This window comes from Rattus norvegicus, chromosome 2, assembly GCF_036323735.1.
Source record: "Rattus norvegicus strain BN/NHsdMcwi chromosome 2, GRCr8, whole genome shotgun sequence".
Classification (NCBI taxonomy): Eukaryota; Metazoa; Chordata; class Mammalia; order Rodentia; family Muridae; genus Rattus; species Rattus norvegicus.
Window position 1 is genome coordinate 248,252,168 of NC_086020.1, and position 979,601 is coordinate 249,231,768.

Sequence of the window (979,601 nt, forward strand, 5' to 3'; positions counted from 1 at the left end):
ACATGAAGATATCTTCCTGACAGATTGAAGTTGATGCAGCCAAATCAGAATCTTTGTTCTTTTGTTTCAATCAAATATTTTATCTCAGAAACTTCGTGACTACTACTACTTTCCTATTCAGCAAGAAATTAAGTTGTCAATTCCCTAGCATCACCCCCACCCTAAGGCAGAGTTGTAGCTGAAGCCTCCCTGCCCTCTGTGACCCCATCTTCAGTAGACAGTGCAGACCATCTCTTTGAACCTTCCTCCCCACAGAGACCTTTAGTTTAGGGTTCAACTCCAGCAGGAACTCCCTGGGAACCTGCCTGCCCAGCCAGCCAGAGAAACAAGTAGGCCAGGCAAGCAGGGAGGCCAGCTTTGGGTCATCACTCTCCCCCTTACCTTAACTCAGCAGCAGATCACCAGCTGTGGCCTCTCCTCACTCAGTGTCCCCAAACCCAGGGACTAAGCAGATCCTTCTGGCATACCTGCTTTTCTCCTTTTTATTGACACCCTCAGCCTCCTCCTAAGAGACCTTTCAGCCCTCACTCATTTCTAAATATCAGATTCCCAACACCTAGAAATATATTGTACTAAGAATCCCCAGTGGGAATACCTTGTAATATCCCAGAAGCATTCCCTACCATGCGATACACAGCTTCCACACACTCCTAAGAACCAGTGAGAGAGACAACAACAACAACAACAACAACAACAACAAAGGAACAAAAAACCAATCCAACAAAAACAAGAGTAGATATGAGCATCTAGAATTATAGTCATCTCAAACCTAGATATTTAAGTAGAACAGTAGAAGAATAAAATCAGCCAGCACAATATGTGCTCGCTGGAGTCCAGTAACCCAAGTAAAATAGCCTCTGGGAAATGCTGCACGGCTGAGACTCAACACAAGGACATTAGCATGGACTATATGAAAGTGATAAAGGCTGGTAAAGATAAAATGAACAAATTCATAAAGGAAATCTATGAAAACATGAACAGCTGGAAGGAAATGAAAACATAATTTAATACCCAAAAGTAGAAGTAGAAATAATAAAGAAAACCTAAACTACGGGAAATCTGGAAATGGAAAGTATAGGAACTCAAACAGGAATCTCAGAGGCAAACTTTATCAACGGAATAAAATTAATGAAACAGAGACTCTAAGGCAGTAAACATAAGACAGAGGTAATGGATACACCAGTCAAAGAAAATAAAAAAGGAAGAAAGAAAGAGAAAGAAAGAAAGGAAGGAAGGAAGGAAGGAAGGAAGGAAGGAAGGAAGGAAGGAAGGAAGAAATCCATCAATCAGGAACAAAGTTTCCAGGGAATCTGGGACACTATGAAAAGATCAAATATATAAACAAATAATTTCCAACAAAACCATACAACAAAAATTTCATAACCTAAAGAAGGTACCTATCAAAAGAGACATACAAAAGACCAAATAGAATGTATCAGAAAAATCTCCTTGACACATAGTAATAAAAACACTAGGGGTTGGGGATTTAGCTCAGTGGCAGAGTGCTTGCCTAGCAAACGCAAGGCCCTGGGTTCGGTCCCCAGCTCCGGAAAAAAAACAAAACAAAACACTATATACAAAAAATGTTAAAAGCTGGGAAGAAAAAAGACCAAGTAACATATAAAGGCAGACTAATTAAATAACAACTAATTCTTAGTGAAGACTCTAAATAACATCTGGACAGATGTTTTACAAACTCTAAGAGACCACAGATCTTAGACCATTGTACTATACCCAACAAAATGTTCAATCATACTAGATGGAGAAACAGAGACATTCCATGATAAAAACCAAATTCAAGGTTTTATCGTCCTATAAACCCACTAATATAGAAGGCACTATCTACATACAAATCCACCTATACAGAAGGAAAACTCCAATGTGAAAAAATTAACCAACCATATTCAAGAAAATAATCCCATGGTATATTGGGGGGAGAAATAATCCCAGGCCAGGAAATTAAAAGAGGTGGTGATAGAGGACTTACCACAGAAACAAAATAAAAGGGATCAACAAAAACTGTTCATTGATGACTTTCAACATCAATGGTATACATTCTCCTGATAAAAAGACAAAAACTAACGGAATGATTGTGAAAATAGGATCCATTCTACTATTTCTAAGAAATGTATTCTGTGTCAAAGATAGACATCTCCTCAGGGTGAAAGGAAGAAAAAAGATATTCTAAGAAAATGGACCTAAGAAGGAAGGTGCTGTAGCCATTTTAATATCTGATAAAATAGACTTCAAATCAAAACTAATCAGAGGAGACAGAGAAGGACACTACATACTCATCAAAGGAGAAACCCATCAAGAGTAGATTGCAATTTTTAACAGCTATACAGCAAACCCAAAGAAGCCCAAGCCCATAAAAAATAAAATAAAATAAAACAAAAATACTTCAAGACATTGCCACCAATAGATAGGGCATAAAGACAAAAATTTAAACAGAGTTGACTGACATTATAAACCAAATGGGCCTAAGAGATAGCTATATATTACATCCCAACAAAATAGAATGTTTCTTCTCAGCAGCTCGTGGAATTTCATAGTCACTATATGAAGGAAGTCTTAACTGAAACAAGAACATTGAAATAAAACTTTGCATCTTAATAGACCACCAGGAATTAAAGGTGGACTCGAATAACAACAGAGACAAAAAAAAGCTTAAAAATGCATGGAAACTGAACAAGTCTCTATTCAGTAAAAGAAATAAAATAAAGACTTTCTAGAATCGATTGAAAATGAAAACCTAGCATACCCATACTTCTGGGACATGGTGAAGGCGGCACTAAGTGCCTACATTGAGAAAGAGAGAGAGAGAGAGAGAGAGAGAGAGAGAGAGAGAGAGAGAGAGAGAGAGAGAGAACGCTCTTACACTAGCAACTCAACAGCACACTTGAAAGCTGTAGAACAAAAAGAAGAAAGGACACTCAAAAAGGAGTCAATAAAATAGAAACAAACAGAAAAATGCAAAGAATTACTGAAATAAAGATTTGTTTCTTTGAGAAATAGTGAAAAATTCTTAGCCAAATTAACTAAAATGCAAACAGAGAAGATCCAAGTTAACAAAATTGTAGTTAACAAAAGGCACCAAGGAAATTCAAAGGATTATAAGGGCATACTTTAAAATTCTGTCCTCCACCAAATTAGAACATCTAAAAGAATAGATAATTTTTCCAATACTTACCACCAACCAAAGTTAAGTCAAGATCATACAGGCAATTGAAACAGACCAATAGGGACAAATAGTTTTAGCACAGAATTTTACCAGACTTTCAATAAAGAACTAATACCAATACTCTTTATGTTACAGAAGAAATATTGGCAAATTTATTTTATGGGGCCACAGTTACCCTGATAGCAAAACCCCATAAATATGCAAAACAGGAAAAGAATTACAGGCAATTTTCTCTTATGAACATAGATGCAAAAGAAAATACTCAGTAAAATACCTGTAAACGAAATCCAAGAACATATTCAAAAGATCATCCACCATGATCAAGTAGGCACAAAAAAGAGAAAAAAAAGTGATCAATGAAACCAAACTGAAAACACAAGACAGAAATCTACATACCTAAAATCAACTGATTTTTGAAAAATAATCCAGACATATACACTGAGGGAAAAACTAACTAACTAACTAACTAACTAACTAACTAACTAACTAACTAACAACAACAACAACAACAACAACAACAACAGCAAAAACAAAAACAGCATCTTTAACAAATGATTTGGTCAAATGGATGGTTAAATGTAGAAGAATCCAAATAGGTCATTACATAGTATCTTGCACAAAACTCAAACTTGAATGAACAAATATATCAATATAAAATCAGATACACTGGTTAGATTTAGGGAATAGACTTGAACTCACTGACACAAGAAAATACTTTCTGAACAGAACTCATTCAGCGCAGGCTTTCTGAGAAACAATTAATAAATGGGACCTCGTGAAGCTGAAAATCTGAGAAGCAGTGGTCACTATTATGAGAAGAAAGTACAACCTTGAGTGAATAGATTTACATATTATACATCTGATTAAAGGATAACATCTAATCTCTAATAAACACACACACACACACACACACACACATATATATATATATATATATATATATATATATCAAAAGTTAAGTATTAAGGAAACAAATAACCCAATTTTTAAAATGGGGTCCGGATAAAATTAGAGAATTCTTAAAAGAGGAAATTCAAACAGTTGAGAAACACTCAAGGAAATCTTCAATATCTGTAGTCATCAGGAAATTCAATCTAAAACTTCTTCGATACTTCATTTAACAGTTGTCAGAATGGCCAGGATATAGATACGACAAACAATTAACAGGTCATGCTGGTGAGAATAGGGAGTGGGGTAGCACCCTCTTCATTGCTGGTTGGAGTGCAAACTGCTACGGCCACCCTGGAAACACGTGTGGCTGTTTGTCTGGAAGATGGGAGCTATACCACTCATGGGCATATACCCAAAGGATATCTCATCCTACTACAGTTCCTCATTCATTCATCTTCACTGCTGTCATATTCAGAATAGCCAGAAACTGAAAACATCAACATAGGAATTAAAAAATGTGGCACATTTACAAAGTGGAGTATTACTCCATTGATGAAGAAATAAAATCACAAAATCTGGAGGTCCATTTAGGTTGAAACTGAAAAAAATCATTCAAGGAGAGGTTAGCTAGACCCAGAGAGACAAATAGGAATTCACTTATGTGGATGTCAGCTGTTAAGTCAGTGACTACTGTACTGGCTGTTTATGTCAACTTGACACCATCTAGGGTTATCTGAAGAAAGGGAGGAAGAGTCACCAAGGTAGTTTTAAAGGCATGAAGAGGTCCTGGAGAGAAGGAGAAGAGAAGAGTTCAGGAGAGGCTATTGGTGAAAGTGTAACCCAGTTGTAGCATTTTTGAGATGCAACCCCAGCATTTTGGAGACGGCAATATAGTAGGACGACCATCAAGGACATCAGAAGATATGGAGCGGAGCCTGACAGAGCTTAGGAGACAACCTGTGTCTGCTGCAGAGTGCAGAGCCGGAGAAGAGATCTAAGTCCTTTGGAGGAACCCAGAAGGTCATGAGTAGATCCTAGACATTGGTTACTGAGATATTTACAGTTGGAGTTTTGTTTTACTTTGATATGATTGTGACTGTGCCCTGATTTTTTCCTCTTGAAGCAAAAAATATTAATTATTTTTTTATTTTATAGAAGCCCACAGTTGAGACACTTTGAATGTTAAAAGGCTTTTTTATTTTAAGAGACTGTTTTAAAGAGACTGAATTTTTAAAGACTGTGACTTTTAAGTATTAGAACGTTAATATTGTAATGTTTATAGTACATGTAAGTGATCTTGGGGAAAAACAAAAAAGGAAAGGTTACAGCTTAAGAGTGATGTGTTCCTGTGACAAGTTGACAAGGGGTCAATTGTTCTGGTCTTATGTCAACTTCACACAAGCTAGATATATTTGAAAAATGGGAGCCTTAGTTATGAATGCCTTCATAAGATTTGGCTGCAGGGTATTTTCTTAAGTAGTGATGAATAGAAAAAGGTCCAGCCCATTGTAGATGGCACCAGCCCGGGGATGATTTATTGAGTTCTATAATAAAGCAGGCAAGCAGTGGAGAATCATACTTGTAAGCAGCACCCCTCTATGACCTCTGCATTAGGTCTTGCCTTGTGGTTTCTGTTCTGTTTGAGTTCCTATTCTGACTGACCTCCTTTGATAATGAACAGTGATGTGGAAGTGTAAGACAAACCCTTTCTTCCCTATGTTCCTTTGGTCACAGTACTTATCACATATTTACCCTAGGTATGTTCTGCTTTTTCCCACAGACCCTAATGATTGGCAGAGGCGGGTTCTCCCTCAAGCATTTGGCAGTCAGCGAATAACAATCTTCACAGACCACAATCAAGGTCATGTAACTTCCTCAGTTAAAATAATTTGTAGCAAGACTTAAATGGGTACTTTAAACTTGTTTCATAGCTGACTCTGTAAAGCAAGGGATGGCAAACAGAAGGCGTCCCCTGAGAGCTCCGTGCATCTCTTGCAGTAGTTGATGCTTCTTCTGATCCTTCCAGCTTTCTGTTCTTTTTCAAAAATTGCATATTTTCTTTACTTACATTTCAAATGTTATTCCCTTTCCTGGTTTCCCCTCCAGAAACCCCTATCCCATCCTCCCTCCCTCTGCTTCTATGAGGGAGCTCACTCCCCTACCCACTCCCTCCTGCATTCCAGCTCTGATATTCCCCACACCTGGGCATCACATTGAGCATTCACAAGATCAAGGGCCTCTCCTCTCATTGATGCCTGACAAGGCCATCCTCTGCTACATATGCACCTGGAGCCATGGGTCCCTCCATGTATACTCTTGGTTGGTGGTTTAGTCCCTGGCAGCTCTGGGGAGGGAGGGTATCTTGTTGGTGGATTTTGTTCTTCTTCCTGTGGATTGCAAACCTCTTCAGCTCCTTCAGTCCTTTCTCTAACTCAGGCTCTGCTAGAGTCTGACAAATACGGAGGCAGATGCTCACAGCCAGTCATTGGACTAAGCATGGGGTCTCCAATGGAGGAGTCAGCTTTTTGTTCTTAAGGACTAGATTTGGACACTGGATCTACAGGCTAAGGGTTCCAGGATAACACAACTAGTGCTTTCCTCCTCCTATTTTCCTAGAGTTAGTAGGGAGGAACTCTGTTTCCTGACAACATGAGGAAGGTCCAAGAGAACCACTTACATAGATCCAATTCCACTGTAATCCCCGGTCTCAGCAGTGTGAACAAAGTTTGGGTTCAAAGTCAACTTCAGCAAGGACAGTTTGGGCTACTTGAGACCCTATCTCAAAAATAAACAGAAAAAAGTCAGAAGTGCCACAGTAAGCACAAAACAAAAACAAAAAACATTGTTATTATTAGCAGCATGGGGCAAAGACAAAGGGAAAAAAGGGTGAAAATCTTTCAAGAGTTCTTGATGAATTCACAGCACCTGCAGCAGCGGTGAATGTGATGGCAACTTCTTGTTTGGAGAGGTAATGATGAAATTTTCATTTTAAAACTAAAGAAACACTACTCAGCAGAACGAAGTAGCAGCTTGCTTTCCCTGTCATTTGGAGGCATATAGACCTAGTTCCATTTTAAAGTAATCCATTTAGTTTCTTGATTCTCCTTTCTTTTCCCTTAGCCGACTACTGAAAGTCAAGAGTAGTATGCTCCAGAGAAGTCATAAAGTTCAAGGTTGCCGCACACCGAAAGCTGCAGGATATCAGCTTGTTTGTGTAGCCTCAACAGTGATGCCTGTGTGCAGCTCAATGCATCACCGATGGAATCTGGCGTAGACTAGGATTCGTTCTCTGGTTTCTTCATTACGAGGTAGAAATCCAGGATCTGAACAACTAACTTACTGAAAAGCTTTTGGTGATTGTGGTGGTGCAGTTGTTTTGTTTTATTTTTCCTGGCTGCAGTTATTGTAAGCAAAATATGTTCCCCTTTGGTTGTTCAGCAAAAGCTGCTCCCTGGTTGACTGTTGACTGTTGGTAACTCCTAAATTTTTCAGTCTTCCTTCAAGTCTATATTCAGACAACAGGGGAGTTCTGAGACCTTTTATGATCCAAAACTATTTCTGCAACCAGCCAACAGTCTTATCTCTTGATAAAGACTGAGCTCATAGACTCACCACAGCCCTCTGAGGTCATCTGAAACTATACAGAGCAACGGCCTTTACCACCCTTGCTAGGTCCCTTCATAGGAGCATCTGGATTGATGTTTTAATGACAAGCAGAGCCTAGGACTCTTGATGGGCCATATTAGAATGCTGCCTCTCATGCTTCTTTAGTATAAGTCCTCAAGGAGCCCAAACTAGTTAAGAATGAGGGGGAGAGCAGAGCAGGCAGCAGTAGGTTTAGGAATTTGTGCTTTCAGAGTGTGAAACTGAAGTCCATGTGTAAGCTGAGAGAATTTGCTGTTGCTGATGGGTGAGAAATGAACTCCCAAGAGCATACAGTATGATTCCATTCAAAGGCTCCATCACTCTGGCCTTGGTAGAGGCTGCAATACAACCATTTCCCTCCTCAAGCTCTTTTCTCTAGTGTCTGCTGTGAACAGGGCATCTGCCTCCTGATGGATGACTAAGCAGTCAGAGGGTAGGCAGATTTCCACAAAACGAATCTCAGGCTGGAATTTCCTGACCACGCTTCCTTATCTGATACCTTGACAGTGTACAGCACAGAATCCCCATCCATATCCCAACCACACTGTGCCTTTCAGTTTATATTTATGTCTGCACTTGACTGTCTACTAACATGTTGTCTGTCGCAGCTGGACCTGAGGTTTACACTTACATTGACAATATTGGTCTTTGAGTCTTTTATGCTTGCTATCTCACTCAGCACCAAACACGTAGTGACTACAGATAATTACATATAGAAAGATCAGCCATAGTTGGCTATTATAACCTAGTTATCTTTCAGTCCATTGAGCAAAACATGATATGTCTAAAAATAAGGGAAAGTCACAAACAGTTAAGCCTGGAGTCCCCACAAATGAACACACAACACACATTTAGATAAAGTATAGACACTCCTTGTACACCTACGGATCATCCATTGGAAACTGAGTCTCAGTGGCTAGTCAGGTTACACCATTCTGTCCTTTATACCCTGTGTATCTCTCTGCTCCACTCGCTACTGGACTCCAGACTACCAATTGTACAGAGGGAAGGGAGAAAGTTAAATTTTAAGGAGAATGAAAAGGAACTCAAGAGTTTGTGTTTGTTTTGTTTAAATACCCATGCCTGAGCCTCACTCTTTTCCTCCTGAGGTTGATACATGTTACTGTTTATTAACCAGACACTAAAACTCAGACCATTAAGTCTTTGCAACCCTTTACTGACAAGGCAACACCAGATGCCACGAATACTGCCAGTCCTACCGAAATCGTCTGAGGGACACGCAGTACAAATATTTTAATGGCATTGCTGAGATTGCTCAGAGAGTAATGTACTTACCTCACAAGCACAGATACCTGAGTTTGAGCCCCAGAATCCATGTAAAAGCTGTGCATTGAAGTATGTACTTGAAATCTCAGTGGTATGGGGGTACAGACTGTAGGATGCCCATCAACTTAGCCTGTGCCACAAAACTCCATATCCAGGTGAGAGATTCTGTCTCAGAAAATAAGGAAGATAGACTTCGAGGTATGGCAGCTAAAGTTTGCCTCTGGACTCTAAACATGCCCCCTCCACATGCACGCATGAGCATGTGCACACGCGCTCACAAACACACACACACACACACACACACACATTTTAAGTATTTCATTTGTGTGTGTGTGTGTGTGTGTGTGTGTGTGTGTGTGTGTACTCATGTTTAACAAGTGTCCTGAGTAGAATCCAAAAATGAGTTTTGATGACTAGGAAGGCATTAATTGTTGAAATTTTCAAGGCTCAGACAGACATTTTTCTAGGGATTAACTGACTCAGATTTAGAATCATGAGAGGAAGGCCTTATTTCTGGGTTCATTTTTGAGCGTATGTTGCTTCCTTGATTGCAGTTCAAATACACTTAAGCTTCACACAGATTTATAAAGCAACTAACATTTTTATGCCTAGCACAGATTTCACCCATCATTATTTTTATATGTCTACCAGATGAATTTTTGTCTCAGAAAGTGTCATGCAGTAACTATGGTATATGCTCTTCTCTGCACATCTATAAATTAATATTTCATGCTTTGATTAGGAAGGCTCAAGCTTCTATTTCTCTGCTACCTTTTTTCAGGTAAGTCAGTTGGAGTGACATTTGCAAAAACTGGAAGAGCCTTCGCCTTGATGGTTAAATCTTACGGATTTTGAGAAAAATTAAATCCCCCAAGCTGAAACCAACTGGAGGCAGCAACTTCCCAGGTCTTCTTTCCTCTTCCACAGTAACATTGGTATATTGTGTGTGATACATGATTAATCAAGGTCTCGATGTTGCACTGTGCTGCCTCTAACAAACCCTGCCTCAGTTTCTCTAAAGTTTAGACTTTGTTCAGCTTCCTTTCCTTACCATGATCTTACTGGATTATCCTCCAGTATTTCCTTCTTATTGAAAGGAAAGGTCATTCCAGCAGAGACAAGATATCATGGTTCCCCGTACCTCTAAATATATTTCCATTTCTTAATCCTCCCCTTAATTTTGTTAGGATTCTTCAGAACTAATGATTTTTTCTTTTATCAAATGCCCCCCCCCCTTTTAAGCTTGCAATAAATAGCACCTCACATGGCTTGAATTCTTCCATTTTCCCAAGGGCAGTTATAATACAGAGTCATTAAAGACACCCTCCAAAACACACATTCCTTTTTACAGAGAAATCTACATATTTTGGAGATTTCTCTTATCTCCAGTACTGTTTACTGTAGATAGTGGATTGAACATACCCATTCCCTTCCTGCAGAAACATGAAGCTAATTTGCTTGCCTGCTTTTCTCAGTAAATAATCCCCAAAACAATTATGTGCCTCGAAAGTGCTCTTAGAGAAAAGACCTCTAGCATCCTCAAACTTTATCCAGAGCTTCTTAGAGAGGTTTTAGGGAGAATTCCTACTCTTGTCATTTGATGTAGCATGAGCAAAAGCGATCAGAGCTTCATGTGCAGTAATCAGTCTATCTCAGAGCTCTGTACTGAATGTGGTTAAGACAATAAAGGTAATTCTATAGTCTGACTAGTCAGAAAAGCACCCTACCTGGCTGTGTGCCTGTATGTCTGTGCATTGTGTACTCCACTCACCTGGTTCACCCTGTGTGGTAGAAGACGAGAGTTCACTGGCATGGTCAAAAACAACCATCAGGTCATTTCCAAGTATCAACATCATATTGGGAGCAAGCAGGGCTGGACATAACCTTTCTAGGTTCAATGTAAATGGCCGGTATGAGGCACATTGGCTCTTGCAGCTAATACAGTCTGTTTCATATGTTTTGAGAGCAAACAAGAGAGCAATGACACTGTCTCTAGACTGACAGCTGAAATAGAGGTCATCCGCATTGTGCTCTGTTTTCCAAAACTTCATTTATTTTTATATTTGCATTTGCTGGGTGAGAGTGGAATACTTCTAGCTAAATTAGGAACTGACAATGTAATTACTGGTGATTGATATGCTTTGTTTGTAGAAGTCAAGGCTGGAACACGAAGAGCTCACCTCTACTCTGATTTGCATTTGTCATAATCAAAATAACACATATAGAGAGTGGAGATAAATTAGTATCAGTGGATTAGGGAATAGTCATTGGAAAAATCCTAAGACAGGCAAAATTCTATATAGGAAGTGCTAAACCGCCCCATTCTTCATTGTAGGGTTGGGCCCCATATGCTATACTGTTCATCTGAAATTTCTATGCAGATCTAAATATGACATATTCTCTTTTAATGAGCAATCCTTTAAAATACAATAATATGTGTGTCTGTGCTTAATACTCAGTGTAAAAACAAAGGGAAACTGTCCCATCCTCCATCTTGGCCAAATTATTCAACATGGTCTGTGAAGATACAGTATTCTAGACATCAGTATTTTTAAGTATCTGTATACTTGCAAACATCCTTCACAAGGGCTGCTGTTTTCAAGATTAATCTGCCTCTCCTATCAGAAGTGCAGGTCGACAGGAATGGTATTGCCATGGTAATTGCTGCATTGGTTGGTATTTTCTCTATGTCACTAGCCAGGCAATCGTATCAAAGATTCATAGGTCTGAGGTTCAAATCTACTACTAAAATGTTCATAATTGTTCAAATGTACTTGCTTGCAGACCCCACTGTAAGTGTTAAATTAAATAGGGGTATGTAGAAGTCATTATAATATATACTGTGCAAGGGACACCCTAATTGTTATAGTAAATAATATTTTAAATGGCTTCCCTAACCCCTGACTCTATGGCTTATGACTTCTTTTAAAGGAATTGTATTTTATTAGACACAAAAAATATATTTTAAAAATGCCAAGTTTAATTTTAAAGATCTGTCTATTTTAATTATCTCTATGTGTGCATACACATGAACGTTAGCACCCCCAGAGCCCAGAACAGTCAGAGCCCAGAAGGAGCCCAAAGTTATTGTAGTTCCAGGTAGTTTTAATCCTACCAGCATGGGTTCTTGGAAACAAACTCAGGTCCTATGAAAAAACAGTATATATTCTTAACCACTGAGCCAATCCTATCCCTGACAAGAAATTGAAGTGTATATGAAAAACTAGCCTGGCAAAAAAGACTGGATGTAATCCAACCTTAGGAGGATATATCTGGGAAGCATAGATACTTGAAGTTCTTTGTTATAGGCAACAAATTCTCAAGCCAATATGCCTCAGGATTGAGGAGAACTCAGTGACTTCTTAACTCATACATTCAGAGGGTCAGAGTTCATGACCATCATGGTGGGAAGCATGGCATGGTGTTGGACCAGAATCTGAGAGATCACTTGGTAATTCACAAGCATCAGTCAGAAAGAGCTAACTGGGAATGGCATGGGCTTTTAAAACCTCCAGCTCATGACTGACATCACCCCCGTACAACAAGGCCGTACCTTCTGATCCTTCTGAAAAAGTTCCACCAACTGGGAACCAAGCATTTAAGCCTATGAGTCTATGAAGTCATACCCCTGCAAACCACCACACAAGGCAAGTAGAAAGAATTTACTAACGAATCATAAACTGTCTTTACTATTTTCTGTGTGCCAGGGGGACTTTTCTCTATAGTGAGAAACTTCTCCGGAAGGCGTTCAAGTGCAGATAGCCACCCACACGTGAGGGCTAAATTTAATACAGTTTCTATAATCATAATTGCAAGGTCTCTCTCCATGTCTAAATTGTCCCTTGGCAAGGGGATGAGAATAGGTCCAACTGGGGTCACATAGGAGAATTAAACCAGTACATACAATGGTGCTCAGGGACACAGTGAGTTTTTGTTCCTCATGCATAGCAAAGTGTATTCTAAGGTGGGAAAAAACTCTACCAAATTCAGGGGAAACAGGTAAAACAGGAAAGAGGTCCAGAATTTGATTTTACCATTTTTTTTCAGTTGTGTATAAATTTTCTGGTAATTTTTAGTATACGTTTTGAGTTGATTCTTTAAATTCATTCACATGTTTGTTAATTTGCATATTAATGTTCAAATTTCCTAAATATCTCTAAATATTGAACAGCTGAGCTTCCTAACTTTATTCTTTTTCCTTTGTGTACCACACGAGTATGGCAAGACTTCTTGCTTTTAAATAAGTTCATCTATATCTCTAGATTAAGTCATGAAGATATGACATATCTAAATTTTCCATTTGTGAAGATCAACATTTTACCATTCTTTTAAAAAAAGTTATAACATTTCAGGGTTTTGCTCAATAGCTAGTCTAGATGATTCGTTAGACCGAGCCTACATATTTCCCTTTGGAAGGTACAGATTCAAATCGCATTGAATCTTGAACTTCTACTTATTCATTGCCAGGAAATAGTAAAATAATTATTTTTTCTGGCCTGCAATTCTACAGTGTCTTTGTTGACGTTATTCAGATTTTCTATGTTGACTGTCATACCCTAATCAAATGAAAATTTCATTTTTTTCTTTCCCAATCAGTTATATAATCATAAGTAGCAGCAGAGGTCTTCAAACTCTTCAACATGATTTTTTTTTTTTCATTCGTTTTGTCTTCTTATGAAATGAAGTATCTGAAGCTGGTTGATTTATCGAAACATCATTTATCCTGGTCTTTGGAGGATCCATTTGGGTGTGTTGTGGGATACTGTGTGGGTGTTTGTGGGTGTTGTCTTCAGTCAGAAATCTCTAGCTCATGGCAGGAGGAATTTAAGAGGGAGAAGAGCCAGCTGCTTGCTGCTGTCCCACCCTCCTCTTTTTTACAGGCTACTCCCGAGACATCATGGTCTCCTTCCTGCTTCCCAACAGTAGTCATAACAGTCACTCTCTATTCATCCCCATTCCTTAAAGGACCCCGTGATTTAGTTCCTTTTCTGTTAATATACAATACCACAGTGAATGGCAGCTTAGAGAAGAGTGCATACTAACTGACAGCCCCAGAGCCTAGAGTTCATAATGGTGGGAACAGCTTTGCAGCCGGAGGCACATGATAGTAAGAGGAGGAACCTGAGAGCTCACATCCTTTATAGTGAGGAGGAAGCAGAATGAGTGAGCCACAAGTAGGTGAGGATTTTCACCCTCACAACCCAGGCACCAGTGACTTCTTCCTTTAAGGCCTCAACACTTATATCACCCCACACAGCACCTCCAACTTGAATCAAGTATTCAAGCGCTGGAGACGATGTAGGCCTTTCCCATTCAAACCCCCACACGCATCAACCTGAGACATTCCTGAGAGATGAAGCGTTGGATATATGGAAGTTAACCTGTTCATGGTTTAATGACAGTAATTTATGAATGGATTCCGAGTTAGTCAAAATTTATATTCTGAATCCATTTGCACCAAGTTACTTTCTTTGTATTAAGATTGATTTGAGTATTGTTGATTTTATTTTAGCTGCTTCGCTTACTTACCAGGAGAGTTTGAGTGTTACATGTTGGGGTAAACTTAAATGTGACTTTGATCCATCCAGTACCTGTGTATTTGTGTCGAGAGGTCTGATTGTCTCTTTGAGAGGATTTCTCTACCATTCATGCTGTTCAGTCCTTCTTGCACACCATAGAGGCACAGGCTTGATTTCTTGTGCTGTGCTGTGAACATGTAAGGCGTTCCTTATTTATCCCACAAATTTTGCTTAGTGTAGCTTTCAACTCAATAACTTTTGGTTGGTACTTTTTAAAATTCCCTTACTTGTCTTGAAAAAATTCTGAACTGAGTAATTCCTCTTTTGTTTTAGTGTACATTGTTTTCTTTTAAAAGTGTTTGACTTTTTTCATCTAACAGTTTTCCAGTATTGCTTATGATATGATCACTTTCTGACATCTGATGTTGGTGGGTTTTGAAGTTGATATGTCTCACTTCCATGAGAGAATTAGGCCTTCCAGTCCTTATCATGGAGTTTGTGTGTGTCTCAAGTCTTAAAGGGCTGTGATCACTTCTATTTAAATACCAGAGGGGTCACAAGTCTGATTTTCTCAAGATGTTTTTGTCAATGTCTCAGTAGGGAGTAATATAAGCCTGGGATTTGCCTTAAATCTACTTGTGCCTATGGTTCCCCATAACCAGATTGAGCTAGTCTGTCTCCCCACGGGGCTAGGTTTAATCACTGATAGGGAGGGGTCCAGTTCTAGTGTCTAGCAGCTCGGACAGACTCAGCAAGGAGAGATCAACCCTACTGGCCAGAACATGTCTAACACCAGCATCACGGCAATGGTGCATTATACCCCAAGTCTATATCTTGACAATATGGATGTTGCATCCATGTGCACACTGCTAGGTATACTTGTGCACTGAGCTTGAACCTTGACCCTCAGCTATTCTGTGCCCATATTGCTTTCATGGCATATCCATTGATGGTTTCTGTTGTTGTAACTTTATTAGTGAAGGAGTGGATTAACTAATGTATGTGTGTGTGTGTGTGTGTGTGTGTGTGTGTGTGTGTGTGTCTGTGTGTGTCCGTGCGTGTGTGCGTGCACGCACAAATGCAGACCCCAAGGGCTGTGTGAAAGCCACAAGAGGTCTTATGGAAATTTGTCCTCTCCTCAACCATGCAGGTCTAGGGGATACAGCTCTGGTGGTTTGGTGGTTGGGAGGCCCTTTCCCTGCTGAGCTCCCAACTTGTTTTTAATGTAGAGAACATCTGTTAGACTCTTTCTTGTTTGGGTCAGATTTTAATTAAATTCTGTGTTATTCATCATCTAGGGACTAGGGTTACAGATGATATCTAAGAGTCAACTATAATTCTAAAATGAATAAACAGTTTTGAATTTTGATGTATATATTCTCTCCTTATGTGTGGCTGTTATCACATTTCTCCAAAGAAATAGGATCGATAGGGTGGACAAGAATTGAGGATGATTGATGACAGATAAGTGAGAGACAGGCATACAATAAAGAAGGGATTTATTATAAAGTTGGCACCATTCTTTCAGTGTATGAAAAGTCCATGTTACTATCTGCAAGACAGTGAGCCAGAGAAACCAGCAACAGAAAGCAGTCGACGTCTGAAGCTCTGAGTCCCCACAAGTCAGTGATTTGACCCACATTTTGAGCTCAAAGGTTTGAAAGCCTGGTGGAAGGAGAACAGAGGCGGGGGGATCCCTGGTACAAGTTCCTGAGTCAGAAGATGAGACACACCAGAAGAGGAAAAATCCTTCCCCAATCCTGCTTCTTGCCGCTTGGGGATTTCCACAAATTGCATGGTGAGCTAGTGCTCACCTAAGTTGGCAAGGCTACTTCTCTTCATTCACCCCACTGACTCAGGTGGTAGCCTTTCCTCGAGCAACTGGAGGAACTCACTCAGAATCCATATTTTACCAGCTGCCTGGTATCCTTCAGGACAGACAAGTCAATGAATATATCACCACAACCGATTACTGACAGAATCTTTAATTGTCTGACCCTGAAACTCTGTTAATTTACTGTTGCTTTCATAGAGGAGTCAGTTGCTAAAATACGTATTCCAATGATTCAGTCATTTCTGACTCATGCTGTCCTGTCCTTTTACAGAAAAATAATTATTATATGCCTAGGACAATCTTTACTTTCTTCTTTCAATAAAAGTAAGCAGATATTTTCTTCTAGATAAGAAGTTGAATTTCAAAATGACCTATTCTCATGTGTAAGTCAAACTATGAACTCTATTCCTGGGTTTAAAGATGGTTATGCTTACAAGAAATCAATTCAGTGTCTTGTTTTTATGACTCTAATTTCACTATACATCTCTAGGATGAATGGGATGTTTCTAAAACAACTTTCTTGTTGTTGCTGTTTATTCAAACTACAAGGATTCCTAATTTATAAAAGATAGATATCCTTATTTCAGATTCTAGTTCTGTTCATTAGTAAAATAATTAGTTGAATCTTGAAATGACAGCTAGGCAATGAAGTGTATGTAGAAATGAATACATTAGCCAGAGGACTATTGCTCTCTAAAATATGTTATTTCTTTCTGCTTACTTTATTATTGGTTGTGTTGTTAACTTATCACCAAATATTGGTGAATACCATCCCTAATACTACATTATGAATATGATCATTCTTAACTACATTAGTGACAGGAAACAACACATATTGTGTGTGAAATGTTCACCATGTTCATCTATTGTCAGGTATGTGCTAAAACTTTTCATTCTTTCTAAATATATGTCATTTAACAGCTGGAAAAACCTTTTCAGAGACTATTAGTATGACTGATAAGGAAAAATTACAATTTTATTCTACAATCTAAAGCCTGTTACAAGTTGTTACGTCTAAAGCATCCTAGTAAAATTTTGTGTATATGCTTAAATATCTATATTACCTCATTACCAAAAATAAATAAGAAATATACCACCTACCTACTTAGGATCTATATTAAATTTTCATACATATATATGAATTATATATGTATTCCAAAAATATAAATAAAAAATCTAGAATCTATTTATGATATAAACTAAATTTTCAGGTATCTCTGTAAATTATATATATACATATATATATAAACATATATGTGAATTTTATGATTGGATATAATTAATATTATGCAGAGCAGAACATTATGCTCCTAAAATTAATCTTGCCCTTGTGATAAATGTAGCAGGCTTTTCTTAAGTAAGTTTTTAAGATTCATTTATTTTTTGTGTATTGGTATTTAAGCTGCATTTATGCCTGTGGGAGGATGCCAGGTCCCTTAGAACTGGAATTACAAACAGTTGTGAACTGCGATCTGGGTGCTGGGAATTGAACCTGGGTCTTCTGGAAGATCAACCAGTGCTCTTAACGAGTGAGCCATATCCAGCTCCCAGCCATTTTTAGGTTTTACTAGGAAAAGTAGTTTACTTTTTGGTAACAGGATTTTGACTTAAAAGGTCTAGAATAATTGCATAAAATAAAAAAAATGTATTGATTTGGGAAAAACATTTCAAGGAATTTGTTTTCTAAAAAATTATATATTTAACAGTTCCTTCTTATCTAACCGTAGTATGGGAAATCATGTATAAGCACTATGGTGGAAATAGATTGATTAGAATTCAACAGATTGAACCAAACTGAAGTCTTCAGTCTTTGTAGGGCAGCACTGAAAATGGCAGTCAGGAAGCTGAGAGCAGAACGCAAGTACCACTGCTTGCTTCCATTGGAAGGCCTTGCTACCAATCTCACTCAGCATCTCTGGTACCTAACCCCCTCAAAGCTTACAGCGTGCGTTCATGTGCTCATCACAGAAAAACAGGGTGGGGTCCTCTTTAAATGAATTGCAGTTTTGTTGACTGCCGAGCCCCATGTGCAGAGACAACACAACCGTGGACACAAGGTACATTCCAGTGGGCAAATGGTCTGCCCACTTTTATTTCTAGAAACATAGCCCATCTTTGCAAATTGAAGCAAAATTATAGGGGGGTATAGTATTGGTAATAGATACTGAAGTGTAGAATTGAAGTTTTAAATTGATTTTAAATCTGAACATATAAGTACTTAGTAATCTCCTTGAAATTATAGTACATAAAGCACAACGTACAGACATAGGGTGCAGACAACTTTCATCCTGGGCAATTCCCCTTTCATTGTGTGAGATACCCACTAGAGAAGACTACTTGGACACAAGTTTAACCCAATAGAAGGTCAGAGCAGGCTGGAGGGTAGTAAATTCTTTGTATGTTCAGGATCTCGTAGCTGTGAGCCTTTCTCAGGGTGAGGTTTTAAGAACAAAAACTATATTCTGAGTTGACCCACTTCAATTTTTAAGAACAATTAGCTGGAAATGGAAATACAGAAGCTAAATGCAAAATTAGTAAATTTAGAAACTTTCTCAGAACTATGGCCTTTGATGGTTTAGATCTTTGTTTTAATTTTGGCAGGTGATGCTATATATGTGTTGGAGCATGAATGGTACTTCTGTCAAGGAGTCAACTATGTTAAAGGTCTGAGGGTCTGTTACAACAGGAGAAAAATCCCACTGCCCAGAGCTCTCATCCCTCATATGTTTTTACTTTACCTGACCTCATAGGGATGATCAAATGAACATTAGTGTAAACTAGTGTTGCTTATCCTCTTTGATTATTTAGACTTAGTATCTGGATTTTAATGGGTGGCTTTGAAAGCTTTATTAATTACAAAATACAACAGAAACATTTATGTTCCTTTAGACCACCATACCTCAGGAGAAGTGGAGAAAGGCATTTGACAAAATCAATACCAGAAAAGAAAGCAAGCAGAGTATCTGCTGACTATGTCCCATATTCTAATTGAGTGTCTCTGGCTGAGGCCTGGCTTTGTTCCTGTGCTTGAGTTCTGCAATACCCCCAATATATAATTAACAAAGTCATCAGGATTTATTCTGCCTTGGAAAGCTTCAGTTATAGATAAAGGGACATAAAATATGTATTGTTTTAAAAGGGCTTTGTGTGAGAGTGTATTTTTCTGATCCTGTGGAGCTACTATCAAGACTCTGGGTAGATCTTGCTCTGGTTTTGAGATAGTACATTACCCAGCCCACTAGGCTATGCCTGGAAAGCCGCTGCTGTAGTCTTACAGAATGCACCATAGCTCTTGCTTTCCCTAGAGAGAAAAAGAAATGTACTATTAAAAATAATGCATGCTTTTAACATAAGCTATTAAAACACACTAACTCACTGACAGAACGAGCAGGACTTGGAGAATTAGACTGTGTATAACTCTTACCTCGTGTAATTTCCTGGTCTTTGGTTTCTAACATTGTTATCACTTATTCCCAATACTGTAGTCAGATTTTGCAGGATCCAAGCAAGAGATATGAATCAATCCAAGCTGCTCAGCCTCCCTCTCATCAGAAAAGATAGGAAATATCCTTCACAGTGAGGCAGTCTCAGAATCCTACACTAGAAGCCCTGCTTTTTTCTGCAGGATCTTGAGTTAGTTCTTCTGTCACCTTTTTTGAAGATTTATTTATATTTTATATGAGTACACTGTAGCTGACTTCAGACACACCAGAAGAGGGCTTCTGATCCCATTACAGATGGTTGTGAGCCACCATGTTTTTGCTAGGAATTGAACTCAGGACCTTTGAAAAAGCAGTCAGTGCTCTTAACCACTGAGCCATCTCTCCAGTCCCCCCCAAAAACTAAGGTGTTCCTGAGTGGGCTGAAACCACCAATCTTTTGCGCACTAACCAGTTTATGACAGAGACTCTGGTTCTTCTATCACTTGTAACTAAAATTTTCATCCTTTAATGGCAAGAAAAGGAAGTAAATACAAGAGTTCAATGACATACCTCCACAGAGCTATAGTGGTGCCCAGTACACAGTAAATACACAGCTCTGGTCGGTTCCATCCCAGGTGTCCTCTAAGACTTTTCACTATGTATTTGACTAGAATATTCCTCATACTAATAATTATGATACATGGTGGTCATTGACCACTAGCTAGGTCACAATCAGCCACATGTGTTATGATTTACCACAATAAACCTTCAAGGGAAATACTGAAGTTGCTGGAATTCATGAGTTATTGAATATGGATTCTGTGAACTGAACTCTAATACTCTGTAAAAGCAGCACATACTCTCACGGAGCCATTTTGCCAGTCCCTTAATACAAAACAAACAAAGCAACAGCATAGTGCATACACGCATGCACATGCAAACACACACACACACACACACACACACACACACAGGTGCATTGCACTTTTTAATGGCCCGACAATATGCTGCCCACAAGAAACTCACCTCAGGAAACATGTCTGAGGCATACAATGACAGACAGTGAAGGGATAACAAATGCTGTACCAAACAATGGAACCTAAGCAAGATGGGGCAGCTATTCTAATACTCAGTAAGAAAGAACTCAAGCCAAGTTGACTCAGAAGAGAACATGTCACTTCATTTCAATAAGAGAAGAAATCATCCATGGTATATTCAGATCTATATGTGTCATGAGCCATTGCCTACACGTTTTTCTGTACACCTGCAATCTAAGTTCCCTCAGCAATGAACGCATGAGGATCATGCACTGCACAGGCATGGCACAGTAGCATTCTGAAATACAGAAAAAAAAGAGAAGCTATGTATGAAGGCAGTTATGTTCATCAAATTATAGAGTGGATAAACAAACAAACAAAACAAAACAAAAACCAAAAAGATGGAAAGAGAATGTAGACTTTTAAGTTAGGAATGAGGAACTGGAATGAAAAGATGGGAAGTAGAAGAGTGAAATATGAAGAGTGATGGTAAGAAAACGTGTGTGTGTGTGTGTGTGTGTGTGTGTGTGTGTGTGTGTGTGTGTGTGAAATAAGAGCTGTGTCTTCTCAAATTCTAAATGTTTCTAAATGATATATATGAGACATGATTACATTCATGATTTCAGTGAGTATTTCTAGCCCCTCTGCTCTGTGTGTTTGTTGTTTGGAAGGTGGTACCAGTGCACATGACAACATAGGTCTTAAGAAATGAAGATTACTATGACCAGAAAGTTGTCCTCCTGAAATCCCTACATTGAAGCCTCATCCCAATGTCTGTATTTTTCCACAGAGTCACAAAAGGGCTCCAAACCATTACGAATCCTTAAGCAATGTGTACTGTCCCTATGATAGGTTGTGGAGGGCAGCTATCTTCCAGAAAATGAAGGAAGACACAGGAGAATTTCAGTCTGTAAGATCTATCTCTTCGACTGTCAGCCTCCAAACTATGAACACCTACATTTCTTTACTTCTTCAAGTTTGTTACACTCACGTTAAAAATTAATTCTTTAGCCATGATTGAGGAGCTATATGGGTGACAGAATTTGAATCCCAAATTCTGAGACATGTTGAGGGTTTGGATCATTCCTCCCAGTATAATGTGGGGCTGGATATACATGTGGCAGAACAATTTTGTGTGTTGAAAAGATTGCTCTGAAGTATTAGCTACATGTGGATTATGAGTACAAAGATATGGATGTCTAGTTAGATGCTGAATTTTAAATTTCTTCCTTGCCAAAGGGATGTAAAATGTTTAAAAATTACATGCAAAGATTTATTGTTTTCTTCCTAAAGTAGAAAAGTTAGGATATGGACCACTTGCATAGACAGCTCAATGGCTAAAGGCACTTGCCACCACATTTGATGATGTGTGTTTGATTTTCCAATACCCATGTGGTGGAAGGAGAAAGCTGACTCTGTAAAGTAGTTCTCTGAAGTCCACACGTGCACATGCACAAATTAAAACAAACAAATAAGTAAATGAAAGAATGAATGAATGAATGAATAAATAAATAAATAAATAAATGTGATTTTAAAATCTTAGGGTGTAATATATTATCAATAAACTATTTTGAGATTGGTGTTAGGGATAAGCCTGGTTCCAGAGTGTTTACAAGACACATCCATGGTTTTGATCTCTGGTACACCCTGTGCTTTCAACATTCCTTTGGAGGGGAAAGTAAATTCAAGGTCATCTTCACGTACACAGCTACTTTGGGGTTAGCGTGGTTTACGTGACTCAATTGCAACACAACTGCCCCCAATAATTTCAAACAATGTTTTGAAATATGTTTGTTATTGATAGGTAATTCACATAGTGATGATTTCCTGTTCGTTTTAAACAGGAAGAAATAAGTGGTTGTGTACAAAATGATATTAAAGCAAACAAAATAGTGTTTCTTATTTAGCTCTATGATATTTTATATCACCGATGTGACTAACAAATGTGCATTTATGCATTTGTCCCTTATGCTTACCATATGTAAACACATACTTAATATGAGTTAAGTGTATTAGGATTTGCTGAGTTTGCCTCATAAGCTGTCAGTGCAGGCTATGGTTTTGCAGGGTTTTTTCCCCCACAAATGTGTATCTGCTTTGCCTTAAACCCTCTTGTTTCGGCACCTGGTTTTAATACTTTTAACTGCTTCTACAATTAGATGGTGGCAATGATTCTGTAGCTCCTAAGTTCATTGAGAGAATTTGCTGGTCACCTATGTCAAATCTTTTCAGAGTAAGTACATAGGAGATATTGAATCATAATAACATAAGTATTGATTGTGTTAGGTGTGAATATGGTGCTCCTTGGTCATTTCCCACTCCCCAGCTCTCTGTTCAAGCGTTTGTGGAAAAGACTCATCTGAAAATTTAGTTGTAGCCTTTAAAGGCCAAATGAGGCCACACTGAAAACTAACACAATTATGTACAAATTTTCCAAATAAGTGAGTCATTTGAGATAGCCAAGATTGCTTTTTATAACGTGGGAACAGAAAAGCATTTGGTAAAATGAGATGTTCTCTGCTTTCTCTGGGGAGATTGGGCAGAAGAGCATCAAGAGATTGTGAGGGTGTCAGTGTTCGCTCTCTGGATAGCAGCAAATTGTACTACCCTCAGGAAATATAAGATCATGAAAATCAGTGATAAGTCATAAATCCAATTAAAACCAGCAGGCCAGAATGAGTGTGACTTTATGGTGATGGTTAACAAAAAAAAGCACATCACTTTTTGTTCAAAATCATGATTTATATGTCTTACCCAGAAATCATGGCTTCTCTGCAAATGCTACCGAAAGTTAGAACCTGTGTCTAATATGAAGTTGTTTCAATGAGCATAATGACAGTGTTTGTTGAGCCCAATAACAATGTCTAAATATTACACATTATAAATAGGGTGTGTGAATGAAAATGTTGTTCATAGTCTACCAAATATAAACAGAATAAAGTTGTTTATTTCTTACCAAAGTTAAAATTGTAGGTGGACTGTAAATATTTTCATCTTGAAAATCTTTTCTGACACTTTTATTTTTTTATTTTATAATATATACAAAACGACATTTCACAAACCCACGTATCTGATAAAATCCTTCGTTGGCAGGAGATACATAAATTTGGGCTGCACATAGACGTAAAATATTTTACAGTAATGAAACAATAAATCAATTATCATGATTGCCTCTGTTTAGGAGCACTATCCAGAAGAACTGAAAGCTAGAGTTGCTGTTGCCTGCCCTGGAATGAGCTTTCTCTGCTGGTGAGGCCTGTACTGACCACGATCTGTAGCAGCAAGCCAAGCATTCGGCAATTCAACATAGGGGTGCACCCGATATCCTGGAAGGAGCCCTAGAGATTGTACAGTCTCCTATCTTTGCCTTGCCACAGATGAAAGGGAGCTCAGAGGCATAGTTGTCACTTCAACATGGAGCGACTGTGGGCTGTTGAGAGCAGAGGCTCAGTCCACTTGTCCTCTGGTTCACACTCGGACATGGAGACCATTCATCGTGGGAGTACTGGTGTGTAATACTTTGCTTGTCAGACAGAATTTGTACTTTTTCAATTCTTCCTCCGCTGTAGGCCTTCTTTACCTGGAGCAGCCGTAGGCGCACCCGAGTCATAGTGAGCGAGAGGTATTGCGATGGACACAAAACAAGCAAGAACAACAGAAACAAAGAGTAGCCCTAGTGGATCGCGGTGGAGGTGATTATGGTTGTGGTGGTGGTGCTGAGGATGGCGATGATATCTACTGGACATCGTATGTTTCCTTTGGAGAAAGGTCTGGGTCTGCTCACCCTGAGTCCAGTTTCGTGTAATTATTTTCTTTGCTGCCAGTGAATTGTTAAGTGTTCTTTATAAATTTTGAGTGTCACACCATCACCAAATATGCAACCCGAAACACCTTCCTTATTCTGAAGACTCCTCTTCCCTTTTAGTTTGAAAGCTATTTAGATTTTTCATGCTGTGTACTGTTGATTTTGTCCCAAGGCTTTGATATGGTATCTCAATCACTTTCAAAGTGAGTACCAAGGACATCTCCCTCCAAGTTGTTTACAAGGGAGAAAGATGGGCTCGGGTCCTGTTTAAATATTTCATCTGTTTGAATTTATTTCATTTTTATTCTATTTTTTTTACATACGGTCAAATAAAGACCAACTGCTGCATGTGGAAATCTGATGCTCTGCACACTATCTGTTTAACTTTCGGCTACCATTGTTGAAACTTAGCTTGGTGTATTTGTTTAGCTTTGTTTTCCAGACCCCGTATTGTTACATCATTTAATGTCCACAACTGTGCCATAACTCTCTTTAGGGAAACAGGCTTTTGACTTTAAATCAGAAGGTGTCAGGCTCCTGACTTGGTTTCCATGCCCAGTATTTATCAGTTATGATGTTTTATTCTTGTTGTCAGCTGATTTGGTGTACAATCATGGTGGACTGAGAATTGTGTACCTGAGGGTGTTTCAGAGACGGCCAGCTGATGGGGAAAGACCCATCCTGAACCCAGGGGCCAGGATCCAGAGGCTGGAGACCTGGATGCTGTAGAAGAGGGAAGGGCAAAGATGCTATCCCCAGCATGAACGCCTTCAGCACCAGGCGCTGAGAAGCTCTGCCCCTTCCCAGGTCTGATGACCACCTGCTCTCTTGAGTAAACCTATGAAGGTGATACAGATAGCCATCTTGGGGTGTGTTCGGTTGGGAGCAGATGACCCTGTCTTCAATCTGTATAGAAGCAGATACACAGCCCAATGCTTTATCAAAGTTTCCTTTAGTGTGTATCTAAAAGCGATTGCTTTCAGAACAAGAGGAAACAAGGGAACAAACCTGGGAGGTTATTGTAAATTTTGAAAGGTTTTCATATAGTTTGTTAAACTTTATCCACTTCAAACATGGGTCCTTTCCTCTGGTCTTTACTTCCTTATGAGTATCATAATCCACAGTGAGGAGGTTTCTAGAATTCCTTTTGACTTTTGAACCTATTTAAAATATCCATAGTTTACATGCTCCTCCTTTACAAAATTAGGAGTAATAATTATTCCAAATGAAAGCTGCCAATTCCAGTCAAAATGCCTTAAGCTTACACAGTAAGCAGTCCTCATTCACATGCACAAAAGACAGAGAAATTGCCAAAGAACAAAGAAAGAAGGAGGTAGTTATAGAGACAGTAAATGCGGAAAATAAACACATCTATATTGAGTAAGAACTTTTGACGCATTATGAAAAGGAATAACAAAATGGCATACTTATTTGGAAAAATGACATTTTTTTGCCAAACAATTAAAAACATCAAATTTGATGTTTTTGTTATAATTCATATACCAGATGCTCCTATGGGTGTTTTGGAAGTAAAAAGGATCATTAAGATTATTAAATGAAAGTTATTGCTTTTTGTAGAATCCATGAAAATATGTAATGAAATGTACTTAAATCTCATCTTACAAGCAAAAGAAAAAAAGATTTTAGTGCTTGAGAATTTTTTTTCTCTCATACTTAGAAGATTCCTGTTGAAGCACTTGGTGACTTTTGTGGCATCTCTCTGGGGAATGTAGGGAACTTTGGGACACAACTTGGGCACCATCCCCACCCACCCTAGCAGCTCACAGACCTCTGTGCTGTGACTCACTGCTTAGATGGAATGACTCCACTGGTCAATAATTCCCCTCTTCTTTATTCAATATTTATTTCTCAGGCTGCCTACCCTGTAGGTCTAATGTAAGAAACACAGAGGCACAAAGGCCAGAGGCAGCTCTTCCTGGAAGGCAGTTAATCACTTAAAGCTGAGACTTGTCATTTCAACTCTGACCTAAATCTAAGAGGACTTTCCCCTGCACCTACCTCAGAGCAGCCTTTACCAAAGACCTGCATATGGGGGAAGGACACACTCCAGGCACCAAGAGAGCTGGTCACAGTATATGGCCACAGCACAGTACATGTGGGCCACGGGAAAGTGTTGAATTGGGGCTAATTATTACATCCTCCCCAATTTGTCTAACCAGATCTCTTCAATGAATCAGAGTTAAGTGTAGCCTGACTTATGAGGATCATGTCTGTCTTGGTAAACTTCAAGGCAGTATGGTGTGGGCCACAGCCCTGCCTCATCAATGCGTGTGTATGTGTCTGTGTGTGTGTGTGTGTGTGTGTGTATGTGTGTATATGTGTGTATATGTATGTGTATGTGTGTGTATGTGTGTATATGTATGTGTGTGTATATGTGTGTGTATGTGTGTGTATGTATGTGTGTCTGTGTGTGTGTCTGTGTGTGTGTCTGTGTGTGTGTATGTGTGTGTGTATGTGTGTGTCTGTGTTTGTGTGTCTGTGTGTATATGTGTGTATGTACGTGTCTGTGTGTATCTTTGTGTACGTGTGAGTTGGGGGGGAGGTTAACTACACAGATGTTTATAATTGTGACCTCTGACCGAATGTTCAGTTCTTAACTTGGAATGGTTCTGTGAGGCAAGATACTTAGTGATGTTGGAGAATGATAGTGCAGTCACCCTGTCCTGGTGCTGATAACTTTTATCTGCTGAGGCCACAGAGCTCCTGAGCATTTGCCAAGGCCATCCTAGTTACCTGGTTCCAAACTTCTAAGGGGCTCGGCTGAGAATCTCTAACAATTCCCTAAAGGTGTTGTTGTTGGTGGTTTGTTTTTAATGTTTTACAGTGTATTAAAAATGCCTCAAACTTAAGCCTGTTTGTTTAACTCAAAATGAATCACTGGGCAAGTGATCGAGCAGTTAGCCTGGCTTTCACTTAGATGCTAGGTCCTGCCCTGCCTAAAATTCTCCATGCACAGAGACTAGTGAGCTGGGAGTTGAAGCTGGCTTCACTCACCATCAACAAAAAACAAATAAAGCAGTTACTTTCTGCCCTATGTTTTATAATAGTGATCTCATTTGCACTATTGAATCTTAAAACAAAACTCTAAAGACCTTTTATAACAGTCTCCTTTCCAGGACCATTGAGTGTTTAAAAACATAAGTCATAGGCATGAGGAGAGACCAATGGACAAGTGCTGGTCATCACCACTTGGCTCCACATGGCTGTTCTGAATCAACTCCATATCGGTCATTTGATTTCTTTAGAAATAGCGAGACACATGCTTACAAAGTAAGACACAGCATCTCTGTCAGCTTCTATAACATCTGACCAGGGTTCCATCCCATGAAACCCCATCAGGTCACCAGACATTTGAAGATAGTGTGGCCTTTTATTCTACCTGTTTCATTTTCTTTTTTTTTTTTTTTTTTTGGTTCTTTTTTTTGGAGCTGGGGACCGAACCCAGGGCCTTGCGCTTCCTAGGTAAGCGCTCTACCACTGAGCTAAATCCCCAGCCCCCTGTTTCATTTTCTTACTTGGTTTTGCTCTAGAACCAAGAATTCCAGAATTTATATCTCTACTGGGATGGATTCTGAGACCTCAGAAGCAAATGCTGGAAACCTAAAAAAAAAATCCCCTCAGATATGACCCCTCAGAAGGGTCAAAAGGTAAGCCACAGTCACATGAGGTTAAACTTACTTCCCATTTCCCCGTTTAATCAGAGGACAGTATAAACGTGCTGGGATAGAGCAACTGCCCTGCATGCATTCCTTAACTGTGCCAGACTTACAAAAAAATTCTAATATCCTGAAGAGTTAAATTGGGGTTCTTTCATTTGTTCTTTCATTTCCAACATTGATCACCCTGGTTTCCCCTTCACTTTTACCTGGATTGGTTCTGTAAGAGTTAAGTGTTTTCTGATCATTGACTAGAAGCCCAGATAGAAACTAGAAACAGGAAGGGAAACTCATTGCCTTTAAATAGAAGTGGCTCCAGTTTCGGTTTACAAGCCTGAAGGGTTGTTGTACATATTAAAATTGCTGCAGAGCTCACTCCTTGGCCACAGAACACCCCCCCCCCACACAATCCCATCCAACGCCGCCCCCCTCCCTCCCATCACCGCTGAAGATGTTAGTCTCTGGGGAAAGCAGTTAGGAAAGAACGTCTTTCAGTGGCTTGTACTCGAAGGCACTGGCTCTTCGATCACTGCATACAATATCATTAAACTTTGGCTCAATGCCAGAAGCTGAGCCTTCTGCCTCTTTTCATTGGCGTCTAGTTTATCGATAGCGAAATAATACCGCATGGAACTAGTTGGCCAGGTAGTGGGAAGTCAAGTCTTCTAATACCTCGTTTGTCCTAGATAATTTTAAGCTTTATCCAGAGTGCGCTGCCAAGAATGTTAAATGAAGTACACAAGAGGAGAGCTTTAGGTATCTGGCACCAATATTAGTGGGAGGCTGTCATTTGACAATAATTTCCCTAGCACAGCAGACGGTAAAGAAAAATGTTTTCATTCATCCGCAAATGACTAACATTTTATTGATGTTTCGAAATGCGGCTGAATACTACCGCACTTTCAATTCCCGAGCGGGTTCTGAGAATTAAGCCTGAATACTAATCAGATCAGTAGCTCCTGCAAAAAAACCTCTTGGTTAATTGCTGTGCCTCACAGGGAATCTTCTGCAGGGTAGTGATGTTGTTTAGAGGCTCCTGGATAAGTCGGTTTGGGTGGTCTCGGGCGATGTGAGTTGTTGGCCCTACCCCATCTATCCTTAAGACACTGTGATAAATAAAAATAAAAAACAAAAAGCCACCCTGGGTACCACCAACAACTACGACTCCTGCCTGCCTCATCAAGAACTCAGTCTGGGGAGGAAGCCGGATGCTGACCCCTGCAGAGATCCTTGCTTCAGTGCGCTCTACTGCGGCGCCCTGCAGGCGTTGAGAAAGAAGGAGTTCAAATGAGCATCAGTGAAAGACGAATGTGTTTTGTAAATACCACTACTGGCAGGAGGGGGGGGGGGTGGACCAAGTGGGGAGGGTAAGTTATTTCTAACCACCAGCTTCCCAAACTCTTCACGGGCACTGGAACCGCTGTTCTGGATTCAGATTCTCTCATTGATTTGCAAATCGCCTGGAAGAGCTCTAGGATCTTAATGCTAAAAATGAGTGCCAGAAGGGGGCGGAGTGGGGGGGGGGGGAGAGTGGACTATGGGATGACCCTGTGCTTTGTACCCAGTTTTGCCTTGACCTGGGCGTCGGCTAGCAGACGGCCAGGGCACTGCTTGCAGCTTGAGGGGTTGAGGTTACTGCTCAAAGGAGGCAGGTTCAACCCAGCTGGTAGTCGGTGAAAAAAAAAATAATACACAGGGACTCCTTAAAGCCGAGGAATGCCTTGGCTTCAACCTAATGCGCGAGTCTTCCGCCCAATAGGCTCAAATGGGTTAAACTGCCTCTTACATAACAGAACCGCCTAGCTCCACACAATTAAAACACTGATTGCAGCCTCCTCCAACTCTGCATCCCAGCAAGGCCCGCCCATCCCTCCCATTGCGCCTGCGTGTCGCGCGCTCCCGGGCCCCGCACGCGCCCTGTACACTGTCTCCCTCTCACAAGTGCACACTCTGTGCTGACACCACACGCTCACACACACTCATGCGCAAGTTAGAATCAAGACGCACAGAGAAGGGCAGGCGTTCTCCAGTTCGCACAGGCGGACTCACACACGCACTAGCTTTCGGTCCGCAGGCCTGAATAGTGTTCCCGCAGAGCGGCAGTGCTGCCACAATCCCCGCTCATCTCCAAAAGAGGGTGAAAAGACATAAGCACTGTAAAGAAAAATAAGGAAGGGAGGGGAGGATAGAGAGAGGGGAGAGAGAGAGAGAGAGAGAGAGAGAGAGAGAGAGAGAGAGAGAGAGAGAGAGAGAGAGAGAGAGAGAGAGAGAGAGAGAGAGGCTAGCTGGCAGTTTCTTAACAGCGCTACTAGCTAGTCAGGATTAAAAAAAAAAAAACCCATACAACAAGACAACAACAACAAAAAAGCCAACTCACTCACAGTCTTGGGCGTCATGATGGCGCCGACCCCAACTTGAGCACTTTAAAGTCGGGGGCCCGGGGAGCTGAAAGAACCGGAGGGCCGGCCTGGCCCCCATGCCCTGACTTCCCAGCCCCGCGGCTCGCAAAGCTCTCTAGCTCGTGCTGTCAAGCCGGACTAGACCTCGGCGTATCCTCAGTCGCCCTAGCTTCCCTGTCCCTCTCCTTCCCTCTTTTTGATGTATCTCTTTCGCTTCTCGGCCCCCCTCCCAGCTTGGTCCTCCATCCCCGGGCGGGGTTGCTACGGAAACGGCCGCTTGGCAACGCGCGCGAGCCCGGGGGCCGCCGGCCGCTGCTGCGCCCCGCGCTGCCTGCGCCGCCTCCCGCGCTCTGCTCGCCGCCTCGCAGGACGGTGTGCGGCCGCCAGGGATTAGCTACGCTCCGGACGCGGCCCGGCGCCCCGAAGGAGGTGGAGCGCGGTGCCAGGGGGCGGGAGGGGAGGGAGGGAAGGCAAGCTGCAGAGAAGCAGAAAGGAGGCGAGGCCGGGGAAAGAGGGAAACTACGCCCGACAACTAGGGAGGGGGCGAGAAAGAGAAGAAACCCACCCACCCACTCAGAAAAAGGAAAAGAGGAAAAAAAATCTCGTGTGGCGCGCCGCCTGGTTATCGGGCAGCCTCGCCAGCAGCAGGGGGTGGGAGCCGACGCTGCCGGAGAGCGAGCAGCCTGGCAGGCACGGACATGGTGCTCCTGGCGCAGGGCGCTTGTTGCTCGAACCAGTGGCTGGCGGCGGTGCTTCTGAGCCTGTGCTCTTGCCTCCCGGCTGGGCAGAGCGTGGACTTCCCCTGGGCGGCCGTGGACAACATGCTGGTGAGGAAAGGTGACACGGCGGTGCTCAGGTAGGGACCGCGCGCCCTCTCCACACTTGCCTCAGTCTGTCTTTCCGTCCCTTTCCCTCTCTGCACCTTGCTTTACTGCGAGCGTGAATCCTGCTGTTGCTCACGAGCAAAAACACCACACCTCAGGCTAGCCACGCATGACCCTTCCCGGGCTCCCGGACCCCGGGGCAGGGGACTGGTTGGATTAGGGAGAGAGGGAAAGCTTTCTAGGCTGCCCGGGGTTAGGGAGTATGGGGTTTGAAGGAGGGGCAGGTGCCACTTTGTAGCTGGGTCTCCGCTCTGCTGCCAGCAGTACTCCAGGAGTCTGACAAGTTTACAGGGCTTGTTTCTGCTTCACTCCGTAAGCGACTTTTCTCAACTGCTGGCTCTGTGCTCCATTTATTTTCCCTCTCACTTGAACAGTAAGATCCAAATATTCCATTCAGCTTTCTCCCCCTCTTGTAGCTATTCTCCTTCCTTGTTTTTCTCTTCCTCCTTCCCCTATCCAGTTTGTCCAACTCCCTCTTCAGTCACCCCATTGCCTCCTGTCTCCTGTTTACCCCTATTCTATTCCTTTTCCACTGTTTTGCCCTCACCTTAGGTCCTGTCATTCCTTATTCCCCGTTTCTCCAGATTTCCCTTTCCACTAATTTTTGTTCCTCACCATAGCCCCGGTCTTCCCCTCCCAGACCCTCATCTGTCTTTAGCTTTGCCTCCCATGCACTTTTCTGTCACACCCACACTGAAGGTCCAGTACCATTTTCAAATCCCATAAATCTCGATTTTATGAGCACACTCCCTCTCAGCTCTTCTGTCCTCTCACACACTGGCACTTCCCTCCTGTAAGGAACACTTCACACTCAGATTCTCCCTCAGTGTTTAAAGGGTGAACTCCACACTCACCACACACGTGAACGCCCCCGCCCCACACACTTCCCTTCCTCTTCTCTCTTTAGTTTTCCCTCTTGTTTTCCTCTATTTTCACTGAGCTGAGCGTGTGGACAGAGTGTTTGTCGTGAAAGGACCCACCCCCCAACCTGTTTTCCCAGAAAGCACACTGCTAAGTGTGCCCAGGGAAGATTTCCTTTCCAATTAGATATAAATTGATGACCAGTAATACTTAAGAGCTAAACAGGGTTCCCTGCCCTGCCTTACTCCTTCACTTCCCATAGAACCACCTACCCCTCCCAACCTGGTTTGCTTTGCCAATCTCCCTGAAAGATCTTCGCTCTCTCCACTGGGTGGTAGTTTGCTTATGAGTACAGATTACATGAAGCCAGTATAATACATGCATGTCTAAGGTGGGGAAGAATGCTTATTTATGATTGAAGCAGGCAACGTTTTAAATTTAATGATGTAGGTTTGAGGTATGACTTAAAGCTTTTTAATTGTTCTTGAGGCCAGTTACACAGATCAGTTCTAATACATGTTAATACCTTGTTTTAAGGACATATTATTTTTTGTTAATTGTCTTGAGAACACAAAAGTAATGGATTTTGCTACAGTATGGTAGAATAACTTTTCATTTTTGACAAAGGCGAGGTGTGCTTTGTCACGGAGCAGATGTGAATTAAACTCCCCTTTATTCACATTATTAGTTTCTTGGTAAGTTTGAACATCAGCTTTAGGTGCAAGCTCGAATTGAAGAAACAGAAATCTGTGTGCATTTGAAGTAGCAAATGGCTAGAGTATGACAAGCGGCACCATTTTCAGCCTGAAGGATTTGATCCCTCACTCACATCCTGGTGAAATACCTTGGCAATTCCTTTCCTAATGAGCAGTTTAATAAGTGTTATGGCCAATTGAAGTATCCGGAGCATGTTCCTACTGTGGTATGTTTCTTGCTTGCTTATAGACTTCAGACCTCATCCTTGTATGACACACTTGAGCTTTATAGCATTTTAGGGAACTCTTGACTCTTGAAACTTCTCAGTGATATTAAGCAATTGTCTACATCTTAAGTACCGTTTTTGTCACTGGAAGCAATTTTATCTGCTTTACTCTTTTCATCAATTTCATAATTCTATATAAATTCTCTAATTATTGAACTTTTTGATCACCCAGGTTTTAGGGACGATTTATGATTTATTTATAGGAGATTGCATGTTCATTAAAACATTGAACATTGCTCTCAGTTCTCTGTGACTTCCTTAGCATCTGGTATTGACTTTGCCCATGGGCTGGTACAGGTGGGCTTGGGAAAGAGCAGATGGTGGCCAACTCAGGGGACATGCTCTCATTAGAAGATATATATATATATGCTATTTTGTTACTCGCTAGAAAAACAAAACTCTACCCTACAAACATGTGCCCCATTCTTATCAAAGAGTGTGAACTAAACACTTAAGAAAACACTTAACAGGTCAATATGACAATTTATTGTCACTTTTTTTTAAAATTATTACAGCACATTCCTTAAAGCATCTTATGGAGAGTAGTGAGATAGCTGTGGGCAGATCTCTCGGAGTGCTAAAGCCTGGGAAATGCAAACATGGCAGTTAGTGATGTAGGTGCTCCAGATTGCTAATGAAGGGCAAAGTCAAAGGTCAGCTGATACACTCCTGTCTCCAAAGTGCCAGGGAGTCGGTTTTTTAAAGAAAAGAATAACAAGCAACTAAAACCTTCCCTTGAGTGGAGCTTGTAACACAAAGGAAACCCTGCCATTTTCCACTGTCTGTCACCTTGTGAATGGTCACCACTGTTTAGCTCACCTAGAGGAAGTACAGTGAGTTACAGGTAATCACCAAGGTTTCAGCTCTTACCCTCTGTCTTTTCAGGCTGCCAGAAAAACACACCCCTCTGAGCCACTCAGTAGAACTGTGTGGACATTCTAGGCAAAGCATTTAATGATACATGTATTCAACAGAGTAATTCTTACATAAACTTTTTATTTCAAAAATACATGAATTTATTTCCAGAATACATCCTAGTTTTAAAAACATCATTTCCCCCATTTGTATCAATATAGAATTTGATGTTCACTAAATTCAACTGCATTATTCTATTTCTAACAAAATGTGTTGATTGGTAAATGGGGAGGTGTACTTTTTCTCCAGTCTTCACTTTGCATTTTGTTGTATGTAGCAGATCTGAGTCATTGTGTCATTTGGTGACAAAGCAGAGGACAATCAAAACAAGGACTTCTTTAGGACCCAGGGCTTCTAGCCCTGAGGAGCAGAAGCAAAGAAATTTACATATAAGTCAGATGACTTTTTGGTGATAACTAAAACATAATCAATTTCTTTGTTCTCACTTTACTGTCAAATATTGTTGGGCAAACAGGTTGAAGATGCCTGTGGTCTTTGTAAACAGTTACAAACATTTGTATCTTCCCCACACCTGCACAGTTCTTTGTTTTGGTCATTCTTTTTCCAGACAGGGTTTCTCTGTCTGTCTTGGAAACTGCTGGTCCTGGAACTCACTTTGTAGACCTGGCTAGCCTCAAACTCAAAGAGATCTGCCTGCCTCTGACTCCTGAGTCCTGGGATGAAAGGAGTATGCCACTATGCCCAGCATCTGTGCAATTCTTAAACATTTCATTTTCAAATCTTTTTTATGATGTTTATTCATTCAGCCATTCTGCATGGATTTTGTAAATTTCCAGCCACTTCCCTGATATTAATTCAAGATAACTTACTCTGTGCTTGTTGTGCTTTTAATTAAAGGAAGGAAGGAGGATAGGGAGGGAGAGAAAGAAAGTCTTCCTTACAAGTGATACATTCTGTTGCTTTAGCAAAAGAACACAGTTATGCATTCTATGGACTGGACTTGAGTATCAGTTACTGGGTAACATGCTGTGTGGCTTTTGGGGAGAAGGGCAGGTGATGCACATTCAGGAGAGTACATGTCTTCACAGAGGATGTTTCTGCTGGAACCATAATCTTGCCAATAGATTTAGAAATGGTACCTTGAGTATTCATTCCTGTAGGCCAACACATTTGCTGTTTTCATTCTACATTAAGTAGTCTGGATTGAAATGCATACTGTTGGTTACAACAAATGATTTATGTATGAGGAAGTGGAATCACCAATAAATAGAAGTCAATTAGATATCCTTAGGGAAGACCATTGGGATGTCTCCTTGTAAGCTGAGTCCCTCCTGTACAGCAAAGTACCATATTCTCCCAGTAAACTGTTCATCAGCACGAAGATCTTCAATTTGTAACATTAAGGTATTATTTGAATGCTCATGTGCTGATTTGATAGACTTCATAAAAGCATATCCAAAGCTCTTAAGGAAGGAAGGTGCCATCCTTGATTTTAATTGTTGACTTGAGCTATCTGTGATATGTCATGTGTGGTGATGTGTCATATGATGTGCTGTCATGTGTGGCAATGTGTCATGTGTGGCAATGTGTCATATGTGGCAAGTGTCATGTGTGGAAGTATGTCATGTATGATTCCATGTATGGTGGTATGTCATGTGTTGGAACATATGTGTGGCAACGTGTCATATGTGGTGATGTGTCATGTATGATGTAATGTGTGGCAGTATGTCATGTGTGGTGATGTGTCATGTGTAGTGTCACGTGTGGCAATGTGTCATGTGTAGCAATGTGTCATGTGTGGCAAGGTATCATGTATGGTGTCATATGTGGTGATATGTCATGTGTGGCAATGTGTCATAGTGGTGATGTGTCATGTATGATGTCATGTGTGGTGATGTGTCATGTGTGGTGATATGTCATATGTTGCAGTATGTCATGTGTGGTGATGTGCCATGTATGGTGATGTGTCATGTGTGACGTCATGTGTGGCAATGCTGAGAACTATTCTATTGCCAGGTATGCTACATGGCATATCAGCTAATAACAATTTATTAATTATAGAACCACAGAGTGCTTTTAAATATGTCTAGATAATTGTTTTGGCCAATCTAATTATATCAGAATAATTCAATGATTCAAAATTTCTTTTGGTTGTGTGATTATTTTGCATATAAGCCTACTAATGAACTTACTTTAAATGTATTTTTCATAATTAAGTTGCTCTTTGGAATAAGAATTAATACTTTATTTTTTAAAAGTTTATCAAAAGTAGTGACAGTGTGGTGTGTGTCAGTGGTCTGTGGCCCTGTATCCCCTCTGGTTCTTTGTGGGTGGGAAGAAGAGGGTGCGATTCCCTAGACTTTGTCCCTTTGCATTCCTTATTTACTATCAGTGGGAAGATGAGATTGAGTGACCAGGGTATTTCTCCGTTTTCCCTCCCCTATGACTCGAGGCTGTCAGAAGAAGTATGTCTGCCTCCACCAGAGGCAGCTTCCTTCTGACCACAGCCACCTATTCCTGCAACTGGGTCTAGTCACTAGGATGCACCAATCTCCTTAGTGTCTGGAGAGTTCCCGTTCCTTTATAATAAATTCCTACTTTACACCACCTCTGCTTTAAATACCTAGGAAGCTAAATTTTGTTTCTAAAACCCTGGCTGGCTTACAATAAACTAACGATATTCTGGGCTTTATTTTTTATATTTCACAACAATAGTAATAATACTAATAATAAACTAATACAATGCTAGGGCTAGGGACTGGAACTAGGGCCTCTTCCATGATGAAATCACTCTGTATAACATACCCTCAACTTGTTTCATGTCAATTATGTTTAAATAAATGATTCTTTCACCCATGGTGTGTGTGTGTGTGTGTGTGTGTGTGTGTGTGTGTGTGTGTGTGTGTATTCTTGAGGGCAACATGCTAAGTCTTTTCCTCTCTCATGAAACTTTGGTATTGGATTACATGTGGTTTCATAGATATACCACATGTTATACATCAACCAATGATAACAAGAACTTGCTTCCAACAAACTGGTAAAATCTAGAATTTTTCCAGCAATGATCACTATCAAACAGGATGTTTCTCTTTCTCTGGTTGTTGTTTTGGTGAAATTAACATGACTGACGAAATTAGGTGATAGATTTTAATATTTAAATTATGTGATAGATTTTAATTAAGTGATAGATTTTAATATTTTAAGGAGATGAAGTTTTTATTCTTCTTTGCTGTATTTAGTTTGGAAAATCATGGAGTTTTAAGCCTTTGGGCTGCTGTTCAGCAGACCCTGGGATCTGGATTTTATGAGGGTAACACAGAGAAAGTGTGAATTAATGAGTCAGTGAAGGAGAAAGTGAGGGACAAGCCCATTTACAATAGTTAGAGAGGCCTTTCAGGATTTAGTAACATACTTTCTTTAATGCTTCTGGATTTTTATGGTGATGGAGAGCCAATGTTCCACCCATTGAATCTGCAAATCAACAGAATTCGTTGTCTTTGTTAATGTCTGCAAAAATTCTTTGTAGTTTGTCATATCCTTATTGGAAAAACTCATTTTTATTTTCTTTTTTACTTTCATTTTTTTCTTTGTGTATTTTTATTAAATTCCTTTTCTTCCTTCAACACTTCCTATATTCTTCTCACCTTTCTAACCCCACATAACTTCATGTTTCTTCTCTCTTTGTATTTAAAATAAGAAAATCCAAACAAAGAAAATCAATGAGACAAAAAAAGTTGCAGAAATAAAATAAAACAAAAGCACACCCAAACCCACGCAGTCCTTTCTGTATGGTTAGCTAGTCCTTGGCATGTGTGGGACCTGTCCTGGTGAGTGGGTGATACACCCATTGTCACTCCACAGAAGAAAACCCATTGTCCCTTATCCATCTGGTATCAGTTGCAAATGGCTTCTTGGTGGTGGGACTTTGTGTCTAGCCTCTCTTCTCACAGCTGGGATTGTTCTGGTTTGAATTTGTGCACGCCATGGCTGTGTTGCCATTGTCTGTGAGTTCCTATGTGCATCAGGCCTGTTGTGTCTGGAAGGCGCTGTTTCCTAGGAGTCATCCATCACCTCTTAGAGTATTTCTGCCTCCTCTTCTCAATAGGTCCCTGAACCTTGAGGAATCGGCTTTGATTAAGACATTCATTTAGGATTGAGTACTCCAAAATCTCCCACACTCACCCAACTCACCAGTTGTGGGTCTCTGTGTTAGTATCATCTACTAAAAGAAGATTTTCTGATGAGGGCTGAGTGAGGCTCTGACTTACAGGTAGAGCAGAATGTCATTAGGAATCCTTTTATTTATTCATTCAGCTGAATATTAGTGTTAGGTTTCCCCCTAGGTCCATGACTTACTCAGGGTCAAGTTCTTGGCCTTGTCAGAAGTTTCAGGTATGAGTTCCATCTGAAGGACTGGGTATTGAGTATAAAGAGTGGTTGGTTACTCTCATAACATCTGCAGTACTTTCGTAACAGACTGTCTTGCAGGATGCTCACTCCAGTAGATCTCAAGGTTTGTAGCTGGGTGATATGATTATATTTCTCCTCCAGCGACATACATAGTACCTTTCAGTACCATGAACACAAGTAAGTAAGAGTGATGGAAGCTTCAATAGTGGTGTGGTTTTCCACAAGACCTTTATCATTAGTTATCCCTCCCTACATTCCTTTTTTTTAACCTGGTCTTCCCATCCCCTCTCCGTTTAATCCTCCATTCTGGTTCATGCTTTCTCTCTTTATAATGTAAATTTCACTGTCCCTTTCCTTAGAATATCTGTCATCCTCACTGTTTCTTTATTAGCTACCTAAACTATGTGGTTATTCAGATTGAAACACTCATATCTAAATCTTAAAAGCTAAAACAATTCTGAGTCATAAAAGTGTCCCGGATACTGAGTTGTACTCCAGAGCTGTAACAATAAAGACATCATGGTGTTGGCATAAATCAGACCTGTTGGTCAGTGGAACAGATATGAAGAAACATATACAAATCTACACACACATAAAGATACCTGATTTTTCAATAAAGAAGCCAGAAATACACTGGGAAAAGGACAGCATCATCAACAAATGATGCTGGCCAAACTAGGTGGCAGAATATAGAAGAATGCAAATGTATCCATACTTATACCCTGCACAAATCTCAACTCCAACTGGATCGAGGACATCAACACGAATCTGAATACCTCCTGAATTTTACAGAAGAGAAAATTAGGAAAAGTCTGGAACTCGTTGGCACAGGGAAGGGGTTCTCTGAGCAGGAGACCAAGAGCACAGGCACAAAGAAACAACAAATAACAAATGTGACCTTGTGAAATTGAGCAACATCAGCATGGCAAAGGATGACATTATTGAAACATTATTTAGCAACTACCCATCAGAGAGAGGATTAGTATTTAGGATATATAAAGAACTAAGAAACTGAACATCCACATATGAAGTACCCAATTAAAAAGCAAGGTATAAAACTAAGCAGAGTTTAAGAAAGAAAGAAAGAATGAATGAAAGAAAGAAAGAAAGAAAAAAGAAAAAAGAAAAAAGAAAGAAAGAGAAATTCAAGTGGCAGAGAAGAAACTTCAACATCCTTAACCATTAGGGAAATGCAAATCAAAACTACTTTGAGAATTCATCTTGCACCAGTCAGAATGCCCAAGATCAATAAATCAAGCTCATGCAGGTGAAGATGTAGGATAAAGGGAAGGGGGGAATGCATCCATTGCTGGAAGGAAAGCATACATGTACAACCACTATGGAAACCATGTGTGGTTCATCAGAAAGATGAGAATTAGTCTACTTCAACATCCAGCTATACCACCCTTAAAGCTATACCCAAATGATGCTTTGCCCCACACCAGAGACATTTCATTTATCATGTTCATTGATGATGTATTTATGATAGCCAGAAACTGGGAAAAGACTAGATGTCCATCAACTGAAGAATTGGTAATGAAAGCATGGTTTATTTACAAAATGGAATATTTTCTAGCTGTTAAGAAACATGAAATTTGGGGCTAGAGAGATGGCTCAGTGGCTAAGAGCACCACTGCTTTTTCAGAGGTCCTGAATTCAATTCCCAGCAACCACATGGTGGCTCCCAACAATCTGTAATGGAATCTGATGCCCTTTTCTGGTGTGTATAAAGACAGCATGTATGCATAGTGTACTCACATACATAAAATAAATAAATCTTTAAAATGAAAAAAAACCAACCCAAAACCAAAATAAAAAATGAAATTCACAGCTAAATGGATGAAACTAGAAAAAATGATCCTGAATGAGGTAAGCCAGGCCCAGAAAAACAAATTTTGCAATTTTCTCTTATAAGCTGATTTAGCTTTTAACATTCAGAATCCTTAAAATAATCTATTGTTATCAGTTATTAGAGTTTGTACATGTTTTGGTCATATTCACTTCTATTCTACATCTCTTCTTAAATCCACCCTTCTTCCAGAGACACCCAACTTTGCGTCTTTTGTCCTTTTTCTCAAACCATCAAGAGCAGTTTATGCTGCCAAAATATTCCTATCTTACTATCCTTGTTATCTTCCACCAGGGCATGGTTAGCTTACTAGGGGCTGCACTCTTAGAGAGCACTGACTCCCTTTCCCCTGAATGCTAAGAAGTCCCAATGACTCTCAGGGGTGGCACTGTGTGCTCAATCAGACTTGGTCTGATTAAGGCTTGCACTGCATTCTGTGTAAGCAATATGAGATCATATATGCAGTTGCCTTGCCGTCATTTCTTTTTCTTACATTTTCTCCCCTTTTTCTGCCATGATCTCCGACCCTTTTGGAGGAGGATTATATATGTTCCACATACATACAAAACTGTACATTTTATAACATCTTATTCTTGGTCAGTTGTTGGTTAGCCTATTGCAAATGGAAACTTCTCTGATGAGAGTTGAGATGTGCACTGGTCTGTGAGTGTAATAATTACCGGTTAGGAGTTGGTTTGATACTATGCCCGTTAAGCAAAATAATAGTAGCAGATTCTCCCCTAAGACCTAGGACCTGTCTAGTCACAGGTTCTTGCCTTAGTAATGATCACAGGTATGGGTTTCATGTTGAGGAGTGAGCCTTAAGTCATTCAATAAGAAAGTGACTGGTTTTGTCCAATGTCTTATGCCTCTGTTGCTCCAATGGCAAGTCTTTCTGTGCTAGTCATGACTAGAGAGGCCGGCTTCACAGCCAGTTGACAGATAATTCTTTGTCTCTCCTGTAGCATATAGACCACCTTCCAGAAATAGCTTCAAATTACAAGGAAAAAAATGTGCTAGTGGTCTGTGAAGAAAAGTGAGTGAAATTGCTTGCCATATATTTCAGATTGAATGGCCAGTGTAAGATACATAAGACATTCTACATAATAACAAAATCATTTTATTAAACTTGACCGTCTTATTTTTGTATTGACATATGTATGTGCTGGCAAGAATTAACATGTATTTTCTAAGGTGAGGCAGAAAAAAATCTTAAATTATAAAGTTCTAGCTGCTTACATTTTAAGCTGAGGCTCTAATCTTGAAGAAGACCCATGGTTTCAAGTGACCAAGGAGGCATCACTATCCTCAACACACTGCAGAGATAAGAACTCTCTTGACACACACGCACCACACAGCCAGCCAGAAATCTTCACAGTCGTGCCTTATTTTTTTTAAGTTTACAGTTACTTTATTATTACCAACATCGACAACTATTATGTTATTTTTTAATTCAGCGCCTACTCTTCCTTCTCCGCAAGGCAACAGTGAAATGAAATTAGTGGATGTAGCATGAAATAAAAATAGGAATCCCATGCTACCGCTGGCAAGGCACCTGTGGGCAGACTGGCTGACCTGTTCTCATCTCAGCAGACTCTCTGCCCCCTGGCTATGAAAACTCTCCACCTGGCTCACTAAGTTCCCATGATGGGTCGCTATACCAACCCCACGCTCCCAAATTCCAACGGCTTTTGGGGGTGCACTTCTCGAAAACCCGCTATTTCTCTCTGGAACCCGGTTGAGTCACCGCGTGAAGGAAAGCACCACACAACCTTAGTTTAGGATAAACAGGTAACACAATCACTGGGCACAGCAACTAGCATCCTAATTTGCAAGCCATTCTAAGTTATAAGTCCTTCGGAAGCAGATCCCAACAGATCCGCCACCTGAATGGGGGCCTCTGCTTCCTACATTTTGGTTACCAGGATGTCGCCCATCCAAAAGGAAGTCACTTTCTCCTGCCTCCCTTCTTCCTCTCTCCGACCAGGAAGTCCCGCCTAGTGATTGTTCCCCTGAAACCTTTATTCATTGTTCTGCCACACGTGGACACAACAGAAATAGAGAACATTGGCTATTGCAATAGATGTCTAGTTCTCAGTTATGAAAAGTAGCTGTGCACAAGTCCCTCCCCACTCCCGGGCCCCAAGACCAGCATTTGTACTACCCTAGCTATTTCCCAAAGGCAGTGATAGGCGATGATAGGGCTTTAGTGTGGTCCACAAGCTTTCCATATGATGCCAAGGGGTTATCTATCAGCATTGGGCTTTCCAGTCCACGTCAAGTTGTGCATCCTGACAGAGAACCTTTGATGTTCTCCAGCATCCAGCTGGCAAGGGAATTGGTCTTAATCACTTTCTCTGAAAGCCGGAGAGAGTGAAGAAGGGACTTGGCAGTGTTGGTAACATTAAGTGTTGTGCTTTTGAACGGATGCCAACGCATTGTACTTTCCAAATAGCTAGTAAATTTGCTCAATTTAAGGGAGGGTTTTTTTTTAACCCCTTTCAGTCCAGAACTAAATTGATCTTTATGGAATTTCACTAAGTCTTCAGATATATGTTCCGTTGTTGAGATGTGGGTTTTTATGTTTTTCAACTTTGTATATTGGGTTTTAAGAAAACGTTTAGTTGTAGACACTGCTTTGAACCGTTTATAGATTCTGGTTCACTACAACTTCATGGGAAAGGTCCCTGTCTCAGAAAACCCTTTATATTTGTGCTGCAGTGTTGAATTTAATCATAGTGAAAAGGCTTAAAAGATATTATTTAGAACTCTATAAATAGCTTATTTTCCAAAGAACTGTCATAGTAATTGAAGGCTAGCCTGGTCCTCATGTACATATTATCTCCTTTAACCAATTTTCTCTCTTGGCAGCCGCCTCAGCAAAGTGAAAATAGAAAAACTCTCTTCAATCTGTGTCTTCCTTCTTGTTCCACTGTGAACTCTAATCCAAGAACTGTTAGGACAAGTCAAGTGGTCTTGGTGGAATAGTGTGAGGTCTTGAATTTGCTTCAAAGCACCAGGGCTAAAGAAAGGACCTGGCGTACTGGAGGAGGTAAAATGAATTTGACCTTGAATTGCAACACCTGAGCTGGTGTTGACTTCACATTTGTCTGTCAGGACAGTTTTCTGATTTCTGTAAATGTTTAAGGCTTTCTAGCTCATCTTTCTAAAGCAAGGTCATACATGATGCTTATTGTAAATAAAAGAGCTCCATAAAATAGCCTGTCAGAGAATACTCCTCCTGGGGGATATTAGGAACACAGCTCTTTGATTTCATAGACACAAAATTCTTAACAGGGAAACATATTTGACTTGTGTAGACTCTTGTTAGAAATTAATTTGAATAATTGATCATTTGTTTAAAGTTGGTAGCCACTGCTGCTAAACACAGTTTTTGTTCGATTGCACATATCTGAGGTATGTGTACAGTGTGAAGAAATGGGAGAAATAAATGAAATGGGAAAATGAAAATACAGTTTGTATTGTAATTGACTTAAAATCATACCAATTAAAACTTAGGTCGTTTGGAATGACATAAAAGGAATGAATTCAGCAAATACTGGATATTCTCCTGTCTCCATCCTCCAACTTTGATAAACTGGGGTTTGTGTTACAAATTACATTTACGGGTTCATGTGTTTGGTTAGGCACATGTCTTTCTTTTGAGGTGTACATCTGCTTACATTTATTTTAAACATATTTTGCTTTTGGAATGTGATCAGTCGCTACTTTGCATAGGTATGTATTTACAAAGGGGACAATGTACATTAATATTTTTAAATTTTTGAGATTTATTTATTTGGGTATTTTGCATGCATGTGTGTCTGTGCACTGTGTGCAGTGACCACAGTGTCCAGAAGAGGGCACCAGATTTCTTTGGAAGTGGAGTTATTGATAGTTGTGAACCTGGGAATCAAACCTGGGTCCTCTGCAAGAGGAGTCAGCGCTCTTAACCAATGATGTACTTCTCCACACCTGTGTATGAATATTTAAATAATAGGATGTTTCTTTAACAGATTCCGTTAACCAATTTTGCTTATGCATATTAGCTACTGTTTAGAAAACTTGAACACATCCTCACAAAAGCATCCACTCTTGACAGTGTGGAGAAATACCATGGAGATGCTGGTATCCTTTCTTGACTTATTCTGTGGGAAGCAATTGCTCAAGCCTGGGCTTCACGTTTAGCCTGTGCATCTTCAGAATCTGTGTTCAGCTTTTGAGGGAGAAACAGCCACTCTTGATGTAGGTGCCAGCAAAGTTCTAATTCTGGTAGAAGTCACAACTGCATCATTGTGAAAAGCATCTCATCGGGTGAAACACTGGAGTTTACAACATATGAGAAGGTAAAACAACATCTGGGATCTGAAAACCTGACATGTACCATGTGAATACTAGTTTGCAAAGTTCTATGTCCAGCTGCGGTGGTCAATGAATAACATCATCAAACAGACATGCCTTTTCTAGGAGCCAGTGAAAGAAACATTTAAACTGATGACTGAAACTTGGTATTTCTGATTGTATTACATTGGAGACATGTATCACATACTGTATTTCCATGACAACCTACTCCAGACCACATGGCATCCAAAAGGTGCACAATGTGGTGGTGTTTGCTACCTTGCGCGGCCAAGGTGCTGTGGGTTCAAAGTCCTGTTCTAAAAAATCTCAAATTACTTGAGAACATTATCAGTCTACTCAAGTTCAACCCCAGACCCTTTTTTTTCCTGCATTCGTGAATTCCTCCATTTTATGTTGATTCTCTCATTTGAACATGGTGGTGGATGGGTATGCAGAGCTAAAAAGTTGGAAACCCTCATCAGAATCACAAATCACTGTATCTCATATATATGTGTACATATATACATATGTATGTGTGTATATATATATATGAGAAATGTATATGTGGTATATATTATATAATGTATATAATATATTACATATATGTATACATACATCATATATATCATATATATATGTATGATATATATACACACTCATCCGGGAATCATTTTGCACCCATTTAATGCTTCTTTTGTAGGCCAAATGTTCTTTTAGGCCTTCATTCCCCCATATCCAACATTTCTATGAACTGACCCTAGAATCTGCAGAGAGAATAATCAGTCATTTTATCTCAGGTGTGATGAATTTGCTTTGTGATAACTCATGAGGCTCTCCCTTGCTGGTGAGAAGGACAGAGGTCTTGGAACATGTGACCTCACACAGTCCTATTTCATTTAGGGCTCAATTTGTTCCGTATCTGGGAGGTTATCGCTCCTCATGCCCTGCTGTTAACTCTTCTCCGCAGACTCCACACACATTGGCCTTCAGTCTGTGAACTTCTCTGAATGTCCGTGAAGAGTTTATTTTCATCCTCATTATTTCTTCTGTTGGCACCGGCGCCTTCTGCCAGTGCGACATGCTTCTTCTAAAGCCCCGTGCTTAACCAGTCCACATATGAGTCAGATTTCATAGATTCCACCTCATACTTCCTTGAACTATCAAGCAAATGCACTTGCAGTTCTTGTGTAAGCAGTAGATCACTGAACTAGCAAACACCTCTGTAGTTGGTGAGGTGAGTTTCTAACTTTTCTGAGAAGTCTCTTCATATTTAGGGCCCGTGCTCACATGGTTTCTGACAGACAGTGCTAAGCTCTCTTATCTATGGACTTTTAAACAACAGTGGACGTTTAATTCTGATAGTGTTATTCTGCAGCGCCAGTTCCTGTTCCTGTTTTCATGCTACTACATCCACTTTCTTCCTTTGTTTCAAATCACTGATTCAGTGAATTCATTTTGTTCTTAAAAACAGCTATCTCTTTTGTTTTAAACAAAATCCCCTTTTTTCATTTTTGTTGGGTAATTTATTTGTTTACATTTCAAATGTTATCCCCCTTTCCAGTTTCCCCTTCACAAGCCTCCTATCCCCTCTCCGCTGCCTCTATGAGGGTGCTTTTCCACTCCATACCCACTCCTGCCTCAGAGCTCTAACATTCCCCTACCCTGGGTCATCGAGCCTCCACATGGCCATGGGGATCCCCTTCCAGTGATGCCCGACAAGGCCATCCTCTGCTACACATCCAGCTGGAACCATGGGTCCCCCCATGTATACTCTTTTCTTGATGGTTTGGGAGCTTTGGGGGGTGTCTGGTTGGTTGATATTGTTGTTCTTCCTATGGGGTTGCAAACTCCTTCTGCTCCTTCAGTCCTTGCCCTAAATTCTCCATTGAGGTCCCTGCTCTTAGTCTGATGGTTGGCTGCCTGAATCTGCATCTGTATTGCTCAAGCTCTGGCAGAGTCTCTCAGGGGCCAGCAATACCAGGCTCCTGTTAGTAAGCACTTGGCATCAGCAATCGTGTCTGGGTTTGGTGTCTGCAAACGGGACAGTCTCTGGATGGCCTTTATTTCAGTCTCTCAGATGTTATTTTACTAATAAATACTCCAGAACCAGATATGGGGTGAAAGTCTGCTAGCTCAGAGAGCCAGAGAAAGCACTCAGCTGACCCTCGTCCTCAGCTGACTTCCAAAGAGGAAGCTCTCCTTCTATGCTATCTCAAAAAAAAAAAAAAAAAAAAACCAAAAAACAAAAAAACCCTCTAAAGGACTGCTCCTCCCTCCTTCTCTGTGTGTCTCTCTGTCCTCCTGACTCCCTCTCACTGTTTTTGTTCCATATTCACTCCCTGTGTACTGCTCGCTTGTTTCACCTCTTGACTTACGGTGGACTTAACAATAAAGAGAAACCTCTTGGATTAAAGGTGTGTGCTAGGACTGAGCCACACTATAACTGAAAACAGGTTTTTTCCCCTAGTAAGTAGCACAATTTCTGGGTTTACAGTGTGATCAAATAATCCTCCAACCTCTTTATGCACTGTTGAGACAGGACCCTTAAAAACATTTCTTTGAGTTGCATCTTTAATGTCTTGAAAAATGGTTTTCGTTTCCCTTCCCTCTTACTTCACTGTCAAGTGGGTTAATGATAGTCTCTCACCTATATATTATGAAAATTAAAATCTTAAACATTTACAAATGCCCCAGCATCATACCTGGCTCCAAATAAGCAATACATACATGTTGACCATCGTAATTTTAAGAAATAAGCCCTTAATGGTATTAATGTAACTGACAGCACTCAGAACTCAGATTTGGGTCCTGTCATCCTTCTGTGCTCTGCACAGTGGTAAAGAAGGCCATACATTGATAACCTCTACCCCACAATTAGTCTGTAAGTGGTTTTAGATACAGGTGGTCAATGGCAGTGCAATAGAATTAGATGGCTAGTTCTAGAAGTCACGGGTCTTAAACTGCACTCTTCTGTCCAGTGACAGTTCTACGCCTATGGTTCAGTGGGTTCCCATGGTATACGGCACCATCCGGTTGGTAGTCTGATGACAGCTCTTAAACGCATGGCTTAGCTTTATCTGCAGAGGTTGCAGGCATGCACTACAGGCCTTGACCTACTGCAAACAAACCTAAGCAGACTTGCGATGCATACTCGTGTTCGATAAGGACATTTTAAATGTGTCGTTATCGATTCTCATTGTTTTTATGCAGAGTGCACACGCGCCCACATCTCTGGATAATTCTGGTATTCTGCTGGTCACGCGCCATCCCTTTGAAGGGATGGGGCATACCTTCTTTTTAAATTTCCTTCCAATGTAAAAGAAATTGTGAGTGACAATGTCATTACAGGGACACAGCAACAGGGATCAAAGTTGTCCTTGTCAAAGATGACCTCAAGAACTAGCAGTGCACTGCCTACATATATTACATGTGAGCCTTCTCAGCGTTTGATAAAATTACATCTTTTGTTTTGGTTTGTTTGATTGGTTTTGAAGTTATATCTGTCTGTATAACCCAGGCCAGCCTTACTTTTGATACTCTGGCTTCAGCCTTCCAAGTGTTGGAATTGCTTATTTGTGTGTGTGCCATTATTTCTGGCTAGTTCAGTAATAAATCGCATACACACACACATATATATGTATATGTATATGTATATAATTTTTGAGTAGAGGGTCTTAAAATGTAACCTATAGGACCTGTAGGGAGGGATATGTAAGTTCATATGTGAGAGGACTGATCGAATGCATTTTATAAGGAAGAATTAGCATGAATAATGTGGAATACAGTGGTCTTACGATGTGTAATTTCTATAGCCTAATAAAATTACTTTCAAATTCATAATATTCAAAAGACATCTCATTGTAAGTTTTCCAAAAATTTTGCGAGTTTCTGATTGGCATCTTAATCCTAAGTGTTTTAGCAGTTTGAGAAACAAAAATGTCTCTAGTTTGGGTTCAAAGACAAAGACCACTTTCGCTTGGGGCCTGCAGTACACACTGCTCTTCCCTGAGACAGTCAGCAAACAGTCTTGTGATTGATTGCTTTGAATTTCCTTGAACGTTTGAACCACCTTAACCCCTGACTTCTTGTTGAACAGCAAGCGGTAACATGCTGCAGGATGGAAATTAATTCTTAGTTGTCCAATTAAAACTGGCATTTGCATCTCAAGCACTTCCCTTAGAGGAAAATACAAGGGAGGAAGTTGGATGTGTTCGAAGATTAAGTGGAAATGCACATTATAACCACAAAACTAATTAAAATTAAAGAATGACAAAACTCTCTTCTTAATGAAAGATCCAATTTGTTATCTATTTAAAATTATCTTCATTTGGTATCAGCAAGTATACTGGTGGTCAAACAGGCATGCAGCTCCTCAAAGTCCTGCATAATTTGAACAAATGATTGTGAGAGATTCTAGAGGGAGTAGAGTTGAAAAAAAAACAACATACAAATACATATTAATTTATGGCACTAATATAAATGTTTCATTTACAAGGAAGTGGTGGTGTGTGGGCATACATGTGTACATGTTTGTTGGACCATGATTTCATGAAGAAGTAAAAACTGAATAATCATTTAAAATTGTTCAGCATGGTAGTTTATAATAAACTCTACATTTTGGTGTCATGATTTATTTTTATTTACAGTTTTGATAATTACACACATTACTACCATACTTGCTTCATTCCTCCCTCCAAATACTCCCACTCTTTCCCCACTTCCTCTCACGTTACTCACCTCTTGTTTAATTGGTATTGGTGCACAGATATGTCTCTGTGTTCACATATCAAGGTTCTACCTCTAAGTGCAACAGGCAGTTAATTGTCGCCGAGAGATGGAGATACAGTTTCCTTGTATTATTTAAAATTACATGTTTGTGTGTTTGTGTGTGAGTATAGGCACGTGATTTGAGGTTTCGAGCGAGGTCAAAAGAAGGTGTCAGTTCCTCTGCAGCTGGAGTTGCAGGGCATTGTGGGTACTAGACGTCAATGCTGGGAACCAAACCCTTCTCTTTGGGAGGTGCAGGAAGCACTCTTAACTGCTAAACTATATCCCCAACCCTAACTTTACATTCAATGTACAAACCTTATGAAGAGCAGACATGGATACAATGCTGTTCACTGGCTGAAGGAAAACTGACCTTTTGACAATTCGACAATTTTTTTTGTAAGAGAATTTTGTTAAGAAATAAATTATTGAAATTTAAATGATTATAATTGAGAAAGCATTATAATTGTCAAAGTTTTATGAGTATGAGTAGGACCCAAGTTATAATTAAAATAAATTGGTGTAAGCGTGTTCTGCACACTCGTAATGATACCACAGTGCAATTCAGTAGATTATCCAATTAATGGATGCTATGTAAATTGTGATGACTATTTAGTTAATCTATATATTTTATTCTGAAAAATTAACATATAGTTTAGGATAATGACTGGCGAAAGGAGCACAATCGTTAAAATATTCTTGGTCCCTCTCAACTTTAATTTTCTTCTTGATGGCCTTTCAAATGAAGATGTCAGTACATGATCTGGCATGTGCCTCATTGTGAATTTGAAACCCTAGCAGGTCCTTCATGCTTTTCCACTTTTAAGGTTATATGTTTATGCTGTCTTACTTAAGTATCACGGGAGGCTCACAGTAAAGCGCAACAAGGTTTTCCCAAAGAGGAAATGCACAGTTCGATGGTCAAAGCCCTTCTTGCTTATTAACAACAGAAAGTCTGTGTGTGACAGACTCAAGAACTTCACCCATTGCTCCCATATGTCGCCTCCTTCTTCTCACTGTTCCTCCATCCTCCCTTCAACCACAGTCTTCTGTTTCCACACCATACATATTTATGTGTGTGAGATGTATGTGAGTGTGTGTATACGTGAATGTGTATATATGTGAGTATATATCTACATGTGGGTGTGTGTATGTGTGTGTAAAAGTGTGTGTGAGTGTGTATATATTTGTGTGAAAGTGTGTGAGTGTGAATATGAGTATGTGTGAGTATTGTGCATACGTGACTGTATGTGGATATGCATGTGTGAAAGTGTGTGTATTTGAATGTATGTTTATGAGTGTGTGAAAGTGTGTGTATTTGATTGTATGTTTATGAGTGTGTGAAAGTGTGTGAATATGTGTGAATGTGTGTGATTGTGTGTGAAAGTGTGAGTGTGTTTAAGTGTGGACGTGAGCATGTGGTTGTGTATGTGCAGTTATTCTACATGTGAGTGAAAGTGATGTAACCCTCACACATTTTTCTTCCTAATTTTCCTCTCTTTCTCCATTTAGACCCCAATTCCTTCCCTTATACCACTCAACTTTCATGATGCATGTAGACATAAGTAGGTAGATAGATAGGTGTGTAGAGAGTTGACCTACAAGCGATACATATAACACAGGATCTCTCAGAATTTCAGTTACCTTTGTTATGCTGATTTCCATTTCTGTCCATTTCTTGCAAATAACATAGATTTATTATTCTTTACAGCTAGATAGAACTCCATTTTAGGTACAGGACCATTCTTCAGTTGAAGGATGCTTAGAAATTTTCTATCTGCATGGCACTAATCTTTCTGTATGATATCAATACAGAACAAAGCAAACAAGACAAACAAGAACCAATGATGTCTTGAGAACCACCCTGTTTGATCCACTCTTTTCTGTCTTCTATTAATAATTCCGATGATGCCTATAGCATTCAAGTAACCCTCGATTTAGTGGGCCCTTGACCACCTGCTTCTGTGATTAAAATGCTAAAACTGGCAAAACCCATAGACATTGGAGCATGATGAAAAAGATGTGTCTGCAAAAATAAGGCGTAATGCCTTGAAGGTGTGCAGCGAAAGCATTTGATACAGATATCTGAGTAGACTGGATGTAGTGACCAGAACATTCCAGGGAACAATTACAGTCTAGTTGCCTTCTGAACTTGGAACTTTTAAAACCCCACTTGTCAGTTCATTTTGCAGAATAGAAGTTGAAATCCTTAATATCATTTCCTTAATATCATTAATTTTTTGAGAACTTCATATTTGAGTATTAGATTTGCACCATTCCAATGCCTGCCTGTCTTCCTTCCTTCCTTCCTTCCTTCCTTCCTTCCTTCCTTCCTTCCTACCTTCCTTCCTTCCTTCCTTCCCTCCTTCCTTTTTTCCACTATTGCTGTTTTTTTTACTAACCTACTAATCTAGAATTGTTGATCACACACACACACACACACACACACACACACACACAAACATACACACAACACATTCAGTGTTGCAAATCTGTACTACCTGTGTTTAAAGTTAATGATTCAGGATTGGATCGCCCAGCAAGTCCTGAACCCTCTCCATGGCCATTATGAACCTGTAAAGCATGGAGGAAAGTGTCCACAGTGAAAGAACAACTGTCATGTGGGATTTTCCACAGTGCAAGGAAGACAGTGCAGGATTTCACCCAGTCTTATTTACTAACAGAAGATACTGCAAAGTCTTTTACACCTGGCATGTGAACATGCATTTACACATTTATGTGAAAATTATATATTTATAGTCTGGGCTATCTACTTCTGACTATTTTCAATAACTGTCCTACTAGATCATCTAATCTTTCAAAATGTACATTAAAAGCATATGTTGTGGCGATAACTTTAGATATTGTTATATTCAAATGATTCTCCCTAAATAAATATCACATTCATGAAGAGTAATTAAAATGTCCTTTTATAATTGAGAGCGACAATGAATAAGGGAGACTGCATGCTCTTTGGGGAAGGTGATAGTCAGAGTTTATTAATTGTAATAATTAATATTCTTGAGCACAAAGCATATAGATGAGTTATAGAGGATCACTGGAAATCAAGAAGAGACAAGCATGTTAAAAGTCTTGTCCTCAGAGAGTGCATGTGGTACTGGGTGAACTGACAGGGACAGGAACAAAAGATTTACTGGATACAAGGCTGATAACAAGGATTCAGAGAACACAAGGCTGATAGCAAAGAAGACAGGAGTGATCAGCCTCTTGTTTAGCCTCATACTCGATGCTGCAAAAGAACCCAGTAAGACCCAACACAGGAGAGGCTGAGTCACACATGTGACCCAGCACTGGCAGGAGGGTCAAGATTTCTAGGTCAGCCTGGGTCATGTGATGACCCTGGCTTAGTAACATCAGTGGCTTTACTATGTAGTCCAGCCAGTCTCAGCCAGGGAGGTTACAGCAATGACCCACTGCTTGGCCCTTCCTGCTGCTTAGATCACTACAGAGACAAACATGCCTTGCAAAGGCATGATTTGATGCCTGTTGCATGGTTGGTGACTAGTGAAGTTTTGTTGGGAGAAAAAAATAAATAAATTTCAAAAAAGAAAATGTTTAATTAAATGTAGGACTTTCCCACATTTAATATGATATTGAATATTCATTTTTGCCTAATATAACTGAATTAACACATAGTTTTAGCAAACACATTTTGTGTTGGATTTTTATCTTAGATTATATCTTCAATAGTCTTAAGATAGAGAAATATGATTGTATATTTGAACACTTGTGTATAATTTTTGAATTTAAAACCATGAAATTGAAATTTTTATAATCCAAATTCTAGGATTCTCAGTGTGTGTGCTCTGAAGTTCCTAGTAAATTTTATTGAACATGGATGCAAATGCCTAGAAGGGTATGAATGTATGAATTTCCTTGTTCTAACCTGAGGCTAGCCGATTCTTTTTGTCTTCTCTTTATTTGCAGATTATAAACACTCCTGTTGATTTTTCACATTGGTAATATAAATGAACTGTATCTTTTTACGTAATGTATACTAATATAAATTATATAACCTATATAATTTAAATTATGTAACTTCATCTTATGGTTCTTTCTTAAGTCTGTCAGAAGGTTTATATCAACATGCCCAGACATTTTATGTTTAAACTCTACTTAAACTTTTCATTTTCAAAATAACGTGAGGCATGATTTCTTTCAGGCTGTTTATAATTTTTTTCTTTTTACTTTTTGGAGCAGGCAGGGACTACTCAGTGTTCACAAATGACATTTTTTTAGGGACTTCCCCAGTTCCTTCGCCTTATGGTGGGGTACTCACGCAAGTGTGAAGTTCTATTGAATCTGATCAGAACTCATTCAGCCTAACATCCTTTAACTCTGCCAGTTGCTTTGTACCAGTCCTGGCTGCAGACTCAGGGCCGCTCAGCTTAAAGAGAACCTCACAGAGGTGAAGGGACAGTCATGTATGCTGTGTCTCTGCTATGAAATGCTTCAGATTCGGTCTCTTTGGTACCACACAAATGGGATTCAGTCCAACTGCCTCTCCTCTCCTTCACTGCTGCTGCATGGCTGGGTCATTACCACATATTTAAGTTTAGGCTCACTTTAATAAGTGAACAGAAAGTAAGTATGAAAAATCATCTTTCAGACAAGTCGAAGAGTTGGGTGGAGGACAGCCGCTCATCACATGAACACCCTTTGTGGGATGCAGGTTTTCAGTCTGTGTAGAAGGACAAAGACTGTTAGTTCTTACACATTCTGACCTTAAGCCAAACACAATCAGTTTTCCACAAAGCAGGAGTGAGACAAGGGGGAATCCCTGGGGATCAATGTTGCCTGAATAATTGGCTCATTAAGCAGTACAGGGAAAACAGTAGCCATGTTATTTCAGAACTTACCATTGTAACTATTTTATAAATAATTTCCTTAAAACGGAAACACATGTACCAAGAAAATTTATATGGCTAAAATTAAAATAATTATTTAAAAGGATTGAGAATGAATAAAATAGGTGAAATTATTAAGCTCGGGATAGACAGCATTTCGGGATTCCTGAGACAGACTCACACTGCAGGAACAGAAATGTTGAACTTCATTATTGTCAAAAGGTTTACTAGGCTGCTCATTGATCATACTCTCACAACGTTTGATTAGTGGAAATGTGGGTTTTTCCTTAGAAGGAATGGTTAAGCACAGGAGTATGACTCAGTGGGTTGACTGATTAACCAGCATACAGAAAATACACGGACAAGGTATCATGATGTAGAGGTAGAGGCAGGGGTATCACACAAGTGAGAATGGCTAAGATCAAAAACTCAGGTGACAGCAAAAGCTGGCGAGGATGCAGAGAAAGAGGAACACTCCTCCATTGTTGGTGGGATTGCAGACTGGTACAACCATTCTGGAAATCAGTCTGGAGGTTCCTCAGAAAATTGGACATTGAACTGCCTGAGGATCCAGCTATACCTCTCTTGGGCATATACCCAAAAGATGCCCCAACATATAAAAATGACATGTGCTCCACTATGTTCATAGCAGCCTTATTTATAATAGCCAGAAGCTGGAAAGAACCCAGATGCCCTTCAACAGAGGAATGGATACAGAAAATGTGGTACATCTACACAATGGAATATTACTCAGCTATCCAAAACAATGACTTTATGAAATTCGTAGGCAAATGGTTGGAATTGGAAAATATCATCCTGAGTGAGGTAACCCAATCACAGAAAAACACACATGGTATGCACTCATTGATAAGTGGCTATTAGCCCAAATGCTTGAATTACCCTAGATGCCTAGAACAAATGAAACTCAAGACGGATGATCAAAATGTGAATGCTTCACTCCTTCTTTAAAAGGGGAACAAGAATACCCTTGGCAGGGAAGAGAGAGGCAAAGATTAAAACAGAGACTGAAGGAACACATTCAGAGCCTGCCCCACATGTGGCCCATACATATACAGCCACCCAATTAGACAAGATGGATGAAGCAAAGAAGTGCAGACCGACAGGAGCCGGATGTAGATCGCTCCTGAGAGACACAGCCAGAATACAGCAAACACAGAGGAGAATGCCAGCAGCAAACCGCTGAACTGAGAATAGGACCCCCGTTGAAGGAATCAGAGAAAGAACTGGAAGAGCTTGAAGGGGCTCGAGACCCCATATGTACAACAATGCCAAGCAACCAGAGCTTCCAGGGACTAAGCCACTACCTAAAGACTATACATGGACTGACCCTGGACTCTGACCTCATAGGTAGCAATGAATATCCTAGTAAGAGCACCAGCGGAAGGGGAAGTCCTGGGTCCCGCTAAGACTGAACCCCCAGTGAACTAGATTGTTGGGGGGAGGGCGGCAATGGGGGGAGGGTTGGGAGGGGAACACCCATAAGGAAGGGGAGGGGGGAGGGGGATGTTTGCCCGGAAACCGGGAAAGGGAATAACACTCGAAATGTATATAAGAAATGCTCAAGTTAATTAAAAAAAAGAAAGAAAGAAAGAAACTTGGAGCAAATAAAAGAAATCAGAGCTGAAAAAAAAAGTTCAAAGTCATTCTCAGCTACAAAGCAAGTCTAAGCCAGATTACTGAACATGTGACCCCATGTCAAGAACAATCCAGTCAACCAACTATCAGACAAACACAAAAACAAGGAAGGACTTAACTTATGAAGAAGAAGCACAGAGGCTCCCTTTTCATGGTGGTTTAATACTGAGGAAGACTTTAGATCTTTCTAGATGATCAAAAATAAGTGACTGGGTAGTAAACAGTCTTGATCTTATCATGGATGAAACTAGTTTTGAGAGGCATTGTTTAAATATACATAGAACTATAGTTATGATGGCAGCTTAACAGTTTCCAAACCATGTCTTCAGATGTCACACAGATACATTATGACTTCATTTCAAGCTTTTCCTCCACCCAGAATGCACATTATGGGAGCTTGGCTGAGATAAATTGGATCCCACCCTGCTCCATGGTCATTCTGATAGTCATTACTTGGTAAACACAAACAGACTATATGTCATAGTGTGGCATGATGGGGCCTCAGAGTCTTTTATTTCATCTTGTTGGTTCAGGCCCCATGATACAAAGAAAAGTAAAAAGAAATTAATGGGTTACAGTGAAAAGCTAAACCTCAGAGTCAGCAGAAACATACCCCATGTTGAGGTGACTGTTAGGGACCTTCCAGAACTGCCCCTGAGATAGTGCTTTTTTCATGAAACCCAAAACATGACAACTGAATGTGTGTCTAATGTACACACCAAAGTCTTTATACAGTAGATTATTATTAGTTTTGTATTTAGAGTAGATACTTTAGAATTTGAAAGGGATGTTTGCGTGTGTGTGTGTGTGTGTGTGTGTGTGTGTGTGTGTGTGTGTGTGTGTCTTGGGGTATTTATTTTTAAAAGTTTAAGGTAAATTCCAGAGTTGGAATGTGACTTTTTATTGCAAACAATGACTGATGATGGCTTCAAGGTCTTGATCCCAGCTAACATGACTTTGTAGGCAGCATCGCGTTCATGTAAACCTCCTTCCTTCCTGCTGATCTTTAACTTTAAGCCGTTTGAGAGATATAACCTTGTCTTGATAATCTTAATGCATGTTGGGGAATCTTCAAGTACACAGAACGGCTTCCAAAGCTTCTCAGTCTCCGTTGGGGATTTCCTGCATCTCGACAGTGTTCATAGTCTTTATCCGTGGGATCTCAGAAGCACCATGCCCTCAAGTTTCACATACCAAGCAGAGGTCAGTCATTGCCCAAAGGCTCCTTTCTAGATTGAATGACCACTCCAAGAGCTCCTGGTATGTAAAGCTCAGATCTCAGTTTCTCACCACATGGAGGGATGGGAATTTAGTAAAGTTTAATATTACTGGAGTCTATCTGTTTGTGTCCCACTGGTTCCTCATTTACAATGCTTCAGGAATTGTACTTCAGGCAACAGAGACAGTTCAACTGCTACAGACACTCTCTGCCAAACTAGGGATCTGATGTAGATCCTTGGGACCCACATGGTAGATGGAGAACATGAAAACTGTTCCATGGCATCTACATGTGCATGCATGTGGGTGAACACACAAACACACAAAATAAATAAATACATGTACCCAGAAATATTTTAAAAATTCCAAGTGAATATTTTACTTCAGTTTCAACATGAAAAAGAAACAAAATCTTGACAGGGTGCAAGGAGCACCCCTTGGGATGCAAAGGGAAAGTTGGGGGATGGGGTGAAGAACTCTTGGAGTGGAGACCAGGAAGGCAGGCAATACTTGGAATGTAAAAAAATAAAACATGTCTTTTAAAGAAAGGTTTTTAATAATTCTCAAGAGAAACAATATTTAAATGTGTGACATCTAGATTTTTGTTCTTTGATTCTCAGATATCTGGGCTCTTTGAGGTTGGTTGACTTGGGCAGGACAACTAGAAAGAGATACAAAAGAGACGTGAATCCTCAGGGAGCTGGAAGTGAATGTTTCAGTAGAGTTAACCTTTTAGTCCCCTTCCACTCCATCCCTTCTATTCATTCTTGAAAGGAAACTCTACAATGCATCCAGCAGGATGGAGATAAGCCAATGGGTGAATACCTAGAAGGCAGCAGAAGCATTAATCTTTGTTACAAATACTCCTGTTTCTCATTCTACATCATTTTGTTCTTCAGTCTTCACTCACTCCTGTGAGGGCCCTATGCACAGTTCCCAGCTGAAGAATGCGCAGAAGGGGCTGAGCCACAGAGATCTCACTGGGACATTGGGTCACTGTTCGACTTATCCTGCACACTGCTCTGTCAATCACTCTCTTACACCAATTTAACCTTCATTTTACATTTGATCCTTTAAGGTAAATCCAAACTGTAATGCCCCTTTAATCATGTAAACAAAATTTGATGCATGACAGTGAAAAACTAAAATTTTTTGTGTTTGCTCAGAATATATATTCTAGATTTTTACATAAATTACAGATCATTATTTTCTTCTCCTTCTGTGAGCTATAACAATGAAATAAATGTTGTGAAACATTATGTTTGTTGTGTATGATGTAATGACTCCATAGTTGGAGTCATTACAATTCATAATTTGATTTAAATTCCGAGTTTGTTATTTTCTAACTCATCATCAATTTAAGCAAGATAAACTAGATGAAGAATCCAGCAAGTGAATAATCTTGCTTCAAAGTGGTGAGTTGAGTAGGGGAAAGGATCTGCCAGTCGTTGTGTAGGTACAGTTCTCCATGAAGAGCAGTGGGAGTAGTCTTGTTGGGACCTCAGCTGGACGAACATCATGTCAACATGTGGCATATCTTTATGATAGCATGCTAGTCAAAGAGCACTCAGCAGATACTAATTGCCATCTGGTAAAAAAAAAGTGCAAATGTATTCAGTGTGTGCCATGTGTGCGTAATTGTTAACCTAATCAGCAAACTACCAAGTCTGAGTGGTTCTGGTGATTGATGGGGCAGCTGTAAACACACCCTGTGGCACATCGTTCTATAAACCAAATGAACCAGTGGTGGGGTTCCAATGTCTATTGTTTTCATTGAGTTGTACAGTTCATCTCCCTTCTATACAGTTCATGCAATTTCATGACTTCATATGAAATGCAGCATATGTGTTTCTAGGGGTTTTGCCTTTTTTAAGATAATTTTTGGCCCTGACTTTAGAGGAAATATAATGCATGTTGGCGACTGTTCTGTGGAAGTTTCCGTGCTTAAACTTGAGATGTACTTTTGATAAGTGATGGAAGGCATGCTTAAATAAGCAAATTGTATGTGCTGCACAGAGAACACGTTTGCTCTCACCAAACATAACACCTAATGAGTGAGAGGAGAGCTCATTTTCCAAGATGTCTTTTATGCAAAGTGTGCTTGCCAGCATCAAATCAAATCTCAGTTTTGGATGAAACCAAAGACAGAGGCTGTCTCTGCATCCCATCAACACCTTTGGTTGAGCAGTACATGTTTCTCAGCCTTGTCATTCAGACAGAGTGACATTGATCGTCCCATTTCCTAGCTGTTGTCATGTCAGCAATATTGTTAGTATCCAGGGCATGTTAAGATGTCCTGGTTTCCTTGCTCTTCAAACACCTGTTTATTTATTCTTCTATTCACTATCTATCCAGCACCTATTGTTTTAAGACATTTCAACTTTCCTTTCATGTTGCTAGAAGTAAAGTAACAGGTGTTCATGAATTTGATCCAAATCACCACTAATGTTCTTGCACCAGTTAGATTTCTATTGCTGTAATAAATATCAAAGCAACCTGGGGAGGAAAGAGTTTGTTCATCTAACAGTATACAATCCACAGTCAAGGGAACCCACGAGGGGAACCCAGAAGCAGTAACTGAAGCAGAACCCATGGATGAGTGCTGTTGGCTATCTTGCTCAGCTCTCTTTCTTACAAAGCTGGGACCCCTCTCTCTAAGGGTGTCATCATCCATAATGGGCAAGACTGTTTCCCATGAATTAGCAATTGAGACATGCCCAAAGACCAGCCTGATAGAAGCAACACTTCAGTTGAGTTTTCCTGTTTCCAGGTGACTCTAGGTTTGTGTCACGTTGACAGGCAAAGCTCACTATGATGGTTCTTTGTTATGACTGACATTTACCCTACACAGTGAATAAGGGCTTCATAAGGGCTGCATTATTGGACCAAGGGGGTTTTAACTTTCTTCCTTGTCAGAAGGGTTCTGCTCTCAAACCTGTTTTCCTTAACGAGAAATCTTACAAAGGGCACACTACTGTAATGAGCCTCATGCAGTGTTGGCAAGTGGCATAATGGCAGGTTATTAGAGGACTGTATAGACAAGAAATTAATATGGATACTGGGGTTAAGCTTTCTTTAAGGGACATCAGTTGTTTTATTTCTGCAGAATTGGATTAACAACTCCTCAAAAGTGAGATGTTTGGAGGATTCAAAAATAAGAGATACATCATTAAAGAGGAAAGGATATTTTCTTGACCACAGCACGTCTGTGAAATTTACTAATATTCTATTTGTTAATAAATGGTTTATCATGCTCTGCATAAAAGGTGAAGTAAAATATTATTCTGAAAACTTCAGCAGCTTTCAAGCCTTCTGCTTGGTAAGTGGGATGGAAGCAAGATTTGCCACTCATTTTATCCAGTTTTCAAATTTTGTTTGACTCCTAAACCATTCATTTCCTCTATGTGATGAGGGGAAATTATAAAGATTTTGTTATTAGAAGACAACATGTTTGTAGCATCAACAAATACTGCCTGAAAATGTCACGAATGTACTATGTATCAAATATATTTTAAAGGCAGAATACAGTGCTTGAATCCAGATAACTAAGAGTGTACAGGATACTCTTTGGGGATTTAAATTCATGAGGAGGAACTCTGACAATTCAGGGATGTTCATGTGTCATTTTCTAAGTTACATATAGTTCTACTAATGATGGTGAAGAGATCCACTAGAACATAATACAATTTCATACCCACCAAGTCGCACTCATGAGCTCAGCTTTTCTTAGTCAAGGCAAAGCAGTATTTACAAGAACTAGGAGACACACACACACACACACACACACACACACACACACACACACAAAGAAAAAAGCAAATTGTATCTGCTGCACAAAGGACACACACATACATACACAATGTGCAAGTGTGTGTGTGTGTGTGTTTAAGTGTATGTGTGTATATATATGTATATGTTTCTAAGTCATATGAACTGGTGTTAGCTACCTAAGAGGTGTTCATGTTTTCAGTTTGTTTTGGTGTTACTTTACAGAGTACAGAATTGTTGAAGGGTTTAAGTGAAATGTGGGTTTTGTAAAGACTTCGGGTTAGGGTGGAAGGTATAGCAATTAGAAATTTTATAAAATGTAATCTAGGTCTGTTTGGGACACTTGCCTTGGGAAAGTTGTCTGAGCTGTTTTCTCCAGCCCCCCAAAATAATGAGATTTCTTCAAGGATATACAGTATTTCATATGTCCAATCATTTCTTAAAAACCAGTCAGAGTATTTCTATCTCTCACACCTGAGAATTCATCTACATGGATTTTACGTTTTTCAGATTTTGTTCCATTTTTATGAGGAAAACATAGTGCTTATGTATGAAGTTGTCGAAAATTAAATACAAGTTTAAAATAGTACATAATGAGGTAGTAAAGATTTTTTTTTTCAAATTCACTTGTTGAATTGATCTTGAATGTCACTTTGGTCTTTGATGATGTGTCCCTGATGTGGTTCCAGTTGGCTGAAGATCCCATGTTACTCTCAAGAAGCCAACTCTGTTGTTCTCTGAAATCAACACGACACTGTTTGCAGCTGACGACACACACAGCTCAGTGTTTCCTGAGACCCATTTCTCTCAGTGAACAGTGGGTATGGACTCTGACAGTTTCCCAAGTCTTGTTCCTCCTCTTCACAAGAGGAGTGGCATCCTCTTTCATCTCCTGAAACTTCCTTCAAATCCCCTGCTACCTTAGCTAAATGGAAAAGATCCACTCCTGGCTCTGGTTCAGGAGATGGCAGAAAGATTAATATACTGAGGTAGATGATGAGTGTTGGTTTATCAGGAAGCCCCTCTGCAGGCTCATTGCCACTCTATAAAAATACCCTAATTCCGTAGCTTGATCGCAAATTCATTGTCTGACTTTCCTTCCTGAACATCTGGGCATCTTGCCTAAGGAGATGAAACTATTTCCTAAAAGTCCCTAAATGTCTTAACAAAAATACTCTCAATCCTTCAAGTGTTTCCCAATGGGAGAGAATGAATGCAGATGAAAAATGGAATTGCATTGCTCAATATCTTAAGAGAAGATCACTGCTGTCAGGTTCAGTGCAAATTCTGAGGCTAGAGTGCCAATTAAGTGAATTTAATAAATTGAACTATTCTCACATTTTTCATGTTCTCTATTGCCAGGGCTTCTACTCTGAGAAACTTCAGTACATATGGTTGAAGGTTTGTTTGATGTAGAAACTTCTTTAAGCAACAAGCAAATCAAATGAAAATAAACACCTCTTAGGTAGGTAACACCAACTGATTGCTCTATAGCAACATAAATATTTCCTATTCATGGAAACAGTCCCTTTTCTTGACTTCCACCATTCATACTCAGCCAGATGTGGTAGATGAGAACATGTATTATCTTCTTCCAGATCTGTGGATCAGGCATGGGTAAATTACACATTACTTCCAGGAAATATCACATGAAGACCCCTAAATTGGCATCCATCTCAAAAGGTTAAATCCCCACAGAAGTTTTAAGTTAAAGCCACCCCCACTCACCTTCCCACCTCATCTCATCTTGCTCCCCCTCTGACTCAACTCCCTTCAGCTCACCTTCCTCTCTCTCTGAATCACCTCAGACCCACTCACCCTTCCCTCTATCATTCTTCTTCTTTTGCTGCACAGGAAAACTTTCTTTAAAAAAAAAGAAATCAATTCATTAATTGTAGAGTAAATTTAAAGCCACAAAATTTAACTTTTAGGGAATAGAAATCCACAGCTGTGTTTGAGGTAGGCTAGAGTGGTTCCTATCTGTACATGGTACAGCTGTGTACCTCACTATGCTAACGTTGATGTCCTTTTGAATTTTGAGAGTGACCTGAAACCAAAGTAGTATGATGTATAAATTATTGAATAAACTAAATCTATGCCAGCCAAACCTGTAAGATATTAAGTAGCTAGTTTCTATAAAAAGGAAATCAGAGATTGCTAATCTAAAAGGACTAAAAAAATGGATCTTCTAGGAAAACACACTTTTATAGTTGTATAATTTATTATTGCAGACAAACCACCATGATGTCCATACAATAAAAATGAATTATTGAAAGTTTCCTAAATCAAGTATCTTCTTTTTTTACTAAATTTTTCTAAACTGTATAATTTAGAATGAAGGAAATTTAAGTCGTAGAACTAATCTGATGAAAATAATTTACTGGATAGGTATAATGAACTCAAAGGAGTGTGAATTTTGTCTTTGTGTTCTTTTGAATATATATATATATATATATATATAGTGTATTTTCTGATTGTTTAACATTATACTGGACTAACATACATGGAAAAGGTGGTTGCTTAGTAAGATTCTATAGAGTGCGTACGGCATATTTTGTCTAAAATGAGCCCTCGCTTAAAAACACAATCATAAATTACTCTAGAGTGTGCAGTGCGGCTACATAAAATGCCCCTGTGAGGTATAGTCTGACCTCACAAGGTGTAGTGTGCTCCCAAGTTTCAGCTTTCATACCCATTTGCAGGAGTTCTTATGGGAAATAAGGGTTGGTTCTAATGCCCCATTACTCCATGCACATTCTCTACTTTTGCAGAAGGATCCTCACGTAGGCATAAGACAACTCAGTACTTCAGCCAGGGTACACCACAATGAAGGAATTCATGAGTTCATAAATCTTTTGGTTCTTTCAGTTTATCTGCAGAGTTCCAGCCAACACGCATGAGAGCAGTACAAGGAGGGGGTCATCCTTGGAGATAATGGTTTCTCCATATCTGGGCAGTGGCGATTTCCCAGTGGGAGAGCTCTTCAGACAGTAGATAATGGCCTGTTACGGCTCGCTGCTGGCACAGAAAATCATACTCTTTTTGGTTTCTGTATCATTTGAATGTGTTTCAATGGCTATGATTTTATTTAATTATGTCAAGAGAGCACATGTGATCACTATTAAGTTTCTAATAAAAATGGACAAAGGGAAGGGATTTCATAGACTGATGTAGACCATGCCTATGAAAGCCCTTTAGCGTCTGGTGTCACAGGGTCCTGAGACTTTTCAGCAGCGGCTTGTGCTAAGTGCACTGTATTTCTAAGCAAACAAGAATAGAGAAGGGAAGTCTTCCCTGACTCATCTTACATAGTCCTATTACACTGGATGATTTATTATGTAATGGGAATGTTCTGTATTTCCTTGTCTCTAGTTTAAAATGCAGCTACATTGAGTTATTTCTACAATAATTTATCGTTACTTTTTCAATGTGTATGTACTTGGGAAGCTTTAAGAAATATTTTTTTCTTAGGAGCTAGGCAAAAAATAATTAGGTAGGAATGTAAAGGAGACACATTCATCAGAATTCTTTAGGAAAGCTGAATAAATAGGATAAACACACACACACTTGCACACACACACGCATACACACACATACACACACATACACAATACACAAACACATACACACATACATACACATACATACACACATACACTCATACACACATGCACACACATACACATATACACACATACATATACACATACACTCACACGCATACATATACACATATACAAACACATACACTCATACATACACACATACACACATAACACACATACATGCACACACATACATGCACACACATGCACATACATGCACACATACACACATACATCTATATACATACATACATACACATACATATACACATGCGCACACATGTACACACATACATGTACATATACATACATACATACATACATACATACACACACACACAAACGGGATGACAGAAATCGAGAGCTTTGCTGAGGGATTGTTTTTGTTGTGGCTGACCAGTTGATAGTGTGTTTTATGGCAAGCAGGCTGAACACTCAACAGAGTTTCTCTCTACAATGCTGAGGAAGAGTCTCTCCTGAATACTTCTGTTTTAGCTCCTAAGGCCTTAAACTGGAGGTGACCAAGATGACGTTCCTCGTACTTGTGCCGTGTATGTGCTTTGTTGAGTCCAGTGGTAAAAGGAGGATAATCTGAGAAACCATTGCAGTGGACCAGACTGCTGCTTAGGTGGATGCCTGGGAGGTACTGGCAGTACTGCCAGTGAAACACGTATGGAGTTAACCATAACTTATTAATTAAAGCCAAGTTAACATCGTTGTGGCTGTCACTACAGATCCCAGGCATGGAAGTAAGACCTGTTGTGAGACCTTTGGTGAGGATGACATTGGAGTTCCCTTCCCCAGGCGATGTGTGCTTCTAGCTCTTTTGTCTTTTGTTCTCAGCCTGGAAGGACATCACTGTTTCTTTCTGTAGTTCAAGTTCTTTAAGCTCAATCTAGTTTACATCTCAGTTTTAATGTTGACTTTCAGTTGATACAGTTTATTTACGTCCATCTCCTTTGGAAGTCTCCTAACAACTGCACTCTTTGCCACAGAGATCAGCCTTCAATTCTCTATTCTCAAAAGCCTTACCTATGATTTGGTATGCGATAACCAATTGGTATGCTCATCTGTGAGGAAGCCGTTTTCTCCCACTCTCAGCTCTTAGCACTTGAATAGTTTTCACAGTTTTAGTTCTGTATGGGGTTGAGCACACAGGCTTTCCCCACAACGTGTTACTGTGTTGAGTGGCGTGCTTTCCTCAGGCCATGTTAGCATGTCCATTTTTGCGATTCTTGTTCAGCTCAGGTTTCTGAAGATGTGTTGCTAATACTTTATGGATGTAGCTTCTGACATTCCCAGGAAACATAGTCTCACATCAAGTTCCTGATCCTCTGCTTCTTACCGTCTTTCCAAATGGTCTGCCCTGAAAAAAACATATATGAATATAGAGGTGAAAATATCTATAATATATATGCATATTTATATGACATATATACAAACACAATAAAATTTAACATAATTTCATCTATAATATATTATATATAGTTATACATTATATATGTCATATATAAGTATATGATACATTTAAGTATAATAATTTCATATGATATGTGAATATATTATGAAATATATACTTATTTTGTTATATATAATGGTTACAATATATAATGTTATATTTCATTATTTTATTTATATATAATTATATTTATTATATATAATCTAATATGTTGAATATAATGTTATATAGATATTTTTGTACATTAGTTGATTTGTTGTACTTTACCTGGTTGTACTTATACTTTTAGGAACACACACACACACACACCAAGAACTAATGAATAACCAAGGAAAGATCTATAAGAGAAATAGAAGGGAGTAAAGAAAAGGATAAATGATGTCATTATATTATAATCTCAAAGAATGAAAGAAATAAAATACCATATTATCTACCTGGTGGCCTGGGAAGCACATCATGTTAGCACTTGTTTTTATACTTTCTCTAGCACTTTATAGTCTATGTTTACTCAGTTTCCTAGCCGACCGTCAGGAAATATGTGTTTGTAGTTATGTTAGACTTTTACCCACCAATTAGAGATACCAAAACTGATAACAGGAAAATGTCATTTCTCTGCCCAGATAGGTGACATTGGAAATACCATGAACTTAGTAGGCAAACCAACCAATCAAGCAAGCAAACTCAACAGAAATACACTTATCATGGGTAAGACGAGCAAGACGTTCCATGTCAGGTGCCAGGCATTTGGTTCCTGGCATTGTAGTTCCTACAGGGAGGGAGTCTATTCTGTAGAAGGATGATATGATATACAGGGAGGGGTTCTGCCAGGCCTATTACATGGACAGACCACACTGTGCACTGTGGGGGCCTCTGTTGGAAGGAGACACAGATATCCCTCTGCTAGTTCCCTTTCAGCCTCCCACTTTGTAATATCATGTCCTTGGTCATTTGTTTTCAAAATGAGAAATTTCAGATATGCTAACATTCAGATCTTAGTGGATTATGCTGTATCTGAAAGTTTAAAATTAATTCACAAGGAAGCAACCTAGGATAATTGTACAGAAAATATAGTTTTTAAATGTTCATCCTTTTACCTCCGTAAGCTCACTATCCCTAATAGAATGTGTAGATAAGTCTCCGTTGTTCTCCTCATGAGTATCAAAGGATCAAGGAAATCACCTAGTATCTTGGGGTGAGAGAAAGGAAAGTGTCTTGTAAAATGTCTCCCACATCAAAAGCCTGTTTGTAGCTTATTATAGTCACAAGATGATGGCATCCTTAGTGTTACAGGGAGGGTCTGTAAAGTGCTGTTTCTGGGACATCTCGAGCATGCTCATAACTTGACTTCTGATCCTTTCAATACCCTGTGTATTGAAGTAGCTCCTACCCCTTTTAGAAGCAGGGTTTCTACTGAGGTGGGTACAGTTACAGTGACACTGTTGCTGTGGGTTCTCCAGTGGAAGATGAAATATGAGTGAGGGTAGAGAGGTGGACTAGAGGAACAGACCATGTCTGTGATATATGAGGAAGCCAGGCAGATCTTTCCATGGAAGCTTTACATCTGGATGTCCTAGATCAAAAGACTCAAATTAGATACTCTTATTGATCATTCACTTAGTGGACTCAGAGTTTGGTTCAGTATGGATTTACTGATTGTTTTGTTGATATTGCTGCTGGAGGACTTTTCATGTCTTCTGAGTTAAAATCAGGCACTAGCATACATTTCTTTAGTTGCTTTTTAAAGTGCACATGATGTCCTGAAAACTATGGATGGAAAGATATACCCCTCCCACATACCTTCCCATATAACCTACAGGAGCAGACTCTGGATGGCACTGGAACGCTCCAAAAGAGTTCAAGGCCAGCAATCCAAACTTCAGTGCACCACTCAGAGTTGATGTGGACCACACTAGATGGGAACATTGAACAATGCCTCTCACAGCTGGGCATGTGCATCCTGGTATACCATTTCTCCATTTGTGAGGTCATCTAGGGTGATCTACTTTCTGGAATGGACAGAGACTTTCCTAGATCTCATCCTACCCACAATTCTGTCTGTTGCAAGTAGGTGCATTAGATGCAAGAATATGTGTAAAGATGAAATCTCCTCAACAAGGCTGAGGAGATTACTATAGGAAAGAGTGGGGGTGCCAAGAAATCCATGGACTTCTTTCTGGGAACAAGGCAGAACTAGACACACCTGACTTTGTTATTTTTCTCAATCTCCTTCCTCTGCGGTCTCAACACTGCTGCTCCTGTCTGACTGAAAGCTCTATTATCTCCTCCCAATGCTCTGGACTGCTGGCTTTTAACCCTAATATTCATTTTAATCAGAAGATTAGAGTTTAAAATATATTATTTTGTCTTAAAACAGAGGGTTATTTCTCAAGCATTTCCTATATTTAAAATCCACACTTAATAATTACACTTTTTTGAGATCTATTAAGAAGTATTTTTTCTCAAATGTTAAGAAAAAGTGCCCAAAATATTGGAGGCTGATCTCTTGAAGCCTCTCTGTTTAGTTTTTATAAGCAGTACAGATGGTTTTAAAAAAACTTTGTAAAAAATCATGATTAACCTTGAAACTGTTCAAGAGTTCTGTCATCCCAGATTTGAGCACATGTCCTTCTGATACATGATGGATTTGTAACAATGAATTATGTCATTTAAATCTTTTAAGATTAAATTAGGGTGTTCTAACAAAATAAGCAAAGTATGTCATATTGTTAATAAGCTAACTTTCATATTTTGTTCCACAAAGTCAATCTATGTCTCTACGTATCCATCTACTATCTACCTATCCACCTGTCCATCTCATCTATCATCCACCACATCTGTTATCCGTCTCATCTAACTCTGATTTTCAAAGATTCATGGGAAAGTCATCATGATGTATTAATCCAAAAACACAATCAGAAAATCAACAAGAAAATGACATATTTATTTGGTGACTAGGCAGATTAAAAAGGACATGTCTGTAAATTATAACTTCTGTAGATTTAAGAAAAATTAATATACAGAACTCTAGTGTCCAAGATTCTGGGGATGTATTTTGAACAAGCAAGATAGAAAGCAGTTGAATCAAACACAGGAAAAGTGCCATTTTATGCTCAAATCTATTGGATGTTTCGTAAGAGTCTGCTGATATGTGATCGCCTGAGCTCAGGAGAGTATGGATACTAGCCTTGGGAATTGGGCTACTCCATGCTGTGGAGTAATTTTGAACAAGTGTTCTATTGTCTATCTTTTTAACTTCCTGTCTTTAATATACTTATTTTTAGTATCCGTAGATGTAATAGCACTGATCTGTTTTTATGCCAGGAGAAATAAAGTTATACAGCTCAAGGACTTAGGTTCTCCAGCTAATAAAAACAGTCACCCATGCCAGTGCCGGTCTTATACTGAATGACATATAACTTATTGTGGAACAATGTCTAAGAGTTCTGAAAGCAGAAGGCTGAGAAACCCAAAATAAAATATACATATTGTTTCAGTTCTTTTATTGCAAGTTGCTGAAACACATGACGAAATGAAGCGTTGTTTCCAGTATTATCATTGAGCTTAAGATTGTAGAATTTGAAAATGACCATATGTTTTATATTAAGTGAAATGGACAATGAATATAGACTGAGCAAACGGTCCTTTTAATTTTGTTTTATCTCCTAGCACAAAATTAATAGTCATGAGCTTAGAGTTAAGGACTGTGCTGGCTATTGGAGTTTTTAAATACATAATACAGATTGAAAGATATTAATGATGAATGGAGCTGTGAGTTGTTCCCAACCATATTCCAAAACAATGAGGGAGATGACAAATGGATGTTAAATGTTTTAAAGGAGAAACAATCAATGGAGTTCCCAAGGCAGTCAACGCTCACTAAAGGAGAAAGCACCCAGGAGATGGTAGTGTAAGTGGCAGTGCTCTTTGTAGAGAGTAATGGAGTGGGGGAATTAAAAGCGTGGGGCAGGGCATGGAGGTAATGCAAGTGTTTCAAGGTAGAGAGAATAATTAGAACAGCTATCTGAATGTTGGTTTGTAGAAGAAATAGGAGGTAGGGCTGGAAAGCAGAGAAGGGGGTAGTGAGCTGATAGCTACACAAGCAGAATACATTTCAATCCACTGTTTGGTAAGGCTTGACTCCAACATCAAGGTGGTTGAGCCAAGTACACTTTATAAAGGTGGTGCCTGGTAAACCTGAGCAGAAGACAGGATGCACAGCTGATAATTCCCGCAGATTATTTCAAGTAGACAATCGCCAGGCCAATATAACCCAGCTCTACAGAAGGAAGAGAAACAAGTTCTGTAGCAGGAAATGCAAGTGTTTCAAGGTAGAGAGAATACTTTGAAATCTAGGAGTGACAGAATGATTACAGAGGGAGATAATTGTGTTCTCACTTTCATGTTAAACCCGTGTTCCACATCAAGTAGACATACACCTGGAAATCAATGTCCACTGGGTCTCATTAACAAGATCCAAGAAATCGAGACAGCCCGTGTATCCACCCACCGAGCAATGGATGATGAAAACACACATTTCCACAATAGAACGCTCTTATTCGGCTGTTAAAAATGGAATCTGGGAAGTGCAGGTAAACATATGGAGCTGAAGTTATCATCCAGAGGGAGGTAGCCTGCTCCCTTAGAGGCAAATGCTGCATTATCGTCTGTGATCACGTGGATGCTAGATTTGGATCTGCAGATGAGTTTCAACTGGATTCAGCCATAGAAGTCAGGAAATCAGTGACAACCAGGGAGGCAGAGAGGATCAGATGTAGGTGGCATGCATGGAACAGAGCAAGAACTGTCAAGTGGGTGGGGAATGGAGGTCACGGAGGAGAGAGGGAAAATAAGGATGGAGAACTGGGGAGGAATTATCAAATTAAAAACCTTTGAAAATGCCGTATGGAGACCTATTGTACTAGGTTCCTAAAAAAAATCACATATTTTACATTATATACTATTTCATATATATACACATATAAATAAGTTTAAATAGACTTACTCGATAATGCTTCTCCCAGGAAATAAATCTATCAAATACAAACCCCAATGCCAGGAATGAGTAATCCGTGAAATTGTTTGAAATTGTTGATAAGTATTACCTCACAACCCCCTAAATAATATGGGGGTATTTCTATGTCTCTTATTTATCCTCTAGAATGTGATGTGAAAACTCTGTTGTTGAAGACATCACAGACTTGGGTCGTAGAACACGGAGAAATTAAGGTGGTACTGACACTGAAACTTCATTCATAGTGGCTAGCTCTTATAGAGTTGGACGGTGTTGTGCACACTACTGGGAAAACATATCAGTTTCATGTAGCCGTAAACCTCATGAACTGAAATATGACATGCCTAGGAAGGTATACCTATTGGTACAATAGTGGCACAGATGTTGTGAAAGTAATCGATCACTTTCTGATACAACATCAAGTCCCATTCCATAGGGTAGAACTTACTTGTTGTATTGCGAGGGACCAGAGACAGGAATGTGTGTCCAGGCAGGTCATAGACACTAGGGGAGAACTTGCTGCAACTATTCTACTAAATGGTTAGAGTATTAACCAATTCCCAAGGACTTATCATTATGCTTATAGGTTAATATATCTCTCAACCCTTGTTAAACAAAAGCTTCTTTTTGTAGCAGATGACAAGATAGAAGTCCACTTCTTTTCAATATACAGAGGATAAAAGACTATAAAGCACGTAGCCCTAGACTTAATATCTCTCCCACACAAACTCTTTCCAAGCTCCTGGATCATCACAGAATGGGAAGGGCTGAGGTCATGGAGCAATCTAAAGAACTGGTATTGTTGACATCCAATGGAGCAGTAGGATGCATGAACCCATTGTGGCTGTTACAACGTGAACAAGACCTGTCCAAAGTCACGGAAGACAAAACTCCAGTGTCAAGGGGGAAGGTGTCCACAAAGGAAGAGTATAGGCATTTTTTAAATATATACATTTGTGTTCCTAAGAGACTATGTAACAATAAATCTAAATGACCCAGTCATAGTAGCCTAGATAAATGGAACTTGTGACGTCCCCACTTGCTGATTTATTATGTTACAACTATTAACCCATTTCTTTACACATTTTGTATTATTTATAGTGCTGGTTTGAAGTTAAATCAAATGATCTCAAAACTATACATACTGATTTATCTTTGGCATGTACAGTTTGTATAAATAGAGGTTATCCATTAGAATATATTTGAGTAAGGTTTTAAATTTCAATTTGAATTGGAAATGAAATACTCTTTGTTTTGGGTTAATAGGTGATTTATAGAGAAAGCCAGATTTATCCTTTCAGATTTATCTAAGAATAGCATCCTAATCAGATTTTCCAGTTCACCAAGTTCAGCCCTTGATCCTCAGGAAATTCTGTCTCAATTATTTGTTTTCTGTCTTTTTAACCTGTGTAGTTTGATGTTGACATCACTCTGTGGCAAGGATGTCCCTCCACCTTCATGGTATGCTGTTCTTGTTCTGAATGTATATTTTGTAAGCCATATGAGATTGATGCACGGGTATTCTGGTCTTAGGTCTTTGGTTTTTCTTCACCCAGTGCAGACTGTGTACAGGGTCACCACTTCCTAGACAAGAACACAAGGATTCCATTTTGTTAGACTTGACTTAAAGTCAGTGGTAAAATAGATGGATTAAATATGCACAAATTCAATGTTATCATCTCTTTAAACATCAAAACAATCTTACAGGATAGGTAGAATTCTAATTTCTTACAGAAGGAGAAATACATTTCATCTTACTTGAGAGGGTTACCTTCCAAGATGATAAGTTATCCCTTTAAGTTTAGAACTGTGGGATACAGTGATTTCAAAATGACGTGTGCACATTTAGTCTGCACAGACCATGATTTAAATTAACGTATGCTGATTAACAAACCTCAACAATTAAATATTATCAGAATCACAAAGATGTAGAGCATGGTTTTGAAATATTTTCATAAATATGAGACATATACAGTATTTTATTTTTATTACTTTTTCTTTAAAGTTCATAGGTGAATTAAGATGATCTCTTGTAAATCATGCTTACTGTGAGAGGCATACCTGCCATTTTGTTTGTTTGTTCGTTTGTTTGTTTTGAGGCAAAATATCACTCTGTAGCCCAGGCTAATCAGGATCTCATTGCAAATCCACGTGCCACAGTTTTCCCACTGCTGGGCTTTCAGCCATGAACCATTCCATATATGGAAACATGACTTATAGGAGTCCTATTACATGATGATTTTCAAACTTATTACTAGAAGACAAACTTCCATTTGTATCAAAAATTATATTTTAATTTATAGAACATAATATCTTACCCAGGAAGTAAAATATTAACATACATATCTCATGGTATCCTTGCAGGAAGAGGTAATGCCCCCTTTCTGTCTGTTGTGCAACTTTTGAAAGAGAAAGAGGCAAATTCTTGGCTTCATCGTTAATCAACTAATATGATGAATTTTCCTGTACCTGTTGCTCATCATAGCCCTGAAATTCACACGTGTTCCGTAATTCTGCACTGGGATGAAAGGGTGCCCAGAAAACGTGAACACAGAGCAAAGTGCTCATGTCAGCACGTTTGTGTGGTAGCACAAGTAAACCGCGAGTGGCGGAGATGAGCAGAGCTACCAGCAGAGAGTTAGGGAATGAGGAGTTAAATTAAGAGCAGAGCTGTGAGCATCACTTGGTCCCTGTGAGACAGACCTAGCCTCTCTTGTTCACACATTAGAACTTAAGTTCTGAGTGAAAGAAATAGATGAAGTATCTCCCCTCCCCCTCCCACACCGTTTCCTGTCCTCTTTGGTTTAAAACCCATCAAATTTATTTTGTGCCGCCATCTTGACATCTGGCATCTTAGGCTATACTTCAGGGTTTTAAAAAGCTAAGGTTTTTGCCAATACTGTTCTGGCACCATCTACTTTATTTTTTTATACTGGCCAAACACACAGGGTAATTGGGTATGACTTTGACAGTGTGAATCTCTGGCTTTAAAACAAATGCCACTTTTCAAAAATTTCATCAGATAATTCTTTGAAATTACAAAAAAAAAGTTTAAGCAAAGTTGTAGTACTTAATTCTAACTGCTCCAAAATATGAATTTATGTATCCAACTATCAACTATACCTTTAATTGATTTCTTTTGATCCTTTTTTCTTTTTCAGAGTTGAGGACCGAACCCAGGGCCTTGTGCTTGCTAGGCTAGTGCTCTACCACTGAGCTAAATCCCCAACCCCTTCTTTTGATTCTTAATGGTAACTATGAAAAACAATAAAAACAGCTCTTGTGAACACACTGAAACTAAGTAGTAAATATTGTCTAGTTTGGAAGTAACTAGCCTGAGTTGTTCTTATTTCTGAATAACATTATCATGCTATTCAGTATAAAACATCCCAAAGGCAGACTACAGACATTGGATTTGTTTGTGGTCATCTATAGAAGGCATTTCCAGTAGCACAAACCAAGGGAGTCACACAACTTTAATGTTTATGTTAATAATCACATGATAATAAAAACAAATTATATAATATAGTATCATATTCATGAAACTTAGTAGTATCACTCCAAATAAACATAAACATATGAAAACCATACAGAGAGCAAGCTGAAGGTAGCCAAGAGTGTAATACACACTTCTCAAAAGCAGGCGTCCGCTGGCCAAGCCAGGGAATCCAGGAAGCATTTTCTGTAGGTTTTGTTTGGGGATTTGTAGATTCTTCAGCCATTGATAGTAAAGGACCAATCCAATGAACCAAAAGTTATATTAGTCTGCTTTAGATGGGTTTCAGGTTGTCTTTTTTTTACAGGTACATTTCATTCATTGACAATTCCATATATGTGGAAATTCCATTTTGATCACTGCAAACTCCCTCATTTCCTATTCTCCCTTCCACCCCTGTGACCACACCTCCTCCCTCATTCACACATTTATTGTTTTAAACACTGATTTAGTCTCATGTTTCAAAATAGAATTTGGCATTTAATGAAATAAATGTGTAAGTGAAATTAAATTGTATAATAAAACTACTTTTATTAATAAGAAACTTTTCACTGGGTGCTGATTCATCTATGCCCGCGGTTCTCAACCTCCCTAGTGCTGTGACCTTTTAATATGATTCCTCATGTTCTGATGATTCCCCCACTGTCATATTATAATAGTTGCTACTTCATACTGGTAATTTTGCTACTGAATCATAATGTATTTTGGAGATAGGGGCTTGCCAAACAATCGAGACCTACAGGTTGAAAACTGGTGATCTATAAAAAACAGAAAGTCTTCAAATTTGAGAGAATTAGTTCATCTGAGAATGCATGAATTCCATAGTAAATGGTAAAGGCATATCTTTCTTTAAAAATAGAGCATTTGTAATTGTGAAATTAACTTTGAATCCCATCAGCAATCTTCCCCAGGAGAAAGTAATGCAAACTGTAGAACATGGTTTATCATCCTTCAGCTTTCTTCAACCAGTCATATATGGCTTTAATGCCAGCAGTCCTTTGTTTCTGAAGAACAGAATACCATGAAACACATAAGTTAACTGTAGTCATTCCCTACTTTAACACGTATAATGTGTGAAAATACAAAGAATTTTATGAAAGTTGAGACATTAACTAAGAAAATGTGGATAACAAAGAAAAGCATTCTTTCACTTTCTAAAGTCAGTAATGTATTTTTATGTGAGAAATCCTATATTATAGAGAATATTTTCTGACTACTCTGAGCAAACAGAAGAAGAAAACTGTAATAAAATATTTCAGCCCAGGCTAAGTGTTCTAGCACACAATGTTGCTTGAATCTTAATAGCTTTCTTCATAACATTATTTAATATATTTAGTGTGGTCTGAAATATTACAAAGTGAATACTATCGCTTCACAGAAGACCGAGGCTACTGTGACAGACTGCTTTAGAGTTCTTATCTCAGAGAAAAACAAACACAAAGATTCATTTATTAATGCCTTTTCCCCTCCAGCCTCTTCTACAGCATCTATGGCAGTTTTGAGGCAAGAAATGGTTGACACTGAAATGCCTTTATCTATACATACTTAAAACATATAGAAAACAAATAAGATTATTTTCATGTATGCGCAGGCTACCCACCCCACATCAACATTGTCCTCCTGACTTCATGACCGGCCTTTGAGTCTCTACTCAAGTTTGTTTAAGAAGGCCATGCCTATGTAGATGTATGTTGTCTTAAATTTTCACACCCTGCTAACTGCAAATATTTTCTGCTCACTCTGGTTAATTTGTCTTTTAAACTTGCACTCAACTTTCCCAACATGCAACATTAATCACGTTATTTTTGCATGGGCTGCGATGGAGTTTTACTATGAATAAAATGATTCATGGTCTCAGAATTCACTTTATTTATGCCTCTGAGCATTCCTTGCTGCCATATTCATCCTCAGTAAGTAATTTACTGTTCTCTTTACCAAACCTCTTGCCTTTAGGTCACACTCACTGTTTTCCCTTAACTGTAAAAATGAGCAAATTGTATGTGTGCATTGTATTTCACGTTTAACACAAATGTCTACAAATGCAGTTGCATTTTGTGTATTCTCCATCCATCTTCAAATTCATTCCAGTTTCCCCTTCCAGAACTCTTTAAGAATGTTGTCTTATTTTTATTTTCCCATTCATAAAATATTAATAAGTTCCCATTGTCTGACAGGTTACAAGTTTCTTTAGGTTATGCATACAAAGGACTTCACCTCCATCACAGCTCCTCCAATTTTGTCTTCAAGCAGCAGCTCTCACATAACCTCTAGAATTCCAGCCAAGGCACGTGATGTAAACTTCCCTTGTAAAATGCTCTTAATTGGAATAGAGTGACAAGAACTCCTGTCTGCCTTCCATCCTTTCTCCTTGTCCTTCTCTCTTTCTGCTCTCCAGGCCCTTACATGCTCCCCTATGCTCAAGTTGACAACCTCTTTTTCTTTGATCTTACTTGTTATACACAAAAGTATGTGTGCACATGTGCATGTACACAGACATGCAACACACACACACACACACACACACACACACCACCACCACCACCACCACCACCACCACCACCCTGGTGAGTTCATTAGGTTGTTAGTTTGTGTATGTGGTCAAGACTGACAGCTATGCACTGAACATCAAGAGAGGGGACTCTTCCCTGGGAGAGGCTAGTTCTTCCTCTTGTAACAGTGCCCTTGTCTGACCACCCAACTTCCCCCTCGCACATTAATCTATCTATTGTCACCCCGTCATTGTCCTGGTCTTGTCTATATTAGCATTTCCAGGGGAGACTGTTTCACAGCAGACTCTCTCCCTAGTCCTCTTGCTTATATACTTCCCCTTCTCTCCTAAAATCTTTGCCTTTTGATTTCCATGCAAAAAGGCAGTGGTGCTTGTTCTCTCCATCCTCTCTCCTTTCTCTCTCTCTATTCAACAAATTCTTCCAGGTCAAGGGTAAAGGTGACTTGACAGCAGGCGTCTTTGCACCATAGCTCTGTGACCTGCGAAGTGATATGGTAGCTAGAGGGCTAGTTTGCAGTACACTACTTTAATTCAACCTTATCTTCCCCATCTTCCTGGATACCTCATATTCTTTCAGCATTTTCTCTGGCAAGCATTAAGGGAGGTTGATTATATAAGTGCAATGCTGTCTGACAAAAATTGGAGACTTGCATGCATGGATTCGCAATGGCCTGTCCTGCTTTAGTAGATTATATTCCCTGTGTTTCCTTTGCCTAGACTGACACAGTGCAGAGAATCTTACTTGTCTTTCCACACAGAAAAACAGCACTTGATAAAAATGATAAATGAGACCCTATAATGCAATTGAAACCACTTCCTATTGCATTACAGGAGAGGTTATTATTGTCATCTCCTAGAGCCCATGTTTTCAGACATCGCCTGTCAGGGCCAGATCATAACACAGTTATGGTCATGGTAACACCGCTCAGAATAAGGCTAAAATGATTTTCCTGTCTCCTCTACAAATAATCAAAATGTATTTAACCAAAAGGGTTAGTATGAGCAGCTCTGCGGGGTGTATGGCTGTGTGAGAGGCAGCAAGATAATGCCAGGAGGTCTTGCTCTGCCATGGTCTCAACCTGTCCACAGTTTTATCTACTCATCTGTGAGTGAGAAGTATTTTGATGAGTTACCTGAGAAACTTTCTTAATCCACTGCAAAAACAATACTAAACTCAACATTATTTTTATAAACTCCACCTTGTTTATTTCTTGTACTTTCCATTTTTTTTTTACAAAATGTGAATTTAGCTGATTAAATAAGCATCATTGGCATTCAAAGGTCACTTCTCAAAGGTCACGTCATCAATGTAATATGGCTACTGTTCTCACAGTGTCATCAATGGGGAAGCACACAAATTAGCAACAATTATGAAAGTGTGTATTTCAGAATAGATTAAAAGTCATTCGGCAAGAAAGGTTATTTAGCCTTCTGTCAAGGTAACTGCAGTCATAGCAGCCATGGAGTGGGAGAGATGGCTCAGTGATAAGAGCACTTGCTGTTATTGCAAAGGGCCAGGTTTCATGCCTGTAACTCACATGGCAAACCACAACCATCTGTAGCCCCAATTCAAGGAGAATAGCTGGTGTCCTCTGGCTTCAGTGGCACTGGGCTCTCTCATGAGCCACGTTCATACATGTAGTCAAAAGACTCATATGTGTAAAATAACATAATCTAAAATTTTCAAAACTATCATTTAAGGTAGAAATGCCCCACTTTCAATATGAAGGGTTGAAAGCCAAGCTAAGTCAAGCACTTGGACATGATCACAATTCTTTAGTTATAGAAAAGGCATGATGTCAAGGCAACACTAGTCATGAACTTGTGCTCAATCAAAGTGCTTTGCCATGAGGTCCTGCATGGAAAAGACAATTTTTTTCCACCTGGTTAAGAAGGTAAAAGTCATGAGACAGAAGGAAGAAACAGTGAGGTGAATAAACAATGATAAGAGAAATATCCGTGGGTATGATGGGCAAGTTGGCCTGCAGGAATAAATGTGAAATGGGTATAAATACCATGAAGTACCTCACTTCTGACTATGACTTCTGTGGATTGATTCTCTAACAAACAACACCCATGCATTTATTAGAACTTACCACATTATAACATGTCTAGACAGAGTCCAGACACCTTAAGCCGCATTTAGGCTCCTACCATGACCTTTACGGATGACAGAGAAAAATCTCAGAAATACTGAGGATTGCTAAGGAATAGTAGAATAGCTCAATGATGTGTGTTTATGAATAACTCAGTGTTAACCCATATGACCGTGTTATAGGATAGCTGCACGATTTATTTCACACATTTTATCAGTTGAGATGACTCAACAAGAATGAGCTCAGAGTCAAGTGTTATAAAGAAATCTGAGGCTGAACAGCTACCAGTGGTTACTAGTTACCCCTTTTTGTGCCCCACACAGGAGTCAAGATTTACATTTATAATGAAGACTATCCTAATTTAATTGACAGATTTGACAACTTGTGAAATGCATTTGAAATCTACCCAGATTTGCTTCTATCAACAACTCCCTTTCTAATAACAAGGCTGCAAAAAATAACTTCACCACTCTCACTTGGCCAATCAGCACTACAATTCTTTTTAACTCAGTTATTAGGAATAAGTAATTATTGGTAATCAATTATCATATTGGACTGAATAACATTTTTGATATCCACGTAAGTAAGCCTTCAAGGAGAAGTCTTTCACCCTCAGTATGTACTCTGAACTGCTTGCTTTGGTAGATACTCTTGAGAAGTGATTCATCAGTAACATCCAGCAGTGAGGTCTGCAGAGGACTCTATCCAATGTGGTTGCTCAAGCGTTCAATTCTCTGCAATCAGAGAACCCCACTGTCATAGTGATTATCTGTATGATATATTCTAACACACTGAGAAGCTGTGCAAGATCATGTGGGTTGATTGTTCATTTCGCTGACTTCTTGAAGTACTGAGTGGAGAAATTACACAGTACTCTCTCCATTGTATGGAATCTGCTTTCTAATGACAGCGGAGGGTCCTGGAAGAATGTGGGATTTAGAAGCATAATTTTCTTTACTTGTTTGAACGGCTTTCACTTATTTGGGAAAACATCTTTCAAATGAGATGTCAAGTCTAATTTCCTAAGCCAATTTTAATTCTCCGTGCTTTAGAAATACATTAGAAACTTTGATTATTAGTTCTGCTCATAAATCAACTTTTTAAATGAATAAAATATATATTAATTACCATAAATGCAAAACTCAATGTCTTAAAATTTGGTTTAAGTATATTTTCCTGATTGTTATTATACCTTGGTTAAACTTAAATGCTGTTTATATAATGAAAATCTGAGCTTCTAATCCAGAAGTCATAGTTTGCACCTGCAATCCAGTTAGATTGTCCATTAACATTTAAATAGGTTTTCAAAGAACAAAATTACTATGTATCAATTAAAGCTATTGAATATATGTCTACTATGCATATTTGTGATGGGCCAAACTATTTATACTCATTTATCCTCATCTTCGTTACTTGCTTATCTGTTATTTATTTTTGCTTACATGTATACATCTGTGTGAATAATTGCATGTGCATTGTAGGCATGCATTGCCTACAGAAGCCAGATGTGGACATTCAATTTCCTGGAACTGGTGCTACAGTTGTAAGCTGCCTGATGTGGGTGCTAGGAATTGAACCTGGATTCTCAGCAAGAACAGCCAGTCCCCTCAACCTCTGAGTCATCTTTCCAGTCTCTTAATTATGTATATTATGTAATCCTCTATTAATTACTTTTGCTCAAGGACATATCTATATGTTAAATTTTATGAATGGAAGTAAAACTGGGTTAGGAAAGTTGATTACTCATAAGATAACAATTGATTTGAAGGGAAAGAATGGCTAAATACCGAGAATGCATATTTATACCTAAGAATTGTGAATTCTAACAAGATGCTCAGCCATGTCATATTTTACTTAGATGTTATACACATAAACTAATTTCATTTTCAGACACAGTTTGACCCACCCTCCTGTGACTCAGCTCTGAGGAATTAGTGTCACAGAAATCACAATTTATTATTCATGTGGATGAAAACCCTTCCCTTGAATAAAGCTCTTCTATTTTTCATGTACTAAGGAATGAACTATTGTACACGATTTCTGATTCTTAGTTCATGGATCTAAAAATCGATAATGACTGTCAAAAGGATACTCTGAAATGTACATGGCTTCTGGAGACCAATGAGAGAATTACTAAAATATAGTTTCATTTTAGCAGATGCATTCTAGGAAAGACAGCTTAGTAAAATCAGCATGTTAGTGGCTCATACCTAAATATATTACATATATTGTCTCCTTCTAAAAACATTTAAATAATTAAACATTTTCTTATCATGTAACCATCCTGTCTTGTTAAACAGATAGAAAAATTTTCTTATAATTCCAATAAGAAGCAATTAGTTTCTGAGCTGTTTGACATAGATTCTGGGATGAAAGGATTGTTTAATATCAATAGAGCGTCTATGTGAGTGACCATTCATATAGTGGGATTCCTTACACATCTGTAGCTTACCTGATGTAGGAATGACTGTAAGATTTACGACAAGCAGCCTTCCTTAGATGTTCAGATATTTATATAACTCCCTTGTTGTAGACTATAAATCCCAAAATTAGTTTCTATTTTTCTGTATATTTGAGAATTTTCTAAACCTATATAATAACCTCTGATATTTACACCTACTCGAGGCTCCTCTTAAAATACTCCCTAATATGCCCATTTCCTAACTTCATGTTTATTTTTGTTGATTTTTCTTGTTAACACAGTAAATCCAGTAAGTGCTGCCCACATGTGACTAGGTGTGGGACATCCAGTGGATCAGGGAGGCACGCCAGTAGCCACATTTTTATATAAGAATAATTCTTTTACCTGCAGCAACTATCCAGGAATGGGGCTTGCAGAATATCCACTTTATCTGTATTGGCATCTGGGCTTGTTTGATCTCGCACAGGTAACCAAGCTGCTGTGATATCATGAGTAAAGATATCTATGCCATGTCCGGAAGATAGCATTTCACATATGTCTTATATCTTAGGATATAAGTAATAGTTAACATAATAAACAATAATCAAAATAATTAAAAAGACATTTATGTGATACAATTAAGCTTATATATTCTGTTACATTGTTGTGAACAAATCTCTGTATAGACCAGGTCAGAATATTGAAATATACATAGAATATAACAGTGCATATCTCTCTCTCTCTCTCTCTCTCTCTCTCTCTCTCTCTCTCTCAATGCTATTCTTACTTTAGTAGAATGAACTCACTTGAAAATTTAAAAACAGCTTTCAATGGAGACTCTGCAACAGCTACTTCTGTAGCCTTGGGTAAGGTTTGGGTTAATTTTATAGGCCTGAATATCCTCTTGGACATTCAACATATACCTACCAATAAAGAATAGCAATGGAGCCACAAGTCACAGGGCTTCTTTCAACACTGAATGCAAATAGCGGATAATTTGAAGCACTTGCCTTTCCATATCCAGACCCTCCAGAAATATCTGAAAGAAAGAACTGTACTAACCTCATTTTCAATAGCACCCACCACTTTCCCACCTCCTCTAGTTCTGCCTCAAATAGTATGGCTATACATTAGGAGAAGACCCAAGGCATTTGATAGCTTCCCTAATCAGTTTTCTTACAGGATTGTTTCCACTGGCATAGTCCTCAAGAGGAATGTTATGAAAGAGGGCACCCCTCAGAATTCAGAAAATGTTGAGCCATGTAGTATTTCTATGGAATCCTGAGTCCTTCTGTATAGACAATTTTATAGTTGTTTTGCTATACTTAATCTTACGTCAGTTCTCTGATCTCCATCAAAAATATTTCTTTTGATTAAAGCACCTGTCAGCCTCTGTGATCGTGCCACTTGTTTCTGTAATGAGTTAAGCTGGAGACACATCGCCCTGAGATGGGACTGAGGAGACTGAGGACAGCAGTAGCAGGAACTGGTCCGCAGTGCAGTGGAGCCCATCAGCACCTTGGTGCAGAGGCTTTCCCCAGGGACCCCTGACATAACAACTGTCACAATGTCAGGAGATACTGATCCCCTGGGACTGCTGAAGACTTATTCTCTGATACCTTTAATTTATTTATTGAATGTTTCAACATGGAAATGGATATTTTAACAACCCTGTCACAAATGTAATTGGTAAATAAATAACATTTTCAAGAGGGAGAGAAAGCCAGGTGTAAGGAGATGGTGCAATGCTGTGTCTTTGTTGATGTTCAGCAAGTACACATAACGGGATTTAATGTTGCACTTTTTGTATAACAGATGCTTCCCTAAAAGTTTCACCTTAGCCAGTGGCAGTATTATAAAGTAGGCAGAATCTTTATTTGACCTGTAGCATTAGTCACTCTGAAGGCCACTTAGCCAACATCCTCCAGAAATGAATCACCTCAGAAGGAACTGTCAAGTTCATTGTGTTTTCTGTTATTAAGTTTAGTAATTTGTTTCCAGAAGAATCTATTCCTGACAGTATTTAAAAAATTATCTCCTGTATTGGATATTTTCTATAATTTTATAGGCATTTTTGTGCAAAGCATACATTTTTGGAGCCTATTTGCTTAATTTTAAGGTACTGAATTTTTTTTCAGTCATCTATTCTTGTATAAGAAATTACCTTGAAAGGTGTGAACTTTTCGTGATGGTACCTAGGATGTCTCCTGGTTATAAAACTGGACAAGGCAAAGCAGGGCTGCTTGTCTTTGGATATTTTTAAAGAAAAATTATTGGTTATTTTGTTCATTAACATTTCAAATGTTATTCCCCCCCCTTCCCAGCTTCCCCTCCAAACCCCTCCCATTCCAACCCCTCCTGGCTCCATGATGGTGCTCCCCCACCTACTCACCCACTCACTCCTCAATGCCCTAGCATTCTCCTACACTGGGGTATTGAGCCTCCACAGGACCAAGGGCCACCCCTCCTGTTGATGCCAGATAAGGCCATCCTCTGGTACATATGCAGCTTGAGTTATGGGTCTCCCCATGTCTACTCTGTGGTTGACAGTTTAGTACTTGGGTGCTCTGGGTCATCTGGTTGGTTGATATTGTTGTTCTTCCTTTGAGGATGCAAACCCCTTCAGCTCCTTCAATCCTTCCCTAACTCCTGTATTAAGGTTCCCATGCTCAGTCAGATGGTTGGCTGCAAGCATCCACATCTGTATTGATCAGGATCTGGCAGGGCCTTTCAGGAGAAATCTGCATCAGACTCCTATTAGCAGGTACTTCTTGACATCAGCAAGTGTCTGATTTTGGTGGCTACATATGGGATGGATCTCTAGGTGGGGCAGTCTCTGGATGGCCTTTCCTTCAGTCTCTGCTCCATTTTTAATCACAGATAGTTAACAGAGAATTAGACAACTGACTATGGAGTAAAACTGGACATACTTAATGAAATAATTATTTACTGCCCTGGCAATTTGACACAAACCTTTCCATTTCTGAGAAAAGAGGGCTGTAATTGAGAAAATGCCTTAAAAACATTGGCTTTTGGGTAAGTGTGTTGGGAATTTTATTGATTAATGATTGATGTGGGAGCCCTGTAGTATATGATCCTGGGTTCAATAAGTGGCCATGAAGAGCAAGCCAGTAAGCAGCACTTCTCTGTGACCTCTGCATCAGCCCTTGCTCCAAGGTTTATGCTTTAAGATCCTGCCCTGACTTTGCCTGATGATAGTTTATAAGCCGCAAGATGAAATAAGTTGTTTGCTCCCCATGCTGCTTTGGTTATGGTGTTTTATCACAGCATTAGAAACTCTAAGATACTTAGTCTTAACAACTACAGTTTCGGTAGTCAAGAAGAATGTGTGAGAGATACCTAATTAGTCAATACACATATACAGGACAGTTTTATCACCATAGAATGTACATCTGGAGAGTGATTAAAAAACTGTGTTAGAAAAGGGAAAATATCAGAAACCTGGATTGACAAAGAAAAGTAAGTTAAAATGACCTGTTCATTCATAACTCAGCATTAAAAGGCACATGAAGCTATCTCATCCTACTTTATTAGAGAAATAACAAGGGCAACTATAAATATAAAATCAAACCACCCCAAATATGTAACAGACTGATGTCAACCTCAATTTCAACATTTTGCTGAATTTCACAAAGTATGTATTTTTGAACTCTTTCTCAAGCAGGTCATCCATATCCATTGCTGTAGGGGTAGGGGTTGCTAATTCTTACTCTTTGTTTATGGTGTAATTCTCAGAGTGTCTATACTCTCTGTGTGTACTTGCGCTTGAGCATTTGAAGAAAAGCTTATTCAAACCATCGTGAACTAGTTTGATTTATGGAAGCACTTAGTAGCAAGTGTACCAGAACCTATATGTCATGATCTATGGATGGAATTGCTATTGAACTATCTGGGAAAACTGTCCTATTGCTTGGGTTTGTAGGGATGTGATTAAAGGAATTCTTCCCTTGGGTAGGTAGTTTGATGGGCTACACCAGGGCTGGTTAGTCACAATCCTATACCTACATAGGTCAGACAGAACCCTGTGCTAGCAGCTGTTGCTTTGATGAGCAGGGCTATTGGTGGAGCTCAGTTTCTGAAATGGGATATAATCTATGGCTGCTGAATAGATCCTTGCTCAACAAAAACAGAATTTATGAAGCATGTATGGAATCTGGATCCACATAGCTAAGCCAGTCTTTCATAAGAGTGAATTAACTTAAGTTCAATTTAAAATGTAATTGATAGAGTTCTTCAGGAACAAAGGACAATTGAGAATCATAGACTTGTGTGCTTTTGATGGAAATATAGTCCTTGATTTCTCAAAATTCTGTGATGTTTTAATAACTGTGTTCATAAAGCTACATGGTATTAACTCCTCAATCATTATAATTTACTTTTTAATATTTTTTTATATCACAGGTCTCTTAATAGTGTGAGGTTAGTGTTTAAGATTCATAACATATTTAGATTCAGTTAGTAAATAGTGTGTTGAAAATTGAGGGAAATTTGTGACCAATATTATTATTTGTGTTCATAATACTCTCCCAGTATTTCCCAGTATTTTCTTATCTCATTCTTTACATACCAGTTATCCATTGTTCTATTAGAAGAGAATTTAATAGAATGTTCTATTAAAAGAGAAGCATGTATATACTTTCCATTTTAACAGATGAAGGCATTTGCAGGCAGATTAGTAATGACTGCTGGTAATGACTAAGATGCTGGTTCCTAAGTCAACTTTTTATTCTGTAAAATATTGAGTATTTAACAAAAAACATCTACTTTATTAAATGTGAAGGGGGTGAATATCTTTAATACAATTATTGTTTCTTGTAATTTGATTTTTAATCATGTCAGTGAAACTAAAATTCTTAAACTATTGTTTTTGTGTTAAATGTAAGATTTAAATGCAAGTTGTGTAAAAATATATTGATGATGCCAAGATTGCTCTGTACTGTCTGTGACATCATAGAAATTCTCTAGTTTTCAAATTTTACTTATTCTATGTAAGAGGGAGCAGCTGAGTGGAGTGTGAAAAGTCAGTGTGTGAGTGTGTGTGTGTGTGTGTGTGTGTGTGTGCGTGTGTGTGTGTGTATGCATGTGTTTAAATGATAACTTAAAATAATCAACAGAACCAGGAACCATCTACATTTCAGTCTCATTGTATTGTATAAGATACAAGATTCCTTATAACATAAATTATAACAGATGATTATTGCAAGGAGGACAGGAGAGGAGAGGAGGAGAGGAGAGGAGAGGAGAAAGGGGGGCTTGAATACTGGAAATTGAAAGCCAGGAAAAAAGAAGCAGACAATAGCATGGGATGTTAATAAGTTAGTTACATTTTAAAAAGCAGACAACAGGAGTAGGACAGAGTATAAGAAGAGGTCAGGGTGAATATAATCATCATGCATTGCACAAGTGGATGAAATTACCAGGACAAGTTCTGGGGAGGACTGGGAGGGACTGGAGGAAGGAAATGGAGGAGGCAATTTTGTTTCAGGTAAAAACATTATAAAAAATGTAAAAATATAAAACCTTATTATATAAGATGACCCAATGCCTGACCACACCACAGGGGCATGTGCTCTACTATGTTCATAGCAGCCTAGATGTCCCGTAACAGAAGAATGGATACAGAAAGAATGGTTCATTTACACAATGTAATACTATTCAGATATTAAGAATGAGAACATCATGAGTTTTGCAGGCAAATGGATGGAACTAGAAAGTATCACCCTGAGTAAGGTAACCCAGACCCAAAAGGACATACATGGTATGTTCTCACTAATAAGTTGATATTAGCCAAAAAAGTGCAGTATACCCAGGATACAATCCACAGACCTCTAGATTAATTAGCCAAGGGCCCATGTGAGGATGCTTTAATCCCACTTGGGAGGGAGAAGAAAACAAACAAGGAGAGCAGAGGGAGGGACCTGAGTGTGAGAAGAAAAGGGAGGAGAGAAAGGGAGAATGATCAAGTATTGTGGATGGGGAACAGGAGAGAAGCCTTGAGGACCAGTAGAAAGAATGGAAATGTATAACCTTAGGGTGGTGGGAGGTTGGGGGAACCTCTAGGATGTACCTGTGAGGTGAGGGATTCTCAGGACTCAAAGGGAAGGACTTTAATGAAATGCCCAACAGTGGGGAGAGGGAACTTGTAGAGTTACCTTCAGTAGAAAGACAGGACATCAAATGGAGTGATGGGGTTGTCATCCCACAGTCAAAAACTCTGACCTAGAATTGTTCCTGTCTAAAAGAACTCCAGGGACAAAAACAGAGAAGAGATTGAACGAAAGGAGTTCCAATGACTGGCCCAACTTGGGATTCCTCATAAGGGGAGGCTCCAAGGACCGACACTATTACTGATGCTATGATGTGCTTACAGACAGGAGCCTAGCATGGCTGTCCTCTGAGAGGCCCAATAGCACTGACTGAAACAGACACAGATACTTATACTCAACCAATGGACTGAAATTGGGGACTGCCCCAAAAACCCAATCCAATATATTTGCTCCCAAATATTTTATTTTTTCCTTCAATACTAAGTATTAGTAATGTGGCCTAAATAAATCATATTGCCACGAACCTACTTATAAGAATACTTAGCTTGTTTTAAATTAATTCAATTACTTTCCTAATAACCAACAAATCTCAGGAATAAGAAGTTTTGTTATTTAATTATAAATATTTAAGCTAAAATAAAATATAAGCCAGAGTTAGGACTTTTTGCTCTTAATATTCAGTTTGAAATGTTTAAAGGTGTCCAAAAATCCTTAATATAGGACAACCTAATGCAGAAATTAAAATGTCAGAAACAGGCTTTATGTCTGTTACAGCAAAACAGCCACATGAGTTTGGTGGCCATAAAAAATTATAATTAACCTGATTTCATAGTGCCTAAAAATTATCATTAATCATGTACAGATATAAACAAAAGATGGGATGTTAACTGTGTACAGTTTAGACTACTATTGTTTTATCTAGAAACATTTTATGGAGGATATATCTGAAATATTAAAAGTAAACCATTTGTTTTAAAAATTTCAGTGAAACTTCATTAGGAAATCACTTTGTATACCAATACTAAATATCCAAGTAACTGAATCCTCTCGCCGCTGATATATTGAACTACACTGCACTTAGTTCTTTCTGGTAGACAAATGATTTAAGATTTGTGATGTCCCAGAGGTGTGCTTATAAACGGATATATTCATCTGTGAACTACTTTCATTGAGTACCTTCACACCACCAAACATTAACATTTTGCTAAGGATTTGTTGAAGTACATAATTTATCACCATGTCAAGTCCATGTATATTTTCATTGGGAAGAACAAAAATGACCAAAATATGTCTTCTAAGCATATGGAAAGACTGAGTCAGTCTTGCCAATGTTTTACAGAGGTCAACAGGATAAAAATATATCTGACTGTAGGAGTGCCGAATTCATTTTTGCTTAGTCCTGTCAATTATGCCTCGCTTTTTCAGTATGCTGAATTTCATGGTGCTCCAAAATGTGGTCCTGACCAATGTAAATACAGTCAACAGTGCTACATGTTTGCATGCATGTCCTTGTTCTTTCAGTGTGAGTAGAAAGATGTCACAGGTATTGATTTTTCTCTAGAACCATTTTTGTGCCTATGTCATTGGCCATGGCTTTTCTGACATCTCCTTTCTAGCCCACTTCACCACTCCTCTAGATTGTGACATTTTCTCAGATGGCTTTCCTCAAAGGCTATTCTCTGCCTCCACAGCACAGGTACCTGTATTGGATTCAATACTTGATACACGATGTGGCTTTTTGTCTTTTTATAAATTTCATCTTTTATATTATTAATGCCAAGTCTGTGTTATCATTCACATTGTATTTAACTTCAGGCAATTTGGTATTTTCCATTTCTCTTTTGTGGCACATACCACATCTCAGTATATCCCATGTATTGAGATAGGAAAATCGCTATAAACAATTATGTTCTCTGAATTTAGATGGGGGTTAAACATGTACATAAGGAGTGTTGCAAAATATGAGGACATCCTTAAAAATTGGTAGAGTTTGGATAGCTTTTGTGTCCAGCTGCCTACTACTGAGATTGGCTTCCTGAGAAGTCATCATAGCAAATGTGTACATTTGGACTTGCCCATTTAAGGACAGCATCTACACCTGTATGCCATCTGCCACTCTTAACATAAAAAGGTTGAATAAAAGTTATTTAAAACATATCTCAATGAAGGGAAATTTTGGAATTTGCAGTGTTTGAATAGAACATTGTTAGGTGGAATGGTAATGATTTTCAGTGACAAACTGGCACAGAGAACCCCTATACAAATTATTAACCTTGATTTTTTTCTGTAGACATTTAACTATGATGATTTAGTATATTTAAAGTTGGATGAGTCAAAACTATATAAAAAACCTTGGCAAAAATCCTTGTTTGGTTAGTGGTGGATATCAGAACACATATCTGATAAGACATGCCTTCTAGTATAAACATGTTATTGGAGGCTCCCTTGTTACTGTATGCAACTAAAGTGGTGGATGATTGGACAAAGAATCCCAAAGTTTCATCAGGTCCATTTATTTCTCCTTAATGCAGATGAATCTTTTGACAAACACCTTTCTTAGGAGGTGGTGAGAAACCGAGTTATTTTTGTGAGATGTTGACAATACCAGTACACATCTAGATTGAGCTGTGTGCACAGCTAGACTGAGCTGTGTGCACACCTTGACTGAGCTGTTTGTGCAGAGTTATTTTGTTCACACTCTGTCACCTACCTTTGGATCCCTTTCTCCTAACTGGGTTGCCTTGTCTAGCCTCCATAGAAGAAGTTGCTCCTTATTCTTACTGCAACTTGATATGTCAAGGCTGGTTGATATCCATTGGAGGAGGAATAAATGGGGGAGGGGTGATGTGAGACTTGGAGGAGAAGAGGGAGGGGAAGCTGCAATGAAAGATGTAAATAAAATAATTAATAACAATATGTATTTACACATGGAAGAGATTGTTTGCGTAGCTTATATCTGTCATGACATAGCTTACCAAAGATCAGAGCTGAAATGTTTAAAATATCCACAACTAAACTATAACTAACAATGAACAATTCTTGTTTAACATGTTGCAAAGCAATCATGTATGTTTTTCAAGTGACATTGTTTTGTCTGTCCAATAAGTGTTGTGGTCAACTGAATTCTGCTATAACCCTGTCCTATGTCTAAGATCATTCAGTGTTGAGTTGAACACAAGAGGAGTTCTTGCTTTCTTTTTTATAGGGTTGAAAAGGAGTCTATTACAAGATCTATCAGAATATTGCAAATGTTCTTTGGGCTTTACCAGTTTTATCAGGATATAATTAATACACTAAACACTCACAGATTTTGTCATAGACACACAACTTTATAAAACATACTCAGCAGTTGTGCATATACATTTATGCACATGTATTTAACACTAATAATCAAAGACTATCATGGGAGGGCTAGAGAGGAAAGGGTAGGAACAACTGATGTAATGCTATTTTCATTAAACACTTTTGATTAGAAAAGCTGCACACCTTGAATGAATAACATTCCCTGAATTTTGAAATACATGCAGCTGTGACCCTACCTCCACATTCAAAATAATATATTTATCCATCCTTAAAGTGTAATGATGTTTAAATGGTTAATTGCAGTGCGAAACCTCCTATCAATGAGGTTTGGAGGCTGTTACCTTAAATACACTGGTTCATACTCTCCACCCACTCACTGTTTGCTTAAAATATTAAGATAATTCTTATAAACATATTTAAGATAGTTAAAATCTGAAAATTGAATCACTATCAAAATGCCATGCAAGTATCAAAATACAATTTTTACTAATTTTAAAAAATGTTGAAAAAAATTCTAGCCTCATTATTATGAAGGATCTTCCCTGAATCTGTGGGACATGTGCCTAAAGTTTTAGAATTATGTGTGGTTTACTTGATTAACATGATAACGTATCCAATAGACTAGGCAGTAGAGAGAAATCAAGATCCTGCTAGGGAGCCTGAGAGGGGAACATGACATTGGCAGAAGCAGAAGCAAGAAAGGAAAGAGGAAGATAAACTTTGGGAGTTAAGAGAGTCACAGGCATTTTCAGACTTCAAGGATGGTTTCTTACAATGGTTTATGAGAAAAAATGCCAAGGACTATTTTCCTTATTCACAATTCTTCCAACTCTCCCTGATGAAAATTAAATAGTTAAATGGAATTGCAAGCTGGAAGTGAGAAGGGCACACTGCAGGGTCTCAAATCCCACTGTGTGTGACCCTTCCACACATTTAACTAAAATAAATGTTTAATTGCACAAGTGCATTCTTATTTTCTTCTGTTTTGTATCTTCTTCATGGGATTGATGGGAAGATACAACTTGAAAGAAACATTTAGAAATAACATCTATTAGTGAAGCGTTGTTTTGGTAGGGAACTCATAGCCTCACCTCATTCTATTTTTGCTAATGAGATGTTTAATGATACTTTATGAAGAGCAATAGAATTTGCATCTTAAGCAGCCTTTTAATAAAATTATTTCATATAGTTGAGAAAAAAGGGGGAGGGAAAAATCTAGGTTACAAAAATCTGACTTAAAACATTTAAATGAAGTACATAGTCTTGTTAAAATGCTGCAATATGCATTTCAAAGTTAAATTGAATTTGACTGCTTGATTTCATACCTGTATTAAGGTAGGACAATAATAATATAAGTAATCTCTTAATATATTGGACTACGTGATCATATAAAATAGATTTAAATGTTATAAATTCTTACAGAAGGATCTAAATAAAATTCCTATTTGTATTTGAAGGAAGGTCACTCTCAGAAAATTAAAACAAATTAAATGAAAAATTTCTTTGCTTTTCTTTACGTAATAACAATATTGTATCAAATCTATCATTCCTAAAAACTAGAATTCTCTCTTGGGCTGGAGAGCAGGCACAAGGGTTCATGGCACATGCATGGTTCAGTTCTCAGAACACACAAAGTTGATCATCGTCATCAGCAACTTCTGTTCTAGTTATAGTCCCAGATGCCTATAGAAGGACTAAATGCCCTCTTCTAACTTTGTGGGTCCCAGACATACCTGGGGTGCACATACATACTTGGAGGCAAAGCACTCATAACCATAACATCAAATAAATAAACCTTTTAAAAAGTCCTAAATTGGTCTGGCTGTGTTCAGAACTTATTTGAACTGATCCAGCAGTTCCCACACTCAAATCCCATGGGAGAGAGCTCAACACACAGAATTTCAGACAATCCTGAGACCACAGGACAGTCTGCCACTTCTGCCAACCCCTCCCACATCCCTGGCCCAAGAGGAAACTGCATAGTGTCTCTGGGTACAGGAATATAGGAACAGTTAGCTGCAGGAACCTGCTGGGTCTGGCCTGTGTCCTGAACTGAACTGAACCAGTCATACAGCTTCCTGCACCTAAATCCCCTGGGGAAGAGAGCTGGACCTTCGGAAGTGCACACTCCTGAGAACAGAGAGGAGACTACTCTCTCCCCACGTACCTGACCCGAGAAGAATTTCAATAGTGCCATGTGTGTCCCCTAGGCACAGAGAACTAGGAACAGTCAGGAGCAGGACCATTCTAGTTTCTGTCTGAGCTTAGAGCTGAAAGTCACTCCCCATGAGGGGCTACACACCTGATAGCAGAGCAACTGTGTCCTAAATCCTGCTGAAAGAAAACAGGTCTACAGGAGTACTGTCAACACAGGCCTACAGGAGGGTCAAGCCACTGTGAGAGACAGAAAGACAAGCTAACACAAGAGACAACCTGATGGCTAAAGGCAAGCACAAGAACCTAAGCAACAGAAAATAAGACTACTTGGCATCATCAGAGCCCAGCTCTCCCACCAAAGCAATACTGGATATTCAAACACACTGGAAAAGAAAGATGTAGATATAAAATCACATTTTATGATGATAATGGAGGACTTTAAGAAGGACATAAATAACTCCCTTAAAGAAATACAGGACAACACAAGTAAACAAATAGAGGCCCTTAAAGAGAAAACACAAAAATCTTTTAAAGAATTACAGGAAAACAAAACCAAACAGGTAAAGAATTGAACAAAACCATCCGGATTTAAAAATGGAAACAGAAACAATAAAGAAAGCACAAACAAAGGGAGACAACCCTGGAGATAGAAAACCTAGAGAAGAGATCAGAAGTCACAGATGCAAGCATCACCAACAGAATACAAGAGATAGAAAAGAGAATCTCAGGGGCAGAAGATACCATAGAAAACATCCACACAACTGTCAAAGATAATGTAAAACACAAAAAGCTCCTAGCCCAAAACATCCAGGAACTGCAGTACACAATGAGAAGATCAAACCTAAGGATAATAGGTATAGAATAGAGTGAAGACTCCCAACGTAAAGGGCCAGTAAATATCTTCAACAAATTTATATAAGTAAACTTCCCTCACCTAAAGAAAGAGATGCCCATCAACATACAAGAAGCCTATTGAACTCCAAATAGATTGGACCAGAAAAGAAATTCCTCCTGGCACATAATAGTGAAAACACCAAACGCACAAAACAAAGGAAGAACATTAAAAGCAGTAAGGGGGAAAGGTCAAGTAACATATAAAAGCAGAACTATAAAATAAGACCAGACTTCTCACCAGTGACTATGAAAGCCAGAAGATACTGGGCAGATATTATACAGACCCTAAGAGGACACAAATGGCAGCCCAGGCTACTATACCCAGCAAAACTCTCAATCAAGATATATGCAGAAACCAAGTATTCCATGACAAAACCAAATTTACACAATATCTTTCCTCAAATCCAGCCTTACAAAGGAAAACAGATGGAAAACTCCAACACAAGGAGGGAAACTACACCCTAGTAAAAGCAAGAAAGTAATCACCTTGCAACGAAACCAAAAGAAAAGAGACACACAAACATAATTCCACCTCTACGAACAAAAATAACAGGAAGCAACAATCACTATTCCTTAATAGCTTTTAACATCAATGAACTCAATTCCCCAATAAAAAGATAGAGACTACAGACTGGATACTTAAATAGGACTCAGCATTTTTCTTCATACAGGAAACACACCTCAGAGATAAAGACAGACACTAGCTCAGAATAAAGGGCTGGAAAACAACTTTCCAAGCAAATGGCCCAAAGAAACAAGCTGGAGTTGCCATTCTAATATTGAATAAAATCGACTTTCAACCAAAAGTTATCAAAAAAGATAAGGAAGGATACTTCATATTCATCAAAGGAAAAATCCACCAAGATGAATTCTCAATCCTAAATATCTATGCTCCAAATGCATGAGCACCTATATTCATGAAAGAAACCTTACTAAAGCTCAAATCACACATTGCACCTCACACAATAATAGTAGGAGAGTTCAACACCCCACTCTCATCAATGGCCAGATCATGGAAACAGAAATAAAACGGAAACATTGAGAAACTATCAGAAGTTATGAACCAAATGGACTTAACAGATATTTATAGAACATTTCATCCTAAAACAAAAGGATACACCTTTTTTCTAAGTTCCTCATGGTACCTTCTCCAAAATTGACAACATAATTGGTCACAAAACAGGCCTCAACAGATAAAGGAATATAGACGTTATCCCATGCATCCTATCAGATCATGACAGATGAAGGCTGGTCTTCAATAACAATAAAAATGACAGAAGGCAGGGCTAGGGATTTAGCTCAGTGGTAGAGCGCTTACCTAGGAAGCACAAGGCCCTGGGTTCGGTCCCTAGTTCCGAAAAAAAAAAAAAAGAACCAAAAAAACAAAACAAAACAACTAAAAAATTAATTAAAAAAATGACAGAAGGCCTACATATACATGGAGGTTGAACAATGCTTTATTCAATGATAACCTGGTCAAGGAAGAAATAAAGAAAGAAATTAAAGACTTCTTAGAATTTAATGAAAATGAAGGTACAACATACCCAAACTTATGGGATACAATGAAAGCTGTGCTAAGAGGAAAACTCATAGCTCTGAGTGCCTGCAGAAAGAAACAGGAGAGAGCATATATCAGCAGCTTGACAGCACACCTAAAAGCTCTAGAACAAAAAGAAGCAAACACACCCAGGAGGAGTAGAAGGCAGGAAATAATCAAACTCAGAGCTGAAATCAACCAAGTAGAAACAAAAAGGACCATAGAAAGAATCAACAGAACCAAAAGTTGGTTCTTTGAGAAAATCAACAAGATAGATAAACCCTTAGCCAGACTAACGAGAGGACACAGAGAGTGCGTCCAAATTAACAAAATCAGAAATGAAAAGGGAGACATAACAACAGAATCTGAAGAAATTCAAAAAATCATCAGATCCTACTACAAAAGCCTATATTAAATAAAACTTGAAAATCTGGAGGAAATGGACAATTTTCTAGATAAATACTAGGTACCGAAGTTAAATCAGGAACAGATAAACCATCTAAACAAACCCATAACTCCTAAGGAAATAGAAGGAGTTATTAAAATCTCCCAACCAAAAGGATCCCATGATCAGATAGGTTTAATGCAGAATTCTATCACACCTTCATAGAAGACCTCATACTAATACTGTTAAACTATTCCACAAAATAGAAACAGACGGAGCACTACCCAGTTCCTTCTATGAAGTCACAATTATGCTTATACCTCAATCACACAAAGACCCAACAAAGAAAGAGAACTTCTGACCAATTTCAATTATGAATATTGACTCAAAAATGCTCAATAAAATTCTTGGAAAATGAATGCAAGAACATATCAAAATGATCATCTATCATGATCAAGTAGACTTTATCCCAAGGATGCTGGGATAGTTCCATATACAGAAATACATCAATGTAATCCATGATATACACGAACTCAAAGAAAAAAAAGCACATGATCATATCATTACATGCAAGAAAAGCATTTGACAAAATTCAAGAACCCTTCATGATAAAAGTCCTGGAAAGGTCAGGATTTCAAGGCCCATACCTAAACATAGTAATAGCCATATACAGCCAACCAGTTGCTAACATTAAACTAAATGGAGAGAAACTTGAAGCAATCCCACTAAAATCAGGGACTAGACAAGGCTGCCCACTCTCTCCCTACTTATTGAATATAGTTCTTGAAGTTATAGCCAGAGCAATCAGACAACAAAAGGAGATCAAAGGGATACAACTTGGAAAGGAAGAAGTAAGAATATGACTATTTGCAGATGATATGATAGTATACTTAAGTGACCCCAAAAGTTCCACCAGAGAAATACTAAGCCTGATAAACAACTTTAGCAAAGTGCCTGGGTATAAAATTAACACAAACAAATCATTAGCTTTCCTCTACTCAAAGCATAAGCTGGCTGAGAAAGAAATTAGGGAAATGACACCCTTCACAACTGTCACAAATAATATAAAATACCTGGGTGTGACTCTTACCAAGCAAGTGAAAGATCTGTATGGCAAGAACTTCAAGTCTCTGAAGAAAGAAATTGAAGAAGATCTCAGAAGACATAAAAATCTCCCATGCTCATAGATTGTCAGGATTAATACAGTAAAAGTAGCCATTTTGCCAAAAGCAATCTACAGCTTCAATGCAATCCCCATCAAAATTCCAACTCAATTCTTCATAGATAGAAAGGGCAATTTGCAAATTCATTTGGAATAACAAAAAACCCAGGATACTAAAAACTATCTTCAACAATAAAAGAGCTTCTGGGAGAAATCACCATTCGTGACCTCAAGCAATATTACCGAGCAATTGTGATAAAAACTGTATGGTATTGGCATAGAGATAGGCAGCTATTTTAGTGGAATAGAATTGAAGACAGAGAAATCAACCCACACGCCTATGGTCACTTGATCTGTGGCAAAAGAGCTAAAACAATCCAGTGGAAAAAAAGATAGCATTTTCAACATATTGTGTGGATTCAACTGGAAGTCAGCATGTAGAAGAATGAAAACCGATCTATTTTTATAGCTCTGTACAAAATTTAAGTCCATGTGGATCAAGGACCTCGACATCAAACCAGATACACTCAAACTAATAGAAGAAAAACTAGGGCAGCATCTCGATCACATGGACACTGGGTCAATTTCCTGAACAAAACACCAATGGCTTATGCTTTAAGGTCAAGAACCAACAAATGAGACCTCTTAAAACTGCAAAGCTTCTGTAAGGCAAAGGATACAGTTATTAGGACAAAATGGCAGCCAACAGATTGAGAAAAGATTGTTACCAATCTTCCATCTGATAGAGGGCTTATATCCAAAATATACAAAGATCTCACGAAGTTAGACTCCAGAGAACCAAATAACCCTATTAAAATGGGGTACAGAACTAAACAAAGAATTCTCAGATGAGGACTATTGAATGACTGAGAAGCACCTAAAAATGCTTAACATCGTTAATCATCAGGGAAATGTAAATAAAAAAAAATCCTGAAATTCCACCTCACACCAATCAGAATTGCTAAGATCAAAAACATAGGTTACCACAGATGCAGCAAGGATGTGGAGAAAGAGGAACACTCCTCCATTATTTGTAGGAGTGTAAACTGATACAACCAATCTGGAAATGAGTCTGGAAGTTCTTCAGAAAATTGAACACAGCACTACCTGCTTCCCCTGGGCATATACCCAAATGATGCTCCAACATACAACAAATGCAGATGTTCCACTATGTCCATAGCTATTTATAACAGCCAGAAGCTGGAAAGAACCCAGATGCCCTACAGAAAATGGGGTACATCTACTCAATGGAGTACCATTCAGCTATCAAAAACAATGACTTCATGAAATTCATTAGCAAATGGATTGAACTAGAAAATATCATCCTGAATGAGGTAATCCAATCACAGAAAAACACACATGGTATGCACTCACCGATAAGTGGATATTAGCCCAAAAGCTCGAATTACCCAAGATATAATCCACAGGCCACATGGAGCTCAAGAAGAAAGATGACCAAAATGTGGATGCTTCACTCCTTAAAAGGGGGAATGAAAATATTCATAGGAGGAAATATGGTGGCAGAGTTTGGAGCAGAGACTGAAGGAACGGCCATTCAGAGCCTGTCCCACATGTGAACCATATATATCCAGCCTCCAAGACCAGATAAGATTGATGAAGCTTAGAAGGGCATGCTGACAGGAACTGGATATAGATGTCTCCTGAGAGACACAGCCAGAGCATGTCAAGTAGAGAGGGGAATGCTAGCAGCAAACCACTTTACTGAGAACTCTACTTCCATTGGAGGAATTAGGGAAAGGATGTAAAGAGCTGAAGGGTTTACAACCTGAAAGAACAACAATGCCAATCAACCAGAGCTCCCAGGGACTAATCCACTAGCTGAAGACTATACATAGACTGACCCATGGCTTCAACTACATATGTAGCAGAGGAAGGCCTTGTTGGAAGGATAAGCCCTTGGTCCTGCCAAAGTTGGACATCCAGTGTAGGGGAATTACTGAATTGAGCAAAGTGAACGTCAGCCCCTTTCTTATTCAGTCAGTAGCTACAATGTCATCACAGGTATGAGCAATAGGTCTGCACAAACCTACAGGTATGTTTAATGTGATCACTTTGTACCTGACGTTTAAAATTTCATAAACTAATATTGAAATTTATGTCAGTTTTATAGTTTTTGGAGGTCTTTCAAAATACATATCCATCTTAGTATCATGTTATTGTATTCTGTAAAATATTCTCTGAGCCCTGGTAACTGAATCTCTTCTCTGCAGATTGAGTCGAATGTATTCAGAGTCTATGTAGAATTATGTCTACTTTTAGATAATATAAACGTTCTTTTGATTAACTTTCTTTTGAATTTCAAATTTCAACTTTTGATTTAGTAATATTTTGATTTAGTAATAAAATTACTCAGGTGTTGTTTTTAAAATAGAAGAAATTGGTAGACTTTCTCTAAAGTATAACAAGACAAGAGAATAGAGATTTGCTTGTAGAAGCCATGGCAGCTAATGGTAAAAAGTACATTCTGCTAGGCAGTAGGTATCCTACGAATTTTTAAGATCTGTTTCTGGAGTAAATGTTCCATATATCTGTCTATGTCCTTACTCATGCTTGACCATCTCATTGACAACATAAGACAGAAATATTTGTGATTTTTCGTTTCCTCAACAGACAACTTTCCAAAGGAAGTATGTGTGGATGTGTTATCCAATTTACCAGTATTTACTTTTAGGATCTGTAAAATTCTTGCACCGAATATTATGTAAAACACATCACCATACTATGAGTAGAGTCTCAATCACCATTGCTTATTAATGACCTATACGCAAATTGTTTTGCTGTTCCTTGTAGTTTTATCTCTGAATGTCTTCAAAATCTTAATTCTCCAACTTAGCACATGGTCTTTACAAAATTCATGTCCTAAATAAAAGGAGTTGAGTTTAAAGATAGGGTCGCAGGCCTCTATGTGACAGCACCTTTCTTGAACTTGGTGGTGTTGAATTCCCCATGAATACAATTGAAGCTTTGGCCTCATTCTTTTGACCTTGTCTTAAAACCATCCAATTTCTTCCTCCAGTCTTTGAGAGAGTAAGTGAGGCTGCTCCTCTCTTCTGCTGCTGTTTGCTTCTTTTCCTGTTTTGCTTTTCTTATGCATATGTTTCTTTTGTCAGCTTGCACTTCTCCAGTCTGGCAGTGGTAATTTGGGGCATTCACCACCTCCCCCCTCACCCCGTTGCTTTAGTTTGTGCATGGCTTGGCCCACACAACCTTTCAGAACACTGGTCTCCAGTTCTCCCTGGACCTGCTCCTCTGGAGTCCACGCATGGCAAATTCACCCTTTCTTCTTGTCCTTAAATGCCTCTCCCATCCCAGGCTCCATCCCTGTCCGTCTTCTATGGTGTTTGCTCTAGTCTGCAATCTCTGCCTACACCATAAACCCAGGCGTCCCCAAACTCCCCACTTTAGCCTTCTGCTCTCTTTCAGCAAGAGTAGTCATTTTTTCTTTCTCTTTTGCATTAATATTTAGAAAAGCTACATCTTTGTATAAATATAATTGTTTTATTAAATAGTTACTTGATTCTAGGTGGTGACAGTCCTGTCACCCTAAATGTCCAAATTATGTTTTCTGAGATGTCATTTATAGCCATACTTTCCAGAACGAATAGTGTTGCTGTCAGGATCTTTGTTCCTGATGGCTGGAGGTTCATGTAAAAGTAGACACAGATAATTAAACAGAATTATCATTAGATATAAATCACAAATGTTCTTGCTTTCTATATGAAATATATTTAGTGTTTAATGATGAATTAAGAATGTATATTGAAATTAATGATGTTTTAAAATCTCACAAGAAAATGAATGCATGTGCAAATTTACATAGCTTCAAATAGTATGTATTCAAAGTGGTAATGTTAGCATAACAAAATATTTTTAATGTAGATTTCATAGATGGAGTCATTCGGAATATGCAGATTCACATTTTTTTTTGAATTTTTATTGGGGCTTAATAATTTGAAGTTAATATAAACATAACCAGCTTGTGTGCTCATTATGTTTTGTTAATTGTTGAATTATTATTGAATATCGTTATTGTTATTGAAACGTTTGTGTAATAATGATCTCCCTTTTTAGAAAACCACTTTGAAATAATGGAAATAAGGTATAATTCACTGTAACTTTATTTACTTTGAACTTTTACACATCAGTTACTAACTTCAACTTAATCGTCAACTCACCCTTTATTTGTGACATTTTCTTCCTTAGTTCAGTATTTACGTGCTAAACATATTAGGACATTCAGCCCCAATGTACCTCTGGGTACCCTGTATCTTGGGCATTTAGGCTCAGGCTGAATGACACTGAAGTGTCCTTGGCCCTCCAACTCCCATATACCATATCCTGGGCCCAGTCGGCTTCCAAGCCATGGCAGCCATCTCTTTCTATAAATCTCTTCTTATGCAGATACAGCTGTATTCGCCCCATTAATTCTGTTTTTCTGGAGCGCTCTGACTGATACAGTTCCCATGAGTAAAAGGAAAATCGAGGTGATAAAATATAGTGTGAGTTACTCCACTTTCCGGTGTTATAACAACGGGGATTGGGCTTCTGACTCACACTAGTGAATCACGCCCAGATGCTGAAGAAAGAAACTGTTAAAGCCAGGCAGTGTGTCACTCACCAGCATTCCCAGTGCTCAGGAGGCTGAGGCAAGACAAGTTCGAGATTTAGGAATGGTGGTGGTAATGTGTGGGGAAGTTCTACAAGGAACATGGAACAATGTGTATTAAGGACTGCTCACTGAATATGTTCAAGGTCATGAAGGAGTGGCTAGGCCTACATCTCAGTGGTAGAACTCCTGCCTCACATGCAGAAACTCCTAGGTTTGATACTTAGCATCACACATATAAATTATACTGTACAAACGTAGGCTATAGTGCAGAAAGATGCCAGACCAGGTAAACAGCAGAGCTAAATGCAAGGACCCATTGGCCTCTGTGCACAGTATCTATTTGGGTGTGCACTTGCTGTGAGCAAGGACAGCACATTTCTTTAATACCTGGGTCAGCCATTCATGAAAATAGTCACAAGTGTTGGGGTTATTTGCTTTCTTCTTAAAGATTCCTGTAGATTCTGAAATGCATTTGTTCTAAGACAGAGATAAAGTCATTTATTATTAATGTGTGTTTGGTATTTTAAAAATAGTGTTTTCCATGCACACACACATATACAATAGCCTAACCTTCCTCCCCTACAGAATTAATAAGCCCATCTGGGCTCACATTAGATCTAATTAGACCTCAAGTATAACATTTACAATATCACATCCTATTAGAGTTTGTTATGTATCTCTTTGTCTTCACCAACCCTCAAGCCCCAGAGAGAAGTGTCTCCTTTGTCTCCATATCCCCAGCAACTGGCATCATCTTTGACAAGTAGCAGGGATTCAGCAAGACAGGATCCATATTGTTTTGAAAAGCAATCAGGTAAATGAATGGAAGTAGTTTTTAATTAACAAAAATCACCTGTTACCTATCAGGCTGTAATGCTTAAATTACTAAAGAGTCCCACAGGATTGTGACTGTAAGAGAATCCCAGAACACTAATGAAAATCTAACTCTGGGTCTACCCTGCTGGAAACATTGCTCGCCATGAACTCGTGCTTTTAGCATGGATTTGGGTAAATCTACAGAGGCACTTTGTAGATGAAGGTAAGGGAAAGCCCTTTATTCTCTTGGCTCCTAGAGTTTTACTGTGTGTCAACCTAATTCATTTCCTCTGTTCCTGGAAATCCAAGTGGGTTGTGGTTACAGAGGGCAGGATCAGATTCTGCTCTATGAGTTGGGTCAGAATGAGAATCAGAGGGTTAAAGGAGCCTGCTGGTCTTTGCTTACGAAGCTAGATTGAACATTTTGCCCTACAGGTTATTTCTCTATTACAAATAAATTTCACTTAAATATACTCAAGCAGACTTCCTAAATGCTCAGATGTGAACCTTTCGCTGCCATTGACACCACTTTGTATTTGGTTACTGTTTTCTACGTTACCTTGTCAGGTCATGTCCTCTCACTTTCAGCATTGTGTACCCTTCCAGATCCATTAGTCCTTCCAACTCGTTTTTCCACAACAAGTTTTAGAAGGGAACCTGGAGACAATTTTTGTGTTGATCGCAAATCAGAATTGGAAACTGTCACCCACTAACATGTTTAATTATGTAACAATTATTCTCAGTGGAAAATTAAACATAGCTGCTTGATTGTTCTGTACAATAGCTTTGAAGTGAAAAAGAGAGTCAGTATCCGGTTGTATGTATAAATTATAGCTCATTAACATGGTCTCGATTATTTTATATTGCTTTTTCGTTGTCCTTGTAACCTAAGCTATAATAATACTGGAAGGAAGTCAACATGTAATTAGTGCAACTATATGAAAACAGATTACCTTGCTTCACATGCTGTGGACTCCAAGGGATTTACAGAGCTGGGGAAAATGGCATGCACCAACAGTTTTCCTTTTACAGCCCAGCATTCTTCAGTTTTAAATCATATCACTATGCAAGGAACCAAAAACTACAAAGGTTCTACTGGAAAATGCTCAGACATCTTCAAGGGTGGCGTGGATTAGTATTTATTGGTTTATGGCTGTCCTTGCTAATGAGTCTTTTGTTTTAAGAAATCTCTTTTTTTTTCCATTTAATTTGGTGTGTGCATGCAGCTAGGGAAAACAAGGAAATGATTGGTAGGAAAATTACTGGGAGCCAGAGTCAGAGGATACTGAGAGACCATGGTCTCAACTTTGCAGGGATATAGTAACTGAGAGAGACTGAAACAGCAATCACAGAGCCTTTGTGGGTCTGCACTCGATCCTCTGCATGTATGTCATGGCTTTGTGTTTTGGGGTGAACTCTTAACAGTGGGATTGGAGGTTGTCTTGGACTTTTGCCTGCTTTGGTCACCTTTGCCTCCTACTGAGTTGCCTTCCCCAGCCTTGATGTGAGGTTTGTGCCTAGTCTTATTGTATCTTGTGCAATGTTCAATGGATGTCCCTGGGAGGACTGCTGTTTTCTGAGGGAAACTGGGACTGGGGAAGTGGATCTAGAGGAAAGGGGAATCGGGGGCAAACTGAGATGAGTGAAGGGAGGAGAATCTGCAATTGGGAAGTATTGTATGAAAGAATAATTTTTCTTTTAAAAAATAAGAGTTTAGGTCTTTACAAAGAACCAATTAGCATTTGTGAGCATAGTCAAGATGTTCATTATATAGTCATATATTAAATTCAAGGAATCGTAAAGCTTGCTGTGTAGCTGTGCTCAGTACACTATAAATGTACTGAGCTAAATCTGGAAATTTAGCCATTTTTCTGTAGTTTCTCTACATAAATATTTGTCAGATCATACCATGGGCATAGTTGGCCAGCAAACTCCATGAGGATGACCATCCTACTTCATTTCTTACACATTCCTATGATAATTAGGTGATTTAAAAAATGCATTCAGTCAACATTTGTGCATAAAATGAGGCAACCATTCAGTGAAAATTCTGTAGATTTAATCATTTCAAAGAAATCTTTCTACTCTTCCCTTGTTGGAAAAATATTTGAAGCATTGACACATTACAATCCCTGTGACTGTATACTCATGGTTAGTCAAGCAAGAGACAAACAAATACAAAACCTAACACTGATTCCTAAGAGATATGTGGGTTGGCTTTCTTTTTCTGAGAGCTTGGTAATTAACCCTTTTCTTGGGTCACAAACATTGTTAAATGGGAGATATCTACATGGTCATATAACTTCCCCTTAGAGGGTTATAGCTCACTGGGAGAGTTCCTGGCTGGCAAAGTAAGGCCCTGGGTTTAATCTCCAGGACCAACATGGTAAGAACTCACAATTTTCCCTCAAATATCTCACTAATAGCTCAATTGAAATGGAACATTAAAAACTTATTCTCTGGAAGTCCCAAGGGAAAATATCAAAAAAGCCATAACCCAACATTAATGAAGCAAATGTTGATTGTGGGAGGGATTGGCAGATACAGACATAGATACTTAGTGGAACTTAGCTAAGGGCAAGATGTCAAATAAAGACATGGTACTCTATCAAAACTATATTAGCAATTATCTATTGTTTCCATGAAATGGACTTCAGGAGCAGCTGTAGCTACTCGTTTCATTCAAAGAAAGAAGAGCTTACATTGGGAAATCTTGTATCAAATAAATCTTCTGTCTAATCCTGCATTGGTATGCAGAGACAAATTTTACTATTGGTTTGCATCTTGCAGTTAAAGGCGTCTTAGAGTATATGGATGAAATACTCTAGAAAATTCATGTACTTCTCAAACAAAACGTACTCCTGAAATTATTCTTTCTTGACTTTGAGGTGAAAGTTCTATAACTCACAGTCACACTTACTAGATCTTACAGTGCTGTCAAAATCCTCCTCCACCTTTAGAACCTAAGTATTTAGAACACATTTTAATTGTGTAGTTTATGTTACATTTTTACCTAAGCAAGAGGTGATGTGATGCTTAATCTTCCTTGAAACTGGTTGGATCAAGAAGTCAGCACCAGACTCAGGGTGCTGCCCCTGAGTAGATAGAGTAGATAGAGTTTCATCTAAATGGTTGATCATTACGGATGCGTTTTAAGACTCAGATTTTTAACTTACAATAATCTGTTTTTTTTCCAGGAAGTGATAACTTGCTAGCTATTGAGTTGGGTAACTGATTAAAAACAGTCTTGCAAAGTTCAATATGTACCATATATTGCATTGAATTCTAAAAGCAAAGTGCTGGATGCCTGGAGTTTGTTTATTAGTTCAGTTTTGAACATTTCCACTTGGTGACTGACTATCAAACAGAATGAATAAAGGTACTATAAGAAGTTCCTGGTAGGAAAATGTTATTAACAAAAGTAGAATCATATATACTAGTAATTGGTTTCTATTTTTAACACTAGCATGATTAAATTGATTTGAATGTTTATCTGCTTGTATTTGTATTAGCTTACCACTTTAGGGGAAAGACCAAGAAAACACTGGCTCTCAATAGTGTAGTTCTCTCTGTTTTCCTTCATCTATATATGGCCCAGAAATATCACCCTGATTTCCAGTCCTTTTAGCTGCATAGAGTAAGCAATGGTATAGAATGTTCCACTGAAATGGAAATTTGATGCTAGCTAAGTTTGTTGATTAGTTATTTCCAATTACATGTAAAGATGTTCTTGTGTGCCTGCTGCTTTTATACAGCACACAGGAACTGAGAAACAGTCATTAAAATTTTAATTTCATTCCCAATTTTTAAAATGTCTCCCGGTAGGACAATGTTTTATTGTCTCAATTTGCCAGAAATCCTTTTCTTGTAGTTACATGCCTGCCATTTCCTCTCTCACACTGATCTCTCCTAAATACAGAATTATCTTCATCATGTTCACAAATGTGCATATTCAGGATTTTAGCACGTGTTAAGATAAAACTAAGGCTCATATCTTAAACATAGCATTATTAAAAATCCCCTGTGGCTCAGCATTTACTGCCTGGGGACCTTTGTTCTTCATAGGCTGTGCTGTTCCTTCCAGTATTCAACTAAAGTGTTTGATGGGCAGATGAGGAGGGGCTGAGTGAGACAGGGACAGGGGGAAAGCACTAATTTACCTAGAGCTAATATCTGAAATGCAACTGCTGTCAGAATCCTTTAAATTAAATCACAGCCACACAACGGCAAGAAGAACAGCAACTCATGTTGGGTTTTAGGACAGAGGGGTGTAGCACCATGTAATTTAATGCTATGTATGAGATGTGATATCACACAGTGTCAGTGGAAGCTGTCAATCATCCTTCCTTCTATTTATGTTTCCCTGATTTCACAGTCAGTTTTGGTGAGACATTAGATTTGGGAATCGTGGTGCAGAGTAAGAAGAAAGTATATGGAGGAAGATGAGGCCCAATGAAAACATACATCCACCCCTTTAGAACCCGTCCATTTTAGCCCCACAGGTTAACTCCCGGTTTTACTCTGGACAACTTTTCTTTAAGAAAATAAGTAACTGAAAGAAAAACAGATGATTTTATCTTAGATGGATAATTTTACTAAACTATAATTACTTTTATGCATTATGATAAAAGTATAAGTCTATCTCCTAACTAGTCTTCCTTCTACCTCATGATTTGTTTGTGACTGTGAAGGTTTGTGAAGTCAGTCATAGTTGTTCTTGATTCCATTTGCCATGCCATGTCCAAAATATAGCATAGAGTTCTTTCCCAGGGTCCCAGCTCACAGAGGAGTCTCACCTCCTTTTCTGTAAGGTTTTCTGAATCACTGGCCCATCAGGCATGAGGTAAATGTCTGGTTTGTGCCTGATGACTCGACAGTCATTCATTCTCAGCATTCTAAGTCTGACTAACTTTTATGTGCTACTGAAGGATCATTGCTCATCCAAGGGGGACAGCAGCTTTAGTCTAAGAGTGTAGAAAGTAGGCATCGAGGAGTCAGTTTGTCCACATTCTATTTAACTTACTATCAGGAGTCTGCTCCACCATGTGCCCAGGTATATAATTCTTCCTGTGGATCAGCCTGACCGTCCACTCAGAAACTAGTCAGTTACCTGGAAAGCTAAGGTTCTACTGTTACCCCCTTGGAAACATCTTGCCTCATAGTCAATATCATAGGATTTCAATCTGCAGCTGGGTGAGGTTATTGATATTGCCTTCCCTACCTCTTCCACTGCCCCATACCCTTCAACACTGTGAGAAGTAGCTGTGTTCTCTAGTTTTAGGTCAACTTGATACAAGCTGCAGTCATCTGGGAGGAGGGAATCTCAATTGAGAAAATGTCTCCATTCAGATCAGGCTGCAGGCAAGCCTGTTGGGCATTTTCTTAATTAGTGATTGATTATGGAGGTTCAGCCTGTTGTGGGTAGTACCATCCCAGGGCTGGTGGTTCTGGGTTTTATAGGAAGCTGACTAAGCAAGTCATGGAGAGCAAGCCATTCAGAAGCACCCCTCCTTGGCCTCTGCATCAGCTCCTGACTCCCAGTTTCTGCCCTGCTTGAGTTTGTGTCCTGACTTCCTTCAGGAGCAAACAGTGATGTGGATGTGTAAGTGAACAAAGCACTTTCCTTCCCAAGTTGCTTTGGTCACGTTGCTTCACCCCAGCAATAGTAACACTAAGATGCTAGCTGCCGCGGAGGAAGTTTCCAGCCTTATTACACCTCGGTGCATCTGTGTGCTACAGCCCACATGTTTCCCAGTTTTCAGGAATCTATTGTCTAGTTCTAGTGAGTGACCTAGAGCATTGACAATGCCTGTGGGTTTTTTGGGGTGGGTAAGCCCCCATTGTTTCCCTCAGCACCTCATAGGGAGAAATCTCACACCCAGAGCTGACTTTCACTACAGAACTCTGGCTTGAATTTTGAGAGTGTCAGATAAGGTATCTTACTGTCCACTATAACTAAGTAAGAATTGTTTTCTTGTTAAAAATTTCATGATGAGATAATTATTAGAATAAGATGATACCACTAACAACAGCAAAATAGCCTCTTTATTGTTTAATTGGATAACATTTTATGCACATTTTCACAAAGATATACTATCCCCTTTTATCTTTTATCATTGAGTAGGTACATATTCATATAATGCATGTAGATTCACACACACACACACACACACACACACACACACACACACTCACGCACATATTTGATTTTTATCTTTATTTACCTATTCATAATATCTTCTCTTTCTGAAGACGAGGCCATGGAATGAGCCAGCTCACACCATTCTTGTCCTTTTACCAAAGACGTGAGCTACTGACAAATGCACATTTGATCATGACTGTGCTTTTAATTGTGTGCAAATAATTCTACAAATTCAATCTATGAATTTAGTTTTCTTGCATGGACTCACAAACTCTATATTCTCATTCTTATAATACTATTTCTTCTTTGTATTGTTTCCTTTATTTTGTGTGGGAATGCTTCTCATTAGATGAGAGTCATTAATGCTTTCTTAGACTAGTATCATAATTAGTTAGACTTCACTTGGCTTTTATATTCTCTGTATCTAAATTCACACTATGACTATATGTATCCCTGCAGTTGTTATATATGGTTGAATTCCAAGGAATTAGAATATATTATAGAAAATTTTCAGAATTAGTATTTGACTTAGGTTGTGCAAGAATGTAATGAAATATAAAGTATTTTATAACCTATGCACGTTTTTTTCCTTTTTTCGGAGCTGGGGACCAAACCCAGGGCCTTGCATTTGCTAGGCAAGTGCTCTACCACTGAGCAAAATCCCCAACCCCTCATGCACATTTTAAAAATGTTTAAACATGTATACATATTTTCTATTATCGAAATATACCATGTAATCTGAAAAAATATATAAAATTGGGATATATAAATTGAGCTGTAAAGAAGATCAAATAATATTTTAGTCTTTAAAATACATTTTTACTTTTTTATAAAATTCACATTGACCATTAATCTCAGTCTGTGACTGTTTAAGGAGAGACAGTGTTCCTGTTACCATGGATACCTATAATGATCTTACTGATAGCTTTGTGGCATCAGCCACAAATTCCATCGAGTATCATTGTCCGTTTATTTTCCATTTTGAATCACAAGATACTGAGGGCTATTATAAATGCTGCATCTGATTCACATTTGCCTTCTCCACTCAACCAATTAGTCCACACCTTTCTGTAGGGTCTAGCCTGTTGAGTCTAATGTTTCCAGCCACACACCTTCTCCAACCCGCCAGATCTATCCTGAGTTTCACAGTCAGTGTTTGATCCTGGTCACCATAACCTGCACTGTAGCCAACCCCTATGCTTCCTTCAGGACCTACCTTACCTGCTCCCAACATATAGGTCCTTCCCAGGCCACATATAATCTCCCCATCCAGACAGATCTTTGCCTACCATCCAAACTTTGAGAAAACATACATCCTCCATACCAATCCATCCCTCTCTGACCAAGTAACTTTTTTTCCATGCAGCCATTTCAAACCTCTAGGCCCAATCTACCCACACATCCCCTCTTCTGTGCCAACTTGGTGTCCATATCAGACTGAGAAATGATAAAAGAAGCCCACATACCCAGATCTCATCCTAAAGATACGAAGAATGGAAAATTCAAGCCAGTGTCTCCTCTCCGAAGCTCTCTGTCTGGTAGGAATATTTTCCAGTGAGGATTACCTAGGTGAACACCAGGACACAGAATTTTACAAGACAGACACATGGTCAAAGAGTTCAAGGAGTTTAAAGAAAATGCAAAGAAAGAGCACACTGAAATCGGGATAGAGCTCAGGGCAGGGGTAGGGTGGGATGAATAGCTGAGTGACGCCCATAAGAATGCAAAATTAAGGCTGATGGACAAACCTTTTCATTATATGCATAGATGAGGGAGAGGATTCCCAGGTCAGAGGTATACACCAGATCTTCAAGGAGATCAGAGAAGAAAATGTCCCCAAACATAGGAAAGACACCCACATAGACACACAAGGCACACAGAACATGTAATAGACAACACCAGAAGAGAAAATTCCCACAGTGTGTCATAGTTACATAGTTACATAAACACTAGTATACAGGGTGAAGAAAGTGTGCTGAGAGCTGTAACAAAACACCAATTCTGTATCCGCAGTGTGGAAGTCAAGGTGCTGTACAAAGTAGGACTTTTGACCGAGTGGGAACCATCCCATCATGCAAGGTGGAGTCTCCACGCATTTGTGAAAAGCTCAGTCTGAGGAGACCTGTAGGTCAGGAGAAGGACCCGGGGAAACTCCACACTGCTCTTACCTGGCAGTGCCCCATCTTTTGTAACAGCAGTAATAGGTGCAATGTCTGAAGCTTAATTAGTATTTTAGTTTCCTAAGAGAAATATTATTCTCCTTACCGAATCGCTGCTAGGAAATGTCTCTTGGAGACGTATGTGTATGCCCTCCTAGACTGTAATTTACATTTTTTAAAATTTGCAATTAGCACTATCATTACCTTTTATTTGGGGGAGGTATACCGAATCAGTTCTCTTAAAATTTTAAGAAGGAAAAAGAATCCATATTTTGTAATGCTCTGTTTAAGCTTTATGATACCGAGATATGTCTCACTGTCTGCCAAAACCACTCTTTCACAGTGGATTAATTGTTCTTTGTTTCTGAGTACATTTTTGCCACCACTGGTGGGAGTCTCTTTCGTGACTTTTACAATCTTGGTTCAGAAAATTAAAGAAACTTGTATGCTGCCGCAGCCATTCAGGGCTAATACATCTTGTTGCGCGTGACTGAGGACAAGTGCCCTCCAGATTAAATTTTTCTGCTCAGCACCCAGCATTTTCATAAAATATAGTCCTCACACTGCTCCACAAATATCCCAAGCATGTGGTTTAATTTAAACCAACATGCTTGAGTCACCCATTTAAATAAAATATTTGTAGTGCTCCAAAACCATTTTATAAATGCACCTTCTCAAAATAAAACAAGCAAACTCTATAATTTCGAGTGTCATAAAGTCATATCTGCACTGACTGATAAGCAGAGCAATCTTCACGGAGGATTTCCCAAGAAACCACAGGGCTGGATAGTGGCTCCTGAAAATTGGCAGAGGAGGAGAGCCTCTGGCCTGTGTCACCAGTTACTGTGGGGGTTGCCTGGGGCCTCCTCATGCCCCATCTCCTATGACCAAGGCAGTCTGAGATGCGAGATATGAAAAAGGTGAAAAGGTCCTTTCTCCGGTGTTATTCTTTTTAAAGGTGGCCTTTGCCTCTTATTGTGAAAGAAAATTCTTTATAAAATGATCTTCTGAATGTGAGTCAGGGTGTAATCAGAAGAAAAGAGGATGCTAGAACCCCCTTTAGAGATGTTTCTTGTATAGTGTTTGTATGCAGGTATCATGGTTCTTTCTTACTGGAAGAGGCAGGGAGGGAGTTCCTGCTCCCTGTGATGACCAAAACCAACCACGGAGAACAGCTGCACTCCCAGCTCCTTTTTCTTCTTCCCCTCCTAGCCCTTCCCCTCTCTTTCTTATCTTTTCTTCTGGTTTTCATGTTCTGGTCTCAACAGAATAGTTGAAAGACAGAAATTTTATTTTAAGATCTCATTATTGAACTTTCAGCCACAGAGAAAAATTTTGTGAGCTAAAAAGGAACATATGGCCTTAGACAAGGCTCAGAGGGTGAAGACTCCAGGCTCGTAAGTCTGAAGCATTGTCCATACAGCCCATGTGGTAGAAGGAGAGACCCAGCCCCTGAGTGTTGTCCTCTGACCTCTACTCACCCTGTGGTATGTGTATGTGCACTTGGACACACACATACAAACAAACACATAATAAAGTGTAATAAAAACTTGTGAAGACTTAAAAACAGCTTACATAAAAGTTTAAAGCAAATGAACCTATATGTTGATGGTGTATGTGCTTGTTACTAAAACCGTCTGAAGTGGATGCAGGAATGCTGTCACCACAAGTTGTGAGAGACATATCGCGCGTCAGGTATGGGGAGCCTGCGTGTGTGTCGATGATTTGAGAAGACCACTGCAAACACTCTGTAGGCAGAATGGTTTACGGAGTCATCGCATCAAACCTCTACTCTTACTTTACAAGCCATTTCTCTTAAAATGACGAGAAAGCTATACCGTTAATCAATCCAGTTTTAAACACGGAAATATAAAAGCCAAGAAGCAGATTAATGTAATGAGATAGACAAGGTGTAGAATCATTTATTCAGACATGGTTATGTCTGAAAATGGAAGTCACATGTCTTATTTGCATGTAGGTTATTTGGTTGCTGTGCCTGTTTTCTTTATCAGTAAAATATTCTAGATAATTACTAGACTGAGTCAAAAGGAAATGTTTTCTTAATGCTAGAATATAGTGGAAGAAACCTGTGGGGATTAGCAAAGCTGGAAAGTGTGGAGGGAGTGAACATGTAGTACACATTTCAACTGTGGACCCTGAAGTCTCAGGTAGGGCTGTTACATCAGGTGACTGAATGTTGCTTCCTTTCTGTCCCTCCTCTCCCATGGGCCACAGCATTTGCTTATGAGCCTCTGTCACTTTTCTCTGCTGAATGGAAGATTCATCAAATGGAGGAATGCCAGTTAGGTGGCACAAAGCCTGCTTTTCTGTATGTGATCGCCTATAGAGTCACCAACCCAGCCAGTGATCAGTCACTGAGTAGTTGTTACTGGCCTTTGTCGGGGAGGTGTGTAGTCAGACCTGCAGAAAGAATGTGATCCTTCTATGGAGTAGTTCATTATCACCGGAAGGAGAGACCATCCCCGGTGATGAATTCAAGGTCGAAGAGATTCATATATTTAAAGAGAATTTACATTAATAGATTTTCATAGTGCAATGAAAGTACAGCTTCTCATCTGAAGAGAGACTCTTGGGGTTTACTAGAATTAAGCTGTTCTCTGGAAAGCAGTGGAAAATGAATGTAGCAATGTGTTGTGTCAGCAGAATATCATGTTTCCTTGTTAAAAAGTAGGCAAAGATGTTCATAACGTCTTTGAACAGTTTGAACCCAGGAAAACACAGGGACGCGTAACTTAGTTCAAATACATAAGTGATCTGATATTTTAAGAGGCATTTATAAAGTTCCTGAATTAGTGTTCAACAAATCAGTGTTGGAAACCGAACATGTTTAAACTGTGGGCAAAGGATTCAGAGTCTAATGAATATGTACTAATGAATATGTCTCTTGTGCTTAAGAGCAGATGTTGGTGCAAGAAATGTGGGTGAGTTTCAGGTTTTGTTGTGCCAGCCTATTCCGAGATCCTTTAAATCACTTAAAATTGAAGTACTCATCCTGATTGACAGTTGATCTTTGCTTAAATAAGATTACAACATCTCCTCAAAGATTGTTTAGAATAGTACAGGCAGAAAGATAAAGTCCTGTTTCGGGTGCTGACCATGAGCCATTTCTTGAGTCTTCTGTGGATTTTTTGCAAATAAAACACAGTTTACAAATAGAAGAGTTATAGTAATTATAAAAGACACTTCATTAGTGAGAGGCTATAAGTCTTATCTTGGATATTCAACAGAAATCAATTCTATTGATTCAGAAATATGAAAGAAAAATCATTTTAAAGCAAGATGCACTAAAAGCAAAAATGATTGTGATTTATTTTACACCAGCTAATGAACTATAGCCAAAAAATAAACAATGTCTGCTGTCCTGTAAGGGATAGTGACTGCAGATTACAGTGGTACAGAGATTGAGAAGCAGCAACATGGATGGGAACAATAAAACGGAAATACGGGAGAGACATGCATGTGCATACACACACATGCAGACACACACACCACACATGCAGACACATGCACACGCACGCACTCACCACACATGCATACATACACATACACACACATGCAGAGACCTATACACACACCCATCACACACATGCACACACACACACATGCACACACACACACATGCACACACACACGCGCACACAGAGAGAGAGAGAGAGAGAGAGAGAGAGAGAGAGAGAGAGAGAAAGAGAGAGAGAGGAACGAGAGAACCAGCCTCACTACTTCTACAGATTTAAAGTTTTCAACTTTTTAAAGTAGTTTGGCTTTGAACCTTGTCTGACTATTTTGAGGTACAGGTACAGGTGGGAATTGGGGAAGTAGGTGCTCCCTATGCCCCTGTGCTCCCAGTCACAACATTTAACCCCACAACATTTAATACTCCGGGGGCTTTGTGAGTTTAGAACACTTTACATGTGTGTGGTGCGCTAAGCTGTGCCTTTTGCATTTATTAAACTGGCCACAGCGGAGCAATCCAAACAGCACTGCACAAAGAACGCATGTGACAAGTACTGTAACATTTAATAGGCCACAACCAGATACGCTTGAGTCTGATTTGTGGCACTGTCTTTCCTTAACTCATCCTCAAATGAGGAATTAGAGATGATGCTTAACCTAACAGAACAGCAATCTGCTAAGAGGGTTCATAGAAAACTCTCGGTTTCCATCCAGCATAGGCCTCTGCTGTTTCTCCTTTTAACAGGGCTGGAGAAACAGCCTGTGGTTCAGAGAGGTTGCTGCTCCTTCACAGAACTTCTGTTTGGTTCCCTAAACCTACAGGAATTAATACTACCCATGATTCAAGCTCCAGAGAATCCCCCTTCTGGCCTCTGAAGGGGTCTGCATGCATAGGGCACACATACAGACAAGATAGAGCATAGAGAAAAATAAAAATAAAAATGTACTCAGCTTGGGATAGCAGATTGCATGGTAGTTTTAAAAGTAATATTTGTAAGTTGTAATTTGTTAATTCTATGCTTTGTGTTGCTGCCTTTTTTTCCCCTTTTTTTTAGTTTTGTTTGGTTCTGGGCATTAAGAAAAGAGAGTGAAAGATATTCAAAGTCTTACATTTTGAACTGAGTGTATATTAGTTTAAATCATTAAGTGATTGGATTTTTTTAAGTAGCCTAAAGGCCTGAGGCCAGATCCTTGTTTCAGTTGATCAAGCCAAAAGACTTTAACTTTTGACAAATGAATATTTATACAGATCTTTCAAGTACTATCCCGGATTCCTTCCACCATTCCAGTAATTTTTTTCTAGAAAGAGTCTCAGAGAAATGTTAAAATAAGTAAACATTCTTTGGGCGAAAAAAAGCTGCAGACACAGCCAATGAACCTTCAAGGGTTAAGGAATCTTCGCGCAGCTGTGCTCTAGCAGGGAGGTGAAGAGAAGCCCCGAGAAAAGAACCCCAAACCCTGGCACTGTGTGTGGAGCAGCACATCACGTGCTCTCTCGCATCCAAACTCATAAGCAGCCCGTCCTTTCCTCCCCTGTAGCTGCCTCTGCTGTCTTAGCATAACCCTTGCCCTAGTTGACAGTTTATCAAGTGCCCAAGATGAGCTCACATTAAACGATATAAGCCCTTCAGGTGAGGATCTGAATGCTTAAGATGTAGAGACAACAGAAAATTGGCCTAGATTTTTTTCCTCTTCTATTGAGCACATCTGGCAAATGATCAAGAAAAAGAACACTGCGAGTGTCACTGCCCTCTAGTGGTGAGTGAAGCTCCTGCAGCTGTAGTGGTGCTCTCTCCGGGGTAAATACCTTGCTGTATTCTCAGAGGTGGCTCTAACAGTTTGTTATTTCTGAGTTGAAAATGTATGTCAGATGCTTAAGTCAGAACACAACACAGTTCCGTGAGCAATCCATTAAGCAATAGGAAGCCTCAGATACAGGATTTAAGATTAGGTCTACTTAGCGTACGTTTACGTTTAAATAAATGAGATAAATGAAGCCTACTACCGTGTTGAGACCCATTGTATTGTGAAATTTCTTCAATGTGTGCTCACTCCATTAGGACTTACATGGAGACTTTCAGGAGTGTGCTGTGTTTTGTCCCACCCTCTCAATCCCATTTTCAGTGGTTTAGAACACACAGCACCTCAGGCTAGGAGTCACGAACTATCCAAAGTGGGCAAGTAAGGAGAAAAACCACTTCTACTGAACAGAGAAAGGACAACGATGTGGGAAGGAGACTTTGGTTGCACAGGAAAGATGTGCGAACTTCAGAAAATGACTTTTAATGTGCACAGTTAACTCCTAGAAGCCGATGGTGGCTAATGTTGGAGAATGATCCAGGAAGCTGTCAAAGGGACATGTTGGTTTTCTTTTAGGCTTGAAGGGACCAACAGGCTTGAAGGCTGGTTGATCTTGTCAGGGAGTTGCCCCCATGTATAAATGAGAGAAGCTGCCTTTTGGGGAGAGACCTCTGTTCACAGTTTGAAGGCACATCTGCCACCCCCTTTCTTAGAGAGCCACGGAGACTAATAGCGAATTCCATCTGATTATGCTGAAAGTTACAATTAATGCTTAGTATATACTTCATAAAATGCCCTAATGTGTGATATTTAAAACTTCATCTAAAATGAGATCTTGAGAGCCGTAACATATCCAAGTCCAAAGTTGAACAATTATGATTCCTCCTACACCAGTGAAAATGTATGTAGCATTTTATTTGACCAATGATGTAAGCTTTTATGCATTTTTCTCTTTCTGTTTATAATTTCTTTGCTTTAGTATTCAGGAAGACAGCATAAATGCCGCTCTTTGTTACCTACAAATAAAACTGAACATTCGATTGAGATGCATGTAGATAGATCTTAGGGAGTAATTCCCCCAGATACATTCTGCCCTAATAAAATACCAGTTATATCTTCATATTATTCATCTTGTCTCTCCCCCATGTTGTTGGCCTGGATTAGGAAATATCGTTTTAATGTTAGAAAACACTATTTAATGCATGGAAACATTCCAACGAGTTCCATTTCCATCTGTGCAGTTTCCTCTTCCCTGACTTAGCGCTCTGCCGTTCACCTGGGGAAGGCAGCCTGTTGTTTCTCAATTTTCAGAGACACGCATGTAATTGCTACATTTATGATGTCAGTATTGGCTGGGGAAGTGCAGCTCCCATGTTTTGCAGACATGCTTGTGAAGTATGTGCAGAGACACTGATAGTACTTCCTCTCAGTGACGGAATGTTGTTTCTATACACCCCTAGTAAAGAAAAACCAAACGGAGGATTTAAAGAATTGACAATGTTGGCAAACTGACGAGGAATCAATCAACAACAATTCCGAGGAGAAGCATGAGTTCAGTAACTGGATATGAGGATCAAATTGGTTTGAGGATGAACCAAACATTTAAGGATGTCTGTCATCGTGTCCTTGATAAAACCAATAAAAGAGACATTAGCCATGCATAAAACCCAGGCAAAGAAGGCAAAACTCAGCCAGAAGCGTTGAGACTATGGTCAGGATTGTCCCATTTCTCCATCATTCTTAGTGGACTGTGAGAGGCTTATGAGCTTGACATTCAGTATCCAACCATGTAGTCTCTCTTGTAGCTTGTTTTTCATAGCCAGTTTTTCCCTTTTAAAGATTCACAATGCTTTTTTCCCCAAATGCTATCTTCTGTTCTTTGTGGCAGCTGCTTTGGGCACTGCCTCATTGACTCTGCACTTTGCTGTATCTTACTCATGTCTTATCTCCCGAGCTGAGTGTCCTTCCACTGCCCCCTTCCACCCTGCTGTTCAGTATCTGAGCATCCTGGATGTTGCCAGTGGGGTTTCTGTTCCAATGAGCACACGGAACTCAGATGCCCTCTGTTACAGTCCTGCGAGTGCAGCCCATGGCATGAGGAACTTTGACATCTTCTAGGTGCTTGCTTATCTGCTGTGCTGGGTGGTTTTTATTATCCAACACTGGAAGGAAGTTCAACAAAATGGATGTATACTTCTCTGTCAAGACAATTAAGACATGTTGAAAGCAAAAGAAGTGACACTAGTTTAGCTTAAGATGTGTTGTCTACACAATGGCTCAATTACTGCTGGTCCGACGGCTGAGAGTCGGGGGAACCCTAGAACATTCTCTAATGTTACACATCTTTGTCTATGTTGTGTTGGGAATGATACCTCCTTACTTCCTCCTCCCTCTTCCTTCTACATTTCAGAAAATACTTCTAGAATTTGAACTCGAATCTCAAACCTCTTCTCATTTGTACTTTTTCTTCTGCCATTATAAACAATTTATGTTCTTCTCTACCTTGTTGATATATTGATCATAGAACCTAGAGAAATGCATTGAGGGCAATGGGTCCTCACCAAGAGTGAATCTTCATATGTTAAATTAAAGGTGTTTCTAACCTCATATTCTTTACATCTGCTATTAGCCAGACACAAACAAACAGATGCTTGAATCATTTATAGCTTTTTTTGTTTAGATCTTCCAAGATACAGTCATCATCCTGGGAGTAGATGTAGCATCTTCCTAGGTAAAACTTAGAGAAAGGAGAAGGCAAGGACAGACCGCAGACAGTGTGCAAGCCTCTGGAGCTGTGGGCAAAATGCCAAAACCATCTCACAATGAGGGATTTCTGTGTTCAACTCTTGGGCTCAGAGTTTCTGTCAATTGACCTAGGAGACATGCATGCTTCTCTGTGGTGAGACATCACCACATCACAGAGGCTGGAGCCTGAGGCAGAAGCTCCTGTGACAGAGGAAAGGGGGAATGAGGGTCAAGGGGAGGAGCTGGAAAGAAATACATCCTGGAAGCGTATGCTTATAGGGACCCAGTTCCCCAGGTGAGGCGCTATGATGGCCACTCACAATTGCCAACTTGACTTTATCTGGATTAAACCACAGTCCAGAAGTAATCACACCTGTAACCTGGATTGAGGCTCGAAGACACAAGATTTGATCCAGATCGTGAGGAACACATTCAGTGTGGGCCAGACCTTATGCTGGAGGAATTGAACACATAAGGACTGTGGAAGAATGAAGGCTTCTTTACCTGCCAGCACATCTATTGGATCCCACTTCCTCAGGATCACAGCTTATACAGAAGACCAGCTGAAACACCCAGCCTCGTGGGACTAAGAAACAGCTAGATTCTTGGTATTTATTCTTGACCATTGTTGGGTTAGTTGGACCACTGCCTATAAGTCATTCCAATAAATTCCCTTTATATAAAGATTCATTCCATAAATTCTGTGACTCTTGAGAGCCCTGACTAACCCTGACAAGCATTGTGCTTCAGGTTTCCAGAATCTCCCAAAATAATGTCACCAACAGAAGTCCAAATCTGTACCTCATATCCAGACTTTGGCTAGAAGAGTATGTGCACACATGTGGAGTGTAGAGGACAACCCTGGTTATTGATCTTTCTGAGCTTTCAGTCTTCCTGAGGTAGGGATTCTCACTGACATGGATCTCACCAGGCTAAGGAGCCCTGGAACCTCCTTGTCTCGTCCTCTCCACACTAGGATTGTAAACACAACACTGGTCCCAGAATCTCTGGAGACTTCTAGAAGTTGAACTGAGTCCACTTGCCTCCACGGTAAGCATTTTATCAGTGACTCCATCCTCTCCTACTGCTTTAAGGTGCTCAGTTCCCAGCGTTCCACGTGCCCAGCGCCACTGTGAGCATTTCACATGGACTAGAGGATTTCCTCAAAATACTCTCTGTGCAGTAATTACTTCCAGAACACAACTCTTCTTCAAATATACAAAAAAAAATCCAGAGAGATGTTATCTTTAGGCCGCATACATGTAGACCACATTTTTAAGTCCATAGTAATCAGCTCATCTCTGGCCAAGAATTGCAGCTTCATTTTGCGTTACTCCTAGCCCATAGGTGTGAAGTTGATTGCAGATCCTTGCACACTTTACAGAAAACTGAGCTGGCCTTGTGACCTTAGTGATCTCAAAGTTGATAGTCATCAAATCAGAACACTGAAGTCTATTTAAGGACTTGTCTTGAAACTAGCATATGTCCAACTTTATTTGTAGGTCAAAGCAAGGGAGTGTAGTAAAAGTGCTGTGCCGGAGGGCAAGTCCACCATGGGATGCTTTTCAACTGAAGGACTCATGGAGAACAGCAACTCAGCATGCAAATATACTAAGGGATGAGCCATTCGTTTTTTTTTTTTTTCTTTTAAGATTTATTTATTTTATATATTTGAGTACACTGTTGCTGTCTTCCGATCCCATTACAGATGTTTGTGAGCCCTGTGTTTGCTGGGAATTGAACTCAGGACCTCTGAAAGTGCAGTCTTGCTCTTAACCACTGAGCCTTCACTCCAACCCACAAGTCACTTCTTATTCTGAAAAAGGAAACTCAGGATAAGAGAATTTAAGGCCTCCCATAGTCTTCAAGAAATCTTGTGCCTGGCTGACAGCATTGCAGGACATGACTTGAGCTCAAACCCGTTGTGCAAGTGGCATATGGCCCTGGGAAAAGGAATAATCAAACATTATTATTGCAGCCTAGGAAAAACTGAGAAAATGGGAATATTTACACACAATGCTGGGACCTTCAGGAAATTATCCAAAACATTTTCACTACAGTCTTCCATGCATCTGAAAATTTTTACCATAGATTGCATCTGGCAAGAAAGTAAGAAATGGAGCCAAAGGTCTAATGAGCAGGTAATACCTGAACCTTAGAGTTCTTTTAGCCTTGGGGAAAAGAGGGGAGCTATAATTCTGAGAGACACGGTCTATGCTGTAAGAGGCTTCAAGCTGCTGCCGCCCCTCTTCAGCCCGGTGGTTCATATAAACTGTCAAACGGAATCAGTGGAGGACAGGGAAGGGCCCTGACAGATGCCTCTGAGAAGAGCTAATTGGGACTCGGTCACCCAATGGGTGCCTGAGACACAGAGGAGAAGCAAGTTAACAGAGTAACACCGCATTAGGAGCGACTCATGAAAGTCACAGAAGACAACTAGGTAACAATGATAGCTGTGGTATTTTTAGTAAAATTATTTTGAGGGTAAAATTAAGTGAGGATAAAACAAAAGGAGAGGCGATGGCCATCTTTTCACCCACATAGATAAATGGTCTCCTGGAGTCCCTTCTCTCTAAACAACAAAAAGCAAACTGAGAAAAAAGGCAATCTAATATCCTCCATTCCCAGCTTCATTGTGTAATTCTTTGCATAGAAGCTTTAAACTAATCTTCCTCTTTTGAAGAAATATTAGCTAGTAGTATCATTAATTTGTAATATTCTGAGAGTCTGGCAAGTGGAATTCTCGAAGCTCATAATTAGGACTTGGAGAGGAATGCAGCCTAATGTCTGTGTGTCAGGGGGCTCTCACTCTCGGTGTTACACTGTAAAAATAACCCAGGAGGACACTGGAGTTTTCAGAAAGCCTGACCCTCTGTCCCAACAAAACAGCCACACAAATAGATTTAAATACTTTGTTTTGTTTTTCTAGGAAGTCGGGATATCAATGCGCTAGGAAGAGACAGAGGTAAACATTGAATTAAAAAGGGCTTTGAAGAACTATGAATTATATCTACTCCAGATAAACACTAAAATAATGAAATTAAACATGAAATGAATAGACACAGTGATGCTCAATGCGGCGTTAGAATAGTTAAATACAGGAATATGAAATGAAAATACAGTCCTAGGATAGATTAAAGTGTAATGTCTGTACTGCATGGCAGAGACGAGCATCTTGGATTGGTTCTACGGTTCAGAGGGAAACATTGGGTTCCTGCAAAGGTGTGGACACTGGCATGATTGTGGGCATAGGCTCAGGGGTGGTTGTGGGCATGGGCGCAGGCGCGAGTGACGGGGTAGGTTTGGGTGTGGGCGCAGCACAGGCGCGGGCATGGAGGCGGTGTGGGTGTAGGCATGGGTGTGGTTCTATCCCCGCTTGTATCACTTCCCCAGTGAGTGGACCTGACTTCTCAGTGGCTATGTGGTGGCATGAGAGAAGCTCCTCACCAGTTCCTTGCATCCAGTTTTTTGTTTGGAAATTAGTAAGAAGGGGAGCCATCCCCAGACAGCCAACATGGATACCACATATGAAAGCGCATTAGCCAAGACCACATGAGCACCGTACATACCGCACAAACAATAGAAGCTCAATGAACAGTAGTGACTCTATTGCATCTTTAGGAGGCGCCTCATTGTTCCGTGTTTCTGTCTCCATTAACATCAGGTCCTGCTCTGAAGCCCTGCCAGTTCGCTTGCTGCTGTGGCCTGTCAGTGGTCTCCCCGACAGGGAAGATAAGATCCCTCTCCTCTCAGGGTCTCTTCCTGGATACCAGTGCAAGCTCCGCCATCATTCTGGCTCCCTCTCATATTATTAGCTACACAAAGCCTTGATTATTTCTCTTTCAGAATGAGAGGGTCTTTTCTTCTTTTTTTGTTCTAAACCAGCGTTTTCATCTGTCTATCTTGCAAAGGAAAGTGCTGCTAACATTGGCATCTCATGATGACTCTGCCCATTAGCATGCTGCCTCCCTGGGCTGACATCCCTCAGATCCAGTCTTACATGGTGCCTTTTCTCTGGACACTCATAGCACTGCACTTTCGGTGAGCAGAGGGCTGCTCCCTTGGATTTCCCGCATGGACTGTGGTAAATTCATTCCCTTTGGCACTGGATGTAGGGTGTACATTCTGAGGATTGCCATAGTGCTCAGAGCAGGCTGGGTTGTTCTACAAATCCTTTAAACAAACAAATAAAAACCACTATGTAGGTGTAATATTGTGGCTGGAAAATATAATGTTTGTGATACCTTAAGAGATGATACAACTGGGAATAAAATTACAGAAAGTTCCACGTAGCATCAGTATAAGTGGGAAACAGTGGTTAAAAATGACAGTTGGCTTATGGATGATTTTATAGTTATTTTTAAATTAATTTGTAGTGAAATGTTTGATATGAATTCACTACTAGTGAAGTTCATGTGCTTTCTTAAATAATCTTTTACAAGGATTGATTTAGTTTTGGGTGATGTTGAACGGCAATGTTTTAATGCTCACAAATTTCCCTAGAGCATGCAAAAGTCTTCATTCCTTTGCCTTTTTAAAATTATATATTCAAGATAATGCCCCAATGCCATACTTCTCTGAGATACTTCAATTACAAGAGCACAAAGAAATCCATTGCTTTTTGTATAAGATTTGGAGTTCTATAAAGAGGAAAACAAAGACTTCGTTGTTCACACGTACTATCACAGGTAAGTGATAGTCTAAAACTGCATCTACAAGTCCAATTGGACTATTGATCTTATCTCTATCCAAATCAGAGGGACAGCAGATGGTCCCAGCATTATCTGGAGTAAGAAGCCCTCAGGAAGCTCAAGGTAGGAATTAGTTGTTATCATGGTGAGCTTCAGATAATGATCGACACCTGGTCATCTTAGCCTGCATTATCTACATCTGGAGAGTACTAGAAGGATGCACACCTGTAACCCAGTGAATGGGCAATACTTGAACACTTGACTCCCAGTACTCACATCCCCAGTGGGGGTGCTGCTGTAATACTTTTAAGAGCTAGAGCAATGGTGGAGGAAGTGAGTTTGGGTGTGGGCCTTGGGATTAAATAAGCTCTCTTCATTTCCTGCCTGCTCTCTGGTGCCTTGCATTGGGTGGGCAGAGAGCTTCCTTGCCTTCTCTGCTATAATGCGATGTGTATTCCTTAAACTGTAAGTCATAATAAACCTTCCTTTCTTCAAGTTACTTGCATTTGGTACTTGTAACACTCTGTTACAGCTGAAGCAGGTTTATGACTCAGACATGATTTCAGTTTGTGACTTCTGCACAGCACTTGGTAACTGATAATATACACCTGGCAGTTACCTCACTCAGGATGATATTTTCTAGTTCATTCCATTTGCCTATGAATTTCATGAAGTCATCGTTTCTGATAGCTGAGTAGTACTCCATTGTGTAGATGTACAACATTTTTTGAATCCAATCCTCTGTTGAAGGGCATCTGGGTTCTTTCCAGCTTCTGGCTATCATAAATAAGGCTGCTATGAACATAGTGGAGCACGTGTCTTTGTTATATGTTGGGGTATCTTTTGGGTATATACCCAGGAGAGGTATAGCTGGGTCCTCAGGTAGTGGAATATCTAATTTTCTGAGAAACCTCCAGACTGATTTCCAGAATGGTTGTAGAAGGATGACCAGAAGGATGACCAAAATGTGGATGCTCCCACTCCCTCTTGAAAGGGGTGAAAATATCCATAGGAGGAGATATGGAAGCAAAGTTTAGAGCAGTGACTCAAGGAATGGCCATTCAGAGCCTGCCTCCCATGTGGCTCATATATATACAGCCACCAAAACTAGATAAGATGGATGAAGCTAGAAAATGCATGCTGAAAGGGACCAGATATAGATCTCTCCAGAGAGACACATCCAGAACATGTCCAATACAGAGGTCAATGCTAGCAGCAAACCACTGAACTGAGAACAGGACCCCCTTTTTTGGGGAATTAGAGGAAGTATTGATAGAGTTGTAGGAGCTTGCAACCCCATAACAACAATGCCAACCAACCAGAGCTTCCAGGGACTAAACCACTACCCAAAGGCTATACATGGACTGACCCAGGGCTCCAACTGCATATGTAGCAGCGAATAGACTTGTTGGGGCACCAGTGGAAGGGGAAGCCCTTGGTCCTGCCAAAGTTGGATCCCCAGTGCAGGGGGATGGGGGGGTAGTGAGGGAGATGTATGGGGGGGAATACTCATATGGGGGAGGGGAGGGGATGGAGGCTTATGGACAGGAAACTGGGAAGTGGAATAACATTTGAAATGTAAGTAAAGAAATATATCTAATAAAAATTATTAAAAAATATTAAAAAATATATATGCCTGGCAGATGAAATGACTAAATCCTAGCTTTAAGCACCTTTCCTTAACGATGAATGCTCTCTTGTCTTCTGTTTTCCTTTATTCCTTCTCCCTTTCCCACATTGCCTGTCTAAGACCACAGAAACACAACAAAACAGAGGCTCCAGGCATAAAAACTCTTTCTTCAGTTTTGTAAGCTATTACAAAACAGAAATCTCTTGCTTTTGTATTCATCAACATAAGGCTGCAAGCTAATCGAAGGCAATGAGTGAGACAGGTGATTGAAAATGCTTGCGGTATTAGATCTTTGTTGAAACCTAGAACCACACACCTGACTAACTGGATGACTCAGGAAATGCCTGTGTTTGCACCTGTCACAGAGTTAAAATTATTCAGCACAACTCTGGAGACAGCAAAAGGTCACCTACAGCTGGGATGAGGGATGGACTCCATGGCTCACAGAGAACTCAGGGCCTCTGGAGGCATCCCAGTCATACGGGGGCAGTGACACATGGCATTGTCTAGTTGCCCCAGTAGGACTATTGTGCAGTAGGGACAGTAAAGTGAGGGGAGACTTGAGTCTGAAGGACAGTGAGGATCAGATATCATCTGTCATAGAGGTTCCCTCCATGGGGTGTCAGCAGTAAAAGAAGCTCTGTGGGTGTGGCAAGGAATTTGTGGGTAACTTCCGTTCCAGCCACTCAAATTTCTCTGAGTTTAAAACTTCTCTATGTGAATAAATTTAAAACTTTAAATTCTTTTTTCCCCAAAACTGAACTATGATGCCCAAGTTAGAAGATCGTTTAAAACAATTAGAGCATGAGGAAATAGTTCGATAATTTGAGGCATTCTAGAAAACTCCGGCATTATTAGTATTTCCACTATGTGATTGTTTCCACCTATGTTTTATTACTTAGCTGAGTGGAAGCGGCAATAAATAAAAGAAATGTAATTAAGATGTGAGCTGGATATGGACTTATTGGCATAGAGGTGGTCCTAGAAATGAGAGGCATCGTCAATTTCTCCAAGTATTTATTTCTTAAAAATAAAGGTAAAATAATGTAAGGAAATCATTTCTAGTTTCCCATGAGATATCAAATATTGTATTAAATAAAATTCTCTTGAAATAAATGTAATCCCTTTACCACACCAATAGGGTAGATTACCTAGTTAAAGGGCACACTAAATAGTATAAATGTAAGTGAACACATTACATCACAGCTAAATCATCTGGTGATGCTGTGTTATTTAGGACTCTCAAGTCAGGAAGACTCCTACAGGTTGAAGACAGAGAAGGTGAGGGCTGTGTGTGAACAAACTCCATAGTTTCCAAAAAGTTCTGTTTTTGAAGATGGGAGGAGACTCTACAAGCTGGAATAGGGGAGGAAACAGATTTCTCTGAAGAATAAGAAAGAAGAAACAGATAAGTGAACTTGACTGGAGCCCAAGGTGTATTTCAGGCTTCTGAGTTCGGCAGCCATGATAAATTAGTGCTACTATCTTCTGGCCCATGGCTTCAACAGCAGCAGGAACCTGAAAGGACAAACTCAACCTGAAGGTCGGGGCGTGAGGCTGACCAAAGAGGTGGAGCCTTGCTGGAAAGACGAAAAGGTATGGGATTATTTTCAGACTGAATGATTTGAGAATTCCAGAATGAACACTAAAGCCACATTTGATCAAGTTGCATTTTCTGTGGGCCATGGTCCCAACGCATATCTCAGAGCTATCAGCAGTGTGCTTTGGAAGTGTCCTATGAAGTTTCAGGCAGTTTTTCCCTAGATTCCATGTTGCTTCCTCGAATATAGGAAAGTAAAACATTATTGAACTAGTATGCCAAGCAATTGTGACATTTGATTATAATGATGAAACCGTTTAAATGCCTGATCTCAAGGAAGACCCAGTGTGGGCATCACACTGGACATCTAGTGTGCAGGCACACGTGGGATGTTTTTATTAAAAATCAATCATATAGGGTCAACAGAAAAATGACAGAATCATTTCCCTCCATTGCCCAGTCCTGATGAGTATTTCACAGTCTGAAAGTTTTTAAGTGTAGCCACTAGTAATTTTTTTCCTATTCAGTATCCCTTTGAGACAGTTGTTCTTTCAAATTCATAATCTGAAAAATTGAGTCTTAAATTGTCTTCTTAGTATATCCTATATTTAGAAGCAGATCCAGGTTGTAATAATTTGGCCCAAGATGTTGAATTGTTGAAACAGTATTTTAATATTTGTTTCATCAACTTGCTACTTTCTCATGAAACCTCAAAAACTAATATTAAATAATTTTTAGAAGTATCTGAAATTTCTCTTAATAGAGAGTAAGAAACTGACTTGAACAAAGTTTGGTAAGATATATATGTTGACAGTTTCAATATAGTTTAAATTCTTTATCTAGAGAAAATGTAAGAGAAAAGAGTATAATAACATTCAGTCTAAATCAAAATGCACGCACATTTAAAGCTGGATGGTATGTTGATTTATACCTGTAAGCCTACCATTTGGATGCTGAGGCTGGAGGGTTGCCATGGTTGGCCATAAATCTTGGCTAGAGAGTAAGACCATGTCTCAAAAACTACAGTTGATGGTGATGTGTGCACTAGTTATCAGTTGAATATGCATCTACTCCACATGCTTATGACAAAATCACTGGAGGATTCCACAGTACTTCAAGTGTCAACCAGGAGGTGGTGATGCTGTTGTCCAATATGTACTTTCATCCACATGTAAACCAGGAACCTGTGCCAGTGGCCAACAGGTACTTTCAGATTTACACAAACAGCACAATTATGAGGAGATTTGTCCCAAGAACTGGACTTTTTTTTTTACATGATGGCTTTATAAACAAATTCTTGTACCTCATATAACAGCAGGAAGCATCCAGGCTGCTCTGCACTCAGCCCTGAGTTCTGATCCTACTAACAAGGTATACCCTCCATGAAAATATGTTTCTATGTGAGACTGCTTCAAAAGAATAACAATAAGCTATATAAAGCAAAGCACAGCTAATCTCTCTGTAAACATTTCTCAAGTAGGACCTAATAAATAATTTGGGCAGAGACTTATTTTTGCTGTTTTAGCACACAGGATAATTTCATCAGGTTGTTTATTTAATGAAGAAACTCTCAAAGAATCAGTTACTCCTCTTTCTTTCTTCCCAACTAATCTGATAACAATGTAAAAACCTTCAAGCTGGTGAGATGAATGTGTCTTAGCTGTGATTTGAAATATATACATCAGTGACATGAGGTACATATTTTGATCTTAAACTGTGGACGAAATGGGATAGAAAATAGCATAAATAAAATAACATTGATCTGGAGTTATTAGTTATCTTGTTAAATAATTAAAATCATCCCAGCTGATAACAGCAGTCGCTGAGCTGAAAGATTTATGACTTCCCTAATTCCTTTCAACTTTGGAAGTTCATCCCATCAACTGAATAAATAATACCAATTATTCACTTGGTGCTAGACACTGACTTTATTGCATAGCACAGCATAGGAGAAAGACACAGGACATGTAACTACTGATCTATCAAAATACAGTCCATCAGAAGTGTTTGCACTAAAATGATACTTAGGTGAAAACGTAGATTCACATAACCAAAAATATGCAACAGAGATATAGTAAAGCATCTATCTATTTGATAAGAAAAGTAGCCAATGCACCTAAAATGTGAGACCTAGGCACTTGGGGAGAACAAAGGCATTTCGTCTGTCTGAGCCAGATGTGGAGTACCATGGGGGCTTCTACCTATGAAGGCCAAGGCTGTGTGACTGGACAGGAGGTTCAGAAAACATTAAACAAATAGGCCATTTCTGAATCTTAAGTGTCGTCTATGTGAGTTATTTTATTGCTAATCATAAACAAACAGGTGGAATCCACCAGTCCGGAACACTGGTGTGAGTGGGTCCTGTAGTTACTAATTGCAGAAGATTGGGCTGAGGCACGAGCCCCTACTCTCTTCCACTGAACAGTTGTGGAAGTGTTTAATTTGTCTTCCGCTGGCCTCTAATTTGTCAGTGAACCTTTAACTGACATTTGCTAAAGTTCACTAAATTTGGAAGCACTTCTCCAGGACTGAGAAGCTTCAGGCATAATTTTATGTTAAGAAGAGTGGGGAGAGGGAGCTATCTGGATTTGTCCATTCAGTGGAGAGTTGGCCTCATGCTGAGCCTTGCAGGAGGCAATGCTGTATTTGCATAAGGGTTACCATTGGAGAATTTATATTTCATTAACCTGTTGAATCTTGGAAAAGGTCAGAGGCAGAAATAATATTAAAAACCATAAAGGATTCAGTGGAGATAATATGCTTAATTCCTAAATTATGAAATTATATAGTAAGTTCAGGCCTGAAGCAAGATAGCATAGCGTAGATGAGATCAATTTAAAACCAGAATGAAAATTACTTGAAGCAGTATATGTATGACCAAATTAGTATACAATGCAATAAGTTGTTAATTAGGCTTTTAAAAATAAACCTATGGTTTTACTGACTACAATGTACTGACAGACACACCTTGATGGCTTTCAGGGAAATAGTCTTTTAACATGGTACAAAGATGTGAATGAGACTAAAACACCCGTTACATCCATCATCTTCCTAAGATAGATGAGAATTGTACAGTTCATATCCCCTCTCATAATGAGCTTGGTATATGCAAGACAGTCTAACTCCTTACCACTCTTTACTAATTCCCTCGTTTGTTTGACTTAGGGAAGTAAGGTTAACAGCTTTTCTTACGATGTGTCTTTTAAATTTATTGTTATGTCCTCTCAGTTCCCTTCTTCATCTCCTGTAACTTTCAGTTTCATCCTAATTTCTCCCCTATTTGCATTTGATAATGTTCCTAAAAATCTAAAAACTTTACCAGATCAACAGGTCTTCTAAATCTTCTAACGTTCTTGGCTTTGTATTGCTCTCCCTATGGGCACTGTTCAGACTAGTCAGTGTTCTGAATAGATCTGAGGTCTAGACAGATGTGATCCCTCCCATCGTCTGACATATGTTGTCAATTATTCTACCCAAGTCTGTTTGAGCTTCAGAAACTGACAGCCAGTGTCTATTCTATCTTACATGCTTTGTGGGTGCATCAACACTGTTTGTTCAAACAGAAAAAAAAGGAGAAAGAAATCAAAGAAGCTAACGCTCCTTTTATTTCTCCATTCTGCTTCCAAGCAGTAGACTTGTTTATCTCTAGCTCAGAAGTTGGGGTAACACATTAATTAGGCTTCATTTGTAACCTCGGAAGGTTGATGCATTAGAGATGAACTGGTATAAACCAACACAGAGCTACAGAGCTTCCAGGGCAGTATCCCATCTCCACACAACTACACGGAAGCCTTGGCATTTCATTAGGAATATTAAATTAGTTCCTGTCAAAGTTTATTTAAATTTTACATTATCCAGAAAGCTAAATTAAAATCAGCTGTTGCTTTGAGAAATTACAAAAAAAGAGGAAAAGATGCAAAGATTTCAGATTAAAGGGAGGTTTTACACAGAAACAAGAAACAGACACATTAAAAACACTTGAATTTGTACTGTTTGCTTCACAGATTTGAAGGTATTGAGGGGGATTTCTAATATATACTAAACCAACATATGTATCATATTGAAGTTCACTGTTATAAGGGTCACTGGGACAGAGAAGTCTGGAGGAAGGAAGGAAACTTATAGATCTTAGGAGCAGAAGGGATATAGGGCAGAAGGGATATGGGTGGAAATATGCCATGCAAGACACGTGTGCAATGGAAATACATGTACAACTAACCAGTGCAGGTAACATGAGCTCATCATCAAAGCATAGCTATCTCATTAAGGTCTTGAACACTTCCATGCAGAAAACACAAAGAGGGTAGAAATGTCACATCGTATGTCTAGTAATAAATCTAAAATGCTCCCACAGTGATTTTTCACTGACCTCCCAGGATAGCTTCACATCTCTGTCTACCATGAGCTCTTCCTCACCATCTCTACATTGATTCTGTTCTCTTTACGTCTGTGACCTCAGCTGTTTCACATAATGCATAGATGAAATTAAGTGGGAAATTTTCTCTGTCTAGCTCGTTTCCCTTAGCTCAAGGCTCTCAAGTTTCATCCATTATTTTCAAATAACTCAAGTTCCTTTTGTACATCAGTGTCCCACATGCCTGTAGTGACTGTGGAGACATGAAGAGGGCATCAGATTATCTAGAGCCAATACATGGGTCATGGGAACTGAACCCTAGATCTGTGGAAGAGCAATCACTCTTCTTAACCATTAAGCCATTTCTCCAGGCCCACGAACCATACTTCCTTAAAGGTTTCATAGGCTATATAGATATGGATGTAGATAGAGACATAATGTGTGTGTGTGTGTGTGTGTGTGTGTGTGTGCGCGCACATGCGCGTGTGCACTTACATGTGTGTATCCAGAGTAGATTAGCCAGCAATAATTCTATCTTTGGTTTCCTTTGTTTCCCTGGTTGTTGTGCTAATTTATATTTCTCACTCACACTTAACTTTCATCTTTTTAACAGTAGTTATTTTTACAGGTGAGTAGACACAATCTCCTAACCTACAGTCTGGTAACAGGAGTCTAGTTTCATGGCTAGCATACTGATGCTCCAAGCTCAAGCCTTTACCAGATTCATGTCTCAGTCCATTCCTTTCTTGTGAGAGAGCCTCGGAGAGAAAGTACAAAGCAAAGAAATAAATATAGGAAGAAGCACACGTCTAATTCTACTTAACTCTGCACACTTTTCACCCCCCTTTTTTTAACGTACAGGGTGGGCAGTTTGTTCTGGCTGTTCAAATGGGGATCCATGACAATGAGAACAGGGTATCCTGACACAGCCAAGCAGAAACATTACATTTCCAACCATGTTCTTGGCTGCACCAAGGTAACTGCTGATGCTAAAGACTTGGCCACTAGGAGGAGGAATACTTCTTAAACAGATAAGGTGTTTGATCACGCTGAGACAGTGTGAGGGTTAGTTCCACATTAGAGCCACATCCTGATGCAAATGTGCTTCAAGTGGGGCTTTGGTGGGTGGGGTTGTGTATGTGATCAGGAACGATATAGGGGAGAGAAGTGTCCAGAAATACTATGTCCAGGAGTGGAGTAGGGTGTGCTTGATGTGCTATGCACAGAGAGCTGGCGCCTAACTTATTGCACCAACAGATTGGACCACAGTGTACACTGTGTACTGCTTCACACTCCAGAACTTTCTGTTTGCTGCTGGATAGACGCTCTCAGAAACTAAATGGCCCAGGTGCTGTAGAGGCATGAAGCCTATGCTTGTTCTTCTTCTGACGTCCTCATGAAATCTTGCTAATTTTAGTCTCTGTGTTTGCCAAGCATTAGAACCAAGGGTTTTCCTTTACCTACAGGATATCTCCTATGTATCAAAACATGGTTCACCCTTAACCATTTCTGAGGATGAGCTTTCCAATTAGAACTTACCCTGCTGGGTTCTAATATAATAGCTGGAGACAACTGTTCTTGCCCTCCCCATCCCATTTCCTTTATAGGGGATGATTTCTTAATGGTAGATTTTACAGAGATGTTCTGACAAATTGTAATTACTTCATAACGGCCATGAGGTAAGTTTAACTTGATGAACTATGAGAAGCACATTACAGGTGAAGGTCCTAGGAAAGACGTATTTGCAGAGAAAAAAAATGATTAGAATTATGTTTGATCAGAACATTTTCCTGATAATATTTAACACACACTGGGATTGTTTTCATTACATGGTATTGCAGTTCTGTCTCTGTTCCTGTCTCTCTGTGTCCCTTGCTTTGTGTGAGTGTGTGAGTGTGTGTGTGTTTGAGTGTGTGTGAGTGTGTGTGTTTGAGTGAGTGTGTGTGAGTGTGTGTATTTGAGTGAGTGTGAGAGAGTGATGTGTGTGAGTGTGTGAGTGTGTGCGTGTTTGAGTGAGTGTGTGTGTGTATGTGTGTGTGTGAGTGTGTGTGAGTGTGAGTGTGTGAGTGTGATCTCCTCTTCCCTTGTTCTAAACAGGATCTATCTTTTCTTTCATACCACATTGATGCAAACACCAGCCAAGCTGCCCCCACCCCCAGCCTCTATTCAATTCTGATATCTGGCTTTTCCATCTCATAAGAATGGTGAGATTGCAGATGTCTGCAAATGATTTATGTGGTTTCTAGAGATTGGATTCAGGTTGTCAATCTTGCCTGGCAAGTGCTTTCACCTACGTAGCCATCTTACTAGGTCAGGGACATTTGTAAAACATGGCTTTACTTCTCAGATTGTGTGACTTGTGCCCATCCATGTAACTGCTACATCAGCCTACCAGATCCGAGCAGATCCACTCTTCCTTTGGTGTCTCAGGCCTGGTGTAGCTTTCTGTAATGCAGAGAGGAGGAAGGAAAGAGCAGACAGAGCTGTGTGTGTAAACATTCAGGACATGAACCTTCAAACACTCGCAACTGTTGAGGACTCTTTAAAATGTGCAGATCGTTTTAGTTTTGTTTTCTGTTTGTTATCTGTTGTTAAGAAATTGCTCTACCCTGAACTGTTCCCCAGCCCTTCTTTCCTAAGGTTTTATATTCACCTTTAAATCTTCCTGTTACTAACAGAGGAAAGAAAGCTGAGAAAATGCTTTCACCTGAAATTGGGAAACAAAGAACCAAGGAAACTTTTGGAGAAATCCAAGTCTAGCCCACCAAGTGTGTGAGATAAGGGCCGAAGGCCTGCAGATCTTAAAGTTGGAGCAAGAAGCAAGAAGCAAGAAGCAAGAAGCAAGAAGCAAGAAGCAAGAAGCAAGAAGCAAGAAGCAAGAAGCAAGAAGCAAGAAGCAAGAAGCAAGAAGCAAGAAGCAAGAAGCAAGAAGCAGTAGGATGGACAGATTGCTGTCCCTGGCCTTTGGTTAATCAAGGCTAGGCCTGTTTTTGTTACAGAGGCGGGGAAACAATAAAGAAGAATGAATCCAATACACTGTGTTCTGAATGGAAGCTATTTTCTTTCAGAGTTACATTATTCTTTTAATTGTCATTTAGGGTCTTGGCACAGCAGTTCACCATGAGTGGCAAAGAGTTGTTCTACACCAAAGCCACCTAAGATGCTCATTTTTTGCTCATGGTCACGGATTGAAGCCTCTACATACAAAACCTCCCATTTTTGTGCATGGATTTAAAGAGTGCTGTCTGAAGGTTTTTTATGAATGAGTTATTGTATTCCCTTTCTCCTTAGACTTTGCATTTTTATGGTATGACTGAGTATAAACTGTTTGTTTAAATTAAAAGAAAGTATTTGTTCTCTATAATGTAATTCTGGCCTTTTACATTTCTTTTTTCTTCCTTTGAACTTCTGTCATGTACCCTCCCATGTAATTTCTAATTCCTGGCCTCTGGCTCTTTTTCAGTGTGTGTGTGTGTGTGTGTGTGTGTGTGTGTGTGTGTGTGTGTGTGGTTCAGTCCATATAATGGTAAGTATGTGTCTATGTGTGTGTATGTATGTAGGTATGTGTGTATGTATGTACAGGTGTATATGTATATATTCATGTATATATGTTTATGTATGTATACCAGTTGGGTGACTGCTGTTTCATACTTCTTATTTTCTATGTTCTGTTAGAAACATGACCTAGGGAGCAATAGTTAATTAACATTTTATTTCTACTTATGGTTGTATATAATCATATCAATGTCTCTATAATTTTTCTGTCAATACTGATTAACCTGTGAATCATGCATCATCAACCATCTATCATCTATCATGTGTGTGTGTGTATCATGTATAACCTGTGAATCATGCATCATCAACCATCTATCATGTGTGTCTGTGTGTGTATCATGTATATACATATGTGTTTGTATGTGTGTGTGTATGACTCATCATCTATTACTCATCTATATTTGGCTGTAATATATTTATCCTTTATCTTTCTGTGTAGATATCTATAATCTCTACTTACCTTCTTTCTTTCTTTTTCCTTCTTCACTCCATCTGCATGTCTACAATCTGTCATCTGTCATTCCTCTGTCACGTTCAGTCAAGAAAACAGCCATGCCCTCTGTCTTAACATCATGGCAGAGGATGGACTTCACTTTGAGGAATGGTTTTCAGTTCTTTGTAAGTCTCAGCCGTGCATACAAGGCATCCTGATGATAACTCTGCCCACAAAGTCTCAGCCGTGCATACAAGGCATCCTGATAACTCTGCCCACATCTTCTCCCACGTTCCTTCCTCTTTTCAGCCCCATCCCCCTGCCTGCTTCAATCCCAGATTTTCAAGTTTTGGTTTTGATTTGAGGCCTGTTACATTTAAGCAGTGCCATCTAACGACAGATGAACCAAGAATCTACATTAGAGCCTAGTGGAGGACACCAGTGGGAGTGGGCTCACACCTGAAGACAACAGTTCCCCTGTCCCAAGTCTGTCTGTATGAAATAGTTTGGCACTTTGGGGTAGGATCCCTGACCACCTCTTCCACCCATGACTGGCTGTGAATGGACCATTCTTGTGCAGCTCCAGTGAAGGCACCCACAGTTGCTAAGAGTCCATGACTGTAAGGAGTGTGCACTTTCCAAATGTTGGCATTTCCAGAAGTCTGCTGGTTCTGGATCTTGCATTCTTTCCATCTGCCTTTTTCTTCAGAAAAAGGGACAGGTGTGGTGGGGTTGTTTAGGACCAAACATTTGCCTGCCACTTATTCTCAACAGCAGGTGCAATCAAGAATTGCTGTACTCTGTAAGTTAACTGGAATGAGTGACTTCTCTGATTAAGACTGAGAGTGGCAGGTATCTATGGGCATAAACACATATTTAGAATGCCATATCAACTTAGGTAAATGATAGAAGTAAGTTCCCCTATAGTGCCTATGAACTTTGCATCAGGGGTTTTAAGGACCAGGCATAAATTCCCTTCTGTAGCGAAAGAGAGATTGGTCCCGCCTGTACTGTGGATTCAACCGTTGATAAGTTGGGCCCATCTTGTTTACAGGGTACTATCATACTGTGTAGAGTACAGAACTGGACAAGACTCTTGATGCGTTTCCCTCCAAGCTTTGTGAACAGCATCTTCAGATTATATAAAATCTACCTAGCAGGGAGAAAGCACCTAGCTCAGTTCCAACAGCTCTGTTTTATGTAACCGAAAGTGGTGCTTTCCAGCAATAGAGTCCTGTCACCAGGTTCTCATGAGCATCTGAGAGGACTAGCGGGAGCCTGTACTGTTCTGATGGCCTTTGGGGCTTCAGTGACCAACAGTACACTGTGCACCATGTTTTCAGTTTAACAACTCACTATTCCTAGGAGCACCTTCTTCAAGCCTCATATGACATCTACCTCCCAACTCTTTATTTAAATAAAAAATGTATTTTAAAATTAAGCTATAAGATGGTAGGTTTCCATATGGCTTTTTATTTCAGAAACATTTGTCCTGGATTTTGCAAGCAGCCCATTTAGGTACTGTAGTTAAATCAGATAGTATTCTACCTCTATAGTAAATGCTCCCTTAAGATTTTAATCTTTCAGCAATTATGTTTCTTATCTCTATTTAGTTAACACATTTCACACTTCTAGCTTAATGATAGTTAATCTCTCCCAAGTATGCGTGCGCGCGCGCACGCGCGCGCGCGTGTGTGTGTGTGTGTAGCGTATTAGGAAGCAAACAGAAGTGTGAGTATAAATTTGAGTCATGACCCTCACTCAAAAAGGGTTCAAAGTTAACGCTCCCTTATGTGCTGTTTGCTCAGATCTGAAGATTTGGATATAGGCCTCAGCCTCAACCCTACACAGGCCTCATCTACTAGGTTGCTGTGTTTGTCCGGTACAGAAATAAAGTATTAATTCCATGACTGCCCAAGACAGGTGCTTACCCTCATCTACTGTGGTAAAAGACATACTCTGAATGACCAGCATCTGATTACAGTGAGGACAGGACTCTGATAGGCATCACAGCCCCTCCAGAATTCTCATACTGGCCTTCTACTCCTTCCCCAGTTTTGTTAAACATTATAACATTATTTGGTTATATTTCGAGATTGTCAGAAATAAAAGCAATGTAGATCCATGTCTCCTAAACACTTACCCCTTGTAATCTTCCAGGACACAGCAGCCCCCCCCCCCCATCTTATCAGAAAGATGTGTCGTTCTCCAGCACTTACCATGTTCACTAACAATGGTCTCACGAAGTTTGACAAGCTGCTGAAACACTTAGGTGTTCATTATTGCAAGGACCTGTTAGTGCTATCTTCCAGAGAGCAGAAACACAGCGATTTCAAATCACTTTGTTCTGTCTCAGAGCCCAGAGCTTGGTTTTTATACCACTTTATTTCATACTGTAGGAATATATGTATAAATGTTAGTTATCAAGTGAAGTACTTCCTAATGCTTGTAGTCACCGCATCCTATGCAAGATTATATAATGACATCTGATGGGGTTTCAGCCTGAATCTTTAGTCAAGACCCTTGTCTAAGGGGCTACACCTGTCTCCTCATAATTTCTGGGATGCCCTAGACATGTTTCTTATGCTCTACTGTATTATCTGTGGCCTTATAACTGTGCTTCCTGCCCAAGTCACACAGGATGCCATTGGATTTCTGAACACAGCAGGACTATCAGCTCCTCCTTGACTTGGGACACTGGAATGGATTTTTCTATTTCTCTGATTTTTCCTTATGTGCCTGGTATACAGTTGAGTTGAGCCGAATTAAATAACCTAAGCCTGGTTGGGGTGGCTGATGTCTCCCTAATTTCTGATAGTACCATTGAGTCAAATTCGTAATATATAAACCTAGTTAAATGAAATCTTAAAAGAGACAGTTGTCGTACTTCCTAATTCTGTTACCTTTTAATACATTTCCTCATGTTGTGGTGACACCAACCATGAAATTATTTTTCTGGCTAGTTAGTAAGTGTGAACAGGTGAACGTGTTCCATGTTATAGAGTGCTGAAGTGTGTGCCTGGCCTCTGTCTTCTACACGCCTCTTTATATCAAGTCATGCCAATCAAAAACAGTTTCAAGATGTTTCCAAAGTCCCCCTGGGGTGTTACCAGCCAAGTTTAGGTGTCAACTTATCTAGTCCCTTTGAAACTCGTTTAAGCACCCAGGCAGGGTGTTAGGTACAAGCTTCCAAAAAGTGGGACCACGATAGTGCTCTGAGTACCAGGTTGAGCATCTATAGAGGGCCACTCTACTGTCTATTGACAGCCTTCCCAGTCCACCCTTAGCTACAGTTCTCTTCCCAGGTCCTAGAGTTCTAGAGCATTGCTGAGAGCAAAAGCCTTCCACTCTGAAGGTGAGACTGAAGCAACTGACACGTTGCCATCCCTGGACACACGGAGTCTTACCACAGTCCCCACATGGGACTGAAGCACCTCCACACTGACCTCACAGGTCACGCTGACCCTCAACCTAGTCCCCACATGGGACTGAAGCACCTCCATGCTGATGTCACTGGACATACTGAGACTCACCGTGGCCCCCATGTGGGACAGAAGCACCTACACACTGACCTCACTGGGTAAAATGAGCCTGAGCAGGGCCCTCAAATGGAATTGTAATCATTTCACTCATTTGTTTCCATGAGCGAAAGTACCAGTGAAACGTGCCTTCCCTAGTATTTTCAGTGATTCTGCCTTGATAGAACTGCTGTATATCTTTGGGTTACTTCCAAGTTTAAAATTCAGACTTTACTAGTTAGTCTACCTCGTGTCAGCTGCGTCTGAGGCCTGACTACTCTTGAAGTGAGCATCTTTATTTAAAAACGTTTCATCCAGTGTCCAGTACAAATCCACCCTCACAGTGTAAATGCTTCACAGCTGCACACTGGATTTGTATTGAGAATGTACACTAATGAAACTCAGAAATAGTGACAGTTTTAGACACTTTATGGTTTAATTTGCCTTCCATCTGACCTTTTCACTTCAGGAATTTAAAAGTGTTTTGATATAATAGTCTACTGAGAAGAGTCCTCATCACCTAATGGCCTGATCTTTTTGTGTTATTGTCCACACACGGACACCTGCTCCTTCTGTGATGGTAGCAGGTGTGAGAGTTGGAAGCGGGAATGAAATCGTGATTCCTTCACACCCAGGGCTACTGTGTGATCAGCTCAGCTAACGTCTGAGAGCCTCACTTGGTCTGTCAGGGGAGACATGTGGCTTGCAGAAACTTTGGACACTTGTTCAAAAAGCCACTAAAAACATGAAGGTAAGTTGTCAAAATAAAAATAAAACTGAACAGTTAAAAAACAATTCAAATATGGTTCAAAAGTACTCTGTGTCAGACTCAAGATATTGATATAGGTCTAACATTCTTGAGATGTAACCGTTCTATATATGTAATAAATCTATTTTAATTCTAAAACTAAATTAATTGAGAAATAGAATATATAAATCCAGATAAGGCTTATTTGTCCATATATTCCTTTCACGTATCTATTTAATTTTGTTCCTAAATCTTGTCTCACTAAAACAATGGAAAGTTCTTAAAAAATAAATATCATAGGAAATAAATTATATTTAAATAATTAGAATTACATTCCAATCAGATAAGTGTAAGGGAGAGAATATTAAAAATTATGGCATTTGAGTTCTTACATTGTACCTTAATTTGAAGACACCAAGTATCTAGGTTGCAGAGAACAAGTTTAAGTCTGCCAGGTTAACACTCAATGACAGTGGGCACTTGTCTTCCTCGTTGAAGTTCTGCAGTACTGGATACACCTGACACCTGGAATTGTCCTTGAAGTGGATGGGAAACTTTTGTGTTGTGCAGAATCCAGTTACCCAAGTCCTTACAGAAGTGAAGCCAATACCGATCCCATGCTCCATGTACCCGCTGTACCTCAGAGAGATGCTCGAAGTGTTTGTGGTTCATCAACCAAGACTGACCTTCGTTTCGTAGAGCTGGGAAGCTTCTATTTCATAGGAAGGCCGGAACTGATAAACAGAAAGAGGACTTATACAGACTTCAGAATCTAAAAGTCTCTGAATCTGTGCCAGAAGTATGAAATTACAGTTGAGCCTACCACTCAGATTTTTTACACCAATTCCTGAAACCGCACGGCAGTGGCTGTCTGCAAGAGTACAAGAGGAGACTATGTCTAACCTTTAGGAGCTGTTTGAGACCCATTCGGCTGTGTTTAAATTACACAGCAGGTTCTCGTCACCCGCACACGCAGCTGATAGTTTTCAGCCCTGTGAGCACCTTACACCTTACACCTGTGTTTCATTTTACTGAAAGTTTGTTGTCCTATTAGATTAGATTTCCCTAGGGCTTAGCTACAAAAGTTGGATTCTCAGACACTTCAAGCCATTAACTGTGTTTAAAAATCAATAGTATCTTCACTGGGATGATCATTGTCGCATTTTCGTACAGCCGAAGTGTCCACTTGAAACAGTCATGGGAGCACGTATTCCACTGCCCATTGTCAAAGAGTTTCTCAATGTATTGCACAAATAGTTTTCCAATCTAGAGTGTAATTACATAGACACTGTACAGTCTTCCCTTTTTTGTTTGTTTTTTGTTTTTGTTTTTGCTTTGTTTTGTGTTTTCGTTTTAGAGATCTCTCTCTCTTTCACTACTGTGTGACTTATTTGATGCTGTGTGGCAGAACTTTAATAACAAGTGAATTAGAACAGTAAGGGCTGATGGAACATGATGGCAAGAGACATCCAGTAGATCAAGCATACATGGGCTGGGCCCCTGGTACATACCATGTGCAAAGTACAAGCGCTACCCCCAGCACCAGCACCTTCAACTGCATCACAACCCAGTGGCTGCTGTCTGACTGTGTACTGGGAAAGAGCTGGGCAGAAGCACCACTAGATCTCAGAGCCACAGGAGACTATCAACATCTGAAAAACGTGCTCTTTCCTGTCCTGCATCATCAAAAAGGCTTCACATGCTACCAATGTTGAAAAATATAGTCTTCATTAAAATACTTTTAGCATGTCTTTTGCTATAGAGCCAACATGTAAGTCTCTGTAAGTCCCTAGTTTCCACTAAGAACAGCAGCCCAGTCCCTCAGGTGGTATAGAACGTCTGGATTGTACTGGTTTCTCAAATGTACTACTGCAGTAATATCCCAAAATTACTCATCATTTCCATTGTCCAATTTCAGCATTATTTCCATATATTAACCCTCTTATGACTTTGAGGAGCCTTTGTCTCTCTTCAGAGTACCATGATGATCAGACAGTGTAAATAGATCTGTTCAACAAATTACACTTGACATTGGCTCCTAGGTGACTGTTCCCTATACTCTCAGGACCTTGTACATGTGCAGCTTTGTTCTTAAGTATATACCAGTGTTAACTGTCTTCAAACAGAATTTCATATTCTGTATGTCAGTGTTAATGAGCCAGTCTCCACCACTCATGGATTTGTGGCAAGCAGTCACTCTTGCCTAGACACTGCATCCTTCTTGTCAATCTCTTCATCCTGAGAACTCAGATGACAAGCACATGTCATTAGTTTAGCTCAAATTCAGAGAACTATTGCTGCATATGAAAATTATACTTTGGAAACGTCCACCAGCTATACGGTGAGGGCTGCATAGAAAGATAGGTCTTAGGCCCAGCTCTCTTGTCAGCCACACAAATCTATGTATGTTAAGCAGGAAAAACATACACCTGAGTCTAAAGCTCCCCACTGCAGTCAGTGACTGTGTTGACAGAGCGTGAGGCTGATGAACATGGGCACTAAACATCCTTTATGAGAGGCTAATCTTGGTCCATGAAGTTGGTTCAGTGCAGTGGGCAAAGTGCTTTTTATGCTACTCTAACAACCTGAATTCAAATCCTTGATTCTCACTTAAACCTGTAAGCCAGCACTCATAGGGTTAGATGGGCGGCAGAGATAGCAAAATCCACAGAGACATCAGGCAGATATCCTGGAGTACACAGCAGAGCAGGAGAGAGAGAGAGAGAGAGAGAGAGAGAGAGAGAGAGAGAGAGAGAGAGAGAGAGAGAGAGAGTGTTTAGTTAGTTTCCTTTCAGCAAGGACAAAAGAGAATGCCAACTCCTGAAAGTTATTCTTTAACCTACTTATACAACGGCACACACACAGACACACACACACACACACACACACACACACACACACACACACTTCGGCCATCGATGTATAGATCAAACATTTTTCTGTGGAAGCCATTGTCCTTTCTCAATGCAGTATTCAAACAAATACACACCTAAGCACTTCGCTGGACGGAGTTTATAAACAACTACAAGGTAAAACATGTTACAAGAATTGAGGTTTAGAGGATGCTTCATTATAAATCTTTTTTAAACACCCAATGAATGGAATATGTTCAGAATAAAAAGAGAAAATATTTCTATGATGTCTACTTAACAAATGTTAGATTTTATCCTCTTATTCATTGTTGCCGTAAAAATAAAAAATAGATCAGTGGCTACCGGTACCCACCCATTCTCACTCCTGTGGATCCACGGGAGCCATGTCTTCTAGCTGTTTCTCTTTGCCAGCTGCTTTCTCACACTGTCCCCTTGGCGGGTTGTTACCACGCCTGACACACACATCAAGTTCCAAGGGTCGGTCTAGCATGGCACCACGCCACTCTAGCCCCAGGCACTCTATAGCTGCCCTCTCTAGGCTGTCTCTCTGCCCACTGAGAACTTTGCTCACATCCCCTGTAGCCTGGTAAAATCAAAACTATAGAAACCTGTAATTTAACAATCAGATTTGTATGTTAAATTTTCAATCCAGAATACATCCACTCAAAAATTTCACTGCCAATAATAAAGATATAAACCACCTACCTAGACAAGATAAAATTGACCTAGTCCACCTGGATCTTGACCCTCCTGCTCCATTGTCTCCATCTTGATTCTCTCCCTCCTCTTCCTCCTCTTCCTCTTCCTCCTCCTCCTCTTCTTCTTCCTCCTCCTCTTCCTCCTTCTCCTTCTCCTCCTCCTCCTCATCCTTTTCCTCCTCCTCTTCTTCCTCCTAGCCTTTTCCCTGCCTACCCTTCCTTCTCATTCAATGATGGCTTCGCCTTATCCTGGACCTGCCTTCCTGCATAATGACATCATCCTACACATCACCCTTTCTGTTTAATTAAAATAAAATAACTTTTTTCATCAAATATAAGCTGTACACAACTATTACCATTAGAAAATCATCTAGATCACTATGTTTTCTCAAAGTTAATTAGCTTGGGTAGGCTATGAGACTAATTAGTCTTCAACTCTGTCAGAAATCTGAGAATGACCAAATATCTGTACACATAGGAAGCCTAACACAGCTTCCACAACTGAGACAGGTTGTAGAGACAAATTTTTACTTCCACAGTCCCCTGTCAGCAACCTGTGAGAGCAAGCCTTCAACCTTCTGTACATGGATCAGTGGGCAGGCCTTTGAAATGCAGAAATCTAGAAGGGCTGATAATTCTGGCTCGGCAAAGATTATCAGTCAACTATTCTGCATAATGTGTCCCTTTTTGGACAGTAGTATTCTGTAGGTGAAATAGGCAGTTTCTGCTCAGTGACTGCCTAGCCACAAAGTATTACCTTACCTGGAGGTAGAGATGTTCAATTTCTTTGTTAAATCCACCAAAGGGAAACTGTTAGGAGCATATATGTCTCAACAAAAGATAAATAACTTTTTAAATGTCATATTTTGTGGATTTCTGACATTTTTGAAAACCATCTATCTATATAAGGTAATCTGGACTGTTGTCCATTACCTATTCTCAGCTATTTCTGATGAGAATATTTTAAAAACACTCTAATTGTGAACTAGGAGCCATGAATTTGTTATTTGACCCCTAATTTCAATGTTTAATCAACTCATTGTTTGTAATGGCATCAATAGAAGGACTGGGTACACACCTTGTACTTTAAAAATTTTTATAACAAATTCTATACCAACATAAAGATATGACTTTAGCTTACTTATCAAGTGAAATTATGGCTGTACAAATCAATTCTAGCTAATTTCTCCCTGTTAAATTATGACAATTTGTAAATTCCCATAAAAGCAACCTTAGAATGACAACTTTCAGCCCCCCAAAGTCCAGGGAATCAGGGTGACGACACTTCAGTGGCTTCTTCAGATTGTACATGGGTGTTGAGATATCCTTGGGAGAGTGGGGGTGAGGAAAATTGAATGGTGTAGCCTGATGTGTCTGTCTTGACTGGACCCAACTGAAAGTCCTTGAGATCAGAAATCCAAGCAAGTACTTTCTGCAATATATAATTCTCGTGACAAAAGTTTAGAATCAAGATATCTTTTTGTTTGACTCTCTTGAATTTAGTTCTTCAGGTGGTCTCCCTTTATCAAATCTAATTCATATGACTCTGGAAGGTGTCCAGGGACTAATCATCTGTTTTAAAAACACAAAGACAAAAACTTTCTCCCAATATACCATGTTCTTTAGTCTATAACCAGAAAAGCTTTCACTCTCTCCTAGAGAAATGATATAATTTAAAAAACTCAAAAATTAAACAATTTTTAAAAAATAAGTAAGCTAAATAACACTGTATGAGTCGTGTCGGTTTTTCTAATCCGTCGTGCCAGGAAATTAGCCCAAAATTACCATGGAGCTCACGTTCAGAGAATATGAGCCTCCTGTTGTGGTAAATATAAAAATTAACCACAAATTCTCTCTAGCCCACATGAGCCATATGGCCTTAGCAGGGTAGTTCTTAAAACAATTTGATCACCTTTTTATTAATACCAATACCAAAAAATAAGCAACTTGTTAAACTAAGATTTTAGCCCAAATTATATCTGTTAAGCTTTCTACCTGGAATGTCAGACTTATATCACCACTCTCTGCTTGGAGTCAGTGACTAATTTTCCCTATCTAAGTTCTGAACCACAGGTGAAAATCTTCACATGATTCAAATAAACTCTGTATTCTCTCCTTCTAACTATAAAAACAAATTTAATCACAGTTCCATTAATACCTGTCATTAAGAAGCAGGGAACTTGTCGAACCAGAATTATAACCCAGAATTCCCATGGAGCCCATGTTAGAAAGAACATGAGTATACTGTAAGGCTTATTAGAGCATTATATCTTTATACCATCTATCTGTTAAGCTCTCTACTTGGAACCACAGACTTTGTTTATTAATAACTCTGTAAGATATGCCTGTATTCGCTCTGCCTGGTGTTACAGACTTGTATTTATTTCTACCTAGTTCTGAATCGTGGGTGAAATCCCCATGGGATTCTTATAAACTCTGTACTTTTCCCAGCAGCAGACCTAGAGTCTGTGAGCAGAGGACCTCCTCTGTTCCTTTGTTTAAGGTTCCCATGCTTGAGCTATCACATGACTCAACATGGCACAGCCCTTTTTTCACTTAGAAAATAAAGCTTTCTCAGGCTGAAAAACTTCAAATTCTAGTGGATTCTTGCCTAACATGTTAGTTCACCACTTGTTGCGGTAAAAATAAAAAATAGATCTGCGGCTACCCATGTCCACAAGTTCTCACTCTGCATGGATCTGAGGGAGCCGTGTGCTCGAGCTGTTTCTCTTTGCCAGCTGCTTTCTCACACTGTGCCCTTGGTGGGTTGTCACCACGCCTGACGCACACATCGAGTTCCAAGGACCATTCTAGCGTCTCACCAGGCCACACTAGCCCCAGGCATTCTATGGCTGCCCTCTCTAGGTTGTCTCTCTGCCCACTGAGAACTTTACTCACATTCCCTGTAGCCCAGTAAAGTCAAAATTCTAGAAACTTGTAATTTGTCAATCATATTTATATGTTAAATTCTCAGCCCAGAGTATATCCACTCAATAAATGCACTGCCATTTAATAAAGATTTAAACTGCCCACCTAGACAAGATAAAATTGACCTAGTCTACCTGGATCTGGATAATCCTGCTGCATTGTCTCCGTCTCAATTCTCTCCCTCCTCCTCCTCCTCCTCCTCCTCCTCCTCCTCCTCCTCCCCTGCTTCCTAGACTTTTCCCTGCCTACCTTTCCTTCTCATTCAATGATGGCTTCGCCTTATCCTGGACCCTCCTTGCTGCATAATGACATCATCCTACAGGCATTGTATTCCATTGATGCTGCTAACTAGTTTGCACTGGTTCATATGGGGTCATAACTTAAAAATTGAAAGTAGAGTTGCTACTGAATTATTGCAGTTCTTGGTTAACAAGAATACTATGTTGTACAACGAACAGTGACTAAAAAGAGACAGGACACACAGGAGAGTTTACTGAAGATCTAGCCTGTGCTCCATACATCTCCATGGTGCACAGTTCTGTCCAGAAAACCCAACTTTACCTGGGAAATTAATGATGTTCTGCTAATAGCAGAGTTCATTTGAAACAGAAAACAATATATTCAGTAGAAATGAGATGAAGATTGTATTGCTTTCAATAAATAAATAAGCAATTGAGATGTGGTCTTTGTTCTGCTTCAAACATGCTAGGCAATTCCTTTGAAAGCTTGTGCAACAGAGCTAAGTGGCTTCCTTGGTTCCAAAGGCTCTAAATAGCCCAAGGCTGAAATGTGTTTTTATGCTAATGGGAAATTTATGACAGGAATTCGTTCAAAGTATAACACAGAATAAAAGCAGTGGTGGTTCTTGTCTGTGAAGTCCTTTTAAACTCTCACCTGTACTAGTATGAGTATCTCCCATGCTCCCGTGTTGTACAATCTCAGAGCATGTATACATAATGACTAAGTCAGGCTGTAGGTACTGTTTTATGTGTGGATTTGTTTTCCTGAAGAGCCTTATATTTCTGGTTCATCCTCCTAAGCTTTTTCCCATCTCCTGATGCTCTTAGTGCAGAGTATTGATTAAGTTATCGCCCTTTGGTAGGAGAAGGATATGAAATTGAAGGAGCACTGTTAACCTCACTTCATGCAAACTTCTAACTGCTACAGGTAAAGTTTATGGTGGAGTCCACCTCACCTAGCCAAGAAACTTCATTAAAACACACAATATTGAATATTCTTTGTCCAAATCCTTCAAGGTCAGAACAGTCCTTATTTTCAGAGGTTTTCTGCTCCCCCCTACTCAGCTACAGGGACGTTTTACTCTGAGTGACTCATTGGATATCAAACCCCATGTGTTTTTGAAGCTTTTGTAGCTTTTGTTTACGCTGAATATTCAGGGTAGGGACATTCACCCTATGGTTGAAACACTTTTGTGAGGTAGTGCTAACAAAATCCCTGCCTCCCATTAACATTTTTGGGAAATGGAAGACAAGAGGGTCCTTTTTATTTCTCTATCATTGAATAAACAAATGACCCAGAGTGCAGAAGACCTGATCTGTGAGTTGGAGCTATACTGGAATCACCTTCCATGCCCTGCAAGGGCTACTAGGTACTCTCCTGGTGTCTCAGTGGATCAAACATGGCATTTGAGTGGCAGTTTCTTCACTCAACGGATTCTGACTCTCTGTCAAGTTAATGTTTGAGGCCCCTTGCTTAGCTCTCCTCATCTGGGCTTGTCCTTCTCTTAGACAACACTCTTACATAATCTTTACCACTTATTTCCTTGTGTGTGAGAAGCTTTCTCTTTTCCTTCCCAGCTACATAGGGAATGTAGTGGTTGGAGTAGACACAGGATTTTGCAAGGTCTATGTTCTTGTATTTGATGTTCTGTTTTTGCTGTACAAAGTATATCTGAGCCAGGTAAGAAATCTGTAATTTTGAGCTAAGCCAATATATTTAAAACATTTAAAACATTTAATAGAATAGGGGGAAACGTTGTATTTTGAATGTATACCCTGAATTAGTGAATATACTCAAATTTTATAAAAATTACCACAGAGTTAATATTTCATCATTAAAGAACCCAAGTCGCAATAAAATTACTAGCTATAAAGAGACACCATCCTTGCCAAAATGTTAATTATTTCAAAATGGAAATTGGATTATTTTTAGGATAATTGACTGAGCCACTAGGTGATGTACTTTGGTTCCTCCTGACATTTCTTCCCTTAAATGGTGACTTGGGGATTTCATGAGGGCTGATGTCTGTTGCCAAAGCTGATAGCTCGTCTCTCAGTGTCCTTTCCCGGCTCACGTTTGAAGTGAGCTCTTTTATACCTAAGAGGTCCTCTCAGAGCCTCAACAGTTCGGAGTCACTCTGGCTTTAGCAGTGACTGAAAGGTTAGAACAATTAGAAAGTTTTCATGGCATAATTGAGAGGTGATCTTTCTGGAACATCCTGAAACTTTTAAACAGTTGCAATAAAGGTGGAATATTATTTATAGAAAGAAGAGTTCTGGCTGGTGTGTGTTCAGTCAGAATAGTGTTTATGAAGGGTGAGTTTAGACCTCAGCACCACAGGAGAAACCAGGGGTAGTAACTCAAGTGCTAGAATGGAGACAGAAGGATCTCTGGAGACAACACCACACTGAATCAGTGAACTCCAGGGTTAATGACAGACCCTGGCTAATGACTGAGGTAGACATGCATTATGAACTCCTAGGCTTTATGTGCACCAGCATACACATGGGCACAGGTGAAAATCTACCACATGTGCACACATGAACATGTGCACTCAAAAACACATGAGTACGATTAAAATCCCAAACTGGCTTGAGTATTAGTATTTTTATTATGGTGTTTTATTTCCTTCAATTCATTTTTTGTTCTTGCTTTTGATATAGCTTATATGTCTCACCGTGAACAAACAATACATAACTCATAGTCTGTCCTCTTAGAGCAGCTCCATTTGAATCTTTGCCATTCAAACGTGGTCTGCGACATTCATCTCAAGGTTAATTTATTAATGCGTTAAGATACTCGATGACCTGTAGACACCTGCTAACTGTTAAAGCAGCAGGGCTCATATCTTCCCTGTGGAGAATTGTTATCCTAAAGGTCCTTTTAGGATGTGACTCCAATGTTACTGCAAGTGTCCGCTGTCACTTTGAAAGTTCAGATTCTGAATTTGGTCAATTTTTTTTTCATAAAATGCACCAATGTTGCTTTCATGTTTCAACTAACTATAAATTTATTTTAGATTTGATGTTTTAACCTGTGTTTAGCATTCCTGCAATATTTTTCATATGGAACATTTTTATAGGGCTGGAGAGCTGGCTAGGAGATTAAGAGTATTTGCCAGTCTTAGAGGAGACCCAGGTTCTGTTCCTAGCACACATATGGAACTCAGAATCACTTGCATCACTAGGTCTGGGAGGATCTGGTGATCCCTTCTGGCCTTTCTGGACCCTGTACATTTGTGTGTTTATTCAGAAAATAGGCACACATGCACATATACATACATACATACATACAAACATACATACATACATACATACATACATACATAATGCAAGCATACAAATAATTTTTAAAGAACTATCTTTCTATAATGTCAGTATCCCTTGTGACCTGAGGGAAATTCAGCTTCCTGAGTTCAGATGATGCTGAAAGACTCTGGGAGAACAAAGTCAGCTTCAGGAGGCTGTGTATGGACCAGGATTCAAAGAGTATAATCCAGGAAGTAAAACATAGGAATTTAATATTGGAGTGACTGGTAAATTCAACTGAAGCAAAGTCCTCAGGAGTATACTTTGTCCCTTAAGACGTTTATGCCTCTATCTGAGCTTTCTTCCCACCCACTGCTCAAAGCCACCAACATGTTTGCTCGGCATCTCTTGCCAAAATCATAAACATCACAAGAATCCCTACACAGCCTCCTCTTATCCCATACCCACCTACCTTGGCAAGGACTCTGAGCACAGAACAAGGAAGAGCACATCTTGGTTTTCCGTCCCTACTCATTCACTTTCAGGTGCTGAAGATTTTACAAGATGACGTCTACTCTAACATTAAAGAAACTTCTTTAACATTTAACCGCATTATCTTTACCATCACAGATTGATGGACAGCTTTCAATGACTTGCATATTTGACCTGTAGTAAAACTATGCTGTGATTTCTCCCAGGTACTTACTTGCTGTAAATTTCTTCACACTTGTCCCCTGCTGTCTGTCTTTGCCTGTCTTTCAATAGCTGTTATCTACGTAAGCTCTAGGCTAGACCAAATTCTTCCATTGCCCGAAATTACTGTTGGAAACCCAAAGCATAACCACACGCATGTGAGCTCTCCAGACATGCCTCTGCCTTGCACACACAGGCTCACACTCACTGTTGCCTCTATGCCTCACCTCCATTTACATATGTTTAATATTGTTTGAAATCTTTAATCGAATCAAAACATCATTTTGAATGTACCTAAACATCAATAAAAAAATGTCCACAGAAACTGATTTTATGATTACAGTTTTTTTTTATTAAATGTGTTCTTTGGCAATCCCACAGATGTGTGTGATGTAGTCTCTCTCTACTCCCACCCCCTCCTGCCCCTCCCCTCCTGGAAAGCCCTGTCCTTCCTACAATCACTTTCCTTCAACCGTATCTTTTTGCTGTTTTTGACCCACTGATTTTAACCTGTGTAGTCTGTATGACCACTGGCTGGGAACTGTTTGTTGGAATCTGGTGGGTTCACTGTGGGCATAAAACTGAGAACAACGATTGCTCTTTTTCCAGAATCCATCAAGAACCAATACTTAGCAGAGAAGAGGGAAGCCCTGTGAGTCTCTGTCAAATCCATGATTGGCTATTGACAGATCCTGTCTCCTGCAGGGCAGGATAGGCAACCCCAGCAACTGTGGGATCTTGTTTGCAATGGCTGTGAGACCCTAGTGACAAGCCTTCCATCTCACGGCTCTCACATTCTTTCTTTGTCTCTTCTGTGATGCTCCCGGTACCTTAGATGGTATGGGTTAAATGCCTTCTCTAGGGCTAAGCACTCAACCGTAATATCTTACTCTCAGAACTTGGTTCTTCTGAGACAACATTATGTATCATGAAATAGGTTCCAAATAGTGTCCTGTGCATTCTCAGAAATGCTAACCACTCTCCTTTACTTCCCGACACTGTGTGTTTCACTTTGTTTGGTAATTTTTTCACCAATTTGTCTATTGAAAAAAAACATTGAGGGACCTGCTGGTATCATCAACAGTCTGTGAAGAGTCTGTGATACTGTCTTACTTTTTTTGCTCACTTTCCCTTCACTCTTTGTGAATAGACACTGCTGAGTTCTTACTTAAGTTGGGCACTAACTTTATATGCATACCTTTCTTCTTCCTTAAGGTATTTGTTCAAAACCATAGCTCTGTTTTCCAGGATGTAAATAATATCCAAACATACCCCAGATGTCACTGTTCCAAACTTTCAGAGTTTTAAATAAACACTTTATTCTGATGCCTGTCTTTGGCATTCATTAAGCTTTCTAGTTACCTCATGCAGTTTCAGTTGCTAATCTCCAAATAGCTTCATTACTACCTTCACATTTCTTTCAGATCATTTTTTTTCCCTCAGTGCTTAAGTTTGATTTCCCTGATAGTTCCTGAGCTCTGCATGGTTAATGGGAAATCTCAACCAAGTTTCACCTCTTATTATAAATTCTTTTAAAAAGAAGTGATTAATGGCTCTTCCTTCCAAGTCAATGTGTGTCAGGTGCAAACCCACAGTGCTCTGGTAGCTTGAAAGCCTCTGGCTCCTGACAGCTGTCAGGGTCAGTGGTGACTCACATGAATACAAAAGAGCAACAAGGGCGAGGCAGAGGAAGTCTGAAAGTTTGTCAGTTGAAGACACTCAACCTGGAACACTAATGCCCACAGGAATGGACTGCTGCTAGGTAAATCTGGAGGCGTTCTGAGCAGTGCTGTGTCAAGAGGATCACACAGAGAGATACTCAGGGGCTTTTGGAGAGTAACACAGACCAAGGGCTGGTCTCAGAGTGATTATCTGAGGGCTGAAATATCAACTTGTTAACTTGAGATAGCTGATTCATATTTCCCACAGGAGTTTATATGGGAAGATAGACTATTTCTCCATGTCTATTTTAAATTTAAACAGTTCTCAAATGACCATTCTTTACTAAAAAAAACCTAGTTTAATAAATGCCAATTTTGAAAATATAGATTTTATTGTACAACTATGAGTTCACATAATGCATAAAAACACTCATGAGGGTATGCACATGCATACAAATGAAAGTAGACATACATACATGTACACACATTCACATACAAAATACACAAATTAACACGTGCATATGCATGCACAAATACATGTGTACATGCATAAGTATAAGTGAACACCTGTGTTCAGGCCACATGTGCACACACATGTGAAAATGTGTGCCTGCACCTGTGATCTCTCTCTCTCCCATCCCTCCTTCCCTCCCTCCCTCCTTCCCTCCTATCCCTCCTACCCCTCCTTTCCTCCCTCCTTCCTCCCCTCCCTTCCTTCTCTCCTCCCTCCTTCCCTCCCTCCCTCTCATGCACATGATCACACACCAGCATATTAATGCTTCCTTACAATATAAGTAAGTGCACCAGTACATCCCTAATCACAGTACCTTCACCAAGGGGAAGAGGGGCACACTGGTTCTCTCTAAAATTGAAAGTGATTGTACATCATGATATAGTAAGGATTCAACTTTCTCCTGCACCACTTTTCTCAAAGGTGTCCTTCAAGTTTCCAATCTGAACTGAATTATCTCAATTCTAAAATTAAAAGAACATAGGTCATAAGAGATGAAGATCTATCATTGGAGTACAAAGTGAAGTCAGGTGTGGGATGCCCTATTTAAATATGGACAAATGCTTGGAACTGGGAATAAATCCCTCCCCCAACTGGGCTGATAATCACCAAGGGGAGTGATACTATTTTTGTAATCAGATGAGAACTAAGCAGCATTATGGTGTGATTATACTAATTAAGGAAAATAATATCCAAAAAAATAAAAGGTGCTAAAGAGAAACATTTGTGGTCACAGAGGAAAACACAGCAACAAAGCAGAGTTGCCCTGGGAAACCAGCCGTTCTGTGGGATGTATCTTGTGTCACAAATGCCTTGTTACCCGGGAGAAGGTGGACATGCTGTACAACTCCATCCTGCCCAAATATGGCATCCAAACCATCCACACCTCACATGTCCACTGACCCCTCTGTGTCCCCTGCGTACTCAGCACACTGTGCTTCCTGAGGCTTTTAGCATTCTGCTTTCCGTTTCTGTAACAGGAGAAGATGCTATGTCCTCACTTCACAGAATCTAAATGAGTAAAATGCTTAGAATGACATCAGAACTACATGGCTCTATCCAAAAGGAGAACACAGGATGACATTTGAGTGGCAGCAGGAGATGCCTTTTCTGGTGTCTTTCTCACTTTTATCCCAGCACACTGAAGGGGGCCTTGTCCTGAGTAGCCTCTCTCTGTCCTTCCTCCGAGGGCCCTGTGCATACCCCGTGTCTCTTTATAAAGTCTGATTCATTGTTGGGAGGGAACCTGTTTTCCATGGGAGTTTGTTGAGAGAATGACAGCTCACAGTCTGGGCCACAAAGGACAAGAATTACATTTGTAATTCGCTAAGGGGAGAAATGGGAGAAGAGAATCCACACGGGACAACAGAGTGGTTTAGAGGGGATGGAGGGCCCATGATAGAGGCAAGAAGATATTAAATGGACAGAACCAGAGGCTCACATGGGAGAATGCATTCATCTGTGGGTGCTGGTTACCCAAAGAGGACTCCTAAGCATGTCAGCTGCACTGAACTCAGTAAAGTTACCGTTTGTTCCGTCACATGTGAAATATGAGCCTTTTCTAACTGTGTGCATAAATGCTGGCTTCTAAATGTCCCACCCACACCCCACAGCAGTTTCTCTTCGTGTGCATATATGACTAACTGCTGACTCTATAACAGTGCCTATTATAATGTGGAGATTATGTCTTCTTTATATGATTAAAACATACCACAACACTAATAATGCTGGGAATCCAAGGTCCTATTGAATGATCCTGTTTTCCCAGAACCTCTGAATACAGTGCTTCTCCATGGGCAGGGGTGTGTGTGTGTGTGTGTGTGTGTGTGTGTGTGTGTGTGTGTCTTTCAGCTCAATAAATGAATATGTTATAATTTAAACTCTCTGATAAACCCCTGTGCTTTATGTCCTTCATAATGAACACATAAATAATAATCAAATGTGTTTTTGGAACAATCCACTCATACCTGATTATGCCTCTGCCTTTGCTTCTTTACCTGAGGTTATGGTAAAAACGCACTGACAAAATCCACAGGAAGAAGGAAGAATTTACTCCAACACAGTCGACCAGAGGAGAGCTCTGAACAGCTGGTCATCTTAGGTCATCTAGAACCTGCAGTAAGGAAGGACAGAGAGGCTCCTGGGATACTGCTCAACACTGATCTTACTTCTTCCATCAATGTCACCCACGGGTTCTGCAGAAGTGTATCCTAAGGCAGAGGTTCTCAACCTGTGGGTCACGACCCCTTTGGGGGATCATAGGACCCTTTTACAGGGGTTGCCTAAAGCCATGGGAAAACACAGATATTTGTGTTACCATTTTTAATAGTAGCAAAGTTAGTCATGAATTAATAATGAAAATAAGTTTATGGTTGGTGGTCATCACAACATGAGGAACTTTATTAAAGGTCTTCAGATTAGGAAGACTGAGAACCACTGTCCTAAGAGATAATGTCAATATTCCTCACTCTGCCTTCTCAGAGTCCCATTTTCTTGGGTAGCAATGGTCTTTTTGCTAATTTTAAATGTTCTTCAAAACAATGCTTTCCATAAAAAATGAAATCTATGCAAAAAGAGAGGTATGAAGAAGTCTCTAGATCCCTCTGCAAGTACCACTCCTTGACATACCCCTCTGCAAGACCAGCCCCCTCACCATACCCCTGCTGCAAGTCCCACCCCTTGCCACACCCGAAATTACTTAATATGGATATTTTAAGTGGTTATCTCTGTTGCCAAGGCATTTTTTTTATTTTTTTTATTTTTATTTTTATTTTTTTTATTAACTTGAGTATTTCTTATATACATTTCGAGTGTTATTCCCTTTCCCGGTTTCCGGGCAAACATCCCCCTCCCCCCTCCCCTTCCTTATGGGTGTTCCCCTCCCAACCCTCCCCCCATTGCCGCCCTCCCCCCATAGACTAGTTCACTGGGGGTTCAGTGCCAAGGCATTTTTATGAAGTAAATACACAGCGATCTCAATTTGCAACTGACAGATCTGTCTGTACACATATAGGTAGACAAAGAATTATTTTCTACTGCTTTGATAATGATTTAAAGTATATTTGCCATTAGATGAAAAATATCTTCCTCAAAGAGTATTCTCTTGTGGATGAAAACGTGAATATTTAATCATAATATTAAAAAAGGCCTGTCAGTAAGTTAATCATAAAATTCACACAGTAGTATAATTGCTAAGAATTATACAAGATTTAAACTAAATGGCTTCCCTTTCATCTGAAATCTTGGCCACACTGTTCTCCCCAGGATGAGGTTGCTGTAGGTTACTACCTCCCTCCTCACACAAGGTGATGTAGCTGCGTTTGGGAGGTTAAAGGAGACTTTGGGGTCGAAAGGCTGTGTCCTGTAGGGAGGAATTCTGTGTAAAGAACCTGGTACTTTCAGATTGAGAATACATTACTGTTGTGTATAAAGAAACTGTTTACAGTCAGCTTTTAGACTGAGTTTTTGTCCAAAGCCATGACTTCGACTATTGTCCAGTGATTAAGAACAGGATCAAGAAAGGAGAAAATGGGACCCTCGACACTCGACAAAAAGGACTGCCAACAATTAAAATTGTTTATTTTTAAGAGTTTCATTTCTGTTTTTTTTTAATTATTATCAGAACACTAATTGTTTGCCAGTTGATTTAAATCCATATTATCTATCTAATCCACATGAAAATCTGTGACAGGCATGATTATAACCTCTTTTTCAATTAGGACCTTTGTAATCCACACTCCAGAAGCAGAGGCTTCATTGAGGTCAATAAGTTGATAGGTGTCACAGAAAGTTGAATGTGACACTCAGGACATCTGTCCATGCAGGGTGGCCAGGACTTCGTGCCTGCAGCACAAGGACACAGCACTGTCCTGAAAAGCCTTTAGTGAATGCAAGGCCAGGGTTATGGGTGAGGAATGGTCTTCTTGTTTTTCTGTCAGGACTATTGTATTTCTTTTGGTGTTCTTTAATGACCAATACAGGAATTTGCTTCCACATAGGGAGATGCATGTGACTACCCAGTAGGGCTGTAGCCTGGTGGCTTGCAGTCTCCCTCCAGTGTCCCCTGCGTGTCAGTGTTTGATTTGTGAACTAAGTGAACAGAGATGGATGCTGAGTCCAAGTGAGGTAAACTGAGGAATATACAGAGAACTGGATTTTTATTCATTCCTGTCCCTCCCTTTCTATGTGTTCTAGAGACAGTGGGAATGTAAAGTGATGAAACATTGTTGTTAAATTGCAGTGATACTGAGTCTAAGGAGGCACTGTCCCTTATTGTGTTCCGAAGAATACAATGTGATACATTTGTAAACAGTGATGATGTACGTACTTTGTACTGGAAGTAATCTAGAGGTGGGTTATACTACACAGGAAGGATTGCTGAGGGAATGTGTACCGAGTATATCCCTGAGGGTACAAACTTGGCATACATATAGAACCAGTTTCTCTGCTTTGCTAATTAACGAGTGTTTTAAGTATGAAGCAACAGTGGTTTCACATATGTAACCATTTAGCGTCTTTTTTTCCTATCTCTTGTTTGGTAACCTTCTGTTACTGTAACAAAATAGCTCAGAGCCTTCAACTCTCTTAAGGAAAAGGTTTATTGCTATCCCTGTTCCTTTGGAGATTCTGGCCCATGATGGATTCTCTGAAGTTTATTTTGAGCCTGGATGAAGTGATCATATCATAATGATTTACAGGAGGCTGAAATGACATGACCTAATTTTCCTGGAAACTAGTGAGAGGAAGTAGGAGGTATAAAAACCTCCTGACTTCAAAAACTATGGTGATTCCAACAGCAGCGCTCAAAATTCTTCTACCTGACTCCTCTGCAAAGGTACTCACTTTCCCTTCATCCCAGGGCTGGAGAGAGAGCCTTTAACATATGTGTTCAAGAAACTCCTTTGCAAACCACGGCTTGCCCCAGCAAGCCAATGCTCATGGCTCAGACTCTTAACTACAGCGTTTGCATCAGGGAAGTCTGTCTTACAGAAACACTGGCAACATTTGGGAAGTGACTACTTCTCATCACTTACCATCCAGTAAGTAGTGAACTTCAATTACTGATGCCGTAGATAGGACCAGAATCACATTTTTTATGGTCATGTATTTTCACTTCTAAATGTCTCTGATAATCATTTAGAATTGCCTTTTGCTTAGAAAGAAATAAAAAATAGCACATCCTGACAGAGTAGAACCCTTTCTAATGAACCATTAAATTATAAAATCTAAGTACTAATTACATCTTCAGACATGAGGGCCCAGGCTGGATAGTGGCAAATCAGCATGAATGAAAACTTTGGTTCTTCCAATCCATGCTGCCCCTTAGTGATGAATGTTCCCTTAAAGATTTATTTATATCACTTTTAACCTTGTATCTATGTGGAGGAGACTGTGTGTGCATTTGTGAGTGCAGGGCCTGCTGAGACCAGAAGCAGGGCGTCAGATCTCCTGCAGCTGGAGTTATAGGCAGATGTGCACCCCTGGGCGTGGGTTCTGGGAACTAGACTCAGGTCTTCTGAAAGAGCAGGAAACCCCTCTTGAATCCTTCCAGCCCTGGATTGCTACCTAATAGTCTTCACACTTGTTAGAGTCATCTGAGTGCTCCACTCACGTGCTTACTGCGTTCCTTTTCTTTATTAGCAGCTGACTTTTTATTGTGGTGCTCTCATTTCTGCTGTAAAATGTTAATTATATCCTTGATGGTTCTAGTAAAACTTCTATTAACTGTCCTTGTTTGACTTGCAGTTAAGGAGATTTATTCCTGCAAACCTAGCGTGGTAGACTGCCATAAACCACAGAGCACAGTGCACTGGGGAAACAGCCTGTTTGCTTTTGTGGCCTTGGCCCAAAGGGATATGTATGTTGTTGTATGGGGTATTTTACCATCATTCGAGTGAAGACCAGCCAGTCATTCTTGGGGAACTATGTTGCATGAATTAAGCTGTCACACGTTGGCCAATATTCTTAATGACTTAATAAAGTGAAGCTTAATAAAAATGTAACAATAAATTGAAGGACATTTGTTTGATTGTAGTTTCAACTAAATTGAGCAACATATTCAATTTTTAATAACCCTCCCAGAAGTACATCAGGATGTCTCATTCCATAAAGTTGCATAGAGGGTCCTGTTTATTGAGTATACGATTTTGATGCCTATTATTTTAATTTCCTTGTAAATATCCGTATCATTCCAAGACTAGAAAGTATTTGTTACGGGTCTCATTGAACAACAAAAAACTGGACGGAAGCAACATATGAGAGGGTTTATTTTCACAGTGGGTTGAGGGGCAGACAAACTGTCCATTCCATCAAGGTGGGGACACTGGGCTGTGGGAGCCAGGGCCTGAGGGAGGGACTGGGCTCATCATATCAGTGACCTGGTGATCAGGAGGCAGGGGCAGGGATGCTGATTTAGCCCCATTTACATTTACACAGTCTGGTTGGTGACTCTGTTTAGCTTAAAGATTTGGGTTTACTGTCTCCTATATCCAACTGCTCTGGAAGGGCGTGTTCTGTGTGTTCAGGGGGCCTGCTTCCCTGAAGAAGAGTTCCTGTTTCCTGTGGCTTTGGCCAGCCTGACTGTGGCTGCTTCCATTCATTTCTCTGGAGGTTGTATTTTGGGATCTGAGAATATTTTTACTATTTCATTTTACTTCTTTGACTCGCTTTAGTTTGTAATTTTATAGTTTTCTCAATTGCTGAAATATCTCCTTGTATTTTTCTTAAAAGTCGATTTTCATCTTCCACTCGTGTGTGTTGGTGAACATAGTAGGTGCTTTTATTAGAACTGGGTTTACATCCATGCTCACTAACACTTCGATTATATTTTACAATCATTTTTAAAAATTTTCATTTCATTTTTCATTTTGGAAAGTTTGCTGTCTTCAAGCCTTGGTCTTTTCTACTGAAAGTTCCCACTTAATACCAAGGCTACCTCATGGGTTTTTACACAGAACATTTTATCTATTCCTCTCAAATCTTTCTAACTTACTGAAAATATGGAATATCCGGGGAATAACTTTTAAGCACCTGCCTGCTAATCTCAAACTTTCACTTCTCATTCTTCTTTGATCAGACCGTTTTCTCCAGTGTGGTTATTGCTTTGTTTTCTTGTGTGGAAGGCTTTCTTTCACTGTGTACCAAGGAGCATGAGATCTGTGCTATGCTGGGTCTTGTGTTTTCACTTCTGTAAGTGCTTCTGGGTATGCTTGGTTGATGTGACTACTCAAATTACAGCTGAAGTATTTTGCCCAGTGAAGTGCTATATAGCCATGTGTACACACACACACACACACACACACACACACACACACACACACACACAGTCTACAAAATATGTATACACACATTCGTTAAGTATACTAAATTAAATAACAGTTATCTTTCCCATGAACTGCTTCAGTATCGAGTGTCAACATTCTCATACAAGCTATCTGATGATAATTTTGTATGTATAGCCACCCTAAAATAATCATGATATCAGCTTTGATGTGAAAATCACAATTTCACTAAGAAATCCTAAGTATATATTTCAGTGAACATAAACTGTTGACAAAGTCACATGCTTCTCAAGGCAAGTCATATATTTTTATTCTCATAATTATTGATCACAAATATGGTCAAGAAGGCATTTGAATGAATTCCTTAAAACGAATTTTCTGTTTTATAAATATTGGCTTTTGTAGAATTAAAACTTAAATAGTTATTTTGAAGTATTTAGGAATATATAATCATTACTAAATAGGGAAAACCTATAAACAATTATTTATATTGTTACAGTAATTTTCATTAAGATTTGATTACAAGTAGTCACAGTACATCAGAAAGTTTGAATAAATGAAATTCAGTAATTGATCTGTGTCTATCAAAAGATTGTGTTGTTGAACAGTAAGTACAGGCATTCGTGGACAGTGTACTTCAAATAAAACAGTTTGGTATAAATTCCTCCTACATTTCTTTGATTGATTGACGAGGTAGTTTGTAGAGATGATTAGCTAGTAACCCCAGTCTTAAAATACTAGTCTGAAATGGCCTCATTCATGGCAAAAATCATTGTTGAATTTTCACAAAGTACGAGATCTGTGTTACCAAACTGAGAATCAGAAGTGTTGAGAGGAAGTGACCCAGGCAACTTCAAATGGCTCTTGTCTTCTTGCTAAAGGATGTATAAATAAATCTTGCCCTCTCATGACATTCCTCTGTCTCCTTCGTTCTGTTTTAAAGTATATTTGAAATGTATTCATGTTTGCCATTTACAACTGAAGTAGAAAATTCCCTGCAGTGTATAGCATATATTTTATTTTTAATTTTTTTTGTTTTTATTTACATTCCCATCATTGCCTCCCTCTTGGCCCCCCTCCCACAGTTCCTCGTCCCATTCCTCCTCTGCCTTGCCTCCAAGAGGGTGCTTCCTCCACTAGCCCTCCCCCTTCCCTGGGGCCTCAAGTCTCTAGAGGATTAAGCACATCTTCTCCCACTATGGTCAGAAAAGGCAGACCTCTGCTGTATTTGTGCAAGGGGTTCAGACTGTCCCATGCTCAGTCTCTGGGGTTCTCTGGAGGCTGGGTAAGTTGAGATTGCTGGTCTTCCTACAGGGATGCTCTTCCCTTCAGCTTCTTCAATCCTTCTCCTAATTCAACCATAGGGACCCTGACTTCAGTTCAATGTTTGGGTGTAAGTATTAGTATCTCTTTCAGTCAGCTGCTGGTTAGGCCTCTGGGCCTCTCAGAGGACAGCCATACCAGGCTCCCTCCCTTCTGTGAGCACATCAAAGCAACAGTAATAGTGTCAGGCCTTAGTGCCCGCCCCCAAACCCCCATAAAATAAATCTCAAGTTGGACTGATCACTGGACTGCCTTTCTCTCAATCTCTTCTCCATTTTTGTCCCTGCAGTTTTTTTTTTTTTTTTTTTTTTTTTTTTTTTTTTTTTTTTTTTAGATAGGAACAGTTCTGGGTCAGTCATTTTTTACTGTGGGTTAGTAATCTACTCCCTCCACTTAAGACCCTGACTTTCTATAGGAGGTGGGTTCTTTGAGTTACCTCTCACCAATGTTGGGCATTTTGGTTAACGTCACTCCTATTGAGTCCTTAGCGTCTCTCACATCCCAAGGTCTCTAGTACTTTTTTTAGAGGGTTTCCCCTCCCATCCCCCAATGCTGCTTATTTTCTTTCATTCTCTTGACCCTCTGGGCTTCTCTTCTGTCCTCCCCCCACCACCCTACCTGATCCTGTTCCACTTTCCCTTCCCCCTCTCATCTCTCACCCAGGTCCCTCCCTGCCTCTGCCTGTAGAGATCTTTTTCTTCCCCTTTCTAGTGGAATTGAAAAATCCTCATTCGAGCCTTTTTACTTCTTATACTTCATATGGTTGGTGGGTTATATCCTTGGTATTTTATACTTTTTGACCAAAATCCACTTATCAGTGAGTACACGCCATGCATGACCTTTGGGGTCTGGCTTACTTCACTCAGTATGATATTTTCTAGTTCCATCCATTTACCTGCAAAATTCTCCTTAACAGCCGAATAGTATTCCACTGTGTAAATGAACCAGATTTTCTGTATCCATTCTTTGGTTGAGGGACATCTGCATCATTTCCAGCTTCTGGGCATTACAAAGAAGGCTGCTATGAACGCAGTGAAGCATGTGTCCTTCTGGTGTGGTGGGGCTTCTTTTGGGTATATGCCCAAGAGTGGTATAGCAGGGTCTTCAGGTAAAACTATTTCTAATTTGCTGAGGAACCACCAGATTGTAAAGTGGAAAACTCTTACATATGAATTAAAAGCATAAATGTGTTGCCTTCATAAGTACTTGGTTTTCTTGTGTCCCTCGAGTACACAAATTCTTAAAAAACCTTATTTAGAAATGAGATTTTCATCAGAATATTGCATTTTCTGACTGCCGAGTTTGGACACATCTAAACCGACTCAGCGTGGCATGTATGTATTCTCTATCTTGAGTGTCACATGGTACTTTCTATGTGTGTGCACACGTGCCTCTCCCCACTGCACTGTGAGAAAGCCAAGGGAAGGGTGTGATCCTTGATTTCACGTACAGAAACCCATCAGGATATAACAAACACAGCACAAATCTTTGCTCCTTGTGTGTTATCGCGTGTGCTGAAGTGGGATGCGTGAGTGAGTTTCCCAACGTAAAACTGTACCATTTCAATCTGAGCATGATAAACAGTGGGGGCAAAGTTCTGCCTATTCAATTATCCCTGGAAAGCTACGTCGGTGGTCCCCAGTGTATGTCTGTGTGAGGACATCAGCGTGACTAGTTACATAGGTGTGTCCTTCCTTTAGCACCTTGTGCTCATGTGGTTCATGCTCACACTACTTCGCTATGTCTTTACCTTCCCTTGTTTCTTCTGTCACTCACACACTCATGGTCCACTTCTCTCCTCCCTTTAATCTTTGTATATTAAAACAAATTTAGTTTAAGCATGTAGGGTTTGTGCTTTTGTAATTTATATTACACAAATACACACACATACACACACAAACACATACACAAATACACACACATACACACACAAATACACACACATATACACACACAAATACACACACATACACACAAACATGCACACACACATGCACACACAAAGTCACACACACACTCAAATTGTGTAGTATGGATCACACATTACAGTGAAGTGTAACTATTTGAAGTGTACAGATTCTAAATGATACAGCAGTCACTGGAAGCTACCCAGTGTGAAGGGAATGGAATGAATTTATAATGGGCTTTAATTTCATCTTCTAAAATATGGATTTTGTTAAATGGGCATCTTATGAATTGTTAAATCACACTCACATAGATGAAACATTAATATAGTCTTTGCACCAGTGGTGAATTTCATCTTTTAACTGTTGAATTTATTTACAGGATGTATGTTTCCTGTATTTTCAGATTTACCTTTAAATACCAGAGTTTTCTAAAGGATTCTCTTTCATCACTGAGCCATTCTTGTTAGATGTGCATTTGTAGCTTAGATTTCACCTTTCTGAAAAGCAGTAAGATTATTTTGTACAGGTAGAACACGCAATTAACCATCTCTTTCCAATGTGCTTGAACTCCATGATATTTATAAATTCGCTTCCTGCGGACCACCCTAAGTGTACCTTATTGGGGCTGTCTGTATTCACTCTTGTGCTGGTGTTTAGGAATGCAAGGAATAAAATTAAAGGGTCATGTAGCTAAATTACATACAAGTCAGATGATCTCCTCGCCAGACTGCTTCGTTTTAGTTCGCTTTTTAAACTTAGAATCATTTTATTTCGTGCGTGTGTGTGTGTGTGTGTGTGTGTGTGTGTGTGTGTGTGTGTATGTGTGTGTGTGTGTGTAGACTCCCACAGGAGCTGTCCTGCTGCTTCACACCTAGACCACAGCCGTGGTTGAATCCCACAGGAGCTGTCTTGCTGTTTCACACCTTGACCACAGCTCACCTCTTTTTAGCTTTTGACTGGAACCAGCATACGTTCCATGGAGCTCAGAGGCCATTGGAGCTTCTGCCCACTACACTCATCCTATTAGCAGCATAGCATCCACACCTGCTATTACACTAGCCCTAAGCTACTTAGAGCAACCTAAACCTCTCTATGTGTTGACAGCTGCCTCCAGTGTGGCCGAAGGTCGCAGTAACCAGCTGAGAACCATGGAAGCTTCCTATGACTCAAGACAGTGTAAACAATGCCCAGTGATGAATTTCCTTCAGGGATAATAGTCCAGGCTGTCTCGCCACCTCTAGAAGGAATAAAGATAGGGGAGGGAAAGGGGAAGGCAAAGGAAGAGAAAGGAGAGGAAGGAAGTGGAAAGGAAGGGGGAAGGAATGGGGAGGAAAGGGAATGGGAAGAAGGAAATGAAAAAGGAAGAGGAAAGAAGGGAAAGGTAAACAAGAGAAGAGAAACGAAGTAGGAACAGAAAAGGAAGGAAGGGAAAGGAAAGAAAGAAAAGGGAAAGGAAAGGAGAGAAAAGGGAAGAGAAGGAAGAGGAGGGGAGAAGGGGAAGGAAGAGGAAGGAAAGGGAAAGAAAAGGGAGAGGAAGGGGGAGGAGAAGGGAAGGAAGTGGAAGGGGGGAGGGAAACTCTTACCCGAAGGGAACCCCTAGCGCTGTTCCTTGCCTGCCAAGCACCCATTTCACCCTGGTCCCAGAAAGAGAGCAGACGCCCTTCTGTATGAGCAGCTACTGTATTTAGACACCACTGTGCAATCTCAAGGTTTCCTTGCTGTGCTTTCTCTTTTCTCTTAAATAACACTTGGCTGCAGTTTCTAGAGCAGGTGGCACTTGGGGATCTAAAATACCTCTAGGCAAGTGAGCATCCTGCTCACAGCCTGGCCTGTACTAAGAACACGAAGCTAGCAGGTGTCCATGCCCCGCACATTCTGTCTAAAGCTCCCTCCCCTAGGAGGATCTTCCTGCTCTTAGGGAATGTGCTTCTGCCTTCCGGGACTGGGGAAAGAGAGAAATGTCCTTAGATTATCACCCTGCTAGGGTCATCCCGTGTCAAGCAGACAGTCTGTCTCCAGTGTTAAGGCTGTCTGGAGAGGAGCCCTGCCCACATGTTCCTGGCTTTGCTGTCTTCTCTTCCTTTGTAGACCTCCCTTGGATGCATCCTTTGTGCACTGAAAGCTGAGGAATTTCAGGGCAGAATTAACCACCTGTCTTGCTAAATTCTGCTTTCCCTTCTTTCAGTCCCCATCTCCAAAGAGGTAATTTGCGGGTGTGTTCAAAGACTGCTGATATGAATAGCAGAGACACAAATTCAGCCCGTAAACCTTGTGTCTGGGATTGTTATATATAAGAAGCCATGCATAAGCAGGTTTTGCTTTAATAAAAGAAAGATGTAATCAGGCAATTCTTATAAAAAGGACACGGGATGTTTTAGGAGCATGCGTTATATATACATAATGTCTAAAAGAGTGGAGCCTCCATTCTTCCCCACATTTTATGTATATTTGTCTGACTTGTCAGCTGCTATAAAGCTGCAAAGATTGAGGAAGGCAAAAAGAACTTAAACTAAAATGGCTTTTCCTTTCCTTCCTTCTGTTTGAAGCAAAGTTCATGGAAGACAGCAAAAGCTTCCAGGCTTCCAGTAATCAGACACATCCCCAGAGCTAAGCTATTGCTGAACTGTTTTAAGGTTTCTCAATACACTTCAATTAATATCCTTATTGAAATCAGTGAAAAAAATTGGCTAATGTGAATATCAGGGTAGAGTTAGTGTCAGCAATTTTGTGCCAAATAAAATAAAAATAAATAATACAACGCCACTTTTCAAGACTATTTCATTTGAAGATTTAAGTGTTAATCTCTATTTATGTAATTTAAATGTGTTTTTAATTAAGCCATTATCTAAAAGTCGGCATAAATATTCTGCATAAAGCAAACTAATTAAAATAACTTTGTAAGGAGTGCACCATGAAAATCATGTTGGGAAACTTTATTTTCATTAAGTAGGGATTAAATTAGCTGTAATTAGCTGAGAACCACTTCTGCCCATTTTATTCAACAAATATTTATTGATTATATTGTATATGCACTGCAATTGTGCTAATGAGTACAAAGTTAAATCATTATGGCTTTCAGGGAATCCAGATGGTTAAATCTGGGGATTGTAAATCTCATGGTTTCCTTCACAGTTGAGAGGGGTCTTCATTTGCAAAGCAGACCTCAAATGCCAGCTCCAGTGTGTGCAGCTTTGTACATCGCAAGTACTTTGCAAAGAGATTAGATGGCTACATGTATTATAGCTTATGGTTTATAGCTTTGCTTTGTATCTTTTAATGTGTATGCTTAGGAAAACACAAAACTATAGAATCTCATTATTTAAAAAGTAAAAGTAATGGGTTACAGAAAGGGTTAAGTGCACTGGCTGCTCTTGCAAAGGATCCAGGTTCAGTTCTACATGCACTCATTCAAAGCTCTCAGACACATTTTAAAAAATGCATTTTTATCAAATAAGGGAGAGCCTTTACAGCCAGGTCTCTACACAGAGTGGGACTTTGGGTCTATATTTCAAGAATGAAAATCTCAGTTCCCCTAGTGCTGATTTCTCATACTAAAAGACTAGTATCAACTTTCTAGATTTTCGTGTGTGTGTGTGTGAGTGTGTGTGTGTGTGTGTGTGTGTGTGTCTATGTGTGTGTGTCTATGTGTGTGTGTGTATTCCTGTTTTTAAGGAGGACTATTTTTCACTTGTATTTAAAGTCAGGAAGCACATAAAAGCATTTCTAATACCCTGATTGACCAGAACATCTCAGGCCCTGAGCAAAACCATTTCCTCACAGACAAGAGTAAATAAAGCCTCACTTAGAAGATGAGATGGAAGTTATGTTAACACAAAATGTTTCAGGCTTGGAAACCAGCTACTTCACGATAGTATGGGTCCCACATGGACATTAAAATCAGGAGTAACAGATATTCCCTCAAAAAATTCAACTCTTAAAAGCTCAGATTCTTCATGAATACACAGAAACCATTTTAATTTTGATGGGTTGCAGGAGAAACTGAACTGGAAGCTTGGTTCCTGTGTGAATAGATTGCTCCAAGGGAAGGTGTGCTAGTTCCTTCCCCTGAGTGAGGAGGTGGGTCTAAATAAAGGCCATCACCAACCTTTCCTTGCTTCTCTTTGGAAAGTCAAACACAGAGGGTCTTACAAATGCTAGCCAAAATAATGTATTTTTATTTATGTAATCATTCTGAGTACCATCAGCATCTTAGGGAAGGTGGCCCAAAGAAGTAAAAATAATACTGTGTGTGCATGCACTTGCCTGTGTGTGTGTGTGTGTGTGTGTGTGTGTGTGCGCGCGCGCGCGCGCACGCGCGCGTTTGTATGTACGTGTGCATGCATATGTGTGCATGCATGCATGTGTGTACACATGTGTCGTTCACATGCTTTGTTACACATGCTTTGTTACACAAACACATGCTTCCACAGACAATTATGAACACTTTGACGTATCGTCAGATACAGTCATTTTGTGTTTGTTGCAAGCAGCTTAGGCAACAAGATACAGTGTTAGTGCATAGAAATAGCACTGGGTTTAGTGGGTCTTCTGAAGAACTTCTGAGTAGCAGCAGGGGGTTGATGAAGCAGTGTACATGTAAGAGTTGAACACCATCTTAAGAACTGAACCATGTGGTAACTAACTGAGAAACTTATAGCCACATGGTATTGACAAAATGTACCTCCCTGTAAGAGGAAAAATTCCACACAAAATCTGGGATCATGGAGAGAAATCAGTCTGAACCAGATCAGAAAGAGTCGTTTGAAATATGCTTCTGATGGTTTGTATATGCCTGGTCTAGAGAGTGGCACTATTGGGAGCCTTGTTGGAGTAGGTGTGTCATTGTGGGTACGGGCTTTACTATCCTAGTCTTAGCTGCCTGGAAGCCAGTCTTCTGCTAGCTGCCTTCAGAATGAGAGGCGGAATTCTTAGCTCTTCCAAACCCACATCTGCCTGGATGCTGCCATATTCCTGCCTTGAGGGTATCAAACTGAACCTCTGAACCTGGAAGCCAGCCCCAATTACATGTCATCATTATGAGTTGCCTTGGTCATGGTTTCTGATCAGAGCAGTGAAGCCCTAATGAAGACGATGCTATAGAGAAGATTCATGTTCTCAGCCTTTCCCACCATTCTCCATGCTTTCCCACAACTTACCTACTGTCCCTCACTTCCTATGTCCCCTTGGACATCGCTTCTGACACTCTTCTTCATATAATACATACAAATACATACACATTCACATACATGAGCATGTACACATGCACATGCATACATACAATGCTATAAACAGCCCTCGAAATGCAAACATAAATATACAACAGACATACATATATACATGCACACACTTATTTACTTATACATACATAAGCACAAAAACGCAAAAATATTCATTCACTTATGCACAAAACATACATGCAAATGCATGTACAACTACCTATGTACACATGTACACATTTAATATATACATACACACATACATGCATACACAAAACATACATACACATTTGCAAACATAGCCATGTTGATGCATTCACATTCACATCCATACACCCCCACACACAAATGCCTTATAAACAACTATTTCTTAATTTTCTTATATTTACATGCATTTTTAAATGCATATTTTTCTTATGGAAATTTGCTTCTGTTTTCCCGGCCCCTCTTGCTACAATTAGTACTTCCAAGACCATGTCATTTTAGTTGACCTACAAGTTTACTTCTCCATCTATTTCATTCTCAGATTTGGCATTTCCATTCAACCATAACAATAACCGCCCTGCATACCATAGCTTCTGAGTTGATTACACATGGACACTAAGCCTTGGTTTTCTGGGAATGGTCAACTCTTATGTGTCTATGGTTATCTTCTCTAAACCAGGGATGAATGGTAGTAAACAAGGACTGATACTTTGGATTGATTCTTGACCTTGTTGCTACCCTGATTCCTTAATTCGAGTTCACAATGCTGATACCCAAGACACTGACCCTTCAAATTTGAAATTTGAATGAGAGTGCAGATATGTTGGAGAAAGGGCTGTGGAGGATCCACCACAGAAAGGAATTTGTGCATTAGGGCTCATGAGAACAATGATAGACCTATCTAGGAGGAAGCCTGTAGTACCATGCATCCTGCCACAGTCAACAACTGTACTGACTGGGAAATGAGAAGAGGATCGATTGTGGTGTTGAGTGGAATTCTCATTGCAGTTACAATGCAGAAAGTCGACGTGCAGAGGGGTTAGTCACACCAGTCAGAACATGTGCCGACAGCTGATATCTAAAACTTTTCCATTGTTTTCAAAGTACACCCTCTTGTTAGAGGACCTTTCCAATGGAGGATTGAGGAATCAGGCATGTGGGAGATTTCCATCCTTTTAACAAAGAAAAGGAGAACTATTTTCTTTTTCATTTTTCTTTTTTTTTATTGTTTGTTAAATCCTAAATGTTGCCTCCTTTCAGGCCCCTCCCAGAGGCCTTCTCCCCATCCCTATCCCCAGGTGCCCCCCCTTGGGAATCCCCTCTCTGACACATCAAGTCTCTGCAGAATTAAGTGCACCCTCTCCCACTGAGGCCAGACAAGTCCGCCCTGTTGGAGAACAGATTCCACAGTCAGGCTACAGCTTGAGGGACAGTAGCTTCTTCAGATGTTTGGGTACGTACATGGAAACTGAGCTGCTACATATGTGACACGGGTGGGGGGCTCAGTCCAGCCCCTGTATGCTCTTTGGTTGGTGTCTCGGTCTCTGAGAACTCCTAGGGGTTCCAGGTAAGTTAACCCTGTTCATTTTCCTGTGGAATTCCTATCTCCTTCAGGGCTTTCAATCCTCCCCCCAACTCTTCCATAAGACTCACTGAGCCCCATCCGATGTTTTGGCTGTATGTGTCTGCATCTATTTTAATGGGCTTCTGGGTGGAGTCTCTCAGAGGACGCTTATGCTAAGCTCTTGTCTGCAAACATAACAGAGTACCATTAACAGTATTACGGATTGGTTCTTGCCCATGGGATGGACCTCAAGTTGGGCCAGTTATTGGTTTGGCCGTTCCTTGGTCTCTGCTCCGTCTTTGTCCCTGCACTTTTTTTAAACAGGAAAATATTTGGATGGAAAGTTTTGTGGGTGGGTTGTTGTCCTTTTCCCACCACTGGGCTACTGCCTGGCTATAGGAGGTAGCCTCTTCAGGTTCCATGTTCCTACTGCTAGGCAACTTACCCACATTGCTAGGGTCACCCACATTGACTCCTGGGAGCCTCTCCCATCTCTAGTCTCTGGACTGCCTAGAGATTTCCTCCCAACTCCTGGCAGCTGCAGATTTCCATTCATTCCCCTGGCCTTCTGGCCTTCTCTCCTGTCTCTTCCCACACCTGATCATGACCACCCCCATTCCTCTCCACATCTCCTCTCCCACCTAGTTGCCTCTCTCCCTCTGCCTCCTGTGACTATTTCCCCTCATAAATGGGATTCAAGTATCCTTGCCTAGGCCTTCCTTCTGGTTTAGCTTGTTTGGGTCTGTGGGTTATATCCTGGATGTCCTATATTTAAGCTAATATCCACTTATCAGTGAATATATACCATGCCTGTCCTTTTGGATGTGGGTTATCTCACATAGGATCACATTTTCTAGTCCCATCCATTTGCCTGCAAAATCCATGATACCCTTGTTTTTAAAAAGCTGAATAGTATTGTATTATGTAAATGAACCACATTTTCTGTATCCATTCTTCAGTTGAGGAACATCTGGGTTGTTTTCCAGTTTCTGGCTATTACTAATGAAACTGCTATGAAGGTAGTGACGGATGTGTCCTTGTGGTATAGTGGAGCATCTTTTGGGTATATTCCCAGGATATCTGGGTCTTAAGGTAGAACGACTTCCAATTTTCTGAGAAACCACCAGATTGATTTCTAGAGCATTTGTACAAGTTTGAAATCCCACCTCAAATAGAGGCATGTCCCCTTCTCTCCACACCCTTGCCGGCATGTGGTATCATTTGAGTTTTTGATCTTAGTCATTTTGATTGATGTAAGGCAGAAGCTCAGGGTCATTTTGGTTTGTATGTCCCTGATGACCAAGGTTGGTGAACATTGATTTAAGTCTTTCTCAGGTAGTCATGATTCCGATGAGTCTTGGATTCCTTGCTCCTAGGAAGCCAGAGAACCATTCTCCTTAGTTATCACAGACTCCCTTGCTCTGCACATCCTCCTTTATTCTCCCTAAAATCTTGAAAAAATAGTTTGTAGCCTGGAAAAAGAAGCCTCCAAATGTTGGGGACCAAGTCTTACCTTTCTTCAAGTCATTGACTAAGGCCTTCAGAAAATGAAGAAAGCAGCAGTGAGTCCTAATGAGTCAGTTAATTATGAGAACACAGGTGAGTCTCCAGGAAAGGAAAACAGTATCACAAAATAAACCACTGACAAGTCCGTTATGAAAAATGCTTATAAATTAGGGGAAAGATTGTGAAGACAATGATCGTAATGAAGATGTACGGAGAATGGAGTCCAGTAATCACTTTGAATTTTCAGGTACTTACGTTCTATAATATAATGAAAAGTAAGACAAAGGGGTGAAGAGAGACATAGGGAGCAGGTGTGAAGAATTAGACTGTTTCTCCCTAACACTTGTATTGGGGGAGAAAGTGGAGAAATGGCCTAAGATTCCCAGTGCTATGAACTATCCTGGGATGAGGAATAAAATGGCACAAATTCCTTTCACACAGCCACTTAGGCACTCAGATCTTGAGGCTCACAATTGGGTGTATCTTGCCTCTCCTCAGTGTTACTGTGAGTGTGGAAGAGCCCAGTTCAAGCAGTGGCTAGTAAAAGTCAGGATTCATCTTGTTTCTGTACCCTCTGGGTCATGTACACAGAATTCCTAGTGCTATACTCCCCTCTCGCAGACCCCATGCCTCTCTGTTGAATCTCCATGAACTCTCACCTGGTGTTACAGGGAAGATGGCATCACTTTGCATCCTACCATTAGCAGAGAACATTACAATGCTTGTGCAGTCAGTCAGTTATTTCAGGGAAATAACTCAGGGAAATGTCCTTGTCGAGCTGCCTTGAGAGGCATATGTCATATGGTTTTCAGGAGCCCATGACTCCTGTAACACTGGGTGCTTTTCAATTCCTGGAAACCAAAGCACTCCCCCAGGCAGTGAAGCATTCAGGCCACCTGTGTCCCTCTGATTTCTATAGAAACCAGAAAAGTACATAGAAGTTTGACAGAATTATTAGTCTTAGACATTAATCTTGCATTCGCTGTCTAGCTTGAAACTGCCATAATATCATGGCAAGCACTATTTGATTCTGTTTTGATAAGTGCATAAAAAGTCTGACTGCTTGGGATAAATGTATCTCAGCCTTGGTGTTGTTGAGACCCCTCTAACCTAGCCTGATTGTCATTCCCTCTGAGAAATGGAGAAAACCCTGGTTCAGTAAATGCTGGTACTTACAACTTGTATCTAAGTCTTTATCCACAACTTAAAAGCAATAAATTAATTTCTAAGCCTTTGTAACCCAGGGTTTTCTCCATTTAAAAATATCAATAGGTTTCTTCTTCAGAACCCAATACCATCTTCCTTATATATTTCCATTGTGTTTTTCCATTCTAGGACGTGGGAAGGCATTTGTAATATACGTTGAAGAGGAGTAAGCCAACTATTGTGAAAAACAACTGCTTGTTATTTAAGTCTAGTTAGCTTGCTACTTAGTCTCCTAGCCTTGTTATTTCATAGTTAGTATTAAGAATTGTCATCTAAGCTATATTGTAACTTAAGTAAATATAGATAGCAAGGATTGCTGAACATTTTTTCCCTATACAATGTAGGCATGTCTATGAATGAAGAACTTTGGGGCAGAAGACAGTGAAATTTCCATAATACATGTCCTCAGGTCAGTATTTTCCCTAATTGGATTCAAGTGCCCCATAGTTCCTCCTCATGCTACCGAACAATGTGTCCAGGAAGGCTAACTATGAAGTTCAACCCTTATCCTCACACCAGGTCCCCGTTGCCCTTGTTTGGTTACCTGCTGATATTCATTATAAGGAGGACTCTTCGACTGGATGCAAAGGTCTTGTTTCTTGAAAATTCTTTGGCATTGCTGTTGGAGTCTCTTTAAAGCTGAAGCTAGTTTACTGGTAATTATTCATCTTCACCCATGTTGACATTTCTTCTAAAACAATAAAATAACTTTAGAAAAATGATCTAATATGTTTTTCTCAAAAATTAAATTTAGCTCCTACCTATTCTAGGGTAGTCATATTTTTCTAGGGTTTGTTGTCCATCTGGCATCTCTGGTGAATTTTAGATCATGTTTTCTTTAAGTGTTTCTGGAAATTTTGCCCTCCATAAACTTAAAACCACCTTCTCTTTGCAGTTATGAAAAGCAACTTTCTGTAAAGCCATCTAAAGATCTTTAGCGTGGACTTGCCCGTCCATCGTTCTCCCTTCTTGGCTATGTAGTATCAATGGATAGAGTTATTCTTTTTGTGAGTATTTCCTTCACGTGAAGACTTTTGAAATAAAGTAATGCCTGTTCTTTCAGAGCCATCCAATCACCCCTCTTCAGAGTCAGGTTTCTCCTGGAATCTCTATGTTGTTCCTCTGGGTGCAAGGTCCTACCACCTTCATCCTCACACACTCTCCCATGAGTAGCACACTCTTGCCTAAATACCCTTCTCTTATAAAGTCATGGACTTGATGAGCCTTCTCCCAGCCACCCTCCTTTAGGATACGGCCCCCTGAGGGATAGAAGCATGTATCACATACCCTGCCCTTAATGACACAGAGGTTGAGTTTCAGCTTCACTTGCTGAGGTTGCAGGTGCAATCTCTGTTCTGCATCCATGCTGAAACAGGATCTGTCACCACAGAGTCAGGACAGCTGACAGCTGAGGCACATCAGCTACTGCCTGAGAACACACAACGGAGATTAGCTACCAGCTGTTAATAACGCAAACCAGGGGTCTTGCAAAGCTAGACATTTGCTAGCCAGATAAGATCACGTGACCTTACCTGTTTTCCAGGAGTGAAGAGCACATGGAATGCTTGATGGGTCACTTCTCCGTCTGCCCATCCATACTCAGTATGACTAACAACTCGTCCTTTACTGCTGTGGTGTACATTCCCTAAGGTGTGTTCTGTAGCCATTTGCCATCTCTGCAGTCTACCACCATTTCCTTATATCACTACTATTTCCAGCTTTGTTATATATTTGGCATGTGCGACTGTCTTTGCCCTCAGAATTCTGTGATTAATGGAACTATTTTTATACCTGCTAATCTTCTTAATTTTTAGGTTATATCTACTGTGTGTGAGCATGCATGTGCACCACAGACATATGTCTGGTAATAGGAAAACTTAGAGGAGACAGTTCTCTCCTTTCCCCATTTTGGTACCAGAACTCAAATCCACATCAGGAGGCTTGGTCACAAAGTCCTGTACCTGCAGAGCCACATTGCCTAGCATTCTAGGCACCACTCTTAAAATACAAAATAATAACGTAATCTTTATTCTTTCTGTGATTCTTTACCCTGCCTGCAATGAGTATCCAACGCCCTTCTCTTAGCCTTTCTACAGTCCTCAACCTATTCGAGACCTTATAACTACTTTAGTGAAACCCCAAGGTAATACCAAATCTTCTTCTGACAGTTTTGCCCTCTAAAATGTCACTTCAATCATCTTACTCCACATGTAGAGGACCCAGTGACATTGTATGAAAAGGAAAAGCAAAGGTTTGGATTGATCATAGCCAGGATAAAAGTAAACATGGTTGTTACTATGGAATGGAGAGAGTGGGGGCCACTGAAGTCATGCTGCTCTGCTCTCTGCGCCCAGGGATGTGTTTCCAAGTTCCTGTAAGGCTGAACATGAAGAAGGGAACTTCTTTGTGTCAGTTCCCCAACCCTTATGTACATAAATTTGCAAAATATCCATAAAAAACACAATTGTTTTAAAGACCTAAGAAGGCCATATTTGAAAATCCTACCTCATGGTTTATAGTGAAAATTCATACTGATAAAAGCACTTTGTGCAGATATTGAATTTGCCTTGTGGAAGAATATTTCCTTCTTAGCGAGGAAGTACGTTCTCCCAAGAGTTGGGGGGAGTGGAGACTGTGTGCATACAAACAATCAAATATCACCATGAGTGGTTTTGCAGTTTTAATTGTTTTTTTCCTTATTTTGCAATTTGCAATATTATGTTCTGGTTGTTTTGAATTTGGCTAATTGTGCTTTAAGATGAAATGAAGGAAATTCAAATGGAAACTGTAGCTTGGTGTCAGGTTAACTGTTGGGTGCCTGTGGGTGTTCCTCTCTTGTGAATGCTTGACATGTGTTGATGGCAAATATCTCCTGGACAAAGAAAGTGCTGCCTGCAATTTAAAATGTTTCCAGTGTTCTAACTCCTGTGTTGCTTCTGGTATAGGATAAGCACACATTTCATGGTTAATGAAAATAAATTAATTGTATTGCAATAATTATTCATGGAGAAACTTAGTTTTAAAAATAGCATTTACCTTGTTCAGAAGCAAAAAAACTTGCACGGAGAGACTATATTTCTCTAGGGAAACTGTGTGGTTTTGAAGGGTACAGAGTTTCTCTTACCTATAACACACTTTTTACAATTAGTGTATTTGAATGAAAATCATCAAATATTTGTTAGCCATATTATATTCATATAAATATGCTGAATTAATGTGTTGATAAAAATGTCTGGAATTTGGGTTGGTCCTGAGCAAAAACAAGACCATTGCAATCCTAGTCTTGAGACTTGACTATCCTTGAATGTGAGGGGTAACTCTAAAACCTAATAGCTCATGATCGCAGTCAGCGTAGCATCAGTCTAGCTGAAGACTTTAGTGAAAAAATTCATAAATACCTCTAAATAAGGGATGTATATAGAGAGGAGCAAGGCCATCTATTAAAATGTAGAGAGAGGTTAAAGGCATTGTAAGGAGAGTTCATATTCTGATAGAAACCCAGAAAGGCAAATGCTCCGTACACTGGGGGGACTAGGAAGATGATGCATTTGTGGAGGAAGGACCATGTTTTATAACACATCTGTGTAATGCCAAACAACCAAGTGGTAGACTCGAACAAAGTAGATTAACCGAAGGATGTGAGGATGGAAACAAAACAGATCAGAGGTATGTCTGGAAAGACAATTCTTCAGTGTGAAAGAGTTTGAAATCTGGGAAGATTAGATTCATAGTGAAAAGAAATAGATAAATAAATGGGTGGATGGATAGATAGATATGGATAGATGAATGACTAGATAAGCATATAGGGGATAGATAGATAGATAGATAGATAGATAGACAGACAGACAGATAGATAGATATACATGGTAAGTAGCTTGATTGATGATAGATTACAGCAAAATAGAGCACTGACCATCTCACACCTACTAATTCATGATGGAGTACCTTGTCTCAAGCCTGCTTTAAAATCTATCCCATGGAATGGGTGGCAGGCCCCACCCTCATTTACATCTTGGATGTTGCTGTTTCTGGGAAAACAGCTTCTTCCTAATGAATTCAGACATATTTCTTTCTATTTGTTGAGTTTTGTTTATAAAGCAGAGTTGCATTTGTTTACAGATGCCAATTTAATTGTGTTTGTAATTAGGAAACTTAATTTAAAATAATCTTAAATGAAGATACATAAAGATAAAGGAGACAGAGTGTTGTTCTATAAAACTAAATGGAACACTTGAGAAATATAAATCCCGGGCTCCATCAAGAATCTGTCAACTTTGCTGCAGCTGTAATAACTGTGGTTTGATTGGGAGAGGGAGGGTCTCCTCATTATACAACTACAGATATGTGTCTTCAGAACCAAAGTTACAATTGTGCCATCAGACTCCTTGGTCAGCCTCAGAGGCTTAGAAACAGGTCAGCAGGCTATGTTCCTCTAAGAAGCCAAGAAAGTCCTGAAACTTGCCTTACTTTTGAAAACTAGCCATTAGCTTTGTCATATGGCTTCTTTTTAACTTCAAAACAACCCTGCCATTTGAGTCTCTGCCTCAGTGGCCAATCTGCTTCTTCAAGTCTTGTCCTTAACCTTTTTCATTTAATATAATTTGGTAATTAGGTTGGGTCCGAATGCATGATCTAAGATTAACTTCAGGTCTGGGGACTTTTTTTACACTAATCACTTCAGCCATTTAAGGTAGCCACAGCTAATTTAAGACAACTTAAACACATGGACGTATAAAGACAAATTTTAAGTAGTTTCATACAAAGCAGCTTCTTCTTCTGAAGATATCCTAGGCAGGCTTCACAGAGGAACACAGGAGAGTGGCTATACCTAGGGAGGAAGTGAAGGAAATGAAGAAAGATGGGAGGATGGAGAGAGGAAAGAAGGAATGAAGAAGGTTCAGACAGGAAAGAGAACAGAGAAAGGGAAAGGAAGAAAGATGAAAGTGGGGAGGGGAGCTAAAGATCAAATGTCAGTCCTGGGAACCATCAAGGTGTTCAGAGCCATTAATGGTTCATTTCCAAAATACCTGTATGCTGTAACTTAAAATTAGGTATATGCCATTCCTTCCTAAGATAGACATTCATATGGTAGCCTGTGTCTATTGCCTGTGAGTAGATATCCATATGATTTTCCTTAATCAAGGTAAAGGAATTAGTAGGGGACAAATCAGTAGGTGTTCTTTTGACTACATCTTAAACTATTTGATATATAATAGCCTGGGATAGTCCAGTTTGCTTGGGAAGTCATGAAGCCAACCAAAAACCCTTACTATCCTAAATAGCTCTTCTTTGAACTCTTACCAGCTGTCAGTTACCCAGCAGGGTGTCCACAGAACTAAGCTGATCTCAGTAGCCTGCAAGTGTGAGGATACATGGAACTTGAGATATTTTCACATTGGAGCTGCAAAGGCCACAGCTATAGGGAAGGAAGCCTGAGCCTGCTGCCAGCTTCTTATGAAATAGTCAGACTGCAATACTTATGCAAATCAACACTTTTTTATCTAGCATGTTAATTTTAAAGGTCACAATTACAAAGACCATGGAGCCTTCTTACCATTAGGCTTTTGAATATTTTAGAACATAATTGAGCTGGGAGGGGTCTTGAAATACCACCGATGGCATCAGATTCATCAAATTCCTAAGTAGGTTCTCTTCCCCTAAGATTGCTGTGGGCAGATTGTGGGTGTCATGGAGGGCAGCATTCATAGAAAACTAGGACTGAAGAATTTTTAGCTTCACTTAACTCCTTTCTTCTCCCTCCTCCTGTATTACACCCTCCTGCCATTCTTCCCTTTTTTCCCCTTCTTTTTTCCTTTAGACAAGGTCTGAATATGTACCTCAGGCTAGTTTTCAAGTCTCATCACTGAAGGGGGAAAAAACCTTCATAAATTGTGCTTAATGACCATTGTAGACTGAACTGTGTGCTCAAAAGTCTAAAGGCTGAATTCCTAAGCTCACTCTGGTGCTTCTCACAGAACAGTGCCTTTGAGAAGTAACTGAAATTAGGTAGCCGTGGTGGGATTGGTAGAAAAGCAGTAGATCTCTTTCTCTTGCTTCATATGGGAATAGCAACAAGACCGGGAGGGAGAAGAGTGGCCTCTGTGAGCCCAGAAGAGCGTCATGACCTTCGGCATAAAGTCTCCAACTTAACGACGATGATTGATTTCCATTGAAGCCGTTCAATCTCAGCTGTTTTGTTATGACAGTGATGATCATGTGTGAAGCTGCAGCGTGAACACAGAAGTTGACCTTACTTCCCTCCTTGGTCCCTTTGGTTATCAGAAGAGGATCTTCATAGCGATGAAACGCCACTAATGGATAAGTTTACAAATAGCCTCCTTTGTGTTTCTGATGGAGACCATGCAGGCTGACTATGTCTACAACTGGAACAACTCAATGAATTGTAATTGAGATGAACATAGATCCATGAGGTAGACTCTGTACAGGCATTGAATCACTGCATGAATACAGAGCTAACAACAGCCTGTGAGGTGTTTTGTATGAGTTGAAGGTATAATGAGTTGATTCTGTAATTGTAGTAATAGAAAAGGAGGGAGTAGTGAAGGGAGAGAAAATCAATTTTAAGTTAAACAAGGACACCAATGTGTAGTTTTCTCTGTTGTGGCCACTATAGAAAGTTTGGGTCGAACTTCTTAACTTTCCTTGTGGATGTTTGGAAATTAAGTATTGATTTGGTGTTTAGCTCTGCTCTTGGGTCCTCTCATAGCCATAGCTCCAAATCACTCTTTATATTTCTCCAAAATCGAGAATCAATGAGATGGAAATTACAAGTGTATTTTTAAAAGTTTTTATAGTCCTTTGAAGAAAATAAAAGTGCTTTATTTTTCGCACAATACTATTTAAATTTTATTATTCTATATCGGCAATTCAGAGATCACTGTTTCTGTTTTATTTATCTTTCATTACCATGCAGTTTCACACCCAAACACTGGCAACTTCACACCCAATTCTAGGGTTATGGCTACATATAGACACTCAGTCATTTGTTTACTTAAAGCAATATCAACCAAAAGAGATTAGACTCTTTTCAGGAGCACAATAAGACATGAGATAGATCTTATTTTAAAATAACACCTAAAGTAATTATATAGGTGAGAAAATAAAAGTTAAAAGGATAGGAAATGGCAAGTAGCTGGTGGGGGAATAAATCCAAAAGCCTTCCTTTTTCGTTAATTTTTACCAGAGAATTAAAAAATACGTCCCCAACTGTGTTAGTAAAGACCATTGTGAGTGGTGAGGAGTGTTCTCTACCCTCACAGAAAGGATAGCACACAAGGACAAAAGGGGTTTAATCCATTTGTTCTTTCAAATCACCAAGTTAAGCAGGCAAGGTCAAAGTGTACACTAACATCTACCTTCTACCTTTTTGCATTTTTCAAGTGAAAAGAAAAATCTCAGCTTCAAACCTTTACGAATGGCAGACTGGGAACATCTTTGGCAAGTTCCCACTCATGTTTATGACATCTCACATTTCCTCAGTATACAGTGAATGTATGCCAGGCTAAGAAGCCAATTATACTTTGAAAGAAAATCATCATTAAGTATAACAAAAGAACTTCAAATTCTGCCTTGGTGAGAAATGAGAAGGGATAGGAGAAATACTAAAAAAAAAAAAAAATCTCATTATTTAAAATATCCATGTTTCTTACAAATTATCTGATAAAACTTTAATACTTAAGACTTAGAGTAAAATTAAAGACATCATTCTATCATCAAAAGCTTCCTAGTTCAGAAAAATCTAATTCAATATAAGGATTGTATTGAATCAACATAATAATGAATATTATATAATTAAAGGTTCCATAATAAATATAACAATATAAAGAGATTAGAGAAAATGATAAGATTTGAAATTTTAATTATTACCTTGCTGCTAATTTTAAAATGAAAACATTTGGGGAAAATTTAATGAAATACTTAGTTGTCTTCGTTTTAATTTTCAAAGTTTGATTTACATGTGTTGAAAAAGAAAACACCACCTCTTCCCCTGAAGATGATCTTTGTCCTGTCCCTCACTTGAGGATTATTTGAGCCTCCATGAGACAATCTTACAGGCTCTGTTGATTACAAAACAAAGCAGAGGGCTTGGAGATAACCTAGGGGTGAGTTTCTTAGTGTCCGTGTGCAATCAACTGAGCTCAGATCTTTAGGATCATTGTGAAGCTAGGCTGGGTAGAACTCTCAACTTCTCTGTAGTTATTGCATTTTAATGTCCATAAACTGTTGCCATCTAAAATTATTAAGAAACCCATTGATCAGTTAAAGCTAAAGTTTAGATTTCCTTCAAATATGAACCAGAAATATTCCAAACAGGAGAATCAGAAAGGACCTACAAAGGAGTCTGGTCTGAGTGAATTGAAAATAAGTCTCAAGTGATAAATATTGAAAGTTCAGTAGAGTTCTGGTGTAAAATTTTGGATCAATGGGCAAAAAAAAGCATTGCCATGTGACACAAGAAGCCAGTTCCTGTGAGCATTATGTCTAAGCCACCTGGATCCTAACTTATGTGAATGGAAGGAGTCATGGCCTCTCCATGCTACAGCTGAAGTGAACATAGAGCCAGTCAGTGCTCAGACAGGACACATCCAAGTATTGGATGTTGATATATAAGAAAACAGGTAAGTTTTCTAAAGGTACTGAGTTCCATGTCTGTGGTTGTTTGAATAGTTTTGTCCCCCTAAAATTCATTCATTTGAATGCTTGGCAATAGGGAGTGGTGCTATTTGGAGGTGTGGCCTTGTTGGAGGAGGTGTGGCCTTGTTGGAGTAGGTGTGGCCTTGTTGGAGGAGGTGTGGCCTTGTTGGAGGAGGTGTGGCCTTGTTGGAGGAGGTGTGGCCTTGTTGGAGGAAGTGTAGCCTTGTTGGAGGAGGTGTGGCCTTGTTTGAGGGGGTGTGGCCTTGTTGGAGGAGGTGTGGACTTGTTGGAGGAAGTGTGCCACTATGTAGGTGGGCTTTGAGGTCTCCTATCCTCAGGCTCTGCTCAGTGTGGAGTTCTAGTTCCTTACGGGCTACCTGAAGAAGGCAGCTTCCTTCTGGCTGCCTTAGGATCAAGATGTTGAACTCTCAGTTCCTTCTCCAGCACCATGTTTGCCTGCATGCTGCCATGCTTCCTGTAATGATGACAATGGACTAAACATCTAAAACTGTAAACCAGCCCCAGTTAAACGTTTATCTTTATAATAGTTGCCTTGGTCATGGTGTCTCTTCAGAGCAATGAAACTCTAACACAATATTTGCTCTTTCTCTTGTGGAAGATAATTATTCCTGCTATCACTTTACAAGACAGTGATGTCCATAATACGGAGTAATGGTTGGCCTCACAGCACAGGCCCATAGTGAGCAGAACCTGCTCTAAATAAGTAAATTCACAGGTCCTATCACAAGCAACAAAGTTTATGAAGAAAAGTGGTACTGTACAAGAGACCTTCATTCTTTGCCTGTGGATTGGATCTTAGAGATCTCCATAGGGTACTGGGAATAGTTCTTGGTCTCAAAATGAGTCACTTGGGGCACCCAAGGTCAGGTGTAGAGCAGTGTGTATAGACTGAGGACAGGTTCCAGGGAGAGCTTGTCTGGTCTTATGAAATTATCTGGAGTCCCCCTATGTTCTTTGCACAAAAGGCAGGGGCAATTTCCCCACTTTGTGAGACTTTTGCATGAATCAGGAAGTCTTGAGAGCAAAGCTATTGAGAATAATTTATGACTGAATTTACCTCCTTTTCCATTAAACAATTCAGACAATTTCTGGGAAGGGAATTGTTGAGTTTAAGAGGCAATGCCTTAGAATCAGGTGCTCCAGATGTGAGCCTTGTAGGCCTGTTCCAGATATGGGCCTTGGAGCCCTGCTCTAGATGTGGGTCTTTAAATCAAGTGTTTCAGGTGTGAAACTTGGGCACTTTTTCCAGTTGTGAGCCTTGGAGGCCTATGACATTCAGAGAGGTAGGGCAGCACAGAAATTGTCCCCTAGTCTTGCCAAGGGATCCTGCCACACTGGTGACTCGTGGCCTGGGGCACTACTCTCACTGGATGCAATTGGACTTTTTCCATACTGGTCTTCACAGGATCCTTAGAAGAGAGAAGTCGCTCTGCTCTCTGCCTTCCTAGAGTGAGGTGCTTACTGACTTCCAAATGCCCGTTAGCTTCAAGATGCTGGTAGAGGGTTTCAAATCTAATCTGCTAGAATATTTATCTTTTAACTTATATAAAATACTAACCTACAGATGTGGGCAGGGCCTTAAATGAAAATTAAAGTAGAAACTGAACAAACTGTGGGAGACTGTATAAAATGTTATTTTGCCTCTAAATCTAAAAGTGTGAGTTAACAACATATGTAGTCACAGGTGTGTGTGTGTGTGTGTGTGTGTGTATGTGTGTATGAGTGTGTGTATGTGTGTGTGTATGAGTGTGTGTATGTGTGTGTGTATGTGTGTGTTTATGAGTGTGTGTATGTGTGTAAGTATGAGTTTGTGTGTATGAGTCTGTGTTTATGAGTGTGTGTGTGTATGAGTGTGTGTTTATGAGTGTGTGTGTATGGTGTGTATATGAGTGTGTGTATGTATGTGTATGTGTGTGTATATGTGTGTATGAGTGTGTGTGTGAGTGTGTGTATGTGTGTGTATATGAGTGTGTGTATGAGTGTGTGTACATGTATGTATATGAGTGTGTGTATATGAATGTCTGTGTATGAGTGTGTGTATGTGTGTATGTATGAGTGTGTGTATGAGTGTGTGTATGAGTGTGTGTATTTGTGTGTGTGTATGTCTAAGGTAAGAGAGAGAGGGTGCGTGTATGTGCGTATGTGTGTGTGTGTGCCTATGTGCCTATATGTGCAGATGTCTATATTTAAAGGTGGAAGCCAGAGGTCAGTAGCCCATGTCAATATCATTTTGTATCTTATTTATTTTTGGAGAGTCACTTGATCTGGCTTCCCAGGCTGCCAGCAAGCCCCAGGAATGTCCTATCTCTGCCTCTCTAGTGCCGAATTTATAGACACATTGTGCTACAGCTCTCTTATGAACATGCTGGGGAGACTGTGAAATCACACCCACTCGCCTCCCCAGCCCCTAGTAACACTGACTTTAGAGTTATCCTGTTCCTTCCACCCGTGATGTGTCTCTGCTCTTCTCATTTCTCAGTTAACTGGTCTGAAATAACCATTGGCTTTACTGTCTATCCACTCAAACTTTATTTTGTCAAAATTCTGATGCTATATATTCTCAGAGTAAACTAATTTAAGGGTCTTTTAAAAATGAAGTTAATGGGGGCATTTGCTTCTATAAAAATATGTAAAAATGAAATACTCACTTTAGCTGTGGTACATCTGAAGTGGAAACTTAAGTGTTCTTTGGAAAGTCAGTTGTGTTGGACGGTGTTTTGCTGGGGCAAACACATGAAGGACTGTTTTCCTGAAGTAGACACAGGTAAAAGGCTAAGGCAGACTTGTGAAGGAACATTTTGCTGAAGCAGATACAGAAGGAGTGTTCTGCTAAAGCGAGCACCTGAAAGGACACGTAATGAGGGATTCTTTGCTAATGGTCCACCTTACATTGCTTAGTTGAGCTCCGTTTGTCAGGACTCCATATAGAGAAATGCACCAAAAGACTTCTGCTGGTGTGCTGCAGTTTCTTGCTGCTTCAGCAGATTTGGGCTGATTGGCAGAGTGATGTCAGCTGAGACAGACACACGTGCTGAAGCAAGACACTTAACGTTTGGAGAGACTGTAAAAAGGATTCAGTGGACAGTGATGAAGGCTGAGCTAGGCTTGCTTATAGAGCTCACTGTGCAACACTTGTTGGTCTCAAGTCTCTGCTGATCTTCACTTTGCTGAGAGAGGCACAACAGAGAACTATTCCTGGCATTCCTCCCTTGTCCCTCCATTTGACTGGTGCTGCCTAGGCCTGGCTTTTTCTACTAGGTAGTGCCACTGGTTCCTCTTTGCTATCCCAACAACCCTGAATGGGGGTCCTGGTCTATCCATGAAGTGTTCGCAAGTGAATGGAGCTGCTGCTGCTGACCTGTGAACTTAACTACCAATTTCTAGACAACACAGATGGGAGTTGTTCCAAAGAACCATTTCTAAACAGGTCCACTTTGCCCATATCCTTTCTTCCCCACTACCTCTGGTGGGTGGTGGGCTAAAACGTATGGTTAAAGAACCATCATTAAAAATAGGATTTGAAAATTTTAAAGTTACGTAACACGAGACACCATTTCTACTGATTTGGCATATTTTCATTTCAATTAGAAAAATCAGGAAAAAAAATAAAAGAAACGAAAATCAGTCACTTTAGACTCATATTTGAAGTGTGAACAATGCAATTCAGAGTCAGAAAGTTCTTTCAGTGGGTTCGTGTGCCCTCTTTAACAACAAGAAAACATACGTGGGAAGTCAGACACTCCAGATCAAAGCCTAAGGTAAAAGACATCTTAACCCATTAGTTTAGCCATCGGAAGGGAGTGTGAAAAGGTAGAAACTGAATGAAAAGTGCAAGACTGAAATGAAATGAAAACACTTGCACAGCCTGTTGGCTAGAATCAGCCCTGCACAGCCCCATTGTTAGTGGGACCCTAATACACTTTAGCTCATGAAGTGCTTAGGTAAGAAATGGCCAAGGACGTAGACAGTGGCCTTAAACAAGAGCCTCTTCTTTAAATCCTAATTGTAAAATCACGTCTAAGATTCTGAGAAACACTAAGCGAACATGTTTCGCTTTTGAGAAATTCAACCAATATGCTGAAGTTAGCTTTCAGAGTAAGCCGGGACTTGATCTAAAGCAGGGTTAGTGCAGGATGAGTACTGAGCAAGAGACTACTAATTAATATAAAGTGTTCAAAGGAAATATACTGTTCTCCTCAATTAGGAGAAGTGTTCTTAAATATTCCTTTTGATTCCTACTATAATTATACCGTGAAAAACTTGAATAATTTTGCACAGTAAAGTACCAAGTAGGAAATCATTTATGAAGTAAGAAAAAGATGACTACAGTCTAATTATTCTAAGCAGCATAAAATAGATTTTCCAAGACAGTATTTATGTTCTGGAGTAAAAATAAACATGAATTATTATTATTAAACTATTATTAGCGAACTAATCCTGACACTGTAGGAACTTGGGTAAGGCGATTTTAAGGAACAGGCAGCCTGGGCCACTCAGCAACCGTGAGGCCATCACGGATAATGTGACTTGACCCTGTTAGGGAGCAGGGGGTGAGAGGGAGAGAATGAGAAGGAGCATTAACTAAAGATACTCTGTGGCAATGTGACTTAACCTCCTGCAAACATTGGATATACTTAAGAGTTTGTTGCACCAGATATGGACATTGTGGCAGGCGTAACTATATGGCACTGGAACTTGATGTCTTGTTTGTTTATTCATTTACCTGTTGTAGCATTGCTTGCATGGCTCTGTGATTAGATACATTTGTGTCCTGGCTCACCAACATCTTTCCTTCTATTGGCCCTTAGTAAATACTGGGAACTTCCAAAGGTGCTGCTTAAGAAGGAGAAGTCCTATATCAAGAAGCAATTGAGTATTGAACCATTCATGGGGGCATTTGCTGTGGCATGGTCAGGGGAGGGCTCCATCAGGAAGAAGAATAAGCCCATCAGGAGTTGGAAAGTAACTACTGCAGAGAGTTTTCTGCTCAGTGACTAGGACCCAGCTAGTGTAGATGTGAGCAGGTGTGGGAGCTGGGGAGAGGGTAGGTCATAGGTCAGGATGGGGAAGCATGGATTTTCCTTGGAAAAGAGGAGGAGAAACAGGAGCACATTGAGAAACCAGTGCAAACAGATGATCAGTGTATGGGTGCCCATGGGTCTTGACTATGACCTTCTGACTCTCTGAAGAGCAGGTGAGGATCCAGCCAGTAGGAAGCACAGTGCATCCAGGGAAGTGTCTTGGGTCTTATCATGGTGCGTCCTGTGAGTCAAGAGGAATCACCTTGAGAATGAATGCTCCTTGTTCATAAATGTGTCAGCATTCCTAAGGAATCTGATTACTGAAATTTGCTTTCAGAAACTGATGTCTTAGTGAGGAAGATGCAGTTAAGCAGGCAGCTATGGATGCTCAGAGTTGCTGTTGCAAATTCTCTTCTCTGAGGGATCTGGAGATGAAGAGACAATACTCATGAAGCCAGAGCTGGCAGTAAATGTCCCGGGATCCGGTCACTGCTTGGGCATGGCTTCCCCTCCAGCACTCTGGCCTTTTATCCCTTCACACCTCTTCCCTAGACTATGTAGATTCCTTTCCTATTAAAATCCATACCATCAACAAATAAACAACTATCCAGAAAAAATAATTGAGATGCCAACCCAATAACTTTGGGGCTCTCATGTGTCAGTTAAACAAGGACTCTACTCCATAATGAAAGCAGGCTCCATAATTAGTCAGCACAGTCTTTGCCAATTCACAAAATGAAAACCAACTGTGTACCCTGTGGTGGTTTCTTTGAGATAGGAAGAATGGGTGACTTTTCTCTGACTCCATCCAGCATCATATGACAAAGACTCGTGGAGTATTGTCTATTAACTCCTGGTACCTGTCTCACCGCAGGGAAGACACCTCCTGTTTTTCTTTTACAACATTCTGACATTGTCCTCCTTATCTATCCTTTTTCTGTTATCTGTGATTATGGAATCATTAGAAACATAGATTATGAGCACCAGGAGATCTTTAGAAATGCTAGCAATGATGTTTTGAGTACTATGCCTGGTCTTAGTGGGAAGTAACCACTGATAATTAAATACAAGGCACAAGTAGGGGAGAGTTCAAAACCTTAACAACTTGATATGTTAGAAATCTGACTTTCAGCAAACTTCTACAAAATGTATTATATTGCTCAGTTTTTTGCTTTAATGATTACCCACATGTCTGATTCTCTTTCTACTTTGAAGCCTGAAGTCTGTCAGCCCAGAAACAGGGATGTTTGCTGTCTGAGTAGCAGCATGCTAATTATCTAAGCGTTTCCTTTGCGAGAAGCTCGTTAAGAAACCAGAAGGTTATGCTGAGAATATTTACTGATGAGATTTATAAATTTGATCTAACTGAGCCATAGTTTTAGTAAAATACTGATTTATAAGTAATGGCCTTAAATGAGATTCCCATCTGCAAACATCTTTCTAGGTAGAAAAACACATTACCGATACAACTCTGTCAGGACGTTCTCATATCTCATTAGGTTTTGATATGTAAATATAGTTTGCATTCAGATTAATAAACACCTGACATTAGAAAACATAATGGCCACAGAATAATCTTGGCTTTACACATTTGTAAACATTGGATGATGGGTAATAAGACTTGCAAATAAATTCTTCCCTAAATCCAGAAGACTCAGAAGCAAATTCTGGAAGTTTGTATGAGAAGAGAGGTATTAGGTTTAACAGGTAAACAAATTATACTAACATATTTAGCTGTTTGCTTTCACATTTGAGTCACTTGCTTTAAGGAACTTTAGTGGTAGAACAAGCCTTTTCAATGGCCCCAAATAAAATTAAATACTCATGGGTAATGATAAGATTCTGAAGAAAAGATGTATTGTGGGATCAGAAGAGAGGAAGCCTGGCTCTGGCATGTTCACTATGGACTGAACATGGGACAAAACATCACAATATTATTTTGATCATGTCCACATTCACACACATAAGTCTCTCTCTCTCTCTCTCTCTCTCTCTCTCTCTCTCTCTCACACACACACACACACACACACACACACACGTGTCCACATTTACACACACATACAAGCCTATATCTCTTTCACACACACACAAACACACACACATCCACATTGATATACTCACATAAGACTCACACACATACACAAACATGTTCACATTCACACACTCACACCTTCTTCTTCTTCTTCTTCTTCTTCTTCTTCTTCTTCTTCTTCTTCTTCTTCTTCTTCTCCTTCCTCTCTCTCTCTCTCTCTCTCTCTCTCTCTCTCTCTCTCTCTCTCACACACACACACACACACACACACAGAGGGAGATTGAGATTCTGTGAGTACATGAGAGAGCAGCTACTTACAAGATGGCAAAAAACCCCTCTGAACTAATTAATTAAATCTTGTAGAGGATTGGTCAGCCTCCTGACTTTCAAAAAGTAAGTTCTGTTGTGTAAGCTTCCAATCTATGGTACTTGTTAAAGGTCCCAGCAGACTACAACACCACTCAGTTGACTTCAGACTCCTCCCCACCTTGAAGTAAATTGCAGGAGCCCTTCCGTGGTCTACAACCCTATGGTGCTGGAGTGCAAACATTGTGCGATGTTTCCCATGGATCATTGTAGTTATTTAATCATTGCTCTTGTCAGATCCTTGATAATATTTGGCTTTCAGTCACTCTCACAGTCAAGCAGAAAGGAAGAAAAGGAAGGAAGAGAGCCCAACCACTTTGAGAAGTAAGAACTAGGCTGAGGGTCCCAAAGTTTCCCCTCAGTTCTCTTGTTTACTAAGGAAGCAGGGGTGTCAGAGTACTCCAGCGTTCTGGGTGCTCAGGCTGCTGAGAGCATGCTCTCTCTAATTTTCAGGGGCCAAGACTTGGGGTCAGGAAAGATTAGCAGTGTGTACAGTGAGCCAGCTTGCTTCCTGCTCAAAAAATGAAATCATCCAAATCCTCAGGATCCCGACTTACTCTAATTAAAGGCAATGTAGAAAAACTAGACACTTAGATGGGCTTTGGGCTCATAAAATTAAAGCACCTCTTTTGTCAATATGTGAGTTAGAGGCAGTTCCTGTAAATGCAAGTATAAATTAACTTGTGAATTCCCCTGCATATTAATTATGGAATAAGTCCTCCCTGTGTTACCAGATGTTGCCATCATGGAAACTCTTGCTTTTCATGTGAAACTTAGAATACCTCTCTCTGTTCCTCTTGTTTGTACCCTGTGTGGCCTTAGCTACAGAGCTCTCTTTGATGATGATGAGCTGCCAGCATCTTAGTAACAATTATTGTGGAACAGAAGGGTTCTGTGGCCAGGTCTGGGGAAACAGACTTAGTCTTCAGGGACACTTGTTCCTAAGTATGTGTGAATAAGTGAGTACAGGCCCTCCACCCCTCCTGCCTCTCCCGTTCCTTCCCTTTCTCTCCCCCACCGTTCTTTGTTGGCTGATGTTGAGACAGGGTGTTGCTATTTAGCCTAGGCTGACATGGAATTCACTCTGTAGCCGTGGCACCGAAGCCATTGTCATCTTCCTGCTTCAGTGTCTCAAGAGATGGGTTTACAAGTGGAATTCAGCATGCCTAGGTCATAAACATCTTTTAAAATAATATGTGAATGAGTTATTTAGAGAAATCATTACCCACTTTACACTTCGAATTTTTGGTAGAATTCGAAACCTACTGGCTTTTGGTCTTCAAGCCGGCACAAATTCAACTCCTAATTTTACCAGTTCCATCATTTACCAATGATGAAAGTGATACAAAATGTGATACTAATCGTTTTTATATCTAAGAAATTAGGAGAGCCTTCATACCATACATCCCTGAGGTTACATATAATTCAGTGTTTCTTATCTCAACCAAATTTAAAATTAATCACTTGCCTAATTAGCTACATAAATAGTCCATAATTTAATCATGTGTCTGTGGGGCAGGATATTATTTAAATCTCTCCAAATAGACACAGGTGATAACTAATGAGAATTTCAGGAAAGAAAAAGAATAATTGGGAACTCAAGAGGGGTGTGTCACAGTTTCACACATTATTGTCGACAGACATGGAACTATCAACTAAGAGTGTGGTTAGAGTTTGGAGCCAAACAAATTTCCACAGAAGAACTAGACATTTTTCTGTAGGATGTTTTTCTCACATATAGTATACGTGTTTCCTTTTGTGATCTAGTCAATTAAAACCAGGGAGACAACATAAAAGTTGCATTGCTCAGTGATTTCTATGTTTCCTGAAATATGACCCTTGACACGTTTATAATAACCTCTACTTGTATCTCGTTCACCTAAAACACCGTGAGTACAAATACATTCACACACTCATGATTAATCACAGCAACTTATTTAGTAGAGTGTCTATTTAAATCATTTTGATAATAATAAAATAACTTGATGGAAGCTTTTGTACATGTGTTACCATTTTGCACAATCATCTGAAAAGCTGTCATAAATGAGCTTTGTCTGTGTGAATTATACATTTTCCCCAAACTAACAAAATGTGCAAGTGTACCCCAGTGTAATAGTGTCCTTGATTGATAAGGACAAGAGTGTGGGGTTCATGGTGTCTGAAGAACACTCCACTTGACACCTAGAGTGGGACACGCAGAGGGGCAGAGGCCCCTCGGGATAACAGGAATGAACAATCGCTAAAAACCTTTGTCTAGTCTAGTTTTCATATTTATTTCTGTACTCAGTCTTAGAATTCACTTAAGGAAACATGTAGGGTATATCATTCTGTCTGAGATTTTCCTTGGTTTCTAATCCATACAAGCTATGCTAGCCATAATTACTACCATTCAGGGAGCACTAGCATGCTTGATTTGTTTCTATAACACAGAAATACTGACCCTAGAGATTTAAATCATGGACTATTGATATTTCCATTGATTTTAGCTCACTTCTTAACACTAAAATACATAGTTGTTCTGTGTTTTGGGTGAGCTGATTATGGGAGAGAAGCAGGGATCACTCACCTCAATGGTTACACAGCTTCCCACATTCCCGCAGTCCAATGTGGAAGCCTGTATTTCTTTCTTTTTTTTTTTTATTAACTTGAGTATTTCTTATTTACATTTCGAATGTTATTCCCTTTCCCAGTTTCTGGGCAAACATCCCCCTAGCCCCTCCCCCTCCCCTTCTGTATGGTGTTCCTCTCCCCATCCTCCCACCATTGCCGCCCTCCCCCCAACAATCACGTTCACTGGGGGTTCAGTCTTAGCAGGACCAAGGGCTTCCCCTTACACTGGTGATCTTATTAGGATATTCATTGCTAACTATGAGGTCAGAGTCCAGGGTCAGTCCATGTATAGTCTTTAGGTAGTGGCTTAGTCCCTGGAAGCTCTAGTTGCTTGGCATTGTTTTTCATAAGGGGTCTCGAGCCCCTTCAAGCTCTTCCAGTTCTTTCTCTGATTCCTTCAACGGGGGTCCTATTCTCAGTTCAGTGGTTTGCTGCTAGCATTCGCCTCTGTATTTGCTATATTCTGGCTGTGTCTCTCAGGAGCGATCTACATCCGGCTCCTGTCGGTCTGCACTTCTTTGCTTCATCCGTCTTGTCTAATTGGGTGGCTATATATGTATGGGCCACATGTGGGGTAGGCTCTGAATGGGTGTTCCTTCTGTCTCTGTTTTAGTCTTTGCCTCTCTCTTCCCTGCCAAGGGTATTCTTGTTCCCCTTTTTAAAGAAGGAGTGAAGCATTCACATTTTGATCATCCATCTTGAGTTTCATTTGTTCTAGGCATCTAGGGTAATTCAAGCATTTGGGCTAATAGCCACTTATCAATGAGTGCATACCATGTGTGTTTTTCTGTGATTGGGTTACCTCACTCAGGATGATATTTTCCAGTTCCAACCATTTGTCTATGAATTTCATAAAGTCATTGTTTTTGATAGCTGAGTAATATTCCATTGTGTAGATATACCACATTTTCTGTATCCATTCCTCTGTTGAAGGGCATCTGGGTTCTTTCCAGCTTCTGGCTATTATAAATAAGGCTGCTATGAACATAGTGGAGTATGTGTCTTTTTTATATGTTGGGGCATCTTGTGGGTATATGCCCAAGAGAGTTATCGCTGGATCCTCAGGCAGTTCAATGTCCAATTTTCTGAGGAACCTCCAGACTGATTTCCAGAATGGTTGTACCAGTCTGCAATCCCACCAACAATGGAGGAGTGTTCCTCTTTCTCCACATCCTCCCCTGCATCTGTTGTCACCTGAGTTTTTGATCTTAGCCATTCTCACTGGTGTGAGGTGAAATCTCAGGGTTGTTTTGATTTGCATGTCCCTCATGACTAAAGATGTTGAACATTTCTTTAGGTGTTTCTCAACCATTCGGCATTCCTCAGCTGTGAATTCTTTGTTTGGTTCTGAACCCCATTTTTTAATAGGGTTATTTATCTCCCTGTGGTCTAACTTCTTGAGTTCTTTGTATATTTTGGATATAAGCCCTCTATCTGTTGTAGGATTGAAGCCTGTATTTCTATACCCAGCATATATGCTTTATTTGATGGCCATTCCTCTTGTCTCTGAGGGAAGTTAGGCTTGATGTTAATGTCAAATTTTGTTAAGAAAAGATGAGGAGAGCTAAATGCTACATGAGAGTGGAACAAAGCCCTGAGAACTGCATTTCCTGCACTCCGATGCTTTAATCCTGTTGTTTTTCTGTGTTCTATGAGCATTGTGATTTAAGTTGCTGCATTCATATTTGTCTGACGATAACCAAGGGAGGAGTATCACTGAGGGAAAGGAAACACTGTTGTAATAGATGTGAGGTTTCTTTGTTCTGTATTTCCCTTGGTGTGTCCTCAGACCAACACTGGATATCCTCTTCAATTTCTTTTTACCTTTTGGGGTAGAATTTCACACTCTCGCTAGACTTTCTGTCCAGTAAGCACTAAGCACTCACTTTTCCTGTGCATCTAGATGTGGGATCATGGGTGCAGACTGAGCCTGGCTTTTTCATACGTGGTGGGCATTTGTCTTTGGGTTGTCCTTGTACTGCAGGCCCTTTGCCAACTGAGCCATCTTCCTAGCTGTAGGCTATAGCCAAGTTAAAACTGTTTGATGATAATGGTTGTATCGTTGCTATGACTTTGGATTCATATATGGTTACAGAGATCATAAGTAATCTTTGTTGCAGAAATTAATAATGGATAATAACAACTGGATGGCAGTTGTGATTATGATCCAAAAGGCCATGTGTTAATGTTTGACCCCTGGCTTGGCATTGGGGTGAAGTTTTGCCATCTCTGAAAGCTAGCATCCCATAGACATGGGCATTTAAATGCTTTGGCAGTGTCAGGGTCCCTCCTTTATGAAAAGAGTGGGATTTACTCTGTCAAATGTTTCACTGTGGTGTGCTGCCTCATGGCTTCTAATCAGCACCAACCTGCCATGGTCTAGAGTCCCCTAATTTCCCCCAAAACAGATCTGATATTGATGCTTCCAGGGCTCCGATGCAGGAACGAGTAGCCAAAACCATTGCCATTATTATTTCATGTTTTAATGTTATTCATTATTTTCAACTTCTTAGGAATATCGAGTCAGTTAACAAGCAGCATGCGTGTTGGGAGTGATCGCCACCACTTTCCAAGGGAAAATGCTCTGTAATTCACATTGCTTCTTTTTCCTTGACCCTCTCCTGATCCTGTACAGCAGAAAGTGCTATAGAGGACAGTCATTCATACCCTGAAATATGGGAACAGCGGTGAACACACCGAAACATCTATATTTTAGAATCTTTCTCATTTGATTTTTAAACATTGGTTTTTCTATCTGATGAAAGAAACCATATTAGGTTCTGAAAGACACTTATTCATCCACACAACACAAGTAGCTACAAAATACTTTATTTTTAACTTCGAAATGATTTAGGACTATTTTTAAAATTATAGAGATATTTTTATTATGCAAAACCAGATCCTGGGAGTGTCTTTGATCTTGGGAGTAGAAGATCTTAGAGGTATATGGAGACCACTGCTATTGTGTTATTCTAAACTTAAAACCATTAGTCAGAAAAAGTTTTGATTATTTCTGTAATAGCTCATAGATGACATATCTAAACTTTATTTGTGTTAACTGAATACTAGACAAGTAATGCATGGAAATAGATATTTATTAGAATTCTAGATCCTGTTCTGTTTTCACAGTCTTCAGGAAAAACTTGTAGTTTTCTGGATTCCCTCCCTCTCTCCCTTCTTCCCTCCCTTCCTTCCTTTCATACTAATTTAGCCTTTGAAATAGAAAAGTTATATTGTTATATCTGGTATCATCTATATCCTAAGAAGTCACCCAATAGTATTTCTATATGAATGTCTAATCACTATAACAATGACTTAAGCAGTAGATTTATGCTTCCACCCATAATAATTAGTCAAAGTTTTTTGCAGTCTAGGGATGACAGTGTGTGGTTGTTTTTGAAACCAAAACAATCACAATGAGATTATGAATAACATCATGTCACTCAGAGAACAGTTACAATCTCAAATAAGGTGACAAATGACATATCTGAATTTATATATATTTAGTTTTGAATATACAATATTCAATATGGGAAGATTGCATATATGTATATGATATATATTTATTGTAGATATATATGAGGATCTATGTGTGTGAGTGCATGTGAGTATGTATATATTTGTGCAAGTACAGTTTCCAAGAAAACTGTAGGTCCATTATAATAAGAGGTTTTATATAATAAGACCGTTCAAAACATCCCAGAGGTGAAAACAAGGGTCTGTAACCTCAGCTATTGGAAGGCTGAGGAAGAAAAAAATACTGGTTGAAATCACATTGTAAGATCCTGTCTCAAAGACAAACAATTTATCATGGATGGAGCTATCAGGATTATATTATTTTGAACTAGATGGTATAAGTCCTCAGCTAATAAAAAATTTTTTCAACTGGACAGGTTGTCACTCATCTCTTCTCTGTTATGGTTATTTGAAATTTTTTGCCACATTGGAACTATAGAAAAAGCCTTAAAAGAACTGTCACTTTATCTTAATTTCTAAGGACCGTACACCGTTTAGATCATTTCCGTTCCCGTGCTTTATTCTCAGCTTGATAAAGAATGGTTTTAAAATTATTTTTCTAGTATAAGTGAGAAATTTACCCTTAGGTGATAGGAGCTTTGATTTATTTCTTCTTCATAAGGTTTTAGTGGTGATTTTATGTGCAGGGAGGAATAGCCACAATGATGTGTTGCCACCAGCATCAGTTCTGCTGTCAAGGATGGGTGCTCCCTGGGGGCCTCACTTCCTCCTAACACCCAGCTGCACACACAGAACATATACAGCTGTCCAGTGAGGCTGCTCCAACTGCACACATCACATTCCGGTGCTGTGCACAGAGAGAAGAAAACGATGAGGAGAGTGTGCATTTGCTTTGGTTCATATTATCTGGACCTTGAATACCAACTCTACTCAGCTCTCATAGATCAGCTTCGATGTTTTGATCTCCAAAGAACAAGAATATGTTCAGTCTGACTATTTATATCTATCTGTCTATCTATCTATCTATCTATCTATCTATCTATCTATCTATCTATCACCATCTATCATTTGTCTATCATATATTAATTGTCTCTCAATCATCTTTATCAAATACATATATATATGTATATATCATCTATCATCCATCTATCATGTCTATCATCTATCACCTCTCAATCTATTATATTATCTACCTACCTACCTGTCTGTCTGTCTATCTATCTATCTATCTATCTATCTATCTATCTATCTATCATTTATCCATGTCACCCCATCTATCCTCTATTAATCATCTGTCTATCATCCATCAATTGTCATTTATTTACATGTATATCCTGTACATATGAATATGTGCATGTACATGTATGAATGATGGAATATTTATGCTATTACACTGATTAGGCTCACAGCAATGGGAAATCACAAAGTCACCTGACTACATGAAAAAATGGAATATCTGCCATTGTCAGTCACACCTGAGCATGATGTGGGAGAGGGAAAAACAGGTCACATTTCTACCTCCATGTTTTGGCTATGCTTGAACAAGCTATCATGAACTGTGTAGCTTACAAACAAAGGATGTTTATGTTCACAATTTTCCATGCCAATACATTCAAGTTCAAGATGCCAACAGATTTCTTATGTGATAAGAACCTGTTGTTTATTTCACTTCCTTTGGTGAGATTAGGTGCCTAGTTTATGGTATCTCTTAGAAGGGCACTGATCCTATGAGACTCATCCTCTCATAGCTGTATGACCCTCAGAAGTTCCATACTCTGCCTCAAACTTTCAGCTTGCAGGATCACATTTCATTATAAGAGCTGATGAGAAGATGAATCAAATTTTACAACTAGAGGTTCTAGTAAAAGGAGAGACATGAATAGGGGGAGAGTTTCTGTAAGAAAAAAGAGATAAAAGAGAGAGCTGGGTTTGGATAATCAAATGACCATTATAAGATAGGGAATGTGAACCATACCTTAAAGGTCTAGGGACTTAAGCAAAATGCATACAGGCTGTAACATCTTCCAGTCTGTCAAAATGTAAGTACAGAAAAGATTTTCTGTAATAGGGCTGAATAAACAGAGCTAGAAAAACTGGTGTGGGGAAGTGGGATGAAAGACAGTGGAGGAAGGAACATAGAATCTTCCCCTGAAGGCAGTATGTGTTCTGGAGGACCACTAAAGAGGGACTGTGTAATGTCGAGGGTTAATTAACCGTTTTGCTAGTCATTGTGAGGGAAAAGATTTGAGTGTGTGGAATCTGTGTCTGACCTTGGTGGAGGAAAACAAACATTTCATCTGGGATTCTGTCAGATGTAGGAGAATGTTTCTTCTCGGGGCATAGTGCAGCATAAACCATGAACAGATTTTTATCAGTTTTCTGTTCACTGGGATTATGGGCTTTGAGTAAACAGAAACCCTGTCACTGGACTCCATCATAGGTTCACTAAGGTAGAATGATTTAGATCACTTAGATAACACACAGCCCTCTGGTGATAGTAAGTAAATAAAACCTATAAAGATAGCCAGACTGGACATGCTTCTGTCAGAGCACTTGTCACGAACAATGCCATAAAAATTCAGGTTAGGATCCTTTGCAAAGGATGATAATTAAGTCACCAAGAGGCCTGAACTCACCAGTGCAGTCAGTACTCCTTCGATTGAACTTGTTTGGGTGGTTCCGAAAATGAGGAAGAGGAATCGATCAAGAAGTTTACAGACTGACTTCTAGTCACAAAGGCCAGACCCTCTCAGATCCTGAACTGTGCATTGCACAACACTACACAGCAAGGCATCCTGCAGACTAGTGCTAGGGCATTTCCTGCTTTTGATAGACTAGGTCTTTACTGTTCTTTGCCTTTAGAAGGAATGACGAAAATTTCTTTTTATCACACTACAGCTTCTTTCAAGGTTTTGCTTGTTTGTTTGTTTTGGCAAGCATCAGAGTCCCATTCCCACCAATTCCTCTGACTTTCACCAGGCTGTAGAGAGACCAGGAGAAAGCAATGTGTTCTCTACACAAGACTGCTTCTTTATCACTGGGTAGAAAGATGTACATGTGCCCCATAGTCTCATTGGCAGTCAATCTCTGTTGATGATCCTACTGCCGGAGCTTGTCAAGATGATCTTGGGGCTCAGGGCTGAGAAGGTGTCTGTTCTTACTACAGATAAAGATTTTCCAGCACTGTGGATCTGAGGCGACTCTCCCTTTAGAATGCATTGGGGTCTGAGAAGCTTGGAGCTGCTGACCACATACCTGCATTTAGCAAATGCTACTGTAGAATTAACACATTCATGCAACAAGCTCTGAATATCTGACTTCCTATCCCATTGTGGTCTGGCTTTCCTCTGTGAGAACTCAGGTTCAAAGTTTAGCGAAAGTCAGCAATCTGTTCTGACATAGTAGCCTCATTTATAAAATAATTTAAAAAAACCAAAACCAAACACAAAAACCAAATGAACAACAACAACAACAACAACAACAACAACGAAAGGCTCGGTCCTCAGTGTGTTGTTCAGGAGAAAGGGTCATTTCTTTCTCCTTTTGTCTTAATCTTTTGGCTATAGATATTGATCTAGATTTACTCTCCAAGGTGGTTTAGTGTTTGCAATGTGTTCCAGTGCCTATGTGCCACAATCACTTTACATCTTTAATAAGAAATGTCCTTGTCTTCTTACCATATGGCTTTTGTATTCTGGAAACTTACAGGACTTCTCTCTCAGTTAGAGATGTGGAAATTCTTACTTGTGCTTCAGACCCAGTCCATGCAATTTGGACCTGCATGCTTTAACCTAAAGGAAAGAGTAGCAATCACACTTGGATGATGGACACTACCACTTATGACTGATTCACCCCAAATCTACTTAGATGTTTATGAATGGATAATTCTTATGGATACCCTTATATTTTGTAAACATCTTTGTTTTTACAGATACTCTTGCTTAAGTTATATGATCACTTAAACAAAAACAATGTCATATACTTGATGCATATAGTTTAACATTAAACATATGGCACAGTTGATGTGTGGTTCATATACACGTCAGGACAATTACTTAGTCTATAACATTCTCTGTGTGTGCTTTAAAAATAAGTTACTTTACATGTTTATTATTATCTCATTTAAAATGGGAAAATGAGAGTTTGTGAGCATAGAGATTTACCAATTCAAAATCACGAAACCCTTACATCATCCAAAAACCCAGCCCTGACCCCAATCTTGGTCTCCTGATCTCTTTGTCAGGATCAGGAACTGTTGCTCTTGCTCAAACAGCTGATGTGGTTTAAGATGGGGAGGAGGAATAGGGAGGTGGGGCCTCGCCCATCGAGCTTGAAGGAGACGCTTCCTCGGGCCCACAGAGATAGATTTCCAAGCACCGGGCATGGCTGTAGCTTCTGTGTAAAGGGCCCACATGGTCCCCAGTTGCGATCACCCTCCAGATGGTCAGCAGCATAAAAATCTGGATGAGAATTAGGATATGCAGATGATCTGTACAAGGTTCACAGCTTGATACTGCTGAAGTAATTTCAGACATCATGCCTGAAGCGCACAATTGTTATTGTTTTGAAACAGAGAAAAACCAGAGTCTTACTCTCTTTTTTAAAAATTCCAGTAAAGTCTCTTCACGATCCCCTTGCACCATGCTTAGTGGTCTATTATTTTAAGCTTTGGGTTTTTTCTTTTGTTTCTGAATTTATATTATAATTATATCCTTTCTCCCTTCTGATTCTTCCCTCCAAATGTTTTCATATGGCCTCTCTTTGCATTAATTGTGATTATGCGTGTGTATATGTGTATTACATATGATATATATATATATATATATATATATAAAATAACACATGCTCAGTCTGTATAATGTCACTCATGTATATGATTTCTCGGGCTGATCATTTGGTATTGAATAGCCATTTGGTGTTTTCTTCGCTAGGAGCAACTATTTCAAGGGCTCTCAACATTTCTTGATTCCTGTTGTTCTCTGTATTGGGTTGAAACTCTATAACCTTTCCACATCTGCTTGGTGCATCTATTGCTGTCTTTGTTCAGCTCATGCTTAGGCAGTCATGCTAATAAGACTTCATGGACATAGCTTCTGACATTACTAAGAGACACAGTCTCACACCGAAAGATCTGACCCTCCGGCTCCCAAAAATGTTTGCCCTCTCTTCTGAAATATTCCCTGAATGTTGTGCAGCAGTGTTGTAGGCACATCCCGCAGAATTTGCATGAGCATAGTCTACCTCACTTCACCAACAACTCCCCTGAGTCAGGCAACCCTACATCAGCAGCTGGAATACAAAACTCCTTATAAATCTAGGAAAGCTGACCTGATACCTAGATGCTTCTTCAACTTCATCTATAATCATAAGCTGTCTAATTTGCAAAAATAAATACTTGTTATATGTTTCAGTCCCTGTTCAGTAGCCTAAAGTATGGTAATAATTTGAATAATATTCAAAGTTTTACACAATTCATAGAAAAAATATTAACATACTTAGGGGTTTGGGATTTTATTTAGGGGTGGACTTAGAACTGCAATGTTTTAAGCTTAACTTTATTTGCAGTTATGTCCTTATAGGTAAACCTAGGAGTGTCGGGTAAAATGTATATATTAGGTACATGGCTGAAATAATAACTTCATCTAAATTAGAAATATTAAGAGGAGTGATGGCTACTGCTAATTGTCATTTTGACAGAATCTAGACTCGAGTAGGAGACAAGGCACCAGGCAAACCTGGGAGTGATTATTTAGATTAAAGTTATCCTCTGGTGCCTGTGAAGGATTATCTTTTAAAACCTCATTTTAATTAAAAAAATAATAACCACAGCATTTTCCTCCTAACTCCTTCCTTGTTCCCCCACAAACCTTCTCTCTCTCTTTGTCTCTGTCTCTGTCTCTGTCTCTGTCTCTGTCTCTCTCTCTCTCTCTCTCTCTCTCTCTCATGCTGCTTGCCTCATTTTCTTTTCTTTCAGTGTGTGAACAATGCACACACATGTCAATGTATGACCCACAGAGTCACTTTAGTGCTGCTTGCGTATGTTTTGTTGAACTGGTAAAGTTGCACGGGACCTTTCCTTGTGTGGAAATCCTGGACTTTATGAAATGGAAAACGGAATGCTGAACACCAGCATCATCATCCTGTGCTCAGCCTGACTGCGGATGTCCTGGGTTTAGCCTAACTGTGGATGTCCTGTGATCAACCTGACTGTGGATGTCCTGTGCTCAGCCTGTGGATGTCCTGTGTTCAGTCTGACTGTGGATGCCCTGTGCTCAGCCTGACTGTGGATGTCCTGGGTTTAGCCTGACTGTGGATGTCCTGTGATCAACCTGACTGTGGATGTCCTGTGCTCATCCTGTGGATGTCCTATGTTCAGTCTGACTGTGGATGCCCTGTGCTCAGCCTGACTGCGGATGTCCTGGGTTTAGCCTGACCGTGGATGTCCTGTGATCAACCTGACCGTGGATGTGCTTTGCTCAGCCTGTGGATCTCCTGTGTTCAGTCTGACTGTGAATGTCCTGTGCTCAGCCTGACTGTAGATGCCCTATGACCAGTAGTTTCCAGCCTGTGCTACCTTGATTTCTCCCCATGCTGGACTATATTCTTGGACTGTGAGGTTGAATAAAATTGTTTCTCCATTGAGTTGTTTTTATCAGACTGGTTTCTTTCAGGAAGAGAAAGACCTGTATAGAAATAATAAATAAATAAATTTAGAATATAATATTATAAGCACCCAAATGGAGAAATCTCATTTGTTGAATTTTACAGTATGTAGATATTAGAACATGAATGACACCTGAGGACATGGCAAGTGGATAACACCTATATGCATGATAAGTGTGTGACACCTATAAACATACCAAAGTAGATGACTACTGTAGACATGACAAAGTAGATGAAACATATAGACATTACAAAGTGGATGCCTCATGTAGATATGCCAAAATGGATGGGTGACTCATATAGACATGCCAAGGTGGACAGAAGAAAGCCCATGAGGCCTCAGCCTCACACAAAGAACTATAGACATCTGAGAGATAATGGGGGTGAGAGAAATAGTTTTCCTCATGGAAGAACACACTGATGATTATATCTCTGCTCAAATGGTTAATCCTGAAAACATATAAGGAAATTAGCATTATATAGCCTGAGTAGGTTACATCTAGATATATGTATATGGATGTACTTATCCACGAGTAATAATTCTTAATGAGAAAAGAGGGCATGATTTTGAAGGATAGCAAAGAGACATTTATGGAGGGTTTTGAGGAGGAAAGGGAAGAAGAGAAAGATGTAATTATAAAATTATAGGGAATTGTAAGAGTAGCTTACCCTATCATACCCGAGGCCCTGAATAGTTTCAAATCGTAGAAAGGAATAAAAATAAAACTATTTTAGGAAAGCCAATAACATATATAATAATTAACAAAATTGGTGGTTATTGTTGTTTAATTGGTTTCATGAAATTTAATCACGCATACATCAAATAATGAACATTAAAATCACACCTTCACCTTATGCAACAAACTTTATATCACTATATTGAAAATCCTAAGACAATTAATTCACAAGAAGGAAAGGTTTTCTTAGCATTCATCTCTGGAGACTTTCAGTCCCTGATGAGGTTCTGCTCTTGGTTAGAGGCATTCCCAACAAGAATGAGTAGAGTACAGGAGACAGGCTCACATCAGGCCCAGGAAAGGCAGGAGAAAGGAATGTCACAGGTTCAAAGCCTGCACCATGGCCATGCTCTCTCTCTTCTACTGAAGGGCTGTAATGCTTCTCTGTAACACCACCATGAGCCTCGTCTACACCACCACCATGAGTCCGGTCTCAGTTCAGGAGCCTCTGGGAGACATTCAAACTCCTAATAGAGACAGCTGGTATAGAAAGACTGCTCCTCACTTCATTTTCATTACAACATATGCTTTTGATTTTCTTTATAGCTGAGTAAAACTTCAATGTTTAGGTGTGCTGCATTTCCTTTGACTGTGAGTCAGTTGAGTCAGGATGTGGAGTCTTTTATTATTTTAACTGACACAAGACAGACACAAAATCTAAGTCACACTAAGTACCGTTTTAAGGTCATTTTCTTTCTTCTTGAAAATCACCCTTTCTAGTTGTTTTTTTTTCTTTCCAAAAAAAAATCACTTTGTATTTCATCTTCCAGACCCAAGCAATCTTTATGCTGTGTTCTCTTGGTTTAAGTCCTGTGCTGCTACTTAGAATTGTGAAGTGTTGTTTTGTACCGTTGGACTTTTGGGTTTACTCTACTCCAGTCTGTGAAGGCAGATGTTTCTCAGAATCTTCACTGATGCTTTTTTTTTCTCCCTTTTGTTTTCTTAGATCTTTGGTTTGGTGTCTTCAAGTGTGACAGGGTTGGATCTAAGTGTGTTTATATCTATCCATGTGTTGGGGGTGTATCATGTCTCTTGAACTTAGGAGTTAACAGTTAACGGTTGGCTAAAAATGTGGAAAAGATCATTATCTGGTCAAATATTACCACTCTTCCACCCTCTCTCCCCTACCTTCCTTCTACTCCTAAATTTTTTGCCTCTTCCCTTCATGTTTTTAAAGATACCTATAATATTTTTCATTGACTTTTTTCTTGGTACCACTAGTTCATTTGTTTACCTATATATTTTAAATTTCCATAATTTTCTTCAGCAGAATTTAATGTGCTATTGACATACATGAAGTACATATGTTTTTCTTACTACCAAAATTCTAGATTTTAGTACTTTTATTATAAAAGAAGAACAAAGTGAAACCTGTTCATAGCTTTTCCATCTAGGGCAACTTCTTATCTTGTTGATGAAAATGTGGACCTGTATATGTTATATCTTCCATCTGCAGATGGTCCTCTCAACTACATAACAAAATCCACGACATGTTAACAACGACAACATTTAACAGAATAATTAAACATTTACAGTTACTTTTTAGAAGACACAGGAGTGTGAATTTCTAGAGAATGAGAAAGGACACTATGAAGGACAACATGATTTTTACATCATATGTTTAAATACAAATAAATATGATTTTACATTTTGAGATAGTTTAATTTTTAGTTTTTAAATTTTATTATAAGTAGGGTTGAAGTATCATCCTAAATGTCCCAACTCCCAACCTAGTATTCCCAAATCAATGTTTAGCTGTTGTAGGCGTCGACTTCACTGTATAGACTAGGCTGGCCATGACCTGACAGAGATCTGCCTGCTTCAGCTTCTATAGGAGATATATGTTAATTCTTAACATGCAGCTAGCTGTGCTATCAAATAATTTGCTTTTATTCAGTACCTTCTGAAGATTGAAAATGGCTGAACAATGTGGCCATACTTCAGTGTGAATGTGTGATATGTGATGCATTCTTTATTTCTTAGTGTAGTCCATGAACGCCAAGACCCATGTTCACATATAACATTAGTCTGCTTTTAACTTCACAGTTGCATAAACTTAATAAAAATACCTTATGATTTAGTGTTCCCAACTCAATATTTAGCTCTCAATATTGAAGCCTGTATATTTGATTACTTACAGTGAAGTTTTCCTTTTTTTTTTTTAAATCACATCACAGACTCCCACCATATAGAACAGTAAAATCAAAGCACAGGAAATTGAAGTGTTAAAACAGAAAAACGCATTTGAGTAGGTCACTATAGAAAGCTAATGTTGACAGAGCTTAGAATGAGCGTCCCGTGACCCTTTGGGGAAAACTGAGAACAGGTTCAAGCAGCAGCCCTCAGGAATGAGATTTCAATTTTGTAAGTGCAAGGAAAAATATTAAGTGATAATTACAGAAGTTATTTGAGACCTAAGAAAGCTTGAAGCCAACTTAATTAATACAATCTGCTTTCCTGTGTATGTATATTAGGGAGAAATCCATAGCTTGAGAATTAGCTTTCAAAATTTAAGAAATTTTGCAGTGTGCATTTTTAAAACTATTTTTTCATAGAATAAAAACTATTAAAATCATATCATGAGGCTCAGTTTTAATTATCATGGAATATAGGTTATGAAATAAATATAATCATGTTACTGCCAAGAATGACATGGTCATGAAAAATTAATAAAACTATTTTAAATGGACCAAAAAATAAATAAAAAGAAAGCTGCTTGAATCTTCTAGGCTTTAAAACCCTACCCTGAGAGAAGATAGTCTTTCAGAACTGCCGAGGTACATATGGGAAAATATATGTACAGTTATGAGGTGATTGCATCATTCTGGAACACGTATTCCCACACATATGTCTGTAAGTACTCAAAGGCCTGTTTCAGTGTTAATACAGTGGGCTCAGATACAGATATGGAAGCAGTTCCTGGTAATAGGACACCATTTCCCTTGGCTCCAGGACTTTGCTTTGATGAAAGTTGGGAAGGAATTCCCAACAGAGTGAACAGTGGTGTCAGGAGGGGAGGTGGTGCAGGTTTGAGGTGTGTTTTCTTAGGGGAGCCATTAGGTGGATGGTTTGTCCAGCACCATATAAAACTCCTAGGTTAGTATTTCTCCTCATTGCAAACAGATGCACTATGTCCTTCAACAGTACATGAAGCAAGGGGACTAGTTAGGTTAACTATTTAATTGTTGGTTAAAAATATTCAGCTTTCTTTGTCAGGAAATATGGTAGTTTCTCTAAGCAAAATGATTATTTCAAAATGTTAACCAACCATTTATTGATTTGATAAATGTTTAAGCTTTAATTGTTAAATAATGTAATTCTGACTATAGACCTTTGTTGTTTCACCCTTAGAATAATTATTTAGGTGCCAATATATGTCAGAAGATAGTGAAACCCTCAAGGGTAATTCCAAACGAGCACCAGTAGGATGGCTCAGTGGGTAAAGACACTGGCTTGAAAGTCTGCACTTTCCCTGAGACCTATATTGTGGACAGATAGAGCTATGTACCACATGTTGTCCTGTGACTTTAATATTTATGTCATGGCCTGTGTCTGTGTACGCATGAATGAATTTTCTCTCTCTCTCTTTCTCTCTCTGTCTCTTTCTGTGTCTCTGTCTCTTTCTGTCTCTCTCTCTGTCTCTCTCTCTCTCTCTCCCTCTCCCTCTCCCTCTCCCTCTCCCTCTCCCTCTCCCCCTGCTCTCGTTTCTCAGTTGCTCTCTCTTACTCACCCTCTCCCCAAAAGAAATAAATGTAACAAACATTTAAATGATACTTTGAAGCTGACATTTGGAGATGAGTCATTTAGGAAAATGGCCTTATAATTGTTAGTACATGGCCATCTGTACCGATCAGTTCTGGTGAACTTTCTCACACTGGCACTACCCTGGCAGAGGAGGCCCTGCTCATTCTCCCAGTTCACAGCTTCTTCCTGCTCACACCTTCTCCTTGTTTATATCTTCTCCCTGATCACACATCTCCCTGTTCACACCTTCTCAGTCTGGTACCAGCCTGGTGAAGTAGGCCCTGCTCACACCTTCTCCCTGCTCACTCCTTCTCCCTGCTCACTCCTTCTCCCTGCTCACACTTTCTCCCTGCTTACACTTTCTCCCTGTTCAACCTTCTCCCTGCTCACACCTTCTCCCTGCTCATACCTTCTCCCTGCTCATACCTTTTCCCTGCTCACACCTTCTCCCTGCTCACACCTTCTCCCTGCTCACATCTTCTCCCTGTTCACACTTTCTCTCTGCTCACACCTTCTCCATGCTCACACCTTCTCCCTGCTCACACCTTCTCCCTGCTCACACTTTCTCCCTGCTCACACCTCCCTGCTCACACCTTCTCCCTGCTCACACCTTCTCCCTACTTACACTTTCTCCCTGCTCACACCTTCTCCCTGCTCATACCTTCTCCCTGCTCACACCTTCTCCCTGCTCACATCTTCTCCCTGTTCACACTTTCTCTCTGCTCACACCTTCTCCTTGCTCACACCTTCTCCATGCTCACACCTTCTCCTTGCTCACTTAAAATCATTTGATTTAAGCAGTTGTGCTGCTATGCACGATTAGCATTCCCACATTTTCTAGTCTACCGCCCACCTATCCATCCACGTGCCACAGCACACTGAACAATAGTCAGTGAGCCTCTAATTATGCTTTTAAAGTAACTGCAAAGAGATGGTCCTCCTGTGAAGGCTCATTTCCTTTGAATTGTGCACCTTTTATGAACTTTTCATCATCCAGTTTACAGCCAAATGTCACGATTTTCACCATAAGACATGAAGAAGAAGCCATGCTGTGGTTCATTCCTGTGAAGATGTGTGCACAAAACATTTTGTGATGAAGTAATCTTGAGAATAATATAATTACTCACTGCAATTATATCCAACTCCTCAAAATTTCAAAGTACCTATCAGTTATTTATTTCTGTGGTAGAGAGCAAACACGAGTTAACCGTTCGTGGAAATGAAACATTTTAAGAACATTTTTTTCCTCATATGTGAAATCAATTCAAATCCACCAACCTGACATTACTATGCATCACTGACTGTGGTTCTTGTTATAATGGACAACAAAATTGACAAGCTAGAGCTCAGATGAGGAAAAAAATCACTGGGTGTAAAACCTTAGTTCACACAGGATCGGCAGCTAGCAAATTGACTGTAAATGATGGCACTTTATCTTCAAAGTTTTACCAGTTGACTGAGTTGTAATTTCTAAAATTGGGGTTGACATCTAAGCAAACTTTTTTTAATGTGGTAAGAAATGGTCATGCCATTGAAATACTGTTTTTTAGGTGAGATGACTCCCATCTTTGCATGGAATTTAAATGCAGTTCACACTGTGAACTTTTTTACAAACCAGTTTGAGCTGCACCCTCATTAAGGTTATGAGGATTGAGCAAATCCAGACACTGTTAGACCACAACAAAATTTAAGTCTCTAATACGCTCAATATTACTGAACATCAGAGACTCATGAGATGAGCCAGGATCTTAAAATTAAAAATGTACATAAAGTTCCTTTTTATAGATCAAGCTGATCTTTCCTGTGTCTGTAGGAACTGGCAATACTTTTGCCAAAGAGTTGCTTCAGCTCACAAAGAAGCATTTGTTGCTCTAAGAAGGAGCCAATCACCCAGCAATGGATGAGCCTAATGAGTTGTGAATAAGTCCTAGAGAATCTAAAAGCATGTTCTCACCTGCTCTAGAGTTCCTTACCTGCTTTGTCTCTGCCTTTAAACATTCTTTTTATACATCTCTCCTCAGAACATACATACATACATACATACATGCACACATACAGACAGAAATACAGAAATACAAACTTACATATATTAAACACTTATAACATATTATACATACATACATCACGATGCATATGATGCATATATCATGCATACTTCATACTATATATACATACATCATTGATACACACACACACACACACACACACACACACACACACACACACACACACACACCTGAATATGTACAGGTTCTCAAGTGCCGTAATGTGTGTAGTAGATGTCAAGAGACGATTCGGGAGAGTTGGTTTTCTCTTCTCCTATGAGAACCCATATGAGTTCTGGGGTTCTAATCAATATGATCTTAGCACTTGACAGAACTCCCCTGTACTGGATGAGCCATCTCACTGGTCCTTCCACTATTTTTAAACACAATTATGCATAGCATTTGTCAATGCCTGAGTCTTTTATGGGACCTGTAATGAAGCCAGATACCATGTAGCTAAAACAACAGAAGTCGCTGATCTCAATAAGTTTTTTGGTTTGTGTACTGCCCTTGTCTTCTATCTGAATTTATCAGACCCTGGTCAGATCTTCCACAGTTCTGAGCCCATCTGTCAGAGGCCTGGGCTGAAGATGATCATGGTAGCAAGGCGAGCGTCTCTGGAGATGTCTCTGCTTGGCTAGGAGTAGTTGTATTATCAATGTGTTCTCACCAAGCCCTTCCTCTTTGGCTCTTGTATTTTCCTGGTGGCAGACTTATTAGCTCACAACCCCACACTTTAACATCAGTTATTTCCTCAAAGAATGTATGCACATTGCAGTTCCAGAGACAATCAGGGTTTCAACATTTACTGCAGAAGGACCTACTTCACCCTGAATAGCCAATCACTATTTACCATTTCTCTTGCTCATCAGAAAGGTAAAAATCCTCCTGTGTCCATGGTTTAGCTTCTTCAAGAAGGTTCTCTGTTTCTCTCTGAATCACTCTTACTGATGTTATGTATGACCCCATTCAAAATCTGTGCTTCAGAACACCTCTGAGGACACTCTGGGAAATGTCAACCTACAACAGACTTGGAATTCTGTGTCCTGCCAGGACCTGGGGGGAATAAACGAGACTTCTTGAGTTTATAGACACTTCAGTTTTACCAATGCCCCTGTATATGTAAGTTGATAAAAATCACACTAGCAAGGACAACACATGGATCAAGGAAAGGGAGTCTCGGTTTGTATTCCTGGTTCATTACTGACTGATTAATCTACATGATTGGCTGAGAGATCTTGGAAAATTTGGCTGACTCTGCAGTACCTCATTCTTATATATGAACCTGATAGAATCAAGTGTAGGAAGTAGTTCATGACCCAGGAGTCTCCAGGTAAAGACTAAGTTACTTGAAAATTATTATTATGGTTGTTGTCGTTAGTGTTTTCTATTTATTTTACATAGCTACAGGCATATTCAGATTAATTTTTAAATTCATTTTATTAGTTCTTTGGGACTTCCATACAATATGTTCTGTTTATATTCAACCCCTTCCCCACCTCTTTCCAGATTCCCCCCCAACTCCCTAGTCACTGACTTTTATGTCCTTGATATTTTTTTTGTTCTTTTTGTTTTTGTTTTTGTCATTTCTCAAACATTCTCAGATGTGTGGTCTTCCACTGGAGAAAGGTCAGGGCCATACTCTTTGAAAACAAAGAAACAAGCAAACAAACAAACAAATCCATCCCTTCTTCTATAAGCACCTACCAGTGGCCAGCATCTCCATGGTTACAATAGGATCTTAGGTCTACTCCCTGCTGTTACTTGGTCTACTGTGGGCTTGTATAGGTCTTGTGTAGGCTGTCACAACTATTTGAGTTCATGTGGAAGAAGTCTGGTAGATAATGGTAGTTTTATGTCTGTGCTTATATCACATGTAAACATGGTATACACACATACATACTATATATATATATATACATACATATATATATGTATATATATATATATATATCGACACAAACCAAAATAATAGTGGTCACCTTTGTATATCTGCGTCTTGTGTTCCTTGGGCATACCAGAATTATTATCTACAGTTTGATATGAAAACAACAATAACAGCAACAACAATGGTGTGAGCTGGAAGTCAGTGGTATCAACAAATGCCCTGAGTCCAGGCCGTTTCTTGCACACTCTCTGTTCTGAATGGAATCAGGAGTGACCCTTTCCTTCAGTACCTCAAATGTGCTGTTGGAACAGACAAGATGGAAAATACCAAAGTGCTTTGCAAAATTTAAACAACAAACAAAATATCAGGAAGTAGGTTCAGCTTCAAGCACAAAATATTGTCCAAAGTCTTATTCTGGGGATTGGTGTCTACCATTTCTGTTTTGTTCTCCATTTGTTTCTTTGTAGAACCTGTCTTTAGGCAAGTCAGAGACTATTAAAAGTATATCCAGAAAGACACTTAAACTAAATACTTTCCATGTTATACTGATAAAAATGACCATGTTTTGACATAAATGATGAATAAATGGGGCCAGTATAAAGGGCACCACTGGGGCTCAGGGCCAGTCCACTGTGGTGTGACCCAAGCTGCTGAACCAAGAGAGGTTTCCTCAGACACTGTCACTACATGCCTTGTACAGTCCAAGTTTGAATTGCTCTGGTTATCAGTGAGATAAGAAACCAGGAGGTAAGGTACCCTTGTTTGCTCTACATGTCTGGAGAAAGGGCTAGAGAATTCCCTCTCTTTGGGTAACTGTCTGTCTTCTGTATTTGGAGGACTTATTTATGATAACAGAAGACAGTGAGGCACTGTAAAACTTCATCCCGAGAGCCTGAATTGGGGGTGTGGTTTCTCATAAACTCCTGTCTCCACAGAATAAGTAACAGAACCTTAATTACTCCTCAGTCCACAGCCCCTGGCATCAGCTCAAAGCCCTGCTCTTCTAGCTCATATACCTTGGACTGAGACAAATGCAGGAAGGAATGATTTATATATGTGTCTTTCAGATATGTCTTTTTGCTCCAACATAGGGAGATTTATAAAAATGTGCCTCTTAGATTGCTCTTTAAGCTGCAATTGAGTCTATAAGCCATTTCATCTCCAAGCCTTACTTTATAGTGTGGTAACTGTCAAAAACTACGCTAATGCTCACACTCTGCAGACTTGATCTTAGAGGGGATTCTGTGAGAATGAAGTCTTAGGAAGAAAACCGCAGACAGAACTCTGTAGCGGAGGGGGAAATTGCCCAGTTATATGCAGGATATGTTAGTATGTTAGTCCTGCATTTCTCTTTGGGATGGTATTTGTGATTTTTGTGTATTCAGGTTCATGTCTATGTGCACGCACATATTTGCACATAAACAGACAGAGCAGGGATCAACCGCAGCTGCCATTCCTAAGGCAGTGTCGGGATTTTTCATAGGCCTGGGAGTCACCAGGTTAATCTTCCAAGACAGCACAGCCCAAGGACTCTCCTGTCTCTGCTTCCCAAGAACGTGGATAACAAGTGTCTGCCACCATGCCCATCTATTTCATATATTTCTAGGACTTTCCTGGCTGTGACATCCCCCAGACTTATAAGATACTTTCATGGTAAGATAAAATTTTAACCTATATTTTAATTATACACAGTTAACTTCATAACAGATACCATGCTTTGGTTTCATAATGTTTGGAAAATTAAAAAAAAAGATTTTAAAGTAAGTGAAACTTGTGATCAAATTGTGTATCTGTCACAGTTATTGGTCTATCTACGAAGTAGTTTGAGCCCCAGAATCCTTGTATATCTTACAAAAATTTTAGAGGATTAGAGAATATGTATGTAAAACAGTATCTTGGTTAAGAAACCAGCAATGGAAGGTGTTTATTTTCAAACTGCACAACTTGATCTTATAAAATGATTTCTACGGATGCAGTGTGAGTGATCGAAGAATAAATATATTTGATTTATTTCAAAACAGATACTGTATCCTGATCTGTGAGTGATGTCTGCAGTCTTTAAAAGACCAACATAAAAAAAGAATAAACAAAAATAATCTCACAGGCACATATCACCTTGGTGACCCTTTCTTAGCCCCTCCTTCGAGGTAGGAGAATCAGCGAATCTGAGTTCATTTTAGATCGAGGTAACTTCCCAATGAGCAGCTGAGAGCAGCTGAGGAGAGCCGAGTCAAGCTTGCCTGCCCCAGTGATTGGAATGAAAGAATCCTGGAGAGAACAAATGTCTGGGGGCTTTGTCCCAGAAGTTCTCTCTAGCAAGTTTATTTCATGCTCTGTTTGCATTTATTGAACTAATTCTGTTTCCTCTCAGTTCTCTGCAAGCTGGGGGTTTAAAATCAAATGAATGTATTCCTTTCAGGGTCCTAAGAGAGCAAGACACAAATGCACACAATGTAACACCCAGTAAGTCTTGCTAGCACTGCAGGTTGTAGCTGTGTTCATCAAAGGACCTGGAATGTATTATGCCATTGCAGAATATGGTTGATGAATTAAGGCTGGACTGTTCTAAAAGTCCTTATGGAACAGATGACTTCCAAAGAGGTTTGTGGCCTGCAAAAGGATGCTTCCCACACTTACTAAAGGTTGAGAGAAACAAATCCATGGTTGGAGCAACCCCTTATTGAATACATTGTGTCTCAATTTTAGTGGCCATTCAGGAAATAAATTCCAGGAGCCATTTGGAAAATATTCAATAACACACCATAATTCGGACCTTGATTCTGAATTAGTAATTGAAGCTGTTTGGAAACACTTGGAAACAACTCGTTTTGGTTTGGTTGAGAGGAAATTGAGTGCAGAGGTCCCCAGGATAAAATTCCTAAAGCAATCTGCAAAAGGAGGACAAGATACCAGGATTCAGTGGCAAAATTATGCATCATCCGCTTTTGTGGGACAGGGCCTCTCGACTGTAGCACGCTAAGAATCAACTTTCGGAAAGAACTTTAACAATAGCGCTGAAAATAGAATTTAAGGCACTCGCTGAGACCAAACTTCCTGAGACTGTTTTGAGCTGTTACCAAGTTTGTCCTTGGCTGGTCTCATGCACAAGCCATATGCACTCCGATTCACACCTCTCTTTCTCCCCATTACCCCCTACAAGTTCTCTCCCACATTCATGGCTTTCATTGAGACTCAGTGAGTTTAACCAGGGTCATCTGTGTGACCATAGATCTAGTATTATCCACTGAACTCTGGTGGGCCCCTCAGTGGGTACAGATAATGGTGGTCCCCACTGCAGGATATATCAGTAGCTAGTAGTTAAATAGGGAGGGGAAGGTAAGCTCTGACCCATCCATGGTGGACTGTTGATGAACTCAGTTTTGTGTGAGCACCTGCAGCTTCTGAGTACTTCATTGGCTGTACCGTGCCCAGGAGACAGCATTACAGCCCTTCTCCCTGTCCTGTGACTTCTATACTTCCTGTGTGCTCTCTGTGAGCCTTAGAGGGGTGGTATAAATGCTATGATTGGGCCTGACCACTCAATGGTTTGTGGCTACTTTTTGAATTACTCTTTTACATGCATGTGATTGGCTAAAGCCTGCCAATTATAGCATGCAATTTTGTTCACTGTCTGTGAGCATTTCATTGTAAGGTGTAAGGGAAGAGTAATATGTATCAGGATAAACCGTATTGTTTCTTTGTTTAATGTTGCCATTTCAGGGGGGGAAAAAGAACTCCATCAAATATACAAAAGGAATTCCAATTCAATGCAATTTGGAGGCAGTGTCCCCATTCATTTCATTAAATGTTTATACTCTGCTTGTTAGTGGAGCTCTTATTAATACTAATTATATATATATATATGTATATATATGATAATGAAGCTGTTATTGTTACAGGCATAGGGGGTTATATAATTTTTGTTCCCATAGTTTTAGGCAGTTCTGGACCAGAGAAGTCAACTTTGAGAAATCTCTACTCTAGTGTGGGAAGAGAGTATATGTCTGTTCTTGTCTTTCAACTTAAGTCCTTGCTAGTAAATAAATAAATAAATAAATAAATAAATAAATAAAACCTGAATTCTCATGATGGCATTCCAACAGTTCTGGGTGGAAGGATGTCCTATATGACATCTGCCCTGACTGAGGATTCACAGGTAACTTCAACCACTTTTTTTGGGTAGGGTCTTCTTGGCTCCGCACAACCTCTGTTCAACAGAAATAGAGTTCAAAGACTGGAGAAATGGCCAGTCTGTAAAGTATACTTATCTGACGAGCATGAGGACCTGCGTTCAATGTTCAAATGCGTTTTTGAAATGCTGTGTGGTAAAATGTGTGTTATTCCAACCCTAGGGCAGCAGTGACAGGAGGATTCAGGAAATGCCTCAAAGGACAAACAAACAAAGCAGAACACCAAATAAATGTTTAAAAGTAGGTAGATAGTAGGTGCATATATATACACACACGTGAAAAACATTAAAATAATAAAGAAAAAAGAGACAGTTTGTGAGTGGGCAATGTGGTCTATGGCCAAAGCTGCATTTAATCTGTATTTGGAGTGAGGGCTGAGACAGTTCTGTAACCCCCAAAGAGATTCTAACACAGGAAGGGAATCTGATGTCTTTTTAAGTCCAGTTCCATCCTGAGTCCAGCCAAACAACCAGACATCTTCAGTCTACAGGAAGGGACATAACAGGACTCCTTGGTCTTGCTTAGTTACATATGTCAAAACTTTTGGAAATCGAGTGATGTTTGCTGCTGATGCCATCTCAAGCTGAATACGCCTCTCCCGTCGAATGTCACACTGTTTGACTTACCCTGGATTTTTAAACTTTCCTCTAATCCAGGGTCTTATTGCATTAACTCCTCTAAACAAGGGCAGGGGTGTGAGTGAAGAGGTTATTAAAATTGCCTGTAAAAGCCATAGATCTTTCATTAAAAATTTCGAGACAAGCAGAAACACATAAACCTAACTCAAGGAGATTAACAGGGTTAGGTTACAGGCTAATTGTGTTTTGTGTCTGAAATGTAATAAAAGTTTGTACCCTTTGGGGGGAAATGCAGCCAGCGTTCATCAATTTTTACCATCTTTAATTCCACAAACCCTGGAAAACTAATTTCGAGCAGTGGTACGGCTAGTTAAGATGATAAATCTCTAATTAAACACGGATCTGTCTTAAGTGAGCAATCAGGATGCAGATTTCAATGTGCCTCAGTGTATTTAACCGTGCATCCGTCAGGGTCATGGTAGCTGCTAGTCTTAGAGGTAGAGAGCTGGGGTTATCTAGGAAATTTTATTGACAAGGGTGTAAATTATTAATATAGTAATTTCCTAAAAGCAATTTTTGCCACTTCATGAATATGAACTTTATGAAAATTTTATTAAAATTTTTCCAGCCAATTACTTTGTCAGAGGTCTACAAGATGGATTCCTCAAACCTGACTTTCTGAGCAAGTCACGGTAAGATCTAAAGTGCTTAAGGTGTACTGTGTTGGAGAGAACCACAGGGAAACGACGATTTCCAGTGTAGTAGGAACACCCCTCTGTCTTCCTCATGTGTTCTGTGCAGGTTGTTTTATGCAAACAGAGCATCCGTTAGTAAAAATTCCAACGTATCTTTTAACATTATAGTATATGAGTGCATTAGTCCTTCATTTCATAAGTACTGCGGCACGTTTGCTGAATGGATATCCACGATAATTTTCAAACTGCTTTAGACTAAAGTGGAAAATTCTGATAGGGATAAAAAAAAATCAGATAGAGAAGGCCTTTGTTTTACTTGGGTCCTGTATGTTGTCACTTAAGCTATAAAAGTATGTACGATGTTGAATCCCAATGAATACCTGCCTACATTTGCTAGTTCTTAAAATCCAGAAATAACATTCCACTTGAAAGAGGATCCAATAGGTAATAGCTTGTCATGGAAAGTGAAGTTTGATTCCAACTGGAAGAAACAAAAAACTTTCAGACTCTATGAGTCCACAGACAAGGGGATAAAAGATGGTCTCGTGGCGGAGGTGGGAGTATATACTTGCAGCGCCACCTTTGGTTTGCTGAGGCAGGAGGATTGCCAGGATTTTGAAGCCAGGCTATCCTACAAAATGGGACCCTGTCTCAAAGTTTCAGGAGGAGGAAAGAGGGAAGAAGGTAGGTAGGGAGGGAGGAAGGGAGGGAGAGAGGGAGGGAGGGAGCAAGCAATAAAGAATGATAGGGAGAGATAAAGAGAAAAGTGGGGAATCTGTATGATTCTCGATCTGACTGGATCTGGAATCTACTGAAAGGCAAGCCATGGATACTCTTGTTAAGAATTTTCTTGGTTAGATTCCTTGAAGTGGAGGAGGACACAATAAAAGTCTAGATAAAGCAAAGCATAGGAAAACCCCATACTGTGTTTCTGCCTGTCCTCACTTTGGCTGGCAATTCATCTCACCTGCTGCTGCCAAGTTCCCTCACTGACGTCAGAGCCCAGTCCTCAGGTCTCCAATCTGCACTGAAGGCCCTTAGCTCCCTGGATATCCTCCAGGCTCACATCAGGCTGAGGGTTGCTCTCCCCGAGCAGCCCCGGTGTCTCAGGCTGAGGGTTGCTCTCCCCGAGCAGCCCCGGTGTCTCAGCTTCTGTAGAGTACAGCAGCCATGGTGGCTGCCCAGCCATGGAAGATAAACGATCTCTTTGAAGATACATTCATCCTGATTCTGCCCCTGTAGAAGCTGACTCAGACTCACACAACCTGCAATGGCAATGCTGCAGAGAAAGACCATGCTCTGGACTTGATCCTGCCTTATAATCCACCATTTGGCTAGAGCCATGCCTCCTCCTTATCCCACATCTGCACACTAGGCGAGGACACTGAGAATGCACTGGTTGGAGGAAGACACTGCCTAGGCAGCTGCCTTGATGTCTTTGCTCACTACCTCCGAGGTGAGGGCAAGGCAAAGAGAAACCTGACAGCTGAGGAATGCACAGTGTTGCTGGAGATCTTGAGACCCATGTAAAGACAGGCTCCCTGTTCTGTTTCCAATCTGCCTTTTTTCACTCCAGGCTGCAGTGAAAGCTAAGTCTTCATTAGAACCTTTGGTGTTCACAATCCCCACTATAGAAATAAAAAGGAAATGAGATGTTCTGTTTTTAATATTACACACAGTCCCATTAAGGGTGCTTAGGTTAGTTCCCTCCACTGATGTACAGGAAAGAGGAAAGAGTGGAAGGAAACAGTCTAAACATTTTAATTTTTTTCATGAACTTCAAGGAGAAGAATTAGGCAACAAAACACAAAACAATTATATATGTAATTTAAGGTACATACCTATTTGTTTGAGAGTAATAAAAAGACAGTGTTACTGAGGGGTAGAGCGCACCTTGCCTGGATGAGTCAGCTGCAGACGTAATAACAAAACCATAAGACGGGCTGAAGGTCGTGCTCAGGTCACCACGAAATCATCAGGGTGCTGACATGACCACCATTCTTAGAGTTCCCACATGAACCAAGCTGGACAGAGCCAACCCTGCCACTGAAATGTTTCTTCTAAGCTCAGTGTATTTGAAATCCTTTTGATATGTTTTTAGAGACTAATTCTTCAACTTGATGCCAAGCAGTAATCATGGCTGCTGAATCCATGAGTCTGTGCTGGTGAGAAGGGGTTCAGTTCCCGAGTCAAGGCTTGAGGTAGCCTTCAGCATCTCCTGTGAAACCAGACCAGGCTCCAAAGAAAACATCACCACTGTCACGATGACGTTTCTTTTATTTCTTTATATTACACAGCTATAGACAGTCAAACCATAGAGACAAACTTTAACCAGAGAGGATCTGGTGTAGACTCCCGTGAAAGGAGTCACAAGAACCCCAACTTTGATGAGAAAAGGCATCCTGGGAAACATGAATTTGCGTTCTTCAGGCTGATAGTATGTGGCGGGTCTATCCAGGGAAGTCAGGAATATCCAGGAAAGCACGAGTGAAACATGATTTGTGGGGCCATCTGTTACGAAATCTGTACTTTATACAGCTGGCTCAGTATGACTGCTGAGATGGGACATTGAAGAGGTGGCTTACAAGTAAGGTCAGCAGTGCGGAATCTTCCCACAGAAGGACTTATATCAAGAGGAAGATAGAAGAGACTTCTGTTTGCCATGAGTAGCCCAACAAAGCAATGGTTATCCATCTTAGAAAAGGCTCTTACCCTTCCCAAGAAACCAGACACTGGCCAAGACTTACAGTCCCCAGTGAGAAAATAAGTGTGTAGTGTCCAAGCCTCTCACTTCATGGTCACCAGGCCAGGGCACGCTGAGACTGTGTGAAGAGCTGCCTAGACAGGGAGAGCCCCTTCAGAGCTGTTGGCGGCTCTCCTTGGTGTCGCTCTTGTCCCTCTGGCCTCATAGCATAAGGCCGACCTGGTGGGTAAGAATGGAGACACATGTAGTTTTTGTGTTTGTTTTTCTCCCAAATGCTAAACTACGTGAATTCAAACTATTTCTTCCTCATAATCGGGACCTTGCAACATTGTGAAGTTAGGATGGGTGTAAGAATAGCCTGTGAGGAAAGTCTGCTGTGTGGAGAAGTACAGAGTACTGTCCGGGAAACCTAAACCGGACCTAAGAAGCACTTCGATAACGCGTTGTGGCACAGCTAAATGGCTTATTTATTTTTATTTTTGTGCTTGCCTGTGTGTACATGTGTACGTATGCATGGGCACCGTGTGCATGCAATGCTCACAGAGACCGGGAGAGGGCATCCCATCTCCTGAATTGGAGTTATAGAGATGAGCTTTCGTGTGGTTACTGAGAACGGAATCGTGTCCCCTGAAAGAGCAGCATAGGCATTTGCTAATGTTGTCATTCACTATTTTACTCATCCATTTTAACACTGAATCACTGAATTATCCACTAGGGGGGGTCGTCCTCAGAGCTCACAGGGGGCGAATAATACACTGCTGTGACCTTCAGGAACTCTCTTAGCAGTTGAGAGAGACAGAATGTGCTGAGGTGGAAGCTCCATGCCCAGAGCTTCAGGATACAGAGGACAGTGGTTCTGCCTGAATAAAGAGACTGTTGTTGCAGAATGACCTGCAAGTCCCTACTTAGTAGGCATGGGAGGACCTATGTGACCTGAATCAGGGCATCCCTGTGGAGACAGGAGAAATCTGTCACTGATTGAACATATGAGTGGCAAGAAAAGGACTGAGAGTGTAAATAGACTTCAAAACAAAAGTTAACTTTCACATCCCATTAGTTCATATATAAAACACTTTATGTGTAATGAAAAGGAACTGATTTGATAAAAACAAATTACTGGCTACTGTGGTAGTGTAAATGTAATCTAAGGACATAGATCGGTGGGAATGTTTTTAATGAACAAAGGGAACATTTGTTTCTTAATCTAGTGATATGGTGACAACCTAATGTTGCCCTCAACACTGATGAGCTTCCTGCCCCCATCACTGTGGGTCCTTCAGGGCCTCACTGACTAGCATCTGAATTACCTCCTAGTCTATGCAGGGCTGGGGAAGGGTTTTGGCAGGACTAACAATGGGTGAGGCTGAGATGGGAAAGTTGTCCTCTTAGTTTCTTACCACAATCCAACCAAATTCTCCGTATGGTCATTGGCAGAGTCAGCTTCCTTATGTTGACAGATGAAGAATCAACCGATACATTTCCAATTCTACCTTGGAAATGTGAAAACAAAGGTCTCTCTCATTCATACAGAACCAGGAGATTTGGGTCCCCTATCGCAGCCATATCCAGGCCTCCTGGAACTTTTGGATGTACCAAGTTTGTGAGAGTCATACACATGAAACCTATTGGGGATACCTTACATGCGGTCAAATAACACGTTACAATTAACCCCTCGATTTTAGGAACAATTAAAGTGAAAATCAGAGAGATTAAGGGGCTCTTCCAGGGAGTGCAGCCACTTTAGGCCTAGAACCATGAAAGTGCATGACTGGACTCCTAATTGTGCTTTCTGTACCTGAGGTCTGCTGTATAATGGGACTATCGCTGAGGGACAGATTTTGACTCAGTTGTACTTAAAACTTCCCTAACACATCCAAGTTGGTATTTGTTTTCCAATTTTCCATGTGTTTGACATGCACCTTTAATGCATTTAGAGATGGGCTTAGCACCTTTTTATCCAAGGCTTATTTGTAAATAGGTTTTGGAGTTTATAAATGTGGAAAATGAATCACAATCTATATAATCAGTCATATTTTGCCTATTGTCATTTTTAATATAGTTACAAAAAGGTTACATTTATCTCCAAAGAATTGAGGGGAAATGTGTTTAAACGGTAAGGAATTTTGGAAAAAGTTAAGCAGCAGTGGGGATTGGGGGAAGACAGACAGGAACAAACACAATAATCGCTTGCTTAGTTCAGGGGAAAGATTTTTATCTTTTCAATTAGCTAACACTGACTACAAATATCTTGTTCAAAAGACCTAGCCTAAGTCATGGAGGATAGGACGATGTAGACATTATCTTCAATGTAAATTCTCTAAATATTCTTCCAATTTCTATAACTACAACTCTCAACAACAGACAATAGAAATAAAATATCTTGCAAGCACTGGGCTCCAGCAATGAAAATTGTATACACACTCATTTTCATAGCCCAATCATTTTATAAAGAAAAATGTTGGGTTCAGGTGTCACTCAGAGAACGTGCAATCTTGCTAATTGCTAAGTATTTATAAAAGCCTTTGAAGATTCTGAAGCCATATGCTTTGTCATTATTGAATGCTGCAGCCATTATGAGTTGAATGAATTTGCCAAGGTAAGGCCATCTCTTTGATCTCAGGGATAATTAGTGCCCACCTGCCCTCTCCTGAAATTGTAAGTCATAACCTCCTCAGTGTATAGCAGGATTCCACATCCTATTGTAGGGAGAGCATGTCCTGATGTGTGTGTTCTTCTCTGTATGGATAGTAGGGCCATTTTTAAGTGGATAAGGAAAGGGCCAAGCATTTAAAAACTGCTTTAAATGCATGCCACAGATGGCAAGTCAAATATAGGATAAAATTCAATAGTAAAGTTGTCACCATGAGGATAAAATGGTCATGGGCCCAAGATGGCAGGATTGTGGTAAGTCTGACTTCAAAGTAATATCAAGGAATTCATCAATAGCTTAAATATGTTTAAAATAAAGTTCTCTTTTGAAAATCAGTTGAGTGTTCAAGTATGGTAAGATACACCTATGACTGTGGCTTGGGTGGAGGGTGGAGGGTAGAGGGTGGAGGGAGGAGATTCAAGAGTCCAAGGCTGGCCACACACATAGAGAATTTAAGGCTAGCCTAAACTACAAAGCACTTTCTCTTCGAAAGAAAGCCAGCAGATAACATGTCTGGAAATACAATCTGTAGCTTGTACCTTTGAGTTAGGGAAGTTATCGCCTATGCTAGAGTCAGAAACTTAAGGTTTCAAAATAGTGTTTTGATACACCAAGATAAGAGCAGACAAGAAGATCTGAAAATTGGAGCTGGGACTGAAGGCTTAGGTCCCAGCTAGCCTCAGGGCCTGCACAGGTCCAGTCCTGCCCTCTGCAGACCTCAGCCTCTAATAATTCACTGTAAACAGCAGCAATAAGGTAGAAAGGTAGTTTTCTTTAGCTTTATTTTTGCTGCCCAAGCTTTATTTTTATACAGGAGATATTTCACTCTAATTTTCTCTACCTAATGTACCTATTATTTCAAAATTATTCCCCAGAGCTAATTAACTTCAGCAGGCTTAGATCGTATTCTGTCACCTTATGGCTTTATATTCTTCTAATTGCTTGAACAACGCCTTCTGTCAAAAGAGATTGCTTCATTCTGAATATTTGGACTGTTCAATCAAGTTCAGCAAACATTTAGTTGAGGTTCTAATACGTTTCAGGTAGAGAAGTCTTTAAGTAAAATTAAACTAGGAAAAACTGTTCAAGTTAATTTTAGAATTTCTTGACATCCTCTGACACAAGAACGCTGGGGTAAATAGGAAGCACAGAATTGACATCTGATTAGAAAAGTCTGAAGAGGTGAGGGCAGAAAATAAGCATTTCTATTTCTTCCCCTAATTTATCTAAGCTCCCCAATTACAGATAGAATTTGGCTGAGGATGCATGCCCTTTGAGTTTAATGTTAATTACTTTGCCATGTTTTTTTGGCAATTGCTTTTAAAGAATCGATCAAGTCGACTACGTCTAGAGCCAAGTTCGATTTATATGATGATAAAATTAAAAGATGATTTTAAAACATCTTCAAGCTATAAAAAGTCCTAATTTAATTGGCAATAGTAAAATTGCTGTTTATCGTTCGTACAAGCTATTGGATTTAATTTAAAAATTACATTGCGTATGTTTTTTAACTTATGTTTAAGTCATGTTTTACCTGGTGTTATGCATCGAAAACTTAAACTGACTCAAGCACATTGCTTCCATTATGCATGGGCTTTACCTGAGCTCCAGTTGGATTTTCTTCACTAAACCAAGAAGTAATGGCAATTACTTTCTGCGCAAAATCATTTGTTTTACACACACAGGCTCCCCCCCCCAACACACATACAAATATCAAAACAAATGAGAGGGTTTATTTACTCGTGTTTATCCACCTGTCAGCTGTGTGAGCCTGTACCATCTCCAAGATGCACTCATTAGTATGTGCATAAATAAAAACAGAAATATGTACTTTTAGTCCTGAGGAAACCACAGCCTAGTGACATGCAAAAGAAAACGGTGGTACAGTAAGCAAAGCAGTGTCAGAGAAGCAGAGAGTGGTGGTAATACAAAGACATGCCACGTGGGCTCAGCCTGGGAACAAAGCAGGTACTGCAAAGGGAAAGACATATGTTCTTAATTAGCATGGCCACCAAACCCACTGAGGCTGTGCTGGAGTCACCGTGGAGACTCCACAGTGGAGAGGTAGAATCCTAAGCAGAAATGCAAGGCTGTAGATGAAATCTGTGTGATGAATTAGCATAGACTTTGGCTTAGCTGTATACCATGTTAAACTGTTCCAATACCGTACCACTATTTTCCATAGAAGTTAACGGCCTAATTCTAAAAACAAGAAGAAAACACGGGAAATCAAACTTACTCAAATTAAAAATAAACCAAACCTTAACCCAGTCTAAAGTTAATTTTCTCCATAAGATTCTATTTCCTTATAAATTTGAACCTGTGCTTTACTGTGAACACTGGTTATGCAAACATCGTCTTGATATCTGTGTGCTTATCCCCTCTGGATTGGAAATGTGTCACCTTTCCTTTTGGAGGTTATGTCTCGGGTGGGTTGGACACAGCATTCTTTAAGATTAGTTTCATTTTAAAACATCAAGCAAGTGACTGGCATCAGATGGGGTCCAGTGACTTCACAGTGTCGTCATAGTGATATCTCACATCTTTTCAAAGTCAGTATCAAGGCATTCACTCTGTACTCACTCTGTTCTCATTTCTGTACTCTTGTACCCATGTCAGAAGAATCAGTCATCAAAGTTCTGGGACTCTGAAATCTCATGCATTGCAAAACTTCCCTCTGCCATTGCCACCTGTAAAGATGGACGGTAGTCCTTCAAGCTTTTAGAGATGCGCTTTTCCCTTCACCACATCCCTGTCTCCAATTAGCTACCTGGATCAAACAAATAAAGAAACAAAACCTTAATAAAGTATAAATAATAATGCAGAAGGGCCTCTGGGTTCCGCATAAAATACAGAAAATTCTCTAGGTAAATTAAGACCCCTCCAAAGATCTTTATTTTAATTTATTTCATTTTAATTTATATATGTACATGAATGCATTCAGAGGCATGCATTATAATCATGTATGTACATGAATGTGTATATGCAGGTATGTATGTACATTTTTGTGAGTACTTTGAGGCAGTGTCTCATACCGTCTAGAGTAGATTGGGGTTCACTGTACACTTGAACCTCTATTCTTCTGCTTCCATCTATTGAGTTTGGTAATGATAATGTAGACCTCCACATGGGTAATGTGGGGCTAGATAGAGAACCCAAGTTTCCTGCATGCTAGGCGGGCATTTGCCAACATAAAAACAAAACAACCACAATAACAGCAAATACAGTTCTCACCTCAAAAGAAATAAAAGAGAGTTTATTCTAGAGTCAAAGTTTGAGTGATCTTGGATCCAGATACAGAATCAGTTTGCTATGAATCTCATTGTTCAGAGAGGCAGCAATTTCAAGACTTTATAGCAACAGAATAAAGAACATCACAGGTCAACTTAGCATGCTGGTGGGATCATCGGGCAGGCATGATATGGCAAAGCAGGCACTCTCTGTTCTAGGTCTCAGCTGTTGTTAACTGGTGATGTTCTTAGCTGAGGGAAGCTAAGTGTCTATCACTTATTCCAAAGGATTTACATAGTCATAGCAAGGACCTTGCTTTACACACAGGATTATACTGTACGGCTCTGTAGTGGGCTAAACATAGCCTATGACGTTTGGCTCTGAGCTCTTCCAACTCTGCAGAATCACAGATAATGTAATTAGTCCATGGGCCTTGGTCGTTACAGCTTCTTTCTAGGAAGCTGCATCCACACTTTACCAACTGAGCTACATCCCTGCCCCGGGAACAAATGGTTCTACAGATTGTTCTAAAGTGGCTTCTATGTCTTAGATATTTTACTGAAGGTGAACCAAGCCCTGTGAAAATAACATGTGCATAGAAAAGGAACACTCTGGATTCTCCTACTATACCCTTGACATGGTTCCTGAACTGTCATTGTCCTAGGACCTGGTTCTCAGACCACTGACAGCCATCAGGACAGTAGGCACCAGTTCCTTAGCTTTGCTGGCAGTGTTCTCAGATGCTGGTGTGAAGTTTTTTGTTCTTCAGAGCTGGAAAGCTATGAATATCTCCAAGCCTCAAGGATGTTGTGTGGGTGGAACCAGGGACCAGGCCTTTGCTTCCAACCTATGTCCTTCCTTGACAAAGGAACGTCTTAGATGTCAGTGGCTCTGATAGTTTTCAAAGAGCTCCTAGAATGTATTAAGTCTTCAGTGCAGTATGATTAGTTGTGGTCTTTCCAGAACTCAGAACATGGCCACGATCACTCCAGAAGAATCATTTATCCCTTTGCTACGGAATGTAATAATGAAAACAAAATTGTTTTAGATTCTAAAACTAAAGAAGTAAATTCAGGTATGGTTACATCCTTCTTGAAAAAAGTCTTGTGTGTGTGTGTGTGTGTGTGTGTGTGTGTGGTCTTATTCTGAAAGCAGTTGAGATTTTATTTACAGACTCATGTTTGGCAAAGATGCCTTGACATTGTCTTGGTGTGCATTGGTGCTAATTCGTGCTAATTGGTGTTTGCTGAGGTTGAATGAAGAATGTCTGGTTGGAGAAGACCTAGCTAGACTGGACATGAGTAACATTATAATGAATGCTGAGAAAAGGAATGCACATTTGGGACTGTAAAGACAGTGGGACGTCTAGAGTAGGAGATTACATCATAGGACAACCAGACAAAAGTGAAAACACAAGAACCGAGGATCAATGAAAAGGTTTCTGAAATCAATGGACCATATACCAAGAATCTATACCCAAAGTATGTTTCTTCCCATTTCTTATCTGGGAAAAGTGAGTTTGTATTATGCAAGGGTGGGATTCTGCTTTGTTTTGTATATATTAAGGATAGCTAGTTTTGTTTAGTTTCCATGCTGATTGGACCAAGGATTGGAAACAATTTCAATATGACTCCTGCAGGACAGGCACTTTCTTGGCAGAAGGCTCCCAGTCTGTTCTGTGTGGACCTTTCTACACATCTGCTTGTGTGTCTTCAAGGTCCCTGCTTTCATCTAGAGTCAGCAAAACTTAACAAAGCATGCTAGATTCAGTGTCTCTTATGCCATAACCTCAGAAGTTACCTGTGGTCCTTGCTCTAATACCCTGCTGTGACACAATTGGCATTATTGGTTGAGATATGATGAGATAGAAAACCATGAACTCAGGAAGCAATGCTACTGAGAGATTTTGGAAGCCACAACACTAACATACAAGTGCTGTCACGAAGTGATACAATAGTGTGCGGAAAGTCTGGAATGTAGGAAATGCTCTTTTCCCCTGTTAACTGCAACTGGAGTGGACAGAAGATGTATTCCCCAGAGGATAATCTAGTTCTCTAAGCTGCGAGTAAAGTCAGAGAGAACTGAGAAAAAGTCACAGTGACAAGAGCAGCCGAATAACTCTTCAGTCATTAATACAAAGGTGTATGCACTGAATGGTTAGTCACAAGTCATAACTCCAATGAATTTAAATCACATTATTTACTTATGGGCACGGTGCAAGAAGGCTTGTATAATGTTGTCAAGGAACTAATTTAATTTGGTAACACAGAAAAAAATTTAAAAATTACTGTAATAAAATAATACCTTTCAAAATCAGCGTCTCAGAGTAGTATGTAGTTCTTTTCCAATAACTTAATTTGTTAAGAATTTTAATGTATTTTTCAGATGACTCTTTAGTTAACACTTTGATATGTAGCTCCGACTGGCCTTGAACTCATGGTCTGTTTGCCTACGCTCCCGAAGATCTAGGATCACAGGTATGAAGCAACATGCCTGACTGAGATGACTTTTAATATTAAGCCTTATTAGCAAATTTAGTTCAACATAGTGCATGCTATTTCATTTTGAACTCTTTATTACTTTCTGGAACTATTACATTTTAGCTTAGTATTGAAAATATTATCTTATCTGAATAAGTATTGTCATTTAATTTCTAATCCTGTATTAAGTCACAATGAAAATAGTCCAACTATGCATAAAATAACAAAAAATGTGAAGAAGCAATAGTTTAACCTATGAAGAAGCTGATCCTGACTTAGATTTTCAAAATTGCTATTTTGATAGGTTCTACCATTCTTCATTTAATAAAGTGCATTACATGCAGATTAAGACAATTCAGCTTTTATTAATGACCCTCAATCTGCAGAAACCTGAGTTACATAGAACAGGAAGAGGTGATGCTAATGTGTAAAGGCTGCCCCTCCTGGTGTGGAAATGGAGAAGAAGCATAATCAGAGACCGTGGGCATAGCTTTGCACACCGAGCATAATCTGGGTTCTTTCTTTCATCTTAGACTCTGAGAATCCTCCGCTTCTGGTCAAGCCCGTGCCGTTACCTGTGGTCACTTGAACAAAACTACCAGGTTTTATTTTCTTCTCCATGACACAGCTTCCTCAGCTCCACCCTGAGGCTGGGTGCCTTCACATCCAGTGTCTATTGAAGTGTTTTCCTCGGAGATCATTTAATGAAACTTGTATCTAAGGTAGATCCATAGAGTTGTTTTATTTTACCATCAGGCATATATTTAATAAAATAATGTAAACTGCACTATTGTTTAGTTACTGAGCACTTGACTGGTTCCTTCCCTAGAGAGTAAACCTAGTTCGCAGGATTTGAATCAGGTCTTATAAAGACAATAATCATGGTGCCCTGACTCTGGGATAGTTTGTTTTGCTCCTATACAATTGTTTACTTATTTGATTTAAATTTTCACTGTCTCCAGCATAGGGGCAAAGCAGAAAAGAATTGGACTTTTGCTCACTTTGAAGGCAGGACCACAGTTTTCAGAAAAGACCTAGGAGAAAAATCTTGTATATAGCACTGATCCCTCTTAGCCCCACAGAGGATTCTGAGGCCCACCCTTTGCAGTGGCTCCAGGGCTGGGATCTGGTATAGTTTCTCTCCACTCTGTCAGCTAATTGATGATGTCCTTTGGTGAAAACATGACTCTGTGATCAAGTACTGAAATGTCACAAGATCCGAAGGAGCCTAAACATTGAAAACAATGAAAGAGTACAAGCAGGAGGGGTAGGGCTGAAGAAATGTCTCGGTGGTGAGGAGGTTACCAGCACTTACGAATGCTCTCGCAGAGGCTCTGTGTTAGTTCCCAGCACCTGGGGCTCACTACTGCCAGTAACTCCAGCTCTCGAGCATTTAGAAATATTTTTCTGCCTTCTGTGGGCAGCTGCAGTCATGTGTACGTTTACTCGTGCTCACACCCCCATGAGCATTCAATTTTTTTTTTATTTTAAAATACAAGGTTGAAAGGTCTGTGAGCGAATGGAATGGACAGAGGACCCTTTTGCTCTAAGGACATGCTTTAGCAATTTGCTTATTGGAGACTGGCTTTCTGGTTGTCATGAACTGTGAACTTGGCTCAACTTTTGCATCTCATGCTGAGGTACAAACCTCTGTGTAAACAGCAGGAGAATCCAAGCCTGAGTTGTTTCTTCTGTGGCCTTTTCTTCTGTTACACAACACTGCATTTCAAAAAAAAAAAAAAAAACTTCAAACTCAGAAGAACAGATTTACTTCCTTTATATATAAGTAAAATAATATACTTTACCTGCTGAAGAATAAAAGATTTTACATACAACAAAGTGTAATAAAACCTTAGTGCGCCTTAAGTCCTTCCTCTAACTCCTCCAGTGGGGTCCCTGTGAGCAGTCTGATGATGGGCTTCAAGCATCCACATCTATATTGGTCAGGATCTGGCAGAGCCTCTCAGGAGACGGCTGTATCAGGCTCCCGTCAGCAAGCACTTCTTGGCATCAGCAATAGTGTCTGAGTTTGGTGTCTGTATATGGGATGGATCCCCAGGTAGGGCAGTCTGTGGATGGCTTTTCCTTCAGTCTCTGCTCCACTCTTTGTCCCTGTATTTATTTAGACAGGAACAATTCTGGGTTAAAATTTTGGAGATGGGTGAGTGGCCCTATCCCTCAACTGGGATGGGGAGGCATGCCTAAACTCTGCACATGGTCTCGACAGGTTCTCCCTCCCCTTTGCGGGGTATTTCAGCTAATGTTATTCCTGTGGCTTTCCAGGAATCTGGGACTTTCTGGTTGCTATCCCCAGTTCCTCATGCACCACTGATACAAACTTCTGTTTAATTTCCTGACCCTCTGTCCATCTCCTCCATCTCCAAACATACCTGATTCTGCCTCTCTTTTCCCCTCCCCCTCCCTCCTTCCTCCCAAGTCCGTCCCACCCTCTACTTCCCTTGATTATTTTGTTCTAAGAAGGACTAAAGCATCCACTCTTCTTGAGCTTCATGTGGTCCATGAGTTGTATCATGGGTGTTCCAAGCTCTTTGCTTAATATGTGAATACATTCCATATGTGTTCTTTTGTAACTGAGTTACCTCACTCAGGATATTTTCTAGATCCATCCATTATCTGGCATCAATGGGAGGGGAGGTCCTTGGTCCTATGAAGGCTCAATGCCCCAGTGTAGGGGAATGCTAGGGCGGGGAGATGGGAGTGGGTGGGTGGGTGAGTGGGTGGGGAGCACCCTCACAGAGGCAGGGTAAGTGGGGATGGGGTAGGGGATTTGCATAGGGGAAACCATGAAAGGGGATAACATTTGAAATCTAAATAAATAAAATATCCATTTAAAAAAAAGAGTAAAAAATGCAGTGTCAAAAAAAAGAAAAAAAGTTAAAACCAAATGAATACAAACAAAAAAACCTTAATGCAGTCATTCTCAACCTTCCTAATACTGTGAACCTCTAATACAGTTCCCCATATTGTAGTGACCCACCCAACCATAAAATTATTTTCACTGCTACTTCATAACTAAAGTTTTGCTACCATTATGAATTGCAATTTAAATGTCTGTATTTTCCAGTTGTCTTAGGGGTCCCCTCTGAAAGAGTCATCCTATCCCCCATATACACAAAGAAGTTGTGACCCACAGGTTGAGAGCCATTGCCTCAGCGATATAAATTGATAAAGAGTGCTTTCAGGGTATGAAGAGAGTTCCTGGCCAAGAACTATGAACTTTTGACACAGGAAGAAATGCAGACTTCAAAGTTTTGCCTCTGAATTTTTCTGTGTTTCCAGTCTCTGAGTTTGAATGATGGTTTAAAACAGAAATAATTGGCCTGTGGATTTAAAATAAACACTGATAAAGGCTAATTCTTCAATGATAATTAGGAAGTCTATTTCAGAATTTAAAAATATATATATTTATTTCTTCGTGTGTAGTGGGGTAGTGGAGAGTATGGGGGAAGGCATGTATATATTAAATGGATGTGAAGGTCAGAGAACAACTTTAAAAGAGCAAATTTCTCCTCTCACTGTGTGAGTCTTGGGGAAGACACTCAGATAACTGGCTTGGCAGGCAGCACCCGCACCCTATGAGCCACTGGCCTGGCCCCAGGAAGGTTAGTTATGTTATGGGTTTATTTCCTTGGTTATCAATTTCTGTGTTTCAAGATCACAGATGAAGTACAGCTGTCGGAGACAGAGCTACTAGAATTGAGTGACAGTCCTTTTGCTTGAATTGGGTCAATTTCCTCATTGACTGACATCGTGGAAAATGAGAGATAAATTCAGAAATAGGCACCAGTATGGTTGTCTGTGGATTTGACTGTACTTTCTTGATGCTAAATCTCACTCCTTCCCTATCCAATTGTCAATATGGAGGAATAGGTGGTAAAAAGGATGAGAAGAGATTGTTTGTATGAGAAAAATATCTGTATCAAATGCTAACGTGTGAACAAACTTGTGAAGAGGAGGAAGGGAGTGTGAGGGGAGGGGCCGATCTTGCTTATAGTCTACGTACCATTCCGTTTGAGCATCATAGTTGTTTTGTTTTGGTTTTTTTTGTTTGTTTGTTTGGGTGTTTTTGTTTTTGTTTTTGTTTTTGTTTTTTCGGAGCTGGGGACCAAACCCAGGGCCTTGCGCTTGCTAGGCAAGCGCTCTACCACTGAGCTAAATCCCCAACCCTGCATCATAGTTGTTTGAAGCTGGATTCCTCAATAAACAGGGGCTACAGACCAGCCTGCCTGTAAAGTCGAATTCCACCATGCTGCCTGTGACTCATTTATTGTTTATTTGTTTAGTATTTATAATTTGTTCATTACATTATCATGGTGTTGGGACTTCTAACTCTGAATCTAGGATCCATCCTTCATAGACAGAATTGGTTTCTTACAAATCTCTTTCTTTTTATTACTATTTTTTTGACAGTGCCTGAAGAATCCGTCAAAAGTCTGTAAAAAAAATTCTTTTTCACAAAAGATGTATTTTTTACTATCTTGTGATGTATTTTCTTTAATGGCCAAACTTTCAAACAACTAAGTTGATTTCATTTTCTGATAAATACATGAATCAACTTCTTGCTTTAATCTGTGCTAAGATAGATGTCTCTCACTTTGGGTCATGCACTGGGGACAATTTTGAGCCTTTAATTTACTTGCTGTGTTAGAATGCTCCAGACTCAATGTCACTGAGCTAAAGTAAAGGCTCGCCTCCTCTGGAGCCAATTTCTGGCTTTGTGTTCATTTCTCCTGTGGAAAATGTTTTAAACCATCAACCTGTACATTTACTTTTTAAGCATGGGCCATGTGTGCTGTAGAAATTATTGCATCCTGACCCAGGGTTTCTACCCTTCCTTTGACCGTTTAGTTTCCAGATAAAAGACAAATACACCATTTATATTTGCAATAAGCCTTAAATAGCACAAGAGCTGGGCAGAAATCTACCTTTCATGGTGTTAGAATTTACTTTCCTGTTGATCACCCCGAGTTATTACTAACTAAGTTTCATTTAGGCCCCTCATAATTCCAATTGGCCAACATTTAGGGCCACATGTTTATAACTCACCTAACCCATGGTGGCTTCTCTCTCCTCCTCCAACTTCTTCTCTCCCTGTGGTTCTCCTCTGAAACTCCAAGCCTGAGAACCCTAAACCCTGCCTGTGTCTCTTCTTCCCAACTATTAGCTGTTAGCATCTTTATTCACCAATCAGAAATACCTTGGGGCCAAAGTTGCATAGGTCACTTGGGTCTACATCTAGGCTCTCTCATCTTGGTTTAGAGTTCGCATTAAAGTACACAGTAGAAGGCAAAGCCTCAACACATGTGTTTTATCTTATGTATGGTTGTAGCATGTAATTTTAATTATTCACATACTTGCTCCATCTAGGTGCCACCATCAGCATTATGTCACCCAGTTCCCACAGCTAGCTTCGCCAAGCCACTCAGGTCTCTGTCTGTACCCTCTCACTTGCCTACCTGAATTGTCGCAAATGGAAAACACAAGACAATCTTAATATTAAAAATCAAACAACTGCTGGGCCCAGAATCTATTGTCCTAAACTCATCAGCTATTCTATGTTGGAATTCTTCATGTGTAGAGGCTGCCACTGAGTCTAACATCTTCCTGGCCTATATTCTGTATGTCCCCTCTCTATACCTGACTAAAAAAGCCCTTTTCTTTCTTTTGAGTCCTCTCTCTTACTCTCTTCTGCCTCCTTATCTTTGCCTAGTGATTGGCTTCTTGTTGTCTTTATTAGCCAATCAAATAATTAGGGGAAATCCCCCTACATATAGTGGTTTGGGCAAAGCCTGTGTATTGAAGACAAGGTCTCTTTCTACAACTTCAACAGATGGGGAACTGGCTCACTGGGCTAAGTCCTGGAAGGTACCTAATCCTCCAACTCTGTCTGTTCTGTTTCTCGGCCCCTCTGAGGTGAACGGGCTCTGTCATACACGCCATCCACCATCATGTGTACCCTCACCACAGGCAGAGAACCTGGACTGAGCCCAAGTGTTGTCCACAGTCGGGAGGCTGAGATTCAGAAAATCAGCAATTCACCCCACCCCCAACCATGCTGGTGGGTGCCTTGTCACCATGGTTGGAGCTCCATCAATAAGTCTCCCTCTTACTTACAGATAATTGAAGAAACTTTGAAGACCTCCCCACTCAATATTGAAATAAAAAGATTTCAGAGTTACAGGATTCTGTGGGAACCATGTGTAGCTGGGTAAGGTCAGAACTATGGTAGGAGAGGCTGGAAAATCCTGAGCAAAAAGGGCTGTAGGGGCATCACCACTGTTGGTTCTGATCAGAGGAACAGTACGACCCCTCGACTCCAGAATATCTGCACCTACCCTGCCTTTGAGCGCTATGGGATGGCACCCAATTTGTTGTTATGGAATAGTTGTTTTCTTCTGTATTCCTTCTGGTGGAAAACCCTGAAGTAAGTGACTTCATTCAGAAGCCATTTATCAAAAAACCGAACTGAACGTACCACATACATTTGATAATTTCCCTCTCCCATCACAGACTGTGATGTTTATAATCAATGATTGCTACAAGGAGCCGCTTTCCCCAGCTATGTAAGGAATTTGCTCAGGGGCCAATTTGTATATTGGGTTATGCTTCTTCATTGAGTAAGGTCTCAATTCTTTGACTCGCTCATAATTCAGTAATTTGAATGGTCATAGGCACAGCTCATCTATGCCCAAGTCTATATGTCACCTAAGTGAAATCCAGATCTATCTAAAGTGCTGTTGCGCATGTCATCAGTGTGCTTATGGACCAGCCCATATTCTAGAAAGTACCATAACCCTCTTTGTATCATCTGGGGACATTATTCTTTTTCTCTCTCGTCTCAACCCATGCTCAATAGTCAAGTGTAGGCATAAAATTTTGCAACCTATTTTTAATAAGGGTTCCACCTCTTTTGTAGTCCATCACCCAGCAGAGGTAGTGGAAAAATTATTAGGATATGGGGGAAGTGAACTGTTCAGCAATAGGTCTTAGGGGGCCAGCTTCTAGGTCAGCAGTTCAGTCCCATAGCAAACACCAAATACAGCTTAGCAGTTGCAGACCAGTCCTCTAGGCAGGGAGACACCATTCACAAGCCACAACCCAGCAGCTATAGTCCATTCCTTTCAGCAATCAGACATCAGGCACAAACTGGCAACTGTAGTTCAATCCTGATGAAACTGCCAGGCTTGTCAACCAGCCTGAGGCGAGGCCACTGAAGCTACAGGCTGCTGTAGGAGCCTCACAAGCAGTCCCTGGGTGAGTTTCTTTTCTCAGTGGTGGTGTTGTCACAAGTTGAGCTCAACAACACTATGTAAGTTGACTAATATATGTGTCTTTAGCGAAGAATAGTGATGCAGAGCAAACCAAGACTCAGTGCCCATCTCCCACTCTCTGTGGGGTCATATTTACATGTCTTCATCATGGGTACTCACGTGTCTGCTACATCCAAACATCCTTTCACCTGTGTCTGCTTCAGGAAAACAGTCTTTCATGCATTTGCTTTAGAAAGACATCCTTTCACCTGTGTGCCCTAGCAAACCATCATTTGACATAACTAACTTTTAAAAGAACTAGAAGTTTCCACTTCAGTCAAATCTTAGCCATGTTAACGATCATATATCAAGTAGCCTGGTTGTGTTGGGCAACCACTGTGTTTTGACCAAAGTACAGAAAGTGAAGCTCGGAGAGATTCGATATTTTCTGAAGCTTCAGTAATGAAACCTTTCACTGTGAGGGACTTCACAACACACAAAGACATTTATTTCTGGAGTTTATCTCATATCTTTTTTTTCCTACTTTGCTCACTGAAAATTTTAGCTTGGGATTGTTAATACATGGAGACTTCTTTCCCCCAATACAGTTTGTTTTAGTGGTCAAAGGACAACCACAAAAATCAACACAGAATTCCCGGGGCCACATTACCTCGTCAATTCAGCGGCAGCACAGGTGGCTGAATAATGCTCATCCCACTGTATGCTGTGCTCACCTTGCCCTGGAAGTCAATACATGGCTCATTTATTCACTGCCATTCAGAACATTTCGGGATATGATGGAAGACCCACATTTACAAACCTCAGACAGCATGCAATTGAAAACGCATAGCCATCTGGTTCTGTGCATTGCCAACACAATGACCCCAGCCTTTTGTTATAGACTGTATTATTCATTTAGGAGGACTTATTTTGTGATGTGACCTTCATTTATTTTTAGTTTCAGTTAAAAGTAGTCTTTGGATATTTATCCTGAAGTCACTATAAATTGTTTGTAGAAAATCTGTAAGAAAAGTCTTTCAATAAACGTTTACAGACTGCTTTCTCTAGAATCCACTGTTACTCATATATAGTGATCCAGTTAGGGAGCATTAAAGCTAGTAAAACAGAAACAGAGAAAAGTTGTTAATGTTTAATATTTCATTTAAAATGTATTGAAAGTCTAGAACAGGAAAGAGAGGCAGATGAGAACTGCAAGGACAATTACTTCCAGGTGAGGCAGTTAAGTGAGTGTGGAGGTGTGAGTGGCCTTAAATCTATGGCTCTTAAAGGAAACACTTGCCCCAGTGATCCAGGGTAGACTGGTGCCCGACTTCTGTGAGGATGACTCAGAATGAGAAGTGCAAATCTGTGTGTTGACATGGATGCACTTGGAAAGGGACTTTGGTATGTGGGTCAATGCAGAAAAAAACAAAACAAAAACAAAAAACAAACAAAAAAACCTCCCCAAAAAGCAGATATGTCCCTATCTATAAACCTGCCTAAATGGGAATCAGGATTGCAAGGGGAGACTTGGTGGAGCTTCTGGATTTTCTAGGCAGCGCAGGATAACGAGAGCAGATAGTAGTTGGACATTGCCAGTTCCTCTTCAGTGTGATTCTGTGCAAAGTGTACTGGGTTAAATCCATGCCTACCCCCTAGCTTGGCCTTTCTCAAACCTGTAATTCACATAAGAAGGGAGGCAGCTTTGGTTTCTCTTCCTCCGGGTGACTGGCACCTTCACAGCTTCCAAATTTTCTAAATTTACCAGGGGAGAGGTCAGAGGTCAAGTTGAGAAGAGAAAAGAGGCAAGAACTTCAAGTCTGTGCTTTCGTGCTGCACATATGTACTCTGTTCTTGGCAGACATCCAAAGCTCACACCTCAGGTTTTTTTTTTTTAAATCTGTGCTAGAAATACACCATTGCCTTTCTCCCTGTGCTGGATGCATGCACTTGGCTGGATTCCTCCGGCTTCTCCTCGTCCTGACATTTCTGCAGCTTCTCCGTGACTCAGTGGGTAGTTTTCCCAAGAAGAGCATTGCCTTGCCAGGTTGTGTTTGTATGCATCCAGTCGACATGAAGTCTGTCTGAGGTAACTCAATCTGAAGAAGGGTGTGGGATTCCTAGGGCAACCAGGCCATCTGCTGCCTTTCAGGAACAGAATGGCATCATCGCAGTCCTTTGTCTCTGTGGCTTAAAGACCTGGCTAAACCCTGTGTGTGCTATGAGAAATGAAGGCTCTGTTCTCTGCCCTGAGGTATTGGCAGTCTCCTGCTCCACCCAGTGAAGGCATGTGCACCAACAGCAAGCACTCCACATTTATTCTCATCAACCCTCCCCTACCCTATGTGAGATATGCAGTGTTTTACAGTGACATCACTGGGCTGCACCCTGGAAAGCTCTGACTGGTAAGGGACAAGTCATCTCACAGAGGACATCAAGGGCACCCTTGCCAGGCTCAATGTCACCTTTTGCTGTGACTGCTTAAGAAGTGCAAGATGGAAAAGTAGGTCATTAAAATGTGTATTTCAGGTGAGAAAGAAAGGAAGAAAGAAAGAAAGAAAGAAAGGAAGGAAGGAAGGAAGGAAGGAAGGAAGGAAGGGAGAAAGAGAGAAAAATGAAAACTTTTGGAGGGTAGATGAGATGAGGTAGAACATTTAATTTATAAGGCTGAAAACATTAGAGATTTTAGTCAAAAGTGTAAATACTGCTGATGTAGATTATCTATAGTCACCACATGGGGAAGAAAACAAACATTCCTCTGAGAACTGAAGAGCCTGAAGAGGGAAGTCAGGGACAGATGACTAGGGTGTTAGGGACAAGAGTCGACCTATCACAAGTGTAAAGGGATATGGGGCCCAAAGCTAAGTTGTCATATTAAGAGAATATTTAAGTTATTTTGTGGATAATTTAACTTTTAGATTAAATTAGAAAGACCCTGTCTGCAGGGGAATTCATCATTTCAAGCACATTTTTCTTCTGTAACGAGTGGCAGTTAGGTGTCATTGGCACATGATGCTTACATATGGAGAAATCCAAACAGAATCCAGTTTATTATATAATGTCCAGACAGGGATAGACCCCTTCTGCTTATCTCTGCCTTTGGTCCACAGTCTTTAGTAGAGAAATATTATATAAAAGGTTGTGAGATTGATATCTTGGAGATGGTTTCCTGCCATGCCACGAGCTGGATTTCATTTTGACCAAATTTACAATGCTATTTTCACAGCTTCCAACATGGAGATTCTCTTTTATAATCATCACAGGTTATACAGCAAGAACATTTTGTTAAAGCACTCCTTTTCCTGTCTGAAAACCCCTGCACATATGTGCACGCAAGAGCACACAATCACATACATGCACACACACACACACACACACACACACACACACACACACATACACTCTCACATATACTGGCACATGTGTACATCCATATACACGAACTCACATATGCATAGGCACACACAAATAGCCACACACACATAGGCATATACAAACAGCCACATACACAGTCACACAAAAGCACACAAACACATACACACACACACACACACACACGCACAGGCACATGTGTACAGCCATACACATAAACTCACATATACACAGGCACATACAAACAGCCACACACACAGTCACACACAAGTACACACACACATAGGTGCATTCACACAGGCACACACTCACACACAGACACACACACTCAGACATACAGGGTCATATACACACTCATATACACAGGCACATACAGAGGTATACACACCCACACGCACACACCTACAAAGGCATATTCAGCCACATACAAACACACAGGCACACCCACATACATACAAACACATGCACACTTACACACTCACATAAAGAGGCACACACACACAGGTATAAGCGCACAGATACACACATACACAAGCACACAGAGTCACAAATACAGGCACACACACACTCACATATGCATGCACACATGCACTCATGTGCCCTCACACACACTTGTGTGTACACACTTGCACACATATACACAAGCACATACACACTCACAAAGGCACACACACAGGCACACACGCACACTCACATAGAGAGGCACACTCACAGATATATACATAAAAGCACACACACAGATTCACATATATAGACATACAAATTCACATACATGTGCACATATGCACATCTGTGCATGCACGTACACACACACACACACACACACACACACACACACACACACACAGTCACCCAATTTCCTTCCTTTCAGAATGTTCCCAGCTGATGGCCTTTTTCTCTGACTTCTTGTCAGGCTCTCACTGCACAGCCTGACTGCTGAGGGTTGTAGCAGGCTGACAGGTTCATCATAATCAGCACCTCTTCCATTTCCATCTCATACTCAGGGTCTATTGTCGCCAATTCACTCAAGAAAGTGTTTTTATTTAAGTGGAGTTTAAGTACTGGCTGCTCTGCACTGAGTGAATGCTGAGGACAGTTCTCTCCTGTGATTCCCGCTCTTGTCATTATTCTGCAGACTTGTCAGGGACTCCCCTCCTCTCCTGTGACAAGTGTTTATCAGGCTAGCATTACCCCAGCATTTTGCAAGCTCTGATGTGGGACTTAGGTGATGGCTGTGACAAAGTCTTTGCGATCAGGGTCTTCTGCGTTTGGAGCTTGAAATTGCGTGTAATATAACAGAGACTCATATCCATCCCCCGTAGCTTTAAACAATGTTACACAAACGTTTAAACATGTTTTTTTTTAATTTTTCAGATTTGAAATTATTGGTGGTTTTGAGCGTCTCTCGGTGTGTTCTTCCCAGCCGCACAGAAGGCACACGCTACCGCTTTGTACATGTATATGCACTGAGTCCTGCCCCTTTTCACATCGGAATTTGTGGGGAATTCTCTTCTTTAATGAATGCATAGTATCAATCTTGTATCTGATGATGAACTCCTCTTACATACTTCAGAAATACCAGCGTCACCAGTTTTAGTAAAAGCTGAATACACGTTAGGCCTTGTAGTCATCAGAGAATTTTGGATATGAGGGAAGCCCAGACCTGTCTGTGCACTGCACACCAGTGTTATTTCTACTCACCCACAGGACTTCCTTGAGCATTTGCTGTCCTTGCAGGGCTCAGCAGCTCTCTCACGTGCTCCACACCCTTCTGGCTTGCTGCAACCTCACTGTCCCACAGTCTTCCCTACCGTCTCCATCACAGTGTTGAGCTGTATCAGGGAACATGATGCCTGTCACATTTCTTCTCCCCAGTGCTCCATGTGTTCTTACTGTAAATGCAAGGTAGATTAATGCTGGAGTATTATTACATTCTGGAGAATCATAATTATTCACGTTATCTCTTCCTGTGTGAGACTTCTGATGGCTGTTTTCCTGCTGTTTTTTTATTTCTGCTGGGGAGGCTTGTCTGGACTTCTGAGCAGTGGCATGCCTGGCCATCTGGTACCTTGTTTACCTCATGGTTTCTCGGAAATGTCCGGGCCTATGAGTTATTCTTGCCTCCGGAAGTTTCCACAGACTAAATTTCACCTTCCTTCATATCAAGTGGTTGTCCCAGTATCATCTACCAACCTCTCAGTAAGTCCTGTGCCAGAAGCACACCACAGGGGTTTGCTTTCCACATCTTACCCTGTGTGCCCCATTGGTACGTACTTCACTCACTCTCTGCTGTCCATCGAAGACAGCCATTTCTAACATCACCTCAAGATGGTTCCGTTGGTTGTTTGCCTTCTTTCCTTGTTTCCCTTTTAGGGGGAAGTTTCTCTTTCATTTCGTCCTAAGTCCTCTTTACATCTTTTACAGGAGTTAGCATAGACTGATATGGGCGTTAGACACAAGTGCCCTCCGTTTGTCAGCAGGCCCGATGCCCTGAAGCACACTTTCCTAAAGCAACATTCTTGGTACTGGAAATGAAGTCCTGGATAAAGTGTGTGGTTAACAACTCTAATGAGGTTGGGGGTTCCATTTTCTGCACTTCATCCAGGCAGAAGGAAAGCCATTGATACCCTTCACTTTGTGCTTAGAAGGTAGTGAGATCCCAGTGCCTTGTTCTCAGTCAGCTGGCGCTGCCTACCAGGAAAGCATTATTTTAAAAGGTCTTAAGTTTCCGGAAACCTGGGATGTCCCCTCCCATCTTTGTCCTTGCTGTTTTGTGACCAGGAACAATTTTCAAATGGTGACCCTGTGTGAAAGACATTTAGAAACAATGTATCTTCCTGTCCATCCAAGCATAGTATCTGGGCTGTGTGCAGACTTGCTCTGCAGCCCCTGACCTTGTCAGTTACTCTGAGGCAGCGGCTTTGGTGAAAGGCACTTAAGCTTTGCTTGGGAAAAGGACCTTGTTCCAGACTCAGCTGTATTAATCCAGTTAGATGACTATGGCTGCAATTAAGCAGATGTCTGTCACTGGAGTCAGATCTGAATGATGAGTCAGGTAAGGTCATCCCACCAGTGCGTAAGGGAGCACTGGGAATTGTAGTAGCCAATGAGACAAAAGGAACTTCACAGCAGAAGATCTCTGACTTACTTGGGGTGCCGTTTGCTTAAGTGTGGGTCAAACAACTTAAACCTGGCTACTGATTACAGGACACCTGTGCTCATTGGGGAGAATGGCCACAGTATCTAGAAAACAGTCAATATGATCAATTTTGACTATGGATGGAAGATACAATGATGAACAGAACAGGTGGCTGTGGCATCGTGAGGCAATCAGAACACAGATGACAACAGTTAATTAGGTAGCACCCAGGGAATAAATAAAATTATTGACCTTGTGAACCTATATGCTGGATGTACATTGACTAGTGAGTTCTTCTCTGTTGATGTTTGCTATGCTGGGTCTTGCCATACACAATAGAACTACTTCTAGATGCCCCTGCGGTACAGAGCGTCTTACCCAAATTTAGGAAATGGCTGATTTAAATGAGTTTATTCTATTGTTTTTTTGCCTTTTATTCCTGGTGTTGGAAAAAAGAAAAGAAAAAAGAAAAAGAAACCCTGGCAGATGAGATTCTCTGTGCAGTTATAGAAGAGACGTAAAGACCAGAGCTTTCCAAAGAGCTGGCAGAGATCAGCGGGGTGTGTAGGGTGCAGAGGGCGAGGGCTCCTCTCTATGGATGTTTATGTTCGTCTACTAGTGAACCCATTTCTAGGTGCGTGACTCATGCACGGTCCCTCCTTTGGGAAATGACAATAACGATGCTATTGATTTTCCGATGAGACTGTAAACACCAAATGAGAGAGCTGCAAAATAGCTTGTTATCGTGCCCAGGATTTTAAAAGCACTGAATAAAATGTGACTCTTATTCTTTTTAAGCGTTGTCTAAAATGTATTTACATTTTCCATATCAAATACCTATTTACAACCTGTACACTCAGTCTTTTTCTTTTTCTTTTAAGATTTTTAAGATTAAAAGGCAGGCGGTAGTGGTAGAGAAGAGACCTGAGGTTAAAGACTAATGCAACCTGACTTACAGTGTGGGCGGAGCCCGGGTGAGAGCTGCTCTGCCCAGGTGGTGGCAGCAAGGCTGTAACTGACAGACAGATGCTGTCTATAGCTGCAGTGACTCCTGCAGGAGTCAGAGATGTGAGCAATGGGTCTTGTGGCTGCCTCTGGAGGCCCCAAGCTGACTCAGTAGCAGCCCATAAAGTACAAACAATATCGCTCTAGTTAAAGGTTTTGATTTTATCGTTCTGTTCAGTTTTCTATTGTCTTTCCATTATTACATTCATTTTGACCCCACTGTATTACAGAAATAAAAATAACAAAAAGTCACATTGATTACTTATTGTCCAATTCATGTGTGGCTTTATCCTCTAGTATTGAGTTCTAAACTGAGTGACCAGAATAGAGATGCCTAGGTCTTTCTCCTTAAATATTGTAATGCCACAGTAGAAACAGGTTTTAAAATGTGATTTCAATTTTTCATGTTTTTACTTTATGTTGTTTTAGATGCGACTTAAATATACGTTTTCCTATCGTAGCCTGGGTGGGCACAGGGTCATGGGAACTGTTGTAAAATATTAAACACATATTAAGAATTCTCCTGATTTTTCTGTGGGTGTTTGAGCAGCAAAGCTAAGTTCATGCCTAAGTGTATAGAGAAGCTACACAGGCTACCGAAGCATCTGTCAGGGAAGACAGATTGCAGCAGACAGGGCCTTCCTCACAGCTTCTCCTCAGCATGCACACCAAACCTCACAGCAGTTTAGAAATCGTGAGTTGTTGGCTTGCTATGAATCACACGCACCACCCTGGAACCCTGAAGAAACAGTCTTGAATCGGATACTTTAAAATTCTAAGTTGTATGTGCTTCCTGCCATTCAAAGTCCTTTCTAAATAATGTGTGGTTTCTGGAGCTCACAGGACACAGTGATAAGGGAAGAACTATTCAAATCCCCATTCCGCAGGCTCACGGTCACGTGACCTTTCACGAGGTATTTTGCGGTCCAGCTTTCTCTTTGCTCATGGGTAAAACAGATTGAGATAGAGCTGAGGTTTGTGAAGTATCGATGAATTACCGAGTACACAGTGGTTTCATGGTCACGCTGGGCCCTCCTGTGAGTACTGTTTTTAATTAAATCCTGGGAGTGAGGTAGGTCTCTGTCAGTCTCCGTCCTGTTCATCCATCCTCACTTCAGGTTTATAGCTCATTCATGGGAACCTCTAGGCACGGTGCAGCCATGAGTTGTTTGGGTTTGAGCTCCAGGTCTGCTTACTGCCTGAGTTTAAGCAAGTGACACAGGCTTTCTGAGGCTGAGCTTCCCTTGGAATTATGAAAGTGAGGTGCAGCTCAGTGAGGTGACGGGTGCGAGCAGATCTGGATCCTGGTAATTTGTATAAATTGTTGGTAAATGTTACTCAGCTGATTTCTTAGTTTTGTTCTACAGTAAGGCCCGGTGTGGCAAATGCCTACAAAGGCCTTTTCAGCTATGTACAAAGCAATCCTCTAGTGTTCAGATTCCTGCCACCATCAAGTGAGATTCTCAGCTTGTTCTCTCTAACATTGTCGCAGAGCAAGATCTGGTTAATAACATGGAAGGTGAGAAAATTTTTACTAGGAGAGATGGGGAGATGGGGAGGGACAGAGAGAGGAAAGGAGCGAGGGAGGGAGAAAGAAAGACAGAGGAGAGGAGAGGACAGAAGAGGAGAGGGGAGGGAGGAGAAGAGAGGGGAGGGAGGAGAAGAGAGGGGAGGGAGGAGAAGAGAGGGGAGGGAGGAGAAGAGAGGGGAGGGAGGAGAAGAGAGGGGAGGGAGGAGAAGAGAGGGGAGGGAGGAGAAGAGAGGGGAGGGAGGAGAAGAGAGGGGAGGGAGGAGAAGAGAGGGGAGGGAGGAGAAGAGAGGGGAGGGAGGAGAAGAGAGGGGAGGGAGGAGAAGAGAGGGGAGGGAGGAGAAGAGAGGGGAGGGGAGGAACAAAGAGGGGAGGGAGGAGAAGAGAGGGGAGGAGAGGGGAGGGGAGGAAGGGGGAGAAAAGAGACACAGAGAGAGTTACACCTTGTGTCTCCCCAAAGTGATCACTGAGTTTATTAGAAACAAGGTAAGAAGTAAATATCAGATAATGTGTTTCCATTTCCTGTCCTGCTTGTCTGAGAGGAGAAACAGTTTATACACCACAGTGGGTGGTCACACCTGCACACACAATAGAGCCCCTTCTGGTGTTTTCTGAGTGTGCAAGACATAAAACACATAGAGACGGAGGCAGTGCACCTGTGTGCTTTTGGCCACGACCACCATGTACTCAATGGCCAAGTGTTCCAAACAGGAGTGCTCTGAATCTAGCTTTACATAAAAAGTGAGGCCAGCTTTTCCACCCTGTAAGTTTTAAGAGGCCCTCTGCCCCACAGCTAAATAGTAAAAGCAAACAAACAAAAAAGGGCTCATGGAGGGGATCCAGTTTCATCCCAGCCTCCTGAAATACATACAGTGACTGAAATGTGTGTTCTGTAGTGGAAAAAAATTAATACTGTTCTCTTTCCTTATCTAAAGTATAAAAACATGAAAATTAAACACCAACCCTGGGCAGCCAGCTATGCTGGATAATTGAAGCATTGTTTAGAAGATTTCAAGCTAAGCCTCAGTGGCTTCATCCACTCTGGGGACATGAGACAGTCTGGAGATGTACTGCCTGGTGTTGGCTATGTTGATGTTTTGAAATGGAATTCAGAAAGGGAATTGAGTTGGCCTGTGCTTTTGTAAGGCAGCACACACGGCACGCTCATCAACGTGTCAGCAGGCTGGAAATATCAGCTCTGTAAAGCCACGTTGCTCATGAACCCAATTAGGTGCCATATATTTTTGGTGTATCCAAGGTTTGGTAGATTTCTTGCAACCAATTACATGCTAAAAGATAAGCAATCGATTATGAGGTGATTGTTGCTGCTAGTGTGGTTGAAATTTAAGAGGCACGAATCCACTTGCACCTGAAGTACTGGCAGAGCTGCAATGAACATTTCATACCTCAAGATGCAGCGGCGACATTAATAGAAACGCTTGCAGCAGAATCAAAGTCTGAAGTGAACAAGGATCTCCCCTTGACAGAGCTTTTAAACCACCCTCCATTATCGCAGGGTAATAGCCTGGCTGTAATGCACGCTGTTAGAGGAGCAGGTGCCTGCACAAATATTAATCTTACATTATTGTAGCTAATATGCAGCTGATTTGAATATTAAAATAGCCCAAAGGCTCTTCCATATTCTGTGACTCTGAAAGAGCAACAGTCCTCTCTTCATTCAAGCCGTGCCTTACACATGTATTAAGAGATTTCATAGTTACTTAAGTTAAGTAAATATATTAACTTATAATGGTGGCAAAGCCTGAAGTTTAATTTAGTGCTTATGGAAATGCCCTTGCTGTTATGTTCAGACTGTCTCTTAGATGGTTACGAAATCCTGATCGTGCCAGTTGTTTAACCCCAAAGTCTTTGCACAGTCATCTTTGTGATTCCTAGAAGTACTCATGCAAGTTTAGGAATAAGTTACTGAATTATAGATGCTAACACACAGTGAGCTTCATATACAAGACTCTGTGTAAATAGTCTGCAACAAGATTTTAAGACAGATTCCGTTATTTCTACTCTGCACACAAGGAAACTATGCAATGAATAAGCCTAGCCTATCATTAATCTGAATGACGGCACATCGCGATGCAGTGGCTAAGCCCAGGTTACTGTTAATATGAGCAGAAATCACAGCCTGGGCTCTTCAGTGATGAAGCTTATATGCTGAAGATAGATATTAGATTTATCAAAGGGAACTATACACATGTGAGAGGGATGGCCAGGCATGGCTCCCTGTACTGTCTATGGTGAGCAATCTGTGGATTCTCCAAGACACTGAAAAGAACTGAAGAAAATTACAGCCATGAACTTGAGTCAAGACCCCCTTGCTTCAGAATGGGTTCTGTGTGGTCTAGAAAAGACTCTTTAATGACAAGTGGAGTTGGAGAAGCTGAAGAATTTGGCTGATGTGTGTTCCCTGTTGCCTCTTCCCTATGACTGCATGCTGGGGACATTGAGGAAGGTTGACTCGTGAGATTTTGAAAGTAGCAGGTATTAGGTATGGCACCTTCAGATTCACTCTCTGTTGTTCATTCTCTTTATTCACCACATCGTCCTCTCTAGGCCCTTTGTCCTTTTGTGTCCAATCTTGGCATCCTTGCTAATTCTACTTTTGAGGATACCTGAGATGGTCACCATGGTTATCTCACACTTGATGAAACTTGATGTTAGAGGTTTGAGAGCTGTCACACAGCTACCTTAAGACGGTCAAGTCAGTGACATAAAATTAGATCTGGAGTGTGCGAGTCTGCAGCTGACGGTCTGTGGTGATCATCGATATTGGAGCTGGATGAGAATTGCTTAATGGATCACAGCTGCTCCATGATGAAATACTCCAGGCTTTCTTGAATATGTCCTATGGTGGAAGCCATGCCGTACTGCCAGCTACAGTTAGATCATTCCACGGGAAGTACATTCCAGAGAATGCTCGGACATGCCGTTCCCTTCCACTAACCTTATCCAGACCATGTTTTCGGGGACCTGGTTCACCTCTGTTTCCAGCTGGGCCTGACCTACAAACACACCCCTTTCTGAATCTCCAAATTATTCTAAGTCCTGGTCCAACTTAAAACGATGAAATAGATTTCACAAGATCTATTTCAAGATCTATAGCTTTCCTCTGCTCTTCTCATATATGTATCTGAGAATCTGTCGTACTCGGCTGGAGTCCTTCCAGGTTTCCCAGCCACCTCTGAAGCCTTGAGCAGTGTTGATGAAGCTATGAATTTCCCATCCAAATGTTGTCATTTAGTGACAGGAGTAACTTAAGGCAGAAAGTAAGGTGTGAAGTTCCAATACACATTCACTTTCAAACAAAATTTTAAGTAGAATTTTACCAAGCAACCCATGTTTGCTGGAGTGGCCCCGAACTAAACAGGGCTGGGACTAAAAAGCCCAGTCTGTATGCCCGTCTTGCTTCCCTTCTAGACGTCAGATCCGGTCTCACCATGCCACTTCCTGTTGCCAGGGGCTCTTCCGGTAGCTCCATGGAGATTTGAAATTCATGGATGTAATTTTAAAATCACTGTGGGAAGCCAAGCACTGCTTCTTGGGACAATCTTGCTATCTTTGTAGCGAATGATGTAAGCTGCGTCTCTGTGGCAGCTCAAGGCCAGGAAAGGCAGTGTCCATGCTGGTGCAGGTCGTTACAGTTTGGTTCTTGCTGCCTGAGGGCTAATACTCTGCCACAAGAGTCTGCAAATGACACATTTCAATAATGAAAGTGTCTAAGGTTCTCTCTCTCTCTCTCTCTCTCTCTCTCTGAAACTTATTTTTTTTAATTCACACAAATTATATAGTCACATGTGGTGTGGTTAATGGTTAACATGTTGGAAAATATGGCGCAGGTTGATTAGAGAGAAAAGACTCAATTTTGTGAAGCAATGCACAAGACTTGGGTACCTCCATCTCCTTGTATGTCACTTTCCTCCATATGGTGTCACATGATGGTTTCTTTCCTAGAATGTAGACTTCTCAGCCTAGAGTTTGTCCTTTCTCAATGATCCCAGTGCAAGAAATCTTGGTCCCATTGACTTGGGGCCAGGCTGTGAAATTTTACCCACACACACTTCAGATTTTCAAAGCATGTTTTCACACAGTTCTTAGGAGGAAGAACGCAACCAGTACCAGTTATTAAGAAGGGCTTACACTTTTCAGTGTGGGGGAAAACATTTTATTTGGCTATGCTATTTTACAAATAGAAGCTGTAGTTGAACTAGAATTGCTCTAATTTGACTTCATAACCTCTTTATCTCTTAGATAATTTAATTCCTTAACAAGATGAGATTTAGCCCTGGTTTCCCATACATTGTTGGCGATTCCTTGAAGCCAGCTAGTCTTAGAGCCTCTGTACCCTCAGAGCTGCTTTCTTTTCCATTGTGGCTTTTTATTCTCTCTTTTTGGCTTACAAAGTAAAGGCTTAAATAATGATTCCGTTTTACACGTTCTTTTGTGTTTAAGTAGCCACATTTCCTAATGTGCATATGTTCTATAGGAAATGGCATTATTTGTCAATTGATACGCCAGGCTTACTCTAATAGATCATGGTGTCCTCCCTGTGAGTGTCATGCCAGCCTGCAGACCTGCTGCAGGTGCCTGAGCTGTGGCCTCTGCTTTCTCTTTGCCTTTGTTCATCCATTCAAGGTGCTTCTGACACTTTCCTTCCTTTCCTTTGTTGCCAAATGAGCATCTATCTTCTTGTTTTAGTTCCTTGTCTCTTATCCCTAGTGCATTTTCTCTACTTTCACATTACATTTCTGAATTATAGGCATCAACATTTGCATGTCAGTATCAATAGTTGGAGAATATGATAGGTTCTTTAGTCCATCATTTGATTCATTTTCCTTTACTATTGACTGTTCCAGAGGCATTCAGATTAACAGTTTACCTTTTAATGATTATTCAGTTCCTTGTTTTACTTCATTTATTAAATAATTCTGTCATAACCCATTGAGTTAGAGAAGAATTTTAATAGATATAGAAGGCAATATCCATACCTTTGAAAGCTATTCTAGTCAAAGGATGAAGCATTGGAACTCTAGTAGTTTTCAAACTGGTATAGTACGATAATGCAGGAAAAGTGAGTGCACAGCTTGAAATCGGTCAGGTTAGACTAAAGAAGGTCAGAAGAGCTGGCAAAGTTAGAACTCTGAGGAGAATCGTGAAGGTTATATAGACTTTGAAGATGAAAGAGGGCAGAAGTCACTCTAGGTAAAGGTATCTGAATGGACAAGGACAGCGACCCAAAATCACTTAATGATGTGAACTCAGCGTGGGTTCAGCTCAGGAAGCTGTAATTTGGGGTGAAGTGGTCAGCGAGGTAGACAGGGGTGAAGAGATGGATTGCAATTTCACCTTCATCCTATAGACAGAGGAAAATAATAATTATCCTCATCTTTTCTTGCCCAACAACAATCCAGCCTCTGGTTCTATCAAGTACACACTTCACATAGATTCCATATTTGCTATGTCAAAATAAATCCTCTATGTACATTCCTTTTCCCAGAAGAATAAAAATACGATTCCAGTTTTCCAAGAAATAATTCTATAGGGTGTGAAAGCTAAGCGAAAATAAGCAAGATACAGAACGAATCTGAGGGCCGTTTGTTAATGTGATGAGAGATTTACGATCACTTGCATAGGTAGGAGACGAAGACAAACCTAAACCAGAGTAACTAAGACACAGATTGGGTCTGAGTGCTGTTAAGGTGATGGGGGCTTCAGGATCACTTCACATGAATAAAAGAGGAAGACTGGATGCTCTCTGCTTAGAAGCACTCAGTGACTGTATAGAATGGAGAAGGCAGGCAAGGTGCCTTCCACTTCAGTTTGGAAAATTGACTGAATTTAGAGAGCCGATATGAGAACAAGAATTTCACAGGAAAGGCAACGTTGAGGATGAGAAAATCATGACATCAGCCCTACTGAAATTACTGATCTCTGTTAATAAAAATAGTTATTTTCCAAAGGTAGTGTCTGTATTAGGGTCACATGGGGATGCGGTCTAAGCGGGGTGTCACTAGAGTTTGCAATGTGATGTGAAGGTCTGCCCATTGGTGCCCATCAAGCACCATTGGGTTGTGGCCAATTTCACATGGATCGCACAGCCCAAAAATGCAGACAATGGGTTTAGTTTCCCCATTGAGACTCATAACTTGTCACAGTCACCACCACTTGTAGATCCTTTTGTTCTTAGCAACTCCTCTGAAACAACACCAGCCTTGAGGGTGTGACTGAGGTCAGGCTGCCTCCCACAGCGAACAATCCCCCTGCTCTGTGTATCATGACTTGCAAGGAGATTACCCCTCAGGACTGACCCATGGTTTATGACTGAAAGTTACAGAGACTCCAAACATGTTCTCTTATCAGTAATTGGTTACAGGATCTTTAATGGATATCAAAAGTGGGCAGATGTTTGCAGCTGGGTGGCAGGAATCAGACCTTTGTTTATTCTGTTTCAGCCCTGACTTGAAAACAGAATGATACCAACAACAGAATAACCTTTTCGATAACATATTAGTAGGTATTCTGACTGTTCTAGGATTGATTCTGAAGATTACTTGACTAATTCTGTTAGCTTTGATTCCCATTGATTAACATAGAGCCTGGAAACAGAAAACCTGTTTTCTATGCATTCTTTCTATGCATTTTTTCAAACAAATAAATTATCGTATTAGCTTTTAACCATTTCAATTCAATATAAAAACTGCTTTTCACTAGAGTAATATTTTTGAATGTTGTACATAGAGTGTAAGTAGCTTCTGGCTGTTGTGATGAAGTCAATATGATATTATAACTACTACATGACACAGACAAATTTACATTATGTAGAACCAGAGATAGTTGGTTTCTAAACTAACATGTAGTCTTTTTTTAAAGACAAGTCAATATATTTGAAGATTTAGGCCATAGTTTGTCTTCAGAAAAAGTGATATTAAATTGTTTCACTATATCTTTCAGGTGTTATGATTTCAGGAGAATGAATGAGAATGTTTGTATAACCTAATTGGTTGTCTTGAAGGGAGAACCACTTATATCATGCTAATGATCTTCACAAAAATGTATTTTCTACTCTGAAATGTTGGCACATCATGTCTCTAAGAGGCAAGTTTACAAGTGTCAGGTTCTGCATTAAGAACTGTTTCAGAGATTTGTAACTGTCAGATACAGGGCATGTGAAGACTTCTCACATCTCCTGATGACAGACTTTCTCTATAAATACAGAGATGTCTAAAAAGGGTCTTGCTGTTTATTTTTTTTATCTTTAATTTTGATATGAAGTTCATAACAGCCAGGGGAAATCACTTAGAAACTTGCTCATTAAGAGGTTAGCTGGAATACTTTGTTTATAAGGCCTGAAAATGGGCCAGTATATTAGAATCTTCCCAAGGACATATTCTAATGGACTACAGTGTTGTGATTTTCTGTGACAGGATTTACAAAGAAATTCTTATTAAATTAGTTCATTTGCTTCTTCTTATTATTTTGTTGCTTAAAAATTCTTCAAAATTGAGCAACCACAAGTAAATTTAGTTAATTGTTCAGTTTAGGATGCAGGATGCAGGCTTTTTCCCTAAATGTTTACTAGTCTTTTGTTCAGTTATAGCACATGTAGCCTAATGGGTACATCTGAGAAATCACCCGTGTAAATAAATATTTAAGTCTAAATTTTACAATGATATTTTCTCAATGAAAACAAATACATTTATATTAGAGTCATTATAAATGATATCTTAGGTTATACATCAGCATATTTAGTGCTTTTAATGATTTTTTAAACTCCTTCCTTCCTTCCCTTCTTTCTTTTTTCTCATATCCAGTGTGCGTGTGTACCTGCAGCTATGCATCTACGTATTGCCTTGCGTATACCATAGAGCACCTGGCAATGTCAGAGGACAACTTGCAGGGATCATTCCTTCCTCCCACCATGGGGGAGAGGGGAGACTGAACTTGGGTTGCCAGATTTGGCAGCAAGTGCCTGTATCTGCAGAGGGATATTATGGGATGTTAAGGACCAATCGTAACACTGGGAAGTTAAGACATGCACTGGGGATGTAGCATTGGGAAACTGCCCCCTGGTTGTCAGCAAACATCACCCAGACCCTGCCTTTGTCTTAGACTATGGAGTCCTTTTCTTGAAGCAGCTCAATGTGTCAGGATAGGGGATAGCACATCATGATCTGATAGGTGAGTAGAATAACACACAACAGCAGTTAGTAGACTTGAGCACTCCTAGGATGCCATTTTTGTCGGTTCATTAAACGGTTTTCTCTTTCCCTTTAATGTCTCTTGATCCTCTGTGTGTATGAAAGCTTTAGATGGCTCAAGTCTTTAATTTGTTATTCCAGTTACTATTGTTGTGTTATTTATTAAGGATCTTTTTTCATCATACTGTTTTAAACATGAAGTGTAATCTAGCATGGAAGCCTTACATTAACTTTAAAAACCTCCTGCTTTAACTTACAAGATATTTCTAATCTCATTATAGGGGATTTAGTGCTATGACTCTCATTACACAGAAACAAGACTCTTCGCCTCTCTGTGTGGAGAAATGTGCTCCTGCATTTTAAAGACCACTAAGCCTCTTTAATATTCCCCTGATAAATCAACTTTGAGGATTCCTCCAGCAGATAGGTATGGAGAGAAGCTGTAAACACTTAGCTCAGAGGTTACGGACACATGAGCAAATAAAGCAAGGTAATTTTATTTCTGTGAAGTATTTAGGTTTAATGTGAATGAGATGTATTTGAGCTCTGCTCAGGCCCCAATACCACCATGATAAAGACAACCCAGTACCCTCTGCATGGGAGACTGGAATAACAGCTAATTTCTATGTAGAGACGCTTCTGTACACATGGGCGGGACAAACATAAAAACCAAAAAACAAGAGACGATGAATCCATTAGCAAGAGAAGTTGTTTTGTTTCTCATTTCGCTCTTACATCTAAGCTGTCTCTATTGCCTCAGGGCATCACAAACCAAGGGAAATGATTTATGAAAATGAAAGAATATATAAAAAATGCGTGTGATATACAAATAATATATATTGGGAATATATAATATATATTCCTAAGGGAGATATAAGATATATATATATATATATATATATATATTCACCTTATAGTATCCTCGTTGGCTTCAAATATCTGGGTAAAATTTGAAAACCTAGATGTGGCTCGTACACTTTAAGTTAATTGCAAGTTTAATGGACTTAAGTTGCTTAGTTTTGAAATGTAAGAACATCCCTTCTCATGTATCCTTTGAAACTATTCTCAGAAACTTTGTGTCATTGTTTCTATCCGTGTGACATTTTAACATTAATCTATGTATTTTTGCCACTGTATAAAAGGTAATTGAATTTTTTTATCCTGAAAGCTTAGCAAACAGTCCTACAAAGTAATCCATTTAATTATAAAAATGCATATTTATATGGTGTCTCAGAATGGATAATGTTTAATAACAAATGGGGTACTAAAGTAATCTGTAGGCCCCCTTTCTTTCTCTTGCCGTATTGCCAGGGATCACAGGATTCAAATATTTAAAAAGCAGTGGTAGACATTGAGTCATTCTGCAAAGGAAATGACTTCGTTCATCCTCAGAGGTGTGACCTCATTAGTTTGCTTGTCTTTCCTTATAAATAAATGAATATGAATTTGATGAATAGATTGCATTTACTATCTTCTTTAATATGTTACTAATCTAAAAATGAATCATGGAACTAGATGTAAAATATTTACATTGTAGTTTTATATACTTCTTGACTTAGTTTGCATCAGAACCTTTGAATTAACATTTACTTAAAATGATTATTCATAATTTCCTGTTCTTGTTGTTTCCTTGTTTGGTTTGGGTATTCAAATTATGGTTAGTGAAAGCACAAGTGCAGTCTTGTGTTATAGCTAATTGAGTTCATTTAACATTGTATTAGAGTTCTTCAAACAATGGATGAGATTTTCCTGTAAGTCCCAGAGCCAGATAGTCTTGCAACATGATCTTTCTCTGTGACTTAATTCCTTCAGTTCAAGGAAAATTATCAGAGTTTCTTCATCTGAATAATTTAGTAATTATCAAAACAAGTATGGAGATAGCCATTGCTTTCATGGTGTTTATTATTATATCCTAGCAGCAGTGCTGATTTTAGGCTTAAATGCAGTCCCTCTATGTTACATTCCACACAAAATCAGGCCTTTTGTATATTTGGTGCCTTAAACATTGGAATGCATACTTGGCCTCTCTGGTTTTTGTTGGTGGTAATGTGGCGGTTTGACTTTCTTTTTATATATTAACTTAAACTTTGACTTGTTTTGATAGTAACTCTGGCAGGTTAATTCTTAAGAATTAATCTAATGTTTTATTCTTACCTTGACTTTAATTTCCAAAGTACCTATGTATTCTCTCTTTCTACCCTCTCTCCATGTCTCTGTCTCTCTCTGTCTCTCTGACTCTGTCTCTGCACCACCCCCACCCCACTCTGCCCGTGCCCACAAAACGCCTGCTACCTCACTGCTTGGGATGAAACCCCAGAACTGACACCAGCTCTCTTTTATTCCCACTTATCATATCCACTTTGTAAGGACTTACAGCCTCCCACAATCAAACTATTAATTGACTCCTGTCTGTTGTCTATTCTGTTGTGTTTTCTTATTTCTACTGTCTGTGCTCTTTGCAGCTAAACACTTTGCTGGGCACTGAAGTCACCTCATCTATTCTCCAGAGATCTTTCTCCCTTTATACCATGCAGCACAAAAGCTGCAAACCCTGGTAACAGCTCTGAAATCAATGCCACCAATCAGCCATGCAGTCTGCTGAGATTCTAGAATTCACCTCTCCTGTAGGCCCCTGTGTGATCTCCAACAACTCAGGATTTACTTTCCCTTATTCGACATTAGCTTCTTCATGATAGTAGCCATACTTGGTTTCTATGTTTTGATAGTTTTATCTTTATTTAAGATGTTTTATGGCTTAGCTCTATATACATCATAATTTCCTGAGAAGTCATGGAAATTATATAAGCTATGTGGACTCGTGTGTGTGTGTGTGTGTGTGTGTGTGTGTGTGTGTGCGCGCGCACACGCCTGAGCATGCATGAACACATCCTCATGCATGTATGACCAAGCTTGCTCAGTCAGTCAACAGGGTCTTGAGGGAGGGAGTTAGGGTTAAAGAAAGAAAAGACAATTAGACAACACTGTAGTATGACTCTAGCAAATGCTGAAGCAAGTTTATTTTTCCCAAGCCGCTTTTATACCAAAGAATAGGGTCAGTTCTAAAGCATAAACAAAGTGGTCAAGGAACAAACAAGTCATAAACAAAGGTCCCAGGGTCATTGTATTTAGGGACTTATCAAAATTACAAGGAGCGTATTATTCTTCTGTATTTATCTTGAGCTTACGTTTTTGTCCTAGACCAATGTAAATATTCTTGCCAATATCCATGAATGGGCACCAGAAGAGAACTCAGTATTTGTTAGGTTTTTGATAGCTTTTTATTAGAGTACAAACAAATCCTCAAATTGTTCACTTTTATGTGTTGTGTGTCCACCAAACCATATGTATGTGGGGTTTGTTCTTTATTCCTAGACCTTGAATTCTGTCTGTGTAGACTTTCTACAGGTTGCTCACCAGTCTACACCTTCAATTATTCCTTTATGTGCCACATCTTTACTGGCCTTAGGGAATTCTGAAATCCTTGACTCTATACATCCAGTCATCCACACACTACAGACATAATTAGCAATTGCCATTAGGGAGGTAGACACAATTGTGTTTCCAAAAGTCAGTGGATTATTCGAATGAGTAAATAAACATATTTATCCTCATGGCACATACATTGTCACCCAATGGTCAATCACCATAAATTGCTGAAATTTTGTAAATATATAATACCTATGACAATCTGGGAATCATTGTGAAATTAAGTAAATCCTGTTCTTTTAATTCGGTGTAAAGTGAAATTGTTATTTTTGTGCTGATATTAAAAGTAACATTTCAAAGTCATTTCAAAAGATACCTTCTCTTTTAAACTATGACTAATTAAAAGAAAACCAATTATCCACAAAAGAAAATAATTAGATTGTAATAGGTTTGCGAGAAATACTGAATCTGTCTGCTGTGAGCTTTTCCAAAGGCAAAAAATATTGCTGAGGTAAAACTTCTAAGGTATCTGAGATGATAAAAATGTTAGATAGTTTAAAACTTCATTTGTATTTTTGCAGAAACTGATCCTTCGGGTTCCCCCCATTCTCTTAGTAAAGCATTCTACTAAGCCCTAAGGTACCAGGGCATGTTTGGTGCTCTTGTGAAGCTTCTTCTACTGTAGCTACCGTGGCTTGACAAATACCAAGCCAAAAGCTGTCTGAAGTATGGGCAGAACACTGCAGAAAGTTAAGCTGGACTCTGCTGTGTCTCATAGCTCCCTAATCCCACCATGCTTTAGGATTTTGTAGCAATCAAGCTGTTTCATGTTAACTGACAGAGTCAGCTTTCATTCCTGTTATTTATCTGTTCATATCTCCTCCTCCTCTAAACTCTCCTTGGCTTCTACATCTGTACATCAATAGATAGAGTAAACTTACAGCTGTACGTATTCGTGTCTCATGGTACGGTGTTTATGTTCTCTCTACAGAACCAAACAGGTATGGAATATGAGTGACTATATGATACATGATAGCAACGCAACCTATGGGATGAATTCAATAAACCATCATTTATTCTATAACACTCAAAGCGGGAAAAGAAAGTAATTAAATTCTTTAACGAATAATTATATTGACAATTTAGGTATATTGGAGAAAAGAAAGCAAAACAAGCAAAACAAAACAAGGCACATAAGTTAGAACTGGGTGGGCACACAAATAGAATTTCCTGAAAGGCCAAACCACTTATAGCATGTAGGAAACATTCTTGTGTTGAACCCAAGCACCTCAGGCTTCACGGTGTGGACTTTTATAAGAAGTTGTAATCAACTTCTCAGTGGTAGGGATATTGTCCCTGTAGGTAAAAGCACTTACGATTTAAACCATCATACATCTTGGCTATGCTGCCTTGATCTGTGATTTTTAAATTGTACAACCTTCTCTAGGTGATGTCTCTCAGGTGGTTATCATGGTTTTTGTGTTTTGTGGGGGCCAATGGATGTAGGATGGGGGGTGGGTTGCTGAGGCACCTACACCTTAGTATATTGCTTGTTTATCAATCTCAATATTGGAAAACCCCAACCAAGCCAACTTCTCTAACTCAGCTTTTCTAACTCCGAGAAGGGCAGGCACGTAAGGGAAAGTGATGGGCTGCCAAAATTCAGCAACGTGCCTGGTGATCTTTGATGATTACAATAAAATTAATTGCCAGGTTTCCCAAACCCCTAACATAAGATTCTCTCCTGTTTAGCTTCCTTACGTTTTACCTCATACTTTCAGTTAAATCCCTATTCATTTTATCAGGTCAGCTTGGCTATTATTTCTGTAACTCTTGACCCAAATCAGCCAGGGACATGTCAAGAAAAAGCGCTTAATTTAAACAGACATTAAATATAAAACCATAAGATGAAATGCTCTCAGAATGAAGACTAATTCCCTAAATTAAGAAAATTAGCTTAAATAAAATTCCCAGTTGCTGATTTTGCTCTTCTGTTTCCCTGTGGACAAGAGAAACTCTCAGTTTAGATCTTCACTATTTATCAGGAGGCTAGCAGAACACTGACACTCTGACATCATTATGGCTGTGAAGGCCTGGTCCTCTTGTCCATGGTAGAGGGAAAAGAGGTGCTGAACAGTAAGCACAGTGTACTGGCTACCTGACACAATGGAACATGTTAAGCATAAGCACTCGGACTTCTAGAACAATAAAACACATTTTATAATCATATTTTTTAAAAAAGTATGTGTTTATTTTAAAAGAAGATAGACAAAAAGCTACACTGCATACTCTACATGGTTTTTAAGGCAAAAACATATACTTCTAATCTCAGTTATACACATAAAAGCACAAAACGAGTGATTGCATTCAGTAATCGTTGCTTCTGAGTATGTCCATATATACAAATTCACATATACACACACAGGTATATTTATATGCACATATGTGTATATATATATATATATATATATATAATTATGTTTTCTTTTGAAAAGAAGAAAAAAAAGCCACCAAAACCTCAAGTCTGAGATTACTCTGTGGTTATCAGAAATGCTGGGTAAAACTCATATTCTGTCTATAATACTATGTGGAGCCCAGTCTAATTTCTACTTCTTTAAGTGTTTTCTTATGTAAATAACAAATAAATACAAATGTTTTGGGGGCTTTGTTTACTTAAGAATCTATCCTTGTGGCTTCTTCTAGGAAGTTTAAGCTCAGATAAATAGTTAGGAAGAATTGTTACATGTCAAACTGAATATAATTAGTAGATACTCCTATACAAAGTTGACATCACAGTTGAAGTAAGAGCACGTGTATTTATTTATTATTTATTTGTGCATTTTGAAAATGGTGTCTTCCTGGGTATCCTGTAAAGCCTAGAATTTAGTTTGTATCCTGATAGTGATCCTGCCTCTGTCTCCTAAGTGCTGGGATCACAGCACTGGGTACCACACCTCCACAAGAAGTACTTGTAAAACAAAATCAAGTTTAGTGAAAGTGTAGCTTTTAAATGTTTAACTGTTGCTTTAAAATGTATTAGTGGATATTTAAACAAGGCATTTCATTAAATTTTGTTGTCAAAGCGTAATATTTTAGTGTGTTTTAAGAAACTCAGGCTACATACATACTTAAGCAACTCTTTAACATTTTATATACAGGAATGCATGGTAAGTAACAGAAAATACTTCAAGAGCTTGAAATGAGGGCAAGAGCAGTGCTAACAATGCTAGCCAAACACTCTGACATCAGTATCTCAGAACCCTTTATTTTCACGTGAGTTAAATTTACTAGAACCATGGAGTATTTTTCTTTTTCCTTGATTTGAAGGTTAATAGTTTTGCTGGGTATAGTAGTCTGGACTGGCATTGTGGTCTCTTAGAATTTGTAAAACATCTGGTTTTCAGTCTCCATTAGGAATCAGGTGCTGCTCTCATGGGGCAGGCATCCTTTATGACATTTGGTCTTTTCCCTTTGCATTATTCATTCTTTTTTGTTCTACACGTTGTGCATCTTGAATATTATGTGTTATGGGAGTCTGTTCTGATTCTGTCTATTTGCTGTTCTGTATGCTTTTTCATCCTGATAGGCATCTCCTTATTCAGGTTGTTACAAATATTTTCTGTGCCTTGACCTGTTTTTTTTCTTCATTCTATATTATTATTCATAGATTTGGCACTTTCATAGTGTTCCAGATTCCATGGATGCTTTGAACCTGATTTTCTTTTCTGTTTAACATTTTCTTTAACATAAGGAATGGTTTTTCTATTTTGTCTTCAAGACCTGATATTGTCCCTCACAAATCGTTCAATGTATTTGTGTGGTAAAAAGAAAAGAAAAAGTGTAAAGAATAATGATATTTATCGGCTAAGAACATAGCTGTTGAAACTGGAGCTCCTAACAGATTCAAAGTTTAACATTTTCTGAGTTAGGGGCTTCTGGGGCTTCCTCTTATAGCCAAGGCTTCCTTCGATGCGACAAGGTGTAATAATATCGAAATGTCAAGCAGCATAATGTTTACAGTGTGGACTGCACAGCACACACTATGCAGTCAACACACTCCAGTTATCCTGATGACAGTATTGACAACAGCCACTTCCAAGGGAGATGTCCTGTGGGTGATGCATCTAGGAAATGCTGTTTACAGAATAGTAGAACTGTTCATAAAAACCAAGTCACTGATCCCAGAGCTTTAGAAATGTGACTGTCCTTTATGAATCTCTTGAAATTCTGCTGTTTCCAAGTTTAATTAGCCATGAAGTCCCCTGCACCCATTTTGTCCTCAGAGAATCTCTTGATATGGAGATTACCCCATGTGATTCTTAAGTGTTTTCTTAGGTAAACACAGACCTATTAATCACAATACATCTAAAACCCAGGGTCAGGCTGGAGAGATGGCTCAGCCATTAAAAGCTAGGCTCACAACCAAAAATATAAAACCCAGGGTCCTCAGAATTGCTTCAGTTAAATAAAATATATAGGCTAGTTATCAAATATGAGAGTAGGGGATGCTCACAAGTGACTGTTCATGATGCTGTCAGTTAGGTAACCTGATTGTTTTAAGAAAATTTTAACTGCCTCAAAATTAATATATCTGAGAACGTTCTACACACTCTAGGAAAACAGAGCATAACCTTCAACTAATAACTTCTGACATCACCAACTGTTACTTTTAGTTTTGGAGATCTCTTTAGTTACAAACATTTTATATTATCAAAAAAAAAACTATACACTTCAGCATTGGCATTGACAAAGGCAAATTTCCCCACAAAAAGACAATAATTCCATGGACAAAGACAGACCAATTTATATTAACATACGAATGTATAAAATATCTGCACAGGGGAGTGTCACTAAAGAATGATTGTTCTTATGGCATTCTTTTGTACATGAGGGGAACAATCAGGAGGTGAGGGGAGCAGGGAGTGAATTATAGGAGGAACAGATGGGTTTATATTCAAGTATGACCAAGTCTGTTTTGCATCAAGAATATATCAGAATTCATGAATGATTCTCTTTTGGACCAAAGTCTCTCCACACATGCTGAAGTTATCAGTGATTTTTCCTGTGATCAGAGTTTACAAAAGAGACCCCAGCGATGGGCCACCCTCACTGCTTTTTCTCTAGGCTTTGCAATTGCATGCTCACCTGTATCTTAGTGGGGTCTATCTACACTCTCAGAAACACTTCTGTAAGTATAAAACAGGATGTACAGACAGCTGCTTTTTTTTTTTTGTTTTGTTTTCTATGTAGTTCCAAGTCTATTAACACAGCAAAGTCTTGGGCACATCCCATGCTCCAAACCATCTCCAAAGGTCCTCAACTTCCTCCAGTTTTTCCCTTTCTACACTGACCTCTGTGGGTCCCAGTGACACTTGACGTCACCCATTCTGGAATCTTCTGAACACCTTACATTTGGAGGCAAAGTTGATTTCCTTTGTGTCCCATGGTTCTGCCTGCAGAGGATGAGTCGTTTTGTCATCACCTAAACACTGGATCCAAACCAGAATGCCATACAATTCCACCATGCCCCATCTCCCTGTCTAATTGCCGTGGTGTGCAGAGCACGTAGAGCACAGCCATAGAAGTGTCAGGTGTTTGAGGGCAGACGCTGCAGCTCATTAATTCCTGGCACCTCTGTGGAATCTGCTTGAGCTCCTTTTGTTGTTTATGATAACCTCATTGTGTGGTAGGAAATATTTCCTTCCAGGGGATTAACCTTAAAATCTGGGAGCTTTCTGGGTTTCTCGGTTTGATCTGCTACGTCAGTAAGTAAAGCTAATATTATTACAAAACCCCCAAACTCCCTGTTCTTGAAACTATCTGCCCACCCATGGTTTGTCTCAATTATTTCAATACCCACTGCATCGTACATATGCTGTTGCTTGCAATGAGCATCTTGGGCATGCTGAGTTCACTAATACCCTCGGATTCTCCTGCCTGTGGTTCTATGTTGTGTTTTGCTTCACCTGCTGCACTGGGAGTTTGTGTCAAGTGCCTCATTACTGCAAAGGTGTGAATTTAGGAATGTGTTTTCAAGGTTTGCTGTGCCACGCCTCAGTCCCTTTTATGCCTAAGGCCGACCTCCTTTAGCCTTACATTAAGTTTGCCAGAGTTGCTCAGAGCTCTGCCTGCAGAGAGTGAATCCCCCACTGTCCTCTAAGAGGGGATGTAAATGACCAGGAGCCAGGAGCGGACTTCACAGTGCTTTAGTTGAGCCTAGCAGGTATCTAGAGCTATGTACTGTGCATAAGGCAAAATTGCATTTTTATCCATTTCCATCGCATTCTCTTCAGGGAACAGAAGGAGGGGAAAGGAAGAGTATGACTTTATACTAATTAGAAAAAATAGAGACAAAAATAGATATTTTGAAATTGGACATTTTACGGGCACCATTTGTTCTTCTATCCCCCTTCTGCTTCTACCCAGCAACTCTGTCTTCTCCTGTTCATGTACCTCGAAATACATACTTGGTCTTTCTATAACTGCATCTGACCTGACTTACAAGTGTGCTGTGTGGGGTCATGAATTCTCAGATTCACAGCTGCTGAAAACTGGCTTTCATTCGGTTTTATGCCATTAAATGAAAAATACAAATAACCATGTGCTTTGTCTCTCACTCCACCCTTTCCTCCAATGGCAAATGCAACCAGCAGGTTGGCACACAAGTGGCATAAGAATTTAGTTTTCAATGGCAATCTCTCTTCTCTCTCCCCCCGCCTCTCTAACAAGGGTTTCCTTTCTTGTCATCGCCACATTTGTGCTTTTGACAGTTGAGATGTTTTATTATTGTATATTCTACTCTCTGCTTTTAGAAGCTAGGCATTTTTCACTTGCCTGATTTAGCCAGCTATGGCTGACCTTACAATTAGGACTATCCTTGAATCACAGTGCCTATATTCTGTTTCACTAGTGCTCTTAGATCACAATGCCTTCGATGTGTCTGGATTGGCAGATGTTGGTGCCAAATACAGGAAGAGCACCTGATTGTCATTGTTGAGTGCCTTGGCATGCAAGGCCCCCTATCCAAAATATTAATGGGCTGTGACAGGGAGCAGAAGCCAGGATCCTGAACGTGGAGCCTCTTGGGCGGCATACAGTTCTTTCCGCACTTCAGGGACATACATTTCCACTTCCGGATGACAGCTGGTAAGCACACCAAGGAGTATGTTCTCCCAAGATTATTTTTATCTGAAGATTGCGCTTTTTATAAACTTAGCAAAACAGCATTCAAAAGTAGAATACTTTTAAAAAAAGAAGGAAGAAAAACTGAAGTTGGGAAAAAAGAAACTATGCTTCTTTTAGATTCAAGAGAAACTAAAATTAGAATCTTATGTAAGTATCCATATGTGATTGTTCTTAAGAACATAGGTCACTTAGGAGGGGAGCTGTCCCTAACATGTGAGGAACACAGGGTGTCTTACTGTCTTAAGTCCTGATTTGGCAATGAAGGGAGACTATATTTGAGTTTTGATTACTTATGTCAGCAACAGGGAGGTGTTTGTTAAGGAAGCCGTTGATGCGTTACAAAGCACAGCAGGTCATGTGGGTTTAACATTTCCTAACACTGGTGTGCCCTAGCACAAGAGTTTAGTGCAGATGTGTTACTTCTGTGTTCTAAGCAAAGTAACTTCTGAGGATTTCTAAAACTCAATCCAGCAAGTACATCTAGCAGACACTGCAGGAGGTTTTAATGAAAATGGCCCAGGGGTAAAGCAGTTTACCCCCTGAGTAATTACGAGCCTCTTACACCAGAAGGACTATGCTAAATGCCACGTTCATTATGGAACTCACGTAGTACATTGGAGAGACCCGTGGTCAGCTCTAGCAGTTTCTTAACTGCAGATCTTATGGAAATACAAAACCATGGTGTTCATTACAGGTGAGCTGTGATCACTCAGCAGTCCCTGTCATCAGAGTTCACGATGAAGAGTCTTATAGCATCCTTGAAAAAAACCCAGTGGTAGAGATGCTATCTCCCTAAACATTTATAAGTGAGAAATTAGAGCATCCTACAGCTCAGAACCTGGCCTGTATCTTAGACTCTTGCACAGAACATGTTAAAAGTGCTGATATATACCCGTGGCTCATGAAAGGGAAACAGGTATAATTTGTTAGAATAAGAAAACTAGCAACAGGGGAAGCAGAGATGTTCTGAGGGGTTCATCACCACTGCACAGAGGTCTCTAAGTGACCTTTGATCTAGTTTTACACTGAGTCCTCTGCACAGTGTGATGGCTAAGCACAGTTTACTATTTTATGAAGGTGTTTCATAAGAGCTGACATTCATTCAAACCACCAATCAACTCGGACACCTACACCACGATTTTACATAAGGGTGATATTGTAGTTAAGTAAGTATATTAGTCAAATAAAATGCAAAACATCTCCGTGTATTTACACTGTTAGAACACTACCTACATAGTGAACCCCTTTCCCTACTTCTCCCCCATAACTCAGTGTGTGCCCTCTCCCCCACACTCCTCATATGGCTCAATGACAAGTGGTTCACTGGACTTGTAAGCCTCAGAAAAACAGGAAAATAAAGTATTTCAACAAAGACCAGAGTTTCATGTTAATGTGTTCTAGGATGAATGAGCTAAAATTACTAGATGGATAGATAATTGCTGGTATCTTCAAAATATGCTCTAGATAAATTACTCAGAATTATGCAAAGCTTATCAGTTCCAAGTGCATAGGAATTTAACAAAAAGAAATAATAGGAGACTCTTTAATAATTCAAATTTGTGTAAGAACTTCTTCAGTTCTGCCCTGTTCCCCTCTCTCCTGCTGCCTACAATACTTTTGCATGCCAGTGGCTATGGACAATTGGAGCTTAGCATGGCCTAGCCGGGGGAAAGCTGGGTTGGTTGGAGACAACAGCCTCCTCTAAGCACCTTGGCCCCTCTGCTGCCAATCATCAAAGCTCATACTGAGCTTGACCCAGAAAATCGGTTACACAGGAAAAGAGAAAATTTCTTCCTTTCCTGCACCGTTCTGTGCTCTTACGCGAACGTTTTCAGTCTTCAGACTTAGAAAGAGCAAGAGCAGTTTAAAAGGATTTAATGGCTGGCTTCACTCTGAGGCATTAATTTCAAAAGGGAACTCCGAACTCTGAAAATGTGTAAAAAGTTATGAAGGAAATGGTCACTCATAACTAAACGCTCCAGGATGTGAACAGTTGTGAGTGAAATCTGACGTAAACTACTTCCTTCCAGGCTAAACTCAGGTAAGTAAACTGCGGCATCCTTTTAAAAAGCACCATCCCCATCCTTCTCTGTTCCCTCTCTCTGCCTCTAATCCCTTCTCAACCCCCTTCTCCCTACCCTCAAATAAACTTCATTTTATAATAAATAGTTTTAAAGTGTTTTAAGCCCCTGTATTACTTATCTAATTTCCTTTGTGCACGGGTGCTTTGCCTATGTGTGTGTCCATGCACCATCTGTGTGCAGTGTCTGTGCAGGCCAGAAGACTGCATTGCATCCCTGGTTATGAACCATCATAAGGGTGCTGGGAACCAAACTCAGGTCTTCCGCCCTTAGCCTCTCAAGCCCATTTTGGTGAAAAGAACTGCTTATTTAGAGGAAGCGTTTTGAACATTGAAGGGAATGGATTTAGAGTCCACGACGGTGAAGAAAAATATGGACAATCAGAAGCTCCTTAAAACACATAAAACTAAACCAGAAATGTGTACCCTAACCCTTGTATAATTTTATATATCATATTATGTTATATTACATGTATGAATTCTCTTTCTCCAGAGAAGATATATAAAATATATCAAAACTACTAATAGTAACAAAACAACTAATGTATATTTAAAGGGAATGTCTTAGAGTAGATGACAGGCTATGTTTCAACCAACCGAACTATGGTCATCTTTGACGGAAAGTCCAAGAATCCCCTAGTTGTTCAGTCCATGAGGGTGGGATTTTCAGTTTGTCTTAGGTTCTAAAACCAGGAAAGAAATCCATCAATACCGGGGTAAATCATGTTGCCAGCACGGGTAAGGCCGTGCTCTCCTGTGTCCTTTCATGTGGGCTGTCACCAGGAGGTATGGCCCAGACTTAGTGTGGGTCTTCCCACTTCAAATGATCCAGTCGAGAGAAACACATCCCTTCCAATGGTGTCCAGGTGCTTGGGTTTTAGTTGATTCCACATACAGTCACGCTGACCACAAGATGGGCATTCCATTCCTCCACCATCATGACTTCATTGACCCTCCTGTGAAGGAGCAATCATCCTCACTCAAGCTTAAGCCTCAGTGAGAGGTGAGGATGCTGCAGAGGCAGCTTAAAGTAAAGGTGCAGGAACCTGTTAAAAGCAGTCTATCTTAGCTATAGCAAGTCGCCCCACTATGCGTCTTGTGATGACCTAGAAGAAAGTTGGGAAAATTTAACCTGGGGCCGGTGCAGAGTATTTGGGTTTATAAACTTCCCATTTTTCAGTGGAACTGCTCATAAAAAGCATTCTGTGAGTGGTTGTCATGCTCTCCCTCATCTCATTATGCAGCTAGATACTTGGCTAATTATTAGGAGCTTAATGTCAAATTGCATAACTCACCGGACACATGTGGCCCTATCCTTCCTCTGTGACACAGAAGCAGCTACCCTTGAGCCACGCGCTGCCCAGGACTGAATGCCAGCAGGCCACTTAGTTTGGGGCACTGACACTCAGGAGGGAAAGTAATTATTTTAGTAGAACATCTATCACGTTTTGTGCTAGAGAATCCTAATCCCAGGATTTTAAAATGCACTGGATGTTTCTGCTCTGCCCCTGAGACCTGCAAGTCCTTCTCTAGGTGAGTATTATTTTCACACGTTCTTGGGTGCAGACAGAGCTGGGACACTTTCATAGGCTAATGTAAGTGGACAGTTAGAAGTGCCAATGTGCATTAGGAAAAATGGGAATCCATTCTGCTTCACGGGTGAATTTGCTCTCCTCCAGAGATGGAATTTATTTGCATGTTTTATTTCAGTATATGCGAGTTCACTGGAGGAGGTTGGAAATTAAATAAATGACGTGACGAAATGGCAGACATAATGATGGCAAACCTGGCAGCCCCTCGCGAATTCAGCTTTCTAAAGGAATTTAAACCACCGATATGTTTGGTGAAGATGACACCTGTCCTGTAGAAGTGAGTGCCAGGGCACCAACGCGACTGGGAGACTGGAAGGCATGTCTGATAAACTCTATAATCAGCGTTCAGATGCGAGAGAACGTAGGACACACACAGTGCAGCGGGGAAATACAGGTGGTTAGTCACAGTTAGCTGGCTTTCCTCTGTGATTCCCCTCCTTCTAATCATCTTTCCCGAGTCCATATGTGTGATCATTTATGACAAAGGCTCATAATTACTGGGATCACTAAAAGCATCCCACAGGCCACTGAGCTGCTTTTTAAATGGTGGGAATGCGTAATCCTGCTTGACTTAGCATTCATCATGGTCAAGGTACTACAGACAACAAGATATCCAACCAGCGAGATTCTGGTTTTTAATGATACATAGTCCTTTACACATTTCTGAAATAGAAAAATCCAGATATCTCCAAGGATTATCAAATTTAAATAGGATTAGTAACGTTGATTTCCTACCATGATCTTTAATAGTAATAGTAATAATAATAATAATAATAATAATAATAATAATAATAATAATAATTTGTAAGGACAATGAGCAGAATCAGAAGCCACTTCAGTTAGGATGTGTAGTAGGTTAGCATAGTCCCGCCTCTGACTTCCTGATTTTGGTTTGTTCAACTTCCCTGAGTCTTGACTTGCAGTGGGGTGTTCTCCAATCACCATGTCCATATTTTCTTGCCCATTTCCCACTCTCATTAGTTGTCCACGGGAAACAGGCACAACAGCAAGTAAAGAGAACTTTGGATCTCAGTGAATCACTGGGAGTGCGCAGACCTATTCTGTGTCCTGATGTGACCATGCCACTTAGTGGCAGCCATCTTGGCTGCCAGACCTTTACCTGAGAGGAGCTGAGTGAGGCTGGCCGAAACTCACTCATCTCAATTCGCTACACCTAGTCCAGAATCCAAAAGGAAGAAGGGTGGTGTGGTAGCCTTCGTGTGGCCACTGTGGAGTCTATTTCTAGCTGTGCCACAGACAGTAGACAAATTGTATGATCGGTCCTTGTTTCCTTCTTATTAATCAAATATTACGTCATTGGACTCAGTATGCACAGATCTCTGTAGCATTGAAATGATTACGGAATGACTTTTCCCCCCTAATTATCACACTCTAAGTCAAAGCGTTATTTGAATTTTCTAGATATTAAGAACAGTATTTTTTTAATTTTATCATAGCAAGGAAGTTATGATACATGTATATATCATATCTATCTACCCCAATGGCATGACAAAAAATTGTAATACAGATATAAATGCTTCCTGTTATTACATTTTTTTCATTTTACTGCTTTCTAGAATCCACACCTTCCTTGCTTTATATGTACATGTAAAATACATGTTTATGTAATATATGTATATCAATGAATAAGTGCATATAATAAACTTATATATGTGAAAAACATGTATATATGTAATCATGACATACATGATTATGAATATAGTGTCTAATGGGCAAAAGGAAGGATAGAAAGTATACACTGAGAAGCTACTGTGTAGAGCATCCCTGGCTGTGAGAGGCGTGGTCACCCCAGCTTTATCTACATCTCAGTATGTCAGCTATGCTTGTTCACACAAGGATCAATCAATGAGAGAAACATATGCCTTCGTTTCCTACCTTTTATTTTCTGATTCATTGGTCTGTGAAGTAACCTGTAACTCTATAGCAGGTACTCAAGCTCCGGGATAATGATAAGATAAAAAAATCAATTATAGGCTTTATGACGACTATGAAAGAGAGTAAAACATCTTGCCCTGACATTCCAACATTTCAATTCTCCTCTGTCTTAAATTCCATCTGGGAAATTCCACAGAATACATCATTTTGATTTCTTCTTTTTTGTATACACGGTTTCATATCATTTCTGCACCAGGCTTACATGAATCAGCCCAGATGAGCGGGGAGATCCCCATGCTAGTGGACACTTGGGGAGATCCCCATGCTCAGTGGACAATTGGGGAGATCCCCATGCTCAGTGGACACTTGGGGAGATCTCTGTGCTCAGTGGACACTTGGGGAGATCCCTGTGCTCAGTGAACACTTAGGGAGATCTCTGTGCTCATGGACACTTGGGGAGATCCCTGTGCTCAGTGGACACTTGGGGAGATCCCTGTGCTCAGTGGACACTTGGGGAGATCCCTGTGTTCAGTGGACACTTGGGGAGATCCCCATGCTCAGTGAACACTCAGTACTCCACCCCATTCATCACTATCTCAGTTAGGACTGTTCCTTTCCTAAGCATCCTATTTTCTACCTTCTTAGAAAGATCACCTATTAGCTTTCAGATTTTAATGTTAAAGTTGTTCAATACACGGATCCTGCTTCTTTTCCACGTGGTTTGTCTTGTTCAACAATGTCACCCACTTTCTCAAACCTTGGTTACTCTGCTTTGTAATTAGGGGTTGTCTAGATGCAGTCTGACTGGCTCTGGAGTCTACTAGAAGGCTGACTGCTGCCATGAGGCTTCAGGTTGGGCTCAGGTACACAAATGTTGATATGTCCAAGGCACACAAAAAAGAGTCAGTATTGGCCCAGTAAAGTAAATCTGACCCACCAGGCCAACACTCACAGCAATGGTGCAGGGGTGACCCTCTAATATTTTCACATGCTGCATAGGCTGCTACTGAATCACATAAAGTTTCTGTGAATGTCAGTGGAGAGCTGAGTTCCCGCACCTTTGCACCATTGCTGTGCATGTGTGTGTGAGTGCTTGCATGCATACATGTGTGTGTGTGCGTGTATGTGCGCATGTGACCCCCGAACCTCAAAAGCAGCCATTTAAACTCGGCTGTTTCCTAAGTGCTACTTTGAAACCACCTTATGGATAAATAACGGGTGTAACTTCCTCAATGGTTTTTCTTCATGCGCTTTGCAAAGGGTGGCCCATTAGGAGCCATTACTGCTAGTAAGCCTAGGGATAGACAACACTGGACATGTGATATGTCCTTTGCATTGGTTTGAGGAAGCCACAAGAGATCTGTGTTAAACTCTTTGTTGCCATTTGCGAAGAATAATTAATGAGTTGCTGAGTTGCATTTTTAAAAGTTAGCATTGATTTACATTTAAGAGTGGACAATCAATATGGTATTATTGATTAGTAATAAAACTATAAAAGTTTTATATTATTTCCTCATCCTATATGGTTCCTTTACTCCAGCACTCTGGCACCCAGTCCTCTAAGAGCCTATAGAGGGAATCATTTATTGCAACAAATTCACCATTCTGCACTTGCTTCTCTGCTCTCTAACATAGACCATCTCTGGATCCTCACTGGACCACAGACTTCTGGAGAGAGCAGATGAGCAGGTTGTAGCCAGCACCTGCTGGTGTCAATGAGAATTTTCCCTTGATGACACAGCATAGCAAGGTGAACACTACTCAGAACTCAGTGGAAACAAAAGGATTGGAGAAGGGCTGGAGAAAGAGAGGACAGTTACCTTCAACTCCACTCTGTAATAATGGTGATACATTTTTAGAACTTCATAACAATTCTCCATGTTGTTTTAAAACGTTGAAATAAAATGATATATTAGTAATTGAAAAAAAATATTTATTTTGCTATCCCTAGTGCATTTTCTCTCTGCTTAAAGCAATACGACCTCAGGTCAGAAAGAGTTTAAGAGCAGGCTCAAATCAATTTTCTTCAAAAGAAAGTAAAAAAAATTACAGAGAGTTAAAAATACTATGTTAATTTTTGAAAGGATTTAACAAAAGGAAAAATTAACTAGAAGAGAATAGAGGTTTTAGTATTACTCTCCTAATTTCAAAATCAAATATTTGGTTCAAGAGAACTTATTTACTCTCTGAAACTTGAAAGATTACACTGAGAATTCTGATGTCAACTTTTGAGGTGAGGATATTTGGGGGAAAAACATGTTTGTATTTTGAGGATTGCGTCTTTCTTGAAATGCAATTCCACAGAACCTAGAACGTAACCTTCCCTCTAGCCCTGCGGGACCTCTCCCTTGTTCCCACTAACAGCCAGCTTTCCATCCATATCATGCTCTAAACTGCTGACAGTTGTGTGCAGTGACTGTAAGCATTGTTTGCAGTAAACTTCCTTACATCTGAAGACCCGACAAGTGCCTGGTACCTGCTTTTCATTGATTTTTTATTTCCACTGACCTCTTCTAGACAGCATACGTCATTTAATATTTCGAGTTTCATGACTTTTTTAATATACTACATGTTTGGTCTTGCAATCAGTGTTATGCCTCCCATGTGAAAACACATTTTTCAGTATTAACATGCACACAGATTTTCAGAGGTCTTGTGGCAGTGCAGACTCTGCTCTAGAATGAAGTCTCCGGTTCTGTTGTCAGGCCAGGTCTCAGAGGCAGAATGTGCTGGACCTAAGAGAGCCCAAGAATAAAGTAAACAGTAAAGCAAAGAGCAAACACTGCAGGATAAACTCTCCTTTATGTAGCCTTGAAAATTGCTCATTGATTCATTGTTTGATGCTATTTAAATAGAAAAGGGGCGCCTTATCATATGGTATAAAACAAAATATTTCTTCTTAATTAAGAAATGAAAAAGTTAAATGCAGTTCCCCTCAGATGCATGGTGGCAATCAGTAATACTAACGAAAAGTACTTTTAAATCTAAGAACAATGGGATATATTTAGGAGGAAGTGAAGTTTCAAATTATATTATTGATCACACACGAGAGATTTATACTTTTTAATTTGAAAAAGATTAAACAGATATAAGTTTTGCGAACAACTTCCTCCAGATCAATGTGACCTGTCAATAAAAACATTATTACAGAGAATCAAATATAATTATTATGGGTATTTAATACCTTATAAGGAACAAATAAATGATAGTTGTTTTAATTATACTCATACTTATCAACTTTCCCCAAAGTTCAAACTTACATAGAAACTAAAGACAATTTGTGAACAGAATGGCCACACAAGATGACCATTCTGAAATAGTTAACAGTAGGATGTTCAGGTCTCCAGAATAAACTGGAAACTCGGGATCATAGGCTCAGGCTTAGACTTGAATGAACATGTAAGACCAGGCTATGTTGAACAGCCTTGTGAGTGCTGCCTTCCGCACTGGTTTCATAATAACTGGACACCATGATAACTAAGGGATGCATAGCATACTCAGCTGACAGCACAGTCTCAGCATGGGATAGAACTTAGTATGCAGTTGATGTTTGCAACAGAAGACTCGTTAAGAAAACAGACTGAATGAGACACAGGAGACTGACAAAGAAAAAATTGATGCCTGAAGCTCAGGGAGAATGGTTTGGATTCCATACACATGGAAGTGTCTATCGACCGTGCGACCTCAGAGGAAGGCGCTGCTAGAGATTAGAGGGGAGCTGGGTTTTGAGGTGTGCACTAGGCCCATGGAAGTGGGAAAATGCACCTTAGAGATTTTCAGAAAGCAGAATCAGTAAGCGCTATGAAACAGATGCTTGTAGACACAGCTTCATGTTGTAGCTGGGACCCACTTGTCCTAGCTTCTGAATATTCTGACCTACTCAAATATTCTAGAATTTCTGCTATTATGTCATCCTCCCAGAATAGAAAAAAAAGATAGTGCTGGAAGAAGGGGAGGTAATGGTTCAATTACCACAAAAAGTAATCTCCAAATTGTCTGCAGGAACTAATGATGGACATTATTAAACTTGAAATGTTGAGGGACTGGGGTGGGCTGTGAAACCCTGTTCAAAGTTGAATTCTTAAGAATAGAAGAGATTTTCCCAAGTAATGATGGTCTCACTGAAGCCTGGAGTGGGCATTTTTATATTCCTTTCCAGCCCTGTAATTTCGCGATGTCAAAATAATTGGGACTCAGAAAGAATGTTTTAGAAATTGATATCTGCCCGTGACGCAAAACTGAAAAGGAGATGGAATTCTGCCGTCTGCATGCTTCTCAGATGGAGATACGGAAACCATCCCATTCAATCATGTCTTTCACATTTGAGAAAATGGTCCTGATCCTGGGATGTTTTGGGTCACGTATTATGATACTAGTCACACGGATCACAGCAATCGAAAAGCCATCCCTATGAATTTTATCATCCCTAGTATATATTCTTCTTATATAGAATATCTGTGGCATAAATTTTAATACTGGATGCACATGTATAACATACATATATGCATATAATAGCCATGGTATTTATTCTCTAAACAACCATCAAAAGCTGTAATTCATATGCAATCTATTCTGCACTTTAGACTATAACATAAGGTTTAAATATATATGAAGTGATTGAGTAGAGACAATATATAATATATAGTTAGCGAAAGTGAATGCCTGTATAGTAAACATGTTATGCGGAGTGTATCCTTCCTTTAAATAATGATTTGACGTATGAGTAAGAATCCACTCAGAACCTTGAAGCTGGCATTGCACAGAATATTCTGTGAGCCTGTAAGCAAGTATACTGCCTAAACTATACAGGGCATTAGCCCAGGTTATTTGATTCTAAGGAAGCTATTTCATAATTTCGTAAAGTAGAGAAAGGCAACAATGTAAATTTTTTTATCTATAAGAATGCAAAATCTGCTCCATCGAGCAGATATTTACTTCTTTTTTTTTATTAGATATATTTCTTTACTTGCATTTCAAATGTTATTCCTTTTCCCGGTTTCCTGTCCATAAGCCCCCATCCCCTCCCCCTCTCTCATATGTGTATTCTCCCCATCCATTCCCCTACTGCCCCCCATATTCTCCTGCACTGGGGGGGGGTCCAACCTTGGCAGGACCAAGGGCTTCCCCTTCCACTGGTGGCCCAACAAGGCCATCCACTGTTACATATGCAGTTGGAGCCCTGGGTCAGTCCATGTATAGTCTTTCAGTAGTGGTTTAGTCCCTGGTAGCTCTGGTTAGTTGGGATTGTTGTTCTTATGGGGTTGCAAGCCCCTTCAGATCTTTCAGTCCTTTCTCTAATTCCCCCAAATGGGGTGCTGTTCTCAGTTCGGTGGTTTTCTGCTAGCATTGACCTCTGTATTGGACATGCTCTGGATATGTCTCTCAGGAAAGATCTATATCTGGTCCCTTTCAGCATGCACTTTTTGGCTTCATCAAGATTATCTAGTTTTGGTGACTGTATATACATATATATGGGCCACATGTGGGTCAGGCTCTGAATGGTCATTCCTTCAGTTGCTGCTCTAAACTTTGCTTCCATATCCCCTCCTATGGATATCTCACTCTTTCTTCACATAAGGTGCTGATATTTTGTATCCTTTTGCTATTCAATGTGTATTAATACCTACTGCTTTTGTTTGAATGTTCGTTCCCTCCAAAATTCATGATGAATTTATATGTATTTATTATATGTAATAAATATTTATTTGGTTGGAAAAAAAAGAATCCACTCAGAAAGAAAATGGGCAGAAATAGGAAGGGCATCTTATGTGAAGGAGAAATACAAGAGGCTTAAAAATGCAAGAAATTTATTCCATTTGATTATCCATTTGCATGACATAAACAAAGTATTGTAAGACTAGATGAAGAGATCAGATTTCTACTACAGAAGCTACTATATTCTAACCCAATTATTTAGGGATTTATTTTGTAACCAGTGAAAGACATGGGACCTTCCTCTGTGGGCAGAAGACCTAGGAAGAGAAGGTCATTCAGGGAGGTCATGCTGCAGAGGGAGCACCTGATGCTGGGTCTGTCCCATTGGAGATTAGGCATAGAACTCACTGGAAGCCATGTTGTTAGCCTGACTCTCCTCCTCCTTAATAACTTGCTATACTAGTATAACACCTACTAGGCTGGCAGTGTTTTAGTGGGGTTGGCATTAGCTCAGTTGCAGAATCTTTTTCCATGACTAAAAACTCCACTAAAATCCTAGGGTATTATCTCTGGTATAGAAACCCTTAGGTTGTGAGCAGACATATGGTGATGGGAACTGAACCCGTGTTTTCTGCAAAAGCAATATACACTCTTAACACTTGAGCCACTCCTCCAGCCCCTTAAATTTATTTTAGCAATTTAAGGGTGTTAAACACTTATTTTTAAATTGTTAAATTTTGCAAATGAAAGACAAACATTTCAATGTTATGAATGTTAAATGGTAATAATTGCAATAACTTTGGGGAAGCAGAAACAAGGTATCAGAGCTTATATAAAATTTGGAAATATCACTGTCAAGACTGTGGCAGATAGCTACAGAATGGGTCTTGATCATTAGATATTCTCAGTTAGGTACACAAGAATTTATACGGTAGAAAGAAAAGAGAGAGCGGCAATGCTTGTGAATGCGTGGCTTCTGAAGCTGTTCTGATTTTAAGAAATGATACATTCAGTAAAAACATACTCAAGGTACTTCAGTGAGTTATTAGAACAAAATAAAACAATGTGACTTTTAGAACAAAATAAAATAATGAATTTTCTGTTTTCAAAAAGTTCATGGGAAAGTAGAATATGGTGATCTTGGTCTGAGGAGTAGACATGATGTCAGTGAATATTCTGAACGTCTCTGTGGGAAGAGCATCTGCCTTTGGTCATTGCTGAGGTCTTAGCAGCACATGAGAGAAGAGAGCACATTGCTCTCCCATAGGTGATCCAAATGCTGCAGTTTGGAATACACTGAGTAGGCCATGGTGCTTACAGCTTGTCGAGAATAGTGAGAGTGTAAAATGGGGACGGGAGCGTAGACTTTAATCTAGAAGCCAGCATTGAAGTCAGACGGTGGGAAAACTAGAGCAGCAGCAGAAGCAGCTTGGATTCTCTTTCAGGCATTAAGCACAACCAAAGTGTCTGACTTCAAGTCACATGATTAGAGATTCAGGAGTCAGCTACCAGTATATAATGTATATAATGTATGTATATAATGTGTGGTATGAGAAAAGAGATTAAAGATAAAAATGTGGACTAATCTGATTGTGTGTATCTGTTTAGGCATGACACATGTGCGCGCGCACACACACATAATTAAAAGAGACCACAAATTTGAGAGAGAGCAGAGCAAAGGGGGTGCATGGGCAAGGTTGGATGGAAGAAAGGGAAGGGGGAAGTGATATAATTACATTATAACCTCAAAAATAAATAGATACAAACATAATAAATTAAATTATCAAACATTAAAACCTCAAATCAACGTGCAAAAAAAAAAGATTTAAAGGCAATGAAAGCAGCAGGTTTTAGAGAGATGCCCTTTTAGATTCAAAGTCCAGCTATGCATACAACACTACAAGATTTCCAGGTTGTGTAACTGGGACAATACTGATATTTGAAGACGTCAAAAGAAAAGAATTTTTGGAGTAACAAGTAATATGGTTTTAGCCATATTGACTATGGCTAATGAAAAGTTATTTGAGAAGTTATTGGAGATGTAAACCAGAATCTAGGAACAGAAGTGAACCTCGAAGTTCCATTTTGAGAGATGTCAGGTAGGGGAGGCGTTGCCGCCACGCAAGTTTCATCCAGGAATAATTGGACTGAGAAGGAAGCAGACCGCAATCATCTTGAAAGAAGCAAGCAGTGATAATTCAGAAAGAAAAAAATGCAGTTTTACAGGAATAAAAGGAGAAACGAGTGTTTTTTAAGGATCAAGGAAAACAAAGACTGGAGAGAGGTCGGCTGAGAGCTCAGCGTCGGCTCTGGAAAGCACTTAGCCGTAATGTGCAGGTCAAAGCTCACGAGGGAAGGATGTATGTGGCTCAGCAGGGGCCCCTCTGGAAGCAAAGATCCTCTTATTTATTGTTCTGTTTCTTGATCCTTTTATAGTGCCTGGAACTTTGAGGGAATAAAAGATTAAAGATTCACCCAGGTAAAGACTGGTGAGAAGGAAAAAGGTAACAATGAAGGCAAGATCGCCGGAGCCTTGGAAGAGGGTGGCTGCTATTGAAGCAAAGCTTATGGGAAAATGTGAGATGGCTTCTGAGCTAATTAGAAAGGGGTAGTGTCCAGTGTAATGACTAAAATGTTTTCTGTGATGAGTGAATCGGTCGTCAGAAGTCCCGGGGAAGCTTCAAATCATCTCTGTGGGCAGGTTTGGGGAAAACAAAATGAATCTTTAGATTCTAAGGAGTAACTCTCAACCTCTATGTCGCGACCCCCAGGAAAGTCAAGGGACCTTTTCACAGGTGTCACAAAACCACTGAATACACAGACATTTCCAATACAATTCATAACTGTAGCAAAATTGCAGTTATGAGCTGACAACAAAAATAATTTTGGGTTGGGGATCACCACAAAATGAGGAACTGCATTAAATAGTAGAAGGTGGAGAGCCACTACCAAAGACGGAGAATTGCAGCAAAGGCCCAAACACTGCAGCAAGTCATGGTCCTAACATCTCACTAAAAATAGATGTGGCCTTTAGGGCTCACTTGACGGAAAGTATAATCTCAAGATTATGACCTAACAAACACAGCACATGCTTGCATAAAAGCAAATTTGATTGCTGTCAAAGGGCTCCCTGCCTCCATTCTGCCTGCACTGCAGCTCAATCATTTCTTACACACACCCAACCAAAGCCATCTTCCAACACTACACAGAAAGCCTCCTGTCAACAAGGCTTCCCTCGTGGTTCGTATGGACATTATCCCTTCCCCAGGTTAATGTCTATTCACCATTTTATGGACTGAGAAGCTGACTGATGTGTGTGTGTGTGTGTGTGTGTGTGTGTGTGTACACAGATACTCCTAATCTAAAAAAAAATGTTTTCTAAATCATTGCCAAACCATGAAGATCAAAGCTGGCTGGTAGGAACAGAAAAACAATAGAACTTTATGAATACCATTAAAAAAACTTCAGTTTAATTTCATTTAGAGAATTGTTCTAGAATCTTATGCTAAAATTGGAATTGGTGGCTGATGACGTGATCAGAGAAAGGCATTGCTGACTGTCAATGACAGTACAAGCTGATATGAGACTTCTTGGCATAATTAGCCACAGGCATCATCGTCACAGAAAGCAGGCATGATATCTTCCCAGTGAGAAAGTTCAAACAGGTCAGAGAAGGCAAGGTAAAACCCTTTTAATTCTGTCTTCATTAGTGGGTTTTGTTTCTTCTAGTTTGGTCATACGTAGCCTATGCTGGCATCTGACTCACTGTGTAGGAGATAATGACCTTACTTCTTTCAAACGCTGGGAGGACAGTATCAGACAAAAACATACTTCTCAAGCCTTCTCATGCAATGAGCTGATTCCCATTGGTTCTGTAGGGTGAAGGTGCTAATGGACAAAGGTTATAAATATATATATATTATTTATATATTTGTTTATATTCTGTTTATTCTCGAAAACTCTTTCAATGACTGGGGGTCCTGAGATGTATTGAATGTCATGGTGTAATTACAAGCATAGGGTGTTCTTAAATACAGACTCTCTGGACTGCTCTTCCGGGACTCTTCCCAAAGGGGGTTAAGTCATCAATTCCTCATTAACTAGACTACAGATCCATGAAGGTGCACACTCTGATGAAGCTGCCAATAGTCACCTTCCCACCTACCTGACACCCATGGACTCAACTTCTTATATATTATTGACTGTCTCCTTTTCCAATTTTATTATAACTAAGTTCCAAGCCCCTGATTTGCAGCCACCATATTTAGCAAGAACCTTCCGCACAAATTTGCCTCAGTCTCCCAGGTGAATCTAACCCCTGTTAGGTCAGCCATTAATCTCAACCATCACAATGTTGTCATTTGTCAATGTCATATCCAACTTGAAGTGTCCATATCCATACAGTCCCAATAATGCTCAGATTTTACCTTGTCTCCTGAGATATAATGACTTAACCATGAGCCCTATAAAACCAAACCGTAAGTTACCTAATTCCAATATAAAATGGCTCAAAGTAAAGGTTTTCATTCCAAAAGCAAGGCATGGGAGAGGGTGTGGTTAAAAAAAAAGACTTTTAAAAATAATCATGGACTGCAGTCGGTGAAACAGTCCAAAAGTCTTATCCTTGGCATGCGGGACAGCTTGCATGTACATGGACAGCCTCAAGGTCTCGCTTGACGTGACCCTGGAGATTCTCTAACAGTTCTTCTCCCTTTCATAGGGTATATCAGAAGCCATCTGAGAAAAATAACTACTCCCAAACTTCTGTAATATTAGAAAGCTTTTCTGTACACACCTTGGGTCTGGACGATTTGGAGAATAGACTTCTTAGGGGTTGAGAAATGAGCACAATTGAATGTCTTTTGTTTCTCATTTTAAATACCCTATAGACCTCATGTTTATAAAGTCATGGAAACTTGTTTGACATAGATCATTGGGATACATGTTTTTGCTCAAGTGTTCTGAAACATTGCTGACCGTTTATGACTACTGAATGTTGAATATGTGAGTATTATGAATGGGATTATACTGTGTCTTTAAAATTCACACTATATTTTACAAAATTAATATAAAGGTAGCTATGAAACGTTCATTAATAATTTTATGTCATTACATGTTGAAATGTTTTAGATATCCTGAGCTGAAGAAATGTATTGTCAAAATTAATATCACCTGAATCTCTTCACTATCTGTGGTTTAACTGAGACTCCTCGGAATTTTTAAATTACAAATGTGATTCATGCCATTTGTATAGGGAGGCACTGCTCTCAACTTGCAGTTATGGGTGTTTTGAAGTCTATCACACATTAATGAATCCTTCACATATTTGAGATATTTTTAACAGTGAAAATCTTTGGATCTTGCAGCAGTTTATAAAGTCTCATGTTTTATATTTATTTTTCATATTTGTGAATTATCACCTGCAATTAAATTTCTGCAGTAACACTAATAGGTGTGAACATATTTAACTAATAGAACCTATGGTTTTAATATTCTTCTTCCAAAATAAAACCTAAGTGAGTTACTTTTGTAATAAATGCAGAGTGATTCCATAGATGAAGTAGTTCCCCTATTTTTTTTTAATTTATTGACATTCAGTAAGTACCCGCCATAATAGGTACATTTTAGAAAATAAAGTTTGATATTTGTTTCTTACCAAAAATGATTTGTAGTCTACTGTGTTAAATGAATGAGGAAACACAGTGCAGGTAAACGCACTCTGTTGTAGGTAATAAGACCCAAGAGTGTGAATAATGAGCAAAGAGAGCAGAAGCCAGATCCTTGGAGGTTGACAACCTTTGGTGGCCATCACATGAAGAGGAGCAGACACTCCAGATATAGAAGGAGCCAGGGAAGGGGGCTCAGAACATATCACGAGAAGAGGGCGTCTCTCACAGAGTAAATAATATGCCTTCTGGATACTCTCCAGAGGAAATAGAAACCAAAGAAGGTAACAGGCAAAGGATGGGGTGAGACCAGTTATGTGACTATGTTGGTGGTGGGGAAGTGGAGGTGAGCAAATTCCACAGGTCAGCACAGTAGCTCAGATCTCATTTATGGAGTTTGTGTTCTATAAGGAGGGGGTAGGATCAATCAAGCCCTGTAATACAGAGGGTATCCAGCTCTCTGTCTCTCTCATATGGCAACAGCTCTAAAGACAGAAAACACAGAGACACAAGTAATACCGATTCTAGGGAACACTGTTGAGGTGAATGCATTGAATCAGGAGGGCCTTAGAATACCATCTGGATGTGACTTATGTAGATGCCTTAGGCATAAAGAGAAGGAATTCCATCAATGTATTCAAGAAGGAGTTACATGAGGTGGTGTGATGAGGACCCATTTTCTATGAAAAAGAAATGGAGAAGAATCAGGAACCTGGAACTAACTTTTTTTTCCTTCCTTGTTTGGGTTTTTCAGGCAGGGACTGTATAGATGGGACAAGATGTTCTAAGTAGCTGAAACTGTCATTGATCCTCGTGTCAGTTTCCCTAGTGGGAACCAGATCTTCTGGTGAAAATAAAAAGTGTATTAGCGACCTAGCCAGACAGAATTCATATTGTACATCTTACCATATTACCAATGTAAACTGTGACCATGGCAGACTATAGCTGTTCTAAAAGACATACTTTAAAATATAATCTCACTAAATTATAGTCATCTTGGAAGTGATAAATGACAAGAAGAACAATATTATTTAAAATTATGTAAGTAAAATATAAAGATGCATTTTTGGCAAGCATTTTTGGTTTATGACCAAAAATTCTTGAAGAACAGCCTAATGGATGTGAGACATCTAATCGTGATTAGATATCATGACGCCCTTAAAGGCAGATGGGAAAGACTATGGACTCACTGGAAGGGTGCTGTGTGCAGATAGATGTACCACTCGAGTTGTAACAGTTACTGCCATATTATTTTTATTAAATATTTGGGAATTTCATATCATGAACCCTGAGTGATCACTTCTAAGATTCCCCAGGTCTAACCTCTAAACCTTGTAACCACTCCCCCCAAAAAAAATCAAGTTCAATTTGGGTTGCCCAAAACTCACTGGAGCATAGTCAAATTCTTGGTGACTGGCCCCTTTCAAAACAAAACAAAAGAGTCCTTCCTCACAAACATCCCATCAGAATCAATTGTGGAAAGCCATACATCAGCATCTTTACCACAATTTTAAGAGTTCTCTCTGATAGCTTTCTGTCTAGGCTGTGACTTTTCTTTCTTTTTGTTCTTGGTGGGGTAGTAGTTGTCATATAAGGCCTTCTATGTCCCTCTTTCTCAACTGCGAAATCGTCAGTCATTAATTCTCTGGCCCTTTAGAGTATCAGAAAGAGCACAGATCATGGATTTCCCCGGAGTTTCTGGCTTTTCTATGTAAGACCAACGAGTTTGGCACAGTCAATATGCTGTTTGTCAGCAAAACTGTTAAAACTACACCACAGCCATTTGGCTCTGACAGAAAAGGAATGTTGTAGATACACTGGAGGCGAATGTTGATAGCACTCCGATTGTTAGCATGAACATTGTGCTGTATAGACAGGAGAGCCTTTAAGAGTAATTAACACAGCATGCATTCATCAAGTGGTAGACCTTGTACATTGCCCAAGTTAGGGTAATTGGCCTTAGGGGGTGCATCAGAGGTCACAAAGGGTCAGGGAAAACAGCCAGGGTAGCTAGACATACATTAGGATTTACATGATGGCCGGAGCCTGGAAAAACAGCCTCAGATATAAAAGTATAAACATGAAAAAAAACTAACCTTTTTTGAGAAATCTCAAATGTGGCCACTACATCAGAGAATACTTCCAATGTCTTTGTTTTGATGTTTTGCAAAAGGTGAGTAGGGGCCCTTCGTAAGGACTGTGGGGGACATACTAACCAATCAACTAAACATATAATTAAATGTTCTCGGTAGTGTATTTATTGGTGCGATTTATGTTCAGCTGTAAACTTTATTTTCCAGAAGTTTAAAGAACAAGCTGGAAGGCTTTTTAATGGACTCGGGTCATTTTTAAAGATGTATTAAAATCATTAATAACATTCGTAGCCGCGTATGTGCCAGCCATGGAATGTCATTACTCATTTGTCCTACTCAGGAAACAAAATGCCGCTGTTGGATTGATCGAACCCGCAGCTGGATCTTAGCGGCTCATTAATTTTTATCATATGTTGAGTATTCTGACCCTGCACATCAGCTTTCGAAATAGCCACTTGTCTTCTTTCCTTCTGCAAACAGCTAATGGAGCACTTTTAAAACGCGGCTCTAATTTACACATCTGTGATTGGAAAGCTGGCAAACAAGGGTTGCAGCTTATGTGCACTTGGGGACTCATCCACCTCTGAAAACGTCTTCCAGCAAGCATGTCTATCTATCGGAGCAGGGCTTCAATGCCTTGGCTCCTCCTTTCTACTGCTTTCTCTTACAGAACCTACCCCACATGTATGGACTATTTTTCTTTTCCTGCCACTTGAATGTCTCAGAATGGTTTAGAGACTTGAAATGAGAAGAAAGTTGTAATAACTCTGCCTCTAGAAGTCTTCCAGAGTGGATAGAAACAGGGTAGAGTCCATGGTCATAGGCTGATAGGTCCATATCCTGCAATAGGAGCTGCCTTCATAGAGAAGCAGAATGGAGGACCAGGACTCGGTGTCACAACAGAGAGCTGTGGTGTTGTTCTGGGGACTTAAAAGCTCTCTTATAAGGCGCTTTTTCTCTGCTATGTCAGCCATTTATGTCTCCTTTCTCCTCTGAATTAAGTAATGTAATTCTCTGCCCCAAACCAATTCGTGCTAGACCTTCAGGTTCCTTCTGTGTGTTGTAATAGTTTAGAACTTCAGAAACAGAAGAATTCACTGCAGGAATGACTGGTGTGAGTTCATGTCTCAGGCACAATCTGACAGGAAGATACGTAACCTTTGCTTATGCTCTAATCCGTATATTCCCATTATATGTTAAGAGCTATACTATTATGTTTCTTATAACTCTTCAGCTTTTTAGACACATATACACACAGTGTGTTTGTGTACAATTAATTTATACGTGTGTATATATTTATATATGTAATATATGTATTTGTGAATATAAATTAATGTGCATTCATTATATAATAATTATATGTAATTATATATAATCTTTATATGGATTTACAACCAGCTTAGTCTACCTAATATTTCTTCTATGCATGTTTTCATTTGTATAACCAGTTGGTGTACTGTCCCCTAGAGAAAGACTATTTAAGACTTGTTTTTCCACTCTCAAAATTCCTTAGATGTCTAGAGTTGTGTGTGTATGTGTGTGTGTGTGTGTGTGTGTGTGTGTGTGTGTGTGTGTAGGATTAAGGTAAGGCCCCGATGGGTGGGTTTTTTCCAAGTTCACTTTGGCTTGTAAATTTTTGTCCTCACTTAGCTCATGTTTAGGCATTCATGTTGATAATACTTCATGGGTGTAATGTCCAACATTACTAGGAAATGCAAGCAAACAGAAAACTACCCAATCCTTTAGTTCTTGCACTCCTCTACCCCTTTTACCACAAGGAGCCCTGACCCTTAGGTGCAGGAGTGTTTCATAGCTGTATTCTTTGGGACTGGGCTCCACAAGTAGCGTTTTTTTTTTTTTTTTTTTTTTTTAAAGTTGGTATTATTCTTTTTTATTCATGTTTTTAAAATAAACAATACAGTTGTTTACACTTTATTTTTGACTGTTAATGATATTTTCCATTTTCAGTAAGATCATTTTTTTTTATTTTTCTGTCAATTTCCAAAGACAGAATAGCTTATATTGCCTTTGAATTCATTTTCTTTTTTTTTTTTTTTTTTTTTTTTTATTAACTTGAGTATTTCTTATATACATTTCGAGTGTTATTCCCTTTCCCGGTTTCCGGGCAAACATCCCCCTCCCCCCTCCCCTTCCTTATGGGTGTTCCCCTCCCAACCCTCCCCCCATTGCCGCCCTCCCCCCATAGACTAGTTCACACAAGTAGCGTTTTGATTGTTTGTGGCTTTGTGATGGTCTCCATCTGTTGCACAGTGAATGTTCATTGATGAGGGGTGAGGACCACAGTTATCTGTAGGTGCAAAGGCAAATGTTTAGTTAGGGATTGCACTGCTTTAGTGAAGTGTCGGCTGTGAGTTCTCCTCCTGAGACTCTGATGTCCCTAGCCTTGGGCAGGTGTTCTGCCTTTTTTATTGACCATGATTTGTATCCCTTGGCTTTTTCTATACACTCAGAGATTTATAAGGGATGCATTTTCTGTGTGCTGCATGTCAAGATCTGTACATATATCTGCTAGACCTTCCTATGTATCCACTTTAATCTTGTGCTCCCTTCCATGTTATGCTATCCTTAACCAAACCCCAGCCTTTCTTCTCTCTAGTTCTCCTTTCATATCATAACTGCTCACTTTCAATTTCTCTCTCACAGAGAAGGATGTGGCTTCTGGCTTCTGTGTGTTCTGTGATTTGAGAAGAGCACTGGGGTTCTCCTAAGGGCAGATCAGAGACCAGCAGGCATCAGATGTCAGGTACCAGGCATGGTGTATGGAGTTGACCACAAACTCCCTACAAACACAACTACAGGTGTTGGACTATTCTTTTGTTTGTGCTCCTGTGTAGCCTGGGAACAAGTGACCTTAGTGAACAAGAAATGAGTCTTTTCTCATTAGCAGCTTTAAGGCTGGAGAAAAATATCCAAATGATTTTAAAATACCCAAAATGCATCCTTTGGAATGAATAACTATGCTTTCAAGTTCCACATGGCAAAGATGATTATGTTATAAACAAACTTGCAGAGAGTTAATTGCACAGAAAAGTAGCTAAGAGACTCAGAAAATAAATGGCTTTGATAAAACAGATTTTATAAGCCAATCTCCTAATTTCTCCAATTCATCCCAACACTTGAGATTTTCCCTGGGCCAGGAATGGATATAATTTCCTTCCCTTTTGTGCCACAAACAGGGCTGTTTATTTTCATGGAACTCAGTACTTGAAGTGGTGTGGGGAACTTACTTCAGCTGGGGTCTTATGCAATGGGCGCTGTCCCTGCACAATCTGAAGGGATCGCAGAATGTTCTGGGCACATCGTTCATGTAGCAGCAGTGTGGAGTCCAGTGACCTACTGTCCTTCTGCACCTCCCTTTACCCTAGACATCTTTGGTCAGTAGGTGTGCATTATCCAGTTTCCTCTTCATCCCTCTTCCCTACCCATCCCAGATGGCATACAGTGATTGGTATTTCCACATAGTCCCTGCTGATTCATTCTCTCTCTCTCTCTCTCTCTCTCTCTCTCTCTCTCTCTCTCTCTCTCTCTCTCTCTCCCTCCCTCCCTCCCTCCCTCCCTCCCTCCCTCCACCATCCCTCCTCTCCCCCTTTCCCTGTTGAGATCCTCAAGCAGCTCCTTGAGTCATCTTGTCTCTTTTATCTGGATTCTGTCTGCTAAGGCTATAGAACATATTGGATTAGCAGGTCTGGCCAAGAATTGGTCCTTAACTCTTTGAGGCTTCAAGGCTATTAAGGCATCTCTGCTAAAATGGCAGTTCCTCTTCCAGGAAATTTCTTGACACCCCACCTCCGCCCCAGCACTCAAACTTCTGTTTTTATTACACTAAACCTTCATGAAATATTTCTGCTTTGTGAATAACAGAACACAGTATTATGGATTTCACTCTTACAAACTATTGTACTGGCCCCTCTTTCCTTCTGCGGTGGGTCCAACATTCTCTTTCCGATTCTCAGAACTTTGCACCTGCTGAAGGCTTCTGACTTATCTATAGCAGAATCGTAGCACCTGAAAGCAATACTTTAAAGACAGTGGTGAGAGTGGGCCTTTAGAACCTGGAGACTCCAGGGGAGCACCTATGGAACAGATGAGTAATTGGGGGGGGTCTGTTTCATGCTATAGGTAACTCAGGAAAATGGGAGAATGGGACACTTTGAAACACCCTTCTTCATAGACCATCTCCACCACACATATCACTATCTGGAAGTTCTCTGCCTGTGTCTGGAGTTTGAAAACCCTTCATGTCGTATGTTCACGGAAGGGAACGTACAAATGAATGTGAATAAAGCATGTGGGAACCAGGCAACACGGGAAGGGAACAAGCAAAAACAGGACTGGAAGGAACTGCAGAGGAAAGACTCGTCTGCAGAGCAAACCAGACGTGATTAAGGGCATGTCGCCGTAGTGAGGTGTAACGTCTGAAGAAGTAGAAAATGAAGCTTAGGCATTCACTCAGCCAAGACAAATGCTTCTTTTAAAGTCCCGTAATGCACTATTGTGTGGGGCATATCTGAGAGATTAATGGCCAGCTGTGGGGAAGGCCTGGAGCCCAACTTTAAGCCAGTGATAAATATCCTGGATTTAGAGGATTAAATGTTTTTGTAGCTGAGCTATATTTTATGAAATGATAAAAAACAATTACCTTTCCACATACAGAACTCTCACATACTGAAGCCAAATTTAATTAGCTTTGCTTTTCCAGATAAGATTGAGGTAAAAGAATAAAAATATATGAGTGTTTCAGGATTCCCAGGTCCTGCAGATTTTCTCACCTTTCCCTCCGCAGAATTTTCTATTCTATCTTAGCTAGTGTGTTTCAACTGTTCCCCATTCTAATTTCCTTCCTATGCAGAAAATCACCCGCTGTTTAAACATGAGAAGCTCTAGTAGTTGAAGAAATGTATTTTATTGAGTATATCATACTGACAAGTATGTTAAAACAATACCAGTTGTCTACTAATTAGAGAGTGATTAGACAGTGTACAAATGCTACCATTGCTCGAGCTCTGCGAAGCCACAGTTGTAAAATAAAGGAATTCTTAACAGATTCAAGAATGTCCTTCTTGCGTTTAACTGTGTATATTGCACCATGATCCCCATATCTAAATTCTTTGATGAAAATGTGTATATGGCTCAGCAATTAAAAATACTGGCTATTCTTGCACGGGACCCATGATCAATTCCTGGCACCTCCATGACACTGCAAAGCCATCTATAACTCCAGCTCTGGGATCCAACTCCATTTTCCAGCCTCTCTGGACACTAGGCATATATGTGGTATATAAGTATACACAAAGGCTGGCATTCATACATAGAAAATAAGATTCTTTTTAAAAAATGAATATATAGGTGATTTACTATATATATCCATACCTTTCTCAAGCTATTTCTTTAACGATCTCACAAATGAACACTCTTCTTCATCCTTGTGAAAACACTGGGAAATACAAGTCATGTGGAGTCCAGGATTAGCCTGTCCACATTTAAATTCCAATTAAGGGAATGTCTGTTTGAGTTACCTTTGGGCAAGTTACTTAACCTCCATAGCCCCCAGTTTTCTTAAATAATAGCCCTGTAAAGATTAAAAGAGCTTCCCCACATAAAATGCTTACCACAGTGATTTGAGGATTTTTTTTTAAAATTTCATAGACTCATAAGGAAATGTTTTCAAGAAATAAAATGAATAGAAACAGTTCAAGGAAAACTCGGTATGCTTTGTGTTTTGTAGTGTTCTGAGCGTTTCACAAAGCCGGTTCATCCCAGACAATTAGGACTCATGCTGATGCGTAGGTAGGGTTATGCTTTCTCCCGTGAAGAGAACATTATCCTTATAATCTGAAGAAGCCCAAGATCGCCTCACTGTATTAACACAGTACTAAGAATCTACATCTAGTAGACAGACTGCCTGGGTCCAACCTCTGCCTATGCCACTCACCTAATGGGAGTTCAAGGCAATGGAACCACTCTATGCTACAAGCTTATAGTGATGCTGGGCTTACTCTATACTGCTCCTTTTAACTCGATGTGATGACAGTTATCACTTAGAATGCTTATGCTTGTACACACAAAAGACCTCGTGAAGACTGATTTATCTATGTTCGATGTTCAGAAACATCAGTGTTCAGAAATTTTACTCAAGGGATCATGGGATATTCAGTGGATTCTGTGCTCACACTGAGTTCTTTTTTTTTTCTTCTCCTGTGTCTTGTGTGAAGTCTATGATGTTTTTATTTTCTTTGAAGATATGTGAGGTGACACATTGTGCTCATTGTATACCACTAAGGCCAAGAAGGACTAAACCATATGCCAAGGCTCCCAAAGTTCCATTTAAATGGTTAAACACATATGTTCTTTATGGATATGTATTAGTTTTTAAAGGGTAGGTGTGTGTGTGTGTGTGTGTGTGTGTGTGTGTGTGTGCGTGCCTGCCTGCCTGTCTGTCTGTCTGTCTGTCTGTGTATGTGTACTGACTTTACAAGACTGTACACATGTGCATGTGAGTGAGTATGGCTGAGGATTCTGCGAAGCAGGAAGATTCTGGGAATTGGGTCATTCTGAGGAGACCCACTTGTGGGTCAGAAGGATGACCCAGAGTTTGAGAGGAAAGAGGATAGAAAGAGGGAAGGGGAGAAGTGTAAATCACAGCTGTAGTGGTTGAGCCCCACTCCAAAGGCTTTCCTTCAGGATAGGTCTGTACCTCAGAAGAAAGGCACGAAGCGTTGAAAGAGGCATGTTCAACCACTCAAGGAATAATTTCATGAATGCTTTAATTGGAAAGTATTATTTGAAGAATAGTTGATTGTTTTCAGTCAAAATACATAGCAGATAGAAAGTTTTTGGGGGAAGCTATGACTAGGGGAGAGTTACAGACAGAGGAAAAGCTAATTGAGTATCATGAAACATAGAGCGAGTACAGCCTGTTCCGTATATGACAGCCCCTGTGTGTGCCTAGTGCGCCGGGCCACGCCGAGCCGCTTCCTGTTTCTCACACTGCTCACTGACCACTGCTTACTTCTTACCATGAAACGTCACTCCAGGTCTTCGTCTGAAGGTCTTTGACTGAAGCACTGTGTTCACAATGCAGACTTAACTTCTGCAAGGGCAGCTGGGGATGGGAGAACTGTACTTGATTCTGTTTGCTGGGTGTAAAACTTATCTGAAGTTCTGGAGAAAAGGGTGAACTATGGAATGCTTGCTAATGAAGGAAGAGCTGCCTTTACCCATGAGCCAAAGGGACTAACCCTGTCAGCGCAGACTCCTGCAAATCTCTACTGAGATTTTAATCTAAATATTGTTTTCTCTGTGGAATGCTATTTTTTCTCTCAGACTATTGTATGTTATTGTATGTAAATTATCTGTATCTTCATCAATATAAAATAGAGAAACTTCATTTTGTCTCACTTACTGTTATGAAATAATTATAATTTTGAACTCATCTTTTTGCTTGAATTTGGCAGATGCTTCCTAAGGTCAGGGAAAAATGACTTTTACTGCAAAATGGCTTTAATGGTCATCAACTGATCATGTCCCATGTTTCTTGAATGACGGAACAGTTCTGTCTGATTTATCAAATGCATGTAGCATGTGCATGGGCTTTGTTTTGTTCTCACAACTCGTGAGAACTGTGTGCACATCTCTAGGAACTGAAGGCAGTGTGCCAGCCAGTTGTCCACAAGCAAGATAGAAACACTCATTTTTCCATCTGTACTAATATTTTCTTATGCACGGGTGTTAATCCCTCAAGGGTTTCTCCCCTTGAAATACACTTCTGTAAATTTTCCTTTGTTTGTAATTGCTGCTATCTTCTCAAATTAATCTCAACAACAGACACTTTCTAACTGAACAAAGTTCAGTCAGCTAAATCCATCTTGTTCCGGCTGTCCCTCTTTTTGAGTGTGCGAAACCACTTGGATATTTTCTGTATCCAAACATTGTGTAGCCTGCTCTATGCTAATCAGTCAACATTTATGAAACTTGGATAAATACTCAGCCTTAATGGAAGAATTGCAGGATTGTTAGAAGGAAGTAAATGATGTCATAGCTAGTTTCACAGAGCTGGAAAGACAAAGGGAAAATATGTCAAACATTTTAAAACCAATAGCAGTGTGGTTTCGGGCATGAAGAGCATTCAACTGAAGTGAACAGTCAGAATTCTAGGCTAGTTCTACAGAATCTTTAAAGGCACTCTGCCCTTGTCCACACCACATATCAGAGTGAAGGGGCATTGGTTCCTTGATTAAGGAGATGTGGGATGCAGGAGAGTGCCATGAAGTTTGATGGAGTTGCTGATAAGAAAAATTCACAGAAGTGTTTACATTCAGTATTGACTTTACAGTTTCAAAGTTGGACAATATACCAGTTTCAAGTGGAGACTCAGTTTGTTTACTGGAAGAAACAGGTTTGATTTTGAAAATTCAAGTTTTTAGACAGTATTGAATTTTGACATATCCTGAAATTCCTTTCCATTTTTAATGTATAAAGGTCTACATTTTGTGCTTGAGAGAACCAGATGGTAACGATGTATCAAATCACTGTCTTATAGAAACTTTTTTATGAATACATGTAATATTATTTCTGACCCCAATGTGTGAAGGCTCATATATGTTAATTATTAATCCAACTGAAGGCTGAATGATTCTGTCCCAGGTTTGCACCGAGAATTAAACAGTGAGCATGCCTCATCTCCCTCCCTGTGTTCCACAAAGCTGTTTCTAAACCTTCCCGATCTCAGCAGCTGAGCAAGCTTTATACCTCTTCTTCAGACTTGAGTCACTGGACACCAACCATGCCCTTAGCTACATATTGTGTCCTTTGGTCACTGGAGTCATGATGACTTCTTCATCTACATGCTTTCTCCAAATCTAAGCAAGCCTCTTACTGAGCAGGTCCACTACAGTCCTCCTCTGATGCTCCCTGCTGTGTCTAAAATGGTGGCTTTAAACGTATTTTTCTAGGATCTTTTCAATTCTGTCATCACTTGCTCCACTATAATTCACTGGAAACCCTCAAAATAATTCTTCATATGCCCAGCTCTGTGCATTATATCTCAGTCCTCAAAGGTCCAGCTTCATCCCACATAGTAGCAGAATGCAGCTAGCACTTCTCTGTGAGAGCCCTCTGCTTTATGGTAGCTTTGCCTGACAGGAGGAGCCTCCTCTCCTGGAGCAGGTTGAAAGGAGACGCAGATTAGGACTCTGGTAGGCTTTTAAAGATGGAGGGTCTCTGGACACTCTAGCTCTCTAACTCTACTGAATGCCAATGATGATGATAACTTCTAAAAAGCCCTAAAAATTTTCTTGCTCATTTTGAAGGTTAAAAGCCACTGGCTTAGGTGATTAACACCTGTATCCTAACAGCATGGGATTAAGTAAAGGAATAAGTGCTAGAGCCTTTTTTTTCTTTTGCCCAGATGCGTCTCACTTGTTAGTCTAGGGGGAGGTTTGGAGCAATAAACTTCTATTGAAACAGGGGAAGAGAGTCACACTACAGAAGGAAAAACTTTTACATAAACAGATATGCATACACTCAAATAAATTCATATACAGATTCATACATGTAAATTTATGCATTTCCATTCATACCATCTGGGCCAAGCTTACATACATTCTCATAATTACATACACACACACACACACACACACACACACACACACACACACACACGTTCAAACTTACATATGCATTTGGAGCAAAAGGCCAAGCACCAGTACGAAAAGATCTCATTCTGAATGAATGAGCTCCAATCTTTATTTTACAGAGAAAGAAAAACCTTCTACCCTTTTATTGCTAAATGAAACCCTAGTCTGTAAGAAGAAAGTTTTGTTCTCTTTAGAAAGACTAAGCCTGCCTTGATATTAAGAAAAGACATGTTCTGTCCCATGGACAGGGAGAAGCCTGCCTGCTCCTGTTGCATTCTCCTCCTAATCTTGCTCTCTCCTCCTGCTCTGATGTCACAACAATGCCCTTACTCTCAATGCCTTTTCTCCAAAAGCCTTTGCTTCTTCTTTTTTTAACTGGATATTCCCTTTATTTACATTTCAAATGTTAACCCCTTTCCTGGTTTTCCCTCCAGAAACTCCCACCCCCACCCCCACCCCTACACTGAGGCATCAAGCCTTCACAGGACCAAGGGCCTCTCCTCTCATTGAAGTACAAGGAGGCTGTCCTCTGGTACATATGCAGCTGGAGCCATGGGTCCCTCTATGTTTATTCTTTGGTTGGTGGTTTAGTCCCTGGGAGCTCTGGGGTCTGGCTGGTTGAAATTATTGTTCTTCCTATGGGTTGCAAACTCCTTCAGCTCCTTCAGTCCTTTCTCTAATTCCTCCATTCGAGACCCCATGCTCAGTCCAATGATTGCCAGTGAGCATTCATCTCTGTATTTGTCAGACTCTGACAGAACCTCTCAGGAGACAGCTCTATCAGGCTCCTGCCAGGAAGCCCATCTTGTCATCCACAATAGTGTCCGGGTTTGGTGACTGTACGTGGGATGGATCCCGAGGTGTGGCAGTCTCTGGATGGCCTTTCCTTCAGTCTGTGCTCCACACTTTATCTCCATATTTCCTCCTGTGAGTATTTTGTTCCCCCTTCTAAGAAGGACTGAAGCATCCAAGCTTTGGTTGTCCTTCTTCTTGAGCTTCATGTGGTCTGTGAATTGTATCTTGGCTATTCCAAGCTTTAGGCTAATATCTACTTATCAGTGAGTGCACACCATGTGTGCTGCTTTGTGATTGGGTTACCTCACTCAAGATGATATTTTCTAGTTCTATCCATTTGCCTAAGAATTTCATGTAGTCATCATTTTTATTAGCTAAGTAGTACTCCATTATGTAAATGTACCACATTTTCTGTATCCATTCCTCTGTCGAAAGGTATCTGGGTTCTTTCCAGCTTCTGGCTATTATAAATAGCATCTTTTAGGTATATGCCAGGAGTGGTATAGTTGGGTTCTCAGGTCCAATATTCTGAGGAACCTCCAGACTGATTTTCAGAGTGGTTGTACCTGCTTGCAATCCCACCAGCAATGAAAAAGTGTTCCTCTTTCTCCATGTCCTCACCAGCATCTGTTGTCACCTGAGTTTTTGATCTTAGCTGTTCTGACTAGTATGAGTAGAATCTTGGGGGCATTTTGATTTGCATTTCCCCTGATAATTAAGGATGTTGAACATTTCCTTAAGTGCATCTCAGCCATGTGATATTCCTCAGTTGGGAATTCTCTGTTTAGCTTTGTATCCCAATTTTAATAGGGTTGGTTAGTTCTCAAGACTCTAATTTCTTGAGTTCTTTGTGTATTTTGGAGGATTGGTAAAGATCTTTTCCCAATCTTTAGGTTGCTGTTTTGTCCTAATGACACTGTCCTTTGCCTTACAGAAATTTTGCAGTTTTTTGAGGTCCCATTTGTCAATTGTTGATCTTAGAGCATAAGCCATTGGTGTTCTGTTCAGGAAATTTTCCCCAGTGCCCAAGTATTCAGGGCTCTTCCCCACTTTCTCTTTTATTAGTTTCAATGTATCTGGTTTTATGTGAAGGTACTTGATCCACTTGGACTTGAGATTTATACAAGGAGATAAGAATGGATTGATTTGCAATCTTCTACATGCTGATCTCCAGTTGAACATGCTGAAATTGCTGTCTTTTTTCCAGTGGATAGTTTTAGTTTTTTGTTAAAGATCAAGTGACCATAGGTGTGTGGGTTCATTTCTGGGTTTTCGATTCTATGCTATTGATCTACCTGTCTGTCTCTGTACCAACAACCATGCAGTTTTATCAGGATTGCTCTGTAATAAATACAGCTTGACATCAGGAATGATGATTCTTCAGAAGTTCTTTTATTGTTGAGGATAGTTTTCGCTATCCTGGGTTTTTTGTTATTCCAAATGAATTTATAAATTGCTCTTTCTAACTATAAGAAGAATTGAGTTGGAATTTTGGTGGGGATTGCATTTAATCTCTAGATTGCTTTTGTCAAGATGGCCTCTTTTTTTACTCTATTAAGTTCTTTTTCAGTTCAGTTCTATCTGAAATGATCTCCTTAGCTCAGTTCTGACTCCTCTTCCTCCTCAGCACTTACATATCTTTCAGATATATAAGTGATCACATAGTAAAACGTTTCTCACAAGTTTACATACAAATTGAAAGTATAAATTGAAATAGAAGTTCATAACAGAGTATGTTTACATACATATCCATTCGGGGTAATTATCTGGCTAAACATTCATCACCTACCTCCATAGGTTCATGGAGAGTTAAGAGCCATAACTAAGTTATCGGTGAAGTTTTGTATAGATAAAGTTAGCCAATAGTTTGCCTTCTCTCCTAGCACCTATAATAAATCATTAGTTTCCCTTTTTATCACCTATGGTTAATGGTTTTACAGCCTCTTGGAATGTGTTCTGAGTAGTAGAACATCTGCTTACTCTCTAAGAGGCGATTAACTAGCGACACATAGAAGACTGGCAGTGTTCTCATTGCAATTTTGACTATTAGGAGGGACCTAATAGCAGTCCCACTGTAGAAGAGCTTATTAAATACTGATATAATTCAGCAATTCTTATAGGATCATCATTAAGAGTTAAGGAATCATCTTTCTGTCTAGATAGCATCCCTACGAGACAGCACATCTTCATTGTTCTGCATATATCTGCTCAAAAGTATAAACTAATGCCTAGTAATTTTTATATATAATAATAATAACAGGAAAAGCATATTAATATCAGGTATCTTTCCTAAAACGATTTTCTCCTAGGCCATTCCTATCAGAGTTCTATCACATATTTCAATCTAACGAGAAGTCATCTCAGAAAGATCACCTACTAGCCATCCTGTGATGGCTCCTGAAACTTGAGTAAGACCCCTTTCAATCCTCCACTAAGCTGTGTTTCCTCTGCTTTCATCACATAGTGAACCACAAAACCTTCCTGGGAAATCATCGTGTGTAATATCCTTTCTATTCATTCTCAAATTTTGAGAAGCTTCCGTTTCTCATGAAATGTCTAGTTGTCTGGACTGACAGCTTTCCTGTGGTCTTTGTGCTTCCCGTTATAGTCTAAGCTATCCACACCACAGGACAAGACATGTTTATACACAAAAGTTCTTGGGGGACATTGAGTTTAACTTCTTTTACTGCTAACAGAAGCAGATTATGAAACCCAGTCTGAGAGTCAGGAGGATCGCCTTCGGAAGAGATGTCTAAAACTTTAAGATGGGGAAAGAGAAAGCCAAGTGAAAAACAGGAAGGGCATTTCAGAGTGAGGAAGAGCATAAGAGTACTTGCTTGGGGCAAAGACTCAGGGCTTAGGACAGGTGGTTGGTATGGATGGGATTACGTATCCAGTGGAGTAGCATATTAAATTTGAGCCTAAAATTAGTTATTTGGGTAATGGAAGTTGAGCCTTATCGCCCTGTGAGATAAGGGACTTGGACCTCCTATTGTGAATGATGTTGCTAGAGACCACAGTACAAGGCCTTGTGGGCCAGGCATGTTGATATCCTGACTTTACACATGCTCCATCTATGGCGGAGAGGACCTGGCTCTCTGTCAAACATACTGCACCATCTTTAACTTGCTCGTATGGGAACTGAATGAGGTCACATAGATTCAACATGCTTTGGTTGACACTTAGATAATACCTTTTCCATTATCATGTGTAGGGAATTTTAACACATGGAATATTTACAGTAATCTTTGTAAATCACAGTCTTTTGTAGAACGATTCAGCTCCCATGATGAACAGGGTCACCGGTCCTATACGATAGCACTCATATCTGAATTTCTATTTTGTTTTGATTTGGTGATAGAATTTTCCTTTTATCAAAGTAATCCACATGTATCACGTAAAAGTCAGAGGTTAATAAAAGCCTTTCCCGTGCTAATCTTGGCTTCTCGGGAGTTACGCTGGCAACACCTGTTTCTGTCTCTTCCTGCATGTAACACCTAGTTCTAAATAATCAACATAGTGTGCTATTTGGGGATTTCTTCAATTCCAGAAATTTCTTGTGTGCTATAGAAATACAATTTCTTGTATGGAAATTGTCGTTTCTACTCTCCCAGTGGCCTGTTGGCATTGCATTCTACTGTCTTGTTTGTTCTTGGCTCTCTAAGTGTTCTACATCAGCAAATGACTTGTACCAAAGCTTTATAAAAACTTCATATTTAATACATGCACCACTTTCAGTGTCATCGCTGTTTATGGACTTGCTTTAAACTGTCTTTCAGCTTTTCTACTTGTGTTTTCTGAAGCACAGTATTGTATTATCCTGGATCTTCTAATCATGGTTGCAAAATCTCCTCCTAACCCTGAGATTGAATATATATATGTATATATATATATAGAATTTATATATATATATATATATATATATATATATATATATATATATAAAATTTCATTTTATCTGTTTTATAGGTCAGGCTTGTACCACCACACTGGGCTGTCCTGCTCATGTTTTTCATAGTCTTTTGTTTGTTTTATTAACATTTTAGCTAATTTTGAGATTAACTAAAATGATATCCATGTTCAATCCAGAATTTTTACACTGAAATGAAAAGTTTTGCAGTCGGTTTGCTGGGGCTGTCTGAGGTCATGCTCACCCCTGTGATGGGGTGGACACTGTCTTTTGTGAAGTGAAGAAACAGTGTCTCAAGCTAAGGTTGACAGGCTTTAGTTACACACTCAGAATTGACATTTTGTTTCATCTCTGTTTCCCTTACAGTGAATCACAGTATCCAGGGTAGAAAACAGAGAGATGTTTTCAGCTACTCCTAACCTAACAATTGTACAAATGGGTGAAAATAGTTGAAGTTTGAAAAAATGAAAAAGGTTCCTAAAGGGAACGCTACATCTGCTTCATTTTAATTTAACATTTAATCCTTATTTGCTTAACGAGAAAGACATGACGTGTTTCCCGTACTTAAACATTGGTCACTGTATCTCATATAGTTTCACTTAGGTGGGAAACCTTCCTCCATCACCATGAACACTCAGCCCTGATTACTGAAGCTGAGCATATTATTAAATTACTAAATATCAATAAGGTTAGTTCAGGTGGTTTTCCAGGACTGTCCTCTCAGTACCACCATTCAAACTTGTCTGGCCTCACTCCGAACAGCAACAGCCAAGAGAAACTGCTTAAAAGACACATGATCAAGGAGTGATCTGAGACAGCATGCCCATTTATTGTTTTCTGTTTTTTTCTCAGTTCTAAGAATCGTTTTTATTTTTCTTTTGCCTTGCATTTATTTTCTATAATATTTTTCCACTACAATTTTTACAAAGAAAATATTCTTTACAGTTTTTAATAAGACAGGAAAATGCAACCAGATACATTCTCTGTTGTGTGGTGGTTGTGGTGGGTGTGGGGTATGTTTTAGAAAAGCATTTTATCTACCCATTACATGAAACAAAGATAACTAAAAGTGAAGGCCGTTTAGGTTCAGCTCTTTTGGGGAGTCTTTAAACAGGTCAGCTACAAAGTTTGTATGATATCCACTTCTGGACCATCTGAAAGTGACCAGATTCCCCTCAGGCAGTGAATTTATATCAGTGATAGCAGAATGTACCTTCAACATCCAAGAGACATTGAAATCCAGGGAAAAAAGATGAAATGTTATAGTTTAGCCTTTATAGCTCACTGACCTAGGCATCTATAATTATACAATATCCATAGTTAATTGGATTTTTAACACCTCTAAATAAATTGTAGAATTAGTTTACCAGTCAGAAAGCTGAGTAAACGTTGGCTTTCAACTTTTAAGTGATTTGTGTGAACTTCCACTTAAATCTATTGGAAAATATATTGATTCAAATATATTGAATCAAATCCTTTGATTCTAGTGTGACTTTCCACTCAAAACATATCTGTTGGTCTCAGATGAAATGCAGTTAAAATATTTGAACGAAATGTGTCTGAATAAAACACAGCACATAACAGAAACCATGACAGACACAGACCAGAAAGCAGTAACATTTTACAGGAAATCATGGAGAGAGTGTGTGCACATCCAAACACTGAAAGACAGTTATCTGTACTTGAGATAACATAGGAACATAAACGCACACACACATATATTCATAATTACACACAGAGATACATAAATATTAACAAGCACACACAGATATACAATCATATATACTACATACATAGTAACACACACACACACACACACACACACACACACACACACACTTCTGCCAGATTTTCCAGTAGCACACCAATTTTCATTCATCCTAATTTACTTACCAGCTATTAAAAATAAAAACCAATGAGACCCTGTGTGTATATTTCACATAATCACAAGAAGTCTTCCAGTAAATTTAGATTTCCAAGCGAGGTGAAGGATGCCTTCTCCCCTACACATAGCTCCTCTCCAGGCTCCTGTGTACTCCCACAATTTTCCAACTTGTGACTGTTTTGAGTTTATACTGAGGTCATGTGAATACTTGATGTGAACAAGAACAGTGAAATAAAAAAATGTTTGAAAGAAAGCATCAATTTCCCTCTGGCAGAGTTGGAGTTTTATCACATTTTATGGTCTAGCATGTGTCTTCCTTGACCTCTGTTCTCATCTCATGAGAAACCATGAATACAGAGTCCTGTCCTGTGGCTGAGGATGGGAGTGGACTAATGGAGGACAGCACTGTGTCTGGCGCTGATATTGAGGTCAAGAGTTCTGTTCCCAGAATTTAGAATTTCCTTTCCCTAAAAAGCAGATGAATGATTCATTGTTGTTACTTATCCTCAAACGAGTGACTTTCATGTGTGTGTGTGTGTGTGTGTGTGTGTGCTTGTGCATGCATGTGTGTGTCTGCATCTGTGTGTACTCAGGCCATGGGCTACAGTGCAGAGGTCATGGGTATAGCCAGGGTGCTTCCTCTGTACTCTGAGGCTTCTGCAAAGGCCCAGACCTCATTTTCAGAGTTGTGAAGATTCCCATAGTTTACTTCAGGAGTAGGAGAGAAGGATAGTCCTTGGTTCCAGTACAGCCCCAGACTGAGTCCCCGGTCCCATCTTTACTCTGCCTTTACCAGCAGGATTCCTGCACTCCTTGGGTTTCTAGACTGTTACGGTCCCGGGGCATGCGCTCATGATGTGGGACAGCCTCTCGGTGATTTATGCAAAGGGAATGCACCTTTGGAGGTGGTTGGCTTGACAGAACAGCAGCTTCCATGGCCCGGGTGCCTTCCTAACAAAGCTCCACTGGTTTACTACTTTTGAAATTAGGATGACTACATGCTATTAACCTTGCCGTCAAGTCAAAAACATTTGAAATATTTTAGGTGCTTCTCCAGAAAAAGTATATCTTTTAACTAAACTTTATAATTCTTCTGTAATATTTAATATGTGTAAAACATAAATTTATTAGAAAGCAGCCCTTTGGGAACTAATGTAGAGTGAGGAAAGGAACTTGGGTCTTTCCCCATAAACATAATGTCTCTATTGTGGTCCCCACACTGAGCATCAAGGATATCAGAGAAGGTAGTGTATACTCCCCTCAATGTGTAGCAATATTAGCCGGTCATACTTTTAGAATAAATAACGGTGCTGCTCTCTAAGGAAATCAGATCTAGAATGTTGCTAAAGTGATTTTTCTACCATTGCATACTAAACAGGCTAATTTCTTTTTTAAAAGAGCTATTAATTATATAAGATTCAGAAATATCTCACCTTTAAATAATTATTAATATTGCTAACAGATCAAAATATGCCACTGTTACCTTTATAAATCTTAGTGTTAATTTCATTAGTGCTGTATTCATAACTACAAAGTGTTGTATGTTTACAGTCCAAACCTCCTTAATATGTCAGTATGTAGAGTATTTTTATTTTGAATACTACTCTTATTAAAGTATTACATTTAATAGTTATTAAAATCCAAATGAAAACAAATTTAATAATGCAGTTCAGAGTCTATGCCAATGTGTTTATAATCCTCAAAGTAAATAAACGTAATTGTTACATTATTCATTTTATTTATTCATATAAGAATATGTGTTATTAGGTAATTCTTGATAGAAAAGTCACTACGTGACTTTAGATACTGTAGATATTCGGGAGGAACCTGGCTCGGGTGTTCTTCAGAAGGGACAGCTGTTGTAAGGCCAGCATCTGTAGGGGGAAGATAAGTCCTGTAGGTGAAGAGAAAGGGCACTTTTGCCTCAGTTGCCTCTGGTCGAGGCGAAATTCCTAGAGTAAAATGTAGGCAATAAGTGAACCAAAGGAAAATACTGAACAATTTAAAATCAGCTATGTAGTGGTAAATATTAAATAAATAAATAAATAAAGCACCAACCGACGCTATTGCTGGCTCCTGCAGGCCACTTGGCATCCGTGGGGCGCTTTCATCGTAATCAGCAAAGCGTCTAACTGACTTACTAAGTTTCCAATCTCCACCCCATGTCATCACTGGCTACTCTCTGGGCCCTGCAGGATCTCCCCACCACAGTAAGCCCCACATTGCCTCAGGCTACTCCCTGGCCCCAGCCCTCTTGGGACTCTCTGTTGTGAACTCTGTCCACAGTCCCAGCATCTGCCCCCTATGGTTATAGTCCCAACTCCCAGGAACTGGTTAAAATCAAAACTCAATAAGCCTGTAATTTATCAATCACATAAAGAACAGCACGCAAAAACTCAATTCCAAAAAAAAATCAATTTGTTAATTTATTTAAAGGTCAATTAATCTATGATAGCATTCCTACACATTTTATGAGTGAGAAAATATTGAGTGTAAATTTCCAAAATGTATTTGATAAAACCATGAGCGATGGACGGTCTCTTTAACAAGGTCATACAATTTGAAGAATTTAAGCTGATTACAAACCCAGGAAGCCTTTGCTTCCCAGGCAAGCCATTGTCACTGAGACACTGAGACATATGCTGCTGTTTTGTACAAATGATTACTAGACAGATCCTAATAAATCACAGAAAATCAGTTTATGTGAGGCAGGTAGCAAATGTCCCCTGGTGACACAGAACTCAGAATGATTGAAATCTGTCTATGAATACTTTCTACTTTATTATGACATTAGAGAAACTTTTACACATTCCCAACAGTGTTTGTGTCCAAGTGTCGTTCATCTTGTGATGAGTCCTACTATGAGACTTTGCAGAAAACATTTTAAAAACTCACTGTTAAGAAGACACAGGTATCGTGGTTCAGATTCCGAGGCAAAAGCAACAATAAGCTGCAAGACTATACACATCATAAAATGAAATATCTACTGGGGAGGAGAGATCAGTCATTCGGTCATTAGTCTGAATTCTAACTCATAAATGACCTCAGAATTCAGCTGTATCTGGATAAATAAAAATCTCACAGCCCCTTGAGTATACCAGTTGAATATATCATAACTACGGAACAAGAAATAAAATGATAAAATTATATCATTAAAAAAATGTCTTTGAAATCTCTACTGGAACAGGTACTTATGGCTAGTCAATGGAGAAGGACATTTTACACATCAGAGAACAACATAAATAAAATTTAAGTTGTAAAAGGGGGGGGAAATGAGATTAAATATAACCAAGTTCTTTCTAAATTGATTCAAAATAAATTAAATCTGGCAGAAATGTTCTTGAACAAAGTGTCTCTGCAGATGGTTGTTTGCTTCTTGCCTGCCACTTTTCTCTCCCCTCCCCCTTACTTCCCTAACCCCTCTGAGCTTCTGGATGACAAGACTTCCTTAGGGAAGACACTTTGTTGATCTGGGTGTCCCAGCCCTGGATTTACTTCTATAACCTGCCATTTTAAATTTGAAAAGCTTTGTAATATATCAGTAATTAATGCATTTGTAACCTCATCTCCTCTAATCACTACAGCGCCTGTTCTGCAGCTTGGCACTCGTTAGCTCAGACTGCCATTCACCTATAATTTATGACTAGCATACAATTATGCGTTATCACTGCTCAGAGTGATTGCCATACTGCGTGTTTCTGAGGTAATGACATGCAACACTCCATGGTAAATTGTGCAGCCGTGGATAGTTCATTTCTGTCATCTACGCTATTATTTTCCTAAAAACAGACTCAAGAGGGTTATATAAATTGTGAGTACTTTTGTGAAGTGTGACAGTGAGTTATAACTGTCCTCACAAAGTGAAGGGGGCCAAGAAGGGGCAGGCAGTAACAGATTTAGCATTAGCAGACATACTGGAAAGCCTGGTGTGTGTGGCCATAGAGGCACAACACACAGCTGTAAGGGCTCAATGATTCTGCCTAAAAATGCATGGTTGTGTTCTAATTAAAGGCTGAAAATACTTTATCTATTACATTGACAATAAAACCACATATTCCAACATTCAATAATATGGAATGTGTCATTTGCAACTGGACTTAATTTAAAAGTATCAAGCTAGATGTGACAGATTATAAACAAAACGTGCTGAGTCATTAAACATTTCTGCCGCTCCTCTGACTTTTGGCTAAGATCAAGCACAACGGTTGATCATTTCTGTTTCCTCCTTACCCTGTGTATTTCCTCAGGTTGTAAGAAGGAGCATTATCTACTGGAATCACACACTCATACCTTGTGTACTTCACAAGTGTAGCCTCGAAGAATTTAGAAAGCAGCCCACTCATTAGGAATTAAGTCGTTTTCTGGTTTTACAATAAAAGAAATGGGCATGAAGAAGTTTCAGGTTGTTCAAGCTCACACCAAGAGCACCTGGCTTCAGTGAGGTTCTGAGGCCCATGGCACCTATATCAAGTGTACTATCTTCTTGCTTCTATGAGGCAAATCTGCAGTCCTCATCAAGGCTCCCAAAGACGCAATCTTTTGGTGCCTGTCCTGTGGGAAACCAGAATTATTTCATCTCATAAACTTACATATAAACTTCTTCATATACTTACAAGTATATGAAGTTGTAAGCAGAACTCAGTGTGAAGGTGGATGACCGCTTCGCCTCACTGCAAAGCTTAGTTTGGGCTCTAAATTCGAGCATGAACTCTTTCTGAATCTGCTCCCATCCGTGCTTGTGATTGCTTCAGGATACATTTCACTTCAAGATTATTCCATTGACCTAGGTGAATCTTCCCCGTTTACATTTAAGAATGTCCAAGATCATGTGACTTGTGCATTATTATTACTATAAATTCAGAGTGAATATTCCAAAGTGAAATCTCAGCTCCCTGCCTGAGCACTATCTTTAGAATGGATTGTCATTAGGGCCCATTAGGGTTGCTGAGATCCTGTGTTAAGACTTCTCCATCCTCCCAAGTATAGCCTATGCTCTACCAACCCTGGCCTCCAGGCTTTTCCCTATGGGGCTCCTCCCGCCTGCAACATACTTTTCTCTGTCTCTCCACATTAGCCATTCAACAGGACTGTCCTTTCCGGTGTCTTGCAATAGGTTTGATGAGAAAGCCTTGTTCTCCATGGTACTGAAGGCATTACCTTTCCTGACCATCACGGTGGCCTGCCACGTGCAATGGGGCTCTAATGTATGGGAAATAAACCCTTAAGTTCTCAGCTGTATTCTTAACATAGTGGTTCAATACATTTTCAAAGAATGTATCAAATGAATAAAGAATGATCAAAATGAAAGGCAAAATGAAAGACCAGTTGAGGCCAGAATAATATCTCTATATATGTGCCTGGTAATGCATGATTCACTGTAGTCATCTAGTACCTAAAGGCCTTATTCCAAATCTCCAGTTCTCTGTTCTTCAAGAAAAAAGCACATCTGGGTTTTCTGGGGGCAGCTGAGAATCAGTGGCTGTCTACCATGAAAGTCACTGCTTGCCTCTTTGTGAGCTCAGAGTCTCCTAATCAGACTACAGGAATTATGGGAAAATGCTTATATTTTCTCACACCATGCATATCTATTCGTTTTGTGTATTTTGAAGCACCAAGCCCAGAGCGTAGAGGTGAGAAATGGGTCTTCATGAAAGAGCAGGAAGGGAAGAGTTTGACTAGCTGAATCTCCTGCTCATGGCCATCCATTTCTACTGTTTTAACATGCATGTGCTTTCCTCCAGGGCATGTGAAGGACATGTGGCATATGTGTATATGACACAACTCAAAAGGATAATAAATTTCAGTTCTCACCAGGCTTTTGCACATATCCTTCCATGGGGAGATTCAGAGGCTCAGAGTATATAGCAGCTTATGAGAATTCACTTCAGGTATCATAGCAGGAAGCCACTTTCTCCTGTGTTAGAGAGCAACTTTTTAATATACGGTATTTTCAATTCAGTAAGCTTGTTTTCCAAAAGAACAATTACTGCCCCCAAACAAGGCCTGTCATTCATTCATCTCTTTACAAAAAAATAATTAAATAAAATGCTTTGCCGAACTTCAGAGCCATGGGTCCAACAGGCAATTTTACACATATTGAAAAAGGAGTTGCTTTTAATTAGAAAATAGCAGATACGCTTGCATTGAGACAGCCTACATTCCTGAATGTTATCTGAAGAATGTGTAGTCTTGTGCTAGCACTAAAATCTGTAAAACTTTCCCTATGCAAAAACAAATAAAACCCCTACGATAATTCTAATTTTCCTCAAGATTATTTCCCATCATAGTGTTTCGATATGGTAGGTCTCTCTCCCTAATAATATTGAGAAATACAGTTCCTAATAATGAGAATTAGGAATCACTGAATGGAGCATCAATGTCATTGTGTTTGTAAGAGTTGTCCTATGTTTCTGCCTCTAGTGCCCAAACGGGGTATTTAATAAACCCTGTAAGCATTTTTATTAAATAAACAATTACAGAAGAAATGTACTGAGATTTTAGCTCATTTAGTGACACAGTAAACGTAATACCCCAGGGTCATTTGCATATTTCCTTTGGGATTCATTACATATTTCTTAAACTAGCCTGTGTTTTGCATGAGGTATGAATGGCCATGGGTGGGTCCTTCTCATGGTGGTGTGAGTGGTTTCTTCTGTAGATCTTTGCTGTAATAGATAGTTGATGGTCTCAGTGATATGTGTCTGAATCCTCTTCTGAGTGACTTATGATTGAACACATTTAATTTTTGAAAGAAAAGACAGTAATGCCCCAGAGTTACCAAGGGCAGCAGACCACTAAATTGAAATGTTAGGCCAGTGAGGGAACCAGGCATCCTGGAAGCACATTTGATTGTGACAACCTGAGAAACCTGCAGAGTTTGCCTGAGGCTAGTCTCCATAGTTAACAACCATCATCTGTGTCCTCTGTGCAACTGACCGCCATTTGTTCTGCGCATGGCTCTAACTCAGCATGTGAATCTCGAGTGAAACCAGTTATTATGTGATCCTGAGAACGCTGACCATCAGCACTATATATAGACCATGCTGCCACTTCTCCTCAAGTCATCTGTGCAGGGTTTATTCATCGCTTGGTCTGAAGATCATCACACAACGAACCACCAAGTGTTTGTGATATAAACACTCTGAAAAAATATGACCTTAGAAATTATTTACTTTGAAGCAAATCATGCACACAAAGGAAGATTATGAGCAGGTCCATCCTCAGTGTAGAGTCACTATTTCTATAAATTTTGTTTTGTTGGGAATATATCAAGCTAGGCTTGTTACTAAGAAAAGATAATTATTTCATAAACAATGATTAATTTTGTTGTGTGGTAAAATTCTGTAAAATTTCAATCATGCACATCTGTCACTTCCTCAGCTGGTCTATCTTTCAAATTAACTCAAAGGACAATATAATCGTATTCTTCAAAATTAAAATGTTGGGTTTCTCTTTCCCACAAAATTCTGCAGAGATATTAAACATGGAGCCAACCTTCCTGAGAGGCACAGGAGAGGAACTGGTAGCTGGAGATGGTGGTTGAACTATCTCCTTTCTCCCAACTACTTGCTGTGATAAGGACACCCCCCTCCCTAAAATGTGGCCTTTCCCTGCCATTGTGCTACTTTTCTGGCAGGGTTGTGGCATTTATTTGAGACTTTTGAGTGTCATATCAGTTAGCCATTCAATATGCTCACTTCTCTTGTGTTTTTGTCAGACCCTATTACATCAGTGCAGAAATGTTTGTTTCTTTCTCAGCCCTGAACAGTTCCTGAGTTCATCTGGAGTCTCTGAAAGGGAAACAAACAGAATCCATTATTTCTTGTCCCATATTAACAACCCAGCTGGTTGAGTCTAGATTTATCCTACAAATTATCAAGTCATAAAAGAATAGCTTGCATGCTACCTGCTAGCATAATCACATTAAACATTATGAAATGTCTTATTTATCTATTCATTTATTTGTTCATATATGTGCACACATACGCACATGCACACATGCACATGGGTGTCGATGTGTGCAGCAGCATGCACATGAAAGTCAGTAAACAGCTTGCAGGAAGGATTCAGATCTCTCTAACCACCATGTGGGTCTCAGGGATTGAACTCAAATTGTCAAGCTTGGGGACAAGCATTTTAACCTGAGGAGCCATCTTGCCAGCCCGTTATATGCCTTTTACATGCTGTTGTTTCTCATGTCCTTTGTGTGTGCTCAGCCATGTTTCCATGTTTTCAAACCAAAGTTGTTTTTAGTGGCATTAATTTCTACTTCCCTGCCACAGAGTAGAATGTCAGAGTGAGAAGCTACTCTCCCCGTTGGCTGTCATCATACAGGAGCTTTTGACTTTCCCACCTGTGTAAACCGAGGCAGAGCTGACTTTCAGCAGGGTATGAAAGTGTCTTTACTTCACAGAAAGGTTAGCCTTGAGATCTTGTATTCACTTAGCTTCTTAAGGAACCACTTGGTTATTTTATCGAAGTTGGAAACAATAGGATATTTATAATTTGCACTTATGACTGGGGAGATGGCTCTGTCTGTAAATTGTTTGATTCCCCAGAACACATGCAGAAAATCTGGGTGTGATGATGGTGCCTATAATCCCTGTGCTGGGAAGCCAGAGACAGTCAGAGCTCATACTTCAAAAGTAAGCACAGCATTCTTAAGAACATCAGCTTTTGAGGAATTGGAATTGTGTTCTAGGAGATACACAGCAGGAAAAGGAACAAGACATTTGCCCTGGGTTGGAGAGAAGACAGAGCTTATTCAAATAATCTATAAACACGTATACATGTGTGTGATGCATGTGCATGTGTGTATACATGTGTGTATATGTGTGCATGTGTGTATATGCATGTGCATGCGTGTATGTGTGTATACATGTGTGTATATGTGTGCATGTGTGTATATGCATGTATTTATGTGAGTATGCATGTGTATATATGTGTGTGTATGCATGTATATGGAAGAAAGAGCTCATCTTTGTGTGTCGTCTTTGGGAAAACCTCCTACTGTGTTTTCTTAGTCTGAGATACTCACAGGAACCTGCGGATACCTAGTTTGGCTATGGCCAGCCCAGGAACCTCCCCAGTGCTGGAACTGCAAGTACCCACCACACATCCAGCTTTTATTGTCTGTTTCAGGATCAAGCTCATTCCCCATGCTTCTGTAACGAGCACTTTTACCCTTGAGCCATCTCTCCAGCTCTATATAAATATAAAAACCACATTATTGTTTATAAATATATTAATAAGTTAATATTCCAATCTTACCTCAAGTAAGTTACAAATGGAGTTGTCATTCAAAAACGTTGTTGCCCCAATGGCTGCTAGGAGTAACTCATCTGGATATTACAGGAAGTATCCATTTTGAAATTTAAAATAACTAGCACATTTGCACACATACATTGGCTTAGAACATTATTCCTACTCTCTGCCTCTGTAATATCTGAATGGCTGAGGTTGAGTCCTGGCTTTTGTTGGTGTCACGTTACTGTTCTGCATCGGTGTTGCACATGCCTATTGAGTTAATATGCTCACAGGCAGGGTGCATTGTTCTCATGTCAGACATGTTTATCATGATGCCCATATATAAGCCTGCCCAAAGCCATACAGCAACACTTTTGCTTCTTTCATATATTAAATGATGTTTTTTCCTATTTCTGCTTATCCTGTATGCTCAAATGAAACTGATATCGAAGCAAAGAGAAAGATTAATATCCTGATACACTCTCCCGAATATATTGAGCTGAGCTCAGTTCATTTCCCAAATGCAAGTTTCCAAATTCTACCTAATTGATTATTTTGGATTGTGTTGTACCATTTAATATTCATTAATTTAAAGTAAATTATTATAGCATGGAAAATTATACATAAAATTTCAATTAGCAGGGGCTTACATCTGGAACCCTGTGCACAAAGCAGAGTGCAGACTGCAGGTAGGACAAGGCTTTAATCTCTCAAAGCCAGACCCCAATGATATAATTCCTCCAGCAAGGACATACATTCTACACCTAAGCAAAGAGCACTACCAGTGGGGACTAAGTGTTCAAAACATGAGGCTGTGTGGACATTCCCATTCAAGTCATCATACCTGTGTTGTAGCATCTGTTCTCTTTCCCCCTCTAATTCCTTCTTTTCTTCCTTCCTTTCTTGTCTCTCATTTACTCTCAAATTCATGACCTCTCCTTCTATGATTGTTCACACACACACACACACACACACACACACACACACACACACACACATCCAAATAACAAGTTACAAAAGTGTTTAATGTGTGTGTGTGTGTGATTATCCATTCATAAAATATATAAATTATTCCCCAAAGTACCAAGGTGGAGGGACTATTAACTAACACACCATTCGAGAAGTCAGTTTAGAGAGGAAAATGCTCACATGGCCGTAGCAGCTCCACCCCTGTGTAGTAGAGTTCTGAGTTATTCTGCTCCTACAATCTGTTACACATTGGCCAGCTTCAACCCAACAGAATGAAGGTTCTCAGTGCTCCTTATTCTTGGTATTAGATGGGGTGATACAGGATAGCTTCAGAGCCAGGCTGCCTCCTGCTTGTACACCCTACTCAATAAATGGATTATCGAAGTCTGTTCCTACATTTAGTTAGTGGGCAAAAATTCCGGCACATGAAGGACCTCCTGCATTCAGGCAGTTGAGAATGATGCCTATCATTAGATCAAGGAGAAGAGTGAGCTGTTTATAGTCCATCACACAGAAGATGGTCTTATTATGTTGACACTATAAAATGACTCCGTATGGGAGAATATTTTGTTTGTGTAACTCTTTTAGGAATATATGCATGGAACTAAGCATTTCATTGAAAGGACATTGAAAGTTTTAACTGGTGGCTACGTCGGCAAGATTTCTTTTTATCATAAGCGTTCACCATTTCAAAGGATTTTAAAATTTATGTGCATGTGTGTTATGTATATACCAATGTATGTATGTCCATGAAGGCCAGAAGATTAGGATTTGCCTGACTTGGGAACAGAACTCTGGTCCTCTGTGAGAACAGCAGGTACTATGGACTGCCAGTCATCTCCCCAGCCCCAGGCATTCTATTTTTAAACAACAAAACCCAGAAAACTAAAACTAAAACTTCTAGAGGTTACTCTGCTGCGGTGATTATTTAAACTGTGTGATTCTGATGTCTGTTCAGCACTGGATTTAGTGGGGTAATTTATTTCAAAGGTGGGGGGGGTGTAAAAGACAGAGTTAGAAAAAGTATTTAGAAAATGTGGAGAGAACAGGCTAAAAATCTGGTCTCTTTAACAGTGGATCCTTTGAGAAAAAATACATGGGAACCACTTTTATCCTCCCAAATTAGCATCTGTAAATGCAATAATCAGATCTGATTTAACATATCATTATCCGAGAGATAGGTGCAACTTAATTTCTAAAGGATTTTTAAGTATATTGAATGGAGCCAACCAGGGCAGATTTTCATTATAATGTGGTATCATTATATCTATGATTGCAGGCTAATTCCCCACTTATATGGCCTGACCACTGACCAGGCTAGATCAAGAGGGTTTAATTTCCTTTGTAAATGTTCATTCCTGCTCATTTTACATGAGAGACTGTAAAATGGTAGTTAAATAAGGGAAGAAATCATTTTAAAGGGGGAGACATGAAGGCCACCCCCGTGGTTTTTCTGTCACGCTGATTATATACTTCCCCCACCAACCCCCCTGACATAACCGTGTAAAACCAGAGTAAAATCATGTTTTCTCATTTGTTTCAAATAACCTTTTAAAGGTTGCTGGTGATCAGGCTAACCTTTAGTATTGACAAGTACGCACTAGACACAGACCTCCAGGAAGGGTGGTAACTAGATGCACTTCCCTCAGCCTGTGCTGACATTTTGTGGTGCATCTCTTTCTAAGACACAACGCCCCACATTTCATGGAATCATTGCTTGCTTCAGTGTGATGACAGCATCCTTGTTGTTTCCTATATTCTTGGATTTCTTGTGCGCGGTAAGTATCAAAACTATTCCCAGACTGGAGATTACCATGATGTCGGGAGATAGATGTAAAGTTAGCTCAATGGAATGCTCTCAAATACATCAAGAGGAGCTCAGACAAATCAGAAAACTTTCTAATGAACTGGTTTCAACTGCATCAACTGCATACTTCTGCTGTTCTCTACTTTTTTTTTTTTTTTTTTTTTTTTTTTGGAGGAAGGGCGTAGTTTACTGGAGACTTTTGGGAACATCATCTCATTGACTCTCAGCCATGTAAGGGACTTGATAATGGTGACATTTTGCAAAACTGTTACATTAAAATTTGAGACACGGGGGGTTGGCAATGTGGCTCAGTAGGTAAAATGACTAAGAACTAAACTCAAGGACACAAGTTCAGTCCCTGGGATCCACATGGTCTGAGAGAAAACAATGAAGGACAGCTACATTCAGCATTTTGAAAAGTGTTTAAAATCTGTTGTACACCCACTCAGAAGTTTTGCAATAGAATCCACTTATTTGTGTCCCTTGTAGCAACAGATTCCCAGTACTTGCAAGGCGGCTCACAACCACCTTTTACTACAATTCCAGGGGATCCAGCACCCTCCTCTGACTTCTGCAGACTTCCTACATGTGCATAGTGCACAAACATACACACACGTAAAAATAAATATTCATAAAACGAATGGCAAATTTAAATGGTGAGTTCAGTTTATTTAGACCTAAAATAGATCAGACTTTTAAAAAAATAGAAAAATCTTAGTGTCTTTGTACCTATGGGTTGTATTAAAATAATTTACATTAATTTTTAAAGACTCATTTTTCTAGTAAATAATATTGTCAAAGAAACAAAGTTTTGGGAGGGAACTCATTTAGAGTTTAGATTTGTCGACATTTGTAATTTATTAAGAATTAGCCAGGGGAGTGGGAAATGTGCTATGTAACAAGGTGGACATTTATAACCGTCGGCAGAATCTTGAAGGCGGAAAGTGATACAGGGCAGAAATTATGATGGTGATGTGTAGAGTCTCTACTCATGATAGGAGATCCCCTCTCCAGAGTTCTGGGATTGAGGGTGTTCTTAGCTGCAAGCATAGACTGGAGACCAACATGTTATCAATAGAAATGGAAGGGAGAGTGTCACTCAGTACAAAATTGCATTTTTGTTTTTGGTCATGGTTGCTGACATAATGGAACTGATTTTTATTCTATTAACAACAACAAAAAATAACAGTATTGTTGCAATGCCAATTGAGCATTAATTCAAGAGAAGAGAAAAAGGATGACATCACACAGAAAAACAGCCTCCTTCCAAAAAGACTGCATCTAAAGCGTAAAGGGAACTTGTCAATTGAGAACAGCCCTGAGGGAAAAGACCATGCCTCATCCAGATACTAAATATGCTGACTCAGGGCTATGCTCAGGTCACCACCATAAGAAACCCCAGACTCTCTGGGGCTCAAGTCTTTCTTATTTCTTCTCACCTTCCAGTTTCTTTTTGTCTAGATGCTTTTAGGGAAATTCCAACTTCTTATTTGCAATTAGATATCAGGCATAAATGGCACATGTGTGGTTAATATACAGATATAAAGGATAAGAAAATGGAAGACTTGACATTATTTACTTACCTTGTAGCTATGACAAATTACCTGACAGAAAACACCTGGGAGGAGGAAGGACTTAGTTTGGCTTCCAGATCCAGGGGAAGCAGTCCTCTTTGTGGTAAACATGATGATAGGAGAGGGTGGAAGCCAGTCACGTTAATCCCAGGTCAAGTGCAGAGAGTACACCAGAAGTGGATCTGGCTTATAAACTCTGAAGCGCCTCCCCCAGTGATCCACTTCCTCTAACAAGGCTATACCTCTGAAAGGTTCCACAGCCTCCCAAAACATTCTACCCGCTGAGGACCAGTGTTCAAAGACGCAAGTCTAAGAGAGGACATTTTACATTCAAACCACAAGCACCACTAAAAGCATGACAGCCCTAAGGGAAACATAAAAAGGTGTGTGCAGGCATTAAAGCCATCTACCAGTTTCATTTGTAAAATGTCCTGGTTATGTATGCTCCATGGATGTGGGTGGATAGAAACTTCCTAGAAAGGTCTTCCATGACCTGTGCTAATTATACACACTTCAGTAGCAATGCCCTGCATATGGCACAAGAGGCATGGGGAACTTCAAAGAGGAATTTAAAATGGACATTAAAGGATCAGTGAAACCCTGAAGTGTGGCAAACAGAATGAGGATGTTTTAGGGAAATCCATCATTAACGGCTCCGTGCAGTAATTATTTGGGACTGAGTTGCCCATTACGTAAAGGTCATTTTGAAAGGTTCTAAGGTAAAATGGATCAGAAGTCAATAGAACTCAGGCTGTAAAATACTGGCAATTCCAGGACAATGCCCTTGAATTTGATCCTCTGTGCCATGAGGGGTTACTTGATGGATAGTGGGAACTGGGTAACAGAAGCAGAATTTCAGGAAAATTAATCAGTAGGCAGAACGGCAATGAGAGGGATTGTTGTAAAAGCTGCATCTTTCTAGTGAAATCTCCCTTTGAGCTTGGCAAAGCCAGACACAACATGCTGTTTACACATGAAGGTTGGCCAGAAATATTTTATTCACGCGGACATTTTATCCGTGGTAAATAATTTTGTATTAACATTGAGATAAGTAGATATGTTCAATCAGTTTCAAACCCAATTAACATTTTCAGTCTGATTACTGTCAGAACATAATTTATTGAGAATAGTTTCAACCACATGCGGTAGTAATCTATTAGTACTGTAAACCTCTTTTTAAAATACTTATTTTACTCTGTTCAACTGTGGAGGAATACGCACTTCCTAGTTACATATCAGTTTTATACAGCTATCATATCAGACCACAGAGTCTGGGGCTGGTGAGATGGCTCAGTAAACAGAGGTACCTGCTGCCACACCCGACAGGGAGAGGGAGGAAGAAGTGAAATACAGATTCTATGCTCTTGTTTTAAAGCTGTTTTTTATTATGTCTCCCCCTCTTCCCTCCCTCCCTCTCCCTCTCTCTCTCTCTCTCTCTCTCTCTCTCTCTCTCTCTCTCTCTCTTTCTCCCTCTCTCTAATACACACACACACACACACACACACACACACACACACACGCATCATGCATGCTCCATGTGGTAATTATTCGGAACTGAGTTGCCCGTTACCTAAAGGCCATTTTTGAAAGGTTCTAAGGTAAAATGGATCAGAACTCAATAGGACTCAGGCTGTAAAATATTGGCAATTCCAGGACAATGCCCTTGAATCTCAATCTCTCTCTCTCTCTCTCTCTCTCTTTCTCTCTCTCTCTCTCTCTTCTCCCTCTCTCTCTCTCTCTAACACAAACACACACACATACACACACACACACACACACACACACACACAGACGCGCATGCACGCACACGTGGGCAGACATATACACACAGACACACACGGTTAATCCCATCAGGTGAAACTAAGATGACTATCCTTTTTTTTAGTTAAAATTGAAGCAACATTTACTAAATACTGGCCAGGAAGATAATTACTGCCCAGCTCCATATCTCAGATTCCCAGAGAATGCTGGAGAATTAATATAGGCAGATGTATATAAAGGCAAAACCCACCAGGCTATGTACTTCCTGCCTTTGTCCAATGCGGGGGGAGGGGTAAGCATACATCCTGATGTACCTCCGGCCTGCATTCCAGAAAGTTATCTGTCCTTGGGTAAGTGAGACTTACAGTTTTATTTGTCCTTGAGCAAATAGTGCTTACAGGCTAGAGCCATTGTTGTTTTATAGATCTCTTATAGCACAGTAATTAAAACTTAAAGCATAACTTTAGCTTTCAAAACACACACATATGCACAGAAAGAGAGACAAACAGAGAGAAACTGAGAGACAGAGACAGAGAGGCAGAGATAGAAGACAGAACATGGACCTGAACCAAGCAAGCTCACCCTTGCTAAGCCACTGATTTACCTCTGAGTTTTCCTCCCAAACCTCTTTTATATTTTTGACTATAAATCCCCACACTAATTTGCATTAATTAATAAAACAAGCAAGAACACAAAATTTGGCTCAGTTGTTTTTCATGGATTCCTGAACTAATCTTTGCCTGAATGTGCCTTGGGATTTGTGTCGCTGCTCATGAAACCAGGTTTTAGAGTTAAGATGACCTGTGTAGAGCAAACAGGATGATATGGGGCTTGCTTTGGATTTAGTCCTGGTGTAGTGACTACTCCATTTACCCTTCTCTCCATCCTAAATCTCTAACTGAGGTGAATGGGCAAGATGAAACCAGAACTGGAATGTGTACCGGGTACAGTCACGACTTTACAGCAGCATCCCCTATCTCCAGTAACTAATTCTAGATAGCCTGCCTCCAGTGCTGAATTTGAAGCCCAGGAAGGAAGGGGATACCTTTGTGTCATTTCTTTCTCTTTTAGAGATCTCATCAATGTCCCCCTATTAAATGGCGTGAGTATTCCAAAGGAGAGAACCTCTTTCTTTCCACTTACGTGCATGAAAGAATAATCAAAGTGAGGCTTGCTGGTCTCTCAGAGACATGCGTCATCCATGATGACTCTATGGATGTCATTGGGGGAGACTGATCCTATTCAGCTGTTGAGGGTTTTGCAAGCATGAGATTCATAATAAGAGTTCCATGGTACCAGACGTAAAATCAGTCTCTGTCTTCAGGTTCGACTTTTGAGTTAACTTTATAATACGTGCTGTTAGGGAAAGTCCCACATCCCTGAAGGTGTGTGCACCTTAGACCAAATGCTCTTCTTACGTAGTCACTAAAATCCACAAAACGTGAAATAGCAGGTCCTGAAAGATACTGAGTTTCAGAGACTTGGAAACCATCACCTTCACATCTAACCTCAAATGATGACAAAATTTTGCATCGTTTTACCCACTTTAATTTGTGTTTCTTATCACTATGTCTGAAACAACTTAGCTTTTCCCTAGCCAGCACTCGGCATGAGGTTCTATCTCCCTACAACCTGGTTTACTGGGAAACACACATGAGAACTGAAGGCACCCAATCCAGGGTTATCAACACTTACTTGTTCACAGGGAGTGAGTCAGGCTCCCCGACCTTACCTGGTGTGCCTGGAGCTGACTGTGTCAGGTGGGAGGTTCGTTGCTCATGGTGGTTGGTATGGCTGCTGACATCCACTGGAGTGTTCTTACAGATGGGATGCTGATGGTTTCACTGATAAGCTCTGGGTGGAAAGTGAACATAAAAGTGTACTTACAAATGCTGACGTTTATCCTTCAGTGCTAAAGCTGAGGCCAGACCCTTGCTCCATCACTGATGGCTGTTCCTTGGAGAGGATGCAGGATGAGTCTGGCCTGCAGGGTCTTAGATTGCAAGTGAATAGGCAGGCGGCTTGCACATCCTTGTGAGTGCACACATGCAGACCTGCCCACTCTTCAGGGACTGCTGTGCTTCTGTCCAGGCTTCAAGAAGTCTGAGATCTTTCATCTTGGTTAAGAGCCCAGGGTCAGGTGCTTTTATCTGTGGTTGGAGAAGGAATGAAGAAGACTCCGCAGCTCTGGCCGCTGTGCCTGCACTGTGTCGCTGGTTTCTTTGTGCACTGACTTCATGGCAGTTGTGAACTGACTTCCTTTATGGAAGAGTCTGCTTTCACTCCCAGAATCTTATATTAGTTATTACTCAGGACAGTGAGTATCTCAACGGTGTTGAGGGAGATGGGGTTCCTTACAGATTGCCCTGGTCTCATCTTGGCAGTGGTAGAACACACCAGTAACTCAGATTCCCTTGTACTTACCTTTCAGACTCCTCTTCTCATTCCAACAGGGTTGTTTCGTTGAGCTATTAGTTCTCTCAAGAGGCATCTGCTCTTTTGTAAAATTTAGTAGCAACTCTAACTTTATATAGTACTTTGGTATATTTGAATGGTGTCTAGAGCTTTGCTAAGTACATTTCATAAAGTAAGTGATAGAAAAATTGATGGTAATCTCTATTCAGTCCTCATGATGTGTGATTGACAGCTACAAGACAGAAGCGTTTTTTTATTAGCATTAGTTTATGACTGCGCTGTGTACTTTTAGGGATGTACTGGCATAGATTTTATTTTTAACATCTTGATCTTTCCAGTTGCCTGGCTGCAGTCACCTGCAATCCTGACACTGCAGGGTAGAGACAGGCAGATTGAAAAAATTGGCTCAACAACTATCCCACCTGGAATGAAAAACTTTTCATTCAGAGAAGCCCTATGGTATCAAATGGTTCCCTGCCCCCATGCACCCAAATGAAAAGAGGAAGTAAAATAATCCTTTATTATATTTTGATAAAAATTATTAATTAAAATATACAGAACTTTACCGCAATAATAAAAGATGTGGAAGACATACTGTAGACAAAATTTTTTAACATGAAATTCTCAAGAGACAAATAATACTTGTCAACACAACAAAAGGCAATTGGGCATTTGGAATGTATCCTTTCAAATACTGCAAACCACACAGATAATCTCATCAGTTGGTTTTATCTATAAAATAATACCTGTTGTCTATAAGCAACACACCAGAGGAAGCAAACTTAAAAGAGTTAAAATGAAACGAAGCCACCAGAATGGCGGAAATGGCTGGAAAGCCGTTGAGACCTATTGTGCATGGGTCCACGCCTTTGAAAAAGATGAACTTGATCCATGATAAATCAGGCCTTTTTGTCAACTAGATCTGCGTTCCACATGCCCCATGACCATCTTCCCTCCAGCACTGTCAGCTATCTGCTGAGAGTAGTCTGAATAGCAGAACTAGAGGAATCCTTCTGGCTGATGCCATCAAATTCAGTCTCCTGGCTTCTCTACTCAGAAGGCACCAAGGACCACTGTGCCTTCTTAAAACCTTTTCTTTGATTTGCTGTTGTTGTTGAAACAGTTTTCTTCTTCTCAATACTAATAGGGCCAGACCTTCATGTTTTTGTTTATAAAGCTAGTATGAAATCTAATATGTAGCAGGTACCATCAATTGCTACTGTAGCTAATTCCCATGAACTCCTCTCTGCTGAAGTCTGAATCCAAATTACTAGATGACTGTCTTCTTTTGGAGATGCTACCCGTGTATCACAGGAAAAGAACACAATTGTGTGTGCCTGGCTCCTACTCCACTGGTCCGCTGGGATTCAAGATGTCTTCTGTATGTTTACATTCAACTTGTCGTAGAGCCCTTTACCTGCTCTCTGCACTTCCTTGAACCTTTCATCCTTCAGAACTGACCACTGGGTCTTGACTATGGCTTTCCATATTTGACTTCTTTGAATTGTGTTGCTCTTGACAAAACAACCCTGGCTGTCAGGAACTCTGGTAGAGATAATCAAAGTTGGTTCTAGGATGAATGGATGGATAGATGGGTGGATGGATGGATAGGTGTGGATGGTCGGGTGATAGGCAGATGGATGGATATAGGGGTGGGTGGGTAGGAAGATGAATTATGGCATAGTTGGGTTGGTATAGTTGGGTTGATAAAGAAAACATCCAGAGCACTGATGTTTCCTGATCATCCTAAACTGGGAACCCCCCACCCCCCACCCCCAGCTCTAGAATCTCCTTTTCTTTAAGTACAGGAAATAGATGATAGTATTATACTTAATGGTTTTATAAAATCTAAGTTTCATTTGGTTTATTGTCCCACTTCTATGATGTAATATTTTTTTAAATATCCTCATAAACACTTTTTTCAAGACTGACCCTTATGTATCCTGAACCGTCTTTATTGCCTTCTGAAAGCAATTCAAACCTGTGGCATTTGCATTCATCAGGCTGTCATCCTCACAAGTGTTAGGATCCTAGGTCCTTTCTCCTCCTCTCCGTCCTGTGCAGACATATTGCAAACACACAACTACCCTTCCTCTCACTCTTACCCATCTGTAATCCTGAAAATGATTCCTAACTACAGTCAGCCACCTTACCTGCCTCGTTCTCTAGTTGGTTTTCTCATTCTGATGTGCTGACAGATGAGCCACCTTGTTGGTGCTCATAACCAAGGAGCTTCTTACGATGCTATGGGGATCTGTGGGATATTTGGCTTAGGCCCCTTTAAGATTGCCCATGTATTTGAAGCAGAGCGTATTCCTGATTCTTTTCATTTTTTGATTTGTTTACACAGACCTCAAAGGGAGAGCGCTTGTGGGAATTGAAGTGGGAATGGATTTACAAAGCACTGCCATTCATTTGAAGTATTTGTTTCTTTGCAAGATTAGAAAAGTACATTCAGTTTACCCTGTTTTCCTCTGTTTAAATATAAAAATGGAGTTTGAGCATCTCACTGCCCACATATCCTCACTGCGATGACCAATCCTTCTTGCCACAGCCACACGGCATCTGTCAGATAAGGATGACTTTCAGCCATTGCTAACGATGGCAGGCAAATGTTTTCCATTACGAGTAAGGCAATTTGGCATTTGGCATTTGGCATTTGGCATTTGGCAAAATCAAAAGTATAATCGGCCAAAACCAGTTTCCTTTAATTACTGGATCAGTGTGTGTTTCAAAGGGACATTCTATCCATCAACTTATTTATAACTTTATAAATACCACTTTAAAAATCTATTAGGTATCCATAAAGTCGATATTTTACAGCCTATCCCCTGTCCTTGGTTGATACACATAAAAGGGAAGCAAGCCTTGAAAGAACTGGACACAATTGACTGAAATCCCAAGCACACAAAGATTATTAACTAATGATAAAAAGAAGAAGAAACTACGGTTGTATCTTCTAAGGGCTCATGATTACAGAGACCAATTAGAGACAGAAAAAAGAAGATGGACGTGTCTAAACGGTTCGGCATCCGTGGAGCCTTTTGAATCAGGACAGAATCATGAATGAAGGAGTCCAGGAGATAAGAAAAGTGAGAAACAATAGGGCAGCATCGATCGATTGATCGATCAGAGAACACTGTGGGTGTAGTAACAGAATCTGACTGTGGCTGTGTTCCTAATGTGATTTTACACTGCAGTTCCTGCTTAACCAACTTGCCAGGCTGCTCAAAATAACGCCCTGTGAAAGATAAGAAAAGTGGATACAGTGCATTTCGATTTTCATAAAGGATTCTGACAGCTTCCTGGGAGAGATTAATGGCCAAGGTAGAGAAGTGTTGAGAATACAGTATGGGGCCCTTTACATGGGAAACCAGCTCAACAATAAAGCAGCATTTGAGCATAAGGGTATTTCAATAGGAAAAGAATTTCAATTTAAGTGATGATGTTTTGTGTTTTTTATTTTTTTTTAAATCCTCCAGTGTCTATTGTTCTTCCCTAACTTATCATTTACGTGCCTTTGTACAGTTAATTACACCACTCAGATAGGTGTTACACTAACTATAAATTATGCTGAAGTGATTATCAGCATGTTTAGCAAGGAAAGTGGGTGAATGTGAAGGTCGTGAGTGACAAACTTGCCTTTTCCTCATGAATGACTAAAGGCTGACCCATGAGGTGGGATGGCCGAAGGACAAAACAGTAAGAATATTCCACCAAGGTGCAGTTTCTTGAGGTTATGGGGAAAACAATAACGATATCACATTGTCTGAATCAAATATAGATCCGAGGAGCAGATGAGGTTTAAGCAGCTGAAACCCGGACAATTGGAACCAAGGCTGCACTGCCCTCGTTTGTTGGGTTTTAATTTTGAGAACTCCATCTTTGAACACAGGCTTTTCTCAGGATGGAGTGAATAGCAGCCCACAGTGTCTGTCATTCAGAGTGCCCTCGGGCGTGGCTTCGGTCTATAGGCAGACATGAGGCGCATTCCCAGACGTGGCTCGTTACCCACCCTAGTGGGCAGTTTCTAGTGTAGGCAGAAACTAAATCCTAAAAAAGAGAAAAAAAATCCAAAGGCAAATATGCAGACAGCAAAGAGGAAGAAAAAGAAACTACTGGGCACTGAACAGAGCGCTCTTAGATGTGCACAACCTCCAAAGGAGATTGGATCCTACACTGCGCAGCCCACCCAGAAGCCCACCTGTGGGGCGGCTCGTGCTCCCACGGGCTACTTTTCCGGCAGTTTTTCATGAAACCACTATAGCAGAAAGAGTTGAATCATAGACACTCGTGCCAGACAAATAGGTTGAAATACAGGAAAGAAAACTTAAGACACCGATGTTAAATACCGGAGGCTGTGGGACATTTTGTACTACAGATAATTTTAGCAAGAATCCCTTTACAGATTGAATGGAACCTTCAGTTGGAAGACCAGCGCCTGCGATACACGGACACCAACCACAGAACTGTTACCGCATCGCTTTTAGGAGGTAGAAGGCATGAGGAGCGTCATGACAGGTCCACCCCCTGCAGAGGTTTATTTACAAAAATCAGTTTTTCTTCCAGATTCCAGTCACAAACACAAAATCTAGGAAGATTTGATTCTGAGTCCTTTTTTGCATAAGCAAAATTCAGGGTTTTTTCTTTTCTTCCTCCGTGTATTCAGATAAATGCCCTCATTAACAGAAGCATTATTAACTTCTTAAAGTACAAATATATTTAATAAAAATTTACCATGATATATGTGCTTTAATCAGTTATTTACCGTTAATAATAAGACGTTTATTTTACTTGCTTATTGTCTTAGAATTTTTATGTTCGCAGAGTTATTTTCACATTGTGTTTAATTTTAGAGCCAAGAAGAGAGACATCAATAAAAGATGTTAAATATCAAAAAAATTAAATTAGGAGTAAATTATGTACTAAAAAGTGGAAGTCATTTCAGCTTGAGGCCAAAAATAAATAAATAAATAAACCATCTAATGCTTCCTTTGGAAGTAAGAATTATCTATATATTTTGTAAAATAAGCATTAAATAAACATCAAATCACTGTTATTCAGACTTCTTTGGATTCACTTAAAGTGAGAAAAAAATCTTAAATGGGTATGTTTATAGTCATATAAAGCTATAGGTTTGAAAAGATCGTCGTGCAGGGTAAACATTCCAGACATCAATTTCATGATGTACATAGTTGGCACACTAACATCTTACCACATTTTCTTAGAGGTTACAGAGTCATGGTTGCCTTGTTTTGAAACCTGATGTTTGATTGTAAGACAGTGTAGCCATAGTTACTTGTACTAATGCACACATATGGCTCAATCCTCATATAGTAGAGTGGCTAACTTAGTCCAAATGACAGCAGTCAGGTAGAGATGCTTTAACAACCCCATCGTCCAGATGAGAAGGCTGGGAAAAATAGCTTCTTCGTGACAGTTTGCCTTTGTCAAAAAATAACACCTAATAAAATTCAAATTAGAGATTGTATATAAAAATTAAACTTTACATTTTATTTTACTTTGAGAGGGGATAAATCAGTCTAAAATTATTGCCAGGAAGTCCATTGAGATAGTAAAAACACACGACCACTTTTCCCTCTGTGTGATACCCCCAGTCTATATTTTAAGACATAGCTCATATTGAGTTATGGCTTATTTAATTTTCTTTAGAGAACAGATAAATATGGATTAATGGCCTTTTAGTTAGCAGTTACAAGGCTACCTTTAATCATTCATGCTGTGAAGTCGTTCTTGTTTATAAAAATGAAATCTGTACTCAAAGGACATTTTACTTGAAAAATTGTAGGTGTGGAAAAAAGGAATTCATTTTGTTATTTCAACATCAGTATTCACAGATACTGAAAAGTAGTGTTTTCTTTGGGGCATGTAGAGTCTGACTGTACACGCACTGCAAACTGCTTGTCTTATTGGCATTGCATATACTCAATGGCCGCCCATCTAATGGTTTAAATGCAAAGGCAGCCGGTGGGAGTGAGAGAAGCTACTGTGTGTGTTCCTTCTGCTTTTGCTACTTGTACCGGAAGATCCACACAGAACGCAGAAACAGCAAGGCTTCCATGCAGCCCAGTACTGTAGCTCTGTTCTTTGGGTTTCCACCTTCACTGCTGGCCCGTGATAGGATAAACCCTCCTGCAGGCATCTGGATGTAGCATGCGTCCACGTTATAGCTCCTGAGGTGGAAGTCCAACTTCTTGCAGAAGCATCTGCCATGGTGACAGCAAAGCAGAGAGAAATCCCCACAGCGGTTTGGAGCACCTGCCAGTTAGCAAAAGACTTGACACTCTTCCAGATTTGAATATCTCACATTTGAGTCCATGTGGGGAGAAAGCAAGCTTGCTTCACTGAGCTCAGAATTTAAAGTGTGGAAATGACAGGAGTTTCTGACGTGAGACACGTTTAAAGCCATCGGAACAAGGAGCTTTGAGTGGGCTTCTCCAGCATGCAAGGCCTCCTCTTCTACAGAATTCCCTATGCCTGTGCACACGGACCTGAGAACTGTGGGGCCGATTTCCACTTCTCAGGGTGTTCCAAAGTGTCCAGAGAGATACTATGCAAGGTCTTTCCTATGTGTCTTTTCCCACAGTGGTCATCCACTTGAGGAGATACAGGCTCACTATCAGGACAAGATGCTTCCTTCCACAACAGGTGGAAATAAAAAAAAAAATGAATGCATTTGCTCGTTGAGAATTTCCTGGTTTCTTCATTCAAAGTATATAAGGTGTCTTTTACATCATTCTTGGTTGTTTTACTTAAGAGAAGTTAATGTTGTGTGAATAATTTGCAAATAATCCATAGCAACCCCTAAGTATATGGTAATATCTCTTATACAAATAAAAGCAAAACACATTAACATGTGTCATTGCATAGGCGTGTGGGATAATTCTAGATGAACATAGATAGAATATTTGGAAATGTGGTTTAATCCATAACAGAACTTCCTTCAGTGATCCCCCAAATAATGAAAATTATGAAATATTGTGACACAGTACTTTTCTACAAGATACCTCTGAGCAGACTCAAGAATTAAATTGCACACTTCTGTGGTACATAAGATTGCAGACCTGTTATCCTTCTTTTTTTTTTTAAAGTGACAGATATTTTATTTTACTGAATACTCTATTCCAGTAATTATAAATGTATAACTCTATAAATTGGACAGTTACAACCTATTTCTTTTCTTTCTTTTTTTAATAACTTGAGTATTTCTTATTTACATTTCGAGTGTTATTCCCTTTCCCAGTTTACGGGCCAACATCCCCCTAGCCCCTCCCCCTCCCCGTCTTTATGAATGTTCCCCTCCCCATCCTCCCCCATTGCCGCCCTCCCCCCAACAATCATGTTCATTGGGGGTTCAGTCTTAGCAGGACCCAGGGCTTCCCCTTACACTGGTGATCTTGCTAGGATATTCAATGCTACCTATGAGGTCAGAGTCCAGGGTCAGTCCATGTATAGTCTTTAGGTAGTGGCTTAGTCCCTGGAAGCTCTGGTTGCTTGACATTGTTGTTCATATGGGGTCTCGAGCCCCTTCAAGTTTTCCAGTTCTTTCTCTGATTCCTTCAACGGGGGTCCTGTTCTCAGTTCAGTGGTTTGCTGCTGGCATTTGCCTCTGTATTTGCTGTATTCTGGCTGTGTCTCTCAGGAGAGATCTACATCCGGCTCCTATCTGCCTGCACTTCTTTGCTTCATCCATCTTGTCTAATTGGGTGGCTGTATATGTATGGGCCACATGTGGGGCAGGCTCTGAATGGATGTTCCTTCTGTCTCTGTTTTTATCTTTGCCTCTCTATTCCCTGCCAAGGGTATTCTTGTTCCCCTTTTAAAGAAGGAGTGAAGCATTCACATTTTGATCATCCGTCTTGAGTTTCATGTGTTCTAGGCATCTAGAGTAATTCAAGCATTTGGGCTAATAGTCACTTATCAATGAGTGCACACCATGTGTGTTTTTCTGTGATTGGGTTACCTCACTCAGGATGATATTTTCCAGTTCCAACCATTTGCCTACAAATTTCATAAAGCCATTGTTTTTAATAGCTGAGTAATATTCCATTGTGTAGATATACCACATTTTCTGTATCCATTCCTCTGTTGAAGGGCATCTGGGTTCTTTCCAGCTTCTGGCTATTATAAATAAGGCTGCTATGAACATAGTGGAGCACGTGTCTTTTTTATATGTTGGGGCATCTTTTGGGTATATGCCCAAAAGAGGTATAGCTGGATCCTCAGGCAATTCAATGTCCAATTTTCTGAGGAACCTCCAGACTGATTTTCAGAATGGTTGTACCAGTCTGCAATCCCACCAACAATGGAGGAGTGTTCCTCTTTCTCCACATCCTCACCAGCATTTGCTGTCACCTGAGTTTTTGATCTTAGCCATTCTCACTGGTGTGAGGTGAAATCTCAGGGTTGTTTTGATTTGCATTTCCCTTATGACTAAAGATGTTGAACATTTCTTTAGGTGTTTCTCAGCCATTCGGCATTCCTCAGCTGTGAATTCTTTGTTTAGCTCTGAACCCCATTTTTAATAGGGTTATTTGTCTCCCTGCAGTCTATCTTCTTGAGTTCTTTGAATATTTTGGATATCAGGCCTCTATCTAACCCTGTTATCCTTCTTTAAAGTTAGTTTTTTGGAAAGATTGAGATACAGATTTCTAAATGAACCAGAATCTAGAAAAACTTGCAATGCCTTATTTTAGTCATGTTTATCCATAATGCACAATACAGGAAACACTTCAGATATTTAGAAATTTGCTCTTGCTTATAGATTATGGCTTTCTTTTTCTAAAATTATTTTATTTATTTACATTCTTGTCATTGCCCCAACTCCCAGTCCCCCCTCCCAAAGTCCCTTATCCTATTGCTCCTCCCTCTTGCTTCCAAGAGGGTGCTTTTCTTCCCCCACCAGGCCTCCTCCTTCCCTGGGGCCTCATGTTCCTTGAGGATTAAGCTCCTCTTCTCCCACTGAGGCCAGGCCAAGTAGTCTTCTTCTATATATGTGCCAGGGACCTCAGACTGGACTATGTATGTTCCTGGTTGGTGGCTCAGTCTCTGGGAGCTCCCTGGGGTCTGGGCTAGTTGAGACTTCTGGTCTTCCTATGGAGTTGTTCTCTTCTTCAGCTTCTTCAATCCTTCTCCTCATTCAACCATAGGGTTCCAGGACTTCAGTCCAATGGTTGGGTGTAAATATCTTTATCTGTCTCAGTCAGCTACTGATAGAGGCTCTCAGAGGACAGCCATGCCAGGCTTCCCTCTGTAAGCACACCATAGTATCAGTATAGTCTCAGGCCTTGGTGCTCCCGAAACCCAATGAGATTGATGAGATGGATCCCAAGTTGGACTGTCATTAGACTTCCTTTCCTTCAGTCTCTTCTCCATTTTTGTCCCTGCAGTTCTTTTAGACAGGAACAATTCTGGGTCAGAAATTTTTATTGTGGATTAGAAACCCAGTCCTTCCACTTGAGGCCCTGTCTATCTACTGGAGAGGGACATTTTAAGTTCCCTTTCCCCAATGTTGGACATTTTGGCTAAGGTCACTCCCATTGAGTCCTGAGAGTCTCTCACCTCCAAGGCTGATTATTTCCATTCATTCTTCTGGCACTCTGGGCTTCTCCCCTGCCCACTGCCCCATGGATAGGTAGTATCAACATAGTGAAAATGACCATCTTACCAAAGCAATCTACAGATTCAATTCAATCCCCATCAAAATTGCAAAACAATTCTTTACAGGCAAGGTAAAAGCAATTCTCAACTTCATGTGGAAAAACAAAAACCCCAGGAGAGCCAAAACAATTCTCAACAATAAAAGAACTTCTTGGGGAAATCCCCTTCCCTGACCTCAAACTGTACTACAAAGTACTAGTGATCAAAACCACATGCTATTGGTACAGAGACAGACAGGTCGATCAATGGAATGGAATCCAAGACCGAGAGGTAAATCCACATACCTATGGACACTTGATCTATGACAAAGAAGCCAAAAATCATACATACAGTGGAAAAAAACAAAAAAAATCTCCAATAACTGGTGTTGGTCTAAGGGTGGTCTGTATGTAGGAGAATGAAAATAGATCCATATTTACCACCTTACACAAAGTTCAAGTCCAAGTGGATCATGAACATCAATGTAAGACCAGAGACATTGAATCTAATAGAAGAGAAAGATTATGACTTTCAATTCTTTGCCAATTTATATTTAAAAGATTATCACAAAGAATAGCTTGAATAAAATATATACAATATAGATTTTCTTCTTTCACTAAACAAGAAATCAATGTTATTTGTGTTAGTAATTTTTCCTTATACAATAGGAAAAGCAAGTACATTAGTAATGTGGTATAAAACCCCTGAACAGTAAGTGTGCAAATCCTATCAATAATACCGAGTACAGGGTTGGAGGCTTAATATGCGTGTGGTGTGTTAATGACACTTTAATCTATCATAGATTTCAATATGCATGCCATCTAGAAGTTATTCCTTTGCTTTTTGAGTATTTTTTCCACATTGTGAATGGTCATAATGGTAATGTTTGAGCATACCTACATACCTCAAAGAGTGTCAGGTATGAATGAAAAAAATACTTAATATGCTCAGAAAATTATCTGTCATCTGATAATGCCTGAGAAAGTTAGCATAGGGATTGTATAGAGTTTTCTAAATTTTGACGTGTCTTTGGAAATTCTCTGGCACATTAAAACTTTGTGAGATGAGCACATGGAGATGTTTATGTGGCAGGCATTCTGTGATACAGTAAAGAGAGCAATGTGGCTAACTGGTATACCCTTTCGTGACACAGTCATTCTCAAGCAGCTTAGATTCGAAATGGGGGTATTATCCCTTCCTCCTTTCCTTCTGTTAATCAACACATTGTGAAGAAATTAACTGTCTTTAGAGAGATGATCAGCCTCCCTCCATGGTATCATATGATGTGAAAACCACAACATGAGGACGTTGTTCGTCGTAGCCATGGGGACTTTTTTCTTAGCAGAATTTTAGACAGTAATAGGAACATATTAAGCTAATTTTCACTGAGTTCCCGATTCCTACCTTCGGGATTTGATCCCCACAGGGACAATATTTTCAACAGAATCTGTTAGAATTGCTACACCAGTGGGAACAGATAGGACTTCATACCCAGCCAGCCCAGAACTTCCCATCTTAACATCAGCTTGAAGGAAACTTACTGAAAGAGTTCAGAGGAGCCAAGCATCCCTCAGCCTGGATTTGTAAGATTAACAGCTGAGGCAAAGTGGAATATGTCAAGCTCATGTTTTGTACATTTTCCAATATCCAGATGTTTGTCACCATGAATATGAAAAACACTGACTGAATGGTAATATAAGCCTCTGAGTGGTATTTGGTATGGCACTAACACAGCTTGTGCTGACAAGTGTATTGGGAGGGGGCTTCTTTCTTTATCTCTCAACAAAGCCAGTAGTCTAGCAGGTTTTCTTTTAAATAAAAAAGAAAACCTTTTTTCTAGAAAGAGATGCTATACTTCATAAAACATATGTTCAGTCTAGAATATTTTATTTGGATTATTTTCTATTCTTCAAAGGGATCCTGAGAGTATGATCCGGAGACATAAAACAATGAGGTTTTGGTTAGAATAGGTGTCACCTCCTCCAGTTACTGCCCTTAGCATTCACACTTGGTTAGAGAATAGCTATTACCTCACCCAGTTACTACCTCACATTAACAGTCCCTTCCTTTGCATGCATGTCCCTGCAGAATGAACCAGAACTGTCCACAATACCACAGGTTATGTCACTGTGGCTCATGGTTCATTTGCTCGGGTCACAAGCTGTCTTTCTCTTTCTCTCTGCATCTGTGAAGCAAAGTAGCACCTGACTCACCCATCTGATGATGTAAAGTGTCTGGAACATTCCACACAGCATCTCTTGGTTTGGAAAACTCCTCAAGTCAAACAGTACTCCTGTGACTTACTTCCGATCCTTCAGTGTGTGATCAGCTTAGACAAGCGGTTCTTGACCTATGGGTCATGACCCCCTTCTGGGGTTGCATATCAGATATTTATGTTATAGTTCATAACAGTAGCAAAACTACAGTTATGAAGTAGCAACGAAATAATTTTATGGTTGGGGGTTACCACAACATGAGGAACTATATTTAAGGGCCAAATCATTAGGAAGGTTGAGAAACAATGATTTAGACTTTCCCCCGTTGTCTCCCCTTGTCTATCACTTCACATCTCTCTCTATTCAGTCAAGTAAACCACATGTCCAGTGAGGATTCTGTCATAAGTGGTGGGTGATATAGTCAGTCTGTACCTTAAGCAATTTAGTGATAATAATATGGAAATATGGAACTAGTAACTGAGAATTCTAGGGGAAGAGATGTCCTGTGACATAAATAACTTTTGCCATCTCCCTGAGGCAGGTGCTCCTGGCTGGTTGAGAAAAGCCACAGAGGAACAATCAGCACAGCAGGCAAGGTTAGAATTACCTCAATACCCAGGATGAGTTAGAGACTACTGGGAATCATGGCTTTCTTTAGAGAAACTGGAGGTCTTGACTTGACCTGATTTAAGTGTTAGAGATTCTCCCTGTCTTGTAGGCAGAAGGAATCTGGCTGCAGGTGTCTTGGGCATGAACACACTTAGAATATTTCCTACTTCCTTTTCTGGACAACTGTGGATGTGCTATGTCATTTGCATTGTAAATCCTATAGAGACCAGGTTTTATGGAGATTTTTACTTGTAGACCCTAGGAGTCATAAAACAAAAGGTTTTTCTTACTAAAAGTCAGAAAAATAAGTGTGTATCATAGTCTCCCGTGTGGCTCTCACTCTTATCCCACCATACCTGTTCTGTTCCCACTCCTTAGTGAACTGCTAACACATTAGCTAACTCCATACCTTGTAAAGGAAAATGCTTTCATGGAGGACAACCCAGGGAAGAATGACCAGGAAAACCAGGAACTATCGTTATTCTCAAAGACTCTGTATACTAATGCTAAATAAAATGAAACACATACACAGGTGTGATTGTGCACTTGGCATATTTAACACATTTTGTGTAGTCATCACCTTAACTTTAAAGCTATATGCATTCATTGCCCACAACCTGTGACTTTAGAAACCCCCATGACATACCTAAGCATGACTATCAGTCCATGTGTAAAATTCCATGTAGAGTAGTTTTAGTTTCTGCAGTTCTGTTAGTTGTGAGGGAGAAGAAAGGTGTTGAAAAGCAAGGAACAGATCAAAGGTCACATTTTTGTCTGACTCACTTTCCTGAACATGTGTCCTGAAGGGTATTGGTTTGGAGACAGTGACGGCTGTGGACTAGTGTCCTCCCAGCCAAGGACACACAAGAGTATGGAGAATATGTCTCCGTTTTCCTTGTCAAAGGTCAGTCTGTTTCTCCATGGTGGCCTCTGCTTCACCAGAACAACAGATGAGGTTTAAGACTGGATGTGCCAACTACTCTGGGGAGTTCTCTTGACCTCAGAGGCAAGCAAAGCTTCATCAGTCTCTAGAGAAAGGGAGCTACCCAGCAGAGTTGCCAAATCAGACTTCCATGGCAAAATACCCATTCATAATTAATTTTCTGCTTCCTTTAGAATAAACAGGTTGAGCAATCGGTCACATTCCGTAAATAAGAAATTACTCGCGGTAACATCTGCAACATTTAATCATCTTTCCACTTCAGAAACCATCTTGAAAAGTCTTTGATCTACATCATGCCATCATATGTGGATTTAAAAAAAAAAAGCCCTGATTGCAAATGCAATCCTGTCACCCACCCACTACTGGAGGGTCCTGGGGAAGTCATTTAACCTACACTTCTTGATCTGTTTTCTAGGGATAAACGGTGTAGCAAATCTTAGCCTCTAGAGCTATGTTAACCACCCTAACAGGTAAATACCAGAAATGCAGAAGCCACACAAGGACCACTGATAGACCCACATACTAAATGTAGAGAGTTCAATATGAGATCAGCATGATATGATCTTGTTTGATGAGAAAACTGTCCCCTCTGGCTTCTTTCTGTATCTTATTAGGAACTGATAACAAACTGCAGTTGTTGAATTATAGCATTAAGGAGGTTTTATTTTCTCCATTGAATACATAAGGAAAAGCTTTTCAATTAAAAATGACCTTTACAACCCCTTCTGCTTTGGATTCTGCAGACGGGGAAGCTGACTGCACATTGGATTCTTCCAGAACTTTGTTTCTTGTCCACCCCCTGATTAGTTTCATAAACGTGGTAGTGGCTGCCAGTTGCCTTCATCTTGCAATTTTGTAGCAATCTCAGATTCCGTGTTCAATCCCCCAAGGCATTCTGTGGAAATGCTGTCAGACTGTTGAGATGTACGAGTTCTCCTTCTCTAGCCATGCGCTTTGTACTCATTTAAGAAAACTAGCCTTTAATTTGTAACAGAACTTTTTTTTTCAAAATGAAACGTCAAATTTCAGGCCTCAGCAAAAATCACCAGCTTGTAACCCAGGCCTTCTGCTTCTGTCTCATCCTGCTGCCTTCTATTGTGCATAGGACTGTGTTTCTGAATTTTGTTCTAGAATCCAACTTTGAATCTGGCTTCAGGTTTCACCTTATGATACCCTCAATACGCATTCCGGGCCCGAGAACCGTGGGTTTCTCATGCACCTGTGTCTGATTTCAGTGTTTCATTCTCTCCTCTGTATACTCCTTGTCACTAGACAGCAGCTTCTAGAGAGCAAGGATCATGCACTCCCCGAGCCGTAAACAGGGGCATGGTAGCAGTTTCTCAATAGATGAATGTCTCATAGAAAGAAATAAACCTAGTAGATACTTTATTGAAAAGACAACACAGCTTTGCCACTAAAGTTCTAATGCCAGCCTTACACCGATGACAGCAGTGTTTTGGTAAAAATAGCTTATATCTTGTAAATTGAAGGTCAATGTTCATTTTTACAAGCATGACACTTGCCAGGTTTTCTTAGAATTATTAGCTATGTGATGCTCTTTTGCTTGGTATAGCTGGTACATTTCATCCAGAGCTAGACCAGCTCAAAGATGACTCTCTCAGACCTCCTGTACTTCTTATAGTGTCAAAGAAACGTGATTTCATGTAGAAGAGTGTTGTGTGGCCTTTATTTATATTTAGTAATCATTATATAAACAGAGAAATATGAAGAGTGCTTGGTATACACATAGAACAAAGATACTGTTATTCCTTCTCATTTTGATTAACAGTCTTTCATTCTTCCTTCCCTCCCTCGTTCCCTCCGTCCCTTCTTCCCTCGTTCCCTCCGTCCCTCCCTCCATCCCTCCCTTGACGTCTAGGTGTTACTTGGAAGACGGAGCATCAAAGGGCGCCTGGCTCAACAGGTCAAGTATCATTTTTGCTGGAGGTGACAAGTGGTCAGTGGACCCTCGAGTTTCCATTTCCACATTGAATAAAAGGGACTACAGCCTCCAGATACAGAACGTTGATGTGACAGATGATGGCCCGTACACCTGTTCTGTGCAGACCCAACACACACCACGGACGATGCAGGTTCATCTCACTGTGCAAGGTGAGTAACTCTGCGGGACGGAGGAGCTTGAAATGAAATACTGAGATAGTAAAAGACCCCCGTTCCGGAAGGGCTACCTTGTGGAATTTCCGCGTGAAATATTTAACATTGGTATTGACTCAGAAGCAGCTACCAGTATTCAAGAATGTGTTGTCATTATCCTGTGAATTATCTTCTAGGTTCCATTAAAGGGTAATGACGATTTAAATCCAGGAATCCCCACTTACAAGAACAGGCAATGGCCATTAACACCACATTATGATTTTTGTATATGATATATTTCATATCTTCCCTTGAGTCATCTCTGAAATAAATCTTGGAGAATCCATAATTGATACATTAAAATAAGTACTTAAAAACCCAGAGCAGATACGTTGAAAAGTAAAAGGGTTGTGAATTGAATTGTGAGTGGTAACTCTAAAAGCCACCTCCCCAACCTTCCTGCACATTTTCTCTCCACTCGCATTTGAGCGAAAATGCAAGGCGTAACCTTCTAGAATAACTCAAGTTAAGTATAAATACAGAGTAATTGGAAAGCTCTTCACAGTGCTGCCTTGTGTCTGATTGAGCTTCAGGAGATAACCACGCTGGTCAACTAATAATCTGCAAAAACGTTGTGGTTTCACCCTCATACTTAGCAGTAAGAGCCTGGGTTTTGCCAGTGCAAGCACCCTTCAAGAAAACAGGACTTTAATCCGAGGAGGGTAAAAAATGCATAATTTGTACCTTACATGATGCACTTGTCCTATAAATTTATGTGTTATCTGCATGAAAATGTTTCACTCTCTGAATCTCAAAACAATGCTGTGGTAATCACTAGCAAAATTAGTAACAAAATGGATGATGGCATATCCCACCCTGGGACTTGGTACCTGGTAGAGCTAAATGGGACACTCGGTGTTGCTGTCTTCATGCTTCTCCCTCTGTAAGTCAAGGCTGGATCTGAATTCGGTTTATGGGCTAATGCCTCAGCACGGTGTCCGTCTGTAACCTTTGTAGATGACCTCTATTCCCTCATATACCATAAGAACCTAAATGCAAACAAAACTTAAATGGCTATTAAATATTTCAGACATGATGAGGTTAAAATTCTTAACTCTACAATTTGCTTTAAGGAGACAGTTTATAATGAAAACCAAATCGCTAGATTCTAGATTGTTGCCTTCTGCAGTGATGTGTGGTCTTCAAAGTCAGGTTTTCACAGGATTCCACCCGGTGTTGTGAGATGGATGCCTGAGGCAGGTGGTCATTGTTCTAGCAATTGCTTTACCACTGACCTACAGCTACAGCCCAGAGTCCATCTTTTCATGGAGATTATACAAGCAATCTAGAGGGTGGGGTTTGGTCGGCTTCAAAGTGGATACAAATTGGAAAGCATAGGCATATCTCATCTCTGGACTCTGTCTAATCTGTCCTCTTCGTTGCCTTTCTGTCAGAATCTCCAGGAAAGAAAAGCGTAGCAGGCTCTTTTGTATTCTGGGAGGAAATATTTGGATGACAATGTATGAATCAGTCATGAGGTGACATTGGCTTGTCCTTCCACCTGTAGGTTGCCATGCTATATTCTCAATACATCTCAGTGTGTCCCAAATTCATCCTCTCTCCCCTGTGTCACACCCATGTGTGTAAACTGGACAGAGGGATACATGTCCTTTCTTAGCACCTACTTATATCCACTGGTGTTTATTTTCCACTTTTTAACTGCGGAGGCTGTGTTACACCGTTAAGCACTTTTAAAGAGATTGCATGATTTCTCAGACAGTGCTAGCTTCTGAAGGTCATTTGATGTTCATGAACCCTCTGAGCAGTGAAGAACGTGCTTGCCGAATGCTTGATGGTATGTTTTGTTCCTTTAGAAATAGAAAACTCCATGAAACTGTTTTGAAGGTATGTCATGAGATCAAATTAAAAGCTAATAATTTTACAGTATTTATGAACATAATTACTTATTATAAGCTGATTGGCATGTGGGACATTTTCCAATTACATTAATAAAGCTCATGGAATACATTAATAGGCTTGTCAGTCAACTCAAGAACTAAATAAATGCCATAAAATATTAATCCTACTTTAGTTACATTTCTTCTTAATGAGCAAAAATAAGTGTCTGAACATAGATACTCGGGCTTATCTGGGTAATTTAGAAGAATGTGCTCTTTGCCAAGTGACTTGCCAATCCTTCACTCACAGAGAAAACTGAGCAACTGCTGCAAGAATTGCATGTATTCTGTGTGTCATACATCATCCACACACCTGTCAACAAGGCTTGTTCTCAGTGGGTAATCCTGTGGTTAGGGGACTTGGATTTTTAAAACCTCATTTTTGAAAGTAGGTTGACAAAGGGGGGCTCTTTTTTTTGGTTCTTTTTTTCAGAGCTGGGGACCGAACCCAGGGCCTTGAGCTTCCTAGGCAAGCACTCTACCACTGAGCTAAATCCCCAACCCCAGGGGGGCTCTTTTATACCAGGCACCACATAGGGGAGTTTGTTGGTGCAATTTATTGGTGCTGTTGATGCCTTTTAAATTCTTTATTTAAACGATTGAACAATAGAGAAGAATGACAAACCAGGATATCTATATTCTAATTCGGAATTTGTCCCAGCAAAGTGGATAATTGTCTTACGACTAATTTCTAACTTGAAAAAACTACTCAAGCCCTTGAGTTAAACTCAGAAAATTAAAAGTGTACTATGTATAGTTGATATTAATGTAGAAAAATCAGCAAATGTGTTCAATAAAGAATTAATATTTTATGTTTATCTGCAATATAATGATAATAAATTGAAACCTCTAATCATGTGGAGTTTCTAACTATGTGGAGCAATATTGAATTGCTTATAAGCAATGATGAATTATGATGTGGAACTATAAGCAAAATAACCCCTCTTCTCCCCATCTGGCTTTGGTCATGGTGTCTCAACATAGCAATAGTAACCCTTACTAAGACAGAATCCAAAGTCTTCTATGATACTTAAGGAAAATTCTTAGGTGAGAATCCCTATAAAGTACAATACAATTATATGCTTGTCAGAGAGGGTATTTCCATTTCAAATGGGATAGGCAGGAAAACAACAAAAAAAGGATTAGTTCAAAGTTAGATTTGAACACCACAGAGAAACACTATGCCTTTTAGTTTTGTGTCTGATGTACATATGGCGCCATAGCCTAAACCCCAGTGGCCACAGACAGCTCTTGCTCATAGTCATTGAATTGGAGAATATGTGGCTTCTCTTGTAACTATGCACTGTGTCCTGTGGTCATTTTTGGAAGGCATTGAATTTCTGAAGTCACCATATCCATTTATGATTCATCTTGATTTTATTTGCATATCCATATTAAAAGCCATCTAAATGGGCACAAGTCCTGTCATACATAGATTAGGTTCCCAGGTCTTGCTTTGAAATCTGTGTGAAAGCCTCCATGACCCCTACAGCTCTGGCATGTTTCACATCTGCAACGCCAATGTCATGGAGTCAATGTCAAAACAATTGTAAATGTGAACATCACCCTAGTCCCAATTGTTTTAAAGCCACATAAGTTTCTGAATAACTGAGTGTTGAACCTAGAACATTCATTGAAAAGCAGCCTCTTGTCAGGAAGGCATTCAAGACAAACTGTGTACTCAAGGGAAAGACTATTGGGTGAAGTGACAACTTTGTACCCTGTAAAAAAGATGGGGTCTGGCCAGGTCTTGAGTCATCTTTTTTGTCCTCCCAAGAAAAGGACAGAGGTTCTTCCTGGTGTAACTAATCTCTTTGTCAGGCATTTATCCTTTGTCCAAAGATTCCAACCACCCATTTTCTGAGCACAATGCTTGTCATTCACTTTGTGTCTGCTTTTTGAACCCAATTGTCAACATGGCTAAAAGAAGAGAGCAGTAACTATACCAAATCCTAAATTATATTCAAATTTATATTTTCTGGAGTTCTATATTTAAATTCAATCTCATTTAAAAACCTTAGGACATGGAAAAATGAGACAATTTCTGTTCCTTGTTGTAATATGGATTTTTGTCTATTTCTTAAAGTTTTCACTACTATGCAGAGCCCTATCTGAATAAACTTACTTTCCAAAGTCTTTAAACTGTGAGTGAGAGTGTCCACAGAGGTCAGAGCATTAGATTTATTAAACTGGAGTTATAGGGGGTTGTGAGATGGCCCATGTGTGCTGGAAACCATACTCAGGTTTGAGTTGCAGGGAATCTTCTAGCCACTGGGCTAGCTCTCTATCCCCATCCGCACAAATCTTCACTGACCACAGTACTACCAACAATTTGAGTCCTCAGTCTCCCAGAATCCAGGATTTATTTAGTCTATTTCTCCAAACTCTTCTAAATCTCTCTTATAAAGCAGTTTATACAGCTTTTGAAACACGGTGATGATCCAACTATTGGAACCAATTTTCTATATTACTCATCTCTGTGACAAATAAAAGCAAAAACAAAAACACAAAAACAGTGTTTGGAGGGATTACCTGAGTTTTTAGTTTCAGAGGTTGATTAGTCTGTCACTGTAGGGGTGTCTGGATAGAGCAAAGCATTTCCCATTGTGGAATTCAAGAAAGAGAGGAAATGAGTCAAAATGGGATCCATGTATGATGTATCCTACCAGGACACACCCAGGGACTCATATTCATCAAGTAGGCCCACTTCCTAAATCTCACCATCTCTTCAGAATGGCATAATGGTATAAATCGTCAATGAATTGAATCACTGATTATATCAGAGCCCTCATGATCTAATCATCTCTAAAAATGTCCTCACAATTACACCCAGATATGTGCTCCACTAGCCATGTAGGTGTTTGTTGATCCAACCAAACTGCCCTATAAGATTAACAACCACTTTTTTTCATAGAGATTTGCTCTAGGTGTCTTCTTAGAAGTGCATAACTCTATGACATGATGGCATAACGCATTTGTAATGGCTTCTCTTGCTTCTTGGAATGTAGTTGGCAGACAGCACTCAGGAGTGAGCACTTTTGAAGACAGCTTCCAATTCAGTGTCATCTGGGACTGCTTAGAAAGCCCGGGAGTCAATGCCTGGTTTAAGGCAGTGGGTACAATACATTTTGCTTGCAGCACACTATGAGATAAGTATCCTGGCAATATCAGCTCAGAGTTCCTTCTGAAGTAGCTGGCTGCTGTCCAGTGCACACAGCAGCTACATTTCCTTCTCTGCAGTTCAATCTGTGTCCTCCATTTTGTTCCAAGTATCAGATGCAATGATCTCCACTATTAGATCCACTGGACTCTGTCACCTTTCAGAGATTTCTATGCAGGGTTCTAAAAACTACAGCAATGGTGAGCCCTTCGCTTGGCGGAGACAATGTTTTGAAAATGCCTTTGTAAAGTGGAAAGGCAGAAAACTCAAACACCATGTATTATTAACACTTTTATTATGGAAGGGATTTTAAGTGGCTTAGAAAGTAGTATTCATTCTTCTAAAACAAACAGAAGCAATAGGAGCCAAGATAAAGAAAGTGAGAGTGAGGTGTAGTCAGAGGTGAACCTACATTGTAAAACGCCTCTGTGATTTATATTTTTTTTCAGAGCTTCGTAAAATATTCACCCCTGAGATTTTTAGCAGCCAATACAGGGAGGAAAACAAGATCAGTTGTTCATTTCACAGACCATAAGGTTAAACACCTTCTTGGTGCCCTGATCCTATTACTCAGAGAGAGAGAAGCATCTCAGACACTCTTCTAGAACCATCGGTGAAGTAAGGACAATCTAAGCATTAAGTGATACAGGAAGTACAGCTCTATAGGGCTGTTCACTGCTGGAAAGTATAAATTTAAAAATAAATATATTCAATAAGATGTTATTTTGCTAACACATGCATATCACTTGCTTCTTGTCTTAATGTAGGAATAAACCATAGAACCTAATGTTCCCTGGGTGATTTCTGCCTGCTCATTTTTCTCAGTGATCCGTTCATTTTTGTAAATATTGAAAGTGCATACAAAAGTGACAGCACAGTTGGGTTCTAAGCTGCGTAGGAAAATAAAGAGTGATGCAGTTTTTAAAAGTCAATTATTTCATAATTTTGTGGAAAGATATTTTCTTACTCACAAATTATTTACCTTTAAGCTATGTAACTTCATGGCATACCAGAAAGATCAAGTAGTTCTATAATGACTTTTAGATTGATAACAAAGGTGACTTGATGGATTAGCTATGACTGAACACTGGGACAGGTCTGCCATGTGCCTTGGTATTTGTACATAATTTTCTCTGGGTCAGTGACTGGGTGGACGTCCATGCTTGCTTACGCCCTCTGCCTGTACAGTGCTTACTGCATCATCTTTACGGTTTAGTTAAATGATAAAATAACGGAGTTTAGTATGGCTACTCCGCTCCCCAGGTACTTTGACTCCTATAACATATCTAATACCTTGAATACTTGGGTTGTATCATTGCAGTTGTGACTGATAACAAAAACGTTCAGGACAATAATCCCTAATTTGTAAATTTTAGGGCAAAAAATGCCCTCTAAGAACATTTGTGAACTCAGCAGAGGCATCTCCTCAACGCCCTCACATTTCAGCGTAGGTCCATAGTCCGTCTGCAGTTATGAAGAGCAATTAATTTTAGGCAATGACATGTAGGGTAACTACTAAAATCTAAAACATTTTGGTTGGCATTTATGGCTTTCCCTTTACACAACCCACCCTGTGAGAATAGCTGAGCTGTTTAAGGTAGGATGCCCATACCAGCTTTTAAGAAACTTTCTCCTCCATTTAAATGCAACTACCATAGGTTGTTGGTTCAATAAGAACAATCCACAAAAAAAGTCAATGAAATCAATTTTAGTAAAATCACAATTTAAACATTGGTGTCATCCACAAAATAATTTTTTCTTTTCTTCTAACTATTGTTTCTTTTATGTTTTTGAAAGTAGGATTATATTAGGCATTAGTTTCTATAAATGGGACTAAAAACAAAATTGAACGAGAGGATTTACATCAATTGCTGAAATCTTTTTTATAAAAATTTTTCCCTCTGTAAATGCGGTGATCATATATTCCCCTTCAAAAATTAGTTTCTGAAAATTTAAATACTAACAAGAGGTCTGACATTACAAAAGCTTTGTTAAAAGTCGATGATCTACTGATCACTATACACAAAGGGAACACATATATTGGTGTTAGTTCTTGTAAACCTAGCTACCTGAGCAGAGGACCACTTCCTGTCTGGAGTCTGGTAAATGAATGTGGGTGTTGGAGAAACTTTGCAAAAATATTTCTGAATGTGCAGTGACAAAAATTAGTTCTAGAATAAATGACCTGATGAATCCAAGGTACTTGACAGTGCGTAGCTGTGCTGTATCATGTGGCTTTCCTTCCAGCCTCTGTTATGAACACTGTGTACCCCTGAGCTGTCCACATGCTGCTTAGACCAGTAATACTGAGTGTGAGGTTTCCCATTCTTGTCCTCCAGAATATAAGTGTTAAATTAGTGTATCTTTGGACAGAACTGTGTTCGAATATTTTATTTTAAAAGTGCTGTTGGTGTTGCCCACTTAGGCTTTGTAAACAGTCATTTACTAGATGAATAATATCTTGCAATTTGGAGGGAATCTTCAGAAACTTCAGAAATGCTACAAATATCTGTTTTCATTTTATACTATGTATTTATGTGAGGAGGACAATATAACCAGAATCCAATTTCAGCCAACTCTGACAAAAGTTGAAGACACTATATATAGAAAATATTCAGTAGAAATTTAAATGTTAAAACTAATTTTATATCACTAGTATTTAATATATTATTATTAACTTTGAGTTAATACTAATGACTATATAATTTTCTAGTCTTTGAAACTGATGAAATTATAGTCATACCAATAATTCTTTTGAAACAAGTTTCTCTGCAATTTATTGCCAGTAACATTTGATTACATACCTGCTTTGTATCCCTCTCTTCACAGAGCTGTCTAAAAGTAGAAAACTGTTTCTGGAAACAGTGAGGAAACTGTTACAAATGCCCATGGTCATTTGACAAGAGATGTTGGAATGGAGCAATCAAACTTGTGTAGATAGACAACATACGGTGTAGCTCCCATCCGAGGTGTGCTTTATAGAAAGGAGAGGAGAGAATGCAAAACATCTGAAAAGAATTCATTGCTAATAGGAATCACCCTTGCAAGGATGGTCACACTTCAGGGTCTTGGTACCCTTGTGAGCTGGATGAAAGATGGTGAAGAAACAGAGGCAGACCCAGTGGGCTGTCTAACTTATGCTAGGACTGACCAGAAGTTCTCCCAGCGTCGGTCGACTTCTCCTTAAGTTTTCAGTTAGACAGCTAGAATGAATTGATGGTGTCTGGGAGCAGATACACGGAGGAGGATCATTAAGAAACCTTTGTTTAAGATCAAGGAAAGCAGCATGGTTGTTTCTGATAACACACTTCAGAATAAAGTCTGAACATATTTTTAAACAATTAACTAGGCTTGAGAGGTGACTCAGGAGTTCAGGGCACTTGTTGCTCTTACAATGGATGCCAAGTTCAGTTCCCAGCACCTACATGGTGGCTCACAACTATCTTTAACTCAAATACCAGGGGCTTCCTAGCTTCTGTTCTCCCTGGGCCAGTGTATGAACAGGGTGGACAGACATACATGCAGGGAAACACTAATAGGCATGAAAGAAGTTTCAAATGAAATTTTCAATATGTTTTAAAGTAATCAAACATTTAAGAAAGCTTTTCTGACATTAAAAGCCCTTTAATTTCAGATGGATACTTATTACAATTCCTGAGACTCCTGATTTGGAAAGCATCTAAAATTTAGATCATGGCTTCTCCTGTGTGTGTGTGTGTGTGTGTGTGTGTGTGTGTGTGTGTGTGTGTGTGTGTTTATGTGTGTATGTGTGTATGTGTGTGTACATGTGAGTATGTGTATGTGTGTATATGTGTGTGTGTGTACATGAGCGTGTGTGTATATGTGTGTATGTGTGTGTATACATGCGAGTATGTGTATGTGTGTATACATGTGTGTGTGTACATAAGCTTGTATGTATATGTGTGTACGTGTGGGGGGTGTGTATCTGCATCTGTTTGACTGTATAAGTGTAGGTGTCTGTCTGTCTGGTTGTATTTTGTGTGTCTATTTTTACAATAGTCATTTTTGTCACTCATCTTAAAATATCTTAATTTTTTCCTAAAAAAGGAAAAATAACCATGTTATACTTGTCAAATCCCAATGCAAAGTGCACTGCTGCTATGAACATGTCTGCATAAATAAAACATTACCAAACTTTACCTGCTCTTATTCCAAGAAACTCTGCAAATAAAACCAAAGTCAGTGGAATAAATTACCTTCTCCTAGGATCCATTGTAATGTGATTTCACCCCTGAAATATTATTTTTCTTTCTTTCTCAAGTCATGTGTATAATTAAGTTATTACTGGAGGCAATTAGAATCTTGCTATTTTCTTTAGCTAAATCTTAAACAACAGACCTTGTATGACCTCTATTTGTGGGCCAAGAGAAAATATATGAGAGGAGAAAAATTCAGTCTGCCAATTATATCATATCAATTATGTGATTTGCGAAGAATAAGGATTCATCATGTGCAGTTTAAAAGAAAGATGTGTACGAATCTCATCTGGCCGAGTTTCTTTATAGAGTCAGGGTCTCAGGGTCTGTCAGCCCCAATCACTTCCCCCTCTTAGCCCATCAGTGTCTTCTGATTAGTCATGTGAATGGAGCAGTGGGAAGACTCGGGGAAGCTAGAATCAGGCTGCTGGCTCTCCCACCCACTGTGTCCAAGATACTCTATGGTCAGGAAAAGTTCAAGACCTGTGGTTCCTGTGTCTGTGTTGTAAGCATTTCAGACTTTGTATCAGCACACAGCTCAAGAATGCTGTACTTTATCCTTTGAACTGTTGGGTGAGAACTAGGGTGCTGAGCCTTTTAAACTAACAAACATGACCTGGGAACACTAAGATTCAGCCCCGTTTGTTAGTTGGGTAGAGGTACTTATTATTTTTTCTCCATGACTGGCATTATGCCAGCCCATTGCTTAAACTAACTTAATGTGGTGATTCTATCTTTAAGGCATTAGTACCAGGAATGCTGACATAACAAGAAAAATTTAAATTCAGGGGATTAGCCTTGCATTTCTGACTTGGCTTGCCTATTTTCACTCAGGGTCCTGCATCCTTATCCCCTGCTAATCCTAGGCTATTCACAAAATACAGGCTGGTGATTGCACGTTGAAGTAAAAAAATAATAAGTGAGATACCAGCATTTGGCAAAATGTCCTAGCAATGCTGTTTACAGGAGAGAAAAAAATCCTTTGCATGAAAGAGAGTTAGTTTTGAAAAGGTCACAGCCAAGGGCCCTAGAACCAAACACAAGAAGAGATTTACGTTGGAAAGGAGCCAAGGACGACAATTAGGATTTCTCCCAGTTCTGCTCATTATTGTAGGTTTCCTTAGAGCGAATGGAATGCAAAAAAAAAAAAAAAAAAAACCAGGGATGGGATGTCAAAGACAAAGGACAGAATTCTGAACCACTTGTCACAAGTGTACAGCTGTCACTGTTTCCTCTGCCTAGGGTCTTCCACATGACCGTAGCCCTGCTTTGGTTTAAACCCGAATATCATTGCCTCGGCCCCAAGCTGCTAGTGCTGCTGGAGAAAGACATAGAATGTCAGGACCAGGAGCCTCACTAGAAGAAGCCTTACAGCATCCAGGGACTAAACCACTACCCAAAGACTATACATGGACTGACTCTGGGCTCCAACTGCATATGTAGCAGTGAATAGCCTTGTTGGGGCACCAGTGGAAAGGGAAGCTCTTGGTCCTGCCAAGGTTGGACCCCCAGTGTAAGGGATTGTTGGGGGTGGATAATGGGGGTGGAAGGGGAGGGTAATATCTATATAGAAGGGGAGGGGGAGGGCTTAGGGGGCTGATAGACAGGAAACCTGGAAAGGGAATAACATTTGAAATGTAAATAAGAAATACCCAACTTATTGCAAATGGGAAAAAAGAAGAAGAATGCTTCTTATTACCAGATCACTTGTTATCTTATCACGAGGTCCCATTTCCATTTTATTATATGATTGTTCTCTTCCCTGCTCATGCCAAGAAGTTTCCCCAGCACCAAATCTGTCCCACTCTGATCCCAGTAGAACTGTAAGCCACTGAGGCACTTGCAGGACACTTTTCACCACAGAAATAACTAAGACACTCTCTTTCGCGAGTACCCAGGATGCTTTTAATTTATTAATCACCCATGCTATACCTCTATATTTGAATGCCTGGAAAATAGCATAACTTTTCAGGGAAACATGCACACATCCCTCCTCTCTGTAAGCACCTGTCTCTGTGAGGTGGAAAACTGAATGCCAGTGCTCAGATTTACTGTGGAAATGCCAGGAACATTAAGACATTTCTAGCAGCCTCCCCATTCACAGAGTACATACAGAGAATGCTATGAGCTTCTTTTCTCCAAAGAACAAGCCTCTACAGGCAAGTCCTTTCCTCTTTCTCTGAGAATTAGATATTGTCCTCATTGACTTAGGGATTTCCATTTATGAGCGTAGACAATAAAGTTAAACTAAAATATTAGTAAAATTAATTACTCTCTCTTCTCCTGGGGAAATTCTATGTGGAAAAGGATGTAATAAATTTATACTACTGTTAAGGTTTTGAGCTAGAGTAATTGGAAATAATTCCAGAGTTTTGAACTCAAATTACTGTTCTAAAATTAAAGAAAAGCTATTGTGCACCGACCTTCTCAGACCCACTTGATGCTCTTCTCTTGCTCTGCTGTGTCTCTCCCGATAGTAGACACTTGGGTACAATATTTTCTGGTTTGGGCGAGTTTCACACACATCAGGAGACACTGTCAAAAATGGACAGGCAGGAGGCAGTGAGTTCTGGTGCCTGTGCTTACCTCTTTGCCTTAGGTAGAGCTTTCTGCACAGCTGTCCTGAGCCTGGGCTTCAGTTCTAACTGGATAGTCCATCCTGCCTTGGGCACAGCTTATGCTGGATCTAAGGATGGGCCACCGGGCACATCTGGCCTTGGGCTCCGGGAAGGTTGCCTACTTGCAGGAGTGTCAGCTCTGTCTGCCAACAAGGCTTAGCCGCCCTTCCCTCCCACACTGTCTTTGTGGGTTTACTTCACTTGAGAAAGAGCCATCTTTTGATTAATACTTGGCTTGTTTCTATTTGGTTGAATCACTCCTGGTTGGTGATGATCATTTAGTTGCCTCCTTCCTGTCACCCTGTTCAAAGTCATGTGACTAAATCCTCTACGTAGGCATGTGTTCCATGTAATTATAACTGCTTATTCACGTTTATAAGATGTATATATTGATTCTAAATCTAATAGGCAAACCAAAAAAAAAAAAAAACCAACCCAAATCTTAAAATTAAATACACTTAGGTTGAAAATTCAGATTTACTAAACTAATTATCAGAAATTAAGATAAATGTAGGGGGGAAGCTAAAAGTATGCATAATTATTAAACATTGGCATTTATGTGAGCCTTGGGCTTCTCTTTATTACCTTTCTGGGTGTAATTATCATTAGCATTTCAGTTGCATCTTTAATGAATGTTTGAGCTACAAATACAACATGATATGAATAGAAAAAGAAATCCTCCAGTATTTACCCTGACTGCAACTTTAAGAGGAAAAAAAAATCCCCCATAAGGCCACACAGTATGATTGTGAGTCTTTGCCCTGGGAACTAGGAGCTGACCAGCAATATCCTGGCCCATGATTTTTACAACTGCACCTGTGCCTTGTGGGAAAAGTAGTGAAGAGCAGTTGGGGACTTCTCTCTGGCAAAGAAACTAACTGAATCTGGGCATGAGCTCTCTGTCACTAAAGCACATTTTCTGGACACATTCCTGAGCAGAGCATTATCATAGGTGTTTAAAAACAACATAAAAATAAATATTTCTTTTTAAGGAGCTTAAAGTCAGGCATGACTCTTAGAGTGGGAGACAAAGGAGTGAATGACCCTGCAATGGAACCAAGTCATGGGACTTCAGGATGGGAACAAACAGCAGACTTTTTTGCTAACGGGTCTTTGTGATGGTTAGTTTTTCAATTTTCACAGCCAAGGACTGTCTGGAAGAGAGTCTCAGAGAAGCATGATCTGAGTCATGTTAACAGGCCTATGGACCTGCTTCTGGGTATTGTCCTTTGCTTGTGTAAGAAGACTCAGACTGAAGGTAGGCAGGAGCAGCACACCCTGCACTCTATAAGAATAGACACCATCTTGAAGAGTGCAGGGTAGCAGCATATCCCACACTCTATAAGAGTAGACACCCCTTGTACTTCCATTTCTCTCTGCTCTTGACTGTGACTGGATGCTTCAAGATCCTACCACTGTGACACCTGCCTCACCCCACCATTATTATTCCAGCTGTAACCTGGAATTATAAAAGAAAAGAACCCACCTCTCTTAAGTTACTTTCTGCAATAACTTATCACAGAGTCAGAAATGAAATAAAACAGCCACAGCCAATGTTTGTGGAGAAAAAGTTGGCAGAGAGATAATTGGTAGAGAGCAGGAAGTTTGGCTCTTCGTGGAAGTCACCCTTAGAGATAATAAATAATACGAAGCCAAATGGACAGTGAACTCAAGATCCCAAGGCTGCTAAAGAGCCATTGGAAGGGTGACATCACACTACCAAAGGGACTGAGGGCTTGAGGACAAGTGTGGATAGGACAGGTTCAGGTGTAGGCAATAGTATCATTAGTGGTATATGTACAAGAGTCTCTGCTAAAGGGATACTCAGACATAAAGCTCCTGGAACAAGATGCTGGTGAGGTCTAAAGGACACTGAGGAAGGTAGTGGTGAGGGTCTGCGGGACACTGAGGAGGGGATGCTGGTGAAGGTCTGAGGGGCACTGAGAAGGGGGTACTGATGAGGTCTGAGGGACACTTTCTCAAATAGAAGCCTCCTTGACTGCTATAGGATTACTTATTGTTGTTAATTATAAAAGGTTTTACCACAAGAAAAAGCTACATGTTAGACCAAATAAAGACCAAATAAATTTTACTTGAAATTAATAGATTTTTTTAGCCAAAAAGTATAAGTAAAATTTAGTAGGCTTTTAGTGTGTGTGTGTGTGTGTTTGTGTGTGTGTGTGTGTGTGTGTGTGTGTGTTGATAGTTTCATTCTCCATAAACAAGTGTGTCTATACTTGTGGTGGTGGAGTAGTGGCATGATGATGATGATGATGACGATGACGATGATGATGATGATGATGATGATGATGATTTCAAAGCTTCTAGCAGTAAATTCAGTGAAACCATTCCAGGGAGAACTTGGTAACTTACATGAACAACCTACCCAGGGAGCATTAGGTGCATATACAGAGCCAGCTGGCACCCATTATGTTCAGCTTGGATGGAGTAAGTGTGCAGTGAAAATTTCAGAGGAAAGGTATCCAGTGGGACAAACCACTAGTAGTGTGGTGTGGAAACTAGTTAGTGGTTCACGGAAATGGAGAGTGGATGTGGGGTGGAGATATGTACCTTCTGAAAGATAGCATGAGACTCTGCATAATGGCTCAGCAAGTAAGGAGAAAACTCACTGTCACATCCGAGAAGCCCAGCTCTGTCCCAGCACCCGCATGGGGAAGGGCAAGAAAATGAACTCCTACAAACTGTGGTCTTTTCACATATGCATCCTGCTGTGGCATGAACACGTCTGCACACGTGCACACACACACACACACACACACACACACACAAATAAATGAATGAATGAATAATACAGTGTAAGACTTTTAAAGGAAAATGAACACTGATGTCTAAGTTATATCTAGTATGTTTCTGAAATTATGCAAAGTTGCTGAGCTTTGTCAAATTTGCTGTATCTAGGGAAATTCTTCTGGATTAAGCTACCTGGTTTAATGGAGACACCAGTGCTGTGGATTTTGGTTGAACAGCTTGACCTTTGTACTTTGTCATACAATCCGCTCTGAGCAGACGATATACTGGAGTGCAGTGAGCTTGGCTCTGGGTTTGTTTGTGGACTGGGGTTTGAGTGACCAAGACAGAAATGCCAGAATAACAACATGAAGTAGAAAACTCACTTGAGTTTTAAGGACACAGCAGCATTCTCTCAGTGTTCTGTGTGTGTTCTTTCAAGGTGGCATAAATTCACCCTTGAAGCTTTTGACCTACTAAAGATTTCTGGACCTAGTTCCTTTAAAAGCCTGTCTGGACAGATGAAAAATTGTGCTCAAAGATATTTATTTAGCTATTGAAGAGGCCTTGAGGTGCCTGCAACAACTATTAGCAGCCAGCAGACTTCCCAGGGCTTGCCTGTCGCCTGGAGCATGGGTCTGCCCCGCATTCCTATGAGTGCTTCTCCTGGTCTCTAGAGGAGGAGGCACTGTCCTACTTTTTAAGATTTGGCTTGAGTTAACATGACATAAGGCCTCTGAGCTCCCAGCTCACGCAGTCTTTATGCCTTTGTGTGTGTGATGCGCTCCTCTTTCAACTTACACAGCAGTGAGGTCTTCCTAAAAGCAGCCTGAAATGAGGATTACTGTTTAGAAGGGCTGCTTACAAAATACGGTGTAATTAGATAGTTAGGTCTATGTGCGGTTAATAGAGAGGAGGTAGCTCCATACTTCCTGTGGGGAAGATGAAGGGCGTGTTGCTTGAATGATAATGGCGAGCACTGGCATGAAGAGGATACCTAAGGTAGGCTTTGTGGAAGGAGGGATGGTCCTAGGATGGCAGTACTCAGTGATGAGAAGGACATCAGTATAGAGGTCACATGCTACTGAGAGGTCAGTAGATGAAAAGGGAGTAAACAACCACAACAGAGTGTTTCAAGTACACACCATTCATTGGAAAAGGCATGCTTACATAGACTCTATTCTCATGAGCTTTTTCATCATGGGAGGAAAGCACATGTTTTCCACACTGGTGGGGAATTTGGGGTGTCCCTGTGAATGATGTCATTTGTTCTTTGGTGTTCTAGTGTTCTACAAGGCCACCTACAGACACACCATGTCTTCCTGCAAGTGGAGTTTCCAGCTAAGTTCCTCTTTTACAGCCAAGAGCTTGGTGTCGCTTTTGTTTCTGGGAGTGGGAGAGTGAAATGAAATGGGATTCATTAAAGTAGACAGATTAGTAACACATCAGCTCAGTTTCGATGGCTGGAATCTTACTATGGGGAGACTGCACCATGATGGATCTGAAGAAAGGAAAACAATGTATCGCTGTTTTTATGAGTTCTCTTGTCGTTCCATGGACACAGAACGTGGCAGATTTGTCTGGAATGAAAAGAGTTAATTTCTACTCAGGTTTGGCATCTCAAAATTATGTGGTAGGTTGGCTGACTGACCTTAAGCACTAGTCTCAAGGGCCAGAAATATCTCACAATCTTCTTATATTGTTGAAATTAGAATGTTATTGTTTTAGATTTAGTCATTCTTATGTTAATGGCAGAGGATGTTGGTATTGTGACTAACTCTTCACAAAGAAGCACTTGGCACCAAGGGATTAGAGACCCTCAGGACAAATTGGGAAAATATTGTCTTGAAAATGTGAAGAGATTCTCTCAGAGGCTCCATCTGCCTTCATTTCTGTTTTCTCAGAGGAAATACTTTGTGTTTGTTCCTAGACTTCAGTAACCACGCATTAATGACTCAAGAACAATGGGCCTTAGGAATGCCAGCTCTTCTTTGTGTGTGTATTATCCGTTCACTTGTTGTAGAAGATTAGAAAGTGCTGAATGACTGGGAAGAAACAATTGGAATTTAAGGCATGATAAGATAATAAAAGGAAAATTCTAATCTGCCAAGGAAGGCATTGGGCATTGGGTCTTCCTTCCATTAAGGTAAAAGCAGCAGGAGAAGGTTACGAGTTTAGAGGTGACAGTACCCACAGTGCCTTTCTTTTGTTTTCTGTAGTGAACGACAGGAAATGCAGGAAAAGTTTTCCCTCACATTTTATGGCGTTAGAATGCAGGTTACGATTGTAAGGGTACATGATTCACTGAAGAATGGTACCCCAGACTCACATAGTATGTATACAGAAGAGAGTTTTATTCTGCAGAAGTTCAGCGTGCTGGGGTCTCCCATGACCAAGATAGAGAGACAACCAAGTGAGCTCGAAGTATATTAGGGGAATTCAGGGGTGTGTGATCTTTATCTTGCTCCATCTCTAGGGACATTCCAGAACCAGGACTTGGGGACTGGAAACTGTTACTGAGGCAGTCTGGAAACTGCCGCTGACCCGTTGTCCTTGCCTCAGGCCAGGTAACAGGACAGTGTCTGAGGCCTAGACTTGCCTGAACTTGCCCAGTTCTTCGAAACAGAGATTTAGGCCTCATCTCCTGAGCTGCCAATTTAAAGCCTATCATGTAATTGGCCTGGCCTTCTCAGGATGAGCACTGTTTAAAGTCATGAAATGTTTTCTGCTGCTGTAATAAAACACCATGAGTAATGTGCCATATATAAGGAAGGTTATTGGGAGGCCATCACCATTCAGGCATGAAGCATGGCAGCAGGCAGGCAGGCATGGCAATGGAGCAGTTGCTAAAAGCACAACATCCCTCATACCTGAGTCTGATGCACAGACAGGAAGCAGAGAGAGCACACAGGAACAATGTTGGACTTTTGGAACCTCAAAGCCCATCCCCGGTGACATGCAACCTCCAGAATGGCCACAATTTCTAATCCTACCCAAACAGCCATCAACTTGGGATCAAGCATTCAAATATGGGGTACTTATAAGGGCCATTTTCATTCAAACTACTGCACAAGATAACTATGAGACATCAAACAGTTCAGTATATTCTAATGAATTTAAAGAAGATGATTTTAAAGAGAAAAAGAATTACTATAAATTATATAAAGATGTTCAATATAAGTAAGTTGATACAGAGGAGAGGTAAATAAGACATACCTTTCTATTGCTCATTTATCTCTCAATAATATAGCAGTCTAATATTGATCTGTCTATCTACCTCCCTATTAATCATCTAAGTACTGTCTCTCTGCCTGTCTACCTTCTATTTGTCACCTGTTCATCACCTACTATCTTCTACAATTTATCTATGATCAATCATCTATCAGTTTATCTGTCATCTACCTATACTTAAAATCTACCATTTATCTACCTATTACCTATCTGTCTTTCTATTTATCTAACTATCTATCTATCCATCAATCTGTCCTCACAGTATGTTCTTTACCCATAACTCCAGCCATGTATGTAACAAAGGATAACATTGTTAAGAATCAGTAGGAAGAAAAGCTCTTGGTCCTATGAAGACTCATTTCCCCAGTATAGGGGAATGTCAGGGCATTGAGGTTAGAGTTGGTGGGTGGGAGTGGGAGCATCCTCACAGAAGCAGGGACAGAGGGGAGGGGGTGCAGGAGAGGGGAGAGAGAGAGAAAAATAACATTTGAAATGTAAATACATAAAATACCCAAGAAAAGTTAAAAATTAAAAAATTAAAGTATATTTCTGGGAGTGATAAATGCACAAGTATGATTGAAAGTTACATATAGGAATTAGAGAGACGCTTCTACAATTAGGAGGCATGACTGCTCTTCCAGAGGACCCAGGTTCAGTTTGTAGGACTCACATAGTGGCTTACAACCACCTGTAACTCCAGTTGTAGGGGATCTGAGACCCTCTTCTGAACTCTATGAACACTGTGCATGTATAGCAAACATCCCTGTGAAGAGGCAAAAAAAAAAACCACTAAAAACAAAAATAAAAATAAAGTAATCTTAGAAATCAAGAAGGAAAACAGACAGGATTTTCTAAGGGTGTTTTTATCATAGTAAGTTCAATTCTTGTTTCTTGATGTCCACATCAATCTGATAAGACAGTTTTATATTTGCTTGCCTCAACTTCTGGGGCTGATAGTCCTCAAACAACTCCTAGTCTCATGGAGTTCAGACTCTATTTCTTTAGGTTCATTTATGCCTCCAGCGAAATTTGTTTTCATTATTTTACCAACTCCATCAGGACTAATGAGTAAGGGGTCTTTTTCTATTTTTCAGATGAGAATAAATGAATAACTATGCCTTTTGCCCTCATAGAGAAATGGGAAGTATCAGGGAGGAGCCAGGTCTGGGTGTCCTCAGCCTCCTGCGTAGCTCATTACTGCACGTAATTATGTGTTGAGCATCATCATAGTGACAGTGACTGCTAAGCTCTTCTCTCTGTCACCTAAGGGTGACAACATGCAACAGCATTTGATCCAATTCCATCAGAGGCCTTGTAGAAGTCTCACTGCCCATCACAGGAACCTGGTTTTCTTTCGTTAAGAAAGTCAAAGAGGGGTTGGGGATTTAGCTCAGTGGTAGAGCATTTGCCTAGCAAGCACAAGGCCCTGGGTTCGGTCCCCAGCTCCAAAAAAAAAAAAAAAAAAAAAAAAGAAAGAAAAGAAAAGAAAGTCAAAGAACCAACATCTCTCACCAGAATGATGTTTAATGCTGTATGAATGTTTTCAATGTCTAACAGAAACTTCTGACTGCGGTTCAAAGGTCCAAGACAACCTCATATTAGGTCCCTCAGCCTACTCTAGAGGCTTAGAACTTTGCTAGATAAACCAAACACAGGGCTGGAAAGACGGCTGGCTCAGAGGTTAAGAGCACTGACTGCTCTTCCAGAGGTCCTGAGTTGAAATTCCCAGCAACCACATGGTGTCTCACAACCATCTGTAATGAGATATGATGCCCTCTTCTGGTGTGCCTGAAGACAGCAACAGTGTATTCACATACATAAAGTAAATAAATCTTAAAAAAAAAACAAATACAATAACAACTACAACTTTGGATTTAAGTTTTGAATGAACAAAATGGTAGACATGACTGAAAAACTTTTTAATTAATTTTCGACTGAAAATGCCTGGACCTAAATTCCATTCTGCAATGAAAAATACTCTTCGTCTTCAGCAAACAATTAGAGTAGCACTGTCAATCGGGTTTTGTTTGCTCTTCTGTAAAATGACAGTAATCTCCTTGATCTTGGGGCTGCTGGCTCTGCATAAGGATATAAATATTTGATTGGCCGCAGAGTGGCAAAACCTGTTAGTACCAAAAGCCTTTCTGAAGTCTCCCTGATTTTAAATGTCTTCAGCACTATAACAGCTGTTTGCTTGCATATTCCAGAGTCGTCGTCTGTAAAGTATTGAGACTGAGCCTGTAAAGAGCCTCACTAGAGTTTCACATGGTGTCTGCGCTCCAGGGCTTATGCAGTCCTCACAGAATGAGTGAGAGCTTCCACTGAGTCTGAACTGGGCGTCATTTCATATCTGAGTTCATGGAATTACATAGAATAAAACCAATGAGAGAAGAAACAACTTTTTTATAGATACACCTGTCCTCTTCCATTTGTTGAGTTCATTTTTAATTTCTTTTTATTAATCTCTATACTCTGAGCCCCTGATGGACAAGACTGACTCAGAGGCAGCTCTCTGGACTGTACAGCTTCTATGTAAAACTACAGTTGATGACTCCTCTTAAACATGTTTAATATTTCTGATACAATATTTGCTATCTTTGTGAAGTTAATAAATCTTTCAAATGCCTTCTCAATATTAATATATTGATTCAATCTTTACAGTGTTTGTGAAGTCTAATTTATTTTCAAAATCTGGCCAAGAGAGACTTACATTTAGGACTAACAAGATGAATCATGTGAAGATTTGTGCAAAGAGGAATAAAATAAATATTCAAAAGGCTTTTAAATGCTCACAGCCTTCTTTCCAGTTAAAACAGACAATCATTATTCTCTTAAACTGCAAGGTCTTAAATATGCTGTCAGTTTGGCTATAAAATTACCTACCTGTTCTAGCTACAGTTATCATCTTGTCCTACTGCAGATCTGAAAGAAAAAAAAAAGAAAAAAGAAAGGAAGAAGAAAGAGAGAAATCTCTCTTGTGTTTCAAAGTGTTTGTGGTGATTAGCCAGTCACAAAGCTATTGCTGTCAATGAAGATGAGGAGCATTAAATGCTATTTTAATGCTAGATGTGTCTGTGAAGAAGAATGACAATGGAATATTTAGGTGCTCTGTTAACAGACTACTTCTTCTTCTCTTCAGGACTATACCCGTAGAGCCCTGTAGCAAAAGTTAATTGTTCTGAGAGCCCAGCAAGCTGTCTAGAGGGACTGCAGTGGCTGTTCAGGTCAGAGTCCTGAACCTGTTACTCCTCTGAGAGTTGTATGTTGCTTAAAACTTGAATCATTTAATGAATAACCTGTTGCCAGCAATTTCCAATTTAACACTCTTTAAAAAGGTAGATGTAGCAAATAAATGAGTAAGAGCTAGGAGATGACTCAGTAGGTGAAACACTTAATGTGCAACCTTGAGGACCAGAATTTGAATCCCCAGAGCTCTCATAATTAATCAGGTATCAAAGCATTTATCTGAAACCCTGCTGTTCCTATGATCTCCAAATGTGCACCAATGCATACATATATTTCCTGACACATATCTTCATTCATGCATGTGCACACTCATAAATGCACACACTTACATACACATGCCACACACACACATTATGGAAAGGAAAAATTGGTGTGAGAAATTAAAGGAAACAGTATAAGAAACTAATATATAATTATATATTGATTAATAACAACAAAAACATACATGAATTTATTTAGGCTGGAGAGTACTACTCTACAAGTGGTTAATAATTTGTAATAACATTTGTAATGAAAATTATAGTAATTTATTGTGCAGTTACAGGCTGAGAATGTACTGTTTTAATCATGAAGAGAAGCACCCATTGTAGTTGACTGGCTTTAGTGACTTGCTGAGTTAACAAGAGCAAGAAGTTTGGAACAAGAAGTTTTCTGGTCTGAACTTCTCCACAACTTCTAGAAGATTGAATGGAAGCCCAAAGGCTTGTTCCCTTCAACTTCAGGCAGTTCCCTTCTTTTCTATCTTTATGATACATTTTCTAAACTTTGGTCCATGGGTGACACACCAACTTTACCATAATTCGGGTTCGTACCTTGGTTTTACTTTCAGAAAAGTTTGCATCACACTGTGGTGATTATTACTCTGGAGAGGAGTCTAGATATTGTTGGTGGATGGCACATGGGAACTGCTCCACGTAGCTCAAATTGATAGGTCTTTCAAATTCTCTTCTTACAAATACATTATTTGGTGCTTCTCATAATGATTAAATTCAGTATTTTTACCAATTATGCCAACACATTGACCCTGTGGTTTATAGACCAAGAAGCAATTGGACCAGAAGCCAGACCTAGACTTTACCCTGAAATCTTCTTAGAAATCTTGTCTTTGAGCCATGTGCTTCATTTGAGCTAAATGGGTGAGTGAGTGCGAGGACCAGACTGGTAGCTCTGAGGGTTGAGAGAAAGAGAGTGTCTTCACAAACCCAGGCAGCCTCCTGATTGTCCTCAGTGACAGTCACTTAAGCACAGGGAGGAGTGATTTTAAGTTCAGTCAAAGCCACCTGAATCTGAGCAACCAAGAGAGCGGAGTGTGAAGGACTTGCTGCTCTTTATCTTGTGTTTCTTAGTAGATTGGAAGGTGTTAAGGGCAGGTACTTCCAGTACAAAAATGCTTAAAAGGAAAGCTTTAGACAAATTAAATTTGATAGTATTTATTTTAATAGAAAAGGGATTGTGACTCAGCAGCTTCATGAGTTTGCAGAGTTTCCAGTGAGCAGCTTGATTTATAGACTTTCCTCAGCTGGCTTACAGTGTGGGGATGATGGGACTGTGTAATAGCTATCGTGATTCCCACTTCTCTTCATTGTATTCACCATGGTCCAATGAAAGAAGAGGATTTCAACTGAACAAACAATTTCCTTGGTGTGTATAATATATAAATATGAGCAAAATTCTTTCTCTGGAATTTTATGGCATGGGAGTTATTACATTTTGATTCATATGATATATCACTGATTATATGTAAATGTAAATGATATATTTCTATGCGTATATACAGAATAAATAAAAGAGGGTGCACATTTTGATTTGCCCACCAATAAGCACCATGCTTGACTTGAGGAACTTGGTATATGTGATTACTTCTTCAAACATCTTAAGCAAAGTATTGGATTCTGTATCTTTATGTTCACAATAGAGATAAAGAAAAACACCATTGAATGAATGTGAAAATGCCTTGATTAAATAGAAAATCCCTAAGGCTATTCCCCTCTTACCCTCCTATCATGATTGGTATCTGATTTTATGATGAGATCTTTGATCCACTTGGACTTGAGTGTTCTGCAAGGTGAGGGACATAGATCTCTTTGCATTCTTCTACATGCAGATATTCAGCTAGACCATTACCATTTGTTTTCTCTTTTCTGTTGTATAATTTGGGCTTTGTTTTTATAAACTATCAAGTGTCCATAGATGTATGGATTTACATCTGCATCATCAATTAGATTCTATGGATTAATCTGTCTGTTTTTCTGCCAATACGAAAAAATTTGTGTTTTTATTGCTCTGTAGTACAATATGAAAGCAGGGAGAATGATACCTCCAAAGTTCTTGTGTTTTACAACTGTTTTAGATATCATGGGTTGTTTGTTTTTCCTTATGAAGTTGAAAATTCTTTAAAGGTCTGTAAATAATTGTGTTAGAATTTTGATGGAAATTTAGTTCAGTATGTAGATTACTTTTGGTTCAATTTTGCTGTATTAATCCTACTGACCTATGAACATGAGAGATCTTTACATCTTGTGACATCTTCCTTAATTTCTTTTTTCAAAGACTTGAAGATCATATCATACTGAGCTTTCACTTTTTGTTAGAGTTACACCGTGATATTTTATGTTAGTTGTAGGGAAGGGTGTTGTTTCCCTAATTTCTTTCCCATACCATTCAGTGTCTGTAGGAGAAGTACTGGGTTGCTTTTTGTTTGTTTGTTTGTTTGTTGTTTTTGTTTTTGAGTTAATATTGTATCCGGACACTTTGTTGAATGTATATGTCAGCTGTTGAAGTTCTCTGATAGAATTTTTGGGGTCACTCATATATTCTATCATGTCATCTACAAATAGCAATACCCAGTTTGTATCCCCTTGATCTTCTTTGGTTGTCTAATTGCTCTAGCTAGAACTTCAAATAATATATTGAATAGATGCCAAGAAAGAGTGGACAGCCTTTTCTTGTCCCTGGTTTTAGTGAAACTTCTTTGCATTTCTATCCATTTAATTTGATGTTGTCTATTCGCTTGTTGCATATTGCCTTTATTATGTTTAAGTATGTCACTTGTATTTCTGATTTGTCCAAGACTTAAATCATACAGCAATGTTGGAGTTTGCCAAAGCATCTAATGATGACTTTTTACTTCCCGTTTGTTTATATGGTAGATTACATTGAAAAATTTTTGCATGTTGAACCATCCTGCAACTCTTGGATGAAACCTACTTAATTGTGGTAGATAATCTTTTTATGCGTTCTTGGATTTGGTTCACATGTTACCTTGTTGAGTATTTTTTTGCATAAATGTTTGTGAGGGAAATTGGTCTGCAATTCTCTTTCTTTGTTGAAACTTTGTGTAGTTTATGCATCAGAGTAACTGTGGCCTCATTGTCATAGGAGACAACTTTCCGAACAGAATATGAATAGCTCAGGCACTAAGATCAACAATTAATAAATTGGACTTCCTGAAACTCAAAAGTTCTGTAAGGTACCATCAACAGGACAAAACAACAGCCTACAGAGTAGAAATGATGGGCTACAGATCTTAAGGGAGAATTCTCAACACAGGCATCTTTGAGAAGCATTTTTAAAAATGCTCAACACACTTAGCCATCCGTGAAAGGCAAATCCAAAAGACTCTGAGATCCCATCAGGTACCCACCATAGTGGCCAAAATCTAAAATGACACCTTATGCTGGCAAGAATGCGGTACAAAGGGAACTCCCTCCATTGCTGGTAGGAGTGCAAACTTATGCAATCACTTTGGAAATCAACTTTGTACTTTTTCAGAAAACTGGAAATAGATCTACCTCAAGACCTAATGATACCACTCCTGAGCATTTACCCAAATGATGTTCTACCACAGCACGGGGACACTTGCTCAACTATGTTAGTGGAAACTTTACTTGTAATAGCCAGAAACTGGAAACAATGTAGATGTCCTTCAACCAAAAATCGGATAAAGAAAATGTAGTGCATTCATACAACGGAACAGTCTCAGCTATTAAAGACAATGATGTCATGAAATTTGCAGGCAACTGGACACAACTAGAAAAGGCCGTCCTGAGCGAGGCGCGCAGGCCCAGAAGGAGAAACACTGAATGTACTCACACCCAAAGACAAACCATGCTACAATCCACAGACCCAAGTAACAAGGAGAGATAGGGAGTGTGGGGGGGGGGGCAGCCTGAATCTCATTGAGAAGGGAAAATCTAATAGATGTTGTGGGTGAATTAAGGGAAGGGAGTGAACAGAGGATTGTTAGGTGCAATCAAGTGAGGGAGGGAGGAGGAAAAGAGTCCTGGAAAAAGACAACTGGAATTGAGAGAGGACATATCTGGGATGGGCTAGAATCCTAGGGCAATAGAACTCCCAGGAATCTAGGAAGGTGACCCTAGCTCTGAGCCACGGAGGATATGGAACCTGAACGAGCTATCTCTTGTGACCAGGCAAGACTTCCAACGGTGAGATTGAAACACCAACCCAGCCATAAAACCTTCAACCCACAATTTTTCCTGGCTACAAGACATGCAGTGGGGGAAAATGGAGCCAAAATATGGGGAATGGCAAACCAATGACAGGTATAACTTGAAAGCCATGATATGAGAGCGAGCCCACTCCTGGTACTGTTAACGATGCTCTGCTATCCTTGCAGAGAGGAACCTAATATAACTGTCATCAGAGAGACTTCACCTAGCAACTGATAGAGACAGATGTAGAGATCCCTAGTCAAACATTAGGCAAAGCCTGGGGAATTCTGTGGAAGAGGGGGAGTAAGAATGATAGGAACCAGAGGGGTCAAGGACACCACAAGAAAACTTACAGCATCAGCTAATCTGGGCTTATTCAGAGAAAAATTCTGTACCACCATTCAGAAGCAAGTATCCAGGACTGACCTAGTACCTCTGCACGTATATGACCTTTGTGTAGTTTGGTCTTCACATGGGACTTTCTCTGACTCTGCTGCCTGCCATTGTGACCCTTGCCCCTTCTGATCTACCTTGTCTGGCTCAATTGGAGAAAATAGACCTAGTGTGCAACTTGATAAGCCAAGTCTGGTTGATATCCATGGCAGGGCTCTTGTTGTAAAGAGAAAGGGAGATGGAAGGGATGGGATGTGGGAGGTGAAGAGGAAGGAATAGGAGGAAAGGAGGCAGGGGACAGGCTAAGAAATAAATAAATTAACATAAGTAAGAACAAGAGAAAAGAAAAGAAAATCCTCTCAGTCTCAGTTTTCTGGACAATTCTTAGTTTGTAGAGAAGTGAGTTGGCCACTGCAGTGTTCTTTGAATGGAGGCAGTAGAAAGGGACTGACTGGGATTAGAAGGGAACAAACCCCAACAAGGAAGGCCGGGTATGAGAGACACTAACATGCATGCTACAGGCTGTCCGGTGTCCTGTGAAATGTGTGCCTCCATGGCAAAGTGTTGTACTCAACTACATCGTCGTGTCAACTTCTTTATGAAGCAGAGTTGGAAGATGGGTAACAAATGAATGGAGCTTCCAATAAAAGTGACAATTCACAAGCAAGTCATTTCAGGACTAGGCTATGTGTCAACCATGGCTTACAGAGTACTGCCTTGTGATGGCTTCAGCCCCCTGTGTGGGGGCAGACATTCACATCTCTTCGGTGAAGACACTTTTCTTGCCAGATTCCATATTGGAAGAGATGGGGAGCTAACACCCTAGTGACAGCATTTGGAACTTTGAGGAACATTTCTACCACACTGAGTTCATATCACTCTTTCAGACTCTGTTTTTCTCGTGGCAACCATATAATCTTTCACTTAAAGTTATAGCCATCCTTAATACCATAAAGCAAGCAACTGTGTTTTAGAAATAAGACTAAAAATATTAAATATTGCTTTCCACTGGGTGGAATTGGCACATCAGAGTTATTAATAGTGATGCCCTACAGGGTTATAATGCAATTTTTGATTAACAATATAAATTAATTTCATTAAACAGTATCTACTGGAGACCCAGTTATTAATAAAAAAAGGCCAAGTTCCATCTCCCTGGTTTTGTATATGCTGATGGGTACAATTGCTCCCCTCAGCAAAGCCACAATTGCTTTTGTTCCCTGAGGCACAGCTCCAGAGTGGATTTCATTTTGGCTAGATAAAAGATACACTAAAGGACTGTAATAAAATATACAGCAGCGCGATGACATGGAGTGATCGCTGTGTGCTCTCATTCCCGTGCAGATAGGAACAGCAAAGTAATAAATCAATTTTTATTAAATGAAAAAAATGAGACTCATACAACTTATAAGTGCAGAAATCTGCATTGTGGACTAACATTAGAGTCAATAAATAATATCATGCAGATTATACATATCCCTGACTAATGGAAAGAAAATTTATGCTACACACACACACACACACACACACACACACACACACACACACACACACACAGCTATACAGAGAGATAGGGGAGGTCATTGTGTCTGAGAGAAGAGGTATGAATATAAATGCATAGATAGACACACAGAGAGAATTAGGAATTAGAGAGTTATGTAGGTAAACATGCTTAGAGAGTATATACACAACACATATTGAGATATGCATCTATACCAAAAATAAGAAACATATACAGTGGAAATGAATTTGAACACTGCAAAGCTTATAGCCAATGATTGTCACCACAGGATTAAGTCTTCCTCTTAGCCATGGGATTCTGAGATATTTCTATAGGAAAGACTGAAGTGGTCATACCAGTAACCTGGCTAACTTAAAACTATAATAGTATCAGGCAGTTCACTAACTTACTATGTCTGATACTATTAAGAAATAAAAATCTTCTGTTGAGTTAAGTTAATATGTGACAGTGTGAAGTATATAGAATTAGTTTCAGAACTAAAGTCTCTTTTATCATTTTCAGACAAAAGCATGTGAAATTTATTTCTTATTAATTAACCATACTAATGGCATAAACAGACATTAAAGCACTTGTTAGCCCTCTTCCCAGTGGCCCCAAAAGTCACCCATACTTGTGGAGGTACACAGCTACTGCACTTGAGTCCTAGTGACCCAAAGCTAGATGTGGTTTTTTGACCTGAAAACTGGAGTTTCTCTGGGGTTTGACCTTTTTTAGAACAATTGCCTTCATTTTCATTGAATCTGAAAAATCCCTACATTTAAAGCCTGAAGGTCATTAGTAGATATATTAAAAATGGGAAATAAGAAAAGGGAATTACAATATATCATTAACTCATCATCTCAAATATTCCTTGTGTTCACTTAGTTAGTGAGTAAATAAAATAAGAATGTTACAACTTCTGAACGACATTAACCCAGAAAACTATAACTGCGTTTTGTACCTTGATTTATATTCGAAAGTATACTTTAAAATTAGCAATGGCATCATTGGATCACCATATTTAACAGGTAAATTTGTTAACTAGTAATATACAAGTTATATGGCTTGAATAAGGGCCATGAACACTTTCGAATGAAAGCAGCTGGAGTGCTGAGAGTGTGGACATTGAATAAGGCACATGAACAAGCAGAACATGAGGAAGGGCTGAGGTTATCGACTCGCTGAGAATTTCACACATGAGTACTATATTTATAAAGTTTCTACCTTACCCGGTCCAGCTCCAACCACTCCATACATGTCCTCTTTACTCCCTCTCAAATTCATGACCTCTTCCTCAATTAATATTCTCTCCCTCTCCCTCTCCCTCTCCCTCTCCCTCTCCCTCTCCCTCCCTCTTCACACACACACACACACACACACACACACACACACAGACACACACACACACAGAGACAGACAGACAGACAGACAGACAGACAGACAGACAGACAGACAGAGACAGGGACAGAAACAGAGACAAAGAGACAGAGACAGAGACAGACAGAGTCGGAAACAGACAGACAGAGAGAGAGATTAGATAGACATGGTTATAGACATAGCTCTAGATGATACAGAAGCAAATGATGCAGATACAAGTTAGTGAGTGCATTTAGTGTCGCTTGCATATATACATGCTTAGGACTGACTGCTTGGGATTAGATACTGTGTCAGGACAATGATGTATTCTTGAAATAAAACATAAAATCATGCTTATTTTAAATGTAACCAATGATTTGTGTAGATACTAAGTAGACATGGATTTATGAGCCTAAAATCTTAGTAAAATAATTTGGTAACCATGTTAATATTTCTACAAATATGCCAGTGGATATAAATAGTCTGGCTATAAGGGACCAGTCATAATATATTACATTAAGGAGAATTAATGTGTAACACTTAAGAAACAAGACTTACTGAAAAAATGTTTCGACTTTGATTTTCAACACTTGAGAGCTAATAAAATCCATGAATTAACAGGTTTCTTGTATTCAAACAAGCTTCAGCTAACATATGTCTGGATTCCTATCCAACGTCAAAGCACACAGTCACAAGCACTGTGCTGCTTAAATAGATCAGCAACAGGCAGCATGTTGTAGTGGCCTTTGCCTGACTCACATTTGGGAGTCTGTGAAATAAAGTAAGGTTTTTCTTGCTTAATTTCCCTAGAAATGTAATTATTAAAAATGTTTTAGAGAAAGATACATTTGCTATTGTTGAATTTTCTTCTCCAGTTTTTATGTGATGTGTGCAGGAATCACATTTGAGAAATCTGTATCTCGTTCCTAGAGAAGGATCTTCCCCATAGACAGGCATTAGAGCCCGTCTGTCATGCTCTGTTTAAGGGGGGCTGTGATCTCAGTGAGACCTCTAGATGACCTTGAAAGCTCATTAATCCAGTAGACCCACAAAGCTGTCAATACCCAGTTTTAGCATTTACTATGTACCCTGTGCAGTACGAGAGCTGTTAATTCTGCAGTCCACAGGAAAACCCCATTAGCCTGCTTATGTGGGATATACATTCTAGCAGCAAGAGATGTAGCATGAACAGGAAATCATAGCAACAGCTTATAGCAATCTCCTCAGGACATTGGAACTTTATTTTGTGGACTAATTCTGCACATATTTAAAGACTCGTTAAAGCAAACAAATGCCTGTTCCATCCCAGCAGGGGTAGCTGGGGGTGTGGCTTAAACCTTTTCTCTGAAAAGTTATTAAATCGTGTAGATTCTTGTCCTGTAGTGAGTGCTGGTACTGTGGTTAGCAGTACCAGCAGTGTTAGGAATGGTTGGCCTCAGAAATAAGTGCAGCATTTATTCTTTATTTTTGGATGATTTTGATTTGACCTACTTTCCCTTAAGCACAAGTGTTATTTTCAAACTTTCATCAGGAATTCGAAACGTGCATGTTGGATCCCACATGGTTCTTCAGCAAAACCTCGACAAATACCAATGTTATCACCCCTGAAATCAATTACTTGAAATCAACCCATTACTTGACTAACCAGGTAATATTTGGACCACCAGAACCTTGCTTAGTTATCCTATAAAATATTTGCAGTAGTTTGCATACCGAAGTATAACCACAGCCCATTATAGATCTTTTTTCATGCTTTACAGAGGCCTTCTTTTCAATGTGTCTTTCCTAGTACAATATTTAATTAACAATGTTAAATAAAACCTCATTTTGTATGGAATAATTCTGTGCATGTTTAAAGACAAGTTAAGCAAAGAAATATGCCTTCTGTCTCCAGCATCTGTAATTGAGTGGACAGCTTAAATCTTATGTTTCCTCTTAAAAGTTATTAAAACATGCAAACATTCTTCTCCTCCATTAATTGGAGGCCTGCCCTCATTTTCCAGCACATAGTCGGCTACCCTGCAAGTTAAATAACTCTAATTATTAAGATTCAAAACATTACATGTATCAGTGAATACAATTAAGATGATTTGAATATTATTAAATGAAAATGAACTATTTCGGTCTCAAAAAAACTAAATAAATATGCTTAGGGATTTTTTACACTGTGAAATTGCCTCAACAAATAATTGGACAATTCAATGTAATGAAATGAGTAAAATAAATAATTTTAATTCATAATAACAATAAGTAATGGAATTATTTGTATAGCTTTGATAAAGAGTAGATTGTACAAATACCAAACAGACTAATGGGAATAACAAAGATGATTAATGCTTTTAAACTTGTACTTCGTGGGTTGTAACACTATACTATGGTTCAGTTGGCTCAGTTCCACTTTGGCATCTATGTCTGAGCCCTAATCCCCCCACGTGTCATGTTTGGAAATCCCCATGTACCAAGCCAAACGGGGCAGATCGCAGCCTTAAGCAGGACTTCACACTTTGTGGGTCACTCTACTATTCATCTGTAAGAAAAGAAGTGGAAACTCTGAGTAGCCAGTGCTCAAACTTGCAGTTTACTGATCATCTGCACCTCGGATGCCTTCCTGCCCTGGCCATGTTTGGGCCATAAACACTCCCATCAGTGCTTCATCTGAAGGATGGAGAGAAATGCAGAGGTAGCTGCCAGCCACCAAAAGCCTCTTTAGGCAATGTCCTTGAGCGTTTGAACATTTACTGAACTGATTCCTCTTTGGTAATTTTTGGGTCAATATTCCATGAAAAGATATTTTCTGCTTAAACTAGATTTTGTCCTTTCTAACTAGGAATAGCCTGACCTCAGAAGAAAAGAAAAGTACATTCCCGCAAGAAACAAAAACATTTTCAGATATTAAATCGTATCACATTTAGTTAGAATATAAATGTTGCCTTTAATTTGGGTAAGCCAGCATCATTGCAGTTGCTAGATATAAAGTATGTGTCTGTTACTCTTTCAGCCCTTCAGGAGCTAGAGCTTACGTTTGCGACAGCATTCACCTCAGAGCATCTGCTGGGCTATTTTCACAGAACCACAGTCATAGAATCTTTAAGGATGAAACTCTAGCCTTTTACTCCTAGTCTTCCTGACTTGGCTTATTATCCAAGAATTCTCAGAGCTGTCCTCTCTGCAGACCTATCCACTCACCTATCCCCAGTCTTGCTTGTACCATTTGCCTGCTGAAGCCCTCCATAAATTGAAGTGCATTGTCTAACACAAGCATAGAACCCCCTCTAGGATTGGCATCCTGTATTCACCTCACTATCTACCCCCCACTCTCTCATCTATATATCAATTTATCTGTCATCATCACCTGTGTATCAATTATCACCTGTCTCCATATCATGCATCATAATATGTCTCCCTGTTACCTGTCTTACATCTATATAAGTCATTTACGAGCCAGTGAAAACAGCCCAGCAGTTAGCACTGTTAGCAGGTATCAGTGCCGGAGACAAATGTATGCTGTAGCCATTTTATGAAAGTGGCAGAATATCCTCCCCAAGGGATTATGGGTCATCAGCATCCTCTCTGTGTATTCAGAACAGTTTGTGAGGACCTTGCTTTTTTCACTTTATGGAAACTATATTTCTCACTCTAGTAGAACTTTAAGTCTCCATTATTATAAGAAATATTTACAATGTTCAAAGACTTACCAGAATGTAAAGATTTCTATTTTTTTTTTATAAAACCAGCCCTGGCTCTTTTTTTTCTTTCTTTCTTTGAGGAAAGTCTGGGATTTTGATGACTCTAAACATTTATGAGGGGATCCCATTTGAGGCAAACTGGGTAAAAATGCATCAAGAAATGAAAAATTCTAAGATACTGGTCTTCCACTGAGAGGGCATTTATTAACTTCCTTGACAATGAGAACTGTGAACAAACCACAGTGATTGCCTGATTTCAAAGTGAGTGACTTGTCACTCAGTGTCAGAAGGCCTCAGTGAGAGTCCTCCCTTAGGAGTCAGTGACAACTTACATAGCAGTTCATTGAAAAGGCCATCCCCAATCCTGAGCTGTCCATTGACTTCCTACTGGTACTATAAGTTTAAAAATCTTAAAATGGAAATTTTTTCACCTGGATTTCTGAATAAATTGAGTCTAATTATCTATAATTCAATACCAATTAAAGTTTTAGGAAATTCGGTACTGATAAAATTTGTTGGACTAAATTTAGGATTAAATATGATAAATATTCCCTCAAATTATTCAGGGAATTAGGATGAAAAGTTTGATAGATTTTTAAGTAAAAAGGCAAACAAATCCTCTGGTTTTCATGGATTTTTGTATACCTTTGTCTGTAACCACCTTTGATTACTACAGACTTCACACTGGGCAGTACAGTCAGTCATTCTGTGTTTTAAAGTCTGAACCAATTCATTAAAGTTGTAGGGTTAATATGCTCTTATCTCTGATTCAGATAAATTTCAAATCTAAATTTATTAAGATTTATTAGAAGAATATTTCTCAAACTCAGGGTAAAAATAAAGAGTAGAAATTACATTTTTCAGAAACAGTGTGTGTGTATGTGCATGCATCTGTGTGTGTGTGTTTGTGTGTTTGTGTGTGTGTACAGTGTATGTGTATGTGTGTGCATGTGTGTATATGCGTGTGTTCATATGTGTGTGTGCTGTGTGCATGTGTGCATGTGTGCATATGTGTATGTGAGTGCATGTGTGTGTGCAGTGTGTGTGCAGTGTGTGTGTATGTGTGTGAGTATGTGCGTGTGCATGTGTGTGCATGTGTGTGCGTGTGTGTGTGTGTGTGTGTGTGTGTGTGTAGGTTGTTACTGTATTTTGTGCTTATGTGAGTGTGGACACCCATATGTATGGGTACACATAGATAAAATATGCCTTTGGAGGGCACTATTCAACATCAGGTTCCCTATTCATGTGTCATCCACATTGTTTGAGAGAGGGTCTCTTCCTGGACCTAGAGCTCCTAATTAAGCTGAGTGTCCAGCCAGTGGTCTCCAGGAATCTGCCTTCCCTGTCTTCCCTAAGATTCTAGGTTCTCATGTTTACATGGTATGAAGGCCAAACAGTGGCCCTGACTCTTTACTGTAGTGACAGAAGCCTGAGACTGTTGGCTCCCACTGTGATAGAGCAAGTATGTAGCAGATATCTGACACTCGGCTGTCTTTATTCCTTTTTTCCCCCGTTTTATTTAATCCAGGACTTCATCTGATGGTGCTGCTCTCATCAGAGTCAGGCTTTTCCCCTCAGTAAATACTGAAAAATAGGTAGCCATCCTCTGCTAAATAGTGAGTTTGAGGGAGCCTGAGCTACACGATACATGACGAAAAAAGATAGTAATGAAAATAAAATGTAAGATTACATATTTGCCTCTGTAGGATGTGAAAAAAAAGGTCCAATCCACTAAATATGGTTTCCCTCCCTCCCTTCTTTCCTTTCTTTTCTTTTAAATATGTCTTAACTTGGTATGAACTCTGCAATCTGATGCCTTCAAGAAGATAATGTACAATCATTCTCATAGAAAACAGGCTAATACTACAGGAAGAAAAAACTATAATCAGTATTGTTACTAGTCTTAGGTCAGAACTACCCAAGCCAACAGACTTTTATTTGGCTGTTCCTATAGAATGGTGGTGATTCTCTGGGGATGCTTACCTGGCTTTGAGGTGGAAGTGTCCCTGGGCCAGTCTGAGCCCTTTTGTTCCCGAGCTCAGCAACTTATGTTCCTTGGTGTATAATTATCAACTCTCTTGAAAGCTTGCAGACATTAGGTTTTATGCTTGTCACAGGGCTATTAGTGGTTGGTAGTCTTTTCCCAGAAGCATGCAAGTGAAAAAGTTGTCCACTTTTGACATAGAAACCCCTGGCAAGATTTAATTAGCATTTTAAGTATAAATCTTTTCTCCTATGTCTCCAACCTGCTTATTAAAAGCATTTCTATATATTACTTGTTTCATCATATACAGAAATTTTTGTGAAATGCGTTTTATATTTTTCCACAATGAACATGAATAAGCTATTTGTTGGTAATAGAAGCTATTCACCTGACCTCAGAGGAGACACCATGAGAAGAAAGCTCTGTATTTTAGATCGTTGGAAAAAAATTGTAATATTACTAATATACGTAATCAACGAAGACAACACCTAAAAACTGAGCACTCTATTCTCCAGCGTTCTGTGTGTGACCAGGAAACGTTCTGTTCATGAGATTAATTAATGGCTGTGAGCCATTCCCTAGGACGTTTATAAATTCTATTATATATTTCAGTTTTCATGCGTGAATTTCATGTGTTTTTAATTCACTGAAACTCGCTTACTTGAATTGCTAAGTGTGTGGATTTTTTTTAAACTACAGAAATTTAAAAACGACTACTGTGGAGATTTTTCTTCTTATGATAAAAATTATGAACTAGGGTGGGGGCTCTGAACAAGTAAACATCCCACAGGAAGCGTGACTTCTGTGCATCAGGTATTAGGGGACTGGGCCAGTGCAAGCAGGTTTCTTATCACTGAGGCGGGGATTCTCGATATTTTTCTACAAGGAATAATGGGCGTTTTCTCCATTTCCTCCTGAGAGAGCGAGCCGCAAGCACCTTACCGGTTTGGAATTCAGAAAGTGTAATTAGACTTGAAGCAGAGGAGGAAGATGCCTTGGGGAGTCCTGGCTCTGATTAGCCGTGGAGCAGGGGACGAACAGATGCCTCAGACGATTTGAAGGCTGTTTCTTGGATGATGCTAATTGTTTGCCGTGCTCATTATTCTGTGACATCTTTGGAATCGCCCAGGTGGGGAGATGTCAGACAGAAATTACCAGTACCTTTGCTTAGATGAACTCATGTTGCTGTACTGTGAGTCCATTTAGACTCAAAGTCATTAGTGTATGGAAAAGGCTAAGGTTAACACTTGGCAGGGAATTATCTTGTTAAACAGGGAAGCCTCTGAAATCTCTTCAGAGTTCTTCACACTCCTGTCTCAGATACAAAGAGAGAAATGCAGGAAGAGTCCAACCCTTGTCTGTGGGAATTTGAGACAGCCATCTGCAACTGCTGTGGATCCCCAAGTGTCAGGGCTGGTGACAGGTCTCCTGTCCTGTTCAACATCACTAAAGGCCCTTCCTTCCCGATGAGATTTCTCCTGGTAAGTTATTGTCCTGAACATGGAGAGTGTGCTGCTTGGCCTGCAGGTTTACACGCCAACATTTTTGGTTACTGTAAATCTTAAGAAATCAAAGTCTTTGATGTGCGAAGAGAGACATAGAATATCGATACTGTTTACTGAAATTTAATTTTGCTCCTCTGAGTATCTAATTCTGTACATGTAATTATTTGATTATCCTATTTTCTCATAGCTTTATAGACGTAATAACCAAATTATCAAAAACAAGTAAATTAAAAGAAAGTTAGTCAAATGAGCTATGCTTGAGTGACTACATGCTTAGCAGTCTGCTATGACTCACTGTATGAGTGAGACACATACAGTACGCTGTAGTTATAGTAATTTTAGAAACAATGGACAGTCAAAATTTCCAACTTCCCTGTCCTAGGAAATATCAATGTTGGACAAAGACAAAAATAAAGAAGAAAATCAAAGTTTAATGTCCAGATGACCCAGGGGAAGAGGGGACTGTCCGCTTATTTAGACAGTGTTAGAGGAGGTATATAGCAGGAAGGGGTGAGCTCAATCTCTTTCTGTGAACTTTAGGGGTCCCATAGACAAACTGAGAAATTTGGTATAATTGATCTCAGAAAAGCATAAAGAAGACAGAAGTGTGTTGCTCTAGTGGTATATATTAATCAATTGTGTACTAAGGCATCAAGGCACCATGCCACTAGCAGGGTGTTTCCATCTCCATCAGCAGACTCGGCAGACTCTCTGGGCCAGATTGCTCAAAATGTCTCCGCCTGACTCTCTAAGTTCCCAGTTTCTCTCCCACGTTACTGCCGGCTCCTCTCTGGGCCTTGTGGTGATTTCGCCACCTCCATGGCTAGCCCCATCAGCGGCCATCCATCTAGTTCCCATGGTGGGTCGCTGCCACGCCGGTCCCATGCAGAGACAGCGTATCTCACAACTCTCTTGCTGCAGACGCTGTTCATATTCCCAGCAACCTGGTAAATTCAAAGCCCTTGAAGCTTGTAATTTATCAATCAGATTTATATCAATAAATTCCCACTCCACAAAATGTCCGCACAATAAGCTCAGAGCCAATTGATACTGATATAAACTACCCACCTAGATAACTCAAATTGTCCTGCAATAATCCATTCCTTATAAGATATTCATAGCTACCTGTGGCCAGTTAAAGCCACATAGACCTGGGTATCCTTCTCCTCCTCCGTCTTGGCTCTTCTCCTCTTCCCCTCTCCAGCCTTTCAAAATGTCTGCCCCCTGCCTTTCTTTTTCACTGCCCAATCAGGGGCCTTGCCTTATCTTGTACCTGCCCTCATCTGCATAGAGACATCAATCCACATGTTGTGGATGACGGCACACAAGAGTTGTAGACCCGAGAGGAGAGGGAAAATCATTTTAATTTTGTGGACTCCTTTGCCAAGGATTTTCAGAACATTGACCGTGCTTGAACCTTCCCTTCCAATAGCCATTCCAGCCCTTCCCTGTTTTTTGCGCTCCCTATATGAGTAAACATTTCCATGAAGTTGCTTTATAGAATAAATTTGGTTTTGTGCTTTGACATGTTGTCATAGTCAGGGTTTCTATTCCTGCATCGTGACCAAAAAGCAAGTTGGGGAGGAAAGGGTTTATTCAGCTCACACTTCCACATTGCTGTTCATCACCAAAGGAAGTCAGGACTGGGACTCAAGCAGGTCAGGAAGCAGGAGCTGATGTAGAGGCCATGGAGGGATGTTACTTACTGGCTTGCTTCCCCTGGCTTGCTCAGCTTGCTCTCTTATAGAACCCAAGACCACCAGGCCAGGGATGGCACTATCCACAATGGGCTGGGTCATCCTACCTTGACTACTAGGTGAGAAAATGCCTCACAGCTGGGTCTCATGAAGGCATTTCCACAACTGAGGCTCCTTTCTCTGTGATAACTCCAGCTTGTGCCAAGTTGACACACAGAACCAGCCAGTGCAGCTGTAATCACTGTTATGATCAACAGGCAATGCCTTTCTTGGAGACTTCCATATGAGCCAAGTCCCTGTACCACAGTTTCCTGCCAAGCACAAAATTTTTTCTTGTGTTTTTCCATTAGCAAAAAAAAAAAAAAAAAAAAAAAAAATCCAACGTCTGTAAGCACGAAGCTTATTAAACAGTGGTGGACTAGTAATCAATGCTACTGAATACCGGTCATTTCAAGGTGTGGGGGTGATGTCAAAATCGTTTTGTTGTCTAAAATAACAGACACTGCAGAATCAATATGGGAGCATTGTGTTGGTATAGAACATAGGAAAAAAAAACATATATCCATAATCAATAAATTCAACAGAAATGTTGGTTGCCAGATGAGCATCTGTGATTTTTGATTGTTTATATGATACTCTATAGATAGGGGAAACTGAGGCCCAAAAAGGCAAGTGCCTTGAGGCCGCACAGTTACGAGGTACAAATCACAGCATTCTGTTTACATATGCTGCATTAAATATAAGCAAACATTGTGCCAACAAGCACATGATTACCAAGTGTTCACATAAATACCTACATATGTGCTAGGGTATTTTGCATACATTTTCTCTAATTTTTCAGCCTACAGAGCAGGTAACTTGCTTCCCAAATGGAATCTCAGAATGTCTAAAAGCAAAGAAAATTGAACAAAACTTCATAGCTAGTAAATCCGAGCAAAAGGCGTCCCTCCCACATTCTCCACTACCTGACTTCCCTGATCTGAATCCTTCAGCAGTTCCCCTGAAGATGAAGGTTGTGTGTGTTTGTTTTTGTTTTTGTTTTTTTATTTTTATTTTGTGAAGCCCATTCCCTGTTAACAAGAGAAAGAACCCAGGGAAAGCCAGGTTCCCTTTAAGCCTTATTAAATTCCACACTATCTGTTTAATTTTTAAGGAAATAAAAGTTTTACACATTGTATTTGCAAGAACATCAGCCATGAAAGATTCAGGGTTCTCATGGGAAGCATTCTCCTTCTTAAATGAAAGAATAAATTCTCTGTTAACTCTCTTGAAAGGCCTTCTAATTGAGGAAGTCCATTCTTCCCTCAAAGCACGTGGGCAGTTCCCATTAATAATAAAAGTCCTGTGGGGAGAAATCTTTCCTGAAGATGCTATGAAAGCCTGACCAGGATGAACGCTTCAGTCAAAGATTATCTTTTCTCTTGGTTTAGATATCAGCAACTTGATGTGCTATGTAGGAGTAAGGAAGTGTTCAGCAGCAGCTACACCAGTAAGTAGGATTACTATTTGATACTAAATACATAAATAGGATCAGTAGACTTAAGTTACCCCTATAAGTAAAACTGGGCTTGGGTGAAATGGAATATTCATGTCTATGATGCACAGTAGGTTGGAGAGTCTGATGCAGAGAGACATTGCTGTCAGCCTGTACAGGAAGTCACAGGTTTCTAAAAGGAACATGTTCTTACGAGCACATCTGTTGGCGACAGATTAAGTTTCTGTACACACCATCTACTTTTGGAAGCATCTACAGCTGGAATGCATTTCTCTAAACTGTAGATAGATTACTGTGGAACCCCCTCCCCAGCTTACCAGTCAGGCTAAGAGCCTGTGTAACACGATTATAAACACAGGAGCATGCTTAAATGTGTGCTCTTAAAAAGAAAATCACAAGTGAAAAGCAGTCTGGAAGAGTGATACTTGAAGGAAAATATATATTAGGTCTAAAATAATCCAACTGATGACCCCTTTTTGGTCTGAGTCATCTTTCCAAATGAGAAAAGTCACATGACATCAAGTGACTAGCCAGACGGGAACAGCGGAGGAGGCCATCATGCCAGACCTTTGTTTATAGTGGTCTGCTCATGGCTTTGCCCTTAAAGATCCTGTAAATTTAACAATAGGTGAACACAGTAAGAGATTAGTTGGGAAATATAGATGTAGATTTGGTTGGAAGGGCTAATTGTTTGGAAATTAACAGACAAGATTTATTTTACGGTGAGATTTAAGACTCTTTAGGGACTTTCTGTGCAAGTGTCAGAAGAGTTGTTGATGTCACTGGCACAGAAAAAAAAAGGAAATTATCAATAGTCTTATCAAAAGCTGAATTTGCTGCAGGGCAGACACTCTCCCCTGAGCCAACACTTTCTTTCTTCTTTTCTTCATGTCTCCTTTCTGAATCAAACCCTTATTGTCTCTGACAAAAGCTTCTCAGAGAACAACTGCATATTTCAAGATCCCATTACCTTAAATTTTCTAGAGAAAGGATTCCCAGGCTTGAAATATGCCTCACCTTAGAGGGATGGAGTCTCAGTAACCAGAGCTCTTTTGAAAAACCTTTCTTAGGTAAAAACTAAGAGCGAGACTCCAGGCGGATGCCAGTCTGAGAAATGAATTTCTCCTACATCAGAGCCTGGCAGAGACTCATATTGGCTTCCATGCTTGACATTATTACTGCGCTGACTAAATAAATTGCCTACCACTCTCCCAGAATTCCAGGAAGCTTAATTTCAAGCCATAAATTGAATCTAAAAATACAAGTCAATAATTAAATAAATATTAATCCCCTCCACCTGTGTATGTATCCCTCACTGTGGCAAGAGGAGTCTTACAGAGAACTCTAGCAGCTGCAAGCAGGCAGCCTGCGCACACAGCTCTTAGCTTCCTTTTGAAATACTGCATTTATGGGTATGAAGAAAAATGTTTATGCATGCAAGCTGGATTTAAGGCATTGGGTTATTATCATGCGAACCAGAAAAAAAATTTTACCAGGGGGTGAAAGAGTACATTGCAAATGCTGGTTTCCCAGTATAAGGCTCTTTCTGTATCAAAGTGCTCAGATTTCAAAGAGCTTATAAAACATTTGCAAAAGAGAAGCATGGGATGTCCTAGGATTGAACAGGAAGAAATAAACAAAAAGAGTGAACAAAGTGTCTTTGTACCCACTGATGGTGGCTTGTTAAAAATAAGTCTTTAAACATATTAAAATGGTATTTTATCAGTCTCAAGGGGATGACAACAAATATTAGTTTAAAACTCTGGATACATCGTTGAAATGCAAATGGTCTACTTTGTAGGAAATATATTAATAAAATGTTTAAAATTATACACTGCTTTGTTCATAAAATTATTATATCAATTTGAAGCGTATAATCAAGATTTCCTCCTTCACACGTGGATATTTTCCAGCATAAGCCCTTAAGTATCTCTTCCTGTTAAAGTTAAGTTGAAGTGAGACGGATACACTTCTGAAAATATTGGAAAGGAAATATATTTACATCATCATCTGTGTTGGTAAGATTCCTGTAGAAGTCACTTGAAAGCTTCAGTTCTTAAGCCAGCATTGAAAATAATTCTTTATCTGAGTTTTATTATCAGATTAATGTTTCTAAAGTAGACCATTAGAAAAGAGAAGTTTTAAAACTTTGATACTTACATTGTAAATAAATCATTTTTGTAAGTTAAAAAGAAGTTTTATTCAATGACACACCGGAATGGAGAAGGAGACAAAACTCATCCAGTCTCAAGGAATGTTACAAATGTCATGTGACATTTCTAAGATCTTTTTATGTGAGAAAAAAAAATTCCTTGGTAAAGAAAATGTGAAGTTGATTTTCCCAAAGTAAGAAGAAGATATTCTTCATAGCTTACATATGAACTAGAAGCCTGGGAAAGTTTAGGGATCTTAGACTCCTAAATCTGGGAGTTCTTGTATAATTCTCAGGGTGTGTTACATAAGAGTTGGCGATATCTTGTCAGCAAGTCAGCAGTTGCACACATTGAGATAGTCCAACACCCTGGTGGATCTAGACATCCTGAAGGGATCTCAGGCTGTGCAAAGGCTCTCCCTTTTACACACAGACTCCCTCAGTTGCTGATGAGCACCCTTTCTTACCTGCGCACTCCAGGAAGGGGCATCTACTTTTCTCATGGGGTCCTTAGTTTCAGGTCTAGACCAGCAGTAGACAGTTAAACACCCCCACTGCCACAGTCCTACACTTTTATTGTTTATGTGATAGAGGTTCGGTAACTGGTAAGAAATGGTCAACTACCCTTCCTGTTCTCAGATTTTTTGCTTTCTTTCAGTCTCATACATCAAATCTAGGAACAGCCATTTATTCTCCACATATATTATTGAAAAATTTACTAAAAGATACATAGAATTTATTGATTTCATAGTCTTTACCCTGAAGCAGCTAAGAAAATTTGGCATTCAGAATACAGCAAATACTTAAATATTTTTAGTCAATAAATGCGTTGAATTACTAACTCTTGAAATTGGTGCTTGGTGACAACACATCACAGATGGTGGTTCATGTCTTCTTAGATGCGATGTTCTATGACCGTTCCTGGCATTTGGTCAAGGACAAAGAATTACTTCATTCATTCAGTTAAAACCGTATGTTCTTAAGATAAAATCATTTGCCTCATTGACTATAATGTTTGGTTTCATAGGCATGGATATCCTAGAAAGCAGGCATTTCTCAGTGTGACAAAACCTTCAGAAGAATTTAACTGCCCAGAAGCCCATTCCCCACCCTAAACTGAGAGTCAGAAAGTCTGTTCAAGAGCATCAAATATCAGGTTAAATAGTCCTTCAGGAGAGACTCACTAGGGTACAAGTGTGAGAATCACAGCCGGAAATACAATGAGAGATTTTATTGAGAGGTGTGTGATATTGCTAAAATATTTTATGAGGGAAGCAAACTTTGTCCTGTCTCTCTAAATGTGAGATGTGTTATATTGAAGGAATCCATTGGCTTTTGAATTGATTTAGGTCTATTTCAATAATGAAGGAATCCACTGCTCTTTGAATTGATTTGGGCCTATTGTAGTGCTGAAGGAATTCATTGTTTTTTTATTTTTGTTTTTGTTTTACATAAATTGGGCCTATTTTAAAGACGAAGGAACCCATTGACCTTTGACTTGATTTGGGCTGATTGTTTTCAAGAATCTTCTGCCACTTCTTCCTCCACCACAACAAACAAAACTCAATGGCAGGAGGAGGCTTTCCTTGCACCTGAAATCTCTACATGGGAAAAGAGTGACTTTGGAGTCACTTCAGTCCTACATTGCCATCTCTGAATGAACCTTAACCCATACGTGCAGTAGTATATTTTACTGCAGCTCTTAAATTATGAAATAAAATGTACAAGATCATTCCCATCAAGGACTAAGAAGTTGGCCCTCACAGATAGACAGAATGACTACTATCTTAGGATAGGGACCATTGGACAAAAACCCCCAGTGATACTCTTGTTTTTACAAGATTAATGTGAACTTTGTAGTAAGTTAATAAAACTAAAGTCACAATCTCCTTCTTTTGTCTGTTTGATTTTTCTGGTCACTGTAAATTATGTTCCCACACTGAATTTATATTACATTCATAACTCCCCAATGTGTCCTAATATGGCTGGGTTTGAAAATAGGGTCTTTAATATCTAACATCACAGGATCCTATGAAAGTGAGTTCTAATCAGTATGACAGGGAGCTTGTGAGAGGACATGAGCATGCACATCAACACAAAGGGACAGCCATGTAATGCAGAGAGAGAAGACAGCCATCTTTGAGCCAGAGACGATCCCCAGTCAATGTCTGTCTTGGTCTCCCAGTCTCAAATTTGAAACCTTCTAGAACATGGGATGAATATGTTTTATGTGCCAGCCGCATGTCAGTCAGCCATAGTGGACCAATAGCTCTCTCTTGGATCCTGTAGTCTCTGCTTGTTCTGGGATATGCAAGGTTGCTCCCTGCTGGCTTGCTTACTCTCAAGTTGGTTGTTTATGATCCAGTTCCTTTGCAAAGCTCTCTGAAGCTCTAATACTTCCTGTCCCTCACATTCTACCCACACCTCACACTCTGCCCTCCACTCTCCTTTAGCCTAAGAGTCTTCATTGCTCAAGATTTCTGTCATTTCTACCTGTACCATAATTTATATAATTCCGATGTCTTCTGTTCTCCTGTAAGAATCTTCCTATAGGGCCTGCTTGCTCTAAGCATCCTGGCATCCCAGCCTATATTCTAAAATGCATCAGCCCCCAGAGTTCACATTCAAAGGTTTGAATTATGTCATTTAATATTATTTCCAGTCACAATTACCCTAATCTAGAAACTTAGTCAGAGACATGTGTAGGGGTGTGTCTGCCAGATGGTTCTAGATCATGTCAGCATGTCTGTTCCAGTAACACAAATAGGAAATGGCTAGGCCACTTTGGTCCAGCTCAGAAAACCCTATTGCTATTTGGTACTGTGGTGTTAATTATAATATTATAATATTAGGCTAAGTCAGGAAGCTTTAAGTCAGGAAGGATATGAGGAAGATGTAAGGTTCAAAACTCAGATAATTTGACAGCCTAAATACACAGCAGCAATGCATGTTGGTTGAAAAAGAAGACCCCCAAAACTAGACAGTCAAGTTTCAAAAGTACAAGAACTTGGGGGTTGTCAAAAACAAAATTAACCGTAACAGTCTTATGTTTTAAATGAATTTTTATTTATTTCCCATCTTTCAAAGTCACTTCTGAATACAGCTTTCAATTCTCTCTCCCACATTAATGATAATGAACTCAGAGTGCTTTGAGATCCTTATCTGAAAAGGATTAAGTGCATATTAATGTCGTTTAAAAGCTGTGTTAATGACTTCAGATGCAATGGTGGAATGGCTTCCAATTTAGTTCTAAATAGGTGTAAATCATTTCACATGAGGAACCCAGTGAATTAATTGCAATGTAGTGCGGCATGCAGCAAACCTATTAGGCCACTTGAACACAGCTGCAACCCAGAAGCTAAACTGGATTAGAATACTGTTTGCAGAAAATAGCAAATCGAAGCGCTCTCTGAGCAATTAGCAAAATCAGAGCACCCTTTGAGGCAAATAAGCACAAAAAAATGAAGACCGCCTTTCTCACTCGGTTTCTCCGAATGCCCAATTCTGTTCCCATCTTCAGTGCCTTGGATTATGTTCAAAGCCCAACACAGCCGAGTTTCTGTAATACAGATGAGATTTTGTTTTGATGTGAACAATTCAACCGCAGCTAAATGCGAGTCCTCAACCACAGTGGTGCTGATGAATGCCACTGTTTCAGCAACACCCTCTGAGCCTGACTCACTGTTGGCCTCGCCCACTGCATTCTTCTCTGGCACTTGTGCGGATTTGGGAAGAGGAAGGTGTGTGAGAAGGTTGCTGTGAAAACAGAAGCTTACCCACAACAGCAGCACAAGTGCGTGCAGATTGTGTAGAACACACAGGTTTATAGCCATTCTCTTCATTTTATTTAACTACATTTATTAATAGCTAGATGCCTTTTCCTTTTAGTACAAAAAGGAAACCACTTTATACACTTTAATTAACTGGTTCGAGGTTCTACAGTGACCCAACTGCTAATACATAGGAAAGTTTAACAAAGCATTTGCATCCCAAACATTTGAATAACACATGATCCGGGGAAATTTCTTTCAAAAAGTGTTTGGGGGCTGTGTCTTTATCAGTAGATACTTGAGAACTTTGTGGTAAAAAGCAAAATGCAGGTATGAAGTTCAGCCATGAGCTTTATAACCTTTGTGGATTTGTTCAATTATTTAAATTTTTTTTCAAACTAGGAGCTCAAATCACTTTGTGGACACAGCTGTTCTTCTGTGGAAGTGGATGAATGAACTCTTCCATTGGCAAAAATCATATCATTTGTCACCTTATACTTTTCCTGTAGTTTTTAATATTCAGAAACTCAATGTACTTTAGTTTCCCAGCTGTAATTTATAAGGACAGATAAACAGCAAGGGATGGTACATCTGACCTGTGAGAGAAGGTCATTTTTGTTTTGAACATCAAACATCATTGAAATCTTCACTTTCCATTAACTAATCACAAGATATAAGATAAAGACAAAATGGCATACAGACCTAGACACACAGAAGAGAGCATGTGGCACCATGGGCCACCTCTCACCTCACACTCACTGCCCTCCCTGCATCCTGCTTGCTCTCGGTCCTATGAAAAGGAGCTTTGCTCTGAGGTTTAGTGTGGTCTGACAAGCTGGGTTCCTACTCAGTGCTATTGAAGCTTGCATGATCTTCAATGATTAATCCTCCGTCTTAGCTTGTTACTTGGGAGGTGCTGTGACCAGGATGTACAAAGAACCTCCTCCATTCATAACTGTCTCCGAGCCTCAGGGTGCCAGAGAAGCAGCTATCCTGGCTATCACTGTTGCAGGGAGAATAGGGAATGTTTAGGATCCCTCAACAGAACTGCACTCACCTCTAACCTCAGGGTCCCAGTAACTGGCTTTCCACAGAGTTTTCAAACAGAGCCAGTGGCCACAGCCCAGCAGAGCCTCTGTAGTTCTCACAACAGTTGGTAGGGACATATGTTAGAAACCCACAGTTTTAAAAATGGGGAGCAGTGTTCAGGTTTGCTTTCTGTGATTTAAGGAAAACAGAATTCGTGGTTTTCAGATGGGAACCGAGTCTCTGGTATGAAAGTCTTGTTTCCTCCTTCTTGATCAAGCCTGCAATGTCCATCCTTTGGAAGGGATGGTCTGACCACACTCTTTACCCTCAGTTCATAGGCCTCTGTCATGGCACTACCATCCTTGTCTTCAGGTAACCCGCCTTTAGTTAGCAGTGACCCCAAAGCACCACAGTAGAGATACTAGTGATTAGGGGCTTCCAACAAGAAGCACAAAATGCCTTCCTGTAACAGATAAAGAAAAAAAGGCATATTCTGAGAATTTTTGATAGTATCTATAATGATAAGCCTTCATGGCATCATGAAGAACAAGAAATAATAATAAATAATCCATGTTAGTCTACTGTGACATACCAAATGCACAGGTCACAGCATTGATGTGAGCTTAGTGGCCAATGCAGATGGGGAGTATAATGTAATGGGTCTAAACTCCTAACAGCCTGAGGCCTGCAGCGAGGGCCTTGCACTGTGGCTGTAGTAAATATGACCGACACACTGCTATACCTGAGTAACATGCATTGAAAGCCATCATCGCAAGTTGATCTTTAAGAAAATGTCTCCTTTCTTTGGATGCGCATTTTAGCCAGCATTCAAACTTTCTATTACAATATTATTTGGAAACATTTTAAAAGTTGCCTGAGATGGTCTGCTCCGTTATTTGGCCAAAGCAGTAAACTTCATTGACTTCACAGTCTAAAAGTTATCAGGGCTGTACAGCTTTAATGAGAGCAATGTAAGAAAAAAAAATCAAGCATCTATGAGATGTTTCCCCTGATTCCTCTCCAGAAAGACGAGTTGGTACCCCTGCTATTCCTAATATAAATAGATCGTCTTAGGTCCAGTGAGGGGAACCGCAAGTCATGAATAGCCATAGGGGAACAAGGGGAAATCTTCTAAAATAAATAAAAGAAAAATACATGTGAGTTTCAGTAAAAGAGTTTTGTTGGTCATAAAGATGGTGAGCATCCGTGTGAGTTAGAGTCCCACCCCCACCCCCACCCGTGCTTATTTGAAGGTTGGCTTGGTTTTTATTACCATTTACAGGTTGGTTTAACTTGTATTGATGCACCAATATAAAGCTTGCTGTTTCCTCTGACCGTGCCCCATCAGTCTCCAGGCTGTGCAGTGAGGGGGCCTTTTGATACACATTTTGACCCTGTAATGATCATTAAGTGGCCATTGCTCCCAAGGAGTGATTGGCAAGAGAAAAGGCTTGATTCTGAATCATATTGATTTTTAAATTTTCTCCTGATACTTAAAATCCTGGCATTAAAGACTCCTCAACAAGGCTGAACTATCCAAACTGTACAACTCCATCACAAAATTTACCAAAGTACTTCTCTGTCAGTGTGCCATCTACACTGGCATTTATTTCAGAGGTCTGGGGCTTAGGTAGGATCTGATAATGACTTTCACTCACCTTTGAGTGACCACTAAAATGTGTGTTTTCTTCTCTTGGTATAATGGATGTGTCGCCTGCATTAGTAAGCCTGGAAAAGGGGCTTTTTATAAGACATTCCTCCACTCTGGAGTTACCAAACATTGATGATAGAGTATCTGATATTTGTAACACCATAGAGAAAAACAATGCAGAAATGCAGCTTCTCTGAGGATCCTCTACTCAATGTGGCACTGGAAGAATTTAACTTCTTTTAGGCCAGCTTGTCGCAGCTTTCTTTTCCCCAGGTCTCATTGGCAATCTAAGATTCTTATAAACAGAACAGTCCAACCTCCAGGGTGAATTTTCAGAATCCTGCTTAGGCAAGGCACATACAAAATGTGTTGGTTTATTGCGTTTTGGGCGAACATAGCCTCTGCAGTATTTTCAGCATTCACCCCTCCAGGTTAGCAATTCATTACAAAGCATCTCATGAGTCTGAGATGAGCCCACATTTGCGCTTGCAGATTTGAATGAATAAAAAGGCCCTTGCAGAGCCAGGTAATAGCCACATTCATAGGCTGATCCTTCATCCTCGCTCCAGGCCAACATAGTTTCACACTGTGTAACAGAATGGATGATAAAATTACCACCTAATCCTTCAGATCTTACAGCATCAAATTCTAGAATTAGGATCAGGTGGCTATCCCTGCTCATCCCCACCATTGGTTTAATTGGGACCCAGGTAATGTATGGAATTCTTTCAGTCCAGTGTTTTCAGGCTCATGGATGGATTTCTGAATTTTAAGAAGATTTTTCTCTGATCGGTGGTAACTATTACAAGTTGATACTAGCTTTTCCACCAGTTTTCAGGGAAGTGTGTACCAATCTTATCTCTATTAATGGTGTTCCTAATGTAATTGTGCATTCACTAACGTTTCAAGCAAATCTTTGTCAATGTAAGTACTGGAGTCAAAAATTTATATTGCTTGGGAATTAATACATTTTAAAAAAATGTAGTTTGTAAAAACTATCAAAACAAACCACAGTAATCCAGGAACATGCAAGGTCACTATGACATATTGCGGAGTATTCTAAGACTAGTATGGCATTCAAAGTCATTGTGACATGTTACAAAGTATTGTAAGGATGCTAATAGTTTTCCACAGTTTTAGGTGTCAGGAGAAGGATTAATTATTCTTTGTAGAAACTATTTTCTTATTAACTCTAGATCTTTGTTTTTTATCAAGTTTTAATCTCCATCTACACAAATGTGATCTGGAAAAGTCCCCAACTTTTGCTGCACTCATTTAAATTTTCTATAATGAAATACCTTAAAACAGAGGGCCTTTTGCACGGCCAACACTATGCAGAAGTCAGTATCCTTCACATTAAATAAGTGGGAGAGAATCTGCATTTCCCTTATGAGCTATTTTTTGTCTTCCAGAGTTCCACCACACAGCCAGTTTTGCCTGGGACAATTTCTCTAAGATTACTTTGTAGCCATCAGCCATATTCTAGAAGTTTTTATCTCACAAATATTCATTAATTATTTTGTACCATAGTGTTAAGTTGTGGGTTCACTCCTTTAATGTATATCTACTTAACACTTCATATGATCAAGGCTTAGAGGGTTTGCTTTTGTTTACTTAATAATAATTTATTTAGTTTTAATGACCATCCCTCCCTGTTGATATTCTAATCATTTAGTAAATATTTACCTGAGCAAGGATTTAAATCTCAGCGAACCATTTGATAATGAATACTATCTTTGAACCAGACCCAGGGAAATCCTGCCCAGGTAGAATGTGGACTTGTGGAGGAAGGAGGTAAAATACCCTACTTCGGTGTGCCAGGAAAGGTTGGTGAACCAAAAACCATGAATAGTAATCAATGAACTAGAAGCCCCTGCTGTAACTAAGGCCCTATTAGGAAGGACTGGAGCATTGCTGACAACTCACCTTTAGAAGCACACTGTGCTCTGGACCACCTCTCAAGATACTTGAAGTGAATGGAGCAGTGTGGGCAGGCGATATGCAGATGATTCACAGAGGGCTGATGAACAGACAGATGATTGATGGCTGCCTAGATGACAGATGAGCAGTAGGTAGGAAGAGCGGTAGATAATTGATAGATTAGATAAATAGAAGATAGAGATAGATGAGACATAGATATGTAAACAAGAGGTGGAAAGGTGGGTAGGTATATGAATGGATGCATAGATAAATGATGGATGATGGATTATAGATTATCTGAAAGTCAGTAGTGTGCTTTCCTCACATGTGGTTTTTAATCTTGCATTTATCTATGCTTAAAATGCTATTTGAGATAGACTTAACCCGACCCCCAGTCCTATTTCAAGGAAATCTAATGTTTCTCCTTTGTCTCCTATGGGTCTCACTGTGTAGCCCTCACTCGGCAGACACTGAGAGCTCTGAGCTTGCAGCATCCTCAGGTTTCTGGCCTGTGAGTGCTGATCCCTTTAATTTTGTTAAACTAAAAAAATATATATAAGAAATAACACAATCATTTCACTTTCATGACTACATAAAACCCTGAAATTTGAATTATTCATTTTATTTTTAAGCAAAAGGTTGAATGATCTTTATTCATGGGTAACATGAGTATACATGTAGAAAATCCCAAGTGTATTCCAAAAGGTGAGTATAAGTTAATGATCTTCCCATATGCTAGAAATAAATAAGTAAAAAGTCCTTTTTCTTTCTTAATTAGTACTTTATCATGCAAAACAATGGCTTTCTTATAAAGAATTCATTGTTATCTCTCATATTCCTAGCTCGTATCCAGCCCCACCATCGTCTTTCTTCCCAAACAGTCCCTCTCTGCCTTTATTTCATTTAATTTTAATACATTAATGTTTGTCTAGATATGACTAGATTTTAACTGTGCAAAATAACATCTGTCTTCCTTTTTTTTTCTTTTTTTCGGAGCTGGGGACTGAACCCAGGGCCTTGCACATGCTAGGCAAGTGCTCTACCACTGAGCTAAATCCCCAACTCCATCTATCTTCCTTTTACCACACCTTTCTCTCCTTTCCTCCCTACCACCTCTCTTTCGGCTCTTCATACTCCTTCCACCTCTGTGTCCTGGTTACTAAGTATATTAACACATATTCTGCCTGTGAGAGGAAACACAATGAGCGTCTCTCTAAGTCTTATTGCCCTTAATATGATGATGATATTCAGGTTTATCCACTCTCCTTTCAAAAGTCAGGGTTTCATTTTTTCTTTTCATAATCCATTAGATGGTCTCTAATTGGTTTAAAATATTATTACAGAAAGTTGACTGATGATGTTTAGAACCATGTTTTTGTTATTCTTTGACATTTTGAAATGAATTTTTCCTTATATTCTTCTTTGAAATGTATCCTATTATCTTGATCATACCTACATCCTACCTCCAATTCTACCCGGGCTTCCTAACACATGTACTTCCAAATTTTATTTTTGTTCTCTAATAACCCTGTGAAATAGCCTTTAATTTTAGCTGTCTTTCCCCATATTGCCTTCCTTGGCTTCCTCCTTTTCCCCCATCCCACTTGATCCTCCTACTTAAGTGTCCTCCGCATCTATACAGAACTGTCTAGTCTACTGTCCTTTCCTGATAAGATTGTTCTCTTTTCCCTCCGTCCCTTACTCTTAACCTAACCTGTGTGGTCTCTAAACTGTAACTTGGTTATCACTGTCTTTACAGCCAGGGTCCATGCATAACTGAATACATATCATATTTGTTTTCCTCTGGGTTACTTCAGGATTTTTGTTTTTCCTAACTTCATCCATTTACCTAAGAAATTAAGAATTCCATTTTTAATAACCGAGTAACTCTTCATTGTATAAATGTGCCACTTTTTTTCAGAATGTGCCACTTTTTAAATTTTTATTTAATTTTTTAATTATCTAAAACAAATTATAAATTTAAATATATATTTAATCATAGTCTTCCTCTCCCTAAAGTTTGTACAGATTCTCTCCTCCCTGCCCACCAATGATTAACTTCTTTCTCAAACAAACAACAACAAAAACACACACACACAAAAAAAAACAAAACAAAACCAAAGTCAAAACCAAACAAAGCAAAGCAAAAAACCCAGTACAACAGCAAGATGCCTGTTGAAGAACATCTAAGTTGTTTCCCATCTCTGCCTGTTATGAATATAGCAGTGATGGACACAGTTGAACAAGTGTCTCTGTGGTAGCACAGGGCCATCACAGATTTGGGCCAGGTCCTCTGTATATAGTGTCAAGCTCCTAGTTTAGTGTCTTTATGGACTCTTGAGTGTACAAAAAAGTGGGCCTCTATATTTAGTGTCTTCTCTTGGACATTTTTCCCACTGTTTCTCTACTTCCACTTATTGCATTTTATTGTGAAAAATAGGGAAAAGGTTATATTTTCGATTTCTTTAAAGAATTGTGATAGGATTTCCATGAGGATTACATATATCTGTAGATAATTTCTTGGTAGAATAACAGTTTTCACAATTAATCCTACCAATCATGTCAGGTTTTTCCATCTCTTTTCATCAACTTGTTTTTCCAATTCCCTTGTACAAGCCTTCCATCTTCTTGGTTGTGTTTTCTCCAAGGTATTTTTTATTGTGCCTATTGTAAAGAATGTTGTGTGCCAGATTTCCTTCCTGATATATTTGCCATTTGTATATAGACGTGCTACTGAATCTTGTATATTGATTTTTTCTATTCTATATTTTAACAAATGTGTTAAAAGAAAAAATTACTCACTAAATGTAACTGGTGCTGCCCATGTGCACATGGATGTAAGGTCCTGCACTAAGGCACAGGCCAAACCCAAGGAAAAGGGACTGTGTCTCCTGCAGCTGCCAGTAGTTTCTGATCTAGGGGTTAAGCCTCAGTAGCCCTTTCTTTCCAAGCTGGCATTTTGACTGGCTTGATCTTGCATATGTATGATGCAGGTAAGTAACCACAGATAACTACGAATTCATATTTACAGTGGCCAAGCCAAACTCAAAAGGCAGCCTTCAGAGCACTCATTCCCTTCCTCTGCCCTTGCACTTGTTCCAACCTCTCCCAGGATTTTCTCTGATCCCACATTCGGGAGCAGATGTACTTCTTTTCTCAGAGTGATAAATCATGAGACTTGTTGACTTTTCTCCCGACATTACACCCCAGGCAGCATCCTGGCATTTGCAGAACATAAAGCCACCAGTGAACTACATGAAAGGTCGCTGTGGCAGAACCTTCCCCTGATTTCAAGGAGCCAATCACTGGGCCAGTAGGCAGGACTTCTGGGTCAGAGAAGGGAAGAGGGGAAGCCAGAAAAAAAGATGGGTCATTCGATGGGAGAGTGTTGTAAAAATACAAAAATAAAAAAAAGTATAGGTGTCTTTTACCCCACTAGGTCCACACCACGGTGCCCCAAGATATCTGCTAGATATTTTGGCCGAAACACATCTCAGCCGCACACTTTCCTACACTCAAACCCTCACATAAAAGAAAACACAACACAGTAATCTTAGATCCAATTGATAAGATATAATTGCCCACTTAAACATACAAAGCCCGATACCATCCATCCCTTAGGAACATTAATAACAACCTGTAAATACACAGAGCAGAATCTTAACATCACCTGCCATGGCTTCTCACCCTCTCCTCTTCCTCTCCTGTCTTTTCTCCTCTCTATCCCAGTCTCCTCCTCTTCCTTCAATCTTCTCTCCCACCCATCCTTCCTTCTCCTCCAATGACAGGTCTCCTTCTATCCTGTACCTGCCCCTCACCTGTATTTTACAAATTCAATGGGGGAGAAGTTTCTGGTGAAGTCACCTGATTCCTGAGTACATGATTAGGCAGCTGTCCTTGGGGCAGTGGAATTAGCATCAAAATACAGATAATTCCAGGGCAAACCACAGCATTAGAGATGATGGAGGACAAAATGTAGGCAGCAGAGGTCCCCGGTTCAGGCTGAGGATCTGCTATTGGAGGATGTATCTTAGAATAGCTTACAAATTAGGATGCTAGTGGCTGTGCCCAGCGATTAGATTGTGTTACCTGTTGATTCTAAGTTTGTGGGGGTGTTTTCCTGAACGTGGCAACTCAACTGGGTTCCAGAGAGAAAGGAACTGTAGCAAAGAGTAGGTTTGCAAGAAGTGCACTCCAACTAGCAGTGGGAATTTGGAAGCATGGGGCTGGCATAGCAGCGACCCTCCATGGGAACTTAGCGAGCCAAGTGGAGAGATTTCAGAGCTCCAGGTCAGAGAGTCTGTAGAGATGAGAACAGGTCAGCCAGTCTGCCAGGCTGAGAACAGGTGGTCTGTCAGCGGTGCCTTGCCTGCGGTAGCATGGGATTCATATTTTTTATTTCACTCTAAGGCCACTCCTTCCTCTCAGGTCAGATATGTGACCCCCATGAGGTCAGGAAAGTTAACTATTCTTTGTGGAATATTTTTAAGTAAGCATGATAGAGGATGGGGTAGAGGAAGGGACCATCTGGCAGAGTGATTATCACGAATATTTGATCATTATCTGAACAAAACCAAATACGATGGGAGAAGCCTGAGGTTCAAGATCAGCTTCAGGTGTGTGGAGGTCTAGCTTGGGCTACACTGGACTCATAATTTTCAAAAATGTTGGAGGAAATGTGTGATGAAAGAATATAAGTTGCAGTCATTTTTCTGAAGATTTGTGAACATTTGTGACATTTAAAGTCCATCTCACAGGAGTCACAACAGCTGTGTATTCCTACCATTCCTCAAATACTGAAATGCTAAAAGAATGAAGTCGATGGGGACACATCTGCTATTTGTCATGATTTGATTAGGCCTTTTTATCTGCTGCTGTGATGGACAGCTGTGACATGTTATGTAACAATGTCAGAAACCATAACAATGCTGGCTGAAGCCCAGTTCCTGGTTACAAGTGGTCAACTTAGGAAATATTTTGTTATCCTTATGCTGGCTTTAGTTGTTGTTCAATTACAGATTTGTAAATGACCCTAGTAGATTTTGTAACCCATGTTTGAACATTATTATATTATACTTTTTGTATTATTATATAATACTTATATTATTTTGATGTATACGTATGGCAGTGTATGTACGTATGTATGTGTTTTTTAGTATCTGTGTGGAATTTGTGTGTGTGTGTGTGTGTGTGTGTGTGTGTGTGTGTGTGTGTGTGTGTGTTCAGGCTTGAATGAGATTGTGCACATGTGCGACACCCAGAGGTCCATGTCAATGTCTTCTTCAATCACTCTCTATATTACCTTTGAGAGATTGTCTCTCTCTGAACATGGAGCATAGGAACATATCAGTTACCTAGGTTGGCTGGCCGGAAAGCACTGGTGACCTTCCTTTCTCTGCCTCCCTGGTATTGTAATTATATACATAAGGTCCCCACACCCAGCATTCATAGATTCTTATATGGGTCCTGGGATCTGACCTCAGGTTTTAATGTTTGTTCTGGAATTCTTTACCTACTGAGCTATCTCCTTGGCCTTTTCCTCTTTCCACATTTCTGTGTTAACTAGGAGAATATATATACATATATACATGGACATATAAATACATATGTACATATACACATACATAGTATACATACACACACATACACTCACAACACAAACACACACACACACACACAAGCTCCATGGCAGAAAATGAGGATATTTCAAACCAGGTTGGCAAGTTGGTCCATTTTTGTTGCTGTCACAAAATGCTGGAGCTTGGCACTTTCAAAGAAAAGTGATTAGCTGAAAACCAAAAGTCAGAGTAGCTGCTTATTGGTTTTGGTGAATTTTCCTTTGAATTGAAAGATTGCAAGGGCATAGCGAGATAAATGCCAAGTGCACAGAAGTCTCAGTCATGGTGGATGTGTTAGCATTGTGGGATATCCTGTGATACCCAACTCTCTTGAGAACCAACTCATTCCTCCTCAGAGGCCACATATTTTTACTAGGGCTGACGTTTTATTGCTGCTATCAATACATAAGGTTTTGAAAAGCAGACTATAGCAGTCAGGAGTGGGAGGTGGTTAAATGCTGTCATTTTAAAGACAACCTAATAATGGAATGGGAATAATGGTGCCTGAGGACAGCTCACTGGGCCGAATGCTTGCCTTATCAGCAAGGAGATCTAAATTCGACTCCAACAACCATGTGATCACCTAGGTACCATATCGTACATCAGTAATACCAGTGTTGGGAAGACAGACATAGATGAATCCCTGGAGGTTGATGGTCAGCCAGCTAGCCAACTTGGCAAACATCAGGCCAAAGAACTGTTTCAAAAAACATTATGGACTGTGATGTATGACTGAGAGCTGGCATTGTCTTCTGGCCTGTACATGCACATACACACATAGAAATAAAGAATAATAACATAGTACTTATTCGTGAGACATATGATGTAGGTGTTTCTTGTTGAGAAGGACAACAAAAGCAATTCGTGGTTCTTTAAAATCAAAGCTACTCTCTTAAGCAAGGGAGGTTTTCTCTGGATATATCCATGGCCTTAGGCAAAGAGGCAAGTCCTCAGCTGCTCAGAGGTTCTTATCCAAGTCCTCGGAGCTCAAAAAGTTGCTGGATATATTCTACACCAGTGTTCTGGGCCTGTCTAGAAGATCATTTCAGATCTAACCCACCAGGCAACTAAAGCTGAGACCAAGTGAGCTGAGAATGAGGCGGTCGCTGTGGAAACCAAAAACCTTAGCTTCTGTAAACCTTTTTATTCTACATGTGGTTCGTTGTCAAAGTAAAGCAGACACCCAATCCCAACCATTTTGACTTTGGAACATTTGCTGGAGAATGTTCTCCTGAAAGACTGTTTCATAAGAGTTGAAAGCAGACTAGAGAGATGGCTCAGTTATGAGTGTGCACTGCCCTCTCTGAGGACCAAGGTCAGTTTTGAGCAGCCATGTCAAGAGGCTCGCCTGTAACTACAGCTCCATAGAGTTCAATGTCTCCTTCTGGCCTCTGCTAACAACTACATTCACACTCAGATACCTGCCTACACATACACATACACACACACACACACACACACACACACACACACACACACACACACACAGAGAGAGAGAGAGAGAGAGAGAGAGAGAGAGAGAGAGAGATTTAAAAAGAGAAATGTTGAATGCATTTTTCTTTCTTTTCATGAAATAGTCAAATATTCGTGCCCTCACTGGTTCCCCCAGTCAGCCCCTTAAGACACTGTTTTGTTTCTCAGATGACATTCATCCTGGAACAGAAAGCCATCTACACCTGGAACAATGTATAAATAATAAATAGTGATGCCTGTGTCCTTCAGGGGGAGGCTGAAAACTTTTATATTTTAATTGAGTTCTTCTGTTTGTGCTTTTGATGTTTTATTTATTGGGCTTTCTAGGAGGGACTTTTCTCTTTATGATTGCCGTTCTTGCTCAGACTTGAAATAGCTCCAGTCCTGTGCTGCCCTTTGCTTTGAGATTTTTCTTTAATTTCTGTCAAATGTTGGAGCTGTGGAAGCTGGAGGGCACTAGGTCAATAAATTAAGGTATGAAAAATGCCACCTGCCACTTTTTTTTGCCTGTAATACAACATTCATCAATGGTTTGGGACAGGGAAATCACTTCAGTCACAGCCTCTTCGCAGAAAATAATTATTTCCATGTTTTCCATTGATGACCTTCTGATTTCCAGTTGCCATCGAACTATCCTGAAGGACATGAGATATACACATAATATCTGAAGATCCAGGCTAAGCCCTTTGGACACATGACACAGCACCCTGAGAGAGAGGAAAAGGCAAGCCCAACTTCTGGGATGGTAGTGGAGTGAGTTGCATGGCCTTGTCCTCTACATGGGGTGAGCTGCAGTCTCCAGATTGTATACCACTAACCATGAGACCTAGGACAACTGAAACCAGTGTATCTTGGAGGCCTCTCTGCACTCTCTCTTAGAAACTTCATGGAGCATTGTTCAGATCAATGACCACAGAGACGGGACAGGATACAGCGATTCTTTACCAAGCTTTTTTACCAAGACCATGTGGCATAGCTTCTGAGCTCTGTTCTGTATCTTTGAGCAAAGTCCCTTAAGTTTTTTCTTAGTGTCAATAAGACCTATCACCTCAATGTTACATTAAAGCATTGAGGGGAATGACTTAAGACTGTAGATATAGGAGCTGGAGAAATAGCTCAGTGGTTAAGGGCACAGGTTGCTCTTAAAAAGAATCTGATTGCAGTTCCCAGGACCCATGTGAAAACTCATGATCATCTTTAACTCCATTTCCAGGAGATCCAGCACCTTCTTCTTGCCTACATGGGTACCAGGCACATGCATGGAGCACAAATATATGCAAGCAAGACACTCATACATACAACATGCTAAATTAAAAAGCAAATCATTGTAACTATAAGATCAATGCTAAACTGATATTCTAATGTCCTATTAACACAGTCTGTTTTTTTGTGCAGTCATCACTTTGTGTCCTAAATATTCTAAGTTATGTTCTCTGAGGTTGCTCTGGAAGACTGGTACTTTCATATCTCAGTTGAGAAGGGCCCCATCTTCTCTGAAAAATCTACCACCAGTGTATTGGCAATCTAGCTGAAAAGAGAGAGACATTACAATAGTAGTTTGTCCTTCAGTCACTTATAACCAAATAGACTTGTTGAGGCAAATGATCGGTTTCAAAATTGGAGACACTGGACCCCTTCTCAGAAAGCCATCATAGACACAGGTTGAGTTCAGTGCAGTCTAATCTGTAGTTCATGAAGACCTCTGACCCCCTTGCAGAATGGCAGCTGGGGACTCACACACCACCTGCGGTTACTCTACTAATTAAAGTTGAATTCCACCATTGACTGGATAGCCTCTGGGCTTGGCTCAATGGGAGGCTCCCTTCTTTAGTGGCGCTTCTCCTTCTCTGAACTTGTCTGGAGAATTATAAGCCCCAACAAAAGTGTCTACCTTGAGGAATGTCACATAGTCTTAGTTAGATTAGCGCATCAGTTTCATTTCTCCTGATTAGAACCTGTTCAGCTAGAACCTGAGATTCCTGAAATGTTTCCCCGTGCTATTGCAGTATTTGGGTACCCTAAGCCTTCACCTAATGACCTTTGTCCATCCTAGATGTTCCTGCCCTTAGTCCCCCAAATTTTATAAACCTTGAATCACCCAAGAAATGCTAATCTGATACCTGATAGCTGGTCCCAGTGTGGTCATTTGCCATATCTGCTCTCCGGGCTTCTGAACCTTTGCACTCATGAATCTTATTGGCTGAGAATCAGGAGGGCAGACAGACCCACAAGTACCCACCCCTGAGGAAGCTGGCTGAGCCTTCTTTCTACATGTCTTAGGTCAGCATTGTTATGAGATCTAGGAAGGCAGAGCTGAGTGTCAGGGTGACAAGCAGTAGATTGTATACCCAGGGTAAATTCTCCCCTCCTACTTATACATTTTATTTATTTATTATTTGTCTTTTGTTCAGTTGTCCTTTACTAAAGGTTTTTCAGGGAGTTGAAAAGATTAAGCTTACAACTTTTATTTGTTTTTATAACTAGAGGAGGGCTCACATCACATGATTATGACCCATAAAAGAAAAATGTTGCTCATATTGAGAGACAAACAAAGTCTCTCTGTATGAGCAATGTCTCAGTAGGAGGCAATGTCATGGATTACATGCAGGTTGTCATAAAATATGCAAAAAATGTCAAAGATTTATTTAAAATATTAAGATAAAGATATGTTCTGACCCTTTTCTAAAACAACTGACTTATTTTCCAGTGTTTTTCCTCCATGTCTATAAAAATGGATGCCCCAAAGGATGTGGAGAGCATTTGCAACAGATTGAGAGGCAAAGACTCCCATATCTAAATGCACAGATTCTCCTCATGGTGCAGGGTCTGTTTCACCCCATCCAGTGCCATTCAGTCATTTTACTAGCTTGAATTACTGTGGCTTCCTTCATCCCCAATAGCCACAGTCTACTCATGTCTTCTCCATGACAAGACAAAATTAATTTCATGTTATGCTTGCAAATGATGACTTTAAAAGGGTTAGCCATCTTTATCAGCATGAGTTATTCCTTCTAAGTTGCTTATTGTATCATGCTGCTGAAGTTACCACCACTGTGCTCATTTCCTAGGAGAAACTGAGTCATGGATTACAGCAGATTTTCATAAAATAGGAAAAATGTAAAAGAAAAGACTTATTTAAAATATTAAGATAGTGATGTATTCTGACCTTTTTCTAAAACAACCGAATTACCGAATTATTTTCCAGTGTTTTTCCTCCATGTCTAGAAAAATGGATACACCAGAGGGTGTGGAGAGCATTTGCTACTGATGCAAGCTCAGGTTCTACATTCTACAGATGCTCTGTGTGGCTAATAAGAGTCAGAGCCCTTGTCTGTGGGGGTGAGAAGAAGCTGAAGAAGAAGAAGAAGAAGAAGAAGAAGAAGAAGAAGAAGAAGAAGAAGAAGAAGAAGAAGAAGAAGAAGAAGAAGAAGAAGAAGAAGAAGAAGAAGAAGAAGAAGAGGAAGGAGAAGGAGAAGGAGAAGGAGAGGGAGAGGGAGAGGGAGAGGGAGAGGGAGAGGGAGAGGGAGAGGGAGAGGGAGAAGGAGAAAGAGGAGAAGGAGAAGGAGGAGGAGGAGGAGGGAGAGGAGGAGGAGGAGGAAGAGGGGAAGGAGAAGAGAGAAGAGAGGAGAGGAGAGGAGAGGAGAGGAGAGGAGAGGAGAGGAGAGGAGAGGAGAGGAGAGGAGAGGAGAGGAGAGGAGAGGAGAGGAGAGGAGAGAAACTGAAACAAGATTCCCAGCTGGTTTGAATGTAGAGGTCTCTACAATACAACTCTAAGTTAGTTACCATCTTCCAAATCCAAAACCCAAGTAAGAAACCGAGAGAGACTTCTTAGCTTTTACTACTCAGCAAAGGATGATTCCCTGGACGGCTTCTCCTCACTCTGATCCCGGGCTCCCTCCACCACTTCACTGAGTCCTGCACATGTTCGTTTCTAAACAGTAATCTCCATTCTCTTCCTGTCCATATGTTCACTATTCTGTCCCCAGAGTGCTTTGCCCCTGGGAAGACTGTTTATCCTTTCTAGGGAAGGCTTTTGTTTTCCATTTGTACATAGAAGACAGGTTTAATTAAAGTCCCTGTAGATTTTTCACCCCCAACATCCTTTCTTGCTGAGATCCTGCACAATCTGTTTTAAGGACCACGCTGCTCTTTTCAATCTCACACGTCCTCCAAACCCAGCTTCATAGTTGGTCTCAGTATGCTGTCTCATGGCCACTGTATTTAGTGAAATATAAACTCCAGTATAATTATTATTCAAACATTTCTTTCATTAACTGCTAAATTCAATGAGTCATTGTGATGTGCGCACAGTACCTCAAGTAATAATTTTCTGAAATATAACATGAGTTAAGCAACAGACTCGGCACTAGTTATGAGCAATAGCACCTGGGCTGCAGGATCTCCTGGACACACGATGTGAGTGGACTGTGTTAAACTGGGCCTCCTGGGGGCTGGGCTGATGCATCCCTGGGTATAGGTCCCAGTACTTACATGAACCCTGTGTGGGTGTGGCAGCCACTGCCTGTAATCCCAGCACTCAGAAGGCTGAGATGAGATTCCCCAGCGTGAATTAGCCACAAGACTACAAATGTATGACACAGAGACCCTGTTTCCACATCTCATCTATGGAGCTGAACAATCTGAGAAGATGCCCAATGTCAACTTTTGGCTTAAACACACACACACACACACACACACACACACACACACACACACACACACACAATAGCAGACAAGCTCTCTGGATATAAATACACAGAAGAAGAGAAAGTGAGGAAAACATATCATAAGGAGAAACAGTGAGCGGGGCTCAACTTAAACATTCTTCTTCAGATTAATAAGTCAAAAAAGTCAATCTGTACTCCAGAACTTACAGTTATGTCAGCAATTTAAAATGAAATACCACAATGTATGGTTCTGTTGTGCAATAATCCTTCCTAGCTTACAAGTCACATGTTTATCGATACAGCCTGCACAAAGTAGCAGAAAACAAACTCAAATCTGGCATGAGGCTGGCATGAATCAGGCATGAGGCTGGCATGAATCTGGCATGAGGCTCCCATAAATCAGTCATGAGGCTGGCATGAATCAGGCATGAGGCTGGCATGTTCTGTCTGTTTTATAGCCCCCATGAAGGGATTGCTCTTTTGGGAAATGAATCTCTCACACCTTCTATAAGTGAGTGCATTTCCCATAGATCTTGGATTTTCTGGTCTTACCTGTAAGAACAACAGTACTATGCAGTGCAATGGTTAAACTGAACTTGGAAATAAAACCCTCAATCATGATCAGACAATAGGCAGGATCTGGAAACAGACTGCTGGCACCTTGTCTTCCTTTGTTAATCATTGTGAGCGTGGCAGATGGCCCTTGGCTATGATCCAGGGGAAGCCAGTGAAGGTTGGGGATGAGTTCTGTCTAATATCCTCATTTGGCAATCTGTCTGTTGTGTTGATATTTAGATGGACAAATGAAAAGTGTTGCACACATGCGTGCATGCGTGCATGCGTGCATGCGTGTGTGTGTGTGTGTGTGTGTGTGTGTGTGTGTGTGTGTGTACTTGGTTGAATAGCAGCTGTGATTTAGGGGTTATTGCAGAGAATTAAACCCTTATTATAGAATTTGCATTAAAAATATGACTGGCAATATAATAAATAACTTGTTATTTATGTTAGATCAAAGGTCAGCAATTAAATCATTGACCAAACTTGTATACCCCAAGCTTTGATAAGTGAAGTTTTACTAGAACATAACCAACAGAAACCACAGGGCTGCGTCTGTGCAGTCTGCTGGCCCCTCCATATAGGAACAGTGTGCAGGAAATACATGAGGAGCGCAATGCTTGGGACAGGGTGGTCTCTGGACAAGGCACTGGGCATGTAAGACTTTGTAAACCATGAAGGAGGCAAGGTAGTGTTTAGGAAAGAACACTCATGTAACTGCAGTTTTATAGCTATGAGACAGGGGATTTCTCAGAGTATTATATATCTAGAAGAAAGTTCAGTGGCCCTGGGACAGAGAAGGGAAAAGTAGAGGAACAAGGATGTGGTAGAGGGGGTCCACTATTCACAGCCGCATCTTGTGAACCATCATAGTTTCTTGGACTCATGTTGCCATGATGCTGTGCAGACATTGAAGGGAGGGAGGTGTCCAGCCGACATATGGCTTATGTGTTAATACAGTGCGCTAGTGCAGAAAAAGGCAAGAAGCCTGAAGCAGTGTGAGACTTTTAGTAAGAGTCTAAGGGATCCAGGTCCTGCATGATGCAGGCTGGAGAACAGAAACCAAGGTAGTGAATAATTCTACATCTGGGTACACTTTTACTGAGCACACGCAGAAGGACAAATAGCAGAAATAACTCAATGCTACTTTTATTCAGTTGGGCTATGTAACATGCTATTTGAAATATGATGGTTTTTATGTTAATGCAGTATATCTAGTATCTAATTTTCTATCCTATGCTTGCACATGGCTGGTGTTCCTAATCAGGGTTTTGAAATGCTTTAATTGGTCTACAGCATGGACTAGCGACTTGAACATGGAATTGCAGGACTTGAACAGTCTGGGAACAGGACAGGTTGTGTGTTAGCGCGTGCCTACCTGTGTGTGTGTGTGTGTGTGTGTGTGTGTGTGTGTGTGTGTACAAGCTCAGTTCATTTAGGTTCTTTCCTTTTCTTCAGTTATTACTGAGAGCTTCAGCAACTTGAAGTAAGCAACTCCATTACTGCCACAAAGTAGCAGGGTTTCACTATAATAATTTTCCTTTCAAACCTACAGTCTCTGGGTTTCACATGATGGGTTCACAGATGGGGTACACAAACACTTGAGTCTATAGGCAACCTAACATCTTGCGTAGAAGATTGGTAGCTTTTAATGTTTACCAGCAAAGATTGCTGGAAACTTCAGTTTGAGCAGGAAGGCCCTGAATTTGAGGAAAACAAAACTGTTTCGAAATAGAAGGAAGAGGGAGAATACTGTCTCCTATCCAGAGAAATTGAAGGAGATCTCAGTTGGCTCTCCAGACTGTAACTCTGAGGGACCCACCAGTCATCAGTGTGTTTTTACTAACACATGGCCATTGTGAGGGTTGCTTCAGTCACGCACTGGGGCAATAATTAGAACGATGAAAATCAGCCACAAGAATGTGGAAACCAAGAACAACTCTTGGTAGTAGAGAGCTGTGAAAAACAAGAAAACAAAACAAACAAAAACAAAACTGTCAAAATTGGTGCTTTAAAGTACGTCTCGGGAGAAATGTTCTGGTAGAACTGGCCTGTTTTCCAAGAAAGAAGGAAGAAGGCTTCACCCACAAAGCTATCAATTAGTTTCTCTAGAAATTATAGGGTGGTGGAGAGCTTTATAAATGTTTGAGACACACTGAGGATATGTACCCTGTGAAAGCTAAGCTTCACAGAGATGGTATGTCATTATCACAGGATAAACAAATAAACAGCCACCCCATGTATCCCTATACAGCTCTGGAAAGTATACAGCTTTTCATAAAAAAATCTGACGAACCCAAGGGAATCTGCGAATCAGGATATTTTCTGCACAAGGAATTGATGTGTCAGGGAGTTTAGGGATATCTTGGGGCTGAGTGTTATAAGCCAATTCTTGAAAACCCCACTGTCAGATCATTTTCGGTACTGCGTGTTCTCTTTTGTGTCAGAGAAGCCGGTCATGTTAATATTCAGTACTGTATTTTTGGAACTGCCCAGAAGCCATGGGTTAGCAATGCTTCTGACCCTCTGCCATTCTGTCTTTACTCACCCTCAGATATGGTGTGGGCTCTGCTCACATTACAACTTCAGAAAATGCCTTTGGTGCTAGGCCTGGGGGAGAGAGTAGTGAGAAGGGGAGGATTCCAGCTTACTCCTTTTAAAAAAACATCTTTATTGATTCTCTGGCAATTCCAAAGAGCTAAGGAATACATCTTGGTCATGTGAACCCCAACTCCCCCTCCCCCTCCCACAGGGGGCCAAAGACCCCCTCCCTCCTTCACAGTCCTCTTCTATTTTTGTTGTTGTTTTGTGCCTGTAACCCAGTGAGTCCAGTTAGTGCTGCCTGTTGGAGTGTTGGTTTGCCTTGTTGGCTGATTGTGTGCTGGTGGCCATAGTTGCTGTGAATTCAGTGTCCATCTCATGTCCAGAAAACAGCATCTCACAGCACTCCTCCCTATCTGCCAGCCCCTGCATTCTTCCTTCTTGTATCTCAAGATATTCTCTGAGCCTTGGAATTCTGGCTTTCTGACTTCAAAGGTCTAGCTTCTTCAATCATATCATGAAAATCCATGCACTAAAAATTCTGTATCAGCTTACTTCTCCGAAATGCCTGCCATGTAAGTCAGGGATCCTAGCTAGAGAACACATGTTTTACATTTCGAGACTCTCCCTTAAGCCCCACATTTCTCCGAGATAAAACTGAAGCAGTATCATGTAGATTTATATTTTTCTAAAACAATTAGCAGACCAGTAGGAAAAAAACATTAAATGCACAAATGACCTGACCAGAGTGGGGTGATATCTGTAATAGGCGCTTCACTACCTCCTTTGTGTTGTTCTCCTGTGGAAGCCAGCAGCTGCCAGACTATTTCCACAATCCGAGGGATAGTCACTACAAGTTTCTTTAAACAGGGAGTTAAAACTTGTTGATCACTGTCTGGTACAATATTAAGAAATGTTTGTTGAATCAACAAGTAAACAAATAAAATAATAATGAGACCAAGGGATAAATTATAGCTGACATAGCACATATCTACAGTGATCATGGGGTCTGCTGTGGTTTTGCCATGAGAAATTGTATGAAGTCATCTTCTTATGAGTTTGTGTGTTTTACTTGTGTATCACGCATTAATGTGTTCCCTGAGGAGAGAGATTCCCCAATAGATCAAGCATTTCTTGAATAAAGACATTTCTAACAGATTAGGGGCTCAGTATTCTAAAGTCTGATGCTTCATAAACACCAGCCTTTTTTCTCCCCAGCTTAGTTGCAGGCAGAGAGACTTGTGGGATTGGACAGGAGAAGCTGTCATGGGCTGCAGGTATGGCCAGGGTATAACGCTATGAAACACCTCTCAGGCTCAAAAAGTGGTGCTGTGAGACCGGGGTACTCAGTTAGGGCTCTTTATTACACAGTGGGGTGCAGGACCTTGGCTCATTCCTACAGGAGGCTCGTGGGATTCCATCTTGTAACTTCAGACAGTTCCCCTCATCTTTAAAGCAGTAATTTTTTTTCCATGGTGGCAGAAGTATTACCTGTGTCCTCTAAAACACTTAGAGGACCTTAACAGAAAAGTATAATGCTAATTTAAGAGAGCCCTATTAATTTCAAGACTGTTAAGAATGAATAATTCAGAGCTGTGGGTACTGTACCATAAAGATGATTGGTATAATCAAAATCACAACCTTATTGTTCTTAACACATTCAGGTCCCCAGCATTAAGCATCTTTTCAATTAATTTTTCAGCATTTTTTCAAACGTCAATACACATATCTTAAAAGGGGCTTTTTAGTTTTTCCTTTGGAGGTTAAATGGCTGTGGCAGCTTCCTCCAGAGTGGAGTTGGCTATTTCTGCTTCATAAATCAACTGCTTTTCTTCTAGGACCAAAGGAGTCCCCAGATTCATTTATTTCATTTAAAAAAAGAACAAAACCAAAAATATTATTGAGAGTTTTCCAAGTAGTTTCACCCATGGATGAAAAATGAAGTTCCATCAAGGGCTGCCAGGGAAAGCCAGAGATTATCCAAATGTTGTTTCTCAGCAATTGTGTATCGATTGAGTAACTTGGTCTGCTTTATGATGGCCGCACCTCCCTAGGAGGAACTTGGCAAGTCAGGGATTTGAGTATATTGAGAGAAAATGAAACGGGTTGCCATCTGACCTGACAAGCTACACAGAGGGAAATATACACCCAAGTCACATTTTTTTGATAGGGAATTAATGCAAGGAGAGCCACTTCTAGAACATGTGTATGCTTAAGTTTGCATTCGTTTGGGAGAATTTAAAGAAAGGTAAGTGTCCACAATCTTGAGTCTAAGCTCTAGAACTGTGGATTCTAGAATTCATAAAGGGTTCCTGTACTGCTCTGCAACAATTGTTGGAGCTTAGTGCCAGTAAACACAGTTTACGGCAACTCCTATATGGATCCTTAATAATATAATTTCCCCCAGAGCCTGATGGTTTACAGCTGTAAATGAAACACTCAGAAGGCTGCTATAGGAAGATTCTCCCTGGGCAAAGGCTATCCTGGGCTATTACATGAGTTCTGGGTTAGCCTGGAATACAGAGTGAGGACACGGTTCAAAAATAATTATAATTCTTAAAATTTCCTGACTGACTAAAGTATATATTGTTGAGTTTTATGTATATTTAATCTCTCCTAAATATCAAACGATATGTAGAAATACAGAGCATGTGTGCTATGTAAGTTTTTTTATTTGATTCAATAAATTACTCCAGATGAATTTATCCTAGGCACTATTATCTGTTTTGATAATATAAAGATTAATGTAATCTCTGAACTATGGAAACTCCAAGTTAGAAGTAATTCTAGAACCTACAAGGGAGATGACCAATAGTCTAGAAGTTCACACATTAACGGTAAAAATAAGGGCATAGTGAAACTACCCACACATGTTAGTAGGAATGGTTAAAGAAATTTTCGTAAGAGAAGCAGGACTTACAAACCATCTTAATGGATGAGAAGGAGCTCTCCAGGTTAACAAGGATGGGCCAAAGCAGAGTGAATAGTACATTTGGCTGCAAAGTCCCAGGATAGATCCGTTTTCCGAGAAAGCATCCTAATGATCATTAAATCCTCACCTCCTCTCAGCAGCTCCAGATCTGACACAGTTGCCGAGGGATCAGCCCATGCGATCAACTCTTTCTTAGGCATCTCTGTGCATGTGACTGCAGCTCCTGCATTCACACAGCCCACTGCCTTGTTAGCATCCCAGAGAGACCTCACTAATCAAGGATTCATCTCCACAAATGACAGGTCCCTTTAGTAGTTTCTGTAAAGAGATTTCCTTTAACAAACCTACTTGTTTTCTTCTACAAAGTCATAAGCCCTTTATGCATCTGGCTGGTTTTGCACAGAAGCCTATAAACTCAGAAACACAAAGAATGAACTAAAGGCAATTCAGAGAGAAAGTGTACAGTTAGTCATTCATTTTCTCTAGAGCACAGGTCTACTTCCTGCTGTTTAAGCCACTCCAAATGAATTAGGTGTTTGGTGTGTTACATGCCTTCTAGAACTTTCAAGACAGAATCTGGAGGAAGCACATTCCATTACTGCAGACATGAAACCTCCACATCACTGTGTCTCTGGATGGGTTCTACACAAAGCTTGTGATTCTCAAAGTTATCACTCAGCAAAGCCACTGAATTCCCGAGTCTTAGTTCACAGGGAATAACTAGCAAGACAATGGGACTATCAGAGAAATCTTTCAGCTCTGGATTTAGAGCTGAAATCATTCTGAGTAGGGTCTTTGAAAATGCAGGGCATAGTTCATGCATATTCCTCAAATTTACCTTGATAAGCATCTACCAAGGACAGGATGTTTGCAAAGCTCTGCAATTACCTGAACAGAGTCATTTTTATCTTGCTCCTGAAGATTCATACTTTATTATTATTGATTGGTACTGACAAATATCTCAGAGAGGTCAGCATAGATTTTTACCATGACTCGTGATTACTGGAAATTTTCTCAAGTTGACATGCAAAACTGTGCCCCAGAGGGAACCCCTGCTCATTCATTCCCTAAAAGGATGTAATGGAGCTCTTACATCCACATAAAAGATGAAAAGGAGACCAACTGTGGGTGTGGTGTGACCCCACCACCCCACCGTCGTGTGGCTAAACTCAGTGGTTGCAAAGCAAGAAGATATGAGTATGTGAAAGGGATCCTTCGGGGAGGACAGATGGGAGTCAGGCAAGCATAATCAGAAAGCATCAAATACATGTATGGAATTGTAAAATATCAAATCTACTAAAGTTTCTAAAAGGAGGCATTAGTGTCTGATATCTGCTTTGTGCTAGGATAGACTTCTCATCTTCAAACCATCCCTCCTATGGGAACTTTAAAATTTAGACTGATTATTTGTCTTTCTCTCCCAAGTCTGTCTCAGAAACAGCTTTCACATCACTACTCTCTCTGGCCATGTCATGTTAACTTGAAGCCTCTGCTTACTTGCCCACTGCAGTTCCTCTATGACCTAATCTACCCTGTGCAGGAGTAACACTCCTGAAAAGACCTGTGCCTTTTGTGCTGAACAGTCATGCAAGAACCATTGTCAAGAACCCAATTGGGCCAGGTTGGCAACAAAAGGAGCAAATCTGGTAAAATTAAGGCAGTAGAGAATAACTGAGTCACTCTAAGGAAGGTCAGTTCAAGCTTATTACTTTTATATTGAGCTATATCATTTTGTTGCAGAAGCATTTTAAGAATTTTTTGATTTTCTAACTTTTTGAAGTCATTTAGAATACACAAAATACATATATGTTTGCAGTCTATATGTAGCTGAATGGGGAAACCAGGCTGCCAGCTATGGACTCAACTATGTCTTGGACTGTTTGCTGTGGCTTAGATTTCATCACAGTGTAAAATCAGTCCCCAGCATTGGTTTCAATGTTTCTCCCTCCCCTGACCTGTATTACTTGACCCCAGTTTCTTTTTTTTTTATTTATTTATTTTTTTCTTTTATTAACTTGAGTATTTCTTATATACATTTCGAGTGTTATTCCCTTTCCCAGTTTCCGGGCAAACATCCCCCTCCCCCCTCCCCTTTCTTATCGGTGTTCCCCTCCCCACCCTCCCCCCATTGTCCCCCTCCCCCCAACAGTCTAGTTCACTGGGGGTTCAGTCTTAGCAGGACCCAGGGCTTCCCCTTCCACTGGTGCTCTTACTAGGATATTCATTGCTACCTATGAGGTCAGAGTCCAGGGTCAGTCCATGTATAGTCTTTAGGTAGTGGCTTAGTCCCTGGAAGCTCTGGTTGCTTGGCATTGTTGTACATATGGGGTCTCGAGCCCCTTCAAGCTCTTCCAGTTCTTTCTCTGATTCCTTCAACGGGGGTCCTATTCTCAGTTCAGTGGTTTGCTGCTGGTATTCGCCTCTGTATTTGCTGTATTCTGGCTGTGTCTCTCAGGAGCGATCTACATCCGGCTCCTGTCGGTCTGCACTTCTTTGCTTCATCCATCTTGTCTAATTGGATGGCTGTATATGCATGGGCCACATGTGGGGCAGACTCTGAATGGGTGTTCCTTCAGTCTCTGTTTTAATCTTTGCCTCTCTCTTCCCTGCCAAGGGTATTCTTGTTCCCCTTTTAAAGAAGGAGTGAACCATTCACATTTTGATCATCTGTCTTGAGTTTCATTTGTTCTAGGCATTTAGGGTAATTCAAGCATTTGGGCTAATAGCCACTTATCAGTGAGTGCATACCATGTATGTCTTTCTGTGTTTGGGTTACCTCACTCAGGATGATATTTTCCAGTTCCAGCCATTTGCCTACGAATTTCATAAAGTCGTTGTTTTTGATAGCTGAGTAATATTCCATTGTGTAGATGTACCACATTTTCTGTATCCATTCCTCTGTTGAAGGGCATCTGGGTTCTTTCCAGCTTCTGGCTATTATAAATAAGGCTGCAATGAACATAGTGGAGCACGTTGACCCCAGTTTCTTGACCCACAGAGAAATTCTTATGCAGATAGCCCGATAAAATGGAATTGAGTGAAATTATGAAATATATGACTCAAACATTTTCTGCCATCTGATATAAGCTGTGCACTTTGCCTAAATATAGCAAAACTTAATTAAAATAAAATTCATTTTAAAGAAAATATCTTCATCTTCAGCCCCCTCTTGCTGATGGTAACTGAAAGTTTTTATTATAATCCATCAACACTGTTAATTCAGTTATTTAGAAACTAGATTTAGAAAATTTAGAAATGTATTTCTAAAATATTAGGAAGGAAAATAAATAAATAAACTTCATGTGGTCAGGAAATAAACTAGGCTGACAAGTGTGGGAAGTAATGTCAGATGCAAAACAATCCCCATGGTAACACATTGCATGAAAACATTTTGTTCAAACCAGGATGCCTTGCTGTGCTTTGTAGTTTCCTGCCAAAGCCTCCTTTGCTGCCATGCAGATGGCTAGCCTATCTGTGAGGAAGTCTCCTTTCTCCTCAGAAGAAACGATCTGCACTTGCAGAGAGATCCAGACATCGGTCTCACGAATCTTAGAATACACTGAGGCTTGGGTTGTTCCTTGGGCCAGGAACACCTCCCCAGACTTGGACTCACAAGTTATTATGAACTGTATTGTAAGCACTTTGGGAATCTCAGCCTGAGGTCTTCAGCACGGGGCTCATTTTGAAGTATCCTTTACACAGTAAGAGTCCCCAAATTATTGTCATGGTCTTTATTCCAGTTACTAACAAGATTATATACCCTCTGGGTGCCCTCAAGTCAAACTGCCAAAATCTCCAAATGTATGACCATATGCCAAATATTTCCCACTTTGCACAGAGAGAGGGAGAGGGGGAGAGAGGGAGAGAGGGAGAGAGGGAGAGAGAGAGAAGGAGAGAGAGAAGATTCATTATAAAAGCAAACACTATTTGGCTCTGCTCCGGCATGAAGGAGGTAAATAAGTCACATATAGGCACCTGCCTGTGAGCTCCCTAAGAGCTGCCCTGTACAGAGCGCTCCAGCTGGGGAGAGTGGGAGTTTGTTTTGTACAATTAAGAAGTTCTCTGCTCAGGCAGTGTAATGCCAGAGTTCTCATCAGACACAAATAAATGGTCCACGTGCATTGCGGCTGATGAGGGGCAGACTGACTCAGCTCTTCCTCTGTGTTTGCTGATGTCAGAATGTCTTCTTGTTCTACAGAGTGTACATGCACAGATAGATCTTTGTCCACGGAGATGTGGCCAAGTGTTCCTCGGCGCTATCTTGTGAGCCATACTTCTGGCCACAATGATGAGATCAGCTGTACCCAGTTCTGAGACTCTACCATGGACATGTAAACTGACGTCTTTGTCTCCTCCACTGGACCCATACCACTTAGAATATAGCTTCTCTTACCAGCTATTTGCATGCCATTCTTTCCTCATTGCATATGGTTCTGTGTCTCAGAGAAGGGCTCAAGCATATGTGCTGGGGAAGGATATGGGAGGAGTATCCATCTCTACGGCTGTGTGGAAACCAACATTTATGCTGCTTGGGCTCACTCATATTCCTGCACGTAAACCCTTACCCATACTCTGGAACTAAGCTCAAGGTAGATTCTGGTGACATCCCTCATGGCTTTGTAGTTGGGGCCATATCAGGAGGGGTTAAATGTTGTTTGTATTTCCCCAGGGAGAAACAAGAAATTCTGTGAAACGATCTAAACAGACATAATAAGGTCACAGCATTGTTTCCTGTGGGAGTCGCCTGTTCTTGGCTTTATTCTGTAGATAAAACATATGTCCTGCCCTAAGTGTCAGGGATTTGTTGGTGCTAAAAGTCAAGAAGGAGGAGAAGGTGGAGGAGGAGGGATGTGGGGGACAATGAAGTGGAGTTCACTTTCTGAGAGAGGAGTAGTGGGTGAAGGGAACTTGGTGGGCCGAGAAGTACCCCAGGGTGTAGACTTTCTGACTGAGCATTTCCCATGAGCTCATTCACAGAAACCTTATCTCCATGCCTGATTTCAAAGAGGAGCTTTAAGGGAGCAGGGCTCTGCCCACAGGCATAGAATTGAATTTCAGCTCTGTAAGTGGCCCCTGTGGTTCTTCAGTGCCCCCGTGAACTGTGTTAGGGTAACAGCAGATGGCAGCATAAGGAGCAGCCTCTCCAGACACCAAACCTGGCGTTACCTTGATCTTGTGCTTCTTGGGTTTCAGAGCAGTGAGAGACTTGTTATTTGCAAATTATTCCAAGTGTTTTGTTCTAACAGGCCAAAGAGGTGGTGGTGGAGCGCCTGGTAATAAAGAAGCAGCTAACTAGTCCGTGTGGGTATCTGAGGTTCTTCAGGGGTGTGCGGTACAGTGGCAAGAGAGAAGCACATAAGAAACAGGAAGCAAGGGCTGCCGAGACAGATTGATGGTGAAGAGCCTTTGCTGCTCTTCCGGAGGATCAAAGTTCCGTTCCCGGCACCCACATAGGGTAGTTCCCAGCTCCTGTTACATTGGCTTTACTCTGAACTCCGTGAGCACTGCACTCATAAGCACACACAGCGCTCCCCAGATACTTATAAACACACTTTTTAAATGAATAAATACAGCATTTAATAGGGATAAATAAATAATAAATGGAAAAGAGTCATGGGTGCAGTCTTTTCTATAACCAGCCTTGTGGCTTGGGTTATTATGTGTGTGTTTGCATTTGTAGCTCAAAAACACAAACCCCATATCTGTTCAAGTTCTTAAGAATCCTGCCAAGGTTGGACCCCCTGTGCAGGGGAATATGGGGGGTGTTTGCAGTAAGGGGGATGTATAGGGGGAATACCCATATGGGGGAGGGGGAGGGGAAGGAATGGGGGCTTATGGACCGGAAACTGGGAAGGAGAATAACATTTGAAATATATCTAATAATATTTTTTTAAAAAAGAATCCTTATTGAATTGGATAGACAAAGCTTATGGGACTCTGATTCTGAGTATTAGAAATCATCTTTATGGGAAGAATTTGTGTCAGCTAAGACAGCCGTTCATTCCTACCATACAGCCCCACCTCCAAAGCAAGCCAGAGAGAAAGAAAGAGTCACACTTTCAGCTTCTAGCTCCAAAGCAAAGACAAAGAGGCTATGGACCCAAGGAGGGGACAGTGTTGCCCAAATATGGTCTCTGGCCTTTTTGTCATGAAAATCAGGTCAGCTTCATCTCTTCTCTCTTCGTGCCTCAGTTTCCTCACTCACTAGCCAACATGTGATAAGAGTGCCTATTCCCCAAAGTGCTGTGATGTTGAATGCTGGGCAGTTACGGTAGAGTGCGGCATGCAGTCAAAGCTGCACGCGCACTATTTATGTATCAGCATAGCACTTGGTTTGGGTGATAACCAGTGAAGAAACTCAGGAGTATCATCTTCCCTGTGCTATGATGAGCTTGAAGACACAGGGTTTCATTTCTTATACGTTCTTCCAGCCCTCCCTTGCTCTGATTTTATAATAACAATAATCCTCTCTTCAATTATTTACTAATGTGATTATTGTTTATAGCTTCTTATTCATATGCAATATGATTTGATGGGGTGAAACTTATTTTTGTGCAAATAGGTGAAATCATGTCATTAATTACCACAACATAGAACAGAGAAATAAGCTACCCTCTCTGAATGTTATTTGGAAATTAACACAGTACACGTTCTTCTATGGTTGACTACTCTGCAATTAAAATAATGTGATTATTTCCTATGAACAATTCCCATTAAAATTATTTTGAGTAAAATGTCCATTCTATAGTATTCTTAAGAGTGAACCTTTATCTGACTTGAACCACAAGTACTCATGTATTAAAAGTCGTGTTTGTTTTTTGGTTGGTTGGTTCATTTGGAGAAATTTTCCTTCTACAGACCAGGCTGACCTGAAACTCACATGTAGCCCCAGGCTATCCTGGAAGTCATAGTGATCTTGTCTGTTTCCCAGGCAGTGTGGCTGTAGGCATATTTTATGATGCTATGTTGGAGAAAAATTGCGATAGCCATTTTCCAACCCTCATAAGCTACCATGAGATGTCAAAAGAACTGTCAAGGAACTTCTTAATTCTTGTCAGCCTTCAAGCATGGTTCCTTACTTCACATCCCTGCTAGTTTGTATTTCACGCTAAGGCAGAATTTGAGCTGTTTTGAAGATGTTTGAATGCAGAAGGATGTTTACATGGTTCCCTTCACAGATTCCCCCTCTTCCTAAAAACCTTCCCAAGACCTGAGGTTTTTGATCATTGAGCTCTGATTGCTAAGATTGGCTTCGAAATGTCCAGTCGTGGCAAAGAAAGTGGCTCTTTAACCATAACTAAAATTGACTTTGATTTTTATAACTTGCCCTTGCCCTTTAGAGAACATTAAACTGCTACAAAATCAAGGGACCCCCAGTGTGTACAGAGTGTCGTGACTCAAACCCAAGTGGCCACGAGGGAAGGCTGCTGCATAAAGCCCTAGCCATCTCTGCCTTCCCTGCACTGAGGTGTTACATCTCTTTGAGAGCTGGTTACATCCATAGTTCTCATTAGTTTGATGAATGGTATAATTCTAATAGAGGCCACCACCTGACATTTGGGGAAAGAGTATGTGGCAGGTAATTTTTTAAAATACTGAACCTGTCCCCTTAGCCCCATTCTAATCCCCCCCTGAAAGAGTGACAACTACCGAGGAAACTCATCAGAGAAGACAGCCTGACAGCCTCTTCCCTCCCTCTCCAGTTCAATTAAAAAGATGGCCTGACTTTGGGGAGAAACTGAAGCAAGGCAGTGAGAGGCTGTTCACAAACCCGGCACAGTTACCACAGCCACCACTTTAAACTCTGCATCTCCTGTCAATTAAACAGGTCCTGCTTCCAGCAGAATATTGGGCTAACGGAATGCTGTCGCCCCTGCTAGGTTTCCAATCTTTCCAATTAGACAAACAACGAGGTGTGAAAATAGGCCAGCTTCAAACTTTTTAAATGTCAAACTTAAATCCATATAAAGAGGTTTCTGGAGTTTTTCAAGTTTACTTTGGACCCCACCAGTGAAATTCCTCTTGCTTCTTTTGGACTTAAACTGTTTTTGAGAGTCTCTGCCCTTGTTGGCTGTCATCTCTCCTGCCATCCCTGAGTGTCACCGAAACTTCAGGGTCTTTTATTCCCAGAACATATAGAAGTATGGGCACCCTCTTGTCTTGTAGGTCATTTGGTATGGAAATGCTAAAATCACCTTGTTTGCCACCATTTCAGGGTTCAGGAGGCAATGGTCCCAGGACCTGCTCTCCTACTGTCCTGTAGTAAATTGATGTATCTAGCACTCTCTCTGGCTAGCCACAGGTTTCCTGTCTGCTTGCTCCCACTTTCCTTGCTTGTTTGGATTTTTACTCTAATGCTCTAGGGCTGCATCAGAGCTCTCCCAAGATTAGAAAACGCATGCTTATGTCCTGTAGGACAGGCCTTTGCATGTTCCTCAGCCACAGCAGCACTGCCTCAACCAGGAGCCTCACAGTCGCTATCTAGGGCAGGTACGTCCTCTAATCAGTGATTTTCCTAATGGGCAGCGCTAAAACATACTGTTATGTGCACCTGGTGAACAGCCAAGAAAATGCTGTCATTGTTTTCTCTCTTTAAAAGAAATGACAGATAATTTTATAAAATAAAAAAAAGATAGAGTCTCTGTCCATAGACCTAGAGTTTGAAAAATAGTATATTGTGCCGGGTTTCATAAAATGCAATAATCCTGCATCTCACAAGTGACAATAGGGTCATTTCATATTTAGCTTGGCAGCATAATTCTGTATTCTGGAATATAGTATCTTGTCAGTTACAAAGCATCAGTCTGTAAATACTGCAACGCCGTGTCCTGCGTCACCAGAGGGTAATGGTGGCTGTACAGTGACCACAAGCTTAGGCAGGCCCCAGAGTTCAAATGGCAGACTTACTCACCTAGAGGGGTATCTGATGATGTATAAAATCTCTCTATGCTATGGGTAATAGTTAGAGATAAAAAACACCTTTAGTATTTTAATTTTACATGAAATTTCTAATGATGCTATGAATAAAAATGTATTCAAGAGTGACATAGAAGATACATATATCGATGTAGACAAAAAAATAGTCAGTACATGTTAGAAAAGATTTACTACCTGCAATAAACACATTCCTATGCATTTTCCTGTTTGGATAAGTTCTAAAGCTCAAGGGGCGGAAAGAGTCCTCAGAACAAATAGTCCATCCTCTTCAGGGAAGCAGGCATTGGAAGATAAATGTTACCCATGACTGCTCCGTGGTGCATCTCGAACTGAGCAAAGGAGAGAGGACTCATTTCTCTTCACAAGAATCAGCAGGGACCGGGCTTCTGTAACTTTCCATTTTACTCTCTTCAGGCATCTAAGGAATCAGACCAGTTGCTGTCTGGCTTCCAAATTGTAAGAACAGGAGGTCCATGAGAAGTGTGCAGAGGGAAAGAAGGGCAGAACTTTGTGGTTGTGTTTGTTAGTTTTCTCATTGCCTTGGCAAATATCAGAAAATCAGTCTAAGGAAGGAAAGGTTTGCTTTTGCTCATATCTGAGGATTCAGTTCCTGTTAGGAGGAAGGCTTGGCCAGAGAAGCACCTACCCGCTCAGCTCACTTGGCATCTCTACCCAGGCAGCCGAGAGATTAATTCTGTAGCTCAACTTGATTTCTGCATGTTTCTTTTTTATTTAGCCTGGGGCAAAAGCCCATGGGGTACTGCTACCCCACATTCAGAGTGTATCTTCCCATCCTGACAGTGAATATCAACCATTACAAATGGAAAACTCCTGTGGAACTTCTCAAGAAACAAATGCCTGCAATAAATCACACAACGGAAACCAGCAATCAGGTGCAGAGTAAAATTCAAATAATTTTGATTTATTCCGGAATTCTATGTTGTCTCTACTGCCTCTCATAGTCTCAGCTTCTTCAATCAAATGAGAGAGTACTGGTGACTGTTTCAAAACAGTTTAGGGAGAGTCCTAAAGCTTCATTCCTTGTCTTATAAGAACAAAAGCTGGGAGTTACTGAAGTAAAATGAAACAGATAAAAAAAATCCCAAAAATAGGTGGTGTGGGGGCTGGAATATTACCTGGAAAGGGATCTAACAGCCAGGACTGTAGTCTTACCGTGTGAGGTGCTGAGTGTGGTGTTGGTCCTGTTAAGTGGGTGTTTTGTTTATATTCTGCAGATGAGGAACCCCAGGCATTGAGGGATAGCTTATGCCTAGATGGTTCCTTAGAGCCAAGAGTTTATACTGGCCATACAGTGTTCTGTCCCCAGTTGCAAAAATACATATACAAATTATTGAAAAGGATAGTAAATGAGGAAATATTTGTTAGTGCACACAAGATCTGATACAACTCTATGCATCAAATTAATGAACCAAATCCAAGGGTGAGTTACATCTTTCAAAGCTATTCCTTGAAGGCTACAATTCTCATCACTAACCCATGTCCACACCAAGTGGAGATGCCCTGTTTCCTGAGCATGAGATGAGGTTGTTTACCTTGCTAAGGATTCCTCAGTGTCCCGTCGTTTCAGATGAGGAATGCGTACTGTGTTGACTGCTGGGCAGAGTATACCATTCTAGGTCTGACCCTTACAGGTCACTCAGCTTCCTCATGCAAGTGGAGACAACAGTCCCTACCAACCATGTGAGAATTTCAAAAGTATACCCTTTAGGTCATAAAAACAAAGCGACTGGGTAATACTGTCCACCATCACTGGCTAATGGACCAGATAAATATCCTAACTGGTTGACCTCATTTAAACCTTTGCCCTTTCCAGTGTATGGTCACACAGGACTCGACAGTTAGGATTCTACAAGGAAACAGAACCAGTTGAGCCTGCCTATGTTCAGAAAGATTTTTTTGGCTTCTGCCTGTCTGGACACTTAAGAGAGTTCCTGCATTTTTCAGAGCTCTCATACTTGCCAGCAGCTCAGAGGCAGCAGCTCAGAGATCTACAGAGTTCTCCCTAGAGAAGGGTATCAGTCTCTTGTTCTGGTTAGACTTTCATGTGACCAGCATGGAAAGCATGCATGCCATTCAAATTCATGTGATTTTAACCCAACACACTCTTCTAGAAACATCTGAACTATTCCCCAAACATGTAGGGTCCATAGCCCAGCCAAGCTGAGCTAGCAAATTAACTATTGCAGGTTTATAGCTAGTGGCAGACTACACACGATCTTCTAAGTTCCCTGGTGCTTTTTAGAGCTCATTCCAATCGCTTCTCGGCCTTTTGGCTAAGATCAAGTGTAGAGCTCATTCCATGTATTTTAGTAGGGTCCACATTCTTCAACTAAAGTAAGCTGTGGATATAAAATCATTTGTCTTTCAATACAAGGAAAACAGAAGACAAAGCCTTCGTTATCCTATATGAAATAACGAAGACACACATGTGTCACTTAGGAGAGTTTCTATCTCTCTGAATCTCTTCTTCAGCACAGAGTGAACTATCATTGAGCTATGTAAAAATACTGAGTTTTAACATTGTGCAATTATGTGATGATTCTGAACATCTTTAAATGCTATAGAGGCAAATCTCTAACAAACTTGTATCCGTTTAATGGTATTTTATGCACTGCACATAATCCAGTGAATGTCGACACACAGTGTTTCTTGGGTGTCTTAAATCCAGCACTATAGAGAAGCATCAACGCAGATGCTTCTATAACCCTTCCCTATAGCAAGTGCTTCCAGGAATTATATTTACAGAAAAGAGAAATTCACTCTGGAGACAATACACATAATCACTTTTGCTAAAAATGGAAAAGCCTCATTACATTCTTGTTCGATATCTTTTTACATCATCACCTGCAGCTAAATTCCGCTGCCGTTTTCCTAATACCAGTAAGGAGAAATCGCCAGTAAGAATCTCAGAATAGCGGCCTCGTTGTGCAGATTCTAATTATGTAACGAGTTTCAGAGTCTCCTTCAAGGAACAATGCAGGACTTTAGGAATTGGCAGAGGATACATTATGAAGAACCTCCCCGAATACATCATCTTTGAAATAGATCAGTTCTACAGAAATGTGAACAGAGTTTCCATTTTTGAGATGAGTTCAAATGCTATGGTTGAAATCAAATTCTCTAAATTATTTTCTAATAATACAATGATTTCTGTGAAAGTAGCAGCCCGTGTGGTCACCTCACAGGCATTTCCTTCTGTCAGAGACCAAGCTTTCATTTTGTTCCCCCTGATTTTAATTATTATTCTTCTTTAGGTTCATTTGGCCTCGCTGAAGAATTTGTGAAATGTTGTCATAGCCAAGTCACTCTTTTTCTCACACAACTACATGTTCCCTTTTCAGTCTTCTCTGGTGTTTTCTATATGTTTTTGTTCCATCCATTAGATGAACATCTAACCACAGTGCAGTCTGTTAAGATACAAATAGGTCTGTAGTATTTCACCTTTCAAAACCTGCTTACGCAGCCACCAGAGGTATTTTGGGTAATAAATAATTATAAGGACTTCAATTCCTTTTAGTTTTCAGTTGTTGCTTTTTAGCAGTTTGTATTTTCTCCAACCCTATTACAGAATACCAAATCGATTTTACATTAGCTATTGAAAACATATTATTATTGAAACCACTATTAATTCTACCTCAGCCTTTATTGAATCTTTTTTAATAAAACATTGGCCTTTAAATTCAAGATTAAATCTTGTTTGATTAATTTCCAGCCATTTTTCCCAAGCTAGTTGTACAACTACATGATACCTTCTCGCTTGATATTCTATCTCATCTGAGAATTTAATTAATGTCTTTAACAAACAAAATGCATGCCACATGTGAAGACACTTAACACAGTAGAGTTGAGGACTCTAAAAGCAAAACAAAACACACACACCCACACCGTAAACTCTGAGGATTCTTTTGCATTTCCCACAGAACTTGCCTGCAGCCCCACACCACATAATCTTCTGCTATGATCTCAGTTCTTCCCACAGAATCCTCAGTTTCCTGAATGATAAATGTTCTTACTTGACTCAAAACTAAGAGGCCTTTATTAACACAGAAATGTAGTGTTGGTGGTGGTAGTTATAGTTATAGTAGTAGTAGTAGTAGTAGTAGTAGTAGTAGTAGTAGTAGTGGTGGTGGTGGTGGTGGTGGTGGTGGTGATGGTGGTGGTGGTGGTAGTAGTTGTGGTGGTGGTGGTGGTGGTGGTGGTAGTGGTAGTAGTAGTAATAGTTGTAGTAGTAGTGGTGGTGGTGGTGATGGTGGTGGCGGTAGTAATAGTTGTAGTGGTGGTGGTGGTGGTGGTGGTGGTGATGGTGGTGGTGGTGGTAGTAGTTGTGGTGGTGGTGGTGGTGGTGGTGGTGGTAGTAGTAGTGGTAGTAGTAGTAATAGTTGTAGTAGTAGTGGTGGTGGTGGTGATGGTGGTGGTGGTAATAGTTGTAGTAGTGGTGGTGGTGGTGGTGGTAGTAGTGGTAGTGGTAGTGGTAGTGGTAGGAGGAGGAGGAGGAGAGGGAGGAGGAGGGGGAGGAAGAGGGGTAGTAGTAATAGAGAGTACATTCTTCTATAGGAACAGTTTATTTACAGTTTCATTACTAATTCTCAAGAGTCTGTAGTCCTCTGTTTCCTACACACTTGCATTTTAACAATAATTTACACTATGTTTGGCCTCTGTGCGCTCCTGTTTCTCTTAGTTGTGTTTCCCCTTGATTATCATCATTTCTGACATGCAAATTTATTACTTGGAGTTTTGGGTTTTATTCCTTAAAAGCATTTATTTATGATCTTCCTGATGACACTTTTTTCACAATGCGTAGTTGTTTAAATATATACTCCTTTTAGGTGAGAAGAGAAAAAAATAGATCCTATAAATTGAAAACTGACAAACTTTCAGCAATGTACTTCATGTCATGTGAAGAAATAGGGCATTATCTAGACTATAAAACCTTTAGATGAATAAGCACCAGCAGACATGGGAGATATTCTCATTTTAGAACATTAGAGAGACTCTGAAGTCCTTAGTTTTAGGAAATGCTTCTCACTGATGTATCAGAGACAAGAAGGAAACTAGATTAGCATTTTATCAGTATATAACTAGTATCAGTTATAACTAGATTAATACTTAATTTTGAGTGATTCACAACCCAGTGTCTTTCCCATGGCCTTGTCTTACAGTTTCAATGATGTTAACTAAAGATGGAAAGTTGCAGTTGTTCATGGAATAATAGCTACAGAGTGAACCTTATTTGATGAGAGATGGTATCTACCCTCATCTGTAAATATTCAGATAAAAAGTAGAAGGTAGAAAGGAATTAAGCTGGTCTAGCAAACTGGCCATAGTAGATCATATCCTATGGTTCCTGGCTTCAGTAGCTCTGGGTGATTGTCTAAGTTTCCAGTGTAAGACATGACTCCCCTCCTGTTGAGTGGGCCATAAATCCAATTAGAGAGCTCTTGGTTACCATCCACATGTGAATGCCACTATTGTATTTTATGGATATCGTGATGTGATGGCAACTGTTGTGATTCAATAAGGGTTGCATCTGTGTAGCATTGTTTAATTGTTCTCCTCCCTTGACAGCTTGCATCATACTTTATGAAGCCATAGAAGACAAACACCTCGAGAAGGAACCTTTTGGGTCAGATTTGGCTCAACTCACCTGTGTCCTGTGTCCTAAGTGGACACTGTCTTCAGCAATAATGGTGTATCGTCAATACTTGAGAGGCAACTAAGAGAAACAGCCTTAGTCTATATTGTTTTGGAAATCACTAGGACGACCCTGGTCAAACATTCCAAAGGATGTTTCTGATGCCTGGTACTGGTGGTTTTGTTAGTCTGTCGTTTGGGGAGTGAGCATTGTAAGCCCATGTGGCATAATTTAATATATATATTCCTATATGTCTTAGTTGGGGTTTTACTGCTGTGAACAGATACCATGACCATGTCTACTCTTATAAGGACAACATTTAATTGGAGTTGGCTTACAGGTTCAAAGGTTTAGACCATTACAATCAAGATGGGAGCACTTCAGCCTCCAGGCAGGCATGGTACAGGAGGAGCTGAGAGTTCTACATCTTCATCTGGAGGCTGCTAGGAACATACTGACTTCCAGGAAGCTAGGACAAGGATCTTAAAGCCCACATCCACAGTGACACACCTATTCTAACAGGGCTACACTTCCTAATAATACCACTCCCTGAGCCAAGCATATTCAAGCCATCACACTATATATGTGTATTCATATATGCACTATACAGACTTATATGTATTGTGCATAATTTTAGGTTATAGATAATATTATAGAAAACTACAACTGATATAATGCAAAGATGATTAGATTGTGAAGTGGCCAGCCCCAATAGATATATTTATACTTGGAGCTCCTGCTTCTATGTCTTGGGAACTTCCTAGAAGAGGGGGTGAAAGATTGCAAAACCAAGAATACCAGGAAGCCTGGTGTGAAACAGTGCTCAACAGAAGTGGCTACATAAAGAAGACCTGAACAGTATCAGTGGACATGCTAACTCAGAAGGGGAAAATGGCAGAGTCCTATACCTAGACCAGTAGTTATAAACATCCAATAACTGCTGGATACGGAATTAGCCTCTTTAAAGTTTGAGCTCCCTCATCCAATAGTAAGTCTGTAAATGTACACACAAAATCAGACTCAACAGGCTGTATTAAAATATTCATCCATTTATTTGTGTATGTGCTGTGTGTGTAACAATATTTGTAAAAATAATAATCAAAGAAGTTAGCAATTTGAATGGGTGCCATAGGAGGGGCTGCAATGGGGAAAGGGAAGTGAAAAGTGATGTAATTATATTTCAATTTAAAAAGTAAAGTAAATAAATGAATTAGTTTAAAAAGCACAGTTGTGTAGGAAACATAGGGCCATTTACTCTTATTTTCAACTTTTGTTGTATTATTTTATGCAAGTGGGTGTTTGTCTGCACATGCTCTGTGTATCTGTGGAGGCCATAAGGGACATTGTACCCCTTGGAACTAGAGCTCCACATGATTGTGAATCATCTTGTGGATGCTAGGAATCAAAACCGGGACCTCTAGAAGAGCAGCCACTATTCTTAGTGCCTGAGCCATCTCTCCAACCCCTCAAGTCACTCTTCATGAACATAAATGGGTACTAGAGTATTGGAGCCAATCATTATTACAGTAGAAAATTATAAAGCATTAAGTAGGTAATACATCTGAATAACTCTTCTTGGTAAGATTAAAGAGTAAGGCTGAATGGAAATACTACCCTAGTGTTTAAATGCCAAGAATGAAAGGCCAGGAGACCACAAGATTCTCTTCCCAGCTGGGTAACCATAAACCTCTCCTGTTCCAAAAGGGGGATAAAAAGGATTCACTTTGCCAGATAACGGTCAGGAACATGGGTCACCTGCTCATATTCCTGGTATGGGAGGTATATTTTAAAATCGTAGCTACTATATGATATTATCAGCTTTTTTAAAACAAGCAATTCCCAAGCTGACTCTGAGGGTCCTCTTGGAATTGATAAACACAGGTTCCTCATGAGTCAATGGAGGACAGAAAGTTAAGAACACAAGAAAGCCAGAACAAGAACCAACTGAATACAGTTCAGATTTTACCAAGAAAATTGTGTGTCTTCCTGTATTTCCCATCCCCTCTCCCTTCCACCAGCCTTTGCTCTTTTGACCAGGTCCCTTCCTTCCCTCTGTCCCTCATCATCCTCTTCCCTTCCACCCTTCCTTCTCAGAAATATTGCTGGATGCAATTATGTGACCCTTCAGGGAGCACTGAGTAGCTGATGATAACTTTGCCCTCCATCTTTTCTAAGATGTGCAGTAAAGGCAACAACGCCAGGCGTTCCACCCAGTTATGTCTTATTTATTGTGTTCTCTGTGACCAACATCAAGGTGTACTGTGCATGCTTTCATGTGTGCTTGAATACACATGCAGGGTTGCCTAAACAAGAGTGAGTTTTTCAAATAGATTTTTTAAATATTTGTTTTTAAAGTTGGGAGCTCTGCAATCCCTTCTCTCCAATTTTGTTTCTTGACATTTATATTTTGTTTTGTCTTGTCCTGTTTGTCATTTGGTTCTGTTTTGCAGCAGGATATCCTGTACTCCAGACTGGCTTCTGGATACAGTGTAGCTAGGACTGGCTGGTGGGTTTGAGGGGTTCATGACAACCCTTCACAGTCACTCTGGATAACACCAGGAGAAATAATAATTTCCCAGTACCCATTGCTTTCTAAGACTGTGTGTGCCAAAGGGGAGTTCATTTCAGATAATATTGGTAAATGTTTCTTTTTGCTACCTACAAGTTAATTAATTGTTCAAGGTACATCTGGCCATGCAGATGTACCTTATTTGCTACAAAATTATCCAGTTTATCCTTTTCTATGGCCTTACATAAGAGTTATATAAGACAATGACTATACAAACAACAGAATCAGAACAATAACAGATACCAAAATAATTTATTGTACAAAATGCAAAACAGTAAGTTCATAATGTAGGCAGAATGCCCTTTAAAAGTTATATATAGAGTTAATATTCATGGTTTGTATTTATCACTTGAAAGCATTCAGAAGGGGCCTGAGCAATGACTCTATGATTGTAAAATGGCCTGACTTCTGTTGCCAGTGCCCACATCAGGGCATCTCTGTCTCCAGGGGATCTGATACTCTCTTCTGAAATCCATGGCAACCCATACACACACGTGTGCAAACTCACATAAACACACACACACACACACACACACACACACACACACGTAAAGCACCTCAGAACTCAGTAGCATGCTATGTATAGTTAACAGATGAGGATTAGCGATGAAGCAAGGATGGATGCTATACAGGCCTGGCATGGGCTTTACCTCAGCTCCCAGTATCCCTCACTGGGATCTGTGACATGGAAAAACCGTAAAGTGTGTGTGTCAGGCATAGATATTAATGTAGTATCAAGCAAAGCATCCTGAGCCATGCCTATCCAACCACGAGGCCTTTATGTCTTCTTTGCCTACAATAATGAATCTGAATATTCAGAAACTACACGACTCAGAAACACTTTAGAAGCAATCCCTAGTAACTCTTCCTTGAATTAGCTGTCAGAGGACCAAGTGATAAGAAGAGCTTTTACTTTAATGAGTTCTGAACCATTTGTAGTCATAAGGATAGAATCTGGAACCTCACATGTTTGAGATCAGCATTCTACCACAGGGATGCACCCAAAAATTCTCATTCTTTTCATTTTGCATTGAAGAAAGAGTCTTGCTGATTTTCCCAAGTTGCCTTAAGGTTCCCTCTTTAGGCAAACAGGCATGGAACCTGAAATCCTTCTACCTTATTCTTCCAAGTGTTAGGGAGACAACTGTTGCCACCAGGTTTAGCCTGACCACCATCTTATGGAATTGTATACATGAAGGTAATGAACTGAAATTGAAGGGAAAAGTCTAACAATAATCATAATGCATCCCATGAATTAAATACTTACATACAGACATTATGATAACAGCTTTCTAGCCAGGATGAATTACAAATATTGTAAGTTCTTCCCTGTCCTTCTGCCTTTGGTTCTCTATAACATGATTATTAAGAACATAAGTCCATTTCTCAGGCCTTGATCCTGCCTGTCCTTAATAATGGCTTTAACCAACAGAAGGTACTAGAAATAATGCTACACTAACCTCTGTTTTGGTTTTGGAGGTCAGAGGTATCCATATATTTTTGACTTGGTCTCCTCCATATCATGAAAAAGATACAGAAACAAGTGTCCCCCATTACCGTGATGACTCTAGCTGGCAGCTTGCCCATAGAAGCTGTTGTGTAAGTAATCTGATTAAGAAGAAAAGAAACTGGAACCCTGAATAGAAGCCACCCAGTATCCTCCAGAGCTTTAGACCTACAGAATTACAGAGGTGGTCAGTAGGTGCAAGAAGACATAGAGAGTTTGTTCTTGGTGTGTTTTCTTTTAGTAACAAGCATCTGAGGTGTCTTCTCAAGAAGTCAGCACTGATTGGTAACTGCTATCACACTAAGTCTGCTAAAGTAGCCCAGTAATGGATGACATCTATGTTTAGTACCATGTGGTCTGACACTTAAGACCAGGGGTAGGAAGAGAATGGTTAAGCACTTGCATGGTCATGGACAGTGTCTTCCAAAAAGACTTCAGTCTTCACAAAGATACAACTGCAGGATGGCTCATACAGGTGAAGGTGATGAAAAGTTGCATGGCCTGCCATCTGACGTTGGAGACCCAGCAAAACAAGTGTCTTAATACTTCCCATGGTGATTTCTATGCAAATGCCCTCTGTAACCTCAGTTATTTGAATGCTTGGTCCTCAGTGAGTGGAACTGTTTGAGAAGGATTGGGAGATGTGGCCTTGCTGGAAGAGGTATGTTGCTGAGGGCAGCTTTGGGTTCTCAAAAGCCTATATCATTCCCAATTATTTCTTTCTGACTCACGCATATGGATGCATATGGACCGGAAAGTGAGCTCTCAGCTTCTTCTGTATGCTGGCTGCCATGTTTCCTCACCATGATAGTAGGAACAATTATCCTCTCTGGAGTCTTATACCTCAAATAAACCCTTCCTTCTGTAAGATGCATTTGCCATTGTGTGTTGTCAACAGGGATAGGAGAAGTAACAAATACAGTAACAGGTGGTTAAACTCCAGCCTTAGGGCAGAAGACAAGAAAGGATACCCCAGCTCAACCAGGAAGTAAGGAGAAAGAGTGAATTCCTCCTTCCTGTGCCTTTGGCTCCATGCTTACCTTGGTGGGTTGGACATTTTTCATATACATGTGGGAAGAACCAACTCATTAACTGAATCTCCACATTCAAGTGCTAATCTTGACCCCAAATTCCTTCACTGACCCACCTAGGAATGTTTAATGTGTGTAGCTCTCAGTACTATCGCCTCAGCAGAGAAGAGTAGACATGGGAGCTATAGGGGAAGGCCTCCACATATGTCTCTTCACTGTCTCTTCAAGGCCACTTTTAGAGCTTTAATCTCTGAATCAAAACAAGTCTTAGGAAGTGAGTGTTGGTAGCAGTGAAAGTGGCTTCATGCCCAGCACCAGGCAGTTGGTCAAGCTCACACTGTGAGTGGTGAAGCCAAGCCCAGAACAGACTGAAAGCTACATGTTTATCTCACACCAGTTCACTGTATCTGCTATATGCTGAGCCCCATGCTTGTCCCGAGATGCAGTTGATCTAGAAATAACCTATGGTCTCAGGAACATCTCTACCTTGATTCATCCACACAGGGTAAGACAAGTCATTCCTGAGGATACAAACTAAACCAAGCCCACCTCAGACCCTGTGCAGGTTCCAAAGTGCGGGGAAATGTGGATCTAGAGGGAATGAACCCAGGTTCCAGAGAAACCTGTTAGAATAAGCCACCATAAGCAGAGGACATGTGGGTCCTGATTTCTTTGGCATTCTCTTGAGATCAGTGACAAATCAGAACAGCTGGTCTGTAGCACTGGGCCTCTGTAAGGCAGAGTCAAGAGATCAAAGATCGATCAGACCCCAGAGGGATCATAGTGAATACCGGATTGTCATCAGCCCAGTGAGTTTGACCATTGAATCTGGTTTCAGTGTCACTTGCTTTCCCACTGCTCATAAAAGGACAGGTTTCTCCAGAAAAACTAGGCTTGCCCAACTCTAGGAAAGCAATTCTTTTCTCAGAGTGTAACTTCCTAACACCTGCAGACAGATGACGGCACTGATAAGAAAGAGTTAGATATATTTGTTTTAGAAAACAATACTACCTGGCTCAAAATTTTATGAGGCTTATTTTATTTCCCTGTTAAAACTCACAGCACCTCAGCACTGACAGGTACAGAAGTATTTTTTTTTCAAATAAAAAATTGAGCAATATTTGACTTACATTTATATTACTGAGATAGATGCACAATAAGCAATAACTTCATCTCCTGCTGATTTCAACAGCCATCTGCTTTGAGGAAGCCGGATGGACTCCTTGTTAGCTTGAATGATAAGAATACCTTCCTGTGAGTCCTCTGCTGACACATCAGCTTCTTATGAATCACCTTTGCAACTTCAGGGCCCAAGAAGTTGGCTGACTCCCTTCAGTTCTCACAAATCAGTAGACACGTGGTGATTTACTGATACTCCATGTTCTTAGCCTCTTATTTACAGTCAGGGTAGCTCATGTGAAGCCATCCATTGATACAGAGAGAGAAATGAATCCCAGATGAGGTGGACATTTATTTTTGAAGTGCTTGTGTAAAAGTGCAGCCAGTTCACACCACCAGGTCTGCGTCCATCATCAGCCCCACAGCAGGTGCTGAAAGTTCTGATGCAGCTGTGTGTATTAATAGGTAAGCTCACAGTCATGTTTCTTCTGTTTATTTGCACCATGCCTGGCACGAGAGTTTTAGAAGTAGCCATTCTGTTTGCATGATCGTATCTTAGTTCTAGGAATTACTACATTTCTTCTCTACTCGGATCAGACGGTGAGCCACATCAGTGGAAACTACCTCTTCATCAGCTCCTTGTTAATGGCCTTATCCTTACAGCCCTTCAGCATACCTTCATCGAGAACCAACCAAATGTTATTAGATGCTTCACTACGGCTTACTGGTGAGCCAGATGAAAGTTCTCCGGGGGAAAATGATGGCTGTTTGCAGTTCTAAACTGTGTGGACATCAGAGCTGACCCTCACTCTGTGGGCTTTTAATTTGTTTTGACACTTGAGGTCATATCAGCTAGTACCCGAGAGAGCTTCTTTTTGTAAGAGTTCATCATTTGCCCATGCACTCCCCAGCAAGAAGAGGCTAGGAAAAACTCCTTTCAGCCGGGTGTCTCTGACGTGCTGACATATGGCAGGAGGGGGTGCTCTGTCACTTTGATCATCTGCTTGTCAGCACAGAGTGCTGTGTTGATTCTGTCACTGCTGTCACCGTTCTTCCACACTATCTTGTACTCTTCCCTCTCATTCAAGCCTACTATTCAACCTGTCATCGAGTCCTGTCATTTTGCCTTTGAACTGTCTTTCAGGCCCTTCTCTCTTCTCTTTCCTCTGTGGTCGTAGCCATGGAGGCTCAGGATGGCTGTGGAGTTGTTTGCATGGTTCTCTGTGGCATCAGCCTGACTTCTACCCTCATGCAATCCAGCAATTTAAAACTTCTGGGCTCTTCCTGCCATGCCCATTCCTGCCACCCAGCTCTCCCCATCTGAGAAAATGGATCCCTACTTGATATCCAAGTCCTTGCACACCAAGCTTTCACATGTCTGAGGGGTCGAGCAGCATGCTCCCCTCTGTTGCATCCATTTGTTCTGCCTTCTCACCATCCCAAGATTTCCCTTGTCTTCCCTGTCTGATAGAACACAATCCATCCTTCTCCGTATCTACATAACATGGCTCTGTGGTATCCAGGCACTCTGCCTTGGTTGCATGCTTAATGCCTACCACAGAACAAGTCATCTGACCCTATGAGGGCTTACTTGCAAAACAATGCCCTTCATTTCAATAACAAGCCTTTGTCTCAGAATGTTCTCTTTGCAAATGCATCAGGATAGTGAATGCACATCCCTGTTTGTAAATGCTTACCTGTGTAAAAGCAGAGAAGTCCTTTGTTTTCCTTTTGTGATTATGGCTGTGAGTAAAATGGGCAGCATGTGTGACCCCAGATGAAAGATGCTTTCACTCACTCAAACTTCCAACTCGTAAGATTTTTTTTAGTCTTTAAAACTTTCCCAGGGCCAAAAACATATTTCATGCTTTGAGTAGCAACTGGCAGGGTTAAGGTAGCCTGGTACCTGGTGAATTGAATGTTAGCTTTGGGTTTGTCATATACAAATGTATTGCATCTAGATGTGTCCCCTCAAATCCTGTTCTCTCTGGGACTTTTATCATGAAAGAATGATGGATTTTGTCAAGGTATTTTCTACATCTGTAGAGATGATGACATGATTTTTGTCTTTATGTCCATATACGTGATTTATTAGTGCATACTGATTTGTCTGTATTAAACCATGTTGGCAACCCTGGGGATTGGCCATTTAAGAATGGAGAATTCTCTCTCTGATGTGTGCATATCTTTTGTTTTTCTCAAGGATATTGTTGACAATACTTGCAACTATGTTCCTCAATGATATTAGCTACAGTTCTCTGTGCTGTGTCTCCCTTTGTATTATTAAAATAATTCTTCCTTTGGAGACAGAGTTTGGAAGTGACCTCTTCACACACATGTATAGAATATTGAATAGCAATGAATGGGTATTAGAACAGTTACATCTGCTTACTGGCAGTTCCCATTGGCTTGAGTATGCTTCTTCCTTCTTTCCTTATATGGTAACATCTATCATTGAAGATGAAGTGTGTTTCCTTTTTTTAATACACAGCAAAAATTTGGGCCCTGTGTTCTGATCCAGTTTGCTGACTAGAAAATTGAGATCAATGGGGTTGGGGATTTAGCTCAGTGGTAGAGCACTTGCCTAGCAAGCTCAAGGCTCTGGGTTCAGTCCTCAGCTCTGAAAAAAAAAAAAGGAAAATTGAGATCATTAGTGTTCTCAATTATTACATAATTTCACAGTTCTATTTTACATAGCTCCTTTCTTAGCATCATTTATTTCTCTGTACAACCTTCTGGGTGTACTTATTCTTAAGTATACAGTATTCCTTCTAGTATTTTTTGTAGGGCTGGTTTGACAATTATAAATTCCCATTAGCCTGTTTTTATCATGGAAGATATTTCTCCAACCTTTAATTTTGGTATATAGCTTTGCCTGGCAAAGCATTCTGGGTGGGCATCTGTGTTCTTTCAGAATGTGAAAGTTCTATGCTCTTCTGGATTCTGAAATTCCTGTTGTAGCATTGGCTTCTGTCCTGTGGAACTGCAGTTATATGTGATGCTGGGCATCCTCCTTGCTGCTGTCAATGCTCTCTCTGTTCTGCTCTATTCAGTGTTTTAACCATAGCATTGTATGAGGAATTTGTCTTCTGGTCCTACCTACTTTGTGTTCTGAATGACACATGTAACTCAATAGGAAGATGCACATACGTAATAATTGGCAGATGCATATAGGTACCTTAATAACCATATGTATACTTGTGCCTCAATAGGCAGATGCACATATGTATGTTAATAACCATATGTACACATATACTTCAAAGGCAGATCAACACCTGTACTTCAATGGGCCGATGCACCAGATGCACCTGTGCAATGCTTATTCCCCTAGATTCGGGGCATTCTCTCTTATGGCACATGCACCTTGATAGCCATGTGCATGTTATATATCATTAGGCATATGCACATATATAATACTCATTCCCTAGATTCTGGGCTTTTTACCCTATGACTCTATTGATGATTCAGTCTTTACTTTAGACTTAAATTATCATTCTTCTTCCAGCCCCATAATTCACAGTCTTTATCTTTTCAGGGCATCTGTATATTCCATTCATCCGGACATTTTTAAAATTACCACATCTTTGAGTGAGTGATTTAATTCTACTACCTTGGCTTCAGAACCTGATATTCTGTCTACTACATAATCTACTTTGCTAGAAGGACTTTCCACTGAGTTTTTTCTCTGTTCTACCAAAGTTTTCATTTACAGCTTAATTTCAGTTTGAATTTCCTTCAGCATTTCTGTCTCTTGCTTTATTGAATTCATTTTTTATCTCCTGAATTGTTCTTGTTATTTCATTCAACAATCTGTCTCTATTTTCTTGGATTTCAGTTTATTCTTGTCCTCTCTAATTTTATACAGGTATTATTTCATGTCTTGTTTAGCTATTTTAATTCTTCAAACATGTTTATAACTTTATTTTTGAAGTCTGTGTCTTGAATTTTGTCTAAGCTGTCCTTGCTGGGAATAATAACTACATGATTTGTGACATTGTCTTGCTTTTTCTTTCCAGGCATCTGGAATTTGATTGTTAGTTGTGTCTTTTGATATGAGTTTTTATTCTATCATATCAGAATCCCCAGGTGCGGAGGATGGGTAATTTGAGGCCATCCCAAAACGCCGGAGCTAGGGAAGCAGATCTTTTACCAGGACACCATGGATAACCAGAGAGTCTGCGCTGGGCAGTAGGCAGCTCAGGAGTATCCTGAGGAGCCAAAGCAAGTAGCTTTCTTGCATTCTAATGTCGGAAGCAACAGTGTGTCCTAAGGCCAGTTTAAGGGAGGAGAGGTCTCATGTCGTTGTGCCAAGGAAGGCAGTTCTCCAGCTGAGGGCATGAACAGCATCCCTGGGCAGTGAAAGCAGAGGGTGCTATTAGGTTGGGTCTCTTACCAGGATTAGCGGTGTGGTCTGGGCACCAGTTACAAAACTTGTAACCAGTTCTTCAAGGCACCCTGGTGAAGAAGGCAGACAGGGTGGGGCAGCCTAGGAAGGAGGAAGGAGAGTAGCCTTGCTGTTGGAAGGTTCGAGGAAAGCCAACTTAGGCTTTTCCTTGTTATATGTAAATTCATCAAATCAAAGAAAACTAGAGTATGTTTCATTTCTATCTCTCTATGTGATAGTTGTGAGTTTAAAGCTACGCTGGGGCGCACAGACATCAGCACTTAGAAGCTGCCCTTAGTTCAGCAGGTTCAGATCTCTCTAGATCTGTATCCAGATTATTCCGGGGGATAATCATTTTGCTACATTGTCAATGTGGCCTTTTAAAGAGGGGACTTGGCTTACGCAATTGTGTTTTCCCATCATACAGGATCCTTGCACGTGATAAATACAAAGTCAATGTTTATTGTGTGAATGGCAAATTGTAACAGAGAAGAGCAAAACTTGGCAGTGCCAGAGACCAAAGCATAGACCAAAGCACAGGGTACACTGGAGAAGCCATGACTGAATTCAGATGCCTTCATGGTGGGATTTTTCCCCCTCTTTTTTTTTTTATTAACTTGAGTATTTCTTATTTACATTTCGAGTGTTATTCCCTTTCCCGGTTTCTGGGCAAACATCCCCCTAATTCCCCCCTCCCCTTCTCTATTGGTGTTCCCCTCCCCATCCTCCCCCCATTGCCGCCCCCCCCAACAATCTAGTTCACTGGGGGTTCAGTCTTAGCAGGACCCAGGGCTTCCCCTTCCACTGGTGCTCTTACTAGGATATTCATTGCTACCTATGAGGTCAGAGTCCAGGGTCAGTCCATGTATAGTCTTTAGGTAGTGGCTTAGTCCCTGGAAGCTCTGGTTGCTTGGCATTGTTGTTCATAAGGGGTCTCGAGCCCCTTCGAGCTCTTCCAGTTGATTTTGCCCCCTCTTAATACTTAACAAATACATAAGTTCTCACATTACAGGAATGTCTGTTTATCTCGGATGTAGGAGCACTATGGACTGGGCCCCTTTGTTTCCCTTAGGGCTTCACTGAGCTTTATCACTGTTACTACTGCAGATGTTGTCTGTGACTGTTTCCTTCAGCAATGGCCTAACAGAATAATTGCAACAATGATTTTATGCCCCACAGAGCTGAAAATACTTACTATTAATCACATGAGGAAAATAATCTCCAAGTCCTGGTCAAGATATCACTCACACCTGTAGATTCGGTAAATGGTGAATGAGATAAGAAATGAATCACTCAGAGAAAACTCAGAAAATACTGTATCACCCCTGCCCCAGGTATCTTTTGTGCATCTGGAAGAGCTGAGAAATGCAGAGGCAGATGTTATCATTTCTTGATGTATAAAGGGCCAGAGCCATGGAAGAGAGTTCTGTGTGTACTTTAGAGTGATTTGCATAAACCTTTCACATGTCCTAGTCTCCTAATGATTAGCCTGGAGGGAATGATTAATTACCTTCTTGAAAGAAAAATTCCCTTTGGTAAAAGTATGTGTTACTGTAGATAGACTACATGTGGGACAGGGGGACTAGCCTATAGAGGCTGATGGTTGGGACATCTTTGACATTCCACCTTGAGGAAGATGGAAAACTCTTGACCTTTCACGAAGGCCCCTTGACACAACCCTGAGAACCATTCTCTGAAATCTCTGACAGGCAGAGAAAAGAAAGCTTCTATTGCTTCTGGTTTGGGCGGAAATCATCAAGGTTCGGGCTGGAGTAGAGATCAAGGGAGAAAGGGTCTTCAGAAGCCTCCATCGCAAAGCTGAGGGAGGATGGTGGAACCATGCACAGCAGCCCTGATTACATACAGAGCTGTGCCTGAAATAATTGGAGTGTGATATCTCCGAGAACTGGCTGTCTGCCTCGTCAACTTGATAGGAGCTTATTGCGTTGAGATTTGGAGGACTGTTGGGAGTGCAGCGAGTTTTACTTACTGGTTGGTGATGCCAGAGATTCGCTGGATCCAATATCTGTTAAACCTCAAAAGAGATGAAGATTGCACTTTAATTTTTCAGGAAAAACCATAAGGAATTCGTGATACGACAAAAAAAATCTTTGGGGATTTAATACTAATTGATTTCATTTTGAATTCACGGAATTGCCAAGTCAAAAAAAAATCTGTGTTTAACTAAATCAGGAACCATTAATCAAAAGGAGACAGACGGACAGAAAGAAATACATACCAAGGTACTGGGGAGAGAGAGAGAGAGAGAGAGAGAGAGAGAGAGAGAGAGAGAGAGAGAGAGAGAGAGAACAAATAGAACAAATACACTCAATTTTATTTCAGTTTCACTGGGGCTCAGACCTCAGCTATCAGCAAGTGACCAACCATGTGGTGGAAAGGAGGTAAGCTATACTTACCTCACAGGATGTCCAGCTCTGACCATGCTTCCTGCTTTCCCCATGAGAGGAGACATCTCTGAAACATATGCAGCCCCTAGCTCTCTGTCCTGACTTGTCTCATCACTTGTTTGCGTGGTTCAGAGGGAGACATAAACCTAATGCTTTTCCCTTGAAGGAGCACAGATCCAACTTCCGTAAATAATGGCACCACATCAGGAGAAACACAGCTACTGTGGTTGGCAAGGAAGCAGGCTGGCACTAGCAAGTTAGAAACTCAGACACTCAATGCCTGGTGTCGTCAAGCTTTTGTTACTAGAGAAGCACAAGGAAGGTATACTGTGTCAGCCAGATATGGCCAACATTCCAGAGTAAAAAGACAGGCAAGGATGTGGAAAGCTGTGAAGGCTACAGATTAAACAGGGAAGGAAGGAAAAAAAGGAGGGAGGGGGAGAGACCCTGATAATGATGAGGAAACTATGTTACTGGAGAGAATCAACAGCTTGTGTCACAATGCACAGTGCTTCACGGTGCCCACTACTGGAGCCAAAATGTAGCTGATAACTCTTCCTTCTTATTTCTTTCCTTCCTTGCTGCCCCTGCTGTGTGCAACCCCAAGAAAGCAGTGAAAATAGAACAGAGGCTAAAAAAATAAATATTGAGAACTAACAATGAACAGAGAACTAAACCTCACACACTTTGGACACAAAGCCCAACAGCCTATGCTCAACTTGATGCCCAAGCCTCATGGTGGAATGAGCAAGATTAACAATGATGGGGCAGAGGGATTTATCCTGTCTCTATTAATCCAAAATATTCAGTTCATAGTATCTTCATTGTACTCCTTCACACTCTTTTATAGTGTATTCCCATAATTCCACAGCCTTCAGGATATACAGATCTCTGCCCCATGCCCAGTACTGAGACTTCAGTGTCACAAAGGAATTGAATTTCTGCAGTAGCTGCCAGGAGTAAAATGCCCATTTTTGTCTTATTTAATTAAGCTTAATTTGACTCTGTAGTTGTATTTCTTTTCTTTTTGTATCTATATAGTTTAAATAGAATTTCTATTTCTACCTATGTAAGTTGCAAAAAGAGAAAGTGTTTTAAATATCTGGTTTTCTTTGCTTTTGGTTACATAAAATTTCTGACCTGAGGAAAAAGAAGGAAAGAACATGTGTGTGTGTGTGTGTGTGTGTGTGTGTGTGTGTGTGTGTGTGTGTGTGTTGTATGTGTATCTTCAGATATGTTCTCTTGATGTACATTTTTTGTTTTGTATTTGTTTTATATTCAGTTTCTTTTCCGAGTTATGAATTAAGAACTAGGGGCTGGAGAAATAACTCAGGTAAAGTGATTGCCGCACAAGGGTCTGGAGTTGAGTTCTGTCCCTTCCCTAGGACACTTAAGGGTCTGGAATTGAGTTCTGTCCCTTCCCTAAGACACGTGTACAAAGCCAGGTCTTGAGCTGCAGACTTCTGAGACCAGCGCTGAGAAGAGGCTCAGGAAGGTGTTGTATATTGCTGACTGCCAATCTTGCCAAATGGGGGAGCCCAAGTTCAGTGAGAGGACTTGTCTCAGAGAGTACCTGAGAAGGAACACATGAGGTTTATCACTGGATTGTGCACACACACACACACACACACACACACACACACACATACACACACACACCACACATAACACACACACACTACACATAACACACACACACACCACACATAACACACACACACACACCACACACCACACACCACACATAACACACACACACATACACACACACACACACCACACACACCACACATAACACACACACACACCACACATAACACACACACACCATACATAACACACACACACATACACACACACATACACACACACACACCACATAACACACACACACACACCACACATAACACACACACACACCATACATAACACACACACACATACACACACACATACACACACACACACCACATAACACACACACACACACCACACATACACACACACCACACACACCACACATAACACACACACACCACACATAACACACACACCACACATAACACACATACCCCACACATACACACACACATACACACACACACCACACACACCACACATAACACACACACACCACACACCACACATAACACACACACACACCACACATAACACACACACCACACATAACACACACACACACACACACACACACCCTGAAATCAAATGTGAGAAATTGACAAAATACTAGGTAAAGGCTAGCTAGCTCTGATCTTCTCTTGGGTTCTACTCCAAAACTGAATCACAGATGATAAGGAAAATACAGAAGTCAGAGACTGGATGTGATTATCCCTAGAGAGTTTCAGCGCCTTTACTGAGTGAGAGCTCAGCCTGATGGAATGGTTGTTACCTAGTGATGTGGACCCCACAGTACACCTGTAGAATAGAAAGCTCACCGTTCTCAGAGAATTCCCAACATCCTATCAGATCGCCCCCTCTCATGGGTAAGGTTGGGAAGGCTCCATCAGAAATACAAAGCTTTCCTGTGTTCTCAGCGAAATTTTTCCTTTTATTGCCTCTCTGTTCCATTTGTCCTTAAAATCAAACACAACAAGGCGCAAAAGCAGAGAGTCTTCGTTTTTGTTTGTTTTCCTCTTCTTAGTGTAACCATTGGCTATTTGCTGTATGTCACCGTGCGTCTCAGTTAGTGCTTTGAGAAAACACTTTCCCAAAGAGAAAAGCCAGTGACAGCAAATGCTGTGGGCAGAAATAGGAGCTTTGAAGGCCGCTCGCTCAGATCCCTGCTGATGAAAGCTGGATGTTTGCACCCTTCTTCACTGAAGGATGTTAACTGTCATCGGGGATAAAGCCTTATTTGTAGACAAATGTCCAATTAGTTTAATTGGTGTTCTCTTTACCTTTATCATGATCCCTGGTCTCATTACTGTGTCAAAATATTCTATGAAGAGAATCATTTTGTTTTGACATTGAGGGAATGCGGTTACATGAGGAAACCAGCTAACCCTTTCCATGTCCACGAGTAGAAAATTCAACAGCTCAAAACCAATCTTACATCTTGAGATGTATCCTTTCTGTAAGAACGATTGGCTGTGCGTTGTCATGTGATGTTCAGTCTGAAGCTTAACAACCCTCCTTTTCACAGAGAAGTGTGGGACGCCTTCCTTCCTTACTTCTACTGTCTCCTAAAATGGACTAATCAGAAAAGAGCCCACACCTCTTTGGCAAGAACGTACATGGTGGTGTTTCCAGTGCTGCTAAAGCATGGAAGGCCTCCTTAAGAAACTGCAGCTGATTACAAAGCAAGAAAGAACAGAAGGAAGAGAGCAGAGGGAAGCTCAGATACCACGTTTTCATTTAAATATTGAGGAAAGTCTTAGTTAAAAGAATGTCTAGCAGGTAGAAGGATGGTAAGAAAGGAGAATTGCTGCAGTAGATAGAAGCAGGTGGGTTTGGAGAGATTCTGGAAGCAGAGACCAGGCACTACCAAATCAGCCACTTAGAGGAAGACAAGGGTCACCCTAAGTGCCCCATTTTCACAAAGCTGTCAGATCATATTCTCTCCCCTGTATTCTACTTGGTTTGTGAAATTTGAGAATTTAAAGACCATTGCCTAGGAAAACACCAAGGATGAAAGAAACACATGAAACTCATAGGGAAGACTCATGGAGAGCTAGTCAGTCTGTGATTTGTTTAAAAACTTAAACAGGTCCAATTTAAAAAGAAATATATTAGAATTAGACCTTTGGGGGTGTTAGCACTTTTTCACTCCCCCTTTTCTTCTGGCGTGCACTGGCTTTATAGGGAGTACTACATGCTGGGGCAGCCCCACGAAGCCCTGTATGGGAAAACTGGAGCAGCTGAGGGTCAGAAGGCTCTTTCTGAAATCAGTTGGACAGCCAGCACAAGCTCAGATTCAGTCTTCTTTGGCTTAAAATCAATACTTTTTACAACTGTCTCATGTTTCTATCCCTTAAAAACAGTAAGCATGGTTATTTGAAATAAACAAACGTTAAAATGTAAACTTACCTCACAGACGTAAGAACACGGCTGTAGTGGTTCTACCTATGGGTAGTGAAAGGGCAGACCAAGCTGACCTGTTAGCAAAGGGCCTGTGAACTCATTGCTGTGTAAGTGTGAAGGACAGGTGAGGCACACTCTGAAGCAGCTGAACTCTCTGAACCTCATCATGGGTAGTGAGTGCAGAAACTTGTGCAGTTGTCAAAATTCACTATCCAATGACAAAAAAAACGGGTCCCTGTAGATTAGCCTTCAAAAACATATCTTTTCAGTAGTTACCCCACTTTGGCCATTTCCGGCAGCCAGTAAGCTTAGATGGGTACGATAATTTACATTAGAATTCTCAGACCCTGTGTATTTTCCTGCTTTTCCTAGTTCTAATTTTATCCCCACAATCCTGTCTCTCTTTCCCAATGTAATGGTATAATTAACAAAGTAATTGAACAAAACAGCTATAATATTTTCAATAACAAAAACAATATGTCTAAGAACATTTCCAAGGCTGAATCTGCAAATTTAGCTAGCTGTGATGTTTTTCTGTGACAGGAGGCCTCCCAGGACTTACCTGAATTCTTCTGTCTTAGGCAACACATACTTTAATGCCCAGAAGTAGCCAATCTTTTCTTCCTTTGTGCCCAGCCAGCCCTATGATTCTGGAAACAACCAAGGAGAATGGTTTGGTGCCTCTCTCAGAATTTTATTTTATATATAGGTTAGTACATCCCATGATACTTAGCAGGATGGATAGAGCACATTTCATCTAATCAGATAGCTTCTGTAGGCTTTCACGACGACAGAGCCCCCTCAGGCAGGCCTGCCATCATGAAAGTGCCATAAAACCATGTGATCACCACCTGCAATGTGGAAAACATGAGCAGTAACTTACCAAAATATTTCCAGTGAACATATGACTTTGACCCAGATGGCAAAATCGGCTGCGTTGGCCATAAATCTGCTGCAGAGCGTGGGCAGGTGTACGTCTGCTATCGTTATGACTGTTTTCTCAACGCTTTATCTGTTCAGCCTTTTCCTAAGGAAATAATTTTGGAAATATTGAAAAAGAAGAAACAAAACAAAGCCTGCAAACCCAAGCTGTGGGTTTTCTAAAATTTAGGTTGTGTCCTTGTACTGTAGGCTGAGATGTCAGATGGTAAGAAATAAAGGTGGGGGTTGGGGGAGAGAAGGTAGAGAGCATATAAAAGCAGACAAGTTCAGTTCATATCACTTTTTACAGCAATAATCGCTCTTGAAATAAAATGTTTCGTTCTTTTCACAGAAAAGCAAACAGCCCCTAAATATTAAAAGTTTAATTATTCCCCAACTCCTATCACCTATCACAATTGCTTCTATGCAAGATGAAAGGGCACAAGGGTAGATGATTCAGAGACAACTATCTATCGAGTGTGAATATGTTTGCATATCTCTCTCTTAGAAGATAATCTGGGGATATTTACTGTCTATTATCTGATAAGAATTGTTTAGTTCTGGGTCTTAAAATATCATGGGAATTTGGATTTTGGAGAAAACATCTCCAGCACCTTTCAATAAATTAATCAATTTCAGTAGTACCTGGTAATGAAGCTGAGGTTTTTGACATGCTTCATAAACACCGTGTCCATGAACTATACCCCTAGTTTTTCACCACCCTTTAGAACTATAAGGTTTGAGCACCATACCCACAGTATGCATAATAACAGTTACATAGAAATGTTATTTCTCCAGAGTAAGATTACACACTCTGCTCCTTGATTCTTAGGCCAATTTTTTTCATTCTATCTGGGACTCTGCACCAAGTGTTTTCAATAGAGAGGATACCATGAGTCCTGGGAAATGCCATCTCTCTTCTGCTATAGTAGGCTGCTCTAACAGATCAGAAGGACTGGGTGAAGAATGGGACCAGTGGGTCCGGGCCATGGGTACTTCCTTGCCCTTCTTGCTATAAGGCACATCTCTGCTCAGTGGGGTTCCATGGCAGTGACTAAACACATGATAAATGGTCAACCTGCCAAGGAAAGGTCAAAAGAGCCAGCCTAGGAACATGTGTCTGTCCCTGTGGGGATAAACCACTGATTTCCCAAGATGCAAGGACATCCTTATAGTCCGTCTTTGTAGCAAATGGTCTCTAAAAGCAATGGGCCTAATTCAGGGCTAAGAATTAGCTTGTTGTGGGCAGTGAGGCTCTTGACAGTAAAAGAGCTGGATTAGTTTTGGTAAGTGGTGCTGATGCTGTTGGACTTAGAATGCATTCCTGTTGCCATCATGGTTTTCTGTTTAAGTGCTCATGAGGCCAGTACTCATTTAGCCCTAGGATCTGGCTGACCAGATCTGGCCAGATATCTACTGTGTTCTTTGGGGTCTCTCTATCCACATGTCCTCTGGTAGACATCAGCCTGTTGTTCAAAGGTCTTGTCACTTGCTGCTCATTCTTATAGCATCCTTGAGCTTCTGTATCATCATGCTTCTCCAAGAAACATTCTAGTGAGGGGAGGAGTGTTTGTTTATTTGTTTCTTTTGTTTTTGCTTCTAGGCCATGTGTCCGGGCTTTCTCTTCTCCATTTTTTTGAGCAGTTCTCTTCTGTATGAAGTTAATGGACATGTTCTCTGCCTAAAGGACATATTTATTAAGTCAACATATAATTAACACCATGTTCCATTGAACATGATGGGCACATTGTAGAGATTGCCTATTTGGGCCTAGAATTCTTATGGAAAGAAAGCAGATAGGCGTTTTCTCCCCTATCTGAATATCCTCCACTTGCTCTAGATATTGGGAGAGGAGGGTGCTGATGCTGCCCTGGGCTCTGGCCCAACTCATGCAAATGGGCTGTACCTTCCAGCCTTGCTGCTTTCCCTCCATCTCAAATGAACTACTTCTTATGAAGATTGTGAGGAGGGAAAAAATGCAACAGCATTGTTGAAAACATCTGGGTCTGGATGAACCAAGTTCATAATCCTGTTATTTCAGCATCACTTACTATACCATGGACAAGTATTTTGTGTACACAAGAACCCACCCAACAAAACAGTAGGAAATTAGTGACCCTCCCCTTCATTAAAGTGGTGTGGCATGTCCCCAGAATACCTAGAGCCTACATTGTGATTCGTCCTCATAGGTCTTGCAACAAGTTCCATGTAGTATCCTTTCCTACCTTTAATAGATCCTCTATCACAAGATTTATCTAACTATGTGACTCCAATTGTGGAGATTTTACACAATGACCTAAACAGTTTCTGTTTTAACTCTCCTGAATCTGAGTCAAATTGTCATTCTAAGCTGAGTACTTATTGGTATGGGATCAGTGGGCCTCTTTTTAGAACCCCAAAAAATTGTATTAGCGTCCCATGATTCCAAGACTATACAAATTGGCACAAACAACCTTCTACCCTTGATTGGCGTGCTTTAAATCCTCACACATTTTTCTCTCACCTGTAGAATGCATGTCTTCTAACAAGGCCCCCAGAATGCTGGCTAACCTTTGTTATTCTGGCACAATCATTATAGCTCCAGCAATGGAATCGACTGACAAAAAGTGCTGTGGGCTGTGCAGATGGTGCAGGTCTCCTCAGACTGTATTATGACAGAGGGCAGAAGAGTTAACATAGCCTTAAGGCAAAACTGTAAATTAATATTGTTGAATCCATGTAAATGTGACCTGTTTCTGATTGTCTTTCCTGATTGAGATAGAAAAGAGCAGATTTTCCAGAAAGATGGCTTCATCCCAAGATCCTGAGGCTATATTAATCTGCTCCAGTAAATGTACCACATCTGGCGTAGTAGCTGCAGAGGGACTCTTATTGGAACAAGCTTGCAGCTATCTTCCTGGACCTGTCTTGTTTCTCTGGAGTTCATACTAGTGAATTAAATATTGATACATTGAGAAGAAGCACCCTGAAAGCATTTATGTTATGAAGGTAACACAAATGTCTAACCCCATCTCCCACTTACATGGTGAAATGCTGATGTTGATTTTCTATGTTGACTTGGAGGGGACTTGGCAACCTCAAAGAGGTTGAGGATCTTCACTTGTGTCAGTTTTCACCCAAGTGACCTAAAAGTGTTGCACTGACTTCTGGGTGTTCTTCCTGACAACACATATAATGATAACCACAAGCAGTATATTATATTGGCCTCTGTTCCCTTACAACCTTTAGATAACAGCGAGACCATGATGACTGTCTTTGGAATATTAACACCAGGATCAATCCTATACCCAACAGTCCTCTGAACATCTATGTCTTTAACTTCTAAAATCAAATGTCCACAATCCCCTTGAGGACAAATAGAAGAACCACTCCCCTGCTGACTATAACTGTGGGAATTTGTTCTCTCACAGAATGTAACAGGACTTGATTGAAAGCTGCCTCCTTCTGGAAACTTGGCAAGGTTTGATGAGTTTTATTGATACAATCCTCATCGTTCTGGTCATCCAGGCTTGAGTTTTTGCTGGCACAGCTGAACAGTGCTCTGTTGGCAGCCTGGTGATTTCCCCTGTGGGGGCTACATTCTGCTAACATTTTCATCACTTGGTAAGGTCAGAGTTCCTTGGCTTTCATTCAGACATAACTTCCATTACAGAAACTTCTCGAAATCATCATTCCCAGTAAATTCAGTGAGTCAAAATACATAATAGCTTCTTCTATTCATGGTCCGGAGATTTACCACCGAATGCTGGTGCTGGCATCACTCCTTGGCCACATCTCATGGTATGTTTCTCCTCTAGCTTTTTATGGAACAAAATCATCTATTAGTCTATCAAGGATACATATAATATTCATGCCAATATGTCATCATCTGATATCCTTCTCTAGAGTCCATGTGACAATCTCAACCTTGCATGTTTGCTCAGTGTGTACTACTACTTTCCTCAAGACTCTAAGAGTTATTCTGACATGGAATTCACAGTATACCTTGGGGTATATCCTGACTACCTAACTCTGCTACCCAAAAGAGATATGTAGGTCAATAAATCTTATTCCAGTTTTGTTCCACTGCGTTTGAATAAGAAGTCTGTGACTCCAGTGGCAAGCTAGTTTAGCCAACTACAGTGACTATATTCCATCTGCGTCGAGGATTTTTGCCTACAGATCACCTCATATTTCCTGGGATGTTCCACCTAAGTCAATGCTCCAAGAAGGGAGAGTAGGCCATTACCAGGATAGCTATGACCCGTTGTCTCAGAACACAGACATCATGAATCACACCCCGTCACCTTAGAAAACAGGGAATTCTGCACGGTGTTTTCACCCAGGAGGAGCAAGTTAAACACAAGTTATGAGCAGGAAGGGGAGACTTAATCATGGGCTTAGAAAAGCCAGGATTCAAGGAGCCAAAACTTCTTGCAGTTTATGCCCAGTGTTTTTTATCCTAGCCATGGCCTTCATTGGTATTTAAACCTATTTCACTTTAGGCAATTAAATTCAATGCTGGGCTCTCAGATCTCCTCAATGTCTCAATAAAGTAGGTCTTAACCTCTTAAAATCTATGGGGCTCACCAGCTATCTGGCATTCAGCTGTCTTGTTAGCCAATCGCAACTGTGCTGTTGAGTTTTATTATTTTGTTTTTACTATGGAGCAAACTTGTACACTAGAAGTGAATGACTAGCCATATGTGCATTCAACTACTTCTAAAGTCCACATGTTTTAAAACAAAATTATATATATATACATATATATAATGTATAACTATATATATACATATATATATATATATTAAAATGCATAGAGTAGAATGCAATGAAATACTTTGCATTTGTTGTCCTGATAGCTGTTGTGGCTTTAGCCATAATTTGCATCTCATCTTAAACTTACAATATTGCAAATGAGCACCAGGCATTCGCCCCAGCATTATGTTGTGTAGCATTGTTATGAACAACCAGAGGATTTTGCAGCAGCCATGCAATCCTGACAACCTTATGTGGATCGGTTTCTCTGTATATCACAGCAATAGCCATTCCAGCTACTAGGAGAAGCCTTTTGATGAATTGCTTTTTACAGGTGAGGTCATCATTGTCTGCTAAGTGGCACATTTCCCAATCCAGAAACACATTCCACCTTCTAGCTTTTTTGTTTGTTTGTTTGTTCAAACAAATCCTAGAACTGACTCTCAGGGTTTTTTGTTTATTTGTTTTTGGTATCTTTTTGGCATGTTGTTTTGTTTTTGTGGATGCTGATCATAGGTTTGATGGTAAGATTTAGTAGAAAAGAACATTATAAAAGGAAGAAAAAAAACAAGTTATAGAAGAGAAAGTTGTCAGGCTGTGATGAATGTCTAATGAGTTTTCACCAAGCTGGTGCTAAAGTACTAGAATTACAGAGGCCACCAGAACTGGTTTATATGAGTGAAATGTCTGGCTTTTTACCTGCCTTATTGTTATTTATGGACTTCCTGGGGAAGGCAGCTGATGAAAACTATGAAGTCCTCAAGCCCAAGTCACAGAGGAAGTCCCATCTTACAGGAAAACAGAGGCAGGACTTCCCACATGTGGACTCTGAGGCCACTGAATCTTCAGATGTTGGGTCCACCAGAGGAAAGAAGGCCCAGATGTGTGTGAGTGCCTGAGAGTTATAGGGAACTCAGAAAGTTTGCTCTGGCAAATAAAAGAGAGGTAGACAGAGGGCAGGAGGTGACTTCAAGGAAGTTTTCTGCTGAATTTCAAATAATGAGGAGGAGATGGAGAGGGAGAGGGGGAGGGGGGGAGGAGGAGGGGGAGAGGGAGGGAGAGGGAGAGGGAGAGGGAGAGGGAGAGGGAGAGGGAGAGGGAGAGGGAGAGAGAGAGAGAGAGAGAGAGAGAGAGAGAGAGAGAGAGAGAGATCACTGATGGTTGAAGTAACAGTGATTTCATAAGAAGTTTTTGAGACGATATGGGGATGTGATAAGCAGGATTGAACATGTGGGTTTTGATAGAGGGAACAAACTGTTTTTTGTAAAAGTGGGGATGGCAGGTGAGGCAGGTGTCATGTTTGCACTGAGGAGCAGTCCTTGCTCTGCACTCGGTACTGAGGAGGCTTCTAGTTTAGCACACAGAATTAGGTTTTCCACTACACTGTGCAAACTGGTACGGAAAGGGTTGAAGAGTCAGGTGACTCACAGGAGGTTTGTGGGAGAAGGAGCTTTGTCAGTACTGGTTGTACAGCAGAGCTCCTTAAACTTTTAGTCTGTCAACCCTTCCTTGACCCAGACATTTTTATACAACCCAGTTAAAATAAGTATTTAAATGAGTTAATTAAGTATACACATCAAATATTGATTCACAACAAAGCACAGATACATTTTAACCTTGGGATACTACTTTGATACATGTATAAATTTACCTCCTCTTAAAGATGAAAGGGCATTTGAATTCTTAAAGTAGAAGTGCCTGCTGACTTTTATATAATAAATTAATTCCTGGCTGAATGTTGATGCTGAAGGATGCAGAACATCTTCGGTGTTTTATAGGGCTGACGGGTGTTTCAATGTTCTAATTGTCATGCTGGGGATGCCAGTCTGTGTAAATGTGTGGCACAATGGCACATGTGTGTTTAGTGCCATTTCATAGAGAGCTGGGAATCATTTCTCGATCCTATGCCCAAATTAATTTAATAACTTTTGTCTGAAAATCAATGAAACCATCCAAACAACAATTTTTTTTTTAATTTAAATTCTATCACAGTGGGGTTGGGGATTTAGCTCAGTGGTAGAGCGCTTGCCTAGCAAGTGCAAGGCCCTGGGTTCAGTCCCCAGCTCCGAAAAAAAGAAAAAAGAAAAAAATTCTATCACAGTTTTATACAAAAATATGATAATTCAGCACTTACGTGCTCAGGAGGGATGTTGGTGGGGAACTAATAAAAGCTCTGTTTTTCTGAACGAGACCATATGTCTCTGCAAAACAGAAACTCTCTTTTTTGAGTGTGATAAACACTCTGTCGTCTTGAATCTGCTGTAGGTGTTGCAGGCAGCGTCCATTGGAGACACATGTGGTTACTCCCAGAAATCAGAGCAAACTGTGCACATTCTGTGTTTAAAACCGAAGCCATAGAGACATCTTAGTGCCGCACAATTGAGCCATGAAAAAAAAAAAAAATCCACCTCAGGTTCATCACATACTCTGTGCTGAAAGTAACCAAGTAACCTTAACAAGATGTTTCTCTCTGATGGTCTGAGCCATGAATCCTCTAAGAAGAGAGTGGTGCTTAGATCTGAGGGACAGTAGACAGCCTCACAAACTAATCAGGCATTTCAGCATGGGGAAACTGCCTTCCTCAGTGACGGACTTAAATTGCCTTTGTTTCTTCATTAATAAGCGGCAAAAGTAGGCCCAGATGTTGTTATAAAAGGGGGCAAAGGTGTGCTGCGTAGTTCCCTGGAGCCTGGACTCTTGTCGTTTCCCTGGGAGGTTTGAAGACAGATCTGAGCCGCCTGCTTGCTGACTTCCTCCAACCCATCACTGGGATTACAATGGGGCAGATTCCGCTGTATCTGTTACCCCAAAAGAAAAAAAATAGAAAGGAAAAAAGCCTCACCAGAATGTAAATGAAAAATTTTCAAGATATCTGCAGCGAGGACTGCCCTTTGAACTGAGGGTACGCACCGAGAAGTAGACTGCCTAAACAAACAGGCAGGAACAGATTCCATACACCTCGTTCTGCTGTGCCAGCCCAGCAGTAAAGGGGTTAAAGTGTTTACTGTGCTTCTGTGTTGTATTTTTTGACATGATGTTGCAGGGAGAATACTGTTCCCATGATAGGGACTCAGGACCTACCAGGACTGAACTCACTCTTAGGTGAATGACTGGGAGGAAACTGGAGAGAGGGGGACTGGAATATGTATTCTATGGACAGCTGTGTTCTATGGGTGGAAGGAAAACTGATGTTAAAATCTGACTACAGGAAACAGAGAAAGAGGCTTGGGGCAAATTTGTGATCAAGGAAAAATATTCATTCTAGGTTAGATTCAAGGATGAAGACACAGGTGTGCACTGTGATAAAGTGAGGCCATGTGAAACTATTGCTTTGAACTTATAATGAGCTTATGGGATGAAACACTGCTTTGAACGTAATATCAACATCCTTCTGTAACTCCCCTTTTGTGTAAAACTATCTATGAGCTAATTTTCTAAAGAAATTTTGTCTAAGAAGGTATACAAATGCCAGGGAGAAGGAATAAGGTGGTAGCTCAGGGGGCTCAGCTCCATCGTTCAAATGAATTTATGTATATGTCTATGTATGTATATATGTAAGTAAGTATGCATGAGCACTTGTGGAGTTGAGACAGGTAGTCATGCCCAACCAGAGTGTGTGTGTGTGTGTGTGTGTGTGTCTTTTTCTTTTTCCTCTGTTTCATGAAGAGTTAATGAGTTCAAGCCTTTTGCCTGACCAGCAAGAGAGAAAAGGAACCTTTCACTTATTAGCAGGAAATAGTAAGAGAGAGTTACAGAGCAAGAAGCCAGCGCTTATTAAAGCACATATAGTAAGATTATAAGGCCAGGGATCATCAGTCTTTGACCTTTATCCTTCAGTGTGTCCCATTAAAAACTGGTGCAGGCCCCCTGTATGAATATATATAATGGCTAGAGATGAGATATATTTTATTTAAAGTGAACTAAAGAGCAGCTGGGAGAGCCTGGGATGCAGAGCAAAGCTGAGAATGGGTACAATACCCTCTCCCCTCCTGCCCAGAGCCCTCTCTATTCTGCTGCTGGTTTGAACTGTGTTTTTATAACTAATAATAGTGCAGATTACCTGGTGCTTCAAATCAACCTGTTCTTCTCAACCATCACAGTAAACTGGCACACTCTCTCCAAATCTTTTAAAAGATAATTACCAGGTTTCTCAGAAGGTGCAAGCTTCTTATCTTGGGACACTTTTATATTTGTTCAACAGACGTACTCAAAGGAACCACTTCTTCAGGATCACAAGAAGGAAAGTAATTCAGAAAATCATGTTTATCTGCAAGCAAATTACTCAATACTTTTCTGGTCTTAGACATGACATGCAAACACACACACACACACACACACACACACACACACACACACACAAGGATGTACACCAAATGTTAACATTACATACCAAACGCAATGATGATGGAAGTCCCTTTGAACTCAGAATGAATTTAATAAAGACATTTTCATCTATTGATTGATTTATTGCTACTTATTATTGCTGCAGATGCCGTCGATAAGTAAAATGACTTTTCAGATTTTAATTAGTATATTTTGATCATCTAGATTCATCGCATTGTAAGGAATCGGAAGGCACGTTTATCTTTATAGCCTTGGTGCCTAGCACCAGGCCCAGGAAGCACGTGACGTGTGGAAACTGTTTTATGAATGAATGAACGATGGAAGCAATTTAGCTTATGTGATTTTGCCATGTGGGTGGCCCTTAAATCACTCTTTGAAACGTGAGATAAATGAGGGAGCCGGATGGATTTCCATGGCAGTAAATTCCTAGAGATGAGACTAAGGCCTATTATGTCTGTTTACTTAACTGCCTTGTGTAATGATGACAGGAGAAGCATGGTGATACAGGTTAATCAGAACCTTCTAGAAACGCAACTCCCTACCCAGGCCCATGGGCTTCACAACATCGATAAATTGGGAACAGACTAGAGAGGGAGGCGGCACTATTTTTCTTCTCTGTGTACCTATCACTCATCCTGTCTGTGCCCTGCTGCTGCAGCCTCGCACACATGGAGATGTGTGTTTAATAAGCCATGGGTGCAGATCTTTAAAGGATGCTCTTCAATCACAGAGCTGTTAAAGATTTCATTATGGAAATGGAGAAAACCAAACACAGACTCTTATTAGGTTTGCAAGCCAGTGACGAATTGGCATATACAGGGAGCAGGCGACAACCAGACAGGTGCTGTTATTGTCATTTTTATTTGCTTTGAGCTAAATTGCTGAGCATTGATTTAAAAGCTGAGGATAGTTTGCTCTAAGAGGGGGAAAGAATCACTATTCACTCTGAGCATCCACTACTCTGAAGAAATCTCTTCCTTATTGTTCTCCTTTTTCTCGGAAATAACATTATTTAATAAGGAGAGGAAGTCATTACACTAAAGATCCTGTTCATTTTCACTTTAATGCTTTACAAGTTCAGGGTTGGTTCTACCTGCGATTGCAGCAGATAGAGCAGTTGCTTGCTTTCTCAGAAGTCATGTGACCACATGGAAGCTTCATAAACACTCTTTGTAACATGTGCCTGCAGGACAGAATTCTGTTGGATGAAAGGCTTTCCTCTCTCTCCCTGGGCTTAGCTTTTTCTATATACAAAATGGAAAAAGAATGTCTTCACACAATGATTATGGGAATATCTAAGTCACCCAATTAATGAAGGACTATGTATGTTGTCTCCATTGTAACCAACTGGTGGTAGGAAGTGGAGAACTTGCCTGTGGTGTACTCTTCAATGCTTTCATAGATGGTGAATAATTTAAAGCACTAACAAGTCTCATGAAGTTTGAAGAACCATGACATGTGTTAGTCTTCTCTGATGGACTTGAGTCCTCAGTTTAAGAGGAATTCACAGTGACTTCCCCTTAAAAGATGTCATGTTTTGGATTTTACGGTCACTTTCCTAGGGTTCCAGTGGGTGTTGTATTTCATCATGTCATTCATAATTTTATATGTTAGGGACCAAAAACTTTTCTTACACTCACTGTCTTAGTGTTTTATTGCTGTGACCAGATACCATGACCAAGGCAACTCTTATAAGGACAACAATAATTGGGGCTGCCTTACAGGTTCAGAGGTTCAGTTCATTATCATCAAGGTGGGAGCATGGCAGCATCCAGGCAGGCATGGTGCAGGAGGAGCTGAGAGTTCTACATCTTCATCTGAAGACTGCTAGTGAAAGACTCTCTCCCAGGCAGCTTGAGTGAGGGTCTTAAGTGAGGGTTACCCACAGTAACACACCTACTCAAACAAGGCAACACCTCCTAGTAGTGCTACTCCCTCGGCCAAACATATACAAACTATCACACTCACTCAAGTCATGGTCTGTTTGGAATAAATGAATAACATCTTTATAGTATTCCAAATGGTAATATTCAGCAGCATGTGCATGAGTTGTTTTCACATAGGTCAGGACAAACTGGGAGACAGCCAGTGTCTTTTCATTTGTAAAACATTCTTTTTTTAATTAGATTTTTTATTTACATTTCAAATGTTATCCCCTTTTCTCGATTTCTGTCCATAAACTGCCTATCCCATCTCTCACCCCCTTCTTCTATGAGGGTGTTCCCCCAAACACCCACCCCTTTTACCTCCCCGCCTTGACATCCCTCTACACTGGGGCATTGAACCTTGCAGGACCAAGGGCTTATCCTTTCATTGGTGCCCAACAAGGCTATTCTCTGCTACATATGCAGCTGGAGCCCTGGGTCTGTCCATGTACAGTCTTCGGATGATAGTTTAGTCCCTGGGAGCTCTGGTTGGTTGGTATTGTTGTTCTTATGGGGTTGCAAACCCCTTCAGCTCCTTCAGTCCTTTCTCTAACTCCTCCAATGGGGATCCCATTCTCAGTTCAATGGTTGGCTTCGAGCATCCACCTCTGTATTTGTGTGAGAAACCTGATGCTACATCATGGAAGACAGATTTTCAAAATAAAACTCAAATCACATGAAACTTAGAATTTAAAATTTTTTAAAAATATTCTTTCTGAGAATTTAAGTATCATTACAGCCAGAATAAATCAACAGCTGATTAAAGTATATAGAACAGAGAGCCTAGAGAGGCCACAAGAGAACACAAAAGCTTTCTTCACTATGACCTGGTGTTTCTCAAGACTCTGAATAGTAGTAATTCATGTGCATTGTACTGCTGTCGCCACTGACTTATATCTTGCTTAATTTTAGAAATGACAGTGGAAAAGTTCCTAGTAAATGTAATGTGAATAACTTTCGGTGGGAAAATACAATAAATTGAAATTCTTATATCATAATGAGTTTATCTTCTATCATTTTATTTGAATAAAGGAAAATTGAGATATTAGCAAAAGTTGCTGTTCTATCATTCTTTTCATCAGTAGCTATCAAATTTTTGTTTGCTTTTCCAATGCCTGTTACTTAGACTGTACACAAAAACTTGCCATTTAAACATACCAAGTGAAATACACATTCTAAAGCATGAGAAAGAGAGAGAGAGAGAGAGAGAGAGAGAGAGAGAGAGAGCCATGTTTGCAAACCTTGATGAGCACCAATGAAATCTCTAGCTGTATACAGTGTGCAATTATCTCTGCGACTTTGCTGTGTATTATTATCCTGGAAAGCGATGCTTTGAAAGAGGGCAAGTCCATCTCGGCAGTTCACATGCGAGCATGAATTGGACGACTTCTATGTGTGTGGAATGCACATACTCGGGGAGGGAGGCCTGACCCTGGAGCCCTACCAGCATCTCCAAGAACATATCTGACATCTGTTTGTACTAATTAATTTACACTGCACCATTCCCAGTGGCTGGGGTACTGGCAACAGGATTTCTGATTGCTGTCTTTTGCCAGGTTTGTAATACATCTATAAGCAAATACAGCCTAAGGTAAGTGCCATATTTCTGGTGATGAATTCCACACACTTCAGTGAAATGCTTGTTAACATAAATACAAAATTATGGCAAAAGTAGCAAAATTGAGTCCTATACTCCGATGCCACTCCCTCATAGCATGAATCATCAGCTATCTCATTTAAGGCTAATGGTTTATTATTTCATTTAATCTATTTATATTTAAAGTACATTAAAATTAACAAATATAACACATTTATATTTATCATGTAAGTACAATGGATGCTCATATGCAGATTGTTAGTCTGTAATGCAGAAAGAAATTAAACATATCACAGTATTTTAACAGTCATATTATCCATTATATGATAGCCACTGTGGGGTACACAATGGGCTCACAGCCACCAAGCTGCTGAGATTCATGATTCAGGAAACTGTTATTTTAATGGGAGTGATAGGAAAGAGTAAAAATAGTTAAATAATAATGACATATTAGAAGCTGATGAGTTCTAAGAAAAGATCTTTATCAGGGACCATAGAAAGGTTAAAGGCACATGTAGGATGACCAGGGAAAGAATTTCTGATGAAGTGGCATTTGAATAGACTTTTAAGAGACTACAGTACAAATCCTAAGTGAGTCTTAAAAAAGAGTCGAGGCTATGGAAATTTAGCAGGCCCCAGAGAGGGAATATCAGAAACCAAGGACCCTAATTGGCTGGTAAGAAGCAGGAAGGAATGCTGGACAAGAGTGGGGGTAGGGAATAGACACAGTCAACCTTTAGAAGGGGAATAGACACAGTCCACCTTTAGAAGAGAATGACAGACACAGTCTGCCTTTAAAAGGGGAGGGGGGAGAAACAATCTACCTTTAGAAGAGGGTGCAGCAGTGAGTCTAGCTAAGTAGCTTTGGCTCCTAGCAGGTCACAAGCACACACCTGTCTAGGACCAATCTGAATTCACAAATGAAAGACACACACATAAGAGTTAATTTATGATATGTGATGACTAACTAGCTCAAAGGTTGGGCATCCCTAAACCTTCCTGTGCTACCAAATGCTCTCTTCTGGTACTCCTGAGACTCATAAACCTTCCTCTGCTACCCTAGGCCTAATCACAGAAGTGGCTGGTGGCCACTTTCCCAAATTCTTTTTTATTCTTTTATTGAATAGTCTTTTTTATTTACATTTTAAATGTTACCCCCTTTCTAGGTTTCCCATCCAGAAACCTGCTATCTCATCCTCCCTCCCCCTGCTTCTATGACAGTGCTCCCTCACCCACCGACTCCCTCATATCTCCCCACCCTAACATTCCCCTACATGGTGGCAAGGAACTTTAACAGGACCAAGGGCCTCTCTTCCCATTGATGCCCCACAAGGCCATCTCTGCTACATAAGCAGCTAGAGCCATAGGTCCATCTCTTGTGATGGTGGTTTAGTCCCTGGGAGCTCTGGGTGGGGGGTCTGGTTTAGTTGGTTGATATTGTTGTTGTTCTTATGGGGTTGCTAACCCCTACAGCTATTTTGGTCCTTTCTCTAACTCCTCCATTGAAGATCCATTATCAGTTCAACGTGAGCATCCACCTCTATATCTGTCAGGCTCTAGCAGAGCCTCTTAGGAGACAGCCATATCAGGCTCCTGTCAGCATGCACTTCTTGGCATCTGAAATATTGTCCAGGTTTGATGTCTGTATATAGGGTGGATCCTCCATGTGGAGCAGAGACTGCTCCACACTTTGTCTCCATATTTCCTCCTATGAGTAATTTTGTTCCCACATCTAAAAAGGTCTGAAGCATCCACACTTTGGTCTTCTGTCTTCAACTTCATGAGGTTTGTGAATTGTGTATTGGGTATTCCAAGCTTTAGGCTAATATCTACTTATCAGTGAGTGCATTCCATGTGTGCTCTTTTGTGATTGGGCTAACTCACTCAGGATGATATTTTCTAGTTCCGTCCATTTGCCTAAGAATTTCATGAAGTTATTGTTTTTATAGCCGAGTGGTAATCCATTGTGTAAATGTACCACCTTTTCTGTATCCATTCCTCAATTTAAGGATATCTGGGTTCTTTCCAGCTATTATAAATAAGGCTTCTATGGACATAGTGGAACATATGTCCTTGTTATATGTTGAAGCATCTTCTAGGAATATACCCAGGAGTGGTATAGCTGGGTTCTCAGGTAGTACTATGTCCAATTTTCTGAGGAACCTCCAGACTGCTTTCCAGAGTGGTTGTACCAGCTTGCAATCCCACCAATGATAGAGAAGTGTTCCTCTTTCTCCACATCCTCACCATCATCTGCTGTCACCTGAGTTTTTGATCTTAGCCATTTTGACTGGTGTGGAGTAGAATCTCAGAGTTGTTTTAATTTGCATTTCCCTGATAACTAAGGATGTTGAACTTTCTTTAGGTGTTTCTCAGCCATTCAATATTCCTCAGTTGAGAATTCTTTGTTTAGCTCTGTAGCACATTTTAAAAAGGGTTATTTGATTCTCTGGAGTCTAACTTCTTGAGTTATATATTGGATATTAACCCTGTATTGGATGTTAGATTTGTAAAGAAGTTGGTTGCCATTTTGTCCTATTGACAGTGTCCTTTGACTTACAGAAGCTTTGCAATTTTATGAGGTCCCATTTGCCTATTCTTGATCTTAGAGCATAAAACATTGGTGCTCTGTTCAGGAAATTTTCCCCAGTGCCCATGAGTTCAAAGCTCTTCCTCACCTTCTCTTCTACCAGTTTCAGTTTATCTGGTTTTATGTGAAGGCCCTTGATCCACTTGGATTTGAGCTTTGTACAAGACAATAAGAATGAGTCTATTTGCATTCTTCTACATGCTAACAGCCAGTCAAACCAGCACCATTTGTTGAAAATGCTGTCTTTTTTCTACTGGTTTTAGCACCTTTGTTAAAGATCAAATGACCATAGGTGTGTGAGTTCATTTCTGGGTCTTCAATTCTATTCCACTGATCTTCCTACCTGTCTCTGTACCAATACCATACAGATTTTATCACTACTGCTCTGTAATATAGCTGGAGGTATATGCCTGGTAGGCTTTCTCTCCTGCAGTTCTTAAATCCCATCCTTCTCTCGAGTCCTGACAATTTTCTCTCCTCCTTTCTTCCAGTTCTTAGACCTCACAACCCAAAATTTCCACCCCTCTCTCTCCACCCAGTCATTGGCAGATGGCTCTTTATTGGCCAATCAAAAACCAACTGGGTATAACGACCTTCAGCATTTGGACATTCAGATTCCCGATTAATTCAAAGCATTAGAATTAATCCCCAACAGGGAGGCAGACACACTTCATGTTTAGAGGGGTGACTAGACACAGTCCACTTTTAGAAGGAGGAGTAGACACAGTCCACCTTTAAAAAGAGAGTAGACACAGTCTACTTTTAGAAGGGATTTAGACACAATCTACTTTTAGAAGTAGGGAGACAAACACAGTCCATCTTTAGAAGGAGCCATGGACAAAGTCTACCTTTAGAAGGTATGTTTCCTTTTCTCTCATTATGGTGCTATATAATTTTACTTGGGTGTGACTACAGGCATTTTTCTTCTTGCAGTTCTAGAGGATGACTGTACATCTCTCTCCATGTCTCTCACACTGCCCTGTTCTTATTTGATTCTTGCTCAGCACCTCATCCATGAAACTTGAGAAGCTTTGACACCCCCTCCTCATCTTGTAACACCCTCACTCATGTTCTGTTTAGTATCTCACCTTTCTAACTTCATCTCTTATTATCTCCTTTTATCTTTAATATGGAATCTATATTGAAGAAGAGAGCCTTAACACATTGATTCAGGATGTAGTTCACTTGAGTCTATAACCTCTTTCCCACTGCCCCCAACACTCAACAAATTCATGTGCTCATACTAAAATTCACTCCATTTTAACACCAACATGAACCCATTCTAGCTAACATCAATTCTGAGTTCAACATCTCATTTACATAAAACCTAATTTTGAAGTGGTGATACAACCTACCTGAGACAAGGTGCCATTTAACCTGTGAAACAGGTAAAGTGTTTGAAATGTTGGGGTCTCCTGACTGCATGGTTGGGAACTTGGTGTCCTGTCCTACAACTACAGATGCCTTGAAGTTGTGAGTGTTAGGGTGACAGCATATCCTAGTGTTGAGGCGATATGATGTCCCTAGAGCATCACTTCAGTGATTCCTCTCCCCATTATTACAGTTCCATGTTCTTTCAGCCACATTGTCCAGTGTTTCTCAGCCTTGGAGCAGAGTGACATGTGTGTCCATCCTCATACTGAACAGTCACCTGTTCTCAGCACCTTGACCGTCAATGAGTCTCCGCAAGAGTCAATATCAATATCAGAAAGCAAAGCACAGCTTCAGGGTCTGGCTCCACTCTGGCTTTTCCCCTGTTCAGCTGGGCTGCTTTCTCTGTAGAGCAATTCCATAGCTGTTTATCTATTGTATCCTTTGACACCATCTATTGATTGACTAATTTGGGAAACTCAGTCTCTTTTTATCCTGGACAGAAAAGGTACCAATGCAAACAGCAGTGATTTTGTACAGACAGGTTCTAGTGGCCTCAGTTAAACAAACTAAGTCTTGTTTGTATTCCATATCTGTTGCTCAGTAAAAATGTTAAATTTAGATAGAAAATGCCTAAAGTGTATGAAAATTCTAAGAGTGGACTCTGCTGAGGACTATGACTTAGATTAAAATAAAGTCTACTAAATAGATTAAGAGAATTGCTCTGAATTTAAAAAAAAATCAGAAAAGACCATGGTGACCCTGTAATGCAAGAATATTTAAATTCTGCCTGTACAAAATTATCATTTGTCAAGTCTGTAATTCCTGTCAAACAGTGTCCTATTTCTGCCTTTATATTGCATGTTTTCACAAATGACTTGATATAATCTGTAATTATCTAAGTTTCACAAAATAAATTAAATATCAGAAAACATAAATCACAAATACTGTTGGAATGGGGAAAAAACAAAAAAACTTCTGTTCAAGAGAAAATAATTCATGGCCTGACATTGCAGTTGGGCCTGATCCATCACTTGGTCAAAGGACCACCCCTCAGAAGGCAAGTTCACCTTAATCCACTCTAAAGAGATAGGCAGAATACTGAGTCCTCTAATGAGCCACTGTAGTTCTACCCCTTCCCAGAATCCCTCCTGTTTGTGGAATAGCTTACAAGTGGTAGCAGCCCCTCAGGCCCTTGGTCTGCATACCAACTTTACCTTTTCTTCTTCTTTTATTTGTGTGTGTGTGTGTATCATGCTTTTCTTGATACTTTGCACTCCCCCTATGCAATCCCCAACATTCTTGACATTTTCCCACTAATTCTCTAGCAGTGGTTGTCAACATTTCCAGTGCTGTGATTCTTTAATATAGCTCCTCGTGTTATGGTGACCCCTAACCATAATCATTTCATTGCTATTACATAACGGTAATTGTGCTACTGTCATGAATTATAATGGGGATATCTGATATGCAGGATATCTGATTTGTGACCCCTGTGAAAGAGCCATTCAGCCACCTGAGGAGTTGTGACACACAGGTTGAGAACCACTGCTCTGAAGCCTTCCTCCCACCATGTGGCAGTTTATCTGTCATGTGACTAACCCCTGTGCCTGATTAATGAATTAGCTTTGGCCCTCTGACTTTCTGCATTTTTCTCCTTTGGGAAGCAGCTAAAGTTCACAGGTTTTCTGCCCTGGGTGTTTTCCTTTAAAATTCTAATAAAATCATCTTTGTGTTTTTATTCCTAGTCTAAAATTCTTTTACTAATGAGCCTGAGAACTCTGAAGGGGGGCTCCAATGTTCTCTGTATGAATGCTATGTAATAATGCTTCAAGGATGCTAGTTCTGGGACAGCAGCATGCTTTAACCAAGGATGAAAACAGATGGAAAGAGCTGGAATCCCATGAGAGACTACATGTACAGTGCACCAAAACAGGCACATCGGTTGGAATAGTCTGGAGTGTGGCCTGTTGTGGTACACAGGATCTATTTGGTTTCAGATCCTTCATGTCTTAGAACAGATTTAACAGTTCCTCCTTCTCATCATGAGCGAGTCTTGCTGCTGAATTAGATGGTGACTATGAGCAAGACTGTGAAGTACTTTATCATAGAAAATATATGAAACATTTCCTTTGCCTTTAGTAATCAGACTTGTTTTTCTGGAAACTGTGGTGATTTCTCTGAAAATATTTCAACCTCTTTCCTGAAGCTCCAACCAAACATTCTGGTCTGGAACAACCTTTTCACTTATTTTTTTTTATTTATTGAAGAATCTCTTGGCTTCTTTCTGATGTCTCTCATAACATGCAAAGCTCTCAACCCTTTAAGAGGACTGTGTAGGTGTACTGCACTGGCCCTTCTCTGATGCCCTGCTATCCTGTTCACTTAAATACATGGTGACATTCCGTTGAATAAAATTATTAAGAGGTTTTCATTCTTGAATTCTTTTTGAAAACTCACCCCATTCATAATAACCATATGACATTGTATTTGTGATAACAGGGTGGTCTGACCATATGTCCATTATGTATCCAATATTGTTTGACCCTTTGGCTTTGACCCATGGTATCTCCATACTTCACCCCCTTTATAGTTGGGGATTTGGTTGTAGAACCTGTCACTACAGCTCCAGAGATGCTTATAATTTGTGCAGGTGTCAGTTTTTGCAAAGTGTGCAACCTCTACTGGGTAACCATCTGTCACAAGGACAGGTTTCATGGACAGTGCCAACTTTCCAAGGTTCTAACAGGGTTGCTGAGTTTCTGTCTCCACAGTGACACTAGAACAGTGGTGCTTGCAATATGGCCGTCTCACACACTGCAACTAAATAACTTCAGTGCATGGTGCTTCATAGTACCCAATGACAGTAAGGAAGGAGGTTACCCTGGTTTATGTGTACCCCTTCTTCACTTTTGTTCGCTATTTAGAGTGTAGCCATTGTACTTATGAGCATGCTGACTATGACACAGTATTCTCCTACAGCAGCAGCAGCCCTATTCACAGTATGCTGACTACATCTACTGACATTAAATCCTGTATAGGAGATTCTGATGCTCACACATTGACTACATATCCACCCATATCTTTCAGAACACTTTCCTATTGTGTTGCTTTCTCGTGTGGGTACATAGCAGAATCATCTAGAGAGCTTTGGATGTATGTAGATACAACACCATTTGTCTGCAGCAGGCACCTGCAAGGGCAGCTTTTAAGATATCTCAGGTGATTCCATCCACACTGAGACCTGCAGTTATAGTCTTAGGCCTTGATGTTCAGACCTCAGCAAGGACTTACCTGGGGGTCTGCTATAGTTGTAGTTGTTGATATAACAGGGATGCCTAACCTGAGCTTCTGTTGAGGAGTCAGGGCTATGTGTCAGCAAAACTGAGGAGTAAATTAGAAAGGTCACATCTATGTCTTTGGTCTCATTACCTGATTTCAGTTATTTGAAGAGTAATGTTGCTTTCAAATGTGTGTGATATTTTCTGATATCCTACCAGTAATTTTCCATTCAATTTTCCATATTGCTGCATCTCCTACTCATACTCTGTATCTGTTGACTGATTCTTTTCCTGGTTAACTTTGCTGATTATAGGTATATAGTATATGTGTATAAATTATATATACATGTGTACATATATTTATATATGATATGTATATATACATGTATGTTCATAATTCTAACTTTTAATTGGTTTATATACATTGTAAACACCATTCACAAATCTGTGGTTTCACCAAAATATTCTTTTGATATCTTGGATATGCACAAACATATCTGAGTTTAAATTTAACACAGTCCCATGATTTGCTTGAACTTGACTTCTGTTTTGTGTCACAATGTTTACTAACTTCCATATGGTGAAGCAGGTCTTCTTTAAGCTTACAAATATGCTTTGATATGTGGGCCTTTATCCAGAATTTTATTTTATATGTAATTTAAGATTAGAATTCACTTTTATAATCTTCTGTAAGGATAACCTATCATCTAGTATGTTGACCAAATCCTTTGTCCTTATTGGCTATATTCCACCATTGCTTTCAACATGGGTTTATGTAGGTTCTGCTAGTACTGGGTGTTTTTATATGGGCCTGTTTCTGAGTACTCAAACTAAGGGATCTTTTTATTTAATTTGTGATTAAAAATATGTATGTGTGTCTAATTACTACCATGTCCACAGAAGCACAGGTGCCATGGAGAAGTGAGTTTCAGATCTCCTATAGCTGTAGTTACAGCAGTTGCGAGCTGCCCGGTGTAGGATCCAGGAACTGAATTAGGTCCTGCAAGAGCAGCATGGGCTCTTAACAGGAGCCTTTACTCCATCCCCAGACCTAAGGGTTTGGTGTAAGTCTTCAAAATATCACAGAATAAATTCTTCTATGTACTTTTCTTCTTTAGGGCAGTCTCAATTTCTCTTTCTCCTTTTTTCAGTATTAATTATTTTGTTTAATTCTGTTAATAAATTCATTTTATCATAATTACATAAAATGCATAAATTTACTTTCTGAAGAATTAGCATCCTAAATTCTCCTGATGTCGTTTATCCGCTGAGTGGCTGGTTTGCTCTGTTTCCAACTTAAGTTTCTACTTGCTTTTGAGTCTCAATGAAGTAGTTAGAAACTTCAGAGCCATATAAGTGAGAAGTTATGAGTGTGTCTTGTCTTGATTCTAATAAATTCTATCCACCTCCACGTTCACAGGTGGCAGACACTATACCCATTTTGTTATATCTCTTTATCACACAATAAAAACTTTCTACCACCTATCTTCAATTTCATTACACGTCACAATATTTGTTCTCATTTAATGCTTCCTTTCTCTAGGTTGACATGATCGTATATTTATAGTTCTCCTGTGATCAATTTCTATAAAGCATTAAGCTAATAACTTGTCAGATATTCTCCTCACCCAATATGAGGACTCTTATCTAGACTTGATTCTTATCTAAATTGCTAGTGTCAGTTGGTGTCTTCAGTCAGAAATTAACTTTTCTGCATTCTCAAATGAAATTATTTTTCATTTACAGGATTTTTCCTCACTTACAATCACATTTCATATTTTACCTCAGATAAATTGACAGTATTTTCTTCATTATATTTGAGAAAAAAGCTAATAACATAACAGTTGTTGCCTTAAGATTTGGACCTCAATTTCTTTTTGGGTGGGTTATACGGTATAGAAACTAGTGGTTTAAACATTTGAAACACATATTTCTCACTCAATGCACACTCAGAACAAGTGGTCCTTGTAGGCAGCCTGCCTGCAGAACAGGCTCACCTCTTTCCACTCCGCTTCTTGTCTTCTTCAGTATGTGGTTTCCAAGCTCACATGAAAAAACTCGTAGGAATTAGCAGGGGGAGTCACACAGCAATTCTGATCCAATCGCCTTGAATGGAACTGGTACTTGAGCAACTGCAAAGAATTCCGGGAAGCAAAATCTAGTTGTCTAGTTGTGCACCACAGAGAGGGAATGAACTTGAACAGTTGGCAGCTCTGCTTCTAGCCTGGAGGGAGAAGACTACATTCCTGATCTACTACAGAAGTTTTTACTTTTCCTCTCAACTTGTTTAATCCTCTTTACAATAAAATACCATCAGAAGCAAGCAAACAAGATTCCTCCCAAAGTTCCCTCTGAACAGAACCACAAGTACCCCCAGCCTGATGGACATGGCTGATAGACCCCTCACAGCAGGACTCTGCCAACTCCCTATGCAAAGCATCCATGTGAGATATAAAAGGTCTGTCCCATTGGCTGGGGACTCCCTGCCTCCTGATTACCATTTGCTTCAGTACAGTAAGCAGTTGGCTGAAAGCTGTGGCCAATGCTGTTTCTGCAAGGTGCTTGCAAGGCAGACTGTCATCCATCCCTAAGAGACTCAGAATGATTCAGAGACAAGTGTGGAGGAAAGGAAGAATGAAGGCAAAGAGTGTGTGGGCTAGGTGTCTGGGGAGGCAGGACAGTAAGACCTTGTGTGTTGCTCATCAGCTGAGGAACACATCTCCACATTGATACTAACACATCAGTCTAGATTCATACACTGTGAGCTGTGCAATGCATCCTAGGTCTCTTAGGTATAAGCATCTCTTAGGTGTAAACACAGGGTAAGGGATTCATGTTGTAGATGGATAGTACAGCGCTCAGTGGAACCTCAAATAATAGAAAATGTTATTTGAGGGCCTGTGAGATGGCTTGGCAGGTAAAAGTGCTTGTGACTTACCTGCTGACCGCATCTCTAACCTGAGAACTGCATTCACTCCACATAGGAGAGAACCAACTCCTGCAAGTTGTCCTCTGATCTCAATACCTGTGCTTCACACACACACACTCACACACACACACACACACACACACACACACACACTTAATTAACTGATTAGTCGATTAGTTAATTAATGTAGTTTTAAGATATTATTTCCATTCTACAAATCCAGCAGGAACTTGTAGGCTAGTTGAGTTCAAACTTTCACAGGCAGTAAATCACCATTCGTAAAATCTGCATGTGTACTTCTCTGGTTTGGTCCTACTTACCTCGAGGTCCTCTGTGATTTAATCTGCTCTTTGATGTGCTCATCCTTACTCCCAGGCTTCCAAGTTCCTTCACAACTAAGTTGCCTTATGTACTAATGAGGTTCTTGTATTTGTGTGTTTAATCCCAGAGAGTTATCACATGATTCGCACATTATCAAATGCATTCCATCACATAAGCCAAGGCTGAATTCCAATTACTTTCCCATCATCCACCCCACCTGTTCTTCTTATCCATAAGGTCTTGCCGCACTTGCCTCAGTCTCTGTCTCTAACACTTCTATCACCTTGGGCTTTCATACTTCATTTAACAGTTGTTGCCACCTTCATCCCACTTAGCTAAGCTCACCAGAACTGTTTGAAGGCAACAGTCGATCAATGGTTCCTTTTTAGATCCTCGGTACCAGAAAGAAAGGGATGAAGCACTAGAGAATATTCTAGTTACAAAACATTTGAATACCTACTGCACAAACAACCTTCACTGTAGGTGAATCATTTGCATATGAATAGGTAAATGTCATTAGCTTGTTGATCAATATTTAGTAAGCAGTTCTACAAATGCCATGATGTGTATGTAGCATATGCTAATTTCCATGGAGAGTTCACAGCCATCACCGTGGTATAGCTAACATACCACGTGTGTGTGTGTGTGTGTGTGTGTGTGTGTGTGTGTGTGTGTGTGTGTGTGTCTGTGTACCACACATGCTGCCCATGGAGAACAGGTCTTCTGATCCCTTAAAATTGGAGTGACAGGTGATTGTGAGCCACGATGTAGGTGCTAGGAACTGAACCTGAATCTTTTCCAAGAGCAGCCAGTGCACGTAACCTGTTAGAATATCTTGGGTTGGGGATTTAGCTCAGTGGTAGAGCGCTTGCCTAGCAAGCGTAAGGCCCTGGGTTCGGTCCCCAGCTCTGAAAAAAAAAGAAAAGAAAAAAAAGAATATCTTTAGCTTCCAATTGTTGGGGTTTTACAACTCTCATCATATATATATATACATATATATATATATATATACTAACGTTAATGATTATATATTTATATATATCACATTTATATATATATCATTAACGTAATTCACGTTAATGTTTAGTAATAGCTGTACTTAAAATGTGAGTTCCTAAAAATTCAAGCATAGATTCCAGGTGTAAGGGTCAACTGCATCTGCTGTGCTGTTGGTGAAGAACTACAAGCCAATGTCAGTGTGAAGGGAAAACTGCAGGGGAACAGGACCTGCCAGAAAATCTAGGGGTAGGTGAGAGGCTGGAGGCTGGAGGTCTGTGCTGCGCTCTCTCTCTCTCTCTCTCTCTCTCTCTCTCTCTCTCTCGTCTCTCTGTCTCTCCCTCTCCCTCTCCCCCCCCCTCTCCATTCTCCTCAATGTTTCTCAATATTCCATTACTCTACCTAGGTCTGTCCATCTTGTTCATTTTTTATTGTTTTCTCTTCTGGCTCACCTACCACGATGCCTCCCCCTATGACTCATGTCTCTGCCTCTCATGTGACACCCTCAGTCACTTCATTACCTTGGTCCTGCAATATGCCTGTGAAATTTATTCCAATTTCTGGAAAACAGAATCCAGGACCTCATAGTAGAAAAACTTCATAATCAATTCCTCTCTGCTTACATATAATCTTCCATAACATCTGAAATTCCTCTGATCACAGGGAGGTTATATCCTCTTAGTCTCCAGAGTGCCATCTACCTCTATTATATCCACCCGGTCAGCAGAGAACAAGCCTACAGGCAAACCCATGACTCTATCACCCTTGAGAACTTTTCTTCTGTCGACACCGTACTCCTTCATAGGTGTTCTGCAACTCACTGACTCTGAACCGTTTACCATTGAGGATGGCCTCTAATTACACAACTGTCTTCTGGCAGTGAGCCCAAAACCCTGGTGTCATCCTGTTAATCTATTTCCAATAGGTTCATGCATACTGGTTACAGTTGAGCAAAGGAAGAAATTGCCCACAGTGACCCTAAAATGTCTCTAAGACCTCTTTACCACCAAGAGACACCCACCACCAGTGCTACTTATAGTGTTTTCTAAAAGTCAGAAAAGATTCCACTTGCTGTATGACCCACATCTGATCAGCAGGAGCAGCGTCCCTAAGCCCCTGATATCAGATACACTCTGTATCTACAGCATCCACTAAGTGGTAACCCACCAAAAGGTAATCTGGTTTACTTTGACTTAGTCTTTGACACATTTTACTATATGAAATCTCAACCCTAAAATCATGTTGTCCCCACCTTCCTGCCTCCTCAATAGGGTGCCTGATGTGGAAGGTTGTTGTTGAACACTTATGAGATAAAGGTGCAGATAAAATGAAACGGTTATTGTGAAGTATATGTAGGATCTCAATTATCTAGAAATAAAGAAGATTTAGCTTGACTGTTTCGAGTTTATCAATAAGGAGACTGGACTATTCAAAACAAAAGCCTCAGTAGGTTGGAGACTCTGTTAAACAGCAGCAGAGTTTCACCTTCCATTTCAACTTCATGTTAAGAGCTTTAAAACGCCATGTGGTAGAATCTAGAGAACAAAAACATGTAGCACTTCTCAGCTGAGGTAGGAAAAGGCACTCTACAGCTGGCACTTTGGAGAAATGAAGGAAAACCCAAGTATCTCAGGTGTGCTGGCAAGTCCTCACTCGTGGGACATTTTTAATTCAGAAGGGAAAAAATGTTGAAACCTTCTGTGCTGTAGAACATAGTGAATGAATGGGAGAAACCTGCATACTAGTGATTAAGGATCAAATTCTCAAGTAAGGACCATTTAGAAATGATGGCATCACTGCCCATCAACCCTTGGTACTTACTGTGTATTAAGTGTTCAGAGAGGTCAACACACAGTGGTTCCTATGTGTTCTCTACAGAGAGCAGAAAGTAATATTCGTTTCTTGTGGAGGGGTATAATTCTATATTCAGTGGTATGATATGAAAAAAATATGTTTTAAGTGTGATGGGCCATAATGATTCCTTAGGAATCACTGAATTGTCAGAACTACCTGCAGCCAGGTCATTCCACCTCATGTGCCACATCTCTGTTTAGATAGTTTCAAGATCTTATTCCAAAAATGGCCACGGGTATCTCCACCATCCCTGTACCTCTGTCTCTATGTGGTCTGGATGAAATTTCATTAATAGGGGCATAGCTCACAAACCTTTCTCTCACAAAGCTTGAGATAATTATATTTTAATCTATTTCTGTGTTTGTTTCCTCCCACAGTATGTATCCTGCCAGAAAATAGCAACTCGGTGTTATTAAATTTGAAATCACTAACATCTAGCTCAATCCCCAGTGCATAGTAAAGGATAAATGAAAAATTTCAACCCAAATGAATGTGATACAGTCTTGAGGAGAGAGACCTTTTGAGGTTACACGTCTTATGATTAAAGAATCTCCTATACTGTACTCCACTAGGCAGACAGATGCACACACCCCACCTCCAATATAATAAGTGTCCATCTATGTGACTAACACACATGGGTGTTTGCAGAGCTACATGCATGCTAAGAGTGGACTTATGTGTACATATTTAATCCATTAATGAGGCAGGCATAACTATGGAGCTGAACTACATTCCAGTCAAATACTCAAGTTGAGACACCAAATTTCAATTATTTCGGGACAGAACCTTGACTGCAGTGGAGCATACCTTACAGTGACGATATCAGAGTTTTTATAATCAAGGAAAGTGCTCCCAGGAGAACTTGGAGACATAAGACAATCTGTGTCACACTGTCCCACACGAGGAAGCCAGGGAATCAAAGACACAGACTCCTGTTTAAGGCTAAGGAAATTATTGGTCCCAGAAGCTTTTGGTCGCATGACTTGTCTTTAAATGGAAGTCTCAGAAGCTAGCCCCAGTATAAAGCAATTTCTGTCAAGAGACTGACTTTTCCCCAATGAATAATTTAAAACTCAACTTTTTTTTCATGTGAACTGTCTTATATCTTGGCAGAGGCATAGTATTTCAATAATTTATACAATTTTGAATATAATACAGTTAATGCCAGAAAAGCAATTTCTTTGATATTGAATTATAAGAGAATGCACTTAGGCCACTGTGGCTAATGACCTAGGGGCTAGGAGCATAGAAAATTACCTTCTAACCCAATTTCATAGAGAATCTGTGCATTTAGCCATCAGCACTGCTATCTCCTGGCATATAGTTGCTTGATAACAGTTGGATGTAACATAAAAAAATACACCTCATTATCTTTGGTAAAAGAGGATAAGAAAGAAGAACATTAAAACGGCACATGAATAATTATTTTTGGAAGTAGAAAATTAGCTAGAATCATGGTTTTACCACTTATATTTCTGAATAAACTGCATTCTTTTAACACTTCCTTAGGTCACTTCCTTAGTGACTCTAGTCACTCCTGAGGTCTAGTCATGCACTCCCTGACAGGTAAGGCACACACTAGTGTGAACTGTGATAACTTATCACTTTTAGAAGAAGCCAAGTCATATGATGTGGAAGTGGGTCCTTTAGTCTTTCAGGGTAAAGGTTGGTAAAGATCTCCATGAGTTTCTGTGACATTGGAGGCTTTGACTTCCCAGCTGTGACTAGACCATATAGGGCACACAGCCTGTGGCAAAGGATATCTACCGTGTAGGCACCGTTTATTCTTGGAGATGGGGAGATTCTGTGTTGCACAATCTTCTAGGGTGTGAAGACTGAGGATCTTCTTTAAGAGCAAGGCTCTCCTAATACCCTTGAAGGTGCAGTTTGAGTTGATGACAGGCTAACCCCACAGACACTGTAAAGAGGTTCATGTGGCACCAAGTACTCAGTCTGCAGAGCACAGAGTGCCCTGGTTTGCTGTGATGAAACATCCTGATCAAAAGCAAGTTTGGAGGAAAGGGTTATCAGTGACCTGGAATGTGACCTGGAATGTCACAACCTGTCACCAAGGGAAGTCAAGGTAGGAGCTTGAGCCGTAGCTTAAAGGAAGCAGAATTATTGGAGAATCAACTGATTTTACTCAGGCTCACTAACGGGGACATGATTTCTTATGCCATCCAGGACTAACTGCCTAAGAATGGTGCCGCCCACAGTGGACTAGGTCCTCACTTACCTAACAGACATGCCAGCAGCCAATCTGATGGAGAACGTTCCTAACTGAAGTTTCCTCTCCCCAGGTGATGGAAGTTGGGTTAGGTTGACAATAGAAACTAGCCAGAAAAACCTAGGTAGATTTCATCTTCAAAATGGCACCATCCATGGTGACTGTTCAGTGGAACAGCCTTCTACTCTGGGTACCTACAGCTTAGTCTACAGATGAACTCTGCACCATGACATACTTCTGCAGCGTGTCTACTCCACTCCAAATATTTGCATTCCTAGTATGAGTGATCAGTTTTGCCCAAGCTACCTTTGAACCTCTATCTCTGGAGTCTATTCTCTGGTGTCTATATTTAAAGACAACACTTTTCTTCGGTAGTTTTATAAGCCATGGATTTAAGCAGTATACCTTGCAACTTCTTTTATTATTATTCAGGAAACCATGCCAAGATCGACTGAGAACAAATAATTAGGGTAGCCTGCCCTGCTGGCAAGACTACACTCTGGACTAGTTGGACCCATTATCTATAGCCTCACCAGGATGAGTTGGCCAATTAGGATCCAGTAAGTGGTAAGGCCTCCCAGGCTCTACTCCTGGAGTCTCAGAATCACACCATGGGTTTTCGCATGTGGTGTCTCCATGTGCTGTCCCTATCAGGGTAGCTCTGGAGTCTCAGGCTAACTATACAGTATCTCAAGCCTCCAGGAGTGAGTGTCCTTGGATAACAGAGCAGGAGAGAAGTGCCGTTACTTTATGAACCAATCTGAGAATTACCCAGATTCTAACTCTCCTGTTGAAAGCAGCCAGCTGCAATCCAAATTCAAACAAGCAGTGTGAGGAGGGTTGGAGCCTGACCTTAGCAGGGAGGGTTATTAGAAATACAAGACCTTTTAGTGGGTAGGCAGAGTTGGAACTTGAGTGTTGAGAATTCTGTTCAGTGTGGCACATGCCACACCAGCCGCCCACCCTTCACCCTTGCTGTAGGCGTCTTCTGTCAGACACTTTGCCAATAAGAAAGGCAGCAAGCCAAGGCAAACATTTTCAATCCCTACCCAACCCCACTCCGGCTTGCTTTCAAAACTACACAGTCTGTGGAGACATTATTTTTATTCAAAGCTTCATCCTGAATGAGCTTTTTGGACCACATGGTAATGTCGAGATCTATGTAAAAATGCATGCCTAAAAGTACCTAAGTAAAATACATTAAGCTTCAAATAATGATTCCCCCCTAATGGTGGTGTGATATTCAATCACATGACTGTAACAGTACTTTATTTTAACCACAAAAGTGCATTCCACATGCTACCATCTATATTTTCTTTCTTATTCTTTACATTTTTTCATCCATTAATTTCAGAAAATTGGTATCATCTTCATAATTAGGATAATAAATATTATTTACAAAGAACAAAGGAATAAGCTTACTTCAAAGAAGACATTATTTTTCTAATGGTGCTGAAATGGCACATTTACTCTGCAAGGATAAGAACACCACAACAGCTTTTAGACATAAAATCTGATAATAAATAAATAAAACCGCTACAGAGCCCTGGGCTGTGAGGAAAACTCACACTGAACCCAGTGAACCAGAGTGGTGCTCTCTGTGAAACCAAGACAGGTGGTGCCTAAGTACCCTACAGCTCCAAAGGTACACTAGGACCCTTGAGTCTTAAAAAGCCTAAAGCAAACTTCCCGGTGTGGGAGGTTTGCAAAGCAGGCATCTGGGTTCTAGTTTCACACAGATGTACTGTTTTCTTGGTTTTGGAAAATGATTTACTGCAAGCACCAGGGATAAGGTGAGAAAAGTCTTCTCAGCTGTTCCACAGGGCATTCCTGTGGCTCTGCTACAAAGCTGGCCAGCAGGTTTATGGGAAGAGTAACTGTACTTAAAGCAAGCACCTTCATTCCTTGATCTAAATTCCTGGAAAGGGAAACATCATAGCTACCGGGTCAGCCTTTTTAAAGTTCTTAAAATACATTGCCAAATGGTTTCCTGGAAAATGTTCATTATCAATTCTTAATAAAATGATGCCATCTCAGCAGGTTTGAAGACATGGAATTGGTTCCGGGGCAATCCAGCCTCAGTGGCAGCCCACATCCACAGGCTGTCTCTGAGCCTTTGACAACAGTTTTGCCCAGTGTAACCTGGCCTTGCTGCAGCTACTACTGCTGCAGATCCAGGCCTGCATTTATGCCTGAACATCCAAGAAGCTAAAACTGATACCAGCCTGAGGTGCATCCTGGATCTTAACTCCAGTATGCAAACACTCCCTGCAGGATCCAGCAGTTTTGATCCTAAAGCCCAAATGATACAAAATAACAAAATCCCATTCCTACCCAGATGGGTGCAACAGTGTTGCATTTTACTTCTTAGATGTTTTAAAGAAGGTAAGAAATCTGTGTTGCAACAGAAATATAAGAACTGTTAGTTAACCACTACCAATCTTCTCTAAGCACAAAGCGCTATATCAATTCTTCAGTCACACTTAATTTTCCTGTGTACTCAGCTTTCTCATAAGCCTGTTTGTTTCCCTTTGCCACTGAAAAGCCATAACATGAGAACATTTGCAATGAGTAAATATGTCTTAAACTTGAAAGATTCCTTGTGTTCTTGTTCCAAAGATTCACAACCCCATGTTAAATTGTCAAGGGATGATGGCAAGAGAAGAGAAGAAGAAACAAACTAATGTTGGGTTTACCCACCACTCCATGCTGCGTGGGGCACATCTGTCCCCAGTCTCCACTTGTACTTTCTGCTTCTGAAACTTGTCCCTGGAATTCTATAAGGAAATAACATAATGAGAAAAATTTCCCAAGCGACCTCACTGGGGCTCCCCCTCCTCATACACCTTGCTGCTCTTAACATTTAAAAACAAATGCAAGCAACCCGGGCCCCTCTCTTTTGGACTGTGGACAAAATAAATATGGTAGGAGTCAAATTCTCAGAAGACACCAACACTCATTATAGTGACCACAAAGCCACTTTTCTGAAATCTCTCAGCTTAGAGCTTCTCCCACTCAGGACTAGGAGAAAAGCTCGTTAGACCTTTTCTCTTCATTACCTGGTTACAAAAAAATCCTTTTTTAACAGTCTCATTCTACCCCCATTTCATCTACTTCAAAAATGTGGTCAAATATCAGCACAGAAGCCTATTTTCACCTTCAGAAGAAAAAAAATCTGTAATGTTATAGTCCCAAAACATTTTGCACTCACCTCTTTCTAGGTGTTTTGACTATGTATTGTAAATACTAATGTTATGGATTGAATCTACCTTTCTGATAAAGCAGGTCTTTGGGAACTATACCCTCCCTGAGTGAGTGGATAAGTGACCATCTGAGTGCTAATAGTTAATTGCTATTGTATCCTATTAAAGAGCTGCCATCCTTAAGGACACAATACAATGGGATGTAATTGAGTATTGCTTTTACACAAGGGAAAAAAACTAAAGTTTTCATCATGATTCAAAGTTGGAGGTAGAAGAGAAAGGTCTACTTCTCTCAAATGTGTTCTTTACCCCCTAAGTTGTTCTGGCATATTCCATCAGTAGGCAATTCAGGAATCTGGCACGTTTACATCTATAACTTATGCTCTGGTATTTTTTTCTCCTTTTCACGATCTTTGAACGATGGGAAGAGGAAAAAAAGTCACACACCTCCCTGCAATGCCATAAACTATAAGTCAGTTACAGTCTGTCACTAAGAGAGCCGTGTTGCTAGTTAGGTATGGCCCATGAAGCCATAAGCACCCACAAGCATATTTAGGGAAAAGATCATGAACCAATCCCTTCCCTCAGTTTGAGAACAGCACTTTCCCAGGAGGTTTACAGTGAAGCAGGGCTTGTACATTCTGGGAACTGGCCAAGAAGAAAAGGAAGGCACCAGCCCTGTGGAAAGAGGAATGTTCTTTTGATACTGCCAGCCATTTCCAGATACAGCAGTGAAAAGAAAAATCCAATTCTCCCAAGATGTATGGTTCTATCTATCTTGTTGACTCAAGTGGTTTGGAAAAGCTTCAGAAAAAAAGAAAAAACAGTTTCCTCGAACTAACAGCCTCTACACTGTTCAAGAAAAGACAATAAAGGTGATGAGTGTGTGTTTGTGTGGGAGTCTGCACGAGCAGCAAGGCTGCTGCCGTCACTCCATTGTGTCTGAGTTCAGCTGGCTGTGGGTTTCTATTTTTCGTTCGTTTGTTTTTTTTGGGGGGGGGGTTTCCTTGTTGTTTTTGTTTTGAGACAGGTCTCTGGTTTGGACCTGCCCCTCACTGGACCTACTGATATAGTAGGCTTGCTGGACAGAAAGCTCCCGTGGATCCATCCATCTATCCCGTCCCTGAGAATAAAATCGCATGCCACTGTGCTCTTTTTACATAAGTGCTAAGGATCCAAACTCACGTCTGATGCCCACACAGCAAACCTTACCCATGCAGCCATCTCTCCAACCCAATAATAATAATAATAATAATAATAATAATAATAATAATAATAATGATAGTAGTAGTAGTAGTAAATTTAATCTACCTTTGCAGAGCTCCAGAAACAAAACACGTCTGTAGTGAGCACACATAGTGTTACCTAAAATACAGCATCCCATTCAGCTAAAATAAATATGTGTTACTATTTTTTGGCTACATCTCTGTGTTTGGGTAAAAAAAAAGTATAAGAGGAATTGAACAGGGGAACCCATGTGAAGAAATGCAATTAAAGAGATCCTATGCTCAAAAAATCCACAGGATTTAGAATGATAATGGTATCTTCACTGTGTTCTCAGGACTATCAGTGTTATCAGAATCTTCTGGATAGAGGTTCCATGGGGAATGTTCACGGAGAAGTTGAAGGAATATTGGTTTGCTATACACATGAACAATACACAGATACGCATAGCAGATGCCAGTGCCTTTCCAGGTTCAGGTGAATAAAGAGAGGCCTCAACTTCTGCTCTGCGAAAGGAAGATAAGAAATAAAAATAAAAACTAAATAAAGGAATACAAGTGGCACCCACAAAGAGTCACTTGTAAGTGCCAGAAATTTATTTCTCTGTGTTCTAGAGGCTCGGATGTTTTTAACAAAATCTAAATCTTTCAATTTTACCAAAGAAGACTCGGGAGCCAGATGCTGGGGTGAAAGCCTGCTAGCTCAAAGAGTCAGACAAAGCAGATAGCTGACCTTCTTCACAGCCAATATCCCCCCAAAAAGGGTCTTCTTTTTGCTGTCCCCAAAACAAAAAACAAACAAACAAGCAGAAACATCAAACTGAATGTCCCTCCATTCTACTTCCTGTGTGAGTCTCTACCCTCCTGACTTCTACTTAGTTTTTTTTTTCCCCATGTTCACTAAATGTCAACTGGTTACTTGTTCTACCTCTTGACCTATGGTAGTCTTTATTTAATCCTGTTTACAACAAGCAGAAAACTCTTGGATTAAATGTATGTGCTAGGGTTGAATCACACCTCAACCAGAAACAAGCTTTTCCAGTAAGTAATACAATTTTGGTATTCACAGTATGATCAAGTATTCAGCAACACTCAGAAGGCTCCAGGTGCTGACACATGGTGTGGAAAGGGTCCCTTCCTCATAGGTGACAACCTTTCAGAGTGTAAGGCTGTATCTAGTGCAAGGGCCCCTTCCTCAAAGATGACATCCCCACAGATCATAAGGCTGTAGCTAGTTCAAGTGATCTGTCTTACTGTGGTCCTCATCACACTCATGGCCACACGGTTCCTGAAGTACCTCCTAACCTCATAAGCTTTGGAGTTCGGATGTCACTGTGTGGATCTGAGAAGGGTGGAAATGTAGACAAGAGAATGCAGTCAGTGTAATTTATTAGGTCAGTGGCTCAAAAAGTCCTCTCAGTAATTCATGTCACTGTCCGTAGGGCAAGTTTTGCAGGACGTAAAGCTGGAGAGAATGATATCAATTATGATGTAAAAAAGATAAGATCGCTTGTATTTTCATCTCTTATTTGTTCTTGTGACTAAGTTAGAAGGAGAGAGCAGGTGCTTTTGGAACAATCCCAGCAGGATCGTTGGGACTTGGACACTGAGGGTTTTAGAGAAGAGCGGGTGTCCTAAGAGCACCAGTAGATAAAGCTTTGCTGCAAAGGCTCGAAAGTGCCTCTGGATAATCTGCAGTTATTCGACTTAGGAGGCTATCACCCTTCAATGACTTGGTGTGGAGATCTGTGACCTTTTGGATCCACACAGCATGAGCTTGATGGGGCATTGGCTTTGCCCCAGTTATCCGGAACTACAGGGGCAGAACCCAGAGGTCCCCAGGAAAAGGCAACATACAAAATCTCCCTCTCACATGCTCAGTGACAGTTTTCCATATCATACGCAACTCAGCCGAACAACCTTGTGTCAGAGCAAAACATTTCATTTGTTCCTTCTAGAAGGATGGCTTGTAAAGTCATCCTCGAGCACTCTACTAATGCCTCACGCGGGTTTCTCAAATCACCAGAGAGCTGTTTCCATAATACAGGATGCATTTGGAGGAAATTTGCATTAAATTCATGAAGGTTGGACGAGAGAGAGAGAGAGAGAGAAAGAGAGAGAGAGAGAGAGAGAGAGAAGTTTATTCATGTATCAGAAGACATGAGCTGGTGATGACAGAGTACAGTCTGAGCAGGTGAAAGGTCCGTGTCCAATCAAGAAGTCGCATAACCATGCTTATATAAGCACCCTAGTTAAACTCAACTAGTTACAAAAAGGACACAGAAGGGGGAGGAGACCGTTAGGAGTGGTGTAAGAAGAGAGACAATGAGGATGAATGGTATCCCTTGTAGGCACATTGTCACAGAGAAAGGGCCTTGCATCAAACAGAGGAGAGAGAAAATTTGAAAACGTGTGTGTTACATGAAAAAGCATTCGACTAGTCACGAATCCTAAACGAACAGCCCAGGATGTCTCTGTGTGGAGCATGTGACCTCCCAGTTGGGAGCATGTCCTTTGTACGGAAAGGACGCTGACAGATGGCTCAGACGGCAGCGGGTCAGACTCTCTCTCTTTTTTTTTTTTTTGAAGTGAAACCAACAAGAGGAAGTAAGTCACCTTCAGAGAATCCGAATCCAGAGATGCACATAAACATGACTCATGTGAGGGCCAATGCATGGCTGGAGGAGGGGCGCACATGAGCAGCTGGGTCTTCAGCATCCCAAACAACATGGTGACAAAGATGGATTAGATTAATTTAAATGCTTATGGGTTTAGAAAAATAATTAACATTGGGCCTGAGGGATGGAAAGAGATACTTGCCTCAGCCTGATGACCTGAGTTCATTCTTGTACGTAGGAAGGGAAGACTCAATATTACTTTAAAGTAAAAGAATAACTACTTATAAAATTATAGTGATTGGCTACTGGACTTTAAAGTAATATTGAGAAACACAAACCAAATGAAATAATTCAAACAACCTCCAGGAAAGGTCAGTTTTTTCATCTATCAAAGTGACTAATTCCCTCTTACTTAGATTTGGCTGACATCATCAAAATACTACAAGTTTTAAAAGTCAAGCATAGACTGCCACATGCCAGCTGGGCACATCATTAAAGTGATGATACCATTGTCAAAGTGAAAATACCATTGTCTAAGTTGTGAAATCGTTGTCAGAGTGATGACATAATTTTCAAAGTGATGGCCTCATTGCCAAAGTGATGACATCACTTCTAGAATGATGATGTTTGAGAACACTTCTGAAGTTGGACCCCAGTGTAGCACATGTGCTCCACACCAGCCAATTAGAACAGGAACACTGATGCCAGGTTCCTTTCTGACCTCTCAGCCTGTACTGGTTCACATATTCCAGTTGTAACCATAGAGTACCCATCCAGTTTCTGCCTCTCTATCTCAGTGAAGACTCTGAGGCATCGCTGTCTTCCCAAGTCTAATGCGTCAGGAAGCTCCATTGCCCTTATAAAGCCACCATGCAGGTACAGTGGGTTTGCTATTAACCATCTTCAAGGCAGAGTGCACATCATAGAGATGATGCTAGTCATTCATAGTATGAATGTAGTTGGTATTGAAACTTTATTATTATTCAATATTATACTTAGATGGAGGCACTTACTATCAATACAAATCTAACCAATAGACCAAAAGCTTATCCGAGGTCTGAGTTTCTACAGAGCTCTCCAGGAGACAAGATCATAGAACTGAAGAATGGCTATCAGCAAACCTCTTTGTTAGCATGTCAGGGAGTTGCAATACTCAAAGGTGTTTCAACAAAGTCTTGTAAATACTGAGTCTCACCGCGGTGTTTTTGCCTTTTCAGTTCCACCGAAAATATATGACATCTCAAATGACATGACCATCAATGAAGGAACCAACGTCACCCTTACTTGTTTGGCCACTGGGAAGCCAGAGCCCGCCATTTCCTGGAGGCATATCTCCCCATCAGGTGAGTATTCACCTTCCGTCATTGCTGGGCACGAAAGTCAGTGAACCCACTCAATTTCTCCTCTTTCATGAGGCTGTGCCTAAAGGCTCAAGAAAACCGAAGGAATGAACAACCCAAGCCATCAGTAAGGAGGTCTCTTGATTCCTATGCAAGATTATTTTCATTTTAATATTTTGGGCAATCAAAAATCAATAGAAAAGGCTCAGGTGGAATTATTAATAGAGAGAATAAACTGTCCATTTGAATGTGTGAGGGAGTCATTCCACCACATTCACACGTTGATAGGCAGCATGCACTGTTGAGGCAATCAGGGGAGAATGGAATTATACAAACTGTATGTTGTTAGCTGTGATATAAAGCTGGTGTGCAGAATCAAAGACTCGGGCATTAGAATTAAATTTTCCTGACAAGGGATCTGATCCCCAAACTGGTGATATGAGGTCTGTGGCGTGTTTTTATGTACTCACGGCTTCTACTATGTGGTACACATCTTCCAGAAGACTTAGGTCCATTCTAGCAAATCAGTGACAATCGTCATGCAAACAGGCCAGTGTCTGCATTCACAATGCCAAAGCTTGTGATTCTGGACTAACGGGGGAAACTCTGGGCTTGCAGACCCTTGGCCTGACTTTAGATTTCATGAAAGACCCCATGTCAAGGGAGGGAGTAAGAAAGTGATTAAGCAGGACTCAAAGTCCACCTTTGGGCTTATGGTGTACATTGGTGCATGCACCCACTCAGGTACCTTTGCCCTGGGCTCAGTGGGCATGCTGGTGTGTACACATGCACAGACACTTGCACACTGGGCTTAGTATGAACTGTGGTGCACACACCTGCTCAGGCACCTGTGATCTGGGCTCACGATGCACATAGGTGCATACACACACACAGGCACTGTGCATACAACCTCACCCCCAAATAGATACACTAAAGAAATAAAAGTTCTCACTCTGTAGCTTTAAGCATTTCTTGAAAGTGAAGGTATTATTTCATTGTCTAGGATCCTACCACATTTTCAGATGAATAAAATCTTATTTAAGTTGTTTTTCTTTTATTTTTGGGAGAAACACTTCAACAAAGCTGGATCGAACAATGAAACTGCTGCTAATAAAATCAGAAAGGAACATTTCATGTAGGTGTAGAAAGAGCACACTTGGAGAATCTTCCTCATCTGCTAATGCTTTATTTAATATCGCTCATCCTTAAGTGTCTTCCAATTGCCTCATTTGTGCAGTGGGTCTAATGAGACTCACCCACACTGCATGCTAAGTATTGCTATTAATGGGAGAGAACAAAGTCAGTATACTAGCATTACACACTTACGCAGTTTGCATTGTGCTCCTGTAACAGTTCTGAAGTTTAGTGCATTGTTGACTGCCAACACCTCACTCTCCAGAGCTTTGACAAAAATCACAAAACTGATATGTGAAGGGCAAACTCATGGCAGGTTCTCTACAGGCCAGAAGTGTCACAGACTGAGAGCAGGCATTGGATGTACAGGTTTCTAAGCTGAAACACTTATTCTTGGGTTCATCCAGTCCTTGAATGGCTCTCTGCTCTCTTCCAGTGTTTCCTACTTTCTAAAATTTGGTAACTATGATCTCTAGTTATTCTTTTAGACTGTCAGAGTCATGGGCATTTATCAGGTATGTGATGGCTCACAGCATATACACTCTCAAGCAGTTAGAACTAGGTGACCAGCAAATCACTGCCACTGCCTTCATCATGGGAACCCCAGCATCCATTCTCTCTGCATCTTCTAAGAGCAAGACGCAACAATGGCAGTACATTGTGCACTGTGCAGTAGATGTCTTGTATTTACTCCTCCCAGCCCAGGGTAACCCGAGTTCTTTTTCTAGCCAAGCATCCTAAAGGCGAAGGAACTTGAATGAGATAATAGACATGAATGTGCCTTGAGAATTATAAGGTGATATTCAAATGTACGAATGATTCTTAATCGTCTCTCCGGGGATTAAATCTGATGGCACTATGACTTCTGTAAGAATGGAGCACATAATTTCTCTCTACATATAATTTTAGATTGATATTTTGGACTTAACACTCCCATTTCTCTGTGCTTGCTCGCCTGCACATTTGCCTTCTTTATGTGCCTAGATATATTCTAGTTTAATTAAATAACAAGAATGCCAGTTACTGAAGTTATTAGAATAAAGATAACAGATAGCATCACAAGCTGAAGGAAGACAGATTGGGTTTATAAATTAAACTGCTGCACAGATTCATTTTCCCGATCCTGCTATAACAAGAAAATGAGTAAAATTAGCATAAACATTAATAATTATCTATGAATAGCTGGACTCTAGAATATTTTCATAAATTTCAAATTACAATGTGTTAAGGGTCTACATTCAAATGCTGCCTCATAAACCATGCCCGATAATTCTATTAACTTATATATTTAGTCTTGAAGGCAAAATTGTGAATTTCACTTACCCGTTCTCTTTTTGCTTGAGAAACATCAATGTCCTGTGTTATCTGATGTTCCCCTTTGCTATGTAATAGAAGAATATATATCTGAAAAGAGTTGTTAGCACCTGAATGGGTTTAGTGCTCTCAGTAGAAGCTGTGCCTGGATTCTGTGAACATGCAATGTGCTTGTTTTGTTTTCTTGCCCAGTTTCTTGTGCCTTGTCTATGACCACTTGGGTAGCTCCTAGCAAGTGACAGAATGGTGGCTTACCCTAGATTTTCCTTAATCTACAGACATGCAAATCCCTGACATGGTCACATCGAAAGCATCGATGGAGGAAGAGGAGGTTTTTGCTTCATACGACCCCCAAATGCTATGTGCTTCACTGAGATTGTGAATCCCTCAACTCTCTTACACCATGGTTTATTTCTCTGAAAGCTGTCCTAACGTGTTTTCTTTTACAGTGATGAACACAATGACCAAAAGCAACTTGGAGAGGAAGGGGTCTGTTCTGATCACAGTCCCATCTGGGGGAAGTCGGGTCATAAACTCAAGTCAGGAATTTGGAGGCAGGAACTGAAGTAGAGAACATATAACAACACTGCTTACTGGGTTATTCCCCATGTTAGTCTATTTTTTATATACACCCGCTCAGGGGTATACCACTCACAGTAGGCTGGGCCTCTCCACATCAATTGCCATTAATGGCAATGCCCCATACACAGCCCAATCTGAGGGGGCAATTGTCCTCAACTGGCATTTGCTTTTAATAATGAATTAGCTTGTGACATGCTGACAAAATGCTAACTTACAACCTCTGAGAGGGTGACATCCTGTTCTGGCTATCATAAGAAGAGTACATCACACATCCGGGTACACTTAGTGTACCCAGCACCATAGCTCAGAAGTATGGTGGCCCTGTACCTGCCCCTTGAGAATGTGCACCACATATCTTGAGCTTAGAGAAAGCCCCACCTCCATTTGTACTTTTCCTGAGCCTGTATCATTTCTGCAGCATGGTAGACCCAAACCTCCCAAATGAACTATCACGAAGTCAAGGCATGTCTGTTTTCCCTTAAGATAATTTGAGAATATTTCTTGGTTTCCTTTATATCTAGATACTTCACTGTGTGTTTAGAAATAACTTACAAAATCTCAAGGGTCTTTACTTCAAGCCTGATGTGGTGGTGCCTGCCTACACGTCCAGCAGTTGGGAAGCTGAACCAGAAGGATGTCCATGAGGTCAAACTAGCCTGGTCTGCACAGTGAGTTTCAAGGCTATGCAGCACCAGGAAATTTAACAATGAAGCTTGCATTTATTGCTGAACCCAGACTGCATTTTGCCCATGGTACAGCACTGTGCTCTGGAGCAAATTTTTCCCTCAACCACAGAAGGAGTCAGGACCACACACTGTTTTTAACTCCAGGTCAATGTTAGTACCCTCCACTTTGGAGGCAGATTCTTTGGGCTTCATTTGAGCTCTGACAGTTTCAATAATGTCTCCCCTTTTAAAAAAGTTAGACTGTTTGCACTTCAGGGTTATATCCTGTTTCCTCCTGGCTATGGGATAGCTTCAGCCATCAGAAATTAACAAAGCTGTGCCATTTTTTAAGGGTCCCTTCCAGAGGCACATGACATCTATCTCTCCCCTCGTTGGCTTTAATTTTAATTTTCTAATAAGAGTGATAATTGATTTTTATACTTTATGGTTACTTCCTTCCTTCCCTACCCCCATACTTCTAATAAGCAGCAGGGAGAGAGTTCACAACAGAACAGGCCATTGTTGTCTTTTGTCAGTCTTCCGTGATGACATCACTGTAAATCCTTTACCATCTATTCTCTCCTCTCCTGGTAGAACTGATACCGTACTTGTAGCTCCAGCAGCCCTCACCCCTAAACCTGTTAGTCCTTATAGTGTGCTGCAAGCATGAAACTCATGTCATCCAACTTCTTATTTATTTATTTTTTATTGGATTATTTATTTATATTTCAATGTTATTCCCTTTCCTGGTTTCCTGGACATAAGCCCCTTATCCCATATTTCTCTTGGTAGATTAACAACTTGTTGAAAAGTGTTCATGCTTGTGTATAATTCATTACTGTTTAATCATTTAGATGTTCAAATTGTTTTCGACTTAGCCAGTAAGAGGTGTGTCTGTCAGTTATGACCTTATAAGATGTGGTGCTCTAATACTGAACATGTGTGTGTGGCATGGCATCACACAGTGCTGGGCTGTTGTTGCATATATCCGGGCTAAACTTGGGATTCAGTTACTTAACTCCAACTGACAGGATATACATGAGGCACCATTGATATGCTATGGTAAAGTAATCAGAGGACAAGCTGTCCAGATGACTTTCTCTGAAGTTTTAGTACAACACAGGATCAAAAATTAGTTTATGACAAGGGATAAAAAAAAGCGCTGGGTAGGGAAGGGCTTAAGTGGAATTGGAAGTCAAGGAGATTGATTGAGACCTCTCAACCCAAACCAACATTGACTTTTTCCTTCAGTAAAAAGTAAAAAAATTGAAGAGAAAGAAAGGAAGAAAGAACAAGAAGAAAAAAGTAAAGAAGGAAGAAGGAAGGGTGAAAAAAGAGAAGAAATGAGAGAAAGGAGATGGGAGATGGTGTGGATTAGGAAAGAAAAATGGAAGAAAGCAAATAAAAGCATTTTATTCATTTTGTAGAACAGTCCTAAAGAGGACCTAGGTGTGTGTGTGTGTGTGTGTGTGTGTGTGTGTGTGTGTGTGTGTGTGTGTGTAAAGCATTTATAGAATTACCAGAAAAACTGTTATGGGAAGTCAGAGAAAACAATTACTAACCCTGTAGACACGTTGATGTTGACTTACACAATGTGACTGCTTCCAGTCTTTGACGAAGTCCATAACTCCTGGACTTAAAATTCCCAGCACAAACTATGAGGTTTTTGTACATTTTATAGTATTTCAGGCATCTTGCCTTACAAATGCAGCACAGAGGTCAAGATTGTGCACTGTAATCTCACTAACACTGGGCTTGAGAACCAGTAATTCCTCTGAACAACACTAATGAATTTCTTCATGTGTCAAACATAAACTGTCAGTAATGCTTGGAACTGATTCACAGTAGCCAATGAAATAGTTCTGAGCAGCAAAGAGAGGTCATGACCGAAGGAAGCCTTCTGTAGGACTAAATGCTAATGTACTACTGAAATGTGTTTACAGTTTGGACCACACAGAGCTTCCTTTCAGCTCCATGGAATTGAGAAGCCAATTGGTTAACTCTCGGATGTAATTCATATAGCTTCACCCCAGTGAGATTAGAAATTTAAAAAGTACCTTGAGTTCTAGGAGGTAGGTTAATGAAGTCTAATGCTTGCTGTACAAACATGAAAATGTAGGTTGGGATCTCCTGGCTTCACATAAAGCCATATCTAGTGCTACAGAACTGTAATCCATGCAGCTGTAATTTTGGTGGTGGGAAGGAGGGTGCTAATGGTGTGCTCAGCAGCCTATACAGCTGAATCATGACCTCCAGGTTTGGTTATAACCATATATTAGAGACTATTTGCATTTTTATCATTTTTCATATGAATTTTCTATGAAAATTGTGTCTATTTTCTCTCGTTTTATTTTCCAATCTGTACATGGTATTTTGAATGTGTCTCTTGCAGGTAGCATATAGTTGACCTAGTTAGGGTGTCTATTCTTGTTGTGAAGTACCATGACCAAAGCAACTTGGGGAGGAAAGGTTTTATTTGGCTTATACTTCCACATCACTGTAGGAAGTCAAGACAGGAATTCAAATAGGGTAGGGACCTCATAGCAGGAGCAACTGCACAGATATAGAGGGGTGATACTTACTAGCTTGCTCCCCCTGTTTTCTTGTAGAATCCAGGACTACCAGGCCAGGAATAGCCCCTCGCACAATGGGCTGTCCCTTCTCTGTTTAGTCACTAATGAAGAAAATATCATACAGCTGGCATTTTCTCAACTGAGGTTCTCTCCTTTCAAATAACTGTAGCTTGTGTCAAGTTGACATAAAAGTAGCCATCACAATAATCAAACCAGTATATGAGCTATCTCATATACTGCCAGTTATTGAATTCTGAGTGGTGAAGTTAAACCATTCACATTTAGTTAAATTGTTGCCTTGTTACAGCTTATATCTGTTTGACTTTGGTTGTTTTTAGTTTCTTAGCTTTTTTTCCCCCTTCTGTTTTATTTGATCTTCCTTTCTTAGATTTCTAACTCATGGCTATGTCTCTTGTTGGTATTTTGGGTACTCTCCCTCCATCAATTGTTTTGTAAATCTAAAACCCATGCACTGTGGCTGGCTAGTCAAGAGTAAATCCTACATTTCACTTACATTGTCATAGTTAAAATCTGCTTCTTTCAGATATTTCCTCTGTATCCATGAAAACCTGCTCTATCCTGAAGTGGTGGTAAACCTTCACTTTTACTCCATATCAAACTTTGGAAGCTCAAGAGAAGGGAAGCATTTCAGATTTACTTAACATTTTAGTGATAACATTTTTTCATCTTTCCTGATATTTAAGGTTCTTTATTGCTAGGTCCATACGGGAGACTGCTTACAGCCGTTCCTTTCTGATGGGTCAGTTGGGGACAGATTCGTTTATCTTTATTTGTCTGAGAATATTTTGATGTTGCTCTTCATTCCTCAGTGTAGCTTCAGTTATAAAGAACGCTTGTGTATCATGAACAGAGCGCGATCACTGTTTACTATTCAGAGAAACTAAGAAGAAGAACTTGGGGGAAATGTCTGGGAATCCTTTGTAGTGATATACAGGACTTCTAAAAATTGAAACAGCAAAGTTACATTAGCATTTCCTACCGATATTGCTATTGGCTTGAAAACAGGGTAAATTAAATTTTTTTTAAAAAACCTATCATGTGAAACCATGGTGAGTTTTGTTAACTGAAAGACTGGAGGACTCTTGAGAGCAGTTTCTGAATAAAGCATTGTTGAAGTCCAGTGTATGCGAGATGGTGGATCTCTTATCATGTCCCCTGTTTCCTTCCTCTCGTTTAGATATATCTCATTCCCTTCCTGATGACTGTGACTACTTTGTATTTGCTGAGGTTGTGTAGAAAACTGGGGAAGCCTGAGCACTTTGCTGTCTGAGCCTTTAAGAAATGATTGTTGGCTGAGAGATAGATGGCTCAGCACTTAGGACCTATTCTGTCCTTGAGGAGGTTCTGAGTTTTGTTCCCAACACTAAGGCAGGCAGATCACAACTACCAGGTGATACAGCACCTCTGGCCTCCCTGGATACTGCAGCCAACACCCTCACAAAGAAATACACAACCAAATAAATAAATTAAATCTTAAAAAAAAGGTTTATTGACTCTCACTCCAGAAGAGACTTGTACAGTAATTATCTTTTCCAGTTCATCCCCACATCAGCTTCCAAATGTGTACAATATAAAACCCGAACACAGAAAGCATTAATAGCTAGCTGTCAGAAAAAAGGAAGACTGTTAAAAAAATAAAGTTATTCCTTAAAAAACAGAGACACTGTGGGGATCTATTGTTTAAAATAATTGTGGAATTATTTCAAGTCACCACAGATACAGGCCAGGAGCGTTAGTTCCCATTAGTGTTTTCTGGGCCCTGCACATGCACCATGCAGAGCCACAGTGCACTTTAGGGAGCCCTGTGATCCCGGGAAGCTGCAGCCCATCATCCAAACACTGTTTCAGGTTTTCAATCCTGTCACTACACTTTGCTCTTTGATGTCGGAAAGGGAAAAAAATTTTTCAGTAAAACTAACAATTTATGCTGACGATAATTCAACAACACTAGATCTTCAGATTGCAGGCGGCAGCTCTAGTTCCATTGTGGAGTAGCCCTGGAAGTGCGGCTTCCGTGGATTTCCATAATGGCTTTGCATAATGGATAATTACATAAAGAATGAATCTGCATAATGACGCCAAGTTAAACTTTTACCATAAGATTGCACACCAATAATTCATAGATGCAGTTAGAATTACCTCTTTGTTCTGAGACTTTCTTTACAATTTTAACTTCCTCTGCGTGCAAAGTCTGTGCTGCTTTCCTCTGGTTATCAGTAGTTGTTTGTATTCAGAACTTTTAATGCCTGCTATCTGAATATAGAAACCGAGAAAAATCTTAGTATTTTAACACATATGTAAGACTAAACAATGGGCCTGATGATACAATGAATTGATACAAAAATAATCTCCCATTCTCAGAGAAAAGTGCTTATCCACATGAAATAAAAAAAACAACAACAACAACAAAATAAACCATCGAGCGTCTTACAAAAGATTTGTTTCTTTTCTTTCATTTTCCCTTCGTTTTTTCCTTTTCTTCTCTTGTGGAACTTGATTTTGTGCACATCTGAAAGAGGCAGGGTAAGAAAAAGTAAGAGACATCAGAGGTGATGTCTCCCCTCTATGTCCTGGATTAGAAAACAAGATTATGGGAAATTTACAGTAAACAATTAAGCATTTTCTAGTCTTCTCGCCAACAGTCCGTTGTTGTAATGCGTGCATTAGTAACTGTGTGTGTGTTGGCCATGGGCAGATACGTCTAAATGGGAATTAACTTGTTAAATTTTACTATCTTTGCCAACCTGATAGAGCCTAGACTCATTTGGTGAGAGAGTCTCAATGTGTTACTTGGTATAGGAAGACCAAGCCACTGTGAGCAGCACCATTCCCTAGGTATAAAAGTGATGAAATCAAAACATAAAGCTGAGCACAAGCGAGCAACCCAGCAACCATGCATACATTTATTTCACTCTGCTCTTGACTGAAGAGGGAATATGACCAGCTGTCAAAATCTCTACCTTGACTTCCCCACCAAGCTGGATTTTAACCTGGAATTGTAAGCTGTGACTAATCGCCTCTTTCTCTGAGTAGCTGCTTGTTGGTATATTTTACCACTGCAACATAAATAAAATAGGGACAACTAAGACTCTTTGATATTAACTCTTATCATTAATACTTCTCTTATATTTTATTTTCCCTTAAAGCTGCTTGAGGAGCAATAAAAACAATGACATATTGTGCTCCTCTGTGATAAAGTCGATCCATGTGAAGTGGCAGTTTCATTTAGAAGCTGGTGAGGTAGAATTTTGTCTTTCTAAGTAGAACTTGGAGGGCAAGTTTACTGGGCAAGAGGGACTTGACGAAATAAAAGTTTAAATTAATCATTCAGAGTCCAACAATGTGTGAACAAAGAGAAAGAAAGAACAGAAATGAGGGGACAGAAGAAGGGCATAGAGGTTTGTTTGTTTGGGCTTTGATTTTGTTTTCATTTTATCAACAATATTTTCTCATCTATATTTCACATTGTAGGAAAGTGGGGGAACGTCTATAAATTAATGACAAAAGACATCCCTGAGCATCCTAGACACAGCCAGCATGAAGAAATGGTATGAGCACCATAAGCAGAAGTCAATGAAGGGCATAGCACAATTCTGTGCCATCACCATCTGTAAATTATCTGACACTAGGTCACTATGGGACACAATTTCAGCTTTCGAAAACATCCAGGGCTGTTGTAGAGAGCATTTTCTGCCATAAAACAGCTTTCCCCACCTTCTTTGCAATTGTTACAAAGAGATTTTTTTCTCAAAAGGATCAAAATTAGTGAAATGTCTCCCAACAAAATGAACTGTTTAGTGAAGTGGGGAGAGACTAATTTTACCATTCCAGCCAAGGAAGTTAAAGCATAGCACTGACTGCACAGAAAGTTTGTACGTAAACCCTGTTTGAGATACTATGACTTAAAATTCTAGATTTCTTATATCTGGTGTATGTGTGTGTATAGATATGTGTGGGGGTGTAGATATGTCGGTGTGGGGGTAGAAATATGTAAGTGTGGGGGTGGGTATGTGGAAATATGTGTGTGGGGGGTGGAGAATAGGGTGGATGGAGATGGTATGAGTGTTGTGTGTGTATGTGAGTAAGTGGGTGAATTGAATGGGGACAGTAGGGGTAGCTGTGAGTGTGTGTAACTGCAGCTATCATAAGCCTCAGGAGTTTGTAGAGAAGACTCCTTCATAAATTTACCAATCAGCAAAAAGTCACAATAATGTCTTGAAAACATCGTGGTGGTGTAGAGAACCATGGGATCCATTAGAAGGATTCTCGTTTCTACAGTTTCCACCCTTGCTCTCAGTGCAGTCTTTAAACATTTCTTTCTGCAGCAGGCTTGAATGCCATCTGGTCTCAGGGCTTATCTGTAGTCTGGATTGAAACTCTGAAGATAGGTCCTTCCCAGACAGCACCATAGCATTGTCATCCGGACAATGTATTAGTCAACTCGTCTCCAGAGCTCTCAAATGAGAAGTTGTCTGGGAGGATTGGCCTGAGAAGAAAATTCAATTCAATCCCAGGGGGGAAAATGCCAGTACTGGGGAAGGAAAGACCATATGAGGAGGTATGGAATTCTTTTCCTTTCCTTCCTGGCATGACAAGGAATAATTATGGATTTGAATTGCACAGCTGAAAAATAAAATGTTTTTTTTACCTCTGCTTGTAACTCAGTGCAAGCCTGATATACATATTTGGGGCACTGTTTTGATTTAAGAGATGTACAAGCAATTCTACCTGTTTAATACATAGACCTGTATTCTGCAGTTGCCCAGCAGATTACTGTATTAAAATGTGATAGGCTGAACAGTCTGAAAATCTTTAAAGTAAATTCTTGGATGCCAAAATATTCAGACATAAGGAAGGAGGGACTGGATGACTAAGTGGTCTGCCAGCCAGGAACCAACGACCTCCTTCCAGACAAGTCCTGAGCATCCTGAGCTCTCAGGAGTGATCAGTAACTCCTGTTCCTTGTGAACATTATTCTCAGGTGCCTCTGATATATTACAAAGCAGAGAGAGTTGATTCCATCCTAATACAAACATAGTGTAAAGATCTCCATCTAATTTTCAGGCTTTGTGAAAAAGACAACTCAAGTTTAAAGAATCAAATCACCATACAGGGATTATGTTATAAACATTTAAGCAACATCTACTTTCGTAGAAAGCCATTTACTAGACACATGACTCACACAGTGGGGATAGAAGCACAATGCTAAGAATAAAAACCAGCTACTGTTTTAAAAGAATTTACAATGTTTAAGATGCAGACAATATAAAAGAGATATCTACACAATGACTAAAGACCCTAAATTGGGTAACCCTGAGAGATTATATTTTAACTGAGCTTCAAGACTTATGGTAGTAGGTGCTGTGTGAAATATGCTATATAAGGTACTGGTTGACAGTCACATTTGATATTGTTTGAGGCAGAAAAACTATTTGAATGTTCCAAGCTTGTTGCTTTGAGTCTTTCCAGGGAGGTATGAACAGACAATAGAAAAATGTGTCCACCCAAGTCTTGCTTAGTGAGCCACTGAGTTTACTAGGGCTTCAGGTCCCTTAGAGCTGGAGTTATCAAAGGTCATAAAGCCATCCTATGAATTGTGAGAACTGAACCTGGTCCTCTGTAAGGATTCTTCTTGCACTGAACCATATCTCCAGGCCCCCTGCTCCATTCTTCTCAATAGAGTATGTACTCTGCTCCCAACTCATCTCCCTGGGGTGTCACTGTTTCTCACCTGTCAGTCTCCTGCTCAGAGGACTCCACCCATCTGTGATGGGAGGTGCAGTCCTCTGAAGACAAGACCTTTCACTTTTGTATACACCCCTTGATGTAGCCATCACTTCTCCTGAACATTGCAAGAATGCTAATGAGAAAAAAAGGAAGAGAGCTGGCCACCATAGTTAGATACCAGGGGAAATGTCTCAGTCATCCTCACACCTGTGGGAATGAGTATGAACAGTTACAAGCAAACAGACTTGACAAATTCTCAACCAAATACGACTCGCTCTAATACCTGAAGAAAGGGAAGTTTTCCCATTCGGCCTTTAAAGTCTCATTAAAAGTCCGGAAGTTTTCCTCCATGGGTTATGTCAGATCTATGTAGATATGGCAACTGAAATTGTAAAGGTGGCATGGAACTCTGACATGGGTAGTGTAGTAACAGAATCCTCCCTCAACCCTCACTGGGCTTCAGTTTATCAATTGCGCTCTCTGGGATTCCTTCCACAGATGGAGATAATCAGATGTGAGGGGGTTGAATAGAGTGTGATTTCTACAAACCCACGAAATTGAAGGACACATGTTGAGCTTGTTAAGGCCCTGACATAATCATCCTTAATCACAGTGTCTAGACTAAACATCAAAAGCAGGATTACGATGCCATTCAGATCGTCCTTCAAAGTCAGCTTTCTCGGAGATGGGTTTTCACACTCATTATTGAAACATTTCTATTTCATTTATATCTCCAAGCATTCACGGATCTCAAATGTACCACAAAAAGGTGATACTGAAGTGACGGCTGTGGCAAATTCTAGAAACAAAGGGGAAAATAAGGTTCCTAGATAGAGACAGGTGTTAGCATCCCGGAGCAGAGGCTAGTCTAGAGAGAGGTCAGAGCCCTGGGGCTGTGGTGGAAGGGAAGGGCATGGCTCTGTAACTGTGACAAAGACTACCCTCATTCTTTCATACCAAAGCACTCAGACCTGAGCAAATTCTTCCAGAGGCTTAACCACAGATACCCACCACTGTCACTTTAAGGGACATTTCTGCTTCATTTCTGCTTGGGTTTAAGATCCATAGTTTTCACACTGCTTCCTTCACAGTCAGTGACTGAGAAATCACACCAGAAAGCACATTTATTGACTTTTATAATTCATTCCTTGATCTCTCCCAACTTCCACCAGGAAATGTAGAGTTAACAGTAGTCTACTTTACCAAAATTTTGGTAAACACTTCCCTATGTAATTTATATTCATGTCTTGATCTTCAAATACACCTGTAGAATAGATGATATTATTTGTTTCTGGGCTAAAGAACTTTTAAAAGGCTTTTAGCATGTAGTTTTCCTAAGGGCAGCTGCTGTCTCTGGAAGTCAGAATGCATACTCAAGTCGGGTGGATCCCAAGCTCAAGCTGTCAGCCACAGTTAAGGAACTTATAGAACGTAAGTCACTGTCTATACCAAAGTGTAGATGGGTAGTGTTAGGTTTTATGGGGTAATAACTTTATCCAAACCTAAAAGTCTCTGCTCGTGGACTTCATAGCATGAATTGATGATCATATAAGAGTGGCAATGAAGGCTGCATGTGCCCTGTCTGGATGGCTCTCTTGTTGAATCCTGGTATTTGGATCACTATCTTGTTGAATCCTGGTGCTTGGGCATCTCAGAGGGTGCATGAACGATGAGCTTGAAAGCATTTGATTTGTAGATCTGGAAATTTATATATATAGAGAGAGATGAATCCTTCATATTACCAGAAAAGGAACTTCATTAAACAAAATTTCTCCGTTTGCCTTATGGCATTTCAGAACAAGTAAGGCTAAAGGAGATGGGCAAGCATTTAGATAATTTGAAGCAAAATGGGAGTGGCCATGGACATCAGTGGATGGCCTTCATCTTGTTGATCTAGTTAGTAAAACAGAAATTGTATATCTTTTTGTACATCAAGGATAATGTTGTCTGTAAGACAAATTCCTTCCTCTGCCTGCCTTATTAATAATTTCACACTGGCTGAAGCTTCCGGGTCTCCGGTCTCTATATGCTTCTGGCTGTAGCAATAGGTTGTGTAGAACACAGAGAACCAGGGACCTGTACATCTGAAGATATTGTCTGTCCTATATTTGTAAAAATAGTCTGCTGACCCGCCTTGCAGATAACAAAAAGACCACACCCTGCTTTCAGGGTGTTTCCTGCTGGGTGCTATGAAGTACTTGAACTCTCATGGCATCTGACAAGGCCAATATCTGGAGGGCTAGAATTGCCATAATATTTTGTAATTCCAGCAAAGATCTGCTTTCTCGTGTATTATACAACAAATCTATTAAATAAATTGATATTATTTTATTTTATATATTATTTTATTTTTTATTTTTATTTTATTGTATATATTATTTTATTTCACCAAGTTCAGCTCAAATAGCAAACCAAATGATAATGACCACAGGTCTCTCAAGTTCTTGGACACTGAGACTTCATATTCTCATGTTATCACAATGGTATTTAATATCCTTCATATAGTTTTCTCCATCCTCATGTTATGGATAAATTTTATTATATTGTTATTATATAATTCTGAAGGGTTACATCCATGATTGTATTTTTTTATTGATAGACAAAATGTGTCTCTTGACCTCTGTCTAGGAACAGAGCTGTTCTGAGCCAATTTATGTAGCCACTTATGAGTGAGGAAGGATTTTTTTCCCTTGGAGAAGGAGCTGAGAGCTAGCACATTTGCCCAGGAGGCCTGTCGCCTCCACTGAGTGACAGCCACCGAAGCAGCTCTGGGCTGAACAGTTTCTGCAAAGTAAGATAAAAGTCATTCTTTGATCAACACCCACTGGCTAGAGAAAGCACAAGAAACAAACAGCAGGGGGAAAAACTGTCAAATAAAATCAATAGGGTCTCTGCCTGGGATTTGGGAAGTCAAACAATGGGAAAATGTGTGATTTAATAGTATTGATCTTCAGTGATGTCCTCCGCAAAGCTGCTCTCAGCCTTCCAACGAGCTGGCTGTGTTAAGTGTTCATCACTCACAGCTCTGTAAGTCTGATACTCCCCTTGATGTGTTCAAATTATACTGCAGTCGAACCCAGAAGGAACATAGTCTCCATGCTCTGGAGGATAAATAAGTAAACTGTATGGATAACTCTGAAACAGCAGATTAAACATGGCAGGTTTGGGACTGCTCACTACTGACCCCAGAGTAGAGTCTGCCTCTGACTGAAGACACACAAAGCTGAACCTGAGCTCTGTACTTAGGCGGATAATGCTTCCTGCTCAGGATGCAGGATGCACTGTTTCCTGCCCAGGATGCAGGATGCACTGCTTGTCCTGCTTTGGATGAAGGATGAAGGCTAAAAACCAGAATGAAGCAAAAGTAGATTTATACCAAAAATATTCTCAAACCTAAAACAAAGAAAGAAGACAATTTCAAAGATATCCGGTATCCCAGAGTTCATTAATTCTGTGAGTCAGCCATGATATAATTCACACTATGGAATCTAGTGTTGCTTTTCATTACAGTTTCTTAAATATAGAAACTTGGATTTGTACTTATGTTTTATGCACATATACTTAGAAGCATAAACATTTAAAGAAGTCCGAGGTGTAGAATGCATAAACTTTCTGTAAAATACATAGTAAAGTAACATTTCATTTCCTGGAACATTCAGTAGCTTAATATAAATTCAACTGGTCCATGGACCACAGAGTTGATACAATGGCTATTGTCCATTTTATCTGGAAAGATGGAGCCTTGTGTCATGTTCAAAATGTTTGAGAGGCCTTCACAAGGGACATCCAGAAGTCAGCAAACTTTGGTGAGGGTGTTGTTTGGATCACTGATTCTAAGCATGAACAGATGGGTGGGGAAGGTGGAAGTCTGTGCAACTTTGTCCTTTGTCACTGTAGAGTACTGTGGGCTCTAAGAAAAAAAGCTCTGTGGTACTGTAGGGCATAGACACAGCACAACAGTGGTCTATACCAAACACTGAGAAGAGGTAAGATTGGAGACTCCATGACACAACGCAAGAGCTGGGAACTCCTTACCCAGGAGAGCTACTTCAGTAATAGTGGCCAACCTGAGAGAAGGGAGTAGGAAAACCTAGCAGAGGTCTGGGTGGAGTGCAGCGTGTGTGCACACACATGTGTGTGCATGTGTGTGAGCATGTATGTGTGTGAGAGCATATATGTGTGTATACATGTGCATGAGTGTGTGCATGTGTGTGTGCATGTTGGGGGAGGGTATACAGGGGTGGGGCACTGAGATTCAGATGCAGGGCTCATGACTAACTACATGGCATGGCAGAACCCTATGCTGAGGTAAAAGAGCAGACAGCAAATGTAATTACCAATGACTTGTACCACAAGTTAATACACAAATATGGGTGGGTTTCCATTTTACTCACAAAAACACCATATTTGTAAAAATGTTACTTACATAAGTAGTGCCTATATAAATTTTACATAAGATTTTCATTGAGAATATAACATGTTCAGCATTTCAGCAGGGATTAAATCAATTAAACATGTGTCTGTAGTTTGACAGGTTAATACTGAGATCAGGTAATTCTGTTCCCAAAACTAAATATGCCCTGCATTCTTCCTCAGAGGACTCTATCCCTGAGGCTGGGTCACAAACAAAATTCTGTCACTCATTTTGCTTGTGGAAACTTATGTTTGTGTTGGTGGGGCATGAGGAAAGCATTGTTCTTATTGTGAATGAGCCTGGTTGGTTTTCAGAAAAGGCAGACTGCCATGATCCTGGCCCCATGTTTACGAAGACTTCCTTCCCACTGCTCCCACTCTCCACAGACAATATTTCTGTTCTATTTTCTTCAGATAATTTTCTTAGATCACTCTCTAAGTAGCTTTCCTTTCTTCTCCATCATGAATCCTAAAAAGCACATCACCGCCCTTCGCAGACTCAGAACTGTGTATCAGAGCTTCAGGGACACAGTCCATTTTCATGCCGGAATGAAATTGTGTTTGATTTCATTTGTTTTAAATCATGTCACCACGTGAGCATAAAATAGCACATTTTTTTTCTTTCTGAAAATGATGATAAAATATTTTAAGAGTGGAAAATATATTTCATTTGCCTACGTAAGAAGCAGAGATAGCAACCACACTCCGCGGCCTCTGAATTGTAAGTCTACCCCCCGACACCCACCCCCCAACCCAGAATACGGAGACCATTAGGTTATCCATGCGGTGGGAGTGCCACCGTCTCATTTCTCTTCACCGATGCATGCGCATTTGTTTAAAAGACCAGAAGCTAACAATCTGCCTTTTCAATTAGAAGAAGAGTGGGTACGCATGCGTACAACTGTGTACCGGCACATGCACATGCGCAAACACTCTACCAGCAGTCCTCCAGGAGACCGAAAACTTTACACTTCCATTAACCAGGAAAGGTGGGAGCATGGAGCATGTTGGAAGCAGCTTCCTCCTTCCTTCAGGTCCCTGTGGTGATCTTCGTGGAGTTGATCTTTGGAGTTTTATGCTAATGCAAAGTCACACTTACCTGGACTGTTTTGATGACAAACAGGCATAACAGACATTTACACATTTATTAAATCAAGACTTATTTTTTTTTTTTTGGTTTGACATTCACTAAGTAGAGTATTACAGTCAGGTGTCACATATCCAGACCTAGGAGTCTTGAACAGTCTTAAAAGCATTGTGGCATTTAAAACTGGAAAGGCTCTGAATAATAACACATGACTTTAATTTATCACCCCTCCATTAAACCTTGTAAACTATCATTTTCCCAGTCAAGCCTAGAATAAGGACAAGGAGTGACACGAAGCAGTCCAGGACCCTTTTGTGGACTTGAGAGCCATCATCCCTGGTGCACTGCCCCTATTATTTCATAAAGATTATTAAGAAATTTCTCTAGGAGATTGTTTGCTCTCAGAAGAAACACTAAGTGACTCCGACATTTATTTCTGCTTTCCTATCGATTCTGAGCTATACACTAGGTGGGTTTAATGGAAAAAGGTTGACGGATCTGCTTTCTGCATCTGATCCCATCCAGTAAATATCTGCCCACTGAGGAAACGCTCTATCCTCTACGTTGTTGCTAAGATTTATGTGCCTGACTTCTGAATAGCTCTCTTCCAGAGTATCTATTTGTCACCGAGTCAATTGCCCCTTCCTATGATAAAAAGCTTAGGTATTTCACTGCTCACTGGAGGAATTAGTCTTAAGAAAGGACCCTCCCTCCCACGCTCAATTTAATATCATCCGAAGGCCGGTGATGAGGCTGGGAACTTCACTCCAGCTGTAGCCTTTATTTTCAGAAGTAGAAAACTCCTGTGACCCCACAATCAGATCAGCTCTCTCTGTAATTGAGACAAGGGCTCTCCCATTCCTCGTGGCTAATATCCAGGCTGCTTGAAACCCATGTGGGAGGCAAAACTTGCCGTGCAATTAGAAGAGAAATGGAACATTAGGGGGCAGCCACGGATTTCATTCTGGGAAACTTAGAACTGAATTTGCACTGTGTGTTCATTTCTGTTAGGTGACACTTTGGGTTCTGATGGAAACCAGAGAGCTTAGAACACTCCTCTGGGAATCCAATATCCGTGTGCTGATGAAACATAACTGAGGTCAGGTGGTAGTCACCAATGGCCTTTGGTAACAAGCAGTGGACACAACAGCATTCCCTCTCATTATAAATGACGAATCTGTTCTTTATCCAAGGTCCAGTTGGATTAGTAGACTACAAAGTGTTTCAGACTCTCCCAAACAGATTATTCAACAACACCAACTTTTGTTAGTTTTCACTGCAGCTGCTCTTTAGCTCTCCTCCATGTTAACATCCTTAAGCAAATCACTTGTCCAGAACAAACAAGGTATGGAAGGCAGCCATTTATAATAGGTTAAAGGCTGAACCGCAGGTCCTCAGAGGCTCTAGTCAATACTGAAGTACCTTTCTGCCAGCTAGTAGTAAAATAGTTTTCTTTCAAAAAGTCAAATGTTGATCTGTACTTTGTGGGCCCTGAATTTGTTTTTGTTTTGTTTTGTTTTTGGATTGTTTGCTTGTTTGCCAACAATGGCCATAGTTTACAGAACCATATAAAATTGTTCAAAATGTCCTGCAGCACTTCTTAACTAAATGTCTTAACAAAACAATTTTAGGAATGTTTTCTCTAGAAGAAAGCTAGAGAAAAGAAATTTTTATAAAATTAATCTTTTTTTTTTAATTAACAAAATTGTACCTTGTTTCATACATGTATGTAATATATCCTGATTACTCTCATCGCTCTGTCTGTCTCATTCAGGTCCTCAGTCCTCTGCTCCCTGTATTGTACCCATCTTCTCTCACATTTCCTTCCTTGTGCTCTGTGAGGCACTGCATTTCACCAGGGCTGTCGGGGTGACCCTGAGTTTGAGGTTATCAGTTAGAGTCTAACAGGGCCCAGTAGTAGGTTCACAAGTGAGGACAGTGACTGCTGTCTCCCAGAATCTATCAGAGATCAATTGTTAAGTCCCAAGAATTAACTTTATAATTTGGAAGGAATCATTATAAATGGATAAAAGAATATAAAGGATACAAATATTTATATATTTATAAATATATAGAATATAAATATAAAGAATAAAAGAACCACTATAAACCTCTTACTTTTCATAATTATAGACTAATGGCATTTGCCAATTGACATACTAAATCAAGGGCCAATCTGTGGATTAGAGATGTTTTTCACATATTGTTCAGTGATTTAGAAGAGGGTCAGCAAACTTTGTCTTTCGAGCTCTATGAGATAGTTCCACTGGCCTTGTTCCATAAAGGAGCATCTATGGACAATGTTGGATGTTCCCCCCAACATATCCTCACTGTATAGTTACTGAATCAAGTAGGTACAGTGGAGACTTATAGCCTACAAATTCAAAATGCAATATATTTATTTTCTTGCTCTTCATGAAAAGTCTGGGTCCTGATTTTAAAGATTTGGATAAAATATGAGAATGTCAAGAACCTACTAAAATTTATACTTCGTGAATTTGGGTATCTGGTGTTGGTTTTTATGCTTTTTTTTTCTGCAGAGCACTTTGTCACACACTGCCAATAATAAAATATGTACAGCTACAATTTTCAGGAACAATATACTGACATCTTCTTTAGCCACTTGGAACATCTTTCCTTTAAAGAGAAAAATTTAAGGCCAAAGACTTAGAGATAGAGTCTAAGCCTTATCAATATGAAGTCTATGTTCTTAAACTTCATGCTAGAGTTTGAGAATAGAAAAAAAAATAGGTAATTAACATTCGAATGTCCCCTACCATACTTTGACAAATTGGATCTATTGTTGTAAACATACACCACCATAACTTTTTGATAATTAATCTTTAAATTACATAAACCAGCAGTAAAGGCAGGTTTTAGAGTTGAGCAGAGAGGCATTTACGTTATGTCAAACATTTTCCAGCTTTTAACTTTCTGTTAAAAGTATCTTTTCTAGATACTCATTTTATACTGAATTCCCAGTGTAGAGGAAGGAACAGCGGAGCCTAAATTAGTCTTCGGTTGCTACTGAAGGAGAATTCAATTTGTGAGCTTTACATAGTGATGAGGTAGAGGAGAGTCTCAGCCATGAGGCCCATTTCAAGACAAAGGGACAATCAAAATGGCAGCAGATATCTTCAGCTTTCAGATTCAGCCACAGCAACTCAGAGAATAAGGGGACAGAGCTGACCCACTGAGGGCCCCATAGCAGATTATGAGGACCTAACAGCAGGACCCAGAAGTGCAACAATGCCATTTCAAGACACTCTATAGATAAGATTCTGTTTTCAGCATAGAAGAAACTATTTTTAAAAACAACATACTGACAGACACTTTCATATTCAAAGTACTCAGCATTAGTTAAAATTAAATCCTTTATTAACAAAGAGGCTGACGTTGTGAAAACTCTAGCTAGCATTTTCCTCAAGCCTTTTAGAAAATCATGGAGCAATGTAGAGTCCTCAAATCAAAGTGTACCTGCAGAAGAATAGCAGGCACAACTGGGGCTTCTCAGGCTGGCCACCCACCGTGATTTTTATATCAATATTTCAGCCATTGTCAATAACATATGACATAGACCTGTTGCTTCAGCCTCAAAAACTCACTGAGTTCTGGAGGGCAGGGAGGTCCAAATCCGGTTTCTAGTGGGGTCTTCTTGGTTCTCCAAGGACAACTTCCTTGCTGGTTCCTCACTCTGTATAGGATGGGCTCATCTTTCTTATCTCCTCCTCACTATGTTCAAGGCTTCATTACTGCTTTTGAGTTACAGCCTGTGAAATGCCCGCTGGGACTTTAGAACCTCACCAATAAACATTTGAGTATAAAATTATTCCACCTCAGCTGCCCTCTGTCCTTCATGTAGGAAATCTACATTCATTCCTTCCGTCTCAACTGACTCCAAAATCTTAAGTGGTTCCAAGGTCATCTCTCAAGTCTAAAGTCCAAAATTTCCTCTAAATGTGATTTTAATCAAACATGAGTAAGGCCCATATGTGTGATTTTCCTGAGGAAAATCTCTCCAGCACTGAACCTATAAGCCAAACTAGTCATGTGCCAATACAAATTAGTCAAATGAAATGTTGGTTCAACTTTTTTCAAGTAGATATTTTATTCCACAATTTTCATTATCTCCCTTTCCAAAAATTTTCCAAATTCCCAAAATTTATGTTGATCCCATTGTCAGATAATTGCACAAGGCACAAATCAACAATGAGCCAAAGATTACATCAGATATTACATTGTAATAGAGAATTAATTTGCTGAAAATCCTCTCTAGTCTTCATTTGAGGCCTAGTTGGAGGACAGGAATGTGGAGAAAAGCAAACCACACCTGATTGTTTCAATAGCAGGTTAAAGGCATAAATACCCATGTTGTAAAAATGAATGCTCTGAGTATAACAGAATGAAACTCACAGATGAGGGGAATTTCTACAGATAAGGCCAATGTATGTACATCTGGCATTATGAAGTTTGTTAACTCATAAACAGGGAAGGGGATTTTAGAGCCTAGCCACGTGGAATAGTGATACAGAAGTGTTTGAAGAACAGCATGAGGATTGTAGTGCTTGGTAGAGATTTTAGGGTGTGACATATATATATATATATATATATATATATATATATATATATAGAGAGAGAGAGAGGGGGGGGGGGAAGAGAGAGAGAGAGAGAGAGAGAGAGAGAGAGAGAGAGAGAGAGAAGACTGAAAGCCATTAAAGGCTTCTGAGCATTGAATAGTATTAGCAGAACCATGCTTTTATAAAGATCAAAACCTGCAGGGACATGAGTACAGGAAGACAAAAATCTATTAACTTCATAAAGGCAGTGATTTTTATCAGCTTGGTTCACTATTGTTCGCCTGTCGCCTATATCTCAATAGGCGCTCAATAAAATCCTTATTGGATGAATGAATCAATTTCCTGATTCTGTGAAGGCCATGGAAGGAAAGTCTGCTTTTATTTGAGATACAACTATAAATTGTGGGGGAAATGCAGCTGTGGGGAGGAGGTAGATCGAGAGGGAATAGCCGGCTGTGTGAACAGAACAAAGAATGGTTTAGAAAGGTATGTGTTCTGCTAAGTTGTAGGCTGCTGGCTTTAATCCCCAGTTAGAAACAGATCAGAATTGGGGTGAATAAAAAAACAGCGAGCTTGCATCATACTATCATAAATATTTTAAGTAAAGAAAGCGCAAAATTCATAAAGGGCCCAGGTGACCCAAACAAGCCTTTCAGAGGTTTGTTTCGGAAGAGAATGGGTGAGGACAGTAGTTAAGGAGTTGTCACTCAGCATGGCCCATGACCTCAGTAACTATGAACCAGTCATCCCTCTGCTCTGCAAGTTTGGCTTTGGAAGGGAGCACAGCTGGCTAAATGGCTTATAATCCTAGTCACTGACTGAGAATCTGAGCCACCAGAGCCTAAAACAGGGCAGCAAAGAACAGGGTAGTCAATGGCTGAGCCAGGGTTAGATCCAAATGCACCTTTCAGGGAGGAAGGCTCCTGAGCAAATTGCTTCTCTTGTCTTTTCTTTGTCTGTGAGAACAAAGACCAGAATATATTTTAAAAAAATACATTTTACCTTCTCTTTTGCCTGGTGTAAACACCAATTATGCCTCCCAATTAAAAACTTAGGAGGCAACTGGAGACAAATGAGTCTCACCCTGTGAGGGAGCTCTTTTCTCTGCTGCAGTGCATGCCTCTCTAGTTCTGGTACAGTAACACCCAGTATCTTCACATCCACAGTGCAGGGGAGAAACAACAGCCACTTTAGCCTTTGCTTGCGAGAGAGAAGGAAAGGTTCCACCCTAGGGAGAGGTTGTATGTGAAATGCACAGGAAAAGCAAGACCTGAATTTCAAATTCTAAGACTATTGAAAGGCTGGTTAAATGAAAGGGCAGAATTTGGGGATTTAATACGGCCCGGCCTGTTTCATTTCTTTTCTCGTGAATTGAAAAATCAAAAAAGAGTTCTTTTAAAATTCATGTTTCTCCTCGACCTTCTCTTAAGGATTATTAGAGCCAAACGACCAGTTTTTTACATGTAAACTTTTTCATAACCCATACATAAATGGATTATAGATGTTTTTCCCCTCCCCCTTATTTAAGGACAACTTTGGGAAGCATCTAATATCACCATGTTGTTTCTTCTGGTCTTAGCCCCTCACCCCTCTTCAAAGGCTGCTCAAAGAGCACCCTCCTGACGCTGAATATCATTTGGCATTTTTAGCACGGTTCGGGTAGAGTTGCAGACTTTGCTTTCCTTAATTGTGAAAGAGGCAGATAGTTAACTATGCTTTTTTCCTCCTTCATGTGTAAAAATGCACTCATATCTTCAGCAATTATTTCTCTAATGAGAACTGTGTGGGTGAAAGTGGGGTTCCCTGTGGTAGCTTGTGTCTTGGCAAACTCTCAGGTCCAGGATGGCCTCTCCCCCATTCAGATTGTATTCCAGAGATGATGAGCCCGCTGCCATAGGCTCACCCAGGGAATCTACGTCTTCAAAAAACTGGAATTGTGCTAATGATGTTGTGTGCATTCATCCCTGACACACAAGTCATCCTAACCTTCCCACTGCCACTGTTGAGGTTTGAGTATGATGTATCTGAAATGACTGAAGGAACTGTACGCTCTTAGGGCAGATTATTGATGATGTATCTCTTGCTATGCAAACCAATCAGACAACAATAACTTTGATGAAGTTGTAGACCCTTAAATATCAAAACCCAGATTCTGTTGTAGATCAAAATATTTTCAAAAGATACACAAACAGAAGGGAAATACTATGATAGAGGTCTGAACTAATATGTGATAGGCAATGAGAAATGCTTATGTAGAAATTTCAAAGTTACAAAGTAATATTTCCAAATATTGTAAGATATGTTATCTAATAAGCAAGACTGTTTTTGACCAATGTTCTTGATAACTGTGAGCTTTCTATACTGAGAATGAAAAAATATTGAAATAATAACAATGGAGGCAGGATGCTAAGCATTGCCCAGACATTCTGCGGCTATCCTCGCCTCTGAATCAGTCATTTGGACAGAATGTAAGAACATTAAACCCTACAGCATGGGTTTAAAGTAGATGAGTTTCTCTGTCTTTCTAAAGCCCTTTGATTCATAGCAATAATTCTGAAATAGTTTTTCTTAGATGCCTGTGAGCTCACAACATTACTGTACAGTGTGCTCTCTTCAGTAGCTGCCCCCTGACACGATGCTCATAAAAACAGTGCAGAAGCTAAAGCTGAGCAACCTGAAATACACTTCTGAGTGTTACATGTATCCATTCACGTATGCGTATTGTTAATTAGATGCTTTATTTAGTTTATGGTTGGTTTTATGTAGATATGCTGTATAAAATATTCACTTGGCAGATTACTAAAATCTCACTTATGTTTTTACTATAATATCTGCAATTATCATGCTCTAGTGCATTTTTTTTTGCACAAATCATGTAATTGGTACATCGCCATCATTGTAGGAGAGGATGTCTCCTTCATTCGTTCATCCAATTCAACACCCTCTCATTCATTGCACATCAGATTTATGTTCACTCCATTTCTTAAGTATTTTGGAAATTACATAGTAATCAACAGTGCATAGTTACTGGTAGGTTAAAATTACTGTATAGGTAAAAAAAATAACCATAAATAAGCAAACTTTTGGGTAATGATAATATTTAACTTGAAATTGAGGAGTCTTTCTGATGGAGATTCAAGCTGAAATGTGTTTTGAAACATGAACAATAAAACACACCATTTGAACTGGGCTAGATAGCTCAGTAGTTATGAACAGTTTTTTTGCAAGTATAAGGACCTGTTACTAAGCAACCACATCAGAAACTATGCCTGGCTTTGTACTACCATAATCCTAGTGTTGGCAGGTAGAGATGGGCAAGCCACTGTCGAGTCAACCTATCTAAAGCTGTGAGTTTTCAGGTCAGTGAGCAATGTTGTCTCAAGACATTATGATGGAGAATCATAAAAAGTCATTTTTTTTTTAAAAATCCAATTTTGGTCTCTGATTATGTGTGCACAGGCGTGCATGTCTGGTGATGCACCCACACACTCGTGTGTAGTATATACCATATGCAATATATACAACATGAACATACTACACACATCACACAGAGATTAAATAAATAAATCGTTATAATGAATGAATCCAAACATCGAGAGCAGGTAAACTCATGCCGGGTTGGTGATACCTACTGGCAGGGTATCCATGTAGAACATTCTTATAAATCTAACTGAAAACCAAGAACAGAAAGCATGGGTACCCGGTGAAGCAAGTTCAAAAGCTGACAAAGAATTACTGAGTGAGTGAAAGAGGGGATAGGATGTATGTTGATTAAACATGAAGCTTCCAAGGGAAAATTACTATTAATAGGGGGGCTGACCACAGAGAGAATCAGGAAGTGTTACTGGAAAATGAACGTGGCAGTGCCTTCAGAAAATCTGAAGTGTGAGGGCAGGGCTACTCTTTGCCGTTGCACTGGAAGGTGATTGAATGTTTGTGCCTTTAATAGAAGCTTCCAGTGATACACCAGTAGTCAGATGTGGGTTTCAGAGATACTCAGATTAGATGAAACACAGAGATTGTGGCTGGGAGAGCAGAGGGAGACTTGTGGAAGGAAAGGAAGACCGCATGTGGATTCTCATAGATTTAGCTATGTTACTTTCCCTGGATCCCTGACTCTTTTATCTGTTTATCCATCCAAACAACTCAGAGGTGTTTTACCTTAGTGAAGAAGTCTCAGAGCCCAGGTCCTGTCAGTGAAAGTGTGACACAAAGCTGAAGCATCAATAATGTATCAGTCTACTTTCCTAAAGTCTACTGGGCAGGTGACATTTACAGCTCTCACGTGGGAAGCTTGGCAAAGAATAAAGGAACATTTGGACCAGGGCAAACTGTGTTCAGAAAACAGATAAAACGCCAAGGAAATGATCCCTCTCTTCTGACTAACATATGCAATTCAGGTTCACCGTCAACACGTCCAAAGGTGGATGTTAAAATGCATATCTGTAGACTTGTGCCTGTGGAACCCACACCCACCTGTAGAACTCTTATAGGTTTTGATCATTTCCCCTAAAGATGATGTCTTCTTTCTAAAGAAAACCAGATGTATCAGATGTTTGAGTATTAAATGTTAAGTACACTGGCCTGTTAAGGCCTTGTCTAATCTTTAATGCTATCTGATAGCATTTCAGAATCTGTTTAGCCATGATTCCAACAGTTCTGTATGAAACAGTAAAGTAAGGAGCTGCCATGAGACCATATTGGTCTTGAGAAACTGAGTGTACTCATCCTCAAAATGCCATGGCCAATAGCTTCTAAGGGTATTGGGAGTTTAACAGTAAGGATGTGTGAGTCTCCCCTCCTTCATCCAGTATTTCTCTGGTCTCTGGGAATTGTTTCTTCTGTAACCTTATACTGGAAACATCCCATAAAATTAGTTTTGGCTGCTGGTGGTGGTGGTGGTGGTGGTGGTGGTGGTGGTGGTGGTGGTGGTGGTGGTGGTGGTGGTGGTGGTTTTCTCATCCTGCCTATCCTGATGCAGCCCTTGGCCTTTCCATGCATAAAAAAGAGCTTAACAGCCTTATGTATTATTTCTCAGACACATCAATGCACATCCTTAGCTGGAGAATATGGATAAGTCTTTAGAAAGTCTCTGTCAGAAAACTGAACTTGATTTCTGCTAAAAAGCAGCAAATCTTCAGAGACCTGTGAGGACAGTGAGCAAGAGTTGTTTACAGCCTGTCAGTGCTGACATGAGAGCTTCTCCCACAGCTTGTAGATAGGAAGAACCACTCAGGTTCCAAATGCTTGACTGGAATGCTAGGGCCTGGGCAAGATCCCTATTACAAAAATCAAAATAAAACAAAGGGATACTAAACAAAGATTTTAATAAAATTGAAGCTGATAGTTTTAATTTCATAGAGAAATATTGCATTAAGCTGTCTCTCTCATGCATTTCCAAATTAGCAACTGATTTGTCAAGCAATTTGTCATGCCTTATATTTCTATCACATGATACAGAACCTGGATTTGACACACAGGACAATCAATGCTGTGTGTTGTTCATATCACTAGTGAGACTGAAGCAGAAAACTGTGACCAAACGATCCAACACACCAGTTGATGCTGAGTTTCTGATACAAAAGATGCACAGTAGTTGATTCTCTAATTCTACATCATGTTTCCAAATCATGGTATCATCTTTTCATTCACACATTTGTCAAGTCATAATTAATTTTTAAAAAAATCCAGATATCATCCAATTGTGAAGTGTTTTGAATGACTATATCATTTTGCATTTTACTTTTTTAACCTTTTATACTATTTTTGTTTGTGCTTTGAGAATCTCATATACACATACAATGTATTTAGGTCATATTCACCTCCTCACTTTTCCCCTCCAAATTTTGAACTCTGCCTCATGTTGCTCTTCAATGTTCATATCTTTTTAAATATTTTTTATCTCACTGAGTCCAGTTTGATCTGCTCTTATGTGCATGAAGGTGAGGCCATCCACTGGGGTATGTATGATCGACCTACCAGAAGTCACAGCAGTAACAAACCTGACTCTCCCTCCCCCGGAAGAGACTTGTCCACTATCCCTCACCTGGAGTAGAGTCTCTTCCCACTGAGCTAGAACATTGTCTGACTTTATCTTGTGCAGACAATCACAGCTGCTGTGAGTTCACCTCTGAGACGACACTTCACTCCACCTTTCCTGACCTCTAGGTCTTACACTCTTTCTATCCTCTCTTCTGTGATGGTCTCTGAGTCTTGGAGGATGTTTATGATATACATGTAGGGCTGAAGACTGCATCTGATTTTCAAAGCTTAAGTTCTCTATAATTAATGATACACAGGTATCGTGGAAACTGGAGACATGAGCTTGGTTTGTTGACAACTTCATGATTAGAGCAGAACAGAAGTCTGCTCTCTATCTAACATGAGCCTCCTTATTCTTATCTTTGTTGACATGTACTCACAATAAAGCACTGAAATTCCAAAAACATTATAACTTTGACCTGCCCCCCCACCCATGTTATGTCCTGGATGATACCTTAGGGCTATATCATCATTTGTGCTGCAGAGAAGAAGCCTCCGGAACACCCTGTATATGAAAACAGTATGTCATAGCCACCTGTCCCTGCAGAGGACTCCGGCAGCAATTGTTGTAGGGAAATCCAATTTTGCCTGGTCCACTGGTGGGAGCCAAGAAAAAAACAGTGTAATTTTTAAATGAAATTTCTTACTAAAAATAAATATAAATAAATAAATAAATAAGAAAATAAGAAAACCTAAGGACTTATGTTTCTATAGCAGAAATACAATGTTCTTTATGTAGATTATTGTTCTAGCCAAAAGTATTATCTATCATTAGCAATAGTTGGGTTATTCTTAAAAAAACATAAAAGTATATTTGTTGCTTGTTTTCTGCTTCTTAGAGAATCCCCTGAGTGATTCTGGGGACACGTACCTCTAGACCTCAGGGTGCCAGTGATCACAGAGCTGGGTCCACAGATAGCAGATGCTGGTACTGGTGCTGACACAATGACTGAGAACACAGGGGAGCCTGGAAGAGTATGCTTGCCCAATCCTACCTGGTCCTTAAGTTGTTTCAAAACCAGGAGGGAGGCTGGGGAATATGGCCACACAAAGACCAAATAGCAATGTTACTTCCTGACTTAGGCTTCATTAACACAAATTACAAACTTAGTCTGTTCTTTATTAAATTCCTGAGTCAAAAATTCCTTTAGAGAACAAAACCTAGAAGTTTTATATTTTTTCATCCCCAGTGCTTCTTAGAAACATAAAAGTAAAAGTTCTAATCGTGGCAAAAGTAGGCTTAATTGTCACTGATCTTTATCTTTTCACACTCATGTTTTTATATTATTAGATTAAGAAGACATACTCAACACTCACACACACAAACACAAATACATGCATTGAGACACATTCACCACTCAATGAACACATACACTCAACACACAAGCATTTGCATAGATACAACCCCATATACACATGCACACACACAACCCCACACAAACACTCAGAAATACACACGTAGACACAATGGCACATGCATTCAACACACAATGCCACCATTGTTCCTCTATACCAGTAGCATAGCAGCTGATGATAAGAAAACCAAGATTTAAATATAATTAAATAATTAACTATTAAAAGATTTATGAAAATTGAGAACTTTCAATTATGTTTAATGACCTTTCATAATAATAGCACATAAAACAGTGTATTTTATAACATTTGGAAAAACTTAATATACTTCTCAAAAATGTACTTTCAAAGATTGAGAAGCCTTACATATTTCCTATATAGCATATATATGTGTATGTGTATATATGTGTCTCTGTGTGTGTCTGTGTATGTGTGTGTGTGTGTGTGTGTGTGTGTGTGTGTGTGTCTGTGTGTGTGTATGCCATGATATCTGATACAAGCAGGAGACAAAAATCAGCCTTCAAGTTTTACTCACAAATTTTTTGAAAAAAACATATCCCACCCTGCTACCACTTTAGAAGGAGCTCCAGCTTTGATTTTCAGCACCATTTCCATGGGTTGATTTATCTCTTTTTCCAAAATCATACGTAGTTCTTGACAGTGCCACTGCCAAGGGCAACTTCCATCAACACCTTAGTGGTGGACCAAACCGTATTCAATCAACGGAAACTGTACACGATGCAGATCTCGTTTCCAACAGATAATTCAGAGTTGCTTGTGCCACTTTATAGTGAAGCCATATCCTTCAACTTTAGAGTCTCTATCCATCTCCCGGAGAATCTCTTGGGGCCTCTATTACAGACATGTCCTCACTTAGAACTCCTCTCAGTTAACTTTATCAGATTTGATTTCAAAGTTAGTGTCAGATTCTCTCTCATATGAATAACCACCAAATCAATAAAAAAAGTAAATGTAATTCTTATTAAAGCTATTCATTTCTTCCTTTAATGAGTTTTGATAAGTTGCTAATGTGAAGATCCCATATTCTCTAGTCAATCACACCTTCCATTAATCCTACAAGTGTGTAAAGGCCTACAAAGCCCAGGATATGTAGGAAATAAAACAGAGAAAGGTTCCTTCCTTGTGGAAGTTTCAAGCTGTAAGAAAGTCCACTGATGAAACTTAGTATTCTTCTGAATCACACAGCATGTTAGAAGGGAAGAGAGAGGAAGATGATAGTGTCTTGAAGGGAGACTGAGAGCCAGGGTGGGAGAGAGCTATCATTTAAATATGGCTGTGGGGTAACGTGGCATGGGAGATGGCATTTGACCATCTGTGGAGACAGACATAGGCTCAGACACACAGGTATCAGAGGAATCATTCAATACACAGGCATCAGTTAGGATGGTCGCTGATGCAGGAGCCTCACACCTGGGAAGGGGTAGAGATGCTGATGAGGCTCAAACAGAAGGAAAAGGGTCTGAGCAGCCCAACCTGGTGCATAGGGTAGATCTTTGAGCCAAAGGGCAAACTGCAGTCTCTCTTATATCAAATCACACCTAACCTGTACAGTGATCCTCCCCAGAACTGTCATTTTTACAACCATGAGGCTTGCCTGGCTCCCAGATGATCTCTCCATCAGATGTCTCTCAGGGAAGAACAGACACATAGAAACAGTAGCTGACTTCCATGGCCCCTTGTCATGCTCAGCTCAGTGTCAGTCAGTGGAAGTGAGGAGGGCATGGCGGACCAGGGAGGAGCAGGAAGAAATGACACTAACACTGTCCCTGTTTGCATGTGCAGCCTGGTGCTGTGCACTGGGGCATGGAATGGCTTTAGTGACTCTGAACTTCTCCCTGTGGTGATGTTTTCATCCCTCCAGAGGAGTGAAGTTCAGAAAGATCATGTAACTCCTTTAGAGCCAGGCGTCTACTCTAAAAATCAAGTGTGGGTCAGAGTAGTAAAGCTATAAGTAGTAAATTTAAAATAAAACCAAACATCGATAAAAGCATGTTGAGAACATGTATGAAAGCCTACACCATCGAATGTAGACCTGTCCTAACAGAAGAGATCTGTGGTCTCCACTCTTGCCTGCAGCTAATAGCCTTTTCTGGAGAAGGGAGTGTAGAGGAAGCATAGGCCTGGGGCAGTTACCTCTGTGGCAAGCCTTGCCTTCTATATTCTCAACTCTACCTTGATGATTTTTACCCTGCCTGAGACCTGATCTCTCATTCTAGCCCATTGTCTCTGTCTCAAGGTTCCTTCACATTTCTCTTCCTCCCAGAACCTGGCTGCACCGTAAACGAATTGGGCCCATTGCAACAAGCTTTGCTCTCTGTGGGTCCCTAAGATCTCTGTTCCTGTAAGCAGCCACAGCTGGTGAATTCTCCTCACCTAGAGCTTCAAGTCTCATGTGGCTACTCTGACTGGGGACTCTGCCCATTCTCTGCAGAGTCTGTGTATTTGCTAAGTTCCCTGTACAGACTTTAGCCACTTAAAGTCCTCACAGACAGGCTGTGACTGTTGGCTCAGTGTGCCACCTTTTGCAGCTGAGTCCCTTTCTAACCCAGGCCAGTCTTGTCACTTCCAATGTTTTCATACCAATGAGGGCTCCTCTTCAACTGGAAGCCTTCTGGGTGGTCCTCACACACTAACAGGCACCCAGAATTCTGCTCTTCACTCAGATTCTTCAAGACTCAAGACTCAGGGCTGCAGATGAGCACAAGTGAAGAGGACCGTTGGTCTCTACCTGGTAGTATCATGAGTACATCTCTGTCTTCCAAACTGAACAAGCATTGCTCTCCTCTCCACAATGGCCCCCTCTAGAACTGCATGCATTTAAGAATTTACTGCTGACTCTTCCTATACCACAGCACATGCTAACAGGATCTTGTGGCCCTATGTTCTGTTTGGGGTTACACGTCTTTCAGATCTGTTTATGATCCTGTTGAGGGCGAGTGGGTAGTAGTTTTTCTTGATGTTTCCCCCAGTGGCTTAACACTTAATGCTTACATCCCCCTAACCTCTCACCAGATGGCTGAAATGAGGGCAGACTCAATCCTTCCTTGGAACTAGGGATCCTTAATTTACTGGTTTTCTGTATTTTTTTTTAGCATATCTTAAATGTATCCTTAGGGCCTACCTACCTACATACATGCTGCATGCATATCACACGTATGTAATACATATATGCAAAAATAAGAGAGGGAGAGAGAACATGAAGGGGCATGGGGACTGAGTCTTTCTAAGACCAAAGCCATTACAGGAGGGGAAAGTACAAGGGTGGGTACTTTAATTTAGCATTCTACAAAACTACCCTTCATAGGGATAACACACAAAAAGATGTTACCAAAAAGCACAGTCCTTGTGAACTCTGACCAGTGTCTGAGCTTCAAGTGTGAGCTTCTAACCCCTGGCTCTGATTCAGTTACTAAGACAATAAATGCCTTTTTCTATTAAGTAATCTGAACCGAGATTTTGCCTCATAGGAAGAATATCATGGGTGCTGAAGAGACCTCTCAGCAGATAAGAACTTATGTTGCTTTTGCAGAGGACCAGAGTTCAGGCCCCAGCACAAGCTTCAGGATGCTTGACAATCACCTATACAGCACACACATGAGCACACACATGAGCACACATAGATGCAGACACATATACATAAAAAATTTAAATACAATCTTGATAGGAAGAAAACCATAATACTAATGTCGAATCATACTCTTCATGCTCACTGTATCTGTAGATGAGTGGCACTCAGACAGCAGGCTTAGAAATGGCTTTCTACTTGCTCCAAAACTAGACAGGAGGAAAAAGCCCACACTGTATGATTACTGACAAAAAATATAAAAGAATCACTCTGAGTCTGAGTTTTATAAGGAACAAAAATGCATTCCAGCTAACGCCTGACAGAAACAGCTGTAGTTCAATAAAGATCGTGTAAATACTATCTACGTCTCCTAAATACCAACTCCAGGAATCCACAGCAACAGACGTTATGCTCAAATATCAGTACTCAGATGTTGTCTTCAATAACTTCTCCAGCACATGTCCACTTGCTGATGACAGCACTTCTCTTACTTCTTTTTTTAAATCACAGTGGTGACAGACACAAAAGCAAATGCCATTTATTAGAAGAGGGGTTTGAACAGATAGTGTCAGCTCTCCTAATCCTTTGGCATATTCTTCAAAGCTCCAAAATTCTTAAAACTTTGATGTAGCCCATATTAGTTAAGGGATGCATCGGAAAGGATGATGATTGTTGACCATTACCCCCAAAGAGAACAATAACAATGACAGCAGAACCTAAACTATGGATCTCAGACAATGGGCTCTAGAAGTTACATTTTGAGAAATTCTGAACAAACCACCAGTGTGTTATAAAAGACTTTTTAAAATTACTTTTCAGTGTGTGTCTGTGTGGACATGTGAGATCAGACCAGAGTTAGCAGATCACCTGGAGATGGTGTTACTGGTCTGGTGCTGGGAACATATCTCTGGTCATTCGCCAGAGCAGCACATGGTCTTAATCCCTGGTGTGGGTTGATGTCTATATGCAGGTGAGGGCAGGCACAAGGTAAGGCAAGAGCCTGTGATTGGGGAGTGAAAAAGAGAGACAGGCTGAGAATTTTAGAGACAGGGAAAAAAGGAAGGAAGATGGAGGAAGAGAAGGACGACCTAGATCCACATGGGTTTAAATAGCCACAGGTAGCTCTCAATACCATATAAGGATGGATGATTACAGGACATTTTGTCCAATCTTGGTGAGCAGCTGACATCACTATCAATTTTTTCCGAGTTCTTTGTTTGGGCATTTTGTGGGGTGAGAATTTACTGATATAATCTGATTGTTAAATTACAAGCCTCTAGAATTTGATTTTACTGGGTTACAGGGATTTGGACAGCTAACCTGAAGATGGGCAGTCACTGCAGGGGGATAGCCATGGAGGCAGTGAGACCACCACTAGGACCAGAGAGTAGCAAGCGCTAGCATGGGATGGTGCTTTCCTTTTTTATTATTTAACACAACATTCTGGGCCATCTCTCCAGCCCCAACATTGTATTTTAAACAATATCTTTTGATATCATTTGAAATAAAAAAAAAATTCGACCAAAAGTTTTACCATAATCACTTTGTTATGATACAATTACATGTGCCTAACAAAAGACTAAGCAGAAAACAAAAAGAGTCATGGTGGAAAGAGCTGGTAAGTGGCAAGTGGCAGGCTCACTTCCTGGGTTCTTACCAGGATCATCATGCCAGGGCTGCATTCATAGGAATGAATCATTGTAAAGAGGACACTAGGGTAAAATGATGTATATGCAAGAGCCTCCTATCATCCCTTAAGACCAAGCATACAGGTCTGACCCATATTGAATTGAAGCTTTTGTGGCTGGTTGAGAAACCTCCCTCGGATGCATCTTTTCGTACCAGCCTGACTTGTGTTCTAAGCCAAGAAATAATACAAACTGTATGTAATTTTCAATCAAATCATCTAAAAGTTAACCAAGCACCTAAAACAACAGTTTGGGAAACACTGTAAACTTGCTTAGCAGTGGACAATGGTGGTTCCATAGAAACAGGAAAAAAATGAGGACACAGCTTCCTATGCTGAGAGCCTTGCAACAAGAAGTAAGACATAAGCAGACCCCTGAGGCTCTCTGAGGGGAATATGGGATGGGAGGGGGAGCGGACTTCAGAGAACACTGACAGAAAAGACACAGCAGGACAGAGGTGGGGAGCAGGCTTGAGATGGACAGACAGACACCTGCAGAGTGACCTCTTTAGCTGACAAAGGGTGAGGAAGAAACTCACAGCAGGATTTAAATTTTATCACTCGGTGTAGGATGAGGGAATGCCTAGGTCTAGACTGACCTTTGTTGGTCCCACTAGGAAAAGAAAATCTTAAAAATCCCATTTTCAAGTAACTTAAATGCATAGAAGACAAAGCCAAGTAGGTTTTAAAAAACTACACCCATCAAACAAAATCCACAAGTCTATACAGGGACAACATACCGAGCAATCTGAACAACTTTTTACCCTGGTAAAAGCCACGTGTGAACTCTCTTCCACACACTCGTGACACGCCTGTCTCCCGGGCTCCTTCTTGCTCCTCTGCACATGCTGACACACTTGCTGCTATCTTCTCTAAGCTCCACTCCTGTAAACTTCCTGAGCTGTCTCCAACCTGATGCTCAGTTCTCCAACACAGTGACCCTCTGTGTCTATCACCACGTCTGATGACTAGGCAGGTGCTGTCTGTTGTACCACATGTCTGAGCATAGTGGAGAGGAGCCACTGGAGATACCAAAACCAGAAATCATCTTGAGCAGATTGATGCTGGTATAGTAGAACCTAAAGTGCTGTAGACATTGCAGGTCAGGTCAGTGCATGCACATGCGCACACACACACACACACACACACACACACACACACACCATAATCAGATACACAAACACACACATTACACAAGCATGCGTGCATATAAACATCCATCCACATCTCCCTGATCCCTGTAAAGCATCTGAGCTTTTCTCTTGGTTGTTTTGTGCTGTGGTGACAACTCTCAGGGAGCTTGTTCAGCCTAATGCTCTGTGTTCTTCAGTAATGACTGGTATAGAATTGCTTCGCTGTAGTATTTAGAAATTGCTGACCACCACCCACTGTCTTCTTTTAAACTGTCAGGTCCAACCTAGAGGGAGTCTGTGCAGCTCTTTGCAGTCAGGCTGCATAATCCCCAAGGATGGTGTGAAAATAAAGGGCTGGGTTTTAAAAGAAAGGTGGTTCAATGTCCAATTTTCTGAGGAACCTCCAGACTGATTTCCAGAATGGTTTTACCAGTCTGCAATCCCACCAACAATGGAGGAGTGTTCCTCTTTCTCCACATCCTCGCCAGCATCTGCTGTCACCTGAGTTTTTGATCTTAGCCAATCGCACTGGTGTGAGGTGAAATCTCAGGGTTGTTTTGATTTGCATTTCCCTTATGACTAAAGATGTTGAACATTTCTTTAGGTGTTTCTCAGCCATTCGGCATTCCTCAGCTGTGAATTCTTTGTTTAGCTCTGAACCCCATTTTTTAATAGGGTTATTTGTTTCCCTGCGGTCTAACTTCTTGAGTTCTTTGTATATTTTGGATATAAGGCCTCTATCTGTTGTAGGATTGGTAAAGATCTTTTCCCAATCTGTTGGTTGCCGTTTTGTCCTAACCACAGTGTCCTTTGCCTTACAGAAGCTTTGCAGTTTTATGAGATCCCATTTGTCGATTCTTGATCTTAGAGCATAAGCCATTGGTGTTTTGTTCAGGAAATTTTTTCCAGTGCCCATGTGTTCCAGATGCTTCCCTAGTTTTTCTTCTATTAGTTTGAGTGTGTCTGGTTTGATGTGGAGGTCCTTGATCCACTTGGACTTAAGCTTTGTACAGGGTGATAAGCATGGATCGATCTGCATTCTTCTACATGTTGCCCTCCAGTTGAACCAGCACCATTTGCTGAAAATGCTATCTTTTTTCGAGATCCAGCTATACCTCTCTTGGGCATATACCCAAAAGATGCCTCAACATATAAAAGAGACACGTGCTCCACTATGTTCATCGCAGCCTTATTTATAATAGCCAGAAAATGGAAAGAACCCAGATGCCCTTCAACAGAGGAATGGATACAGAAAATGTGGTACATCTACACAATGGAATATTACTCAGCTATCAAAAACAACGAGTTTATGAAATTCGTAGGCAAATGGTTGGAACTGGAAAATATCATCCTGAGTGAGCTAACCCAATCACAGAAAGACATACATGGTATGCACTCATTGATAAGTGGCTATTAGCCCAAATGCTTGAATTACCCTAGATCCCTAGAACAAACGAAACTCAAGACGGATGATCAAAATGTGAATGCTTCACTCCTTCTTTAAATGAGGAAAAAGAATACCCTTGGCAGGGAAGGGAGAGGCAAAGATTAAAACAGAGACTGAAGGAACACCCATTCAGAACCTGCCCCACATGTGGCCCATACATATACAGCCACCCAATTAGACAAGATGGATGAAGCAAAGAAGTGCAGACCGACAGGAGCCGGATGTAGATCGCTCCTGAGAGACACAGCCAGAATACAGCAAATATAGAGGCGAATGCCAGCAGGAAACCACTGAACTGAGAATAGGTCCCCTATTGAAGGAATCAGAGAAAGAACTGGAAGAGCTTGAAGGGACTCGAGACCCCAAAAGTACAACAATGCCAAGCAACCAGAGCTTCCAGGGACTAAGCCACTACCTAAAGACTATACATGGACTGACCCTGGACTCTGACCCCATAGGTAGCAATGAATATCCTAGTAAGAGCACCAGTGGAAGGGGAAGCTCTGGGTCCTGCTAAGACTGAACCCCCAGTGAACTAGTCTATGGGGGGAGGGCGGCAATGGGGGGAGGGTTGGGAGGGGAACACCCATAAGGAAGGGGAGGGGGTAGGGGGATGTTTGCCCGGAAACCGGGAAAGGGAATAACACTCGAAATGTATATAAGAAATACTCAAGTTAATAAAAAAAAAAAAAATCAAAAAAAAAAAAAAAAAAAAAAGAAAGGTGGGGCAAATTCTGTGGTCTGTGGTCTGTGAAGAAGAGGTTGTAAGCACACATTTTGTTGCTGAAATTCTCTTCACAACTTATACAATAAGTTGACTTACTTAAATCTCAGAGAGGATCAGTGTTCTTGTGTAAAATCTTAGTGATTTTGGTTACCTGTCATGCCATCAATAAAGTAGTACTCTCTCCCCAACGTGTCTGGCCTCCTTTCACTTCCAACATTGAAAGGATATTTTCCCTTTGGACCACCAATGGAAGATCCCCATTACTAAAAGCAAGGGAACTTAGTTATAGATTTTTAAATTCCTTGTTTTGAAATGGAAGCTTAGGTGTTCCTTGGAAAGTTAGTTGTGTTGGATGGTGTTTTGCTGGGATAAACACTGGAAGAAGTATGTTCCTGAAGTGGACACAGGTGAAAAGCTAAGGTGGACTGAAGCAGACACAGGAGAAAGGACATTCTGCTAAAGCAAGCACTTAAGAGGATTCAGGATGAGGAATTCTTTGCTGGTCCACCTTACATTGCTTAGTTGAGCTTCATTTGCTGGAACTCCACAGAAAGAAATGCACCCACAAAAAAAAAAAAAAAAACAACAAAACAACAAAAACAAAAAACAAAAAAACAACAACAACAAAAAAAACAAACAAAAAAACCCCCTGGTGTACTGCAGTTTCCTGCTGCTTCCATGGTCTTAGGCTGATCGGTAGAGTGAGGCAAGACCAGTGTTGAGGCAAGGCCCACAGAGGACATGTGATGTTTGGAGGGCATATAAAGAGAACTTGACCAGTAATAGAGGCTGAGCTAGGCTTGCTTATATAGCTAGCTGTGTAATGCTTGTTGGTCTCAAGTCTTCGCTGATCTTTGCTTCAGTGAGAAAGGCACAGCTGAGAATTTTTCCTTGAATTCCTTTGGGCCCTGGTTCCTCCTGCTGACTTGTGCCAAGGCTGAGGCCTGGCCGTTTCTGCTAGGTAATCCCACCACTGCTAATTTGTTTTTGCTATCCTGACTGTACTTAACTGGACTGCTGGTGTATCCATGAAGTGTTTGCAAGTGGATCTAACTGCCTCTGCTATCCTGTAAACCGAACTACAGATTCCCAGACACCACAGACCAGTGTTGCTCCAAAGAGCCTGCTAAACAGGTCTACTTCCTCCATATCCTTTCTTTTCCATTACCTCTGGTGGATGGTAGACTTCAAGGGAGGTTAAAGCATTTAACAACCATCATTAAAAACAGTTTTGGGGTTGGAGATTTAGCTCAGTGGTAGAGCGCTTGCCTAAGCCCCTGGGTTCAGTCCCCAGGTCCGGAAAAAAGAAAAGAAAAGAAAAAGAAAAAGAAAAAACGGTTTTGAAAGAGATTAAAGTTACACTGTTTCTTTGTGGGGTGTGTGTGTGTGTGTGTGTGTGTGTGTGTGTGTGTGTGTAAACATGCACATATATGCACATATGTAGCCAAAAGACAAAGTCAGGTGTCCTCCTCTATTGCTCTTCATGTTTTGAGGCTGGGCTTCTCTCTGAACTCTGAGCCCACCAATCAGGCTACATTGACTAGCAACAGAGCTACTGGGCTACCCATCTCTAACTTTCCAGTGCTGAGATTAAGGGCATGAGCTATAATAACTGACTTTTTACGTGAGTTTGGACATTGGTGTCCTCCTTCCTGCATGGCAAGTGTTTTGCTAACAGAACTATAAGTCCAGGGAAATTGTTTTAGTAGTTGATTTTAGAAGCAAAGGGACACAGAAGCAGAAAGACTGAATAGCTGTGCTCACATTTATATAAATTATAGCAAAATTGAAGTTCAGAAATCACATAAACATAAATTTGATAAAAAAAATTTTAAACATCAGAGATAAGGGTGTAGTTGATTTTTGTCAAATCTTCTTTTCCGAATGACACCTTGAGCAACAAATGTGTCTGTTGAGTAAACGTCAATAATTCTCTCAGCTCACAGAGTGTTTGGCCAGGATTTAAAAGAAGTATATATGAGCAAGCTTATAGTTTAACATCATTGTTAGGATATGTTCATGTTAAACAAGGGTTGTTACAAAAGATGCCTTTAGCCACAAGAACACTTAAAACAGCAAGAAATTCAGGAACATAAAAACACAATTAATATATTCCACATATCAGAAGTTTTACTCAAACTCATGAAAAAAACTGTATAAATTTCATGCCTATCACCCCAGCACCAAGAAAGTTGAGGCAGGAGGATTTCAGAACATGGAGTTAGAGGCTATTCTGTACTCACTAGACATTGGTATAACTTTAATTTTTTTCAGTCCTTATTTTTAATGATGGCTCTTAAATGCTTTAACCTCCCTTTTAACCCATCACCCACCACAAGTAGTGGGAAAGAAAGGATACAGAGGATGTGGACCTCTTTAGAAAAGTTCTTTGGAACAACTCCCATCTGTGTTGTCTGGAAATCAGCAGTCTAGTTCACAGGTTAGCAGAGGCAGTTCTGTCCACTCACATACCTTTCATGAATATACCAACAGTCCAGTTCTGTAGTCTGATTATCAACAGCAGTGACAGGACCTAGGAGAAACAGCCAGGCCTCAGCCTCGGCACAAGTCGGCAGATGGGACCAGCAGGAATGCCAGGAGAAATTTTCAGCTGTTATCTCTCTCAGCATAGACCACAGTATTGCATAGCTAGCTCTATAAGCAAGCTTAGCAAAGCCTCTGTTGCTGTCCATAGAGCCCTATCTATACTCCCTCCAAACATCACAAGTGCTCCACAGATCTTGCCTCAGCGTGGGTCTTGGATCTTGCCTCAGCACATTCACCTTTCTCAGCTGACATCACTCTGTCAATCAGCTCAAGTCATTGGAAGCACCAAGAAACTTCAGTAACCACTAGAAGGATTTTGGTGCATTTCTTTCTAAGGAGTCCTGACAAATTGCAGCTCAATTATGCATTGTAAGGCAGACCAATACATGTGTGGTGTTAGCAAAGAATCCTTTATCACATGTCCTTTCACATACTCGTTTTAGCAGAACATCCTTTCTCCTGTGCCTGCTTCATTGAAATATTCATTCTCGAGTCTGCCTTAGCCTTTCACACCTGTGTCCACTTTAACAAAATGTCCTTCAGGTGTTTGCCTCAGCAAAACAACATCCAACTGACTTTGTAAAGAATCCTTAAATTTCCACTTCACATTGGCTTGAATTTAGGGCCATTAAACGGATTTACTGTCCCAGGTTTTGTCAACACATTAAGTTCAATGACAAATACCATAGCCAATGAACATGCTGTATTAAATTCAATCTTAATTTTATCAATGTATGTATATCTATAAAAAATTAATTTCATTGAAATTTTACTAAGAGCCTCATGATACTGTCAAAATTAGTGTGTAAAACAGCACTGTAAAACAGTTGTTGCCCTTGTCCATTTGAAGAAAGTGATCATAAGAAGTGAAATATTAACTAAGGGATGGGGAAGGTGGTAAGTACCTGTGGACCTGAGTCTGGTGTTCAGCATCCACATGTAGACTGAGGGGCAGTGGTACATAATATGTATTTATAATCTCACACCATGGAAGGAGTTGAGGATGGGGAATCTTGGATCCTAGCTCAGTTGGATAGACCTAGGTTCAATGAGAGTAGGTGTCTCAGAAAATAAGGTAAATTCATGACTGGGCTGAGCTAGAGTTTGGGGTCCACATAGACTACATGGGGACATTCTGTTTTAAAATAACAGTAAAAAAGGGTCTTCTTTACCTGTTTAAATGCTAATCATAGAGGCTAGAGCTCTGTGCATGGGTGCATGCAGTATACCATGGAGTTACAGCTCCAGATCTTGGTTTCAATTATTTAGTTTTTGAGACAATATCTTGCTATACAGCTCAGGCTGACTTTTATTTACTGTATAGTACAGACTGACCTCGACCCAGTCCTTTCTCTTAATACTGAGCTAGAGGGTCTGTGCCATTAAAGACAATTTTAAAATTTAAAATCCCTAAGTAAGGCACACAAAGTCCACAGTTTTATAATATGTTGAGAAGAAAATTTAAAATAGGTAAAGAAGTGAGTGGATTTCCTACAGGCAGTCCCCCAATAGCTGTGTTTCTCCACGTGAACTTATGATACAAATAAAACAACAGAGAATTCAGGTTCTATTATCCAGGCAGACCATGAAGATGAAGAGTACATCACTCACATAGTGCCCTGGGTCACAAAGCTAATACAACAGGACAGTACCATGAGGTGACAGATACAGGCATGGGTTGTAATTCATGTCGCCTCTGTAGTATTTCTAAAGCACGGTTAGCCAAAAATCAATTAGAATACTATAAATTCCCTCCCTGCCAGTGGGACTAACAGGACTGGGGCAGAGGGCCTATATGATGAACTCTGTATCCTTTCCAACATTTGAAGTCCTAACCCTTCCCACATAAGATGTTAGAGGGTGTACAGTGGTTTCTCCATTACCTTTGGCTGGTTAAAGTTGCCTTTTTTCTTTTTTAACTTTTCTTTTGCAGCAGTTTATTTTTTATTTAATTTCTTTTTTCATTCCACACTTTATCCATCCCCCAGTCCACCCTCCGACTGTTCATCATTCCATACCGCCTCCCCCTACCATCTCCACGAGGTTGTTCCCATTCCCTGCTCCTATCCAACCAGAACCCCCCCATGCCCTGGGGCATTGAGTCTCTTGAGGATTAGGCGATTCTTCTCTGGGTCCAGACCTGGCAGTCCTCTGCTGTTAATATGTGTTGGGAGTCTCATATCAACTGGTATATGCTGTCTGGTTGTTGGCTCAGTGTCTGAGAGATCTCGAGGGTCCAGGTTAATTGAGACTGCTAGTTTTCTTATAGGGTCACCCTCTTCCTCAGCTTTTTCAGCTTTTCCCTAATTTAATCACAGGGCTCAGCAGCTTCTGTTCATTGGTTCGGTGCAAATATCTGCACCTGACTCTTTCAGCTGCTTATTGGGTCTTTTGGAGGGCAGTCGTGATAGGCCCCTTTTTGTGAGCACACCATAGCCTCAGTAATAGTGTCAGGCCTTAGGGCCTTCCCTTGAGTTGGATCCCACTTTGGGCTTATCGTTGGACCTCCTTTTCCTCAGGCTTTCTCCATTTTTGTCCTTGAAGTTCTTTCAGACAGGGGCAATTCTGGGTCAGAGTTTTTGACTGTGGGATGGCAACCTCAACAGAGGTACAGATATACTCCCACCTTTCTAATGGAGACACTTGAGTTTTGCTGTCAGAAAATTGCCTCATGATGTCCTGTTCTAGTGCCAGTGATCTTACTCTGATACTTTTCTAATTTTCAAAATATTATGTAGAAGAAATGATATCTTATGTAGCACATTCACAGTGTATTTATGCCAATAATTTCTCAGCTAAATGATAGAGCATTGGCTAGAAAAAGGAGACAGCACAATTCCTCAGTACAGCCAGGTTGAATCTGGGCAATTAGTCATTATCAGTATTTTTACTACTCTTTCATATATGGTTTAACTATTAAGGCTTCTGCTGACATTGAGGTGAAAGTGTTAGATGATCTATAAGAGTCAGGCTTCCAAGGTGACTTCACCCCAATGATATAGAAGACTTCAATGGTCTAAAAATGTAATTCCTTTTGTCTGTTCTTTGAATCTTTCAAGATATACCTGCAGTTGCATTTTCTTGTCCTTGACATTACAATTTCAGAATGATTATTGATCCTAACTTCTATCAATAAACACAGTTATCTTATAATATGTAAATACCATCTTAGTTTTAAAAACTTGTTCTACTATGTTAGCCATCTCTTAACTGCTTCTACTGAGACTTTACATTTTAATTTACTTTTTTAATTAAAAATGTATAAAGAACCCAACATTTTAGCTATTCTCTCTTCATGGGACAATAGTGTTGATTTCCTTAGTGGTTAGTGAGCATAGCATCCATCTTTCTTGCTATTCTCTAACAGTCTGGTTAAGGTCTGTTCATTTCAAGGATCTTTTAAAGGCTCATCTTTTGGGTTCATTCATATTCCCATTGATAGACTGTTTTAGAGTTTATTGCTTTGCTCTCTCAATTATTTCTATTACTAATCTCCTTTTCTCGAACTTGCCTCTTGTTTTATCATATCTTTAATTTGTAATTAACCACATTAATACTAGGTGTTGTTCTTGTAGGGTGTGGTATCCATTGTCAATGGCTTGCATACCTTTAGACAAACAATATGAAATTTTTCTTATGTCTGCATTTTAATAAAAAAAAGCACCAGTTTTCTTTTTTCTCAACTTCAAAGAATGCCTCCCAATGATTTTAATAACTCAGCACTTAATAAGAAGCATCTGTTACCTGTTGATTTTTGTAGCTTTTTTTTTTGTCTGTGTAGGTTCAATCCTTTAGAATTTGTGAGAATCCCTTCCTTCGGGAGACATAAACAATAGCTTCTTCCTCCTGAAGGTCTAAATGATAACCCAAAGTAAGTTTCTACATGGCAACAGCCTCCCTACACCTGTGTAGATAGAGTCCCTCCTTTAAACACCTCACCTTATGTAGCCAAGTGCAAACAGGAGAGAATCATATATGAATGAGTAGGAGGGACAAGAGGTCTCAGGTGGAGATTCTATGACCTCCATTCTCCTCTTCCTTAAAGAGATGTCATTGTCACCAAGCTTCATGAGGTTCTTGCAAAAAGGCACTGCTGATGTGATGAACACATTGGACAACAGAACTTCCATGTGGCTCATGCTGCCTGAATTCACCACTTACTCCTCTCAGCCACAAAGTGAGGCTTCCACAGAGAACGTCGTGCCTCCAAGTAGTCAACTGTATGTGCCGCAGAAATCCTAACCCAGTGCTTTCCGTTGTCCAAAGTATGAAAAACTTGTTTTTTGGGTTTCAATTGTTAATGGAGTGGTAAATAATAGAATGATACATTTGGTCATTGTTCTTGGACACATTGAGGAGTGGAATTCTAGAAGCAGAATTTTAAAATTAGATATTTAAATATATTGCAGCACTCTATTCCTTTCAGGGGTTTGCATTCTTCCCCCAGCATGAATGCAAATTATTTTTGCAGAATAAAAGTCCCTCTAGCCTGTGATTTATGCTTATAAGCTTCAGACTTACCTCTGCCTACTCTCACGAAGCTGATATTCAGACTTAATCCAATTTCTAGATTCTTGATTAGGACAATTTTTTTCTCAGAATAATGACAAATAGGACCCTGCATTTATGCCAAATGTGACATTTGCTAGACACTATTAAAATTACCTTTTTATTCTTTTGTTTCCACAATGAACTATATACTTTTGGAAGTAGAAAGGATCGTGTTGACTGATCAGATATTGGGGTACAATTCCTGTCTCCTGAACAAACACATGATGAAGTATACGTAGCAGATGACAGTCAGGAAAGAAAGAAGCGACTGTGGACTGAGCTTTTCCTCACTGCTAGCTGGTAGGCTATGAAAGTGTGAAAGAAGAAGACTGGGGAAGTGAGCTTTGTATTTCTTGGTTGTTTTATTTGCTTCTGAACCTTGTTAGAATCATCTTGGGGGGGGGCGAGTTCCACAATTTCATTTTTCTTAATACTCCTTCTCTTACACCACCTTCAGATTCCATTACCTCTGTGCTCTGAGAACACATCCCAGAATTGCATTAACAGATATATTTTTAGTACATTCTCATAAAGGAATGTTCTCTTTGAATTCATTTTTTTTCTGGAAACTACTTGTATTATTCAGAAGGATTGATGACCTCAGCAACTTTATAAATTACACCATGAAAACTTTCCTATCTGCTACTGTCTTTAGAAATTATATAGAAAGTACAACATGTGTGTGGAGGCAGAGCCACAAAGTGTAATCAACCCTGTGGCCACCAACGGTGATGGTGCCTTAGTCTCAGAAAGCCATGGCTGACTTTAGTCAAGTGTGTGGAATTAGTTCTAAGTTGTCATGTGTACCAAACTGCCAGAGACTTAGTGGGGCCCAAGAACAAAGACATCCTCCTATACTCTACAGGTTAGAAGTTTAGATTTTTGTTTTCATGTAGTCACTCTGATGGAGAACCAGGACCTAGCTGATGGCCCAGGGACTTGAACAACCTTCCATGGTATGGCACATGCCTCCCTTAGCCATTGTCTAAGTCAGCAGTGGTTTGTAGAGGACTGCTCATGCTCCCTCTTTAGGACCATGGTTCTGTTGCTCTTGAGACTTCTGTAATTGCACTGAATCCTCCAAAATGTGCTCCTTTGTTAAGGTTCTTAGCACGATGCCATTGGTAAGTCCACCTCTACTTATGATCTGATTACCTTAGAGACCAGAAAGAACCATTCTTTGGAGAAGACACTGCTATTCACACACACACACACACACACACACACACACACACACACACACAAACACACAGCATATGGAAGAGGCGAAATTGACAGCTGGGTTAATACTGATTTTAACCCAGTAAGTATGCAGTAACATGCCACAGCAGCCACAGAAGTTTAACATGAGATCCAAAAGCCTTGTTCAGGGGTCAACACCAATTTAAATTATACATTATTGTTGTTCAAAAATAACCAGAATTCTGTGCACAGACCTCAATCTAGTTCTTACCACAGGCCATTCTGCTGCTTGCTTTTAAATTTAGGCACTGAAGCCACCTGTGAATCCAAACTTGAGTTTTAGGAGTTGCTTTTTGATTCCATATGTGTAACTGAGTCATTGGCAAAATGCTTAAGCACTTGGCTGTTACTGCCTTGTTCTACAGAGAGGGTCTACCTTGACTGTGGAACACTGAATCTGGGACATTCCACAGATGTCAAACTCTATACGTGCCCAAGTCTCTTAATTTAAAATAGGTTTGTGTTTGAATATAACTGGGTCACTTCTTGTACTTTACCATTTAAACTACTTACAATCCTAACACAGTGTAAATGTCCCTTAAGTAGTTGTATTGTACTGTTTAGGGAACAATGATAAGAAAATCAGTTTATAGACTTTTAGTACTGAAACTTTAAAAATAAATGTTTCCATTCCTGGGTGATTAAATTCATGAATTCAGAATCCACGGGTACAGAGAGTCAAAACCGTGAGGTTTGCCCCATAAGTTAATTGAAACCTCACTGAGGAATTGATTCACATAGAGGCATTTAGCATCGTATTTTGGACAAAGGAAAGATAGATGGTGTTTTTTTTTTACTTTATTTTTATTTAATTGTTAACCACAATACTTTTTAACAATGATGGAAAATTTAACTGCTCAGACATTTGTATAGTTATTTTCCCATGAAAATATAGTCAGCAACTATAGACCTAATTTAAGATATGGAATAGGAGACAGCCTTTTATTTCACAGACCATAAGTACAATAAAAATACACATAGAACTGCTAAGAATTAAGTAAGTGGTGGTGGGTGAACATTTCTATGCCACACAGGGTCAGAGTGACCCTTGTTTAATTGTGTTTGTGCTGTTTTTGTTCCTTAAGGATGCCATATGGGCTGAGGGACTGGTCAGTAAACCACATAACACTCCTTTGAGTATCTTGCTTGTCTCTTCAGGGAACTGAAATTTGGGAAGGCATGTAGGTGACTAGAAAAGGAAGAGCTCAGGGCACTAGCAGAGAAAGGCAGACTGCAAGAAGTTTGGCCATGAGCATTCTCTTAAGTCTGCTACAATTCATTTCCATTTATTCTTTGAGAATGTAATGTGATGTACTTGGACCATATTTCAGCTTCTAATTCCACCCTATGCACCCAATTTTGTATCCATTAGGTGTTTCTGTTGTTTGGTTTTGTTGGGTTTTTGAACTCTTATAGTCTAATAGTGCTCCATCCACTGGGAATCCATTCAGCAGCGGTCACAACCAATTAAGAAACCTGACTCTCCCCCATCCAGCAGCTACCAACTGCCAATAGCTCGTCAGGGAGAGATGAGAGTTTATGCATACTGTCCCTTTTTATGCAGGAATTTTGTCTGGTTTGAGCTGCTGTAGGACTTGTACTGTGAGTTCTTATGTTCACAGACCTGCTTGTGTCTAGAAAACACTATATTCTTATAGTTAACCACTGGCCCTGGCTCTTATAATCTTTCCTGCCCAGATGGGAGTATGTTATAGATAGATGTCTTATTTAGGGCTGAAGATTGTACAGTCTAACATTCTCTGCACCTTGGCCATCACCATCAACTGCAAAAAGCCTCTCCAGTGATGGTTGATAGATGCACGTTTTTATGGGTGTAATCTGATAAGTTCCTAGGAGTTGGTTTAAAGCTATGTCCATTTAGCAGAAAAATAAAATGAGGTTTTCCCCTAGGGAGTATGATCTGTGTAGTCATAAGTTCTTGGTGCCTGTGATAAGTTCCGGCTTGTAAAGCAGGACTTGACTCCAATCAGAACTGGTTAGTTACTCTGTGATTTTCATAGCACTGTTGCAACGTGGGCATATCTTGCTGGTCTGATCTCTACTGAATCTCCCAGGGTTTACAACTATGTAGGACTGATTACTTTTCTAGTAGCATGCCTAGCATCTTCCAGCACTATGAAAGCTAGACAGAAAGATAAAAGCTTCCAGGTCAGTACCAGCTTGATTTCCCATGTGCTGTGACTTGAATATATAATGCCTTCAGCGATGGAATCTTACCATGTAGTTCTAGAGGGAAGTTAAGAGTGATAGCACTAGGCTGTAATACTTGATCATCTATGGGACTTCACCTGCCAACAACTTCAAAAGAGGTACCCAATCCCTGGCATTGGGCTTGTTTTTGGTTAGCCTGTAGTATTCAGTGAGATTCTTGCCTTGTTACATCTTCTACCACTCTTATCAGAAACACAACTCTTCAAGGCTTTCTTTGGATGTCTCCAGACAATCCTATGTACTCATGTGTATATATGTAAACCCATTAACACATGTACAAGAAACAGGGAAAGCTGCATTGTTCCTAAGAACTCCAATAAAGGTTATGCCTATTTTAACAGTTGATGGGCAAAATGTGCATGTTTCCTTAACTGCTGAGGTGATAGAAGAACAGGGATGGCCATTGCTTTTATTATCTCCTGCCCAGCTTCCTAATTTTCACGTCTATTAGAAACCATGATAAGGTAGAAATGACTCATTGAATACAGTAACCCATCAGTGCAGAAACAGTCTCCAAACAAAACTCCCTTGCATTTCCAAGCTTGAATATTATAATAAGAGCAAATGTATATTTTATACTCATTGTGTGTTATACAATGGTGTGAATGATATATTTGTATAAGTTATTCCTCTGCATAACCTGACAAAGCAGGCTATGTCACTGTCCCCATACATTGCTTGTAAGTTAGCAAATAAGAATTTAGAAAGGGGTTATATAGCTCAGGATTGATAGAGCTGAAATGTTGGCCCAGCAAATTTACCTCATATCCTTGACTACACTGCATGAGACAATGCCAAGAAGACGTGGTTCATGACCTCAAAAATGAGCTTGGATGACAAGCTATTGGGAAATGACCATTCCTATATATGTAAGTGAACCATTGTAAGAATATTTTGCAAATTCATAGGAGAGTGCCATCAAGTTCTACTGGCTGTGAGACTCTTCACAGTACATCTTTCTGCAAGGAATCCTGGAATAATGTGATAACTCTTCCTGGGTAAAGATTTTGGAATATCTCTGAAGTGTTTCTGAAGTGTGGTAGTTAATTACTGTTATTCCACAGTATCAAACACATTTAGAGAACTGAGACTGAGTCAGGGGCTCCTAGAACAGGCCTGAAATTCTTTAGAGGTAAAGCTGACAGAACACAGGTCATGAGCCACAATGTGGATGCTGGGAATTCAACCTGATTCCTAAATGTAAGAGCAGCCAGTTTTCTTAGTTATTTATTCATTCATTTATTAATTAATTCACTCACACTTTAGAAGAGTATGGCTCTATTTGGAAGAGATTACTGCAAACAAAAACTGTTTATCTTGTAGTCCTCATAAGCTCTTATCTTTATTCTGCCATGCGGTATTTAATATTTTGATAGTCTTTGTGATCTTATAAAGGATTGACAGTAGCTTACTTTACAGGATTTTCTCTCAACTGGTCACTTTCTGTCATGTCAGGGTGTTATTCAATAGGACAACTCTTTCTAAGATTATTTTCCTTCTCTGTGACAATGAAAGTGAAGTGGAGAGTTCTTCTAGTATGGACTTTTAGTGCATGGGACTTCATTCTCATTAAGTGGACATATGATTACCCATTCAGTAAATATTTATTAAGTATGTGCCATGTGAGGATGGCATGACAACACACAATGACACAATAGGAGCTTCACTCCTAGTACAGGGGAAGCACTGTGACCAGGAGTCTGCTGTTTCCATTGTTCTTGCGTCACCATTGAAATTGCCACTCACGGGGTGATGAAGCTCATCACACTGTGAACATCTACAGGGGTCATATTAGAACTAAGTAGATCCCTGTCTCATGTGGGGTTATTGTCTTTGTCTTTTCTCTCTATGTCCATCAAGCCTTGTCCTGATCTTTAACTTTGGGATGGGTTGAGCTGAATTGCACTGATGGACTAAAATGACTTGATCAAATGTTTATATATTGACAAACACAGCTCTTAATTTTCCAATCTGGAATTCAGCTCTGGAATGACCAACCCTAGAACAGAGCAAAGGTGAGTTCAGAATGGGCATTCTACCCACATAAGACAGACACCCTATGCCTACCTTTTGTGGCAAGGAGAGTAGATGCTACATCAGACCAAAAGTTCCAATAGTCAGACAAAAAAAGCAGAATGACCCTAAGGGATGTTTTACATCTGGCAGGTGCCTTTATGGGGGTCATATGACTGATGACTGTCTGTACCATCTACCCCCTTTATTGGGGGGATTGTATGACTGATGGATGACTGTAGCATCATATGACTCTCTGACTGACAGCTCAGGCCTCATTTGGAGGCAGTGTGAAGAAAGATCTCCAAGTCACTCTGTAGACTGTGGCAACCATGCCCATGACAGGGATATATACTCAGTAGGTATAAAAGGCATCTCTGGTGCTGGCTGATGCTATAGTGACATTTCTGCCCATGGTATACTCAATTTCTTCTCAGAATTTGCAACATTTGTTCTGAACCCATTGTTTCTCACATTTTTCTACGTTTATTGATTCTAGTATGTATTTTTTAAAAAAATCTATGTTGTCTTCCATGAGAATTTACAAAAATGTGATGGTTGATGGTGAAGAAAGAAATATTTTCTTAACTGATATAGCCACTGATATATGCACCCATAAATAAACAGCATGCCAGTATCAAGAACCCTAATGAAATTCACCAGGTCACATGAAAGCAGAAGAGAGTGTACCCGGGGAGTGGAAGGAGATGGATAGGGATGACAGAGGGGTAAGAAAGGATAACAGGGAACAAACATGATTGAAATATATTAAGTACATGTAGAAAAGTGTGTGGATGAAATTCCTTACTGTGCATAATTAATATATACTAATCAAACTAATAAAATCAACATCCTAACCTTCAATGATTTAAAGGCTAGTGTTTTTTTATTCTTGTTATGGTTAAGCAATAAGAACTAAAGAGCATGTGGAGCATGTGTATATAGCTTCCAAGTTTAATTACTTAGCTAATGATTACATGACTCTTGATCGTTCAGATAGGTTGCGGTATGTGCCTGGTGTAGATGAGTATTTGTCTTCCAAGTTTCATTTGTTTTTGCAGAATAATTTAAGTCCTTGAAACTGGAGTTGTGAGAACAAATCAGAAAGAGAGTCACATGATGGAGCACTGTGTCTAGGTATAGATTGGGTGATTGGGATCTTGTCACCAATGTTCTCCAATTTAGATTGTGAAGTTAATTCTTATTTTGAAATCTTACTTCTCTGAACAGTTTGTCAGTCAACTAATATTCCAGAGGTTTAACTCTCTCCATCTTCAAATGAGAGCAACATGGTAAACAGCAAAAGAGTCAGATATATTCTGAACACTCATGTCTTTTATTGGCAAAGTCACAGTCATTCTGAGGGCAAACTGTGATGGTGAATACTGTCCCAGACAGAACCCACAGGGGGTACAGTAATTGACATGCATTCTAGATTTGAGAGGCTGTAACTGAATTTCCTTAGATTTATTGAAAGTGAATCCCATTAACTTTCTAACTTCTGGGTCATTGTATTTCTGGAAAGGTGACAGCATGAAGACAGAGGAAGCCTTGACTTTGGGAAATGATGGTTAGTAGGTTCCTTCATTCCCAATCCCTTCTGTAGGCACTGAAATGTGAATATATTTCACAGTTATCTAAAGGACAGGGAGAGAGAACTTCACTCCAAGCACCACATCTTCTCTGCAGAGACTCTGTCAGGACCCCAGCTGCCCAATGACTCTGCTTTTGTTTGAGTACAAATCCTATTACTGAAGAAAGGAGTCTTGATTTCCAATCTCATTAACTTGGGGATATTTTTCCATCTGTGATTATGACTTTATATTCTTAATCTACCGTTATTTTTAGTCAAACAGAATGTTTTCACTGGAATAATAAAAAAATAAAGATAATTTGGTTTGTTTGTATAACCACTTAACTCTTAGTTGAGAATCATTAAGCTCTTCCCTGAGATTCACTGGGTGATTTGCATATAGCATTTACAGTGTGGCTTGCTTGGGAGCATTGGCAGTTTTGGATAGGGGCTTCTGGTGTTGGTTTTATAGCCCTGTGTATTTTCATCAAGCCATCTGGCTGCTGAGCAGAAGGAGGTTCCCATGAGAAAAGAGACATTTAGTTAGGTGAAGTGTCCAGTTGGTATTTTGCACTATATAAAAGTACACACCAAGTGACACGAGTGAATTCCATGCACATTGAGAGGACATGGTTCAGGGCTGTTCTATATGAAGGCTTTGAAACCAGAACCAATTAAGGAAAACATGGGCTTTCTGCTCTTGGGTCCCCATTTTCTTGTTTTCTGTCGCGTGTGGAATTGTCTGGAGAGTGATGTCTGTTAGGAACCGCTAAGGTGGTTGTTTTCCTTGAATGAAGCCTCTAACAGTAACAATTAAATGCACTGTCTATTTTCTGTTATTGTTGTAGCAAAACCATTTGAAAATGGACAATATTTGGACATTTATGGAATTACAAGAGACCAGGCTGGGGAGTACGAATGCAGTGCAGAGAACGATGTATCATTCCCAGATGTGAAGAAAGTGAGAGTGGTCGTGAACTGTAAGTCTCTTTTCTTTATCACCATAACTACTGAGAAATGTCTAAAATTGCTATGGCTGCTTTATTAGGTCATATATATGAGCATACACACAGACACACACACACACACACACACACACACACACACACACACACACACACACCCCTCTGTGTGTACTATGGCCTCAGCAGATCCCAGCAAAGGTTTGAATGATATACAGACTAAATTCTTCCAGTGTCATCTTCATGCCTAGCGCTCCTAGAGATCTCACCCTTGTCTCTAAAGCACTATGACTCTGACTTAGGTCTCACTTGCTGGACACCAGCAGAGATCCAATGTGCAGCACTTGATCAGACCTGGTAGACACAAGTAGGAAGCAATTCATTGAAAGATGAGAGCGGGTGGTGATGCTTACTCAGTTGGATGAATGAACTTCTAGCTTGGAAATATAAACACTATTATCATGAAGTTAATATGAGCTAGATACAATGTCATCAACACCATGATACCACACCATTTTCAATATGGAAAGAGGACAACTCCTTGGAGTATCCCACTGCAAATATCCTTGACCTGTGAATAAAGTTGTCTTTCAAAATTGTTTTCCATTATTTGACTTTTTTAAAGAAACTACTTTGGGGATAAGAGTATCTTACCCAAAATATACACAGGCTATATCTTTTATCTTTTTATTTCATTTACATACTTTTCTACATATGACCTTTGATGTTGATGATAACCAGATGATGGTATTGATAACTAGATAAATGGAACAGTTCTAAATATATCCATAAATGTTGATACCAATCAGTAGTTATTTTACATGAACATGAATCTTCCAGTCTCATGAGGCAACTGTTTTATTTTTTAATTTTTTTATTAATCATTCCATTTGTTTACATCTCAAATGATATCCCCCTCACGGTTACCTCTCCACAATCCCTCTCTCCATTCCACATCTGCCCTCTCCCCCTCCCCTTTGCCTCTACGGGGGTTCTCTGCCACCCACCCACTCACTCCTACCCCCACCCTCCAGCAGCCCCCTACACTGGGGAATCAAACCTCCACAGGACCAAGGACCTCTCCTCTCATTGATGTCAGACAAGGCAATCCTCTGCTACGTATGTATAAAGCCATGGATCCCTTCCTGTACACTCATTGGTTAGTGGTCTAGAACCTGGGAGCACTGAATGGTTCAGAAACTATATTGTTTCTCCTATGGAGTTGCAATCCCCTCTATTCCTCCAGTCCTTCTACCAGTTCCCCTACCAGGGTCCCCAGCTCAGTCTGATGGTTGGCTCCAAGCATCAGTATCTGCATTGGTCAGGTGCTGGCAGAACCTCCCAGGGAACAGCCACACCAGGTTCCTCTCAGCAAGCTGCAAGGCAACTGTTAACTCTCTGAACACTCCTGGCATTGAGCTGCCTGTCAGAGAAGATCACCATCATCATCTAAAGTTTGTCAGCTGGTGATCTGCACACTTTGGGTGAAATTTCTCAATAAGACTGAGCAAGTGATACCTGATACCTGACCAGGAGGCAGTTTTTGATAGAATATTTTCAGAGTTCTGAGCAGAAAAAAGGCACAGCCACCCGATAAAACCTTGAGGAAAAGCTTCCAACACTGTGTCATCCAGGCTGAAGCAGAACCCCAAGGCTGTTGCCTCAGAGGTCAGATTTTGACAAGTCCCTAGATTCTTGGCACTTTTATTACAGAAGATTTCTATTGAGTTAAAGGACTTTTATTGCAAAGGTTGCCGGTTGATCCCTCTGGAATTTAGGAATGGAAGATAACAAACTAACACACACACACACACACACACACACACACACACACACACACACACAGAGAGAGAGAGAGAGAGAGAGAGAGAGAGAGAGAGAGAGAGAGAGAGAGAGAGAGAGAGATATCCTGGTCATTGTATCATTATGTATTTGCTCTAACTGATTTGATTTTTACAAGATTGGGAGGGAAGAATCAAGGTGTTAATGCTGAGAAATGAAACACAATTACAACTGTTAAAGAACAAACAGTGGGCCCTCAATGTTTCCACTCCCAGACCCACCAGGTCTTTAAAGGGATGCCACAGATCAGAGTATGGAACTTCATTGTCTCTGTGAGATGGTGACATTGGGTAGAGGATGCCTGGGCTTATACCAAGGTAGCTGGGTCACAAGGTCAATGTAAATTTAGCTTTTCAGGAACACCACACTGATTTCTAGAACAGATGCACTAGTTTATGATCACAGAGACGGTGAATAAGAGACCCTCTTTCCCATATCCTTCCCGCATTTGTAGTCTTTTGACTTTTAGCTTTCTCTAAATCATAGTTTCAGGTGCTCAAATGTTTGCAAATGTCCCACAAACAATGTGCTTCACATCAATTTTGTTGAATTTTATTCTTTCCTGCTGCATAGTGTTTGAAGTGCAGGTGTGCGAGGGATACTACGTGCATTGTGTCTCTTGGTTGTGATAAAGTTTCAAAGTGGTAATCTTGTGAAATCATCCCATCAAATGCCAAAAACTGAGTGCCACCTGTGGATTTTACTGAGCTGACTTCACAAAGGAGTGGAGCCAAAGTCTCCCAAACAAACCCTAGTTCACAAAACCCAGCAGAGCTGTGTGGTGGGCACAGAATCTCCTGTTCATGATAAGATCCAGATGCTCTGGAGAAGCATGTGGGTGGTTATTCATACACCTTGGCTATGCATGAGGTGTCCTGCCTATACACATTAAACACATGAAATATACACTGTCATACAGGACACACATACACACATATAGTACATATGCACTGAACACCATTAGAGAGTCAGGGGAAATGGAGACACCATTAAACCCAGGTATAGCTAGTGGGTTTGTATTTGGACAGATTCGTTTTCTTTATTGGCATTTGTGTTTCATTCTCACTGTCAGCTTGGTAGGAACCAGGCCCATGATTTTTAAAGTAGAAGAATGACAGAGTTTCAGAAAGCCCACAGGTTAACCTGAAGGGGGGGAAAGCAGGGACAGAACCACATCTTGCCAGAAGAGAAAAGAGAATGTAGAAAACCAGCAGAATGGACTCGAGATTTAGAGAGCGGCTGAGACTGATCACATAATGGATGTCAGGGAAGAATAGCTGCATCCAGAACTCAGGGACACCACTGTTCACTGGCCATGCTAATATCTCAGTGGTGGGGACAGAAATGACCACATCTCTACCCTGCTGTAAGGGATTTTCTACTTGAGAGTGTCTTGGAATTACAAGTCCTTATAATCAGGTAGAGTTCATGGAATTAAGATTGAACACTATTAGATAAAATGCCTTCCTGTTACCATCTGGCCTGTGACACCCTATGGAAGCTTGACTTCTCCTCCCTTGAGTTTCAAATTCCATATCTGTATACTCCAGGACATGTGTTTTATATGTGTGTACAGTAATTAGTCTATGTTTCATACATGCAAAACTGATATCAATAACCCGCATACATATAAAATTTTATGCATGTTTTATAAATAAGAGTTTGGTTGCCTGAACAAAGTAAGGTCTCCTGTTCTTTAAAGTTAGTGCTTCCCTCACTTTGTGCAACATGGGATCCACAAAATCCCAGACCATAGTTACTAAGTGACCACATCATTACACTAGATTTTCTCAGTATAATCATTCTATCAGGCAAAAGAGATGAATCATCAGGTTTTCCTAGTACCTTTTATAGATGGTATATTTCCTTTCTTATTCTTCTTCTCACACTTCACACCCTGACCACAGTTTCTGCTTCCTCTACTCTTCCCCCCTCCGCAACCTTTCCTCCCCTCAGATCCACTGTTACTCCATTTCCCTTCAGAGAAGAATACACCTTCCAGGGATATCAACCTAACTCAGCATAACAAGGTATAATAAGACCAAGTACAAAGCCTCATATCAAGGCTGGAATAGCCAACCCAGTAGGAGGGAAAGGGTCCCAAGGGCAAGCAAAAGAGTCCGAGACATCCTACACTCCCACTGTTAGGAGTCCCATAAGAACACCAAGTACTTCTGATACTATCTTTATACCAGCATTTTCACGTGGTTTCAGTAAAGATGGCTCAATATTTACATAGTGCTTTTGCTCAGAGGGAAGGGACACAAATTCCATTTTATAAAGATAAGATAATTGAAGTATAGAGAGTTTAAAACGTTTAACACCCTTCCTGATGTCCAAGAATAAAATATATATAGCTACAGAAATATATTAATTAACTGTAAAAATACAAAATACAAACTAAGGTGAAAAAATATCTATCTGACTTAGATTTTGACAATGATGAATTCACACATTGACCATTTCACTCAGTATTAGAATGATTTAGCTCACAATTATCAGTAAATGGAATTGAGTGATTCTTCCTATGGCCAAATAAATAGTAAAGACATTTTTGGGGTGTGCAAGGAACCAAGCTTTTATCCAATATATCAAAGGTGCGTATTTGTGCATAATTTTGCATCTTATACATATTCATTTATGCAAATGTGCACTTTATCTTCCAATATAACTAGATCCAGACATGTGGACTGGAATGTTCCAATTAGGTTGACTTAGTACAATTGCTCTAAAGCCAGAAGCAAGGGACCAAAGGGGACAGGCAGCAGAAGCTCCAAGAGATGCAACCAATGCTCTTGAGCTAGTCATGAAGTTCTTCCCAAAACCTTGGGTAATTTATTCAGAGATATCAAACTTATGACTGGAAGAAATTGCAGCTGTCAACCTTGAAACAGACAGGACCCACCATACAGAGGTTGAAAGGAGCAAGGAAATCAAAGGTACCTGCAGGGGGGGCATTGAGGACTGTCTGAATTACTGTTCAACCCTTGGTTTCTTATTTCTGCCTCTATAATATTCCCTATTCATTTATTCCAGATGAGGATTCGGGCTAAGACCCAGTCTTCAAGTAGCTAATTATGTAGAAAGGGGAGGAAAAGGGGATATACAGTTAAAATTCAATGTGGCAAATCTGAAGCTACACTAATCCTAAGGTGCTGTGCATGGCTGTTAGCAACACACAGCACAACCTCAGACTGGATGCCAAAGGGCAAAACTGAACTTGACATTTAAATAACAATAATAATATTTATGTTTATTAAATATTTATATTATTATTATTATTACAAAACAAAAGGGAGAATCCATACATGAAAGCAACAATAGCCTCACAAGAGGGAGGGGACAGGAAGTGCCCACTAGTCAGTCTCCAATGGCCTAACTGTAGTACAAATGGAAGTCAATAATGAGAAGGAAGAGCGCTCCCTTGGAGAATGATGGGTACCTCACAGGAAGGGTACCTTAGAGGAAGATGTCCTCCTCTAAGAAGCATGAAACCTCAGAGGAGATACAGCTGGGAGCTTGTGAATTCAGTGGGGATGCTTAGATCCAATGCTCGGTGATCAAAGAAAGAATAACCTGGGGTGATTAACTATTCAGAGAAACATCTGCATATTAAGTAAGTGTATTTACATATTCTTATTTCCTACATCTGCAGAGAAGGCTTGGGAGATTTCTGGTATGTCATTGCAAGGGCAAGACAGAGGAAAAATGTAATGCCAACAGCAAAACAAGGGACTGTAGGTGACTCCGGGTCTGGAGCAAACTGCAGAAATCTTGTCAGTGAATGCTAGAGATGTTTTGCTAATCACCTACATGGCACATTTTTCACAACAAATCTCCCCAAGAAGGCAACATTTAAAAGGACTTAGAACTGAACTTTCCTTTTTCTCCCTGTGGAGTTCATGATGTGAGAGATGCGGGGCTATGGTTGTGTGCACATAACCCTAGATGCAACTGAGTTAAATGTTTGCTCTTTTGTTTTACACACTCACCATAACCTTCCTTTACAATGAGCATGAGGAATCTTTTTGAAACCATGAGTCCAAGACTTAGATGTATTCTCCCAAACTCTTAAACGAATTTTGAAAGGGGTTTTAGTGTTACAGGTCTGTGGAAATCAGAATGCTACTGTGATAAAGAAATACTCATTCTTTTACTATTGTCTTCCTTTTCCTAAAAGTGAAAAATAAAGCCACTCTATTGCTTCAGCACAAGAACAAAACTTTTCCTTGATGAGGATTTCTGTATATTCCTTTCCATTTGTAGTTCTTTCTTGGTTGATATCTGAAATTTCAGAAAAATAATATATAAGTTATAAGTGTAACAGAGCCAGAACAAACACGAACATAAAATAAAAAACAATTTCAAAGAGGAAGAAAGTGCTCGAGGTTGAAAATTATTCCATGCTAAATTGAAGCATTAGAGTCAGGAAGGAAATAACAACAGCAACACGTCTCTGCGGCTTCATCACTTGTGGTCTCCTGTCCTGGTAAGCTGCCAGAGGGCCAGATTCTGAAAGCTACCAAGTCACTTCACCACGCATTATTCAAATGACCTAGAAGCTTCAGACTTTACACCAGACTATATAAATCTGATGTTTATAAATCTGAACTTATTTAAATCCAGCTGCACAGCAGGTAGGTTTCCTCCAGAAGCATGTATATAATGGCACATAATTCATAGAATTGAAATTTGTAACTCAATGTTTGAGAGCCATTTGTAGACTAACTAGAGTAATAGCATTGTCTTGAGTCTTTACCTTATTGATGCAATTAACCGCTGTAACACTTACTGACTGATAGGCTTGTGTCTGATAGTGTGTGAGTGTACGTGAAGAACTAGATGAACATGCCCATTGAAAGAGTATGGGACACTAATGTCAGTGTGCACAAAGGTTTAGAAAGAAAATCAGAACAAAGAGACCAGACTGTAGGAAGCATCCTCTGTGCACACAAGCTCCTCTGTGAACACAAGCTCCTCTGTGCACACAAGCCCCTCTGCGCACACACGTTCCTTCCCCATTTTTGGACATCTGTTTATTCACATTCTCTCTTTCCCACCATTAGCAAATTACGTTCTTTTCTGATTGCTTCTTAATTTTTTTCTCTTTTTACTTTTCTTTCATTTCTTCCCACATGTGAAAAAAAATGCCAAACTACCTTGGGAAATAACTTTTGCAATGAGGCATAGCAATATATTTTATATACATCATTTTAATCACTGAATTATTGACTCTATTATATCTAGTATGAATAAAGGGGCACAACTGCTTTTTGAATATTGACTAAGTCATAATAAAATTTTAAGTTTGGGGATTACCATGTGAACATTAACATCCAGCAGAAAATTAAACGACCAAATTATACTTTTATCTGATTATTTTAACTGATTATGCAAATTTGAACAAAATATTAAAGTGTATTAGTCTGATTTCATTCTTTCATTTCAAAATAATGGAGCCATTTTGTGGTGTTGCCCACACCTGAGATCCTGATATTTTCCTTTGATATGTATTAATGCATTCCTAGAAGAAAGGAAGGGCACCAAGAAGGTAACAAGACAGTCTTAACACCTCTAGACCACTGTTCAGCTTCATGGTGATTTTGGCTTTGGGTGTTGTTGTTGTTTGTTTGTTTAATTTTATATGGTGACTTCTTAGAGAAAGTAAGTCTGACAATTTACTCCTTTGATGCATTGTCAGCAAACTTAGGCAGCCTGTTTGTTCTCTGCTGCTAATTCATGAAAACAGCAAGAAAAACGAAGGAGAAATAAGGTTCAGAGTAATATGATTAGAACAGCTGTCAGTACAGTGAAGGATGACATGACAAAGGCAGAATTTAGAGTCATGTGAACAGAGGCCAAACCCTACTCTGTCCCTTCCTAACTCCAGAGTACTCAGGAAACCAGTGTTTCTCTCAGGGACTCAGTCTTCATAAGATCATAAGATCCTGGACGTAGCTGTGCCCCTCTAAGAGATTTCTTGAGGATTCAGTAGCAAAATGGATTAAAACAGTTGTATTAATGTGCTAACACAGGCCCTTGGACCTGTGAAGGCTCGTTTCCCCAATGTAGAGGAATGCCAGGGCCTTAAGGTGGTTGAGAGTGGGAGCATCCTCATAGAAGCAGGGGGAAGGGAGGGAGTATAGGAGAGAGGGTGAAAGGGGATAACCTTTGAAATACTACATAAAATACATAAAATGTCCAAGAAAAATAAAATTAAAAAAAAAAAAACAGTGTCATTACTGTCTCACAGCTGAGTAATCCACCTGCATTCCAGGCAGTAAGGCACAGAATCTGTGGCAGGTCACCCCAGATTTCAATCCAAGTCCTTCCATTTGTTACGGAACCAAATGAATCCATTAATTCTATGGAAATTTGTTTAGCTGTGACATTGGGACTGTGAGGATTAATTAACTGAGTTCACACACAAAACGACTTAGTGTGTATTGGTATTAACACCAGCTACATTGACTGTTCACCAGTTAGTGAAATAAAAATACATACATGAGAAGCCACATTCCTGAAAACCAGCTAAGTTTCTCCATCTAATGAATGGATACAGTTCAACTTTGATAGCTTTAGAAAGCAAAGCATATGTGTCACAGGGGGATTTGGAACCGAGCCTTAAAAGCCTGATTTTTTAGGGCTGTGGTTACCTTCATTGTAACTCACTGCCTCCAAGGAAATTGAAAAAGGAACCTAATTAATTCTTACAAATTGCTAACGCTAGCAACGTTTGCAAAGATGAAGGTTGAAGGAAAGAAGGCAGGACTGTGGAGTGAGAGGAGGAGTTGAATCATCCAAATGGGTGCAGGTGCTGCCAGAACGGCTGACACTGAAAGAAAAAAAATGTGGAGAGAGAGAAAAAGGAGGATTCTTCTGTGGATAAAGAAAACAATCACAATAAATAATCCTCGGGACTCACGCAGCACTCAAAACAGCTTTGTTCACATATCTCCCGAAATGAGAGCCTTTGTGTAATGGCACCCAGGACAGAATGAACCTCGACACCCTGTGGTCTGCTGCTACCTCACAGTGAATTTAACAGCAGTGCACCAAAATTAAAATAAAATGATAACTTCAGAAAAATGCCTGCTGAGCCAGGAGCATAAAACAGCCGTGGATTTCATAGGCGGAATGAAAGATGACAGTTCTACCTAACACGTTCAGAGTGGGTTGTTTTAAATGTGTTGATTTGCACCAACAGCCCTAAGGCATTGTCTGTTTATCCAGAAGTGGTTTGGTGGTGATTGTAAAACAGAATAGAGTCTGTTTGCCCTCAAGGATTGCAAAGTTAGGGATGCTGTTTTGGATACAATTTCTAAGTCATTAAGTAATACAACAGGACCTACCAATGTCACACAAGTAGGTTTCTGCCATAATCATACTTTGACTAAGCAAAATGGGAGTACTCTGCACCCTAAGAAATGTTGTGAGAGTCCCTGCACATCGCACGACACCCCTTTAGCCCACATTTCAAGGCAGTTGGTTGGGAGGCTATTGGTAAGTAGTTCACAGATGCCTCATTCATTGAAGTCACTTTCCCTCTGTAGGAATTACTGCCTGTACAGCCCTTCTGTTTCTGCTGCTGAGAAAGAACTTTGGAGTTCTGCACTATTCATCTGCAGACCCAGTCTTTACTAAAGTGGCCCATTCATGTTCCTGTCCAGCCAGATAGGAAAGAGAATCATTATAGTCATGAGTGTTTACTACTCAGTCTGTGTCACACTGAGGAAGGAGTATTTGCAGAGTCTTGTTCCGACCCTTTATTTGGATCCTTGCTGCCAAGGCAATGTGGTCTATCATGGCTGCAGGATGTTTGACCCTCAGATTAACTTTATAAAGAAGCTGAGCAGAAATGTGATGGAGGCCACTTCCAGGTAGGACTCCTTATCACTTCCTGTAAGCTGTGCCTTGCTTCTTTCCCCTTCCTTATCTCAGGGACAGTGACTTCAGCTATGAACATGAATACTGTATGCTGAAGGCCACACTGGACCACCATTGAGGTCCTGAGTGAACAGAAAGGTGTAGATTCCTGCTTCTCCCCCACTCATCCTGGTTCTCACCCTTTGCTGACATGAAGTACTCTTGACTTTGAGACGAGCATGCATTAAACTCTTGCCAATAGATGTGTGCTTGCATCTCTGTTCCCTGAACGTACCCTCCTCTGACTGATACAAAGGAGACTACAGGCAGGAACACTCTGGATAAACTGTAACCTGTATGCTTTTGTGCTACTTCAAACATTTTGCCTACAAGAAACTATAAAAGAAAGTACAGGCTCCTCTGCTGCCCTGGAGCAGCAGAACCAACTGAATTTCTGTTTGCAGATCTTGCGAGTTATGGGAGCCTTTGAAGCCAAGTATGATTTTGTTCAAAACACTATTGAATTCAAAATGGCATCGGAGAATCAGCCTCCGAGATGAACTTTCCTGACAAAATAAAGGAAAACACAGAGGACAGAGCCCTTTTTGCTCAACCCCAAACAACGTGGAACAAGAATCCAGAAGGAGTTTAGACAAACTATAGGAGGCTTAAGAGTTTAACTGAAAAATAGTCACAGAGATTTACTTCCTGGAAGGAAGCCCTGCTTCGACCGAAGATACAAGATGTCACTTTCCTTTTCTTTTGCCTAAGAAACTTCCAAAATGTACGGAAGAGGTACTAGACCATTTCCCCATGTGAGATCTCAGCCTCTAAAGGAAGCCCAGCGTTTTTCTGACTCCTTTATCAACAGGCTGTTTGTGTTCAGTGGGAAATGTTTTCCTTGTGCTGACAATTGGGATTTTCCCTTTGTTCCATCATTGGAAACACAGATAAGGAACTGAGTAGGTCCTGTAGATTCTGCTTAATTAATTTTATTAGACACAGGAAAGAATGAGTATAGGACATAGACTTGCTCTGTACTTGGGCCTGGGAAGTGCATCCAGTCAACTAGGGAACACAAGGATGTATTAATAAACTGCAGATCTAAACACCATTGAGTATCCACTCAAAGGTAGGACTACGCAAAGGCAGGGACAGTGAAAACAAATATGCCAAACAGTGAAAGATCATACAGCTTAGAGGTATCAGGTTTGACTGCAGCAAAAGGAAGCAATTTAGAATTTGAAAAAAAAGAGTATTAATTCATGCCTCAACCCATACTGGACATATAGACACCACCCTCATGGTGTTAAATACATAAAACCGCTGGGGACTAGACTGGGTGAGGGCCATGTCTCTCACGGTTTAGCACACAAACTGGGACAAGTGTCTTCTAAGTGCTCTTTTTATGCAGAGGTGCCTGGGCTGGCCACTCTAGAAATACAGATTTTGGTGTTAACATGTCAGTCTTGAGAGACTGGACAAACCATCAGCCCTTAATAGTGAGAAAGATAACATTAACCATCCTGTCATAAAGACAGGAAACCAAAGAGTGATATGTATGGGTGGAAAAACATGTCACACATTCCAACCTTGACATGTAATGTTGAGAGAAGAGAAGATGTGTGAGGAAAACCTCTGCTCTGAAGGTTCCCTACAATGAAGCTCACTTTGGCTGGGTTCACACCATCTGCAGAGTATAAAGACAACAAGGGATGGTTAGGATGAATGATGTTCCAGAGGACTTGGTCCCTAGATGTTTGACAGAATGAAAAACACCATGTTTTATACACTACAATCTAAAGCATGCTCCAAAACTTGTATAGAGATAGAATTCAACAACCATGAATTCTTAATTAAAAGCTATTCATACATGAGAAAAAAAGCACACCAACTTCAGAGAAGCAAGAAAGCCTACAACTGTGGGATCACAGTTAGACACTAGAAATACCCAAATAGAAAAGAGAATAGGCAGGTGGTGGACAGTGGGAGCAACTTCGGCACCTAGCACAGCTATGCTGACAGAGGAACATACGGGAGCAGACTGTAAATTTATTATCCTTTCATATCCAAAAAGTGAAAGACTTGTAGAAAACAACCAACTGTCCATCTTGAAAAGTCCAAACCAAAGCCTGTGGAGACTTCTTCCTTTTGATAATTTAGGTCCCTATGACTAAACCAGACATGAAGCTGGATAAAACTTCCAAAATGTATGAAAAGACCTCACAGTAGTGGAATTCAAATAAACTACACACCAAGCTCTGAAATTACCTGGCATGAACCTCTCAAAGATGCCACAGAGCAAACCTGAGTTTTGTCTTTCTCCTGAAAATGCCCATTGAAAGCTTAAAACCCACTCATTCCGATGAACGTGAAGGATATGGGGAGCAGGGGACAGTCATGGATAGTTAGAGATCCATTTCCACACAGCCATGCACTCCAAAACCCTGTCCCAGAATGTAGCACTCATGGCAGCCACAGCTGCTCCCATGGTGGGAGAAGAGGTGTAATTCTTCTTGTCTCAAGACAGGTTCTGATTTCATGGGGGTTGGGGGGGGTGAAATTGAATCTGAAGATTAAGTCCCAGATGAGCACAGAGACATATTTTGGTTTTATGTTTTTAAATATCGACAATGATTAATTTAGCTTAATCTCTTCTTAAATAGGAGGAACTGTTAAAAATTGGTAAATAAACAATAAATCTCTAGAGGACAATCATTTTACACTCAGAGGAAACAGAATATTGGGAAAGTTCTATGGAAATATTATAGTCAAAACTCACACACTTCACATGAAAAATAATAAATTAGTACTAACAAAACAGAGCAAAAGGTAAAATTGGAATTTCTTTTTATATTAAAATTATCAGGTGCAACTTTAAAAAAAAAACAAGAGTGGAGATATTATCCGAGAAAATATGAGAAGCTGTGTCCATATAGATTTTCCAAGAATGTAAATCATCATAATTGCAATAAAATCAGCTAGAAAGAGTTGAACAGAGAATTAAGAAACTCAAAGATATAGCAAGAAAAATTATAGAATTCTTAAGGCAGAATTTTTGGAAGAAATGAACAGTGCTAATTTATAACAGTGCACAGCTTAGGTATAGACGATGTGTCCGGCTTGCTTGATGTTCCAGGTTTAATCCCAGCTCTGCGCAAAGATTCAAAGCCTGTTATATAACTGTGCACTGTGCATAAATGTGGTCCCATAAGGATCTATCACAGGAAAAAGAATGAGGGTAGGCAACACTGAGGGAAAATAATAGTTCAGAATTTTCAGAATTATAAAATATCCAATTATCAAACTGAAGAATCCCTAGAAATCTAACACATAATAGTTCATATTGCCCGATGATTTCTGTAGTGACTGCATTCATCTGCATCCTCCTCCTCATGCATATTTTTTTCTTTATGAAAATAGAGATGAGTACCCGAAAGGAAAAGCTGGAAGAGGAGAAAAGAGAGGTATAGGTGGAAATACATGATATGCTCAAATTAAAATGTGGTTGAAAGCATTTGCTGCTCTTGTAGAGGAACTTGATTTCCAGCTGCAGTGTTGTGACTCACTACCTCCTAGGACTCGAGTTGCAGGAAATGGGACACCTTGTGATCTCTTAGGACCCCTGCACACATGTGCACACATTCCCCCACAGACTCACAAGCATACAAATAATTACAACCAAAATGGATGACTTTATGAAGACCATCTCAGTAGAAGTCAACACAAATGGAGAACAAGACATCTATGTGTAGATGTTGCAACAGAAGCCACAGTAAGCTGAATAAAACAAAGACAGATAACCTGGAAAGGAACAGTCCTCTAAATGATGATTGGTTCTCAGTATCAAAAGATGTCAGAAGACAAGAAAACAGTGGTGTCATCGGTGTCCCAGGAGATGACTTAGAACTCTTATTACATGAGAACATTGAGGAGCAGCAGGTACCCAAGACTGTCTGACAGGAGTGTTTGCATTGAACACTAATCATGTTATTTTCCTGGTTCAAGAAGAGAATAAATGTTGGAGGAGGGTTATTCTATATTCCTCAGGTTAGTGCTGAAGGAAAACTAGTGGTGTACATTGCTCTAGATAGAAATGATTAAATGCTGGCACCTGAATACCCACACCCATCTTGAACAAAGTTGGTAATCATAGGAATGATACGTATATTGATGCAGAGTTGACATAAGCTGCAATGAGGTGTGGTGCAGCATGCAGAAAACTCTCAGAGAGTTCCTAGAACCCACAGATAACTTCAGAGGGATGAAGTACAAGCTTCTGCTACATTTGTGTTACTGTACCATGACCCTTCTACCACTAACTTTGGACAAAGAGATGCCATTAGAAAAACGTGTGTGTAATTAATACCCAAATATTAGTTATATTGTGATGGTTTGTAAATGCTCTGCCCAGGGAGTGGCACTATTCACTATTAGACAGTGTGGCCTTGTTGGAGTAGGGATGTCATTGTGAGTGTGGGATTTAAGACCCTCATCCTAGCTGCCTGGAAGCCAGTATTCTGCTAGCAGCCTTCAGATGAAGAAGTAGAACCCTCAGTTTCTCATGTTTCGTGCCTTCCTGGATGCTGCCATGCTTCTGCTTTGGTGATAATGGACTGAACCTCTGAACCTGTAAGCCAGCCCCAATTAATGTTGTCCTTACAAGAGTTGCTTTAGTCATGGTGTCTGCTTACAGTAGTAAAACTCTAACTACTCTGTGTTTTGTGTGTGTGTGTGTGTGTGTGTGTGTGTGTGTGTGTGTGTGTGTATGATTGTATAAACATTTGTTTCATCACCATTTTGAGAATTTTGTTCATCAGTACTGTATTCGCATTCTTCTCCCTGACTCCTCTCCTCCCAGGCCCCCACTTCTTCTCAACTTCATCTTTTTTTTTTAATGTCTATTCTGCACGAACCAGACTAGAACCAGTCTAAGTTCACAGCATGAGAAATGGAAAGTGAGAAGTGATCTGAACATTTTAAAACCCTTGGCATAGAAAACAGCAAGCTTATTGCTTATCTTAAATAAAAAGTTAATAAAATAGAAACGTGTAATAGGGCAGGATAAGCTAAGAACTATGTTAAGGGTTGACAAAGAGAAAAACTTCTAAGGAAATTAATCAGACAAAGAAGCCATCAACCCACACAAAAAAAGCCTAAGAAGGAAAAGAATTTCAATGCAGCTCCTGAAGGTCCAAGGCCACCCTGAGGACATCTTGAGAATATGTGGCAGAGTTGAAGTGGATAAGTTTCTAAAGACCTCATTTTACAAACAGCTATAATGAGGGAATTGTACAGATCCCAAGTCAGGACGGTCACGGAGCCTCTTTCCTAAATGACAGTGTGAAATTCAGATGTGCATAAGAGAGTTTGAGACAGTAAGAAGAAATGAATGGTTAAAAGCCCACTGGCTCTTAAGGACCGAATCGCACAAAAAGAACAGGAAGGATGATGCATTGGAGATTTTAACAGATTCAGTGGAAAAAATGGTGAAGCTCCATGCACAATAAACTAGTGAAATGTAAACAGAAAGAAATTTAACCTGATAAGAGACACATCCAAAAGAATTACATCAAATATGTAGTGAAGAAAACAGAGTTGTGTCTGTCATTATAGAGTCAGAATTCCAGTGGCATTCATACCAAAAAAAAAAAAAAAAGACAAGAAGACATTGCTTTGATCTGGACATGTCCTTGAACTTCAGATGTAATTTTCTTGTGGCAGCACTGATATAAAGGGCATCTGGGGGATGATTATGTCATGAGAACACCAGGGGAGGCCCCGATCCCTTCCTACACAGTGAGTATATCAACTTTTCTGTGGAGTAAACTTACTGAAAATAAACAAAATGAGCTACAGTTCTCAATTAAAATCCTCATGCTAAAATGGACAGTTGTTGTCCATATAATATGCAAATTAAACACTTTGAAGAAGGGTCTCAGGGAGTATTTGTTAAGCTTGAACAACTGCCTTTAAAAGTAGCACAGAGAAGACAACTGTGGAGTGAGGCCAGGGCAGCCTCGTACCATCAGACTTTCTGCATTGGTAGAACTCACATTAAAGTGGCCCATAGAATAGGAAGATAAGGAGGAGAGTGAGGTGCAGATCCCGGGGCCAGGCCTTGGTTGGCAGGATCCTTGGCTGATGCATCCCAGACACCGAATAAATTACACTTGATGGTAAAAGCCTATAATCCCAGCACTTGGGAGGGTAAGGGAGGGAAAACTAAAGTTCAAACCCATCCTTGCTACCCAATATTTTAAGGCCATGCTGGACTGTATGACCCCCCCCCCCCTTTTCAAAAACAGTCAAAACAGAACAAAAGCCTAGCCGTTAGGAATTTCAGCAGAAACTTAAATTGGTGTTGTGTTGATTTCCAACCCCTTCACACAATTTGCAGAGTGATATTTACCACACACTTTCTGGGCCCTGCACCTATCCCAATTAACTTCTAAGGTGATCTCCTTTGAGAGACACAGAGTCCCTTACTGGTGTGAACCTTTGCTCTTTGTCCTTCAGTGCCCCCTCAGCTTGTGTGGAGTTGAACCTATCATGGCATTCGAGAACATTGCCCTTGCCGGGCTTCTAAATGACTCCTTTGGCTAAATAATCCACTTTGGGTATTTACATGTTGTATTATGGCCTGAGCACTGTGACTGTGTACTTCCCCATTGTACTGTGCCTTCAGCACTGTGCACTTCCCCATTGTACTGTGCCTTCAGCACTGTGCACTTCCCCATTGTACTGTGCCTTCAGCACTGTGCACTTCCCCATTGTACTGTGCCTTCAGCACTGTGCACTTCCCCATTGTACTGTGCCTTCAGCACTGTGCACTTCCCCATTGTACTGTGCCTTCAGCACTGTGCACTTCCCATTGTACTGTGCCTTCAGCACTGTGCACTTCCCATTGTACTGTGCCTTCAGCACTGTGCACTTCCCCATTGTACTGTGCCTTCAGCACTGTGCACTTCCCATTGTACTGTGCCTTCAGCACTGTGCACTTCCCCATTGTACTGTGCCTTCAGCACTGTGCACTTCCCATTGTACTGTGCCTTCAGCACTGTGCATTTCCCCATTGTACTGTGCCTTCAGCACTGTGCACTTCCCATTGTACTGTGCCTTCAGCACTGTGCACTTCCCCATTGTACTGTGCCTTCAGCACTGTACACAATATTCACTAAATAGCTTTCCAGTGAAATACGAAAACCATAAGGCCAAAGAGGCTCATTCCTGGCAGTTGGTTCAGAGGGGAATAAATCTGCCATGCAAGCACAGTGTGTACTCAACACTGAGCCCTTTGATGTGGCCATTGTATAAGACTTGCTGTGAGTAGACTGACAGCCAGTGAGTGAGGGTTGTTATTAAATGTGTTGATTCTCAGTCACTCAGAAGGTGTTCACGTGTGGCATTTAACACATTTGAATAAACCCTTCACTACTTCCTGCATTATACTCATTTCATTATAGAATAAATCACATTCTTGCCACACCATGTAATTGACAAATGAAATTCATGCTGAGTTTCAGAGTGATATACTAAAGAGGAAAGTCTTCAATGTGAGGGTTGATTTTGCCAATGTCACAGCTCCTCGGTGTTTCAGGTACATATACAAAATTCATCTGGCTTAAAGTTCCCCTTATCTACTCCTAATTATTTGCAGCTGGATATAAATAACCGGTTCCCTGTCTTTCTTTAGAGTGTAAATATAATAACGCATACATTTCCTCACTTGTTAACGTAAACTGTTTTAGAAGTGTGTGCATAATTTTCTTACTGAGCTTTATAAGTCAACTATCATGCCTATATTTGCACTCTATGAAAAGTGTCTTTTAGAGCCCGATTCCACCCATGTCGAAACAGAAGTTGCAAGGGTGATTTTCAAGTTGGCTTAAATAGATAAAGCTATAATTCAATTTCCCATTGCCTATGAATCACATTAGCATTTTCTATTACATTTGATAAGGCAAATGTCGATATCTTCTTGATACTCCTCTTTTCTTCACATCTCTAGTCTCCAACTAACAAGATGTTAATGTCACAGGATACAAGTCTGCAGGCTACACGGGCCTCACTGGCTTTACAGACTGCCAGTCAAGTGTAAGGACTTCAGTAGATATCAATGTTGGTGTACTCTAACCAAGACAAGGAAAGGATAAGATGTGCATTTCAAGAAACAGGCTTCTATTTTAATTTACGTTAAATTGTGGAATCTTAAATTAATGAATAGCAAATGTGAACTCCCAAATAGGATCCTGTGAAAATACCTTTGTTTACACACACACACACACACACACACACACACACACACACACACACACACATATGGCTTGTTCCCACGCGGCTATAAAATAAATACTGTGACTTCACACCAGCACGCAGTAGTCACTCTATGAAAGAAAATCAAGCATCAAATAAAGGCAGCCATGCAGCAGAACCTAAAGTTCAACACCATCAATTTAATTAGAGAACATAATCACTTGACAGTGCAGTGGCTTGAATTTAAAAGATGATATCGAAATTGATTGTTAATTGTGGAAAGGTGTGCGGTCGGCATGAGGCTACCACATAAGAGAGAGCTGAACCCAGAGACCATCAGAAATGCATCAAGGGGGGCTTGGAGGGTGGCAGCCACCAGCAGCACTGGGGACGTTCATGGCAAACAAGCCCTTCACTGGATGCATTAGCTTATTGGATATTTGCCAAGTACCCTGCAGTGGACACTGTCCTCTCCATCTCCCAGGTGAAGGGAATGAAGTTCTGAGAGTTAGAGCAACTGCATAGGTCATGTTAAGGAGAAGGTACTGTGTACAGACAGAAAGGACAAGCCTTGAGCTAATCCTGCATAACTGAAGGAAAGATGCAAATGCAAACTTCCCTAAACTTGACTCTTTGGGTGTCTTGCAGTCATGCTGTTTCTTATCACCAGCACTGACTTGCTGAAGATATCCTCCTTTCTGAGGAATTTCCACAAGTCTCCATTCTCTCACAGGAAAGACAGGGTGGGGCGAGAAATTAAAATACCTTAGAGTTCCGTGTGTGTTGTTTGACATCTAGCTGGGCAGGAGAAGCCGATTTCTCCAGCTGAGACCTTGAGGGGCCTGCTGAGACCAGGGAGGATTGCTGCTCACACTGAGCTCACTCAGTGGTCCTGCTTTCCTCCTGCCTGCTGCTGTCTCCTCCTTGTACTGTTACTGTTTCCCTGGGCATAGCCCATTGGTGCTCTGGGCTTAGAGAAAACAGAAGAGGAAGCTTCAAGGCCACTTTTCTGAAATCAGATGCCAGCAGTATTTATTGGAGATAAGGACGTTTGTTACCCATATTTTCATAATTAGAAAACAAAACTTTCGAAGCCTAAAAAACTTTTTCATACACCTCTCTGCTTGTAATGGCATGTGGTGTACACGGGAGACATTTTTGGTTGCTTGGGACACATATCTCAAATAAAAAAAAAAAAGATGAATCATTAAAATTTAGACCTGACAAAGCAGTTTCACATCCACACATTAACCTATTTTAATTCTCACAAAAACACTTTGTTGTAAGCAATCTTTTCCTGTTTTATGAATAGAAGAATTCGACTCTTATAAAGGCTTAGCATCATTCTAAATGAGCCAGCTGTTCGCCTCGGTGCTGAGACTAGGATATATTCCAGGGAACGAGAACCCACGTCCTTCATTCTATAAACTCATTCAAATCAAGGCCCAGTGGTGCCATAAGTGTGTTTGTTGTATATGAGCTGGTTTCCTAGTAGTGAACATTAGTTTCCTTTTACTAATTTTTTAAAACTGTAATCCGAAAGAAGAGGCTTTGTACCTCTGTCTTCACTGGCCTGGTGTTGAATGCAAGTTCTTTGCAATGCCCCTAAAGCATGGTTCAGGACAGAAGACACAGGTTTCCTTTAAGGGACTTCTGGGCCTGGAATTCCAGAAACTCATATGTGAATCAGGTGGTGGTGTAGGTGTCTGTTTATAACTGGGGTGGGGGTGGGGGACCTATGGACTAAAGACTTTGAACTCCAGTGTTACCTGGATGAACTAGGCCCTCCTTTCTCTTTAACACACGTGCATGGAAACCTTACACACATGGGCACTGCACAGCTCCCTTTCACTCAGCTTGGCCTCAGTTGTTAGGTTCCTGGTGGAAGCCAAAAAAAAAAAAAACCTCACTTCAGAGACAGAAGCTGAAAAATGAAAGCTTTACCTTCTGTGCATGCAGGGCCACGTCGGGATCTGATTTGCATCCCCAAAGGGAGATTGTACAATATTTTTATATTGACTATTTTATGTATTTACATTTCAAATGTTATCCCCTTTCCTCCTCTCATCCCCCTTCCCCTTCGTCTATGAAGATGCTCCCACTCCCACCCACCTACTCCCACCTCAACATCTTGACATTCCCCTACACTGGGGAAATGAGCCTTCACAGAACCAAGAGCTTCTCCTCCTATTGATGCCAGACAATGCCATCCTCTGCTACATATGCAGCTGGAGCTATGGGTCCCTCCATGTGTACTCTTTGGTTGGTGGTTTAGTCCTTGGGAGTTTGGGGTAGAGGGCAGGGGTTCTAGTTGGTTGTTATTGTTGTTCTTCCTATGGGGTTGCAAACCCCTTCTGCTCCTTCAGTCCTTTCTCTAAGTCCTCCATTGGGGTCCCCATGCTCAGTCTGATAGTTAGCTGCAAGCATCCTCATCTATATTGGTAAAGCTCTGGGAGAGCCTCTCAAGAGACATCCATATTCGACTCTGTCAGCAAGCACTTCTTGGCATCAGCAATAGTGATTGGGTTTGGTGGCTGCTTATGGGATGAATTCCCAGGTGGGGCAGTCTCCGAATGGCTTTTCCTTCAGTCTCTGCCCCACTCTTGGAACACAAAGTGAGAAAGAATGGGATGGCTTGTCACATTGACCCATCATATTTTGACACAAGGGATTAAACAAGGAAGTTAAATTGGTGACTGGGCCTCATCTGGGTCACAGGGTCATTGACACAGCTTTTGTAGCCAGGTGCCCTCCTGGACTCTTATCTGGAATTTAAAATTGTAAGGGGATAAAGGGGTTGGCAAGCTTCATGTAGTCAATTAAGTTGAGGCCGACAACACATTCATGAGTGGAGTGCTTTAATTTAGGAACAGGAGAAAGGCAACTTCCCTCTTTATATCCTTTACTGATTAACAGACAAGCATGAAATATCTAAAGAAGCAGGATAGGAGTTGGGTTCTGGGATCTGGGAGCATGAACTCAGTTTTGACCCTGTCAGCATGGTATTTGTTCCTGAGATAGCTGGACTCAGGAAACTTCTCCTAACTTAGTGAATTAAGAATGTTACATCACAGGTAGGATGATAAAGAACTCAAACCGAAAATGTGCTTATATTGTATTTGGTGAAAGAAAATAATGCCATGTCATTCTGGTTCATGTCTTATTTGGACAGCCATGTTGTCAAGGTGATGAACAGTAAATACCACCTAGGAAAGAACCCTGTGTGCCTGACTCACTCAAGTCAACCCTACCTGCACATTGGTTTCTGATCCACAGTTACAGTGTACTATGAATTCTTGACCTTGGGGCTAAGCTCCATGGAAACATCACAAACTTCAGAGTCAAGAACCAAGTAGGCCCCTGTTGATAAGTGAGGGTAATACATGTAAGTGTTATGGCCTCTCTCTGGAAAACATAGAATCTGTTTATCAACAGATAGCATGGATATTACGAAAATCTTACCACAGTTCTTACCAGTGTTCAGATAAACAGAAAACAGAAACAAAATTTCCTTTAAAATTAAAAATGAAAGACAAGTTCAGAGTATTTAAATGGACTTGAAAGTCCTTCCTGAAGCACCAACTAAGAATTCAACTGAAGAGGTGAGCAGTGTAGCAGGTAGAAGGCAGATAGTAAAGACTCTGGTCTCTCTTCTCTACTCAGCAGCAACAGGCCCCTCCTTCAGGCAGCTTTCATTCTGCTCTGGGAATCCTAATTTTCCCATCTAAGTTCTATAGCACAGAATATGTAATTTATCAGGGAGCTTGATAAAGCAACTTCAACTGTTGTCCTGGCCATTCGCAATGTATTACTCAAAACATTCAGGATACACTTTTCAGCTGGCTTTTAAGATTCAAATCAGAGACTAGCCCCTCTACCCCTACAAGTAAAAGCCTCTCGTGGAATGCAGTCTATATCCTTAGATTTTGTTAAACATGTATTTATCTAGCACATGGCTCAACTAGTGGGAGCTGCCCACTGAAGAGCCCACACTCATTCATTGCCTTTGCCTGTGGACTTCATGTATGGACAGGCATTGTAACAAATAGTCTGCTATAGAAAGGTACTTTGTGGTAGTCCTACAAGTGCTAACTCTGGATCAAATATTTGTTAATGCCTGGGAACAGCTGCCTGCGGAATACTACAAATAGATTTGTTAAATGTGAGGTCATGAGGCATTTTTCTATAGGTTCCTGTAGTTGGAAGGTGATGGAACAGCCCCAGAAGCAAACTAAATCTCATAATGAAATGCGGTGTATAGATCAACAATAGGAAATCATTTAAAAGTTTTGTTTTAAAGGAAGACAAAGTGCAGAGGTTGTATCCCCTCCTAAGGAACTTCCTCTAGTGAGTCAGACTTAGGACATAACACCCAAGCTATCAAATTTCTAAGATAAATTTGCATAATGAAGAATACGTTGGGACTCTGACTTCTATGTAGGTAGAATTGGGATCCATTACAATAAAATTGCACTCTGGGCATGGACTATTCACCTGGAGTTGATAGTCATGGATATGAGAGTCCAGAATGTCTTTTTGAAGACAATCTCAGATCTCTAATTTGGGACAGAGTTGGTACATTTCATTTTCATTGCTGATTGAATCCTTACACTTAGGCTTCTAAAAGGACAAGCTATTTCTATCTCCATGGTGGGTCTTCTTTTCTATTCTTTATGATTAGAGTTAAGACAAATGAATCTTCCTTGAGGAGATTTCTCAGCATGTGACTATATAAAGGAATTATTTTGGTTTAAGAACAATGGTTTGAATGCAAATGAGTATAGTTAAAAGTCGTGTTGGAAACCCTAAAATTGTTTTCCGTGTATTCAGAATAGAAAACTGGTATAAAAGATAGAGTTGTTACAATGTCCCTGAGTGAAGATGTTTAGAAAAATGGAGTCTCTGGTGGACTCATTTGTTTGTTTTCTCGGAGAGCCAGCGTTACTGTTTCATGGAATTGTAACGTGACAAGAAATAAAACCAGCTCTTCCGCTGCTGAATCATTGAGGGCAAAACTTCCATCCAACTCACTGCTTTATCTGAAACACTCAGGCAGAGGATCAACTAAATAGGTACACTCAATAACTTCAAATGGAAACCTTGTGTAGGAATTTGAACTCTCAAGGCACCAGGGATCCAACTCACAGACATTCAAAAGTAAAACAGCATTTGACAAGACCAAGCATTGAGTTGGACCTCCTGGAAAACATTCTGAGGGGCATGATTCAATCACTCAGAGGAAGTGGTTAGAAAAACAAAGATTTTTAAAAAAGATGAGTGGTCTTCAAATAAATGAGGTTTTTCTATGAGGAACAAAGGCTAAATATCTGTTCTGTTCCGAAGAAAAGTCAGGACCAAGAGCATAAGCTTAATGGAGAACAATGGATTTCAACTTGAGAAAGAATAGATGTGTCCCACACTAGAGCAAGCTACACTCCAGGGCTGAGGACAACTGAGCTAAGAATGTAACTGAACTCATGTGTATTTTTGCCTCCAGAAAGTCAAGATGAATAACAATCGTACTTGAAGGAAAGCAGGTTTTCAAAGAGAGCTGAAGGTGATGTCTTCTCAAGAAAAAATACATTAAACATCCTGCCTCGGTCATGATACCTAGGAAGGGTCACTGAGGAAGGGTCAATCAAGATGTGGGGCGACTCAGGTGTTGACCCTAAGGAGCCCCCACTCACTGGCTCCTGCTTAACCTACACATCTGTTTTTCTTGCAGGAGCCTCAAAAACTCCCTATAATTTTTGGTCAGTAGCAAGTCCACCGAGCTAAGAATGTCACTGAGCTCATGTGTGTTTTGGCCTCCAGATAGTCAAGATGTATAAAAACCATGCTTGAAGGAAAGCACGGGCTTAGAAAAAATTAGTTCTATTATTACAGAATACTGTGCTAAGCATTCCTCATTTGTCACATGAAAGCCCACTTTAAAGTGTTTAATACGTTTTCATGAATGATTTAACTCTGCAAATAGCTTTGGTAAATATTTGATTTGCTATTATTAAATTCTCTTTTGCTGACCTAACCTTTGACAGTTATTTTACTTTGACCTGATACTGTTGGATTTAAGTCATTTTCACATTTGGGGGTACTTATTCTGAAGAAGGGTTTGATGGGAAAATGTGTGTGTATACTTTCTTATAAAAGGTTATCTATCCTTGACACTTTTCAAGATACAGTGAGGCCAAATGGAGGGCCACTGTTTTTTTCGAAATAATAGGACCAACCAAAATTAATCAAGGCAAGGCAAGTGTCAGAAACACAGAGATATTATGTACAATAAACCCACGCCTTGCCAGGGAGATGGGATCCTTGTTGTTACCTAAGAAGTTAAATAACACAGGCAAAGTTCTTATATATGGAAGAAAAGGAAGTTGACAAATCCTCACAAGGTTTCATTTAAAATATATGAAAAAGGAAATGTAGTAGATTTAATACTTTTAAATCAACTGTGCATGCTGTTTGCTTATTTTTATGAAGTCAGGAGGCCTGAAAATACATTGACATCGTGTCCAATGAAGATTCCAACTGAATTATTGGTCTAATTTTGAGATAAAAATGTGTTTTGGGTTTCTTCTGCTAGCTTGAGGCTGGCACTAATTTATGTGATTTAATCATGTGTGCTGACACCTAAGACACCAAAACATGTTTTGTACTTTCAGAATTAGCATATCATGCAATGCCTTTCGTATATATTATAAAGTAGCAGATTCAACACGGTCTACCTTCTTCTTTAAATTCCCACAGGTACTGAAAGAAATAAAGTCATATTTAACAGTAACATGGGATGATCATTGAAATCCCAATAAGAAAAAAGGCAGAAGGAAGCTGGGGATCACAGACAAATCTTACATGAAATAAAAAATAAAGTTAAGATGTAGAATGATCATGAGACAGTAAATACAAAGAGCCCACCTTTTGAAAGTTCAGAAGCATCAGGCCCTGAGTCCTCTGCAAACAGAGATGACAATGGCAGGTTCTAGCCCTGTCCTGGTGTAGGGGCTCACTCACTGGCTAGATAAGAACCAAGCTGTCTTCTCAGAGAATGTTTTTTGTAAAGGTTATTTGAAAATACTTCGGCTTTAACAGCTATGAAACCCCTTTCTTCCTCAGATTCCCCATTCCCAGGCTTTTCCTCCATCTTTCTGACTGTATGAATGTTTTGTGGGGGTAATCCATGTAGTTCTCCCAAGATCCTGGAGGTCATTTGAGAGTAATTGCCGTGATCACGCTAACTCTGTAACTTTGTGTCTGATGAACGTAAGGACTTCTGTCACATGTGCTCACAGCAGTCCTCATACTCAGGACATCTGTATCTAATTAAGCACTATTTGTTATGTGGTAATTCACCCACATTCAAGTGTCTCCTGCTATCATGAAACCATTCCTTTTGTAGCTGCCTACTTTAGATGATCACACCACAAACTCAGTGATCTCTTTAAACAAGTGCTTTCACTTATGTTTATAATAAGATCAAATTCAAGTTTTATTAGTTTGTGAGTAATCATAAGAAGTGATAGGTCCATTGTGGCATTTTCATCCATGGATCATTGTTCATCCTGCCACCCCCCCCCCCACTGCTCTCACCAGTCCTACCTATGCCTTCTGGGTGGTTCTACCCTCTGTTTTCCTGTCGTGTGCTTCTTGCTGCACTCTCTGGAGAGAACTTTCTCATAGCATAAGCAGATGATGTCATAGGTGAGCTGCTGTGCCAGCAGGTCCCACAGTCCACCAAGGAACTCAAATGGTTCTTATCCCTGACAAGATCTCAGCACATAGGCCAAATTCATCTCTCTCCATCCTGAAGTAGTACAGTTAGCATTCAGCAGTAAAACCTCTAGTATAAAAACCCTAGTCCTCAGTCTGAGTGTTCTGTTCCTGTGGAGAGATACCATGACCAAGGCAGCTCTTAGAAAAGAAAGTATTTAGTTGGGGGCTGTCTTACAGTTTCAGATGGTCATCTCAGATGGTCAGCCCATTATCAGCATGGCAACAAGCATGGTGCTGGCAGGGAGCATGGCAGCAAGCATGGTGCTGGAACAACAGCTGAGAGCTACCTCCTATGCTACAAGCACAAAAGGTGGTGGGTGGGGTGGGGCTGGTGCCTAGCTGGCACGGCTTTTTGAAACCTCAAAGGCCACGCTTAATGACATAATTTCTCCAAAAAGGCCACATCTCCTACCTTTCTTAGTCCTTCTAATTCTTCTCAAATAATGCCACTATCAGATGATCATTCAAATATATGAGCATACAGAGGCCTATGGAGGCCATTCTTACTCATATCATGCTATCACTAAGGAAAGATATCCACCCTGTCTTGAAGTAGAGCTGAGAAAGACTCCATGCTGCAGAGAAGAAATGGGCACGGTGCACACACCTCGGCCAACCGTATCTCGTAGTGACATACAAACACAAGCAGAAACCATTGTGGAACCTGAACCACCAAACTATCAATCATGCCTCAAAATGTCTCAAAATGGAGACATTTTCATACAGGCAAAAGACAGGGCTAGCCAAACCTCGGCAAAGATTTAAAGCTGCAAGAAAGAAGATAGCATGAGAAACATAAAAAGTCACAGTTTAATAAATAGACAGGGAAAAATCTAGATGTAAGCAGTAGGATCCCAATAGACATTGACATTGCAAAAGACCTTCATGGGAGAGTGAACGTTTAAGGACTATACTGAGCTTGGAGACCCCAATGGAGGAGGTTGGGGAAAGACTGAAGGAGCTGAAGGCGTTTGGAACCTCATAGGAAGAGCAATATCAACCAACCAGACCCCTCAGAACCCTCAGAGCTTTTGGTTAATTTACCAACCAAAGAATACACATGGAAGGACCATGCCTCCGGCTGCATATGTAGCAGAGGATGGCCTTATCTGTCATCAATGGGAGGAGAGGCCCTTTGTTCTGTGAAGGCTCCATTCCCCAATGTAGGGGAATACAAGGGTGGTGAGGTGGGCAGGCAAACACCCTCATAGAAGCAGGAGGGGGGATAGGATAGGGGATTTGCACAGGGGAAACCAACCGGGAAAGGGGATAACATTTGAAATATAAATAAATAAAATATCCAATTTTAAAACAGGACCATGGTGAAAAGCATTTTCCTTTACCATATAGAGTGTTTGTTTATAAATTTACAAACATCAATTTACTGAGTCAAATCACCGAGTTTGGTATACAGGCCAGGAAGACAGCTACAGATAAAAACAGCATATGTATTAAAGTATTGTTACTATGCAATGGCACCAGAATTAGAATGTAGAAAGTAAAGTGGGCTCATAAGATGGTTCTGTGGATAAAGTTCTGGGGACATAAGCATGGAAACTACCTTCCTCCCTCAGAACATGCAATATCCATATGTAAATGTGTGCACCTATATCCAGCAGTGGGCAGAGTGAGCACAAATTTGTAGGTGTGTGCACCTACAGCCCCAGCAATGGGCAGAGTGAGCACAGGTGGTTCCTGGGGCTCGATGAACAGCTGTTCTAGGCAGTGATCTTGGATTTAGTGAGAGACCTTGTGTCAAACCATGAAGATAGAAAGAAAAATAAGAAAGAGACCTCACACCTGCCTTTGTCCTTCACTCATGTATGCACAATCACCTCTATGCAAATATGAACACACATTCACTAGTAAGTACATATAAGGTGATACACAAAACACTCCTACATACACAACACACAAATAAGGTGGAGAGCAGGGTAGGAAGATACCATATTTCAACCTTTGACATTCACACACATATACACAAACACACACATTTACACATGCATACATGCATGTACACACATCCACACATGTATACATGCATGCACAAACATCCACACATGCACGCATGCACAATCCACATATGTACACATAAGCACACAGATTCATACATGCATATGCACATACACACATTCACACATGTATGCATAAGTACCCACATCCACACACATATGCACAAGTACTCACATGCACACATGCATACATACATGCACAAAAACACATGAACAGAATAAAGAAATGGAAATGAAATGGGAAAAGAAAGGTTAACTTCACCTGTCATAGCAAAACATGACATTCAATCTTTAGATATTGCTAGGCAAAGAAATATACTAACTTAGTTTACATAACTAGTCACTAGAAAACTAAAAAGACAAAGTTGGCATTAATTCCAGAGAGTGGGCAGATAGCACTAGATTACAATGTTGTTACTTATGAGGTGTTTCCATATAGGTAAGAAATTTGTCATACTTATGTATGACTTTAATGATACAGAACTGGTATTATTTATACTTTATAGTATGAGATGTTGAGAGATTTCAGATGAATGCCTCCTTACACAAATCGCTTTGAACATTTCTCTTTTATTGTATAATATATAATATTATTGCACATTTTCAGAAGTTATAAAGATAATCACATTCATATTGTAAATGCAAAGAGCTCTAAAAAGGCACTTGTGATTGACTAATTACATGTGATACTCCCATTATTAACACACTTGTCCAATTAAAGAATAAAGCCTTATTAGTAAATGCCTTATTAGTAAGACGTGGAAGAAAGATTCAGCTTGTAAATCTGGGGCATGTCATACCTGAACATCTCACAATATCTACAGCTTTACAGAGGCAAGGGAGGCCTTCTCAGATGAGGCTTTTCAGTCCCCTGGGACAGATATAGCTGACATTAAATCCCTCTTGACTCCACTGAACCTAATAAAAATGGCCAACATGTCTAGGATTGGAGCATCCCAGAATGCTATAAGAATGTGTTGGTTGCATTGGGGTACTGGGTAATTTAAGCACTTCTGACCTATGAAACATATATTATTTCCATTTACTGGGAAGGAAAACCAGGTGGGGGCATACAGAGATGTTCAGGGTTTCATAGCCTGTCGGGTTCTGGATGTAGATTTAAAGCACATGTTCAGTTTAACACCAGGTAGTTGGTATTTCTTACATGAACATTGGCCGCCTACTAAATGCCAACTAACCATACTACATTTATTATTTTATCTGTTCCTTACAACAAATTAAAGAAATGAATAGTTTCATGGTCTCTGATCTATAAAAATAGTTGTTTTTCCCTAGGTCTGTTGATTAGCAGGCTTCAAGTCTGAATCTTTGTAATTTTTCATACTAAAATGTTAAGTTCTCGACTGTATTCCTTCTAAGAATCCAGCCTTAGTCAATAGAGCTTATAAGGGGCAGACGGGAAAGACAAAATTCTTAGCTCCGGTAACAGGTTGGCAAGGTGGCAGGGTAGAGGCCAGGGTTTGGCATCAAGTGTTCTCATATTCTTATTTTAGTATTCTGCCCATCAGGTTGTGAGTATTTACTTATTTTCAGTTCAGTTCCCTTTTTAGATGGGCAAAGTGGTAACTACCCAAGGATATCTTTGTGGGCATTGGGTAGAGCAGCACAGAACCTGCCATATGTCCCAGATGCCTGATACATAATAACAGGTTCTCATGGATTCTTGCTGACCTATCATGTGGACAGACATATAAACTACCCACTCTGCCATTTACAGAAACAGAAAAGGCCATGTGCTGTGGTAGCCATGGTCTCACCGTCATTTAGACTATTCAGTGAGAATAAAGCCTGACCAGCTGTCCCGTGCTGTGTCAATGCTGTTTGTGTGATGCTCACTGTGACAAACTGTTCCAGAAATGTCAAGACGCTTATTTAAAGCACACACATATAGGTAGTCAACGTAGTGTCGGTGACAACATTTGCATAGACACAAACCTGAGTTTAAGTGTCAGTAGGCAAAAGGATACAGAGTAAAGCAACCCTCTGCATCTGGTGAGGGGAGTCCAAAGGGTGCTTTGGCCATAGAAGAATGGTCTGGTATTGAACCTGGTTTGTCTTCCATATAGTGCCTCTGTATAATGCACACAGTGGTTGACCTGTACTAGTAACACTAAAGCTTACAAGTCTCTGGAAGTTTATAGCAAGGCACGTGACCTGGATCAAACAGGCCTGCATGAGATGAACACCATCTGCAAGCCAGTGCCTTCTATGTCCTGCCACCAAAATGATGAGACTTCAGAATGGGCCAAGCTAACTACAGAAAGCACAAGAGATAGACACCTGCACATGTAGGAAAATGGATGCAGGAGCTTTGGGGTATTTTTCTATTCACATTATGCTTATATTCAACAATCAGTACGAGTAGTAATTTCGTAGCCAAAATAAAGTAGCACTTTTGTTTCGTTTTAGAGAGCACAACTTATCAGGAAAGTTGCAATATGCCCAGAACTTCTCCAAAGAATTTCCAAAACACATAAAATGAGGGCTGTTCTTCTTCTGGAGACACTGGCTGTTTTACACTTTTAATTTTGTACTCTGTTCTAATAACTGATTATTACCATTTGTAAATTATCGAGTAGACCTACATCATCAGCATTAAAATGTTCTTTCCAGAATAAAAGTAAACGGTTTCCACGGGAGAGACAGAGTTTGTGATCTCCCATTGGGCCTCCTAAGTAACACATGGCCTATGTGAAGGGACTGCAAAAGATGCCACAGTTAGGGATTTCCTGCAGTCTTGAAAGTGCAGATTTCTATAGTAGTTAATCCAGGAAAAGGGAGTCATAGTTTATTCCTCCACAAGGAAGATAATTACTTTCAGATTATTGAACAGTTCAAAATAGAAAGGCTCATTTCAGTAAACATTAAACATATTTTCCCTCAATGAGCCAACAGTTTCTTCAACTTACGTGAAATATGATGCTATGTGAATTTAATGATTAATAAACAATTCTTGCTCCCAGCATCCCATTCTCAATATGGAGAAGAAGGGGGCAGTGACAACTTTCAGTGGATTGTGGGGTAGGCTGATGTCATGGATGCATAGAACGAAAACAGTTAATTAGGCTTTGGGTGGAGTGGGCAGAGGTCATGGGCGGGAGGACATCTGAGTTGTGATTGGAAGGCAAGCCAAGGGACTATGTCTGCCAGTGGCTCCCTAGACTGCTCTGGTTAATGTCAGACTTGCTGCTCTATTATGCACTTCCAATCCAGCTACAGATCTTGAAAACATTTTGTATTTTGTGCTGTGAAAGCATTGGTTAAGCATTACAAATAGTTTGTAGCAAACTTTCCACTTATTACCAATTACCAAAGGAGGCCAGCCACACTGGAGGATCAAGCCGTCAACACTGGCAGATGTAAAGTTCATGCCCAGGGTCCCAGCCCACCTGGCTAAGCTTGTTTTCCCACTTGTTGACATGAGTCAGACCCTAATGTTAATTTGGTATTTTTTTAATCTTTGCCATTATTAAAATCTCCTTTCCTGGGTGAGCCTTTCTTGTTTCTAAATTAATCTCCCCATGTTGAGCATTTCTGAAACTGAAGCACAATATTTCTGAATATGGACAGGGAAACTAGGGACATCTTCACAGCTAAGCAATGAAGAGTGTACACTCATTTTTATTTTTTTTTAATTTAATTTTTTTTTTACTTATTCTCTTTACATCCCATTAGAGTACTTTTGTTATTTGTTAGTGTGGTGTTTATAGATAAAACTGAGTATTTAACTCCCTAGAGGACAGATGTTTAGCAGATAATGTCATTTTGCTCTTGATCTTTAGGCTTTTTCCCCACACTTATTACAGTTTTTGTAAAGGTCGAGACAGCATCCCTTTGAACCATTGTTAGAGTCCAATCTCAGTGCTGGTCCCTGTGAAGAAGCATCAGCTTGTGTTTGCCTTTGACGATTTTGCTCTTTCTTTATACCATTGTGACTCACTGTCTGAGTGTGGAGCTATTTCAAGATGTTCTTTGTGGACTGCTGGCTCAGATCTCCTTCATCAAACTGCCCTGCTCCACGGGACCCCTGCTCAACACTCTTGCCTCCTTCTACCTTCCCGGTAACAAATCCCATACAGGATGAAGCCTCAGTGCCTGGAATAAATCGTATTTTTCTTAGTTTTCCTTCTCGGGGTGATTCATGTCGTCACTAATTGTTAAGGCTCCTACACTTGAACCCTGAACTCTACAGGGTTCAAGGACCTGGTTTGCTCACTATCACAATCCTCTCAAAGGAACAGAGGTTCCTGTGAGATGAAAATGATAATTTTATTCAGGTAAGATTATGTCCTTCCTTCCAGCCCCTGAAATGGCCATAACAGTGACTTCAAACAAGTAAATGCAGATAGATCTGCACTCTGACTCTCAGGGCAAGCCATGTCTTAAAACACAGGGTCAGTCAAGCAGAGGAAGCTGGTTCCATTCAGTCTGGAGTCTTCCCGAGGCCTGAGAAGTAGGAAGTGGTCCTCAGCAGATGTGCCTCCTCCATAGGGAAAGAGGGAAGGTAGATTGTTCTCTGACAAAGATGCTCTATGCATTCCCTCTGCAGATTTTGAATCCCATGCTGTATACAGTAATATAAGGGTCTTTGTAATATGAAAGAAATATCCCCATAGAAAGAAAAGGAATATACAACCTCCCTAAAATGGGTGGAGATGTTTTACAGGCAGTTTTCATTTAGAGATCTGCTCCTTTTTTAAAAAAGTAAACCTTAAGCATGTAATTTGAGAATTTACATATTCCTTCTTTGATATTTTTGGATATTCACCCACCCCTAACTCTCAAACTTCAACTTAGCCCACATCTTGGCCCAACTGAGTCTCCCACCCAGCCCTATATCCCCTTTCTTTAACTGAATGAATCCAGTTACCACTTCCCATTTGCATAAGTGTATGCTCATTCACTGCAACGTGTTCAACCTACCTGTTCTACCTCCCTGAAGAAAAATGACTTTCCCTCATCCAGAAGCCATCAGCTCCAATAGCTCCCCAGCCAGGACTTGTGCCCTGTGACATCCTTCCCCAGCAAGCCTGGGGGTTGTATTGTGCTCTTGAACACTGTCTGAAGAGATTAGAGATCGTCTTGTTTGCTTAGGTTTCTGTGTTCAGTATCTTGAGTGTGTCTCTCTCTTGAACACATACTTTCTTGGATATGTAACACCCCTTTGTTTGTAAAAGACCCACAACTTCTTTGACAATTCTTTAATGCTTCAGAACATCACAATGATTTCTTTCAAAGCAATTAGTTCCGTATTCTATCTTAATGAAGATAGTTAATCAGTCCGGAATAAATGAGCAGAAGTGTACTTAATAAACTTAGTATACTTCCCTGAGTGGAGCTGACATGTAGTTTTGCCTCTATAAGTGAAGTTTCAGTTGAACATAGCCAAAAACAGATCTAAGGAATCAATTGACAGATACACAAATTCAAGTACAGAGTTAGGAATGATGAGTGGTTTTATTGCCACTTTGACATCAGACTACACAATGGAGGATCTGTGGTACTTCTAAATCATTGCTTATCAAGAAAGCATTTTGTCAGTAGGAAAATCTTTAGTATTCCATTTCTTAACTGACCTGTTAGTCCCCTTGGTAGTTTGTTTGCACTGAAAGCCGGCATCCCACAGTGTCCATACCTCATGCTTAGAATTCACCCACTGGCTTTAAGTGAATCACTTGTCATCTCTGATCAGAACCACTTTAAAAACTTTCAAATGACCTATTTGATATCGATTGCCATAAATCCCCTGTCCTCACTTGAGCCTCACTTGAACTGTTTTTCTACACAGTACTGACCATGCTCAGAGTACAGAAGTTACACAGTCAGAACACCTCAAAATGGACAAAGAGATGGTATCATTGTAAGGACGAACTAGTTCTACATGTGGTTTATTGATTGATTTTACTTTGGACATGCTGTATGTTTTTAGAAGTTGTAGGTTTTGAATAAGTTCTACCCAAACTGCACAGTTTCCACAGACCTGTTCATCCCATGTTCTTGTTTCCAGTATATTAACTCTCAAACCACTGTAGCATGTGTCATAGTTAGTGAGCTGCCATTCATCCTTCCATGGTAACCAGACTTACTTTAGAATCATACTTAGTGTTGTTCTTATTTGGGTTTCAAGTGAAGAAACAATGCTGGATTCTAGCAGTCCACAGAATGGCATTGATGCCCCTGGGAGCCACATGTTCAGCCTCATCTCCACCCCCACACACCGCAGCTCGTTCTGTAGTCTATAATTTTGAGAGTGGCAGAACCAGATAAACACAAACCACACAAAGTCTGTTCAGACCTTTCTTGCAGTTGGCTTCATGCATTTAACTTTGCTGTGTTTTGTTTTGTTTTGTTTTGTGTGTGTGTGTGTGTGTGTGTGTGTGTGTGTGTGTGTGTGTGTGTGTCTGTGTGTCTCAATGGATCTTCCTTTTTAAGTGTATATACCACATGCATGTAAGGATTGTTCTCAAAAGAGAGAGGCTAGAGTGTCTGGCACTAGGAAGAGTAAGACTTTGGCCCATAGTTAAGGACTTGAAAGTGTCTTGGAAAGTTTTGGCTGTTTGAGTTTGGGAGATTGAATGAAAGTCATATCCTTGAACTTTGTCACCCTCCATACGGAAAGTATTCATATTGAACTTTAACATTCACGATAAGAAATTAATACACAAAACTTCAGGGGAGCCACCTTGCTGACAGCAGTAGAGGTGGCGGCTGTGATGGGTGTGGAAGCAATACTGTGATGTGCTGTTCAAGGGTGTTGGGTCTGACTGTTACATGCCCACTGTAATCAAGATCACTTATAGTGTGCATGGATTTGAGCAGATATGACTCAAAACAGACAAAGCTGTGCAGTCAGCTGACACAAGCCACAAGGAAATTAAAATGCCTCAGAGAATCGAAAGAAATAGGCAATCAAAAGTAAAGAGTGATGTGGTGGGATTAAAAGGTGCTTTTTAAATAGAGCCTGTTGGATAGACTTTCTGAAGTGGATGGTTTTAGAGGAGTGAATGAAAAAGGTTGTACACTTAGGTATTAAAATTATTTTAAAGTATATGATCTTCTCGTGCCATCACAGACCATCCATGCCTTCACAGACCCCATGTTCTATTTTGCTTAAATCAAAGGCTTTACCCTAGGACACTAGGATTGTAGGTTTATAGGTGACATTGACAATAGTGCCATTGTTTACATTTCTCCCTTCAAAACTTCATGGAGGTTGTGTATAAGGAACAGTGAGAATGCATAGGATTTTAAATGAAGAAGGCAGATGGAAGAAAAACACTCTGAAGCATTTAGTTGTTTTCTTCTGGTGCTGAGGGTCAAACCCAGAGTCTTCAAGTGCTTCTCCCCTGAGCAGAGATCCCAGCACGTTAATTTCTTATAAGTGATATGCTGCTTGGGACTGCGAATCGTAATTCATTCTAATCAAATTCAAACACATCTATATCGATCTCAATAGGGGCCATTACAAAGAATACCCCTTTAGTATAAAAACAAAATCCTTGCTTCACAATTTCCTGAACACTTGAGATTTGATGAGCATTTTCCACAGGCTGCTGCTGGCTGTAGAAGAACTTCCCTTGTGAAATGTCAGATGCTTGCTGGAGAATGTGTTCTTCTGGTGGTGAGCAGTCAGGTGTATATGGAGGTTGAGGCATTTTCAGAGTTGATTATGTGACATGGTATTGGCTGTCATAATGGAGAACTAGACCCTTACTGTTGGCTTCTATCAGCTGCAGGGGTTGAGGTTTCCAGGGTTCAAGGCTACTTCTCACCAGCAGCAGAGACATGACCATCGAGTAGGAAGTTGATTTTGGGATGTGCTACGGGGCTTTTTATCAGACCAGCCACTGAGTGGGTTATAATCGATGTCCCCATCCCTATGTGTCTTGTCACATGTCACAATTCAACTAATAAATGGCTCGTTGTGTATTACAAGAGAGGATGATGGTTCAAAACAATTATTTTTTTTTCTGATCAGATCACAAGGCTCCCACTAATGGAGCTTTCTAATTGTTTTCCTTTGAAGCAAATGCTGAATGACTGTTTAATGTACTGTGTTGAACTCTTGGCAACTTCTCCTGTAGCTGTAAGAGTGTAAGCTTCCATCATTGCTCTTGGTCTGTTCCTGTCAGCTTTCCATGGCCTGCCACTAGGCCAAATGAATTGTTGATATTGTGGGATTGCTCTGCTAATCTAAGACCTGTTTCGAGATTGAATAAGAACATCACTCAAAATTTCATTTTCTTTAGAATCTCATCAATAATATGATATAAACAACAAATGATAAGTAAACCACTTGAAGCTATAAATATGCATTAAATGACCATATTTAATACATATGTATTCACATATTAAATGACAAGTTTTAACAATGCAAAAACTGTAATTATATTTGCACCAATCTGATATTCAAAGTAACTGAGGAAGAGCCTTGCATTCTGAGAACAGGAATCAATGAATCCTCATAGACAGAAAGATAGGAGGGAAGTTCATGACTCAGCTTGTTCCCACTTCTGACATCATGACATTCAGTGTTGACTTTATAAGAAAGATACTTGGCACAGTTCCAAGATAGAACCCACGATGGTTTAGGAAAGAGGTTGGTAAACATCTCAAAGAAATTGGTTGACAATTTTAGGCTTTGCATGCCTTACGGCAAACTCACAGTTGTTTAGCATAGTACCCATATGAAACATAAGCAGATAGAAGTACTATGTCTTCATCAAAATTTATTGATGAAAGCAGGAAGCTGCACGTGACCATAATCTGACATTTGATCTAGAACTTTTCAAAATATGGAATTTACCAGGAAATATTTAACTTGATTTTCTACATAAAATGACAAATCATACTACTTTTTGCCAAAGACTGGCAAATTAATTATGTGAAGAATGACAGAGATAAGATCCTGACATATAATAATAAGTGGTTATATCTATGAGAATAAAGATAGGCTTCACTGTTGCATTGTTTGAAGTAAAGTCTCACTGTGTACTCAAGGATGTCCTTGAACTCCTGATCCTCCGGCTTCAGTCTTCCAAGTTCTATAATTACACCCATGATCCACCAAGCCCAACAGAAAACACAGCTTCATAAACAACTATTTCTTGAAAACTTGGTAGAAATAAGATGACACTGTTTTCTGCACAATGGAAGAAGAGCGCAGGCTTAGCTCTGAGGCTAGAAAAGCTGTGTTTTGCATCTCACTTCACTTAGAGTCTGTGTACTATCTCCCAAAATCTCACATCTCCCTGTCTATAAAGCTGCCAACATCATAAAAGTGTTATTGATTCCAATTGAGAGAACCCCTTGAACTTTTGGAATCCACTTTCCATATTCCAAGAATTTACAGGAAATTATCCACTTGTTGGAGAAGTTAAATTTCAACAGTGAAAGTTGAAACACAAATGTTGGTGCCACCTTCTAAAATCACTAGTATAAAATAAGATAATGTGTAGGGTTCACCTGGCATGACCCCTTTACGGGTTTAGAAAATATTAGCCCCTGCTGTGTGTCTGTTACTATTAAAAAGAGAAGTGCATCGGATAGAGCTGTTATCTTAGGGTTTCATTGCTGTGAGGAGATGCCATGACCGAGGCAACTAATATAAAGGCAAACATTTAATTGGGGCTGGCTTACAGTTTCAGAGGTTCAGTCCAGTATTATTGTGGTGGGAAAGCATGGTTACCTGCAGGCAGATATAGTACTGGAAGAGCCAAGAGTTCTACATCTTGATCTGAAGGCATGCAGTAGGAGACCTGTCTTCCCACAGGCAGCCAGGAGAGACTCTCCCTTCCTCACTTGGTGGAACTTGAGGGAGTAGAGCCCTCAAAGTAGATTTACACAGTGACTGACTTCCTCCAACAAGGACACACCTACTTCAACAGGGCCACATTTCCTACTAGTGCCACTTCCTATGGGCCAAGAATTTTCAAACCACCACAGGTATCCATGAGGGCCACAGGGATCCCTTATGGCCAGCACTAGAACGGAACAAATAAATGCCCTGACTTGGTGACTCAGTCATGCACTGAGAGAGAGGATACATAGGACAACTGCATCTGAGGTGTCAACCACAGAGAGAAGCAGGGAGCTCACACCTGAGTGTGCAAGGGTCTACCTGTGACCCTGTCTGGAGAACTCATACATTTCTTATGTAGGCCTTAAAACAACCCTGTCCAAAAGAATCAATAACTTTTCTGAGGTCATGTGAGGGGTAAGTTAACTTTGCTGAGTTCATGAGAGAGATGAGCTGACTAAGAGAACTTAGTTGGTTTGGACCATGCAGATGGAAAGAGCCCTAAGACTCTAGTGAATCTGATCCCCATGAGTTCAGGTGTTTCTCTTTTACTGTAAATATTTGTCCCAAATTCATTCCCCAACAACAGCCTAGTCTTAGATTTCATTTTCTTTGTCATTCCAAAGATACTAGTAATGAACTATGGGCCAGGCACTGTACGGGGACTGACATACTCAATAAAGAAAATAGATAAAGACATGCTACGGGTTTCTGAAGCACTGTGTGGGGATTGAAATATCTCAATAAAAAAACAGATAAAGATAAGTTATGGGTTTCTGTTTGTGTGGGGGGGCATTTTTAAGACCAAGTTAAGAATGCATTATATAAACAATGTTAATATTTCCCTTGGAGGAACAAAGCCATTTCTTACATAATTATCACTCCAGTTCCCTAAATAAAGATATTAAGCAGAGAATGCCTCGAATCATTAAGAACCACCCTGGGCACATACCACTGCCATGAGCTGAGATACACTCTTTAAATGGCCTTTCCTTCTTACCCTAAATACGATTTTGTTTTCGAGAACACAGTGATAACAGGACATTTACCTCAATCAAATCTGAGGGAAACAGACCTTTAAAAACAAAGTTCCCATTATTCTAAGTTTGTGATTTTCTTTTGTTTTTGTTTTTGTTTTTTTTAAATATTCAAAGCCCAAAAGAAAAGAAAATAAATGGTCATGAGGCAGAAAGCTTGTCTGACCTTTACTCCCTAAAAGTGATAAAAAACACAGGTTCTTTTGTAATGAGACAGACACAAAGTACATTTCAAGATTTGTTATTTCTGTATTTCCATGTTGACAGGTTCAAACTGAGTTTTAAAATGTGACACTCGTTCCTACTAGTTCTCAGTCCTGCAGATAAAGAGCTGGTGCGTGCAGAACAGCTGGATCTAATTAGAGTCCCAACTTCTGACTCCACTTGATCCAACTTCCCCATCTGTCTGTAGTCATTTCACCATAAATAGTGCAAGCTCTTACTTCCAGTCAATACCAGAAAGCCCTGATAATCGCAGATCCTGTTATTCAGGGTGGTTGACATTTCTGTTGATCATCTTAGCATTTGACATGGGCTGACTCTGCAATCGAGAGTTTTCCCCATCAATGACCAAGGAAGAGGGGAAATAAGGACGTTGTGCTATGCATCTGTATAATTTTTTTGGATGGGGATATCACTCAGTCTGCAAAGTGCTTGTTACCTAAACATAAGGACTTGGCCCTGCCTGATCCTCGGCACCAAGAAAACCTGGGCATGTGGCATGCCCTCGTAATGCTAAGACTAGGAAGATCTTTGGCCTACTCTACAAGTGCCAGACCAATAAAAGACCTTGTCTTAAAAAACCAAGGTGGGTGGAAACAGAGGATTGACACGTAAGGTTGATCTCTGGCCTCTAAACTCATATGCACACTTACGCACATGCACTACCACACACATAAACTTACACATGAATCTTAAGTACTGAATTTAAGAACACAGGATTCTCTAGTCCTGTCCACCTCTACCTTCATGTTTAATAGCTGTGTTTCATGCCTTGTGTGGATTATATGTAACACTCAGCATTATTCTTTACATCATGCGTTGCAGTTTTAACAGATGGATAGAATTAAGAATGGTGCCCAGGTAAAATTCAGGGTGGATTACCAAGCCAGTTGATTCCAGAAGTGTAGAAGAGTAAACTCCCCAATTCCCAGCCAATGGTCAGACTGGTTGGAGCAGGAAACTGCTGGGGGGAAAAGCCTCCCTCCATGCATATAGGTGATGAAAGTTTGTTGTTCATCCCAGCAATCAGATGGTGAAGAGAAAATGATTATTTACTCCAAACAATTGCTATAAAAAATTTTTAGAATTTATGTCCCTACACATTTATGTATAAGGCTCAGTAACTTGTTTTCACAGATGCCATTTATAGCCTGCTCACAGATGAACATGTTTTTAGTGTCCATGTAACTACTAGAATTTACAAGGCTATTTCACTGTGTGGAAAGTCACCTCCAATTAGATTACACAATTCCATACAAGCCTTATTCATTGCCCCTTGGCACACATCTGTCTGCATCCTTAGGACCACTTCTGATTGGAACCTATGGGGTCATCCGAGATGCATTTTAACCCCCATAACCTGAATTGTGAAATTGCCTTCTGAGAATAATCCTGAGTAACCCTAATAATTGTGCAAATCCTAATATAATTCATAACTCATAACATTAAATGTTGTTTTCTGTAGGTACAAAGCGTACTAGATATTATTTTCTAAGAATCTCATGTTTGATTAATAAAATATAGCATTTTACTTTAATTTGCATCAACTAAAAATGAAACAGGATTCTTTCACGTGTTTCTTAAACATGCATGCATATAAATATGAATCTATATAATAGTAGAAAGTAGAAATATAATACCTTCTTTCTATTATAATGTATTATAATAGTTAGTTACCCACTAACTATTTATAATGGTGGAAACTGGGTGTGGCTGAGATACTCAGTAAAGAGTGCAAGAGAGATAAAGGAACATTTCCAAACCTGCTCATTTGGTGACAAACAGGAAAGGCCACTGTCTTAGGGTTTTACTGCTGTGAATAGACACCATGACCAAGGCAACTCTTATAAAGACAACATTTAATTGAGGTGGGCTTACAGGTTCAGAGGTTCAGTCCATTATTATCAAGGCAGGAACATGGCAGCGTCCAGACAGGCATGGTGCAAGAGGAGCTGAGAGTTCTATGTCTTCATCTGAAGGCTGCTAGTGGAACACTCACTTCCAGGCAGCTAGGATGAGGGTCTAAGGCCCACACCCACAGTGACACACCTACTCCAATAAGGCCACACCTCCTAATAGTGCCACTCCTGGGGCCAAGCATATTCCAACCATGACAGTAATGCTCTTGCATTATTAAAGACATGTAAGCATATGAACCATAAGGACATGTAACCTGGTTGTGCACCAACCTCAGACCGCAGAGTACTAGAATAGCATGTGTAAAACCCTGGGTCTGATTCTCCAGTGCCAGGTGGAGGAAGAAATATCAGGAATTCAAGACCATTTTCAGGTACACAGTGTGTCTGAGACCTCAGCTACACAAGACCCCACCTGAAAACAAAACAAAACTGGGAAATGCCTGTAAGAATAGGTAGTGGGACGCCCATGCATCTGTGCATTTCTGCATGTGCATTGGGAGTTTTCAGTGGGAATCCAGACATTCCCCCTTGGCCACAGAGTGAGACAGTACAGTAGACACTGAGCCATGGAGTGCTCCATTCCAGGTCTTCTCCAGGCAGAGGAGGCAGAATTAGAGGCCAAGCCTCCAACTCCAGGTGAATGCTGGCTGCAGAGCCTTTCAAAGCTGAGCAGACCCCATTGTCTCCCAGATGGAATCCTTTACCTTTTATGAAACTCAGTTTTGCCATCTTTAAAATGAGAGGATGGAGCCGAATAAACAGAACTCTTTGCTCTCATAAAAAAATATTCGGCTTCATATGCATAGAGTCTCATCCACAAGTTATGTTTGCTTCCCTGTATATGCAGTTTTAGGTAGTTAAACCACTTTCTTCTACCCTGTGGTCAGGTGATTTAGAAACCAAACTTTTATATTTTTTTGGCCCTAAATTGAATTTTCTGAACAAAACTATTTCTTGGCCAAGATGATTTATAAGATATTTTAGACCCTAAAGCATTCTAAGAAAGTCATAAACATCTGTGAATGGGGACAGTGCCAGCTGACTACATATTTCTCTATCTCAAAAAAAAAAAAAAGAAAAAAACCTGCGGGATATGTTAAATGTCATTTTTCATTGGAATGGAAAGGGCCTCCACTGTTTTTCCACATAGATATTAAAAGTATGTATATATCCCTTTATCTGTGAATATACGTGTGCTCACACACATACCTGTGGCTTATATTTTTAACTTGTTACAATTTACTTTTATATAGATGTGTGCAAATGCACACAAAGTGGATTCATGTGCATGTAGAGGCCAGAGGTCAATCCCAGGCATCATTCCTCAGTCCCTAGCTATCTTGTTTTTTAAGACAAGGGTTCCTACTGTTGTCTGGAGCTCAGCACTTACTCTTAGATGCTTACAAAAAGCCCCTGGGAGCCTCCTATTTGGTCTTCTTGACAGTGAGATTGAAGCAGATCTGAAGGGCTGAGATCAGGCTTCCATTCTTACAAAGCAAGACCTTTATAGACGAACCTTTTAGCTCATTCTTTTCAGATAACATTTGAGGGAGCCATGGCATAAAAAATATGGTTTTAAAATTTAAAGTATATTCATTTGTGTGTGTGTGTGTGTGTGTGTGTGTGTTCATATGCATTTGTGTATGTGCTGTGCAGGCACATAAAGGTCAGAGCACAACTTCAGGAGTCAGTTCTCTTCTGCCACCTTGTGGGATGTAGGAATGGTACCTAGGTAGGCAGGTCTGTATACAAGCACCTCTCCTCTCTGAACCATATAGCTAGCCCAACAGACTCATTTTCCTGGAAGTGGCTGAATGCACCACAGGGTACTGGCTGCTGGGTGTCAATACCACTCAGAGGCAGATCACTTATGTTTGTAGACAAGACATGAACACTTTGTGCATTTAAGATTGAGTTCTCTCTGACACTCAGGTCCTGTCTTTGCTTTGATTTGTTTCTGGAAACAGTGGTATTCATTAAAAAGGGACAGGAGGAACACATCACAAAGGACCTGAGAAAAATGGCAGCAGGGAGTTCCATGTATCAGCCCAGGGCAAAGTCCCCAGGTGTGACCTGGGTGTTCAGTGCATCCAGATGACACATGAGGATACTACTCCCTAGTGAAGATTCTGTGATTTCAGGGCACTGTCACGGGATCAAACTATTGAAACTCACCCCATAGCTAGGCTAATGGGCCAATGGTTAGAAAAAGAAGACATCCTTGTGGGAGCATTCAAAAGTTGAGCAAAGCATCACGGCACCTAATCTATTCTAAAGGCAGAAATCACTCAGACAGGGACTCTTTAGCATAGACTTTGGACTAGATAGAGCTCCTGAAGGGAGTGAACTCTGCCAACAGTAGCCTGACCACAAGGGCTCCCAGAGGAGACTTCTGTTTGTTTGCCTTTGCTCCATCTGCCAATTCCTTTGAATAATCTTTCTCGATGAGACTAACACGACAGGGTTGAAACCAACATATTCTGAAAGTAATAATTACTTCTGCTCAAGATTGAACACCATAGCCATAGCTAACTAGTGCCTCGATTAAATCAGCCACAGTCTGTCCCTATAATAATTATCATTAATAACTTCTTAAATTAATAAATAAAATATTATGTAGTAACACTACATGATAAATTTTATAATAATTATTACTAATAAAATATTAATTAGTAGTGGACATAAGTTTACAAGTCTTTTCACTTGTCTAGGAGTTGCTTTCTTTTGCCACCATCTAAAGCACTTGATTCCTGTTGGAAAGTCCCTGTCCTCTCTAGGATGCAGCTGTAGCCACATGAGCCTTCTCCCTGGGATTGTCCCCTACTCTGGTCAATGGTACACAGATGAGAGAACAACTCTCCAAACCCCTCGCTGTGTGTTCTTTCTTAGTATACTTGTTTCGTCCTAGTATAAGAGAGAAAGAGGGACCAGCATCTTGATGTCTCACCTGAGATCCATTGTGGAGGACATGGGTTAGCTTTGAGAACTTCTGGCGAATCTTCCTGAGTGACGAGTGTTGTGATCCGTTTCCATGTGGAATCTGTTGGGAGTTACCAGAACTCCTCCTTTCTTGGAAGAGATGTTATGTCTGGCCAAAGCCACCACCCATCCAGGCCAGAGAAAATGACACAAAAGAAAATTAAATTATGCTAAGATAAACTGTCATCATATACTATCCATAGTCATTTACATGTATGCTCATCACACACACACACACACACACACACACACACAAACACGCATACAGTTTGAAATAACTAAGACTACAGCAATAGTTTAGAAAGATAAAAATGCCATGGCAAACTTTTTCCATATTTCAGCAAACTATTGCTTGTATTTTTACTATATAAAGTGAGGATGCAGAAAAAAATCATAAAATTCTGGGGAGTAATTCCTCTTTCCTATTAATATTGCAATCTAGAACTGCATACCCAAAGTTCATGACTTGTGCAGCACAAGGTGGCCAGGCAGTGATTGAGCATGAAGTTCACGGTCATTACTGAACTTCTCCACAGCACAGTGCCAGCTGATTGACACTGATTGAAGCTGAATATCCATTTTTCCTACTCTGTGGAATCTGTCAGAAGACTAAGGACATCATGGAGATATATGTGAGCCTCTTATTTCTAGTGTATTCTTCAAATATCCAAAGCACACTTTGTGGTTTCTTAGAAAGACACTAAATCTTACCAAGGGTTTTAAAAATGAGTCTTTTGAATATTAAAAACACACACACACACAAGCACATGCACGCACGCGCGCACACACACACACACTCACTCACTCACTCACAGGGGTGGGGAGGGAGAGAGAGAGAGAGGGAGGAAGAGAGAGAGAGAGAGAGAGAGAGAGAGAGAGAGAGAGAGAGAGAGAGTTCTAAGGTAAACTTATTTCCCTCATTTGTTGCTCCATAAAAATCATTCTTGAAAGATGAATATTTCAGAATAAAAACTCAGGTTGTAGGCTGGAGAGATGGCTCAGCGATTAAGAGCACTGACTGCTCTTCCAGAGGTCCTGAGTTCAAATCCCAGCAACCACATGGTGGCTCACAACCATCTGTAATGAGATATGATGCCCTCTTCCGGTGTGTCTAAAGTGTACTCATATACATAAAATAAATAAATAAATCTTTAAAAAAAAACTCAGGTTGTTCAGGACCATATTGTGTTTTGAAAATGGTACCATAAAAGGGGAAGTTAGTGATGGTAACTGCAATTCACTAAGCCCCAATTGTTCTCTGCATCAAAGATTCAGCTTTCTGAGGAATTACTGTTGTCCCAGGTATTTAGGACACCAAGCTGTCCTCAAAATGGAGGACTTAGTCTATGGAACCCTTAACAAGGAGCCATTCCACATGACTTTAAAAAAATCAAAAAGTATGATTTATCTAAAAATAATTCCCAACTGAAATATAATCTAAGACTTCTCAATTTGAAAAAAAAATAAAAAAAGGAAAAACTTGGCAGACCACTGCATAAGCCCAAATGTCTACATGTCAGTTCCTAACTTGGGATGAGGGCTGGGGCCTAAGGACACCTCTGGACTGACTGTCAACGTAGCACAACTGAGCAGAGTTCGGAGATATGCACATGTGGGAAAGCCAGTGGGTGAACAAGGAATCAGGGAATTGTTCGGATTCCTTCATTTACAATATCTACACAGATACCAGTCTGGGAAGTTAGCAGAGAAGCCTTTTGGGAAGGGAATTCTCTGTGGTGGGCACACAGAAGGCTACCAGACCTGGTGACAGCCCTAAAGATAGCAACTATGCCAGGCTCGAGGTGCAACACTTGGCACCTCTTAATATTGTTCAAAGAAACATGAGCACTAAGGGCTGAGTTGTAAGTACCTATTTAAGGAACCCACACCTTACATTCATCCCACAAGCTCTTACTGATAACCTGGTGGATGATGAGGGTATAAGTAAGGAAATGCCTTAGCCAAGTTTCTTGAAGCATTCACTATCAAAAGAAGAAGAGGAGGAGGAGGAAGATGATGAAGATGAGGAGGAGAAGGAACAGGAGGGTAAGGGGAGGAACAACATTGAGTGCTGCCAATGAAAGTCAAGCCAAATGTAAATTGTATACTAGGTAGCAATGGGTATTATAGGGGAAAATGTATAGAGCAATCAAGAGTGACAAGATGCTGGGGAAGACTCTGCCATGGACTCAGTCAACACAGAATCATTGAGAAGGTATGTCTGAACAGGATTCTGAAGGTGAGGCAGTTGATGGCCTGGCTGTCTAGGGAGGCCGTTCCCACTTAAGGGATACCCCACTTCCAGGAGGCAAAGCTGACCTACATGGGCGGGAAAGCAATGAAATGTGATTAAGGAGCAGCAGAGGCTGCTGGTCACAGGCAATGCAATGCTGGACTGGGAGCTTGCAGAAGGCTGTCAGCTTTTGCTGACAATATCAAGTAGCACTCGCTCTGGGTGGCTGGGACAGGATCCGTGCTAGACAAGAGGAAGACCCTGTAACTGAGAAGAGAAGAACACCCCACTGTTTGTTGTTCCGTTTCCTGTGGCTATTTAATGGTTTTCATCGGGAAGCTTATGATCATGTTTCCGGACGTAATAGAAACTGTCACCGGTTGTTTATTCATTTAAATATGATTTCGTTTTCTGCAAAAATTCATGAGGAAAGCTAAGGAATAATTTCTACTGACTTTATATTCCTAAACATGCAAAGTATCAGCCCTGGAGGTTTTCTGCTGGCCCTCAAATGGCGCTGAATTGTTTATAAGGTCTTTTCAGATTCAAGGAAATTACAACATTTCTGAGCTTCCATTTCAAGAAGCCCGGAGTTTACAAGCTACAGCAACTGCCCGTGTGCATAGACATTTGTGCTCAGTACATGTTGGCAGAAGCAGAAACCTTAAAAACAAGGGTGTCTTCCCTCTCTGTCTTCTGATTCTCTCCTGTGCCAACCCTGCTTCCTAGAAGAGGTTTTGAAAACACATTGTCGCAGCATAATAAGCCGATGTGATGTGTGTCTCTCAGACAACAGCCAGGTGGAGTCGAAAAGCTGGTGAAATGTTTGTCCAATTATACTTTTGCAGCCTGAATCTTAACTGTATTCTCAGAATTTAGTACCAGTTTAGGACCATTATGTTTTTTTTGTTTGTTTGTTTGTTTTTTTCTAGCCTAAGCTATTTCTCTGAGTCACTGCATGACCAATGTCACCTCAGTAAGAGGCTATGTAGTCTAAGGCAGAAGGACTTCTTTCCTGGGCCCATTGCATTAATCTATTTTACCAACTGGGTCCCACACATGTGTTCACAACCTTACATCATTGCAGCAAGAGCAGAGGGAATTTTGGTTCCGGTCAAAGGGAAGAGGAGGCAATCAGTGATGTGAGATCTGTTCCAGTGTCTTTTTCCCCACTAAAAATGCATGTGGTACTTTATCATTTCCCTTTATCCTGTGATGGAGACAGTTGCCATTGGCTTAAGCACTTTTTCTCCAGCCCACGCTGCAGTCATTAGTAGCAATACCTGTTAAGAAGGGCTGGCTCTGTCGGAGCTGAGAGCCCAGCCCTCCACTGCCCCAGCCAGTCTTGGTGGAGCTGCTCTCAGATGTGCTGCCGGTAGGCTGGTGATTTCGCTCCTGCCTCTCATTTGAATAGAGGCCAGAAACACTGCCAATTATATGATGATGACAAATGGGAGCCTGGACCAGGCACCACACTCACCAGCCTTATTTCCTACAGCCCAGAGCATATGAATCATTCCAAGGAAGAGCTCAGGGAGTGCAAATTAGTGAACCTTGCAGAGAAGCCCAAATGAGCGAGTCTGCTAGCTTGTTCCTGCAGCATGTCATCCTGTCACTTTTCAAGTAACCCAAGAACATCTGAACTATTCTTATCCCAGGGCCCTGCTCAGGAGAGGCCCTGTGCTGCTGCTGAGGAAGCTTCTCAGCACTGAAGGGCCCTGTCAACTGTGTGCTACCTGCCTCCATTCCAAAGGATGAACTGCTTTCTGATGTCCACCAGCCATACCACACACACACCAGGACCACACTCCCCTACCCCAGAGTTAAAACCGAGAGTGGCATTTCCTCCATCCCCTAGACTCAGGTGTGAAAGTCTTCACATTTAGAAGGTGTCATGAACTTTCTTCCTCTCTTCTCCTGAGGGTTTGTGTTCACCTCAGCCTCATTTGGTTACAAATAAATTCCCTATGACAGAACATTACAACATATAGAGAAAGCTGCCAGTATCATCCACTGAGGTCTCCCATATACCAGTGAGGGGGTAATGTACATGTGTATAACTGTGCAGGAGTTTGTGTGTGTGTATGTGCATGTACATGTATAGGTGAATATGCACATGTATGTGCATGTGTGCACATATATATTGTTGCATGCATTTATTTTGTGTGTACTTGTGTGTGTATATGTGGGCACATATTTATGTATGTATGTGTATGTCTGGGCACATGAATATATCTGTGCATATGTATGTTTATATGTATATGTGCATACTATATGTGTATGCATGTGTTTAAGTGTGTATATGTTATATATGTTGCAAATGTATATTGTGTGGATATATGTGTGTACATGCGTGTATGTATCTGTTCATATGTGTATGCAGGTATGTAGATGTGTGTGTATTTTTATGTTTATGTGTGTGTTGGTGTGTGAATGTGTGTACAAATATATATGTGGCTATGCACTCAGCATTCTACTGAAAGGAACTTTATCCTTACTAGCATAGCTCACAGATTTGTGGCTACCTAGACTTTTGTGGTGCTCAGCAACTGTTGATTTTGTCGAGATAATATGTATATGTACATTAGCTGCAGCATGCTGTTAGTGAACAGTGGTTTTTCAATCAAATAGGCTGTCAGTAGAGCTGACCCACGGACAAGTACACTGTCAAGCCATGGCGGCTGTTGTCTTCACTACCCAAACAATTTGTTCTGTGCTAACGGTGACTTGGGTACTCCCATCTATTACACGATCATAACAAGCAGTGTCCTGAGAGGCCACTTCCCAGTTGGTGACTTTACAGACTTTGTTTCAAGGTTTCTGCGAAATCGAAACCTGCAAAAGCAGTGGCTTTGTAGAGAGACTCTGGGTGGGTATTGTTTTGTGGATACTTTGATTAATTATCCAAAAATGGGTCATCTCCTGCCATATACCCCAAAAGCCTGGACTGACATCATGTGGCATACCCAGCCTTTTTCTAGGTAGCATGGACTGGACTGAAATCATGTAGCATGCACAGCACATTTCAGATAACCTGGATACAAAATAATAATGATGTCTGTTTTCACCCTTTAAAACCCTATGCCACAGTGGTTATATATCATCCAGGCAGAAATTCAACTCTTTGATTAAAAAAAAAGATGATCTGTATTATAAGTATTTAACACATGAAGACAGGGATTATCTACCTCCCATTTCCTCCTTCTGACTCACCACATATTTCCCACACATAGCTCCTCCCAATCTCATGTATTTTTTAATAACCTACAAAAACCTGTACTTCCCATATGTAATAAACAAGAGCTTAATTCTCCATCCTGAGGCTAGACAGTCAAGTTCTCCTACCTTCTGCTTCTGGGATAACTTCTCTTGTCTAATGCTGACTTGTTGCTGAAGAAATTCATAGTAGTGGCCACCCTGGGAAATAATTAAAATAGAGAGAACATCCAGTTAAGATACTTGGTACTACCAACTTTCTGTTCTAACACTCTCACCAAGAGAGAAACTTCCTACCCTTCATGGTTGCCAGAATATTCTGTTCATGTTGATTCCCTGGCTTCAGTTGCCTGGAAGACTAGAGTAGGGCGTGAAGGAGAATAATTCACACTGACACTCTGAAACATCTTCTCTGTCACCAACCATTTTTTTTGGAAGCCAAAGGTATTGTTTCCGCTTCAAGGGAGCCCCATTATCCAGCTCTCTACAGAGCCAAAACCCCTGTACACAGCGCAGCTCTCTCCTTGGCCAAGATCCCCTCTCACCGTGATAATAGTGCAGCCATACATCAAGCATGAGCAAATCTCCAATGGAATGCATTTATTACACATTTTCCCGAAGTGCCACGCATACTGGAAACTCCTGGCTAGAGGGCAGTCATTCTTAGAATAATTGCAGGGGAAGTATCCTAGATCTTTAATTGGTAATAAAAATACAATGTGAACAGAAGCAGGTAACATCTAAGGCTGGAGTCAACCCACAAAACAAGAAGCATGGCTGTTTAACCTTTACCCATGATGTTTGCATGTAGATAGAAGAGCAGTGGTCCCTGTGACTTGAAGGAAGTGTCTATTATCACGCGTCATCTATTTTTTTCCTCCTTGGTTGGCTTAGCTGACCTCGTGTCTGTCCATCTCTTCCCTTACTCCTCTGCTTACACATAAGGTCATATAAGATAAAGCATCTCAACCAAGGCTCATGGATGGGCACATGCCTGCCCATCGAATCAATACCACACTACCCATACCACACTACTTGGCAGATCATAAATGCCTTCAGTCCAAACACAAATGAGTAATGACCAGAGACTCTAACACCCTCTAAAGCTGTCATGCTATACTGGTTGAGAAAAGAGTATAATATAATACGCCTAGTGTCCAAGGACCTACCCCACCTTCCAACTCATTCCATAGATGTACATATTAGTACATACAGATATGGTATGTGTGTGTGAGAGTGTGTGTGTATGAGTGTGTGTGTGTGAGTGTGTGTGTGAGTGTGTGTGAGTGTGTGTATTATGTGCTTCCTGCCCCTGTATCACATTGCCACCATGCTCTGTCTTTTGCAAGCCATCTGACACACAGACAGTGAGAAAATACTGACAGAATGTCTTCAGCAAAAGCAGTGACAAAGGAACCGGTAACAAACATTCATGATGAAAAGAGACTTTGTTGAGCCAGCTCTTTGTAGCTGCACACTGAAGAATTGAGAAACACTCAGTAATCACAGCTGCTGAGAACAGTAAAGCATGAACCCACCTAGTGACAAAGCCTGTGGTTGGGCACAGGGAATTGCAGGCTGACTGTTTTATTTTTTTTCCTTGCACATCTGTTCATCTTCACAGAGATGAATGCCATTTGTGTTACTTGTGGTCTGCTCTGATGTCAGCACGAGCGGTGGAGGAGGTGAGCCCGAACATAGGAACACAGACCGTACCAGGGGTCTGCAATGGGCATAGGCTTGTTCTCATTCGTGATCATCCATTCTTGATACATGAAATGAATGAAAGCATATCCATTCAAAGACAGGAATCTTCACTCCACACTCAAGCACTGTGATACTATTACTGAGAAGTTTAATATAGGGAGAAGGGTTTCTTAGAAGGAGGTCTCTAAAAAATACAAATACTACCTCTGAAGACATGCATGGAAACTTTATCCTTGGAGTAAAATCCATAACATAGTGGTAGATAAGACTATAGCTTTGGACACTAAACTTCCTTCTGCCTCAGCTAAAGTAGAAATCGTGATAGTTCTTAGTGAGTTGTTGAGAAGGCTAAGTGAGTGGACAAATGAAAGGGCAAATCTGTGGTATAGACTAAGTGCTCAGTCTGTGTTCATACCATGGCATAGTTCATAATCCCACATGGAGTACCAACACTAACAGATAATATTCAAATGCCTCCCTGCTCTATGATCTTTACCACATTTCAGAAGGGACCTTGCCTTGTAGGTTCTAGTAATGAATAAGCAGAATCGCCATAGTTACAGAAGTGCCTTGTAGTATCACGTAGGATTTAATTCCTTTCCAAAGCCATGGTGGTTTGAATGAGAAATGCCACGTAAGCTCATGTATTTAAACACTTGGTCCCTAGTTTGTGGTGTGGCACTGTTTAAGGAGGTTACAGAGGCTTTAGGTCCCAAAGTTTAGGGAAGGAAGGAAGCCTTGCTGGAGGAAGAACATCACTGGCAATTTATAGCCTCAACCCACTTCCTGTTCTCTCTCTTCCTGCTTCCTTTGTGAAGATAAAGATGTGAGTAGCCAGATTCCTGTTCTTGCCCCATATCATGCCTTCACAGCCATTATGGACTCTATCCCTGTGGAACCATAAGCCAAAATTAATTCTTCCTAAAGTTGCTTTTGGTCATGCTGCTTTGTCATAGAATAGAGAAATAACTGAAACAGAGCATTATCAGTCTATTTGTATGGGAGTCTCGAATGAGCTACACTGCAGGGAGGAGCACAGATTTGTGAGAGGCCTCAGATAGGCTTCCAAGCAACAATGGCCTCTTTATTCACACGAAAAGAATATTTCTCAAACATGGAATTGGCTGAGCAGAGGTTGCCCTGTGAAAAGCCCCCGTGGGATGATTCACTAGTTAGGAAGATGAGAATGAGAATACACGGAGGAAACAAGACTGGGTATGAATCTATCTTAGCAGCTGAGGGAATTTAGATTGTTATTTAACCTCATTAATGTCTCATCTAAAACTGGAAATAAACATCACGGGAGACACAGGCTCCTAAGTGAGAAGGTACATTGTAGGAACTTGGTGCTGTGTCTGACGTGTAATTTACACTCAGTATGGGTTAATCACCAATAATGTTACTCAGCAGGGGCTTCAGTGAGCACAAAGAGAACATGTTGTACTTTTGTGGAAAGGCAAGTGTGTGGGGCCGGGAACCATGGGGAGCAGACCTGCAGCAAGAGTGGGGTCAAAGCATGTCCAAACCCTGGAAATCGTATCCTGAGATAGGCAGGAGTAAGGCTCACTGCCCCCTTGCAACAGGCCTGCCTGTCAGACATAACCCTGCTCCCCTACATCTCCCTTTCCCCAGCCCCAGAGGAGGTCACATAGCCCAGGACCCTTATAAGGTCCTCTCCCCTTATAAGGTCATGTCTGATGGTACCTGGAATTCCTCTTTATGCAAATGAGGCATCCTCAGCTCCCTGGCCCTGTTCAATGACGTACACTCAGCCCAAAGCTCCTTACCACCCACCAAAGGTCTATGTAGCCTTAGTTTCCCCCATTAAATGAGCTATCTCACTGAAGCCATGTCCTAAGTATCTGTTATCACCTTACTCACTCTCTTTCACTCCTTGCCATTTCCCTTTGCCACCTCCCCTTTCAAGATCTGCCCAAGAGTTCCCGCCCTCCTGGGCAAGGAAATGGAGCCTGAGTGGCACAAGAGTAATAGCCTCTTTCAACCTTGTAACTCAGATGTTTCTGTTTCCTCTTCTTGTTCATTTTCATTTCTGCCTCTCTGTGCTCTTAGAAGAGATATCCGTGGTAAAATCTGACCAACCGCTGTGATATATGAGAGGTGGCTTTCCTATCATCAGCACGGTAACACTGTAATTATATAAAACATAAAGTGTTATGAAGATTCAATAAAGAAACCATTTAGACTCTCATCCCATGACTGCTACTGTGGAGTATCCAGAAATCCAATTGCATAATGCCACACTACATGAAGATAATCATGACCTTATTGCCCGCCTTGCTTAAGCTAAGCACCCTTTAATTTTACATTAAATAATGTACATCTGTTGGTTTTTTGTTTTTAATCATGGAAATTGTGGAGACATTTTTGAATGTCAAGGGTAAATAGAATTCTATAAGACAAGCAAACTGCCTACAAGCTTGGCGTAGAATACTGCAGCTTCCCATGATAGGTGGAATTGGATGTGTAATTGAACAGTGGGACTTTTCCCACTTAGGTCTTTGAAAGGGGAAGACCTATTTCATTCATCCATAAATAGCCTGAAGCTCTAGACGTGTTCAACTCTCTTGGAATCTTCATGTCAAGTTAACATGAACTCCAGGAGTGCACACGAGGAGCTGTGTCATGAGCATGAAAAGCAAGGGCAGGTAAGATACTGTTCATCAGAAGAACACATGGGATTTACATGCTACAGTGTGAAAACCACATGACCAGAAGGGATAGAAAGCTGTTTTCCACTTCTGTCGTAGAAATGAGAGAAGACATATCTGTCATATGCCATACCATGAACTTCACACAGTAAATTCCTCTCTGCTTGCCCTCTTCTCTCCACACAAATCCTCCATCTAGTTTGACCTTTGACCTCAAGCTGCTGGGAAACCGTTAGAAACCCACCAACCCAAGGGCATACTGAAGCTCCCCAAAAAGCACCCAGAGCACTTATAACACCACATAACTTGTCACCAAATGTGCTCCTTTCAGATTCATGCTTTATCACTTTTATTAATTTTTCCCCACTGAGCAGCACTCAACTATGAAAATGACCATTTTGCAAGTTTAAAAAAATAGATGACTGCGTGAATATTCAAGATATTCTGAACCAAAATGGACCCTAAGTGTCTAAAAACTGTTGTTTGCTGATATTTCTTAGGAAACAGCCATTCGGACCTATAGACTTTTATGACCTGACACTCCCAGCTGAAGTACTTGCTTCTAATGGCAATACCTGACTGATACTCCCTGTCAGTAGATCAGTCTCTCAAGCTGTGATTCACCTTCATCCTGTTAGAGATTCTAAACTTTCAAGAGGTTTGTTTTTCCTTTTCACATGGAATTCCATTCGCCCTTCCATTCAGGAACAATTCTACCATTTTGATGATTAAAAAATAAAAATTAGGTGAATGAAAGCAGTTTAATATGGACGTAGGAAGGGCTTATGACACAATGTCTAGGTGTTCAATTGCTCTGACACTAATTAGGAATAAGAGTGACTTGTCTCCATATCATTTTCTAAAACATCTTTCATATTTAATGTCACCTTTATCAAAGCCAGTATCTTCATCGGAACTTACAGTAATAAAAATCTGCCACAATTCCTCCATTTTAAGTATTACTATTAAAAAAAGACTTAAAAGGAATGAAAAATAACCATCGTGTGTTCAGTATCATCATGACTATATGGAATATATTAAGAGTGCTTTAAAATTCCATCTATACATTGCCTCGTCATTGAGTGTTTTATTCGTTTGCTTAAAAATGTTTTTCTATTCTCTTATTTCAGAGAATAATATGCCTTACAGCATAAGAACCTAAAACTTTTATCAGTTTTCAAGAGTGAATTAGATACTGTGAGGCATTCTAAATATGTCCAGTAATTAGAAAATGTTAATTTTTTGATTTTGGAAACTCTGTGTCACTCCTGAGACCTGACCCATGACTTCAATTAACACTAGTGACTCCAACATTCTTAACACCAGGACAGCCTTTTCCTGTGGGTTCTAGACACTTCTACACATCTCTTCTTCTATTGTTGACTTCTGGTATCTCGTGGCCATGTCAGATTCCAAACTGAACCGTGTCACAAAAGACAGTGATCTGCAGCAACCCGGTGTGAACATCCAACTGCACGGCTGAAAACCTAGGGGCAATTATAAAATCCCCAGCCTCCCTTCCCTCTGATCCCACCTCACACCCACTCCCTTGTTCATTGACTGCTCTAAGCCCCTCTTGTCTTGCATATTTGTCTCTATACTCCTGATTCTGACCCTGAGCAACTAGCTTCACTGTTCCTTGCTGTTCCTAACTTCTATGTCCCCTGGCTGCTTCCAGCTCCCTACCCAGCCTCTGCTCCAGGATCAGTCGTCAGTAGCAGCCAAAGTCACTTTTTATCTTAGCGGTACTGTTGGTTTATTTATTTATTTATTTATTTATTTATTTATTTATTTATTTGCTGTATGTGGGAGGTTGTTTGTTTTGTTCTGCCTTAGTGCATTGCCCTTCTCTTATTTCTTGATTAAGAGCAGTGAGAACTGGAAATTCTCTTCTCATCTTTACTGCCTTCTGGCTTTCAGTGTCTCCTGTTCCCCTTCATGTTTGCCTGGGCCAGCTGCTACAATTTCTGCCACCTTTCTTAGGAGCCTTTTTCCTCTTTCTGACCTTCAGGGTTTCTTTTTATTTTGATCACACTAATCCTCAAGTTATATGACAGATCAAGTGGTTTTTCTTTCTGATTTCTTGAAACAAACTGATCTCTTACTTCTGCCAAGTCCTTTTGTCTGACTTAAATCTTTAACTCTGCAGTAATTTTACTGGGTTCTCTCCCTCCATCTATCTGTAGAGTGTTTTCCTTATAATAAGGGTCCTCATTCTTTCTGTTAGTAAAATCAAGACCAACTCATGAATGAAGCCATATCTGGATCTCAGTAATCAAAATTCATCTAAGACTATGTGATAGGTATAGAACCAACTGGAGACCACATCAATGTAGACTTGTGAGGTAGAAATAGCACAAGAGTGGGATGTGGGGTTTGGACACCTAAAAGGCAATATGAGTCCTTTTCCTGGTCCCAGCTTGGGACCTTGGAAATCCTTAACTTTGAAATAATTGGATGTTTTCACAATGAAACAACAATGTCCTAACCAAAAGTCAGTGGTAGGACTTAACACAAGACATGGAGCAATCTAAAAGGGAAAAGACAAATTCTAGTTTAAACTGGCTCTGAACAAGGATACAGTCAGAAGGAAACATGGTAAACTCACCAATAATGGGAAAATTGATGGAAGATAGACAAGGTAGGGTAGATGAAGGAGAAACCCCAGATGCTATGTGCTCCTCCCTCCAGATGTTATGTGCTCCTCCCCCCAGATGCTTTGTGCTCCTCCCCCAGATGCTATGTGCTCCTCCCTCCAGATGCTTTGTGCTCCTCCCTCCAGATGTTATGTGCTCCTCCCTCCCAGATGCTTTGTGCTCCTCCCTCCAGATGTTATGTGCTCCTCCCTCCCAGTTGTTATGTGCTCCTCCCTCCCAGATGCTCTGTGCTCCTCCCTCCCAGATATTATGTGCTCCTCCCCCAGATGTTATGTGCTCCTCCCTCCCAGATGCTATGTGCTCCTCCCTCCCAGATGTTATGTGCTCCTCCCTCCCAGATGTTATGTGCCCCTCCCTCCAGATGCTTTGTGCTCCTCCCCCAGATGTTATGTGCTCCTCCCCCCAGATGCTCTGTGCTCCTCCCCTAGATGTTATGTCCTCCTCCCTCCCAGATGCTTTGTGCTCCTCCCCCAGATGTTATGTGCTCCTCCCTTCCAGATGTTATGTGCTCCTCCCTCCCAGATGCTATGTGCTCCTCCCTCCAGATGCTTTGTGCTCCTCCCCCAGATGTTATGTGCTCCTCCCCCCAGATGTTATGTGCTCCTCCCCCAGATGTTATGTGCTCCTCCCCCCGATGTTATGTGCTCCTCCCTCCAGATGCTTTGTGCTCCTCCCCCAGATGCTTTGTGCTCCTCCCCCAGATGTTATGTGCTCCTCCCTTCCAGATGTTATGTGCTCCTCCCTCCCAGATGCTATGTGCTCCTCCCTCCCAGATGTTATGTGCTCCTCCCTCCCAGATGTTATGTGCTCCTCCCCCCAGATGCTATGTGCTCCTCCCTTCCAGGGATTTCTCATATAGTTTTTCAGACATGCAGTCAGCTACAGTAAATCTTTCTGAATTCTTCTTTTGTCTTTTTGAGTTTTTCCCCCCACAGGGCTCAGGAACTGGAGACCCCTGTAGCAATGCCTTTAAGAGCTGTGAACAAGCCTCATGCTTCTAACTTAGCCCCTTTGTAGTCTCCTCTTTCAGTTATCATAGCAATTTAGAGAAAAAGAGTGAACTAAAAGATTTTGTCCACAGGGGACCTAGCGATCATTGTGATTGAAAGAACCTGGCCTTCCATTTGCAGACCCAGGTGGAGAATACAATGACAGCATGGATGATCCTAGTTCCTCTACTCACCAGGTGGCAGGGTCCAGAAAGTTTCAAAGTCAAGCTTCAGTTGCCTGCATGACAGAACCAGTGTGAATGGTGTCCACCATCGGTCCACAAAGAGTTGGCCAGAACAAATTTGCCAGGAGTGGTTTGCCACACACTGGGTCCACCTGCTGTTTACTTACGGTCGGTCAGGCATGGCCCAAGACTTGTTCACACTACTCTATACAACATGGCTCCAGGTGTCTACCCATAAAGTAACCACAAGCTGTCAGAAGATACTGTGAGAATCCTCTGAAGCTCACACACTGCTGTCTCAGAGCTGTCTGGACAGGCAAACATCTGTAAGAATGCTTTACATGAACCCTGCAACCTCAAGGCTAAACAAACTAGTCTCTCCCCAACTCTATGTCTGCATTCTTATTTTTCTGTTATAATTTGTCCCTCATCAGTATGACTTGCAGCTCCTAGCCCCAAACCTCAGACTGTACCACCTTCTATAGGTGGACTTGTCTTCTAGTGAGTAACAGCAGCACAGGACTTCTGTTTATAAAATTTCCCTTATGGGAACTGTGTACCCTTCCTCTTCCCAGGAGAAAGGGCAGTAAAGGGACCCATCTATGCAACTGTGTTCACAGGCATCAGTCATTTTTTTGAGGTGGTAGTAAACAAGTTTACATAATTAAGTCAGACATGGTGGAGGCTACGATTAGACCCAGATTTAGCAAACACCTTCCTCAGTATTTTCATTTTTACTGGAAGACTGTCAGGGTTCCAAAAGTAGCTACAGTGTGATATCAAAAGACTTAACTTTGGACCATGGGAAAAATTGTCAACAAAAGTTTTAATGGGGCTTTGAAAACACTCCATTAAAAACTTTCAGTGAAAGCTGGAGCTGTAGTAGTTACCTCTGACCCCTAATAGGTTACCTTATAGTCACCAAAGAAGTAGCAGAGGACCCCAGCAGCATTTTACTGAGGGTGAGAAAAGAGGAAAACAAACCAGTTGCAAAAGCAAATAGTTCACCTTTGAGATCAGAGGTGTTGGATGAAGTACATGGATGCCAAAGAAATGGTTTAAAAAAAAAAAAAAAGGACTCATCAGAGATGCTTTCAAAGACCAAAAGACATACAGCTGTTCTTCTGTTTAGAGGTTTCCTGAATTTATATAATTTTTGTTATTTTAACCCCCTATCCCCTCTCTCCTCTTCCTATTTTCCTGTCTTTTAAAATGTCTGACCCACTAACTTTAGTTGTAGTTTCTTGCCCAACCACGGTTGAAAGCTTATTTACTAGAGTAAAGGCAACTTTGTAGAGGTTATGTCACTGAAGAAAATGGCAGCCTTTCCCCAACAGCTTTGTCTCTAGAGGAATGCAGGGCCTGATGGGTCCCCTCGCTCATCCATGTGGAAGCGTGCTGGGGAACAGGGTGGCAGTATTGTTCAAGATGTAAAGGTAGCCACAGGAACTCGGAGCCAGTGCACATGATGCCTATACCAAATGAGAGCTGTACAGCTTCCCGACCTCGGCTTCTTGGGTTAACTCTGCTCCCTCTTCTGTGATGAACCCGAGTCCTGGCGGGGTTGTTATAGCTCTCGGCTCTCACTTATTCTGAGCATGAGACAAGTTACAGTTTCTTCATCAACCACCAACCACTGCAGTGAGATGCATCTTTGCTGAAGGCTGGACACAGCACTAATATGAGCAGAGTAAAGTAAGAATATGCATTTAGCCATCTGGTGAAACTAAATGAATAATCAAAGAATGTTTTCATGACAATATTGAGTAGATTGAAGAGAATTTTTACCAAATACCTTCCTTATTCCATCATATTCCACAGACATAGCTTCTCAAAGACAGAATGTCACTGGGAAATCTTTCCCTGAGTCAGTAGACTGAGTCTTTGAAACCCTCAGAGTCTTTCATCAGTGCACTTTATATAAAGAGAATGCATGGATTCCAGCTGCAAGAATACTGTAGTGACTGATATTCAGCAATGTTCAATAAATATTTGTCATATATCAGAAACTGATGAACCAAACTTAAACCTAATCTAAGATGTCATAATGGATTTAAGGAAATGATGTCTCTAATTTTAAATAATGGTGCTGTAGTGGTATGCTAAAGAAATTTTAATAATTCTGGAATATAATTTATATAATATTAACTTTAGAAATACTATAGAATCTAATTGCATTAACTTATAGCATCGGTGACTAAGTATCCTATGTGTCTATAAATTATTTTTGTCATAAAGCTGTGAGAAGGGTACACTGGCAACTCGAGTCCATGGTATATGACACTGTTATGTGCAGAATAGGCAGTGGTAACAGTGGAGTTTGATAACCATGTGTCCATGTACACACTTGTGCACACATATAAATATTCATGTGTAGCCTGTATGAATACTTACAAATGTATGTGAACATCTATATGTCACCTGCATGCACAATGTGCACACATCAAAGTCAGCCCAGCATACACTGTTTGGAGTCTTTAGAAAGTGACTTCTGGTCTCTGTCAAACCAGAGAGTGTTCTTGGATTCAGATGGTAGGAGAACATGGGTGAGGGGATGAGGGAACACTTGAGGTGTTCAGTATCCATTGCATGCTATGCTGAGTGTGTGTGTGTGTGTGTGTGTGTGTGTGTGTGTACACTCTCATTTACTTCCACAAGTCTTTAGGGTATATTTCGTCATCTTTATGTGATGGAGCCAAGAATTAATGTTTCAAAATGTTGGATTTCTTGGGAGTCAGCAAGATGTCTCAGGAGGTAAAGGCACTCACACCCAAGCCTAAAGACCTGAGTCTTCCCCACAATGCACACAGTGGAAAAAGAAAACAAATTCCTGCAAGTTGTCATCAGACCTCCATATGCATGTGCTCTTGTGTTCACACAAGCATGCATGCAGTTGCACACATGACATAATGAATGGATGGATGAATGAATGAATGAATGAATGAATGAATGAATGAGTGAATGACTGAGTGAATGAATGAACATTCTGGTGATCACCTGGTGTCTCACTCCTTACTATTGTCTCAAGCTGGCCTCCTAGTGGACTGATTTTTAATACAAAGCTCCTGACAGATATTGATATAGATATTGATATCCATGATTTTTTTTCAGTTAAAATCTGCTTGTTAATTCTGATATTATTTCTGTCTTTGGCATGTGCTTCTGCTTAGTGAAACTAATCATTGCCTGAGTCAAACACAGCCATCTGGAGCAAAAACAACAGCACTCACCTGAGGAAAGTTGTGCACGCACTCACTCATGAGTTCTGCTTTCTGTGTAAAGGTGAATTCTAATAAGAAAATCTTATGGTAATCCAAATTACAGATAGCATGCCCTGGACACCCACTAAGTCTCATGCCCTGCACTGAATTGCTAGGGCAGAAAATGAATCTGGGTTGTCTTTTGTTTTGTTTTTCTCGTATGAGCAATTTCACAAGGTAAAAAACAATCCCATCTGACTTGTAGAAATGCATTACACCAGATGGAAAGAGAATTCTTACTGATAGAAATGAATTATTCTTACTGTTTACCAAATGGGAGGATTATTTAATTGCCTGTCTTTGTATTTGAAATATGAATAGCTGATCTCGCTAAGTGTTATTCATCTGATCTCAGGCTTTCTATTGAAGTATTTTAAGATTATGATATTGTCTTAGGTAGGGTTTCCATTGCTGTGAAGGGACACCATGGCCAAGGCAACTCTTATAAAGAAAACATTTCATTGATGCTGGCTTACAGTTTCAGAGGTTCAGTCCATTATCACCATAGCAGGAAGCATGGCCGTGTGCAGGCAGACATGGTGCTGGAGAAGGAGATGAGAGTTCTGCATCTCGATTTGTAGGCAACCTGGAGAGACTAGCTGCCAGGCAGTTAGAAGAAGGGTCTCAAAAACCCACCCCCACAGTGACACACTTCTTCCAGCAAGGCCACCCCTTCTATTAGTGCCACTCCTCTTGCCAAGAATATTCAAACCACCACAGTTATTTTAAATAATTGAGAAAAATTATATTTAATATTGTGAAATGAGTTTCCTAGTAATTCTGGAAACTGAAATGTGGCTTGATGAAATTTGGCAAAAGCAAAAATATGTGGACACTGCTTTTGCCATTTATAATTAATTTTACACAAATATTTGTTTAATGAGACAATGTGGTTAATCACTAAGGTGGAATTGGACGTTGCCACCACTGAGTGATGGTGTAAAAGCTAATAAATTCAGTTCGTAGTCATTATGTACATGCTAGTTGTAATAACTTACTGTCCATACCAAATCTTTATAAGCATTATAATTAAATATAAAATGCACATTAGAATTATTATGAGTAATTAGGGCAACATAACAAGTATGCATGAAAGTCCCAAAGCTCATTAAAACGTTGAAAGACAAAACCTGTTCTACCCAATGTTCATGCATATTCTGCATAGATAAGTCAATGCTATGTAATCTGAATTTTTGGTTTCTTGTGAATTATGAATTTGAACATTTAGTTCAGTTACAAAATATAGGTTTATTTATAGTTTGGAAAAATAGAAGACCTGTGTGGACATTTGAGTGTGAGCACACACACACACACACACACACACACACACACACACACACATACACACATACACACACACTGTATCAGATCACAGTAAGATGTATTATTTGATATCATGGCCAATATGCCTCACAGAATTCCCTCAATCTGAACAATGTTAAACTAGGGACTGGAGAATACTTAAAGGCTCTTCCTGCAAATGACTGGAGATAAGTTCTGGGATATATGGTTCTTAACCACCTGAAATTCCAGGTAGGGTGGTCAATGCCTTCTTCTGGTCTCCATGGGTACCTACTCCTGCATGTACACAAATGCAGAAAGACATACATGCACAATCTTTAAAATAAATAAAATAATTCTTAAGGAAAATAATGCAAAACCACCTTGGGCCATTAGGCTGTGGGACACCCATGAGACCCAGGGACTTGTAGATGAAGCCAGGTATGAGCATCATCTGGCCCAGCTCCGTTGTCTTGCAACACAGTCACACATGTCTTCCATTATGAGCTCCACAGTAAAATGTGATGAACTCAAATCCAGAAACAGAGTGGCGAGAGCAGAGAACCTCAGCTCACACTGCTTCAGGACTCTGGCTGCTCTCTGGGATAAGCAAACAACTTGCTTCTACTATCCTCATTGTACAAAGACTAGGTTTAACATTTCACCTTTCAGTCTACATACAAAGGAATAGATTACCCAAATTACAATACATTTCAGATTCAACTGAGAAAAGAGGTTTTTGGTCAAAATAAACTTTAAATACTTAACAAGTATATCCATTTATTTAATTACAATATTGCTCCCTGTGTCTGTAATATGTAATGTCGGGAAATGCTTCAGCCTTAGAATCTGAAGTTTAGATGAAATTATAGGTTAATAATAATAAAAAAATTCCATTTTAAATCTACTTATCAAACATCCTTGGGAAATGTACATTATTATAAAATGGAATTGTTATACATATTAAAGCATATAATAAAATGAATTGGATTATTATTTTACTCTTTGAACACAGTCCACGGTCATCAGAACTATATTGAATTTAAAAGTCCTAGAAGGAAGCTGGTAAAAATCGATCAAACCATGAAACCTGACCAAACCTAACAAACTGAGTTCAATCTTCAGGATGCACATGGAAGCGAAAGAATTGGCTCCCTGAAGTCATACTCTGACCTCCACATGCTGTGATAGAATTCTCGTTTCCGCCTAGACAGACCACACCAGGCCAATGCACTTTCATGTGAGAGAGGTTTATTGTGGGGGAGGGAACAATAGAGACCAAAGGGGTAAATGAGAATAAAGAGAGGACAAAGGCCAGGAAACATCTGCCTTTTATTTGGGCTGTGACATAACCACTTGCAGGTAAAGCAGAGGTAAACCAAATGAACACTGGGAATGTATGACAATTGCCATGGCAACAGATGAGCAGGTCCCTATCACCTATGGATGTCATCACCACTGGGTTCAGAGGCAAAACCCGGTTCCTGATACCCACGCCACGTACTGTGTGATGGAAATGTTGATGCATGTGCATACTTGCATGCATGCAGGTTTGTGTACACATGTACACGCACACATACACACACACATACACACACGTAAATTTAAGTGTAAAATACTTATTTTAAAGGAAAGTCCTGGAGGGAAGAATTATCAAAAGCACCCAGCCTCATTGAGTGGCACATCCCTTCACTGTTCACGTATTCAGCAAAGACCTTCGGTGTCTACAGTGTTCCTGATACCTCCTGGCCTTGAAAGACCCCGTAACTAGCATTCCATTAGAAACCAGAGCTTGTCTGTGGTAGCCATGGCTGTAGTCCTTCACTGAGCACATAAATGGAGATAAGAAAACAATAAGAATGAACATGGGGTTGCTGGGTGACATGAAGTACAATCCATATGGTCCTGCAGGGCTGAGAACTCAACAATGAGTCCCATCAGTGTCCGCCCAAGACAACTTCCTCCTGACCATCTCAAACCAAGTACTCACTGTCATTCCCAATGTGATCGCCAGTCTGTTCTCTGTGTGTATCTTCACTAACATGTTTTCTACTCTGAAGTACAATGGAATCAACTATTTCTTTTAGACACTTCAGTTTAAAGAAGAATAAAGCAAATGCTTTTTTTCTGAAGGCAGGCTCAGATATCTCCTTAACTTTGGTGTGGAAGAAATATTAAACATGCATGGTTTTGAGAAGCTCTATTCAAAAAACAGTCTGGAAAACTCCTTGGCAACTATTGCCCTCCCCTACATACATATCTAAGAGTTGTGCTCCCTCCGATTCCACAGATGATGGCATTGCCACACTGCTGTGTTAGCTACAACATTACAGTGACAGAGAACAGACACCTAAGTGGGAGAAGGATTCTGGTTTTTATTTACTACTGAAGCCACATCACTGTGGCCTTAACTGACTAAAGAGTATCTCTAGCCACATGGTTGTCTGTGGTTCTTTAATTCTTGAAATACATCGGTGGGAGCCATACATAAAAAACAAAATATGAGGGTCTTCTTGAATTCCTACACTTGAGTTTGATGTTCTGCTCTCCATGTTGATGATGTAGTGTTCCACACAATATACTAGAATACACAATAATACCATACTAATACCAGTCTATTTTGTTTCTGATCCATTGTCTCATACCATACCTAAGTACTGGATTCAATATGTTAAATTATATACATGTGCATGTGCACGTGTGTATGTGTGTGTCGATAAATGAATGTAAGATGAGTTATGCAACTTGTTGGCTATGAGTGGAAAGTTGTGAGTTGATGGACTCTCAAAATAACCGGTCGGGGGGGTGGGTTACAAGACAATAAGGCATTATTGCCCAGTAAAACTTACCAAAAGTGTGAACATTGCATTGGTCTTTTCTGAGGCACACAATGCTAGAGAATCTGATAAATGTTTCTTTGTTTAGTCGGTTTGCTTTGTTTAACACTAGATGCTTTAAGCACAAAGTGGAAAGGCCACAGGACAATTCCTCTCAGGCCATAAGATTGACATTCCTGTGGCTTCTTATCTCCTACAAAGCCATCATGAAAACCAACACTATTGTTCTATTTAAAACTTATTTTATTTGACACAAAGATTGTGTCCATGAACTGGGCATAGTATGCTAATAGCTGCTATATACACGGGGTGATGATCCAGACATTTCTATCTCCTTTGATATATAATTTTCAGCTTGAGATGCTAGCTTCTCACTGCTTTTAACTGTTCTGTGTCTACCTGTTCTCAACATAGCATTCTGGATTTTTCTGTTAACACACATGCAATCCTCCATCCTGCAGAGTGCCACCTTGTTCATCACCTCATGCATTACTCTGTTCTTCTGAACTCAGACTCAGGTCATCAGAGACCTGTGAGGCCCTAGTGATGAGCATCCTCATGTCTACACTCAGTCATTTTCCTTGCATCCTCTCCAGGATCATTTAGACTACGATATTTAAGAAACCCGCTTCAGGGGGTTGGGGATTTAGCTCAGTGGTAGAGCGCTTGCCTAGAAAGCACAAGGTCCTGGGTTCAGTCCCCAGCTCCAAAAAAAAAAAAAAAAAAGAACCAAAAAAAGAAGAAAAGAAACCCGCTTCAGAGCCTTCATTCTTAACATGTGGAAGGCCCATCTTCTAAGTCTGCATGGTGCTCTACTTCCTCCTTTGTTTGCAGTCTCTGCTCTTTAAAGAAGACCCCTTACCACCACCGTATGGAGTAGGAACCCCATGACCTCTACCTGTGATCCCTACCCTCCTAGAGGCCATTTTCCAACACCAATAATCACTGTGTCACAGTTTATATCCCTTTGGTAGTTGTCAATCCTCGTTAGAATATATAATCCGCAAGGGAAGACTCTTAATTCAATCCCACATTATTATAGCCAAGGTTGAGAGAGGCTCTTAATGAATTCTAATACATTGAGACTGTTAGGTGATTAAGAAAAAAGAATATCTATTCAGTTCTCTGTAGTACAAAAATGCTCGCTGTGTTGACCTAGGCCAGGAAGACAACTGAGTGCCAGAACTCTGGCCTGGAAACACTCCTGTTGCGTTGCCATTGCGTGCTTAAAGTTATTGCTGTATTTTAAACACAAGAATGAATCTCTCAGGACTTCAGCTCCATTGCATAGATATTTGGGGGTGGGGCAATCTGGATACTCCCTGACAGTTTATTTATTTATTATTATGTCAGTTGTCTCTGACATCAGGTTTCTTTTTGTCAGTCAGACTTTTTTTTTTTCTTGCCACATTTTTACGTTGTCAAATTACTTTGCTGCCAGGCTATTTCTGTCACACCATGGTTTCACTTAATCACTGTAGGAAGGTTTTTTTTTGTTTTTTTTTTTTTTGTTTTTTTTTTTTTGCCTAATAAAATATTCCTAGTCCCAAATAAATGCAAACCACCTCTTTTGAAAATTACAGTTTTCTTAGCCACCATCCTCCCACATCTTCTGATTTTGTGTGTGTGTGTGTGTGTGTGTGTGTGTGTGTGATTTGCTGTTCATTGAAAGCATACCTCTGCTTCTCTTACCCTTGCCTTGTTCCTCAAGTTTGCTCTTATTTATTCCTCTTTCTGTGCAAAGAGAACAGAAAGCATAGTATTCTTGAAATGAGGATAAAAATTTATCCCTCCGTTCTACAACTGATCTGACTTCCTAGTAGATCCTTTGTGAGTTCTTGTCATATCTGGGCATCTTTGGTCTGGACATGTAGAAACACCCCCAGCACAGCTCCTTCAGAATACAGAGATGGACAGATGGTTACTTTATACCTCAAAATACATGGGTCTGGTTAACAGCTCATTGTTACCACTAAGGGCAGGGCACATTCATGCGTCACAATGGAACTGGCCTTGAGCTCAGACACACAGTGTTCATGGTCTCCTCCCTGATTCTGGGTTCCTGCACATGTGAATGGCAGCTACCACCAAGTGCCCTGCTATAACATACTTCATAGTGAACTATGCCTTTTCAAAGCATGAGCCAGAGACCTCCCCTCCCTGGGAAACCTTGTTGGGTGTCTGGTCATCATAGTGAGGGAAGTGACCAGTACCCTAAGGAATTGGTGGTTTTTATTTGCAGAGATTTCCTTCATGGGACTCGTATTCTTTAATATTGTTAGATTTCTATCCTCCTCCCTCAGGTATTTGATACAGAGGATGGAAGGGAGAAATGAACAGTTTACAAATGCTTTCTAAGATATAAATTGCAGTTTTCTTTAATCTCTCTTTTTCTTCCTAGTTACTCAAAGGGTTTTTGTTTCTTTTCCTGTAAGGCCATGTATGGAAAGGGATTCTTTAGAATGCATTAGCAATATGAATTATTCATTTCTCAGAATTAAACAATTTAATAACTGAATTTTAATCAACTTCTTAATGTTCTATTTTAAGATTATTGAAGGCCACAGTAACCAGAGGAAAAATAAAGCATTCAGTCAACTAAGAAACTGATTCTATCCTTATTCTGTGAGGACAGAAACCATTCCAGCCTACAGTTCCCTCCCTAATGCTTCATGTTTAGAGTCAGGTTTTTGGAGAATGCTAGAGCCCTGAGGTCATTTAATACAGCAAATACATAGGCGAATGCCATCAGCAAACCATTGAACTGAGAACGGGACCCCGTTGAAGGAATCAGAGAAAGGACTGAAAGAGCTTGAAGGGGTTTGAGACCCTATATGAACAACAATGCCAATCAACCAGAGCTTCCAGGGACTAAGCCACTACCCAGAGACTATACATGGACTGACCCTGGGCTCCAACCTCATAGGTAGCAATGAGCACCAGTGGAAGGGGAAGCCCTTGGTTCTGCCAAGACTGAACCCCCAGTGCACGTGATTGTTGGGGGGAGGGTGGTAATGGGGGGAGGATGGGGAGGGGAACACCCACAGAGAAGGGTGGGGAAGGGTTCAGGGGATGTTGGCCCGGAAACTGGGAAAGGGAATAACAATCAAAATGTAAATAAGAAATACCCAAAGATGAAAAAAAAAAAAAAAGCCCAAGGAAGGAAACATCTATCACCAATGTTACTGGTGTCTTTGTTTAGACTGATAGCAAGAATATTAGGCAATGTGAAATTTAATACAACCACATTTTGAGACTCATACCAGCCTAAAATGTAGTATTATTGAGAACAATAAATAGATTTTATTAATTCTTAAAGAATACCATACCCATCTCTTACCCATCTCCCAACTCCTCCCAGGTCCCTCTTTTAGTGTCTCTTTAACTGTCCCCCTCCAGGTGTCCTGATCTTCTGACTCTTAAACTCTTTCCATTCCACCTCTTTCTTCACAGTACTCCCCGAGGCCAGGGATTTTGTTCTAAATGTATTAATTATAGCCAGAATTTTCTCCCATGAGAAAGAAAATGACTTCAACAAGTGCCTGAGCCAATCAGTGCAAGACTTTGAATCGTTCAAGCAAAGCATTCCCTATCAGAACGCAAGTCTTTCTAAAGGCTAGACTTCAATACTTCATGTATTTTTAACATTCTACCTCATTTTGGAGCCCAAATACTTTCTTCCTTGGCTGAGAAAATGTAAGGCAAATTCTACCCTCTCTGCCTTCTAAAAATATCAGCTATCTACTAAAAAGCAGAATGGGTGTGGAATCCTGGGAAAGTCAAACATAGTATCCCAGACCCAGCTTCCAGTTTATTGCCAGGTGCTAGTATAAGGAAAGTTTTAAAAACCAGCCTGCGTTCTGTCTGCACCTTGACTCAGTCTGTGCTCACTGAGAGCACATGGCTAGGGTTCTTGTTCCCCTGTGATAACTCCTGCTTTAGATAATGTTTTTATTGACTTCTAACTCAGGGCAAACCACTAAGCTAAGCTCTTCTGGGATCTTCTTATATTGCCTGGACAGCAGTTTGGGGAAGTAGGAAGCATTTATTTTTATAGATGAAGAAACTGAGATTTAGAAGCATTTAACTTAGTGAGTGTTAGAGCTACACATGACTGCAAGTGGGGGCTTCTTGCCACATATTTCACCATGCCTAGAAGTTGAATCTCAGAGAAAGTTGGAGGTGAATGTTGACCAGAGGTTAAACAATGCTGACATCCTCAAATTGTGTGGATAAAGATTCAACTGTATCTTGGTAATTTGAATTTTTGCTAGAATTATGATGATATGAATTCTTCACTTTTTATCAGCAATAACATGCTAAATTCTTGGCTCTCTTTGAAGTTAGAATTGTTTATAAACCAAGGACATATTTTCTTTTGAAGTTTGCTGATCTTTTGTTCTCTCCGTAGGAATCAGTAGACTCTGAAATGTTGTTGGTATTTGTGCACTGAGATTCAACTGTCTTCAGAGAAAACATTTTCAGTTATCATCCTCCTCATCTGTGATGGTAATATAGTGAAGGGTTGTGGTACAGTCACGTGCTATAGCGTGTTTCTAATTGCCCAAGGCCCTCAATTAGAATTCTACCACATCATGTATGCATGTGCCTATGTATACACATACTCCCATACACATACACAGACACACATAGACACATGCACATGCATACACGTATACAAGGATTAAAATTGTCTTCTATGCTGTGATTTCTCAAATCTTTGACTTATTTTCAAACATTATCTGCCAAGACCGCTTTATTTTAGTCGATGAATTCTGGAATCCAAATCAAGGGCATAATTGTTTCACTTCTGTCAAGAAGATTCTTCCTGATAACCTCTTCTTTGGGAGACCTGTGCTTCCTGTTCCTTTTGGGGCATGCTTCCTTCCTGCACTTATTCAATGTTCTGGCCTCCTGACACTGTTCATCACTGGGGTACATGAATAGTTGTCAGCCTTCTGCCATTGGATCTCCAATGCTGCCTTTCACTTACCTTGGCTTAGGAAATCTACTAAGTAATTTTCCTGTGTGCACGTGTTTTTGATGACAAGGCTGTGGGTAACCAGACTGCCCACTGAGGATGGCAAAAGACGAGAAGGTCTTTGGGCTATTGTCATGTCACTAGGAAAATGAGTCTGATTAGACTTTTAAGTGCCAAGTAGAGCATTTCTGTTGTCTGCACCTGCACAGCCTGGAGTTTTTGACGAAGAACCTTTCATTATCATCTTCCTGGAATGACTGGCTACACAATGCAAAGAACTAACCCCATAGAGACAATAAAAAGGAAAGACTCCTCTTTTTGGAACATCTAATCACACAAGTGTTGAGTGGCCCCTGGTTGACCTTTGTGCTGGATTTCCCAAACATCTGTTCTTACATAACATGTCTCTGATGGCACTATTCTAAAACTGATTGTTTCTCACCGTGCATCTGCTTCAGCTCACAGGCAAGTACTTGGCAAAGGGCATTGTGCTCAAATGTCCACAGTGCATACCTATAAGTCTACATCAAGGAACACCATGAAACTCATCAAATTTGGGGGCTCAAGTGCTGGCTTTCTTTGCTGCTTTAGTGATTTTGAAATCTTACATTTGAATAGAATCAAGCAGGTGGCAAACACAAGCACATGATAATGTGCTTGTCCATCCTGACCTCCTTAGAAACAGTCTGCAAGGCTGACCCAGAGCACAAACTCACAGAGTAGGCATTCAGTTTAATCATGTTCTGGGGCATGTCCATGGGACTAGTCCATTTTCTTAAACATGTTAGCATAGAATTGGGGGGCAGGGAGGAGGTATGGAATTTTGAAGAATTGGAGGGTGGACCGGGAGGGGAATACAATCTGGAGTGAAAAATAATAAATAAATAAATAAATAAATAAATAAATAAATAAATAAATAAATAATAAATAAATAAGAAAGAATTACTATTTTGGACAAATTGGTCTACCATAGTTATGGTTTCAGCTGTTACAGGCTTAGTTGGAAATTTAACAGTATACAATGGTTGTCAAGCAGATGAGTCGCCACAACCCCCCCATGCAAATATTTTCAACTTCTTTCTTAGTTCAAGTCGCTAAAGCCCATGTAGCTTGGGAACACTTGGGAACCTAATTAAGGATGCTACAGGTAATGTGTCAGATAACCAAAGACATAGTGTGGGCAAAACAGAGCAAAATGTGTCCTAAGAAACATGAAACCCACAGGTGTGCCATATAAAACCTTCCAGAATTCTGTGGTCATAAGATTTTTTAAACACCCATCCTTGATTCATAGTGCTTGTGTTGGTAGGATGGCTTCTGAAAAGCATTGTGGGAACAAAGCCTACCTGGCATCCTCAGATATTTCTGGGGTCTAAACAGAGTAGAAGCCCTGTGAAATTGAAATTACCCTAAAATCATCTAGCTGCTACTGACCAATTAGATAGTTCTAAATATAACCAATGATCAGTTTATTTTTTTCCCACAAACCCTACCTTCTCTGTGGAGTAGTCCATGACTTTTGCATGATCTTGAGCAATGCCAGGCCAGCTCCCAACAAGCCCACCTGTTCTGCTCCTTTACTTGTTTGTTTATTTGTTGATTGGTTGGTTGGTCGTTTTTGACATGGTGTTCCAGGCAACAACCAATGATTTAATGGATTTAAGCAACTGTCATTCTTCTGCTTAAACATCTGCCAAACCTCATCTCCATGGAACAAACCTAAAAGCTCCACTGCTGGTCTTTCAGATGCTATAAAGCCTGTCTTGCAGAGGCAAGCACCACCATGGCCTCTTGAATAGTCTGTCAAATCCATTGGCTATTCTGCCGGGCATTGAGTAGCTAACCTGGGCTCTTGGCCTAGTTCACAAATGTGTAGGCCCTATTCATGGCTCCTTTTCCCACATTTTGATTCTATATACTTTTTTTTTTCTTTTTTCTCTTTTTCGGAGCCGGGGACCGAACCCAGGGCCTTGCGCTCACTAGGCAAGCGCTCTTCCGCTGAGCTAAATCCCCAACCCCCACATTTTGATTCTAAATCAACACTTACCACTCCACTAATGAGCTCAGTCACTGCTTCATATAAAGACCACCATATAAAAGAAATCTCTTCACTGCTTCTCATACTTCCTGGTTTCTGTCCAGCTGTGTAGGGGATTTTTGTTATTGGTTTGTTAATTTGATGCTAATAGAAAAATGAATAATTAAATGAATAATGTTCCCCATAATGTCCTTGCAAAAGATGTACAGTAACATTTAAATGTAATGTGAATTTTCATGTTTCTAAGAAAAATGAATAGAGACTTTAGCTTGGTTTTATAACTGTAGATAAGACACGATGTCCATGAGAAGCCCTCTCTACATTTATGGCCCCATAGTCCTCAGATCTGCATTTCCCAACCACTATATATATATAATATATATATATATTATATATATATATTTATTTATTTATTGTCCATCAGGGTTGCCCACATGTTTCCAGATAGGCACTGTCTCTTTAACTTTGGCTGTAAAGCACCCAGTGCCCAGCCATCTGCACACTGGACTGTATAAAAGCTTTTTAATGACAAATTAGGTTTTTATTTTGGTTCATTACACCTGAGTTTTCAGGCGATGTTTGGGATTTCATGCATTTGTTTGTAATGAGTGATGGGCCCCTTGACAAACAGGACACTAATTTCACTAACCAGGTTATCGGTAGAAGGTTCTGACAAAGGGCCTGGTTATTTGTCTTCAGTAATAGCTGGAAACCATAAAAGATTATAACTTGTCACCATGACAAGGAGAGGCTCAGAAAGCCTTGGAAAACATTAGGGAAAATGCCTCTCACTTGCATGTCTCTCAAGCAAGCACATAGCAATTGATTGGTGTAGAGGGTGGGGGAGGCTGTGTTGTAGATGCCTCCTGTACCTTTGGCTGCATTCTCCAAGGTGGCTTGAATCTCTGCTTGAAAAAAAAAGTATTATTGAATTGCTCCTTATATTGTATTTCTGTCTGTAGATGTTCATACATTCATATATCTAATTGAATACATACACATTATTTCATGATATTTTCTCATTCAAACATTTCTTTTTTTTTTTCCCCTGGGGCTGGGGATCGAACCCAGGACCTTGCGCTTCCTAGGCAAGCGCTCTACCACTGAACCAAATCCCCAACCCCTCATTCAAACATTTCTGATAAACATTCTTTCATTACTTTCACGAAGTTACCAAAACAATTAAAATTACTACCTTGCATTTTTTTCTTAGATTATAACTTAAACATCACCATTGAGAGTAAAATTACTGCAGCTAATAAAGGCATTATTAAAGAGAAGACAACATTCTCTTCTAAGAATGCTTACTGTTTTCATATTCACAAGATACTGGAAGAAAACATTAAAGATTCCACTTTGATGGGTTTCCACATAAACTTCAAATGTACTCCCAATACACACTTACTTGGGTCATATTTTTAAATTACTTTTGTATTTACATCTCCAAGTTCCTGGTTGTAGTGATTCCTCGGTGTGGTGGCATTTAGATTCTGTTATATTCAGACCTTGTTAAAATGCAGACACTTAGGACAAGATGTTTTCATTCAACTCTTAGATTTCCATCATGGTGGGTGGGTGTCCTGGCAAACCTTCCCGTGGTCTAAGCCAGTTGCCCTTGCATCTTGGTGGAGTCACATCTTTCTTTCTTTTGTCAAGAAGTCCTGTTGTCCAAAATGTCTCAATGGATCAAAAGCCCAGCCACTTTTTGCACCAAACCCACTGCACCATCCCTATGTGTCAGCACAGTGTACCTTCCTCAGAGTAGTCCCAAAGCCTTCCTTCTCTTCCCTTCTGAAAGGCTCAGAAAGGCCTTTCCTGAGGACAGCCACCCATGAGCCTTGTAAAACACAAGCCAGCTGACATCCTTTGTTATATACTATCATTTCTGTAGCTACCCTGGTATCCTTAAGGTCCATCCTGGTCTCCACCCTGCACCCATCTTGGCCCTGTCCCTCTTTACTTCACCAAAGTGGGGATTTCTGTGGCATCATGGTCTCACAGCTTAGCTATTCTCTCTACCTGGGAGTCTTTCTTCATAGAGCCACAGAACTAGCACACACATACCCATCTTCTCATTCATGGTCCTTCGTTCTCGGGAAGGACTTACAGTTTCTGCATCCGGGCACAGAAAGGACTCCTGAGATGTCTGAGTGAAGCTGCATTCCATTCCTTGTTCTCTCTGGTGGTGTTGCTTTGTGGGTCCAGGGTCCAGGAAATTCTGGCACGTGTTCTACCATGCAGCACATTAATCCTTTGTCTCTGTCTAATGCTTTGTGACTTGTTTATACCACTTAGCCAGGACATTTGCTGTTTTGTGGGCTATCCCCTCCTCACCTACCACATGTAGGACTGACTCATGCTCAGATGTGTTAGGAATTTGACTTCACTGTGCTTTGAGAACAGCCTGGCACATGTTGGAGGCTCAATGATCATTTGTTGAGTAAAGTCAATGGTTTGGGCAGTTCCAGTAAACCACTTAGAGAAGAAATATCTGCTTTCCCTGGAACCGCAGTGAGGATATTGGAGGACATAGCATCCAGATCTTTGGAAAGGAAGAGCATTTGAGATAGAAGGCTGGGTCATAAAATCACCCACCACAAAAGACAAAGAAAGGATCCCAGGCTTCACTCACCCTGACTGACTTCAAATCCTGTACCCAAGTAGCTGTTTAACTCTCATACATTGTTTAACATCTCCGGACTTAGGTTTTTGCATTGGTAAAAAGGGAATGATCTATCCAGGCTCAGAGCACCACATGAAGAAAACCAGAAACTGAAGCAGACAGCCAATGCCAGCTACCTGTGATCGCTCAATAAAGGACAGTTAGATGGAGTGTGGTTTGACCGGGATACAGATGATGTGTTCGCCTCACTGTGCTATTTTTCCAATAGAAACGGAGCCAAAATGTATTGCATTTACTCTGTACTCCCTGAGAACATTCATCTATTGTCCAACTTGAAAAATTGAGCTGAAAATGACTGGTCTAGCATTTGAAGCATAAAACACAGGGGCTGGTATGCACCGGACTGCCAGGCGTGCTATTGCTTTGAATACAGAAGGAAAAGAAGTGTGTGTGTGTGTGTGTGTGTGTGTGTGTGTGTGTGTGTGTGTGTGTGTGTGTGCACCAGCCCTGCTGAAGATTACTTCCTCTTACCCACCGCGGTGTTTTTGTTTCTTTTCTCAGTTGCGCCTACAATTCAGGAAATTAAATCTGGCACAGTGACCCCTGGACGCAGTGGACTGATAAGATGTGAGGGTGCAGGTGTGCCGCCGCCAGCCTTCGAGTGGTACAAAGGAGAGAAGAGGTAAGGGCTTTTGTGAGCTTCACCTCATTCCAAGCACTTTGAGCTAATGTGTTTGTGTTTCAATACTAACTTTAAGCAATTTCTGTAACTGGCTTGAATGGTTCTCAGCAGCCTCCTTATGGGCAAGCAGGATGGAGGGGCCCACCTGGGAGGCATGAGGCGCTAACAGCTTTCCAGAAGAAATGTCCACATTGGTTTCTGTAATCTCGGAAATGCCTGCAAATCCCCCACTGCTGATACCTTTTGCTTCTCTGCCCCTCTCTTTCTAGCAACCATGTTTACTTGGAAGGTAACCTGCCCCTAAAGGGTTTGGGCGTGGATTATGCAAGAATACTTCAAAAGCAATAGGATCTTCAGTCCGTACTCTACTTCCTTAATAAGCCAGAACCCTTCCACCAGCCTTCCTCTACTATAAGAAAGTTTAATGCTTTGTTTTATAGGCTTGTCTGTTAGGTATTCCCTCATTGTCAGGCCTATGGAGATGTTGTGCACGGAAACGGGTTGGAGCAAGGAGATTTCAAGCTATTCTTTGACTCTGCTTGGTATAGCTGTGCCCTCGGGATGTCCCTGAAGTCTTGGAAAGAGCTATTGAGCAAGAAAAGATTTGAGCCCACAGATTTCACTTTATTTCCCAGGAGTAAGTTCAAACCTCTCTAGTTGCCCTTGCCAAGCCAGACATGAAGATCACTGTGTGTTCGTGGAAGACCACAATAAGAGAGGGACTGTGTTATTTGTATTTTGCTTCAAATATAAAAAGTATAGAAAGATGCTAGTGGACCTTTACGAAACCGCTATTTTTTTAAGTTTAAATATTAAACTAAATATGGTCACCATGCCGTTGAATAAATGCATGTGAGGTTTACAAACTCTAATCATAATCATGACTACTTTCAGCTGACATCTGTAAAGACAGCTTGTGAAACCACATAAAAATGTGCATATGGTCAAAATGAATGAGCAGAAGCATGGCACAAACAGGTGTCTAGGTTTTATTTTATTCTCACGTGAATAGTGTGTGCATGTATGTGTACGTGTGTGTGCACATGGGTATTTGTGTGTGTATACATGTGTGCATGTTTATGTGCATGCATGTATGTGTGTGCATGCATGTATGTGTATGTATGTATGTGTATATGCGTGTGTGTGTGTGTGTGTGTGTGTGTGTCTGTGAGATATGTTCACCCCTGGGTGTACATCTGTAGGACAAAAATTCATGACCAGGATTATCCCGTCTACACTTTATTTCTGAGTCAATATCTATAAACTCTTCATTCATATGCTAGGACAAGGCCTCTCACTGAACCACCATTTACCATTTGACTCAGCTGCTTGGCTCCAGTGTTTCTTCTATCTCTGTCTTCCAAGATTTGAGGTTATATACATTTCCAGCTATTTCTGGCCTTTCCTGGGGGTATGAACATGAACTCTCATGATTAGCAAGAACTTTACCCCTTTGATAGCTCCTTATCCTTCTGCCTTTGAAATCAGAATCAGAAGCTAATTGGAGGAAAATTTCCATTTCAACAAAAGATTATCAATAAAGGCTATCCTCAACACTCTTTAGTCTAAATTTTTGGCACTATTTTATATGTGACTTCTTGTAATTGGAGAAGTTTCGGTTTGTCAGTCATTTCATTAATTAACTTATGCTATCCAAAATCCTAAATTTTCCTCTTAGTGGCTTTATAGGGACCCCATGTTTAAAACATGGTGGAGATAGATGAACTGCCTAGTGGCTTTTTCATTCCCCTCACTAGGTTTGGGCATCAACAACAACAAACCTTTCAAAGGTCTGGTAAGGCAGGTTGGAAAGCTCATTTTGATGCTCTGTGAGAACATTATCCTGTAGAGTGCTGCTCAACCTTCTGAAAACCATGACACTTTCTGCTCAGATACAATTGTATCTGGTTGCCCAAGAAATATCTGTGAGCACATGGCACATCTTGGAAACATCTGTCGTCAATGGAGCCTCAATTCTTCCTTCCACTAAGACACTCTGCAAGAGCCTCTGAGTCTCCCATTCTCCATAAAAAGGAAGTCTAATACTGATTAAGATTGTCTTACCTGCCTTTTAAAGTCAGATTTTGATCTGTGGCATTCATTTCGTAAAAGCTAACAGTAAGAATCATTCCTCTTGTCCTCCAAATATGAGCCCTTTTGTTGGTACCTACCTCATTTCCAATTGCCTGTAATGTTCTGGAACCATATGTCCTGCTAAATTCTTGAAGCATTGCCGAAAAGGCTATAGTGACCCCCTGGGCAAGTTTTGCAGCCTGTAGCAAAAGTGAAGCTTCAGTCCTTACTGGGGAAAGGAGCTGTAGACCACTTGCTGACAAGGAAGGTATATTGATTCTCCCACCACTGCTTCCACAACACACACACCTGCTGAATGTCAAAACCAGATGCATGCATGAAAAATAATGGGGCAGAATACACCCATCATTGTTTGAGTTATAACTGAAGAAATATCAAAATCCCCAAATGTTGCTAGAATAATTTCCTCTCAAACTATCAAAGCAATTTATCTGTGGAACACAGGAGAGCTGAGGATCTGCCTACAGCACTGTCTCCACATAAGTGATCTGCCATGACGGCCCAGGCTGTGCATTTACTTCATCAGAGTGGAACTCATCCATCGCTGCATGAAGGTGTCACTCTAAGCTGCTGATAGGCATTAAGTCCTCTGAGCAACTGATAACAGATGCTGATATTTCTCCACAGAAAACAAAGTGTGTTCCTGAGCAATCTGCAAAAGTCAGGGCAGCTGGTGACAGCTAGGTCTCATAAATCTTCAGGCAGAGTCTGTGGGGTCAACCCCTTTACTCAGGCACTCAGTCTATCAAAAAAACAGCTTGAGAAGTCAACAGTAAACACCAAGAGCAATAGCATTTTAGGCTGATCACTGATATGCAGAACAAGGCATGGCCCATAAGATACCCACTAATAACAACCAGTGTTTGCAATGAAGGAAGCAGAAATGAAAAAATGGAATTAGGTGGACAAGCAATAGGGACAGATGTATCAGGTGTCAGAGTTTCTTCTTAACCCCCAGAAATATATCCAGGAAGAAGCTCCTGTCAGAGACCTCATCAGGATATAGCAGTTCTTTCAAACGCTTTGTTTCCCAGAGATCTTTCATCTGTGACCCTGATATAAACACCCAGAAATAACCCACACAAGATTTTACTTGAATCTAAGGAAATGCTTATAAATGCCCATGTCTCTTACACCAAGATTGTCAAAGATAGATTTTCATGCAGATGAACACACAGACACATGCCCACATAACAAACATACATACAGGTGCACACATGCCCATGTATATGCATGACCACACATGTATACATATGTACACACAAATGTGCACAAAAATGCACACATCCATGCACTCACATAGACACACCAAGCCATAAGACAGGACAGCCAAGACTGTGTAGGCATTTACCTCATAAGAGTGAAACTTGTCCATTGTTGTATGAAGGTGCCACTGTAAGCTGCTGATAGATATTAATTCCTATGAGCAAGTGATAACAGATGCTGGTTTTCTCAATAGAAAAAAGTGTGTTCTTAAACAATCTGTATAAGTTGGTGACACAGCTGGGTCTCATAAATCTTCAGACAGAGTCTTTAGAGTCTTTGGGGTCAAACCCTTTTCACACTCACACATGGACACATACACATATGCACACATATACACGTGAACGCACACGAAGACATGTACACATATACACAAGTACATACTCATGCACAAAGGCACACATTCACTCACATACATTCGACACACATACAGAGAGATACATACACAGATACACATAGATACATACACACATGCACAGACACACACACACACACACACACACACACACACACACACACCAGAGAGTTGGTGCTAGTGGCAGTTCCTGGCAGATAGCCTAAGTTATTTGTCATGTGGATATCTCCACAGGACTGCTTAAATGACTTTATGTCATGGCAACAGGCTTTCTCCAGAATCAGGTCCAGGAGACGGCAGGATAGAAACTGCTATACCAAACCTTCTTGTGACCTTTGTTAGGTCTCATACTATCATTTCTGCAGTACTCTATTAGCTGCATGGGGCAGCCCTACTCTCTGTAGAAGAAGAGTATCAGGCATATGGTATCAAGAGGTGAGATCATCAGATGTCATCTTCAAAGATGGCCTATACTCTGTGTTTTATTGATGATCTAATTGAGTTTCATATTCAAAATATTGCCAATTTAATTTAGTTCATTGCACTATCTTAACAGCCATCATGAATTTGACTCCATTTATACCTCCTTTGTTAAATCATTAGCCTTTGGTGTAAGGTCGACATTTTTAAACAACAAACTCTCCACACAGGAACAATCCTAATGAACTTAATTTTACTTTAAATACATTTTAATATTGGGAAAATTGGGGTTTAGATAACTGGTACAAAGTACAAAGCATTTAAACTTTCTTTTCTTGCTAGCATTAGCATGCTATATTAGGTCATAATTTTTTTAAAAGAGGTATTTATTTATTATATATAAGTACACTATAGCTATCTTCATACACACCAGAAGAGGGCATCAGATCTTAATACAGATGGTTGTGAGCCACCATGTGGTTGCTGGGATTTGAACTCAGGATCTCTGGAAGAGCAGTCAGTGCTCTTAACCACTGAACCATCTCTCCAGCCCAGGTCATAATTTTTTACATGATACATGCCATAATACTTTTCTCCTCTTTTTTCAAGATTTTCTGAAATTCAAGCCCGAGGCCCAGAAAACCATGCTTTCTTATTTCTATTGATCAGTTAGACTGCTCAAAGCTTTTAGACAATAGGTACATTTATTAGTTCATTCTGTTTGTATAAAAATGTCAAAATATCTAGTATACTCTATAAATTAATATCTACCAATTAAAAACAAAATGATAAATCAATAAATCCAATTTAAAGATATAATTATAGTCATTTAGCACAAGGGCTAATTCTAGCTATGCTTTGGTAAAGTCTTTAATTTAAAAAAGTGTGTCTTTCTTAACCCATCACCATAACTTAAGATAGGAATGTGAAAGGCACAAATGAGTCCAATGAATACAAGAGAAATTCACAGCGAGATATTAGAAACTATCAGTTGATAAGTTAAAAGAAGATGTGCTCCCAGATTGTACTATTTGCATTTCACACCGGGAGCTATACCTCCTTCTCTTTTTAATAGCACATTCCCGACTTGGTCTGTGCATATTTGGGTATTATTTATAATATCTGCTGAGAGAATAAGTGACTAATGTCTAATAAATGACTAATGTTCAGCTTAGCATTTCTGTATAGGATGAGTCACCTACATGCACAAAACATGTATGTAGAGACTTCACACAATGGTGATCAGAGGGTCACACAGATATGTGCAGATGCAGAAAATCAGCCTGCTAAAAAATTAATCGCAGGTGATGACCTTGTACGGTTGGTGCCTTACTTCTCTATTGCTGTGATAGGATACCATGGCCAAGGCAAATTATAAAAGAGAATTTGGCTTATGTATCCAGAGGGTGAGATTCCATGATGATGGAATGAAGGAAAGCTCACATCTTGGTCTACAGACACAAAGCAGAGAGAAAAAGAGAAAAAGCACTAATCATGCCAGAGTGAGCATTTCAGGGAATAGTTAGATTGGAGAGCACTGTGGAAGGATAATCACAGCTTCCTACCCAAGTAAAAATGGGTGAAATCTGGTATCACTACCTGAGGCTGGAAACAAGAATGGGATTTCTCACCCGAGAAATGATACCATGAGGAACATAGAGGATCAAAGTTTCAATACTGGGCAGAGTACACCATGCAACAGCAGGAAGTGTGTGTCTGTGCTCTTAAGACTCATTATCAGTCAACTCTAAGTCAAGTTCTCATTGAGCATGTCACATGTCAGCCCATCAATGACTCTTCATGTTTCCTCAACAAAGGGCTCTTTCCACTACATGACAGGCCAACACAACCCCATCTACTTTGCTTCTCCAGTTAAAAATTTCATACTTCTGCCTATCACAACCTGAGCCAACACCACCCTGAGAAATTCCCATTTCCAAAGTATGACATCATCTTCCTTTAGACCCCTTCTTTAGTTGGTACTTTGCTGATAAGACCCTTGCATATACATATGTACACATGCATACACACACACAGCAATGTATGCACAAACACATACATACACATGAACACATGTACATACACTAACACACCCTGTCTCCAGATGCTTCTGTATGTTTCTTCTCACTACATAATCTATAGACTCAGTACAGAAGTGCCTCTCCCCAGCACAGCCTCTGGAGTTTTCATTCTTAGGATTTTGCAGGGTTTCTAAAGGAAGCAGTCTCCTCAAGGCCCAGTTGTGCATGACCCAAGAACTAAAGATGCTGGACACACAAAATAATTAAAGACAGTTAGGACAGTATCTCCAAGCTCATTTTTTATGCCAAAGAAACTTAATGACCTGGACCTTTGTGGGAGCATGTGCAACAAAAGCAAACTTTGGTAAGAATATTATAAAAAAGAAAAAAAATTGAAGGAAAGCCACAATTAGTCGAACGAAGAGAAAACAGAGAGACACTACTAAGAGTTGGGAGGGTTTCCCAAGGGAGAAAGGAACCATGAAACTGTGTATAGGTTTTACAGGGCAATGGCAGAAACTGAATATGGGCTAGGTAAACTCTGTTGGGATTAGTTAATTCTCTGGCTATGTGCAGAGTTGATGTGTGTCCTCTTGGATCAGTGAGGAAGATGAATACACACTTCTGACTCAGTTTGGGGTGTTGAGTCCAAACAATGTGCATCTCTGACTCTGGCTTACTGTTGAACTTGACTGTCTGCCTTTAGTCACACAGCCATCATTACGCTCTCCACCCTCGCAGCTGTCCTGGTTGCATTAGCTATACTAAGTTCTCTTGGTTCACATATTTTCATGACTGCCTTGTGGCTTCACCATGACAGACTTCCCTCTGTCACAGTCACAAAGATATAGCTGTCATTCTTGATCATGTGATACCATAATACTTACCCTTAAGGTGGAAGCTTTTGGTTAGGAGTCATATTCACAATTTAGTCTGTCTCAATTAGCAGCAAGAATATGATAGAGGACAGCAGTGTCTTACAAATGCTGCCTGGAGGCAGCCACTGGCCCAGACCTTGTTCTTCCTCCTGTTTATTTAACCCAGTATCACATACATAGTTTCAGGCCCTCATTATACCCAAGCCCTTTATTCTCTTTCTTATTGTTCAGACTTTACAGTCTTTTACTGTGAGCCATTGTCCTTTGATAGTTGCACAGAGATACCTCCTGCCTCAGGAGAATTTTCTCCAAATTGACTCTTGGATGCTTACCCCATCCTCAAATCTATCAGTGTGTCCATTTCTCCTGCTAACCTCTAGTCTGTGAAGTGAGGATTCTTCTTTCATTATCATCTTCCTGGCACCTGACATGTTTCTATAACTGTGTTACATAAATGAGTTATGGTCTTAGTGGTTCTATGATCACTGCCCCTATCCCTGTAGCTGTGCATGCAAACTTACCATCTGTGCAGTTCTGCATACACAAGTGTGCATATGTGAATGGAGACAAGAGATCACTTGGGTTGATACTTCAGATGAACTGTACACACTGGGGGTTTTGGGGGAGGGGTGGTTTTTGTTTTCTTGGGTTTTCTGGTTTTGTTTTCATTTTGGTTTGGGTTTGGGTTTTGAGACAGGTTTGTCCATGTAGCCCGACTGTCCTGGAACTCTCTGTAGATCAGGCTGGCTTCAAGCTCACAGATCTACCTGCCTCTGCCTCCTGAGAAATATGGAAAGTGCTACCACTGCCCAACTTCGCACTTTATTTTTCTTTAAACAAAGTCTCTTGGAGGTTTGGGTCTTGTCAAATAGACTAGTCTAGGTAGACAGCAAGCCCCAGGAATCCTCCTGTCTTCATGTCTCGTGTACAAGGATTCTAAATACATGCCACTTGGCTGGTATTATTTCTGTTTGGTTCTCGTTTGGTTTGCTGGTTTTACTTTTTTCACATGGGTTTGTGAGATCAGACTTAAGATTTGGCACTTATAAGCTAAGCCCTTTATTCAGGGATCCATCTCCCCAAAGTTGCTTTCAAATGGGAAAAGGGAGATGCATTCAATTGATTTCCCTGTCTTACACAATGCTGACCCAACCCCAACATGATGAGAAAAAAAGGAAAGTAGTTTCTGTTGCTCACTTGTGGCTTCCTTTTGTGTGATTGCCATCTCTGCAAAATGGTATTGTTGTACTCCAGCATAAGACTTAACATTAAACTCTTGGGTACCCAGCTATTAGGAAAACAGTTCAAGCAGAGTAGAGAGATTGTGTAGTTGTCAAGGTTGTCAGCGGTTTAGAACCCACTATTATTAGGGGGAGTGGGATTCTACAGTGTGTGTAGCCTTTGTTTCTTTCATGTGGGGCTTAAACCTCCCTCCCCACTGCAAACCAAACTGTCACTATTAAGGCAGCCCTAAAGTCTTGTATCTAAAATTATTAATTTCATTAAAATGGATAGAGTAAACAAGGCATACATTTTAAATAGCTTAATAAAGTCTAAAATCATTAAAGTACCCTAATGTATTATAATAACATTCATTTATTCAAATACACAACTAAAGATAGATACCTCTTGGGGCTCAGACAGTGATGCATAATAGTCTTCGGAATGCTCCCAGGAATAAACGCTACCTTACTGTTCTCCAGCCGCAAGTGTCAAGCCACATAATCAACGAACAGGTTGCTATAGCAGCGTATACACAGAACCTCCCTTCCACACTGGTTTGTTGAAGCTCTCCCCATTTCCATTTTCACTGTTGGTTTCTTTGCCTGCCCTGGGGGATCTCCCAAAAAGCCAGGATGAGACTGATAATGGGCACACGACTGATACTGAGTTTGGCATGTCTTGAAATCACAATGCCATCACTCACCTTGCTTTAAAAATAATTTCCTGTGTGTTCAATATTTAATGTTTGGCTGCAGTCTGAGGGGAAGTGAATCCATTTTACGGGACAGACTCTATCATTGAACAATGGCTTTTCCTGCCATAATCTAGTGCCCGCTAGATTTGAGGGACATGCACTTAAAGAGTACACGTTGTTATTTAAAACCATTCTTACATCCACAGTTGGCCTCAGGATTAGCTTCTCCCATTTCAAAGATAAATACATGAAAGTTTACCAAGATGTAATAACCTAATGCAAGCAACCAAGCATGCAAAAGTCACTGTGTGCCCACATTTTAAGAGGCCAGCACTAGTCCTATTCTACGATGTGCTTAGAATACAACAGATAACAGAGGCATTGAGAAATGTTTTCATTAGGCAACACCACACTCACAGGCAAGACAGGCATGAATCCGAAAGAGGTACTCACAAACATGTGGGTAGATGTGCAACCAAAGCTGTGTTAGGAGATGCCACCCAACACTACAACTCTACCAGACTTGAACCATGGAGACCACTTTATAATTAAAGAAGCCATATTTTTTGGCAGAGGCTGACTTTCTGCTATTCTTGACCATGTTGTGCATGAGAGTTTTTCACCCCTTCAATTTTATAGTGGGCTGAGAGATAAAACTACAAACAAAAACTGCTGCCCATGGGGGTATGTGCTAAGGCACAGCTCCAGGAGGGAAAAAGACCAGGTTTGTGGCTTCTCATCCCAGGCTATGTGCAGCCTGAGAGCCTGACTCCAGGGGAGGACAATAGCAGCTGCATAAAAAGCTTCACTCAAGGCAGAACTAAGCCCCAGAACCAGTAATGAGCCTCCAACCCAGAATGATATAAAGCTCCCGGAATGGAAGCTTGCCATTTTGTTGACTCTCTACCCCATTAGACTCACCCCCTGGATTCATCCCAGCTTTTGTGACTTGACTACAGCATGTCAGTTAGCTATTTAGCTCCAATAGCTTTGTTCCATGGCCCAACTCAACTTTCCTGAAGCACTCATGCTTTCTGAGCTCTCTCCCAAACACTTCTGTTTGAAGACATCAACGCTAACTTCTAGGGGTGGACTCCAGCAGTTTGAGGAGATCCACATTTGAATATCAGTAGTTCTGTCAATTATTGTATGGTAGAAGATGAATTAGGTTAGTTTTTCTAAACTTCTGTCTCCTCATCTCTAAACTAGGACTAATAACACCTATCTCCCAGGGTTGCTGAGAACATTCATTCATGTCAACTTGCCACTCTTAACACCACATGTGCACTGTGCACGTACAAATACTGAAGAATTTCAGTTTTAAATGTATTGGGAACAATTGCCACCTTCCACATTTGTGTGAAGCTTTCCTGTATACAATGAGACTAGAAACACAGTCATGACTGGGCCCATAGCATTCATTGTTGATTCTGACCTGGAAAGAAAGATCGGGCAATAATCCCAAACATGAAGCAAGGCAGGCCTGAGACTGAGCGAGACACGATGCTGTTGCCCTACTTATTTTTGCAATCATAGCAATTGATGCTAACACTATGGTTGGATTTTTTTTTCTCTGGTGACTTTGCTACTGGGTTTCTTGTCACCTTACATAGCTAGAGTCCAAAAGAGATAATGATTGCAATTTGTGATCATTTGATACCTAAGCATGCCTGGTTCCCCTTATTACCTCTGGCATGAGAAAATACAGGACTCTGTTTTAATACAGTACTTCCTGTTGGGGCTGTGCTCACAGGAACCTGCAGCAGATGCTGGCAAATCAAGCAGCCTACAACCCTCAGATTTATGAGGCATTGGCCAAAGACAGAGTGAGAGTCAGAGTAATGGCTGTCAGTATGGACCAAACTACAGCCAATGCCATGGATGGAGGACAGCAGAATATGCAGTAATTGAAGGATCTTGCACCCAAGTTCCCCTGATGAAAGTAGGCAAGGACACATGGCCAAGTACTTCCTCATAAGCACCATATACTACAGTTACTCTTCTAAAGAACGGGTAACCTGGTGCATGAGTTTTAACTCCTAATTTAGGAGATTCTCTCCCATTGTAGGGAAAGTCTGTAAGAAATAAATAAGACAATATAAGAATGATTCTATTATCTATCTACCATCTATCTTCTATCTATCCATCTAATTACTTTATTTCTAACTCTATTTCTATAGGACCTCATGTAGCCCAGGTTATCCTTCATTATCCTATATAGCTAAGAATCACCTTGAAGCATCAGGAGGATCACTCTGACTCTACCACCTAATTTGAAATATATGCTATCACACCCATCTTATGCAATGTTGGGGATAAAATCCAGGTTTGAATGCTGGAGCAGTATTGCACCAACGTTGCAATACTCATCCAAGAAAGAGTCTCTTAATAAAAAATAAAATTACAGAAAAACATCTTAGAAACAAAAAAATAGTCATCAATTAAAATACTCCTGATGACTCCTGATACATGCTATAGCTTTTAGGTGGGACTCATGTTTACACCATTTGGTGATTAGGGCGGGTTTCATCTGTGGTTTGGGCTATTTCTTTTCTTCAGCTTCATCCTTTGGAAGGGCAGAGTTTGTGTTAATCTATCTTTGATCACGTGAGATGGAAATCACCTTCACAATAATTTAGTAAATATTTTCAGAATTGCATTGAATATTTGATAAAATTCCCAGGGCAAGATCTCTGTGATGAAAATCACAAAGGCACACTCTCTGGACATACAACTGGTGTCCACACTCAGGTGGACCTCAGTGATCACACTCAAAGACAGTGTTGCATAGCACGTAAAGAGAAGAGCATGTCTTAAGTGTCATGTAAGGGATAAGCAGTTCTCAAACTTTCTACTGTAGAAGGAAGTTAGCAATAGACTTCATTAATTTCAGGAAAGTAGCCTCCTCTGGAGACAATCGTGAAGGAAGACATTTCTCTTGTTCATTGTCCTCATCATCTTTCTGGCTGTTGGGTTAGCACTCTGACATGCGGCTGTGATAATAGAGCAGATGCTGCTGCCAGAGTGCTACAGCAGGGGCTGCAGTGAGTGTGGGCAACAGCATGCATGACTCAGCAACATCTGTAGCTTGGTCTCAATGAAGGGCAGGAAACTGAAAGCCAACTCATCCAGAGAGACAGCAGTGACAAAGCAATGGAGCCAGAAAGCTTAATGTACTTCCCTGAAAACATCTCAGAGTTCAACCAGTGGAAGATTCTAGTTCATTTCTTCTCAGTTCTGTAGCAACGAGACACTTCTAGTTTGTGGCACATCAGAGGTTCAGGGGTCCAGGGAATTGCAGAGCCCTCAGAAAATGTGTCTGTAAAGGACATGGACACAATGGCTTAAACTCCAGTACCAAAGCAGACAAGGAAATGGACCTGTGATCTGTACATGTGGTATAAATAATCAATTTAAAATAAAGTTATTAAGGGGATGCACGCAGATGTTGCCCAGTTAGCAGAGTGCTCATTAAGCCCTGGGTTTACTCTCAGGCATCAAATTATATTCATGCATTCATTAATTGGTTAAAGGTTATTAATGTGAGGCATGGAAGTGTACAATAAGTCACTAGAAATTTAGCATATATTTTCATAATTTTAAAATACTTTCAGCCAACATTCTCATTTAGAATTGGGAATCATTATTTCTGCTCAAGTTTAAATTTTGTTCAATTCAACTAAAAGTTTTGTTAATATGATTAAAGTTTGCATTTTGAATAAGTCAAATTCAACTACTAAGGATAGTAAAGTAATTCCAAGAGTATCATATCTCACCACTTTACATTATACATAGAATAGTTTGTCTTGATTCAGTGTAAGACAAAGTTAATAAGTCAGTACCAACTCCAGAGAGGCCACTTACCACATGAATTTACCTACGCTGTGGTCACTGTTTCTCATTCACATAAATCTGAAATTACTCAAGCAGAAGATAGAATCTAGTTTTATCTTCATTGATACAGAATTTATATTTAAAGAAAATATTTCTTCAAGTTGGCTTCATCTCATGATTATTCTAACTCATTGTCCTATAGAAATACTCCATGTACTTGTGACACCACTGTGAATTATTTACAATTTTAACATCAAAGCAAGTATGTCTCTGTAGTCTGACATGTTTTAGGAAATTCAAATAATTCAACCTGTTAGACAAACAAACAAACACAAACTCCTGTATCCAAACTGATAGTACCAGGCAACAGTGGGTTACACAGAGAAGACGGTCATTTACGAAATAATAGAAAACATAGACCAGATGGCATAAGGAGAAAACCATCTGAATGACAGGAAAAGTGGGAGGTCAGAGGCAAGAGTAGATCCAGGAAGAGGCAGAAACAGGAAGTGATGTGACCTGTTATTACAACATGGAGTCATGCAAGCTCAGATTGTACAAAGGTCTCAGGTGCTGAGTCTGGAAGGAGTGTGAGGACATCAGTAGTATCAAGCAGATACTGTTGACATTTTTACATGTAGAGGTTTGAAGGAATTATAAAGTCCTAATAAGGGGCAAATGTGTTTTAAGATTCTGAATGCTGTCTGCATTGCTATACTTCCATCTCTAGGTTAAAGGAAGTCATGCCCCAGCCTTGGTTGTCTATGGCAACAGCTATATGGTATTGACTTTTGACTTGAATCCTTGTAACATATAGTTTCAGAGGAGTTACCCACAAAGTACTTCGGGCTCCTATCAGCTAGCCAGCTTACCCAGAATCCATCAGTCAAGTTTTGGTGGGCTCTCTTAAGTCTACATACTTTTCCCTCTTTTTTGGCTTTCCAGGATAAGAAACCTTTGCTCTACTGGTTTACTTTGTACACTAGAAAGAGTACATATGAAGATCACATGGTCTAATTTATCATGTAGCAGGGCAACCAATCAGAGCAAAGGACAGCTATAAAGCTTGTCTTCTGCATCAAGTCCACCAAGGTAGGAGAAGTGTTACAGAACAGAGCTAACACCATGTTGCTAAGATCCATGCGTGTGTGGTGACGTAGCTTCCAGGTTGTCCTGGCAACTCTACCTAAGCTGAATTTGAAACTGATGTCCCATATACATGCTTATTATAGTATATTCTATCTTCTAGACTCTTCAATGGCCAACAAGGAATTATCATTCAGAATTTTAGCACAAGATCCATCCTCACAGTGACCAACGTGACACAGGAGCACTTCGGCAACTATACTTGTGTGGCTGCCAACAAGTTGGGCACAACCAACGCGAGCCTGCCCCTCAACCGTAAGTAAAAAAAGCATACTCCAGAGGCCTCCAAACTCCTCTGCATGAGCAGAAGTGAAGCCCAAGCATCGAGTATGCTCAGCTTAAAGTTCATCCTACTGTAGAAACAGAAAAGTTTGTTCCAAAATTATCTAGATGTTTGAGAATTCTATAAAACCAGTAAACCTCTACATGTAAAAATGTCATAGAGTTTAAAAGGGGTAGGGGTTAGAGAAATAGATGAAATGCATCTTCTGACTGAAGATAGTTAAATGAGGTTTTATCCATACTGGTTTATTCTTTAATAAGGTGTTCTCTTGAAGCACAGAGGAACCACAACTTTAGCTTACTCTTGGTTCTTCATCTTCAGACACTCAGAAGTCACCAGAAATTCACATGCTGTATGTAAAATGAGAAACAAGCGCTGTAAAACATAAAACAAGCACTGGAAAAGTATTTTATTTATATATGTCGCATATTTATTCAAAACTGTATCTTGAAATACAATGTAGGGATTAATCGAGATAAAAGCTGTATTGTCTATACACCTCAATGCAACTTAATGGGTTGTCTCTTGGGTTTAAGGCCCAAACGAGAAAACCAAGCAGTCAGGAAGAGAGGGAGGTGAATTCCCTGCTGACAGAATGTGGGACTCATTTGTAAAGCAACATGTTCCTATCTAACAAAAGACATGTGAGGTTGTTGTTTAAAGACAGTGTATTTATGTATATGGGCAGGAATTTGAGAGTGTCCATGCCCAAGCAGAACGCTTTTGCACTTGTTCAGTTGAGGTCAGAGATTTTAAAGGAAAAGTGGTGTGCACATCAATGGTGTTCTTTGCTCCAGGTCATAGGCTTCTGTTCCAAAGATTGAAAAGGCAGATATGAGCACCTCTGGGCATGCTCCATTTTCTCCAAAAAGTTTTAGCAGATAAAAGGAAGGGATACTTTGAAGACATATTAGTGTATCTGCCCTCAAGGTGTCTGCCTGCCTTCAGAGCTCACTCTAATGCATCTCAGGCACTGGAAGTGATTGAGCAGCAGCCCTGGGGACCAGCAGGAGACGGAAAATCCTACATTAATGCTTTTTCTCAGCAACTACAATTAATACCTTGTGGAAGCTGAGTGACTTACAGATTGTTACACCCATAAAACACCACTCATTTTAAAACTGAGTGTTTCTCAGAATATTCAGGAAGAGTGAAGACTCTCTGCTTCCTCAGTTTCACAAAGTTATCTGAATGAGTCTCCTCTCAAAGTTTGTATTCTTGCTGTAACGTGGCACACGTTTTTATGTTACCCTGTGATAACAACTTACTCCAGGAAAGTGCAGACATTGCGTAGATCATCCTAGGCAGAGGCATTTCTGTGTTGTAGGAACAAAAATGGGAGGTAGGTGCTCCATCTCACTTAGAACGCACTTCGTTGTGTTTTACAATTTATGAGTTTTAAATTGGAGTGGTTAAAAAACTTCTAATATCAAATCAAATGCAAAGTTTGTGTCAACTCTTTCATTGTTTTAACTCCATATTTTCTAATATTTCATAGCACAAATTTTGAAATGAAAAGGGTCATGGCTATGCACTGGCCTTCTGTAAAATTCTTGCTGAGTATTTTTTCTCATGAGGATGTTTTCTATGGTGATTAGTCACAAAAGCTGCTGAAGTGATCAGGAGCAGGTTGAATTCTAATTTAATGTAAAATATTCACAGTTCTATGGATATTGTCGATATTTTAGATGGCTTAAATATTCAAAAATCTGAAAGAATAAATTAATTTTAAAAGCAAAGAAAAATTGAGAGTTAATGAATTGTTAACTTGCTAGCAAAACTTCTAAATCACAGTTTATTTTCAAAAAAGAAGTAACAATATCTCTTCCAATTTAGTATCATACATTATGTCTATCTGTCTGTCTGTCTGTCTGTCTGTCTATCTATCTATCTATCTATCTACCATCTATCTATTCATCACCTATCATTTATCTTTCATCCATCTGTCATCTCTCTCTTACTAACTCCTAACTGTTAACACAGTTTTAATGGTTGGCTAGCAAAGACAGACTTTGTCTAGAACTGTGAGCTTGTGAGCTGGCCCAGGAAGTTTAATGTTGTGTCTGTATATACAGAATACTTCTCTGCAATGACTGAAGCTCTTCTGCACTAGTGTAATTTCTATTCTGTGCTATAATTATTGTTTTGTTTTATCTTTTACTTTTCTTTTTTGATACTAGAGGTCAGATTCATCGTTCATGTATACTAGGCAAACAACGTAACCTTGAAACAACATCTCCAACCACTATAGATATTTTTACACATTTTGTATCTTTCTGTTGAGTCCTGTGGAGATTCAAAGCTACATCAGTATCTCATCAATCACTTTAGCTGCCATGTCACCAAGCACAGTGCCTACTATTAAATAGATAATTAGTGAAATTTTAATGAATAAAGAAACTAAGCCATGAGTGAGGAAATGGATGAACTGATGAGTCAATGAAGTGTGAACTGTTTTGTAACTGTGGGCCTCCATTATTAGCCTCAGAGATGCCAGGCAATGCCCCAGTCATTAGAAATGACATTACTATTACTTTATTCTGGGTCAGATTCTATTCTAATTTCTTATGGGAATTTGTCTATTTAATCCTCACACAAGTCAATGATGGGGTTCTCCAATCCCCTCTTTGCAGATAAGAAAACTTGGAGTGTGTTCAGTGGCAAAGGTCATCAGGTTAAGCCAGTGGTGAAGCTGAAGCTTCAGTCCTTGCTGTGGCTCTTGTGCTTAAGCTCTGAGCCACTCCACTTCTCTACCTAAATCTAAGAGCACAAGCCACACACAGAATGAGAGATGATCATGGTCACTTGAAACATAGTTTAAAAATAATTTCTATGTATAACTGTTCACTTCATAGGATTGTCCTTAGCCTTTAGGATGAACCCTGGGACCATTTCAGTCTACTACTAGCTTTCACAATCCCTTTTTCTAGATCACCAGAGAGATATAAGGCAATCTGTATGTTCAGAGAAAGCCATAAATGAAATTATGTTAAAAAAAAAAAGAAGGCAGTGCAGTTGGATATGGACATGTGTGAGGGAAAGGGAGTTGAGGGAAGGGGATGGAGGAGAGAACATGTATGTATGATAGAAGAGGAAGAAAAGGGAGAAAGTGTGTGTGTGTGTGTGTGTGTGTGTGTGTGTGTGTGTGTGTTACATCATAGGAGAAAAACAGATCTTGCTTAAATCTACATTTTAGTACACTTCACCTATGTGTTGCTATATGTAAGTTACATTTGTTTCACTCAAATCCTGAATTAATTCATTTGTAAATTGAGGGCAATAGTGAATTCTCCCAATAGGAATTTAGATGATGCCTTTAATGCACCCGTCCCTTTGTCTGAAGGTATTCACTAAATGTAGTCATTGTTACTATAACATCACATATACCAGCTCTTTGTTCAATGCGTCGGGAGGAACATTGTGGCTATACTGGGGATAAAGGACTTAATCTGATGACTGTCTATCTACTGCTGACCTGAGAACTTCTCTGGTAAACAATCCACTTGTGGAAAAGGTGGAGGAAAACAGGCTTGAGATAATCTCCTAAACCTAACTCATGCCTCATGTCTCTCTTAATACACTGACCAGGATTTGTGGATGTTAATTCCACATTAAATGTACTGCCCACAGCATAAGAGTTCAGGCATCTGGGATCTTTAAAGTACAAAGATGGAAAAAATATGTAGATCCATGTGTCCCTTATGTCTGACTCAGTAGTGGTGCTCATTTGTCAAGTATAGGGTTGATGGTCTGCAATGTTCAAAGCCATAGGCCTCATGTTGGAAGAACCAGGATAAGTAGATCAATAATTTCCCCTCAAGGAGTTCAGACAATGGAGAGAAGAGAATTAGAAGCATAAGTGACTCCAGTGCAAAATAGTCAATGATGCTGCTCTGGGGCAGTGAAGGGGCTCTAGATCAAGTCACATGGGCTTTGAAGGGACCACTCACCAAGAGAAGCTGAAATTAGTATTTGAATTTTAAACAACCAACGTGTAGCTCAAAACATCATCTGAGTCATCATTTTCTCATTCTCTAAGGAAGAATTTTTAAAAATGCACTCAACAATAATCATAAGCGTAGAATAAATGACCAAAATGACAGCATCCCAGAGCCAGGGGCCAGACAGACAGGAGTCTCTGCTCCCAGAGCCAGGGGCCAGACAGACAGGAGTCTCTGCTCCCAGAGCCAGGGGCCAGACAGACAGGAGTCTCTGCTCCCAAAGCCAGGGGCCAGACAGACAGGAGTCTCTGCTCCCAGAGCCAGGGGCCAGACAGACAGGAGTCTCTGCTCCCAGAGCCAGGGGCCAGACAGGAGTCTCTGCTCCCAGAGCCAGGGGCCAGACAGACAGGAGTCTCTGCTCCCAGAGCTAGGGGCATAATTGGGTCAGTCTTGAGTAATGAACAATGATGACTAAAGAGAGAGATATGTAGAACAGCTTATGTGATGACAGGGAAGAATGAACAACCGGACAAGAAGAGGTGCTTGTCCCTTTCTGAGGTTACAATAAAGGGAGAAGTGAAACTGCAAAGGCTGGACAGATTGACAAGTATCAGGACAGGCCTGAACATATGTTTTAACTTTAGGCTTAGAGTCATTGAATGATTTTTAACAAAGAAATTGTATGAGCTGATCTGGATTCTGAAAGACTTTGTTAGACTGTGTGGGTTCTAAACCCCCACACAAACTTTAAATAACATGGGCAAATAAAAATGGTGCAAAACCAGTAGCTGAGGTGAGAACTGAGAGACAAGGAGGAGGTGTAAGGCGGTGGCCAAATCTGCAGAGAATAGGAAGGCGTAGGAAGCAGGACTCAGCTGACGCCTCATGGCTACTGTGAGTGACATTAACCAGAATCAGAACATGTTCAGCACTTTTAGCATCTGGAAAAGACAAGTTCGTTCTCAGGCATTTTTAGTTTCAGACAATGTCCAGTAGGCAGTTGGATATAGAATTTAGGAAGGAGATGACCTGGGAGTTTCAGGACAGGATGTAGATTCAGTGATGAGAACAGGTCATATTTCTCTTACAGATAGGAAAAGTGAAGTACATGAAGGATATATATATATTCTCCAAGCAACATCTCCATGAAGGGCAAACAGCAGGGAAAGCACCACACAGACAAGAATGGTAGCCAGGGGCTGTTGAGTCCTCTGCTACCTCAGACCAGCTGGTGATGAGTCACTGTTGTTAGAAATCTATGGTGGTTGGTGATTTCTCTAGAGCAGTTTCTGTGGAAACCTGTAAGAAGATGTCACATTCTATACAATGAGGTTAAGTAGAGACTGGGTTGAGCTATGGGTAAAAACCCCACTTTCTAGAGGTTAGGCTGTATAAGGGAGCATCAGAGCCTCGTCCTTGATACTTCCAGTGTCCGGTCTCATTTGGCTATTTTTCTGACTAATAGGCTATTGGTGTTTGCCTGTTAGTCACTCCCTGACCTGCTTAGTCTCTTGAGTTTCCTAGCCAGGGATCAGTGCTGTGACCCTGCCCCCATGTACTTGGGCCTCGCTTCTTCCTCCTGTTTGAGTTCTGAAAGGAACATTTTCTCTTAAGGTTTTAGGTTGCCATTGTAAAAGAAACTATAGTTTTAAGCAGAGATTTTAGCAATTTTTGTCAATAAAACTATTTTAAATTGCTGTCAAGGGTTCCCTGTCAAGGGAGAGGAAAAAATATTAGAGAAAAAGGCACACACACATGAGAAAAAGAGGAGAGAAGGAGAGAGAGAGAGAGAGAGAGAGAGAGAGAGAGAGAGAGAGAGAGAGAGAAGAGCTTCAGTCTTGTATAGCTCAGGCATTCCTTAATTTAATTCATAAGGAATAATAGTTAACAGCTATCCATAATAAAATCCTTATTAAGTACAAAATTACATATGTTAGTGTTTCCCCTATGATACACACAACACAAGAATTACTCTGTGTATGTTCCTTAAAGGAATGAAACTCAGTAATCTCACCATGCCATCTATGAGTCCCGTTACTCAAGTGCTCACTGTCATGTGAGAAGGAATTCCATCTCCATCTGCTGTCTTTGAGAGCAGCACATTCCAAAATACATAAACTGACTCCAGTGTAAGAGTTCAACATTTGTAGAGAAGCTGAGGAATGAATTGTCTGGAACAGAGACAAATGTGCTCATAGTGCACACACAGTTTTATGGAAATGAGACTTTCTCCAGAGGACCAGTGTGTGTGCACATGAGTGGAGCAAGTCCAGCCTGAGTAGTAACAAGGAAACCGTTAACATACACAGACTACTTACGGTCATTGCTATGGTATGTGGATACCCAACCTCCCTGTAAATGTGTTCCCAAGTATGTGTGGAGACTTTGCTAAAGAATAATCCTGGCAATGTCGTGGGGTCTTCTTGCCTGTGTGTCTACATCTGTTCAAGGACACATAGTATCCTCTTCAGAAACATGGTACATTAAAACATGGTACTTCAAAGGATTCCACAAAATTTGTGCCTGCCTTGACTTCTCTTCTCTGTTAGAGACCATAATGAATTTCCAATATTAAATGCTTTCACAAACATTACTTCTTTCCTCTCTAGAACACTTTGACATTACTTTATAAGAGCATATATATGGGAAATGTCTTCAGTTGAAATAAACTCAGTTGTACAAAGGTGAAAGGTGACAGGTTGTGACAGCTATGTCTAGACCAGAGCTGCTGGTAGCTGCTTTTTTGTGGCTAGTTTGCCATATTCAGATTATGCTTTACTGGAAAGTAATACTTCAGCTCTCTACTTGCTTAAAATGTCTTCAAATACCAGTGAGCTGCTTTGGGCGCTCATCACTCTATCCTGGTACAGGCGGGTGATCCTATGTGGAAGGCAATGATGATATTCCAAGTTTAAACGTTTTATGTTCTAGAAACCAATCTTTGCCTCTACAACTTAAAGGGGGTAGGATTTCATTATAGCTGAAAGACATGGTTATTAGTTTAGCCTTGGCAACTCCTAAGGACACACAGTGATGTGCGAACCCAAGGGCTTTGTCCTTGCAGCTTTGAGATGTTAATAGGAAGGCTTGCCTATGTGCTCTTACGACAGATGTTGACAAGAATTAGTTTGTAGCTTGGACAAAGACTTTGCTATAGGTAACATGGTCCTACGTAATGACATACTATCTGGATCTATTCAGACAAGATCAGCGCACAGTGAAAGCACATACATGTGTGGGAACTGAGCAAAAAAAAAACCAAGAAGACCTTTCCTCCCCAGCTGATGCCTAGAGCTTGAGTTCACAAGCAGATGGATAAAGAGCCGTTCCAAACCACATGAAAAAGAGCCTCACACGCAGTAAAAGGGTCTGCCAGAGCCTGAAGTGCTCCAGGCCACCATGAAAAACAAGCACAGAACTTAGCCTTTGTATCTGTGGTAGGACTGTATCACTGCAGGCAGGGAGGGTCAGACATGATAGATTCTATTTTGAGAAGCAACAGAATCCCTCTTTTCCCCAAATGAAGCCTTCTGCAAACTCTTGCTGCATCCAATAATACATAACTTAACAGGGGATGATGAATTCTGCAAAATACATCATGGGGGCTAACATCATGATTTACCAATACCACAGGCTGTTTTCACACAAACCTGTATTGTAAAAGCTATCACACACCTAGGCTTAGGTTGTACATGTGTGGTAGAGCATGTTGTTCCTGTGGCTATGATAAACAAAGCATGATGTTAAATCAAGCACAGGAAAAATGGAGAAATAGTACTGCCTTCAAGGTAAGAGTGGATGGAAGCAGCGGAGAAGTCAAAGACAACACAAGAAGACCTACAGAGTCAACTAACACAGCCCCATGAGGGTTCACAAAGACTCAACTACCAACCTAAGAGCATGCAAGGGCTGGACATAGCCCCCCTACACATTTGTAGCCAATGTGTAGCTTAGTCTTCATGTGTTTCCCTATAAATTGTAGTGGGACTTTGACTCTATTGCCTGCCTTTGTCAGGCTTCAGTGTGAGAGTCCTGCTATGACTTGATGGGCGCTGGGGTTGGTGCCCATGAAGACTCCCCTACTCTGACTAGAAGGGGGATATTTGGGGGAAGGAGTTTGTGAGAGTAGGGCTGGGAAGAGAGTGTGGCTGCAATTGGGATGCAAAGTGAATTAATTAATTAATTAATGAAGAAAATGAAGATACAGAGTAATTGTGGTGTGTGTGTGTGTGTGTGTGTGTGTGTGTGATTACTGCCTGGTTAATACTACAGAGTATTTTATCTGAATGTCAGTTTTTTCTTAAGTAGAGGGATAAAAAGCATAGAAGGAGTCTGGAGAGGCTTAGTGGTGAGAAACATTGTCTGTCTGCTCTTAGAGGATTAAGATTAGATTACCAGTACACATGGTAAATCACAATCTCAGTACTCCAGTCCCAGGGTATCCAACACTGGCCTCTGTGAGCACTGCCTACACATGGTACACAGAATACATACAGGCAAAATACAAGTACACATAACATTTTTGAATGGGAGAGCACACACACACACACACACACATCATATACATGCACAAAAATAAAAGATAAAAATGAATAGAACATGCATGATAGCTCACACACTGCCCATCACATGAAATATCCACCTCCTTTTCTATCTTGTTATAAATTATACAAATATGGAAGGAAAAACATAAAAAGACTCTGCATAACTGAATGGCTGTAACTTTGTTTCTCTGGGTAGCCAAGCAAACAAGCTGTTTCTTTGCTTCATTTTTTAATGCATCAATGCATATCATTATGATACCCTCCTTATTAGAAATATTAATTAAATCAGCCATGCACATAAGCATTCACTTGTAATGAGAGGAGGGTGTGGGCAGGTTGATTAGACAGGCTGTAAGAGATTAATTACTCTACAGTTGTCTTTCTCCCGGGTTAAGAGGCAGTTTGACAAGTGCATTTCAATCTGTTCTAAAAAGCACATGCTACCCAGAGATGACCAAGGGTCAGGAGAAGAAGGGAGAAGGAACTTTGACATTTACCACTGCCATTGATGAGCCTTGAGAGGCCACAAGACTATGGAAATAAAAGACCATAAAAAATGAAAACTTATGCACACTACATACCAGACTCCAGAGGTCCGTTATTGAGATCATGGAGATTCTACACTGAATTAAGGTATCATTACGCCTCAGTGGTCCCAGTCTCCTCATCCACACAGTGAGAAGACTAGAAGAATCTACACATCCATCAGTTGTAAGGCTCTAAGGTCCTAAGCACACTCTATGTCTTGGAGAGAGAGTAGAAAGTATTGCTTGTTTTAAAGATGTAGTCCTACTAACATTTTCTCTCCTATCCTTATCAGTGAGCTCAAAATTATTTTTATTGACTGAAGGCATTTTACATTTGGATGTGTGAGATTTTGTGCTGAGTTTCAGGATCCTTGGAGCAGCTTCAGCACTGGCCCCACTACTTCCTCCTCTCCAGAGAGTTCTGCTCCCTGGAAAGTTTTCTTCATATCGAGAGTTTCCTTTCTGCTGACCCAAAGCCTCTGAAAGGACCCTGTGGTCTTCTGTGCTGTCCTACACAACTCTGATCCTGCAATAAGTGAGGCCCAAATGCATCCAGTGAACACGAGGACTGGAGCCGTGAGTCTTCCATGAGCTCATGGTCAGTACATGACCTGACCCTTACTGTGGCCAAATATTTCCAGGTCTTCTTCTGGAGGATTCTGCCATGTTCTTGTTGTTGTTATTTCTGAGAGATCTCTGAGTTCCCCATCTACTATGTGCCACATTGCCTACAACTCTGACCATATCTGAGGCGTGATCAAATGACTATGGCAGCAGGCAACAGACAAGCACCTAGCCCACCAGGGCCTCTGTGCTTTCATTTCTTTCTCTGAGAAATGGAATTGTGACCCCTCATTAAGAGATCCCGGCACATAAGTAAACAAAAGCATTGTGTGGCTATAACCAAACTCCCACTTTGCTTAGAATAACACATAATTATTAGACATTCCTCAAAAAGACAGAGGGAAGTGAGATTGGATTAAGGTTTTTATTTTCTTTAGACCATTGTAATTTCCAGATAAAGAAAAGAAGGGAGAACTATGTCAGGGATGGTACCTCCACAGGACGTACTTTCTACAAAGCACTGAGAACTCACTTGTAATACCTACAGGGATAGGGTGATAGCTGAAGCCCCCTGCTCCTCAGAGAATCTATCCAGCCTAGGTGGAGTTTCCTTATCCAAAAGTGTGCAACTCGGATTTCTCTACAGACACACAGATTAGCTATCTATCCACATGTACTTCAGTGAGATATGATACATCAAACAAGAAATGTTATTTTATCTTTGCTATGGCCATCATTTATATAGCTTGCATTTTTTTTTCCAATTTTGTTCAACAGTTTTAAGACAAAGAAGCAACCAAGTTCCAGGCTCAGAGACATGGATTTATATCACGTCATACTCTTCCTTCCTTTGATTTTGTTAAAGACTTAATCCAATTAGCACACATGTGGAACTGCCTAATTAGTGAGGCAGATGAGCTCTCTGCCAGAGCCAGGCAGGTCGCTGTCAGACACTTCGAAGGAATTACAGTTTTCTGAAACTTTTTAAAGAAAAAACTAACAGCCTATTTCTCAGAAACTGGCAGGAATGTGGTCTGTGCTTCAGGAATCAGCAGTAACAACTCCAGTGACATTTGTGTTTTCTCTAAGACTCGAGATCCTGTAGAAGTGTTGCAGTGTGTGGATGGATGTGTGTTGTGCAATGTACAAAAGCTACTGCCACGGGTTGAAGAGATGCTCAGCTGTTGTCAGGAGTGTTGCTGGTTATACAGAGGACTTTGATTCCCAGCATCAGCGTGGTACAGCTCACAGCAACCTGCAGCTCCAGCTCCATAGGGTCCACTGCCCTCTTTTGGCCTCCACAGGCACCTCCAGACATGTGAGCAGACCACACACACATATAAACAACAAACAAACAAACAACAACAGCAAAAAAAAAAAGCAGACTAATGCTAATCTGTGCTCACATTCAGTGATGCTGTATGAGTCAACATAAATTTTGCTTGCCCCAATTTTTAGGAGACATGAACAACAGTTTACATACTTCACTTACCTGAAAAAGAAAACGAATTGAATAGGGGTTATTTCACTCCAATCAGCAGGACATCCGATAGTCCTCCTCTCTGACACTTAGGCAGAACCACCTGCCAGCTACACCTGAAGAAACAGGATCGCTTTGCCCAAATCAACGTGCACAGTGTGTGTTACCCTAAGGAGACTTCCCCAAAACTTTCTCTTCTTTTCACTCTGTTCCTTCTGATACCTTTAGTAAAACCTCCATCTCTTTTGTTTCTGTTTGTTTGTTTGTTCATTTTGGTACTTCTTGGATCTTTCCCGGTGTTTGGCTTTTTCTCATTTTCCCTCAATTGCAAGACTCAATCAACTCCACAGAAGACAGCTGCCTCTGTAACCAGCAGTATAGATTTGGGGCAGAACCAAACAGCCTCAGAATAGGCAAGCTCAAAATTGCTTTTGAAAGCTTCATCATTGAAAATGTAATTAAACTTGACTTACCCCAAATTGATTTAAGTTACAGCCCAAGGGCCAACCTTTGACCAGGGAGTTTCACACCTGCATTGATCCCCATGTGCAATTGAATTACCCAGGCAACCCATGCATTTTCACAGGGTAAGCCCTGGAGTGCAAATGGCCAATTTGAGAAGTGACTAGGTTTTATTTCAAATGTGTTAGAAGGCTTTCTCATAAGTTCATAGCAGGGAAATCAGGCTTACTTTCAGAAATATTCTCTTAGTCACAGAATTGATTGCCCAAAGGTTATTTTGTTTGCCATATTTTTTAAAGTTAGTCTTTATTGAATAAAACTTACCTTTACCTAAGAATCTTTTCTGACTTTAAGATGACTTCTAGTCCTTCTAAGTGTGCACCAAAATCTAGGAGGAAGAAGATTTGTGGGAAAATAAGACAGTGTGGCTATTACCCAAGTAGAGGTGCTATAGCACATTGTAGACTGAAGGTTAAGAAGCAGAATTCAATTGGTTTTCCTATGATAGAAGCAAGATAATCTCACATGAGTCTCTAGAGAATTGTATTCCATGGCAACACTCCACTTACTTCCTTCCCAAAGTGTTCGATAAGATGGTCCCGATGAACATTCACTTACACTTTTTGAAAGAACAAGCTTGTATTCTGCATTTCAATGTCTCAGGGCTGTTTCCTCTGTTTTGTGTGTAGTTGCATGTGACTACCCTCCTCATACTAATTACATTTTCATGTAAATCATCTTTACATAGTCATTGCGTGTACTTGAAATTGGGAAATAGACTCAGTGGTGGTATATCTTGCCAAAATTCCCCCATACTTTATTTCAGCCTTCTGAAATAATATTTTATATATCCAGTGATCTGTTTGAAGATATTTCATCAAAAATAATATATCAGCATTCAAAGCTGTAATAAGATACACAATTCTCTCTATTGAAAATGCCCCATAGCCAATGATTTCCCCGAAAACACTGGCCCATGAATACACATCTACGAACAGCTGAGGGTCTCAGTATCACCACAGGGTAACATGTGAAACTCTAATCCTACCATAAGAGAGACCCTAACATAAATGTGGGCTGGCAATTTTGTACAAAATAGCGAAGCAGAATGAGTAAGTATATGTTCCTTGCTGACTGAAGGGATGGTTTTATAACAATTCTCCTAGGCCTGATTTGTACTTCCCAAGATGATAGCTACAGAGTCAATACAGTTCTTAACATTACATTTATTTATTTATTTATTTATTTATTTATTTATTTATTTTGTGTGCGTAAGGATGTGAAGGGTACGCATAGCATACCATGAACGAGTTCAGAGGATAACCTGCAGGATAACCTGCAGCAGTGATACTCTTTCCTTACCCCATTCAAATCTAAGGCCCTCAGACTTGGTAACATCTTTATCCAAAGGACCATCTTGCTACCATTCTCCCTTAAATTGTATAGGAAGTAGATTGTGTGTGCAGGTGACTCAATATCCATACACTGTGAGATCCCCCTGGAACTATATTACAGATAACACAAGTGCTCGGAACAAAAGTAGAATGTTCTGCAAGAGCAATGTGTACTCTTACTCCCTGAGCCGTATCTCAAGCCACAGTATCCCGCCCTTAATATAAACACTTTTTTAAAAACCCTCATTGGAAGCAATTACTACTTTCTCTAGAACAAATAAATGTACCTGCTCTGCCTGGTCCCCGGCCGTTAGGTCAATGCTGCAGAGTACAGAACTGGGAGGCATGTGTTCTATCACAGCATTCCATATTCAAGTATAAGTCTCTGCATAACACTGTCTACTTCAGTGACTGTCAGGGAAATCATAGGCATGTTGAGATGCATCAGTGGGGTTGACATGCAAATATGAGGACCCAAACTCAGAGACCTCCTAGTTGTGTAAAAAGCCATGTCCCTATAACCCCAACCCTGCAGGGGTACAGAGACAGGAGGATTTTTTCCAACTTGTTGGGTTTCAGTGCTGGTCCAGGTTCAGTGAAAGACCATGACTCATTGGAGTAAAGCAGAACCATAGGACATCCTACAATGGTCTCCACACACGCACCTGTAGGTATACATAATACACACACACACACACACACACACACACACACACACACACACAAGTTTCCACTATACAAACTGTATTATTCTGGCAAGTTGTATACACTTTCATATTTTTGACTTCCCATCTATAAAATGGACTTCATTAAAGACCATGTGGAATTGGAAAAATACCATAATATCTATAGAAAATGGCTGTCATATAGTAGGGATTTATTCACAAGTAGCCTTTCCCCTCCTCTCACTACTTCAGACCCTCACCTGTCAGGATTCACTGCTCCTGTGGCTCTATTCTGAGCTTGTGATGTTTTAATTGCGATTGTGATGATGTGATTTAGCATATCCAATCCCCATGGCAACTCTGATGCTGTAAATTGGGGCTGCTACCACATGTAGTCCAGTTGCTACTGTATTCATGAAGAATTTTCCTTCCTAGTGATTGACACTGTCTCTGACCTTCACCCCACACCAGGCTTCAAGCAGCTTCTACCTACTGTTTTCTTTTGCAAACTTGAGCTTTCAACATCTTGAGCTGACAAATATCATGTACGCTTATAGGATACCATGAAATATTTTGATACATGTACAATGTTTCAGTTGGATTAAGCCTATTTGTCACCCCAGTCACACATTGTCACCATAAAGGAAAGAAGGAGCTGCTTTGCCCTAATGTCCTGTAATAGGCATTGTCACCGTGGTCTTACTGTAACTTAGACCCCCTGATGGAATTCTGTGCCACCCTCCTGCAGGTCCCTACTCCCAACTACGTTTCATGATGACCTGCATGCATGTGGGCACAGATCAGAGATCCTGCCTCTTACACGGTGAGGTAGTACTCTGTGGTGTGTATGAAACACATATATCAGTTACTGGACATTTTTACACTCTCTCTCTCTCTCTCTCTCTCTCTCTCTCTCTCTCTCTCGCTGTAAGGGATAAGATAAAGCAGCTATCAGTAAGTGTGCCTCTTGTCCACTTAGAATGTACACTTAGGGATAGTATGACTGTTACACCTCTCTCTCTCTCTCTCTCTCTCTCTCTCTCTCTCTCTCTCTCTCTCTCTCTGTCTCTCTGTCTCCAGTCCCTCCCTCCCTCTTTCATTCCCTCCCTCCCTCTCTCTTCTCCCCTCCCATGTTTCTATGTATGAAATCTATGGCCCAACACATTTCCAAAGAAACTGCTACAAAGTTACTGCTAGTCTTTTCATAGTAATCCTACTAAGTTATATTTCTACTGTGTGTGAGGGCTTCTCTGCACATCCTTCTCTAGATGCACCACCCTCACTTTGATAATATCTGTTCTTACTGAGGGGGCTTATACACGTTTTGATTTTCATTTTCCTGGTGGTTAGTGATGTTGAATATTTTCCAATGTTCCTGTTGGTCATTTAGATGTCTTTTTTTCCCAAAATAATGTATATCACCATTTCTTTTTCTTTCTGCTTACCAAGTTTTGGTAGTTCTTTATACACTGTGAGTTTTGACCTCTTGTTAGAAATGTAGTTGGCAAACATGTTCTCCTACTCTCTACTCTGTGAGTTTTCTCTTCAATCTGTTGTTTCTTTTCCAGTTCCTTATATAGTCTAACTACTAACCTTTTGTTACAAATGTATCCAGTTCTTTACATATTCTAGCTACTAACCTTTTGCTACAGACGTAGGTTGCAAACATTCATTTGTGGGTTGTTTCTGCACTCTGTTTGTTGTTTCCTTTGCTTACCTACAGTCTTAGTTTCACAAAGCCCCATCTCTCTATTTTTCCTCTCTTTCCTGTGCTTTCAGGGTCCTGTCCAGAAATAGCCTTCCACATTCCAGTATCATTGTGAGTTTCTGCTATATGACTAAATAACAGAAACCCCATGAGGCTAGAGCACAGCAGGGTTTTCACCAAATGTACACTAGCCACAGCCCCAGGAGGGAGGACAGCAGTGAATGACCTTAGGAGGCAATGATACTTTTAACAACATCATAAAAATGTTCACATCCCAAACATCTATTCATACACTATCAAGAGCTTTCAAACTGTGAGTGGCCATAGAGCAAAATATAATTGCTAGAATATTCTAATACTTTAGTTCCTAAGATATCTCCTGCTGTGACACTCCCAGGCAATGTATTCTTGTCTGCAGTTCTCTCCCACCCCAGCAATTCTCCTCAGGTATGCTTCACAGTGGCTTCCCAGTGGTCTAGAGGCGTGTGTCCCTGCGTTGTTTATTACGTAAAGTAGCCCAGTCATTTCGCTTTTTTTGTGAAATTAATTATATTACTCTTATGCTGATCAAAGAGTGATTTAATTAATGCTACATTACTTAATGAGCTATGTAAACTTTCACTAATGTATACTTCTTCACCTTTTTGTAGTCTACTATTAATCTACTCACTAATTTGACTTTAAATGTTAAAGGCAGTCTTTCTTGCTTTCGGGCTATATAGGATGTTGTGAGAAGCCCTCCAAAGACACTTTAGCACCAACGTCTTCATGTTTGAGTGACGTAATAAAATTAAATACTTTTGACTCTGAGTAAATCAAGGGAGAACTTCAATATGTAGATTTATAACACCTTATCTTATGATTAAAGAATACTCTGATTCATAATGACAAGAATATAGCTGATTAATAATGTTATTTATGTCTCTCAGAAAATAGCCCATGAAGATAATTTATCATTTGACTACAGTTTATTGTAGCTAAGAAACTTTCTGGCAAAGAGTATACTGCCACCAGACGGAGACCAAGAGAGGCTTTTAAGCTATCTAAAAGCTGTTTGCTGTGTTGTTTCTTTTGCTTTGCTTTGTTAGTAACAGCTGCCTGTATGGACACTCAGAGGTTGGAAACGTGGGAAACTGCGCTGGGTGGGGTGGTACATATTCAAACTTGTCATCTCAGCTCAATTAGTTGATGAGGCAACACAGAGGGAATTACGGTATAGCCTGGACTCAGATAACCATGGCTTCTAGAGTTCAAAAAGTGCACATTCAAATGGGACACAAAGAGCTCCAAGGAAGCACTGAGTCAGCATCACAGCCCTCGCAACTTAACAACAGCTGAATTCAATATAAGATAAGCTTCGTTTCCGGTCTATGTTGCTGTTATCAGTATTGTTTATACATGAGAATACAATAGAGCAACAAGCTTAGATCTTATCAGCCCGAAAGTGGACGGGTTACTGCACAGAAGAAAATAGCATCACATCACATACATGGGTGCGCATGTATGATTGTAAGAGTGCACTGAAGAATTAAAGGCCCCCAAATTGATGGCAGTTCTTTATGCCTAGCACTGCACATGCTGGTTATACCTCTTCTCACAGCACAGGTGCCCCCAACATGCTAATGAATGACACTCCACAAGCGCCAGGTTAAATACTAAGTCCTAGCACAGTTATCTGCTCTGAGAAGGTTGTACCTGTTCCGCGGGCTTCTTCATAGGTGATCCTGTACAGTTTTAAAATTCTAACATTTGTCTTCTTTAAAATGACTTTTAGACACTCAATGTCTAAACCAAAGGTCTAGGAATAAAGGCAAATTATTATGGATATTCTATTTTACCACTAAATTCTATTAAAGCAAAGTGCTTTCAGACCCTTTGCTTCAAGGGCAGGGATTTTCCAAGACCTAATTCATCATTTTTATTCATTAATACTAAAATCCTGTGAGACTAGAGAGAACTGACACAAAAAAACGTTTAAATTGGGTGAGGAATATTTTAGGCTACTTTTCTAAAACACTGGTATTTTTTGAATTAGGGAGAGTCACAAGCCACAAAATGCAAAATTAATAATGATCTAAGAAGACAGTTCTGTGTCCCTCAGGCATGGAAGTCTACATTTGATAAGAAAATGCCTGAAAAACACCACAGTACACGTTCAGAAGTACCCTAGTCTGTGGTTCTGTTCCACTAGCAAGGATCCCTTCCCAAGGTCACACCAAGGTTGAAGATGGCCATAACAGTCTGGGCGTTGTCTCTATGCTTCTCCCTAAAGAGGGAAGAAGGAATGACTCTTTCCCCCTACTCTGGCAAACACTTCTTAAAGCCTGTGCATTCCAATTAGCACTGCTTTGTCTCTGGTCTTCGATGGCACAGCCTCACTTAGCTGCAGAGAAACAACTGATGCCTTCTTCCATCACTTCTACTAAGGTCTAGGGCCATCATGAATCAAACTAGAAACTACTGGAAGAAACATGCTCAAGAGATCTGGGGACCAAGGCCCATGTGACTGATGAGTTGGGACTTGAGGTTGACACTCATCTAAGAGGTGGAATAAGAACACGTATGTAAGTAATACTCTGGGATTATATACAGTTTGAAATGAGTGAGTTATTTCTTTCAGTATTTTTCCATCCTAGAAATTGCTTTTCAGACCAGGAGTGACTATCGGTGACTAAGATATCAGAAAACAAGCCATGGGAAAAGGAGGTGGGGAGGGGTCATTTTGGTCTTCTCTGTGCCCTCAAAGATCACAGGCTTGTACTAAAAATATATTGGTGTTATTTTATGCTCAAGTCTATGTGTTACAAGTACTTCTTTTTTGTTTCAATAGAGACAAAATAACTGGCTTTTTGACTTTGCGGGATAAAAATTACCAGAATCCCCATCATTATAGACCATAGACCAGTGGCTTCTTGCTTAACAGAAAACATCTCTGAAGTGCAGCCAGAGCTTCACCCTTGACACATAAAGTGGTGTGGCTCAAGCAATATACCAGCCTTTTAAATTCTGTTCTTTCTCCTTCAAAATTATCACATCATTGGATTAATCTCATAAAGATTTTATGTTAAATAGTGGACATAGTTCATCTTCCAAGCATGCCTGCAGTACACAATTCTGCAAATATCAAGATCTAAAAATTGTCCAAATTGAATTAGCCCTAGAGATAATCAAAATGGTTCTGAATTCTACATCCAGAGAGAAAGTATCCCCACTGAATAAGGCATCACACATACAAAGAACATATGCCTATGCTTTAATATAAAATTGTAGCAATGCAAGGAAAATAAATAATTAAAGTTTGCTATGAGATTCCCAAGTCTCATAGGCTGAGTAGACTATAAAACTTATTTTGCAACTATTTAAAAAAATGTGCTGACTCTTCAAGAAGAAAAATACAACAAAGAATTTGTAAGGACAAGAATGCTGCCCATTAGATACTGTGTATAAAATGCTGCCCATAAGATACTATGTATAAAATGCTGCCCATTAGATACTGTGTATAAAATTTTCATCCTTGAGTTCACACTCTGCCTCCTCCCCTCATGCTAGATGTGAAGAAATTACCCCAGGGAGAAGACTTAACACCATTATTGTCATAACTCTTCAATTCAGAACTCAGTTCTCCTAACACTTTGGATTTTTTATAACTGTGTTTTTAGAAAACCACAGAACTTGATGTAAGTATCTGGGGTGTCTGAATTGTTCCCCTTCTCAAACAGTGATGTCTGCTTGACACCACCCATATATACTTTAAAAAATACAAGACTCCTGGTTCAGAGACACAAGACTGTTTCTCTCAGCAATAACAGATGCAGTAGCTGTAGGATGAGCTTGTTGAATTAGTTTCAAATACCAAAGAAGTAACACAGATTTCCTAGGTGACCACCCACCAGGCTGATGCTTCTAGTAGGACCATGCAGCATCCAGAGAACCCAGGGCTGGGCAGCAGTCAGAGACTTCCCTTTGTCGTTAAGACCTAGAAAACAGCATTTACATTTTATACTTGACATTTCCAATGAAGTCAGTAACATCAAAACATTTAGCAATATCAGAGAGCCAGGGAAGAATGGCTCCTGACCACTGTGGGGAGAAGAGAGGAAGGTGGTGGTGGTTGTATTCCCAGTTCCTAATTTTGTTCAGATGTCCTGGAGCCTGTGTGGAAATGCAGACTAATGCTGTAGTTCTGTGTCAGAGCTAGAGTCTGGCCTTCACACCTACAGGGAAGGAGACACAGAAGGTTCAAAAACTGCAGTGAGTCACACAGCCAGGCTCTCCAAGAAGCTAGATCTCAGAAGAGCTTGCTCAGCCTGTATTCTCCATTTTAGATATCCCTTTCAAAAGTCCAGGCAGTCTACTTGTCTTATCCCTTAGATTTAGGAGATGGTGGTGGACTGGCACAACCTTAACAAGTAAACATGAGCTAAGCATACATGTAAAGAAACCCTGGAATACTGATCTAATTATGTAGAGCAGACCATCCCAGAGCATCATGCACATATGTGCATCGTCAGCTCATTCTGTAAAGTGAAAGTACAGATGGAGTCACTCCACGGTGTGAAGCTGGTCTATGGATTCAGCATAAAAGGTCAGTCTCTCAGAGACAGAGCTTGAAGGCCAGGATTTCAGTTGCTCTCTCTATGTAGGTGACTTGACTCCATAATGCAGGTGACACCCCAAGGGCCCCCCAGTCAGAAGCAGAACCGCCGTGTGATTTTATGCACAGGAAGGTGAGACCTTAGGACTTGAGAGTTGTCCAGAATTTATTTTCTCCTGTCAGAACATGGCCTTTGAGCTTTCCCATCTCAGGTTTCCTCAAAGGCTTCTCTGCCAGGCTTCTCGGTAATAGAAAACTGTTTTAAGATAATAATCAGCAACATGGTCACCTTTTATCGGGTGCTTGCCAGCTTTTCCTCCAGGGCCCATCTGAAGATGTAACACACCAAAGGCGAAGGCACCATTTCTATTCATTTACTAGTGTCTGGCACAGTGATACATGAAACCAGGCACAGTTATTAACTGGCAGTGTTTCCATGGCAATAACTTCAACACTGAGGAAGCTTAATGTGTTTAGCATTTACAAAACAAGCTTGAACACACAGATATATTTCAGCAGCCATCCTCCCAAAAGCCTGCTATGAAAAGTCGTCGGACCTCAAATGCACATGCCCTGTGTTGGAAAAATCAATGTATATGATTGGCAGCAATTTGGAATACCTGCCAATAGAAATCTCTGTAGGATTTGCTTTTCTCAATCATGAGAGAGAGTTAATGTGCGAGGGAGGGAGTATTGTGGATGGCTGTGCCTCCTGTTCAGAATTCTTAGGATCTGTGTGTTCCAAGCCATTCCTTGAATTGCACACTGCAGAGAGGCTCCATGGGTCTGGATCCAAGCAGAGCCTCGCATCTTGAATATTTACAGACTTCTTCCCCAAGAGCAGTTAGAATCTCTCAGAATCTCAAAGGCTCCTTTTTGCCTTTGTTGAAATTTGCTGTGTGTCACAAGCCTAATGGGCACTTTCAGTAGCTGTCATTAAGAATAAGGAATGGAGGTTGGGGAGGTCAGCAATGCTTTGATGGCTTATGAGAGCTTTAAGCTCGAATGAATAACTTGCGGTGGGGCTAAAATCAAGTATATTGAAACCCAGAAATGATCGATATTCAAATATAAAAGGAAATGGCTGATACTCAGAGTTCGTTGTGAAGGAATCACCCCAAAGCGTGGCTGAGATATGTCACTATCACCTGGTATGGGGTGGCCACCCACTCTGCTCTGTCCTATAATGAGTGAAAATCAGCTGTGATAGTCAAGTTACAGGGTGTGTGTTGCCTTCACCCCGTGGGTTGTTGGAAATGCAAATTCATCATGCCATCTGTGTGGAAGGAGCTCCCATTTCAGGTCCGGAAACTCACCTTTGTTAGTATGTTAGTTGTATGTTTTGGACAGCTACTTCAACGTGTTTCTTGACAGACAAGATTATCAATCATACAGAAAACTCCTGCCGAACTTATTTTATTTTATTTTTTAGAATGCCAAATGTTGACACTGGATCAGATGATGATTAACTGTGGATGGACTAGAGCCTCGGGGAATTACAAAATTTGATTTGTATTGACAAAAATGATGCAACCCCAGGCTGCCTAACTGCTTTCCTACACAACCAAACACACAACTCCCTCATCTTGACTTTGAGAAAACTTCAGATAAGTCTGTCTCAGAATACATTCATGAGTAAGAAAGATGCAATGATAAGTTCTGTTCACAAAATATATTCTACTCGCTATTAATTTTCACAAGATATATGAGCCCTTAACACAATAATCCATTATATTTAACACAGTGCCTAAAATGAAAGTTCCCTTTGACTGACACACCATCGGTTTAGTCTAGCCATTAGGTCAATACATCTGTCCAGAGTGACAGGTATCACAGCTCTGAGAATGATGTGGTGTAGACTCTGCCCAGCAGAGCACTGGCTTGGGTTCAGCTGTTTCCCCAGCATAAAGCAAAAAGGAAAATAGACACAAATAGACACAATAGAGGTCACCTTAACAGTATCTTCATCTCAATTAAGAAACACGGGAAAGAGATGTGGAGTTCCATGGGTTGGGAGGAGAGGTAGGCAGAAGATGAGGAGAAAACAGAAACAGAAAGCATTTTACAAAAAAGTTTATTTTCAGTTAAAAAATTCTAGAAAAGGAAAACTTAAAGATGAAAAAAACAGGAAATGTTTAATGAGGAAATGTTTGATGAGGAAATTAAACAGACATATTGACAACAAAGAATAATGATAAAAGTGTTGGGCCACCCTGCCATCCACATGTTCTGGAGAACCATCATTAATTCGACTAAACTGTAGGTTAGCTTTCCTTATGGTCCATGATGACTTGTTTATCAGAGTTAACTATTACATCTTCATACATATAATATATATACACGCACATAGCATATACACATACACATACACATGTACATCATATATATACATCATGTATACACATAAATATATAACATACATATACACATATACATAATCATATATACATCATATATACATACACATATACATATCATATACACTCATATGTATGTATGTACACATATATATATACATATATATATACTTTTTAAAGAAATGCCTAAGGCTATAATAGTAGTTTTCCTTGAAAATTAATGAATAACTACTGTAAATAAAGTTTATAAATGCCCTTAAAATATTTTAGCAATAAGAAAAATTAAACACTAGAAGTATGTATTTTTAAATAAGATGCTTATAATGCCGATTTTATTATGATTCAGACAATAAGGGGATGTTAGATTATCAGGAGGTTGCTACCTGTCATCTCCCAGTTTTAAATGTAAGCAACTTTATTTATTTTAAAGCCAAACTGATACTAAGTACAACTCCAGTTGATGGAGCTGGGGCATAAGAGCAAATTCAGACTGTCGACAAGCTGTGGTCTGTTGCAATAAGGATGAACACATCATTCCATGGGAGCCAACACCTTTGGTGTCTCATGTCAAAGCCTGCATATAAGGAGCCTGGGTCTCTAAGAACAACACAGTTTCGTGATCTGTGGAGGTGACTTGTCTGGTAAAGCATGAAGTCTTGATTCAATACCCAAAGCTCAAAAACAAAGCAAAACAGGGCAGCACATACATAACTCCAGCTAGAAAGTCCAGCAAACCTAACATACTTAGTATGCTCCATGTAAGGGGAGACGCTGCAATCTGAACTCGACAGGCAAACATATGCCTGAATTATGAACAGGCAAACACGTGCATGCACACAAACACACAACACATACACACACATGCACACACACACACACACACACACACACACACACACTACATACACACTCCACTGAATCTTGTTTTAAAAGACCAAAAACTGCTAAATACTTCATAGCTTTTCAGTCATGAGCTCCCTTAGGAAATGCCCCCACGTGTGTTTATCACTGATGACAAAACAAGGTTTTTCTTGATGTGACAAGTCTTTTGACACAACCTGCTGAATTTAAGAGTCCAGTCAACACTACAGTTGTGTAACTTGGGAGATGGCTATGTCCTGGAATGCATCAGCTGGCACGGGAATGGGAAGCATGCTTGTGAATGTGATGTCCACCCTAGTAGTGACAACTGCTGTGTCTCATCTGTTCCCTCTTCACCTAAAAATGTGGGTTAAGTCATCCATCTACATCCCTCCTGGGAGAGGCCCTCGGTGGCCTCGACTGCAATGATGCTTTCCGTGTTCTATGCCCAGAGAGAATGCTGCACCTCACTCTTGATAACCAGAATCAATAAACAGCCAGAATAATGTTCAGGTGTTAGATATTTATCTCTGCGTCTCTGAATTCATAAGAGAGGGAACAGTATGTCACCCCAGCCACGCTGGATTATTTTTGTTTAAATAAATAAACATTAGAAACTTTAAACCACAATCTACTTTGTTAGGGAAGATTTTAGAGAAACATGAGATGATAAATTATCCTAGCAACAGCCATACATTTCACCTGTTTCTCCACCACAGTTTCATAGAACCTTATGTCCATTGGCAAGTGACGTTCCTCTTCCTCTTTCAGACTGAAGAGTTTGCAGGCTCACTTACCCACAGTTTCTTTCTCACTCACCTTTTCCCTCAACACTAGATGTTGGAAGTTCTTATCAATAATTTCCTTTCTAATATGAACTGATTCACTAACTTTTCTAAGATTCTAAAATGTATATATTACCCTTTAATAACAGCTAACAAAGAAATTCTCTGTATATAACCCATATACAACACATAAACGCCTATAATTTTTTAATTTTAATTTGAATGTCTACACATGTAAACATATATGCACACCATGCATATTTTGGAGGACTGGTTATATATGTCTGTACATGTTATTTTTCTTATGTTTATTATAGGCAGACTCACATCTCCACTGCTATGATGTTTAACACTTCTCTGGGAATCGTCCCTTAGCAACTTCAGTAGACATCACATGAGCATGAACAAATTACTTATTTTCTGACTCTGCTCTTCTGTCATACAGTGGCTCCTAAGACCCTCTAGTGCCCCTGGAAGCCCAGATCTACTCCTTCTCAGATTTTCTCAGGATATCGTCTCCTGACAAACTCTCTAAAGTAAAAGACTGAGCTGATGCAAGCACAGACTGGGCATGGAGCAGAAATTATGAGGAGGCACATTCTCTCAAGAGCCACACTTCATAGGCCAGTAATGAAAATGGCATACTTATCACATCTAAGGAAATCAGGAATCCACCTGATAGTGAGAAGAAGAAACCATTTCCTTAGGTATCTGGAGCAGGTGGATGGGTGGAATGGAATGCTATTGTTTTGTGGATCATTGCAATTAAATATTGTATCAGTGTATTGTCTTTGTGTGAACTGCTATGTCAAAAGCTGTAAGATTAAGTGAGTCACAAGAGAAGGAAGGGCCAGGGCAGGGATGATGCGAGTATGGGTGCTGTTGAATCCCTTGCTGGCTTGTAGACTCTTTGCTGTGGATTGGGTCCTTACACAACAGGAAGACAGTGAGACACAAATATCAACCCTGAGAATTCCCTGGTATTCATGAGACCCTAGGTCTGGTCTCTAATATTGCAAAGGCAAGGAAGGCACTAATAGCATTTCTGAGGCTCCACATTCATGACTTCATCATTCCCCAAACCACACCTCTTATATATCAAAACATTTGTATTGGAGTTTGAGATTTCAACATATAAATGTGGAGTGATACAAACATTTGATGTTTATTTTAGTGATGCTCTCTATTGTGACCTGATCAATAACAGAAAAAATCTAGAAAGCATAATGCAGAACACTGAATTTCTACACAAACATACACATATAACATATATTATCTACACACTCCCATTGTGTGACAATCAAATAACACTAGAGGAAATGAACAGCTTACCTGAAATTTGCTTTAAGTATCAAGAAGTCAGGAAAGTCCCAAACATTATTGGCAATACTGAACTCAGAGGCTCACAAGAAGTGCAGACTATGGGACTGAAGTATAAGCAATAAGGAGGCTTATCAATTTCTGTATCATTTCTGCCTTTGGATAGAAATATTATTTTTAGAGCAATCTTCCCTCAAACTACTTTTCTAAACTCAGCAACTACATTCAAAGCAAACTCTTTATAAAAACACACTTCTGAAATTGTACCAAACTGTGCAATACTCAATCAATTTTATCTCAAGCTCATAGTTTGGGAATATGATAGAAATACAGATAAAAGAGGGAAAAGAAACAGAGAATAAAGAATGGTAGTGTAGGACTGCATCGCCTAAATAAATCAGGATGTATTCTCTCTCCCTTCAATTGTTTTCATATAAACCTAACACTTATTCTAGACTTTAGTGAAGTCTTTGTCCCTTTAAAATTCATGTGTGAAAATTCCAACTCCAAGGCACCAATATCATCAGTTCTAGTCTTCAGTGAATGATCAAATACCAAATGGAATTCATGTCTCTTTGAGAGAGGCTCTATCTGTCCTGGACAGTCCAGAATCATCTACCAAAATGACCCTTACAAGTTCTCCAATTTTTCTTACCCACCCATCTCCTAGTGGGATGGTGGTAAGTTAACTCTGCTGTTTAGAGGAGGTCTAGTCTGTGGGGTTCTGTTCTGTCAGCCAAGTAGACTAAGACAGCCCCCAGCCCCTTAAATATCTTACTTCATCATGTTTTCTGTATGTTCATCCACTAAAGACTTAACAGTCAGTGTAGAACATCTCCTGGTGAAATTTTTAAGTGCAGTTGTAGTTGTTCTTGTTTTGATACAACCACAAGTCATCAGAAGAGAAGTAGAGGGTCCCTCCCTAGTTGTTCTTGTTTTGATACAACCACAAGTCATCAGAAGAGAAGTAGAGGGTCCCTCCCTGTTGGTGGAATGCTCCCTACCTTGTGTCATGTGAAGAAGCCTCAACATGCCTTTCCCTGGTTTCTCCTCAGCATCTATTCATCTTCTGATTCCTAAACCCCTGTCTTCCTTCATCCATTGGTTCCTCTGCAACTGTGTCTTGATTTGTGGAATGCAAGCTCTGCCAGTGATATCCTTATTATCTATTCCAAGAAGTTGCCCACTTTGCAAACTGCCTTGCAAACTCCTCACAGAGGAGGGTTCCTGGGAATGAATGAAGGGTTTATGGACTCTTCTACTGCAGTGAGATGAGAGTAGCACTAAATGGGCAACTTTTAAAAGTAGGCTAAGAATGGTCCAAGCAGTTGCTACATTCTTGGCATCTAAATTTATAGTGTCTACTAAGCCATGTAGAGTATTGTGCTCTAGCTTGTTGATAACCTTTTCTAATAGTGAACCAGCATGATAAATCTTCAGAAACATAGAAATCAAGTGGTATTGTTAGAAAGAACTGTGGGATCCTTTCTGAGCTCTGAGCAATTGATCCAAATCATCCTGCCTTGCAGAGATCATGGCAGTCTTTGTTGTTCCTTGGCTTGTGCCAGCACAAGTCCTGTCTCCATGGTTCTCCTCATACTGCCTTCTATTCTGCATGCCAGATAGGAAGTGAACTACGAGTGTGTGGTTTTGTGTCTTATCACTTATGCACGAGTAGACTAACAAGAGTCAATAATCAAATGATACAGAGCCTTTTAAATACACATAAAATTATTAAAAAGAACCTTATAAATCAATTAAAGATGGTTCTTCTACCCCAAAAACCATAATCCCCTTGAGCCTAACATGGCTCCTTCACTCCATGATTATTTTCTGCTTCTAATCTTACTTCTAAGTCCTCTGTCGTGCCCTGTGTCCCACTGCTCGGTAGCTAGTGAAGAATCTGAGCGTTAGCAGCCACTCTGTGTGGTCCTGCCTGCATGCCCACGGTTCAGCTATGTCCTGTGCAGAGCACCTGTATTCTCCAGAAGAAATGTGCTCTGTACTGAGACCAACACAATTTGGGAAACCACAGGGAGAGACACTTCCTTCTCCTGTGGAAGCAAGTGGCTTATTCTCCAGACCCCAGAGTCTGTTTACAAGAAATGACATGAATTATAAAAGTCTTAAAGGTTTATGTCCACATACAAAGAAGCATGAACAGGCTCACACGTTCCAGCTGTTTATTTTCCCTTTTCTTTCTTCTTCTTTGTTTCTTGATCATACCTTAATTCCCCAGTCACTCCAAGCCAAGGATTAAGTCAAGTGAGAGCACTACAGAAATCTGATCCAACCCTGCATGTGGGTAAAACACACAGAAAAGCTCAAAACAGCAAAGCACGGCTTCCTCCCAGCACAGCCTCAGGTATCCGTGCCAGTTCCTTCATGAGGCCTGTTTCCCTGCAGTATGAGCTCTGTTGGCTGCTTTGAGAAGAGGAGCCCAGGACTGTTCCTTGCCTTATAGAAATATTGTGCAAAATGTATTATAGTTGCTGACCGAGCTGCTCCTTAGAATTTTTTTAATTTGGTTGAGTGGCTGAGTGTGTGTGTGTGTGTGTGTGTGTGTGTGTGTGTGTGTGTGTGTGTGTGTGTGACAAAGCTCAGCCAGATGATAACTTACAAGAGTCAGATCTGGATCCCAGGATCAAATACAGGCCACTACTTGTGTTCTTTCTCTTAATTATCAATGCCAGGTGTGAAAGACTGAAAATATTGGCCAAATTTTTCACTTCTTTTTGTGCTAGTTTGGCATTTTCCAGTAAAATTATCTTTTTTCTTTGTCTCAAAATTTCCTCTATTAAAAAAATAAAACAACAAGGACTGAAGAGATGACTCACTGTTTAAAGTCACCGTCTGCTCCTGCAAAGAACCCAACTCTAGCCTTGAGGAATCTAGTACCCTCTTCTGGCCTCTGTGTGTACCCACATACACACACTTGCACATGCACACAGGCAAGCATGCACACACAAAGTAAATCTTAAAGAAAATGTAAACTTTATTGCTCCCATTTTTTAAGCTTTCTCTTTTTCTAAATAATAGCAAAGACCTAGCAACCATTTTTTGTCTCTCTATTTCTCTCAGTCAATAATTGATGATAATTTACTCTCCCTTGGTATGATTAGAGCACATTTTAAATTATCCATTTGCATTTGGTCTGTAATTAAAATTATGTGGCATTTAGGACATTATTCTGCAAAATGCTTCACAGGCTTTCTCCAATCCAGCACACAGAGTCCAGGTGCAAAGCTGCATAAAACACTGACAGAAGATAATTCTCTGTGAGTTCACATGCAGGCCATTTATCTACCAGCTCCCAGGTGATATACACAGATAGGGATTTTCAGGACATGTAGAATCTGCAGACTTATCCTCTCCTGCCGACCCTGAGTAGAAAGGAAGCCAAAGTCTCTCTGTCTGAATATAGTGCTTGGAGCACATGTATGCACCAACAAGCAAACAAGGATGTTCTTTGTGAGACTCTATTGCCCAGCAAGAATGACTCAATCACTTGTAAGAGGAGAAGGACATCTCCACACCCCTGTAAGCACATGCATGGCCTGATCCCATCTCGGTGTTCAGGGGACTTGTTTTGACCAATAAATTGGCAAAAGTGATGCATGCCACATCTACGTGGAAGTCATTGGAACTCTGAACAGTGTGTGTCAGACTTGCCCATGAGAGGAGTGCATCCAGGTGTAGCCAGGGTAAAGTGACATAGAATCTTTACAAAGCTGCACCTGACTGGTGAGCAGCAAGGAGCATGAGGGCTAAGGACTTTGCTCTACTAACAGTTGAGCAGCATGTGCGAGGTCTTAATTACAATCTCCATACACACATGTGTGAGGTCTTAATTACAATCTCCATAATACACACACAGACATGCATGGGCACACCACACACACGCACACATACACACACACACATACACACACACATGTATGGGCACACACACACACACATATACACACACACATATGGGCACACACTAAACACACACACACATGTATGGGCACACACACATACACACACACATATATATGGGCACACACTACACACACACATGTGTACATGTTCCTGAACATATAAACATAAGCATATACAACCACATGCATACATAGATTACATGAACACATAGTATGTCTTGTGAATGGAGCTACAGATTTTTGATTGACACCACAAAAAAATTCTGGCTATAGATCAGTTTCTTTGTGTATATACAACTGACTTTCCTGAAAGGAAATAGAAACCCTAAACTGTAGGAAAGGAAGTGAATTAGTTAAATATTAAGACATTCCCAACAGCGATTTTTAAAGTAAATAAGAATCCCCAAGTCACATTTTGGCTTTTGCTTGAATAAATCTACATTTAGGAAAGCATATACCTTTCATAAAGATTTGACTGCAACTTGGATGGGAAAGCCTGTGGATGCTGGGGTAGAGATGACCTTGGGTCAGTGAGAAGGGTGCTGGGGATGAGATGCAGTAGGACAAGGTGCTAGGGCAGAGATATTTGTGGGTAGGTGGAACAGGATGCTGGGGTAGAGATGATTGTGGGTCAGTGGACAGGGTATTGGGGTAGAGATGACCTTGGGTCAGTAGGACAAGGTGCTGGGATAGAGACATCTAAGGGTCAGTGGACAGACAGGTTCTTAGCATCTGTGTGTCTGTGATGGGGTGATGGTAAATGCTACAATGTTCTTAATGTCCTTTCCTTACATCCAAAAATAGCCACAGGTGAAGTGGTGCTGTGTGCACAATGTCTTAAAGAAAGAAACAAGATCTCTTTGCCACCTCCTGCAATTCACAGTGTGAAATGGGGGTCAAGATCATGACAGAAAGGTGACACAGCAGGGCAACTTCTACTGAAAAAGTGTTTCCTTTAACTGTCACCCATGATTCTTGTTATCTTACCAAATCCTGCCTGATGTTTATTAATAACATAAATCAAACTTTGACATCTACCTGATCACTGAAAGCTTTTCAGCCATTAAAGAACAGAAAGATAATCAAGAATCTGTCCTCACCTCTTCTTCACACCTCTATTTCACTTCCATTTATAACCCAGCAATGAAACTGATCAAATCACATGACCTCAAAGAAGGAAGTAGGCCTGCACACGTTCGAAAGCATGGTTACTCATATATTTTAAAAACCCTAGCAAGAATGCTATTAGCCTCCTACACCGGGTGATTCACGGTGCTATATTTATTCATATTCATGAAAGAAAAAGGCCTTAAAAGAATGCCGTGCACTGATTATCCCTCTTTGATGTGGGAAGAACAGATACCAAAAGTGCACCAACACCATCTGTTCAATGCTGGAAACTCCAGGCTTCAATCTGGGGGCCTGTACAAGTCTGTGAGCCTGTACTTGCAGGATTTCTGCTGTGCAAAAGGTCCATGATGCAAACATGTCCAAACCTTAAATGCTTCTGTTTCAAATGACTATTGTTCAAACAGTGTAATTTTCCTTAAACAAAAAGAAAATGAGGATTATCCATTCAAGTTTAGCTTGAAGTAGGTATTGTATGCATGTGAGCATAGACATGACTTTATTACACTGTTTTTAAATTTACTTTTAAGGAGTTAAGTTCACTGAAGCCAGTGAACTCAGGGTCAAAACATCCTTTTTAAAATATCGTTGTCTTTTGTTTATCATCCCAACTGGAAAAAAAATGTTGAAGGAAATGAGAATCCAACAAAAATTTTTCTAAGTGGAGCAAAAATCTCAGATCCCCTAACCCTAGAGAAGAAGAAATAGAATTACACTCTCCCATGACTGTGCCCCCTTTCAGTTGTCCAATGCAGAGTGGTCATACATACAAACAACAGTAAATTGTATGTATTTAAACATACATACACACACATACTACATGCATACATACAAAATAATGAAAAGCAAAAGCAAAGAGACCATCAATTTGAGAATGGAGAAATGGGAGGGTTAGAAGGAGAGGAGTTGAGAGGAGTTAGAGGAAGGAAATATAAGGGAAAAGGTGATACAATTCTATGTTAATTAGAATGCACTGAATTTTATATGAGGCCAGTGAGATGGCTCAGCATATAAAAGTGTTTGCCATGAATCGTGAAGACCTGACCCAAAACTCACATGGTTGAGAGAACCCAAATTCTGCATGTTGTCCTGACCCCTACTAATAAATAAATTTACAATAAATTTACATTGTGGGTTATCTCAAGCAACCAATGTGAAGTTCTACTAATCCTATATTATACTATAGAAGAATGTATAGAATTTGCTGAATCAAAACTCATAGCACCAGTTTGGAACATAATTCTGCTACAGAAAGTTGTCTCAGTATGTTTAAGACCTGTGTTACCCCAGCACCACTTAAAACAACAAGAGTGACTTCAAAATGATAAAGTTGAACTCTTGATCCCCTTGTGGCCCAAGAAGAAGACAGAGAGGAAGACAGAATTGAAGAACCACCCTCAGACCTGCTCTCATGGCGGAGGCCGGGATGTATTTTGCAGATACCGAACACCTCACATTCATTGCTACTTGGTCCATAATGTGTCACTGAAATAGGCTCTCAGTTATCATGTTGAATAAATATTGAACCTCAAAGCATTAAATGACATGTCAAAATTCACCCATTATACCAACAGAGTGGAGAATCAAGGCTATTCTTCCTTAAAGCTCTCAAGATTGTCCCCTGTGGGAAATTTCAGGGCTGAAATGCATACCTCAGGAGACTTTCCCACTTCAGGGAAGATGGCAGGTCCCAGACCTACTTTGTCCTGGTATATCCACACTCTGCTAGTGAAGTTACAGTCTGTGTTATGCTTCAGGCAACAAAGAGCACTGGTATTGAGAGGTAAATGCAATACTCAATGCCTTAACAAAAACCAAAGGTGGATGGTTTATTGGAAAGAAGTTGAATTTGCTCTTAAACAACATGGAGTTGAAGCCTACAGATGTGAGAGGCAGTTCTGTCTCCAAGTATCTGTAACTTTTTTCTTAAAAATGACAGTAAATTTACTGAGATCTGGGAAAATGACACCACCTAGGACATAAATGTATTCTTTCCTCAAGACCATTGAAAGCCTCAGTGTACATGATGGGCAGGGTAAGAAATTTGAGAGCAAAGATTGGGTTTAATTCTAGCTCTTATATTTATTAAATTTTTAGCCTTGACATAGGCTGAGGTTCATTTTCCTCTTCCTTTACATTAGAAATTGTAATGTCAGAGCCCTTGGTGTCCCTCAGGATCACAGTAGCTGTGAGTAAAAGACTAAAGGTATTTTAACACTGATCACTTTCAAACATAGATGTGACTGCATTTTCATCATCAACACAGAACCTTAGTCACCAGGCTGTTATCTGAATAGGACACCTACCACGGTCACCAGTCTTGAAGAGAAGGTGATACAACTGCTTAGAGGACAAAACTGAAGATCCTGAAAGAGAGAGACTAGCCAAGTGTGAGGAGGTGATAAACCGATAGCTTCGTAAAATAGATCCAAGTCTAGGTCTTGTGATTTGGGGCATTAAGAAATAGACACCTTTAGGCTCTTTGAAGGTTTTCTAATAGAATGATGAACTTACGACTTAAGGTGTATTTGTATTGGCTGGTATTGTTTTGAGACTTTAGGTCCTGCGAAGATTGTGGAGTCAGTAAATAGTCAAACTGAAGCCCTGTCTGGCAGTGGTGTCACATTCTTTATGCATTCAGACTACCATGAAACTGCAAGGTACTGCTGTGAGTCTGTCTGCTTCATCTCTCTCTTCAGAAGCACTTACTGAGATACTAAACAGTGATGTTAGTTTGCTGGTGGATACTCAAAGCCCTGCGTTGTCAAACCCCACAGACACTGTGAAAGCAAACTTCATCGCATGCGAATATTACAAATTACACTGGATCTTAGAGTAACCTAGTGGAATTCAGATCCTGAAAATTTACCCAGCTGTGTGGCACTGAGGTAAGGAAGACAGGGGCTGATCTAAGCAACTTGGCGAAATGGTCTTTAAATTTGATACTGGCAAACTGGAGTCAAAAAAAAAAAAAAAAACACTGCAGTTGACAAATTCATTTCTATAGGTTTATAGCTAGCAAGTTTTTTAAAAGATTTATTTTATTTTATTTTATGTGCATGCATAACTATCTGGATGTATGTCTGTACACCATGGGCATACAGTTGCCACAGAGGTCACAAGAAGGACAAAAGGTAACAAAAGGACCTAGTAAGCCACTATATGTGTGTTCTGGAAATCAAAACTATGTCCTCAGGAAGAAGAGTCAGTTCTCTTAACCACTGAGCCATTTCTCCAGCCCCATAAGAAGTTTGGTCATAATATTAGCTGTATATTAGGTTGAGCAAATAAATAACTATATTATAATTAAAATAAAACTCATTTTTACATGAGTATATATTTATATGTGTGTATATATGTATACACACACACACACACACACACACACACACATGAATGAGATGTTGTGATGAATGTGAATACAGGCACCTCTGACCCAGTCACACATAACTCCTCTCACACATAACTCCTCTGATGCAGTCTGCTGAGACACCCAGAAACACTGTCACACCAGGAATAGCCCCATCAACTGGCACCCTGGTCTCAATGTCTGGTGTCATGTCAAACAATCAGCTTGACTTAGCTCAATTGAACAAATGAGAAGTACCAGCTTTGGAGATCTCTCTCTCTCTCTCTCTCTCTCTCTCTCTCTCTCTCTCTTCTCTTTCTCTCTCTCTTTATCTCCTTTACATGCAGGGGGAGGGGGGAACTTTGCTGTAGTCTGGAAAACATTCTGCATTTGACTTCCTTCTCCCCACACTCCAGGCATCACAAAGCTAACATCAGTCCGGAGCTGATCAGTCCTTGGCTCCATTCCTTGTATGTCCTTGCCAAAAGCATTATGCTTTTGCATCCCAGAAGGGAAATGGGACACAAAAAAGGAAAAGGAAGATGTAAGCCACTACACTTAAATTAAGTGACTAATTCTTTATACACTGCAAGGGTTCAAAGTATTTGAGGGTCTTCATTGAGAAGCATCTTTCCTGGGTGCTTTAAAGGAATCCATACAATGTTGCATAAACTCCACCAAACCATGCCTTTCCTAAAGCCAGGCATTTTTGTAGTTTCCTGCACTTTCAAATTCTGCTCGTTCTGTGCAGAATAAAAGGCATGCATCTATTCAGACATTTTCTTTCTGCTGTTCTGCATATCTGCTGTCCTCAGGCACTTCTGATTAGGTGTATTTATCATCATATGTAGTCACAAACAAAAACCAAAAAAGACATTAGCGATGGGGGAACTCAGCACTCGTCTCTGCTTTCACAACAGAACACATCCTTCCTATAGGAAGGTTGGCTTTGAGAGCACCACAGCCTTTCCTTGCTATGCTTTGTTCTTGCTGTGTGTCATTGTGTATGAATTTGAATACATCTGTGAACTTGCAGTAAATGGATGGAAACCCAGTTTAAAACATTTCAGGATCCAGGGAAAGCGGTTGTACACACAAGAGGTAAGATGTACATGAAAACACACACACACACACACATACACACACACACACACACACACACACTTCTGGGATTACTACATAAATCTTAATTAATCTGGTATAATTGTCACATTGGGTGCTTTGAACTTCACTGATCTCTTCACCGGGTAATGATCAGGTGACCACAGACATTCAGAGCAGGACGGTTTGCAGGTGTAGTTCATGATAATGCAAACCCTTTGCTCCAAAAGCTGAACCCCAAAAGAGAAACCCTGTCAGATGAGGATAGGGCTGATATCTGTGCACTAAAGTTTGATACATCTCAGCTCTCAGAATCCATCCAAAAAATATTTCATTTTCACTTAAGGACAAACGATCTAGAAAAATGACATTTTGTACTACACTTCATAATATTTTGTAAGCATGCTGGAATTCTGTATAGTTCATGATCTAGTCATTTCTTGACTGTCAGTGCTCATATTTTCTCACATTAGGTAACATCATGGGAAATGTGTTTTCTTGCTTATTTATTATTTAATTATTCATGAAGCTGTGTTAGGAATATAACCCAAAGTGTCGCCCGTGATGGGCAAGTACTGTACCACTGAGCTATATGCCCTCCCTAGGAGATCAATCTTTCTGAGTTTCCTGAATGATAGGTAAGTATTTTACCAAATAAAACCACAACTATCAGAAGAGAAAAAGAGAGAAAAACAACTTGTCTTCCTGAAGCCTGTCTGTTGCTAAATCTGAGTGAGAAAATAAAAGGATATTTGAAGATATTCTTATGTCTTAGGATAGAGAAATAAGGTTTCGATGGAAACCTTCAGAAGGGCAGAGCGCAACCTCTCCTCGATTACTTAAGATGTGTGCTTCATGCTTACAAGCAGACACCACATCTGTGTTATCTTTATGAGTTCTCTACAAAATAAGCAGCAGTGTTTTAATTGCTAAGATTTAGGTAAAAACAAAATGTATTCTACACCAAGTTCAGAGAGGAGAATCTAACCCTCAAAGACAAGGAGAACATTATGAGGACAGCCTCCTCCTTCACCTTCACCCAGGCAGGCATTGCTAATCAACTTCCAAACTGTAATCTTCTTGGCCCAGTTGTCAATAACTACCACAAGGCAATCAGACCCTTCCTTTTTTGGAAGCCTATATGTTTAGCTTTTAATGTAGCTGGGACTGGAATCCCAATAAGTAAATGGGGAGGTGGGGTGGCAAACTATCCTAATGGAGATTCTGTGGCCATTACCATTTAATAATAGTCTGAAGTGAAATTCTAAGTGTCTGTCCTAAGGGAGTATGATCCCAACCACTCACTTAGTAGAGGGAAAGAAGAGTCCTAATAGTATGTTTAACTTAAGCAAGGCAGCTGAGTATCTTAAGGCAGCCTACTCAGCTTTCCACTGGGGGAGTCGCTAGCCTTTGGTTTGTGGGACTTTGCTCTCAGGAGTGTCCAACTCACTCTTGACACTGCAGTTTGATGCCATCTACAAATGTGCTGGGCTCACACGTAGCAGTCCTGTTTGGACAGCCTGCAAGCCTAAATCTTCCCCTGGAAATACAAAAGAGTTCCCATTCTGGCTTTCCAGCAGGGTCTCTACCCACAGCCCCTGGAAACCTATACGTGAATCCAGAGAAGTAACCAAGAGCTCAGTGGTTAGTTCTACATCAGCAGAAGTAGAAATCAGACTTGAAGTATTATTTCTAGACTCTAGATGTACTCAGGGAAAAAATGAGGACAGTGGGCTCTGTGGTAATGTCTGTCCACAAACAAAGACTTGATGCCCACACTCAATAGTTCAGGGCAAGAAGAGGGTCCACAAAGAATATATTCATTACCACGCATGACTTTCTAATCACAACCTCCTCATCCTCAAACAACCAATGAACCTGTTCTTGATCTATCTGGAGGTGTTCTCTGGTAACAAAAGGCTACCTAAGCCTGACAGGACGCCTCATTTTGGATATTTGAGAGCCATCATTACCTTTGAGTAATATTATTATTTGATTTTCATATTCACATTCCGCTGTAGTAATAGTTTGCACTTTGTTACCAAAGTAATATTGTCTAATTCACAGCATAATATATGCAGTTAGCGCCCATTGATACTTGTATACTTGTTTAATGCCCAACTTTTCAATATTCAAAAAGTTAAGTTCTGAAAATGGAATTCTTTTAAGGTTAAAATTTAACTAAGTCATTTATACTATAATAATCCATTCTTATTTCCCTAGTACCTACTATATTTTAAGGGTTTAAAGAATAAAGCCAAACAATAAAAATGTTTTTAATGAATCCTTTGAAATATTAATTAAAACAGTGAATTTTCATGTGGGATGCTGACTCGGGTTTGTCCAGGAGAACAGACTTCTCTGCAAGCCTCACTTTCTATTAAATCTTATTTTTAAACATCCTAAGAGAAAGATACTCAAAATTAGCAAAAGCAAGATTGTTAACTACAGGAAAGGTCTTTGTACTAATTAAGTGTAATTATTTTGACTATGCTAAGTACATTAAGACACTTGGATGTAACTGTACACTCAGATAAATTGTGAGTTCAACTAAAAGGGTGTTTTAAAAACCAGAAAGTCAGAATATTTTTTTATTTTTTTCTCCATACTGCTCTTGAATACCATCAGAGTCACAGGTACAAACAGACACAAATCCTCACATCTGTCTAATTCCTTGAAATAGATGGGAGCTCTGATACCAATATATTTCAGATGAGTAATGTCTCAGCTATTAATTTAAAATACCTCCATTGTATCATTCCTTTTCAGAATTTTCATCTAAAGGGTTTATCTTTAAGTCAGGTTCCTTGCTTAGGACACATTCTGGCAGCGTCTGGCCTACTTCTACAGCTCTGAAAGTGTTCATTAAAATGAAATACATTAACATATAAGCCTCAGACAGGAAAGATGAAATTGCCTTAAATAACTGCCAAGGAAGTAGGTGTAAATGAAAACAGTTATAAGCTGAAAATTAATTCAAGCATTAATACTTTGGTACTAGACAGATTCCAGGCTAGGTGATTAATTATTCATTCAGACATGCTTGAAATAGCCTTATTATCTAAAGACAGAGCAACATAGAGAAGAGACTGGCCATTCGAAGAGTAATAAGTAAGAATTATAAGTTAACATACTCTGGTTTATAAGGTAACATAAGATAATAAATATATACTATGGAAAAGAATGTTTCCTATAATCTTATTTCTAGAAAGTATACATTAAGTAAGTAAAATTTTTTGATAATAGGTGAAAAAGGAAGAGTGAAGTCACATTGTAAGCACATGTCGTTTAAGCTGGCTGGCATAGCTCTCATCAGGAAAACATATATACTAAGTAAATAAAGTGTATATTATACAAACCTAAGCATGGAAAGGCCAGTGCCTATCGCAAATTCAGGTCACATGCAAAGAACTGCCTCTTCTTACAATGTGATTCTTGCTGTGTGGAGATATTTGGGGGCTTCGATGCTAAATTCCCCTGAGAATTTGCTGTAAAGCAAAATGCATTTTTGCTTACGTACACATCAAAGGGAAAAACAGAGCTGGCAGTTGCTGAAGCAATGGAAACAGATTCCGTTCAGGCAATATGGTAAAGACCTCAGTGTGGAAGTGGGTGGCTGCTGGGCACAGCAAGATGTATGGGTCTTTACATGGGGCAGCATAGAAATGGTTGGGAATTATCAAGGAAGCAGCTGGACCTGGGGTGTTTTGTGAAGGTGACCTCATAGAATGCATGGTGAAAGTAAGCAAGGATGGTCGGGTAACACTAGACTGTGAGGAAATTGGCCAGATGTGGGAAAGTCACTGGAGTGGGCAGCTTCTCTTCAGCACTGGCTAGGAGTCTTGCTACCAGTGCATTTGCAATGATGCCAAGGTGGAGGATTGAAGGAAGGCATCAGCAGCCAGGCTATATATAAAGGCTCAGCCAAAAGTTTTGTGGGGTGCGTGCTGTATTCTAAAGTGGGAAGAACGAAAACAACTGATAAAGTTTACACACTTTTTTTCTGCTGTTCTATACATGTGTGGAAATGGGTCCTTCTGGTCTCTAAATCCTTTTGTTATCAAAATGTGTTTTTAAAAGTAAGCTTGGGGAAAACTTTCAAAGTCATTTACCTGAGCTCTACCTAAGTGAACTGATGAGTTTTAGATCCAGACTCAGTAAGACACTCTTCCTCAAAAAGGGGGTGAATAGTATCAGTGGAGGACACCAAAAGTCAGGTGGACACTGGACCCTGCTGTCCACTGCACAAGGTCAGCATCCAGTCAATGAAAGTTCACTAAACAATTGAGAAGTTCCTTGGGAGCTAAACCTTCCTGGGGTAGCCAAATGGATTTTGTCCTTATCAGGTGAGGACTGTGAAATCCGCATGTAAGGACTCTGGGAGAACACATTATTCAGGCACAGAGAGTACCCTGTGTCCATCACATCCCAGCAGTCAATGTTACTGTGCATATTCTGTACACAATTTGCCCATGAAAACATGTAGAAGAAGGATTATTTAAGGGCAGGATGAGGAAGCAAGAGAGTGGATACCAAAAGGATGTGGACTGAGCATAACAAATAACCAATAAAACAATAACAAACCAGTCATGGGATGGGAAAGGCAATGGATTTGGAATTTTTTTTAAATATTTAGTTTATTAATATGTATGTGTTTGTGGTATGTATGGTGTGATATGTGTGCTGTATATATGTGGTATGTGGTGTGGTATGTGTGTGTGTGTGTGTGTGAGTATGTGTGATGTGTGGGAGGTATCTGTGTGAATTGTGGTGTGTGTGGTTTGTGTATGTGTGTGCAGTATGAATGTGTGTGTGTTGTGTGTGTTGTGTGTGTTTGGTGTGTGTGTGTGTGTATGTGTGATGTGTGGGATGTATCTGTGTGAATTGTGGTGTGTGTGGTTTGTGTATGTGTGTGCAGTATGAATGTGTGTGTGTTGTGTGTGTTTGGTGTGTATGTGTGTATTGTGATGTGTGTGTGGGGGGATCTGTGTCTGTCATGGCATGTGTGTGTATGTGTGATGTGTGTATGGGGGAATCTGTGTCTGTCATGGTGTGTGTGTCTATATGTTTATGTATGTGTAGTATATATGGTGTAATGAGTGTGTGCTAAATGTATGTGTGTTGTGTATATGTTGTGTTGTGTGTGTTTGGTGTGTGTGTATATATGTGTGATGTAAGTATGGCGGGTCTGTCTGTGTGTTGTGTGTGTGTGTGGTATTTATGATATAATGTGTGTATATATGTATGTATGTGGTGTGATGTGGTGTGTATATGTGTATGGTGTGTGTGTACATGTGTGATGTGTGGGGGAAATCTGTGTGTGGTGTTGTGTGTGGTTTGTATATGTGTGTGCTGTATATATGTGTGTGTTGCATGTATGTTGTAATGTGTGTGTTTGGTGTGTGTGTATATATATGTGTGTGATGTGTGTATAAGGGGTCTGTGTGTGTGTTGTGGTGTTTGTGTGTGTGTGTGCAAAATGTGTGCATGTATATGTATGTGATGTGTGTATGAGGGTCTGTATGTGTTATGATATGTGTGTGTGGTATGTTTGTGTGTGTTATATGTATGTGTATGTGTGTGTGGTGTGTGAACATGGGTACATGTATGATATGTATATGATGAGGGTCTCTGTGTTTTGCGATGTGGTATGTGTGTGGTATGTGTATGTGTGTGCTGTATGCGTGTATATGTGCATGTGGTGTGTGTACATGTGTAATGTGTATATGGGAAGCTCTATGTATGTTTTGTGGTTGCATGTATGTGTTGTATGTTGTGGTGTGTTATGAGGTGTGTATATGAGTATTCTATGTATGCATGTTTTGTGTATGTGTGTATATGTTTGCTTATGTATGTATGTGTGTTATGTGGTGTGTGTATGGTGTTGTGTGTGTATGGTGTGGTATGTGTATGTGTGTGCTGTATGTACATGTGTGCTGTATATATGTTTGTATATTGAATGTATTTGTATGTGTTGTGTGTGTGTGTGTGTGTGTGTGGTATATGTATGGTATAGTGTGTGTATGTGTATGCTGTATGTATGTGTGTGTTGTGTGTGTTGTGTCATGCGTGTATGATGTGGTGTGTGTATGTGTGTAGTGTATGTACGTATGTGTTGTATGGTGTATATATGGTATGGTGTTTGTATGTGTGTGGTGTTTGTATGTGTGTATGTTGCATGTTGTTTTGTTCTCTTGTGTATATATGTGTTCTAAGTATGTGTGTTGTGTATGTCTGTGTGTATTGTGTGTGTGTGTGTTATGTGTGTATTCATGCACACATACGAGTTTGTGAATGTGTGTGCAGATTCCCATCAAGCCCAGAAGAAGGCATCATATACCCAGAAGCTGAAGTGACCTAATGTGGGCACTGGGGACTGAACTCAGGTCCTCTCCTAGATTCTCCAACCAGCTTTATGTTAAGTCAATACACTCCTAGCACCTGCCAATTAAGCAGGGCTTTTAATTACCCTTCTTGCTTTGACCAACTACCCAACAGAAGCAGCTTAAAAGAAGAGAGGTTTATTTTTGGTTCATGTTTTAAAAGAATAAAATCCACTGTGGCTGGGAAATCGTGGAGTCTGGAGCTCTGTTCATTAGTGGTCACATCTGGGCAGATCAGGACGCCCCAAGTGACTGACTTCTGCCAGCACAAATCTCCTCCTGATGTTCCATAGGTCCTGAAAGAAGAGTCCCAGCTGGGACCAAGTGTTCAAACCCATGAGCCCTTGGGGCAAATTGCATATCCAAATGATGACAATTGCCTTGAAAATTCATTTGGGGGAGATTTTTAGGCAAGATTCAGTGACATGTTTCTGGCCAGTAATACTTTAAACAGTTCTGACACATGGAATTTCTATCCAGAGGCAGAAAGAGCCATGGCATGGTCCCTGTCACTCTCCCAGAAAAAAAGAGCTTGGTATCTTCCACAGGATATGGTAGCAACACTGCCTACCTGGCCTCTCAAGTGTATCTCTCTGTGTGTGTATCAATGTTTAGGTCTGACAATGTCTAAGTAAGTAAATGTGTGCTTGGTTAATTCCTGAAATTTTAGGATTCCTTCTTTCTAATTTATGATAATATAGACCTGAAGTACATACAACCTTTGAAGTGTTTAAGATCAAGGCCCAGGATATAGTAAACACCCAGCAATGCTAGCTCTAACTTCAGTCGCAGTGGACAGTCTTGTTTCTAGAGAATGGAGGTTAAGATGTTTCTATTCAGCGTCCACACTCTCCAGCTCTGTGGGTGCAGATACAGTCTATTTAGATCCACAGACTCATATGAAATGACTAGCTACTTCTTTTATTTAAATCACTGTACGTTGACAATATTTGCTGTACCAAAGGGGCTCATGTTATTCAGCTCAACAAAGTCGCAAATAATATATATTTGAAAACAAGGGGTAGCTGATGTAAGCACCAGATGGCTCAAACATAAAATCAAGGGAGCTGCTTTTAGCTCTACCCCAGGGCTCTTAAAGCTGCCTTCTCAGGGCGCCTTTATGTGTTGTGGTTTATTTCTGAAGTGACAATAAAATCGGGAAGAGCAGAATGAAGAGAGCACCCAGCCTGGGCATGTTTAACAATCTGTTCTGCATACGAGGGAAGCATTGCCATCACTAGAATCAACAACATCTTGACACATGATTCAAACGTCAAAAATATCCCAGAATACAAGATGCCTTTGCAACAGCGACAGAAAGCTGAAGTCAAATCCAGACTGGGCCCGATCCCTGAAAAGCTGTTGTCTTCTCTGAAAGTTGAGACATGCGCAGGGCACAATGTGAGGCTTGGAAACTGAACCCCTAAGACTTCCATGATGCAATTCTCTATACATTGTGGTTGTTAGACAACGAATAGTGTCAGGGAAGTGTCAGGCATAGAGCCACAGGAATGCTGTTTAGAGAAGCTACTGCTGTGTAAGAGCCGGTGGTGTCTGTAGATATAGCCCGACTCTAGAAGAGAGATGTTAAAATATATGTGATGGGTTTATTGTAGTTTTGTATATGCATGTGTACATGTACATATTGCATAGGATCATCTATGCATGTGTACATGTCTCTGTGTGCATGTGTTCATGCAGATTCATGAACACATATGTACACACGCATGTGGAAGCCGGCGATCAACATCAGGTGACTTCCTCTATCACTCTCCACCTTATTTCTTCAGGGTCTCTTCCTGAGCCTGAAGCTCACCAATATGGCAATATTACTGTCATCAAGCACCAGGTATCCTTAAATTCACACCTCCCCTATTCTAGGCTTATAGAAACATACTGCCATGTCCAGATGTCTGTGTGGTTACGAGGAGTTGAACTCAAGTCCTTGGGTTTACACAGCCAGCGCCATTGGCTGAGCCTTATCTCCAGACCCTATTCACAATATTTTGCCGCATGCTAAATTATCTCAAGCCATCTATCTTAGGTCAGAACGGGTCTCATGCTGCCATGAAAGCCAAGACTGTGGCAAGGCTGGCAAAGTGGTGTCTGTCTACTGCCTCCCCTTTGTCTGAGCTGGATGGTGTGTGTGTGTGTGTGTGTGTGTGTGTGTGTGTGTGTGTGTGTGTGTGTGTGTGTGTGTGTGTGTGTAATATATGTATGCATGTACACATGTGCAAAGGTGTGGTGCTCATATCTGCATATGCATGTGGAGGTCAAAGGTCAACATTGGGTGTCTCTCACTCTTGCCCTGCACATTTTCTTTTGAGTCACGATCTCTCACTAAACCCAGAACCCATCAACTGGCTAGTCTGGTTGGCCAGAAGACTCCAGGCACTCAGTTTCCATCCACCCAGTGTTGGGATGATATATGAGTAGCACTATACCCAGTTTTATACCTGGTGCTAGGAATCTGACCCAGTTCCTCGTGCATGTTGCCCCTCAGCCCCACGAGAAAGTTTTGTGAAATGCACAAGCATTCTCACTTCCATCTGGAGCATGTGGCAAATTTTCCACTTATTAATCTCTTGTATTTTCTTAATCACTGACACATCTAAGCGTCTTTCCCTGTGTGTTCCATGTCTGCACTTGACTCTTCTTCCTTCTAGTCCTCGTTGGTCAATGGCAAAACCACAGAGTCTGGACTTCAGAAACCATTACTCAGACAGGAAAGATAACAGAACAGACTGGGAATGGCAGAAAGAGTCAACCCCTTTCCTCTTGAGTGATTTGCTTACATTCGCTTTCCTTTGAATCTTACCCCAAACAAATACCTCCAAGGCCATTAGCTACACCCTTTGTCCCATGAACACGTCAAAACCGACAGCATCAGAGAATGGAATGCCAATGAAATTAATACCGAGGTAAGGTTAGGGAGGCTGAGGAGGTAATCATTAAAGTGGCCTCTACTGAACACATCACAAACATCAAAATGTTCAGGAAGAAAAAGGTAAAAGCTCTGAGTTACATCTCTCCATCTGTTATTAATACCAGCCTTAGAAAACACTCAGAAGAGTTGTACCAAGAATAATAGTATCTGCAGACAGAGATGCTCACTAGGCCGCTCTAGATTATTTGACTATAGAGCTTGTGACACGCCCAACCGGCATCCAGAAATGATGAGGACAGGAGGAATCAGCCGCCAAGGCCTCTCTTCTTTAGGAAACTTGAATTATTTGTGTCTTACCACTGACTACAATTTTTCAAGTTACACAGATGTCTTTTACTTTGTTCTTCTGAACTCTGCTCTGACCCAGAGTCTCCTGAGAGCCCCTGGCCTAAGCTCTGAGCACACAGTCTCCAGAGGGAGGTGCTAGGATGGGACCTCTCTGCTCATACCATTCTTCTCTGAGTCACCTGGTACGAGGTCTGTTTTTCTGCGCTTTCTCTCTAAAGATGGTGTGACCACAATATCCATCTGGTTGCTTTCACTGTAGCTGAGTAGGTAAGACTGAGTGATCTCTGGAGGGAGACTCATTTCTCTAGAACCCTGCAAGTCCAGCAACAAAGAAGCCGTGTTTGGTGAAGACATCCATCACAGTGGAGACTCCATGGGGTCACAAGGCAGAGCAGGACACAGCTTGGGGAAATGCCTAGACAGACTACTGCTTTACAAAGCATCTCCTGCAATAGCTCAGTCATCAGGCAGTCAGCCTATGGATAGCCCTTTCCTTTGGGAAAGTAGACCCTTCTTCCCAGTTACCCCAAAGGCACTGCCTCTCAAATGACAAGATACTCCATAATTCTGTAATTAAGAATGTTGCCACATAATGTACAAATGGCTATGGTCACCTTTTAAAAATTAAAATGCCCTGCTTGGCTGCTGTTAGGCGTGTATGTTTTAGGTTGTCCCATGTAGTTTATCTTATTGCCTGTGTGCTGTTGTTTACCTTCTAGCCTAGCATTTACATAGCACTTGACCTATGGTAGAGGGATTGTGTTGTCTTTTAAATCTACAGATGCATACATTACAGGTGAACTAAGTGACTGTTTTCATTACTGTCAGATTTTTATTGTTGACCTCTGTGAAATAAGTCAGCATTTGTGGGAAATCCTTTTGCCATAAAAATTCAGAATTTTTTTTTAGATTAGGAAAATGACAGGTCCGTCTAATACTGTGCTTAAACGTGGATTAAACGTGTTTAATCCATGGATTAAATAACATGGGATTAGTAAGATTTGGAGGCTAAAGATACAGTGCATCTTTTTTTTAAAAAAAGTATTTGCCTTTGGTAGTTTATGTCTTGTGTACACATAGGCCTTAGATTCCTCTTCATAGACACAATTAGTCACAGAAGTCATGGACTAATGACATCTCCAGGTTGCAACACCATATACTCAGCTTGGGAAGAACACAGCAACTGAAGCCAAGCTCAGATGCAGGGTCAGAATACTAAGTGAAAAGTGTGTCCAGAAATGCCACCCTTCTCCACCATGGCACAAGTGCTTGCTGCACTGACCTTTACATGGGGCCTGGGCTTTCTCTCCATGGTCTGGGTTTCCCCGCTCTGAGCCACTCATTTCATGCACATGAAATGGAAACATGGAGAGACTCGACATGAGAGAATGTCAGCGAAACATCCCAAACCACATATCGTTTTGAATAAAAATAAGGCTCTAAGAAAATTACTAAAGAAAGAGGTGACGAGAGGCAAAGAGAAAAAGGAGAGGAACGGAGAAGGGGAGGAGAAATGTACAGAATGGAAGCTGTGAGCTTCTTGAGAAGGATATCATAGGCCAGGATGACTGGTAAAGTGTTTGCTGTGAACATGCAAGGACATGGATATGGTCAGTAGCACCCATGTTAAAAAGTGGAGGGTGGTGCTTATATCACAGCACAGGGAGTGTTATGGACATACATGGAATCCTGAAGTCTGCTAGCCAGGCAAGGTGAGAAACCCTGTCTCCAAATCACCCATCATTGACCTCCACATGTCACATACTTGTATGTATGTATGATGTATGTATGAATATATGTATGTGTGTGTGTGTGTGTAACCATCATTGACCTCCACATATCACACGCATATATAGATACATATACCTTGACCTCCACATGTCACACACATGTACAGATACATCTATCATTAACCCTCACATGTCACACACACACACACACATTTGTGTTGTCCTGGGCAACATTACATTTAGTAAAGAAAAGAATAATTTTGTTCCCCTAGACTCTTCATTTTTCTACACAACTGTCTAAAATGTCTGATTTGGTGATGAGTAACCAAAATGAGATACCTAGCACAATAATTGAATTTATAGCACATACACATATGTACACATACAAGCACGCGCACACATGTTTTTATATCTTTTTTCTGTGAACTACATCCAATTTTTCTGCTATGATGGAAGAACAATATGAGTGTGAAAACATCTCCAGGTGCTATTTTGACTCTGTGTGTGTGTGTGTGTGTGTGTGTGTGTGTGTGTGTATGCATAGATAGATAGATAGATAGATAGATAGATAGATAGATAGATAGATAGACTACAAATAACCAAGAAATAAAGATAAAGCTCAGAACTACTAATAAATAGGCACTTTAAGATTCCTCATACTTTTTTATACATATTGAAGATTATTTTCAGTTATGTACTGTTTATTCCCAACTCTTTTCATACTGTCACCCACATTTCTCTCCTATTGTTGCTTCTATTCTCCTGCTCTTAGGACTCAGAGCACCCTCAGGGCAGTCATACTGATCAGAGGAGGTCCTGCATTTGAGTTGCAGGAGTCTGGCAGGAACCCACTGAGTTGAACTAATTGAATCCTGAATGGTGGGGGAAACGTAAGAAGAGAGACTAATTTTTAAGCAGTCACAGTGTGCCTGTGTTACTTAACAACTGGTTTAACACCCAGGACTACTCAAGGAGTGTGCCATAGAGTTAGCATTTTTATTTTATGGTCAATTTAATCTTTCTAGGACCTCTTTTTAAGGTCTTAGTTTGAAAGAATAAGATCCTCAGATTATGACTCTGTGAATTCCTTTCCTTTCTTTTGTTGTTCTTTCCCGTCAGGCCCGTCCCATCTTGTTTGTGCATTTGTATGTATTCATGCAGGCCTAAATGATAATTCAAGTTTCTTATCTACCTGACACAATGCAAAGAATATCATTTAAACTGGGCTAGGTTCAAGAGACCAAAAAGCTTATGGCATCTGTTAAAAATACAGGATTTCCCTGCTTTAGAAACATCTGTAAGATATAATTTAGGGACAAAGAATATGTACTTGTATTATAAATTAAAAAATCGTTTGTTGTGTTAGATGCAATGTTTATAATTGGTCACACAGCAGGGCTTTAGTTTCCAGACAAATGTACAGATAGGCTTCATTATATAATATGACATCTATAATTCTGTTTAAAGTGATTCTAGATAGACAGAAAAATAGACAGAGACACAGGTACCAAGATCACATTTGATAAATGAAAATATGATAATGATTTTTAAACATATGTGGTTGGTACATATGTCAGCCAGGTTTCCATGACAACAAGAAACACTGGAGACAATCACAAAGAGGCTAATGTGGCTTACGATTTGGAAGCCTATGGTGGGTTGGTCTTGTTTTGGGGTATGTGGCGAGGTATTGTATTATGGTGGTAAAAGGCAAGACAGCTTATGGCCAATGTGATGGCTAATCTTGCCATCTTGGTGGGATGTAGAATTACCTTGGGAATAACCCTCTGCGCATGTCTATAATGAGTTATGTAGAGTAGTTGATTCATGTAGGGAAACTGACCCTGCTTCCGGTATCATTCTACAATGTTCCAGGCTCAGTAAAAAGGAACTACTGTGCTGAGCACGAACTTTCCACTGGTCTCTGCTTCCAGTTTAAACCCCACATCTGCCTCTAGCTCATTCTATCGTGGGCCATATCTCATAGTGCTATGAATCAAAATGAACCCCTCCCATAGTCCTATGAATCAAAATAAACCCACCATCACTGATGCCCTTTCTATTGTGGAAAGCAAATCCAGTTCTTGGCCAGTGCAAGACTGGACATTGAACTGTCTCTTTGAAGACTGGATGCAAACAGAAATAGGTTCAGAGTAGGGAAGTTTGGCTCCATCGTGGTCAGGGTCTGTGAGCCAAGAGGGGAAGGGCAGATTCCAGAAGGAACTATGGGAATAGGACAGGCTGGCAGGTTTGTGTCACTCCCAGCCTCCTGGGGTTCTTTTTGAAGCAATGGGGCCATGACACAGCATGCAGGAAGCTAGGCCTGCCAAGGACAGCTGTTCTCTTGGCTTAGTTAAGAAAAAAACAACCAAGTCCCCGGGCAAAACCATAGGGTGACTAGGGCAGACTGCATGACCACAGAGACTTTAGAACTCTGTTCCTCTTAACTGCACTTTTGAGGAGAGTATCCCATCATCCCATCACTGTGCTAGAGAAGTCAGTGCCTAAGACACTTTCTCTGGTCCTCCATAAGGAGAAGAAAGGCACCAAGTAAAAACAGCAAAGGAGCAACATGTGGGCTCAGTAAGGGCTGTGGGGAATGGCTCCAGGCCACCCAGCAGAGGTCAGGGAAACTTTTCCAAACTGACCTAAGTCATGGTGTCTGTCTTTGGACAATATGCTTGTCTGTGCAGAGAGACAGCAGAAAGCAAACCTGTCCTAGCTCAGTGTTTTTCAAGCCTACCGAAAAGACAGGCTTCAGCTCTGGTCAGAGCTCTGGAGGGAATGCGGGGCTGAAAGGCAGGAAGCGACAGACATGCTGAGAGATCAGTGAGGTGCCAGGGTGATGAGTCTTGTGAGTAATGCCCATTACAAGCAGAAGGTATTTCAGAGGCCTCTCTGACTCTACCATTTCCTCTGAGGAATGGTCATAGTGAGGCTCAGGTAGATGAAACACTGCCTCCCCTTTCCCAGGCCAGTGGAAATGGAGAGGAGAAAGACACATAGGCAGGGTACAGCTCAACACATTATCCTAACTGTGAACAGTCAGACTAAGCCAAGTCCGCCAGGTAAACATGAGAGGCAGTGCGTTCACTGCCTTTTTTCCTTGGATCACTTGATCCTTCAAAGAATGGTGGCTGAAGATCCAGGACGCCGCTGAGCGGCTAACTCTGCAGAGCATCTAACTGTGGGTTAGCATTTTCTCTTTCTCTTACAATGTACCAGCACACAGTACAAGCACCTCTCCACCAGTGTGGAAGATGAGCCTGTCCCAGTGTACCTGGAATCATACGTGTGTGTTGTGTGATGCGGGAATCACTTTTTCTGTGATTTCTTTCTCACAAAACATAAACCTCACAAAGTCAGGAGCTTAGCATTCTTCACAATCTCATTTTCAGGAACTAAAATACTCCTGAGACAACAGTCACAGCTGATGACTACTTACCTGATGAATGGGGACACGTGTGTGCCAACATGAACACCTCTGTGGGCTTATCTCAAGCGTCTTTGAGAAGTAAAGACCTTAGTAAATCTTTTTTTAATGTGCAAATTCTAACAGTGACATCTAACCAAGATAATTGCTGCTCTGACCATACCATAATTTCTCCATCCTCCTTCAGCTAATTATAAAATGATTTGTTACAACAGAGAAAAGGCAGATAATTCGGGGGAGGCACAAAGATTGAACATAAACATGTCCTAATTGCAAAGCTTCTGTGCAGACACAAAGGAAACACGTATGATCTTAGATAAGCTGGACCCCAGAGAACCGAGCTCTGTCAAACACAGTGCATCTACATTTTCCTTGGTCTGGATCCTTTCAGAAGAAGTCGTTAATTCCGAGGCCTTTAATCATTCCAGAAACAATTTACTGGAGCAAAATATCAGTTATGATTGATTCTCACCCAAAGTACATATTTCAGAGAAGCAAGCTTTTCTTATGCACACAAAATTAAACTCCTGGGACATGAGGGAAAGTGGATAAATTGGAGGAAGTGTTTAGAATACTGTGAGATCTTAGATTTTATAAGAAGTCCAACCTGCCCCAGAGGTGTCGGAGGTATGGCTGTGCATCCTGTCTGTCAGTAGGTGGCAGAGAAAAGAGAGGCTATGTCAATGCTCAGTATTCTGACCTATGGACATCTGAATGATTAGTAGCTTAATATTCCCTGAAAAAAAGTGAACCTAAGGCAACTACCAGTCTAGAGCCAGGAGGCCCAGACAGGGAGACATCCTTAGATAACCACCAGTCCAGCACAGGCTCTGGTCAGGGAAGGTTCTCATGCTCCAGATGACCCCTGCCCAGGGCCATAATGCACAAACTGGGTGCAGCACTCCTGAGACCACTCTGTAGATGACCGCAGACACTCAGAGACCCAAGGAGCCACTAAGAGTGACAAGTTAGTAGTGGAGAAATGGATGAGAAAAAAAGGATGTGGCACAACAAAGAGAGACAGAACTGATTCAGGGGTATTGAGGAACATCCTAGGATCACGGTGAGGTCTTGGCCCATGCTTCCACCAAGAGCCATGTCTGGGTCCTTGGCCCTGCAGCAGCAGGGTTCTGTTACCACCAAAGTCCGGGCAAACATTCCTGGTCTGGCCTGCTACCCAGGGAAATGTTGGTGTCTGAGGGCTATGCAGAACTGACCCTACTCCTCACCTGAGCATTGTGGGATAGCTGACCCTAGAGTTGTAAGAGCAGGAGAGCTGACCCCACCCCTAGCCTGCTGCAGTATTCAGGAAGAGTGCTCCCCTACCCTACCCTGAACAATGTAGGAGTTGTGGGGGAGGGGGCCCAAGAATTCTAGTATGGGTAATCTGACCCTAGCACTTGTCACTTGTGGTGGCATGGAATTACCTTTCTCCCCTGTGGCAGTGGGATACCTGTCCCTGGGGTCATGAGAGCAGGAGAATTGGCCCTGTCATCCATCAGCTGCAGCAGTGGGGAGAACAGAGCCTGCACCTTACCTGGTCAGCACAGTAGAGCTGACCCAGTTTGTGGGGGTTACGGTGAGCCAGCCCCAAGGACATGAATATGAGAGTCTGGCCCTGCCTCTTATCTGCTGTATGGTGGTGGCATGGACAAAGGTGAGATATCCTTCCTGCTCTTTTGCCCTCACATTCATACTGGGCAGGAGAGCTGTCCTTGCCCCTCACCTGCTGCAACATGCAGGAATGCAGGCTCTGCACCTCACCTAGACAGCACAGTTGATCTGACCCTGATGGCAGGGGTTCAGCTGTGCTAACCCCAGGGGCATGAATGTGGGTGAGCTGGTCCTGTAGCAGCATGGGTGAGGGAGGGATGCCATCCCCACCCGGCCTCTTACCCCCTATGACGGGAGAGTGACCCTGGATGTGGGAGCTGCAGGTGAGCCAGATCTGAGGCCCCGCCTCTTATCTGCTAGATGGTGTTAGGGAGAGACACCATTTTCCTCTCACTCACCATTTGTTGCAGACAGGAAAGCTGCCCCCAGGATTATGAAACTGGGAGAACTGGCCATGTCCCACACTGGCTGCAACTCAGGAGAGAAGGCTCTGTACTTCACTTGGGCAGCAGGGTAGAACTGGTTGCGGAGGTAGCAGGTGAGATGGCCCCTGGGCTCTGAGAACATGAGAGCCAGTGGACTGACCATCTCTGACACCTCTCAGGCCCACATCCATGGCTTTGAATTGGCCCACATGAACATCTACCCCTTCGATGAATTGCTGGAGTGCATGAAGGAGCCAGTCTTACAGATCCAAAACTCCAGGATCTCCATGACACAGGGCAACAACAAGATATCCAAGAAGAGTCTTAGTGAGGTTCCAGTATTGATAAGAGTAGCAGAAGCCAGAGTCCTCGTACCAGCCCAAGGAGTCATTACAATGAACATTTGCAAGCAAAGAAGTGTGGGCAAAAGAGAATACTATGGGTCATACTGCAACACATGAGATAATTTTTCCTCTGTTACAAAGTAGAGGTTGGGTATAAGTGGAGACGGGGAGATGAGTGGAATTGGTGTGCATGTTGAGAAAAAGAAGTCAAAGAAGTTTCTGTGTGTGCATGTGAGTATGCATGTGCATATGGGCGTGTGTGTGTGTGCGCGTGCATGAGTGCACAAGAGTACATGTGTGCAAAGTGACTTATGTGTATAAATGCACAGGCATGAGTGTTTATGTGCATGTGGCAGCCAGGGACTAAACTCTGTGTCATTCCTCAGAACTGTCCACCTTGATTTTTTTTCCTTTGTGTGTGTGTGTGTGTGTGTGTGTGTGTGTGTGTGTGAGAGAGAGAGAGAGAGAGAGAGAGAGAGAAAGAGAGAGAGATTATAATTTAAATTTAATTATATTTCCCTTTTCCTTTCCTCCCACCAAGTCTTCCCATGTACTCACGAAGACCAAATTTATGGTATCTTTCCTTTTCACTAATTGTTGGCCCATGCATAGAAGTATAAATGCATATATGCATGTGTTCTTAAATATAACACATTCAATCTGTAACACAAGGCTGATGTCATACAGGACAAGCAATTAATGTTCTCTTCCCAGGGAAAGACCACCTCTCCCACTCCCAGCCTCTCTTGGTTGCCTAGCTCTTTATGTAAGGTTGAAGCCATAGGCTTTCCCTCTGCCCACTCTGCCGTGTCCATTGTTGTTGTCCTCATTTAGCTCATGTTTGGGTGGACATGTTGGTGCAACTTTATGTATATAGTTTCTGACATTAGTAAGAAACAAATTTCACAGCAAACTCCCTGATCCTCTCCTTAAGGGGCTTTTACAATCTTTCTGGAACCTCTTCCACAATGTCCCCTGAGCCTTACATATTGGGTATGTGTATCCACTGGGACTGAGATCCAGAACTCTGAATTTTGGCTGATTGTGGTTTTCTGTAGTGGTCACCATCTGTTGCAAAGAGAAGTTTCCTTGTTGAGGGATGAGGACTATACTTATCTGTAGGTATAAGGGCAAATGTTTATAGACTCTTGTTAGGGATTATGCTGGCTGAGTGGTTGTAGATACCCCTTCAATAACCATACCTTCATTCGCATTGAGTAGGTGACTAGGTATTTAGTACTAGACATGTTTTGCCCGTTATCGAGTGAGCCTTAAGTCCATAGAGATCAGTTGGTTACCTGGAGCTTTCTAGTACTATGAAAGCTAGATCTGACGAAAAGGGCATTCAGGTTAGATCCAGCCCAGGGGTTTCTATTTCTTTAGCAATAGCACCTTACCTTCTGCCTCTGAGGGTACCAGAGGTGGAAACAATAGACAGTGTGCTTTGAGGGCTCTGGGCAACAACTCAAAAGAGGGCTTTGTGTTTCTGCTGTTGGGATTTTGCTGGGTAGTTTGGGCTCCTGGAGGGAGCTCTGTCATCCCAGATGAAAAGGATTCCATTAAAATTCTTCTAAGTGTGTATTTTTATACTTGATTTGTGTATATTATAGGGGTGGGGGTTTTGTTGTTTTATTCTCATTAATAGTTGGCGCCATTAACTTGTGACTTTTTCAGATGTTCTTATGTTATTTTATCCACCATTCTTCTGCATTTGCTTCTCCCCCTTTCCTAAAGAGTGCCCCTTCTCACACTCCTCCTGACAGATCACTTGTATCCTAGCATTTTCCCTTTACCCTCCCTCCATCCTCTTCTCTATCAACCTGGAATGTTGACACAGGTCTCTCTCAGGTCTGGAACTCACTGATAGATTGACTCAGTGTCCCTAGCACTGGAGTTGCAAGTATACACCACCATACCTACTGTGTATGTAGATTTCGGGCTCAAACTCAAGGTCCAATTCTTGAAAGACAAACACTGTGTCTAACTGAACTGTTATCCAGAATCCTTAAAAGCAGGCTCTTTTTCACTATGAATACTGAAAATCTCCCTTTTCCTAGTGGCTATACCTAAAGAGGATACAACTAACTGTCGAAACCAACTTTATCTGCAGTTTCTGCACAGACTGGAGGCTCATCCAGCTTCCTGTGACCACCAGTTCTGCTACTCGGCTGTCTCATCACTAAATGTTTCAACCAAATATCACTTAAGTAAATGATATTTCCTAATGTTTGGTTTTCCTGAACCATTTAATAGTGTGTGTTTTGCCAATTAACATCAACTTTGATTCAAATGTGTCTAGAGGCTGTAAGTGGTAGAAAATAAAATCTATGCTAGGAGGGAGGCTGCACACTTGGTCTTTGGAGTGAGCACTGTCCAAGTACCCTGTATTCAGTAACTGATGTGTCCTCCTGGGCTGAGTACCTGCATCTGTCTATGGAAGGAGCAGCTCTTGGGGTATCTTGTGTGTGTGTGTGTGTGTGTGTGTGTGTGTGTGTGTGTGTGTGTGTGTGTGCCTTACATGCTTACTTGCTTAGCATACTTGGCCAAGTCACTCGTGCTTTGAACCCTGTTTTGTCACCTACATATAAAATAAAAATCTATACTCTCTGCTTACTTTATGCCACAGAGGTGACACTGAGTAGATTAAACACCTCTGAACTTCAGTTTACCCAGCTGCAAAACAGGAAAAAATAGCGTCTTACCTTATAAGGTAATTGTAAAAACAAAATAATCTCTCTAAAGATCTGAGCATAGTCCCTGGTACATGATAGACATTTTATAGATAGTCAATGTGATGGATTACATGTATACTGTGTACCAAAGATTACAGTCATCAATGTCTTATACCTGGCGACAGCCCAGAATGGAAAATTTGGAAGGATGTGAGTAGGGAGAAGTCTGAATAGATACGACTGACATGGTATCAAGAAGAGTTTTTAATTCCACTGAAATTCAGTTTGTTCCATAACAGCACACAGCAAGGTACAGTGGGGAGAACACTCTGGGGCTTCCCACACAAGGAGTAGAACACCAAGTAGCTGTCAGATTTCTCACTTCCGAGTCAGAATGCTTCAGCACCTACACTGTAGTCAGAGTTCTGTGTATCAGGTCAGAGCTTCTGTGTGAGCCTATAACTGTCATCTAGCTCCACCTGCAGCATTCGTTCATTAGTGCACTCCACCAAGTCTACTGCTTATTAGATGTCAGGGACAGAATTCCAGGAAAGGATGCAGTGCTGCAGGAAGGAGGAACAAGACCCCTACTGCCTTTGCAGGGTCTCAGCTGTGCTCCATGACTGGCAGGCCTGTCTGCAGAAGGTTTTTTCCTTTCCTTTTTTTTTTTTTTTTGCTCGCTTCCACAGTTATTGTCAAATAAGTTTCAAGGAAAAGAAATTCTCTCCAGATTTGCTCTAGATTAGAAGGAATTATATTCCCTCGCAACCCAATTTTCTGTGCTCATTACAGAGTCAATATCCCTTTTAAATCTCAGGGGAGCCTCCTCCTTTGTGTGAGCGTGTGTGTGTGTGTGTGTGTGTGAAGCTCTCGTGAAACTCTGGTATGTGAGTGCAGCCATGAGCAAGATGGTGACACAAAGCCTTTGTTACTTTGCAGAATACTTGGAATAGCAATAGAACCACCCATCAGGGTACTCGTCATCTCTCATTAATAGAAGTTGTTTTCTTGAGAAAGAGAAATTTTAAGGGGGAATTTGCGTGGTAGCCATTTGTAACAACATAAAGTTTTAACACCGCTGCAATGATCTTTGAACTCATGAGTCCCTTCCCAGAGGCAAGGCTGCAGTTCCAGCAGCACCTCTGCTTCTCTGTTAAGCCTGCCGACACTCTCATTATAAGCCTATATGGAAAGGGAAGCCACGCGGCTCACGTCGGGTCCCTATGGTTGTTCTGTGTTCTGTGTCAGCTTAGAGCCTGTCTTCTGTGCCCCTATCCATGCTAACCTTGGTCCTGGCAGAGCTGCATGCGCTTCATCCTACTGCCTCAGCACCACAGCGAACGGCAATCAGATCTTTCAGTGAAACCATGGCAACCAAAAGGATTAATTTCTGCCTTGTCTCTGCAGCTCAGTCTTGTTATCTCTCCACAGTCCAAAAGATACACGCACACAGACACACACACACACACACACACACACACACACACACACACTCACACACAATACTGCATCACAGCACAAAATAACATCCTAGAATCCAAATAGGACCTAATATATATATACATACATGAAGGAGCCTGGCATCAGAGGATCTAGTAAGTACTGGACCGTGCATGTAGTGAACAATAATTAGCGTCGTCTACAGAAAGATTCACTGCCAGTGGCTTCATCTTATGGCTCATTGTTTCTCGGTGCTTTCTTAAATAAGATGTCTTCTTGTCCTGGACAAAACTACATTTAATAAGGAAAACTATTCTCTTTCTTTACATTACCTTGTTTTCTGCGTAACTGTACAAAATGCCTGCCTGGGTGAACTTCTCTTTACCCTGTGTTACGTATGATCAAAACTGCCCCTCTGCCACAGCCAATTCCCCAGTCCCACAGTGGCATCGGTGACACATGGTGCCCTTATCCTTCCCGGGTGCACTCTCATGCTGCAGGTAATGAGTGAGAAGCAGACTCTTGGGGCCTCTGTGGCTCATCAGGAGAGTGCACTCCATACCTTGAGAAAGATATTTCTCTGCTCACAAGTTGATGACTAAGGTACAAAACAGTGGCTCCCATCTGATCCCTATAAAAACAGTGACATTCTTAAAAGCTAAGCACTCTCTGTAAAAACCACCATTAGCTGAGTGGAGGTTTGTACATGCAAAGGCCTTGCTCAGCTGTGTGCTTCTGTTTGATAGCACTCTCTATGTTAGCTGAACGTTCTTTCTCTGATACTGAGTACTATACTAAATCCAGAAACTGTACACTGTAACTGCTTTTGGATTAGAAACTGAGGGAGAGAGAGAGAGAGAGAGAGAGAGAGAGAGAGAGAGAGAGAGAGAGAATATATCATGGCAAATCCTTCTCTTAGTAGAAAACTCTATTACAGAAGCAGCAGGAGTTGAACCTGCCTGTTTTGCAAGGGTTGATTCTGCCTGTTTTACAGACTGGTGAATGGAAGTCATTGGTACAAAGGCCCTAGTGGTGGTCCAGCTCTTGCTTCGAATGCTCTTCTGCAGCAATTGCAGCAGTTGCAGTAATTACAGATGCAGCAGAGTGTTAGCAAAAGCAAAGCCAAGACACAGCATCTCCTGTCTCTATCTCATTAGCTCCTGACCAAAACCTGACTTTTAACCTCCTTAAGGTTCTTTTCCTCACCTGGAATGGCATCTGCCCCACAGATGTTGGGGGAGGGGAATGTGATAATAGATGTTGTATGCTAAGAATTTATACCTTTTCCACTTTTAATTAATATCATAGTAATGCTTTGCTATAACAGACACAGAATAAATAACTGCTGATCTATTGAGTCAATGACCCATAAGCAAATCTAGAATAGATTAAATTGAGATAGTCAATTCGACTATTGCTCAACAAGATTCTCTAAACTATTGTTTGTTTGTTTTTAAAAATAGTGGCTGTTTGTATTGTGTTTATTGATAAAAGGAAGAACGTGGTCCCCAGTGAAGGAGTCAGAAAAAAGGTCTGTGGTAGCTAAGGGGGTTTGCAACCCCATAGGAAGAACAACATCAATCAACCAGGCAGCCCAGGGCTCCCAGGGACTAAACCACCAACCAAAGAGTACACATGGAGTGACCCATGGCTCCAGCTATATACGTAGCAGAGGATGGCCTTGTCAGGCATCAATGAGAGAAGAGGCCCTTGGTCCTGTGAAGGCTCAATGCCCCAATGCAGGGGAATGCCAGGATGGGGAGGTGGGAGAGAGTGGGTGGGTGGATGGGTGTGAGGGGTAGCACCCTCATGAAGGCAGGGAGTTGGGAGATGGAATGGGGGTTTCCAGAGGGGAAACTGGGAAAGGGGATAAAGAAAATATCCAATAAAAGAAAAAAAATTTTAAAAAGGGGGAGAATATCATTTTGAATAGTTTTTGTATGTGCTAAAATGTATGCCTATAATTTGACACAAATAATTCCAGGATTAAAGTATACTTTTCTTTCTTAAAACAATTGTTAGATCTGGATTTGTAAGTTCGTAACATAAACTGTACCTCAGTCAGAACTGTTAAGATGCACATGTTCAGTGCTTTAACTGTGGATATTAATACCCAGTTACTTCCCAGGTAGGCTGACTGTACTTGTGTAGTTCTCACAACTCAAGATCTCCATCTTTGCTTCCGTGTAGTGTGGCAAATAAGTTCCAGAAGTTTACTTAGAACTCCTTAATGAGTCGAAAGCATTGTTCCCCACTCCTGTCTAAGCAGTGACATATCCCTACCCTTGTTCACGCTTGCTTGATTGTCTCTGCCATGTCCTTAATCATCCCTGCAACCTACAAAATAGAGACATTCAGCTATATTCCACAAAGGAAACACTGGAGCTCAGAGTTTCCTTAACTTCTGTCCTCCCACAGCCGAATGGAGGCAAGTGAGAGATTTGATCCTGGTTGAGCTGAGTCCTTTATAACTCAGGACTTTCTGACACCCAGGAACTACCCAAGGTCCCACCTGTCACAGCCTAGGCATTGGGATCCCCACTCCCAGAACTTTAATTCACCCTGATTTCTCATTATTTTTTTTTGATGCCCAGACGTACATGTGACTCTAGATTTTTACGGTCAACAAAATTCTCTGCTTATAATTATATCTGTTCATAAACTCATCTCGCTAGGGAACCTAACTTGTCTATTTGAGAACAAACAAATCTCAAGTTGGCTATGAAGCCAAATCCATGGCACGGATCTGGATATTGCCCGCAACACTTCTCGTGCGCTAAATTCCTGTGTTCTTTTACAACCTATTCTGTGAGACAGTGTGGCCTTACATAAGCCATTTAGCTCAAGCAAATAAACATGGTAAAGAGATGGTTCGGAGTGATAGCTCTTTGGCTCTCCAGTCTTTACACCACCGGTCTTTCTCGGTGAATTTACTGATCGGTGTTACAAACTCGAAACAAGGAAAACAAACAGAGTGAAGTTCAGTGGCCAAGTTACTCTACATAGAAGCCTCTTTCACTGCCCCACTGAAAGTAGTTTGTGCATGAATAAAAAAGACTCCATTAGGCTTGTTGTCTGAACCATGTAAGGGTTGCCTTTCTCCTTTGACTTATTTTTTCATCTGAGTATATATTGTAAGTTTCTATTAGTAAATTTATTTTATGGTACTAAACTGACATGTCCAAGATATCATGGGAGAACATTTTAAATTTTAAAACCTAATAATCATAAAATTTTTCTAAGTTTTATCATCGTGCCCGTGTCCACTAGATTTTTCTCTATTGAGATTTTTATGTAAAATTTTGTTAATTTCTATGATCAGTAGAATTTTAATGAGGCTGTAAAATGTTCTTATCTTTCAAAACTTCTCAATAGCACTTGCTCCCACTGTCGGACGGGTGGCTGGGCTTCAATACTTGAGCCACAGTTTATAATCTTTCACCCTATGAGAACACTCTTCTCAATGAACACTCCCAGATCTGGTTATGGTTTGGTTTAGCCATCTGAAGATCTTGCAGAACCTATTGGCTCAGAGCAGAACCCAGGGCCTCAAGAATCAGCTTGCTTGTAGGATGAACACTCGCTTGGATGGCTCAACTAGCTGAACCTCAAAAATGTTTTCCTTGGAAGCCTGGCTTTATAGCTCCTGCCACATGAGAGTTTTGTTGTTTTGTTGTTGTTGTTGTTGTTGTTGTTGTTGTTAAAGCCAAAAGCCAAAGTAGAGTAATAGAGATTGTCCATTTGAATGCATTTGCTGTGAATGGAATTGTGGATTCATTGACTTTTTCATTGCCTTATCAGAAAAAGAGAGTCCACAAACAGTGGCAACCCAAATACATCCATAGGTAAAATATGCATGTATATGAACCCACACATGCACCCATGCACACAAATCCACACATACCATACACATGGATGCATGTGCACACATACGCAGATGCACACAAATACACACACCCCATCCGCATTCGTGCATTCATACATATTCGTGCACATCAAGACAGACACACACCACTTCTTTCTCTGCTGAGCTAGTACGTCCCATGGGCCCTGCACATGGCTTCCTGGCTACAAGGTCTTGCAGTGGATCTCAGCTTTGACTCCCACAATTACTTTCAGTATATTCAGTTACAGGAATTAGTGCTGTCGTTTTGCTTCTGTGAAAAATTGGCAATGGCCAAGTTCTATACTGAAGATAAAACATGGCTGATTCCTTGGACCACAGTTCCTCAAAAATACAAGTCTTAATATTTGAGTTCTGCCTCATTAGTGATAGTCTCTAAGGGAGCTTCTGCTATTGTTTAGATTACCGGCAACAGTGCTGGCCTTTCTATAATGATTTTCATTATCCCTAACACCTACTACCTGAAAAGACTTTCTTTTAACAAAAGGTTAAAGGGTAGAAATCTAGAGTGAAAAATGTAGCAATGATTTTTAATTTTGTATGCTATGTAGTTTGTTAGACAATAACAAGAGGGTTACATTGGTAAGTAGGACCTTATGATTCAGGTAGTCCAATCGTGTATGTGTTTTATGTGTGTGTACACAGTGTGCGGGTGTCTTATTTTCATTTCCTGTTGATGTGATGAAATTCTGAAGAAAAACCAGCTTAAGAGATAAAGGATTTATTTGGCCCATCATTCCAGAATATAGTCCATGAAGTTGAAATCAAGGTAGCAAGAATTTGCACTATATCGACAGTCAAGGACAAGAGAACCCTAAATTAATGCATGCCTGCTAGTGCTAAACTCAGTGTCTACTTTTATACAATTCAGGATCCCCTGTCTAGGGAATGATATTACCCACTGTAGGCATGTCTTATCACCTCAATTAATGTAATTAAGATCATTCCAGTGGACATACCTATAAGCAACTTACTTTAAACAACACTTCACTAAGACTCCCTTCCCAGCTGATTCAAATTTGAGTCAAGTGGACCAAACTTAGCACCACAAAGGGTATGTGTGTAAATGCCCCACTTTTAGTCAGAAACATAAACGCAGACATGACTGGGCAGCTAAGAAGTCATGGTATGTGTTTGTGAATTATGAGATTTAATCTTTAAAATGACAAGCAGGGACAATTTGGGATTTTCCCATGACTCATGCTTTTAGTACATACTATCCAAATTTTGACAGACCATTCTGTAACCCATGTCCACTATCGGAAAATGACATGTGTGCAGGTTCTAGCATTTTTAGCACGTTAGTCACCTAGTAAGTTTCAGAATCTTAGCAGAAGACTTCAAACTTTATTGCCTGAAAATTCTGGTCCTGAACCTTGGCATAGTATATGTAGTACTGTGAAGCAAACTAGAAATGTCTCCTGAATCTTAGCTCAGTAAGGGTGACGGCCTAGCAGCAAACACATCCAGGGCTCTCTCAGCCTCAGACACAGGTTTTATTGATTATTCTTCAGTCAGGGAAGTTGCACATCAGAGTCCCGCTGAGTACATGTTGCATGCTTGCTGATTGTCTCTATGTATGATTAATGCACACAATGTTTTTCTTTTCTTTCCTTTTCCCCTTTTTGTAGAAATTATTGAGCCTACTACCTCTAGTCCTGTCACAAGTCCAGGTCAGTATCCACATACATTTACAAAGTATGTCTGGGTACTTTTTCTATCAAGCAAGATTTCTGCATTGTCACAGAAACACAGCCAGTTGCTTCTGGGCCACAGACATGGATGTGGCTCTGGTGTCTGTCACTTGTCTTGTCTCTCTGTGATGTGGTCTCCCTCTGTGTCTTACGAGTGGTGTCTGACCAGGTTGCTGGAGTACATCGTTACTTCTCATGGGTTTGTGTCACACTCAAAGCATTGCGAGCTGATTAGCTACCCTCTGCCTTCAAAAACAGAGGTGTTGCAAATTTACCGAAGTTTCTGAGTAGCTATTTTAAAACTATTTACTTTAGCTTGATATTACCTCAGTATAGAAATCATTATGAGGCAAGAGGACATTTAATGTTTCCACTCGGAGCCATCTGGGGAAGGCGAGTTCTCCCACTCTCTGTATTCCAGGAGGACGTTTGATCTCTTGAAACTGTCAAGGCAAAGGACTGACTTCAGACATTAGGCTTTATTTCCAGATTGTTCTCAGTTCCACTGCAGACATTCATCTGGAAAGAGTGTTTTTAAGAGTTGTTTTCAACTGGGAATATTTCTGAATATCTCTCTCTCTCTCTCTCTCTCTCTCTCTCTCTCTCTCTCACACACACACACACACACACACACACACACACACAAATCAAGATAAATGCTACTGATATGAGAAACAACCTTTATCTTGTTACATAGAGATTTAGTGCCTTATTCTGAACATTGGCTGCTGGGTATTTAAAGAAGGTCAAACTTTCTGAAGCCATTAGCTTTGAAAAACTCACATGGACTTCTATAACCACTGAGTTAAAGGGTTTTGGATGTCGCCTACCAGGAGGAGGTATAAGTTAGTTAAATAGTTGTTTGTTTCTTGTTCCATAAATGGCACTAAATTTTAGTCTAAAATGAGATTTGCTGATCTGAGAAACTGAGAGGTTTAGAAAGGGAAAAAAATGTATCTCAAATTGTAATCAATCAAAAATGCTTTAAATTGGCTTGGGTGATTATGAATGCCCCACCCCCACAGTGAGATGAGCTAGATCAGGCTTATGATTAAGTATTTAAAGAGTCTCATAGTGCAACACTTTCTGCTCAAATTACAGGATTCATTTTTGTAACCTCTCGAAATGAGGCATATTTGGATAGACTGTCTAAAACTATTTTACCACGGGTGTAGGCAGAGTTTACATGACACTATTAATTGCAGTATTCTGTTTTGGATGGGACAAAAAAAACCCTCAAGTTTGAGCTTAATATTAGAGTAAATCAGAACCTGACTGTGCTATTAATTTATAACAACTTATAAAAGATATGATTCCCACGGTACTTGTGATCACCCAAGGCATGTACCTGAGTATATGAGGTCTTAGGATTAATTGTATGCATATACATTTTTGATCTTATTTTATCTGTCAATTCTAAAAGATATCAAGTAATTTCCATATATTTTAGCCAGCTAGTGTGTAAATAAAATATATACTTGCTTTCTCCTTTAGCCATGATCTCATTTCTTAGATAAAGCCTTGCTAATTTTAAAAGTTAAAGTACTTTTCTCAATTAAACAAAGAGTGGGGGTGCACACCATTTTTAAAAGTAATGCCTAGTGGCATCTAAGCACATACTCACTTTCTGTCTGGAGTAGAAATTATGTAAGCCAAATGAACCAAGAGTCACTCTCAACAGACACTCTTCAATCACAACCTCTGCCGCAGAAGGGACAGCTATAAAGCAAACAAGGAAATTGTTTTTAATCTTTAAAAAGACTTCTATCTTTCCATATAATGCTGAAAAACATCTCATCTCAACCAGCTACCTTGGTTTGAGCCATTGCTGTAAAACTGAATTCTTCTACTGTGTGACCTTTGAAAGTATAATGTAAGCAATTTTAGAAAAAAAATCATTATAGAGAAAGTTAATAAATATGTGTTGAATTGAATTGAATTAATGAACTGAAGAACACAGAACAAGCACAGCTATCAATGAAACTTGGCTTCCATTAATTGTACCTTTATTAAAGACTTCCCAGGACAAATGTGGTTGGACAAGTATTCAAAAAGTATGTAGTTTAAGCAAGATTGGCAGGGCAATAAAGAATAAACAAATGATCTTAAAAGTGTGGGCACATGCTGAATAGAGTATCAAGAAGAGTTGGCAATACATCACACTAAGTAAAAGTCCATTCAAGGTTAATACAAATGAATCCAAAGTTGAGAGTCCCAGCTGTCAGAAACAAGCCTTAAGAAAATACCATTCAAAGAACAATAGACGGTGAAAATTCTCACTAAAGCATTCAGCAGAAATATCCAATTTTCTGCTTCTACATAAGCAGAGAAGAGAATAGATTCAGAACTGAAGCAGATCTCATAATTCCTGATATTGCGGCAAGAGAGTTAAAGAGGAGATAAAGTAGACGCCGTTGCAGGAACACTGGGCGCACTGAGGATGGACTGGAGAGAACAGATTTATATCGGTCATGTTGGAGCGTTCTAAAGAAATGAAGGTCTCAAAGTCATAACTTATATTTTTATACATTCTTGAAAAGTCAAAATGTGTCACAATTGAAGGGAGTGAAAGCTGAATTATTAACGCCATTGTTCAAGAAAAGGCCACAAAAGATAGGATGCAAGAAGAACAAAAGAAACTCTTTGATCCACCTCAGCCTCAGCGTCGGAGAGGGAAAGGCCATTTTTCATGATGAGGGAGACGTGTGGCGAATTTGAGAATTCAGTCTCCTTTTATGATAATTGCCTGGCTGGGATGTGTTATTCTGGGTAATGGTCCCGGGCTAAAGCATGGCCGTCATTAGGGAGAGGAAAGTGGTGTGCTATTCAAATACATATACCATTTCTATTTAACTTTTTTTTAAAGCAAACACAATTTTGTGATTATCTTTGAAGTATATTTTAGTAGTAGAGATTTATTTTTTTTAAAAGAAGGGAAGGGTGGAGTACTTCGAATAGATGAGCTACTGTCACTAATGCTGGGCTGGGCTTGTTGGACCTGAATATCTTAGCCCCACACTGCCGCCATCTGCTGGGACTTGAAATCTGACAGGTTAAGACTGAAGTTCCCAATCCAGGAACCAACTCACCATGAGCTCTTCATTCTGATCTTAAACTCACTGGCCACTTCTGTACAGCCTCATGGGGACCCTTAAACAATTAAATTCCAATCAATCCAGCATTCACTTGGCTTTGTCTATTTCTCAGAATAAACATTCATCCAGGTAATCACTTAGATGATAAACAAAGAACAAAGTAGGGTTTGTTCAAGGCACCAGTGATGCCCTACATGAAACTATCTTCTCTTAGCCCTGAAAATAACTTAGCAATAATCAAATGAGTATCATTATTATGAAAATCACTTCATTGTTAAGTGCATGCCATTGATAATAAAATGAACTTACTTATCCTTAGATAACTAACAAAGTGTTAAAAAAAATTTCCATACATTAATCAGCTACTTGGTATTTTTAACAACACAGAACCTCCTACTACCTTTGTAAAGTGTCAATATTTTAAAATGACTATCATTAAGCTTAATGTATTTAGGTATGTCAATATGACTATATGTCCATTAAGGAAAGCTAGTTCCATATGACACCCAAGTAGAAAAAGAAAGCATTTACCTCAGGGAAATTAGCAGATATGTGGCAGAACCAAAGTTAAAAATGCCTCAAACTTTGCCATCAAGCATGTATGCTTGAATCTAAACAATGTTATTTATGAAAACATAAATACCAATGTTTGTAAACAGAATTATTTTGACTCAGAGAGATGCCACATTGTATAAAGAACTCCAGAACTGAATAATTCCTGTTTGATTCATCTACTTGGCAAATCAACCTTCAGTTTGCTGGCTGAATTTTCTTAAAAGGGAAAAATGCCTTTATTCATTACCCCAGGAATCCCCATTTCGCATTTCCTCTGAATAACACAGTCCAACGCTTAGCAAACATTCACTGAACAGCAATTGTATTGGACACCATGTAAGTGCTGAGAGCTTAAGGAAACCTTAAGAGGGTTAAGCCTCCTTAGGAGACAGCATGTTATTAACTATTAGTATAATAAATATGTTACATCATTTCAGTTTGGAGATAGAAGTGTACAATTTTTCCTGGAGTCTTTGCATATGTGAACTGTCCTCACAAATTAGGGATGGTTGTGTAGAGTGTGGCTGTTAACAAAGGAAAGAAGATGGAGGGTAACTGTAGACAACAGACGGTGGTGGATAAATGAATTCTTTGTCCATGGAGCTCATCCCATGCTCTGTCTTCCCCAAACATCATTGTGGCAATGAAAATATTGAGTGAGTCTCCAGATAACACATGATAGCAGGCATCATGGGCTTCCTTCAGTGATCTACCCAACACCTTTACTTTCACAATGAGTGATAACTCATCTAAAAAGAAGTCACTACAACAAAACTTGAAGTTAATTCACTACCAATCTAACCAACGCCAAATTTCTTCTATCAACTCCTAAAATAAAGTTTACTCTAGAAATTTTGTATGTATTTATGGTAAGATATTAAATAAACGTGTAAGTACAACATCAAATTCTCTACTGGAAAAAAGTATCAAGAAATTGCCATTCCTTGAGAAATAAACAAGTGAGTCAGCAGTTTATAAAAAGCTAAAGCTGGTAATAAAAAGAATCTCAGGGGAGCCTCAGTAAAACACCCATAGGTGGAGATCAGTAAAAACATTTCATAAAAAAAATTAACTTAGCAAGAAAATTGAGTAATTTGTCCATTTCATTACTAATCATGAAAGTTAGCTCATGTCCATTTCATTCTAAAAGTGAAAGTCAGACATTGCAATGACTCTGTTGACTGTGTGTGCCTCACTAGCCACGGATGGCAAGATAGATGGGAGCCCAATGATAAATAAATGATGGATGGATGGATGGATGGATGGATGGATGGATGGATGATGAATGAATGGATTGAGGGATAATAGGTGAGTGTATGGATTGATAAAGTGATGAATGGATGTGTTGATAGTTGGATCCATAGATAAATACTTGAGAGATGAGTTGCAGAGATGGATGGATATATAAATGATAGATGAATTGATTGATGATAGATGGACAAATGGATAGGTAACTGAGAGATGGGTAGAGGGATGGGTGGTAGATGGATGGTGGATTGATGGATAGATAATTGATGGATGAGTGAATGAATGGATACACTGACATATGGATGATGGGAGGAGGGACAGTGAATGGTTGATTGAACAGATGAATACAGGACAAATTCCCATGTGGACATAGAGCTAAGCCACAAGGGACTGGAACTGCTAGAAACAGAAACCAGGTCATCTTGTATTTCTACTGGTTGTTAAGAAGGAATCAGAGAAAGAACTGGAAGAGCTTGAAGGGGCTTGAGACCCCAAAAGTACAACAATGCCAAGCAACCAGAGCTTCCAGGGACTAAGCCACTACCTAAAGACTATACATGGACTGACCTTGGACTCTGACCTCATAGGTAGCAATGAATATCCTAGTAAGAGCACCAGTGGAAGGGGAAGCCCTGGGTCCTGCTAAGACTGAACCCCCAGTGAACTAGACTGTTGGGGGGAGGGCAGCAATGGGGGGAGGGTGGGGAGGGGAACACCCATAAGGAAGGGGAGGGGGGAGGGGGATGTTTGCCTGGAAACCGGGAAAGGGAATAACACTCGAAATGTATATAAGAAATACTCAAGTTAATAAAAAAAAGTAAAAAATAAAAAATAAAAATAAAAAATAAAAAATAAAAAAAAAGAATTCACTGAGCATCTGAGCACACATCACATGGTACAGTAGAAATGCACAGGTAACTTGCCTACTATTATACTTCCACTTTCACACTCTCATATGTGAATGAGACAGGCATATAGAAGAGATTTGTATAACTAGTATGTGGTGTAATAGAAAGAACTGGCAGAACTAGGAACTCCAGTTCTGCCCGAAGAGTATCAGAAGAATCTTTCTAGACAAAGTCATTCCTGACTTTGATAGAGAGCATTATGTCAGAGGAGACATAAACCCATACAATATGCTTGAATGGAGCTACAAGAATATTCAGAGTGTAAACTGATCCTAGAGCTTAGTGACATTCACAAAGTCTACAATACTGGATTGCTGAGGGTGTTGTATCCCTTGCCTGGAACCTGGGTCTATTCAACCTTGGGGACAGGCCAATTGTTGGGTTGTTTAGTACTTTGGTGGTCAGGTGGAAGCTTTATGTGTGGTCTGAGCCAGAGGGAGAGAAAAAAGAAAATGGGAACATATCAGGTTGTCAGAAAAGAGGCCTCGATGAGGTCAGGAGGGCAGGGTGAGCCTGGACTACTCCCAGTTCTGTGCAGATAGGGAAAATACAGATCGGGAAGTCTGACATAGTGTGGGTGCTTTGGACTCCTTCCATCTATTTGAGGAAAGGCTGGTGTTTTGCTTTGCCTTGCTTTAAATAGGGGGATAGTATCGTACGTTTTGCAAATAAAATTATGCACATGTAAGAAAATTAAGAATGAGGATGAAGAGGAATGAGGCCTATGGAAGCTAGATGAGTCTCAGATTAATGCTGTCTCCTAGGAACATGGCCATCTGTGAAGAGCCATCTCCCTGTAACATGAGCTGGGTTGCTACAGCATCACTAACAAACATAGTGTTGTTTTGAGATTTATTTTTAAGATTTGTGAAAGATTTTCTCCTAATTTGTAACAATCAAGCTTCCATTATTCTCTGATTGTTAGCATGTGAGAAATTTAAGACAACTCAGAGTATATTTCAAATTCCAATTGATAGGCTTCAAAATAATGAATTCAGATATTAATTATAATTATCCATAATTAGCTGATTAATTTCCAGATACAAGTACAGCAAAAGTCTTAGAATATAATTTAACATATGATGATTTTTAAAGGAAAACTGGAGTGCTTGCTAACTTCTACTTGTCATCCCTTCTGTTGTCTTGTTGGTGCACTTTCAGCTCTGCTGCAGAAGATAATTAAGCTATTGATCTTCTGATGTAGCTAGATCCAGGATTAAACATCACCAACATTATTAATCAACATCCCACCATGAAGTACACCACATAATGATCACATGTTCTTAGTATGCTAAATAACTCTTGTAAGTATGTTATAGGACCAAGGGCCTCTCCTCCCATTGATGCCCTACAAGGCCCATCCTCTGCTACATATGCGGCTGGAGCCGAAGCAGAAGGGAGTGGGTGGGTGGGTGAGGGAGCACCGTCATGGAGGCAGGGTGTGGGGGGAGGGGTTGGGGATGTTCCAGAGGGAAAACTGGGTAAGGGGATAGTATTTGAAATGTAAATAAAGAAAATATCTCATAAAAGAAAAGAAAAAATTAAGTATGTTATATAGAGAAAGAGCATGGAGTTTATGGTTGCAAATGATTGCTGGTATCTACTTTCTTTACATGAAATAGCACACAATTGTGATGGTGAATCTTGATGAAGCACTTGCCAGGTACTCTGAGATCTGGAGAAATTGTACATTTACCTCACAGCCATCACACGCTTTATGCTTTCTATCTGGAGACAGAGGGGATCCACCACATCCTTGGGTTGTAAGACCCTTTAGGGGAGCATGTTTATACATTCATGAATTCTTATCTTTCTCATGATGGTATCTGACAGACTAATGGGTATGATAAGGGTGAACTTATTGCCTGATACATTGATGTGGTTGATGTGAGGAATTAGAACAGTTGAAATTCATATCTCTACATTTTATATAAGTTCTTGACTTTACATTGTATTTTATACTGAAAACTAAAATTGTACATTTATTCCACATCCAAGAGAGTCTGGCTTACACTGAGAAGGAGATTTCATGATGCTCCTCCTCAAAAAGAGACCTGAGACTGGTGGAAAATAAAATTTCTCCAAAATTCTATGAGGAATTTGTACAGTTTCTTTATATCATTATCATTCACAGTTTACTATGAAGACAAAAGACAATTCTACTAGACATACAGTGACTAGATATTTAATATGTAGCTAAGATGATTCTCCATCCAGTATAGCCCAGAAGCCAACAAGATGGACATTCCTGGTAGATGAAATGTGTCTGTGCCTTCCATTTAGAAAATATACAAGGTTTTCCTGAGTGAATTGGTGAATGGATAAATGATCGAGAGATTTCACAAATGTATGAGTTTTCTATTACCTCTGTAAGAAATTATTGTAGCAGTGGGAATATCTAACTGCAGACTTATAACCTCACAGCTTTATAGGTCAGAAATCCCACAAGTGCCTACCATTCTTCTCTACCACCCAAGGCAGAGAAGCCACAGGCTCTAGAAGTTGGATCCTGGAGCCTTGGATGCTGCAGCTCTGCCAAGGACAAGCAGTTACTCTGCGCTAGTTCTAAAATTAGGCATCAGAACGTATCCAAGCCTCCTTGGATTTTTCTCAGTATTTAGACAATGAGTTTGAATACTCATTTATAAGTTTAGTTTTATATTCTGTATTTATGAATACTGCAGAAAGGGAAAACATACATTAGAAAGATCGTGTTTGTAATGTTACATTATTTCCAATAATTTTATAAACTAAGTAAGTTTATATTACTCTCTGTCTCTCTGTCTCTGTCTCTCTGTCTCTGTCTCTCTCTCTTTCTCACACACACACACACACATACACACACATGCATGTGCACACAGGTGCACACACACAGGCACACATGCACACATATACATACACAGGCACATGCACATACACCATTACTCATTTAAATGCCCATATTTGAGATAGAAGTACAAAATCTTAACATAAGAGATAAATCCCAGATGGATAATGGACCAATTAGAGAAAGAACCAAAAACCAAGCTAATTTTGAGAGGATTCAAGCTAATGATGTTTTAGTTTTTTTTTTTTTTTCTTCCCCAACAGAACATGTAGAAAGCAGTTCCTTTTCCAGACTCGGGATTCTAAACACCAGTGAGCAGACGCCTGTCTGTGGCTGTTAAGTAGAAATACAGAAATCCTAAATTGGCTTTAACTGTGAAAATACCAAAAGCAAACTAAAAAAAAAAATGGGAGGGTGCTGGGGGGAATGTGTTCTGAGATTTTACATTTGAAGAAGAAGATTAGGTGAGCCCTTGGATTTTGGCTTTCCACTACCACTTAGGGTGACATCGGGTGACAGCATCATCCTTCAATGCTCCAGTGAAGCCAGACCTGAGTGCCTGCAGTCAGAACTGAGCAATGCTCATCTAATTCGCAGCTTATCAGCTGTTAAACAAATGTTCGTTTCTGCGACAAACGGCCCTCATGACAACAACCCTGTGTGCATCTGCCAAGGGGTATATGCATTCTCAAAGAAGTTACCCTTTCAGCCCAAAAGATGGTTATTCCCAATAGTGGGAGTCACACTGGGGAACTGGGCCGTTTGAGGTGGGAGATTGCCGTTGCCGACAGTCACTCACCAGGGGCTGTCTTCCTCAGACTCATGCCCCTCGTGTATGGAGTAACTGCATTTACCTCTGCAGATCTCTTTAAAATAAACTATATAATAATGGCAAAGGGGCAACTAGACAGATCTGTGCTTTTCTTGAAGACAATGGAATTTGTGTTAAGTTATATATTTTAATTACTTTTGAATGTATTTAAAGTTCTTCTCAAAAGGAACCCTTTGACGCATAGAGAGAACCTAGCATCTTTTAGGTCACGCCTTGTTTGTTAGATGTTCTAAAAAGACGCTCCTAGAGATTTTTCCAGAAAGGCTTTGGTTGATGAATGACTCATGGACTCAACACTCAGTATCGAGCTCTGCATCCACACATGTGAGTGTGCGTGCCCATAGGTGCACGTGAGCATTGCTGTTAGGGGAAATCTCTTATCCTGGGACTCCAGCGGTGGTGACAACTTGACTGGATTCTGTAACTGTGACTGAACCCATCAGAATCCCGGTTCTGCTGCCAGGCAGGAATGGGGTCAATTTTGTCTCCCACTTCATACACGGTAGTGTGCTGCTCTTGGTTTCCATGTTTCTCTACCCCATCTTCCATTTGAACCACCAAAACCTGTTTGATTTCAGATTTCTCTTGGGTTTTAAAGTGGGAGTGTAATCAGACAGTCTTATACGGTTTGCGGGAAGGGAGGATAGCTCGGGTGTGCCCACTCTCCAGACTAACACCTCCTATTGAAAATCTCTAAGTTGAGATCCTTCCATCACTGCATACACCCACATTAGCACCCTTAACTGTGCATTTATGAGGCACTAAGCATTGGACTCTGTGGTGGTTCCAATGAGAAAGGCCCCATAGCCCCATACGTTTGAGTACCCGGTCCCTAGTTGGTGAAACTGTTTGGAAAGGAGTGGGAGGTGTGGCCTTGCTGGAGGAAGGTGTATCACTTGGAGTTAGTTTTCAAGCTTTTGAAGTCCATGCTATACCCAGTTGGTTCTGTCTGTCTGTCTCTGTCTGTCTTTCTGTCTGTCTGTCTATCTATCTATCTATCTATCTAATCTAATCTCTCTCTTTGCCTGGTGCTTGTGTCTTATCAAGTAAGCTCTCAGCCACTTCTCCAGTGCCATGCCTGCCTGCTGCTGCCAGGCTACCTTCCATTATGGCTGTGGGCTGACCCTCTGAAACTATAAACCCACAGTAGAGTCTGCGGTTTTCTGCAAGTCACCTTGGCATTGGTGTTTCTTCATAGCAACAGAAAAGCAACTAATACAGACATCACTAAAAAGCAGCCTGGAGTTGCGATTGTCGATCCAGGGATCAGGGATCTTCTGTTCGTGTATTTATTTATTTATTTATTTATTTATTTATTTATTTATTTACCTACTTATTCGTTTATTTCTTTTTTATACTTCAGATTTTATTCCCCTCCCGATCCACCCTCCAACTGTTCCACATCCCATACCTCCTTTCCGTCCCTCCTCCCCGCACCCTTCTCCACGAGAATATCTCCAACCCACCCACGAGACCTCCCAGTCTCTTGAGAGTTAGGTGCATCTTCTCTGACTGAACTCATACCTGGGAGTCCTCTGCTGTATATGTGTGGGGGGCCTCATCTCAGCTGCTGTATGCTGCCTGGTTAATGATCCGGTGTCTGAGAGATCTCGAGGGTCCAGGTTAATTGAGACTGCTGGTCCTCCTACGGGGTTGCCCTCTTTCTTACATTCCTCCAGATTTTCCCTAATTCAACCAGAGGGGTCAGCAGCTTCTGTTCATTGGTTGGGTGCACATATTTACATCTGACTCTTTCAGCTCCTGGTTGGGACTTTTGGAGGGCAGTCATGATAGGGTCCCTTTTTGTGAATGCCCCATAACCTCAGTAATAGTGTCAGACCTTGCGGCCTCCCCTTGAGCTGAGTCCCACTTTGGGCCTATGGCTGGACCTCCTTTTCCTCAGGTTCTTCTCCATTTCCATCACTGCAGTTCTTTCAGACAGGAACAATTATGGGTCAGAGCTTTGATTGTGGGATAACAAACCCATCCCTCACTTGATTCCCTGCCTTTCTGCTGGAGGTAGGCTCAAGAAGTTCCCTCTCCCCACTGTAGGGCATTTCATCTAGGGTCTCCCTCTTTGAGTCCTGAGAGTCTCTCACTTCCTAAGTCTCCAGTACATTCTGGAAGGTCCTCCCAACCTCCTTCCTCCCAAGGTCACCTGTTTGCATTCTTTCTGCTGGCCCTCAGGGTTTCAGTCCTTTTTCCCCACCCAAAACCAGATCATCTTCCCCTCTCCCCCAACCGTCATCCCTTTTCTCTCCCTTGTCCCTCCCTCCCCCCTTGTGGTTGCTTTCTTCTCCCTCCCAAGTGGAACTGAGGCATTCTCATTTGGGCCCTTCAGCTTGTGGACCTTTTTGAGTTCTGTGGATTTTATCTTGGGTTTTCTGTCCTTTTTTTTTTTTTTTTTGGCTAATATCCATTTATTAGTGAGAAGACACCGTGCATGTCTGAGTTACCTCATTCAAGATGACATTTTTTAGGTCCATCCATTTGCGTGCAAAACTCACCTCACATGTACAAATGGTGTTTGCTGTGTTTTTTCATAACTGAAGAGTTATAAACAGGCAAGGAGTTAAAAACTTGACAGAGAGCCTGTCGGGGATGGTTGCTCCTTGGTGTCTTTTCAAACACTTGAAGTCACATACTCATTGTTCCTTCTGAGTTTGAACAGGCAGGGGAAGCTGTGAAGACGCCATTTGTATTATATTGCACACTTGACTCTGCCTGTAGTATAAGGAACCCTCATTTTCTGCTAAGGTTTGTGCTTTTCACTGCCAGAAAACTAAAGTCACTAGGTGGCATCTTTGAGCTGCCTCGTAGCTGAAGACCAGGACCGACCGACCTTTCTGTGTAAATGTCGCTTTTGGGTTAGGATCATGTAAGTCTCTGCTTCTGCAGCCACATTTCATCAACCTCTGATTTTCCCTAATCCCTTGAGCGAGGAAACCTTCTATAAATGTAACAGTGGCATACAGAAAACTGCTCAAACTCCCTGCCAAATGAAAACTGAATGTTCAGTCCTATTGCCTGGCCGTGGAGCCAGCTGCCGCAGTCTGTTTATATTTACTATTTCATTTGTTTTGGGCTTAGTGACATAGGCTGACGCACTTAAGCAACAGGGCAATTAATATTCTTAGATGCCCAAAAGTTCTGAAGTCCCGTCCGTCACCTTTGGATTTCAGGCATGCTGCGATGCATCCAAACTCAGTAGAGGGAAGTGTGAAGCTCTTCTTCATCAGCAAACCCCTGTCCCCTGTGATGGGAATGCAGCCTCATAAAGTGAAGTGAGAGGGTAATGATCTTAAAGTTTGTTTTCAACTCTTAATTTTTATGAGAGCCATATAAACCAGGTGTCAAAGCTCTGTGGGTCTAAATCAGGTGTGAAATTGCCTCGGTATCCCTTATGAGCTTACTGAAATTGACTGTTTCCAGTCAGATGATTGTAGAGTGCTTTGATACTCAAAGGAATTTGCATGGAATCTAGCATTTTAGAATGACGCAAATATCTGACCCTTCCCCCCTTCCCCAATCAGAGGTTCTAAAAACCAAGTTCACAAGAGGAAAAAAAAATGCAAACCCCCATGTTATTGGGCTGCTAACTAAAATGTCCACAAATGACAAATCACAGCTCTCCTTAATCTGGCTTGCTTTCTGAAGAATGGGTCTCATGCACATGTTGACATTTGTAGGAAATCCATTTGAACATTGACCAGTGAGTCCTTAAACTCTGTCTGTGAGTTCTCCAACCCTGACCAGTGAGTCCTTAAACTCTGTCCAATGAGTTCTCCAACTTTGACCAGTGAGTCCTCAAACTCTGGCCAGTGATTTCTCCAACTCTGTCCAGTGAGTTCTCCAATTCTGACCAGTGAGTCCTTCAACTCTGGCCAGTCAGTTCTTCAACTCTGGCCAGTGAGTTCTCCAATGCTGGCCAATGAGTCCTTAAACTCTGTCCCAGTCTGGTGAGATGGCTACAGAAGCCTCGTGAGAATGAAATCTGCCTGGCTTATTCCTTCCATAGTCAGAGCTGACCACCTTCCCACTTCCCCATCTGTCCTCTACTCTCCCTCCTATCACACTTATGCATGTGGCACCAGTGGGGAGCTGGCGATGAGCTAACTCCATACATTTTCCACATGCTTGGTTCACACTGTAGAGGGTACACATGGAAATGTTACCTCAACAGCCTAGACACTAACTGCCTCCAAGAGTGTGGAGCAGAGATTAAACAGTAAGCAGAAGGAGATCTAAAGCTCTGCCTCTTTGCAAGAAGTTCATGTCTCTTAATGTATCAAACTGAGGAGCACAGGACATGAACCCCTCACCTACAGGATCCATGAACACTACAGACACTAAAGTCCTGTCCAATAGAGATTTGTCCAGCAGAAAGGCACCGGGAGTGATGGATTCTGGGATAACACTAACTCAAGACTTAGCAAGAAGCATTTTGATGCTGAAAGGGATGTGGTGCTGAGGTGAAATCCAGATCTGGGCTTTACTGTTTATTGAGGAAACACTGGGTGGCAGACCCGCCAAGGAGTCACCTTTACCTCATTGTTTCAGTTATCAGTCATGATGACCTCATGGTGGGAATAGCGATCCTGATCCTAGAAGTAACTGAAGCTCATGCAGCTGCTGCTAGATACTTGGTGCAGCAGGCATTTGCCGGACCCCAGCTCCCAGGATCCTAAAGTCAAATATCTTTTACCAGATACTTTTTAAAGCACACTTCCTTCACCACACACACACACACACACACACACACACACACACACACACACACGAAGAAAGCCTTTATAAGTGAGGTCTACATATGTGGTCCTAGGCCCTGGTGTTGTCAGACAATGTCTTTAAAAGGAATGTGCAAATACCTCATCAAGCAGTCCTCGGGGACTGCAGTGTCCATGATTCCTGTAGGTGAGGGACTCCATCCATACTCCTTAAGAGCTGTGAACTTCTTGCAAAGGGACAAAGCCTTAGATCCGTTTTGCTCACTGCTTATGTTTCCATTGGAAGCTGACTTTGTGGCAGGCTCTTCAGCATACCAAACTTGTGTAAAATGGGATAAAAACCCACCTCAGTCTAAAACATCTGTGTTCACACTGACCCATCTTGGGAAACTATTGCTGGGCAACCAGAGTTTTTAGCAGACATTTAGAAAATGGCTCTGTTCTCCTTTTAGGTTGTATATTCCTCACCCATTTTTATTATCTCAACAGCATAAAATAATCTGGTCCCTGGCCCCACAAAACGGAGACCATGTCCTAAATCCTGGCACATGCATAGAAATGCTCACATTCTTCCCTGGGCACTCAGCAAACTGCATTTGCTGAGACAGGAAGTGACGTCATTCGCAGCAATTGTATGAAGTTTGTAAAGTAACAAAGAAGACCTCTACAAAGCCCATTTGACTTCAGAGGCTCTAAATTGTATTTTTTATTTTTAATTGAATCTATGAACTCGTTTGTCAAAAAAATTCTTTATAGTGCTCGTCAGTATATAATACATATGTAATATTTCTCATCTGAGTTTAAGCATATAAATACCATGACTAATTTATTGATAATCAAGTGAAATGCTGGCATCCATACATTCATCCCCAGATGTTTATTTATGCAATTTTTACATTCATTTTCTCCGTGGAGATGGTTTTATATCAGTAAGGCTACATTTTAGTGTAATTAAAAACTATTTTAATACTTGATTATACCCAGAAGAAGAAATGTTTGTCTTTTGAAAGGAAAGTCACCATTTGGGTCTGAGAATAAAGAACAATAGTGGGACCTTAGCCAGCTATCACCGAGTTCCTCACTAGCTGTACATGTCCCTTCTTGCATCTAAAATGTCAATAATTCCAACTTTTTACACATTTCTAATAGTCTACCTATATCAGCAGAATATACTATACTATGAACCATAATAATCTGGCCAGTTTAAATTTAAATGCAGAGAAAGAAGGAAAATCCTTACGATATTTTCTCACTATGCTGTTATTTGGCAGCGGGTTGATCCGCCTCTGTTTCCTCAGTGAAAAGGCAGCTGCTGATACTTCACAAGTGAAAGACTGTTAGCACACAGAGGCAACATTCTGATACTCTGCAAGCATAAGAGTGTTCGCACAGAGACACAACATTCTGATACTTTGTAAAGGTAACAGTGTTAGCACACACACAGACACCACTCTTCCATTCAGCTGCTGTCAACACAACTATAACTGCAGTTTTATCAAATAATTTATTACAAACATTATAAGAAAAATACATTAAAAATAGTCCTTTAACATGAAGACTGGCCCATCGAAGCTGCTGAGCCCATGCAACCTAAACTTTCCACTCTGTTGTATTCTTGCAAAAGCAATTAAAAGCAATGCACAGACACAGTTGTGAAACAAAGTTTGCATAGCATGCGGAGAATTAACATATTTCACACACATGTTTCTTATTTTAAGTATTTAAACAAATATGGCTTGGTTAATGAAAAAGACTCTGATGCTTGGGATTCTGTATCAATGTCTTAAAGGTCCAAGCTTTGCACCTAAAAATAAAGGGACCTGACAAACTTTTCTTACATGGAATTCTCCAAGCTCACTGGCATGGCAGATGCAAACCTCTTCTTTATTATCCAGTAGCCAGTTTTGCAAAAGTCAATGAGCTTGCTGCATGTTGGGATTAACTATGAAGTTTAAAAAAAATGACTACAAAATAATCAAAATGTTGTCCTCATTTTATTTCTTGCCCTCCAAGGCACACTTCAAACATTCATCCTTGCCTATATCAGTAATTATCTACCAGATCCATACTTTGGTCCTAGACTCATTTAACATTGTTGCAAGCTTTCATAGAATCACAATAAATGATGTCTCCAGAGATATCCCTAAGAAAATGAGTACACAGAGACATACCCCTCAGATACCCATAGTGCTTCATTCCAGAAGAACTGACCTCTGCCCTAATAACCACAGTGTGGAACCTGGGTATATATTCAAGTTTGAAATAAACCTGAAATTTAAATAAAATTATCTTTCCCAAATCATTATCTATTTCAAATATTTCACAATTGGAAAGCAAAACAAAGATGCTGGTGAGACATTCAGAGTGGTATTAAAGAGAGGAGATCATTACAGAAATGTCTCCCATGTATTAGATCAAATAACTGATTTGGTCCTGCAGTTCTTCTGTGTGTGTTGCTGGGGATGGACATTTTGTGTATGAATGTGTGGCCGTGAACATCCACATTCAGAGGGCAATCTATGGCTGTTGACCTTCACCTTTATGCTGTGGGGTCTCTGCTGCTTCACACAACAGGCCAGCTAGAGGCTCTCCTGTTTCTGCCTTTCATTTTTGGTAGGCTCATGGTATCACAGGCACTCCAGCCTCTTCATATAGCTTTTATGTGGATTTTCTATATCTGAACTCAGTCATCAGAGTTCCAGAGCCAGGACTTCTCCAACTGAGCCCTAATTCCAGCCCAACAGAGTCTTTTTGATGTGTTTGATTCTTGATTTTTGGATTTACAGTTTCCTCTGTTAACTCTGTTAAGACTCCAAAATATAGTTTTCAAGTTGAATCTTAATTCCATAAAGAGAACTATATTATTTATGAATTCTACAACCATTGATTTAATAAGGCTGTATGTAGGATAATATTAGACAGTCATGGCCTGTACACTGACCTAGAATCTATTATGAAGAAATATTTTGATTCATTTTGATTTGTTTCAGTAAACTACACCACATTCTTTGTTTTGGGTGCTATTTCTTTCTTTCTCAATAGTGGCTGATGAGAGATAAAAAGTTGCCAAAATTATATCTATGTACCTAAACATCTGGCAAAGGCTGGTCCTGCATGGCTCACCAGGAGGTGATGTTATAATGTGGCTCTTACCATACTAGCACAAATGTCTCCTGGGGGTAGAAACTTTGTGTTTTGCCTTCTGTGATGTGAGTTGCTGTAAATTTTCAAAATTACCAAGTCTAGACCCTTAAGCAGGTATTGAGACATTACTACCAAGTCCATTTCTGAAGAGAGATTTCAGAATTTAAAAACTGAAGACAATGGAACTTGATGGATAATGTGTTTACTGCACCAACCTAAGAGTCGGGATTTGGTTCCCCAGCACCCGTGTGAAAGCAAGAACTGGTAGCATGAGCTTCTAATGCCAGCACTGGACAGGCAGGGAACCTCAGAAGGATCTTTGGGACTTAATAACCCGTCTTTATAATCAAAAGGACAAGTTCCAGGTACAGTGAGAGATTCTTCCTCATAAAATAAGAACAATAGAGGAAGACACCTGACATTCACCTATTCTCTCTCTCTCTCTCTCTCTCTCTCTCTCTCTCTCTCTCTCTCTCTCTCTCTCTCTCACACACACACACACACACACACACACACACACACACAGAGGAATAGGAAAAGGGGAAAAGAGAGAGAGAAAGAGAGACAGAGGGAGAATAATTTTTATACAGAGATGAACTAGACCCAAAAGGTCCTAACTTTTAGAGACAGGTCTATTAGGCACCCAACGAAACTTCATTTCTCCAACACAAACTCTTGTTTAAAACTAACATTGCTTAGGTTTTGCATGATGACAAAGAACGAGAAAGAGGTTCAGGCCCTGTGGTGTCTCTGGTCTACTCTGCTGCCTCAGGAGCAGCTGTCAGCCAAAGACTTCTCACTGAGAGGAGCTCAGTTGCCTTTGGAGTGACTTTGAGTACAACCAGCTACATCCAAATGATGGAAATAATGGAAGCCAAGAGACCTGGCAGGCAGCTGGGTAGAAGCACCCACAGCTCTCTCCACTGAGTGTTCTCGTGGTTGAGGGATGACCCCAAGGTCTCCTGTGATTACAGCAAATGAGCTCATGAGTGGCCATGAGTGAGCGCACTGATTGGGCTTGGCGCATTACATGATCAGCTACACATTAGCTTTTGGAAACGAATGGCCAGACTCATTGGACAGAAGACACAAAAGCAGGGGTCTCTGGCAGAGGACAGGTAGCCACAGCAGCTGGAGGAGTTACATTCCCATAATTTACTGACTGGGAGAGCCAAGCTTGGAGCTTTCGTGGATGTGCTTCCCAACACATTTTTTTGGCGGGACTGCAGGCAGGAACGGGAGTCCTCAGTAGTCCCTCAACAGGCAGAATGCACATCTGCTCCACAATGACTGGAAACCAGGCCCGTCTGGTGATAGGATATTAATTTTCACTTCATAAACTAATAGACCTGGGGTGTCAACTAGTTCAACATGTACTCTCTCTTGCTAGAGACTTTCGGAGCCAAAGGAAGTGTTTGAATGATTTACAAGGCTATAAGTTTGAAGGCCATAAACTTCATCATAATGGGAATAGAGAGGAATGACTGAACCCTCCCAAGGATGGGGGCTTTGGAGTGAGGGACACCTCCTGGCTGTTAGAGGATATCATGTGCTCCTGTTCCCGTATTTTGCCAGTTTGGTTTTACTGAGAGCCTGTGCTCAATAGCAGCAAGTTTTAACTTCACACATCTTTGTCTCTGCGAGGGATGGGGGTTCAAGGTAGATGCTTGCTTTCTTGGCTAAGTCGTGGACCTACAGAGTCACATACCCACCTCAAAGATAACCAGATGATAACAAATAGTATAGGGTTCTCTGATGAGGCTTAGGCAGTAGGGGTTTTTGTAGGGAATGTGAGGTATTTGTTGGATCTGCACATCACCCTCCCCCTAACAGCATGCCTTTACATCTAAACATTTTAACATTCTACCCTATCCCTTATTTAGCACTTTACAACCTATAGCTTATAAGCTATAGGAAGAAGAACGCATGTTCTTAAAGGCCCAAATTTAGAAAAACAACAAATCAGTTTTATCCCAGGAATCAACTTCACTGACCATGACTTATTCTTAAGAATAGATTTAAAATCCTGTTGCCAAATTTTTTTAAATAAAAAATAAAATAGTGCAGTTCTAGAAGTGTAGAATCACATTGTTTCTTTTTAAAAGCAATCCTGAGCCAATTCTCTTTTCAAATAGACGTATAAAGCATATGGTACTATTTCGGAAGACTGAGGTGAAACCACAAAGATGGCTGACAGTTCTTGCAGTATTCACACAGCTTCTGTGGTCAGAGGACTGATATCTCTCTCTGTCTGTCTCTGTTTATCTGTCTATCTCTGTCTACCTGTCTGCCTCTCTCTCTCTCTCTCTCTCTCTCTCTCTCTCTCTCTCTCTCTCTCTCTCTCTGTGTGTGTGTGTGTGTGTGTGTGTGTGTGCGTGCACGCGTGCGCGCGCGCGTGCCTGTCTGTCTTTCTGTCTGTCTCTCCCACTTGGAAACAGAGATGAGGCAGCTTCATTGGTTCACTGGCACCTATCAGCCCCCAGTTTGAAGGTCTAGCAGAAGATATCACTTCAGCTGGCAGTTTTGTATTAAAAGGCTTTCCTTACCAGTTCTTGCTAGCATAGGGTGTCAGAGTCATGGGAACCAGACACATCATACTTTGGTTTTCTAATTCCTTAAAGTTAGTGCTAAAGAAAAACCAGATTAAGCACATAGAAGTCTTCATGCAGTGTTTTGATTGAATCTCTTCTCCGGTGTTAGGAATAGATGTTAGCAAAATCTCAGGCAGTTTAAGGAGCTGCGAAGGGTGGTACGACGGGGAGCTTCTGCAAAGTTCGACTCGCACACTGGCTCCACTGACAGGATGTCATAGGACTCTGGTGGTGCATAATGAATTCATGCCTTGTTACTGTACGTTTCCCTGTCTCATGAACAGAGCGAAAGATAATCAAATATGCATCTTTTATAGAACTGTCCCAATTTAGGGTCTTTCGGGGACCCCTGGGATGCCTGCTTCAGATGTTTTTCTTTGTTGAAAGCATAACACTTGGATTAAAAAGAATGCAGATGTAACCACAACCCAAGTCACAAAAAAACTGTGAATCCAAATAATCTCTTCATCATCTATGAAAAATCCAAAAAAAACTCCAAAAAGGTAGGATATATTTTTCAAGGAAGGATGTCAGCCTTTGGTCCAAGAGTACCCGCACTTTTTCCATCCCCTCATTTGCCAAATGCTGCTACATTGAAGCCAAATCCAGACTTGTAAGCATTTTTGACCTAAAGACTTTCTTCCCAAGCTGGTTCCAGCTCCCTGTGAACCCACCTCTCGCCTCTAGCCTCTCAGGCTGGTCCCAGCTCAGTGTGAACCCATTTCTGGCCTCTAGCCTCTCAACCCACTTCTGGCCTCTAGCTTCTCAGGCTGGTCCCAGTTCAGTGTGAACCCATTTCTGGCCTCTACCTTTTCTGTTCCTTCCATATTCTGTGTTCTCCTAAGCTGGTCCCAGCTCAGTGTGAACCCATCTCTGGCCTCTAGCCTCTCAAGCTGGTCCCAGCTCAGTGTGAACCCACTTGTGGCCTCTAGCCTCTCTCCTCCTTCCACATCCTGTGCTCTGTCTCTGCACTGCTCAGCTCATACACCACTTTGTTTTCTTTTACTCGACTTTAGAATGTGTCATGGAACTTAGAATTATCCCTTGCTTTCAAACAGAGCCCAGTTCACTGGTGACATCTTTCATAGAGAAAGAAGTGAGAAAAATTATAATTGCAAGGCAAACTATGAACTATCAACATTCTCTAGTCACCTACAACTGTAAAATATGGAAGAAGAGAGATCTACTTTCTAAGCATGAAGCCTCCGGAATAATTTTATGTGTCATGCACACAAGTGGCAAAGCAATGCTCACCTACATCCATAGGGCATTTATCCCTGGAGAGCTGGTAGCTTGAGCTCAGGGAACTTTGGCAGAACAACTGGCTGTCTTATTTAAAATGGTCTTCTCAGAAATATGACTGAAGATGTCAATATGATGTGTCTTTTTCACAAACACAGCTGGATATAACACAGCTGGATACATAGGCTCACATAATCTAAGTGTGAAGTGAAGTGTATGTATATAATGACAGGGAAGGAGCCTGAAGCCACACTGAGTCCACAGTCAGGAAGGGGGAGAGATGAATACTGGTCCTCACCTTCCTTTTCCCTTTGTACTTAGTCTGGGACCCTAGACCACGGTACAGTATTGCTATTTCCACGTCTATTAATTACCTAGAAACTCCCCCTCAGAGATGTCCTCAGGTTTGTTTCCATGGTGATTTCAAATTCTGTCAAACTGATAACCAAGCTCAACCATAAACCTCCTGACCTTGGGAATTAGTAGATTATAGTTTTTCCATTTTACTAAATATAGACCTTTGTAGTCCTTTGTTGTAATTTCTACATAATAACTTACGTCCAATGACCTGCATCATAAGCAAGCTTGTAGTATTTAATAAGATGAGTATAGTTATTCATTTTTGACAATAACATAGATAATATAGGGTTTAATATAAATAATAAAGAAGGAAGATCCAAATGTTTAAAGTAGGATTGTGTATCCACATTGTAAGTTTGGACAATTGCTAACTATGCCATGTGAATTCATGGTCCTAAGTCTTCCTACACTCCAGACGCATAGCATAAGCTTCTTTTTCCATTTATTATAGAGCAAAGATGCAGAAAGGGAGGTATCAGAGTCAGTGTCCTGAATTTATACTGAGTCTTAATTTCACATGGCCCATGTGGCTGCCTTTGTGTCTCCACCCCCTCATAAAAGCCAGCCTTCAGCCATAAATTCTTTACAAGGTCAAAGCTAATACAGCTAGAGTGAGGGTACTCATTGTGAGCCACATGCTAGCCTGGTAGACAAAGACCAAAACACTATCACGGAGTACACCAAGACTAGAGAATGCCTTCCTGAACATGTAGGCAACAGCTGGGTATCTTGTGGGGTGATACCAAGGTCCTTTCCTCGACTTCTCAAGTGAGATTGTAAAGAAAATTAAAGGTGACAGCAGCAGGAAGAGACAACAGCTCAGATGCTCGGCTTGGGATGTGAGGAAATAGGTCAAAGGAGAAGCCTTGAGACATTCCCACCCCTGCCAAGGTCAGATGTGCCAAAGGATAAGCTCAGCTAGCACAGGTATGGATGCCGGATGGCTTAGGAAGTCAAGTAAGGCTCAGCCAAAATATGTTTCCTTAAGAGAAGTAAAAACTGAATATACTTCAGGTTGTTTGAGCTTGAGAGATGAATAGAATGATGAGGGTATGTGTTAATAATCTGGGAAGTGGGGGCTGGGGATTTAGCTCAGTGGTAGAGCGCTTACCTAGGAAGCGCAAGGCCCTGGGTTCGGTCCCCAGCTCCGAAAAAAAAGAACCAAAAAAAAATAATAATCTGGGAAGTGCCCTCAGCTACAAGTTCCTTTCTCTTCTGAGCCATCATTATGGCAACCTCATAGATGCCACATTTTGAACAGTGCTGGTAATTCTTAAGTGCCAATAGGATGCAATCGAGATACTAAAATCTAAAATCAATTATCATGGGGCTGGGAAGCTGACCCATGGGTAGAAGTGTTTGTCCTATGAGTAGCAGGAGCTTAGTATGAGTCCATGGACCCAGTAAGAACCCACATTAGAGTAAGATCACTACAAAATTGCTCTGGTCTCCCAAGCAGAAAGAGATGATTTAGGGGCCTGGGGCTAGCAAGCTGCTAGGACTGTGGCAGCAGATGCCACATGGGCCGGGAAGAACCCCATTCTACAGTAACAGCTTCCCCACCAAGTAAACCAGTGCATTCCTTGGCCAAAAACAGGATGCTCCAGGATTCAGAAGTGTCATCATTAAAACTCTTTTCTCTACAAAAACCCTGCCTAAATTTGACTCTTGAAACAGTAAAAAGTAACCAGCTTTATGAACTCAGACCCAGCCCACACTCAATGAGAATCACACAGCAACTGCCTCCCTGTCTTTTATGTCCAGAGTGTGAATTTTATTTTAATTTTTTTTTGTGGAACATCTACCATGCCCAATAGCATGACTTCAAGAAAAAGGAAATACCATTTTTTTTAAATTCTCCAGTGACCTGAGCACAAGAAAAACTTCAGAAATATTAGACAATATGTCAAATAGCCTAACATGTGTGTGCTGTACCTTAAATATGAATGCATTTCATCAAAATGCTAATTTAAGTGCATTACATTAGAGATACAGTCACTAAAACTTACCTTCTCATGAAGAATGTATGTGAATCAATAGTCTCCTGAGTCTCAAGGAAAGTTTCCTTGTGCTTAAAAAGGAACCATTTGCTCATTCGCACCACAATGCGTTTCCTACTGGGTGCATACAGTTCACAACGAAGTACTTGGACTTCAGTTTCCTATCCAAACTTTGTCATTCATAAATCCATAATATTCAATCTTCAACTTACTGTGTTCATTTTGAGTTCAGTGGGGACCAGGTATCACACACAGATACCTGAACAGGAGGGACACAGGGTCAATAATAGCTCTGGAAACAAAATGACCAGGGAGGCTGCAGGAAGCAAAGCACAGGTGAGAAGACAGCCTACAGGTGCTTGGAGGCTGCAGGTAACACACGAGCTCCGGGACAGTGTGAGGAAAGGGGACAGAGTTGTGTCTGCCCTAAAAGAGAAGAGGGCTTGTCTGATGCCTGTGGTATCAAACAAGGAATGGGTATGTCATTCAGCTTCCTCTTTCTTTTAGTTGAGGCTTATTGATGTGATGAGACACCATGACCACAACAACTCTTATAAAGGACAACATTTGATTGGGCCTGTCTTACAGTTCAGAGGTTTAGTTCATTATTGCTGGCATGAGGAGCATGGCATCATACAGGCCAGCATGGTGCTAGAAACAGAGCTGAGAGTTGTACATCTTGATCTGTAGGCAGCAAGGAGACACTGTCCCACTGGGCATAGCTTAAGCATATGAGACCTCAAAGCACTCCCCTAGAGAGACACACTCCCTCCATCAAGGCCACACGTCCTAATAGAGCCATCCTCTTAGGGTCAAGCATTCAAACACATGAGTCTACAGTAGGCCATTCCTGCCAAACCACCACACGGATGGTGTGACAAACACCCCAGAGAGGCAACTGGAAAGAGGATGACTTGGTTCCTTTGTTCCTGGCTTCAGAGGTTTCACTCTACAGTCATCTGGCTCCATTGCTTTGGGCCTGGCAAAAGAGAGCGCATGCATCACAAGAGGATTCCCTGGACCCTACTCAGCCCATGGCAGCCCAGAAACAACTTGAGAGGAAGACGCTAGAACAAAGTGCAGCCCCCAGTCATACCTGTAAGACCTAGACCCCCCCTCAAGTTCCACTCCAAGGTATTCATTATGTCCCAGCAACAAATAAAATAAAATCACTCCAAAGACCAGCCATGCATGGTTTCAGCATCCCCATGACTTGTTCATTTACCCTCAGCCTTAGCTAAGCACAGCTATATTTGGGAACTGGGCCTTTAACATTCGAGTCTTGGGGAACTTCTTGATTCAAGCCCAAACAGTCAGCTTGTGGAACTATTTCATGGAGAATCCCTGATTTTCCTGTCTAAACTGTTATTATTTCTTCCTAAAACTATAATTTGCTCTTATTACTAAGAAAACTTGATATTTGAGAGGAGTCTTTTATTTTTAGTAATGTAAAAAAAAAAAACACAAGTTTCTAAAGCTTTTGTTTCTTCCTCTGGCCATTTCTGTCTGTGTAGAGTGGGGCCAATCAAGGCTTTTGCTGCTGCAAAGCCTTATTGCTACTTGAGACACTCAGGTGAGCTTAGTCACCCATCAGGCCAATTTCTGCACATTGCAGCATCTCAAAGTGCAATAGGGATAAAAAGGGACAAAAGATTGTAAAGACTGTATACTTTGGGATGGGATAATTTAATACCCACTGTTAGTATTAGAAGTATTATTATATTGTTAATCCCCTGTGTCAGATTGTGATTGTTTCTGGGGGCTTTGAAATTACAAGAGTTAGTAAACTCATTTTTTGTATCTAGCATTTAGAACACAAAACAAATGCTGAAAGGTTTCTTTGTGTCTCAACAGATCTTAGACACTATCCCATGTTAATCAAGACTTGTTCTTACGATAGATTGTCAGGATAATCCCAGTGTTCCAGAGTCTGAGGTGGGAGGCCAAGTCTTGGACACACAGCAAGACACTGTCTTAAAAACATGGGAGCATTTTAGCTGTGAAACTGACTGACCTGTCAGGGGCTCATAACCCCCAAAAACCTTAGGGAGCGCTTGACTAGAATGTCTCCACCTTTGACAATGTGATTTCCATCACAACTGTGGGTCAAGAAGTTAGAACAGGTTAAACATCCCAATACTTCATGTTCTTCCCACATCAGAAGAGATGAGATAGGTTACTTCGCCATGGATAGAGGGTAAACTTTGAAAGAGCATATCAGATATAGGAATTCTTACAAAAAATAATATTTAAACCTTAAAATTCAGCCATCCAAAGAATCTTCTTTTTAAAAAGGGACTAATACCACACACACACACACACACACACACACACACACACACACCACACCATACCACACCCCAAAGTAGTTGAATGAAAAGATGATGCAATTAATATGTCACCAGAGATTCAAAGTTTATGCATCTATTATCATGGTCACAGTTCAAAACCCAGCTATTCCAAGTGCAGACAAGACAGTGGGCAAACAGGCACACTCACTGTTGGCTGAGAGAGGTAAATGGCATGGCCATCCTGGAGATAGTTCATCGGTTCCTCATAAGAGTAGATTAAAATCTGCCAACTGCTCTCTTCCGAACGTTCACAAAAGAACATGGACTTTCCACACTGCCCACACTAAGTCCTGCACACAGTGTCTGAAGTAGTTTTGTTCAGGTTTATCAAAAGTTGGAGACAAGATGATGAGCTACGTCACACTGAGACAGTAGGGTGTTAATCAACCGAAAACAATAAGTGAGATACAAGCATGGAGGGATGAGGCTGAGTAAAGCTAGCAAAAGATTAATGTGACCGTATGTGCTGTTGCCATCTGCCCAAATCCACAAACTGTGCTACCCCAGGATGGCTTCTGATGGGAGAAGGGACTTAGTGTGACCATGACATAGTAGGAAACAAACTGTGAATCACCAGAACAGGCATATTGATGTGGAGGTCTATACAAGTGTGTTTAAGGACACATGGGGAATTTCTTTACTTTCCACTTGATTTGGTTTGAAGCAAGAAACTTCTCTTAGATAGATAGATAGACAGATAGATAGATAGATAGATAGATAGATAGATAGATAGATAGATAGATAGATAGACAGACAGATAGATAGATATAGATATTGATATAGCTACAGATACGCATGTGTGTGGTGTGTATCTGTGTGTATGTGTGTATATGTGTGTGTATGTGTGTGTATGTATGTATGTATATTCTCTCTCTCTCTCTCTCTCTCTCTCTCTCTCTCTCTCTCTCTCTCAAGACAAATATTTGATTGTGAAGAATGCAGCCAAAAGCCCCCTCTCCTTTCTCCATCTACTCCCATGTCCAGTCATCAGCCAATGAAGCAAATATTCAAGTGGAAGAACACTTGCCTATTGCCTTCCCACCACTGGGAGAACTTTACCCATAGTACACTCTAAGTATAACCACTTTCCCAAACATTATAGGCCAGTCATTGGGTCTAAATAGGATAGCTTTGTTCTGTTCTACTCAGCCCCTCCTGTGAGTTTGAGAAAAAGATCTTAATACCAGGAAAATGTGGACCTGCTCACAACAGAAGCAAGAACCACTCTGAGTTTCATTTTTCCCATTAACTGTATTTTTCTGAGTATTAGTAGCCCTGAATGTCTCCCTCTCTGAGAAGGGAATAGAACTAGAAGACTGAGGTTTATGAGACCGGCCAACTCTCTCTCAGCTGCAACATTGTGGAAGATTATCAATACCCCTGGGTAAAAACAAATAACACATTCCTACAGGGGAAACCCACACTGAGAATCCAGCAATAAATTGTTGTCTTGAACACTTGAGCTGCACACACTTTCTGGTAATATCCATTATACTAAAGGCCATTTGTAAGGTTTCCTGATCTTGATTTATTCCAGTCTGGGATTGCTTTCTGAAGGGATAATCTCATTTATGATATTGCCTTTTTAAGATGGAGCATTATAAAGAAAGATAAATTTACACTGCCAACTAAATGCAAATGATCGCTATTTTGAGAAAAGCATTTCAAGGCATACAGAGCTGTGGAGATTCTAGTATGTCTAAGGGTTATAGACAGTAGCCATGAATAAGATAGGTTGCTACCGGGGTGTGAAAAACAAAACACTATGAAGGGCAAATTATATCCAAATTGTTCTAGAAGTTGGCCCATATTTTATCCTTGTGCTCCCAAAAAAAGTCACCTTTAGAAGGTTCAAATCACCAAGGAAATCAACACCCTCATCTCCAATGTGGGAAGAAGAGACAGCGTAGATGCTTCATCCTAGCAAACTGTAGAGTTCACAGTCAAGGGTCAGCACCCAAAGCCATCTTCTGGAGGGTACAGGAATAGTTGACCTCTTGAGAAGAGAAGAAAAGAGGAGAGGAGAGGAGGGGAAGGGAGGGGAGGGGAGGGAAGAGAAGAGAAGACAGAAGAGGAGAGGAGAGGAGAGGAGAGGGAGGGGAAGGGGGTGGAGGAGAGAAGAAAGAAGGAGAAAGGGAAAGAAGAAAACGCTCATGATTTCCAACAGTTGCCAACAGTTTCTATAGAGTATAAATTATAATCTATACTTTTCTCAGTTTTTTTCCTACTACAAAGAGGTAAAATATTATGGTGAACAAAGTCCTACATGAAAGTGACATTTGAAAGTATCACTACAGAAATTACTGTTGACAATGAAGCATCTCTGTTTAGTTTATCTGTTAACCTTCTGAGGAAGACACTGTTGGCTACCTAACACAGACAGTGGCTACTGTCTTTAAACAGAGATGGTGCCATTGTCAGCCCAGCCTGTCGCTTTCCCTCAGAGAATACTCACTCATCCTTGCCCAGCAATGCTTGTCAAAATCCACCCTAGGTATCAATTCACCCTGAAGATGAATTCAGAAAACACAATGATTTTGAGGTGGAGGCCAGTCTTCTGTGGAGGCTAAGGCTCTCTGTGGCTTCTGTTATTTGTGTGACCTAACAATATGATGCCTCTTGATTGGGTCAAGACTACTGCTGCAATGCACCTGAAGTCTGTACCAAGTTTTAAACCCTACATTTGTCACCCTACTCCTTTCTTAGATGTCCCCAGAACTGATCACTTCACTTGGAGCAGAAGCCAGAGACCTTGCAATAGTCATAACAAATCCTGTGTTTGCTTCACTGTCTCTACTTTGCCTGCTACCTCAAGCTCAGTGTGGCCTCTGCCTGGGTCCAAGGATGGACCATGCCTGGGTCTCTGTTATATGGCTTTCCATTTTCAGTAGCCTGCCTATAGCCTACAGCTCATAACCAAGTCTCCACATAGCTCCTGTGTGTTTCTTCAAGGCTTTGCATGCATTACCCTTCTGGGTATGGCATAACATCAGACCTTCCCTCCAAAAACATGACTTCTCTCAACACTCCCTCTTCAATCCTTCTAGTCAAGGCTTAAAAATAATATATATATATATATATATGTATGTATTATATATATGTATATATATATCAAAAGATTTTATTTATAGTAAGCAATCTCAAAACACCCTTCAAGAGCAAAAAAAATCGCTTTATGAAAAACTAAATTAAAAATTAAAAATAGAAAAATCAAATATAAAATCTCCAAGGTTTATCATTCGTTCTCAGATTTGTTTAAAACTGATTTTTTTTGGCTTGACAAGTATTTTTTTAATCATAAAAGGCATGATGTACATGGTAAATTTCTTTTTGTGTTGTTTCTTCCTACCTAACAATTTTTTTCTCTTTTGCTTAGAAAGATGACCTATGTAGGTGTTTTCCTTCCTATGTTAAAAATTAAGGTGCTGACATTGAGTGGGTGTTATTCTGACCTGAGATTGACTGTAGAAACCGGGTCTCAGGGCTTCAAGATCTGATAAGCTCCCCAAAAAGTAAAGGAACAGAGAGAAAATAAACGCTAGGGAGTTAAAAAGAGGAAAAAGAAGGGAAATCTCCTGCACTGTAAGCCAGAAACACAAACATGGCTTCTGTCTTCTGAGTTGCTAAGAGACATGTCTTCACCAGAGGAACAATAGAAATGAAGAGGCCAGCTCACTGAAATGAAGTTTGGGCTCACTTAAAACAGGCTCTCACACAAACAATCAGTGCCTGAGTGTGTATCAAGAGAATGTTTACTAAACACTGGACAATGTCAGCACAGGTAGAAATGACTGCACTAGTTACACCAACAATGCTCTGATCAGCTCAAAGTGCTGCCTCATTTGACTCAATCATTCTGGCTGATGCTACTGTGAAGAAAAAGACACAAGGAAAGAAACCTCCCCTGGACAGACATTTACCATGGGTGGACAGACACAGCAGAAGTGCAGCAGTCTCATAAATAACAGTATAGCAGAAGGAAAGATGGTCATTGTTAAAGAGTTTGTCGCTGTGAGCTGTTAACCACACTTTGCTTCAAGCAGAAGTACAGTTGCTGAACTCCCAACTCTATGCCCAGACTTTCTGAAGAAAGGCAGGGCAGGACCACATAGGAGGCTTCCCTTCAACGTAACTCTGAGGTTCCACTGACACTGGCCTTACTGCCTCCCACCTCTACCTGGACTATCTCTGCTGTTTGTCTAGGCTTTATTTTGTTTTGAGACATGGTGTAATATAGACCAGACTGACCTCAAACTCACTATGTAGCCAAGGGTGACCTTGAATTTCTGATTCACCTGTCTACATTCTCTCTAAAGATTACAGTGTATACCACCATGCATGGCTTGTGTGGGCTGGAGATTGTACCAGGGCTTGGTCAATGCTTGGCAAGCAATCTGCCAACTGTCAGTGTCTTAGTTAGGGTTTTACTGCTGTGAACAGATACCATGACAACATTTAATTGGGGCTTGCTTACAGATTCAGAGGTTCAGTCGGTTATCATCAAGGTGGGAACATGGCAGCATCTAGGCAGGCATGGTGCAGGAGGAACTGGGAGTTCTACATCTCCATCTGAAGGCTGCTAGCAGAATACCAACTTCCAGGACACTAGGGTGACGGTCTTAAGCCCATACCCACAGTGACATACCTACTCCAGCAAGGCTATACCTCCTAATAATGCCAAGTATATACAAACCATCACATTCGACTCCCTGGCCCCATATGCTTGTACAAACATGTGAGTCTACGGGGATATACCTGAACATAACATAATGCAAAATACATTTAGTCCAATTTCCAAAGTCCCCTTCATCTATAAGAGTCTCAACAATGTTAAAAGTCCAAAGTTCAAAGTCTCTTCCGAAATTTATCCAATCACTTAACTGTATTCCCCAAGGCAAGACAGGAAACTGGATGGGCAAACTCTAAACTTTGCATCTCCATATCTGATGTCAAAGTGGTCTTCAGATCTCCAACTGCTTTTCTTTTCTGTTGACTGCAACAAACTTCTTCTTCCTAGGCTGGTTCTACTCCCTGTTAGCAGCTTTCCTCAGTAGATAGCCCATGGCTCTGGAATCTCAAACGTCTTGGGTATCTCCAAGGCAACTTCAATGTTATAGCTTCTTCTTCCAATGCCTGGGATCCACTCATGATCTTCTGGGCCCCTCATAAGGGTTTGCATCACTTCCACAGCTCTACCCTCTGTAGTACTCTAAGCTCGTGTTGACCCACTCCACTGCTGCTGCTGCCGTTCTTGGTGATAATCCCCTGATACTGGCATCTCCAATACACTGGGGTCTTTGGCTGCAATTAGGCTTCACCAATAGCCTCTCATAGGCTCTCTTCATGGTGCCAAGCCTCAACTCCTTTTCATGGCCCCCTCAGTCCTGGGTCATCAACTGCAACTGAGGCTGTACCTTCACCAATGGCCTCCTATAGCCTCTCACTGTGCCCAGCCTCAGCTGCTCTTCATGAGTCCTTCGTGCCTTCCAAACCAGAACCATGTGGGTGAATCTTACACATTAACAAGTACAGCTACAACTCAGGGTACAACTTTCACTATCTCTGAAACACAGCTTCTTTGTGCTGTCAGAAAACACTTCTCAGAAGATTTCACCTCAGTGATGCTGGTCTCTTCTTAATCACCACTAATTTCTTAGCTCCAGCATCAGTTGTCCCAATAGTCCCTTCTATTTTTTACTGTAAAGCCAGAGCCACATGGCCAAAGCTGCCGAATTCTGCTGCTTGCAGGAGCTGGAACATAGCCCCCATGTTCCATTACATTTTCACCAGCTTTCTGTTTTCCCACTCCTTCACTGCCTAAGCTTGGGTGACCTAGATCTTGCTCTGTAGATTGACCTTGAACCCAAGAGTTCTGCATGCCTGTCTCATGGGATTAAATGTGTGTACCATCATGCCTGGATATAAATTTAGCTGAGTAGAATCTTGCCCCAAAGTCCTACTCCCTTAATCTTCTATCTCCTAGAACACAGGATTATACTCCATTTCATTTCCTGGTACCCCTTTAATTCTTAAATCATATATTTTATATTTTTCCTTTCTTAGCTTGCTATGCTTGTTTAAAATGCTCTTCCTAAGACTTAACCAGAGAACAATGCCTACGATGGACATTTCTGAGACGTCCTTTGTCATTGCAATTAATCTGAGTCTTTTCGCCTTAGCCTCGGGCAGACTCTTCAGACAAGGTCAAAAGGTAGCCACATTCCTCACCAAAATACCACAGAAACAATCTCTAGGCCACATTCTGAAATTCATCTCCACTGAAACCTCTTGGGTGAGGTCTGCACAGTTCAAATTATACTCAGCTACAAAGTCTTCCATATTCCTAATAGGGTAGCCTATTAAACCCAACTTAAAGCATTCCACTGCTTTCCAAAGTCCCAAAATCCACATTCCTTCGAACAAAAGCATGGTCAGCAATACTCCAGTCCCTGGTACCAACTTCTGTCTTGGTTAGGGTTTTACTGCTAAAGGACAACATGTAATTGGGGCTGGCTTACAGGTTCAGAGGTTCAGTTCTGTATCATCAAGAAGGGACCATGGCAGTGTCCAGGCAGGCATGGTGCAGGAGGAGCTGAGATTTCTACATCTTCATCTGAATCCTGGTAGGATGACTTCCAGGCAGCTAGAGTGAGGGTCTTAAGCCCATACCCATAGTGACCCACCTACTCCAAAAAGGCCACACCTCCTAATAATGCAACTCCCTGGGCCAAGCATATACAAACCATCACACTCATCAAGCACTCTGCCAACTGAGATAAAGCTTACATTCACCTCATTGGCAGAGAAAGGTTTAAGAATTACCTCATTGAGTTATGAAACAGAATTTGGTGCATGAAAGAACCACACAAAATAATTACAGGGAAGATTATCTTTTAATAAACAGCCCATTTTATTATATAAAGTTAAGGAATTGGGCTTTGATGGAAGGAGCCTAATGCAAACCACATCCTTATCCTAATATATAACTTTTAAGTATATTATCGGACCTCTGTGAGCTCCTGTTTCGTTTACTGGCATCTAGGAATAACATTCCCCCTTTCAGCATTCCCAAGAGGCTCTGTGATCAACTACCAAAGATACTCACACTATTGCCAATATGGGCAGGATTCCTGGTTGTGTTTCTTTGAGGGATTTTTGGGGGCTGGGGAGTGCATTGTGTTTGGGGTGTTTGTTTTATCTTCTTGGTTTTGTTTTGTTTTTCTGTTTTGTTGTTGAGACTGAGGCTCTATGTAGTCCTGATTGGCCTGGGGCTCTTAGAGATCCACTTGCTTCTGACAGTGGGTGTTTTACTGTCAGGCCACAGCTCCATTCATTCATTTAGCAATCAGGCACGGTCCCCTACCTGTGCCAAACTCAATGGAAGTTTTGATAACCATAGCAAATGTGGACTGGGGTCCTCATGCACTCTCCATTGAGATTACCAGACAGTGAGAAGTACCACATTCAGACTGAGCAGCGGGCACTTTTGAAGGGAAGGGAGGGAGTGATGGGAGGGCCAAATAAGGGCAAGGGACAGGTATCGTTTTACCCATTTTGCTTAGTTGTTATCATAAACCTTGTAAATGCACCTAAGTGTCCAGAATTCAAAATACAGAGTCAACAAGGTGTGATTGGACAAACAGAAAAAAAAATTCACAAGGCATACACTGAGCAGGGTCATTCATCCAAAGCTTCGTACCCTGGTGGACATGAAATGAAACAGTGTGGTTTCCCTTTTTGGGGGGCTGTCATTGAAGTAGAAGCAGAAGGTGGACCTGGAAGAGCTTTGCAAAAGCATGCAGTGCTGTAGTTGATAGGAAGGCCCTGGCCTTCTGTTATGCAGCAGCAACAATTGTTTCTCAATAGGCAGGAGAGGCCTGTGAGGAAACAGTAAAGGTGTGAGAAGGCATGTGTAAAAAGTCATGGTTGGATTAATATGCCATGATGGACCTATGCAGTGATGCACTACACCATAACCCATATTCATGACTATGCGACTGCAGATTTTTTTTTAAAAAGCTGACTGTGTTAATTTGTTAAAAGAGTAAAAACTAGTTGTGGTGGGACAGGCTTCTAATCCCAGAACTCCGAAGGTAGAGGCAGGAGGACCAGACATTCAGAGTTATCCTAGTAATATAATAAGCTGTACTGTGTAAGTGCCTGCCACACCAAAAAATAAAAATTAAAGCATTTAGGTGTAGGGGTATACACCTTTAATTCAGCACTGGGAGCAGAAGGCAGTCGGATCTTTGGGAGTTTGAAGCTAGTCTGGTCTTCATAGTGAGTTCTAGCCCAGCTAGGGCTCATGGTGAGACCCTAAGTCGAAACAAACACATAAATAAATAATCAAAGGGAAAGGGGAGTAAAGAACAATGCTGGATGCATCACAGACACACAGCGGGGGTTAGCTGTAATCAGTGTCAGTCAGAATGTGGCCAGCCTGCCAGCTCAGGCATCTGCAAGGTATTCTAGTCCATCCTGTTACTTTCAGACAATTCTAATTACCCAGTTTTGACCATTTCAGGAGGTTGAGCATGTATACAGATGAGTCCTTCCGGGATATTCTACATCCAACTTAAATCTGCATGAGCCATGTACACTTGCAAATGTGTACACTATGCTAAGCAAGGCACTAAGACTTTAATAAGCACAAACCCGCTGTAGACAACAAAACCAGAGGCAAGATTAAATGCAGGTGAACACCAAGAAAGATTTCCCTACCAATCTGAGCCTGGTTTTCTTCTGAGTGGGAGAATACAGAATGTTTAGGGTATACGTAAATCCTGTAAAGAAAGCTTGTACACAGTTGCTTAGGCCATCGCTCAACCTCGGCAAGACTGATGAGGAAGCAGACCCTCTCTGAGCATGTGTTTATCTTAATTGCCCATCAGCATGCAGGGTTGGGTGTCAGAGAGACCTAATAAAAATGAATAAATAATGCCTAGATTCCTATTAAATATTTAGTCTGCCTCAAAGACAAACAAGCGGGCGAGATCCACTTTGATAATAGCCTCGTTCTCCAGATTGGTCCTGCTGGATGGAAGTACTTCTGGTTTGTGTCCAGCCATTGTTGGTAAAGTGCCAGAAACCACTTTGATTTTCTGCTTGTTAACTGCTTACCACATCCAGAAGGGAAAAAAAAGGGGGTCGCAGGGATGCAAACTGACACAGGTCCTTCCTACACACCCTTCCAGCCTGAGAACTGTTTCCAAATAAGTGAAAAACCCAGAGCAAGGGAGCACAGGGCTGAGATAGCCACAAAGATCTCCTCTGCAAGTCCAGGCTAACTAAATGTGGAGATCAGTGTATCTATGGACGCTGTAGATGGTAGTGAGTCAGTCTCTCTGCAGACACTCCACAGATGTGCATTTCTCCAGGCTGAAAAAGGACTTCATGGGCCAGATCATGACGTGCCCTAAGCATCATGCTAGAACTTCTTTCTGGGCTTTGTCTCGCGCCCTGGAGATCTGGAAAGATGTTTGTCGGGGCACAACCTGCATGGGCTCTCCAGTCTGTGGGTAGCCAGCTGCAGTAGCTTGATGATACACATATAAGGGTGCACACTTACATCCTGGCGGCAGTAATTGTGTCTTTTTATAGCAAAAGGGATCGATAGAGTGACTGTTGGCTTCTAGAACAAAGCAAAATGGGACAGAGGGAGAAAGCATGTTTTTATCTTGTGGAACCCTGTGAAGGCAGCGATTCAACAGTGAGGATCTTGACAGTGCCATGGGCTTCACTTCTCACACCCCTGGGCTCCCTACAGGTGTTGATCTTTACCTTTGTGGATTGCAAAGGGAACCCTCTATAAATATAATCATTATCTGACCACGGGATGGCTCCCAAGTCTTTCTCTAAGATGTCTGTGACAAGTGTCAAAATATATACAGGAAACAAAGGCAGGGAGGCTCCAGTCACCCACAGGGGAACAAAAGGACTAGCAGAAAGCTCTGGAAGTCTGTTGGGGGCTCAGCCTCCTGCTAACCCTGTTTTCCCAGAGGTTCATTATCACCAACTGCAACAATTACACTGAAGTGACCAGACACCTGGATTCTGTACACAGGACTGAGTAAGAGGTGGGAGGGAGCTTCGTGCAGTGCAGATAGGGTGATAGCTTCAGGCAATGGCAGCCGCTGGAGGAGGGGCAGGAGCATGACTCTGGAGGAGGCAGTAACTAACCTGCCTTCAGCGCTTTGCAGTCTCCAGGGAGACAATTAAGGCAGTGTCACCAGCCCCTGTGAAAGGCGAAAAATAGCTTTTCATACCCAGTTGTCAAGGACCCTGATGAACAGAAGTACCTGCCAAGTTCTCTGCCCTAAAGATAGGATTTCCAGTGAATATCAACAAAATTTACTGCAAAAACACACAAAGCAGAGTCTTTGCAATATCTTCCAGTTACGGTCATCAGACGCACTGAGCAGGACGACCTCAGTTATTGTTTCTTAAGCTGAATAGGTTAACCATCTTTATAATATATGGATTGTTCACCAAAAGCTTGGCTAAAATTAAAATTGATACATTTCAAGTTAGTACAGAGAAACTCTCACCTCTTATAGAAAAGCCCTGTGAGATAAATCCTTTTTGTCCCAGGCATGAGCAGAAACTATTAAATTTTTGCCTGAACAATGTTTAAGGGTCTCTAATGGAACCTCGGTTTTGACAACTCACTAAATGCCTTCATGGGACTAGAATCTGTGTCAATAGATACAACTTATTAAAGCATTAGGGTTGAAGAGATGGTTCTACAGTAGAGAGAACTGGCTGCTCTTCCAGAGGACTGGGATTCTGTTTCCAGAATCCACTTTGGACAGAGCAAGCCCCTCTAACTCCAGTTGTCAGGGATTTGGTGCCCTCTTCTGGCCTCTGCTAGCACCTGCATTCACATGCACATACAGACAATTGAGTTTAAAAAAACACAATTTAATCTATAAAGTCAGTCTAGGGAAGGGCAGCAGGCTACCTCCAGGGATCACCATGGGTGAGTCTCCTGTTGTTTTCTCCACCTGGAGCTGTGCCCAGTGTCATCTTCGTAGCCCATCTGGAGTCATGCCAACCCTGGAGGCTCACCAGACCTTGATAACTCCATACTCCACCAAGTAGCCTCATGCCTGTCAGTATGGCTGACCTATTTCCAGCCTTCCGATGTTCATGCAGATACACTGTAACCCATAGCGTCTCTCAAAATGATGCAGTTGCTGTATTTGAGAGCTGGCACATCACACATAGCTAAAGACATTGGCTGGCCCAGCCCAACATCTCTTAGTACAACAGTAGTTTTATCTTTTTTTTCTCGGGTCTTAATTTCTAGCATCAAAACTGATATCTGAGAGTAGAAGAGACAGATGTGTGGAAAGAGGGGACGCTCTTCTCTGCAGAGACTTCGGGGCACTCTTCGCATTCTTTTCCTACCACTCAAATAAAAACCAGCACCTATTGTTACAACTGTTTTCAAGTTAGACCAGTTTATACAGGAAGAATTTGTAAAAGGTTTTTTTACCATCCTTATTAAATTGGGTATTTCTTATTTACATTTTAAATGTTATTCCCTTTCCCGGTTTCCAGGCCAACATCGCCCTAACCCCTACCTCTCCCTTCTATATGGGTGTTCCCCTCCCCATCTACCCCCATTTACTGCCCTCCCTCCAACAATCCCATTCACTGGGGGTCCAGCCTTGGCAGGACCAAGGACTTCCCCTTCCACTGGTGTCCCTACTAGGCTATTCATTGCTACCTATGAGGTCAGAGTCCAGGGTCAGTCCATGTATAGTCTTTAGGTAGTGGCTTAGTCCCTGGAAGCTCTGGTTGGTTGGCATTGTTGTTCATATGGGATCTTAAGACCCTTAGCTCTTTCGGTCCTTTCTCTGATTCCTTCAATGGGGGTCCCATTCTCAGTTCAGTGGTTTGCTAATAGCATTCGCCTATGTATTTGCTATATTCTGGCTGTGTCTTTCAGGAGAGATCTACATCTGGTTCCTGTCAGCCTGCACTTCTTTGCTTCATCCATCTCATCTAGTTTGGTGGCTGTATATGTATGGGCCACATGTGGGGCAGGCTCTGAATGGGTGTTCCTTCAGTCTCTGTTCTAAACTTTGCCTCCCTATCCCCTCCCAAGGGTACTGTTGTTCCCCTTTTAAAGGAGTGAAGCATCCGCATTTTGGTCATCCTTCTTGAGTTTCATGTGTTCTGTGCATCTTGGGTAATTCGAGCATTTGGGCTAATGTCCACTTATCAATGAGTGCATACCATGTGTGTTATAAAAGGTTTTTCTTTTTTTTAAAAAAAGTGAGGTTTTTCCCTTCCCCTTTGTCTTAGTGACTATTCTGTTGCTGTGAAAAGACAATTATGACCAAGGAATCTTATAAAGGAAACATTTACTTAGGGGCTTGCTTACAGTTTCAAAGTATTAATCCATGGTAATCATGGAAGGGAGCACAGCAGCAGGTAGGCATGCTTCTGCAACAGTAGTTGCCTGAATATTTGTTAAAAGACTCAAACTCAAACTATTTTTCCAGTATTGCTTTGTGGCATTGTTTGTTTGTTTGTTCATTTGTTTATTTGTTTCAATCTTGTTTTAGAGAAGTCCTATTACCTAGAAATTTTGAATAACCCTTCTAAATAGTTAATATTATCTATAGAAAGTGGGAGATGCATGTGTTATTTTTAAAATCATGTTATTCTATCACCTAGAGAGATGTAAGGGTAAGTGATAAATCCAAGTTTACACCAGCCATGGACAGTTGCTGCTGTGTTTGTTTCCAATCTCTCTTCCCAGAGGAACAAAGTCTCCACTGTGCTTCTCTTTGTGCTACATCTACACTGAATTTAGGAGGATCTTCCTCACAGTATTTCTTCACCTGACCATGTGTAATCGAAGATACTGTGTTTGAAATCTTTATGAGTTGTTTTTCTTTCCCTTTACCTGACCTCTGTTAAATTTCTAATGTTTCTTTTTCTAATTATTCCTCTGCTGACTTGGAAGACATGTATTCCATATTGCTGCTCATTAATTATATCCTCTTGCACCTTAGCCTCAGACTTAACTAAACATTGCTTAACAAAGCTTAACGTATCTAATACTGTGCATTTATTCAGGAAGAAACCACCTCTCTTACTGTCAGACATTCACAGGCATTTGCATGCTGCTTTGAGTTTTTATTTTATTTTGTTTTAATAAACATACACACACACACACACACACTCATGTCACTGTGTGGATAATTGTCACAAAAAGAGCATGGAGCTGAGGGGATAACTTAAGTGATGTTCTGACAGGAATGGGGATGAAAACACTGCTTTCAAAATGAACTTATGAATCAACTCTTTTAAATTTCAGCCAAGTCTAATTCACTAATTCTCATAATAGTGTCTGTCAGCAGTGTCTCAGAGTAAAGCTGAGTATGCTGAGGGGATGGCAAGTGGGTGCTGAGTGGGTGTGCGCTGTCCAGTCAGAAGGAGTACAAGAAAACAGAGAACTCTGCTTCAGGGTGGACTGGGGTCTGATGGAAGAAGACACAGGCAGGGTGGAAACAGGGGTTAGACATGTGACAAAAGCAAATTGCATTTGAAGGATTCCTTGAAAATACATGCTTAATATCTAATTTTTAAGAAGAGAAAAACATCTGCCTTGTGCATTCAGTAATTGCTGGTTGATTTAGCTTAACTGGCATGAAACATCTAAAGCATTTCATGTGATTTTTTTGAGCACTGAAATTAAAGCATTTTAAGGTCCTCATTTTTATCTTGTATACGCTAATTTAGAAGATGTCCAATCTCCATCTTTTTCTCAACTGGTCCCTCAGTTGTCCCTTTTGAGAAGCCTGATCACCCCTGACCCCGTCCCAGGCTGTGAATTTCTTGCTGGGTTTTTGTGATGGTTTTAGAGCTTCTGATGAGGACTTCTTTCTTCTCTCCAGATAATTCTAATTCCACTTCTTGCCACGTGCACAGCCACCTGTTCCCCTGTAGATATTGAATCCGACTGAAGGATTTTTTTTTCCTCTTCTCAGAAAGTTAAACATCTGTTAATGAAAAATAACCAGAAGTGAGGCGCTTATTAGAATTTAATTAGAGAACAAATTGTGTTTTGTGAGTAGTTTCCACTGTGGTTCTGCTTCCGAACAGTGGTGGGCTCTGTTTCACAAATTCTAACTTTCTGCCCGTGCAGCAACCAAATTATCTTAATGGGTGTCCGGATGACAAATTAGACAAATGCCTTCCCCCGAGTCATTTTCTGATAAAGACACATCGCTTAGTTGCAAAATGACAAACTATGTGTTCAAGTGACAAATCTTTTAATTAAAATTTACAAGCGGTTAAATGCTGTTTGACCCGCACGGAAGCTGTTATCATGAATCACTTTGAGAGGACGTTGGGCCTTTCCGGAGGATCGATCGTGATGGCCAGAGCCTGCCCAGCACTGTGCAGTCCCCTGCATTTAGACCCATCTTCGGGTTCACAGCCACTTTTACCTGGTTCAAAAGAACTTCAATCTAGTTGAAAAGAGTTTAAGCGTTCCAGTGAGTCTTTAAACTCCATTCAGAGTCATGAATATTTAATGTCACGTTCAGTGTTCAAGCAAAATGTTCTGCCATCTTAAGAGAAAATAGCTAAACTTTTGATGAGTTATGGTTTTTACTGCATATGCAATCATCTTTCATGAGAAGGCCGGGTAGGTTTTATTGTTTGAGAATAAGGGTGGCCATTGCATTTACTCACCGATACAGTAAATGTAAAATTGCTTAAGTAACATGCTTTATTATTTATGCTGGCAACCACATAATGTGAGGGTAGTTTCATAAAACATATAAATTAGAGAAATCTCACGTGCCACAGGCTGTGGATCTGTTTTATGGCTCTGACTTAGCTGGTGTCCTTCGACTTCCCTGTCTGCTGCAACACAAAGGAAACATGCAGCACAGCACCCCCTGCCGGCTGAACCCATGCATGCACACCCTCTCCTGGGGCTACTTTTCATCCTGGCTTTCTTCTCAGTGCTTCTTCTCCATGTCAGGGCTGACTGTCTTAGAATAATCCTTGCTTGGTTTTGGTATTAATGCTCTATACACTTCGCAAACCCGCAGGCAGATGCACACACTGACACGGGGTGAAAATAATAAATATGATAAAAATAAAAGTTAAGACACATAAAAAGACCCAACTAAAATATATTCAGCCTCTCCTCTCCTGTTATATAGAAAAGACAACAAAGTTACCGGGTTACTAAAAGTTGTTAAGATTATAATTATAGGATATCATTTCATAGCCTGCTTGGGGTTTTAAAAGCAACCTTGAGTTTTTAATCCTCGGATATGTTAAAAGGCATGATAACTAAGCCTGCTGAAAGACTGGTGGTTTAATAGAATAATAGACTTAATAGAATAGATTCATACTTAATAGAATATTGTAACAATGTGTTACAGTATGCTATGCCACTCCCTCTAACAAGTAAAAAGCCACTGAGATTGATTTACCAGGACAGCAGTGGTGACCACAACTCAAAGATGCTATAAATAGCCTGAGAACACACAGCAGATCCCCTGGGCCATACTGCAATGATGTTGACAAGCAATTTGCTTCAAACAGGAAAACATTTTACAAGTGGTCAAAACCCACAAACTGTTTGATTCTTAGTTGAGATCCGTGGTTCAGCCAATGGTTTAGCCGTTATTTCTAGCGTTTTTGAAAAGCTGCAGCCTCTAATTATCCACACTCCTCACAAATGCTTGTCAAAATGCAAATGAGAAGAATCCTACCAAATTAAGATAATTAGTTTACTTGTTTCCCTCATATTAAAAAAAAAACAATAACTCCACTTACTTCCTAAAGCATGGTGCTGAGTAATGAGGGACTCACCTAACGGTTGCTCCTGAGACATCTCTGTCACTCGAAGTTCACAATGATAGCCCGTAGACCTCAGAGTGCCCACATCTTACCTAGCGCCCAGTTTTCAATTTTGCCACTTGGCATTTTCCTCCTTAACTGGCAGCTACAGGCAGGTTTGGGAATCCTCCATGGATTCTTATTAGGTTTGTCTGTGACAGTCTCTGTCTGTGTCCCAAATGCCTCACTTCTGAAAACCCATGGGACAATCCATCTTACTATCCTTTCAAGTATCAATTTATAGGGTATCATTGACTATTTCTTGTGTGCCTGCATAAATAGTGAAAATAAACCATCACACATACACACACACACACACACACACACACACACACACACACACACACAAATCCCCATTACCCCAAAACTGGGGGGAGGGAGAAAGGTGGAGCTCACTTTATGTACAAAGCCAGAGTTTGATCCCTAATGCCACATAAGCCAAGAGTGGTGTTGCAATCTCATAATTCCAGCATGAGAGAGATAGAAAAGGATGAGAAGTCATGGTGAGGGACCAGAGTTCAGATCTTATTCTGTCATTTATTCCTACTGCAGCAACTTCACTATGACTTGAGTTTTTTACATTGATGCTCTCTTGCTAAGGGGCCTCTGAAGAATAAAAAGGGTGTATGTCTCTGGCCATAGCTTGCAACCAATTCAGAGGGAATCCAGGTTCTCTTTCCCATCTCTGGTTTCACCCTCCTATAAGATCACTTCAGATGCTGATGCAGCGTCTATCAAAAGCCAGGCTTTTTATGTGGAAACCCATCATCTCTAATTGGTCCAGGGCGAAGCATGCAGCTTCCCAGGCCATCTGAAGAGGATTTGACCCTGCTAGGTTAGAAGATTAGACAGAGTACACAGTTTGTTCTCCTGTCAGCAGTGTTCTGCCTTCTCTGCGAAATACAGTAAGAGCTTGTCAGAGTCCTTTAGCTGAGCCAGTTCATTTATTCAAGCCTAGAATTGACTAGCCACCACCATGAGCAGCATCCCTCCCTGCCAACGTCATTTCTGACAACTTTGGCATCTTGGAGGGACTCATGGCCACTTCATCAAACACATCCCCTGGTATGACAGCAAATTCAGCTACAGCAACAGGCTGGTGAACCTCCTGGCTTGATAAACATCCCTAGACCACACACCCCAACAGGAACAGAGAAAGAGAGGGGTTCTTGACCGCTGAGGAGTTCCTGTCTCAACTCCACTTCCCCTCACAGTTTATGTCCCAGATCCCCGGATCCCCAGAAGAAGGAGATTTACTCTCTTGAATGCCATCAAGAAAGTTTACTGCACCCACCAAAAGGAGGAGGTAGAGGAGGAGAAGTAAAAAGAGAAGAAGGAGAAGAAGGAAGTGGAGAAGGAAAAGGGAGAAGGAAGAGGAGGGAAAAGAGGAGGAGGAGGAGGAAGAAGGGAAGGAGGAGAAGCAGGAAGAGGACAAGAATCGAGTGATCACGAGATGCTGAAACTGCTGTCAACTGGGTAATCAGCGGTTCCAAAATATGATGCCATCCTATGTTGCCACCTAAGGCCTCCAGTCACCAGGAATATGGACTCTCAGGGGGGGACTCAGGGAAAGGCTGCCTAGGTGACAGCATTGAAGCAAAGCAAGAAGGCTACATTGAGGCTAGATAAAGCATTTGTGGTTATTCTTAGGTGAAGTTCATGGGTAGAAAAGTCCTCCATTCTGCGGGCTGCTGAAGCTACATTTGTGAAAGTGTGAAACTTATAAAAGAAACTGAAGTTTCTCCAGTCTTGGATTAGCTTGGGGTCTACAGGGAGGATGTGTTGCCCCTGTCTTTAGATGGGCTCAGAGAAGACTTCATAGTCTCAAGGATCTCAGAGCTGATGCTTAGAGCTGAGTTGTCGGGTTTTAGGATTAAAGAAAACACATTATCTTCAAGTTGTGGCGGTGTTTTCAGGATCATGGCTCAAAGATGAAGGAAGCAGAGCTTACTTAAAGTTTTTACTTAAAGATGGAGCCAAAACAGTAAGAAGCAAACAGGGCAAGAAAGAAAATGTTCAGAACTGATAAGGAACTTGAGGCTTGAAGTCTGTAAGTTGGTTTGACGTTTGTGTGTCAGGGGAAGGCTTTGAGTAATGGGGTGACTTGTTCCAAGCGGCAGAGAAAAGATAATTCTGTCAGAGACACATGGTGCTGACGGACACTGGGAGATACTGAGGCATGATAAAGAGAAGCAAAAGTCATTTAAGTAACAAATGACCAAGTTCTGGGCCCAATATAATTCTATGACAAAGATGTGTTTGATTATCACTTGAAAATGGCCCTGGGAAAATGCATCCCTTAGCCAGATGTAAGGTAGGGCCACTCCTTCGAGGTTCCTTTGCTTGGTGATTGCTCCCTGTACCCCATGCTCCATATCTTGAGGTAGAAACTGGGACCTCAAATCCCAACCCCATGACACTTCTGGCTTCCCCATGCTTAAAGCTACATCAAAACTGAGCAACAAGAAGACAAACCGAATAACAACATACAGAATATGGCATTAAGATTTGCTGACTAAAATAAATATTTGATGAGCACCTGTTTATAGAATGCACTGATGTCGTGGATTTCACTAAACATGTAAGCCAGTTACAATCATCAAAGAGACTGAAAGCCTGCAAGACATGAGCGGATTAAAACAAGACAAAGTAAAATGTGGAGACGAAGGGTCTGTGCAGATAACTTGGGGGTTCAGAGCATTTGCAGGGATGCAAAGGCTTCTGGCAACAGCCAGGCCTCCAGCTGGCCACTGTGTTGGAGCTGTTCGGTTCCCATCATCTAAGACATTAAGGCACCTGAACCAGAAATGAGCCAGAGCTCTTTAGAGTAGGCTAGTAGGAAAAGGGTAGGACGATAGCTCTGTAGTCTGCAGGCATTAGACAGCATTGTTTCTGTGTTTGGTGATGATATAGATTACATAAATATCTATTTCCATTTTTATAAATAAAAAAACATATTCAATTCCACACATTTACTGTTAGGATAAAATTTTATGTGACCAGCAAGATTTCTTAGCAGATAAAGATGTGTACAGGTCAAGCTTCGTGACATGAGTGTGATTGACAGAACCTATGTGGTAGAAGGAGAGGATGGGCAGACAGTTGTCCTATGAAATATTCATTCCCTTATTGCATCAGCAATGCAAGAGCATGCTAAACAGTTCCCTGGACACGAAGCCACCCCTCTCTATCTCTCTATCTCTATCTATCTTTCCTCCTTTTCCAGTGCACTAGAGCCATGTCTCTATCCTATCAATACAATGAGCAGGTGAAGAGGTTTAAAACGTGTCTGGATGTCACAGGTAGGAAGGGAAGGGGTAGCTTAGTTACTGTTATATTGTAAAGAGACATCATGGCTAAGGCAACTCTTATAAAAGAAAGTGTTTAACTGGGGCTTCAGTTTTAGAGGGTTGGTTTGTGACCATCATGGATGGGAAGCCAACAGGCATGGCCCAGGAGCACTGGCTGAGAGCTTTACATCCTAATCCACCAGACCACAGAGATAGAGAGACTGAGACTGGTATGAGCTTTTGAAACCTCAAAGCCAACTCCCAGTCACACGCCTCCTCCAACAAAGCCATACCTCCTAATCCTTCCCAAATAGTCCCATGCCCTGGTAGCCAAGCATTCAAATACATGTGAGTCTATGGGGGTCATTCTCATTCAAAGCACCACAGGAAGAAAGAAAGGAAGGCTCCAAAACCTTAGGTGGTCAAATGTTTCCCTCAGAGCAGCAAGGCAGAGAGTAGCACCCTTCTTTGTATAGGTCTGAGTGGGTCTCCAGCACAGGTAACTTTCATGATGCTTTTGATAAATACTAATCTGGTCAGTCCTGTATGTATATGTGTGTGTGTGTGTGTGTGTGTGTGTGTGTGTGTGTGTGTGTGTGTGTATATATATATATATATATATATATATATATATATATATATTTGAAATTCTGACCTCACCATCATTTCTAATAAGCAACACACAGGACATTAACACCAAAGCAGTGAAAATTATGTAAGTGGATCAAAGTTCTGTGTCTTTGAGTTTGTAAGTCGTCAAACATGGAAAGAAGAAACGAAACTGAATGTGTAGTTCATAAACTAGAAGTTTTAAGTTGACAGTATGAAAAACTAAAGACCAAAAGGGGCATAAAGCCACCAACTGTAGGGTCAAAATTTTACACAAGATCCCTCAGCACGTGCTAAGCAATTGCTCCTGGTGGAACAAGCTCTTCCTTGTGCTGACCTGCATCTTCCTGTCATTCAATTTCTACTACTGAAAGAGTGAAAAGCAAGATTGACAGGACAGTGAGATTTTAGTCTTGCGGCTGGAGGGATGGCTCAGCGGTTAAGAGCACTGACTGCTCTTCCAGAGGTCCTGAGTTCAATTCCCAGCAATCAGACGGTGGCTCACAACCATCTGTAATGGAATCTGGATGCCCTCTTCTGGTGTGTCTGAAGACACAGGGCAAGGAAAGCCACTTGGGGAGGCAGAATACATGGAGTTTGACTGTGTTTACCCCATACTGCCATGGTGACTGGTGCTGGGCTTTAGGGAAGCACCGAGGCACTGCTCAGGGGATAGGAAAGCGAGTCTGAGATGTGGGAAAACCAAAGATGCTTTGGGGTTCCCGGGCCTTCGAGACCAGAGCCATGGGATTCTCAGACTCTTGGACACCCAGGAGCCACTAGGAATCATGGAAGAGCTGAGACCTGGGTCCTGAGGGCCAGGAACAGTGCCTAGCCTGGGGTATGGGGGAGAGGGGCACAGAGGGAAGTTCTGGCTTGTCACAACAGGGAATAATTGTTCTTATCTTGATGATGGCCGACTCGGTGGTAGTTGTGCCTGGGAGCTCAGAGATTAGGCTGCGGCTCTGTAGACAAAGGCTTCTTCATGGCTCCCCACATCGGATCTTGATGAAAAGACAGTCCATGGTTCTACGCAATTTATTGTCATAGCAGAAAATGGATGCCTAAAACAATACCCCACTTCTCAGGGTAGACCTGAGGTTAAATGCCATTTGCAGGGAAGACTGTCTGGGAAGGGAAGCTTATTGGCTAAGCCATCCAGGCCTCTAGGTACTTCATCAGCATGGAGAACTGAGGCTATGTGACCAGAGGACATGTTTCTTTTATGTGAGAAGCATGGCACATGTTCCAAGACAGGAATCTGGCAGGGAGCTGGATCACCTAAGCCTTGGGTGTATGCCCACCAAGTCTCTGGGTCTCAAACTGCTCTACCTTACCAAACTTCCCAGCATGGTTTTATGTCCCACAGTGTTCTAGCATAAAACAAATATATCTTTAAAAAAAGATTTTAGTCTCTGCACTGGTCGTGCTTTGGGTTGAAAACTGAGTTTCTCCTGTCATCATGGAAAGGATTGAAAAGCAGTGACTCTGAAAGGAAAGAGACAGGATAGCAAATCTCTGTCCCTGGCAGACATTGCCTTGCCTACCTCCGTGCCCATTCCCAGACTCTAACTTCACCCGCCTTGCTGAGAAGAGATGACAAGGCTACCTGGAAAAAGATAGTGGGAACCACCCAACTCCAGGCTAGCAAGAGGAAGCACCCAGGGTCTGCTGGGTGTTTTGTAAAAACTCCTTGTATTTTATATACAATATGTGTATATTTATATTTATATTTCATATTTTTGAAGCCTCATTTTCTAGAAAGCAAGCAGGACGGTCTGTCTACATTTATATCATTAGTATGTGATGAAGGCCAATGTGAAAGGTGGGATTCTCCTTAAGGGTCCTCTTGGCAACAGGACATTCAGAAGCTACTTTTGAGAGCAGGGGGCATGCAAAAGAAAGCCCCTAAGGACAGATGAGTGAAGCAAGGAATCTCATCCCACATAGTAGTTAGAGCACACATGGTCCTCAGAAAACAGAACCACGGATCTATGAAGAATTCTTAGAAGCAAGAGCAGGCTTAGAAACAAGGAAGGCTTAAAGTCCTCCGGAAAGGGAGCAATTTAAATCACCCCCTCCTGCTGATGGATGGGGCCACTGCAGGGGGAGTGGACAGGAAGTTCAGGCCACAGTGGTCCTGAGATATAGAGAAAGAACATCTTTAGGATTAAGTAAGGCTATGGGATCATAAATAAGAAGCTGAGCAATGAATTCAGCCCCAGGAGAAAGAGCGTGGTTTGATGCGACGGTAACATCCGCAGCAGAGCTCCTGGCTGAAGGCTGGAGGAAGGGCCCAGCTCAGGTTTCCAGCTTCCAGGCTGCTGCTGTCTGGGTTTGGGCTGGCGCTGATCAGTCCTTGTTCCTCTCTCACTTCCCAGTTGCAGGACAGAAGGTTCTGCGACATAAAATGCTGTGCAAGTCAGTTGGATCCCTACCCACCCCAACAGCCTCACCCCCAGTTGCATTGAAAATTTAACCTACATTCTTCCAGGGTCTTCCCCAACCAGTGACTACAAGATGATGTGTTTGCTTTGTATGTGCGTTTGCATATGGCTTTTCCGTTTCTTCTCCATCCAGGTATGAACACGTCAATATTGCCTTCTCATGAAATTAAATGCAAACGCCCTCATATCCCAAGCTTTGGATGGCGTTTGACACTAACTTTGGTGGTAAAAGAGCACATTCTTCCCAGGACCCGAGATAGGATGATTTCAAAGTCTGTCTCTAAATCAAAGCATGAGGGGCTGAGATGGTTCAGCAGTTAGGAAAACTTGCTACTCTTACAGAGTTCAGTTCCCAGCACCTGTATCATATGGTTTGTGAGCATCTACACCCCAGCTCCAGGAGACCAAATACTTCCTTTTCTAACCTCATATGCACATACAGGTAAATACACATGATTAAAATGTAAACCTTAAGAATAAGTTCCTAAGAATAAATTGCCTACATGAAAATTCTAGCTGTGTGACCCAGTACCAAGTGTGCAGTACAGAACAAGACACCTCCCTGTCTGTCCTTGGTGGCAGCTCACGTAGACTATAAAGATGCCATAGAACTGTTAAAGGGAGAATTAGAAAATATTCTGTATCCATAAAGCCAGGCTATAAACCTCAGCCTGTACCACCTGCCCTCACATGTGTAATGGCCTCCACAGGTCATATTGTCACCAGGCTGCTGTACTTTCCAAAGCTATTGAGATACTTGGGGTATGAAAGGTGCCATATAAAACTGAATTTAATTCCTCTCTCTTCCAGTAATTTGCCTCATAAATACTTCTTGAAGTGGTGAAATACTTTCAGTTATAGAAATAAAACTTATGTATTCACAACGTACGTGTTATTTCATCTTCTTGGAAGTCAAAGGACTCTTCCTGTGTTTGTGATACCCAAATAAATCTGCTGCAGACATTTTTATAATGGCTGTTAACACAAGTGACACTGGACCGAGAGTTAGCTCTGTTACCTATTGTGTTTCTCTTGCAATTATTGTATGTCTGCTTCCTAGTCATTTTGAGCAAACGAGATCACTTTTTCATCATTAATAGTTCTTTCTTTCTGTCTAAAATCTCATAATTTAATCCACAAACTGGGGAATATTTATGTGGAAACATGAGTCAGGAAGGGTTTTTGAATCTCACTGAGGAGAAAAATGGGACTGCACCGTACCTAGTCCCGAGGCAGGAGCATGGCTCTGACAATCACTCAAGTCTGTGTCTTCATAGCATGATCGTCTCTGAACATTTAAACAGCTAGTTTGGCATATCTCATTGCACATCCTGCCCGGTCCAGAACATTCACTGGGAATCTTTTGTTACTTAAGTTACAAGGCTTAGAAACTACTTTCAAGCATCAATGTGATGTTCCTCACTATTTTTTTTAAATTTTATTCGTTCTTTGAAATTTTCAAGTTTTACACAATATGTTTTAAACATATTTACCTTCCACAGCTCTTCCCAGATCCAGCCCCCCTTCCCGACCCACCCAAGTTTACATCCTTTTTCAAGAAGTCCATTCAAGACCAATTTGTGCTACTCAAGTATTCTCGTCTGAGTTATCTTCCACTGGATCCAGATCAATGTAGTCAAGGGCTGCACGCTTAGGGAAAACTGATTTGCACTTTCTCCAACAGCTACCAATGGTCAAAACCTTCATGGCTGGGGTAGAATTTCATGCACACGTCCTCTCTCCGTCCTACTATTTGGTCTGGCTTGGGCTTACCCAGGTCTTATGCTTGCTGTCACAGCCACTGTACGTCCACACATGCAGCTGCACTGTTGTGCCCAGAAGACACTATTATTGATTTGTTTTGTTTTTTTATAGTTATCTATCACCTCTGGCTCCTTCCACCCCCTCTTCTGCAATGAGCCTCAGTGGAGGGTACAGTATGTTTCTTCTCTTTAAGGCTGAGCATTCTGCAGTTTTGTTCTCTGAACGTTGGCCAGTTCTGGGTCTCCGTGTCAGTCACCATCCACCGCAAGCATAAGCTTCTCTGCTGAGGGTTGTAGGCTCACTGATCCATTGGCACAGTGCTAAGTCATTAAGATAAGTTTACTACAATTCGCATTTAGAAGCATAATGGTGTGTTCTCCTCTAGGACCTATGACATATCTAGTAACTGGTTCATGGTCCACTAATGATGCTAGGTATGGGTTTCATCTTATAAAGCATCTTAAATAAAGTCATAAAATGCATGTTTGCTCCCCTGATCCTTGTGCCACTATCAGGCATGTCTTGTCATGCCTGTAATTATTGTGCTTTCAATGTTCACAGCTGGGTAAGACTGATGATTGATTTTGTTCTCCAGTACTGTGTGCGTAGCACCTTCCAGCATTAGAAAGGCTACATAGAAATGAAGCTTCCATGTCAGTGATGGCTTTATTTTTACCATGTTCTATGACTCAAGTGTTATCAGCAGTGAGGTGTTATAACATGTTCTGGATGGTGACTAAAAGCAATGGAAATAACTTGTAGTGTTCGGGGTCCCTGGGATCTCACCAACCAACAGTAGCAAAAAGTTAACCCATTCCCAACATTGGGCTTCTTATGTGTTAACTTCTGGTGTTTAATAGGGACATCATTGTTGCCCTGTATGGGGTAACTCCTTTTTATCTAGTGTGTGCTCCTGTGTGTGTGCTCCTGTGTGTGTGTGTGTGTGTGTGTGTGTGTGTGTCTGTGTGTGTGTAAGTTTCTTCAGTAAGTTTCCATGTATCCTTTATATAAAGCTCCTCAAGTTTGTATCATTTCTCATATTCCCTTCTCTACAATACCCCAACTCCTCAGGCTTCCTGTTCCAGTATTCCTTTTAAACCAGTAAATTCTATCTCCCCTCCCTTGAGAGTCCCTCTACCCTATGTACCTTAGAGCATGAGACGGTTAAGCATATGAGCCTTAGCTCATCATCCAATTGGATATTTAAAATAACAGATGGCGGCTCCTGGTCATTAAATGTGAATACACATGAAACTGTATAGAGACACCTTGAGAGGACCTATAGAGCTGTTTGTCAGGTTACAATGGCTTTCCTTCCCTCGTGACAACGTCACACCTATTTTCAGTATAATATAAAGGAATTATCCATGGTTTTAGACTTAGTTTTATGCTTCTAATCCAGGTGGGCATCTCAAGCCCCTTTCAGTTCTGGAGATATAAGGCCTCCATGAATCTAAAGCCCTAGATGATACTGACCCTGCCATGAAAGAATTCAGGCTAGAGTGAAGATTTACACTTTCAAAAATAAAGCCACTTGAGATTCATTATTTCATGGATATTTTGCATTAGAATATGAAACGTGGTCAATATATCATTCAGGGGTATAATCAGATTGAAAATATAGTATTTCAACAGAAGTTTAAATACTTGCTATAGAGCACATAGCACATTCCTCACATGCCAGCCAGTGTGGGACAGAGCCCTGGCTGACCATAGCTCAGCTGCCTAACACTAGCTCCCCATGTAAACTGAAGCCTATGGCTCGGTTGTGCACCTCTTAGCTCCTCTAGTTTTTTCCTGAAATCAGTTTCTCATATTACAGACTTGTCTAAAGTGAAAAATGAACACCAAGCAACACAGAAAACACCTCCCAAACTTTACTAAAAACATTCTATAATAGTTTAAGGACTTCACACAACACTCTGAAGTATTAGGACATCTCCAGGGTCCGCTAGTATAACTTATTAACAAATGAAAGGCAATTCCTGTCTATACCAGAGCAGGTCATGGCTGAATCTTCTCCAAATTCCAGGACACTGGAAGCTACCGGTGCCCAAGCTTTATGAAAACATTCATAAACCCAAGGATGCCACATATTCTTTTGTCTGGCAAAAGTCTAATTAAAAAGTGTGTTTTCCTGTGTTCTGAAAAGAATATGTTTGATAAAGATTGTCTGGAAAGAGTCGCAATATAAAAGGAAAAGAATGTTGTCTATGTCTTCACAACAGAAAGATATGCTCTTGACACTGCTAGGTACTGGTAAACCTTCTGAAGGCGCTCCCTACTGGAGCTGTAAGCTTCCATGGGATCCTTGGATTCAGCCATATGATGCCTCAAACTGTTGCGTACAGACTGAGTTCTGGGTGAATGCCCAAAAGCAATGAGCTTTCTGTATAAAATTCTGCTTCCGTCCTAAGAGGTTTTTCTTTCTTTTTAATGAAAGGCAAACAGAAAATCTAGCATGTTAAAATATTCTAGAATTATGTTAATCAGCCAATGAGAAGAGAAAGAAAACTGGCTAAGAGGATTGCATTCAGCAAAGTGAATCTGGATTTGAAGACTTACATTGAATCCTGGGCATTTCATAATTTTCATAACTCCTGGAGCCTCAGTTCCTTCTATAGACCAGAGGGCATAGTAGCTTTCCTTAAAAATGTGTTCTGAGAATTGAGAGGCAGATACCAAGATGTGCTATAACCACTAAAGAGAAAAATACAATGATGCCACAGAGTCTAGTAAATTGCAGTTAGGCTTATGATACTGGTAGGCAATCCTAGGGCTTCAAGTTCAAAGTCTACCTGAGTCCAGAGTGAGTCCAGCCTGGTAGGATTATACCAGACCCTGCCCCTAAGGAAAAGATACAATGGCTGGACCATCATTCAGTGGAAAACCCTTCTGTAGCAGATGTAGGGCCCTGAGTTCAATGGACATAACAAAATAAACTAACTTAAAATATAATTCCTAAATCAGTCTTGAGTTTACGTTGTAGTTCATGTATTACTGACTCCGTAAAAGCTTTATAGTTGGGGTTGGGGATTTAGCTCAGTGGTAGAGCGCTTGCCTAGGAAGCCCAAGGCCCTGGGTTCGGTCCCCAGCTCCGAAAAAAAAAAAGAACCAAAAAAAAAAGCTTTATAGTTTACCTTTTTATTGATACTACCAGGAAAGACCTGTCTCCTCAACCTAAACCTGCAAAGATGACCCCAATCCACAGATGCGGCATCATCAAGAGAGTGCCTTTTCCTCACAATAGCAGAAGGAATTTTTTTTGCATTCCCATGAGGATAGTTCAAATTATTCAAAAGTTTAAATGTAGGCCCTTACAGTTTTAGCCAGTAGAAATAGCTTCACACTCGTGGATGTCACAGCTTCCAATCTCACTCATACACACAGTGAGATGATGAACTCCACGCATTGCTGACTGATGCCCCACCTTCTTCCTCCCCTACCTTTTTTCCAACCCTTGGTATGAGAAGTGCAAATTCTGAGAGGATCACACTGGAGTCTGCCATGCTGAGAGCCACCAACACAGACGTGAAAGTAGCTATTGCTCCTCCCCACCCCATGGGTCCCATACCACCCAGACATGAGCACCGTGCTTTCAGATGACCAGTTTCAGGAGATTCAGAACTCAAATGGACATGAGTCACAGCATCACACCACATCACAAGCCATTTAGAAGGATTAAAAGTGAACACAGAAGGGTTCGAGTGGTGTCTGCACAGCCCAAGCCTCCAGCAGACTTCATGGAGGGTGATGGAGGCACAGTGGCCACCAAGGTTGGAGGTCTGTGTCATGGTGTTGGCTCCATTTATTTAAGCTTTGAACACTGAGAAAACTGTAGGTCAACACCACAGTTACTTATGGGAATATAGAAGTTACTAGAAGGGAAGGGAGTAACTGTAGGGTCTGTGGTGACATTTCCTTTGTGACAGTTATCAAGTTGTGTGGTTATACTTTTGTGGGTTTTTTTGTCATGTTTCAATTAAAAGTTTACATTTTAAAAACTTGAAATTTTTTTTAATAAAAGAATACAAATGGCCAACTTCTTCCACAGACATATAACAGCCTAATAACCTCATTGTTAATTAAAATCTAAACCTGTTAATGGACTCTGTGACCCCTTAAATTGGTCATAAAGACCTGACCCACATCTCATGGGTCCATTGTGAACTGCATCTCCTGGTGGTAGCACCCACAAGTCTTAAAAGCCAATCTTGTCAAAATCAATTCTTCTCACCTCAAAATAATGAGCCTGTTGCCTAGAGTGTCCTCACCATTTCCTAAAATAATTCATCATTGTCTGACATTTTTTAAAATGTGGTATTTTTTCTCTGTTTAAGCATAAGGGAAACCCAAGCTGTAGTCTATCTGTTTTCTCAAGACGAACAGAATCCATTTGGCACACAAGTGACCTGGGATGCCTCCTACTTCCTCTGCCCTGTGGGCTTCTGAGAAATGGTTTACAATGACTTGAGCCTCCACAGAGGCAGTGAGGCTTCTGGGAGGAAAGGGGAACTTGCCATACAGTAATGTTATCCAAATCTCATATTCTGAGTTGTTTTAATTTTTATAAGCAATTAAAACTTGTGATAAGGATGCTGAAGTGTAGCTCTCCACAATTGATGGCTTCCTGCAGGAATGCAGGTGAGGAAAGATTCTGTTTTCCTTAAGGAGCTGGCAACCTGGAGTTTGACTATGCTCCACTGAGTATATGGGCAACACAAATGGGACTTAGTCTCTTCTTGTTCTTGTTCTCATTCTCATCCTCTTCCTCTTCCTCCTCCTCTTCTCATCGTACTCCTTCTCCTTCTTGTTCTTCTTATTCCTGTTGTTGGTCTCCTCCTTCTCCTCCTTTCTGGGAGTGGATCACAAGGGTGGGGAAGTGTATTTGAGAGAACTGGAAAGTGACTGTGATTGGGGTTATTAATATGAAATTCTCAAATAATCGATAAAAACATTATGAAAAATAAGAGTCTCCATTTTAGGGCCATTTTGAAAACTTCTTATGCATAGATAATTTAATATGTAAAATTATGAAGAACTTAAAGCATAGTTTGTTTCATAGAGGGTCAGGACTTTCAGTGACCATGGCTTTGCCCTGTTGAATTTTAACCAAGAAAACATCGACTCATGGTCTTGTGACCAGGATACTGAGCCTGGCTTTGTCACTGGGCTTGTCCCTGAAGGTTCCCATCATGGACCCTGCTTGCTGTAACATAAGAAAAACCTCAACCTCATCATGGCTTTCTGCTTTTATTTATGAACAACCCCTTGGCCTTTTCCTCCTAGCATTTTAAATTTATTTCCCCATGAGAATCCACAGTTGATGGTAATGTCATCTTTGGAGATCTCTCTGGGATCTCTACAGTCTGTGTCAGGACCAAGTGGCTTTCTTCCTTTCCCTCTTGTCATTATTTCTAATTCAGGATTTTATAGTTCAATGAGCTGTTCTTCAGAAACCATAAATCCACAATTAACTGGAAGTGAAAAGATATTTAACATTTTTAATCACTGGCTTTCTTCAAACAATTTTAAACTTTTGCAATTGTATTACCCCAGATTGATCTTCATTGCTTTAAGACAATTTTAGCAACTTGAATTTCTTTCATGAGCCTGTGTCTTAACTCCCAGATTAGTCTCCCTCTTTAATCTTTTGATGTATCTGAGAACTTGACCAGTTGTACCACACAAGCTAATGGCACTGTCATGGACATGCTAACGTGATCCTTGTCATCTCTAGTCTGACTCAGAAGCCAGAGCACTTGTGAAGCACTCTGGGGTTGTGTTACACACATGGACCATTATCTTGAGTGACTATAAGTATCTAACTCCTTTCAAAGAGGGTTGCCCAGGAGAAGATCAGATGCCCAATATTGCCACACTGTGATGTGACTTCTCAAATCTAGGATCATGGTCTACACACACAGTTCAAAGTCCAGCTAGCTGGGTCTATGACCTCAATCCTGTCAGGAATGTGTGTGTCCTTTGGGCCCCAGACTGTCTTAGCCCTCTACTCTTAACAGTGTGCTTCTCCATTGCACTCCAGAAAGCACTCCAGATAGCACACTGATGGGTTTTGTTGGATAGGCATCACTGTCTAGACCAGAAATGGGCAAACATTTTGTTCTAAAAGCAAATGGCAAATACTTTAACTTTGCAGGTCGTCAGGCATCACTGACAAATATTCAACTCTGCTGCAGAGGCTCAACACTGAAGTGGTCCTACAAAAGTAGCTCCAGATAACATGTAAATGAGCAAATAGGCAGGTGCCCATGCCTCTTCTGTTTTTGTATGGCTCTTGAGATAAAAATGGCTTTTACATTTTAATGCTTTTTAAAAATCAAAAGAAGAAGAATATCCCATGACATTTGAAAATTATCCTCGATTACAGTTTTGGTGTTCATAAATAAATTTTATTGGACATAGCTATGCCTGCTCATTTACATATTACCTATGAATACATTTACATGGTAATGGCAGAGTTGTATTGGCAAAGTAGTTACAAATGACATGGAATATTCCTTCACATTCTCTGGTCATAAAAGTCTTCATATCCTCAAAATATATAAAAAGCAAAACCTAGGTTGGGAAAACCTGGGGATCCTATGATCAAAATTTGATAATGATAAAGGAGAAAAAGATGTTATTTTATACTTCTTAGTGAGATTCAGTTACTTATAATTATTGATCCAAGAATCAAACACTCAAATGGTGCTGACAGGTAATGCTAAAGATGTATTTGAATCAATGGAGCCAAGTGGCTCATCTCTGTCAGCTTTTACACAAAAATCAAAATGAACTTTTCACTCACAGCTCTTTTATTCTGATAGAAAGATGTACCAACAAAAGCTAGGAAATTTACAAGTGCTGATGAAGAGTCAGCTGTAGGCTATCATCTTCTGTCAACTGTATAAGTCAGATAGGGATTACTTGTGATCATCAGTAAAAGCAAAACTAAGACATCTTTATCACCAAAAAGCCCCCCTGACAGTGGACAAAGTACAGCCTGCTGCAAGCTTTCTCTAGATAGGATCTGAGCTTCGTAGCAGGTCTTGAGTTCACGTGCATTTGTGTGCACAGTGATTAATAACCTCCCTAAGGAATTAATGGTGGTGTCCACAAATCCACCCATTCTCTCTCTTATACATTTAACACCCCCTCCAAAAGATAAACATTTGGTGTCTATTATGTACTAGTGTTGAAGGACCACAGATGTCAAATGTATCTAGAATGACCTCTAACCCCAGGACAACATTGTAACTGGAGAAATCACTTATAGCTAATGGAAAGAGACTCGTGTAGATTTAGAATAAAAGACATTAGAATGTGATAACATGGCCAAGAGTCAAATAAGCAAGTTGGAAAATAAATCTAAGTGAAGAGGTGAGGGTCACAGAGACCCAAAGTGTACAAGCAAAGTCTTGCTGAAGGGAAGCAACTTACAAAGGAATCTGAAGTGTAGAAAATACACAGAGCTTTTGATGAATCAATCAATAAATAAGCTTTTGATAGAGGTTGGAAAAAGAACAGAAATTCATGGAATCGATGACCATCCAGACTGCGCTCCTGGACCTCCGTGGTGCGCCATGAGGGTCAGGTGAAGAGGTGAATACAGCTGTTTCATTTCATGTGCTTGGCCAAAGAAAGCCTAGTGCCTGACCTGATTTCCTGAGGAAAAAATGTACATACTTACTTCTCTCCATGATGGGGTCCTCTAAGGTGCCTTGGGATGAGCCTGGATGAGGGGAGACTGAGGCTTGAGCCACAGCATCTGACACACTGGACCATACATGAATGTTTCTCTTTATTGGCTGCTGATTGGTTCTTGTGTTCTCAGCCACATAGATTTCAAGTCAGCTATCTTCACTTTACCTGAAATAATTATTAACCCACCAAATGCTGGTCGCCTGAGGAACCACTTGCTAAGTCTCTTCTAGATAACTTCTAGAAACATGTCTCTTGAATGAAGCTGCAGGTCCTTGGTGCATTTGCCTGATCCCTGTGCAGCAACGCAGAATCCCGAACGAAGAAGACAACTTGTAGTTGCTTCCCTTTAACTCACTGCCTTGTCCTGTTTTAAAATGTGGATTTTTTCAACATGGGTGACTGATAGATTTTCATGATTCTGATCACTGGAGAATATTAATGTTCAAAGCCTCATGAAGCTGCCCACTGGCATCAGCTAAGTTGATTGAGGTTATAGAGCCAAACAAAACACAGACACAGCAAGACTAATCCTATCCTCAACAAATATGACATTCTAATTCCAATAACAGAAATGCAGACCTATGGCCATAGCTCTCAAACTTTAATATCTTTGAACCATTTGGGATCTTGTTGGAATGCATGTTCATATGCAAACATCTGGATGACAGTTACCTTTCCCTACAAGCTCCAAGTGCTGCCAATGCTGCCGATACCCGGATTGTCTTGAATGGCGAGATCTAAAGGAATCAGCGTCATTTTTTTTTCTTGAGATAGCCCCTGTCTATGAGACATACCATAATTTCACTTAAGAAAAAAATGCGTGAGAATTGACCTCAATGTAGAGATTATTATGGAGATGTATCAGAGGCCAGCTATACTTTTCTGTATTGACAATTAGTGTAATTTTTATTCTAGGGACAGATCACTGATTTGTCAGGATTATATCTTATTCTTGTGAGGACAATGACTTTATGCCCCTGTCTTAGGCTCAGTTGCTGACAATGAATGTGGAATTATATACAGACAGTCAATTAGACAAATGCACAAAATAACGTAAAATATGTTGGCAATTTTTCAACTCGGTAAATCATCAGCTGAGTTGATTGGAATGTGTATTGATTTACTCACGGAATAAGGTACAGTGTAATACAATGAAGATAGGGACCCCAGTGTAGGAGTTAGGGAAAGGACTGAAGGAGCTGAAGGGATTTGCATGGCTCCAGCTGCATATGTAGCAGAGGATAGCCTTATCTGGCATCAATGGGAAGACAGGCCCTTGGTCCTGTGAAGGCTTGATGCCGTAGTGTAGGGCAATGCCAGGGCGGTGAGGTGGGAGTGGGTAGATAGATGAGGGAGCACCAGCATAGAATCAGGGTGAGGGGGGATGGGATGGGGGTTTGCACAGGGGAAACCAGGAGATAACATCTGAAATGTAAATAAATTAATATTCAATTTTTTAAAGAAGAATTAATATGTGGAAGGCTAAAAAAATGTATACTGAGTGTATACTGGGACAGAGTGCTGCACATCACATGCTGACAGGTGACACACAGATCCCTTCAGAGTGAATGGAAGTTCAAATGCGATCTTAAGAAGAGAAAGTATTAGACGGCAAAGAAAAAACAACAGCACAAACCAAAGTAAGTACTTGTGGGAGGGGACTGTCAGGTTGATTGACACAAGAATCCCTGAGCAGAGCTCTTGTTCTGAAACTTTCAAAAGTAAGTATGAGCATCTGTGGGTTGATGTCTCTATGCAGGTGCGGGCAGGCACAAGATAAGGCAAGGCCTGTGGTTGGGGAGTGAAAGAGAAAAGTGGGTGCAGATAGCTTGAGAGGCAGGAGAGATAGGAGAAGGGAAAAGAACCAAGAAGGACAACACAATCTGTGTGGCTTTAAATACCCACAGGTAGCTATGATTGTTTTATAAGGGACAGATTATTACAGGACAGTTTGTCTTATCTAGGTGGGCATTTTATATCAATATCATTTGGCTCTGAGTTTATTGTGTGGACATTTTGTGTGTGGGGGGGGGAATTTGCTGATATAAATCTTATTGATAAAGCACAAGCTTCTAGAGTTTTGATTTTACCAGGTCACTGGGGATCATGACTGAGCGGAATCAACAGCGAGAGAGTAATGAGATAGATTGTTGTTACATGAGGCTGCCATGGCAGCAACCCACCGTGGGAACTAGATGGACGTTCACTTCTGGGGCTAGTCGTGGCAGTGAGGCCCAGGACTCAGGACCCAGAGAGTAGAGAGTAGAGTAGACAGCGATATCGTGAGATAGAAATTGGGAACTTAGAAAGTCGGTTGTAGACATTTTGAGAGCTCTGGGCCAGAGAGTCTTCCAAGTCTGGCTGACTGAGATGAGAACACCCAGCTGATGCCATCTGGCCTGATGGTACCAGAGATAGCATGAGTTGGTGTTCCTTTTTTTTTTTAATATTTACCATAACAAGTGTCCATCTTGGCCCCATGAAGCAAACTGAAGAGTGGCCAATGCAATGAAATCTGGTTGAACCCGAGAAACCAATGACTGTTTGTAGTCAGTATCATTTCTTGGGCTCCTGTCTGACATCTCTCTTCCAGGGGCCTTTTGAACTGTGGTAATCTATTGAGTGCATTTATCTTTGGATACTCTGTCAAAGGCCAACTTTGACACCACAAGGTAAATTGAGGAGGGCTGTGTGTGGAGTAGGCCTACAGGCTTGTGCTGATAGCAGCCAAAGAGGGCCAGCACTGGTTGTGCTGACCAAGCCAGTTCCAGTAGATGCTGACAATGGTAGCCAATAACTGGAGTGATCATCCATTAAGCATTTGTCTGAGGGAATAACAGTTGATTCACTGGGGCCAGCACTCTGTATGGTGGGTGAGGAACTCTCTAAACTCTCTTAATTCTTTGGGGGTCATCGAGAAGGAAGAGAGAAAATGGTAAAAAAAATCATACACACACACAAACATATACACACAAGTACACACAAACATATACACACAAAAACCACACAAATACACACATATGCACACACATGCACACACACATACATGCACACATACACACCCATGTACACACACCCACACATACACACACACAATGAATGAAGCGAGACAAGATCCAGCTAACACATACACAAACAGACATATTGGATGAATAGAGGAAAAACTCCAATGTGCAAGTTCCAACCACTTTATGCATATACATGTATACACATATACATATTTGGTGGATACATATTTGGTGGATGGAGCAAACTCCAACAAGTTTACTCAAACAATTTTACTTTTCTCTTAGCCTTTTTATACCATCCAAGAGAGTTCCCTATATAAGAAAATATCTCATAGCCACAAGTCACATATTCTCTAAAAACAGTCACTACAAAAACATATTCTTCAAACACAAAATCATTACATAAAAGAAAATTACAATGGGATTATTGATTATGTATCCTTTTGAAACTCATACCCAACTAAACATTCCCTATCTATTTTTCTCTCCACAAGTTCAACATAACCCCCAAACAATAATTCTTTTCTTATTGATTAACAAAGCTTAAGCAAGCCAGTCTATAGTAGCAAGTTTTTCTCCTGTGCTAAGCAGACAACACTATGTATTTACCAAGCACTATATGATCATCTATCTTACATCTTATCTTTGAGGTCTCACTCAACTACACTGGCTAATTGTCTATTATTCTTTATTCTTATGCTCATAATAGAATTCTTTATTTTTTATCCATAACCATGTCTTTTCATGGTGCATACCAAAACCTGTAGCCATATTCCTAGATCACAAGATCTAGGAACTCAGACACAACCTAGAATGAATGTTTTCTTTGATAATTAACTTGTCCCAAGCCTATTTTTATTGCTAGTGTAATTACATGCTTATAATGCATTAAAGCTCACTATACCGATTTTCTAACCTATGCAGTCCTTGCTATTTTATGAGGAAGGGGCACATTCTATTCTTGATTCCCACTTTAAACTTTCTATCAACTACCCTAACTACCCAAAATCATTTAAATCAAACTAACATGATAAAACTACTTAAATCAGGAATTCCATTAAAATATTAGTTCATCTAAACAATATTATCTTATGAAAGTTCATCTTCATATTGGTCTGAAGGAAAACTACCTAATAGAGTGGGCTGCTTCCCAGGAGGTAATCAAACAAGTCTATAGGCAGTAAGGGTCTCCCCAAGCCAAGTTGCACCACGCCAGATGTGAGGAATACAGCAATGATAAACATGAGAAGGACACATGAGTAGCAAGAAGTAGTCCTGGGATGAAACCCCTGGAGCTGTACTTCTCCAGGGATCACCTACTGTAGCTGTGTAAAACAGTGGACCATCTCCAGGAAGTTCATTTACCCACTATAACCTCTCCTGCACATCATCTGCCATCATTCATGATCTCTTAATGCCTGTGCATTGCTTAATGATTTCTGTTGTTCCCAGAAGAACATTCTTTAAAAACAAAATGGAGCACAGTGAAGAGTAAAGATCTGGAAAAGTAGAATTTGTGAATATGTTTTTTTTGGAAATTGATGTGTGTGGGGAGGAAGAAGTTGATTCTATTACGAGTGGCAGCCTAAGTAAAAGTGAGACTCCATGCCTGTCCCTGTGTGTCTTTGGCCATCACTGCTTCTCACTCCTGTGAAAACTGGCTCCACTCTACTGCCATCACTATCCAGCCAAGCCATCTCACTTCTGGAGGATCAGTACACTCAAGCTTTGAACAAGAAGGCACAAACTGGTATCAGTTATTTCATGATTACATGGCCTCACTCTTCTTCTGAAATGTGGTATGGAATGAACATTACATACAACTTACAACTCCCTTTTGATGTCTCGGGCTCTCCTTGCTGAAACTGTCCCCTCTACCTAGAATACCATTGACACACATGTCTGTGAAAGCAACTTTGGATGCCTTCTCAGTTCTACCCATTCTCAGCTGTCTTCTAGAACACATTGGGGTGTTTTGTCTCCATTCCCTTACTTAGTTTGTTGGTTTACAAGAAATCTGCCTCGTGTCCCTTGATCCAGAATCTATCAGTTATTCTTTATTTTACAGTGACCACCTGGACTCAATGTGCATTTAGTCATGGTGGACCACAAGGCCCTTGGGAATGTATGACTACAGTAAAGTTATAATTTATATTTTCTGAGAATACTCATTTTATATCAACTCATTTACCTTGACTCTATTACTGATGTAATATTGATATATTATTTAGTTCCCTTGTATAGATAGATAGATCTTGAATGTTCATTTCTACCTTGTCAACCAGACAATGGTAAGCTTAGAGACCAGTTCATGAAAGACTCTTAACTAAGGACCATGGTGTCTGGCTCACGTCACTATAAAGCTCTCCTGTGCTTATGTAATTCTTCAACCTGAATAGAAAAGAAAAAAAGAAAATACAGACACACAGAAGTCTTTCTTTATTGCCCTGAAAGTAGTTCTTCATCCCTCTTTTCAGTGAGATGAGGAGCTGATTATGTTTGTTTAGGGAGCTTATTATTATGTAAAGTACTGTTTCAACATCAAATAAGAAATGAAGGTACTGGAATTCATCACATTTGAAGTGCCCTCATAGCTGGGTAAAAATGCTTTACAATGGGAAAGGGTCTCGGAGCTGAGGAACTCTTTCATAAGATGCAGACTTAACTATATTTTCAAAAGATCCATTAATTTCCCCATGCCAAATTTGAGCATGACCTCCCAGGTATGAGGATCCCTGAAATATATTTGTATACTGCCAACCTAGCAGTCTTTGACTAAAGACTTGGCAAGACGCACTTGTTCATGTTCAAATCTCTCCAAACAGTTTTACATGGCTTTATCTGTTACCGATGATCCTTATTGTGTGACATGGGTTAGTAGCTGTCTACTTGCACAGATCTGTAACCATAGTTACAAGAAATGGACTCAACAGCCATGTGTTTCAAGGCATGCAGCCACTGTGAGAAAGCAACTCCAAAGGAGGACCCTATTGACTTTAAGAATCTTGCCCGCAGCTGAAAAGACTATTGTTTGATGAAATGGATATTCAACACTGAGGAAATAATTTGATTCAGAATGGTTGACTGTCATACACAGAGCTAAGGATCAGTCCCCAGTACCACAGAAAAAGATAAAAATAAAAGATAATTAAAGAATGAACTCCATATTCCATGTAGCTCTCCGACCTTTAATTGAATAAGAATTCATCGTTAGTTTCAATCAGTGATCCCTGGTTTGGTCATCACTTCGAGGATGTGTCAAACAAACCTTTTAATTAAATCTTAGACAAACAACCTCCTTTCCAAAGAAGTTAGGTTTAGCCGGACCCTAACACTCACATTTCCTCAAGTGGAGAATATGAACGCTTGTATGGACATAATGGTTCATCAACACCAAGTGGACCAAAAGTCTGTAAATGTTCTAAATGACTTCACAGATGTGTTAAGCTCATGCACCTGCTCTTTGGAACTTGTACTTCTGCCATCACTGCAATTTCTGATGGAGAAGAACCTTGTATTGGCTGGTTTTGTGTGTCAGCTTGATACAAACTGGAGTTATCACAGAGAAAAGAGCCTCACTTGAGGAAATGCCTCCATGAGACCTAGCTGTAAGCCATTTTCTCAACCAGTGATCAAGGAGGGAGGACCCAGTTCATTGTGAGTGGTGCGACCCGGGCCTGGTAGTCTTGGGTTCTATAAGAAAACAAACCAGTAAGTAACATCTCTCCATGGCCTCTGCATCAGCTCCTGCTTCCTGCCCTGCGAGAGCTCCAGTCCTAACTTCCTTTGGTGCTAAACAGCAATGTGAATGTGTAAGCTGAATAAACTCTTTCCTCCCCAACTTGCTTCTTGGTCATGATGTGTTGTTCAGGAATAGGAACCCTGACTAGGACAAACCAACTATGTAAACATCCCCAGCGTTGAATTTGGAACATTCTCTGCAAAAGACCCAGCTTCCCTGTAAATTACCCCAACACCTCATTCCTCCCAGCCCTAAGCAACAGGTCACTAACTTCCTATCTCTATAGATTAGCCTAGACTGTGCACTTCATAGAAGGAGTCATACAGTTCCATAATGATCTTACTGATAAATCTTTTTCAAGTAAATATAGACCTTGCTATAAATACATTTTTTTCTTGTCCTTGTTCCATTTACAGTGATGGGCACCCAATGAGATTCTAGAATAATCCTTAGTACTCTTGTCAAACATCTTAAAATGGAAATTCTGAGAATTAGGTACTTGTACTTATAAGGCAATAACTTTAACAAATAAGCCATCTTCCCAGCCAAAGGGAGAATGTCCCAAGGTGCTGTATCACAAAGCAGCGGTCCATAGATGGAAGGGCTACCTCTCCTGTCACAATGGTGTCTTCTCCCTGCAGCATTTTAATTGCTACCATTTGTCTGGCTGCAGAGGAGTGAACTTTGTTTGGGAACAGGCTGGAAAGTTCCCAGGGTGAGGAGAAAATGGACTGGACTGGACTGGCCAGAGGACCTAACAGATGGGTGATTCTCTGGACAGACTGTGTGGAGGCTGAGGGCTCTGGGCGGTAGCTCAGGATGTCAGCAAAGGGAAGTTTCTCACAGCCTTTCATGAAAGAGGATTTTATCCTGCAGTCCACTGATTATTTGAATTAAGATGAAATACAATTTAGGCTCCAAAGTTAACTCTTAGATCATTCCTTTTCTAAACTAAAATAATCTATGACAGCACATAAAACCATGTGTTCCAACATGAACCAATTTAAATAGAAAGTGTGGGTTTGTTTATCCTTAGGAAATTGATTTTAACTAAATGTGAATCCATTGGAAATAAATGGATTGTATTTGTTAATATCAGAAAGCTTGATCCACACATCTTACAAAAAAATTTCCAAAATTACCCAATGATATGATTATCTTTGTCAACTTGACAAAGGAGTCCAAAGAGGGACCTGGGATAAAAGTCTCAATGAGAGATTGTCTACCTTGGGTTGTCTTGTGACCAAAGCTGTGGAGAATTGTCTTAATAAAGTTCAATGATGTGAGAAGATCCAGCCCACTGTGGGCAGCACCATCCCCTAAGTGGGCAATGCTAGATTGTAGCAAAGTGAGAAAACTGATACAGGCACAAGCGAGTAGGCATGCATGCATTTCCCCCTGCTCCCCAGGCTGGGTGTGATGTGTCCACAGGTTCAAGTTCCTATCATTATGACACCCCACAGTTGCTTCATTCAAGAGTATTTTATCACAGAAACAGATGTGAGACAAAAAGCAAATCTTATTCCAACTTTTTAAGGTTTTAATATTTTCTGCTTCTCCTTGAGAGACCTAACTAGTAAGAGTGTTAAAAGGCAGATTTCTCCAAACACAATGGATGGATTAAATCTGAGACCTGTGGTGTCTCCATTTTCCCTGTGTATACATGGGCTTGTGAGGAGTAAATACATATATGCAGAATTCTTAGACTAGTGTTTGAATACATACTTTCTGTAAGAACCAGCTGCCTGGTTGGTCTGTTCTGAATGCCAGGAGCCTCCAATCAGTCATCCCTCTCCCTATATCTTCTCTTCACTACAAAGTATATTATCATTATGCCTGATACCCAAGCTGATTAGAGTTGATCCCCACTTACCAGACACAAGGGAGATGTTACAGGCTAATGAAGATGACCTGGGTTTTATGTATGTATGTGTTTGTGAAGTGAGTGCTTGCTTGAAAAGTGGCAGAGCATGCATACTTACAAGACAGAGGTAGCATGGGCTCTGTGGGCAGTCAGTGGGAAACCTTAACCCCAAAGAACAGACATGGCTCTCAGCTTCCAGGACCCTTGCCGTAAGGCTAAGCACCAGGGACAGCCGTTCCACTCTTCCTTCTGCAGTGAACCTGAGAAGCTCTTGTCATGTTCTGGAAAGCTATCCTGTGAGTCACATTCTGGAATTGTCCAGATCCATTTTACCCTCAGCCATGGCTGTGGATCCCAGTCTCCCCTTTGCCTGAAGCTAAAGTGTGTGTGTGTATATGTGTGTGTGTGTGTGTGTGTGTGTGTGTGTGTGTGTGTGTATTATGCATGTGTGGTATGTGTGTGTTAAGTACATTTGTATATGTGGTATGCATGTGTGGTATGTGTATGTTGAGTGTGTATGTATATGTGTTATACAAGCATGTGGTACTTATGTGTGTGTTGGGTGTATATGTATATGTGTTATACATGCATATGATGTGTATGTAAATGTGTGTTGATTATATATGAATGTGTGCTGTGTATGTGTATGGTGTGTGAGTTGAGTGCTTATGTATATGTGTTAGGCATGTGTGGTGTGTGTGTTGAGTGTGTATGTATATTTGTTACACATGCATGTGATATGTATGCGTGTGTTGAGTATATATGTATATGTGTTATACATGCATGTGGTATGTGTGTAAGTATGTGTGCATTGAATGTGTATGTATATGTGTTATACATGTGTATGGTGTATGTGTCAAGGGTGTGTGTGTCTGTGTCTGATGTTGCTCTCTCTGAGTCCCATGTACAATTGCCACATCTTGCTATCTGTAAGTCCTTGTCTCTAACAGTTCACACCATACCTAACTCAATGCTCTGTCTTTACTTGTTCTGTGCATGCCTGTGTATTATCTGTCTAAATTCTAGAATGTTCAAATTAGAATATCCCAATCTCATTTATAGTTGGCACAATTCCTTAAAATGAAACCAAATTTATATGTATTGTTTCTGAGTTTACCAAATAAGAACCTTTTCCTTAACTCCTATTTAACTACACTGGTAACACCAGGAATTAGAACATTTGCTTTCTTATCCCACTAGTCGCCAGTACAAGAAACATTATGTATTTGTATTACCTAAAACAAAGCTAGCAATTTCAGTGTAGTTTAAACTAATTGAGTAATGTACTTAATCAGTTCCTCATAGAAAAAAAGAAAGAAAAATGTTTCTCTGCCTTCCTGTCAAACAGTAGGAGGTTAGTGTTAGAAAAGAACACAGAAGATGAGAGACATGTATTAAAATCAATTAGAATATGTCAGTGCAGGTCCAAAATAGCATTAAATTGAGTGAATTGACCTTGTTCAGAGCAAAGGAAGCCTGAGGGCAGATCCTTCTTCTGTGTGTTCTGTGATGTGAGCTTCTGTCTCTGGTTCCCAGTTGGTGTCCTCTACTCTGGCTGGGTCTTGGGTTTCTTCAGAGAGTACCATACATGAGCAGAGGCTCAGGAGGAAACCTGATTCTGTATGTGTGCCTCTGCCCAAGCAAGGGTGATATTTCAGATAAATTAGGACAGCAAACACAGGTTAAATATGAGTCTGTGGGAATGGGAGCTGTGAAGAAATTCAGCACAGCTCCTGGCCGAAACATCTTTGATCACGGTTTTCAAGCAGGTGCTGTTTGTGGAAGTCCCATTGTCTCGCTTCATTATGAGAGGCAATTAAGCCCATGGTAAGTTAAGAGGTTATGTTTTGGTTTGGTTGGGGTTTTTTGTTCCTGTTTTTGTTTTTGTGTTTTCCTCACACAACTGTTGATTTGTTAGCTTTTGAAAACAGATAGGAATTTCTCAAATTTGAGGATCACACCTCAAAAAATACCTGTTGTCATTCTGAGTGTTTGCAAAGCAAATGCGTCTTGGACCCAGTGCTTTTGTGTTAATAAATCTGGATCTGAGTTAGTAAGCTTAAAGAGATAGCGAGCACACTGTAGGAAAATCAGATTTCCATAATTTTCTGCTTGCTTACAGAACTCTACTATCGAGAGCATATTTCACATTTGGGAAGAGCGTTTATTAGTGTGAGATGAAATGCCACCTACAGAGCACTGCATTGTCTTCTAATTTAACTTTGCAAAATAAATTATGAGCCGATTTGTCGTGGTGACTTAGAAATCACTGTTACAATCGAAAGCAACAATTCCACAGAAGGCCACGTTTCCCTCTACATAAGAGGATTTGGCTTTACTCCACACTTCTCTCTGTGTGGTTTATGAAATGTTACTTTACATGGCAGGAACACTGGGATACACACTTCATTCCCTCATTCCATCCCTCTTCAATTCATGCCAGAACATGGGGAAGAGCAGCTGAAATGGAGGAAGTACCAAGATGGTCTTGATGTTTTGCAGGAAGAAAGGGTCTTTTAGGAGTGTGTGTGTGTGTGTGTGTGTGTGTGTGTGTGTGTGTGTGCTACATGAATGTCATGTGTGGTGTGTCCTGTTTGTAGGAATGTGTGTGTTGTGTGTGTCATATGTGTATGTATATTTGCGTGTGTGTTGTGTGTCTTATTTGTGTGTCACGTATATGTGTATATGTGTTGTGTCATGTGTGTTGTGGGTTGTGTGTGTATTGTGTACATGTGTGTGTCTGTATGCGTATATGTATGTGTTGTATGTGATGTGTGTATTGCGTGTCATATGGTTTGTTGTGTGTCATGTGGTATGTGTGTGTGCACATGTGTATATGTGTGTGTGTCTGTGTACCCTTTTCCACACAACAGAAGGTAATCAGATAGCAACCTTAGGGGAATGAAGTAATGAGGGATTCCCTCTCTCTTTCACACTGACAGGATGTTTTACTAGCTGCTGTGAATAGCAGGTGCTCCAAAGCAAGCATCTTTCAGCTGTAGGCTTGTGATCGCTGGGGAAAGAGGAGGGAGTACGGTGCCAGAGGATACGTAGGACCTTCAAATTCAATCACTAGCCTCTGGGAAATGTTTGATATTTCTGTCCTGATTCTGCCTTTTGTACTATGAGCACTATGCTTGACTAAGCTTTCTATCACTCGTTCTAAATTCTGTTTGCTCAAATTTGCCACAGTGCCTTATTTCTTGTGTCATCTGTACTTGCTTCCTGACCACAAAGAAGTTAGAAAACCAAACATAGTTGTGGTCTGACCAGGATTAGTTAGTTCCTCATTGAGCAGAGTTCAGATGTGGTCATATTATGTATGTGGGTGTGTGATGATTCTATTCAAGTCAAACTTCCTCTATGAACTCTGTGCAAACTGTATGTTTATCCAGGGTGCAGTGAGGTAGAGTAAGCTTGGCTTTGTATCTGGTAATTGTTTCTTTTTTTTTTTTTTTTTTTTTTCTTTTTTTTTTCTTTTTTTTTTCTTTCTTTTTTTTTTTTATTAACTTGAGTATTTCTTATATACATTTCGAGTGTTATTCCCTTTCCCGGTTTCCGGGCAAACATCCCCCTCCCCCCTCCCCTTCCTTATGGGTGTTCCCCTCCCAACCCTCCCACCATTGCCGCCCTCCCCCCATAGACTAGTTCACTGGGGGTTCAGTCTTAGCAGGACCCAGGGCTTCCCCTTCCACTGGTGCTCTTACTAGGATATTCATTGCTACCTATGGGGTCAGAGTCCAGGGTCAGTCCATGTATAGTCTTTAGGTAGTGGCTTAGTCCCTGGAAGCTCTGGTTGCTTGGCATTGTTGTACTTTTGGGGTCTCGAGCCCCTTCAAGCTCTTCCAGTTCTTTCTCTGATTCCTTCAATAGGGGACCTATTCTCAGTTCAGTGGTTTGCTGCTGGCATTCGCCTCTGTCTTTGCTGTATTCTGGCTGTGTCTCTCAGGAGCGATCTACATCCGGCTCCTGTCGGTCTGCACTTCTTTGCTTCATCCATCTAGCCCAATTGGGTGGCTGTATATGTATGGGCCAAATGTGGGACAGGCTCTGAATGGGTGTTCCTTCAGTCTCTGTTTTAATCTTTGCCTCTCCCTTCCCTGCCAAGGGTATTCTTTTTCCTCATTTAAAGAAGGAGTGAAGCATTCACATTTTGATCATCCGTCTTGAGTTTCCTTTGTTCTAGGGATCTAGGGTAATTCAAGCATTTGGGCTAATAGCCACTTATCAATGAGTGCATACCATGTATGTCTTTCTGTGATTGGGTTAGTTCACTCAGGATGATATTTTCCAGTTCCAACCATTTGCCTACGAATTTCATAAACTCGTTGTTTTTGATAGCTGAGTAGTATTCCATTGTGTAGATGTACCACATTTTCTGTATCCATTCCTCTGTTGAAGGGCATCTGGGTTCTTTCCATTTTCTGGCTATTATAAATAAGGCTGCGATGAACATAGTGGAGCACGTGTCTCTTTTATATGTTGAGGCATCTTTTGGGTATATGCCCAAGAGAGGTATAGCTGGATCCTCAGGCAGTTCAATGTCCAATTTTCTGAGGAACCTCCAGACTGATTTCCAGAATGGTTTTACCAGTCTGCAATCCCACCAACAATGGAGGAGTGTTCCTCTTTCTCCACAACCTCGCCAGCATCTGCTGTCACCTGAGTTTTTGATCTTAGCCATTCTCACTGGTGTGAGGTGAAATCTCAGGGTTGTTTTGATTTGCATTTCCCTTATGACTAAAGATGTTGAACATTTCTTTAGGTGTTTCTCAGCCATTCGGCATTCCTCAGCTGTGAATTCTTTGTTTAGCTCTGAACCCCATTTTTTAATAGGGTTATTTGTTTCCCTGCGGTCTAACTTCTTGAGTTCTTTGTATATTTTGGATATAAGGCCTCTATCTGTTGTAGGGTTGGTAAAGATCTTTTCCCAATCTGTTGGTTGCCGTTTTGTCCTAACCACAGTGTCCTTTGCCTTACAGAAGCTTTGCAGTTTTATGAGATCCCATTTGTCAATTCTTGATCTTAGAGCATAAGCCATTGGTGTTTTGTTCAGGAAATTTTTTCCAGTGCCCATGTGTTCCAGATGCTTCCCTAGTTTTTCTTCTATTAGTTTGAGTGTGTCTGGTTTGATGTGGAGGTCCTTGATCCACTTCGACTTAAGCTTTGTACAGGGTGATAAGCATGGATCGATCTGCATTCTTCTACATGTTGCCCTCCAGTTGAACCAGCACCATTTGCTGAAAATGCTATCTTTTTTCCATTGGATGGTTTTGGCTCCTTTGTCAAAAATCAAGTGACCATAGGTGTGTGGGTTCATTTCTGGGTCTTCAATTCTATTCCATTGGTCTATCTGTCTGTCTCTGTACCAATACCATGCAGTTTTTATCACTATTGCTCTGTAATACTGCTTGAGTTCAGGGATAGTGATTCCCCCTGAAGTCCTTTCATTGTTGAGGATAGCTTTAGCTATCCTGGGTTTTTTGTTATTCCAGATGAATTTGCAAATTGTTCTGTCTAACTCTTTGAAGAATTGGATTGGTATTTTGATGGGGATTGCATTGAATCTGTAGATTGCTTTTGGTAAAATGGCCATTTTTACTATATTAATCCTGCCAATCCATGAGCATGGGAGATCTTTCCATCTTCTGAGGTCTTCTTCAATTTCTTTCTTCAGTGTCTTGAAGTTCTTATTGTATAGATCTTTTACTTGCTTGGTTAAAGTCACACCGAGGTACTTTATATTATTTGGGTCTATTATGAAGGGTGTCGTTTCCCTAATTTCTTTCTTGGCTTGTTTCTCTTTTGTATAGAGGAAGGCAACTGATTTATTTGAGTTAATTTTATACCCAGCCACTTTGCTGAAGTTGTTTATCAGCTTTAGTAGTTCTCTGGTGGAACTTTTGGGATCACTTAAATATACTATCATATCATCTGCAAATAGTGATATTTTGACCTCTTCTTTTCCGATCTGTATCCCTTTGATCTCCTTTTGTTGTCTGATTGCTCTGGCTAGAACTTCAAGAACTATATTGAATAAGTAGGGAGAGAGTGGGCAGCCTTGTCTAGTCCCTGATTTTAGTGGGATTGCTTCAAGTTTCTCTCCATTTAGTTTAATGTTAGCAACTGGTTTGCTGTATATGGCTTTTACTATGTTTAGGTATGGGCCTTGAATTCCTATTCTTTCCAGGACTTTTATCATGAAGGGGTGTTGAATTTTGTCAAATGCTTTCTCAGCATCTAATGAAATGATCATGTGGTTCTGTTCTTTCAGTTTGTTTATATAATGGATCACGTTGATGGTTTTCCGTATATTAAACCATCCCTGCATGCCTGGGATGAAGCCTACTTGATCATGGTGGATGATTGTTTTGATGTGCTCTTGAATTCGGTTTGCCAGAATTTTATTGAGTATTTTTGCGTCGATATTCATAAGGGAAATTGGTCTGAAGTTCTCTTTCTTTGTTGTGTCTTTGTGTGGTTTAGGTATAAGAGTAATTGTAGATTCGTAGAAGGAATTCGGTAGGGCTCCATCTGTTTCAATTTTGTGGAATAGTTTGGATAAAATTGGTATGAGGTCTTCTATGAAGGTTTGATAGAATTCTGCACTAAACCCATCTGGACCTGGGCTCTTTTTGGTTGGGAGACCTTTAATGACTGCTTCTATTTCCTTAGGAGTTATGGGGTTGTTTAACTGGTTTATCTGTTCCTGATTTAACTTTGATACCTGGTATCTGTCTAGGAAATTGTCCATTTCCTGAAGATTTTCAAATTTTGTTGAATATAGGTTTTTATAGTAAGATCTGATTTTTTGAATTTCCTCTGAATCTGTAGTTATGTCTCCCTTTTCATTTCTGATTTTGTTAATTTGGACGCACTCTCTGTGTCCTCTCGTTAGTCTGGCTAAGGGTTTATCTATCTTGTTGATTTTCTCAAAGAACCAACTTTTGGTCCTGTTGATTCTTTCTATGGTCCTTTTTGTTTCTACTTGGTTGATTTCAGCTCTGAGTTTGATTATTTCCTGCCTTCTACTCCTCCTGGGTGTATTTGCTTCTTTTTGTTCTAGAGCTTTTAGGTGTGCTGTCAAGCTGCTGACATATGCTCTTTCCTGTTTCTTTCTGCAGGCACTCAGCGCTATGAGTTTTCCTCTTAGCACAGCTTTCATTGTGTCCCATAAGTTTGAGTATGTTGTATCTTCATTTTCATTAAATTCTAAAAAGTTTTTAATTTCTTTCTTTATTTCTTCCTTGACCAGGTTATCATTGAGTAGAGCATTGTTCAATTTCCACGTATATGTGGGCATTCTTCCCTTATTGTTATTGAAGACCAGTTTTAGGCCGTGGTGGTCCGATAGCACGCATGGGATTATTTCTATCTTTCTGTACCTGTTGAGGCCCGTTTTTTGACCAATTATATGGTCAATTTTGGAGAAAGTACCATGAGGAGCTGAGAAGAAGGTATATCCTTTTGCTTTAGGATAGAATGTTCTATAAATATCCGTTAAGTCCATTTGGCTCATGACTTCTCTTAGTCTGTCGACATCACTGTTTAATTTCTGTTTCCATGATCTGTCCATTGATGAGAGTGGGGTGTTGAAATCTCCCACTATTATTGTGTGAGGTGCAATGTGTGTTTTGAGCTTTAGTAAGGTTTCTTTTACGTATGTAGGTGCCCTTGTATTTGGGGCATAGATATTTAGGATTGAGAGTTCATCTTGGTGGATTTTTCCTTTGATGAATATGAAGTGTCCTTCCTTATCTTTTTTGATGACTTTTAGTTGGAAATTGATTTTATTTGATATTAGAATGGCTACTCCAGCTTGCTTCTTCTGACCATTTGCTTGGAAAGTTGTTTTCCAGCCTTTCACTCTGAGGTAGTGTCTGTCTTTGTCTCTGAGGTGTGTTTCCTGTAGGCAGCAGAATGCAGGGTCCTCGTTGCGTATCCAGTTTGTTAATCTATGTCTTTTTATTGGGGAGTTGAGGCCATTGATATTGAGAGATATTAAGGAATAGTGATTATTGTTTCCATTTATATTCATATTTGGATGTGAGGTTATGTTTGTGTGCTTTCATTCTCTTTGTTTTGTTGCCAAGACGATTAGTTTCTTGCTTCTTCTAGGGTATAGCTTGACTCCTTATGTTGGGCTTTACCATTTATTATCCTTTGTAGTGCTGGATTTGTAGAAAGATATTGTGTAAATTTGGTTTTGTCATGGAATATCTTGGTTTCTCCATCAATGTTAATTGAGAGTTTTGCTGGATACAGTAACCTGGGCTGGCATTTGTGTTCTCTTAGGGTCTGTATGACATCAGTCCAGGATCTTCTGGCCTTCATAGTTTCTGGCGAGAAGTCTGGTGTGATTCTGATAGGTCTCCCTTTATATGTTACTTGACCTTTTTCCCTTACTGCTTTTAATATTCTTTCTTTATTTTGTGCGTTTGGTGTTTTGACAATTATGTGACGGGAGGTGTTTCTTTTCTGGTCCAATCTATTTGGAGTTCTGTAGGCTTCTTGTATGCCTATGGGTATCTCTTTTTTTAGGTTAGGGAAGTTTTCTTCTATGATTTTGTTGAAGATATTTACTGGTCCTTTGAGCTGGGAGTCTTCACTCTCTTCTATACCTATTATCCTTAGGTTTGATCTTCTCATTGAGTCCTGGATTTCCTGTATGTTTTGGACCAGTAGCTTTTTCCGCTTTACATTATCTTTGACAGTTGAGTCAATGATTTCTATGGAATCTTCTGCTCCTGAGATTCTCTCTTCCATCTCTTGTATTCTGTTGGTGAAGCTTGTATGTACAGCTCCTTGTCTCTTCTTTTGGTTTTCTATATCCAGGGTTGTTTCCATGTGTTCTTTCTTGATTGCTTCTATTTCCATTTTTAATTCCTTCATCTGTTTGATTGTGTTTTCCTGGAATTCTTTCAGGGATTTTTGCCATTCCTCTCTGTAGGCCTCTACTTGTTTATTAATGATTTCCTGTGTTTCCCTAAGTGTGTTCATGTCTTTCTTGAAGTCCTCCAGCATCATGATCAAATATGATTTTGAAACTAGATCTTGCTTTTCTGGTGTGTTTGGATATTCCATGTTTGTTTTGGCGGGAGAATTGGGCTCCGATGATGGCATGCAGTCTTGGTTTCTGTTGCTTGGGTTCCTGCGCTTGCCTCTCGCCATCAGATTATCTCTAGTGTTACTTTGTTCTGCTATTTCTGACAGTGGCTAGACTGACCTATAAGCCTGTGTGTCAGGAGTGCTGTAGACCTGTTTTCCTCTCTTTCAGTCAGTTATGGGGACAGTGTGTTCTGCTTTCCGGCGTGTAGTTTTTCCTCTCTACAGGTCTTCAGCTGTTCCTGTGGGCCTGTGTCTTGAGTTCACCAGGCAGCTTTCTTGCAGCAGAAAATTTGGTCTTACCTGTGGTCCCGAGGCTCAGGTTCGCTCGTGGGGTGCTGCCCAGGGGCTCTCTGCAGCGGCAGCAACCAGGAAGACCTGTGCCGCCCCTTCCGGGAGCTTCAGTGCACCAGGGTTCCAGATGGTCTTTGGTTTTTTCCTCTGGCGTCCGAGATGTGTGTGCAGGGAGCAGTCTCTTCTGGTTTCCCAGGCTTGTCTGCCTCTCTGAAGGTTTAGCTCTCCCTCCCACGGGATTTGGGTGCAGAGAACTGTTTATCCGGTCTGTTTCTTTCAGGTTCTGGCGGTGTCTCAGGCGCAGAAGTCCTGCCGCTCCTGGGCCCTCCCCCACGGGAGCCCAGAGGCCTTATACAGTTTCCTCTTGGGCCAGGGATGTGGGCAGGGGTGAGCAGTGTTGGTGGTCTCTTCCGCTCTGCAGCCTCAGGAGTGCCCACCTGACCAGGCGGTTGGGTCTCTCTCTCACCGGGTCTGGGAGCAGAGAGCTGCTGCGGGCCGGGATCCGCGGGTGTGGGACTTCCGGTAAACACAGACCGTGCCTCCTAGAGAAATTCTGCTTCCGTGTGTCCCGAGCTCACCAGGCAGCTTTCTTGCAGCAGAAAATTTGGTCTTACCTGTGGTCCCGAGGCTCAGGTTCGCTCGTGGGGTGCTGCCCAGGGGCTCTCTGCAGTGGCAGCAACCAGGAAGACCTGTGCCGCCCCTTCCGGGAGCTTCAGTGCACCAGGGTTCCAGATGGTCTTTGGCTTTTTCCTCTGGCGTCCGAGATGTGTGTGCAGGAGCAGTCTCTTCTGGTTTCCCAGGCTTGTCTGCCTCTCTGAAGGTTTAGCTCTCCCTCCCACGGGATTTGGGTGCAGAGAACTGTTTATCCGGTCTGTTTCTTTCAGGTTCCGGCGGTGTCTCAGGCGCAGAAGTCCTGCCGCTCCTCAATTGTTTCTTTTCAGCAGAGCATCAGTCTTAATCAGAGTTTCTAATTTTCATTGGTGGAAGGGTTTGTAGAAAACATGAATGATAAATATAGCTATGAATTATAGGACATTATAGAAATGAAGTCCTAGCTATGGAGTGATATTTGAGTCATAAGAACATCTGCCTTGCCACACCTTCTTAGGTCTCGAGACCTCCCAGTAAAGGAAGAATTGCTCACACCTGGTAGTCTATTGCAAAATTTCCTTCTGAGAGCTAAGACCTACTGTGTGCCAATGATGTCTCAGATACCCCAGGCTGACCTGGAACTTGCTGTGAAGCTGAAGATGACCTTCAGATGCTGACCTTTCTGATTCTACCTCAGAAGTGTCACCACATCCAGTTCATGTCATGCCCAGGGCTTCTTACGTCAGCATGAACAGTCTACCCACAGTTTGATCAGCTCTGAATTCTGCAGACCTGGCTGGTCCTCTCTGTAGGCTCATGCTCCTATTCACTCTGTTTGTTATCAGGAGGCAATTCCACCTGGTTGTGAGGCTAGAGTCCTGGTTTCCCTGTAATTGCAGACATCTGAATTAACTTTAAAATAGGGAGAGAGTATCTTTTCCTTGCATGAAAGCCTTTAAGAATAGACCTTTCCTCCATAGGTGACCAAAGTTAAAGACTAGAGGTACAGGGAACTTGTAAGAGAGACAGGGTACCATGTCCTAAGGAATACAAGTGACTCTGGAGTAAGAAGTACACCCCTTTGACAGTCAGAGGGAAATGACCCTAGTCAAATGACAACTACTAAGGAGAGCAGCTTTCTCCTTCAAAGCCTCAATTATCAGTGTCTAAGAATTACACACTCGTCTCAGATGCTTTTACAAACTGATTTATACATAAAGAAGGATGGACATAAATACTGACCCTCATACTCACAGAAACTCAAAGGTATTAATAACCTCTTTGTTTAAGTAGAAATTTGAGGTCTATTGTACTTCAGGATTTTGATATTGTTAATTATTTTATATTTAAAACGTTCTGCATGCATTTATTTAGTAAAGAAGGAGAGGCAGAAGAGAAAGAGAAAATAAGAAGAGGAAGAGGAAAGGGGAGGAGGAGTCTATAATTACAGAATTAACAAATAAAGTAAATGATTTGTTTGTGATGTGCTTTAAGAACCTACATTAAAGTTTAGCAACTGAGATGCGACAGCTAGTTCACCCCGTGCTCAACAGAAAAAAAAAGTCTTCTCAGGAATAGAATATGAGTAAGAGTTTAGTTTTCCCAGCATTTTTTTCTCACCACCTAGGAAATAACCCCTGGTCTATTCCGTAGTAAAATGATTGAGAAGCAACATCCTCAGACAAACTGGCACCAAAGAAGATGTGAAAATTTCTACAAATTTTTGTGACTTTGCTTTTATTCTTAAATATCTGGAATCTATTTCCCCAATTCAGTTATGAAGATATAAAAATGGTCAGAATTTGGTATTATGGTCAGAATTTCATGTCTAAACCTTTAACACCCTTCCATGTGCAATTCAATAGAGTAGGGTGTTTCTTAAAGACTTTCCGTGTTATTGCACTTAGTAGGTTCATACAGTTTAGTGACCTACCTAGTAATGGGTAGGAACTCAAAATGCCCAGAATGAAAAGTTGTAATTAGTAATTACAGGGACCCAAAGTAAGTGTGCATGATTCTGGTGGAGCTTTCAGTCATGGACTGCTTGTCTCTGGTGGAACTTTTGATCATGGATCACCTCTCTCCCAACCTCTCAGGTTCAGTCTTTCCATACTTACCCTTTTCTTCTCATGCAATAAATCCCTGCCCAGGAACTCTCACACGGACTTCTATTTCAAGTCCTCTCCATGGCAAGACTCTCGGCCTCTGTGCTGAGACTCGACCTGTGATTTGCTTGATTTTATAAAGAGACTTTATAGTGCTTGACATTAAAGTCTTTCCTTACTTCAGCTTGTTCCTATAGGATGAAAAAAAAGGAATTTCTGTAAGGAAGTCTTAAGGAAAATACTCACAAGTATAATGACCAACGAAGGATATTAAACTAGTTAATTTGTGCATCTCATTGAACACTCTGAACCATGCCAATTTCACTGGAGCTTTCAATACATGGAGAAGCCAGCTCCATAACAATTGACATTGGTGTCATTTCTTACACACTGTGGACAGAATAACCAACTGTGTCAATGACTGGGGACTGGGACTTGTTTTAAATGTTAAATTGAATTTTTTTAAAAAAAATTTGTTGGTCTATACAAACTAGAACATTACCGACTGGAAAGCTGTTTCTGTTGTTGGTGATATTGTATTCCTAGTTCATACTTGTGGATAAAGACACTGTTTCTTTGTAAACAAATAGGTGCCATGTTGCTTAAACATTGTAAGAGATAAAAAATGCCCTGTTTTTATGAGAATAACTAAATAGTGGTTTAAATATCATAGACAACAAATAGCTTAACATCAATGGAAATTCCAACAAGATCGTTAGGAAAGGTCCAGGGTCTCTTGCACCCTTTTTATATCCTTTCAAAGAGTTAACTCAAGTACAAAAATGTAATCCCAACCTTTTTATAATGACTTGGTGAATAATCCAAAATGTCTTATTCTTTAAGGTCCTGTGAATAAACTTTCATGAAACTTTGATAATTCATTTCAAAAATTATGATTCCAAATATCGACTCTAAAGACGAGTAGGGTAAAAGTTGGTAGGAAATGAAGAATGTGTTAGAACACACATGTTTAAATTTGGCCCTGGTTTTAGGAGCAGTTACTCTTCTACACCCCTTAGAGTGGCTGTTCTAGCAGCAATTAAACCAGATTGACACACCTGGGTTCCCCTCCCCAGAATATACAGTTCTCTTAATCCTTTTGCCATTCTTCAACTTCTCACATGGTCACCTCCATCATGAATAATAGAACAAAGCTTCTCCTTGAAAACAACACACATGAAACACAACTGCATCTTCTGTGTGGGCTGCATGCACCGTGCTGACTTTGGGGATCATACATGTGCTTCAGAGACAGAAGAATCAAACAGTCAAGGCACACAGCACAGAGCTAAGATGCCTACTCTGATACAAACAAAATTCCTCCTGACAAGTGAGTACATTAAAAACCCAGAAGGAAAGCTCTTCAACTAATGCTTTTATCTGATGAGGAAAGACTTATTCCTGGTGTCATGTGTTTGAGACTCTAAAAGATCCAAGCTAAATTCAGCAGGAAGATGTAAATATGCCATATATCCACGATAGTTATTGGGGATTATTTTCAGCACTTAATGCTTCGATATAGGTTTCTACACTCTCATGATAAGCAGAACAAGCTCCCTGTGTATTTTATGGACAGATTAAAATCCTTAAAGATGCACCTGTTGGATAATTTACAAGATGGAAGTTATTTTTATCACATTAGATTTATAGATACTTTAAGATTTATTTACTAATGTTTAACATTAAGCACAACAAGGCCTGCAAACGCCCAAAACAAGATAGTGAATAGGTCAGCATGGGGGGTGCAGCAGACAAGAAATGATGCCAGACCCCAAAGCCACACGGCCCCTAGTTGCCTTCCGTCTGTGGAACTAAGGGTGGCTTCGATGAGGCCTGAGTCTCAGATGTGTTTCTCTCCTTAGATTTCTCATTTATTTGTACTTTAACAAAGGAGAATAGATTCAAAGTTGACTTCACTCTACAATTCTGATAACCCAATTTGAGCTGAATGATTCCTTTTCTTCTACTGAAGAACATTCTATTCTGGCGACATTAAGTTCCATAAAGCCATGCACAAATCTGGTCTGTCTCCCTGCACTCAATAACAGGTACAAAAACCTTGGATACCTAGTGTGTATCCAATAAGTGCCCAGTGACTCCATAGTGTGACCACATGTTTGAAACGCTACCACTTTTGAAGGAAGATTTCCTGGTCTAAATATATAAGCGCAATTTTCAAATTAGACGAAGGAAAGCATCTCTCAGCAAAACGAACCTGTGAAAAGTCATGTGGAAGGTCACAGCTTTTCTTCATGGTCTGTGAGTAAATGAACTGTGGGTAAAAGCTTACGGCAGAAGCCAGGAAGACCTGATGCAGGATGTGTAGCGGAAGGACTCCTCAACGGCATTGTAAATCGTCAGACATGAATATCCAAAAAGGCGTCTCAAAGGTTCAGGATCTCAGTGCAGAAGTTTACAAAGGCAAGGCCTTCCCTTATTGTCACTAAATCCTGACTGAAATAGAAATTTCTGGTTTCTTTGGAGACTTAGTTGTGTCATGTGATGTTTTTCTGGAAACTGTCTTATGAAAGGATATTTTAATGAGGGTAGACACATGGTGTTTTTCTGGAAGCTTCCTGGAGGGGGGGGTGCATCTGATGTTTTTGCTAGACTGGATGCTTAAGAGAACACATGATATTTGGAAAGGTTATAACAGAGAGTGGACAGTGCTGTGTGGCATTGGTTCACCTTGCCACTTTTTGCTGGTCTTCGCTGTGCTTTGCTAACTCTGGTTGTCACTGACAACGCTGTGGCATTAGTTTGCCTTGCCTTCTTTGCTGATCATTGTATGTCATGACTTCATAGAGAGAAATGCACCGAAGAGCTTCTCGTATGCAACTTCTTAGTGTTACAGCAGCTTCTTGCCGCTTCCATGGATCAAGCCGATTGGCAGAGCCTTGAGGTTTCTTTGGATATGAGTATGCATGGGAAATAATAAATAGCTGTTCTCTGTATGCCCACACGAGGAAAGGATTGAACTGCTTTTGCTGACTCATGAATGGTGTTTACAAGTGGATGGAGCTAGCACTGCTGATCCATGGCACCTGAACGCTGCTATCCCGACAAGGAAGATTGGGATCACCCCAAAAGAATTATTTCTAAACAGATCTACATCCTCATTTGCTCTATCAACCTTTCCTTTCCATTACCTCTGGTGGGTGGTGGACTAGAAGGGAGGTTAAGGCATATAAGAACCCTTATTAGGTTTTTAAAAATCTAAGCCTACACCTCACCTTCATCTGTGAGTCACATGCAAGCACTGTTTTCTGCCAGAATTTAATGGACATGTACAGAAACCAGCTCCAGTTCATGGTGTAAACCATTCAGCACTGCAGGCCTTGGAATTTAATCTTCTCTTCTTTTCATCCTCTGCCTCTTTGGGGTTAGAATTGCCTAACATGACTCCTGTGTGTGTTGCCAAGTTCCCTTCCTAATCACTGTAATCTTCATTTTACAAGTCACATTACTAAGGAACCAATATTTGGAGGTTGAGGGAGAGGAGCATTTTATGGTTGAAGTCATAAAAAGCATAAGAACTGTGAGTGCCTTTAAATATTTAAGAAATACAACAGAAGACAAGACTCTCATTAGTCAGTGTTGCTTGGATAGCAGGGATTAAAAAGATGCAGTGTAAAACAGTGGGTGATGTTCTTGGAATAAAGTCTATAAGGAAAAAATAAGATTTAATTACAATTTTAAGGCTCTCATCATTATTGAGAGCATATGCCCACTAAGGACATTGTTAATGTAAACCTCCTAAGAACTAGGTGACTCAGAAGATTATCATTAGCCAATTGTCAAGGAGCAGATAATTGCTTATTTCAATTGATTGAGTTACACAAAATTAATTTACTTATTATATGTAGTACTCCATGCACTGAGGAGGAAATGAAGTTACAAACCAATGTCTATAACTAATAGTTCTATTTTTTGTCATGCAAGAGTGCTGTCTTTGTCTGTATCTCTTTTCTGTTTCTGTAATAAAACACTAAACCAAAAACAACTTAGGGAAGGAAAAGATTGGTTTGGTTTCTTCTTCCAGGTCACAGATCACCACTGAAGGAAGTTAGGACAGGAATTCAAGCAGGAACTGTGGGGAAAATTCCCAGGTTCATGCTCTGTTGCTTTCCTATGGGACAAGGGTATAGTTTTGCTCACACTATACTGGGCCCTCCTGCATCACTTAACAGTCAACAATTTAAACTGTAGCAAAGATGCACCCTAGGGCAAATCTGGTCTGAGTAACCCTTACTGAGACTCCCTTCTCAAATGACTCTAGACTGTGTAGAGCTGACCAGTTAGTTGACTCTGACTTTCTCAAAGATGAACAACTCAGGAATAATTTTGAGCCACACAGGTAGGCAACTGGACTAAATGAAATGGAGACAAAATAAAATATCTTCCAGAGCTGTGTTGCTGGGTGCTTGCTGTGGTAACCAGACTTCATTCTTTTGGAGTATCTGAAGAACCTTATGAGTTTACTTCACACCATTGTAACCATTTCTACCAACCCCTGCATACAGCTGGTTGGGATAGCAACAGCCAATGGTCTAAGCCAATGAGACTGAGGCAAGCCACAAGTGATAAACTTAGTATATTTTGAATTTTCCTTATTTACCTCTGTATGTCTCTGGTGACAAACAGAGAACAGCTATTTCATTAAGTATTTTCCATGCATATTCACTGCCAAAATCACCAGGGAAGATAAGAAGAAAACAAAGCATAAACTTTTCGTTGAGAGACAGTCAGAGCAAGATCATGAGAGATGCAACCAGGCTGTGAAGTCTTCCAGGGAAGGCACTGAGGATCACAGATGCAAGTTTGGCCTGGGAGCAAGCCAGTCAGACAGAAGATGTATGAACAGTTCTGACATAGTTGTGTGATTGCTACTTTCTCAAACTTCTATACCTTCTGCTGCAAAAAAGAGAGACCCTGCTTCAAAAAGCTTATGTCTCTCTTAGAGTCATAAGAGGGCATCATGGATTCTTCTTGTTTAAGTACCTATGCTTTTCTGCCATTAGCTAAACACTGTGCTTAGGACTAGTTTGCCCCACAACACTGGGGGCAATCTGTGTCCTCTATGGTCAGCTGAGAAAACAGGTACAGAGATGAGAGCTTGTTCCTAGCTTGCCCAGTGATAAGAATTAAAGTCTTCTTCCTCTTTTGTATATTCCAATAGAATCATGGACATGAGTAACTTTTTAATAGTTCTCCTGTGAGTGTTGTATATTTAGGATATGAGGACTTTAGAGTCAACCAAGGAGATTTGACTCTCCTGTCCAGTATGAGTGCTTTAGTGGTGACAGCCTTCCCAGCCCTGAGCTCCCAAAAGTTCTCTCTCCTATGTTTTCTGAGCATGTAGCAATGCCTCATGGAGATGTAGAAATTAAAACATCTGTCAATTTAGTTCCCTGTTATAAACTTTCAATATCACCAAGCACTTGACAAAAAGTAAATTGAATAAAATCCTTGCCTTCAAGAGACACAACCTCTCTCCTAAAGGTGGTGCATCAGGGTGGGAAGGACTGTTCAAACCATTGACAATGAGGTAGGTGGGGGGCAGCAGACACCATAGGGTGTATCTCAGGAGGATGCACAGAAGTGGAACCATGGAATCTTCCTACCTCTATGTGACCACTCAGAACTGAACCCCTACAGCCATGCCTATAAAGATAAGAGGTTGTAGCAGGTGAGCTCCTTAGAGTTCTGGAATGTTCTAACAATGGGAGCAAAAGGCATTGGAGTAGAATGTTAGTCCAAAGACAGTAATGCAACCCCAATGGAATCTGACTGCAAAATACATGGAGAAATTTCCCATGAGTCTCTAGTGCAATATGGTGGAGCAGACAGGGACCAGGCTGGAAAGATAGCTTGAGAATATGCCAGATAATCTCAGATTCCTTATAAACTGTTCAGACTGTATCACAACTTTGTCGATGACCAAAAGACACTGACAATTGTTAGAAAGTCATTAGGAAAAACTAAAAGTCTGTCTTAAGCATGAGGAGGGAGAAAATTTTAAATACATCCGAACCACAGTTTAGGTTCTCACCACCCTTCCTGGAATTTGGAAATCCAAAAGAAGATAAGGGATATTTTAAAAAGGAAAATGCTATCACAATCAAACACTAGGAAGCTCTTGATCTGATCCAGAACAACAGATGGTTTGGTTTGGAAAGTCCTAACACAAGAGGCCAAGAATGAAACATTAAGACAATGTCATCATTCAATCTCCATGTTCTATACACTATATAGTAACAGAAATAATTTCACAGCCACAAAACCCATGAGCATATAGAGAAAGAATCCTAAAAATTCCTTAAATTTGACGTCTTCTTTGCTGGTTTGAAATTTCTACCAACTCTTCCCATGGAAGCAATGAAGACACAGCTCAGTCGCAGGATGATCGGTGACCTAGGGATACAGCTAGGCTCTATTTTTTATCTCTTTAAAGCCTTCTTTTGTTTGGTTTTTATTTTCAGCAATAGGATGACTTAAAGGCCCAAACTCAAGCCTATGCACTGAAGTACTAAAGACAATTTATATTGTATTTTGTGTGTGTACATTTCACACATTGGAGACTGCTTTTCAGGCACATGTGTACACACTGAAAAGTATGCAAGGCACACTTAGACAATATTTGCAAGCCAACCTGAGATGCATACGGCTGTATAACTAGACCATGCCAATTTCAGAACTATGGCTTATGTAAAGGATTATGTAAAGCAGCCTACACTGACACTTCACACCAGAGCTAGCATGTCTACATAAATCACTTCTGGTTTGGGGGGAGTAGGGTAAACAAAAACTCAAACCTAAATGAAGGATGCTGTGGAGAAATTCAAACTCCGAGATTTTATTTTCATGACTAGCATGGATAGAAGATAGCAGAGTTTGTCTATGTTTGGTTGATTGCTTTTTAAAATTCTCTTTATCCCAAATTAGAGGTAATGGTCTTGGAGAGTTTCCTATGACTCTGAGTAGAAGAAAGCATTTGTCTACAAATGGACATATTTCTGAATGAAGGCAATGATGCAGATGAATTTGTATTTAAAACCACAGTTTAACTAAGGCTCTGGGACAGGATGACACAGCAGAGACTTTGGCAGGATGAGATTCAAGAACAGAGGTCTAACACACAGTAACCTAGAAGTTGCCAGGAGCAAGTTAGGAAGACAATTCTGTGCTCAGGAAGAGAGGAGTGGAGAGGAATGGGTGATTCCAATACAACCACTGCTGTCAGTTGTGGTATGAATCTGAATGTCTTCCACAGGTTTCTCCTCTGGGCACTTGGTCCTTTACTTTGAAGCTGTGTGTAAGGAAGGCTATGCTGATTACTTGCAGAGCTAAGTCACTAGAGGCCTTTGAAATTACACCTCATGGATTCTGTTTGGTTTCTCTGTTTTCTCATGCACTGCCATTTGGATACTTTCCACCACAATCTCACCAAGTGTTGAGCCTGGCCCCTTCAGCCCCTCCCCCACCATGACCTGAGCCCCTCCCTGACCATGAGCTGAGCCCAGGCCTTTTTTACCATGGTGAATCATAACCCCTTCTGGCCCAGATGAACCCTCCTCTTTTAAGTTGTCCACAGAGACACAAAAGTACTGATACTGAGGATTTCTATAAGAAAAAAATGTTTGCCACCTATGTAGACATTTTGAAAACAAAAATCTGAAATACTGGGAGTTTTTCCTATGACCCGAGGCCCTTAATATAAGAAAAATATACCAACATGAACTTGTCAACTTAATTCCTTCTACACTAGAGGAGGCTGTTGGAATCAGTGGCCTTGTGTCTTCTTGCATTAGCTTGTTAGGTACCAGAGGATCCCTCTGTGGAAAGGATTGTAGATTAGGTTATGCTCTGCCAAATTAAAGGTTGTGTGGCATAAAGTGCCACATGGCATGTGAATCTCTTACATGCCCAAGAGTACTACGATAGTGTGCGGAGTGCAGAGCACTCTAAAACTTTGACTGTCTTTAGCTCTGTTTCACAGGCATTGTACTGCAGGTACGTGGTCCCCTAACACCAATATTTAGAAGATCTCACAGTGCAGGATATACACGACTGACCCTGGAGGTTACTCACTGGGCCACAGATGTGAGGTTGAGTGTGAGAAGGCCTGGCTTAGCCAAATGTGTGGTGCACAGATGTCCTCAAAACTCTAGATATGCCTGCATCCTGGTGGTGTGAAGGGGAGATATTAAGACAGGAGAAAGTCATCCTTTGAGGAAGCTCTCTTCAGTGAGACCGAGTTATACTGTCCGGATGACTACCAAATGGTACATGATTTCTCTATGTCTAATGTATTCTCTACTCTGGGTACCCATCAATAATTCTCCTTTGCGTGAGACCTAATTGGGTGCAAATTGTTCAATTCCCACTCAAGTGTAAGTTCCTCAGGAATTCTTAAGTTGAGGCCAGTTTTGTCTTGCAGAAGCAGAATTCATATGACTTAAGTAATCCTACCTAAGGTTGCAAGAGGAATCTTAATTATCCATTCAAAACTAGTTGAGTAAGTTAAGAAGATTGCCTAGGTAGGTAATTCATATTGGACAGAAACTAAATATTTTACCGTGACATTTGCTCCTTCCTAAAAACTAGAGCAATACAAGGAGAATTTGCCAAGGCTGAAAACAGCACAAAGCAGCCAGTGTAATTGGCAGTGACCATTGGAATCAGACTCAGCCAAAGTGATTGGGAGTGATCACTGGAATCAGAAAGTGCGGGATGAGCTAGAACCTGGGTCACATTTTGTATCTGCAACCAGGAGAGACCCCAGGTCCACCATGTAAGCCAGGCACTTCCCTCCCCATCTGAAGAGTAGCCAGCCTGGGGTAGCTCTCTGAAAACCCCAGGTGCTGGTATCTATGGCAAGCAGGGACTCTACAGCAGAAATGGCCACACTTGCAGTATGGAGAGATGACTATCTAGGCTAATGGAACCTATTTAAAATAAAATCTAAAGAATTTACAAAAATCAAACACAGGAAGTTGCTGGATTTTTAAAGATTTTTTTAGAGAAGAGTCTTGTTAAATCACTAGTTTAACCCATGTAGGTTAGGAATGAAGTAAATGTACTCGTTCTGTGGAAGTGGGATGAGCTGAGAAGAAAGACTGATGGGGACAGGAGGTGGTATTTGGTATTTAATGTGGAGGAGGGTTTAAGGGTGCAGGCTTAGTTCTGAAGCCTCTGCACATGTTGTGGGGTGATAGAACAGCCCATGTATTCAGAAGAAAAGCCTGAGTGGCAGGCACTCGGTGTGTGTCTGAGTCAGCTCTAACCAGAAAACAGAGGCCTATGATCCTGAATACAGCTTCACTTTAAAGAGCCTGTGTCCTTATGCTCAAGAGAAAAAAAAGAGAAGTGAGAGGGGGTGTGGGCTTCCCCCAGGAGCACTGGAAATCCCAAAGGTTTTAAGTTAAAGTTGCCTTGGGCTCTTGCTCCCTGCAGTAAATTTGTCAACTGCAAAGTCATCAAATGATCATTTTTAATGGATCAACCTGTTCAGTGACTTCTCAGTCGAATCAGAGCCCTTCCCACAGCCCAGCTCAGCCTCCGATGAACTGATCTCCTCAGCAAGCCGCAGAGCCCTTTACAAAGTCAGAGAAGCCCTGCCTGGGTGATCCAACAGAATTAGCGCTGGTTGACCTCTTTTACAGTAATACCTCTTATGACATGCAAGGGTTTCTTCCTGTGTCATGTCTTGTGAGATCTGCTGAAGACAGTCTGACCAGCAGGAGTCTGTGTAAGACAAAGCCTGGGTGTCCTCTCAGATGTGTCCAATAAGCCTCTGCCCTCATTATTAGCAATACTGGGTATGTTCTATGCAGACATTTTAAGGTCAATGAGCAACGGCAGTAAGCCTTATTCTTTATTATTTTATTTATTTCTTGTGTGTGTGTGTGTGTGTGTGTGTGTGTGCATGTGCACACGCATGCAGTATAAGTGAACACTCACATTTCACAAATCAAGTGTGGAGATCAGAGTACAATTTCCAGAAGTCGGTTCTCTACCTCTGCTATGTGGGTCCCAGAGACTAAACTCAGGTTCTCAGCCTTGGCAGCAAGAGCTTTTACTCTGAGCCATCTCACCAGTGCCAGAAAAATCTATTCTTGAAGGAGAGAATCAAGACTACTTATCTTTGTCTGCATGTTGCTTTTTGTGCTTCAATCCCAGCAGCAACAGCAAAAGAAGCAGAGGCAGAGGCAGAGGCAGAGAGGCAGAGAGGCAGAGAGGCAGAGAGGCAGAGGCAGAGAGGCAGAGGCAGAGAGGCAGAAAAGCAGAGGCAGAGGCAGAGAGACAGAGAGACAGAGAGGCAGAGGCAGAGGCAGAGGCAGAGGCAGAGGCAGAGAGGCAGAGGCAGAGGCAGAGAGATTCTGGGCTTGCCCTGAGGTGCAAATTGTGAGCATGTGCAGTTAGGAATGAGGACCTCGCAGTCCTTGGCTAACTGTCCTTCATTTTTACCTTTCTGGTGGTAACTATTATGGATGAGAAGGCAGTTAGCCACTGTTTTACACTGGAGAGGATTGTGCTATGGTTTCATTCACAAGTAAAGTAACACATGCATTGCTATGTGGCATCAAAAGTGTTTAAAATGATATTGTTTTAATTGTAAACTAGATAATTTAAAAATACGATTGGTGATAGCTTGCCATGTTTCAGAAAAAAGGTGATGTTGAGTCGAAGGTGAGATGTGGCTTTGGGAAGAAAAGGACATTATGAATAGATGGCAAACTAGAAGCTGATGTGGGAGTGTGGAAAATTAAGAAGTAACCACAGGACCAGGACTACAGCACTTACCGTTATATTCTCGTCACTTAATATTTTCTTTGATGCCCAGTTCCATAAAAACTTACTGGATTAACAAAGAGAAGCACGCTCGTTTATGGTCCAGGACATAAGCTTGCGTCCTGCTTCAGAAGAGAGCCAAATTTGTAAGACAAAAGTACACATTGAAACGGCAATTTCTTCATTTAATTGAATTGTTCCCTTGAGCATTTCTTGGGCATCTGTTATGTGCCTGGACTTTGTTTCAGGCAACAGAAACATAAATGAAATATGAATGGTGCTAGAAATAAATATATGAACACATATTTGCAATGTAGTGTAGTAGTGGGACTGCAGAGGATTGTAGATGATGCTACACAGAAGGGTTAGTCAGAAAGGAATGCTGTGATGCCTCCTGAGGTCATGCATGCTCTGTGTGGATTCTTTCTTAATGTGTAACAGTGACAGAGTGACTTGCTTTTATTCTGTGCCGTTAACTCTGCTCCAAACTTTGTCTCTATATCTCCTCCTATGAATATTTTGTTCCCCCTTTAAGAAGGACTGAAGCATCCATACTTTGGTTGTCCTTCTTGAACTTCATGTAGCCTGTGAATTGTATCTTGGGTAATTCAAGCTTTTGGGCTAATATCCACTTATCAGTGAGTGCATACCATGTCTGTTTTTTGTGATTGGGTTACCTCAATCAGGATGACACTTTCTAGTTTCATCCATTTGCGTATGAATTTCATGAAGTCATTTTTTTTGATAGCTGAGTAGTACTCCATTGTATAGATGTGCCACATTTTCAGTATCCATTCCTCTGTTGAAGGGCATCTGGGTTATTTACAGATTCTGGCTATTATAAATAAGGCTGCTATGAACGTAGTGGAGTATGTGTCTTTGTTGTAGGTTGGTGGATCTTTTGGGTATATGCCCAGGAGTGGTATAACTGGGTCCTGAGGTAGTACTATGTCCAATATTCTGGGGAACTGCCAGACTGATTTCCAGAATGGTTGGACCAGCTTGCAATCCCAGCAACAATGGAGGAATGTTCCTCTTTCTCCACATCCTCACCAGCATCTGTTGTCACCTGAGTTTTTGATCTTAGCCATTGTGACTGGTGTGAGGTGAAATCTCAAGGTTGTTTTGATTTGCATTTCCCAAATGACTAAGGATGTTGAACATTTCTTTAGGTGCTTCTCAGCCATTGGATATTCCTCAACTGAGAATTCTTTGTTTAGCTCTGTACCCCATTTTTAATGGGGTTATTTGCCTCTCTGGAGTCTAACTTCTTGAGTTCTTTGTAGATTTTGGATATTAGCCCTCTATCAGATGTAGGATGTAAAGATCTTTTCCCAATCTGTTGATTGCCACTTTGTCCTAACAACAGTGTCCTTTGCCTTACAGAAGCTTTACAGTTTTATGAGGTCCCATTTGTCAATTCTTGATCTTAGAGCATAGGCCATTAGTGTTTTGTTCAGGAAAATTTCCCTGGTGCCCATGTGTTCGAGGCTCTTCCCCACTTTTTCTTCTATTAGTTTGAGTGTATCTGGTTTATGTGGAGGTCATTGATCCACTTGGTCTTGAGCTTTGTATAAGGCAATAAGAATGGATCGATTTGCATGCTTCTACCTGCTGACCTCCAGTTGAACCAGCACCATTTGCTGAAAATGGGGTAGGGGACAGTGTGAGGGAGGACAGCTATCAGGATATAAATTGAATTTAAAAAGTTGCAGCTCCAACAATGGGGTTCACTGTGTATCCCCTCCCGCCCCCATGGAGGGGCCAGTATCTCCCTCATCCCGTACTATTTCTTACAAGTAGAACATAATTATTGCTCTTGTTCCATGGTGACCTAGTCCTTTATGAAGCTTTAGTTCAAACTGTTCTGCCGGTGATTCAAATTCAGAGTTATAGACACTGTTCCTGGATTTTAGTTGTAGACTTAGGCATGAAATGTGTGTCTTTATTACAGGATTCAATGTCAACAAGAACATAGGGCTTGAAATGCAGATTTCATTAGCAGGAGGTAGTTAGGAGCAAGCTGGCAGGCATGTTGTTCTTGCTATTATAGTGTGATGAACAACCATCAGTCCCAACCCAGTGTGAATACTGGTGATGCTCAGTTTCAGGACAGCATGATCCATGCAGCCCTCAGCAACAACCTTACCTACCAAGAGCTGCAGGGGATCTGCTTGGCAGGCGATGGCCGTGCCCTAAGCCTGGTGACTCTTCGGGGATTCTGTGTGTTAAGCTATGCCTTCTAATATATCCATGCAGCCTATGCATTCCTAATATATATGTTCACCAGCACTAAGCTACACATTCACTTGTACTAAGCTCTCATCAAGATGTGAACTTTTTCCATTACAAGTCCCGTTGTTGCGTGCATGGAGCTGCAGTTTCAATCCAGCCCCTTCAGCCCAGCAAGGCTGATCTACATCTGAGACTCCAGCATTTTGCATGTAGTCTCTTTCCTAACACTTCTCCCATGCTATTTACTGCATCAAAGAGTAGTTCCCAGTAATAAAACTTTGTAAAACCAACTCTGTCCTGTCCAGGCCACTTCATATGATAATTTTTCTATCAGTAGAATTTGCATGTTAAACTCTGGTGTTGTGTGGTATTGTGATGTCTTCACACATATAAAGGAAAAATCTACTTTTGTTTGTTTTTTTGTTTTTCCAGCATTTGATATAGTGTTTGGCTATCCAACGAAAGCTTCGCAAATGTATGCATAAGTGACTATTGCCTTTGAATACAAATAATTATAGTACACATAGGAGGAGTAACAGTATCCCTGGATACTCACCTCCACTTTACAACACAGCTCTGCCAGGTGGATTTTGTCATTGCTCTTTTACCCTTGAGAAAACTGACCTCAAGAGGTTAATCCCAAGAGTCCAGATAAGCCTAACCATTTCTGCCCCCAGCACCACCCCAATTGTTAAGATGCGAACAGTATTTGACTGACTCCCTTCCGTTCCTTTCCAGCTCCAAGCACAGCCCAGTATGGAATTACTGGGAGCGCCTGTGACCTCTTCTCCTGCTGGAGCCTTGCGTTGACACTATCTTCTGTCATCAGCATATTCTACCTGAAGAATGCCATCCTACAATGAATCTAAAGACCCATGAAAGGCTTTCAAGGAGTCTCTGGGAGTGCTGACGGCTGGATCCAATCTGGTGCAGTTAGGTTGAAGCAGCGTGGGATACAATCGGCCGTCTGTACGAGGGTGACACCTTTTGTCTGTGGAATCGCTGGTTGTGTAAATACTTTCATTCTCCTCTCCTTTTGATTAGACACACGACCTTGTGAAGCACTGCACATTGTCCCTTTTTTTAAGATGTGAAAGGTCTGAACTTACTTTTAGAGGATATTAATTGTGATTTCATGTTTGTAATCTACAACTTTTCAAGAGCATTCAGTCGTGGTCTGCTAGGCTTCCGGCTGTAGTTTACATAACAAATATTGCAGTGAACCCATGATTCTTTAAGGCTGCAATACAAGGGTTCCATGCCCTGTTTCAATAAGAGTCAACCCACATTTACAAAGATGCATTTTTTTCTTTTTTGATAAAAATTCAAATAATATTGCCTTCAGATCATTTCTTCAAAATATAACACATATCTAGATGTCCCTGCTCGCATGACATCCAGGTTTTGGAAATGAGCCTTGTAATATAACTCGCTATGCTTCTCCTTCTAATTTCAGCATGGGTGTGCCTTCATAAAAAATAATCTCTTTGTCTCTGACAAATACTTAATGTTTTCCTAAACCTTGCAATTTGGAAGCAAAAAAAGAAAAAAGTAAATTACACCAACAAGCTAAACTCCACCCCATTTTGGGTGGTCAAGAAGCTGTTAGGGTGTGTCTAGTCATTTCCCATGAGGCCTGAGAACTTTGCCCACAGCATCTCAGTTTTCTTGATAAAACAATTTAATAACATGATTGAAGTTCGGGTTGAATATTAGTGCCACTGTTGGAAAGTATAACCCATCACAGGGCAGCACAACCCGTTGTAGAGACACCTCATAAAGCAACTGTCTCCCGCATTATTCAAGTTGATGCCCTAAGACAGCTTCTCTGCATGGACCGCAGCCCTGTCACCCAAGAGCTGTGAGGCCATGAGTGCTCAGATTAGGCTGTGACATCAGTAAGTTACCCTGACAGAAACCCTGCAGACTTTCCATCTGATTTTCTGTGATTTGGTTGACAGAAATGCGTCTTATGTTCTTTAAAATCCCAAAATGTGTTTTAACAAATACTGTGCGTGCATCCAGGCACAACAGATCAGCCCTGAAGTAACTAATTCCTCACCAAAATCTTGCTAGTCACTACCACTCGAACTGATGCCAAAACTGAAGACTCACCATGCTTCCCTGCATCTTACAAGACACATATGAGACGCAACCAAATGGACACACCAGAAGGAGGGCATCATGGGATATGTTAATCACTAAATGATTGTGAATATTACATTTTTTCTATTTAAAGAACAAAACTACATTTTTGAAGGAAAATGCTGTTAGTCTAACTACTATATTACAGGAATAGGCTTGTGGTCTTCCTTTTGACCAAAGAAAGACCAGAGCCTTGAAAGCCATTTTTCAGGTCTGATGAAGTTGCCAATTTCAGCACGCCTAGGTTTCTACAGTGACCTTCTTCACACCCTAACTAAAGACCTACTCTCAAAACTACACACAAGGACTTTTACAGTGATTATTTTAGATAGTTCATGTCTTGCCCTAAAAGGATGGCTTTAAATTTTTTATTTTTTCCTAAACAAATTTTAGACCCCCAAAAAACCATAAATCTGTTTTAATTAGAAAATGAATCATAAGTGAGGAGACATAAATACATAGTCTTCCCATGAAATGGCAATAATGTGGCATAATGCTATGAAATTTACTAGCTGTAATAAATTTATGTCATTTTGATTGATATATTAAAAGGGAATTTTGAAAATATGGCATTTAAATTTCTAGGTGATTTGCTACAAAAAAAATGTTCTTTGTGGAATTAGTGAGCAAACAACAGAACTTTTTTCTTTGTATTGCAGCTTTAAAGTAGCACACTCCACAGTAACCTACTTACTAGAGATAGCGGTGCTACCCTGGAGTGTTGGCCACCTGAACCGCTGTTTGGGGAGAGAAGCAGTTGGAGAATGCGTATTCTACAGTGACCGTTTCCCTAGAGTTAAAAATGCCTCCTCTGTGTAAGGTGTGTAGGGTACATGTGAGGTAAACTGAGGTATAAAATACAGATGAACCAAATAATTAGTTCTAAGTGTTGTCATGATTCCGAATTCGTGGAGTCCGGTGTTTTTCCATAGAGTGTGACCAAGGACAGTCATAGCTCAGTAGCTACATGTGTTTGCCTTTACATTACAAGAGACTTTTCTTGAGTGACATTTTAATAGAGGAGGCATCCGCTATGTTTTTCTGTATTACAGCAGCATAGTCCTTAGGCGCCTGGACAGAGTGAAACCATGAGTATTTATGAGTTCAGTGTTGTTCAAATAAGGCTACAGTATTTGCTTTTTTGTGTGAATGTATTGCATATAATGTTCAAGTAGGTGATTTTACATTGACGGGCATCTGAAATGTCTGATTGCTCCATTTTATCAGTCCTGACTGTACAAGATTGTTGCAATTTCAGAATAGCAGTCTTATGAAGTTAATTTATCTTTTGATTTACAACAATTTCTTTTGCCGTTCATTTCAGCACTATGTTTTCCACAATATCCATTTGTGGGATTCCTTTTGTTGCCCCTAAATTTTAAAGAAAGAGAAAAGAAAGCGATGGTAGAGAAAGGGGAATGAGAAAAACGGAGAAAAGAAAAAAGAGTATGGGGGATAAACAGAAACGACTGAAGGAAGTGAAGAGATTAGGAGGGAGAGTGGGGGGATCTGGAATCTTCTGCTGATGAGCCTTATTGGGCTGCAATCTTGGTTTAACTGCAAATGGCCTAATTTTTTCCCAATGATCTTATTCTAAAACTAAGTCCTGCTATGCCCTGTGGTCCTGCTGGGCAGAATTGATAGAATGATTGGCACTGCCCAGGCCCAGTACTGAGTGCTTTTTGCAGACACTGAGATTTGAGAAAGAGCATTTCAAACATAAAGTCACTTTGGGGTTCACAGCTTCACTGAAAAATTATCTTCTCATAACATGTATGCTATATCTAGAAAGTAGACTGGAAAGCTAAGAATCACTCGGATAATTCAGGACAAAACTGCACACATATAGAGAAGGACCCCAATCTGTGAAGTCTGAACACTCTGAGCAACTGAACTATCAAAGTCAATCAATGGTATTGATCAAATTACTGAATAATTGTTAATTTACCCATTGTGCTTAGCTTTGTAACACAGCTGAAAGTTACCTATTTAATCTTTTCAATAAAAGTTGTTTTTTTGAAATCCAGAAATGATTTTAAAAAGAGGTCAGGTTTCTAACTATTTATTGAAGTGTGTGGGTGTACAGTATTTCAATAGATATGAATATGGATAAATGGTATTGCCTTAAGATCCTCTGAAATGTACTTACTTTAAAGACTGGAAAACTCCCTTCCCGTCTTTAGTAAAACATCCATATTTCATAATCTGATGTAAAATATGTTGTACTGTTTCCAATAGGTGAATATAAAGTCAGTTTATCAATTAAAGTATGTATTTGACTCATTTTAAACTCTTTTAGTCCAAGAAGCAAAGACATGGCAGCTTAGGCCTGCTCTCCCATTGTCTCCTGTCTCTCTGCACGGCAACATAGTGTGAGAACTTGAACTCCAGGGCTCTCAAGGACTCCAAACTGGATCCGTTATGGTTCCCTAAAGGTCTGACAATATGCACAACATTTGTCCAAAATTAACTTTTTGGAGATACATATTCTTTTGAGTGTTTACTTGAAGTGGGACACATCTCTGGTAGAGCCTGAGGGGTAAAATCCAGTGATCAGGCAAACTGGCCAGCCAAATGCCTATCCAAGTCAACGGCTTCTTAAAAGAAATGGGGATAAAGCAACGAAGAATATGCACACCCGCTCAGGGCATCTAAATTCAGTTTCTCTTCCACATCTTACTTTCTAGGCAAAGCCTGCTCTGCAAATACTACAATGTATAAATGAGTCTATTCCACAAGAGTGATTGATTTACTCCCTCTTATCTAAGTCTGCCTATCTGTGATTATACCAACACTAATCAGAATGTTGGGGCTGGAGAGGTGGGGAGGTTGGGGCTGGAGAGAGAGAGACATCCCAGCATTCTCCAGGTGACACTCTTACAGAGGATCCAAGCTGGATTTCCAGCACACAAATAGATGTTTCACAACTGACTGTATGTAACTCCAGCTTCAAGGTATCTGATGTCATCTTCTGTCCTCTACAGACATTGCATTCATGTGCAGTTACACACACACACACACACACACACACACACACACACATACACACACACTCATAAAAACATACTCATATATATTATATATACATATATATTCATATACACACATACTCATTCATACACAGATAGACAAACACATACACATTCATATACCCAGACACACACACAGAAACACATAGACACACGTACACTCACACATACACATAGACACACACACAGAAACACACACTCATAAACACACACAGTCATTCATACACACAGACATGTACTCACACACATAGACACACAGACACACATGCACTCACACACAGAGACACATACACAGACACATCAAAAATACATATTAAAAATGAAAGCTAAATTGGAACTATATAAAAGGTCAAACAAAACATCAAATTGGTTTAATAGGCTACTTATAAACATGGGTGTAACTGCAGTTCTGGGGAAGCATACACCAAACTTCTCCTCTCACAAAAAGTGAAACACACTAAGATGTCTGGTCCTTATCTAATTCATCTTCCTGTCCTTTGGGTGTCTGTCCTGAATTCAATTGCATAATGGAAACAGAATCAGCATATACCAAGCCTGGGACCAAAGCATGAAGAATACAACAGATCGGAACCCAGGCACCTCAATATTACCTGCATATGTGAGGGAATAAAAAGTCATGTGGACTATTGAGAAGAAATGTGAGGACCCAAGTATAGTACATTTAAGATGTCCAAATACCAGATGGGATGCCCTTCGTCTGGCCTCCACTCTTACAGACACTTTCACCAGATAACACCAAGTTTAGAGAAAGGATTTAGGAATCCACATACCAAACTGGTAAGCAAACCAAAGGTGTCTGTGGACAAAAATTGGGGTCTATGCTGCCTCTAGGAGCACCACCTGATGCAAGAACAAGAGAGTCTCCTACCTCAGGACAGTCTCACTAGCCTAACATTTCACCTTATATTCTACCTTGTCAGAACTGAGACCCTTACTTCACAGTAAGAGCTCTAGACACTCAGTGGTCTAATCGGGGGAGTTGATTTTAACATTCTGCATGGTTGGGCACCAGCTCTGAAATGCCCCAATCACAACACTCAGTCTGCTCCCTCTTCCCTTGGCTGAGTACTTGAGGTAGGTACCATCTTCCTGCTCCCTCGGTATCCGTAGCCCCCAATCCGAACTCCCATCCTGCATTCGTGTTTACACTTTGCCTAGTTCCATAGTTCATATAACTCAAAGCCTCAATTAGTATGTATTCTGGAGCTCTAGATTCTTCCTTTTTTTCCTGAGATACCTCATAACTCACATAGCAGACTGTAATTCTCATCCCTAAGATAGACTGGAAGTGCCAGGCAATCAATGGCTCGAAAAAGAGGTAACTGGGCTTCCTGCTTACTTGAAATTAGTTTTTAATTAGATTATTTTTTATTTACATTCCAAATGTTGCCCCCCTTTTAAGTCCACCCTCCCAGAGTTCTTCACTCCATCCTCCCTCCTATTTGCCTTGGAATGTGCTCCCCCAGACACCCATCCCCCTTCACACATACACACCCTCACCCATCTTCAGCATCCTCCTTCCCCGAGGCATCAAGTCTCTACAAGATGAGGGACATCCTCTCCCACTAAGGCCAGACAAGCCAGTCCTCTGCTACATATGAGCTGCGGTCACAGACCAGCCCATGCATGCTCTTTGATTGGTGGCTTAGCCTCTGGGAGCTCTGAGAGGTCCACTTCGTTGATACTGTTGTACTTCCTGTGGGGTTCCAATCTCATTCAATTCCTTCAATCCTTCACCTAACTTTTCCTTAGGGGTCTCTGACCTCAGTCCATAGTTGTTAAGTATCTGCATCTGTTTCAGTCAACTGCTGGTAGAGTCTCTCAAAGGACAACCATGTTAGGCTCCTGTCTGCTAGCCCAACATGGCATCATTAATAGCTTCTGAGTTTGGTGTCTGTGCATGCAGTGGTTCCCAAGTAGTTACCTGGTATTTTTGGTGAGCTTTAAGTGCATCCAAAGCATATTGAAATGAACCATGATGCTCCATTTCTTACAAAGGCATTCACTGGATTTCAATGCCTTGGTTTTGAGTGTTGTAAAACAATCTAAGGTAGAAAACACCACTATAGTTTCATGTTGTCAGAAATACTATCTACTAAATGGAGCATTGGAGCCACATGTGGAGTGCACACCCCTCCAGTGTGTGTTGCTTCCCAATAGACTCAGAGCAGGAAGTATATGTATCAGACATCTAGGCATATATCCCCATTTGTACACCAACATATAGATTTTTTGTGTATGCATATATTTATTGACATAAGCTACCCTTTTATTTTCCAATGCCCCCATGAAATATGAGGCTTAAATGCATCCTATATGCAAAATAGAGAATATATTTATATTTTGTCCTCAAATGTGATACAAATCTTACACGTGTTACTTTGGTTCAGAAGGCATAGAAAACATGACTTTGTGTGTGTATGGTAAGAGAACATTAATTCCCAATTGAAGGAAATAGAAAAAAAGTATTATAGTTAGAAAACAGGACAGTCCAAAACCACATACCTCCCTAGTAAGAACACTGAAATTAATAAGCCAATGCTTCTGGGGTAAAGGGAATCCAACTGAATGGTGCCAGATCTGTAAGGGTGGCTGCTTCTGCATCTAACAAAGGTTCACCACCTTTTATACAGAACTTGGATGAATTCAAATTCCAGGAAAGGTTCAGAGACCGTGTATGTCCAGGTCTGGTGGTAGGAGCTGATGGTCACTAAATAATACAGACGTATTCACTGTAGCAAAATTTGCCCTAAAGCGATGTGATGTAAGACATTCTAAAGCGGCTGGGTGAGGTGGTATGTGCCTTTCTCCCTTGCCCTCAGGGGACAGAGGCAGGTGTAGTTCTGTGAGTCCAAAGCCGGAGTGGTCTACGTAGTGAGACTCTGGCACAAACAGCAGTCAAATTAAATAAATTAACAATATTGGAGCTTTGATAATATAATCTCTTTCAGTAGCTGACGAACAAAAGTCTAGGTCATCTACATATCTAATATTCTACAGTCTCTCTACTCTCTACTCTAACAATTCTAGCTTGTTTATCTCACAAACCGCCACTCAATAGTCTGGGAAACATGGAAAAAGTTTAAAAAACACTGCGAGGACTACATCACTTCATGGGTCTGCTCTGTTTAAAAAAAATACATGCAATTGGGGATATTTGTTAAAAAAAACTTGAGGAAAGTCTTTGGACTGTACGCTGGGAACATTTACTATTAGTGGAATAGGTATTTAGCATCAACAACAAGAAAGACGAACGGATGAGGACAAGACTTCTCCACCCACCTTCCAGTGTGATGATGTAAAATGGTGAGCCTCCCTTGCAGTAGATGACTCTGACTGGCTGCTCAGACTGGGGAGTCCATGGAGATGTGAGGTCCACCCAGACACTTCAGTCCTTTCTTTCAAGTGGGTTGCTAAAAGCATGAGGGAGTTCTTGGTGAAAAGGGGTATTTTCTAGCTTCATTAATTTTGACCTTTTTAACGCTCAAAATGTTAACTTCACACTAACCAAGGCCTATTCACACTTCCTGCAGCTCAGAATTGTGTTTAAAACAAGCACTGCAAGCCCAGGGGGATGCCTAAGAGTGTGGGGATTTAATTTAGAAAAAGGGTCTTAGAAAATAATCCTCGAAGACTGCAACAGGGTAGCAATAGAGAACAAAGGTCTCCTGATTGTTCTAAAAACCCTAACAGAGCCGTAGACCGAAAATGCCTGTGTAGCTTTCTAAGTAGCTTGGTTGATAGAGACAGTGGTTGCCTAGAAACACCACATCTGCCTGCAACACAGTTTGACAGGTGACCTGGCAAAAACAGGGCCAATAGCTCATTTTTAACAGACTCCTTAAGAAATGGTTAGTGGAGACTTGAAACTGTTTCATGCTGTTGTCCTTTACAAAACAAAATTCACACACACACACACACACACACACACACACACACACACACACACACCAAGTCCCACTGTAGTCCGTGGTCTGGAAGACACGCTTACAAGCTGGACATGTGGTATTCTGAGTAATTTCAAGTAAATAAATAAATACAAGAAATTACATCCATGCAAACCCGCCATTTCTGTTTCTATTTCCTTTGCTCAGATTTTAGCATGAGGAACATCTTGTGATTTAATTAATCAGAAGGCAGCACCTGCTCTCTGTGCTGACATGAAGAAAAACAGACTTTTTTGGGTTTTTTTTTTGAACCAAATTTGTTTCTGGAAATACATCTTTCCTGTTGGTAGACAACTGGCTCATGTTTTGGACATCTTCAGTCAAATTCTTCAGAATGTTGACAAGAAGGAAGACAGTTTTGTGTTTCCATTACATTTTGAGTGAGGTCTTTTTTTCCCCCTTTTAAAAAAAAAATCTTTTCTGGAATTGTATATATCTACATTACAATGAGGCAGTATGTGTACTCAAAAATTCTTGTTTTCTCGAAATTCTGTTCTTGCCACGTGGTAACAACGCTTGCTTTCTAGTTTGCATATGAAAAACACAAGGTGTCCTGTAAGGGCTCGTTTGTCTAGGTGAACTCATTCCCAGACCAGTAGCATTTCAGAAACTCTCTCCCATGTATTGGAAATTCTTTTAAAAGACTGTAGGATGCCTATTCTTGATTGTCAACATGATTACACCTGGAATTAAGCAAGACCCAAGCAGCTGGATACACCTACAAGGGAATTTTTTTTAATTGAAAATAATTCTTCTCATACAATACATCCTAACCACAGTTTCCCCTCCCTCCAGTTCTTCCAGCTCCCCTACCCCCCACCCTATTACTCCCCTGACCCACTCTCCCTTCATTTCCCTTAATCTGGATCTTTTGAGATGAAATGACCTACTTTTAATCCACTTTTGATGTGGGAAGGTCCACCTTTAATCTGGGCTCACCTTCTGTTGGCAGCCTCTGTAAAGAACAAGGAAGAATGAAGCTCTGTTTTTTGCCTACTTGTCCTCATTCTCCTTACTGGCAAGTTCATTTCTTCATTGGCATTAGAACCTACTTTAGGATTCTGGCATACACTGAAGACCAACTAAGACATCAGCCTCATAGACTGAACAACTACTGGATTCTTAGATTTTTCTATTGGTAGGCAACTTTGTTGAACTAGCTGGACCACAGCCTATAAGCCACTATAATAAATCCACTTTAGATAGACATTCAGATAAATTCTATCAGTTCAGTTCCTCTAGAGAACGCTGACATAGACTGGAAATGGACTTAACTTCTGTCATATACCTTGGAATGTTCTCATGGCAATCATTCATTCACTCACAAGGCAATCAAGTCTGATTTAGAGGCCCGAAAAGATCCAATTAGAAAGAGTCTTCTTGAGTTATCAGGATGTGATCTTTATCACATTGAGACAAAAACATTGCTTCTCTAATGCAAATTATGTTGACTGTCTTGCTTTGATAGAAAGGTATCCTGAGACTCAGGAGCCCAGAAACCATACAGCTCTGAGATGGGACAATGTCCCAATGGAATGGCATCCTGAGATAGAAGAGCCTAAGAACCATATGGTTCTAGAGAGGAAACCTCCTTGGCATAGGACTTGCAGCCATGAGGGAGGGTATCTCTGGCTGATCTGGAGTTCGACATTCTAACAGCTCTGCAGTTCCCAGGGGAGGGTATCCCCAGCTGAGCTCAGGAGCTCAGGAGAGGCTTCTTCCCCTCTTCAGTTCTTTGCTTCTTGACTTCCTGGATTCTTCAAATGAGAGAATCATATCAGGCAGTAAATCTCATAAAAGAGATTTATTAGGTGTGGAGGGACAAATCCAGGGAAATAAGAGAGACAGGCTGAGGAGAGCAGGTGGAGGAGATAAAGCTGGGACTGGACTAGGAAAGAGAGAGAAAAGCAAGGAGGAAGAAACAGAGGAAGAGAAGGAGAGAAGGAAGGAGAAGAGTGTATGTGGCCTGGCTCTGAGTAATCAAAAGCAATGGCTTCTTTTTGCAAAGTGGCTTTAATTTCCACATTTACTATCAATAAACACAGTTACATAAATAAAAACTGTTCATCACTATTTTACATTTTGTCTCCCCTCCTCTCCATAAAAGTTTGGTGAGTCATATGAAATTACATCTTGACAAGATGGTCATTGCACCTCTTTCTCACAGACATATGGTGATGGTTCGTTGTGTCACACACAAAAATGCTAAAGATCAAAATTCCGTTTCTCTATTTCTTCAATGGAGTTTAGAGATAGAATAGTAGACCTTTATAACTAGAAGATACACAAACATTTCCAGAAAATGTCTGCACATGTTAATATTTAGCTACTCACAACATATCATCCCTGAAAGCACATGGATATGCAGTAGATAGAACACAGAAATTCACTACATGTTTGCTTCTCTGATCATTTAGTAAAAGTTTTCTAAACTGTAGTTGGAGGAAAGAATTCATTGATGTCTATAAGCTTAGTGCCTTTACATCCAAGTTCTTTGACTGCTAATAAAATAAATACATGGAACATTTCAGCCCAATGTTACAATTTATGTGATGTAAACTTGAAAACAAAATTGATAGATGATAGATAGCATAAATGAGTGATAGATAGATAGCTGATAAATAGCTGTTAGGTAGGTAGATGATAGATGGCAATATATAAATATAAAGATATAGAGTGATGATAGACAATAAATATAGATAGATATCAATATGTAGATGCATAGCTAGATATAGATAGATATCTGACCGATAGAAATAGATACATAGGTTTAGATAGTTGATAGATGATAGATATATAGTAAATATAAATAGGTGATAGATACATGATAAATAAATGATAGCTAGCACTGTATATAGATACATAGATAGATTTTTATAGATGATAGATACATTAGATGATAGCTAAGTAGATGATAGATAGCAATAGATATATAGATTTAGATAGATGATAGGTAGATAGATATTAATAGATATATAAGTAGATGATGGAGACAGATAGATGATGTATAACAGACAGAATGAACATAGTATTAAAAAAGAGAGTTTTCGTCCTACTTTTTGTGTATATAGGTATTGCCTGTTTTCTGTGCATCTCATATGTCACTGTACCCATGGAGGCCAGAAGAGGGCATTGGGTCCTCAGGAGCTGGAATGACAGGTATTTGTGAACCTCCACATGGGGGCTGGGAACTGAAACCCTAGATCTTCTGCAGGAGCAGCCAGAGCTTTAAGCACTGAGTCTTCTCTCAGACCCTGGAAGGGCATTTCTTCAGGGCAGTTGGCATTTAGGTTAGAAAGGGTTCCATAAATTTAATAACTTAATTTTATTAGAGCCATTTGTACATCTAACAAAATCACATGCAAGAAAAAAGTCACATTCAACTTTCCAGTTAACATTAAAAACTAATCACCCTTAGTAGCATTGTATTCCTAATCAATTGTCTTTTCAAAGTGAAGGTACAAGATATGTTAGTTGGAATACTGAGACACTCTGGAGCACAGAAATCTATGAAGCTTGTATGAGCTGAATTTCAGATCTCAGTGCCTTCATCTAGATTCTCTGCTCTTCTGTATGGTAGGGCAGTGTGGACAAATACTACAATGAGAAGGAGACAGTCGTGGACTTGGTCAAGAAATGCCAGGATTGGCTGGATGGTAGCTTTCATGAAAAGGACAATATGCGGCTACATTTTTAAAAACAGGCCTTGGGGTTGGGGATTTAGCTTGCAAGGTCCTGGGTTTGGTCTTCAGCTCCAGAAAAAATAAATAAATAAATAAAATAAAACGAAAATGAAAATAGGCCTCACTATTTCCTCAAGTCTCAGGATTTTTATCTTGGAAAAGTTAAATGAGGGTTTAACCACATTTACCTGTCATCCATGAGTGTTGCCCCATGTCATTTAGACCAATTTGAAATATGAGGCTCATGGTCTTATTGTAGCTTTGTCTATGCCTTATTTGTTTGATGTCCCTGGGAAGCCAGCTCTTCTCTGAAGGGAGGAGGAAGAGGGAAGATGGATCTGGGAGAGAGGGGGCAGAGAAGTTGGGGAATGGGGAGGGGAAACTGCGGTAGGAATATAATAAATGACAGAAGAGTTTAAAAAAAAACATTTTTACAAAAATGAGGTTTGTCCATTCCTTCCATTGCCAAGCTTTTGTGAAATTCACACTGTAGGCCACTGGGATGATGAGGGGGCTCTCAGTGAATAATCAGAGGGAAATAAGCATAAATAAATAAAGATTCCAGCACCAAGCAGTTCTGGAAATGTGTGTATGGAGTGTTGAGGACAAAGAACAATGATCAACCCACCCAGAGGAGGTAGCATCAATTGCTAGATCTTGTGATGTAGCAGTTTCCTGCCCACTGTAAATTGTAATAAATACTTGGCAAACATGATCTGGAGTCTCCATTTAGATCAATATATGTCAAGAGAATGATTCATTTTAATTTATGACCCGGACACCATCCTTTGTGTCATCAAATGCAAAGCTGTCTCGGGCCCCACCTCCACCACAACCACCTACTATTTCTTTCTCTTTCCTCATCCCCACTGAATCCACTACAGTCCGGTTCCCAACATCATTCCTTCTCAGGCTTTCTTCTACCAGTTGGCAGTGGAAAGTCACCAAAAGCTCACACTCTCCTGGAGCCCTCTATCTGGCCTTCATGCCTATCTCTTGGATTGTTTCTTTTCACATTGTTTCTTTGTTTCTTAATACCTCCTACTTTTTCTCCGAATAAGGACATAACATAGTACACTCCTTGGAATGTAAATACCCTAGCACTTTGTTCTCAGGCTGTGGTTCCAGCTAGAGAGTGGACACACAGAGAGCCAACCTGGAGGTTAACAGGTAGATGTCAGTGTTCTTTCTACAGAAGATGTCCTCAGTTCTCAGGCTGCCATCTGCAAAGTCTTACCCAGTTGAGCCTCATCCATCACTCGTTTCATTTATATTTATATCTCTAATTAGCATTGTTTAATGAAAAAATTACACAGACATCAGTGTTGATCTTGCACTTACTGCAGTCATTTCTACAACCCTGTGCTTTTGCCCTATCTTGGTATTTTTGAAGCATTGCAACAGAGTATCAGACAATGGAAAACCTCGATGATACTACATGTTACTCCTCACTGCCCTACCTCAGTCAAGGCTGATATGGTTTGCTTCACACACATTTTTCACTGTGACTTCTCATGAAGAACTCAGAAAACACAGGATGCTTGGTGTTCCCACTATATGGATGCAAGTGGAGAAGGCTTCTCCCTCTGAGCAAATCAACTACCCATGTCCTGCATCACACACAATTACTTTGGGCATTAGGTCTACAACATACAAATTAGTAGTCTATAACCTTTAGATCACAGCACACTGAGCCATAAAAATTATCTTTCCAATAATAGTTATACCATTGAAGAAAATCGTTATGTGGAAAACACAATGAAAGTATCACAGTTTCAAATACGGTATCAACTAAAATCAGTAGTAAACTATGATGGATTCCTTAAACCTTAAAATTAAGGGATTCTGGGCTTGGAAATACGGCTTAGTGGTTAAGAATAGTTACTTCTCTGTCAACGGTCCTAGGATTGATTCCTAGCACTTCAGGCTCCAGCTCCAGGGGATCTGATACCTCCAGGATCCTCAGGTAACCCACACGGAGACATACACACTTAAGAACAATTAGAAAACAATTTTAATTTTTTTAAATATCTTTCCCTTTAAAAGCTATGTTGAGCAATGTGTTTTTAGCTGCCAGAGGTTAAAAGCATATAGACGCTGACATCTTGGTGGCTGTTCTCAGTTGGTGTGTCTGTCACAAAAACACTTCATCACAGATGGAGGAATCCAGGACCCTGAGATAAAGCTCTGACTTCTTCAAAACTTGTGTGGAAGCTGCAGTCGTCGAACTGCCAAATCAAAGAGAAATCAGAGAAAGCAGCACGAAGCTTTTAATGTATAAAACTGAGGCATGGCCTGAGGCCTGTTTCTGTCCCGTGGGAGTGCACTCTCAGCAATAACTGCTTCCAAATAAGGCAGCAAGCTGGGGGTTGAGGAGAAGGGCAGATTTGGTTGGACTTACCTGGTCTGTTCAGTCAGTAGCAGCCGCGTCCCTTTGTTCTTATGGGTGGAACTTGTTTCTCTGCACTAAAGTCCTTTCTGGTAACTGTACTCAGATGTGAGTTCAGTGTCTTAAAAGATGCAAAACGTCCCCATTAAATTCAATGGTGGCTCCAACGCCTCTACACACCTACAGCCAGCACCGGCTACTCTCGGCACCCTCAGCTTGCGGATCGCACAGCAACAGAACAACCACAGTGAGGAGAAGCCTCACTAGCTACGCCATTTTCTCTTGTTGCAGACAGGTGGTGGTGGGGGCCATGTACTTTTTCTTCCTTCTGTCACTCCTTCGATCTTGGGATTGAGGCCTGTGTGTGAAATACCTCTCTTCCTTCAAAGCCTGTGGGCTGGGCGCCAGACATTAGTCATGTGAGCGAAGCTTGACTATGAACCCGGTGATTTTCAGCTGCAACAACTGAACCTGAAAGATTATTATGGACCACGGTTGAATTTAGGCTTAATATTTGGCGACAGAGAAGAAAATGATGTCAAGAAGACTTTGAAATATGACGTAATGAGAACTGTCCTCACTGCCAGAGGCAACACAGAAAAAAAATAGCACCTCTGAAGGGACGGGAATAACTCATTGCGCCCTATGTTTTTGCAATGAGTTCTGTGTGTAAATGCTTCTTCATGTTTGCCACAACAAACCCGAAAATCAGATTTCTTTTTCTATGATGTTATTATCCATGATGTTATTATCCATGATGTTAATATCACAATTTCTATTGTGGTAAATGTTCAGGAAAATGAGAATAAACAGGGATGTGCAGATAATTAATGTTTAAGAAATGAGCTAGTTCATCAGAGCACAGAGTCAACTGTGCTCCATGTGGAGATGACTCAGCAGTAAAAATAATACTTTCTATGGCAACGTTTGCCTTCTTCAATGAAAGTATAAAGCCAGTGAGTAAAGCTGTCTTCCGTTTTCATGTAAATCACTGGAATTCAAACTTCTCCCTACAGATGTCTCAAGAGCAGTCTGAGAAGGAGGCAGAGACGCTGGGTGTTAGACTCCTCGCACACATTCCAACATTGAATGTTCTAGCTTTTAGAGTCTCATAGCATCTTAACTGGAAAGATGACCAGGACAAGTTAAAAAGTGAGTGCGTTTCCTGGAGACTCTTACTATACACATGCAGCTCCTTCATTTTTATTAAAGGAAAATAAAGAGCAGGGAGTGTCTTCAAAGTTCTCTCTTTTCCCCTGGTCCATAAGGTGGGTGGTGGTATGGGGAGTGTGAGTGTGTGTGTGTGTGTGTGTGTGTTTTTATGTGTGTACGTGTGTGTGTCTGTATGTGTACATGTGTGTATGTGTGTGTCTGTATATATGTGTATGTGTCTGTGTATATATGTGTGTGTACATGTGTATGTATGTGTATATGTGTGCCTGTATATCTGTGTGTGTGTATCTCTGTGTGTGTATGTGTGTGTACATGTGTGTGTCTGTATGTGTACATGTGTGTATGTGTGTGTCTGTATATATGTGTATTGTCTGTGTGTGTATATGTGTGTATATGTGTGTGTACATGTGTGTATGTGTATATTTGTGTCTGTATATCTGTGTTTGTGTATCTCTGTATGTGTATGTGTGTGTACATGTGTGTGTCTGTATGTGTACATGTGTGTATGTGTGTGTCTGTATATATGTGTATGTGTATGTGTGTGTACATGTGTGTGTACGTGTGTGTACTGTGTGTATGTGTATATGTGTGTCTGTATATCTGTGTGTGTGTATCTCTGTGTGTGTGTGTGTGTGTGTGTGTGTGTGTGTGTGTGTGTGTGTGTGTTTAACTCAAGTGATGGTCCTCCCTCTGCACCTACCCCAGGCCTGGAGATGAAAGCTCCTGCCACTGTGCCCAGCTATTCACATGGACTCTAGGAATCCGAACTTGAGGTGTCAGGCTTTAACAGCATGTGCTTGCTGACTGAGTGGCCTCCCTAACCCTCCTGAATTCTTCAGTGGAGGCTCTCCAGGACAAATCCATGACAACTGACTGAGACTTGACCATGAGTCTTTAAAGGAATGGCTCAGACCCTGCAGCTGTGACCTCTGTCACAGGTGACCTGAGTCAGGCTGGGTGATGGCTTTGTAGTGAATCGCCTTCCTGGCTCAGCCTGTGGACGCCAGCGCCATGTTTCAGGAATCTGAGGGTAAAGAGTCAGCACACTCCACCTTCTTTCTTTATTCAAAACCATATTTTCTTTTAATTTTATCCGAATAACAAAAGCTAGTTCTTTTTAAAAACTGTATATTTATACTGCCAATTTATAATTTCTTCAACAAAGTCTCATCACCAAGTTACAAATTTGATAATATGCCAATCTGTCTTAGTTGTCCTTTCTGAAAAGGAGGGAAGTAAAGTTTTATTTCTTCTTGGTATACATAGACTTGGAAACTGGAGATTGATTCCTTCCTCTTTAGAATTAGTTTACCTCCCATCAACCATTTATTAACTTATGTTTTGCATATGGATATGGCATATATACATGTGAATGTGTGCATGTTCCCATGTGTGCATACCCATGTGTATGCAAGTTTAATACTGTGTGTGGTTGCACATTGTGTATCATGTACATATGTATATGTACAATATGACAGAAGTTCACTTTAGCTGTCATCATCCCCATTGCTCTCTATGCTCTGTATAAAGACAGAGTCTCCAGTTCCACAAACCTAGCTCTGGGAATGCCATGTTTCTGCCTATAGAGGGCTGGGACTGCAGGAGGGCCACTCTGCCTGTCGGTTGTACAAGGGTGCTGGTGTCTGAACTCCAGCAGAGCAAGCATTTTACCTAATTATTCATTTCCCATCCAAGTCTATTTTATTTTATCTTCATTATGCATTTTATTTTCACTAGTTACCACAGACTTTTTGGTTTTAAATACATAATTCTGTCAGCCAGAACATTCGCAATAAGCATTTTTCACTTTGATTATGGCGTGGAAAGTCTTTGGAGAATTACACAGAGACCCTGCTATTCATTTTTAAATTCATCTTTCCAAACTAATGGTTCCTATTAATTAGACAACAAAAAGTGAGAACAGGAAAAAAAAAAGAAAAGTACAATGTTTTCATCTGAAGGTGAACTACTGGAAAAGATGTTAAACAGTTGGGCCAGATTTTAATGACTTTGGGATGGGTCTTAATTAGGGTTGATGTGTGAACTGAATAGCCTGGTAGTTCCCTACACATGGAGGTTCTTTTAAAAACTAATACCTAGAGTTATTCTATGTAATTAGTCCTCAAAATGAAAGGGTGCAAATGGAATGTTTCTGGTGCCAGAAGAATGTATTAATCTAGGTTCTGCATGTCATGTTGCCACTGTCTGCCAAGCTACTTCACTGATGTCAATGCCAGGGCATCTGACAGACAGCAGGAAGGAGGAAGATACATCTGCTTTGTGTTATTGCTCATGAACTTCCAACTGACCACGTTTCTGAACTTATGTGATTGCTTTTCTCTGATGTCCACGTGTTCCTACTGACAGATCCATCGCCACAGGGCTTTGCTCAATTTAACAGACATGGACATTGTGAGCGGTATGAAAGGCAATCACACCAACATCAAAGGAGTCATCCTTGGTGAACATGTAAATACTTGAGTAGAGCATGAAGGTGGGATTTTGAATTGATGTGAAAGAGAAAGAAATTATGTTGATTTAAAATACCCTCTAAAAACAACACTGAGTAGAAGTAACAACTGTGTCCAAGCGCTGACACTAATTTGTTGATGAAAAGGAAAATACAGATGAGTTGTTTTAATTCAAATTGAGACCAACAACCAGACTATTCACAGAGAAACACATATTGTCGAGGTTCTAAATTATCTTCTAGTTGACTTTTTGTTGAAGGAAAAGGTGATGTGGAAGTTTTCCCCTCAACAGAAGACTGCAGAATGGATAAATACATCACCATAACCAGCACTTCCCAGTATGAGCATGAACTGTATCTGCTCATTATTTATAAATATACCAACTCAAGTACAGTACTAGAAAAACATTAGGCAAGCTTTAGTATCCAAGAGGAGGTGAAGGGGTGTCCAGAAGGAAGAGCTGGAACAATCATGGAGACAGCCTGCTTTTTTACATTGTAAACTGACATGCAGGAAACCACGTCCTATTTAATATTGGAAAACATCACTACAGATGAAGTAAAATGGTAAGCGGGGGCTAGCAATCATTTATCATAAATTCTTTTGCAGAATTTCAAAATGGAATACCAAATGTATAGAAGATGAACCACAAAACCCAAGCAAACTATTGCAGTTGTGGCTTCTCATCAATTGTTAAGCACCTATGTCAAGCTTGGGCACAATTTCTGGTGACTTTGCTCATTTGTCACATCTTTATCCATCTAAGAGTTTCAGGTACATCATGGTAAACAGGACCTGTATGTAGCTTCTGACCTATGAAGAAAAAAATATAACCATGCTTTAGGAAGTATCACATACGTTATTATAAAACCTCTCCGTGACTAAAAACCCTGTCATGGAAACTCACAGGCAGCCACAGGTGACTTCATGGTGATCCATAACTTTCTCTCCCCCATCATGATTCTACTGAGGTGTCTCTCCAGAGAAGTTCAACATGGGCACCGAAGAAGAATGGGCACCTCCCACATCTTTTCTTTGTCTGACTATTCATGATGGCGTCCTCTCCAGAGAGCAGTTTGAAGAGCGCAACGCAACTCAGCATCCTGTGTGAGACGTCGGAAGCTGCAGCTCCGTGCAGACAGACAGCCCATCCTTTTCCAACTGCGTGCCTGGTGTTCTGCTGGCAAGAACTTGTCATATATTCTTTACAGATTATTATGAGAAGATAATGAACTGATCCTGCAACATTAAAAAAAAATCTTCATTGTAAACTTGAGAGTGGCCTTGTTACTTGATCAAAAAAGACAAGGAAGAGGATGGGTCTGTCGCAGAGAAACACCTGGAATGGGGGGGGGGGCTCTCTGGAAGCACAAGTGTGATGGTTGTTTTAATTTCAATGCAGACACAGTCTAGAATCACCTGGAAGAAAATTCATTGTGAGATTGTCTTGATTAGGTTGTCCTGTGGGTGTGTCTGTGGGTGTGTCTCTGAGCGATTCGTCTTGGTTGTGTTAAGTGGGAAGATCCGCCAGGATGCAAACACAACATCATGGAGTCTATACTGGAATACATTGTGGAGAAAATGAGCTTTGTGAATGACTCTTCGTGGTGGGTGTGGTGTGACTAGCTGCTTCAAGTTCCTACCTTGACCTCCTGAACGATGGGCTGACCCTGGAATTGTAAGCCAGATGGACCCTGCCTTTTCTAAATTGTCTGAGTGTTTGCCACAGGAACAGAAAGGAAATTATGACCACTGATGAAAGAAAATGGTGATTTTACTACATTTGAACAAGCCTCAGGGCATTCTGGACTCAGGGATGACCCCATGCCACGACTCCCTCTGGTTCCCTGATGTCGTCCTCTGCTTAGGGCACATATTCGCAAATGTCCACAGCACATAGAGGCTCACACTGGGTCTCACTTTCCTGTCAGATGCAGTTCTAACTGTGAAAATACTTGCACCTGACATCAAAATGACACCAATTGTACTATTATACTCAACTTCTGAAAGCAGATACCTTTTAAATTTATATTACATAAAAGGAAAAGCTGGCTTCAGTCAGAGTTTAGTAAATTGACGTTTTTGAACTCGTTTAATGCATCTATTTTGTTTACGAAGTTTAAGAACATCTTGTCTCTTTGTCTACTTTTAACAACAAAATCATGGTTGTTGTTCTTCTTTCTTCTTGGGGTTTTCTGCCTCAACACTGGTGTCTTAAAATAATGGCTACTTCTGGCTTGTGGGTGTCTATAGTTGAAATAAACTCTACAGTGTTTTCTCCTTTAGCATAAGTTTTACTAATATCTGACAATACTAAACCTTCAGAATATGGGAATAGTAACTAATGCTTTGGGGGGTGGGGCCCTTATAAAGCACAGGCAATTTTCTTTCACTTTTCCTCACAATCTCCTAAGAGTGGTCCTATGAAATAAAGACTTTAAGGTTCAGGTAGGTGAGCCAATCCCTGGGACCAGTTTAAAGCAGGCAAAACTATTCACCATTCCCCGTTTTATGCCTTATTCTTAAGAGATGTTTTCAAGTCCTACCATTTCTAAGATAATCATGTGGCTGATCCAATTCACATCAACATGCTGAGGGGGACATCGCAGCCACAGGTTGGTGTGAATTATCACTTTTTGGTCACCCATGAACTTACTGTGATGGACAAACTATTCATTCAAGTGTGGAAAGGGCAGTACTAGATCTTGCTGGCCTTTGTACAAATCTCAACCTGCCACTTCACTATGTCCCCTGGAGGCCTTTGTCAGCAAGTTCACCTTCTGAGGAGGGCCTGACACTTAAGAGAGTCATCCACTCTGCTCTCTGGTAGAATTTCTCATAGATGTCAGGAAGCATATACACATGAAGCTTTCAGTAAGATGACGAGGTACTTGTCATATGTATCTTTTCAGGTTCGAGGTTATAGAGGAGACCAGAGGTAAAGAGAGGAGCTTGCATTCACAAGATGTCGGATTGCAGCAGGTTCTACATTGACTCAATCTACAGTAGCAAATCTAAAACTGTTCTGAATTTGTACCCATAGTACCATTGTCCAACTTCTGAATCTTTGAAACTCCGCCTGATCATGATGTACTGTTAAAATTTAAAGCAAGATATTTTGTAAAAGTACTGTTAAAATTTAAGGCAAGATACTACCAGCCCATTTCCTTTATGTTCTTACTTTAATGCTGTCTAGAATCTAATAACTTCTCCCCTCCCCCCAACCCCCAGGACTGTCAGGGAGAATCTCCAAGGAGAAACAGCCCTAAGTCAGCCCAGTGAAAATCAATTGTCACTTCAGATCACTATAACTATTTAAAAAGAAGGAAGGAAGGAAGGAAGGAAGGAAGGAAGGAAGGAAGGAAAGGAGGGAGGGAGGAAGGAAGGAAGGAGGAGGAAGGAAGGAAGGAAGGAAGGAAGGAAGGAAGGAAGGAAGGAAGGAAGGAAGGAAAAAGGAAGGAAGGAAAGAAAGAAAAGAAAAACCTTCATCATTTACACAACCCCACCCACAGCAGTCAATGTGAAATAGCCACTATAAACAACCACATAAGGTCTGATAACCAAATGTACCTCCAATTCTGCTCCACATATATCACATACAGAACCAAAGAGAGCAAAGGCAAGGCATGGGAGGGAGAGGGGAATGTACAAGTCTTCACACTTGGGGATATTTTTGATGAACTCTTAAGTTTATTTTTGTTTCCTCCATCTACTTCTTGAATTCTAAGTAATATGTGATCTTAAGAGAGAACTTTAAAGCTAAACAGGCTTTAAAAATTAAAGTTAATGAATGCTTCCTTCAGATTAACTAACTACACAAATGGAGAGCAGGGAGCGGACCACTGTGAGCTCCCCCAGGATGCCATGAAAGAAGGAAAAGCTTACTGCTGCTTCCCTTAGGACGAGATACGATTCTGCTTTTCTCCTTCTGTTCAGTTTGTAATACTTAAGAACCCAGCCACCATTGTGTCTGAGTAATAACTTGACGAGCTACCTGGAAACTCTATAATGGGAAACTCTGATAAATTAAACCAATATCTATTGGAATTAGAGTTTAGGAAAAATGTCCCATGTGATAATTGCAAAACAAGCTGTTGCTAGCAGTAAAGTGCCCTGGTTCCGTTGTGAGGTGATTTAGCAGTCCTGTTGAAATCATTTCATTGCTATAAAATGTAATTGCATTTTTAACCCAATACAAACCTTTTCACAAATGAAAGAGTAAATACAGAATGCTGTTTTCCTCCATTGTCTCCAGCCAAGGGATGAGACAATTAGTAATTGTACATCGTCTGATTAAGAAGCCATCACATTTTTCACATTAATGCAGCAAACTTTTGTTGATATCAGGTACTTTGTTTAACAAGAACATGATGTCTAAAATAAAAATGATGTTTGCACAGGCCGCATAGTTTAGACTTCATGAACAAACTTTTGAAAGAAATTAGAACAATTTTGTGTGTGTATGTGTGTGTGTGCCGTATTTCAAAGCAGTACCATTAGCTGAATGGTATCTGTGAAAATTCAAGACTAAATTATCATTCCAGCAAATCACAATCATCTTTTAAAAATAACAAACAAAGCTGGACATGGTTCATGCCTGCAATCCCATTCCTGGGAAGGCAGAAACAGGCAGACCCCCTGGGGCTCCGTAACTGGTAAATAACTCCTGAAGTATTGCATTCAATTTTGTCCTCTGACCTCCAAAACACACACACACACACACACACACACACACACACACACACACACACACACACACACAATCATCCAACTGTAAATAGAATATAGATATAGAATGATAAGTTAGATACAAATTACCAAATGAAAGAAGTCAATCTCAAAGGATCATGTGTTAATGAATCCTGACAAATGACCTCCAGAAGGACCCCCCCCACAAAGGTGCTGAAGTTCCAGAAGTTGGGGGGTAACAAGCAGAGGGAAGAGCCCCAGAGCAGGAACAGTCTTTGGTATGTTGCTACACGTTGGGTATAGGTCACCATGACCTTTCCAAAACCCACTGTCACTGTAGCAGATGACCCACTATGGTGCGAACATGGAGGGAAAGAACCAAGGGGCTAAATTTATGGCCACTCCCCACACCAAATCTGAGTACCTCTTCTCCACTCCACGACCTCTCTGTGAAATTGCTGTCCTTCAGCTATCAAGGCAAAAAAGGTAGAACCTTCCAACACCTGGGCTACAGTCTGGCTGAGGCCATTACATTCCTGTGTGTGGTCCATCATTATCTAGGGGACATTATGTGACCTTTTTCAGTTATTTCAAATGATGACCTTCCCATTGAGTTTGGCAGAACAACACTTAAATTAGTTACTTGTTTTTAAAATCTTTGAAACCTTTAATAAGCTGACTTATTTATCATTTTGGTAATGGGTACAGGTTTCCAACATTGTTCCTTATTAGTGAGTTATTTCTTGGGGGATTTTAAGTAAACTTAGAAGGCCTTAGACATCATTTATTTAATGTATTAAACACTTTCACAACACAAAATTATTTAAATGTATTCTAATTTAAATCTTGATGAATGAGCCATTATTTAACTGATGTTAATTGCTCATGCCCGAGTAAGGCAGTTTCCTCTGTGGTTCAGGCTGTAGTGCCTCTAAGGATCTGTTTATATGGTGCACTTGGTGGCATTTCCTCCTATTAAATTATATAAGATCAAAGCAACACTGTGCACCTCAGTGAGAAATGGCTCCTCAGAGTGCCACAGGCACAAGGAACATGAATGGCCATACTCTGAGAAAACATTTATTTAGCACATTCCAATCTCCCTCAAATATCATGCTGTTGCTTGGCATCAATGTCAAATAGTTTTATAGGATAGAAAAATATTAAAATTGGTAGTTTTTCATATTATTATTTTTAATTTATTTATTTTATTGGATATTTTATATATTTACATTTCAAATGTTATCACCTAACCCCCCTTCTCCCATACCCCATCTTCCCTGCTTCTATGAAGATGCTCCCACTGCCATCCACCCACTCTTACCTCCACGCCCTGGCATTCCCCTACACTGGGGAAACGAGCCCTCACAGGACCAAGGGCCTCTCCTATTGATGCCAGACAATGCCATCCTCTGCTACATGTGACTGGAGTCATGGATCCCTCAATGTGAACTCATGGTTGTTGGTTTAGTCCTTGGGAGCTCTGGGGTGTCTGCTTGGTTGATATTGTTGTTCTTCCTATGGGGCTGCAAACCCCTTGAGCTCCTTCAATCCTTTCTCTAACTCTTCCATTGGGGTCCCCTTGTTCAGTCCAATGGTTAGATGCAACCATCCTCATCTGTATCAGTAGGGCTCTGGTAGAGCCTCTCAGGAAACATCCATTTCAGGGTCCTGTCAGCAAGCATTTCTTGGCATCAGCAATAGTGACTGGGTTTGGTGTCTGCATGTGGGATAAATCCTCATGTGGGGCAGTCTCTGAGTGACCTTTCCTCCAGTCCCTGCTCCACTCTTTGTCCCTGTATTTCCTCCTGTGAGTATTTTTTTATAAGATATCAAATATCATGCTGTTGCTTAGCATCAATGTCAAATAGTTTTATAGGATCGTAAAATATTAAAACTGTTTTTTTTAAAAATCAATTTGCTAATGCTCAAAATTACTATTGCTAAACCCTTCACACTAACTAGTTTATATCCTCATCAACAGGCCTGAGAATGTCCTTTTGTCCTCATCCTTCTCAGCATGTGTTGCCACCATTTGTTTTCTTAATCAGCTGTGGTGTGACCCAACCATGCATAATACACTCTAAGTCAATGAGCCATGGGAGTATTTGCTTTTTTACAGAGGATAAGATGTAGAACCAACTCCGATGCCCATCAATGAAGGGATGGATAAGAAAATACAGGATCTACACAATGGGATGTTTGTCAGCCTTAAAGACTAATCAGGTCTCATCATTTTCCATAGGATGGATGCGCCTGGAGATATTAAGTAACTGCACTATTAGAAACATAAATGTCACATGTTTTCTCTCATTTGTGGATCCTAGATTTTATACAGTTACATAAAACTTAAGATGAAACCTTTCTGTATTATATGTGTACACAGACATATAATAGACTAAAGGGAAATTATCATTTATAATGTTCAAGCTAAAGGGAGCGTAAGGTTGAAAATTTGTTCACCTCCATGACCAATGAGCCAGTGAAAAAGTGAGGGCTGTGCTGAGCATCAACAACCGTAGTCATGACAGCACCCAACAGTGTGAGCATCAACAACCATAGTCATGACAGCACCCAACAGTGTGAGCATCAACAACTGTACCAATGACAGCACCCAACAATGTGAGCATCAACAACCATAGTCATGACAGCACCCAACAATGTGAGCATCAACAACCATAGTCATGACAGCACCCAACAGTGTGAGCATCAACAACCATAGCCATGACAGCACCCAACAGTGTGAGCATCAACAACCATAGCCATGACAGCACCAACAGTGTGAGCATCAACAACCATAGCCATGACAGCACCCAACAGTGTGAGCATCAACAACCATAGCCATGACAGCACCCAACAGTGTGAGCATCAACAACCATAGCAATGACAGCACCCAACAGTGTGAGCATCAACAACCATAGCCATGACAGCACCCAACAGTGTGAGCATCAACAACCATAGCCATGACAGCACCCAACAGTGTGAGCATCAACAACCATAGCAATGACAGCACCCAACAATGTGAGCATCAACAACCATAGCAATGACAGCAACCAACACTGTGTGCATCAACAACCATAGCAATGACACCACCCAACAGTGTGAGCATCAACAACCATAGCAATGACAGCACACAACAGTGTGAGCATCAACAACTGTACCAATGACAGCACACAACATAGTATGTATCAACAATCATAATAATGATGGCACCCAATACTATCTCAGCAGAGACAAAAGTGTTTTTTTGACAGAATCTAAATTATTCCTTGACCAGATTGAGCAGCCTTCTCTGGTGCTGACACCAGATTTCAGTGTCCTTCTCACATGCAGATAACAAAGGGAAGCAAATACTGTGTTTAATCCAGCTCATTGATGAAGCAAATGCATGGGCTGCAGAGCCGACATAAGACAACAGATAATTGTTTTACAGATTCTTTTCTGCCATCCGCTTAGCTCAATGTTTTCTTTTCAGTTAGAAAACATCCCCCCTTAACAGCAACACTGGATAACTCAGGTACAAATAGGTAAAAAACAGTAGGATGTGGCTCCTCACCACACGAGGTTGTTCTAGGCTGCAGGAATGACATCATCATTAGCACACAGACTGCCCCACAGTCATGAGTCATGGCTTATGATGTTATCCCTGTTTCTTATCATAGTGTTTCAGTAGGGATCAGTTGGTGGAAGAGCGTCTAATGGATTGCGTATTCTCACCAATCTGACTTGTTTTTTTTATTTTTGAAAACAAGAAATATAGCATTTTACCAAAGAGTGTCATTGAGAAATCAAGTAACCCTTGTAAAAGTTGTTAACTGGAATTATTTGATCCAGTCTCAGTCTTGACCATTCTATGTATGCCCAATCAGGAAAGGAGAGGAAAACGATATTTTTCAGATCCCTGGTATTAGGTTCTGGAAACTGTTTCCCGTGATCTTCACCACAACCCTGCAAGGGTGATGCCACAGGCATGGAGCCTCAACAATGAGTGAGGAAGAGAGGGCTGCCCCAGAGTGGGGCTCAAGGTTACGTTCTGCACTTCCAATCATCACCCTGCGGTAAATTCTACCCAAAGTTAACTAGGTGGAGACGATGAACTACACTTGATAGCTCACATTTTTACCATGGCAACAGCTTGCATAAAGCCAGCCAGCTAGGGTTTCAGTGTAGACAACCCTGACACTTCCACCAGACTATGAATAGAAAGTTCCAGAATAGTCAATGTTTGGCATTAGATTAGTTCTTCTCAAACTGTCTGTAGTGAAGAACTTTCTCTTTCTGTCTCTCTGTGTGTGTCTCTATCTCTGTCTCTTTCTCTGTGTCTCTCTCTTCATTTCCAATACTCTGTTTGGAACAGGATAAATATAACTTGTTACAAAATGAAATGAAAATGCAAAGCAAGATATGCAGAAGACAAGCTCAATTATTTTAATTATTCAAATATTCAATTACAAAAATATTTAAAATCTTTTCAGTGACAAATAAAGCCCAATGATCATGTTTAGATGTTGCCACACAGTCCAGGTGCTGTGGCTGCCCACATTTGACTTCTGTCTTCATCTTATTAAGAATGATGAAAAGTATTTCTCAGGACAGCTGAGGTTCAGAGGCCACACTGAATGAAGACCTATAGGGGCCACTGCCATCACCACCATCACTACCACTACCAACCGCAGTTGTAGTACTTCTATGGGCTCTGCTTTCTAGACCCTTCTCCAGCAATGCCCAGGCTCATGAGAACCCCTTATCCTGAGCTGTTATGCTTGAAAGTGTTGGAAATTTACTGTTTTTCAGAACCACTGGTGTTTGAAGGTGAGCAGGGACATTGCTGTGATTCTACACTAACACAGCCTACACCCTATGACAGGGAGCCAAGCCTTCTTTGTTCCTACCCTCCTTCCTCCCCAGTTTCTTAAGTTGTTCTTTAGAAAAGAGTTTCTTTGGTTGATTGGAGCAATGGACAGTCTACTCCTGGTGGTTTAAATTTCTAAATGAACCATTATGTGCTTCTTTGTCTTAAAATTAAGTTTTAGAAGCCAAGAGCTCTGAATGTGGACTATACGCTTGCTATTTGGAGCTGACTTCTGGAAAATAATACAGAATTTCCTGCCAACACACACACTCAGTTCCACTCTTCTAAGCTGCCACTGTGTGTTCTGTGTGTAATTTTCTATTAGCATTTAAGAAAAACTAACACAATGGAAATATGATGCAATAAATGCCACATAAATACCATGTAATTATAACATTACATATTCATACATATAATTTTAAGACCCATGGTCTTCTTTTATAAACCTGACTTAGAATTGACATAAAACTTACATTTGCATGAAAATACCTTCATAACTGTAGTAAAATTTTCACCGTTGTGAGCAACTACGAGAAGACAAAATAAATAGCAGTCAGCTCGCAGGCTATTCTTTCCTCTTTCAGGAGCATTGCTAGAGGGGGATGAACATGTGGCACTTAGAGTGACATGCTTTCCTCTTTGTTGTGTCTTAAGATATACAGGGAAATAAGTCAACGAGCAAAATTAAAATGTAAATTCTTGGAATTTAAATGAAATTTAAATGTTGCCATTTCCTGAGCACCAAGGCATATCCTAGATCACCTCACCCCCACCCCAAACTCTCAAAGCAAACTTCTATTGTTTTAAATTAGATAGAAGAAAACTAAACCATTTCACCTTTGAACAATGACCATCGGCTCATGACATGAATTAAGAGCGTAAGGGGGTCATTATTATTACTAAAAAGTGGTCACTAATAAAACAGTGTGCTATAAACTGATATTGATACCTGTTACATTTTTATGTTTCAATTATAATGTTAATTTTCATGACTTCCATTGTGAAAATCAAGTTTGAATTGAGCACCCTAAATAGATTGATTAATTACCACATTAAGACAATAAAAACATTCGTTCTGCAGAATTCTCACAGATGTCCAGGGGAGACTGGTCTTGAATTAACAGTAGGTTTTTCTTATTTTTTTTTTAAGAACACAAAATGAAAACTGCTTGGAGTCTTAGCTAATGAGATAATCACAAGCATTTCATCATTTGTAAACGAAGTAGCGTTTTCACGTTTCTTGTCATTAGCAGAATGACTTTTTAATGGATATTGCAATAGCTTATATCAGATAACCAGACTGAGATTCAGTCTTTCCTGCCAAGTACAAAATTAAACAGCATGTTCCCATCTTATGGAAATAGCTGCTGCACTTCCTTAAAGAGCCAAGAAAGAAAGTTATCATTTTTCCCCGCAGATACATTTACTATAGGAAACTCCTTTTCTTGTCACTGTGACCCACACATTTTCCCAAGTCACACCACAGAAACAAGGAGGTTTATACTTTACTCAATATAAAATTTTATTTCTTCCAAAATGATATTCACTTAAGCAGAAACATGGAATTGTCGTGAGGATTTTTAAAGAAAGACTTATCAAGAAGGTAGTAACTTAGAAGTGTCCTCTGTGAGATTTGTCTGGCAATGACAGAAACAGAAATGTTGGACGACATCTATTCACTCCAAACATGGCGCCAGTGGCGATTCTTGGACAGCCAGTGAGCTTATTTGGGTTTCTTATAGGAACAAATTGTGACATTTTATAAAAGCTGCAACCCTGGGCACCCTGTTCACCTAACAGGCAGCTCCACCAGAGACTCTCCTCTCCCCACAATCACTTACTAGGTTCTCTCTGTGGGAGGGCCCTTGTGAATCTGTAACTTCATGAACTTCTGGAGATTTCACGTTCACTGGTTTCCAGCACCATGTGCGTTCCCTTCTCCCTCCAGGAGGGAGTGTTTCCACTCAGAATGAGTATCCGTGTTGTGCCAAGGAGAGTGGAAAGGAAGAGCCAAGAATCAAGAATTAAGTGATAGGGTTGGGGATTTAGCTCAGTGGTAGAGCGCTTGCCTAGGAAGCGCAAGGCCCTGGGTTCGGTCCCCAGCTCCGAAAAAAAGAACCAAAAAAAAAAAAAAGAACCAAAGAATTAAGTGATAGTGAAGACAAAGACCAGAGGAAACCCTCTGGAGCCCCAACCCCAGCTCCCTAGGTTGGGAACCTGGACTCACAGGTATAGAGGCCATGAGGACTGAGGCCTACAAGAAGGTAGTGAATCAAGAGGGCTCTTGCAGACCTTGAAACCCTTGATGCACAAGTCACAAGACAGAAGCACAGTGAATTAACTCATACAAAAGTTCATGATTTGACTAGTGAATCAAAGACTAATTTTTAAAATTAGCATTATTATTTGTGGGGAGGGTTTGAGGAAGGGTCACCCACTTCAATCAGGCTGGATTGAGTGCTGAGATGAGCCGCCATACCTGCTGACACCTTTTTGCATGAGAAACGTTTTATGTCTAGGGTGGGATAGCTTTGCTGAGTTTGGACAGCAAGAGTCAAGATTATTATCTGAGGGCACACTTACTTTGTCATAGCTATGTTTACATCTCTCTACATCGACCTTTCTGAACTCAGGACCACAGCCACACGACAAACAATGGAAACAGCTTTCTGTCTATAGACTCTGTTCATAATTAGTAAGCCTCTTTGCCGTGCCCAATATGTAGTATACCATATTAGTAGTGTAGAGATAGGCCATGTTTTCTTCTAATCAGACATTAAACTGTACCAAGCCTTGTAAAGAACTTCGAAGCATTATTCTAGGCATGGACCTTGGTTTTAATCATCAGTTTTACAGCAAATATGAACCTTCTAAGACAGGATTCTGTCAGAAGTGCACGTGCTCCATGCTCTCCTCTGCTGACACACCCCCTGACTCTGATTGTGTATACAGTTACAGTAGTTCGATGGCTACTGAACAAGACTCCTGTGAATCCTTAGTTTGTCCAGCTCAGGCACAAAGATTTAAAATGCCAAGACCTTGAAAGTCAACAACAAAGACGATGGCATCTTCACAACAAAGAAGCTGCTGTCTTAAAAGGAACTGCCTTAAGACTTTGCTTCATTCATGTATTACAGATTATGGGCCTTTGGTTGGCTAAAGTCTCTACTAAATACTGATACTCGTGTGAGAGGACATTGTCTATTCCTGAAATGCCATTTTATAGTCTGTCAAAATCCCCATTGCTGCATATAAATAAGTTTTCTCATATAAACTACTGTAAATTAGTTCCAAAAGCCTTCTTATGTTGACTAAGACTCAGAAATGTTCAATATTCCTAATGGAACATCATTTTTAAGAAACCATTTCGGTAATTAGGATTATTTTGTGGAATATTTCTTTCACTAAATGTTAAAAATGGTGTAGTTTGGATTTTGACATAAACAGTGCTACACAGAAGAGAGGAGCGAGCTCCAAGCCATCTGCTTCACATCCACAAATACACTTCCAGTAGCAACCCCTTCTGGGGATGTTGTGTCCGAGAAATTGTTCAAAACCAGAATAATAGTTGCCTATATGATAATCGCATTTGTCAGACGTTTTTAATACTTTTAAAATAGTAGGTTTGACTTTTCTGAATAATTTTTAGAATCTACAGGCATGTCATCTTTTGCCTTGCATTATTTTTAAATAATCCTTGTATTTAATTAAAAGTGAAGCTTCAAAGAGAATGTATAAAAAGAAAGAATAAACACAGCAAGTTTTCAGATTTCTCCAACCAAACCACTGCCCTACCTCCAAGGCAGAGACCTTTGGAAACTCTATAGGATTCTTGTCCCCCAAAGTCTCCTTATGGTGAGTGCAGACTACAGAAACAGACTGTGGCTTTCTTCCAATCAGGGACTACATGGAAAACCGTCACACAAAGGACTTCCAAGTGTTTCTTGAGCTGTGGGTGTTGATCTGTTTCTTGTTCCATTCTGACACCTTGGTCACAGTTATTCAGCACTATAGTGGGCCGTTCCTCCTGGTTTTGAACATCGTAGAGGAATATGAAGTCATGGAAACCTGAAATGCCTTCATCTCTCACCAATGAGCTATGCCCAGACTTCTCATATCAAAAACTCAACTCAAATTCTTTTCAGATTCACTACAAGAACAGGAGCATTGAGGGGAAACAGAAATGTTCAGGGATCAAAAGCCAAACATTTGTGTTAATCTGTTCGGCTGAGACCTTCTGCACTTACTGTGAGCACCACTCAAGTAAGACAACAGCCAACTGTGAACAATGCTATGTCTCACCACTGAACACTGAGGTCTTGGAAAGAGGTCACATGAAACAATTGAGAACAATGAAAAACAGATTAAAGGAAGAAGAGGATGGTAGCTGGGGTGTGTGCCTTACAGGTACTACCTGTAAGAGTCAGGTCCTCGTTGAAGCTTGAGTCTCCTCAAGGAAGAGGCTAAAGAATGAAATCTGAGTTATCATTAGTGGTAGAGCAAAAGGAGATCAAGCAAAGAAGTCACTTATGATATAGACATATGAGGCTTCTTTTGTGGTAGCATTTGAGCCTTATAATGGTAACAAAATACTTTCAGTGAAACAAAATCTCTGAGAATCCCAAACCAAAAGCTTTGTATCTCCATCCTAATTAGAGATAAAAGAGAAAATTTAGTTATATAGCCATGCTGTAAATTCATATATTTCTGCCAATCTCAATCTTTTTCACTAATTTAGAGAATAACACTCACTCAAACAATGACAATTCTGACCATGTCAAAGATGTCTACATGTAAAGATTTTCTTTATTTAAAGATCTTCAGCTTATTTGACTTGTGCCTTAGTTAATCTGCTGTTGTTGTAATGAATTACCAGGATTAACTTAAAAGTAAAGGGTGAAATTGGGCTGTGGTTCCAGAGAGTTGGAGTCCATGTTGATAGAGTGAATATGGTAGTAGGAACAGCTGAAGCTCACCACTCAGTGCAAGCAGCAGCAGGCAGGAAGAACTCACTAGAAATGGGGTGGGCTTTTCAAGCCTCAAAGCCAGCAGCCAGTAGCATACTTCCTCCAAAAAGACCACACCTCCTAATCCTTCCCAAACAGTTCCACAACCTAGAAACCAAGCATTCAAACGTAGGATCCTAAGGGGGTTTCAAATCACCAAGACTTTCCAGTTTTTCTTAATTATTAGAATAAAGTAATTCTAGATAGAGAATTTAACATTTGCTTTTCTTTTTTTTTGTTGTTTTTTTGTTTTGTTTTGTTTTGTTTTTTGTTTTGATTTTTTAGCATTTGCTTTTCTTAGATGGCCAACTAGTTTAACAATCCACTTTGAGAATTTCATTAATTTTTTCTTTTTTTAATTGGGTTTTTATATTTACATTTCAAATGTTAACCCTTTTCCTGATTTCCCTTCCATATACCCCCATCCCATCCCTCTTCCCCTTCTTCTATGAGGGTGTTTCCCCACCCATCTATCCACCCCTTCCCACTTCCCCAGCCTGACATTCCCCTATACTGGGGTGTCCAGCCTTGGCAGGACCAAGGAATTCTCCTCCCATTGGTGCCAAACAAGGTCCATCCTCTGCTACATATGCAGCTGGAGCCGTGGGTCTGTCCATGTGTACTATTTGGATGGTGTTTTAGTCCCTGGGAGCTCTGGTTGTTTGATGTTGTTGTTCTTCCTATGGTGTTGCGAACCGCTTCAACTCCTTCAATCTAACTCCTCCATTGGGGACCCAGTTCTCAGGTCAATGGTTGGCTAAGAGTATCCACATCTGTATTTGACAGGCTCTGGCAGAGCTTCTCAGGAGACAGTTATATCAGGCTCCTGTCAGCATGAACTTCTTGGCATCAGCAATGTTGTCTGAGTTTGGTAGCTGTATATATACGGGCTGGACCCTCAGGTGGGGCAGTCTCTGGATGGCCTTTCCTTCAGTCTCTGCAAAAACTTTGTCTTCAAATTTCCTCCTATGAATATTTTTGTTCTCCCTTTTAAGAGATCCTGAAGCATCCACACCTCAGTTGTCCTTCTTCTTGAGCTTCATGTGGTCTATGGATTGTATCTTGGGTAAATCGAGCTTTTGGGTTAATATCCACTTCTAAGTGAGTTCATACCATGTGCATTCTTTTGTGATTAGTTTTCCTCACTCAAAAATTTTGTCTATGAATTTCATGAAGTCATTGTTTTTGATAGCTGAGTAGTACTCCATGTGTAAATGTACATTTTCCATATTCATTCATCTGTTGAAGGGCATCTGGGTTCTTTCCAGCTTCTGGCTATTATAAATAAGGCTGCTATGATCATAGTGGAGCATGTGTCCTTGTTATATGTTGGAGCATCTTTTGGGAATATGCCCAGGAGTGGTTTAGCTGGGTCCTCAGGTAGTACTATGTCCAATTTTCTGAGGAACCTCCAGACTGATTTCCAGAGTAGTTGTACAAGCTTACAATCCCATCAAAATGGAGAAATGTTCCTCTTTCTCCACATCCTCACCAGTATCTGTTGTCACCTGAATTTTTGATCTTAGCCATTCTGACTGGTGCAAGGTGCAATCGCAGGGTTGTTCTGATTTGCATTTCCCTAATGACTAAGGATGTTGAACATTTCTTTAGGTGCTTCTCAGCCATTGGATATTCCTCAGTTGAGAATTCTTTGCTTAGCTCTGTACCCCATTTTTAATGGGGTTATTTGCCTCTCTGGAGTCTAACTTCTTGAGTTCTTTGTGTATTTTGGATATTAGCCCTTTATCAGATGTAGGATTGGTAAATATTTTTTCCCAATCTGTTGGTTGCTGTTTTGTCCTAAAGACAGTGTCCTTTGCTTTACAGAAGCTTTGCAATTTTATGAAGTCCCATTTGTCGATTCTTGATCTTAGAGCATAAGCCATTGGTGTTCTGTTCAGGAAATTTTCCCCAGTGGCCATGTCCATCCTTATTGCCCTGTACAAAGCTCAAGTCCAAGTGGATTAAGGACCTCCACATAAAACCAGATACACTCAAACTAATAGATAATGTTTTAAACATTCTTCTAAGATATGAGGATATGTACCTAAGATTTTGAATTAGAAGGCTATTTAAGGGACTCCCTAGTTAGTAAAATCCTCTGGTAGAAAATGCTCATCACTGAGTGAAAATTTATGTCTTTAGGATATTAAGCTACTGTGAGACAATTGCCAACTTCTAGATACACAGATTAGTAGCCTCCTAGTGATCTCCACAAGGTTAAGCTGCTGGGGCCACCTGATTGCTGCATATTAGCACCTGACCAACTCCAGAATATTTTCAAAAAAAATAACTGCAATGTTTTAATAAATCTCTCTGTCTCTGTCTCTCTCTCTCTCTCTCTCTCTCTCTCTCTCTCTCTCTCTGTGTGTGTGTGTGTGTGTGTGTGTGTTGCAAGGGACACAGGACAACACAGGGAATCTTTCTCAAATGTTCTTCACTTTTTTTGAGGCAGAGTCTTTCACTGGGCCTGGAGCTCACCTATTGGCTAGACTGACTACCCATGAAGCCCCACGAATCCTCCTTCCTTTGTGTCCCAGTGTTGGGATGAGGAGGCTGTCTATTTAAGGTTTCTATTGGTATATTAAGAGGCCATTAACATCAACTTAGCAAGGAAGACTTACTTTGCTTACAGTTCCACAGCACAGTTTATTACAGAAGGAAGTTATCAAGGTAAGAACTCAAGTCAGAAACCTGGAGGCAGGAACTTAAGCAAAATCCAGCTTACTACTTACTGGCTTGCTCCTCATGGCTTAGTCACAGACTAATTCTATAGAGATATTTTCTCAATCGAGGTTCCTTCTTCACAGATGACTCCAGTTTGTATCATAGTTGACTAGAGAACTAGGTGGTCCAGGGACACATGTCACTACACCTAGCTTTTACATAGCTGAGGATCTGAACCACTCTCCACCCTACAAGAACCTTTTGTATATCTATAGTGCCTAACACAATCCCAAGCTGGATAAGCCAGTTTTCTTTCTGTACCAAGGCTCTGAAGTAGTGTATGGATAATTAACATCAGCATTTATACTCTCCAAAATTACAGAGAGACGATTTCAAACCAAATAGCTTGAATGTATTATGTCACTTAACAAAACAAAATTCAAAGAACTGGTCAGCTACAGTCTTTCAAAGATCTGTAAAGACCTGGTTACCAGAATAATTCTGGTGTTCAAGAAACTAAACACACACACACACACACACACACACACACACACACACACACACACACACACACCATCAAAATAGAGAAAACTGTTAAGAAGCAAACAGCAGATACAAAGTAGAGTAATCAATCTTATTCATGAACAGGATAAAAATATCTGTGCGGGGTATCCTAAGAAATAGAGACATGTTTTAAAACTCTCTAAAATTTCTTTTAGAATAATAAAACACTAGAAAATCTTGTTCCAAATAATAGAAATACTAATTATAACTTACACAGTCTCTCCATTGCTCCAGAGGACCTCAGTGTTCAGTGAGTAGAAACTTAAATGTGCATAGCATTTGCTTTTGTATATTTAAATTGTGTGGCCTTTCCATGACATGAGTTTACAATTTAATTGCACCACAGCACTGGCAGGGCTGTACCAGGAACATTCAGAAGTGAAATGCACACACAGCCGAATGCTCCACACCCAAGGCAAGGCCAACCCCGCACTTCAGAACTCCTCCATCATTTGAGAAATGATCCAATACAAATACAATGTCTAAGATCAGAAGTTCTTGCTGCTGTTTGGGTTTGGCTTCTTGTTTGTTGCAAAAGAATAATTAAAAGTGATTTTCTTATCCATACTTGATTTTAAAAATGAGGATGATTAGGGAAGAAAAGGTCTTAGAAGTTTCTGAAGATGGAATATCATTAGAGATCTTCGCTGAGGCCAGTGAGTAGCACCTGGTTCAGAAGTAGGAAATTCATAGTTTGTTATGAATATGCAATTGGGAATATTAAAGGAAAAATACCATAAAGGGAGGAATGTGTGACCTGTGCACTCTGGCAAAGCAGCTTAATTATACCTGCTACAATAGTCCCTCCTTTTGAATAAAGTCCAGCTTTAATTAAATCTCCCGTTCCATCAGATGGGGGTGCAGATGAGATTAGCCTAAACTATCCATTGTTCTTATTCAGTTCTTGCAGGGTGTCTTAGCAGCAAGAGACAGACAAAAGACTAGCACTGCACTAACTCTTCAAAGAGTCCTTTATAAGTCTGAACTTAATTAATTAGATTAGCTGCATCGTCCCCTTCCACCCTGTCCACACCCTCATCTGTGATGACCAAATTCAGAATCAAAAAGCTGCATTTAACTCCTCCTGGTCATCCTATCAGTAAAGCAGCGGATACTTCATATCAAGTGATCCCCACTGCTTTCCTTCACAGATGCAAGCATAGCAACCATCGGGGTATCTAATTCCCATGCAGACAAGAAGATCCAATCACCTGACCTTCGGAAAATTCACCTGAAGTAATGAAGTTTAATCTCAAATAAAACCTGTGGCTCTCTAGTCTTTGGAAAACAAAACATGATTTTACACTTCTCTGACTTTCTTCCTACAGACAAAATGGACCTAGAATAATCCATTATAAACCACATATCTCTATGACTAAAAGTAATTCAATTCCTCAGAAGAAATGTAAGTGTCACCCTAAGACCAGACAGGCATGGGCAACACATGTGTTTATTCAGCTACACCAATGGCTAAAGCAGGAGGATCATAAGTTTAAGGCCAGCCCAGGCTACCTACCAGACTACCTTAAAGAAATTAAGTAAATAAATCTTCTAAGGCCCCACATGAATCTCTCTCCATGTTAACTGAGACACAGTATACTATACATGTATACATGTGACATCATGTATGGGGAACATGTGAGAATATGGACAGAGAACATGTGAGATCATGTATGGGGAGCATTTGAGAACTTGCATGGCGAACATGTGAGAATATGCATAAGGAATATGTGAGAATGTACACGGGGAGCATATGAGGATATGCATAGGGAACGTGTGAGAATGTGTGTGGGGAACATGTGAGATTGTGTGTGGGGAACACGTAAGAATGTGTGTGGGGGACATGTGAGAATATGCATGGGGATCATGTGAGAATATGCATGGAGAACATGTGAGATCATGTATGGGGAGCATTTGAAAACACACATGGGGAACATGTGAGAATGTGCATAAGGAACATGAGAGAATGCATGAGGAACATGTGAGAATGCTCATGGGGAGCATATGAGGATGTGCTTAGGGAACATGTGAGAATGCATGGGGAACATGTGAGAATGTGCATAAGGAACATGTGAGAATGTTCATGGGGAGCATGTGAGAATATGCATGGAGAACATGTGAGATCATGTATGGGGAGCATTTGAAAACACACATGGGGAGCATGTGAAAATATGCACAGCTTTGAGGAGTCTGCGTGGGCACTCAGCAGTCAGAAGAAAACACACAGGCTATTAGAGAACAGGGTGCCTACCTTGCAGTTTCAGCAATTTCAGCAAAGCTCACCTCGTCTCTAATGTTGGAAGAGCATGTGTCTGAGAATTAAGTGAGGGGGTGGAATCTGGTCAGATGTTTTCTTTGCTGTTAATAGAAGCTGACAAGAGAGAATTGAGGATGCTAAAGAATGTGCAATGGCTTTGAATTTTTGTCTCTCCACGTAACGAATAATGATAGTTAGGAAATGGTTTCTTGACTGTGGGATCAAATTTCAGGAGCACTATCAAAGAAAATGGAAGAATGAAGAGAGGAAGATGAGGAGACTAGAAGACAGATTGAAGAGGGGAAGAAAAGGACAATATTTAATGAAGCTCAGGTTGCCAGACGGGGCAACTCAAGCCTATTCTGGTCTGGGGATGTAGAGTCAAGGCCTTCCTGGCTGCACAATAGGTTCTAAACCAGCCTGAATTATGTAGCCCATACTTCATACAAAGAGGGCCAACACGCCACGTTCTAGAATTCTAGAAGCCACCTCACATCTACACAAGACATTCTTTAATGCTGAGGTTTCCCCAGTTTTGTGATGCTGCAACTAAAGGCCGCAACTACTTCTCAGCAAACACCAGTTATTTACTTTTTTTGTCTATCCATTCATTATATGTTTTAAGCAACCCACGTACTAACTTTTGGAGTTCATACAGATAGATAAACTAGACACGGATATGCTAGTATGGAGCTAACTTTTACCCAAATAATTAGAAACAAAACAAAACGGATTTAAGTCATGGTAAACTGAAATTAAAAAAAAACAAAAGTGAGAATATAAAATGGCTTGCAAAACTTCTGAGATATTTGAGTGATGGAAGATGTTTAATCAGAATGTCCCAGAGATTTAGGACAACAGAATTCCTAGGCAGTTTATCATTTCTCATGTAGCCCAGGTTGGTCTCTTTATTAGCCCTTAAATTGATCCTCCTGTCTCTACTCTCAAGGGCTGAGATTAAGGCATGACTCAGCATAGTTGACTTTCTTTTTCCTTCTTTGCCTTCTTTCCTTATTTTTTTGTTTGTTTGTAGTTTGTTTGATCAGCATAAAATTTTACTTATTTACAATATGTAATATGACATTTCACTGCATGTTCATGGGTGAGAAATTATTATGTCAGGGTGTTAGCATAATCCTTCTTAAATGTGTATGGTGTATTTATAGAGAAACATTGCAAGTCTTCTCTTCTAACACGTTTAATAAATTGTATCCGCAAATCTCATTCCTAACCCCCAGAGGCATTGTGAAGAACCGCAGAACATTTTTCCTTCATGCACTGTCTGCTCTAGAAAAAAATGGGGGGGGGGGAGCCTGTTAATGCAAAGTTTATCTAGGCACAGTCCTTGGAGACAGGCTTCAAGCATATTTACATTTTGGGAGACTGGGTGGTATTGATTGGCGGACAGTAGCTCAGCTGGAAATTTCTCTTCATAAAACTTTCTTTCTTTATCTTAATAATTGTCAGGGGGGGAAATGACATGATTTCAGATCTTGAACACGCCATCCATTTAAAAACAAACCGCACTCCTGCAAGGCGCAAAAGAGGTCAAATGGAGAGCACTGAAGTCATGCTGCCACCTCCCTCTACTGCTTGAATATTTAGGCCATTATTTTTAATTGCATCTCGAGATACAAAGAGGGTCAACATGCCACGTTTTCAAAGTGGTGCTTAACACTTGAAGGGATGTACTGAGTGAACCATGTGCAATTTATAAGGTCCAAACTCGAAGCAACATACAGCTTTTTATAAACATGTATTTTCAGGAGCAAATAATGTGGCATTAGATCAGACACTGCTGATCTCCAAATCCAATGGCTACCATGAGCATGTAAGTAGACTTTACTGTATTTTCAAATTATTTATTAAAGTGTATAAAAGTATGCTCTAGAATAAAAATTACTCAATTTATATAAGAAACACATTTTTGTTGCATTTTATGACATATATCCCGGTAAGGTATAATACCTTGGAAACATTTCTTCTACATCCTGAAAATAACGCACATATTTGAAAATCAATATTTAACATTTGCTACTAAAAGTGCTGCTTTTATAAAGTAATATTTTTAAAAGTAACATAGATCAGACTGGAGAGATGGCACAGGAGTTGAATGCCTTCTGGTCTTCCAGAAGACAGAATTCTAGTCCCAGGACCCATGTCAGTGATTCACAAGCACCTGTAACCCCAGGTCCTTGGAATCTGATAACCTCTTCTGACCTCTACAAGTTCTGCATTCAAGTGCATATATCCATATACAGACACACATACACATAAATAATCATTTTTAAAAATAAATCTTTTTTAAGAAGGCAGAATAGATTCAAACACATAGAAACCAATATGTAAAAGCAACTTTTATTCTCCTGATATACTGTGATCTCAGAGTCTTACTGCTGAATAAGCTTCTCTTTTCTTTCTAGCTGTCTGGGTCACTCAAGTCTTCTGACCAAACTTCTCTCCACGCTGACTGATTCTATCTGGCTTCTCTCAGCTTCTCACTAAATTGCTCTGCTTGACCTCAAACTTACCCTGTCATTTATTCTAATCTTCTGGCTCCTTATTCTCTGACTTTAATTGCACTGAACTGCATGAGCTCACAATTGAACTCAACCCCACTGTACTCCATGCACTGCACTGACCCCAACTGACTGACTCTTGATCTAGGCTGCCCTTAACTAGCATTCTCTTCTCTCTTTCCTATGCTGTTCTCTTGAGAACTGACTCCCTACTCTGTAAGATTCCATCTAATAATCCAGCAGCTATATTGCTGGATTAAAATTCCCCTTCATCAACGAGTATTAGATGGACACCCAGAAGGACAAAAATAGAGTGAACTTTTTGTAGTGTGTGTGTGTGTGTGTGTGTGTGTGTGTGTGTGTGTGTACATGCATGTGAGTTCCCAAAGAGACCAAAACAGGACATTAGATGACATTCAGTTTGAGTGCTGGGATCTGAAGGCCCCATCCTCGAACTCATCTCTATAACCCTGAGATGAATGTTAATGTTTGACAAAAATGGGCTTGCAGCTCAACTGGACTTAAATGCAGCATTCAGTAACTGGAAGGTATTTGAAAAAAATAGTTTAATTGCCATTCATTGAATACACAGAATAAATTTTTAGGATGGTTTTATGAAGGCAGACATGGCCAAGCTAAACTATTTCCCAGAATTCCTTCTTTGTAGATACCATCCAAGGATTGTAGAGAGAAGGAAGGCAATGCATTGCTTCCTGAAGCCAGAGGACACGGTGAGTTAGGCCCATCTGTGGCCCCTGCTCTTCTTCCCAATCACTAACCAGCCTAACAAGCAAGGGCAACATTAGAGACGCCCCTCAAAACACACGGGATGGCCCCTCCATCCTTAGCACTAGAACTCTGTGGAGGGATGACTGTCGTATCTCCTTTAGGACATCCTGACCCATAGGCTGGCAGCTTGGTGACACAGCAAAGCCAATGCCAACTAGGGAGGGATGAGAGCAGATGAAAGATTGCTTCTTAATGCAAATTTCACCTGTCCCTGCCTCTCTTCTCCTTTTGCTCTCCCCACCCTCCCCCTCTGCCCAACTCCCATCTTCCCTCCATAACTGCCCTGACTTTAGACTCAGGTTTAGTCTATTTTGTCAGGCCCCAAAACAACAAAGATAAGGTCCCTAAATGAACCCTTTACTGTATCACTCTTAGTGACATTGCTTCTCTGGCTTCTCCAACTGATATACAACCTTAATATGAAACCAAAGCCATAAAACTCACAGAGGGTTATAGGGAGGCTATCATGATTTCAAGAGAGAAAACTTTTTAAATGACACAAAGCCATAGAAAAGTTATGGATACATTTAATAACTTTATCATTTTTAAACTTTTATGAGTCAAAAGACAACATTTAAAGATGAAAAGCCAGCCACAGACCTGGAAGACATATTTACCACACGATATGACATAAAACAAATTATTATCAGATTATTTTTATAAAACATACCAACATACCCACTCAATTAAAAATGGAGTATAAAAATAGGATATTTGCCAAGAAATTCTCTCAGATGATTTACCTCAGTGATCACTACAGAATACTAGCCTAATGTCTAATAGCACAAACTGGGTGCTTGTTAAGTTGGCAAAACTAAGCATATAAAATTGCTGACATAAGGAGGAAATGGGTACTTAGAAGATACTGTCCTTCATATATAAATGACACCATATAAAACAATATTTATGTCTCCTGAGTATTTAAGGAGCTGTTCATAGACTGAAATGTGAATGTATGAAAATGGTAACTTTTAAATTCAGGATAGAGACTATCTTGGTAGTAGACAGAGTGTACCACAGAGGACCCACACAGGAAACTTTAATACCATCTATAATTCCTTATATTGGCTTAATCTCAGCCAATTAACCAAGGTGTTGCTGCCACCACAGCAGGCCCCATAACGACTGCTGTAGATACACAGTGCCTCAGTGCAAGATGTCGTGGGTATCTGGAGCCCTGAGGTCAGGAAGTCAAGTCACCAACACAGCAGTTGGTTCCTGTATGCTGACACTGAAGCTTCAACCTCTTCCAGCAAGGGTCTGGCTTGTGCCTTTCCCTCAGAGCTCACTTCTGATCTATGGTGGTTTGAATGGGAACGGACCCCATGAGCTCATGTCTGAATACTTAGTCCCAGTTGCTGGAACTGTTTGAGAAGAATTAGGGTGTGGCTGTGTTGGAGCAGGGGCATCACTGGGGGAGGGGCAGGTGTGCTCTCCGCTCCAACTTCCAGTTGAGATGGGAGCTCAGAGTTGCTCCTGTTCTGTCCCTTTACTCTGCTGTCTTAGAATCTAACCCCCTGGAACTTGCCGTGGTCATGGTGTTTTATCACAGCAATAGAAAAGCAACCAAAGCAGAACCCAAGCATCACACGGGTGCAGCTAGTGGGGTCTGCCCTGAAAGAAAGTCTATAAAATGTGCCTGTGCTTTCCTTGCGAGAAAATAGAGACTGTGGGAACCCATGTACTGACTGACCTCCAGTGCTTCACCCTGACTTCTTAAAGTCGCAGATATTTATTCTTCTCTTTAGAACAGCTTCACAGCCTACCACTGAACCCTTGCTATGCCACTGTTTCCAATGAACGATTCGCAGTGTTTGCAGAATATCAGAACTGTGACGTCTGTTCTCAGCTCTGCGGTATGGACACCTTTCCCTAGATTTGTAATCAGCTGACAACTTGTCTCTAAAACCCAGGTAAAAACACCATCTTGAATAGCGGTCAGTACAGATCCCATTGGATACCCATTGCATTTAAGATCCACCCTGGTGTCTGGATCGAGGACACAGAGGTTGAAAGCATTTCTTGCTCTCGTGGATAACCTTGGCTCATGTCTCAATACCAACTCACACGGTATCACACCTATAAAACATCCAGGGAACCTGATGCCCTCTAACTTACCTGGGTATCTACATGTACGCAATGCATGTAAACTCACACAGGCATACATGTATACACACAGTAACTAAATAATAAGCGAAGAAAACCGCATAAATCTTTTAAAAGCCTCTGGATTAACTGAGAACAACTTCCCTTCTGCTTGTCTTATCAGCCTTTGAACTCACATTTCAGCAGAATTTTTTTCTAACCCATTGATTGTTTGTGAATGAGAATGAGACAGAGCCCAGTGTCCCTGAAAACTAGACATTCTACATCCCTTCTTTCTCCAGATCCTCACCGTGTAAAATAACTTCTCATGTGAGAACCGAGGGCTGAATAGTGTGGTATTTTCTGGGGTCCTAGTCTTCAGTGGTAAATCAATATCATAGCTGACATTTTTTTTAATACAGTAGAAGATAATTACACAGCAACTAGAAATCTGGCTGGACATTGTGGAAATTAGAGGGTATTGAGAAGGCTGCCTGTGTAAGCCCAGCAGGAAGGAAAACAAGCTTCATTTCCTATCTATTATTCAATATGCTAGTAAGATGCACTGTGGCTTTAAAGGATCCATGCTTCAGGGCAGAACAAATGGCTGACATGAAGGACCTAAGCTAGCAGATACGATAGACAATAAAAACAAACCTGAAAAGCAACAAAACATGTTTAGAAGAAGAAGCAGCTCCCTGAATCGTGTGGCTATTAATAAAGTTGGACTATGTGAACATTAATATGTTAATTCTTAGGAGGCAGAAGGGAGTTTCTGGTGGGGGTTTGGGGGGGTTGGGGAATTGGGGGAGCTGGGCTGAGAGGATGAGTCCCCAGAGATGGAGGCTCTGTTCAGTGCATCCGGATTAACAAAGAATGGCCTCAGGTGATTACACGACAATGAACTGCAAGCATCTGACAAGACTAAAAGGAATCAACCCAGTTTCCCCGTCTTTTCCCATTGAGCCCAATACCCGTGGCATTGTACAGAAAGAAAATAACCACGCTGCTTAGAGTGCCATTTAACTCCTAGAGAATTCCGTTATAATAGGCTTTCCATGTTTGTGCATCAGTCACCACCATGGTCGGAGCTAAGAAACAACCCAACCCCTTGCCATCATGGCTGACTGGCCCCTTTCTTATAGTAGCTTGGGTTGCAACACCCCTTACCCCCCAGTATAGTAATGTTGGGTTCTCTCCACTGCACATTCTAAAGAGGCATCCAGGGTCCAGAGTGTCCCACCAAAGCACCGGATGAGACAGTTTATTGTGGCTGTTGTTGGTGTCTAATGAAAAGACCAGGGGATCAACACATTTTAGACCCTGACTCCATGCCTGTCGAGGAGGTTGTCTTCAGCCAGGTGAGTTCTCAGAAAAGATGGAAAAGAAGCAGAATAACACAGGGGTTGTTGTGGAGGACCAAAGACAAGACGCTTCCCTGCAGGGCTCGAGCGTGCTGTGAGGCTCAGCAGCCATAAGCAAACAAACCCAAGCCTTGGAAGTCGATCTAGAGTTGTCAGTAGTGAGAATTAAACCTATTTTCTTTTGTCAAAAGTGAAAATATGTTTATGATAAAGTATTTCAGCAGGAAAAACAGACAGACGGAAGTTATAATCTCACACGATTTTGACAAGAAAATTACTTCACTTGTAGCTTTTGGCGTAGAACAAAGGGTTTGTTTTTTTTATTTTGTTTGTTTTTAACTTGAGTTCTGCTCACAGTGCCTAGAAAATGTGAAGCCTCAGCAAACACTTGAAGAGTGAAAAAGTTAAGTGAAAACGTGCTAGCATGTGCAAGCACTAAGGCTAGCACTAAGGGTGTCCAGTCAAAGGAGCACCCTCTGAAAAGCTGCAGTGTGCAGAGGCAGGTGTAGGAACTTTGAAAAAGTGAGGGCTGTGTTGACACACAAAAGGTCACTGTGGCCTTCATCTCAGCCATTTACCCCCTTTGCCCTTGGCCTGGCCACCTCTAAGCTCCTCCCTTAACAACCTGACCCAGGTATGAGAACATGGAAACCCTGAAGTTTAACAGGAAACTCATGAGTTCCTGGCCCTGCCAGCCTGGGCTTCATGCCAAGAATCTTCTTTTAAAACATGAAATAAGAGTCTGGAAAGACAGGCTGGCTGTTAGGAGCATGCACTGCTCTTGCAAAGGACCTGGGTTTGTTTTCTGACACCCAGCGTAGGCCATGTACTCCAGTTCCAAGGAATCTGATGCCCTCCTCTGGCTTCTGTGGGTACTGCACTCACGTGCACATACACGCAACCGTGGACATACATAATTAAAAATAAAAATGTTTAAAAATTAAGTAAAGAGATAAGAATAGGAAAGAAGAAAAGTTAAAGAGGGGAGGAAAGGAAATAAAAGGAAAAGAGAGATTGCAAAAACACATTTTATAGAATGTCTCATTAAAATACCATTTTAAAAAAAAGTACACTTTCTAAGAATTCCTTCCATTGTGCCTCCTTGAACTGGAGAAGGGAAAGACGGCTCTTATCAGGAATGGGAGATCCTTGAAGACACTGAAATCAGCTCAGTTGTAGTGAAAGCAATTAGCAATGTCAGTGACTGACATTCCTTTCCTTGTTATTAACAAGAAATGATACACCTAATTCTGTACATCTCCTAGGGTCTTCTGCACTTGCTAAGGAGGCTCTTATTTAAGATCACTGTAGAGAACCCACTGGGCCTTAGCCCTCCTTTTAGACAATGTAACTCTCTCCACGGCTTTGTCATCACCAGTTACATTGTACACTCATTCACATTCAGGGGAGAAACTTCTGAACGTTTTTGATTGATTCCTATCAGGCTGCTCTCCCGCATCTTTAGGATCCTTTGTTTCAGATTTGCTTGCATTGTACTGATGATAACAGCTATACTTTTTGGTAATTAATCGATTCAAATAACTCACTAACAACACTTTAATTAAAATAAAAGGCAGAAAATGTTAATAAACTCTGCTTCGATGCAGTTCGAAAACCAGCTAAAGCGTCATTTGCAGGAAAAGCAAAGCGAAGCCACTCATAGGCTAGCTACAGGAGGGAAATGAATGTGGCCTTTTCCTTTGTTTATCAAGTTAGAACAAGGAATGTATCCTTCCTTGGCCCAGCCTGCTTTCCTCCCTACTGTGTGCCTGATAGAACAGGAAACACACAGCATGGGGTTGTTTCCTGAAAACTAAGGAAGGTGAAAATGAAGGAGAGAATGGGATTTCTGTAGATGTTATGGGGTAAAGAATGTGTGTAGAACCTGGGCGTCCTAGACTCCCTCCCTGTGATCCTCAGACGCACAGTGTGTGGGCTGGGGTAACCATGGAGCTGTGGAGAGTTGGCCTAGAGCAAGAGTGGGGTCCAGGCATGTCCAAATCTCAAAAATCTCTGCAGGAGCAGGATCAACGCCTCCCCAAGCCCCAACCTAGCACCCACCCAACTCCCGCCCTGCCCTGGGGCCTGTAAGAAGATCCTGCCTTCACCTTTGCCCCTCTAGAGGAGGTCAGGCAGCCCCGTAGCTAGGTTAAACTTCCTTTTCCCTTATAAGGTCATGTCCAGCAAGCACCCAGAAAATTCCTCTTAATCCAAATCAGGCATGCAAAGCACATTCCAAACAATGACGTACATTTACCCCCGAAAGCCTCTGTGTGGGTCTGGACGTGCAGAATAAAACTTCAAGTCTCTGCAGAAAGAAATTGAAGAAGGTATCAGAAGATGGAAATATCTATCCCCATGCTCATAGGTAGCATTAACATAGTAAAACCGACCAATCTACCAAAATCCAGCTACAGGCTCAATGCAATCCCTATCAAAACGCCACCACAATTCTTTATAGGCCTTGAAGGGAAAATTTTCAACTTCGTATGGAAACACACACACACACACACACACACACACACACACACCTGTGAGAGGAATCAGTAACCCTGATCTCATGTTATACTACAACCTACAGAAATAAAAACATGATACAGGCATGAAAAGAAAAAAAAAACACACACACACGACATGTTGATCAACGGAATCTAATTGAAGACTCATACATAAACTCAACACCTATGGACACCTGATTTTTGATAAAGAAGCCAGAAGTAAACATTGGGGGGTGGTGTCTTCAGCATACTGTGCTGGTCTAACTATATCTGTAGGTTGATGTCATTATGCAGGGGAAGGCAGACAAGATAAAATGAGGCCTGTCATTGGACGAGAAGGAAGGGAGGTGGGAATAAGTTTTAGAAGGAGGAAGAGAAGGAAAAGGATCTGGGAGAACATGGCAGCAGATGTTAAGATTCTTCTCTGCGCACAGATACAGGTTACTATGAATATTTTAAGGGGTGGGTATGTACAGGATTTTGTGCTGTTTACATAGGCAAATTATATCTTATCAATTGGATCAGAGATTGTTTTGTCACGGTGTGTTCTTTCATGTGGCGACTTGAGTTCAAGAGAAGACAGGGTGGTGGGATGCACCAAGCCTGCTATGGAATTGGGATGTGTATGCCTGGTGTGGAAACAACCTGCCAAGGGGACTGTGAGTTAAAGCAAAGCAGCAAAGCAAAGTGCCATGCTGGAATGGCTCACAGACCACCTGGGTCTGAGGGAACCTGGGAGAGAAAGCATGGAGCAGTATGTACACCAGAACCAATCATGCCATTTTTTATTTTTACTGTAACATATATCTTCATGTAGAAGAATCCAAATAGACCTATACCTGCTCAAAACTCAACTCCGAATGGATCAAAGACCACAACATAAAACTAGATACACTGAATTTTATGAGAAAGTGGGGAATGGTTTTGAACTCACTGACACAGGAGAATACTTTCAGAACAGAACGCAGATAGACTACGCAATTGATAAATCAGTAATTGATAAATGGGACCTCATAAAACTAGAAACCTTCTGTGTGGCAAAGAACATTGTCATTCAAACAAATCAGCAGCTTACAGAATGTAAAAAATGTTTTGTTTGTTTGTTTTGTTTTGTTTTACCAACACCCATCTAATACAGGGCTAATATCCAAATTATATAAAGAACTCAGGAAATTTGATATAAAAAACAAATAACCCCATTTAAAACAAAGAATTCTCAATAGAAAAAACTCGAATGGCTGGAAATACTTTTAAAATATTCAATGTCCTTAGCTATCAAGGAAATGCAAATCAAAGCTACTTGTGAAATTTTGTTTGCACCCATCATTGTGGTTAAGATCAATAATACAGGTGACGGCTCCTGCTGATGAAGATGTGGAGCAAGCGAAACACTCACCCATTGCTGGTAGGATGCAAACTTGTACAGCCATTATGGAAATCAGCAAGATGGACTCGATCTACCTCAAGACCCAGCTATATCACTCTTGGGTGTATACCCAAAGGCCACTTCATCTGCTACAGGAACACTTGCCCAACCCTATTCTGTCTATTGCTGCTGTATTCATAATAACCAGAATAACTAGATGTCCCTCATTCAAAGAATTGATAAAGAAAATGTGGCACATTTATACAATAGGTTATTACTCAGCTCTTTTTAAAAAATTATATCATAAACTTTGCAGGTAAATGGATGGAATTAGAAAAAAAATCATCCTGAGAAAGATAAAACAAACCCAGAAAACTAAATATACAGTGTAGTTGCTTGTATCTGGATATTAGCTATTAAATAAATAACCAAGCTGCAATCCATAGATCCAGCAAAGTTAAGCATAGAGGATGGGACTGGGGGGACACATGGATCTCCCTGGGAAGGGAATAGATTAGATTTTGTGGGTAAAGTATAGGGGGGATGAGAATGGGAGACTCCATTGGGAAGAGAGGAGGGATGGGATCAAAAGAAGAAATTGAAGAGGGAAAGGGAGAGGGAGAGAGGGAGAGAGGGAGAGAGGGAGAGAAGGAGAGAGGGAGAGAGAGTGAGAACTGAAGGACATTTGAGAGGCAGTGTAGAAACCTTGTGGTATGGAAACTTCCTATATGATTATTATCCTAATAAAGTCTCTAAATAATGAGGAAGAGAAACCCCAACTGGCCATCTCTGGTCACCAAAGGAAGCTTCCAGTACTAGGACTGGGTTTCATCCAATTGAGTCATTGGCCATCAAATACTTCCCTTCAGAGCTCGACAGCCCCATGGAAGAGGAGGCAGAAGATGTGTAAGAAACAGAGAGGATAGAGGACACCAGAAGAGGAAGGCCCTCTAAAACTGAGCAAAGCTCATATCAACATGCAGAGCCTGAAGCAGTCTCCACGAGGTCTTCTGCAAACATACTATAGCTTTCAGTTTAGTACTCTCACGGGCTTCCTGAATGTATGAACCAGCGGGTCTATGATTTTTGTGCCTTCTTTTATTTTTCTGCTGGTTTGGCTTGTTCAACTTCGATATGATGGGCTTTTTTTGTTTGTTTGTTTTATCTTACTATATGATGTTTTGTTACATTTTATCGTTATCTCTTAGCCTGTTCTTTTCTAATGAGCAACAGAAAGGGGGTGGGTCTGGATGGGAGTGGAAGAGAATGGGAACTAGAAGGAGCAGACAGAGGGGAAACCATTCAGATTGTATTATATGAGAAAAGAATCTGTGTTTAATAGAAAGGAAATGTTAGAGTTCACAGCAACAGAACTAAAATCTAAAACTGCCGGAGAGTTGGCACTCAGACAAGAGCCTCATGGGTCAGCCTTGCAAAGGTGCCCATGGGCTCCTGGAGAAATACCAACACCTAAGTAAAGCATATCACCTTGCCCCTGGCAGGAGGAGGCTGTGTTTCTGGTGGCCGTCTGTCTGACCCTCGCCAAGCTCCCTTTGCCCTTCCTCATGACATTGTCTCCTTTCTAGGGTTGGAGCCTCTGAGCACCCAGCCTCTCTGAACTCAGAATCCTCAGCATCATTTCCAGGATAAGTGGGTGCCTGTCGTTTCTTCTCTCAGCTTCTCCCAGCAAAATCCTTCTCTTTGTTCCCTAAGATTTCACTTTCCAGTTAAAAGAACTCAAAAACGTGGCTAAGGTACATCCTAACAGTCTGCCAGGAATGCTGTATTACCCAGGTTTGGAGCTGGTGTCAATCAATCCTTAAACAATAAAAGATCTAGTAGTCTAGTGTTTCCCCAGTCAATTCCAAGATTCCTTTTGATGTTAGCTCTTAGGTTGAGAAAATGACTAATTACTCTGCTGTCAGAGTCCAAAGCTTGAAGAGAGATATTTCCCCCAAATAGGAGTGCCATGAGCTTTGAAAAGGCAAGCTGATCCTTGCACCTGCAGGTATCACAAGCCAGTGATACTTTCCCCAGATTAAGTGTTCCAAATGGTCTCTGTTTCTAGGAAGTGCACAAATGGGGTGCAAATTTGAGATCAACGTGAGGGAATGAAGAGGAAACAGACCTAGAGTAGAGACTCCGAGATGCCAAGTTGACACAGCTTCTCAGATTTGCCTGTCGAGGGTGACCTGACTCAGGGTGGAGATGCATGAAATCCTGGGCACAGGCTACCTTAGAGAGACAGGTGACTTTCTTCAGGCTACTCCCTCTACAGAAGCACTGGAGGTGGTCCTCTGTGGAGAGCCTGAGTAGATTAACTAGTGACAGACAGCAAAAGGATGAAATCTGTGCACTATTCCAATCTACAGAATTGTGGTCACTATATTTTGTGGTATGTTCCTGATTGAACTTAATATACATATAGTGTTTCTCTGGAGCTTCTGAATTAGGGGGATATGTGTATAGTTACATTTTAGAAGTACTGTAGATAATTAAATAGCTATTGCACCAATAAAACAGCACCTGAAGCAGTTCTATTTATCTGTTTATTTTGAGCTGTTTTTTCTATTAAACAGAGATGCTAACTTATCTTCTTTCCTCTAACAATGACAGAATTAACTCTTATTCCCTAATGTAAACTCCATCCCTCTTCTTGGTCCTGCCCCACAGATTTTGTCTCCCTCGTAGTCTAACCTCCATCACTTCCCTTGTCTTTCCCAAGCATGCTTTATCTGTGATCTAACCTCTATCCCTCCTTTTGTCTCCCCTCCCTTCTGCCCTAGAGACTTTGTCTCTCTTGTGGTCTAACCTCTTTTCCTTTCCTTGTCTCTCCTTCCTTCTTTTTACTCCTTCTAAAGTTTTGGTCAAAATTAACAAGATTTGAGCATTAAGAGCTGATTCCTCATCTATATCTTTACCCAACATATGCTGAGCCAACATAATTAAAACAATATGGGTGTCTTGCCACACAAGTCTGCCAACCTAAGTTTGATCCCAAAAAGCCACAAGAATAAACTCTACAAGTCCTTTAATGCCCCACCATCACCACACACAAGCAATGACACACTTATCTCCAGACACATTTACATATACAAACGATAAGAAATAAAAATAAATTTTAAAGAAAACCTTACTTTCTACATTGTATTGAGTATTGGACTAGGAGCTCAATTGTGCAGTCTGAAGTCCTCATGCATTTCAAGGAGCTCTGGATGGGGATTCTGGTATAAAATACCCCAACCATAGATAGCCCTCATTTCTGTCCTGGTCATCAGCAGGGATGGTAGCTGCCCTCCTTGACCATGGGATGGGGATGAGAGTTTTCTGAGATCTGGACAGTGCAGACCTTTGTAATGCAGCACAGCCAGAACTGGCACAAACAACTCTCTACTGTCTGTCTTAGCCCCCTGGAACAGAGCTGCTGATACTTGTAATGCTGAATAACAGCTTCCATATTGCTTGCTCTGTGCTCCCAGCACTAGCCTGGAGGAACTTTCAGACAAAGTATATAGAACAGTTATAACTGTATTCAAAAAACAGACAAAGATTGATAAAATGTGGGTGCCAATGCAAGTATGAGAACAGAACTCACTAAAGCTGAACTGAGATAATGCTTGAATCAAAAGTCAATAAGCCAAACACAAACTTTGGCAGAAAGCTATCCCAGTAGAAGGATCATGTGGAAAGCAGGGTATAGCACCAGGAGGACAAAGTCAAGAAATGAATAATTCAGAAAAGATCAATAACAGAAAATTTCATGAAGAGAACATGAAAAAGCTTTGGGAGACAATGACAAGGCCCAATCTTTTGATTATTCCCTTAAAAGAAGGGGAAGAATTGATGAATAAAAGGCATCAAATAAGTTTTCAGTGAAATCGTAGAAGAAGAGTATCTATACCTAAAAAAATGCTCACCTGGTATACTAAGTATATGAACTTTAATAGATGTGAATTCTTTACTGTTTGTGTGTAATGTCCGGCAATGAAAGTCCCTGTGATGTATTATAATTTAAAGACTTCAGAAGGGCTGAATAGAGGATATCAAAAGCTGCAACCAAGAATAGTCAAGTCACTTAAAAAGGCAAGTGCATTAAAGATACCTGATTATTTCACAGAAACCTTTAAAACCAGATGGGTCCAGGGAGATAATAACTGTAACCCTGACTATTATACCCAGCAAAACTACCTTTTAATTGAGGGAGAAATGATAACCTCTCATGGTAAAAACAGATTGAAGATACTTGTGACCCTTAGTCTGTTCTACAGTTCAATCTGAGGAGAAGGATGAATATACCCACAAGGTCACAGAAAACAAATAAATAATGCCAGGAGTCCACCAAAAGTAGTCTAAGAAAACACTACAAAGTTAATAAAAATGATAAAAGTTAACACATAACTAATTACAACTCAATATTTATGGGCTAAATTCTCAATGAAACTAATAGACTAATACAACTGACCAAAAACAGAATCCATCTTTTCGCTGCCTCCAAAAGAATATTCCTTACTATAAATAGTAGATTCCACCTTAGTAAAAAGATAGAAAAGTATTTTCCAACCAAACAGAGTCAATGAAAATGCAACAATAGCTATCTAATATCTAGAAAATTTACTTCAAGTCAAAAACAGTCAAAAGAGATAAGAAGTAATTCACTTCATGTTTGTTTACAAGAATAATATTCAAAGAGGATACGTATCAAATACAGACAAACCCAAATTCATTGAAAATTTTCTATTAGAGGAAAAATCACACAGACAAATCCCAATGTGGTTATAATGGGTTCCTTTAGTACCCCATTCCCTCCAATAGACAAGTCACCTGGACAGAAGCTGAACAGAAGTGCTGGAGTCAAATAATGTCATAAAACAATTATACCCAGCAGCCATATGCAGGGCATTATGAACAAACACTAAAGAATACACATCCTCACAGCCTATGGAACTTTCTCCAAAGTTGATTGCATATTAGAGCACAAAGCAATTCTCAAGAAATATGGGAAATTAAAAGAGCATCTCATCTTCTGCCTGGCTAGAGTGGAACCAAGCAGATATCAACATCAATAAAACCTACGGGAAGAACATACATGCATGAAAGGAATCAAGAAGGAAGTTTTTAAAATTCCTGGAGTTGATGAGAGTGTGTACAGAAGTCTGTGAGCACAATGAAGGGAGCTAGAGAGGAAAGTTCACAGAGCTGAGTAAAAGTAGTGGGAATTATAGAAGATGCCAAAGGAATCAGAAAGTCGCAGGACATTTTAAAAAGTTGTGTTCTGTGACCTAGGAAATCTAACAGAAATGGGGTAGTTTATATATATATATATATATATATATATATATATATATATATATATATATATATATATACACAATGTGCCAAAATTAAACCAAGATAAAATAAATTATTTAAACAGTTTCATAGTCAGCAGTCAGACTAAAGTAGTGATAAAAGACCTCCCAACTAAGTAAGAACAAAAGCTCAGGATGAGATGGGCTCTGTGGATTCTACAGGAACTTCAAAGGATTAACATCAATACTCCTCACATTATCTTATTGAGTAGAAAGAGAAGAAAAACCTTCAAACTTGTGTCATGAAGCCAATAGATAGATGGATAGATACATGACATAGACAGACAGAGAGACAGAAAGACAGATAGACGTAATTTTAAAAAAATTCAATACTTACTATTCTGGTCATATGACTTTATTTAAACAAAAAGTGTGGAAACTAAGAATTAGATGGATACCCGTTCTTTCCCCCAGAATTCTGATTTCTCCTTTATGATTCTCAAGATCACTATCTATAATAAATCTGAAACAATAAGTCAGCAAGATACTTTTGATTGTAAGCAACATTCCAATATCAGTAGCATTAAGCTACAGAATGATGCAGCTCCTGGGGGTCAAATGAAGATACTACAGTAAAAGATAATTCCACCACCCTCTTACGTCTGACACAGCTAGTGAGACCTCAGTTCAGAATTTTCTAGAAGCTGAACACATTAGTGCCCAAAACGCTCACTCTTCTGTCTCCTTCATCTCTGACAAATATAGATGGTGTTAATTTATTTCGTGTTCTATTTCCATCTTGTCTACTTCAGTCATAAACAGAACATAACTTGCAGCGTTTTTAATTGTGTTTTAGCTAGATGCAAATAATTGAAAAACATCCCTTTTTCTTGTCCTGTTGTCATTTTCTTCAAAACAGCAGATGGAATAAAAGTATCCAACTATCAAGAAAGTACTTTTCTTTTTTTTTTTTCTTTTCTTTTTTTTCGGAGCTGGGGACCGAACCCAGGGCCTTGCGCTTACTAGGCAAGCGCTCTACCACTGAGCTAAATCCCCACCCCAGTACTTTTCTTTTTTGTCTGCTCACTGTTCAAAACTTCCCAGTGTAAGCTTTAGGGCTGGGGAAAGGTGATGACCCAGGGTTACAGCTGGCTTTGATGCAAAGGCAGAGAGACAGGTATGCTTCATACATACACTGCAAATACAAACATGCACATACACTCATGTGCATACATGCACACACACATACATACATACATACTCTTGCATGTATGCATGCACACACTCCACTAACACACATATGCCTGCATTGCTTCCCTAACAGGAGGTTATGAAGACTGGTTCTTTTCCTTTTCAGTGTTTTCTGGGTGCTGTGCTTCAGCGGATCAGGGGTCGCTAGAAGAAATCATCCAGAAAAAAAATCCATATCCAACTCAGAGGTTCCTTAGTCCCTGTTTTTGTTGTTCTGTTGCTTTTGGTTTGTGTATCATGTGTGAAGTGAACCCAGAACCTACTATGTACTATACCAGCTGCAGCTACTCCTGGGATGGGTAACAGTTCACCAGAGAGTTGAAGTACAAAGCAGATAGAGGGCTTCTCTGACACTAGGTTCTTGGACTTGCAGTTCCTGTGCTCGCCTCTTGTGCATCTTTGCAGATCTAGGACAAGTTGCCCAGACTCAGTAGTTACCTTCCCTCAACAGCACTCAGAAGACTACCTAAGGGTCTGGCTGTGCGTGGGAATCGTGTGGAAGACTCAAGAGCCCTGGAATTGACAATGACTGAGACAGACATTATCTGGGCTAAGCAATCTAACTGGTAGATTGGCAGCTTGCAAAACCCTGTCATCTGACAGAGTATTGGAGAGAGGGTTTTTCAGAAAGTGTGCATTTAAATATTAACATCTTCGGAGCATATATTCCCAGAGATAAGCGTAAGCCTTGAATTGTCCTTTAATTCCTGGGCTGTCTTCTCCATGCCTCATCCACATTCCGACTTAACTTTTGCCATCGAAGGACTGAGGTTCAGGCTCAAGGTCACTGAAAAGGCTGTGATTGTATTAATGTGCTCACTGGATATGCAGCAGAAATGTAATTTAAGGCATTAATATGTACGTACTAAATAAAAACATGCAGACCATGGGAAAAGTTATTTATCCGCCAGTGATAGAAATAAATAATATAACGTGTGTCTCTGGAAACAATGCGAGCTTGACTTACTCAGCATAAGCTGTGAGGGAGGGCCAAGCAAGCCTGCTACTCTGTGAGAAAAGGTCATTTCTCTGGTGACAGCTCTTCATAATTTTATGATTTAGAAAGCAAATAATTTTCCCTTATTCTTCATTTTATTACTGCCCTGGGTGGCGCTGCTCACTAGTGTTTCCTTAGGAGACATTTTTCTTTCCCACACAGAGGTTACTGGGGGCAGACCTGGTTGAAACTGAGATTACAACTCCTCTACATCTCTCCTAGGGACACAGGTGCTAGTGCAACGTAATCTAGGGACACAATTTCAGCCAGGAATAACCATTTCAATTTCTATTGGAATTTGTTTAGGCTTAGCTCCTATACCCTGCCCTGACAAACTATTCTAAACTATCTTTAGACTCACTCAGAAGTCAAAATCATGCCTCTGCTTCTCTTATGCCTTTGTCTAATAATCATGAAAGCGACAAGGAGCAGTTGGCACAAATGCCCCCGAAATCTCCAAATACATCACCACCCAACAGCCACGTTCTAACGACCTAGTTAAACAACTAAGACTTCTGCTTTCTTACACATTTCTGGGGCAATGCTCCTTAAAGTCCTAGGGGCCTCCTCTGTAATGATCCAAGTCTAAGCCCCATCACCCTGCCCACACCTGCATGATTCTGGCCACGTGGGAGGCCCTCTCTGACCCTGGGTTTACAAGTCTGTCTGACAGAAGTTTCAGGAAGTAGGTGTGGTCGGCATAAAAGTAGCAAAACAAAGGTTGTGAGGTGAAACCACGCGCCGGGTCTATCCAAGATGCCCCGTGTCTGTCAAACCTGTTCATTTTCCGTGAGCATCTGAATGTGAGTTTGTGCTGCCATGGCGACGGGGAAACAGGCCAAGTGGTCAAGCCTCTGGAGGAAGGCAAGCTCTTTCTAGTGAAGGTAGGCAGATGTTATGATGTATAAAGAATTGTAAAAATCATCCTGAATGAAACCAGGCGTCAGAGGGCCACACCTGTACTGAGTGCGAAGAGCAGCAGTTCTCAACCTATGGATCGTGACCCCACCTTGAGGGCCATGTTTCATATCCTGCACATCAGACGTGTACGTTGCGATTCACAACAGTAGCGAAGTTACAGTTGTGAAGTATCACTGAAATAATTTTGTGGTGGGGGGTCACCACAACATGAAGAACTGCATTAAAGTTCTACAGCGATAGGATGGTTGAGAACCACTGAAGGAGAACAAGCGTGCTGAGAGAACAAACGATGCTGGAATTGGAGTCTTGACTGTTCATTGATTAGCTATAAACAAAGCTGGCATCCAGTGTCCCAGTGCGTGGGGCTGAGTATGGTCCTCAGTGGCAGTTCTCCCTAGCAAAAGTGAGGCCCAGGTCCTGCAAAGCAGAAATCCACCTGATAGATGATTTTTTGTGTGTGCATAAAAGCAAGCAACTTCATGCCACTTTGTATGTTGCTTGTGTTCTATGGATGGGTGATGGACAGGATGCTGCAACTTCTCCCAAACATACTTGGTCCCCTCTTAATGCTTTTTTGTGTCATTTTACAACTATTAAGTAATGTTTATTAACCGTGGTCTAGATTTGAAGCAATTACCATTTATTAAGTAAATATTTGCTAGCATCCATTTATGTGGCTGCTATCTCTGCTTATTTTTAAATACTTATTCCTGCATCTTCTATGTTTTTTAAAGTTTTACTTTTATTATTTGTGTGTGTGTGTGTGTGTGTGTGTGTGTGTGTGTGTGTGTGTGTGTATGACATTGCAGATGCCTGTAGAGGTCAGAAGAGGGCATCAGATGCCCTGGAACTAGAGTTACAGGAGATTGTGTATCACTATGGTTTTCCTTGGAACTAAATCTGGATCTTCTGCATGTGCAACAAGTGTCCTTAACTGCAGAGCCATCTCTTCCTGTGTTTTCATTTTCTTTGTGATGAGCTGCTGCCTGCCATGTGCACTGTATACGGAAAGGGGGACTTTCTCCATTCTTCTCTGCAGACATAGCCCAGAGACTGAACAGGATGGAGAAACTACCTGTTCTTGTTCAGTCTTATGATGCTGGGAAATTACTGTTTGTTATATTGAAGTGCGAGCTGGGTCTCAAGGAAGTCAAAATATCCAGAAATCACAAAACACCGTCTCAGCGTGTAGCTACCCAGGGGAGAGCGTGGGGATTGGTGAGACCCTCTCCAGTTGTACAGCCCATCACATCCTCCTGGGCATGAGCTGTTGAAGGCCCCATCTTGACTCTGTTCTTGCCCTGCTTAGTCTGCTGATCTCTGCTCTCAGCCTGAGTTCTGCGGAAATGTCTCTTAAACAGACGCCTTCTTAGTTTTCTGCCATTCTAATAATAACCAAAGACACTATGGGTCCTCTGCACTTAGAGACAGACAAGTTGTTAAGTGTATATTAAACTTAGACTAAAAATGTTGTGATTCCGTGAAGACAATTTTTAAGACACTGACACGATTTTTAAAATGGGATTTGCATTTTGCATTTCAAATTGATATTCTTGAGGTATTATTAAATGCATAGGAATTCATTTAGGATTGGTAGAGACTTCTAAAAATATTAAAAGAAGAATTGACTCAGAATTTGGTCTCAAAGCATGTATAGTCTAGGAAAAAAGATAAACCAGGTTCACCTTAACTGTTGGGCCTAAAGAGAAGAACAAACACTTGTTAGGAAAGAGTCAAGACTCCCAAAGAGCCACAGGACACGTGGCTTCAGAGGGAGCTTTGAAAAATGACAGCTAGGTCTGATCTCACTAAGAGAAAAGGGTATCATGCAGAAGCACATGGCCCACCTGCAAGGGGCACACTGGGGAGCAGCAGCAAGCTGGTAGCCAGCACACGGGTTTGCCAGGCTATCATGAGTCAGAGCAGAAAACGCAAGCTACAGTGGAGAGAGGACTGCTTCAGTCATCTAGTCTGACATGATGGAGTGTGTTACAAAGACAATATGTCAAACTTCCATCAGCTCCACAGAGCTCAAGTCACCATTAGAAACAGTATTTACGGTGAAGTCCGGAATACATACTCTGCACATCACCATGAAGAAGCTGGCTTGCCTGAGAGGGTACACGTGAATTTGCATATTCTCAAGTCCAGACCAATAGTGGTTTTTGATGATTTGTGTAAGGTAGAAAAGCCGGAAATGCAAACTGTGAGCACCATGGTGATGGTGGCCTGGAGAGACACAGCCTTTAACTGGCGCTGTCCTAAAGAAGGCATTCAAACAACTGAGGTGATCGAATGCTCTGGGTGCATGCTGTTGATGCGTATCTGCTGCATTTACAATAACACTTGGGAATCTAGATGATCCCTCTGAGTGAGAGGACCTCAATCAGGCACTATTAATGAAGCCACATGGGCGGCAGTCAGCACCTATGGTGTCTGGGTCTGCTTTGTCCTACCTTCCCAGAATCCTCTCTGTGTCTCAAGGAGTTGTGTGCAACAGGCTTCTGTGCTTGCTGGTTCCTGGCTGGGGATCTTAAAGGGTAGAATGAGAATGAATCAGGATAGCTGTGGTTGTTGCTGCTGCTGCTGCTGCTGCTGTTGGATTTTTGTTTTTGTTTATGATTTTGGATATTTTTTATTTACATTTCAAATGTTAGCACCTTTTCCAGTTTCCCATCCATAACCCCCTACCCCATCCTCCCTCCCCTTGCTTCTATAAGGGTGTTCCCCTACCCACCAACCCACTCCTTTCTGCCTCCCTACCCTGACATTCCCCTACACTGGGCATCGAGCCTTGGCAGGATCAAGGGCTTCTCCTATTGATGCCCGACAAAGTCCATCCTCTGCTACATATGCAGCTGGAGTCATGGGTCTGTCCATGTGTACTCTTTGGATGATGATTAAGTCCCTGGAAGCTCTAGTTGGTTGGTATTGTTGTTCTTATGGGGTTGAAACCCCTTCGGCTCCTTCAATCCTTTCTCTAACTCCTCCACTGGGGAACCGGTTGTAGGGAGCCGTATTGGATTTGGGCCTGGCCGCTTTGTGACTGTATGGCTCAAAGTGGCTAGGTGACTCTGGGCTGCATGGCCACAGATACTCACCCCTAAGATGACTGCCATAAAGTCTTGAGATTCTTGGACAAAAGCCTCTCCCATGAATTTACAGCACAGGAAGATAACAATCACGGAATGCTTCAGCCTGAGCAAATACCAGATGTCTCCTGAGCAAACACGAGGTGTCTCCACCGCATGATCTCTTCACCTCCTACTATCAGAGTACCCTTGTCCCTCCTTCCTTTGTGTTTCACAAAGGTCACACCCCCTACCTGAAAGCCTTAGAAGCTGTAACGCTCACCCCAATAAACGAGAACTTGACAATAGAACCTTGCTTGGTCTCCTTTTCTCCCCCCGTTGACACTCAGGTAGAGCCTCTTCGGGACCCTGAATAACTGGACCTGCTGGACGGGTCACCCGTTCTCAGTCCAACGGTTGGCTGTGAACATCCACCTCTGTATTTGTCATGCTTTGGCAGAGCCTCTCTCTTCTTTGTCTTCTTTCCGAAGCAGCAGTCATAGACAGGACACCCCTGGACATACTTTCTATTGTTCTGGGGAAATTCAAAACGTGGACTCCTCTCTATCCTGTGTGAACCAGACTACACAATCCACAAAGTTTTAGGAACATTCCCTGTGGCTCCTTAGCTCTTCCATTACACTGCAGAACACTCTCTGAACTCGACTCCCTGTACAATGCACTCCTGTAATTATGCACTACTCAGTGGTTTCTCTTTTGGGCCCAACCTTTGTAATATAAAAGGGATTTTTACATCCTATTTAATCCTTACAAGCTCCCTGCAAGATAGTAATCATTACTTCTGTTTTATAGATTAAAAAAAAAAAGAAAAAACCCAAAGTCAGCGAATTTAAGGTCTTTGCTCAAAGTCATAGGACTAATAAGTAGTCAAACTGTGGTTCAAATTTAGTTTCAAAGTCACCTTTAGAAAGCTCTGCCTTGGGGGAAACTTTAAGGCCAGAGAAACAAGGGGAGGTCTAGGGGAGGTAATGACCAACCTGAACCCCTCACTCTGTGGCCTCCTGCCCACACCAAAATGTCACAAATGGAGGCAAAGTTCAGTGAGAAACTTAGACACCTCAGACCGAGGAGCAGGGGAGAACTAGGTGTCTACAAGTGGCTTCTACTCACCTTTGCGCCAAAAATATGCATCATTGCTGTCCTTCTGACTTCACATGTACTGATAAAGGGATATAACGCTGATTGTTAACTCCACATACTCATGCATTTAATTGATTTCTGTTTTTTAAAAAGTGTCACATTAGCGACCTGCTCTGCTTATGTTACTGAATTCTAAATGGCACTTTTGAATAAGACAGTAAGAAAGGTTTGGACTATCCTTTGTGGATCAGCATGATGATTTATGCTGCACACCTGTGGGGCCTCAGGAACACTGCTAACTGTGAAGTCATTGTTTATGGTTCTGATCAGCTGGTGCCTGTTCTGTTATTAATCAGTTTTGTAAATGTTCATGCAGATAAATGTACCTTGTAGATGTTGCCATGAGCTAATCACAAGGATATGTGTGTGTGCTCAACCCCAGGGCTCTGAAGCTGGTGGATAAGAAGCAACAAGGGTCCTTAAAACACCAATGAACACAAAATGAGAGCCCCTCTCCCTGCAGCAACAGAGATGAATCTGAAATGGAAGAACAATGTTCTCTAGAGTTTTAAATGCTGTGTTTTACCAATCTCTTGGTTCCTCTAAATATACCCTCCATTGCTCTGTCCTCTCTCATCCACTTGGGGGCTGAGGACAGGCAACCCCTCAATTGCTACATTTCCTTCTGCAGAAAGAACTGGAAGTCAAGAAGCCTTTTCTAACCATTGTCTGCCATCTCAACTAAGCAGTTAACCCCTAGAAGCCCAATGAGGCAGCTAGAACCCTTAGAGCCAAATGAACAATGTGACATCATGAGGCAATAAGGAACTATCAAGTTCAGCCTTTCTTCTCCCAATGCCAGCACTGAATCCAGATAGAAACCTTAAGCACGGTGACATTTATTCACAGACATGTGTTTGCTATTGAATGCCTTCAAAGAGCAAAATAGCACTGCCAGAATTATCCAGTTCAGTCCTTGAAATGCCATAGAAAATGCAGTGTTTATTTTCAACCCCAAAGGTGAAAGAATTCAAATTCAAAAGGAGTCCAAACTTTAAAAATTCAGGCCAAAATCTTCACTTACAAGACTTTTGCTAAAGGCAGCCACTGACTGGCAATTTCTTCTTTACACTATTTGGGTGGGCTGTAATTATCATTTTCAAACGAATTATTTATGCTTCTGCCTAAAAATGTTCTTTATTAAGTCGATAGAGAAGTTAAAAAAAATCGCTGTATGATCCACACATCATTCAACAAACAATGGACTCACTTCGCATCAACAATATTGGCAAGACCTGGGAACAGAGATAATGAGGTTGGTCTGACTTTGGAAGTGAAAGTGCATCTCCTCATATGTAGGAGACACCCTATGGTTACATATGTAACCAGAATGGTGGGTCCTTAACTGTTTATCATCACAAACACTAGTGAACAGAGGACTCAAATCTTGAAGCTGTGTTTATTCAGAAAGGCTGAGCTATGATAAGGTGCGAAGGTTATCACACTAGGAAAACCAAGTCACAGTTGTCTCATTTCCAGTCAGAATGTTATGCAGGGAAGGGCACAAAAGCAGTCAATCATTCCAGAATGTTCTTGAGACTCATGATATTGTGTGTCTTTCCTCATCACCCCCCCACACACACACACACACATACACACACACACACACATACCACCCTCAAGTCCATTACTCTGGACAAATTCTGGTTGGGGTCACCTGGTCTAACAGAGCAAGTAAGAGCTTCTACTCTACGGTAGTACACACCAAGCTCTTAGTAACATAGGTGTGGAAGTTCCTTCCTACAATATGAACTCCAAGCAGCCCTGTCTACCTACCGAATACGTTAAAACTACATATATGCACTTAAAACTGAGAGGGGGTAATCAGTTTTCTTTTAAACTTTATTTTCAGTTTGGTGCCTGTGTGTTGGTAGGTGTGTGTGTGTGTGTGTGTGTGTGTGTGTGTAGGTGCCCACAGAGTCTAGAAGAGGGTGTTGCGTCCCCTGAAGTGGAGGGTGCCAAACTTTCCCATTCTTGTGGAGATCTTCCCACTGAAAACTAGAGCTAATAATAACTGAGTAGAAGCCACAACCTTCTAATGAAGCGAGGGCAAAGTCTGAATAGAAATTTTAAACAGACCCCTGACTCCCCCCACCCCCCAACAACACACAGGAAAGGAGAAGTGGAACCGGAAGTGAGTGAATGCTTCCTTTGAGAGTTTCGCGAAGGCGGGCTACAGAACCTTCTAGGTTAACATCCGACCACAGGTAATGAATTGTAGCACTGCACTACCAAACCCAACTCTCACCAGGATTGATGAATGGAGGCGGGGAGGAGGGGGGAATAAGCAAACAACCTAATCAGCCCCTCATCGGGACCCAGGGCTTGGAGGAAAAGCTCAGACATAAATGTGGACTCATCATCTAGTGTTGTTTTCTGTGCCAAGGATCTCGTGTTTCTCAAGTTTTTCGGCAAGGTAAATGAGGATTCGGCTTCTTTGAAGACAGGCCCGGCTTGAGCTAAGACTATTACTTAAGAAAGCTAACAGGGAAAGCCTCTCCGACAGTCACGCTTTTCATTCTTGCAAGTAATAGTGTAAACGAGATCCCTGTGCGGGATGTGCTATCAGAGAAAATAAGAAACAACAACAACAAAGAAAAAAAAGGCACCCGGATAAAGTAAACAAGTCCGAGAGGCTCGTTTTTCATTTGTTAACGAGCCTCTGCACAGCTGTTGGCTGTGACAGCGAATGATTTAATGAGTCCAATTTAAAATGGGCTCGTCTGGGTAAGATCGATGTCTTAGAAAATACTTCTAAAATCTTGCAGCTCTAGCAAAAGCAGCTTCAGTAAAGCCCGAGAAAAATTCGTACGCACTTCCATTTTCTGAATTTTCTACAGGCCAAATGTCGAGCCTCCTGTCCCATTGCCCCTCCTGTCCCATTGTAGCAGCAATGGCTGGCTAGGTGTTTCTGAAACACCAGGTGGGAAACTGATTAGTCAACGAGTCTCTCTGGATCTGCGACAGTTTGAATGAGAATGAGCCCCGTATGGAGTTTCCATATTTGGACTCCAGTTGGTAGAACTGTTTGTGAAGGATTAGGAAGCATGGCCTTGTTTGAGAAGGTGCATTATTCTCTGAGGTTTTAAAAGAGCGTACCTGGCCCAGTGGTTTTGGTGTGTGCTCTGCCTCCAACTTGCTGAGCTCTCGGCTCCAGCTCCAGTGTCTTGCCTACCTACTCTCCACCCTGATGATCACAGACTATCCCTCTGAACCTGTAAGCAAGCCTCCAATTGAACACTTTTTAAATAAGCTGCTTTGGTCATTGGTGTTTTCTCACACCAGTAGAAAAGTAACTAAAACAAGACTTTGGGCTCTTCTGTCTCTGTCACTTAAATGGTCCTTCAAACAGAACCATTTTCAGAGCGTCTGAGAAGGCTCAGCCTATAAGGCGCCTGCCCTGAGTCAGACTACTTGAATCAATCTTCCAGGATCCACAGGAGAAGCAAGAACTGACTTCTAAAAGTTGTCCTCTGACCTTGACACACAAATCCTCACGTCACACAAAATACATAAACACAAAGGAAGCGGGCATGCTTCAGGAAGGCGGATGGTGATGGGGAGACAAGAAAGGACATTCGATGGGTGTGGAGATGCCAAATCTCCTCGGGTGGATGCTGCCCTAACGGCCGCTGTGTGGGGAGGGAGGGGTTTGCACTGTGCTGACCTGAGGCGGGGAACACGTCCAGACCTCTGAGGGGAGTAGCCTTGACCTCCGCAGGAGGGAGCACCTGATTTTAACATCTGAATATGAGCTTCTAGAGTCCATTCCCTAAGTTCACACACAGATGGCTTTTTCTCCACCTAAAGCTTCTGGGAGAGCTTGAGAGTGATGAGCGGGTGCCACCCCTGAGTTTGGGAAGTGCTTCCTCCTTCCAGTTTGTTGATTAGAGGGTCTCATAGGCTGGGAGGCTCAGTTTCTGTGAATCACCTAACTCGGCTCTGAAAATGACTGGCTTGTTGGATTCCTACAACAGTAGCCTAAATTTAGTTGTCTTAAATGTGTGCATTTAGAGACTCAGATGTAGCAACTATCCAGACTGGGCCTTGAAAATCAGACTAAATAGGGCACTTCCTTAATACATTAATTTGCCAAAAACCTCAGACATCTAGAAGCAGCAAGAACTATGCAGAAACCTGGAGAATAGACATCAAGCAGAGTCATCCTAGTAATGAAGATGATTCATGAAATCAAAAAAAAAAAAAAAAAAAGAGAGAGAGAAAAACAGTGTCAAAAGGTTTTCCCATTATATGAGACAGACAGGTGCAACCAAACACCAAGACCTGATCTAGCCAAGTTACTGTCTAGAACAGTTTCTGCCAGTAAAACAAAACAAAAAATGTAAATTATTTCTCCCAAATATACATGTGTGCCTTCACATTTGTGGCAATCTAAAGGATAGTTTAGCTGGCCAGTCTCAAGATGTGTTTGTCCACAGCTAGGCTCTGTTGGTGTGGTTGAAATAGGAATAGCCCCCGTGTACTCAAGTGTTTGAATGCTTGGCCCAAAGGGTGGCACTACTAGAAGTTGGGGCCTTGTTGGAGCAGGTGTGGCCTTGCTGCTGGAAGTGTGTCGGTGTAGGTGGTAGGCTTTGAGGTCTTATATGCTCCTTCTGCTGCCTGAAGATCAAGATGGAGAATTCTCATCTCCATCTCCAGCACCATGTCTGCCTGCATACTGTCATGTTTCCCATCGTGATGATAATGGACTCTGAAACTGTAAGTCAGAGCCAATTACATGTTTCCTTTTATAAGGGTTGCTGTGGGTCATGGTGTCTCTTCACAGCAATAAAACCCTAACCAAGACAGCTGGATGGTGTCAACTCTATACACTTCAGTCTCTCTCTGTGAGCTGGGAGAAAGGTTTGGGGTTGAATTAGGATTCCATACCATATCCATCTTCTCTCCTCATCCTCCTCCTTCTCCTTTCCTCCTCCTTCTCCTTCTTCTCCTCTTCCTCCTCCTCCCCCACCTTCTTCTCCTCATCCTTCTCCTCCTCCTCCTCTTCTTCTTCCCCCTCCTTCTCTTTCTTTCCTCCTCCTTCTCCTTCTTTCCTCCTCTTCCTCCTCCTTCCTTCCACCTTTCTCTCTCATTGCCAAGATGTCCTAGGGTCTACAGATAGTCTATTGGAGACAGACGACAATCAAGGTCATAGAAACAACCCGGACACAGGTGATATTTCAACCTAGACAAAGCTTGTACTGTATTTGGAGTTCTAAAGCAGGACCATCTCTGCTCAGACATAGTCAGACAGCATGACCTCCCTTCATGTGAAGGTTTATTCTTCCTGCTCTCCTCAGGCCTTCAACTAGCTGGATAAGACCTGACACATTAGAAAGATAGTGACTCTAATTGTACTCTTATGCAAAACTTTCTTTGTAATATCTGACCATCTGGTTACCTTGTGATCTAATCAAACCGATGCGTAAAACCAACTATCACAGAAACCATGTGCTCTGGTTCTCATCTCAAACAGATGAGCTTGTACTAAGTAGCTCTCTATACCTTGAGAAAAGAGAAACATTTCCCCAAACTCATAGTAATAGAACCTGACCACTCAGATCAAAGTTGTAGAATGATGGCCCATCATAGAATGTTAAAACTATGGAGCAGAGATTTCAAAACCAAAAAAAAAAACCTCAGGTAAAAGAGTCATCCAGGCCCAAGATGTGAAGAAGCAGGATCTTCCAGCTGTGCTCCAACTGTCCTCTGGCTGTGCTGCCATCACCCCCAGGACTCTCTGTGTGAGCTGGGTCCCCATGTCTGTCATCAGCCAAGAAGATGAACCACAGGCCAACCTGATAAACATGTTTTCTCAGTCAACATTCTGCTTCCAAGCTCACCGTGGTGAATTCAACCTGGGCTGCTGTTCTGTTCTATAAGTCCTAGCAAGCCATGAGGAGCAAACCAATAAGCAACACCTCTCCATGGTCTTTTCATCAGCTTCTTGTCCAGGTTTCTGCCCTAACACGTTCCATGATGAACTGTTATATGGAAGTGAAATAATTCTCCTATTCTCTTCCTGTGGTGTTTTAACACAACTATAAAAACCCTAACAAGGACAGGTATTGTAGTTCGGAACGTGGCCTCAGAATAAGCTCCCTCTGATTCACACCTCTTGTCTCTGCTGTCTGCTTATTATCTTTGCATTTGTCGTGTGAATTAATAAGATAATGAACATGAAAGTTTTCATTACACACCAAGTGATTCTAAGCCACTATCGTCAGCCCCTCACCTCCTCTGATATGGCCCACTTTTATATTGCTGTTTGTCCACTGTCTGCTCCAGAAGGTGTTATAATTATTGTAGTAATTCCCACCTGAAATCCGGCCTTGCAGAGGTACACATCTTCCCTTTGTGGGATTTTCCTTTAAGCTTCTTCTGAGGAAGAACTCTCTGTGAAGTCATTCATAGGGAATCTATTGCTGGATAATTTGAGGAGGCCAAGTTGGTAGGGACAACCTCACTCCTTCTAAAAGTCAATTGATGGAAACCATCATTCACCCAAATTTTACAAAGCCCCTCCTCTCTCTGCATTCTTTCAGGTGGTCAGTTACCCCCTCATAGAACCATATTCTCTGGGACTCTTACATTCAGGGGCATCCTTACCAGCAAGTTCACTGTCATAGTGTCTCATCACGCTGGCTTTGTATATATGCAACGACACACCACCCCTCACAGCACTCTATTCTCTACAAAAATGCCAAGATTTTGCGTTGTCTATTGCCTGGTTTTAAGATGAAGTTAAGGTTCTTATTCAACTCGTCTTGAAGCACATTCCCATGTGTGAAGTCAGTAAGGAAGAGCCCTGCCGCCACTCTGGATAAGGAGTTTTAATACACGAAGATGAGGAGACTGTGAGGAAATAAAACCTGCCTTGTTCCATCTGTAATCCAGCAGCACAGAAACGCCGTGGGTCTTATCATAAACTTTAGGAGATTGCTCTTGTTTACCACAATATGCTCTGCAGGTTCTCTAAAAAGAAACCGTTTCCTAAACACAAAACTGTCATTACAGAAAGTTGGGGGGAAGAATAGTGTACTATACTTTATTTGAGTGTAAGTACAATGTGTAAAACCAAGCAAGTGATTTCAGGATGGGAAAGGTAGCCCCAAGAGTCCGTGTAAGACAGGGCTGTAAGAAGCTAGACCAGTCTAATTGCACGGCAGAACACGTGCACACAGTCACTTGACTGGATTTAATGTGGGCCAGTGTTGGAATGCCTTATGAAGACTACGAGAGGGATAACCCCACTAAGTCCTTTCTGGGTATCAGCACAGAGAGGAGAAATGGTCTTGAAATCATAGCAATGGCCTTCATCACAGGATTCTCATCCAACGACTCTTCTGGAGCCAATGATAAAAGCAGCAACACAGAAAGGCCAGTGCACAGAAGCCATTACTCTGCTGTGAACAGAAAGTAACAAACATTACATCTAGATTGGAAGGACTGGAATGAGCTCCAACCTGAGATCTTATATAACACTTGTTCCCAGAAGCCCCTCTTCTGAACATCCGAGAGTAAAATAATGGCTGTGTAAGGACTTCCTAAGGACGCCTTCACAGTCTTGTATCACAAAAGCCCCATCATCCAGCCCCATTCTGCCTTCTTCATTGTCAGACTTGATTTGTCAAATACACACCCTCCTGACAAAAGCTTAGACATTTCTGCCCTTATTATTTTTCAGTAGTTATCTAGTTAGTTAGTTAGTTAGTTAGTTAGTTAGTTAGTGAGTGAGTTAGTTAGTTGGTTAAAATTTTTTTTCAAGACATGATTTTTCTTTCTAACAGCCATGGCTGTCCTGGAACTCACTTTATAAACCAGATTGGCCTCAAACTAACAGGGATCCGTCTGTCTCTGACTTCTGAGTGCTGGGATCAAAGGCATGTGTCAGCTGTAATTCTTCCCCTTTCAACCCATAGAGCTCCTTGCATGTGCCCCTTAAATCATCAAGTGTGATAATGAGTAATCATACCACGCCTGAGCACAGATGGCTACCTCAACTTGAAAATGTCCATCACTGTCTCAATAACCTCTGCTTTTCATCCTCTCTACTCCTCCTGCTCACGTACTTTTACATTTTTTCGTTCACTAACATTTATTTATTTTTTAAATTTTATTTTTCTTGGATTTTTATGTATTTACATTTCAAATATTATCCCCTTTCCCCCCTCTCCCATAGTCCCTCCCTCTCCCCCTACTTCTATGAAGACGCTCCCACTGCCACCCACCCACCGCAACCTCAATTCTCTGGCATTACCCTACATTGGGGAAACAAGCCTTAACAGGACCAAGAGCTTTTCCTCCTAATGATGCTGGACAATGCCATCCTTTGCTACATATGTGGCTGGAGTCATGGGTCCCTCCATGTGTACTCATTGCTTGGTGATTTAGTCCCTGGGAGCTCTGGTGGGGTCTGGTTGGCTGATATTGTTCTTCGTATCAGGTGTTGCAAACCCCTTCAGCCTTTCAGTCTTTCCTCTAACTCCTCCATTGGGGTCCCTGTGTTAAGTCCAATGGTTAGTGCAACCATCCTCATCTGTATTAGTAGGACTCTGGCAGAGCCTCTCAGGAGACACCCATATCTGATTCCTGTTAGAAAGCACTTCTTGACATCGGCAATAATGACTGGGTTTGGTGTATTGCATGTGGGATGGATCCTCAAGTCGAGCAGTCTCTGGATGACCTTTACTTCAGTCCCTGCTCCACTCTGTCCCTGTATTTACTCCTGTGAGTATTTTGTTCTCCTTTCTAAGGACTGAAGCATCTACATTTTGATCTTCCTTCTTCTTGAACTTCATATGATCTGTGAATTTTTTATTAGGTATTCTAAGCTTTTGGCTAATATTCACTTATCAGTGAGTGCATACCATGTGTGTTCTTTTGTGACTGGGTTACCTCACTCAGGAAGATATTTTTTAGTTCCATCCATTTACCTAAAAATTTCATGTAGTTGTTGTTTTTAATGGCTGAGTAGTACTCCATTGTGTAAATGTGCCACATTTTCTGTATCCATTCCTCTGTTGAAGGACATCTGGGTCCTTTCCAGCTTCTGGCTATTATAAATAAGATTGCTATGAACATAGTGGAGCATGTTTTCTTCTTATATGTTGGAGTAACTTTTGAGTGTATGTCCAGGAGTGGTATAGCTGGGTCCTCAGCTACAACTATGTTCACTATTCTGAGGAACTGCCAGACTGATTTCCAGTGTGGTTGTACCAGCTTGCAATCCCACCAAACATGGAGGAGTGTTACTATTTCTCCACATCCTCGACAGCATCTACTGTCATCTGAGTTTTTCTTCTTAGCCATTCTGAAGTGGTATCGCAGGGTTGTTTTGATTTGCATTTCACTGATGACTAATGTTGAATATTTCTTTAGGTGCTTCTCAGCCAATGGATATTTCTCAGTTGAGAAATTTTTTTGTTTAGCACTGGACCCCATTTTTTTAATAAGATTATTTGATACTCTGGAGTCTAACTTCTTGAGTTCTTCATACATTATTAGATGTAAGCTCTCTATAAGATGTAGGATTGGTAAAGACACTTTCCCAAACTGTTGGTTGCTGTTTTGTCCTATTGATGGTGTCCTTTGCCTTACAGAACCTTTGCAATTTTATGAAGGCCCATTTGTCTATTGTTGATCTTAGAGCATAAGCCATTGGTATTCTGTTCAGGAAAATTTCCCTTGTCCCTATGTGTTCAAGGTTCTTCCCCACTTTCTCTTCTATTAGTTTGGGTGTATCTGGTTTTATGTAGAGGTCTTTGATCCACTTGGTCTTGAGCCTTATACAAGGCAATAAGAATGGATCAATTTGTATCCTTCTGCATGCTGACGTCCAGTTGAACCAGCGCCATTTGTTGAAAATGCTGTCTTTTTTCCATTGGATACTTTTAGCTCCTTTGTCAAAGATCAAGTGATCATAGTTGTGTGGGTTCATTTCTGGGTCTTCAATTCTATCCCTTTGCTCTTCCTGCCTGTCTCCGTACCAATATCATGCAGTTTTTATCATGATTACTCTGTAATACAGCTTGAGGTCAGGGACAGTGATTCCCCCAGAAGTTCTTTTATTGTTGAGAATATTTTTTGCTACCCTGGGTTTTTTGCTTTTCCAAATGAATTTTAAAATTGCTCTTTCTAATTCTATGAAGAATTAAGTTGTGATTTTCATGGGATTGCTTTGAATCTGTAGATTGATTTCAGCAAGATGCCTATATTTACTATATTATTCCTGCCAATCCATGAGCATGGGAGATCTTTTCATCTTCTGAAATCTTTGATTTCTTTCTTCAGAGACTTGAAGTTCTTGTCATACAGATCTTTTACTTGCTTGGTTAGCATCACACCAAGGTATTTTATATTATTTTTGGCTATTGTAAAGGGTGTCATTTCCCTAATTTCTTGCTTAGCCTGTAGATGAAGCCTGATTTGTTTGAGTTAATTTTATCCCAGCCACTTTGCTGAAGTTGTTTATCAGGCTTAGTAGTTTTCTGGTGGAATTTTTGGAGTCAGTTATGTGTACTATCATATCAACTGCAAATAATGATATTTTGACTTCTTCCTTTCCAATTTGTATCCCTCTGACCTCCTTTTGTTCTCTGATTGCTCTGGCTAGGACTTCAAGAACTATACTGAATAAGTAGGGAGAGAGTGGGCAGCCTTGTCTAGTCCCTGATTTTAGTGGGATTGCTTCAAGTTTCTCTCCATTTAGTTTGATGTTGGCTACTGGTCTGCTGTGTATTGCTTTTACTATGTTTAGGAATGGGCCTTGAGTTCCTCATATTTCCAAGAGTTTTATCAGGAAGGGGTGTTGAATTTTGTCGAATGCTTTCTCAGCATCTAATGAAATTATCATGTAAAATTTTTTGAGTTTGTTTATATAGAGTTTGTTTATACACTGATTGATTTCCATATATTGAACTATCCTTGCATCCATGGGATGAAGCCTACTTGATCATGATTAATGATCATTTTGATGTGTTCTTGGATTCGGTTTCTGAGAATTTTATTGAGTATTTTTTTTGCATTGATATTCATGAGGGAAATTGGTCTGAAGTTCTCTTTCTTTGTAGGGTCTTTGTGTAGTTTAGGTATAAGCATAATTGTGGCTACAATGAATGAACTGGGAAGGGTTCCTTCTGTTTCTATTTCATGTCTATCAGACCTCTTTGAAGTAAATCCTGCACTAAACCCATCTGGTCCTGGGCTTTCTTTGATTGGGAGACTTTTAATGCCTGCTTCTATTTCTTTATTTGTTATGAGACTATTCAGATGGTTTATCCGATCCTGATTTAACTTTGGTACCTGGTATCTGTTTAGAAAATTTTTCATTTCCTTTGTATTTTCCAGTTTTGTTGAGTATAGGCTTTTGTAGTAGGATCTGATGATTTTTTTTAATTTCCTCAGATTCTGTTCTTATGTCTTGATTTTCTTTTCTGATTTTGTTGATTTGGATACTGTCTCTCTGCCCTTTGGTTAGTCTGGCTAAGGGTTTATCTTGTTGCTTTTCTCAAATAACCAGCTCCTGTTTTTGTTGATTCTTTGTATAGTTCTTTTTGTTTCTACTTGGTTGATTTCAGCTCTGAGTTTGATTATTTCCTGCCATCTACTCCTCTTGGGTGAATTTGCTTCTTTTTGTTCTAGAGCTTTCAGGAGTGCTGTCAAGCTATTAGTGTATGCTCTCTCCAATTTCTTTTTGGAGGCACTCAGAGCTGTAAGTTTTCCTCTTAGCACTGCTTTGTGTCCCATAAGTTTGGATATGCTGTGCATTCATTTTCATTAAATTCTAAAAAGTCTTTAATTTCTTTACTTCTTCCTTGACCATCGTCATTGAGTACAGCTTCCATGTAAATGTGAGCTTTCTTGCATTTTTGTTGTTATTGAAGACAAGCCTTAGTCCATGGTAATCTGATAGAATGCATGGGGTTATTTCAATCCCCTTGTATCTATTGAGGCCTGGTTTGTGACTAATTATATGGTCATTTTTTGGGAAGGTACCATGAGGTGCTGAGAAGAAGGTATATTCTTTTGTTTTAGGATGAAGTGTTTTACAGATGTTTATTAAATCCATTTGGTTCATAACTTCTGTTAGTTTCACTGTGTCTTTGTTTAATTTGTTTCCATAATTTGTCCATTGATGAAAGTGGTGTGTTGAACTCTCCTACTATTATTGTATGTGGTGCAAAGTATGCTTTGAGCTTTAGTTAAGTTTCTTTTATGAATGTGGGTGCTCTTGCATAGATGTTCAAAATTCAGAGTTCCTCTTGGTAGATTTTTCCTTCAAAGAGTATAAAGTGTCCTTCTTTATCTTTTTTGATAACTTTTAGTTAAAAGTCAATTTTATTTGCTATTAGAATGGCTACTCCAGCTTGTTTCTTGGTAATTTCCATTTGCTTGGAAAAATTTTTCCTAGCCTTTCGCTATTAGGTAGTGTCTGTCTTTGTCACTGAGGTGTATTCCTGTATGCAGCAAAATTCTGGGTCCTGTTTATGTATCCAGTCTGTTAGTCTATGTCTTTTTATTGAGTAACTGAGTCCATTGATGTTAAGAGGTATTAATAGTAATTGTTTCCTGTTATTTTTGTTGTTAGATGAGGAATAATGTTTGTGTAGCTATCTTCTTTTGGGTTTGCTGCAAGAAGATTACTTTCTTGCTTTTTCTGGGATGTAATTTCTGTCCCTGTATTGGAGTTTTCCATCTATTATCCTTTGTAGGATTGGATTTGTGGAAAGATATTGGGTAAATTTGGTTTTGTCATGAAATATCTTGGTTTCTACATCTATGATAATTGAGAGTTTTTCTGAATATAGTAGCCTGGGCTGGCGTTTGTGGCATCTATCCAGGATCTTCTAACTTTCATAGTCTCTGTTGAGAAGTCTGGTGTAATTCTGATAGGTCTGCCTTTATGTCTTACTTGACCTTTTTCCCTTACTGCTTTTAATATTCTTTCTTTGTTTTGTATATTTGGTGTTTTAACTATTATATGATGGTAGGAATTTCATTTCTGGTTCAATCTGTTTTGAGTTGTTTAGGCGTCTTGAATGTTCATGGTTAGCTCTTTCTTTAGGTTAGGGAAGTTTTCTTCTATAATTCCGTTGAAGATATTTACTGGCCCTTTAAGTTGGGAATCTTTGTTCTCTTCTATACCTATTATTCTTAGGTTAGGTCTTCTCATTGTGTCCTAGATTTCCTGGATGTTTTTTAGGTTAGGAGCTTTTGCCTTTTACATTATCTTTGATTGTTGTGTCAATGCTTTCTATGGAATCTTCTGCCTCTGAGATTCTCTCTTCAATCTCTTGTATTCTGTTGGTGATGCTTGTGTCTATGTCTCCTGCTCTCTTGCCTAGGTTTTCTATCTCCAATGTTGTCTCCCTTTGTGATTTCATTGTTTCTATTTCCATTTTTAGATCCTGTATGGTTTTGTTCAATTCCTTTACCTGTTTTGTTGTGTTTTCCTGTAAATCTTTAAGGGATTTTTAAGGGCTTCTACTTGTTTACCTGTTGTGTCCTGCATTTCTTTAAGGGAGTTATATATGTCCTTTTTAAGTACTCTATCATCAGCATCATGAGATGTGATTTTAAACCCAAATCTTGTGTTTACACTGTGTTGGAATATCCAGTATTTGCTGTGGTGGGAGAACTGTGTTCTGATGATGCCAAGTAGTTTTGGTTTCTGTTGCTTAGGTTCTTGTGCTTGCCTCTTGCCATCTGGTTATCACTGATGTTAGTTGGTCTTGCTGTCTCTGACTGGAGCTTGTTCCTCCTGTGGGCCTGTGAGCCTGTGATCTTAAGAGTGAGAGCACTCTTGGCAGACCAGCTCTCAGGGCAGGTTTTGGGTCTGAGAGCTGTCCTGTCCTAGGCCCCCCTCCAGTACTGAGCCCCTTGGGCTCCTGAACAGTCAATGGAAAGAAAGTAGGGTCCCACCTGTTGACTCTGGGCTTAGGAGTGAGAATGCTCCTGGTAGACAAGCTCTCTGCAGGCTGTGTACAAGGGCTGTAGAACAGCTCCATCTCTGGGTGCAGATGGAGATTGGAAGGGTCCTGTCCTAGGCAGCTCTGCCCTTATTTCATTAACAGCAATAGCAACCACCCTCAACCTATCATGCCTTCTCCCAGATACTTAATTTCATTTAATTTTCCAACAACCCGTAAAGAATTTACTCTTGTTAATAAAGCCTACCCCTTTGTGGAAGCATTTATTTTTGTTGAATAATGTTTCAGACAAGCAGCTAGATTGGCAAACACCACATTTCTTCCAGCAGAAAAATAGATGAGAAACACACAATCAGACAAAGGGCCCGCTTAACTGGAGCCTAAAACCTGTGAGGCAGAAGCAGGAAGTGTAGTGGTTCAAGCCATCCTCACGCACCTGGTCAATTTCTACCTAAACTAAATAAGCAAACCAATAAAATAATTCTAAGTATTATTGTATCACGAAATGAACATGGATAGAGGGACAGATGGAGGGACAAGAAGATGGGGTCAGTACTGCTGAAGTCAAACAGGAAGATCTTTGTGACTAAAAGTCATTTGAGAAGTATTAGCATGAATGGAAAAATATCTAGATTGTTATATTCAGAAAAACTGAAGTCAGGGGAGGAGAGGCTGATGAGAGAATGATGGGCAATGAGCAGCCAAATCATGGAGATCTTGGCTTTAAGCTGTGGTAGTCTGTGTTCTGGAATTTACTTCACCCAAGGCAGATATGTGTGCATGGGCAGAGGGAGGGATTTATTTTGTGCCAAACTTATATACACTGTCAATGTATGTTCTAGTCATTATTCCATAAATAATATAGCATGATAAATATTTATATGCCATGCATTTTCATAACACATATATTGTATTAGGTGCTATAAATAATTCAAACATGATTTAAAGTATGCAAGAGGATGTGTAGATTATATGCAGATAGTGTGCCATTTTGTTTAACACTTGAACAACAGAAAATTTTGGTACCCAGGGATTCTGGAGCCACCCCAGAGTGTCTGTGGTTTGAATACCATATACAGAACAGTAGAAAACTTATTGACAACCAAACAATGACTTAAGAGAATGAGTCTTTTTGATGTGGATTAAGGTACAGAAGATCAGCAACAGGAAAAGGGATGGGGGATGAGCTCTAATGGTTCCTCATCTTACTTTTCAGGGAAGCACACTACTGTCAAGACCAATAAATACAGGCCTAGCAATTGACCTCAAGTTCTCATTCCCAAGTTGTGGTTCTCAGCCCCATAACCTGCTAAGTGTTTAGCAAACAGCAGAAGGGCAACAATATTCTATGAGAAATCCATAAAATAATAAATACATAATGCTGCTTTGGAAAGGAGTTTAAAAGTATACAGCATAGAAACCATGCTCTCGAGTTCCTGAAAACGTAAGAAAGTTAAAATTGTACACTAGTTACATTCACACAGACTCATACAAGAGGCAGATTCCTCCTCTCTTTTTCCCCAGAAAACATTATATTTGACTCTTGTCACTGTAACTATGCCAGGACCAAGAATTAAAAACATCATTAAAAGTGATAAGATGGGAAGTTAACACTTGTACTATCACAGGATTATCCTTCAGCAAGAGAAAGGTTTCACCAAAGTCTCAAAGAGGGATAGATCCAGACAGAACAGTGCTGAAGCATGAACAAAGAAAAGTTGAAGAGGAAGTGGAACGTGTTCAGCAGTCCATGGTGAAGAGGTGGGGTGTGCACAGCTATGTAAATGCTAGTGAGGTAGGTGTGGCCTGTCTCCTTAGAACACTGGTGAACTTGAGAAGCAGTAAGAAGTTCTACCTGGGAGAGGTTTAGATGACCAATATCAATGGAACCACCTCAACACTGTCCTGTTGACAAGACAGTATGTCATTCCTTCTAGGCTCTGCCCATAGTTACCTGGCAACAACCAGTGTAAACTTGATTCACTATTAGAAGGGCTGCTTGCCCACTCCTCACTCTCTTCTCTCTTGCCCTCTTCCTCTCTTCCCCTCAGTACTTTCTCTCCCCATTTCCCTCCTCCCCTCTCTCCACATGCTCATAGCCAGCCTCTCTCTCTCTCTCTCTCTCTCTCTCTCTCTCTCTCTCTCTCTCTCACTCTCTCTCTCTCTCTCCCTTCCTCCTTCCCTCCCTCCCTGTCTTTCTCTGTCTCTCTGTCTCTACTATCATCTCAACACCCCTCCCCATGCCCTAAATAAACTCTATTCTACACTATACTGTTGTGTGGCTGGTACCTCAGGAAGGGATGCCTCAGCATGGACCCGCCGAGGCACCGGCTCCCAGCACCTCGCCTCCATCAAACAGATCCCTGGCTTCTTTTTATTTTTTATATTTTTATATGTATTCTTTATATTTTTTGTGTTTTATAAAACACAAGACAGAGGCCTTTGGATTCTGAGGATTTGGCAAGAAGTGCCGTGACACTGAAGATGGGAGATGACTCCGAGACGCTGGTTTGTTCATGATGTGACATACCCTCCCTCGTGGAAAGCTTAAGAACCTCATGAGGGAATGAGTGGATGGATTTCTGCGATAGAAACCCATACTTACTTATGAGGGATGACACATAAGGCCTTCACGCAGTGTGCCCAGGGACACAAGTACCCATAATGAGCCCTAAGGATTTCTGAAATTTGTGCTTGCTTATCACAAACTATCTCCCGGAGAGAAGAGAGAATCAAGCCTGGTTGCAAGAGAGCCTTCCCAGTTTACATAACAGTATAGCTTCACTTAACAGTAACTTCCGGCAATGAAGAGCCTTCCATGGAGCATCCTGCAAGCTGAGTTGCTGGAATGCAGCCTTTGTGACTCTTGGAGATGCAGCTTGACCAGTCATTGGTGCTCCTGTAAGCAACTGTGGTAAACACCTTGGTTCAATGTGCTAGATTGGAGTGGAAGCATTCCCTTTGTCTCTCTTGATATTCTGTCTCGAGTAAAGAGGCATATATTCACCTCTCCCCAGGAAGCACCAAACAACAACTTTGATCGCCATATTAGTGAACTTCAAAGTTATGTGTCAAGAGTGGGGTGGGATACATGTTTCAGTCCTGGGGAGAGCTGTTAAACTGCCTGGCTGAAGGCACGTTTGGTGATGAGTTGGCCCCAGAGAGTTCCATCCATCCATCATGGATGCTGAAAGGCCAAGACAGAGAACACACTCTGTCACTGTGGTCCTTTGTACTGGCGTGATTGTGGTCGGTACAACGCAGTCCGAAGATCAGCACAGGAGATCAACACCAGGAAAAGGGGTAGGGTCTGAGTCTGATGGTTCCTCATTTTACTGTTCAGGGGAGCACACCACTGTCACAGGGGAGCCAAACTGTGTTTGCTGAGCATCTTTGTGTCAGAATGTGTGACACAGTCTTTGCGTGAATGAAGCTGTGAAGACTCTCCCATACCTCATCCTCTCGTGCTTCGTGACCACAGAGCACAGGCTCTTTATCAAGCTCTTTGCTGCACTTATGAAACAAAGCACTCCTCTCATGGTTCCCCAGCCTGCCTGGTGCATCCCAGGAGTCTGTGAATGCTTTTGCATATGAAATCCTAATTATTTCCTGTACCTGAGGACTGCAGCACTGTAGGGGACCCAGCAGGATTGCCTTGGTTGCAAAATTATGTTCATTTTGTGAATTTCATGGCAGTTCCTGTTTTTTTTTCTTTCTCTCTAGTTTCTATAATATTGAAGAAAACTGTTTTTAACGGCAATGTAAGTTTATAATTAACTGTAGCTATATATTTCTGCTTATGTAGTATATATTCAATTTGTTGAAGGAAATTTCAGCTTCTCTCTTCAGAAGTCACTGCTGGTTATGACTATATTTTAAGAGGACTATGAGAACGAAGAAAAATTCATGATTTAAGACCAAAAGCATTCATTTGAATATGTGAAGTTACTAATTTGACAGGTTAAATAAAATTCCGAAACAAGATGGAAACTCACATAAGGCATCTATGTGTGTATATCTCGCTTTGAGTTAAAAGAAGCCTCCTGAAGAAAGAGCACAGAGCAAGTACGGCTGCAGGCGCAGGAAGAGACCTGAGGTGTATGTAGGAGGCCCTACCATGCTGGCTGCTGGCTTTATTTTTCTTGTTCAGGGCCATTCCTTACAAAGGTCTGCTGTCAAGGCAAAAGGACTAATACAAGCCCATACCATGTGCCCTGCTTCCCTGATAATGTCTTCCCTGAATACTTTAAATACACTATTATGAATGGTCCTTGGATAGCCTCTTGCCTGATGGGCAGTGTGGTCTCCATCTGATGGAATGTTCCAATAAAGCCTCTAACTTTCCTTCACCATATCATTTAGCAGAAAGAGAAGATGTATATAGTGTCCAGAACTCAAGAGTGAGTCAGTCTCAGAGCAACAAGCAGTATATGCTCCCCATGGATGTGGCTTCTAGACTTAATTTGTGCGTGTGCACATGTGCGCGCGCACACACACACACACACACACACACACACACACATGACATGAATGTAGAAAGGAGAGGAAGAGGTCTCAATAGTAGGAGGGAATGAAAAATCGTGACAGGCATGTCTCATGGAAGCAAAGAAGGAACTATTGGGAGGGAACAATGTGAATAGGAGGCGCCAGGGCAAGGTGAAGAGGCCAGTGTGAAGGGTAGAAACCAGCATGAGGGGGCAGGAACAGTGATGGGGAGGGGCCACCATGAGGAAGGAGTAGGAGAATAATAGGAAGCAGGTCATTTGTTAAGGATAGTCAGCTATGGGATTCTCCAAGCTCTGCCTTTGGTACTGATCACAGCTTCAAGATTACAACAGTGGGTAGCTAAGAATCTGGGTCTGAGGGGTCTGCTGGCACTGTGACAGTCAATGTTTGGGAGGACTTTAGTTTCCATCATGAAATAATTGCCTCTAGGGTTCCTTTTCCCCAACTTTTGAGATCATATGGGGAGAAGAAATGTCTCAAAGGCAAATCATGTCAGAAGAACCAATGACTTGGGATGTTGGCAAAAGGGAGTCCTTTACTCTCTCATCTGCTAAAAACATCATTCAACCTTCCTGTCAGATTCCTTCAAGGTTTCTCTTCAGGGTGTTGTTCAATATTTTAAAGAAAACTTAGATGATAAAATATGGTGTATCTTACATACTCCCTAATCAAGAGACTATATTTTCTCACTGGTTTTATTGAAACATTCCAGAATGCCTTCAGCAGCATGGTAAAAATGGTGTATCAAGCCTCACCAGCTGTTTACATAAGCTAGTTACATAAAACTTTTAGAAAAGAAGTTGATTTTTAAAATTATCTATCAAGTAAGGCTCAGCCTCTTTATAATGGCAGAAATTCTTGCTACATTGAGACTGTGTAGTAAAAACACACACTAAAGTGTTAAAGTGTCTCCTTGCTTAAAATACTATGTCTATAAAGTAAAGAAAACGTGACTGTTAAAACTGAAGCCCTCAGTAATTTCGGACTGAGTCACACAACTTGTCTTTATCTTATCACCTCTGATGATGAAGGAATTGAGCTACAGGGTCCTGGTGTGCTTACAGATTGCTAAAGAACCAGCCCTTCCTGGTCTCCAGTCCACACCCCTCACTTTTCTGAACATCTTCCTAGGTGCCCACTACCGTCTTAGCCCCAAACAATTGGTAAGTGGTTTCTAAACTTGTCCATTGTTTTGAACTTAAAAATAACGGATTTCCTCCTCCTCCTCCTCTTCTGCTTGTTCAGGGTTGGAAAGGGATGAACCCTGCCTTACACATGCTGATTTGGGCTCTGTTTCTAAGCCACAACCCATTTTACAGTTATTTCTCATGTGCAAAGAGTTTAAAAGTTATTTAGGCTGGAGTTTATTATTCTGCCTCATGTTCAGTTCTGAACCCTGACCTGATGTTTCGTGTGTTTTGATATTTATTAGCTCATTTCATATATATTTTTATAATTACTAATAATTCTTGAATTGGATGTAGAGCATCTACTTTTTCCACTTGACATTTCCCAACTGTTAATTCATAAAAGGAATGGAATTTACCACATATAAGAAATCCAGTCTTCCTGTTTCTCCTGACCAGGTGTGTTCCACTTTTGAAAGTGTTAATCCTCATATTCCCTGTTTATCTGTTATTCAAAATAAGTGATCGGCCGTCGTAATTCATTTACCTGCAATCCTAGTAAGTATAGATTTCCTGTGCTGTGCAGAGTCCCCAGGACTTTCAAGGGTTATGATTCTACCATCTAACCTGGAAGCTCTTCTCTCAAAGGAAGCCACTCTCTTCTATCTCCTTAGAAGCAGCTTAGCAAGGGTAAGATGGAGGGCTCAGCAGTTAAGAGCACCTGCCGCTCAATCGTGAGGTTCAGGTCTCAGCACCCATGTTAACAGAGCCTGTATCTACAGTTCCTAGGGATCTTTGCCCACTTCTGGCCTCCACAGGCCCCTGCACACATGCATATAAACTTAAAAAGTTTTCTGAAGCAACTTAAACACAACAGTTGTTGCAACGCCTTTTTGAAGGAAGAGCCAATCTGGGCCCACAGCCACCCCAGCCATTGTTTGCAAGGTATCTGCTTGAGTAGCCCTGTCTTCTATTTAGTGTTTGTTTGATTTTTTAGTAAGTTATATGAAACAATTTTGAAATATATTTTCACACTATCAGTGTTGATAGTACATATAATTCATTCCTCTATGGAAAGGCCATAATGAAAGCTCACAGACCTTATTAGACAAGGTTCATTTGCCAAATAAAGGATCACGATCATAAAATGTATTTTTTTTTTTACTGTTTTGTCTGTTTTGGGTTGTTTGCTTGGGTTTTCTTTTTGGTTTTTTTTTTTTTTGGTTTTTGGATTGTTTTGTTTTGCTTTTTTTGGGCACAGTCTTCATGTTTTTTTAAATTTTTTTTATTTTTTATGTATATGAGTACACTGTTACTATCTTCAGACACACCAGAAGAGGGCATCAGATCCCATTACAGATGGTGGTGAGCCACCATGTGGTTGCTGGGAATTGAACTCAGGACCTCTGGGAGAGCAGTCAGTGCTCTTCTTTTTTTCTTTCGTCAATTTTTAAAACTTTGTCTGTTTGCTTGTTTGTTTGTTTATTTATTTATTTATTTTTACACTCCAGATTGTATTCCCCTTCTGGTCCACCCCCTCCCCAACAGTTCCACATCCCATATTTCCTCCCTCCCCACCCCCCATGTTTCGACAAGGATGTCCCCACCCCACCCACCCCACCAGACCTCTAAACTTCCTGAGGCCTCCGGTCTCTTGAGGGTTAGGTGCATCTTCTCCGACTGAACCCAGACCCAGGGGTCCTCTGCTGTCTATGTGTTGGGGGCCTCGTCTCAGCTGGTGTAGGCTGCCTGGTTGGTGATTTTTTTTCCCCAGTAGATTCAAGCTCAGTACAGGTGAGGGTTGTTCACTCTTCACTAGTATCAAATGTCCTTCCTACTATTCACCATGTGTAACATACAGTAGGTTCATAAGTCATATTTCTGTCATTATAATTAAATGACAGTGAAAATACCTTATAAAAATGAAAGTTATCCATTAGTTCATGCTATGGAGACTTCAGTTCAAGTCAGTGAGTCAGGAAACTGCTAAGTTTTGTTCTCTGGTGGATGAAGCCAGGCAACAATGGTGGTGAGTGTGTGGTGGGACCAACTTCAACTCATGCCCAGAAACAAAGAGCAAGAGAAAGGGGCCAGAGTCACCAAGTCACCTTCCCAGGTGTACCCCAATGATAAGGACTTCCCTAGACCCTTGATGTTCACAAGACCATGTGGTGATATGCTTTTGATGCCCTAGCATGTAATCCTCAATACAGAGAAAGGGAAAATCATCTGATAACCAAACTCACTGGTATATGAGGAATATTCACGTAAGATTTCACAAGTCCAGTCTAAAGCCCATGAAAACCACACTCTGTAACTGTGGAAACAGCCCAACCTCCAGGAACAGTAACCTTCACCAGGTTCCTCTCGTGTTGATGTTTGTTCCCGGTTCTCTGGTTACACCCCTTTCATACCACCCCTCTCCTTTTCTAAGGTGACCTTTGTGGCTGCTCATATCTTAACTATTTTCTATAAGTCCACAAAGGAGGCAGGCCCAGGAACCTGTAGGTCTCCAGTCTCAGGAAAAGATGACTCTCTTATAATTAGGACCTTCTATACAATTTTTCTAACTCTAAGAGAAAAGGAAAACGTGTTGGAACTAAACTGTATACATCCCAAGGAAAAGTGTTTGTTCTCAGTGATAACATGGTCTTCAGCCTCTGTTCCCTTGAATTATGCAAATCACATCATTATGTAAGGCAGAGCACAGGCCTATGAAGAATTCTTCCCTTCATTAATAAAAAAGAAAAAGATGCATCGTGATCACCGCTCCAGCATGGGCTACGTGAAATATTTAGCACAGGAGCCACCCTTTCCAGGGAGAGCAGGTTTGATTAATGTGATGAAATGCTCTTGACAATCCAAAGGCTCGCTTACTGCTCTCGTCTCCCACTCAAGAAAACTTAAGTGTAAAGAAGAAATGGAGACTCCACTGATATACAGCTTCAAGCAGCAGAGACTCTCAACCAGATCCAACCTCAGGCTGTGTTCCTTCCCCATGATGCACAAGGACCCTTGGGAGATGACCATTTTCAGGAATGTTCCAGAGTATATGTCAAACAGAGCTGTTAGTAAAAATGGTATAAGCACATCATTAAATGACATATTAAAATGTGGGAAGGGCTAGAGGTTGGCTCGGTACCCAGAGCCAACTTTAAAAGGTTAAAAGTTGGTAATAAACACCAGAAATATATCGCTATCCAGGTATCTATTGCTGGATTGCTGCCAGAGCTCCTGAGTCTGTTTTGTATGCATGATGGTGAAGACATTTTTCCTGACTCTGCTCATTGGCATTGTGTTTGCTTCTGAATGTAGCCATGGTGAAAAGTATTTGTACTAGGAAGTTAGCAATCAGTCCTCACCCACATAAGCTGGTTATTGAGGACTGTACCACTTCTCATTACACCAGCCTACCCTTAAATGGTGCTGTTTCTTGCCATGAAAGTGTCACACCACAGTTCCTGTACTATGGATAATCTGTTCAATACCATGTGACCCCTTCAGTCTAAGGATTCATACATCCTTACACTGGACATTCTTGGGTAATTAAACACATTTTACATGCCTTCCTACAGACTTGCAGATGCCTATATAAACTAAACATATTGCTTAATAGAGATCAATAAAATGAGAGATTATTGTGCCCCTAAAATGGGCCTTTCTGAACAAGGGGAAATTTATATTTTAATGTCATGTTTTTGAAAACTGTGTCAGTTTCTTTTGTGGCTCTGGGTGTGTAACCTGACATGGAGAGCTTAGGGAAAGCATTTATTTTGCATCTCGATTTCAGAGGGCTGTCTATCATGGCAGTGGGATCAGGTAGTGAAAGCTTTTTGTGTCACAGGAGAGAGAAAACAGAAAGAAGATCAGAACTGTGGACTTATAACTTTCAAGATCAACCATTAGAGATCATTTTCTCTTTCTGGATTCCTGACTCCAATACATATGCATACGTACATGTATATGTGTATATTTATGATGTATGTGTATGTGTGTGTGTATATGTATGTATATGTATATGTAGGCCATAAACTTGAGAGAGCAGGGTGGGTTACATTGTTGGAAGAAGGAAAAAAGATGGAGTAAAATTTTAAAAATATGTATTTTAAAGAATGTTAATGCTTTGGAAGCATTATCAAGCATAAGTAATGAGTGCCTGGAATCCTAGCACTTTGGAAATTTAGGCAAGAGAATTGTGAGTTCAAGACCAAGTTGGGAAGTATAGTGAGATTCTGTCTCAGAGCAAGGGCCCTTGGGAGTTTACTTTCTTTGCTTTCCTCTATGCTGGGGAACAATGACAACCCCCAAGGGGTACAGTGTTCCACATGACAGGCTGTGAGCAGAGGCAGGATCCTTACTATATACAGAATTTGCTCACACCTAGATTCTAAAACTGTAAGAAAATTATTTATGATACTCATAAATTACTCAATCCCAAGTAACACTTACAGCAGCCCAAAGAGACTAAGATGAGATGTGCTGAAGGTTTTAAACCAAGTCTGCTCCCAGGAGATTCGGGTATTAAGATGTAATTAGCAGAATCGAAGCCAAACATCCTCTGACTGGATCCTGGCATGTGCTGATTGAACTTGGTTGCAAAGGTTTAGCCTAACCTGGGTGCTCCCATCTGACATAGCATTCCCACCTGATATGGATCCTCCCTCCTGATATGAGTGCTCCCACCTGACCTGGGTGCTCCCACCTGACCTGGGTGCTCCCACCTGACATGAGTGCTCCCACCTGACATGAGTGCTCCCACCTGACCTGGGTGCTCCCACCTGACCTGAACATTCCTATCTGACCTGAATGATTTTACCTAACAAGAACATTCCCACCTAACCTGGATGCTGCAACCTGACCATAATGCTCCCACCTGATATGAGTGCTCCCTCCTGGCATGAGTGCTCCCTCCTAACATAAGTGCTCCCACCTGACCTGAGCACTCTCACCTGACCAGAATGCTCCCACCTGACCTGAGCGCTCTCACCTGACCAGAATGCTCCCACCTGACATGAGTGCACCCACCTGACATGAGTGCTCCCACCTGACATGAGTGCTCCCTCCTGACATGAGTGCTCTCACATGACCAGAATGCTCCCACCTGACCTGAGCGCTCTCACCTGACCAGAATGCTCCCACCTGACATGAGTGCACCCACCTGACATGAGTGCTCCCACCTGACATGAGTGCTCCCTCCTGACATGAGTGCTCCCTCCTGACATAAGTGCTCCCACCTGACCTGAGCATTCCTACCTGACCTGAGTGTTTCCATCTGACCTGAGAGTTTTTACTCTGTGAAGGTGAGCCACACACTGGTATACACCTAGATGGATGGGAATGAATTAACCTTCTCTGCTATTTTGACAGTTCTGTTTTGCAAAGATATTTATGAAGACATAAATTTCCAGAATTGGACACATATGAAGCATGCCAGCAGACAAATCTTTACTAATATGTTTGGAGTTGTCCTTTAGAGTTTTCTATTCAAAGAAATGATAATGAGAAATTAGAAAATTGATGCATTGTCAATAAATATCTAACTCAATTCCTTTCCAGCACAACATGCCTACAAAGTTTAGAATAAGAAACGCAAAATTCAGTTTAAATGGAGCTGTTTTTTAAAAATCAGCCATCTTTGATGACAAGTCTAATTCTGAATATTTCATAGATATATAAAATTAGGGATACTATAAGAGGACTCCCCTATTTTCTCTCCTTAGGCAGGAGTATGTGGATTCTGGCATATCCCAAAGTTCATAATGGGTTTAATTTCATAAATAACAAAAAATAAAAGTATAAGTTATATACGCTTGAGAAATGCTGGCTTTCTACAAAAATTCTTCAATGCTAGACTTCTCGGCACCTTGACTACACCTGCATCTACTGCGAACTTTGAAGGTATTTTCCTGTGGTCTTTATATCAAACTTCTATTTCTAAGAACGCTGATAAAGAAACATGAACATCTGACTTTGGGACACTGCTCCTGTCCTTCTGTGGTTTCATTTTGTCCTACTGTGTTCTCCTATCTAAATACCACTACTAGGCACTACTGGATGATCTGTCAAATGTTCCTGAGCACAGACTTTCTGCAGGAGGCATGAGTGTGTAACATTTTCAGAATGATTCCATCTCTGTGAATCTAATCACGCAAAGCTGTAAAAAAAAATGCACAAAGCTTTTGTTTGCATGTCCGTTTCTTCTCTGTTGTTCTTCTATTAAATTTTGCAATGGCATCAGCTCTCAACAGGTTAGAGACCAAAGAGCTGGACCCTTTCCACCAGCACAGACAAGGACTTCTCCAGGTTAAATCTTGTGAGGGAGTCTGTAGATGTGAGATGTCTCTGTTCTCCGAGGGTTAGAGGAAATAAGGGCAAGTTGCTGAAATCAGCTGCTGTCACATGTACATGACACCCTCTCAAGGTCACCAGGAACATCCCCTTGGGCCCTTCAGTTCTTCAATTGTAAAGCCTGCTGTTGCCTCCTCTGTGAACTCTGCCTCCCAAGCTTTTCTCAAAAATGTGTGATACTCTAAGTCTGAACCCAACAAGTGGACCACACAGATTCTGCACTGATCTACAGTTAGACTCATGTCATTTCTCTGGCGTGTACAGAGCCCACTCTGGGCCGTGAAAACAAGAAGACTCTCATTGACCGGATCACTTAAAAACTAAAAATCTCAGGGTCCCAACCTTCCTGATAGATCCATAAGCACGTATTAGCTGTCACCAATGAGTATTCTTCATGGGTATGAACCAGAAGGATTATAAAGAGCTACTCAAACAAGCAATAGATGCCACTCATAAGAGTAGAGGTCAGAGATGCTGAGATTCAGTCACAACTCCCTACATCCTGAGGAATCAGCCACTCACTCGGGTTGCTAGACGTGCAGGATGATGACCTCATTGTATATCCTTTATGTCTCTTCTCCCCTTCCTGCGGCATAGGTCTCTATCTGCTGATGTGTCTTCTGCTTTATATGTGTCCCCTGTGGCTCTGACTTTCATAATTTCAGAGATGATGGAAAAAACTCACAAAGTATTAGAGAAGAAATGAAACAAAACACGAGCTGGTATATTCCCATGTTTATGTTCTGGCCACATACATTTTCATGGGTTCTACTTACTGATACTGGAGATAGCACATAGTTTATTTCTCTTTACTTTCCAAAGTGTCCTTGAAATAACACTACAAAAGGTGAATTTATATAGGCTTTCAAAAGCCTTTCCTCCCCTACTTGCTTCTTGGTCATGATGTTTTGTGCAGGAATAGAAACCCTGACTAAGACAGGCAGGCAGAATTAATACTGTGATGGTTGAGCTTGTCAACTTGATTGGTTTCAGAATCACTGAGATGTGGGCTTATATTTTTTTTAAGCTTGTTTAATAAGTGTACTTAGATGCTTTAACATCCCTGCTAGCCCATCACTCATCAGAAGTAATGCAAGGGAGAAGTTAGCAAAGAAGGAAATGGACCTAATTAGAAATTGTTCTTGGGCAACCCCAATGTTTATTGTCAGAATAGCAGCCGTTCAGTTCACAGGAATCAGCAGTTGTAGCTTGATCCATTAGCAAACACCATTCACGAATCAGCAACAGGACTTTGATCCAGAAGAAACCTTGAGGCTCTGTGAATTGGCCAGGGTTTATGGAACTGGCAAGAAACCTCCAGAACATAACCAGAAGTTCTTTGGGCCTTTCTATGAAGTCATGACAAAAACCAGCAAAAACTGGCAAGGTGAACCAATACCACACAGTGTTGTCTACTATCTGTTGGGTTCTATTTATACCCTTTCCAAACATTATGTTCTCTCAAGAGTCTGCCTAGCAAAACAATCCCATGCAGCTTCCAGCAAAACACGTTTCTCTTCCCAGCAAAACATTCCCCCGTGTGACTGCTTCAACAAAAGCATTTTCTCATAAGATAATTTCCAGAAAAATATCACATGACACAAGTGAGTCTCCCCAAAAAACCCAAAGTTTCTACTTCACTGAGAGTCTTTGAACATATTTGGGAGGGGGTTTCTACGTTTGATTAACTGAGCTTCCTAACTGGTGACAGCTCCGCCCCAGGGTCTGGATCCCACAGTGAGAGTGGGGAAAAGAGTTAAGCACTTTCATCCCCTGTTCTATGACAGCAGGTGCAAAGTGACCAGCTACCTCAGACTCCCGACTCCAGGACTTCCCTTCCTTAATGGACAGTGCCCTGGAGATTTGAGCCACTTTTATCAGGGTGTTTTCAATCACAGCAACAGGAAGAGGAACTAATACAGATAATAATAGAAGATACGCTATCATGAACAATTAGCCCCCCGGCTACCTAGGAATATGCCTGAATCTAAACTGAGTGAGCCCTTAGCCTGCCAGAAGAAAAAAAGATCTACAGTTGGCCCTGAGCTCCTCCAAGTTCTTCAACAGCTCTGGGGAACGTGTTTCAATTACAGTCATTTCAAATGTTGGGCATCCAGGTATGAATTTCCAGAGCAAGGACTCATAAGGGACCATAAAATGTGAAGCTCCGGGGAAGAGTAATGGAGTAGTGAGTGGTTTGAAGAGTCACCATGAGTCAGGTGACTTCCCAGCATTGAGGACAGAGGATCAATCAACCAGCTGATGACCTAGCTGTGCTCAGGGCATTACCTCACACACTTGTGTGGTAATGGTGTCCTTCCTGCAAGACAATCACCTCACACATGAGCAATATTTCACTGTCATCCTGTTTGACTGTGAAGACCCACGTCGTACAAGGCACTGACTGGAAACAAACTTCTGATGAAAGTCAGTGGCTCAGCTCTGGCAGAACGCCCGTGATTTTAACCCCTTCCATTTTGGTTTTCTCGTACCTAAAATAGGAATCTTAACTCTTTTATTGTTTTTTATAAAGTTTCGGTGAGTTAATATGTGTGAAATCCCAAGTAGCACAGGAAATCTGTTAAATTTCTTATATTTTGGTTGTGAGCCTAGCCTTTAATGGCTGAGCCATATCTCCAGCCCTGCTAAATTTCTATATTATTGAATTTTGCCTATTTGTTTGGTGTCTAGGGATTGAACTTAGAGCTTTATATGTGCAGGGTAGGATTTCACCATTGGGCCAAGTTCCCATCTCTATTTCAGTTGTTTTAAGGCAAGAGTCAGTAAATTGCACAATACTATGTGGTAGACTATTTTTAAGGTTAAATATGATTTCTTTAAAACTGAAAGCAAACTACACTTAGCTCATAGCACCCTTAACACCCACTCACGCACACACACGAAATAGGTTTAGGCCAGCTTTAACCCACTAGCTGTAATTTGCCAAACGGTAAGGGAAAGACACATCCATTCTTTCCCTATTAAAACATGGTATCTCCAGCACTGAAATCCAAATTACACATAAAAATAAAATAGTAAAACAAGATTACCCTCCCAAGATTTGTAGACTGTGGGTAGAAAGAACACTGCCAGCCTTCTCTTTCTCTCAGCTGAGCCTAGTCCAAGAATGTCGTCCCTGGAAACATTATACCTGTGGGAATGATATTTATCCCCCGTGGGTGAGTTATGTTGACAGCATTACAATCCAATGTTGTCAGGAGCCTGCTTCATTCTATAAATAAATTTATAGGTATCAATTTCTCAGGCTATTTCTGTGTAAACATCTTCCTTCTCAGACGGAATGGAGAGGGTGCGTATGCCGATATTATTGAACAGAAGGAACATAGAGTGGAAAACTGTCAAGTCAGCAAAATCCTGGGAAAGAGAAACTGCAAGAAGCAAAAATAGACTCCTTTGACACAGCAGGGCCTGAGTGGGCAGCCAGACCAGGCTAGGGCTGCAGAAACTCAGAGTAAAAGGAACAGAGTTTTGTGGAAGCAATACCTGAGGGATCTGTATGCCCTGCTCTGGGAGGCCATGCTAATCAGGCCCTAAACATGGAAGGTTGAAGCTTCCTGGCGTCTGAAACATTTAAATTCTTCATAATTTCTTTGATAGAGATGCTCAAATAAAACATGAAATTATCAGAACAAGTTTCTAAACTAAATCAAAATCAGCAAGACATGGTTTGGGACAAAACCATATTCTGAATGTAGACATCATTTGGAGCTCAGTTTGTCCCCTCCCTCCAGTTCTCTACGTAGTATCTCCCCTGGCCAGAACCCCAGAACAAATCATCAGGAGAGCAGTTGAAATCCTACCTCTTTGCTAATGAGTTAGAACATGTGGTATTCAGTGTGATTAGAAGTCTTTGGGATTTTTATCTAAAACCAACCTTTCACTTCCCATTTCTCTGAGTGTTTGTCAGCCTTTTTAGTTTGTTTCTGATAGGATGGGCAATAAATTGTGATGGGAGTATATAAATACTTGTTGGCTCAGTATTGCTACATTGTACAATTTTTCAATTAGAGAGTTAGATGATGCATTCAAATAGGCCACAATGCTTTATTATCCGCAAAGTTCAGGTAGAACGACGTCTATCATCTACAATTCTCTGTTTCACCAGGCATGGCTCAAAATGGATAGTGAAACACTGGATTGTGGTCAATTGCCTGTGTGATATTACATTTAAATTTATTTAAATATTCCATTATCACTTTCACATTATAGACTATTTGCCCATACATTTCTCATTTTTACAGGGGACAGACAAATTCATCAGGTGCAGCAATAGTCTCACTGGAAACCTGTAGAACAAACATTGGAAGCAGTTGCTGTCCAGAACAAAGGCCACTCTTTGCCACCCAACATTCCTCACATGGTTGTCTCCTGACTGTGGGCATAAACAAAGTCCCTCTGTCCTTAGAACTCAGACTGAAAGCCTCCTAATTTACCCCCTTTGGGAACCTTCTATCTCTAGTCTTTACACATGGACACTAGTGCCCTCTCTTCAAATGCTCTCACGGGGAGCAGCCAAACCAAAGCCAGAAGCCCTTGCCCAAAGTCTGCCAAGGAGTTGTCATCTGCTGGCATCAGGGACAGAGTTAGGGCATGGGGAGGTTCAAAAAGAGAAATTAATATCTCAAGAGATACCCATGTTAGCAAACTATGACAAACCACTTTCTTGGGTTCTGTATTATCTGCATTTAGAAATTTAATTACTTTAAGGCAAGAAATCCAGTTTCTTGGTTTTTTTTTTTTTCTCCTCAGCATGTAACTAACTTTAGGTTACATTTCTGTCTTTGCCACCTGTCTGTTCTTTACACAACAGAAAGACATTAGGTTCAGGTGAAGTAGGCAGCTGGGCACTGATACAAAATAATGCCTGCAAGGAAAAGACCAGACCCAATGGTGCTGACTTTCCATGATGCCTATGCCCTAAGCACTATCACTGGAAAAACAACATTTTAGGAAAAAGCATGGCTACAATGTATATGAAAATACCCAAGGATTCAGCTATTCCTTCAAGGAGGATTACTGCAGACAAGCACAAGCCATACAGTACAAAGATAGATAATGAGCAAACATGGGTCCTTCATGATGACTGTACTGGTTGGTTTTCTGTCAACTTAATACAAGTTAATCATCTAGGTAGAGGAAACCTCAACTGAGAAAATTACCTCATTTCCATCAATTGGCCTGTAGGAAGTCTGTCAGACATGTCTTGATTAATGCTTGATGTGAAAGAGCCCACCACTCTGTGTGAGCAGGCCCACCCCTGGTCACATAGTCCTGGGGTATATGGGAAATCAAACTGAGTGACTAGAGAGGTGGCTCAGCAGTTTAAGAGCACTAACTACTCTTCCAGAAGATATGGGCTCTATTCTCAGCAGCCACATGACAGAACACAACCATCTGTAACTACAGTTCCAGAGTATTCAATGCCCTCTTCTGGTCTTCCCAGGCACTAGGCATACATATGGCATACAGACACGCACATAAGTGGGACATTCATACACATATTTTTTAAGGAAAAGGAGGGGGAAGAAGAGAAAGAAGAGGTGGAGGAGGAAGCAGCAGTAGTGGAAGAGGAGGAGGAAGAGGAAGATGAAGAGGAGGAGGAGAAAAGAGGAGGAGGAAAAGAAGAAGAAGGAGAAGAAGAAGAAGAAGAAGAAGAAGAAGAAGAAGAAGAAGAAGAAGAAGAAGAGAAGGAGAAGAAGAAGAGGAAGAGGAAGAAGAAGAGGAAGAGGAAGAAGAAGAGGAAGAAGAAGAAGAGGAAGAAGAAGAAGAAGAAGAGGAAGAAGAAGAAGATGATGATGACGACTGAGCAAACCATGGGGAACAAGCCTTCCATTACCTCTGCTTTAGTTCATGCTTCCTGGTTCCTGTCTGACTTCCCCTCATGATGGATTGATTGCAAGCTCTAAGATGCAATAAACCCTTTCCTTCTCAAGTTGTTTTTGGTCATTGCCTTCCTTCCTGTTCTATTGTGAAGAGACACCATGACCTCAGCAACTCTTTAAAAGAAAACATTAGGTGACTGCTGTGAGCTTTTGAATCCTCAAAGACCACCCTCTGTGACATGCCTCCTCCAACAAGGCCTCACTTCCTACTCCTTCCCAAACAGTTCATCAACTGGGACTAAGCATGAGAATATATGAGCCTATGGGATCCATTCTCATTCAAACTACTCCAGTCATTGTGCTTATCCTGGTAGTAGAAAACAAACTAGGAAAGTGTTTTGCAATCTGCTCTTGAAGAGAGATGTGTAGAACTCATTTTTATAATGATTAATTGCAATTCCAAGAGTGATCAATGGAAGGAACCATGGGAGTGTGTGGTGAATGCCCTCAGGAGGCAGATTTTGAGCGACGTTCAGAAGATAGTGCAGGGTCCTGACACAGGCAAAGCCACGCATCATCTGACAATTTTGAAATGGAGATGTGGTACCAAACTATAAATATGTCATTGAACATGCATTGGGTTGAGCCCTGCCAGGGCAGCAGAGAATCCCAAGCATTTAGATAAAAGGATGTGAAAGCTGGGTGCTACTGAAGGAAGAATTCTGGCTTCTCTGAGGAGGATGGCGGAGACTGAATATGTACAGCACTTTAGCTTTATCTGTTCTTCATGCTCCAGTCTCTTAGATTCTTCAAATTGTTGATGTAAGAATGGGATCCCTGAAGTCCTCAGACGGAGATTCCCTCAGTATCCACATCCTCTCAGAAGCTGAAGCTTCCTCCACCCATCCCTCTTCCTCCTGCCTTTCTCCTAGGGGTTTGCCTAAATAGTTTCTCTGTCCCTACTGCAAAGCGTCCTGACAAAACCAGCTAAGAAATGCTGTTGGGCTCACAGCTTGAGGCTCTAGTCCGGCACTGCAGGGAAGGTATGGCAGTAAGAACCTAGGCAGCTGGTCACACCACATCTTTAACCAGAAGCAAAGGCTGAACTCAGCTCATTTCCTGCTTTTTATATAGTCGAGATACAACCCAAGTAATGTCGACACCCACAGTACATGGGCTTCCCACCTCAATTAACCTAATGATACCCACAATGTTCAGATCCTGGTGGCCCCAGGCTATTCTTGATCTCACTCAGTCTTCACCTGGCATGCCAGATCAACCACAGACTGTCTGTTAGAACCACCTGGAGGTTTATAGACTCACCATGCATGCCTACAACACAGACTGGAGTCTTGCTTTGAATCCATGTGAGAATTGGGTCTTTGCCATCAGCCTGCAGTTTTACCCAATGGCCTCCTCTTCCGGCTGATGGTGCCCTCTTCCAGTGAGCTATGCTCTGTGTATCAAGGATCAAGAACTATTGCTTCCCTTTTGGATTTCCCACATCTTTAATATCACCTCTCAAGGACATTCGCTCTAAAAATCTAGCATGTCTGCAATGATTTCACCACACTGAAGCAAGCAAGATCTTTCTACGGATTTGTGTCAGCAGTTCTCTGTTTCACATCCTTCAGTGGCCTCACTATTCTTACAGTAAAATTCACATCATATAAGGCACTTGGTAGCCAGGCCTTGCTTACTTGCTCCCCACCATGCCTGGCACCTTTAAGAACTGGATTGGGAGTCAAGCCCAGATGGAATGCTAACTTGCGTCTCCATTTGCTTATTGCTTCTGAAAAAGAAACCAGTATCCACAAAAGTCAATAAAAATACCTCACTAATCCCCCCCCCCAAAACATTCTCACTTAATGTTTTGGCAAAACAAACCTACAATGACTGTTGAAAGCTGACATTAAGCTGGATTTTAAAACCAAATAGCGTGTGGCACAGTGGCGTTTACCAGCGGCCAGTAATTTGCTTCATTATCAATTGTGCATTTTTAACGCACCTGCCAAAAAGTTCTCCAGTTGCGAATGCACGCACGCTAAAGAATGAGAAGAAAACCGGGAACATTTTGTTGAATAGCTCCACGGTCGCCCCTGCTTTGACCCAGCTGAGGCGAATTACTAACTGAATGTGTTTTGCATATAATTTTTTCTTAATAGAAAAGTCAATTTCCCCCTGGCCCACAGAAATAAATATTGAGCAAGTCATTTTTTAAAATATCCATTCCAAGGGGTGACAGAATATTAGCGTGCCTCTAGGGCCCTAGTCTCCAGCTTGCTTGTGCCAGCCCCCACTTTTATAGGCTCTTTCTGCTGTCCCTCTTTTCCCTCTTATCTTAAATAACACTCCTTTAAAGAGACTCCCCACGGCTGTATCTAAGACTCTCCCTCTTGCTCCTGCATTTTTGCTCCCCCCACCCATCTCTCTTTCTGTGCACCTATTTTTATGCATCTTTAGCTCCCACAGCAGGTAATTCTGCCTTTTTGGTTAAGTTGTCTATCTAGGCATCTACAGTGCTTACAACACTGGAGGTCCCCAACAAGCATTAGATACATGAATGGATAAGCTATAAAGGATGCTAGACTTCTGTCTTCTTCTGGAACTTTCCCCTGCTACTTCCAACCATGGCATCTGGTTTTCATAATGTGCTTGACTATGAGCTGAATTAATGGCAGACCCACCTCAGACACAAGGCTGTGCTCAACACTAAGGCTTTAGATAGCATAAGGTCATGGTCTCCTAATGATGTTATGGCCAAACCTCCCACATTTTCCCCTAGTTCATAGGGAGTCCTGCGGACACTGGGAAACAGTTTAATTGATGAGGTTCAGTCTCCTTCCTCAGAAGGAGCCACAGATGATATGGCAATAGTCATCTTAAATAAACAAAGAGGACTAGGTTTGGGGCTGGCTGGTAGAACTGCTGTTGTCCATAAACACTGTTTAAAACATAGACATCTCACATGAAAATAGGTGCACCTATGATACCCCCATTCCAGACATGAGAGATCCCAGGGCAGGGATGTTAACCAATTGTGCAAGTGCCCCCTTAGGTACTAGCAGAAGCCCAGTCAGAGATGAGTCTGACTTTAGAACACAGGAGGCCTTGATTTCACCTGTGTCCTTTTTAACAGTGACCAAACTTAGAAGTTCAAGCTCATTTTGAACCAAAGCAAGTTATTATAAAACAGGTAATCCTTCTTTTTAAAAAATTTTATTTTTCTTGAATATTTTATGTATTTACATTTCAAATGTTTTCCCCTTTCCCCCTCTCCCATACCCCCTCCCTCTGTTTCAATGAGGATGCTCCCACTCCCACCCACTCCAGCTTCAACACCCTGGAATTACTCTATATTGGGGAAACAAGCCTTCACAAGACCAAGGCCTTCTCCTCCTATTGATGCTGGACAAGGCCATCCTCTGCTACATATGTGGCTAGAGTCATGGGTCCCTCCATGTGTGGCTGGTGGTTTAGTCCCTGGGAGCTCTGGTGGGGTCTGGTTGATTGATATTGTGTTGCAAACCCCTTCAGCTCCTTTAGTCTTTTCCCTAACTCTTCCACTGGAGTCCCCTTGTTCATTCCAATGGTTAGCTCCAACCATTTTCATCTTTATCAGTAAGGTTCTGGCAGAGCCTCTCAGGAGACACCCATATCTAGCTCCTGTCAACAAGCACTTCTTGGCATCTGCAATAGTGACTGGGTTTAGTGGCTGAATATGGGATGGATCCCCAGGTGGGGCAGTCTCTGGATGACCTTTTCTTCAGTCCCTGCTCCACTATCAGGTAATCTTTCTATTTGTGATATTTTAGTTCTTCATATTGGGTTCTTCTCTACCATCTGCCTCACAATCTACTTTTGTGTAAATAAAAGTTCTTTAAATGAAAGTTTGTCCTGTCCTATTTGTGTCTAAAATTAAGATTTGCGAGGAAGCACTCAAAGAATTCACTTTAAATGTATTCTATCAAATATTTGAAACACCATTTTGGGAAGAAATCCACAAAAAAATGTAAATCATTGCCATCCATAGTTACTTCATTTTTAAAATCTCTAATGCACAAGTTATGTGTAAATAAATCAAGAACTGAGGACATTTCCCTGGGGGAAGAGGTTACCTTGTTTGTTAAAGATAAAATGAATAGAATCTGTGGTAAATCTTCAGAAAAGGATGTAAATGTTGGTAAGGAAAGAAAGACAGAACAGCCTCCCTCCAGTACACCATGGGCAATATGGGCTCTGTACCCACTTTTGGAAATCTTGGAGAACACAGAGCTGGATCTCTAGCTGCCATATCTGATTTGAGTTTCTGCCTGGGAACTCACATGGTGGAAGGAGAGGGCAGATGGTGGTGCACATGACACACATAACACACAATCAATAAGTATTTTTTAGAATGCTTAAAAATTAGGGTAAAAAAAAACACTTGTTGAACACCATCTAGAACTTTGAAACAAACAAAAGATAGATGTGTGTGAACATATTAGATTTCCAACATTTACTATGGGTCATGCGAAGTTAAAAAAAAAAACACACACACACAAAAACAAAAACAAAAAACCTTTACTCTGGTGTCCACGGGTCTAAAAGTGAAATATAAATGGTTCAGGAGAAGGATCAGTGTGTACTTGTGGGGTCAGACTCAGCCAGCAGGACTTGCTTTCTGCTTGCAAGTGCTGGATACAGTGAGCTTCACTAGAGCAAAGGTGAACCAGGCAAAGCTGTTGGAGCAAGGTGAACAGAGGACTCACTAGACAGATTAACTGTAGAGAACTGGGAGAAGTTGGTGCTGTGAGCAGAAGGAGGCTTAGCTGACATGTCTGTACAGCTCAGAGAAAAGGCAAGTCTCATGCCGTCATCTGCCCAAAGGACTGAGTTAGTCTTGTGCCATGATGCTTCCTGGTAGGCCAAACCCACAGGAAACTACCATACTGTGTGCTGGTCAGTGACACAGGTGAGGGTCATTCTGGTCTACACAGCAAATCCTGGTGAGTCCTTGTCTGAACAAAATTTAATTTGGAAAGTCAGAGGGTAAGATGAGAACATTGGGCACCACTTACTTGTGTCTGGAGGACTCTGTCCCCTCTTAAGCAGGTTAGCACATGTAGTTCTGAAACCTGGACTCAAAGATGCAAAGGTCATATTCAGTGTTTTCATTGAGTAAATAGACAGAAAGGCATACATTGAACTTTTTCTAAAAGAAAATTCTAGACTCTTTTACAAAAATCCTAAAACAGACTGTCTCAAAAGTAGAATCTCGACTTGCTCAGGAACCCCGATCATCACCAATAAATGCAATTTTCCTGGTAGAAAAAAAAATGATTTCTCCAAAATGGAGGTGCTTGAGGGTAGGCATTGTCATGATAAAGCACTGATTCACCACCAATCCTGGGACCAAGTAGAGGAGTTCCAAAGATAAGTCTCATCCTTCCAAACTTAAGAACCTTCATCTGATAGTTAGATTGCCCTGATTATGCCTGATGCTGCGGGCTTTAAAACAAAACAAAAAACAAGTAACCGGTAAAATAGATGCCCTTTGACACATTCTAGAGCCTTCCTCATTCAAACAACCCCTTAACTCACCCACCTGTATTTTCTCAGCAGCCAAAGCTGGAACCTTCTCCAGGCTGCCTATTCCCATCCCTAGAGCTTCTTCAGAAAATGAGGGCTGCTAGGCCATTTGTGTGCTGTTTGGTATTGAATTTACTCAAGTTAAAACTGGAATGCTACTCATGGACCTCCATGAGTTATATATATATATATATATATATATATATATATATATATATATTGTTTATCATGACAGAGTTTCTCTGTGTAGCCCTTGCTGTCCTGAAACTCACTGTGTAGACCAGATTGACCTCAAACTCAGAGATCTGGTTGCCTCTGCCTCCCAAATGATGGAAATAAAGGTGTGTGCCACCATGCCCAATTTCAAATATTTATATACATAAATCTAGTTCTCTCTGTTGCCAATAACATGAGTTCCACTAAGAAAAGACAGAAAATATATTTTAAGTAAACACAGGTATTTTCTTGTCATCATTCTCTAAACAATACAGTCTAATAACTATTCATGTTGTGCTGACATTGTATTCAGGATTATAAATAAACCAGAGATGATGGACAGCTCACAGAGCTTGTGTGTGGGTTTGATGCAGATACTCTCTTGTTCTACCTAGGGAAAAGGAGTATCACTATGGGCAGGGTAGGGGATCATGGACTTTGCAAAGAACCTCACTAACTAACTACAAATTTCTTCCATTTTAATATTGTAGTGATAGGATGAGAGGAAGATACAAACTCTTACCATCTTCAAAACATTGATGTAGCAAAATTGTTAAGCTCTGGCTAGCTTAAAAGTAGCATAATAGGTAGATTATAGAACAGGCATAGACCTTAAAGTATTGGGATTGCTTACCTGGGAATATTATGTTGACCTTTCCCTGAAAACAGAAACAGGGGCCATAGCGGGCGTCTTTATGGTTAAACAATGAAAAAATAAACTGGTGTTTAAAACGTACAACAGTTAGAACAACTGGTCTTAACATGATCTCGCTGGATCCATGTCTGATGTTCCAGTACTGTTGAACTTCATCTCCCGGAATGAATAATTGCCGATAATGGTTCTTGTGAATGCAGTTCTCAGCATAATTTAATTCTCACAACAACTACACGATGAGAATTAAAATCCCCACTTCCCAGACAAGCGAATGGTTCAGAGACACAGAATAAGCTTCCAGGAGGCAAGGAGGCAGCATCCGGGCACAGGTAGGTTCCTCCTCAGGCTTGGACTCTGTCACCAAGGCTCTTTATGGACCTGTCTCTCAGCACCAGACTCCAATGCTTGCCCCACCTCCACCAGGTCAGAGGCCTGAGACTGACTCCCTGTGATAGAACGTTTGGGAAAAGTCCACAGCAGAGATGAACACTCAGACCACTGAGACGCATTGGCGCTTGTGCATCGGACACTTTACAAACAGTGATGAATCTGCCTCTTATCGCATAGCTCGTTTTAAATGCAATGAGCTAGTGATTCATGTCCCTCGTAAAATTACCCTCTGCCCACCATTTTCAGCAATATGTTGTGGTAGAAATCCTCTCTATGGGTTGAGGCACATGTATCTGCAGAAATGTCGTTACGGCTGCATAAATAGCACCCTGTTATTTTTTAATGGATTATTTTCTCCATCTGTTCAAATCTGTGCTATTTATTACATGGAAGCAGGCAATATTATTTGCCCTAATTTCCAGACTTAAAGTTTTTGATGTAGCCTGCTCTTGGGCCTGTATTAAGTAATCTGGATCTGTTTGTATTTCTTATTATTTCTTAATAAGTTTTGCTTGACTTTCACACACACACACACACACACACACACACACACACACACACACACACACACAAAACCAGCAAAACCAGGCTGCTGGGCAGATCTTCCATGAAGAGCAGTGTCTTGCAACAAGGTTACTCTCTGCAGCATAAACTGTCACCACAGTAAAGACCTGATGACAGCAAACACCATAGAAGGGGTTGTCTTCCTGAAGATGTTCTAACACTGACAGCGCACAGCCTCTGGATGCACAGGCAGAACTTCCATTATTGTTAATGGGTGCCATACATGCACAGCGCCCATTACCACTAATGGGAGCTAAGTGCACACACAAGGAAAGAGGATGGTGAAAACCACCCGAGAGACAAGCAAAACTCCATCGCCTGCTAGAGAATGTTTAAATTAAAAGCAGAACAGAACTGAACTTGGAACCACAGGGGACCTGTTTAAACTTGAGTGCAGCGGGGATCATCTCTTCTCCTCTCTCTGCTCTGTGTCTCAATTTCTTCAGCCTTGGCACTCGATGAGAGCCAGTGACCTTGTGGTCTCCTCAAGAAATGACCTGGAAATGAATTTCACACTTCCGTTGGCTCAAATGATGGGCATGAGGAAACATTGTCTGGGAAAAGAAACGGTTCCTAGGCAGTTACATCACAACATAAACAAAACACATGGCACAGGGTGTGCTAATGACACTTAATGGACCGGATGGAATCGTAAGGCAATATTATCACAACAATTTGGTCTATCACTCCTCAGCCCTGGAAAACATCTGTTGTCTCAATGTTATTGCAGAGGGCGGTGAAAGAAAAACAGGAACACAGTTCCCATCTACCTGAGGCCAGGTTCAGGCTTTGTAGACATAGAAGGTACCTTCAGTGCCTCAGAGCCAAGTCTTAGTCCAGGCTCTTTTCAAAGAAGTAAGCTTATCTCTGAGAAACAATTGTTCATTCAGGGCCTCAGGGTACACAGTCTTGGACTCTGAATCCAGACACTTTCCCCAGCTCTGAGTCCAGTGGTTAAGTGTTCAGGAGGGTGGAGGCTCCTGAGGTAAAGATCCCTTTCCTGGCAATGCACCGGGGACCAAATGCACAGATGGGGAGATGAACTGCTAGCTCCAGGGGAGATGATTCCAGAACTCTGGAGAGATGGGGCTGCGTGTTATTCAAGCTCTTGCTTGCCTGCACCAGTTAGTTCCAAAAATAGTTTCAAACACAAATCCCAACAAGTGCTTATTTTAAAGAGATAGGGAGTGTGAAAATAGAAGGTGCCTTATGCTTCCTATATGCTAATCTATTATTTACAGTAATGTGACCCCCACCCCCACGTGCTTCTGTAAATTAGAGACCTGCTGAGTCAAACCATGCCACGGGGCAATTGATGGGGGCCCTCCCTGTAGCTGGCAAGTGTCAACCCAGTAAAACACCCCAAGCAGAAAATCATGAAGGGGAATGTGGAAAGGACAAATGTGGAAGAGGGGCAGAGAACATGGTGTGGATGGCAAGACAGGAAGAGGGAGAGGGATTAAGGGAGGAGGAGGTGAACTGGGGGAAGTTCGGTAGAAACCCTTTAAGACCTGCCACTGGAGAGGCACCATGTAGGGCTGCTGTGGATATGAAAAACCAAAGGTTGAGGGTCCTGAGAGAGTTTCTCCTTCAGCTCAGCCTCCCTGTCTGTGTAGTTCTAATGAACTGAATATGCCTTTTCTTCATTTCCCATCTGTCGGGAGAGAAGGCTGCACGTCCTATTTTCCCTCCTGGATAGTTTAGGTAATACTTGAAATAAAAGCGTCTAAAGAACTGCAACATAGAAATCTTAATCTTATTCCTGGGAAGCCTGCCCTTTTCTGAAGGGAAATGGAGGATCTGAGAGAGAGGGGAAGAAGGGGTGGAGGGGGTATTGAGAGGTGAGGAGGGAGGGGAAACTGTGGTGGGGATTTAATATATAAAAGAAGAATAAAATTTTTTAAAAGAAAAAAAAAGAAATCTTAATCTTCTGACGGATTATCAAAGTGCATGATTGAAAACAAAAATCAAACTGAAGGGATCCCCTCTATCCCGAGGTCACAATACTTCCCTCCCTTCCGGGCTGGTGATCGAATCCAGGACCTTGAACGTGAAAGCTGAGTGTTTCTCCACTGAGCTGTAGCCCCAGCCCTCAGAATATACTACCCTAGCCTCTAAACAGGAGCCTGATTTTTAATGAGCACCTTTATTGTTGGTATTCTGTCTAAGCTCCACCCCCGCTACAGCTACCTGGGAACGGCCAGATATGCTCCGCCCCACAGTTGCATGGCAACAACCAGCTGTGCCTGACACAATAGAAGGGACTGCTTGCCCCCTCCTCTTCCTCTTCCTCTTCCTCTTCCTCTCTCTCTCTCTCTCTCTCTCTCTCTCTCTCTCTCTCTCTCTCTCTCTCTCTCTCTCTCTCTCTCTCTCTCCTCTCTCCTCTCTCCTCTCTCCTCTCTCCTCTCTCTCTCTCTCTCTCCCCTCTTACCCCCTTTTGCTCTTTGTTCTTCTCTGTTCTTGCCCCCACGGCTGGCCGCCTTCCCACTTACTCTTCTACTCTTCTCTCATTAAATCTCTCCACGTGGAACCATGGTGGCTGGGTGTGTTCTGGTCGGGCACTGGCCGAGATTCGAAACACTAACATTTATCCAATACCACCTTGGTTCTAGTTGAACAAATTGGATACCGTTATCCATTAGGTACCAGCTCAAAAACTAATAATTGGGTGAATCTTTCAGAATTGACAAAAACCAAAAATTCTCCAACTTAAGAGCAGGTCAGCCTCAGCCTGCTTAGAAAGGATTCTTTCTGCTTTTTCAACAGAACTCTCACTCCGAGCAGCAGAGACAGGACTACAGGCTGGGAAGCACCTGTCCGTCACACCTTACCCAGGGGCTACTCCCTGTTACTGTCTCCCACAGCTATCTATAAACATAGCTCTCTACCCAAGCCAATGCTTTTGTGTCCTGAGGAGATGTGGGTGTCTTACTCTATGGCATACATCTAAGCTAGAATCTGTTATATTTTTGTACACTACATAGAATTTTTGTCTATTCCTTTTTTTCCCCTTTTGTGAACTGCAAACACTTTAAATGGGTACAGCTGAGCATGGCACAAAACCACAGTTAGAGGCTTGGTTAATAATTGACTTATTTATGTATGTATTTATTTGCCTTTTGGTAGATTTTAAAAGCCATGTAGATACAGACCGTTTTACAGAAGTGAAGGCCGTCGTACAGTTTATACATTAAACTAGTTGTATAATTGCTTGAATAATTAATTAATTCCTCTCTGTATAAATAAGTGCCCACTGAGTCAAGTAGAACAGTTGATGCTGTAATAACCATGAAAAACTGCCAAGCTGATCTAGGACACCTAATCCTTAGTACCTTGTAGCTCTTAGAAAAGACAAAGGAAAGGGAAGGTGGCTCAGTCTGCAGACACACTAGAGGTCCGTATTCTCTGGGATAAAATGCTGAGGCACTTGTTTGCTTCTAAAAAATAGCTTTTTACAGTTCCGTTTAATGGTTTGCTTTTCTCTGCTTTGGAGTTGACAGTTTTCTTTCAATGATGTCAGCATTTGCATATGCATGAAGTATGCCATCATTTATTGACTTCAGGATGTTAAACCACTTCCTACCAGAAGATGGCACTGTGCTGTGACTGGTTTAATTCCTGGGAGTTTATTGAACAGGATGGGCTTCAGGGCTGCCCCTCTGGACATACACGATTTGGCAATCTAATATCACTAATCCACCTATCTCTGTAGGGTTTTTTTTTTTTTTGGAAAATTTAAATGTGATGAAGTCTGACACGGATATCATCTGTACATCACAAATACCATGACAATTCCATTGATGGTGGTTAAAACATATGCCATGTGTTAGATATTTACTATAACTAGGAATGGAGTATCTTGTCTAACTAGGCAGTAAAGATGCTTTAATCCCCATGTAAGGAATGAGCAAAGGAGGCTCAGAGAATTAATAACTGTCATGTCCAACCTCAAATATCAAGAGAAGGGAGAAGTAAGAACTTTAAATCCCAAAGGACTGAGTCCAACAGAAAATAGAAATGGTCTACTGGCATTTGAATGGGTAGTCAGGCACTTGAGGCCCATGTGTGTTCCTGTATGCCTCCTCTTTCCATCTCCCTAATCAGTGCCAGTCATCTGTAGCATCCTCGGAGTCCTGACTTTGGTGCAGGCCGCAGGTATAATCTACGTTGTATTGTCTCTCGCCTCTTAAGGTTTGCTTCAGGAATTCCCAAGGACACAGAGGACCTATGTGTTGTGAATGCCTGTCTGATCTCTGGCTTTCTAAATATTGTGGAGGACATGGACAGAATGCAAGCAATGTCTCAGGTGGCAAGAGGTCAGACGCGCTGAAATCCGCGGGTGACAAGTTACAAGTGTGTTGAGTCAAACCGCGTGTACTCAGATGAAAAGCAGCCACAAAATAAAGTTAAGATTACTTGATGTTACCTCAAAGGATAAACATTTCCTTTGGGCAGGGATGCCCATTTACAAGTTCACTGTCCCCAGGTTATCTGATAAGGTCCACAACACATGTCAGGAGACTGGTGGATTGACTTGAGGAGGTGATCTGAGAGATAAAACAAAGAACTTCTTCAGATGGGAAAGAAGAGCCTTCCCTCTTTGTAAATGTCCTTCAAAACCTGCTTCATGTAAAAGGAGCTTTTATTGTGAAAAAACTTAATGGTCATTAACATTGTCAAAGAGACACAATGCTAACCATTGTTATTAACTAATTATGAAGAAACGGCCAGAAATGAATCTGAATTGAAGTCTGTTCTGCAAAGCAATTTGTCTTTACACTTTAGAACAGTCAATGTCATAAATGACTAAAGAACCTGGTAAGGAGTGCAGAGGACAATATTATACTACCCCAAAGACCAAAGACATACTATGACTGTCAGCTCAGACTTCAATTGAGTGATTCTTCAAACACTGGGAAACAGAAATACCACATTGTCTTGCAATCTCAGTTCTGTTTAACAGCCCGAGTATCAGCCCATGAGGGAGTGGGTAGAGGAGATATCACAAGTATATGTGTGAATTGAAGACCTTTTAGTCTTAGAAAAGAAAGCCTGTTATTTGTGGCAAGGAGAATGATCCCAGAAGGCATTATGCTATGAGAAAACTTGAGCAGAAAGGTACATACTGCATGACCTTGCTGGTGTGTAGATCTGAAGATGTCAAACTCAAGACAAGAGAGAAGGATCTACAGGATTGGGACTACGGGGCAGTGGAGAGCAGTGATCTAAAGACCCAACCTGTCAGTTTCAGGATGGTTAACTATTGTAGATCTATGGCAGTATGCTGCATAGAGTTAGTAGAAATATGCTCTGTGCTTGAATTTTGCTGAGAGTTGATCATAAATATTCTCGTCACTCACAAATAAGCAGGTTGTCATGTGAGTTGGTGGGACGTAAGTCCCCTGATCATCCTTACACACATATGCATAAAGCAGCATATCATATAGTATACACTGAACATATACAAATTTTCAATGGTCAAATTAACAGTAAGAAAGCTAAAACAAGCAGTGGGGAGTATAAAAGTAATATGGAAACTACCTACATCCTATGCAACTATACACTAGCAGATAAGAAACAAGTACAATATTAATAAGGCAGGAAAATAAATGGCTATCTACATGTGTACATTTTATAAAATTCTGATTGCGTTTTTACATTAAAAGTGTAGACATTTTGGAAATCACTAAGACGAGAGTCTTGCTAGAGTAAGGTCCTAGCAGATTCTGCTTTTCCAGAGTCTGACTGTCCATCCCTGTTGCTGCATCAATGTCACTGATTGGCATTATTCCGTTTAAACAAATCACTGAAACTCATCATGGGAACTCTCTGCCTTCAGATTGGCTTAATGTGTCACATCGCTCTCACGGTACCGATGTCATCATGAAATAATAAAGCACGCCAGGGTCCCAAGACAGACCAGACAGTCTCGTTCACCTCACCCTGAATCTAAGGAATCTTTAGCTGCTGAGACTGGGTTCTAAGAGTGTTGATATTCACCTTTAGGCTAGGATGCCACATGTGAGTGTGTGTGCATGAGCATGTGCACGTTCATACAGGCATTAGTGTCTGAGTGTACACAGGTGTGCATGCTTGGATGTGCACGTGTTTCAGAGAGGGGAAAGATGACCCTGAAACAAAACCATCTAATCCCTCTTATGCCTCTTTTTTTTCCATTTTCTTTCTACAGTTGAAGCCATGCTAGCCTACCTGTGGACACAGCACATCTTTTACATGTTGTTCTGTGAATAGCAACCATCTTCTGTAAGGTCAAATGCATGATTTGAGGTTATCAAACAAGCCTTGGAGAGGGCAGCCAAGGAGCCCAAGAGAATAAATTTGGAGGTGCCATTAATCGGATAGGATGAGGCAGAAATATGTCCAAATTTCAAGTTTGACACCTCTGTGCAGACATTGGTGGTTGTCCTTTGTCACAGGTAGAATTTTAGTTGTCCTGCTTGACAGAAAGTCAAGCTACTGCTAAATGCTCTCCCTGCCACATGACTGAAGGAGCAGAGCAGATGGGTACAGCCTGGAACTACAAGAGAACTGAAAGTAAGGGGTGTTTAGCAAGACTTTGCAACGTGGAATTGTAAGTGGTCCCATTAGACCAACTCTACTTTTGCTGTTTTATCCAAGAGTTTTAAGCACAGAGTTGAGAATTTGAAAATCCCCATTCTACATAAAAATACATTTAAAACACCCTCTTGGAAATAAACTGTGGTAGTACATTTCTAACAGAATGTCACTCTCCAGTGAAGCCTGACCACCTAACAAAATACAATATTTTGGCATGGTGGTTGGGGATTTTTCTTGGAAGAAATGGTTCTAAAAGCAAGAGACTGAAATCCCCTACCCACAAACAACCCTACAAAACTCTGTGAGAATCGCTTAGTGATAACAAAGTAGGTGTTAGGAACAAAAGTCCTGTTAGTGAAACGATGAACTCAGTGTTAGACATGATATTTCCCTATTGTCTTCAATGCTGCTATGACATCTGTAATCCAGTTTTCTTGACAAGATGTTTCCAGTCACCCCTGCCTCTACTGAATAAGAAAGCTCTCGTGTGTGTATGTGTCCCTGTATAGCTGGAATTATTTCTGACAACAAATATTTACCAAGCCTCTATTTTGTACTGCTAGGGACATTCCATCGCCTTCCAAAACTCACTGTCCAGTGCGAGAGAGGGTCAATAATAAAGACAGGGCAGTTCCAACCAAGGCAGCAACGTGGGAAAAAAGATAAATCCAGGAAATATTCAGGACATGATTTGACAGGGATTTGTGTCTGTCTTTTATAGGAAACGAGAGTGGGTCAAGGATGAGAGTCATGTTTCCAGCATAGGAACTAAAAATATCAGCTGAGCAGACAAAGAATGGGGAAGAAAGGTGTGAAATCATGGAAGATGGGCTTCAAAACCAGAATTTCAGTTGGACTTTTGAAGAGAACAAGAACAGTAAGTGCATTAAGTATGTATAGGTAAGGGGCAGGAGTTCGAACGAATTTTAATGTGATGATTTCTTTGTCCTTTTAAAACTCACAATGCAGATTTGAAGGAGGGAAACGTTCAAAGAGGTGATTGTCAGAATGAAGAAAGGTGCTGTCTTGGTCAGAGTTTCTGTTACTGTGATGAAACACCATGAGCAAATAGCAAGTTGGGAAGGAAAGGGTTACACTTCCATATTGCTATTCGCCACCAAAGGAAACCAGGACAGGATCCCAAACAGGAGCTAATGCAGAAGCCATGGAGTGGTGCTGCTTACTGGCATACTCCCCATGGCATGCTCAACCTGCTTTCCTATAGAACTCAGAACCACAGCCCAGGGATGGCATCACTCACAATGGGATAGGTTCTTCCCCATTAATTGTTAATTAAGAAAATTACCTATAAATGCCTAGAACAAATGAAACTCAAGACAGATGATCAAAATGTGAATGGTTCACTCCTTCTTTAAAAGGGGAACAAGAATACCCTTGGCAGGGAAGAGAGAGGCAAAGATTAAAACAGAGACTGAAGGAACACCCATTCAGAGTCTGCCCCACATGTGGCCCATGCATATACAGCCATCCAATTAGACAAGATGGATGAAGCAAAGAAGTGCAGACCGACAGGAGCCGGATGTAGATCGCTCCTGAGAGACACAGCCAGAATACAGCAAATACAGAGGCAAATACCAGCAGCAAACCACTGAACTGAGAATAGGACCCCCGTTGAAGGAATCAGAGAAAGAACTGGAAGAGCTTGAAGGGGCTCGAGACCCCATATGTACAACAATGCCAAGCAACCAGAGCTTCCAGGGACTAAGCCACTACCTAAAGACTATACATGGACTGACCCTGGACTCTGACCTCATAGGTAGCAATGAATATCCTAGTAAGAGCACCAGTGGAAAGGGAAGCCCTGGGTCCTGCTAAGACTGAACCCCCAGTGAACTAGACTGTTGGGGGGAGGGGGACAATGGGGGGAGGGTGGGGAGGGGAACACCGATAAGAAAGGGGAGGGGGGAGGGGGATGTTTGCCCGGAAACTGGGAAAGGGAATAACACTCGAAATGTATATAAGAAATACTCAAGTTAATAAAAAAAAAAAAAAGAAAATTACCTATAGCCAGATCTTAAAGATACATTTCCTCAGTTGAAATTCTTCCTGTCAGATAACTCTAGCTGTGTCAAGTCGAATAAAACTATTCAGCACAGGTGACAAAAAGTCCACAGGTATGGAGTTAGGTGACACAATGTACTGAAGCTTGGGAAACATGGAGTTGCTATCGGTGACAGGGAAACAATGTTAATTATTCAGCATTGAGATCTTGTTTTGTTTGTTGTGTTTTGTTTTTAAAGCTCAGTACCTAGGCAGAGATGAGGGAAAGAAAATGGCATCAGACTGATCTAAATCTGAAGGTTTCCCACATGTCTGGAGGGTTTGGAAAGCCGAACAGGATTTGAGGAAAATCAACAACAAATTTTTTGGGGAGCAGGAAAGGACCCACAGGAAAAGCTGATGGAGGGAAGAAAAGGAGAAAAGAGATTAGACCCAAGAGTTTCAGGGCAGATCTGTGAACAGTTACAGAGGGAGACACAAGGATAAGAGTGGAACTGTTTGTGCTGTCAGAGGAGTTAACATTTCAGAACATTTCAGCACAGTCTAAGGTGATAGAGGGAGAGATAGAGGAAGAGACAGAGGGAGACCTCCTCTAAGGAGCTGGCCAATGAGGTAAAGATTCCTGCACTGAGGAAGCAAAGGTGCCCAGGCCACCTGGACACGCTGGCCCATGTGTATGAAGTTACTCAGTAGAGAGGACAAGCGAAGTGGAGATTATGCCGACTTCCACAGCTGGTCAAGCTCTGACTTCCACAGCTGGTCAGGCACTGACCCTGACAGCATGAAATGGAAGATGGAGGAACCTCAGTGAACAGACTTTCCATAGGAAATGAAAGCCATGATCTGGACTGAGAACTGGAAATCGAAGAGTGGCTATTGACACAAACCTGGAGCTGTGCGTTCCATGGAATGTCCTACTCCCTTTCTCAGCAAGAGGATTGCCCTCTACAAGTTTATTAAAATTTAATCATCATTTTGAACTGAGCTTATTGTGTTTGTGGATAATAAATCTCTTTTTCTTTCTCCTTTCAAAGCTAGCTGCGTTTTCGTGGTATGAATTTCTGGTCCCTTCCACTACAGCTGCTTCACATCAATCTTTCATGAACACCAACAAAAAAAAAAGTGCATGTGCCAGCAGAAGGTGAACCCCACACTGAGCCTCCCAGCCAGGGCTGGTCACCCTGATGTGTAATCAATCAACAGGAAAGGTGTGCCTTTTGCAAAGTTCCTCAAAGAGGTCACTTTCCTAGGTGTGATCAATCTCCCCCATGCTGATCCTGTTACAGCGATTACCAGTCCACCCTCACAGCTTGTCCTCCAGGGAGCAAAGATGTGTTTGAGAATGTCCAGTGCACTGTGTCTCATCAGGTTGGATTACCTTATGGCATATCTCACTGTAAATTCACCCCATGAGTAAAAGCAATCGGTGATTTTTATAACACCACCAGAAAGCATTCTGTTTGTGGGTGGAACTATGCTGAACAATTATAAATGACCCATAGCAGTCACACTCCCCATCAACAGGGGTCAGCAATCCTTTCTTTTGACATAGAAGGCAGGGAAAATTGTCCGTGCTCTGTGCCCCGGAAAGTTCGTTGCTGAGAAGAAAGTAGTATTTGTTCTCATGACCTGTGAAGGAGATAGGAAGAAAAGTAGCCTTTATTGAGTACCCATTTCATATCACCCCAATATATCATCCCTGCTCTCTTCTGTAAGACTCAGTCTGACTCTCAGCTCCCTCTGGAAAGCCTCCCCACTATTTCCCAAGTCAGAGAATGTCAGGAAACTCTGAATACCAGTCTTCATGGGCCACAGACAGGCCCAAAGATGGGGCTAAACATTACTCTGCATATGGTTGTAATGGTTTTCTGCCTAAGATTGATTTTTGTGTTTGTTTTATGGTTTGGGTTTTGGGTGTGTGTGTGTGTGTGTGTGTGTGTGTGTGTGTGTGTGTGTGTGCATGGGAGCTCATGCACTTGTGTATGGAAACCAGAGCTGGATGTCATGAGTCTTCCTCAATTGCTCCCCATATTATTTTGAGGCAGAGTCTCTCACTGAACCTGGAGATCACGAATTCTGCAAGATCAATTAGCCATAAACTCCAGGGATCTCTCTGTCTCTTCCTTCCCAGAGCTGCAATTATAGGTGTGCACCGACAGACAACTGAGCATTTTTCAGTGTTTTGGAAGTTGAACTTGGGTCCACGTGCTTGTACATCAAGTTCTTTGCTGATCGAGCCATCTCCCCAGCTCTCAGCAAGATTCACACTTAAATTGTAGACTCACCAGTGCAGGCTGTCTCTCCTTTGCAATGGAACTTAATGTAGAATGATCAGGAAAGGGAATGACAAGGCAAGTTTTTCTGGTTCAGTGTCTGAGGCTAGACCATGAGGCTCAGATACAAACTGGAGCCCACACCATGGAACCTACTGTTCTCAGGACTTTGGCACTTCAGTGAAACTGCACCACCAGCTCCAGCTCTAGTTTGGCTGAGTGCAGAGTTCTCAGGCTCTGCACTTCCATGAGCCAAATCTCTACAGTAAGCAAAGAAGCAAGCAAATGGCTACTCAGAAAGTTCTGACTAACACATGGATTAAGACACTGATGGCACCAGTCTCTATTTCATTATCTCGTTGGTCGCCATCTGCTTTTGCTCTAGACTAGAGTTCAATGACTGTTACTCATGTCAGCATGGTGAGCATCTAAAGCCATGTCTCCATGGTCAAATGTTTGGTGGACTTGTTCGATATTCATGACAGAGCCCAGGTCCTTGTCATTCTTCTGGCCAGTTAATGGCCATCCCGATAATTCACACAATGTGTGAGAGTTGAGATTCAAATCCAAGAACACGCGACTCTAGAATCCTGCAGAATGTCCTACAGCATGTGTTTTTGTGCCTTTCTATTTCTGTTCTATAAAAGAATTTTTTAATAATTAAGTTTAGCTTCAGAATTAATTTTCATAAACAGCAAATGAAGGAATCTGCCCTATAAATACAGAATGCTTCAATTCAAATAACCTTCCATTACTGTGCAACTGCGGATGGCCTGGTCTTTCCTACTTCAATGTCTCCTGATCCCAAACTGGAGATATCAAATAATGTGACCTATGTGTGCCTATGAGCTATCATCACTGCAGCACTGCCTAACATGGCTCTTAAAGTGACTGGCTTTAAAGTGACAACCACTTGGCCTGGGGGCAGAAGTGTTCCTGATTCTAGCTGCAATGGCTGGTACTCCTAAAGACTGCTGTCAGAGGGGTTGCAGGCCCATGGGAGTTCCCTCCTCCTAAAGCACATCTTCTGTGGCACTGATGGCGGTCCCCAAGAAATCAGAAGCATTCAAAGCCTTTCTGGTTTATATTTATGGTCAGTATATTGGCCCTTTCACCTGAAAACCACTAAACAAGAAAAGACACTACTGAATATAGAGAACCAAGACTCTCCCACAGTGAGGCCGGAGCCAGCACATAGTAAGGAACCAGAGAGAGGGTTTGTGTAGAGTTAAGAACTGAGCCAGACTTTCTGCCACCACCATATCTCTGATAATAGCATTATTCATAACAGAGCCTGTCACCCATTAAGAGATAAAGAAAGTTTCTAAGTGTTAAAATTAAGTATCTGTATATTAAAGCAAGCTGGGCTTATGGGCCCGCTCTGTCTCTGTCACCAACTAGCAATAAGACTGAAAAGTCACAGAATCTCCTTGTCCTTTCTACACTATTAACCTTCCTCTGCCCTTTATTATTTTTAACAAGCCACTGCCATTAACAATTGCTCCTTCACTTTCTTGACTGCAGCTCAAAGAACCAGGTAACACATGGCGGTTGACCATGTTTCAAAAAGAAGAAAACATCGAAGAATGGAAATATGAAACGCATGGCTAAGTCTAAACAACCATTTGCCCAAGGTCAAGTAACCTCTGTTTTAAGTATTAATAAGCCATTGATCCTATTTCCACAGGTGAGATGAATGCTTCAAGGTACTAAGGTACTTCCAAGCATCAATCCCCTTCATCATTGCTGAGACGGAAGGGAAAGGACTCCTACTAGAAAAGCCACAAGCAAAGACAATACTGTGCATTTAGTAGGGTTATGGAAACAGGTTTCTAAGCAGGGACAGAGACCCCAAATGTACATACACTCAAACCTGAACCCAAGACCAAGATTCTAGATCACTAGATCATTCTCTCTCTGTTTTGCATATTATTGTAAGACTGATACTGAGTGTTGGAGCACTTGTGGGGGAGGTGTTAGTGGAGCCTTAGTGTCAATTGTCTCAGAACCTAATGGTATGAGGTCACCACCAGCCTTGAGGGTGAACAAGCATTAGCGTAGTGTCACAGCACAGCACAGTAAGAACTGGACAGCCACATCCCATGGAGAACTCTTCAGGCAGAGGCTCACAGAGGAGGCTGTGTCTATGTGAAATCTAGAACATGCTTAGAGTACTTTTTCACTCCCTCCCTTGTGCCCAGGTCCTGGAGCAGTTATCTCAAGAGTCAAAGAATACAAAAAGTAATGTCATTCACCATGGAAGAGCACCCTAATTTGTTGTCCAGTGCCAAAGAATAACCCTGAAAACATACACATGAGTAACATCAAACTGAGCAGGTTATATCTAGGAATTGTATATATTTTGCATGTAACAATAGTTAATGGGGAAAAGAGGCCATGAATTTGGAAGAGAGAAAAATGGAATGTATAGATGGATTGGGCAGAAAATGACAGTTAGGTAACATATATCAGAATGGCATAGAGTACAGAAGTCTGAAAATAAGCTCAAGGGTTCAAAATACCTTCAGGTTCTGTCTCCTATTCTTGCAGAACCATCCTCACTAAGCCAATATCATAGAAATCAATGCTGAATTTGGCAAACTGAAGCATTTGTTTTCTCTCAGAGAACTTTTTTCTCCATGACCCAACGTAGCTTCTACTACACTTTTACACGTTGTATTAATTCACTGGGTTAAATATCTCACAACCTCAGTTTTATGGCCAGGTGGTGACATCTTTCAAAAGAGGTCCCTAGAACTTGGAAGTCTGGGAATTCTGCAGGCTATTTCCTTAGCATATCAACAAAGAGCGAGCTACTAATCTCCCTTGTATAGCATAATTTGCTCTGGTGCCTGTGAACACTGTAAGGGGGCAGAGTGACCATCACAACCTCTATGTGACCTGCATCCCAGCATCTCAGCACACCAACACACCCCACTGTTCTAATAACCCAACTAAAGTAAATATTAGCTAGCAGAGTACGTGGTTACACTGATAGCAGTGCAAGCGATTAGGTGGTTATGGGGAGAGCTTTCTCCTTGCAACAATTTAGGTTGTACTTCTGAATAAAAGGAGCCTTCATAAGGTCCTGCATATTTGAAGTTCTTTCCCTCTTTGTCTGTTCTCTCTTCGTTTTCTGTAACTCCTACTCCACTCCGATTAGCTTTTCTCTAATGTCCACTCATAGAAATAAGACTTGTTGGAAAAATCTACAGTTCCCTCCACAACTCACTGGAAATCAACACTATTTGAACTCCTAATCCTTCTGGCACATCCTGAAGAGCAGAATCTAAAGTTTACCTCTTGGTGGCTAATCCTTTGTACTTGTTTAGTGATTGAACTTATGATGTCAAAAGAGCTTTAATTGATTGCTATTAATAGCAGAGGTGATTAGAATCTATTCCACTCCCAAGCACACAAGTCTTTCTAATTATATCCAAAGAGTGAACCATTGATGATTCTATTAAGTTTGGTCTTTATATATAAAAAGAGTCACATCATACGCATATTTAAATTGCATCTAATTAACTTCAGTTCCCTGGAGAAAGACAGGGAGAGAGAAGTTAAACACTGGAGGTGATTCCACTCACCAGCACACCGAAGAAGCACATCCTAAATTAAGTGTGAAAAGAGTTATAGTGTTTCTTCAGTCTCAAGTCTCATGGGCATCTCCAAAATGAGTGTGATCCTAATGTTCAAATATAGCATTTTCTTCACATAACATTGCTCCCATATGTAAGGCAAACACCTCATCAAAACTCAGGGAGCAGAAGCAATACCGTGTGGCCATCTTGATCATAAACCCAGAAGCTAGTTCTGTCGAAAACCTATATGTCCATGTCTAAAAAGACATCTTCCTCACATAGTCCCAAAGGTATTTCTGCACTATGTAACATTTGCCTTATAATCTGGCCATGAGACTTAACCTTGGTGTAAACTACAATTTTATCTTGCTGCCAAGTGGAGCCAAGGTCTTTGAACCTTATCTCTCTAACCCAGGGTAGCAGATGCTGCCTGTGACCTCCCATATGTGGTTTCCATTCACAGTCCACACACTTCCTACGAGCATCTGTTACTCTAACCCGGACTTAGGCATGGGAGTTGACCAGATGTACAGGGGAATTAATGAACATCAGAGGCACCTATAACAAGAATCTGCAGGACAGAACAGACGAGAGGCTGATTCTGGGGTTCATCTTTTATACACTTGTTTTGTCTCATACCTTTTCTATCTCCCAAGAAAATTTGCTAGGATCCACTGAGGAGGAGAGAATTGCTGAAGTCTTGGCTCTGTAGGAAGTTTCTTCTAGAGGAATCTCAACTGTGGTGCATAGAACTACCATCCATAGTATCAAATTAAAAACAGTTATAAAAAAATATCCATAGGAGAGGATAGGGAGGCAAAGTTTAGAACAGAGACTGAAGGAACGGTCATTCAGAGCCTGCCCCACATGTGGCCCATACATATACAGCCACCAAACTAGATAAGATGGATGAAGCTAAGAAGTGCAGGCTGACAGGAAACAGATATAGATCTCTCCTGAGAGACACAGCCAGAATACAGCAAATACGTAGGCGAATACCAGCAGCAAACTACTGAACTGAGAACGGGACCCCTGCTGGAGGAATCAGAGAAAGGACTGAAAGAGCTTGAACGGGCTCGAGACCCCATATGAACAACAATGCCAACCAACCAGAGCTTCCAGTGACTAAACACCACCCAAAGACTATACATGGAATGACCCTGGGCTCCAACTGCATATGTAGCAATGAATAGCCTAAGAGCACCAGTGGAAGGGGAAGCCCTTGGTCCTGCCAAGGCTGGACCCCCAGTGAACATGATTGTTGGGGGAGCGGTAATGGGGGTGGATGGGGAGGGGAACACTGATGTAGAAGGGGAGAGGGAAGGGTTAGGGGGCTGATGGACTGGAAACTGGGAAAGGGAATAACATTTGAAATGTAAATTAGAAACACCCAATTTAATAAAAATGGAAAAATAAATTGAAAAAAAAAGTTATAAAGAAAATGAGCATGACATGTTCCCAGTGCTCGTCACATACCACACATGTGGAAGAACATGTGTGCTGGTGATAATCTGAGGTTTGTACAACCTCTGTGACAACCCACAGCCCTTTGCCTGTAACAATTTTAAACATGGTAGTGTCACAAAATCTGAGCCTAATCAAATGAAGTTAGTTCTAAGTTGATGTCTGGTGTCACATTCTCCTGGGAAGAGACAGTGAGAAGGCACTTTGGCTGTCTTCTGTACCAAAAGAAGACATGTCTTTCTACAGGATGATGACTATCTACTCTCTTCAAAAAAATTGAAATTTCGCATTTCAAGTTTATTGGTCCATAGGTAGAGCATGAATAGTGAATAACACCTGAATTAACGTAGTCATAGGCTTGGATCCTCCCTTGAGGATCTTAAATTTGATGCATACACAAAACATCAAATATGCAGTGAGCCAAATTATTTACTGTTAATTTCTCACTGAGAACAATCTATAGTTCCATAAGATTTCACTCTCCAGAAGTTATACATAGAGAGAAGCTTCCTGGCATAAAGCTTGAGGGTAGATGATTGGGAAACACACAGGCTACTGTTAAATTTCAAGGTGAACAGAACTCTAATAGTGGTCTATGGTGCTGCTGAATGTTATTTGAGAGACTACATTTTTATTGAAAAGGATAAAGTGCCAAAGGGTGTGTGGTACTTAATAGTGCATTCTGTCATTTCTTGCAAAATTTCCCATGGAATTTTACGATGCTAAGATGGGAGGATTGACTTTAAGTAAAGGGTGCTAGCAGCTATTCAGTGTTGTTCTTTAGAAGGATTTCCAGAAGTAAACACACCGTTGTCTGGAGTCTACCTATTGTATTTTAGAGCCTCACTCCCTTCTGGTCAAATGGGTCTTCCTTCACCACTTCTGCTGTGAAGACCTGTGTGACAGTTAACATGGAGGATTCTTGGCAGCCTAAGGACCCCAGACTGACTCTAGAATATATTTCATTTTCCAACAATGACATCTGAACTTCTAGCATGTTCTTTGTCTGGGACTGAAGACAGTCTACACACATGGTCATGTTAGGCATGAGACCAAGTAAGCCTGTTGACTGTATACCTCTAAACACTGTTTACTTATTGAGTAATTGCTAAAAATTTTATTTTAAAAAATATGATCATATGCTCTTTGTATTTGAGATAAGAATAGTCAGACAACACTGATTTATCTTTTTAGTAAATAATTATTTCATATTCAGATTAAAATGATTCAAAAGTGATCTGCAGTATTCATCATACATGACATGATTGGTCTCATCAAACCAAAAAACAGTCTCCAAGTGTTATACACTGTAAAAGTATTCATCATAGGTGACATGATGAGTCTCATTAAACACAGAGCGCAATCTCCAAGTGTTAGACACTGTAAAGAAAATAAAAAGGAAAGACACAGAACAGGCCTCCTCTCCAACATTTATTCTCCAGGACTGGGTCTGATTCTTAGAACAGCCCTTACAGTCTGCTTGTTACAGCGCTGTCTTTGAGAGCCGGGCCTCTCGGCTGCTGTCATAATGAGCTCTACAGAGAGAAAGCAGAGAGGAGCAGAGGAGCAGAGGAACAGAAGCAGGGTGTTGAAGAAAGATGCCTTGTCAGAACCAACCATACCAAAGCAGTCATAACAAGGTGAATATTTTAGTGATTGTGTTTGCAAGACAGCATTTGAAGAACTTGGCAAAAAAATATTTAAAACGTGTTCATTTTCCTTATAATCCTAACTAGAGTCTTTAGGATTACAGAGGCACACCTACACTAAGCTACTGCAGCCGCCTGGACAGCTGTGTGGGAATCCATTGCTTGCCCATTATTGTGAAGTACTGACAGGAGGTTTGCATGAGAAATGACGTTTTTAAAAATTAGCATTGAATAAAAAAGTATGAGGTAAAGCTTTTGCTTTTAGATTAATATATTTCACACAAGATGTCCTAAATCTTTCTGTGTGTGCCTTAACACAAATATGCACACACACACACACACACACACACACACACAAATGAACATACACAGAGAAACACAAATGTATGCACACATAAACACATATGCACATATGCATACACACATAGTCTCACACATATGCACACACATATACATATACATATCACATATATACATACATGCACACACAGAGATGTACAGATGAATACATACACAATCAGAAACACAAACATGCACACATATTCCTCAGTTAATGGTAGCAAAAATACTTCTGAGGACACGTTTGGCTAATAGTCAAAAACCAACAGCCCGGCCTTCAAGATCATATCCCAGTAGCACAGGTTACCTACATGGCTCTCTGGATAGCAGTGAGACACTGAGCTGTGACCCACACTCTCCTCATAAGAGTACATCCACTACAGCCAATCATCGTAATCAACCTTATAATCAATATATATATCATTAAGAAAGAATGTGGGAACTGATTAATATCTAATATAAAACTAGAATTCTGCTCCAAGTAAGAAAATATTTAATTTCTAGAATTCTTAACTCCTGTGTCTACAGCATTCTATTAATTTGTGGGTTTCTAAACTCCAAAAAAGTACCCTAAATACAGAGCAACAAGACATTATTGAAATAATTTGTGTTGGTGGCTGGGGAGATGGCTCAGTTGGTAAAGTGTTTCATGGGGACCTTAGTTCAGTCTTCAGAACCCACATGAAAGTCGGGCTTTGTAGTGTACACTTGTAAACCCAGTGCTGGGAGCGGGAGACAGGAGGATCTGTGGGTTCACCAGCCAGTCAGCCAGGCTAACCTAGCCTAATCTGTGAGTTCTATGTCCCAGTGAGAGATTATGCCTCAAAATAAAAGGTAGGCAGCTCCTGAAGAATTACAATACCAAAGATGATTGACCTCTGGCCTACACGCAAACCACACATACACACACACACACACACACACACACACACACACACACACACACACACACACACATGCATATACCCTCTCCCCATTCTAACCCACCTCCCACACATACATGCAAATGCATTTTGGAAAGGGATAAATGGATGGAAACTTGAATACAAGAAACTTTTAAAAACTTTATAAAATAAGTCCGGAAAACAATCCACATGAGAGCATTCCAATGAGAAGTTCGTTTGTTTCTAGTAAGTGCCACACGACCATCTCCCATCTTTCCAATACTTTTCTTCCTCAGCATGCAGAACTGAAAGTGTTGAATGTATGCCAAAGGTATCAATTTGAATGCTTGCTAGATAATCCAAATGCAAATACACTTGGGTCTTAAAATTTCTTTCCACAGATGTGATAAATTCAGGCCACAGAGATCCAGTAAATATGCCATAATTTTTGTAACTGATCCTAGCACAATGAACTGGAAAAGCAGGGAATTGTCACCCCTGGAACCTTCCCACACTCCTGCTGCTTGAGGTCTTGGGAGGCATCTCTCCTGTGATTTGAGGGAGTCCTGTGATGAGCCTGTTCTGTTACACACACCTGAACTACCATCTTCAATCTCACACACAGTGACCACATATGGCAGATTAATGTCGGCAAGCCTTTGCAGAAGCAAGGTTCATCATCGGAATTTTCCTCCAGTACTGAGTTATGACCTGATGTGTTTCCCGGCAGTGCCCTGAAAAGAGGAAGAAAGATGGCTGGAAACATTACATGGTGTCCATAAAAAAAGGTCTTCGTTGCCATCATTCAGATAAAGGCAAGGAAGACTGACGAATCGATCGTTTCCAGAAAGCAATGTAATGCATGATCATTGAAGTGCACCTGGCAAAATGTGATGCGATCACACTCTGAATGTCATTTTCACATATTAATATGACCGTGTACACACACTGCTGATGCCACAAGTCACTCGCTTTGGATGGAGTCATTGCACCTTGCCAAGGGCTCCAGTGTGCTGACACACTGTAAATGGGGTTATGGCTACAGCTTGATTCCTATATGAACTATCTGCTGTGGCTCTCTTATAGGGCTGAAGTCACACTCATCACAGTGACAGAATATGCATGTTACTGGTCTCATGGTGAGACACTGTGGTTGTAGGGTAGACCGGCCAGCCATTCCTTTGGTTTTGTGCCTCAAAGTTGATGTTTTCATTGTTGATTTTCTTTTGTGTAGGTCACCCAATCTCCTTGAGACGAAAATGACAGAGTTGTTGCTAGCACTCAGTATATGTTGAGACAGAGTGATCCTCAAATTTAAAAACAAAACAAAACAAAATATGTAAATGTAGACCTGTCGGTTGGCTTCGGATCCTATTTACTAACGTTTCCAGGCGTGAAGCTTTGCCTCTGAGTTTGGTTCACGTGGTTCCTGGAAGAGATTTGAATCAGGAAACAGTTCACTGTATAAGAGCTATGAGAGATGAGAGTGCTGGACAAACACAGTGCCCTGGTCTGCACTCCGGGGAATGCCACCACCGCTTGAGTTGTGCAAATGTCATCTGAGGTTCTGTTATTGCTTCTGCTTGTTCAGTTATTCTTCCACCTAAGGTGCTTGCATGCAAGGACAATTTTTAATTCCTCCTGAAGCCAACAGTAGAATCCCCCCATGTCTTAACCTTTGTTCTGATATAAGGCACCTTAGGAAGCAGAGTGGCACCCCATGCCCTCTCCAGAGCCTCCCGCCAGCCTCTCTGCCTCTTTGGTTCTCAATGTCCTCATGGGGGGCACTGTATAGAAGACTTCCACAGCTTTTCTCAGCTACCATCCTACTGCTATCTGTTTAAGTTGACAACAGCAACTCTGAAATGGGTGGACCCGTTAGACTCTCTAGTTAAGTCTAACAGTAGTCAATTGCCATAGAATCCAGTAGGGTATGAACTATACAAATGGCATTTCACCTGAGGTGCTCAACCACGCATCGTTGGGGTGTATATTATCAGGAGAATTTCAATCTGCTCCAAATGATTGAGATTCTCAGTACTGAGAAGAAAAGAGTGACTTTAAAAAAGTCCATTTTGCCAAAATCTTCATGATTTCCTAAAGAAAAAAATTTAATCCTTCTATGTCTCTTTCTAGTATAAGCAGATGCAACCCCAAAATTACTCAAATATTTATATTTCTGTCAATGGCTTTAATCCATTTTGTCATATAATTGTACAAAGCTATCTCCTACAAAATAGGATACTGGTATTTTTGAAATAATTTTTCTTAATGGACATGGATAAAAAAGCTACAGATGGGGTTTTACATACAGTTGTTTGCTTAGTGGATGGAATGTGGAATCCTTCACCCATTAAATGCATCCTCTCCACAGATTCACTGCACCTGCTATTTCACATCTCAGTATGCTCTGTGCTGAATATTGATGGTCCTTTGAAGATAATGCAGAGCCTACTGGAAGGGTAGAAGCAGCCTGATGCTGACATCTGCTGGACACATAGCCAGATGCATCTGACTCAACTGCAAATAGGGAAGCCCCAAGCAAAACAGAATGTCGCTTCACTTAATGTGGCATTGCTTCTATGTGTCTGTAAATCCACTACTTATACCCATGCTAATGTAGAGAGGGTCGGCACTGTGAGGCCTTAAGAGTGAAGGCAGAGAAACTGTAGCATTCTCAATGGGGCTGAGCTCAGAAACGGTGCCAGGCAACCTAGTGGTGATGCATCTCTGGGTCACAGATCCAACTGTGCAGCAAATGCTGGCACAGGCAACTCCTCTGCCATGGTTTTCTGATCATTGGATACTTGTCTCTGTTCTAAGTGTTCTCCACACCAGTGAGGTCTCTTTGGTAGGCCTTTCTTGGATTCAATGGGACTACGGGTTATATTATGAGTTAGAACTTTGCTTTGTCAAGGTAGTTTCAACTGTTGGATAAGTTATTATAACAAGAACACTGACTGGTGTTTGGGTTTGGATTATGTCCCAGACTCTCACATGTATCTCTAAGTGTAGGATAATTAATCGGTTAAATTATTAATAACTTCATTCAACTGTGCTGTGTGGGAGCTCACTTGAAATGAGATCAAACTCCTAAAGTTTTCAGCTCATGGCTCAATGCTGAGAAGGAATACCTCATGTCCCAAAGATCCGCACAAGTTACTCTCCTCACCAATATTGGGCCCCATGGACAGCAGCTCTGTTCCACTGCCAGCCCCAGCTGTCTCTTTCTAATTCTTCTTTCTTGATTTGGCTGTTCTGATATTCACATGCAGGAAATCTTACTGTATTCATCCTTCTGGGGTAAGCTTACTTTACTTAGCATAATGTCTTCCAAATTCATCCACCATATCGAGTATAGCAGGATTTCCTTGTTTTGTTTTGTAACTGGGAAAGATTGAATATTTACATATGAAAGAATGAAATTTAATACTATGTTTATGGCACACACACAACAATATATTAAAATTTTAGACACAGGACTGGAAACTGAAACTCCTCCAAGAAAATCAAGTGGAACAGTTCTGTATACATGGGGCCAACAACTACAGCTGAGCCTTATAGAAAAGGCAAAGTTACCTTGGCAGGATGACTTCAAATCCAAAGGTTTTGGCACAGCATATGAAAAATCTGGTCATGACAGGGATCTACAGAATGGATAGAAACACTGAGAGCCGCAAATATGGTTAGGGATTGAGAGACGAACCACATGGGAAATGCCTACAACTCAAGAGCAAATGACAGCAAACAATAAAAACATGATCAAGGGATCAGATTGTCTTGGAAGGCAACATGCAAGTGGCCTGTAGGTACAGGGCAGATGGTTGGCATTGATGGATATAGAAGGAATGAAAACCAAAACCACAGCAAGACACCTTTTTGTGCATGTCAGTATAGCTATCATCAAGGCACAAGAGCTAGTGAGTACATGAAGGGACATCACTTGTATAGTGGTGATGTGAATATAAATAGGCTGTCATATTCAGCCCTTACTCACTGAGACATCTCTCTGGCCCTGAAATCAGGATCTCAAATCTCAAAGATGTGTGTGTGTGTGTGTGTGTGTGTGTGTGTGTGTGTGCGCGTGTGTGTGTGTGTGCGTGTGTTTGTGTGTCTCTGTGTGTGTGTGTGTCTGTGTGTGTGTGTCTGTGTGTGTGTGTACGTGCACTCATTCTGGCACTGTTTACAATAGTCAGGATGTGAAAACCACTTAGGTGTCCTCAGCTATGGAATGGATAAAGGAAGTGTGAGATATATCTACAATATGAACTACTTAGTTAAAATTTAAATAAATAGTAATTTATTGCAAGAACCTAACACGAGCCACCCTGGTTACTTTGTGTCACTGTGATAAACACAGATCAAAACCAACCTGGAAAGGAAGTGTTTTACTTCAGCTTGCCCAGGTCATAGCCCCTCACCAAGAGAAACCAAGGCATGGAATTTATGACAGAAACATGAAGGCAATAACTGAAGTGGGGCGGGGCAAGGAGGGTGGTTAAGAGATGGCTCAGCAGTTAAGAGCACCAGAGGACCCAGATTCAATTCCCAGCATTCACATTGTGGCTCTCAACCATCTGTAACTCCAGTTTCAGGAGATCTGATGCCCTCTTCTGACCTCCAGGGACACCAGACATGCATGAGGTTTTTCATGCTGGCAAAACACCCATGCACATAAAATAAAATAATAATTTTAAAAGAACCAATGGTGAGACCATTGAGCAATGCCACTGGTGTACTCCCTGTGACTCGCTTAACCTGCTTTTTATACTGCCTGCCCACTGGTCCCTTCCACATTAACCATTAATCGAGAAAAAGCCCTCATAGACAGGCACACAGGCCAATCTGTAGGAGTCAATTCTTCAACTGCGGTTCCCTCTTCCAGGTAACTCTAGTTTCTGTCAAGTGGGCAAAAAACAACCACAGGAATAAACAGCAAAACATTTAAAATGCACCAATCTACAAAACAGTGCTATGGAACCCCACTGTTACCTCTGTGCTGTTTACTCTGTAGAAGATTCTGGAATCAGCCACAATAGGAAGTCCTTGGAGGAGCCATCTTAGCTGTCTGTATCCTCTGTGGCTAATGCTACACCAACCATGAATAATTGTTCAATGTTTGCTGATGTGTACTCTATTTCTGAAATGAGTACTGTTCTCATTCCATTCTGCTGCTATAATAAAGCACTCTGACCAAAATCACCCAGGAAAGGAAAGGCCCATCATTGAGGAAGGTCAAAACAGGACCTCAGGGCAGGAACTTGAAGTAGAAGCCATTGAGGACACTGCTTGCCAGCCTGCTCACAAGCTTATGCTCTTCAACTAGCTTTCTTATACAGCCCAGGACCACCTGCCTGTTAACATGCTACCCATGGTAGGTTGGGCCTCAACAACCAAGACACTGACCCACAGATACATCCACAGTCCAATCTGAGCTGGGCAATTCCTTAATCTCAATCAAGGCTCTCCTCTCAAATGACTCTAGGTTGTGTCAAACTGATTATTAAAGCAACCAGGACAGGAGGTATGGGGAATTCACCCTTCACGAGGCAAAGATACATGGCTATGTTGCTGACCAACAATATAACAGAGAGAAAAGTGACAAATGGGGACAAAGGGTAACAGCTTCCCATAGTTGATTTTCAGAGCTAGAAGCAGTTTGCTGTCCTAAAACTGCAGAGGAAGAATGGCACTTACTATGCACTTTGGAGCCACCATCCCCACAAGCATTGTGGAAGGAGGGCTGATGCAGGGAAAGAGCACCCTTCAGTGCTGCAGGAGAGAGACAGACCGTATGCAGAGAGATGCCCTTAGATTCTCTCAGTACATTTCAAAGCTCAGTGGGCTCTGCCCCATATGTGTTCAAGGCTGCTCCCTGACACTAACTATAGATGTGGTGTGTTGGTCCTAACAAATCTCCTGAAAAAACTTCATAAAGTTCACAGTGGATAAAACTGTAAAACTAAACTTTATAGACAAAGTTTAGTATTCACAGAACTGGGTTTTATTTCTAGAAACCACACAGTCAAGAAATAGATATTGAGACCCAGGCATCCATGCAGAATTTAATGGAAGGACCCTCTGTGTTTGATTTCCTTTGGGGATGAAAATATACCATAAACTTGGCTCTGTGGAAAACTATGGGTTCACTTTCTACTATTGACCTTTTTTTTCTCTCTCTCTCAAGCTCCCAAATCACTAGACAGCAAGGTAGCACATAAATTTAACAACTGGTGGTTCAGATGTGGCTCCTTTAAGTGGTGAGATCTCCATTGTCTCCCTTGGTGTCTGTCATGGTGTTTTCCCATCCAGTCTCCAAACCAGCACACCCAAATATCCCAAATATATCATCATGGTTGGAGGGAAGAAAGTACCTGAAATCAGACAGTCACTGTCCATCCTCTCTTCTTAAACCCTACAGGCCTCCGTAACAATGCCCCTTGCTTCTAGTTGCCTAAATCCCTCTGGAATCAGCTGCCTAAGTCCATGTCTTGCAAAACTTGGGCTGTACCTCCAAATGGCTAGGGATGTCTTGCTTAACCCCTCCTACACCATGGACCGTGTCCCAGTTCCCACTCATGCCACTTTCTCCTTGAAGCCTCTGCCCAAAGCCACATGTTCAGTTTCTAGATGCTTCTGTTCAGTCTGTCCTGCATTCTCTAGGACAGTTTGTCTTTTTTAAACCATTTGGGAGTAAAGCTGATGCCCTCTATCCAATTTCTCCCTATGCAGGTACATTATTCCAAGATTCTCTTGGGTCACACTCACATCCTATTGTATAGCAATTTGTTTCTAGTAAAAAAAAATCCCATTTTAGAGGAAAGCTTGTTAAGACACAGAATGTTCTTCTAAAGGGAGGAGAAAGTCAATCTTTCTGGGAAACTTCTTAAAACTCAGGAAGCCATCTCAAAAGCTCCAAGAAATTCCTGAAACTGACAAGAGGCACTAGCCTATCTCCCACCTCTCAAAGTTTATATCAGCAGTAAGGACTGCTGAAAGACATTCTTAGACCAGCCAAGCTTCCTGAAAGAGGCATTCTCTAGCCTATTGAGCTGCCTGCAAATGGTACAGTGAGCTCCAAGGTTCCAGCTTTCATGAGCAATCACCCATGCAGGGGTGGAATTGTACTGCTGCATGTAAAAGCATTGGTTTTTCTATGCCCATCCTTGCTCTGAATTAATGACCCAGAGGTGTTTATATTTATTTATTAGCTTCTGGCACTATAGCTGGGCATATTCTAAGCCATTCTATTCTGACCATGCTGGCCTGGCCTACTTTACAGCCATGTGGCCCATTCAGCCTGGTCTCCTGATGGCAACTTACCTGGTCTCTCTGGGCTTGGAAGTCCTGCCTTTCCCCCTCCTGCCTAGCTATGGGCTGATCTACTCTTTAATTTTGATAGAGAATAATGTTTATAGTATATTGAGTCAGGAGATGCTTCATAATAATGATTATACCAAAGTCCAGACTACAACCAGCTCTTTCGGTACAGAAATCAGCATTTGAGCACACAGTGCATAATATCCCCACCTCTCCCCAATATACCCCAATAGACGCCTCTTCCCTTGAGTCCTTTTGCTTGTGAAAGTAACCCCTTGTCTTCCTTAGAGTTTTCTGTTGCTGTGATAAAGCACTATGACCAAAAGAAAGTTGAGGAGGAAAAGGCTCATGTAGTCTTACAGCTTATAAGTCCACCACTGAGAGACACCAAGGTAGGAACTTGGGAAAGGAACAAAGACAAAATGCATGGGGAAATGGTGCTTTCTGACTTGTTCACTATAACTGTGACCCATCCCATGACCACCAGTTCAGGGTTGACACCACCCACAATGGGTTGGTAAATAAACAAACAAACAAACAAATCATCAACTAAGAAAATACTCCCAAAGCCTTCTATACCGGAGGCATTTTCTCAGTTGACATTCTCTCTTCTGAAATGACTCTAGCATATGTCAAGATGACAAAAAAGTAGCCAGCATAGCCCTCACCCATAAGTAACACCCTGTAAGTAATACCAACGAACTTGTTGGTACCAAGTTGGACTTGCAGTATCCTCATTTTGGTCTGACATCAGTTCCTTATGTGAGCAAAGTTGGTATACATTCACTTCTCCCCATAAATAGTGTGGCATAGCATTTACACATCAAGACTGATGTGGAGATTCGTAGTCCACAGATCCTCTTACGTCAACACCATCCACAGATTCTGTATTCTATAATTACTTATCTCTCTCCTCTTTTAAGGATAGCCTGAATCAGGAAGTTGGGGTACATGGATAGAAATCAATAATAGCTTAGCTTTGCCTGTCCTTTTTCATCAAGCCCACTCCTCTAAGAATTAAAAGGCCTTGTTTTCCTTTTTCTGGACAGCAGAGATGTCACTATATTACAAGGGTTTTCCTGGTCGCCTTCCAAGGTTTTAAAGATAAAACTGTGGAGCTGAAAGCAGCACAGAAGAGATAAAAACACAAAGACAGACACTTCAAGTGATCTGCAGTATCTAAGGAAGGCCTCGTCTCCTAAACATGGAGGTGATTGCTTTGATTTTAGCCATCAAGTGAAGCTTTTCAATACACAGTCCAGGACAAATACAGGGCAACTTTAAAATCAATGAGATAGTGGGTGAACATCCCACCCTGAGGTACATCTCCTCAGAAAGGGCTGTGTATCAATGTATCAATAATTTGTGGACAAGATCCCTTTATTAAGGACCCATTTTTGTCCAGAACTCATTATACTCATATTCAAACCCACCCAGGATAGGTTGGGCCCTCCCCCATAAGATATCAATTAAGAAAATACCCCCAATTGTTTTTTCCAATATAAAAATGTGAAATTGTTCAAAGGCCCTGTGCTTCCAAGTACAGTTCTCACAGTCAATAGATCAACAAACAAATAATTTCAGGTCCTACCTCTCAGTGTAACTGAGTTGCTAATGTATGACTACTGCATTGGGCTAAAAGCTAAACAGAGCAGTCTGCAGAAGTGGTGCCCACCTTCTTGTGTGTGAGCAGAGGTGAGGCAGCACTCCAAGCTGTCAGTCTCTTCTCAATTACTTGTGCCCATGGTCAGCACACTGCCACTATTTGGGATCAGCACAGTCCCTGCTGAGGACAGTCAGAAAAGGTCAGAGTGAGTATGACAAGAGGCTGATGCTTAGCACAGGCCTCTCAGTGGGTCATGATGATGCCCTGAGTCCGAATGCTCATCACGAGCTGAATGTTGACATGGCACTGAACCCTTCAAGCACTTGACGAATAATGTTCCTCATGGCTCCAACTTACACATTCATCTGAGATGGAAAAAGCACAAATAAAGTAGAAAACTCTTTCTCAGCATGTTAACCATACTTATTTTTCTGCTATTAGAATTTTGTTCTTTCAAAATTGAAAACATTTGTCCAGAAGTTTAAAGTGAGTTTTTAAACAGCATGAGGTGGAATGGATAAGGAATAATACAATCATTCAATGAAACACCATAGAACAACAACAACAAAAACAACAACAACAGAAACCAATAGTCTTAAGCCACATGAAATAATATGGGTGAAGTTCACAAAATACCAGATAAAGAGCCATGACACAAATAGCATAGCATATACTCTAAACTTCAATTTAGAGAAAGACCAGCCTGGGATGACTGTACTGAGAGCTGGTGGTACCTAGGGAAGAGAAGAGCAGAGACTAGAAAGGAGCCAAGGGACCTATGAAGTACCATAGTAATGTTTTGTTTTCAAGGCAGGCCTGCTTATATAGAATATATATTGTGAAAATGCATCAGCCTGTACCTTTTGATATGTATACTTCATATACATAAGGTCTCAATAAAATTTATATTGATATTCCTCCTTTTAAATTTGCTGAGTACAAAATTAAGGCTAACACCATTACACTAAAAATATCTCCTGTGAGAATAAAATGAGATTAAATTCTAAAAACTGCCCAAGACCTTGTTTTCATATAAAACCTCCTCTGTGCTGTTTTTGGAAGGCCAATGCTAGCTAAAATGTCTACCTGTGAGAAACACCCCTCCTATTGCTCAGCTTATGTCTAGTGCTGATGATGGAGACAGGAGGAAACCAGGAACCCAGAGAAGAGAAATGCATTGGTGATGTCATTTGTAAATCTTTCAAAACCAAATAGAAGAAAACAATTCAAACCTAAAAGTAACCATGTACTAATTCCTATGAGGTATCGATAGTTACAGAACACAGTCAGTGGGGTGCAAATTTTCCCAATAAAAGCTTAACCTAAGCCTGTCAGTGCCACTGTCTCATGTTAGAGTAGGAGTGAGAAGGGTCCTAACTCTGTCCTTGTTACATCTCAGTTTTTTCCTTATGGTCATGGTCTACTTGAGTCGAAGTGACAGGGGATGATTTTCTCACCCTGAGTCTGTACACATAGCAAGAATTGGGAAGCAGCCATCTTCAAACACAGTCAAGCAGAATTGTGAAATGTCAGCCAAACAAACCCTCTGCAATTCCAGACCAAGCTGCCTCAGGCCAAGGCTAAAAAAAATTGATTTTCCTTCCATATTGGCAGTAGATCTGCAAGGTGGTTTATAAAAATCGCTCAAGGAGAGAGAGGATGCTCAATTGTCCAAACGGTCATGTAGCACACATTCAGTCTCTAGCATCATATGAACTGGGTGCGGTGGCACACACCTGTAATCTTAGAACTCAGGAGGTTAAGGCAGTAGGATCAAAAGTTTAAGGTCATCTTTGTCTATGTAACACACCTGAGGTCAACCTGGGATGCATGACACTTTGGAGAGGGAGGGAGAGAGAGAGAGAGAGAGAGAGAGAGAGAGAGAGAGAGAGAGAGAGAGAGAGAGATACAGAGAGACAGAGAGATAGAGACAGAGATACAGAGAGACACACAGAGACACAGAGAGAGACAGAGAGAGGAAGAGAGAGGGGGGTTTATTCAAGAACTATGAGGTAGAAAAGCATTTCTAATAAGCTTCAAATGCTCCTCGGTTTGTCAGTTGGCAACCCAGCCTCTTCTCTTGTCCTAACATTCAATAAATATCTCTAAAAGCCATATGTGCCTGCACATAATCAATGGCCACTTGAAGTTTCTTCCCACAATGGTGCTCTTGCTGTCACTATGTTAGGAATAAGACTTACAGACACTTATCCAGATGTTTGGACTAGCTCATATCCAGAACTATATTAACACTAGAGAGTGAACTCCATGTGTTTACCTTGATGTAGAAGGCAAAACATAGCCAGGAAAAGAAAAGTCTGAACATTCAATAATGTATAAATTCTGAATGCTGATGCTTTTATCATTATGCAAAATGAAGAGAACATTTTTATTTAGGAAAAGTGTACTTTTTTTCAGAGAAAAAATCCTATTTTCAAAAAATAAAAAGAGAATAGAAAATATGGAAGATGGGTTAAGCAAAAAGAATCTCTTAAGTATGTGAGAAAATGTGAGCTGGATATAAAGCTCAGTTTCGTTGTTGTAATTGTTGCTGTTGTTGTTGTTGTTGAATACATTAATCTATCAAACAGTGTTTCTGTTCCTGTTGGCCCACTTATCCTCTGATTCACTGAGGAGTCTCTACTAAATTCTAATGGATCAAAATGAATGTGGTGAGATGACATTGTTCTGTTGTATCTAAGCTATTATGTGGAGAGTAGTTTGAAGGTATTATTCATTGCCTTCCTAGTCCACAATCTCTTCCGAGTAAAGCTATATTGAACTTGATCATAATTCTTCAACTCCAGAATCTTCATGTAGCTCTACATGATTGATACCCAATCACTCAAAGACCTGTGTGGCCCAATAGGGAAAGATGGAACAATCAGCCAAATTTTTGTTTATTTCCTTGTTGGGAGAAGAGAGTAATAGAGGGAACTTGTTGGTTTAAGCAAGCAGGAAGAAACTTGAAACCAGCTAGTCACATTAACACAAAAGAAAGCTTCCTGAGTGCTTGCTATTGACAGCCTTTAATACAGCTGAAACCAAGAAGGGTCCTCCTGCTCCATCCTATGTGTGGCATGGGCACGTAACTACACATATCATTCATGTAGAACACATTTATTGACAGCTTCTCTCCACCAAGCACAATGAATGACAGACTCTGTAGATTCAAAGTAACTAGACTCTTACAGACCCCCACAGTTCAGTGGAGAGAAGAGAAGGAAGCCAGGTCAGTAGTCAACAGGGAAGCCTCACCTAGGCTTGCTGCAGTTAAATGAACCATCTCTCTCAGTTTAGCAAAGCTCATTGTACTTGTCCTTGCAGAATCTCATGCTCCCTGAGCCATTGGAGGTAGCTCTGTCCACGCACATGTGTCCTGCTTTCTTAACTTTTTCTTGTTGATGATGATTTTGTTTTGCTTTTGCTGTTTTTAGACCATGTCTTTCTTCAAACTCTCCAACCACTGCTCAGCCTCCAAAGTGCTTGGGTTATGGCTGTCTGCCCTGTGACTATTTCATAAACCTTAATGTATTGCTTGGGTGTCTCACCAAGACCCTGAGGAAGTGCCCTATCTTGTCTGTGTTCCCCCAGTCCACAGAGAATTCCTCCATGCACTCAGTTATAGAAACAACTCAGAGGCTGCTCCTGTGCAAGGACCTCTGAAGAAGCTGGGCTGTTGGGAGAAGTTCTAGAGAAGACCAACTTCTAAAAAAAAATGCTTACATATGTCACAGACTTTCTCTGCAGAGGCCATTACAAACAGAAAAGCATTGAAGTCTCACATGGATGGTTGGCTCTGGGTCCTGGGATGTAGACCAGCACTACTTGGCTTGAATGCTGCTAATACAGACAGTATGAGTGTTATATTTTAAAATACAGAAAATTCCCCAAGGAAATTTTGATCTACAAATAAAATCTCTGAGATAGAAATATATTGATTGAGGTCCTTTTGATTTTAACCAACAAAATACAACTGAATCTAATTTGGAACAGTGTGAGCTTACTTCGGGTTTTGGAAAAAGTTGTGGCAATCAGCTTTGAGTAATCCCTAAAGGAGACAGAAATTCCGGTGCCACCATGTCTGCTTCACTTCATCTTGGCCTCAGGTGTCACCATGTCTGTTTTGCCTCTTCTTGGCCTTGAAACATCATCTCCTTGTGTTGAGGTTCCTCTATTCTGTAGCCCTCCCTGTTTAACTTCATTATCATTGGCAGGTCTCTCTTTAAGTCACATTGGTACGTGTCTAAGGTTAAGGATTTCTACAGATGTAATTCACTACCTGCATATGTAGGGTTTCGGGTCCCGAGTTCATTCAGGTGGGACGCAGGAGGTGACCACGTTTACCCCACATCACAGTCTGAGGCATGGGACAGCCAGAGCTGGATCGTGGGTCCCAGAGTCTTCGAGGAGGCCAGGGGAGGGTCTGGTTCTCAGGCTCCTGGACACCCAGGTACTGCTGGATGCTGCGGAAGAGCTGAGAATAGAGTCGGGTGCCTGCGGGCTGGATCAAGCCAAGGGCTGGGAATAAGGTGGGGTGAAAGGGGGGAAGCTCCAGCTGCTTCCATGGGGAGAGTTCTTGGTTTAATGGCAGAGATGGGCTTGAGCTTGGTTTGGTGGTGGCCATGGCTGGGAGCGCAGAGAGGCCTTCTTTGGGAGGTTCTGTAGGCAAAGGCCTTCTCCGCAGTTCCCCATGGTGGATCCTAATGAAAAGAGAGACAGTCCATGGTTTTAAGACATTTATTGTCATGGCAGAAAGTGAATGGGTAAAATCATACCACACTTCTCAGGGTGGGCCTGAGATTAATACCTTTTGCAGAGTAGAGTGTCTGGGAAGGGAAGTTCATTGACTAAGCCTCCAGGCCTTTAGGTATCTCATTAAAATGGAGATCTGTCTTGAGTCTACAGGACCACAGGTCACATTCTCTACCTGTGCAAGGATTTGGGGCATTGCCCTTACATGACTGATGGGCAAAAATCTATAGAGACAGGGGCCTAGTGCCCAGGAGTCAGCAAAACACCTACCGTCCCTTCAGGGTCACCGGGGTTTCTAGCCTTAGCTCAACTGGGAACCAGGTATCCTTTCATGGTCCCACATGTATATACTTATGAAGTCCCTGTGAATATATGCTTCAGCTCTCTTAGCTCCAAGTCAAAACTCTACACGCAAACAACGGCTGTGAGGAAAATATTCACTCCAAATACTATCACACTTACAGAGCTAAGACTATACTAACACAAAAGTTTCTTCAACAATCCGAGTGAGCAATGAAGGGGGAAATTCCTAGAAATGAAGCAACAAGTGGTAAGTTCAACAAATGCCCACTAGGAGAAGTGATTAGAAGAAAAAGTGAGAATTTAAGTATAAATTTGAGTTAGCATGAGTCCCATAAGAGTAAGCATCCTAGGCAAATATTCTCTTAAATATCTGCTGCTTTGTGTGGTATACCTCTCCTCAAGCTATTAGTCTGGAGTGCCCCTCCAAAGAAACACTACAGACTGTGGCAACCATGGCCTTGTTCTTGGTGGCCCACCTAGACCTGATGGTAAGCCCCCATTGCTGAAGACACCACCATGTACATTGGTCTCAAGACATAGAAAAATCAAGTTAGTACTGACAAGAAAACTTCCTCTCTACTGGCTAGCTTTCCAGGGACTGAGAGGTGCTGTGCAGATTGCTGAGAGAGAAACATCACCAATAGTCCTAACTGGATCTAATCCTCTGAGCTACAACAACAACTGGTATAGCAAGATACATCCAAAGGTGTAAAAGTGGCACTAATGTTACAGGGGCAACCACTTGCTTTCTGATTGGTTTAAGGCCAAGTGCAGGGATAAAACACATGACTGGCACTGATGTCTGAACAAGAACCCATGTTTTAGGGGTCAGGGGTCTCACAGGACCCATGGTGAACATGCTATTATTTGGTTAACTGGACATAGTAGCAAACTCCCCGTGAAAAGAATACAAAGTGCCAGGTAGAAAGGTTATTTAGCACATGTTTTTAAGGACTTGATTTTACTCTGGGAAGGGAGACATCTCAAGAAGAGCAGAGCAGTAGTGACAAAGTATCTGTGTGGCTACTCTTTTCAGAGCAGATGGTAAGGTGAGGGAGAAAGAGAGAAATGAAGAGAGGAAAAAGCTATAAAGATTATTTAGAGCAGGAATGAGCAGAGTGGGAGTGTGGAGTTAGAGAGACGTGAGCAGATCCAGGATCTTTCTAAAGGTATGGCTGCTGACACTCACTACTGAAGACAAGGACAAAGCCTGTAGCCAAATGTTCAGATGCATGGGGTGTGACGTTTCTGTATTCTGCAGTGAATTATAAACTGACTTTGGAAACTAAGGGTAGAGGTAGCCATGACAGGTGTGAGCTCCTTTCAGGCATCAGCGAGATGGTGTGTAGAAAGGTAGGCACAATCAGCCATGTTAGGAAAGTAGCTAAGATTGGAGGCTTAATTTTGAGTCATTTGCTATAGAGGCTTTTTAAAGCCATAAACTAGCTGAGCTCATAAAGAGTGACTGGCCATGAGGAACAAGAAAAGTTGAGCTCCAAGACACAGTGGAGAGGGATGTTAAATTCCCCATTTTTCTGATGAGAAAACAGGCTCAGACATAGTAAATAATGAGTCTACACACTTGGTAAGCCACAGCCCCACATGTCAAACCAAGACTGCTGAAGACCATTAACCATGCAGCGCTTGGTGGTGAACCATGACAAAATCTGTGCAGTGAAAGCAGCAATCCCAGAAATCACCGAGAGTCTGCACGACACAGTCTTCCAAACACCTATCCACACCCAGTGTTCCCTAGGATGTGTGAATCAGAGGTCTGGGACCATCTCAATGAGCTTATGGTTAGCAAATCTTGGAAAAAGTCATAAAAGACAGTCTTCAGGTTGCATAAATGGCAGTGACACACAGTCAGGATACAGCAGTGGGAGACCCTTCTGAGAGAGACCAAAACACATGTAAATAAATAGATGGTTTGATTTCAACAGATAATTCCAATTCAGCTGATTGGCTGATACTCCTCAATTCAGACTCGCCTAAAATAATCAGAGTTCTTTCACACTATATAGAGTCTTCCAGGATCTCAGCATCTGTCCAGTACTAGTCTGTGATGGCATGAACCGAAACCAGTACTACCAAACAATGAAGTCTCCAGGCCTTCTCTGTATGCCCCCTACATAAAGCTGGGAGTCCTTACACACACATGCAGATGCACCTGGAGGCCTTTGGGAAAAACGTGTAGATTCGCTATATTGTTCAAGATGTTGTCTGCACATGAAGCTACTGACAGTACTTGAGATTCCTCCAAATGGGATGTTATTAATGAGAAAAGGACTATAAGCTTTCTCATCAATTAAGAACTTGTATCCATCATACATTGAAATACAATTTGTATCCATTGCCTAAAAGGATTGTTTAAAAAGACCAATTGAGGTTAATCTCACCTGTGCCTTTCTTTCTATTTTTAATGTGTTACCTAAAAATGTAAAAATGGGCTTGAGTGGCTTGTACTGTTCACTGAGGACAGCCATGAGGACACATGACCTTGTCAGTGTTCTCAATGTGTGGTAACCACCTCATGTGCTGCACTCCTGCCGTTCTCTGCTTGTGACTCCATAAAGACTTTCTCAGAGGATCTTCCAGTTATCTCTCTACATGTCAGTCTCTATTCCGAGGCCTTACCTTGTCAACCTATCCCATCTGGACCTGGAGTGAGTGCACCTGGCAGATGTCTGTGAACAGCTAACCCCTCTGCTCTCCTTGCCCAGGGCCACACAGATGATGGATTGCACAGCCCAGAATCATTCAGGCCACTTGAGGCCTGCCCTGGTGTGTTGTCTATGACAACCACAGCTAGGCCCTTTCTCTAAAGATTAGCACAAGAAACAGATTGGAGTAAAACTCATCAGTCCAATTTACCACTCATTAGCGGGTTTATGAAGACCAGTTGTGAAAGAGATTGAAACTCAAAGCTAATGTGACATCGTGAATTATCTCATTGACAGTTTTCTGTGCTGTGATTCACTCTCATTAGAAAAGGTAAGCAGGATCTGGGTTATTACTGCACCGTGCCTCTCCTTTTGCTGCAGCACTCACGGGAACCAAACGCTGACAATGATGCTGCACTTTTATTCCTAACACTGAAAGTCCTGCTTCCATTCTGTTTCTCTGAACTGTGATTTAACAGTGCTTGATTCATACCACATATCCACACTGATCAGGTGTCATTGGTTCTCTCCAAAAGCATTTGCTTCTATAACAACATGGTTACATTAAGGTCCCTTTATCTTAATAAAGTACTGTTCTTCATAATGTATTTTGCTTGTGCCATGAACCCATTCCTGTGATGCCACCAGCTCCACACAGGACCATTTGGTCACATCCAAGAGGCCCTGAGTTATGTGTTACCATGGTGACATAGCCTGCATATATAATAAAAACCTGACGTTCAAAATGTATTTAGAAATTCAAAAGTCCATGCTATCTATAGTTACTTATCTTGAGAGCATTAGAGATGGAAGAAACATGTTGCTTTCTGTCTCATCAAAGCCTGGAGAGGGTTCTTTACAGTGTCCAGGATCAGATCTTCTTGGGCAAGTCCAGAAATACACTTCCTGTATTTCTTACTTTGATTGTTCTGATACAAGTTAATTTCACTTCTCCTAGGTAGGAGAAAAATGTACTAATGCTGCTATTTCTCATAGTGCTGGGTTCTTTGGTGCCTTTTGAGGTGAAACATGATAGATCTTCTTGCCTCTGTAGCTCTCCAATGCCATTTATTTAATGTTGGTTACATCATTAGTCATGTAATAACGCTATCATTCATCGCGCCACCTGTGAATATTGGCTTCCGGTGACTCTCTCAAAGCGTGTTTCATTGATGATGGTCACAAATGAGGTTTTAACCCAGAATTTTGGGAGAGAGATGTATCATAACTCATTATATAATAATTGAACTCATTGTTCAAATTTTTATACTATAAATGGAGAAACACACTTATCTTCTGATGAACTTATGCCATTTTTCCATATTTCCAGTGTGATCTCTTTGGATGCTTGCCACTTTTGCTTCCCACATACCATCAACAGGGAGAATATTTGAGAAGCCTATGGGCAAGGTGAAAGGAATAACCCCATTAATCAAAAGAATAGCTATCACTGAGCAAGTGCAATCGAAGATTGTCTAGGGAGAACATGGTGGTGACAACCTACCAGAGTCAAAGCTATTGACTAGAGAACCCTCAGAGAAAGTAATGGAGGTTGCCTCAGGGAGACTGCCTGTTATCTGATGTAGAATGCTCACACTCATTAGGGTAGGTGCCCTGGTTTCCAGGGAGGATATAGTGTACATGGTATTGAAGATATCCACCCCATCCCCATAGTCTTCTACTCCTGAAGTCCAAAGACATTTGACCACAGTTGTACAATATCATGTGTACAAGCTTGGACATGCAGCATAACTAGGAGTTAAGTTGGACTCAAGTCTGTCTGTAGCCAGAGTTTGGACTTATTTCATGGTACACAGAAGAACCATATATGCATTGTCATGTGATCCTATAAAAAGAAACAATATATTGGCCAATGGGAGCATTTTTCTCCATCCCTCCATTCTGGCCTTGAATATAGCACACAACTCTGAAGAGGTCTCATTGGCATGGCTTCCAGAGCTCTTCAGAGCATCTAGTTATCGGGTGAGATGGTCAAAGAGGAAGATCTAAGACTACCTCAAGGGGAACATAGAGCTGTGACTTATCCAGTCTTGTGTGACACCCTACCTAAATGGCACTGCCAGCTATGGTCTCTTGGTCAGAGGAAGAATAGTTATAGGTTTTAAAGGAGATATGTGTTAGGTCTAGACTGTTCCTGATGGAGCCACATGTTGAAGGCTTAGACTGGTAAGTCCATGATGCCAATGAGAGATGATGAATTCTACAGGAGGTAGGCTTTGCCAATGTCCTGTGCTTAAGGCATGTATTTAGGTCATGTGTTTAGGACACACACTAGAAAGGGACTCTATGACCTCCATCATATTAATCAATATGAAACAATAAGAAACTCATTGTTTCTTGGCAACCATGAAGTAGACAAACCTCCTCTCGTTGACACTCCCACCAAGATAACTACAGCACCACAGGCCCAAACTGATGGAGTCAAGTGACTGTGGACCAAAACTTCTAAAGCCATGAAACAATTTGTCTTTCCTCCTTAAAAGTCAGTTATGTCCGGTGTTTTTTAAGGTGACAGAAAGCTGATCAATGCAGGAGGCACCCAAAACTGTAAGGGTATATCTTCTGGGTTTGGATGATACTAGCTGTGATAAATTACATCTGGGGATGAAAGGCTTTGAAATATCTTCAAGGGAAATCTATGAGAAAACTACATCCTCATGTAAAGCTGGGAAAGGGGCTATTCTAGTCACTGTAGTCATGGTGTATCTGTAGTGATGCCTGGTCACCAACCTTGCAGGGTTATTTTCTGACACCTACTTTCTCTCAGATGAACCTCACACTCGTGCCCCTGGTTATCCTAACTCTCCCTGATCACCACTGCAGGTTCACTCTTGTTCACTCTTGTTCACATCCACTTCAGCCTGGAGATAAAAACCAGCTCAGGGATTTACCGTACTATCTTCTTCCAAAACTTACTGCATTAGTGAACATTTTTCACATTCTATTCCTGTAACCTTCATAATTCTGAAGTTGAAAGTGTCCTGCATTACATTGACACTGTTGATGTAGTCTATTAAAAGCATGTAGTGTTGGGCAGATCCTAGTGGTAAAGAAAACTGTGATGCCAAATTGTGTGTAATTGTGTGTATCCTCTCTTTCTCTCTTCCAAGCAATGCATGTGATAGCAAAGGTGTGACTTTTAAAGCTTTCAGACCAAGGTTCAAAGTCTCCTTTCATGATTGGCCCAGTCTCATTCTGTTGCTGGTATAAAATACTCTGACCAAAAGCAACTCATGAGAGAAAGAGTTTGTCTTACACATCTGGATTACAGTCCATCACTGAAGAAAGTCAGGTCAAGAACTTAAGTCAAGAACATGGAGGCCAGCACCATTAGGGCACTGCTTGCTGGCTCAACCCCAGGCTCATGCTCTACTGGTTTTCTCATATAGCTCAGGACACCCTGCCTGGTGCTGTCCACCATGGGCTCAGCCCTCTTTCATTCCTTTATAATCAAGACAAGACCCCAGAGACATGCCCATAGGCCAATCTGAACTAGGCAATTTCTCAACTGAGGTTTTCCTCTCAGAGGAGTTTAGGCTGTGTCAAGCTGTCAATGCTACTGGGATGATGACATTTATTTCATCTCTCTGCTTTGATTTTCTTTTCCTTTTTTTGAAGAATGGGGTTAATAATACTGGCACAGTAGGGTAATTACAAAGATTAAGCGGGATGCTTCATGTAAAGCCCCTGGCAAATGCATAGGCGAGTATTCTAGATCATTCCATGCTGCTTTGCTCTTTCACATCCACACACAGGGTGTGCTTGGTCACACGAGGCACAAGCATATGCTCTCTCAGGCCCAAATGAGTCTTGCTCACACTTCTGATCTATTCCACACTTTGAAGTAAACTTAAAGCATTTGACCCTGTCAGTAATTAGGCAGGGGGAGTAGAAGATTATTTCAGAAGTGAGCAGCATTCTGCCTCAAGTTGGAAGCAGCATCGGGCTTCACCACTATTTGGCAGAAGTGCAAGCAATTTAAAACCACCACTCTCATCATTATGTACTACATCTACATGCCTTTTTTAACTCTACACATCTAGGTTTAGATATAGAAGTCTCCATTTATCTTCAAAATGGTGCCTTAAATGCACCAATTTTGGAATACATACTTAAAGAGAGCCTCTTGTCTCACCCACACACAACCTCTCACTATTCTCCAGGCTAACCAGGATGACTTACAGTTCAAAGAAATGTGGATTGTATTTTTATTCCCAAAAGAATAATGCCAAACACTATGCTTTGATTTTACTCTTCTACCCAGAGCACTCACAGGAATTCCATGTATCACCAGGTCCTTTTCCCTACAACTTTGGAAGTGAACTCTCTACAGCCCATATGCCAACACCTACTTTCTAGGAATTAAGGTGGAAGATTTGAACACAGGTCCCCCTTGGGTGATCTGGTCTTTCTCTCATTCTTAAGCCATGCTGTGCTCTGAATACCAGTGTCTGTCAAATTGTAATGCAGATTATAATGTGCCTTATCACCCTTTAAAGAACTGTGCACATGCCACACCCACTGCCATCCTGATAGAATACTCTAGAATATATATGGTGGTAGTACTCAAGTGTCTATGTGCTTTTTCAAGTTCCAATGGGTGTGATGTGTATCATTGTTGAGAACCATTCTTGGGAATTGACAGTTGCTCCTGGATATACAATAAAACCTTCTGTCTCAGTCACTGTCCTATTATTATGGAAGATACCATGACCAAGACAACTCTTATAAAAGAAAGCATTTAATTGTGTGCTTGTTTACACGTCCAGAGGTTTAGTCTATGATCATCATGGCATGAAGTATAATGACAGGTAGGCAGGCATAGAGCTTAGTGCTTGGATCCTGAACTGCAGGCAGTCAGAGAGACAGAGACTGAGCTTGGAATAAGTTTTTGAAACCTCTCAGTGCAACAAAACTATATCTCCTAATCTTTCCCAAAACAGTTCCACTCTCTGGTGATTAAGCATTCAATATATGAGTCTATGGGGCTATTCTCATTCAAACCACAATACCTACCTCTCTGAAGATCCAGATCCAAGAAAATTCTCAGGCAGCGTTGCCAAACTATTCATGCAACTCTATTATTTAGAGTGCATACCCCTGGGTATGTAGAAAGCCATGTTGGAAAACTATTGAGCACAATTTCCCTGTATTAATAAGAACAATGTGAGGACAGGAGTGCCACATCAGTAGCTGGAGAGTGGACACTGCCTTTCTGATGTTTCACACAACTGCAGAAACGTTCTAGGCATCCATGGGTGTTCCCTCAGCTGTCACACTAATATGTGAGCCACGTTGTATTTCTACACTTCTTTTCAATTCTACTCAAAACGCATCCAGGACCTGAGCTCAATTCTTCAGGCATCCATGCCATTAGACTAATTCCTTTTTTAAATCATTTTTTTAAAGTGAGACTTTAACATAATTAAAATATTTCTCTCTTCCATCTCCTCACTCCAAACTCTCCCATACATCTGTCCTTCCTTTCCTTCAAATTCATGGCCTCTTCTTTTAATTGTTATTGCATACATAAATGCATATATGTGTAGTGGCTATTCCTGGTTGTCAACTTGACTATATCTGGAATTTACTACAATTCAGATTTGGAAGGCTCGCCTTTGATCCTTATCTTTAGGCTGGGAGATACAAGTTTCTTACCTGGATCTTGTTATGGAGATCCTGAGGCAAAGTGGCTATGAATCCCAGGAGCTTAAGGCAAAGAGATCTCTGAGTTCAAGTTCACCTGGTACAAAGCAAATCCCAGACCCAGGCATGGTGGTACACACCTTTAACCTGGGACACACCTTCTGTTAGAGACTTACATAAGAACATTGGTAGAAGGAAGAGTCTCTATCTATCTATCTATCTATCTATCTATCTATCTATCTATCTATCTATCTCTTTTGCCTGCCTGCCTGCCTCATGGGACGGAGCCACTGCTAGATCCTTGGACTTCATTCATAGCTGTTGCTGATCATTGGGGAGTTGGACTACAGACTGTAAGTCATCAACCAATTCTCTTACTATATAGAGACTACCCAGACTCTAGAGAGCCTTGATTAAAACAATATGTATACATACATATTCATAAATATATAACCTGCTCAGTCTGTATAATATTGCTTGTATGTATATTTTGGGGGATGGTACTAGGCAACTAATTGGTTAGCATAGTTCTCAACCGTGCCCATGGAAATTACTGTTCCCAGACACTAAGGACTGCACTTACTTATCACAGCACAGTCCTGTGATTTCCTTTGGCCAACAAAATGAAAATAAAGTCATATGTCACTCCATGGAATAAGATAGAACCAGAAACGCACAGTTTAAGTTTACCTCATTCACTTGCTGGCTCCTTGGTCTTCTCCCCATTGATGGTGTGATCCCCTTGTGTACCAGAACAACAAAGACACCTTAGTGAAACATGTAGGATGTGGTCCTCATCTAAGACAATTATTGTACAATACTACATCTGGACATGTAAACCCTCAAGATAATTTTTGGGGTTTCTCTTCCTTCCACCTCTTCCTTGACCTCATGCTGTTTTTCATGCTTACCTCATCTCACTCTCTAGCAATGCAGATGTCTATGTTACTGGCAGCACTCTTGGTTTTCTGAATTTCAACCCTTTCTCCTCCCACTGAAATTTCTAATCATATTTCATGACTTTGCTGATCTCTCTCTCTCTCTCTCTCTCTCTCTCTCTCTCTCTCTCTCTCTCTCTCGATGTAGCTCTCCATCCCTTGATTTTTAGTGCCAGGTTGTGAATCTTACAGCACCCTTGTCACTCACCTACAGCCTGGGTTACAAGTCCCTCAAGTGATTTCAGTGACCAAGTATAGAAGAGAATGTCTTTTTTGGGCTCTGATATTTCATTTTCATTCTATCCTTGCAAAACCAGAAGCTCATACTCTTGGATGTATATTCTACACATTTTAAAGGAACCCTTGGGACTGGGGAAAAGGCTCAGTTGGTAAAGTGCCAAGCAAGCATGAGGATATGAAGTCTGTCTTGTGAAATTGGTGAGCTCTAGTTCAGTAAGACCTTGCTTTAAAAAGAAAACAAAAGGAAGACAACTGACACCCAGCAGCTCTGGACTGTACACACACACACACACACACACACACACACACACACACACACACATACCCACACACATGTGCACACAGGAACAAGTACATGTGTACATATTGCATGCACAAAAATTAAACTAAAGGACATCCTATAAGAACCATTAACTAAAAAAATTTCTATTTTAAAATATCTCAAGTCTATAACTCTGGCTCTCACTGAACTCAGCTTTTATATTTCATTCAACTATTGGGACCCTGAAACTCAATAAGCTATGTTAGCTTGATCAACTGCCTTCTGCGTTTTCTTTCCATCTTGACTTTAAAATTCAATGTTTTTCTTCTGATGCAGACAGGAGGCATGGCTGTATTGGACTCTTCTTACAGGGGACTGGACCATACTCCCTTCTTAGTATTCAAGAAGCCCCTGACTTCTTGGCCTTCTTTAGCAGAAAACATTGTTTTTCCTTAATCTATGTGAGCCTGGCCACCTCAACTGGCTTGCAGTGGACTTTATTGTTACATCTGTACGCAATAAACTACTTTCTGAAGTATGCTGTGTTTCTTATGTAAATAAACTTGAAAATTAAAGCCCCCCCTTTAAATTACACTATTTTTCTAAGGTTGAGAAAGCTTCTGCGTGATGTAAAATTACTTCAGTATTTATGTGCATCATAGCTAATTGACTCTAAATGGCTTTGATTTCCAAGTGTGAGGCAACAGTTTGATGAATCACTCACTAATCGTTTTACAGGTCAATTCATGGCATCTTTTGATGAGCTACCTAAGGGTACAGTGGGTGAATGAGCTTCAGAAGTGAGGATTTTAAGTGATGAGCTTTATGGAAAAAGCTTTTATAGTAGCATTGACAGGAGATGGGAAAATCAAACCACAGGAATGGTTTTTATAATGGAGCTGATTTGCCCTAATAAAATCTAAGGGGCTTGTATGAGGCAGAAATGGTGATATTCTTAACAGCTGAAGACAGCTGTACTGTAAGTGCTAAAGCCTTGAAATGAGGAGTGAGTGAGCAGAGAGTGTTTAGTGACTGCATTCATATCCAAACAGCTGTTCTCCCACAATCGCTTAGCAAAGCTCCAATCTCAATTGCAAGAGGTCTGGTGATAGTGTAGACTCAGGGAGAGGCAGGTTTCATGTGAGCAATGGCTGCCACATGTTTCTCAACCAACCCTGGTTAGGGGTTGTCACAGTTACCCTCATCACTGTGACAAAACCCGACAGAAGCAACTGAAGGAGGAAGACTTTATTCTGCCTCATGCTTTGAGGGCAACAACCATCATGACACAAAAGGCCTGGGAGCAGAACATGAGGCAGCTGGTGGCTCATGTCTGCAGTTAGGAAGTAGGAAACATGGATGATGGTGCTTAGGTCACTTTCTCCCCTTTATTCAGTCAGGGACTCTTTAACCCAGTCTAGAATCTTCTCTACAGATAGATTTACCCAGAGGTATGTTCCTTAAGTGATTCTAGATCCTGTCACACTCATTAGAGACGTCAACTCTAGGTACTCTCAAAGCCTGCACTTAACCATTCCTTAATATTTTCCTTCCTTGTTCACCAAGCTTCCTGCTTGATACCCCAACCCATCAGCACAGGGCTATAAAAGACCTGGTCCCCCACCCCATCAGAGCATGAGCTGTGTGAGTTTGAACTTGGTCTGCTTTGCTTACCATTACCCTCTAAGTACCTTAAATAATTCAAACCACATAGTAGACACTTTACTATACTAACTGAGTGAGTCAAGATTATTTATAAATCAGGACTCCCTGAGGCCATTTCCCAAGAATAAAAGCTAAACTTTAGGCTGAGATTATGGCTCAGTTGATAAAACTCTTGCCTCCCAATTCTGAGGACCTGAGTTCTGACCCCCATAACCCACAAAACACCTGGATGTAATGATGAGCACTGTAATCCCAAGGTGGCAAGATGGGAGGCAGAGGCCTATCCAAGCTTTCCTAGTGAGGTCCCAGGGCCAATGAAAGGATTTGTCTCAAACAAAAGGACTGAAGTCCCTGAGGAACACCAGGGCTATCCTTTGACCTTCACATGGATGTATATACAAATATACACACTCATGTATAGTGCATACACAGGCACACACATATACATACACACACATAGACAGAATGTGTAAACAGGAAAGAAAAGTCCATTGGCCTTCAGACCAATAGTACTATCCATCTTCAGCATAGCGAACCAAATGTGTGCAATTATTCTATCAATTAAAAAAATTAAAATATTTAAAAGTAGAAAGATGCATTAATTAAATGATAAATTTTCCTTCAACATAAGATCAAGCCACCATGTGTCAAACACAACTGAAATTCTTTTGGACCCATCTAGACTGGTCAGACATCTGTCCTCAGTGAGAACTGAACTGGAATGGGAGAACCTCATCTGCCCATGCTTCTAGCTCCTCCTGAACAGGTTCCAATAGGAAGGGGTTGTTAGCCCGTCAGAAGGAGGAGGCAGCATGGTTCTTAGTGTCAAAGAAGGGACCCACACTGCTATGAGACAAGGCAAACAGCCATCTTGAGGTGTAACAGAAATACGATATATGGCTATAAACCAGTTAGGACTTGTCATTAAGCTTGAGGTTTTATTTGGTGGCTGCTCTGAAAGTGCCAACTACTAGTTACCTTTTAAAGCATTACCTGTCACAGGTATCTCTTCTTCCCTGGTATATCTTCGTCTGTCCCCAAGTGTCTGATCAGGGCTGTAAGTAAAAGGTTAAAACAACATACAGGTGAGTGATGGAGAAGCAGACATATGCATGATGAGAAAGCATGAGAGTACACGGTAGAGAAGCAAAAGTGTACATGCACAGAAGCACTCTGCAGAATTTATTTGCAAAAAGTAAATGTCAAGTTTAAGGTCTCAAAATGAAATATAAGATGATACTACTGCTTTTAATTCATGGCAGCATTCAAAATGCTGCAATGAGACACATAAACATGCTGCAAATGGTTCCAGGTTATGTACATGCAGATAGATCTTGCCAATGATGTTTAAGTGCTAAGAGTCAATAGGTTAAAACAAATATACTCTACATGACATTAATTCAAGTTAAAAGTTTTAAAACGGTAAGTGTTCTTCTAAGCAATGATGCTGTTCTCTACCACACTGTCACATCATGCCCTTGTCAGGGGAAATAAGCAGGATAACAGAAGGCCTGCCCTGGTGTGCCTGAGAGACAGAGTGCAGCATATTAACTAATCCATGCTGCCATTCTAATCACCACTCTTCCCTCCTACCAGAAGACATATCTGAGGAGGTTCTTCACACAGCTCCTGCCCACACACACACACACACACACACACACACACACACACACACACACACACACACAGAGTCCAAGTTTGCCCTCATACAGGAACACAAGGTCACGCTGCCTCTGGAACTCTAAGATGTGCAAGATGCCCTTTAAATGCTTCAAGACAACACTGATCTAAGGCCTTGAACTCCTCAGCGTGAGGACTTCTTTGCTCACTGTAATGACAATAACTTATAAATACTGTCTGTATCACAAACCTTCCATTGCCGATGCGGGATATTCCAACCATCCATTGCTTTTGCTGACTCAAGCTACCAGCACACATTTTCCCTAAAGATTCAATTCTTCCTTCTGCTATGTCAGAACCACTCCCTCGTCACAGATTACTTACCAGAAAATAAAATATCAGAACTGATGCATGATCGTCTCTCAAGAAGCACTCCTGTGAAAGCTTTAGCATGGCCAGTTCCTCTACAAAAGGAAGATGGGGTGGCGCACATACTCAGGAGATGTTGGCTTTCCTTTCTAACAGTAATGAAGGCTGTGGGTGACTCCTCTATTGCCTGAGAGGCACCATCTTATAAGATGATGTCAGTGGTTGGCTTCATGGCTTAAATCTCCACAAGCTGCAAAGTCCTTGAACACCAGGGACACTGACACAACCGTAACAACCAGGATGATGAGGTAGGTGATGTGGGGAACTTCACATGGAGGTGGAGACTCGTGTTTAAGTTCTGCTATTGTAAACCAAGTTTCTCCTCTGCCTCCATTTTTTTAATATGTGAGACTGTGAAACTAGCATAGCTATGATAGCGCACAACCATTTTTATTGTTATTTCTTTGAAAGATTAGTTATTATTCCTTTCTAGGTACTCATGCTAGAATAGTAAGGGTGAGAGACATGAGAGAAAAAGAAAGAGGAAATGTAGGAGGAGGAAGAAAAGGGAGCACATAGGCATTGTAAACCATTCATAATGATTAGAACAAACATGGAAACAAGTAACCAGATGGCAAGCCATTAGGATACATCGTACAGGTGGGATCACCAAGACACTCCTCAAGATACACTATAACATCATCAACATCATACTACCACAGAGAACTTGGAGAGACACTTAAGGCTGAAAATTCAGGATTGACTGATAGGACATTTGAACTGACTAAATATAATAGGAATTCATTTACTCTTCCTGCAATTGAATAAACATACTCAAAATAGAGATTAGGCAATACCTTGGGTCAAGATCCCCAAAGATCATCTCACTGACATTCAGCCATTGTTTGAGGTCACCTGAGATGAAGGCCATTCTCAGGAACGTCTAGCTATCTGGGTCTCTGGAAAACACTGTCAGGTGCAGACAACCTGAGAGGAGCATGCCACACTCAGATGGGCAGTGGCATTTTGACAGATGTAGGAAGCACTGGGGAAAATGTTCACATTGCCCAGTAGAAGTGGGTTCAGAAAGGCCAAGTTAGGCTATTAACTCTGACTCTGTGTCCTTAGACATTCAGTGGCTATACCACAAAGAGGTATCACAGTGAAGGCATGAGTAGAGAAAGAATTTCCAAGAATCCCTTGGGAAGCACTGACCCTAGTTATGCTATTCATCAGCCTCCTTTGGTCAGCCTTTGGACTCACAGAGTACCTGCATAGTGAATCCAGTCTGGAGTCAAAGCTCCATTCTATGTGGGGATTACCTAACAGCTGAGAAGACTCACTCAGGATTAAAACTCCATCCAAAGATTAGCAAAGAAAGTCAGGCCATAGAATCTAAAGTTGGGGAGTTTGAAACAATAATAAAAACACGTGCAAAGAGCCTGAAAGGGGTTCACATCTATTTGACAGGGGTTGGGGGATCCAGGATGCTAATCCAGCCCAAAACAAATGGTCAAAGCTTAATGTTATTAAGTTTCATTTTATCCACAAGTCACATCAAGGTCAAGCATTCATGAAATTTGTGGATTTTCAGACATGAAAGAAACATACATCACCAGAGAAAGAGAAAAACACATGGGGAGGTGCGTGCTGTGGGAACTTGAGCTTAGGGACCATGGCTAGAAAGGAGATAGAGTCTGAGAGGTTGTTTGCTCATGACCTGCCAAACACCCTGAGTCAGCAGATTTTTGGTTAATTAGACCTTTGCACACTGTTTGTAGGAGGACGGTATAGACGGTGAGTTGGAGTGAAAAAGCTCTATGCTCAAGGGTTGCTGCAGGAGTTACAGTGGGAAATAACAGACAATGTAGTTAACATACTTTCTGGAGAGATGACACAGATGAGGGAACCAGTCCAAAGGAAAATGTGCTGGTCTTGTAAGTTTATGCTTCTGATTGTACATAGGCGATGGTTCAGTGAGGAAACAATACACCCCTCTATTTTTAAAACCTGGAACAAGCTTGATCCTCAAAGAACCGCACTTGTGTGAGACGTCACTGATTGGAGACAGGAACAGAACTCTGTCCTAGCAAGAAGGCAGAGCTAGCTCCTGAGATCAAGTCCCTCAGGCATGTGATATTAGAGAAATAAGCAGATGCAGTGACTGGACACCTCATGCTGCAGGGAGTGCTCTCCAACATGAACTAATTCCAGTGGTCAATTGATAACATTTAGCAAGTAAAAATCATTAATGGTAATACAGCAGGAAACCTACAAGTACCTGACAGACAGACTCTGCTAAAGCACCAGTGGTGAGAGCTATCTACGGCACTGGGAACCAGTTGCTGACAGAATCAGTAGTACTTGTTGCCAGACAGTACATACAAAGGAGCAAGACCAAGTCCACTTGAGCCATGTGGGTAGAAAATGAAGAAGTAGGAGCTGTGGAGAGCTAGAGTCCACCATGAGGCTAAGAGATGGAGGAGAAAGAAGCAGATGGAGGATAGGGGGCTAATAAGGAGATCTGCTCTGTGCCAGCTCAGCATCAAAGAGGTGACTGAGAAGAGGTTAAAGCTGTATCTGATGCAGGAAAAAGTCAGCTCTAGAGACAAAGATGTAAGACCAACTGTGGCTTAGAGTAAGCCTCACCCCAGAACTGGTAGGAAAAGGTTTGGAGGAGGAACAAGTGTGTATCTCAAGAGTAGAATCCAAGGCTGAGAATTATCTCGACTAAAGAAGCCAGGTTAAGAAGAGACCAGACAGGGAGAATGAAGACCACCACCTGTCACTTACCAACAAGGGTACATCACTCTGAGATCGACAGCTTGGGTCATCCCTTCATGGGACTTCACAGCATACACAACACATTCTGGGTGTCACAGGCTGCTCCCTCAGTGTGACCTCATGTCCTTCATGATTATGCAGATGGCAACAACCCACATAAAAAATGCTTGCTTTTGTACTATAAGCTTTTATAAGTAAATGGAAAAGCTGTGGTGATCACTCCTAAATAGAAACACACTTGTTCACCATCACTATCGTTGTAAGGGTACACCTGGCCAATCCTTGGGCTTGGTTACCCTAGTGATGTCCAGTGCTAGGCTATTACATGATTTCAGTGTAATCAGGTGACATTTGATCTTAAGGGCCACTATTGAACTATTGATCTGTCATTGACCAAAATGTCCTTAGTCTGTGTGTGGCTGCAGTATTCAATATGTTGAAGAATAAAAGGGTACTCAGAATTAAATATGACTAGGATTACATAGGTCTGTTGACTCACTGTGTCAACCTCTTTGAGCCTCTGTTTTGCACCTCTGTTAAATGGGGAGAACAGCACTTATGTCAGGGACTGTTGTAAGAGCTGAATTGTTTAAGATGTAGAAAGTGCCTAGAAGCTGGCCAACAACACAGTTAATGCTGTATATTAGTAAAGGGGACTGTAATGTGGCCTACGCAGAGGGTGAATTTGGAACAGTAAGCCCAAGTATGGGGTTATCACCACAGAAACAACAGAAAGAGCTCTCGTTATTAACAATATTAGGTGTCTGAAATACCACTGCGTTTATTTTAGAAACACAGATGGCCAGGCAGATGTGCGCTGCGTGGGAGTGTGTGAACAGCAAGTGACATGAGCAGTAGCTGTGGTATTCATCTTCAACTAGGCATCCTTCTTTCTGATTATGGCATTTGATGAAAACTGGAGACAGCTCTACAGAATACAGATCTTTATTTGTGAGCACAATCATGCTCACAAATAAAGTATCAAATTATAGAACTTTATGACCAATTTTTGCTACTTCTTATACTTCACACGGAGAATGCATTATGTGTTTTCTGCAACCATATCACATAAACATCTTACCAACCAACGGAAGCAGTTTTTTTTCTTATTGAATATTTTTTTATTTACATTTTCCTGGTTTCCCATCCATAAACCCCTCCCGCTGTTTCTATGAAGGTGTTCCCACCCACCCACCCCTTCCCACCTCCCAGCCCTGACATTCCCCTACACTGGGGCAGGACCAAGGGCTTCTCTTCCCATTGGTGCCCAACAAGGTCATCCTCTGCTACATATGCAGCTGGAGCCCTGAGTCTATCTCTTTGGATGGTGCTCTTTGGATGGTGGTTTAGTCCCTAGGAGCTCTGGTTGGTTGGTATTGCTGTTCTTAGCGGGTTGCAAACCCCTTTAGCTCCTTCAATCCTTTCTCTAATTCCTCCAATGGGGACCCAGTTCTCAGTTCAATGGCTGGCTGTGAGCTTTCACCTCTGTATTTGTCATGCTCTGGCAGAGCCTCTCAGGAGACAGCTATATCAGGCTCCTGTCAGCACGAACTTCTTGGCATCAGCAATATTGTCTGAGTTTGGTGGCTGCATATGGGCTGGATCTCCAGGTGGGGCAGTCTCTGGATGGCCTTTCCTTCAGTCTCTGCTCCAAACTTTTTCTCCGTATTTCCTCCTATGAAAATTTTTGTTCCCCCTTCTAAGAGGGACTGAATCATCTGCATTTTGGTTATCCTTCTTCTTGAGCTTCATGTGGTCCGTGGATTTTATCTTGGGTAATCCAAGCTTTTGGGCTAATATCCACTTATCAGTGAGTGCAATGGAAGCAGTTCTTATTGGTGCCTTCTCTGGTGAACAGAGAAGCTGAGATACTTGTTTTGGTTGCAAACCTAGTGAACATCAGAGCCAACACCAACCCACATGGCTGGCCACACAGAGTCACATGCTTTGGTGCTATGCATCACTGATTCTCAGTTAAGGAGGTAGTAAGTACCATGGGAGGGAGAGAATCTGTGCTGCTTTACAGATATCTGTCCCACTACTTTGGAGAGGAATTCATGCTCCCTCCCAAATCCAAAGACTGAAAACATAACCCTGCACACCCTGCACCTCAAACATGGCTGTTATCAGAAACTAGCTGTTTAGAGAAGTGACTGGCCCTAATCCAATCTGACAAGCACCTTTATAAGGATCACACCTCAGAACACACAGAGAAACTAAAGATGAGTGTGCATAGAAAGGAAGCTAAGAGCAGACACCTGCAAGCCAAGGAGAGACCTCCAGGGAGAGCGGGCTGGCAAACTCCTCTACACCCATTACCTTTCACTTCCAAACACAGCCATAATAAGTACCTTCCTTTTGGGACAGCCTGAAGAAATTGCAGCGTTCTGTCAGTCAGTTGCTCATGATCAAGCCCCGTTGATGTGTACGACTGTGTGTCTTTCCATCTTCTCCTAGCCTATCATCATGTAACATGCATGTGTAAAGTTGTATACCCACAACATTTCAGTACTGTTAAGCCACACTGTAATAACTAACTTATAGACATCAAGAAAAGGGGTGGCCGATACATGAGGACTCAGGTTTTGCTTCTGGGAGAAGGCTCCTGTGTGTATAATATATGCAGAACAGTTTATCATCTGAGAGAAACCACTAGTGTATGGCATTAACTTGGAGGCTATGTAATGGTTAAAGAAGGCGTGTGTCCATGCACATGCTCTTGTGTGTGTGTGTGTGTGTGTGTGTGTGTGTGTGTGTGTGTGTGGATGTGTGCCAGGCTGACAACAGGTAGGCTTGTGGGGATTATGGTGGTTAACTCTGCATGTCAATTTCAGTGGGCTGTGCAGTGTCCAGGTCAATCATATTCTCTATGTGTGTGCATCTATGAGGACACTTCTGGGGGAGAGAAGCATTGGAATGATTCATGTGTAGACATTACCCATCTTCCCTAAATAAACATTTCTAAAGAAAAGTTTCTGGAGCTGGCAAGATGGCTCATTGGGTAAAAGTGCTTACTGCCTGACCTACACACCTGTGCTGTTACACACACACACACACACACACACACACACACACACACACACACACACAAATAAGGAGAGGGAATAGAAAAGCTTTTCATAAAGTACTGAGTAAAAGGGCCAAGGAAAAATTAGTTTTCTCTCTTAGAGAATATTATGGCTCAAATCATTGACAGTCCAGGTTTTGTAACAAGTTATCAGGTCTCCATTTAGTCATTAGGTCAGTCATAGGTCTACATTCAGTGGGGGATGAAGCTGACCCATACCTGGTTTAGCCAGGGAGCAGTTTATGTGGATCCTCAGGAGCTCTGTTTAAGGTTAACAGCCTCACTGGTGGCTTGCTAAAAGCTCTTCTGCATTACTCCCTGTGAATCTTCAGAAATGCCTTCAGAATGACCTTTCTTTGCTTGTTTACTTGAGGTGAGTGGGAACGATGAAAACATTGGTAGATCTGAACAGCAGTCAGTCAGCCTGGCATCATAGTGAATAATCTAAGTTACACAAAACAGGAGGTCAGTTTGACACTGTAGTGAATAATTTAAGTTACACAGAACAGGAAGTCAAAGCAAAGGGCATGGGACCCATGACAGACAATTGCAGTTGGTGACACTTTTGGAGCACTGCAGGATGGTGATGAGCAATAGGTTTAATTCCATTGAGAAAATACCCAGAAAAAGCCATTTGAGAGGATGACTCTGGTCAGAGGTGGAGTTTTAGAGGGTGCTGTCTGTCCATCGAGGTTCCTCCCATCTCAGCTGCTGGCTCTGACCAGGAGTAGACCATGCTACATTCCTCAAAGGCCTGACCCCTTGACACACCTCTTCATGGTGCCTCCCAAAACACCATCGCCAGGTTCGAACAAACTGTCAAGCACCAGAGTAAGATTTTTACATTGAAATCTGTCTTAGGGTTTTACTGCTATGAACAGACACTACAACCAAGGCAACTCTTAGAAGAATAACATTTAATTGAGGCTAGCTTACAGGTTCAGAGGTTCAAACCATTATCATCAAGGTGAGAATATGGCAGCATCAGGCAGGCATGGTGCAGAAAGAGCTGAGAGTTTTACATCTTCATCAGAAGGCTGCTAGCAGAATACTGGCTTCCGGGCAGCTAGAATGAGGGTCTTAAAGCCCACACCCACAGTGACACACCTACTCCAAAAAGGCCACACCTACTCCAACAAGGCCATACCTACTCTAACAGGGCCATGTCTTCTAATAGTGTTATTCCTTGGGCCAAGCATATACAAACCATCACAAAACCACAATAAATATTTTCATTAACCAAATTTGTTTGTATGAGAACATACTATTTACTGTAGAATTTATGACTGATGTACTGCAAAGAAACGTTGATTTAGTCTCACAAAATCTATGATGGTGGTAGGGTATGCCCATCTTAGATATTTTCAGCTCAGTTTTGAAGAACATCTGAGTTGTTTTGTAATAGTGAAGCTATTGACTTGATATAGTTTATGAATTCTCTTATCTCATGTATGTTCTCTTTTAAAAGCATTTTTACAGAAAGTTTTTCCATATTCTGAAAATATTGCTGTGCTGCGAGATTGACCAGATGGTAACACAATTCATGTACAAGCCACAGAAATGACACTGGCCCAGGAGCCTTCTGCCAGCTATGATGGCAGTGGGGGTCAATAGCTAGCTGATGGCAGAGGAGCCAGAACATGAGTCCCATGATCAAGAGATCTGGGTTATATCCCAGCCAGCCAGGCTTTCGGTTCTTTATTGACCTTGAACACATCAGCCAGCCTTTGTCTCCAGCTCCCTATCTGTAATGTTGAGATAAGAACGTTCTTCTTTCATAAGACAGGTCGGAATTAGTGATTTGTTATTATGGAACTCGGTGGACTACGGATAGGAGCCAGGTACAGGCAGGCAATGAAACTCAAGAGAAAAGTCTCACCCATCTAGTCTACTTGATTTATTTTTTAGGAAAATTGAATGTTTTTACAGATTACAGTGGAATATAATCAAGATATTTGCTGCAGAAGTTTGGATGGTATTAAAAGTCCTAAATAAACAAATAAGCGTTAAGCGCAGCTAAGTCCATGAACCCTGTGTCACAAAGGACAAAATCACCCAAACAAAATATCAGAGACTTTCAGAGTAGAGGACAGAGAAAATGCTCACCCACAAGGACAAAGTAGCAGAGATTTCCAGAGTGGGGAATACACATGAAGGGCGGAGCTCTGGCCTTGGTCAGTATCTCCAAGTAGAGAGCTGATTAGAATTTGTCAAATCAAACTCAGGGCTGAAATCAACCAAGTAGAAACAAAAAGGACTATACAAAGAATCAACAAAACCAGGAGCTGGTTCTTTGGGGAAAGAAACAAGATAGAAGAACCTTTAGCCAGACTAACCAGAGGGCACGGAGAGTGTATCCAAATTAACAAAATCAGAAATGAAAAGGGAGACATAACAACAGAATCTGAGGAAATTCAAAAAATCATCAGATCCTACTACAAAAGCCTAAATTCAACAAAACTGGAAAATCTGGAGGAAATGGACGATTTTCTAGACAGATACCAGGAACCAAAGTTAAATCAGGATCAGATAAACCATCTAAACAGTCCCATAATTCCTAAAGAAATAGAAGCAGTTATTAAAAGTCTCCCAACCAAAAAAAGCCCAGAACCAGATTGATTTAATGCAGAATTCTATCAGACCTTCATAGAAGACCTCATAACAATACTATCCAAATTGTTTCAAAATAGAAACAGACAGAGCACTACCAAATTCCTTCTATGAAGCCACAATTACGCTTATACCTAAACCACACAAAGACCCAACAAAGAAAGAGGACTTCAAACCAATTCCCTTATGAATATTGATGCAAAAATACTCAATAAAATTCTTGCAAACCTAATTCAAGAACACATCTAAACGATCATCCATCATGATCAAGTAGGCTTCATCTCAGGTATTCAGGGATGCTTCAATATATGGAAAACCATCAACGTAATCCACTATATAAACAAACTCAAAGGAAAAAAACCACATGATCATTTCATTAAATGCTGAGAAAGCATTTGACAAAATTCAACACCCCTTCATGATAAAAGTCCTGGAAAAAACAGGAATTCAAGGCCCATACCTAAACAGATTAAAAGCCATATACAGCAAACCAGTAGCTAACATTAAACTAAATGGAGAGAAACTTGAAGCAATCCCACTAAAATCAGGGACTAGACAAGGCTGCCCACTCTCTCCCTACTTATCCAATATAGTTCTCGAAGTCCTAGCCAGAACAATCAGACAACAAAAGGAGGTCAAAGGGAAATAGATTGGAAAGGAAGAAGTCAAAATATCACTATTTGCAGATGATATAATAGTATACTTAAGTGACCCCAAAAGTTCCACCAGAGAAATACTAAGCCTGATAAACAACTTCAGCAAAGTGGCTGGGTATAAAATTAACTCAAACAAAACATTAACTTTCCTCTACCCTAACGATAAACAGGCTGAGAAAGAAATTAGGGAAATGACACCCTTCACAATAGTCCCAAATAATATAAAATACCTCGGTGTTACTTTAACTAAGCAAGTGAAAGAGCTGTATGATAAGAACTTCAAGTCTCTACAGAAAGAAATTGAAGATCTCAGAAGATGGAAAGAGCTCCTATGCTCATAGATTGGCAGGATTAGTATAGTAAAAATGGCCATTTTGCCAAAAACAGCCTACAGATTCAATGCAATTCCCATCAAAATTCCAACTCAGTTCTTCATAGAGTTAGAAAGAGAAATTTGCAAATTCATTTGGAATAACAAGAAACCCAGGATAGCGAAAATTGTACTCAACAATAAAAGAACTTCTGGGGGAAGTCAGGGGACTCACAACTTCCTGTAACTTCAGTTCCAAAGGATCTAACATCTATTGCCTCTGATGATATCTGCACTTGAGTGTATATACCCACATGAAGACCCAAGTACATATCCATAACTAAACATAATAAAAATTTTTAAAACAATGCATTTTTAAAATAAGATTAAAATTCTTGTTGGGAGCCTATCATATTAGAACATACCTGCAATCCCACATGTAGGAGGTTAAAGCAGGAGAATTGCTGCGATGTCAAGGGCCCACTAGGGCTACATAGTAAGACTCTGTATCAAAATAACAACCAAACAAGAAAAAAAAATCTCTTTAATAGCAAATACTTCACCCATGTGAGATAACAATTTTCCTGAAGCAATAAGTAATCTCCTAGAGGAAATATTGATGTTTATTTATTTATAAGATATATATATATATCAGATAAGAATTTATTGAAATAAATAGTTGTCATGTCATGTCAAGACAGCCATTATCAGATCTCAGTCCTAATGCCATAGGTCAACTATATGGCCACAGAGTCTCAATAGTCACAGCATGGTATGTTGTGGTTACCCACTAGGAATCTTTGTAGAAGAAAAGAACATGAATGAAAATTAATAATGATAGGGGAGAAGCTACAGAAAGAGAAAAACAAGGAGCCAGGTGTGGCAGTGGCACACACCTTTAATCCTAGCATTCCAGGAGGCAGAGGCACATGAATCCCTGAGTTCAAGGTTAGCCTGGTCTACAAATCGAGTTCCAGGACAGCCAGGGCTACACAATGAACTTCTGTCCCAAAAGAAAGGAGTGAGGAGGGGGGAAGAGGAATAGGGAGGGAGAGGGAGAGGGGGAGGGGAAGGGGAAGGGGAAGGGGAAGGGGAAGGGGAAGAGGGAGAGGGAGAGGGGAGGGAGGAGGGGGAGAGGAGCTGAAAGAGCTATCAGTATTAGAGATGGGTGGGTAGAGTTTCATCCCCAAGGGTGTTACTTCAAGGGCCAGCAATGAGTTCTGACCAATCTCAGGAACATTTGAGATGCTGAAAGGTGTCACCGATATTTATTTTTGCATAACTGAGGCCCACGGCAAACCTACAGTCACATACTTTAGAACTTAAACCAGAAAGCTCTGGTGTAAACTTTAGAGGAGAGCAGACACGATTACTGTACGGGTGCTCCACCTCAGTTCTGATAGGCTGAGCTTGAAAGTCTCATCCCACCCTTACTATATGAGAAAAACTACCCAAACCATAAGTCAATGGGGATGTTGGACTCCAGCATTAAACTAAGGCCCAAAGAAAGCCATTGAAAGACCCCAGCTTAGCAGCAGTAACGCCATTTTACAAGGCTGTACTTAAGATGACTGGTTCAGGGAAAGGTTAGAACACTGAGTACACAGCGGCTGCCAAACAAGATGTGTTTGGTTGAAGGCCTGGCAACAGGAGGACTGCCGTTGAGCACCTGACAATGAGAAAAGCCCCGGGAGAGGTCCCACACCCTGGTGGGGGGGCCGAGTCAGCCGTTATGTTCCAAGAAGGTAGCTAAGAAACTTGCCCCCGGGCTGAACCCTTGGGGGGCCGAGTCAGTCCTTATGTTTCAGGAAGGTAGCTAGGAAACTTGCCCCCGGGCTAAACCCTTGCCATATTAGAATCCACCAATTATATCCCTGTAACCATGCATCTGCTTCTGTATGCTTGCTTCTGCTCCCCAAAATCCTATAAAAGCCCATCCTTGGTTCCGTGGGGCGCGCCAGTCCCCCGAGTGACTGAAGCGCCCGCAGGTGCCTGTGCCTGTGTATCCCGACAATAAACCAAATCCTCTTGCTGATTGCATCCTGTGGTGTCTCAGTCTGGTCTTTGGAGTTGGAGGGTCTCCATCCCGAGGGAAAGTTCTCCCTGAGAGCTTTTCATTTGGTGCGTTGGCCGGGAAAGGAGATCCTCCACCCAGGGACCACCGACCACCCACTGGGAGGTAAGCCGGCCGGTGTCTGTCTGTCTGTCTGATTTTGTCTCGTTCTGTCTTATTCTGTCTGTTCTGTGAGCGCTCAGCCAGGTTCTGTGAGCGCTCAGCCAGGTCTGTTCTGTGAGCGCTCAGCCAGGTCTATTCTGTGAGTGCTCAGCCAGGTCTGTTCTGTGAGTGCTCAGCCAGGTTCTGTGAGCGCTCAGCCAGGTCTGTTCTGTGAGCGCTCAGCCAGGTTGTTTGGAATTTGGGCGGGACGAAGAAGGAGCTGACAAGCTCGGACTTCTCGCCCCGCAGCCCTGGAAGACGTTCCAAGGGTGTTAGGGGCCCGACTTTTCGGGGCCCAATCTGGGAGAGGAGAAAGATCCGGACTAACGGCACCTCTGTCTGTATTTTTGGCTTTCAGAGGGCCCCGGACCTTTGCCACCTCCATCTGACTTTTTGCTTTCAGTTTGGTACCAAAGCCGTGCAGCACGCCTGTCTGTTGTTTGTTTGACTGTTGGTGTTGTTTGTTTTCTCTGTGTTCTAATCTTCCTTAGAACTAACATGGGACAGTCCCTAACAACGCCCCTAAGTCTCACTCTTGATCATTAGAAAGACGTCCACGACCGGGCACACAACCAGTCCGTCGAGGTTAAAAAAAAAAAAAGGAAAATGGCAGACTCTCTGCACATCTGAGTGGCCCACTTTCGGAGCGGGATGGCCAGTGAATGACACATTTAATAAGATCATTATTTTACAGGTTAAAGATTGGGTCGTCCACGGACATCCTGACCAGGTTTCTTATATTATCACTTGAGAGAGTCTCGCCTTAACCCCCCCCCCCCGGGCGGAACCCTTCGTGGACCCGAATTGGCCTCCCCTCAACCCCCAGCCTGTCCCCTCGGCCCCGCCCGGTCCGCCGGCCACGTCTTCCTCTCTCTACCTTTGTGAAATCAGAGCCTTCTAAGAAACCTGTCCTCCCGGCAGACCCAAACTCCCCTCTCATAGATCTTCTCTCTGACAGGCCCGGCTGAAACGGAGGAGGCAGAGCCGCCGGCCAGATCAGTTGCCGGGCCACAGTCTGATAAGGGTTTCTCCCCTGTCGCAGGGAGATTGCGCAATAAGCTCGAGGTGATGCCAGATTCAACCTCCCAGGCTTTCCCACTTAGACAGGGAACCGGTGGCCAGACCCAATACTGGCCGTTTTCAGCAGCTGACATTTACAATTGGAAACAACACAACCCTTCTTTCTCCAAAGATCCGGTGGCACTCACCGACCTAATAGAATCTGTTTTACTTACCCACCAGCCTACTTGGGATGACTGCCAACAGCTCTTACAGGCCCTCTTAACCTCAGGAAAAAAAAAAAAACAAAAAAAACAAAGAGTGTTCCTAGAGGCCAGAAAGCATGTTCTGGGAGATGGTGGGCGTCCCACCCAGCTGCCTGAGGACCAAACTGGGATTTTAATACAGCTGAAGGTAAGGGACACCTACGCCTTTATCGCCAGTTGCTTCTAGCGGGTCTCCGAGGGGCTATACGACGCCCTACTAATTTGGCTCAGATAAAACAGGTATTACAGGAAGCAGGGGAAACTCCCTCCGCCTTTCTAGAGAGACTTAAGGAGGCCTACCGTATGTACACTCCCTATGATCCAGATGACCCAGGACAAATGACGAGTGTCTCTATGTCCTTCATCTGGCAGGCTGCTCCAGATATCAGGACTAAGTTACAGAGGTTAGAAAATTTACAGGGCTATACATTACAGGATTTACTTAAAGAAGCTGAAAAGATTTTTAATAAGAGAGAGAATTGAGTCGAATCTTGGCCGCCGTAGTTCAGGGCCAAGAAAGGAAGGGAGATAGGGGGGAGCTCGAAAGGGGCTGAAGCTGGATAAAGATCAATGTGCCTATTACAAAGAGAAATGGCACTGGGCCAGAGAGTGCCCCAAGAAGCCTGGTGGACCCCGAAAGCCTCGACCACGAACCTCCCTCTTGGCTCTAGATAAAGATTAGGGAGGTCAGGGCCAGGAGCCCCCCCCCCCCCTGAGCCCAGGGTAACGCTTGAAGTTGGGGGGGGCAGCCGGTTACTTTCCTGGTAGACACAGGAGCCCAGCATTCAGTCCTCACCCAAGCTTCAGGACAACTCAGCGACCGGACGGCCTGGGTACAAAGAGCTACTGGTGAGAAACAATACTGATGGACTACGGACCGCCGGGTTCAGCTGGCTACCGGTAAGGTGACCCATTCCTTCTTACATGTTCCGGACTGCCCGTACCCTCTGCTGGGCCGTGACCTGCTCACCAAACTAAAAGCACAAATTCATTTTGAGGAAGGAGGGGCCCGAATAACTGGCCCCCACGGAACTCCCCTTCAAGTTCTATGAATATAGACTATATGAACTGGGACAGAACAAGCCACAATCCCTAGAAATAGACACTTGGGTCACGAATTTTCCACTGGCTTGGGCAGAGACTGGTGGGATGGGGTTGGCGCTCCAACAGCCCCCCTTAATTACAACTCCAGTCTCCATAAAACAATACCCCCTGTCACATGAAGCTTATCAAGGTATAAGGCCTCACATTACGAGGCTTCTAGATCAAGGCATCCTAATCCCCTGCCGGTCGCCTTGGAATACGCCTCTTCTGCCTGTTAAGAAACCTGGCACTGGAGCTTATAGGCCAATACAAGACTTGAGAGAGGTCAACAAGAGGGTAAAAGATATTCATCCGACTGTTCCAAACCCTTACAATTTGCTCAGTAACTGTTCATCGATGAGAAACAGGGGTATGCTAAAGGGGTCCTAACACAAAGGTTGGGACCCTGGAAACGCCCTGTGGCCTACCTGTCTAAGAAACTGGACCCTGTGGCCTCCGGCTGGCCACCGTGCCTAAGGATGGTGGCTACTATTGCTGTCCTGATCAAGGACGCTAGAAAATTGACTTTGGGACAGCCACTCACCATCCTAGCACCCCACGCAGTGGAGGCCTTGGTAAAGCAGCCCCCAGACCGCTGGCTCTCTAATTCTCACACCAAGCCTTGTTACTGGATGCAGAACGGGTTCAGTTTGGGCCCGTAGTCGCCCTCAATCCTGCCACCTTGCTTCCTCTACCAGAGGAGGCAAAACAGCATGACTAACTACAAATCCTCGCAGAAGTACATGGAACCAGGCCGGACCTATCGGACCAGCCTCTTCAGAATGCTGACCACACATGGTACACGGATGGCAGCAGCTTCTTGGCAGAGGGAGGGCGAAAGGCTGGAGCTGCGGTCACTACGGAGGACAAAGTGATTTGGGCGAAAGCCCTGCCTGCTGGTACCTCCGCACAACGGGCTGAACTCATCGCCTTGACTCAGGCGCTCAAGATGACAAAAGGTAAGAGGCTAAATATATATACAGACAGCCGTTATGCCTTTGCCACGGCACACATCCACGGGGAGATCTACCAGAGGCAGGAGCTGCTCACATCTGAGGGTAAAGATATTAAAAATAAGGCTGAAATTCTGGCCCTCTTAGAAGCCCTATTCTTGCCCAAAAGACTGAGTATTATACATTGTCCAGGACACCAAAAAGGGCACAACCCAGAGGCACGAAGAAACCGGCTGGCCGATGCCACGGCGCGAGAAGCGGCCATGAGCAAACAAATCTTGACCTTAAATAGCCCAGACCAACCCACGCCCCCACCAGTGGGACAAACCAGTTGGGTTTATGCCCATGAGGACATAGAGCTCCTAAAAAAATGGGGGCCATCTACCACCCTCAACTAAAACAGTGGGTCTACAAAGGACTTTTGAATTGATCTCCTTTTTACATAAATTAACCCATTTGGGGTTTAAGAAGATAAAAACCTTACTAGATCGGGAAGAGATAAATCTGTGTTTTTTTTTTTTTTTAATTGGGACAAAGCGATACAAAAGGTGACTGAGAGTTACAAAGTGTGCGCTCAGGTTAACCTGGGAAGGACCATGATTAGACAAGGAGTTCGTCCTAGGGGACACCGTCCCGACATCCATTGGGAAATTGATTTTACTGAAATTAAACCAGGTATATATGGATACAAGTATCTCCTAGTGTTTGTAGACACCTTCTCAGGATGTGTCAAAGCCTTCCCCACAAAACACGAGACTACAAAAATGGTCACCAAGAAGCTCCTCGAGGAAATCTTTCCCAGGTATGGCATGCCTCAAGCGTTGGGGTTGGACAACAGGCCCGCTTTCGTCTCCCAAGTAAGTCAGTTGGTGGCCAAATTGCTGGGGATTGATTGGAAATTACATTGTGCCTATAGACCCCAGAGTTCAGGTCAGGTAGAACACATAAATAGAACAATTAAGGAGACTTTATCCAAACTTACGCTTACAACTGGCTCAAAGGATTGGGTGGCCCTCCTTCCCCTAGTTCTATATCGGGCCCGGAATACCCCGGGCCCCCATGGTCTAACTCCTTTTGAAATAATATATGGAACACCACCCCCATTTGTCCATTTCTTTGATTCAAACATTGCTGATTTTGCTGACAGCCCTTCTCTGAGGGCCCATTTACAGGCCCTACAGATTGTGCAGAGAGACGTCTGGAGACCTTTGGCCACTGCTTACCAGGACAAGCTTGAGCATCCGGTGGTGCCACACCCGTTCCAGATTGGAGACACCGTGTGGGTGCACAGACACCAGACCAAGAATCTCGAGCCACGGTGAAAAGGACCCTACACCGTCCTCCTGACTACCCCGACCGCCCTAAAGGTAGACGGAGTCTCGGCTTAGATCCACACACCACACGTCAAGGCAGTCCGGTCTGAGGAATTGACTAATCACAACACTACACCCCAGACATGGAGAGTTCAGCACACTCCAAACCCCTTAAAGTTAAAACTCCTACGTGGCTCCTCCTAGCCCTTTTGTGGCCTAGAGTCAGTGGGGGAATAAGCCCCCACCAGACAGAAATTTCTTGACCAAGTCGAGTGAAAGATTTCACTCAAAGTTAACAAAAAAAATGGGGGAATGAAAGACCCCAGCTTAGCAGCACTAACGCCATTTTACAAGGCTGTACTTAAGATGACTGGTTCAGGGAAAGGTTAGAACACTGAGTACACAGCGGCTGCCAAACAAGATGTGTTTGGTTGAAGGCCTGGCAACAGGAGGACTGCCGTTGAGCACCTGACAATGAGAAAAGCCCCGGGAGAGGTCCCACACCCTGGTGGGGGGGCCGAGTCAGCCGTTATGTTCCAAGAAGGTAGCTAAGAAACTTGCCCCCGGGCTGAACCCTTGGGGGGCCGAGTCAGTCCTTATGTTTCAGGAAGGTAGCTAGGAAACTTGCCCCCGGGCTAAACCCTTGCCATATTAGAATCCACCAATTATATCCCTGTAACCATGCATCTGCTTCTGTATGCTTGCTTCTGCTCCCCAAAATCCTATAAAAGCCCATCCTTGGTTCCGTGGGGCGCGCCAGTCCCCCGAGTGACTGAAGCGCCCGCAGGTGCCTGTGCCTGTGTATCCCGACAATAAACCAAATCCTCTTGCTGATTGCATCCTGTGGTGTCTCAGTCTGGTCTTTGGAGTTGGAGGGTCTCCATCCCGAGGGAAAGTTCTCCCTGAGAGCTTTTCACCATTAGGATCATAAAAAGCCAGAAGGGTAGGAGAAATCTCAGCAGAGATCTTGACTGGAACAGAAATTTGGGAGCAGTGCTAGTCCACTGATAAAAGTGGCTTCAGCAACTCCATTATCCCCAGCCTAGAAAGAATGGGACACTCACAGGCCACAGTCTTGGGAGATAATAGCAATATGGGGTTGAATTCCAAACACAATGGCAACCACTTTTTTTTTTTTATTAACTTGAGTATTTCTTATATACATTTCGAGTGTTATTCCCTTTCCCGGTTTCCGGGCAAACATCCCCCTCCCCCCTCCCCTTCCTTATGGGTGTTCCCCTCCCAACCCTCCCCCCATTGCCGCCCTCCCCCCATAGACTAGTTCACTGGGGGTTCAGTCTTAGCAGGACCCAGGGCTTCCCCTTCCACTGGTGCTCTTACTAGGATATTCATTGCTACCTATGGGGTCAGAGTCCAGGGTCAGTCCATGTATAGTCTTTAGGTAGTGGCTTAGTCCCTGGAAGCTCTGGTTGCTTGGCATTGTTGTACTTTTGGGGTCTCGAGCCCCTTCAAGCTCTTCCAGTTCTTTCTCTGATTCCTTCAATAGGGGACCTATTCTCAGTTCAGTGGTTTGCTGCTGGCATTCGCCTCTATATTTGCTGTATTCTGGCTGTGTCTCTCAGGAGCGATCTACATCCGGCTCCTGTCGGTCTGCACTTCTTTGCTTCATCCATCTTGTCTAATTGGGTGGCTGTATATGTATGGGCCACATGTGGGTCAGGCTCTGAATGGGTGTTCCTTCAGTCTCTGTATTAATCTTTGCCTCTCCCTTCCCTGCCAAGGGTATTCTTTTTCCTCATTTAAAGAAGGAGTGAAGCATTCACATTTTGATCATCCGTCTTGAGTTTCGTTTGTTCTAGGGATCTAGGGTAATTCAAGCATTTGGGCTAATAGCCACTTATCAATGAGTGCATACCATGTATGTCTTTCTGTGATTGGGTTAGCTCACTCAGGATGATATTTTCCAGTTCCAACCATTTGCCTACGAATTTCATAAACTCGTTGTTTTTGATAGCTGAGTAATATTCCATTGTGTAGATGTACCACATTTTCTGTATCCATTCCTCTGTTGAAGGGCATTTAATCATGCCCTGAGACTGTTTCCACCACAAAACCCTTTGATCACAGGAAAAGTCTTTGCTAGGGCATTGCTTGACTTGGAGGCTCAAATGATAAATATTTAGAAAAGTCTAAATATGTAGTTATTGAAAATGAAGGGCACAACTTATAAATGAGAGATCAACAACAAAAGTAAATCAACAAACCAAAATGTGGTTTGAAAAGCCAGTGAAGCCAGCAAACCCCTAGTCATAACACTAAGCGAGAGAAAGCTAGAAGAGGTTCTGGAGATGAACCAAGACCTCCGTACTGATCTCAGGGGCACTAAGCAGCACTCGGCGCTGTGAGCAATGGAGAAGGGTGCTCCCAGACACTGAATGAGCAGATCTGCCCACCCGGAACCAGTGTGAAGCGAAGCTTCCTTGTGATCCCACAGATAATCGTGAAACTGGGAAGCGAAAGGCTAAGTTGCGTTGTCACATCTCGGCAGTAGCTGGCAGACAGCAGGGGAGGGCCATTCTTCATCTAGGTCACGTCTCAGAGGTGTGGGGGCATCCACTGCGATGCAAAGAGCCCCACGGGTTTGTGAGCATCCACTGGGGCTGCACAGAATGATTTTGCACTTCTCATACAATTCTGTTATTATTCTACTCGAAAAACAACAGTGAAGTGGTGCTGTCTTTTATACATTGTATCTCCCAGGTTTCTAAATTATCCATGATAAGTACCCCTTTATAAAAACAATGTCAGAGAAGAGCTACTTACATGGGGAAAAATTCATCTGGTCTCAAAGATAGAGTTGAATAGATTCTGGCAAGTATATGAAGCCTGTGATCATGGCCACACTCAGGCTGTGGAGCACTCTATCTCCCTAGAGTTCCCTTGCTCAGGGTCTGCTTCCCATTGCTACAGAGCACAGATCGCAGTCTGGGTTCTTGGACCCAGAAGGAATCTTTGAGGTGGGCTATGGGCCATCCTTGTTGTTGACTGTTAGGATTGTATGGCATGGGGGTAGCATGGTCTTTTGACTCAGCAGTGATGGGCATTTATTTGGTTCATCTTCTTCAGTAGTCTTCCTTCTTTCCTCTCCCTCCATTTCCTCTTCGCCGGTCCTTTTTCTCTTTGCGCTGTCATCAACAATGGTAAGAACTTTGGGACGTACTTTTCTTCCCACCTCGTAGGTGGAGAACTAGGAGGTTAACACTGCCAAGCTACGTTTCAAATCCTGAACTGGTCACTCCGTGTTTCCACCAAGAGCACCTGAGCATTTCAGTCACTCCACCTCAGGATTCTCGGTTTCCATTACTCATAATAATACAAGTCTGCCCATTCGCAGTAACGTCGTGATTTTAAACCGAATTATCTTTATGATTAGTAATGTCAGTTGTAGATCATTCTGGCTAAGAAAGTAATCAAATATTTTGTTGTGTTTCTCTCACTGAGTCAAAAGGCATGGTTAATACGTTCCAGTAACAAGTCGTTTTCAAACACATTATCTTTTCATATTATAAGTGATGCCTCGCAAGGAGCATTTTTATCCATTTTGATGAAATTCATCCATTTTACTTCATAGCTTGTATTTCCCGCAGAACATTACTTTTAGAGAGGAATGAGCTGATGAAGACCGATGTGAACAAGGTTGGGTTGAGGCGGCACTGGGGAAACGCAGAGCTGTGAGCCATTTGTGTGACTGGGTTTCCAGGAGAGAAGTGAGAGTGTGCGACAAACTCGCTGTTGACTGTGGTCACATCATGAGGCTGGAGACAAAGGGTGCTAGAGAAGCAGCTACTGTCCGAAGACCGTGGGGAGATATGCTCAACTTGGCTCAACCTTCCAAGACAAAAACCGAAGCGGGAGGAACCACAACTAGTTGGGCAAGAAGAAAAGGTAAAGGAGATTCTCTTCTTTGTAAAGAAAAGGTTGGTGCAATAAAAGAAATGGATCAGTAAAAATACTACATTGCACTTCAGATGGGAAAAAATAATACTAACATTAACATGAAAAAAAATCTTACCCACTGGGCAACCCAGTGGGGAGTCTGTGAAATAAGCAAAAGCCTCACTACTGTCAAACAGAAGCCATTTGAGAGTACAATTTCTCATTACAAATTGTAAATTTTTTTTTTGCTGTCTTGTTATTGGTCAGCATGTTAGTATCCCACATCCTCCCAACTACACCATTGTCAGTTTCAACTTATACTGTAAATCTCAAGGAAATATAAACTGAAAAGCCTCAACAGTACTCGGACCTGAAATCTAATTTAAAACAAAACGAGAAGCTGATCTATGTCCTGGGTATTTTTGGAATTATCTTATTTAATCACAGCACTCAGCTAATTACCAGTTTAAGGATAGAACTCAAAATAAACTCGTCCTCAAGACTGTAGCTTCAACACAGAGCTGAGGAGTTTCCCTCCATCCGGCAACTTCCCAAGGATAATTTATTCATCTCCTGCAGAAAAATAAATCACTAGGTTTAACATATATTGTAATGTTATTTCTATAGAGTGGGTAGGACTGTAAATGAAATACATAAAAACTCAATATTTGATATTTTCAATAAAATTGCAATGCAGATAGAGATCATTTTTCTAAGATGCTTTTCCAACATACTGAAAGCTTGATTTTTCTTAAGTCAGAAAAGCTTTACTAAATTAGATTTTCTTTTAATTCCCCAGGATACAAAATAAAATAAAATAACATAAAATAGGACACCATGTCTTTAGTAAGGATTTTTCTTTCAAATATGAAAGGAAGAGATCCAATTTTTCTGACTAAATGGATTGGGAAGATGCTAAATAATTTCAGCTCTATTTACAGTCAGGGAGAGTTTGTTATGTGTGAACTCCGGGCATTGACTCTCCTTGAACTGCTCTCAGTCATTCAAGATACACGTCAACGCAGGGAGCACACATGACTGCACCGACTTCTGTAGCCACAGCATTCCTCATAATTGTATGCATGTTTTTATTACTCCACTACAAAAAGAGACAGTTTTTTTTTACAAGCCTATGATGCAAGCTCCTCACTAACACATGCCCCACCCCCGAAACAAGTATGTCAGTTACACACCAGATATGAGCTTCAGAAGCTGGTTCTCTCCTTCTACCGTGTAGGTCCCAGGGATCCAAGCCAGGTAGTCATTCTCAGCATTTAACAGCTTTTCCCACTGAACTAGCTCACCAACTGTCTTAGTTTGGGTTTCATTGCTATGAAGAGACATCACGACCAAGGCAACTCTTATAAAGGAAACATTTAATTGGGGCTGGCTTACAATTTGAGAGGTTCTGTCCATTATCATCATGGCAGGATGCAAGGCAGCATCCAGATAAATGTGGTTTGAAGAAGGAGCTGAGAGTTCTACATCAAGATCTGAAGGCAGGCAGGCAGGAGACTTATTTCTGCAGGCAGCCATGAGGAGGGTCTCTTCCACACTGGATGCAGCTTAAGCACAAGACCTCAAAGCCCACCCCACAGTGACGCACTATCTTTCAACAAGGCCAGACCTCCTAATTGTGCCAGTTCCCACAGGCCAAACATTCAAACCACCACACCAGCCAACAATGTATGTCTTTTATATAATGCATATCTACCAATAAGTTATTTTAGTTTGGGTTGTTTTAATGTGTTCGGTGTTCAGCTTTTGCATTGGGGTTAAAAGTTGAATGAAAGCATCACCCTTGCGGTATGGGGATGCTCTGAATTTGATTCACTCTGGCCTTTGAAGTGAGTTCTTTGTTTTCACGGTTTTTAACGTTTTTAACACCTTTTCATTTCACGTCTAGAGATTCATTTAGCGTTTCTTGTCAGTGGGTCAGTGGCCTCGCCTGACAACCTTTCCTTTAGGCACTTTATAGCATCCCTCTGAGCCTGTGGGCGGTAAGGCTTTCGCTGACAAACCCCCTCACATGTGATGACTTTCTTTTCTCTGCTGGCTTTTGAAACTCTCTGCCCTTACCTCTGAGTTTGATTACAGTCTGTCTTGGTGAGGATTCCACTCACTCCATAGTCACATCGTGCTGTGGGCTTTCTTTACTTCTTCATTTCTTTTCTTTCTGTCCTCCTTGTCTGGCGATTTCAAGTGATGCATCTTTAAACTTATTGATTCTTCTGCCTGATCAAGCGGACCACAGACACTTTCTGCATAGTTTCAACCCACGCACTGAGACCTTTTGCTCTAGAATATCTGCTTGATCATAGAAATATGTTTTTAACAGTTTCAATTTCTCTCTCTCTCTCTCTCTCTCTCTCTCTCTGTGTGTGTGTGTGTGTGTGTGTGTGTGTGTGTGTGTGTGTGTGTGTATGTGTGTGTACTATTGCCCTGATTTCACCTAGCTGTCCATGTCCCTATGTAGCTCCCTGGGCTTCTTTAAAAGGTGATTTTGAGGTTTTCGTCAAGTAAAGTGTAAGTGTACATTTTTAGGTTGGTTTGTTCTGTTAGTTTTCTAGTACCATCATCACCTTGTGATCAAGCATAAAAATGTCTGCCCCAGAAATTTATCCTAAGAGTCTATGTGGGCTGCTGGTGGGGTCTGCAGACAGGCAGTCTATGAGTGATCCTGATGACTAGCCCTGGGAGGGAGTCCATTGTGGTGGGGCCTGGACTCAGAACTTCCCAGAGCAGCTCAGCCTTGAAGCTGCTGGAATTTGAAGACACAAAGGACTGGCTGCAGCTTGGGACTGTGGTTCCCATTGTAAAATGACCTTGCACTTGGTTACCAGGTCTTTAAGGGTGAACCTAGAGCTTCCAGTCAAAGGGACCTTCCTGGCCTATGGTGGATTTATCCTGGACCAGTGAGGGTTGGTGTGGCTTTGGGGTATACATGGAGCCTAAGTCTGCAGAGAAAGTCTAAAGGCTAGAGTATAAATGCCATGGTGCTGAATTCTGGGTCTTGAATCCATAGGGACCAGCTCACAGGTAGCCTAAAAGCACCCTCCCAGCACTAGGTCAGGTTTTGGTGATGGAGCGTCACATAGTTTGAGAAGGCTTCTCTGCAGTGGGATATATAAATTTGGGCAGAAGCGCCTAGAAATGTAAACTCTCCTTTCGGCTCTCCTCCGTGATCTCCCATTTCTTCACTCCACCAGGCTGTCGTCCCCGTCCTGGCTCCCTTATGAAGTTATCATTGCTCATACCGGAATTTCTATGAAGTAAAATGTCACCTCCTGCCATCCTGGTGACAATACTCCATCACTGGCCAATCCCAAGTTCAACTGCAAATAGCCTTCCACATATGAGAGCTAGGTCCCAGCTGTAAACCTCCAAAGCTCTGCTGCTCCTGTCCCAGCTGATGGCTTCAGCCTCAGATTGGAGTCAAGGTGCCTTGCAGCCATTCTGGAAGATTCTATTTCATATAAATCCATATCTCCCCCCCAAAGGCAAGAATATAATAAATTTGTGTAATGCATTATTAAGTATGTGCCTGACACATGAAGGATTGGAATTGAAGAATCCAACCCCAGTTTTATGTATCTGGATATAAGAAAGATTTCCCATGGACTAGCTTCTTGCTCTGAACATTTCAGATGTCATTTCTGTTGCTCACACTGGTGCCTGAGTGCTCCATGCCTGAAGATGTGCTCGTGTCACCGTGGCCACATCCCAGTGAGTGACTGCACTCGTCAGATCAGCTGTACATATGAATGTGTCTGAAGAGTTGCATGACAGTGAGGAGACAGTGATGTAAATATATGGCGGGGGTGACGAGAAGCACACAGGTGTGCTGCCGAACTCAATTAAGATTCATTTTCCACTCGTGGTTCCTTAGCTACACCTCAGAACTGCGTGGAGGTCCCACAGGACTGGAAAGGGAGAGAGAAAAATTACAGGGGAAGAGAACTGGAAGCGGAAAGTACAGGAGCTGCTGCTTATGGCAGCAAATAACCTGGCCCAAATAACTCGTCCTTCTTAGTCTCCTACAGTTTTCTGTGGTTTCCGTCAGGCCAGGAGCTTGATCCACTTCTCTCTTGCTTCCCTCTCTTTAGTAGTCTCAAAAACACCAGGAAGTCCTTCTACTTATTTTGCAGCCCATGTTTTTCTTACCCTCCTTTCCTCGGTTTCTCAGCGTATCTGTTATCATCTTCATCGTTATCATTGTTATTATTTACTTTTCCTTTGCATCCACAGCTCAGAACCTGAATTTCATGGCTGACACCATGAGCCATCAGAAAAGATAATTGCTTGAGTGTGATAATAGTGACTGACAGCTTCATCTCCAAGCTAGTTCTCAGTTCACACTCCGCACACTGGGAACTGAGAGATCACGACACCCCTGTCAGTAAAACAGAAGGATCTTGTGACAGCGCTTCAGTTGGATTTTTCACCTGGCACTCACCACATTAGCAGTCAGTTAAAATAGCTCCATTCATTATTCCAAAGCAAGAAAAACAAAACAAAATAAAAAAAAGCAAAAACAAAAACCCCTGGTGTTCCAGACGTGTTAAATAAAAATCGTACGCATATTTAAAAAGGCTAGAATTACACCTGATCTGGGGTTTTCACCCCACTTCAAAACAGCCTGTCTCCTTTTATTACAACATTTGTAACTTTGTTTCCAACAATATGTCAACCACAGGTCATTTTCTTATACAAGTGAGTCATTCTCAGCAGAGAATGAGCATCAGGCCCAATTGTCAGCACGAAATGTCAATCTCCAAAGTACAGCCCGAAGTGCCCCAGGGGCTCCAAAACCTCCACACTGGAGTGCAGAACACTAAACAAACTTCCGAAAGCTGTGAACCCCACTCGAAAAGCACAGACTCAGATTTCCCAAAAACTTTCTGAAACAAAGGCCATCCTTCCTCTTAAAAACATTCTTTATCCTTCCTAAAGACAATTTTCAACCTTCGGAGGACAGTAGAGAGCAGTTGATCAAGGATATGAGCCTACTAGAAAGTCAACTGCAAAGTGTTTACGTCATACCTCTGCCGTGACCAGCACGGGGCTGCTGGAGAGATGGACAGATTCCCGAAACCTTCTGAGCCTCAGTTAACTGGCGTCCGAAGTACAGATGATAATGCTGTGTCCTTTCCAGAGCAGTTGAAAGGGTGAATGAGGCTGCAGCATAGAATACTGAGAGTACAATCTTCCTGTTACTTTGTCACTGTGTTCTGCAACTATTTAGAAGACCGAGCTAATCGTCAGACAGCGCCTTCCTAGCACACGGCTGCCAGCTGTTTCAATGCCTGGACTGAGTATCTCCAAAGCTAGCGCTTTGGTCTCTCTTGATTGGATACCATTTCGCTTCAGAAAGGGCAATTCCTGGGATGCTTCTGCATCCAAAGTTTTAGTGTGAGGGAAGAGAAGGTACTTAAATCCCATCAAGCTGTATTCAAAACAGTAAATCAATTCTTTTCAGAATGAAAAGTATTGAGGAACCTTTTCAAAGCAAGGACGCGAAGGCAGTTTTCATTATTTTTTCTTTTTTCTTTTATTTTTTTTTGAGCTGTCATTTTTTTTTATATGGTATTGGTAAGTCATAGTGAACTCCTGGTCAGGTGCCCTGGCTGCACTGAGGATGAAGGAGGCTTGTTCTCCCTTTGACATGGCAACTGACCATACTCTGTCTCCAGCCATCCTCTTGCCTCACACACTGTGTCTGCTGAGTAGACAACATCAGCACATGTGAGTTCTTGGTCCAAATGTGGGTCAAAACAAGTGTCTGGCCGTCTTCCCAGGCAATAGGTCTCTATATAGTTCTAGCCTATGCTGTAGAGCCCCCGTTAGTTCCTTTAGTTCAGAGTCTGTGCTGTGGACCCCTGTTAGTTCTCTTTTGTACATCTGGGAAACCTGGAAATAAGGCCCCAGCAACTGACAATTATAGGTTAGTTGTCCTCACCGGCCAGTGTTTTCACATACACTTCTGTGCAAATGCTGAAGGGAAGAATGGCTATGCAGGGCAAGGCATAGAGGCTATGAGCCTTGGGTCAAACCCTGCCTGCTTTTCAACCTGATGTCAGTTCTTAAAGGCCTTCCTTCCTTTGCTGTGAGCAACTCTGTCCAGAAAGCATGAGAACAAGAAATGGGAGTAACACAGATAGTAAAAGGGAGCTCTGAAATTGAAAAGGAATGTGCATGCATGCATGTGTGTGTGTGTGTGTGTGTGTGCGCGCGCGCGCGCATGTGCATGTACAGGAGAGTGTTTGAAGGGATGAAAGAGAAGAAAGCTGTTGTAATTATAACCTCAAAGATAAAAAATAGATAATAAATAAAAGTGAGCACCCCCTTTGCCTTTTCAAATTGCAAACGTCTTTCAGGAAGGTGGTGGACTAAATTCCCTGAGGGAGGGGTGCGAGTAATGCATACAAACACTGGTGTTCTCTAAGATTACATGCTGGTCAAACAGGATTTTATTCCCCATCTGTCTGAGTAATAAAAACATAGATTCATCTGATTAAAAAAACCTTATTTGCCTTAATAAACAAGTTTTAAGAAGGAAATATACAGTCAGTCGCCATGGTGTATATAAAATCCTAGAACTCGGGATATAGAGGCAGAGGAATCTGTGAGTTCAAGACCAGCAGAACAAAAGCCAACGTGGGAAATCTGCTTCTAGTGGTTTGAGTAGGTTTGGCCCGCATAAACTCGTGTGTTTGGCCCATAGGGAATGGCAGTATTAGGAGGTGTGGCATTAATGGAGGAAATGCATTACTATGGGGTTACGCTTTGAGATTCCCTATGCTTAGGTTCACCCAGTTTGGAAGAGACTCCTGATGCCTTTGAAAAAGATGTAGAACTCTTGGCTCCTCCACCACCATGTCTGCCTGCACACTGCCTTTCTTCCCACCATGATGATGCTGGACTAAACCTCTGAAGCTGTAAGCCAGACCAATTAAATGTCTTCCTCTATAAGAGTCGCCTTGAGCTCTGCTCCCAGACCCGGTGAGAGAGAGACCCAACTGCCTGGTCAGGTGGGCACTCCTGAGGCCGCAGAGCGGAAGAGACCACCAACACTGCTCACCCCTGCCCACATCCCTGGCCCAAGAGGAAACTGTATAAGGCCTCTGGGCTCCCGTGGAGGAGGGCCCAGGAGCAGCAGGACACCTGCCTGAGACACTGCCAGAACCCAAAAGAAACAGACCGGATAAACAGTTCTCTGCACCCAAATCCCGTGGGAGGGAGAGCTAAACCTTCAGAGAGGCAGACAAGCCTGGGAAACCAGAAGAGACTGTTCCCTGCACACACATCTCGGACGCCAGAGGAAAAAGCCAAAGACCATCTGGAACCCTGGTGCACTGAAGCTCCCGGAAGGGGCGGCACAGGTCTTCCTGGTTGCTGCCGCTGCAGAGAGCCCCTGGGCAGCACCCCACGAGCGAACCTGAGCCTCGGGACCACAGGTAAGACCAAATTTTCTGCTGCAAGAAAGCTGCCTGGTGAACTCAAGACACAGGCCCACAGGAACAGCTGAAGACCTGTAGAGAGGAAAAACTACACGCCCGAAAGCAGAACACACTGTCCCCATAACTGACTGAAAGAGAGGAAAACAGGTCTACAGCACTCCTGACACACGGGCTTATAGGACAGTCTAGCCACTGTCAGAAATAGCAGAACAAAGTAACACTAGAGATAATCTGATGGCGAGAGGCAAGCGCAGGAACCCAAGCAACAGAAACCAAGACTACATGCCATCATCGGAGCCCAATTCTCCCACCAAAACAAACATGGAATATCCAAACACACCAGAAAAGCAAGATCTAGTTTCAAAATCATATTTGATCATGATACTGGAGGACTTCAAGAAAGACATGAACACACTTAGGGAAACACAGGAAAACATTAATAAACAAGTAGAAGCCTACAGAGAGGAATCGCAAAAATCCCTGAAAGACTTCCAGGAAAACACAATCAAACAGATGAAGGAATTAAAAATGGAAATAGAAGCAATCAAGAAAGAACACATGGAAACAACCCTGGATATAGAAAACCAAAAGAAGAGACAAGGAGCTGTAGATACAAGCTTCACCAACAGAATACAAGAGATGGAAGAGAGAATCTCAGGAGCAGAAGATTCCATAGAAATCATTGACTCAACTGTCAAAGATAATGTAAAGCGGAAAAAGCTACTGGTCCAAAACATACAGGAAATCCATGACTCAATGAGAAGATCAAACCTAAGGATAATAGGTATAGAAGAGAGTGAAGACTCCCAGCTCAAAGGACCAGTAAATATCTTCAACAAAATCATAGAAGAAAACTTCCCTAACCTAAAAAAAGAGATACCCATAGACATACAAGAAGCCTACAGAACTCCAAATAGTTTGGACCAGAAAAGAAACACCTCCCGTCACATAATTGTCAAAACACCAAACGCACAAAATAAAGAAAGAATATTAAAAGCAGTAAGGGAAAAAGGTCAAGTAACATATAAAGGGAGACCTATCAGAATCACACCAGACTTCTCGCCAGAAACTATGAAGGCCAGAAGATCCTGGACTGATGTCATACAGACCCTAAGAGAACACAAATGCCAGCCCAGGTTACTGTATCCAGCAAAACTCTCAATTAACATTGATGGAGAAACCAAGATATTCCATGACAAAACCAAATTTACACAATATCTTTCTACAAATCCAGCACTACAAAGGATAATAAATGGTAAAGCCCAACATAAGGAGGCAAGCTATACCCTAGAAGAAGCAAGAAACTAATCGTCTTGGCAACAAAACAAAGAGAATGAAAGCACACAAACATAACCTCACATCCAAATATGAATATAAATGGAAACAATAATCACTATTCCTTAATATCTCTCATTGATAAATGGCCTCAACTCCCCAATAAAAAGACATAGATTAACAAACTGGATACGCAACGAGGACCCTGCATTCTGCTGCCTACAGGAAACACACCTCAGAGACAAAGACAGACACTACCTCAGAGTGAAAGGCTGGAAAACAACTTTCCAAGCAAATGGTCAGAAGAAGCAAGCTGGAGTAGCCATTCTAATATCAAATAAAATCAATTTCCAACTAAAAGTCATCAAAAAAGATAAGGAAGGACACTTCATATTCATCAAAGGAAAAATCCACCAAGATGAACTCTCAATCCTAAATATCTATTCCCCAAATACAAGGGCACCTACATACGTAAAAGAAACCTTACTAAAGCTCAAAACACACATTGCACCTCACACAATAATAGTGGGAGATTTCAACACCCCACTCTCATCAATGGACAGATCATGGAAACAGAAATTACACAGTGATGTCGACAGACTAAGAGAAGTCATGAGCCAAATGGACTTAATGGATATTTATAGAACATTCTATCCTAAAGCAAAAGGATATACCTTCTTCTCAGCTCCTCATGGTACTTTCTCCAAAATTGACCATATAATTGGTCAAAAAACGGGCCTCAACAGGTACAGAAAGATAGAAATAATCCCATGCGTGCTATCGGACCACCACGGCCTAAAACTGGTCTTCAATAACAATAAGGGAAGAATGCCCACATATATGTGGAAATTGAACAATGCTCTACTCAATGATAACCTGGTCAAGGAAGAAATAAAGAAAGAAATTAAAAACTTTTTAGAATTTAATGAAAATGAAGATACAACATACTCAAACTTATGGGACACAATGAAAGCTGTGCTAAGAGGAAAACTCATAGCGCTGAGTGCCTGCAGAAAGAAACAGGAAAGAGCATATGTCAGCAGCTTGACAGCACACCTAAAAGCTCTAGAACAAAAAGAAGCAAATACACCCAGGAGGAGTAGAAGGCAGGAAATAATCAAACTCAGAGCTGAAATCAACCAAGTAGAAACAAAAAGGACCATAGAAAGAATCAACAGAACCAAAAGTTGGTTCTTTGGGAAAATCAACAAGATAGATAAACCCTAAGCCAGACTAACGAGAGGACACAGAGAGTGCGTCCAAATTAACAAAATCAGAAATGAAAAGGGAGACATAACTACAGATTCAGAGGAAATTCAAAAAAATCATCAGATCTTACTATAAAAGCCTATATTCAACAAAACTTGAAAATCTGTAGGAAATGGACAATTTCCTAGACAGATACCAGGTACCAAAGTTAAATCAGGAACAGATAAACCAGTTAAACAACCCCATAACTCCTAAGGAAATAGAAGCAGTCATTAAAGGTCTCCCAACCAAAAAGAGTCCAGGTCCAGACGGGTTTAGTGCAGAATTCTATCAAACCTTCATAGAAGACCTCATACCAATATTATCCAAACTATTCCACAAAATTGAAACAGATGGAGCCCTACCGAATTCCTTCTACGAAGCCACAATTACTCTTATACCTAAACCACACAAAGACACAACAAAGAAAGAGAACTTCAGACCAATTTCCCTTATGAATATCGACGCAAAAATACTCAATAAAATTCTGGCAAACCGAATTCAAGAGCACATCAAAACAATCATCCACCATGATCAAGTAGGCTTCATCCCAGGCATGCAGGGATGGTTTAATATACGGAAAACCATCAACGTGATCCATTATATAAACAAACTGAAAGAACAGAACCACATGATCATTTCATTAGATGCTGAGAAAGCATTTGACAAAATTCAACACCCCTTCATGATAAAAGTCCTGGAAAGAATAGGAATTCAAGGCCCATACCTAAACATAGTAAAAGCCATATACAGCAAACCAGTTGCTAACATTAAACTAAATGGAGAGAAACTTGAAGCAATCCCACTAAAATCAGGGACTAGACAAGGCTGCCCACTCTCTCCCTACTTATTCAATATAGTTCTTGAAGTTCTAGCCAGAGCAATCAGACAACAAAAGGAGATCAAAGGGATACAGATCGGAAAAGAAGAGGTCAAAATATCACTATTTGCAGATGACATGATAATATATTTAAGTGATCCCAAAAGTTCCACCAGAGAACTACTAAAGCTGATAAACAACTTCAGCAAAGTGGCTGGGTATAAAATTAACTCAAATAAATCAGTTGCCTTCCTCTATACAAAAGAGAAACAAGCCGAGAAAGAAATTAGGGAAACGACACCCTTCATAATAGACCCAAATAATATAAAGTACCTCGGTGTGACTTTAACCAAGCAAGTAAAAGATCTGTACAATAAGAACTTCAAGTCACTGAAGAAAGAAATTGAAGAAGACCTCAGAAGATGGAAAGATCTCCCATGCTCATGGATTGGCAGGATTAATATAGTAAAAATGGCCATTTTACCAAAAGCAATCTACAGATTCAATGCAATCCCCATCAAAATACCAATCCAATTCTTCAAAGAGTTAGACAGAACAATTTGCAAATTCATCTGGAATAACAAAAAACCCAGGATAGCTAAAGCTATCCTCAACAATAAAAGGACTTCAGGGGGAATCACTATCCCTGAACTCAAGCAGTATTACAGAGCAATAGTGATAAAAACTGCATGGTATTGGTACAGAGACAGACAGATAGACCAATGGAATAGAATTGAAGACCCAGAAATGAACCCACACACCTATGGTCACTTGATTTTTGACAAAGGAGCCAAAACCATCCAATGGAAAAAAGATAGCATTTTCAGCAAATGGTGCTGGTTCAACTGGAGGGCAACATGTAGAAGAATGCAGATCGATCCATGCTTATCACCCTGTACAAAGCTTAAGTCCAAGTGGATCAAGGACCTCCACATCAAACCAGACACACTCAAACTAATAGAAGAAAAACTAGGGAAGCATCTGGAACACATGGGCACTGGAAAAAATTTCCTGAACAAAACACCAATGGCTTATGCTCTAAGATCAAGAATCGACAAATGGGATCTCATAAAACTGCAAAGCTTCTGTAAGGCAAAGGACACTGTGGTTAGGACAAAACGGCAACCAACAGATTGGGAAAAGATCTTTACAAATCCTACAACAGATAGAGGCCTTATATCCAAAATATACAAAGAACTCAAGAAGTTAGACCGCAGGGAAACAAATAACCCTATTAAAAAATGGGGTTCAGAGCTAAACAAAGAATTCACAGCTGAGGAATGCCGAATGGCTGAGAAACACCTAAAGAAATGTTCAACATCTTTAGTCATAAGGGAAATGCAAATCAAAACAACCCTGAGATTTCACCGCACACCAGTGCGATTGGCTAAGATCAAAAACTCAGGTGACAGCAGATGCTGGCGAGGATGTGGAGAAAGAGGAACACTCCTCCATTGTTGGTGGGATTGCAGACTGGTAAAACCATTCTGGAAATCAGTCTGGAGGTTCCTCAGAAAATTGGACATTGAACTGCCTGAGGATCCAGCTATACCTCTCTTGGGCATATACCCAAAAGATGCCTCAACATATAAAAGAGACACGTGCTCCACTATGTTCATCGCAGCCTTATTTATAATAGCCAGAAAATGGAAAGAACCCAGATGCCCTTCAACAGAGGAATGGATACAGAAAATGTGGTACATCTACACAATGGAATATTACTCAGCTATCAAAAACAACGAGTTTATGAAATTCGTAGGCAAATGGTTGGAACTGGAAAATATCATCCTGAGTGAGCTAACCCAATCACAGAAAGACATACATGGTATGCACTCATTGATAAGTGGCTATTAGCCCAAATGCTTGAATTACCCTAGATCCCTAGAACAAACGAAACTCAAGACGGATGATCAAAATGTGAATGCTTCACTCCTTCTTTAAATGAGGAAAAAGAATACCCTTGGCAGGGAAGGGAGAGGCAAAGATTAAAACAGAGACTGAAGGAACACCCATTCAGAGCCTGCCCCACATGTGGCCCATACATATACAGCCACCCAATTAGACAAGATGGATGAAGCAAAGAAGTGCAGACCGACAGGAACCGGATGTAGATCGCTCCTGAGAGACACAGCCAGAATACAGCAAATACAGAGGCGAATGCCAGCAGCAAACCACTGAACTGAGAATAGGTCCCCTATTGAAGGAATCAGAGAAAGAACTGGAAGAGCTTGAAGGGGCTCGAGACCCCAAAAGTACAACAATGCCAAGCAACCAGAGCTTCCAGGGACTAAGCCACTACCTAAAGACTATACATGGACTGACCCTGGACTCTGACCCCATAGGTAGCAATGAATATCCTAGTAAGAGCACCAGTGGAAGGGGAAGCCCTGGGTCCTGCTAAGACTGAACCCCCAGTGAACTAGTCTATGGGGGGAGGGCGGCAATGGGGGGAGGGTTAGGAGGGGAACACCCATAAGGAAGGGGAGGGGGGAGGGGGATGTTTGCCCGGAAACCGGGAAAGGGAATAACACTCGAAATGTATATAAGAAATACTCAAGTTAATAAAAAAAAATTAAACTAAATTAAAAAGCTGAAAGAAAAAATAAGTAAAAAAAAAAAAAAAAAAGAGTCGCCTTGATCATGGTGTCTTCACAGCAACGAAACCCTAAGACTGCTCTGAGGTGGGAGGAGCAGACAAGTTGATTGACAGCCTTGTCGAAGTCCTACCTGTCTGGACCCCATCTGTTTCTGAAACTAATTTTGGATGCCTTTGTGGTGATCTTAGAGTGTGAGGAATTTAGCAATTTTTATGCTCAATTTTAATCCTCACCTAAAATCTGAGACATTTAAAAACCTATTAAATTGATATGCTTGCGCCAAATCCTGTAAATGTCAATAAAAACAGCCTGTTTAAGAAAGGTGCTGAGAATGCCAAAATAATCAATGAAATATCATTAGCAGTGTTTTCTCCACAGTTGAAAAAGTACCAAACCTATGTGCCACAAGTGGTTCAGACTTTATTCTCAAAGTCTCCCCTACTATAAAAAAAAAAAAAAAAAAACACTAAAACACATTGTATTTAGAAACTAGACACATTGTATTTAGAAACGTGTCTCACTTGGTGAAAATGCCAGGTAAAAGAGTGCCTCTGTAGAAATAAGATTCGCAAGTCATTTGGTGCTTTTTCTTTTAGAATCTCTGTCTTGGCTAGCTGTCCCATTTGGCTTCCAGAAGCATTCCCAGCCTTCTGGAATCTCCTGTTCATCACAGTATGGCTAGGAGCCTGAGTACTGACTGCATCTGACAGGCTTCCTTGCCAGCTGCTTTCCCACGGCGCTCTGCCAGGGGGTGGTATGGATATGGCTGAGACGGATATGGGTGAGTATGAACATGCATTTGGGAGTGTGTTAATGCATGTGCATGTGCATGGTTGCATTCCAGTGTGTGTGAGTGTGCATGAGTGTGTGTGCATGTGTGTGCGTGTGCATGTGTATAGTAAGGTAAGTGTGTGTGAATGTGTGTATATGTATGTGAATGTGTGTGTAAATGAAAGTCTGGAACAAGTGTGTGAACATGTGTATGGGAGGAGTGTTTTGTGTGAGTGTTATGTGTAAGTGTGGAGGTGTATGAGTGTGTATATGTGAGTATGTGAATGTGAAGTAGAGTATATGTGTATGTGGCTGTGTGATTGGGTGTGTATTTATGTGAAACTGTATGTGTGCACGCATTTGTGTGTGTGTGTGTGTGTGTGTGTGTGTGCATGCGAGCATGTGTATGTGTGCTCTCCTTAGGGTAGTACGCAAAAGCACATCGGGAAAAGTGCAGGCTGCATTTCCTTCTTGGGCAGCTGTTTTCAAGGTGATAGCAACCTGGTACCTCCTACTGCTGAGGGATGTGGAACCTCTAGGCTCTGACTCTAGCAGAAGCAGAGTGAAGCCCAGTAGCAGAACACCCTGTGCATCTGTGTGTGAGCGTTGTCTCCAGTTGCCTAGGAATGTGAGAGATGCAGGGGAGCAGGTTCTCAGTCAACTCTTAGCTGTGCGACAAAGTCCTGACTGGCCCAGCTGGGCCATGGTGAGCAGAGAAGCTCGTTGGCTCCCTTTTGCCCCTTCCGTTCAGATGGTGTCTTAAAAAATCATTAAAGGAATGTTTTCCTGAACAGTGTGTGTGTGTGTGTGTGTGTGTGTGTGTGTGTGTGTGTGTGTGTGTGTGTGTAAAAACTAGAGGAAGGCATTGGATCCCCTAGAGCTGGAGTTGGAGGATTAGAGGAGGGTGCTGGGAACGGAACTCAGGTCCTCTGAAGAGCAGCAAGAGCTCTTGACTACTCTCCAACCAATCTTGACATCAGTGAATCAGGTCACAAGAATGAAGATGCATGCTTCCGTTACTTTTTCACATAGGGGCACATGCCCACTGATCACCTCAAAATCTTATAATTTAGAAGGTCATTTGCAGAGGTACATTTAACAGAATGGCACGCACTGAAAGGCTTCAGGGACTGTGTTAAACATGATTACACATATCTAATCCTAAAATACCACTGGCATAAGCATAAAAAAAAAGAGGGAATGTACAAAACAAAGAACAAGAGAGGGAATGAGACGTGGAGACTGAGGATAAAAGACACCAATACTGGGGGAAGCCACAGCAAAGTGGCTCAAGTAGAGAACACCCAGACCGTCTCAGAACGTTCCAGAAACACGTGGCCGTGCAGGCAGGACTATGGGACTGAAAATCTACCATACCAGAGTGCATGCCTCGGCAAACATGCTTCTCTGTGTGTGCTGCTAGTATCACAAGGCCTGTGAAATGAATTAGCCATGAGCCTGGATGGTACAGTTGGCATTTCATTAGGGATGAAGCCTGTTCTGGAGGGGTGGCAATTCATTGTGCTTCATACTAAACAATGGCACACTCACTTCGTTCTGCCCTACAGAAAACAAGAAAGAGTCTCCTACAGGAAAACTTCACAGCCTAAGAGACAATATCCACTGAGTTGATATTTTAGAGCCCCCTACACAGATTGATCTGCAGTCATCCACCAGCTCCCTGTGCACAGACAACTAGAAATTTTTATTCAGATCTTTCTATCTCAAACAAGTTGAAATGCCTAAGCATGAGGAGATACCAAGAAGACGTTTCTAGATTTATATACAGAAATAAAAAGAATGAAAAAAAAAAGTCAGAGAAAACAAAGTAATCGGAAATTCTCTCTAAATTATAAATATCTCTACAGGGATAAGAGAAACAAAGTATGACCATGGCATTAAAAACAGAAGGGTTTTTAAAACATTTGCAGTAAGTATCTGAAAATTTTTAAATAATTGAAAATACCCAATAAGAAAATAGGTAATAAAGGATGTTCTTTTGAAAATATAAAGGAAAAGGGATTAAAAAGTAGAAAAATAAATATTTTTTATTCAGGCAATTGGCAATTATTGTTGGAGTAAGCTTCCAACAGAAATTTACTAGAAAGAAAAAAAAGTTATTTAACAAAAATAAATGAGTGTTTTCAGGAACAACGAATATAATTTTATTTACCTAAAGTTTACCACTGAAGTCTAACACAGTGCATGAGACTAAAAGAGTAACATCAAAGCTCTTTGAGAAATTTCAAAACGTGAAGAGTAAGACAAAAAAGTTCCAAAAATAGAAACGAATCATCAAACATCCAAGTTAGCATTGGAGAAGCATCAGATTGAACAACTGCAAGAAGAAATGGGCAGAAACCAGAAAAATAGGCTGTCCTGGTTTCCTTCAGATTTTGTGACAAACACCATGGACAAAGGCAGGAGGGAAAGTTTGATTGGCTTACACTTCCAGGTCATAGTTCATTCAGGGAAGTCAGGGCAGGAACTCAAGTAGAAAACATGAAGGAACGCTATTAGCTCCCTCAAGGCCTTGGGCATAATGAACTTTCTTCTATAGCCAAGGACCTTTAGGAATACTGCTACCCACAGTGGACTGGGTCTGCCTAAAACAATTTACAATTAAGACATGGTACCACAGATATATCCACAGTCCACATTTCCTTAACCTAGGCTTTCCTAAATTCTAAATAATGCCAGGCTGACAACAAGCTAAGAGACAAGGACAGGATGTGTTTAGTCTTATTGCAACTGGATATGCCATGTCTGGTTGATATCCATGGGAGTCCCGCTCTTTTCTGAAGAGAACTGGAGGAGTGGTCAGGAAAGGAGTAAGGCAGGTGGTGGAACGGTACTGGGAGGAGAGGAGGTGGGGAAAACTGAGTCAGGATGTAAAATAATTAAGTAATAAATTTTTAAAAAGAATTTTAAAAAAAGCAAGACTTTCAAAATTCTAAAGTAATTTCTAATGTAAAACTCTCTCCCCAGCTATATTTTAATTAAGTCGTACAAGTAGAATCAATTAAATTTGCACAAAAATTAACTCTAAATTGACCAAAGACCTAAATGTGAATCCTGAAAAAAATAGAAGAAAATATAGGCAACACTCTATAAGAAACAGATGAAGGAAAAGACTTTCTGAATAGGACTTCATTTGCCCAGGAATTAAGGCCAACAATTGACAGATGAATCTCATAAAACTGCACAGCTAGAAAAACAATCAACATTGAAGAGGAAGTCCACAGGGTGGGAGAGAATCCCAGCTATATATCATCTGACAGGATTAATAACCAAAATATACAAGGAAACAAAGAGTCAAAAAAAATGATCCACTTAAAAGAATAACTCTGAGATCTGAATAGAGAATTCTCTTTTTAAAAAATGGTTAATAAATATCTCACAAAATACTCACCTTCCCTAGCAACTGGAGAAGTGCAATAATGCAATAAAAACAATGTCAAGATTAATCAGAATGTCCAAGATCAACAAAACAACCAACAACAAATGTTGAAGAGGACCTTGGGATAATGGAACTGTCATTTACAAACTGGTGCAGCCACTATGGAAATCAGTGTAGAGAATTCTCTAAAAGCTAAAGTTAAATCTAGCATATGGCCCAGATATACCACTCCATGTCACATGCCCAAAGACATCGTACACAACAAATGAAGCTCTATTCACAACAGCTAGGAAAGGCAAACAGCCTACATGTTCTACAACAAACTAATGGATAGTGAAAATGTAAAACAAACACACTATGGAATGACATATACATATACATATACATATACATATACATACACACATATACATATAACATCATATTGAGAGAGGACACCTAGACCCAGAAAGACAAATGTAGCATGCTCCCTCTCTCTCATCTGTGGCTCCTAGCTCCGAGCCTTCAGATGGGAGTATTATAACCTGGAATGATGGCAGAAAGCAGGAAAGTAAAAAGGGATCATGGGAAATGGCAGGATTTGAATGATATGAAGAAGAAAACGTGAAATGGGGGGACTTTTAGTTGGGAGGGGTAGGGAGCATCAATACAGAAGTCCAGGGAGGAGGGGAAAATAACGTTAAGGGTGTTTGAAAAAAAAGCCATAAGGAATCACATTATTTTTATTTATCTAAAACTCTGTGTGTGTGTGTGTGTGTGTGTGTGTGTGTGTGTGTGTGTGCATAAATACATTTTAATCAACTTATGCTACTTGGTTTGACAATACTTCCTTCCAAGAACTATTGACTATCTAATAAAAATAACCCAGAACTAGGCTTGAGAAATCTACTTTCTGTGGTTGATCAGGGCAGCCCAAGAGATTCCCGAGCACATGGAGTTTTGCTGTAGCTAAAAGGTAGTGTCTACATCTACAAACAAAAGAAAACAACAAAACCCATAGAACAAGTACCAACCATGTCAGAAACAAAGAGTCCATGCTGGCATGAGGCTCAAAGCACTGGGAGCATTGGGTGGTGTGTGGGGGGAGGGGTGCAGTGGGGACGCTGTTGCTCATTTACTGTTCAAGAACTATTCAGCCTCTAAATAAAACGTAAGTACTGCTTTGAGAAAAAAACAAAATACATTATTTTATATGACATTAAACATAAGAAGTTCTGATAATTCTACACGAGTGCAAGACCCCTTTCAATATAAATGGAGGGTACAGAAGTGTGACTCCATGACAGAAGGTTTGTCTACATGGGTGAGGTCCCAGATTTCATTCCCAGAATCAATGAAATAATGACAATAATAGGTTGAAATTTGTAAAGCTCAAGCTGCATTTCCTTTAGAAATGAAAGAATTGCTCAATTTGCTTCCATGGACCTCAGATTTTGCATGACGTTCAAAAATAAATTTTAACAAAGAACAGATAAAACTTTTATAAATGTGAATATAGTGGACATTGAATAATTTGGGGTACTGTCTATTATGTGAAGTCTACTCTTTGTTATAATTCAACAATGAAGCATCCAAAAATGTAATGTCTTACAATGTTTTCGATCATCTCTTTTAGTTCTGAAGTCCTTCCTTAGGTCCTCTCTGTGGGCAATGGAGAGCCACAAGTTGTGCCGGGTCTCAAATGAGACTGTCACTCAGAAGACCTTTTCACATTCTTTGTTTGAAAGCTGGCTTTCATGCAGCGTGGCCCCAAGACTAAACAAAAGTTTCCTTTAACGACCTTGCCACAGGAGCCAGTCAAAGGAAGCATCACTTCCTCCACAGACACAGCCCAAATCCAAGAAGTCCAAAGCAGGGAGGTATGGGGTCTCCTTTCAACGGCAAGGCTTCCATGTTGAATAATAACTATCTTCTAAGGAGCTAAGCCGAAGCCAGCTTATTTCAGACTGGAATGTGTACCCTATGGGCGTGCGAGTAATTTTAAAAAATAACTTCTACGGTCTAAACTTAAAGTACATTCCTGAGAACACTCATGCTGGCTGCTCCTAACTTTGTCACATTTGACCACTTTACTGTGAACGTTGACAACAAGTGGCGAAATCTCTAGCTGCAAACAGCAGCTTGGCTCAAAACATTGGAACTGCACTGAGAAAGAAAACGACTCTAATAACTGAATAATGATTCTGAAATTGGTTTCAATTCTTTGTCTTTAATACAGTTGAAAGAAGTCCTAATTGAGCTGACAGCTGGTGGGTCATTAAAAATAATTTTGATGGTAGATAGTGATGTGATTGTGGCCATATAACTTGGAAGGGGTTCAATGGTTCCAGTGGCTCTGCTAAACCAGCATGCCACTCCTATCTACTCACTCATGGAAATGCATCTTCTTGGATCTTGCATCCACAAAAAAGAAATAGACTGATGCTGTGGAGAATAGATTGATGCTGTCATTGTCTCCTAGCTATAAGTAATATTCAGAGGCATACGTTTATTGAACAGAAATAGCCCAACTGCCACAACAGTTAGTTGATAGATGTTTAAAATAAGCTTTTATGTTTATCTGAATACAAAAGTATTTATGTAGTACAGATTGTGTATTTTTTAAGTACACTCATGCTTTAATTCTGAAGTGTTAGCATCTACATTCTCATGGCCACAAAGTTTAATTACTTTTTCACGTGCATACATTCTCTATGACAGGAAGGGGAAGATCCCTAAAGGAGTTTTAGGCCGAGGGAATATACAATGTCTGTCACTGAAGACTCAGTCAAAATGTTTTAATCTGGACTTCAGTAGAAACCCAAAGAGATACTTTTCAAGAGATAAACAAGTGTTAGACTTGATTTTTGTATTAAGACTTAAAACAATCTATAAAATATATATTTTATAATTACTTAAGGGTAGAAGGAGAAATTGTATAAGTTAATAAGAAGAATATAAGGGACACCTTCAAATTTCAGATCATTTATTTATATTAAAATAACCTTCTGAGGTATGAAGCTTAACCTAATTTCACATAATTTTCTTACTGCTCTCTCCAGGAAGATGCTTCTTACCCTCTTCACATCCTACACAGTCCCTTAGCTACCCTACTGTACATGTGTGCATCTATAAGCTGTGCGAGGAGCATATGCCCTACAGTACATGTGTGCAGTTGTGAGTCATGTGAAAAACATATGCCCTACTGTACATGTGTGTAGCTGTGAGCCATATGAGGAGGTCAACTCAGAAAGAAAATCTCCTTCAAATCGTAGATTAGTATGACTCCATATTATTATATTTCTAGGTCCAGCTAACTAGAGCTGAAATTACTGGTTTACTTTAAGTTTTGTTTTTAGCTTATGGTCACAACTTTCAAATGGCAAACTTGAGAGGCATACAGAATATAGAGACACACACAATAGACACTTGTCCATTTCTTTTGAGACTGTTGATTATGTCAACCATACACAAGACTTGGGGATCCACATACAAGTTTTCTGCCTTGGTGTTCTCCTCAAACAGCCCTGAGGGCGTGATCACTCCAGTGCTCACAGTGTAGAGCTTATTGTCTGTGAGTGGGTTGCTGAATGAAGGAAGAAAGTAGGACTCACACCTCTGGTGAGTCACTCGACAATCCTTTCCACTTTCAGCAATTTTCAGTAAGTTGTTAATTTATATTTGAGTTCTAGCATCTGAACAGTAGTTTCAGGTCAATGAGGACTCCTCTGACTGCAGCCATGCTACCTAGAGTGTACTGTAATTTAGCTTCATGTGCCCATGCTACTGTGCCAGGTCCAGTGTGTTCTCAGTGGCACCCTTGCTGGTTGTGGAACCAGGACCTTGACTGGCTGTTGCCCTAAGCTGCAGGCAGTATAAAAACAAGCAAATGCTACTAGAAACAAACAAAAATGAGGGCTGCTGGGTGGGATGAGAGACTGTTCAAAGAGCATACAGCCAAGAATATGACTCTTACACCACAGGAGACAAAGATTCTTATGCCACGGATGGCAGAACCACCTTGAAATGTTTATTTTGAGTCTGTGACTCTATTACTAAATCAATCCCCAAATTAATTGGTTTGACTACTTAAAGGTCTGTCAAATATTGTATGGAATCCTCTAGAGATATTAACTGAATTCACTTGTGACTTTTTTTTTTTTGCTGTTAAACATTTTAAACTGTGTGGGATGACCGCACATTAGGTGGTGTCTAAGGAAAAGATCGACAATTATCTGCTGGCTTGGACCTCTTAGGCAGCCACCTCCAGGGTTAAATGCAACTGATTGAAAGAACAAAGTGGTACACTGCTCACCTGCTCACCTTAGGGATGGCTTGGCTCTCTGGCTTGGCCAACCTAGTGTCTGATTGTTCCTCTGAATGTATAAGTCTAATGCATACTGATTCAGGCTTTGGCTCCCAGCTGCCCATGGTCCAGAGCAGGAATGCCCTTTCTATCACTGCCATGGGCCTTATAAAGGGTTCCCCTTCTCCACTTAGTTAACATTGCCTGGATCATTCCCCAAACACTATCCAAGTGGTGGAGTTTACTTTCATTCACAAATTTAGGAATCAATGTTCAATAAAAAGACACTCCCAAGAAGTTAACCATGAAGTAAACATTGGCAAAACATCCGGACAGGTGGAGGGAGACCTGTAAGCTCATATCACCACTCAGGAGCCTGAGTGTGTGTGTGTGTGTGTGTGTGTGTGTGTGTGTGTGTGTGTGTGTTCCCTTCCCTTATAATGTTACTGTTTGTCAGATGGTCACAGCAGGACATCTCATTTGCACTGCCTTTTTCTGAATCTGTGTTGCCTAAAAATATCCTTGCACTAGGAGAGGCTCAAATGGCACTCAGGAGGAAGTCACTGCTCCACTACATTGTTCTCAATCAAAAGCCTCTGAAGGGTGACAGAGGCACATGCTGCTGATGAAGTCATAGACATTATACTTTTGTTCATGTACCTCGGTCTTTCCTCTTAATTAAACATCTATTGGCATTTAATAGTATCTTACATCTTTTGTTCATTTATTGTCGTCAATATTTTTACTAATGGACAGCATTTTCAAAACTGCATGCCATATCATGATCTACAACCAAAAGAATAACTTTAGTTTGCCCAAGAAAACCATTACAAGTGGGAATAGATGTGCCTCTGACTCTTTGGCCTGCTCCCTGGACTCTTTTCCTACTTTTGGGTTGCCTTTGTCTAGCCTTGGTGTGAGGGCTTTTGCTTTGTCTTGTCTTCCTGTATTTTGCTTCGTCCTGTTTGGTTGTTGTCCCCTGGAGACCTGTTTTCTTCTGAAAAGAGTTAGAAGTTGGGGAAGTGGATGGGGGTAGGAGAGATGGCGGGAACTGGGCAGAGTGAGGGAGGGGAACGTACTGTGTGGTCTGAATGTATTATAGGAAAAAGGGATCTATTTTCCGTTAAAAGAACAACAACAACAACAAAAGAAAGAAAACTGCTAGGTTTGTGCTGACTCCACCCTTGCACTAGGATGAAGACGACTCTTGCGTGATACAGGCTGCCGTAGTTACAGCTCTTATCAGTATCATAGGGGCTGTGACGGGCGCTTAGTGACACTGTCCAAACACTGCGCTAACTGCCCAGGGAGCTAGGCTGATACTGTCCAAATCCTAACTGCCCAGGGAACTATGTTGATGCTGTCCAAGGATTATTCAATCAAGTGAAAAGGCAAGAAGAGGCAAAGTTTATGCCAGAAGATAAACTCTTGAGCATGCGGCTGTTTTCAGTTAGTAAATTAACCTGTTAATTTTGAGAACTGCTCTTGTTGTCGAATGCTATGGACTCGGTATACATACAATCCTTACCTGGCAAGAATATGATTCTGACTAACAGTGGGAAGATAATAGGAAAATCGGCATCCAGATACAAAAAGCAATCAGGGCAGAGTCACTGCCAAATGGCACTGAACCTCTCATTAGGAAATCGGATTTGATCTCCACAAATCAGTAGCTACGACACCGTGTATGTCCTTGAGCCTGCATTTCTTGATCTGTGAAACGAAGTAATAGCCCCTCACTCATGAAGCAATGGAGGATAATAGGTGTAAAAATGCTTTGTAAATTTTACAGTAGCTGGAAATATAAGATACTATTAATTCTGTTTCTTGTTAGTGTCACCCGTGAGCTATGAAGGCATAGTCACAGTCCTGGAAAGTACAAATTTAAGATGAAACATTTGTCAAAGCCATCCCATTGGAAGAAGCAATATAAACAGTTTAATGAGTAGTCATACATTTCCAGATACAGTGGCAGATGAAATATCACTAAAGATATTAAACCAAGCCTCTGTCTTAAAAGGCTGTACGCACATAAGACATACGGAATGGTTCCATATGCTCCTCTAGACAAGCAGGCCCAGGACTGCCTACAAACCAAGCAGCTGGAGCAACAGCACACCTGTGCAGTGCTGTGGTCCAGGTGAGGGTGGGTGATGGACTTGGGCAGATCTGTGCCCCTCCCCCCCGCCGCCCTTGTCTCTCAATAGTAAGTACTCTGCAAAACCTGGAGAAGCTACCGTTCATGTCAGTGTAAGAAGAAAGTCCCAGAACAGAACCGTATCCACAACTACATCACTGAAGCTCTTCACAACCCCCAAACCGGATGAGTCCTAGTCATAGTCACTCCTTACTTGGTGGCTGTCGGGTCTGAAGATCTTCTCTGCAGATTGAGTTTACTGAGGCAGAGAGGTTTGATTGCCCATCGCTGTCTTGCTTCTTTCTTCCCAGCCAAAAAGAAAGAAAGGGAGGAAGGGAGGGAGGGAGGGAGGGAGGAAGGAAGGAAGGAAGGAAGGAAGGAAGGAAGGAAGGAAGGAAGGGAGATCTTCCAACAACAATGAAAATAAGACTCGGAAAGAAGGAGGGTCACAAATTCAAACACTAGGCTGGTACATGGTTCAATTAACCAAGTTGTGACTTTTAGAAACAAAACAGTCACGATGTACTTTCTTTCTCCTTCTCAGTTTAACTAAATTTCATCCCCAGCTGCTAAGTGTGAGCATGGTACCTGCCTTGATTCTCACTGCTCATGGGCAATCTTGCTGTTTGTAGGTACATGCTATAGCAGTAATGTCTTAATCCCACCATTTCTAATCCTTCTGTTATTAATAATAGTCTATTGACATATTATTCTTATGAACTTAACAGCATTCCAACTGATCTCCTGTCTCGAATCTTTCCCCATCTGCCAAGTTCATTGGCAGAGCCAACACAAACTGCAGATCTAGTGCAAATTTCCTAACCTTAAAATTAAAATCCTGAAAGCATCATATACTGAGGATTTGTAGGGCAGTAAGAATTCTTGTGGAGGTATACAGATAGGATCTTTTGGGGAAGTGGATTTGCCATATCTACCATATACTTATCCTACAATCCCCCCCACCCTACCTATACACACACACACACACATACACATACACATACACTCAGCCTGCTTGAATAAATAAACTGGCATAACTTTATATCACAATAATCTAAATGAAAATAGATGAACTTTCAGAGTCATCAAGGGCATGTAAAAATCTGATCTACACTGGAAGAAACAGCACTGTGTTGGTTGTTACTATTTTGTCAAAGCAACATCAGGGAGGGAGGAATTGCTTTGGCTCAAAGTTTTAGAGGTGTCCGAGCTCCACTGGTGGTTATGATGGAGAAAGGCGGTTCACACCATGGCTGACTTGAGGCAGGAAAGGCAGTTCACACCATGGCTGAGTTGAGGCAGGAAAGGCAGTTCTCACCATGGCTGACTTGAGGCAGGAAAGGCAGTTCACACCAAGGCTGACTTGAGGCAGGAAAGGCAGTTCACACCAAGGCTGACTTGAGGCAGAGACATTCGCTTCAGCTAGAACAGCCTCCTTCTCTTTCCAATCTAAGACCCAAGCCCACTGGACTGTGTGTAGCAGCTCGCTCAGACTAGATCCCTGCTCTCCGTTGATGCTCTCAATCCAAGCTCTCTGGATTGAGCTAATGGATAATGAAAACGTGGTGTATGCACAGTATGGATTTTTTTTTCAGCTAAAAAGAAAATAAAATTACAAAGTTGTCTGGAAAACAATGGGTAATACTTGAAAACGTTTTATTAGCTGCGGTGACCCAGGCTCAGAAAGACAAATACCATATGTCCTCTCTCAGATGCAGATCATGGCTTCTAATAGCATACCCTATCTATTGACAAACACGCAGAGTCCAAAATAGGTGGTGTACTTCCTTATAACATTATATAACTCTAAAAGGATTCTTGACTGAATTTTATCCCAGACCAAGGGTAAAAGTGAGTACTCCTCCAGCATCTTCTTGGTTCTGACCTATGAGCCATTAGCTGAGTAGTAAAAAGCTATTCAAGTATTTTATCTTGCTGATCCCTTGACTGACACAGAGGAAAAGATAGAAAGTCTGGACATGGGAGTATCCCATCAGACAAGACAAAACTGTGAATTTGGGCTGTTTTTCTTCCTCATCTTCCCTTTGCCTCTCTCCACCATCATTCCTACCCCTCATTCCTCCTTTCTTCCTTTCACTTTCAGGGGTTACTAATGGCATTCACTGATTTTCTGTGTTTTTCAAAATTCTCCAAAATAGAACCAAAAGGAGTATGGTATATATACAGCATACATGCACATGAGGTCTAGCTATATATAAAGAATTGCACTATGAAAAATCGGGTTGCATTATTATAGATGCTGAGAAGTTCCAAGATAGCCAGCAAGCCAGAGAGCAGTTCCAGTCTAGGTCTGGGAATTGGGATGAGGCTTGCTCTCCAAAACTGAGGTTTCAATTATGCCCCAAAGACAGTGGGAGCTGATGTCCCCACTGAAGCCATCAGCTGCAATGAGTTCCTTCCTACTAGCATGGTGCAGCTATTTGTATTAGGGTTGCTCATAATGGGGGACAATCTGCTTTATTATAACTGCAGTTCAAAGGTAAGCTACTACTAAACATTCTCCCAGACACCCCAAGATTGTCAGATGACCAGATATCCAGATACCCATGGGACAGTTAAGCTGGCATAAAGTTAGCCATCACAGTACTCTTGGGACTAAAAGGAAGATTCTAAAATAGTCTTGATGTTCTGCCTTGTGGACCACAATGCTTGGCACACAAACTGACAAGAAGCTAAAGTTCACTGATAAAGGGGCCATGGGTGAGACACAGTAGCACATGCAGTTTCAACACTGGGCAATGCTCACAGGTATGTATCCTACATTTTAACCATCACATAAACCCTTTGAGGCAGCCACTTCCAAAAAGGAGAAACTCTGCCTTGACTGCTTTGTACCTGAAGATGAGATGCCTGGAGCTGTTCTGTCCTTTACGCTCATAGGAAAAGTCAGCAGGTACAGAGGGGCAGCCCGGGGAAGCCTGTGGATATCATCTGAGCTCAGAATCAAACAGCACATGAATCCAGGCTCACCTGCGGATTTCTCAGGGTCACGAACCAGTAAATTCTCTTTGATTTAAGGTGAGTTAATGCCACTTGCAACAGCAAAGCTCAATACTGATGTAAAAGTTGATGCCAGCAACACAAGGTGAAATGTGGTACTCACAGAGTCCAGATAAGCAGAGATAGGGAAGTCTAGTCCTCAGTTCTCAGAGCCTGTGTGTGGTATGCATAGAGCCCGAGGCAAACTGATGGAATGTATGGCTCAGTGTAAAAGGAATGTTGACCCCCATCAAAGGCATAAAATAAACGTGGAACCACATGAAGAGAGACTGGCTAAGCTGGCCACAACCCAAGGGAGGCACAGCCAGGACACTGATCCCAGTACTACATTTGGAAGCCTGACACCAAATCTGTCAGTCTAGATCCAGTCTGGAAACAAGCCACGCTGAGAGATAAACAAGGAGAGCTTCACACAACAAATTACCAACGATGATAAGAGACTAGTCATGAAATGTAAGAAAACTTCATAGGTGCCCTTGGGTTGAAGGAGGATGCCTAAGCAAGGAAAATTGGGGGAACACTGCCCCCCTCTAAAGCGGTACTTAAGACCCTTTAAGATATGGCCCTAAAAGGAACTGATTTCCTGGAGCCAGAGCTGCTGTGCAGTCCTAGAGCAAGGCTTCAGAGCAGGTCAGAAGTAGGCAGCTAGCAATGGGGAGGGTGTGCAGCAGGGCAGAAGCCTTTCTAGATGTAGACAGCACACAGAAGGATTGGTAGGACACTTCCAGGGTACATTGTGAGGATCTGATGAAGACTGGAAGCCTTCAGGGTGACAGTCTCCACCATGCAAGCACAGCAAGTTGGTTGTCCCCAGCACACCTCTGCGAGCTTGCTGAAGGACCAGTTCTGAGCACATAGCATAGCCAGAGCACCAGCAGATGTCCTCATGCCACCCTGCACACAGTGAACCACAGCCACTGCAGTGCTCCCTCCCACTGGACACCCTACAGCACCCTCTCCGGAGAACATTACTCAGAAGCCTGACTTCAAAGGAGAATCACTAAGGGGATCTTCTGCTGCGGAATACACAGGAAGGGTGGGTGATTGTAGCAAGACGCAAGAAACAGATGCACATGCATTGGGGTATGCATGTGTGCAGAAGTTAGAGGTCAGTTTAGTTTCCTCAATTGCTTCTGCACATTACTTTCTGAGGCACAGTCTCTTCCTGAATTTGAAGCCTACTGATTGGCTACACTTGCTGGCAAATAAGCCCCAGGGATCTTCCTGTTTCTGCCTCCCCTGTTCTGGGATGACAAGTGAGCAGTGCTCTCTCCAACTCTTCATGTAGGTGAGAGGAATTCATGCTCAGCTCTTCTTGCTTTCGTAGTAAGCATTTTACCAGGCAAGCCAGTTCTGTAGCCCCTCTGCTTAATGCTCTTGATGGTAAGATAGCTACTTTATGGAGCAGGCACCATAAAGAAGTTTCAGATAAGTCCCATTTAAGTAACACTGGCTCTTGGAAATTTTAGTTTTAATATTTATACATTTTATTTTGTTTACCATTTTTTCTAAGTGCCTCAGTAGTATTTTCTTTGGTTTTTATGGCCACAAACTTTCTTACTAAGAAGTTTTAGTTCACTCAAATACTTCATGCATTATTTGAAAAAAAGTACCTAGGGGGGAATTCCTGTAAGAAGAGTAAACCCAATTTAACAGAAAATGTATAAAGTTGTTGACGAAGTGCTTTGTATGTGTTCAACCCAGAGGAAGAATCAGCCGCTCTCTGGAGTGTGAGGAATGTGGAAGACGCCATACCTCCTCTGCTGGCTGGTGCCGGATAATGGTTCATTTTAGTGTCAGGTTGGCTGTATTGAATGTTGACTTCATATAGCGAGGATGCAAGGGGGAGGGGGTCCAACCCAAGCCTCTACTGTTAAATGAACTCACAGGCTACAGGATAAACGTTATAGGTAGTGAAGGCGAGTCGGTAGCTAGTTTTATTGCTCTGGCTCAAACTCCTCATGACTGTGTGTGTTTTTATGGAAAGACTGTATTTAAACAACATTCTAACATGAGATTTACCAGAGAAAACAAATTCTGTGAATTGCTGTCTTGATTTGTAGACTGTCTTTCCCTGTCGATAGCAATAGCACTGTAGTCAGGATGTTAGACCATCCTCAGCTATAATAATGGATTGTATACTTGATTTAAAATATCTGAAATTGGGGCTGAAGAGACAGCTCAACTGCAGGGAGCACAGCTGGTCTTCCAAACAACCACAGTTCTATTCCCAACACCCACATGATGGCTCACAAACACTTTTATCTGCAGTTCCAGGGACTCTAACCCCTCTTCTGGCCTCTTTAGACATGAGGCACACAGGTGGTGCACAGATACATTCAATCAAACACTCAGACACATTAAATATTTAAAGTAATACAAAATACCTTTTTAAAACATCAGGATTACATTTTATGTGTGTGTGCCCAAGGATTTCCCTATGCCAACAATAAAGGACATTCATCTCTACAGTCTATCACCTCCTCTATGTCTGGAAGCCAAATTTCTGCTTCAGAAGTCTCTCTGTTGTAGGGGAAATCTAAGCTCTAAAAGCCTTTGACTCCCAAGGGTCAACTAAGCACCATGTTTAATCCATCGCATAAAATAATGATGATGTGTGGTACAATTCCCAAACTATGCTATGCCAAGAGAAGAAGGAGAAAGCAAGGAGATGGATGGAGATGTCCAGCTCATGACCCATGACCCAGCACAGGTTCCAAGAATTAAATGTCAGTGAATTGCAATTGAGTTTTTAAAGAAATCCATGGAATTCAAAACCTCAGTCATTTTCTAAACTTAGCTCTCATCTAAGTATGGCTTAGTAAGTTCTCACTTCTCTAAGGCAGGTTCCTCATAACTGAATTTTTATCCCACCCTCCACTGCAAGTATGATGAAGAGTAAGTCTCTATTACAGTATAGACAACTGGGAAATGCTCCTTAGTCTCACATACATATATGTGAGAACTTGATTAATGTTCAGTCAAGACTTTAAGTTAAGCAGCAGATGCTGAGCGGTAAATATGAACTAAAGAGGAATAGGCAGGGGGTATAAGATAACATGGATGTTTCTAGAATAGAGAATAGCTCTACATGTTTTAGAGTGAAAAGGAAGTTGTAAAAAAGACAGAAACTGAGCACATAATGAATGGTATAATCTCAGGGGAATAACTAGCTGGGGATAGAACATTGGGGACAAAATCAAGAGAGCAGAGGGACAGCAGATATCCATGATGAGAGCTGTAAGCCCCTCAGAGAAGGCAAGGATGTCAAGTACACCTTGTCACAATGGTGATGTTGGAAAGGAGAGATGGGAACAGGACAGAATGGTGAGAGCAAACAACATTCAGGCAGAGATCTAAAGGAAAATGTGTAATGCTAACTGCCTCAGTGAGGTTGAAAAATGATTTGGGAAACACAAAGCTCAAAATATGATGAGATTGTAGGTCCACACAGGAAAGGGACAGGGATCTGAAAAGATCTGATAAAATTTCAAGAGTACAAGAGAGGTGGGACAGAGTAAAGACAGCACAGGCCATCCACAGTAAAACTTGCTCTATCAGTACTCGATGCCTGCTTTGAGGATCAGAACCGAAGTGGATTAGCACCCAACTGACAATCAGACAGTGTAATGAAAAAAAGAGGATGCTTGAATTTAAGGGTACCCATGATGCATTTAACCTAATAACCCTGAGTTGCCTGTGCAGCTGTTGAAGAGGGAGACAAAAGCAGGTTAAGAACAAGAGCAAGCATGAGGAGAAACAGGTGAGTAGCTGTTCTCCTACACATGCCTCTCTGAGAGCATCTACAGCCTTCTCCTCCATGCCTCCTGTGTCCTGGCAAATTGACTCCTCTGCAACCTCTTGCCTAAGAGCATCTCCCCACCATTAACCCCGTATCCTTCTGCTCTTCTCAGCCTTCAAGACTCACTTAAAATATCCCTTTATAAAAGTTAACTACCCACCACCATATACAGGAAGGGAGAAGAAGGGGGAGAGGAGAATGCCTAATATTCTTTCCAATTCCTAAACACACACCATTAGCTCACCAAAAGCATGATTCTTGTCAGACCAATAGGACACTGTGAGAGGCCAAATCTTTTAAGTTCAGACTTCATTTCAGAGTACTCAAACCCAGGTAAACTAACAGGCCAGTACCTAGCTAGCATTAGTTTCCAAGTAAACCCCCAATAAAAACCCAAGTCTAGCTCCATTCTCTAGGTTAACCCCCAAGAAGACCAGCGTCTCCAGGTTATTCTCACGTCAAATCTGCACTTTCAGGTTACAAGCCTGCCCCTTGCCTAACAACCACCAATGAAGAGGGAAGCAAAAATTAAATTTATGTTATGACTCCCAACACCAGCCAATTATGTTAAAGGCCATAGTAGCTCTCCAATTAGATACTTGCCAGGCTAAAAACAGACGTACCTACCTCCAGCTTGCTATTTTCTATAAAGCCTTGCTCTCCACCAAAACCATCCTGTGTCAGTGGTGAGCTGGGACCCCTAGCTAGCTCAAATAAAATAAAGACCCTGTGTGCTCCTGTCTGTTATTGTGGGGTGGGGGATCGCTAACAGTTCCCTAACACTACAACTGTATAACTGACACAATTCCAGTTCCAACCTAGCTCAGTGAGGAGGATGTGCAGGTTACCTGTCTGGAGAAATTTGAAGGAGAGGACACAGAGTTTTTCCAGCACCAAAACAAAACCCAGCACTTGAAGATGGATCTCATTCAGCTACAAAACTGTCAGGAATAAGTCAAGCCATTAAATTTTTACTTAAACTTTAATCCATAAACTTATAAATGATACAGCTTCATCCTAACACAGGTACAACTGCTCAAACTTTCTACAGGGTGGCACCTATCACTGTCGTTTTATTAACCACACATGGAGGCATGTGAGTTTTAATGAGGGGCATTGTTGCAGTGACAGGTTCTCAAACTCTATTTAAGTTAAATGTGAATGATGCCAATGGGGAGGGGAACAATATGCTGTGCTTTCCCATGGGGATTTCAAAGACAAACATTCATTAGTGGAGCTTTCATGTGGACATGGAAATTGTAGGAGTGAAATAGCTCATATATAGCCAAGGAATTCATGTGGGGATTGGAGGAACATTGAAAAGGTGTGGGCTTGTGGTTTCAAACGACCATAAGATCTATATGGAATGAGACTCAAAATAAGGCTCTTACAGAAATAGCAGACAATTAAGATTATGGTCCAATCTTCTGTTCAACGTGGGCTCAAGTGAGAAAAAGTAAATCTTCACAGTCTTGTGTGGACACATGTCACAGTTACAAGAACTTTTCCTCCAATCCACATGTGTTCCTTCTCTGCCTCTTCTACTGACCCTTCCTGCTCCATAGGAAGCCTTAGGAATTTTCAACACAATTCCCTTCTCTCCATATGCCTACTTCCTGTGCCTTCTAGGTCACTACTCTGACTTCATTCACTATCTCTTAAATTTGAACTTTCTGACTCTGTTTATTTCACAAGATACAAACTGGACTGTTATTTCCAATTCTTTTCTTAATATAGCCATGGCCTAGCCTGTGGTCCTTCAAACTCAAGATATTCAAGGATAATATCATCCTTAGAAAATGTGCTTTTCTGTCTGTATTTCAATTGCAGAACTAAATGCAGAAGAGTGAAGAGGTTAGATTTCAGAACCAGACAGAGAATATGTGGCCTCTGTAAATTACTAACAATTTGCTAATTCTGGTCTGATCAGGTGGTTTCAACAAAATAACACATGCCTCATGACTTCAAAATGGTACTCATTCTATGGGCTGGGAGTTCAGGGTTAGGGCACCAACACACTCTGAGGATCTGGCAAGGACCTTCTTTTGGCAGCTGCCTTTGCTGGATCCTGACATGTTAAAGAGAAAGGTGTTTGCCTGGCCTCTTCTTATAAAAACACTAATCCTATCATAAGAATTCATGACAATATTTAAACCTAATTATCTCCTCAACATTCCACCTCTGAACACCATTATGTTGGGATTAGAACTAAGCATCAGGTCTGAGGATGCACAACAGTTCCTAGCATTCACATTGGCAATAACTTTGTCAACATTCCGTCTCTGAACACCCTTGTGTTACCATAAGAACTAAGCATCAGGTCTGAGAAAGCACAATAGTTCACAGCACTCACATCGGCAATGACTTTGGAGAGGTTCATTCCTTTTTGCCTTTTATGATTCTCAGAAACTTTTGAAGATGATACAGTAAATGCCTATTAACACTTCAGTATTAATCATGTGACCTGCATTTATCTAAGTTATCTTTTGCTTCTCTCTTCCTTTTAATTTCCCCTTCTCCCTAGCAACTAACCATCAAGGTTTGTCCTTTCAGCTTCTAAAAATACATTTTAACATATGTCTTCCTCCGATGTCACTCCATGGTGATGCTAAGGACCTGCACATACCCCATGCTGCCCATTTCTAGGCTAGTCTAGTTTTCACACCATCCCCAGAGATAGCTTCAGTGTCTCTATCAGGCCATATCCTTTGAAACACCTTTGGGGCTCATCAGTAGCTCCTTATCATGTAAGCCCTGCAAGCTCTCTAGTGTCTGATGTCTATGGTCTTGTTGGTTGCCTACCTTTGTCTTACACTATCACAGTACACGATGCTTCCTTGCCTCTATATCTGTTTCCTTTCCTACACTCTGAGTTGTCTCCATCTCTTGTCTTGTGGGATTTCCTGCTCAAATCAAAACCCAGCTCAAATGTGATTTCTAATTTGTTTTTGCCACAAAACCCCAACTGGCACAAATTGCTCCCTTGTGTGTTTTCCCACAGATCATATACAAATATGTAATAGCCCTTATTATTCTATGTATAATTATAATTTACTTGTCGTTCTTCCTGTTCTGGCCCAAGCCCCTCAGCAGAGATACATAGAGTGAAACAGTCATTGTGCATTAACAGTCCCTGCTATGGTTCCTGGGGTCTGCATGTGAGATGGTTCATAAATGTCTGTTGAGATTAGTAAACAAATAAGAAACTGTAACTTTAACAGTGCTGCCTGTTGCCGTTAAACATTAGCAGTTATCATTACTCATATGTGGCTCCTACCATGGAACCTGTAGATCTGTGTGTGCGACTTAGAGCACTGTAGAATCCAGAAAGACAGAAAGAGGCAAGAGGCTATTGGTAGGGAAAAAAAGATCTTAGTGTAGAGGGGAGAGTAGAATAAGGGTGATACGAAGGATAAAAGAGAGAATGATGGGGAGAGAAGCTTAAGTGTGAAGATAGAAGGGTGGGGCAAAGGGATCACTAACACTAAAGCCATATGGAAGCCTACTATTATATAAACTGTGTGTTCGTGTGTGTGTGTGTGTGTGTGTGTATGCACAGTGTGTGTGTTTGGTGTGTGTGTGTGTGTTTGGTGTGTGTGTGTGTATGCACATACACATGTACACGTGTGAACATTTGTGTGTATGTGTGTGTGTTTGGTGTGTGTGTGTGTGTGTGTGTGTGTGTGTGTTTGGTGTGTTTGGTGTGTTTGGTGTGTGTGTGTGTGTTTAATTTGAGCAACCCTACACAGGTGACAATGCTCTTCCTAGTAACCTTAGTTTGACAAATGAAAAGACCCATACCCAATACAGTATACCTCCCCTTAAGCTGTTAGTCACAGGTATCTGAAAAACTCTTGAAACAATACAGGCTGTTGCCATTGCTCTTTGATGCCACCAATACCTGATGGTGAGACCCCCATCTCTGAAGACACCATACACATTAGTCATAAGACATGGAGAAATCAAGTTGGTACTGATAAAGGAGTTTCCTTCCTGCTGGCTAACTTTCCTAGGACTGGAAGGCGCTATGCAGGATGCTGAAAAGAAAAAGAGAACATTATCGATAGTCTGAAGCAGATATAAAGTTGTGAGCTACAATCATGCTAAGACATGTCTAAGTCCCTGGGCCTACTGCAACTAAGGGCTGTGTTCGTGGTCTGTGCTATTGCCAGAAACCATGTGGAAGTCCATGATCCCTGCTCCCACTGACTATAAACAGCAAGGAAGCTACTTGTGCAGTGCTATCAATGTCTGCAGATACATGGTTGACAAAGAGGGCTATGAAAGGCTTCTGTGACAGACCCTACACTCACCCCAACCCCCATTACCTCACAAAAAAATGTAGCATCCTAAACAGGAAGGCAAATGTGGTAAGAATGAGAAATTAGCTCTCCACAATTGATGGCTTCTGGCCGAACAGGGAAACACTCAGTTTTATTTAAGGGGCAGGACACTGAGAGTTTGGCTATGCTCTAGTAAACATATAAGTAACATGAACTGGATCTTTTATTTTTATTTTATTTTTTTAATTTTGGGGGCTCACAAGGGTGAGAGCAGATATGGAAGGTTTTGGAAAGAGTGTGATTAGGTTGCATGATGTGAAATTCCCAAAGAATCAATAAAAATATTATGCTGAAAACATGCATTGTATGTATGTATAGAATTATAAAGTAATAAAAAGTTTTAATAGAGAAAAATGTTCTTAGACTATGACACACACACACACACACACACACACACACACACACACATGGTGATGAAACCCAGATCTACGTAAAAGAAAATCCCTGCAAATAAGCATTAACTCAGGATAGAGCATCTCTAAATTTCACTTCTGTCTTTGTCAGTGATACTGTGTTATGAAGAGACACCATGACAAAGAAAGTTTTTTGCTTGCTATTTCAGAAATTTAGTCTATTATTATCATGCTGAGCAGTATGGTGGCACATAGGCAGATATGATGCAGGGGAAGTGGCAGGTCGAGTTCTCTGGATCTTCGGGTACCAGGAAGAGAGAGCCAATGGGCCTGGCTTGAGTTTTTGAAACTTCAAAGCCCAATCTCAGTGACATACTTTCTCCAATAAGGCCACACAAACACTAAAATCGCCGTACCTACTACAGTAAGGCCAAACCTATCTCAACAAGGCCACACCTCCTAATCCCTCTCATGCAGTGCCATCCCCTAATTACAAAACACTCAAATATAAGAGCCTGTAGGGGCCATTCTTATTAAAACCACCACAACTTCCAACCCCCAATTCTATGATCTTCATAGAAACTGACAGAAGTCTTTTCTGTAGGCATCTACAGCTCAGGCTAATTTGCATTAGGAGAATGGGACTTAGTAGGATATTTGGGAAAGGAATGCTAGCCTCTTCTATCAAATTAACTTAAATAAACTGGACTTTGGGAATTTTATCCTTTTCAATTGGTCAAAACTGAATTTTGTTCAGTAGCTGACCCTTGGAAGATAGTGAGGAGAATGCTGGTTCTAAAACTTTGTCAGCGTGAGTAGCATGTGAATACCCAGAACTACACATCTGTTAGGGGGATCTTATGTGTCTGTCACGAGGAAATTGGAACAAACTTCATGAGACCTGTGCACTTAAAATGTTATGATGTGTTTTTGAAATGGGCCTCCTCCGGAGCCTTCCATTTTATTAGGTAATTACAAGCAGATAAGCTTTGTTTGATGACTCTAAAAATATAAACATATTTCGCGGTCAAAACTGTATCACTTTTGACGGCTTAATTGTGTGAGAAATCTGTCAGGCCCTGGTGGCCGATCAAATAGGGCACAGTACAGATTTGTTGCTGAAGGGTGTGACAATATGCTCAGTTAAACAGACACAGTGTGTAACGGTCTGGTGCTGTCTCAGGAGGCATTGCCAGTGTTCTCTTCTGGGATTAGGACAATCCTAACACCTGGAAATCCACACACCGAGATGCTCAACCCTTGAGCTTGTATTTTAAGGATAATTTTTGTCTTGGCTTTTTGTCTGTTTTTCTTTTTTTATATTCAAACTCAGTGGAAATTCTCCTGTTTCATTCTGCTGCCCTGAGCGTCTCGGCTTCCTTTGCTGCCTCCCTGAGTTTCCTGAATATCTTTACTGTTAAAGAAATCACTCATGGAATAAATGAAATTTCAGTTAACTTCTCAAAGTGATCAATTGTTGGTTGCAATGCATTTTACTTGAAGAATGTCTGCCATCTCTTAGAACATAGAAAATACATACATATGCTTCAAAATAATGGAGTGTTAGTAGAGTAGAAATTTCAGAAAACTTCAATGTCCTTTCAGTTGGGTAACTTCACATAACAATTTTGATTTTCTAGGCCAGCATAGATCATGGGCATGGATGGTATGTGCTAACTTTTCCACACACAAAAAACCTGACAATAAATATATATTGCTTAAGATACAGGGTTTTTCTATTCTAAGGAAAGAGGATTCTGAACACCAGTTCCTGACTACACGTTACTGTGCTGCCACCTGCTGGATTGGTTTTGCCTAGCACATCTTATTATCTGCTACAGACTTCTTTTTTCCATGAGTGCACTGACAACCACACACACACACACACACACACACACACACACACACACACACACACACACACACACACACTTTTTGTTAACATCACTCCCATCCCTGCCACTCTTTTCCCAGCAGTGTGTGCTCCTGTAGACCAGTTAAAAGGTGCTTCAACCAACTATAATCTTACCAGAGCCTCTCACATCCTTTAAGACTTTAACCAACAGAACCATGAAGACAAGCTTGTTGAGACAAGAAGAAGCTCAGCAAAGCTTGCACTTTGTGGGGTGCCAGCTGTCTCCAATGGGCTTGCTCATTAGAAAGCTGCAGGTATACATCCTGGAAGTAAAGCAGAAGTCATGGTGTCCAAACCTCCTTGTCCACCCTGTGATTGACAGCAGCTTCCTGCAGCTCCTGCAGCTCCTGCAGCTCCTGCAGACTGTGTTCCAGGGTTTGCCACCAAAACTCTTGAGAGAATGACCTATTTCTTAGCAAATAGTTAATCAGCATTGAGAGGCCAAGGCTACTCCATCTTGGGACCAGCCTCTATCTTTAAAGAAAAAAAAAAGAGGGGTTGGGGATTTAGCTCAGTGGTAGAGCGCTTGCCTAGCAAGCTCAAGGCCCTGGGTTCGGTCTTCAGCTCCGAAAAAAGAAAAAAAAGAAAGAAAGAAAGAAAGAGAGAGAGAGAGGAAAGAAAGAAAAGAAGGAAGGAAAGAGAAAGGGAGAGAGAGAGAGAGAGAGAGAGAGAGAGAGAGAGAGAGAGAGAGAGACAGCCTGAGAATTTGATCTCAGCAGAATCCAAGTTGTGCCTGTGTGCCAGGAAGGACCCCCCTCGGCTGTTCCTTGGCCAGAGTCACTCCCTAGTTATTTTCTAGCAACAGTTAGTCAGAGATTAGTCTGATTGTTTCAGATGTACTTTTAGACCGTTTGTGACTGCATATGGTCTTGCTTCAGTGCACCCACCTGTTGGCTTGTAGTCATTCTACGAGATGCTTGCCAGACTGAACACCCCTCTCTTCCCCCTCACTTGCTCCTATTTTCAAATAAAATGTTTCCCTGATAAGGGTTCGAGGCTGCTCCGCCTTCCCTTCCTGTCCTGCTGTGTCAGAGTTGGGTTAGAGGAAAGCCCAACACACGCTTGTAATAAAGAGACCCTAATGCTATAACATCAGAAACGGCTCCTTGGTGGTCTTTTGGGGTTCACGAAATGCTTCCTGGCACACCATACCTGTGACCAGAATCAAACAAATTAAAATGCATTGGATAATTCTTGACTGTGCTGCTTTTAGAAGAAAACTAGGCAATAAATTAGTTTACTGAGTGGTACTTGTTTTAGTATATGTGCTGCCGAAGCAAGCACTGAATGGTACTTATTTAATGAACAGTATTTAATATGGGTCACTGGTAAAATTTCCCCTGATCCTCTCTATCCTACAACTGCACACAAATGGGGTTGACGGTATGTGCTGCAACTCCAAGGCATGATAAAACTCTGAGTTGTTTCCTGAATCATAAAAATGGAAAAGAGGCCGGCATTTATCAAGTGCCCACCACTTACTAGCTCTATTCATGAGCACCATCACATCTTATCTACGTTGCAGCCTGGACAGGTAGACAATCACTCTCACCACTGGCAGTGGTTGAGGCTCAGAGCAGTACTGACAGCTTAGGTTTATTGGCTGCATGCTGTTCGCCTGCTGTTGCCTTTATTACTTTAGGGGGACCTCAGCAACTAAACCTCAAACCGCATTAGGAAGCGGATGCTACCATCATTCTCATTTTATTACAGGTGATCCTGAGACATTGCATAACCTGCTCAGAAGAAATCACTCAGACAATGAGTGCAGCCTGGGTTAGAACCCAGGCAGATCGGTACAGATGTCTACCTATTGACACAAACATCACAGGAGTTATTGTTGTGTGTGTGCCATACAAAACATACAGCACTCTTGGTTCTTAGAAACTGATAATTGTGTGTTGCTGTCAGACATGTTACAGGAATTGCTCATTTAAATTCTGCCTAGTAATACAGTATTGCCCCATTTCACTTTGATGAACATGAGGTCTGGAGAATAACAATGACAGTGATAGCAAGCACTTACCTGTTCCTTAACAGTGTCCAGATGCTCTCCCATCCAAACTGTTCTACATACAGTGCTCACTACTGAGAACAAAATCAGTCCACTCTGTAGCCAGGCAAGGTGGCTGAGAAATAGTACTTGGGCTTGAACTAAGGTTGCAAAGCTATCAGGAGGCAGAACAAGGTCTCTAGTTCCAAAGTGCCAGAATTTTAACCACTCATCAAACTATGGGACAATGTGAGCCAGCTCATTGCTACAAATGGTTCAACTTGCCTCGTACCAAGTAAAATAAACCAGCCCACTTAGAAGAGAGTTTCTCACAGTGTAGATTTGCACAGGTCAGAAATGGTAAAAATAAAAAAATTAAAATTAAATAAATAAAATATTCTATTTGTTCCAAAATCACTGAGCACCACCTATGCTCCGGATGCTGAAGTTACGGAGATCAAGTCCATACCCCACTATGAAGAACTAGATGAAGAACTAGTACACATAGATAATTAAAATATAAAAAAAGTTACAGTTGGCTACCTAAATCAAACCCAAATTTATGAAAACACTCTATGTTACCTGGTTACACTGACCCAAATCAGTTCACACAAAAGGCAAAGCTAGCATGAGTAAGACAGAGTATACCTTCATCAGTACATGGAGTAAGAGGCTTAAGATATCACCATAATGTCTGTAATTTTATTTAAAAATCAGTAACATGTAAGTGTATGTTACATATGTATTCATGTTTCAGGACAGATTTACAATATGTATATTCCTCTGATCACAGAGTTACCTCTAAGGACCATTCCTGCCTCGTAGGCTACTGAGCCCTGAGTCCTCAAACCTTCCCAGTGCAGCCAGTACAAAATGCCATTGTAAAATTAATGAGAATTTGTGGCCCCAAATTACAGAATCCTGTGCAACTAACTTTAAACCAAAAGAAAAATTCTCTAACTTGGTTCATGTGGCTAGAACTTCCAATGGACAGACATGACTTAAACAAAACTAAATCGAAAAATTCAAGTGCTATATTCAAAATCTTCCTTTCTCCCTCCCCTTCCTGCTCTCCTCTCTCTCTCTCTCTCTCTCTCTCTCTCTCTCTCTCTCTCTCTCTCTCTCTTGATTTCCACTATCAGCTCTTACAATCTATGCATAACTTCTTTCTATAAAGTAGGTTTCACATTCACATACATCAGCTTAGCAACTCTACTGGAGACAGAACTCTCTCCCAGTATCCCTAAATAAATTCTAGAGAATGCTACATTCTATCTGGTATTTCCTGGATTAGCCTTCAAACAAGTCCAACAAAATCAAAGACAGCTCACTGATCATTTCAGGAGTGCGGGCAGTCAAGAGACAGATACAGAGCAGAGAAAGTTCTAGAACATCGAAGTTGGCTTCCAGATCCTTACGTTCTGTGATTTATGATAATGAGCAAGTTTTCTAAAGAAATTTTGCATATTTTTCCACAAAGTGGGAGTATGCAATTTCTGAGGCATTTCCATTTTGTACCTCAGTTATACAATGGTGTGACATCACATAACATCCTCTGGGGAGACCATGTTGCACAAGACAACAGACTCCAAACTTACTAGAACTCACCCTTACCCGAGGAGAATCCTTCTGGAAGGTATTGCATTAAATACAAATTCCTCCTGATGAGGGGTCTGGGGAGTGTCGGAATAAAGTATTGGGAAAGACAACTGGAAGCAAGGGGTTGGGAGAGTAGAGTTTGGAGAGTGGGGTAGAAACCTATTGCAGTAGAAACTCCCAGGAATCTATGACAGTGACCCTAGGGAAGACTCCTAGTATTGGGCCATCTTCTGAAACCAAGCAAGGCTTCTAATGGATAGACTGAGACACTAACCCAGTCACAAAACCTACAATTTATTTTGCCTGCAAGATGTGCCAGGCTTAAAGGTGGCACAGAACTTATAGGAGTGCCCAACCAATGACTGGTATAGCTTGAGACCCATGTCACAAAAGGGAGCCCTTGACACTGCCCGAAGGTCCAGAAACTAGAGACCGGATAGCCCAGAGACCTAGAATAGAACCAAACATGACTGAGGGAGTGGGGGAGGTCAAAGAAATGATTCCTGTGATGCTCTGCTAAAGTTGTAGACCAAAGCCTAGATAATCCTCATCAGAGAAGCTTCATCCAACAACCAATGGAAGCAGGTGCAGAAACCCACAGCCAAACATTAGATGGTGCTCAGAGAATCAGTGAGGAAGGATTGTAACAGCCAGAGCGGTCAAAGGCACCATAAGAAAACCCACAGAATTAACTAGCCAGGGCTTACAGAGACTCAGAGGGGCACACAGGGGACCAATAGGGACTGAACTGAAAACCAGGGGATCCTGTATGGTGGTTCTCTGCATGTATGTTATGGTTGTATAGCTTGGTATTTTGTGAGACTCCTAACAGTGGAAATAGGGGCTGTCTCTGACTCTTTTGCCTCATTTTGGACCCCTTACTTCCTGCTGGGTTGTCTTGTCCAGCTTTAATATAAGAGGATATGTTTCGTCTTACTGCCACTTCGTATGTGATGTTTGATTGATATCCCTCAGTGGAGGAAGAATGGATCTGGGGAAGAGGATGGGGGACTGGAGGAGAGGAGTGAGGGGAAACTATGGTCAGAATGTAATATCTAAAGAAGAATGTTTTTTAAAGCTTAGAAATGGCAACTAACAGCCGAGCATTGGTATAGAGAAGAGCTTTAGCTTCCCGACTTCCCTCAGGGATCCCAGACATCCCCAAGGGTCTGAGTTACATGTTAAGAACATTTGTTACTGCACCCCAGTTTTATCACATTGGAGGAGTACGCTTGTCCTGAACCTGGTCTCCTTCATCTTAAAAAGAATAACAACACTTCCTTCCTAAGGTTGCTATGAAGATCAAATATCTGTTCACATGAGCCTGAGAGCCAACAGAGAAAACTACAGTTATTTTGTGCCTTGTAATAAACAACACTGTTAATTACCATAAAAAAATCTTTCCCAATTTTTTATAAACTATTCTTCCATTTAGCTGGGATTTCTGTTGACCATAGGATTCAACCAGGCTGTCAGCTTTCTTCCCTGCCCCCATCCCCCAGGATGCCCTTCTAGGAACAGAAGGGAATGGCCAAGGGGCAGCTAATTTTCTTCTTCCTCATCAGTAGGCTACATATTCTGACTGTGCTGTATAGGACAGGAACCCCAAGCTGCCCTGAGGCTAAAGAAGTGTGAATCACCTAGAGTAGCACGTGCTTGACCAGGCATGGTCCCAATGGAAGCCAACCACACCGCTCCCAAACAGACAAAGAAGTTAGAGGGTCCTGATGATAAAATTCTCTGCAGGTCATCTCTCTACCACCAAATTCTAAACACAACTTAACTTTAAAGGCAGAAAGTGGGAGCAACTTCTGTCCTGATATAATAATTCAGCTGGCACCTTTTCTTTGGCTGAAACAGCATTTCATGTCCTCAAACTGTTTGTCACAGTCTCCCTCACCCCTAGTATCTTACTCAGGCCCTCAGTCATTCATTTATGTTACTGTCTAGCCCCAGTAAATTTTGAGGATTTTTTTTTGACCCTTGACTTTTTTTACTTCTGGCAAATAAATAACCCCCATTATAATAATGTAAATGTTAAAACTAGATTATTTACTTCGGTGTGAATGGGTTTTCTCAAAAGTTTCATAAAACTTTTTTGAGACTAGGGAAAGCAGAACAGGATGGGAGGACTGGGATGAGGAAAGACTTAACAACCATAGAGAGCACCTTGAGGTAATGCCTGCAATATCAGTGCCTGAGGCTCACACCCACTGTGTCCTTAGTGACCTCACTCCATCCCCAACCCTTTCAGGATAAGGTTTATTGATCATGTTCTGACAATCCTGATGGATCAACATCAATGTGTTTAACTTCCCTGCCCTCCTTGAGTCTGCCTAAACCTAGTTTCCTCATACATACACAAATGTATTTATACCTCTGTGCACCTTTAGGAGGCCGTGGTACAATTCTCCTTACCTACAGCCATCAGCTCTGTATTTATTGCCTGAGTGAATGCTTTTAGCATCCCGAGTCCAGTTCTTACACTGTAATGAGATATCTGGAAAGGCCTTTGTCAGCTAAAAGGTGTTTGAATTTTGTCGGTTTGTTTGTTCATTCATTTATTGATGGACAGCTTCGATCATTTTCATCACAATTATGACGTTCTACTGTAAATTTTTAATGTATCTTTTCTGTTGTCCCACTACCCTGCCCCAACATATACTCAAGAAAGCACAACAGGGGATCTGCAGCTGACACCTTACACAGTTTTGCTTTTCAGACTCCAGCAGGGCCAGCCTCCTTGACCTAATTAGATTTCTCCACCTCCACATGGCTAGTAAATACTATAATTAATTTATAAAGGACTCTGAAACACCAGCTGGCAAATAAATTCCACCAGATTCCTACAAAATGAAAAAGAACAGTTAAGTTGAAGAGTTATGAAGTGTGCGTGTGCACGTGTGTGCACTGTAGTCTCCTAGCCACTGACTTTCTGAAATGTCAATTACAAATTATACCAAACACACACTATTTGATCATTTTTTAACAACACATTTATTTTAAATTGTAAGGAAGACTGTGTGACAAAATATGCTCAAAGATGTAACTTTGAAATCTGTGAAATGTGAGTGTCCACACCGATTCATACTGGAAATTCATATTTTCTAAGCACACTATTGGCTGTTCTCAAGAGAGCATCAAAGAAAAAAGTGGACAATCAGTTTAAAAAGGATTTCAAGTGCTGGCTGGCAGCAGTTACCCTTTCAAGAGCCATGGTTGGCAAGACCTTAAAAAAAATGGCTCCTAAGATCCCTGTAAACTGGGTTATAACCTCTCTCTGAGTATGGGAGTATAATGGGATGTTCTTCCTTTTGTTCATTTATGTAATACAGCAAAAGTGGTGGAATATGTTGTCACATTGGATATAAGACTCTGGCTAAGAGCTGTTGTCAGCAGCTGTAGCAGCAGCAGCAGTAGGATTGGGAGAAGCTCTCCTGTTGGCTTCGGAGCAATAGGCTCCATGTTTTCAGAGGCCACGTGATGCATGTCTGAGGTCCGTCGCTAGGAGCTGTGAGAAAGCCCTAGCCAATATCTGAAAAGAAAATGATGACCTCGATACTCAAAGACTGAGCTCTAAAAACCAGCAACCAGAACAGTTCAGAAGAATCCAAGCTTCAGTTGGGATCACAACTGCAAATCTATACTTTGATGTTGCATGGTGAGATATTGAGCAGTAAAAACCAAATAAGCCCCTTTCAGTCTTCTCAGCAACAGAAGCTGGACAGTTATAAGCATATTGTTTGTGCTGCTAATTTTGTGTTAAATTGCTATTCAGCAAAAAAATAAAAATAAAAAAAGAAAGAAAGAGGAAAGAGAGAAAAAACTACCACTACAACAAGCTACCTCTTTCTTTGTCCTTTTTCCACATGGGACCTCCTAGCAGTCATCATGGCCCTGAATACCTGACATAATCAACTGGGTCGCTGGTGCACACAGAGATAGACCAGGGCAACTAGAACCTTGGAGAATATAGAGTTACAGCTAAGATAGTGCCCTGGGGTCTGCAGAAGGAAAAGAACAGACTGTTTAGCAGAAGTACCTCTCTCTAGCAACAATTTTATTATAAAAGTAATTTTAAATTATGGGCCCATCTGAAGTATAGCAATGTATTGATAAATATGTGGGGTAAGGAAAATGTGCTACACGGCTACTTATTGTCCGGTTAGTACAGATGAAAATTTCCCCTGCTCCCAGGAGGAAATGGTTTGGTTTTTGTGTCACAAATACCATTCCTGGTTAATGTCATAGATCTCACTGCAAGGAGAAGGCGATGACACTGTTATTCACAGTGACATTCTGCAGCCCTTTGTAGTGAAACAGTATAAATGCTTCTTTGGTTATCTAATGCCATCTGTTCAGAGCCTATTAAATCACCACTCGTAACCCACAACATCCACTGTGGTGTCTGTGAGCCACTTTCCAATGACCCTCAAAACAGCATCAATGTGTTTGTGGAAGAGGACCCAAATGCAAGTGTTACCCAGAAAATATGCTATGTTATGTTACATTATGTTATTTTGTACAAAAAACATAAATAATTATTGGCATATGGTAGCATTTATAGAATGTATAGCATTTACAAGGCAACTCATCCACGGCTTCTTCTGATACCTCTGGACCTTACCCATGGCAACTCTAGAATTTCAACACTGCAATGCCAACTGGGAGCCTGACTTCCCACATAGCTACCATCAGCAAGGACAGGTACAGGACCCCAGGCAGGTCATGAAGCAATCTCTTATTAGAGTATGCAATGCCCATCATTTGAACGAGACTTTCAACTACCCAGGAGAGCAGGGTGATGCTGTGTCAATTAAAAGCAAGAAAAGACATGGCTGAAAAGGAAAAGTTGGTTTTACACTGCCACAGACAAAGCCCTGGGAAGAGATAATGCTTTTTTCCTAACATGCCCTCTGGAACCCTGGAAGGCAGAAACAATGGAGGCAGAGACAAACAAAAGGAATCTATAACTACCTGTACCTCCCTGGGAAAAGGGCAGAGTCCACACACAATTTCACAAATGTGAATTCTCTAAAGTTCAGCAGTGTGTAGTGGGTAGGCCAGAACTCAACCTATCACAAATCACCTTTTAATCATTTGTCAGAATCATTTCAGTGATCCAAACTTGTATGATCTCATTTTTAAAAGTACTGTCCTGGTCAGTGGGAACTTTAACAATGCTTCCCCCAGGGGCCTGGCATGGAAATGTAACCCTAGCTCACATCACATTAAGACAGCCCCAGGGCTCTAAAGGAACATCTGTTGGACCCATACACAACAGCAAGAGAGCATCCAGAGAACCTCAAACCCTAAGTGTCTCATCACTACCACCAAGAGACAATAAAACAGCCCAGGGTTTCTATGGAATAGGACCCACAAGGGAACCAGTTTGGAGTAGCCCAAAACACAAGAGACTGTGATCTCTATAAGGAAGGTTTCCCTAAGCACAGCTGAGCCAGGCCAGGCTAAGAGCCTGCTTGCTCAGGTCCAAGCATGGTATTATAGCCTCTGACTGACTGTCTTGTGAACTAAAGATGCAGGCAGTTGGTCTTAAGAGATAAAGTGTACTACTGAAGCACAAGAGCTTCTCTAAGCCACTTTCCAGAACCGAACTGTGCTCTTGCCCAACATGAGACCCTTCTTCTTGGACTCCTCTTAGACTCCTCTTTTTGCCTGTTGTGCTTTGGCTTTAGTTGGGGGGAAGGGTGGTTAAAGCATATATGCTGACATTGGTTCTTAGCAAGTAGAGAGCCATAATCAAAGAGCTAAAGACTTACATATAAAAACATGTAAGTCAAAAACTTAAATATGCCCACAACACCTAATTAACCTCTTAGAGACCAAGATTTGCTCGTGTGCATGGTAATTTATTAATCAATAATACAGCATCATATATAAGAGCAATTTGCATGGATTATTCACTCTGAATGTTTCACCATGATAGGTTAAGTGTATCCAGGAGATGAGACAAAATTACCAAAGGATTAGAATAAAAAAAATGGGTAATTGTACTTTTCTTTCATTCTAATAGAGAATTACTCTTTACCCTAGGAATATCCCTCCCTGAAAAGCCATCTATGGCCTGTGAACTCACCTGTTGTGGTTATTGGCAGACATACTTTTAAGTTGTGCTTATTTTATCTCAGACTGACTACAGAGGATCTTTCTATTAACTTGACTATCCTAGAAACTATAACTACAGTTACTCCTTTATTATAATAACTGCATGACATTTTACTAACTCTGGTTACAATCCCAGTCTCATTGGTGACCACTGTACAAGACTAACTCTGAAGTTATTAAACTGAACCTAAATGGAATGATACAGGCTTTTCCATCTTGTGTCTGGATTTCTCAGTTTAATGTGGGTAACATTCACAATGTTCAATGCAGCTTCAATGTCATTCTTACTGTTGCATGTTGCATTTTACTAAATGACTATGTGATTATCTGTTTGCTCTGGCTCCCATTAACAAAATCTGGAAACTTACAACTGGGAGCAACATGAGTAATGACATTATGAACACTGTTATACATACCTTCAGTAGAAACATTTGCAGGGCTTAGGAAACACCCTAAGAAGTTTCAGGGTCATAGTGTATACATGCATTTGTTCAGATTTAGTTGGGTCTGACAAGTATTTTCCAAATTAAAAAAATGCTACTTGACTTGCTCTGGGGTTACATAAAGCTCACTGGATTGAAAATTCCACAAGACAAACCTATTGTAAGCTGAAAATAAATTGAACATGCCTAACTGACTGAGCATAATAACTTTGTGACACTGTACACTATAGAGTATAAGTCCTTCACCCTCATGACAGCTCACTGTTACTACCCAGAATCTCAAGTATATCAATGTCGCTATATTACAAAAAGTTGACAATTCAAACTTTGAAACACCCTGGGTATCATATCCACACCATGATGAAACTAAAATAATATAAATCAATCCATGTGCAGATGAGGACACATTGCCTACAATGTACAATAAGGACTCTGGCCACCCTCTACCCCTCTTCATTCACTTTGATGAATGGATCATAGTTTTACACATTATGGTTTATTTTGTAGTTCCATGACTTGCAGCAACAGAAGACAGAACAGGTTCACTGTTGTCTGTCTTTCTCCATTAACCATATGGAAAACTTAGATAAAACTTGCCCTTATCTGTGGGCAAACTACCACAGAGAGCCAAAGCTTAGTAGTGTGTGTTTGTTGGTTACTTCATTTCATTTTGCTATTTTTCTGTTGTAGCTGGCCAGGCATCTAGCTAGTAAATCTATAGTAAAGGCACAATCAGTAATAATTGAATTAATTTAAAAAACATTTTTCCAGCCATATGAACTGGGGAAATGCATATCTGTGAGCTACCGGTTTGTAAGGAAATACTTAAATGTTTCACAGCTCTCCTCCCACCCAGAGTGAAAGTACAGGAGAAACTATACAAGGAAAGGAAGTCTCCATAGTCTTCCAAGTGTGGCGGAAAAGCATAGCACACTTTCTCTTTCCCTCACCACTTCACCCTTTGTTAGGGCCCTAGTCAAATGCTATAGCTATGACAAGCTGCTAAAAATCCAAGGGAAATCTCTCACAAAAAAGGAATGGGGGAACACTGCAAGACAGACTACATGAGAGGAATCTAAGAAAAAAAGATGGATGGAGAGGTTTGTCCTCCAAATCTAGTATGAATCCAACCAAGTTCTGTGTTCAAGTATCAACTGAGCAAAGCGGGATGGAACTGATTCATGTAATGAACTACAATTAAAAGTATTACTAAGATACTAAAACAATCCAAGTGTTTATATGTAGGACAGACTCAAGACAGCAGGGGCTGGAGAGTTGGCTCGGAGCACTGCTTGCTTTTCCAGAAGTCCACACATGCTGATTCACAACCATCTGTAAATCCAGTTTCAGAGGATCCACACCTTCTCCTGGCCTCTGAGGGCGCCCAGCATGCATGTGGTACACAGACATACATATAGACAAAACAACCATACACATAAAAGCAATTTGTTTAAAGCACAGCAAATACTCAGAGGAGCCAACTGATATAGAACCAGTACTCACACGCCAAGACTGAGCCTGTGATGACAACCAAAGGATTGCTTGCTAAAAGAAAATAAAAATTCTACATTACCCAAGATAAAAATCCAGGGAAAAAAAAAACCCCAGTGATTATACAGTGCCAAATAGCTGGGAAAGTGTGGACAACTATCAAAATAAAATGCAACCAACAGCTTTCAGGTGAGATGATCAAGATGGATATAATTATCAAAGGTGTTACATTAAAACCAAAACAGTTTAACAACGTTTTTCCTGGATGAGCTATATGCTAGAAACCCCATGTAAATGCAAGAACCTGTGTGTATAGATGTTCACGAGTGTTGATCAACAATGGCAAAACATGGGTTTTGTGGGTTAACTATAAGAATAATTGTGACAAAGGGCAGGGTTTGGAGCTTAACTGTCAAAAGAAAGAATTCTGGATATGTATCATTAAAATAAAAGTGAGCTACATGCAACTGTCTGCAAACTCAGAATCTATGCCGAACTAAAAGCAACCCCCTGTAACAGCAGATTATCCCTGTTTCTCACTTTAAAAAATAAGCCTACAGTATATGAACTAAGTCTTTTATAAAGCAAGAGTATAAACCCAAAGGGCCAGTGTTAAATCTGGGGAAAGGTAGTGAGCTGGGGTCAGAAGACACTAGTAATTGTATCAATACTGACAATGTTCTATTCCTAAAACCTTTGGATGGCTCTTCCGTGTTCAGGTCTTATCTCTTACAGATATCAAGTATTTTAAAAGCTAAGTTTTTAAACAACAGCCCAAAAAGGAAAGTTGTCTCCCTTTATTAGAATGACTTTTCCGTCCAAATACTAAGCAACCGGACTACACAAGCCAGGTGGAGCTAAAAGTAAGACTCTGTTTTCTCACAGGAAAAAGCCTAGCGTTTTGACGTGGCCTACAGAACCTGACAGAGGTTCGAAGTGGTATGGACGAAACAGTAAAGTCCGGAGAAACCTGGGCTAG

General features: G+C 40.8%; 1 protein-coding gene and 1 non-coding gene across 4 annotated transcripts; both read left to right on the top strand.

Moving 5' to 3' along the window:
- Positions 1–30,996: 30,996 nt before the first annotated feature.
- On the top strand, positions 30,997–763,371 carry Negr1 (neuronal growth regulator 1). Of its 3 annotated transcripts, none has more exons than XM_063282428.1 (7): positions 30,997–31,553; positions 329,565–329,797; positions 466,337–466,462; positions 519,534–519,665; positions 594,611–594,731; positions 608,764–608,915; positions 670,458–674,121. In XM_063282428.1, the coding sequence occupies exons 1-7, from the start codon at positions 31,396–31,398 to the stop codon at positions 670,805–670,807; spliced, it is 1,272 nt and encodes a 423-aa protein (XP_063138498.1). In that variant the 5' UTR covers positions 30,997–31,395; the 3' UTR covers positions 670,808–674,121. The 3 variants fall into 3 exon arrangements, with proteins under 3 accessions (XP_063138498.1, XP_038958935.1, NP_067714.1); XM_039103007.2 differs by lacking the exon at positions 670,458–674,121 and adding an exon at positions 618,371–618,548 and having other exon boundaries at positions 31,000–31,553; NM_021682.2 differs by lacking the exon at positions 670,458–674,121 and adding an exon at positions 762,573–763,371 and having other exon boundaries at positions 31,309–31,553.
- On the top strand, positions 659,034–659,161 carry LOC120101315 (small nucleolar RNA SNORA17). Its single transcript, XR_005501687.1, has one exon. It is a non-coding gene; the product is annotated as a small nucleolar RNA SNORA17 (small nucleolar RNA).
- Positions 763,372–979,601: the final 216,230 nt, after the last annotated feature.

What these genes read in the sequence shown, in the direction of transcription:
- Negr1 (XM_063282428.1), top strand. Translation starts at nt 31,396, where the DNA reads ATGGTGCTCCTGGCGCAGGGCGCTTGTTGCTCGAACCAGTGGCTGGCG. An exon ending in GGTTCATCTCACTGTGCAAG is followed by an intron (nt 329,798 to 466,336) that starts GTGAGTAACTCT and finishes TTGCCTTTTCAG; the next exon opens with TTCCACCGAAAATATATGAC. An exon ending in GAGGCATATCTCCCCATCAG is followed by an intron (nt 466,463 to 519,533) that starts GTGAGTATTCAC and finishes TTATTGTTGTAG; the next exon opens with CAAAACCATTTGAAAATGGA.